The sequence below is a fragment of the Manis pentadactyla genome, chromosome 1 (genome assembly GCF_030020395.1).
Source record: "Manis pentadactyla isolate mManPen7 chromosome 1, mManPen7.hap1, whole genome shotgun sequence".
NCBI lineage: Eukaryota > Metazoa > Chordata > Mammalia > Pholidota > Manidae > Manis > Manis pentadactyla.
This window is the reverse complement of record NC_080019.1, coordinates 139738963-140892395: the sequence shown is the minus strand read 5'-3', so window position 1 is coordinate 140892395 and position 1153433 is coordinate 139738963. Positions and strand designations below refer to the sequence as shown.

The following is a 1153433-nucleotide window of genomic DNA, read 5'->3' as shown; positions in this document are numbered from 1 at the left end:
GGGAAACAATAAAAACCTAGAGTTTTAAATTTGCAGTTTTACTTAAGAAAATTGTTATAAACCTCCAGACTTATGCAATTGAGGCCAATATGAAAAATTCTTAAGAAATAGAATTGAGTTTTTCTCATGATTGCAAATGTTTGTTGAAGGCTATTTCAGAATATCTAAAGTGCAATGGATAAATGAGACAATCATATTTTTGAAAGATAAATCCTCCTGTTATTGAGATCTTTTTTTCAATGTAACTTATTCAAAATGTTTCCAGGTTGGTCTAATTTTATTCATCAACTGAAATAATTCGAGTGACAGTGAATTTCCTGGTGGGAATTAAGTTATTGTACCTAGTTTAGGAGGGCAGTTTCTTAACCTCAGAACTGCTTCCACCTTTTACTTTCCCTTCATTTCTGTACAGATTTGACATAGGACTGGATCTTGCCTTGTTGGTCCTAAAAGAATAAGGTGTCTAATTTGGGTTTTGGAAACCTCTTTTAAGCAATATGTCTTTATTTCATATTTATTCAAGAGTAGGAAGAATCATACAATTTATTTACCGTTTGGGGGAAGACTCTAGAGCTCTAAGATAAATCAACTTCATCTATGTCTCTGACCTTTGTTTATATGTTAAACAGGAGTAAATTTTACCTCGGATTAATCTGTGATCCCTAAGAGGAAGCAAGAGATACCAGGATGGCATCAGTTTAAATGAGTCATACATAAAAATGCTAATGTTTTTACAAGATGGCTGAATTTTTAAAAACTGAGATATAAGTGACTCTTAACATATTTTAGTCTAAGTGTAAAACATAATGATTCAATATATGTATGTATTGTGAAATGATCACCACAAGTCTAGTTAACATCCATCACCACACAGTTATAATTCTTTTCTTGTGATGAGAACTTTTAAGATCTATTCTCTTAGCAACTTTCAAATATAATTATTAACTATAGTCTCCATGCTGTACATCATATCCCCAGGACTTATTTTATAGCTAGAAATCTGTACCTTTTGACAACCTTCACTCATTTTGCCCACTGCCCAATCCCCACCTCTGGCAACCACCAGTCTGTTCTCCTTATCTGTGAGGTGTTTGATTTTATTTTTTAGATACCACGTATAAATGGGACCAAATGGTACTTTTTTCCTCTGACTTATTTCACTTAACATAATGCACTCAAGTCCCATCCATGTTGTTGCAAAAGGCAGGATTTCCTGCTTTTTTTGTGGCTGAATAACATTCCATTGAATGTACATACTACATTTTCTTATTCATCCATTGATGGACCCTTGAATTGTTTCCATGTCTTGGCTTCTGTGAATAATGCTGCAATGAACATGACAGCACAGATGTCTTTTCAAGGTAGTGTTTTAATTTCCTTCAGATAAAAACTCCGAAGTGGAACTGCTGGATTGTACAGTTCTATTTTTAATGTCTTTTTAGGAAACTCCACACTGTTTTCCATAATGGCTATAACAATTTAAGTTCTCAACAAAAATGCACAAGGGTTCCCTTTTCTCAACATCCTCATCAACACTTGTTATTTCTTGTCTTTTTGATTATGACTATTCTAACAGGTAGGAGGTGATATCGTGTTGTTTTGATTTTATTTTCATTTCTCTGATGATTAAGGGATGTTGAGCATCTTTTCATATATTAGTTGGCCATCTGTATGACTTCTTTGGAAAAATGTCTCTTCAGATCCTCTAACCATTTTTAATCAGACTTATTTTTGCTATTGAGTTGTATGAGTTCTTCAAATTTTTTGGATATTAATCCCTCATCAGATACATGATTTGTAAATATTTTCTCCCAATCTGTAGGTTGCCTTTTAATTTTGTTGATGGTTTCCTTTGCTGTGCAGAAGATTTTTTGTTTGATGTAGTCTCACGAGATTTCTGGCCAATATTATATTTTGTGAATAACCTCATGCACTTATCATCTATGAGATAAATTGCAAGATGCACTTATTTGTAAAGCCACATATTAGAGAAAAAATATTTTTTCACATTTTTTCACTCATTCACTATCAGAAGGGAGTTTTAAATAAAGTACAATTGCTATAAAAAAAGGTTAATTTTTTAAAATGTTACTTAGTATTTTGACATTGTATAATCATAAGAAATATAATTGTCCCTTTGTATATTAGGTATTCAGACATGGAGAAGTTCCAAGTCACACTCCTGACTAATTCTGATAAAAATATAGTGTTGGGAAAAGACCAACCATTTTTGGTGTGGGTATATTCATGATGGAAAGCTGGTATCCAAGTGCATTCCCAGTGAGACAAACACATAGCACAGGGCTGACTTATCTGATGTGATCTTCTTCTACCTCACAGACATATTAAGAGGATTTGTGAGCTATAGAAAATAACAAAAGTGAGTAAAATTTCAAATCATAAAGGAGGGAATGGCTTGTTAAAAAATCATGAACAACTATTAATAAATACTAATTGATCTGTTTTCTCAGGGCCTTCTGCCTGCAGAAAAGGACATTTGGGTCATTTCTTGTCTTTTCACTAGGGAAGGAAAATTTGTGATTGCATTTCCAAGGTTATTTCTGCTCCATGAAATCTTATTCATGGTTCAGATTCTGTGGATACTATGCTTTTCTCTTAATTTCACCAAAATCTTGTACTATGTTAAATGACTTTAAGTCTTTGTGCTGTTTATACCTTCAAATACTTGTAGACAGTCATTATTCTGCACCTTGTTTGGTACTTAGCTCTGCTTTACGTAGTTAGTACCTTAATCTCTCCTTATAAATTAATTAGTCTTAGTGGGAAAGAGGCTTGAATATGAACTACCAGTTTGAGAATTTTTGGAAACTAAATTATTATTCAAATATCAACCCAGGGAAATAAGTTAAACTTTGTAAAGTGGGATCATTCAATTGACTTCAGAGATGGCTAAAAAATATGTAATAGATGTATTCTTATTCATTTTAAGTTTCAGTGACCAATATTGAAGGAATTCAGGGATTGTTGCCCCAAAAGATGGTACCCTGATCTACTGAACATTTTAAGCTGTAGGAGTTTGAGAAAATGGCAGGAAGAGAAGGTCACTCTGATCTCCCTTCTTTGCCTTTCTTCCATGAAACAGGCTATAAAACCTTCATGTGAGAAATGCTCTTCCTATATCTCGATGAAAGGAACTCTCTTATCTCTGAAGACAAAGGGATGCCAACAAGAATTCTATCAACCAGTCCTGGCTAACTTTCCCCCAGTATGTTACCTTATATTCCTTAACTTATCATATTCTGCTATGACTGTCAACTTTTCATCAAACCCAGGATCAAAGTACAGAGGTCTGTTTCTTTAGGTCTTCATATCCTTATGAAGTCTCCCATGTCACATAAAACTTATATTAAATGAATTTACCTGTTTTTCTCCTGTTAATCTGTCTGTTAGTTTTCAGACCCAGCCAGGGACTGTAAGAAGGTCCAGAAAAACTTTGTCTTCCCCTCTAATATATTCATTTCTTACATAGATTTAGTGGTAGAGAATACCTAGTATTGGACATTTGACTTAAGTGGCTTCTAGTCAATTCAGTTCAGTCATTTTCATAGGTTATAATTTTGTTTTTGTTTTTTCTTGGGATGGGCAGAGAAGTCCTTGACCAAACTATTGAATCCATGCAGATAATATATGTGGTCAGCTGGAGAGCAGAGAATTTAGGCAAACAGCTTTTCATGGCATCCTTCAAACCCCACAGGCCTCTTGTGCCTAAATTACAGCTATTCCTTCATTGAATAGGTTAAAATTGCCATCTGTGCTGCATTTGCAGGCTTGTTCTGGAGTTCAGTGGTTTGCAGGTAGAAAATAAGAGATAAGACAGCAAGGGAAGGGAATCCTTGGGATGGTCATGAAAATCTGTAGGCCTATCGAGCTTTGGAAGCCTGAGGATTAGACATATTTAACTGTTCATACCACTGACTTTGATATGTCCCAGCTCTTCGGGAAACTTTCAGGAAATTTTTGCAGATAGTTTACCAAATGGTATCATTTTAGGCAAATTTTCCTATTATTTTCTAGCAATCATTCTTAATCTAGCAATGGTTGACCTAACACATCCTAGACATTGGTTCTGTCCTAAGAAGTATGCCCTTAAAGTTCTGTGCATCTCATTGCCTGTCCCAAGTTGTAGAAATAAAACTACTTGTAGAAAACTTCTTGCACCTCTTAAAAAAATTCTTCAGTATCTTCCCGTTGTATTCATTTTTATCACCTACAACCCAAAATTCATTTGTATCACCTACAGTGTCTTGCATGGCCTAACCTATACCTACTTCTCTACTGAATGAATGAAAGCAAACAAACACAAGGTCTTTTGAAGTCTGTGTACTTAAAGAACTTGTTTTCCAACTCTGGGTATTGATTACATGGAGTTAAATAAGCCATAACCACAAAGCGCAAAATTCGCTGAAGAAAGGAAAAAGTAATTGGCTTTTATTAAGCATCTGCCATTCTCAGTAAATACCCGACTCCTTTGTGTATACCTAAACCCTGTGAAGTAGGCATGATAATTCTCATTTTTCAGCTGGATCAATTGGGAGTCAGAGTAATTGAGTGATGTTTCCAAGTTAACACAGCTGGTAAGTAGAAGAACATGAATTCAAACCTAGATATGTCTGAAGAGCCAAAGACCATGATATTGAAATGTGTCACCCTAGAGATACTATCAACATTTATGCTATGGAGCATTCACATATTCATTTTCTTCTTTCAGACATTTGTTGTCTGCTAGGTATTCTGCAAGATGCTAGAGGTAGAGTAGGCAAGCAAAGCCCAGAAACTGTCCTTGATGCCAAGGAGCTTATGGTATAGTGGGATGCCAGACTTCCAGCTAGTGATCATTACATTGACTATATGTAATTACTGAATATAAAAAGGACTCTGAAAGAATGGAATACAACTCTATAGAAATGTATTAAAAAAAGGGACTTGGACCAAGGTGTGAGGGGAAGCTTTCCTGGGTAGTAATAACTGACATCTAAAGCATGATGATTAAGAGGTAAATAGATGAAAAAGAGGAAATCAAAGTGGGGAGAATGGCATTTGCAAGAGCACTTTGGTGTACTTGGAGATTTAAAAAAAAGAAAGTCAGTGGATATAAAAGTCAGAGAATGAAGGAGAGAATGTTAAAAGGTGCAAAGGGAGGGAGAGTAAACCTGGAGCTAAAATTGCAGGCTCTTGCAGGCCATGCAAAAATGTAGATATTTCCAGTGAAGAGCACCACATCTTCCATAAGGAAATATTTGCTAACTTCTGAATGACTAGGCCAAGCTGAGAACAGTGGTGTCTTCAGTGGATCAGGTATAATGCCACTGAACTTACAGTGAAAGGAACAAAAAACACTTCTTCATTCATTTATTCACTTTTGATAAACTACATAAAAAGCAAATCAGTCATTGATTAGCTTTTAAGTAGCCTATGATTTAGTGGGGAACAGAATTCTTATTTATGTGTCTCTGGACTGTTAAAGTCAAAAAGTTGTAAATGCCATGGATAGATATAGGGAAGATTTGTTAAGTCCTAAAAAGCGTTGTGGTGGTGGTGGTCAGAAAGATGGAAAGGTCTGTGGAGGAAGTGCTCACTGAGTTAGGTCTTAAAGGATGGACAGTACTGGGACATTCAGAGGTAACAAGAGTGGTTTCCAGTCTGGCATATGGTGGGTAGAAGGCACAGGAAGACTATTAGAGTGGAACATTGCAAATGTGTAAAGATAAACTGGTGCTAGATTAGGGAGATTAGGGAGTTCCTTGACAAATGACAATAAATACAGATTATTTTTGAAGAAAATGGGGATCATCACTAGGGGAAGACCTAGGAAAAAATACACAGACATGATAGACTTGCAGAAATGAGAATGTTCCCAGGAGAACAACTCATTCCAGTTGAATGAGATTCCCGTCTAGAAATAGGAGGCAGCTTTGCTTTAACCAAAAAGAGCAGAGGGTTACTTTGTAAACTCAGGTGTCTTCATATCCTTGCCCACTTACTGGGGCAAGAAAGTGACTCACTACTTCTCTGGGCCAGGCCTTGGACACTCTGAGATGTGACACATGCACACAAGCAGGCACATGGTTGGCATGCCTCTCAGTTCTCTGCTGATGAACCCACATTCCTGTCAGTGCTCATCTTGGGAAAGAAGTGCCTGAAATTTCCCAGCATGAACCACTGGGGCAACTGCCCTTTGCTGCCTCTAAAGCTCTCAAGATAACATCACTTAGTGACAGGGACAAAGACAAGCAGAAGAAGATTCCAGGGTCTGAATGCTGCTTGGTGTGCTCACATGCCAACTACCTCCAGATCCACCCCTGCTTTACGGATAGCTTTGCCGCCTATGGTTTGGATAAAACATCTTTTTAGTTTTCCATCAGTGTCATTGTGGTAAAAGCTGAGCATTTTGATTTGCTGATTGCATTTCTCCCTTATGACAATAGCCAGTATTCAGTTGTCTCTATTACTCCAGTTCTGCTGTGCATGCACTGAGAGAGACAGTTGAATGTCATAAATGAGGTTCTTTTTTCCCCTTTTAGTGTTTTTCAATTTGGAGCAATAAAGCCTGCCATCCTTAAGTGATATATTCAGATACATTGGTATGGAAACAAAGGAAGAAACAAAGAAACATCTCACATTTTTAGCCTTTTATTTTTTCAATGGCTTTTGTAATATGATTTCTGGAACCTGTTTCTTAATGATACTTCATAGGCATGTAAAAACTATTGCAATGCTGTGATAACACAAAATGTTGACAAACCTTCTAAGTATCAATTACCAATTTGTGTAAATAGTCCTTCAGCACTTTTTAAAATTTTTACCAGCCACCCATTCTCACCTTTTATTTTTCCCTGATCACTGTAGCTTTTCTATGATACAACTTTTAGCTAATTCATAGCACATTAAAAATTACGGAGAATTAAATAAGATACGTTTCCAAGTAAAACAAGGGTCTTGCTTTCTTATGAAATACACAGTAACAATGCAGTGGATCCTTTTTGTTTGAAGTCAGTTTCTTTTCTGGGATCACTTACTGGATCCATCTGCAATTACTTCTTTTTGTTAACTGCCTCAGTATTTGATCAGAAGCTGCCTGTTTTTGATACAGCTCAAAAATGTGACTTAACTTTTAGTTCTGTGTTTTTTTCTTACAGTCTTGCATTAGGTTTCGTTCATACATTCACTTTAAGGAACACCCACATGGGACCTGGCACCACTCTACATTCTGGAAAAAAATGGGGACATGGGAGGTCTATCAAACACAGAAGACACTGCCCTTATATTCAGTTATTTGGGAGGTACCCATTTTTTTCCGGAGTCTTGGATAAGGAAGAACATTGAAGAAGGGAGCTCCCTTTCACTTCAAAGGGTGTTTTGTGCATAAATGAGACTCCCTGAGAGGCCAGTCAAGAGAAACAGTGGACAAAGCTTAATGTAACAGAAGAAAAGCATGATGTTAAAAATATCCCAACAGGAATAAACAGCATCAGCTGTGTCTCATTATATAATCTGTGAAGACGGTAAAGGGCAAGGATGAGGAAGAAAAGGGAGGATCCAGAAGTGAAATAAACACTGATTAATATTTGGAATGCACAAGGGATTCACAATCTAAATAGAAACAAAAGCATTATCTCTGTGCTGCTGGTTTGGGGCCCAGCCAGAAACAGGAACGTGAGCTGTAACCTCCCATTGCGCTGATGACCCTCAGAGTGTAAGCAAAACTGTTCCAAAAGGGCAGTAGGACTCTTACAGACCCACAAAACATCACATAGCATATTATTCTCTTACTCACAGAGCACTTTATGAAATAGTTTATAATTGCACCCAGTTATTACAAAGAGGCATTGCATTAGTACAAAAAATATTTTATTTTTAGAAAACTATATCTGAAAAAGACATGTCCTATCCTTGTAACCTGAGTTCTGAAGAACAACTAGAACATTTCTATATTGTTCTATTCATTCCTTATATTATACAAAGGATTGTTTTCTAGTTTATTGTAGGGAAGCCAGTATATGTAAGTAAAGGCTATTAGATTTGGGGTATTTTGAAGAAAAGTAAATTAGGAACTGAAAAAGAAGGAAGATAAGTATAGAACCCTATTAATATGTAAAAGAAGAAAAGAAGTGAGCAATGGCAGTAAACCCAATAAACATGATTTTGGTGAGCTTCAGTGCAACCACAACTACTGAAATGCAACCACATACAATTTTACTTCTGCAAACCACAGCAGTTATGATGAATGTATTTTAAGCAATTGAGATTTGGGACACCATCAACTACATGCATACAGTATAATTCTGATATTTTGAAAACTCTGCCCTAAAATTATAAATCATTTCTTTTCAAGGAAATAAAGCAGTACTGTAAGTTCTGTAACTTCTCAAACTGTGACAAACACATGTTGATAAAAATCACAACTAAATTTCTATGTTAATACTAAGCATTTTCAAATACAGAGTACATTGTGCCTAATGTATGCATTCTAGAAACTATAAACCCTAGATAAGTCTGATGTGCATTAGTTTTCTGTAACAAATTACCACAAACTAAATGGCATTTATTCCCTCACAAAGATGGAAGTCCAAGCATCACTGGGCTGCAATCAAGGTGTCAGAAGGGCCACAGTATTTCCAGAGAAGGGAATAATCCATTTCTTGCCTCTTTTAGCTTCTGTGGGCTGCTGGCTTTCCTTGGCTGTGGCTTCAGTTTTCAAGGCCAGAATCTCCAAGTCTCTCTCTGTTCCATTTTCCCACGGTTTTGTCTCTGTGTGTCAAATCACTCTTTGCCTTCCTGTTATGAAGATATATATATTGCATTTAAGGCCCAGCCAAATAATCCGCATAGCTTTCCTGGCTCAAGATATTTAACTTAATTACATCTGCAAACAGCCTTTTCCCCTACCCTCCCCCTATACGGTACTACAAGTTCCAGGTATTAGAATATGGATACCCTGCATGGGGCTATTTTTCAGCCCCACACAGATGTCAGCAGGAGAGACCTGTTATTATAGGAAAATGTTTGTGGGATAAGTATTTACTTGACAACTACTATTGGTTGGCACTATGCTATGCAAAAAGGATGTAACTGAAAACAAGATAGTTACTGTCCCTGTTGTCACAGAGCCTACCACCCTAGAGGGACTGATATGCCTGTTTTTCTCCATGAACATCTTTAGAGACTGAGGGATAGTTGGTAGAAAGTTTAAAGAATGTAGAGAAGGTTGAAAATGGCTGTTAATTGGAAAGTGAAAGAAAAGACTGGAAAGGAAGGATTTCTGGGATGATGTGAGGGTCCAGGGATAGTAGCCATTACTGTTCATCATATATTTCCAGCTCTTCACCCTCTTAGCCCATGGCCAACTTTTAACTTCTGTTCCCCCGTAACTATTTCTAGCTAATGAATTAACAGAGGGAGCCAAGTGTCGCTGCTAGAAGGAAGTTTTAGTTGCCTGTGGAAAACCCTCAAGAAGTTATTTTTCCTCTGCCACAATAATAAACAAACATTCTAAACAGTGGCTCCTTTGTCCTTCTGGGTCTCAAATTTGTCATGGAGGAGAATCCCCACCCATCCCCAGTGAGCACGGAGTTTGAAAAAGCAGTACACTTTGGCTTTAGGCTGCCAACATTTTTGAGGTGGTTACTGCAGTCTAACCTGGCCGATGCTGCATGGTGTACTAGGTATGTCTAGAAACCAGGACAGCGACCAGCTGTTGGCAGAAACGGACTCAGCTCCCTATGGCTGAATGAATTCAAGGTTGGTATGCACCAGGAGAGGACTGAGGAGGACAGGAGCAAAGGGCAGCTAGTTACAGAGCATCGAGGTCTAGCATTTTGTTGTTGAATCTGCTTTAATCAATAACACTGATAATAAAAAGGATAAAAAGAGTGATAAGAATAAGATGTATTACTATATGAAAATGCAAATGCCAAGGTGTTCCTACATATTTGTCTATCATTTTAAATTAAACTTAAAAAGATAAAACACATGAAGGTTTGTGAAAATATACTGCTAATATTTAAAAATTTTGAACATCTGTTCATGTTCTGTTTCGTATCTATTTTTACCTGGTGTTTGGAAACAGATGATATGTATTTCTCATGTGAAATTACTCAGAGCATATTTTAACAAATATGGGAAATTAGCCAAGCTTATATATCTACTTCTTCATTATTTCTTATATATTTTAGTACTTATCTCTGGGAAAGTACAAGACAGGAAAAAGAAAAAATTACTCCCAATACTACTGCTCCCCTAGTGAAAAAAGATCTGAATAAAGAGATAACACCTAAAACAAACCTTTGGTTTGTGCAAAGTCCCTGGTTTTAACTACCCAGATTTAGGGTTTCCCACATTCCAGGGACTTCATGATCACCTCAACCTGCCACCCAGACTAATATCTTTGTCCTACATTTACTCTAACATTTTTAGCCTCTTTATATGCCAGTTGAAACCAGATACTCCATGCTTTATCTCACTAAATCCTCTTAAACATCTCTGTAACATAGGAGGGGGCAAAATATATTTTGTTAACAATACTTATCAATCTATCTATCTCCTGGCTCTATCCCTACCCCTATTCCAGCAAAGTGATTTGCTGTGAGCTGCTTGCCTCCGAAGGGGAATCTGGAAGGATAATAGTAGAACACTTTTTTCTCCATTCCAATATCTCAGCCTGAGAATGTGAAAATATTCCTGAGCATAGACAAAGTGGCACTGTGGCCAAGAATGTGGAAAACGAGAATCATTTCCACTCTTGGCCCACCACTCTCTCCTTACAATCAAGCTGAGAAAAGGGAAGAAGGGGTACACTATTGTCCAGTACTACCCCAAGCTATCCAGCAAAACCCAAGGGGAAAATAGATCTACACTGGAATTTCTCTGTGTGCTAATTCTTGGTTGTGGGAAGCTGTCCTGTGCACTGTGAGTTTGTCAGTAGAATCCTTGTCTCTACCAATGGATGCCAATTTCACCCTCCTTCCCAACTGTGACCAACAAAAATGTATCCAGAATCACCAAATGACCCTGGAGGGGAGAGGCCACAGAGCACCCTCAGTAGAGAACCACATGCCCACACAAAAGCAGGCAGACTGGACCTGGAACAGCTCCAATACGAGCTTCCTATCTCCATCCTGCTGGAACACAGAGATTGCTTCAGGGTCTCTCAAGAAATCTCGAGGGCTAATTTATAGCTTTCCAGGTGAACAAGCTTCTTAGGGTAGGCCAGTCTGAATATGTGTTCACAATAGGCCTGCTATTTATCCTGTTCAGACAGTCTTTCATTTTCTCTTAAGACTGACCAACAATTGCTTTTCAAAGCATTCTTTCTCTAGTGACAAATTGGATTACAGAGGAGAATTGAGGTGCATTGCCATACTGCACTCCAGGAAGTTTAACTCATGTAATTTAACCTATTGAGTTTTTGAATATACTGAATCAGTATTGGCTGTTCCATCCATTATTTTATGTGGTTTTCATTACTTAAATATAAGCAATCCCTACCATCAAAACATATTTGAGGTTGTTCATAATAAAAACCACTATGTAAAATAGCTGCATAAACAAAGATAAATACAGATAAATTGGTACAAAGGAAATGGGGTAATAACAGCCAGGAACTATAATACAGCATTGTCCACCTGTGTTTCCTGGCAGGTAGGGAAAAACAAAAGAAAAAGCTTTAAGAAATTGGCATCTTGTAATCAGATCAAATCTCTTTTTGTGGTGATTCCTGAAGGCTAATGGGAAAAATGGATTATGGCCTGTAAGAGTTTTGTAATCTTTACAATCACACTGTTTTCTATTCTGAAACTGAAATAGGTTTACCCAGGTATTGTCATCTGTACTACCATCTTAAAAGAAACATAGGAGTTTACTGCTCTTACTCATTTTTTGACATTTTATAGAGGGTTTATTTATCTGATTAAAAAATGGTTTTCAAAACACTTAGTTATTTTCTATTTATAATTAAATTTTATTGTATTTTATGAATAAGAAATATGTGCATGATAAAAATGTTCAAAACTCATTCTCACGTAGCAAAGTAAAAAAGAAGTCAAATTTTCCTCCCCAAACTACCTCCCAGTTTCCTCAGAGACAGCTGTTGTTATCAGCTTTTTGTATCTTTTTCCAAAGACATTTTATGCGTAAAAAGACATACACATATAAAATCTCTTTGTTTGCGTGGTATTGCACTACGTATAAAATTCTTACCAATGAAAGATTTGTAGGATTTTTTAAAATAAAAATTGACTTTGATTTATAAGCCAGATTTTAACTATGACTCATATTTGACTGTTTTGCCCATGCTCCTGGGACAAATTAATCTTGGGTGTACAAATAGGGACACTTTAAGACTAATGAACCTTATTCTGCAGAGGTTTACTTCAGCCTGAGTATCCTTGTTTTTAGTTCCCTTTATATCTCTTTCTTCTATCTTTTGGCGTCCCTATGTGGTATCTCAGCTGTCTTCACAAACAAGTCTTTCCAGCTTCCCCTGTCAACCTAAAGCCTGCAGCCTTCAGTCTGCTGCCAGAGAAGCTGGGTAAGGCATTTGGACATGTCCTCTGCTGCTCACCACTAGGTCCCTGTACCCTCCAACCCCTTCCTGGTTAATTGCTTTGGTTGCTGCCAGACAGCCCTGGGGCTTTGCCGCCCTACTGGAGCATGGCTGGTTCTTTGTAGCCCTTAGAAGAATAAAGTTACACACAGTATTCTCTGCAGAACTGTGAAAATATCAATCTCCCTTTGGTTCTAATAGGCTCCCTTTGCCCACCACCCAGTCTTCCTCCATATTTAGTCAATCACTCAGCAACAGCACTGGGGCTTCTTTTTATAATTAGCAATACAGAAGAGTCTACATTATCTTGAGCATTGTGATTGGGCATAACCTTGTGTTCGATTCTTTTTTCCCTTAGGAGGAGAACTGTCCGAGGGGCCATTTAGAAACTCTCACAAATAAGCTCTATATATATACATAAGCAAGGACTCAGCAGGCCATTAGACATATCTAGACTTCTCAGTCACTTGAAATAAATGCAATTTATGTTCAAAACCAAATTTCCCAACTACAAATACAAACGAACCCCTTCCACTAACCTTGTGACAGCCTCTTCCTTTTCTCTCTACTGTTTTCTTGCTTAGTACAACTTGAAAAGTGGGGGAAGAGAACAATCCACAGTCACTTAGCACACTCCTCCCCATGTCACTTCCTACCTTCAATTAAATTTCATGATGATGCTAGATGTTTCCTCTGTTGCTATTTAGACCACTAGTCTAACTCTGATTTCCTTTTTTGCAGTAGTTAGACATGTTTTATTATTAATGTTGTGTATACAGCCCCAGGATGTCTTTGCTTCCACAGTAATCTAACATTTCCCAAAGTTATTTATCTTTGTAGCACTTTCAAAATTATAACATTTTGGTGGAATGCAAGCTAAGATTGTGAGTTACGATGATTGCATCCAGCAGTGCTACACTCAGCATACAAACTTACATTTTAAAGTTTTCTATTAAAGTAACAGGAGATAGTAGTCCAATTCTTGTTTCTCTTAGGTGGTATTAAACCAGGTTTTCTTCTCATGTGTGTACTCTTCTAGACCTATACCATCTAGGTTTAACGATATGGTTTGATTTCCGCAGAAAGGGAGAATCTCTCCTATGACAAAGAGGTCATTTTGCAGCTTTGTTTCACAGCTGAATTTTTTGAGTCATATGAAAAAACAGTATCCAGGACCAATATACCATATCAAAAATCAATCCTATCAAACAAGGGCACAATGCTTTACTGTAGTTATGAATAACCCATGACATCATGTAGAGATAATGGAAAGCCTAGCCTTTCTCCCTTGGGAGAGAGTGTGAAAAGGAGGTAAATGGAATGTGTGCTAGCCTCTCTTTTCTGAACTCAGTTACCAGAGGAAGAAACTAAGTTACTTTGGTTGAAGAGAAGACCTAAAGCAAAAGAAGAATTTTTGCCAAGAAGACTTTCGAGGGCCCTTGGAAGAGACTATACTGCAAAAAACCTGCCTCCTTCCATTTCCTATACTAACCTGGGCAAGCAGTATGACAGCAAAACATTAATTATTCCTGGTTAGGGAAAAAGAGAAATAAAGTCTTTTTCTAATTTCCTTCTCTCCCCTCTGGTGTTTGAGGTACTCAAAAATTCCCACCTGCTCTCCAACAGTATATGCTACTATCATGCACTGTGCAGGCAGGGGATTGGCTGGGTCACTGTGCCCTATTGAAGTGACCTTGGCCAAGGGCAGAGTACTCTCCTGGGAATCTAGAGAGGTCACAGTTTGACCTCAGGAGGATAAAATCTATCATCGGCAACAGAGAACTGAGCTAGCAGGCATAACGCTGAGGTTAAAGAGAACAGATACAGTTCTAGGACACACGTAAAAATGGAAACCCACATACCATATTCTTCATATTTAAAAGCTACAAATAATGCTAACAAATCATCAGATGAAATGTCCTATTTTCCTATCTTTGCCACAACCAAGCTCACATCTAGATTTTAGCTGTGGGACTCCTTGGAGCTCTGTGTCAGACCATAGGGAGGTAGAAACCAGCCCGAGCTGCCTCGCTCCCCACTCTCTTCTGCCCATCACCCTGGCTCCTTCACATTCTACGAGGGGGCATCGTATAGTGTTTGAAGATACTCCCCGTATCCAAATGGCAGTCCTCCCAACCACTTTTCCTTAAGGCCTTATTTGAATACACATTTATCTGGCTCACTTTTCTCAACTCTTCTTCTATGTCTAAATCTATGTCTTCAGCTATGTCTATTATAATTTTCGTTCTTTTTAAGATGATTCCTATTTCCATGTTTCTTTACCTTTTGTTTCCTTTCTTTGTCTCAGCCTACTTTTTGTCTGCTTCTGTTTTATTTTACATTTTTGTCTCCTTGACATTTTGTCTTGGCCACATATTTAAAGATTTCTTTGATGGTGTTTCTATGGAAAATATTTTTTATTTTCTCACTAATTATTATTCTAATAGCTAGTCTTCATTTGCTCTCTGTTGATTTACTTTACTATTTTTATGATATCTGTACAAATTTCAGTGCAAATTTCTTCTGATTTTGACTCTTTTTTTAATGGGGTCTATTCTGTCAGGATTAGCTCTTTGCTGAAAATTAAGGTGGGAAATAAATATTTCTCAGAATACTTTTTCACCCCATCTGTGCTGAGTGCATGTATATACATCATCAGTATTCTGAGTGTTTTGGCAAAAAGTAAGTAATCTCAGACCAGACAGAGTCATTCTTTCATAAACTTTTGTTTGTAATGGTTTTGTATTTTTACAAGTGTCTTCAGGGTACCATGACTGGCTGTTGTGACACAGATTGTCCCCTTTACTTCTGCTGAGAGCTTTGTTCCTGTGAATTTTTGTCAGTTCCTTCGTTGGCCTCATGCTCTGAGTATGAGATAAGGCCCACTTATTTTTCCATAACCCATTGAGATCCTAACCCATTAAGAGTAAGATAGAAATCCATTCCTCTGGCAGCTGTAACCCTAAGCCTCATGTGTGTGCACCCATGTGCGTGTATTAATGACATCATAAAGGACACTGTTGTTAAGAAAACATTATTTAAAAGAGCAAGTGGGTAGTCTGGGAGACCCTAGTTTGAACAAACTATCTGCAGTAAATGATGGGTTTGATATTCCCAATGAGCCTCAGTGCCAGAAACTGACTGACCCTTGATTCACTCATACTGAAGTTATTTTTACTTAGCTACTATTCTTGAACAAATTCAATCTTTGACCATATTTCGTCACCTATACTTCGTAATCTAAAAAGCAGAATACAAGGACCTCAGAGGTCTCTTCTCCTTATTCACTCAAGAAAAGTTGTGTTTTGAGAATGCTTACCTGGTCTTTCTATCTCTTGCAAAAGGGTGATAAAAAGCAAAGAAAACCCACTAGGGTGTATGGCAAGAGCAAAGCCAGAACTAAAGGTTTGGTGAGCTGCATGAGAAAGCTGCAAATTTCCTACTTCAGGTAATTTATTTTGAGATTGAATTTAAAGCTATGAATACAAGGAACACAAGCTGCTATTTTAATTCTACTTGGACCACTTACTGTTACCTCTTCATTTGTAGGGGACATTAACTTACGTTCCTTGATGTTACTAGTTTTATTAGAATGAGGTAAATTTTTATGATGTGCTCTAATATATTAGCAGAAAATAAACCATATAAGGCTCATTCTACTACTAACTCTAACACAGACTGGTTATATTTTTCCCTCAAATGAAGAGTATGTAAATTCAATAGAGAGCAAACATTCATATACCTCCTTCCTACTACACTGTAGTATGACACACTACATAGTGTAGCACTAATACTTTCATGCTTTTAAATTAAAATTTGTTTAAACTTCATCTTTATTATCTTGAATGATTATGAAAGAAATTAAGTCATATATGCTATAGTTTGTGACCCCCATTTTAGAGATGAAATTAAGGTCCAGATATACCAGGTACTTCTAAGGTCACATTGCTAGCAAGGGGCAGGAGTGAGTTTCTAAACAGTCTACCTATGGCCTGTGATATAAAGAAGGCTTCTAAATTTTGAGAATTGTAGCTTGAAGGGCTAATATGGGAGAATGAAACTTGACTGAACAAATGACTTGTGAGAAAGACTTTGAAAAACAGGCATGAGAGATTACTAGTAATTTATCTCATTTTCCACTGTTAATTGGTGCTAGTTGTGTTGTGTTGAGAATATAATTTTATTTTAAACTATGTAATAGTTGACTATTTGAGGGAATTATATGTAAGGCAAGAATATTTCACTGAGTAGAGAAACCAAATCCTTAGGAGAAATTCATCTTTATAATTCTCACATTGGGTGTAAGTAGAGATAGGCCTGGGTCTTCATAAGAGATGTTATAGATATGTTTATTCAATACTTACATTTCCCTTTTGATATATTCCTTGGCTAGCTTTAAGATATACTATAGAAAAGGTATTTTACCGGGCATAAAGAAAGTTACAGCCTCTTATAAGGACACTCTTCTTGTTCAGTAGAATTTAAGCAAATGATCAATTAAGATTTTAGTAATTGATGGAAATGGGGAAAAGTAAAGGAGTATTAAACAAAAACACTTCTTTCCATTCTTCAGATTCTTGAGGAGGTATAGCATACTTCTCTGGGTTTAATGAGTCTAGAGATCATTAAACCTATTAACAGTATAGAGTCAAAATGAAATCATACTTGCTGCCATACTTTTATTACGTAGTTATAGATATTAAGTAAAATGGAAAACTGTAGCTATTGAATATGTTCTCATTTGGGCTGAATCAGTACCTCAAGTTGATGTACTTGGGTTTATTATTCTCAAAAGCCTGTTTTGCTGTTACAACCTGTATGGTTGACCATTATCTCTTAAGAATCACTACACAAACAAGGACATTAAAGTAACAATCTACTTAAAATTGTTAACTTGTTGTTTTGACAGTTCTGTTTCATACATCCATGGACCAAGAGAATTGTGTATTAGTTGTCTGTCTATAACAGGAACTTGAAAATTAGTAGCTTAAAACAATATGCATTCATTATCTCACAGTTATCTCCCAGATACCTGGCTCAGAAATCTTGGTGTTTTTTAGCTGAGTCCTCTGGTTTGGGAAATCCCAGGAGGATGCAGTCATCTCAGGGCCCCTCTGTGAAGGACCTTAGGCCATCGTTATTAGCGGGTTCCGTCTCTCATGGGCTGCTGGATTGAGGCCTCAGTTCCTCAGAAGCTGTTAGGATGGATGCCTAACTCAGTTCTTGTCATGTGAGCTTTCTTTTTTCTTAATATTAGTTTGTAAACAAAGCTTATTAACAAAAACCTGTAGTAAATGCTTCCCTACTTGGAGCAAGTAGACATATTATATATCACACTGAAAACAAGAGGGAAAGAGGGAAAATGAAGGTTTGTTTTTGATTCTTGTGATACATCTTGAAAGACAAGACTGAAATTTTATATTTAAGAATTATGTGTGTAAGCTCATAAGCATTAAGTTGCTTTGACTTTTTTAATGTTACCTGAGATCCTTGAGTTGATTTAGTTTAAGCCATCATATGATTATAACACCAGGACCATATTTAGCATATTATAAATAATTCACAGAACATGAATGGAGACAAACTATTTGCACTTAGCTTGATCAAAGATAGCTTCACTGATATTATGAAAAATACAGCTGAATTCCTTACTCTGTAATGTTTTTGGAGTTCTTCCTATTCCATATATTGATTTCTTTGGACTTAACCTAGAGTAAGATTAAGGAAATAACCACCTGCATGGATTTTATTCTCTTTCTCAAAAGTTTTCCAATATAATTAGTACTGATGTATGTTCCATCTTCCAACTATTTTCAGAATTTTGACAACTTCTTACTGACTATTGTTAATAACCTGTTTTAAGACATTACTATCACTCATACAGATCTCTGCAATCTCACTGTCATTTTTTTCACTGGCATGCCATCCCCCTACAAGCTAAGCTCAATAGAGCAGCCAGAGTAATCCTCTCAAAATGTAACTCAACTTCCAGCACTTGTGTCAAAGCCCTTCAGTGCCTTCTCACCTCAAAGCATAACCAAATTCCAGTCAAAGGCCTGCAAAGGCCTATGTTTGGGGCCACCACTGTGTCTCTGACATCTCCCTATTATTTTGCCTCTTGATCATCATTTTCAATACACAGTTGCTTTCCTGCAGTTTCCCAAACACACCCGTAATGGTCCAGTCTTTGTACTGGACGCTCGTTCTGTTTGGAATACTATTTTTCCCAGATACTTGCTTGATTCACTCCAACATCTCTCGCAATAGTACCCAAATATTTCTTCTTACTCCTGATGTATGAACCTATTTATAAAACAATATCCTATCTACCTGGCTTTCTTCATCCATATTCCCTGATTTAATTTTCCCCTCTAACTTTCAACATCAGTTAACTAATTATTCTGTGTCACCCTCTGAGGTGGCCTGTCTATTTTGTCTGTCAAGGTACTAGAACAGTGCTTAGTGCACTCTATGGTCAGTTGCACAAGAAATTGTTTTTGAATAAAAATTACTATTTTTTTCTGTCAGTAAAATATTTGGGCTCATGCCCATCTTGTTCTACCTCTTATAAAAAATTTGCATTTCTTCATTTATTTACAACATTCCTGTTATGCATATGGGCAGTGTTATCTAAATGCTACATGGATTATGTGACTTGCCTTCCCTATAGTATCTTATACTCAACACATAGAAGTAACAAACTCTCTAACTAAATATTTTGATTTTATATTTAATAATTTTGCAGCTGACTCATGATAACTCTTTATTATGAGGAACAAGATTAAATTTTTATTTGGTTTATATAATAACACATATAAGTGTCTCCTACTATATTTACTTCTTTTCTACTATACGCAAAAGAATACACATTTTCTAAGAGTCTAGAGGCTTGGAAAGAATTTTCTTCCTCTCTTCATTTATTCCATTCCTTTTTCAGGTTTTCCATTGAAGTGAATGATAGAATTTCTCACAAGTGCTTATTTTGAAAAGCCTCTTCCTCTGTACCATGACTTGATTTACCCATCTCACCCAAGTTTCCTTTGTGCCAGAACGGGGCACTTTCATGGGAGAAAGATTTAATCAAACCTGACCAGGCAAAATGTAATCAAAGGAGACACATCATTCTAGTTTGGGTACAAACTCCTACTTCGATTTTATAACTTAGAAGTTATATACTTTGATGTTAGTGATTTCAATTGGCAAGATTTTGAAATATAATATGGCTTCCAGCAACAGGTACTCTAAACTTAATTTATGCTAATGACAATATAATACATTGAAGGCAAGAAATGGTGCAATTATGTTCTAGACTACCTGTAACAGTGTAACTTGTTGTCTTGTGTGTTAGAAAGGCTGACAACCTTAGAGCAAACTGAGGAGGTCATACCACTGGGGGGCTTCTGGATCATCTTGTGGTTCAGGTGAGAACTATCTGGAGTAGGTCAAAGGAGAAAGCATAAAACTCTCCTGGGGAAGAGAATTTAGAAAGTTCTGTATTGCTCAAAAGATACAAAACCAGGGTATGAAAGTAATAGTTTTAGTTTTGATGAAAAGATGTTTTAACAATAAGAGCTTTTGTGAAGTGGAACGTGTTGCTCCGGAGGAAATGAGTTCTGGAAAGCAGGCATATTTGAGCAGAACTCCGGATGTTGAAGAATTAAATGGGGCTTGGGTTTGAGGATTTTTATTTCCTTTTCCACCCTGAACTTCCATGTTTCTGAAAGAGAAGGGTAAAAGAATGCTGATGGATGATGGAGTTGTGTTTAAAATAAAGGTGGTAGTTATTTACTATGATGAAACACACCAAAATTCACATTCCTTTTGATATCATGGAAGAGATAATGTCAAAAAGCAAATAAAACTTAAAAACTTGATGAACACACACAGTGAAATATATAGGCACCAGTAGTATTTTAAATTTAGGGGAGGGCAAAAAATAAATCAAGCAGCTAAAGAAGTTAGGACTCAAATCTCCAAATAATAAACTCAAGCTGAGAGAAGCCCCGGCTTCTGTAATATTACATCAGTACATGAGAGAAGTTGTTGTTCACTGTGACCTTCAAACAATCTGGACAAAGAAAAGGCAAGAACAGCCTGTATCCTGGTATAAATCAACATTCAGTATGCTGTGCTGTCTAAAAAGGGGGAACCAAAGGAGGCAGAGTATTAAAGGAGAAAGTCATTAAATTCATATGGGAAAGTTCCAGCTTTTATCCATTAAGATGTTATCAATGGGCTGACTGTGAAATGTTTCAAACAAGCAGGGTTTAAAATGCTGATTTTTTAGGGGCACATATTCACTCACCTTGAAAGTTTTAATGAGAAAAGCAAGAACAACTGAAAAGGCTCATGACCAGGCATTTCTGGGAATGTTTTTCTGAGTCACCAGTATATGCCCAGGTCTTTGGCTTTTAAGGACATATTATTACAAAAATATCTGACATCATTTCTTACCATTTTTTTCCCCCAGTTGGTAAGTAAGTGAAGAAATAAGAAAGAAAAATAAACAAAATTGCCATTTATTCTGTAGTATTTAGTAATTCTTGTTTTCCCTTTTGAATTATAGCTCAGTAGGGAGAGCAAAGAAATGTATCCTATGATAAAAGCCAGAGGTCTTTTTAGTATCTGTTAAAGAAATTACATTATTGGGGAGGCTTAAAACAGAGATAATTATAACTGAGGTAAGTGAAATTGGTTTATGCAGCATACATTGTAGGGCCCTGAGTAATATCTGTCCTGGGTAAATCCTCCTCATTTCTGCTTTACCATCCTCTACCACTTTACATTTTATTATAAGATGATAGGGCCAACTAGGAATACTCTGATTTCCCTTTAATTAGAGGAATATTTTTCTTCGTTTTGTCCTATTTCACATGTATGATTTATATTTTGATAACCAAATCATGTGTTGATGCTGAACTGTGTGAAAGAAAGGAATGAATGAGAATGATATCCTTGTTTTTAAGATACAGGAAGCATAAAATCCATCTAAGATTTCTCCATGTGAGAGAAGTTGTCTAAAGCCCACAATAAAGTAAAATTACCAGATGTAATCACAGAGGGAAAGCATTTGGAAACAGTATTATAGTGTGCATTTGCAGACTTCACTCTGAATCTTTGCTGAAAATGCATTTACCAATTGCTATTCAATAACAGTTGTTGAGCTAATGAGATAAGAAAATCAGAAAATATTGCTATGGAAGAAGGTATTTTCTTTAAAACACAATATATGTTTTTGCACTGGATGTGAGATACCAAAATGTATTTGTATAGATAAAGATGATGAGAGTCTGAGCTTTAATAAGGCCAATAAAACTGGAAGAGTATGAGAAAATTAGGTAATTCAAATAATTTTTTATATTGAAATTGGGAATTATTCTCCCCTTTATTCAATAATGTATTTTAGAGTAAAAGCTATGAAATTGGAGCTAATATTTTTCCAGTCCAAATGAAAATATTTTTACTGTTTTTGAAGTCCTTTAATTATAGAACTCATAATGCCCTTTTTAATATGTTGTAATTTTTATTTCTAACCCAGTATTTGCTAAAATAACAGAAACTGCTGAAGTATATTAACAACATCAGTTAATGGTTTTTGTAAGGGATTTACAAAGAAGGCAAATTTAGTGAGTTAAGAATAGCAAAGAAAAATGGTAAAGGTGAGGAAAGTTTAAGATACATTCATGTAATTGGCTAGAATTATTGCATTTATCCCTCTGGGTCTTGAACTGAAGAAAAAAACACATTAAGGGAAGATTACAAACTTTGCTCCCCTTAACCTCTCCTAGGAATTTTCAATTATTTAAATGTTATTTACTTTTTTTTTTTTACCTCTCTAGCATGAATAGCCACACTTTTATTTATTTTGATTATAACAATCTCTAAGTAAAAAGAAAGCCCTTGATATGAAACCTCAATCATAAAACCATTAGCAAATCTTCCACTATGGTTCTGTTTTATAACAACCAATTTCATATACTCATCTTTTTTTTATCCACTTGCAGCCAATTTATTATATCATAAATCTGAACAGCCCCTCCTCCTCAGCTCCTCAGTCTCATTAAAATAGCAGTTTTAATCTCTTCTCCCTGGGTTTCTTATCACCATGAAAACATATTCAATAGTAGAGAGCATAGAGGAGCTGTCTTGGATTACTAAAATTTCATTACTTCTATAAAATTTGTTAGCATATTTACAGATAGGTAATGAATTATCATCAGATACTATACCTGTCAGCTGATTTGGATATCTTTGAAGACTAGACTAGGTAACTTCTTTCTGCTTTCAAACCCAATTTCCTGAGATCCTATGATTCTTTAGGCATGAAGCTTAGGGAGCTTCGTTTCTAAGGAAGAACATAGCAGGAACTAAAATGAAACAGCAGATCGACCACCCAAAAGCCAACTGAATTTAAACCAGGAGATAACTTCAAAGATAACTGGAATTAGCAGAAATAGAGTGATTGTCTCATCCAATGGCTTTCTTTTTCCAAGATGGTTACCTAAGGCAGATAGCAAGCAAAATTGTGAAATTATGGAACAGTACAGTTTTTCACTGATACTTTTTCTTATGCTTTCAAACAGCATGTATTAAGAGTCTCTATAGTAGACTTTGGGCTAAGTATTTGTGATTTGGTGATACTCAAATGAAAGAGAACAATTCACTGCCCTCAAGAGTTGATAGTTTAATCGACTTTTTTTTTACTGCCAAATATAAATGCTAAGAAATAGACATTTAGAGGTGAAGAACAGAAAAGAGACTATTAATTCACATAAAGAGGTCTAGGGGACATTCGCAGATGATAACTGAGTTGATGACTGAGTTGATAACTGAGGTGAGTATAACTTGGTGGGGAAGCTAGGATATCTAGTCAGGGAGAATGTAGTGTGAAAGAATGGAGACTTAGAATGGAATTAAATATATTAGGGACTGCAAAGTAACCAACGTGGCTGGAGGCAATGGTGTTTGTGTGGTACCTGAGCAGAAGATAGGTCCCTACATGGTAAGGACTTTAAAAGTTAAGCCATTTGGAATTTACCCTAGAGACATTTGGAGGCCATAGTAATGTAAGAGGAAAATAGAAATATTAACATTTCCCACAGGAAAGTCAGTGTCAGTCATCAGAGTAGAAGCTAGAAGGGTACTACAGTTCTAAGCTGGAATCTGGAAGGAAAGATGAAAGAGTGTCATGGCAGTGGAGAAAGGAATAAAGATTGGTCTCAGGCAAAATTGTGACAGAAACAAGGGATAGTTAAGGAAGCAGGATAAATAGGATTTGATGAATGTGGATATTTAACTGGGAAATAATACACTAGCTAACTAATGCTTTCATTTTCTGAAATAGAGACTATATGAAGAGGAGCACTGATGACAGGTTTGTTTTGGCCATGTTGTTTTTGATTCGTGAGTAGAACATCCCAGAAAAGATATCGCGTAAGTGTTTGAGGAGATAGCGAAGCCTGCCATGGGCAAGAAACTGTGTCTGAAGGGAGTTGAATTCTTGCTGACACTCACAATCTTGAACCTTAGAGCAGCTATTGGCCCCTCTGAACCTCAATTTCTATATCTGAAGAAGGAAATATGTCTACCTCAGAGATATGATCCATGCCCCAGCAGGGTTCTCCAGGGCTGTGAGCTTCCACTTGGAGGACAAGAAAAATATTCCTTTGCTCAAGGCATTGACCTCATGCCAAACCCTCCCAAGGCATCCCAAAGGATGGAGACCAGGAGCATAGAGTAGTTACATTCATTTAATGAACTATGTCTAACTGATAAACTTTTCAAAATTCCAGAATATAATAGATTTTTAGATGCATGCTAGTTCTCTTCTTCCCCCTTACCTACAGTTCCACAGTTTTCTTGATAATGAGCTAGGTGATCAGAAAATGTTATCTATCTCTTAGCAATAAATCAACATAACAATAAATAAACATTTGAGTGGTAATTTTTTAAAGGGTGCTATGTGACAATATCATTAAGCCTCTGTGAACTGAAGGTTATGAAAGCCCATTTTATTAGATTTCCTAGATTTTGAACTATTTTAATATCCCTTAAGCTATGTGTCAATTGATGTAATAATTTATGGACCTCCTTTATGGAGCAGGCACTGTTTTTGGCATCAATTATATAAAACTATGTTTTGACAATGGACAGGCAAGTAAATCATAATTTCAAGTAGAAGTAATATAAAATTCAAAACAAAATAATTTTAGGCAGTGATAAATAAGAAGCAAAGAAAATGGGGAAAAAGGATAGGTATGACTTTTAAAAACTGGAAGCTAATGGATCTGCTTTGGATACGGTGGTCAGGGAAAGTCGCTGAGATGATAGTTGAGTAGAGACATAAATGATAAGTCTGACACAGAGAACTGGGGGGTCAGGTGCTCCAAGGAGAGGGGAAAACAAATTCAAACCAGGAGCCAGTCTATTTATTTTTGATTAATAGAAAGAAGGTCAATGTGCCCAGAGCTTCAGTGAAATGGGGAAAGGCTGGTAGGAGAGGAGATTGGGAGGGACACAGTCACAAAATGTATATGACCATATAAGTCCTAATAAAAGTTTGGATTTTGTGTTAAGTAAAATGAAAGAAAAAAACAGGAAAATTTAAAGCAGGGGAATGAGATGATGCAATATGTATCTTTAAAAAGTCCCTCTGCATTCTCTGTGGAGACTGGGAGTGATAGGCAATGGCGAGAGTAACGTCATCCACCAAATGACAAGAGCAACCTTCTGCCAAGAAGACATCCTGAGTGAGTCTAGCAGATTATTAGCAAGAAGTGGTTAGAAAACCATGGCTTAATATTCATTCCAAAAAATATTTGGTAGAAGGGATTTTTCCTACTGTAAACTATCATTAAATAATCTTTAATATCATCAGCAAATCCATAAAGAATGTGTTTTTTCATCTTAAAATATTTATTTTCCCAGATTCGTCTGTACATTCAATTTAAAAAAAAACTCACTTTAAAAATAGTAGTAATGTCTTTTTCCATCTTTCTGTAGATTCTATAAACAAGAATATAATATGTTGTGACTTGTTCAAAGCATTCAACTTTTAAAAGTAAATTATATTTCAAACATTTTTATTTAAGAGCTAAGAAACTAAGTAAAACCATATTTTATATTGAAAAAGAAAAAACCAAAAGGAATTTATTTAAATAAGATCAGCACTATAAATCCAACCAACTTTAAAGGTGCAAGAAACAGTTTTATCTACAAAGTAGTTGATAAAAGTTTATCAACTATAATTTCTGTAGAAAGGGAGAGGAGAGTGTCAAGAGAATGAATGATATTTTGATATTAAACAATTATGGAACAGAAGATATATATATATTATATATTTATAAGTATGTATATAATTTTATTTATATTTTATTTAAAACATATTTTAATATGTATTTTTTATTAATATATATATCTTTTATTGTACTGATATACAATTTTATGAAGGTTTCACAGAACAAAAGATATTTAATAAAATGAAGATAATCTTTCTGGTAGCATTTCACATAAAACTAATCACTTATTTAAATGCCAAGGACATGTAACCAAACAAGCCAAGTTAAAAAAAATTCAACAAGAGGAGATGTGTTAATAAGTTGTGGTTCAGAAAGTTCCTAATTATACTAAGAAATCTGAAGTGGAATTCAACTAAAGTGAATCTGTATAAATAGCCACTATAAAGTCAAAAGACATTGTTTTAAAAAAGTATTGACTGGAATTATCTTGAAGAAAAGAAAATTAATTATGTATTTTATAACATTCAGATTATTAATGCAAAGATGTACAAATTACAACATTGAATAAGAAATTATTCAAGTGTGGCCTTTTTAGATTTGGGTTTTTTAAGTTTTACTCTGAGTAGGCTATTTAAAAGTATAATACTGTACCCATCACTTTACATTGGACGTTAGCAATATGATCATAAAGTGGATCGTTTACTTTTCTGAGCATCTCTCAACCATTTAAATAATTTTAAAGCAGCATCCACAGTGTTTTTTCTCTATCATTGATTTGCTCTGAAACTTCCCTGAAACTTAAGTCCTTTTTTCCTGCCTACTTGACTTTTTCACTTAGATGACAAATAAGCATTTCAAAATGAAATGTCCAAACTAGAACTCCTTATTCCCAGAATCCCTTCTTCCATCAAACTGCTAATTCTTTAAGTTTTTACTACTCAGAAAATAGGACCATTGCCTATCCATGTGATCAGAGAACTACAAGGGACCTGTCACCCTCCCCCAACTCTGTTTCATCCTCTCTCATCTCCCATATTTGTCAAGTGGATCCATCTGCTTCTTTACATATCTATTATTAGCATTATAGTATGCACTGTACTCATTTTTTTAATGGATTCCTACAAGCCCCCTGATTCTTTTTTTTCTTCTTCTTCTTCAACCTCTCAAAAATGCATTATCCACTTAGAAGCCAGAGCTATCATTTTAATAGCAATATTGGAGCATCAAAATGGGATCCTTTTCATTGCAATTAGAGTAATTCAAAAACTGTCCTAAGCCAGAGAGACCTACATGACCTAGTTCCCATTCACCTGTTAAATACCAACACTCTCCCTCACTAAGTCTCAGCCATTGTTCTTTCTTTGTTCCTCTGTTGTTGTTGAAGGTCTTTACACTAACTGGTCTGCTTGGATTTCTCTTTATTCTCAATTTTTTCTTGGGGTTCTTATCAAGCATATTTCACATTAAACACTATGTCGTAGTAGGGTTTGCTGAACTTCTTAACTAGAGCTGATATTCAGGCATGCCCTATTATCACATTACCCTATTTAATCCTCTGGATAGGGTTTGCTACTTCCTCACATATTCTCACGGGATGTAGAAGCACTGTGGGAACAAGAAGTTTGCCCTGTTAGTCGTGTATACTCAATCTTAGATTAATGCCTGGCACATAGCAGAGCCTATGTTTATGCATGTGCTCACATACATATGTACATGTGTATGTATATCTGAACAAATGAAAGATGAATGGTATTTGGATCCAGTGCTATCCAATGACATTAAAATGCTAGTTTGGAAGTGCCTCACTGCATTTTATAAATAGTGAAGAAATCATCTAGAATATGCTTGTGTTATCTATTTTCTTTAATTATTGGAGAGCCCTGTGGAGATAGCTAGGTTTGTGTTCATTGATTCCTGTTTGAAAAATCTGGGCAGAGAGGCTTCCTTCCTCCAGTACTAGAAGACTTGGATGATATTCATATCTGTGTGTCTTTTCCAGAAAGGGTCCAGACGCATTCTCTGTGGAGCAGCTGCTTCGACCCTCTATTTCTGATCCTTAGTTATTTGGCCTTTTTTCTGCATATGTCGAACTTTTCAGACCATTTGGAACCTTCCTCCCTACTTTTATCCCATCATTAAGAAATTTTTACATTGGACTTTCCAACAGTTTGATATAAGTAAGCATCTATTAATATTGACCACCATCTGCAAAAGCTTTAAATGATGGTTACAGCTTAATAATCGTTGGAGTCTGCATTCTACCAAAGGAAAGAGAGTTAATAATCTCAAATGGCAGGAAAGGCGTTCCCAAGTATTTTGAAGTATTTTTGGTGTGTCCTTTCTCTCATTAGCATTTTACTTCCTGTTTAGTGATGTGCTTATTCAAGAGGAGTAAGACATACCTCTCCCAAAACTCCATTTGGTTTCCAATTCATTTTGATCAGTAATCTGACATATAAGATGGGACACTTGAAAGTATATAAGGAATCTACCCCTCAAGATGACTTGTAAATCCCCAAAATGCCTTTGCAAAATCCTCAAAACATTCAGATAATTACCATTGCTTGTTGTGAAAGAAAAAAGAAAGGCAAAACTGAAGTTTGCTTAATTGGAATATGTAATGTGAGGGTCTACAGGACATTAAGTGCTTTTTGGTAGCAGTTTATTCTATTACCGTCTCCTCTAGGCAGCCAGCACTACAGCATTAATTATATGGATATTTAGAGAAGGGGAAGGGATGCAAATACTACTCTTACCTTCTTTTTATCTGCCCTATTTGTGTGATTTACTTCTTTATTTTCTTCATATTTGCACTGAATTTCACTTTTAAAAGTTTACATAGATGAAAAATGATCTCCTGGATTAAAAAGTACAACAATGATGTGAAAAGAGAGTAAATGTAAGATACATGAAGTTATAAAACAGACAAGAGAATTATAAATGTACACTGTTGCCAACATAAAATTCATTTGTCAGCAGAGGAAACTGTTTTGAGAGAAGATTATTTTCACTGCATATGTGTGAAGTGCATATAATAAGTCATTTAAATCGAGGTTATACATTGTCTTTAGGCAATTACTCTTCTGTATTTGTCATATTTAAAAAGACAATTGTAAGCAGTTTTGAACTGTTATTTTGTTGCAATTATGCACTCCTTGACAAAAGATAATGATTTATTTTACAAAGAATGCTGCGGTGTTGCTTTGTGGAATTTATAGTGTAACAGAGAGAAATAATTAACCAAACAGGTATACAGGACAGGAGTGGATGCTCTGTGCCGTTGAAATGAACCAGCTCATCTAAAGATTGATAGATACCCTTTAAGTTCTTCATAATCACATCAGAACTCCTTACTAGCATCTGGGCATGATATTCACTGAGATGAAAATTTATTTTTGCCTCTCTCTGTCCAGTGAGACTAGCTCTGGAAATAGGTAGTACTGGGTTATTTTGTTGTTTTTTTTAAGGCTATTTAGAAAGTGACATTAAATGTGTGGGGACTAGAAAGGCTATGAAAAGAATTGACATAGCAAATGCAAGCCCCAGCTGAAAGGGTGGACAAGAGTCCTGATCAGTGTCAACACGTCACATTACGGACATGCTGGGGCATACCCGTGGAGATGCATGTTTTCAAAGGACTGTGTTGAGCAGGGAGTTTATGCATGGAGTTCTCAGAAGTCACAGCACAAGAGAGAATCCTCCTGCTGATTTTTTTTTTTAACCAGATTTATGGCTCAGATCACTTGTTTGTTCTTTAATTATTGAAAAATACTTTAAAAATTAATAACTTAATAATGACATTTTAATCTTTGTTGTACTTCTAATGTTTATTTTATATTGAATGGCTCATGCTTTTGTATTAGACAAAAGAGCAATGAGGAAGGTTTCATCACAATAAGAATAACAATCAGACATCCTTTATGTCTCTAAGTGTTGCCAAGCAGAATTGTTGGGATTCCAAGTTCTTCCTATGTCTCCTGTCATTTCCTGGTGAAAGTTGGATTACTGGTTTGTTCTCCTTAGTAGGTTTGATATTTCCCTCTGTAACATATGGGCATCCATTTCCTACACTGAGTCACTGCCGAGGGTGGCTGCTCTTCCGCAACTTCCGGTATGTGGCCTGACCTTGGGATAGATGGTTCTCACAGTAATAGGACGTCTTTCATAATTACTGGTAGTGATGGCCCACCTTTGTCACATTGCATTTCTCTCACTAAAACAAAAAAAGGTTCCATTTTTGTATGTGTTAGAACCATGCTAGGGCTCCCTATAATGGAGATAGAAGTTCTTGACTTTTTAAACAATATTCCAAATGTTACAGCAATAATATTTATCCACTTTTTTCAGTTTCTTATGGCTCTTATTTTTAAGAAATTTGTCCAGTTGCCTCATACTTGGATAGAAAGATAAAACAAGTTTCAACATGAAAGTGTTATTTTCATCCACAAATCAGCTCATGCCCACTGACCACTGAGTCTTTTCTGGACCAGTGAATTCATTTTTCTTACGTTAATAATTTATACCACCTTTACTCAGATAATGATTATTACATTTGTATGAAAGTTTTATTTTCATCTTTCCTCATTTATTATAATACATAGGTATATATCTAGGAAATAACATCAGATTTTGGTTATATGTATTTTTAGAAGTTGTATATCTTAGCAGGTATATCTAGTTTGTTTATATTAATTGTGATAACTGATATTTTGGGCATTATACCGTTTAAAAAATCAATGTGTTTTCCTTTCTTTTTTATCAAGGCATCATTGATATACAATCTTATAAAGGTTTTACATAAACAACATTGTGGTTATTACATTCACCTATATTATCAAGTCCCCCAACCTCCATCCCATTGCAGTCACTGTCCATCAGCATAGTAAGATGCTATAGAGTCACCACTTGTCTTCTCTGTGCTATACTGCCTTTCCCGTGACCCCCCTACATTATGTGTGCTAATCATAATGTCCCTAAAACACCTTCTCCCCGCCTTTCACCCTCCCCACCCACCATCTCCATCCCCTTCTCCCTCCCACCCTACCCATCCACACAACCCCCTTCCCATTGGTAACCCCTAGTGCCTTCTTGGAGTCTGTGAGACTGCTGTTGCTTTGTTTCTTCAGTTTTAATTTGTTGTTATACTCCACAAATGAGGGAAATCATTTGGTACTTGTCTTTCTCCACCCTGGCTTATTTAATTGAGCATAATAACCTCTAGCTCCATCCATGTTGTTGCAAATGGTGGAATTTGTTTTCTTATTTTGACTGAATAATATTCCATTGTGTATATGTGCCACCTCTTCTTTATACATTTATCTACTGATGGACACTTAGGTTGCTTCCATATCTTGACTATTATAAATTGTGCTGTGTAAAACATAGGGGTGCAGATGTCTTTTTGAATCTGGGGACTTGTTTCCTTCAGGTATATTCCTAGGAGTATAATTCCTGCATCAAATGGTATTTCTGTTTTTAGTTTTTGGAGGAATTTCCATAGTGCTTTCCACAATGGTTGAACTAATTAACATCACCACTGACAGTGTAGGAGGGTTCCCCTTTCTCCACATCCTCACCAACATTTGTTGTTCCTTGTCTTTTGGATGTTGGCCATCCCAAATGATGTGAGGTAATATCTCATTGTGGTTTTAATTTGTATTTCCCTGATAATTAGCAATGTGATAGATGGTTCTCACAGTGGTAGGATGTCTTTCATAATTAGCAATGTGCTAATTATCTTTTCATGTGCCTGTTGGCCATATGAATTTCTTCTTTGGAGAAGTGTCTGTTCAGATCCTCTGCCCATTTTTAAATTGGATTATTTACCTTTTGGGTGTTGAGGCATGTGAGTTCTTTATATATTTTGGACATTAACCCTTTAATTGGATATGTCATTTATGAATTCATTCTCCCATACTGTAGGCTGCCTTTTTGTTCTATGGATGGTGTCCTTTGCTTTACAGAAGCTTATTTGTTTGATGTAGTCCCATTTGTTCATTTTGCTTTTGTTCTCTTGCCTGAGAAGATGTGTTCAGGAAAAATTGCTCGTTTATATCCAAGAGATTTTTGCCTATGTTTTCTTAGAAAAGTTTTATACTTTCATGACTTATATTCAGGTCTTTGATCCATTTTGAGTTTACTTTCATGTATGGAGTTAGATGGATAATCCAGTTTCATTCTCTCACATGTAGCTATCCAGTTCTGCTAACACCAGTTGTTGAAGAGGCTGTCATTTCCCCATTGTATAGCCATGGCTCCTTTACCACATATTAATTGGCCATATATGTTTGGGTTTATATCAAGGCTCTCTATTCTGTTCCATTGTTCTATGGGTGTGTTCTTGCGCCAGTACCAAATTGTTTTGATTACTGTGGCTTTGTAGTAGAGCTTAAAGTTGGGGAGCATAAACCCTGCAGCTTTATTCTTCCTTCTCAGGATTGCTTTGACTATTCGGCATCTTTTGTGATTCTATACAAATTTTAGAACTATTTGTTCTAGTTAATTGAAAAATACTGTTGGTATTTTGATAGGGATTGCATTGAATCTGTAGATTGCTTTAGGCAGAATGGCCATTTTAACAATATTAATTCTTATTCATGAGCATAGGATAGATTTACATTTATTGGTGTCTTCTTTAATTTCTTTAATGAGTGTCTTATAGTTCTCAGGGTATAAGTCTTTCACCTCCTTGGTTAGGCTTATCCTAGATATTTTATTATTTTTGATGAAATTGTAAATGTAATTGTTTTCCTGATTTCTCTTTCTGTTAGTTCATCATTAGTATATAGGAACAGGACAGATTTCTGTGTATTAAATTTATATCCTGCAACTTGGCTGAATTCAATTATTAGTTCTACTAGTTCTTCATTATATTCTTTAGGATTTTTCTGTTAGTATTTGTTTGACATATGTAGGGGCTCCTATGTTGGGTTCATACATATATATAATCATTATATCCTCTTGTTGGACTGACCCCTTTATAATTATGTATTGTCCTTCTTTTTCTCTTGTTCATTTCTTTGTTTTAAAATCTATTTTTATCTGATACAAGTACTGCAACTCCTGCTTTTTTCTCCCTATTATTTGCATGAAATATCTTTTTCCATCCCTTCACTTTTTTTTTTTTTCCAGAAAATTTTACTTTTATTTGAAGATGGATCACATGGACTATGTTCTGCACTGATGAAAAAAATCCAGACCAAGGAATACCTGCAAATACATTTGCAACAGAATGTCGTGAGATAACCTTTTACTCACTCTGAGTTTCACATGAAGAAATGTTTATTGTGTTGAAGTGGGTGTGCCACCAGCTTTAATCTGGAACTGTCTATTTATCTGTGAGGCTGAATATGTATGTGCATTTTTCACCCACTTACCCATCTCAAATTGTTCATGAGCACTTGCCTTTTGGAGAATGGGGTCAGAGTGTTTTTTTTTCATTTGTTTCTGTTTTTGTTTTTTATTTTTTATTTTGGTATCCTTAATGTACAATTACTTGAACAACATTATAGTTACTAGACTCCTCCCATTATCAACTCCCCACCATATACCCCATTACAGTCACTATCCATCAGCGTAGTAAGATGCTATAGAATCATTACTTGTCTTCTTTGTGTTATACTGCCCTTCCTATGAACCCCCACCCCCACTACACTATGTGTGCTAATCTTAAGGCCCCTTTCCTCCCTTATCTCTCCCTTCCCACCCATCCTCCCCAGTTGCTTTCCCTTTGGTTAGTCCATTTGTGGGTTCTGTGAGTCTGCTGCTGTTTAGTTCCTTCAGTTTTTTCTTTGTTGTTATACTCCACAGATGAGTGAAATCATTTGATAGTTGTCTTTCTCTGCCTGGCTTATTTCACTGAGCATAACACCCTCTAGCTCCATTCATATTGTTGCAAATGGTAGGATTTGTTTTCTTCTTATGGCTAAATAATATTCCATTGTGTATATGTACCACATCATCTTTATCCATTCATCTACTGATGGACACTTAGGTTGTTTCCATTTCTTGGCTATTGTAAATAGTGCTGCGATAAAATAGGGGTGCATATGTCTTTTTCAAACTGGGCTCCTGTATTCTTAGGGTAAATTCCTAGGAGTATAATTCCTGGGTCAAAAGGTATTTCTATTTTAAGTGTCTTGAGAAACCTCCATACTGCTTTCCACAATGGCTGAACTAATTTACATTCCCACCAGCAGTGTAGGAGGGTTCCCCTTTCTCCACAGCCTCGCCAACATTTGTTGTTGTTTGTCTTTTGGATGGTAGCCATCCTTACTGGTGTGAGGTGATATCTCATTGTGGTTTTAATTTGCATTTCTCTGATGATTGCAATTAGAGAGGTGTTGGTCTCATAGAATGAATTTAGTGATGTGGAGGATCTTTTCATGTGCCTGTTGGCCATCTGAATATTTTCTTTGGATAATTGTTCATATCCTCTGCCCATTTTTTAATTGACTTACTTGCTTTTTGTTTGTTGAGGTGCATGAGCTCTTTATATAATTTGGATGTCAACTCCTTAAGAGATATGTTATTTATGAATATACCCTCCCATACTGTAGGATGTCTTTTTGTAATACTGATGGTGCTCTTTGCTGTACAGAAGCTTTTTAGTTTGATATAGTCCCACTTGTTCATTTTTGCTTTTGTTTCCCTTCCCCAGGAGATAGGTTCATGAAGAAGTTGCTCATGTTTATGTCCAAGAGAATTTTGCCTATGTTTTTTCCTAGGAGTTTTATGGTTTCATGACTTACATTCAGGTCTTTGATCCATTTCAAATTTACTTTCATGTATGGGGTTAGACAATGATCCAGTTTCATTCTCTTACATGTAGCTGTCCAGTTTTGCCAACACCAGCTGTTGAAGAGGCTGTCATTCCCCATTGTATATACATGGCTCCTTTATCATATATTAATTGACCATATATGCTTGGGTTTATATCTGGACTCTCTAGTCTGTTCCACTGGTCTATGGGTCTGTTCTTGTGCCAGTACAAAATGGTCTTGATTACTGTGGCTTTGTAGTAGAGTTTGAAGTCAGGAAGCATAATTCCCCCTGCTTTATTCTTACTTCTCAGGATTGCTTTGGCTATTCAGGATCTTTTGTGGTTCCATATGAATTTTAGAACTATTTGTTGTAGTTCATTGAAGAATGCTGTAGGTATTTTGATAGGGATTTCATTGAATCTGTAGATTGCTTTAGGCAGGGTGGCCATTTTGGCAATATTATTTCTATCTATTCATGAGTATGTGATGTGTTTCCATTTATTGTTTTCTTCTTTAATTTCTCTCATGAGTGTCTTGTAGTTTTCAGAGTTAAAGTCCTTCACTTCCTTGGTTAGGTTTATTCTAAGGTATTTTATTCTTTTTGATGCAATTGTGAATGGAATTGTTTTCCTGATTTCTCTTTCTGCTAGTTCATTGTTAGTGTATAGGAAAGCAACAGATTTCTGTATATTAATTTTGTATGAATTCAGAAGTTAGATCTAGTAGTTTTGGAGTGGATTCTTTAGGGCTTTTTATGTACAATATCATGTCATCTGCAAACAGGGACAATTTGACTTCTTCCTTGACAATCTGGACCTCCAGTACTATGTTGAATAAAAGTGGGAGAGTGGGCATCCATGTCTTGCTCCAGATCTTAAAGGAAAGGCTTTCAGTTTCTCCCTATTAAGTATGATGTTGACTGTGGGTTTGTCATATGTGACCTTTATTATGTTGAGGTACTTGCCCTCTATAACCATTTTGTTGAGAGTTTTTATCATGAATGGATGTTGAATTTTGTTGAGTGCTTTTTCAGCATCTATGGAGATGATTATGTCGTTTTTGTCCTTCTTTCTGTTGTAGTGAATGATGTTGATGGATTTTCGAATGTTGTACCATCCTTGCATCCCTGGGATGAACCCAATTTATCATGATGGATGATCTTTTTGATGTATTTTTTAACTTGGTTTGCTAATATTTTGTTGAGTATTTTTGCATCTATGTTCATCAGGGATATTAGTCTGTAATTTTCTTTTTTTGTGGTGTATTTGCCCGTTTTGGTATTAGAGGGATGTTGGCCTCATAGAATGAGTTTGGGAGTATTACCTCCTCTTCTACTTTTTGGAAAACTTTAAGAAGGATGGGTATTAAGTCTTCAGTAAATGCTTGATAAAATTCAGCAGTTAAACCATCTGGTTCAGGTGTTTGGTTCTTACATAGTTTTTTTTATTACCAATTCCATTTTGTTGCTGGTAATTGGTCTATTCAGATCTTCTGCTTCTTGCTGGGTAAGCCTTGGATGGTTGTATTTTTTTAGAAAGTTGTCCATTTCTTCTAGGTTATCCACTTTGTTACCATATAATTTTTCATAGTATTCTCTCATAATTCTTTGTATCTCTGTGGTGTCTGTAGTGATTTTTCCTTTCTCATTTCTGATTCTGTTTATGTGTGTTGACTCTCTTTTTTTTTTTTTTTTTGATAAATCTGGCTAGGGGTTTATCTGTTTTGTTTATTTTCTCAAAGAACCTGCTCTTTTGTTCATTAATGTTTTCTATTGTTTTATTCTTTTCAATTTTATTTATTTGTGTTGTAATCTTTATTATGTACCTAATTCTACTAACTTTGGGCCACATTTGCTCTTCCTTTTATAGTTTCATTAATTATGAGATAAGACTGTTCTTTTGGGATTGTTCTTCTTTCCTGAGATATGCGTGTACTTGCAATATATTTCCCTCTTAGCATAGCCTTTGCTGCATCCCACAGATTTTGTGGTGTTGAATTACTGTTATCATTTGTCTCCATATATTGCTTGATCTCTGTTGTTAATTTGGTCATTGATCCATTGATTATTTAGGAGCATGTTATTAAGCCTCCATGTGTTTGTGGGCTTTTCCATTTTCTTTGTATAGTTTATTTAATTTCATACCTTTGTGATTTGAGAAGCTGGTTGGTACAATTTCAATCTTTTTGAATTTACTGAGGTTTTTTTGTGGCCTAGTATTAAATCTATTATTGAAAATATTCCTTGTCCACTTGAGAAGAATGTATATACAGTTGCTTTTGGATGGAGTGTTCTATAGATGGCTGTTAGGTCTATCTGTTGTAATCCATTCTTCAGTGCCTCTGTCTCTACTTATTTTTCCGTCTGGTTGATTTGTCCTTTGGAGTGAGTGATGTGAAGCCTCCTAAAATGAATGCATTGTTTTCTATTTCCCCCTTTAATTCTGTTAGTATTTGTTTCACATATTCCATCCCTTCACTTTATTCTGTGTATGTCTTTGGTTTTGAAGTGAATCTTTTGTAGACAGCATATAGTTGGTTCTTTTTTTAATCCATTCAGAAACTTTGTGTCATTTGATTGGTACATTCAGATCATTTACATTTAGGGTTATTATTGATAGATATGTACTTATTGCCATTGCAGGCTTTCGATTTGTGGTTACCAAAGGTTCAAAGGTAGGTTCTTTACTATCTAACAGTCTAATTTAACTCAGTAAGCTATTTGAAATACAATCTGAAGGTTCTTTTTTCTCCCTTCTTCATCTTACTCTTCCATTCTTTATATGTTAGGTATCATATTCTGTACACTTTGTGTATCCCTTGATTGACTTTGGGGGTAGTTGATTTAATTTTGCATTTGTTTAACAATTAATTGTTCTATTTCCTTTACTGTGGTTTTATTACCTCTGGTGACAGCTGTTTAGCTTTAGGAAGACTGCCATATATAGCAGTCCCTCCAAAATGCACTGTAGAAAGGGCGGAGCCAACATGGCGGCATGAGTAGGACAGTGGGAATCTCCTCCCAAAAACATATATACTTTTGAAAATACAACAAACACAACTAGCCCTAAAAGAGAGACCAGAAGACACAGGACAGTGGCCAGACTGCAGCTACACCAGCGAGAACCCAGCGACTGGTGAAAGGGGTAAGATACAAGCCCCGGCCCTGCGGGACCCGAGCGCCCCTCCCCCCAGCTCCCGGCGGGAGAACAATAGGCAGAGCGGGAGGGAGACGGAGCCCAGGGCTGCCGAACACCCAGCCCCAGCCATCCGGGCCAGAGCGCAGACACAGTACGTGCCCAGGGGGCCCTGGATACTGGGGGAACAGGGCAGTAAGACCTCTGAGCGGGTGCTGAAGCTGATGCCCCTGTGACAAAGAAAAGCGGGGGCTTTTTGAAAGTCTTAAAGGGACAGGGACTTAACAGCTTGACGAAACAACCCAGGTCACAGTACAGCAGCTGGAAATTACAGGGAAAACTGGGCACACTAACCCCCTGGGCAACAGCTCTGAGACCTCTCACAGAGATAAACAGTCAAGCAGCCACCCCATCCATTACCCCTCCGGGCGCTGCGAAAGCAGAGAAGCAGCCTGAGACAAACTCCACTCACAGAAAGGGAAATTTCTCCCTTCCGGCCAGGCAAGACACAAAGACCCACTCTACACGCAATTACCCAACACAAGCCACTAGGGGTCGCAGTTGTCCCTGTAAAGAAAGGCCAGTAGCAAGTGAAAATTTTGGCCTTCCCAGCTGACAGTCAATAGCACCTGTCAACATGAAAAGGCAAAAAAATATGATCCAGACAAGACTAACCCAGACAGCTTCGGCATCTGCTACATCTTCCCCTGAGAAGGAATCTGGGGAGATAGATTTAGCCAGTCTTCCTGAAAAAGAATTCAAAACAAAAGTCATAACCATGCTGATGGACTTGCAGAGAAATATGCAAGAACTAAGGAAGAAGAATTCAGAAATAAAACAAGCTCTGGAAGGACTTCACAGAATGGACGAGATGCAAGAGACCATTAATGGACTAGAAAACAGAGAACAGGAATGCAGAGAAGCTGATGCAGAGAGAGATAAAAGGATCTCCAGGAATGAAAGAATTTTAAGAGAGCTGAGTGACCAAATGAAAAGGAACAATATACGAATTATAGGTATTCCAGAAGAAGTAGAGAGAGAAAAGGGGATAGAAAATGTCTTTGAAGAAATAATTGCTGAAAACTTCCCCAAACTAGGGGAAGAAATGGCCTCTCAGACCACAGAGGTACACAGAACTCCCATGACAAGGGATCCAAGGAGGGCAACACCAAGACACATAATAATTAAAATGGCAAAGATCAAAGACAAGGACAAAGTATTAAAGGCAGCCAGAGAGAAAAAAAGGTTATCTACAAAGGAAAACCCATCAGGCTATCATCAGACTTCTCAACAGAAACCCTACAGGCCAGAAGAGAATGGCATGATATACTTAATGCAATGAAACAGAAGGGCCTCGAACCAAGACTACTGTATCCAGCACGAATATCATTTACATATGAAGGAGGGATTAAACAATTCGCAGACAAGCAAAAGTTGAGGAAATTTGCCTCCCACAAACCACCTCTACAGGGCATCCTACAGGGACTGCTCTAGATAGGAGCACTCCTAAAAAGAGCACACAACAAAACACCCAACATATGAAGAACGGAGGAGGAGGAATAAGAAGGGAGAGAAATAAAGAATCATCAGATTGTGTTTATAATAGCTGAACAAGCGAGTTAAGTTAGACAGTAAGATAGTAAAGAAGCTAACCTTAAACCTTTGGTAACCACAAACTTAAAGCCTGCAATGGCAATAAATTCATACCTTTCAATAATCACCCTAAATGTAAATGGTCTGAATGCACCAATCAAAAGACACAGAGTAATAGAATGGATAAAAAAGCAAGATCCATCCATATGCTGCTTACAAGAGACTCACCTCAAACCCAAAGACGCGCACAGACTTAAAGTCAAGGGATGGAAAAAGATATTTCAAGCAAACAACAGAGAGAAGAAAGCAGGTGTTGCAATTCTGGTATCAGACAAAACAGACTTCAAAATAAAGAAAGTAACAAAAGACAAAGAAGGACATTACATAATGATAAAGGGCTCAGTCCATCAAGAGGATATAACCATTATAAATATATATGCACCCAATACAGGAGCACCAACATACCTGAAACAAATATTAACAGAACTAAAGGAGGAAATAGAATGCAATGCATTCATTCTAGGAGACTTCAACACACCACTCACTCCAAAGGACAGATCCACCAGACAGAAAATAAGTAAGGACACAGAGGCACTGAACAACACACTAGAACAGATGGACCTAATAGACATCTACAGAACTCTACATCCAAAAGCAACAGGATACACATTCTTCTCAAGTGCACATGGAACATTCTCCAGAATAGACCACATACTAGGACACAAAAAGAGCCTCAGTAAATTCCAAAAGATTGAAACCCTACCAACCAACTTTTCAGACCACAAAGGCATTAAACTAGAAATAAACTGTTCAAAGAAAGCAAAAAGGCTCACAAACACATGGAGGCTAAACAACATGCTCCTAAATAATCAATGGATCAATGACCAAATCAAAATGGAGATCCAGCAATATATGGAAACAAATGACAACAACAACACTAAGCCCCAACTTCTGTGGGACACAGCAAAAGCAGTCTTAAGAGGAAAGTATATAGCAATCCAAGCATAATTAAAAAAGGAAAAACAAGCCCAAATGAATGGTCTAATGTCACAATTATCGAAATTGGAAAAAGAAGAACAAATGAGGCCTAAGGTCAGCAGAAGGAGGGACATAATAAAGATCAGAGAAGAAATAAATAAAATTGAGAAGAATAAAACAATAGCAAAAATCAATGAAACCAAGAGGTGGTTCTTCGAGAAAATAAACAAAATAGATAAGCCTCTAGCCAGACTTATTAAGAGGAAAAGAGAGTCAACACAAATCAACAGTATCAGAAATGAGAAAGGAAAAATCACGACGGACCCCACGGAAATGCAAAGAATTATTAGAGACTACTATGAAAACCTATATGCTAACAAGCTGGGAAACCTAGGAGAAATGGACAACTTCCTAGAAAAATACAACCTTCCAAGACTGACCCAGAAAGAAACAGAAAATCTAAACAGACCAATTACCAGCAACGAAATTGAAGCGGTAATCAAAAAACTACCAAAGAACAATACCCCCAGGCCAGATGGATTTACCTCGGAATTTTATCAGACATACAGAGAAGACATAATACCCATTCTCCTTAAAGTTTTCCAAGAAATAGAAGAGGAGGGGATACTCCCAAACTCATTCTATGAAGCTAACATCTCCCTAATACCAAAACCAGGTAAAGACACCACCAAAAAAGAAAACTACAGACCAATATCCCTGATGAACGTAGACGCAAAAATACTCAACAAAATTTTAGCAAACCGAATTCAAAAATACATCAAAAGGATCGTACACCATGACCAAGTGGGATTCATCCCAGGGATGCAAGGATGGCACAACATTCGAAAGTCCATCAATATCATCCACCATATCAATATAAAGAAAGACAAAAACCACATGATCATCTCCATAGATGCTGAAAAAGCATTTGACAAAGTTCAACATCCAATCATGATAAAAACTCTCAGCAAAATGGGAATAGAGGGCAAGTACCTCAACATAATAAAGGCCATCTATGAAAAACCCACAGCCAACATTATATTGAACAGCGAGAAGCTGAAAGCATTTCCGCTGAGATCGGGAACTAGACAGGGTTGCCCACTCTCCCCACTGTTATTTAACATAGTACTGGAGGTCCTAGCCACGGCAATCAGACAAAACAAAAAAATACAAACAAAATGCACTGTAGAGATGGTTTATAGGTGGTAAATTATCTCAACTTTTGCTTCTCTGGAAATTGTTTAATCCCTCCTTCAAATTTAAATGATAATCTTGCCAGGTAGAGTATTTCTGGCTGGAGGCCCTTCTGTTTCATTGCATTAAATATATCATGCCACTCCCTTCTGGCCTTTAAGGTTTCTGCTGGGAAGTCTGATGATAGCCTGATGGGTTCTCCTTTATATGTGATCTTATTTCTCTCTCTGGCTGCTTTTAATAGTCTGTCCTTATCCTTGATCTTTGATGTTTTAATTATTATACATCTTGGTGTTGTCCTCCTTGGGTCCCTTCTTTTGGGAGATCTGTACCCTTCCATAGCCTGAGAGACTGTTTCCTTCCCCAGACTGGGGAAGTTTTCAGCAATAATTTCCTCAAAGACACTTTCTCTCCCTTTTTCTCTCTCTTCTTCTTCTGGTACTTCTATAACATGAATATTATTCCATTTGGGTTGGTCACATAGTTATCTTAATATTCTTTTTGCTGGAGGTCCTTCTTTCTCTCTTTGCCTCAGTTTTTTTGTATTCCTGTTGTATAATTTCTATTTCATTTACCATGTCCCTTACCTCATCTAATCTGCTTTTAAATCCCTCCATTGTGTGTTTCATTTCAGATACTGTATTTTTCAATGTTTGTATCTCATTCTTGAATTCTTCCCTGAGGTCTTGAATATTTTTGCAGTTCCGTGAACAAGTTTATGATTTTTATTTTGAGATATTTTTCTGAAAGATTGGTGATTTCAGTTTCACTTAGCCCTCTTTCTAGTGTTTGGGGGTTTTTGGTTTGGACCAGATTCTTGTGCTATTTCATATTTCTAATGATTACTGTGAAATAATAACTGTGTCTGTGGTGCCCTTTGGTGCCCAGATGCTCTACTCTCTGGAGCTGCCCAGCTCCTTCAGCAATGGCAGGGTTCACAGGGGTGCAACAACTGTGCCTGCATGGATGAAAGAGTTCTTTCCTGCTTCCTGTCCATAGTGCCTGCCTCCACTGCAAGGGCCAGTGAGCTGAATGTGCAAGGAGGAGCTTCTGTGCTACACCCTTGTAGCTGCTCTAGGCAGGGCCCCCCTCTGGCTGGCCTGGCATGTTGGCACAGGCAGCAGGTTTGTGATCTAGTGTTGACTGGGAGGATGGAGCAACAGTGCTGTGTATCTCAGTGGGAGGCCTCGGCACTGTGTTGCCAGCCAGGGGTTGGAGCATGTGAAGCTCCTGAAAGTTCCCAACCTGCTGGGCTGTGTATGCCCAGATGATTTTGTCCACCTGTTCTTTCTCATGAGCAGCAAGCTCTTTGTAATCCTTGCTCATATAATAGCCCTCGTGCTGTAGAGAAGTCTTTCAAAGTGCCTGCCTTTCTTTTGTCCTGAGCAGCCTGTTGTGGGTTCTTAGTCTCTACAAGTGTCTGGAATCTCATTCTCTCTGAGTATTCTTGCCTGTCTTTGCTTTCCAACCCCTCTAATCTCCAGAGCACCCTGTAATGTGGGTTCATACTCCCAGAATAGATCTTCAGCAGTCTTGAGCTTCTACTCCCTCTCCTTTCTGTTTCTTTTCCTCCCACAAGTGAGCTGGGGTTGAGGGAGGGCTTGGGGCTCTCTGGATTGCAGCTTTGCTACTTTACCCTTTTCCATGAGGTCTTCTCTTCTCCCCAGGTATTAGCCATCTGTTGCAGTCTTCTTTCTTTCTTGCCCTTTCAAGATTAGTTCTATTTGCTGTTTTTTGTGTTATATGTGGTTTCTGTGCTTTCTCTTTAATATCTTTAATATCTCATTTTTGCCTTCTTATCAAATGCATAAGGTTTTTTAATTTTTTACTTTTCTATTTGAGAAAATATATTCATATTTCTATTATTCTTGTTCTTACCCTTAAATTATAACTTGCATAATTTAATCTGTTTTTGCCAGAATATTGTTTCAAATTTCCTTAAAGCCTATCTTTTATCATTGTCTATTTATTCTATATTATTTTTAAACCCTAAGAAAATTGCTTTCATTTTTATTATTTATAGTTAATCATCATTATTTATAATTTGAAGTCTTCTAAAATCCAACAACACACACATTTTGCACACTATTTCTTCTTGCAACTTTTTACCTCTGGGTTCAGTTTCTTTCTCTTTTACTAGTTTATTTTAAGTTAGTATTATAGATTTTATTTTAACTGTGGTTATGGATCATCAGTTTTACACATCTATCTGAAAATGTCTTTATCTGACTCAAATTGAACAATAGTGTAACTGGGTATATACTTCATGTTTGACATTTATTGTCTTTCAACTTACTAAGATATTATTCTATTGTCTTCTGATGTCAATCTTGCTAGTGTGAAGTCTTCTGTAAGTTTAATAGTTGTTCCATTGTTTGCAACTTGCTTTTTTTTCTTGCTGCCTCCAATGTTTCCTTTTTGTCTGTGAGCTTCTTCAATTTTGCCACAATTTGCCATGGATAGATTGATTTTTATTTATCAGTCTTGAGTCTTAGAGTGCCTTATGTGAAGAACAATGGCTTACTTTAATACTGAAAAAATTCTCACCATTATTTAAAATTTTACCTTTTCTCTAGTTTTCTAACATTTTATTCCAAAATACTGATATATGTATTTTTGAGACCTCCTGTTCTTTTTTCCAAATCTTTTGCCTGTTTTTGTTTCTTTTTTAAAGTTCATTGCCTTTTTCCTTTGAGCTGACTTCTATTTCTTTATTGTTCTTACCTGAATAATCTGCTTAGGATGTTAAATTTTTTTAATTTCAGTAATTGTTCTCTTCCCCTTAAAAACCTATCTTTTACTTCTTTACTTCATATCTACTTATTCCTTTTTCATACTGTATTTTTCTTCTTGTATGAGTTCTATTATTTAATTATTTTTATAACATATGTATTTACTATCAATTTTTGTATTTTTATTTTACTGGTGATGATTGTTTGATGTATTTGCTGAAAATCCATGTAGGTTGTTTCCTTGTGGGCATTTTGGCCCCGATTCCTCAGAAAACTAGGCCTGTGGGAAAAGCTTAAATGCTATCATTATATTGGAGGACAAAACATCTGGGGAAGGAGATGTGTAGGAAAAAGGAAAATGAGCCAGAAAAGAAATAGGAGCAAAGACAAGATAAGGTGTTACTGGGTTGCCCACATCTTTGCACGAAAACACAGCTGTTGTTTAGTCACAAATGGTATTTCCAAAAGAGCCTCCATGGAACAATGCATTTTGAAAAAGGATACTGGTGGAAGGACAAACAGAGAACAATGCCTCTGATGTCTTTTTCCTGTCTCTTCTCTCTGATCAGTCTTCTCCTAGGGGAAGAAATCCCCCTTGCATTTAGGCAGCTCTATTTGGAAAGGCAGCCCTTCCACCAGTTCATTCTGACCACGCGCTGGTGTGATAGTTTCCCCTTGTTAATTGGTGTTAGATGCATGTCATCTTTAGTCGGTGTAGTTGTACATGACATTGTAATGGGGCAGGAATTTTTGGCTGTAAGAACAGTATGAGCCATTATTAGGGTTGTTTATCCAGGAATTGAGACAATCAGCTGAGCCCTGAGCAGCAGAGAGGCCAAACTGAATCTAGGATATACATAAACCAAATCTGTAAAGGAGACATAGTTACTTCATGGGAGTCCTACATGCCCTAGATTCTGCAAATATCCCCAAAGGAGGTTTTTGTGTGGACTTCTGCTGTGGTCCAAAAGTTCCTATACCAATTTTCATATTAACTTCTTGGTTTGAGATTATAGTACCATGATAGGAATGAAAATTCATTTTTAATACTTATGCTTAGAAGAGGTTAGGGCTTTTGTTTTCTGTAGTGATTTTTATTGCCTACCTTAGGCCCTAGGAAGAAATAAAAGTTTCCCAATTAATTTTTCAACCTGTTTCTGATTCTCTTATCAGAATTATAGAAGCTTTTCAGAAATAATTTTTAGCTATGCTTGTCTCCCGTCATCCGTCTGTGGGTATGAAAGACTAGCTATCATCCCCTAGATCCTAAACTTTGGTTAAAAAAAATCACAGAAGCTGCCAGAGCATGAGTTTCTGCTTATTGCTCTGACTTTGTTTTCTTCTTTAGTGTTGATACCTAGGGATTTACTATTCCTTCTTTTGAAATTACTTATGAATTTAAGCATTTTTTAAATGTTTCATCCATCATTTCAGTGTGTTTGTAAAGGAAAGGAAGATTTGTATCAGCTCAGTCCACTGTATTTATATATATATATATATATTTCAGTATATTTCCACTATATTTTTGAAGTATCAATAATTACAATACCAGTTGGCAAAAAGAATGAAACAGGAATGATACAAGACTCTTTAAGAGAGAGGAACTAATCTGAACTGATGGGTAAGAATGGCCATTAGAAGGCAAATGTTGTTGGTGTATTAAAGACAGATTATAAATGATGATATCAGACCCTGAAGAGTTAGGTGTGGTTCAACAGAAGAAAGGGTATATTAAGAATTTAGTCTTTACAAGTAATGAGATGGCAGTAAATAATTTTAAATAAGGACATAAAGCTATCTTATTTTTTATTTTTTAAATATAATTCTCTTTTCAGTGCTAATGAAGGAGCCACCTGAGTATGTAGGAAACTACATGTATGTAGGAAACAGATGCATGTAGGAAACCAGTTAGGAAGCCATTAAATAACTGTTAATTGATGAAACAGGGAAAATAACCCAGCTTTTAAATACTGAAAGGAGAAACCACAATAATTACTTGTTATTTTGGCCACATTCACAGCCAGTTCTAGCCACTATAGCAGTGACTGTGCAGCAACTGTCATGTACGTCACTTCATCTCCTACATTACTCTACAATTACTATGTCCCCACTGTCTTGGGCTTTCTGATTCCAGCCTCTCCCGCCTAGTGGTGCTCGACACTGTTTTAACCAGAGTGATCACTCTAAGTGAAAGGGTCACAGCACTCCCTGACTTCAAATCTATTCATGGCTGCCCACAGATCTCAAAAATCCAACACTCGAGACGTGTAAAAGGGTGTCCAACCGCATTTGGATCCAGCCTTTATTTTCCTCTTAAAATTTTATCCACTCATGTCTTACTCTGAGATCCAGCAAGAATGAACAATTGCCATCCCCAAATAAACCATGCCCTCTTTTACCTCTGGGACATTAGACATGACCTGAAACAGCTCTGATGACAAACCCCTTTGCCCACTCTAAGCCCCATCAGACATGAAAACACATTTTACCTGGCTTCTGGTCACAAACTTTCAAATCACAGGTTTTCTGTCATACAGCAACTCTTTTAGAAAGCTTTACCAGTCTGATAGTGGTGTCCTCCTGTTATTGCAATTAATATTTAATTTGAATTGCTTACTTACACTTGGAAAGTGGTTCCTGATTTTCCATAACGAGAAGTATTATTTCATGTTCTCAGTTGTATACATAGTGCCAACCACAGTAGATTCTTGAAAAATATTTGAGTTAATGAGGAAATGAATGACTGAATGTTTGAATTAATGAGAAGATTTAAGTATTTTATGTATCTTCCCCCAACAGTATTCAATCAACCTTGTCACATAGGAACTATATAATACAGTAAATGGTTTATTCTCAGTTTCTCAGACAAGTGCCTCATGGTCGGTGGCTGAAACAGGTGTGAGGTCTCACCTGCTTTAATTTTTTCTCTAACAAAACTGTGGAGAAAAGAAAGATATTTTCAATTATGGGTCAACATGTAATCCTCAAAAATATGAAAAAAAAATAAGCAGGAGGGATAACTGGTCCTAGGCTTTTCTTATTTAACTTCATGTTTTGAGGTTTCTGCCTTACCCAATGCTGGCTTTGAATCAGTCTTTTGGAGACTGCTGGTTCTGCCCAGGGCATTTGTTCTCCTGGGACATTTGCATAAAATCTAGAGATTATTCAGTCAAGCTCTTAGTTGCTGCCTATTTCAACAGTTTCACAACATCTTGTTTCCTAAATCTTGTGACATGATTCAGCTATAATAAATTTTATTGGTTCTTGATATTGACATTGTCCTCTGACAGTTTCAGAAACACCTGATGCCCTTTGGAATATCTAAAACAAGTCTAATAGTTTGTCAAGGGAATTTGACTAGACCCTGAGGTCAGATTAGATATAACTGGGAAGAAATACATAGATTAGCCTTAATTATTTGAAGAGTTCAGTGTCCTTTCCCCATTATTCATATCCTATCGTCTCTGCTTATTTCAGCTTTTGTTTTATATTTATTCTAACTTAACTTACTACATCTTTAAAAACTGCAGATTTTAAAATTCTCAATGTGCTCTGCAGCTCACCCTCTTAAAAATGTATATATTAACTTCATATAATGTGATTTTTTGCATTAATTTCTTTCAGTAAGGCTATTGATTTTGAAGTAAAAAAGACGGAAAAGAATATCTCCTTTTTATTTATATCTACATAATGCAACAATTTATTTTGAAAACCCTAATCATAAAATGTCCAAAAGTGTTAAGTGAACAAAAATATTTGAAGGTTAAACTGTAATAGAAAGCAGAGGGAGCATATATATAATCTGAGTAAGATTTCTCATTATATTTGACATCATTCTGAATCAATTAACTGATTGGATTTATAAAAATCAGAGGGAGCATATATATAATCTGAGTAAGATTTCTCATTATATTTGACATCATTCTGAATCAATTAACTGATTGGATTTATAAAATTGTCCAAAGATGAAATTTTTGTAGAGTTCAAGGAAAATGTGAATTCTGAATACTTATTTATGGGAAGCTCCACCTTCAAAGCAAGTGCTAATTGTTTACTAATGTAAATCTGTTTTGATAAAGTCTTATAAATTTGAAACCATTCTTCATAGGAAAAGCTGCCATTTTCTGCTATATAAAATTATTGTCAACATTATAATGCTAGCTGTATCAATATAAGGATGTATGACAGAGTAGGTGCTCTAAATGCAGTAGCTTCTTTTAATGCTTCTACAAACTTTTACTATAACAATTCATTATAAAATTGTTTTCTGTGAACTTTTTGTTAATTTATTGAATCTATCTTATTTTAGAAAATAAAAATATTTGACAATATTTTTAATTGAAATGTAGTTTATATACAATATTATATTAGTTTCAGATAAACAACCTAGTGATTCATCATTTACATACATTACTAAATGCTCACCATCCTAAGTGTAGTTACCATTTGTCACCATACAAAAATATGACAATATTATGGTCTGTATTCCCTGTGCTCTATGTCCATCCTTGTGACTATACTATTTTATAATTTGATGTTTTTACCTTTTTTTTACCTTCATCTATTTCACCGCACCCCACCTCCTTGCAATGGTAACAGCTCTCCATTCTCTGTTTATGGAGACTTCCTGTTTTCTTCATTTGTCCATTTTTGCTTTTCAGATTCCACATGTAAGGGAAACCATATGGCCTTCATCTTTTCTGACTCACTTCATTTAGTTTAATACCCTCTAGATCCATAGTATTTTAAGTGAAGATAGAAGTTATGAATCTACTGTAGAAAATCTGAATTTAAGGAAGAAATTGAGGCTCATTCATACTCCTGCCACCCAGTGATTATTACTTTTAATATGGTGACGTATTTCACTTTTATGCATTGCTTTTTTAAAATTTTTTATTTATTATTGATATACACTCTTATGAAGGTTTCACATGAAAAAAATGTGGTTACTACCTTTACCCATATTATCAAGTCCCCACCCATACCCCACTGCAGTCACTGTCCATCAGTGTAGTAAGATGCCATGGATTCACTATTTGCCTTCTCTGTGCTACACTGTCTTCCCCATGACTCCTCCCACCATTTGTACTAAACATAATACCCCTCAATCCCCTTCTCCCTCCCTCCCCACCTGCTCTCCCACACCCCTCCCTTTGGTAATTGCTAGTCCCTTCTTGGAGTCTGTTAGTCTGCTGCTGTTTTGTTCTTTCAGTTTTGCTTCGTTATTTTACTCTACAAATGAGGGAAATCATTTGGCACTTGTCTTTCTCCACCTGACTTATTTCACAGAGCATGATATCTTTCAGCTCTACCCATGTTGTTACAAATGGTAGTATTTGTTTCTTTCTTATGGCTGAATAGTATTCCATTGTGTGTATATACCACATCTTTTTTATACATTCATCTACTGATGGACACTTAGGTTGCTTCCATATACAGGCTATTGTATAGTGCTGCAATAAGCATAGGGGTGCATATGTCTTTTAGAATCTGAGAACTTGTAATCTTTGGGTAAATTCCAAGGAGTGGGATCCCCGGGTCAAATGGTATTTCTAGTTTTAGTTTTTTGAGGAACCTCTACGTTGCTTTCTACAATGGTTGAACTAGTTTACATTCCCACCAGCAGTGTAGGAGGGTTCCCCTTTCTCCACATCCTCACCAGCATTTGTTGTTCTTTGTCTTTATGATGCTGGCTATCCTTACTGGTGTGAAGTGATATTTCATTGTGGTTTTAATTTGCATTTCCCTAATAATTAGTGACGTGGAGCATCTTTTCGTGTGTCTGTTGGCCATCTGAATTTCTTCTTTGGTGAATTGTCTCTTCATATCCTCTGCTCATTTTTTAATAGGGTTATTTGCCTTTTGTGTGTTGAGGCATGTGAGTTCTTTATATATTTTGGATGTTAACCCCTTGTTGGATATATCATTTACAAGTATATTCTCCCACACTGTAGGACGACTTTTCTGTTGATGGTGTCCATTGCCATACAGAAGCTTTTTAGTTTGATGTAGTCCCATCTGTTCATTTTTGCTTATATTTCCCTTGCTCGAGGAGATGCATTCAGGAAGAAGTTGCTCATGTTTATATTCAGAAAATTTTTGCCTATGTTGTCTTCTAAGAGTTTATGGTTTCATGACTTACATTCAGGTCTTTGATCCATTTCGAGTTTACTTTTGTGTATGGACTTAAACAATAATCCAGTTTCATTCTCTTACATGTAGCTGTCCAGTTTTGCCAACACCAGGTGTTAAAGAGGCTGTCTTTTCCCCATTGCATAGCCATGGCTCCTTTATCATATATTAATTGACCATATATGGTTGGGTTTATATCTGGGCTCTCATTGATCTATTGTTTTGTTTTTGTGCCAGTCCTAAACTGTCTTGATTACTGTGGCTTTGTAGTAGAACTTCAAGTTGGGGAGCCTAATCCTACCAGCTTTATTCTTCCATCTCAGGAGTGCTTTGGCTGTTCAGGGTTTTTCGTGGTTCCATATGAATTTTAGAATGATTTTCTCTAGTTCATTGAAGAATGCTGTTGGTACTTTCATAGGAATTGCATTGACTCTGTAGATTGCTTTAGGCAGGAGAGCCATTTTAATAATATTAATTCTTCCTATCCATGAGCACAGGTTGTGTTTCCATTTATTGGTATCTTCTTTAATTTCTCTCAGTTTCTTGTAGTTCTCAGAGTATAGGTCTTTCACTTCCTTGGTTAGGTTTATTCCTAGCTATTTTATTATTTTTGATGCAACTGTGAATGGAATTGTTTTTATGATTTCTCCCTCTGCTAGTTCATGATTACTGTAGGGAATGCGACAGATTGCTGTGTATTAATTTTACATCCTGCAAGTTTGCTGAATTCAGATATTAGATCTAGTAGTTTTGGAGTAGATTCTTTAAGATTTTTATGTACAATATCATGTCATCTACAAAGAGTGACAGTTTAATTTCTTCCTTATCAATGTGGATGAACTTTATTTCTTCATGTTGTTTAATTGCTGTGGTGAGGCCCTCCAGAACTACATTGAATAAAAGTGGAGAGAGTGGGCCTACTTATCTTGCTCCCAATCTTAAAGGAAAGGCTTTCGGCTTCTAGTTGTTCAGTATGATGTTGGCTGTGGTCTTGTCATATATGGCTTTCATTATGTTGAGGTACTTGCCCTCTATAACCATTTTGTTGAGAGTTTTTATCATGAATGGATGTTGAATTTTGTCAAATGCTTTTTTGTCATCTATGGAGATGATCATGTGGATTTTGTCCTTCTTTTGGTTGATGTGGTGGGTGATGTTGATGTATTTTCTAATATTGTACCATGCTTGCATCCCTGGAATAAGTCCTACTTGATCATGGTGGATGATTTTTTCGATATATTTTTTAGTTCTGTTTGCTAATATTTTGTTGAGTAATTTTGCATCTATGTTCATCAGGGATATTGGTCTGTAATATTCTTTCTTTGTGGTGTCTTTGTCTGGTTTTGGTATTAGAGTGATGCTGGCCTCATAGAATGAGTTTAGGAGTACTCCCTCCTCTTCTACATTTTGGAAAACTTTAAGGAGGATGGGTATTAGGTCTTCACTAAATGTTTGATAAAATTCAGTGGTGAAGCCATCCGGTTCAAGCATTTTGTTCTTAGGTAGGTTTTTGATTACCAGTTCAATTTCATTGCTGGTAAGCGTTCTGTTCAGATTTTCTGTTTCTTTCTGGGTCAGCCTTGGAAGGTTGTATTTTTCTAGAAAGTTGTCCATTTCTTCTAGGTTATCCAATTTGTTAGCATATAATTTTTCATAGTATTCTCTAATAATTCTTTGTATTTCTGTGGTGTCTGTAGTGATTTTTCCTTTCTCATTTCTGATTCTGTTTATGTGAGTAGACCCTCTTTTTTCTTGATAAGTCTGGCTAGTGGTTTATCTATTTTGTTTATTTTCTCAAAGAACAGCTCTTGCTTTCATCGATACTTTCTATTGTTTTATTCTTCTCGATTTTATTTTTTTCTGCTCTAATCTTTATTATGTACCTCCTTCCACTGACTTTGGGTCTCATTTGTTCTTCTTTTTCTAGTTTCATTAATTGTGAGTTTAGACTGCTCCTGTAGGATTGTTCTTCTATCCTGAGGTAAGCCTGTATTGCAATATACTTTCCTCTTAGCACAGCCTTTGCTGTGTCACACAGATTTTGTGGTGTTGAATTACTGTTGTCATTTGTCTCCATATATTGCTTGATCTCTGTTTTTATTTGGTCATCGATCCATTGTTTATTTAGGAGCATGTTGTGAAACCTCCATGTGTTTGTGGGATGTTTCATTTTCTTTGCATAATTTATTTCTAATTTCATACCTTTCTGGTCTGAGAAAGTGGTTAGTAAAATTTCAATCTTTTTGAGGCTCTTTTCTTGTATATGATCTATTCTTGAAAATGTTGCATGTGCACTTGAGAAGAATGTGTATTCTGCTGCTTTAGGGTATAGAGTTTTGTAGATGTCTGTTAGGTCCATCTGTTCTAATGTGTTGTTCAGTGCCTCTGTCTCCTTACTTACTTTCTGTCTGGTTCACCTGTACTGTGGAGTGAGTGTGGTGTTAAGTCTCCTAGAATGAGTGCAATGCATTCTATTTCCCTTTTTAATTCTGTTAGTATTTGTTTCACATATGTAGGTGCTCCTTGGTGCATAGATATTTATAATGGTTACATCTTCTTGTTGGATTGACCCTTTATCATTATATAATGTCCTTCTTTGTCTCTTGTGACTTTTTTTGTTTTGAAGTCTATTTTATCTGATACAAGTACTGCAACTCCTGCTTTTTTCTTCCTATTAGTTGTATGAAATATCTTTTTTCATCTCTATACATTTAGTCTGTTTATATTTCTTTGTGTTTTAAGTGTGTCTCTTGTAGGCAGCATATAGATGGGTTTGTTTTTTTCTCCATTCAGTTACTCTGTGTCTTTTGATTGGTGCATTCAGTCGATTTACATTTAGGGTGATTATTGATAGGTATGTATTTATTGCCATTGCAGGCTTTAGATTCATGGTTACCAGAGGTTTAAGGTTAACTTCCTACTATCAAAGAACTCACTTAATATGCTATTACAAACACATCTAAAGGTTCTTTTTTTCTCCTTCTTTGTCTTCCTCCTCCATTCTTTATGTATTAGGTATCATATTCTGTACTCTTTGTCTATGACTGATTTTGGGGGTAGTTGATTTAATTTTGCATTTGCTTTGTAATTAACTGTTCTACTGTTGTACTTTCTTTACTGTGGTTTTATTACCTCTGGTGACAGCTGTTAAACCTTAGGAACACTTCCATCTATAGTAGTCCCTTCAAAATATACTGTAGAGATGGTTTGTGGGAGGTAAATTATCTCAACTTTTGCTTCTCTGGATATTGTTTAATCCCTCCTTCAAATTTAAATGATAATATTGCCAGGTAGAGTATTTTTGTCTGGAGGTCCTTCTGTTTCATTGCATTAAATACATCATGCCATTCCTTTCTGGCCTTTAAGGTTTCTGCTGAGAAGTCTGATGATAGCCTGATGGGCTTTCCTTTGTATGTGATCTTATTTCTCTCTCTGGCTGCTTTTAATAGTCTGTCCTTATCCTTGATCTTTGCCATTTTAATAATTAGATGTCTTGGTGTTGTCTTCCTTGGGTCCCTTGTTTTGGGAGATCTGTGTACCTCCTTGACCTGAGAGACTATATCCTTCCCCAGATTGGGGAAGTTTTCAGCAATTACCTCCACAAAGACACTTTCTATCCTTTTTTTTCTCTTTCTTCTGGTGCCCCTGTAATGTGAATATTGTTCCATTTGGATTTGTCACACAGTTCTCTCAATATTCTCTCATTCTTAGGGATCCTTTTTTCTCTCAGTGCCTCAACTTCTTTGTATTTCTCTTCTGTAATTTATATTTCATTTATTGTCTCCTCCACCATATCTATTCTGCTTTTAAAACCTTCCATTGTATGTTTCATTTCTGATACTGTGTTCCATAATGATTGGATCTCCGACTGGAATTCATTCCTGAGTTCTTGAATATTTTTCTGTACCTTCATGAGAATGTTTATGATTTTTATTTTGAAGTCTCTTTCAGAAAGATTCATGAGGTCAATTTCATTTGACTCTTCTCTAGTGTATTTATAATTTTGCTTTGAACCAGATTCCTTTGATGCTTCATATTTGTATGTGGCACCCTCTAGTGCCAAGAAGCTCTACTCTCTGGAGCTCTACTCTCTGGAGTAATGTCCAGGCCCACAGGGAAGTGGTGTTGGTGCCTGAGGGGAGGAAAAAAGCAGTTTCCTGCTTTCTGGCTGCTATGCCTGTCTCCAATGCCAGAACCAGTGGGCTGAACACACAGGTATAAGCCTCTATGCTTTGCATTTGTAGCTGCTGTCCAGGAGGAAGGTGCACCAATCAGCATATCATAGAGAGGGGCCTTAGAGCTGCATAGCCAAGCCAGGGAGCAGGAGAGCCTAAAGATCATAAAAATTCACAACCTGCTGGGCAGAGTGCACCTGCACAATTTTGTCTACCTGTCCTTTCTTCTGAACAGGAAGCTCTGTGCAATCCTTGCCCCTTTAGCAGCCCTCTTGCTGTTAGAAGTCTCTCAGACTGCCTGCTTTTCTTTTGTCCCAGAGCAGCCAGATATGGATCCCTGTTTTCCACAAGCAGCCGGAATCTCAGTCTCTCCAGGTATTCTGACTGTCTTAGCTTTGCAACCCACCTAATCATGAAAACACCATGTAATGTAGGTTTGTGCTCCCAGAGCAGATCTCCAGAGCTAGGTGTTCAGCAGTCCCAGGCCCCCACTCCCTCCCAGTTCTGTTCCTCTTCCTCCCACCAGTGAACTGTGGTTGGGGCATGGATTGGGTCCTGCTGTGCCACAGCTTTGATATGTTACCCTGTTCCATGAGGTTTCTTCTTTTCTCCAGGTGTATGCAGCCTGGCACAGCCCTCTTTCAGGATTGGTTGTATTAATTATACTTTCTTATTATATGCACTTTTAGGAGGAAGCCTCTGTCTCACTTCTCATGCCACCATCTTTAATCTCATTCTATGTATTACTTTCTATATTTAACATAATTAATAGTTACATTTCTAAAAAACCAACTGTTTTTGTACCTTTGCTGTAGATGAACTTCAGAATCATTGTTTTAATATCCCACAGAAATTTTGATTGGGAAGGCATTTAATTTAAAAGCTAATTTATGGAGAATTGTTGATTCTTCCTTTTTTAAAACACATTATATTTTTCTATATTTTTTTCAGATTCCTTTTAAAACACATACATTAAAAATAATAATTACTTTTTTACACAGACCTTAAACATGTCTTTATTTAAAAATTAAATTGTTTTTTATTAATGTATGATTAATATCCAAACTTAGACTTGTTTCAAATATACTAAACAAGTCTTTTTAATATCAAAAATACACTCTAGTTTTGTTACTATTAGAAATGTACTAAACCCTACCTCCCACCCACAAACATTCCCTGTTTACTTCATTTACTTTTTTTGTTGTATTTAATTATTTTTACCTAGAAACCCAGCTCTCTTCTGAATTTGTCATTTTGAAAATTTTGATTGACTCAAAAATCATATCACATAAAGATGATAGTTCTATCTCAATCTTTATAAGTCTTATAACTCACTTTTTTTTCTTAAATCATTGATTTTAGTTATGGTGTTAATAAACAATATTGAAAACTAAAGGTGATAGCAGAGATCTTTGTTTAATTTTGAACTTTCAAATATTAGAATTAGAAACTATTAGAGAATTAAAAAGTGTTAAAATATTAGTAAATATTTCTAATATTTGGCATAGGTATCTTTATTGAGGAAAATTTCTTCAATTTGCAATAATATTTTTATTTAGGAACAAGCCTTGAATAATTATCTAAAATTTTGAAATGTTGGAAGATGGTCATATGTTCATTTCTCCCTTGCTCATTTAATATAGAGAATTAATAAATATACATATTTGTAAATGCTGAACCTTTCTTAAATTCCTGGGTAAACCCATTAGCCATAATGTGCTATTTTTCTAATATACTATTGGTTTTGGTCAATCAAAATTAGTGGAAGTACTTTAGGCTGAAAGTACCTGCAAATTCAAATTCAGACAAAAAAGGGAAATGTATTAGCTCACAAAACAAGAAGTCCAAGTAAGATATGCTAAGAATGGGTGAGTTAAGTGCTTAATAATATTAAGAACTTGTTTTCATCTCCCTGTGGTGCAATTCCTAAATTTGGTTATAAATACCATTTTTAAGAGCCAAATTCTATTCCATGAATGAATTAGAATTCAATCATTAGCTTTAGCTTACATATTTATATTATTCAAATAATTTATACTTATGAAAGAATGAGAAAAATGCACACTGGTCTTTTTTACACTACATATTGGAAGTATGGGATAAATGAGCAGTTTAAGGCCCTGATTTAGAAACTATCTCCCACTCTCAGCAGCTGTGTAAGACAGTGCCTGTCTTATTGCTCAGTCCACCATCACCATCACCATCACCAGCATTAAGTATTGTAGTTAAAAAGGAAAAATAAAACCAAACCTGTGATTAAGAATTTGTGTATGTGTATGCTAATTAGATAATTTCCACCTAAGACATCATGTCCATTCTGTATAATTTATCCCCCAGTCCTTATGTTTCTATTTTAGAGTAGTTGTTTTTGGTGCAGAATACAGTTCTGACTGTCTTAGCTTCCAACATTTCAGAAATCTGTGGCTTTCCTATACACTAACAATGAACTAATAGAAAGAGAAATCAGGAAAACAATTCTATTCACAATTGCATCAAAAAGAATAAAATGCCCAGGAATAAACCTAACCAAGGAAGTGAAAGACCTATACCCTGAAAACTATGAGACACTCTTAAGAGAAATTAAAGAGGACACTAACAAATGGAAACCCATCCCATGCTCTTGGCTAGGAAGAATTAATATCATCAAAATGGCCATCTGGCCAAAGCAATATACAGATTTGATGCAATCCCTATCAAATTACCAACAGCATTCTTCAACGACCTGGAACAAATAGTTCAAAAATTCATATGGAAATACCAAAGACCCTGAATAGACAAAGCAATCCTGAGAAGGAAGAATAAAGTGGGATGTATCTCACTCCCCAACTTCAAGCTCTAGTACAAAGCCACAGTAATCAAGACAATTTGGTACTGGCACAAGAACAGAGCCACAGACCAGTGGAACAGATTAGAGACTCCAGACATTAACCCAAACATATATGGTCAATTAATATATGATAAAGGAGCCATGGACATACAATGGGGAAATGACAGACTCCTCAACAGATGGTGCTGGCAAAACTGGACAGCTACATGTAAGAGAATGAAACTGGATCACTGTCTAATCCCATACACAAAAGTAAATTCGAAATGGATCAAAGACCTAAATGTAAGTCATGAAACCATAAAACTCTTAGAAAAAAACATAGGCAAAAATCTCTTGGACATAAACATGAGCGACTTCTTCATGAACATATCTCCCCAGGCAAGGGAAACAAAAGCAAAAATGAACAATGGGACTATATCAAGCTGAAAAGCTTCTGTACAGCAAAGGACACCATCAATAGAACAGAAAGACACCCTACAGTATGGGAGAATATATTCATAAATGACAGATCCAATAAAGGGTTGACATCCAAAATATATAAAGAGTTCACACACCTCAACAAACAAAAAGCAAATAATCCAATTAAAAAAGGGCAGAGGAGCTGAACAGACAGTTCTCCAAAGAAGAAATTCAGATGGCCAATAGACACATGAAAAGATGCTCCACATCGCTAGTTATCAGAGAAATGCAAATTAAAACCACAATGAGATATCACCTCACACCAGTAAGGATGGCTACCATCCAAAAGACAAACAACGACAAATGCTGGCAAGGTTGTGGAGAACGGGGAACTTCCTACACTGCTGGTGGGAATGTAAATTAGTTCAACTATTGTGGAAAGCAGTATGGAGGTTCCTCAAAAAGCTCAAAATAGAAATACCATTTGACCCAGGAATTCCACTTCTAGGAATTTACCCTAAGAATGCAGCAGCCCAGTTTGAAAAAGAGAGATACACCACTATGTTTATCGCAGCACTATTTACAATAGCCAAGAAATGGAAGCAACCTAAGTGTCCATCAGTAGATGAATGGATAAAGAAGATTGGTACACATACACAATGGAATATTATTCAGCCATAAGAAAAAAACAGATCCTATCATTTGCAACAACATGGATGTAGCTAGAGGTTACTATGCTCTGTGAAATAAGCCAGGCAGAGAAATTCAAGTACCAAATGATTTTACTCATCTGTGGAGTATAAGAACAAAGAAAAACTGAAGGAACAAAATAGCAGCAGACTCACAGAACCCAAGAATGAACTAACAGTTATGAAAGGGAAAGGGACTGGGGAGGATAGGTGGTAAAGGAGGGATAAGGGTGGGGAAAAAGAAAGGGGGCATTACGATTAACATGTATAATATGGGGGGTGCATGGGGAGGGCTGTGCAACAAAGAGAAGACAAGTAGTGATTCTATAGCACCTTACTACACTGATGGACAGTGACTGTAATTGGGTTGTAGGGGGGACTTGGTGAAGGGGGAAGCCTAGTAAACATAATGTTCTTCATGTAATTGTAGATAAATGATAACAAACAAACAAAAAATATGGGTAATCCTTTCTGCCTTCTAGGCAGTGATAAGAATTTCACATTTATAGGTATAGATAGGAAGGGAGTTAGTACAGACAGTCCCCCACTTATGATGGGTCTATGATTTTTCAACTTTACAGTGGTGGAAAAGAAACAGTTGTTAGTAGAAACATACTTCAAATTTTGGACTTGGATCTTTTCTAGGGTTAGTGATATGCAGTACCATACTTCCTGTGATGGTGCTGTGAATTGGCCGTGAGCCAAAGCTCATGGTCAGAAATACAGTCACAAGGGTAAGCAAACACAATCATTCTGTACCCATACAACCAATCTGCTTTCCACTCTCAGCACAGTATTCAATAAATTACATGAGATATTCAACACTTTATTATTAAATAGGCTTTGTGTTAGATGATTTTGCCCACCTGTAGGCTAATATAAATGTTTTGAGCATGTTTAAGGTAGGCTATGCTAACTAGCTTAGGTGTATTGAATGCATTTTTGACTTACCATATTTTCAATTTATCATGAATTTATCTGGACACAGCACCATCGTTAATTGAGGAAGCTCTATAATAATGCCACAGGCTGGTGGAAGAAGAGTGCTCAGTCAGTTTGGGAGAAACACAAGAGTTAAACAGCACATAAAAGCTGAGGATGGCAGAGAAAAACAAGGGGAAGCATGTTTTCTTTCTAGGGATTATGGTCTTTCTAGGGATTATGATTCCTTCCTGGTATTTGATGAGAATGTCAGTAAAGGCTTTGATGCATGTTGACATTATATTTGATTGTATGGATTATGTCTTATTGTTCAAAGCATCTCCATGAGACTGAACCACATCATTTTTTAAGCTGCTCATACACATTTTGATTATGTCCAGCATGGTCATTATTATCCAAGATAACAAGTCAGTTTGTGCTGGCATTTTAGTATATCCTCTTTGATACTCAGTTCTTCCTCATTTCTTACATACGGTAGGGATGCTTCTTCAGATTCCCCCACAGGCAAGGCAATGAAACATCTGTCAAGCACCAACCACATGTAAGTTCTCATGCTGGTGCTACAATGAGGGAATATGAAGACTGCACTTAAAATCACTGGTCAAGACAGGCCCACAGTTGTAGAATGCTTGTTTATTTGCCTATTTCCCCACTTTGTCCTTTCCAACCAAACTGCAGTTTGTTCAGATGTTGACAAACAAATCAGCCGATTTCCTTTAAGGGAAGCTGGCTCCATTCTCAGTTAGAGGTAGTTTATGATTTGTTTAAATCACCAAGCATATGCCACTCTCCGGGTTACAGAAATCCTAGTTGTTCAGACTTAAGGAAAGGACCACATTCCCTGTTAAGGGAGAAGCTCCCTTCTGCTGGATGTTAGTAAGGAGGCATATTCTTGGGCACTGCTGAGAACCTTTATATGATTCCAAGGGTAAACAGCCTTAGACCTGAGCCAGCAATGTGAACAGAAGAACAGAGGCATGGAAAGAACTAAAGTCCCAGATGATATCATTAAGCTTCTGAATCAACAATCCATGACATCTGCCTTACCTTTGTCTTCCTGTTATGGGAGCTAATAATTTTTAAAACATTTTTGGCTGGAGTTTCTTATTTACAGTTAAAAGCATCCCAACTGATAAAACAGTTAATCATTAAATAAGAAAGTTCTGATGATTATTACAGTATTTTTATTTGGAAGATTTTATTTACTTCTATGTAGATATGTACTTTCTGGTGTATATTGTTACTTTTAGTGCAAAGGAAAATATTAGTTATCTTCCAAACTTGTTTGCTTTTGTATTAGTAACATACTTTTTTTCAAACATACCAATATCTCCCTTTCCTCTCCTTTTCCTCTGTTTAAATATTATGGTTTGAAAGTAAAGTATAACCTAAATATTTATATGAGCAGATTTGAAAGGCTACTGTCTTCCATTTTAATGAATCTTGACTATAATATTGATTCAATAAATTTAATTCTCTAATGTTCAATGTATTAAAAGTTTCTTAATGGTCAATTAATTTGGAAGATTCATCTTAAAGTATATTAACTGACTGCTTTATTTGAATTTATAAGATCTTAAGGTTTGAGAGGATATATTTGCATATTTATTAGTAGCATAATCAGTGATTAAAAATGTATCAGGCCTCTCAATATCCCTTACTGTTAATTTTTACTATATAAAATATGAAAAAAGAGAACTCTGATAAGGTAAACTTGATAAGCCACCAATAAGGAGAGACTGAACAAATGTTTTAGATTTTTAAAATATAAATTCAAAATTTATAAATTTTTGCAAAATTCAAAATTACAAAATGCCTTGGCCTGAACATTTTATTTTGCAAAATGTAAAGCTTTCTTTTTTTCAGTTCCTTTTCTGCTACAGATAAATCATGCACAGGGACAAATAAAATCTTCAAATATGTAAAAACATTAGGGCATATACTTTCCTTTCAGAACTTTGTATTTCTACTCAGAAAGTGTTCGCTTTGAATGCTCCTCCAGTAGGAATTTGCACTCAGGAAGGCAAAAGCTCCAGAGGAAAAGCAGGATTCTATATTAGAATAGGGATTATGTTTAGAGGGCAGACATTTGTTAAGGCTACCTGATAATAAACTTGGATTTTTAGGTAATTGACCTCTAAATCTTATTCTTTGCTCTGCTAGAACATGAGAGAGACACAAATGGGGAAGAGATTCATTTACACAAAGGGCCATCTGAAAGGAAAGCAGAAAATAATAAGCAGATTCATGTGGCAAAAAATGTATTTCTGTATTACAGTACAATGAGCAATCAGAGATGAATCTGAGGTACCTAGTGTGGATGATATGGGCTAAATTATTACAGATTTAGGAGATAGAAGTAAATCAATCAATAGATAAATAAGTAGGAAGGAAGATATGGTCTGTGGGTTTTTTCAGCATCCTCATGAAATTCATGTTTCATCTATATTGTATGTTTGTATTGTATGTTTGTGTGGAGGGAAGAGTGGGTTGTTTCATGCGGCAGGTCAGGCCCAGGCCTCATCTCTGGTTCACTTTCATGTGTGCAGTGCTTAGAACTGTGTCTGGCACAGAGTAGTACTCCACATGCTTGGATATGAATAAACATAAAAGTGTTATGATGTCAAGTCTTCCTCTGCTAACACCTATTATGGATGACATTCATAGGGCAGTACCTTGCTCTGGATATATTTTTATATTGTCAAAAAAATGTGTTTAAGAGAGTGAAACATTACAATAACTCTGATCAGAGTGATAATAAACAACACAAGATCTTGGCAGAGATGAGAGTCTGCCATTTATGTCTATCTGTGCTCCTTGTAACCATATTTTATTATAAAAAATATATTTTTTATAAAAGAATTGAAATTCTTTCAATTTTATTTAAAAATACTTAGCAATGTCATTAGTAGACATGACTTTCTGTGCACCTCACAATCTCAGGATGCTGCTGCTGATCTATGTATTTGTATAATGTGTATGACAATGCAGCCTGGTTTCCCTTTCTCAAAAATAAGCTCTAGGCCCAAGAATTGCATTTGAATGACTGGGATTCATGATCTTATTTTAGTGCCTGACAATGACTTGGTTTAAATCATCATTTCCTCCACAGTCGATGGTTCTTAAATTGTAATCCAAATGTTTTGACCTTGCATCACTGCAAATATGTCTGAAATGTAAGGAAAATTTAGCCCTCAATTTTCTGATTCATTTGCTCATCAAACTATCTTATTAAAGTCACTTCATATTCAAGAAACTTCTTAGCAAATTATTTCCAGCTTATTTCATAGTCCCAGGAAGTTGACACTTACTAACCCGACTAAATCCCTGAAGAGTCTCCTCAGTGTATATTTCAGAGCTCGCACAAATTTCATGTTACTACATTTAATTGGGAGGTGGGTCTCTACATCCTCTCTAAAACATTTGTAACTCAAACCAAATTTCTGTTACTCACTCCTAGTCTCTCACTGTAATATACATTTTAAGAGTAATTTTCATTCTTTTGCTATTTCTAGAATCATTTCCTAATATTTATCTGAATCTTATTCACTGTATAGGGTTCCTTTAAAACCCAATATCCTCTATATTTCTTACTATTCCTTTGTTATTAGGGATGTTCCTCTTTTCCTTACAAAATAATATAGTTACCATATTTTTATTTTTCTCTTTAAAAGAGAATGCAGGCCTTGATTTGTCCAACATAAATAAAAATCATAACAATTTAATGAGAACAAGAAGAATGCTACTGTGCACACAAAGGAATCTGATTTAACTATGGCTGGAGGTAGGTGGAATAAATGTCACTTGACAGCAATGTTAAATCCAAATTGAAAATCATGTGGTGAGAATAAATGAAAGAAAATGAAAGACATATTCTGGGTTACTGGACTAAGATGACCTGGAAAGGAGTGGGGGTATAGATTTGTGTACAAAGAAGTGAAAGCATAATTTTATACAGTGGAAAGCTATCAATTTTCTATGTAAATTCTGTTGGAAATAGAGGATAGGGATGAAATGAGACAACTGCAGTCAACTCTCAATTAACCAGAGTATTATAGGGGAATGAGGGTGTGATTTGTCCCATATCAATTGTAAACATCATATAAATTCTGGGCATATACTGGCTAACCAGTAATATTATAAACTGTCATTAATAAAAATGATAGAATGTGCCTTAGAATATTTTGGAGATTCAGCAATTTTAAAAGAAAGCAAGAAAGTGAAATACTGAGGAAGACAGAGAATTTCAGATGTACTTTCTAATTGTAAGGGTGGATCTTGTTTTTGATCACATGCAGGAGAGCACACTCTAGGTTCTGGAGAATGGGGAAATTCTTGGATGCACAGAACCTGGGATTGATTTTGCAATGGAAATAGGATGATGGATTCTGTTTTTCTCCTTGGGTCTACTTCTCAGTTCATCCCTTGCTTTTTATTGGTGTACAATTGTGTATGATAAATGCACAGATCTTAAGTGTACAGTTTGATGAGTTTTGACAAATATATAGTCTCATTTAGTCAAGATCCCATCAAAATACAGAACATTTTTAACATTCATGTCTAACATTGAGAAAACATTCAAAATGTCTCAAACTTACTTCCTATTCTTTTCTCTGCTCCCCTATTCCAACTTACTCTTCTGATTTCTAAATCTATCAATCTATTTTGACATTTCCTGAATTTCATATCAGTGGAATTATATATTGTATATTGTATCTTGCTTCTTTTGCTCAGCATGATCTGATGAGGTGGTATGTCAGTATGTAAATCAGTGGTTCACTTTTTATTACCGAGTAGTATTCCATTATATGACTATACCACAATTAATTTAACCATTCTCTTAGCAGACATTGGTGTTTTTTCCAGTTTGTTGATCCTGCTATGAATATTTATGCATATGCCTTCTTTAAGGGAGCACACCTTTTAAGGTTAAAAGAAATATCACCTTTGTGGTAGGTTGAATGGCCAAACAAAGAAATTGAGTCCTAATCCATGGAACTTGCAAATGTTAGCTTGTTTGGAAAAGGGTCATCACAAATGAAATTATAGTTAGGATTTTGAGATGAGGCAATTCCCCTGTACTATCGTAGTGAGGCCTAAATATAATCACATATATCTTATAAGAGAAAGGCAAATGGTATTTTGAAAGACTCAGAAGTGGAGGCAGTATATCCACAGAGGCAAATTAGAGTGATGTGGCTACAGCCAAGCAATGCCTGGAGTCAGCAGAAATGAGAGGCAAGGAGTGGATTTTACAGTAAGGCCCCAAACAGAAGCACAACCCCATTAGATTTAGGATTTCTAGCCTTCAGAATTGTGGTCAAATTAATTTCTGTTGTTTTAGCCAACAAGTTTGTGGCAACATGTTACAGCAGCCGCAGGAAATTAATACAGACTTTCTGGCCTTTCCTACCCATCCGGCTTTTGACTTGAAACTGGAGATACCTTGGGAGAAGCTCTTGCTTAAGAAAGGAGCCATGCTTTTTCATGCCCATTTTCAACTGTAATTTATGAATTTCATTCCTGGATAAATAAAATTCACTGTATTGATACTAAAGATAATTAGAAAAGCTTGAGTTGCCACATTGTTTTGTAAGGAGGGAAGAATATCATGTCATAGTGAAATTTTTTCTTAATGCTATAGGTAAAATTGAATCATCCCAAGATCTAGAGAAAAAATGCTGGGATAAAAAAACACACCACAATACACTGAGGAACAAGGAAATTTAGGGCATAGGCTCTTGTCCTCACTAATCTGAGATGCATGTTTGTCTATAATCCACACCATTTTATTCAGTTCACCACCATCTTCTGACTTCTCACTAAAACACTTCCATTAGGTGTACTGGGAGGGGCTGGAGGGTCACCACATGTTTTTAGCTTTCTCATTAGCTTCAATTCAACAATCCACAAATAACGACATAGCTTCTAATATGTGTGTGTTCAAGTAGTAAAAGGTGTTCCAGTACAGATAAGGGACATCCAATGTCTTATCTACAGTTGGTACCCCTCAAAATAGATTTAAGTTATATAAATGGTACAGCGAGAAATATGTATCAAATGACATTTTTACAAATGAAAAATAAAAACCTGTATCAAACATCATTATCAATAATAAAAATGCTATTTAAAACCCATATTAATATTTCTATTATGATGCCAAAAAAAGTTACATTAGTCTGTAGCAAAATACCATAGAATGGATGGCTTAAAAAAAATAAGTTTATGTTCTCACAGTTCCAGAGAGTAGAAATCCATCCATGAGCCAGCAGGGTTGGTGTCTAGTAAGAGCTCTTCTTGGGTTACAGCCTCCTTGCTGTGTCCTCACATGGTGGGGGTGGGGGTAAAGGTCGGGCAGTGGGAGAGGGAAAGAGGTATTTCTCTTTCTACCTTTTCTTATAAGGCCCTAGTCCTATTGGATTAGTACTCTATGATCTCATTTGACTTAAATTACCTCCTAAAGACCCTGTCTCCAGATATAGTCACATTGGGGGTTTCCACTTCAACATTTAAATTTAGGTAGATGCAGTTCAGTCTATAGCACATGTTTAAATCTTCAGTAATTTGAAAAACATATCATATGTACACCAACAAAATGCTCAAATGCCCTTCATGTCTCTCAGTATCTTAAGTGTCCCTTCATGGCTAAGCTACTTGGTTTCAGCTTCCTGTCTCACCCCTCCGATGACCTTTCTGGCAAATGTCATCAGTGACCTACCTGTCAGAGTATTTTGTCAATTTAATGTCCTCTTCTTGCTCTTCCATTGCATTTGATACTCATGACTCTCTTCAGCTTGAAAGTTTCCTCCTTTAGCTTTCATGAAATCATTGAGGTTAGAATGACACACTAGTTTATTACTTGCCCATAATACAAACTCAGTAAATGTTTGTATAAAAGAATTGATAAATGGTCTTGCTAATTGTGTTAGTTTACAGTTATTATATATAATCTGACATGTTACCAAGTATAAGAGTTTAATAAAGTTCATGCACATATTAATACATAGAAGTTGTTTTGTAATTTCAAGTTATGTTGTTATTATTCTCCTAACTGCACTTATATAAAATTTTATATAAGCCAATAGTATCTGAGTTATATGTAACACAATTATTTTCTTTATTTTCTCTTCAAAAATGAGATTTTAGAGGCAATGTTTATTAAACATGTTATAAATTAATGCTTTTTGAAGAGATTATCATTATGCTGGATAAAGAGATTAATAATACTTCATATTTAATACCTGATTTGCAAAGTTACATTTTTGTTAAAATCATGAAGGTTATTCCAACTGCTACTTCATGCTGTGTTTGATTACTTTTCATTTTGTTATATTAGAATGAATTAGTATTCATACTCTTTGAATCCAATTATGTTCTAAATGGTTTACATATTCTAAATTGTATTGCCTTCATATCTTTTGCATTCTATTTATATTCCCAAACTAATTAAAATAACCTCTAAAATATTATAAATGTCTAAATTTCTGTAACCCAAAGATGAAATGCATTTTAAAATCTTTATCTTCACGCTGTTTTTTTCTATTAGAATGATATTTCATGGAATACAGTGCACTTTAAGTTTTTATAAAGTATTGAATAACTATATTAGGGAGTACTTTAAGAATTTTGTAAAATTTAAGATTGTCTCCCTGAAGTAGTCTGGATAAACTTCCAAAAGATAGGGACTTCAGATTATATGTTTAGGGTTTGAGATGCTATTGTACATTTCAGTTTTTGAAAAAAAAAGTATCTACAAGTACAGATACCCAAGTCCCTATGTTTCAGATTCTCTGACATAGTCTTGATAAAATGCTTGGCAAATTTTGTTAGAAGTTAAGAAATACATTAAGGAAGTGAGTTAAATATATAAATGTATGTGTATAGTTTAATAATCAATAATTACATAATCCTCAAATTCTTACCAAACAGATTAAGCAAAGAGAACATGACGAGTATCTTAAGCTGCCCCTATGTGTCCTTCTACCATGGTGTCCCCTTTTCCTATCCTCCAGATTATCATGCAGAATTTGGGTTTATGGTTCACTTGCATTTCCAACATATGCCTAGTGAATATCCTAAGAAAAATATGAGATCCAAGAAGTGATAGTCTAGCTATGACAAGGATGAAGGGGATTCTCAAGAAATAAAGAAAGGATATATCAGTAAAACACTCATATGCAACATTCCAGGAAACAACCAATTCAAATTGGAGAAGGATGGAAGTTGCAAGGAAAAACAAACAAACAAACAAAAGAACAAAATTGGTCTATTCCTTGCAGAAATAGAGCAGTTTAAACTGACAAAGATTTTAAGGAAAAATAAGAGGACTAAGCAGAAGAAAATTAATGCAATCATCAACTCCCACCAAAAAACTTACGCTACACAGATTACCTGTAAACATTCATAAAGATGAAATAATATAAATATTATTCAAAAAGAATAATAAAACAAAGCATTTAGTGGGATATAGAACTTGGAGGATTTTATGCATTTATGTGTGTCGAAACGTTCATGTCCATTTATGCATAAAATGTGGACAACAAATGAAAGCTAAATATTAATCTATATTAAGTCAATAAATTGGGGCTAAAAATAATAAGCAATAAAACATGTCAGTTATCAATATCTATATCAATAGCAGTAGAAAGAGATAAAGTGTGAAAATATTCACTTCTCTTAAAGAGTCATAAAAGTTAACTTTAAAACTATGTCCAAGGATTCCACAAAAATATAATCAGTTTCTAAAAATGATATCATAAGATATGCTTATGCATAGTCTATTATTTTCATTGAGGTAGTTACTGATGTGTAGATATAAAATATTAGTCATCAACAGTGGGAAATCATTTTTTTCCTTAGAACAGTTTTTGGACATCTCCAATAATTGGGGCTTTTAAGTTTCTTATTTCTTTAACATGAAATGTTCAGTAAAGACAATTATTATACACTATCTGCAGAGTTTTTACTTCATTTTATGAAAATATTTGCATCTATGACAATGTTACTGATACTATTATAGACACAGAAATGGTCGCACTAGTATTTCTTATTCATTTTTATCATTAACTTTCTGTATTTTAAGAGCTGAATATTTGCTATCAGTTCTCCATGAGGTAGAAATAGATATGGATCCCTTATTCTAATTCCATTTCATCCTAAATTATGATCTAACTGTCTTCCTGTACAACTTGGAGATTCATGAAAAGAGATCAAAATTACATCATTTTTCTTGAGTATTACTTTTAGTTTATTTAAATTTTTCTTCTAAGTTCAATAAATTTTGGGTAACTGGCTATGTTTTATATTTAGTGTCTTTGTTCTCTCTACAATTATACTGGCTTACCCTTTAGAAAAAATTGTAGTTTACAGCAGTAATTTAAAATGATCTTTATTAGATTCTAAACTACTTCTGTTAAGTCAGTGTTTCTATAGTTATTTGAATCATTTTCTTTATCCCCACAGTAGACCCAAGATACAGCCAAATATATAAATGGTTTTCCACTAAAATGCTATTGATGGTTTTCATAAATCTGATGAAAAAGCAAGCCAAATGTAAATACTAAATACAATTATCCTAACTTTTCTTCTTATGGAGAATGTGAAATCTTTCCTTAACTAAAGAATATTTGAAGCCTCAGAATTTACTATAATTTTGAATTAGAAACATCTCATGAATTAGATTAATAGGACTGTTCTCACTATTGATCTCTATAGCTTTGAATAAATAAGAAGCAAAACATTTGTTTATATGCACCCAAAGCTTTATGTGACTTGTGTATTCCATATAAATGGATTTTTTCTTTTCTGGGTTATTTTTCCAATAGAGTTCCCAGCTAAATTCAATTTTCATGTAAGTGGAGAAACAGCTATCCTAGCTTAAGATAGACAATTATATAGCATATAAAGAAAAATTAATGAATATTAGTACTATAGAGGACCAAACTTCTCATCCGTATTTGAAGTTATATACCAGGAAAAGTGCTCCCTCAAGTAGTTTATGAATGTGGTAATCAAATGTGGTAATCAAAAATGCAATGTGCTGTAATAGAAATTCTGCAAATAGAAATATGTTCAAATATACTTTAAATAAATACATCAATATATAATAGGTTATAAAAGGGAAGTACTAGAGTTTGATAGGACATTCTTACTTTCTGAGAAAATTATTAAGAGAAATCAGTTGCACTTACTATATAAAATGTCATTTTCTATTGTAAAATAATATAAATAAACCACAGGTCTTATCAGATGTGACATTTAAAAATATACATTTGAAACTCAGTATGCTTTTACCAACTGCTGTTTAAACAAGTGAATATAATTTAGAAAAATGATTTAGATCTTTGATATAATTTACCTTCATGCACTTTTAGCTCACAGGTACATAGTTTTCACGTCTGAAAGTACAACGTTCAACATCTACTTATGTTTTTACTATCATGTCATTGCAGTATAACTGCATTATAATGTGTCAATTCCCTCGTAACATAGATGATTATTAGTACTAACTCTATCACTGACTTATTCCTTTTTCTTCAAAATTTATGTAACTATCCCATTACATATAGGTTTGATAAATATTTAAGATCATCGGCAAAACCAATATGACATTCAATATTTGATATATACAAATTCTCTTTGTCACTCTTTGTATCTTAAAGTGAGATAATATTCAAGCAAAATAAATTATTTTTAATAAAATTTTACATAATTAATACATTTCTAATGTATCAGTCACAGAGATGATGCCCAGAGATATATATCAAGCATCATTGCTACTAAGTTAAACTACATAATATTACTATGCTTGTGTGCATAATGGTTGTAGGCGTCTGGATACTTTTTTATGCTCAGAGGGGGTATAAACTTATTAAATCATTTTAGCTGATATTTGATATTTGAGCCTGTATATTAAAAAGGCAATTTGCAATGCCAAAGTGACAACTGAATGAGTAAAATAATGCAGAATGTTTAGAATGTACTCTTCTTTTGTAAACGAAGTTGTACTCTAAAAACTTGAAGGATTAAGATATGTCTCCTGTATTTTATAGGGAATGAGTTGTTCTAGTATACTATCAAGAATAATTTAGGCTAACTATGTGAAGTCATCATGGGACAGTTAAACTGCTCACAAATAAAATTTTCACTATGAAAAGAAAAAAAATCACTTCTTCTTTGTTGGTAAAGATTTTTGTATTTTTTGGCATTTCAAAGTTAGCCTAAACAGAAGCCAATTAATAGGAATACTAATAACTGACATTGATAGATACTATGTGCAAAGCACCAATAGCACTTTGCATGAACTATTTAATTTAATTGATGGTAGTTGTATCTACTTAACAATAGCAAAAAAAACCCTAATGCTTAAAAAAGGTGACTAATATATTTCCAAATACTTGAAAATTTATGTAAATGTAACATATGGCCTATTGATTGTGCACATATAAATGGTTAAGTCTTTGTGTCCTTGGGACTCTTAACTTTTTTTTTTTTCATTAAAATGCAAACAAAAAATTGAAGAACCAAGTTAATTGCAGAGTCACTGGGAAATCCTTTGCCATGATGGTAGGGTAAGTTCAAGCTGTAAGGCAGCTCTCTCTCCTGCAATGATCAGAAAAAATGTAAAGAATGAGCAGTAAAATCAAGGAGCTGGTATGAGTGACTTAATATATTCATGGCCCAGTTTGAGGAAAGAAAACTGGCATGAATACCTTCAAGATTAAAGAGAAATCCCATTTTTTATGACCATAGCAGTAACTGAAAATATAAGATTCAGTCACACTAGCTCCACACAGTCATCTTAGTTTTGTTTATGGTCTGTGGGTATTGGTGGGGAGGTGTAAGGTGTGAAGCCATAGCAACAGGATGATAGAAATAAGTACAGGATTGCATATTTCAAATCTTCCTTTTTATGCCACTGTTGTATGGATGCAAACAGATGCATAATTTTACAGATAAATGTTAAATTAAAGATTTTTAAAATAAATTGCAAGACTAGCATTTAGTGGATGCCAAAAAGAAAAAAAAAAATCTGAGGGTGCCAATATGTGTGGGCAGAAAGGGCTGGAAAATTCATGCAAAAAGTAGAGATGTGGTCCTCACATTTCTGACTCTAGATTGAGAAATATGTCATCATGTTTGTCTATTGGACTGAAATGTTTGTATATATGAATATGGAAACAACGGAAACAAAACTGCATCGGAATGGACTTTTGGATATTCTAATTCACACACAGTGTGCTGTTTGCTAGAACCTCTTTGGGATCTTAAGCTGAAGATCTCTAAGCAACCATCAGATGCTGTCAGAGTGAGATGAAAAATCACATGATGAACATTGTATTTCCACTGGTGAAAAGAGCATTAGTATCAAGGTCCAACTTCTTGGAGTCTTTCCCTTTGATATGATTAGAAATCTGTCAGGCTGAATATCATGAAGATGGAGAAGCCTCTCTTATGGCTGGAGCAGTTTATTTTCTGAGACTAGGAGAGGAAATCTCCACCCCAGGAGAGAAATCATAAGTCATCCTAAACTTCTCTCTCCTCCTAAATGTCTCTCGGTCTCTTTGATGCCCAAAATCAAATGAAAGGAAACAGACCATCTACTTTTAAAAGGAATTGTGTACAGGAAATAACTATCTTCTTGGCAAGAGTAATGAAAATTAAAGGATTGGGATAGTTCTAAAGGTTGTGCTTTCTAAACTTGGTTTAGCTGTACAAATATATTCTCTTTTACAACACAGCCACATGAAAAGATGTGATTCTCTAATGGTTTGTAATAGGTCATATGAGACATGTAAAACCAAGGATTTGTTACTCTGAGGTGTGCCTTTAAACAAGATTAAATTTTGAATTATAATTAGTTTTGTGTATATTAATTGATAATATACCTCTAAAAAACTGCAAAATAAATAACCAACAGAGTATTTCTGCTGATTTCAACTGAACAAAAAGACTACAGTAGTCTCCTAAATGCTGGTAATATATTTTGTTCGCCTTTTAAATAAAAAAATGAAAATAGCTTGATCACAGTCTCTCTAAACCTGAAGTATATACTTTCTGGCCATTTTAGCAGAAGTATTTTTTTCCTCCAGTACTAATGTTTCTTTAGTCTTTCACATGACCTAATGCACATGTACATTAGTTGGCAACTTTTGTCTTCAAGTTACAGAAATGCCTAAGTCGGCCCCAATGGACTAGTGATTGGATCTAAGGGTTCAGAAAAAGGTTGTTCTCTCTCTCTGTCTTTATCTCTGTCTCCCTCCATTTGCCTCTCTAATTTCCTGCTGTAGATGAAAATTCCATGCAAGAAGATAAGCTGGAATCCAGTTTACACAATTTTGATCCTTCACCTGACCATAACATCACCAACTCAAACAGAAAAGTCCCAAGGAAGACCGAGATCGGCCCGGCCACATCATATTCCTACCCATAAACTGATCTGTGAAGATGACTGAGGTTATCTAATCGGCCAATGTAGGTTCTGAGGCCACTTCTGTCATGAGGATGTCATACCATCTTTGAAAGCACCCCACCCACACAAGGACCAAAGCATTAAGGACAGGTGATCTTGAAAGAAAAGGATGTTAGAAGGGCAGTTTATGTCCACCGTAGTGGGCACCAAGGCAGAACCATGAATTTCAGAGCAAGCCTTCATACATCAATATTAAAATAGTTGTTTACTCACCAGACTAGGACTCAGTCAGAAAATGACCCATTATTTTAACAGAATTTAATGTATAGAATCAGTTGAACAGCTACTGGAAAACTGAAAAGCCAAAGGAAACACTGAGGTATCTCAGAGGTTGTAGCTGCCAGAAGCTGCCAGCACTTTTGTCTGGGGGAGCCCCCCACAAAGAAGAGGCTAGAAGAATTAGAACCTAGAAGGTTGCAGGGGGTCCCTGCAGTGCTGGGAGCCAGATCTCTAAGGAGGGAATGTTGGCACAAGTACTGATATCTGTGAGGGTAACACGGTTTGTGTGATGTGGTTCACATGACACGGTTCACATGACATGGTTTCACGAACTGGAAACAGGTGACCAGTGTTGCTCCAAGGATGAAGAACATTTGATGAAGGAACAATAAAAAGAAAATAATGCAAAGTAAGGAGGAGTAAGTCCTTTCTTCCATCTCCAGGCTTCCAGTCATCTTCTAACAGCCCCTATTGGCAAAGTCTAACAAGGTTCCAGCTGGCAAAGCAAAAATGAAGTGTATTATAGTGTCCTAGCCTCAGCATTGCAAAGAAGAGGCTATGGAAGTGTAGATTTTAAGCTGAGAGACAACAGCTTAATAACTGGCATGTTGACAGCAGCATCGATTTTGCATCAGTTGGAGAATATTGTAAGCATTAGCATTTGTCTGTATTATTATATGGGTACAATAATAATTAGAAATATACACATTCAAGTGGGAATTACCACCAGCCGTTTCTTGCTCTAGATCCCATGTCCCTACACACTAGATTCTTAAAACTGTGTAGTCTTATGTCAAGTTTTTTATACCCAAGTTAGATTTTTGGATCAGCTGTTTAGACCTTGAAGCATATTTATCACCCTTTCAGGGAAGGAGGAGCCTAGAGTCTTTCTTTGGATTATGACTTCAAAACTGTTGGCAGTTTCAACTGAAAGAACAAGTCTGGGTTCATAATTTTCTTTCATATTAATTTTTCCCTCTGCCTCAATGGTTCTAACTTAGAGCTGCACCAGCATGTGACTGCCTATACTCTGGGCTAGCAGAGACACCTGATGTAGAATCTCTTAGCAGTTGGATAGAAGACCTCTTCTGTGGCTTTCTTTCTTGACATTCCTTATCAAAATCTCCCTCGTATATGAAAAATTTAATATTAAAACTGGACAGTTGATATTCTCCAAGAATATTTAAATCTAGCCCAATTGAAGGCAATTTTATAGTTTTTTAAATTAAATTCTTTCCGAACTTTTTGAATGTCTTGTAGAAAAAATTCCAAAGCTTTTTATTTGCAAAAGAAATCCATAGTTTCAATTCAGTTCTACTTGTTTTTATTTTATTTTCTTATACTTGCACCTTCCCCATAGAACTCCTAAATATTTTGTTTCAGAAATACTGAATTGAAGTATTTGCTTGATTTTTTTAGTTGGCCTTAAAATTAATGATGGATACAAAAAAAAAATAAGACATTAGGTTTTTAGTACGTAAAGATATTTTAAATTCCATTAGGAGTATGTAGCAATCTTGATAGGCCTGCAGAAATGATTTGTTTTTGAAAATTCACTAAATAGCAGTGGAAAAGTTTAATGTGGTATCTCACCACAGCTAATTATATGTATTAGCTATGTTTAGTAGTTTGCTAGCCCAGATAACCTTTAAACTTTGGCTGTAATGGTAATTTACTTAATGGAGAGGCTTAATAGAAATATTGAAACAAATGTACCTCCTTAGATTTACTGAGATTGGATGGGGAAGTAAGAAGACATGAATGTGCTGTGCACACACAGAGACAGAAAACCATGTAATTTTAATGATTCATAATTTCTAATTAGCCATGATTATTCTGAGTGGTTGTGGATATACATTTTAATTGTATCACATACTGTAATTTTGAATTTCCGCAGAGACACTGATGAAGTGAAAGTCGTATTGCAAAGTCATCATTTAAATATTTGAGAAATGGAAGGCTTTAAGAGGGATAAATATCCACAGCTTAATTATAATTTCTATTGATCTCAGAAGTCAATTTTGTCCCTGTAAGATGGATGGCTGTCTCCTTTTTCTTTCCCATTCAACATCATGGTAGGGTTTTGGAACAGTGATGCCCTGTTTTTGGCAGATGGGGAGGATGCTATACTTCCATCATGTATGCAGCCCTCTAGAAGTCGGAAAAGGTAGAGGAACAGGCGGGGCAGGTGGAGCAACTGGGCAATGTCATAACAGGAGAGTTTAGTTTGGGTTAGAATTACATGCCGGAGGTGAAAAGGCCTCAGCTTCACACTCATATTTTGCATGATTATTTAATAGAGCTGGTGGATATTTAATCAGATTTATCTTGTATTTAGGCTTAAATTCCAAGCAAAAGAATTGGTAGGCCTGCAAGGAAAAGACATCTGCCTGAGCAAGATGTCTCCCGATAGCTTCTGATGTCAGAAGACACAGTAAGGCAGGTTAGCAGATGTGCATCTCCATGATCAGTAGAACAATGTGAAGCAAATAATGGCCTTTTCTAGATGTAAGGATACATTCTATGCTTTTGTAATAGATGGCACAAATAAGCTGAAATAAGGATACCTGAGACTATCTTTTGGAAGGTGTGTTCTCCTAAATTCCTTCAAGGCCTAAAAACTCAGTGTAATGATTAAGACTGTTTCTTTCCAATGTCCATTTATAATGACCCAAGGAACAGTCATTTCATGAAATCACCGTAATTTTCAATTTCATGGAGACTATGATGAAATGAAAGTCATATTGCAAATTCATCATTTAAATATTTGAGGAATGGAAGGCTTTCAGAGGGATTTCATGAAAACAATCAGAAGATTGGTTATGAACAAATACACCTGCAAAATGAGTATAATTTATGGTAGACTTAACCAAAGCAAAAATTACTTACTTAAATTTTAAATGATATTCAGAGGATTTGGTGTAAACTTTCAATTTCTCCTCTCTGAGAAAATGGTGATAATATGTAGCAAGATATAACCAAGTGAATAACTTCTGCCCTAGATTAATAAAATCTGGATTTCTTTTCCTGCATTATGTTTGACTTAGTTTATCTCTTATGTTTGTTTTGTGCAAAACAATAGGCTTAGTTATGCAGTGTTTATAGATGGAGCCTCATTACTAATTGCAAAAACTTGCTTGAAATTTATTTCAATTACTGTAACATTTCTAAGTATAATTGTTACAAATTCTGAAAAATACATTAATATATTCAGTCAACAAATATGTATAGATCCTCTATATACTATTATATTTACTTCAAATTACCAAAGCTTTCTCTTGCTGGTGCAATTAAAGGAAATGTAAGTGAGAATGTACTTAGTACAGTGCTTTACACATACTTAGAATTCTGTTTTTATTATTATTACTAATGAAAGTAAGTGTTCCCTAATAATTATAAACAGGATAAGACAGACATTACAAATGATATATGTAATCCTTACCTCTTTGAAGCTATAGTTTAGCAGGCAAGTCAAACATTTAAAAAATAAAACCAATAAAGGTTAGTAAATAAAATAGCAGTCCAAGTATAGAGCCCCTTGAAAATACATAACAGAAGCAAGTTACCCAGTGTGATGGCTACTTTCTTTATATGTGGTACTGAAGCTATTGAATGCATATAGTTTAAGTGTTCAATAAATACTTTTTTCATTGAAAGAATGGTTTAATCTGAGCTCTCTTTGTTCTATTTCCCATCCATTTTCAATGTTCTACACATTTAGTAACTGTATATATATTTTACTTCCTGAGAGTAAATGACCTTTGATTTTGAATTGAAATTGAAAACTGATACTTCACTGGGCAAACTGATACGCTCCTTGACAACTGCTTTTAAAGCTTCATAATTATCTTCTCCAGATTAACCAACTTAGATTTTTTTTTACCATTTCACACCCCCATGCTAAATAATTTTCTATTTATATATCATATTCTATATTTTATATAGATCATAGAGATATATAATAATATATAATATATATAATGTAAATATATACATAATAAATATGTAACACATATATAAAGAGAGGAAGATTAAAGTCAAGTTTCCCAAGAAAACACAAAAACAACTCTTTGAGAGTTTATCACAGCATTGCTAGTGATCAATGACCACTTTACAAAAGTCAAGGTTATCAAAAGAGAATGGGTCTTCAAACTGCAATAAAAACTCAGGGGGACATTCTCCAGTTCCTCTGGAGTGAGGATGTTTAACTGCAAGTTCATAGCCCTCATGGGTTCCATTTCTGAGCATGACAAGGTATCAATAAATGCTGTAGATAACTTTTGCTCTCTGTACCCATCTATACATCTTTGGAGAGAGGATCTATACCGTTTACCTGTTTTTCAGATAGGGCCATGACTGTCAAAAGGTAAGCAACCCTTTTCTTGAAGGTGTGACAAGTCAATTTAAACTTATAGAAAGGGACCAAAATGACATGAGAAGAAACAGTGAGTAGTCTCTTCCATTTGGAGCTAGATGACTATTGGGTAGCTATTGTTCTGATTTTCTTTCAAAGCCCCCCCAAAGATTGATCACAAGTCATTTTCAGTAAGCTCCAATCAGCCATGAAGTCCCCATTATGGCAGCTTCCTTGAAGGTTAACTGGTTGATTTTTGACTTGGAAAGTTTTTTCTGCCATCATATGGTTTTCTCAAAAGAAGTTTGTGGGGAAAGATCATGGGGAGAAGGGGATCTTTATGACATTACAAGATGTCTGTGTGTGGCTTTTACACTGCACAGAGGGGATAGATGGGAGTGTGCATCATGTTATACCTAGTGACCTGATATTCTGAGGATGCCTTGAGTTTATAGAAGGACACTCAGCCCTAGTTGAGTGTCTCCTTTCTGTGTAGGTGGCAGAGCTGTGCCATTAATCATGTGGTACTGAGTAATCTCATGAAAGGCAACATTTTGAAGTTGTCAAAATTCAGACTTGGAGCCATTTTTCCTGAGTTCTAATCCTGGCCCTGTCACTTAGTTGCCCTGTTATTCTGAGCAACTTCCCTAATTCTCTCTGCCTTATTTGTAAAATAGACACGTTAGTAATGTTACCTACTGCACAGACTTGTTCTTAGAATTAAATGGTAGTATTTCTTAAGTATTTAAAACTGGCACATATAAACACTATTTTCTTGAAAAGTAAAATCAGGTACTACAAGTCCATGTTGACAGACAGGTATTATCTAAATTTTTGGTTGTCTTATTTCCTATTGATTTGATTGCCTGATACCTCCATTCAGTCTTTTAACTTCTCTACTTCCTGCTGTGGTAAAGTTTTGGTTTAGATGAGAAGGAAAAGTGACTCCAGCTGCTAAACCAGTTGTAGTCCTGGCCATGGAAGCAATTGTTATAGATACATGTTTAAGAGACACTATTGCTTGTCTTTGCATTTGTGAATGTTACTTAAAGTTTTTGAGATTAAAAGAGGGTTTGCAATAAGGAATAGGAAAGTGCTAGAGAAAGAAAAGACATTAATGGTAAGAACATGGGCTTTGGGGAGTTTACCAATGTCAGCAATTTGCCTAAATTCTGATCCAACTCAAAAAATCTTGAGCATTGCAAACATGTATTGTCCTCATATTATCTTGGAGGTCTGGTTAGACAGACAAGGTGTGGAAATATAATCTGATTCCAATTTAAGGAGCAATCCAAACTTATGTACTCTAAATTCAGTGGAAATATTTTTCTCCTAAAACTTGACATAATTCAGGGAAATAAGGATACTGTGTCTTATTCTTTCCTCTTAAATCTCGAGTTAAAAAAATATATTTTTTTCACTTCTAAATCTCTTAATTTAACTTAAGCCAAAATACATCAGAACATTTTTTCAGCAACTCTTTGTAGTTAATTTCTTTAAATGAAAGTTGTCAAAAGTTTTTCTGCATATTGTCATTCAGTCCTTAATACTGAGCTGCTGGAACTGTAATTTGCAGCTGTAATCACTCACTATGCTGGAGACTTCTAGTTACTGAAGACTTTAGTGTTCCCAGTGGATAGCAGCGTAATACCATAGCTTCCACTGAAACCCATTCTCAATAAGGCCTATCACTGGAGTAAATTTTCTAGATAAATCAAGTCCCCCAAATGCCACTACTGATGACATATTTTTGGCAAACACTGTCTGTATATATGAAATGCATCCTCTTATTTTGTCTGTATATAAAGGAAGAAAATAATGTATGAAATAATGTTTCCCAACTTTGATTTATCCTGGGAATAACATGGGGAACTGATCTATGGTGGGCTTTGAAATCTTATTTTGAACAAATGTCTCAAGTGACTGTAGGATCAGGGAAACATCAGTGTAAATTGAAGTGCACAGTGATTCAGACTTACTGGGATATTTGGGGGAGAGTGGACAATTTTTTGAGACCTAACAGAATTACTCTTCTATGGGTTTTATAATCATTGCCTTTGTAAGTCAGAGGAATTAGGCAGGAAGCATGAATAAAAATAGAACACTAGAGAATGCAAGCTTTACAAACCTCTTCTATGCAACAAGCTAACACATTTTTACATAATGAAAACAAAAACATAATTACCAAAAAATTATAGCTTTAACTTGAATCTCAAAACAATAATCATGTAGCTTTACTTAAATTCTCAAAATTTTAAGAGAATTGTGTGGGACTGCTAACATAAGAGAGAAATTATGTATTTGTTCATATAATGGAAACCCACAGAGGCATGAAGACAGATATAGCTTTAAATACTAGCTTGGATTCCTCCGTGATAGTCAAATAGTTAAATCAGACACATCAATTTATTGGGGTTGGAAAGGAGCAAGGGTTAGATAAGAAAATTATTTTTATTTTGTAACGTAGGGGTAGTAAGCTAAATTATGAAAATGCAATTACACCCCCAAATAGATCAAAGTTCTTTACTGATGGTAAAAATCAGTGAGCCAGAAGCTACCTATTCCTGAAACCCAATGACAAATTCTTCCAGTGTATGTGTATAATCCATAGCTCTGACTGTTCCAGAAATAGAATCTTAACATTCCCGCCTCCCTGGATCACTGGTCTGCACTCTTCTGTAGTTCATCACTGAGATTTCTAAATTATTTAGTTCCTCTAGGTCTCAAATTCTCCTTGCACAGTTTCCTAGGACTTCATTACTCTAATTTTTTATCAACCATCAAAATGTCTTATAGACTTAAGAAGTTATGTATAGATGCCAAAGTGATCTTTATATACATATATTTTCTCCTGAATCTTAATCAAAAGTCTGTTAACCAGCAGTCCACAACTTCCTTTACCATTCCATAAAGCTGCTCTACATTCGTATCATCACCATCAATATCTCATGTAGGTTTAATCATTTTGTTATGATCATAAACTTAAACTACACTGGAAACATAATCACAGGACATTTTTCTCCTCATTTTTGTTTTTCTGCCCCTTGCATTTATATCCCTGCAATGAGAGTTGTCCTTAAAAGGAGAATTAGGGAAGCCTTCTAGGCTCTGATCTTTATATAAGCTTCATGGAAGAACAGCTTGTCAGGAAGAAGTAGGTGGTTTCATGTGCAAATTATTGCTCATTTTTAAATTTTTGGCCACATATGTTTTTTTAAAGGTATCTTTGATATACAATTTCATAAAGGCTTCACCTGAGCAACATCAGCATTCACCTATATTATCGAGTTCCCCCTCACCACGCCCCATTGCAGTAACTGTACATCAGCCTAGTAAGATGCTATAGAGTCATTACTTGTCCTTTCTGTGCTGTACTGCCTTCCCCATGACTCCTACATTATGTATGTTAATCATAGTGCCCCATAAACCCCTTCACCCAACCTCACCACCCTTTGGTAAACCCCTTCCCAACCCCTTCCCTTTGGTAACCACTAGTGCCTTCATGGAGTCTGTGAGTCTGCTGTTGTTTTGTTACTTCATTTTTGCTTTGTTGTTATACTCCACAAATGAGTGAAATCATTTGGTATTTGACTTTCTTCACCTACCTTATTTCACTGAGCATAATACCCTCTAGCTCCATCCATGTTGTTGCAAATGGTAGGATTTGTTTTCTTCTTATGGCTGAATAATATTCCATTGTGCATATGTACCACATCTTCTTTATCCATTCATCTACTGATGAACATAGGTTGCTTCCATATCTTGGCAATTGTAAATAGTGCTGCAATACACACAAGGGTGCATATATCTTTTTGAATCAGGGATCTTGTTTTCTTCAGGTAAATTCCTAGGAGTGGAATTCCTGGATCAAATGGTATTTCTATCTTTTAGTTCTTTGAGGAATCTCCATAATGCTTTCCACAATGGTTGAATTAACTAAATTCCCACCAACAGTGTAGGAGTGTTCCCCTTTCTCCACATTCTCACCAGCATTTGTTGTTCCCTGTCTTTTGGATGTTGGCCATCCTAACTGGTGTGAGGTGGTATCTCACTGTGGTTTTAATTTGCTTTTCCCTGATAATTAGAGATGTGGAACATCTTTTCATGTGCCTATTGGTCATCTGAATTTCTTCTTTGGAGAAGTGTCTGTTCAGATCCTCTGCCCATTTTTCAATTGAGTTATTTGCTTTTTGTTTGTTGAGGTGCATGAGTTATTTATATATTTTTGATGAAAACCCTTATTAGTTATGTTATTTATGAATATATTCTCCCATACTGTAGGATGCCTTTTTGTTCTGCTGATGGTATCCTTTGCTGTACATAAACTTTTTAGTTTGACATAGTGCCATTTGTACATTTTTGTTTTTGTTTCCCTTGATTGAAGAGATGTGTTCAGAAAAAAGTGCTCATCTTTATATTCAAGAGACTTTTGCCTGTTTTCTTCTAAGAGTTTTATAGTGTCATGACTTAGATTCAGGTCTTTGATCCATTCAAGTTTACTTTTGTGTAGAGGTTTTAGACAATAATCCAGTTTCATTCTCTTGCATGTAGCTCTCAAGTTTTGCCAACACTAGTTGACAAGGCTGTCATTTCCCCATTGTATATCCTATGGCTCTGTACCTGTGCCAGTACCAAATTGTTTTAATTATTGTGGCTTTGTAGTAGAGCTTGAAGTTGGAGAGCATAATACCTCCAGCTTTATTCTTCTTCTCAGGATTGCTTTGACTATTCAGGGTCTTTCGTGGTTCCATATGAATTTTAGAGCTGTTTGTTCAATTCATTTAAGAATGCTGTTGGTATTTTGACAGGGATTGCATTGAATCTGTAGATTGCTTTAGGCAGGATGGCCATTTTAACAATATTAATTCTTCCTATCCATGAGCACACAATAGATTTCCATTTATTGGTGTCTTCTTTAATTTCTTTCATGAGTGTCCTGTATTTTCAGGGGACGGGTCTTTCACCTCCTTGGTTAGGCTTATTCCTAGGTGTTTTATTATTTTTGATGCAATTGTAAATGGAGTTGCTTTCCTGATTTCTCTTTCTGCTAGTTCATTGTTAGTATGTAGGAATGCAACAGACTTCCGTGTTTATTAATTTTGTGTCCTGTAACTTTGCTGAATTCAGTTATTATAGTAGTTTGGAGGTGGACTATTTAGGTTTTTTTTATGTACAATATCATGTCATCTGCAAACAGTGACAGTTTAACTTCTTCCTTGACAATCTGGATGCATTTTATTTCTTTGTGTTGTCTCGTTGCTGTGGCTAGGACCTCTAATACTATGCTGAATAATAATGGTGAGAGTTGGCATCTTAGTGTTGTTCCTGATCTTAGAAGAAAAGCTTTCAGCTCTTCACTGTTAAATATGATGTTGGCTGTGGGTTTGTTGTATATGTTCTTTTTTAGGTTGAGATACTTGCCTTCTATACCCATTTTGTAGAGAGTTTTTATCATGAATGGATGTTGAATTTTGTCAAATGCTTTTTCAGCATGTATTGAGGTGAACATGTGATTTTTGTCCTTATTTTTTTATTGATGTGGTGTATGATGTTGATGGATTTTCAAGTATTATACTATCCTTGCATCCCTGGAATAAATCCCACTTGATCATGATGGATGATCTTTTGTTGTATTTTTGAATTTGGTTTGCAATATTTTGTTGAGCATTTTTGCATCTATATTCATTAGGGATATTGGTCTGTAATTTTCTTTTTTGTGGTGTCTTTTTCTGGTTTTTGTATTAGAGTGATGCTTAGCCAGATATCTTTTCAGGTATTACCAGATTATCTTTATCTTTCTCTAGGATATGGCACAGTAGGAATCCTTACCAGGAATACAAACATATAATAGCTTTGATATTTTTTTTCTCACTCATGTTTGCCTGCATACCATCTGACCAGATTGCTCTGCAGACAACTTTGAAATGCTTGTGTACTTTTGCCATTGGTCAAATCCAACCACTCACCTGAAACTTTCAAATACTTGCCTTCTTTTGACACTGTTATGGATTCATGCCTTGTTACCTCTCCTTTGCATTCTTAGCAGCCCTAAAAATAATAATCTGGTCCCTTAAAAAATAATAGGTCAAATATATTAAAAGCAAATAAGAAAATGAAGAGCTTTTATATTGTACCCTCTTTCCTGTTGCCACAGCACCCAGGTCTGCCTGATATAGAAACCAATGGTCTTTTCCCTATAAGAAACTGCCTCCTACCTATGGGTTGAACTTAAATTGACTTATCTTTTTGTTTTAAAACTACCAGAGAATGAGTCACAAAGATTCCAAATCTGATTTAACATACTGACATGAAATACTAGATGAAAAAATAATGCCTTTATTATAGTTAATTTACTTAATTATAAATTACATAACTAAATAAAATAATTCTGTTATACATTATTTTTAAATAAGCACTATGGAAATTAGTAGAAATAACATTGAAATTCCTATGGAAACAAATCTATATAATCTATTTTGTTGGGTGTCAGAGTTTTAAAAATATAAATAAAATCTGCAGAGTAACCTCTTTTTACAGTATGTGAGTTTTTAAAAATAATATAATTTGTATTAGAATACTTTCTACTCTTTGAAACACTATGTGCAGGTAAAAGAAAAAAAAAACATCATAAGATATGGGAATTACAACAAACAAGTAATCAAATCTTTTGCATACACCAACAGTTGGTTGCATGTTCATAGTGGTATCCTGGAAAAATATCTTGGAATATTGTCATGAAGGAGTAAATAGAACATTAAAACATTGTCTTATCATGTTTTATATAGTCTCTTTTAATCCTTAAAAAGAAAGATAGAATTTTCATCCTTGATAAAATATATCTGAATTATCCCCCCACTGTTTCATTTGGGTGTTTTTCAGATATCAATTTAACATTATAAAATCTCAAAATGAGATTGATTATAACAACATTCAAATTCTCAGAGATTATATAAATCTTAGCTATCTTCACTTATCATAAAATTCCTAAAGCTGATGATATTATTTGAAAGCCTATATTCTTTCACAGATTGCAAATTTGGAGCAAATGACTTTTTTCTGTTTCCATTTCTGTAATGCTACCCATCTAACTCAGGAAAAGGGACTTTAATTCTGCACATATGATCTGAGGCTGTGTTAGAAGATTATTCAGATTAATCCTGTTCTTTCCATTCTGGTTGCTCAGAACACTGAAGATTCCACTTTAGCCTTTCCAAGCCATTGCATATGGCTAAAACATTTATTCTCCTTCTTGGTCTCTTATTTTTACCCTATTTCAGGATTTAATTTAACCTACTCCCTACAATTCTTCCATAGCCTCTGTTCATAGATTTTTACCATTGCCACTTAGCAATTGTCGGTAAGGAGATATTCTTTCATTGAAGACAGCAGGAGTGAATGGATTTGGGAAAGGGAACACAGAAAAAAAAAGGAACATCCATACTTGTCTGTACATGAATTTATTAAGAAATTGATTCCACATTTTGGATATTTTGTCAACAGAAAGACTGTGATTCACAGTCTGAGCACTGTTCCAAAACATGCCTGGTTTCCCAAGGAACACATCCCTGCCAAATTAATTTACAAAAAACAAGTTCCAACCTACTTTCCTAGATAATTCCTAATATAATATCCAATTACAACATTATTTAAACCATGGTAAATTCACTTTTTCTAATGAATAAAAACTACCTTTGTACACTTTAGCTAACTTTCATATTTATTTTTATGAGCGTAAACTATTAGGCTTTGCCAATAGATCCTTCATTACATAGCTAGAAATATGCAAACACACAAGCACATACACCTGTACCACTACCTTTTACTCTATTAATAGGACTTTTATGTGCACATGATACTTGGTCTCATGGGGTTTTAGTCCAGGACCTGCCACTAGTTGTATGATTGTGGACAAGTCCAAGGCCTATTACTGTGAAACTTATCAAGGTTAAATTTGAGCACCAGTCACTGTACAGGCTTCTTTATGTTATTGCAGGAGACCTTATCAGGGTGGTCACATTAGTGTATGTCTTTGTAGAATTTGCAGAAGTGGAATATTTTAATATTTTGGCAGTGATTGGTTAAGATTACAGTTTCTTTCCACTTTCAATCTCCCTCTGTTAGACTTTCTCTCTTACTAAGTAGCATTCTGGTGGTCATTGAGAGTTTTGGGATCTAGTGAGAGGAAGTTAAATTGAGGACAGATTGAATTTAGGTTATATGGGATATATTTATGTGGTTTGCATTCATTTTTGTGAATAGTTTTATAAATAGTCCAGTATGGAATGACTTTCAGAAATACTCTTCCTACCACTGTGCTGACATACCCGAGATGATGAGACAACGGTACAGAGCCACCAGGGGGTGAACCCCTTCGCTAATTAACATTAATTTACTTTTCTGATTTTTGCGGCATTTGCAGTAATTAAAGTTTCCAATTTCCCAAACTTTTACTCGTTCTCAACAAGTATTACATTTTATATTCGCAATTCTGTATTCTTAAAGAAATCTCCGCTTATTGAAGTCTCTGGTCCAACAAGAACTTAAGCTAAGTTTGGACAAATTATCTTTCCTAGGTCTCGAGTTTCCAAATTGTAAATAAAAATTTGGATGTTATTTCTATCGAATAAATATAAGAAATACAAAAGGGTACAGAAAAAATTCTTTAAAAAGTTAAGTCAATGTCCTAAACTCTTACCAAAATGAAATTTTTACCATTCTTCAAATATGGCATGCCCTTTCTCAACATACTCATATTGTGTCTTCACATAATATATACTTAACTCTTTCCTTTGTATAAGCAACTATAACATCTTTCCAAATGAATTTCAAGGTAATTCCTTCTGTATTTGATTTCTACTACTATGTAACAAATTACCATAGATTTAAACAGCTTAAAACAATGCGCATTTATCATCTCACAGTCTCCATAGATCAGAACTCTTGTCAGAACTTAGATGGGTCCTTTGCTAAATCTCACAAGCTGCAATCAGCTGTTGGCTGAGGTTGTAATATCATCAGAGACTTGACCAGGAATCTGTTTGCCTCCCACTCTTTCAGGCTTTGGTATCCACCTTCTCCCAGATGTAGTCCTGAAGTCCCTGTTTTCTTCCTGCTCTCAGCTCCTAGATGCTGCCCACAGGTCCTGACTGTGAGGGCCTCTGTGTAGATTTTCTATTAACATGGCAGTTTGCTTCTTCAAAGCTAGCAAGGGAATCTCAGATCCCTGTGAAAGGATGGGGCTCTCTTTAAAGTCTTCCACCTGATGAAGTTAGGCTCATCCAGGACATTCTCCCTTTTGATTATTTCAAAACCTACTGATCTGGGACTTTAAATTCATCTACAAAATGTCTTCTTCCTTGCCATACCATGTAATGCAATGATAGGAGTCATATTCCATCACCTTTGCCATATTCTATGAGTTAGCAGGTCATGGTTTCTGCCAAACTCAAGAGGAGGTGATTACTCAAAGGTGTGGACAACAGAAGACCGGGAACTGTGTGTGTGTGTGTGTGTGTGTGGTGTGAAGGGCATATGGTTGTCTTGAGGTCTGTCCACCTTTGCCTATTTCTACTTTTTTTCTAAATTCTAGATGCATTTTGTTGAAATTCAAATAGAATCAGCTTAAACAAAAAGTGAGTGTACTATTCCAGGAAATTCAAAGAAGCATTGAAAAAAGATTACTGGAGACATGAATACTACTAGAGCACAGGAATAATGGAAATCTGACATTTAGTTATCTCCAGGACTGCTGCTTCATTCTACTTCCTGCTTCCCTCTGCAGGGTAAGCTTTCTTGGACAGGTTGCCTATCTCTGGAAGAATCAACTGTGGTCAGGGTATTGGGTATTCTGATTGACCTAGATTAGATCAGGTGCCCCCTTTGGACTAATAAATTCTTGGCATTGCTTGGGCATACCCTTCTGAGAACTTATTTACTCAGTGAAATAGGGGAGGCAATTCCTAAAAGGTGAATAACTCTAGACAATGTAATATACATATTACAGCATATATAAATGGTGTTCATTTTTTTTTCCCTAGAGTAATTACCCGATTTGTTTTCTTGAAGTGATGCTATATTGCAGAGGAACTTATCTCCTAACACTCATATATCTATCCCACATACTGCAAACCAAAAATTTCTGAATGTGTGTTTCATTCATTGCTGTAATTCAAGGATGCAGTTGGGCCTTCTAAATGAGAAATGCTCAATAGATTGTTGTCTAATAAAGTGATCCTTTACTGAAAAATGAATTTAATGTAGTCCTCTAAAAAAAAGTCAGCAACCTAAAACCCTGGTGTTGCCATAGGGATGGATGTTTTTAAACTTGGTAGCCTTAAAGACTATAATGAAGAAAATGGATTTTTAAAAGGAATGAAAAAAACACTTTAAACAGAAAAGTGATATCATTTGATTTGTATTTTTCAAACAGTTTGGCGAAAAGTGCTTATTGTAAGTAAAGAGTAAATGCAGGGAGACCAGCTAGAGTTCAATAGTTCTGGACAAAATATCATGGTATCTTGTATTAGAAAGAAATGTAGAAATGGATAGAATTAGATATGAGATATGTATTTTGGAGGTAAAGCTGATTAGACTTCCTGGTTAATTACATATGCTTGGTAAAACAAAAACAAAGGGACAATTCATAGCAGATCAGTAAGGTTGTAGTTTGACCAGCTAAAGGGATGGTGGTTCCATTCACTAATAAAATAAAAATAGGTGTCAGAGTGTGTGGATTTTTATTAAAAGCCTCATTTTTGTAATTATATTAATTTTGGGATTCCCACTAGACATCCAAACAAAGATGTCCTGTGCTCAGTAAATACATGAGTTTGGAGGTCAGGGCAGAGACTGGTTGGAGAAACAGTGAGAAGGTCTTCAGCATTAAGATATTATTGGCCAGACTTGGTTTCAGATTCCAGCAAATACATTTACTAGTGATGTAAGTTTAAACAAGTATCTTAACACTACCTGCCTTTATTCCATCTTCTGTAAAATGAGAACAGGGTGATGTGAATTATTAAATTTCTGGAAAATAGCATATTGAAAATACAATCAATAAATGGTGCCTTAAAATGAATGACCATATCATGTATCAAGTGCCTTCTTTAGAATTCTGATAGGTATAAGTAGGGAGAAAACATAGCAAAATTAGCCACTTGAAGGCAAGGAAAGTGTGGAAGTTTATAAATGGGAACCTGAAGATTAAGTCATTTAAACCAGCAATGGGTATTGCTACCTATCCAGCCGGAAAGACCTGTACAGTTTAATTTAATGTGAACCAAACTTAAGTGATCTTGGGATATTGTTTTTCAGTAGAACTAGACTGAGTTTGCAGGGCAGCTTAGGGGTGTGTGTGGATTGAACTTGATTCTTTCACAGAGATTTTGTGTTACAGCTTCCCTGAGCCAAAGTAAATACTGATGAAAGAATTTCCAGTTTCCTACTTATAAGCAAAGTTGCCTCTTGTTAGTGGCAGCCTACTTGTGTCAGCCATTTCAAATCTTCTGAAAAGCAAGGTCAGAAAAAAGGAAGAGTAGAGAGAAGGTAAATTTTAGAAAAGGAGTGCCCAGTAATAATCTGGGGAACAGATGGAAACAGGGACTGAGCAATAAGATCAGTGTATATTAAACTATGAACAAGGATTTTCTATTTTGGAAAGCTTAATTCCAATCAAGATTTAGCAATTATTTTCCATTTCTTCATCGTCTTCCTTTCTTAAAGTTACCACTGTTTCAAACCTCCCTTTAAAAGAGCATAGAAACTTCTCAAAATTCAATTTCAGTTTTGGAAAAGTATACAAAGTTGGACATCTTATTTTAATAAGACACATAACTGGAAACCTGCTTTCTACTCCAAGCCCTGCCATATTCTCTATGGTTATAGAAATTTTTCTTTTTGCTTTTTTATTAGGGTATCATTATTAAATTTCTGGATATACACTCCTCTTAAGGTTTCACCAGAGAAACAATGTGATTATTACATTCACCCTTGTTATCGAGTCCCTCCCATACCCTATTGCAGTCACTATCCATCAGTGTAGTAAGATGACACAGAGTCCCTATTTGTCTTCTCTGAGCTACACTGTCTTTCCCATGACCCCCCACACACCATGTGTACCAATCATAATACCCAACAATCCCCTTCTGCCTCCCTCCACACCCGCCCTCCCCCAATCCTCCCCTTTGGTAGCCACTAGTACCTTCTTGGAGTCTGTGAGTCTGCTGCTGTTTTGTTCCTTCAGATTTGCTTTGTTGTTATACTCCACAAATGAGGGAAATCATTTGATATTTGTCTTTCTCTGCCTGGCTTATTTCACTGAGCATAATACCCTCTAGCTCCATCCATGTTGTTGCAAATGGTAGGATTTGTTTCTTTCTTATGGCTGAATAGTATTCCATTGTGTATATGTACCACATTTTCTTTATCCATTCATCTACTAATGGACACTCATGTTGCTTCCATATATTGGCAATTGTATATAGTGCTGTGATAAATATACAGGTGCATATGTCTTTTTCAATTTGAGAAGTTGTTTTCTTTGGGTAAATTCCTAGGAGTGGAATTCCTGGGTCAAATGGTATTGCTATTTTTAGTTTTTTGAGGAAACTCCATATTGCTTTCCACAATGGTTGAACTAGTGTACATTCCCACCAGCAGTGTACGAGGGTTGCCTTTTCTCCACATCCTTGCCAGCATTTGTCATTCCTAGTCTTTTCTATGTTGGCCATCCTAACTTGTGTGAGGTGATAACTCATTGTGGTTTTAATTTGCTGCTCCCTGATAATTAGTGACATGGAGCATCTCTTCATGTGCCTGATGGCCATCTGAATTTCTTCTTTGGAGAAGTGTCTGTTCATATCCTTTGCCCATTTTTTAATAGGGTTATTTGCTTTTTGGGTGTTGAGGTATGTGGGTTCTTTATATGTTTTGAATGTTAACCCCTTGTTGGATATGTCATTTACAAATATATTCTACCATTATTCTATACTGTAGGATGCCTTTTTGTTCTGCTGATGGTGTCCTTGGCTGTACAGAATCTTTTAAGCTTGATGTAGTCCCATTTGTTCATTTTGGTTTTGTTTCCCTTGCCCAAGGAGATGTGTTCAGGAAAAAGTTGTTCCTGTTTATATTCAAGAGATTGTTGCCTATGTTTTCTGTTAAGAGTTTTTTTTTTCATGACTTACATTCAGGTCTTTGATCCATTTTGAGTTTACTTTTGTGTGTGGGGTTAGACAGTAATTCAGTTTCATTCTCTTGCATGTAGCTGTCCAGTTTTGCCAACACCAGTTTTTGAAGAGGCTGTCATTTCCACATTGTATGTCCATGGCTCCTTTATCATATATTAATTGACCATATATACTTGAGTTTATATCTGGACTCTCTAGTCTGTTCCATTGGTCTATGGGTCTGTTCTTGTGCCAGTACCAAATTGTCTGGATTACTGTGGCTTTGTCGTAGAGCTTGAAGTCAGGAGCATAATCATCCCTGCTTTATTCTTCCCTTTCAGGATTGCTTTGGCTATTCCAGGTCTTTTGTGGTTCCATATGAATTATAGAACTATTTGCTCTAGTACATTGAAGAATGTTGTTGGTATTTTGATAGGGATTGCATTGAATCTGTAGTTTGCTTTAGGCAGGATGGCCATTTTGACAATATTAATTCTTCCTATCCATGAGCACAGGTTGTGTTTCCATTTATTGATATCTTCTTAAATTTCTCTCGTGTCTTGTAGTTTTCAGAGTATAGTTCTTTCACTTCGTTGTTAGGTTTATTCCTAGGTATTTAGAAATCTTTCTTTCTTTAAATTGAAGTTTAGTAGACATACAATAATATATAAGTTTCAGGTGTACAACATAGTGATTCAACAATTATGTACATTATGAAATGCTCTCCATAATAAGTGTAGTTACCATCTGTCACCATACAGTTATTATGCAGTATTATTGACTGTCTTCCCTATGCTGTACTTTTAATCTTCATCCCCATGACTTAATTTGTTTTATAATTGAAACTTTCAGTTTATTCACTTCATCAATTTCAACCATCCCCATACTCCCCTCTCTTCTGGCAACCTTTCTGAATAATTTTCTTATCTGTAAAATTAGTAGGTGGGACTAGTATATATGGAAACTTTTGGTCCCAACATTGTGTGATTTGCTTCATCTCTTATGTTAATAAAGAAGATAATACCTTGTCATGGCATTTTCCTTCACAATTATTTAGTCTTTCTTTTCCAAATGGGATGAGAAGGAAGAGTACGGAAAGAAAAACATGTTTCACATGTAGGATATTGTAGTCTTTTCACTGGAATGTGTATTGTTTAGGCTGTGGTTATATGTATGTGTGTGTATATGTGTGCATTCTGTACATTTTTTAATTTGACAAATTAGGGAGGGATTTGATTTTATGGATGTAAATATTAAGGAAGAAACATTAAAAAAACAGGTTAAGAAATTGTATTATTAAAGTAGTTCTACAGTGGAGGAGAGATCCTCAATCTCTTCCTTAAAGATATATATACAAAATCAAGTAAAAATTCAGTTCCAAAAATTAAATGCCATTGCCATAGTCATAGCAGAAATAAAATTCATCAACTTTTGGGTTGTTTATTATTCTTCAAAGGTTTTTGGGACAACTCGGTACATGAAGGGTGAGTTAAAAATACTGTATGATTTGAATGTAATGTATCAAAATATGGATGGCTTACTCTTTAGTATTCATTCAACAGTACTCTGTTTATATTTGGAGTTTTCTTTTTTTATTTTTGAAAAGGTGGGTAATTATTCCTAATTTGGAGGAAGAAACACTTGTTTCCCGAGTCATTTAATTCCTGGCCAAGGAATCTTGGCAAGACTGTACATATTTGGAGGCAGGAAGATTGTCAAAAAGGGATACAAGAAGATTCTAGAGAAATAATCTTCTCATTTCTCCAAGGGATTCTGCAATTTCCATCCCAAGCTCTTCAGTGGATAGAGTGAGGAATCAGACCCATTGGTTATTTTTATTTTGGTATCATTACTCTACAATTACATGAGGAACATAATGTTTAGTAGGCTCCGCCCTTCACCAAGTCCCCCCCACAAACCCCATTTCAGTCACTGTCCATCAGCGTAGTATGATGTTGTAGAATCACTACTTGTCTTCTCTGTGTTGCACAGCCCTCCCCATGCCTCCCCCCACATTACACATGCTAATGGTAATGCCCTCTTACTTTTTCCCCCTCCTATCCCTCCCTTCCCACCCATCCTCCCCAGTCCCTTTTCCTTTGGTAACTGTTAGTCCATTCTTGGGTTCTGTGATTCTGCTGCTGTTTTATTCCTTCTGTTTTTTTATTTGTTCTTATACTCCACATGTGAGTGAAATCATTTGGTACTTGTCTTTCTCTGCCTGGCTTATTTCACTGGGCATAATACCCTCTAGCTTCATACATGTTGTTGCAGATGGTAGGATTTGTTTTCATCTTATGGCTGAATAATATTCCATTGTGTATATGTCCCACATATTCTTTATCCATTCATCTACTGATGGAAACTTAGGTTGCTTCCATTTCTTGGATATTGTAAATAGTGTTGCTATAAACATAGGGCTGCATCTATCTTTTTCAAACTGGGCTGCTGCATTCTTAGGGTAAATTCCTAGAAGTGGAATTCCTGAGTCAAATGGTATTTTGAGCTTTTTGAGGAACCTCCATACTGCTTTTCCACATGGCTGAACTAATTTAAATTCCCACCAGCAGTGTAGGAGGGTTCCCCTTTCTCCACAACCTCGCCAACATTTGTTGTTGTTTGTCTTTTGGATGGTGGCAGTCCCTACTGCTGTGAGGTGATACCCATTGTGGTTTTAATTTGCATTTCTCTGATGACAAGCTATGTGGAGCATCTTTTCATGTGTTTGTTGGCCATCTGAATTTCTTCTTTGGAGAGCTGTCTGTTCAGCTCCTCTGCCCATTTTTAAATTGTATTATTTGCTTTTTGTTTGTTGAAGTGCATGTGCTCTTTATATAATTTGGATGTCGACTCCTTAACAGATATGTCATTTATGAATATATTCTCCCATACTGTAGGATGTCTTTTTGTAATACTGATGGTGTCTTTTGCTGTACAGAAGCTTTTTAGTTTGATATAGTCCCATTTGTTCATTTTTGCTTTTGTTTCCCTTGCCCGTGGAGATATGTTCATGAAGAAGTCACTCATGTTTATGTCCAAGAGATTTTTGTCTGTGTTTTTTTCTAAGAGTTTTATGGTTTCATGACTTATATTCAGGTCTTTGATCCATTTCGAATTTACTTTTGTGTATGGGGTTAGACAGTGATCTGCTCTCATTCTCTTACATGTAACTGTCCAGTTTTACCAGCACCATCTGTTGAAGAGACTGTCATTTCCTCATTGTATATCCATGGCTCCTTTATCATGTATTAATTGACCATATATGTTTGGGTTAATGTCTGGAGACACTATACTGTTCCACTGGTCTGTGGCTCTGTTCTTGTGCCAGTATCAAATTGTCTTGATTACTATGGCTTTGTGGTAGAGCTTGAAGTTGGGGAGTGAGATCCACCCCCCCCCTTTATTCTTCCTTCTCAGGATTTCCTTGGCTATTTGGGGTCTTAAGTGGTTCCATATGAATTTTTGAATTATTTGTTCCAGTTCATTGAAAAATGCTGTTGGTAATTTGGTAGGGATTGCATCGAACCTGTATGTTGCTTTGGGCAGGATCACCATTTTGACGATATTAATTCTTCCTAGCCAAGAGCATGGGATGAGTTTCCATTTGTTAGTGTCCTCTTTAATTTCTCTTAAGAGTGTCTTGTAGTTTTCATGGTATAGGTTTTTCACTTCCTTGGTTAGGTTTATTCCTGGGTATTTTATTCTTTTTGATGCAATTGTGAATGAAATTGTTTTCCTGATTTCTCTTTCTATTAGTTCATTGTTAGTGTATAGGAAAGCCACAGATTTCTGTGTATTAATTTTGTATCCTGAAAGTTTGCTGAATTCAGATACTAGTTCTAGTAGTTTTGGAGTGGAGTCTTTAGTGTTTTTTATGTACAATATCATGTCATCTGCAAATAGTGACAGTTTAACTTCTTCTTTGCCTATCTGGATTCCTTGTATTTCTTTGTTTTGTCTAATTGCTGTGGCTAGGACCTCCAGTACTATGTTAAATAACTGTGGGGACAGTGATCATCCCTGTCTTGTTCCCGATCGCAGAGGAAAAGCTTTCAGCTTCTCGCTTTTCAGTATGATGTTGGCTGTGGGTTTATTGTATACGGCCTTTATTATGTTGAGGTACTTGCCCTCTATACCCATTTTGCTGAGAGTTTTTATCATGAATGGATGGTGAATTTTGTCAAATGCTTTTTCAGCATCTGTGGAGATGATCATGTGGTTTTCATCTTTCTTTTTGTTGATGTGGTGGATGATGTTGATGGATTTTTGAATGTTGTACCATCCTTGCATCCCTGCATGAATCCCACTTGGTAATGGTGTATGATTCTTTTGATATATTTTTGAATTAGGTTTACTAATATTTTATTGAGTATTTTTGCGTCTACGTTCATCAGGGATATTGGTTTGTAATTTTCTTTTTTGGTGGGGTCTTTGCCTTGTTTTGGTATTAGGGTGATGTTGGCTTCATAGAATGAGTTTGGAAGTATTCCCCCCTCTTCTATTTTTTGGAAAACTTTAAGGAGAATGGGTATTATATCTTCTCTGTATGTCTGATAAAATTCCAAGGTAAATCCATCTGGCCCAGGGGTTTTGTTCTTTGGTAGTTTTTTGATTACCGCTTCAATTTCTTTGCTGTTATTGGTTTGTTTAGATTTTGTGTTTCTTCCTTGGTCAGCCTTGGAAGGTTGTATTTTTCTAGGAAGTTGTCCATTTCTTCTAGGTTTTCCAGCCTCTTAGCATGTAGGTTTTCATAGTAGTCTCTAATAATTCTTTGTATTTCTGTTGGGTCCGTCGTTATGTTTCCTTTCTCATTTCTGATTCTGTTGATGTGTGTTGATTCTCTTTTTCTCTTAATAAGTCTGGCTAGAGGCTTATCTATTTTGTTTATTTTCTCAAAGAACCAGCTCTTGGTTTCACTGATTTTTTTCTATTGTTTTATTCTTCTCAATTTTATTTATTTCTTCTCTGATCTTTATTATGTCGCTCCTTCTGCTGACTTTAGGCCTTGTTTGTTCTTCTTTTTCTGATTGTGACATTAGACTATTCATTTGGGTTTGTTCTTCCTTCTTTAAATATGGCTGGATTGCTGTTTACTTTCCTTTTAAGACTGCTTTCGCTGCATCCCACAGAAGTTGGGGCTTTGTGTTGTTGTTGTCATTTGTTTCCATATATTGCTTGATCTCTATTTTAATTTAGTCCTGGATCCATTGATTATTTAGGAGCATGTTGTTGAGACTCCATGTGTTTGTGAGCCTTTTTGTGTTCTTTGTACAATTTATTTCTAGTTTTATAGCTTTGTGGTCTGAGAAGTTGGTTGGTAGAATTTCAATCTTTTTTAAGTTACTGAGGCTCTTTTTGTGGCCTAGTATGTGGTCTGTTTTGGAGAATGTTCCATGTGCACTTGAGAAAAATGTGTATCCTGTTGCTTTTGGGTGTAGAGTTCTATAGATGTCTATTAGGTCCATTTGTTCTAGAGTGTTGTTCAGTGCCTCTGTGTCCTTATGTATTTTCTATCTGGTGGATCTGTCCTTTGGAGTGAGTGGTGTGTTGAAGTCTCCTAGAATGAATGCTTTGCATTCTGTTCCCTCCTTTAATTCTGTTAGTATTTGTGTCACATATGTTGGTGCTCCTGTATTGGGTGCATATATATTTATAAATGTTATATCCTCTTGTAGGACTGACCCCTTTATCATTACATAATGTCCTTCTTTATCTCTTGTTCTTTGTTTTGAAATCCATTTTGTCTGATATTAGTACTGCAACACCTGCTTTTTTTCTCGCTGTTGTTTGCATGAAATATCTTTTTCCAGTGCTTGACTTTTAGTCTGTTCATGTCTTTGGTTTTGAGGTGAGTCTCTTGTAAGTAGCATATAGATGGTTCTTGCTCTTTTATCCATTCTATTACTTTGTGTCATTTGATTGTTGCATTTAGTCCATTTGCATTTAAGGTGATTGTTGAAAGATATGTACTGATTGCCATTGCAGGTTCTAGGTCTGTGCTTACCAAAGGTTCAAGTTTAGCTTCTTTGGTGTCTTACTGTCTAACTTATCTCGCTTCTTGAGCTATTATAAACACAGTCTGATATTTCTTTATTTCTATCCCTTCTTATTCCTCCTCCTCCATTCTTTATATATTAGGTGTTTAATTCTGTGCTCTTTTGTTTTTCCTTTGACTGCTTTTGTGGTTAGTTGATTTTGTTTTTTGCCTTTAGTTAGTATTTGGTTGATCTGTTTTCTTTGCTGTGATTTTATTTTCTCTGGTGACATGTATTTAGCCTTAGGAGTGCTTCCATCTAGAGCAGTTTCTTTTAAATACCCTGTAGAGGTGGTTTGTGGGAGGCAAATTCCCTCAACTTTTGCTTGTCTGGGAATTGTTTAATCTCTCCTTCATATTTAAATGATAATCATGCTGGATACAGTATTCTTGGTTCAAAGCCCTTCTGTTTCATTGCATTAATTATATCATGCCATTCTCTTCTGGCCTGTAAGGTTTCTGCTGAGAAGTCTGATGACAGCCTGATGGGTTTTCCTTTGTAGGTGACCTTTTTTCTCTCTCTGGCTGCCTTTAATATTCTGTTCTTGTCCTTGATCCTTGCCATTTACTTATTATGTGTCTTGGTGTCGTCCTGTTTGGGTCCCTTGTGTTGGGAGATCTGTAGGCTTCCATGGTCTGAGAAACTATTTCCTCCCACAGTTTGGGGTAGTTTTCAGCCATTATTTCTTTAAAGACACTTTCTCTCCCTATTTTTCTCTCTTCTTCTGGTACCCCTATAATGTGGATATTGTTCCGTTTAGATTGGTCACACAGTTTTCTTAATATTCTTTCATTCCTGGAGATCTTTTTATCTCTCTCTGTGTCAGCTTCTTTGCATTCCTGTTCTCTGGTTTCTATTCCACTAATGGCCTCTTGCATCTCATCCATTCTCCTTTTATGTCCTTCCAGAGACTGTTTTAGTTCTGTATTCTCCGTCCCAACTTTATCCATTAGCTCTTGCATTTTTCTTTGCAGCTCCATCAGCATAGTTATGACCTTTATTTTGAACTCTTTTTCAGGAAGGTTGCTTAAATCTTTCTCCCCAGGTTCCCTCTTAGGGGAGGATATCTCTGTGATTTTGGTCTGGATCAAATTCTTTTGCCTTTTCATGGTGATAGAGGTGGTCATGGGCAGTTGGCACATGTGTCAGCTGGGAGAACAATGTCCGTTCCTGCTTACCAGTCACCTTCTTTTCCTGGGAGATCGGTGACCCCTAGTGGCTTGTGCTGGGCAGCTGCTAGCCAATGGGGCCTCTAACTTTGGCCCAGGCTGTCATGGAGGCGGCTCTGCATGGCTGCTGTGGGTGTGGCCGCCCTCAGGCTGCTGCTCTGCTATGGCAGGGCCGCCGGAGGGGAATGGGTGGGAGGCTGTTTATCGCTGTAAGGGGCCTCATAGCTGCGCTGCTACCCAGGGCGGTAGGGCGCCTGGCATTCCTTGGGATTCCCAGCTGCTGGGCTGTGTGTGCTAGGATGCTTCTGTCCAGCTGTGAGGCTCCTGTCCCTTTAAGACTTTCAAAAAGCACTCACTTTTCTTTTGTCCCAGGGGCACTGGCTGAGGGGACCCACTCGCAGATTTTACTGTTCCATTTCCCTAGTATCCAGTACACCAGGCACTGTGTGTCTGCGCTCCCAGTGCGGATGATTAGGGCTGGGTATTCAGCAGTCTAGGGCTTCCACTCCCTCCCCACTCCAACTTCTCTCCTCCCACCGGGAGCTGGGGTGAGGGGCACACTCGGATCCCGCCAGTCCGCTGCTTGTATCTTGCCCCTTTGTGAGGCGCTGGGTTCTTGCAGGTGTAGATGTAGTCTGGCTGTTGTACTGTATTGTCTGGTCTCTCTTTTAGGAATGGTTGTATTTGTTGTATTTTCAAAAATACATATATGGTTTTGGGAGGAGATTTCCACTGCCCTACTCATGCCACCACCATGCCCAGAACACCCAGACTCTTTGGATTTTGATGTGGGTAATCTTAAAATTTTGTTGAAATGGAAAAATATTGACTGATTTTTACCTTTATCTTCACCTCAACAAAAATTAATATTTATTATAATCTTTGTAAACCATATGCATCTTTAGCTAATAACATATTTTCTGATGCTAATATTTTGAATTCTAAATAGAAGTTAGTATTAATAAATTATCATTATGTTTATATGAATATTAGAATTAACTCAGCTAAGTTTTATTTCAAACACTTAGCACAATGTGGAATTTTTAAAAATTCAAGTAAATAAGAAGCTATTTTACAACAAGCCCATGATTTTAACTCTGTCCTTTTGCCCTTCCTCATCTCATTACTATTTCTATCCTTTGTCTGAATATATTTCCAACATGGCATCAACTTCTGGATCTATAAAAGAGAAGTCATGTTTTTCCCAAAAAAAAACTGTGAGATTCTAACCACAAAAGTCACTTCTAGCATTTTCAATGCTACAGTTTGTCCAACTCACTCATTTTAGCTTTCTCTCATTTGACCAGGAATTTCAGGAAGATCCTATATATAAATCCAAAAGGAGTTTTTAGAAAATGGCATAGTATTAGGTAAAAGTAAGGTACTATAAGGCACACTCCTGACCAGGAGGTTCTCCAAAGAGGTGGTCATAGATATCTCAGTCCGCAAGCTTGATATCCATGCTCGCTGCAGCTTCTCACCTGGACATGTAACAGGGGAAAGAGGAGAAACAAGATCCCTTGGCACTTTCTGTACAGAGGCTCTTAGAGTGTGCTGCAGGGCTAAGGAGGTCAGGGGGTGTGAGTGGCAGGCATCAAGTGCTAACATGGGCTTTTCTAGTCAGTCTGCAACTCAAGACCACCATATAATTGTTAACTTCTGGAAGGAGAAAGAAGTAGGTAGGCCATGCTGGCATGAATCAAATCATAGACGGGGTGACTTACTTTGAGGAGAAACATCACAAATCCAAGAAGGTAAAGAAGCTCAGCAGTAAATAAAATGGGTGTGAAAGTAGAAGTTGCTGCCACATCACTAAGGAGAGACTGCCTTTTATGCCAAGTGGTGAGGGACATGCCTGATGTGTGGTGAGCTTTCACATCTAATTAAGCAATTATGGTTTCTTTAAAGACTGAGAATAGCCTCAATATTCTTTATTGATCAAAAACTTCTAGTAATAAGTCGCTAATAATAATTTGCTTTATCCTGAGCTGTCCTTCTTCGTATTTTCTTCTCCTGTTACTGTAATGCTAAATAGCCTGCACAGAAGGTGACAAAAAGTTGCATATTTCCTCAAAGGCACAGATTGATTTGTCTCTTTCAACTCTACGTTTTTTTCTTTCTTTTACCCATTAACACTAGCTGGGTACATTTTACCCCAACCATCGTTGCCTATATTTATTCTACAACATATCAAATGTTCCCTTTAATTCTCAAAATGTTGCTGCACTTTAATGGGCAAGTGGTACTTAGTAGAATGTGTTTCGACTTCCCCACTGGGTCTAAATTTTTCCAGGCCCTTTTAGATACACTTTCTAGTTTTGTTGTGACTTATATATAAACTGCTTATTACTTGGGTACAACCTCACATGAAGTACCAAATTAATCATATTCCTCCAGTCATGACATCATGACATATGTTATCAATGGGTCAGTATAAGATGCCCTTTTATTTTATTTAATTTATAACTTTCTGCTCTCTGCTCCTATTTCCAATCTCCTACCTCTCCCTCATGCTCAATTAACTTAAATCTGTTTGCTAAAATATCCTCAAATTTGTATGTATCCCCTTGTATTATTGTCTGGTATAAGTATATATGTTTATATAACTACTATTATGCTAAAAATCCTCATTATCTTATTCCTTCTTCCACTCAGCATTTATTTTTCCTACCTATCTAGTTTTTTTGTATATATCCTAGTTCCCTGCTTCTGATTGCTTTATAACATTCCATTAAAAAACCTAGACAATACTTTACTCTTCTAAAATTCCCCTTGGTATACACTCCTAAACTGACTACATATTTGCCACCATAAGGACATATTGATTGTTTTTTGGAAGTCATTGGCATTGTTCACAGATATTTCTGATTCTTATAGTATGTGAATACCTAGGAGGAGGTTTATAGTGTCTGACAACTTTTTGCATATAATTCTGGACAATGAGTGTGGGCAACATGTGTCACTTCTGGCTTGGAACATTTAATTGTCAATCTGAAACCTCCAGAGCCCATCTCTACCTCTTCACAGTGGCCAACCATGTTCAAGGCGGGTGGCTACACCCTCAGTCTGAATGAAGACAATAAGCATAGCAGTCCTGCCAGACTGCAGTGAACTTGCTGTCTGAACAAAAACCAAGACTATATTATTGCAAGTAATAGGTCTGGAAGTCACCAGAGCGTAATCTAACCTCCCCTGGATGATACAGTCATCGTAGATGCCCTTTCCCAGTCCTGTGGGGGAATATTTTCGAACTATATAACCAGGAATTGGAATACTGAGATATAGGGTCTATATGTTAAAGTGCTCTTGAGTGAGATTAAGGTTGTCTGATTCCTCCACATCCCCACTAATAATTACCACTATTTACCTTTCTAGTTTCTGCCAATCAGATGGTTGTAAAGTGGTAAATTATTTTACTTTAATTTGCATTTCTGTGGTTACAAATGAGCTTAGGGATCTCTTCATGTAGTTGATAGCTATTTGTGTTTTACTCTCTGTTTATCATCTGTTCATATCATTGCCCATATTAGCTCCTTCTCACAGAATGTATGTTTAACAAGGTATAGTATATTTACTCATATAATATAACCTATTTTAATATCTATCCCATTTTCCTAAAAGGGGAAGGTGTATATTTACAGAAACTTCTTTCCAAGGTCACTAAGGCTTTTGTCAAATTCAAAGGACTGTTCTCATTCACACTCAATCTTAATATGAAATCTGCAATTGCTGATCTCCCAGCTTGGAACACTTTCTTCCTTGTATATTGTACACTCTTTATTCTGTTCACATTGTTACCTTTCAGTCCCTTTCATAGCTCTTTTAAAGAGTTTGTGTTCAGCCTTTCAGTCTTCTCTCCTTTTCTTGCCCCACAAAGACTCATGGATCCAACTATTTCCATTCTATTCTTAATAATGAGACAATCTAATCTCTTACCTTAACTTTGGTTGTTAAAGCTGCATCTCTGATTGTCTTACCATCACCCCAAACATAGCTAGGTAACATTCAAATAAAAACATTCCCTGTAAAACTTTGTCACTTTCATATATAAACCATTTATTTCAGTTGTAAATCATCACTGCTGTCAAGATGGAACCCTTGAAGTTATCTTTGATATTTAATTCTCTTTTTCTTCTAGGCTGTTGACTTATTTGAGTATTTTCCCATTCCAAATGGGTTTGGGTTTTGCTCTTTTCTCTCTGATACCACTTTTCCTTTACTTCCTTCCTCCCAAGTTAACCAACTCAGACCCAGAGCAATGGATAGCCCACTAACTAGTCTCTGTGACCAGGGTTTTATGTAGTTTCACACAAACACTACATTGTTTTTTCCTGTTGTTGCCTTCTAAGTCTCCAAGCATTGTTTTGCTTTTTTCTAATACCACAAATAACACACAGTGATATTCAGTTATTAAAATAATAAGTAATCCAGAATTATGTGGAATAAAATATAACATCCACCTTCATATTTGCCCCTCCACAAATTAATATTCCTGCCTTTTTTCCACAGAGGCAAACATTGTTAAAAGTTTGGTATATCCAAATACTTAAAGGGCTCTTTTATCCATTTATATGCACACAGACATACATATAGATTGTTCCCTTTTTATTACTTATGAATTGATACCTTTTTCCTTTTTATATAAATGTGACTCGCTTTTTTTTTGGTTAACACGTGTTAGCAGGTTTGGTTGAATCACGTTGAATTTCTGTCTAGTGTGACTGATGGGTGGAGAAGAGGGTGACTAATGGCAGGAGACTTGTAAGAAGCTTTTATAATAATCCACCTGGGAGGTGATGAAAGTTTTCCCTGGGTGAATGTCAACTAAGGTAGGAGAACTGGAAACATGTAAGGGTGATTTTTTTGAAGATAGACTTACTAGGACTTGGTAATCACATACTTGTGAGATGTGCAGTAGATGATGGAGATCCTCCCAGGTTTCTAGTGTGAGACTAGAGTGTAAGTAGCAATAATTGAAATATGGAACCTAGGGAGAAAAGCAGGCAGAAGGGGAAGAGATATTGATTTGAAGAATGTGAACAACAGGCACTTTGATTTTATTAAACTTTAACATATGAGGAATTGAAAGTTCAGAATTTAGGTTCTCCCTTAATTCCGGGGATATAACAATGGAAGAAGGAGGTTTGTACTCACATTTGTCATATATTTTTATTATTGGCAATTTATTATTAAAGTTTTGTTAATAGAAGCTCAGATATGTTAGAAACTTTTTGAATGGAAAATAGCATGGGGATTGAATTACAGCCTTTGTTACAGAGTGGATTTGGAGTTAGTTTTATTAATATACTATTCTGAGAAACTTTAGGACCTTCTAGGTGAAAAATCTATATTCCACACCAGTGATCCCAAGAGGACACACAAAGATCAACAGCTTGTATTCAAGAAAGGTAGGGACAAGATTGTGCATGTACTGATTCTTCCCTTGAAGAGGATAGCCATACCTCTGGTTGACTCATTGTTTAAAGCCAGAGGGTTAAGATAACAAAAAAGGTGGGCATAGTGGGGTGAAATACATTTTTTCCAGTCCTTTAATTTCCATGAGAAGAAAGCACTAATGGCTTGTCTCTCTCTCTATAAGTCTCCTGTGCAGAGTAGGATTACTCATCCTATTGGTGAATTTACCATGAGAAACTCCTCTACCCTCCCACCTTCCTCATCAGGAGATAACTGCCCATAGAGAATACTATCCTGTTCTGTTCTGTCGTATGGTAAAAGGCACCTGCCCCTACACAGGAGCCTGTAGATGCCTAGTACTTCTTTTGACTTAATCAGTAAATCCCCCTAAAAGGAGATTCACTACAAGGGGTTTACTATCCCACAGATATATACAACTTACTCTCCAGTATTAGCTTTTTGAGTTACTAGAGACATATTTTTATAATGTCATTTGCTTTACTCTTTTATTTCATTTCTTAACTTGCCTAGAACTTGAGTGAAGCTAAAAATTGGTCCTACTTATAGGTAAACACCTCAAACCACAACTACTTGCCTACTCAAGTGTGCCGTTGTAGCATGAGCTCAGACATAGACAATACATAATCAGATGAAAGTTAATTTTGTTTATGGACCCTGAAATTTGAATTTTATGTAATTTTCATGTTACTAATTATTCTTTTTTTTTAACTGTTTGAACATGTACAAAAAATTATTAGCTCAAGGGAGCCAGATTAGGCCCACTGACAGCAGTTTGTAGACCTCACTTATAATGCCAAATATAACTCTTTTGTTATTTTCTCTTTTTTCACAAGAATTTTTAAAGGCTTCATTCTGACTATTTAAGTCCTCATTCTACTACTAGCTTCCAGGTACTGTAGAACTTGGCCTTTCATACCTATTCAGCAACAAAAAATATATCTCCCCATTGTAGTTCCTAGCACCTAGTTGTTACTCAATACATATTTGTGTTTATTTAAATCACTAAGTAATTGAAAAATAAACCGTATGTGTTCTTTGTTCTAGAAAACTTATCTCTTCAATATACAACCCTACTTTTTCTTTTCTTAATTTAAATAACATCTATTCTAAAACATCTCTATCAACTACTTTTATTCCTGCTTTATGCTGAGAAATATATTTTGGTAGAAATAAAAATTGAGAATGTTTGCCAGTTTCTCTGTGATATCATAGTTTTGATAGAGGAAAGAAAAGGAGTAAATATGGAGTGAGTTCCAAATTCAGGAAATAAGGCATTGACGTTTAGGAATGTATTCCTTTTAGGGTTTTATCTTGTCAGTTTGTTTAATCCAAGAAGATAGTGGTGAATGCGCTGGTCTAGGGTTTTTCTGTGGACAGGGCAAAGAAAGCGTGGGAGAGAGCAGCCGCATGGACTACTGACTAAGGATATACTTCCACCACAGCACTTGCAGTCCCGTTTAGATTCAGGTCAGCCAGTTCAGGAGAGGCTACAGTACAATATAGTTAAAAAGGAAAAATTAAAGGAAGAGAGAAGGGAGGCATGTCTGCTTATTCAGTCATCTCAATAGCCTGTGGCAAGCTAGTCCTTCATTTAACTCACTTGTTTTGTGAAAGACCAAGTACATTCTGAGTGATGACGGTTTTCTAGAGCTTTTTTAAAGGAAAGATACACTGCAGTAAAAAGGGACAATTTTAAAGGAATGTGTGTTTTTTTTCCTACATGCTTCCTGGGCAGCTAGGAAGCTAATATATTTACATAAATCTACATAAATCACCACTATAGTCATACTTGTCATCTCAAAGATTAAAATATTGTATTGTGGAGAAAAATTACACTATGAAAATATTTTTGATGTTTTTCCTCTTTGAAAATCAAGAAATGTTCAGTTTTACATGCCTAGATAATCAATGCCAAATTATAATGCAAAAAACATGCCGGTTTACATTCTTCATCAACCATATATCAAAAAAATACATGACTTTCCTTAAAGAGCCTTTACCATTCTCACTTTCATTTCTGCTGCTCTCGGCTTGCTCTCCGTCACTCCTCAATCTCAACTGGAGTTGAACTATTATGTCCAACATTATATCATTACATTCCCACTTTTATTCCAGGTATAAGCTTGATGTTCTTTTTTCTAAATTTTTTTATTTGTGATATTCAATTAATTGTTCTTTCTTAAATCTTGGAAAATTGTCACTAATATTTTGGGAAAAAATATGATAGTTTCAACTGTACCTTCATTTACTTATATCTCTCAAGTAAAATTAATTACATAAATCATTTCCCCAGAGCAGAAATGATTTATACATCTATCTTCCTTATAAGTATATATATTCTCTTCTGCAGTCCAATAATTGCTTTAACATCTCACCCTGATTTCATTTTACTTCATATACTTCCTTTTAGAATTCAGTTCTTGACCCCTTCCATGTTCAATGATGCTTTGCAAATGATGTTTTTTTTTAATTCCAGTCTCATCCAAATTAAAAAAAAAAAATACAAAGCTATTAGTTAATTATTTTCTAAATAATTGCCTTTAAATGGTAAGACTACTGCTTTGCTTTTCTAATATTTCAACAAAGAAAGAAACTGGAGTAGAGAACGGTTGAATGAAACTCCTTACTACTGAAATTTATCACATGTCCATCCTCCCTATATAACAACTGTGCTTTGGTCCCAGGGCACTGGATGCATTTTCTCTTGACAATACCTATAAACACAGCTGTGTGCTGCTGCACTGGACCAGGAAGTCCTTGACTTGGTCAGTGAACCAAAAGAGATTTGAAAATGACAGACATTTCATAAGGAAATAAACTGGGCCATGTTTCTTGGCTAAAATAGAGCATTTAATGACAATTAAAAAAAAAAGTTTTCCTGAGGTTAACTTAGCAGTTGCTCTGAAGTCTTTATACTGCTTATGAGGCTAATATGGAAAAAGTTTGCATTGGTCATAAAAACAGGGATACCAGTTTAATTCAAATCATGTATCCCAAAGATACTTTTAGACAAGGATATATTTATAGTGAGCTACATCTAGTCCCACTATATACCTTGTTTCCTGTAGAGATAGAAAAATAAATAAATAAGACTAAAAAAATAAGATAAGCGATAATATTACAAACATTTTCCTGATGTCAATACAGTCTTGGCTAAATATCTATGTTTGCAAATTAAAGGTATAGGACATGCTTGTAATTATCTTGCAGATGTAATGATTTTTAAAATCACATTTAAGTGATTTCTTCATGTGCTTTTATCCTTTCACTTTTTTGTATAACCATATATTTTAATCATGAAAACAGAAATAAACAGTTTTAAAAATTCTTGACTTTATGGAAGTAAAAGAGATAAATGATGTTGAGATTCAGAAACACTGACAGAAAAGTACTGTAAATAAAACACAATACTTGAATTAAAACAAGCTCATTTCTCATAATCTCTGAGCTTCTTTCCAATTTGCTTTTTCCATAAACGCCATCTTCTTTTTCCCTTCTTGCTTTCTTTCTCATTTGCTGTATAAGTGCAAATTAGGGGGAGTGTTTGAAAATGCCCGGGAATCATACCATATTTGGCTCACAAGTTTTAAACGACAGAAATGATTCTTGTGATGGTTTTGTATTACTCAATGAAAATCACTTACATACAGGGGCCAGCAGTTAGTTAACAAAAGTAGAGCTAGAAGACAGAGGGGAAATGTGGAAGTCTAGGAGAGGGTCAGTGACACAGGTAAATGTTCATAATTGTGAAAAACAAAGACTGAGGCAGACAGATTATCAAATCTCTGAAAACTATGTAAGCACCAAGAAATATGCATCTAAAATAAAATCTAAACTATTATAGACACTGAAAAAAATTTGCAAAATCAGTTAAAGTCTTAGTTCCCTTTGAACTTACATTCAAAAGAGTCAGATCAAACATAAGGATCAAAGACAGTGAAAAAAAAATCAAAAACAACATTTTTGTGATAGAGATAGCCCTGTTAAGGCAATGTTAGGATCTTCAGAAAAGGTCTCTCTGAGGAACTGAGTTGGATAGGGGAAAGTTCAATAATGATGAGAAGAACGGTGGGAATCATTCCCCTCCAGAAGGAACAGTGAGTACAGAGGCCCTGAGGAGGAACCAATCTGGTGTATCAGAGGAGCCAGCGGGGGAAACGTACAGGTAGAAAGCGCAGTGAGCAGGGAAGGAGACGGGATTGCAAAAGCAGGACAATTTATGGAAGGCTATAAACACTAACGGCATTGATATCTGATACCAAGTGTAATGGAACCAATGAAGGGAAGATTAGGCACAGTTAGAAGACTACTACAATTGACCAGGCAAGAGATGATAGTGGTCTGGATTGAAAATGAGAGTGGTAGAGAGAAGGAGAAATCGGTGGGTTTGAAATACGTCTATGGTGCATAGCCAGACATTAGGCCTTGCTGATGAACAGAGGTATAGGGAGAGGAAAAGCAAGAACTCAGCGTAACTCTTAACTTTAGTCCAGAGCACTACCTGGATGGTGGTACTATTTACGGAGTTGGGAAAGCTGAGGGAAGAGCAGGTTTGTTTGGGAAAGAAAATAAGGCTTTTGTTGTGTCAACCTCAAGTTTCCAATGCTTATTAGAAATACACAGGAAAATCAAGCAGGTTCTTGAACGTGTAAGTTTGGAGATGGTGGAAAGTGTCTGAGTTAGAGGTATAGATTTAAATACTGTTATTTAAAGCTATGGTATTGGGTGAGAGTGTATGTAAATAGACAAGAAAGTAGTCCAAGACTGAGGCCAGAGGTTCTTCAGCACTTAATGAGCAAGCAGAGAAGCAGAATTGCACAAGAGGAGACTTAGCAGTCATGAGTTAGGAGGAAGTCTGAGAGGTGTGATGGGACAGAGGCTAAGGGAACAAAATTTACAAGGAAGAAGTAATGGTAACTGGGGTAAGTGATAGATTTCAACTAACAAAAAGTGCGCAAGTAACCACAGACCCTTTTAATATGATGCTCATTAGTTACCTTGACATGGGCAGTCTCTGCAGGATGGAGAAATGAACAGATGGGGCTGAAGCAAGTATGTAAAGTAAGGAAGTAGAGGAATTATAGACAACTCTCCAAAATATTTACTATTAACAGTAATTTAAAAATGCGTGGAGGGAAAATACTAGAGGATTTTGATATTCAAGTAGGAATGATCAATAGAAGAAGAGAAATTTCTGATGCAGGAGAAAGGGGGGTATGTGCACAATTGGGCACTGGCTTTTGACAGAAGGAAAGAATTCATTAGCAATAGGACAGAGGAAAGAGAGAGTGAGTAAAATGCTGTTCGGTTAGATTTTGTGATGGGAAGATAGAGTTCCTTTCTGTTTGTGTTTATTTTCTCATCATCTGACGCTGGGGAGCTGGAGAAGAATATAATACTTGAGATTAAGTGGAGAAATAATAATGATTTGCATAGAGTGTGAAATTGAGCATACCAAGGAAAAAGTGTATTTTTCAGGCTTTGTTGAGTCCTACTGAAATTTATAATCTTGAACTTAAATTAGATCACTCTGCAGACTTATTTTTTTGTTCCCACTGATATTAACTGTTTAGGTACAGACATGAAGTAGGCAGTTACATTTACACCTAATAAGGATTGTGCTTGATAGACATATGTAGGCAGAGAAGAAATAACCAAAGGTAACATTTCCATTTAGAAAGGAGAAGGAAGGAAGGCATACTGCAGATGGTGGCAGTTTTGATGTCCTGGGGGTGCCCATCAGGAGGGACCGTGTGCTCTGGTTGGTAGGGCATGTTGCTGCCTCAGCACATCACCCAGGGCTTGCAGTCTTGTGGAGGCTTTGCAAGGCTTCTCTGTGGCTGGGGCAGCTTCAGAGGGACAATTTGAAAACACAACCAAAAGTAGACCCTAAGCCCACTTCCTGGTAGTATTCCTTTTGTGCCGTGTTCTCACAGCATTTTGCTCTGTCTTCAAGGAAACGCTTCCTTTTCCAGTATGTTCTTGGCCATAATTGAAATAGGCATTGAGGAATATGCACACCCTGGTCGCTGAGCTGATTCTCAGCCTGCTCTGGGCCAGTAGTTGGATGGGGTCCCACAGCTCACTTTAACTTTGAATGGTCACAGCGTCTTTTTATCCAGGCTGCCATTCTTTGGCAAAATAACTGTCTCAAGAGAGCTGTTTCTTATTTGGTTGGTTTGGTGACCTGCATGTGTAAAAGTATGCTCACAGTTTGTTTGTTTGTTATAAATAGCATTCTTTTCTAGATGGTATTCTTAATTTGTGACATTTCTTTGCTTTCTGAACCCTGTTCTCTCCTTTTGGACTAAGACATGGGTACCTTGAGCCTGGCATTTTTCAGAGAGAAAGCCAAATACTTTGTCTTCTTTTTTTTAACTTCAATTTTTCTTTTTGGATGGAAAGTATTTTCTCAAGATCACATAGTGCCTCTTCTTTCTGGGATACCATAACCAGATCAGAAGATTTACCAGTAAGTACACAGGCCTTTGCCCTGATTGAATCCAGCTGCAATGCTGAGATTTAATAGGATTTTGTTGGTCAGTATTCTTCTCACCATTGTTGGTCAAGAAGCAGTTCCCTCTTTCAACTCTGAAAGGCCCTGATTTTATGTATATGCCTATTCCTTCTCAAGTGGCTCAGACTTTTCTGCCTTTGAACACATTGTGAAATGCAGATATTCTGTTCTCAGACCTCTTCTAGAGCAACATGCTCCAGAACCTTCTGATCTTTCCAAGTTACAATGAGAAGATGGGGTTCTGTTTTATAAAATATTTTAGTATTTCAAAACATCAATCTTCTGTTTCTACCATCCAATATTTTTTTTTCTATTTCTCAGCAATTTACCACTACAGACAATGACATACATTTTAGGTTTTTATTATATGAGCACCACACCTCAAAATACAAAATTCAGTATTTTTGGTAATAAATCACTCTAGAGTCTCAGGTTTATTGCTTATACAGACCACAACTCCAGGGCAGGTCTCACTTAGGTACCTCTGGAGAAGTTGGCTCTGTCTTTGCACATGCTTCCATGATTGTTGTGGCTGGAGGAGAACATGGGAATTTGCTGTTCAGTGCTTGGAGTGTCTTCCTGGAAATGAGAGGAATCCCTGCTCACACTGCACTAGCAAACAACCAGTCACATGGCCCTGCCTATCTGCAAGTGGTCAGCAGAGTAATGTTCTATCACACCTAAAAGGAGAACACCAGATGATTTTGAAAAACCACACAATTATCACATAGGCCATTAAAAAGTATTTATTTGTTAATTGAAAGAATGGGAAGATTCTGCAAGGAAATAAGAATAGCAAACCAGAATAAAACACATGGGTGTTTTTTCCCAGTGGTAAGTGGCAATGGCAGGATGCCTAAGGGTTTGGCTAACACAGACCCTTCCTGCTACAAGACAAGGAAATGATTTACCTGGGTTATGATAAAAGGATCACCCTCAGATGAGACTAGGTCAAGAAATAAACATGAGGCGGAGCCAAGATGGCGGCGTGAGTAGAGCAGCGGAAATCTCCTCCCAAAACCACATATATTTATGAAAATATAATAAAGACAACTCTTCCTAGAATAGAGACTAGAGGACACAGGACAACATCCAGACCACATCCATACTTGTGAGAACCCAGCGCCTCGTGAAGGAGGTAAGATGCAAGCCCCGGCCCGGCGGGACCCGAGCACCCCTCCCCCCAGCTTCCGGCCAGAGGAGAAGAGGCAGAGCGGGAGGGAGAGGGAGCCCAGGACTGCTGAACACCCAGCCCCAGCCATCCGGGCCAGAGCGCAGACACAGTGCATGCGTGGGGTTCTGGATACTAGGGAAACAGGGCAGCAAGACCAGTGAGTGGGTCCCTGACGCCAGCGCCGGAGAACAAAGAAAAGGGAGGGGCTATTTTTTGTTGTTGTTGTTGTTTTGTTTTTTGGGGGGTTTTTTTTGGCGGGTGCTTTTTGGAAGTCTTAAAGGGACAGGGACCCCAATACTAGGGAAACAGGGCAGCAAGACAGTGAGCGGGTCCCTGAGGCCAGCGCCTGAGGAAAAAGAAAAGTGAGCGGCTTTTTTAAAAATTATTTTTTAATTTTATTTATTTATTTATTTTGTTGTTGTTGTTTTGTTATGGCGAGTGCTTTTTGGAAGTCTTAAAGGGACAGAGCGGAACACTTAGTCCAGAGTCAGGGAATCTGGGGATCTCTGGGCACCCTAACCCCTGGGCTGCAGGGAGCAGGGAGGCCCCTCACGGAGATAAATAGCCTCCCAGCAGCTCCTGCTCCAACGCGGCTCCACCATTTTGGAGTCGCAGCCCAAGCCAGGCCACGCCCACAGCAACAGCGAGATAAACTCCATAGCAGCCGGGCAGGAATCAGAAGCCCTGTCTGCGCGCAGCTGCCCAGAACAAGCCACTAGAGGTCGCTGTTCTCCCAGGAGAGGAAGGCCACAAACCAACAAGAAGGGAAGTTCTTCGAGCCGTCACTCGTCCCAGCTCTGCAAACTATTTCTATGACCATGAAAAGGCAAAATTACAGGCAAACCAAGATCACAGAGACAACACCATAGGAGACAGACTTAAACAGTCTTCCTGAAAAAGAATTCAAAATAAGAATCATAAACATGCTGACGGAGATGCAGAGAAATATGCAAGAGCTAAGGGATGAAGTCCGGAGGGAGATCACAGAAGCCCGGAAGGAGATTACAGAAGTGAAACAAACTCTGGAAGGATTTATAAGCAGAATGGATAAGATGCAAGAGGCCATTGATGGAATAGAAACCAGAGAACAGGAACGCATAGAAGCTGACATAGAGAGAGATAAAAGAATCTCCAGGAATGAAACAATATTAAGAGAACTGTGTGACCAATCCAAAAGGAACAATATCCGTATTATAGGGGTACCAGAAGAAGAAGAGACAAAAAAAAGGGCTAGAAAGTGTCTTTGAAGAAATAATTGCTGAAAACTTCCCCAAACTGGGGGAGGAAATAATCGAACAGACCATGGAAATACACAGAACTCCCAACAAAAAGGACCCAAGGAGGACAACACCAAGACACATAATAATTAAAATGGCAAAGATCAAGGGCAAGGAAAGAGTTTTAAAGGCAGCTAGAGAGAAAAAGGTCACCTATAAAGGAAAACCCATCAGGCTATTATCAGACTTCTCGACAGAAACCTTACAGGCTAGAAGAGAATGGCATGATATATTTAATGCAATGAAACAGAAGGGCCTTGAACCAAGGATACTGTATCCAGCACGATTATCATTTAAATAAGATGGAGGGATTAAACAATTCCCAGACAAGCAAAAGCTGAGGGAATTTGCCTCCCACAAACCACCTCTACAGGGCATCTTACAGGGACTGCTCTAGATGGGAGCAGTCCTAAAAAGAGTACAGAACAAAACACCCAACATATGAAGAGTGGAGGAGGAGGAATAAGAAGGGAGAGAAGAAAAGAATCTCCGGACAGTGTATGTAACAGCTCAATAAGTGAGCTAAGTTAGGCAGTAAGATACTAAAGAGGCTAACCTTGAACCTTTGGTAACCACGAATTTAAAGCCTGCAATGGCAATAAGTACATGTCTTTCAATAGTCACCCTAAATGTAAATGGACTTAATGCACCAAACAAAAGACATAGATTCACAGAATGGATAAAAAAAAACAAGATCCATTTATATGCTGCTTATAAGAAACTCACCTCAAATCCAAAGACACGCACAGACTAAAAGTCAAGGGATGGAAAAACATGTTTCAGGCAAACAACAGCGAGAAGAAAGCAGGAGTTCCAGTACTAGTATCAGAATAATAGACTTCAAAACAAAGAAAGTAACAAGAGATAAAGAAGGACATTACATAATGCTAAAGGGCTTAGTCCAACAAGAGGATATAACCATTCTAAATATATATGCACCCAACACAGGAGCACCAGCATATCTGAAACAAATACTAACAGAACTAAAGGGGGAAATAGACTGCAATGCATTCATTTTAGGAGACTTCAACACACCACTCACCCCAAAGGACAGATCCACCAGGCAGAAAATAAGTAAAGACACGGAGGCACTGAACAACACAGCTGAACAGATGGACCTAATAGACATCTATAGAACTCTACATCCAAAAGCAACAGGATATACATTCTTCTCAAGTGCACATGGAACATTCTCCAGAATAGACCACATACTAGGCCACAAAAAGAGCCTCAGTAAATTCAAAAAGATTGAAATCCTACCAACCAACTTTTCAGACCACAAAGGTATAAAACTAGAAATAAATTCTACAAAGAAAACAAAAAGGCTCACAAACACATGGAGGCTTAACAACATGCTCCTAAATAATCAATGGATCAACGAACAAATTAAAATAGAGATCAAGGAATATATAGAAACAAATGACAATAATAACACAAAGCCCCAACTCTGTGGGACACAGTGAAAGCAGTCTTAAGAGGAAAGTATATAGAGATCCAGGCACACTTGAAGAAGCAAGAACAATCCCAAATGAACAGTCTAACATCACAATTATCGAAACTGGAAAAAGAAGAACAAATGAGGCCTAAAGTCAGCAGAAGGAGGGACATAATAAAGATCAGAGAAGAAATAAAAAAAATTGAGAAGAATAAAACAATAGCAAAAATCAATGAAACCAAGAGCTGCTCCTTTGAGAAAATAAACAAAATAGATAAGCCTCTAGCCAAACTTATTAAGGGAAAAAGAGAATCAACACAAATCAACAGGATCAGAAATGAGAATGGAAAAATCACGACAGACTCCACAGATATACAAAGAATTATTAAAGACTACTATGAAAACCTATATGCTAACAAGGTGGAAAACCTAGAAGAAATGTACAACTCCCTAGAAAAATACAACCTTCTAAGCCTGACCAAGGAAGAAACACAAAAGTTAAACAAACCAATTATGAGCAAAGAAATTGAAACAATAATCAAAAAACTACCCAAGAACAAAACAACCGGGCCGGACCGATTTACCTCGGAATTTATCAGACACACAGAGAAGACATAATATCCATTCCCCTTAAAGTTTTAGAAAAAATAGAAGAGGAGGGAATATTCCCAAACTCATTCTATGAAGCCAACATCACCCTAATGCCAAGACCAGGCAAAGACCCCACCAAAAAAGAAAACTACAGACCAATATCCCTGATGAACGTAGATGCAAAAATACTCTATGAAATACTACCAAACAGAATTCAAAACTATATCAAAAGGATCATACACCATTACCAAGTGGGATTTATCCCAGGGATGCAAAGATGATACAACATTCAAAAATCCATCAACATCATCCACCACATCAATAAAAGGAAAGACGAAAACCACATGATCATCTCCATAGATGCTGAAAAAGCATTTGACAAAATTCAACATTCATTCATGATAAAAACTATCAGCAAAATGGGTATAGAGGGCAAGTACCTCAACATAATAAAGGCCATATATGATAAACCCACAGTCAACATTATACTGAACAGGGAGAAGCTGAAAGTTTTTCCTCTGAGATCAGGAAAAAGACAGGGATGCCCACTGTCCCCACTGTTATTTAACATAGTGCTGGAGGTCCTAGCCACAGCAATTAGACAAAACAAAGAAATACAAGGAATCCAGATTGGTAAAGAAGAAGTTAAACTGTCACTATTTGCAGATGACATGATATTGTACATAAAAAACCCTAAAGACTCCACCCAAAAACTACTAGAACTGATATCAGAATACAGCAAAGTTGCAGGATACAAAATTAACACACAGAAATCTGTGGCTTTCCTATACACTAACAATGAACCAATAGAAAGAGAAATCAGGAAAACAATTCCATTCACAATTGCATCAAAAAGAATAAAATACCTAGGAATAAACCTAACCAAAGAAGTGAAAGACCTAAACCCTGAAAACTACAAGTCACTCTTAAGAGAAATTAAAGGGGACACTAACAAATGGAAACTCATCCCATGCTCATGGCTAGGAAGAATTAATATCGTCAAAATGGCCATCCTGCCCAAAGCAATATACAGATTTGATGCAATCCCTATCAAATTACCAGCAACATTCTTCAATGAACTGAAGCAAATAATTCAAAAATTCATATGGAAACACCAAAGACCCCGAATAGCCAAAGCAATCCTGAGAAAGAAGAATAAAGTAGGGGGGATCTCACGCCCCAACTTCAAGCTCTACTACAAAGCCAAAGTAATCAAGACAATTTGGTACTGGCACAAAAACAGAGCCACAGACCAGTGGAACAGATCAGAGACTCCAGACATTGACCCAAACATATATGGTCAATTAATATTTGATAAATGAGCCATGGACAAACAATGGCAAAATGACAGTCTCTTCAACAGATGGTGCTGGCAAAACTGGGCAGCTACATGTAGGAGAATGAAACTGGACCATTGTCTAATCCCATACACAAAAGTAAATTTGAAATGGATCAAAGACCTGAATGTAAGTCATGAAACCATTAAACTCTTAGAAAAAAACACAGGCAAAAACCTCTTAGACATAAACATGAGTGACCTCTTCTTGAACATATCTGCCTGGGCAAGGAAAACAACAGCAAGAATGAACAAGTGGGACTATATTAAGCTGAAAAGCTTCTGTACAGCAAAAGACACCATCAATAGAACAAAAAGGAACCCTACAGTATGGGAGAATATATTTGAAAATGACACATCCGATAAAGGCTTGACGTCCAGAATATATAAAGAGCTCACATGCCTCAACAAACAAAAAACAAATAACCCAATTAAAAAATGGGAAGAGGAACTGAACAGACGGTTCTCCAAAAAAGAAATACAGATGGCCAACAAACACATGAAAAGATGCTCCACATTGCTTTATCAGAGAAATGCAAATTAAAACTACAATGAGGTATCACCTCATACCAGTAAGGATGGCTGCCATCCAAAAGACAAACAACAAATGTTGGTGAGGTTGTGGAGAAAGGGGAAACCTCCTACTCTGCTGGTGGGAATGTAAATTATATCAGCCATTGTGGAAAGCAGTATGGAGGTTCCTGAAAATGCTCAAAATAGACTTACCAGTTGACCCAGGAATACCACTACTAGGAATTTACCCTAAGAATGCAGCACTCAAGTTTGAAAAAGACAGATGTACCCCTATGTTTATCGCAGCACTATTTACAATAGCCAAGAAATGGAAGCTACCTAAGTGTCCATCATTAGATGAATCGATAAAGAAGATGTGGTACATATACACAATGGAATATTATTCAACCATAAGAAGAAAATAAATCCTACAATTTGCAACAACATGGATGGAGCTAGAGGGTATTATGCTCAGTGAAATAAGCCAAGCAGAGAAAGAGAAATACCAAATGATTTCACTCATCTGTGGAGTATAAGAACAAAGGAAAAACTGAAGGAACAAAACAGCAGCAGAATCACAGAACCCAAAAATGGACTAACAGGTACCAAAGGGAAAGGGACTGGGGAGGATGGGTGGGTAGGGAGGGATAAGAGAGGGGAGAAGAAAGAGGGTATTATGATTAGCATGCATAATGGGGGGGTGGGAGAAAAGGGAGGGCTGACAGGTAGTGATTCTACAACATTTTGCTATGCTGATGGACAGTGACTGTAAAGGGGTTTGCGGAGGGGGACCTGGTATAGGGGAGAGCCTAGTGAACATAATATTCTTCATGTAATTGTAGATTAATGATAACAAAAAAAATGGAAAGAAAAGGGGGATTACTTCCTGATAGGATAAAACTAACTGTAAATCAACGATTAAAGCATGCTTTTAATATCTTTAATTTTGATAATTTAAAGGGTGTTGGTTGATCAGCTATGGAAGTTCATTTTTCTGATAATATTCTTTTCTCTTAAAAAAAAATAATAGTTCCTGTGTGGTGATCTCCAATAAGTTCTTCACAGTGATATAAAGGGCATATCAGTGTGGGCAAAGGGTTTGTGTTTATACAGAGGATCAAAGCCTAATTTGGCTACCCAGAAAATGAATTAAGATATACTATGAAGAATAACTTCCAACATCAACATTCTCTGGAAGAGTCATTCCAGAAGATGATCATCAAAAACTTCAACAAAGATCCTGGCGCTGTTGCAGTTGTAGCTGCATTCATCCCACTGGTTCCTGGACTTGCCATTGGAATGAAGAAGGAGATATCTAAGCTGGCCTGTGCATACAGTAAAACAACAAATTTGACTGAATCTATACTGTCGGAACTCAACCAAGAATTAGGAGAAGTGCAAGTTGCAGTGCTGACTATAGACTATCTACTGTTAAAAGAACACATGGTATGTGAACAGTTCCCAGGAATGTGTTGTTTTAATTTGTCTGATTTTTCTCAAACTATTCAAATTCAGTTAGACAATATCCATCATATCACTGATAAGTTTTCACAAATGCCTAGGGTGCCTAACTGGTTTTCTTAGTTTCACTGGAGATGGCTGGTAATTGTAGGTCTGCTTTGGTTATGTAGCTGTATTCCTATTATGTTAATGTGTGTGCACAATTTAATTAGTAGTTTAAAAACCTATACATGCTTATGTTACTCTACAAGAAGATATGTCAAAGAAATAATCAATCTTCCCATGTTTTCTTCCATCTGCTACTTCTATAGCTTTTCTTCTTCCTTCTTAATTACAACCCTTAAGTAGAATTTGTGCCTCATAACGAAATTACTGAGTATCATAATTCTTCCAAGTGGTAAAGATACCTCAAGACAAATGCTGGGCATACAAGCCACAGGGCATAAATCTGCAAAGAAGTAAAAAGCTAACCTTTTGAAACAATAAGGCTTCTCTCTCACTTACCAACTTTACATTTTCCTGTATGGCCCCGGAAGATGACTGGTTAGCCAGAGATGGGTAAGATTCCTCAAGGGAGGAACAAGCTAAGACAGGCACAGTCGCAGGGGGGCCATCAGGTGAGAAATTGGGGATCAACAGAGGTGAGGCTTAGAATCTCACCCCCCCTGTTTTGAGAGAAATCTTCTGCATCCGTGGATGTTTTGTTGCCCTTGTCTAGCTTGGATTAATACTTAGTCTACAGGCACACACCTGATTATCTACATTTGCTCTCTTACAACACTAAACTATGTTTTCTACCTTTATCTTGCATCTACCTACCACTTCAGCATTTTATTTAAAAAAAAAAAATAATAATAATTATTATTATTATTATAAGGGAGAAATGTGGGATTCACATATAAATCAAGTATAAAAATCAAACGAATATTCATATTTGACCTGTTTGTTTATAATTCATAATGCTTGATCATTATACCTAGTGAGAAAAAGTAGCAGCTATTCCAGACTTATTGGCAAGAAATTTGCATATCAGGGTATGAGAAATAGAAATATGTACCACATAAATTCAGGGGCCTTCTTCAGTAGCATTGCTAGCAGTCAAGTGGGGTGGGGCATATCAATATATCCTTTCTCAGGGGAAGTATAAGTTGTTGCATTAGGCCCTCCTACAACCAAAACAGAATGACATTGCCTAGTGGGCTCTTTAGAGGCAACACATTCTTCCTCTTGGTGTATTTCTCTAACCCATTTACTGAGTGATCCAAAAAGCTGCCTATTTTGAGTTGGGCCAAGAATAAAAGAAAGGTCTGCAGCAGGTCCAGGTTGCTGGGTAAGCAGCTCTGCCACTTTGTCCATGTGATCCAGAGGACCCAGTGGCTACTCAAACTCAGGCAGTGTCAGAGAAGGATGCTCCTAGGAGCTGCTAGCCCCTACATGTGGCTGTGGTACAGGCCATTAGGATTCCACAGCAAAACCTTGCCATGCTTATGGATAACTACTCCCTTTTGAGAAATAGCTCTTGGCCTGCTACTAGGCCTTAGCAGAGAATGAACCCTTAATCATGGACCACCAAGTTACCATGTAACAGGCAATGCCCAGCAGAGCTGGGTGTTATCTGGCTCTCCAAGCCATAAACTTGGGCATGTACAGCTAAAGTTATGTGTGCACAGCTACACTCCATCAACAAATTCGATGATATATTCATCATCATGCTGAGAGGCCCTGAAAGCACAAGTTACATGGAGAAGTATCCCAAAAGATGAGGATCCCCACCCTGCTATGCAGCCATTTCTCCCCACCTGGATGTATGGCTTCACAGGGAATCCCTTGATCAATTGGCAGAGGAACAGGAGAAGCAGGCCAGGTGTACAGATGATGTGCACGATAGCAGGCTCTACCTGAAAATGGATGCTGTAGTGCAACAGCCCCTTGCTGGGACATCCCTTAAGGACAGTGGTGGAGAGAAATCCTCCCAGTGGACAGAAAACTTGGAGCAATCACCTGATTGCTCACTTTGCTTGGAAAGAAAATTGCCCAGATGTGCAATCATACACTGATTGATGGGCTGTGGCCAGTGATTTTGGGAACTTGGAAGGAATATGAATGAAAAATTGGTGACAATGAAATGTAGGGAAGAGGTATATGAGAAGACATCTCTGAGCAAAAAAACATGAACATAGTAACATCCATGTAAATTCTTATCAAAATATGCCTTCAGCAAAGGAATATTTTAATAATCAAGAGGATAAAATTACTATTCTGTGGACACCAGTCAACCTCTATTTCTGGTCTCCCCTGTTATTACCCACTGGGGTCATGAACAAAGTGGGTGTGGAGGCAGGGATATAAGTTACTCATGGGCTCAGCAACATGGGCTTTTGCTCACCAAGGCTGACCTGGTTGTAGCCTCTACTGAGTACTCAGTTGACCAGCAGCAGAGACCCACATGGAGGCCCCAGTATGCTACCATCCCTTGAGATGATCACCCAGCTACCTGGTGGTAAGTTGACCACCATGGGCCACTTCCATCGTGGAAGGAGCAGCTTTTTGTTCCCGCTGCAATAGACACTCTGAGTATGCGTTTGCACTCCTTGTAGTCAATGTTTCTGCCAAAACTACCATCTGTGGACTTACAGAATGCCTTATCTACTGTCTCAGCGTTCCACACAGTCATGCTTTTGAACAAGAAACTCACTTTACAGTGAAGGAAGTGTGGCAATGTACCTATGTGCATGGAATTTATTGGTCTTACCATGTTCCTAACCATCCTGAAGACACTGCTTGATAGAATGGTGGAATGACCTTTCAAAGAAATCAATTATGGCACCAGTTAGGTGAGAATAACTGGTTACATCATTGTGGCTGGTATTTATGACTACTTTCTTCCACTACCCAGTGTATTCCCTTTGTATTCAGCAAGCAAATCAGCTTGTCCTTGTTCATTCAGCTGGTGGGGTGATCGAAACCTTCATTCTTCAAGGATCTGGACCATTAATAGTCCTGCCTGGGCAGGGTTATTGAGGTCTTCCATTGACATTTATCACAGGGCCTGGTAATACAAAGAGACATCCTAAGAAACCTGAATTCCAGGCATACTCTTCCTACCTCTACTGGGGAGTAGCAGTCTAGTTTCCACTTGGTAGTTGGCATCAATTGCCCCAGCAAGCACAGTAACTAACCTCTTTGCCTAAGTGATTCTGTGACATGAGGAGTCCATGGAAGCCACCAGGAGTCTTAACTTGAAGTTCAGTGGAATCACTGCTGAGTCTCCTTGTGGCTCTAGGCCAGCAGAGCACAAGGTAATAATGGTGTCATTCCTATTTCCACTCCCTGATTTCTGGACCCACAAATCCTGGCTATAGGAAAAACAGGAACATATATCAGATATGGATTCAGATCGTACACAGCTTTGTGGAGAACCTTGCCTGTGAATTGTAAGGCATTCTGATTCTTTATATCTACCTGTCACTCCAATTTTTGGAGCTGTTGTTCTGTGACCTCACTTTTCTGATGCATATAAGAAACGTTGTGATTTTTCAGTTAGTTCTGCTCTTTTACTTGTTGTTGGGATGGAGTATCAACTTCAAACTCCTCACATGCTGGTCCAGAAACTGGAAGTCCTACATTTTTCTTAAATAAATTTGCATATACTTGAGATGTCTAAATTCAAACATTCTTGCTTATTAATGATGATATACTTACACTGATTTTTTAAAAATTTCATTACAATTAAAAATACTGTATATTTCCATTAGGAGACAAGATAAACAATGTTAATGCTCACATTTCTTAAGAGCTCTGTTCTGTAATTTAAGCTCGTATATGGTATAGGCCATTTCTCAAAGAAATGAGAAGCTTAATTTGATATATGTGCAGTTAAGTGTTGGCATGCATGTTCATATCGAAGCTAAAGATTTTTCCTTTTCAATGTATCTCACAGTAACTATTATCCTGAATAGGCTATCAGAAACTTTTTTTTTTTTGCAGCCTTCAGTTTCCTTTAAAATGTTTCATTCTTGACATGAAATATTAGAGCATAGAAGATTAAAGTATGAGCCTAGTGCAAAAAGATCCACATTCTTGACTCTGGTTTTATAAAACTATGCTTTATATCTATGATTGAAAAGTGCGAAAATGCTCAGAACAAAACCCCCTGGTAAATTTCACTTCCACAATAAGAAGACAGGCATTCTGTTATTGATTTTGGTTCACCTGTAAATCATTCAAAGATATAGCAGCATTCTAGTACATAATTTAAAAAGCAATTAAAGTATTTTTGTAGAATCACAATCTCTATTGTTCAATTCTTATTTTATGACTGAAGTAGGTATAATTACTCACAGATCAGTCTACTTCTTATATAGGAATAGAATCCTAATTTGATCCTCCTCAGAATTAGAATATGTGTTGTCAATAATATTTATGGCTAAATTAAAAATTTTGATAGCAGAGACTCAAGGAACATAATAAAGTTTGTTGTTAAGAATTGTGTGATTTTGGTGGAAGGACAGCCTGTTTATAAAATCACCATGCCATGGAAAAATATCTCCATTTGTAAGCTTATGACAGGAAGTTAATTAACACAGCAATATCTGGTCTTGATTAAACACCTTTATATAGTTTTGTAGAGATGAGATTGAGTATCATTAATATAATGTAATTAAAAATACATCTGTAACCAAAACTAATATGTATTTTGAAATGACTCAAGCAAATGGTATTATTTTCCTCAAAAATGAGAAAAAGAAAATATGTTTGACTAAGTTTTTCATATGGAAGAGGTGAGTTTTTTGATAGAACAATGTCTTTACCCCTTCTTAAAAATATTGAATTCCAAGCATACTGAAACAGTACTATTGAAAAGAAAACCCCTTATTCTGAACTGTCAGTACATGGTTATGTCTGAAAGCTGGAGTGAAAGAAAACTTGATTTGTGAATTGAGTTTTCTCTAAATTAACTTGTGTTAAATCATATTCTACTCAGCAAATTTCTTTAACTAAAATTATATTTTCAAATAGCTTTGGCAAATACTCTAAAACAACAAGCTTCTAACTGTACATCTTTAGAGAAATAACTCTAGAAGCTTGAATTAATTCATTTTCTTCAGAAAGGAAAACATGTATTTGTAGTCTCATGTGTTTATTTATGAAAAACCATCTGAATTATGAAAATCAGAAGTATGGTAACTGTCTTCATTACTTAATGTAGTATAACCTTCACAGGATGGTATTTTCAATTTTTATTTTTTGACAGGTATTTTAGGCAACAGGTATCAAAACATCAAGGAAGAAATAGAATTTGCAACATCCATTTTAAAACCATATATTTCTTTTCATAAAATTGAGATAATCTAGAAAATGTTGCAGTGCAGTTTTGCAGTTCATCCAGAAGCACCATTTCTTAATCACTTACTTGATCCCTTCATTATTCATTAAAGTTTACTTAGATCCTGATAACACTGTCTCTCTTTAAATAAGTATTTGCTATAATTGATGAATAAATCAACTTGCAACATTTAAAAAAATAACATTTGCTTAGACAAGTAAGCCATATGTTAGTCTTAATCTAGACAAAATAGATCGTATAAAGTGAGAAAATTCACAGAAATTGAATGCATGGAAAGGGAAGATCTCTGATACTTTACTTAATCTGAAAATAAAGTATTTCATGATTTTGGTCTGAAAGGAACCATAAATCTGTAGAATAAGCCAATTTCATTTCCCTTTTAGTTTTTCTTGTTAGGCAAAACTTTGTTTTTTTTCTGCTCATTATTTATAGAAAAACTTCTGGAAAAAAACAAAAAGTAGTCTGTTCTCATCTCCCATTTCTCTTCTTGATTCTAAGAATGCTCACGTGTCACAGAGAAGCTGGGCGACTCCAGCTTAAAAATGTTTCCCACTTGGAATTCATTTTACTTTGTCTTCCTCTATACAATTCCAATAATTTATTGTAAATTCTACCTGATAATCATCTACAAAAAATATTTTAAGGACAATCAGTTCTTCATACTTGACAGTGAAAGCTTTTAAAATGAGTACATATTTACAAAGTGGCCCCCTGGTGTATATGGCAGGTGGGGGAGAACAGGGACAGAACTGGCCACTATGAAAGTCTTTTTTTTTTTTGAGGTGTAACTGACCTATGTCATTGAATTAGTTTCAGGTGTATAGCATAATGACTTGATATTTGTATATATTGCAAAATGATCACAGTAAGTCTAGTTAACATCTGTAACCAATGTTTCAAAAAAATTTTTTTCCTTATGATAAGGATTTTTAAGAGCTACTCTCTTAGCAACTTTCAAATATGCAATACAGTATTATTAACTGTAGTCACCATGCTGTACATTATATTCTCCTGACTTATTTATAACTGAAAGTTTATACCCTTTGACTCCTTTTACCCATTTACCAATCCCCAACCCTCCACCTCTGGCATCAACTAGTCTGTTCTCTGTATCTATAATTTTGTTGATTTTTGTTTTACAATTCCACATATGGTATTTGTCTTTCTCTTATTTCATTTAGCATAATTACCTCAAGGTCCATCCATGTCATTAGGGGCAAGAATCCATTATTTTTTAAGACTGAATAATATTCTACTGTATGTGTATGTGTGTGTGTATATACATATACAAATATATACACATCACATTTTCTTTATCCATATGAGATTCAGTATCTTTTACATTTTATTATCCATTCATATTTTTTATTCTGTAAATTGCTTACTCATATAATTTGCATGTATCCTTGCATGCCTTCCTAGTTGCTTATCAATTTTATGTATTCTGTATGGTGACTTTATATATTGAAAATATTTCTACTAATCTTTCACTTATATTTTAGCTTTTGTTCACTCGGCATTAGTTTGAATAGAATAAAGGGAAATAACTAAATGCACACCAATTTGAAAAGTTAAATAATGGGAAATTTATATAATAGATACTATGCAGCCATTTAAGAAAAATGTCTACATTTATTCATAAGATTTTCATCAAGATTATCATCAAGATACATTTCCAATTAAAACAAGCTATAAATATATACATGGAATATATATATATAGAACATAAACAAATATTCTTTATAAGTATATAAAATGAGGCTAGAATGATGTGCAAACTGATAATAGTTGTCTCCTTAGGAACAGAGTTAAAATGTAGGGAATGAGGGGGAAGGTACATTTAATGTTTACTTTTGATATTTCTGCATCTCTGAATTTCTTAGAAGAATGTTTTCCTAAATTACATATTTTGTTAGTTTACTTTTGTCTGCCTCTATTAGTACTTTTCTATTTTTAAAGCAAGAGAATTGGGATAATATGAAAGAAAGAGCCACTTCTGAAATTTGATTTATGATGAGTCCTGACTGATTATGACCTGACTGCTAACTTCAAAGCCCAAAGAAGTGACTGGACCGGGTTTTATACATATGTAGCATATATATGTTAGAGGAAAAATAGGTAAATAAGAGAGCATGCATGTATCTGTTCTTATAAGAAAAAAATTTAAGAATAAACCAGAAAACTATGAAATTACTGCAGATAAGGTATGAGTGGAGGAGAAAAGGGAAAGGAAAAAGAGCTATGCTTCTCTGAGTATAACATTTCACATTTGTTTGACTCTTAGAAGCACGTTAATGTTTTACATATTAAAAAATTAAAAATAAGTCCACAAAGAGGAGAGAAAGAGAACAATACCTGAAACAAAGTAATCAATTGCATTTCAAAGGTATAATATCCCAGCAAAGGAATAAAAGCAAAACAAAGGTAAACAAAAAGTTGAATCAAAGTAGCTATTAAACACAGTATGTGACTATATACCCTGGGTCCAGGAATAGGATATTGGGCTTTGGGGAGAAATGCAAACAAATCTTGACCTCTTTAGTATCATTCCTTTCTGTGGTGGTATGGGCAAAGCTGTTTTCAAATTATCATAGGCGATTTGTCAGTTTGAGCAAGTAAATGTATTGATATTTCTGGAGCCAGGTTCTTTTCTGTGGATGAAAGAAAATGTAAATTCAGCAGGGAAGAGAGAAGGAAGGAAGGGCCTTGTTGGTATGCAGCTGCAAGTATCGGTAAAAACTTTTTTTTAATACTAGTTTTGTCTGTTGCAAAGATCAAGAAGTAAAGAAACTCCAGTGACAATGAGTATATGTAGAATCCACACATCTCTATCACATTCCCCCATGAAACAATAAACAGGAATCCTCAGGACAGGAATTTACCGATTTATGGTCTAGAACAGGACACATTGACATGAGTCTGGAATAATCTCTTATGCCAGAAAGTGAAAATGTGCAGAAAGAAATGATGGCATCCTGCTAAAAGAATACCTTAAAGGGAGTCCCACTAATCAAGTCTGGACCAAGATTATTAAGCAGGGAGTAATTAATTATAAACCACTGGGGGAAAATGGAAACTCATGCATCCATACTGACAATCAATAAGTAAATAAAGGAATGGAGGATAAGGTAAAGGAGTTAGAAAATCATTATTTTGCATTCATTATAAAATTTTTCTTTACAATTAAATATAGAGAAGCAGAATTTTTCATGGTCTTAGAGGGTCTTTCTACAGATGGGTCATAAGATGCAAACAGAAACATGGTAACTCTACTGTGGAGCAGCCACACAGTCCTTTGATCTGTTGATCCAAATTTACATCGTCATCGAGAGAAGGACAAATGTGAATCTTCTAACATGAATGGGGGACAATTTCTTACACATAGAAATTAGACCCAGGATACATAATCTGAATCTAAATGTGAGGGAATTTCTGACAACCCATTAGAGCATGTTATTAAAAAGAAAAGAGAGGATCTGTGGTCTTCAGAAACGTTACTGTCATGAAAGCCAAAGAACAGCTGAGAAAATGTTCTAGATTAAAGGAAACTGCAAAATCAGGACAACTAAATGCAATAGGTGACTTTGGACTGGGTCTTGGACTGGAGGAGAAAAAACTATAAAGAATATGATTGACAAAATTGGTATAAGGGTGAAAATATATAGAGAAAATAGATATTAAATTCCTTAATTTACTATACAGTGGTTCTGAAAGAATATTCTTATGGTTAGAAAATATGCCCTGAAGCATTGAAGAAAAAGGAGAAAGGAAAAAAATAGTGTAGATATATAAAATGATAGAACAAATAAGGCAGCTTCTAACACATGAATCTACATCAGGGGTAAACAGGAGCTTTTTGCACTATCTTGCAACTTTTCTGTATGATTGAAATTATTTCCAAGTAAACAATAAGAAGTATAGCATTTTAGAAATAATGGAGATTTTGTCAAATACTTCAGATGCTTCAGAATAGACATCTAAACATTTGTGAAGTGAATGTATGATGAATGCATTCAAAAACTGCCTATTGTAACTCAATGTAATGCTTTTTCTATATGTTTGTGAATGTACCTTGATCACATACTCAGAATGAAATAAGCTTTTATTCAAAATCAAGAAATTAGACTGATATTCATTTGGATCAAAATGCAAGACAGAAATTATAAATAATGTCACTTACAGAAGGGAAAATATTTCTGAGGAGGTTACTAAACATATGCTGTAAGTTAGGAAAGCATATATCAATATTACAAAGGCATTTTCTAATGTTTCCCAGGCACACATGTCTAGATTAGTTATTTTAAAGTATGAAATATATGTTTAAATTCTTCAGAAACTGTCACTTTGAGTTTCCACTTACCATGACCCTAAGACACCAAATTTATCAATGAAAACAGATATCATCTTAATTTGCAAAGCAGGAAACATTGTACATTTTAATAGATATAAATTCTACAATCACACTTGTGTTAGTAATAATATAAAGGGCTATTGCAATCATTCTTGTTGGGTAATAAATTAAGGTTATAGAGAGTTAAAGATAGGTGTCCATTAAGAAGGAGAATTATAAGACAACAAACATTCACTGGTATGTCATTAACCTTTAATTGTCAGTTACATTGCTTTCCCAAACAAGGTAGCATATTTAAATGGCTCTTATTTTGAAATATTTCTTTCATCTTCCCACCTCCCTCCTCCCACCAAAAAAGGAGTTCTGGAAGATTATCTACCTTTAAATGTAAATGAATAAATGAGACTAAACATCTAAAGCAAACAAAACCCATAAAAACATACTTTCTTTCAATTATATTATCATTATTTATAAATTGCACACAAATGAGCCATATGATCATCCCTCAAATATATTTTGAAATTATATGTGATGATAATCTGTGAATTACATAGTGAACCTTTGTTAATGGGTGCAAAATGAGTGTTTCTTTAATTAAAATTTTCAGATGTGCTTCTTTGCATTTGGTTATGGACTTGCTGTTTTTGTCTAGTGTCTCGAAATGAGAGGTTTGGCAAATCAGAGTTTGCATATTTCAAATGATGTTCTGTCACCAATTTGCTTCACACTCAGTTTTTATTGAATCTTTGGAAACTTATACATTAAAAGAGGACATGCCTACTCTAATTCTATGCCCCATCCATTCTCTTGATTTGAAAAAAAAATGTTAGGTTGACTAAGTTGGAAAGGGTTAATCTCAGACGTCTGGCTCACAAAACTTTATAAACCAAGCATAGATGACTAATTTAGATAGTAGAGATAAAATGGCTGAGTGTATAAACAAACACTATTTTTGTAAACAAATACATTATTGAATGAAGTTGAAGGAAATTCCCTGGAATATCTCAGACATAGATATTAAAGAAAATTAATTTAAATATGCCTTAAAAACCTATTCCAAAGCAAGTTTAATAGAATGAACTGATGACATTGTAAGCTCTATTGATGTTTATATGGGATGTGTGGGTACTAACATTTATTAAGCACCTATTGTGTGCCAGAACAGTGACAACAATTTAAATCTTTTCTTTATTTCAGAACCAAAGTATAAGCTGTTTTATTCTTTCATTTTATACATGATGAATTTTATTGAAGGGTTGAATTAATGCATGAGTTACATACCTCAGAAGTGGCAAAATCAGAAAATATATGTTGTTCAATTACTCTAATATTGTATGTGAGTGAGATTTATCTATTTTAATGAAATGACATGTTTCCTATAAGAGTCACATTGCTCACTGTTGTTTGCTTTAGGTTTTGGAGTGTCAGGAAAACTGGAAAAATCAATTCTACACATGGTCATGCCTCTCCAATCCAGCTAACCCATAGAACAGTCTGCCCCAACATCAATGTTTGCAAAATGAGCTGATAAATGTTTCATACTAGAACAGAGATCAGCGAAGATTCTTTACTCTTGTTAAACCAGGTGGCTTGTGTGTGATCCCCTGCCTGAGACAAGTAGTGGCATAAGGATTCCAGGAGCTTGAGTCTGTGAAGCAATGTGGTATTCACTTGCTCACTGTTGTCCAGGGTGAGTCATCTGGAAGGGAGAATCTTAGCAGCAGCTGAAATAATCAGCTGGTTGCCCCCACCAATGAATCACTTATCTAAAGTGATTATACAGTGAGAAATAACTCAGGTTTAAATACTATAACAGAGACCAGGTGTCACTGTAAGAGAAAAGGTTGGGAGATGAGTGTAGCAAATATAAACTTGTGTAACTGCTTGAGCTGAGTACTAGGTAGTTGTAACAAGACTCATTGGAAAGGAGGCCAAAGCCTGGCTTGTAGTATAATTTTTGCTATGTATTATTATGGTTGCTACTTGTTGTGGGTTATATCTCTTAAAGATATGTTCAAATTCAGGTTCTAACCTCCATATAAATGTGACCTTATTTGGAAGTAGAGTCTTTGTAGATACAGTCAAGTTAAATGAGATCATACTGGATTAGAGAGGGCCTGAAATAAGAAATAAATAAAGGAATGTATAGACACCAAAGGTTTTAGCATACAGATAAGCAGAATTCTGAATTCAGATGTTGTTTGTAGAAGTCTGTAAATAATCTTCAAAATATAGAAATTTTGCTTGCCTGTGAAGAAGGGCTGTCCATATTATAGTGGATCTGGAAAGCAGAGGGAAATTTGGGCGCACGTATGAGGAAGAACAGCATGTGAAGACGGAAACAAGATATCTGAGTGAGGTGTCTACAAACCAAGGGACGCCAAGCACCAGAAGCTAGGAAGAGGTGGAGAAGGATCCTGTCTAGATCCTCAAGGGGAGTAAGTAGGTCTGCAGACATCTTCATTTCAGACTTCTAGCCTACAGAACTGGGATCCAATACATTTATGTTGTCCGAAGCCACCCACCTTCTAGTACTTGATTTTGGCAGCCCTAAAGACCTAGCACATTACTCCCATCATCTGGGATCTCGTAACATATCCTGAGAATTTAGGAATAACTTTCTTCCCATTCTGCGTGCAGGCCCTGGACTGAGAATCCTCAAGTGATTCAAAATTTCCTTCATTCAGTAGTGTCCCCCAAACACAAACTCTGACTCCACTGCTTTCCAGGTGCAGTACTGTAAGGACAGCGCTTCTTCAGAAGCAAGCAGAAATGTTGTTTTACTTGTTACAGACTTTCACAAATGACATCTGTGTTCAGAATTCTGGTTATCTCTATGCTAAATCTATACTTTGTAAGTATATGTTCCCTATTTTACTTTTTTATTTCTTCTTAAGCCATGTTTGCCCTACTTCACCAGAAAAGATTAAGGACAAGATATATGAAATAGAATTAGCCAGCTTTAATTGGGAGGTAAAAGAATAAAGGAGAACAAGAGTAGGATTGCCTGGTCACAGAACTTGTGATGTTAATTTTGCAAGGGACCTCCTATTGATGAAACATTTTATTTGACTCAAATATTATTATCGTCTCCACCCCTGGGGCTCTGGTATTGTTCTGAAAGAGATGGGTCAGAAGACAATCTGAAAATAACTAAGTATAACAGTGAGCAGAATTTGGTCCATTGGCTTAGAAATTCATACATTGTCCCAAATTGTTAAGTAACCTAAAGTTTGGGATTAATGTAGTAATCCAATTGCCCTTCCCAACATTCATTGTTTCCTCTTCCTTTCTTACCTTTGATGCCCACCTCCTTCCTATAAGCTTATCCCATTCATTCTCTGCATTGTTTGGATTTCTGTGGTTATTCAGTTTAGGATATATTGTTGGAAACTTTGTGGCACTAAAAAAATGGATATAAGAAATAAATTTTTAAGAAAACAAATTGCTGTATTTAATATGCAAGACAGAAGTTGTTTATATTGTAATACTACTTGGGGGTACTAAAATGATGACATATACATGGTGGCATGAATCAAGAGTCTTGGAACCAAACAAAGTCCTATAGTGGCCAATGAAACATAAATGAAGCAGAGAGACCTAATAGTGGCTTAAAATAATGGGTTTTAATTCTGTTCCAATTCTTAAGCCTTTCATGAGGATTATTTTTATGAATAAATTTAGGAATCCATGATATAATATTATGACTTTTATGTGAAATAGAAATTTAGATTTTAGTCTGGCTCATCTACTAACATTTTACTTATGAAAACTTAGGCAAGTCTGCATGAGGCTTAATTTATACATCTACAAAATAGATAATTGTTTGTAATTATCTTTATAAAATAGAAAACTTGAGTTAATGAATGTGAAAGTATTTCAAACATTATAAAAACCGGTAAGTATAAGTTAACCTTAAAATTCCAGCAAGAATTTTTCAGGAATCTTGTGCTATAGGGAGTTGGATAAAGAGTGGCAGATTTCTCTAAAAAAATAAGTGAAATGCTTGTCAGAGTCTCTATTTTATAATGACAATTTAGGCATTAATAGGATAACGGAATCCGCTTTGAAAGCTCTGTAGTACCTTTGTCAAATGTTAGTAAATGGTTCCAGTATTATATATTGAACAGCGTTCTTCCACTAAATAATGTCTAAAATAGTTGTGTTTTGTAGTATCATTTTTTTATTATATAAAAATATGTAAATTTGGAAAGAAGAGGGAGAAAAATCACTTTATTTTGGGGTAGTAAAATTATGGATGGTTTTGTCAACATTTGTAAATGGAATAGCAATCAATAATTATTACTTAAAATCGTTCTCTTAGGGAAGAATGCCTGCATCTTAAACTAAAGATAGATAATGCTATTTATGTACAATTTTGCTTTTGGTGCCATTCTGAAATGAAAGTTTTCAGTCCCTCAATTATTATGAATAATACTTCACTTTTAATTGATAATCATAATTCATCAAATTATCAAATTAAGCTATTCTTGTGAAAGGCACTACAGAAAATAAAATAATGAAGATGAACCCTGCCACTTTTCTATTTTGTGAAATAATTACAGAGGTACATTTATCTGCAGACTTTACTGTCCATCAGTATTTAGTTCTAAGTAAAGGATCTTTCATGCCTTCCTGAAAATGCTGTAAAAGACTTAAGAAAAAGCAGGCTAGGTGTCATCATCCCAAGTAGCTGTCTAAAAATGGAAATAATTTCCAAAATCTCTGCCCCACAGGTACTTGGAGATGCTGACAAAATTAGAGGAAAACATTGATGGCAAAAACAAATCCCCAAATATTCCTTTCCAAGTTTTTTGGCTTCTTTTCCATTGATCTCACTTTTCCCCTAGAAATGATTTAGGTACAATTTAGCAACATAACAGTAGGTTATATACATAGGAATAGCAATAAATATCATTTCTCTCCAAACAAGGAATCATCTTCACTCATTGTAGAGTCTGAGGATAGATCCCTGACTCTTATAGATGTTGCCATTGAGATGCTTTTAAATGCGATCCCAAGCAAACCCTTTTACCCATTGGTGCTCTGTTCTTGAGGAAAACATGCCCACCATTAAGGCTGTTACAGAAGAAAGAACCATTAAGCAGCTACATAAGCATAATTATTTCGGAAGCATATGTGGGTGTTCTGTTAAAAAAACAATTAAGTATAAAATGAAGCTCTTTGCAAATGGGCCACCCTGCATATAAACATGAATATATATATACCTGTGTATATAATTAGATGTAATTGAAATAATATGGGGCCTCCTGGAGAGATGATATGTTGTTAAAGGGTTTTCAGTTATTTCTAAAGCAAATTAATTTCAAAGAAAATAGAAGGCTTTGTGAAATATGTATCTCAAAGGATCTATCTTTCCCAACCTCCACATTTGCCTACTTAGCTAATTATCATTTCCATATATACACATATACACAAATTCATTCATACATATTCTGCTCAAAAATTATTCTACCAAGAACATATCCTAGGTATTTTTAATCTGAAACTACATATGAACCTAGATCTTTTTTTAAAAGGGAAAGCAGATTTTAGGTATATCAAATATAAAAAGTTTCAGTATTTCATTGTGCAAGAAAGCATCAATAAAATGTCACTAGATCTTCATATTAACCCCACAGGTTTTGGTGATGTTGTTTGGTTTCATTATTTCCAGAGATAGGAGTAGGGATCCCTTAAGAATCCCACCCAAAGATTCTCAGACTCATACTATATCTGTACCTCTTTCCACACACTTTCGGTTCTTCACCATTTCCTACTTCTATTTTTTTCCGCCATCTATATTAGCTGAGATTCTCCAGAGAATCAGAACTAATAAGATGTACTGATTTCCAAGGAGGAGCAAGGCATGGCCAGATCAAATCTGGTGATAACACCAGGATCAAAGACCCCAAGCTTCCCAATGCTTTGACCCCTGGCAAAGATCTGAGAACATTGCCCTTCTGTGAAAACAGAGCCTTCTAATACTTTGATCACATTATCCTCCCTTCTTTTCACCAGGAGGCACATCAAATAGCTGTACAATTCTGTCCAGTTACCCATCGTTTATCTCAAACCCAAAATTCTTGTTGCAATAAGCAGCACAGAGATAACTGTAGTTTCTTGTACCTAAACCTCTGCTAGAATCTTCTACTACAGTGTCAAACACTGAACATTTTCAGAGGAAGGGGCATTTTCTGATTTGCTTCTGTAGTCTTTAGGAGGCCAGGAAAAAGAGTAATGCATGCCATCTGACATTCAGCTGTTTTAGGATTACATATGTAGACTTTGCTGCATCGATGTCCACATCAAGTTTATCAGAAATATCCTCGTATATATAATGTAACTCTGGGGGGTGGGGAGAGGAAATTTTTCCAGCCTGGAGCAAATTACCTTTGAAAACAAAATTAGTCAAAAGGAGAATTAAAGTGGGAGAAACCTGTTTATCGCTTACAAGCAGTCGTCCACTTCTGCTCGTCCGTGTCTCTCAAGACCTAGCTGCAAAAAGGGACCCTACCCAACCTCTCAGTTCAGCTATGCCCTGATCGCCATGGATCACCTATTGATATAGACATAGACTACTCTCCACCCCTTGGAAACACCTATTGATAATGCAAATGCTTTAAGGCCAGTTTAGAGATTACGGAAATATTGCAAATTTACCCACAGCCCACCCCTCCAGAAATTTTTCCTATAGTCTACTCAGTCCCCATCTTCCATAATGGCCCCTGTATGAGAAAACTGAAGCACTGCAACCAGATTAATAGCATACAATAAAAAAACAATAAAATCATTACAATCCTCAAGACGAAGGATTCAGCAAAGTTGAAAGTCCTATGCAAATTTAGTCCATAGCTCACCCATTCCACAAGCAGTCAGTAGCTAAACAGGTAGGGAGTTCAGAGTAATTATCATGCAGCAGCTGCAGCCAGGGGCAGGTCCAGGCCACAGGGACTGTAGAAGAAAATCACCCTAAGGGTGATAAGATATATGTTTTATTTATTTGTTTATTTTTAGATAATTATTTTTTATTGAAGGGTAGTTGACACACAGTATAACATTAGTTTCAGGTGTACAACACAGTGATTCAACATTTATATATATGATAATTCTAGGTACCAGCTATCACCATACCAAGTTGTTATAATATTTTGACTATATTCCTTGTGCTATACATTACATCCCGGTTACTTATTTATTTTACAATTGGAAGTGTGTGTGTGTATATATATATATATATATATATATATTTGTGTGTGTGTGTGTGAGGGCATCTCTCATATTTATTGATCAAATGGTTGTTAACAACAATAAAATTCTGTATAGGGGGGTCAATGCTCAATGCACAATCATTAATTCACCCCAAGCCTAATTTTCGTCAGTCTCCAATCTTCTGAAGCATAATGAACAAGTTCTTACATGGAGAACAAATTCTTACATAGTGAATAAGTTACATGGTGAACATTACAAGGGCAGTCATCACAGAAGCTTTCGGTTTTGCTCATGCATTATGAACTATAAATAGTGAGTTCAAATATGAATACTCATTTGATTTTTATACTTGATTTATATGTGGATACCACATTTCTCTCTTTATTATTATTATTTTTAATAAAATGCTGAAGTGGTAGGTAGATACAAGATAAAGGTAGAAAATATAGTTTAGTGTTGTAAGAGAGCAAATGTAGATGATCAGGTGTGTGCCTGTAGACTATGTGTTAATCCAAGCTAGACAAGGGCAATAAAACATCCACGTATGCAGAAGATTTCTCTCAGAACGGGGGGGTGAGGTTCTAAGCCTCACCTCTGTTGATCCCCATTTTCTCACCTGATGGCACCCCTGCGACTGTGCCTGTCTTAGGTTGTTCCTCCCTTGAGGAATCTTACCCGTCTCTGGCTAACCAGCCATCTTCCGGGGCCATACATGGAAATGTAAAGTTGGTAAGTGAGAGAGAAGCCTTATTGTTTGAAAAGGTTAGCTTTTAACTTCTTTGCATATTTATGCCCTGTGGCTTCTATGCCCAGCATTTGTCTTGAGGTGTCTTTACCACTTGGAAGAATTATGATACTCGGTAAATTCCATATGAGGCACGAATTCTATTTAAGGGTTGTAATTAGGAAGGAAGAAGAAAAACTATAGAAGTAGCAGGTGGAAGAAAACATGGGAAGATTGATTATTTCTTTGACATATCTTCTTGTAGAGTAACTTCAGCATGTATAGGTTTTAAGCTACTACTTAAATTGCGCACACACATTAACATAATAGGAGTATAGTTACATAACCAAAGCATATCTGTAATTACCAGCCATCTCCAGTGAAACCAAGAAAACCAGTTAGGCACCTTAGGCATTTGTGAAAACTTATCTATGATATGGTGGATATTGTCCAACTGAACTTGAACAGTCTGAGAGAAATCAGAGAAATTAAAACAACCCATTCCTGGGGACTGTTCACATCCCATATGTTCTTTTAACAGTACGTAGTCTGTAGTTGTAAGATTTTGGAGCGCTACAATTTGCACTTCTCCTAATTCTTCATTGAGTTCCAACAGTGTAGATCCAGCCAAATTTGTTGTTTTACTGTATGCACAGGCCAGCTGAGATATCTCCTTCCTCATTCCCATGGCAAGTCCAGGAACTGGTGGGATGAGTGCATCTACAGCTGTAGCAGTGCGTGGATCTTTGTTGGGGTTTTTTGATGATCATCTTCTGGCATGAGTCTTCCAGAGAGTGCTGATGTTGGAAGTTCTTTTTCATATCGTATCTTACTTCATTTTCGGGTAGCCCAATTAGGCTTTGATTCTCTGTATAAACACAAACAGACCCTTTGCCTACACTTTTATATGCCCTTTATACTCTTGTGTAGAACTCATTGGAGGTTACCACACAGGAACTGCCATTTTTTTTTTTTCTTGGTATCACTAATCTACACTTACATGACGAATATTATGTTTACTAGGCTCTCCCCTATACCAGGTCCTCCCTATAAACCCCTTTACAGTCACTGTCCATCAGCATAGCAAAATGTTGTACAATCCCTACTTGCCTTCTCTGTGTTGTACAGCCCTCACTTTTCTCCTACCCCCATGCATGCTAATCTTAATACACCCCTACTTCTCCCCCACCTTATCCCTCCCTACCCACCCATCCTCCCCAGTCCCTTTCCCTTTGGTACCTGTTAGTCCATTCTTGAGTTCTGTGATTCTGCTGCTGTTTTGTTCCTTCAGTTTTTTCTTTGTTCTTATATTCCACAGATAAGGGAAATCATTTGGTATTTCTCTTTCTCCGCTTGGCTTGTTTCACTGAGCATAATACCCTCCAGCTCCATCCATGTTGCTGCGAATGGTTGGATTTGTCCTTTTCTTATGGCTGAGTAGTATTCCATTGTGTATATGTACCACATCTTCTTTATCCATTCATCTATCGATGGACATTTAGGTTGCTTCCAATTCTTGGCTATTGTAAATAGTCCTGCGATAAACATAGGGGTGCACTGATCTTTCTCATACTTGATTGCTTCATTCTTAGGGTAAATTCCTAGGAGTGCAATTCCTGGGTCAAATGGTAGGTCTGTTTTGAGCATTTTGATGTACCTCCATACTGCTTTCCACAATGGTTGAACTAACTTACATTCCCACCAGCAGTGTAGGAGGGTTCCCCTTTCTCCACAGCCTCGCCAACATTTGTTGTTGTTTGTCTTTTGGATGGTAGCCATCCTTACTGGTGTGAGGTGATATCTCATTGTAGTTTTAATTTGCATTTCTCTGATAAAGCGATGTGGAGCATCTTTTCAAGTGTTTGTTGGCCATCTGTATTTCTTTTTTTGGAGAACCGTCTGTTCAGTTCCTCTTCCCATTTTTTAATTGGGTTATTTGTTTTTTGTTTGTTGAGGCATGTGAGCTCTTTATATATTCTGGACGTCAAGCCTTTATCGGATGTGTCATTTTCAAATATATTCTCCCATACTGTAGGGTTCCTTTTTGTTCTATTGATGGTGTCTTTTGCTGTACAGAAGCTTTTCTGCTTAATATGGTCCCACTTGTTCATTCTTGCTGTTGTTTTCCTTGCCCAGGGAGATATGTTCAAGAAGAGGTCACTCACGTTTATGTCTAAGAGGTTTTTGCCTATGTTTTCTTCCAAGAGTTTAATGGTTTCATGACTTACATTCAGGTCTTTGATCCATTTTGAGTTTACTTTTGTATATGGGGTTAGACAATGATCCAGTTTCATTCTCCTACATGTAGCTGTCCAGTTTTGCCAGCACCATCTGTTGAAGAGACTGTCATTTCGCCATTATATGTGCATGGCTCCTTTATCAAATATTAATAGACCATATATGTCTGGGTTAATATCTGGATTCTCTAGTCTGTTCCATTGGTCTGTGGCTCTGTTCTTGTGCCAGTACCAAATTGTCTTGATTACTTTGGCTTTATAGTAGAGCTGAAGTTGGGGAGTGAGATCCCCCCTACTTTATTCTTCTTTCTCAGGATTGCTTTGGCTATTCGGGGTCTTTGGTGTTTCCATATGAATTTCTGATTTATTTGTTCCAGTTTATTGAAGAATGTTGCTGGTAGTTTCATAGGGATTGCATCAAATCTGTATATTGCTTTGGGCAGGATGGCCATTTTGACGATATTAATTCTTCCTAGCCACGAGCATGGGATGCATTTCCATCTGTTACTGTCCCCTTCTATTTCTCTTAAGAGTGACTTGTAGTTTACAGAGTGTAAGTCTTTCACTTCTTTGGTTAGGTTTATTCCTTGGTATTTTATTTTTTTTGATGCAATTGTGAATGGCGTTGTTTTCCTGATTTCTCTTTCTGTTGGTTCATTGTTAGTGTATAGGAAAGCCACAGATTTCTGTGTGTTGATTTTGTGTCCTACAACTTTGCTGTATTCCGATATCAGTTCTAGTAGTTTTGGGGTGGAGTCTTTAGGGTTTTTTATGCACAGTATCATGTCATCTGCAAATAGTGACAGTTTAACTTCTTCTTTACTAATCTGGATTCCTTGTATTTTTTTGTTTTGTCTGATTGACGTGGCTAGGACCTCCAGTACTATGTTAAATAACAGTGGGAAGAGTGGGCATCCCTGTCTATTTCCCGATCTCAGAGGAAAAGCTTTCAGCTTCTCTCTGTTCAGTATAATGTTGGCTGTGGGTTTTTCATAGATGGCCTTTATTATGTTGAGGTACTTGCCCTCTATTCCCATTTTGCTGAGAGTTTTTGTCATGAATGGATGTTGAACTTTGTCAAATGCTTTTTCAGCATCTATGGAGATGATCATGTGGTTTTTGTCTTTCTTTTTGTTGATGTAGTGGATGATGTTGATGGACTTTCTAATGTTGTGCCATCCTTGCATCCCTGGGATGAATCCCACTTGGTCATGGTGTATGATCCTCTTTATGTATTTTTGAATTCGGTTTGCTAATATTTTGTTGAGTATTTTTGCATCTACATTCATCAGGGTTATTGGTCTGTAGTTTTCTTTTTTGGTGGGCTCTTTGCCTGGTTTTAATATTAGGGTGATGTTAGCTTCATAGAATGAGTTTGGGAGTATCCCCTCCTCTTCTATTTTTTGGAAAACTTTAAGGAGAATGGGTATTGTGTCTTCCCTGTATGTCTGATAAAATTCCGAGGTAAATCCATCTGGCCCGGGGGTTTTGTTCTTTGGTAGTTTTTTGATTACCGCTTCAATTTCGTTGCTGGTAATTGGTCTGTTTAGATTTTCTGTTTCTTTCTGGGTCAGTCTTGGAAGGTTGTATTTTTCTAGGAAGTTGTCCATTTCTCCTAGGTTTCCCAGCTTGTTAGCATATAGGTTTTCATAGTATTCTCTAATAATTCTTTGTATTTCTGTGGGGTCCGTCGTGATTTTGCCTTTCTCGTTTCTGATACTGTTGATTTGTGTTGACTCTCTTTTCCTCTTAATAAGTCTGGCTAGAGGCTTATCTATTTTGTTTATTTTCTCGAAGAACCAGCTCTTGGTTTCATTGATTTTTGCTATTGTTTTATTCTTCTCAATTTTATTTATTTCTTCTCTGATCTTCATTATGTCCCTCCTTCTGCTGACCTTAGGCCTCATTTGTTCTTCTTTTTCCAATTTCGATAATTGTGACATTAGACCATTCATTTGGGATTATTCTTCCTTTTTTAAATATTCTTGGATTGCTATATACTTTCCTCTTAAAACTGCTTTTGCTGTGTCCCACAGAATTTGCGGCTTAGTGTTGTTGTTGTCGTTTGAAGATATATGTTTTAATGACACAAGCATAGGCAAATCTTGTCCATCAGGCAGGATGCATGCAAGAGAGTGTATCTGTGATTAAACAGTGGCAAGAATGTATCTCATCCTGGTCTAGTATACCAGACTTTCACCCCCTTCCCTGTGGGAGTTACAGATGGGTCAATATATAGGGCTATGGGAGGTACATATACTGGCCATAAGAATAAAACAAAATATCCCCATAAAATGCTTTTCCTTCCCAAAAGTTTTGTGTACACTACTATGATTTTGGGGACCATTCTGCCATTACTGCAGGAATACACATAAGTCCAGCTTTTGGGCCTTTCCCCCAAGGTGCAAGAAGGGCCATTCATTACTGATCCATGTGTCAAAATGTCCAGGCCCATCTCCACACAAAAGAGTCTCTAGGATTTAATGCAGTTGGGGCTGGTAGCAGTATATTGCTCTGCTGGCCATATCCTGGCTTCAATAACTCCTCTTTGGTTTGCACATACACTTGTATAGGAGAGGCAGCACTGTGTGTTAGCATATCTACAAGATTCAAGGCTCTTTTTTGGGGCTTCTCATTCAAACACTGTATCATTGTCCATAAGTAAACTGACCGGCCCCATAGACTATTGGTGTCCGACTTCAGGCCAGATTTCAACAAACCATTGTACCTATCTACCATGCCAGCCCTGGTAGGGTTATATGGGACATGAAACTTCTACTTTATTCCTAATTGCTGCACCCATTCTTGTAATGCATGTCAGTAAGATGGGTGCCTTGTTGGCTCTCAATCACCTGTGGCCAGCCATAGGCTGAAGAGATGCTCTAGACCCCTTTTAGTGGTTTGCTGATTCGCATGACATGCAGGAAAAGCTACCAACAGTCCAGTAGCTGTGTTCACACAGGTCATAGCATACCAATATCCTTCTGATATGGGCAGAAGCCCAATATAGTCTATATGCCACCTGACAAGGGGTATCAGTCCCTTTACTATGTTGTGTGGGACTTGATGTAAGTCCCTCTTAGAGCACACAAAGCACTCCTTCCAGGCTCTGCTGATTTCTTCAAAGGTCAACAGCAAGCTGCACTAACAGGCTACAGCTCACATCGTCTTTTGCCCTGCATGCAACAAATAATGATGTACCCATTGGACCACATCAGAGGCAGGCTTTCCTTCTAGCCAACACACCTGGGCCATTGTATCTGCTTCATCATTCCCTGGGGATGCCAAAGGCAAATGGCCAGTCACATGATACACAGTAACTGTCTTAGTCTGACCGGAGGCCCATAGGTCTTGCCACAACTCTTGCCCACAAAGGGGCCAGTGAACAACTATCCAGTTAGCATGGTGCCATGTCGGTAGCCACAGGGTCAAGCTCTGATAGACGGCCCAGCTGTCAGTGCAGACAACTATCGGGGAGGGCTCCTGGGTGATCATGAGCCATACTGCCTGCAACTTAGCCCACTGACTGCTTTTCCCCTTTCCGTCCTCCATCCATATTGTCTCAGTCCTAGGATGGAAAGCCACAGCCCTCCACTTCAGGGAATTCCCACCACTGAAGCTATGTGTATACCAAGCATCTTCAGGTATAGGGGCTTTCCCTCCTGATAAGGACTCTTGGCTACCAATGGCTCTAAAGCAAATTCATCCTGCTTTCCACTGGTATACATCACTGGTGCCAATAAGTGTTGGAGTTCTCTCCTTAAGGGATTAGTATAGAGGGTGCTATACTGCTGTAAATATGCACACCATTTGGCCAGTGTAGGCATCTGTGCCATGCTACTCTATGGCCTTTGGGTCCAATGTCACATCCACCCCACTTGGTATAGGTGGTTATTACCTTGGTTGGAGCTATTTTGGTGATGGGCTCCACAGCCAGCAAGGCATGGTACACAGCAGCCAGTTGCTTCTCTATCAAAGTGTACCAGACCTCTGATCCTTTCCATAGTTGTGACTAGAATCCAATAGGATGGCATTTCTGTTCAAGCCAATGCCAAAGGCTCTATCCATAACCAACTTCAGTTACATGAACATCTAGCTCACAGGGCCTTGATGAGTCCATTATTCTCAAGGCCTATACAGCCTTGACTGCTCATTTAGCAGCAATAAAAGCAGTTGCACATATTCCATCCCCGTCCCACCTGATGCCCTTTTGTACCAACTAGTATAAGAGCTTCAGAATTTGTGCCAATTGAGAGATAAACACTCCTGGAGAGTTTCTCCAATTTCCTTGTGCCCAACCCCCCAGGCAATTTACATTGCTTAGTATTTGTCACTCACTGAGATACAGGCAGAGCTACAGGTGGGTACTTAGCATGTCCCCTCAGAACTGCCTTTACCACATGTACCCTCAGTCTGCACTCACCTGCAGTGGTCTGTAACCACAGGCCCTGCAGTATATCAACCCCTAAAGTATATTCAGAGGTGGGGGAAATGTATATAGTATACTCCTTTGGAATTAAACACCCTATCCCCAATGGGATTTGGACTTTCTTCACTCTAATTGCCTTACGCCCATAGCCATCTGTCACAGCAGGGGTCCCAGGAATATGGGTTTTGCTCAGGGTTGCCATAAATCAGAGAACATTCAGCTCCTGTGTGCACCAGTGCCTGGACACATTGTACATTCACAGGGGAATAATGAATTGCTAATTCTACATGTGGCCTCTGGTCCCCATCATGTTCCCCAAGGTGGGGCCTTGACCCCTACTCAGTCAAACCACAATGCCCAATATTCCTCCTGTTGGGTTGAGGGCCCAGGAAGAGCCTGAGTATTCTCCCCCAGGAAGTCTTGTAGGGATATAGGCCAGACATGGGCTTTGGCTCTAGCTTCCGTGTCCTGGGCCTCAGTAGCTAGAACTGCTGCTCTGGCTTTAATTGGTGCCACAGTTCTAACAATCTCCTATTGGGTTACCCATTAAGCTTTTCTTTCACTACCTCAGAGTTTATCAAATGAACCCACATCTGGATCCTTGAGACTTTCACGGGGCACTTAGCACCTCTCCATTCAGTCGCAGCCCATACATCCTTCTGTGCTCTTATTGTTTCAACTTCCCCCAGATCTGCTAAAGTACGAGTAGCCTCACTTATGGGATTCCCTATGTAGGGGTCAAGAATAGTCACTAGAGACTCAAAGAGGGATTGGGGAGCTGTACAGAGCACCAGATTTCTCATTTCCATGGTGATCAATTTTTTATCAGGGTCTGGGGGTTCATATTATAGATGATATTTTTCATGACCAACTCCCATAACACCTGCTGCTGGAGCTCTGCATACATTTTGCAGCTAGTGGGTAAATATGGTAAATTACTCTGGTTGGACCGAATTGTCCTGTTGGCTGCTGTCAGCCAATCCAGAAGTGCCTGATTTCCTGGGGTGTGATGGGCACTGTGCAGCCCAGGGCAAATTACCTTTGAAACTGAAATCAGTCAAAGTGAATAATAAAGTGGGAGAAACCTGTTTATTGCCTACAAGCATCATCCACTTCTGCTTGCCCGTGTTTCTCATGACCCAGCTGCAATAAGGGACCCCAACCAACCTAGGAGTGAGAGATATGCCCTCACTCCTACATCCTTATAATTACCTTTTGATATGGAGATGAACTACTTCTCTTCACCCCTTGGAAACACCTATTGATATGAAGATGCATTAAGGCCAGGTGAGAGTTTCTTAAAATATTGCAATTTTACCCACAATAGGTGTATGTATATGTATGGGAGGAGAGAAGGATTCATTTTAAGGAATTTATTTTGAGATTGTGAAGAATTGGTAAATCCAAAATCTGCAGAACATACCAGCAAGCTGGAGTCTCAAGGAAGAACTGCAGTCAAAAGACATTCCACTGGCAGAATTCTTTCTTGCTCAAGGGAAGTCTTTATTCTATTTATGCCTTCACCTGATTGGGTGAGGCCCACCCTTATTACAGAGAAAAACCTGTTTTAGTCAATGTTCACTGCTTTAAATGTTAATCTCATCCAAAAAAACACCTCTACAGAAATATCTAGAATAATGTTTTACTAAATAATTAACTGGACACCATGGCCCAGCCAAGTTGACACATAAGATTAACCATCACAATCTACCAAAAATAGAAGAAACAATAGTGAATACTGTGAATCAAGTAGAATAAGGTAGAAAATATGTCTTGTGAGTAATTTAAATTCTAGTTCAGCTGTTCTGTAGGTGATTTAATTAAATTAAATTAGTCACTTGAGCCATGTTTTTCATCTGTAAAATGACGATAGATATTTTCATTAATTCACATTTCATTGATTTGCACCTATTTGAGAAATACAGATTAAATTATTAGTTTTCTACTATTTTTAGTATTAAAAACATTTTATCTAAGTTGTTTTTTGCTTGTTAATTTCTTTAAATTTATACTTGCATAGTACCTGACATTCTTAATTATATTACCACTTTCTAATTCCACTGGGAAGAGTGAGTTTTATAGGAAAAAATCTGAATCCTCCATTATCCCTTTTGTTTATTTGTTTATTTTCCTCACTATTTAGGTTTTATATATGGGAGAATATAAAAAAGAACAACTATCTTTAGTCTTACATGTAAAAATTTAAAACTTTAATGTAAATTGGAAATTACCATTCTCAGTAAGTTAAACCTCAACTGCTACTGACAGAGGTCTATCAGAAACAAACTTCATTTACAAGGTTGTAAACAGAACACAGAATTTCTTGAGTTGTGCTCAATTCCAACTTGATCATTGTGTGTTTTCCTTATCTGTCACCTCATTCTAAGACAATCAGTTGCCCTTTAGGGAGGCTTAACTAAAGTGAAGTTTCAATTATAATTGTTCGATTAGTAGTGGCCCTTCAACTTCAAGTCAGAGTTTAGGTTGTTTTATTATTTAATTTCCCCAGGCTTATACCTCATACTATGGCTACTCTTTTGATGAGAACATCAGTGATACGTGTACAACATATTTTAAAAAGTAAAATCTTTTGAGTATGTGATAATTACAGTGCCACCATTGTCATTATTTTAAGGAATTATAACTGGGAGAGAACAAAATGGATTTTTGATTGGTTACTGAATCGAGAATAAAATTTCAAAGAACTTTTTATTCATGTTCATTCTCTCAGTGGTATTAAGGAGGAAGAGATGTATATATAGTAGGAGAGAAAAGTACATTTGCTCAGTAGTTACTTTTCATAAGTAAGAATGTATAATTACAAATGGAAGTCCTTAAAATATTCAACAGATATATGTAATATAGTCACAAATTAAGCATGTTTATACAGTCAAAAGATGAAATAAAAAAGACATAATGCTTGCTCATGTGTTGACATAAAACATTTACAGATACATGTATGTATATACACACATATATTATATATATGCCAAATATATATCATATTCATCTCCACTAAACATTAATTTATTTTTCTCTCTTGGCCAAACTGCACCATTCTTTGTTTTTTCAATCAGAAAACTTGTACAGGCAGAAAATAAACAGTTTTACTCCAGAGTGTGTGCAAATGTTCTTATACAGCTCTGTTAGTAACAGTAATGACCTAAGCACAATGCATTTCCAGGGGAATTAATGACTGGGGTTAATGGCCCAAGGCAAAGCCAGCCAGTCGTGAATCCCTAAGAAATGCCCTGTACTTTGATCATTATTGCTTCATTATAACATAAAAATAATCAGCAGCAATTACAGTGGGAACTGTGGGAACAGTTCAGTCTTGACAGTTAACTCTTTCAGGCTTTATATTCCTGAAGATTTCACTGTTTCAGGTGAATTTAGTATAAACAATCTTAAAACCAAAGGAATTAATAAAAATGACACTGAAATGTAATGTGATCCTGAGTGGCCAATATTCCAACTGAAATTAGAGGCAAGCCTGGCTACACAAAGAAAGCAAAATGAGCCTGTGTGAATCAAACGCCAAGCAAGTCAACCTGAACAAATAGTTTTTAAAGAGGTATTTATCTCAATGCTCTGACAAAGCAAACACAGTGGATACCACAGTTGACAAGACAAAAATTCTGAAATGACCTAAATTAAGTGGCATAAAGGCCAGAGAATAAGGGGGAGAAACAAGGGAAGGTCATCAGTCAATAGCCTGAGGCCTCAATTAACCAGAAACTCCACATTACTTGATGAAGTGATTTCAACAATCATCTAGAATGTCCCTGGAACCACAGCATCCCTCTTGTGCATGACCAGTGCCTGACCATCATCAGCAACCAATCCATGAGCCTTCTCTCTGGACTAACCACCTATCCAAGGACTTTCTCCACTTCGTGCTACACCACCTTCCTTATCTTTAGCCAATGTGAATTTAAAGAACTTTCTTTCTTTGAGAACCCTCATAAATGTGCCCTGTAGAAATACGCCCTGAGTCTGATATATAAATTGTTTCCGATAACTAGTCTTGCTGCTGATGAAGGAGAAATTTCCTGTCCCAGGACTCAGTACTTACTTGGCTAGCTAGCATCTGTCAAGTTTCAATAAGCCATTTTATTTCAGAGAGCTCTCAGTCCCTAGAGGTTTTTCACAATCATGCCCATATTTTGGTGAATTCCAGAAAAATATTAGAGAAGAAAAAAGACAATCTGGAAAAAAAATCTTGAAATAAATTCCATTTTGCATAAAGTGCATTAAAATTTTGGGAGCAAAATGCAAAAAAATATATATTTTAACTTTGCACATCAATTTACAAATTATTCTGCATTTGTACATAATGCAAACCTTTTCCAAAGCAATACACATATTGTTGAATAAATTCTTACAAATTGAGTGTGCACATTTAATAAAAATAAGATATGATAATATATTTTCTCACCTTCTGGCTTCTGCTGCAAAAGACTACTGAACTATATTACTCATTAACAATGTCTTTATCAAGAAACCCAACAGACTTTTCATAGACTTACCTTCCCCATTTAATCCATGATGAGCATTTGGCATAGTTAAACTGAATTTTTTTTTTAAGACCTCTGTCCTCCCTTGGATTTAATGACAAATATTTCTCTTCTCTGTCTGATTGCTTACACTGAGTCTTTAATGAGTAGTTTTATCTACTTTTCTGGTCCCATTCTTTAGGTGTTCATCAAGACTTGTTTTTGACATTATTTTCTTCCCTTTCAAATAACTTTAAATGAATTTTAAAAGTATAAAGAACAGAATGAAAGTAAAAATTCAACATATGAAAATATATGTGATACAGTTAAAGCAGTGTGTAAAGAAAGATTTATAACACCGAATGCTTACAATAGAAAATGTAAGAATCTTAAATCAACAAGCTAAACATCCTCCAAACATAACTAGGAAAAAGCACAAGAGCAAATTACACCTTAACAAATGAAGTAAAAGAAATTATGAAGATAAGGACAGAATCAAAGAAATTGAACCATAAAAACAATAGAGAAAGCTAACCAAACCAAGGGCTTCTTCTTTGAAAATATCAATACCCTTAATAAATCTATAGAATGGGAGATAAAAAAAATTCACAATATACCAATATTAGGAATGAAAACTGTTATCACTACAAAATTCATAGACATTAAACTGACAAACAAGAAACAGCATGAAAAACACTTAGATGAAATGGAGCAATTCTTTGAAAGACAAAACTACCAGATCTCTCCCAAGAAGAAACAGACAACCTGAGAGTTCCTACAATGATTAAAACTTTGGATTAGTCATTACAAGTCTTCCAATGAAAGAAAATTACAAAGGTAGATAGTTCCACTGGTGAAGTCTACCAAACATTCAAGGAAGAAGAAATTCAAATTCTATATTTTTTTGAAAATAGAAGAGGAGGCAATACTTCCAAACTTATTTTTTGAGGCCATAGTTACCTTTATATCAAAGCCAAGTATGTTAGAAGAAAGAAAATTATAGAGTAATATCATTTGCGAGTATAAATGTAAAAAAATCCTCAAAATTATTATGAAACCAGTTACACCAATATATAAATAAAGCACAACACATCACAAACAGAGTTTATACTGTAAATGCAGGATTGGTTTAATATTTGAGTAGATCAATGTACTTCATCACACTAGTAGACTAAATTAAAAAAACTGTGAGTATTTCCATAAAAGCAGAAAAAACATTTGACAAAACTACACATTCCGTTAATGATAAAAACTCTTACCCATCTAGGAATAGAAAGTGCATGCATCCTCTTCAAGGTAAACAGCTTTTACAAAAGACCAGCAGCCAGTATACTTATGACTTACTTCTCCCCCTCAAGATGGATAAAAAAGGCAACGATGTCTGCACTCACTGCTTAGTTAACATCATACTAAAGTAATAGACAGTGCAGTAAGGCAACATGATAAAATAAAGGCATACAGATTAGAAAAAATTATAAAAAAATCTCTATTCATGGACAGTCTGATTGTGCATATATATATAGTCCTAATAGGTCTACAAAAATGTCCTAGAGTTAAGTGACTTTAGTAGTATAAAAAGTTGAAAAATACAAGGTCTATATGGTAAAAATCAATTGTGTTTCTCTATAGTAGCAATTAACAATGGGAATGCAAAATGTAAAACAAAAAAATTACAACATCAAGGAAAAATGAAGTACTTAGGTATAAAATGAGCAAGATATTTGTAGAATCAGTATATTGAGCACCATTAAAAAATCAAAAGAAAACTCCAAATTAATAGAAAGTTATACACAAATATTATGGATTAAAAGACTCAATAGTGTTAAGATGTTAATTCTTCTTAAATTGGGTTTTAGTGTCATCTCAATAAAAATCCCAGCATGGTTTTTATAGAAATTGACAAGCTGATTCTAAAATTCACATGGGAAGGCAAAGGAATTAAGACAATCAAAACAATTTTATAAAGGAAAAGCACAGTTGGGGAAGCACACTACTTTATTTTAAGATCTGCTCTAAATCTTCAGTGAATAAATAGTAGGCTATTGACAAAGAGAGACAAGTATTAATAGAATAAAATAATCAAGAACTACGCCCACACAAATATAGTCAACTGAGTTTTTACAAAGTTGCAAAGCAATTGAATGGAGAAAGGATAGTTTTTCATCAAGGGATGCTGGAACAATTGGACACATATGCAAATAAAACAAAACAAGAAGTTAGCCCATACCTCAGACCTTATGCAAAAAATCAAGTCAAAATGTATCATAGACTTACTTATAAAACCTAAAACTATGAAACTTCTACTAGAACACATATGAAAATACCTTTTCAGGCTTGGTGTTTCAAGAGTTCATAAATATGACCCCAAAGAGTATGATCCTTAAAAGAAACAATTGATTAAAAGTGGGCTTTAACAAAATTACAAACTTTGTTCTATGAAAGACACTATTAAAAGAATGAAAATACAAATCCTAGACCATGAGAAATGTTTGCAGATGATTTCTCTGAAAAGGAACTTTATCCAGAATATATAATGAATTTTCTAACTCAAAAGCAAGGAACCTAAACACCTAATTTTTTTAAATGGGCAAAAGATTTGAAGAGATATTTTGCTATAGAAGATACATAGGTGCAAAAATGAATGCAAAAATATGCTCAACATAATTATTCATTAGGGAAATTGAAATTACATCAACAATGCCGGACCTAGAAAAATGACTCTTTCAAAAAAGAAAGGAATGAAAGAAAATGACAATAGCAGGTGCTGGCAAGGCCATAGAGCGAATAGAACTGTCACATGTACCTAGTAGGAAAGCAAAAGTGATGCAGCCACTTTAAAAAACACAGATTGTTCATTTGTTATAAAATTAAAGTTATGACCTATCATTCCCACTCATGGAAAGAAATGAAAAGTTACAATCATCTTAAAAACCTACACACAAATATTTATAGCAGCTTTATTTGTAATAACCAAAAATTGGGAACATCCCTAATCTCTCTTAACTGGTAAAGGATAAATTTTCGATATACAATGGAAAACATTTGACAATAAAAATGAACTATGGATGTACTCCACTACATGTTTAAACCTCAAGTGCATTTTACTAAATAAAAGTTGTTATATATCCAAAAGGTAATTATGCAAATCATTGTATATATAATTTCACTTATATGACATTAAGGAAAACATAAAACATTAGGTATCATAAAAATTGCCAAGGGTTGGGATTGGGGGCAGGAACTTGACTTATAAAAGGGTAGGGAACTTTTGGATTGATGGAAATGTACTGTAATTTTTATTCTGGTGGTATATATACAGATAGATGTATTTCTCAATATTCACAGGACCAAAATGAGTAGATTTTGTTTCAGATAAATTGAAAAGTAAAAAATTAAAACCCTACAGTGCTTAGGAACACACTGTACCACAATTTGGAGAGCATTAAATGAAATCGAGTGATGTGAGATCACACATGATTTCAAACGCAAAACACAGATGAGTTCTACTGACTAGTATTAGGAGGTAGGCCAAGCCCAGGTTAGAAGATTTCTTTGGACTTAAACCTACATCTATAGGGATCATCCAAACAAGTGATATCCTATATTCAAGTTGGTTTTGGAATTTTTCTTTGTACTCTTTAAAAAGTGAAAAGAGAAACTCAAGGAAAGTTTGATATGAGAATTTTTTTTCTCAAAACGTTTTAAGACCTTCATAGAGATTAATAAATTTCCTTAATAATGAAGTGTTTTAATAAATACAAAGTTAGTTCATACTTGAGTCTTCTCCTGTTTCTAAGTGCATGTCAGTATATTGGCTTCTTATCTGTAACTGTAACACATTACCACAATCTTAGTGGCTTAAAACAACCGACATTTATTATCTTATAGTTTTGGAGATCAGAAGTGTGAAATGGGTTCCTTTAGGCCAAGATCAGAATATTGGAAGGGTTGTTCTCCCTCCACAGGCACTAGGAGAGAATCTGTTTCTTTGCATTTTCCATCTTCTAGAGACTACCTGCCTTCCATGGCTGGTCGTCCTTCCCTTCATCTTCAAAGTCAGCAATATATCATCTTCATGTTGCTTGCTACCTCGGACTCTGCTTACACTGCCACATCTCCTGATTCTGACCATTCTGCCTCCTTCTATAAGGACTCCTGTGATTGCATTGGCCCACCCAGTTAATCCAGGATAATCTCCCACTTCAACATTTAATCTCATCTGTAAAGTCTCTTTTGCCATGTAAACTAACATATTAACAGGTTCCTGGGAGTAGAATCTGGACATCCTTGGGTAGGGCAGGGATGGACTAGCAGCCTACCCTAGCCAGCATCCTAACCTCCCAGACACAAAAAAAAGGATCTACCCTTTGCCTCATCTAGCTATGTAATATTTCACTCAATTTATGCCCAATTACTAGTAAGTAGTGAATTTCATATTGATTTCTTCAACAGGAGAGCCTAAAACTGAGTTATGCTTGCCAGGAGATCAATGCACTAGAAACCCCTTGTTATGTATGGGAATGGCCTGAGAACATAAGAGACTGAGTTTCCTCCAGAGAATTGCCTATTAGAAAGCAATATCCATCTATTTCATGTGTGTCTTACCAATAGGCCGCTCAGGCTTTAGTTGGTTATAATGTTCCTGAGTAAACGGACAAAAATAACAATGAAAACAAAACACAATGCTTCCCTTTTCCAAAGAAAACAGAATGTAACTTAGGAAAAAATTTTTATAGGTATATTATTTTTTTATGTATTATTAAATATATATTATTTTTATTTAATATATATTATTTTGTAATATGTAACATATAATGCATGTTTTAAATATAATACATATATAAACATTTTGTTCCAGCTTCTGTTTCTTCCTCAATAGGTATTCTACAAATATCAGAAAAATGTAGCAAAATACAAGCAGAAACGGAATAAAATTAAGAAATCTTAGAAATTTTAGAAAAGGAATTTTGTAATGTTGTAAATATAGCCAAGAGCAATTAGTCTTGAAAGACATCTAGCTTTATTATTTTAAATGTATTAACAGTGACTATTATATTAGAGTGATATTACCCATTTGACCATTTTTTTTCAACTTTGGTGTAAAACTTTAAACATTTCTGTTCGCTCCCCAAGTTCATTATGTTTGTGCCACTAGCCATTTTTGTTAAAAAATGACACACCCCCGTGCTGAATAATGTCAGTAGAATGTGTGACTAACAGTATCCTGTTCAGACAGACAATAAGCACTTTGACTTCCCTCCTTAACACAAAGAGCTAACAAAATATGGTAGATTTTGTTTTTGTTGTTGTTTTTACTGTTAACTGTGCTCATTTACACTCCATCAGAAATAACCCTGATTTCAGTAGTTATCTTTCTTTATAAAACCACCTGTTTTAAAAATGAAAACAATTTTCTATATGTAACTCTTCTTTTTCCTTTATATGCACTTCTCTTAGAAGTACATGTGGTAACTGTTCTCAAGGTTATCATTATCTGCAAATATTTTTTTTTACATTGAATGTGCACACAGATCCATAGTATGCACTTTAATTACAAAAACCTAGAATAGCTGAGTTTCTTAAGCAATCAGGCAATAATTACTTTTTGACCAATATTGTGTGACTAGTGCTGTGAGGGATGAAAAAAGAAATTCAGATAATGGTTCATGTCCTCTTAAGGCTTAGAATCTAATTGGGAAGACAAGGTTAATATGTATAAAGCACTAACAAGGTCAATTGGTGTGAGGTATTTATATTGACCAAGAAGTAGATGCATCAAGTAGAAAGGTGAAGTAACTTCACAGAGATTAGATTCATTACTTATCTTTGGGCCCAGGAGAAGAGGAGAGGCTTGTCTGGTTGCGGAATTAGGAGAAGCAGCTCAGCTTCCTTCTCCTTGTTTTGACTTGTCCAGTCTGTCTACTGGAGGGGAACATGTGCTCTAGGCAGCAATCTACCCAACTGTAAGGTGTGGTTGTCTAACTTCGGCCTGAAATAATGAATGTCAAACTCCATGCAGCCTTAGCTCAAGATAGGTCACAACTTCCAATTCAGCCCTTCCTTATAATAAAGATATTTCAAATGCCGTTGTTCCTTTTTGGTCCTAACATTGGGTGGAAAGGAAAGCACTGATGTTTGTCACCCTAAAATGCCTCTTTTGACTATTAGTGTTCAGAGAAGTAAGGCAAAGTGAAGAGCCCTGTGAGATTGTGGGAGGATGCAGCCTGAAGGAGTGTAAACTGGGCTCTGAAGGATGAGCAGAACCCAGTTAATTCAAGTGTAGCAGAAAAGGAATTCAAAGCATGTAAATGATGTGAGGGGGGGAAATGGGCCACAGAGGAATGAGTGATATAGTTCAGTCAGTAAGGAAACGGACCTGGCTCGAGTGGGTAATTCTGGGGCATTTGTAGAATCTGATCATAAAAATATGAAGGTCTTGAAAACTAAAACAAATATTTTAGACTTGGTTTGACAGGCAACAGAGTATTTCATACCTTGGAAAAGGGGAACAAGTGATAAAATCATAAAGTTGATTCTGCTTGTGATGTAAAAGAGTTGGGTGGGGAGCACAGGGGTTCTGGGCAGGAGACTAAAGACCAGAAATAATCAGCCAGAAAATGTGCAGAGCCCTGAACTTGAATAATCACAGTGGAATGGAAAGAAAGAATAAGTCGATTATGTACAATTGCCATTTTTCATGAGAAAATGTTCTCTGTGAACATATAACCTTTAGAAGAGCAGAGAAAATTAGGCATACGGACTTTGTCTTTGAAAATTATTTGTAATCATTTAGAAAGATGATTAGATTGCAATTGTACTTGATTTGCAGCCTTGATTACCAAGCATTAATTTAGAGAAAATGGAATTTAAAAACTTAACTGAGTTTTGCGATACTTAAGACCTCACTTTACAGATAAGGAAACTGAGTCTTAAAGTGAATGTGTTCAGATGACATATTTGTGTGCTGCTGGGACAAGACTAGGCATATCAATTTCTATGGCAGCTTTCTGTCCACTAAGTCTTGCTGCCATGAGCTGACTAATGCCAGCCATATTTTGTGGAATGGATACTCAAAATAAAATAATATATTGATGGTAAATAACTAGAATAGGTTGTCCCTAGTAATAAGTAAATATACATGACACAGAAAGGGTTCAGTTTACTCAGAGGTGCTGCCAATGATATATTGTGATCGACAACACTACTAAGAGATTGCTTTTGTCTCCCACATAATAATCCTTATTGCTTTTGCCCCTTCACATGTGTTCCCTCATTTGAAAAGGCTACCCTTTTTTTGGTGTAGAAAGGAATTTGATCAGGCTGCTTTGGTAGTGCTGTGATGTTCACCAAACGATGCACAGGCTCTGTTTTTGCTGATGTCTGCTATCTGAATAGCAGTGGTGAGAACACACCATATGTAACTGGGACTGAAGGAGTGTAAACATGTTTGTGTAGTGTTTCTGGACCCCTACACCACAGTGTACTTGACTGCAAACATCATACAGAAATCTGCAGCTCCTTTTAGTCACTCCACAAAGAGCTGCTGTGTCTTCAGTTTCAGTGAACAAACAACTTGCTCTGTGAACAGCTGAAGCAAGCTGTGTCAACAAGACAGGATTTGAATTATGACATGCTGCTGTGTCTATGAAAGCAGAAGAAGGGAGTACATGATTACGGCCTAGAGCATGTGGTTAGCAAGGGAGGAGTGGTCGTTCTCCAACATCAGTTGTTGATAGAAAACATCTGCTTCCTTCCCTGTCGCCTTGAAAGATTCTCTTGGGAAATATGCCCCCGTGGCTGTCAGTCCAAAGCAGGTTATTTCCTCAGGCTTTGGAGGCAATATCTGAACCTGTTGAGCAATCATTAAAAATAGTGCAGATAACATGTTTGATGGAATAAATGGGGGTGTGATAAGGAAATGTGAAAGCTTCATTCTCAGCCTTAAAATATCATCTGTGCTTTAGCTCCTAATTTTCACACTTCACAGTTGCTAATGGATCTCAGCGGAACTAAAGTCAGACTGTTGACAGAAAGATATGTCTTTTTGTTCTCTCTGTCATGTTTCTTTCCTTACTCTCATATAGAAAGTTCTTATTTGCCTCGAAGTTCCTTGATATGAGCTAAGTTGCTTTTCTTTTCTTTTCTAACTTGAGGACCTCTTTTTTTAAAAAATATGTGTTCTGCAGCTAACAGAATGATATGGATAATAAAGGATGATGGATACAAGTAACTCCCCATGTCTGGAATGTTGTGAAAGTCATTGACAACAAAACACAGTAGGAGATTTAGTGCCCTGGTACCATGGGCTCAGGCATATGTTCCAGGTGTTGGAAGACCCCATGGTCCCTCATATCTGGGATGTTTCCAAACAAAATACTATTCACACAGGCCTTTAAGCATCCTTAACCAGAAGTAGAAAAAGAAAATTCAAGCTTATTCACTAATAACATGATATAAACAGTTAACAAGAAAGAGAAACAGAGTTCATTCTTTTTCTAAAATCTCTGATGAAATTATGTGATGATATCAGTCTTTCTTAGAAAATGACAGAATCCTGGGGTTTCTCATCTGCATACAGTTTCCAAAAAGTTCTAAATTCCTTTGTTTATCCATTATATTTCCCTTTAATATTCTGCAGTTAAACTCTCATTCACATATACTGACATAATCTGATTATCTTTGAAGGTTTTCAACCTAATAACTCCTTGGTCAAACTCTTTCTATTCTACAAGGGTTTTCTTCCATATATACTTCTCAGGAATATTTAGAACTGGTGCAGTAAAATAAATACTCTCTTCCTTACCCAGTTTTTTGACTTATATGATACTTTTTGTTGTGTGAAGTTCTTTCAATTTTTTTTCTCTACCCTAAGGGTGAGAACATATTTTATTTGCACAAAGTACAATTGGAAGTTTTATATGACCTTTTTTTTTAACCTTATTCTCTTTGCTATTTTACACATTTTCTATAAGGTAAATGCTGTCATGTTCCCTTGAAAAAGACCTTATTACTAAAGCACCAACAATTTATTCATCTAATCCAAACAAACTAGCAGATTCACAAGATGTTGTAATTTTATTACTCTGTTGCTTGTCATTATGAGATAAAATTTTCCAGCACTTCCTGGCAGTTATCATCAAACATTAGATCTTCAGATTTCTTTAACAAATAATACAAACCTGAGCTTAAGTTATGTGGAACTTCACAAGTTGAAGAAGCACTTTGGGGCAGGACTAGAACACACTAGAGAAGATATTTACTGTCAAAAAAATACTAAAAGAAAGAGGATACTTTTCAGAGTAGAGAATCAAAGTTAAACATCATACTTCCATAAAAATACTGAACATAATACTAAACTAATTCAATCTTTTAATTTAAAAGTCATTTCACAAGTATTTGTAATTTCCCAGGTATAATGCAAGGATTATGGGCTTTGCAATCAAACATGGCTGGTTTTGATTGGCTGTCTGACCTCAGAGATTTAACCTTTCTGAACCTCAGTTCTCACATAATAACTGGATTTAATAACAACTACAGAGTGTGTTTGTGAGGATTAAATGAATTTAGGGTAGCATCTGGCACCCACAAAACTCTCTGAATATATAATATTTCAGGCACTGTAAATGTGCAATTGAAATATAAGTCTACTTCCCTTCTGTCAATAAATATTTTTATTTAATAAAATACCTAACAGTAGGGATTTTACAATGTAGTTTATAAAAATATATAATAAAATCTGAAGCCAAATACTCAGTGGTGGTGCAGAATAAAGGTTACCAGAGAAAGGGAAGACAAGAAAGGTATTATAATAATAAGGGAAAGGTTCTTTGATGAACTGAGACTTGAGTATGGCCATGAATAAATACATATAATTAGTAATGCTGCAGGGAAGAGGGAAGAGACATTGAAGTTAAGTCGTCAAAGTGAGTTAAAGAAGATGTGATGAAAGGGATCCTCATGCTATGACAGGGACAGTACAATCTATTTGAAGAAAGGAGCTCTGTGTGTTGGAATAAAAAGATTGATACATAAGTTTGGTCAAGTTTATGGAGAATTTTGAAAACTATGGAAGAGAATTTAGAGTTGATCTGGTAAATCAATGGGAGCAAATTTTACTCACTGAGCAGACAGTAAGCTGATTATCACTTAATATTTATATTGTTGGCAAATAGCAAGTTAGCATTTGCTTAGAGTAGAAAACTTTAATTTTCACTTCTACTGCCAGAGAAGATCCGGAAGTGAAAACTGGAAAACCATAGTGAGCAAATCCCTTCAACTTGTGCAATAGCAATTATAAACAAAAATAGTCGATGGGCTCTGTGGCACATGAGTAGAGGATCTGCTTTATGTACTGAATGTCTAGAAATTCTAGACAGAGAGCTCCCAATGAATTAGAAACATATGTGTCCTGGAAGCAGACAAAATGGAACAGATATTGGAAACAGAATAATGGAATATAGAGCTATAGAAGAACTAGGGCCAAGAGACCTCACCAGTACCAATGTGGGACAAATATATTGTCAGTAGTTGAATTATTTGGTATGCTCAAGCATAATGTATGAATTGCCCAATTTCTACTGGTCTGTGTCTGTACACGTGTGTGTGTGTGTGTGTGTGTGTGTGTGTGTGTGTGTGTGTATGTAGAGGGAGAGAGAGAGAGAGATACTACCAAAAAGAATGTATTTTATTTTTAAATCTTAAATTGATTTCTTCTTGCATTTTAAATAAATTTACCATTAAAAGAACTTTATTTTTAGGGAGAAGTATTTAAACTAGGTAAGCCAAACTGCTATGTCTAACCATTAACCTTTTTAAAAAGAAGATAGTATAGAACTTTGAGAAGGAAGTCAAGAAGAGGGAAAAAAAAGTCAGTGAAGAAAAACATTTAAGAACAAAATATATGATAAAATGGAATCCAAGTACAGAAGCGATGCCAAAGATAAAGTTTTGAAATTGGGTGTAAGAATATCACATTCCTTGGTGGTTCAAAGAGGAAGAAAACTTATGGTAAAATCATTGATTTTTTTTTTAGAAAAGTCACAGATGGCCTTCCTGAAAGCAGTTACCTCAAATGGTGAGGCTTAAGTGGTTAAGGGGCCAGTGGCTAAGAAGTAGAAAAAATTGAAGTGGTGAGAGCAGACTCTTTTTTTTACTCATTAGAGACAACCATGTGTGGTGTACCATGCAAAAATATATTTTGAGTGGTAAAGAAGCAATTTGTTCTGTAGAGAGGAAATTTGAGTAACCTTATAGAAAGGGGGAAAGGAGCTAATGCAAACAATATTGAAATGCAATGAGAAGAGGTGGGAGGCAGTTACTGATAAAACTTGCTCTTTTGTGGAAGCCAGTGTGAAAAGGTATCAAGCATTGCGGTTTTAAAAAGATATTAAAAATTTTTATTTCCCTGATGACTAATGATTCTGAGCATTTTTCATGTGCTTATAGCCATTTATGTACCTTCCTTGATGTCATATCTATTCAAACAGCTAACTTATTTATATTGAGTTGATATTTTTTATTGTTGTAAAATTTCATTATGAATTCTGGATACCAATCATTTGACAGAGAATATGTTTGTGAATATCTGTTCCCAGTCTGTAGTTTATCTATTCCTTTCCTTAAGAGAATCTTTTAATGGGCAAAAATTTTAGATTTTTATGAAGTTTATCATTTTTCTTCTACGTTATTGATTTTTGTGCCATCTTTAATAAATCTTACCATGCACCTAAGTCTAGAAAACTTCTGTGTTGTATAGGTTTATTTTAGAGTTTTCACTTTTACATTCAAGTTTATGATTCATCTTAAGTTAATTTCTATGTATGGTGTGACTTTAAGTTTGACTTTGTTTTTGTTTCTTTCTTTATGGATATCCTTTTCCCATTAGATTGTTTTAGCTCCTCTCTCAAAACTTAGTTGAAATCATTGAAAAATTAATTGAAGAGATGGTTTTTCCTAGGCCCTCTATTCTTTTCAATTAATCTTGTTTATCTTTAGGCCAGTACTGCACTTTACTGGCTGCTGTAGATTTATAGCAAGTCTTAGAGTCAGCTTGTGTAAGTCATCCAGCTTTGTTCTTTTACAAGAATGTTTAAGATATTCGAGGTCCTTTTAATTTTTATATAAGTTTTGGAATCAGCTTGTAAATTTCTATTTTAAAAAAGCCTGAGGAGATCAGGATTGGGACTGCATTGAATCTACAGTTTAACTTGGGGAGAATGACATCTTTATAATATGGAATCTTTTGATCCATGAGCATTGTATATCTCAGTTTATTTAGATGTTATTGAAATTTTGTCAGCAATATTTTGTAGTATTCAGTGTAAAGTCACTGTACTTATTTTATTAATTAATTTATTCTTATTTTGCTTTTCTGATTCTAGTATAAATGCATCTTTTTAATTTTTAGCCTTATTTTCTCATTGTTTGTTGCTATTATACATAATTACAATTAAGTTTTCTCCTGACTTTGCATTCAGTGACTTTGCTAAATTCATTTAATAGCTCTAGTATTTGTTTTTTAGATACCTTAGCTTTCTACACTAAAAAAAAAACTGAATAAAGCATGTTACTACCTCCTCTCTGATTTATTTGCCTTGTTTTTCTTTGTCTTGTAGCATCGAGAAGGATTTCAGTACTCAATATAAATGGTACAGGCAGACATGCTTGTCTCATTCCTAATATGGGAAAGTTGGTTAGTCTTCATTCATTAAGTACTACATTAGTTGTAGATATTCTGTATGTACCTTTCACCAAATTAAAGAATTTCTATTCTTTCTTGCAAGAGCTTTTATGATGAATGGACATTGAAAAGTTTCAAATATAGTTCTTCATCCATTAAAGTGATGGGATTTTTCTCTTATTCTTCTAATAGAGCAAGTTACATTGCCTTTTTTCTTTTCTACAAGCTCACTTTGTGGGTGTGGGGTGGCAGTGGGGCTGGTAGCTCCTCCAGTTCTCAAAGTATCTTCTCCTTCAGCTTTTTAAAATTCTGAGCCAAGTATATATGGAACTCTGAGTGAAAAAAAAAATCAGCTTCTCCTGCAAATTACCCATCACCTGAAAATTGGAGTTGGTAAGAGCAACATGGGTTCCTGTTCTCCAGTGGCTTTTTAAAATGTCAAACCAACTTTGCCTTCCTGGCATGATTACTCTGTTGATCATTATATTGATTTAACATGTATTACAGCATTTGATTTGCTAATATTTTATAGAAATTTTCTGCCTCTACATTCATAATGGATATTAGTCTGTAGTTTTCTTTCCTTATATTTTCTTTGCCTGATTTTGTTATCCAGGAAAATATTGTTTTATTAAGCAAGCTGGAAGAGTTTCCTACTTAATTTTCTGAAGCAGCATATTTTCAAAAACATGTTTGTATAATACATAATCTGTATTATGCTCCTTAAATATTTTATAGAATTCACTAGTGTATCCATTTGAGGCTGTAGTTTTCTTTGTGAAAAAACTTTTGATAATTAACCAAGTTTCTTTAATATATATAGGTATATTGAAGTTTTCTACTAATTTTGTGTAAGCTTTGCTATGTTAATTTTATAAGGAATTTGTTCATTTCATATAAGATTTTCTGCCATGATTTGCATTTTATATATATTTTTAGAATTCAATGTTTATTTAACTGACTTTAGCTAACCCTCTTTCCATTTTTTAGTGGTTGCTCTAGGAATTGCAATATGTATCTTTAACATTTCATAGTTCACTCTGTGTTAAAATTGTATCACTTCATGTAAGATTTAATTAACTCATAGCCATGTAGGCCTGCTTACCTCATTCTCTCAAATTTTACAAATTTTTACTTGTTAACAATTTTACAAATGTATAGTTGTTAACAAAATTATATATAATATATATCATATATATAAATATATATGCATACTTGTTAAAATTGTATATATATATATATAATACATATATATTTAAATTTATATATATAAATTAAATTAAATAAGAAGTATTTATACTTATAGTTACTATTTCTAGTAATTTCATTCCCTTCTGAAGACCTGGCTTTTGATATAGTATAATTTCCCTATAGACTAAAGAATTTCCTTTAGCGTTTCTTCTAGTGCACTTATTGTAATGATGAATTATTTTATGCTTTATCTATAAAAGTCTTGCATCATTTTCCTTCTTGAACATTATTTTAAACAGACATAGAATTGTGAGTTGACAACTTTTTCTCTAAGAAGTTTTAACTGTCTTCCCACTATCTTTCTCATGAATAGTTGCTACTAATTTGTATTTTGCCTCCCCCATTTTTAACGTGTCATTTTTTTCCTCTGGATAATTTCAATTCTTCTTTTTATATTTAGTTTTCAGCAATTTGACTTTCACTAACTTTGGGGAAAATTTAGTTTCCTTTCTTAATTTTCTTTTCTTTGCCCCTTATTTATCTTCTCTCCTTTTGGAATGTCAATTACACATCTGCTAGACTCACCTTAACCCTTCCTCCAGAACTAGATTACCATGCAATATCTGCCTATTTCTGCTTGTTCTCTACTGCCTTCAAGTAGTGCTTTTTTTCCCCATAGTTAATAGGTGTTGTTATATTTTAAATTTTAAGTAGGTAAGTGACTATACACTTATATTCCTTCTGGGATTCTTTTAAAATACTTAGTATGAAATATAAAGTTGAGAACTGTTCCCCTCCCCAACCCAAATAAAGATATGATCTAAAATATTTTACTAATTGCCTCAGAATCTGATATCAGAAATTTCAGAGAGACTTCTCTAAGGCTGCATATATGCAAAATAGGAATAATAATGTTACACCTCAAACAATTGTTATTAAATAAAGGAGATATCGTACGTAAAAACCATAGAAGTGTCTTGTCCATGTATTTCTTTTTTTTTTTACTGAAGTATCAAGATACAGTCTTCTATTGGTTTCAGTATACAATACAGTGGTTCAACAGTTATCCATATTATTAAATCCTCACTCCCTCTAGTGTGGTTACTATCTATCAACATAGAAAGATGTTACAGACTGATTAACTGTATTCTCCAAGCTGTGTTACTGCCCCTGTGATCAATATATATTGTGATTCCAAATTATTGTGCCCCTTTATCCCCTTCAAATTTCCCTACCATCCACCCCCAACACCTCTCCCTTGGTAACCACTAGTCACTTCGCAGCATATGTGGTGTCTTCTTTAATTTCTCTCATGAATGTCTTATAGTTTTCAGAGTACAGATCTTTTACCATTTTGGTTAGGTTTATTCCTAGGTATTTTATTCTTTTGATGTAATTTAAATGGATTTGTTTTCCTGATTTCTCTTTCTGCTAGTTCATCGTAAGTATATAGGAATGAGATAGAATTCTGTGTATTAATTTTGTATCCTGAAACTTAGCTGAATTCAGTTTAGTTCTAACAGTTTTTTGGTGGGATCTTTAGGTTTTTCTATGTATAATATCATGTCATCTGCAAATAGTGACTGTTTAATTTATTCCTTACCAATTTCAATGCCTTTTTTCTCTTTGTGTTGACTGACTGTGGGTAGGACCTCCAGTACTATGTTGAATAAAAGTGCTGAGAGTGGGCTTCCTAGTCTTGTTCCTGACCTTAGAAGAAAATCTTTCAGCTTTTTCCTATTAAGTATGAAGTTGGCAGTGAGTTTGTCATATATTGCCTGTATTATATTGAGGTACGTGAGCTCTATACCTTTTTAAAAAATTTTTTATTAAGGTATTATTGATATACACTCTTATGAAGGTTTCACATGAAAAAACAATGTGGTTACTACATTTACCCATATTATCAAGTCCCCACCCATACCCCAATGCAGTCAGTGTTCACCAGTGTAGTAAGACGCCACAGATCCACTAATTGCCTTCTCTGGGCTGCAATTTTTTCTCATGATCCCCCACAACATGTGTACTAAACATAATACCCCTAAATCCCCTGCTCCCTCCCTCCCCACCAACCCTCCCATACCCTTCCCCTTTGGTAACCACTAGTTCCTTCTTGGAATCTCTGCGTCTGCTGCTGTTTTGTTCCTTCAGTTTTGCTTCGTTGTTATACCTCACAAATGAGGGAAATCATTTGGCACTTGTCTTTCTCCACCTGGCTTATTTCACTAAGCATAATGTCCTCCAGCTCCAGCCATGTTGTTGCAAATGGTAGGATTTGTTTCTTTCTTATGGCTGAATAGTATTTCATTGTGTATATGTACCACATCTTCTTTATCCATTCATCTACTGATGGACACTTAGGTTGCTTCCATATCTTGGCTGTTGTAAAAAGTGCTGTGATAAACATAGGGGTGCATCTGAGAACTTGTATTCTTTGGGTAAATTCCAAGGAGTGGGATTCCCGGGTCAAATGATATTTAAATTTTTAGTTTTTTGAGGAAACTCCATATTGCTTTCCACAATGTTTGAACTAGCTTACATTCCCACCAGCAGTGTTTGAGGGTTCCCCTTTCTCCACATCCTTGCCAGCATTTGTTATTCTTAGTCTTTTGAATGCTGGCCATCCTTACTAGTGTGCGGCGATATCTCACTGTGGTTTTAATTTGCATTTCCCTGATGATTAGTGATGTGGAGCATCTTTTCATGTGTCTGTTGGCCACCCGAATTTCTTCTTTGGAGAACTGTCTCTTCATATCCTGCGCCCATTTGTTAATCGGGTTATTTGATTTTGGGTGTTGAGGTGTGTAAGTTCTTTACATATTTTGGATGTTACCTCTATACCTATTTTGTTGAGAGTTATTACCATGAAAGGATGTTACATTTTGTCAAGTGTTTTTTTCAGCATCTATTGAGATGACCATGTGGTTTTTATTTATTTTTTTTGTTAATGTGGTGCACGATCTTGACTGATTTATAAATGTACCATCCTTGCATCCCTATAATAAATTACACTTGATCTGATGAATGATCTTTTATATGTATTTCTGAATTTGTTTTGCTAATATTTTGTTGAATATTTTTGCATCTATGTTCATCAGGGATATTGGTCTGTAATTGTTTTTTTGTGGTGTCTTTGTCTGGTTTTGGTATTAGAGGGATGCTGTCCTCATAGAATGAATTTGGAAGTATTCCATTCTCTTCTACTTTTTGCAAAACTTTAAGAGGGTATTAGCTGTTTAAATGTTTGGTAGAATTTGGCTGAGAAGCCATCTGTACATGGAGTTTTGTTTTAGGGGAGTTTTTTTATTACCAGTTTGATTTCATGGCTGATAATTAGTCTTTTCAGATTTGTTTCTTCCTGGTCAGTCTTTGAAGGTTGTACTTTTTAGAAAGTTGTCCATTTCATCTAAGTTGTCCAATTTATTGGCATATAATTTTTCATACTATTCTCCAATAATTCTTTGTATTTATACTGTGACTATTGTGATTATTCCTTCTTTCTTTCTGATTTTGTTTATGTGTGTATATTTTTTTTCTTGATAAGTTTGGCAAAGGGTGTATCTATTTTGTTTATTTTCTTGAAGAACCAGCTCCTGCTTTCATCGATTCTTTCTGTTGTTTTATTCTTCTCAATTTTATTTATTTCTGCTCTGCTCTTTATTATGTCCCTCCTTCTACTGACTTTGTGCCTCATTTGTTCTTATTTTTCTAGTTTCATTAATTGTGAGTTTACACTATTCATTTGGGGTTGTTCTTTCTTGAGGTAAACCTGTATTGCTATATACTTCCCTCTTAGAACTGCCTTCACTGCATCCCACAGATTTTTGGGGCACTAAGTTGTTGTTTTCATTTTTCTCCACATATTGTTTGATCTGTTTTTATTTGTTCTCTAATCCATTGATTATTTAGGAACATGTTGTTAAACCACCTTTTGTTTGTGGGCTTTTTGTTTTCTTTGCATAATTTATTTCTGGTTTCATACCTTTCTTGTCTGATAAGCTGGTTGGTACAAATTACAAACCTTTAGATCTACTGAGGCTATTTTTGTGGCCTAGTATGTGACCTATTCTGGAAAATGTTCCATGTGCACTGGAGAAGAATGTGTATCATGCTATTTTTGAGTGGAGTGTTCTGTAGAAGTTTGTTAGGTCCATCTGTTCTAATGTGTTGTTAGTGCCTGTCTCCTTATTTATTTTTTGTCCAGTTGATCTGTCCTTTGGAGTAAGTGGTGTGTTGAAGTCTCCTAAAATGAATGTATTGTATTCAATTTTCCCCTTTAATTCTGTTAGTATTTGTTTCACATATTTAGGTGATCCTGTGTTAGTTGCATACATATTTGTAATGGCCATATCCTCCAGTTGGACTGACCCCTTTATCATTATGTAATGTCCTTCTTTGTCTCTTGTTACTTTCTTTGTTTTGAAATCTCTTTTGTATGATATAAGTACTGGTATTCCCTATTGTTTGCATGAAATATGTTTTTCCATCCTTTCAATTTTATTCTGTGTATGTCTTTGAGTCTGATATGAGTCTCTTGTAGTCATCATATAGATAGCATTCTGCCACTGTTTGTCTTTTTATTGGTGAATTCAATCCATATACATTTATGGTAATTATCGATGTGTACTTATTGCCATTTTATTAATTGGTTTCTGGTTGTTTTTATAGCTCCTCTCTTTTCCTTTCTTCCTCTTTTATACTCTTCTCTTGTTATTTTATGGTTTTCTTTAGTGTTGTAATTGTATTTCTCCTTATATACTTATTTACTTAGTTTTGTATCTATTGTTGGCTTTAGTTTTCTGGTTACCAAATGTTCAAGGAGAGCTTCCTTACTATATAACAGTCTCATTAAATTGATGATTACCCTTTTTCAAACACAGTATAAAGGTACTTTATTTTTCCATCTTCTTCCTCCTCCTCCTCCTCCTCCACACTTTATGTATTATACATCATAATCTGTGCTTTTGTGTATCCCTTAACTGATTTTGTGAATAGTTTATTTTGCTTCTTTTGTTTTGTATTAATTTTGTACTTTCTTGATAATTAATTGGTCTACTAGCTTTGCTGTGCATTTATTTTCCTTGGTGTAAGCTATTTAGCCTTAGGAACATTTCCATCTAAGCAGTCCCTTTAACATTTCCTGTAGGTCTGGGTTAGTGGTGGTGAATTCCTTCATCTTAATTATCTGGAATTTTTAAAATCCCTCCTTCAAATTTAAATGATATTCTTTCCAGATAGAGGATTCTTGGTTGGAGGTCCTTCTGTTTCATTACATAAATATATCATGCCACTCCCTTGTGGCCTATAAAGTTTTTGCTGAGAAGTGTGCTGATAGCTTGATGCAGTTTTCTTTATAAGTAATATTCTTTTCTCTCTCTGGCTGCTTTCAATACTCTCCCCTTGTCCTTGATCTTTGCCATTTTAATTACTATGTGTCTTTGTCTTGTCTTCTAGGGTTCCTTAGGGGCTTCCTTAGCTTCCATGACCTGAGTGTCTATTTGCTTTCCCAGATTGGGGAAGTTTTCAACAATTATTTCCTCAGAGAGACTTTCTATCTCCTGTCTCCCTCTTCTTCTGGTACCCTTACTATGCAAATATTGTTTCCTTTGTATTGGTCACACAGCTCTCTTATTATTCTTTCATTCCTAGAGAGCCTTTTTTCTCTGTTCCTCAGCTTCATTGTGTTCCTATTCTCTAATTTCCATCTCATTGACTGTCTTTTCTCTACTGCAATTATCTAATCTTAAATCCCTCTATTTTATATTTCATTTCAGATACTGTAATCTTCAGCTCTGAGTGGCTCTTTTTTAGTTCTTCTCTATATTTGTTGATGTTCTCTTTGTCTTGAATATTTTTCTGTAGATCCATGAGCATATTTAAGACTTTTACTTTGTATTCTTTATCAAGAAGATTGATGATCTCAGTTTTATTTAGCCCTCTTTCTGGTGACTTGTGCTGCAGTTCTGTTGGAAAATATTCCTCTGCCTCCTCATTTTGTCAAGGTCTCTGTTTTTCTTTCATTGTATTAGGTGACTCTGCTATGCTTCCTAGCCTGTGGAGCAATAGATTTATGAAGGAGGCATTCTGTGGTGCCCCACAGCTCCAGAATCTTTACTCTCCAGTGTCTGCTTCTACTTTGTGGGAACTCCACTCATTGGTGGGGCCACCTTTTTGTCTGTCTTCTGTAATGGTCTGAGCCTGGGCTGGCAATTTTCTTCACACACCTTTGTGTTCAGCAAAGATGTCTCTGCTGCAAGTGCCATGAGTTGGGCTGTCTTCTGCTTGCCCTGCAGTGATGGTGGGCCTGTAGGGTTACTGTAGTGAGTGGGCTGATGTGCAGCTCTGCCCAGGCCCAATGTGCAGCACTGAGCTTGGACACCCATAGGGATGGAGGAGCTCTTGAGGCTGAGTCTGGCAGACACAGCCCTGTTTGGGCTGAAATGAAGCTGAGAAAGCTGGGAGAGCCTCCCTCTGCCTACCAGGCAGCAAAGTCTACTGCTGCTATGGTGCTGACTGGGTCCACTGGCAGGGTGAACATAGGGGAGTCTCAGGGCTGCATTGCCAGCAAGGTGGTTGGAGTATCTGGGGCTCCAGAGAGTTCCCAAACTGTTGGTCTGATGGAGGGTTTGGGAGGTATTGTTCACCTACCTTTTCTTCTGAGGAGAGAGCTCTGCTCAACCCTCACCCCTCTAGCACCCCTTCTGCTGCTGGCACGTCTTTCAAACTGCCACCTCTGCTTTTGTCTCAGGAGGACTGGCGGAGATTGCCTGTTCTCCACAAGTGACTGGAGTCTTAACCTCCTGGAGTGTTCTACCTGGCCTGGCATCCAGCCCCATTAATCATCAGAAGCCAATGTAATGTGAGCTCATGCTCCTGGAGCAGATCTCCAGGGCCAGGTGTTCAGCAATCCTGGGCTCCAACCCTCTCCCTTCTATGTTCCTTTTTCTCCCATGAGTAGGCTGGGGTAGGGGGTGGGCATGGGTCCCACTTGATCATGGTTCTTCCACTTATCATTTTCTGTGGGTCTTTCTTATTTCCCAAGTGTAGGTGGTCTGTTCTGCAGTCTTCAGGTCATTTTCAGGTTTAGTTGTATTTGTTGTATTTTCTCCTTTTATTTGTTTCTAGGGGATTTCCTCCTTGCCTTCCTACTCTACCATCTTTTTCTCCCCTCCTCACCCATGTATTTCTTAATATAAGTTACATATTATGACCATCAATACTATTATTATTTTTGAAAAGCAATTCTACTACTTAAATAAGCATACATTTTTTATAATTATAGTGTTATTTCAAAGAAAAAAATGATGAAAACCTTCCCCTTTGCAATATCTGAACCCTTCATCATTGATATTTTAATGTGACTGTTCCCATCAGATTATTTCCCAAAAGCAAGTTCTTCTGGGATGGATCAGGAAAAGAGGACCAGATGAGTTCCTAGTGTATGTCAAAAAGGCAAGGTTAAAAGTCAGGGGCAAAAAGCCTGTTTATTTTTCCTTTACTATTATCTATACTCTAGTGTTGTCATATGCCTCCTTAAGATACTAATCTTCATACAACAACCTCTCTGCTCTTTGTAGACACACACACACACACACACACACATATACAATCTCAACAACTAAAATGTATACCACACAAAATGGCTAGTACAAGTGCAAAGTTTGATCAGAATAATGAGTTGGAGGAAGGTCATCAAAATTCATGATAGTTTGCAAGTCAAGGACAAAGGAAAAAGAATGTGCTTTGCGCAAAAATTTATCATATTCAAGTAATCTACCAGAAACAGCCACAGCAGACAGACAGATTCATTAATTCCTTAGTTTACTAGTTTAAGGTGAATTGCTTTAAAGAATGTTCTTTTCAGAATCTAAGCTGTCGTAAGTCTTAGTAGGTAGCATAATTAAAGGTAGAGTGATTACCTCAATGGTAATAACTGAAATTTGGACATAACAATGATTGAATGATTTTGTGTATTGCTATCATCACATGAAGATACATTTTAAGTAATAACTGTTTAGGCTAATGAGTTTATTCATGGTAAATAGAACAAATGGTCTAAAATAAGGTAGTGAGATTTAAGGGAATTAGTATTAAATCATCTAGCCGAGAAATAAAATTACAGATCTAAACAGTGTTGAGAGGTAATAACCTTTTATTATATTGTTAGAAATTGGAGACCAGAATGAGTGCAATAGTTCAGCCAATTAAATAAATAGTGAACAAAAGTAAGAATTCTTCAATAACATTAATGTCAAACATACTTATATAGATTATCATAAAATACACAAAAGCTTTTCAAAAATTAGAATCCTTTTGTACATTTTAATACTTGTGTTACAAAACAGGTGTAATTTGTAAGGCCAGTGGAAATTTTGATCTTTCTTTTTTTTTTTTAGATACTGCTTTTGATGTACAGATAAGGTTTGTGAAGTGTTACTAAATGTTAAATGCAAAATAAATAAATAGCTGTATAAAGACATGTATAAGAGAAGACTATGGAAATATTAGCAGTGTTTAAAATTCTAGAATGCAGGTTACAAGACTATGATTCAACAACTTATTTGCAGGTACAACTTCTGTCCATTAGCTTCATATATTCATGCAGAAATGCTCTCACATTTATTTAGAATATTTTGCAAAAAAGCTGGCAGCTAACTAAGGAAATTACTTTTTAAAAGTAATAATACCAACTTAAAAAAACCCCTGCTGTCAGCAAGTGATAAAAAGAAGGACATGTTAATAATAATAATAAAAAGCAGTAAATATTAAGTAGTGATGAACTGAACAATTGCTGATAAAAAGAATACTAGTCCATACTTTATACCATGGATATTTCAATGGTTCAGAACAGATGTTCTACTAGGCAACAATTTGCTAAATAGTAAATGTTTACCAAGTTGATATAATCATGTAACAATAATAGGCATCACTTCATTTTTTGACTTTGATAACAAAGAGTGATCAATGGTCATTTCTCACTAGTAGAGATGATTAAATAAAAATTGATTAATACATTTATTTTTAAGTTTGAAACATAATGTTCAAAGAAAGGAACCATTACTAATCCAGAAAGAATGATTACTCTAAGTATACTTTGTTGTTGTTATAAACCTTATTAATTAACACTACCAAAGAAATGTGATTTTTCTCCTAGAAAATAGTCTCCATTTTTGCTGCTTCTCCTTAAATACTGCCATTCCATGATATCAGACATTTCCCTTAGGAGTCTAAATTCTTGATGTCAACACACATATTGAAGGCATTAGGATGAGGGGAAGACTCCTTTCTTCAAATATCAGTACAAGGAAAAGTTTCTTTAATAACCCAGAGAAGTCAGAGAATGTTAATAGAAAGCACAAGCTGCTTAATGGCCAGGAAGAACAGTCTGGAAACAGGTATTCATTTTAGAACAAGAGCTCTTATTTTAAGCAATGGAGATCCCAGTTTCATTAAATAAGCTTTTGAAAAAAAAATATGATAATTTTGAAAAAACATTGATAATAACCACATGAAAAAGTTTCCTTCCTTGTGGGATTCAGATTTTCTTTTGGTAATTTAAGAATATGTGGATAGAATTTAGCAAAAATCAGGTACACATCTTTAGAACAATGTATGAATTGTATTTATGTCTCTAACGGTTGTGCTTTGAAAAATGGCATATTTCACTAATAATTTGTCATCAACTTGTTCTTTCTCTCTTAGTCTATGTAAATGGAATGCTGCATAATCCCATCAACATGAGAATATTGATGTTGGATAACTCAAGATCAAATTAGCTGTTCTTTCCCCATCCTCATTAGGAGGGCTTGAGACAAACATTTTCTCATAAAGGACTTTAATTTTGCTTGTATAGACATAGATTTTGTCATTACATCTTATAAAGGTTATTTTAGGGCTCTCTTAAAGTTGTACTCTCAGAAATTATTCTTACTAATACGTGTAAAAGTACAGCATGGGAACATTACAATGGAAATGCAAAATCAGATGATAGGTACTCAGTAATAATTCATGGAATCAAAGGTTTTATTCTATCTGAACCTGAATTCCTATCTTTTGCTCTCTTCATCTAGCTCAGGGCACTGACATGAAACCAAACACAGTAATGAACAAAGAAACCTAGGAGGTGTCATGTTCTCATTTTCCCAAGTATGTGATCATAGTGTAGGTTAACTGGTAGATAATGACACAAAGGTGCTTATGCAGGTTAATTGGTGATTAAATAAAACTATCAGAGTGTTTCTTCATGAATTTCTGTCATTTTCAAAGTATTTTAGGCTGGATGGAATCTTGCCAAACCTTCAAGCTTATGAAACAACGATTCATGGTTATTAAGAGCAAATGCCCTGGAGAGATTAATCTGTGCTTTCCCAACAAGCTGACCTTTTCCCAAAGACATAGCAATTTAATTATCTACTTTGAAAAGCACATTTATAGTAAAATTCAAAACCTGATTTATAGACAGGTTTTATATTCTCATTTATAATGCATGTAAATAAGTCTTTGGGTTTCTTTTCTCTAGAGCTGTTAAGCATGTATTTTGTAATGAATAAATACTAAGTAATTCTTGCTTTACTAAACTACAGGCTCATTTTTTGATTAAGCATCAGCTATTAGTAAAAATGATATTTCAAAATATGAGTGTTTTGCAGTCTTTAAATTTGGCATGTCACTTACACTATTGTATATAAACAAATGCTTTTGTCATCTGAGAAACAGAAATTTGACCTAGATTGAATTTCTATTTAAGCACAAGCAGTTGAAAATTATGTCATCTTTTATTTTCTACTTATTGATTCTGTATTTTATCTTACAGGAACATAAAGTAGAAACTCATTATAAGGTGAACTTGAAATTTGGAGCTCACTGTAATATGGACCTCAAATAACAGAAATTATACTTTTTAGTCAGCTAATCAGCTTCTAACATTTATTGGAGAATCATTTACTTACCATCATAATCCCCTTCAATTACAGAAGGGAAATATTTGAAAGCGCACACACACACACACACACACACACATACTCCAAAAGACAAAAAGGCCTGGGATACCAGTGTTTTTCTGTTTTCTGTTTTAGTTTCTGTGTTGATCTGCTGCTTATACCACAGAACTGGCTAGTAATTGCTAGTCATGAGAAATATCAGTGCCAAAGGGACTCTTGAAAAATCATTTTTTATTCTTATTAGATAGTATTCACATTGCCTGATAGACATATGAGTGATTATTTTTGATAACTGTGCCTATTTATGTTAAAATGTAAATGTGAAATTTTAGGGCCTTTTCCTTTAATGAAATCTGTAAAAATGCAGATGCGGTGGTAGTGTAGATAAGAAAAAATCAGGAGACTAGCTGTCATCAGTGTTATAAAAGGGAGCAGGCCAAGAAGCTGTCTCAACTAAGACCAGATGGTGGACAAGGGCTCTCAAAATCCAAAATGACGTTGAAGGAAATAAGAAAGAAAGGAGTGAAAGATGCTGTAGAAATCAATAGAAAAGAAATAGCAGTTTGGGGATCATGAGCCCAGTAGCACATTATAAGCCTAACTGAACCAATATTTGATAGGATGTACCAAAGAGTTCCTTTACTACATGTTAACATTAATGACCATAAAATAGTCCTTCCTTCCATAGTCAACCAAAGTTTTATACACACACACGCACACACACACACACACACACACACATGAAACTAGTTTCTATAGGAAAATGCAGAAATAAGCAAATGCAAAAAACATACACAGCTATACACCAAGGTGAAACAATGTTTCCTGGGAGATAATTCCATTTCAGGGGCATAATCATGGAGGTGGGAAAAGTTTTCACTTAGAAATCTCTGGATAATGGGAGCATATATTGAAAATCTAGAATTATTGAGTTTCTGAGAAGAAAGATAGGATTTAAGGATCAGTTTTCCTCCAGATCTTTACCACATGATACATCCAATATATCAACTATTTGAGAGAATTGGTGTAGTTTCAGAAAATTCTGATTCAGGATCCAGCAGCATAAGAGCCCTTTTCCTCAGGCATCTATGTCCATTATGTTTTTCCCCTAAAATGTGAAGTTTTAGTATTAGAGGGATCAATTAAAATGAGGTTAAAATATATGAAAGGATAAAATCTAAAATCAATTTAGTTTGACCTATTTTAAGTAATTAGTTATGTCGTATTTTTAAATATATTAAATAGCTATAAAATTAGTAAATTTATGTCTTTTAAAGCAACTTAAAATGATAGGGTAAAATCTCAATGATTCTGAATTGTTTGGCAATCAGAAAGGCAGGAATGTCCATGTTAATTTTAAAACATTTTTTGAGGAGACAGTGTCACATTATAGTTTGTAGCATGGATCTATAGAAAAATAAAATGATATGAAGCATGAAACCAGGATATTAAACATATAGCCACAGGTATTCTGGAGGGTGGTGGGGCTATAAGGGAGATTAAGAAAATGGAGAAAAAGAAATGATCCAGGAAAAAAGGAAGATGATTTTTCAAAGATGAAGAAAGGATATTTCAGATCAAGAGAACCTATTGAGGGCTAAGCAGAATATACATTTAATTACCCAACACTAATGAACCCAATTACCCAAATTTGTGAAATTATACAATACCAATTCTAAAGAGAGGGTAAAAGAAACTTCCAGAGAACAAGAACAGGTTATCTCCAAAGGAAGGAAACAATATAATAGATTAGTGATTAGCAACAATGGGTTTTAGAAGTCACTAGAAGAGTGCTGTCAAAGATTTAAGAAAAATGATTTTGAACCTAGAATTCTTCACATATACATGCCCTTCATAATTTGTGAAGAGAATTAAAAATGATTTTAGAAATATAAGGTGTTAAAAGTTGGTCTCCTTTGAATGATTTCTTTAAAAATTACCAAAGTAGATTATCTGAAAAATACAAAAAGAATATCAAAAGAAGAGAGCATAGTATGTAAGGGAAATTAATTCACTGTTGAAAAGAAAACCTGTAGTGACAGTTATGTAGCAGACAAAAGCTAAAAAGCAATTGGCCTAAATCATTGTAAAATCTCACAAAATTTAATCAAAGGGCACAGAGAAATATATGTTAAGGAAGGAAGTAAATTCTGTTGAACAAACCTTGTTTTTAAAAAAATGGAATGTTTTAGCAATATACAAAGAAATCATGATATATATTTTTCAGTAAAAAAAGAACTACAAACTCCAGAAATATATTCCCACAAGAAGGGTTGGTCCAAATAATGCCAAATTAAATTGGCATTAAAATCAGGTATAACTAACCACTCTGAGCTGTACCTTATTTTGGTTCTTTAAAAAATATATATAATAGATGCTTCAACACACCAAGGAAAAGAAACCAATTAAATGTTTCCTCATAAAACAGTGATATGCAAGTCAGAATTGGTTAGCTTTTGCCACAGTAATAAACCATGTAGTCTCCTGACTTTTAACACAATGAAAGTTTATTTCTTGGTTTTATTACAGATGAATGCTGGTTAAGTTGCCCTTCTGTGTGCTTTCCTGCAAATAATCATGCAGAGAACCATGCAGTTCTGCAGTTTCTGAGTTCTTTATTCTCAGATAACTGACAGGAGAAATAGAATAGAAATAGAATTTTGAGGGCCTGATCTCGAAGTAGCATCCATTGCTTCTCCCCATGTTCCACTCAGTTCCATGGCCAGTCAAACTGGAGGGGCACATAGATACACATGCACATGATAGCTTCAGCCACAAATGCCAAGCAATGATATATTATATGTATAATGAGACACATTACCATCCAAGCAGAAATTACCAAGTGGCACAGCTCAGTTGGTCTTAAAGAGACATTATGGAGGTGACCCTCAACTTGTTGCAAAACTTTGTGTGATCAACTGGAGACTCTGTTAAAATGGACAAATTATCCCAAGCTTTGATTACTCTCTGAATCATAAATTATGAACCATGATGAGACCCAATCACAGCTCTACTACCTCATTTGAGACAGAGCCACTGTGCAGATCCCTCTCTATCTCTTAACAGAAAATTGAAGGAAAATACAAACATATTTGGGAATAATAAGATGTTTTACATCAATTCCACATACTTTTTATCTTCTTGCCCCTAATTATAAATGTTTTCTTGGAAGAGAGGAAAACATCTTAGTGTGACAAATCTTTAAGAATGTGGTTTCCAGTTCTAATATTATTTGCTTCCCATGAGAAGAAAAAAAACATTAATTTTAGTGAGTGGTAGAGAACTTGAATTTCCAAAATCAGGCATTATTCTGAACAATTAAATAAATCTGACACTGAAACTTGCAATGTTCTCCTTTGAATGGAACACAGGATAGCATAATTTTCTCTTCAGCTCCAATCACTTTACTTATTTACAGTCTATGATATGTAAATAAACACAAAATTGAAATCAGAGTTTATTCAATTTCAATTTTTAGAATCTATAGGCAAAGCAAGAAGAATTAATTACAGCAACAGAATAGAGTATAAATACTGTAAAGTTTTATGGTGTGCAGGTAAAAAGAAGGAAGTTAAGGTGTTTATTTAAGTGTAAATGTGGAGAGTAAAGTTTGTTTAAAATTGATGGAGCACTAACTACAAGTTAGAAGAAGAATAGAAGGTAGCAAATAGAAAAACTAATTATAACAATTTACATGGAATGTTGGGAACAGGGGACAGGTAATGGTGGTGAATTAATTACTTTTATTGGTAGGGAAATAATGAATAGTGTCTACAGACATAAGCATATTATTCTGATTTGGATTAAAAATATTATTCAGTGATGGTTAAATCTGACTAACCTAGGAGATAAGAAAATGGATAAGGGGAAGCTAACTTTATTTTTGCTTAATACTTTAGTGCTTGAATTTTTTCTTAACTACATGAATGTCTTACATAAGTATTAGTTTTACAGCAAAAAGTAACAACTTTACAGCTATATAAATATTGATAAAGTATATTGTTCTGTCTAGACACACTATAGTGATACAGAGTCAAACAGGGACATGAAATGACAGCTTTACATTAACATAAAAGGCAACTTGTCCAAGCCTTTATCAGGTATGGGAATCATCTCTACAAATCTGTTTCTTGGTACTTTTAATGCAATTAAAGGAAGCTGTCTTTATTTTTAAGTATGGCATTCCATCTCAGATTAGTTCTAATTATTAGTAGGTTCTCCTTTATTATTCATCAAAAACTACCTCATTTCAACCTTCCCCATTTATTTTGGAACTAATTACTGACAAAACAATAACATTTGAATTAGAGGAGATTACAATATTTGAAATTCAATTTATAGACATATTTTTAGCTTAAAAGTGGCAGTAAAATATATTTGTACAAATTATACCGATTTGTTAACAATTCATTAAATCCCATTTAACTACTATAAATGAGCACCAAGGGATGCACCATGTTTGTCATGGGGTAGATCACTCTCCCCTGTTAACAGCATAGGCCTTATTATTAAAGTGTACTATGATCCGTGAAGAAGTGCCTACAGCTTATTTTAATTCAAAAGAAAATTACTTTTGTTTCTACTGCAAGGACAAACAAAACTAGAAAGGACTAATCTAAATCTCCACACTCTTGCAATATAAATCATTTAGGGAAGATTTATAATACTGGATATCTATTTTTGATAACAGTATCAGTCTCAGATTTCCTGTTATTACAAATTCATAATCATCTGTATTTCTTTGTAAATGAAATGTTTTCATCACCTTCTATTTGGCTGCTCTTATTCCTAAAAACAGGGGACTATGTCAGGGACATTTTCATCCCCATAATACATGTTTACAGATTACAATGTATCTATTACAATATACCCATTATACGTGTAAATAGAAATCTAAACTTAGAATATACTATAAAATGATAGATCAACAAAGCTTCTTTGTATTCAAGCATGTTAAATTCCATCCAAGGTGGAAGAGAATAAATAAGTTAAAAATTCTGTGACATACCCTCTTACCTCAATATTTAGCTGCTATGTCCTATATTCCAAATCTGACACTGGTACCATGTGGCTCAGCACAGCAAGGCCACTTTCGAGTGTTACTTCTGCAACCTTAGGAAATTGTTCTGAGACCCTACATGCATCTGTCTCCCAGATCCATGATCCAACCCGCTGAATCCTTTAAATACCCTTCAAAAGCAGCAGGGTACACTCTTGCGTTCATGCACACACACACACACACACACACACACACACACACACACAACACACAGTTTATGACATAAAATTCTACCATTAAAAATTTCTTTTCAGTTACCAAACTTCACCTCTCCCCAAAAAATTTCCTTGAAATGATCAACATGGTATGTCTTTTAGGCAAAAAAGAAAGTATATAATGTTAATTTCCCTTTTGCAAAAACAAAGGGGATTCTGGGGAGATGTAAGTATGGAGAAGTAGTTTTTGATTTTCCCCAATATCCCTCTAAAAATAAACAGACTGCAACACAGTGAAAAAGCTTTCAATTTCAAGCGTTTTTTATTTCTAACTTCTTTCATATTAGGGAAGGGGGAGCAGAAGTGGGTTGAAGTCAGGAGGTGACAGTCGACCTCAGATATCTGGATGTCAGCAAGGGTCTGAGGAGGGTTGTTGAACTCCTCGTCCTTGGGCAGTTGACCAGTCATTTTGTTGACATGGGTCTGCCCAAGTTTCTTTAAGTCCTTGACAATCCAGTCATCATTTTTGTACACTTTTTTTTTTATCTCCTCGGTAGAGACAAATTTCGGGGAAGGGGCTGGTTGCATCAATCTTAAATCAAGAGCAAAATTCCTTTTGATGAATAACAAGGCTATGTGCAGGGCTGCAGGGCTGAGAGGAAACTTTTTGACCCAAGATTAAGGCAGCACAGGGGACAGATACAGTATGAAGGCTGAGATGCCAAGCTTTTTCACCGTGTTACACAATGAATAACATCTACAAAAAAACAGGAGGTAAGTTATCTTCACTAAAGAAAAATATGAAAGCAGGCAATGCTAATATGATTCCAATCCATGCAGTCTCACTCCAAAGCCTAAGCTCTTTCTAGCCACTCTGTGGGATAAAGTGTGTGTGAAGCTACCATGACAGTGCTTCCATCTTCTTAGGCCTGCTTGGCTACTGTTCTGTGATGATGAAGCTATGTGGAGAGCAGAAAAGTGGGGTCACTCCCTTCCCAGTGTATCCTAGACTCAAAGGAAACTAGGCTTTACAAAGGCAGCTTTCCTTTAAGAATGTCACCTGTCTAGGTCTGTCTGTTCTCACTCCCTTCCAGTAGTGGGCACTGGATTCTGATCTGTGATCCTCTAGACCAGTCTAGCACTGCTGAGGCAGACAGCACTACACATCGCAAGAAAGCTTTCCTTAACTACAGCTTCATGGCAGCCAGAAGAGGATTAGCTGAAAAAGACTGAATCTGACATGAAATTGTGAATTCTATTTTACTATACAGAGAATTTGAGATTATTATACAAAATCCATACAGAATATTCAGTGGAATTCTAGTAGAAAACAGTGATAATCTTTTATTAGAGAAATGGTGGAAGACTAGCAATATGGGTAAAAGAGCCTATGTCTAATTTTCCTCTCTTCCAAGAACTGTAAGTTCCTCTTTGTTGCCTCAAACTTTCCACTCCTTGACTGGCAATTCTTTGTTTCGTGCTCTCATTACTCATTCTTAGTCTCTATTTCAAGATCTTATATCTCATCAAGTATGTCCTTGTAGGTGTGCAAAACTACTTATTGTCTGCCTGCCTTATTATTGCAAAATGGTTTTCTCATTTTCAAATCTGAACCTGTTTGTGTAAATGTCTCCTTGACACAAATCTGCCTTCTCTTTGCCCCTAGGAATGATGGTGTTTTACTCTTAAGTCTTTGGTAGATTTCACTGTTGGACCTAACCTGAACACAGACTCTGTTGAGATCTTTCCTGTATTGCACCATTGAACATCCTCCTAGCAACAGTACTTTAGGAGCATTATTTTCTAATTTATTCACAAAGTCATCAAGGCAATGAAAATATTGACAGGCATTTTGAGTACTTTGTTCCTTCTTACCCAACATGAGGGGTCTGGATATAGAGTGTCCTTAGGGGCTAGGGCAGTATGCAGGACATCAAAACTTGGAGTTAAGCAGCATGAAACTGTGAGAGCCAAATGTCAATGAAACATGTCAGAGGATGCCAGATTGGAAGCAGGTAGACAATCAGATTTCAAATCAATAGTGCAACCAGGCTGGGCAAAATGAAGGTTCCTGGTCCACAAACAAGCAAGATAAATACAATGAGGGCTTGGTGGTGGAGAATTTCCAAGCAGACTGTGGTGATGAAGTGGTGATTTCTAAGAAGAATGTGGACAAAATATCACACAGCTGTGGAAGCTTGTTATCTGATGCAGAAGTATTTGGGCCTGGGAGATTTAGAAGCATTTATGGATGAGCAGCAGAACAGACATTGTTTTCTTTCTCTTTTTTTTCATTGACTCCTTAGCAAGGAAACCACAGCAATAGAAAGATATCAGGGTGGACCTATACCTTCAGAGTTTAAATTCTGATTTTGGCAAGCCAACTGGAAAATACATTTCTGTATTATGGGTAAAGTCAGTGTTAAAATACAATGATTTATCTCATTCTCTCATAAATTACTCTTAGTAAAATTAAGATATGTGAGTATTCTTTAACCTTGCAGATGTTTGTTCTTCATTTCCAAAAATAAATTTGAGCAGTGGGGACTGGAAGAATTTGTATGCCTTCCAAAATATCTTAATGATTTTCAATACAGCTAACATCATGTGAAAAAGAAGGATTTGGATATTATCATATCTATATAAACCCATCATGGGACATAATAATTACTTTACACGGCAGAAAGAGATGCTCTATTTCCTGGATTCCATATTAATGCTCAAAACTTTCAGCCCTTCCCGGAGTCTAAAGATAGGCTTTTAAAGATTTGTTTGTATTTTTAAATATATCCCTGTTATGAAACATTTGTATTTGAATAATAAACTGAGTCTTCTGTAGTCAAATAAAAAGTGAGTCTTTGAATCAAAGATATTGCAAAAATAATTTATAGAACATGTTTCTTTTGGCCTGAAAGAAGTAGAAAAAAATTTAGCAACCGTAAACACATTCTTTAAGCCTACATATTCATGAATAAGAATTTATTTTAATTTAAATTTCAATTCATTTAAAACTTTTATTTCTGCAGCAGAAGAAAACATTTCTATTTAGTTTTGAATTATCTTTGAATTCTCCTCAATAAATCCTTATTCATTTTGCCATAAATATAATGCTCTCCCATCTTTACTGTATGGGAACATAGAAAGCTACTGACTACCAGATGGGACTCCTTCTTTAATGGCCTTTTGAAGAATGGGAGTCAATCCTTTCCCTGTAGGATCTGAGCAATCTGCTGCTCTAGGAAGCCCACATTATGACAGCTAAGGAAATGGGAAGCCAAGATCAGAATTACATGTCAAGTGGAAATCACATATCTGGCAAGATGGTACTGAGGGTACCTGCGGAGCTGTTCAGTCACCTTTGGAAAACTGTTTTGTGTTGGAAACATGAGTGCTTGCTTTTTAATTGTAGCTATCTATACTGCTTTCCCCAGAAATAAAGACTGCACTGGTATCCTTCTGCTAGCCAGACCCCCACCCCCACCCCCAGCAAAGGAGCCAGGAGTAAAAGGAAAATACAGAGCAAAATCACAGATTTTAAAGTGAGGTTTGCCAGGTAATTAGGCCAAAAAGAGTGTTAGGTAATACTTTTGTAGTATTGCATAGAAAATAATGATTTAGGAGGTATGTAGTTCTAGGGCAAAGGATATTCCTGCCCAGGGTGAGTCCCAGTGAAACCTGTGAAACTGAAATAAGTAAAGGAAAAGGGTAGGTTGGGAGAAAGGTTTTCACTTCTCATGGTTGCTAGCCAGGCTTGGCACCATCTGGCTCCCCCAGTCATGGCTCCTGCTCTGCAGCCACAGAGCGCTCTCTACTTCCCCACCTGCTCCTCCCATGAAGGACTTCATGAGCAGGAGAGAATAGCCGTTTTCTCTCCACCCCTTGCCTCAGAGGCTGTGGGAGGCTGCAACAGTAAACACCTATTGATATGTAAATGGACTACAGCCAACTGGGAGATTCTGGAAATTCTGCCATTTGCTGCACAATCTACCCCTCCAGAATTCTTGCCTCACAATCTACATGCCCCCAATCTTCTGCAATGGCCCATGTGAGAGAAAGCTAGAGCACTGTAACCAGGCTAATAAGCTACAATAACAACAGAAATTGAGGTAGCAATAAAATCATGACAATCCACAAATCTGAGGATCCACCTGAGTTCAAAGTCCTACTCAGATTAAGTTCCCATTCCATAGGAGGCCAGCAGCTGAATGTGAGGGGGCTCCATGCACATTCAGCAAGCAGCTGCTGTGACTAGGAGACAGGCCTAAACTGCAAGAACTATAGAAGAGAATAACCTTAAGGATAATAAGATACATGTTTTAATGGCACTGGCATAGGCAAATCCTGTCCATTATGCAGGTTGCATGAAAGAGAGCCCTGTGACAAAACAGTAGCAGGAAATGGGGTCTCATCCTAGTCTAGCATACCAGACCTTTACCCATCCCTATGAAAGTTAGGGAATGGTCAATATGTAGGGCTACAGGAGGCACATGCACTGGCTATAAATCAAAAACAAAACTCCCCCATAAGATAATCTTACCTCCTGATTATTTTGGTACACTATCAAAATCTTTGGGGGCCACTCTGCTGCTATTCCAGGAACACACAGGAGGCCAGCTTCCAAGTCTGGTCCCCAGGGTGCCAGAAGGGCCAGCCATCACTGGTCCATGTTTTGAAATGTCCAGAGCCACGTCCACTCAACAGAGTCTCCATGGTTGAGCACAGTTGGGGCTGGCAGCAGGATGTCACTCTGCTGGTCATATCCTGGCTTCAGTAACTTCTTTTTGGTTTGCACATGCAGTTGTATAGGAGAGGCAGCAGTATGTGTTAACATGCCCACAAGACCCAATGCCCCCTTCTAAGGCTTCTCATTCAAATGCCATAGCACTCTCCACAAGCAGAATGACCCACCCCATAGACTGCTGGTGTCTGACTTCAGGCCAGATTTCAACAAACCATTGTACCTCCCTATCATGCCTGCCCTGGTAGGGTTATCTGGTACATGAAACTTCCACCTTATCCCTAATTGCTGCACCCATTTTTATAATGGCTGTCCAGTAGAGTAGGTGCCTTGATCCTTCTCTATCACCCATGGTCAGCCATGGGCTGCAAAGAGATGCTCTAGGCCCCTTTTGATGGTTTGCTGATCTGCATGACATTCAGGAAAAGCAGCCAAGAGTCTAGTGGCTGTGTCCACACAAGTCATGGCATACTGATATCCTTCTGATATGGACAGAGGCCCAATATAGTATACCTGCCACCTTACAAGGGGTGTCTGCTCTTTTACTATTGTCCCATGTTGCTGCTGGACTCCATATAAGTCCCTCTTAGAGCACACAAGGCACCCCTTCTGGGCTCTGCTAACTTCTTCAAAGGTCAACGGCAAGCCCCACTGACAGGCTACAGCCCACATTGTCTTTTGACCCATGAGCAACCACTGGGCAACATCAGAGGCAGGCTTTCCTTCTAGCCAACACACCTGGGTCAGTGTGTCTGCTTCATCATTCCCTGGGGATGCCACAGGTAAATGGCCAGTCACATGATATATGGTAACAGTCTTAGTCTGACCAGAGGCCTGTAGATCTTGCCACAATTCTTGCCCCCAAAGGGGCCGGTGACCAACCTTCCAGTTGGTATGCTACTACATCAGTAGCCACAGCATCAAGCCTTGAAAGACAGCCCAGCTGTCAGTACAGACAGTTGAGGAGGGCTCCTAGGTGATCACAAGCTATATGGCCCACAAGTCTGCCCATTAACTGCTCTTCCCCTCCCCATCCTCCATCCACATTGTCTCAGTGTTAGGATGGAAAGCCACAGCCCTCCACTTCAGGGGCTGCCTGTGACTGGAGCTGTCTGTATACCAAGCATCTTCAGGTATAGGGGCTTTTTCCTCCTGATAAGGACTCTTTGCTACCAGTGGCTCAAAAGCAAGTTCTTCCTGCTTTTCACTGGTGTATGTCACTGGCCCCAGAAAGCACTGGAGTTCTTCATTTAAGGCAATAGTAGAGAGGGTGCTATACAGGGATGAATATGTGTAAAAATGCTGTACCCCATTTGGCCAATGTAGGCATCTGTGCCATGCCACTCTGTGGTCTTTGGGTCCAGTCTCACACCCACACCATGATGAGATAAGTTGCTATTACCTTGGTTGGAGCTGTTCTGGTGATGGGCTCCATAGCCAGCAAGGCATGGTACACAGTAACCAGTTGCTTCTCTATCAAGGTGAACCTGACCTCTGCTACTTTCCAGAGTTGCAACCAGAATCCAATAGAATGGCAGGTCCATTCAAGCCACTGCCAGGTGCCTCATTCATAACCATCTTCAATTACAAGAACATCTAGTTCACAGGGTCTTAATGGGTCCATTACACTCAAAGCTTGTACGGCATTGACTGCTTGCTTAGTGGTGGCAAAAGCAGATGTACATGTTTCATCCCAGTCCCACCTCATGCCCTTTCATATCAGCTGGTATTAGGGCCTCAGAATTTGTGCCAAGTGTGGGATAAACACTCTCCAGTAGACCAAAAGACCCAAAAACTCTTGTAATATTGCCACAGTGGAAGGTGTAGAGAAAGCCTGGACCTTACCTATGACTGCTTCCAGGATAACTTTAGTCTTTCCTGACAAGACAACCCCAAAGAACTTTACTGAAAAACCAGGTCCCTGAACCCTGGTGCTGTTCACAGCCCATCCTTTCTTCCATAGATGTTGCAGCAGTGAAGGAACTGCCCCTTCTAAATCTGCTAGAGAATCAGACACGATATCAGAATCTGCACGATATCATCAATGTAGTGATACAGCTGCACTGTTTCTGGTTTCATCCATGTGGCCAAGTCCTGAGATACAAGTCCGTAACAAATGGTGGGACTGTAGAGGTATCTCTGTGGAAGGGCAGGGAATGTCCACTGCTGGCCTTCCCATGTGAAGGCAAACTATTCCTGTCTTTCCTGTACTATGTCAATAAAGAAGAAAGCATTAACAAGGCCCACAACATAATGATGTCCCTTGTTCATGACTGAGGGGTCCGTAAGGGCTACTATAGAGGTATAGAAGCATGCAGAGGGGGTGTAACTTTATTCAATTTTCTATAATTCATTGCCATACAACAGGAGCCATCCAGCTTTTTCACTGGCCACACTGGGGAATTAAAAGGACTATGAGTGGGCTTTAGATGCACACCTTCTCCAGCCCATGTAGAGTTTCTTCAATTTCTTTTGGTATGCTTAGGCAATTTACATTGCTTAGTATTCATCACCCACCGAGGTACAGGCAGAACTATAGATAGGTACTTAGTGTGTCCCCTCAGAATTGCCCTTACCACACATATCCTCATTCTGAAGTCACCTGCAGTGATCTATAACCACAAGCCCTGCAGTATATCCTACCCCAAAATACATTCAGGGATAGGAGAAATATGCACAGTATTCTCCTTTGTGGGTAAATACCCTATCCCCAATGGGATTTGGGGTTTCTTCACTCTAATTGCCTTATCCCCATAGCCACCTATCACAGTGGGGAGGTCCCAGGAAAGCTCTCAGAGTTGCCATAAATCAGAGAACATTCAGCTCCTGTGTCCACCGGTGCCAGGAAATGTTGTACATTCACTGGGGACCAATGAATGGCTAATTCTACTTGTGGCCTCTGGTCCCCACCAGGTCCCCCAAGGTGGGTGCCTCAGTCAAACTGCAACACCCAATCACCTTCTTGTGGGTGTGGGGGCTCAGGCAGGTACTCCCCCAGCAAGTCTTGCAGGCACACTGCCCAGACATGGGGCTTTGCCTCCGGCTTCTGTGTCTTCGAACTTAGTGACTAGAAATGCTGCTCCAGCTTTAATTGATACACAGCTCTAGTAAGATTCTATTGAACTGTCTTTCAAATTTTTCTTTCACTGCCCCCGCCTTTATCAAATCAACCCACATCTGGGTCCTGGGTCTTCATGTGGCCCTTTGAACATCTTTGAGTCTCAGTCTGTATTTCTTTCCTTGCTTTTCTTATTTCAACCCACATCTGCTATAGTATCAGTAGCCTCACTTATGGGTTGCCCTTTGTGGGGGGCAAGAAAAGTCACTAGGGACCCAAGGAGGGATGGGGTTGCTGTATGGAGCACAGATTTCTCAGCCCCGTGGCGAACAACTCCTCATTAGGGCCCTGACTGTCCATATTATAGACGATATTTTTCATTCCCAATTCCTTTTGACCCTGCTGGAGCTCTGCATATGTCTGCCAGCTAGTGGGGAAATACAGAAAATCATCTTGATTAGGTCAAACTGCCCTGAGGGCTGCGGTCAGCCAATCCAGAAGTGCATGATACCCTGGGGTCTGGTGGGCATTTTGTAACCTCTGCGGGAGAGAGGGGTGAGTCATCAGGGAAGCCAGTTTACCTATTTCTGACCCAGACAGAGTAATACCCTCTACTCCTAAATCCCAAAGATGCAAATGCAGGTAGAAGTTCTGAGGGCTTCTGTCAAAACTGGGTGCTCAAATCCACCAGCTCGGCCTAGGTATAGGGCAGAGCACAGAGTGCTCCATAACCCGGGGAGGGGACTGCTCCTCTCCCGGAGGAATCTGTGGCTGTTGCATCTTTATTTTCTTAACTACAACTAGGCAGACTTTCAATATGTGAGAGGCTGGTGCCTCAGGTTGCATCCTCAGCAAAAGTTCTGTCCTGGGTCCCACCCCCTCATCCTCCCCTGGCTCCTCCTCTTTGGGCATCTTCTCTACCATCTCCAGGGTTGAAGGCAACACCCCTTCCTTTACTTCCCGCATAGCTACCTGTGGTTCACATTTTTCTGCTGCCCCCTCCCATGCCACTAGTATGTCTCTCAGCAGCATAACCTCGGTTTTCAAGAGCTCTTGTCCCCTTTTCAGAGCATCCCACGACTCATCTTCCTATCCTGACACTTGCCACCAGAGGGCATTTCTCTCATTAGTAACCCTTTCTAATGCCAAGAGAAACAACCACTCCACTTTTCCTGGCACCTCATAGCCACTCAGTCCCCCTAAGGAGTCCCCAATTTTACAGAGGGCCAATTTCATTGCTTCTGGTGTCCTCATCCTTCCCCTATTCTGGGGAGGGGCCCACTCCTCTAGGAGGTACTTTACCCCAGATCACATCCCCACTGGGGAATCTCCAGATGAATCCCCACCATCCACAAGGAGATCCCTGGGTGAATCCCCACCATCCATGGCTGGGTTCTAGTGTCTCCCCACCACTCTAGAGGCATCCAAGGTTATTTCCCCACCAGCTATAGGAGCAACTTTTCCAAACATCGCACTGATGAAGACAGATTTTGGGTTCACTGGATCATGCTGACTCATGCCAGATGTAGTTCTGGGGGAAAGGGTGTTCCTGCCCCACACAAGCCCCTTATGAAACTGATGAAACCAAAGTAAGTCAAGGGAAAAGTCAGGTTAGGAGAAAAGCTTTTATTTCTTAGGGTCACTAGCCAGACTTGGCACCGTCTGTCTTCTCCAGCCGCAGCTCATGCTCTGCAGCCACGGCACACTCTCTACCTTCCCACCTGCCCCTTCTGGGAGGAAATCTGTGAGCAAGTCCTTGGTGACTGGCAGATGCCAGACCAATTAAATACCAGGAACAGAGGGGAGGAAAGAATGGCCATTTTCTCTCCACCCCTTTCCCCAGAGTCTGCAGGAGGCTGCAGCTGTAACACCTATTGAAATGTGAATGGGTTAAGGTCAAGCAAGAGATCCTGGAAATTCTGCAGTTTACCCCTGCAGAATAAGATACTTTCCTGATAAAGTAACAGTGGATATGATTATTCTAATAATAGATCTCTCCCAAGATGTACTCATACTCTACTAGTTAGGAAATAATATTTCTCCTTCGCACAAAAAAAGTGCATGTGACATTGCAAAATAGTATTTCAGCCATAAATTTTATCTTCTGGTCATTTGTTATAAATCTGAAATAATTATTTTGGATATCAGCATTAATAGTAATTCCTGTATCCAAAGCATAAGTGTGTCCTTCAAAGGACAGGTACATATTCATTCAATTTCTGTTGACACAGACTTTTGTCACTGTATCCTATAATAATCAGCTTATTTAATTATTGAAATTTATAGGTTGTTTCTGGGTAGTAACACAGCTACACAGTTCCGGATATTAGTTCTTATCTAGTGATTATTCAGACAGTTATTTAAGAATTCAACTCAATATTTACTGTGTGAGAATATAATGGAAAGTTTTTGGACTTTGAAATGAGTTAGAAATACCTATTTTCAAATCTTTGCCCAACAATTAATTACTTGATCATAAGTTATTTTACATAAGGAAAATTACCTCATTCATAAATTTAAGACATTTTTGCAGAGATTTGTGAGAATTAAAATAATAAATTTTAGGTCCCTCGCACATAGCAGGTGTTCATTGTATACTACATGGTAGCTTTTATGTTTTATAGTTAGAGAGTGGACGTAAGAGTCATGGTAAGAGGGTGTATATTAGTTTTGTATTGCTGCTGTGATGATTCCACAAATTTAACACCTTAAAAAAACACACATTTTTAATCTTCTAATTCTGAATCTCAGAAGATCAACACTCACAGAGCTTAAGTCAAACTATTAGCAGGGTATATTTCTTTCTGGACGCTATGGGGGAGAATCCATTTTCTTGACTTTTCCCACATTGGTGGCTGCCCACATTCCTTGGCTCATGCTTCCTCCATCTTCAAAGCCAGCAATGTTGGCTGAGTCCTTTTCAAACTACTTCCTCTCCGGTTCTCACTTGTATCTTCCAGTGTTATTTCAAGGATACTTGTGATCATACTGCATTCACTCAGATAACCCAGGCTAATCTCCCTATGTATGGAATTTGTTAGCAATCTTCACCCCAGCTGCAGACTTAATTACACATTTTCATGTAACCTACCATATACACAGATTCCAAGGATCAGGGTGTTGACATCTCCAGGAGCCCTTATTCTGCCTATCAAAGGATGGTTTATAGCTATAACCAAGGCCTAGATTGTGCAAATACAAAGTCAGATATGTGATTCTAATGTTATACTGATTGCTCATGTTGTCTGAAAATTATTGTTGAGAAAAACAATTTGGTCTAGTTATGACCTGAAGCCTTACAAAATTGAATTCCTGCTTTCTTCTTTTTGTGACTGAATCATAATTCCACTTTCTAGTGATGCTCCTGAATTTACCATCTATCAATAATAGACCTATTATAAACATGTATAACCACCTAAAATATATGTCCTTTGTTAGTATAAATCAATATTAATTTCATTTGGGAGCTTTTACAAGATCAAAAAGAGGAGAGGAATATAGCTTTTCCCTTCACTTTTTTTGACTTTAACTTGAGCAAGCCTCAGGGAAAAAATTAATCTATTTGATTTATATATTTATGACACATAGCAAAAGATAAAGTGGAAGTCATTCTTCTAAGCAAAATGGAAACTCAAATTTTAGTTTTTCTTCAAGACACATAAAACCATATTTTAATATTTAAAATAGTGTTTATTAATATTGATGTGATTCACAAATATACTGATAAAAAATAATACAATTTGTCACAAGTTTTGAAAAACTAGAGTTATATTCGGGATGCATTTGATTGCAGCTGGAAAATTTCCCTCCAAGAAACCTCTGTCTTCAGGCGAAAAGAAGCAAGCCACAATTCTTATTCTATGCTCATTGCAAGTAACACCTTCAAGCCTCTCCAGAGCTTTTTTGCAGCTGACTGTTCCTGATAAAGAAAGGTCTTTCAGATTGCTTCACCAGATGCCTATAAACTGAATAGCCCTAACACAAAAATTGATCAAAATCCACAACCGAATCTTTGTAGTCTGAAAAACTCTGCCATCTGAGACAACTACTGCCATTTGGGGAACTGATCACTGAGAAATTGAAAAGGTCCCCCAATTTTATTTGACTTTCTTAAAGGCCATTAAAAGTCAATAATCCTGGGTGAATTCGATTCAGACATTTTGTCATTGTCTGCATCCATGTGACCTAATAAAACAAACAAGCAAGTTTGTGCTTTTGCTTCCTCAGTCGGGAGTAAAGCAATGGCTGTAGGATTCCAAAAGAATCCTTTCAGAAAAGGCTTGATGTCTTGAGGTCGGACTTATTCAAAGCAAATGGGCACATGAATCATGCTGGGATCTTGCAGAAATGCAGGTCCTGATTCAGTCCCAAGGGAAGTTACAGCAGGTCAGCAAGCAGCACTTAGTCCGCTGAATCCATTTCTCTATAGATTTCTTGGCTTCTCTTTCCATTAAATGTCCTTCATGCTTTTTGTCTTCCCCAACTTTCTTCACACTTTCAATAATATTACAAGACATACTCAACTTTGTGAATGGATTTTATAATGTAGTCCAGATTATAATCCAAATATTTATCAAATATCTGTTATATTTAATATGAAGGAAATAGGACTGACCTCTACCCTTTCAAGGAGAGTTTTTGTGTTTTTTTAATCTGCTTTCCAAGAATTCCTGGCTTCAGTTTGTAAACTATTTTACTTTTCCATCTTTACTAAGCCAGATATACTGGGGTTATTTTTTCTAGTTTTATTGAATTATAACTGATGTATAACTTCATATAAATTTAAGTTATAGAATGTGATGATTTGATACATATATATATATATATATATATATATTGCTAAGTGATTAACACAATGAAGTTAACTATCACATCACTTCACATGATTACCGTTTTTGTGTGTGTGGTGAGAATGTTTAAGATCTACTCTCTTAGCCACTTTGGGGTATATAATATAGTATTGTTAACTATAGCCACTATGTTATACCTTAGAGCCTTAGAATTTATTCATCTGTACTCTTTGACCAACATTTCCCCACTTTCCCCACAGCCCAGCCCCTGACAACAACCATTCTTCTCCCTATTTCTATGAGTTTTTAAGCCATATATATTTGAATATGTACTATGTATCATGCATTGTACTTGATCCTGGGAATAAAAGATGAATAAGACCACGTTATTGTTTTAATTATCTTGCTACCAAACAGAAAACACAGACATATTCATGAAGATATGCTTCTTTCCTGGTTATTATCTGTTTTTATAAACCATTACATGTAGATACCATGTTTTATAACATTACAAATTACATCTAGACTTTAAGAGTCCTTATTTTCTTTTTCTTCAAATTCCCTAGAGATGCTGCATCCTTGACCTCTTCTAACACTGTGCTTGTTCCCACACAAGTCAGTATAAATTGCTAGTAGATAATAAAAAGAGTAGAAGAAAGGCTATGCTTTTTTCCATTCTGGATACGTGTTCACCTTGATAATAATACCTTCCTACTTGATCATGTCACTTTAGAACTATAACCCTCAATATTGTCCTCATGGAAAATCATTATGAATTATGATATATATATTTTTCCTGCTGCCTATAATAACAGGTTAATTTATACCCCCCACTGGTCCCTGATGCCCAGAAGAGTTACATACATCATTTGTTGTAAAAAAGCCTTGTAGCTCTCCCACTGGTGCTGAATTCTCTCTCCCAACCTCCACCGAAAGTCTTAAGTGGATTCTGTATGTTTAGAGCATGCTACTCTAAGAGGCCTTTGAAAGGACCCCTACCTCATTGTGCAGGAAGGTAAGAGTAGGAAGGTATAAGAAAAGAAAGCCCAGTGGTAATCATATGGGAGTTGGAGCTCTAGTGTCAAGATTCATATCCTAGCTTCCTAACTTACGTGTTAGATGACAGTGAGCAAGTTACTCACATTTTCTGCACAATGGAGATGAGGACACTAAAAGTTCCTATCACACAGGGTGCTTGTAATGATCATTAAATTACAGAAAACCCGTATGAGTGACTGGCACATAGTGTTTTAAAGCAATGTTAGTTATTGTCAGGGTCTCCAGTGTAATGGAGGTGTTTCTTTTTGTCTTTCATACATCCTCTATATTATCTCTTTATTCCCCTAAACTTTACTTCTTATAATACTTGCTTTTTTATCTGTTATTTCTTTCCACTCTTTGTAAAAACTCTATTTGATGAGATTAGGGATACAGAGGCAAAGCTTTCCAGCTTTATCTCCAGGATAGTGACCAACTTGCATTTAATGCACATATAGCTATCATAAGCAAAAACACTCACATTCAAATTGACCCATATGCCCATAGTTAGAGTTGGCTTTAGCTTGAAATACACACTATTTTGTTTTCACTACTTAATTCCTTAAACCAATTATTTCTCTGACCTAGTACAGCCAATTCTCTTTTGGCCACACTGATTTGCTCCCATGTTCAAAGATACTTTAAAAGTCATATCCTTCTTGCCTTTTTCTAAAGTTAACTGTGTTCCAGAACAAAGCTAAAGTAAGGAACACATTATATTATGTGACAGACCGATTTTCATTTCTAAGAAATTACCATGATTTCACAAAGTTTTCCGATTCTGTGCAGACTGCAAACAGCAGAAACATAGAAGGACTTAGGTATAACACCTTTTCTCAACTTCAATCTTTCCCTGCTAGATTCATTTCTTCAGGAGGTAGGATATATTTTTCATAAAATAATGATCTTTGTAATTCCTATTCATATATCAAATTCATATCTTAGAAATCTGTTGAAAATTACAAAAGATAAAACATTCTGAAAATTATTGTTCAAGCTTTATGTTGTGCCATGTGATTAAAACAGAATCGGGATAAATTATTTATTGATGCTCTTTAATAAAGTTACAATTCACAACTATCTCTTGAGATATAATGGAATAAAAATACTACTACTAATAAAATGTATCACATTTAGAAATGAAAACCTTACTTCATTTGTTTTGCATATTAAAAGTCATCTAATTTTATTTCTATTTCAATCAAAATCTTTTATTGTCTCAATTTTCTCCTGTATATTTCAAATCAGTTTTATTAAGGTATAATTTACCTATAATAAAATGTACCCGTTTTAAGAATATAGTTCTATGAGTGTTGACAAATGTATACAGCTAGGTAATCACTAACACAATCTAGAATATTTCTACCACTCCAAAAATTTACCTTATCTTCCTTTTTTAGTAAGTACTTGACCTGCTTCCAGCCCCAGTCATTAACTGATCTACTTATCTACTTATGTCAGTACAGATTAGGTTTACTTTTTCTAGAGGAATCATATGTACTCTTTTGGGTCTAGCTTCTTTGGCTTACAATAATATTTTGAGATTTATTCACATTGTTGGTATTAATTCATTCATTTTCATTGTCGAATGGTATTCTTTTGTATGAATATTCATCTATTTTTCTGTTTATTCATCTATTGATAGACATTTATATAGTTTACAAGTTTTGGTATTAGAAATAAAACTGCTGTGAATATTCAGTACAAGTTTCTGTCTGAATAAGTATGTCTAACTTTATAAGAAACTGTAAAAGTATTTTCCAAAGGGGTGGAATCAATTAAAATTCCCAATAATAAAATATAAGAATTCCATTTGCTCCACATCTTCACCAACCCTTCAAATTTTTAAAAAATTTCAGCATTCAAGCAAATATTTAATGTTATATAACTGCATTTTAAACTTGTATTTCTCTATTAACTGGTGATGTTAAGCATATTTCCATATATTTTTTATTGAAATATTTATTTCATTTTATTGCTGAAAAAATAGAGTTGATTTACAAAATTATATTGGTTTCGGATGAACAACATAGTGACTGAACAATTGAATGCAGTCCTAAATGTTCACCACAGTAAATGTAGCTACCATCTGTCACTACACAAAGATATTGCAGAATGATTAGCTATATTCCCTAGGCTGTACTTCCATCCCTGTGATTAACTTATTTTATAATTTGAAGTTTATACCTCTTTATCCCATTCACCTATTTTATTTGTCTCCCTTCTTCCCCTGTGGTAACCAGAGGTCCATTCTCTGTGTTTATGAGTCTATTTCTGTTTTGTTTGTTTGTTCATTTATTTGGTTTTTCAGATTCCACATATAAGCAAATCCATCTTTCTCTGGCTGACTTATTTCACTTAGAATGATACTCTGTAGGTCCATCCATGTTGTTGCAAATGGCAGTATTTGTTTTTTTCTATGGTTGAGTAATATTCCATTGCATATAGGTACCATATCTTCTTTATCTATTTATCTATCAGTGGACACTTTAGTTGCTTTCATATCTTGGTTATTGGGAACAATGCTGCAATAAATATAAAAGTCTTTTTATAAATTAATTATTTTGTTTTCTTTGGATAGATTCACAGAAGTAGAATTGTTGGGTTATATTTATATTTCAATATTCTGTTTTTTTGAGAAACCTCCATAATGCTTTCCTTAGTGACTGCACCACTTTACATTCCTACCAACATTATATGAAAATTCTCTTTCCTCCACATCCTTACCAAACTTGTCTTCTCCTGTTTTCTAGACATTAACTATTCTGACTGGCATGAGGTCATATCTCACTGTGGTTTTGATTTGCATTTCCCTGAGGATTAGTGATGTTGATCATCCTTTTATATGTCTATTGGCCACTTGTATATTTTCTTTGGAAAACCATCTATTCAGGTCCTTTGCTTGTTTTTTTTATTGGATTATTTGTGTTTTGGGTATGAGTTGCATGAGGTTTTTATATATTTTGAATTTTAATATTATCCTTATCAGAATTATTATTTGCAAATATAGTTTCCTATTTAGTAGGTTGACTTTTCATTTTGTTGATGGTTTCCTTTGCTGTGCAGATTTTCAGTATGATAAAGTCCCACTTCTTCAATTTTGCTTTTCTTTCTCTTACCTGAGGAGACATATCTGGAAAAAAATTACTAATGCTGATGTTCAAGAGTTTGCTGCCTATATTTTCTTTGAGAAGTTTTGTGGTTTCAGGACTTATATTTAGGTGTTTAATTCATCTTGAGTTTATTTTTGTGTATGAATACCTAGCTTATTTATTTATTTATTTATTTTTGTATGTAGCTGCCCAGTTTTCTCAACACCATTTATTGAAGACACAGTCTTTTCCTCATTGTATATTTTAGCCTCCTTTGTTGTGGATTAATTGACCATATGCATGTGAGTTTATTCCTGGGCTCTCTATTCTGTTCCATTGAGTTATGTGTCTAATTTTGTGCTGGCACCATACTGTTTTGATTTCTATAGATTTATAGTATAGTTTGAAATCAGAGAGTGTGAAACCTCCAGCTTTGTTCTTTCTCAGGATTGCTTTGGCTATCCAGTATCTTTCAGGGTTCTATACAAATTTTGGATTATTAGCCCTACCTCCTTGAAAAATGCCATTGGTTTTTTGATAGGGATTATATTGAATCTGTAGATTGAATTAGGTAGTGTGGCCATTTTAACAATATTGATTATTCCTATCCATCAGTATGGATTATTTTTCCATTTACTTGTGCTATCTTCAAATTTATTTCATCGATGTTTTACAGTTTTCAAAGTACAGGTCTTTCACCACCTTGAGTAGATTATTTCTAGATATTTTATTATTTTTGATGCAATTGTAAATTGGATTGTTTCTTAATTTCTCTTTCTGCTAGCTCATTATTTGCATATGGAAATGAAACATTACTTTACATTGAATTTTTATGCTCAGTTTTATTGAATTCAGTTATTAATTCTAGTAATATTTTTATGAAGTCTTTAGGGTCTTGTATATGTAGTACCTTGTCATCTGCAGGTAGAGACAATTTTACTTCTTCCTTACCACTTTGAATGCCTTTTATTTACTTTTCTGTCTGTGTCTATGGCTAAGACTTCTAGTACTTTACTGAATAAAAGTCATGATAGTTCCTTGTCTGGCTTTTGATCTTAGAAGAAAAGCTTTCAGTTTTTCACCATTGACTATGATGTTAGCTATGAGTTGTTCATATATGACTTTTATTATGTTGAGATATATGCCCTCTGTACCCACTTTGTTGAGAGTTTTTATCATGAATGGCTGTTGACCTTTGCCAAATGCTTTTTCAACATCTATTGAGGTGATCATATGATTTTTATCCTCCCTTTTGTTAATGTGTCCTATCACATTGATTGATTTGTAGATATTAAAACATCCTTGTATCCCTGGAGTAAATCTACTTGATTGTGGTGAATGATCTTCTTAATATATTTTTGAACTCAGCTTGCTAATATTTTATTGAGTATTTCTGCATCTATGTTCATCAGGATACTGGTCTTTAATTTTCTTTTTTTGCAGCATCTTTGGTCTTGGTACCCAGGTGATGCTGACTTCATAGAGTGAATTTGGAAGCTTTCATTACTCTTCAGTTTTTTGGAATAGTTTCAGTAGGACAGGTATTAACTCCTCTTTAAATGTTCAGTAGAATTCAGCCATGAAGCTGTCAGGTTCTGGATTTGTTTTCAGGGAGTTTTTAAATTACCAATTCAATTTCATTGTTAGTAATTAATCTGTTCAGATTTTCTATTTCTTCTTGATCCAGTCTTGGAAAATTGTGTGTTTCTAGGAATTTATCCATTTCTCCTAAGTTGTCCAATTCATTGGCATATAATTTTTCATAATCTTTTATAAACATTTGTATTTCTATGGTGTTAGTTGTAACTCCTCCTCTTTTATTTCTGATTTTATTTTAGACCTCTCTTTTTTTCTTCATTTGTCTAGCTAAAGGTTTATCCAATTTTTTGTCTTTCCAAAGAAGAAGCTCTTAGTTTCACTGATCTTTTGTATTTTTCTTTAGTGTCCATTTCATTTATTTCTGCTCTGATCTTTTTGTTATTTTCTTCCTTCCTCTAACTTTGAGCTTTGTTTATTCTTTTTCTAGTTCCTTTAGGTGTCAGCTTAGATTGTTAATTTGAGATATTTCTTGAAGTAGGCCTGTATTGCTATAAACTTCCCCTTTAGGACTGTTTTTCCTTCATGCCAGAGATTTCAAGCCACTATGTTTCTATTTTCATTATTCTCCAAGTATTTTTTACTTCCTTTTTTGTTGTTGATGACTAATTGGTTGTTTAGTAGCATACTCTTTAGCCTCCATGTATTTGTTTTTTCCATTACATTTCTTGTAATTGATTTCCAGTTTCATACTGTTGTAGTTCAAAAGGATGCTTGATATAATTTCTATCTTAAATTTATTGAGGTTTTTTTGTAGCCTATCTTGGGATCTGTTCCATGTGTATTTGAATAGAATGGGCATTCTACTGTTATTAGATATAATATTCTGTATATATCTGATAATTTGAGTCTAATGTGTCATTCAAATCCACTGTTTCCTTTTTGATTTTTGTGTTTGGGTGATCTATCTCTTGATTTAAGTGGTTGCTAAAATCCCTTACAATTGTATTACATAAAAGCAAATATTTCATGTCTGTTAATATTTGCATTATATATTTACTGTTCCTCTTTTGGGTACATAAACTGTTATATCTTTTTACTGGATTGAGCCCTTAATCAATATATAATGTCCTTCTTTGTCTCTTGTTACAATCTTTGTTTTAAAATCTATTTTTTCTAACACAAGTATTACTACTTCAGTTTTTCTTTCATTTCTATTTGCATGGAATAGTTTTATCCATCCCTTCAGTTTCAGTCTGTGTGCGTCTCTAGGTCTAAAGTGAGTCTCCTGCAGGCAGCAATTAAATGGGTCTTCTGTTTTCATTCATTTGGTCACTCTATATCTTGATTGAAGCAGTTAATTCATTTACATTTAAAGTAATTATTGAAAGGTATGTAATTATTGCCATTTTGTTAAATGTTTCCTGATTGTTTCTGTTATTTTTCTCTGATCCTTTCTTCCTCTCTTCCCTTATGTATTATGACTTTCTTTAGTGTATGGTTAGATTTCTTCACTTTATTTTTATCTGTATAGGTTTTTGGCTTGTAGTTATCATGGGGTTCATATCTGATATCCATATATAGCAATCTATGATTAGTTGATGACCACTTAAGTTTGAACACATTCTAACAGCACTACATTTTTTATTCCCCCTCCTCTACATTGTAAGTATATATAAAGCCTTCTTTTATATCTATTTAGTGATTCTCTTTACTAATTTTTATATATAATTAATTTTACTACTTTTGTCTTTCTGGCTTTCATATTAGCTTTTAAGTGATTGATCTCCTACTTCTGCTATGTTTGGTTTTACCAGTGAAATTTTTCCTTTCATATTTTTCTTGCTTCTAGCTAGGGTCTTTTCTTTTCCTCCAAAAGAAGTTCCTTAACATTTCTTGTAAGGTTGGTGGTGAACATTTTTAACTTATGCTTGTCTCTTAAGCTCTTTATCTCTCCTTCAATTCTGAATTATAACCTTACTGGATAGAATATTCTTGGTTGTAGGTTTTTCTCTTTTCAGAACTTTGAATATATCGTGCCACTCTCTTCTGGCTTACAGAGTTTCAACTGAAGACTTAGCTGATAGTCTTACAGAGTTTCTCTCATATGTAACTCATTGCTTTTCTTTTGCTGCTTTTAAGATTCTCTCTTCATCTTTGTGCTTTGACACCTTAATTATTACATGTCTTAGTGTGGATCTCCTTGGGTTTATCTTGTCTGGGGTTCTCTCTGATTCCTGGACTTTGGTGTCTTTTTCCTTTCCTAGGTTAGGGAAATTTTCAGCTATTATTTCTTCAAATAAATTTTCTACCCCTTTCTCTCTTCTCCATCTGGGACTCCTATAATGCAAATATTTGGGCATTTGATACTGTCCCACAGATCCCCTAATCTATCTTTATTTTTTTTCATTCTTTCTTCTTCCTGCTGTTCAACTTGAGAGCTTTCCATTAATTCCATCTTTCAAATTGCTGATCCATTCTTCCACATCCTCTAATCTGTTGTTGATTAAATCTAGTATATTTTTTCATTTTGTTTATTGTATCCCTCATCTCTGATTTGGTCTTTTTGTATTTCTTATTTCTAGCTCTTTGTTGAGGTTCTCACTGAATTCATCCACTCTTCTCTCATCTGGTGAGCATCTTTATAACCATTACTTTGAACTCTTTATCTGTTAGATTGCTTAACACTATTTCGTTTAGTTCTTTTTATTGAAGTTTGATCATTTTTTTTTGTTTCAAGCATGTTCCTATGTCTCATTTTATTTGACTTTATTTGACTTTTGACTATGAATTAGTCAAAAGGGCTACCTCTCCCCATCTTGAAGGATTGGCCTTGTGTAAGGGAGGTCCTCTGAGTAGACTGCGTCTGCCTGGTGAGTTTGGCTGTCTGGCTGGATTCCCAGTGAGCATGAGATAGAGGTATCCAGGTGTCAAGGAACCAAAGGTGTGGTTGCGAGTGGCAGTTTGCGGGGAATAATTGGAGTGGTTCCTGAGTGAATGTCTGAAGGATCCACATTGGTAAGGCAGTGGGGTGATCCCCATTCTGGGGTTTCTCTGTATGGGTGACCACTGGCATCATGCATGCAGTGCAGTGGTGGCCAAGGTGCACTTTCCAGGGGCTGGAGGTGACTGGCTCTGCACCTGCATTGCAGTACACCCTCTGCAGTGTCCAGGTGCACCCTCTGGGGAACCCCCATATCCATGGCTAATGGCTCTTCCATTGGTACAACTGGACCCAGGTGTGACCTCTAGGAAATACCCCATGTCAGGGGTGACTGGCTCTGTGTCCATGGTGTAGCAGCTGCCTGGGTGCATTCTCTGGAGGTCAGCAATGGCCAGCTCTGTACCTGAGGTCCAGCAGCCCAGGTGCAGTGTCCAGGGAACACCATATCTTCAGCAGAGGTCTACCTAAAGGTTTATCAAATCTTTAAAAACAAAACAGGAATTTTTAAAGTTTTAAAAACTTAACATATAATAAATATATATATATAGTAAAGTACACAAATCTTAGACATATTGCTTAAGAACCTTTTGGGAATGAATACACTCATATAACCATCACCCTGAAATTGATATGAAATGTTACCAGGAACCAGAAGCCTCCTGCTTTAGGGTTGTTATTTCTTCTTGGTGAATTAATCCTTTTATCTTTATAAAATGACACTCTTTATCCCTGTTGATATTTCTTTTTCTAAACTTGACTTTGATAATATAGTCAGTTCAGCTATCTTATGTTTAGTGTTTGCATGGTATAGTTTTTCCCATCTTTTTAACATTAGCTTGTGTGCTTGTATTTAAAGTTCATTTTTTCCTTTTCTTAATGAACATAATTTTATGGTGTTTTTGAATAGCTGAAAGCAGCTGTTTCATAAATTTTGCCCAGTTTTCTATTTGTTTACTTTTGGGTGATGTATGTCTGGTGCCATTATCCCCTCATGGCTGAATTTCTTCTACACATTTTTATCTTCTGTTTGTTGTGCACATGGTATTTAGTTTATGTACATTGTCACCTTAACCCTATCTCCAAACATAATACCTTTTTTATCTCTTGGTAATAACCCCTTACACATTCAATAACTTTGTATTCTGTTTTATGATTCCAAGTGAAATGAGTATTGCCTGTATAGAAATGGCATTTAGCATCAAGAGGCATTTTTTAAAACATCTAAAGACTAAAATATATATCTATTTACATACTTCAAAATGTGTACCATAACATGGATGAAAATCTGAACTCCTTTAACCTTGAAATACAAACTAAAGAGGAACAGCATTTCTTAAATAAAATGGCACATACCTCCATCCAACACTGAATTATAAGTTGATGACTAAAAATTTTAGCAACCAATTCCAAATGGAAAACAAAGTTGATTAAGCATACACTTAAATGTTAAAAATTAATTTATTTTCACATATATTCAGATACCCAGAATAAATTCTCAGTTATATGAAGAATTTCATTTAATTTATATTAAAAATCTTATGGTAACACCTTATTAAGAAGAACAATATAATAACATATAATTTATGGCTTAAGATGTTTTACATCACTTATAACTGGGTATGTCAAATTTCACTTAAGTATGGCAATATGGTTTCAATATTTTGTTTCTCCTTTTTGGCAGAGCTAGTGAATTTATTTTCAAAAGATTAGCATTTTTCAAATTTGTGGCTTTAACCTTACTAAATTATATTTTTCTCAGCTTTAATAAAAGTGTTTAGTGACTGATTCTCTAAATGTTAGAAAATTCTAATTCATCTATTCCTTTCATCTTCTTCATATATTGATACAATGCCCACTTAATTATCTTCTTTGTGTACTATCTATAATATTTCTTAAAGAAACAGGTGGTTTCTCTTCACCCTGAAACTGACTTCTAGATTACTTCCTGCAACACTGGTTGGCAATACACACACACATGTATATTTGTATGTATGTATATACATGTGTAATGTATGTATATATTTCATACACAAATATAAGTTTTATATATATGTATATTTATATACATAAATGCATACACAAATAGAGATATAGATTATTTTAAATTCATCCTATTAAATCATACCAAAATTTTACTGATTGTAGTAGTTCCTACAAAAGTTATCTGTTGTGGATTATCTACAACCTACTATCAATGAAAAGAATATGATATTCAAAAATAGGTAATTGTATCTTCTAATTCAGCCATAAGGAATAGTTTTTGTATAGACATTAACATAATTGTCATAGACATTTACCTGGTGAAAAAATCTAATTCTGTAAAACCTAAAAATCTTACACAAGTGTGTTTGTTATTTTACCTAGAGCCTATAATATTATGGAAAACTGAACTGGACATGTGAGAATAGACCAAAAGTATTGGGTGAAGGGAATATTTTTTATTTAGAAATATTTTAAACTAGAGAAACTTTTAAACATTACTATTACTCTAATAAAGAACACCTACTAATTATTTCAAAGCTTTTTCATACCCATGTCAGATTTTACTAATGAATAAAATTCTGAGATAAACTGTTGCCCTTTATGTACCTCAAATGAAATCTATCCCCTTTCTTCTTCACTACAGGTAAGCACCACAATAATTTACTATTTATAATTCTCATGCAGGTTTTTTTAATATTGGACAGCATATACAAGTATCCATAAACATGTATGTATATTTAAAGGCATAATTTTAAATTTCTGTAAATAATATCATACTATATTCACAATTCTACAACTTGTTTTTTACTTATTTATTCATGATTGATATAGCTTTCACTTATTAATTTAACTGCTATATACTATTCCAACTATATGAATGTGCCATAACATATCCATCCATTCTCCAGTCTCTGGACATGTAAGTGGTAATCTGATTTTTCAGTCTTACCGAAATGCTAAAATGAACATTCTTATAGGGACCTTCTTATATCTGGGATACATTAAAACTACATCAGAAAGCAAAATTGCCAATAAGGGTTATGTCCATCTTTAATATTTCTAAATATAACTAAAGCGATTCTACAAATTTATATGACCACCAGCAGTAAAGGAGGGTTAATAGATTATTTTTACAGATTGATTTTAGTGGAAGTCAAAACTTAAATAAATATGTTACTAGTCATATTTTGTTTCTTATAAGTAGGGACTCAAATAATATATATATATTTTATGGCTCAGGGGTATTTCAGGGAAACTTTTAAATTATTTTATGACATCTGCTATCACAGTAGCTGAATCTTAGTTATTAACAGTTAATAATTGGTCATATATTCCTAATTCTCCTTAATTCTATAGTCATTGTTTCACCATTCCAGTAAAGTGTTGCAACTCTTTTCTCTAGGTTATGTAATTTCTATTTCTCCTATAACAGTCTCAACAATAAATATTTTTCTAGAGACTGCTATCCACAGTATAAATACCTTGGCATCACTTAAGTTTTTCATGATGAGTTCTGAAATCATCAGTGGAAGCTTTCATACTGCTGAACACAGCCTGCCGACTTCTCAGTAGCATCTTGTATTTCCTTCATACTGGGCTTCTCACTCGATTTGTTTCTTTTAATCCCAGGTTGCTAGTGTGCTATATTTGGACTCCAAGATGAATGCCCTTTTCTCTTTCCACACTGCCTTCCCTGTGCATTACACATGCTACAAAAGAAACAAGATGGGGTACCTGAGGGCTTTATTCCCTGATTATGATCCAATCACTTAATTCAGTGGCAAATAATTTTAGCAATATTATAAAGATCTTCTTCTGATGTGATTAATCAATCATTCCCAAATTAGAGATTTTTAACTACAAAGAAGATAAATATTTGAAAGTCTTGATCTAATTTATATCTTCTGACTGCATTTTCTTGGGTTTATTGTAGCCTTACATTATAATGGCTAAAAAGTTAAATATACTATTTTATTAACATAATTGAAATTTAATACTTTGAAACATTTTTAACTTCCTAAACATTTAAGCCAACAGGGACCATTGAAACTCATTATACCAACAAGTTGACTCACAGTTGTCATTCTCTTTTATCCATACACTAGTCTGTATTATATATATTATTAGTACGCAAAGAATTCACTCAAACTTTCACAAACTGGTGGATTATACCATCACCACACAGTGAACAATGTAGTAAGCCATTATTAAATTCCTATAATGATCTTATTGAAAAAAAGTGAATAGATATTTAAAAATGTCTTTCATATAACTCTATGGCTATTTTCAAGCACTTTATACCTTCTTCACTGCCACCAACTATCCATAACTCCTATACTCTCAAAAGAGGAAGGAAATTTTTGGGTGCAGTGCACATCTCCCCACACATTTATCTCTGAATGTCAATTCAGCAAATGGTAAAAATTCGAGAAATTGTTCTGGGATCTTGAGATCTCAGGCACTGACTGAGTGGTCACTACAGGCTGAAAGATCAGTAATACCAAAACAACCCCAAGATCTCAATGCAAAACATCCATCAAAATGTCTATTGCATTTCTTTAAAGCCTAGGAACTTTACAATGAGCATATGGGCTTTAACTACACAATCTCAAAGAAAGCCTGATACCAGACCAAAGGCTACAAAGCAACCTGGTCACTGTTCCTTAATTTTAATGCCATCTTTAACAACTATTTCAATCTACTTTGTGTATTCAAAATACTTTTGGTTAAGGTTCTTTTCAAGGAGCAAAACTAACAGAATTATTGCATCAGATCAAAGAAACACTCTCTTGTAATCAACTATTTTAATAACACTTGAATATTCAATTCTTGTGATACATAATTTACATCATGATTTTAAGCAACTTGCTTTACAGTCTCCAGGTCTAGCAAAATGACCTCCTAAAAAAACATTGCAGGGCTTTTATCTCCCATCAAGGGCAAACTTGTCATTAAAGATATTTTCTAAATGTACTTTAGTAATAGACTAAGCTCATACTCTTAAGTTTCCTCTACTACAAGTGTAATATGAAATCAGGTTATTGGAATCTTTTTATATCTTTTTGAAATTGAGTATCTATCTGAACCAATCAACTGTGTGCTAGGTGCTTTACATACTTTGACTTGTTTAATTCCCCAGTGGAGCTAAACTGTACCTCCAGATGTTAAGGATTTGCTTAATGTCATACAGCTGATCAGAGACAGAATCCAGGTCTTTCACTACAAAATCTCTTCTCTTTCCCTTGCCCATTGTCTTCTGTAGTCACAAAAGATGGAAGCTTTATGGTTGGTTTATTTTTCATGTGAGAAAATGCAAGGAGCAAAAATAAAGGCAATTGAGATTACTCCCATGCAAACAGTATTCAGTTCCTCCTTCCTCAATCAGTTTCTACAATAAACCAGAGAGAACTGTGCCCTATTCCAGTGCTAACCTAAGGTAGAAGGTCCCTAAATCTATCACACTCTGAGGTCTCCCAAAATCTAGAAGATTTGGTTGAGGGAGAAGAGTTTCTAATGAAATCCAATCAAATCCTGTCTGTTGTGGTTTTACGAATACTTGTAAGGTTATCGGAAGCAACAAGGGTAAAATCATTTCCAAAATGCATTCGGTCTGGCCTAATATTTTATACTGTTAAAAGGAAGTAAAACAAGAAACAAAAATCCATACGAACTTTACAAAGGCCTTGACCCCATTGCTTTGACGTACAGCAGCAATTTCCAATAACTGCAAGAGAGGGATTTTTCAATTACATAATTTAGTCATAATCAAATATATGTGATTCTGCCTTCATTTAGTAAGATTCAATATCTTTTTTTTTTAAGGACACTTATGGTTAACTTCTTTTACCTCATGTTGCTTGGGTATGTTTCCTTTAAATACAGGGTTTTATTCAATAAATGTGCAGGTGGTACAATAAAAAGCCTGGTGTTGTAGTAAGTAAGTAGTTCCAGGGAATAAGTTGCCCGTCTTTGCAATGAATACATGCTTGAACAGGAAACTTCACTCAGTGGATTTCTGGCATCTGTGATATGTTAGTTCCTTTAACATGGACCTGCAGTTTACTGTCATGGAGGAGATTATGTACCATGTGACCAAACCATCCTTAGGAGTTATACTATTCTTTAAAATGAAATAAATGTGTACAATGTTTCATAGACGATCTTTCTGTGGCAAATATAAATTCTGGATATTTATTGACCATTTCAAAGTGTGGAACTAAAACCAGCAGCTGTGATTTTTAGTGTGGAAGCATTTACAATAAAGGATGCTGGGACTGAATATGTGGGAACTGAACTGATGATTTAAAATTTATCAGAACATGATAAGAGTATTCATTAACCACTCAAAGCTATTTGTAACAAATAAACTTGGGCAATTCTTGTCCATGTTATGCTTCATCATGCTTGCTCTAATTCCTGGCAAATCCTCCTTGATGGTTTTGCTCTGCAAAGTGTTGTATTAATGTCCCTTTTAACATTCTCCACATTGCTAGAGCAAACCTAGACTTATTAAAAAGATTACATTTGACTTATAGCTTTTCACAGAAAATTGTATTTGGATTGTAAGAAGATGTCCCTGTCTAAATTTGCCACACTGACACCTTTAATCTATCCCATGAAAAAAAGAATCAATCAGCTGAATTACATTCCACTTTACAGGAAAAATGTATTATTAAATTCATGGGATCCCATTGTGTTATAAGAAACAGTATATCATATCTGTATTTCTCTGTATAGATATATATTATTTACAAGTAAACAAGTAGATGATAGATGGTATATTAAAAAAAATACTTAATGTCTTTGCCTCACATCTTGTACACAGCAGTATGATGTGCTGGGAATGGTATTAACTTTAGTGTCAGAGATTTCGATTCAAGTTTTAACTTGATCATTAACAAACTTCTGTAAATTTGGGCTTTATTTATCTTTTTATTCACTTATTTACAGATTTAAGCATCAGATTCTTTATAAAAAGTCAACATATGCAAGATTGTCTATAAATTTTTAAATGGGAGAAAAAATGTCTAATGTGTGACCGGAGCATAGCAGAGATTAAATGTCTTTTTTCCCATTTTCTTCCCTTCTTCTGTGAGCATGTAGCCTATAAGTTTTACATTGTGACTACTCAGTAAATATGTTCTTACTTGATAAATACACATAAATTGATGAATTTATGCAAATAGGTTGTAAAGACATTTTCAGAAAGTAATTTTGAACATATATTTAAATTTAAAATTTAAACATAGAATTTAAACTTAATTCTTCAAATCAGCTTCAAACAATTAGTCAATAGTTACTATGTATTATTTGGAACTGATAAGGTAAAAAGAGCATAGTGATATATATATATATATATATATATATATATATACACACACACACACACATACACACATATTATTCAACATATACAATATTACTATTGATATATACTCATGATTTTTAAACAAAAGTTTAAGCTTCCCTGAGAATAAAAAATATTTGCACAAGAATGCTTTTTATAATGTTTTTATTAGTAGTGAAAAATTGAAAATAATCCAACTACATATACATGTAAAAACACAGAAAAGAATGTTTACTAAGAATTATTACTAAGGGGAAGAAAGAAGTGTTCTTCATTGTATATAGAGAATAGAATCCACTTATTGCTGCATTTATTAATAGTAAAGAAATGAAAATTAACATAGAAAATATATGAGAAAAAAATCAGAAACTGAACAGTTTTTGGCGTGAGGTGGATAATGGGGGGCTTTCCCTTTCTATATCACATATTTCTCTATTGTTTGAACTTTGTATTGAACTGTATATTTTAGTATAATTAATGTCATCTGATAAGAAAAAACTATGATTTTCTGAGTAATTATAAAATAACTTGAGAGCTTGTCCAATAATGTAAATAAACAAAGTAATTTAGCTCTATATCCCTCACTTTTCTCTTCTGACAATGTATGATCCACTTTTTGGAATTGTGGGAATAAGTTGAAATAATATGGGGTAGACTGCTTCGCAATGTATAGTCCTATCTCATAATTTGAAATCTGCAGATAGATTTGTTGTGAACTATCAGATTATCTTGCCCATCTCTAATTTCAGGTGATAGTGGAGTAAATGACTCTTACAGAGATAAGACTCTGCCTTCTTTAACAGCGGTTTAACTCCTTCAGAGACAGATATCATCATCAGTCAACATTGCAAAATAAACCTCAAAATTCCAAATGGAAAAGCACATTTACAATGTTGCTGAAAAATCTAAATAGTCCCATGCAACAATGGTCATTTGATACTTTGTTTATTCAGATGCATTATTATATATGTTAGACACTTTCAAATATTCATATTGACTATCTAGAGTACTGAGGCAACACAGCCTAATATCTAATTGTCTTAAATTATCTAGAAAAGCATAGCTAAATTATGAAGACTGTGTCAAAGTAACATGACTCATTTATAATGAATGTTGTTCTTTTCTAGCTTTTCAGCAATGAGAATGAAAAAAATAGGATAGTAGGTGACAGCTTCCTTAGCAGTATTTGGCAGTTGGAAAGAGATAGTATCTAATAAAATAAGTACTATGTTAGTTGGACTAATATTTGCTGCCTTTCACACAAGAACATTTTCATAATTATTATCATGTATTTACATCACCAACTGAAGTCCATATTTGCATTGTGGTTTAAAACGAATGCTGATTGTGATTTGATTAGTAATTAGCATACCAAATATGGCATATCAGCCTTTGGAAAGGTTGGAGGCTAGATTTTACTATCCTCAACTAGATGATTTGTATCTTTAAAAAAATATACTCATGATGATCTCCAGTGTGTATATTTCTCATATTTGCCTCTCCATGAATGAAAATCTAGGTTTAGACAATAAGATGTTCTACATTTTATCTCAATGAGCAGTGCTGAAACTTTCATATTTATCATAATTTTTCTTTTAAGTAATGTCAACAATCATCAGAAAATTAATTACAACTTTCTTAAAATGAGAATGATGTTTGAAATTTCTTTCTAAAACTAGTAATATTTAGGCCCTCAATATCTTATAAAATGGCCTCCAGGGTGTTTTTTAAGGAATTAGTAGGTATTAAAAACAGGCAATTTTGGAAAAATTTGACAACAAATAACAATCCGGCAATTATTAAGATGAAATTAGAATTTTTTAATTAGATTCAGTAGAACAGAACATTTTTAAATGCCAGCAACATCCACATAGAAGTTCCCACACATACAGAAAAGAGAAAGACAGTCCTTGGCTTTGGGGAACTTATTATTCAGTGAGGAGGTGCTATGTAAAAATATTGATATTATAAATATCTATAATTTATTGTACATTAATAATTTTAATTGCAGTACTAGTACTACCACTAAAATATCAATGCTAATAACAATAACTTAAAAATTTCACAGTACTTACTATGCACTAGGCACTATCCAAGACATTCTAACCATTTTCTTATTTAACCTGTCTACATGCTATGAGGTTATATGATCTTATCATAGAAGAGGATATTGAGACTTAGAGATGTTACTTAAGCTAGAAAATGGCAAGATTTTTCTGGTTCCAAATTTGTTGGAAAGAATAACTCATAAAGCTAAAAACAGTACATACAATACAAGACAATATATATGATGGACTCTGTAAGAGAATTCAAACTGTTAAACAAAATTAAGCTAAGTTTTACAGATTTTATAGGCTTTATTCAATGATTTGTGAATCAGGCAGCATGTAAGGAAGGAGCTCCAAGGAGCTATACAACATAAAGGACTCATTGGCAGAAGGAAGCGCCAGTAAGGAAGTTATACTAGAAAAGAAGCTGATTGGTCATGGCAAGGGCACTTTCCTTCAGGGCATAGTAGGGGCCATGAGGCAGATTACCTCACTAGTGCTGATGAGGTAATTTCTGATTGACTGGTTCAAGACTCCATTTCTGGGAAAGTCAAAACTGAACTTAAGGTAAGTCTCAGTTTGGTGGCATGGGGCTTAGCAAAAGTCTCTACATTTTGTGCCTGTTATCCTGTTTTTAACAAAGCAAAGGATGTTAATGTCAAAATGGCAGGGAGCTTTATCTGATTTGATCATGGATGCATGCCATGTTCCTAGAACCATGTCTCATAAAGAAAAGATGTCCAATGAACATATGTGGAATTGGATTATATCTCAGGGAAATAAGTTTGCTTTCATGAGGTGTGGGGGCTACAGTGGTAGTTGGGAAAGGATCAGAAGTTATCTGGAGGAAGTTTTGGAGCCTCGCTAGTATTGAACTGTTAAGTTCCTTCTTGTCAAATCTCTTTTCCACTGTAGCCTCCCTGATTACAAGATAACTATTTAAGCTCTATTTGTAACCTCTTCATGTTAAGAGAATCTCCAAAATTACTTTCTAAATGTAGTAATATTTATAGAAGCATGCTTAGATACAGACAAAGAATGTGTCATATATGAGAAACCATAAATTTCAATGGTCATGAATTTGAAGTGCTACATGGTTATGTTTGTGGTGAGTAGAAATTAAGTTACTGGAGTTAAAGAGGATGAGGAAATGTGAAGTGATTGAATTATACCATATAGCCATAAACTGTCCAGGAGACAAGGCAGAGAGTGAAAATGTAGACCAGGTGCTGAAATCACTGAGGAAAAAGGAAGAATGTCTGGGTAGCTCAATAAATGACTGTACTACAAAACAGAAAGCAAAAGTTGTCAATAGGAGCTAAAGAAAACACAAGGGTGAAATTACTGCATTTCGGCCACTTGTAGGGAACAAGGAATGCAAATGTTTTCTGTCACTCTGGATTCCAAAAGAGTGCATTAAAGAGCCAGATAAAAATCTGCTTGAGGGGAAAGACAAAGTGGTATTTAAGGAAAAGTCTGAGAATAAATTCCTTCAGCATGTATTTACTGATTAAGTGTCCACATTATACCAGTCTCTTTGCCAAGCAGTATGGACATAAAAATATAAAAATGCTTTTATTCTCAAAATAATAAGCTTTTCAAAGGGGTCAATTAAACAAGTAAAGGAACAGATAAAAATCTGATGAGTTTGATGAGAGTAGGACTGGGTGAGTTGTGATCAAGTAGGGAGGCAATATTGGCAAGAGGCAATCAACAAAGGCAGAAAGAGGAGACAATTGGTTTAAGAGTATGATGATATGGGATGGACATGTTGCAATAGAAAATGAAAGAGCAGAATTTAATAAATATAATAAGAAAAAACATCTTAAGTAAAGATTAACCAGATCAATTCTGATATTTGGATAGCTACTAGATATAATCATAAAATTATAGCTACAAATACTCAGGAAAACACAGGTATTCAACCATAACTTAATATGATTTCATGAGAGTTGATTACCCTGGAAAAATTTAATATCTCCATGACAGCAATGGCTAAGAAAAGGCAAGACATTTAGTACACCTAGGTTTTAGTAAGGCCTCTGATACATGCCATTTTTCAAAAAAAATTCAAAATGTTTTGTAAGGTCAATGTATAACTACAGGAAAGTTCATAGCCCTAGGTGGTGATCAATGATTATGTGACCAACTATGGTCACATACTGAGAGCTGTCCCACTGAGGTCAATTCTAAGGCCCAGTATTTTTGAACATTTTATCAATGATTTGGAAGATAGCCTCATTACCAACTTAATGAACACACTGTCCATTCCCATCTTGGAAGACTGCCAACACTACAAAACACAGAAATAGAATACAAGTCCCTTGTTAATTGAGAACTGGCCCATTGAAAGTGTAACTTAAAACATAGGAATACACCCTCGATATTTAGGGACTGAGCACTAGTTATTTAACTGCAAGCATTAACATCCTCAAATAGCTATAAGACAATAACTAAAGAAGATAGAAGTCCTTTATTGGCCACTATGAATTATAACAGGAGTACAGTTTATTAAGAATATCCATAATGTCTATTATGTCCTGATTGCTTAATTTTTATTTTTTTCATTAAAAAGGGTGCCACAGAGATACCCAACAAATGTTAATTGATGGAATATGAAAATTAATATGTCAGGTACTTTTTATTCAAAATTACTCATATCCTCTAGCTCCATATTTTTCAGTTAGTAAGCATTTAAGCAATATTTGTTAGATGCATTAGTAATTTGAAGATATTTGAGAGGAAACAGGAAGTGACTGAAGGAAAATTAATTTCTATGAATTTATACATTTAAATGGCATTTCTTATTCTTTTACTATTTTCCAGGTATTCTGTGTTAGGCACTGGGAATAAGTGAGTCATTGAGCCTGCTCAGAGGGAGCAAATAGCCTAGCTAAAAAAGGAGGAAAAAAAGAAAATCAATAAATGCTGTATGTGACAAATACTATAAGAGATGTATGGCAAGTCATTAGAGGACAAGAGAGAATAAGAAAGTATCTAAACTGATGGTTTAGGGATGGTGATCTAAGTTAAAATTTGAATCACTAACATCTGATTTGAAAGTTCAAGGATGAGTTATTCTTAACTGCAGTGTATATGTGCATGTGTAGGTAGGCGAGTGTGCATGTAAGTGTGTGAAGGGTGTATGTGTGTGTATATGTGTGTGTGTTGTGTGAGGGGAGAAGAGATTTTTTTTCTGGTAGAAGAAACAATTGTCAAAGACATATGAGGAATTTTGCTATGGGATTTATATACAATCCCTTCTCTTTAGAAAAGATAAAACTAGAGACAAAATGGCTTAAATAAAATCAAATGGAATTTAACTTAGGCATAAGAATTTCTGTCAGTGTTTTACATTGGAATGGCATGCTCATATGATATTGGTATTTGTTACTAGAGGTTGCTTAAAATGGAATTTAAAAAAATATATCTTTGAGATGTCAGCAAGATGGCATAATAAGAGATACCAGTCTTTGTCTTCTCATAAAAGACAACAGTTCTACAAGCTATCTACAAACAGATATAGCCTTGGCAGGGTCCAATTTAGAACCTATAACAAAACAGTGGTGTAAAAATGGGGAATAAACTAGGGAAGTCAGCTTAGTAGAAATGTCTAGAGATGACTAGGAACAAAGAAGAAAGGTGTGATAACAGTATCAGCCAATAGTGGGTCCCACCGCAGTTCCTAGTGGCCTGCTCTGTGGAAGACCCTGGCTGCTTTTGTTATTGACAGCCTCAGCAGGCCCATGACAGCTGTGGATTGCCCACAGCTTTCATAGTGGAGGACACCACATTGTTTGTCAGCATGGACCTTAGAGGCCTGCTCTGCAGAGAATGCTGGTAGATTTTGCAGCTGAAGTAACCAAAGGCCATAGCTTCTGTGGACTCACCAGAGAAGGAGCTGCTGTTATGCTACCCAATGACCAGGGGTACCAGTACCCAGAGCCAAAGCTGCTCTATATGAGCTCACATTTCAGATCCCAGGTCTCAGACCACTCTGCACAAGCCCACACTCTGGACTAAGGTCTGGCTTCTCCATGTATACCTGTGTCTCAGACACCAGAAAACACCACTGTGGTATACCTAACATCCTGGGCCTTAGGACTGCTTTTGCTCTGTTCATGCCAGTGTTATAGACCTGGCCAAGTGGCAGCTTGGTGTGTACCTGTGTCCCACACAGAATTGATTTTGTAGGCTAGAACCCCAGACCCTGGAGTTTCAGTCACTCTGAGAGTGCTCATGCTCCAGGACTTGGCTTCATCGCTACTCCACAGAAGTCCATGCATCAGATGCCAGTGATACCACCATCATGAGGGCGATGCCCACAGGCTGGACCTGAAACCAACTGGGATTCTCTTGCTTACAACATCCTTCATGGGAGAAAAGGATATCAGGTGCCCAACAATCAACATTGTGTAGATACTCTCAACCTTCATCATTGAGGGTGGCTGAAATTTTCACTGACAATGACCTGAGCTGATGGACCTGAATAAGACTGTGCTAAGTCTTCCCAGGAGCTGGAGCTAGCACACTCTCTCAACCAGCAGCCTCACTTCCACTGACAGGTCAAGATCTTTCCTCATGAAAACTAATCCATAAAGTCTAGAAGAAGTGACTGACTAATCAAGTGTACAGGCACATGGCTATATGAAACATAAAACATCAAGGAAAAATAACACCACCAAAGGAACACAACTTTCTGGTAAGCAGCTCCAAGGAAATGGAGATCTAAAAATTGTGGGACATAGGTTAGAAAATAGATGTTTTCAAGGAAGCTCAGTGATCTGCAAGAGGATGCAGACAACTCAACAAATCAGGTAAACAATACATGCACAAAATAAGACATTCAAGAGTGAGATATGTTACAAAAAGAGAACCAAACAAATTCTGGAGCTGAAGAATATGATGAGTGAAATGAAATATGAACTAGAGAACATTAAAAGCAGACTTGATTAGACAGATTAAAGAATCAGAAATCAAAAGCAAGTAATTTTAAATTATGCAGTCAGTGGAGAAAAAAAGAATGAAAAAGCCTGAAGAAAGCCTACCTGAATTTTGGAATATCATCAGGTGAAACAATTCACATTCTGTGAGTCCCAGAAGAGAGATAGGGAGCAGAAAATTTATTTAAATAAATAAGGTTGAAAACTTCCCAAATCTGGGGAGAGATATGGGTATCCAACTACATGGAGCTCATAGGTCCCATAGATATTCAACCCAAAGATGACTTCAGAGACAAACTATAATTAAACTGTCAAAACTCAAAGACAAAGAAATAATTTTGAAATCAGTAAGAAAAACAAAACTCATTTCATACCAAGGAACTCTCATAAAGCTATCAGTACATCCCTCAGCAGAAACCCTGCAGGCCAGGAGAAAGTGAGATGATATATTCAAAGGGCTAAAAGAAAAAAACTGTCAGTCAAGAATATTTTACCCAGAAATGCTGTTCTTCAGAAATGAAGGAGAGATAAAGATCTCCCAGGCAAACAAAAGCTAAGGGGGATCATCATCACTAGACCTCCCTTACAAAAATTGCTAAATGAATTCCTTCAAGTGGAAATAAAAGGATACTATTTCCATAACATGAAAACAAGAAAGTATAAAACTCACTGATAAAGGAATCATATAGTTAAATTCAGAATACTGTAATACAGCAATGCTGAGTTAACTCACTTAACTCTAGTGTAAAAGGTAAAAGCAAAAGTATTAAAAATAACTAAAGCTATAATAATTTTTAATGGATTCACAATATAAAAAGATATGAATTATGACACGAAAAACACAAAGTGTAGTGTGGGAGGGAATAAAAGAGTAAAATTGTATGTGATCAAAGCTAAGTTAAAACAGACTTAAAATAGACTGTTACATTTTATGTAAGCTTCATAGTAACCACAAAGCAAAAACATACAGTAGAAGATAAAAGAGAAAGAAATCAAAGCACGTTACTACAGAAAATCAGAAAACCACAAAGGAGGACAGCAAGAGGAAAGGAGAGAAACAAAGAAAGTACAAAACAGCCAGAAGACAATTAAAAAATGGCAATACTATATTGTAATGACATTACATATCAATACCCACCTTAAACATAAATGGGCTAAATTTCCCAATCAAAAGACAGAATGGCTTAATGGATCAAAAACAAAACCCAAATATGTGACACCTATGAAAGACTTGCTTTAACTTGAAGGATACACATAGGCTGAAAGTGAATAGATAAAAAGATTTTTCCACATTCATTTCCTATCTGAATGGAAACCAAGATAGAGCAGGGATACCTATGTGTATGCCAGACAAAATAGACTTCAAGACAAACACTGGAACAAAAGATAAAGAAGGTCATCATAATGATAAAGGGTCAGTTCATCAGGAGGATATGTTTCTGAATCAAACATATTTGAACTAAATCTGTCCTTTTGGAGAATAGTGAGGAGTGGTGAGGGTAGACAGGGAACCGAATGGGTTTTAAAATACACAAAATTTAGGAAAGTTCAATTTAAATCTCCTTTTATGTCAAATAGCTATTCAATGTGATTTTCATGATTTTAATATAAGTGAATCTGAACTAGCTAATGGACAAAGTTTCTTTTAAGTTGCACATGGATTTAAAATGTAGCAGAAAACGATCATATGGCAAATGTGTTTTTGGTTTTAAAAAAACTTCCAAATATTTAAAAAGTGATTTTCAAATCAACCATATCCATATGCAAACCAAGTTTTCTGTCCTCACTATTGAAAGATGAAAAGAATTAAAAGAAATGAATAAATTTCTAGAAACCTATAACCTACCAAGACTGAATCATGAAGAAATAGGAAATATGAGACTGATGACTAGTAGGAGATTGAATCAATAATCAAAAATCTCCCAACAAAGAAAATACCTGAACCAGGTGACTGCATTGCTGAATTCTATCAAACATCTACAGAAAAATTAATGCCAATCCTTTTCAAACTATTCCAAAAAACTGTTAAGTAAGGAAGACTTCCAAACTCATGAAGCCAGCATTGCCCCACTATCAAAGCTAGACAGAATACTACAAGAAAATTACTTGTCAACATCCCTGGTGAACATAGATGTAAAAATCCTCGACAAAATACAAGCAAATCCTACTCAACAGAACATTAAAAGGGTTGTATATCATGATTAAGTCAGATTTTTCTCTGGAATGCAAAGATGTTTCAACATACAGAAATCAATCAATTTGATATACAACATTAACAAAATGAAGTATACAAATTATTACATGATTGTCTCAAAAGGAAAAGCATTTGACAAAAAAAATCAACTTCCTTTCATGATAAAACTCAACAAATATGTATAGAAGGAATGTAACAAAATTATAAGGCCATATATCATGATCTCACAGCTAACATCATATTCAATCGTAAAAAGCTAAACACTTTTCCTCTAAGATCAGGAACAAAATAAGGATGCCCACTCTTTTCACTTCTATTTAATTTAGTACTAGTCAGAGAAATTAGGCAAGAAAATAAATACAGGCTGCCCAAACTGGAAAGGAAGGAGCAAAATTATCTGTTTGCAGCTGGCATGATCTTATTTATACAAACCTCTAGAGACTCAACCAAAACCACTTTTAGAATTAATAAATGTATTCAGTGAAGTTGCAAGATACAAAATTAACACACAAAAATCAGTTGTATTTCAATATGCTAACAACAAATTATCTGAAAGAGAAGTTAAGAAAGTAATCCCATTTATAATATGGATTACTTCTAACAAAATACTTAGGAAAACTTTAACCAAGGATGTGAAAGACGTTCACTGAAAAATGTAAGACACTGATGAAAGAAAGCCAGTCATACCTTGGATATAGAGGGTATTATGCTCAGTGAAATAAGCCAGGCAGAGAAAGACAAGTATCAGTAGAATTCACTTGTTTGTGGAGTATAAAAACAAAGCAAAACAGAAGGAACAAAATAGCAGTAGACTCATAGACACAGAGAAGGGACTAGTGGTTATAAAGAGGGAGGGGTGGGGTAAAGGAGGGAGGCAGAAAGGGATTAAGGTGCACAATAATTTGCAATCACAATATGGGGTGGTCATGGGAATGGTAATACAGCACAGAGAATACATCTAGAGGGGGTGAGGATTTAATTTGGGTAACTGTTGAACCACTGCGCTGTATATTTGAAACCAACATAAAATTGTATATCAATGATACTTTAATTTAGAAAAAAAGAAAGTAAATCATACCTCAATTTGAAAAAAGCTATCTTTGCCCTTATATTTGGAAAAGATGGATTAGGACCTAGAATTGACATCTAAAGACTCCTCTTGCTTTTGAATGAAATATATTATTTGGATTATGAATGAGAAAACACATTTATTGAGCATTTATGTTAGTCTTATATGCACCAGGCATTTACACCTAGGATACTTACTTGTAGGATATCCTTATGTGTAGAATACTTTAATCCTACAAAGGTTATTTCTCTCTCATATTCAAGCTATTAGGGAAAGCAAATTGGTCAATTGAGTGCTGGTTCTCCATACTTCAGACATCGCTATTGATCACATTTACAAGCAAGTCTCATGACCAAACTTAATGTCAATAAAAAGTACAATCCATTCATGTGTTAGAAAATAGAAAAGCTGAAAATATTTGGTGGCCACAAAGCGATAACCCAGATTTTTATTACTGATTTAAGGAATATCTAAATTTAATCTGGATGAAAATTTTCAAATGTGAGAACATGAAACCCAATGCATTATAATTAAAATTCAAATATTTTCTAAATAATTTTGCACATTCATTTTCTCTAAAGGGCACAGGATACAAAACTAACCAGTTTTCTAAACATTCTAAACACTGGCTGGATACTACTATTTAAAAAATTTTAATGTTTTTTTTTATTTATTTATTTTAATTTTTTTGAAGAATATTATGTTTACTAGGCTTTCCCCTACCCCAAGTCCCCCCCACAAACCCCATTACTCTCACTGTCCATCAGCATAGCAAGATGCTGTAGAATCACTACTTGCCTTCTCTGTGTTGCAAAGCCCTACCCTTTCCCCCACCCCCCACATTATACATGCTAATCATAATACCTCCTTTCTACTTCCCCGCCCTTATCTCTCCCTACCCTCCCATTTTCCCCAGTCTCTTTCCCTTTGGTAACTGTTAGTTCATTCTTGGGTTCTGTGATTCTGCTGCTATTTTGTTCCTTCAGTTTTAATTTTGTTCTTATACTCCACAGATGAGTGAAATCATTTGGTATTGGTCTTTCTCTGCTTGGCTTATTTCACTGAGCATAATACCCTCTAGCTCCATCCATGTTGTTGCAAATGGTAGGATTTGTTTTCTTCTTATGGCTGAATAATATTACATTGTGTATATGTACCACAGCTTCTTTATCCATTCATCTACTGATGGACATTTAGGTTGCTTCCATTTCATGGCTATTGTAAATAGTGCTGCGGTAAACATAGGGGTGCATCTGTCCTTTTCAAACTGGGCTGCTGCACTCTTAGAGTAAATTCCTAGAAGTGGAATTCCTGGGTCAAATGGTAAGTCTATTTTGAGCATTTTCAGGAACCTCCATACTGCATTCCACAATGGTTGAACTAATAATTTACATTCCCACCAGCAGTGTAGGAGGGTTCCCCTTCCTCCACAACCTTGCCAACATTTGTTGTTGTTTGTCTTTTGGATGGTAGCCATCCTTACTGGTGTGAGGTGATACATCATTGTAGTTTTAATTTGCATTTCTCTGATGATTAGCGATGTGGAGCATCTTTTCATGTGTCTGTTGACCATCTGAATTTCTTCTATGGAGAACTGTCTGTTCAACTCCTCTGCCCATTTTTTAATTGGATTATTCACTTTTTGTTTGTTGAGGTGTGTGAGCTCTTTATATATTTTGGATGTCAAGCCTTTATGGGATCTTTCATTTACGAATATATTCTCCCATACTGTAGGATATCTTTTTGTTCTATTGATGGTGTCCTTTGCTGTACAGAAGCTTTTCAGCTTGATTTTTGAACTATTTGTTCCAGTATGTTGAAGAATGTTGTTGGTAATTTGATAGGGATTGAATCAAGTCTGTATATTGCTTTGGACAGGATGGCCATTTTGATGATATTAATTCTTCCTAGCCAGGAGCATGGGATGAGTTTCCATTTGTTAGTGTCCTCTTTAACTTCTCTTCAAAGTGTCTTATAGTTTTCAGGGTATAGGTCTTTCACTTCCTTGGTTAGGTTTATTCCTAGGTATTTTATTCTTTTTGATGCAATTGTGAATGGAACTGTTTTCCTGATTTCTCTTTCTATTGGCTCATTGTTAGTGTATAGGAAAGCTACAGATTTCTGTGTGTTAATTTTGTATCCTGCAAATTTGCTGTATTCTGATATCACTTCTAGGAGTTTTGGAGTGGAGTCTTCAGGGTTTTTTATGTACTATATCATGTCATCAGAAAATAGTGACAGTTTAACTTCTTCTTTACCTATCTGGATTCCTTGTATTTCTTTGTTTTGTCTAATTGCGTGACTAAGACCTCCAGAACTATGTTAAATAACAGTGGGGAGAGTGGGCATCCCTGTCTTGTTCCTGATCTCAGAGGAAAAGCTTTCAGCTTCTCACTGTTCAGTATGATGTTGGCTGTGGGTTTAACATATATGGCCTTTATTATGTTGAGAAAGTTGTCTTCTATACCCATTTTGCTGAGAGTTTTTCTCACGAATGGATGTTGAATTTTGTCGAATGCTTTTTCAGCAACTATGGAGATGATCATGTGGTTTTTGTCTTTCTTCTTGTATATGTGGTGGATGATGTTGATGGATTTTCAAATGTTGTACCATCCTTGCATCCCTGGGATGAATCCCACTTGATTGTGGTGTATGATCCTTTTGATATATTTTTGAATTCAGTTTGCTAATATTTTATTGAGTATTTTTGCATCTACGTTCATCAGGGATATTGGTCTCTAATTTTCTTTTTTGGTGGGGTCTTTGCCTGTTTTTGGTATTAGGGTGATGTTGGCTTCAAAGAATGAGTTTGGGAGTATTCCCTCCTCTTCTAGTTTTTGGAAAACTTTAAGGAGAATGGGTATTAGATCTTCTCTGTATGTCTGATAAAATTCTGAGGTAAATCCATCTGGCCCAGGGGTTTTTTTCTTGGGTAGTTTTTTGATTACTGCATCAATTTCTTTGCTGTTATTGGTTTGTTTAGATTTTGTGTTTCTTCTTTGATCAGTCTTGGAAGGTTGTATTTTTCTAGGAAGTTGTCCATTTCTTCTAGGTTTTCCAGCTTCTTAGCATATAGGTTTTCACAGTAGTCTCTAATAATTCTTTGTATTTCTGTTGGGTCTGTCGTGATGTTTCCTTTCTCATTTGTGATTCTGCTGATGTGTGTTGATCCTCTTTTTCTCTTAATAAGTCTGGCTAGAGCCTTATCTATTTTGTTTATTTTCTCAAAGAACCAGCTCTTGATTTCATTGATTTTTTCTATTGTTTTATTCTTCTCAATTTTGTTTATTTCTTCTCTGATCTTTATTATGTCCCTCCTTCTGCAGACTTATGGCCTCATTTGTTCTTCTTTTTCCAGTTTTGATAAATGTGACATTAGACTATTTATTTGGGTTTGTTCTTTCTTCTTTAAATATGCCAGGATTGCTATATACTTTCCTCTTAAGACTGCTTTGGCTGCGTCCCACAGAAGTTGGGGCTTGTGTTGTTGTTGTCATTTATTTCCATATATTGCTGGATCTCCACTTTAATTTGGTCATTGATTCATTGACTATATAGAAGCATGTTGTTAAGCCTCCATGTGTTTGTGAGCATTTTTGCTTTCTTGGTACAATTTATTTCTAGCTTTATACCTTTGTGGTCTGAAAAGTTGGTTGGTAGGATTTCAATCTTTTTGAATTTACAGAGGCTCTTTTTGTGGCCTAGTATGTGGTCTATTCTGGAGAATGTTCCAAGTGCACTTGAGAAGAATGTGCATCCTGTTGCTTTTGGGTGTAGAGTTCTATAGACGTCTATTAGGTCCATCTGTTCTAGTGTGTTGTTCAGTGCCTCTGTGTCCTTACTTATTTTCTGTCTGGTGGATCTGTCCTTTGTAGTGAATGGTGTGTTGAAGTCTCCTAAAATGAATGCATTGCAGTCTATTTCCTCCTTCAGTTCTGTTAGTATTTGTTTCACATATGCTAGTGCTTCTGTGTTGGGTGCATATATATTTATAATGGTTATATCCTCTTGTTGGACTGAGCCCTTTATCATTATGTAATGTCCTTCTTCATCTCTTGTTACATTCTTTGTTTTGAAGTCTAATTTGTCCGATACTAGTACTGCAACACCTGCTTTTTTCTCCCTATTGTTTGCATGAAATATCTTTTTCCATCCCTTGACTTTTAGTCTATGCATGTCTTTGGGTTTGAGGTGAGTCTCTTGTAAGCAGCATATAGATGGGTCTTGTTTTGTTATCCATTCCGTGACTCTATGTCTTTTGATTGGTGCATTCAGTTCATTTACATTTAGGGTGATTATCGATAGGTATGTACTTATTGCCATTTCAGGCTTTAGATTCATGGTTACGAAAGGTTCCAGGTTACTTTCCTTACTATCTAGGAGTCTAATTAACTCAGTTAGTGTGCTTTTACAAACACAATCTAAAGGTTCTCTTCTATTTCTCCTCCTTTTTCTTCCTCCTTCATTCTTTATTTATTGGGTATCAGATTCTATACTTTTTCTCTATCCGTTGATTGGCTTTAGGGATAGTCAATTTAATTTTGCATTTGTCTTGCAATCAGCTGCTCCACCCTCCATACCATAATTTTCCTACCTCTGGTGACAGCTATCCACCCCTAGGAACACTTCCATCTACAGCAGTCCCTCCAAAATACACTGCAGAGATGGTTTGTGGGAGGTAAACTCTCTCAGCTTTTACTTATCTGGAAATTGTTTAATCCCCCCTTCAAATTTAAATGATAATCTCGCCCGATAAGGTATTCTTGGTTCCAGGCCCTTCTGCTTCATCGCATTAAATACATTAAATACATACACTCTCTTCTGGCCTGTAAGGTTTCTCCTGAGAAGTCTGATGTTAGCCTGATGGGCTTTCTTTGTATGTGATCTTATTTTTGCCTCTGGCTGCTTTTAACAGTCTGTCCTTATCCTTGATCTTTCCCATTTTAATGACTATGTGTCTTGGTGTTGTCTTCCTTGGGTCCCTTGTGTAGGGGGATCTGTGGATCTCCATGGCCTGAGAGACTATCTCCTTCCGCAGTCTGGGGAAGTTTTCAGCAACTACCTCCTCAAAGACACTTCTATCCCTTTTTCTCTCTCTTTTTCTTCTGGTATCCCTATAATGCGAATATTGTTCCGTTTGGATTGGTCACACAGTTCTCTCAATTTTCTTTCATTCTTAGAGATCCTTTTTTCTCTCTGTGCCTCTGCTTCTTTGTATTCCTCTTCTCTAGTTTCTATTTCATTTATTGTCTCCTCCACCATCTCCAGCCTGCTTTTATTTCCTTCCATTGTGTTCTTTAACGATTGGATCTCTGACCTGAATTCATTCCTGAGTTCTTGGATGTCTTTCCGTACCTCCATTAGGATGTTGATGATTTTTATTTTTAACTCCCTTTCAGGAAGAGTCATGAGGTCCATATCATTTAAATCTTTCTCAGGAGTTGTATTAATAATTTTACTTTGGACAAGGTTCCTTTGGCGTTTCATGTTTGTATATGGCACCTTCTAGTGTCCAGAAGCTCTATACTGGAGCTGCTGAGCCCTGAAGCAATGTCGGGGGTCACAGGGGAACAGTACTGGTGCCTGGGGGGAGGAAAGAGCTGTTCCCCGCTTCCTGGCTCCTGTACCTGTCTCCACTGCCTCAGCCAGTGGGCCGGGCACACAGGTATAAGTTTTTGTCCCAGAGCAGCCAGATATGGATCCCTGCTTTCCACAAAGAGCTGGAATCCCAGTCTCCCCAGGAACTCTGCCTGTATTAACTTTCCAACCCAGTAGTCATGCGTGTCTCATGAAAGCACCATGAAATGTAGGTTTGTGCTCCCAGCGCAGATCTCCGGAACTAGGTATTCAGCAGTCGCAATCCTTCCACTCCCTTCCTGCTCCGTTTCTCTTCCTACCACCGGTGATCTGGGGTGGGGGAGGGTCTCGGGTCCCGCGGAGCCACAGCTCTGGTCCATTACCCCGTTCGCTGAGGTCTGCTCTTTTCTCCAGGTGTGTGCAGTCTGAGGCCATCCTCTTTCCTGTTGCTCTCTAAGGATTTGTTGTGCCAATTAAATTTTCTAATTGTATCCAGTTTTGGAAGGAAGCCTCTGTCTCTCCTCTCACGCTGCCATCTTTAATCCGAGTCATAAATTTTAATGTTTTTATCTGACAAAGTAAACTAGTACAGAGTATTAATTACTAAAAAGTGATACAATTTTATAGAGGCCCAATATTCATAGATTTCAACAGTCAGAGAATGATTAGTTGATTCAGATTGCTTAATGGGGTGGTTGCCCCCAAAATCTGAATTAGAGAGGCTGAGAGAGAGAGAAGTGATTGGGAGAGACGTAGGTTTTCACTAAGGTCAAAATCTCAAGGAAATATAAAATTTTGTATGCTTAAGAAGGTGAAATTTTATTAAAAGATACATCATGAGTTTTGAAGGAGAAAAGATGCTACAGAAAGGGGCTGCAAGGAAACAGATGTTGCTAGGAGCAGCAGACTCTCTTGAATTCTGCACCCTATTTGAGCATCTGGTGTACATCTGCCCGCACCACCTCGTCACTTGTTCACATGGCTTCTACTTCTGCCTCTTGGAGTTGCTGTGGCCCTCAGAGGATCAATGAAGAGGAGCTGAGTTGGAGAAGAAACAAGGGAAGACGGGGAATGCGAGGACATAAGAAATAGACCTCTGATCAGCCCTTGTGTTGATTTTGAAAATATTTCTTTTTATTAATAAAGCTGAGTTTAACAGGAAGACACCTCCTCTGAAGGATGCTCATAGCTGGGTCCCTTGCTGGTACTCTAATTGCTTTATAAGCAGTCAAGATTAGCTCATAGCATAATGAACACTGCTTCATAGGAATAGGGGTGTAAGGAATTGTTAACTGGTCATGTGAAAAGTAATGGGCTTTATTTAATTAAATTTTGAGTACATCAATAAATAATTCAACCTTAGACTGGTAAGTCACAAAATAAGCAAGTTTGCACCTAGCACACTACATCTGTTCCTGACTCTTAAAACAGTTAAGACTTGAAATTTACTGATGATCAGATGATAAATTTGTTAAGAATTAAACACAGCAAGTCACTGTTAGAAAACATAGCGATTCCTGCCAAGGATCCTATTTCTTTCTCTCCTTATATGCTTAAATCAGCTCAAGTACTTTTATCAGCAGCATCAGCAGCATCAGCAGCATTATTATTTTGTTAAATGCTCCTAATGCTAGGATAAAAACTTCAAAGGGTAATTACTATATACTTTATGCCAACTAGAAATAAGGTTATATATCTAATCTAATATGCAAATACATATAAATACATATTCTTTAATATGCATACAAATATATATATATGAAATGTCTATGTTGTCAATCATATTTATCCATACTCATCTATGTATACATAATCCTTGGAAATTCATATACTTATATACATTTTGTAAAGATATGAATATTTTTCTCAACTTCAACTTATTCCCAGTAATAAGGAAGACAACATCTTTGAACTGTTTTTCAAATTCAGACAGAACCATCTTTGTTAACATATTGCAGTGAGTATCCTGATCCTAGAATATCTGGGAACCATTATTTCTGGCATCATATCATTTTTTTAAGTGACAGCAACTGCTAAATAAAATTATCACATAATATCCCACAAAAGAATCACCAAGGCAGTTCTTTTTCCTCACCACCCATATCCCCTTTAATTTACCTTTCATGTGGCTATATTTTTCTCTTTGAAGTTCTCTTGATTTTACCCAAAGCAATTAAAATATATGTGGAACTTTAGAAAATGCAGTATATAATTTCCCTAGCTTTATTCTTTCCCATTGATAATAAATTAGAAATTTAGGCATAATGTCCATCAAAATAATTTTTAATATTTATGGACATATGCAAAAGAAAGATCTCAAAAAGGGATTTAAATTTTAATAAATTACATATATATGGATTAAATGCCTTTTTTAAAGAATATAATTATATCATATTAAGATTGTTCTAGACAATTCAAAACATACTGTTGTCATGTCTATAGTTCATTAGGTGTTCTAGTTCCAAAGATGACCATAAACAAGGTCATAGGGACTGTATGCCTACACAAAGAAGAAAGTTTACTACTCTAGATTTATAGATGAGCATTCTCTTTTACACACTTAACTTCCTATAACTTTGGAAACGCACATGCATGTATTTGTGTACATATCCAATTTTCCCAGGACCTTGAAATGTTTTTAGAACTGAAGCTAGTTTTTCATAGCTGCAATTCTTTGAGTAACTGGGAAAGTCATCCTGACAGAAAATCCTTAGCCTAGGTACATCAGCAATTATATCCATGGTGACATGACCCAAGAAATAAAAATTCAAGCAATTAAAGAATGAGTGCTCTTGAATCCTGCCTCCAGCAACCAAGAATTATAATTTCCTATATGGCACAGATTTTCCTTGTGACCTACACAAAAAGGTTAATCATGGTATGCCTCAGTTTCCTTATTTGTGAAATGTAGTATGAAAATAAAGCTGGTCCCAGGGGGAGGGAGCCATTGTTGGGTTTATATGATGAAGTATGGTGTGCACGCTGAGTGAATCCTCATCATGCACATTTTGGCCCAATTATGCTCATAGTATGTTAAAACTAGCCAATTTATAGATACACTCAAGTATTGTACCTCACATATTAAAGGGAAGGTCAGAAACATTTTTCAATTGTTATTCTTGAGAATTATTAAGCACTAAAATTATTTCATGTAAGCTTGTAATTTTCTGCATTTTCCTGAGCATACTGATTTTAGACAACAGCATAAAATATTAGTCTGAGTTAAATTATAATAAAATCAGGCTCATTCACCTAGTTCTTCTTTCTATTATTTATTTCAGTGCCTGTCACATCAATGTATTGATTTCTGTACCATCCTCTGTTCTTGTCACAATTTTTGTCATGCAAATTAGCTTCGCTATATATTTTTGCAAATATATATATTTTGCAAAATATATTGGCATGACATTACAATATGTATTTTGCAAAATATATTGGCATGACATTACAATTTGACCTTTACATCTTCTGAGGAACCTGGCCATTTCAAGACTGAAAGCCATATTTTGCACTTCATTTATCCCATTCATTTTTGACTTTTATTGAGCATTCCACAAACTGAGACATGCATTCTGCACAAAACTTTCCGTGAATGTTATGATTGAACACAGGTAATTCAGATACTGATTTTGTGTTTGAAGCATTGTTCATCTGTATCTTGGAGAATATTTAAACTAAGCACATTTATTTAGAGGAAAAAATGAGTGAAATAGTGAAAATTGTATCATCAGTTGAATAAAAATTCAAGAAGACACTTGGAATGTAAAAGAATGATTTGCTACCAAATCAGAGCATCATTGACATGATTTTATTTAAAATTTTTTGAAATTCATTGTCCTCAATCTATGGAACGACGTGGAAAAAAGAGTGCATTTCTGAAGGTCAATAAACTGCATTCCGGTTGCCCATACTAGCCCTGGTTAATAATAACTTGCTTGGAAGCACTTGCCTATAATGCAGGCCAGGAGGTAGAATGTCTCAACCACCTGGTCCCTCAGTCATTTAAAAATATTTCACTGAGTGCCTTTTATTTGCTAGGCTCTTTATTTACTTCCTTACATTGTCATTAGTTGATCAATCTTTGGGATCTTTATGCTTTTAAACACAGGAGGTTTTTGTTGTTTAGGATTTTGTTGCAATAATAAAATATTTGAGACTTCTAGACAACAATCTTTCCAGTGCATCACAACAGAGCTTTAAGGTTGAAGATAATTGATAGAAAATAGTTTATTGATGATATTTAACTAGGGGATAATGTAATGCTGTTTTTACTTCAGGGTTGTCTGGAAATTTTATTGCCCCTTCTCTTAAATCAAGCTTGATTATGCTCAAGAAAAAAAGGTTTGAGTTAAAGACAGTTATAAAAGGTGAACAAAATCACAAGAGTATTTCAGAAAGAAAAACTCTATAAACATTCAAAAAGTGTATTTGAGTAGAAATTAAAATGGCAAGCATTAAAATGAAAATATATTTATATCGCTATACATTATGAATTTCTGTTTTCAGGTACTTTTTGTATATTTTATTACATTTTATTTTAAGTAATGTAATTATTTATAAACTTTGTATTGTATAATAGTTTAAAGTTGTTTGCAAACTCTGGTATCTTATCAAGATAGTTTGACAGGGAAGTTCTAATTCCGCAAGCCTTTTGTTTCTCAATTTATTTCTGATAACATTTGAGCTGATACTAAAAATGATACTACTCCTAGAGCAGAATCTAGTTCACAGTTACCTTAAAGCCAAATGATATTAATGAGAAAGTGATGCAGGCAAATCATTTGCTGTAGTCATCAAAGTTTTCTGAATAGAGCAGAACCTTTTGAAGTATGTAATAAAGAAGGAGAGAGAAAGATAAAGGAGATAAAATGGATATTACTGGCTAAGCTGGCATTCAGAATCATATAAACATCATTTTTATTCCCCTTTACCCGAAGTCATCATAAACCAATGGTGGTCCATAAAACAAAATTGAAAATTTGAGCATTTCAAGATTCCCAATAGAGTAACCCCTGACCTCTCGGTTCTGCTCTCTCACAATTCAAAGCAAGTGGTAATGAGCCCTAGAGATTACACTGAAGGAATGCTTTTTCAGAAAATTCAAATATGTCTTTAATTTGTAACTTAGTGATAACTATTGATGAATAATACCTTATTCAAAGAACATTTTATAATTGTATTTTTTAAACTGAAGAGATGAAGTACCATAAGCTTTCACTTTAGGATCCGTGAAAAATTGGAAATTTGATTCAGTCATGGTGGTAAAGGAGTTGAATATTAATAATTTTGATTTATAAAGTTTTTGTCTCTCTCCCTCTCCCCCCTCCTCTTTCTCTCATGTACACACACACACGTGCGCACACACACACACACACACACACACACAAGAAATAAAGAGTAAGGCAGGTTTGAATTAGACTGGTGGATCCAGAAACTCATCTAAGTTAGCCCTAGGTTCCATTCCCATAATCAGAAGATGACTGGTAGTACACCAGCCATCTGTGCAGGAAAGAGTTAATTCAGCCGGCCTGAGGTGCTAAAACCTTGCACATTCCCAATACTGGGCCTCTCTGTGTCTCCACTGGCCCTTGGATACTCCTAGAAATTGAGATCTTTGAATATTCTAACTAATAAGAGTGTTTTTCAGGCTTGGGGCCTTTAACCATGCTGTACCAGTCTTTCTATATAAGTTGTGCAAACAAGTGTGATTTATGGTAAACACCCGGTTTCCTTTGGAGATATGGAGGGATGGGGTGGTAAACCCTACAGGCATTGTGTATGCTCATGTGGCCAATATCCATTGAAAACCCTGCACTCCTAGGTTCAGGCACATATGAGCCATGAGCCTCCCTGGTAGAAAACACTTTGCAAATGTTTTCACATTGTTGATAGAGAAATTAAGCATATTCTGGAGTAGATCTTGGAAGCCTGAAACATCTGTTTAAATTTCAGTTTGCTCCCTTGTCTTTATCTTCATCTGGGCTCAATCTCAGGGTTTTGTTGGCAAGAAAAGGAGACTGAATATTGGGCAGGCAACCAGGTGCACTTCTGTCTACCCGCAGATCGAAGTCCCCCTTTTCCCCTGCTTGTGGAAAACACAACTTTCCCTCACAGGAAACAACCTAGAAATTCTCCTAGAATTTCTGCATAAAGCTCAAGGCTCAGGAACACTGACTTACATGAAGATCTGTGCACATAATGTATAGGAGTGGCTCCTGTAATGTGTAGGTAAAATGGTGTAAGAGTGGAATGAGAAATCTATAGAGGTGAAATGGCCCCTTATAGGAAGAGCCTTGAGGCCTAGCACTAGCAATGGAATGCATTCTTTAATTAGCCAGTCTGGCAAGCCCTGATTTATCTCTTGGGTAGGTAATCCCCTGTTCATTTTTTCATTTTCCTCCAACACTCTGGCTTTAACCTATGGGAGAATCTTCTTTGCCCAATACCTCCTGACCATATCTAAGGTAAGCAATGAGCAGTGTTTGCTTCTTGGGGGCTGTATAGTACACATAGGCCACTTCCTATCGTTGCAATTTTGAAGACCTAGAAATTTCTTTGTAAATTGAACTGTCATACTTTGTTGAGATAAATGTTAGGGGTTTCTATGTCAATATTGTTGCCTAAAATTTAACATGCTCTGGTCTGTTTTCAATTATCATGGCAGGTGTCTATGTGGATATGTTAATCATTGTTATTATATTTCTTTCAGTGTTTATGAAGCTAGTACATCAGAGAAAGGTCAAAACAATGTTTGCTCCTACCCTTTAGAAGCTTGCAATCTACTGAATGAGATGATACATCAAAAACTGAAGCAGCAAGAAAACAAAAACAACCTATCTTTATATATTAAAAAAAAAAAAGTAGATCAGACAATAGGTGCTATAGTACATCCAGTGAATAGGAAAAGTCTGTGCTGGAGTAATCCTGAAAGGCTTTGTGGAGGGATGAAGAGAGAGTCCCATGAAGGAGAGACACTTAAAATAATGAAGGGAAAGAAAAAACAACTGTTAAAGACACAGAACAAAACTAGTATAGGATGGCATTGATAATGAATGAAGAATATTTCCCTAAAAGAGAAAGCATGATGAGAAATAGACCTCACATTAATCTCAGAGGTGTCTGTACTTAGAGAATGAAGAGGAAATGAATAAAACTTAAGGGATACACTATCCCAGATGCAGGTTTGGCTGCACCTGAACTACTGTTGTTCAAATGAGCCTAAGCATTTGTAGAAAGTCCTGGGACACTGAGGCAGGATGGTAGTGAGCTGGGTGAGAATTTGAGGCTACAGGAAGTAATGGAGAACCAAAGTGATCCTTTTGATATCTGGAGGCTGTAATGTTTAATAGCGTGTGATCTGGAATTTAAAGCCAGCCTTCTTTTATCACCAGCATCGGTTAATGTTAACTGTCTGGAAAGTTACCATTGACATTTCTGGAGCTGTTGTAATGCATGAACTCACCATTGCTTTCCCAGCCTTTTGTTCTCTCCTCCCACTTCCTCTTCCTCTTTCTGGTCAGCTTTGGCCTTCCTCTGCCCCATCCCCATGTCCCGAGGGACCAATTCTGGGTATTGCTTTTATCCAAGTGTAGTTTTTAACCTAGATAAATTCCTCCTTCATTATTGGTCTTTGTATTTTTCTTGTCTTTATCTATCTTGTTTAACTAGGAAGACTCTTCCAAAAGTCCAGTAGCAATAGAAATTAGGAAAAGCTCAATCATATTTAGTTCTGCTATAATGAAAGCTTCAACAGTACTCATCATAGTCTAGGTGCTTAGGTTGCCTGGAACCATACTCCAGAACTTCCACTAGAGCCACACACAAGGCCTCAATGCAGTAAGCCTCTGGCCCCATGCTTTCAAACAGAGCCAACATCCCTGAGTAGATTTGTTTCCTCAAATTGCTCACTTTCTCCTTCTGAGTCCATATGTTCACCTGCTTATAGACCATAGCTGCATAGAAATCCACCGGCAAAGGAATATGAAATTATAAATTATTGGTTTAATCTATAATTTATTCATCTATTTTACCTTGTGAGCTTTTACATTTTAGAAAATTTCATTAGAAAGGGATTAAAATGTTTGTTGACTCAACTCACAGTACTCTCACAACATCTCATTTAAATTTGTTTGAAGTTATTGATCCTAAGAAAGTTTGGAAAAAAATCATGTGAAGAAATGATATTTCCAATAGCAAATATCACCAAACAGTTTGATGAATTATTCACAAAAGAACATTAAACATTCAATCCAGTGTGTGGGAGACATTTAATACACTTTTTATATACCCACTAACTTCACTTAAATGGATTAAATATAGAGAATTAAATTTACAAATGTACTTAATTGATTGTTCAAATCTAGCATTATTCACAATATTAAAATGTATTTCATTTGTCCTGCTAACAGTTGCCTACTTGGGGTTTAATATTGAGTTCAAGGGCTATTTGACCAATTCATACCTCTCTTGGGGAAGATGTCCTGGAAGACACATAATGTTTGTTTTCCTTCAATTATGTTCTTTCTGGACCTGTTCAGTGTGTGGGAGTTACCAAAGTTAGAACAGAATCAACAAAGAAAGAAGATCACAAAAATGAACAAGTTCAGTGTAAATACTTTTATGTAGAATTAAAGATAATAATAAAACCAAATAGATTTGGCCTGAAACATCCAGATAGAACAAGATTCTGAGGGATGTTATAGAGCCCTAAAGTGATTAATCTACTTTTTTTCCCATAGTTTGCAGAATGTTGCCATTTTTTCATCAGTACTTTATGGTCCTCAGAGCACAGGGGATGAAAATTCAGTGATTTTGAATTTCAAAGAACATATTTACCATGCTGTTTGCTTTTATTTCCCAACCCAAACTAAAATGAAAGCATGCCAGGTCATTTTATGTTCAGAATAAACCCCAGAACATCAGAGTTCTAACAAAAGATAGAAATAATCGCTCAATTATCAGTGTAAACTGGAGTTGTAAGTTCTTCCTAAGAAATGACTATTCATAATATAGCCCAGAAAGAATGAGTGGCTATAGATACTTATTTCACTCAAGAGTCCAGGTCTCAGATCCTAGGTAAAGGGGGCTATGCACTGGTGTGTAAGCCTCTCTGTAACCAAATGGAGCCAATAGGTTTGGTTTGTGTGTTTATTTTAATAAAATTAAAGAAAATATTATAGAATCAACCAAATACATGTTTTCTGTTTCTTTCTGCCAAAGATTTCTTCAGACCCGTTTTCAATTCATTACCTTCTACCCTCCTTCATTTGCAGGGACGTGTCACATTATTCCCAAATGTAATTCTTTGGTTTTTTTGGTGAGGAGACTTTTCACACTTCCTCCACTGTTACGGATCTTGGTCCCTGGGCCATCCTCTACCTGCTCTGTGACCGCAGATTTCTCCTTCTGTGGTTATTTCGTCTCAGGACAAGCATTTCCACATTTCCATCATCTCCAAAAATCAACACACAATCAATTTTTACCTGACCTGTATGTACCTGTGATCTGCTACAGCTACACCGGCTTTCTCCTCACAGCCAGGGCCCCAGACACAGTATGTTCTACTTCCTGTTTCACATTCCAGTTCCCATTTGTTTCTCAACTCATCACAGTATGGCTTCCAATTCAACTATTCAAGTGGAAAGTGCCCTTAGGAAATGTCAAGTGTCCCAAGTTGCTCAGGTTGGGAACTCCTCTCTTCCTGATGACTCGTGGTGCTGGCCTATCACAGCGCATCCCGCCTCTGCAAGTGTGCTCATCCCGGGCTCCCGTGACACTAGTGTCTCATGGAACAGGATCTCCAGATTCTCTTCCATGTTTCTGGATATCTTTTCTCCATGACTTTTCTGGCCTCTTCTTCTTCTACATACTATTTATAGTTGATGTCACATGGTATTCTTTTCTTCATTCAATTTTCTCCTCATATACCAAATTCTCCTTTAGTGACCTTGAGTATATTCCTGTGCTAATAACTGATAAATGTATGTCTATACCCCATGCACAAAAGAGGTTTAAATGTGTTCTTGTGTGTGTGTATATATATATATATATGCACATATAGTATATATATTATATTTATGTATATATACATTAGTTATACACACATACACACATGCATTAAGTATCTCTAATTGCATTTCTCAGAGAAAACTCACCCTCAAGATGTCCAGAAGTGGACATAATGCCCCTTTAACTGTCACCCTCATTGTCACTCTCAACAATCTTTCTTCTCTGTATTAATGAATTGTCAAAAATTCATTCAGCATTCCAAACACTGGACATAATACTAATTTATTCTCTCAATGTCTGGCATATGCAGTTGGTCTTAAAGTCATAAAAGCTTTATTTCCTAAAGATCTTTCTATCCATGTCTACTACCATTTCCTGAGTTCAGACCCTCCCCATTTCATGCCTGAATTACCACAGCAGCCCTCTATCATGTATGCCTTCCTGCAGACCCCAAACATATTATCATTTTACTACTCTTAAGCTGTTCTTTTGACTCTGAATCACTGAGCCTTTATGCCTGACTACTAGATATTCTGTCTGGAGAGTGAGGGAAATATGGAATTGGAGCATGTGTGAGAGGTCAGGGCTGAAGTAAACAGCCGATGTTGATTAAGTGCTTGCAATGCACCAGGCATTTTACTCATGTTATCTCATTTTAATCCTTTTCATATCTCTATGGGCAAAATATTATGATTTCCCCAATTTTAAGATAAAGAAATTGAAGAAATTAGGTTTCCCATCCAAGGTCATACGTTTCATAACTGGAGAGAGTGTTGACTCCAGGAAGTATCAGTCCAGGACCCATGTTCCTTGGGACTACATGCAATCACTGAAACTACCATAAACTATATTTTTTGTTTTCCTGGATGAATATAAAAGATCAAAACCTCTAGTATAACAGATTGGACTTTGGAAGCAACCATATTAAGAAACAGTGAATGAAAGCAGCAGTCACAGAGGTAGATGGAGCAGAATAAAACATCAAATAAATAAAAAAGGGAAACTTCTCTTTAGAAAAAAAGGAGGTAATCCATAGTTTAAAGATTCCCAAAATGGTGAATACACAGCAATTTTTATAAAAGCTTTTCAATTTCTCTTAATGATAATTGATTACATTTATATGTCTAGTTTTGTTGCGTGGAGGTTATTTTTAATAAACTCTGGGTTACAACATTTTAATATTTTATCAGTTGATAATTTGCAAAAACAAAATAAAACAACAAGATTCCCAAATTTTCAATGGGGCTTTTCATGCTAACAACAAAACACTTTATTTGCTACTAAAATAGTGCAAATTTGCTACTAAAATACTACAAATAAAGGGAATAGAGAAAATGTGTCATTTTAATAACTATTTTAATATGAATAGAATAAAACATAATGAAGAACACATGTTTGCTTGGTGCTAATGACATAACATTTTACAGTTTTATAGATAGAGCAAAATGCATAATTTGAACCAGATGTTGAAATACTTTAGGATTAGTATCTGAGGGCAAGTATTCAGAAAATATGTGGAAAGGTAACCACACCTTTGCTACTGGGAGTCCTCTATGTGAGTCTCTTTATATCACACTTCACTTGGTTTCTCAAGATAAAATTATAATCTGTTCTCAATATTCTATTTTTAAATCCCATAGGAGGAGCAGTTCTGCAAAGTGGTTAAGAACTCAGATTCTGTAGTCACATTTTTGGCTGTATCATTTTCTGGCAGTGGCATCTCAGGAAACAGCCTCTCTGAGCTTCAGACTTGCCATTTATAAAATAAAAATGATAACCATTAAGTTAAACCTACTTTCTAGGAAAATTATGTTGTTTAGATTAAGATAATACCTGTGAAGTCCTTTCCCCTGGAGCACAGGCCTCATTAAAAACAGCTAGTGTTATTGTCATGTTATTACTACTACTTTTACCATTATTACTACTAATAAAACACCCTTCAAAAGTACTCACTATTAATCTGAGCATCGTTTCAGTCTCACTCAGCACCTGAGAAGCATGTCAGTTAGGTTCCTTATACCCCATGGCATAGAATCGCACTCACTTATCCTCAGTGATCAGGGCTCATTATTTCTATATTCAGGGAAGTTTGGAAAAATAAGAAGTAGTCTTAGAAACCACTTCAGACACAAAATATAACTTCTTGCTGTTCCTCTTAAAACCTGACTGTTGCTCTGGCTTTAGCTGTGCAGAAGAATTTCTACTGGTCCATTTCTGCATAAATATGTAATGCCCGGCTCTAGGGAAACAGTGCTGCCTATGCGATCCCGAGCTGCCTCTGCTGAGCCTGCTACACCTAACTGACTCTACAGTCAGGGTGAGTGGTTTCCATTCAAACTCACCCTGGAAGGGACCACAACAGTCCAGCATGGTGTGTCCCTGGCATGTGGGTGCTCCCCTAGGCGGCCACATGGACAGCTGGGCAGTAATCCCTTGCTGATCAACTGTGTAGCTTATGGGAAAGGAAGAGAATGTGGCAGGACAATATAGACATGGCTGTTATTCTGAGGTTTCTCAAAGGGATCATTGTAACTGGTAGATGCAGGGCAAACATTCTGGTATAGGATGTGCATTCAGGGTCATGGCTAGACTCTGTTTAATTCATTGGCTTCTCTAGGTAGTCACTTTAAAGTTTCAAATACAGTGTTTATATCCACAACAGATGCCTTAGGGGAGGCCATTTGGCACTGTCTCATCATGCCACCTTTGTTAGGGACTGCTTTTCCTTTTCTACCCTAGTATAGCAAGATTCAGTCCAGGCAGGTATTTTACACAACAGAACCTTGTCTTCTCACCAGGCCACACAGGACCATCAGATTCTATTCTCCAAAGATGATTGCTTAGCCTGAACTAGTCACAGCACATTCCCTAGCAATAAAATTGGGATTGAAAAGGTAAAGTCTGCTGCAGGATCCATGTAATGTCAGGGTTCATTAGCTGCCATGTGTTTGGTTTTTTTTGCCTTTTTTTTCATTATTCATAAAGTCAGGAAAATAAATATAAGCTTATCTTTGAAAGAGAGAAAATTGAAGCAGACACAAAAACGGTATACAACTTTCCAGTTCCTATCTTGATGAAGTTTCTAAGAACTAAATTTGTATCCATTCTTCAGTTCTACCAGATAAAATATGCAATACCTTCTTGTATCATAATGAATCCCCACATTGCTTAAACTAGCATCTGCAAGTATATATTATTTGAAACTGAGTCCTAATAACCAGCATAAGAGGAACTATATTTTTCCTCCTAAGACTGTAAACTGAGCAGTAAAATGGCATAGAATATATTTTTAAAATTCCAAAATAAATTTTTGCAGCCATTTGCTGTCATAAAAGAGGGGAGAAAGCATTAATTATGAAGTTCGGGGAATAAAAAGTTTTTGTGTCCTCAGCTACTCACATTATCCTTAAGTTTTTTTGTTTCCCCTTGTTACTGAATTTCTTAGGTCTTAAAATATTTTCTAGGTGACAGGTAATAAAAAAATTTTTCTCAGGATCTCAATTCAAATAAATACTAATTCTCACTGTTTAAAAATATAGATAAAACGTAGACAATATAAAAAATGGTACATAGTTTACACTAAGTATGAGATATATATTTAAATATTTGAAGACGAACATGTATTATTAAACCCAAGCCCTGTTATAAATTTATTTTATGTCTGAGCCTCAGAAGTCATAAAGCATCACTTCTACACTCAGTTTCTAGGGGAAAGAATATAGACCCCACCTCTCAGTAGAGGGCATGTCAAGGAATTTTCAAATATCCTAAATCCAATCAACCAGAGGCAGAAACAAGAAGCCAAATGTGAATCTAAGTATATGTTATTGGTAAATCTATGCTGGAAAATATGACAGAGAGATGCTATTTCCCACTCTTATTTGAGTTTCCCTATCCTACCTAGTTGCAGTTAAAATTTCAGAGCATCAGCCTCTTTCCCATCTCTGCATGTCACTGTAAGGGAGGAGAGATCCCAAGATATTTTTCCCTTTGGAAGAGGAAAGAGAAAAGAATTCACTCTGCTTGAAGAGTGCAAGGCAGGGACAACTGATTTCGAGACATCAGCTGATATCATTCAGACAAATGAGGGTCATCCAAGGCCCACCACTCAATAAAGTGGAATCTCAAAAAGATTAGTGTGAAAGTAATCCAGCTTTCAGTTAAGTTCATTTGCCAAACTGGATGAACCTAACCTTTAATTTTCATGACCTTGCGTTGTAACCCTTAGAAGGTGACCAGAGGTTTATAATATAAAATAATATAAGATAGATTATAAATAGAGCACAATAGAATATAAACTGTGAAACTGCATCAAATGAGAATTATTTTTGTTGTTTTGGACAAAATTTACTTGGTCACCATGTAAAACAAATTCCTTATTCTGTGCCATGGCCAAACATTATTGAAAGCCACTGTCCTAAATTCTCCTGTTTATAACCAGGAAACAAGTATGAGAATGTTCAAATAGCACTGTTCTGTAACAAATATTACAAAAGTAACCAGATACATTCAAATATCTATAAGCAGAAGAATGATAAATAATTGTGGTTTACCCAGGTAATGGAATACTATGCGGCCCAGAGAATCAGTGAATGATTCCTTTGGGAACAACATGACTAAATCTTAGGGACAAGTAATTTTAAAAGAATGTTTCTAAAGAATATTTATAGTATAATTTCATTAATATGCATTCAAAAAATGTAAAATACTTTTTAAACAAACCAAATAGTAAGTATAACAACATATGTAGTAAAACTTTAAAAATCCAAGAAATGATAAGTATTACAAGGTTCAAAAGGCCTGCATTTTCTTGGATCTTTGCCTACCAGCAAATAGCCACACATCTCTTAACACAAGCCACAATTTCCTAATGTGACTCTGAAAAGCAGAAATACCTCAGAGCCTGTTTTACCGGTGCCCTAATCTTAAATTTACCCAATGTGATTTACAATTTCTATATATTATTTTAGTCCCTCGGTTCCAGTCCTTTCTATTTCTTAAATTCCTGGCCAAGAAAACAAGGTTTAAGGGTTTGGATAGCCCAGTAAATTAAAATTATTCTTCCCATTTAATGGGAAATAGTGTTGAAATAAACACTAGGCATTGGGGGGGAAATAAAAATTAAGAAGTCCCATCAAACAAGACTCCTTTGCCTTCTTGTAAATTTTAGGAAAAGGCAATAATTTTGCAATTGACATTCATTCTTTGAGATGATAGTAAGTACTGGTGGTATTTACCCTCTTTAGCTCTGATAAAAACAAGATACTATGAGTATCCCTATGGAGACTTCTGGCAATTGAGTTTAAGTTCACAGACCATGGAATCTGGATAACTGGCCCTGAATAACTAGCATATTAGCAAAGGTGAAATTAGGATTTTCTTTCTCTGTCCATCCCTCTATCCTGCAGATGTTCTCATGCTATTTCTCTTTGGTAAATGTCTTGTTTCTAGGAACCAAATTTTGCTTGAATAACTGCTCTTGTTATTGTTTTTCTGCTCTAATTGTTGCAGTTGCTCCCAGGAAAAACAGATCATGAAACCAGATAGACAGAATCAGAAGGGAAGTAACCACTGTATTATGGAGAAAAAGATTTTTTCAGGGAAAATTTTACTTGAAAGCTCTTTCCTCATGCATTGAAGGAAATAGCACTGATTATGTTTCTCAGCATTTTGATGTTTTATGAATTTGTTAAGTCCCTTTTAAAAGGAAATTATTGAAGTGATGAGTCAGTTTCAAAAAGTTCAGTGTTTTGGTTCAACTGAGTATAATTATTCACATTTGATAATTCATTATAAACGCCAGGCTCCATACCTCATTTTTCTTCCAACTATTCAAATTTTATGTTCATCCAACAGCTGTATTCAAGGTGTATTTGCCAAATGTGAATCATTTTCTGTGCTGCTGGGTACCAGTTGCTAGGAATGATGCTTCATTGTTTTTCTCTTCAATGGCATCATTAAAACTCCAGTCAGTTAATCATCAAAGGAATTACACAAACAATTTTTTTCAGTTGCACTAAACATAACAAACATGTCAAATTTATTTTTATACAAAATTTCCATGACAATAATGAAGCAAACATTAACGTCTGTCAGGCATCACAGTTGCTGTGTCAGTTGCATTTTTATCCATCCTAAACTTGTCACAATATCATGACCATCCCCAAGCACATTTATTTGCTTGACATTTTGTATATACCTTTGTCAAAATAAGATGTTTAAACAATATGCATATCTATGGATGTTCAGATGTAAATGATAACTAAATATAAAAGAGAATATAAGTGAGCTTTTATGGCTTCCTGTTAATTTCTCTCATCTTTCTTTCCTTCCTGCCAGGCCCCAGCATTTTATCAGTTTCTGTGATCCTCCTCTACATAGTCCCAGAGTGAAGGCTAACAATTACATAGGACAGGGATCTGAGGTAGTAGCCAAAGTCCTACAATTATATATCTTCTAATTCTCCTTCCTGATTTTGTTAGTTTAAATTGAGGACACAAGAGAGTTTACCAATTAAATAAAGGTCTGTCAACTAATTGGTCCACAGATTAAACAACAGTGATCCTGATAAATAGTTGCCATTTCTCTCTATTAATTATCTAAAAGATTATTTCTAGGTTTTTCATTCAATATGAATTAGCTCACCAGCACATAGATGGGCTATTTTAAACAGCATGCTCCAAAGAGGGTTTTTAAATTTTCTTTTTATTATTCATCTAATGAAATATTTACTAATAGAGTTAATATAAAACATATTTCTGATTTTCCTCTTGCTTTTGGATCCCATTAAAAGTTTAAAATGTTGAAGAAAATAACTCTTCCTTGAAATAATAGTATTACATTTTCAAATACATAATAGAGTGGAAAACAGTTCCCTCCAAGTTACGTAAAGCAGTGTACTAATAACTCTTAATATTAAAAACTAATGTGTTTTAATCAAAGTAAATAACAAAATAACAGTAATTAAATAAAAAATGAAATTTATTACCAGAAATCCACAGCAACATAATTAGCTGCTTCATTCTGCTTTAAGGAGGTTTCTAAAATAATAGCACAAGTCCTAAAGCTTTAGCAATTTGGTTAAATTTGTCAGTAGCAAATGATCAGTAAATACAGAAAGTTTTATAATACTAATTTTCTTGTTCTATTTTGATATTTTTGCTTTAATTTTTTATTTTATTATGCTCTCTTTAGTACTTAAACAATATTATATGTAAGCTTAAAGGATAATAATATGAAAAAAACACTGAACCCATCACCCAGCCCCAAACTAGCCATTTCTAATAAATTGCATCTACTTTTGTGGCATTCTCCTCTCCCATCCCTGTGTGTCTCTTTTAGAGATAATCCTGCTATTCTACCCATTCTGTGTTCATCACATCCCAGATTTTTCTACTTCTGTCATGTACCTAAAAAATGTGTCATTGGGTATTATTTGTTTTTAAGTTCTATGGTTGTATATGATATTGTATGTCATCTTCCAGAACATGTTACTCTGCCCTGATGTATTACCAAAGGTTCATCCCTGTTTTGTCATGTTTAGCTATAGTTCATTTCTTCTTATTGTTGCATTATATCCAATTGTGTGAACATACCTGAGTTTATTTATTCTTTTTCTTTTCAATGTGATTTTGATGTTTTTCAAGTTTTGGAGGGGTATGTCTCTCTCTCTCTCTTTTTAGCCTCACAAACATTGCTTTTCTTTAGGGCATGTATGCAAACTGTTCATTAACAGTTTCCTATTTATACCGGGCACACAGCTAGACTACTTTTCCGAGACATCTGTGGCATAGGTTCTGGCCAATGGGGATTCGAGGTATTTGACAAGATATTTGACATCTGGGACCCAGCTTTTAAGAAGTGTGTTTGCTCTTTCCCTGTTCCCTTCCCCCTTCCACCAACTGGTCACAGAAAGGAAGCTTTAGAAGACAGTGGAGTATCAGTACAGAAAGGACCTGGGTCCCTGTTTATTCACAGCCTTGAGAACTTCCTCAGGGTTAAACCCAAAACTGATCCCTGTATACTCTATGGAGGGCAAGAAGAGTCCAGAGAGTTAGACCACTCCATATGGGTAGACAGCATCTTTAATAAGCAAAGGAACTTACAAGGCTTGTTTTGGGGCAGCTGCAGGAAGAATCCATCTCCACACCTGCCTGCCAGAATCTTAAAAGTTTCACAGGGTTCAGTCACCAATGCAGTCAGATGGTCTCAACAATACATGACGCTCTGAAGGCCACATCCCTAAAAATGCTCCTAGTATGGGAGTGGTGGGTGGAACGTACAATCTAAGGGCAGGAGAGGGTGAGAAGCCTCTCTGATCGCCCAGGCCCAGCTCACAGGTCATCTGGCAATTATGTCTTCCTGATGAGTTCCTCCAACAGTACCTGAATGGTCCTGTAGTAAAAACTTCTCATGGCAAGTACTACATAATTGAACTATTATTTGAATGAGAATTTAACCATATTATTGAGTCCATTCTCACATTTTGTAATGTACTTATAAAAATTGTTAGTATTTCTCTAATTCTGTATCACTGAGTAGGATTTTCCCAAGAGGGAAATTGGCAATATCTGTCAGGGCTGGGACCAGAGTAAGGTGAGGTATGGCGTGAGAGGGTGTTAAATCCTACACCCTAGGCACCTCAATCTTAAGGAGGGTTGCTACTGACATCTAGGAGGTAGAGGTCAGGGATGGTGCTGAACGTTCTACCACGTGCAAGACTTTCCCCCACAATAAAGAGCTGTTCTGCCCGAAGTGTCAGTGGTGCCAAGGTTTATGAAATCTGCTCTATCTAACACAAGCAAAAACAAGTAAGAACTTACTAAATGGTAGTGTCCCTAATTTAGCTTAAAATCTACTCTTCAGATTAAATTTCTTTGGCCATTGAGTGGTACAGCAGTCCAAATTCACAACAACATACCTGTTAATTAAGTAAAGAATATGTCTTAAATGTGTGGATTTCTAGTTTTTAAATTATGAAGTTTAAATGCAAATGCATAGAAAAATATTACTCCATTTTTAGGAGGGTTTTGATATATACATTTCACCCATCAGCAGATCAGGTAACTAAAATATAAATATCTTTGGAAATCCATTAAACGTTTTGATGTTAAAGAATATATTGAAATTTTTTCAATCAGGAAAATCAAAATGGACAAGGCATGCCATAAAAGGCAAAAACAACTTGCTATCTTATGTCCTTATCTTGCCATGTGCTTCCAAAATGTCATTCCAGTATGAAGTCCCAGGTCAGCTGAGTTTCAGAACTGGTGCCTGCCCAAACAATAATCTGATTTGCTGATTTTCCTGGTTGGCCTAGAGGTCTGGCTCAAAATCAAGTTCTCCTACTAGTTTTGTGCACCAATTATTTTACTTGCTTTTCCAGGCCCCACTTAATATTTATCTCTAAGGAATCGAAAGGGAGGCAGTACAGCAAAGTGTTTAGAGGCAGAAATTCTAGATTCCAATTCAACTCTTACCATTTCCTAAAATCAAGACCTTGAACAAGATGGAGCCCTCTTTTGATTTATTTTCCCATCTGTAACCTGATGATAATAGGATAATGTGGGGAGCAAAGAGATGTGATGAATAGGACAGAGCAATACCTAGAACATAGTAAGTGCTTAAAAAAACAGCCTGCTTTATTATAAATTCTTTATTGCCTGTCTTGTGCTCATATTTTGATTCCTTTTGATATACCTGCTTGATTTATATTTCACTAATTAGTCTAATTTCTAGTTTCTGGCCTTTCTTCTTTTACTTCATCTTCTATATTACTCTCTACTCTGGCCTTTGTTTACTCGGGTTGTACGTATTATTAATTCATCCGTTCATTAAAAAATGTCCATGGGGTGGCCCACCACGTTCTACTCTGGTTATGGCAGTGAACAAAATGGCCGAAAATCCTTCCTTCATGGAACCTAAATTCTAGTGGTTGCTCCACCCATATTTTAACTTTTTTAAAATTTTTATTTTGATATCGTTAATGTACAATTACAATTACTTGAACAACATTATGGTTACTAGACTCCCCCTATTATAGAGTCCCCACCACATACCCCACTGCAGTCACTGTCCATCAGCATAGTAAGATGCTATAGAATCATTACTTGTCTTCTCCGTATATACTAACTTTCCCATGTCCCCCTCCCCTACAACATTGTATGTGCTAATCATAATGCCCCATTTTCCCCCTTATCCCTCCCTTCTCACCCATCCTCCAAAATCCCTTTAACTTTGTTAACTGTTAGTCCATTCTGGGGTTCTGTGAGTCTGCTGCTGTTTTGTTCATTCAGTTTTTTCTTTGTTCTTATACTCCACATATGAGATAAATCATTTGGTACTTGTCTTTCTCTGCCTGGCTTATTTCACTGAGCATAATAACCCCTAGCTCCATCTATATTGTAGCAAATGGTAGGATTTGTTTTCTTCTTATGGCATAATAATATTCCATTGTGTATATGTATCACATCTTCTTTATCCATTCATCTACTGATGGACACTTAGGTTGCTTCCATTTCTTGGCTATTGTAAATAGTGCTGCAATAAACATAGGGGTGCATATGTCTTTTTCAAACTGGGTTCCTGCATTCTTAGGGTAAATTCCTAGGTGTGGAATTCCTGGGTCAAATGGTATTTCTATTTTGAGTTTTTGAGGAACCTCCATATTGCTTTCCACAATGGTTGAACTAGTTTACATTCCAACCAGCAGTGTAGGAGGGTTCCCCTTTCTCCACATCCTCACCAACATTTGTTGTTGTTTGTCTTTTGGATGTTGACCATCCTAACTGGTGTGAGGTGATATCTCATTTTGGTTTTAATTTGTACTTATTTCTCTGATGATTAGCGATGTGGAGCATCTTTTCATGTGCCTGTTGGCCACCTAAATTTCTTCTTTGGAGAAGTGTCTGTTCAGCTTCTCTGACCACTTTTTAATTGGATAATTTGCTTTTTGTTTGTTGAGGTGCATGAGCTCTTTGTATAATTTGGATGTCAATCCCTTATCAGATATGTCATTTAATAGTATATTCTCCCATACTGTAGGATGTCTTTTTGTTCTACTGATGGTGTCCTTTGCTGTACAGAAACTTTTTAGTTTGATATAGTCCCAATTGTTCATTTTTGCTTTTGTTTCCCTTGCCCGGGGAGATATGTTCATGAAGAAGTTGCTCATGTTTATGTCCAAGAGAATTTTGCCTATATTTTTTTTCTAAGAGTTTTATGATTTCATGACTTACATTCAGGTCTTTGATCCATTTTGAGTTTACTTTTGTGTATGGAGTTAGACAATAATCCAGCTTCATTTTCTTACATGTAGCTGTCCAGTTTTGCCAATACCAGCTGTTGAAGAGGCTATCATTTCCCCATTGTATATCCATGGCTCCTTTATTGTATATTAATTGATCATATATGCTTGGGTTTATATCTGGGCTCTCTATTCTGTTCCACTGGTCTATGGGTCTGTTCTTGTGCCAGTACCAAATTGTCTTGATTATTGTGGCTTTGTAGTAGAGCTTGAAGTCAGGGAGCATAATTCCCTCTGCTTTATTCTTCCTTCTCATGGTTGCCTTGGCTATTCAGGGTCTTTTGTTGTTCCATATGAATTTTAGAACTATTTTCTCTAGTTCATTGAAGAATGCTGTAGGTATTTTGATAGGGATTGCATTGAATCTGTAGATTGCTTTAGGTAGGATGGCCATTTTGACAATATTAATTCTTCCTACCCAAGAGCATGGGATGAATTTACATTTATTAGTGTCCTCTTTAATTTCTCTTAGGAGTGTCTTGTGGTTTTCAGAATATAGGTCTTTCACTTCCTTGGTTAGGTTTATTCCTTGGTATTTTATTCTTTTTGATGCAATTGTGAATGGAATTGTTTTCCTGATTTCTCTTTCTGCTAGTTCATCGTTAGTGTATAGGAATGTAACAGACTTCTGTGTATTAATTTTGTATCCTGCAACTTTGCTAAATTCAGATATTAGATCTAGTAGTTTTAGAGTATATTCTTTAGGGTTTTTTATGTATATATTTTAACTCTTAACAAGATTTTTGGTCTCTTAGTTTCTTCACGGTTGCTAATCTAATTTTCTCATATGAACTCTTAAAGTAAGCAAATTCTTTGGCTGTCCTCGGTATGCCTTCTAGCCCCATCTGCTACAAGCAGATGAGAACAGCTGACCAAATCTTGGTAATGGTTCTAGCATCTCCATGAGTTGCAAAAATCGCTGCATAGAATTGAAAACTAAAGAAGTGCTGAATAGCAGTTTGCCTGATACATGAGACACATTTACTTTATGCCTCACCAGCACTGGAGGAGATAAAAATTAATAGAGGTATGAGACCATGCAAAAAGATAAAAAAATATCCAGAGGGAAGTTTAGATAAGGATTCTAAGCACTGTGAGTTACTGCGACCAAAATGAGGACCTTTTTTTGCATGATATTGGGCATAGAGTATTTGGAAACCTTTTGGTCATCCATAGACATCCTAAAGATATTCCTGGACTTCTGACATTCTTTTTCTATTTTATTGTTGCCCAGGAACCCAGCACAAAATTCATTCTGGTTATTTTGGTTTTTTGGAGGGGTGAGGTGTGTTGGTGACTATATTAAATGCAAAAATGAGCTAAGTAGACTGTATGTGTGATATAATGCACCAGTTCTTACATAAATTATTTTTTACTGAGCATCATTCAACTCGAGGAGGGTGGAAATCCTTTGTTATTGTGAAGCTACGTAAGAGTTAATTTTATTTCCTAGCTTATGTTTTCCATGTTCTAATGTTTTCATTTTGAAACCTTAGGTAAATTACACACTGTGCTTTAAAAATGAATAATCATGCATTTTCTTTATCATGAATATAGAACCTTACCTTTGAAAGTAACAGAAGAGCTTTAATTCACTACTGACTAATGCCATATGCCTTTTCAGTACACAAGGGAAGGATTAACGATGTGTAGGAACATGTAAATGGAGAAAATCAGTCACAGGTGCTAAAGGCACCATAATGATTGCCTTCCTATGAAATAATAATCCCAGTGTTCTTTAGATAGAAAACAGTTCCCCTTGTGAATATAAAATCAAGTTTTGTAACAGTTAGAGGCTATTTTTGTGAAGACATTTTCAACTTGGTTAATGAAAGAAGAGTCATGTATACTTTTCTGATTCATGCCAAAACAGTTGTGCAACATTATAACAATGCTGAGCAAAGAAACCTACTAAGTGAAACTTCTGAATTTTGAGTGGGAAATAGTAAGGCAGACAGTGCTGAGTAATATTTTTGTTTGCTTGTTTCTGATGTGAGTATTATATGTATTTTTTGCCATATTTCCTTCCTAACTTTTAAATAACTATTTTAGTTTACATGTGAAAATTAATTTCTAAGTGAATGATAGGGCTCAAAACTAGCAATATTTAATAATATTACATTGTCTGATTAAGGTGCAATACTTTGTAATCCTATATATTTGAAACGTGTGTATGTCAAGAATTAGACTAACTAGCCTCTCTAGCTCCAACTAGTTACAAAATGAATTTTATTCTTTATGCAGTGAATTTATGAACTACTGGGAGAGTTTAGCCATGTTAGAGTACTTGTCATCCAAGTTAGTAAGATATGACATGAAATCTTGCTCTGTCAATTATGTAAACTGTTTTTAAACTATACTATAGACCTGGAAACTATCTTAGAACAGTGAAGACGTTTCTAAGCTTGAGAGGCCACTAACTATGGATTATGTAATTTAGCTTTTAGTAAAAGCAGATACAAGAAGGTGGTACATCCAAAGCTGCTTTTCATCCCATACAGAAAACCATATGAATTTAATCTGGTTTTGGATATTCATGTGAAATTTGAGCAACCTAGGTTACATATAAGCCTATAAATCTATCTTTGAAGTAAGAGTTGCAACGTTTTATTACAAGTATGTGTGAAATTCTAGAACCTTGTCCATCTAGGGGCTGAATTTGGCTCATGGTGCAAATTTTAAAAGTACCCCATCTAGATTACCCTTAGATGAAGAGCCTGCTCCACTCAACTAAAAATTATAGATTCAACACTTAGGGGTGCTTCAGGAACACTCTATGCTTAGTTAGTGCTCCTGTAATTTTTATAACCACTGAAATTTTCAATTTTTTAACTAAAATTTACAAATATAATTTTTTAATACAGAGTTCTTCTTTCATTATTTTACTAACTTGGCAAGAAAAGATGATGAAAGGCTTTTTCAGAACATGAACTTTCTCTTTCTCAGTGAAAGATTGGACATAGGCTACTGTTGGTAAAGTAAGGAACTGGCTTCATTCCCGAAGGCAGCTGAAGCTAATAAAGTAGTTTAAAATGGAATGAAGCTATTATGCCTGCCTTTCATTGCCTTTGATTTGTCTTAATAAAATTTGTCTTTAAACATGGTTAGATTAGCTTGCTTTGCTGCACTTCTTATAAAAAACACTTTTTCCATACATATATAGCTTAATTTATTTTCCACGCTTTATTTCCATGAGACTTTATTATTACTGTGCCTGCTGGCATTTTGTATAAACATTCAGTAGCTATAGAATGTGTGTGGTCACCCTAATTAAAAGGTAAATATTTGTTTCAAAAATACTGTGTAGTTTAATTTGTGTCAAATATTTATTTCTCATGTACAGCAATCAGATGTAACTGAGGTCTAGTTTCTTCCTAATACTTGTGTTTTATTTAGAATGCTTCCTTTAATGTTTTATTGTCTTTCAAAAACAATGAATCTTCCAAATTTAAACTATTAATTTGGAGTACAGTTACTGTGTTGTTGAATTTAAGCCACTTCAAAGCAACTACATTGAAGAGCCATCACATTGTTGGAAGAAAGTCAGTCTTAAAAATGAGGGTATTTCAGATTCCTCTAATTAGTGAAAATAATCACTTCTTAGATTTAAAAGTTTTATTAAAGAATTAGTAAGTCTCCATGATAGAAACAAATCTGTTCTGTATTAGAACTATTTCAAAGTTTAATAATTATCTTCCATTTAGATTGTCCTTAATAATATTGGGGAAGTAAGCCATTTTTGTCTTGAAGTTATCTGACCATGTTTTTCCATAGTTTGAATGTTAAACTGATTCTAAACTCACTAGGGTAAAATAACAACACACGAAAAATTACGTGAAGCAAAATGCAAAATGGCAAGTTTCCAGCTATTAATTGATACTCCACTTTTGGAAGGAGAATGTTGGAGAGGAATAACTCATCCAGTTTGACTCTACATGACTGAAATTCAGCAGGATAATTGACAGCTATGCCTTTGTAATGGCCAGACTGAATCTTAAATCAGTTAGTTTAAAGCATCCCATGTGGTGAAGTTTATACACTTATAACACACTTATATCTGGGAAATCTGTAGCTACATGGCATTAACAGCAGGTCAACAGAAAATCACATGTGAAATTCAAAATAAACAAGAAAAGACCAGTCAATCTTCAGCTTGTTAAGGGCATTTTTATTGATTGTATTTCCTTCTTTCAGCTTGAATCCAAAGGACAAAAACTATTCCTGTGGCTTTTACTCTTTCATTATCCCAAACAAGAAAGGAAGGATGGTACAGAGAACAGGAACATAAAATAGCTGTTTCTGCAAAAATGATTATCTTCCTCATAGCTTCATAATTTGCTTCCAGTCCATAAGGTCCTCAGCTACAGTGACTGGGATGATGGATGACTCCACTCTGCAGGGCGTACAACAGAACAAACGGCCCCCCGGCAGGGTGGTATGGCGAGCAGGGGCGCCAAGGGAATTCTCTTCAGTGGACAATGAGCAGATAGTCATTCCCTGCGATTACGTAAAATACAGCTTGTAAATATCGCTTCCATTGTGGACATGTGCATATGCAGCTTAACAGAAAAGGGCAACACTGACATAGAAGAATGCAGAAATATTTTTTTTCCACTTGAGCATCCATACTTTTCACATGGCCGGATTTTGCATGAAACAAAGCTCTAACTCTATGTCCAGTGAATTATTGAGAATGTACATATATATACATATTGAGGACAGAGGGAATCCATTTATCGTTTTACAATTGAAATTTGGTTTACTCTGAAGCTTGGAACTCAGTGCTAAGGTAATGCTAAATGGTTTGGTAATACTTGCCTAAATCACATTTCTAGGAACACCACATATCCTTTTATAAGTCAGTACTAAATTTGAGCTGAAAAAGTTAGGATGTGAAACAATACCCAGCAAAATATTATTCTTCTGCCCATTTTGCCATAAGCTAATAAAAGGAGCCTTGAATTACCCAGGCAGATATAATCACTACCCACCCCTGTCCAAAGCAGCTTGCATGGGAAATAAAAATTCTAAGAGCCATACTTTATACATTCTCACATAATTTAATAGAAATCTGGTCTGTACAGAGTAAAGCTAAATGTTTATGTCCTGATAGGACCTTAGTAGCTAAGGCCTCTTGTCAGCAAGGAATAAGACTGGTTACTAGCAATTCCTCTGAGTTACTAGCAAATAGCAAGAAAACTCCTTGGCCAGTCCTTGTGTCAATTTACAGATCACTTTGCCCAGTTCTTCTTTATCTTTTTCATTTGAAAACTTCTGTTTCACAGGGGCTTGTGTTTTAGGGTTTGTTGGTTTCAGTTTTTATGCAGGAAACTGGCTTTCCTATTTCCATTACTAGCAGGGTCAAGGGCAAAAACTGAAATAAAACTCATAAGCAGTAGTCTAACGAAATCCCAGCCACTCAACTCCATTTAGTCCTGCCACATTTAATACATATATAGCTGTAAAGTAGACTGTGTGTGTGTGTGTGTTAGGGTAGGAGATAATCCATAACCTTTAAGTGATTGGCCCTCATGACAAATGCAGTGACCTTTATAAGCAAATGAAACCAAGATGTGGGTTTCACCTTTTACCTATTGAAATAGCCCACATTTAATGCTTTTTAAAATCTTTTGTGCATTTTTAATTTCTTTTTTGGGCTGAAAAAAGGGCAAGTGGAACTAAAGGAGAGACGTTAATCATATAATGATATTTTGTCTATCTTTAATTCTCAGCAGAGATTCGAAGCAACACATCTGCTTAGGGAAAGAATAAAACTCTGCTTCAGCTTTTCAATCATAAGCTACACACTATATCAGCATTTTCCATTGTGTTCTATAAAGTGCTAATATTTGTAAACAAGTTTTCTGTGGTCTAGTAAGTTTGGAAATACTTGGTAAAACAAAGTTAAACAGGTTTCTTTACTATACAAGTTCAAGAGGCTTTCATATGTTCACATGCATTGTGAATATCAATCAAGAAAGGGATATTGTTTGTACTTTTTCTCAACTATATTTGGAAACTTTTGTTTTCATTTAAAGCCTTTTAATTAGTTCCCAAGGAACTTAAATTCTGCAACGCATATTTTGAAAAATGCCTCTTTGCAACCATGTGTACAACCAAGACTCTTTGGCTGGTCTTATGTTTCAATCGTTATTGTCAGGATTCAGAATCAATGCAGTGCTGCAACCTGTGCAAACTTCTGTGCTCTATCTCGTTTTCCCTCTGCTGCTTTAGAAGGCTAGAGCCTTATGTAAGTAATCCTATTCTTGATCTGAAAACTTCTAAATAGGTTGATGACCCTTGATGACTAAAATGACATTTGTTGGAGGAATTACCCTCTTTTAACTACAGCTGTGTGGACTAAGCTTGGTGATATGCAGCTCTGGGCCATTTCCATCCACTTTCTAAGAGATATGCATCCCACTACAAATCATAAAATTACATACAGTTTTGAGCTCTAATTTAGACTGAGAGTTATCTCTTCCTTTTCATTTGGCATTCAGGGAAGCAGTGTGGCATATTGTAGTGGAAACAGTGCTAACCTGAGAATCAAGGGACCAGAGTTAAATCACTACTAACAGTATAATCTGGGAAAATTATTTTCAGGGTCTCAGTTCCTCATATATAAGATGAAGAATGTGTGATTCATATATTAGAATCTTTCATTCTAAGCATGGAATAAGAAATCAAAATTTGGTAAGTATTAAGTTATGGTGACTAATTCTTTCTTCTGCATACAAACCATTAAAAATGGAAGTCATTAAAGACTAAAATTGTATTTCCTTTTTTTAACATTTACTTAAAAATATATAAACAGAAATAGACTATGATATTCTAAGTTTGTTTAGTAAAATCTTGTACAATGTCACCTTAATAATTTCTTCCTTACTTTTTTAGTCAAATTATTACAAGTAAAAATATGTGTTATTTATCAGAAACTGGGCAAGGATATCAGAGACTCTTGTTTTTAGCATGAGTATTAATCTATAGGCTTTTTTCTCAAAAAGCAGCCTTTAGTGTGATAGATTCAGAATTGAGTTGCATATCTTTCAACATGTCAATCTACCAACACAAAGCTTTTTTAGTGCCTTTCTGCATAAAGATGAATGTGTACCTACTTGTTAGAAATCTTGGCACCATTTCTCTTCTGTATGTAGAAGATATAATAGCTTGACATTAAAAGAACTTAGCTTCAACAAAATATACCCATTAAGTGTCACAGCCAATTCTTGGCAAAGAAAAAAGGTATGAAAAAAGAAAGTGTGAGTTCATGAGAAGAACACAAATTAAGCCTTTTAAAATTCCTTTGGTTTAATAACCTACATTTCATCCATTGTTCAGTAAAAGCCACTCATTATATTTTTTATGATTCATTGCTACAATTATTTTTATTTTTAATGTTTTAAATTTGTCAATTTTACCTTTCTAACATACATGTGAAATGTTTTATACCATTAAAATATTTTAACGGAAAACATGACCTCGAATATTTTTGAAGCTGTACTTCAAAATATGTGCTTTAAAAAATGTCCAAAAAAAAAAAGATTAAAATGTTTACCACTTCCATGGCTTCTGAGGGAAGGCTTAGAGCAAATCTAAATGTAAAAATAAACATATTTCTGCTTGAAAGGGGTAAAAAAAATCTTTTACTTAATTTGCTGGGTAAAAACAAATATCATTCATTTTGAAATGGAGGAAAAATGTTCTGCTTAATTTGTTGGGCCAATGCATTGTGAATCCATTCAGATACTTGTTTATCACTTTACTTCTACATCATTTAGGCACAATTACCAGGATTAGAGGCTACGGTAAGCTTGCTGAAGATGATAGGTATGTAGCTATGGCTTTAGGGCACGCAGATGGACTCCCCAGAGCCCTGAGATCCTGAAGCTTGTTATACCTGCAGGCACCAGAGCAGGTGTGTGGCACTGATGGGGCTGAGCCAAATGGAACAGAGCACAGGTGATGCTAATTAAGGAAGCTCAGGGACTAGGAAGAAGCGCACAGTTTATTGCTGATGGTAGAGTGCCAAAGGTTAGTGAAAAGCAGGTTGTCTGCTGGCCTGGGGAAGATAAGAACACAAAGGGCACAGAAATGGATTTGAATGCAGGCACTTATCAGTGTGCCTTTTAAACTGCACAAAGCTGCATATAATGGTGTGCTTTTAGCAGTAAAATTGGGAGTCCTTGTATGACTGTACTAATTTATTAACATCAATTTGTGTCACCATTTAAGTAGTTACACTTTTTTTTGTCATGAACAGGAAGCATCAAGAAAACATTAGACCAACTTCAAATAAGCTATGATTAAAATGGAAGTCAGATGTATTGTTCCCTTATGAATAGCTTTAGAAAATGCAACTTTACCCCCCCATTAAGAAAATCTCTTTTAATTTCAGTAACATATGAAATAAATAAATCTCCATTTTTTTCATGATTTACCAGTTATTTTAAAAATACATTTAGAGAATGAACGCTGCATTCCAAAGAACAATGTAATTGAATTTTTATTGGCATTATCATCAAGTGAATAATTCTAATAACAGTAAACCAGAATTAATTCATGTTCAATTTATTGTAGAGAATTTTAAATTTTATATGTGGTTTCATTATCTATTTCATTTTGAACCAACAAGAAATATTTCCTAAAGAACAATTACTGTTTAAAATAAGGAAGACACAGTGTGAATATTACAGATTTCAGCGTATTTTACCACAGAACAACTAACTGATGATAAGCTGTATAGTCATCTAAAGTGTAGGTGGTGATATAATTGATCATATTAAATTTAATTAGAGTTAAGTTTACTTTCATTATCTATCATTTCTCAACAAACTTCCCTAATATTTAGTGGCTTAAAATCAGAACCATTCATTTGCTCAAGGTTCAGGAATTCAGAGGGTGGGCATTTCTTGTTTCTTCTGGCATTTTCTAGGGTTACTCATTGGGCTGCATCTAGCAGGGCTATCAGCTAGTGGTTGGGTTCAGTTAGGGCACTGAACTAGCTGGAGCTGGGATGCCTCAGATAAATTCAGTCACCTTTATGGCATCTCGGTTTGAATGGCTGGCAGTTGGGAGTTTCCTGAGCGTCTCTTTCCTTCCCTCTCCATGTACTCTCTCCAGTAGGATTGCTGGACCTTTTTGCCAGGCAGCTAAGAATTCCAAGAGGGAGGCAATAAAAGCTGCAGATAAGTCTTGGCCTTGAAGTTCACACAGTATCATTTCCACTGAATTCTATTGGTCAACACCAACTAATCAGGGTAGATTCAAGGGGAGGGGGAAATAAATTCCAAAGTTTGATGTTCAAGTACAGTGGGTGATCTTATGGTGGCCATCTTTAGAAACAAAATCTAAATCAGTTTAATATCTTTTGGTTTTCTATCTAGAAAAAATATGTATTTTATAGAATTAACACTTAAGAGTCTATTAGATCTTATAGACATCATCTCTGAAAGAGAGAAGATAAATTTTGGAGTAATTTCCTGATAAATACACAAATTTGAATTGTGCTGAACAATTGTTAAATAGCAAGTCAGAATCTGCTCTTTCCTTGCCCTGAAGCAGTGTGGAGAGAGTTGTTTCAACAATAAGCCCATGTTCACTATCACAAAACCAGGCCTCAGTGCACCTGGCCTCAGAGAAATCTAAACTTGAATGAATGAGATAAACTGCTGGGCATAAGAATTTTCACCTACCACTTAAGAACAGCTTTTATTTAGAAATAAACTACTGACATATTGTGGCCTTGCTCATAGCATTAGAGCGTGGTCATTTCCAGGATTTTCCAGCAAGGTAACATTGAAATCATGACACCAATTTCCTAAAGAGCCTAATGGACTAACTTCTACACCCTAGGTATAAAAAACATTTTGGTCTTAAGAAGAGAGTTTTGCAAAGAATAGAGTTGAAACAATGGATGTTAATTGAGATCAAATGTTCTTTTCTTTAAAGAAATCTATTTTAAGTTTTGAAAGGTAATAAAATTTATTATAAGAAGATAATTTGATGTTTTTATTTTAACACTCTAATTTCAATGGTTAAAATAATAAAACACTGACAGGTGGAATCTTGGTCAAAGTACTAACAAGTTATCAACCCAGGATAAAGACCCAGAATACTTGATCCAATTCCTTTCCACTTCCCATGACCAATATTGACTCACAGAACTCTGTGACTCTAGATCAGGGATCAGCCAACTGGGGTCTGTGGGCCAAGTCCCATTCTGTTTTTGTAGTTCCCATAATAAGAATGCTTATTTTCATTTTTAAAAGGTTGAAAAAAAATGAAAGGAGAAAAGTATTTGGTGACATGTATCATGACATACAAGATTTAAATATTAGTGTTTATAAATAAAGTTGTACTGGAAAATAGCCAGACTCTTTCATTTATGTATTTCCTGTGGCTGCTTTCACACTACAAAGGCAGAATTGAGGAGCTGTGGCCGAGTTCCCTTTAGCCCATAAAGCTTGAGATATTTACCATCTGGCCCTGTATAGAAAGTTTTCCTACTCCTGCATTAGACTTCTCTTCCCCTTGATTTATTATCTATTCATCCTTCATATCTGTGCCTTTTCTCTTTTCTCTCTCTTTCTCAAGCCCTCTCTCAGTTTTTTCCTTCCTTCCATCATTTCTTCTTTTTGTTCCTCTCAGACTTTCTTTTCTTATGGCAACAAACCCTTTTTCAATTTTTCCTTTGAATTTTGCAAATGCTTATGTCCTACACAGAGATCTTTACATATAGAAAACAAGCAAAGATTTCTCCAAGTGTTTCTTTCCCCCATAATCGCATGCAGCCACATAAGCAGAAGTCTGTTTCCTTGTCACATAATATGAACATATTCAATCAGCCATCTCTTTTCAACATCACAAAATTTACCTAAACTGGAAACATGTTAAACCATGCTACGTTAACTAAAACACAACATTGCTTACATGTGCATTTGGGCCCCAAGCATACACATGGAAGAGATCTTTACCTTCTTTAGGTCTTCGCTTGAATCATTCCCTTTCAGCAATGTCTTCGCTGACCATCCCTTGTAAAGTTGCACAGACCCCACAACTCTCTTCTCCTTCCCTGTTTTAATTTTCAACAGTAAGCATAGATCTGAAAAACATAACTTACTTACTTGTTTGTTATATTCCCCACTAGAATGTGAGCTTCATGAAGCCAGAGATTTATGTCAGTTTTATATGTTGCCATATCCCCAGTGCCTGGAACAAAATAAGGACTGAAACAGTATTTCTTGAATTCATAAAAGAATGACTATTGGGCTTCTATACATATATAACAAAGTCTTAATGAAACAACAAACTTAATTATGTGACCAAAATTGAAGCTAACAGTTTTTAAATCTTAAAGAAATTTCCCAAACTGAAAAACTAGACTGTGAGGACTTATCTCAAAAGACCTCTACATCTCCTAACTGAAATTATGTTTCTATTTTTTCTAATAACATAGGTCAGAGTAAAAATTACTTTTACTACATCATAAAACATTTAATGTGTTGAGGTGATAGATGATGCCTTTAAATCCTTTGATCCATTTTAGATGCCTAGAAGTAGTGAAAGAAATGGCAGTTGCTAATCAGTAATAGTCTCAAACTTACAGAAAAATTGAAAGTACAGAAGAAAGGACACTATTTTTCTTAATCCATTGTTCTAAAATGTCTTAATAGCAAAAAGATCCATTTATGAATCAGACATTGAATTTAGTTGTCATGCCTTGTTTCCTTCAGTTTGGAACAACTCCCCATTTTTTAAATTGGTTTCTGACTTTGATACCTTTAAAGTTTACAGACCACATTTTTTGTGTGAAATGCCTCTCTTTGGGGTTTGTTGGTGTTTCTTCATGTTAGAATCAGTTCATACATCTTTGGCAGCAATATCACAAAAGCGATGCTATTTTCTTCTCATTGCCTTCCATGAAGTGTGATATGATTTTGATTTGTCCCATTGTTGTTGATGAGAAAACATTGATTACTTGTTTAAGGTGACATCCACTACCATCTCCGTTGTAAAATTATACATCTTCCCTTTCTGACTAGTAAGAATTCAGGGTAGGTATGGAAAAACCATATAAATACCATATTCACTTTCCCCATTAAAGTGTGAATTACTGCATTTACCTAATCTATCAGTATGGATTTATGGTTTCTTAATGTATTCATTGGGCCATAATCTATTACTACATTATTTATTTTGATATTCAGTGTGCCCCTATGTGTCCTGTGGGATTCCTTCAAGTTGGCTTTTGTGTTATGTTTATGTCCCCATCATTCTTTGAGTATGTCATTGCTTCCAGCATAATAGCATATTCCAGTTTCATCTTACACTTTCTCTTCCCTGCCCTGGTATCATGTCCACATTTCCGTTACTTCCATTGGATTGTCACCATCTCCAGGCCCTCTCAGTGGGCAGAACTAGGGAATATATGTGTGGGCACCATGGCTTTCCTTTCCAGGAGAGCCTCTGCATGCCCACCAAACCTATGTCACTCCATAACTGGGTAGCAGTTCATTCTCTTAGAGCATTCAAACTGTAATTAGTCACTTGCTCAGTCAATAAAAGAGGTGAGTGGCTAATTTCACCTGCAATTAGCCAATTACCTCATGGTTTCATTTTCCATGCTTGAGCCCATGTGTGTTTATACATTGTTTGTACTGCATCTAAAACATTCAGGGACAATTTTTTAAACCCTGAATTAATGCATTTGAGGCAGCTCACACTTTCCCTATAATAAGGACTATAATAAAAAATTATAAATAGAAATAACATAGTTATATTTGTCTTGTTATTATAAAACATAGAATCCTTACCTGGTAAAGTACAGAGTTGCAGAGTAGAATATTAGAATATCAGTATCAGTGCCTGTAAAGCTCACTGGCTTATGCAAGGGCTCTCATTTCATAGACCATTTTTTGCAGCCCCTAAGTCAGCAATCTTTAAGAAATGAATAACAGTTCTCTTATTTTCTTTTTCTTTTCTATTTTTAAGGTAAATATAGGCATAGATAGATGATAGATATTTAAATGGATGATAGACAGGATTGAAACGATGGCTGTTTTTGTTCAATATTTTTTTTCTTAGTGCATTTCACCTGCAACTAAGATATTTCATTTTCAGTGGGAATCCCACCTCAACTCTACAGTGAAAACACCTTGCTTCATATTTAAGATAGGAAGACATTAATTGTAGTGGGTGTCTCTTTGGTCCTCATTCCCATGCTCACCATGATCTAACTTAATTCTCATCCCAAATCACTAGCTCCTCTCAGTTACAATATTTAGCTTCTCCTATTCCAGTAACTTGTATAATAAAAGTGAGAGAATGACTGTCTATAAATGGTTGATTGTGCAGGTAACTCTTGGAAATTGCTTCCTTACAGGTTAAAGAGTCACCTTGGCCATTTACCATGTGATGGATCTTTCTTCACCTGAGAAAAATGAGATTTGTTTGATCAACTCTTCTAGGAAAGCATGTGAGTAGCTAACTTGAATGGGTCATTCCCTCAAGATAAGTTTTTAACAGCAATGGAGAGAAGGAAAGCATGAGATATTCTTCAGTCTTCATACTTAGCTCTATTTCATGAGAATTCGAGAAAATTAAGATTTTGACTGAAAGTATTCTTAAGTACTTAATATATTTTTTTAAAAAGCTTATTCTTATCTCCCATTTCATAAAGTTACCAGCAATTCACTTTTTAACCACCATGAAGGATAGAAGAGTGTTCAGAATTTGTCTGACCAGTTCTCCTATTTTAAATAGATAGTAGAAGTCTTATTTCCACCTCCTCAGTCAACTGAATCTGTTGTGTATAGACTCACTCTTTTCCTGTATATTCTATTTGGAGAAGCCCCGTCTTTCCATTGACTTAAGTATACCTACAGATGTAAAACAATTACTAACCTCAGGAAGTCCAAAGTCTAATGGGACAGGCAGGAGCATACTCAATTCAGCAAAGCGTATCTCCAGAACATTTACTTGTAAGTGGTTTTGCAATAGAAAATATGATGAATAAATGTGAAGAAGAACCTTTTATTCATATTCTACCAAGAGAAAAGGGTGCAAGAGATGCAACAATAAAAAACATGAGTATACAGAAGGGCCACATACCTGACACTATTAAACATTTTTCTTATAGAATTCTCATTCTTAGGCAAAAATACTAACTTCTTCATCAAACTTACTTGCTAATGTATTTGATGTTGGTTGAGTAAAATACAATAATCTTTTATCTACCAAGTATGCATATGAGTATTGCTGTAGGATCTATATTTGCTGGCCTCTAAAAATTCTGCATAATTAAAATGATGAAAAGATTAATTTGTTGAAAATAATTGGGACACTAACCAAATGCATTTGGTCACACCTATCTATTACTTAACCTAGATGGTAAAAAATGAAAGAAATCAACAAAGACAAAAGAGATAGGAAAATACTTTGCTTATTTCTTAACCTTATAATGGACCACCAAATGCATGTGTGGAAGTTTATTGAAAATTGTTCGATGTTTTGGAATTATTCACACTACCCATATTTTATTTATGGCACTATTTGATTTGTTTTGCATCTACATATTCAAACTCATCTAAAACAAAAATAAAGTATACTTTATCCTTTATTTGGAAGAACAATTTGTACCTAACTACCCAAACATAGCTTCTTATTTTAAAAATTTCAATGAAAACTACAACTTATTTTTAAAATAACATTTCAAAATAGCTGTTTGACAAAACTTAATGTCTTTATATATATATTTTTTAATGGGCATACACATACATTTAGTTTTTAGATGTTATAAGGCAAATCTCATTGTATCTGGAAGCCATATGTCAAAAACATTCAGTTATTATTAATTTATCTATGCACGAAGCATTGAAAATGATATTTCATGTCATAATTCAACTAAATGTTCATTCCCTTGGAACACTGCTTCCCACAGATAGTAACAGGAGTTGGAACAAAATGAAATAGCAATATTATACACATTTTCTACTTCTGCATTTTTCCATTCCTGGAAATGGTCACAGGATCATTTTGTGACAGATTAATATCATCCATAATCCTAAATTGCTAAGAATAAAACTGTTAGATTCTTTTGGTAAAGTTGCCATAAGGACCAAATTTATTTTTAACCAATTCCTTGGAGTATCAACTGATTTTTACTTTTACAGCATATGTATCTCATCTCCAGTCATTTTGCCCCAATTTCTAGTTCTTTTCATCCTTCAATAGCGAGGATGAGAAACCTGGATGCATATGGATATAGTTGATTTGAAAACTACATTTTAAACATTTGGAAGTTTTTCAAAACCAAAAACATATTTGCCAAGTGATCTTTTCTCTGTACATTCTAAACCCATGTGCAACTTAAAAGAAACTGAATCCATATGCTTGCTCAGATTCACTTATATTAAAATCATGAAAATTACATTTAATAGCTATTTGACACACACAAGGAGCTTTTAAATTAAGCTTCTTTAAATTTTTATATCTTTCACAACACACTGTTCCCTATCCCTCCCTTACCACTCCTTTCTACTTTCCAAGAAAATATGAGATTTAATTCAGGAGCTGTAAGTTAGATATTTTCAATCTATCAACAATTCAGTAATAAAGGAAAGTGCATTTAATATTTTTCCTTTTCTATAGTTTGTTGTTTAAATATCTCCATACAAATTCTGAATGGCTTGACTTTTATCTGGATCAATAATCTGAGGAATAAAATTAATATTTGCATTTGGGACTTTTACTTTCCTTACAGTTCATTAAACATATGAAATTTTTGGTGTTTAATTACAAATAATGTATGAGCCTTGTATCAGCACCAATAATGTAAAGTTACATAAAAAGAAAAATAGTCTGTTTCCCTCATCTTTTGCCTCCTCCAACCCCTCCTGCACTAAGATAATCAACATTAATCATTCTGTATCTATCTCTCCACACCCTTAGTAGTTGGATTTATGTAGTACAATTCTTTTTCAGTACAAATACACATACATAAAACTGTGTATGATTTAGAACCCAGGATTGGGATTTTTGCATCATGAGGAAGGGGAAGTAGAAATGAAAAGTTGAGTACCTGTAAACTAATGGTAGAACTGATTATAGAAAGGAATTTCCTTTCTATGTGACATCTGAAGTCCTGACCACTTAGCTACTGCATATTCATATGAAATAGTGAATAGAAAAGTGCTTTGAATGATAAAGTATGAATGAAAGGTGACCATGTGCTTGTTACTATTATATCATTTTAATTTTTAGTTTTCCCAAAGATGTATTAAGTGAAAGTGATACTGTATGTTGTTTATATCCATTAACAGTGTATTCATGAATTTATAAATTAGTTAAAATTCTGACCACTTTTTAAATGTCCTTACAAATAACAATTACCATGTGGTGCTCACTGCTCTGAAATTATCCATAATGTTGAGTAACTCATACTGGGTGTCAATGATAGTAATTTAACATTCTGTATCTGAGGTTTGTAGACATTGATTGAATATGTGGTATTCTGGGGAGAAGTTAATAGTAGAGATTTGTGTTGATTTATCAATATTCTGAAACAGGGCAGAAAAAGGATATGCACATAAAGAAAAGGTGGCTCTTATAGTATAGTTTAACCAGAGCACCCTCATTACTGTTTATGAAAGTCTGTTCTATGTTATCAAAAAGACAACTTACATGAAGTCAATTTACAGATTGTAGAAATTGATTTGTAATAAAAATGAGGTATTTTTTGAATACAAAAATTTTAATAATACAGTTTTTTTCTTTCATAACTATAATAATTGTAAAATATAAATATAAATAAGTCCATCCAGTGTTTGATTACATTAGATATTGCTTAAAGAAATTTCTTTTGCTCTTACCAATAGTGTTATCATTAGCATAGTACCTTAGGCTCACTCTTTTTATTTCTATCACCCATTGTTATGACTGGCAGAGCACACAGCCATGCTCAAACAGCCATGCATATGCACCAAACAGCATTTATCCTAGGGTTGACTGCACATTGGGCTTCTTAATTTATAAGTCTTTATTTCCAATACACATGTGTGAAGTCCTTCTGTTGGAAAATATGTCTGAATGGCTATCAGATTCCTGCCTAATCCACTCCTCTCAACACACACACCAGTTTTTTGGCTCATTGTTGTAAGTATAGACATTCTTCCATTTTTGATTGTAGAAATGAATTCACATTTGCATCCTTCAATCTGATACCATTATCAAAACACTACCCTTTATAACTCTTGTATAATGTTCTCTTATTTCCTTTTTCCTCTTACATTTCCCCAGAGAAAGGTAGTTTTTAAAAAGTACATCTTTTGTCTGAACCTTTACAGTGACAATATGAGGACAGTAGGAAGTTTAAAGACTTGTTCATTCACATTAGATTTTAGGAATGTCCAGAACATAGTTTCCTTTACATACAATGCAAAGCAGCCACCTTCCTGAAGCATTTAATGGAAAAAAAATTATTTATACAGTTTATCAGAATTATAAGGTTTTATTCCATAATAATCCCAAGATGTTTTGGAAATGGCAAAACAAAATTGGGAAGATCAAAACATCACTATTATTTTACTACAAATGAAGACCTAAGCCGCATTTATAGCCAGACTAGCTAGAACAGGATTTTCCCCTTTATAATTTAGCTTTCATGCTGGATACCTGATGGGCTGCTTGGTAAATCAGGTAGCTCCTCTGGCAAACTAAGATGAGGTGGATATTGGTTGTGTGCACATTAGTCAGTCTGAAGCAACACAACCATTCTGTCATTCCGGAGAGTCTCAGGCTACTTCCTCCCAAACTTCAAATTTAGTAATCTTAGTGAAAAATAGCTAACATTCATTGAGTATTTACAACATTCCAGATGCTGCATTAAAAACTCTATCTTCAATGTTTAATTGAATGCTCACCACCTCTCTGTGAGAGAGCTGTTATTGTTTACTCACATTTATATTAACGGATTAAGATTTGGAAAGAAATAACTTGACTAAAATCACATAATTGATGAACTGAGGAAAATGCCATGGGTGGAATTTGTCAACCTCAAAGTTACAGCTGAGACAGAAGGGTCTATCATCCCTACCCCTCTTTTTTTTTTTTTCTTTCTTGAGGTAGTCAACTTATAGATATACACCATAAAATCTTTCTCTTATCAGAATAGTTCCATGTCATTCAGTAAAAACTAAGAAAATTTGTGTGAATAAAGTAAGTACTTTAGTCAGTATAATATATCGATATTGGTTCTCAGTTGTGGAAAAGACAGGCACCATATTAATGTCAGATGTAACAAGTGAGGGAACTAGTTGTTGGGGATATAGGAATTCTCTGGGCTATATTTACAACTTTTCTGTGAATCTTAAACAATTCTAAAATAAAAATCGATCTAAAAATATATATCCATATACACATGCCGTCAGTGTTTAAGACAATCCATTCTATCACCAACAGACATTTTCCATTACAATTGTATTATGTTTTGCTATAGAGGGACATAATAATCTATTCAGAAATAAAAAGGGCTGGTTTCATTACATTCATTCTTCTTAAAGTCAGAAACCCTTACTCCATTTTTAAAAATCCATGATATTGAGTGGATCATGAAAAAATATGGTAGTAAATTAAAGTTGTCAAAGGTAAAGTGTTTACAAAAATGTTATTAATGAAACTATCTACACAAATGTGAACATCTTTTAATAATCTTGAACATAGCACAAAGAGTTGTAATGTAAAAAGAGATTTACACTCACAAAAGCCAAGAGAAAAATTTTAACTTCAAGCATTAAGGCCTTAATTCATAAATCTGAAGGGAAATAGATAGAAAATAAAAGCATTAAAAGGAGATATGAAAAAAATGTAGAAGAATGTCTCATTCATAAATCTTCATGAATTATAACAACATGTAAGCCACAGTAAAGAAGTTTACTGTTTGAAGGATGAATGTGAGTTCAAAAGTATCAACATGACATTTTCAAGTCAATGGAAAATAAACTCATATGTTTATGCAATAATTTATAGTATCCTGGTTGAATTAAAAGGGATTCTAGAACATAACTTTCCCTACTGAAACACATTTTGCTACTTTAAAAATGCAAAGTGTTTTGAGAACGAATTGGAAAGTTTATCATATAAATACCAACAGAACACAAACACTTATCCTAAAATTAAATTAAAAGCTATTTCTACAGGGTTTATTAAAAATAATTTGTTTTTTAGTTCTAAATGGCACGTGATTGACTAAAATTTAAATCATAATGTGTTTCGGACATGCAAACTAAATTTAATACACACAAAGTTCTTATTTTCCTATTCAATTTAATAGGAATTCCAAAAGACCACTTTCTTTTCAGAGAGAAACTTGTTGAAATAATTATCTATAAGGACTAGAAATCCCAGGGGATCAGTTATGGATACAGAGCTTTCAAGTTTCTAGGACAGTGAATGGAATCTGTCACGAAACCCACAGGGACTAAAGGGTATTATCAGGAAAGGCTGTTAAATGACCTTTATCATATGGTCCCAGTGAGAGACAGGTGTCCACTGTTGTTGACCATCTGGGTTAAGAAGCAAGAACATAAAAGGGTATGATTATCCCTAAAAATGATCTCCAGAGATGGTTTAGGCAAAACATTGAGGGTGGACAAATTCACACACCATGAGTTAACATAATCTTTCTCCCTCTCTCTCCACACACACACACTCACACACACACACACACACACACACACACTCTGCATAAGCCTCATGAAAAGGCATTTATTATGAAGATGACTCAGGGAAATGGGGAATGATTACTTTGCCTTGGAAAGGAAACAAAACAAAACAAAACCCTAACAATTAACAGATTTACATATGAGAATGGAATATGGATGTATTACAGGTTTTGAAATTCTGAAGGCAAGTATAAAACATGTTGCAAAACAGTTTCAAACCACACAGTTTTTTGAATTGATGTTCCCCTGGGTTGGAAAATTCTGAGCCATTGTTAGGATATGTCTTTAAAATGCTTTAGTGGGTAGAGAAGTATGTAAAGTGGGATTGGAGAGGGTAGTGAGAATAGTGGGCCAAGTGCAAAAGGAAGGATGAAATTGAATCAAATACATTTCATTTCTTCTTGTAAAAAATTGTTTTCATAATCAGAAATGAAATTGAATCTTTATGTTTACTACTGAGTATGAATATTGATGAGATTCACAGAGTAATGCTAGGGAGTGGGATGGTGGTTATAACTTCCCACCTCACCCAGAGAAAGAGCAAATCCAATCCACTGTCTGTTACTTATTTTGGCCACAGTCAGTATGGAGACTTGTGTCTGGTATCCAAACCATCTTTCTATGTAGCATACTAATTTTAGCTAAGCTCCTTCTTTGAAAAAATGTGCTCTAAAACAAAATTAGAGCTGCTATACAAAGACTTAAGTGTGAGATGGGGAAAGTGAGCCTGTGGCTGATGAAATGCAAATGAGGCTTGGCTCAGACAGCTGGCTGCTTTGGGATGACATGGGTGATAAATGGATCTTAAAACATGAGCAGGCATCATGCTCCCTATTCAGTGTCAGACTGGCAAAAACAGCAGTATTACTAGATGCTTCCTTTAATTAGTGCAACACTACAGCATTAGTCCGGACACTGCCGATAAACGAGAAAGAAGTGATATCGGAGGTAATATCAGAAATCTTTCAACCTTGAAGCTGGGATGTGTTGGCCAAAAGCTGCAGTATCATAAGAGGTTTAATTGTATTTGTAATGTACCAGTGCACCATGACAAAAATGGGGAGATAGTGGAGCCAGGACCAGGGAAGGCTGTGATGAATGAGGGAGAATGAGTGATTACACAGCCAGGAGGATTGTGAAAACAGACAAAGGACAAGCAAATATAATGGGGGAATTTAGCCACTGTTGCAATTTAAACAGTAAAAACTCAGAGGAATTTTGAAGTGGACAGAAGCACAGCATTTGGTCCTTCAGGATTTGTTAGGGCTACAGGTACCAACAAACAATGCAAAGTGCCCCTTTATGTGGTTAGATAGCATATATAATGTAATCAACTACATTTTAACCCACATGTATACTATTGGGACAGTGTCTGAGAAATAGCTTTAAAACACACATACACACACACACACACAATATTTTTAAGAAAGTATAGCTGGGACTGGCTACCTTTTAAGAGGGTACCCTTACTTTTGGCTCAAAATTCCATTTAGAAATGAAAATTTTCTTTCAAATGGCACCAATATCGTAAATGTGCTGTGTCAAAATAAAGTTTTATTAGAGAAAGTAGTCCAGTAGATAACTTTCTGCAACACACAAATGACAGAATTGGTCTCAAACCTCACAGTGGGCCCTAGTGAGACTTTACTGAAATCACATCTCCTTCCCATTTATTACTTCATTTACTACAGTCACAACCACAACCACACAAGCAATGTTCCCTCTCCACACACTGAGCAGTGGTTTCCCACCCGGGTCCTACATCTTCCAGCAACACCCTCTTACAGCACTTTAGATAACGGTAAGCATACTTATCCTGAAACAGGCCAGAGAACAGATGTTTTCAGTCAGTTTTCTGAGCCCCAGATTGTCCCAAATATTCCACTATGATATTGTAGAGCAAAAACAGCACTAGACTGTACATAATGAATGGGTATGTCTGTTCCAATAAAACTTTACTTATGAACGCAGTGGGCTGGATCTGGCCCATGGGCTATAATTTGCCAATCCCTGATGGACATCTGAACTTTCTGTGGTGACTTTAAGTACAAAGGGGAGTCTGGCCAGCAATTATACTTCTTCCAGCACTGCTTACAAAGAAACTCTCAGAGCCAGTCAGGAATACCTCCTATTAATATGTGTGCACTCAGGAGCATGCCGGGCCTTCACCACACTACATCATGGGTTAGGATAGTACCCTTTCCTTTATGTTGGTCCTCGTCTCTTGCCTTAGACTAATAGGGGTGACCAAAACTGTTTTCAGATGGAAAATTAATATCCCACATAAACCCAGGTTTTCCTCTGTTTCTGTCTTTATTGAGATAAAATTGACAAATAAAACTGTATGATATTTAAAGGGTACAACATGATTTGTCATATGGAGACTTGGTAAAAGGATTCCCACCATGGAGTTAATCAATTCATCTATCACCTCATATATCTACCATTTTTTTTTCTTTAGAACTTAAGTTCTGCAATCTTAGCAAATATCTATTATACAATATGGTATTATCAACTATAGTTGTGACTATATTACATAGTCACAAATATTCATCGTATAACTGAAAGTTTGTACCCTTTTACCAGCCTCTCCCTATTTTTCCCATGACACCCACCATTCTACTCTATATGCCTTTCAGTTCAACTTTTTAATTTTTTTTTAGGTTTCACATGTTAGTGATACCATACAGTATGTGTCTTTCCCTGTTTGGCTTGTTTCACTTAGCATAGTGCTGCCCAGATTCATCCACATTGTTGCACATGGCAAGATGTCCTTCATTTTTAAGGTTGAACGATATATATGTCATTTCTGGATTCATTCATCTTTTGATGGATGCTTACACTCTTTCCATACCTTGGATATTGTGAACAATACAACAATGATCACAGGACTACAGATATCTCTTTGAGTAAGTGAATTTAGTTTTTTTGGATTGTATCTCAAGATATGAGATTGCTAGATCATATATGGTAGTTGTATTTCTAATTTTTTGAGGAACGACCATACTGTTTTCCACAGTGGCTTCACCAGTTTACATTCCCACTAACTGTGTGGGAAGAAGTTCCTGTACTTGCCATCCTCAACCAGTTTGCTATCTCTTGTATTTTTGGTAATAGACCTCCTAACAGGTGTAAAATGCTACCTCATTTTGTTTTTTATTTGCATTTTCCTAGTGATTGGTCATGTTGAGCCCCTTTCTTGATGTGTTGGCCATTTGTACGTCTTCTTTGGAAAAAAATCTGCTCAGATCCATTGCCCATTTTTTAATTGGTTATTTGTTTCTTGTTATTGAGTTGTATAAACTGACATATTTTGAATATTAACTGCCTATCAGATATGTGGTTTACAAATATATTTTCACCCATTCCATAGGTTGCTTTTTCATTTTATTGATGGTTTCCTTTGCTGTTGAAGAAATCTTTTATTTGTATGTAGCCCCACTCATTTATGTTTTGTTTATGTGGTCTTCGCTTTCAGTATCCAATTATAAAAAAAAAAAAAAAATCATTGCCAAGACTGAACTCAGGAGGCTTACTGCCTGTGTGTTTTCTGGGGGTTTTTGGTTTCAGGTCTTATTTTCAAGTCTTTATCTATTCTGAGTTTATTTTTGTGTATGGTGTAAAATAGGAGCCCAGTTACATTCTTTTGCATGTGGCTATCCAGTTTCCTTGTTGTATATTTTTGGCTTTTTTTTTTTCACAAATTAGTTGACCATATATGTATGAGTTTATTTTTAGACTCTTTTCTGTTCCAGTAATCTATGTGTCTGTTTTTATGCCAATACCATTTTGTTTTGATTCCTAAAGCTTGTAATATAGTTTGAAATCAGGAAATGTGATGTCTCCAGTTTTGTTTCTCTTTCTCAAGTTGCTTTAGCTAATTGGAGTCTTTTGTGGCTCTACACAAACTTTTGGATTGTTTTTTATATTTCTATAAAAATGCAATTGGAATTTTGAATGGAATCAGGTAACATCAGGTAGTATGGACATTATAGCAATATTAATTCTTCCAATCCTATGAACATGAAATATCTTTACATTTATTGTGTCTTATTCAATTTTTTCAGTATCTTATAGATTTCAATATATAGATTTTTCACCTCTTTGGTTAAATTTATTCCTATTTTATTCTTTGTGGTACTATTATACATAGTTCATTGTTAGTGTATAGAAATGCAACTGATTTTTGTATATTGCTTTTGTATCCTGCAACTTTACTGCATTTGTTTATTAGTTCTAACATTTTTTATGGAGTCTTTAAGGTTTTCTATATAAAATATTATGTCATCTGTAAATACATTTTTTTCTTCCTTCTTAATGTGGATGCCTTTTATATCTTCTTTTTTTACCAAATTGATCTGGTATGACTTTCAGTACTATGTTGAATACAAACAGCAAGAGTGGACATCCCTGTCTTGTTCCTGATCTTAGAGGAAAAGTTTTGAGATTCTCTCTAATGAGTTTGATGTTAGCAGTAGGCTTGTTATACAAGAACTTTATTATGTTGAAAAACATTCTTTCCATACCTAGCTTGTAGACAGTTTTTATCATGAAAGGCTATTGAATTTTTTAAATGATTTTTCCAAATTTATTGAGATCATCATATGATATCTTTTGTTCAGATTGATTGATTTTCATATGTTGACTCATCCTTGCATCATAGGATAAATCTCACTTGACCATGGGGTATGATATTTTTAATGTAATGTTAAATTCCTTGTGTTGTAGATTTTTGTATTTATGTCATCTGAGATGTTAGTCTGTAATTTTCTTTTCTGGCAGTGTCTTTGTTTAAATTTGCTGTCAGGGTATTCCTGGCCTTGTAAAATCACTTTGGCAGTGTTCCTCTTCTATGTTTTTCAGAGAGTTTAAGAAGGACTGGCTTTAATTCTCTAAGTGTTTAGTAGAGTTCACCAGTGAAGCTATCTGGTACTGAATTTTTCTTTGCTAGGAGGTTTTTGATTCCTGATTTAATCTCCTTACTAGTAATCGGTCTATTTAGATTTTTTTTCTTTCTGATCTAGTTTTGGAAGGTTATATGTTTCTGGAATTTATCAATTTCTTGTAGATTGGTCAATTTCTTATAGATTGCTCAACAATTTATCAATTTCTTGTAGGTATAATTGGTCAGAGTATTTTCTTATAATGTCTCCTCTTCCATTCCTGTTTTTATTTATTTGAGTCTTCTCTCTCTCTTTTTTTTTAAGGTAGTCCAGCTAAGGATATGTCAATTTTATCTATCTTTTCAAAAAAACAGGTCTTAATTTCATTGAACATTTACCACTGTCCTTTTGTCTCTATTTATTTCTGCTCTCATCTTTGTTATTTCCTTTCTTCAACTAACTTTGGGTTTAGTTTGTTTTTCTTTTTATAATTTCATGAAGTATAAAATTAGGTTGATTTTTTTTGTCCTAACATATGATCTGTTTGGGATAATGTTCCATATGCACTTGAGTAGAATGTGTATTTTGCTCCTTTTGGGTAGATGTCTGTTAGGTCCATTTGGTCTAATGTCTAGTTTAAGTCCAATGTTTCTGTATTGATTTTCTGTATGGATGCTCTATCTATTATTGAAAGTGAGGTATTGAAAACTACTATTATAGTATTGCTGTTTATTTCTCCCTTTAAATTTATTAATATTTGCTTTATATATTTAGGTGCTCATGAATATTTACAATTGTTATGGCCTCTTGATGAATTGACCCCTTTATCATTGTATAATGACCTTTTTTGTTTCTTGTTAATTTTTGGCTTAAAGTCTGTTTTGTCTGATATCAGTACAGCTACCTCTGCTTTCTTTTGTTTCCATTTGCATGGGATATCTTTTTTCACCCCTCACTATCAGTCTGTGTGTGTCCTTTCTATGTAACATAAAGTTGAGTCTTTTATTTTTTAATCAATTCATCTACTCTATGTCTTTTGATTGTAGAATTCTGTATTGATACATATGTATCTACTGTTGCCATTTTGCTAATTGTTCTCTGGCTGTTTTGTAATTTCCTTGTTCCTTTTTTCTCATGCTCTCTCCTTTATAATTTCATGATTTTCTGTAGTGATATACTAATATTCCTTTCTTTTTATCTCTTGTACATCTATCATAGGTTTTTTGCTTTGTGGTTATTATGAGGCTTACATAAAACATCTTATATCTAAACATTCTATTTTAAGATAAAACAACTTAACTTCAAATGGATATAAAAATTCCATTTTTTTCCACACATTTTATGCTTTTGATATAACAATTTACATCTTTTTATATTGTGTATACATTAACAAATTAATGTAGGTATAGTTATTTTTACATTTTTGTCTTTTACATTTTTTACTGGAGTTATAAATGATTTACCCACTACTATTACAATATTAGTATATGCTGAATTTAGCTATATATTTAGCTTTTACCAGTTAGTTTTATACTTTCATATGTTTTCATGTTATTAATTATCACCCTTTCATTTCAACTCAAATAACTCCTTTCAACATTTCTTTTAGGAAATTTATCAATTTCTTGTAGGTTGGTCAATTCATTATTGGTTTGTGGAGATTTACATTTTTCTTTTGTTTGACCAACTAGTCTAGTGTTGATGAATTTCCACAGCTTTTGTTTATCTGGAAAAGCCTATCTTTCCTTTGGTTCTGAAGAACAACTTCAGGGTAGAGTATTTGTGGTTGGCAGTGTTTTCTTTCAGCACTTTGAATATATCATCCCTTCTGGCCTGAAAACTTTCTTCTGAAAAATTTGTTGATAGTCTTATGGGGGTTCCCTTGTAAGTACCAAACTATCTTTCTCAGTGCTTTTAAGACTTTTCTCTTTGTCTTTAACTTTTGAGAAAAGTTAAATTCATCTTATTTGGAACTCTTTTCTTGGATCTAATATTCTTTTATTTCTCCTACTTACTGAAGTGTTCAGCCTTTATTTCTTTGAATAAGCTTCCTGCCCCTTTCTCTGTCTCTTCTTCTAGAACTCTTTTAATGCCTATATTGGTCTCCTTGAAAGTGTCACATATGTCCCTTAGATACCTTCACTCATTTTTATTCTTTGTTCTTTTTGATCCTCTGGTTGGATGAATTTCACTGCCCTGTTGAGTTCACTGATTCTCTATTCTGCTTCATCTAGTCTGATGAATCCCTCTATTTAATTTTTTGTTAATGATTGATTTCTGCTTGGTACTTTTTAATATTTTCTTTTATTGAATTTCTCATTTTGTTCATTCATTGCTCTAATGACCCAGTGAGCAACTTTATGACTGTCATTTTGAACTCTCTACCAGGTAAATCACTTAACTCCATTTCATTAAGATTGGTTTGTGGAGATTTACATTTTTCTTTTGTTTGGAAACTATCTCCCTGTTTTTTTCATTTTCCCTGACTCTCTATGTTGGTTTCTGTGCATTAGATAAAACAGTCACCTTTCCCAATCTTGACAGACTAGTCTTGTGTTTGACATAAACTTCATCAGTCAACCTAGACCAAGCTCCTGGTTATTACTCAGACCTTCATGATTGTCTGAGCCACTATGTTTGCTGTTAGTGGCTCTCAGTAGTTGAGGGTATCCCAACAACCATCGGTATCCCAAAGCTTAGATGAAGCACCTAGAGAGAGAAAGGCTGAGTAGAAGCTGAATCTTAAGGCAGCAGCTGGTAAACTACATATTGAATCCACTTCCTTGGAGAAACTGGGAGATGGACATTTTTGCCTGTTCTCTCTGGACTGAGACTGAGTGGGGAGATATAATTTCCACTGGAGGGGGAGATTATTATAAGTGCTTTGTTGTTTTCTATATTACTATAGGTTCCATAGATGCAGTATTCTTTGGCTCTCAGAGCTAGATATTTTTGGGGCCAAGCCCTTAGGTGGGAGCCTTAAAAGTAGGGACGTAGATATATCATCCAAACCCTTTTCCCCTCAGGGGGAACTTGGCAGTTGGAGGTTCCCTCCTGATTGTGCAGCAGTGTGCCTAGAGGTGGGGTTTATGGCAAGGATATGTCTCAGCCTTCCTACTTGTTTCAGTGTGGGTTTTTTCTCATTCCCCCAATGTGTAAGAGTCACCCAAATAGTTTGTGGATTTTGTTCAGAGGGAATTGCTTCATGTGTAGCAGTTTGTCCATGGAAGAGGGAAGTTCAGGAATCTCCTATGCATCATCTTGGTCTCTTCCCTCCTTCTTCTTAACATTAGTGTTAAACTTCCCTTCCCCAAGGATAGCAAAGATACTTACACAATTCTGTATGTTTCCCCTATCAGGTATTGTGTTTCATCCCATTATCGGCAAATGCAAGGGAAAGAGCAGAAAATTTTGTGTAGGTTATCTATTATAGCATAACAAACCACCCCACAACTCAAAGCAATAATCATGTATCCCTCCAACTCACACATCTGTGAACACTTCAGATATAGTTGTTTAGATTGAATTTAGCTGGATTGACTGGATTTACTAATCTGTCATTTGCTAGTCCAGGAGAGTTCTGGTTGGTACTGGCTTACTTTGCGCAGCTTAATTAGGAAGGTTCTGCTACTCATGTCTCTCCTTATCTTCCTTCTGGAACCAGGAGACTGGATAAGATATGCTCTTCTTATGCCAATGGTAGAAGCACAATGATCAAGTCCCATTGTGTAAACTCAATTTAAGCCTTTGCTTGTATCATGTCTGCTGAAATTCCATTGGTCAAAGAAAGTCCCATGGATAAATTCAGGTTACCAAACAATAGGAAGAGGTACTGCAAAGGAGATGGATTCAGGGAGGCATAAAGATTTTAAGTCAGATGTACAATCTACCAAAGACTGGGAATTAGACAAAGCTGGGTATTATTAGCAGCCAAGCCAAATTCCAGTGTGTTCTTGAGTTCAGTTTTTTTAGCTGTAAATCAATGAAAGTGATGCCTATCATATGTGGTCATTTGTGTGGTTATGAGGATAATGTAAAATGAGATAATGTGACATGAGTGACATGACTAACACATCTATAAAATACTGGGTTCTGGAACATATCATTTCTCAGCTTTTAAAAATTTTTCTAGTATAATGAAATCTATAGATATCAACATGCATAAGCAAATAGTGATCTGTAATGCCATGCCTTAAGTAACATCGAAGTTATTTAATTAAATCTACAAGTTAAGAAAATCTGATTTTCTTAAACATGTTTAGTTAAGGAGTTGACAGCTTGAAATTTTACTCCTTTGGGAAGGATATACATACACAATAATAGCTTGGGAATGTATTAATGAATCTGTTAGTTTAGATGGTGATTCTGTGATCTTCACAGAAATAGTAATATATTGTTATTCAACCAACAACTAATTCTTTCCCAACAACATTTAATTTTTAGAGTAAAGCTACAAAGTCCTTTTTTGTGACTTGAAAGTAAAATATTTGAGTTCTCATATAAATTTCATATAATTATAAAGGGCTCAATAATGCCTGAACAAATGATGCATTATCTTTAATTCTTTGTCCTATAATAACCACAATTAATTAAATATACAGAAAAAATGTGTTAATACCCTCTCTACAGGCTTAAGACTCACATCTATCTCTTCAATTTCAATCAACAGCACTGATTTTAGAACTGAAAGCATTATTCCTGATGTAAAGTCATAAGTACCTAATTTAGAGATTTTTGGCACACAGTTCAGCTGAGATCAAACAGTGTTTGCTATTACTTGAGAACTTTCCTGTACAATTTTAAAACTTATTTCAAGGAGTTTGAGCAACTGAAAAAAGAAAGATTTTTTTCTTTCTCCCCCCCCCTTTTAAATGGCTCCTCAGAGAAGATGGATTGGACTGGGACGGGTTATAATTCTTTTTTCTACAATGTTCATGACATGCACTAATGAAAATGTTCACCTTTATGTTCCTCTTGATTATAACCAAAGAATTTTTGATGCTACATAGGCATAAATTTTTGTTTCTTGATCGGAAAGGGCAGGCTGGTTGAGGAGTCTAATTGCTGAAAGATGAAATTTGAGAACTGGAGGTCATTCTGAAGTTATAATTCTTTCTCACATCTTGACAAATAATTAAAATTCCATTTTTTAAAATTTGAGATTAAACTTTATTTTCTGAGATTACCTCATGCATTAACACTTTCAAAAACAACTTATCTCCATGTATAGTGAACCCCAATAGAAAGAAACATCTTCCAACATAATAAAAACATACACATTTAAGACAGTTGATGAATACCTTTTTGAGGTCTGCAGTAAAGCATCAATCACAAAAAAAATCCAAAATCACCAAGGTTCTTTTGACTCTTCCACTATTGAACATAATTCATTAATTAGCAGAAGACATTAGAGATTGATTAGAGACAGAAAGATGACTGACATCTGATTTGTTTCATTTGTCCAAAATGTGCAATATGGCATTCAGGTGAAGGGGGGGATTATGAATAACTGCAATCAAGATGGAATCAATTAAATAAGAAAAAAGTTTTATCATAACTGTATTTTATTAGTGTCTACTGTAATAGAATATATATTTCCTGTGATATTCAAAAGTTTCCAAACTTTCATTTTTCTAAGCTTCAAATCCTTAAGTGAATCTATCAATCTATCTATGTGTCTATCTAATGTATATGAAACAAATTTTTTCATAATTTAAGACTCGATCAAATATAACAATAGTATTGAACACTCAATGTGCTGGGGCAGGTGACCTAGAAGTCAGTTGCTTCTCCAATCTATAAAAAGGAAAAGTAATGTTTCTCATCATGCGGGCTTATTCTGAGGATCAAATGAGATAATGAAAAACAGCAAAACTTTGTAAGCTGTGAGACATGAGATACTATAATATAAAGGAAATATTTTATGTTTTGATATTTGTGATACAGTGAAAGACTACAGGCTCTGGAGTTAAATAAATCTCATTGGTTCCTTCATCTATGAAATGGAGAGAAAAACATTTGGATTTGAAATCATATTTGGGAAGCATTTAGTAGTACCTTTCCTGAAACATTACATGATTCAATAAGTGATAATAATAAAATTTTATTAATATATCAGAATGGATGAAAAGTTGATCTAAAAGGAGGCAGAGTAGCAGGCAATTTCTTCTATGAGTATATGCCTGACTCAAAATTAGACAGTTCACATGACATTTCCATAATTTTCCATTGAGGAAACAGCACCACAGGGGTACCTAGGAAGATATCAAGACGAGTATATCCCCTTAATAGAGAAGAAAGTCTAATGTGTAAGGGGGTTCAGGGAAAGGTTTTTGTAATAAGAGAGTCAAAACAAGACTCAAGACTAGTCACAGTGACTGCACAGATATGCCTGGGACTGGGGAGGAAGGAAAGGTTGAGATATCTGTGGTCATGCATATTTCTGTAGTTCAACCTTGATCCATCATCATCTGACAAAGAAATTTACTGAATGACAATAATGTCCATAAGTTTACATAATTATATAAATGTGTCTTATGGACATTCTGAACATGTATACCCACATGCAATATATTTGAACTTCTACTTCAATTTGTGTAGCCCTTTATATTTTAAAGTCCATTACTATTACCACCCTTCATTATTTATTCTTTGCAAAGTCAGGCTAACTGCCTGCTGTCATCTACATTAATCCAGGCCCTTAGTCTTCCTGTCCACCTGCATTAAATATCCTTTTATTCCCTGTTTGTTCAATTCCCACCGTCTTTTAAAATCTCATCCAAAAGCTAAATTTTTCCATGAAACTGTCTCTGAATTTTCCATCACTCTAATCTGTTTCTCTGATCTTCTATTGAACTTAAGCTGTAACATTCCATTTAGCACATGCCCCAGCTCTAATTTTGTCACATTATTCTAATCTTGTCATTCTAGTAAGTTTATAAAGCCCTTGTAAGCAGGCTATGGGGAAGAGTGAGAATCAGTTGTCAACCTCTGTTCTACCTTCTTTTGAGTTGAAGAAATTAGAAAGCAAAGGCATTCCTAGACTTCCTGGACACTGAGATTCCAGAAGAGAATCAGGTTCTACTCATTAGATTTATTTGGAGAAAAGCTGGAGGGTAGGAATGAGGGAGAAGCCATTTTCTTGCAGTTCCCTGATCATGTTGATTATTGAAGTTATAACCACGTGCTGTTTTCTGCAGTAACATACTTGTGTCCATCTTCCACCTTCCCAGACATACGTGCGTCAGCAGCAGCAGGAGCTGTGGTGGTGGCTTTTTACCCCATCTGCTTCACTCAGATACAGGCAGGTGTTTTGTTTTTTTTTTTGCATGATCTACTTTTTTTATTATTTGCATGAGCATCTTTTTTTAGTTTTTTTTGTTTTTTTTGTTTTTTTTAATTTGAGAGGGCATCTCTCATATTTATTGATCAAATGGTTGTTAACAACAATAAAATTCTGTATAGGGGAGTCAATGCTCAATGCACAATCATTAATCCACCCCAAGCCTAATTCTCATCAGTCTCCAATCTTCTGAAGCATAACAAACAAGTTCTTACATGGAGAACAAATTCTTACATAGTGAATAAGTTTTTACATAGTGAACAGTACAAGGGCAGCCATCACAGAAACTTTCAGTTTTGATCACACATTATGAACTATAAACAATCAGGTCAAATATGAATATTCGTTTGATTTTTATACTTGATTTATATGTGAATCCCACATTTCTCCCTTATTATTATTATTATTATTATTTTTTTTAATAAAACGCTGAAGTGGTAGATAGATGCAAGATAAAGGTAGAAAACATAGTTTAGTGCCTTGTAAGAGAGCAAATGTAGATGATCAGGTGTGTGCCTATAGACTAAGTGTTAATCCAAGCTAGACAAGGGCAATAAAACATCCACGGATGCAAGGCAGGTGTTTTTTAACTCCTGGGTCCAGTAATGGTCTCAAAATCAGTACCTTCTAAGGCCCTGCCTTGTACATGCACTTGAAATTTCTCAATGTATTTTTAAGTATCTATTTCCTTCTATTAAAACTCTTATAGTTAATCAGTCCTACAGTGATTTCTATGTTCAGCATTGAGTCCTGACTGATATAGAGATCAGATGTTATGTTTTATCATTATATCTGACAATTTCTAATACAAAGTGGGAGATCTAGTAAGATATCAATAAACACTTGGATGGTGTATAAGTTATTTGATGCTATATAATAAATTATCCCAAAACTTGGCAGTTCAATACAAGAAACATTTATCACACAGTGTCTGAGAGTCAGAGAATAGGGAGGGGTTAACAGATGGTCTGACTCGGGTCTTTCAGGAGGTTGTAGCAGGATTAGGCTGAAGTTTTCAGAAAGCTTGGCAGAGACTGGAGGACCCATTTCCAAGGGCACTAAGGTGATAATAACCCTCAGTTTCTCACTGGCAATTGATCAGAGGCCTTAGTTCCTGTGGGTAGAACTGCAGTATTTCCGAATCTCTCACCTGGCTTTAGTCCATCTCTGTATCAGTAGGTAATTACATGGGGGAGTGAGGGTTTATCTGGGCCAGAGAGGTTGGGTGGAGCTCTTTGCTGCTGCAGCCGGGTCAAGAGAGAGACCGATGACTGCTTGTAAGAAATAAATGAGTTTCTTAAACTTAATTTCTCCCTTTGGCTGATTTCAGTTTCAAAGGTGTTTTGCCCCAGGATTTCCCCCCCAGAGTTACAGTTCCTCAACACATGGGCTTCTCTGGTATGCTGTTCATCGAGTGACAGCTAACTTTCCCAGAATAAATTAACTAAGGGAAGGAGAGAGAGAGAGAGAGAGAGAGAGAGAGAGGGAGATATAGAGAGAGAAAGAAAGAGAGAACACCAAGACGAAAGACACAGTATCTTTTGTAATCTATATTAGAAGTGATAGACCATTACTTCTAATATATTTGTCACAAAGCTCAGCCTAATTACAATGTGGGAAGGGACAACAATAGAATACAGCTTCCACACTAGGAGGGCTATCTTAGAGACAGTCTGTCCTCTTGACCAATAGTGCATGTCTGCCTACATGAAAAATACTCTCATCCTCTCCCAAGGACTCCAAAGTCTCATCCCATTAAAACATCAGTGTGATATCTAGAGTCTCATATCATCAGGTCCAGATACAGAGGAGTCTATTTGTGTGTAATTCTTAAAGGAAAGTTTCTTGAATCCAGATCCTCTCTACCTAATGTCCTGTGAACTAAAAAGTCAAGTGATCTGCCCCTACCTCCATCTCTGCCCACACACACATGCCCTCCCCGGAACATACAATGGCGAGACAGGCTAGAGAAATGCTGTAAGAACTCCTATTCCAAAAGCAGGAAATCTGGAGGTGCATACAATGATCCACAGCAGTTCTGAAATCCATTCAGACAAATATTGGAAGTTCCTTGGTTAGGACTCATTTTCGATCCTTTTTGCAAATGACTTATGGTGGTTCTGGCCTCCAGTTTTGGGATATTGGTTCTGCACTGAGTTATGTTTTCTTTTTCACAAAAAAGAAATGTGTGTTTGCAGCTGCTTCATGCTTGAAGAAGTTTGGAAATCCAAAGGCTTTCATTTTCCACTCTGTAACTCTGCAGGGGCAAATCCTGGCGCAAAATGCCTTTGAAACTGAAACCAGGCAAAGGGAGAAATAAAGTGGAGAAACCCATTTATTTCTTATAAGCAGTTGTCCCACATCTCTCCAGACCTGGGTGCAGAAGAAGAGAGAGCTCCATTCAACCTCTCTGGTCCAGGCAAGCCCTCCCTCACCCATGTAATTACCTATTAATACAGAGACGGCCTACTTCTCTCCACCCCTTGGAAATATCTATTGATATGGAGTTGCACTAAAGCCAGGAGAGAGATTCTGGAAATATTGCAATTTTACACACATACTCCCTTTCAGTCAAGCTTTCTGTGATTTTTCAAATATAATTTTCTTTAAAAATATTTTGGTCTCATTGAATCTTACTGAGGTTCATTCTGTGAACACAGTCATGGTCACAAGTCTTTTGAGAAAACTCCTTCTCTACTTTGAGCTCCTATTAAAATAGCTGAGTGGAGCTCACAGGCCCTATTGTTTAATTGAAGAGATTTGTGAGACATATTGCTAACATCTTTAGAGAACTCTTCCTCTGATTCAGTAGTGCTCAAATTTCAACTTAAGTCTTTCTAAAGTTTTAGCAGTGGATTTGACACTCACACCCTTTATTTCAACTTAAAATTTTATTTGTCCCCTGACAGTGACTGTATTTGCTCTTTGCTGTGAATCTATTTTTTCATTTTAGCATCGTAGCCTGGAAAGACTGTGAGCATTCAAAACTATCAAATCTCAGTTCCTTCATGTTTAGCATTTTTTCCTTTAGCTTATCTTTTTCTTCTTGCATTTTATTACGAGCTCAAGAACATCCCAGGCAGCATCTACAACACTCTGGCTGGAGCTCTCCTGATCTCAAGCACCTAGTTCCTTAGGTACATTCTTGGCTTTCCATCTTACTGAAAGCAGCAGTGATATAGGCACTACCTAGTCAGCTGGCCCATCTTGAAGACTTCTGACTTTCTGACAGTGTCAGTTTCTGCCTGGGAAATTTCTGCCACTATATAAAAAGGATTCCTTTCCCACCAGTTCCAGTATTCATCCCTTCTTAAGCCTTCACTGGCAGCCTCTTCAAGGGCCGTGGGACATATTAAGCTTTTAATAATAGTCTCTTCAAGTCTTTCCAGTCTCTGCCCACTTCTCAGTTTCCACATTTTTAGATATTTGTTGTATAACAATGCACATCTGGTAGGAAAATCTGTATTACTAGTTATGTATTGTTGTATAGCAACTTCCCCCAAAACTCAGCAACTTAAAACCCAAATATTTATCATCTTGAAAATCTTCAAAAGGTTGGGAATTCAAGAGCAGCTTAACGGGATGGTTCTGGCTCAGGACCTCTATAATGTTGCAGTCCAGAAGTTTATGTGGGATGAAGTCATCTGAAGCCTTGAGTGGGGCTAGAGGATACACTCTCAAGCTTTCTATCATGGCTATTGTTAGGAATCCAAAGTTTCTCACTGGCTGTTAGCCAGAGGCCTCAGTTTCTCACCTCAGGGGCATCCCCATAGATTTGCTTATGACTGTCAGAGAAAATGATCTCACAGAGAGACAGAAAGCAATCAAGATGTAAGGTGCAGTGTCTTTTATAACCTAATCTCAGAAGTAATATACTTTTGCTTTTCTTGAATTCTATTGGTGATGCAATAGAAACAGTTGTCCTGATACAATGTGGGAGAAGACTATACAAATATATGAATACTGTTCAGAAGCTGGGATGATCTAGAAGTCTTGATACTATAATTGTTGATAATGTCATGTGTTTCTTTTTAAATATTATATCCTAAGAGTTTATTGAAGGCCTATATCTGGTGTGAATTTTTAAATATAAACATATTCAATTAGTCACATATTTTATGGGTCATATATATTAGTCAGGGTATTCCAGAAAAACAGAACTGAATAGATGTGTGTGAATAAAGAGAAGTGTTTATTTTAAGGAATTGACTCACAAAATTACATAGGCTGGCAAGTCAAAAGTCTGCAAGAAGGGCCAGTTGACTGAACACCCAGAGAAGTGCCAGTTCTGAAGTTCCAATCCAGAACAAGCTAGAGATCTAGTAAAGAGAAAAGAGCTAGTGTGACAGTTCTTCTCCAAAAGCAGTCTGCTGAAGAATCCCTCTTGCTTGAAAGAGGTCAGTCTTTTGTTTTATGCAGTCTTTCACCTGATTAGATGAGGTCCAGTTAGTTACATTAAAGTAGACAAACTGTCTTACTCAAAGCACACTGATCTAAATGTAAATTTCATCTAAAACACCATCACAGAAACATCCAGAATAGTTTTTAACCAAATACCTGGACACCATGGCCTAGCCAACTTGACACACAGAATAAACTATCACATCATTTAAGTACTATGCTCATACTTAAAGAGATTGAGGTATGGTATTTTGGATGAATTAGAATATTTCTCCCACAACAATTCACTGGTTTGCTACTCAACTGAGGCTCACTCTCAGTCCAAAGGTGGTAGGAAGGTAAGTTTTAGTCAGCTCTGACTAGAAGGTAGAAAGGTTGTTTTTATTCATATCTACTGTTGGGGTTTAGACATTTGTTATGACTATCAGAATGAGATGAGATACCGGAAACAATGTTTCAAAAAAAGCCACAAGAGACTCTATAAGAAAATTATCTGAAGAGAAATAAGAACCTATACTATCAACCACACTACCTATCATCTGAGCATTATAAGAGAATGGTGGATTTGCATACAACGAGGTGGAAGACACAGTGATCTATTGCATTCTGACCATCTGATGGCATGTGCCAGCCCTGAGGAGAAAAATAACTGGTTGAGTGAATAAAAAAGAGCTTGTGGTTTGGTGCCCTAAGAACTCTGCTGCAAGAACATCAAGGGAAATCCAGATGCATTATTTCCCCTTTTCAAGAGACTGTCTTGCTGTATTGGAATTGTAAGGGGAAATTGGAAGCTGACAGCATTGGCAGGACTCTAAATAGAGGATAACAATAGAATAATCACAGTTTTCCCTGGTGCCCAATGTGAACTTCCATGTGAACAAGAACTTGATGCTAGTGAGACTATAGTAGTGACACAAAGCTGACCTAAGTTGTACCCATGGGGTGGGGAGTGCTGAAAAAATTTGGTTTACAAAGAGCATGTGCATAATTTCCTAGTTTCCTATTTTCTGAAACCAATCCATATCCTTGAATAGGATTTTTTATCTTTTAAAACAGTAGTAGTCCACACCTTTCAAATATTTAGTTCCTTATGGCCTCATTCAAGAGAGAAGAAAACACTGCATTTATATTTTTAAAAAGGCACACTGGGTAACAAGAAATGAGGGGTCTAGTCCTCTATGTCATGTATTAAACAAATAATTTCACCTAGTTTTTTAGAAACTAACTTTCTTTTCCTATAAAGAGAGAATTTTAGTCCTATTATAGAGATACAAGCTAAAAGGATTAAATGAGGTAGTATTTGTGAAAGACTTGTGTAGTGTGCTCTGTACAAACACAATGGGGCATAATTATTTGATTGATGATCTGTCTCTGGTCAGGAATCAAAGAAAAGTCTGTCTTTTAGTGCATGTTTTTAAATAGAACAGTCTGTGGCTGAGTACAGAGATGATTTATACATTAATATTCCCTAAGCACCTATTCTTAGCCATACACTGTGATCATCTTTGTTTTTAAGCTTCTTCTTGATTTACTTGATACTAAATAATTCTGCAACCCATCTACCCATGTTTAAACAATGTGCTCTAGTCTTACACAATCCCTAGACAGCTCTAATGAGGCATCTCTTCTAAGCAAAAACAATAAAAAGGACCAGATAGTAAGTATTGTAGGCTTTGTGGGTCACATGGTCTCTGTTGCAGTGACCCAACTCTGCCATTGTATCAGGAAAGCAGCAGTAGGCAGTATGTTAGCAATGGCTGTTTTCCAATATACAATATTTACATAAGCAGGCCACAGGCAAGATTTGGCCCAAAAGCCCAAGTGTGCAAACTCCTGATTTAAACAATTACTAGAATGTACTTTGGTGAGTTTGTGTGTATGGTCTAAAGAGATCTCCTACTATTTGCCTTAAGATGTACTTATCTTACAAAAAAAAAGAAAAAGATTCAAATGGATAAATAGATCATGAATACATGGATAAATAAAAAAATATCTTTTTGTATCTCACAATAAAGACCTGTTGTTTTATTATTTTGTACATTATGCTTTCAGGCTTAAAAAAAAGGAATATAAACTGCAGATAAAATTAAGTTCATTTTGAATCCTACCCAAAGTCACATTCTCTTTATACTCAGTCTTCTTGAGGAAGTTATTATGATGATTTTGATGGATATATTTTTGGATTTTATAAATATTTATATGAATATAAACATATCCAGAATATATCCATAGACAAATATAGATTTTATTTATATATGTGGACAGGACCATCTGCTGTTTGTTTTTTATCTATCCCATCCCAGTGTATACCCCTACCAGTAGTATATAGATACACTCGCTTCCCCACATTCTAGTAAACACTTGATATTGTGATGTCTGTAATTTTTGTCCATTCAGTGGATGAAAAAGATTCAATTTTTAATCTTTACCAATTGTATGGACTCAATTCAATCACATTTCATTGTTTTAATCTACATTTTCTGATTATAAATGAATTTAAACTGTTTATCATATGTTCATTGGCTGTGGTAGGCTGCATAATGCCCCCCTAATACCCATGTCCCAATCCCCAGAACCTGTGAATATGTTACCTTCTGTGAGAAAAGGTATCTTGCAGATTAAGATTAAATATTTTGATATGGGAACATCATCCTGACTCATCTGGGCAAGACCCTGCCTCTCATTGCTGGTTTTAACAAGGGAAGAAGGGGACCGTGAGTCCTGGAATGCGGCATTCTCTAGAAAACTGGGAGTGACTCTCAGTACTACAACCTCAAGAAACTAAATTTTGCCAACAATTCTAATGTACAGGAAACAACTTCTCCCAAAGAGCCTCCAGAAAGGAACTCAGCCTTCTAATGACTTGATTTTAGTGCTTTGCGAACTGTGTCAGACTTCTGACCTCAAGGACTATAAAATAATAAATTTGTGTTTTTTAAGGCACTGAATTGGTAGTAATTGTTATGGCAACTATAGAACCAGACATTAGTACTTATTCTTTTGTGGCTTACCTTTTCTTATCCTTTGCTTATTTTTCTATCAGGTTGTTGGGCTTGCTTATTAATTTTTTAGATCTTTGTACATTTTGTTTAATAATCCCTTGTTAATATTCTCTATTACGTAAGTTGCAAAAATCTTCTTGAAGTCTATCACATGTCTTTTAACTGTTGATGGTTGTCTTGATATACAGAGGACTTTTAACTCAACTGAGTAAAATTACTGAAATACATCAATTAAAGTTATGCTTTTGTTGTCTTAAGAAAGCACTCTCTCTGTTTCATTATTAAAAGGTAACCAGACTATATGTTGATTTGATCAGTAAGGTAATATCTATATTGAGAGCTTATAATATAAATTGCTTCCTTTTAGTTGCATGTAATAATATAAAGAAAATAAGAGATGAAAAACGGGATAAAAAAGATTAAATTTCAGTTTGTAGTTATACACTGTAATATTAAGTTTCCATTTTATTATCTTAAACAATATAAAACTGACAGTTTTGGGTCAAAGGGTAAAATGCTGGCAGTTTCACCTGATTTGACATACATACTTTGTACACAATTATTCAGATTCTTTGATGGAATCTTGTCAGGATTTATAGCTTTTACCTAGTTCGTGAAGAATGCTCATTTTATTCACATAATTAGAATTCCTACACTAGATATTTTACTGCTTTATAGGTTAACAATTTATAAAAAGCAATTTTAAAGTTACCAGTAAAGCAGAAGAAATACTCAGCATAGTCAGACAAGATGTCTCTGTAGGCACCTACATCTTTCCTTGGCCTTAATTCCTAAAGCCTTGGAACTAAGACCAGACTGGCAGACAGAATAGCATTTTGCCTGGCCTGTTTTTCTCACTTAAATCCCATTTATATGTTACAACTATTATGCAATCAGTAATTTTCCAAAACAGATTTATCCAGGTTTCTAGTTCATTTCTCAGTATATATCCTTTTTGTAGGTAGGTGTTTTGTCAGCCTTGTGTAGATATGACAGAGCACCAGAGCCAATGTCAGCATAGCTCTCATTTGGTATCTTTGCTTTCTTGCACAAATGCAAAGTATTATTACTTGAAATCTGGGTGTGAAAGGTTTTGTGGCATTGTTATTGCTGCTCTTGTTTCTTTCTAATTGAAATGAGGCAAAGAAGGGAATCAAATCTGAACACTAGCACTTTTTGGCTGCTGGGTAGACAGTGACTACAAGTCTCTCTCACAGAACATGACATGCAACTTTGTGGATTTGATAATGTAAATACAATTTCTGTATCTAGTGCAAGCTTTTATATATTAAACCAGTGGAAGGCAGAGGCTAGAGAGAGCTTTCTATATTTAATGAAGTTCTTCATTATCTTGGGATGTGATCCTGGATATACCTAATGCATTTGCTTCAAAGACCAAATTTTGTGGTGGCAGATGGAATTAGTCTAAGAATACTGAGGAGCCAATTCTTTTCCTGAAGAAATAATAATGATGATGAATATTGTTATTACAATTATTTCTTTCATCAAGGATCTAAGTATTTTAATAACCAGAGTTACAGCCTGGTATAATTTCAAGATAAAAATAGAGCTCCTTTTTTTCCTCTTGCTGATAGATGAAGATTTCTAGGTTAAAACTGAAGCACATTTTACTAATGACCTTCTTCCAGAGGTTAGATAAAAGGTAAAGGTTAACCAGAATTTAGATAGAAACCAGTACAGGATTAATTCATCTGAGATAACTTTTTCAGACCAGTTAAATACCATTTAGTCTACTCATTAGTGAATACCAATTCACAGTGGTAACCTTGAAGGCTTAATGGGTGAACTGAGGAACACTTATTTCAATTTTCTTAGGTATGGTCTGCAGAACCTTACTCCTTAAGGTACTATAAGAAGAAAAAATATATGTATTTGAAAACTTGTCCATATAGTTTTTATTATTTATAGATATTTAAATTTATAGATATATAAATCCACATATTTATGTATAGATATGAAAGAAAAATATTTTTTATTTGTAAATATATATACATAATATATATAAAGAAAAAATATTACACATGTGTATAAATATATCATAGTCCAAATTAACATTTCACAGGTTCTGAGAAGTACTCCAATAGAGAAATTTGTCTGACTTGTTTAAACCTGTTTTCCCAAATTAATTTGACCACAGAGATCCTGTCTTGTCTAATACATACTGATACTTTTTAAAATGACATTTCCAGAGAAAACACATGGTGAAACTCTGATTTACACATTTATTACATTCTGACAAGGTCAGGATCCTAAAGATTCAAATTCTTATTTTGGAGATTCTTAAAATATGTTTTATTTTAAATTCTGTCCACTATCCACATAGAATATAGAGGATAATATATGTCCAAATTTTTGTTTCATCCCTTTCCATTCCAAAATATAAAATTGGCCACATCTGTTACACTGCTCTCAACTACTTTAAGTTGGAGAAGAAAATGACATCTTTCTTCTTTAAAAATAAGCAAAAAAAAAGAAGTGTATAATATTCCTCCCCATCTGCTTACCAATAAGCATAATTGTGAGTCATCTTTTTTCTGTGAACAACAGAATTATTAATGTATAAGCATAAAGATGTCTGTTTTTAATCAAGAATCTGAACTGTTCATCAGAATATGCTCAGATATCATATTTATTAATATAGGGCCAGGATAAGGATACTAGACTATGTATGTAGCTATCTAGCTGTCCATGTTTCTTTTTTTTAAATCAAATTTTAAATTCTAGTTGGGTAGATGCCAAACACTTAGAGAGATTTATTATATGCATGGCTTTCATAATGCATGTACAGAAACTTACCCATCTGCAAATTACAGAGAAGATGAACCCGATTCAGGAGGAAATAATGATTTCAAACATTTTCCATGAACGAAGTCATTTTTTTTAAAGAGCTCAAAATATTGCACATAAGGAGTCAATAAAGAAAAGTCAAAGAGTATAAGGCAGTATGTTAACTATATATTGAATGTTTAATTATGACACAAATATAGTTAAATCCCAGAATCTTAAAGTCACCATGCAACTGTAAAGATAACAAGTGGTTCCCAATGGGTACCATTATGTGGAAGACACTTTAAGAAAAACTTGATTATTGACCAGGTTTTAGCCTGAAATCTCTTTGTGCTCTCCTGCTCTAACACACTGGGCCTAACCATTAGTGAGCTACATTGGAGCCCAGAAAGAGATCAACATCTTCAACCCCCAAAATAATTTTGATCTCTAAAACCTTACCCTTCTGATGAGTAGTAGAGTCAGTCACAAATACAGGGAAGAAAATAGCATTTTTCCACAAAATTTAAATGAGACTTAGCCTCCTGCCTCCATCCATCTGAACCACCCTAATTTTGCTAGGTCTTTCTTCCAATCATTTAAGCTAATTGTAGTTTGAAAATTCCCTGCAAAAAATGGGAGATGATCCCAGCTAACATTTCCAAAAATTTCAAAAGAGAAGAGTAAACAAAGAAGTTTTCCTCACAGAAAAATGGCCCCTTGATGTGGGAGGCCTCCTACTTTCCTAATCTGAAAACTCTGTAACCTGTCACTATGGCCTATTTCTGTTCTTGAGCTTGGACTTACAAAAGTGGAAAAGGAAGGTCATTGAGTCCCACCCACCAAGAGGTTATATGTGTGTGGTGTGTGTGTACCTTTAGGGAGCTTATATTCTAGGAGTAGTTGGTGCTGTCAAATGAAGATACATTTCAGACTTTACAAAAAAACTGTCCCAGGCCCCACTCCAGGGACCTATTTTTTTTCTTTGCAACACATTGAGGTGATTTCTAAAACCGCCGTCATTGCTATAGATAGCTATTGTATTGCTTCTGGTAACTTTAACATAAAACACACTGCAATGACAGTCATCAAAGAGGTACAGAGAATGATTTTACTACATGAGTTATACTCAAAAGCTGCACGTCTGAGTTGCCTATATCAAGGTCTAAAGTCACATCATCTCTTCAGGAGTGGTAGGAGAGTATACTAGCACAAGTCAAAGAGGCCAGACTTTAGGAACAGAGCAAGGGTCCAGAACGAAAAGTTACTACTAAACAAGGGTTTTTATAATTATTAGGAAGGAGGAAAAAATAATAAAATTCACTAAGTTTAAAAACTACACAGAATAATTTAAGCATTTATTTATAATTAATGGCCTCTGAATATTCAGCATTAGCCTCATTACCTACTGGCTTTGCAAAGTAGTAGTAGAAAATAGTTCAAGGTGGTGAAATAAGACATACATTTCTATTCCTAACCTGCCCTTTGTCATAACATACACCTGTAATATATGCCTATATATAACAGAAAACCCAGAGATCTGCATATGTGTGGATGGGAGTACATGGGGATAATATGAGACAGTATGCAACTGAATCATAATTTTAATACATTTTATTCTAATACTGAAAGGAGAAAGAAATATGTGTGTGTGTATGTATGTGTTTGTGTGTGTATGTATACACACTCATTCATTCAGTTAATGCCTTTGAGGCACCAAAGTAAATGTTATAAGGTTGCTGGGGTAAAATGACACTTCAGGGAAATAAATTCATCTTACATAGTGGACATTTCTTAAATATTGGTGTTATTGTAAGTGAATCTATGGCATGCTTCTAAATGAAAAACCTAATATTTTTGGACTCAAGTTTAAGTGACAAAAGTTAAGGAACATTATGGGTCTGTGTATATAATACATATGACAGTTTTTAATAGGAAAAGTAATAGTTCACATAGTTCACCCAGAAAGTAAGTCAGCAAGGAGTTGCCATGGGAAAATGCTCCAACAATGATTCAAAATTGGAGCAAGTTCACAGATGTTTGGTCTCTGATAAAAATGAGGTGCCAGTTATAACTTGCCTGTGGTGACCTTTTAAAATAATGTCAAGTCCCAAAGAACTACCACCATCTGGATGGTTGCTGGCTCTAAGACATGTATCTAAATTAGGCATACAAAATAAACCAGGATTAATTTAAACAATGACAAACTGATCTTAATTTGTAATAGGCCTTTGTTGGCTCCCTGGTTTAGCACCATTACCCTTTCTATGTGGTTCCTAGTTTCCTGGGTAATAATAAGCATCGGCTTTTACAGTTACTGTCATCACAAGCCTACTTACACAACGCACAGAGAGAGTGAGCTCCTGTCCCTTTTTAGTCCCAAATTCCTTCAAGATAGAGATACTCACCAGTAGAATAGAACAGAGAATATACAAGAGGTAACTATATGATTCATTGTCTATGCCTAATTCTAGCAAAGTTATTGGGAGCAACAATGGGTCTGTTTTGTACCTGGGAACTCTTTTAAGCATGCAGGATCAAAAGATCACTTTTACATATATTATGTTTTACATATTGTATATATTCTAACCCACAGCACAAAGCTCTTCTCAGATCTTCTCCAGACATTCAACAAAGGTAAAGTAGCTAAAAAGTGCATGGCTATTTATTTCATTTATTTTGGATGTTCTCATCATAATAATACTTTTCATAAAGCACTGGTTTTGTATCTTTTGTATCAAAAAACAGGAGGAATGTATGAGTCATGTAACCCTTACTAAAACCTTAACCCTCGTTGGATAAATTCCTACCATGTTCTTGAATAACTGCATGGCCTCAATAAAAATAAAAAAAAACCTCAAGGCATTCTGTAATTCTTCCTGATTTGTCTCCTATTTTGTCTGTTTTCTCACAAGCTCTTGGAGACCTATAAACCTTTCTCCTAGTTGCATTGACAACCTATTTTATCCTTAATAACTATTCAAAAGTCCTTTCACTCCTCCTATAACCAATCAGTAAGGCCCATACAACATTATTTGTGTCTTTATATTGCATAATTTTGTATTTCAAATTAAATGAGCTACGTAATTATTGAGTTTTCATCTTTATGCTCTTAAATACACACACACACACACACACACACACACACTGGTTAGAAATGTATTAACATAAGCTTTTTTAGTTACCGACTTGAAATGGAATCATACTACCTCCCTGAGACAAACTCCTCATCTGGGTGGCATAGACACAATTTGAAAATGTAGAATATAGGAAGAAAGAGTCAGCCTCCATATGATTTGCCTACTATACCTAAATTTTGTAATGATGAGCTTCGCACTGAGGTTCTCCCTGTTAATTTTGATCCTGTTATTCACATGTCTTTTCATCTATAATATAAAAATCACTGCTATCTGGCCATATTGTCATGCAGATAAAAGCAAATTCTCAAAATATTTATTAATCTAACAAACATTGAATGAAGACATAGTATTATGTACTTGGGATACAAGTAGGATTGTTTCCCTAAGGAGCCACCATCTAGTGGGGAGAAAGTTAAGAACTATACTACGTTCTACACTCAGCATAAGCACACAATTTGGGAGATGCATGAACTATAGTATAGCAGAAAGCATGGTAAAGAGTAAAATATGTTCATGTTCACATCCCAATTCTGCTGTCGAAAACTTGAACAAGGAAACGTTATAGAATATTTACGGATAAGTTTCCTTATCTAAATGTGTCATTTTAATCTATGCTTGGTTAAGTGTGCCAGCAAGGGTAATGACACAGTTTATGAAAAATACATGAAACATAGTAGGTGCACAAAACAGGCCAACTGTGATAACCATCAAGAAGAGAAGCCCAGGGAAGAGCACTTAATTCTCCCTAAGAATGGTCAGGAGAGGAGGATCTAAGAGCAGGTGACTCATAAACAGAGGAAAGAGACAGAGCCTGAAATTCCTACATGCTGAATTAAGAAGTTTAGGCTTAAACCTGAGGTTACTATGCATGATTTTGAGGAAGGAAGTGGTATGATCAAATTAGCATTTTAGGAAAAAGTCTTTTGGATCTCTCTGCAGAACATGGATTGGTGCTGAGCAAGACTATAAGGAGGAAGGCTAATTGGGATGCCATTGAATAGATAAGGGGAGTAACTTCATGGGACTGAATAGTTTAGTGGCAGGAGGTATGGATGGAACATGCATTGCTGGCTAATTGGTATTGTAGGAAGGGATTGAGTTTGAGGATGCAGGTTTAAGGGCTGGTTGTACTGTTACCATTCAGTGACCAATATAGTTGAAATATTAACTTTAACGAGCTCTAGTAGAGGTGTTTGTGAAGAAATGAAACTGATGTTCCTTTGTAGCTTGTGAACCAGGCTCATAACTTTGTGCTTGTACTATATAATGAGAAAGCTATTTGCTTTGAATCCAGGGCCAACCATACAGAAATGGTAAGTGATAAACTTGGAGATTCAGCTGAGGACCTTTTGCTGAAGGAATGCACTGTAGGGGCAGCCTGGTTTATTCTTGCTGCTTAGAGTGGAATTTAGGTGAAAGGAGATAGCTTGAGGTAATAATCTATTTGTTGAAACTTACTTTGGGGATCCTATAATTTGAAAAAAATAAAACATGTCCTCTACGTTATCCTTTGTAGATACGTAATATTTCTCTTCTCTCAACATAGGCATTTTTACAGAATGTGAGTCCCAGATTTATAGAAAGTGAAGATTGCAAACAGTGGTCTTACCTTTCTTATATAAGGTGAGTGGTAAACAATGAAGCAAGTCACGCATCTCCAACAAAAGTTTTTTGGCCACGTATTCTTTCTTCTCCCTTCTCTTACAAAATATGGTATATTCTGATACATTGTACTTGGAAAAGCAATATAACGAATCATCTTTAACCTGATTCTTTTACATCTTGCTATCACATAAACATTTTTCTTCATAATAGACTCAGTTTGGACTTCTGGCCTTCAGAAATGTAATAAAATAAATTTGTGTTGTTTACAGCCACAAAATTTGTGGTAATTTATTAATATTGCAATGGGAAACTAATACAGATTTTGATGCCTGGAAGTGGTGCACTGCCGTATGAATACCCAAAAGTGTGGAACTGGCTTTAGAATTGAGTAATGGAAAAAGGCTGAAAAAGTTATGAGGAACATGTTGGAAAAATGTAAATTCATTAGAAAAATGTTTAATTCAAATCAAGCTAATCTAGCCTTATAGCTACTACTTAATATTTTCTTGTTAATTTCTTTATTATTTTTCTCCTCTAAATACAAGGCAAGCTCCTTAAGAAAAAAATTCCTGCCTATATAGCTATTGTGTCTCCTGTACCTTGAATAGTGCTTTGTACTTACAAGGCTCTGGAGAAATGTGTGTAGAGTGGATAAGTAAATTTTTTTGGAGTGTTTCAAAATGAATTTTTTTTAATGTAAATTGCCTTGAAGATACTATTAGCAGAAGTAATATCTACTAATTATTGTATTCATAATATATACTAAGTAATAAAGCTGCTAATGAGAACTCAGAAGGAAGTGAGGAGCATGAGAAAGAGAGCTTATATCATCTTGGAAAATAGCAAAATCGTCACAAACAGCCTGCAGATAGAATTATGGCGTGTAAAGGTGCTGCTTGTCTAATCTCAAGGAAAAGAGGAGCACATTATCAGAAACTGCAGAAAGGGTATTTTACTGTGGCAGAAAACTCTGAAGAATTGTATTCTACATTTATGTAGAAAACAGAAATGGTAAGTGATAAACTTGGAGATTCAGCTGAGTACATTTTGCTGAAGGAATGCGTTGAAGGGGCAGCCTGGTTTATTCTTGGTGCTTAGAGTGGAATGTAAGTCGAAAGAGATAGCTTGAGGTAATAACTATGCAGATACTATCAGCCTCTCCCGAGTCCAAAAATTGTTACATTACAGAGTCTCTGACAGGAAGCACGCTCTGGAGACGAAGCAAGTGTGTGGCTGACGGCCTTTTGCTAATGTCTTTAAAGGAATAAAAGGTAAATTATTTGATCAGATCACACAGAGGGTCATTGAGGAGATTAGGTGTGTGACTCTTGAATCCCCTCAGCCGTCTCAGCAGAAGCCACCCTCCAGCCTCCAAAGATTCAAGTCTGCCCCACATGCAAAATATATTTACCCCATCCAAGGTCTTCGAAATTCTCTACCTATTACATGAGTTCAGGTCCCAAATCTCATCAGCAAATTATGTAAATTAGGGATGGTTGAGGGTCTAGATATAATGCTTTCTGAGGCAAAAATCCTCTCCATTTGTGTATCTGTGGGAACCATTTTGTTTGTATGATTTTGCAGAATTGTAAGGGAATAAATATGTCTTGTTTTAAGCCACTGTGGGTTAATGTGTTACAGCCACAATGAGAAAGTAATAAGCAAGTTTGAAAACTTTAAAAAAATGTTTAGTGTTTGTATTTGATAACCTCTACAGGCAATAAATAAAATAGAAGGCCTTGGATTCAATGGAAATTTGTCAAAAATGTTATCAACATTTTCTAGCAGATTTTTTTTTTCTGACAACAAAGTGGAAAAATTTATAGGTTAGTAGGAAGTCAGTAAAGACATTCTGTCTTACATGATATATTTTCATCCTTGTTTGAATGGGAATTAAAATATTCTTTTAACTCTAACCTCACTATATTCTCCTAGGTCAGCATCTTTTCTCAGGTTAACTTGTAGGAGGCTCATATCACTAATGTATAAAGGAAGGAAAGTAATAATACCTAATTTCTGAGATAACTATGAGGACCAAATGACATCCTTTGTAAATTCTAAAATAATAGCAATGTTGATCTTTTATTATTTTTACTTTACTTTGTTATTTTATTACTATTTTAATATTTGTTTAAATCTCTGTTGGCCAACAAAGGAAAAAAAAAAGAAAGATATTTATTTTACTTAGGGATTTGTTTTTTAAATGTCTGGAATTACAAATTATAAAGCTAAAATATCTTCTGCATCAATCAAAATTGCTTCAAATTTCAATAAATCGAATGATATAAGAGTGCAATTCTTTCTGTATATGAACTTGAAATAATTAATGATAGACTTTTAGTTATTCCTTATTTAAAGAAAACCTAGTTACAACAATTTAGACTTATAGAACAGATTGGGGAATTATTATCTGAAAGAAGTCACCTAAGGGCTCCTTTGAATAGCCACCAACAGAAAATAATTTTACATGTAAATATAAAATGTCTACAATATGATCTTTTTAAATACGCTGAGACTATGTGTCATGCTGCAGGACAAAATGCATTTTCTTTCCATGTACATACATTTCCTCTTACTTTAGGACAAAATCCCACCATGCACACAATGAGTATTTTTAGCTCACCATGAATACTCACAAGAATGCATGTTATTAATAATTTTAGAGTTGTTTGCCTTTATACCTTCTGAACTTTATTTACAAAAGAGTCAAAATTTAAGGACTCTTTTTATGTATTCCTATCTTGAATTAGGAAAAATGTGTTTAAGACAAAATGATTTATTAGTTTAGTCTCAATTAAAAACAAAAATATTAAATAGGATAAGACATATAAGGTATCTGCCCAACCCCTGGTATTCAAATAGTTGGCATTCAAAAATTAGAAACATCTGTGGTAAAATAAAAAATATATAATTGTATTATGTTATTATATCATGACTATTAACCTTATCAATCAAGAGAAGGTCAAAATATTATATGCATGTCTCCACATAGATGAGAGTAAGGCTCTATCTATGTAAACACATTTTATAAAATATTTTAATCCAACCCCAGAAAGTTAGGGTTTTAAAGGAACAAATTATCTTATGTAGAATTTTAATTTTTCTGAGCATACTTGATTTATTTTTAAACTAGTTACAATTTTTTTTAAATGCAAATTATTTAGGTGATATGATGCATACAAAAGAGAAAACAAATTGGCATTTATGTTTTCTTTTCTTTGTAGGGGCTTTTCTCCTTTACACATTTTTTATGAGTTAAGTAATATGTGTATATTATCAGTGTAAAATACCCACTTAGGTATTGAACTTGAGATGGTATTGAGATATAGGACTATTAGATTGAGATTCTGAATTAATTGGAATCAGAAACAAGATGAGTATCAGAAAAAATCAGAAAGAATCAGAATAACACTAGAAACCATACCTAACTTTATTCCTGTAATCTTGCTGTTAAAAAGTTATTCAATCACCTCTTAACCTTGAAAAATAACCAAAAGCACAAACATTGCTTTAAAGAATTATAAACTCGGAGTTTTCTTGTCATCTTCATTAATTATATATAATTTCACCACTTCTGAATCTTAAGTAATATTAATATTAACATAGTAAAATATCCTATATTTAGTCTCACTATGCCCTCATTTTTATTCATGTTTACAGTAGAACATCTGTTTGGTTGACATTTTAGAAGTGCCTGTACTGAAATAAGGCTAACAACTGTTATTTGACACCTCATATAACTACAAGTAATAAATCTAAAAATACGCAACAAAAAGGCAAGGTGCTATTTACATCATTAAAAAGACTACATAAATGTTATAAAGATAATTCACTTTTAAGCATCTTTATATGACATGGAAATACATTCAGCCAATCACAGTGCTTTGATGTAAAAATGATCCATTCTTAATGTTCATAGAAAAAGTAACTCCAGAAGGAAGTCAGTATTATAGCGTGCAGTAAGAATTGGACCCAATAAATAAAGGTTAATAGTGTATATAGAAAAAACAAATGGTTTAAGTTTCAGTTTTCTATAAAGAGAAGCAGTTTGAATACAATCAAAAGCAATGTAATACATTTTTTCAATGTGTGTTGGCCTGCATACACACACAAGGAATTCTTACAGCAGTGGTACTCATTTGTGCTATGCTTTTTTGCTTGTTAATACATTTTCACATCCATTTAACTTTAACTTTACAGACACACTTTAAATTAGGCAGCAGACATTTGTATTCCCATTTTATAGATCGGATTAGATTGTAGATATAGAGACTCAAAGAGACTGAGTGCCAAAGTTTACTCAGTTGTAGTAAAGTAGAAGTTGGAGCTTGAATTCAATTTTTTTCAATCCAAATTCCCAAAGTCTTGAATTTGAGCTGGTTAGTAACAAATAGTAGAATCGATATGCACCAATCATAAGGAGGAAACAACATATTCCCTGTTAGAACTAGCCTTCTGGAATTCTCTGGAGGAATGATGATAATGAATAATGTCTGAGTTTAAAGGTATGGCAAGTAAAAAGTGTCTCTTTTCTCTGCCAAAGTCTGAAACAACTGAGAAGTAAGAAAAAAGATTGTAAAGATATGGACCAAAATACTGCCTTTATCTATGCTAAAGTTGAAATTGGAGAATATGGCATGGATAAGTGGCAGTGATGGACTTCCTACTATTAATCCCAGAAAATCAGAAAGACCTAACCTCCCGGTTACCCACAGCCCTGGACCACCACAGCCTTTCCATGGGTTTGTAGAGTGATCCCATAACCAAAAGCATCTAACTTCTGTAGGCAAACAGATCCCATAGGAAGGAGAGAGGAAGAGGACAAGTTTCCCATTTCCAGTTTATTCCAAAATCATAATTAGATGAGTGAGGTGATAGAGGGGGCAGGAGTATTAACTAGCAGAGTTCCCTACATAGAAGAAACTACCAGGAGTGGGGGAAAAAAGGTTGCTTCTCCCTAAAAGTAGGTGTTAAATAATCACATAGACAGGAAATAGAAGTGAATATTATTTAAATTTTCAAAAAAGGCTTTCAAAAAGTCATAAAGTGTCAATATTTGCCACAAAAGAATATACAAAATATTAATGTTAATAGACGAACATGGAAGTCCTACTATCCAGATAAATAATTATTTTATTCAAATGCAACATGATGACACTCCCCTCCCCCCAACCCCCTATTCTGGACCTGTAGTCCCCATTGGCTTTTAAAAAAAAAATCTATTAAGGTGTGGCATACCTGATTTCGCCTGCAATCTCTTAAAATGGGATAAAAAAAGGAAGCATGCAGCTTATTAAAACAACTTAGATGAGACTTCGTGTTACCCTCCAACTATAGCCATCTTTTAGTAGGTTGTATTTCTCTTCTCCAAGGGGAAGAGGACACTTACTTATATTGAGTTCATTTAGCTTAGTACCTACTTATGAATTTATAATATAGTAATGAGTCTTATACCCCAGGCACTCCACCTCTCTGGATAGGATTTGTACCTATAAACCAAATTCCCCATCTCTTCATCCAAATAATAGGATAGCACAGATTTGTGGCCCCTGATACCAACTATGAGTAGAGATCATTGAATTCCTTGGTTACCATCCATGTCATTTTGGGTGAAATTGTGGCATATAGCTTTGTTTTAGCTTGTGGCACTCTTTTTGGGGCAGCAGCCCAATTCTTCGCCATCCTGTGTGTGTACATGCCTTTATGACAAGTTTTCTAAAGTCACAAGAAGCACGTAACTAAATTGAAATGTATTTGGAAATGTTAAACACTTCCAAATTTCCAAACTTTATGTTAAATTTACATAAATAAATTGCAGTGAGATCATATATATTTATTTCCATAGGGAAATCAATAATTATATGGCAACTTGCAAAAAGAGAAAGCATGAGTTGATGGAATGGGAAGAATAATCAACATGCTTCTCAAAACTTTTTCCCCTGCCACACAGAAATTCTCTGAGAGTTACTGTAATAATCTGTCACTACTCAGATTATAGTCTCCACACCAGCAAGACTACCTAGGAACTTTCTAGATGTGTAAAATTTCAGACCCCACCTTAGACCTACTTAAGTAGCCTCTGTATTGTGACAAAACCCCAGTTGATGCCTATTCACATTAATATTGAAGAAACACTGTATCATTCTATGAACTGTTCAAAGAGCATTTGGAGCCCAAGGCATGTTGGGATATGAAAAAAAATGTTTAGGAATTAAAATAGAATTATTGTCATGTCTTTGTTCAGAACAATGTAACATTCACACCTGGAAAATATCCTTGATCTACCTCAAGAAATCAAGCAGTTGAAGAAGGTCTGGAAAATAATAAACTTAAATTATCGTAGGGAAAGAGCAGCAGCCGCATGTGGAAGGGCTGAGGGCTCCTTCAGCTTGCAGACATAAAAGATGAAGCAACAGTGATCAAAGTCGATAAAATCAGGAAAGGCACAGAGAGCATGTTCACTGATATTAGTGTCAGAGAACTGACTGTGCTGAAGAAATATGTGTCCTCTACCCTGGCAAATGTAGATTAAGTGTCTGCTGCTCAGGCAGCCAAGCAGCTGTTTGTAGTTATCAACAGTTCACTTCCAAGCCAGGTTTAGTCGGGAGTGAATCTCAACCAAGTGAGAAGAACATGAAGACAGTGGAGGCCGAGACTGTGCTGGCTGTGTTTCAAATTGTCAAATTCTTCTTTGCTTCACTCCCATCCTCAGTCACCTTTCCTCTTCACCTTTCCAGATGGGGCTCTCTTCAATGATTTTTGCTGCCTGCCAGTAGTTTAGGCTATTTAGCTGGACTTTGAACATTCTTTACTCCTCTGATCACTGGTATGGATGTTCTCTTGATATCTTTTGCTTATCTGATCTCTGACTGGCAACTGCTTAGACACCCGTGTTTATCAGTTTCTGCCATTCCTTCAGGCCACCCCAGCTCTTGCTAGTGGGTGACTTAGGGTTGTTAGATACAGGGCCTTGGATCTGAAAGCAGTGACTTTATTCAAAAATCTGGAAATATTTCTCTATGTAATAGTAGAGCTATCCTGTAAACGTTAAACTATAGGACTATAAATAAGCTCAAGAAGGTTTGATATTAAAATCATTAATCCCTGGGAATCCATAAATCCATAAAATCATTAAAACAATGAGAATATTTAAGGAAAGAAAGAAAACAAACATTCCTTGTTAATACAGTGGAGAACCCCCTGTAAACACTCCTAAGTGGTCAAGACAGAACACTGAGGTGATGGAGCATGATTCCCACCTCAAGTGACATCTTTTTATTCTCAGTTATATAGCATTATTTATTATGAGTTATTCTCAATTAATAGCATTATCTAGTTCTAAACTCTGATTATGATGAGGAAATTGAGGGACAAATAGAAATTGTAGCAATGTTTGGTATTATTTCTTTTTTCTCTTTCTAAACTCACAGAATATAATTTTCAAGTTTTCATATACTCACTACTTTAGAATTCCTTAATAATGTTTACTTACGAACACAATTCTCCTTTCTTTTCCATGATATGGGGTATAGAAGGATTGATAAAAATGAATAGAAATCTACAATATGATTTATTTATACAGGAGGACATTTATAGAATTGAAATTGTGGACTGGAAATGATTTTAGTTCAGAAAAGGATAAAATTCAAATAAAAAAAAGAGAAAAAATGGAAAATAAAGGAGACTAACATCTTCTGGTTACTTATTATGTGCCAGATATGGTACTCATGCTTTAAAATATAGCAAAATAATATGTTTCCTATAATTTCAGGGTTTCTAGCCAACATCTCTAAAGCCAGAAAAAAGTAATAGGTGCCAGTACCCTTCAGTTTTAAGAAGATTCTTGAATCACCTACATAGGAGTTGCATAATGCTTGTTTCTGCCAGCATTAACCCATCACCTACCTCCAGCTTGCACACAAGGAAGGGTGACTGGGACTTGAGGACAGTGGTGGTGGGGATTCATTAAGAGATAGGAGTCCATGCTCTCTGCCCCCTACATGGTGCAGAGACAGGAAGGCTTCCCCTCTCTCTAGCTAGGTGGGAATGACTTCATGGGGACCTCTACAGGGCATGGTGTGAATTGCCTGGACTTTCTTAGACAAACCTCTGATTCACCCCTGAGAAATCTAAAGGAGAATCTATCACTCTTTTCCACAGGAAGTTTCCCAGCCTAAGGTCAGCTCAGCTGGTTGAGGGAAGAAACACTAATTGGTGAATATTGGAATTTTACAATGATACTGAGCTAGATTTGGAATACCATAAAAAAGGAAATGATCTATTATCACTTGAAATTATCTAAAAAAGCTTTGTATCTTGAATAACTTTCAGATAGGAGAAGGAAACAAAAAGAGAAAGAGATTGTGGTTGCTTTCCGTGTTCCTACTGAGCCCAACTTTACTAAGGAGGTTATACACAACATCTCTAATCCAGATAACATTAAAATTCTGTCTCTAATCACACAGCCAATAACTGTGCTTTTTACAGTTTATTTTGCAAATCTTGAGCTCCTTGCAATGAATTGCATTGTAAATGAATTTGCTGCATATCCACACACCTATCGTTCCACCTATTTCTCACTATTCTCCCAAAATAAACTTCTAGTCAAATAGTAACTATAATCATTTACAAACTTATTTTATTATTTACTTTATTATCTTTAAATTTGAGCTCTTGTGTTTTCTGCCAATTTTAATTCTACCGTACCTATAAAATACACAAGTCAGCTCAGCTGAATTTAATCTCTACTTTAAAGCAATTCAATTTTTGAGTACCTTGTATCAGCCACTGTGGGAGGGATATAAGGTGAATGGTATTGCACCGCTGATCTTAAAAGGCTAATGATCTGGTAGGAATGACACTCAAGTACACATACATGTACTGTTTTTTACTAAAATGCAAAGCAGCATTTGATAATTATATGTTATATAAAGAGTTTTGGAGGGTCAGAGGGGAGGATCACTACTTCTGACTAGAGCAGGCATTTCAAAGGGGTCAAAAATAGGTTCTGGGGGATTGGAACTAAGAAAACTTACTCATTTTTTTATATATATAAGGGAGAGATCTACATACAGTATGTAAACATATACAACCTATCTGGTATTCAAAAATTCATGGTATGGACAATTAGGAAAATATGTCTCAAAAGGCTCTTGGGTGGTTGAGGGAGGTATGATGAGAGAGAAAAACTGAAAAACCCTGGGCTAGTGAAATTCATAAGGGCAACCCAGAAAATTCTATTAAGTTTTTATTTTGAACTAATTTAAGATTTACAAAAATGTTACATAGTGCATAAAGTGTCTCTATAGCCCTCATCCATTTCCTCTGACTTCTTTCAGAATTTGTTTCTCTGTCTTTGATTTTCTGTAGTTTGAAAATAATAAGCCTGGATTTCATTTTTTGTTTTGTTTTGTTTTTGTTTTGTTTTGGTTTTGGTTTTTGACAGTGATCCTGCTTGTTTTTCTCTGAGTGTCTTGAACCTGTGGTTTGGTGTCTGACATTAATTTGGGGGAAATTTTCAGTCACTATTGTTTCAAATATTTCTTCTGTTCCTTTCTCTCTTCTTTCTCCTTCTGCTATTCATATTATGCATATGATATACCATTTGTAGTTTCTCCACAGTGCACACACACTTTCTCACAGTCTTTGTTCTGTTTGCTTTTCAGCTTTTGAAATTTCTATTTCAGTATCTTCAAGCTCAGAGATTCTTTCCTTAGCTGTGTCCAGTCTACTAGTATTCCCATCAAAGGCATTCTTCATTTCTGTTAAAGTGTTTTTTCAATCTAGTGGTTTTTCTTGGTTTTTTTCTTAGGATTAAATCTCTCTGCTTACACTGTCCATCTGTTCCTGTATGCTGTCTGTTTTATCCACTAGAGACCTTAGCATATTAATCATAACTGTTTTAAATAATACCCAGTCTGATAACAACAATATCCCTGCAAGTTATGATGCTTGCTCTGTCTCTTTAAGTTGTGTCTTTACCTTTTATTATACCTTGTAACTTTTTCTTGAAAGGTGGACATACTGTAACAGGTAAAAGGACCTGCTGTATGTAAATAGGCCTTCAGGAATGTGGTGGTGAGGTATGAGGGAGGGAGAATATTCTAAAGTCCTGTGATTAGGCCTCAGCCTCACAGGGAGCCTCTGCTTCTGGACTGTGAGCTTCATAAGTGTGTCTCAGGTTTTTCCTCCCCCCTTAGGTGGGACAGGATGGCTAGAGCTGGACATTTCCCTTCTTGCATGTGGAAGGCTTAATAATGCAAACTGAATTTTAGTATTTCCCTTTCCCCATATCAGTTAGGCTCTGATAATAATCCAGCAGTTAGACTCTAGTTAACTAGTTTACCTTGAGGAAAGGCCCTATTAAGAAAACAGGATTCTCTGGTGAATTTCAAAATGGTCTCTTTGCTCCTCTCTCTGCAGGAAGTGTGAGAGGGTTTTTTTCAGTTATTACTCTGGGAATCCGGTCAAGCTCCTGGCAGTACACTTAACACTGTTGTGAGTGTCTTCTTCTGACTGGGTCCCCCTAGAGTTTTTAACTTTGAATTTGTCTACACTGAGCTTCCAGCAATTAGTAAATTAGGTTTTCCTACCCAGCACTTGTTCCCATGGAGGTTTTGGCTAGTGAGTGTCTGCTCTGGTAAACTGTGATTTCCTGTATTCACCAGCCTGTCCCTCCAGTCTTGAGGGCAGTGCTCTGCGTCTCCCTCTGTTATGGATTAAGAAGAATTGTTTATTTTTCAGCCTGTTCAGCTTTTCACCTGCTGTTAGGACAGAGTGGTGGCTTCCAAGCTCCTTGCATGCAAAACCAAAAAACAGGAGTCCCCAGTCCACCATGGAAGTGGAGACCTCAACAAACAGTTATTTTTTAAATATAGTTCAAATGAACTTGGGAAGTTTAAGTACAATGGTAACAACTTCAGGCCTTATTCATGTCATTTAACTGACATTTTTAGTTTTTGTTTGTCTGTTTGTTTTGGAGGTGAGGTTGTTTGAATTGGTTGCGCATGATACAATTCCCTTTCTGATTCGGGGCCCCACAGCATACAGTGCCCATGTGACACAATACCTCTCCTCACACTACGGAAGCCACAGGGAAAGATTCTTCTCTTGTCAGTGATGATAGTGCCCTGCTGCAGCAATAGCATTACTCCTAAAATAGTTATTGTATATCCAGGAAAGCCTGCCAACTGACACCCTTCCCTTCCCCCCCTACCCCATCACATACACTTTTCAAATCTGGTTATTCAGCTTCCCCTCAAGTCTGTCATTATATTCCATTTTCACTGCTGGAATACAAGGATTGGTTTCTGAGCTTGCAGACACAAACCCTGACTCACACAATGGGTCAGCACCTAGGGTGTTCCTATGAGAGGAGTGACACCGTCAGATTTCTGCATCAGGATGTTCACTGTGACCAGTCTGCAGTATGGATACAAAAAAGCATTGAACTAGAGAGAGTAAGAAATACCTTATGGTAGTTTTGACAGGATGTAGTAAATCATGAGATTGAACTAGAACATGGAAGAAAAAAGGAAAAGAAACAATGTGATTGTGGAGATATAATCACTAAGGTTGTGTGACTTGGTAATTGTAAGAGTGAGGGGCAAGAGTGAAAGAAGAAGGAAGGTAGTTGATGTCTTTTGTTATAGTAATATGATTAAAATATTGATTCTATTCTATGATCCAGAATATAATACACGTGGGAGTGTTTCAGTATCAAAATTGAGAATTTGAGGAAAAATAACTAGATCCTTTCTGGAAATGCTATATTTGAAGTACCAGTAAAACACTTCTTAATATGCTGACCACTTGTTTTGTGTTTATTCCTGTGTATTGTTAATTACTGGTTCAATAACTAAATATTACTGACCCATAGCATGTGCCTATAATAGTAGAGATATAAAATATTTACTTTCACTCATTATACATTATACCTCTTAAAGTACTTATATCAAAAGTTGTGAACATACATAGAGACAGTTGGCTAAATAAAACAATCCTAAGCAGAGCTTCCATAAACTTAACATTATTAGTCATAAATGGTAAATCAGGGCATATCTCAATGTACTTCAAAATATACATAAAGTAAAATGCAAGCCATAGTATATATAATAATCAAAGGAAAACATACAAACAAATGAAAACACAAATAATTTTTATTGTTTTTAAACCCCTGGCTTACTCCTTTTTTTTTTTTTTAATCATAGACTTATACTTGCTAACAATAAGATACTAACTTGATTCATTCAAGCTAAATCTCTTTACTGTACTTTGCTCTCATCTCCACACCCTCCTACCCAATGATGAGGACATTAATAAACATCAAAATAACTGGAAAATAAGTCAGCCAAAATAAAATATTTGCCACAATAAATTATGAACTAACATTAGTAATGTCATTACCTTAGAGGGAAATCAAAGCAGACTATCTGATTCAGGTAAGATTACTGTAATGAAATTATTTTATGAGAACTTCTGGGAAGTCATTCTTTTTGGTATTTCTTAGGCTGCCATTTCCAAGAGGTGCCAGTAGCTCCAAGATACATAGCTGAGGAAAATATCTATTCCTGGTTACACAGAATATTAGATAATAGATCTCAATGTTTAGCTTCTCTATACCTTAATTAATGAAATTATGTATAGATATATATAGTGTCCCCTGGAACTTCAGTTTTTGGTTTCAATAGTCCTAATCAAAGGTAAATTTTGGGGCCAAGAACTCTCTCAGTCTTTCAAGATATCTCAGTTAACTTTTTCCTTCCCATAAGTTGATGTACTTTCTTTCTCTCACCCCATTGGTAAAACCCACTTATAGAGCATATGGAACCCATTGCTTCAAACTGACCATGAAACAATTAAAATAGGTATGGGTAACAAAGTGATAATAAATTTATCTTCTTCCTCTCTCCCTGCTTCCCTCTTATCTGGTTTCTGAGACCAAAGTAATAGAAAGGGAACTTATGTAATGTATCTCAAAGTTGAAGAAGAGATAGATACCCTTGTTTTATAAAGTATTTACTATATGCCAGAAAGTGATTAATCTTTCATGTACAAATTGACTGGTTTTCTATTAGATTCTCCCAATATCCATAAGCATTTTCTCCGTGTTTCTCTTTACCCCGGACCCCACTGATAATTAAACAGAAAATACCTGATAATCCAAGCCAGAGGCCAGGCACTTACGGGAGGTAGAAACTTGGTCGGGATTATGATGAGTAAGAGGAACCAAAGGACCAGGAAATTATTTTGGGAGTGGATGAAGAATAGGGTCCTAAAGAGATGCTTCCTCGTGAGCATGGAGTTACCCACCCAGTCTCTTCTGAAAACTTAGGAGTGAAGCCTCCGTATCAATGGATTAAGTTCAGGGACAACTAAAGCTGTATCTTTATCACATTGTGAAACTTGCTTTTTGGGTAGAATATTTAGTTTTTATGCTAGAGGAAAAGTGACAATTAAATTTTTTACAATTTCTTGCTTCTAATGAAACTATTCGTTAAAGACTCTATTATCTAACTACAAGTGCTGTAATTTGGGTGTGGCACTGTCTGATATTATTACATGTCTGACATGATATGTGGCTGTGCCATAACCAAATTATGCCATAGATAACACTTGCATGACACTACTATGACAATGAGTATTAATGTAAGGTACAAAAAGGTATGAATCCCTAGTACATGTCATGCATATATCTAAAAAATATTTATAAAGTACTGACTATTGGTCACAGTACCCCCACAGAGGAAAAGACACAGAGAGAAAACTGGACTTGGTTCCCAAACACAGAATGAGAACACTAGTACAAAGATGGAGGTAGGTCTTATGTGAATTTACCAAGGGCAGTTCGCAAGAGAGACCTTCTAGAAAACGCCAAGATGGGTTCTGTAAAAGAGCATATAAGATCTCATCTTTAACGAGTTTTGCAAGAAACTTGTATTGTTTTTTCAATGAGAAAACTGTTCCATGCTAAGAGTTGAAAGGATGACTAAAGCAGACATCAGCTCACTCATGGCTCCTTGGAGGTTCTAAAACCAGTGGTTTGGGACAATTATTAGTCCCAACAGGGCTGACTATTATTTATGTGACCATTTGCTAAAAATTTAAGGGTCTTTGCATTTGACCTTTATCAAAAATTCAGGGATGAACAGAGGATATGTAGAAAGTGAAAGGCCTTGCCCTTGAGGGGCCTCAATGGTTGAAATCCTTGACCACATTGCCCTTGGTGTCCTATACATCAGTGGGTTCAAAGTGAATATTTTTGGAAAAGACCAGGATTAAAGGAAGGAAATTCCAGTATTTTGGCCACCCAGGAAATAATGTTAACATGCTTCTTATATGTTTGTAAAAATGATTGAAGACAAGAACATCATGGAATTAGGTAGACCTTAGGCAATTTTTCAAAGGAAATGATAGCCAGGAACTAATGGTCTACTTCAAGTATATGATTTGTCTGAAATTCCCTTTTAGTTACCTCTAACAATATAATTAATTTAGTCAACATATATGAAAACTAAAGAGAGCAGAGTTCCAAAATCTAAGGATGGTAGCCTCTTCTTATTTCCAAAGTGAATTGGACAAGCACATCATAGAAACATACCCTTTCAAGGAATTCTTAATGCTGGAGAATATTCACAAGTTAGGAGATTGTTCACGAAAGAGACCCGAGTCCCAGCCCAAAGCCAGCCAAGTCCCCTCACAAAAGAATTTGCCACTTCACTCTGCTCCTCACTGAATAGACGCACAGCATCTCCAAGTCTAGATCAAATCTGTGAGAGGTTTGACAATCCAGGTGTACTTTTAATACATGACCTCATACTTCCTGAAACCTTACAATGTCTTTAGGTCTCTAAGATGAGTTGCACAGGATTTTTAATGAGGACAGTGACCACATCAGGATTTCTGCTTATCCTTACTTGTTTATAAAGTGCTTTATAAGCAACAAAAATTCAGCAGAAGCTGGCTATTTTCAAGAGCATTGTAGTAGACCGTGGTTAGGTACTCACCTATCCCCATTTTCTCTTACTGAGCATGCTGGAAGAAAATTTCACATCCCTTCCTGAGGTTAGCTTAGAGATTCACTGATTAGTTTTGACTAGTAAAATGTGAATGGATCCTGCTTCTTCCTGTCCTGTATGCCAAAATATCTCAGAGACATCAACTAGCGTGTCTCTCCTCTTTGCTTTGAGGACAAATTCAGAAGACTCAGACATGGCTGAGCCACATGATGAAAAGAGACATCTGATCTGTATCAGATTTGATCAGGGTGTGGGTGTGAATGTGTGTGAGTTTTAAGCCACTGAGGTGTGGGGATAATTTGCACTAGTATTAATTACCTGTCTCATACAGGCAGCTTTCAACCTGCTTCCCCAAGGTGGTCTAGCAACTTAGGAATCGTGGCACTTCCTGCTCCAAATTCCTTCAGAAGAGATAGAGGATGAGCATTCACATACATAACAGCCCTCAGTTGTTCTATCTTTACAGCCAAACAGCCTAAGCCAAACATGACTTGGGTGACATGGCAGGACACTTTAATGACTATAATATAGCCCTAAGAATATCCCTTTCCAAACTAAAATGAATAACACAGAAGTATTTTTCTTAGTTTATTTATTTCCTACTCCATCTGCATTCTGAGCAAGAGAGAGATTTTGAGGGACCAAAAATTTGTAGATATCATGAAATTTTATTAAAGTATGCTGAACACTATCCTCATAGTGGAAAAGAGAATACAGCAGCCATGAGTGTTTCCTAACACATGCCCACCATGCAACTAAAAATGTCACCCCACTGATTTCACTCTCCATGTCTTGGTGTTTAGGTAGAAGCATAGTTCCCACTTGAATGTCTGTTTAGAGAGAGAATATTTAATCAGAACTGAAAATTAGTTAGAAACAAATGAATTGAAAATATGGACTTTAAACACCCATCATATAGCATGTTAACAGCTAGAATTTTTTAATTTTTTTATTGAACTATAATCGATACACAATTTTATATTGCTTTCAACTATACAACACAGTCGTTCAACAGTTATCTGTGTTATTACGTCCTCACCCCAACTAGAGCAGTTACTGTCAACATAGGAAGATGTTACAGAATCATTATCTGTATTCTCCATGCTGTACTACCATCCCTGTGACCAACTTATGTTATGATTGAGAATCTTTGTGCCCCTTTATCACCCCTCACCCTCCCCACTCATGCACCCACCCCAACCCCTCCCCTATGGTAACAAGCAGTCACTTCTCAGTGTCTATGAGTCTACTGCTATTTGGTTCATTTGTTTTCTTTCATTTTTAGATTCCACAAATAAATGAAATCATATAGTATTTCTCCTTTCCTGCCTGGCTTATTTCACTGAGGATAATACCCTCTAGATCCATCCATATTATTACACATGGTTGGATTTCTTTCTTTTTATGGCTGAATAATATTCCATTGAGTATATGCACCACTTCTTCTTTATCCATTCATCTATTGATGGACACTTAGGTTGCTTCCATATCTTGACTACTGTAAATAATAGTGATAGTGGCAATAAACATAGGGGGGCATATATCTTTTCAAATCAGGGATCTTGTTTCCTTTAGATAAAATCCTAGAAGTGGAATTACTGGGTCATATGGTATTTCTATTTTTAGATTTTTGAGGAACCTCCATTCTGCTTTCCACATGGCTGCACCAAATGACATTCTCACCAACAGTGTAGGAGGGCTCCCATTTCTCCACATCCTCACCAACATTTGTTATTTCTTGTCTTTTGATAGTGGCCATTCTAACTGGTATGAAGTGATATCTCACTGTGATTTTATTTTGCATTTCCATGATGATCAGTGATGTAGAGCATCTTTTCATGTGCCTGTTGGCCATCTATATTTCTTTCTTGGAGAAATGTCTGTTTAGGTCCTCTGCCCATTTTTAATTGGGTTATTTGCTTTTCTGGTGTTGAGGTATATGAGTTCTTTATATATTTTAGATGTTAACTCCTTTTCAGATAAATAATTTACAAATATAGTCTCCAATACAGTAGGGTGCCTTTTTGTTCTGCTTATAGTTTCCTTTGCTGTACAGAACCTTTTTAAATTTGATGTAGTCTCACTTGTTCATTGTTGATTTGTTTCCTTTGTCTGAGGAGATGTGTCCAGGAAAAAATTGCTCATGCTTATGTTCAAGAGATTTTTGTTTTTTGCCTGTTTTCTTCTAAGAGTTTTATGGTTTCAAGACTTCTGTTCAGGTATTTGATACACTTTGAGTTTATTTTTGTGTAATCCAGTTTCATTCTCTGTAATTTGCTTGAGCATAATGGCCATTTTGACAATATTGATTCTTTCATCCATGAGCATGGAATAGATTTTCATTTATTTGTGTTTTCTTTAATTTCTCTTATGAGTGTCTTATTCTTCTCATAGTATGCATCTTTTTACCTCCTTGGTTAGGTTTATTCCTAAGTATTTTATTCTTGTGAGACAATTGTAAATGGAATTGTTTTCCTGATTTCTTTCTCTGTCAGTTGTTAGTATATAGGAATGTGACAAGATTTTTATTTGTTAATTTAGTATCAGTTATTATTTCTGATAGTTTTTTGTTGGAGTCTTTAGGATTTTTTATATATAGTATCATCTGCAAATAGTATCAGTTTAACTTCTTTCTTACCAATTTGGTTGTCTTTTATCTCTTTGTGTTGTTGTATGACTGTTATGGCTAGGACCTCCAGTACTATCTTGAATAAAAGTGGTGAGAATGGACATCCTATTCTTGTTCCTGATCTTAGAAGAAAAACTTTCAGTTTTTTGCCATTAAGTATGATGTTAACTGTGGGTTTGTTGTATATGGCCTTTATTAAATTGAGGTACATACCATATATACCCATCTTGTTGAGAGTTTTATCTTGAAAATATGGTGAATTTTGTCAAATGTTTTCTCAGCAACTCTTAAGATGTTCATGTCATTTTTATCTTTCTTTTTGTTACTGTGGTGTAAGATATGCATTGATTTATGAATATTGTACCATCCTTGCATCCCTGGAATAAATCACACTTGGTTGTGATGGATGACCCTTTTTATGTATTTTTAAATTTGGTTTGCTAATGTTTTGAGGATTTTTGCATCTATATTCATAAGGGATATTGACCTATAATTTTCTTTTTTTGTAGTGTCTTTGCCTGGTTTTGATAATTGAGTGAAGCTGGCTTCATAGAATGAATGAGTTTGGAAGTACTCCTTTCTTTACTACTTTTTGGATACTTTAAGAAACATAGGTATTAGTTCTTCTTTAATTGTTTGGTAAAATTCAGCTGTGAAGCCACCTGGTATTGGACTTCTGTTTGTTGGGAGTTCTTTGATTACCTGTTCAATTTCATTATGGTATTTGGTCTGTTCAAATTTTCTTTTTCTTCATGGGTCAATCTTGGATGGTTGTACTTTTCTAGGAATTTAACCATTTCTTATAGGTTGTCCAATTTATTGACATATAATTTTTCATAGTATTTTCCAATAATTCTTTGTATTTCTGCAGTGCCAGTTGTAACTTATCCTTTTTCACCTCTGATTTTGTTTATTTGTGTCCTCTCTCTTTTTTCTTGATAAGTTAAGCTAGAGGTTTGTCTATATTCTGATCTTCTCAAAATACCAGCTATTGGTTTCATTGGTTTTTTTCTTTCTATTGTTTTATTTTTCTCTATGTTATTTCTGCTCTGGTCTTTATTATGTACCTCCTACAAACATTGGGTTTCATTTATTCTTCTTTTTCTAGTTTCTTTAATTATGAGTTTAGACTGTTTATTTGTGATTGGGTCTTGATGTAAGTCTGTATTGCTATGTACTTCCCTCTCAGAGCCGCTTTTGTGGCATTCCACAAATGTTGGACTGTTGTATTGTTGTTTTCATTTGTCTCCATGTTTTGCTTGATTTCTGTTTTGATTTGTTCATTGATTCATTGATTATTTAGAAGCATATTGTTTAGTCTCTATGTGTCTGTAGGCTTTTTTGTTTTATTTGTATAATTTATTTCTGGTTTCCTACCACTGAGATCTGAGAATTTGCTTGATGCAACTTTAATATTTTGAATTTATTGAGGCTCTTTTGTGGCCTAGTATGTTATCTATTCTGGAGAATACTTCATGTACACTTAAAAATGCATATCCTGCTGCTTTGGGGTGGAATGTTCTACAGATATCTGTTAAATCCATCTTATCTAACATGTTGTTCAGTGCCTCTGTTTCCTTATTTATTTTTTGTCTTGTCAGTCTGTCCATTGTATGTGACATGTTAAAGTCCCCAAATATGAATGAGTTGCAGTCTATTTCCCCCTTTAGTTCTATTAGTATTTGTTTTAAATATTTAGGTGCTCCTATATTGGGTGCACAAATGTTTATAGTTGTTATAACTTCTTGTTGGCCTGATCCCTTTATCACTGTAAAATGTCCTTCTTTATCTCTTGTTACTTTGTTTTGAAATCTATTATGTCTGATGTAAGTACTGCTATTCTTGTTTGTTTGTTTGTTTGTTTGTTTGTTTTTATTACCCCTATTATTGGTAGGAAATGTTTTCCAACCCTTCACTTTCAGTCTGTGTATCTTTAGATCTGAAATGAATTTCTCGTAGGCAGCATATAGAGGGGTCTTGTTTTGTTATCCATCCTGCTAACCTATGTGTTTTGATTGGTGTTTTCAGTCCATTTACACTTAAGGTAGTTATTGATAGGTATGTACTTATTGCCATTTTATTAATCATTTTCTGGTTGTTTTTGTAATTCCTGTCTGTTCCTTTCTTCTGCTCTTAGACTCTTCTCTTGTTATTTGATGTTTTTTTTAATGTTGTGATTGAATTTCTCTTTTTAATATTTTTGTGTATCTATTATAAGCTTTAGGTTTGTGATTACCATAAGATTCATAGATTTTTTCCTAACTATGTAACAGTCTGTATTAAGTTGATGATAACTTCATTTTAAACACAGTCTGAAAGTACTTCTTTTTTATTATTCTTCTTCCTCCACACTTTATGCATTAGATGTTATAATCTGCATTTTTTGTTTATCCCTTGACTGATTTTGTGCATAGTTGGTTTTACTACTTTGGTGTTGCTTTGTTTTAATTTCATACTCGCTTGGTACATACTAGTCTATTACCTTTACTGTGGGTTTATTTTCACTGTTGAAAAGCATTTAAGCTTAAGAAAATTTCCATCTACAAAAGTCCCTTTAACATATCTTGTAATACCAGTTTAATGGTGGTGAGCTCCTTCAGACTTCATTTTCCTGGGAAATTTTTAATCTCTCCTGAAATTTTAAATGATGAACTTAGTAGGTAAAGGATTCTTGGTCAAAGGCACTTCTATTTTAATACATTAAATATTTCATGCCACTCCATTCTGGCCTGTTAAGTTTCTTCTGAGAAATCTGCTGATAGCCTGATGAGGTTGCCCTCACAAGTACATTTTTTCTCTCTCTGGCTGCCTTCAATACCCTCTCATTAGCCTTAATCTTTTTCATTTTTTTATTTTTTTTATTTTTTTACATTTTATTGAAGGGTAGTTGACACACGGTATTACATTAGTTTCAGGTGTACAACACAGTGATTCAACATTTATATACATGTCATTATCCTTAATCTTTGTTATTTTAATTATTACATATTTTGGTGTCATCTTTCTGTGGTTCCTTTGGTTAGGGGCTCCCTGTACTTCCATGATCCGAGTGTCTATTTCCTTCCCCAGATTGGGGAAGTTTTTAACAATTATTTCCTTAAAGAGACTTTCTATCCATTTGTCTCTCTTCTGCTTCTGGCATGCCCATAATGAGAATATTGTTTCATTTTGGGTTGGTCACACATCTCTCTTAGCATCCTCTTGTTTCTAGAGATTCTTTTTTCTTTCTGTTCCTCAGTTTCACTGTTTTCCTGTTCTCTAACTTCCACCTCACTGAAGTCTCCTCTACCTGCAGCAATCTAGTACTCATTCCTCCCATTGTATTTTTCATCTCAATTAATGTATTCTTCAGCTCTGAATGGCTCTTTTTCTACTCTTCTCTTTCTTGAAGTCCTCCCTGATATCATCGATACTTTTCTGCAGATCAGTGAGCATATTTATGACTGTTACTTTGAAGTCTTTATCACAAATAGTCATGATCACTTTCATTTAGCCCTCTTTCTGGTGTTTTAACCTGTAATTTTGTTTGGATCATATTCCTCTGCCTCTTCATTTTGTCAGAGTTTCTGTGTTTTTTCTTTATATTGAATGGATCTGCTGTGCTTTCTGGCCTAGAAAGTAGTGGCTTTATGAAGAAGGTGTCCTGTGGTGCCCAGAAGCTCAAGACTGTTTACACACCAGTGCCTGTTTCTCCTTTGTGGTAGAGACCCAGTTGCTGTTGGTGGGCTGTGGGTAGGGCTACCTTTCTGTCTGTTTGCTGGCAGTGGCCTGTCTCAGTCCACCTGGGTGGCAGCTCACACCAGCAGGCCCTTTGTGAGCTGAGCCCTGGTGACTGGAACCACTGGTACTGGAATTGTATGCAGGACCACCGTCTGCCTTCCCTGTAGCAATTGTACACTACTGAGCTAATGGGGTGGGCAGGGTGAGTGTGCATCTTAGGGCTGGGCCACCAGTGTGGAGGAAGGCATACTCAGAGATGACTTCCAGAGATGCCTCACCAGTTGGGCTGAGAGAGGGCCAAGAAAGCTGGAAAATCCTCCCTTTGCTTACCAGGCAGCAAAGTCTCCATCTGCCTGCCAGACCACGGATCTGATGCTGCTGGATTGAACAGTCCAGCTAGGTGGCTAGGTATGTGGGGAAGTGCCTGAGGGCTGAGCCACCATCAAGAAGGATGGAGCATTTGGGTCCCCTGCAAGTGTCTGATCAGTTGAGCTGAGGGACAGCTGGGGAAGCATCACTTACCTGCCCTTTCTCCTGTGGAGACAGCTATGTCCAACCCTCACCCCTCTCACACCCTTCCCACAGCTGGTAAATATTTCAAACTGCTGCCTCTGTGTTGGGTCCCTGTGGGAGTGAGGGAATGTGCCTGACTTCCAGAGGCAGAAATATAAGTTTCTCAGTGTGCTCCAACTGTCCCTGGTGTCCAGCCCTGTCAATCACTAAATCCCAATGCAATATGGACTCATGTTCCCAGAGCAAATATCCATGGCCAAGTGTGCAGAGTTCCTGAGTGCTTATCCCCTCCCAGCTCCATACATCTCCCTCTGCTTGTGGGCTGGGATGGGAGAAGGGCTTGGGTCCTGTCTATTGTGTCTCTGCCACTTTACCCTTCTCTGTGTGGTCTTTTCTTCCTCAGCAGATGTTGATGGTCTGTTCTGCAGTCTTCAGGTCATTTTCAAGGTTAATTGCACTTGCTGTAGTTGCTTCCTTGGTGTTTGTGTGTGTGTGAGGAGGTTTCCACTTCGGTTTCTACTCTGCCATCTTTTTTTTCCCTCTCTCCTAGAAATTATTTAATAAACATTTGACACTGGTGCGGAAGAACTTTTACAATCAAGGAGCTATTTTTTTTCCTACCAAAATTATAAAAAACAAAAACAAAATTTTTCATGAGCAGAATATATTAATCAAATAGCTCAAAAGTATTCCTTTTAAAAATACCAGCTCCAAGTTATATCAGGCAGGGATTGACATACTTCTGCAGGGTTCCTATAATGATGACCTGGCACATATTATATAGGTAGGTACTCAGTAAAAATGACTTAGGAATATAGCTTGCTTGAATGTACAGTTGTTTCATTTTGATTTTTAATAAATGGACCGCCTGCCTTTTGGGTTTACCTGGCAATATGGACTTGTAAAAGATATCATTACCTTTGAATGTAGATTTCCTCTATTTTGGGAATGCACAAATAAGGGCCTTCAGTTGCACACATATAAAACAAGTACCTTCCTATTGCTCAGGGATAAAATGTGAGTTTTTCTAAATTGGAATGGATATATTACTGGCTTCTGTATAGTTATGTAAATTGAGTATATAATCAGACATGATATTATAAATGATGAATTTTTTTCTTGAAATAAATAAATAAATTGAGATGTTGATATCCTGGTCATGTGCAAGAAGCAGCACAGGTTTTGGAGATATTCCCTGTGCACTATTGACTTATGTTGTTCACTGGATATATATTTCTGTGAAAGGATGGAAATAAGAATGAACCAGCAGAGTATGTAGCTGATTTTAAATTCCTCAACTTTACACCCTGAGGAATTATGATGGAGTACAGAGACATGGTCAGTAAATAGTGACACAAACTACTTAGTCACCCAGGTCTTGACAGTAAGTTCATGTGGCAATGTACTCTACTGAAGGTTAGCAAGACTTTACAGTGACAGTAACAAGGGTTGTTCTACACTTGCTGAAAACTAACTCTGGTCGGCTTTGGAGAATATCTCAGGAAGAGCAGCTGAGGAGTAGAATAAGATTTCCTCAGTTCATGGGATGCAGTCTCAAAGCCATGGTGATATGACTACCAAGAGGCACATGACCTTATGTTGAACCCGAAGTTGATGAAACCAGACATTAAGTTATTTAGGCTCCTTTCCTCAAACCCTTTCTTAAATTGCAATGGTGTGCAGTGACGTCCCCCTCCCTGATGCTGATTATAGGTTTTCCTTATCCGTAATTTCTTCCTGCCTTGCCTGGAGGAGAGAACAGCTAAGGAAAGCTTACTTGAACAAACATGGTATTTTCTTCCTTCAAAATGGCATCCTAAATACATTCTGTACCAAGCCTGACACTTAGGTAATCTCTTAGAAGTTCACAGACCTATTACAAAGGAATTCTGCTTTATCATAAGGAGATATTTTTGCCAGAGGGAGGCAGTCTGGCCACTTAGCTTCATAGCCAACTTACTTCCACTCCACTAGTTCTAATTCTCAGTATATTGTAGCCTGTAGCAAAATAGCTTTAGCAAGAAATAAGGAAATGCAGTGAAGAACAAAATCATCAAGGGCAATGAAAATAGCCCTTTGAACCATCATTTACTTCTCACTCAGACTAAAAACACCCACTTTCTCAGATTTTTCTCAAGTCAGTTTGCACTCAGCTAGTTCATGGTGGGAGAGATTTGATGAAGGTCACTCTACTAAATATTGTTATTTCGTACTTTGTTGTAGTAAGTATTTTTCAGCTTCATAGCTCAATAGATAAAGTGAACAAGTTGACAACACAAGACTCATTTGTTGTCATAAACAGAACTGGAGTGTATTTTCTCTAAGATCTTGTCACATCATTAACTTAGCATACAATATGGGAGAGATGCTTTGCTGTTTACAAAATAGTGCCTTTGCCGTATTGCATCTTAGACTAACCATGATGAAATTTTTAGCAACTTTTCCACCTTTCATTAAGCAGAAGGATGGAAGTCTTGGGAGTGGGGTTGAGCAACTGGAAGATGTTAGGCAGTGGATACATATCAGTCTTTCTTTCTATTCAGTACAAAACTGAACATTATCCATGATTTATGTCTTAGTTTTCTCTTTTATTTTAATTAAGTCAAGCATTCCATAAGTTCAGACAGAAGAGATCAAGAATAGGGTCAACCAACATAAGAAATAGCTCTGAAGAACAGTAGGTCACATGACACTGAGTATCTTCTATTTAAATAGTTTTATATTATCTGTGAATTTGGCTAAACTGTCAGAATAAAATATTTTTGAAAGGCAAACATTGTTATTCAGGTGCACTTTTAAGAGGAAAAAAAAATGCTCCAGGAAGAAGAATTACAAGGGAAAAGTGCAGAAATGAAATTTCCTCTTTCAGGCAATTGGATAATAAATTGCTGGAGTATGGAAATGTGGAATATTTTACATCAACTGGAGAATTGTGGTTATTAAAATGATCTGTCAATAGAAACAAAGCAATGTTTAGGTGATGAATAGCTAGCAGCTGCACCTTTACTGCACAGTCAGGAATTTGTAATGAGGTTTAGGTACTGCTTTTCTTTCTTTTTTTTTTAATTTTCACTTTTTTGGTAAATAAACAGGGAGGCCTGAAAACATCTTCATGATTATAGTTAAGGTGAATTACATTCCAATCTTAAAATGTTGTGAAATATTTATGTTTCATTAAAAATTTGGAAGATAAAGCAAGGCATTTCTTCTGCTCATACTATTGTCATAACACCACTGAACAGTCCATGAAAACCTAGCTAAGGAAATTTATATCAAACAGAAATGCTCATGGGTCAAGAAGAGAGTTTTTCAGGTAAGGATTGCAAGCTCTGAACTTTCTTTTATAGAATAAAACAAAGACAAATCGAAAACCCATGTAGTCTTTTATTTAAAAAAAATTATCAAAAAAATGACATTAAGATTAAACACTCAAAGTATCTGACTTTCATCCTGTGTTACCTCAAAGAACACCTTAATCTCAAGTCTCTGTAATTCTAGGGTAAAATATAAATTGGGGAATTATGGTATAACTGATTTTTTGGGTACAGTTACCTTCTTGACTTCCTAGACTTCTATCCATCTGAACTTTGTTCCAAGTCCACTTAACTTCATAAACAGCTCATCTCAAAGTTCTGGACCCAAATGGACTCTGGTCAGGTTTACCATATGTCAGTTTCAAGGAAATCTTATTTGCCCAAGCATGTTCCTGGTAAGAACTGTCCTCATTTGTTAAAGCCATGAACAAAAGAAAACTAGGAATGTGAAGTAATGCAACAAAGTGAGGTGTATTAGTGGCCTGAAGTAAAAAACATTTATCAGCCCTATTGTCAGGGCAGCTTGGAAAAGGAGATAGGGAAGAGGAGGATGTCTTATAGGTTCATTCGAGTCAGGGACATAGAAGTGGGGGCCCATTTTGACATGGATGCATCCATGCAGTAGAATGGTTCTGGCAATTATTTCAGTGATCTTTGTTCAAGAAGTGGGAAAAATGAAACAGGGCTGGGATGTAATAAATAACACAGTAGCAATCATTCTGAAGGACCAATGATTAGAAATTTGCACCTGTGGCATGGCTTCAGGTATGATTCTTTTAGAAACACTATTTTTTGTTAGCCTTGTCCCTGATCCATTGGAAAATGGTTGGTGATCATTTAAGAACAGCAGTCTTACCAGCAACAGGAGTGATTTTTACTTTCACATCTTGTTCCTGTTCCAAAGAAGTCTGTGCTATAAATAGCAGGTCCTTATTTTATTAACTGGAAACCCTATTCTACTTGTTTTGATTTCCTATTCAATTGCACTACTCTTCTGTTTCATTTCTAAAGTCCAGGCATATGCCTCTCAATACCACTTGGCTGGGATTGCAATCATTTGAACCTATCTCCCTCATGCTAATGGCTTTATGGTACTCCTCTTGCCAAACTGTGTCACCTGCCAGGGCACCTTCCTGTTTTGACTACAGGATATTTTATTTGCTTGAACTTCCTCCATTGCCTGCTTCAGGGGCTTTTCTTGATTTTCTGCCCCATCACTTTTGTTCTGTTCAGTCTCCCTTGTCCAACCACCAGTTGGAGTCCAATAGAAAATAAGAAACACAGAAATAAAAAGTTGTAAAATTTTGTCCAAAATATGTTTCCAAATATTTAAATGTTTGGCAATTGGCTATGGGTAACACCAATGAATATCTTATAGTTTTTATATTCACTTTAAAAAAATCTGAATAAAACACATTAAATTAACCTAAAATGACCAGTGGTGAAAAAGGAACTGTTTCTTGTTTGTTTCAAATCCAAGCCAAGACAGCTAGGGTTCGAGCTTCGCTATGCTATCAGCAATGTGATACCGGAAATAATTATTTAACCTCTTTGTGACTTGATTTCCTCTGAAAAAACATACAATAATAGTCTTACCTCATAAGATTGTTGATACATAAAGTGCATAATATGGCACAAAGCACCTTGTCATTTTTATTATTGTTATTATTTTCATTAAAGGCGATTTCTGAAGATGGTGTTCTTGGAGGAAAACATTTACTGAGACTAGCTATAAAATTATTGTTACAAATCTTTCTGGGAAACAAGACTTAAAAGTTTTATCCTTAACACTGAATGTTTTAAGTGAAGACACTGAACAGGAATATATACGATGACAAGAATGGGAATAATTCAAAAACATAATTTCTGAGATAATATACCCAAGGTCTGCTGATATGAGTAATAGTGATGCTGTAGTGCTAACACAATTCTTAAGTGCCATTGTTAGTTATGCGTTGTTTAAATCATTTAGGAGGTTGTCATTTACATGTGCCTAGAGGCCTTAAGAGTAAGTGTACAGTATAAATCCAAGGAAGAATAATAATGGCCAAGACATTATCAGCTAAAAAAATATGACTACTAAATTGTCTTAGTAACTTTTAAACTCATATATAATGTGTTATTATTTTTGCATCCCTTAAACATTTTTCTTAACTACTATTTCAAATCATGCACTATTGCTTCATGAATTATATAAAAATATTGGAATATTTTGCCATCCAATGGAGGAATGTTATATATTAGACCACTTGTATCAACCTTAGTTTTTTACTCCAAATACTGCAATAGGCACAAACATGTACATCACCTTCTCAGCCCTCAGCATGACAGAACTCCTTCATCATCACCTTAAATTTGTTTACACAATTCCGTTTTCTTATCAGCCAATTCAGCACGGTCCCTCAGCACCAGAACAGAAGCCTTCTACTGTACTCTATTTATCGAACTCCTGCAAGCATTCTCCACCTAAACATTCTTGAAAATTAACTCTAAATCTTTGCCTGAGGGGATTTTTTTTTTCCGTCTTCCAATTTTCCACTTCTGTGGTCTTCTCTTTTGCTTCAACATATTCAGAAATGTGTGCAGTTGATAGGAACGCATTTGGAAAGGCAGTGCCAAGATGCACATCGCTCCCCTGCTTTTCCAGGGGGCTGCTTGGGTTTTGTGTGGTGTGTGATCTCCCACAGTTGTGTCTGCCCAACAAGGCACTGGAGTTTAATCTAATGTTTCAGGTATCTTTGTGGGTTCCAACATCTAGTCCCTCCTTTATTTTTTAGCACTGAGACAGATTACCAGGGAAATGAAATTTAAGTAACAGTCACAGAAACTCTCCAACATAGATGACATAAAAGGCACTTACTAAACTAAATCATATCTTGGCAACTTAATGTCTTGCACTAATGAGAAAATTTGAAGTCATTCCTAGGAACAATAGATCATACAGCTGCATCTTTAACAGGAGCTTAGGATAAAATGAAAAGAAAGTGCAATAGCCATTAATATAGGAAATAGCTATGAAAATAAAACTTACAAGAAGATACACTAAATCAAAAATTTGAACATCTTAAAAACAGTGCTGTTAAAAAATGGGAAGCAATTTTAGGCATAGCCAAAAACCTTTAAAAAATACAGTTCATCAGTCTTCAAGCCCAGCTTCTTCTGAGGCAAAGCCCTATGGCACACAGTGAGCATATGGGGTCTGAGATATGTGCAACTGGACCTTAAAAAGAGAACTTGAAACTTGCTTCTTCAGGTTGACATTTCCCCTTATGAAGTGTGGGTGCTGTCGTTTATTCACACCAGTAGGTGCTTTAGAAACTAACTGATCACATCTGGGGAATTTATTTTTATCAATTTACAACTAGTGATCAGATTCAAACACATATTTACGCCTAACACCCTCAAAAGGGGCTAAACATCAAAGTATGTTATCTATGTATTAATTGCACCCATGTGGAGAGAGCAATGATTTTCCATTTATTGTATTTTCCTCTTATTACCAGTGTAGAGGTTGTTCATGTAGAAAATCTAGAGAATACAGATAAAGTGAAAATGGAAAAATAAAAATCAAGAGCAGGTGTATCACCCAGAGATAACCACTGATAACTGTTTGTGGTATGTCTTTCCAGCATTTTTATGCATACTTTTATATGCCATTTTTAATAGAAAAAAGATACCATATTTTATATGCTACCTTACATCTTACAGTTTTTTATTTAACAATATATAATAGTATTTTTGATGTAATGAAGTATGCGTCTAGAACAAAATTCTATATGGTTTTAGTACATCATTGTTTATCTGATATTTGAAATTTAAAGAAGTAATATCTCAAACAACTAACCTTAACCTAAATCAGGAACCTCAAATCTTATGTCGCATATAAGGAAACGATCTCCTTTGGATGAAATTTTCATCACACTCAAGATTCTTTTTTTTCCTTTCTGAAATGGGGTCTGCGAATGGGAGGAAAAATAATGCACATCACATATAGTGTGCATGGGTATTGGGTAGGAGGTCTTCCAAAGTTGACTCCTGATGCCTGTGTCCCTCCCTCCCACCCCCAGGCTTGGCCCTGGTGCATCTAGAGCCCACTGTTACACCCATCTTCAGCTTGGAGCTGATGAAGGAAGGAAGGTACCTGGGACCTAGAATCTGACCTCATCTGATGCCATTGATTTCTGTTGCTATAGTGGTTTTGGCAAGGAAAAGGTCTATTTCCCCACCTTTTGGAGGATCAACAGTCTCTCTCTTTTTGAGTCCTGTCATCATCAGGGGCTGAAACCCCAGAAGGTCTTATACTTCACCACTTGGCTGAGTGACTTCAGGCCCTGGTTCTTCTCTCTCAGGGTCCCAAGAGCCTGGTAGGCTACACTCTGTAAACACTGTCATCCAAGGACAAGTGGTGAGGATCAGAGGAGGGAAGGAGTGTGTCTTCCAGACTCTCCTACCTAAACAAACATTTCCCAAGCCATCCTGGAAAGTAGGCTTCAATGAATACCTGACTTTAGATATTTCCAGGCAAGGAAAGGCACTGCTTATTTATTTTTTAGAATCATCCCACCTCTAATGGTTCATTTTATGTGTCAATGTGGTTAGGCCACAGTGCTCAGGTATTTGGTCAAACACTGTCCTGGACATTTCCTTTTTCCTTTTTTTGGCATCATTAATCTACAGTTACATGAGAGACATTATGATTACTAGACTCCCCCCATCATCAAGTCCCCATCACATACCCCATTACAGTCGCTGTCCATCAGCGTAGTAAGATGCTATAGAATCACTACTTATCTTCTCTGTGTTGTACAGCTCTCTCTGTGCCCCCCACCCCCTACATTATATCTGCTAATCATAATGCCCCTTTTCCCCCCTTGTCCCTCTCTTCCCACCCATCCTCCCAAGGCCCTTTCCCTTTGGTAACTGTTTGTCCATTCTTGGGTTCTGTGAGTCTGCTGCTGTTATGTTCCTTCAGTTTTTTTCTTTGTTCTTATACTCCAGGTATGAGTGAAATCATCAGATACTTGCCTTTCTGTGCCTGGCTTATTTCACTGAGCATAATACCCTCTAGCTCCATCTATGTTGTTGCAAATGGTAGGATTTGTTTTCTTCTTATGGCTGCATAATATTCCATTGTGTATATGTACCACATCTTCTTTATCCATTCATCTACTGATAGACACTTAGGTTGCTTTTATTTCTTGGCTATTGTAAATAGTGCTGCGATAAACATAGGAGTGCATCTGTCTTTTTCAAACTGGGCTGCTGCATTCTTAGGGTAAATTCCTACGAGTGGAATACCTGGGTCAAATGGATTTCTATTTTGAGTTTTTTGAGGAACCTCAATACTGCTTTCCACAATGGTAGAACTAATTTACATTCCCACCAGCAGTGTAGGAGGGTTCCCCTTTCTCCACATATTCGCCAACATTTGTTGTTGTTTGTCTTTTGGATGGTGGCCTTCCTTACTGGTGTGAGGTGGTATCCCATTGTGGTTTTAATTTGCATTTCTCTGATTAGGGATGTGGATCATCTTTTCATGTGCCTGTTAGCCATCTCAATTTCTTCTTTAGAGAAGTGTCTGTTCAGATCCTCTGCACATTTCTTTAATTGGATTATTTGTTTTTGGTTTGTTGAGATGCATAAGCTCTTTATATATTATGGATGTCAATCCTTTATTGGATATGTCATTTAAGAATATATACTCCCATACTGTAGGACATCTTTTTGTTCTATTGGTGATGTCCATTGCTGTACAGAAGCTTTTCATCTTGGTATAGTCCCATTTGTTCATCTTTGCTTTTGTTTCCCTTGCCTGAGGGGATATATTCATGAGGAAGTTGCTTATGTTTATGTCCAAGAGATTTTCGCCTATATTTTTTTCTAAGAGTTTTATGGTTTCATGACTTACATTCAGGTGTTTGTTCCATTTTTAATTTACTTTTGTTTATGGGGTTAGACAATGATCCATTTCCATTCTCTTACATGTAACTGTCCAGTATTGCCAACACCAGCTGTTAAAGAGGTTGTCATTTCCCCATTGTATGTCCATGGCTCCTTTATCATACATTAATTGACCATATATATTGGGGTTAATATCTGGACTCTCTATTCTGTTCCACTGGTCTGTGGGTCTATTCTTGTGCCATTACCAAATTGTCTTGATTACTGTAGCTTTGTAGTAGAGCTTGAAGTTGGGAAGACAGACCCCCCCTGCTTTATTCTTCCTTCTCAGGCTTGCTTTGGCTACTGGGGGTCTTTTGTGGTTCCATATGAATTTTTGAACTATTTGTTCCAGTTTTTTGAAGAATAATGTTGGTATTTTGATAGGGATTGCATTGAATCTGTAGATTGCTTTAGGCAGTATGTCCATTTTGACAATATTAATTCTTCCTAGCCAAGGGCATGGGATGAGTTTCCATTTGTTAGTGGCCTCTTTAATTTCTCTCATGAGGGTCTGTAGTTTTCAGGGTATAGGTGTTTCACTTCCTTGGTTAGGTTTATTCCAAGGTATTTTATTCTTTTTGATGCAATTGTGAATGGAGTTGTTTTCCTGATTTCTCTTTCTGCTAGTTCATTGTTAGTGTATAGGAAATCAACAGATTTCTGTGTAATAATTTGTATCCTGCAACTTTGCTGAATTCAGCTATTAGTTCTAGTAGTTTTGGAGTGGAGTCTTTAGGGGTATTTATGTACAATATCATGTCATCTGCAAATAGAGGCAGTTTGACTTCTTCTTTACCCATCTGGATGCCTTGTATTTCTTTGTTTTTTCTTAGTGCTGTGGCTGGAACCTCCAGTACTATGTTGAATAACAGTGGAGAGAGTGGGCATCCCTGTCTTGTTCCTGATCTTAGGTGAAAAGCTTTCAGCTTCTTGCTGTTAAGTATGATTTTGGCTATGGGTTTTTCATCTATGGCCTTTATTATGTTGAGGTACTTGCCCTCTATACCTATTTTGTTGAGAGTTTTTATCATGAAAGGATGTTGAATTTTGTCAAATGCTTTTTCAGCGTCTATGGAGATGATCATGTGGTTTTTGTCCTTTTTTTGATGTGGTGGATGATGTTGTTGGATTTTCAAATGTTGTACCATCCTTGCATCCCTGAGATGAATCCTACTTGATCATGATGGATGGTCCTCTTGATGTATTTTTGAATTTGGTTTGCTAATATTTTTGTTGAATATTTTTGCATCTGTGTTTATCAGGTATATTCGTCTTTAATTTTCTCTTTTGGTGGGATCTTTGCCTGGTTTTGGTATTAGAGTGACAATGGCTTCATAGAATGAGTTTGGAAGTATTCCCTCCTCTTCTATATTTTGGAAAATTTTAAGAGGAATGGATTTTATGTCTTCTCTATATGTCTGGTAAAATTCAGCAGTGAACCCGTCTAGCCTGGAGTTTTGTTCAAGTGGAGTTTTTTGATTACCGATTCAATTTCATTGCTGGTAATTGGTCTGTTTAGATTTTTTGTTTCTTCCTTGGTCAGTCTTGAAAGGTTGTATGTTCTAGGAAGTTGTCCATTTTTCCTAGGTTCTCCAGCTTGTTAGCATATAGACTTTCATAGTATTCTCCAATAATTCTTTGTATTTCTGTGATGTCCATAGTGATTTTTCCTTTCTCACTTCTGATTCTGTTTATGTGTGTAATTCTCTTTTTCTGTTAATAGGTCTGGTTGGGGTTTATCTACTTTGCTCATTTTCTCAAAGAACCAGCTCTTGGTTTCATTGATATTTTCTATTGTTTAATTCTTCTCAATTTTATTTATTTCTTCTCTGCTCTTTATTATGTCCCTCCTTCTGCTGACTTTGGGCCATATTTGTTCTTCTTTTTACAATTTCAATAATTGTGACTTTAAACTATTGATTTGGGATTGTTGTTCCTTCTTTAAATAGGCCTGGATTGCTTTATACTTTCCTTTTAGAACTGCCATTGCTGTGTCCCACAGAAGTTGAGGCTTTATGCTGTTGTTTTCATTTGTCTCCACATATTGCTTAATATTTGTTTTAATTTGATCATTGATCCATTAATTATTTAGGAGCATGTTGTTAAGCCTCCATGTGTTTGTGAGCCTTTTTGTTTTCTTTGTACAATTTATTTCTAGTTTTGTACGTTTATGATCTGAGAAATTGGTTGGTAGAATGTCAATCTTTTTGAATTTACTGAGGTTCTTTTTGTGGCCTAGTATGTGGTCTATTTAGGAGAATGTTCCATGTGCACTTGAGAAGAATGTGTATCCTACTGTTTTTGGGTATAGAGTTCTGTAGATGTCTGTAAGGTCCATCTGTTCTAGTGTGTTGTTCAGTGCATCTGTGTCCTTACTTATTTTCTGTCTGATTGATCTGTCTTTTGGAGTGGGTGATGTGTTGAAGTCTCCTAAAATGAATGCATTGCATTCTATTTCCTCCTTTAATTCTGTTAGTATTTTTTTCACATATGTTGATGCTCCTGTGTTGGGTGCATATCTATTCACAATGTTTATATCCTCTTTTTGGACTGACCCCTTTATTATTATGTAATGTTCTTCTTTATCTCTTGTGACTTTCTTTGTTTGGAAGTCTATTTTGTCTGATACTAGTACTGCAGCACCTGCTTTTCTCCCTGTTGTTTGCATGAAATATCTTTTTCCATCCCTTCACTTTTAGTCGCTATACATCTTTGGGTTTGAGATGAGTCTCTTGTAAGGAGCATATAGATGGATCTTACTTTTTTTATCCATTCTATTACTCTGTGTCTTTTGTCTGGTGCATTCAGACCATTTACATTTAGGATGATTATCGATAGATATGTACTTGTTGCCATTGCAGGCTTTGGATTTGTGGTTACCAAAGTTTCAAGGGTAGCTTCTTTACTATCTAACAGTCTAACTTAAATCTCTTATTAAGCTATTATAAACACAGTCTGATGATTCTTTATTTCTCCCCCTTTTTATTCTTCCTCCCCCATTCTTTATATGTTAGCTGTTTTATTCTGTACTCTTTTGTGTTTCCTTTGACTGCTTCTGTGGGTAGTTGATTTTATTTTTTGCCTTTAGTTGGTATTTGGTTGGTCTGCTTTCTTTGCTGTGATTTTATTTTCTCACGTGACATCTATTTAATCTTAGGAGGGCTTCCATCTAGAGCAGTCCCTTTAAAATAACCTGTAGAGGTAGTTTGTAGGAGGTAAATTCCCTCAACTTTTCTTGTCTGAAAATTATTTAATCCCTCCATCAAATTTAAATGATAATTGTGCTGGATACAGTATTCTTGGTGCAAGGCCCTTCTGTTTCATTGCATTAAATATATCATGCCATTCTCTTCTGGCCTGTAAGGTTTCTGTTGAGAAGTCTGATGATAACCTGATGGGCTTTCTTTTGGAGGTGACCTTTTTTCTCTCTCTGGCTGCCTTTAATTCTCTGTCCTTGTCCTTGATCTTTGCCATTTTAGTTTTTATATGTTTTGGTGTTGTCTTCCTTGGGCCCCTTGTGTTGGGAGATCTGTGGTTTTCCATGGTCTGAGAGACTATTTCCTTCCCTAGCTTGGGGAAGTTTTCAGCAATTATGTCTTCAAATACACTTTCTATCCCTTTTTCTCTCTCTTCTTTTCCTTGTACACCTATAATGCAAATATTGTTCCACTTGGATTGGTCACACAGTTCTCTTAATATTCTTTCATTCCTAGAGATCCTTTGCTTCAGCTTCTCTGTGTTCCTGTTCTCTGATTTCTATTCCATTAACAGTCTCTTGAACCTCATCCAGTCTGCTGTTAAGCCCTTCTATTGATTGTTTCATTTCTGTTATCTCCCTCCAGACTTCATCCCTTAGCTCTTGCATATTTCTCTGCAGGTCCATCAGCATGGTTATGACTTTTATTTTGAATTATTTTTCAGGAAGATTGGTTATATCTGTCTCACCAGGCCCTCTCTCTGAGGCTATCTGAGTGATTTTTGACTGGACCAGTTTCTTCGGCCTTTTCATGGTGATAGAAGTGGTCGCAGGCAGGTGGCATGTGTGTCAGCTGGGAAAACAAAGTCCCTTTCTGCTTGTTGATCACCTTGCCCTTCTCCACTGCCTATGCCAGTCACCCACACAATGGGAGCAAATTCTTGGATGATCTCCTGAGCTACTGTGGGCCCGGCCGCCCTCGGGCCAGCCTAGAGCACTGCAGGGAGTCGCAACCATCTCGGGTGTGTTCTCCTGTGAAACAGCACCCCTTTGTGCCTTCCGGACCTTGCTCCAGCTTCTGCTGCCTGTCCTGGTTAGCTGCACACTGGGAGGAGACTGAGTGGTTACTGTGGGTGGGGCGGCTTTCTGGCTGCTCCACAGCTGTGGTGTGTCAGCTGGTTTGCTAGTAGCCATGGCCTGGGGCAATGAATGGCAGGCTGCTTACCACCATGAGGGGTTTTGGGGATGCTTTACCCGCTAGAGAGTTAGGGGGCCTGAAGTTCCTTTAGATTCCCAGCCTGCTGGGCTGCGTGTGCTGGGATGATTTTGTTCAGTTCTTGAGCCCTTGTCCCTTTAAGACTTAAAAATTGCCCACTTTTCTTTTGTCCCAGGGGAGCTGGCTGTGGGGGCCCCGCTTGCAGTCTCCACCTCAGATCCTACCCTTCTGTTTCTCTAATATCCAGCACACCATCCAGTGTGTGTCTGTGTTCCCAGGGCAGATTACTAGGGCTGGTTATTTAGTAGTCCTGTGCTTCCAGTCCCTCCCCTCTCCAACTCCTTTCCTCCCGCCAGTGAGCTGAGGTGAGGGGAGTGCTTAGGTCCCACTGGGTCACGGCTTTGTATCTTACCCCCTTCTTGAGATGCTGAGTTCTTGCAGATGTAGATGTAGCCTGGCTGTTGTACTGTATCCTCTGTTCTCCCTTTTAGGAATAGCTGTATTTGTTGTATTTTCAAAAATATATGGTTTTGGGAGGAGATTTCTGCTGCCCTACTCACTCCACCATCTTGAGCTAGAAGTCCTATCCTGGACATTTCTGTGGAGCTATTTTTTAAAATGAGATTTACATTTAAATCAGTAGATTTTAAGTAAAAAGATTACTCCATAATAGGAGTGAGTCTCATGCAATCTGTTGAAGGTCTTAGAACAGAAGACTGGCCGCCCCCAAGCAAGAAGAAATTCTTTTAGTAGACTGCCTCTGGACTCAGACTGTAACTCTTTCCTGGGTCTCCACCCTGCTAACCTGTTCTGTGGATTTTGGACTAGCATCTCCACAATCTCATGAGCCAATTCCTTAAAATAAAGCCTTGGTAATAGATGATATAGATGATAGATAGATGATAGATAGATGATAGATAGATAGATAGATAGATAGATAGATAGATAGATAGATAGATAGTTGAAAGATAATCACACACACACACACACACACACACACACACACACACACATACATCCTGTTTGTTTCTGTTTGTAGAACCCTGACTAATACATCAGCCCCCCAGATCAGAATGCCTACTCAACCCCAACTCTACATCTTCTAGAGTAGTGACACTGAAAAGTAGAAAGATCAGTGAACGTGCTCTTTACTTTCCCTTCACTCTGCTATATTAAATGGTAACCCAACCCCAAAATATATGCCCACATTCTAATTTCTGGAGTCTATAAATAGTACCTTATCTGGAAAAAGGATCTTTGCAAATGTAATTAGGTCTCCTGAGATGAAGAGTTCATCCTGGATTGCCAAGGTGGGCTCTAAATCCAACCATAAGTGTTCTTATATGAGAAAGGCAGAGGGAAATTTGAGACAGATATAAAATAATGAGGCAATGTGACCAGGGAGGCAGAGACTGGAATGATGCGGCCATAGGTCAATAAATGCCACTAGACACAGGAAGAGGCAAGGAATGGATTCTGCCCTGGAGCCTCTGAGGGAATGCAGCCCTCCTGATCCACTGAATTTTAAATTCTATCCTTCAGAACTGTGGGAGAAGAAATGGCTGTTATTTTAAAATGCTGTGTTCTTTTGTTGTGGCAGCTTCATGAAACTAATACACTTTTTTTGTTGTTTGTTTCAATTCAGCTCTCCTTTATATTGTTTTTTTCTTTCTTTCCTTCAAGCTATGTTTATATGGGACAATGGAAGAAAGAGAAGTACAAAAGCAGATTCCAGATATAGGAATCTACCCCTATTTAAATTTCTGTTCACATTCCTCACCTACCCTTGAAAACCTACCCTTGCAATAGTGGCCAATGACAGAGACGAGAGTTATTTGAACCTAAAAGCTAAAGAATGTAGCATCATTTAAAAATTTTGTTTCTCTATCCAAAATTATCTTTTGTTCTATGTACTTTTACAATATGTATTTAACTAATATTGAGGCTGTTGGGTATTTATCAGAAAATAGAATGTTGTAATATCAGATTTTGGCTAAACACCTACAATCAGGATGGGAAATTTTAAGTGGAAATGCTGACTTAAAGATACTGCAAAGATTTAAGGAGTTTTGCTTTTCAGTAGGCTTTTACTAGTGTCCTTGTTTCTGACTCCGTGTTTCTGTAAGTGTGTTAACAAGTACCTATTAAGAAGGTCCTAATGAATAGGAAGCAGGTAGAAGTGGGATTCTGTTACTTATTTTACTGTGGCAGCTCACCATGTTTGAAAGAATCTATGTTTCAGATTCCCATCATGTGGTCCCTGCTTCCTCTGTCAAAGTCTGAACTCAACTTCTTGGTCTCCTTTAAAGACAGAATGATGGCATTCACCACAGCTCCTCCAACCAGATGTACTTGTATAACTGGTTTTAGAAGGGAACAGAGTACAAATACACGTAATTATTCGCCTTTTGTAGAGTTAAAGTGGCCAGCTTTACTAGGGCAATTGGTGAAGAATTTCTGATATGTAGTCTTAATTCTCACTGGTATCAACTGGGGTAATGAATTGAAGCAGTAGCAATGGTTTCCTTGAAGGCAGCCCTTGTGGTAACATTGATGTTTTTTCTCTTTGTAGAGCTTACAATCCTAGCTCTCAGGCCTTCTTGGACAATCAGTTAGTTGCTTAATATTTTTTCATAACCTCCTTTCTGCTTAAACTCGCTAGGGTGGGCTCTCTTTTTTGCAAATAAAGAATGCTGGCCAACACTACCTTAAATAAGTTTGCAAAACCCAGGGTTAAATTTATTATGCATTTTTCATTACTAAAGATACCTATAAGATATTTAATGTGCGTTGTGAACTTCCAAAAAAAATAAAGTATGCAGTTTTTCCTTAGATGTATTTGACTACAATATACTTTCTCTCTGGAAAATAATGTATCTTCTGTGTTCCATTGAAGACAATTTGGGAAATGCTTCATGTTTCTCCAATCTGCCTGCCACAAGAAAAACACAGTGATTTTGCCAACATGCATACCTTACCATGGTCTTCCCCTTCTTAAGGTTCTTCAGTGGTTTTTTATTGGCCTACAGGGTAAGAATATAAACTCTCTTAAAGGACATAATATTTTATTTATGCTTTTATTTATTGATGCCAGTCAACACTTAACTCCCGGTTCCTAATTCAACTGCATAGCCCTCCTCTACCTTCCCTAGCTATTATTTCCTACTTTTAATTCCATAATATTGAACAACCTATAGATTCCAGAACAAGTCTTACTTCTCTGTACCTCTGTGTGTATTGCTTCCTCTGCCTGGTATCCCTTTCTCTAACCAACTGTTTTACATCTTAAAACTCTCTACTCAAATACAGTTATATTCTCTCTGATATTGAACTTGACACCCCCAGGCAGATCTAGGTGCTGCTTCTCCTCTACTACACTTAACACACATCGTTAAAGCAATTGCCTTTTTGCATTCTCACTATTTCCTTGAAGTGTCGCTCTGCAGTAGGCTGTCATGCCTTGAGGGCATAAGCAACATCTTATTTTTTATTTAATGTTATTAACACAGGAAGGAAACATGAGTCTAGTTTCAGAATCAGGTCCCCTGTCTCTGTAAGTGTATCAAACACCCAGATTCAGATTGATGGGCAGAGAAGTTCCTTACTTCTGGTCCAGGCTTCCTCCATACAGGTTCCACATAGAGTGAGCAATGAGAGGAGTCTTAGGAACACTTCTCTGCTCACCCACCACTTCCTTCCTGAATGTGACAGTACTTCATTCTTTCTCATTCTCAGCTCGCAGTGCCCTCGGAAGCCTCTCCTTACTATAAATTCCTCTTTATTCACCTTTCACCCATACATCTTGGAGTCTCCTCAAGAATTTTGCTCCCTGTTTCCTGCCTTACGGTCCTGCTGCTTTTTCTCAAACTTCATCCTTGGTTGAAAAGCTTTCCTTTCACTTATTTCTTAAAATAGAATTGAGAAGTTTTGAATATCTGAGAGTAGAGAAGATATTAAATGAAAGAATTACTGTTTCAGCCTCAGGATCAAACCCTCAGTAAGATAATCAGCCATTTACATTGTGTGGAACAATCTTTGCATAGCATAATTGTGTCTTTATGCAGGGAGAGGTATTTATTTTTCCTTTCTTTCCTGAGTTGCATTTTAAGGCTTGCATCTTTTATTTTACCTTGATTAACACCGAGAAGGGAAACGATAAATTTTATGACCAAGAAGGTGGGAATGATCCATTAAGGAAAACACTCTCTCCTGCCACATTTGTATTCCCAGTGTCTAGCAGACTGAGGACACATGTTACATATATGTAATTGACTTTTAAATGATAAAAAATAACAGATGAATGATGTACCTAACTGAAGAGGTTCAGATATGTAATAAGGTCAGGAATCCATTTGAAAAATGATTCTGAGCACTACAAGTTGCAAGTAAAAATATAATGTTTAGGACCCTCCATCTCAAAGCTTTGCTGTGAAAGATATAGAGCAGTATTCAGAAGTGTATGCAAGGGTCAGAAATTCTCTTCTATGTTTGCTGTTATTTTTTTTTTTAAGGTGGAAATGATATAAACATATCAATGTAGTAAGAGAAAGGCTCTTTGGAGAGTAAATAGTTAAAAGTTTGAAAAGAGAGGGCACAAATAATGAAGCCAAGTCCCAAAGAAAGATGAAGGGACTGTAATCTTGAACAAACATAAATGGATTCACTGTGCATAAGAAAGAGACTTCTGTCTTAAACTGAGGGTGGGGTGAATGTAAAAATGGACAGAGGCATTAAAGTTTATCACAGAGGAGTAGTAATTTAAAGAAATTTGTATCTGAGAGCTTTTCTCTACTTTTATTGTATATGTGTATTTTTGTTTTTCTACTAAAAGCTGAGTAAATCGTACTCAAAATTCCATGGAACACTATCAAAACAGATCTGTGTAAATTTCCTCTTTTGTTTTATTTGTTTGTTAATTTTATCCCTATTTGTACTTGCAGTTATCCTGCCCCTACTGGCGTTTACTCTGATGTCTTTTACCTGTGATATTTATCTGTCTGACATTGCATTAGCCTTAGAATATGCACGTGTAGATGGGGCTGGGGAATATGTCAATGAACAAAATAGAAAAAAAAATTCCTGCCCTTATGGATTTTCCAATGTAATATGAGGAGAGGGAGCAAGAGAGAGAAAAAATAAATAAGCACAGAGCTTAGATGCTCATAAGTGTTATCAAGAAAAAAGAAATCAGGGAGTGAGGTTAGGGAGTGCCCAGGCATGAGACGGGGCTCTGCCTGGGGCAGCCAGAATCTCACGCAGGAAGTGAAATCCCAACAGGCACTTGAAGCTAGATCACATTCTTCTCTGCCCCAAACCCTGGAAGAGTTTCTCACATCACCCAGAGCAACGACCAGGGCAAGAGCAATCCCCGTGAGCCTGAGCAAAAACTGGGAATGCACCGTCCCCGTGCTTAGGGCGGATGGGAAGAGAGTCCGAGGAGGTAGGGAATAGCCTATGTACCACTTCACTGGCCCACACTGAGACCACAGCTTCCTGGCTTCCTCTCCAGCTACAAGGCCCTGCTACCCCTTGAAAGGGGGAGTCAATAAAACCATTGGAGCATCCGAAAAATAATAATAAATAAATGCAAAGTTAACATAGCCTCTACCTCCATGTCTACAGTCTCTATCTCAATTCCTTGCCTAATTTTACTCCATAAATGTATCAATTTCTAAAGTACTATAAAATTGCTCATTTTGTTGTCTGCCTCCCCTCTACTCCTGTCTCTCCCCAGGCACACACACTGAAAGTAAGCAAATGCGGGGGGCAGGTATTTCTTTTCTGGTTTCTTCACTATATGTTCACTGACCACCCACTTCCTCCCTGTAGTACCTAGAAAAGTAGGCTTTAAGTAAATATTTGGGCAATGCAAGAGCAGAGGGAGCTCTTGGGATATCCAGAAGGCAACAGGGAGATGTCTGAGGCAAGTAGACCAGAAGAACAGTGTTCCTAGTTATTCAACAAACAGCAAAGAGCCACTGTGGCTGGAATAGATAAACTTAGGGGGGAAAGCAGGGCACTAGACAAGTCATGCTGGGTATTATTAGCCCCTGGAGGATTTGGTTTTTGCTTTGAGTGTTGGAAGACTTGGAAGAATTTTAGCAGACCAATTGTAATTGGCCAAGGTCTAAAACTGGGAGACCATTCACTAGAGTGCAGTAAACAAGGGCAGATATGATAGGAGAGGCTTAGCTTCTTATAAAATGTGCAGCATCATTCTATATTCATCCACCTTAAATAGCACAAATGTTATGGTACTATATATTGCTTTTTCTTTCATCTTTTCCTCTTTTTTCACTCAACATATGTTTTCATGATCTTTCCATGCTGATGGGTGAGTAGCCTGTCAATTGCCTCAAACTAGTAAGTATTATTTCACTGCCAGCATCTATATATTTTTCCCTAATATGAATTAGAAACAAAGTTAAGACTGGGATAAGTTTGTTGTTAGGCAACAACATTAGGACAGTAAACATAAGGAACAATTTGCTAAGGAGAATAGGATATCGGGAGAAAAACAGAAAAGCAGCAGGCTGGATCAAACAATGTTGGAATTTGCTAGATGAAGACAGTGAAGGAAAAATAAGGACAGAAGACTAAAAGATGTAAAAGAAAATGACTAAAAGGATAAACCATGGAGCTCATCTGGACAAGAATTATTATAATAATACTTGATGAACAGACTAATATATTCAAACAACAAATAGAAATCAGAACATATGAGACCATATGGAAATCACCAAAGCTAAGTGGAAATACTAAAAGCTCATTGGAAATATCAAAATGGAAGAGTTAGAAGTAAAGAATATGATATTCAGAAGTACTGATATTTAATTTTCCGAAAGCAAATACTTTCAAGATTACAACCAGGTCTAGTGAATGTCTTCATAACAGGATAAAAAATTAAGATGTTAGAGAATCATGTGCATGGACATTGAAGTTCTCTGAGATGATGATTGGAGTTAAGGTGGAAAACTCAGATGATACAAGTACAATGACCGCAGGTACTAGTGGGAGGTAGACAGTGCCATCTCAGCCTCATGGCCCACTGGTACTGGGGTGGGGAGGAATAAGAAGCCCACAAAGGATGTGCCATGAGAGAAGCAGCACCCCTGCAGAAGAGCCAGATTTAGAACAATACAGAGAAGAAAACGAAGTGGACACAGTGAGACATAAGGCAGTTTGTTGTCAGTAGGATAGGGGGTTCCAGATGGCATAATAACAAGATCTAAAGGAAGATAATGGGAGAAAGTACAGAACTGTAAGGTGGTCAGAGGGAAGGGATAGTTACTAAGCCAGGCTTGCATTTAGACAGAGAAATCTCATAGTTCTAAATAAAATAATGGCAAAATTGCACCAATTAATTAAATAATTAGTTTGGTGTGAACTCTATTAAATTAGACAAATGCTTTAGCTCTCTGAATACAACTCATGCAACAAGTGTGTCTTCAACATGGGGGAAGGAGAGTCGATTTCATCCAGCAATTCTGTCATTCTCACCACCACCATATGGACATGCACACATAGAAAATGAAATAAAAATAAAAATAAAAACTGTTAATCAAAATATTGTATGGACATGTTGCCTATTTGACCAATTGGAAAAAAACATTACAAGATATCATGCCAATAACTACTTTAAATGGCTACTCATTCTCCTTCTTCTTAGAGCAAATAATAAATTAAGTAAAACTGCTCTGACATTTAATAATTTTAGGTTATTAAAAATGCTCTGGTTGCTCCTTTGACGCCTATTAAATTGACTTTTTCTTTAACACACAAACTATTAACAGGTATGAATTTTAAATAAATATACAGAAGTCATTTTCTCACCTTGATTTTTGCACATCTATTCTAAACATAAAACATGACAAACTTGAGCAGTTTATATTTTGGGAAATCACAGTGTGTTTAAAATTCAAGTGATAGGGTTTATTTTTAAAAGTTAAAAACAATCCATGTTAATTATTTGACTTCTAAATATGCCAACTGCTCAGTAGCTCTGAGCACAAATATTAGATTCCAGAGTCATAGAAACTTCTCTCTCTGAGCTTTGTGTCTTTGCTCATCAAGTTCTGACATTCACCAATATTCATATTCATTTTGAAGTGAAATTAGGCCCAACTGGGTTTCTATGTATGTTATAAATCTCCCAGAGGATGGTTAGTGACTGGATTCTGTCCTGAGATGTTGCAGTCTGCAGGAGAAAACTCCAGTCTCTATTTTTCCAAAGTTCTAGTTGAGAACATGGTAACGAATAACTTCTAGGGTATGAAATCATTCCCTTTGCCAAAGAAATGCCAGATAGAATAGTTTATGAGCAAAGGGGCTCCACAGCTTAGAGAGAGACACAAGCTGAAGAGCTGGGCACAGTCATAGCATTTGTTCTCTCATTTACTGACCAGCACTGTGAGCTAGGTGCAGGGGACAAGGATGAAATAAATGTGGAGTTGCCCTGAAGGAACTCATAGTCCATTGAGGAAGACCAGTACATAAGCAAATACTTTACAATAAAGGTAACCCTGTAATTGTAGCTGAACTGTCCGGAAAAGCAAGGGAGACTTTTTGTTAATAGAAAGAACTCAAACTTGCTATTGTGAACAAAACCTAAGTCAAGGATAGGGTAAAAAATCTTTCTTGCTTCTTTTAACCAGGAAATGTTCAGTCCCGTTAGAGTCCTTTTCAGAGGACCATCAGCTGCCTCTTCTCTCTCTAGCTGTTCTCTCCCCCTCTTCTCTCTTCTTGAATTTTCTGGGTCTTTTCATCCTTTTTGAATCTTCCTGCAGGGTCCTGCCCCCAAGGCTGGAAAGACGGTGATAGATCTTGTAGGCCTCCTTGCAGAGGAGCTGTAGTCCTTTGGATTCTCCAGATGGAGAAGATACAACATAAATCTTTCTCTATTAGTGTACTGCGGCACCAACATTTTCCATAGTATCCTGTGAAGTTTATTTACACAAAATTGTTCCAACATTAATGGGCAAAGTTTGGTAGTATCAAAAAGTGATGGATCTCATGGATTCTGGAGCCGGCTTGCCTGGATTTGAAACACTCTGACAGTATTTTACACATTTCCTTTCCTCAGAACACTAACTGAGGATGAAATTAATAGATAATATGTGCAAAGAGTGAGTAGGAAATAAAAAACAAAAGCTGTGAGGGGAACTGTAAGCCTCAACCTGCCATAGAAAGGTAAATAAGCAACTCTGGAAAGCCAGGGGAATCGGGTACACAGGCTTTGTGTTAATTCTCTGTCCTGTGCCATTGCTCTTGGATACCCCTCTGTGTGGGAGAAATTCCAATTGTTCTGGCCTCTAAAACGTACCCCCTCTATGAGCCTGCCATTCCTGGGGCCATCCACATGGAACTTGCCTTAGCAGTGGATCCAGTGTTCTCCAGTCACGTCAAGGCAGAGAACAAGCTCACTCTCGGGCGGCAGTCCTTTGCTCCTCACCAGGTGTGTAGGTGCTTCCCCATGCTGGAGCCCGATGGGTTCCGAGAGCCCATGAGCGCGCCTTCTGAGCTCCCACCTCCGCATTGTGCTGGAGCTCCTTACTGCTTTTCTTGTTTCTCCGACACACTAGTAGATGGAACCTTTGCTCGACCATTTTCCCCCCTAAAGTTGAACCAAACAGCTTGTACTTGGGTTCTGTGGACCCCAAGGAATAGTCCTATGTATGCGGTTTCTCATCCAGGGATAATTAACTGATCCATTATACTTCTAGCTGTGGGTATCTTTGGGCACCGTCAGCACTAGTGTAGTGCCAATGGGGTTACCCAGCTAACAGGAACATATTTCCATAAACCTAGTATGGAGAAGTGATAGGGAAGAGGGAATGGGACTGTTTCTCTACCTCCTTTGGCTGGGTGAATGTTTCCTAAATCAGAACCCCATCCTTATTCTCAAGAAAACTCTTTCCTCTATCTTTCTTAAGTTTTGGAGCCCACCCTTCATTATTGCTTCCATTAGGTAAAGCATTCACAATATAACCCTTAGCTAAGCACATTAAATCCTACAAAAGACTATGGCTAGGCACTTTGTCTTTTTACCTACAACCTACAGGAAAATATTACGAAGACAGTTTCATCTATAGAGTATAGCAATATGTGCAAGGTCACAAGGAGTGTGGTGGAGAAACTAATTTCAAGAAAAGAACACTGCTTGTAGTCTCAGAAACAAAGTTTTTTTTTAATTGCCCCCTAATGCCTTCCTGTACAAACAAAGAGCAGCTGAACATACTGAAATAATTTAGTCTCAAATTAGTAGGAAATGGATTTTCTGTGACTTTCATTTACTAGCCTCATGCCTTAAATTATTTACCATCTCTGAGTCTTTGTCTCTTCTTCTGTAAAATGGCTCTACTAAATTGTACTTCACATAATCTTTGATTTTATAAAATGAGGAAATACATAAAGCAGCTACCAGAGTATGGTGATCATCATAACAAACAACAAAAAAAACCTTATTTGTCATTATGTTGAAGTCAACTATATATAATTTCATAATGTCAGTGTAGAATTTCCTACAAGTTAAGAAAAGTCAAATTAATTTTCCTCTCTGGAATATTTAGATGTAGTTCCTCTAAAAGAATCCTTTAATTTATTAAAGGACTCTATCTGAAGAAATTAGATGATCTATTTAGTGCCACAGCTGGATTTCCAATCCCTAAAATAAGGAATAACAAAAGACTATGCTATTCCTGTAGCGGCATAATTAGTACCCACTGAAAATGTTTGCACCGTACTCTATAATGAATGCATTATTCTCTTACTTTCAAAAGACTCTATCTCCAAGAGACTGTATGTTTTTCCAGATCATGCAAGTGTTGAAGTCAGTAATTGATATTATTAAATATGTTTACTGCTGATGCAGTGACACAGCGGAAATGTGCTTGCTTTTCTAGGCTGAAAAGTGATGGGCTATTGAATCTGATTTCAGTTCTACAGTGGATGTCAGCACAACTTCTAAACATGAACCAAAGAAAGCAGGAACAGTTGATAAATGCTTTCTCTGAATGAGCCTTAGAAACAAGAGTGACTCCACTGCCTGTGGTAGCATATGCTTCTGTATCACACAGAGTCTGTGCTTCAAAGCCATGAATAGCTGGTTCAAGCAGCTCTGGGTTATCCACACAATAAGGCACAGCATTGTGGAGCCAGAGGAATTGGCTCTAAGCCTTACCTTGGGATGAGAGCTTGCTTGAGGCTTGGCCTGTGTTTGTGGCTGTCTTCCTGCAAGGCACATGTTTTGTTTGTTTTGGAAAAGTGACATTTTTTTTTCACTATGCTGTATAAATGGTGCAGTGTCAGAAAAAAAAAATATTCAGGCATTTGACTAGAGAAACATCTTTGTAAAATAATGGCCAGAAAAATGGATTTTTTTGTTGGAAATTATATAAAATAGATCTTTTCTTATATGGTATTCTCTAAGTGTACATTATTTAGGCAAAGGTTTATAAATTGCTATCAAAAGCTGAATTTGGGGGTGGAGCCAAGATGGCGGCATGAATAGGGCAGCAGAAATCTCCTCGCAAAACCATATATACTTTTGAAAATACAACAAATACAACTATTCTTAAAAGAGAGACCAGAAGATTCAGGACAACAGCCAGGCTATATCTACATCTGCAAGAACACAGCACTTCACGAAGGGGATAAGATACAAGCTGCGGCCCAGTGGGACCTGAGCACCACCCCTACCCCAGCTCTCCAGCGGGAGGAGAGGAGTCGGAGCTGGGGGGGAGAGGGAGCCCAGGACTGCTAAATCCCCAGTCCTAGTCATCTGCTCCAGGAGCGTAGACACACAGTTTGGTGTGCTGGATACTAGGGAAATGGAACAGTAAAACCTGCAAGCAGGTCCCCACAGCTGGCGCCCCTGAGACAAAAGAAAAGTGAGTGCTTTTTGAAAGTCTTAAAGGGACAGGAGCCTAACAGCTGGACAGAAGCGTCCTGGCACACTGAGCCCAGCAGCTGGGAAGCCCAGGGAACTCTGGGCACCCTAACCCTCTGGGCAGCAGCACAGATCTGAGGGCCCTCACTGTGATAAACAGCATCCCACCCGTTCCCCCTCCGGTGCGGCCCCGCCATAGCAGAGCAACAGCCTGAGACCGGCCACAGCAGCCATGCAGAGCTTCCTCCACAGCAGGCCCGGGAAGAATCAGAGACCCCATCTGCGTGCAGCTGCCCAGCACAAGCCACTAGGGGTCGCTGTTCTCCCAGGAGAGGAAGGCAAGGAGCGAGCAGGAAGGGACTTTGTTCTCCCAGCTGACACGTGCGCCAACTGCCCATGACTACCTCTATAGCCATGAAAAGGCAGAAGAATGTGATCCAGATCAGAATCAGACAGACATCCTCCCCTGAGAGGGAACCTGGGGAGATAGACTTAACCAATATTCCAAAAAAAGAATTCAAAATAAAGGTCACAGCCATGCTGATGGACTTGCAGGGAAATATGCAAGAGCTAAGGAGGGAGAATACAGAAATAAAACAATCTCCAGAAGGACTTAAAAGCAGAATGGACAAGATGCAAGAGGCCATTAATGGACTAGAAATCAGAGAACAGGAACACAGAGAAGCTGATGCAGAGAGAGATAAAAGAATCTCCAAGAATGAAAGAATATTAAGAGAACAGTGTGACCAATCCAAGGAGAATAATGTTAGCATTATAGGGGTTCCAGAAGAAGAAGAGAGAGAAAAAGGGATAGAAAGTGTCTTTGAAGAAATAATTGCTGAAAACTTCCCCAAACTGGGGAAGGAAATAGTCACTCAAACCACAGAAGCACACAGAACTCCCAAAACAAGGGACCCCAGGAGGACAACACCAAGATACAAAATAATTAAAATGGCAAAGATCAAGGACAAGGATAGAGTATTAAAGGCAGCCAGAGACAGGAAAAAGATCACCTACAAAGGAAAACCCATCAGACTTCTCAACAGAAACCTTAGAGGTCAGAAGAGAATGGCATGATATATTTAACGCAATGAAACAGAAGGGTCTTGAACCAAGGATACTGTATCCAGCACAATTGTCATTTAAATATGAAGGAGGGATTAAACAATTCCCAGACAAGCAAAAGTTGAGGGAATTTACCTCCCACAAACCCTCTCTACAGAGTATTTTAGAGGGACTGCTCTAGATGGAAGCACTCCTAAGGCCAAATACATGTCACCAGAAAAAATAAAAACACAGCAAAGAAAGCAGAACAATCAAATACTAACTAAAGGCCAAAAATAAAATCAGCTGCCCACAAAAGCAGTCAAAGGAAACAAAAAAGAGCACAAAATAAAACACTTAACATATGAAGAATGGAGGAGGAGGAATAAGAAGGGAGAGAAATAAAGAATCCTCAGACTGTGTTTATAATAGCTCAATAAGTGAGTTAAGTTAGACAGAAAGATAGTAAAGAGGTAACCTTGAACCTTTGGTAACCACAAACCTAAAGCCTGCAATGGCAATAAGTACATATCTTTCAATAATCACCCTAAATGTATATGGGCTGAATGCACCAATCAAAAGACATAGAGTAATAGAATGGATAAAAAAGCAAGACCAATCTATATGCTGCTTACAAAAGACTCACCTCAAAACCAAAGACATGCACAGACTAAAAGTCAAGGGATGGACAAGATATTTCATGCAAACAACAGGGAGATAAAAGCAGTTGTTGAGGTACTAGTATCAGACAAAATAGACGTCAAAACAAAGAAAGTCACAAGAGATAAAGAAAGACATTACATAATGATAAAGGGCTCAGTCCAACAAGAGGATATAACCATTATAAATACATATGCACCCAATACAGGAGCACCAACATATGTGAAACAAATACTAACAGAATTAAAGGATGAAATAGAATGCAATATATTCATTTTGGGAGACTTCAACACACCACTCAATCCAAAGGACAGATCCACCAGACAGAAAATAAGTAAGGACACAGAGGCACTGAACAACACACTAGAAAAGATGGACCTAATAGACATCTATAGAACTCTACACCCAAAAGCAACAGGGTACACATTCTTCTCAAGTGCACATGGAACATACTCCAAAACAGCCCACATACTAGACCACAAAAAGAGCCTCAGTAAATTCAAAAAGATTGAAATTCTACCAACCACAAAGGTATAAAAAAAGAAATAAATTGTACAAAGAAAGCAAAAAGGCTGACAAACACATGGAGACTTAACAACATGCTCCTAAATAATCAATGGATCAATGACCAAATCAAAATAGAGATCAAACAATATATGGAAACAAATGACAACAACAACACAAAGCCCCAACTTCTGTGGGACGCAGTGAAAGCAGTTTTAAGAGGAAGTATGGAGCAATACAAGCCTATTTAAAGAAGGAATAACAATCCCAAATGAATTGTCTAAAGACAGGATTATCGAAATTGGAAAAAGAAGAACAAATGTGGCCTAAAGTCAGCAGGAGAGACATAATAGATCAGAGAAGAAATAAATAAAATAGAGAAGAATAAAACAATAGAAAACAATCAATGAAACCAAGAGCTGGTTCTTTGAGAAAATAAACAAAATAGATAAGCCCCTAGTCAGACTTATAAAAAGAAAAAGAGAATCTACCCACATCAACAGAATCAGAAATGAGAAAGGAAAAATCATGACAGACCCCACAGAAATACGAAGAATTATTGGAGAATACTACAAAAAACAATATGCTGACAAGCTGGAAAACCTAGAAGAAATGGACAACTTCCTAAAAAAATACAACCTTCCAAGACTGACCAAGGAAGAAACAGAAAATCTAAACAGACTGATTACCAGCAACGAAATTGAAGCAGTAATCAAAAAACTACCCAAGAGCAAAACTCCCAGGCCAGGTGGATTTATCACAGAGTTTTATCAGACATACAGAGAAAACATAATACCTATTCTCCTTAAAGTTTTCCAAAAAATAGAAGAGGAGGGAATACTTCCAGACATCACCCTAATCCCAAAACCTGGCAAAAACCCCACCAATAAAGAAAATTATAGACCAATATCCCCGATGAACATAGATGCAAAAATGCTCAACAAAATATTGACAAACCAAATTGAAAAATACATCAAGAGGAACATATACCATGACCAAGTGGGATTCATCTCTGGAATGCAAGGATGGTACAACATTTTAAAATCCATCAACATCATCCACCACATAAACAAAAAGAAGGACAAAAATCACATGATCATCTCCATAGATGCTGAAAAAGCATTCGACAAAATTCAACATCCATTCATGATAAAAACTCTCAACAAAATGGGTATAGAAGGCAAGTACCTCAACATAATAAAGACCATATATGAAAAACCCACAGCCAACATCATACTAAACATCAAAAAGCTGAAAGCTTTTCCTCTAAGATCGGGAACAAGACAGGGATGCCCACTCTCCCCACTGTTATTCAACATACTGGACATCCTAGCCACATCAATTAGGCAAAACAAAGAAATACAAGGAATTCAGATTGATAAAGAAGAAGTCAAACTGTCACTATTTGCAGATGACATGATATTGTACATAAAAAACCCTAAAGACTCCACTCCAAAACTACTAGAACTAATATTGGAATACAGCAAAGTTGCAGGATACAAAATTAATACACAGAAATCTGTGGCTTTCCTATACACTAACAATGAACTAATAGAAAGAGATATCAAGAAAACAATTCCATTCACAATTACATCAAAAAGAATAAAATACCTAGGAATAAACCTAACCAAGGAAGTGAAAGAACTATACCCGAAAACTATAAGACACTCTTAAATTAAGAGAAATTAAAGAGGGCACTAACAAATAGAAACTCATCCCATGCTCTTGGATAGGAAGAATTAATATTGTCAAAATGGCCATCCTGCCCAAAGCAATATACAGATTCAATGCAATCCCTATCAAAATACCAACAGCATTTTTCAAGGAAATAGAGAAAATCATCCTAAAATTCATATGGAACCACAAAAGACCTCAAATAGCCAAAGCAATCCTGTGAAGGAAGAATAAAGCAGGGGGCATCTGGTTTCCCAACTTCAAGCTCTACAACAAAGCCACAGTAATCAAGACAATTTGGTACTGGCACAAGAACAGAGCCATAGACCAGTGGAACAGATTAGAGACTCCAGACATTAACCCAAACATATACGGTCAATTAATATATGATAAAGGAGCCATGGATATACAATGGTGAAATGACAGTCTCTTCAACAGCTGGTGTTGGCAAAACTGGACAGCTACATGTAAGAAAATGAAACTGGATCACTGTCTAACCCCATACACAAAAGTAAATTAGAAATGGATCAAAGACCTGGATGTAAGCCATGAAACCAAAAAACTCTTAGAAAAAAAATAGGCAAAAATCTCTTGGACATAAACATGAGCAACTTCTTCATGAACATATCTCCCCATGCAAGGGAAACAAAAGCAAAAATGAACAAGTGGGACTATATCAAGCTGAAAAGCTTCTGTACAGCAAAGGACACCATCAATAGAACAAAAAGGCATCCTACAGTATGGGAGAATATATTCATAAATGACATATCTATTAAGGAGTTGACATCCAAAATATATAAAGAGCTCACACACCTCAACAAACAAAAAGTGAATAATCCAATTTAAAAATGGCAGAGGAGCTGAACAGACAGTTCTCCAAAGAAATTCAGATGGCCAACAGACACATGAAAAGATGCTCCACATCACTAGTTATCAGAGAAATGCAAATTAAAACCACAATGAGATATCACCTCACACCTGTAAGGATCGCCACCACCCAAAAGACAAACAAAACAAATGTTGGCGAGGTTGTGAAGAAATGGGAACCCTCCTACACTGCTAGTGGGAATGTAAATTAGTTCTACCATTGTGGAAAGCAGTATGGAGGTTCCTCAAAAAACTCAAAATAGAAAAACCATTTGACCCAGGAATTCCACTCCTTGGAATTTACCCTAAGAATGCAGGAGCCCAGACTCAAAAAGACATATGCACCCCTATGTTTATCACAGCACTATTTACAATAGCCACAAAATGGAAGCAACCTAAGTGTCCATCAGTAGATGAATGGATAAAGAAGATGTGGTACATATACACTATGGAATATTATTCAGACATAAGAAGAAAACAAATCCTACCCTTTGCAACAACATGGATGGAGCTAGAGGGTATTATGCTCAGTGAAATAAGCCAGACAGAGAAAGACAAGTACCAAATGATTTCACTCTTTGTGGAATATAAGAACAAAAGAAAACTGAAGGAACAAAACAGCCACAGAATCACAGAACCCAAGAATGGACTAACAGTTACCAAAGGGAAAGAGACTGGGGAGGATGGGTGGGAAGGGAGGCAGAAAGGGGGAGAAGAAGAAAGGGTTCCTGACAATTAGCATGTGTAATGTTGGTGGGGCACGGGGAGGGCTGTGCAACACAGAGAAGACAAGTAGTGGTGATTTTACAGCATCTTGCTATGCTGATGGACAGTGACTAATGGGGTATGTGGGGGGGACTTGGTGAAGGGGGGAGTCTAGTAAACATAATGTTCCTCATGTAATTGTAGATTAATGTTACCAAAAGAAAAAAAAAAAGAAAAAAAGGATGAATTCACCATGCATAAGCACAGAACCTTCTCTCTTCCAAAAGAAATAGTTGTGTTCAGTGTTTTCTCTTTCCTAATTTAAAGTTGCAATCCTTTGTATGTGTTAGGCTATTTCCACAGAGGGCAAACATTTACACCCATATTTACAGTATTACTAATGCTCCAGCACAATAATGTGCTTTCACCTGCTTTATCATATTTAATCTTTATCACTACCATGTGACCCATGTTGTGTGACATTTTAATCCTCCTTTTACCTAGTAGGACACTAAGACTCAGGGTAGGAAAATGGCTTGTTCAGTGTCACATAGCTAGCTATCTCAGGGAAGGCTCTATCTCATCTCTTCTGATTCTAAGCTGAAATGATTTTGTTCTACGTTTTAGTATATTAGAGCACCTCTCCTGCTTGCTTTGTATCATTTACTGACATAACTCAAAATAGGAAAATCTACCAAAATTTTCCTCTCTATTTTTTCATTCATTAGATATGATTAGCGTTAAGGATTGCATGGCTCCCTGAGCTAGGATCACAGAATATAGAACTGGAAGATGTGAGTACTGAGGTAGTTCAACCCCTATGCCAGATTTGCCAAATCCTTTTTTCACTGGTATCTTCCATCAGCTTGGCAGACGTGCTTTGTTATTCTAAGATTATCAACTTTTCAATTTCCAACTTTATTTATGAGGTACATTCTCTGGATCTATTGCAAACTTTTTCAAGTACGCCATTGAACAACTCAATAGGATAATTAAGGATACATTATAAACAGACTAATTACAAAGGTGTGGGTAGGGTTAAGAGAAAGCAGTACATGATAGCGCAGTATCTTGGAGACATTACCCAAATAGACCAGAAGGAGCCAGGGCAGGCAGGGGTCTCTGGAACCTGCAGAAAATAGCTGTAGGAGAGGGATGGAATGGCACTGGCAAGGATGAAGATGGAAACAAAATATCTGAGTTTCTTCCGAACTACTCCTATCATGCTATACCTCCCATTGTCCAAAACTGAAAGCCAGATGGCATATTGGCCCAAGGGTGTTTAAATAAAGCCTATGCTAACATATTTTTGGGAGTACAGTCTCAAGGAAGCAGAAGGGAGAGAAACATAATGAGGCAAAAACAGGAGAGCAAATATGAAAAAGTGCTTTACTGAGCTAGTGCCATCTTCACAACAAACAGAGAGCTTGGTTTCACAAAGCACCTCCAGAGAAGTGGTATGAAGCTGTGATGTCGCTCAAGTTGGAGGGGTCCCGCTGGTGGTGAGTAGCCCCTGATCTGGATGTCTCCTCTGATCTGGACTGCATCACGCATGGGCACTGAGCAATCTCGGGGTGTTTCTCACTCAGCAGCAATGAGAAAGCCACGTAGTACAAGGGAAGAGGTATGAAGCATGAGCCAAGGTTCATGGGGTTGTGCTTGTGAACAGGATGAAGAAAAGTGAACCATCAAAATAGAGGCACCCTTGGCTTGAAGTGACCAGAAAGGTCCAGTTCCATGATCTTCAGAAGAGTGTCCGTTTTTGCTACTACTGCCCCAGTCAGCGGGCAAGCCAGGCATGGTACAGATCTGGGGCTATATGAACCAGGCCCAGTACAGAGTTGCCAGAGTGCCGATAAAAGTGAGCTTCACTGGGCAGAACGGGGAGGGGAGGCAGCAGCAGGGGGAGAGAGAGGGAAGTGGGTCTGGAGGGACAAGCAGTAAATATGGATCATGAATGTAGAAAACGGTAAGAGGTTTCTAAACCTGCCATGTCCTGTTTTGAAACGCTGTATCTCCAACCCTTGGTCTTTTATGATTCCTGAAATTAAAGTGGCAAGACAGAGTACTCTAGTGGTGAAGTCTGCTGGCTTTGTGTGTAGTCTTAGAAAATTTTGCTGTGCCTCATAGTGGTTTATTTTCATCCAACCTGCTATAAACCTTCAATCATTACTCACCACTCACCCTTACCATGCCCTCTCTGACAATCTTTGCTCAATCTGCCTGCTCTGTATGGGGCCATTACCATCTCTTGCTGGGACCTTCCTTTGCTTATTGCCCCACATCTAGGACTCATTGCATTCCTTCCTGTTATTCTTACCGTGACAGCAAATCTTCTATGTAAATTACTTTGTTATTACATATTGTAAAATAGTATACTAGTTTTATACAATCTTCTTTACCTTGGCTTTACAAAAAAGTTCCATTTGGTATCTTTATACTGGAGCAATGTACTTTTCAATTGCTAATAGATTTGAGCACAATGAAGAGGAAATACATTCACTAAACAAAATTTTGAGTGTGTATGCATGTGTGTTCCAGGTTATTCCACTGATGGCACTTTTCCCACTCACATTCTCTCTGGGTGGAATGATTGTCCAGTCCTTCTGCCTCCATAAAACATTTATTTATCTCCATGGTAGTCCTTAAGACTGTACAATAATTTTTTCTGATTATCTCTCATCCTCATTTCTTTCAGCCCAGCAGTAAATCTTACTCACTTGGGACTCCATGCAGTTGTACTCAGTGGGAAGAAAATTTTCGTATGTTCAGAGTGTGGAACAGAATCTTTCATCTTCATACCTTCCAGTTCTTTATCATTATCTTCAGAAAAGAAAGTTGACAAATGCTTTCTTGACTTATTCATTCACTCAGCACATAATTATCGGGTTTCAGATTTGCTCAACTCACTGTGCTGAGTGCTGAACATAAAGGAGTCCTGGTGCAGGTGTGGTTTCTTCATGCCCTTGAAACAGATACAGGCACCCAAGAGCTGACTTTTGTCAGGCACCTAGTTACCATGCACTCCAGGGAGAGGAATGTCATGTTTATAATCTCCTCCTTCTGGCGGAATTTGCTTCTGGCCTCCTCACTTCATTCACTGCCCCAACTTGAAAATTATACCAGTGTTAGTCGGAGATTTGTATGTGCATTTTAGTATTTACTTCCTTCTTATACACTGTATCATCACAGATGTTTAACCCAGCAATTTTTTTCTCTTGGATAATTACAATAAATTTTAATTTTAATCAATAGTTAAAGAGAATATCATTCCCCCTCTTAAATAAATTTGACCTAATAGTGCATTTGCATTTATTAATGTCAGATATCATCTAGTTATCCATAATTGTGATTGGAACCACATGAAAAAAATAAAAGAGGGGATAAAAAGGACTTGCCTACCTCAGCTGTTTAAATTCAACTAACAATATTTGCAGGTGCTGGGAAATTAACATATATAGTTGCTGCCAGGGTACACCTTGATCTACCCTTGAGGCATGGCATTAGGCCTCCAACTACATAACTCAGAAAGGAATTGCTCAGATACAAAAATAATCCACAGATGAACTGTTGAATGCCTAGCTTTATATTCCTCTGATTCTAAAGACAGGGTCATTGGTCTGGTTTATTGGACATTTCATAAGATCTAAGTAGAAATACAGACTAAAAAAATAAAAACAAAGGATATTCAACAAAATCAGTAAGATTTTGGAAGATCATAAATTGTTATTACATCTTGCCCCCACCTTGCTAAAATGTATATGTAAAGTTACCTCTCCAAATGTTACATAGAATTCCATCCATATGATTAAATCTCCTGCTATAGTACACAAATAATAATTTTTTTCACCAGAATGTTCTTTCTGTTTAAGTGGTGAGGGAGTGGGGAGTGTCTGCCAATGAAGAGTTTTCGAGAAGCTTAGTTCCTCCTTAAAGTGTTGTGTGCATAACAACCACCCTGACAGCAACTGCAGAAGCTAAATACAGAAGAAGGAAATGCACAGTAAGGAAATAAAAAAAGCTATTAACTCCAGAGCTAATATTACTTTGGAATAGTTGAAAGAGTATAATTTCAGAAAGGAAGGACATGTTTTTATAAATTTCTTTCTCTTATGACATTTAACTTTGTGGTTAGGGCTGGATGGTACAAATTACCAGGACCTGAGTTCTGGAACCGGGCCCAGACCCCAAATGTGCTGCATGTCATTATCAAGCCCAGAGTTTTGTTTTGTTTCTCTGGCCCCACCATACTTTCTGAGGCCAAAAACAGTTTGTTTTCTTTCATTTGTTTATTTGTTTATTTCACTATCATAAAAATCATTCTTGGCCATATACCATATTGCTAATTTTGATCTACTTAAAACCTATGTAAATGAAAGTGGAGCTCATTTTCATGTGCCTATACTTTAGAATCGCAGTTTTTCAAAGAGCTTTGTAAGGTGAATTGAGAATACAAACTTTCTCAATACTACTCTAGTTTAGATTTTTTCTTCTAAAACCAGTAAAAAAAAAAAAAGGCTAAATTTTTTTAACACAGCACTAAAAAATGAATTGTGTTATATTGCTAGGAGGATCATTAAGCATGAAAACATACTACACTAGCTTCTCATTTTTTATTGATAAACAAAGGTTTAGAGATGTTAATTTAATATGGCAAGAACAAGTTTTTTGGTTAGTTTTAGCAAACCAAAAAACCTAAGAATAGAGCCAAGGTTATTTGATTCTAAATCTAGTCCTTTCTGCACTACTCCACACTGATGGAGTCTATCTAGGTAATATACCAGTGTTTTCAGAACATAGACCCCAGGTTTACCTGCATCACCTATGATGCTTTTCACACTATTATTTCAGGCTCACCTTCTGAGAATGATTCTGCAGATATGGAATGAGGCACTAGTATCTGCACTTTTAGCAACCAGCCACCCAGCAGATCTGATGCACGCTAAAATTTAAGAACACTACCAACACGGTGAAGCCTTGGGTCACCATATAGGCACTCAGTAAATGCTAATCACCAGCTGCCCATAAGTCCTATTAAAACATACAAAGTATCACTATTCAGATATTGGTATTGAACCTCTGACAGGAAAAAAAAAATATGTAACATTTATCTGGGCTAATCTATTTAGTCAATGAAGCAGTAGATGGAATACAGGATTTGCTAACACAAATTAGCCCTCATCCCATAAATGGTGTGCACTGAATCAAAGTCAACTGTTGCATCTACTTCAGAGAAGCTGGCAACCAGCATTAAACAGGATGGAGTAGGTGTATTTCTCTTTACCCAGAGCTGTACTTATATGGGAATAGTCAGATCCTCAAGGAATATTCAGCTAGGAGGGCTTGATTATATTCAGGAAGGTGGCATTCCGAAAAAGGATGGTAAGTACGATTCAGCAGCTTAGAAAAGACACTGCCAAGATTCTATATTAGTATTATTGTATTAATATTATATATTCTTAATATTATCAATAATTAAACCAATTTTATATTGGTTATCAATATTAATAATAATGATGATCAAGAACATACTAGTATCTATTTATTTATGGAAGTTATGATGTGGTTTTCAACTAATAATGTTCAACAGGAATCAAGACATTTGTCATGTCAGGTTTTGATTTTGTTTTTGCTTTTGTTTTAAGAGACTGCAGGGAGCAGGGCACTGAGGGATACATCACATCAAAGTTTGAGAACAAGCAAGTGCCTGCATCAGTCTACATGCAAGACAAGGCCTCAAGTTTTCTCATTTCAAGCCTGAGTAATTTAGATCATCTGGAAGGCATGTGGGCTACAAGGCCACAGATTCTAGTCAGTGTCAGTTGCCTTTTGTACAGGAGACAATCAAGCAGCAAGGCACACTGTAATTTTTCTTTTATGTTGCAAAGGGCTCTTTAGAAAGATTGTATTCTTCCCTCACATTTTCATTGCCACAGCTGGGGGCTCCCTCCTAAATGGTATATTAGGGCCCTTGAGTACTTGATGTCTATCTTCTCTTACTTGACTGACATGATGTGTGTCAAAATGTAAATAGTCTAATGCAGAAAGCACATGAGTTCAAGGAGAAATTATCAAACTGTTTCTGAAATGTCTTTGATGGGCTGTGCTCTGAGAAATTTCAGCCTGTGACTGTCTAGCTTTCACTACTTCTAGGCTGGTGTTTATAAAGTTGTGCTAATGACCACTCTAATGTATACCCGCTGAAAGGGCTGAAATTTTCTCTCTCCCTTACTCAGATACACAGCACTTTCTGCTGTGGTCTAAAGCAGATTATTCACAGCTTGCTATGTGGCCCTACGATTCCTAAAAGGTAAATTAAATTAAGCCCATTTCAGATTCTTTTACTGGTTATTAAGGAATAGTGCATTTCATTTTTAGAACCTTGCTTTAATGAGAGTTCTGTTGTTAATGAAATCATTATGCATCGGTAATGCTGTCTGCATCTGACCAGTGTACAACTGAGTAAAATCCTGGAATGTAGAGACAGAGGGAGTTTATAGACTTAGGACTGTTTCACTGGGGACCCCTCACCTTATTTTTCAGATTTGGCATTCTCTGTAAATTAATGTTCCACAGACACACACAACAGCTAATCTTGTACCAGCTGCCATGATGTGTCATCAGATGCTTACTCCTTTTGCCACAGAGCCACTGCCTTGAAGGTGAACAATCTTAATCGTGGATCCTCATAGAAAGTCTTGATTCTCTCAGCATGTCAAATGCTGGTCTCAGAATTTGGGATTCATTACCTTCTCTCATAACTCATGTTTCCCAGATTTACTGAATGGGAGGTTTACCCAGGTACCCTGCTAAGGATAGATCATTGGAGGTAGGTAAGAAAATGTCTGCCCTCAATGAACTAACAACTAAGTGGTTGTAATTGTGCATCGGTAACATAAGGTAAATGTTAAAAGAGGTATTATGAGGATGGAAGATAAGCTTTGCTCTCAGGGTGAAGAAACATCCATGCCTGATGCTCCAGCCAGTTCGGAAAATGATTACTTCTTCCTCCTCTTTTGCATTACAATACCTCACACACTGGCATGATCACGGTGGTCCTACTCTCCCAGGCATTCTATGGTGTACCACACCTCTCATCCTTTATATGTTTCATTTTTCCAGAGAATATTACGTAATGTATTGGACAAAGTTTCTCCTGCCAAAAGTGTCATGTCCCTCCACTGTTTCCCCACCTCTAGAAACACAAACACTTACTAACTCTATTTTTTGTGGCATCATGATGTGTACATGGTGAGGACAATACAGGCTAGTCTGTATTTGCAGAAGTCTGGATCATTTTTTGACCTCATGATTTGTTCTGGCTTTTTTTGTGTAAGTAATGTGGTTATTCAAGCCCAGCTCGAACTGTATGACTGGTTATGTTTACCAGATCGGAGCACTGCCTCCTTGTGTCATTGCTCATTTTACAGAGACACAGTTTCACTATCTAAGCCCCTGGTTTCTAAATCACATTGCCAAAAAAACAAACTATGCGTACTGAATAAAACAAAGCAGAAAGATCTTATTACAAGGCTTTTGACCTGTAAGCTAGGACATTCAAGGCTACAAGAGCAGTAAATTCTGAGCTGCTCACAGACTAAGGGATTCTTGTGTAATAAATATGGAAGATGTTTGTCTTTTTTCAGCTGATGGTTGACTAGTGGTTTTCTTTCTTCTTTATGTCAGGGTGGCTGAGTCAGGGGCACAAGGAAGTCCAGAGATGGCATGAACACATTTGGCATTTGGGAATTGGCTTGTGTCCTCAGCTGATTCCTGAGAAGACCTGTAAATTCCTGCAAGGTTAGGTTAAGTTTCCTTTACGCCCCTCATTGACCATCTCCATTTTGTCCTTGATGTAAATACCCCATTTGGTTTGGTGCTACAAAATGCTTATAACTTGTAATAAAGGGAATTCATATATTGGGACCCATAAATTGGAGGCTGCCCCAGCGGCCCCGCCCACATCACAGATCCAAACCTAAGTCCCCTGGCCTTACGGACAAATGGCCTACTGTCAAGGAAACCTAACATACACCAATCACAGTCCCTGAAGTTAGCTTCAGTTAGCTGACCTTACCCTAGAAAATAGGACCTGCTTGCCTTATAAGGAGATCTCTGACCTGGCCAAGCATGCCCTTTTTCCACACTGCCACTTCTACTGCTTTATAAAATTATTTCTTGGAAGGGACCTTCACTACTTCTGCGGCACTGCAAACCCCCAAGCCATGGGTTGCTTTACTTTGAATGCAGTACATCAACCTTGCTACTAAATTGTTTTGTTTTTGTCATTTGACACTGTCTTTTGTTGAAACTTACTTATTTCTGAATTTGTTTTTATGTATACATTTGCATATAATCATTTATTTGTAATTGAATAGAATCGGGTACATTGAAACTTCAGTCATGTCCTTAAATCTCCTAAGTCACTATTTACTATTTCTTTTAGGTTGGGGCAATGCAATTGGTTAATTTTTAACCATTATATATTAATTCTTAATTTCATTCTAAAAAAGATAATATCATTCATAGTTCCGGTGGCCTATTGCTAACTAGAATGGAAAATGGAGATTGTCTATTATTAAGCAGTTGCTTCATCATTTCATAGTGGACTTTTTACATCAAATTGGTAAGGAATGAATGAACCTGAATGTCAACAGAATTATAAAAATAATTCATCTTTTTGCAGCATTTTATATGTTAAAATAAATATTAATTTGTTTCATTCCCACACCTCTAAGAATAGAAAAATTATTGCTAATAAATGAATCATTGGTGTTTTCCCCAGAAGAAGAAATGAAATGACTTTGTCATATAAACTAAGTTTGCCTCAAAATGAGATTTCCTGGAATATGAATTTGGTTTGCTTCTTTGGAGTTTTCAGAACAGCAGAGCCTAGCCGAATCAGAGAAAGGTAACAGTACTCATAAACTCGATAGGCAAGGATATTTTCATGAATACAATTCCTAGTTCTTGCTCCTCAGGAGTGGGGAGTGTGTATGAATGGTGGAAATCACAGAAAATCAACAAACTTCTTTTGCTCAAAGGATTTGCACTTTATCCCTAAGGAGGCTTTTGCCCTGATCTCTACCTAGAAGGAAAAATCAGCTGCTCTTTCTTCTTCGTGTTCCCTTCCCAGCTTGTGGCCATGAGACTCCCCTCGAGGAGATCGTGTAGCATCTCCGCTGGAGGTCATCTTTTTTTCATCACCATCTGGAGGTCTTTTCCCAAGCACTTTAGTTACTCCTCCACCTGATTACAATATCCCACTGATCTTGTTTTGCACTCTCTGCTTCTTAACAGGATCTTCCTTCGGTGTCCCAACCCCATAAAGAAGTTAATAACATATAATGAGCTTGGACATCAATAGTGTGAGCTGTAGTGAACAAAAATCATCCTTCTTTCTCATGGCACCATGAAGGCAGAGTCTGATCATTGCTTCAGTCAATTCCCCTGTTGTCAACAGACTTAGGCAAATGTTTCATGAGCAAGTAAGTACATGAGGATAGGCCACAGTGAATGCACCTCCCTCTCTCATCCTGTTCATCTGGACCAATGATAGCTTTGCATCTGTCCTTGAAAAACCAGCAAATAGTAGACTGGAAAAACTACCTTTGTCTTGTAAAATGCACAATATAATCATTACCATTTCTACATAAATCTAAGTTGTATGATTAGCTTGGTTAGCCACAGTTTTTAAAAATATCTTTTTTCCTTAAGAATATAAGAGAGTCATTGCTTGGGTATTTCAGAAGCTTCCAAAATCATATTCCTTTTTATTTTTAGTACATTAATAAAAAGGAAAATGGTGTCTGCTCTATGTAATGATTGCTTGGAAAAATGAAATACACATACAAAAGCTAGTATTTGTTAATACATGAATAACCTAATCCTTTAAAACTATTCTGGTACATGGACAAAACATTCGGTTTCGGGAGAGGAGAAGAAGTAGGAGGCAATTTGGGATCAGTATTTGCTCCAATGAGTGTAATTATTGTGTATATTGTGGCTCTTGACAAAAATCTCTGAGTCCTGGTGAGATGTTGTTAATGCCCCAGGTCAGAAGCCTGCCTTCTCTAGTGGGATTGCTCACAAAGATGCTGCCGCCTCCTTCCTCTGCTTCCCACAGGATACGGGCAATTCGCCAGCATTTCCTTTTCAAGTGCCATTGTTCACCTAGACCTTTAGGAAGAGCTCCTGCTTTTTTACTGTTAATCCAAGCCTAAATGATGATCATTTTTTAAGATCCTGTAACATTTTGTAACAAATTTATCAGGCATTAACATTAGCCATTATAGCACAAATAGTTCTGTCACTTATTTTTTAACTTAACAAGTAATTTAGTAATTTCTACAGCCTCAGAATTACTTTTTTGGTTTGTGAAATCTCCTTTTATAAGTAATTCATGGGAAATCTCATAAATCTAGAGCTGTTTCTGCAACCCTTTCCAACGTCATTCCATCAGTTATGATTTGGACAACAAAGTAACATGGTAATGTTTACTACATGATTTAATCCTTTTAAGGTCACATTTTACATTGCATATGCCTATGATGCTGAAGAGGAACAGTCCAATTGTCCTACACTGTAAGGAAATAAGATACATTTATTCATTAAAGAAATGGAAGAGTAGGTTAAAGATGTTAATGATCACTGAATGTGAACTCATGCTGGGACCTTATGTGAATTAGGTTTGGCAGTGCTGGGTTAATTCTTCATATTTAACACACACTACACATTCAGGGGGTAGTTTCCTGTGTTTTATCATAAAGATCAAAGCATGATCAAAATGGATGCCAGAATTTGAAATACTTCTATGCAAAAAATGTGCAGTAGGTAATCTTTGCATTTACCACCCTGTCTAGCAGCCCTTTCAACATGAGTCCTCGTGCCACCCATACTTGTCATGGCCTGCCCACCTCCACACTTGCAATCTGTCACTTATCCAAGTCCCCCACTGTTATAGCATACCTATGCTCCAAACCCTTCTCATTCCCCTCTTTCTCAGTTCAAAAATTTCCTTCAGATGTTACATTCTTTAAGAATCCTGTCTAGTTTAGAGAACAAGAACACTGATTTGTGTTCAGGAGTTAATAGCTGATAGTAGCTATTAATGTGACACCTTTGCCAGATACAATTTGCATTTAAACAGCTGCCTTTAACTGAAAGAATTGGAGAATGCTGAGGGTTTCAGACTATGAGGCAGGGCCAATGAGCATTATTTTTTGTCACCAAGCCCTTCCCAGTACCTATCAGGTGTTCCATCTGACTGTGAGACATTAGGAGGGAGGAAAACAAATAGCAAGGCTCTGATTTGATTCCTAGCTCTGACAATTACTACCTGTGTGAACTTGAGCTGGTTCTGCAGTGCCCTCAACCTCAGAACAGGACCAATAAGGCTTTATGAAGATTAAATGAGAAAGAAAGCTAAAACTCCTAAAAGGTTTAATATTGTAAGAAAGTCAGTTAAAAATATTTTGACTACAAATGACAGAAATGCAACTTGAGCCAGATATTCTGATACAGCAGAAATGAGTTGTTGCTAGGAATGTGCATTTTTAGTAAGGAAAACAAGAGGTTCTTATATGAATGGTAATTAAATCATATGTCAAAAATCACTATTCTAGGGGGCCTTAAAAAACAACAGGCAGGAAATGGTAGATACTGCAATGGTCTAGATATAAAATCATCTGAGAGATGGGGGTGGCAATCTCAGTAAGCCATAAAAAATACAGACAAGATTGAAATGCCATGCCTAAAATAAACCTGATTATTCACTAAATCTCTACTCAAGGATAATCCTTGACAGTGGAGTGAACTAAATTTAGAAGAAATATAGAAATTACCTGAAATAAGGGAAGTGGTTGGACCACTATTGGTAACCTGATAAAAGTTGCAGAAAATGAAAGAGGTGTCAAAAGACTGGAGATGAAAAAATACAGTCCCATTTTTCTTTAAAGAGCCAAAAATTGGATTCTTTCAGGTATAGAACAATGCATCTTGTTGTCAATCTCAAGAGAGATTATTAAAAGGAAATGTTGAATGAATGAAAGATGTCTAAGCACTTAATGAAGAACATGATATTCATAGAGAACCTATATAAATCTCCTAATAGCAAGGCAGACTATTTCTACTTTTTATTGAATTACTAGATTGGTAAATTTTACATGACCAGGGAAAACTGGATGCCGTGTGTCTAGATAGAGTTCAATTGCCTGTGTATTTACTGTGAAAAAGAATGATGGAAACACTTTTTCTCTACTGTCTTAGGTATGGTGACTGCAGAGCCTGTGAATTAAACTAAAAAAATGACAGATTAAGAAGAGAAAAGGTATACAATTTTTATTAATATATTATGTGGACAGGAGTTCACAGAAAAGAGGTGAAACTCAGAGTGCCTAGACTTGGGCATTTATATACCATTATCTACCAAGTTGAAGTGACTAGGAAATAAATGGAGTAATTAATGGAACATAAGGGTTATTTTAGTAAGGTCTGTTCATGCAAACTTGCCATGGTGTGGATTGTTCTCTTGCTGATTTAGGGTGTGGGGGGCATGGGGAGGGGGGCAACACTTTCGCAAAGGGAAATTTATGCCTTGCTCTGCTTTTAGGCAGGTAAGAGGAGGGCAGAGAATGTTTTATGCATCCATGGATCATTAATTGCTTTAGGCTCAAAATAACTCTTATACCAAAGTGGCATATTTTGGGGTGACATATTATGATCACTTTTATTACCAAAGATCTTAAAGCAGTGATTCTCTAACCTTTTGGTCTCAGGCTTTTATCCTGTTAATATTTATTGAGAATAACAGATCTTTGATTTATGTGGGTTATATTTATCAGTATTTATAGTATTAGAAGTTAAAATTGAGCAAAACAAGTGTTAATTCATTTAAAATAATAAACCCATTTATATTGCCTTATTTTATGAAAATAAGTATATTTTTAAAAATAGTGACAAATGCCTTCTTTCACATTTTTGCAAATGTCTTTAATGTTTGACTTTATAGGAGAGAACCAAATTCTCACATCTGCTTCTGCACTCAATTTGTTGTGACATAGAAAAAATTATGCTGCAATAGAATACTGTGTCTATAGCACATTTGTCCACTTTCTCAGATTCTGATTCTGTGGGAAATATTTACCATTCTGTAGGCAGTTATAGGTAGCTGAAAGATGTACAAATGCTATCTTTTCTGGTAGAGGTTCAAATGTTTGTTCCTGAATTCTGTGGAAGAAATAGTTTTGTCTCCATTTGCAATTAGTTTCAATAATCCTTTACTCCATATCAATTTTGACTGTTTTGACTTTTTCTCTGAACCAGTTTCCTCATACCTTTGGTTCTTTCAGTGAATGAGTAGAATAAAATCTTAAATGCATGATCACTTCATATTCAAAAGAGAGTAGTTATTTCACCTTTTAAAAAGTATATTTAAACAGTGAAATCACTTGTTATGTAGGTTTGGAAAACTCCACTGTACATTCTTGAGAGAATGAGAGTGAAAAAGAACATTAATTATTTGGTATTAACAAGAGTGTCGTTTTAAACTTGCAGACCCCAAAAAGAACTTAGAGACCCAAAGATAGCTCAGAATCATATTTTGAGAACTACTGCTTCACAAGTTTGAGAAGAGCAGTCTCATTTATCACAGCCAACACAAAGATTTCCCAAAATGATGTGAGAAATCCAAATCAGTCTAATAGAAAAGTTTAAAGAAACTGAATAATGCATTTAGCAAAGAAAATTTAAGAGAACATGATATATTATTATTCAAATATTTAAGAGACTTAACATAGAAGACTGACATCTTTCATACAAAGATGGAGTTTGATTTCTTTCCCTTTGAATTCAGAGGATATTGAGTTATTTGCTTCTCATGAATAGATTGAGGAGTAAGTGACACTGAATGACTTACACAGCTAGGTCATACAAGGTGATAAAGCTTGCCAGATCATCTCCTTAGACATCATTCTTGGGACCTAGCCACTATGTTCTAAGGAAAAAAGGAAGCTCATTCATGTGGAAAGACCACATGTAATGTTCTGGCCACCAGCTCAGGCTAAGGTCTAAATCAACAGTAACATGAATCACTAGACAGACATCTGAGAAAACACACTTCAGCATCAGTTTGGAACCCCTCCAGCTGAAGCCAAGTAGAACAGAGACAAGTTGATGACTGTGAAGTTCTGACCAATGTGCAAATCCATGATCAAGATTATATTGTTTTAGCCACTAAGATTTGTGGGTAACTTGGTATGAAGCAAGAAATATCCAGAACAATGAACATTACTTCTTGAAGGGTTATCACTAAATTTTTAGTGACAGTTATATGGAGACCAATTTTGGTTGACTATATGAAAGATTCTTACAATGAAAATATATTGAAAAAATAGAGTCATAGAATGAATATGTTTAATATTGGTAGAATTTTGCCTTAAGATAACCATGTTCATTCTTTTATTTTCCAGATAAGGAAATATGAACACAGCAAGGTTAACTATTTCATTCCTCTTCTCTTTAATGGCTCAGTGAGAGCTAGAACCAAGGAATCCTGAATCTTAATCAACTTTGTTTTCCACTACACCATCTTCACTGGGAAGTCTTAGTTTCGCTACCTCTGTAGCTCCTTAAAGAGCAGTACTTCCCACTTGTCAGGAGTGTAGTATACAGGAGTATGAAGATGGTTGGGCCTTTTGACTGGATGATATACAAAGACATTTTCAAAACTAAGGTGTTATACTTCTATAACCTAAAAAAGACATATGTTTGTAGACTTACAGGAAGTAAGTATCATTCCTATGGCACACCATGTAAACCTTTCTGTAGCCCTGTCTCTCAGACTAGTAAGTCATGTTTTTAGAATAATTTTAAATATTATAGCATTTCAGTGGTTATTTATCCCTCAAAGATCCTGAAAATTGCATCATGCATTTATGTACTCACTCTACATGAGTACCTAATCATTTATGATTCATTTCCTCTGATATTTACTAAGAGCCCAGATGAGCTCTTGTTTCATACATTTAGTACACTAAGGCTATTAATTTCATCCCATCCATCCTAAATTCTTCCACTTTTTCATCTTATTCAACTTTTATACATATTCACTTTTCCTTTAAGCTGATTTTTACATGTTTGAGAAAGATAATAATTATATTGCTATTTTCATTAAATCATAGATCAATTACTAGAAAACACTGAAAGGAGTAGAATGGAAATATATCATTTCATAGAAAGATGTAGGGATTTTTTTTTTACAAGGCTACATTCATGAACTGGAAATATTTAAACAGTTACTAAGTGGAACAAATGATTTATTTTTCCATTATTGTAGCTAAAGTATATGAATTGCTTAAGGGAAAAAAAAATCAAAGCAAATATTTTCCAGAAGAAAGAGCACTTTAGTGTTAACTGCTATTTCTATATAAAATTTTGAGGGAAGCAATCCTGGGTAGTGATTGACAGAGCAGATCTGTGAACAGACTGGCTGGGTTCATATCTCACTGAGTTCATTTCTTCATTGTCTTACCTAGGATGAGTTACAAACCTCATTCTACTTTCTTCTTGTGTAAATGGGGATGATCATAATTGTACCAACTTCATAGGAATGTCACAGTGGATAAAGCAGTTACTATTTCAAACAGTACTTAGAACAATGCTTTGCCATATGGTTTGTGCTGTTATAGGCTTTTATTGGTGAAAATATGGGCATGTAATAATGCTTTGGGTATTCTCTTCTTTCTTGTGATTCATCACAAAGTTCAGTGTTGTAGATTTACATGACATTTTCTTTGGAAATTGTTGAGTAAATGGCTATAGAATTAATTTAGGAATAACAATAATCTGTTTATTTTTCTTTCTATTTCAAATCCTCTAAAATTTTGGAACTCAGATAGCTTACCACCATCACAGAACTACGTAAACTTAATCTATACTGTCCATTTGATTTTAATGTAGTTCAATTTAACGTTCACTTTGGAATTTTTGCTTTGGAGATCTTATGAAACTTTTTTTCACTCCAGGGGTGGAGATATGCTCCTAAATTTTTGCTACACTTCTAATATTACCTTTCATTCATTTGTAATCCATCTGAATTTAAATATTTTGTGTGGTGTAAAGTAGTCATCTTATTTTCTATTATCCATATAATTAGCCAGTTCTAATTATATCCATATCTTACTATATATAGATTATAACTTATTATAACCATATAATTCATTCTCCCAACACCATATATTAAGTCATCCATATAAGAAAGTGTTTATATCTTTATCACATAACAAGTGTCTATTTGACCTTGAGTCTATATCTGAACTCTTGAATGTAATCCATTGGTCTGCTTCTTTTTCTTTACCTGTGCCTTGCCACACTTTTTGCTTTTATAAATTTACTAAGCAATATGTAACACATAGGATGGTGAACTACCAAGCTATAGAGTGTAATGAGAAACCCCTTCTAAAACAAACACAAGTAAAAGAAACGCACCCACTGAGAAGTGAAAAAAGGCAAGAACAAAGTGGGTGAATGGAAAGCAATAATCAGCAAACATTAGTCCTGAAATGGAAAGCTTATTAATTCTCCAAGTGAAACTATTGTATAATTACAAGCCTAAGCTCCATGAGACTGACCGCATGTTACATTTCAGACAGCTGTTTTAGCCCATTTACAATCTATTTAAGATACTAGCTTAAATTACCAATGCAAAACTTGATCATTAGCAGTAAACCCTGAAGAATTAGACATTATAACATGGAAATTTTCAATGTGTCCAGGATGCCCTTGTGTCACACTGACAGGCGGACTATGTAGAGCATGTCATCCTCACCTTTCTCAGGCTGGGTTGTAGACCTGCGATAAGAAAGGGGGTGAATGAAGACTTTGACAAAAGGAACTAAATCACTTTAAAAATGTAAATAACCAAAAAGCTGGTTCAAATTTGACACATTTTTGTCTATACCGTGTTATCTCCAGAAAACATTTTGAAATGTACCCTTTTTATTTGGCTGTTAATATTATAGTCATCTTTTATCCTAAACTTTCTTTAAAATTTTGGAAGGATTTGAGGAAGACCAATTAATCAATGCCATAGTGGATAATAATTTATGACCAGAGTAAAAATAAGAATGTGTATGTTCAATATGTTCCCATTCCCACTGTTGACCAGATTTTTTTTTCTTTTTCTTGGAATGATTCCAAACATCTTGCTGGCAAAGAGGGTGTATTTTTTGAGATAGCAAAGTTGTTTATTGAGCCACTGACTTCAGTCAGCATCAGTAACTCTTACAGTACAAGGAAAATTGGAAAGAAAAAGGCTTAGTGTAAATCTTTGAATATGGAGTAATCCATTAGCTGGTTCAGCAAGTTACAGAAAAAGGCTCAGAATGTGAATACATTGTATATGGAGTGTGTTTTGTGTCTGTTCCTTTTGAAATATATGGGCTAGTCACTTGTTTTCCAAGCATTTTTATTATGGTACCACATTTGTACCCAGGTATTTTGATAGTATTGCTGGCATAGCACCCTAAGCCAAAATAAAAGATGCATGTAGATGGATTTTTTTTCCCTGAGTTCTTCTACTTTTACCCTTCAAGATACCTGGTTCAAATACTCAATCATATTTTATTACCTTTGTTTCCAAATCATAAATTATTTCACAAATACCACATTATTGAATAAGATAGTATCTTAGTCCTTTGGTGAGTAATAGTACCTTTGTACTGCTGGGATTTATGTTACTCTTTTCAGCAAGAGCTACTGTAGGATGGTGAAATGAACAGTATTAAAGTTGGCAGGCTGAAAGCTGCTATGTGTGTCTAATGTCTGAAAAAGTCTGCTTTTATGCAAATATAAACTGGCTGTGAAGCTTGTAATTCTGGAATCCAAACAGCTAGCATGTGTCCTCTGTATGACCCAATGTGATTTGAAAGACAGAGTGGAGACAACGGGTGGAGAGGGCAAGGATTGAGGACGAAAATATTAATGTTATTTGTAGATATTTGTTAAAGGTCACTGCCTTTTAAAGAAAGAGATTCAGCAATGGAGCTGCTGCTAAATTACCATCTTAGAAATGAAAGAATAGAGAACTGTTGTTATTATTTTTCTATAGCAACAATAAGGGCTAATTAATATCTAACACTGCCTTTGGTATCGAGTAAATAGATGATTTTATTTTATCAAGGAGTGTGAATACCAACAGTGCTCCTTTTGTGAGAAGTAATATCAAAGGACAGGAGGAGAGCTGTGCCTGATGGCTCTGACCTGTAAAAAAGGTCTGTTGCAATCTGAGAGTTGATACCGAAGGATTTGAACCACACTAAAGAGGTTACTTGGCCCCCATTAACAGCTGATGTAAGAATCACTAACTATCTCTTTATATATTTCTGTACTGGATAGATAATGTTTCGCCTGTCCAGTACTCTCCATCTTCTAGAATTCCCTTTATCTATTAACGGTTCTCTCAGTAAAGGCCATGTTTCTATGACTCCATCTCCTAAGCACCAACAGGCCCAATGAAGGGGAAAACCTGACCAAAGCTGGTAAAAACTGAGTTCTCTGATTCCTGGCTGAAGTCATTGGTCCAGGCTTGGGAACTTGCCCATACCAGATTAATAAGGATTAAGTCTGCCTCCAAGATGTGAAACCTTAAGATGAAAAACACAGAAAAATGTAAAAACCATGGTTTTTACTATAGAGAGGAAAGCTTTATAATTTATATATACTGAGTAAAATAATATAGACAAATGGTAGCTCAGTTAATATATGGAGTCCTTCAAGCTCTGTCTCTAGGTGTTCCTAAACCTCAACTGTACCTCTGACTTTCTTAGGTATTGGATGTTCATCTATACCTTATATTTCTTGAGCTAAAATACTCTCCATTTTGTCTAATTAATTTACCCTGGGATTTGACACTTGCAACCAGGAACCCTGACTAATATAATTGCCAAGGTCAGTGATTGTCAGGTATCCTGGAGATTGTCAGGTATCCAGTTGTTGCATACTAACTGGTGTTAATAAAAATATAAAAAGTGGTGTATATAAAAAATAGCCGTACTAGATTTGAGTCAAGAATTGACCCAAATTTATTTTTTAAAAACATATTTACATAAATGATATTTCAAGGGTTAAATAATGTTAAAGGGCTTTTAATACTTAAGTGACACAAATTAACACAGGCTCAGTTTTAATCCTTTTATACATCAAATAGAAAATATTAAATCATTCATCACTCTTTTTATTCTAGATCACCAAAACCTTTGTAGATTTTCTATATATAATAGAGCAAACTTAAATAACCACTAAGTAAAAACAAGTATGACAAGTTAAAAATGGAGAGAGTCGAAGAGGGGGTGGAAGATGGCGGTGTGAGTAGAGCAGCGGAAATCTCCTCCCAAAACCACATATATCTATGAAAATATAACAAAGACAACCCTTCCTAGAATAAAGACCAGAAGACACAGGACAATATCCAGACCACATCTGCACCTGAGAGAACCCAGCGCCTCGCAAAGGGGGTAAGATACAAGCCCCGGCCCCGCGGGAGCCGAGCGCCCCTCCCCCCAGCTCCCGGCGGGAGAAGAGCAGGCAGAGTGGGAGGGAGACGGAGCCCAGGGCTGCCGAACACCCAGCCCCAGCCATCCGGGCCAGAGTGCAGACAAAGTACATGCGCAGGGGGCCCTGGATACGAGGAAAACAGGGCAGCAAGAACGGTGAGCAGGTACCGGAGGCCTGGCGCTGGAGGACACCAGAAAAGCGAGCGACCACTTTTTTTTTTGCTGTTTTGTTTTGGCGAGCACTTTTTGGAAGTCTTAAAGAGATAGGGACCCCAATACTAGGGAAACAGAGCAGCAAGACTGGTGAGCAGATGCCTGAGGCTGGCGCCGGAGAATAAAGAAAAATGAGTGGCCACCCTTTTTTTTTTTTTTTAATTTAAATTTTTTTTTTTTTTTTTTTTTGGTGGTCGTTTTGTTTTGGCGGGTGCTTTTTGGAAGTCTTAAAGGGGCAGGGCGGGCCACTTAATCCAGAGGTAGGGAATCCGGGGATCTCTGGGCACCCTAACCCCTGGGCTGCAGGGAGCAGGGAGGCCCCTTACGGAGATAAATAGCCTCCCAGCAGCTCCTGCTCCAAGGCGACTCCACCATCTTGGAGTAGCTGCCCGAGCCAGGCCACGCCCACAGCAACAGCAGAGATTAACTCCATAGCAGCCGGGCAGGAAGCAGGAACCCTGTCTGCGCGCAGCTGCACAGCACAAGCCACTAGAGGTCGCTGTTCTCCCAGGAGAGGAGGGCCACAAACGAACAAGAAGGGAAGTCCTTCCAGCCGTCACTCTTTCCAGTTCTGCAAACTATTCCTATCACCATGAAAAGGCAAAGCTACAGGCAGACAAAGATCACAGAGACAACACCAGAGAAGGAGACAGACCTAACCAGTCTTCCTGACAAAGAATTCAAAATAAGAATCATAAACATGCTGACAGAGATGCAGAGAAATACGCAAGAGAAATGGGATGAAGTCCGGAGGGAGATCACAGATGCCAGAAAGGAGATCACAGAAATGAAACAAACTCTGGAAGGGTTTATAAGCAGAATGGATAGGATGCAAGAGGCCATTGATGGAATTGAAACCAGAGAACAGGAACGCATAGAAGCTGACATAGAGAGAGACAAAAGGATCTCCAGGAATGAAACAATATTAAGAGAACTGTGTGACCAATCCAAAGGGAACAATATCTGTATTATAGGGGTTCCAGAAGAAGAAGAGAGAGGAAAAGGGATGGAAAGTATCTTAGAAGAAATAATTGCTGAAAACTTCCCCAAATTGGGGGAGGAAATGATCGAACAGACCACGGAAATACACAGAACCCCCAACAGAAAGGATCCAAGAAGGACAACACCAAGACACATAATATTTAAAATGGCAAAGATCAAGGACAAGGAAAGAGTGTTAAAGGCAGCTAGAGAGAAAAAGGTCAACTATAAAGGAAAACCCATCAGGCTAACATCAGATTTCTCAACAGAAACCCTACAGGCCAGAAGAGAATGGCATGATATATTTAATACAATGAAACAGAAGGGCCTTGAACCAAGGATACTGTATACTGTATCCAGCACGACTATCATTCAAATATGACGGTGGGATTAAACAATTCCCAGACAAACAAAAGCTGAGGGAATTTGCTTTCCACAAACCACCTCTACAGAACATCTTACAGGGACTGCTCTAGATGGGAGCACTCCTAGAAAGAGCACAGCACAAAACACCAAATATATGAAGAATCGAGGAGGAGGAATAAGAAGGGAGAGAAGAAAAGAATCTCCAGACAGTGTATATAACAGCTCAATAAGCGAGCTAAGTTAGGCAGTAAGATACTAAAGAGGCTAACCTTGAACCTTTGGTAACCACGAATTTAAAGCCTGCAATGGCAATAAGTACATATCTTTCAATAGTCACCCTAAATGTTAATGGGCTGAATGCACCAATCAAAAGACACAGAGTAATAGAATGGATAAAAAAGCAAGACACATCCATATGCTGCTTACAAGAAACTCACCTCAAACCCAAAGACATGTACAGACTAAAAGTCAAGGGATGGAGAAACATATTTCAAGCAAACAACAGCGAGAAGAAAGCAGGGGTTGCAGTACTAATATCAGACAAAATAGACTTCAAAACAAAGAAAGTAACAAGAGATAAAGAAGGACACTACATAATGATAAAGGGCTCAGTCAAACAAGAGGATATAACCATTCTAAATATATATACACCCAACACAGGACCAGCAGTATATGTGAAACAAATACTAACAGAACTAAAGGGGGAAATAGACTGCAATGCATTCATTCTAGGAGATTCAACACACCACTCACCCCAAAGGATAGATCCACTGGGCAGAAAATAACTAAGGACATGGAAGCACTGAACAACACAGTAGAGCAGATGGACCTAATAGACATCTATAGAACTCTACATCCAAAAGCAACAGGATATACATTCTTCTCAAGTGCACATGGAACATTCTCCAGAATAGACCACATACTAGGCCACCAAAAGAGCCTCAGAAAATTCAAAAAGATTGAAATCCTACCAACCAACTTTTCAGACCACAAAGGCATAAAACTAGAAATAAACTGTACAAAGAAAGCAAAGAGGCTCACAAACACATGGAGGCTTAACAACACGCTCCTAAATAATCAATGGATCAATGACCAAATCAAAATGGAGATCCAGCAATATATGGAAACAAATGACAACAACAACACTAAGCACCAACTTCTGTGGGACTAGCAAAAGCAGTCTTAAGAGGAAAGTATACAGCAATCCAAGAATATTTAAAAAAGGAAGAACAATCCCAAATGAATGGTCTAATGTCACAATTATCAAAATTGGTAAAAGAAGAACAGATGAGGCCTAAGGTCAGCAGAAGGAGGGACATAATAAAGATCAGAGAAGAAATAAATAAAATTGAGAAGAATAAAACAATGGAAAACAATCAATGAAACCAAGAGCTGGTTCGTTGAGAAAACAAACGAAATAGATATGCCTCTAGCCAGACTTATTAAGAGGAAAAGAGAGTCAACACAAATCAACAGTATCAGAAACGAAAAAGGAAATATCATGACGGACCCCACAGAAATACAAAGAATTATTAGAGAATACTATGAATACCTATATGCTAACAAGCTGGGAAACCTAGGAGAAATGGACAATTTCCTAGAAAAATACAACCTTCCAAGACCAATGCAAAAAGAAACAGACAATCTAAACAGACCAATTACCAGCAACGAAATTGAAGCGGTAATCAAAAAACTACCAAAGAACAAAACTCCTGGGCCAGATGGATTTACCTCGGAATTTTATCAGACATACAGGGAAGTCATAATACCCATTCTCCTTAGAGTTTTCCAAAAAATAGAGGAGGAGGGGATACTCCCAAACTCATTCTATGAAGCTAACATCACCCTAATACCAAAACCAGGCAAAGACCCCACCAAAAAAGAAAACTACAGACCAATATCCCTGATGAACGTAGATGCAAAAATACTCAACAAAATATTAGCAAACCGAATTGAAAAATACATCAAAAGGATCGTACACCGTGACCAAGTGGGATTCATCCCAGGGATGCAAGGATGGTACAACATTCGAAAGTCCATCAACATCATCCAGCACATCAACAAAAAGAAAGACAAAAACCACAGGATCATCTCCATAGATGCTGAAAAAGCATTTGACAAAGTTCAACATCCATTCATGATAAAAACTCTCAGAAAAATGGGAATAGAGGGCAAGTACCGCAACATAATAAAGGCCATCTATGATAAACCCACAGCCAACATTATACCGAACAGCGAGAAGCTGAAAGCATTTCCTCTGAGATCGGGAACTAGACAGGGATGCCCACTCTCCCCACTGTTATTTAACATAGTACTGGAGGTCCTAGGCACGGCAATCAGACAAAACAAAGAAATACAAGGAATCCAGATTGGCAAAGAAGAATTTAAACTGTCACTATTTGTAGATGACATGATACTGTACATTAAAAACCCTAAAGACTCCACCCCAGAACTACTAGAACTGATATTGGAATACAGCAAAGTTGCAGGATACAAAAGCAACACACAGAAATCTGTGGCTTTCCTATATACCAACAATGAACCAACAGAAAGAGAAATCAGGAAAACAACTCCATTCACAATTGCATCAAAAAAAATAACATACCTAGGAATAAACCTAACCAAAGAAGTGAACGACTTATACTCTGAAAACTACAGGTCACTCTTAAGAGAAATTAAAGGGGACACTAACAGATGGAAACTCATCCCATGCTCGTGGCTAGGAGGAATTAATATCGTCAAAATGGCCAGCCTGCCCAAAGCAATATACAGATTTGATGCAATCCCTATGAAACTACCAGCAACATTCTTCAATGAACTGGAACAAATAATTCAAAAATTCATATGGAAACACCAAAGACCCCGAATAGCCAAAGCAATCCTGAGAAAGAAGAATAAAGTAGGGGAGATCTCACTCCCCAACTTCAAGCTCTACTATAAAGCCATAGTAATCAAGACAATTTGGTACTGGCACAAGAGCAGAGCCACAGACCAATGGAACAGACTAGAGAATCCAGACATTAACCCAGACATATATGGTCAATTAATATTTGATAAAGGAGCCATGGACATACAATGGCGAAATGACAGTCTCTTCAACAGATGGTGCTGGCAAAACTGGACAGCTACATGTAGGAGAATGAAACTGGACTATTGTCTAACCCCATATACAAAAGTAAACTCAAAATGGATCAAAGACCTGAATGTAAGTCATGAAACCATTAAACTCTTGGAAGAAAACATAGGCAAAAACCTCTTAGACATAAACATGAGTGACCTCTTCTTGAACATATCTCCCTGGGCAAGGAAAACAACAGCAAGAATGAACAAGTGGGACTATATTGAAAAGCTTCTGTACAGCAAAAGACACCATCAATAGAACAAAAAGGAACCCTACAGTGTGGGAGAATATATTTGAAAATGACACATCCGATAAAGACTTGACGTCCAGAATATATAAAGAGCTCACACGCCTCAACAAACAAAAAACAAATAACCCAATTAAAAAATGGGCAGAGGAACTGAACAGACAGTTCTCCAAAAAAGAAATACAGATGGCCAACAGACACATGAAAAGATGCTCCACATCGCTAATTATCAGAGAAATGCAAATTAAAACTACAATGAGGTATCACCTCACACCAGTAAGGATGGCTGCCATCCAAAAGACAAACAACAACAAATGTTGGCGAAGCTGTGGAGAAAGGGGAACCCTCCTACACTGCTGGTGGGAATGTAAGTTAGTTCAACCATTGTGGAAAGCAGTATGGAGGTACATCAAAATGTTCAAAACAGACTTACCATTTAACCCAGGAATTGCACTCCTAGGAATTTACCCTAAGAATGCAGCAATCAAGTATGAGAAAGATCAGTGCACCCCTATGTTTATCGCAGCACTATTTACAATAGCCAAGAATTGGAAGCAACCTAAATGTCCATCAGTAGATGAATGGATAAAGAAGCTGTGGTACATATACACAATGGAATACTACTCAGCCATAAGAAAAGGGCAAATCCAACCATTTACAGCAACATGGATGGAGCTGGAGGGTATTATGCTCAGTGAAACAAGCCAAGCGGAGAAAGAGAAATACCAAATGATTTCACTTATCTGTGGAATATAAGAACAAAGGAAAAACTGGAGGAACAAAACTGCAGCAGAATCACAGAACTCAAGAATGGACTAACAGGTACTAAAGGGAAAGGGACTGGGGAGGATGGGTGGGTAGGGAGAGATAAGGTGGGGGAGAAATAGGGGGGTATTAAGATTAGCATGCATGGGGGGGGTAGGAGAAAAGGGAGGGCTGTACAACACAGAGAAGGCAAGCAGTGATTCTACAACATTTTGCTACGCTGATGGACAGTGACTGTAAAGGGGTTTATAGGGGGGACCTGGTATAGGGGAGAGCCTAGTAAACATAATATTCGTCATGTAAGTGTAGATTAGTGATACCAAAAAAAAAAAAAAAGGGCAGTTCCTGTGTGGTAACCTCCAGTGAGTTCTACACAAGGGTATAAAGGGCATATAAAAGTGTAGGCAAAGGATCTGTTTGTGTTTATACAGAGGATCAAAGCTTAATTGGGCTACCCCGAAAACGAACTAAGATACGATATGAAAAAGAACTTCCACCATCAGCACTCTCGGGAAGACTCATGCCAGAAGATGATCATCAAAAAATTCCAACAAAGATCCACGCACTGCTACAGCTGTAGATGCACTCATCCCACCAGTTCCTGGACTTGCCATGGGAATGAGGAAGGAGATATCTCAGCTGGCCTGTGCATACAGTAAAACAACAAATTTGGCTGGATCTATACTGTTGGAACTCAACCAAGAATTAGGAGAAGTGCAAATTGTAGCGCTCCAAAGTCTTACAACTACAGACTATTTATTGTTAAAAGAACATAAGGGATGTGAACATTCCCCAGGAATGGGTTGTTTTAATTTGTCTGATTTCTCTCGGACTGTTCAAGTTCAGTTGGACAACATCCACCATATCATAGATAAGTTTTCACAAATGCCTAAGGTGCCTAACTGGTTTTCTTGGTTTCACTGGAGATGGCTGGTAATTACAGATATGCTTTGGTTATGTAACTATACTCCTATTATGTTAATGTGTGTACACAATTTAAGTAGTAGCTTAAAACCTATACATGCTGAAGTTACTCTACAAGAAGATATGTCAAAGAAATAATCAATCTTCCCATGTTTTCTTTCGCCTGCTACTTCTATAGCTTTTCTTCTTCCTTCCTAATTACAACCCTTAAATAGAATTCGTGCCTCATATCAAATTTACCGAGTATCATAATTCTTCCAAGTGGTAAAGATACCTCAAGACAAATGCTGGGCATAGAAGCTACAGGGCATAAATATGCAAAGAAATAAAAAGCTAACCATTTCAAACAATAAGGCTTCTCTCTCACTTACCAACTTTACATTTCCCTGTATGGCCCCGGAAGATGACTGGTTAGCCAGAGACGGGTAAGATTCCTCAAGGGAGGAACAACCTAAGACAGGCACAGTCGCAGGGGGGTCATCAGGTGAGAAATTGGGGATCAACAGAGGTGAGGCTTAGAACCTCAGCCCCCCTGTTCTGAGAGAAATCTTCTGCATACGTGGATGTTTTATTGCCCTTGTCTAGATTGGATTAACACATAGTCTACAGGCACACACCTGATCATCTACATTTGCTCTCTTACAGCACTAAATCATGTTTTCTACCTTTATCTTGTATCTACCTACCACTTCAGCATTTTATTAAAAATAATAATAATAAAGAGAGAAATGTGGTATCCACATATAAATCAAGTATAAAAATCAAATGAGTATTCATATTTGAACTGACTGTTCAGAGTTCATAATGCATGAGCAAAACCGAAAGTTTCTGTGATGACTGCCCTTGTACTGTTCACTATGTAACTTATTCACTATGTAAGAATTTGTTCTCCATGTAAGAACTTGTTTGTTATGCTTCAGAAGATTGGAGACTGACGAAAATTAGGCTTGGGGTGGATTAATGATTGTGCATTGAGCATTGACTCCCCTATACAGAATTTTATTGTTGTTAACTACCATTTGATCAATAAATATGAGAGATGCCCTCACACACAAAAAAAATAAATAAATAAAGTACACACTTCCAATGGTAAAATAAATAAGTAACCGGGATGTAATGTATAGCATAAGGAATATAGTCAAGATATTGTAACAGCTTGGTATGGTGATAGCTGGTACCTAGAATTGTCATGTATATAAATGTTGAATCACTATGTTGTACACCTGAAACTAATGTAATGTAATACTGTGTGTCAACTACCCTTCAATAAAAAAATAATTATCTACAAAAAAAAAAAAAAATGGAGGGAGTCAAATTGCTTATCTCTTCGCAGAGCAAGTTCTGTGGCATTTTTCCCTGCTCTTGTTCAGATTCACTGATACAGCTGCTACCATGTAGCAAGTGCTGAAAACAAAACTCATAGTCTAGTGGATGAATGGAATAATGAAATCAAACAGCACAGAGAGAGATTAGAGAAGAACACTTACCTATCAATCAGGGTTATATTGTGAAAATGAAAGGAATTCAGATTCAGAAAAGTGTCTTGGAAAGAGAAAAGTATTAAATGTACGCTAGGTCAGCTGAAGCCTTCCACCCTCCCAGTGCCACTCATCATATGTGTGTCGATTTGGAATCTTTATATGCACTGTGGTCCTTTGTTTCCTGTTCTCTCTCTTCTTCAACTCTTTATAGACAGACCCACTGATATCCCATATGCAGATTCAGCCTATCCAATTTTCCTGAATTAATCCCAACTGACCCAGAATATATTCCCACAGCAGCCATACCATCCTCTCCTTAATTCCAACCTAACCCAATGGGGCTTTGAATTGTTATATTCCTACACTTATCGTTAAGGGTCCAGGCATTATTTATCTCCCAAGTGTCCCTTGCTGTTGATTTCTGTAAAACAGATACAGTGCTATATATCCTGTGGGACTACTATAATTATTAATTTTAAAAATGGAGAGAAAATTCTTAGGCAAATGACTCTCATTCAATATCTGTGTTTATTATTTTTACTTGTGATAGCTAGACTTATTATTGTCTTCTTCCTATTGTCATTACTATTATTTGCAGGCATTATCTTCCAGGGACTAATGATGGGTGCCTCTGTATCACCCAAATAATGTTCTAGTCCTTGCATCAATGTTCAGGATTGATAGTCCTGTTATATTCCCCCACCTTAGTCCATTAGTCCAACAATTCATTTGTTCAGTTAATATTTTTCAAAAAGAAGCAGGAAAATGGAGGCTTAGGTTAAAGATAAGAAATGAGGCAATGGGGTTGTTAACCAGTTCAGCCTTGGTAGAGAAGGATGTAAACAGGATGGCTATAGCCACACATAATAATAAAGGAAAGAGTCTTTATTCCTGAAATGGAGTAAAAAGAACCAAAGGAAAGAGGTCAGAGTATTTTACTAGATTTTCCAAGCAAATAATTATAACCCCTGTCCTTGAGAAGTATATTATATAGGAAGAAAGATTACATATAAACATACAGTGTAATACATGGCCCAAGTAGTATATATGTAAGAATAGTAACACTAACAGCTAATATTTATGAACATGTATTATATGTGAAGCACCCTTCCCAGTCCAGTGGGGACCTGGAGCTGCTCTTATCTGCACATGTGAGTCAATCTGGCATACATATATTCAGCTCCACTTTCAGTCATGTCATGGACCTACGAACCACGTCCTTTTTTTTATTAACCTGGAGATTTGGTGGTTAAACACTTACCAGACTACCACAGCCTAAATAATTTAAGCCCATCATTTTATTGTCTCATTTCTGACTTAGTCCCACAATGAAAGTATTAGTATTATCCCTTTTTTTTTTTTTTTACAGATGAGTTGTTTCAGAGTTTTCATGACTTACCTAAACAAGTTACTGTTCAAGCCAAATTTTGAATTCAGTCTAATTTCAGAGTCTGCAACTCTAAACATAATAGAGCCAAGGATGGCTAGGTATGGAGGTGTGACCTTACCTAAAAAGTTTCACAAAAGATGTGTTGAATTTTGTGTTGAACAGCAATAAGAATGAGCTGCAAAAATATGGGGAAGCTTAGAAGCAGGGTGTTCTATTTCTGATTTTGCTGTAAATGAGAAAGGAGCAGGAAAGAAGAAATATCTTACTTAGATCCTTTCGCACTATATGATTGACCTACTTTTAGCTTTTCTCCAGTTGCATTACCATGCATTAAAAAGCTCTGTTTCTATCCTTCTTCTCACTAACTAATTGGAAGAAAGTAATTCCTTTCTTCCAATTATCCAGGCCAATATCTTGGGGTTAATCTTGACATTTTTCTTTCCTTCAGGTGCCCATTCAGTTAATCAACAAATATGAACTCTACTTTGAAGACCTACCTGGAGTCTAACCACTTTCTACAGACCTCCAGTGCTGTGACCCTCACCCAGCTATTATCATGCCTTACCTACAATAGTCTCCTTACTAGCCTCCTTGATTTCATTCTTGTCCTGTAGAAATTTTGCTTCACAAAATATCCAATAAAGTAAAATCATGTCATTCCTCTACTTAAAAATCTGTAATGGCATTCTGTCTCCCCCAGAATAAAATCCTAAATACTTACAATGGTTAGGTTTCAGCAGAACCACACTGGCTGAGCTATTTGAACTTGAACAATGTAAGAAGACCAAATTTCTTCTATATAACTGGGGCAATGAGAAGTATGTCTAAAATTCAAGGGAAGGTGTACTGAGAATGGAAGAAGGCTAAACATAGATGTAGTAAGCAAAGTCCTACAAACAGTGATCTCAGCTCAATCTTAAAAGGCTAATCTATAGAAAGAATATATCACCCCTTTAAAGTTGTCTGGATTAAGGTGTAAAAGCATTGAGAATTTATACCTTCACATTATATTGTGAAAATGAAAGGAATTCAGATTCAAGAAAGTGTCTTGGAAAGAGAAGGTATTAAATGTAATTAATGACCATAATAATTGTTAAAAATTTGTGCCTCAAGGAACCTAAGTTCTAAGTAATTTCTCACTCAATTTGTGCAAGTAGAGCAAGTTAACATTCTAGGTACAACCCTATGAGAAAGAGATGCAGGCTTTAGCTATTGGAATCAGAGTGAATAAAATTGGCAAAGTGATCTCAGGGAATGTATGTGATGCACAGACAGTATCTGCTACAATCCACCCATTTCAACAGAGAGATACATTCATCCTTCACATTAAGTCTACTGTACTGATTCTTTCGGGTGGTGCCTGGTAACATTTCTAGAGAAAATAAAGACTCGAAAGATTATCAGGTTAAGCTATGGCTTCTAATGCTGTAGGTAATCCTAAAGTTTAGATAACATTCATCGTCTGTCACCTTTCTCTCACCATTGGCCAACTCTTCTGCTACTTGAGGTTAGTTAAATGATGGATGACTTTACCTGACTTGAATTCTATTTCCTCACAATGATCAGAGCCAATTACCACTGCCAACATGGTGACATTGTCTGCTGGTCTGCTATCATGAGATGCTCAAAATGGCCAGGTAATGCTCATAATTTTAAAACTCTAAACTTAACAAATTTAAAATTGCAAGGACAAGAAGCGCAAGGGTTACTAGGAATGATGGTTAGCAGGGTCACTTCCACTTCTGCCCTATCATTTCTAGATTCTTACACTCCAGTTATCAAGGTCACAAGACAGACAGCAATCAGCTAAAGATATATACTATTGCCAGAAGCCATTCTGCAAACAAGCAAGGTATCATTTGCAAGTTGGAACTTTAGCCATGGCCTTGAGTGGTCACTGCAGTATTGTATCAGGCTGGCAGGCCCTGGGTGGGATGGAAATAGTTGGTCCAGTGACACTTTGGGCCATTCTCAATATTATAATTACTTTTTGAAAAATGTGTCCTCTGCTTTGAAGAACTGTTATATAGGATGAAATGGTGATAAATCAGATGTACTTTAAGCCTTTAATACTGACCAAGATAGTAAGGTCAGGAAAAGAAAAACACATACCAGAATATCTGTCAATCACTGCCCCATTCCTGGGTGTATGGGGTCTGGTGTCATCAACTTGCCATGAAGAGCCCAGCATCAAACTCTTGTTACCAACAAGTCCAACATTTGGCAATAAGAGTAGCTATATCAGATTTGTTAGAATAAGCTGATGCTATTGAATTCATGTATAGCCACCGTCTCTTTTACCATGGCTATGTATGGGCCTGTTATGTAAGCACTGGCACAAATGTGTACAGAGGATCACTGTCATGTGCTGGATGAGTCACCGTGTCCATCTGCATGTTTAGTGCCTCCTATGCAATGCATTTTATCTGGTTGCCATTAATATGGGTTACAGTGATCTGCACAACGTTCTGCTCATACTCATGAGTCCATCCATATGTTTTTTCTCTTGACTCTCTCTTCCAATCTTTCCCTTTCCCAACCACTGGTCAACCAGCTAAGCCATGTACCACTGGATGGGAAACTGAGTATGTCCATATCAAATGTCACTTCCTTCTCCATGTGAGATAGAAGACCAGATGTACTACACAAGCTCTGCCTGCAGGGAGAATTTTTTCTTGCCACTGTCTTTCAGGACCTCTTATGCACAAGGCTGTGATATGGCATGAATGTACAGACCATCAAGATCCCCTTGGACTATATCATGACATAGAGCAGAGGAGTTAAAATATCCCTGATCAAGACTGGAATGTGTCTTAATTTCTATCTATCTGAGCTGTCAGTATATTCATCCCAATTAAAAACCCAGAGGTTGTGAAATAACCACGATAATTTCTGTGTTTCCTCTGGAACTAGACAAGAAATCATCATCTGTCCATTTATCACCTGGCATTCCACAATAATGGGTGACCACAGCAGATTTTGGGTCCTTGGTATCATTTCACCTTGGACCTTCTAACCAACAACTTTCAAAATTCTGGGTATTCCCTTTACCCAATGCACATTGATCCCTTTGGGAAAGATTGGGTGAAATGCTGTAACATTGCAGGATCCTTCTTTAAATGCACCTTAATCTTCTTTAGTCAAATTCATGTTTAAACTAGATGAAAAATAATGATTTTCCACTAGGATGGTTAATATCAATTCATCTGTCTTCAGCCTTTTTTTATTATAAATATTAAGCTACATCTTGTTGGTTGTCCATTTATCTGGTTCTTAAGAATCCAATGGTGTATTAACCTTTACTACAGATCACTGTGTGTCAGCATCCCTGGGTTTCCACTCCAACCTTACTACCCATATGTCACACACACTCACCTCTATGTCTAATGGTTAAATCCCACCACCTGTCCTCTGTTGTTCTGCAGTCCTATTGTCCCCGTAACAGGAAGTGTATTCCCAGCAGCACTTCCTGTTATTAGTATTTGCCTCCAGTAGATAGCCATCACTCCACCAGTGAGCTTCCATGTTGCTGGATCCTCTATCACCAAATGCTTATCTTAGCCAAAGGCATGTCCTCTGGGCCCTCCTAAGAAAGAGCTGTTTGATGGGTTGTTTGGGCTAACTCTAATAGATCTATTCTTGAATATTTATCTCTCTAAGTATTTTGTACCTTTCTCAACATTCTGCCAAATGTAGCTCTGTCATCTCTGTATAATTTAATGTGGACCACCATTACTTCCATCCTTCCAGGAGCCATCTCAGTGATTTAGTAAGACAAAGACCTTGCTAGTATATTGAATCTGAATCATGGGAGAGAGCACACATATCATCCATCCTCTCAATCCAGCTTTATATACAACTCACTTTGTCCTGTACCCTAGGTCCACTCCTGTTCAAGTTTTCTTGATTCTATCTGCTACATATTATCCAGATCATATTGTTCCTTTGGTGAATAATCCCTATTGTTCCCTAGTAGAGTCAGTTTTTCCTAGTTGGGTCATCCTAAGACTTGGCCTTAGTTATTGGTATCCTGACTAAGAGATGTATTCGTCAGGGGAAATTTCAGTAGGGTCTCAGCAGAGACACCTCTTCACAGTCTTTAGGAAAGCATATGCTGCTGTCTACAGCATAGTAAGTGGCAACTTTTGCAGTTGCAGAGGGTTTGAGGTAATCTTAGGTTCAATGTATTCAAGTACATTTACCTTAATATCTCCATAGGAGACTGTAGAATCCCACTCCCTTCCTGACTCTAGAGTGGAGATTTGCCAAGGCTATGAATTCATCATTCCTATAGTTCTACTAGACTCGCCCTTGAGTTCTGAGCCTGATCCTCAGAGTAGTCCATGCTCTGGCTACAGGTGATAAAAGCCTTTAGGTGCTGCCATGGAAAACTTTTCACTTTCACATCATGTCTCAAGTCGGTCATTGACTGACTTGACTTTGTCATTTTCTTTCTTTAGCTCATCAGTGACACCTAGCAAAAAACAATCAATTCCACAATTCTAAAAATAGCCATTCCCCTTATCTTACTTGAATGCTAGAGATTTTGAATCCAATGCATCCTCTTCCACCTTCACCACATCCTGATTTACCACAGAGGAAGGACTTGCTAATTGTAAGGCAGTATTGTGCCAGGAGTTACCATCCAATTCTCATCAGTAATTGCACCACTCTTTCCCATCTGGCTGGTAAGTGACCCCACTCCAAAATTCCATTCTGGCCATCTATTTTCTAAACAACTGTGTTTGACTGAGTTCCCTGGAATCATAGTCTGAGACAAGGATTTTATGAAATAAAGTTATTAGAGAGAATTCACTAAAAAAATTGACACAGAAGTTGAGGACTAACACTGGGAAAGAATAGAGGTCAAGCAAGGGTATGGTATCAAGAAAGTTCCCATGGGTCCTAAAGTCAACCAGGCTGAACTGCCCTCTGGTGACTCTGGAAAGAACCTGCTTCAAAGGTCATTCAGGTCGTTGGTCGAATATAGTTCCTTGCAAATGTAGAAGTAAGGCCCCTGTTTGCGGGTTGGCTGTTGGCCAGGGGTCACTCATAGCCCCTACAGGCTCTTCTCTGGCCTTTGCATGTGACCTCCTGTATCATAAATGTCATCAATTATCCTTTGATTTCTGCATGTGCTTTGTATCTCTGACTTTTCTTTTGCTGCCAGCTGGAGAAAATTCTCTTTTAAAAGACTTGGATGATTAGGTTAGGCTCACCTATGATAGAGGAACCTAGTTCCTATGTGATTTTGAGGCTGGATGATAGAAATATTTCTCTCTGTCATGTAGGGTATTTGTCTCTTATTTGGTTTATGTAGCCTTGTTGTTCATTGGAACACATTCCAGTACACCAGTACATTGACCATCTGTGATCAATGTCTATGTTTATGATCAAAGCTTAAATTAAATCTGACATTCACACAAAGTAGTTGGAGTTAATATCTTCCTATAATAAGATCAACTAATTGGGAAACTTATTCTGCAAGATCCCTTTTGCCAAGTAACATAACATAGTTGCAAGGGTAACAGTGGGACAGATATTATGGAAACCATCTTAGAATTTTGTCTGTCACGGTCTGCCACAGAGTTGCCATCAAGACATATTTAAATCAGTTAAATTTATCTATAAAATGAAGATAATAATACCACCTAACCCATTAGATTATTGTAAAGACTAAAAGAGAAAATCTTTTTAAAAGTTCTTTGTGTAGTGTTTGACCCAAAGTAAGCTACAACTGTTCACTAATCTAGAGAATTAACATATTCTGGTCATTTTTCTTTGGAGATGGCCTCAAATGACCAAAGTTTACTAATATTCCTGCCCTTATAAGTTCCCTTCCTTTGAATCTGGGCTTGCTCCTATGATTCACTTGTAACAAATAATACATGACAGAAACAATACTGAGTTCTGATGCTAGCTCATAAGAACTTCTGTTGCTTCTATCTTCATCTCTTAGAACACTTGCTCCAGGAAAAGCCAGCTCCCTTAGACTGACACTATCTGTGGAAGCTCAGGCTGTGAGGAAGTGGCATTGAAAAAAGATGCCTGAGCAGCCCTAAGCTGCGTATTTCAGGAAAACAATACACCTGGGATTGAAGAAGATATTCCAGATGAGCCTTCCAACCTCTTACTGCAATCTCCTGGGAGACTCACAGAACCAAAAATGGTAATAATAAATTGTTATTTAAAACCAGTAAGTTTGTCATAATTTGTTATCCAACAATAAGCAATCAGAACAGAATTCTAAGCAAGTTACTAAATTAAGTTCTCATTGTAGGATTTCCATATAGTTCCAAGTCAAGTTATATCTTTTCCCTGTTTCTACATGATTTTGAGGCTGGTTGATATAAAGGTTCTCAATGATTAGGCCATCAGTTTTTTGTTTGGTTTATGTAGCCTTCTTATTCACTGGAACACACTACAGTTCCTTGACCGTCTGTGAGGAATGTCTATGTCTATGGACAGTCAAAAGGCAAATGAAATCTGACGTACACAGAGTGCTCGGAGTTAATTTGTCCTCCCCTGGCTTCTACTTATTACAGAAAGACGTGTTCATTTAAGTGTTTTCAAGCTACCCTGTAGTTGGAAGTTATTACATGTTGATAGTTATTTTCACTGACATTCACTAGCCTCGATATGCCAGGGAATTTTAAATGGAACCAAAAAACAAAGGCAATACAGTTATGCAGACACTGGAATGTGAAATAACACTCCAGTGACTTAAAGAAATGGGATCAATGTAGCCCTAATAAGGTATGAAGGCTTTCCAGTCCCAGATCCTATTATCTCCAGTGATACTCCAGTTGTCTGTCTTTTAAAAGTGCAGATGCAATCCAGTTAGAAAAATGTCAAGCTCTCCTGTAACACCAGCATGCTCTACATTCAGAGTAATAAAGATTTCTTCCATCAGCGAATATTGTTGTCTTTGGTCCCTGTCACTGAGAAGTTGACCTGAAAATATCGGAATTAGTTTGTTTGACAAGTGGGCTGATCTCAGCCACAACAGCAGCAAATATCTTCTTTAACTTTGGTAACTTGCCAAAATTAAATAAAGGAAATGATCCAAGAAAAGCAATAAACAACAGAGGCTGGAAGCTCGTTGAGTAGCCTAGCTTGGCGTCCGTGTACAGTACATTGCCTGCATGTACTGTTGTCAAGGGCTTATTGATGATAAATGACAGCGAAGTCATTATTCCCCTGAACCCAAATGCAAAACCTCCTCATTTTTATAAGCACAGTCATGCCTGAAAGACATTTAAAGATATTTGTGACTGTCTAGGAACATGAAGGATGAGGCTCCAAGCTTCATGGGCAAAAATGTTCTCCAAAGGAAACAAGAATGACCCAAAAACTGAAGACTTCAAAATTTTAGACAGTGAAATAAGAGACTGAATTCATAAAGTCAGGATTCCAAACTAAGAGGTGATATTGTTACTAAGTTCCTTTATAGCAAAATCAATCATTAGCTGTACTTGATTTTTTTCCCATTAAATGTTACTCTACCAATCCTTAAAAAATACAGCCTTGGTATATGTGCATGTGCAGAAGAGCTGAAGGAAATAAATCAACAAATATTCATAGCACTAGAAGGGACTCTAGAATTTTACTAGTTCAGTTCTGTACTTTTAGCTTTTGCTCCTTGATACCAGCCCAGAGAATGAGGTACATGAAGCCACACAGCTCATCAGTGGCAGTCAGGACTAGAACAGAATTCTCTACCTCGGGGTCATTTCTTCATCATGCTGGATCCATCACAGACACCATTCTCTTAAACAGAGGCTGCTTTCAGTTATATTAGTCATTCCATGGCTCAAGTCCTGGCACTGACAGTGATGAGGACCAAAGGAGAAAGAAGCGTTCATGCCGACATTCCGTGAGCTTTAGGGGAAGTAGAGCAAGCAGGAAATTTATGACTAAGAGAAAATTGATAACATTTGAATGAGGTCATTCTATAGAGTGTTAGGGATTATTGACAAGGGATCCTAACATTAAAAGAGAACTAGTCTATTCCCTTTTTCAAGGAACAAAAGACAAAAACTTATTAAGATAGCCAAAAGGGGCCTTTAAATTCAGACCATATACCTTTGCTTTTTGGCTTCATTTTGAAGCTTTCCATGCCTTCCATTCCAAAGACTATTACATATTTTCTAGCCATATGTAATTTTTCCTTATTCCTTGTTGGTTCATCTTTTTGTTCTTCCTAACACAATTCTTTGTTTTTTGTTTTTTGTTTTTGTTTTTAAATACAGCAATGGTCTCAGCTAAGTATTTGCTTTCCCAGACTGCCTTGTTGCTGATAGGGGTGTGGAGGGATGGGTTTGAAAGGGAACATGTGATATATCCAGGCTGAGATTTAGCTCAAGTCACAGGAGAAGGGAAGGAGTTGTCTGGCAAAGCTTTATCTTTCCAGGTGAAATAGGATGACTCATATGGCTATTTTGTCTTTCCTCTTTCTCTTTACCGAAGTATATGTGTGACATCTGGACCTGTAGCAACCACCTTGCAACCATGAAGGAAAGGCATAATTAATACTCTGAACATATCCAGCAACTGCCTAGTGTGAGTGTTTTCATATGATAATTTATTTTCTTTTTTTTAACTACTATTACTGGGCTTTCTATTACTTACAATAGATAGCATTTCCAAATGATATATTTTCTCCAAGTTCCATCTTAGTTTTCTATGCTATTTCATATACTGGCCCTTCTGGAATGAATATCTCCTTTTTCCCCAATATGACATGTATAGGTTATTAATTCCACACCTTTGTGTGTCCTCATAGCCATTTGTACCCACATTCATTAGATACTTTTTAAATGTTAATGATAATTTTGTATATAAACTGCATATCCCCATTCAGGTTCCACAGACTCAGAGGATGTCTTAACATTAATATTTTATTGCTACCTCAGTTTCTTCTGAATTCATGATACTGCAAAGACAGGAATTTCCCACGAAGACAACCCCCCCACTTCTCACAGGCTGTGGACATCACATGTACAGAACCATGAGTCTCCCCCTAACCTCACCCCGCCGTGTGCCACAGCTCCAGCCTCAGGCCTCTCCTGGTGACCTTTTGTATCCTCTGGGCATTTATTGGATCTAATGAGTATTTCAGCTCCTTTGCTCTACCTGCCACAAAGCCTTCCTCTTCCTGGGAGAAAGCAGTCCTGCTCTGGGTACAGAACCTAGGGCAGCCCAAAGTAGCAAAATCCCTAATGTGACAGAATTGCATGAGGCTTTGAAGCGAAAGCAGCAGCTTCCACATTAGCGTGTCACACGTCTTCAGGTTGCAGCCTAAATCCTGTCTGTGGTCATGTGAGAGACCAGATGCCAATACAGCTTAGCTTCTCCTCCATGCCCTTCTTCTCTCTTCTGATTTTCCCTATGACTCAATGTAGATCTTTTATCTTCTACCTTAATTGCTACTAAAGCAGACACATATTTTAGCCACCCTGCATAAGGATCAGTGACCACACATTTTACACACAGGCAGGCTGTGATTCCTAGCCTGAGGTCAGCTAGGACATCTTGACATACTGCGTTTTACCTGGGCTCCTTTTGTAAGGTTTTAAGTTCTTCTGGGACTTGGAGCCTTTAGGTTTTTCTTTCCCAGTTTGTTTGTTTGTTTGAGATTATTAGTTTATTTTTCTTCCTCTGTCCCTACAGAGCATCTGACACACAGTGGGTCCTTGAACAATATTTAATGAATCAGTGAGGCCAAGAAAACCTCAATGACCATCTCCAAAACTGCCCAGCTAGTTAACAGCAGAACCAGAGCTGGAAGAAATTTCTTTGACTTCCAAGCCTGTGGTGTTTCTCTGGATGCCCTTAATGCAAACTAAGAGCATAAGGAAATAGAACCAAGAGAAAATTTATCTCTTACTTGCAGTTAAACCTAGGACTTATAGTTTGACCAATAAGAACTGATCATTTCCTATAATGATCGGTGCCCTGCCTCATGGTCCTAGCATGTCATGTGCCTTGAAAGCCCATAGATAATTCTAGAATGCACAGTGGAGGTCAGCTCTGCTCCTGTTAGAGAATTTATAAGGTCTAAATATAGCTAATGTTCTACTGGTCGTACAGGGAAAAAAACAAAGTAGCCAACATGAGTCAGATTAGTGCATGTGGAAAAGTATCTCACTTCCATACACACACAAACACACACACACACATCCACACATACAAATTGCTTCCAATAAACGTATCTCAGCAAACTCACAAGATAGAGCAAAGGGAACTAATAGAAGCAAAAGGACAGCAGTCAATACTCAAGTTGCCCTGGAAACTGGTGGAGGGGAAGAAAAGCTACCGCCAACTGATTTGTATGATAACAGTAGTCTTCTCTGAGAGGCCTGCACTTGCACTATTAGCCATCTGGCCTAAAACACAGGAGAGAGCAGTAGCACCAGGGCATTACATTAATGTATTCAAGCCTCACCCTATCCCCAAACCCCAGCCTTCTGACCTAAATTGATACATATTCAATATTCATATTAAAAGACAAAAGTTACATAGGGTGTACTAGGGTAGGGGAGCTAGGAATTTTTTCTCTTTCTATTATCTTAAGTTTTAAAATGAGGCTTGTGTTAGCCAGCTCAGACTGCAATAAGAAGAATGCTACAGACTGGGTGAAATAAATAACAGAAATCTGTTTTCTCACAGTTCTCGAGCCTGGAAGTCCCAGATCAAGGAGCCAGTGGATTTGGTTCCCGGTGAGAATGCTCTTCCTGGACTGCAGATGGCCACTTTCTTACTGCATCCACACATGGCTTTTCCTCTGTGGCATTTGGAGAGAGAGAAAGAGAGTGAGAAGAAGAAAGGAAGGGAGGGAGGGAGGGAGAGAGAGGAAGGGAGGAAGAAAAGAAAGAGAAAAGAAAAGAAAAGAATCTTCCTTATATAACTCCAGCAGTGCTAAGGAATTATGGCCCCACCCATATGACCATTAATTTAACCTTAATTTTCTCCGAAGGGCTCCAAAAACAGTCACATAGCTGGTTACGGCTTCAACATATGAACTTTGGGTGAATATTCAGTCCGCAGCTTAAAGTTCATGTCCTTCTGATATGCAAAATATATTCATTCCACCCCAACAGCCCCAAAGTCTTAACTCACTGCTGCATGAAGTCTAAAATCTAAAGTTCAAAGTCTCCTCAAAGTATCATCTAAATGAGGTGTGGATGAGACTCAAGGAATGATTGTTCCTGAAGCAAAATTCCTCTCCAGCTGTGAACCTTTGAAACCAGGCAAGTTCCATGCTTCCAAATCACAATGGTGGGGCGGGCATCGGATGGAGATCCCCATTCCAAAAAGGAGAAACCGGAAAGAAGAAAGGGGTGACAGGCTCCAAGCTAGTCCAAAACCAGTAGGGCAGGTTCCACTGCATCTTAAGTTTCAAAAATAATCTCTTTGCCTTGATGCTCTGCCCTCCAGACCCACTGGGGTGGCAGATTCACACCACGGCTTGCAAGGGCAGCCGCTCCTCTTCAGCCTGTGCGGTGGCCCCCATGAGGCTGTCTGTGAGCGTCCTGCGCATGCAGTTATCTGTGGTAGCTTCCTGTCCTCTGAAGAGTAGGAGGAAGCAGCCTTGCCCTCTGGGCCTACAGGGGGAGTTGCATCCCTCAGGATTTTGGAACTGACTTTAGGGTCTCTCTTCCTTTTTCCCAAATGTTAAAACATATTCACAGCCTTCCTTCATTCCATCCTACTTTCTCTGTTTCCTTTGGTCCAGTGTTTCTGCTGGTATAATTTCACCTCCATTCCTGCCTTCTACTGAGGTGGCTGATTAGAATCTTGCTTCACACTCAGCCTAATCTCTTGGTCAAATTGTTCAGTCTGCTCTTCATGTTCTTTTCAGAGCAAGCATTCTCATTTTCTGTGATATGGATAGGCTGAGAATCTTCCAAATCTTCATGTTCTGGTTTCTTTGTGCTTAATAATTCCTTCTTCAACTCATGTTTCTCCTTTCAAGTTTTATTATAAGGAGTCAGGATGAACCAAGCCACTCCTTCAACACTTTGCTTAGAAATCTCAGCTCAGTCAATCTCATTTCCTGAGTCTTACTCTCTACAGAACACTGAACATGCACACTATTCAGCAAAATTCTTTGCCATTTTATAACAAGGATTGGATTGGCTTCCTTCTAGTGTCTGATAACTTGTTCCTCCTTCTGTCTAAGATCTTATCAGAATAATCTTTAATATCTGTATTTCCACCAACATTCTGTTTGTGATTGTTTATCTAAGAAGATGAACACTTTCTCTCCAGCTCTCATCTTTCTAATTACCTTTAATGTCCATATTTCTATCAATTTTCCTTCACTGCAATCTTGGCTTTTTCCAACAAATGCCTTAAAACTCTTCTAACCGCTTTCCATTATGCAGTTCCAAAGGGACTTCCACATTTTTAGGTATCTGTTTCAGTAACACTCCACCTCTCAGTATTAAAATATGCATTAGTCAGCTTGGGCTGCCATAACAGATTCCACAGGCTAGGTGTTTTAAACAGCAGAAGTTTATTTTCTCACAATTCTGGAGGTTAGAAGTCCAAGATAAAGGCCCCACAGGGTTGATTTCTGGTGAGATATCTCTTCCTTGCTGGCAGACAGCCTCCTTCATGCTTTCTCCTTACCTGGCTTTCCTCTGTGTCATGCCTCTCTGCTGCTCTTCTCATGAGACTACCAGGCCAATTGGATGAGGGCCCCACTTCTATCACTTCATTTAACTTTAATTACCACAAAGACAGTGAGATTGGGAGTTAGGGCTTCAGCATATGATTTGGGGGTACAGAATTCAGTTCCTAGCAAGATTGTATACAACATACAACTTTCTCTAATACACAATTTGATGAAAAGGAAAAAATATTTCTGGGGGTTAGAAAATGGACATCAATGGACATAAATAGATAGCATGATTTCCTTTTATTTTAAAAAATTATTCTAAATGGTAACCAATTACTCCACATAATCAAAGTATTCTAATTAAGTACTATTATTAGCCACAATGGAGTACAAATCTATGGTTGAACTGGTAGTTCTAATAATTCTTTTCTAACTGTAAAGTAAGTATGATATGAAATTCTTTTCAGGAATGAGAAATATATAAACTAAGTGATGCAATCGAGATTTATCCTGAAATTATGGGTAATTATCTAGGGTTTAGAGATAATTAAACCTAAAAGCACATGCTATCTTCCCTACAGAGCTGTCCCTTTAGACTGATTATGGAATTTTGTTCGCCTACACACAAAGCAACTGAGTTGGTTACATTATTCTCTTACTCATATATACTGTGATCAGTCTCTACAGATTAATGACATGAGTTTTGTAACTGACTTCGCAGAAAAAAAAAATGGATTTAAACAGCCAGAGTCCAAGGATTAATATACACACTGGAACAGAATTGATGTTATATTTTACTTCAAATGTAGTATGTAGTAGTAGTTTTCTTCTAACAAACATACCTACATTTATAACATACCTCCAGCATGAACTTCAGCGGCTTCTTTTGAAAAGTAATAGACAGAATTTGTGGGTAAAATTGCAATATTTCCAGAATCTCTCACCTGGCCTTAGTACATCTCCATATCAATAGGTGTTTCCAAGGGGTGGAGAAAAGTAGTCCATCTCCATATCAATAGGTAATTACAAGGGTGAAGGAGGGCATATCTGGACAGGAGAGGTGGGTGGGGGCCTGTTCTTCTGCAGCTGGACTGCAAGAGACACAGGAGGGCGGAAGTGGATGGCTTGTAAGAAATAAACAGGTTTCTCCCACTTTATTTCTCCCTTTGACTGATTTCGGTTTCAAAGGTATTTTGCCCCAAGACTTTTCCTCTGCAGGTACAGAACTGTTTAACAAATCCACATGGACTTGGGTTGCCTGGCCTCTCCATTGCCCTCTAACGACATCTCCAGTCATACTGACGCTTGACCCTCTCTGATAGCGTCATCACACTGGACCCAGATGCAAACAATATGGCAACTCTTACAACAAGATAAATCAAAGAAGGCTCAATAAAGTAATTATTACAAATATGTAAGACAGATTGAAACCACAACCAAAAAGGGCTACAACCCTTAGAACCAAAGGGATTGTAGGATGGGGGTGGTTATGAAATCAGGGAGGAAAAATCCTTTTGGAGAAAACTTGAAAGAAGCAATGACCTTTAGTGGAAGGACATTCCTTGAGGCAACCCCACAGGGAGGGAACCAAGGAAGTGAGTATCCTGACTTCTTTTTCCTCCCTTCTGCTCTCTCTCTCTCTCTTTTTTTTTTTTTTTTTTTTTGGTGAGTGACCCCTCAGTGGCCAAATCTAGCCACAAGCCAAAGTTAAGGGAGCCCATTGTTATAGTCCTGGGGTAGAAGGCTGGACCTTGAAGAGTATTTTGGAAGAGCAAATAGAAATAGCCAACAAATGGGGTATCACCATATCATGCTTGTAATAATCTTTCCTGACTAAGGGTGTTACATATTCCATTTCTTCTCCTTGAGCAACCCTTCTGTTCACTTTGCTAACTCTCATTTATTCTTTACATATTAGCTTAGAAAATCACTTCCTAAGCCTTCTTCAGTTCTTTAGGAATCCAGTTATATAAGGTTATACTATAGTAATAACACTGGAGTCCCAATATCTTATTATAACAAGGGTTTATTTTTTTTCCTGACAAGGCCAACTTCATGTATTTGCGATATCTGCAAACACACAGTGCCCATGCTCAGAGGGGCCAATTTTTGGTTTAAGGCTCTGTAATCATACAGGTATTCTTAATTAATTGTATGTTTTTTTTTAGTTGTGGTAAAATATACATAACATGAATTTTGCCATTTTTATGTGTTCAGCTCATTGGCATTCAGTACATTCACATTTGCATTAGACCCTGCAAATTGTGTAGTCAGTCCTGCTCACTAAGGGCATATGCCCATGATGGGAATCTCTTCTATCTACCCCCCCAAAAGCCAGTCCTATGGGATCTCAAGAATAATATAACTGCACTGCCAGAAATACATGCTTCCACCATTGCTTCTGCAGAAGAATCCTCCAAGATTCAGGCACATCTGCTCTTCTCTACTTTGGCTTGGAAGTGATAAACATCATTTCCTCTTCACCAGAATTTGTCATATAGCCAAGCTCAAATGTATGGCAGCTGGGAAACTAAAGATGTTTAATGAGCATAACTATCTCTACCATATCCCCAGGATTAGGTGAAATTCCCCGATGAGAAACTTCCATGAAGTTTCTTCATTATTTGTCTTCATTATTGGTTTGAAGCTGATATTTATGAATATGTAAATTTTCTAAGTGCAAGTATGGCATCTATTTTTGCCTTCAGCACCAAAGTCAGGGCTGGCAAGCACTATAACTGTATTACAGTTCTCCAGGGAAACAGAACTAATAGGATAATTATAGATACAAACATAGGTATAAGTGTAGATTAGCTATAGATAGAAGATATTTATTATAGGAATTGGCTCACAAAGTAATGGAGAGAAGAAGTGCCCCAATCTTCCATCTGCAAACTGGAGAAACAGGAATGCTGGTCCTATAATATGTTGTGTGTCAAAGGACCTGAGAATCTGGAGGCAGGTGGTGTAAGGCTTGGCTTGAGCCTGAGAACCAAGAGCACTGATATCCAAGGACAGAGTATGATGGGTCAGCTCAAGTAGAGGGAATGACTTTCCTCTCCTGCCACCTTTTTGTTCTTCTGAGGCCCTCAAAGGATTGGATGATGCCAATTCATATTAGTGAGAGCAATCTTCTTTAGTCTGCTGACTCAAATGTCAGTCTCATCCAGAAACACCTTCACAGACCTATGCCAAAATGATGTTTACCAACTATCTGGGCATCCCTTAGCCCAGTCAAGTTGACAACTAAAATTAGCCAACACAATCAAGCAACAAATATAATTGATTTAATGAATGAACTAGAAACTCCTGCAATGGTTTATTTCAGTGGGTCTCCTGGTCTCAGGATGCTTTACACCTATGTAATCCAGTAGATACACACCAGGCCATCTTCTGTTTACACTGAAATTAAAGTAAAAAATTCAATTTCTCAATCCCAGTATATTTGAAAAAGAAAAGAGTGTTTTAATGGTCTTTTCAGATAACAATGGATATTCTTCTTCTGATAGTAAAACTTAAGGGAAATTTTCTGAAAGTAAGGGGCAATCTAAAATTTAAATTTTTAAAACTCTGTGAACTTTTAAAACTGTATTATATTAAAACCCATTCATCTATCAGGCACTTTGAGTAGATCCTTTGTCTATGTAAGATTTTAAATATCATGCATTAACCATTTGGAAAATATTGACTCATTTAGTTATGTAGATCTTCTAATTGCTGGATCATTTTGTCATGTAATATCAAAAAATCATATATTCCAATATCATTACTTATCTTACCAGAGAAGCCATTAAGTATCAAGAAGTTGTCAAGTTCATGGTGACATGCAAATTTTCAAAAATTGAAATTTTTCTTTGCAAGTTCAAATTTTATCATTAATAATACTCTCGCATATATTTTGCTTGAAGTGTCAGGCTCACTTTGTTCATTTTTGAAAAAATCTGTCGAGTACTCAAGTCTAAATAATTATCAGTTGTCTGTTAGTAGTTACTTTAAGTAAATATGTTCTATTAGAAAAAGTGGCTAGTTCAGTCCCATGCATGTTTTGTCTTAGACTCCCATTCAGATATAGACACAGAGCAGAAGTGCTTTATGGAAACTTCCTATCCACTTCATCGCATAGGAAAAGACATTATTTAAAGCTAAAGATTTAATTAAATTAATACTTTTTACTGCTTAATAAGAATAAGCTTATGATGGTAAATGTTATGGGCTACATTCTGCACCCATCCCCCAAAATTCATTCATATATTGTAATCCTAACCTCTAGTACCTCAAAATGGAACTCTATTTGGAGATAGGGTCTTCAAAGAGGTAATTAAGTTAAAATGAGGACATTAGAGTGGGCCCTAATCCAATATGACTGATGTCCTTATAAGCAGAGGATATTAGAACACAGAGGGGAAAGCATATAAAGATACAAGAAGAAGTCATCAGTTATTTACAAGCCTAGGAGAGAGGCCTCACTGATTGTGCTGACACTTTGGTCTTAGATGTCTAGACTCCAGAACTGTGAAGAAATACATTTTGTTTTTTAAGCCACATAGTCTTGCGGTCCTTTAGTCCTAGCAAACTAATACAATGGATACAGTGAAGAATACCATGAGCACTAGTATAGCTTGTGGTATTAACTTGATTTGTGCTAAAGGAGTAGCAGTTTGACCCATCTCTATCCTTGCACTTTCATTCCAAATACTGACCCAGTGAAAAAGACAAATGCTATCTTAGTATTATTATGAAAATAGTGTTGACCTCTTGAGTATGTTCAGAGTACTGGAAAGATCCTTAAAGAACCTTTTCATTATTCATTATTTTACACTTTATTTTATTACTCCTTGCCTGTTCCATTTGGGAGCCCACTAACTCCATATCCTCTTGAATGTCTGATGATTAACGTGAAGCTGAAAAGATATCAAGGTATTTATTTCCCCTGGAATTTTCCAGCATCTGTGTAAAACACAATGTTAAAAAAAATCATTAACATCACAGATTAGTCTTCTTTGATAATATCTCCAAGTGAAAAAATAATTTTGAACATAGCTTTATAACTCTATACCATAGTGTGGGCAAAATAGAAGTTCCTATGGCCAGGATCCTCACCTGAACCTAAACTACTTGATGATGTAACTGGCCTGCTGCTAGGCTACTCCTTCCACACACCTAGGCAATTAGCTGTTAATGATTGAGTCACTATATAAAGAGCTCTGGCCAGTGTTCTGGGCAGAGGCAGAGAAGAAGAATTACAGACCTGTAGACTGTTGGATGCAGATGTAATTCTAGTGATCAACTTATTACCGGGAGAACAAGCCGGATAACAAACCCTTTTACCCCAAGAATGTTCCACTGTCATTCCTCAGTCTCACTGAATCCATAGTGAATTTGCCCAGGGCTGAAACCCACTGGCAAAACACAAAGTTTCCTTGAGCAAATTTAATCAAAAAAACTAGATAAGATTTGAGCAAAATTATGCCACATCAATTATCTTTATTTTGTCAGCAGCTCATTTCTGCAACAACTCTAGAGCTATCCACTGGCATCTTAAGGTATATTAAGTATGTATGCTCAAACCACTTCTTTGAGGCATATTGTTTCTTGCATCCCAAAGCATTAACTGACACACAGGGGACATTCTAATAGCAATTTTATAATAAAAATCATAGTTTTCCTTTACCCCTTGTTTTTGGTATGAACTTTAAGAATTTAGATCAACAATTGGGAAAAAAATAAATGCATATCTTCTTATCATAATAAATAAGAAAACCAGAATTGAAATGTTAGTGAATGAAAACCATTGCCCAGCATTTCTTAATAATTTCCATGAGGTAGTCATTGTATTAAGCAAAAACAGTATGCATATTGCACATTCATCAACAACTACAGGGAAAACTTTAGATTCACTCATTTAATTGATGAGTTGCTTGTTTCCTAAGAGTATATTGGGTGACTTCTAGTGAGCTCATCAAACTGAAGTATGCATTCCACAGCATGGCTGAGTATTTTTAGTGATGAGTTATTTTGTGGGAGCATATTCAGGAATCACTTTTAGCTCAAGGACAATTTCTTCCATATAACATAGCAGTCAGACATTTTGCTAAATACTTCAGATGATGCAAAGGTCTTCTCACAGGATAATATTGACTCTATTTGCTTCCTAAGTATATATTGCTTAAGTGGACTGACCTTTCCAGGTGAAAAATATTGGTCTACTGGCTCCATGTTAACACTACCAATAAAATTGCCTTGGATAAGGTAATATTTACATGACTTCAATCCTCAGTTTTTATAAAGGGTTTATAGTAAAAATGATCTATTATAAAAATAGTCTTCTTTTTGCGAAGCTGCAGTTGATGGCAGTGCTACAGGTTTACATAGCATTTAGATAAAGAATTTCCTGGTAAATTTTTGTTTGCTTGAGATTTTAGAAAAATAAATATGTTTATCTTGTTGGTAGAATTTCATATTATTTACTTTGACATAAAGAGGTAAAATGGTGCATTATAATGTTTTGCTCCTCTTAGGCAGGTTTAAGCCCCAAATTCACTGTTCAGCAGCCATGTGCCTAAGTAGCTTCTGAACACCTATTTTGCTGCTGTCTTTCCAATGAGTTTCAGCCCCGGGTAAGTTCTCTGTGGATTCAGTGTGACCAAAGAAATGACAGTAAAACATTCTTGGGGTGTGTGGATAAAATGAGAGTTCCTGTGGCCAGGGTTCTCACTTGACCCTAGTTGACTAGCCTCCTGCACATGTGTGGGCAATACATTGATATTGACTCTATATAAAGAGCTCTGCCCAGTGCTCTGGGCGTGACACGGTTGCATGGCTGCAAGGCTGCAGGAGAGCAGAGAAGAGGCTGGAGTGTTGGCAATGCCAAAGATAGAGGCCCAGAGGATGGCTGTGGCTGTGCAGGCAGAGACACCCAGGGGCAGAGACTGGCTTGCTGCATGCAGACTCGTTCTGAGTGAACAGGATTTTTATGATTGACCTGCCACCTGGAAATAAAGTTGGGTATAACCCTTTCACTCCAAGAACGTTCTACTGTCCTTTCTTTGGTCACAATGAATCCATAGTGAACTTGCCTGGAGCTAAAACCCATTGGGAAGACAGGGTGAAAGGGTTATACCCAACTTTATTTACACAGTGGCAGGTCAATCACTAAAATCCCATCCATTCAGAGCGAGTCTGAATGCAGTAAGCCGGTCTCTGCCTCTGGGCCCCTCTGCCCACACAGCCGTCCTCTGGGCAGCCATCCTACAGGCCTCTCTGACGCACAGCTGTCCTCTGTCGCTGTCCTTGGTGCTGCCACCACTCCAGCCTCTGCTCTGCTGTCCTGCAGCCTTGTCGCTCAGAGTACTGGGCAGAGCTCTTTATATAGAGTCAATAGCAATGTATTGCCCACAAGTGTGTAGTGAGCTAGCCAACCAGGGCCAGGTGAGAATGCTGGTCACAGCTGCCCTCTATTCTGTTTGCACTACCAATTAGCTTGTTTTGCAATATGTTTAGATTTTAAGGTCTTTGAGTGTTTAGACAAATGGAATGACTGCTTTAATAAGTCATAATGCCATTCAGGTTAATGTGGTAAAATAATTAAAAGATACTCTAATTAATTTAATATTTAGCCAGCCCTCATTTCAGTGTTATGTCAAAAACTGGCAGTTGTAAGAGGAGTATAAGATATGATGTTTTAGTGTTGTACATTTTTTCTAATGTTTCACAATCTTTATATAGAAACCCTCTTGCAAATTTCACATGGTTGGGAAAATAAATATACATGTCTTCAAGGGAAAAAAATCATCTCTAATAGCACTAAATTTAAACATGGAAAAATTGAAATCCTCAATGACAAGCTATAACTAGAGAAAGATATCAAAGTGTTGAACAGATAGAGTTTCTTCCTGGGGAGCTAATCTAGCAAACTCACATTCAAGACTATGTTGAATATTGCCTCTAACTCCATCAGTAAGTTCATTTTGTCAGCAAGTAGCTTTGCATGGCATTTTAATATGTGTGTATTATGAATGGGTGGCTGTATTACAAAATTAAAGTTCTTGTGCATTTTAAAACTATGGATTCATTTAGAAGAGACATTTGCAGGGAATGGATGATTAATTACATTTTGCCATTTCTTAATTATCCATACTTAGTCTTATGCTCTAATTATTTTTTGTGTTTTTAAGTTTTTCTGTAGTTGGTTTTTAATAAGAAATAACTCATTAGGATCCTAGGAGAGGGCAAAATGGGAGGGAGAAGAAGACAAAGATTTGCTTTCAATTCTGTTCCCTGCTAAGTTTTATTGCACATCATTATCTTTGTTTTCATTCATTGATTCTTTCCAGGATATAGTTTTATTTTCTTGTGTTCCTTTTGTAGTTGGTCTTTGAGCAGATTATTGTTGCCACATTTATCAGCTTTGTGTATTGTTCTTGATTTTCCCGAATGAAGTTCCTATTTGAGCCCTGGGGTCTGGCTTGGCTCTGCTGCATTCGAATGTATATGTACGGAAAGTCTCCCAGCCACATTTGGGGTTGTGTTCATCATAAATGGTCTCATTCTACTTCTGTCTGGCATTTCCCATTGTTGTTTATATGTAACTTAGCACTTTATAAGTAGGAATATGTCATATTCCATATAATTATGGTACTTATTAATTTGCAGGTTTAAGCTTTATAACATTCTTTATTTGAAAACTTATCACATGCATGGTAAGTTTGGATACATAGAATTTTAAGGTAGAGTTGAATTTTCCCATTTACAAATGTACAAGTCCCCTTTAAGGATGAGATGTCCTACTTCCCCAGAAAATTAAAAAGAAGCGTGTGCAGTGGGCATACCGGACTTTTTGTCTGGATTCCTTTATGTCTAAACTAAGTCTAGACATACTTAGTTTACCTCTTTTTAACCTATTCACTCTTTCTCCACTATCTTTGCTCTATTGCTGTTTTCCAAACATTCCATAACATTGACTATTCTACTTGACATTTGACTATTCTGTACTTACTAAGCCACGCTACCCCAAGGCTCAGTCCATCAGGAAAGTAAAACCCTCATTTAACATCTTTGGGAGGAATAGAGGCTCTCTGAGACATTTTTCCTTCTGGGATGCCTGGCTTGACTCCTACAGTCTGATTAGGTGCCTGTCTTCCATATCGCACCATAACAGTGCATGTATTTATCACTTGGATTCCACCAAATTGGAAGTGATGGTTCAGTTCATTGGTTTTCTACCAATACTGCAGTTTCTTGTAGGCTAGGGATGCTGTGTCTGCTTCCTGTCCTCCATATTATCATCTATCACTCTTCCCATTCAAGGCCAACTTATGCCTTTTATCACCGAAGTCTCACCTGACCATGCCAACCCTCACTGTTCTCCACTACTTGTTAACTCCTGAAATTGATTTCTGCAACACTCACAATTTTATATAGTTTGCTTTAATTTCTACTTTTAATATACTGCTCTTATGCCTTAATCACCTCCAACTAGTTTATGATGAGATATTATTATTGATAGCCCACCACTCCATTATGCCAAGCACAGTACTATATACATTTATTTATTCATTTTAAAACATTTTTTCAAACAACCAAATATCTGCTCCTTCATATACATATGATGAATTATATGTGATTGATGTGATGTATATGATACTCATATATGTGTATATGAGTGTATGCACATATAAATATAAATGCACATATAAAAATGACTACATGTATACATATATGCATGAAAATATAAATGCATATATATATATAAACCCAAATCCACATGAGTGTACATATACATAAATACATATTTAATTTGTCTATGAGAAATAGAGATTACCTGAGGGATCATGCAGTCTGGGATGCCTGTATTGATCTCCTTAGTCTTTGATAGGTGCCCCTTTTCTAGAGTCCATGACGGTATTCATCATATCTTGGATTCTATTGAATTTTGAATTGAAAATTATAAAAGTATATACATATATGTGTGTGTGTATATGTGTGTGTCTCCTACTATGTTTGTTAGCTATGTAATACATTTTAAGTAGTATAATTCTTTTTATTGGGCACATTATTAGGACAGATCTAAAATATATTTCCACTTGAGGTTCAATGATAAAAACAGTTTTTATCATCATTATCAATTTTAAGTTTTATAATAATAGCTATTCAAATGACTGAATAGGAATTAGGTGATACTGAACATTTAACACACATATTTATTTACATTTATACCTTGTTTTCATATGTATATGGGTATTAGCTTTCTAGGTAGTGTATACTTTACATTCCAAGAAATGTTAGAAAAAGTTAGCATCAGCAACATCAATGAAAATGAGGATTAATAAATACCTGCACAAGAAATGCTTGCACAGTAATTGAAAATATTTCAATCCCATTTCTTAAGCTGAATGCTACTTTCCTCTTGTGTCTTCTTTTCAAGCTGTTTCCACTTGCATTTTCCATCTCTTTTATTTTATTTTATTTTTATATCATTAATGTAAAATTACTTGAACAACATTATGGTTATTAGACTCCCCCTATTACCAAGTCCCCCCCACATACCCCATTACAGTCACTGTCCATCAGCATAGTAAGATGCTATAAAATCATTACTTGTCTTCTCTGTATATCCTGCCTTTCCCATGTCACCCACCCAACCTTATGTGTGCTAATCATAATGCCCTGTTTTCCCCCTTATCCCTTCCTTCCCACCCATCCTCCCCAGTCCCTTTCCCTTTGGTAACTGTTAGTCCACAGATGAGAGAAATCATTTGGATTTGGTACTTGTCTTTCTCCTCCAGGCTTATTTCACTGAGCATAATACCTTCTGCCTCCATCCGTGTTGTTGCAAATGGTAGGATTTGTTTTATTCTTATGGCTGAATAATATTCCATTGTGTATATGTACCACATCTTCTTTATCCATTCATCTACTGATGGACACTTAGGTTGCTTCCATTTTGTGGCTATTGTAAATAGTGCTGCGATAAACATAGGAGTGCATATGTCTTTTTCAAACTGGGCTGCTGCATTCTTAGGGTAAATTCCTAGGAGTGGAACTCCTGTGTCAAATGGTACTTCTGTTTTTAGTTTTTTGAGGGACCTCCATACTGCTTTCCACAAAGGCTGAACTAGTTTACATTCCCACCCGCAGTGTAGGAGGGTTCCTCTTTCTCTGCATCCTAGCCAGCATTTGTTGTTGTTTGTCTTTTGGATTTTGGCCATCCTAACTGGTGTGAGGTGATATCTCATTGTGGTTTTAATATGCATTCCCTGATGATTAGTGATGTGGAGCAACTTTTCATGTGCCTGTTGGCCTTCTGAATTTCTTCTTTGGAGAAGTGTCTGTTCAGATTCTCTGATCATTTTTTAATTGGCTTATTTGCTTTCTGTTTGTTGAGGTACATGAGCTCTTTATATAATTTGGATGTCAACCCCTTATCAGATATGTCATTTATGAATATATTCTCCCATACTGTAGTGTAGTATGTCTTTTTGTTCTAGTGATGGTGTCCTTTGCTGTACAGAAGCGTTTTAGGTTGATATAGTCCCAATTGTTCATTTTTTATTTTGTTTTCCTTGTCCGGGGAGATATATTCATGAAGAAGTTGCTCATGTTTATGTCCAAGAGATTTTTGCCTATATTTTTTTCTAAGAGTTTTATTGTTTCATGACTTACATTCAGGTCTTTGATCCATTTTGAGTTTACTTTTGTATATGGGGTTAGACAATAATCCAGTTTCATTCTCTTACATGTAGCTATACAGTTTTGCCTACACCAGCTGTTGAAGAGGCTGTCATTTCCTCATTGTATATCCATAGCTACTTTATCATATATTGATTGACCATATATGCTTGGGTTTATATCTGGACTCTCTATTCTGTTCCACTGGTCTATGGGTCTGTTCTTGTGCCAGTATCAAATTGTCTTGATTACTGTGGCTTTGTAGTAGAGCTTGAAGTCAGGGAGCATAATTCCCCCTGCTTTATTCTTCCTTCTCAGGATTGCTTTGGCTATTTGGGGTCTTTGGTGGTTGCATATGAATTTTAGGACTATTTGCTCTAGTTCATTGAAGAATGCTCTAGGAATTTTGATAGGGATTGGATTGAATCTGTAGTTTGCTTTAGGCAGGATGGCCATTTTTACAATATTAATTCTTCCAAGCTAAGAGCATGGGATGAATTTCCAATTATTAGTGTCCTCTTTAATTTCCCTCAAGTGTGTCCCATAGTTTTCAGGGTATAGGTCTTTCATTTCCTTAGTTAGGTTAATTCCTAGGTATTTTATTCTTTTTGATGCAATTGTGAATGGAAATGTTTTCCTGATTTCTCTTTCTGCTAGTTCATCATTAGTGTATAGGAATGCAACAGATTTCTGTGTATTAATTTTGTATCCTGCAACTTTGCTGAATTCAGATATTAGATCTAGTAGTTTTGGAGTGGATTCTTTAGGGTTTTTTATGTACAATATCATGTCATCTGAAAACAGGGACAGTTTGACTTCTTCCTTGCCAATCTGGATGCCTCTTATTTCTTTGTGTTGTCTGATTGCCATGGCTAGGACCTCCAGCACTATGTTGAATAAAACTGGGGAGAGTGGGCATCCTTGTCTTGTTCCTGATCTTTAAGGAAAAGCTTTCAGCTTCTCACAGTTAAGTATAATGTTGCTGAGGGTTTCTCATATATGGCCTTTATTATGTTGAGGTACTTTACCTCTATACCCATTTTTTTTAGAGTTTTTATCATGAATGGATGTTGAATTTTGTAAAATTTTTTTTAGCATCTATGGAGATAATCATGTATTTTTGTCCTTCTTTTTGTTGATGTGGTGGATGATGTTGATGGATTTTCGAATGCTGTACCATCCTTGCATCCCTGGGATGAATCCCACTTGATTATGATGGATGATCTCTTTGATCTATTTTTTAATTTGGTTTGCTAGTATTTTGTTGAGTATTTTTGCATCTATGTTCATCAGGATATTGGTCTGCAATTTTCTTTTTTTGTTGTGTCTTTACCCGTTTTTGGTATTAGAGTGATGTTGGCCTCATAGAATGAGTTTGGGAGTATTCCCTACTCTTCTATTTTTTTGGAAAACTTTAAGGAGAATGGATATTAGTTCTTCACTAAATGTTTGATAAAATTCAGCAGTGAAACCATCTGGTCGAGCAGTTTTGTTCTTAGGTAGTTTTTTGATTACCAATTCAATTTATTTGCTGGTAATTGGTCTATTCAGCTTTTCTGTTTTTTCTGGGTCAGCCTTGGAATGTTGTATATTTCTAGAAAGTTCTTCTTGGTTATCCTGTTTGTTACCATATAATTTTTCATAGTATTCTTTCTTAATTCTTTGTATTTCTGTGGTGTCCATAGTGATTTTTCCCTTGTCATTTCTGATTCTGTTTTTGTCTGGATAAGTTGGTCTAGGGGTTTACCTATTTTGCTTATTTTCTTGAAGAACCAACTCCTGCTTTCATTGATTTTTTTCTTTTATTTTATTCTTTTCAATTTTATTTATTTCTGCTTTAATCTTCATCATGTCCCTCTGTCTACTGACTTTGCGCCTCATTTTTCTTCCTTATCTAGTTTCATTAATTGTGAGTTTAGACTGTTCATTTGGGAGTTTTCTTCTTTCCTGAGGTAGGTCTTTATTGCAATATATTTCCCTCTTAGCATGGCCTTGGCTGTGTCCCACAGATTTTGGGTTGTTGTATTATCATTGTCATTTGTCTCCATATATTGTTTGATCTCTGTTTTTATTTGGCCATTGACCCATTGATTATTTAGGAACATGTTATTAAGCTTCCATGTATTTGTGGGCTTTTTAATTCTCTTTGTGTAATTTATTTCTACATTCATACCTTTGTGATCTGAGAAGCTGGTTGGTACAGTTTCAATCTTGTTGAGTTTACTAATATGATCTTTCAGTATATGAACATTCTTGAAAATGTTCCATGTGCACTTGAGAAGAATGGCTATCTTGTTGCTTTTGGATGGAGTGTTCTGTAGATGTCTGTTACGTCCATCTATTCTAATATGTTGTTCTGTGCCTTTGTCTCTTTACTTATTTTCTGTCTGGTTGATCTGTCCTTTGGAGTTAGTGGTGTGTTGAAGTCTCCTAAAATGAATGCATTGCATTCTATTTCCCCCTTTATTTCTGTTAGTATTTGTTTCACATATGCAGGTGATCCTTTCTTGGGTGCATAGATATTTATAATAGCTATATCCTCTTGTTGGACTGACCCCTTTATCATTAAGTAATGTCCTTCTTTGTGTCTTGTGATTTTCTTTGTTTTGAAGTCTATTTTGTCTGATACTAGTACTGCAACACCTGTGTTTTTCTCCCTGTTAGTTGCATGAAATATCTTTTTCCATCCCTTTACTTTCAGTCTTATGTCTTTGGGTTTGAAGTGAGTCTCTTGTAGGCAGCATATAGATGGGTCTTGTTTTTTAATCCATTTAGTGATTCTATGTCTTTGATTGATGCATTCCGACCATTTACATTAAGGGTGATAATAGATAAGTATTTACTTACTGCCATTGAAGGCTTTAGAGTCATGATTACCAAAGGTTCAATGGTAATTCCCTTACTGTCTAACAGCCTCATTTAACTCACTTCATGTGCTATTACAAACACAACCAAAAGGTTCTTTTTTTTTCCCTCCTTTTTCTTCCTCCTTCATTCTTTGTATGTTATGAATCATATTCTGTACTCTTTTTCTATCCCTTGGATGACATCTACTTAGCCTTAGGAATACTTCCATCTATAGGATTCCCACCAAAATACACTGCAGAGGTGGTTTGTGGGTGGTAAATTCTCTCAACTTTTTCTTATCTGAAGATTGTTTAATCCCTCCTTCAATTTAAATGATAACTTTACTGGGTATAGTAGTCTTGGTTCAAGGCCCTTCTGTTTCATTGCATTAAATCCATCATGCCACTCCCTTCTGACCTGTAAGGTTTCTGTTGAGCAGTCTGATCATAGCCTGATGGGTTTTCCTTTGCATGTGATCTTTTTTCTCTCTCTAGCTGCTTTTAACAGTCTGTCTTTATCCTTGATCTTTGCCATTTTAATTAATATATGTCTTGATGTTGTCTTCCTTGGGTCCCTTGTGTTGGGAGATTTGTGCACCTCCATTGCTTGAGATACTATCTCCTTCCCCAGATTAGGAAAGTTTTCAGAAATTATCTCCTCAATGACATTTTCTATCCCTTTTTCTCTCTCTTCTTCTTCTGATACCCCTATAATACGAATATTGTTCCATTTGGATTAGCCAAACAGTTCTCTCAATATTCTTACATTCTTAGAGATTCTTTTTTTCTCTCTGTGCCTCAGCTTCTTTGTATTCTTCTTCTCTAATTTCTATTTCATTTTCTGTCTCTTCTACTTCATGTAATCTGCTTTTAAATCCCTCCATTGTATGTTTCATTTCAGATATGGAATTTCTTAAATTCGTTCCTGATTTCTTGAATATTTTTCTGTACCTCCATTAGCATGTTTATGATTTTTATTTTGAACTCTCTTTCAGGCAGATTTGTGAGTTCAGTTTCATTTGACCCCTTTTCTGGGGTTTGTGAGATTTTGGTCTGAACCATGTTCTTTTGACAGTTCATATTTCTGTGTGGTGCCCACTAGTGCCCAGAAGCTCCAGGCTCTGGAGCTGCTCAGCCACTAGAGTGAGGTTGGGGGTCATAGGGGAGCAGAGCTGGTGCCTGGTGGGGGAGGAAAGATCTGTTTCCTGATTCCCATCTGCGTTGCCCGTCTCCAGTGTGTCAGAGCCAGTGGGCTGAGCACACAAGTGTAAGCCTCTGTGCTTTGCATCTCCACCTATCATAGTCGGGGCCTCACTCTGCCTGGCCTGATGCCAGCACAGTGACTGCAGGTTTGTGAACCGGTGTTGGCAGGCTAGGAGGAAGGCATAGCAGGCTGCATGTCACAGTGGGGGGCCTCGGAGCTGAGTAGGCAGCCAGGGGCATGGGGCGCCTGATGTTCTCAACCAGCTGGGAAGAACGCACCCAGACAAACTTGTCTAGCTCTCCCCTCCCCCACGCAGCAAGCTCCATGCAAACCCCGCTTCTTCAGCAGCCCTCCGCTGCTAGGATGCCTCTCAGACCACCTGCCTTTCACTTGTCCCATAGCAGCCGGGGGTGGATCCCCTCCTCCACAAATGGCCGGAATCTGTCTCTCAAGCAGTCCACCTGTCTCAGCTCCCCAACATCCAGAACACCACACAGTGTAGGTCTCTTTTCCTAAAGCAGACCTTCAGGGCTGGGTGTTCAGCAGTCCCAGGCTTCCACCCCTTCTTCCACTTCGTTTCTCTTCCTCCCAATAGTGAGCTGGGGTGGGGGAAGGCTTGGGTCCCGCCTGATCAAGGCTTTCATACATACATTACCCTGTTTCGTGAGGTCTGCTCTGTTCGTGAGGTCTGCCTGCAGTCTGGTTCAGCCTTCTTTCTTGTTGCTCTTTTTGGGTTAGTTGTATCAATTTACTACATTTTCAAACAATTTGTGGTTTTGGGGGGAGATTTCCTTCTCACCTCTCATGCCACCATCTTGAATCTACCTATCTTTTTTATTAGAATAACCATTGCCCTTAGGCAAGTACTCTTATGTAACCTACATTGGGGCATTTTAATCTATTCATTTCATTCATCTACCATCATTCAAAACCAATCAAGTACATTTAAATCCCTTCTTCCCCATTTCACTTTAATTTCCTTTATAACATATCATCTCTTACATTTAATGCCAGTGAAAGTTCATGTAATGGCAATCCTCAATTGTCTTTTGTATTTATCCATTTCAGAGTACACTGATTTTTGTCATTGCTAGTTAGCTACATTTCACTAGATTATATCCTGGAATTTTGTTCTGTATTGTCTTACTGAGAAATTATAAGTTCTCTTTCCCTAAATTTTGTGTGATCCACTATTATTAACCTTTTCACTCTTTCTATTAGAAGTAGAAACTAGTAATAATCAGGCAGTAGTCATAAAAAATGAATAAAGTCTCTTTTGTTAGAGTTGGGAGTTGGTGTGTGTGTGGGGAGACAATGAGTGTACATTCATGCTTTTGTTTTAGCCTAATGGTTTGGAGATTTAACAGTATGCAGAAGAATTGTGGAAAAGCAAAGAACATATGCACTCTTAAGTGTTGCTTAAGTGCTGAGCACTGACCTCAGTTAAGTACTTGAAACTTAGTCAGAAATGGGGAAGATATATGCAATTTTTCACTGTACATTTTTTCTCCAACATCTCCACAGAATACCTGGGGTTCACATGTTTCTTTCTTGGGGTTTAATATTGTCTTAAAAAAAACCACAGCAAAGCAGAGCATGCATGCTTTTGGGGCCACTAATATACAGCTTATAGACAAAATGGAGCATGACTTCTTCTAGCAGGGTACTTCTCAAAGTGGGTTTCATATAGTACTAGTCTCACAAGATGCCCCAGAACAGAGGGTTTTATGTCATATGAGATTTAAAAGGAGTCAAGTAGTAAAGAAATCTCTTTACATATTCAACCATGGAGCTTCCATTCCTTTATCTTCTTCTTTAAATGCCTATTAAAATTCCACAGACTATAAGAAAGACTAGAATATGGATAATGTGATGGGGTGAGGGAGATGTGAATGGAGTTAATGCAGATTTTATTGCATGTGAATGTTTTTGAAAGGCTTGTTTATTACCTCTTTCCCCTTAGCTCAAAAACATTAATCAGAAAGATAATTTCCTAGAGATCAAGGCCAGACTTAAGAGAAGATGCTAATCTACTTTTGAAGGCAAAAGCTATTTCTGTTTTAACCACTCTGAATATTTAATTCTTAGCATCTCCCTATACTTGCTTGCAAAAGAATAAATTTTAAAAAACCCAATTTATCAGAAACAAATTATTCATAAATCTTGTCTAGAAAAACATTGTTTAAAAATTGTCAAAAAGTTGTCTACTGCTTGGAAGCTGTATGTGTTAAGACATTTTTATAGGCAAAGGCTGCTATGGTGCTATAACCCGAGAGCAGTTACAGTGACTTGTAAATTCCTTGTCATGGACACTGACCTGAACCCAAGGTCATTGTATTTGCATCACAAAAGTACCTTTCTTTGATTAATTATCAAAATAACAATATATATATTTCTTCTAGCTTGACTGCTGAAAAGAGAAAATGTGTCAAATAGAAGGTGCAAAGGCAAGTCACCTTTGTAGCTTGTTATAAATTAACCATACGGCCATACACTTGTCTATCTGTCTCTGGGATTCTTGACAGCTTTGCAACACTCTCATGTACCAAATTCCTTCCCTGGGTCAGAAGAGAATTCCTTCTCAGGGTGAAGGGCACACAAAGACTGCACTAAATTCATTGGTGAAAGGAGTCCTTGCAACCTTTTGGAGCCAGTTTATTATTGTCCCTGACTAGCAAGTCCTTCTACTTGCCTTTTCTTTTGAATTCTTACAACTTGATTTTTCTGTTAGTGCAGTTGTATCTCACAACTCTGCTATGAAGTAAAATTTAGTATGAACAAGGTAGATCTCTTTAAAAGAGATAAAACACATTTTCAGAAATTGAAGGCAATAAAAATTGTTTAAATGCCTTCTTGCAATGTTGATGTATCTTTTCTCTAGCTAATATACAATTATCAATTGAGCATAGTATATTATTTTAGTCAACTATTTTGATACTTTTGCACTTTTCCCATTTGTAGATGTTTCCATAGTACACTAGAGTCAATTAAGCAATGGTTTTATAATTTCTCTACCATTTGTCATATTAATAACTGAAACATATTTCATGTTAGCCGTATGTAATTTATATCATCAGTGTATTATATTAATCTACTGTTATTTGTAATTTCTGTAATATAATTTTATTTTTCATATTGTTAACCTAAATTAAATTAAATTCTAAAATGGCCTGTCCATTTTACTACATGCTTTTTAAAATATTTTTGAATGGATTGTTTCAGAGTTAAAGTTTCCTTTTTAAAAAATTTTTACTGTTACCATGATTATTATTTTAAAGAACACATAAACTTCTTTTTCTTTTGAGAGTGAGTCTGATCCTGTAATTGTAATTAGTGAAAAAGAATGAAATATTTATGAAATACAATAGAGAATTTTTCTTTTCTACCCAGTCTCTAAGATAACTTACTTCTCAATGTACATCATCTTAAAAAATGTATCATTAGCTGTATTCTAAAGCCATTAAGAAATATCCACTTTCTTCCAATTTTCATTCTTATTTACATTTAAAAAACTAATTTTAAAAAGTAATTTTATAGACAAGAACTTTGTATTTTATCTATCTGAAAGTCTATGGGGTGGAGGAGGTCCAATCTGGAAAGCAGTGCTGATAGAGTGAAATCTATAATTTCAAATACTTTTACATTCTTCATCAGTGTCCTTTAGTCACTATTATAAATCAATGCCAATTTCTATTTATCATTGTCTGAACCATAACTGAATGAGAAAATGAGATTATGCTCTTGATTACAAAATATTAATGTAGAGTTCTAAGACAGAATGGTCTGTTTTTGATTTGTTTACAAGCAAGTCTGTTTTACATAAAGGGCTTTTTTACACATTTGAAATGTGAATATATTTTATTTTTTTTTCCCAGTGAGTACACAATACACAATTGTTTGACAATACTATTTAACCAATTTTATGCCAATTTCTTTTATGATCTAAAAACATCAAATGAAACACATTAAGATTTTGGATGCTATTTGGTGACTTAAACAAACTACAGTTTAAAAAAAATCTGTCTATAAAACAAAGTATTAAAAGTCTACCCACGGCCACAAAATCCCATATCTTGCAACACTTCAAAGTCACAATAAATGCTTTTGAAAATTATGATAAGAAAAATTAGTAAGTTGAACTTCATTTATAAACAAGTGTGGTGTTTCATTTGAAGTACAAATTATAGAGAAGCAAAATAAAAGTAATTTCACCTCTAAGATAAAGTGGAAAGACATATTGTTTTACACCAATTCTTGTCATGTAATTCTACAAATAACAATATACAGTAGCAGATGAACAAATTAGTTAATGTTGTAGTTCTGCATATTTTTAATACTGATACACAATCACTTTTCAGTGGAGAAGATAAATCACAGTTTAGAGCTCGTTGGTATTGTTATAATTATGTTGTTAATGGACACTGACATAAATTTGTTGAACAGAAATTTAGAGGTTTTCTACCAAAGCTCATATAAACTTTCAACTCAAATTCCATTGAAGATATATTTAAATACTCAGAGCATTAAACTATGACACAGAACACCATTTACTCTGCTTTGTTACTAGAGCAAATAAACTTGCAAAGATTTTACTTCCCTTTGGTTATGTGATAACTTAAATATCATATAACCAAAGGGTCTTCATTTTCCTATATCCTACCTTGAACTGGATTCAAATCCTGTGAAAGAATCAATTGCTTGTATGCCCCTGTACTATTCCATGTTACTTTAAATACGGCATGGCAAGGATTTGGAGAAGGGGCAGGGTGGGTGCCTGCATACACTGAGGCATACCTGAGTTGGGGCTCTGAGCAGCTATGTCCCAGTGGAGACTGCATGCTAAGGATAAGCTGTGCTTCTGTGGAGAATGACTGCACAGCAGGGTCTCCTATGAGTGCAAGATTAGTTAACATTCTCCCCCGCCTATATTTCCTTCTGACAGCTAAGCCAGCCTGTCTTTAGACCTGCAGAACAGTGAGCTCAGTGCATGTCTAATCATATCCATTTGATTGGTTACAAAATGAAAAAAATCATAGTAGCTCTCATACGTGTTTGTATTCTAATGACATTCTGACACATGGATTAGAAGCTCTTTATGTATATGCAAGTTTATGACAGTTTTTTATTTTTTTGATAGTTTTCTTGAAATCATTTGGATAGCTATAGCATTTTATCTAGCTCTATGTCGATGAGATGATGATATTTGGGGTACAAGATTTGACTGACCAATTTATTTAAAATTAGATTTATCAGGGGCTGTGGACTATTCTAAAAGGATGCTCCAAGTAACCAGAAGGTTTGTACTGATACATTCTAACCAAAGGAGTTCATTTTTATACACTGAAGACAATCAGGAAAGTATTATGCTATGCCCTGCATTGTTCCAAAAATCACCTGCAAACACACACTCATTTCTGAAGTCTTGGCTTATTAGTCACATACACTTGCCAGTTGCTATGGGCCAAAGGCTATGTGTAATACGTGTAATGAGTTAAAGTTTTAGACTAACGTGAGTTAGAGAGGACCACAAGAAGAAACACAACAAACAAAACTTTGTCTTTAAATCAGGAAAAGTGAAGTCGGGAATTACATAAATAAAAATTTAAATTCCTCCTAGAGTTGTGAATAAGTATGTATTCATTCTTCACAGAAACACTTCATCTTTCCAGTCTCTGTCCCAGAGAAATCAAACTGCATTGAAATTCAGGCAGTGATGGTAGAAAGTTGATAAAGGGTTTCATAAATGTGTCTCAGAATTCTTTTTCTCTTCAGTGACAAAATTAACTACATGGCACCGAAAAGATGTTGGGGCCCATAAACATTATGTTCCTCTATACTTGCCTGTGTTGATGCAGTCTCAGGGAATAAAAACGATGGAAACATTAAATTATGTCAACACTTTTCTATAAACAATATGACACAGAATTGGTGACTGAGCCAATCGCACGGAGTAAGAATTATCATTCAAATGGGTCCCATATTTTAGAACTGATCCTAATCATTACACTGAATATTTTTCAAAGTATCAACTACCGAACACATTATAGGAAAATCATGAGAAAGTATAACTAGAAATAGAATTTACAAAATTGCTTAGGCAGCACATGAAAAAATATCACACATGGAAATTTCAGGAAAGCTCTCTTCTACTTGACTGATTGACTATACATGTACAGTAGCTAACATGTATTTCAAAGTCATTTTCATTTTGACCATACATAACTGATGTTCAAGAATTTCTTGTTCTCAAAGTCATAAAAACAAACGAGGCAGGACACTGTTATTAATGTCCACTTATGAGGTTTGGCTTTATTTAAAAAGTGTATAAACATGCATTTTTCTCCTTTAAAACTTTTTCTTTGCAATTTACTCATTCAAAATGGCTCAAACATATTTTAGTTGGTTGCCAATTTCTGAGAATGTACCATAAATTATTTATTCCAGTAAATCTACTTACTGTGAACTGAACATACTCTGAGCACTGCTTTTTAAGCACTTACAATTTGGCTATGCATTTGGTGGCATAAACTTCACTTCTTAACCAAATAAAACAAAAAATTGTATATCGACTGCGTTATTTTTAAAAAGTCATGAATTTAAATGATGCAGCTCTATCCTCTAGTGTGTACTGTACATGTATTAGAAAGATGAAACAAGATATTACAATAGGGTTTTTGTGTTTGGAAGCAGCCTGAGTATGTCCTAATAATAAATTGCCTGTTTAACTATTTGCTAGAGATTCTAGACTTCATTTTGTTTGTTTCCTTGGGGAACTTCATATTATATTCTGACTTAATGAGTTAGAGAGATTAATTATGGTAATTCAGAAAATGCTTTCTTAAAAAACTGTAATATAAATACAGCTCTTGTGGAACACCTTAATTTGCTTTTGCTTGTTGTAATTCTCAAATGGGTCAATTACAAGTAGAGTTGAATTTAAATATAACTTTCTTTTTTTTTTAGCAAGTTTAGTACATCTTTGCTACCTGTATATTCGAATGCCTATTCAAGCTTAAGACTTAAACTTCCTTCTTTTGACCCTTGCCTCTGTCAACAGAAAAAGCCACCTTTCTGCTTTTTTTAATTGACTCAGTCCCTGATGTTCAAAGAAGACTTTGCCAACACCACTGTTTTTTTGCATCTTCCTATTTCTACACCCCAACAGAAAACCAACTAATGTGATTGGTTACAACCAGCATTATCCAACCTAGCTTACAGTACAGAAACTCCCTTCACATTCAGTCTTATTCTTCATGTCACGAGGAGTAGAGATTTGTGCTTATCACCAAATAAAATTGCAGTGCAAAATTTAAACATAAAAGTTACACAATTAAAAGTTAATATATGGCACCACAGCCTATTAATTCACATATAGTACAACAGACCAATAAAAACAGACAATAATATGAACAGAGCTAAAAAGAGTGAGCTTGCATAGCAATGCACAAAAGAAATTATATACAGAGGAAAATCCTTTTCTTCCTGGAGGGAGAGTTTTGTTTTCTTTCTTTTTTATATACTCCTGACAAGAAAGAGTTAAGGTGGGTGGTGTACTTAAGAGAAGAACACAAGTAAAATATCTGTGGGATATGTGTGGCTGTGTGTCTTTACATTGCATTTACAGTTCTTTTATTAGTACATAAATAAAGAAATTGTTCATTGCACTGTTTAGTGTCATCACTTCCATGAGTTCAGACCTGATGGTCCTTCAGAGCAGCTTTGCACGACTCCTCTCAGTTACTCTATAAAGAGATTTAAAAAAAAAATCAGAAGATTGCATTTAAATTTAGTATTCTTTTATCCTGAACAGCATAACAAAAAAGCAAAGCAAACAGATAAGAAATGAAGATAACATCATCAAATAGTTTTTGTGAGTTTTTGACTTTAAGAAATTTTACTTACTAGGAAAAAAATTAAATGTTGAAGGAAGAGAAAGAAAAAGAAACATTGTAGAATTTGGAGATTTTAAATCTAAGTAGAGATATTTTAGCACTTTTTATGAGTCTACAATTACTCCAAAATAAAAGTGAAAGAAAAATCCAAGTCATATGAATCAAATTAAAAATTATAAACATATCTTAATAATAATCAGATTAGTAACAGACAACAATAATGAATAACTGCCATCAACAAAGAACTTCAAGGGTTTGAAAGTACTTTTACTTTTCATTATCTCATGACATCCCCTCGTCTGGGATGTGAGCATAATAGTCACATGATTTTTTAGATAAGGAAATAGAATAAGGAGTAGATATTTCTCTTCTTACATATTCTGTAAGTGGTTGAGTAAACTGGAACCCAGGGCTGTTTCTTCAGCAGTGTTTTTAAACTAAGTTCAAAGGAGCAGCTGAAAATACTCAGGAGGTATAATTCAGACAAGAGATAGCGAAATTGGTAACATTCATGATGAAACTGACAGAGTTCAATGCTTTTTACTGTGAATACTGTGACATCCTATCTTTCTCTATAACCTAGTATTTTACATTTAGAAAACAGATTAGTTATACTAACTACCAATGCCAATTCTTTATTTAAAAAGAGGGATCAACAAGATATATTATTGTAATCAAAGTATTGCAAATTAACTAAAACCAAAAATTAACTTCGAAGGTTGACTACCTAAATCTAAGAAATAAATAAATGAAGAGCTACTAGGGAATGAGGAATTACCAAGGAGATTCTTCAAAACTACCTTAAGGCCATTATGTTTCCTTTTCTTTATCATGCTCAGTTAAAAAGACAAAGAAAACTACAAACTGGACTATATTTAGTTAACTTAATAGTAATGAAATATTATGACTAATTGCCTAAATTAATACAAGTTTTGAATAGTATAAATCAAACTTGAAATAGAAGAAATGTTTATTTTATTAACTGCCATAAACAGCAGTGGTCTAAGTTACAACCAAATCTGCTCAAAATTATAATTGACTTTTTTTCTTATAGTAAATGAAATGTTCTTCTATTCTGAAATTTGTTTGTTGTGGTAATGCTTCAGGACATGCTACTCCAAAACATGGCACCTTGGCACTGCATATCTTAAAGGGAAGGAGTTCAAGAAAACAGTAGAAGCACAAGTTCACTCTGAGCTCCCTACCCTCCTCACCCTTCTTCCCTGAAACAGGTTATAGTAACTCCCAGGTGAAAAGGTACCTCCCTGTACCAGAGGAGAGAGATATTCCCCACCAGAGACAGGGACTTTGGGACCCAGGAATCTGCACAAACCAACCTTGTTAAATGAACCTTATCTTCCTAGTTACTTCTTCACCATTTACTACCCTCAGTCCAAAACCTTGTCTTGTCAATTCTTCACAAATGTATTGTTTCTTGGTCTAAAAATATACAAGCTTATAGACAAGCATGTAGACAAATATACAAGTATATTCTACTCTGGTCATTTCTTTGGATCTTCATTAAGTTTTGACGGCTCCCATGTACATGTAAAAATTCAATAAAGTTTGTCTACTTTTTTCCTATGAATCTGATTTTATCAGTTTAATTTTTTGGACCTAGCCAGGGACTCTACAAGGGTTGAGGAAACTTTTTCTTCCCCTTCATTTTTAACCCAACATATTTTCTGAAACTTCATGGTCTTTTACATGTCCTAAAGCACTTACATAATTCACCTGTAAACTGTCCTTGACTGTTTGAGCCCATATAGCCTATATCAAGAAGGTCGCTGGCATTGCGCTGGTGGCTTCCCCTCAAGGCCTCAGCTTTCCTTGGACCAGTGGATCCTTTAGAAGAAGCTGTTCCTGATGAGCTGTGACCTCCTGGAGATGGGAAACTGGGCTTGCTGTAGGGGACCAACGTCTCCTCTGGAAAGAGGAACACAAAGAGTGAATTTGAGTAACAACAAGGGGCAACACATTTAAATATTAAGCTCAAGATGGGCTATTTTATCATTTCACTATCAAGTAAAATTCAAAATAAGATGTTTAATAAGGCCAGTTACCATGTGCAAGCAACATTTCCTATAATAGGAACTGAAGCAGGATTAAATTAAAAGATTAACTTGGGATACAAATTCAATGTTACATATCATTTACAAAAGTTAAATTCATTATAAAAGACAGCTGCATACCATGAACCATAATGTTTAACAAAAGTATTTCTGAGAATGATTTCTGGAGTTCAGTGGGGCTCAAATTTAATTTTTCCATTAAGAGTGAAGGAACATGGTTTGCGTTTTAGTTTGAATTGCGAACATTTTCTCAATTTAGATAAAGAAGTATATATTAGTCAATAAAATAAGCTTCTTAAATTTCTGTTGTTTCTTGATATAGAAACATACTATTTGAGTGATTATGTATATCCTTAAAAGAAAAAGACAAACTCATTTATTTTAATAAATAACATGTCACTATTCTTTTTCTGTGTACCGTCTCTCTACAAATAACTGAGGGTGTGTATTCCTAAATACTTAATACTTTGTAACAATATCTATTTTTCTTTCTCTTTATTTCTTTCTTCCTTTTTCTTCTTCTGTACCTCCTTTGTTTTTTCTTTGTAGGTATGGGCTATCATTATTGGATTCAATGACCATTTCCCTCCTTAGATAGTCTTCATGAAATGAAAAGGATCACATGTCCTTTCTCTCACAGCTTCAATGGTGCAAACTTCCTAAGTGTTTCACTAAATCTAGGTATTACAATTGTAATATGCTGGCTCTTGCATAAATTATATTTTCTAAACCTTGAGCTCCAAGTTGTGACATTATATAATTATTGAAAATGCATGAGTAGAGGGTATATGTAGAAAAAATTGAGTCCAAATTAAACTCTCTCAAACATTGTTGCATTTGTATGTCTTGATACTCAACGAATCCTGAAGAAATGCTCTAGAAAATGCATTTCTATACAGATTCAATGACCCCCTCACTCACCCAAAAAAAAATCCAACCACAAACCATGACATTTATTTTGTGACATTTCTAGGAATCTTGATTTGTAAACAAGAGCATTTCCCATTGAAGTGTTAACAACCAACTAAAATTAATCAGTTGGAGAAAGAGCAGGTCCAGTTTAACCTTTTGTAACATGGGGTTTCTGTGATTGGGTATTTATCTGCACCTTTGTTACTTCAATTAATGCAACTATTTAACTGAAGCAAGTGCTCCGTTCAAAATGACTACTTACTTCAGTCAAAATGAAACTGGTCAAAGGCAGAGATTAAACTGACACTAAAGATGAAACTGAGTGGACTGAAAAGTACTTGCTAATGAAAGGCAAAAAAATCAGATTGTTTCCTGAGCACTACAGATGAAGTTTGGAAGTCTCTTGGGCTCAAAGACCCTATGCAGAGGTTAACTGGAGCAACAATCCCCTTTGCAATTAGCCTTAAGACGTGTGTTGATGAGCTCCATTGAGGAGTTCCAGCTTCAGTTAATGATTTAAGACAAATGCATTTCAGATGCCCTTAAACAAGTGCCATTTCGAAAATACCTGGTAGAAAAAGAAAAAAAACAAAAATATAGTAAAAGTCCACACTTTCTTGGGACTGTGCAGAACACACCTGGTCCAACACCTTGTTTGTGTAGGGCTTTCCATATATCTTCTTGGTGTTCTGTGGAGTTTATCCATTCCTGAGTTTGTCGCTGCCACTCTAGGCACGTTCTAGCTGGACAATCCAATGAGCTCTTTGTGTCTTCTAAGTTGGAAGCTTGTTGTCTCTCCAGAGAGCTTCCTTTTCTCTCTGTTGAATTTTCCACGTTACCAGCATGCTGACTCGGGCCTATTTGCTGCCTTAAACCCTGACCTGGAGGGGGATCTGGTGGTGGTGGAAGATCTAAAAATTTTGAATAATGTTGAGAATGGACTAAAATTTAATGAAAAATACAGGTTTTAATTCAAGATGAAGAAAAAATCCTTGTCCTCTTAAATGTATCACCCATGCAAAAGAAATTTTTGGGAGAAAGTCATAATATATATCCAATATGCATATTATTGATCTCTTCCTATCATTTGATCACAGGGTCTTTGAAATAAAATCAACTGGTTTTATCCACCACATGTGGAAAGTGTTTTCAGTTGCACATTTGCAATTGTGTAAATTGCAGTTTATGGTTTCTTTACATTTAATGCATTGTCTACCCCCGTCTCCCCAAAGTAGAAATACTATGACTCAAATGACTAGAAATTCTAGCAGCTGTGTTAATAAAGGGTCCTAGTGAGAATAAAACCTGCCCTGACAATCTCCACAGGAAATGTTGCCCTTGGGAAATTAGGAACTCTACGCCTTATCATATCCAACATATGACTGCCTTTACCCATGTATGTGGTACATTTAGCAACAAAGTGTTAAGCTAATATTTATTGAATGCAATTAAAATTCTGCCTGACAACCAATTCTGGCTGTTCGTTTCATGAGTTAGCTAATGACTTACAACTAATACATTATAATCTTTGAATGTATTAATTTTAATAAGTAATAACCAATGTTCAGAGTACAGATAGAATATGCTTCTTGGTGCTACAGTAGACAATGCATCATGATGTCTGAGATATAGTGGAATAGATAATTTTTCAGAAAAGTTCAGTAAGTTAAATATCAGATATGAAAAAATTAAAAGTTCAATTATTCAGCTAATTTTTCATTTTCCTTTTATTAGCTCTTCAGATCATGACAGCTTTATATTTTGAATGTTTTCAATTGTAAAATAATGATTTCTTCCTTCACATTTCTTTAAGTATTATACTATTTTTTGTATATTGCTCATATTATTCTACCAGTTCTGAAATTTCTTTGCTGAAGGTTTTGGAATCTTCTAACCATTCTAAGTCTCTTTTTGGATTATTTTCTTCTAATTTTTCTGGTATGTTATTGCATACTTCTTTGTTCATCCTCAGAATATCAATATTTATATTATTTATTCATAAAGATAAAATATCCATATAATTTACATATTTATATGATTAATAGAGGCCCCTGCATATAACATAGGTAATTATTTCCCATGCCATTTTTGCAATTGTACTCTTGTTTCAAATAATACTATGAAATTTAAAGGGAAACATAAATTCCTTGTGTCCAGTCATAGCTTCTATAAGGAAGGCTAAGCTGCTCCTTTCAAAGACTTTCTTAGGAAGCTTTATCATTTCTTAATGAGCAAAATGATACCATCCTCCACTGAGTTAACAGTGATAATCTGCCCAGCATCTGCTTTGGGAGTTGGAGCGGCATTCCCAGTTCTTATGCATGCCCTTTTGTTAGATTATGAATTACTAATTATTGAAAGGAATAGGGTTTCTGTCTGGGAGAATAAAGTTGTATTTGGAACATTTCTTTCAAAATGAAGAGCCAAACCAATATTGAGACATCTGTTGAGTAATCTACCGATGAGTTTGGTGTTTCCTTTATGGTCAATCTTGACTTCCTTCAGTATGTATTATTAAAAATATAAAGTAATTATTTCATTTGAGTTATTGGAGGTATCACTGCCTCCATAGGCAGGTACCACTGTCTCCAATAGGGGGCAGATATTATATTTGCTTCCAAAACAACATACCTTACCATTAATTTTTATTCTCCATCAGAGCAGCTTAATTTTTAAAATGGCCAAAATTGCATCTGCTGATGCTAGCTAAAATTTTGATTACTATTTAATTTAACCAAAATTATATGGCTACATAATTAAGTAATATTCTTAGAGTTGTATATTCTAAGAAGGAAGAACATTGCATGCATATTGAAACGAACAAATTAGAAAAACGATGGGGTTAAGAATGGCTGTGGAAAAAAAAAAGTATGTAATCAAATATGCTTACTTAAATTAAATTTATTATTCATTTCCATGTTGATTCATTTCAACTAAATCAATTCACTAGAGTCCTTTACTAGCTGACTGAAGATTTGTTTTTGGCAGACACACAGCAGTCGGGTGAAATATGTGCCAACATTATCTCCATTTTTTTAGATAAGAAAATCAAAGAAATCACTCTCCAGCCTGGATCTCTCCTTTCATGAACTCCAGACCCATAAGTAAATCAATACTGAGAGTTCAACCTAGATGTTAGAAAGCATCTCAAATTTCATATCAAATGTACCAATTTGAGGTCCTGCACTTAGAAAATATGCTTCCTCTGTAGTGTTCCTCATCTCCATTAGTAGCAATTCCTTTCCACAAGTCAGCCAAAACTTATTTTAGAGTAATCTTTGACTTCCCTGCTTTAGAGCCTGTATTAACTTAACTAACAAATCATATGGGCTCTACCTCCCAACTATACCCAGAATTCAACCTCTTCCATCACTTCTGCTGATTCTACCTTGGTATATGAATCTCTAAGGTCTATTCCCCGTGTTACTTCTACAATCTCCCATATGGTTTCCATGTTGCCACCTAGAAGCACAGTCTGTCTCAACATAACAAGAGAGTGCTTTTTTGTTTTGTTTTGTTTTTACAAAATCATAATACGTCACTCCTCTACTTTAAACATGCATATGAGCACACTCACACATACGTGCACACACACAACACACCTTCAGTGGTTTCCTTTCAAAGTAAGATCCAATGTTCTTATAAAAGCCAAAAGGTCCTAAAAATGCTGGCCCTTCCTTGCTAACTTGTCGGACTTCATATTCTATTGTGTTGCTCTCTGCTTTTGTCACATGATTCTTTGTACTTTTTCATCAAATAAGCTTCAGGTGTCCAGTTGCTGTTCTCAATTCCTGGAATGACTTCTCCTCAGATATCAGCATTGTTCTTTCCTTTATGAGCTCCTAGTCTTTTCTCAAATGTCATCTTCTTGGTGAGGCCCCTCCTGAGCACTCTACTTAAAAAATACCTCTCTCCAACGATATTCCTCAATTTCTTTCCTATGTTTTTTTCTCCATGGCATGTACCATCATCTTGTATGTTTCATTTTTCACTTATATATTTATATTGGTCTTTATCTGTCTTCCCCTACTAGAACGTAAACTCCAGAAGGGGAGGGGATTTTGTCACTTTGGTTCCCATTGCCTATCATTTGATATGTGTTTAATAACATTTGAATAAATAGATTAATGAATAAAACAAACTGGCTAAATGGTCAAAGGTAGTCTTTGGCCAACCTGGGAAAAAGCCACTTCTCCAATTAGCATGTTAAAAATGAGGTGAGGACAATGTAGAAGGAGATGATCTAGGGAAAAAAATGTCGATGGATAAAGAACTACCTTCTCTCCCTTCTTTGTTCAATGTATTGGCTTTAAAGGGTATTTTTTGGCAATGCAAATGGACTAGAAGATTTAGATTAAGCAATCCCTATTTAGGAGAGACTTTATCCAAGGGACAAGAACATTCTTCATGTGTGGATGGGTTTTTACGTGAGCCTGTGGGACAGAGCCTGATGCTTCTACCATTTCCAGCTTCTCTTATTGACTATAAGAAATATTACATTCTCAACCCAGTAACTCATTTGATGCCCTGTGACAGCGTTCTTGCTAACAAAATAAGAGAAGTGATATGTGCCACTGCAGGCCTGTCCATAGAGCCTCCCAAGTGATCCACCATGTTCTCTCTTTCCCTCACTCAGAAACCATAAATAAAGGTACCATTCTGAAAACAGTGGTGTCCCAATAATGAAGAAGCATCATTCTTGCATTACTACTGAGAGGAGAGGCATTGACCTTTATACATCATTGTTTTATTGAGAAGTAAACTCTTACTGTGCTAAGCCACTGAGGGATAGAAGTAGTTTGGTATAGCAACTAGCAATAATTCCCCTGATTAATATACATAAAAAGCACTATTGTAAAATCTACAATGCAAAAGATTTAGTGTAAAATGCCTGTATACTAAGTGCTACTAAACAGCAACCTTCCCAAAAAGAACAGTTCGATTCACATACAAATAATAACGTTATTATTAATGCATGACTTCCTACCATATAAGTGCTATGACATATGCATTTGCTATAAAATAACAATATTCTTAAGAATAATATGTACAGTGCCATCCAAAATAAATGTCCTTGTATCATAACTAAAATGTCTTTGGATCAAACACTTGGTAAGGCATGTGAACCAAAATTTCCTTTGCCATTTTACTACTTCCAAAATATATCTACTAATAATACAAAACTCCTTTTTTTAAATGCTGTAAAATTTGAAAAGTTAGGAACATATTTTTTTTAAAGATAAGAACTACATTGATCATGTTTTAACTAGGAGGTAGTTTTCTTTAACCAATCATTCTGAATAAGCATGCAAAAAAAGTGTTTTAGGAAAAAAAATCTCCCTATTTTGTTGATTTATATTACATAACTTCCACATATTGTGGATTTAATCTTCAAACATTTCAGAAAACCCCTTGAAAAACACACACCTGTAAGTTTTTTCTCTTTTCATGATATTCATCGTAGGGAAATTGCACAGAATTATTAATTTTGAGATTCATAACTAGTTATCAGTGAAAGTAGTCCTTTTTATTTAGAGGCAGTGAGATCAACACTACAGGCTGCTTTAAGTGCTCAACTAATCTGCAGGTCCTCTGAGGCAGAAAGGCAGCGGTGAACATCTTTGCTCACCACAGGATATCCATTTATAGAAAATCAAATCTAGATTGTACCTTTACTCTCATATTCCATAGACACACCTCCCAGTGAAAACAAAGTAAACAGGATAGGTAAGTAAATCTGAAACCTTTCAGTACAAGTTGTGTTTGGCTTTTAAAGTCTTCATAGCTTTCTAAAATGTAAAAGACAACATAAAGATGGCTTCCAGATGCAGAACCACCCCCCCAAAACCAATAAAATAAATACGTCTTTTCAACCAAACCTCATTCTGTTGTACAGTGGTAAGTGTAAGAGACTTGAGATAAGTGCTAAGGACTCAGTCATAGCTTCTCAAGGCTGACCGCACATTAGATTCCCCCATGGAGCTCTAAAAATCCCCGCAACTAGTTTTGCCCCAGAACAATTAAATCAGAATCTCTAGGGTATAGTTTAAGAACCCCCCTAGATGGTTCTAATGTGCAGTTTAGCTAGGTTCCCTCTGTTAGTGTTTAGTAGCACTCTCTCCAGATAAAGTTTGTGTGCTTGTAGGGAAAGAGCTGAGAACATGGAAGAAATTTCTATTTGTGGCTGTCATTATATTGGGCGCTTTAAATATATTAACTTACATATTCCTTAGAATAAAATTTCAGGGTATTTTTATTATTATTTTTATATGTGAGGATTAGGTTGAATACATGAGAAACAGATCCTTGCTCTGTAGAGCTGACTACTCATTTTTGAACACGTATATTTTCCAATAATTTTGTGTTCCTGAAACTAGCAGTGTTTAGCAAAAACTCAAAGACTGGATGCTATACATAAATAAAAGGATTGAAATAGAACAGCAAACCGTGGCTAGTGTGCCAAATTCAGCCACTGCCTGTTTTGTCTGTACAATTTTATTGGAAATCAGTCACACACATTTTACTTTTTTCTATAGCGGTACTGGTGTTAGAGTGGCAGTGTCAAGTAGTTGTGACAGAGACTGTATGGCCTGCTAAAGCCAAAAATATTTACTAACTGGACTTTTACAGAAAAGTTTGTGCACCCATCAATTAGATGATCTGTAGCATGCTTTTAGCCCTGAAATTCATGCAACTAAAAAATTACTAGTTACAAGTCACTTCACAGTCTTTTGCAAAAGTGGTAACCTATGATATCTTCATTTAATATCAGAAATGTTCTGACAACATGGCACAGGCACATGCTACTTATGTTTCCTGTCCTAATCCCAAAGGAGAATGTTCACTAACAAGTATTAATGGACAATGCCAGACTGGCAGAAAAATCAACCTTGAAAAGCAGTATGGCAGATATATTTTAGGGCTTGGTAATCCAGAAGTACTTCCCGATTGTTTAAAAAGAAGGTGTTTTATTTAAACAAGACCATATTGCCATGTTTTCTCCCTTGTTATGTGATGAGGCTATGCCTAATCTACCGTAGCTCCTTTAATCTAAATTAATGATTTGCACAGAACATATCTCTTCAGTGAGGAGAGGAGAGAGGAGACCAGCCTACCATCTGTCACGCCTTCCCTGCGATGAGGCAACGCTGGCTGTGGGTCCATTCGCCCTCCCTTGTGTTTCTTAGTGGGCCGAGGCCTCTGACTTTGACTCAGGGCAGCACTGCTACTGTCAGGAGAAAATGGGCTGGTTGGCCGAGGTCTCTGGGAGGAAGTAAAGCCTTTGCCTAAAAAGAAAACAAAGGGCAGGGGGTAGAGAGAATGTTATTATAAGCCACTGATTCTGTTTTGTGTTTCTTCTTTTGCTAAGACTAACCTGTAAACCTGCCTAGAGGTGACCCTGGAGGATACCAAATCCTGGTGAGTCTCCATGGAAAAAAATAGGCCCTGCTGCATTTATTTTGTCCAATGTTTAATAACCACACTACCCACTCAACAAATTCAAACAAATGTATGTAAAACAATTTCACCAACCAAAAATTCAGTATTAAGTATTACTTGGTTATACTTTTAACCTTGACTATCTTAGTGATATTTTCATAGATATATGCAAATTCATGAAGCTTTTACTTCTTAAAATTAGTTATTTCTGAAATGAATTATGTACTGTCTTCTTAATTCAAATTTCATCCTTGGAATCTTATAAACTCTATTTGAGCACAAAAAAATTGTTCTGTAGTAATTACATTAGAAGTTTTACATGCAAGGTCTGCTCAGGTACATATATTAAATTGACCTTACCACCCATACACACACGATGAATTTCTACCTCTTTTACAGAATCTCAATAATGTCAGTGTACAGTATAGCATATATAGCAGGTTAAAATCACCCTGTATATCCAAACTGCAATAGGTATGTTCTGACAGATATTATTGTATTTGAGCAGAATACAAATTCTTATTGTAAAATGAAATGTGCTATGTCCTTTTCTTATGGTTTAGAGTACATATATAGGGAAATTTATTGTGGGAAAATGTTACCTAATAAATTTTTCACATGTTATGATTTTAATACCATGTTTACTACAGTAAAAGAGTTAGTTTATGTACATGTATATATTTTCTTGTGCATCTTTTCATTTCATACAAAATTATTGTGTATACTTACATTTTCTTAAGTCAATGTGACATGATATTGCTTAATGCTTTATTAGCTATTAGCATGCATGCAAGAAATGCCCTTATACCTTCTAATTTATTAGTTTATTTTCATTGTCTCACTGCTCTGCTTATAGCTGTGCCACAACGAGCACTCAGGCAACATAAAGTTCCTGACTTATGCCTTAAAAAGCAAGAAAATTCAAATAACCATTAGATTACAACATATCTTAGATCAGATGCTATAATAAAAAATAAACCTCTGCAATGTTTGGAATATCTTTTTTATTTCATTTGAAGATATCTAATGCGTACGCAAAATAAATAGTGATGGAATAATTCAAAGAAAATTTCCAAGACTCATTTTTTATAACCTGAGAGTTTAGTGAAGGGTCGAAATCATTTTTCTTTACTTTGCTACTTGAATACTTCTAGGATTTCAAAAATGCATTTAGAGTTTCATCACTCTTTGTAATATATCTCAGTTTAATTCATATTTTTAAACTTACATATGTGCATTTAAGAAGTGCACATAGTCATGTAATAACAGGAATCATGCCAAAGTTATTTTGTTTCAGTAAAACAAATGATTACATATAACTGGTCTATAATTAGGGTGAATGTATTCTGAATTTAATACAGATACATACAAAATTACATAATTTTTTATATTATTACTTATTATTCTCAGAAACCAAAATCAGATTATGTTGAAGAGCAATAGACATGTAGTGATTTTCTTCAACTGCAAATGCAGTGGGTATATCTTTGATTAGCATCCCTTAAAATAAATAACAAATTATTGGTTTAAAATCTTAATAGCCGAACAATTAATAAGACCATCAGCCGTTGAACTGTTAGACTGACAACCTTAGACCCATTCACCCTATAATGAGAAAGCCTTCCTAGAAAGTGCATTTGCAGAAAGAAATGGAGCAAAAGAAAGTAATGGAGATAGAAGTTCAATAATTTTGATCACTGGGTACATTATTGTTTGTATAAGAATTTTGCAAAGTGTGAGTCATTGAAAATTTAATGGCAATCTTAGTTTCAGCTTTGCTGTACTATATAAAAAGGAAGCATATTCCAATTAATCAGCAGAGCTATGAAGGGAAGGGGAAATAGAGGACAGAAGGTGCTGTATAGTAGCCTATTCTTGGTTTTGCAGAATGAGCATCAGAGGAGAGTTCTGGTAACTGAGCATTCACACTGTGTCCATGCATGTTAAAGAAAGCCCTGTAGTCAGACTCACTGAGGAGAAAGAAGAGGAGAAAAACAGCCCAGTGTCCAAAGGACAAGATTCTTTCATGCAAAGAGCATTGACTCAAAATCTACAAACCTGTTCTTGTAAGGCTGGTTCCATCCAGCCTAAAACCAGCTTTATCTGCTGCGGCCATGAGTGCTTGTGCAAAACTGCCACTGGCAAAGATGGAGCCATCTGAGGAGCTACCTACACTAAATCTATGACTAGAAAAGTTACAATTCTCATCAGATACAGAGCCCCATCCATTTACCATTGAACCTAAAAACAAATGTAGTTGTCTAGTGAGTTTTATATACTGGAGAGCTCGTCTGCTCGTGCACACTACACGAATGGACATCCAGGCTGCCTCCAAGTAACTCACTCTTTCTTGAGGTAAAGGTAGTTTCATCATAACTTCCTCAGCCATATGCAAGCATCACCCACATTTTAAACATTCCTTGTGCAGAAGAATGAAGCTCATTTACAGCTTATATGTTTTTCCAACACATGAATAATACATGTTCCATATGATTCCATTCCTATATTGTTTAAATTATTATATGACAATTTTCCAAAAGAGAATGGTATGTATATGTTAAGTGCTACAATTCAGAGAACACTTTCACTGAATACATTACAGTGTATTTAAAGTAAACTTACCAATGACTCACTAGAAGAAATAGTGTGAACATACTCTGAATTTAATTCAGACTTTAATGATAATGTGCCTTAAATTTACACTTGCATACTGTGAAAGGGCTAGAATTATTTCAACATTTTAAAATAAAAAAATTAATCACTCAGGAAATACTAACAAATATTCATGAACAAAAATGTATAAATAATATCAGAGCAAATCAACTTAGAACATAAGAAAGAATGTATCTTTGAAAAGTTGTATTAATTTCAAAGCTCAGTATGTTTCCTCTGCTTTTTAACTATTTTAAGAACTCTACTTTTCTCTTTAAACTAATCTTTATTTTAGAAAGTTAACCATTATGAGGACTATCACTGGCATTAACTTGGGTTATAGTTTTGCAAAATGCAACATGGCAGTAGAGGGAAAGAACTGCAGATTCATGTATGAAGAGCTAAAGATCCTGAGAAATAAATTTTATTTTTACCATTTCAGCAATTTACAATTTCATATTTATTTCTTAGATCAAGGCACACTGAAACCTTTATCAATTACTTAATAAAATTAATATTACAATATTTATTTAAGTTGATGTAGCATTAGTCTATGACACAGTAAAGTACTGTTGCTTATCCTAAATTGTTTAAAAAGAGAGGCAAAGAATTATTTATAAGAAGCTAGTTTAAAATTTCAAAATAAGCAGACAAACCAATGAATTTCTAAATAAACCACACATTCACATAAAAGACATTAAAGTCACATGAAAGAGATTAGTGCCAAAGCTATTTCTCCTTTCGCCACTATTTGAGAGACAACAATAGTCAGGAATGTTGTCACGATGAAGTATTTGTACTTTTTAGTCAAGGTGCCAGGATACAATAACACAGGTTCATTCACTTTCAAGAGAGAGAAAACAGAAAACTAAGGGGAGAGAAAGATCTGAGAAGTTAAAATGGTGTTAAGTGTAGCAGAGAAAGATAGGCTTTTGATTCTATTTGCCAAAAGCACAGAGATACACTTTTTACTTTCCAAACACATTCCCTTGACACAGGCCACTGCAAGGAAACCAAGATAACCGCAGCAACTGAGCCTCCTCTCAGAGAACCATTTCTGCGTTAATCATCACAAGTCAAGGACCAACAACCCAAAATGAAAGAAGAATTGATGCAATAGGCTTTGCAATATAATGCCACAGTAGATAAGAAAAAATCAAAGTGATTCAGTCAGTGATCACAAAATAATATGAAACTCTAGAACTGAGGATAGTTTTGAAATGTGAAAGCTTAGTCCTGGTCTTTCCTATGTTTTCTGTATTTATAAATGTCTGCTGAACATCTGCAAATAAATCTGTGTCAGCTATCTGAAACTCAGTCTTGAAACAAGCATCTCCTTTCTACATCTCCAATTTAATTACTAAGCTCTTCCTGATTTCCTTCTAGTCCCTTTTATCTTCTTCTTTCCATTATAATATGAATTATTTTCAGAAATGTTTATTACATACTTTTATTCCCCCATGCAAAGCCTTACTTAGTTTGCCAGTGCCACATTCACACAACAAATTAGGTATTTGAGATTCTTCAGTATGGAGCCCAGCCTACCTCTCTAGCCTTCGCTCTCTTACAGCCTGTGGCAGTCCTGTGTTCTCACCTACATTGTGATACCTCTTTTTCTTTCACATACTTCTAGGTTATTGCTAACTATTAAGCACCACCAGACTTTAAAGTCTAAACCAAAATAATCTCTTTCATCACTTTAATTTGACCTCATCTTCAAACCTAAGGGAGAATCAAACTCTCTACCTCTTGTGTTTTTCAAATAGTATGCATATAGTCACATATCAAGTCTCTACAAACCAGTTTGTTTTATTTATATGTTTCTTCTTCTAGACAGTGGAATTCTGACAATTAAGAACGATCTCTTATTCATTTTCATGTCTTGTACAGGGACATTGCACAGTACAAACTCAGTGAACAGTGGGCATATTGAATTAAATGTCTTCATTGTTTTCATTATTCACTACAAATACTATATGTGATTCTATTCTGTAATTTCCTAGCAATGACCTTTTTTACTCATAGAAAGAATGTACTCATAAGAAGTCCTAGAAAATTTATTGAATGAAAAATGTAATATTAATGACATAATTTCAATTACTTAGTGGGGAAAGCAGTGATGTAATCACCCATAAAGGAAACTAAAATATTAATTAATTTATATATATATATATTTACTATGCTTGATATATTTCAATATTGATATTTATCAATATCTTATCAAAGTAAGATAATGTTACATTAAATGGCAGCTTACTTTTTCTGATTTCTTCATCCATGCTCACCCATCTTAATGTACTTAGCTCATTTTTTTTTTTTTTAATTTTCCTTTCTCCACTACAGCCAGGTATAACCTTTCTTTACAATTGAAGGATAGTTGAGGCTTTTGTTTCCTTTGTTTTTGTTTTTGTTTCTGTTTAAGGGCTTGCTGTATGGTTCCACCCAAAGATTTAGCCTTTTCACAAATTTAGTCTCTGAACCTGCAAAACAGGAAAAATCCTACACCAAAGAAAATGTCACTAAAGCAATGTCACTGAAGAGTCATCTTGTGAGAGATCTTAACAGAGCATTAATTTGACTTTTTCTAAAACCCTGTTCACCTCAAGATAGTCCTTCCTACGAGGATTTCCATATACAATTTACCAACTTCTAAACAAATCAACTAACTTCTTGTCTTTGTGTTTTTGCTCTGACATTATCTCAACAGTTAATGTTCCTTGCTACGTTCTAAGAAATTTCAATTATCAGGAAGTTTTCCCTGATGCTTTTCCCCTTCCCTGGGAAGAGAGTATAGCATGGAAGACATGGCTTCAAGTGGGTATTGGTCAATATAGAAAGAACAACAGCTATTCTTTACTACTCTCTGTAAGAGCATAGTAGATGAATTCAGAGTTGGAGTGCTAAAGAGGGACAAGTACCCTCAAGGGAGTATAGTTGGGCTCACCTTCAATACGGGGGGTAAGAAGAAACAAATAAATGGAAGAAAATACATTATCTCTCCCTCTTTGTCTCTCTGTCTTTATCTTCCACAGCCCCTCCTCTCTACTTGAGAGTGATACATGGAATGGGCACATTTGTGAGAAATAATTCTGTGGCTACCATTCTTTTTCTTTCTTTTGATTTAAACATCAAGAATGTCCTGAAAATTTATATAAACTGTTATAAAAAAGAAGACAATAATTGGAAGAAAGAAGAAACACCAATTCATGAATTAGAAAGTGAGCAATTTTTGTGATAGCTGTTTTTTTAACAGAAGTAAATATAATCATGAAAACTAAAATGAACACTAGGTAAAACAGCTCAGGTAGAGATTCTTTACAAATTACAAGCAATCCATACCAATGTGACATGTTATATCCCCAAACATAATCAATACATATTTAAACATCTAATGAAAAATGAATTTATGTCTCACTGCCAAATTTATTTCTGTGTACATTTTCAATCTTTCCAAATTTCTCAGGTTTAAAATTGCTGAAAGGCCAAAAATTCTTAAATTTATTCAAGCTGTTAAAGAAGAATTGCATATAGGACATTAAGTTGTTGCTCAAATGTTACTGAGCAGTAAAATACCATGATAAAGTGGCATCTTGCTGTGTCTCTATTACATCTTCAGCACTAAAATTAATTTATGATCAGTCATCAATTCATTTACATGTCGTTTTATGCTGAATCCTTCCTTGCTGATAAATGCTTATCCTTAGATCCATTAAGCTAGAGTAAAGTCTGTGCTTTATAATATGACCCTGCTAATTGTTGCATTACCATTTTTATGAGATACAAAAACTGACTGTCCCCCATTTTTTCAGCCAATATTTAATCCAGGAACTCCTCCTAGTAAGTCCAATCTGTCTAACTATCTGTTAAATAAAATCTTCAGCTCTAAATGTCTTTGGACAAATCAATCCAAATATTGACCTCTTCCTACAAGTCAGAAAATGTGCCTAGTTTGGAAAAGGCCCTCTTTCACTCAAACGTATCAAATATGCAGCAATTCTACCTACATTACTCAGAGAGAAAGGAATGTGTAATATTCAAGGAAGGCAAATTAAAAAATATCTTCCTTGGGATATACCATCTGTTAACTTGTCCCACTCAGGTGAGAACTGAATATAGATATTCCCCTTTAATCTGTTACATTTTGATGTATTTGATTTCTTTTTACATACATCGAGGGAGTTGAGGTAGTCTAAGAAAATGATTTAATTGTTTTTAGCACTGTCTCTGAAATTTCTCTGATACTAAAATATTTTCCTTAAGTTTCTGCAACAAAAGCAAGGTGTAAGGTTGCACTTTTAAGTGGCCAATTCTCTAAAAGCTGTGTGGTCAAGTAAGCTGGGGAGGTTGCCAGGTTTTATTATTTGCAAAATGATCTGGTTTGGGAGTTCCAATAAAAACTTCCAAAGACATAAAATATAGAAAATACAGAGGCACAATTTCCTCTCAGCTGTGGATTTACGTGCGGTACAGCAGTCAAGGAAACTGATTCATTTCACTTCAGAGCACTCACACTCAGTCACAGTCTTTGCGACCACTGAAGCAGTTAGACTCTTGGCCCCATGTTCTGGACATTTCCCTTTGGTTCTTTCTCCTATTGCCTCCTGTTTCTTTTTTACTGTGGTGGAGTCATTAAATTTAGGAAACACTTATCCTTGACTCCCATTGTGGATGTTATACTAAGAATTATTAATACTCTTCCCTATCCTGTTATCCAAAAATGGTGGGTTTGGTGTTTAGGAAGAAATATTATAAGCATATACTTGGAGACTGAAAGAAGCCTGTACATTTACCTTCTAGCCCAAAACAGTGTGATGTACTATAATAAAAATTGTTTTGTACTTTGTTACAACCAAACAGGTTTAAATTAGAGTATAAACTAAAATAAAAATGATTGAAAATATGATTCCATAAAAAAAGTGCTGATAGATTTGAATTTTGTTGGCACGAGTCACTATGACTGCATACAGTACTAAAATGAGTAAAATTAAAAAGAAAAGTTACATCTAGAAACCAATATTTTTTATCTGGATTAAAGATAAAATTATATATTGTATTTGTATAAATGAATATTTATTCATATGTGTATACCACACACACACACACACATACACACACAGAAAGGAAAAGAGAGAGAGAGAGAGAGAGAGAGAGATCCACACATTAATAGGCCAGAAAATCACTTTCCTCTTAAAAATGCTAAGTTCAGAGATGAGAAAAACATTGGGCATTTCCAGAGCAAGAATCTGATAATTTAGCCTTAGAGTAAGACGGATTGATTTTGGACATTCTTTTGTCACCTATCAGGGGGGTGACTTTGAAGAAGGCTTAAACCTTTCCTTGGCTGAACTTTATCTGTAAAATGAGAATAAAAATAGGGTTGTGACAATTAAATGAGTCAATATATGTTAAAAAATAAGAACAGGGATCAGCAAACTTTCTATACAGTGCCAGATACTAAGTATTTTAGGCTTTGCCATCTCTGTCACATATTCTTCTTTGTTTTTGTTTGCTTCTTGTTTTCTTACAACCCGTTAAAAATGTAAGAAACAGTTTCGGCCACTAAGACACACACAAAAATATCAGGCCACTGCTTAGCAGAGTGTCTTGCATGTACTGTGGGATATTTATGTGCAAATTACCATTGTTTTATTATTACTATTATTATTATTACTATTATTGAATCTAAATTTCTAACCAAGTGTTTGGTAGGAATACTCATTCAATAAATGTTTACTATAACATATTTGCAAATACATTTTCCATTACTGAGTTTTATGGGCTGAATGTTAGTATGCCTGTAAAATTCATTATGTTGAAGCCCTAACCCCCTATTGTTATGGTATGTGGAGGTGAGGCCCTTTGGGAAGTAATTAGGTTTGGATGAGGTCATCAGGGTGGGGTAATCATGATGGGATTAGTGACCTTCTAAAGAGACCAGAGAGTTTGTTGTCTTCCTGCCATGTGAGGACATACCTAGAAGATGGCCATCTGCAAAACAGGAGAAGGGTTCTCACCAGAAACCCTATCTGCTGGCACCCCAGAACTGCTGCTCAGCCTCCAGAACTGAGAAATAAATGTTTGTTGTTTAAGCCAGTCAGTCTATGGTATCTTGTTATAGCAGCCCAATCAGACAAAGACACTGAAATCATATGATAGTAAACTACTGATATTTTCCTCTTTTCTTGGCCTTTTCCATTCATGAACCATTATTTGAAAATTTAAAAAGTCCCTCACAAATTACTTAGTTGTTATGAAAATATTTGGAATTAATATACTTATTTCTTTATAAAAGTGGGCTCTGTACCATGTTAACTGCTGATATACTTTAATATAGCAGCTGTTGGAATGTAATATATCCAAGTAAAATCATGAATAATTTTATATACAGGCTAATTAGCCCATCTCTGTGTTACCATTGGACTGTCATTCTGATTGGTTTTAAAATTCTAGGGAATGGAAAATAATTCTTTGAGGAATGGAAAAGAACTGTTTTTATTTAATGAAAATGATCATTAGTTTCATGAAAATGAAAACTATCAGAGAATTAGGGTAAAGTTAATGACTAATTTATTCGCATCACATACAAATTTAGAACTCTAAGTAATTTATGGTAAGATCAGAATTCTCTCTGTGGTCATTTACTATCTTAAAAGCATAAAAGCCAATGGAAATACTCTCTGTTTTATTGCCCACCTCGTTTAGCACCATTAAACTAGCCTGAAGTGTCAGAAGAAAATATAAACACATTAGACCAATATTCATTAGCATGTTGATTTCTATAATATTTGGTCAGTACATACATTCACTTCAGGGCCATCCCCATGTACACGTGTGTGTGTTCACACACAGACACACAGATGCACATCTCTTTAATACACTCCCAACCCTATTTACATTCTCACACATGCACTTACATATAATCACAAACCTTATCTATGATTTCTTACACACATACATCTATACACACTCACACTCCCTACACACAGACTTTTTAAGTAAAACATACTTTGATTTTTAACTTATATTACACTTACACCCTAGGGAACAAATTATATCTTTGATCATACTTTCCCCACAAAGTTATTATAGAGCAAAAAATAAAATAGAAGAAGAAAGAGAAAAAAAAGAATTTCCTGTTTGACTACTTTTCTGTAGAGTACAACTTCTTTAACTAAGGACATGTATTATTCATAGGATAAATTCATCATGGAATACATACCTAAACATCCTGAGGGTTTTTTTTTTTAATATATGGCAGTAATTAAGCAGGGAATTCAAGTAGGAAAACAGACTGCTTTCTTAGCAATAAAACCTTCATTTAGAATGAACATTATCCTAGCTACAAGGAGAAATACAGATTGTTTTAACCGCTGTCACCTTAGACAGTCTAACATGGTACTAACAGGTGAGCATGTAAAAGTACAAAGTGGCATTCTCCTGATTTATAGATCTACTTATCATCTTTGACATAATATTTAATAAAAGAACTACCTAGGCTATAGCTGACTTTTTGTATCATTATTGTAATTCTTTACTGCATTCCTAGTGGAAAAGAGTTACTAAGTATCATTAGTGAGATATGCAAAAATAGGCATAATTTTACCCTGAAGGAGATAATGATAGAAATTCAGGCAAAGAGGCTAATATAATAGTGCACCAATAAGCTAGATCTGTGCATTCAAATATTTAAACTTTCGCTCTGTCACCTTCAGTTGGATCTGGATTTCAAATCACAGCAGTGTATTTGCAGTTCTTAAATCTTAATTAGCCTGGCATGCAGAAAGGCCCCAGGTAAGAAAAAGTGAAACTCAGTGTGTGTAATCAGGAAGGCAAGCTGAGGAAAAATCTGGGGACTCATGCTTCACCATCACTGTCATAAGGCAGTTTCCACCAGCGGTTGCTGAATTCTAGCCAGTCGTACAAACTCTGTGCAAGTTGGGAAGATGTTGGGGTAAAAATAAGTTAAATGGGAGTGTGGTGAAATGCCTCCTAGGATCAAAGATAATATCAGGACAAATATAGAAATGGGTGGTTTTCTGAGAAGAATCGATGACATATAAAGGCAAGACTTACATATGTAATAGTTACGTCTTTACAGTTACTATGTAAGATGCATTTTTGTGCATGTGTCAAAGAATAGATACCTACTTGAATAAAGAGATTGAATTTTTACTTTTCTCCAGCTTCATTCTGTACATTTTAGGATTTAAGTTTTTGCAATAAAATTTGATAACTGCATATCCTGAGAAATAGGCTGCAGTCCTGGGATCATCCTAGGAGAGTACCAACTGCAGCCTTTCACTTGGGGAACAAGGGCAGAGGACGCCAAAGGAGCAAACAGCAAAAATAACTCTCTTTCTTCAGTGGAGCAGTTATTGGATCTGACAATATGACATGCATAAATGTATGGTTTATCTCACTATACATTTTCTCCACTCTAAAAATAATACCTTGTGCAACCTTGGAGAGGCTTATTCTGAAGACTTGCTTATTTTCATCAGTGAACTATTTTACAGAATGAAGCACCAAGAAGCACTTTAAGATTGCATTCACATTGTATGCTTCCCCTGATAGACAAAATATATCATTTCTAAAAGTCAAGGTTTTTTATGTAATAGACTTAGTTCCCCAATAGAGTGAACTTTTATGAAAGCCCTGGATATAATTGAGTTTTCTTTCATGTCCTTAAAGCTTTTTAAAATTCATGAATTTTCTTATCATTTTTGCAGCAAAGCAAAAGTATTTCCAAATCCTTTTTTGAATTTTGTGTTTAATATTAACATATTTAAACTGTTACAGAAATAGATGGAGTGGAATAAATCGTACATAAGAAAGTATTTGATTCTCGATGCATTTTAATGTTACAAATAGGTCAGTCATTCCTCTTGAATCCACTACGTTACCTGTCACAGAGCTGTCTAGATTGTCCATGCTGCATCCTGGTGTCTGCTCTACTGCTCTCAGGGGCCTGGGGATTTCTAAAACTTCTTCCTCATCGTCAGCATCATCATCTGGAACATCGGTCTCCAAATCGGAAATCAAGGCTCCGGACATGTAACCTAATGGTGGAACTGGGGGCTGTGGAGGTTGATTATTGCTTTGAATGTGCCTAGAATTCAAATGGGGGTTGGGGGAGAAAAGGAATTCATTAACAGTCCACTAAATTGAAATTAGAATTAAACAGCATGTTATGGTCTTTTTGTTTTTTAATTTTGTCTTTTTATTTTCTGTTAATGAATTATGGCTCTTACAGTGCTTTCTTAACACTTCAGCTGAGACAGTGGGCAATGCATACATGACTTAGCAAAACTACAACAATACAGACAATTACACTCTTCTATTTGTTTATGGGATGATACACATAGAAAAAAAATACATGCTCAGTATTTTTGTATAAATAAATCATCTAAAGGAGAATAGATTTGTCACAGATAATTGTTTAAAGCTGACTCTTTTGTCTAAAAAGGATATAATAATTTTGTTCCTAGTTTAGTGTTTAAGTTCCACTCACTGTGTAACCCCTGTGACCTGCTGGCTCTTATGAAGAGAAGATGTTACAGGAAGGTCTAATACCAACACCCCCTCCTCCAACCACAGGCACATTCCCTGCCATGGAGGCTGTCTTCCTGTACCTCCCTCGTGATCCCTCATGAAGCAGGCTCGGTGATGGCTCCCACTGTAACCCAATTTAGGGTAGGAATTGACTACTTTGTGTTCTAGCTACTTAGTTGTGGTCTGTCTCACCCATCAAAGTCTTCAACATGTTGAGGCAGAAAAGATTCATCTCCAGTTAGAAGATTAGATGTGCTGAATAAACCTTTTATAATGGATTAATAATTCTAATCTCAACCTCGTGAAGCAGACAAAACTTGTATAATCACCTCTTTTAGAATTTATTAAACTGAAGTTCAAATTTAAGTGACTTGTTTCAAATCACATGGCTAGCAAAATGTAGAGCTGAACACTGGGGTGCAGTGTTTTCTCCTTGCGACTATTTCAGTTTCTTCTAAACCATACAATTTGCATTCTAAATGAATGCAAGTCTTTGTTATTTGTTACTGCCAGTAACAGTAAATATACCACATGTTATGACACATTAAGTATTTTTTTGCATTGACACAGAGTACTTAAAAGACTTTGCTATTTAAGGAGATGTAAAACAAGAGCTAAACATTTTTTACGGTTAGTTTTTAAATTAAAGACACAAGATTATTTTTCTTTAATGTCTGCACTTTTTAAGAAAATATTTCATTCTTACAGAATGTTTAATATTCCTCATTCAGCCATTCTTGAACTTGTAACCAACTCCAATGTTATCAAGATTCTTTATCTTTTGAAGCTAAAAAAAAAAGCCCTAAAATGTTAGTTCAGAAAGTCACCTCAGTATCAGGCTCACAAAGAATTTGAAATCCAATTTATTATTTGGTATTCATCACAGCTCATTCATTGAAAACTCAGGAAGTTTCTTATGATTACCGATAATCTGGAGTACAGATGACCACATCTTGTGGTGTTGCCTCAAATTGTTTGTAAATTGGGGATGCATTGGGCCAGGTCATGAGCAAGAGAATGGAAGGTGATGTTTACATACATGATTCATTTGCCTTTAATTCTCCTTTGGTCCTGGAAAGGACCAAACAGACCAGTATTCTAGTCCTACATCACTGCTGACTCTTCTTGATGGAAGAAATATACAGTAATGGGGTGAAAAATGTACTCCTTGATTTCAGCAGAATTAGGAAATAAACTGAAATATAGGAAGAGAGAATGTAATCTTTATAAATACCTGCTACTGACAGGCACTGTGCTATGCACTTCCTGGGTCCCTATGAACAGAATCTCAGGAAGTGGAACCTGGGAATTATTAATTTTTAAATGTTCCTCCTGTGATGTTGATGTGCAGCCAAGATGGAAAGGTGCTTCTATTCTAGAAGGGCAAGGTCCTGTGTGAGCTCATGGAGGCTCAGAACTCCTGCACGAGGAGTCAGTGACGACAGTCTGAAAGATTACTGGACTGAACAGAAACATACTCAGAGAAAGAAGCAGGGTCTATGGCCACTTGGGGCAAGTGGAGATAAACTAATGTGTTTACTCATTTAGCAAATATCTATGGAACACTCACTCAGTGAGACACTCCTCTGAGAGTGGAAAGACAGCAATGAATAACTCAGGAGAAAACCCAAGTACTTTTGAGTAACAGCTAGAATATAGCTAGAAATTTTGCTAAATACTATGAAGAGCAAACTCATTTAATTCTCACAAAAACTGTGATGTATAATAAAGAGTTTGACCTTGCCCAATGAGAATGCCTTTGCCCTGTACAACTGGAAGGTAATCTCTAAGTTCTGTTGTATTTTCACAGGATACCTAAGAAGATTGCCATCTTTAACTTATTAAAGTTTATGTATTGATTAGGCAAAAGGAAGTTGGAATTTATTCTAGGTTTTGCAGGGGTTTTTTTTCCTGATGTGTTTACTGACACTAATATTGTTTTTTCTGTCTCATTTCATTCAGCCCAAAGAAGGTCTTTTAATAACTGACACTGACCATACGTGACTTGCCGAAGCTTATATACATATTCACAACCACCACAGAATTAATCACAGGCACTCTGAAGAATCTAAAAGGAGTCTTTTATTATGGTACTGGAAGTGAGTTCAAGGATAAGCTAATTGAAGCTAAGCTGTAAATTAGAAAAGATTCGGTGCAACTAAAATCACTTTAGCTTGAAAGTCAGCAGATCTGCATTATTGCTCCAGCTCACTCTAGTTATGCAACTTTGGTCGAATTATTTAACATTTCTAATCTGGATTTCCTTCCTTCCATGATTAAAGAGTTGTGCAAAAGCATTTTTAAGCCAAGCTGTATAGCTCTATGAAAATGTCTTATGAATTTAATGTGAAAAAACATTTCCTCTATCTATGCATTGAAAACATGGGTCCCCTGAGGGTATTTGGGTTCTAATGAGGATATTTACCATGTTTGCTTTGCTATATCAAACTGATAGGCCCTCGTCAGCTCGTCCAGGTGAGCCTGCAGCATGGGCTGCATCTCCTCCCGTGGGGATGGAGTGAGCGTTGCGGTGGACTGCTGTCCAAAGGAAACGGCAGGAGAAGAAGCCACGCCTCGGACAGGAGGTGTGGGGACACGATCATCGTCTTCTTCCAGCTCATCTTCCATGCCCTGGTGTAAGTATGTTTGCATTGGTAATGGCGGGCACCAGCTATCACTATCATAGCTGAAATTAAGAGAGGAAAAAGAATACATTGACACCTACACACATACTCATGTGTACACACTCACAATTATACTGGCAGTAAATAGCGAGCACAATAAAAACAAGGGGATCTGAGATGTTTTCTCAGTTTATTTCCTTCTGATTTCAAATTGTTGGTGCTACGATAGTAAATCACCTGGCTATTATCTTAATTTCTAATCATAATTACAGCTGTTACCTCAATATTTCAATTTATTCTTAAAAGATCTTATTAGCTAATTGTTATCCCACAGTTATAAAAGGCAGTAACTTCCCAAGAAAGTTACTCATGTGGAAAAACCTAATTGCTAATTAAAGACAATTAATGAGTTTAGGGCTTGTGGATTTAACTACTTTCTGCTCCTGTTCACCCTTGTGCACCAACAGAATATGCCAATGTCAATCATCTAAGAAATGTTTGAAAATTTTATTTACTTTCATTCTAGATCTATGCCAACCTTCATTTCATGATGTATCAGTCATTAAGACTTTGTGTTACAACAGCACTTTGATACATTTAATACCCTTAATTTTTTTCAGTAGAAACTCATGTCTCCCTGTATCGTGAATTCTAAAATCTATAAAACAGAATTTCAAGATCTAGCCCTAAGTTCTGAAGTTCAAAATTTCAAATTATAAAATAGTCACAGGAATGAAAGTACAGCACAGGGAATATAGCCAGTATTGTAATATCTTGGTCTAGTGACCGGATGGTAACTACACTTAACTGTGGTGAACAATTAGTAAGGTATGTAATTGTCAAATCACTATGTTGTAGATCCGAGACCAATATAATATTGTATATCAACTATATTCCAATAAGGAAGCTAAAAAACCTAGCCTTATAAAATATATATTACAAAGAAAAATAATAACTTTTTAAAGCAGTATGCTTTTAGGGACTCTGATTAGGGAATATAGAAAATTATTTCAAAAAGTCTTGTAACACAAAATCAGTAGCATTTCTACTTACACTTTTTCTGTAATACTATTACTTTTGTAACTCAAATAGATCCTAACATATTTGAAAACAGCAGACTTAAGGATAATATAAGCAATATTATGGATGTAGTTGTCCTATACATTTAACCTCTGAAAAATCTCCCGAATCTTTCTCCTGCATTTCAGCTCTGTTACCACAATCAAAGATCAGTCTCCTTCCAATGAACTAGCTCATTAGCTTCCCTAGTCTCTTGGGGTGTCATCTCTCTTCAATCCCAATACAGGCAACAGGATTATGTTTCTAACATCTTCATTCACATCACACCTATGCTTTAAATTATTCGGTGATTATCGCTAATATAAGAAAAGTTCAAACTCATTAGCAGGACCTTAAAGGCACTTCCCCATCTGATCAGCCTATTTTTCTAGCTTAATTTCCCATCATTTCCCTCACAACAGCTTACTCTATGTTTTTTGTAAACTTTGTGTCTGTATATGACTGTTCTCAAATCATCCACATGTCATCAGTTTTGTGAAGCCTTCTCTGCCCCGTCACATGGAATGGATTACAGCTCCATGACACTCACTGGTGACACTCCCCGTACTGAAGTGTGATGTTTCACGTCTCTTTTTCCCTGAAATGCTGTGAGATCCTAAAACTCAAGAACTCTGTAAATTTTTAACTTTGCATTTCTAGCACCTAGTACAGTATCTAGCAGATAGATTTTCATTAAAGAAACTGAAAATTGCATGACTATTACAAGTGTACATATGACATCCTGGAAAAAGCAACACTGTGGAGACAGTAAAAAGATCAGATGGTTGCAGGAGGTTAAGGGGAGGGAGGGATGAACAGGCAGAACCCAGAGGAATTTAACAACACTGAAACTCCTCTATGAGATACTGTAATGGAGGATACATGTCATTATACATTTGTGGAAACCCACAGATGCACAAGAATGAACTGCAACATAAACCATAGACTTGGGGTGATAAAGATATGTCACTGTAGTTTCACCAGTTTAACAAATGAACCACTTTGGTGGGGGATGCTGATAGTGGTGGAAGCTATGAATGCATGGGGGCAGGGACTGTATGTGAAATCTCTGTACTTTTTGCTCAGTTTGACTGTGAACCTAAAACTGAATAAAAAAGAAAGTGTTTTTTCAAAAAACCCTGAGTTTTTCATCCTTTTATTTGACAATCTTTTGTCAGATAACTGGAGCTATGTACTGAGCATGAAATCCAGCGGGGCAGACTGATATTAGCAAATAATCAACAATACTGAGTACTACTGAAGCAGAGAGCAGGCAGGCCAAAATTAGTTTCGGGGTTGGGCAAGGCTATTATGATCACCAGAAAGGAGGGTATTATAAGTAAGACATGTGGTGGCTAAAGGAAGAGAAAAGAATTTGAAGGACTTAAATAGTTCCCAAACTGGTAAGAGCTGGCAAATGCAGAAGGCTGGCTGTAGATGAGGCAGGCAGGAGAGGTGAGATGTGCCACAGCACAGAGGGCCTCAGCAGCCCTGAGAAGGAGTTTGGAATTTTGACTATGGGTAATGGACAGTCACAGAGAGATTTTATACACGGAATGATATCATCTTTGGCTGTTCAGTTTTCAGCTTTTGTTGAGGACATTTGAATAATCTACCTCGATGAGTTACAAACTGAAGCCTTCTATAGTCTGATAGGAATATTTCTTACAAAATATCTTGTATTTTAGTATAAACAGGCACATTTTAATGTGTTACCAGTAACAATTTTTATATACTAAAAAATACCATTGCTTAAATTTCTATTCCCACTGATTACGTAAGTACCAATCTGACCTGAAAAAAATTCACAGCTCTAAAATAACGTCATTTTTATCTCTTTCATATATTGGAGAAAACAGATTGCATTGGAAGAAAAGATTCTGTTGCATAAAAAGTTTGTAACCCATTGTTGCAGTTGGATTTATTCTTACAGTTTTTCTCAACTTCTAACGAACCCAGCACATCACCTATAAACTGGTCTATAAAAACGTCAGAACATTTGTTTGAACAAAACATTTATTTCACTTCACTCTATTATGTTCATTAAATATGATTAAGATTCAACCTACTACTTCAGAAGGTTTTCTCAATGTCTCAAGAAGAATCTTCTACTAAAAATAAAATGACTTGATTTCTTATTTTTTGTACTTTTCCATCCTGGTGCATTAGTTAAAAGAATCCAACTTCTTTCAAATAAGCTGCACTCCTCCAATTTCACCTATCTTAATCTTACAAATCCTACAAGCTATAGGCTAAATTCCTTATCTTTTATCAAAATTCCCCGATGAGGCCAACTAGCACTGATCTTTTAATCTTCTGAACTTGCATGGACATTTCTGCACATTTACTTGAAAATTGATTATACACTGTCTTGTGCCATTTCCAATGTTAGTTTCTTTAACTGCTGTCTAATTTATTTTAGTACTTAACCTTTCATGTGTTAATAGTATGTTTTTCTCAAGTGGATTTAATCTACACTGAAGCCATGACATTGAAGTATTACTGTTAGGCCACACCTGACAAAGTACTTTAAAAATTGTAAGTAATAAGCATATTTATTGTTTTGAAAGGAAAACGTAGAGATTGCTTTATTAATAAGAATACTTAGGTTTCTTTTCTTAATTTATACATCTGACTTTAAATGCTCAATTATTAAGTCCAACAAAGGTATATGTAAAAAACCTAAAAAAAACCTACTCATTTTCATAATGGAATGGGTGTGCAGGTGACCTTCAGCAATCGGTATAATGAAATTTAACCCATAAAACTTGTTACAAAATAGTACAGTTTTTTGTTCCATAAACTTGCTTGGCTTATTGCCAGGAATATCATACATTTGAGTAAAGAAAAGAACATGCTGCTATATTCAATTTTTTTAATGGAAGTTGTCAATTAGCTCCTAAAATTTTCCTATTTCATAAGTAGTAGATTATTTTTACTTCCAGTAATCTAAATGGAATACACATATGGAATAAAAATGTATAGAAAAACATTAAGAGGAGGAAGAACTAATGTAACATGCATCATGTGTTAAGTAACAGAGAAAAAATTGGTAATTAGTTGTAGTCAACAGTTTTTATTATTCAATTGCCATTAGGCAAAGGAGAGTCTAACCATATAAATATTATTTTTAACATGATACTAATACATCCCATAGTGTATTAACTCACTAAAAAATATTTCAATGGCGATTCTACTTAACTAGCATGGGTGTTTATCATCAATTGCTCCAAAGATACAAAGATAATCTAGAACATGAACCAGCAAACTCTGTATCCCTGAGGAACATTAAGAAAAGCTGAGAAAGTCCATAGATTCACCTCAGGGGTTTGTGCAAGAAACAAGAAGCACAGAAAAAGGGAGTAACAGACTAGGAGAAGAACATGAGAGAAACATGAAGGAAATCTGGGATATGGTGCATATCACATGATAAGGAGAACTTTGTAACACTGAACATTCCTCTCTGAGGCATCATGTCTTAATCCATTCCAGAACAACAAATACTTAGGTTTCATGAAGTCTTGCCAGAAGCAGGGCAAGAAAGTAACAGATGACTCTCTAAGTGTTATGAAAAAGCATAGCTCTGTTCTTAGAATTTCTTTCACATTTACAGATACATATATTGTATTTGAGTGATGGAATTTTCAACTTTTTCTTATGGTAATATAAAAAAAAGACTGTGAAAATGCTTCTAATACAAAACCAGAGGTCTTTTGGCCAACCTTTCCTAGGGAAGCTTTCATTCTTTGACTTTGATTGTCATTGAAACATGAAGCATCATATTATCTGCCTTGCTTGGTGAGTAATGAGAAAGATGATAGCAAGTCAATGTTGCATGTGAACTAACTTGTTACAGGCCAGATACAAATACCAAATTACTAATAAAAATACAATGAAGTTCAACACCCACACAAGCTTGCCAATCTCTAATTGCAGTAACAAATCAAACTGTTTTCTATTTAATCACTACTGAATTCTCCCTAACATCATATGATCATACTAAACTACATTATATTTATAGTTAGGAAGTAATACATTTTGGCAGATTTTTGTCAACCCAAGAGAGGCTATTGATGAGAGGGAACATTTACCATCATTACTATACTATTGAATTAGCAATTAAATACTTTTCTATTTGGATGATCATGATGTGATAACTTTTGATATTCAAGTTGTGAGGGAAAAAATGGCTCAAGAAAAGCTTACAAAGAAAATGGATGATATATAAGCTCTTAGAAACAATATTGAACATTGTAATAAAAAACAGAGATAATCCTTTCAAGATTGGGATTACTTATGGATAAATGCATATCCAAAATCTACCCCTCTCCCTCCATCCCACTGCCATTGCCTTATCTTATTCCCTCACAATCTTCATGATATTGGCCAGTCTACTGAAATGTCTCATTTATCATCGACATGCCCCAGCCTCATGTCCTCTAGTCCATCATCTATGCCCAAGGATCAGAATCCTCATATGACATGCAAGAAGACTTCACAATTGGCCTCAAGACACCTCAGATTATCTCCTACCCTAGGGATGTTTCAGACGCAACAAGCCTCATATAGCAGCCACCGATTGCTTATGGAACAGACAAGCAATGAGAATGCAATGTGATGAGAACTAAAGTAGAGGAGCAAGCTTAAGGAATAGAGGAAAACCAAGGAAAGGCAAGTAACGTTAACTAGAAGTGGGTAGTTTCAAAGGGAGAGTGGGAAATACTAAAGGATGACTATTGGCCACATGAGTAACATTTGGTTGTAGTTAGTTAACAATCTATGCTGGCACATAAACTACTTTGAGTTAGGGAATATTTATCATTACCTTTGTCCTTTTTGCTAATCAGAACCTGGCACCCAATAGCCACCCAGCTCTGGGCACTATTATTTGTAAATAAATGATTCAAGTGTCATCTCAAAACTCAATTTTCACAAGGTTGCCCCAGCCTTATCTGGCATGATTATCATTTCCTGTATGTAAATTATTTTGTACACTTTCCTCATCTAGGTCTTACTGTACAAGATCCATTTATGGTTTCTGGCCTCTACCTTCCACTGCTGTGAGATCCCTAGGTCAGGGATCAGATCTTCTCATTAATTGTGTATTTGTTTTTTTCATCTCTGTTGCTTTCTTTCCCAGCACTGGGCTTAGCATTTGTCATGTACTTAAAAAATTTTATGTCAGATAAGTTCTCTATTATGATATATGAAATACAACAAAAAGAAAAAAAAACTATGTATCACTGTAAGAAGCAAAGTTGCAGAATCTTTGGCCATTAGAAATAAAAATTATTAAAAATGAAAGGGTAACTTTTAAAGTTTTTGTAGTTTTTATTTCAGGAAAATTTTAAACTTGTCTAAGTTTCAAATCAGGGTACATAAACAATTCTATACAACTCCTCACAAAATAGTCAATGTTAATATCATGAACAGCAAAGTGTAAATAATCTAGGAAGTGTTCTAAAATCTTTCCTTTTCAGCATTATAAGGTTTTCACATCAGAAAACAGAGAAGTATAGAAAATGTATCAAGAAAGGGCAAAGTCATCATAAATCTAATAATTTTAATTTATTAATGTCATATTGACTTTAAATAGGTGTTTTCATTACATGTTATCAAAAGAAAAACTTTCAAGTGCTAGCCTTTAAAAAACTGAGTCCAGAAAATAAGGAAATTGAATTTATTGTTAGTTTACTGATAGGTTAAGACTTAACTCCTATTTTTGTTAAGAGTGCAAGTATAATTTCCTTCAGGAAATACTAGGTACTTACGACAAATAACTCAAAGGTTATTTAGAACTAAGCTATGTGCCAGAAAGAATTTGAATATTTGTAATCAAAATACATATTTCTTTACCTATTTAAAATATCAAGTGGAATTGTAGAGAAAAATTTCTAATATTATGCATTCTGGCTGAATATTAAAATAATTTATAACCCCCAAATAGGTAGAAATAACATATTTTATGCCTTAATGTTCTGAAAATAATTTATATGAAAAAATTAAAATCTGTACCAACATGTATTATTTCACCCATCGAATGAGTATTTCCAGTTCTACTGATAGCAACTAAATCAAATGAGAAGTTTAGCATTTATTTGGAATTAATTAGTTTTATTTCAATGGGTAATAGTTTTGTTATTAAGTCTCTTTTTTAAGTAGATAGTGGGAAAAGAAAAATGATTCCAAATTACCTACAATTTTCATGTGTTCTGAATTCAAGAGTTTGTTTATAAATATTTAATAGCCCTACTTCCTCTTCCCAGTTTATAAGTTCTGTTTCTCCATTGTCTGACTTCAGACTTGATACACAGATTTCTAAACCCTGTAATAATTTTTTTCATGTGGAATACATATACCAAGTTTTTCTTTGCCTGGGATCTATTTGACAGTGACACCTTTATATTATTGATATGTATTACGTAAAATCATGTGCAGAATTTTTTTAAGGACAGGAAAAGAGGATGTGCTCCTAATTTCCTATTTCAAATGTGAACTTTCACTTAAAAAGTAAAATGATATGCCTATATATGAGAACTATAATCTCACAGAAACAAATTAATCCCTTTGGAGAAAAAGAAAGATACTGAGAAAATACAGAGGCATGACTATGTGTATATTCTATCTAGCTATTTGGTTATACATATATATATATATACACACATAAACATACACACCAAACACACACACACACACACTATATATATGTATTACATAACTAGGAGAAAAGGCAAATGAGGTCTTTTGCAGGAAACAAATATGACCTAGAAAGCTCTAAGTAGAAAAATTAATCTGGAGACCTCAAAGACAGCAGTTAGGGAAAAAGAAAAGGAGATGGAGAAAAATTTGTAAGCATGTACATGTAATCGTCAGATGAAACAAGATAAACTGAAGTATTTAATATCTCAGTACTTCTAAATAAAGAAAACTTGAAAAAAGAAAACATTCATTTTGTATTTTACAGTTTCAGTCAAAAGTAATGGTAACCTAGGAATTGTGAGGAAGATAGAGCATTTAGGATTACTGAAAGAGAAAAAGAGACTGATACATTTCTTCTGATTTGCTATGTTTTTGGAGGGGATTACAGAATAAAGTATCAAAGTCTTTCTACTTTAAAGTCAATTAACACTTGAACAGAGAAAAACTAACTCTTGTGAGATGCTTTTGTAAAGAATAAGGAAACTGGTCACATTTAATGGCCCTCGGAGGATATTTTCTATCTTAAAAAAGGTTTTGTTAGAGTGTGCATTGGCTTGAACCTCTTTTATTGTTCCAGCCCCTAAATTCCCATCAGAACTGATGATTCAAGTTCTCGCCACTGGCCAGGTCCCTCCAGGTACCCCACTGTGATGGATCTCGACAGCTGGCACCCTGCTATGACCAGGCATCAAGTCATTAGAGAACTGCGAACCATGGTGAAGAAGGCTGCTTTAATACTTTTTTCAGCCCTTCTCAGGAGTGGCTCTTTAGTTCGCAGAGCTATGGGTACTTGCTTTCAAACTCACAAGCAATGTTATAAATGGAGGCTGCATTATCAGGATTGAAGACAATCTGAGGCACTTGATGGCCAAGGATTCTAGGATTATAATATGCGCTGTGTTGTATTTATCAGCTAAGAAAATAGAGATGGTGCAAAGAGTGAAAAGGGACTGGGTAGCAATGAACAGGCAGGCAAGGGGGCAGAGACAACAGTAAGAGAACACAGGATAAAGACAGAAATGCACACTAGAGAGAGGTTTGTAGTCCTGGCATTTTGTTGGTACAAAAACTATTTTTACCCATTCTCTTGCTGTTCCACTGCATAGTGTTCCATCTCTGTGCCAGGAAGGGGCTGGACTGGGGGAGGAGGTAGAGGAACATTGGCCCAGGTCGATCCATTGTTTTTCTGGGGTTTAGAAGAGTTTTTATTTTTCTTCTTTTTTCCACCTTTCCCACCTGAAAGTAACAATACATTTATTCAGACACACCAAGTGTCAGAAGAAACAGAGTACATCAGATGGAAAGATGTATTTACATTTTCAAATGCCAGTATGTTGCAGTTGTTAAAAGCTATAAACAATGAAATGACATAATCAGGAAAACATTTTTATAAATCACTCAAAATGGTATTGTTTCTTTCCCAATGCCTTAACTGCAGCACTGAATAAACCAAAAACATGGCTGCTGCAGTGAAAGCACACTCAGTGATTTACTCACGTCTGCTGCCTCCATGTTCTCATTGTTAGATGAAATAATGGGCCATAACAAATTCTTCCAAATATCAGATTTTAGAGCGTTTATAATGCTCTTTTGCATAATTTCTCTGAGTGGAAAATGCAATGTCTAAAGATACAGGCTAAACCTTTCCGTTAGAATTTATTCAATTTAATTAATCCAAAAGAGTATAGTTTCCTCTTAAAAGTAACTAATAGAAACTAATCAGCTACAATCTGGAGGATACTTATAAATCTTTCACAATGATAGGTTTTTACAGAATTTTTAACTAATGAATGACACAATTATTTTTGCATGTAATGAGAGCAAGTCCCAGATATTTTAACAAAACATTTCCTAAAATTCCAAAAAAAGGGAAACTATTAATGTACATAAGGTAATCAGTTTAAGTACTACTGTAATGCAAATGAATCCATGCACAAAACATGAGCAGAAAGGAACTTAGCATATGAGCCATATCTCAACTTACTAGAGCCTAATGAAATATAAAAATGAAATATATCGTTTGCATAGTGCCGTGCTTTCCACTCTTCCAAAATTAAGTAGATCAAGTTTCCTCCTAATTGGACCACAGTAGAATGTAGGAACAAGTACTTTTTGAGCAGAATGACAAAGCAAGTTGCAGGAGAAGCTAACTTCTGTCACTCCCACTGTGGCCCACAGCTATATTTCCAAAAAAATGGTAGTGACCCCTTGACTTCATGTTTCAGGAATTAAGAGCAGTCTATGTGGCAACAGAGGAATCACTAGAAGTCTCCCCCATTTCCTTTCTTCTACAGTTACTAATCTGCATCAACCAGTTCAGAAAATTATGTGATTTAATAATAACTTCTTTGAGCATCAGAAAGCAAGGGAAGTATTCAACTGGGCATTTACAGCATCACCAACTGTGGAAGTTTGTCTGTCTTCTAGGTTGAGTGCACACATGCACACATATTTAAGAGAGCCCCTGCTGACCCCACCTTCCCTTTCACTTCTTATCTGGGGCAGATGGCGAGGTATTAAGGGACAGGAGAGCAGGTATCTTCTATCTCGAGGAAACAAGCTTGATTTCGGGGTTTAAAACTAGTTTCTCACTTGATAAATTACTCAAGAGATGGCACCTCATTCGATGCACATAAAAGAGATATAAAGTTATTATTTCTTTGGGTTATTTTGAGGATTACAAGAAATGATCCATGTGAAGGGCTCAGAATGTACAGAAAGCTCAGTGAATGCCAATCATTTTTCCTCTTTCCCATCTCCTGTCTCAGAGCAAACCCGGCTCTACCTGGTTCTAAAGCCCTTGCCCCGCCCAGCTCCTCCAGCCCCTGTGAGTACTCCAGAAACAGCCAGATTCTCAGAATAAGAATAATAAATCTGTTTGAATTTAAATCTTTAATTTTTTTGTTTAAGGTAGAGGAGCTCCAGTGTCTTTTCCTGATAAGCCACCAAAACCACAAACAAGGATTTTATCTTTTTCTGTAGTATCAGAACTGTGTATTAATGATTTAAAGAGGAATGGCCTGGGCCCTAAGTCCTTCCTAGCCTTCTCCCTAGTTGTGCATCCTATATTCCTTGTATACTTATGTTCATACAATGCCTTTTTCAGTTTTCATAGCTCTTTTAGGAATGTTACATGACTACCGCCAGAACTGAGTGACATCAATGGGACAGTTCTTACATCTCCATTTTATAGACAAGACAATAGTGGTTCTTTCTGAGGGTTAAGTCATTCACATTCACATAGCAAGAGAAAAAAACAATTAAGAATGCAGCAGCTCTACTGGAAATTACTCTCTCTGTACCTCTGAACCAACTTTGTTGAAATCCTTTCCCAAGGTCAAGAAAACCAATATCAACTCTTCCCAACAACAGATTTAAAAATGTATTGTGGAGACAGATGATTCATAGAGGGAATTTCTGAGGGCTTTCTTTCTAACATCCAGTTTCCCCTATTTGGGTAAAATTTGTGCTCTCTCATTGTGGGCAGTCTTAGTAGGACTATCAATCAATATGCTTTTTCTTCTCTTAGTAATGAGCTAAAAGGTGGGCTCTTCGCATGTGGTGGGTATGTGCATAAGCTATAGAAATTAAATTCTCTGGTTGAGATAAAAAATTTGAGCCACACATACAGTCTGTTGTTTTTATTTGCATCCAAAGATACTCAAGCATTTTAAAGTGAGAACTGCCTGCATTATATTTTAGGGAACATATTTTGATAAGAACTGGCAAACATATTTCACCCATCTCTCTTCAACTAAAAATGTAAATATTGGGATTTACTTTTATTTATGCTGAACAAATGACTTCTATGCAAAGAAACATATGAAAACCACTTTCTCATATTAAATGCACAGTCTGTTTTAAAAAAGACTAGTATATAAAAAAATTTAGTTATTACTACTGACATTGTGCTACATGTGTGTATATATTTCTATATGTAAATATACATATATATAATTATGATTGCAGATACTATTTTGAAAGGTCTGAGTTTTATGTTTTCTAATGGTGGGATTTTTAAAAGAAGTGCTCAGAATTTATGTGTTGAACATACTATAAAAGTGTTTTAAAAAGGATAAGAAACTCAAATAATTCAGATGTCCAATTTTCCCTATGACTGTGATTATTTTAAACTGCTATCATCACTAGGGACAAATTAAGAAAATATTATAATATAATTAGATATTCATAGGGCAGTTTGGTCTTAAATTTGATCCTTAGGAAACATACCTACGATTATAAGAATAAAACTCTGTAGTATTAAACTCAGTTGGACTAAACTAAAAAGGGAATAGTCATTTCCCTCTCACCTCCTAAAGAATGCTTTCTATCACCAATTTAAGTAATTTTGTATTCAAATGTAGATGAAGCAGTTAATATAATTCATAGAAATATATAAATGTCACTCAGGAGATTAATGGATTCAAAAAAGCAGTAAGCACTACTGTGAATCAATGTTCTACTTACAATTACTCAAAATATAACTTTTAAAACTCAGTGGCAATTACCGTATACAGAATATTTAATGAAGGATTCACAGAAGGTCTTATGTAATCCATAGCTTAAAGTACATAGATTTTTTAAATTGCTTGAGACTTCATGTATCTCGAATAAAGCAAGTCTAGGATAAATTGCTTTTTAATTATGCAGTACAATTGTGGGGTTCATTATAAATAAATGACAGTATAAATGACATGTAAGATTACTCAAAATATTCCCCTATATTGTTAAGTCAGTTTAAATTCACAACAGATGTTTAAATTTTCTGATTTTATAATGTACTTAATTCTACCAATAGGTAAGAAGAGCAAATGGCTCATTTTGGAGAAAAGAGAGAGCATTAACATTTCAACTGAAAGGATTCTATCTCCTGAGGAAAAGTCACTTAGTAAATGTTACCCTAATGATATGAAAGAGTTAACTCTTTATGGCCTTGTTACCTGGTAGCCTCCAACACATCATAAAACACTATAATCCTTTACTAAGAATCTGCAGCTAAAAAAATTCACACAAATAGAATATCATTAACGAAAAAAACAAGCAAATAAAGTCACAGAGTTAATTAGAAATGTGTAGGTAGTCTTTAGTCATACAATGTACATGTTATGGTTGGAAATTAGAGTGCATCTACTACGACCTCCTCATTTTAGATGTGAGGATCCTTGGACCCAGAGGACACCACTGATACTCATTATGAAAGGTATATATTTCTGTGCAGTTAAATGTTTTTTCTTCACATATGCTGTTCACTACTTACAATTATAGATTGTTAGTTTGGCTGATATATCTTGAATATGTATCAAAACTTACAGCATGAAAGAATTATCAATCTAAAGAATATATATATATATAATTGTATATAACATATATATATAGGCAATTAAATGTGAAGAATTATGTTCCACATTAACATTATTTTTAGGATGGTATCAGCATCTTACTCTAAATAATACCATTCAATAGGTAAAAAGTCTATTCCAATCTTTGGAAAGATTGTCCTAAAATAGGGAGTCACATCACTGGAATCCTACTATGAAAAATTTCCAAAATCATTTGAATTTTAGCTGTATTCATCTTTTGAGACTGATGCCATGGAGTTGACTTTCCCATATAATCTTTTTATTGTAAAGTTATCTTGACTCTTCATTAGGGTTCAAGGCAGACCAAACTCATCTGCTCTTTAATGAATAATGTTTAGTGAAATTGAACTATTTTTCAGTAAACAAATTGTGTACACTAGTACATGAAAGATGACAGTGATTTTTATTCCCCAAACCCAAAACATGATTTCATTAGGATAAAATGCTATTGTCATTTGAAAGATAAATGCCTGAGGGTGAGCTGGGATTCAGTATTTCTTCACGGTTGTTAGGAACACAGGTCATACGCTGGTGACAAACAAATATTTCTCCTTACTGTGATGAGACCAACCTGAAAGACTGCCACTCCTCTCTGAGCTGTTGTGAGAGCTGGTGGTGCTGAAATCCTGTGACTGGTTGTGTGGCATTCTATTAGACAATCCCTCAGCCAATCGGTAGTCAGGGATGTAAAGTAAGGCTAAGGGTTAAAGGGCAGAGGTCATAGTGGCATCATGTGATTAGTTCACAGCACAAGCCCATGCAGAACATGCAGTTAGCAACTCAGAAGCAGATGTCGTGGGACAGTGGAGGAATGTTTTGTCTGTCCTGCCTAATGGAAGTCGAGATGGATTATTGATTGCTCTACTGAGAAAGCTAAAAGGATGGAACAGATTGGTGTTGCTGTGTGGTGGAAGCGACAGTGGTGGTGGTGGTGGTGGTAGGGATTGTGCAAGGTTCTGAATACATGCTGGTATTTTTTTAGTCTAAGTAGTGAACCTGGGAATGAATCACTAAACTGAACAACAAATACTAATTTCTATATCATGCACAAATGATATGGAAATAACACCTTGGGTAATAGGAACCCGACTCACCATTGTTACCTTTGTTCTGATCAGGGAGAGAATAACCAAATCCCATGAGATCTGTTTTTTGCTGAATTGAGCTTTTCCACTGGGGATCAGGCAGATCGACAGCCAATTCATGTATGCTATTGGAATGCAAGATCTGTGTCGTGGCATATGGGGTAGCCTGTGTTATTTGGCTGGAACTGTTGTAAGTGGTTTTGGTCGTGAAGTCAATGCTGCTGTAAATGGCTCCATCTGAGAGCATCGTTGCTGTTTTATCCCCTTGGCCTGGAACCGGAGGCAGCACATCTGTGGTGAACATAGGGAAATGAAACAATTTAATGATGCACAGGAAGCCCAAAACTATCAGGACTGAAAATGAAAAATAAGTGTGTCATGGCACACGTTTGCATTTCAGCTGAGATGGGCTTTATGAGCCAATGAAGAGTAGATGATGTACAACCGTCGCCAAGCTATCAGCCTCGGTGGCAGGCAGGCCTACTGCTCGCCCTTCATGTATCACTGCTTAACATATACCTTCCCCCATTTTCTTCAACCATGAATGAGAAGGTTGAGATATTTCACTACCAAAAAATGCTGTCAGTTGTTCATTTTGTTCAATGAAATTGTAGCTCTTTATAGAGGCAATAATAAAAGTGAGTCTACAGGTAATGGATGAAAACATCTTTTTCTACTTTATCTCAAAAGCCATGGAATGCAAAATTGCTGAATGGATGCAAACATTTCCAAAATTATACTATCCAAACATGAAGGTACATTTTTCTGAGGTTTCAACCTGCTGTTTAACTGATTTGATTTCACAGCTCCAGCATAGCAAATGGGGTGTATTTTTCTTTTTTCCTTGGGTAACAAAGGAAACTTTTCATGAATAAGTCATTTTCACAGTACAGCAGGATTTAACTATAGAAAAGGCAATCAGAGTGATCAGTGAGTTTAATTTATGCTACCAGCTCTTAGAAGTGGAGAATTACAGTTTCAAGTTGTAATACAGCAAGAGTAAAATTAAACTTTAGGAACAACATTGAATATCAAGCAGTTCACTTATCATTTTGGTGTACTGAATTATCTTTACATGATGCTTTATAATTCAGAACTGCCACCACTACCCAAAGCTCTTTATTTCCCCTTTTCAGAAGAAAGACACTAGAATCTTAAAAAAAAAAAAAAATCACTACATACCACTATTTTTAAACATATAGAGTTAAAAGTGAATCTAATTACAATATATTCATTAATCATCTACGTTCTGAAAGTCACACTTCATAAGATTTGTGGTCATCAACCCAGTTAATTTTTTCATTAGAGGAAATTTTCAGCTAGTTTTAGTATTGTTAAATTAAGTAGCAAACAAAATTATTTCAGTACCAAAACAATTTTATCATCACAAAGAGAAAGCTGAAATAAGAACTTGGTCAAAATATCCTAAAACTTTCAGGTTGGATGATACCAACATTACTTGAAATATTCTTGTAAAAATATTAGTTTTCTCTTGCATTGAGAAAGTTAAAATTGTCTTAAGTAGCAGTAAGACATTTATAGTGTAGTTTAAACACTTATTTAAGTCTTTCTGAAGGTTTTGAAATCTGGAATTCCAACTCAATTTACAACTATGTGTAAATGTACTGTATTAAATATGTTGAATGTATACCAGTGAGATTGTTATACATATTCAAATTTGTAATATTCCACAAAGTTGAATAAAGAAGTAAAATTGCTTGATTTCAGAGTTGCACACTACTTTCTTGCCCTTCTTGCTTTTAGCTCTAAAATTAGAAAACCTGAGGATGAGGAAGCACACTTCATTCTCAAGTTACCATTTTTATTCTCAAAAACTTTCATTATTTAGTAACATATCAAAATTGTGATAGATACTCCACTCTGGGTAAGGCAGCAGGATTTCTTTCTGCCACTTCCATTGTGTCTTTCACTAATGAATATTAACTGGATAGACGTATTTCACCAACATAGAGCCAACGTGGGTTCCAACTTCTCAACACTTTTAACTTAAGGTTCTCCAAAGTCTCAGATTTACATTGTGAGCCACTTCAACCACACACTTTTGAAATGGTTGTATGTTCAAATGTTTAAAAATGGGAAAAGAAAATGATCCAAGAATCTAAACCTACATAATGTTATCCTGCAACAACTAAAGCTATGGCTCTGGAAATAGAATCTCTCTCTCTCTCTCTCTCTCTGCTGGATGAAATTAGTCAGTCTTCAAGTCTAAGTGCTTCTATATTGATTTTCAGCATGCATATTTCTTTTATATATTATTTGATTACTCTTATATTTTCAAGAAATAAATTTAATTATATCTAAAGTTGAAATACTGGAAGATAATACATGACTATCTGAATGTGAGGGAGCATCTTATAATGTCACATGGCTTGGTACTCTGGGCCAGTCTTCCTTCCAAAAGCCTGCACCTGAATAGGTGCTGCTTTCTTTAGGTGGGACCTTCTATCTTCCATCTCTCACAGTCCACCCCCTACCCATTTTTAGTGTTTTAAGTTGTCTGACTGCCACTTGTGAACATTTGAGTTTGAAACCTATAAATTAAAGCAACCCTGCCCTCTAGCTGGAATTACTCATGATTTATTCTGTAGTTTTTCAGCATGTTGGCTATATGTGCATTTATTTCTTTTTGTCTGGTAAAATCACTTGTATAAATGACTCTGTCCTTCACTGTATCATAAGTTACTTCAGGGCAGGAGCATATGGAATTTATGTCTCCATTTCCAAAATGCCTCACCTTGTGTTTTGCAGAGATTAAGCACTTAACTGAATGGTTAAATGAATTCTGTATACTTTGTATTGACAAAATGCATGCTTATGTAATAATTAGTAATTTTACTACTTAAAGCACTATTTTTATTTAATTTAAACATGTATTGTAATTCCATTCTTAAAGAGGAATGTCAGTATCCATGATTATTCTTCTAAGTAAAGATGGTTATACAATCACATACAGGAATCCCACCTTTAAAAGTGAAGAGCAGTGCAGACAAAAAAACCTAGGCTTTAAAATATGTCAGACCTGCATTCTACATGTAGATCTCAAATTATATATCTTGATAAACCTTAGTTTTTTGACCTTTAAAATGGAAATATTATCTATTATCATACATTTATTCTGCAAAGGAAATAAAAGTACCCCAAATCCTAACTATTTCTGTACATAATAAATACTTAAAATGCCTGTCACATTGAAAAAGACATAGTAAACCCTGCAAAAATTTTGTCTTGGCCTTGATGTTCATCTGTGAAATAGTTCATGTCATGAAAATGAGGTGAGAATGGAAGAAAAATCTTGAAAATCTACAAATATACCCTTTGGATAAGTTAGACTGAGATATTTTAGATGTTAGTGTAGCCTGCTAAAACAGGGAATAAAAAACAAACAAGCAAAGCCAAAACATTTTCTTCATCTTGAAGCACTTCTTGATATGAAGATGAAATAGCATGTTTTTCCAATATAAATAAAAGTAAAAGAGGCAGCTATTATTGATTGAGAAATGCCTTTGAAACAGAGTTTCTTTTGGAAAAATCAGTCTAGGTAGGGCAGGGGTGGTGCTCTGCTTCCCGGTGAGGAGATGATCAGGTAACAGAATCCATCCCCAATAAAGTGACAGCCTATGGCTGTAGGGCTCAGACTTTGCTAAGCTGGGGGTCACTTTCAGAGGCTCTGAGCAAGTGAGAATCTTAAATGGGGTGTATTGGATTATTACAGAGGGTAAGCAGGAAGCTGAGGACTCATACAACTTTCTATTTTTTCATTTACTCCAATGATGCCCATTGGGCACTGAATGTAAGTCACGTTTTGTGCTAAACCTGTATGTGTCATTATCCACTTAATCCTCATTATACATAGGCCTATGAAGTAAGATGGTTATTTTCTCTATGTTACTGGGTTGAAGCACCCTTTCTTATAGTTGATGTTGACAGAATACAAACTATGCAATATTAGTAACTTTATTACTTAAATATTACTTTAATTATATTCAAACATGCATTGGTATTCCTTTTCTAAAGAGAAATGCCAGTATCCATGATTATTCTTCTCAGTCAATATCTTTAAACACTCGTACATGTAAAATCCACCACTGAGACTTATAGTAGACTCAGATTAGTTTGGCTCAGTTTTTCCCTTGCATTAATTCTACTGAAAAGTATAGAAACCTTCCAGTGGATTCAGCCAAACTTTCTTGGATTATAGCACTACTCTTCTAAATAATCACCCCAAGTTTCCACTTTGCATTTTCTACCCAATAGCAGGCTGGATGACTTAAAACAGTACTTGGATCCTAGCATTCTCCTCTTATAAATCCATCAGTGGCTTCTGATTACCCTCCAGACAGTTTGAAGTCATTGTGTGGCTCATAAGGTCCTCTGCTATCTGTCCCTCTGTATTTCTTACCAACTCTGCTGCCTTGTACTATATTCAAGTCACTGGGAAATTCATTCATTGCTCAAATAGGTCAAAGTGTTTCTTATTTTGGACCTTAAAATGTGGTAGATTCTTCACCACACACCTTTTCTGCACTTTTGATAAATCCTACCTCATTCAGAAAGCAACATAAATAACACTCCATTCACAGAATTTTCTTACTTCCTACAAGCAACTCTCTCATGTAGGGCACTGACAAGGCAGCTATAGTTCATGGACTGTCTGATCAGTCCTCTGCCAGTGAAAAATGTGCATGTGTGTGTGTGTGTGTGTGTCTGTGTGCCTGTGTGCACGAAACTCACCAAGGGACCAAAGACTTTTCTAGTCCCATATTTCTCTAAAACCATCATTCTTCTACTGACTGGATGAAAAGGTGAAGGTGGAGAGGTGGTGATTGTTTATAGTAGGTCCAATTCTGTCTTATTCTTAGGACCTATGGTGAGGACCTTGGCATCAAATTTTGGAGACCTTAGCATGTCAACTACTTAGTACCTTTTTTGTCTTTTATTTAAAATAGGTAGTACCAGTTATCAGCTGTAGAACTAGAGAAAAGTTCCTTCTCAGCATGTTGTCATATTTTTGTTTACTCTTTATATGATTATTATATGAGAGTAAAGACCATCTTTCTTTACATATTTTTACTGTCTGCCTCAGCAAGAGATACACAGGCATTCTCAATAAATATATGAGAAATGAGATTTAGTGAAGTGAAGTAACCAGTCCAAAATCATAAGCCCTAGTTAGCAGCTTACTTCCTCATCTTGGTAATCTTGGAAATAAAATGTATTATGAATATGGATCTTCTTGGTTAGTAATGACTCCCTTAAAAGCTTAGTTTTGCTCAAGGTAGTGCAGACAAAATATCTTTGTAATAAAATATTTAGCAAATGTACAACAGTTACTACAGGTGGTTCAGTAATTTAATAATGTTCGACAATACTCTGTTATATTATTAAAACCATCTAGGAAAGCCAAGAAAAAAATAAAAAGTAACAAAATTTTGAATAACACAACTTACCTCCACGCCCAAAATTCCCAATCTCACTTGGGCCACTATTGCTATTGTTTACTGGCAAGCTTGTGGCTGGCCATGAATCAGCCAGCCATGGATAACTGGGATCACCAGCATTTAGAAGACCTGGACGACTAAAACAGAAATTAAAAAGAAATCAACTCACGGAGCTCAAGGAGACAGACACCTGTCTCATGCACTCAAATGGATTAAAGAATTTAAGATGATTGTAATTCACTTCAAATTAAAATGGGTAGGCTCTCAAGAATTAAGGAACTTCAGCAATTCATTAAGGCTATATAGACATATCAACCTTGTTAGTGGAAGCAGAAGAGTCTTGCCTGGAATTCTGCCGACATCCAAGTGAATTTGGTCATCTGCCCTGAAACTGGTAGGAATTGGTAACAGCAGGGTCCAGAAATAAGGTTTGATGATAAATTGGCACCTCAGAGGAACAATTGCTCGGAGTGACTCCTCAATATTGGCCATTTCCAGGACTTTGTGTTATTGCTTCCTCAGTTCCTGCAACCCCCATATATATCTGTCCTCTCTAAGCTGTAACCCCAGTTATGAGCCCTTGGGCTTGATTTAGAGGCAAGGAACTTGAGGGAAATTAATGAACAATATTTATACTGTTCCATCCATAACACATGTCCAAGTTCTCTAAATTGCAAAATATTAGGGGTACATTGAAGGTTTTTTAAGGTAACAAAAGATTCACTGTCATCTGCTCTAGCATGTGAGTGTAGTCTATAAGGTAAACTTCCTTCCCACCATATTTAATAAAGAATTCCCATCTCTAATATAAAAGATGAGATTCTGATTCCATTCCAGATTATTAGCATATTTACAAAGAAACAGCATCATCTGTAATCACTGTACTTTATTTTTGATAGACCCTTTCTGGTACAATCCCTAAGAGAAACATGTGTTTCTATGGAAACTGCAATAAGAAGATCCAACTGCTCACTTGCTACATGTACTAGCTCTCATTAGACCTAATCTCTTTTTGCTAAAATATTGATTGAATGGGAGATTGGAAGTTATTACCAGAGCCTAATTACAATCTCCATATTGGCAAAGGGAAAATAGATGAGGATATATGGGTTTGTTATCAGCTTTTATCAATTTCAATTGAGTATCCAAAGTTGTGGAATCCAGTCCTATCAATCTACAGCCTATTCATCATCCATGAATCATTTATTTTGTGATCGATTATGTGTAATTGTTCACTCACAGCAATTTAGTGAGAGCCAATAAGGAGTCTTAAACAACAGCAACTTCATTTGCTAATGTCTAATTAATGCAATAAACATCCTGCTAACAAATGAACACATTCCTTGTGATATTTACTACTAATTTCTTCACTGGCATCTGGGAGATATGAAACATCTGGATTTGATTCCTCTAAAAGGCACAACAGATACATCATTAAACCTGTGGTAAGCCATTTAATTCCTCCTAGAATTCCCAGACTTGTAAGTGATCGTTTATTACAATAATAGCCTCTTACTATAGTTTCCCCAGTCCTGCTTAAAAATAAAAATATAAAGGAATCTCCTTGCATACCTCCCATTGCTCATTAGTCCTCCATCTCCTCTTTGAAATGTAACTGTAAAAAAAAGACACAAGTAGTCAATATTCATTATGATTAATAACAACTACATATTGGACCCTAGTTGAGAGCTGAGGCCCTGGGAATTTAAACAAAATTTAATTAACATAATTGTACAGAGAGTAAGAAGCAGTGGTTTGGCTCAAGGCAAAGCCATCATTTGCTCAAACTTTAAGATGACATTTTCAAATTCTTCAAGCCATTATATAGGTAATTCAAAGGGGCAGTTTGTATTTGGATGTCAAAAACTGCTGCAATCGGTATACACAGTGGTATTGGAAGACTGACATGTTTTAATGGAGAATTATCAAATCACAACTTTCAATCTTAATATATGGGTATCCTAATTAGAGGGCATAATGAAAAAATGCACATAACAGAAGTTGAAACAGAATAATTCAAACAGGTAATAGCATCCTTCCAATGAAACCAAAGAAACAGGTACTGACTGATGACATATTTCTCACCATCATGGATCCTTTCAGGGTCACCAATAAGCATTATGAGTTGAATAAATACAATTACAATAGATATGAACTATAATTAATAGGGAATAATGTATTGAGTGTTTTGTATCATCATTCAACCCTCACAAGAATGAAATTCTCAAGTAATTGATACTGAATATATTCCAGTTATATGTACTGATTACAGAACCTAAGTCTTTTAGAACTTATTAACCATAACAATAAATATCTGGTAGAGCCACAGCTGTAGAATCCAAACCCTCCAGTCACTGCATTCCACTCCACAGAGCTAACAACATAAAAGTGGGTTTCAAGAATTGACTGCAGAACATAAACGTCAAATTGGGTCCATCATCATTTTTCCAAAACTTTTGCAGCCAATTATATTTGGAATTCAAAATGTTTCAGATCTGAGAAAAGTAATATGATGCATACTACATACACGATGTAAGGCAGCAACTGTATTCAAAGTTATTTAATATTTTTGCAGAGAAATGTAAATATTCATGATTAGTGGGATACAGTCTATAAGTAATTTCATGTTAGTTTGGATCAAACTTTGCCACTAACTGAGGTAACTAGAAAATCATGGGATAAAACTTGGTGTTTAGTAGTTTATGGATTGCAAAATTACAATTCTGGCCAAAATTAATATGAATCAGCTAAGCCAATCCCTGGAATGAAGGAAAAAAATACTGTTTCACAGATGTGAATCCAAAATATCCTGTCTTTGGAAGATATTGATAATATTTACTATGATTTCTTTACTTAGGAACTAAAGGGAACATGAGATGAAAATTTTATGAACTGATTCATATTTTAAATAAATGGAGGACATTGTTACTTGAAGTATATACATAATAAATACTTCTAATTTGAATAATTTTTCAAAAATTTCATTTGTACTTCAAATTTGCACTACTAAATATGATCAATCTTTAAATTTTGTAAATTTCCAGTTGCAGTTCTCCAGTCCCTTCCCTAAGGACATCTAATGATATATGTTTCATAACATCACAGTTAGGTGATATGATCATAATTCTCATATCGTGTCAGGACTTCATGAAGCAGTGCTTTCAGGAAAATCTTGCGGGCACCTGGAGCATATTGCCTTATCATTTCTTTCAGTAAACATCTTAAATGCATTATAAAACAATCCTGACATAACTTTTGAATCTGCCCAGGACTGGCTATGGGTAGCTCAAAGAAGATGAGAGAATAGTGATTGCTGCTCTGCTTCCTGATGGGCTTGCTTAAGCAGTGGGAATCAGGAACCAGCAGTGTGTCCACAGCACACAGGGTCCCTTTAAAAAGTGCTTTTAACAACAACAAAGAATTAATCTGAAACAATTAATGAAAAAACTGAGCGTGGGAGGTATTAAATAAAATCCTGATTAGGGGGAAAAACACACACAACATGTGAAAACAGCTAATTAGCTTTCTATCTGATGTGACTTTCTAGTTATGCTTTTCTGACTATCAAGTGATTGTTTTACTCTGTTAAAAGGGAGTTGATAATGTTAATATCATTGTGAATATGCAAATGAGAAGACACTGATGGGCTACACTTCAAAATGTGCTATTTAGAAGATATATGGATAGAAGCTAAGTATTTCTGCTAATTTAGATGCTGTTTTCCCTACCCCAACTTTCTGCTATTATCAGAGCAATAAATGATATTAGAGAAATGGAGGACAACTGAAGCAAAGGAATAAAAATGGAGATGTACTGAACTTTTGCATACTAACCCATCGCAAATTCTTCATAAAATGTTAATTTTAAAGTGTTATGAAGCAATGCTCAAAATATTATTAAAAACATGTCATTCAAGTGGCCAATAAGCACAATAAAAGATGCTCAACATCACTAATCATTAGGGAAAAACAAATCAAAATCACAATAAAATGCTACCTCACATCTTAGCAAGGCTACTATGCCAACACATAAAACAAGTGTTGGTGAAAATGTGGAGACACTGGACACTTAAGCACTGTTGGTAGGAAATAAACTGGTATAACCACAGAGAAAAATAGTGTAGTTCCTCAAACAACTAAAAATAGAATTACCATATGCTGTAGCAATTTTACAACTGGGTATATACCCCAAAGAACTGAAAGCAGCATCTTAAAGTGGTATTTGTAGACCCATGTTCATAGTAGCATTATTCTCAATAACTAAATCATGGAAGCCACCCAAGTGTCCATAAATGGATGAGTGGATTTAAAAATGTGGCATATACATACAATGAAATATTATCCAGCTTTAAAAATGAAGGAAATTCTGACACATGTTAAAACCAGGATATATCCTAAGGACATCATGCTAAGCAAAATAAGCCAGTCACAAGAACACAAGTGCTGTATGATCCCACTTATATGGGATACTCAAAAGAATCCAAATCATAGAGGCAGCAAGTGGAATGGTCATTGCCAGGGGCTAGAGGGAGAGAGGAATGGGGAGTTTTTATTTACTGGATATAGAGTTTCACTCAAGAAGATGGAAAGATTATGGAGATGGATGGTGGTGATGATTGCACAACATTATGAATGTATTAGTGCCACTGATCTGCACACTAAAAAATGGTCAAGATAGTAAATTTTACAAATGTGTATTTTAACACAATAGAAAATTGGGGGAAAAATATTCAAGGTTAATTTTACAGATGTGTTAAGCATACAGACTCTGTGGTAAGCTTCATATCTACCAATTAAGAATAAAATGTTGTGAGTAAGAGAATTTTAAATTTCAAGGCATTCAGGACATATTTATTTTCTATTAGTGTTCCAATCACCATTAAAATATGTTTTCTAATGGTTCTAGACTGCTAATAGCTTGGCAAAATATTTCATAAGGACACTTAACCTTTGTATTTTTGCATACCAACTATGCAAAGTCACAAAAACACCACCGTGCCTTATATACATACATGACTAACTTAAACTGATCCATAGACACAATTTGGTATCAATGTTTTTGCCTACTTCTATCAAGAAAACAACATCTTATCATAAGTTTGATTAGTTGTTAGTCATTTTGTTAAAGCAAGAAAAAAGGACAAATTTTCAAATTTCCTTTTTACCCCATGCTGCAAAACTTTTAGATTTGTTCCATTTCAAAAAGTAGACTAAAACCAGCTGAGTTCTACTAGACCATGGGATGAAAAGCAGACTAGAAATAAGCACGAACAATTAGAACCCCTGAAAAGGAAGTCATATTTGGTGATTTGATCAGTTTTTTTATGTGTGTGTGTGCAGAAAGAGAAACCAAATGCCACAGCAAACTGAAAGCTGTTTTCAGGCAGCTTTCATTTCACAGAGATGCCGACCTACCTTGAAGCTGAGAGCCAGCTGGAGGGGAGGGGAAGCGGTTGGACAAACCTGCTGTAGTCATGATTTTGATCACAGAGCAGTAAGTTTGGGCTTATCAGAGATAAATTTGAAATAAGTGTGAATCTTTACCAGGAGTCTCTGCTAGGAATTTTGAGGGAGCAATGTATGGAAGTTTTTAGTTTCAACTAACTCAACAACACTAAGTTTTCCAAAAAGTTCTACAGACACTACAGCCTTAAATGCTTTAGAATTGCCATAAATATTTTGAATGTATTGCTACATTTATAAAAGGCATAAGGTAAAGAGATTTGACAAGTTTATATCATACGCAAAGTACCTCTGCTATTATCTGACAGGATTAATCCTAATCTCATGCCTGCTACAGCTGAGGGGGAAGAGAAACATAACTATGTGGCAAATTGACATTTTGAGGTGAGGAATCTTTACAAGTGCCTATCTCTATAAGGCCACATTTTCCTACTCTAAATGGAAACTTTAATGTTGCCAACTGAACCTCATTCCCTTTCCTGATAAGCTATTGCTCAAATATGAATGTAGATTAATCCTCTTTTAATAAGCCTTAACTCAGTCCAGATAATCAGAGTATAAAAATTCCATCAACTCTTTTGGCTGTCTTTGGGTAGTTTTTCAAATAATTTATATTTCACCAATGGTTTTAAAACCTATGTGTGAAGTTAGCCATTTTATAATTTGTTTATATTTACTGAGTTTCACAAAATCTGTTATCCTCAGAGATAATATTCATAAAATATAACTCACTCCTTTGAAAGTGAAAATGTATTCATTCATTGAAAAATTGATGGCTTCAAAATTGTGAATAGAAAAGTGAACAACGTAAGTCTGAAAAGAGTCATAGAGCCTTCCTGAGAATTATAATATGGATAATATATATATATATATATATATATATATATCACATAACATGTAAGATATAACATATGACTGTTACTTTATACACATAACATAGCTATATAGAATCCTCATGAAAGTCACATGGTTTTTGTTCAAACTTATGTTGTTCAGTTTTCTGTTCACAAATACTATTATATGGATGATCAAACACTTACTCTAGATTCAAAAATCACCTACTGTTTTCTATATTTTCTGCCTAAATCTTTTTACAATTCTATCCTATTCTATAAGAATTCAGGTGGTGAATTCTAGCAGCCACGAACCTTACCTGTAGTGACAAGTTGACTGTCAGGTTCAACTCATTTTAAGATAAATAACATTTCATGTTGCTTTAGAAAAGTATAAAGTGATTTCATGTAGAACATGAGAGAAGAGGATATCTTTTTTGTTCCAGCCACCAATCTGTGCCATGTGCAACCTGTGGTGTTTGTGTCTGAAGAACTTAAATAAAGGATAAATAGGGAAAAATTGAATAATAAGTTAACATGTAATGTTTCCCTGGGGAAATCTTCCCTTTCTGCTATGTAAGAGGCACAAAAAGTTTAGGCCAAATTTTCCTCTCCGATCATTTAAATGATAAGTTTGCATTCAATTCTTAATGGTTGCTTTTCCAATCTAGGTGTTAATCCACTAATGTTTGAGAAATATGTTAAATCCTCTGACATAAGAAAAGAACCAAGAGTGAACAGCAGTTTTTCATTTTTCTGCCTTGTAAGCATTCAAATACAACTTTCCACATGATGGAGAGTCAAAGACTTCCACACTAAAGGCCCATGTGGAAGTTTAGGCCTACACAGGTTGAGTGGAAGGCATCCTTCTGAGAGTTAGAATCTCCAATCTACAATATATTAATATGTCTCCCCACTAGTGAAAATCTTCCCTGTTCTACCTCTAATGGTTAAGAAAAGACTTGGAATAAAGTGGAAAAAAGGGGGTGCTGAAATCAAATTTTATCTGCTTTAGGATCAGTCTAGCTTTATAAAAAGGCATTGTCTCTTAATATATGTAAATTGCATCAAATGCTCAAATATAATCCAAGATCGGAATTGGGGCTTGAAATAAATGAAGTATTTTATGTTATCCATTAATCTAATTGCTTATCCCAAAGTAGACTTTTTGATTATCTGGAAAAAATCATATTATTGCTATCATGAATTAAAAATAAAATTTTGAGACAACATAGACATTACCACATAGTGCGAAGTGGAAATCTTAGGCTTTTCATCTTGCGAGTAAAATCACATTGTTTTCATACTGTAAAATTTATAAGATTCCTAGAGAAACTGTTATGGAAACCAAAATATAAACAGAACCAGTACAAATAGACTTTATTTTCTATAGCTTTTATAACATACTTCAGAGAAAATTAGCCCTGTATGAAATCCCTGTGCTGTTAAAATGGATCATTAGTTCATGTATGAAATATCAGAAGTTTAGACCTATGATCATTTCCCACTTAAATCTATAATAATTCCCATTTAAAATCCCCAAGTTCTCTAAGTTGTATAAGGACATAACATATGGAAATTTTAACAGGTGGAAGATAGAATATGTATGGACAGAAAACGTGTAGAAAATACCACCAAGTCAGATATGCAATGGTAGTAGGTACCTATGATTTAGATTTCCATTTGCTTCTCACCCAGAAGAAAACAGCAGTTGCTAGAAGGCAAATTGCTAGTTGAAGGTGAATCCATTCTGAGAGTCAACCATCTATCAATTAAGTATAAAGGTTTTGAAAGGCTGCTTTCTGGTTTGGCCTTATTCCAAAATATTTGAAGGGCATAGCACCTTCTGAGTTAGCAGTTCTTCTACAAGCAGATGGACATCAATCACAATGAGAAATGATAATAGGAAATGTATTATTCTTTCCATCTCAAAGATCAACAGATATTTTCAAATTAAATGCACAGGTTTTGCAGGGAACTGCTGTTTAAAAAAGAAAAAAGAGCAAAAGAAAAGGAAGAAAAAAAGGTCTGTCTGACATAATTTTACTAAAAGCACAAAAACTACAAATCATGAGAGCTATTTAATACACAATAAGTGAGCAAATGAAGAAGTATGGAAAGTAAAAATGCTGTACTCCAGATGGGGCTCTTAGAACTTTGCACTGAAGTGATTAGCATAGACAATCTTTTATTATTTTCATTAAAATCAAACAAAAAGATAAACAGAAAATAGTCCTTGAATTAAATCAGGTGTTGCTTATGTTTCATATGATTTATATGAGCGTGAGCACAGAGGTGAAATGTAACATTGACTAAACAGGTGATTAAACAGGTGGGTTGATGGACAATGCCTTCAAGGAATGGAGTTAGAGGACTGGTCGGCAACACAAGAAGGCACATTAAAGTATCCTTGATATTCAAGATTCTAACCCGCAGCAGTTATTGCCCAGCATCCCTTTATGGGAAGAATGCTTCAGTGGAGTGATGATACAGTGCTCAGGTGACGAAGTGCAGGAAAGCAGCATCCACAACCAAAGACAAATGGGAAAGGCAGAATGAGAGCAAGTCCCAAAGCATGGAACTGCTTTTTCTAGTCCTGGAAATGTATTCTTTTCAATAACCAACAAACTTCATTTTCATAAGAGATGGACGTGAGCCACATTGTTATAATCAAATGATCATATTTAAATGATGTCAAATAACAATCAAGACAATCTGGAGGATGCTATTCCTCCTATTTTTGCATTATTTAAACATTCTCTGCAGCTTAGAAGCCTGTAAGCTACAGCAGCTTGTAAGCTTGATGAGCAGTGAAGCTTCTGTCAAAAATCACTTATTAAGACATTTATGCTTCTTACCAGAATAAAAAATAGAAGATTGAATAAGATATCTAAAAAAATTCTAAAGTCTTTGTAGGATGATGTTAAATTAAAATTGTTGCCTTAAAGACTCTAGAAAGCGTGAGATATTGTGAGACAATTCCTTTTTATGATGGTTGCTGTTAGAGAAGTAATTAAAATGAATTGCAATTAAAATTGTTATTGAACATAGCTTCACTATTGAGTTCATTCAATCACTGACTTGATCATTCTTTCTCTCTTCATCCCTCCCTCCTCCATCCTTCCATTTTCTTTCTTCTCTGTCTCTCTCTACCTTGGAAGTACTTTGATCACAATTTTTGACATTCTTGAAATTCTGTTTTGAATTCTAAGAGGAAAACACTTTTATGCAAACATTTTAAACATCCAGGGTCTTCTTTTTATTCTGCTTATTTCTTCTAAAATGGTGATGTATCAACTTGAAATAGACTTCCTTTCTAAGTGATTAGTAAATCACTTAATTCATGCTTCATCGGTCTTATTAATTCAGGTGAGATTGTTGTTTGTATTTTCTTTCTAGTACATTTCCTATTGTAATATGTATCTTGAAATACTAGAAGCTGCATTTTAAATATTTTCCTTATAGTAATGCTTTTGCCTAAATCCACTTATCAAACAATGGCTTCATAGCACACAAAGTGTCCGTGTGTACATGTGTTTTGAAGAACTAGTTGAGAAAAAATGTTTAAGTATTTATCAGTGTGCACTCCTGGTATACTTCCTGGGAGACATAAGCAAAAAGACTGCCTTATGGTCATAATATGAAATAGTGAAGAGCAATGTATTAAAGCATGGTCGTTATAATTGCATTTTACAGAGCATGTATTTAAAGCAAACCAAAAGCATTCATTCATTCACCACTTGTTATTCCATTCCATTTCTTCTTTTTCATTTCATCACATGCATTCCTTCATTCCTAAAGATAAGAGGATTTCTTAGCTAGGAGTGGCCTCTTACCCGCATAATTACTGAGTCCCTTTCTCTTCTTTCTTCGCCAATACAACCAGATGCTAAAACCCATCAAAATTACCCAGCAGGCACCACCAATACCAGCTATAAAGGCTGGTTGCTTCACAACATCAGTGATTTGCTCAGTTATGCTGTTATTGTTTTCAGTAATGACAACTTCATTACGTCCCCCTATGGAAGAAACAATAGTTTTAGTAAGCATTAATACAAAAATAAACACAAGAATATATAGTTGGTGTACCAAACACACAGAAAATTGCAAACTTCTTTTGAAGGCAGCTGATAGTCCTTAGTGCCCTTACCCTGTCACAATTACTATTATTTTTTTTATTAAGTTATCATTGATATACATTCTTATGAAGGTTTCACATGAAAAACAATGTAGTTACTACATTCACCCATATTAACAAGTCCCTCCATATGTCACTGCAGTCACTGTCCATCAGTGTAGTAAGATGCCACAGAGTCACTACTTGTCTTCTCTGAGCTACACTGTCTTCCCCATGATCCCCCCCACATCATGTGTACTAATCATAATACCCCTCAATCCCCTTCTCTCTCCCTCCCCACGTGCCCTACTCCACCCCTCCCCTTTGGTAACTGCTGTTTTGTTCCTTCAGTTTTGCTTAGTTGTTATACTACACAAATGAGGGAAATCATTTGTTACTTGTCTTTCTCTGCCTGGCATATTTCACTGAGCATAATACCCTCTAGCTCCATCCAGGTTGTTGCAAATAGTAGGATTTGTTTCTTTCTTATGACTGAATAATACTCCATTGTGTATAGGTACTGCCTCTTCTTTATCCATTCATCTACTGATGGACACGGTTGCTTCCATTTCTTGGCTACTGTAAATAGTGTTGCAATAAACATAGGTGTGCATATGTCTTTTTGAATCTGAGAACTTGTTTTCTTAGGGTAAATTTCTAGGAGTGGAATTCCCAGGTCAAATAGTATTTCTGTTTTTAGTTTTTTGAGGAACCTCCATACTGCTTTTCACAATGGTAGAACTAATTTACATTCCCACCAGCAGTGTAGGAGGGTTCCCCTTTCTCCGCATCCTCGCCAGCATTTATTGTTCCTAGTCTTTTCAATGCTGGCCATCCTAACTGGTGAAAGGTGATATCTCACTGTGGTTTTAATTTTCATTTCCCTGATAATTAGCGATGTGGAGCATCTTTTCATGTGTCTGTTGGCCATCTGAATTTCTTCTTTGGAGAAGTGTCTGTTCATATCCTCTGCCCATTTTCAATCCAGTTATTTGCTTTTTGGGTGTTGAGGAGTGTGAGTTCCTTATATATTTTGAGTGTTAACCCCTTGTGAGAAAGGTCATTTACAAATACATTCTCCCATACTGTAGGCTACTTTTTGTTCTGCTTGTCACATTATTGATAAGCATATTTTATAAGTTTCAGAGGAATTAAATTATGAGTTTGAAATGTGATTAAGAACTTTGGTCCCTTATGTTCCAGTTTTCTATGGAGAGATTCTGAATTACACTTGCCTTATAATTAAACACTGAAACAAGTGCTCATGATGAAAATAACAGCAACTTTTCTTCAGTTAGGTAAAGCATATTTTAAGGGAGCCTTATTAAAAGAAAAAAAAAGCAACTACAACATTTAGCACAGGCTATTTGTGAATTGCTTTCCTCTACAGTACTGTTCAAATTCAAATGTCTATGATTAAAAAATATGAAACTTAATATTGTCCTTAATAGTCTACCAAGGAACTTATTTTGATCAAATATCCTTAAATTTTTTTGTAATACATTAAAACTACTGTATAAAACAAGGACAATTATGTAAACAGCCTTTCATAGAAATTAGTATCTATAATTAAAATGTCCCCAAAAGACAAAACTCGTAGATTCCCTTAAAGTATTTGAAATTAATTTCAAAATCCCCTTGAAAGCTGAATTCAAAAGACAACTTTAAAATCAATTCCAAGGTCTATGTAACTAAAACAAACATTTAAATCTGTATTAAAATTATTCTAGAGGCAGTCATGTTTTTGACAGTTTAGAACTCAGAGATAATTTAAAAAATCTTTATCCACATTTGGAAACAGATTTAAAACTCATGAAATCATAGTATCACTGAAGAGCAAAGATTTAGGTGTTTATTTAACACATGAAGAAATTTAGGCACTGGGTATTAAGTGCTTTCTAACATCAACACCATACCTCATTAATGACTAATCAAAGGCTTTTAAAAAATAAACTGTAATCAAAATATAAATGGCAAATTTCAGCATATCACATTAAAGGAATGTGTAGTTAACATGGCACCATAATATATTTAAAAATACATGGTCTTTGAAGTTCCCTGTTTGAATGTCATGTCTGCCACTTATTAGCTAAGTAAGCAGGAAGCTTATGTAGGGCACTCAATCTTTTTAAGTACCAGTGTCTGTTTGTTGGCAACAGAACTGTTTATTTCATATATTTGGGAAGAGAATTTTGAGATGATGTATGTAAAGAGATTGAAAGAAACACGGTAATTTGTAACACAAAATTATGGCCCATGTAAAGCTAAGGGTTACTTTCAGAGCTGCCCAGGTAACTTAAGGGTGTAAGTTGTAAACTGTCCAAATGGGAGAATCCTCCAAACTACAGGTGACTTGTTTACCACAGTTTCTCCCTTCTTCCAGGGTGGAAAGTTAGCCTAAAGGCCTCCTTGTAGTTAACCACAACAAAGTGATTGAGTATTCGCCAATGGAACATAAGCACAGGAAATGCATACTACCTCCAGACCTCATGCACACACTGCTGTGACAATATTAGACCTACTCTCTTTCCTAAGGTATTGGACAAAAACAAGGGTCTATTGGAGGATGCTTATCTCCTAAGAGTTTGAAGAGCCAACAACTGGAAGAATTGAAGTTCCTTGAATAACTATATTAAGTACAGGTCCCATCCTCCATTCTACTAATCCATATTAGACTGGCTACGGAGAAGAAACGTGTATTTTGTTAAGCCAATCAAAATGCAGCCTTGTTTGTTGTAGCTGTTAGCATTTTCTTACACACATTTATATTCTACCTCTGAAATATGTTTTGTTAAATTACAGATTTAAAAAACAGATTCACTTATGTAGTAAACCTGGTTCATTTTCCTAATCTATCTGTCCTTAAATATTAAACACATAAACTTAGTCAAAACATATTTAAATTGAGTTCATATTTTCAATGAGACATACATATATGATGATTTTCCTAGCTACTAGTAATTACTAAAAAAAAAACCCAAACACCCAAACACCTTATAGAACAAAGAGAAAAGAAAATTTGACCTTTATTTGTGTAAAAGGTCCATAAAACATCACATTTAATATAGTGCAATATTTATGTTATCCAAGGCATACCATATTTTCTTTGCTGCTGGCATTTTTTAAACAATGTTGTCAGTTGGACTAATTAGAGCACAGACAAGGGATGTGTGTGACCTGTAATGCTTCACTGTTCTTGCAGACAAAAAATATAATGAAATATAATGTCTTTCTCCCATTGGAGAGTAATGAAGAACAAAACTAATTTGTTGGACTAAAAATTAATTAGACACATCAGATCCAATTGTACCTATTACTGTGAAAGTTTGCAGCTGTTCCACATGTAGTAACAACTATGTAAGGTAAGCATTAAATGGCCAAGTGATTAAAGAAACAATAGGTATATTATTAAAAGCAAGGTTACTAGAAATTTTGTCAATGCAAATTTGTTATATGGTATACTGCTTGATGGCTATATATGTAAATATATTTGGTTGTAAGTGCAACAACATAGAACTATGAACATTTTGATGTAAAAGTGGAAACTACAGAAAAACAAACAATACTACTTCAAGCCTGTATAAGGCTGTTTATTATATTTGTAAAATATTTAATAAATGATACATTAATGGAACACTAATGAAAACTAAACTATTAAGGAATAGATGATACACTACATAGCCTGGCATAACACAGATCTAAACTTATCAGCCATGAGTTACATCAAATGCCAATACCTAATTTAATTAAAGCAAAGGGGAAATGAGGGAGAGCTTGAGTCACTTTGAGTGCTGTTTCCAGTATTGAATAGACAATAGGGAAAGCATAAATTGAAACAGAACAGGACATTAGCCATCACTAAATCACATTTCAACTTAAGAATAACATTGGTGTAGATAAGGTTATCAGACAAGATGTTAAGATAGATATGCAGGGGTAATTAAAGAAACAATTAAAGGCTTCTTTAGTACAACCGTAGATATTAAAAAGAAATTAATCTCTCTAAGACAAATAGCCTTTTCCAGGTTGAATTGCACTACATGTGTGTGAGTGTGTGTGTGTGTTTATTTCAATGGTACAATTAAATTTGATTAATTCTGGAACCCTCCAGATTCTAACTACTTGAGTAGGAGAATGGGATGTCATTTATGAGATTATTTTTTATTTCATAGAAATACTTTGAAAACAGTTGTATGGTATGCTAAACAACAGATTAAAAGTTAACTATCCATTTGAAGACTCAATTTTCTGCTTAATTTAAACTAATCTGAGTTAACTTTATTAAGTTACTAGGTAGTTGTTCAATTCTTAATTGTCATGCCATGAGCTTGGTGAAATGGTATTTTTGCAATTTTTTTACTTGCCTCCAAGTGCAATAAATCTGCAAAATATTGCGAAGAAAATAAGTAATCATGATACACAAAAGAAAACTTTCTCTTGCTTGAGGGTTATACTTATTACTAAAAACAACAGTAAAAGAAACATGAAAGGAAAATACAGGTCTCTGACAATCTTATCACTAAGTTGAAAATTATATTCAGTCAATCCATTTCATATATATATGCTAGAGAGACAGGGAAAAAACAAAGTTTTGTTTATTTATGTAGAAGCTCTCATAGAAAATTATACCTTTTAAACATTACATATCTTTTTAAGTTAAAAATTAATGACTTATTTCTAAATAGTGTAAATGGCATATATATATATATATGTTAAATCCCTTTGGGTCTACTTGTATTTCTCTCTTATTCCAATTTATTTTAGAAAATCTCAGAAGGGCAAGATTGTAAGTTTCCCTCAGGTTAAGAAATTAATTCAGTCTCTACAACTAATTAAGAAAGGGAAGGCAATTTAAAGAAAAGCTAATACTATATCATTTTCTCTTTAATGCTTTTAATATGTAAGAGAAAGAAAAAAACTTTGAGACCTAAAAAAAAAATAGTATTATGACAATGTTAAATCTCTTCATATACAATAAATACTTTGTACTGAGAAATAATTTTCCAGAAATTGGCAGTGTATTCTGTGCACATCATTTTGGAAAGTAAACAGAAAATAATGGAAATTACACATATCACTGTATCAAACTCTGAACAATTATTTTTAAAATATGTCAACTCTAGGAAGGATATTTTTAAGAAATTAAGGACTATTACTAACAAATAAAAGCAGGGGGAAGTGAAGCGGTTTGCCTCTTGAAAGAAGGGAATTGCACAGGGGAAATCTTCACTCATGGGGCTTTTTTTTCCCCTTAGAGATCTCAGTCCACACAGTGTTAGCAGCTAGGAACCAAGCTAAAAAACCTCAATCTTATTTATATCAGGTATCAGAGGGTAGAGATCAGAGCTGCCACAGTGGCTGAAAATTAAGGGGGGAGCCATGTAAATGAGCAACAGGAGAGTGGTGTTCTCAAATCTGGTATAAATTCTCACTCAATCCCAGGGTAGAGCCTGAACTCTGTGTGAAAAAAGAAGGGTCCGAGGATCTGTGAAACCCGAAAGCTAGAAGGCAGAACAGGCTGAACAGACTTTTCAGCTGATGTCCACAGAAGATTGTGTCTGAAGCTTGAATTTCATTAAATAAGAGGAACCAGATGAACATAAGAGGCTTGTCACTGACCCCCTTGAGGGCCATGCCTTAGAACTAAAGATCAAACTGACATTCTGTCCTATGAATAAGGTCAAAATACAAATGCTCCCATACAGATAAAACATAAACACCAAGTCACTGCAAGATCAAGATGATTAGAGTAATGTAACTGCCTCTGGAACAAACCCTACACTCTTCAGATCACATTTTATAGTATATCATCTGCAGTACCTAGTATATAGTGAAAGATTACTAGGCCAAAAACAAACAAAGCAAAACAGAGAGAAAAAAAATAGCAAACAACAGGAAGGAAAAGATGACCCAAGTTCAAAATAAAATATAATTAATAGAAATAGACCATTAGATGACACAGCTATTATAATATATTTGTGGCCTTAAATAATCATAATGAATAAACTTATGGTAAATTTCAGAGGGAAATGTAAAATGTAAAAGAAAATGAGTGGAAATTCTAGAAGAGAAAAGGGGATAATTCACTGAATATTTCACTTTTGCTCATAGAGAAGTAACAGTTATGAGACATGTAATCCCACCATAAATAAGTAGAAAACTAGGCAAAATATGTGAAACAGAAGGGCAGATTGTGAGAAAATGGAAATAAGGAGAATCTTACTATTTTTATAGGTTTCTGTCTGAATATAATTTCTAAAATGTAGTTCAGTGAAGGGGAACCCAAACATGAGTGAAGAACATTCCTGAGTTAAAGTGATGGGGGAACTCAGGGAAACTGAGGGGACTTAATTTATGGAACAGAATACCAGATAAAGATGGTAACAATTTTTTATTTTTAGTTTTAATTTATTTGAAAGAGATTTCATTGTTTAAAGCATAACCAATAATAATACTTCAGTTTGTATATTGATATTTATTACTGGTATAGAAGTAAAAGGTATAATAAGTATAATAATAGGAAAAACACAAATAAGAAGGAAAATGGGATTGTATTTTTAAGGTCTTTATATTATAGGCAAATCCTACTGTAACTATTACAAAAAAGAGGTATACCTAATAATCGAATAATGGACATAAAATATATATCAGAAATTTATTTAATTCTTCCAAAAGAAATCAGGAAATTAGGAAAATAGGAACAAAATCAGCCAAAAATAATTAGCAAGATAGTAATTCTAAGCCCAAATACATCAATAATTACATTAAAGGCAATACATTAAAGGTAACTGCAATTAAAAGGAAAAGATTACCATAGTGGATAAAAAAACAAGACCTAACAATATTTAATTAATAGACTAGAAATAGAAATACACATTAAACACAGAGAAACAGGAGATAAAATGAAAGGGTGGAAAAACCCAAAAAATGCAAACACTTATATGATGTGGCTGTATACTCACTCATATGATACAGTAAATTTTAGGAAAAAGAATCCTACTGGTAATAAAGTAAGGCATTCCATAGTGTTAAAAGGTAAGTTTATTAATAAGATATAACAAGTCTAAAATGTACTCAACTAATACAGAATAGCAAAATACATGAAACAAAAATTAGAGAAGGAAAGGAAAAATACACAAATCCTAAATTACAAGAAGTCTCCAGGCTCTTTTCTTATTAACTGAAATAATAAATAGATGGAAAATCCATAAGGACGTACATAATACTACCAACCAATTTGCTCTATTACAGAAATTCTATTTCAAAATGAAAAAATTGCACAAACTTTTCAAATACACAAGGAACATTCACTAAGACCAATGCTGGACCATGAAATGAGTCTCTGTATTTAAAAAACTGACCTCACTATAATGATTAAATAAGAAAACAGTTAAAAAAGATATCCAGAAATCACAAGACATTTGAAAATTTAACAATACACTTCTACTTAACCTTTGCAAAAAAAACCCCAGAAATCCTTAGGGGAAATGGAAAGTATTTCCAACTTTATGATAAATGGAAACATAACACATCAAAATTTGTAAGATTCAGGTGAAGTACTTAGAAAGAAATTGATAACTTCAAATATTGATATTTGAAAGGAAGAAAGGTCCAAAATAAATCATTCATATAAATTTCTATCTTTCATGCAACATAAAAGTAAGTAGAAGAAAATCAGTAGAAATTAATTACAAAAGAAATAACAAATCCAAAAGTTTGCACTTTGAAAATATTAATAAAAATGATTAATCATTATCAAGACATTAAAATTGGAGAGAGAAGGGAGGGAGATACAGGGTGTGGGGCAAAGGAAAAGCAGGAGAGAAATAGAGAGGAAACATTAATCCCCAGTATTAAGAATGAAAGATGTGGCGTCAGTTCATATCCTGCAAACACTTCCATTAAGGGATTTACAAAGAAGGAGATATTGCAAATGTGCATACAACAATAAATCCAACAACTTGGAATAGACAAATCATTGGTGGCCAAAAAAAAAAAAAAAAGAAATGCATTTGCCACAACCAACACAGAAGAAATAAAAATTCTGAAAGACTATAAGTTCATAAAAATAAAAAGGATCCACAAAGGAAACTCAAGGCACAGATATTATCACTGAATTCTAGAAGGTATATAAAGAAGAAATAATACAAAACAAAAGAGGAGGAAGGGAAGAAATTATTTTCCAACCCATTTTATAAAGCTTTCCACCCTGATTCCCAAACCTGACAAAAACATTAGAAGAAAAGAGAACTATCCAATAATATCCCTCATAAACATAAATGCAAAATTCTTTAACAAATGTTAGCAAATAAGACACAGTAGTATCTGTAAAGAAAAATATATACTGACCAAGTGAATTTAGCACAGGAATGCAGGGTTTATTTACCTTAGAAAACATTCATTGGACTTGCTATGTTATCACAAATAACCAAAAGAAAACAGATGATTATCTAAACACACTTGAAAAAGTATTTAGCAACCATTGAAATAAATAAGTGAAGCTGGTAAGGCCATAAGATAAAAGGGCAATGTATAAAACTAAATTTATATGTAATATAGAACAGTTAGTAAGGAAATGTTATAAATCCACTTAGTATAAAAACCATTAAACACTCAGGATAAAGTTTAATGAAACATATATATGACTGTATACTGAAAATTACAAAACATATTGAGAGAAAATTAAATAAATAATAGAGGGGTACTTCATGTTCCTGAAGAGAAAAATTTACTATTAAAATGTTGAATCTCTCCAACTTAATGTATAAATCACTGTTTTCAATCACAATTCAGTATAATCAGTATAATTTTATAGAGAATGACAAACTGATTTGAAAAGTATTTGGAAGAAGAAAAGCTCTGGAATAACCAGAACAATTTAGCAGAAGAAAATGATGGAGTACAAACATTATCTCATTTCAAGACTTTTTATAAGCCAGAGTAATCAAGACAGTATGGTTTGGTATAGGGAGAGAATTAAGAAAAAAAATGAACAACATAGGGAATCCAGAAATGGATCCACACATACATGATTCACTGGGATTAACTGGGGAAAAGGATGTATTTTAAATAAAAGAGACCCACACAATTTGATAGACATATGGAAATAAATAAGCTTCAACCCTCAAACCACATGCAATTACTTTAAGATGAATTATAGATCTGAGAATAATAGCTAAAATTATAAAGCTTATATAAGAAAATATCCTCAATGGAGAGCTGATTCAAGATGGCGGGGTGAGAGGTGAGACAGAGAACTACTCCCAAAACCACATATAATATGAAAATATAGTTAAGACAACTAATCCTAAAAGAGCAACAGGAAAGAAGGCTGCACCAGACTGCATACACCTGGTGAACAGAGCAGACCTCAAGAAACAGGGTGAAGTACCAAAGGCTTGATGCAGCATGGCGGGACCCAATCCCTTCCCCAACCTCAACTCACTGATGGGAGGAAGAGAAACAGAGCAGGAAGGGGATGGAAGCCTAGGACTGTTGAACACCCACTGTGGAGATCTGCTTTGGGAGCAGAAACCTACATTGCATGGTGCTCTCGAAATTAGTGGGGTTGAAAACCTAAGACAGGCAAAATACTTGGAGAGACTGGGATTCCAGCCTTTTGTGGAGGACAGGGATCCACATCCAGCTGCTCTGGGACAAAGGAAAGGCGGGCGGTCTGAGAGGCTTCCTAGAAGTGAGAGGGCTGCTTGAAGGGCTGGGGTTTGCATGGAGCTTGCTGCACAGGAGAAGGGATAGGTGGACAAAGTTGTCTTGGCATGCTCTGCCCAGCAGGTTGGGAACTTTTCAGAGCTTAAGGTGCGCCATCCACCTGGCTGGCAACTCAGCTCTGAGGCCCCCTACTGTGATACACAGCCTGCGGTGCCTTCCTCCTGGCCTGTGGGCACTGGCTCACAAACCGGAAGTCCCTGCCCTGGCACCAGGCCAGATAAAGGGTGGCCCCGCATACAGAGGCTACAGATGAAAAACACAGAGGCTTACACCTGTGTGCTTGCCACACTGGTCCTGAAAGTGGAGACAGGCACTACAGCTGGGAAACACGAAATAGTTCTTTCCTCCTCCAAGGCAAAAGCACCACTTCCCTGTGACCGCTGACATCACTCCAGGGAATGTGCATCTCCAGGGACTAGATCTTCTGGGCACTAGAGGGTGCCATATACAAATAAAAAATGTCAAAGGAAGCTGGTTCAAACAAAAATCTTACAAACACCAGAAAAAGGGCCAAATGAAACTGAACCAATCTTCATAAAAGAGAGTTCAAAATAAAAATCATGAACATGCTCATGGAGGTACAGAAAAATATTCAAGAACTCAGGGACAAATTTAGGAGGGAGATTCAATCATTAAGAAATTCCACATATGAAATGAAACATACAATAGAGGGATTTAAAAGCAGATTAGATGTAGTAGAAGAAATGGAACAGAAATTAGAGAAGAGGAATACAAAGAAGCTGAGGCACAGAGAGAAGAATGGATATTTAGGAATGAAAGAATATTGAAAGAACTGTGTGACCAATCCAAATGGAACAATACATGCACTACAGGGGTACCAGAAGACGAAGAGAGAGAAAAAGGGATAGAAAGTGTCATTGAGGAGGTAATTGCTGAAAACTTCCCCAATCTGGAGAAAGAGATAGTCTCTCAGGCCGTGGATGTGCACAGATATCCCAACACAAGGGACCCAAGGAAGACAACACCAAGACATATAGTAATTAAAATGGCAAAGATCAAGGATTAGGACAGACTTTTAAAAGCAGCTAGAGAGAGAAAAAAGATCACATACAAAGGAAAACCCATTAGGCTATCAACAGACTTCTCAACAGAAATCTTACAGGCCAGAATGGAATGGCATGATATATTTAATGCAATGAAGCAGAAGGGCCACGAAACAAGAATACATTACCCAGCAAGATTACCACTTAAATTTGAAGGAAGGATCAAACAATTTTCAGATGAGCAACAGCTGAGAGAATTTACCTCCCACAAACCAACTTCACAGTATATTTTGGAGGGCCTGCTATAGATGGAAGTATTCCTAAGGCTAAGTAGCTGTCACCAGGAGAAATAAAACCACAGCAAAGGAAGTAGAACAATTAATTACTAAGCAGATGCAAAATCAAACCAACTACCTGAAAGTCAATGAAGAGATAGTCAAAGAGTACAGAATATGATACCTAATATATAAAGAATGGAGGAGTAAGAAAAAGGAGGAAAAGAAAAAAAAAAGAAACTTTAGGTTGTATTTGTAATAACATACTATGTGAGTTAAATCAGACTATTAGATAGTAAGGGAATTACCCTTGAACCTTTGGTAACCAGAAATCTAAAGCCTGCAATGGCAATAAGTACATACCTATCGATAATCACCCTAAATGTAAATGGTCTGAATGCACCAATAAAAGGACATAGAGTCACTGAATGGATAAAAAGCAGACCCATCTATATGCTGCCTACAAGAGACTCACTTCAAACCCAAGACATACACAGACTGAAAGTAAAAGGATGGATAAAGATATATCATGAAAATAATAGGGAGAAAAAAGCAGGAGTTGCAGTACTTGTATCAGACAAAATAGACTTCAAAACAAAGAAAGCAACAAGAGACAAAGAAGGACATTACATAATGATAAATGGGTCAATCCAACAAGAGGATATAACCATTATAAATACCCATTCACGCAACACAGGATCACCAACATACGTGAAACGAATACTAACAGAATTAAAGGGAGATATAGAATGCAATGCATTCATTTTAGGAAACTTCAACACACCACTCACTCCAAAGGACAGATCAACCAGGTAGAAAATAAGTAAGAACACAGAGGCACTGAACATCATATTAGAACAGATGAACGTAAAGGACATCTACAGAACACTCCATCCAAAAGCAACAGGATACAAATTTTTCTCAAGTGAAAATGGCACATTTTCAAGAATAGAACATATGCTAGGTCGCAACAAGTGCCTCAGTAAATTCAAAAAGATTGAAAGTGTACCAATCAGCTTTGCAGATCTCAAAGGCATGAAACTAGAAATAAATTACACAAAGAAAATGAAAAAGCCCAAGGACACATGGAGGCTTAATAACATGCTCCTAAATGATCAATGGACCAATGACCAAATAAAAGCAAAAATCAAGCAACACATGGAAACAAATGACAACAATAATTCAACATCACAAATCTGGAAGCCAGTGCTAAGAGGGAAGTGTATTGCAATAAAGGCCTACCTAAGGAAAGAAGGACCATCGCAAATGAACAATCTAAACTCACATTTAATGAAACTAGAAAAAGAAGAACAAATGAGGCCCAAAGTCAGTAAAAGGAGGGACATAATAAAGATTACAGCAGAAATAAATAAAATTAAGAATAAAATAATAGAAAAAAATCAATGAAAGCAGGAGCTGGTCCTTCCAGAAAATTAACAAAATAGATAAACCCCTAGCAAGGCTTATCAAGAATAAAAGAGTCTACACACATAAACAGAATCAGAAATGAGAAAGGAAAAATCATTATGGACACCACAGAAATACAAAGAATTACTAGAGAATACTATGAAAAATTATATGCTAACTAACTGGATAACCTAGAAGAAATGGACAATTTTCTAGAAAAATACAACCTTCCAAGGTGGACCCTGAAAGAAACAGAAAATCTGAACAGAACAATTACCAGCAACAATATTTAACTGGTAATCAAAAAACTACCTAAGAACAAAATCCCTGGAGCAGAGGGCTTTACCAATGAATTTTATCAAACATTTAGTGAAGGCCTAATACCCATCCTCCTTAAAGTTTTCCATGAAATAGAAGAGGAGGGAATACTTTGAAACTCATTCTATGAAGCCAGCAGCACTCTAATACCAAAACCAGGCAAAGATACCACAAAGAAAGAAAATTACAGACCAATAACCCTGATGAAAATAGATGCAAAATTACTCAACAAAATATTAGCAAACTGAATTCAAAAATACATCAGAAAGATCATCCATCATGATCTAGTAAGATTTATTCCAGAGATGCAAGGATGGTACAACATTCAAAAATCCTTCATCTTAATACCAAAATCAGGCAAAGACACCACAAAAAAAGAAAATAACAGACCAATATCCCTGATGAACATAGATGCAAAAATACTCAACAAAATATTAGCAAACCGAATTCAAAAATACATCAAAAGGGTCATACATCATGATCAAGTCAGAGTCATCCCAGGGATGCAAGGATGGTACAACATTTGAAAATTCATCAACATCATCCACCACATCAACAAAAAGAAGGACAAAAACCACATGATCATCACCATAGATGCTGAAAAAGCATTTTACAAAATTCAACATCCATTCATGATAAGAACTCTCAACAAAATGGGTATAGAGGGCAAGTACCTCAACATAATAAAGGCCATCTATGATAAACCCACAGCCAACATTATACTTAACAGTGAGAAGCTGAAAGCTTTGCCTTTAAGACTGGGAACAAGACAAGGATGCCCACTCTCCCCAATTTTATTCAACATAGTTCTGGAGGTCCTAGCCATGGCAATCAGACAACACAAAGAAATAAGAGGCATCCAGATTGGCAAGGAAGAAGTCAAACTGTCTTTGCAGATATTGTACATAAAAAAACCCTAAAGAATCCACTCCAAAACTACTAGATCTAATATCTGAATTCAGCAAAGTTGCAGGATACAAAATTAATACACAGAAATCTGTTGTATTCCTATACACTAACAATTAACTAGCAGAAAGAGAAATCAGGAAAACAATTCCAATTGCAATTGCATCAGAAAGAATAAAATACCTAGGAATAAACCTAACCAAGGAAGTGAAAGACCTATACTCTGAAAACTACAAGACACTCATGAGAGAAATTAAAGAAAATAACAATAAATGGAAACACATCCTGTGCTCATGGATAGGAAGATTTAATGTTGTTAAAATGACCTTCTTGCCTAAATCAATATACAGATTCAATGCAATCCCCATAAAAATGCCAACAGCATTCTTCAAAGAACTAGAGCAAATAGTTCTAAAATTCATATGGAACCATGAAATACCCCGAACAGCCAAAGCAACCCTGAGAAGGAAGAACAAAGTGGGAGGGATTGCAGTCCCAGACTTCAAGCTCTACTACAAGCCACGGTAATCAAGACAATTTGTTACCGGCACAATAACAGATCCATAGACCAATGGAACAGACTAGGAAGCCCAGATATAAACTCAACCATATATGGCCAATTAATATAAGATAAAGGAGCCATGGATATACAATGGGGAAATGACAGCCCCTTCAAAAGCTGGTGTTGGCAAAACTGGACAGCGACATGCTAGAGAATGAAACTGGATTATTGTCTAAACCCATACACAAAAGTAAACTCAAAATGGATCAAAGAGCTGAATGTGAGTCATGAAACCATAAAACTCTTAGAAGAAAACATGGGCAAAATCTCTTGAATATAAACATGAGTAACTTTTTCCTGAACACATCTCTGGTAAGGGAAACTAAATAAAAAATGAACAAATAGGCCTACGTCATGCTACAAAGCTTCTATACAGCAAAGGACACCATCAGCAGAACAAAAAGGTATCCTGAAGTATAGGAGAATATGTTTGTAAATGACATAACCAACAAGGGGTTAACATCCAAAATATGTAAAGAACTCACATGCCTAAACACCCAAAAAGCAAATAACCCGATTAAAAAAATGATTGGAGGGTATGAACAGATGCTTCTTCATAGAAGAAATTCAGATGGCCAACAGGCACATGAAAAGATGCTCCACATCGCTAATTATCAGGGAAACGCAAATTAAAACCACAGTGATATATCACCTCACACCAGTTAAGATGGCCAGCATCAAAAAGACTAAGGACAACAAATGCTGGGGAGGTTGCAAAGAAAGGAGAACCCTCCTACACTGCTGGTGGGAATGTAAACTAGTTCAACCATTGTGGAAACAATATGGAGGTTCGTCAAAAAACTAAAAATACAAATACCATTTGACCTGGGAACTCCACTTCTAAGAATTTACCCAAAGAAAACAAGATCCCAGATTCAAAAAGACATATGCACCCCTATGTTTATTGCAGCATTATTTACAATAGCCAAGAATTGGAAGCAACCTAAGTGTCCATCAGTAAATGAATGGATATAGAAGAAGTGGTATATATATATATATATAATAGAATACTATTCAGTCATAAGAAAGAAACAAATCCTACCATTTGCAACAATCTGGATGGAGCTGGAGGGTATTATGTCAGGCAGAGGAAGTCCAATACCAAATGATTTCCCTCATTTGTGGAGTATAACAAAGAAGCAAAACTGAGGGAACAAAATAGCAGCAGACCCACAGACTCCAAGAAGGGACTTGTGTTTACCAAAGGGGAAGGGTAGGGGAGTGCGTGTTGAAGGTAGGGAGAAGGGGATTGTGGGGTATCATGATTGGTGCACATGGTGTGTGTGGGGTCACCAGGAAGACAGTGTAGCTCAGAGAAGACAAATAGAGACTGTGCCATGTTACTACATTGATGGAAACTTAGTGCAATGGGGTATGGGAGTGTACTCTATAATAAGGGTGAATTAATAACCACATTGTTTTTCTTGTGAAACCTTCATAAGAGTGTATATCAACGATACCTTAATTTAAAACAAAGCAACAATTAAAAAACAAAAGAAAGATAATATCATCACTATCTAGAGATAATACTCAATTTCTTAGAAAGCACCAAGCATGAAAGAGAAATTTGGCAAACTGTAGTTCACAGAAATTAAAATTTTGCTAATCGAAAGATGCCACTGAGTAAATGAATAGGGAAGCAACAGACTAGGAAAAAATATTTAAATACAAATGTATGAGAGATAATTTGTATCCAGACTGCATAAATAACTCCTCCTAATCAGTAACAAGAGACAACATGATTTTTAACAAGACAAAGGCTTGGGATTTCTAGAAGACAATGTGACTGGCAAATAAGTACATGTAAAGTTGTTCAGTATCATTAGTCATCAGAGAAAACTGAAGTTAAAATGGAACTGAATCATTGCTCTTTACAGTCACTAAAATGGCTAAAATTACAGACTGGTAACATCAAATGCGGGTTACAATGTAGAGAAACTGGAAGTCATATTCTTTACTAGTGAGAGTATAAAATTATAAAACATTCTGAAAAAAATTTTCAGAGTTTCTTATAAAGTCAAACTACATGAATCCTATTATCAAGAAATTCTACTTCCAGGTATTTTTCCAAAATAAATAAAAACATATGTCCTCAAAAAGAATTACAAAAGAATGCTGATTCTCTTAAGAGAAAAACAGAAACAAAATATGATATATTCACACTATTGAATACTGCTCAGAAAAAAACATATGAATTGTGTGATACATATATAGGTGAATTTCAAAACCATTATGTTTAGTGAAATAAGTTAGACACAAAAATTATATTCTGTGTGATTCCATTTACATATATTCAAGAACAGGCAAACTTCATTTATGGCCATAGGGAACACTTTTCTGAAATAATGACAGTAGATTTAACAGGGATTTCTTCTTTGGGATAGTACATTTGGATGACAGCTTCTTTTTGTCCTGTTTCTGGTTAAATTGTGAGATGTTTCTGGCTAAAATGAAGCATATAGATTTGAAAAAAGGCACTTGCTTCATAACTGAATCATTTCCTATTATATTTTAATGCTACCAAAATTACTAATGAAACTATTGATTAAAAAGTATTATTAAAACAAATTTCAGCATTTAAACTCTTAGTGATCCTGATTTAATAAGTCTGTGGGAGTCCTAAGAGCACAAGCAACTGCTAATCATTTGTATGAGCACAGTTCTAGACAGTTAACCCATTTGCGTATGTGATGGTGTCTGCCCTATGACCTACTGCATACCTACTGTTAGGATGGAGATTCAAAAAATAATCTATCTTGTTACTGGTTGACTGGTTCTAAAGCAAGGCCACACAGATTGGTACTCACCAATTATTATGGGCTGCGGCTCACTTTTGACTCCAACCCCCGCACTGGTACTAGCTGCAACCTCTACCCGGTATTGAACACCTGGGAACAATCCACCAATGATAACAGATCTAATGGCTGCATCCACAGTTTTGTTGATATGGAATCGTGTTTCATTCCCAAGACACCAAATCTATAGAAATGTAAAGTGAATAACAAAAGAATAGTAAATGATCTTTTCTGGTAATTTGATTATTACAATTGATTAAATTTTTTTTGGTAGTAACCAATCTGTATTCTAGGTTTATAAAAATATTTGTAAATGACATATTCTGAAGCCTAATTTCTGCATTTATTTATACATATTTGATGTGCATGTATATATATATATATATGTATATGATATGTGTGGATGTGTGCATGTGTATATGAAAGGAAGAACAATAAGGGAGTCTATAACTATGCCAAGTTCCTGTATGTCTTACAATCAACACTGAATGGTCATAATACAGTGATTCCCTTAACACCTCTAGAAAGTGGTCCTTGGTTGAAGACAGCATTTGGGTATGGATTAAAACACATAAATCCCCTTATTTATCAAGGTTTATTATACATTAATCTATTAAAATATGGTGATTATGAGTTGTAATATCCAAGGTATATAGGTGCACATCTAAGTAATTTATATTTCATTGAGGAAAATATTAGCTTACACAGAAGTAGTTAACAAGATTAACTGACTCAAGTTATAACTATTGACTGAGATGAAATTAAAGCCAATATTTACATTGACAGTAATAAATCTTGATATTGATCAAAACATATCTACACACACATACACATGCATGAGAAAAAAGTGGTGGAAATTCTTTAATCACTAATGTGAGGGAAACTAGGCTTTTATTTCAAGTAATCAAATTTTAAGACATACTTTCTTTAAAGGTATGGAAATGTGTTACAAAAAGAATTCTACTCTGTACACATTTTGAACTCATAAATGTGTTTATGTATTTCATAATCTACATGTAGACACATAAGTAGGATCACATATAGCTTGTTTCTGAAACAGGCAAGTTCCTAAACTTTTTCTTGAAAATAATTTCTGTGTAGTTTTTTATTATTTGATTTACATTATGATACCTGTGATACTAATGAAGTAATATTAGCCCTCATAAAAACATATACTTTGTTACCAAAATATGACAATCTCACATGAGTGAAAAAGTTTACAATTTATGACAAAAATGGTCATGTTGTAAAAAATGTCAGAATTAATATAAGCAGTAGTTCAGGATATTTAGTCTCAGATGATACAGAAGTAGAATCTTAACCCAATTAAAACACACACACACACACACACACACACACACACACACACACACCATAGTAGAAAATTCCATGCTCTTGAAACAATGTCTTAACACTTTTAAAATTTAGACTCTATATGATAATGCTATTGGAAAGCACTCATATTCCTTTCGTGTGTTTCTTTATATAATGTGACGGGAACAATTTAAAAATAAATGCTTATACAAATTGTATTTGCTTCAGTAAGTTAACCATTAACTTAAGAAAATTCATTTTACATTCATCATTTTTTCTTAGAGATAATATAATTCATTTGCAATGTTTTGAGTGAAATTATTCAGCTTAATTTCACACACAAAATATTACATTTTGGGGTGAGGTGGAGTGCCATTTTCTATTCTAATAGATCTACCTAGTATCCTACTACCAGAATTCTACATATATTTATTCATAGCAAAAAATCATAATTTTGAACTTTACAATGGTTAAGGAGGTGTTTTACTCTTATGTGATCTAATCACATCAAGATTAATCAGATTCTTATTTCTCAAAGTTAGACATCTCTCTTAAATGTCAAATGATTATGAGGAAACAATGGATAGATACTGCTTCTATACAGCAACAAATGCACCAGTTGAAAAATGAGATAATAATATTTTGTGTTTTCAAAATTCACTCTTTCAATGGCTCCACTTTCTCAAGTGAAATATTTTACAAAACCTCAATAAACTGATAAAAGCAGAGCTTAAGAGGGGAAGCTACCGCTGCCCTCCTTCCCATCCTCTCCCCAACTCCGTAAACCCCTGAAGCATCTTTTTATGAGAACACAGTTTAAAAATGGCCACCTAGGGCCCATTATAGAAATCTAATAATGAAGATAAAGGCAGTTTCCGTGATGTGGGCTTCAGTACCTACCCTGTACCCAATCTCCATGACTCTCTGAGGTTCTGAAACAAAAAATCATTCTAGTGTTATTGTTTCCTTGACCAACTCAGTTTGTGGTACCTGTGACCTTGGAGTTAGGTTTTGATATCCTAAGCATTTGTGTCTTTACCTATCAGACAAAGATATAAAAAATAACTTTACACTCATACACAGAAAGAGGGCCACTAGAGATGCACCTCATTCATGTGACATTAACACTTCTTTGGGAACCTTTATCTACAAGCCTCCTGCTTCACCCAGGCCCTACCTTGTATTCTTGGATAACTCCATTCTGATGATCCAGAGGAGGAGGATCCCAGGAAACACTTATGCTGGTGCTGTTGTGGCTTCCAACTGTTAGCACAGTGACAGACTGTGGCGGAGCACTTGGGGCTGTAGAGCGAGTAATTGGAATAAACATAGACTCTAAGTCTTGGTGCACATTAATGCTGCTTACCAAATATGAGTATAAAGGCAAGATTCATGAAGTTCTGGTTTCCAGTAGTTTTGAATTTGTAATAATGTGTTTAATAGAGATAGTTTTTAAAAAAGTTCTTTATATATAACAGATATATTTAAAGCAAATACAACAGCTGTGCTGATAATGTACTCAATAATAAATTTAGAAGTTTATTCTAATTTCTAATTAGTGTTTTCTAATAGTTCTAACATTCTAATGAGTGTTTTCTCTATGCCCAGTACTGAGCTGAGTGTCAGATGTATTTCTCACAATAACCTCAGGCAGTAAAAACAAAGATTATTTCAGTTTTACAGATAAAGGAAGAAAAGTCTACTGCCAGAGACTTATCTAAGTCAGACAAGGCAGAATTTGAACCCAAGTATGTCTGATTCTAGAATTCTGATACTGTTGATAGCAGAGCTATCAAAAATACTCCAAGAGGATGTATTCCAAAATGTTATCAGTCATTATGTCTAACTGTTGGAAATTATTGACAATCTTTTTGTTTTATTTTTGTTTAATAAACAAAAACAGAAGCACAGTTATAAATTTTGCCAACACAGGAAAAAAATGCCATCTGTTTTCATATTGGGAAAAAAAATTGACTGTTTTATATTTACCCATAATTTAAGGTTTAAACTTATTTCATATTGATGGGCAAGGAACTCTGTAGATATGAATAAAAACAGCTCATGTTGAGTCTAATGTGAAGTGATCATATTTTAATTTCCTACAATTCTCTCCCTTTATGTTTTTTCCTATAACTTATTATAACCATACTGAGAAAAGATGAGGAGAAAAAAATTCTGATTTTAGATTGCAGCATCTCCCACGCAGTACATCCAAGAGCTAAAAGATACTAATTTTGCAGGGAATCTCAATCAATTCTCAGTGAATTTCTGAGTTTAGACCAAAAGTAAGAAAAGCAAAATCAAATTACTCACAGATATTAAGGGATTTTATATAAAAGGATCAATGCTTTTATAATTACACAGTTTAGTTATTTGAAAAAATATGTACAGCTGAATCATAAAAGATATTTTTAAAGCCTGCCAATTGGGTCTCCCATGTTTGGTGAATTTTCATGACTTACTTCACTGAGGTAGGGCCAATTTTCATTAAGATACAGGACACACACAGACATCTTACCCCAATACTGATTTCTATCATTCCTCAGTGTGATAATATTGTTCCAAAATGTGGCACGATAACGTAAATCCAACCACTTGTCTACCAGTTTTGGTTATTAAGTAGACTGCATTGAAAAATAACACTTTGGAAAACTGGTTTCTCATCGGCCTTGTTGCCGGCTTGGAGAGAACCCCATGCCCGCTGCCCGGCAGCTCAGTTACTCCAGGGCTCAGCTTGCACCGCAGTGAAAGAACCGGAATCACCGCTCATCGCTCCCAGACACAACCCCGCAGAATCCCATTTGTCATCTTCAGAGATGAATGTATACTGAGCGGTGACCAACGTCTAATCTAGAGGAGAAGTCTAACTGAAGTGAAGTTGGTTTTTGGAAGTGTGCTTCAAACAGCATGCTGAATAAGTTTGCCCACCCCACTCATTAGTACTACAAATTTTCAGCATAAAAGTAAAACTGAATGGTGGATAAAGATACTGTTACTGTTTTTAGTATTTTTTCATTACACATCCTAAAAGTAGATTAATGATGCCTTTAGAAATATGCATTTCTGACCATGTCAGTATATCACACTATAAAGTAATGTAAAGTTAATGTTTTTGCTGTGCTGCTTATTATATTTATAACTTAAAACCCCTTTGGTCAAACATGAGCATCTCCATATTAGCATGAGCAACATATATACAAAATATATTCTTAAGGCTGATATTTCCCAATTATGTGAAATATACTTAGAAAAAAACGTTTTTTACTGAAGCTATGTAAATAAAATTAGGAGAAAAGCAAAAAAGGGTGGGAATTTATTATACTTGACATCTGACTTTTTGTACTTTGATGATACCATTTATTATAAGCCTCTAGTTTAGTGACCAAGACACAGTAAATGGACTGGTTGAGACTTACAATAATTTCATGTCCATCAAATATTGACTTTAAAGTATCTGTAGGCAAGAAAACTTCCAAGTAGCGGGGGAGGAGGGAATGTCACTAAGAAGAAAGCTGTTGAAAACATGCAAGTAGGCTTCTGAATTAGAAATTTTGAGTCAGACTAGCAAAGCCCACACGGAAGGAGGATTATAAAAGAAACATCATGCTTTACCACACCAAAAATGAGGAGTGACAATGAACAGCCTGTGTTATTGAGTTTCCAGGATCTGTCCATTAATTAAGCCCAATGAGCTATTTCCATGTTTAAAAAAAAATGGAAAATACAATCAAATTCCAGTGTACTAACAACCAAGATTTGGAACAAATGTTGACTTAAGAGAAATTGGAATTACAAGAATGTCATTCTTTTAATTGTCAGATTCTAGGGAATTCTTAGAATTAAAGGAAAAATATGATACTTCCTGGATTTACTTTTAGAGTCTTGCCACTTTTCTAAAAAAAGATGATAAACTAGGAACTTCATCAAAATTTGGTTTCATTATAGTTAAAGTTTGGTTCATGTTAGAAATCTGAATACTGACCTTCTTCAGTAGTACGAACTGTTCTAGATTCACTATCCATTCCCTGGAACTCATTAAAATAAGGTCGGACTTTAATTTCGTAAGTCACCCCCTTTTTCAGATTGATTAAGACAGCACTTCGCTCAGTTGGGACTTTGGCATCTAAATTCTGCCATGTTGAGGCAACCTGCAGTCCTGAAGTCTGACGATACATCACTCGGTAGCCTTGAATAAATTGGGGCTGGCGATCAACCTGGAAAACAGCAAAAAGCTTTTGAAACCAAAATGGAAGTATGTTAGACTTCACAGTGGACCCATCCTCATTTCTCTGACCTCTATTTCAGTATTCATCAACTGTTATGTGAATAATGCCATGGCATTCTAATCCACCTCACTGATTCTAATATCCTCTTCCAATTCTGAGTTCACATTGCACCTAAGTTAGTATTTCCAAAATGAAGAGTGGAACAACTCTTTAAAGTATGTTTAAAATACTTTATAGTATCTAAGATACTACTTAAATCATTTCAAATTCCTTGGAATGCACAAAGGCCTGTCAAGATGAAGACTTGCTAATTTTTCTAACTTTATTTCTCATAGGTTTGTCCTTTTCCTGTATTCAACAGTTGCAGTTTGTATGGTTTGATATGTAATGTGCATACGTCACAGGAATTTCCATTCTAATTCATTGTCTATTTATTAATACCGTCACTCACTCAAAACATGTTTTTGAGATCCTACTAACAGGTACCAGATATTCTGCTAAACTTGTGGGATGAAGTGGGAGAATTAAAGCAGAGAGTCAGACCAGGCCTGCCCTTGTTTTGTTTCAAATCCGGGTGGAAGGTGGACATTACCTATTAATCACCCAAACAATGATCAAGTTATATTCATAACAAATAAACAAAAACAGATGTTATGAATTAAATGTACAAGGAACAAAGAAAGCTAGGGTGTAGAGGAAGTGGATTGAATTAGGTTTGGGAGATGAAGTTTCTCTGAAGAAGAACAAGTACTGAAATCTGCAAGGACACTAGGATTTATCCAGAGGAAAAGCAGGAACAGCATGTATAAAATTCCTATGGCAGGAAGCAGTCTATGAGAGATATCAAAAGTTGTGGAGCTAGTAACTACTTTAAATGCATATGAAAATCTTATGCACATTAACAAATATTAAATGAAAGATGTTTATGAATTTTACAACTTCTGGCCCCCTTCAATTGTCCCACTATGGGCACAATTTGACAACTTTCTTGATCTTTTCATTCATTTAAAATACAAAAGATAAGTAGTTGTTTTTAACGAAAATCTGAGATTTTGAAACTGAAACCCATATCAAATTGATATGAAAAAGTGTTTACATATAACAATTTACATGAAAATTGAATACAGAGAAATGCAAGCTAAAAAAATGAAACATGTTCCTTTATACATTTACTAAAAAATTTTTATTGGAGATTTTCCATTGTTTCATTTTCAGGGAGAAGAGCACTTTTAGCTTTTTTGCACATTTTTAATATTTTGCCATCTTTCTAGACATGCTTGATTTAAATATAGCTATAAATTAATATTCAATATATTATAGTTTAATTGACATATTCTAAGAAGCCTTTAACTTAACATATTTCACTGTCAAATAAAGTGTAAGATTTAATGGAGAAGAGATGGAGGAACCTCACTTCAGGACAGTTGCAGAGAAAGAGTAAACAGACAAAGTGATGATGGAAATGATATTTCAGCTTTTTAAAAATTGCTTTATCTAACTGTTAACACATTATAAGCAAAAGGTATTCTATTGTATATTAACTTATAACATTTCTCCTTTAGTTGCAGCATTTTTAACTGTTTTTAAGTGAAAGCAGAATATTTAAAAATAAAGAACTGCAATAAAAATACAGTGGAACAAAGGGACATTTTTCTATATTTCGAATGTCCAAACTGGAAAAATCCATGAAGTTGGTGAGCATGAACATATGTGTTCCTATGTGTAGCTCTATAATATAATATATAGCTATGGAATCCAGTTTCACAGATGAGTCTCAACAAGAAAGAATTTCTTCACCCACCTGACAACTTTCTAACCCTGAAAAAATTTCTGGAATTAGTGATACAGTTGTATGAGGTTATGCCAAGAAAAAGAGCCCAGCTCAGACACCAAAGCTCATGATCTTAGAATCTTCACTCACAGCACCAGCTTGTGCTTGTACCAACAAACATATATTTGAAAAGAAGTGTCTCTGACATTACAAAACAAGGCTAATAAAAAACAAGAAGTTAAATTTATGAGAGCCAAAGAGAGATGCTTTTCATCAAAACTGTCATTTTTCAGAAATTCCTTGCAGCATGTGTTAAAACAATATTAAGCTTGCATTTTATAAACTTCTCTGCATTCACTTTAAGTGAATTTATATACTGAAGGAAAGACATAACTCACAATAATAGCTTGTTAATACTGAAAGAAGCAAGCTGTGTTTTAAGGAAGAACATTAAGCAGCTGTTTCTAGATGAAGGGAGTCTGTAAATCAGGGTAAATTGGTTTTATCCATGTTTGGTTTTCATTAATTAAGTGTTTTAGGGACTTCATGAAGCTAATATTTACTACACAACATGGCCTTGCTCACTTCACTGTACCCTACCTCCTTCCTCAGCATATTCTAATGGCCTACTTAGGAACTAAATAGTTGAACTTCATTTTGTGCAGTTGCAATACTGCAATTTGTTGTTGCAGGTGGAAGCTAAAATAAAAATGCTGACCATCACCTTTAAAAAAAAAAAGGTGGAATTTTTATTAGATATGTATTCTACACCATGGACTTTTGGAGCACATTTTTGACAGGTGGTCATTTTCAAGTTAAACCATCTGCTTGTCACTAGTTTTATTAACATTCTGGTTATAAGGAGGATTTTCTTTTTCAGTTGATTATAATTAGAATCTGGCTTCAAATCCATGGGTTTATAGATTTCTTAAAATTGGTATTTTTCTGAAACATGAATAAAAAGAGTTGCCTTAAGGAAAGAAATGAAATGCTGAAGAGAGCTTTAGTCTTCCAGTCATAAGGTCTCACTTGAGTTACAGTTCAGCCTCTTAAACTTTTTGAGCCTCAGTTTACTTAATTTGCTCAAGTAACACCCATATTACAACAGTGCAGAAACAATTAAATGACTTATGTTAGCTAAAGCACTTTCTGAATTTTAGAGATGCAAGATGATAAGGCATCATTAAGTAAGGGACATCCTATAAAAAGGGCAACCATATGTGGTCTTTAATTCAGCACTTTTATTAAGATATTTAAGTGAGATGCTTAATACCTGTCTTTTCAATCAAAGAGAAGTTTCATTTAAACTGAAAATTCAAGTGAGTTTTCTTTGGAGGGCTCAGCCTGCTAAGTGACTGATCTGGATTTAGCTGAGTTCTAAAGTTCTAGTTTGTCAATTCACTTTTTCAATGCCAGTGGCTGTGACGTTTAAGGGAAGAAAGGGTCGGGGATTTTTTTTGTGCTTTAACAAAACAAAAAGTATACACAAAAAAAACTAGAATTATCATTTTAAAATAGATTTATTTCGTTCGTTTATCATTTTTGCCTATGCTCATTAAAAGAGCAGTCATTTTTAGAAAGTGGCCTTTGCTTACTATTAATTCTTCAAGATTAACCTTGGGACAGGTGGGTGGTTTTTCCAGTACAAATGTCCTATGTATTTGGTAATTGAATCCTGCCATCCATTGGTAAAACACCTCCACTGGCCCCAAACCTAAAGACATGGGCTGGGGAGAATATTTCTCTTCTAAACCCCAACAAATCTTTAACTCAAATATGAACAATGTGATAATTTAAAAAACATATACATTTCTCAAGTTGGAATATGACATGGAAATAAGATATTTGGTTATGATTTTGACCCCACCTCCAGTCTGACTTTATTTCACTAAATTTACCTCTCAAGTACATGCTTATTTCATGTGTAACTACTAATTCATGAGAAACAATACCCTGTGATATAATTGAACACTTTCTTCTTAAAATAAGGACAAAAATGTTATGATTGATTTGATCATTCAGTGATCAGTTATTGAAAGGGAATTTCATAACAGATGCTCTGCTCTGAAAAAACAAAAATGAAATACATAGACTCCAGACCCACAAAAGTCAAGTTCAGAAGCAAGAGTGATATGCAAATTAGTAATGACAAGCTTCTTAGGATACAGAGATGAATATGACAGGGCCACTCTCCTGAAAGAACTCCCAGACTACTGACTTGCAATTTTGATCTAATTTGATTTATTCTTTTAAACTCAGTGACTTTTCAAGTGATTAACTTCACAAACATAATGACTTTGATTCTTGCTCAAATAATTCCCACATTTAGAAACTTCCCACAAAGTAATTCCCTTTAAAACTCCCAACAGAGCAGACTTTTTCAATTGAGAATGAGGAAAAAATCTGTCATTAAAAGTCCAACAACTATTTCCTTGGCTTTGTTAGCTTTGCATCTAGTCGGAGTTACATAAGGATAGGAGAGGCACGGCAGATAATACCCCTACTGTGTGACTCGAAAAATGCTGAGGTCATTATGTTTCCTTCATGGGGACAGAAGAATAGAAACCATTATATGCAGAAAACAGGATGAGTCTATGTGAAATTACATCAAAAATGGAATTAGAAACAATGTAATCCTAAATAATACTCTTAAAATATTATAAACCTAGTCTTATTTTTCGTTAAAGTATTACCCAGTTTTGTACTCATAGGCCAAAAATTTGACTGACCAGTTTAAGAAGTAACAAAATACCCTGTCTAGGATGATACGTTAAAATTCCACCATTCCTTCTGACTAAATATTTGTTACAGTGTATCTTTAAAGTGAAAAACACAAAAAGCAGATTTAAAATAAGAGAGTTCTAATTCTATCTTTACCTATAAATAGACATGGAATATTTTGACTTAGAGTCATTCTCTTATTGCAGTAACAACCTAAATTCAGAAGACAGAACACATTAAGTTTATATTGCAATCAATCTATTTTTAATCAATTTACTCTTTTATGTGTAGAATATTTTTCTTTGTTGCTGTTGATTATACCTTGATTTTAAATGGTGAGGATTTTTATTAGTATTGTTTGGTTTATTTACTTTTTCCTTTTTTGGTTTGTTTTCTTAAAGGAATAAAGAAGACAACCATTAACATAGCCTGTGAAAACTTACCGTCCATGTGACTTGAACAGTGGTGGGAGTCAGAACAACTGGAATATGAAGACGAACAATGACATCTCCTAGTTCTTTCTGTACTTGTCTGTGGTCCACTCCTTGGGCTGGTGGGCTGATATCTAGGGGTAGATAACCATTCCCTAATTTTGAACATCCATGGTAAAATTCCCATGTATATTATTTAAGCCAATATTTTGGCATTAGAAATAATTACAAGGGAAAAGATAAAAACTGTGTGACAAAAAAATCATTAGAGCATATTTATATACATACTACTGTGTTAGAACATAATTTGAGAGATGAGATTTATATCACTGAAATTATATTAATAAAAGAGTGTTTGCCATTTCTTACCCCCATTCCAACAGATTGTTGAGGAAGATCTATTATTTTCTTATTAAATAAAAAAGTATAGGCTGCCAGACTTTCCCTAGAAACATCAGTTTTATCTAATGTTGGCCTATGGAGGGATTTTCCCAAGTAGTTAATGATGCCATATCTGAAAACTGCTGTTTAGGAATTTGCTTAATCCGTTGTCCCAATTAGTGGATTGTGTGTTCTTACGCCTTGAACTATTTTGGTCTGGGAGCATGGAAGGGAAAGCAGGTGGCAAGGCCTGGGGAAGTGAATTATGTTGCTAAAAGTAAACAAACTAAGGGAAAGAAGGGACAAAGCTCCTCAAAATTTACAAAGATATTTGTGACTGAAAAACTTAGAATACTGATGAAATGTTCTAAAGCAATAACTTTTGAGCAATATTCCAGTGATATGACAAAAGGTAATGCCCTTGCTTTTTTGGAAGTGATAGGTGGAGGGGTGAGGGAGAATCATGGCATTTGTATCGGTACGTGCTCAGCCACATCGCTCTGCCCCCTGATGTGCCATTCTCCTATATTCTACTGTCTTGTCACACACAATGGCTTATAATCTAAGTGACCAGAAAGTAAAACAAATACATTATAGACATTCAAGCACATCAAATTGATATCAAATGTAACACATACTCAAATCAATATCTTTAACTGGTACACTGCAATAGTAAGTTGAATTTTTTTCCTCCAACTACCTTATTTAAGGAAGGAAGTCCAATTTAAAATGATTTATTTTCTTAATCTTGTTTGCTCCTATTTTCTCAGGCCACAATGCAACACTCTTGCAAAAATATTAAGTGGGTATCTCAGCCATAATTTAAATTGGGTACACTAACATAAATTGGGACATAAATAATTGGGAACTACACGTTGGTGATTTTTTTTTCCAATTTGACTTAACATAAACAACAAAGCAAGTTTTACTTGATTTAGAAAATAAAAAAATTATTATGTGAATAATATTACTCTTTGCTGATGTACCTCTGTGGTCTGTCTATGGGGATGTTGACACTACTAGTATTTGCTGCCTGACTAAAGTAAAAGATTTCTAAATTCTATATTTAATATCTTTGAAAAATAAGAGCTTCCACAGGAAAATGTTCTTTGAAAAGAAATGCTTTGCTGCTGAAAGTGTGGTCAAAAATGATTCTGACATTCAGACACAAAACATGAGTTTTCCTATTAAACATCTGTTAAGAGAACATTAGTCTTTTGCTCTATATACTCTCTCAACTGGAACAGGCCAGATCACAAACAACTTTTCATTAATCTTTTTTGACCTTTTCACTGAGAAGTTATTTTTTGAGTCAAGATTTAGTGACTGGCTCAGTTATTGAATGATCAAGAAGGTCTGCCAGATTTAATCACACCAGCCGTCTTCCCCATTTGATTATCTCCCCACCCTCCATTCAGCTACACACAAAAACTATTTCTATCTATACAGGTAAAAATGACCTAGGTAGTATAATTTTTTGGCTTAAAACCATACACCTCTTCCTTTTCCAGTTCAATAGTTTAATTTACTCATTAAATTCAGACACACTAAAAACAACTGGATCCAAGCAGGGTAAAATATAATCACTTTTAGATCTTCAAATTCCTTGTACTTTTTGTTTCTCTTGAGACAAATTCTTTACCTACAGGCCCTTTATCATTATGGAGAATTAATCACAGTACTGCTTAGAGAACAATGGAACAGCGGCATTCTCTCCTCCCTTGACTGTCATCATGTCAGCAACGGTGCAAAGTCACGTGGTGACTTTATTTCATTTGATTTCTTTAAGGCACCCTTCTCTGTTATAATAGCATGCTAGTTACTATCACTGAACTACATTGTAATTATAATAATATTTTTGTGGCTGCATGGTGCTTTTCATAGCATGAAAATACATTTTGAATTATATCTCATTCAAAGCCTCTTACAAATAAGAAATAATTAACCCTTTCTCAAAACCCTGTGGGAAATCCGTTGTAACAAATAATAAAGTCACCACTTCCATTTTATTGATTCCCTCATCTGCTAGTAGGAAGGACAATTGTAATGCTGGAGAGACAGGCCACTAAAAATGAGATGATGGATCTTCCATTTTTATCTTATAATATTCTGGGTGGAGTTTTTTTTGTTAGCCTAAAGAATGGCATACCTCAAAAAGAAAACTTAATTTACTGCTTTCTGAAACCAACTGGTCCTTTGACATCTGGTTTCAGAAAATTCACTGGAGGGCCCCTTAATATACAGACTGCTGGCCCCATCTCAGAGTGTCCGAGTTGAGGCCTGAGAATCTGCATTTCTATCATGATCACAAGGTGATGCAGAAGCTGCTTCTGTAGGAATTACACTTGGACACCCCCTGCACTTTAGAAAGAGAATTCCTGAAAACAGGATGTAACATTAATATCCCAATTGGGGCATCTTATTCTTTATCTTATTAAAGACAACTTTTTGCTACTCTATAACTTATTTAAAAGAAGAAGAAATATTTTTCCTCCTTTTGAAATATAGCAAAGCCCTAACTTGGTTAATTTTCTCTTCTTATATGAATATACTCAATTATCTTGTTTACTTTTCACTAAACTCACCCTGACAGCTGCAGAAAGAAGACACACTCACCAAGGTGAACATCAAGTTTCCTGCTCCTTCACTGGACCAGGTATAGTGAACTTTATAACAAGAAATGCAGACACATTTATCATTGCTCATATAATCCCTTTGTTCTTAAGGATCTGTTTAAAATGTCCTTCTAGAGACAGTCATGTTTACAACCACTGAAATTACCTTGTGTGCGCACAGGATCTGACACAGGGCTTGGGTCACTGAGACCTTGGGGGTTGATAGCTCTGACAGTGAATAAATAGATTGTATTGGGCCGCAGTCCTCTCACTGTATAGAGGGTGGTCTTTACGTGGTTTGCCACTGTCTGCCAGCTATTGCTCACCGATTGGCTGAAACATGAACAGAACTTCCATTTAAAGAACAGTCATAAAGGTATTGGAAATGGAGTTGGGTATCAATGACAAAGGTTAATGGCTGAAAATTAAACACACACACACACAACACTTGAAGTGTTCAGCCCAATAAATGAAACATTTGGATGATTTCAGTTTATTCAACAACAAAGCCGAGCCCACCTAACGAAGTGCCATGCACAACAAAATTAAACTCAGCCCAGAAGATGTGACAGCCCTTTGCTAATGCACAGCAGCCCACTAAATGAATACCTGTAAAAAGAACAGAGGCCAAGATCACAACATCAAGTTTATACAATAAATATGGTCCTCGTAAATGTATATATATATATACCTTGAAAAGAATTAACCTGTAGAAAGAATAAATGGGCTACAGAGTAAATTATGCCAATACATTTTCCTGTTACAAGGTGTGTTTTCTTTTGCATCAATTCCACATGCAATATTATAATAGAGCCTTCTAAAACTACATATCTGTAAAAGAAGAAAGGAAGCATGTAATGAATATTTTCCCTTGGTCACATTTTTAATAAAATTGCACATTACACAGTATTGTGATTTCTCATCTTGGAATGGCGAAATATCTCTGAATCTGTACGTGTGGACCCCTTCACAGTCAACTACAGATGGGATGCTTGCTTAGAGCACTTTGTCTAAGGTGAAGTGTTTCTCTTGTTCAGAATGAAAGAAACTGTGATCTTCAGTACTGTCCATTCATTTTTAGTTCTTATTCATCAAAACATGAAAATTACAGAAAAACGGTATTTTGAAATTTGAAAATCATATACTATTATCTGAAATAAGTTAGGAAAGCCTAAAATGAAAGTAATGATTCATCCTAATGCTTAAAAAGGACAGTGGTCATCACTATCTTTATAATGACAAATAGAAGCACATTGAAAATGAATATGAAGCTACATTTTCCCATTCATGTATTTTATAAAAATCTCATCAGACAATTTTATAATGACATTTGCTAATTTATAGTCTATGTCCTTATATTGATGTCCTTTATTTCATATAACGATTGCGCATATCTTTTCCTTTCAGTAGCCAGAAGTGCATGGAATCAATTTCTTAATTGTACTTTTAATTTTCTCTTAGGCATAGCCTATAGAAGTATTCAAATATGTAGCCCAGAAATATTGGAATTCTTCTAAGCTCTGTTCTAATTATTAGGAAGCAAATTTCCAGGTTTCTGTGCCTTAGTAAATGTTGCATAACTTAAAAAGTGCTTGTGCCTAATTAAGTTATTTTCTGCCTAGTTCTAATGCCAAAATGTTCATCTTAAATCCTTACAAGGTAATATTAAAAAAGGAGCTAAGTGATTATGTCATAAACTAGATCCCCATAGACTTAGGCATAGATAATGCATATTTAATCTTAGAATTGTTATAAATGGGAAAAAATAAACTAGAATCTATTCTTCAATAAAATCAGATACAGAAGATAACTTCTTAGTGTGCTCTGATTAAATACATCCTGAAAATAAAACAGCAGGGTAGCTCACATGAGCTTTTAGGTTGTAGGAGCTAAAGCAAAAACCCAACAGAGAAAAAAACAAACTGGCCCATACCTGAAAGCCTCAATGATATATGCACTTGTTGGAAGGGTTCCAGGGGTACCTGGTTGCCAGGACAAGGTAACACTGTTCTTAGTCACATCAGTGACTTGAGGTTTGGATGGTGGCCCTGGCAGATCATTTAAGTCATAATTTTTACTGATTGTTGCTCCAGATTCTATAGAGGACAAACAGAAAAAGCTTCATTCCTGATTGCATCAACTAACAACAATGCTTAAAAGAAGGAAAATAATCTACTGAGGAAGTTAACCTATACAATGAACAATTCATCTTCATGAATCAAAAGTCCACAAGTAAATATTTGCTTCTTTTTACATGGTAGTAAATATTTACTTTCACACAGGATCATTGGAATTGCTTGCTCTTTAGATAGAAAAAGCAAAATAAGGTTATCAAGGACAAATGTATTAAACTGCATATTTGCAATGCTATGTGCCAAGTGGTTCAGAAATTTAAAAGTGACATAAGCTTTATATTCAATGACTCTAAAACTTTGATCCTTTCTTTACTTGTTATTTGTTGATGAGTTAAATCACTAAAATGGGCTCAAGGTTACTTCTGTTAATAAAATTCACAAAGAACTCACCTGTCACCTCCAGTACAGCACTCCAGGATGTTTCCCCACTTGAACTTGTAGCCACACAGGTGTAAGTGCCAGTATCAGAAATCTGTGCATGAGGAAGGGAGAAAATTAAATTGTTTCATTTAATTTGTACAATAATTAATCTCAACAAAGCAATATTAACTTCTTAAAATGCGATGTATCTTCTGGCTCTCCAAATTATACATTAGAGTCAATCATATGTGCATGTAAAATATTAAACTCAGGTAATGCTTTTTTATTTGTAATAGTGATTCAAAGATTTCTAAATTGTATTTCTACAATGAAATGGTATTTTTCTGATGAACTCTACTTGTCTTTCTTGCCTTTACAGTAATACTCTTACCTTTAAACTCCTGTTTATGTTGGGGCTTCACTGTGTCAGAGTTAGATATGGACAGAATTTTTCAGAATCCTACAAATCTCAGATCAGTAATGCAAAGCTGTCCACTTCAGCTCCAATAAAACTATATTTGAATGGATAAAATGTACCCAGGAGTAAATAGCACTCTTCCTTTTTAGTGCTAACTGAACAGGTTAGTTCACTAACAAGAGGGCTGACCCTTTTTTTTAAGAGACAGAAAAAAGTGAAGAAGGGAATTAAAAACAACAAAAACCTAAATCTTTTCCCTAAAGAGATCAATGCTAATATTTAAATTGTATCCATGTAATGGAGAATGAAATACAGTTGTGTTGCCAAAAGACAAACAAAGCATGCCCAAGGAACCCCTGCAATTTAGAGCTGAAAGGGACCACAGAAAAAAACCTAATACAAGACTTTTTTAACACATACTTAAAAAATGCCATTTCATTGACCACTTAAAATGTTTTTATTTATAAGAAATGAAAAATTTATTTTATTTTGAAGAGTGCCAAAAGACTTTTAGAAATAGTTGATCATATAATCAAGAGTTTCCTCCCACAAATGTAAAGAGCATGAGATTCTGTGATTATACTTTGATAAAAGCTCCTCATCAATAAAAGATACCAGTCAAAAATTCTCCCTGAGGCTGAGCCCCGTGTGTTAACATTACAATGTTTATTCATTCACCTTATTTTAGGGATGAAGAAAAAGGGAGACAGAGAAGAGAAACGGCTGACCAAACTGAGTAAGGCAAGTCAGGTGACATAGCACTGAAATTCTGTGATGAACACAAGTCTTGATTGTTGATGAGATATAGGAGTTCATAGAATATATAATCTGCTGGGTTCAAAATGTAAGTGTATTGATGACTCAACCTTCCACAATCGATTCTCAGGTAAATCATCAGTACACAGATGTTACTGCTGTTGCACCATTTTAACTGATTGTAATGTCATTATGTATTTTAACTTAAATTTCAAACTGCTGTGGCACATCGTTCTTTGCCATATTATCTCCATACAATCACCTTCTATTACACAGAGGGATGATGGGGGATAGCCATTGTAGAAAGAGACATTCTTTCAAATGTGCCTGTGCAGCATTACAGTCATTAAAAATCTTTGCATTTAAGAAGCATCACTCACAAACTAAATATAATGAGCCGAGGTTGGATTTTAATGGGATGTTCATTTGAATATGGTCTGTGAAAGAGCAAAGAATTTGCATTTTATTATAGCTGTTGAACTAAAATGTAGCACTTGTTATGTGCAAATGCTAGAAGAAGAGTATGTAGGTAATGCTTCTTAACTGCAACTCCGTGTCATTGTGTGGAGATACAAGTCTGACATTAGCTGTGGTAGGTATGTTTTAATGAGTATTGGAATATTCTACATCTCAGAAAATACAGATTCAGCTACCAATTAGCTGGACTATGAGAACACAGTGTTCATCATGCTTTATTCCCCCTCCTTGTGTTAAGTCCTGAAAAAGAAATTGTAAGACAGAAAGGGATACGATCTATTACGGAAACCCCCTCTTGAGTGTACAAGTGAAGCACTATGTAACACATTTTTACCGCCCTTTACAGACGGTCATTTTACAGAAAAGGAACATTTTAATTTTGGAGTTTATCAAAGCAATATCAAAAGCCTAAATATCATTGCTAAAATACACTCTTACATCACCATCATCATCACTGCTTCATTTTTGCTTCTTTAAATAATGTCTTTCTGGTCATGAGTGCTTCACAGTTCTTCCATCTTTCTTTCATCCTTAACCAAAATGTTTTAAAGAGAGATTAATGTCCTGACACACTTCATAGCCTACTTTTCTCCTTGTATAGTTCGCTGCAGACAGGCCTCCCAGCAGTTTACATCTCAGAGAGTCTGGTCAGAAGCCCCTCCAAGGCCTCAAAGTTTGTTGGGCATCATCAAGCACACATCTTTAATTGCTTCTCTCAGTACTAGCAGGGATCTTAACTATTCAAGCACACCTTTTAATTCAGCAGTACAGTAAAAATGCATTAACCCCCATGGCCCAAATCTGTCTTTAGCCCAAAGACAGGTTAAAGTATTTACTCAAGGAGACTGGCATTAATGTTTTAATAATTCCCATTTAGTTCAAAAAGGGTTAACAATTAATTTATAACCAATAAAATGACAGGCTAAAATCTGTATAAGTTTATTTTTATTTTAACTGAATTTGACAGCACTTTTTCTACTTAGAGTGATAATTAATGCCCGTGTTTCAAAGTTAAGATGAAAAAATGATTTATATATATATATAGAGAGAGAGACATTAATTATATTAACAAATTAAAGATTTGTGATTGTGTGTGTGCATGTACTATGAAAATAATCATTCTTCCTTTTTGCATATGTATTTGTATGATACACTGATAAATACAAGATAAACATGATTGTAAATATTTTTAACAGAAGAATACCCCACATTGTGACCATTTGAATATACCTGTAAAATATTTATCTTCCTCCCCTGCCTTCTGAATGGGATAATCCCATAACAACATTATTTTGTTTTTTGTTTTCTCCTTCATCTAGGTTCTCAACTTCTACCTTGACACCAGATCCTAATGACTGGTCTTTCATGCAATCATTTCAATCCACTTTTCTTCATGCGTGATTATATCAACCATCTTAATGATGATACTCATTCCCAATGTGGGGACTATTCTAACATACTCTTCAGCTTTAGCATAGTGCTTGCTGCATGGAGGGCAGGTTCTCTATATTTGGTTGAATGAATTGAACTTACTTGTGGAGGGCTGGTGGCCCCCATGATAACATCTTCCTGGTATTCACACCTTGTGTCATCTATCCCTTCACCTTGAGGGACTTGTGTGTGGGACTTATTGACTTGTTTCTGGCCACCAGAATATGGCAAGAGTGAAAGGATGTCACATTTATGATTATGTTACTTAGAATTATAATGCCTGTTTTGCTAAGAGACTCTCTTCCTTATTGACTTTGAGGAAGCAAGCAGTTGTATTGGGAATACCATTATGTCAAGGAACTAAAGGTGGCCCTCAGTCAACTGTAGACAAGAAGCTGGGATCATCACTCCGATGGCCATGAGACACTGAATGTTGCTAACAGTCATTACTTGGAAGCACATCTGTTCCCACTAAATCTTCACATGGGACTATAAGCCTGACACCTGATTGTAGTTTTGTAAGATCCTGAAACAGAAAACCCAGCTAAGTTATGCCCTGGCAACTACCCCACAGAAACAGTAAGATAATAAAGGTGTGTTGCTTTAAGCCTCTACTAAGGGTTTACTAATATGGTTAAGTAGCAGTAGAGAGCTAATGCAATATTCAGAAGTGGACATTTACTTTGAATTGCTCCTGAAGCAAGTCTAACTCGTTAAATTGACAGGAATGGTCAGTCTCTACCACGTCATCTTCTATGAAAAGACAAGGAATGGCTTGTTCTTACTCACAAGTTTAAAGCTAAACTCCACAGCAACTTACCTTAAAATGTAAGATTTTCCACCAGCTAGCCAAACCTGCCTCTTACATACTGAGTCTCATCTCTTTATTTTTTTCCGTGTAATAGCTTGGCCTAGCCAACTTTTCCACATTTCTTTACAAACTCTCTTTGTTCATGAGAATAAATTGGAAGCATTTGTCACTTTTGAAATATTTTAAATATACTATTACTATCATTAACTTTACGATTTTTAGCACCATGATTGCATATGTATGCATTGGGATCAAGGATTAAAAAGTTTGAGGGGCTGTTATAAATGTATGATTAACATAAGGACAATGACTTCCCTTGAATTTCAATTCATCACTTGTAAAATAAAAAATAACACTATAATGTAGAGCGATTATGCTGGGATGGAAGATTTTAAGTTTACTACACAGTTTTTCCCTAGGGTAGCACATATGTTGAGATGATTTAAATACAAGTTGAACATTACTTACCCGTAAATTTTTAATCTGCAGTGTCCCTTGTTCTTGTATACTTGCTCTTGGATCTCTTCCCAGAAAAGTAAATCCCTCCTTTAGCCAGCTAATTACAGGAAGAGGATCACCAGTAGCTTTACATTTCAGTAAAGCTGTGCCATCTACTGCTAGTGTTTGGTTGGCTGGGCCTTGTAGGATTATGGGTGGAGGTCTATCTGTCAAAACTAAAGGGTAGAGATAGTTTCAATATATTTTAATTTTTATGAAATTCACTAGGGTTGATATCTTGACATTGAAAAAAAGGTTAAAGCCCCAAAGACATATATATTACTTATAACTTATTCTGCATATTCAATATTCATCATGTATCTATCATCTATATGTAATACACATATATCTAAATACTATGCTGAGGCAATACTATTGTTGATAACTTACTCTGAGTTACCTAAACTTAAGATGACATGGGACAAATTCTGATATTTTAGAAAGGCTTTGTATTATTGAAAGTCTTAATTGTATTAAAATAAAAATGACAATATGTTATGGCAGTCTTTCATAAAATTTTATCTTTTAAAATTTTAATTAAAAAAGTGTTATCTCTTACTTGCATATTTAAGAAAGTCTGTGAAGTGCCATGTGGGTAGAATCAATTTTCACTTCTGCTTTTATTATAAATATGTGTGTAATACATAATTTTACCCTTCATAGCACTACTTGCATGACTACAATATTTTGATTGTTGTTTAAGTATTAGATATAATTCTTTATTTCTAAAATTATGATATTGTGCTTTAGATTTTAGTAAAATAATCTAGATGATGTGATTTAACTTGCCTTTAAAAATTAAGCAAACAAAAAGAATCAAGTTAGACTATATTTATGGTATGACAAAAACAGGGTTTCCTTATATAAAATCAGTTGTTTACATATATATTAATTCCTGTATTCATTTGAGTAAATTTCCAAGAATTTCATCAGCTTTTAGTTCAAAATGTTTTTGTCAAATATTGTTTGTGCCTTCAAAAGTATTTCAGGATGATTTAGGAAGTGTATCAGAATGCATGGTATTATTTAAATGGATGATGAAAATATGGAGTCAATTAGATGCAAGCTTTCATCCACAGCTCATTAGAAGAACACCTCATAATGAAACTGACATGTCCAGATCCAAGGAAGACTTTAAGAGAAAGTCCTATAAACTTCAGCATTGCTTTTGATAAATTACCCATAATATGCATATATATATATATATGTATCTGTGTGTGTATGAAAATGTATATAAATATAAAATATCCAGAGGAAGAGAAAAAATATGGTAAATGCAACTGCGAAGAGAAATAATGTCTTTTTTTAAAGTTATATTTTATTGTAAAATACATAATCAAAAAATTCATTTTGTTCATTGACACTCTAATCTCCTTTGTTCACCAGCTTTTATAAATGCCAGCTTACATGATTATCTAATTCCCAATCAATATGCATCATCTACATTACTAGAACTCATGGTTTTCGGGGAAAAGCAGTAAATTAAGCAGTTCTTTTAAAGTCTACCGTGAGAAACCCAACCAATTTTAATTTAAAATAGAAGTTATGAAATAGGTCCACTGTATGTCAAGATATAGCAGACTTCCAAACAACCGAAACCGATTACATCAATATATGTATTAAAATGTATATGTGTTTACATGTATGTAAAAATCTTATTGAAAACCTAAGAAAAACAATACAATCTTGCTTGTGCATTGTTGACAAATGAAAATTTGAACCGTTCATTTCACTGATTTTCTTAATCAAATTCATTTTAGAAGATTCAAAGAATGTTAAAGTACAATATTATACTGATTCTGACATCTCTGGCAATAATTGTGGAAATAGATATTCGAACTGAAAGTTTCATGGGATTTCTTTTCTTTATGGGTCAAGGAATGGAAGACCTATTCACAAAACATTATGAAAAATTTTTATATTAAATGAGAAAAATGAATTTGCATTACCAGAAACTATAAAATTTTAAATAATCCTGCTTCTTTGTTGCAAATTGTATATATAAAATTTAAGTAACTTCTTATAATCTGTTTGTATTTTTATATCCCTGAAATTGTTAGATATAGTCAAAGGACATCTAATTAGTCTCTTTCTTTCTCTTTTACTAATCAAATGAGTAGCTCATGGTCTTATAAATAAATTTAATCAATAAAGTAATTGAAAATCTCCTGGCCAGAATGAATTTTCAGTTTCAAGAATGTTATATGTGAAAGATAACCACAGGTTTCCATGACACTAAGATCAAGGGTTAAATGAACATTTAGGGTTTCCAGTGATCTGAGAACAACTCCATGGTTTTCTAGAATTATACATAATAAATTCTCAATAAACCATTCATATAAGATAATGGTGTGACATTTATTGTCAATATAAACACATTTCTTCTCTCCAGTCCTTTTGGGATTCTATTGGCTCTACCCATATAATTTGCATTAAAATTTTCTAATTTTCTGAGATTAAAAAAAGCAGAAAGAAAGAAGAAATGAACAGTGCCAATGATGTAATGAGGTCTTTTAAAGAGATATTTAGAAACTCAAGTATATTGAAGCATCTTCATTCTATCAGTAAAATTATCACTCAGCACTACCTTTTATCACCATTAGAAATCTCATCTTAATTTAAAATGAACATGAACACTTGAGTAACAATATTTCCAAGAAAGGAGTCTTAAGTGCAAAATGTAGGAACAGACATGTTATAAATGCTTCACTTGCTTCTCTGAACATGATATAGGTTTTCATTCCAAATGGAATGAAATGTATAATTTAAATTTATTATTAAATCAATTGTAAATTAACAATTGCTAATTTATTATTCTTAACATTTATTATTAAATTGTTAATCAATCTGAAAATGCAAAACTGAATAAAAGCTGAAGTCATCAGCCAATGTGGCAAGTTAATATTCAGAGACAGAGTTATTTATAATAATTATAATAATAATAATGTGTGTGTGTGTGTGTGTGTGTGTGTGTGTGTGTGTGTGTGTGTGTGTGTGTGTATTTTGCATTGTATGTTTAGGTCTGGGAGTTAGAGCTCTTTAATGTTAAAATCAATAATTCTGTAATTTTTTTCAATGTTTTTGCAAAAGGATCTTGACTTTGTGATTGCTTACTTAAGAAAAAAATCAATGTAAGAATTAATATTAAAGCCAGTTGTAACAAAATGTTCAGAGCCATCTCAGTCAATGGATTTAAATTTACCACTCTTAATTTTGAACTCAGAAACAAAGCTAGAATAACTAACATTTTATGAGATTATATCATCAACTAACATAAGTTCACAAAACAAACGTTTTCCTTGTAATTGAATCAGACATACTTTCAAGTATCCACCTACTTCATGAACCACATCAGTCAGATAGTTGTGTCTTCTAATTCATCAATTTTGTTTTCTACAAATATGGTTTGTCTTTTCCATAACCAAATCTTCATTTAAAACATTTTAGAATATTTTGTAAAAGGCTATATGTAGCTAGATTATGGTAGAGTTCTTCAGATTATGTATGGAATGTTTTATTCTTATGTACAGAATAAAACTTAAGTCTATGGCCAGAATACCTTATTTTCCAAATGTAAGTACCTGCACATTTTTGCTAATAGTAGAAAACATAAGAACTTAAAAAAAGATGAATAACTATCTTCTTTTCATTTTAAAGAAATATAGTGGATTTAAGATCTTGTCCATATAAAGGAAGAATTTCTCTGCATTGCTGCTCTTGGACCTGACTTTTCCTTTCAGCTTTGTAGCAGTAAAAGTCTGAAGCATCAGCAGTTGCAGCCATTAATGACTCAATGTCCCTGCAGCCAAAGTTTATTCTATGTATTCCCGTTCCTGACATGGTGCCAAATCAGGCACTACCATGAACACACATTAAAAAATATTTTCTTTCTATTAATTTTAAATGACCATTTAAACATGTAAATTAGAATTGCATGAAAATGCATCCAATTTCACCAGCAGAGAAAGAAGAGAATCAGGGAGGTCGTAGACCACAAAGCTCTTCTGTCTCAGAAGCCAGCATCTGTCAGAAAAAAACTCAAAAACTTCACAGATACAGGAGAGAAAGAGATAATCTTTAATTTAAGATATCAAATTGGGCTTAAATTCATGCTCAGAAGTTCATGAAATATCTGTAAGTCCTACCTGTTAACTATAACAAATAAACTCTTGGGAAAAAATTCCAATTATGAAGAGCCCTCTGTCTCTTTCAATTCTCATTATGAATATAGGTGTTTCAGTTAAGATCTGTAGTACTTATGTGCAAAGAAAATATAACAATTTTATCATCCATCACTAGTTTGGAAGGCATTGAATTAACTTAACTTAGTGAATGAGCAATTAAAAAAATCATAGCATGTTATAATGTGGTTAGCTAACTAAAAAACTCTTTTTCACTGATAATATAAAGACAATATCTCTTCCTCCTCTAGTAAAATAAAATTCTGAATACCCCTAGAAGCAATCATCTCAGCATATGAGGAAATAAAAATATACAGATGACATTTTTCTACCCTGGGAGTGTGATGTCATTTATTTAAACTAATGCATCACTCTATTTTTAAAAATGAAGTAGACTGGCTTTCATAGTCTTCTTTGGAAAAGTAAATGGTATTAAATCAGAGGGAATTAGAAACTAGCAAAAATGTTATTTTACCTAGATTCAATCTTAGAAGATAAGCATTCATTTAAACGAATAAACTAACAAATTGGAAAATTTCATGTGGATCGTGAAATAAGAATTGTTATTTTCATAAGGCATATTTAATAATAATATCACACCATCAGTAACTTCCAGCTGAGCCTTTGCCAAAATGCTTCCTGCCACAGTTAGGGCCTGGCAGATATAGTAACCCGCATCCGAGCGCTGAATGTTGGTAATCGTGAGGTCTCCAGTTGGTGACACAGAGCATCTACTATTCGGCTGCTGAGGTTGGTTTGGAAAAAGCAAGTTCTGCAGAAGAAAACCAATTTCATCAGTATCCTTTCCCACTCCAAAGGAAAATTACATCAACAAAAGCTATTACAATTATGATAATACAGTTGAAGAAGGAAAATACTTCCATCTTAAAAACACGGTGTGAAATGATTAAATGCTATACAGTGAGTTTCACTGGGAAATTTCTTCCATATCATGGGGAAAAAATATGCTCTTAAGAAGTCAGCATGATCTTGTTGAAGGAATAATTATCTAAAAACTCTATGTTAATCTTCACCATTTACTTTCTCCCTGAATTTCTACTAGTTACTTAATATCTTTGAAACATGGTTTCCTCGTCTGTAAAATGGTTCTAGTAAGACTTACCTGACTCAACTTTTATTACCTTGTGTGAATCTGGAATGTGACACGAACATAGTTAATGAACTATGTATGCGTTTTATAAACTGCATATTATTAAAGAATGCAAAATGTACTTTCTGTTAATCATTTTAATACCTGATATTATTAACTGAATTTCTCCTAAAGGTGTTCAAAACTGTGTGACAGACTGACACAGAAACAGCCAAATCTTCTTCTGTTGGAAGGTTTCTGCAGATTGCAACAGCTTTGAAAGGAACTATGTATAAATATTACTATCTAAGCAAGATTAAGCCAATCACTCAAAAGAAAAATGAGGATAGGGAATAGTTTTGAAGTGTGCATGTGATATTAAAGAATTCATAATATAATTTTTTTTAAGAAAAATCATTTAGTTTAGTTCATCTCATATTAAATAGTTTAGTATATCTCATATTAAATACAAACAGTCTAATCACAAAACTTTGAAAGTTGTTATATGAAAGCAATAATATTAACTTGGGTGACCTATGTTGCTTTACTGTTGTTCAATTAAGAAAAACATTTGGCTATGATAAATCATACTGAGATACTTTTCCACACTGGATTATAAATAAGGACATATCAATTTTTATGTTGTATTTGCTTACAAAAAAAGAACATTATAACCCTCTGGGATCTGTTTTTTGATATAGTAATTAATTTTCCAGGTTTGTAATTAAACAGTTTCAATACGTTATAATCAGGGGGTAATAACATTCAATTAAAGGCATAAGACACATTTTCACCTTAAAATGTTTTTACCCTTGAAGTAATACCAATGGAAGAGGATAAAACAGGGTATTAACACTTTTCAATTACACTAAATGACTTTAATCCTGCGAATGATGTCCTACTTTAATTAGAAGCTCTTCTCTTTATTGCTACATGATGGATGTCCACTTTATTAGATTCAAGTGTGACACTATAAGTTCACTTTACATAAACATTACCATGTTATTAAACCCTTTCTAAAAGAACTGATGTTTGCTAGCATGTCAGGAATATAATTTCAAAATGCTGTTGCACTCTTATAAAATTTGTATTACCAAATAAGGGGAGACATTTTCATGCATAGGAGACAATTTGAGAACAAGCTAATTCTCCTGTGGAATCGAAATATATTACTGAAATAAACCATCTAAAAGAGAAGGGTCTAAATTTTAAAGCCACTTGAAAATGATACAGTAACTCAAAGTGTGCACTTTCCTGCAATTAGCCATTAGAATACTAATTTACATAGCACTAATACATCAGATGAGCTTAATTCTCTCTGGGATCTCTTTCTCTACAATGTAATATCAGTCCACCTTCTAAATGATTCGTTGACGTGGAAAATGGCATATGATTGAGGTTAACCCATCATCTTTATCCCCTGCTTGTATGACATAGGCAAAAAGAAAATGGATTACAAGCAAACCCCAGGAATTCTACAGAGCTCTTGCCTTGAAGTGCCTGAGTATCCTATTAGTGCTAATTGGCATTATCAGCACATATTGAAGAGTATGGACCATTAAGTCCAGGCTCTGAGCTCTCTACTGATGGATAGTCATAGATCACTGTAAAAATTGGATACTGGAGACAGTAGGACCAATTTATTTTTCTTAATATTCCAATTCATGATTTGAAAATTAACAATTTGTTCAAGCTCTCTTTTGTTCTTATGCATAATCTCTCTCTCTCTTTTTCTAATGCAAGGGAGACAGGTGGAGGAAAGACATGCCATGCTGTCAAGTAATAGAAAAAGAAATTCTTTAATGCTATTTCTTAATTACTCTTTAAAATAATCATTAAAACACAATGTAGTATATTTAGAAATCATGATTATTGGGCCTCAGGACCAATACACATTTTATGTAATAACTTTTAACAATCCAAAGCTCTTTTAGGGCATACCATTTACACACGATAGAGCTGTACCTCTACAAGACATGTTATAATGCAGTTTGATTCAATACATGCATTTAACGTATAAATTCACAATACTCAAAGTGCTTTACATCCTTGTATTTATATCATTTATAAATAAATAAAATATTTGCATTATTATATTTATTATTAAAAGCTTGAGAGAGTAACGTTCATGGACCCTGCAGCCCCTGGAGTGGGTAGAAGGAGGGAGCTGCAGACAAGAGAAAGAATCTTGCAGCGCCCCCAGGGCTCCTAGGGTTCACCCCCCACAGTCTTCTCAGGTGCCCCTGTGGTCACAGAGAGGGCCTGACAGGAGAGAGCAGAGCACAGAGGTGACCACAGTGGTACTGAGCCTCTCCTTCGTGCTGGGCCCTAGAGGCCAGGCAGACCTCAGGCCCTGGCAGCCTTGGCCTGAGCAGATGTATTAACTTATCACTTCAGCAGAACACAGGGGGAGGCAGGTGCATTTTACATTTTCCCCATTTCAAATAAGATGTTAGAAACAACATCTTGTTTGATCTTCATTATGTGTAAAGCACTTTTACATATAAATTAGCCAATCATATAACTTTCCTATCTTCTTGAAGCAAAATGTATTATCTCCATATTTTAGATTAAGAAAATGAGTTTCAGTAAAGTCAAATAGTGTTATAAAAATTATCTGCACATAAGAAGGGAAAATGACTTTTGAATTCTTTCCTCTTTCAGGGTCTGTGCACACGTGTGCATGAGCACATGTGGTATAACTATGTCATGTTGCTCTGTGTTCACTTTAAAGTTCGTGGTGTTTTCAACCAAAAGCAATTTTTAAGAGATGAATCAAGGAACTCTATGAATAGATATCTATTTTATAGTCACTATTTTATAAAAAATCTATTTTATAAAAAAAAAAAAGGATGGGGATCAGGCGGGCAACAATTCTAATGTGGGATAAGGCAGTGGCCAGCACTTTACTTTATCTTCACTACCTTTACATCTCACAAATCACAGGGGAACTGAATCATGCAAGGAGCGTTGAGGAAAGGAAGAAAGACAATTTGCCCATCTGTACTGAATCCTTAACACTGCTAACTTGGGTGCTACAGGAATAAGTAGGAACCCACAACAATCACAGACGATGGCTCAGGGGAACTTCCTGATGCCTCTCCACCCAGATAATCGTACCTGAGTTCTGATCAACAGGTTCTCTTCATATAGTCTAAAACATTTCCCATCCCTGCAGAGTTTTTATAATTTCCAATGCTCTTAATCATGGTTTTCATTATTCCCCATGAAATTCTTACAGAACTCAGACTAACAGAGAATACTGAGGAAGAGCACCAGTAAGTCTTGGCCCCTGAACTGTGTGCCTCCTTGGAGATGGTTTTGCAGAGTCTAAAACAGAAATAACTCTCGGACCCTCAGGAATGAACAGATAGATTAAAAATCATGTTTGATCAACTGGAACCCTCCATTCCTACCCGACTACACATAGGCAAATGAACACATAGGCTGAAGAACACAGTATCTGATCTGGTTGAAGTCGTAAAGTACATTCATTGCTTCAGAACAAATTTGTTAAGTGCTTGTTCAGTTTGGACCAAGTCCTAAATAAGAAAATATTGAGTCCAATTGACTTGTTGCAGGGTTTCTGAGAGTCAGGCTGCCCAGAGAGGGCCTGACAGGAGAAATCAGGGCACAGCCAAGATAAATGTTGATTCCATCTAGTATATAATATATTATTTCCTGTCTAACCCCACTGTGAAAGAATCCAGAAATGATGGTGGGAAAAGAAAAATAACCTCTCTTAGTTTTAAATGGAAGCATGCCTAAGTTAATGACAAAGGTATTTATACTATTTATCTGTGAAAGGGGACTGAAATTGGTTTCTTGGCCTTTTGATAACAGAAATACTTTTTGACTATTTTACATGTGCTGAACATTCTAAGGGCCTTCTATATATATTAACTCATTTAATCATCCAAATGTTGTCAATCCAATAAACCAAAATTACCTTTCTCATCAGAGGTTTTAATTAGCTGCAGAAGTTTTTATTAGACTTTTTAAAAATTTGAAGTATAATTGACATACTCTCCTATTAGTTTCAGGTGTAGACTCTTCAAGATAATTTAGTTACATTGCATTGTGCCTATTCTATGTAAGATACAGAACTGTCAATAATTAACACTAAAATATAAAGAATGTTCTATTAGAATATTTGACTCCCACAAATTTTTGAATTAATTGACTTTTTAAAAAGAAGTCAAATAAATTCATTATTGATAGCAAGACAGACAAGGCAAGCTTTGAGATGCACCAGAAGAGAGGAGTTCAGAGATTTCAGAGAAGCAGTCAAGGCTCATACTCACTTGGCTGCCTTCTTTCTGCCAAAATACAGCTGGCTGCGGGTTTCCTTTAGTTTCACAGGGAAATGTCACTGTACGACCTTGAGCAACAATCTGATCTCTTGGCCTAACCACAAACTGTGGAGGAGCTATAATTAAAAAGGAAAGAAAGTGTGTAAAAATCAACCATTGGCAAAGAAAAAGATATCAAAGGGAAAGTCTTGTCAGTGCCAGACAGAGATTACAGTTTTTTATTTATCTTTCAGCATTTATCAAAACACATTTAGGAAAGGGAAAGAGCACTCTATCAAACATGAGGAAAGAAAAGTAAGGAAACATATTTCAAATACTACACATTGTAATCCCATAGCCCACATATTTACATAGGATAATAGACTTTTAATGATATTCTAATTTTTTTTTTCAATTCCACTTCTCATGTACTTTTTTTTTTTTTTTTTTAGGACAAACATGGTTTCCCAATTTGTTTTTGTGTTTTGGATAAAGATGGAAAAGAATCAACCCATTACATAAATATCTCCTTCCTCCGCAGTCAATCTATTGGCAAACATTGACTGATCTTGTAAGATTTGTAGGCTTAAACTATGATCCCTATCCTCAAAGTGCTTCTATTCTAGAATTGAAGAGCTGAAGAGTTTAAAACATTAAAGAAATGAAGAGCTAGGAATTACATAAAAGATAACTAACAATATAAAGACATGTATGCAAGTGGTTGATTCTATTTCACTCATTTCACTTAGATAAATAAGCATTAGTGAGACAAGTGCCATATTCCCCTGCTAGGCACTAAAGGCACAGAGATAAAAAGCATCCTGCAGCCATCAAGGAATTCACAGTCTAATGGAAAATACAAAACATAACAATGATGACAACAACGCCAGAACTAAGGCTACAATTATTCAAGACTGGTCAGGACGGTGGTAGAGGCTCTCTCAGAGCACAGTGGAGAAACACTTACGGTACAGGACATACTGTACGTGTGATAAGACTTCAGAAGAGAGGAATCCCTTTGTGTGGTGGTAGCTGTGAAATGCTCTGTGCAGGAAGTAACATTATGGCGGCTTTGAGGCAAGAGTGGTATTTAGATAAGAGGAGAAGTGAACACATTCCAAACAAGGAGCTACTAAGCAAAGCACAAGAAGCAAGAACACATCTAATGTACAGTGTGTGTAGTCTGCTAGGAATGGAGGGTTCCAATTGAGCAAACACGATTTTTAATCTAATCTACAAAATATGGATTTGGGACTCAGTCATAAAAAGTCCTGAGACGCCAAACTCAGAATTTTATTCTGAAGCTTTTTAAACTGAGGAGTAGCAGATGCCAAGCAAAATTTTTGGAAGCTCTAACTCTTTAAAGTAGTACAGTTTGTGAGGGGAGCAGATTAGTTAATAAAGTAGGGTATCTGACTGGAAGATTAATAAAATGGTGTAGGTGAAGATAATGAGATCAATTATGATAGCTAACGTCAATAGAAAAGAAAAGTAAAGGGGTGAGGGCAAAAATTCTAAGAATATTCAGATTTAAATCGGAGCCTATTATAAAGAAAAAGAAGAAAGTGAAGACAGTAGACAGTAAAACTAGAAGTTTTCAGAAGGACATCTTTATACCAAAACCCATTCCTGTTGGAGACAAAACAGCATATTTATTGCATGACTTTTCTGATTATATGTTTTCACTTTAACTCATTACCTCTACTAGAAAACTTAAGACCAAGAAAAAATACTTAAAAATCAACTCCGATTTTTCGAACCTGGTGTACATAGCAACAATCCTAAAATTTGAACTTCAAAGAATTCTAACAATAAACAGCATTCAGTACCCAGAGTTCTTTCAGTCTCTCAGGATTACCTAATGCAGGCCCAATAATGGAGTAAATGTAGGGGAGCCTCAAACATATAAGTTACTCATTCTTACAAGAACAGCAGCAGCATTTAAAAAAAAATATTCACTGTGATTCATAGTGACTTATTTTTTGGTGTTCTATTATACTGCCTCATCACTCAACACATTCAAAACATACTCCAGAGACAGAAGGGATAAATCTATGAAATTTTTCTTCTATAACTATAGATAACAGAAGACTAAGTCTAACAGGATGGAGAAGCCAGATTTATGGATCTATTTGAACAGCATGTGGTTTATGTTGCCTTGTATTTTCAGGAGATAACTCGCTTCTTACAATCTTATTTCTACACCATTCCACTGAATCAGCAGATACACTGATTTTTGTTCCATGCTTTCTAATAGTAATGATAGCTTAAATCAATGCTACAAAATTACTTCAGGAACAACTCTTAAAGCCCCAGAGTGTCCACTTCTCAGAAGAGATATGAAACCACCACATTATTTATACCAAAATAGAATTAAGATTGGTCTTTATCATCTGTAATATCCAAGAAAAAAATATATCAAATACAATTTAAGGACCAATGTATAGTTCTTTACTTCAACTCTGAAAAAGTTAGTGCCAATATGGTCATTAACTAAGCCAGAAACATCGAGTGACTTAGCTTGTAACTCATCACAAATAAAAATTCAATTTAGTCAAAATAAGTTAACTGTATGATAAAAGTCACCTATCAGGTTATTTGTTCATTTGTTTTGCTGTGGACCAAGAAGAATTTAAATTGCCTCCCATAACTATCTGATAAAAACTTATAGCACTATAAAGTCCTTCTTTATATCATTTTGAAAATGCAGTAACTGAGAATACACATGATTAAAATCAAGTAAAACACTAAAACATTTTATAGTTTAAAGCATATTATGCTTTGAATCTATCTACCTATCTGTTCCAGTAAAATAACCATCTGTATTTAAGTATAAATACAGACTTCATTGACTTTGACTTCTCTAGCTTTAAAAAAACATTGTGGTAGATGAATAATTTAGCAAAATGAATTTGGAATCAAGATTCTACGATTTTAACAAAGCTGATAAAAAAATAGCCCCAAAATAAGGAGTGGCAGATGACCACATCTATCTATCCATTTTACTGAGAAGATACAATTCATCCATTTATTCATTCAAAATGTATTGACTAAATTATGAAACACTCTGCTTGGTACAGGGGGTGCAAAACCAAATAAAAAATAATTCATGGCCTGTGTCAGTGACCTCCAAGTAAATAAATAAATAAAATAGCACAGCATGATTTGTATAAAAATAGAAAAATGCAGGGGCCATTTGGGAAGAAAGTGTGGGAGAGCAGGAAACTAGACTAGGCAGTAAGCAAAGAAGAGGAAAGATGCCAGAAGATGGTTTTGAAGCACAAGCAACTGAAGAGAATAAAGGTTCCTTGGACCGAGAAGAGCAGATATAAGGCAGACCTGTTAGGGGAGTGTAAATAATTTTTAAAAACAAAATTAGGATGCAGAAGTGATATAGGTGGGGCCAGATAATTTATGCTAAAAGAGCTTAAATTTTGCCCTGGAAGCAATGGAGATCTGTTCAAAGATGTTTATGTAAGAAAGATAAACTAAGATTTGTGTTTTAGAAAGAATGCTCTTTTTAAAATAGAAAGGGCAGATTGAGGCTGGAAAATCTTGGCAAGTTGGGGCAGAAAGTCCAGCATAGCGCCTAAAGAGAACATTTCATAACAAGTCTTAAAGGACAGAGAAATTCTGCAATATCACAATGTAATATTTACCACTGATGATACAATCTAAAAAGACCAGGAAATCAGAACTGCTTGAGTTTTATCCAATACTGAATTTTTAAAAAGATCCCTAACAAAATATTATCAGAATTTGTGTTCTTCATGCTAAGAAATATTCTTTTATTGTGATGTTTATTTATACTGTACTTTTATTTCAAATCATTATAAACATACTGTATTTCTGATGCACCACATAGTTACTTGTCACTGGAACTTAGGCCGCACCGATCTCCTCAGAACTGGAATTACCTTATCATTTTTAAAATTAGAAAAACAACAACTAAAAACATAAAGCATTTAACAAGTCAAAATATTTAAAGAGCATTCAAGTCTCTGAAAATGTACATCCTTCCCTATGGTTAACTAAAGTTGGACCACCAAAACGGATGGCATCAATCACACTTTTACTTCCGTAGGCTCTTTCTCTGCTCAAGATCTATGTTGCAATCTTCTGTGAAGAGAAAGCAGCTGAAGGAATTTATTTTTGAGGTTTCAAAATGAAAAAAGTGCCTCAACAATTCCTCTGCTAACACTTCATAGTTTCAATATTTCGGCCAGGTGGCAGTGAAAATTGTTTGGAAAGACAGTACTTTGCTGATGGCACCGAGGGGAGGGAGAAGGCAGAGAGGTGGCATTTAATCAGCACAGCACAATAGCACAACGTGTGTTATACATAAAATGGGTTTTCTATTATGGCTCTCATTAAATATAAAAAGACGCATGATTAGGTCCTCAAGATAACAATTCAAAACACACATTTAAACCTAATATGAATTAAAGAAGTTTCAGTTATAAACTCCAGAAGAATATACTAGCTATAGAAATGGCAATTCTCTTATGTATTTCTAAGACAGAAGACTATAAAATATATATTTATATCCTCTCTAAAACCCAAAAGCATTAGACAAATCTTATGTAACTATGATGTAATAACCTAGTGGCTTAATCTGTTAAGTGATTATACCTTATTGCTGCAGCTACAACAAGAAATTAGATGAAGAAAACAGAGTGGCACAATTCAGAGTTCTATAGACACTTACAAGTTAAAAACAATAGCTCCATGAGAAAAGTGTGCCATGTAATTTCCAGAGAAGTGGACCCAAATATAAAAAGGTCAATTGAGATTAGAGGTCTGGTAGTGTTCACTTGAAACTGTTTTTGAGAATTTAAATACAAGGCACAATAAAGTAGATTTGATTTTTGCCAGATTATGCTTTGATACTTCATTCAGCCCAAGCTGGCTTCAATCAAAGTCAAGCTACAGCTCTGTTATGCTAATTCCCACTGGTGAGAATGAGTGGGTGATACAGAAATCAGATGGCTGAACAGCAGTAGGAGGCATAGGCCATGCACAAAGTGGGCTTGGAGATATGGGCATGGTGGACCCTAAAGGTTAATCACATCATGTTCAGAGTTGTTTTTACAGGCAAATATGACTTTCTAGGGCAGGCATGAACATGGAGATAGTCATGCAGCAACTGCATACATTAATATGTGACAGGGCAGCTACAAGCACACTCAGTGGCTCTTTCTTTGGGTATAATTTTATGCTGAGTGAATAAGCTTCTTATTCTGTAATAATAAACATTTTGAGCTTCGTATATTAAACTCAAGTAGAACACAATATTTTTGCTATGTGATATCTGTTGCTTGTTAAATTCTAATATGTTCTATGAGCAGATTTGAAAAGCATGCTTTTCTATCATTTGCTTCGGATAAAAATTTACTGAGTCACAAACTGCTCAATACAACAATGATTAATAGTGCTCATTAAGTGCCAGGGAGTGTGTTAAACCATCGACAGGCATTATCTCATTTAATATTCAAAGAGTCCTGTGTATTAACTACAACTATTGTGATGTGAAGACTAATAAACTGCATCTCATATAGGATATACAGGTTTTTAAAAATTAAAGCAATAGACTGGAGGGCAGGTTTGATTTCTGGTCTATCTGATGCCATGGTTGTCATAATTTCTTAAACATTGAGCTGCTGCTAGATTAATTCACTTCCCTTCTAACCAAGATCTGATCACCAAAGAATTTGTTGTGTCTAGTACCAAATGCAAGGTTGAGGGTGATACACTATGATTTCTAATATGGTAGAGCATTGTTGAAATTTCATAACAGTATGTTTGTCCTGAAAAATTGCTTTTATTGTTAATATAGCATAAAACCTATAATCTTGATCTTTCTGTACTACCTATAAGTACAATCTTTCTTAAGTATACTTATTTCAAGTCATTCTTTATTCAAAGAATACAGTGTTCTTTCTATTGCTCGTCATTGCAGTGCTTGCCAATTATCCTCCTCAGTGTGGCATTTTGGCTTCCATCAAACAGACCAGGATTTTACCATCCTGACACTCATTTGTTCTGAGACCAGATACAGCATTTCAGCAGGCTAGTCTACTTTAAATTGCATGCATATGTATTCGCTTGTTCTTGTGGTTAACTCATTTGATATCTATTATCCTTTGATCGACCTTGTCGACAACGATTAACCTGAGCACAATCTATCTTGTACCTTCCTTGTGTTCTTTCCACTTGAAAGTAGTTGCCTTTGCTTGCCTTGCCTCTATATTTCTCCCCTGCCAATGTGTCTTGCTTCCTCAGTTCAGTTGTAAGCTCTTACTGGTATGGGGTAGTGTCATTTTGCATTGAAATGGTGGGGATTTTTTGGCCTGGAAAAGCTCTAGAAAGTGAACACTAAGTGAATGACTTGAATAGGAAAAAAAAAAATTCTTGATGTGAAGCAAATACTAATTTTTTCCATCTCATCATGCCTGAAGAATATATCACATTCCTATCAGTGACAGTGAAACACTCATTATTGTAACAGTGGGTGGAGGGGTAAAAGAAAATGTGTTTGAAAATAATGTCCCGATTCTGGTATTTCCCTCTGTAAAGAATGCCCTCTACAGCAAACTGAAAATATATGAAACAAAGACTTAATGAGTAGCCACCCTCCCAGAGTGACAAAAAAAAAAAAAGAACAGAAAAATATAGGCATTATGTAACAACTGATTCTAAAAGTTCCTGCAAAAAAAATTGGTTAGCAGACTTACCCCATCAACAAATACAGCTAGCAAGAAATAATTTCATTAAAATGCAATACAGAACAGGAGTAAGAGATGAATGTTTACACAGTTCATAATCAGAACAGATTGGCTTCTAATTGATAAATGATTGTTTCTTCAAATTATTTAATTCTATTTAATTTTTACTATTTAACACTTCACTTGATTTCAAAAGAATTTCTGTTAATAATACTGGAAATACATAATTCCATAAAATATTTGATTTGAAGCTTATTAATACACAATTCATTGCAGAGGAAGCAATACATTTATAATGGAAAATATAACTTAGAGATACAGGATTTAAAATGATGATTTTTCTAAAGACTATTTGATAATATTTACTCATTTGTCACTATTTTCAAGGAATACAAATGATCAAATTGTAAAATTACTCATCTTTCCAGTTAACCATTTCTTACTGAATCCATTATTTACTAGATAAGTGATATGTTTTCTTTCTCAGCCAGTACCTTACTTCTGGCTCATATTAAACTTTTTTGATCTGTGATAAAATACCAGTATCCATACATTTTCTTTTAACAATAGCCTAATAATCTAATATATACATGCTTTCTCAATGTCAAAATGCAAAAGGAAAAGTACAACATAGCTTACTGCTTTCATAAAAATGGAAAGTAAAGTAAATGGTCAAAGAGGAGAGATTGACTACAATGAATCACAATGCTTAGATTCTTCATCTATTTAGACTTCATCTTCCTCCACCTTTCAGATGACTCACATATACAAACTGTATTCAATCCTATGAGCCAAGACATGTTGCAATTGTGCAACAATTACTCTCTTCCACTTCTGAACCACTTTTATGGAATTTATTGATTGTTGGAAGACTCACTTTTCAGGGTTCATATAATACCTAAAGTTCTAAAAGTAACTCTTTGTTATTCAAAATCTGATGACTAAAATAGGTTATGAAGTTAGTCAAACATATTATGTAGTGTGACTATAAAGTAACAGGTGGCCTTCTAAACTGACATATACAATAGCTGTGAAAACAATCTCAAGGAGGGTCAAAGATACTGAGTTTTCATTGTAAAAGTGACACAAACAAAAAGAATCATTTGTTTTGTGGTAGTGCTTAAAAACATTTTGCTTAATTCACAGTCACATATAATACATTCTCCCTGAAAATGAACAGTGTAAATATTAAAATGAAATAACGCTACAATTATTTACCAAGAATGGATAGAATGCTTTTGACGAGAGTAAATTCATTTGGCTCGAAGTATCTTGGACTTTTGGCTCTCATAGACAAGCAATTAAAAACAGTGTTATAATAAACAGCCATATACACATAGCCATTCGGTACTTGGCCTTTCCTTTTTTTAAGCCAACACATTACTGGGCACAGTATTAGAAGTGAATTCAGATGTTGGTTGAACTTTAATTTATAATACTATGCAATTATTTTAAACATTCACTGGTTTCATTTTATATCAGGCTCTGAGGGTATTAAGATTTCTGTCCAGAACTCCCTGCCTTTCAGAGGAAACTCACGTGAAAACAATCAAGCATGACATAACATGATGAATGTAAGTGTTGTGATACAGGATGTCCCACCGTTCGAGAATAACCTGATTTGATCTGTCTCCAACCATTGCGGAAAGTATAGAGGAAGAGAGAGCAAATGATTTACTCTTTTGAGATTAAGTAGGTAAGGAAAGGTGAGAGGTTGTTCCTTGCAGAGGAAAAAATACATGCATTATGATATTCATAACACATACATTATGTTAGAGATACGAGTTTCCCAGACTGAACCAATGCACCATTCCTCTCACCTGGCTGGGCCTCCACCTTTGGCAATCCACATCAGCCTATTTGTTAAACTAAAAGATTATGATGGGGGAACAATGAATTTTACCATATAAAAGGTGTTTACTGGCTTTAGAAAGTTCAATTTAATCCTATAATGGTATTAAATATTTCTATATTGTAATCAGTGTAATAGTGAATTTATAGACTAAGTTGGATATGTTTACAGATTATTTTAAATTTTATTATATTTCAAGTTACTAAAACAGATTTTATTTCAATTATAAATAAGTACAGGGACTCACGTAGCTATAATAAATCGTTCTGAGATTCAACATGAAAATTTCGTACATAGTATTACCTATGTATGCATATGTGTGTATTAATTAACTACAGAGTTTTAAATTGAGAATTTCCTAGAAAAACCTGTCAAAATTTAAAACAAATTCTGAATTGTAAATCACATTTTCCCATTTTATTCTGGCCTTTATCAATAGCAGTTTTGCTTTTCTATTTGCTTTCCTGACTAAAATACTGAGAATAAAATAAAATTTTATTTTCTTTCAGGAACTGTTAATTCTCAAGAAAAACACTGTTAACTTAAAAGCTAATGAATTATTAAACAAGGCAATATTTACATCACTTTTAAATAAAGATCTTATTTTTACCAGCAGAAGGAGAGTAGTTCAATGAATGGTAAAAAAATATTCTCTCCAGATCCTAAATTGGGAGAAGTAGACTTCTCACATTGTGTGTAGTAGGGGTGGTAAGTGACGGGGTGGGGAAGGGAAAACTGTAATTTAAAGATGGCTCCTCAAGTAAGTGGTGAGACAAGACATCCATTTTCACTCACTTAACTTGTCAATTTGACAGAACTGTCATGTCAGCACTCCAGCTAAACCACGAATGCTGATCACATCCCATTATCTCAGTTTTTTAGAAAAAGATTGCAGGAAGATGCCAATCAGAAAAAAAAAGAGAGAAAAGAAAAAAAAACTTGCAACCAAGGAACAAATGCACTGATGCTGAAGGGCTGCTTAGTTAACAGAATTTTAATATGCAACTGCAATGTTTCTTAATAACATTAATTACACGCTTAGTAAGGCACCATCCTAACTCATTAGTGTCTTCTTTTTGTTGTATTTTATCTCCTACTAGCAGAATGGGGTCTCTGTGATTGGCCTGTTACCATTAGTGTTGCTTAATCTTTTTATAGCACTATTTAAAGAGCTTGCATAAACATTTTCTAGGCAAGTATACCTATGTATGCATATGTGTGTATCAATTAACTGCTCCAACATTTGGCATGCCCTACCGCGTGTAAGTGTTAGACTAGACCTAGAGGCAGCAGAAAGATAAATACAACAATGTATTTACTGACAAAGAGCTAATAGTTTTCTAGGGCAGATGAAAATAATATCCTTAATAAATCTGGGAAACAATGTTTGCCACAAGAGAGATTTAAAAAGACATTCAGATATGTTTTAACTCAAAATTTAATTTAATTTGGTAGTTTATACATTTTTAATGGTTTAATTATGTACTATTCCCTTGAGTGCCATTTAATATGTTTTAATATATAGCGTAGTAATTCAAATTCATGCATATAATATTTAGGTATAATGCACATTGTAATATATATTTTACAGTATATATATATATGTGTGTGTGTGTATATATATATATGTATATATATATATATATCATGATATCTTTTTCTGTCTACAAATTACCATAACTTTTAAAAATGAAATATTTGACTTTCTCAGAAAGTGTGACTACAATGTTAATGCTATTTCTGGTAATAGTGAAACCCTTAATACTAATCTTATAATCTTATAATGTAAAAATAATTTACATTAAACTGATATTTCATAGTTGATATTTATAGCACTTTAATTTTAACTACTAGGTTAATATATTTAGTGTTGATTTTATTCTTATTTGGACAGAACTCAAAATTAATGAGTAAGTTTTTTTTTATATTTAGGTTAAGATAATGGAGTAAAGGCTTATTACTCCACTTCCTTCTATTGAAACAAAAGAAATTAAAAATATGGACAAACTACCATAGCCTCAATGACAAATTGTAAAGTACCCCAACTAAACATAGTCAAGTCTGGAGAAAAATGGTGAAGCATGTTGAACACCAGCTAGCCTCAATTCACAATTCTCTATCACTACTGATTTCACAAACATTATCTGTCAACGTTGTGATAGCCAATTACACATTGGATGGGAAGAAGGAGATCTGAGTCAAGAGAGAGGGGCATGAGAATATATTTGTGAATGACAGATCCGACAAGGGGTTAACATCCAAAATATACAAAGAACTTACACACCTCAATACCCAAAAAGCAAATAACCCGATTAACAAATGGGCAGAGGATATGAAGAGACGGTTCTCCAGAGAAGAAATTCAGATGGCCAAGAGACACATGAAAAGATGCTCCATATCACTAATCATCAGGGAAATGCAAATTAAAACCACAATGAGATATCACCTCACACCAGTAAGGATGGCCAGCATCGAAAAGACTAAGAACAACAAATGTTGGCGAGGATGCGGAGAAAGGGGAACCCTCCTACACTGCTGGTGGGAATGTAAATTAGTTCAACCATTGTGGAAAGCAGCATGGAGGTTCCTCAAAAAACTAAAAATAGAAATGCCATTTGACCCCAGAATCCCACTTCTTGGAATATACCCAAAGAATACAACTTCTCAGATTCAAAAAGACATATGCACCCCTATGTTCATCTCAGCACTTTTTACAATAGCCAAGATATGGAAGCAACCTAAGTGTCCGTCTGTAGATGAATGGATAAAGAAGATGTGATACATATATACAATGGAATACTATTCAGCCATGAGAAAGAAACAAATCCTACCATTTGCAACAACATGGATGGAGCTGTAAGACATTATGTTCAGTGAAATAAGCCAGGCAGAGAAAGACAAATGCCAAATGATTTCCCTCATTTGTGGAGTATAACAATGAAGCAAAACTGAAGGAACAAAATGGCAGCAGACTCAGAGACTCCAAGAAGTAACTAGTGGTTACCAAAGGGAAGGGGTGTGGGGGGGGTGGGGAGGGAGGGAGAAGGGGATTGAGGAGTATTATGTTTAGTACACATGGTGTGGGGGATCACAGGGAGAAGAGTGTATCACAGAGAAGGGACATAGTGGATCTCTGGCAACTTGCTGCCTGATGGACAGTGACTACATTGGGGTATGGGTGGGGACTTCATAATATGGGAAAATGTAGTAACCACATTGTTTTTTCATGTGAAACCTTCATAAGAGTATATATCAATCATACCTTAATAAAAAATTAAAAAAAAAAAAAAGAGAGAGGGACATGGGAAATACAAGACATGTCGTTGAAGAAAACCAGCTGAGTCAGGGGGAAGGTCCTGAATGAAAGAAAAAGCCAAGCCTACTGTGGATAGTAAAATTTTAAGGTGACCCCATGACCTTTACTTCCTGGAATGACTTCCATGATTATGTTATGTGACATGACAGAAAGGATTTTGTGCATGTAATTAAAGTTACCAATCAATTGACCTTAATATAAGTGGGGTAATCAGGTGGGCCTCACTTCTTCATCAGACCTTTCAATCAGAGAATTTTCTCTAGCAGATAGCAGAATGGGAATTCACAGACATACCAAGCAAAGCACATGAAGATTCAGTGACAACTGCTGATTCTAAAGGTTATGGAGGCCATGTGCAAAGGCTAGTGAACTGTGAGTGACCCCTTGCTGGTAGCCAATAAGGAAATGAGGACCTCTATCCTTCAACCACAAAGAATGTAATTCTGCCAATAACCTGAATAATTTTTGAAGTTGATTCTTTTGGACAGTCTCCAGAGAAGAACTGAGCCTGGTCAAAACCTTGACTTTGGCTTGTGAGATGCTATGCAGAGTACCCAGCTGAGGCTGTTAGGAATTCTGAACTATAGAACTGTGGCCTAATAAATTGGTGCAGTTTAAGTTGCTCAATTTATGTAATTTGTTATGCAGCAATAGAAAACTAATACACCTAAAAACCATCTTCATTATGAAGCTTGAAGTATGAAGGAAGGTGAAGAGGGAGTTTCATGTGGAATACAGAGTGCATGTAAGGTTTGCTGTTTATGACCAGGGTCACCAGTATATTGAGAACAAAATAGTATTTTTTGATAAAATAGTCAAGAAAACAGCCTAGGTAGAAGTTACTGAGTGATGCTGATATTTCCTACTCTCTCTTCTCCAAATATGGAAACCCTAGTCTTAGCAGTTAACTAGTTGATTAATAATAAGAGAGGGTCTATAACAGGATCTTTACAAAACAAAATAAAACAAACTATACATTAGTTAATTACATATTTAATTAACGACAGAAAGGAAACAATCTATCAAAAAATCTATATAGCCCAAGAACTTCTCAAGAAAACACAGAAATACCTTAGAATAAATAGTTGTCCATAGTCTATATGAAACTATGTACAACAGGGCCTCACTTAAAGAAGAAGAAACTAAAAAAACTCAAAATTTATCTCCATTAAACTGGAAATGAAGAGAGTTATATTCAAGCTTAACAAGCAAAGAACAGAAGAGAAAATAAAATTAAAGAAATATATATTTCAGAAACAAAGAATGATAAACACAATTGAAAAAGTGAGATGGTAAATAGGCATTAAGAAATAAAACACGAAATTAAAATGATGATTTCAAAATTATTATAGATAAATAATTAAGGAATTCAGATGAAGGAAGGCCAACATAATTTATGTATTCAAAAAAAAGAGGTAAGACAGAAAAGGTATTCAAAGATGTAACAGAAGAAAACATAGTTGAAATAGAATAAATTAAAGCATGGATTTGTATATTCAAGGGACTTATGTCCTAGGACTATTAGATAAGAGGTGATTCAGGACCATGACCCAGCAGTTATTAAAGCAGGAGATACACTGGTATTCAAATAGTAAAAGGGCATCCCAGTCAAAGATAAAAATATTCTGCAAGCTTCAGACTTCTCTATAGTACCATTCAATACCAAAACAATTGAACATTTTTACTAAAGTCTGAAGAAAAAAATGTATGACTCTGTAATTTAATACCTACCCTTTAGTTTAGAGGCAATGAATTGACATTGTCAAACACATAAGGACCCTCTGAAAGAATCAAGTCAATGACTAAAACCAGCCAAGCATGAGAAGTAACCAGCACTTGTTTTTCACTTTAAAATTTGCCTTAGCTTAAGATATTGTAAACATTTACATTATGGAAATTCTGTTGGAATATACAAGACAAAACAGAATGCCTTTTTCTTCTGCCTATTTAATTAAAATATATGGTGAAATGAAAAACGTGATGCTTACTAAAAATGAAATGGGACTCTGCATAAAGTACCTAATTAGCACCAGGTGCAGGAAATATTAAGCACTGGTAGGAGGGAGATGATTACCTCAGGTCATGGGGTAACAGCTTGTCCAAAGAAGAAAGTCTTCAGGGAACAAAAGTACAGGTTTCCTTCCAAGACACACTCAGGATGAGTTTTAAGGGAAAAGTGTATCTTGACATAAAAGGATTTAGACAAACTACCTACATGTTTTCTGATTTTAAAAAAACCCTGGAATATTACAATTTTAAGTTAAATATATATTGCATATTAAATTTTCCATATTTCAAGGTGGGGTGGAGAATAGTGATGTCAAAAATACCAGTTGCATTATCATTTAAGTAATATCTGCTTTATAATTTGCCTTGCATGAATTTTTCAGTTACTTATTTTTTTTTGGACTTCATGGTGGCATCAATAAAATGTTTTAGAGCATATTGTAATACAACTCCACTTCAACTCAAACCACAACTTTCTAAAATTAGGATATATTTAATGTTTGTGTTTAAGCACTTAAGGATTGAAAACCAATGTCCCTAGAAATTTCTGTTTAGAATAGCAGCTGCTTCTTTAAGATAACAATAAAAGAGAAAAGATGGGAATTTTGCCAAAAGCATTTATGTTTTTCAATACCTAAAAACTCTTGTGTGGCCAGTTATATTCTTCTATCAAAAAGAAACATACTTCTGATTCACTAAGTTAGGAAATAGAGGTTTCCCTAAAGTTATGTATTAACAGTTTGTTTTCGATACTTCAAACAAGTTTCATCTGATACACTCAGTTTTTGGTCTCCATTTGGAGACAGTCAGCATCCAGCATATGGTATACATGATACAAAGTGTTGAGGGGCTCAGCTTCACAAGTAGGGCAGCTGGTAGATTTGACAATTCTTTTCCAAATTACTCATCATGTTTTGAGTTGCTGCTAGGAAAAAATGTGTTGCCCATCTCCAAAATAGATGTTCTTTTTTATTTATAACCCTGGGATAGGCTTCCAATAGAAAATAAGACAGATGGGTATAGGAAGCAAGATATTTATCCCTATTTGGACCATTTTCTTCTGTCAGTTCCCTCATCAGAACTTTTCCAAATAAACAAATGAATATTTTAGCATTCATAGTTAACTAAGTCCCAGTAAGTACTTTACTTTTGTTTTGTGTATAAAGAATGCCTTTGGAATAGTAAAAAGCCAAAACTACAGGAAGGGCAGATTTTTAGTTATCAAAGTGGCATTTGTCTAGATGGTGCGGTAACCAGCAAATAGGGAAGTCAGATGACATGGCCCTTTCTGAGATGTTGATGACATTGCAGACAAGCAAGTGAAATCCTACGAATACTTCCCTCTACTGGCAAGTACGTGCTTGTCTGGTTTCAGTAGTATTTCCCACTTAGGGGGTTCTCTAAATTATGAGTTGTTCCTACACTCTTAAAAGGACAAGTCAGAAGGTGTTTATTCCAACTACGAATTGCATAGAGCTGCCAGTTCTTTAATTCAAAGGTCATAAGAGTCATCCACTTGGACAAAACTTTCAGTGTGGGGGTTTACAATGATTTCTAAATGGACTTTCCACACAGACTACCAAGTTTCTCATCCAGTAATTAATGTAGTGATTGGTTTTTGAATCTATAAATATTCCAGAATTTGCAAATATTTCTGATTTTCTTTCAAAAGTCTTAGGTAGGAACTATCCCCCAAATGTCTCTAAATTTTATATTCTTGGTATAATTTCTTCATCTACTTTATATGGAATTAAAAGCTGGAATTTTCCTCTCTGTGGTTTCTACTTTGTAAAATACCCTCTATGCTATTGCCAGGAGCTTCAAAGTTGAAAAACTTACGTTCTAGCACATCAATAAGTACTAATATTAATGCAGTTTCCTATCATTTGAACATTTAATTCATGATTTTACTTGATTTGTCCCTTGTGACCTTATAACAAAAATTGATGCATCTATAGGTGCTGAATTAAAATTGATGTAAAAAGGTGATGGAGAGAAAATCAGGCTAATTTTCTCTTTATCAGTTGCTTCTTTAGTGATCCAAGAAAAGTATATCCAATACGCAGTTTCTAAAATTAATAGTAGTTGTCAAGTTTAAAGTACAGTTCTTCATATTTCTGAACATTGTCATAAGTCATTCTAGATAAATTTATGAAATGACAGACTTTCTCAGAATAAAATACAATGTGTCAAGAAGCTCTTCTTTAGTTCCAATCCAATGGGAATTTAAGAAATAATTTCAAACATGAACAAAAAAACAGAAATAACTTTTGAAATGCCTTGTAGGTGACAAATACCATTCAGCACTCTTTGTATGCTACATTTCCTAATAAATATTTATTTTTAATTTATGCATTTTAAATACATCAGAAATTATTATCATTGAGCTTTCAAAACGATATAAGTCAAGTGGTCATGGCATATGAGCAAAAGATTTCTCAATAGAAAGATCCATAATTTAAATGCGATTTTTTCCCTTAACTTGGAGAGTTAATATCTTATTGTTTCCCATTCACTTCTTAATTTTAGGTGTCAGATTATAGATATGTAAAGTTATCATTAATACAGATTCTTAAACATACAAAAAAGTGAGGCTTAGAAACTATAATGTATCCCTCAGTTTTCTAACATCAATTGTAAAAAGCATGAGCAATTTAATAACTATATTTCAAGAAAAGCCTGCAGTTTATGTTCAAATAATAAGTTTTAACTATATTTTAAAAATATTAAAATGTAAAGCTCAATCTTGAACTCAGTTTATTCTTACAGCTTTAATAAGTCAGTATTATTTTTTCCATTTTATAGACAAAGTGATTGAGGATCAGGGCTATTAAATAACCAACAAAGGAAGTACTGGTCAGAAATGGCAGAGCAGAAACTGAGATGGGAAAACAAGTTCTATTTACTGTATTTGCTATCCATGTAAGAATATACTGCATAACAATAAGGTTTGTGAATACTTTAATTAATGGGGAAAAATGTTATGAATTTGGTCCAATATACACCAAATGTTAGCAATGCCAAGGCAAAGAAAGTATTTGAAGTTAGACCATTTATTTATAAAGCCCTGTCAAACTGAATAACTTATTTAAATACTCTTAGTATATTAAAGGAACAACATACTAAATTCATTCATTCAGTCTATCTAAATTCACCCATACATTCATCTATTCATTTACTTGTAACACAGTTGCCAAGATTTATTTAAACACATTTAATGGTAGGTTAATTTAAACTTTAAAAGATATTCAGAAAGGTTATTAAATCAATGAATTTGAAAAGATTTTATCTCTCAAATGTTTACAAATAATTACCACTAAAATTACTGCAAGTGCAAGCTGTTAACTTCAATTTTGCAAAGTCAAGCAAAGGAGGAGATAGATTAAAACCACAAGTTTTTCATGCGAAAGAGCACAACTTATTCTTCCCTTTTCCTCTTAGTGTAAACATCTCCTTAGAATAACTGGAAGCATTCTACTGAACTTTGTTTAAATTGGCATGCAGATAATAAGTGTGCAGCAGTTAAAAATATCCTTAAAAAGCAAGGACTCCAAGCAGCTTAAAATAAAAGAGGTGCATAAAATAACAGCATTTCTTAATTTAGTTCAAAATCTTTTATCTTCACAAATATCAAACATAACTAATAGTTATTTTAAACTTACTAGAAAAAAAGTATTGTATTTTTTTCTTAAAAAATTAGCAGTTTATAATATATGATATTCATATATTCTTTTACATGAAAACTGTCACCTACTCTTTGCTAAGTAGGAAAAGTCACTACAAAACGGTTTATCAAAGTGATGGAAAGATCAGTAGCAAATTTTACAGTGGTCTCTCAGTCTTAAAATATTAGTGAATAAATATATTTCATTCAGTAAAATCCTACTATGCATGAGTTATGAAGCATTGTACAAAGCCATGCTAAATGGATAGAAGGATGGCTACTTACCAACAGGGCGAGCTGTAGACAGTACAATGGTGTGGTGAGAACATAAAAAGAAATTTAAAAAAAGAAAAGAAAATTATCAGAATGCATGATGCGTAATGTTACATTTAAGTATGGACAGTAGAGTGATTTCTAGTCTCATAATTCAAGTGTGAACAGGATGTCTGAGTTTGATAAAACTGAAAGTTATAAATATAATTTCAAGGAAATAATTATCTTGCATCCCAGGATTAAGTATAAGCAACTGGAGAGATATTTTATGTAAAGTCTTACCATCATTACTTACTACAGTTATTATTTCAGAGAACTTCTCAGAGTTAAACAGCCTTGTGTTAATCCAAAGTTAAGAACCTGATGAATATAACTATTCAAGTCACAGACTAGCAAATGTCATGTCAATAAAGAAGGCCTCGCTGTCTGATTTAAATAGCAATTGGATTTTCAGCATGGTTAGTCAGAACCATTACAAGGACTACAGAAAAGCCCCTGATGCTGCTTTTCAGACAGTAATAAGTTAAGATCACATCACTTTTCATCCGTGGACAGGGTGGATGAAAATACAACAAATAGGTTGGAACATCCTTAGAGATTTCCTGAGAAGCTGAGCTTTTTTCTTTTTTTGGCAGAGGACAGGAAACAATGACAAGTTGATTCTTGTTCAAACTGAGAATGGCTTTGAAACTACTGCTTCAACAAATTATTATTTTTTATTACACCATAACTTTCAATCACTAAAATCAGTAGTAATAAGCTGCTCCTGTAATTAATGCACAGAAATTGTAAATGACAACACATGGGCTTAATAATACTTTCTTAAAGAGAATGCCAAATCAACATAGATTGCAAATCACTTTATAGAAAACCAATGGGCAAAGATAAAACATATGATCCCATTATTCAAATGAAGAAGAAATATACTTAGTAGCATTTGAACTTTTATGAAATCTCACATTCAAAGTATGTTTATTCAACAAACAGTGCTTCAACCATATCCCAGTAGATAAAGCCCCAGTGCATACATAGTATGACTCTAAACTATAGTAGTAGTTGTCTTGATGATGTCTCATTGGGCATGATGAAATTAAATATAGAAACTGAAACCATATTTATAAGCATTCATACCCTCAACAAATACCTCGTACTACTAGTTTTGTGCAATCTCTGAAATAATTCTTGACTTGCCTCTATATGAGATTCAGTCTTACAATATCATTCACAATTAAAAGAGGGGTTAGGACAATTCAAAGAAGAATAAAGCAATTATAGCAACGGTATGAAAATTCTAGCTTAGTAAAACCAGCGTGTCTTACAGTTTGTGGCAGGTTTATTACAGCAAGAGGAAGAGAGCAAGTAAGTTGCCCAACTTACAACTTCTTTCCTTTATGGAGGGGGAAGAGAGGGACACACAAAAATAACAACTAAGCTCAAGACAACAAACATCATGAAGTTGTGCCTATTTCAACTGATGAGATTTCTCTTGATTTTGCCAATGTCTAAGAAAAAAACTTTGGCTTTCGTTTTTGAATTTGCATTTTTCAGGTACCACCTCAAATTTAATTTCAAATATACAATGTTTCCTTTAGAAACAAAAAGGCATATTGAGTCTATGATAGTAAAGAGAGGGGAAAAAAGAGACCATTATGAAAAATCATGTTTTAAAGAAATAAAATGTATTTCTCTTTCCCTCAGTTTAGTGTAATACCAAAAGAAATATTAAGGCTTTATTTCCCTAGAAGCAAGACAGATTTTCCAATGAAGTCTTGATTTATGCAAAGCCAGTTTGAGCAACTGAAAGATGGGGAAAAAATGTATTTACAAATATGCAGTTTGTGTTAACTCATTTTAGAGCCATTTAAAAATGTTCTATTAGATTATGAATTATTTTATTAGAATATAAATACTAGGAGGTTTGCTGTTGTCTAACAGTATTTATTTCTAATATTATGTTTGTCAAATCAGAGCTGCTTGTTTTTGAGTTTAATTTTATAGTTTTATTTCTCCATATTTTTGAAGTGGAAAACAACTGGGTATATCTCTGTTTCAGATTTTGTCTGTAAAACTCTTTTTCCTTTTCCTCAATTGCTTTAAGTAAACATCATGATAAAAATCTTAGCAGAAACATTACAATAAAACTTCTTGTCTGTGTTACATAGTAACATTTCATCCCAGAAAAAAAAAAAACAGCAGGTGGATATTTTCAAAATCAACAAATTAAACTAAACTGTGTCTCTGCATTAAATAGATGAAAATGGATGAGGCTTCTTGGGTCAGTTGACCCTGTTCTGATAAAACGGGCTGAACACTTCATTTATGTGCACAGAAAAATGAGCACACACACAAAAAAGTCACAGATAATGTTTTCTTCTTGCTAACCTCTTAGCATGAGAAATCCCAACTGCAAAAAATAAAAATACTTTTAAACAATATTTTACTTCATAATATATTGTATTATGGAAACTTTTTTTGAGGTTTCAGTCTTAGATGAGTAATAAACACATACTACACAGATTAAAATCTAATCTGTTGACAGGACACAGATAAGGGAGGAGACCATTTAGGGTTTGCTGATTTAATAAAAAATCCTATTAGACAAGTCTCTGTATTCGTTTTGTAAGTTAGCTTCAAACGTCCATGTATGAGAAGCTTGCTTTATTAAATGAAATTTTAAACCTGAAACTCTCAACAAAATATGAAAACAATTAGCTGGAAAAGATCTTAAAGCAAACAAACCATGTCTAGTTTCATTCACCCTAGCATTCAAGTATAAAAGGAACCCAGTTGCTTCCACAAAGGACTCTTCACATTTTCTCACCACTTGTTTAACCAGCAAATATTTTTTGAATGGAACATTTCTTGGTGGGTTGTTTGGTATTTTTTTTCCATTCACTTCAGAAACAACAAACTTTGGGAAAATGTGGTCAAATAAATTGTTTTTGCAAAGGGCTGCCTTGATAGAAACAAACATAAATATATAGTCGCCTACAGAGAATCTAGGTTAAATGTTAAGAGGCTTACAAAGGACATCAGATTTTGAGCATATATAATCAGTATATATATATTCAATTGGCATAAGATCATAATTTTTTGTGATATTAAGTAATGAGAAATAAAAATGTTTTCAAGCAATTAGCTTGCCAAGTATGTCTAAATTTGTTTTGCATCTAAGTTTACACTAGAATGTCAGCATGAGAGAAAGTGGATTATAGGAATGGAGCAACTGAGAAGCACGGAAACCACCAATATTTTTGCAGGTTTCCAAACCTCATGTCTCCTAAGAGTTACCTGGAGGAAGATGAGTTGTTGTTATTTTATTTTTATTTATTATTTGATGCCCAAATCGTAGATCTGTTAAAATTGTTTTTCTTACCACCTGAGAACCCCTGGCGCATCTCTCAATGATACACGTTCCTCCTAATCTTATGAAAAGTGGGAACAAAGCTGCACAGGCTTAAAAGGTATGACTAAACAGAGAGAGATGTAATTGTGACCTGGGCGAAAACATGCTGCCAACCTCCTTATCAGGTGGGATGAGAGGAGGGGGCATCAGCTAGGGTAGTGGAAGGAAGGCTGAGACACTGAGCAGGGCGTGCGCTTGTCTATCTCTGTGTGAAGCCCTGTGTGTGTGAACAATGCTGTGGGCACACATCATATCTATTTGGCAAAAGTGTAGCTAGCTCTCTATGCGGTACTACTTGGTACCTTGGGCTATAGAATTTACTCATGTGTATCAACACGCAGCAGCGGGAAGACAGTTAATTCATTCTGGCTCACTGTAGGGTTAAGTAATGCTTTCTTTGACTTACAAGCAATTCCAGGGAGTCTATAAATGGACATTATTCCGTGACTGAGAAAGTGCATGACACCCAGAAAGGGAAAGTTATTATAGGAGTGGCACTATTTCAATTATTTAAGGCCAATGAACTTCACAAATCACTCTCTAAATCAGATTTTCTCAGCATGTGAGCTCCTTTATATCCATTTTTCACCTTTGGAAGCAGTGTTAGTTTTTTTCAGATTGCTTTTTGAATGCTGAAATAAAAAACAATTTCAGAACAGTACTCTACTGGTATAATGGAAGAGTCTAGTAAACAGAAAACAGTACCTTTGAAATTAGTGACATTTAAAACAGTAAATCGTTCAAAGCAATGGAAATTTAAAAGATCAGTAAACCTTTCTGTTAAGATTTATCTTTAAACCATATTAGTTATTGTTTATTACATAAAAACTAATTACTTCAAATGGTCATCCATTCAAATGCAAATTTGAAAGTAATTTAATTAGTAATAGAGAAGACACAAAATCTAGGCATTTTGATATAAAAATAAAAGTGTAAGCTAGTGTTCTGATTGTGAATTCACTTACCAATTTAACCAAGTATTAGCTAGTTTAATTACATTTCACAACTTAAGTGTCTTACCTCGGACTGTGAGGGTAGCAGAGGCTTCCACTTTCCCAACCCGATTCTCAGCAATACACATAAAAGTGCCTTCATCTGTACTCATCGCTTTTTTAATTCTCAGTGTATAATCGTCTTTGATGTCATACCTGTGTAGAATGTGAATTGGTTATTAAATAACATTGGCTATATTTAGAAAACACTAAGTATTCATCTTCATTTTTCTGTTTTTACACTGTACTTAACCTAAAACAAAACACACACACGTGCGTGCAGTGTTCAGCCATATACTGTAGTTGCTTAAAGTTGTTTTTAATAAAATCATTAATTTCATATCTGATCTCCATTTGCTTGATCAGCAATTGCCTATATTTTATATATGCATTCAATTCTTGTTGCATCAACCCTATCAAATGCATTATTAACACTTTGACTTGATTTTTGGGGGCTTTTAGTCAGGAAAGACTGTATATTGTATCATTCTGTAAGTTGCACTGCATTAAAATATATGATTATTGTTTAGGCATTTGAATTGTAAAACAGCTGGATTATATTAAAGGAAAAAATTCCTCTCTTTTTTGTTGGCAAATTGACAAAATAATAAACCAGCATACTAGTTCAGAAAAAAATTCTAAAATTTTAACATAAATTTTTTGAGGTACTTAATTAAGTATATACTCTTATTAGAGACTAAGAAATTAAAATTAAAATTATACAAACAAAATAATGAAGCTTTTATCTTTTCATATAGGATCTTCCCTCTTGATCTTCATTGATGGTCTTTGTTATTTCACACATACATTTTTGCAATAGCTTCTAATTGATCACATTGCCTCTCTCTTCATGCACACCAAACAGACGAAATCCTATTTCCAAAATCTTACTTTAACTGGTTCTATCTGCTCACACCTAGCTGTGACTTTCTCTTGCTGTCAAGACAAATCAGAATTTATAGGTTTGCATTGAAGACTACTATAATTGAATTTCTTGTACTTCAAGCTTTAGCTAAAAGAATAGCACAGCTTAACTTTATTATATGACATAGACCTGATAATAGTTTTGTTTTATAGAACTTTGCATGATAAAAAGCAATATCTATGAACTAATCATGTTATCTGAGTTATCTACCCATGCTCCTCTATCCTTCAATTATGATGTTTACTTTTCTGTTGGCAGGTTTTGGGTTAAATATCTGCTGATTTACAATGTCATGAGTTGTTAGGGAAGTCTTATTCAGTACTCTGGTTTGAAGTCATCCACTACTACACTAGAAAGCTATAATTACCCTCTCCTCAAAATTTATTGTACACCAATCGTTCTGCACTTGCATACATTTTGCATTGTTGTCTATTTTGATGAAGGCTGAGATCCTATCTGCTTCACCCATTGCTATAACATCAGCCCCCAACACAAAGCTTTTAACATGCAGTAGCATGAACAAGCAGTGAGGAGCACAGACTCTGCAGCCAAATGGATGGCATTTTCATCTTGGGCTCTGACTTCTTGTATTCTTGTAATGGTGGAGAATTTACTTAAATTCTCTGGGTCTCAATTTCCTTTTTAGCAAAATAGTGCTGATAACTCCTGTTTCATGGAGTAATGTGAGTTTTAAAGAAACCATTACATAAACAGTGCATAAAACTCTCACACAGAAAGCACCATACATGTTAGTTCATTTTATTACACCCACAAGGAGCTCAAGAAATATAGGTTGAATACATGATAAATATCTTGTTTTTTGCTGACATAAGGGTCAACCAAATGTGAATGACTGTAAGGCTTCAAATTTATCACAATTATCTATTAGGGTTTTCTTATGGGCTATATTTACAGTTCAGGGCAAGTACTGGGCTGAGATGCATAAAAGAGTTACAGTGCACAGAAAATCCTCTGCTTAACTTTGCCTATTAAAAAAATGAGAAATAATGAATGTGATGATGGTTTCAGGAAAGTTGGTGATACATTTAATATCTAGCAAAAATAATTTTTCCTACAGCTAGTCTATTTCTAAATAACATACTTAGTTCTAAGATACAAACATTGAATACTAATAATGTATTTTGCAGACATTTCTAATTCATCAAAAAAAAAAGAATTCTGGCTACAGTTTTGTCACTGGTTCTTATGTAACTTTATGTAATTCTCTTCATCACTGTCTGAGTTTTCTCAAAAGCTAAAAGAAGGGAAGAAAAACTTGAAAATCCACCAAGTCCTTTCTGGATCAAACACTTGTGAAAACATTATTCTAACAAGAGATGACACATTGTACATTATTTTGATTTGTCATTAAGGTAAAAAAATCAGAAATTGTATGTTGCCAGTTAAAAAAAAAAGACACATTAGCTCACAGTATCTTCAAAACAATCCTCTAAATCATTAGCCGTCATTTTGCAGATGAAGAAACTGACCCTTAGTCAAGTAAAATAATTTACTTAAAGTCATTTCACCACTAAAGAGAAAAACAATTCAAACTTCAAACCCTTACTCTCTACCTGGCATGCTTCGCACTGTGTATCCCTTCTTCACAGTGCAGTACTTAGTGTAATTTCACATTCAGCAAGCATTTAGTTATACCTTCTGGAAGAATTTTACTTCAGGTTAAATAAATTCATTATATAGATGACAACATGGGGGATAAATACACTGTAAGAGTTATTTATGTTTTGCTTTAGTAAGAAAAAATGTTAAACTAAAAATTACAGATTACATAATATTTGAACCTAAGTAAGTCTGAAATCTAACTTGCCAAAGTTTCTCATTTTTTTAAGGAGTGTGAAAAATAACCAAGAATAAGAATGGGATCATGCACTATATATATATATATGTATATATATATACATATATATATATATATCCCTAAAAGGGGGAACAAGTAATTGTGAGTTCTACCCTATGCTTGTAAATCTAGTTCCTATAGGAATAATAAAACATGAAATATTGCTTAGGAAGATTAAGTTGAATTAATCTTAGCTACTAAATAAAAAAAAAAAAACACCTTTCCAAGATACCATGCATTGCAAACAAATCTACTTTTCTTCTAACTATAGGACATTTCAGATACAGGTTTTACAACTCCATATAAGGACAATGATCTGATATTATGGAGATCCTTTTTAATATACTCACAGGATTCCAACAAGGTACAGAGTACATGGACCCAGGTAATGAACCCATTTGTGCTGAAACAGGTAAACCTTGGAATAGGAAGAGATTTTGGGATGATAGTTTTTAATGATTTTGCATTTAAAATGCCTAGCATCGTTCACTGGAATTAGTAGATGCTCATTTAGCACTGTCTCATTTCATTTTTCCCTTCAAGATCATTAAAAGTAAGAATATAATGAAGATATAATTATTTTGTTCAAGAATACTTATGGTATCTCACCTACATTCCGGGCACTGCATTAAAAGTTGAGGATACATGTCTTCATAGAGCTTCCAGCCTAGTGAAATGATTCTCAGCTCAGGGGATGAGGTCTGCCTCCATACGAGAGAAGATCAGAACTGTGTCTAAGGCTTTCTCCAGCTAATACACATTTCCCCAGTCCCAAGGTTTACTGTGCACACATTTCTGAGGGCCATGCTCTCTTTTCCAAATTGGAAATAATTGCTATAAACACTAGTCCTGCTAGGTCCCATCACACAGGGGTGTTGAAATTAAAAAACAAACAGGGCTTTGAGGACTCTCAGATAACGGGGTTCTCAGGATCCTTAAATTCTCATTTTTCACTGGATCTTTGCCTGAGGAAAGATTGTGAATATTACCAGCCTATGCATTTTTATAGAGACTTTGAATATATATAAAATGATTAAATTCCTCAATTAAGAGAAACTTGAAAAAGCTCATCTTCTGCAACCATATATCAACACTTTAATATCCTGTCTGCAACAATCTACAACCAATTTCCCACCCTATTCCCGTAATGAATGACCTCTTCCACTTTGAACATCTCTATTAGAAGATCTTCTGTATATGATAAAATATTTCTTCCAAAGTTTCTACTAATGCTATTACTTCTTAGGTCAACCAGAAAAGTACACTCTCTCCTGCAATACAGCTTTTTGAATTTTGGGTTTCCTATGAATTATCTCATTTTTAAGTCAATTATTTCTGACAAAAACGAACTGTATAATGTGAATAGCAGTTATAGAATCTGTGGGTATTAATGAAAATACAAATTCATTGATTGATATACCTAAATTTGATAATGTCATTCCACTGTTGGAAAATATCTAATGGCTCCTCTTTCGGTCACTTAGAATAAAACCTATTTGTAATGGTCCTCAAAGTTTCAGCTAATCTGCTTTTTGCCTATCTGCACAACTTCATGTTCACCCTTTTTTAACCATGTGACCCTACTTTCCTTGTTTAACATTACTGCCTAGTTACCACTGTGTCTCTGGACTACTACTGGAACTTCATGGAATGTTCCTCCCCCACATTCCCTCCATTCGAATTCTTTTTAACTTTCAAGATAACTCAAATATTCTCTCAAGGATGTTTTCCACGCCCAGTGTGAAGTAGCTTTCTGCCCACCACTTTTTAAAATTACTTTTATACCTTTTTATTCTTTATTTTCATATCTCTTTTGTTACTTTTAATATTTTTTATTTTCTTTAAAGCACACATTTCTATCACATTTTTGGTTTCTTTATTATCTTTCCAAGAGCATCTATGCTCCATGAGAACAAGAACTCATTCCCTCTTGTTCTAAACCATGTATGTCAAGCTGCACAAAAGAGCACCTGAGATTTTGGATGTAGCCCAGGAATGCTTATTGACTGAATAATAAACCACTCAAAAAATGCGTAAATTCTTTTGTAGTTCTTTCTTAGCATGGTTGCTAGTAAAACAATTGTATGCAGAGCTGAAATATTAACTCATTTGAAATATACCACTCTAATGTATCAAGGAACATGTAATGTTTTTTAGGCTTCTAGATCAGCAGATATCTCTGAAATATAGGTTAAGTTAATATCAATGTAATACAGTAAATGTGAAAACTTAGAATATTTAACATAAAAAATGCTGCTAGGCAAAAATATAGCTAAAATGAAGTTAGCAATTTCCTGACTGACAACATAGATATTTGTTTGACATATAATCTCTGCAAATTAGTAACATAAAAATATAATAATTTATTTTCCTGTACCAGAATAAATGGAATAATAATTTTACAGAGTATCTAAAAACAAATGTGAAGACTTTGGAAAAACAAAGTTTGTTGAATGCTTTCAAATATATTATCTCATTATTTTGCCAACTAGGGTGATTTCTAAACCCATGTCTTATGAAAATTAAATAATGGCAATAAAAATGCATTTGCATAATGTACTTAAATATACTATTTAATTTATCCTCATAAAAATCCTAGTAGGTAAAGAGGAAAGATATTATTTCTTCCATTTTAAAGTTTATAAAATTTATAGACAGTTCAACCTAAAAGCAAATCATATAGCTTGTTCTTGCACTTTTATAAAATATGGTATAGCAGAGTCTGGAATATTATACTCAGTTTAACCCCTGTTTATCAAGAAAGGAATTACAAACACAATAATTATACATGAATCTGATGTAAAATAATTACTTCAAAAGAACACTATTTAAGTCTAGAAGACGATGAAGAACATGAGTCAGTGAACATGGAAATACTCAGCAAATCCCCAAATACCAATATTAAAGGAGAATACCTGAAGCCTAAATAAAATATCTTTATGATAAGTTGGGGAGAAAGTCTATTTAATTATCTAATTTTACGAAAATGCATGGAAATTTGTTATTCCAAGAAGCTAACAGATTATAAATTCTGAGACATAGTAAAGAATTGAAAAATTATTGAGCCGAGTTCAATGTACTAATTTGAAGATTAGAAAGATAGCAGTTTGTTATCCAGAGCCCTGGATTTCATTGGCAGCAAAAGTTTAGACCACATTGGAATCTAGATCTCCTGGCACATTTTTCATCAACTATATTACAGAGATTATAAGTTTTTACTAAGAGGCAGCATAAAGATTCAATTAAAAAAAAATAAATTATATATATATATATAAAATGGGAAATTAAAGTAAGCAGTAGATATACTTCTAAAATGAGAGCTGCTCCCAGAAATTTTTTCTTTAATGGGTTCAGTGAATAAATGGTCAATATAACAATTAAGCTTTTAATGGCTGTTGTTACTAGAATTTACACTAGATACTATACATTCATAATTGCAATTTGGTCATTTTTTGGCTGAAATATGCATGAAGACCAGGTGTATGTGTGTGTGTGTGTGTGTGTGTGTGTGTGTGTGTGTGTGTGTGTGTGTGTAGGCTCATTAATGTTTTGCAATTATTGGAAAAATTGACATCACTTAAAATGTTGACATTTTCATATACAAATTTGGATTTGCAAATTAAGGTCTTCCTGACTCCAAAGTATACACTCTTTTCCCTTCATTCCACTGGCTACCCAACAAGTCTAATACAAGCGCAAACTGTACAACCCTAAATAGTACTCTTTCTCCCATCACCAATGAACCACTGTGCAGATCTCTAGCCTGAACGCTGAAAGTAATCCTGACAAACCCAGGAGACTCAAGCACATCATGGTACCTTTATCAATTTTTGCAGGAAAAAACATCTCAGGTCAGAGAAATGATAGACCTATAATTGTGACCAAATTAGCGCTTATCTACAAAAACTTAAGAAATGCAAGGACTGATTTAAAAAAAAATTACATCAAAAAACCTTCAAAACCTCAAAATAAGTAAATATTTATCTCAGTACCAATTTTACATTTAGGCTATCTAAGGCAAAACATGACAAAGTTCCTTTCCCAAAGTCATACACAATTATAGTCAGGGAAAAAACTGTCGTAAGTATCAACTAAGTCTATTTTCTCTAAAGGGTCATGATTTCTTTGAGACAATAATTTGCTTCAAAAACAACATATATCACAAGCAATTAGATGTCAAATATTTCCACAGGTCCAGTAAGTGCCGCTTATTTTTTGTATTTGTTTCTAGATAAATTGGTACATGCATAGTAGTAATGTCACTGATGCTTTACACTATTACATTGGCTAATTGGAGAAATATTCATTTTCCCTGGAAAGCAAAAATTGACTGAGTAGTAAAAAAAATTATGAATAATAGTTCCTTATATTTAAAGAGATCTCTACAATTTACAGCTGAGTTTAATACATGATTTCACAAATGACTTAGAAAAAACACCTATTTCCAAAAACCATTCTATCAAAGATGCTGTTGTCCCAAGTTATAGACTGTCATCAGTATTCTCTGCAGCAAATACATTTATTTTTCTAACACAGAACAACACCCTTCCATTACTCTAAAACCAACTCTAATCCTAGGAGGATCATAATACACACACACACACACACACACACACACACACACACACACACACTAAAACTATTCTTTTACTAAACACTCTATTGTACTTAAAGTTTGCCTTGATTTGCTCTTAGCCTCCTTTAATAATCAAGAATAAATTTAAATAACTAGAGGATATTTTGGTATAAAACAGATACTTTATAAATGGTATAATATATATATGATCAACATATAGGAGGTTCATCTGACTTTAATTAAAAACAGGAGAAAAAAAGGAACAGATGTAAAACATTACTGGTGAGGAACTCCTAATAGAAATTGGGTGATTTTGATTATGAAACCTGCCACTCTCAGACTTGTATAAATGCAGTCATTGTTGCCAGGTTTGATTAATGACAGTTGTACAGTCATGTGCTGACAGTCCTCACCACAGAGATACTTTTTTTTTTTCTGATATAAAACACTGCTGAAAAATGCAACCCAATCAGATTTGGCCCTCGGACAACATGTGCTATCATCACTGTACCGTGAATTGAGATTGATTGGTAACCAGCTGTGACAAAGTGGGAAAAGAAGCTCTGGTTTATGTGTTGTTGTTTTTTATTCCCAAAGAAAAAAAGGCAAAGGAAACTGAATTGTGTCAAAACCATTACCATCTGTTCAGTTAAATAATAAACAAAACAAAATAAACCTATTTTAATACTTAAAACAACTGTTTGCATGCAAAGTTCTATTTGTGTGTAATTTGGTATTTGATGAATAATCTTAAAAGCGCTTTAGAAGAGAAAATGTTGTTCATTTTTTAAGGAACAGTGTATTATATTCTAAAATCACTTCTTAATTTAAATGAAAGAACCTATTTCATTTTTTTCCTCCTAAAAAAATTTGCTATCATAGCTAGTGGGAAGATTTCCCATAAATCTAAATTTACTTTGAAGATATCAAACAGGGTTTTTGAAAACTGGCAAAATTTTATAACATAACCCATTTCACACACTTCTCATACTTTAAAATCCCCCATGGACTCCAAGCTTCTAGAGTAGGAATTTCTCATGATTTTCTGGCTTTTGTGAGTATAATTCATATAATTTAGGGAACTATCCACCTAAGCCTTTCACAATGGCTTTAGAATTTGGAAGGAGAAAAGGTGAAAGAAAATACACTATAATTTCTATGACAAAGTGGAATTATACCATGTTTGGTTCAAGCCTGTGCATCTCATGCCTTGTTTGAATTAAATGAGGGCTCTACACTAATAAAACTTCCTGAATGGTCTTTCTCATCTCAAATGCGCCTTTGTTTTTCATGGAAAGAAATTTATTTTCTCAACAATTTTAATTTTTCAAATCACCTACTACTGCTTGCTATAAGATGTCTGGTTCTAATTCTAGAACAAGTGTTTCGAATTAGCACTTAAAATTTTATTATGTATCTGCTTTGTTAAACATTAAGTTGGCTTATAGTAGAAACTATGAATTGAACCAGGAAACATTTAATGTCTGTGCAAGCAAATGCCCTTTCTTTGGGGGACACTCAAAAGTTTGTTTACAATTTTTAAAATACTTGTACTTAAAACAGCTGAAGATCACCATGTACCTTTTAGACTCAGAAAATAAAGAAATGTCCACAACAATGAGCATCTCATAATTCCATAATTCAGTGAAAATTTAACTATGGGGCTTTCGTATGAAAATGTCACTAAATCTATTGTTCTGCTTTCAATAGAAGCGTTTTTAGGATAAAAATCACTTTTTAATCTCATGGAATAATTCATTGATAATTAAGAATACATGCATCAACTGATTGATACCACTGTGTAGATTACAGATTTTGGAAATGAAGATAAAGCCATTCAGAACTCAGTGATGGTGCTTTTCAATTGCTAAAAAAAGTGCACTTCAACAGCTCACAGCTTTGAATCAAGGCACTCTTTGATAAAATACAAACTTTCTGGTAGAAATTTAAATCTTTTGCTTCTTTTCTTTTTCTACATTTTTTATTGAAGCACATATAACAAAATGCACAAATCTTAGGGCACAGGTTGATGAACTTTGAGATGTGTACACACACATATAACCATTGCCCTGAATTTCCCATTAATTTTTTCCTTTATCTCTTTTACCCATCTCCTGACTCCCATCTCCCTATGGTAATCACCAGTCTGTTCTCTGCCTGTTTAATTAGTTTATAGGAAAAGTTGCTCAATTTTCCTAAAGTGATCTTTCTGCTCACAATTTTTCAAGCAAAATCATTCCACAGACAACACTTGAAATTGTTATTAAAACTCAGATAAGCACTTCTTGGCAACCTAAATCCTGGGGGATATTTTCTTAATGTTTAATATTTAATGCATATTCTTAAATCAAGCTCTTAAATAACAATTGAAGTTTGGGACCTAAAAATGAGCACAATAGGCTATTATTTTGCTGTCAAGGGGATACTGAGTCAAGTTTTCTGTACTCTATAGCTGACCTGGGTCACATTCTTTATTTTTTAATCTGCAGTTATAATGCAGGCAAATGTTTACTGTTCATGTGAAATAATCTTTATTCTTTCAGGATTCAGATCACATGCACATCTGGGTAGGGTACTAAAGAGTAGTATGGAAGACAGATATCCTTCTTAAAATGGAAATTAATGTGACAATTCTTGAAAAAGGAAATGAAAATCTTGGGAGATTAGACTTGTAGGGAAACAGTAAGAGGCAAGGTGGTCTCTGAAGAGAATTTGCTCTTCTATTCTGGAAGCTTCTCCCGAAAGCCAGAAGAAAACCTGAAACATGACAGCATTCTGACTCTGTCTTAAATAACCAAACAATGCTTTAGACTCCCTTGGCTTTCCCTAAATACTATCCTGGTGACCTCAATCCCAGTCATAGGTGGTGCTCTCTCCTTGTCAGCCTGACCCACAGACAGAAAACCATAGATGGAGAGCAGGATGCTCTCCAATTAAAAAGCTAAGAGAAAACAAAGAAGCAAAACAGATGCTTTAAAAATACCCACAACAGCATAACAATAGTTGACTTAACAAAGTACAGATTTCAGATCATAGGACAACTAGGCCGAAAAGACCACCAACCACCTTGGAGCAGCAACCTCTCTGGAACTTGGGGCAATCAAATCATAATGCAGCTGAGCCCTTCCAGAAAAAAGCATTCTGCTCACCCCAAACTAGAAGTTCCATGCAAATTTTAATCACTGCAGGCTGTAGCTGTCATCTGACTGCCCCGGTCTCTCCATCTTCTATTCTTAGGACAGACAATGGGGACTCCAGGGATTGATTCTCTTGGCAAGTTTGGGGACAAATATAAAGTACACAGCCTGCTGTCCTTAGTTACCACCATTTCCATCTTCTCCTGCTAGTCTTTCCTTTTTCATCTTCTCTGCATGAACTTCATCTCCTCTGTACAACGTCTCACACATTTCTGTAGCTACTGCCATAACATTTTTCACTATGCCTTCAGAACTACCTGTTCCCTGACTTGTAAAACTTTCTTACTCTCTATCTTCTCAGATTTTAACTCTCATCTCCATGCCTCAATTGAAATCTGACTCTTTCCTGAGGTTGGTAGAAGGGTACAGGAAGAAGGGCTGTGGGAAGCACCCTCCTACATTCCAAACAATTACTCAGCGCCTGACAGGGAGTTATTAGTCAGTAAATATTTTCTAAGTTACTTATCCTTTCTTATGAAAATAAAGCAAAGCAAAACAACAGCAACAAGAAATCATAGTCCATTGCATAGAAATCATGTCATCTCATATTCAAATGAAACCTCTAGAATCTCATCTTTTTTAGAAAATATGATAATAAACCCTACTTCATAGGGACATAGTAAGGAATAAATGAGAATACATTTAGAGTGTTGAGACCTGAAGCTGGCACACAGTAAATGCCCAATAAATGTCACTGCTGCCCCTCCTTTCACTGAGATCTCTTCTTTCAGGGACACTGTCTCCAACTCCCTTTGGCCATTGTTCCATAGCAAGACCCTGGACCTTGCCCTCAACTGGAAAGGTCCAATCTTTGAAATCTGAAGTTCAAATATCTGATCTTGCCATAACCTCAATATTTTCTACTCTTTTCATCAGTTTACAAACTAAACCTCTTTCTCCATTTCTATCAGCCCTCTCCATCATCACTTCTTTCTATATTCTACTTAGGTTCTATCGTCCACAGTTTCCTTGCCAATATTCTTACTTTTCATGTCCCACTGTCTTTCCATTGTATTGACCTGGTAAAAACCCAATTATGTATTAATAAAATAGTTTACCATCCTCTTTATATACGAAGAGTAGACTAATAAATACTTCAATTTGCCCTTGATTGGCTCGCTAGAGAGAGAAGCCCCAACTTCTGAACCTGGCCTATATGTTCCCAGTCTCTCTCACTTATTCAGCCCCATCTTGCATTGCTGGCTGCCATACACTCAAGCCCTCAACTATCTACTCCAGAATTCTCAGGCTCTCCCAGGCCTCTGCATTTGTATATGCTGTGTCCTTATTCTGGATCTTTCTCAGTACCTCCCCAACTCTCTCTCCCTTTAGCATAACTACTTCTGCTTATATTGACAAGATTAATTTGTTTAACATCTATCCCCACTTCCACATTTTAAGCTCAATAAAGGCATGCCCATGTCACTTTTGATCGTAGTTGTATCCTTAGAACTGAACCTAGCAGGTAGTTAAGATCAGTTTGATCATGAAAGAATAAATGAAGGCCATATATATATGCAGGAAGAGGAAGACTGTATTCTTTCACCAGTATCAAACATAGCTGATAAAAGTTCAAGCCTCAAGGGAGAGGCTGCCGCAAACACAGGACACCTTTTGAGCATTAAGAATCACATTTTTTTAAGTTACCTTAACTTTGACTCTGAGTTTGTTTAAGTTGTACCTCCCACTCATTTTTTACCTCAAAACATTTTCTGTGTTCAATTTCTTCCGATCATTGCCCATTAGCACGATCAACAATATGTTGCACAAGGTCCTAGAATAAGCTATACTTCAAAAGAGGTATATCTTTTCTCACACACTTGTTCTATAGTTTAACCTAAAACCACCTGCACACCTGTTGCCTAGATTAAGAAATTCAAGCTTGACAACAAATAGTAATAGAAGAGTAAGATCCCAAAAGTTTAAGATAAAAATTAACTTTAAGATAAAGTATATTATAAATATCATACATACATTTCATCACTGATAATCTTTCATTAATATCAAACATTAACATCAAAGGGCTTAACACACAATCTTAGAAGTACATATAGATATAATTTTTTATCATTGGCATGAATTTCCCTTTTTGCCTGGCAAACAGTATTTCTTTTTCTTTTCTTTTTTTTTGTATTAGCTTGTTTTTTTTGTTTGTTTCGCTATTATCAGCAGATAGGTCACTGACATCTCACTGATAATTGCATTATGACTTTTAAAACTGCAAAGAACTTCCAGTATCACCCATAGTTACTCCAACTTTCACTAAATTTAAATTTCTTAAAAGTTTACAGATTAAATTTGTGTGTCTATATGTATCTACCTATATGTAGATAAATATAGGTAATGTATATATCTCATGTACTTCCTCCTTCCACACTCAAAGAAATTCATATTCAAACCATTCCACATAAATTCCTTTGGCTCATGGTATCAGAAAGGAATATTTAATTATTTTCATTGCTATCATTAATATGCAACAATTCTTGTGGTAATTTTCCCACTTAACTTAAATAGATTATTCAAATAAAATAATACCTACAACTCTTTAAATTTCTTACTTTGAAATACTATAAAAACAGTTCAGATATTATTTCCAATAAATTTTCAACTAATTAGAACATGACAATTTATAACAAAAAAAATGAAAATATACCAAAATTAAGGAGAGCACATTAAAACAAATAAAGCAGTGGAGGCAGGGTAAGTTATCCCTCAATTCAGAAATAATTGTTTTATGGGTTTAAATTTGTTTAGGACAATTTGGCTCTACTACAGGACTAGGAATCCCAACATCAGATTTGGAAAAGTGGATGTGTCTCACAGTTGGGTGTTCTGTTAGAAATTAATCTCAACTTTAAATCCTTTTAGAAAAGCTCGTTAGGGATTAAATCCAGAAGAATCCACAGAACTCAGCTCAGACCAGACATTTTTTTAACTGGCGGCTACCATTCTCTGGACTCCTTTGAGTTGGAAATGAACTCTGCAATAAAAAAACTGCGAGTTCAGGATAAAATGGATTTTTGAGCGCGTCGTCTACTTAGTGGCCTTGTGGTCTTTGCTGGGCAAACCTTAGGAAGTCTCCTCCAATGGTGTTCAAAATGAGCACTAGCTGAGTTGGGGATGGGGTGGGATTCTCCATTATCAGAGGGATGTTCAGTCTGGGCTAGGCTGTGACACATTCAAAAAGCTCTATCCTCTTTCTTTCTACCCACAGAAACTTCCCTGTGAAATGCGCTTATGGAATAATTTAGGAATTCACCACCACGGCATGGGGCACTCATCTTCATTAAATGTGTCATGGAACTTGTGGGTTGGTAAGTCTGCTTGAAAATGAAGGTTCAGACACTGATCTAATTACACTACTCTTAGTAGTTTTACCAATTCAGCAGCTATTTAATGAGCAAGGAAAGATAAAGAAAAATTCCAAGCCTCACATATTTTAGAAAATATGTAAAGATATACACTCATCTCAAGTCATTAGTGAACTCAAAGGGCCTTCTTCTTGCATTCAGATGACATATTTATACCACATCAAATCACAGTACTGTTTGCCAATCACACTGGTATAACCTTCTTAGCTAAAGCAATAAGAAAGGCTATTATCTTTGAAATCTGTTTCTTGGGACTATATTCTATTATTTTTGCACTAACATTAAAAACAAAAATACAGATTACATAAAAGAGCATTCAGGTGAGCAATGCCCAGATTCATCTTTTCCACTAAATCAGGGTTTCTCAACCTCACCACTGTTGACATTTTGGGCCAGGTTATTTTTTGCTGTGGAAGTTGTCCTTTGCATAGTAGGACTACGAAGTTTGGCAGCATTCTTAGCCTCTTCCTACTGGATGACAATTAATACCTAATCTTCCAAAACGTCTCCAGACATTGCCAAATATCCCTTTGGGAATGAGAAAAGCAAAATTGGGTCCAGTTAAGAATCACTGCACTAAATGTGTATCTGGTGAGCACATACATCAGATACAGAGCTGGACATTTGAGACTGAAGATAAATACAGCAAAGGGAATTGCAAAGATAGAGAAACAATTAAAATAATGATGAGATTAGCACTATTTTCTCTTAGTTACACAGAAATAAACAAAGTGTCTAATGGGTGTCAAGTAAAACATGTCATAAAGGGTGTTCAAAGTCCAAAATGGGAAATGAGCACAAGATTTCATGTCAGAGAGACCTGGGGTTTGATCCAGCGTTGCTACCTATAGGTCCTGTGACCTGGAGCACAGCATTCATTGTCTCCAAGCTTCAGTTTCCTCCTCTGTTAAAGATTCACACCTCACAGTAGTTGAAAAGACTAATTATAAACTGTGGAGCCATCTAGCATGAAACCAGAGGGCCCTCATAAAAAAAATCACGGTTTTTAAAAAAATTTAAAATACAGGAATTTTAATATGATTTTCTTTAAATATGAATTATTTTAGTGTAGTAGTTAAGATAGGGGATTTCAGGGCTTGAGTTCTTGGATTCAAATATCTCTCCCACCTCAGTTTGCCCCTCAGATTCTTCCTTTGCAACATAAGGATGATAAGAATATCCATTTCACGATGCAATTGTGAAGATTAAATGAGTTATTTGCATACAAAGCACCTGTAAACATTTGCTATTATTCCCATAATTTATCAATTTTAAGATACACATTTTTCACACTTTAACATCTCTGAAATAGAAATCATTTTCCATAGATGGCACATCCGAGTTGATTTGGAAATTTTTTTCTCCTTAACTCAGAGAAAAATTACTATTGAATCTGACAAACATATCTAACTTGGATTCAATGAAAATGATATTATTATATGACTAACAATGACTAAGCTAAATAAATCTTTTGACTTCTATATTTACTAAGGTTAACCCTTCTGATCCAGGCATCCAAGTTATAAGACTCAGTACTACTTTTCACCCCTCTTTTCCCATAGAACCTGACATATAATCAATTTCCAACTGAAAAGAAAACTTTTCTTTTTATTGTCACTTGCATTAAGATCCATGTTTGTATATTTGCAGGAAATATCCCTTAACTACTTTTTAAATAATTTCCTATGAGGTATGCCTACCTCTGAACTTTCTCTATTCAAAAGTATCCTACACACAAATATGAGACTCAATTTTCTAAACATAGAGACAGAGATATATTTCTATTCAATGTGCTTCAGTGAATTCCCATTTTATAGTCTGTTCAGTATAAACCCTTTACTTGGAATTAAAGGCTTTCATAATAAACCTCAGCTCCCTTTGCTGGCCTTAAGTACCACTCTCCCATGCTCTAGGCAAACTGAACCACTAATTGTGGGACTACGCTTTCCACCACTAAAGCTTTTCTTCCTGCTTCCATCTCTTGGAATAGTCAGTCGTCTTTGCAGCTCCACTTATGAGAATTCTATTCTCGCTTTCAGACCCATCTCTAGAGTCACATGGCACTAAAGTAGGTTTTATTTTCTGAAACCTGAAGTCTTGTATATCCTAGTTTTTATGTAGTTTGTTTTATTTAATAATTAATGTTATACATACCTCATGCTCTCTACTAAAATTGAGAACTAATCCTTTTAATATTTGTTGCAATATCAACATATACAAATGTTTAATATGTATGATTATTTTTGAAGTGATTCTTGAAATACAGTATTTTATTAGTCTGCACTGGAGATTTTTATTATTCCTTTAGAGAACTGACATCTTACTATAAACTTTGTTTATGGTGAGGATAGAATTTTTCCTTTCTCTCTCTTTATAAAATTTCTTAAGTAAAGGTAAGATTCCTGACTGACTTCTTCTGTTATTTGTGGTATAAATGTTTGAAAAAAACTCTTAGAAAACATGGGCTAATAGATGAAATATTTATAATTTTCATCAAACATATATTTTATAACAATTTTGTTTTATGAATTGCAGTGACACAAATTATGCAACAGATGTTCTTTCTAAAGACTCCAAATGCCTATACACTTGAAGAATGAGTTGAAAGAGTATTACAATAATTTTTGTAACTGTTAACAGTCATGCTCATAAGAATGATTCACTTTCTACACTGAGATCTTGTCACAGATCTATCCTATAGATCTTTATGATGAAACACCTTCTCAGAAGGGATTTCTAGTACTTTGGGATCCTGGCAAAGATTCTCTGTGCCTCATTGGCTCCCCCATCCCTAAATATGGCCTTTTAGAATGAAGCTCCAGATAGTTAGTAGTATGTAGCAACTAAAGTAGATTTAACCAGTAATTGATTGTATGGAATAGGGTATGATATTACAGTGCTTTGAAAATATTTGTTTTCTTGTCCCTTATCTTTGATAATTGTATCTCCTTCACACACTAACAAAGAATATTCATCATGTCATTGTAATACTGTCTCAAGTCATTCTTTTGTTGTTGTTATTTTTCACCCTTTCTCTTTCAATTCCTACCAGTTAACTTGAATAACTTTTGAGCAGCAACTTTTACACAGGGACCATTATAAGAAATTATAATAATGATAACAGTAATAAGAGTAACCCCACATTTGTAGGAAATATAAAATCTGGAATTCAGTTCTGGCTGCCAATGCATAACTGCAAATGGAATTGTTGATAATCATATTACCAAGAAAATATAAAATAACATTCTTAGTAAATTCAACTGTGGCCTGAACATTATTAGGCAATTGAATGGGAAAATGAATTAAATTATCATACCTTAGAATAATTCATGTTTGTAGATTTATATTGTCATATTACTTAATTCTCTATCTTCTGGCAGGCATTTGGCTTGGCTACAGTGTGGGCTGAGATAAAATGCTGCTTGAGTCCTGACCTCAGCCTAGCTGAAGGCTTCTAACGAGCTACCCGTCAGTGAAAGAAGCACACCTGCTGTGGCTCCTGTGTTGGACAATGACCACGTGCCAATGACAGGTGGCACTCAGGAAGATCCTTTTGCTCTGCAAACTGGCACCTGGTCTTGGCTCCGCTACCACATACACAACACAAAAGCTGCCAGTTAATGGACAGCAGAGCATCTTCGACTTCAAGGCACTTGATATTCAAAATGTGTCCCAGCTTGTTAGTTGACCACTGGCCAGAGCCCAAATTAGATGCCAGTTCCTACATTGTTTATGAGCTGAAATTCTCAACAGATGGGCCAATGTGGTCACAGGAAGAGGTAACTTGCACTACCCACCCTAGGTGGCAATTAGTTTTGTGTTAACAGCAACTATTAGCACCTATTTGATGAAAACACAGAAAAAGTACCATTTTGGCATCCCTCTGAAAGTTGCTAATTAATCTTGTTTATTAACAAAATCTATAGCTTCAGCTTCCAAGAAGGTAACCTTGACTTGGTCCACATTAATATTTTGAAAACACCAAGACATTTTATATGTGGCTTAAGAAATCAGTCTAAAAAATTACCTGTAATTGTAATGCTACTTATATATACTACTTCTTTTAAAGGTACTCATAATACTGTATAGTGTTTATAACTGATTATCAAAAATTTTATTTAAAGTATAAAATCTGTAAGCAGCTAAATTCACAAACAATTAATAATCATATAATTATTAAGCTTATTAGTTTAAAACACAGGTTTCATGTTGGACAGTTTTTAATCAGGCCCTAGCCCTAACACATAGTAACGTGTGACTTTGAAAGCAACTTCTTTAAGCTTCTGTTTCCACATCCCTCAGATGGGAGTAATATTTTGCTGGAACACTGTTCTTTAAGATAATGGAATAAATGCATGCGAGAGACATTTAGAAGAGTATATGGCAGATAGTAAGTCCTTCAGAAAGATTTGCTTTTATCACTGCGTAATCTTTATACAAAGATGGTGGTTTTCTTCTAACCAGCAGACAAATGATACAGTATAATATATGAAATTCGAATATTCCCAACCTGGATATTTTATTGTATTGAGGCAAGGATACAATATCTGGATCATGTACGATCTTCAGTAGAAAAATGAGTGGCAAATTTTAGTGTTGGCAAACTGGCAAAATTTATAAATAAATCTCTATGATTTAAAAGCAAAAGTTGTATCTATTAAATCAATAATACATTCATTTCTTAAATTTTTATTTTGGCATCATTAGTCTACAGTTACATGAAGGACATTATGTTCACTAGGCTCCCCCCTTCACCAAGTCCCCCCCACATACCCGTTCACAGTCACTGTTCATCAACATAGTAAGATGCTGTAAAATCACTACTTGTCTTCTCTGTGTTGCACAGCCCTCCCGGTGCCCCCCCATACTATACATGCTAATCGTAATGCCCCCTTCCTTTTCTTTCTTTTTTTCCCGCCCTTATCCCTCCCTTCCCACCTGTCCTCCCCAGTCCCTTTCTCTTTGGTAACTATTAGTCCATTCTTGGGTTCTGTGCTTCTGCTGCTGTTTTGTTCCTTCAGTTTTCTTTTGTTCTTATACTCCACATATAAATGAAATCATTTGGTACTTGTCTTTCTCTGCCTGGCTTATTTCACTGAGCATAATACCCTCTAGATCCATCCATGTTGTTGCGAATGGTAGGATCTATTTTTTTCTATGGCTGCGTAATATTCCATTGTGTATATGTACCACCTCTTCTTTATCCATTCATCTACTGATGGACATTTAGGTTGCTTCCATATTTTGGCTATTGTAAATAGTGCAGAGATAAACATAGGGGTGCAACTGTCTTTTTCAAACTGGAGTGCTGCATTCTTGGGGTAAATTCCTAGAAGTGGAATTCCTGGGTCAAATGGTATTTCTATTTTGAGCATTTTGAGGAACCTCCATACTGCTTTCCACAATGGTTGAACTAATTTACAATCCCACCAGCAGGTTCCCTTCATCCACAACCTCGCCAACATTTGTTGTTGTTTATCTTTTGGATGGTAGCCATCCTTACTGATGTGAGGTGATACCTCATTGTGGTTTTAATTTTCATTTCTCTGATGACAAGCGATGTGGAGCATCTTTTCATGTGTCTCTTGGCCATCTGAATTTCTTCTTTAGAGAACTGTCTGTTCAGCTCCTCTGCCCATTTTTTAATTGGATTATTTGCTTTTTGTTTGTTGAGGTGTGTGAGCTCTTTATATATTTTGGATGTCAACCCTTTATCGGATCTGTCATTTTTGAATATATTCTCCCATACTGTAGGATACCTTTTTGTTCTATTGATGGTGTCCTTTGCTGTACAGAAGCTTTTCAGCTTGATATAGTCCCATTTGCTCATTTGTGCTGTTGTTTCCCTTGCCCAGGGAGATATGTTAAAGAATAAGTCACTCATGTTTATGTCTAAGAGATTTTTGCCTATGTTTTTTTCTAAGACTTTTATAGTTTCGTGACTTACATTCAAGTCTTTGATTCTTTTCGAAGTTACTTTTGTGTATGGGGTTGGACAGTGATCCAGTTTCATACTCTTACATGTAGCTGTCCCATTCTGCCAGCACCATCTGTTGAAGAGACTGTCATTTCCCCATTGTATATCCATGGCCCCTTTATCGAATATTAGATGACCATATATGTTTGGGTTAATGTTTGGAGTGTTCCATTGGTCTGTGGCTCTGTTCTTGTGCCAGTACCAAATTGTCTTGATTACTGTGGCTTTGTAGTAGAGCTTGAAGTTGGGGAGTGAGATCCCCCGCCACTTTATTCTTCCTTCTCAGGATTGCTTTGGCTATTCGGGGTCTTTGGTGTTTCCATATGAATTTTTGAACTATTTGTTCCAGTTCATTGAAGAATGCTGTTGGTAGTTTGATAGGTATTGCATCGAATCTGTATATTGCTTTGGGAAGGATGGCCATTTTGACGATATTAATTCTTCCTAGCCAGGAGCATGGTATGAGTTTCCATTCGTTTGTTACCTCTTTGATTTCTCTTAAGTGTGTCTTACAGTTTTCAGGGTATAGGTCCTTCACTTCCTTGGTTAGGTTTATTCCTAGGTATTTTATTCTTTTTGATGCTATTGTGAATGGAATTGTCTTCCTGATTTCTCTTTCTATTAGTTTATTGTTAGTGTATAGGAAAGCCACAGATTTCTGTGTGTTAATTTTGTATCCTGCAACTTTGCTGAATTCCGATATTAACTCTAGTAGTTTCAAAGTGGAGTCTTTAGGGTTTTTTATGTACAATATCATGTCATCTGCAAATAGTGACAGATTGACCTCTTCTTTACCAATCTGGATTCCTTGTATTTCTTTGTTTTGTCTAATTGCCGTGGCCAAGACCTCCAGTACTATGTTGAATAGCAGTGGGAAGGGTGGCATCCCTGTCTTGTTTCTGATCTCAGAGGAAAAGCTTTCAGCTTCTCGCTGTTCAGTATGATGTTGGCTGTGGGTTTATCATATATGGCCTTTATTATGTTGAGGAACTTGCCTTCTATACCCATTTTGCTGAGAGTTTTTATCATGAATGGATGTTGAATTTTATCGAGTGCTTTTTCAGCATCTATGGAGATGATCATGTGGTTTTTGTCTTTCTTTTTGTTGATGTGGTGGATGATGTTGATGGATTTTTGAATGTTGTACCAACCTTGCATCCCTGGCATGAATCCCATTTGGTCATGGTGTACGATCCTTTTGATGTATTTTTGAATTCGGTTTGATAATATTTTGTTGAGTATTTTTGCTTCTACGTTCATCAGGGATATTGGTCTGTAGTTTTCTTTTTTGGTGGGGTCTTTGCCTGGTTTTGGTGTTATGGTGATGTTAGCTTCATAGAATGAGTTTGGGAGTATTCCCTCCTCTTCCATTTTTTGGAAAACTTTAAGGAGAATGGGTATTATGTCTTCTCTGTATGTCTGATAAAATTACAAGGTAAATCCATCTGGCCCAGGGGTTTTTTTCTTTGGTAGTTTTTTGATTACCGCTTCAATTTCGTTGCTGGTAATTGGTCTGTTTAGATTTTCTGTTTCTTTCTGGGTCAGTCTTGGAAGGTTGTATTTTTCTAGGAAGTTGTCCATTTCTCCTAGGTTTCCCAGCTTGTTAGCATATAGGTTTTCATAGTATTCTCTAACAATTCTTTGTATTTCTGTGGGGTCCGTCGTGATTTTTCCTTTCTCATTTCTGATTCTGTTGATTTGTGTTGACTCTCTTTTCCTCTTAATAAGTCTGGCTAGAGGCTTATCTACTTTGTTTATTTTCTTGAAGAAACAGCTCTTCGTTTCTTTGATTTTTGCTATTGTTTTATTCTTCTCAATTTTATTTATTTCTTCTCTGATGTTTATTATGTCCCTCCTTCTGCTGACCTTAGGCCTCATTTGTTCTTCTTTTTCGAATTTCGATAATTGTGACATTAGACCATTCATTTGGGATTGTTCTTCCTTCTTTAAATATGCCTGGATTGCTATATACTTTCCTCTTAAGACTGCTTTTGCTGCATCCCATAGAAGTTGGGGCTTTGTGTTGTTGTTGTTGTTTGTTTCCATATATTGCTGGATCTTCATTTTGATTTGGTCATTGATCCATTGATTATTTAGGAGCATGTTGTTAAGCCTCCATGTGTTTGTGAGCCTTTTTGCTTTCTTGGTACAGTTTATCTCTAGTTTTATGCCTTTGTGGTCTGAAAAGTTGGTTGGTAGGATTTCAATCTTTTGGAATTTACTGAGGCTCTTTTTGTGGCCTAGTATGTGGTCTATTCTGGAGAATGTTCCATGTGCACTTGAGAAGAACGTGTATCCTGTTGCTTTTGGATGTAGAGTTCTGTAGATGTCTATTAGGTCCATCTGTTCTAGTGTGTTGTTCAGTGTGTCTGTGTCCTTTCTTATTCTCTGTCTGGTGTATCTGTCCTTTGGAGTGAGTGGTGTGTTGAAGTCTCCTAGAATGAATGCATTGCATTCTATTTCCTCCTTTAATTCTGTTAGTATTTGTTTCACATATGTTGATGCTCCTGTATTGGGTGCATATATATTTATAATGGTTATATCCTCTTGTTGGACTGAGCCCTTTATCATTATGTAATGTCCTTCTTTATCTTCTGTTACTTTCTTTATTTTGAAGTCTATTTTGTCTGATACTGGTATTGCAATACCTGCTTTTTTCTCTCTGTTGTTTGCTTGAAATATCTTTTTCCATCCCTTGACTTTAAGTCTGTGCATGTCGTTTGGTTTGAGGTGAGTCTCTTGTAAGCAGCATATTTATGGGTCTTGCTTTTTTATCCATTCTATTACTCTGTGTCTTTTGATTGGTGCATTCAGTCCATTTACATTTAGAGTGATTATTGATAGGTATGTACTTATTGCCATTGCAGGCTTTAAGTCTGTGGTTACCAAAGGTTCAAGGTTAGCTTCTTTGCTATCTTACTGTCTAACTTATCTTGCTTCTTGAGCTATTATAAACACGGTCTGATGATTCTTTATTTCTCTCCCTTCTTATTCCTCCTCCTCCGTTCTTCATATGTTGGGTGTTTTGTTCTGTGCTCTTTTTAGGAGTTCTCACATCTAGAGCAGTCCCTGTAAGGTGCCCTGTAGAGGTGGTTTGTGGGAGGCAAATTCCCTCAACTTTTGCTTGTCTGGGAATTGTTTAAACCCTCCTTCATATTTAAATGATAATCGTGCTGGATACAGTAATCTTGGTTCAAGGCCCTTGTGTTTCATTGCATTAAGTATATCATGCCATTCTCTTCTGGCCTGTAGGGTTTCTGTTGAGAAGTCTGAGGATAGCCTGATGGGTTTTCCTTTGTAGGTGACCTTTTTTTTCTCTCTGGCTGCCTTTAATACTTTGTCCTTGTCTTTGATCTTTGCATTTAAATTATTATGTGTCTTTGTGTTGCCCTCCGTGGAGCCCTTGTCATGGGAATTCTGTGTACCACTGTGGTCTGAGAGGCCATTTCCTCCCCTAGTTTGGGGAAGTTTTCAGCAATTATTTCTTCAAAGACCTTTTCTATCCCTATTTCTGTCTGTTCCTCTTCTGGTATCCCTATAATGTGGATATTGTTCCGTTTCTATTGGTCACTCAGTTCTTTTAAAATTCTTTCATTCCTGGAGATACTTTTATCTCTCTCTGCATCAGCCTCTCTGCGTTCCTGTTCTCTGTTTTCTAGTCCATTAATGGTCTCTTGCATCTCGTCCATTCTGTTTTGAAGTCCTTCCAGAGCTTGTTTTATTTCTGAATTCTCCTTCCTTAGTTCTTGCATATTTCTCTGCAAGTCCATCAGCATGGTTATGACTTTTGTTTTGAATTCTTTTTCAGGAAGACTGGTTAAATCTATCTCCCCAGGTTCCTTCTCAGGGGAAGATGTAGAAGATGTCGAAGCTGTCTGGGTTAGTCTTGTCTGGATCAAATTTTTTTGCCTTTACATGTTGGTAGGTGCAATGGAGAGCTATTGACTTTCTGTCAGCTGGCAGAGCCAAGGCTTTCCACTTGCTCCTGGCCTTTCTTTACTGGGACAACTGCGACCTCTAGTGGCTTGCATTGGGAAATTGCGTGTAGGCTTTGTCTTTGTGTCTTGCCAGGCTGTTATGGAGGAAGCTCCCTTGCTGTGGGTGTGGCCAGCCTCATGCTTCTGCTCTGCTATGGCGGGGCCCCGGAGGGGTAACTGACGGGGGGCTGTTTGGCTGTTTACATCCGTGAAGGGTCTCAGAGCTGTTGCCCAGGGGGTTAGTGTGCCCAGAGTTCCCTGGAATTTCCAGCTGCTGGACTGTGACCCAGGATGCCTCCTTCCAGCTGTGGCATCCCTGTCCCTTTAAGACTTTCAAAAAGCACTTGCTTTTCTTTGTCCCAGAGGCGCCGGCTTCGGGACCCGCTCAAAAATCTTGCTGCCCTGTTTCCCTAGTTTCCAGTACCCCACACATGCACTGTGTCTGTGCTCTGGTGTGGATGGCTGTGGCTGGGTGTTTAGCAGTCCTGGGCTCCCTCTCCATCCCCGCTCCGACTCCTCTCCTCCCACCGGGAGCTGCGGTGAGGAGCACTCAGGTCCCGCTGGGCCGGGGCTTGTATCTTCTCGCAGGTATGGATGTAGTCTGGCTGTTGTCCTCTGTCTTCTGGTCTCTCTTTTAGGATTAGTTGTATTTTTTGTATTTTCAAAAATATATATATATATATGTTTTTGGGAGGAGATTCCCACTGTCCTACTCACGCCATCTTGGCTCCACCTCAATAATATTTTATGTTTGTATAGAAATTGATTGACTAAAGAAAGTGCATCCATAATAATTGTATATGCTATATTTTTCAGCCTCAATTATTTATTCCTTATAAATATCTGTGCAACTAATAAATTCCACCAATTAATAGAATTTATAAAACTGGGGTACCTGTTACATGCATCCGTTGTACAGTATTTATAGTGCCTTGAATCAGTTGTGTCATTTAAATAACCCTTGGAGATAGAAAGGATGGAATAATTATTAACCCTGTACAAATGAGTCGAAACGTAGGTTAATCATTAGTTCCATTGCAGAGCTGGTCCTCATATTCAGGAAGTAAAACACAAAAAGTTTAAGTAGCTTTTTCAAGGTCACACTCCTAGTTAGTGGTAGAGAAATCTGTCAAATATCATATCCAGAACATGGGAGTATAACTTACAGGGATAAATGATCAAGTAGTGTCAAAGCCAGGCAAAATTTAACTTCCCTAACAGTGACCTACATATTCTTTTTGCAGGTATTGGTAGCTGTCCTAAGCGTTCCACAGTAATTTTCCAGGCAGTTCTAATTTTTTTTCAGACAAATGGCTAAAGCCTCTGTATTGCTGAAAAATCATTTACAGCTTTCCTTATATTTCTGAGTCTTAGGAACCCAGACACTTTTCAGATGTCACACACAATGTTTTATATACATTGCTTTTTCCCTGCTCTCAGTTTTTTTTTCTTTCTTTTTCATAAGCCATTTTAATTGACCAATCTTGACCAGCCAATCTAATCAGCATGGTTATTTATCAGAAGCCCAAATTACCACATGTCCTTGAAGCACATACTGTATGTGAAGAAGGCCTCTCTCCTCAGCAGGGTGACTGAGCACCTGTTCAGCATCTCTACATCCCAGAAGCACAGGCTCTAAACAATAGTGTTGCCAAACAATTAATATAAGATTTTCAGGGCTAAGTGGAAAGAGTCACTTAGTGTAAAATTGCCACAAAAAAAAAAAAAAAAAGAATTGTAAGTGGTTCTATTCAGTTCCTTTTCTTAAAGAATCATGTATTTATATGAACCTCACATTTCATGGAACCAAGAACTCTCAAAATCTCTCTTAAAATAGACTTTCAGTTTAGAAAAAAGGCATTTGTCTGTGGGTTCAGGAAAATTGATAGAATTTTGCACTATATACTTTGAAATCTTATTCTCCAGTTCCTTTTCTATTTTTATGAAATATTCATGAATTATATCCACTATGTGCAAGCCATCCACTGCATTTAGAGTTTGCAGGCATACCTAAGAATATAAATGGTATATTTTATTTCCTTTTTCTCTGACAAGCAAATATATGCATTCTTTTCTGTACTCTAGGTCCTCATTTGAGAAAGTTACTAATCACTTTAGAGTTAGTTTCAAAGACAAATAAAAATGGAATAAAAAATCATCGAGATAACTAACGGTGATATACTGAAAAGAATGATTGATGAAGGATGTTAAATCTCCTATTTCTAGCTCTCTTGAAAAGACAGCTAATACTTAACTGAAATAATATAAGCCCAGATAAGAAATTACAATTAATCACACTACTCACCTAAATTATGAGAAGAGATATTTTTATTTTCCTCACTAATATTAGATTGAACAGGACATTGTAGTGTTGTTGTATTTCAATTTTATTTTTATTTACTTAGTTGTACACTTATTACATTCTGTTTCTTTTATATTAATACATGACATTTCTCATAGACCTTTTCATATGTATGTGTACATATGTATTTTTTACTTTTGGTATAATAAAATATGCAATATTCCTATGTCTTGACTGGGTTTGGCAAACATGGAACGTCACCCTGGTATATAAATATCAGCAACTTTTATTATATGAAGTACTTTGTGAAAAGACATGTTGAAGGTGCTTAATCATCAAAAGAATATCAATTAGCAAAAAGCTCTAGGTTTGCCTGAGAAAGGAAGATGTAGTAGATGAAGAAACTAGATTACTTCAGTTTTGACTTTTGTTACTGTATTCAGTACATAAAAACTTTCCTGAATTCCTTAATCTGGTTAACATAAAATAAAAAATAAAGAATCAATAACAGTCTATTACCTTCCTTAAAATGACCTCTTTTCATAGACTAGTAGTGACCATTATATGTACAGTAGACATATAATAAATCTAGGTAAATCCAAAAGTATATATTCTACAATTTAAATTATACTTAAGAAAAACTTGCTTTTAAAAAATATAATCATTTGTGCTATAAAATATCTCCCCCTTTATCTCCTCATTTTGTTTCCCCTACCCACTTTATTTTCATATTGCTGTATTGATTTATTTTAGAACATATGTATTGAGACCTTCTGGAAAAAAGATATTGATAATTGGTACAGTCACAAAAAAAGCCATGACTTCTTTTTCTTCCTAAAATCATCAATTGTGAAATAATATCTTCAGAAGTTTCTGCAAGCAATCAACATTTTGAAAGTATCCTGTATAAAATAAAGGCTCCTTCTTATTGTGTCCCTTTGCCATATGGAAAATATCCAAATAAATAATTTTTCCCTTGGGCATCAGGGTTATTGTTAGACCTGGGAACTGCTACTTTCCCACCTCAGTGAAAGATTCAACTAATCAAAAAATGTCTTTAGTACAATTCACCAAGGGCATGTTGTAATTTTATTAAAGAAAGCAACAGAAAAAGTTCAGGAGTTTAAGGCTAAATCAAGGAAAGAGGTATATGGGTACTACTTTAAAAATATGTTCACAGCAAAGGAAAAAAGTGCTCTCTTAATTCAGCTCTGGTTACTGAAAGGTTGGCACAGATATTTTCTTCTGTGTTGAAGGTTTAAATAGCTATCACAGCATTTCATAAATTTAAACTTGAATTGAAAAGCTTTTTTTGTCTCCAAAACAAAAATAGTCACATATTACTTACAGAGTAATTACAGGTTATGCAGCTGCCCTACAAAACTTTACTATAAATGTGTTAAGCATGAACCACTACACAAACCTTATTCAAATTGCATTAAATGTTAAGCCAAAGAAATGTCATCCTCCATACCATTCCACACAATTGCTTACAAGAGAACAATGGCCATCTCCCTAGTCTGAGACCTAAATAATGTAATGCAATCAGTGCTGTTGATTTAGGCTATGGTTGGTTAAAAGTCATTACTGTTATTCCTCACCAAGTAAAGAGGTTTCTTTCCCCTCATTATGCATAAGTGAAGCTTATGCTAATGCCTACAAATCTAAGAATGAGTAAGCTTCTTTGAAATATGTTTCAAGATTGTGCATGGCTTCTATCATGATAAAAATATTGACCTCAATTTCTACATTGCACTGATCCTTGTTATAAGCCTTTCCAACATAAAATTGAAAGCTTACACAGCATTGTCATTTGCTTAATACTTTAAACATATTTAATGGGTCACACACAGGAACTGCAGTAGTGTCATGACAGTAATAGGAGAATAAAGAGGCCAAACCTATGAAAATGTCTTAAGGGAAGTTAGTAGAGGTAAGATTTCTCAGAATTTCAACCTTGTCTTTAGTAGCCTTTATTTCATAACATGAAGTTTTAATGCTGTTGTTTGATTTGTGTGTATTATTTGAGCATTGAAGTAAAGGAATTTGGCAAGATTTAGAGAATATTACAGTAATTAACAGTTGTTAGGTTTATGACCTAACAAATAGAGCAACGGGTTTGATTATGTTTTATTTACCTTCACTGAAAGACACAGACCCAGTAAAATGTGACACACTCTCACAACTTTCTATTTTTGAAACTTTTGTCAACTGGATTTTGTTTAATGATTTTTAAAAAAGCAAAATCACCAGGGATGTTGTTATGTGGCTATCATGTAACCTCTGGTATGTGATAAAAGGGCCATTCTCTATGACTTTCTTCCTAAAAACCCTCAAACCCAGTTAAGTCATAAGGGAAAAAAAAAACAGACGAATTCAAGTTTGGAGAACATTCTGTAAGATATTTGGTCAATACCCCTTAAGACTGTCAAGTTCATAAAAACAAGGAAAAACTGAGAACCCATCATAAGCCAAAGGAGACTAGAGAAACATGACAAGTAAATACAATATCCTGTAACATCCAACAAAATAAAATCCTATGGTGGGTCCCAGAGTAAAAGGAACATATTAATGGAAAAACTGGTAAAATCAAAATAATGTGTAAACTTTAATTTTTATGTATGAGCTTTCATTCATTAGGGGTGACAAATATTACATAGTAATCTTAAGATGTGAACAATAGGGGAAACTGGTTTTGGGAAAATTCTCTGTACTATCTTTTAACTTTCTATATATCCAAAATTATTCCAAAATGAGGGTTGTTTTTAGATGGATAAGGGTATTTCTTTCCAGTAATTGGAAATTAACCTTTGTCTATACTAGAATATATTTTATTATATAACTCACATTTTAATCTTACATCAATGTTTTAAAATTAAACCTTAAGTGCTCCTAGATTTGAAGAAATTTTTGACTGTACACAAAGACTGGGCAGCAGCAACTCCATTCCATAAACTCTCCCTGCTTTTTAACAGCATCTACTGAGAAGGCTTGAGGAGCCTCACATTCACAAAACTCCTGGAAACAGCATTCCTTTAAAACTAGATGTCTGACAGCAAAGTGACAAGAGAAACACAGAGATGACTTTCCCTACTACTTAAGCTGAAAAACTAACCAAATTAAGATTTTTACTTTTCTTATTCCTATAGATTACAAGGAACTTCTCACTGACTATATAAAAGGTTTGGTCCATTTGAAGCCAGTGCTGTTGACGATGTGACTTTAGAAAATATTTAGAAAAACCACAGACCTAGGGATATATGAAACTGAGGTTTTGAAACAAATGTATAAATTCAGGAAAGTAATGATAGTGCCAGTGAAATGATAAAAGGAAGCTGACTTCTGTGAAAGCATGTTGAATTTCAGCCAGTTGAATGAAACTTAATTTCTTTTTTTAGGAGAAAAGAAATGGATAAAAAGCAGAATGGGAAATTTTACATGGAGAGTGATTTGTAGTAGGTGTGATGGCTGTAGTTTCAGGAGGGAGGAGTAGGAGAAAGCAAAACAATCTTAAAGCTAGAGTTGCTCGTTTGACAAAAACACTTGAATGATTTATCTGTTCATAAAGGGTAAGGTGTTGTGAAAATTTAGACAACAAAATAGTTAAGATTACTTTTATGAAAAGCAATAAGTATTTTGGACTAACCCTAGAGAGTTGAATGGTTGTGCTTTGAGGTTTGGTGATAGGAAGAATACAAAAAGAGGAAGGAGAAGGTTTCCTTGGAGAGACGGAGATGAAGTGACAGGAGGTCCCTAGGGGAGAAATTCTGTGTGCTGATACAGGCATATCTCCTTGTATTGCACTTCACTTTACTGGGCTTTATAGATAATGTGTTCTTTATAAATTGAAGGTTTGTAGCAACCCTGCATCAAGCACAGCTATCAGAGCCATTTTTCTCAAAAGCATTTGCTTATTTTGTGTGTTTGTGTCACACTTTGGTAATTCTCCCAATATTTTAAACTTTTTCATTATTATTGTTATAGTGATCTGTGATAAGTGATTTTTGATGTTACTGTTGCAATTGTTCGGGGGCACCACAAACTATGCCCATATAAGATGGAGGATTTAATTGATAAATGTTGTGTGCATTCTGATTGCTGCACTAACCGGACATTCCCCTATCTCTCTCCTTCTCCTCAGTCTCCCTATTCCCTGAGACACAACAGTATTGAAATTAGGCCAATTAATAGCCCTCCGATGGTCTCCAAGTGTTCAAGTGAAAGGAAGAGCTGCACATCTCTTGTTTTAAGTGAAAAGCCAGAAATGATGACGCTTAGTGAGGAATGCATGTCAAAAACTGAGATAGACTAAAAGTTAGGCCTCTTGCACCAGTTGTCCAAGTTGTGATGAAAAGGAAAAGTTCTTGAAGGAAATTAAAAGTGCTATTCCAGGGAATATATGAAAGATAAGAAACTGAAACAATCTTATTGCTGATATGAAGAAAGTTTTAGAAATCTGGATAGATCAAACTAGTCTTAATATTCCCTTAAACCAAAATCTAATCCAGAGTAAGGCCCTAACCTTCTTCAATTCTAGGGAGGCTAAGAGGTAAAGAAGCTACAGAAGAAATGTTTGAAGCTAGCAGGCTGGTTCATGAGGTTGAAGGAAAGAAGCTGTCTCCCTAACATAAAAGTGCAGGTGAAGCAGCAGGTACTCATTTAGAAGCTGCAGCAAGTTATGCAGATGATCTATCTGAAATAATGAATAAAGGTGGCTACGCTAAACAAAAAATTTTCCTTGTAGATGAAGCAACCTTATATTGGAAGAAGAATCCATCTAGGACTCTCATAGCTAGAGAGAAATCAATGCCTGGTTTCAAAGCTTCAAAGAACAGGCCAACTCTCTTACAGGGTCTAATAAAACTGGCAACTTTAAGTTGAAGCCAGTAGTCATGTACCATTCTGAAAACCCTTGGGCCCTTAAGAATTACTCTGTAAATCTACTCTGCCTATGCTTTATAAATGGAAAAACAAAACCTGGATGACAGCATATCTTTTTACAACATGGTTTACTGAATATTTGAAGCACACCATTGAAACCTATTGCTCAGGAAGATTTTTGCTGACAATGCGCTCAGTCACCCAAGAGCTCTGATGGAGCAGTACAGTGAGATTAATGTGTTTTCATGTCTGCTAACACAACATCCATTCTTCAGTCCATAGATCAAGCAATAATTTTGAATTTTAAGTCCTATTATTTAACAAACATATTTCATAAGGCTGTATCTGTTACAGATATTGATTCCTCTGATGGATCTGGCCAAAAGGATTTGCTCTTCTAGATGCTACTAAGAACATTCAGGATTCCTGAGAAGAGGTCAAAATACTAACATTAACAGGAGTTTGGAAGAAGTTGATTCCAAACTTTACAGATGACCTTGAGGGGTTCAACACTTCAGTGGAGGAAGTAACAGCAGATGTGGTAGAAATAGCAACAGAACTAAAATTGGAAGTGGAGTCTGAATAAGTGATTGAATTGCTTCAATTTCATGATAAAACTTGATAAGATGAGGAGCTTCTTATAGATAGATGAGCAAAGAAAGTGGTTTCTTGACATGGAATTTACTTCGGGTGAAGATGTAAAGATTGTTGAAATGACAACCAAAGATTTAGAATATTACATAAAGAGTTGATAGAACAGTGGTAGGTTTTCAGAGGATTGACTCCAATTTTGAAAGCCCTTTGGGTAAAATACTATCAAACAGCATCCTGTGCCATGGAGAATAATTCATGAAAGAAGAGTCAATCAATGTGGCACACTTAATAGGTGCCTTATTTTAATAAATTGCCACAGCCACCCTAACCTTCAGTGACCACAACCCTGATCAGTCAGCAGCCATCAATATGGAGACAAGACCCTCCAACAGCAAAAAGATTATGACCCACTGGAAGCTCACATAATGGTTGGCACTTTTTTAGCAATAAATAATTTTTAATTAAGGTCTGTGCATTGTTTTTTTAAGATATAATGCTATTACACAGCTAATATACTACAATATAATAAACATAACTTACATATGCACTGGGAAATCAAAAAATTCATTTGACTTGCTTTATTGCAGAGGCCTGGAACCAAACCCATAATAACTCTGAGATATGCCTGTAGTGATATCAACTACATGCTGCCTTTGCAATACTCTGTTGAATGAGATCTCTCCTTTATTCCAAACCTTAAAGTCAGGTACACTCAGCAGGCTTTTGTTAGTGATGTTCAGGGCAATAAAGGAAGGCAGACAGTATCTAGTATGGGTTGAAGCATTACGGCAACAGAGCAGTAAATGGAGGCAATTGACACAAGTACTCAAAAATTTAGCAGGAACAGAATGGCAGACTTAGGAGGGGCCAAGAGAAAGAAAGCACTGTAGGAATACTTGATATTTGGGGATAACAGATGGAGTGGAGGATAAGGTATTCACGTGAAAATTCAATGAAAGAGAGACATCACAAGCCTGGAGAACTTTAGTATATAAAACAGCAGATAGGTGTTGCATATGTAAAAATCATATGTAGTAAAAATAATAAACCAAGATATGAGAATGTTTGGTGCAGTAGGGGATATCTTTTTCTTTTCTAATTATTCAACAGATTTCTAACAATTTTACATCCATAATGATGTTCTTACCTTCCTCTTGGCAAGTCTGAATCATCCTTTTTCCACCGTACAGTTGGTTGAGGATCTCCCTGGACCTGACAACGAAATTCTATAGCTTCTTCCTCCAGCACCACCTGGTTAATTGGTCTCCTGAGAAATGTAGGTCGTTCTTAGGGAAAAAAAAAAGGCATGAAATAAAATGAATGCTGCGCATGTTTTAAGCACATTATGGAAAAACCATGGGAAACATGGTTTATTTTTGGTACATAGGTACGTAACTCTGTATCTCAACTATGTCTTGATAAGGTCATACAAATCCAATGTAATTGAATAAAGTAAAATATTTTGGAACACAGAAATAGCTATAGCTACAGTTTGTATTTAAAACAGCACAACCTTTTGGAAAAAAAATATTAAGTTCATTCTTCAGTGAATTCCTGAGCTAAACCAGATGGATCCTATCATAAGGAACCTGAACACTAAATTGCACAGGAACAAAGAAAGAGATAAGAATGATTAATCTATTACAATGGTTCAGAGTGGGAAAACTAAAAGCTGAAACTGATGGAAAATATCAGAAAGGAAACTAATACTTATTGTCCATAACATATGGTGGAGAAAACAAAAAGAAAGTTGTGCTCTCACACATATATGTTATCTAAATTTTCCCACATAGACTACCACTGACAAGGACCTGGTAATTCCATCATGTATGGAGAATAATCTACCAGATATTTTTTTTAAAGTAAAACAGCTGTCAATCTGATTTTTTAAAAAATAAAATCACTGTCATCATTAATTCTTGTAAAATACTGACTATCATACATAACTTTCTAATGCCACTTCCCATTATGTTTTTCTAAGTATTTCAGATATTTGCCCATTTTTTCTTTAATTATATGTTCTTTATTTCTCTAGTGTTTCATTTTAGTGTTTATGTCCTTTATTCTTGTGTTTTCATATGTCCCAGGCAGGTTAACCTGCATTCTAGATCCCCTGTACATAGAGTTAGGGAAAAATAAATCTTTGTCCATGAGAATCTTACCATCTAAGGGAAATATAAAAAAATAGTAGTTTTATATAATATTAGACACTTCAATTCGTTGTCCAGTTTTTTTCCCTTTTGATAATGGTTTGATACAGGGAAAACGCCATTTAAATTTTTATTATCGCTTGCCTCCAAATCATAGGAAAGCCAATATTGCTACTTACTGAAGTAGAAAGAGAAGTCAAGGAAAAAAAAAGATGAAATCCATAGGGAGTTGACACAATTTATCTAGCCATATGGCCATATTTATTCACTTAGGACTTTAGTTTCAAACTGAATTTAAACATGTGAATACAGTGGTACAAAAATGGAAACATATTTAACAAGAAACTTATAAAGAAAATAAATCACTTCAAATAACACATGTTAAGAGTATAGAATGGAAGTATATGGCTTTATTGACTAAATGCAGACTTATACTTAACAACTGTGTGAGTTGCAAGAGCTGTATTTGATTGCAATAGTCAACCATCACTGGCCATGAGAAGGAAGACAATTGCATCTCCCTACAGTGAAGTTGACAGTAGGGAACAAAATGTTCTTTGAAACATTTTTAAATGTTTATCTTTTAAAAGATCTGCATATGTTCGAGTATCTGCACATGGGCACCCCAAAATTCCAAGGCATAAAACAAGGCAAATAGGATTTTATCACAGTTTTTTAAATGTAGAATTTAGAAATAACCTGTAAAACTTTCAGGGAGAAAACATTGTCTCTAAAGATTTTAGGTAGTCAGAAGCAATTAGCAGCTAAGTGTGCTCCAACACAACAGAAAAAATATGCATGTTGGTTGGAATAATTTAGTATTATCCTTTTGAACTCTAGACACTATGTGCTCCAAATAACTAATTCAGTGCTGATATAGGTGATACCGAGCAATACAGTTTCTGCAGAACATAGGCAATTGGATCAGCGAGGCGCTGCCCTGTTATTCGGAAGTGGAATGAGCCTAGTAAGCCTTTCCTTAGCTAAAATGGTGTAAAGAAAAGACTGTTTACTCCCCACTTTCCAAAAGTTCAACTTATTCCACTTAACTTTAATGAAAGACCCACGTTATTAAAGTCATGGCATAAAGTGAAAATCCTCTTTGGATTTCTTTCAATTAATTAATGAAAACAGGTACTTTACTATATCTTTCCTAAAACTGAAGGGGTGTAAATGCAAATGGACTGAATGCACCAATCAAAAGTCATAGAGGCACAGGGAAGGCACAGGGAAGGCAGTATAGCACTGAATGGATAAAAAACAGGACCCATCGATATGCTGCCTACAAGAGACTCAATTTAAACCCAAAGACATACAAAGAATAAAAGTGAAAGGATGGAAAAAGATATTTCATTCAACTAATAGGGAGAAAAAAGCAGGAGTTACAGTACCTGTATCAGGTAAAATAGACTTCAAAACAAGGAAAGTCAAAAAAGACAAAGAAGGACATTACATAATGATTAAGGGGTCAATCCAACAAGAAGATATAACCATTATAAATAATCTATGTGCCCAACACAGGAGCACCTACATATGTGAAATGAATACTAACAGAATTAAAAGGGGAAATAGAATGCAATGCTTTTGTTCTAGGAGACTCCAACACTCCACTCAATCTGAAGGACAGATCAACCAGACAGAAAATAAGTAAGGACACAGAGGCACTGAACAACACATTAGAACAGGTGGATCTAACAGACATCTACAGAACTCTACACACAAAAGCAGCAGAATACACATTCTTCTCAAGTGCACATGGAACATTTTCAAGAATAGGTCATATACAAGGCCACAAAAAGAGCCTTGGTCATTAAAAAAATTGAAATTTTACCAACCGGTTTCTAAGACCATAAAGGTATGAAACTAGAAATATGCAAAGGAAAGGAAAAATCCCACAAACACATGGAGGCTTCACAACATGCTCCTAAATAATCAATGGACCAATGGCCAAATAAAAAGAAAGATCAAGCAATATAAGGAGACAAATGACAACAATAATTCAACACAGCAAAATCTGTGGGATGCAGCAAACATCATGCTAAGAGGAAAGTATATTGCCATACAGGCCTACCCCAGGAAAGAAGAACACTCTAAACTCACAATTAATGAAACTAGAAAAAGAAGAACTAATGAGGCCCAAAGTCAGTAGAAGAGGGACATAATAAAGATTACAGCATAAATAAATAAAATTGAGAAGAATAAAACAATAGAATCAATGAAAGCAAGAGCTGGTTCTTCAAGAAAATAAAGAAAATAGATAAACCCCTAGCCAGGATTATCAGGGAAAAAAGAGAGTCTACACACATAAACAGAATCAGAAATGAGAAAGGAAAAATCACTATGGACACCACAGAAATAAAAAGAATTACTAGAGTATACTATAAAAAATTATATGCCAACAAACTGGATAACCTAGAAAAAATGGACAACTTTCCAGAAAAATACAACCTTCCAAAGCTAACCCAGAAAGAAACAGAAAATCTGAACAGACCAATTATCAGCAATGAAATTGAACTGGTCATCAAAGAACTACCTAAGAACAAAACCCCTGGACAGTTGGCTTCACTGCTAAATTTTATTAAACATTTAGTGAAGACCTAATATCCATCCTCCTTAAAGTTTTCCAAAATGTAGAAGGGGAGGGAATACTCCCAAACTCATTCTATGTGGCCAGCATCATTCTAATACCAAAACCTGGCAAAGAAACCACAAAAAAAGAAAATTACAGACCAATATCCCTGATGAACATAGATGCAAAAATACTCAACAAAATATTAGCAAACCGAATTCAAAAATACATCAAGAGGATCAACCACCATGGTCAAGTGGGATTCATCTCAAGGATGCAAGCACAGTATAACATTTGAAAATCCATCAACATCATCCACCACATCAACAAATAAGGGACAAAAATGACATGATCATCTCTATAGATGCTGAAAAAGCATTTGAAAAAATTCAACATCCATTAATGATAAAAATTCTCAACAAGATGGAGATAGAAGGCTAGTACCTCAATATAATAAAGGTCATATATGACAAACCCACAGCCAACATCATACTTAACAGTGAGAAGCTGAAAGCTTTTCCTTTAAGATCAGGAACAAGACAAGGATGCCCACTATCCCTAGTTTTATTCAACATAGTTCTGGAGGTCCTAGCCATGGCAATCAGACAACACAAAGAAATAAAAGGCATCCAGATTAGCAAGGAAGAAGTCAAACTGTCCCTGTTTGCAGATGACATGATATTGTACATAAAAATCCCTAAAGAATCTACTCCAAAACTACTAGATCTAATATCTGAATTCAGCAAAGTTGCAGGATACAAAATTAATACACAGAAATCTGTGCATTTCTATACACTAATGAAGAACTAGAGAAAAAGAAATCAGGAAAACAATTTCATTCACACTTGCATCAAAAAGAATGAAACACCTAGGAATAAATCTAACCAAGGAAGTGAAAGACCTATACTCTGAAAACTATAAGACACTTATGAGAGAAATTAAAGAAGATGCCAATAAATGGAAACACAACCCATGCTTGTGGATAGGAAGATTAGTATTGTCACAATGGCCATCCTGCCTATAGCAATCTACAGATTCAATGCAATTCCTATGAAAATACCAACAGCATTCTTCAATGAACTACAGCAAATCGTTCTAAAATTCATATGAAACCACAAAAGACCTGGAATAGCCAAAGCAATCCTGAGAAGGAAGAATAAAGTGGGGGGGGATTATGCTCCCCAACTTCAAGCTCTACTACAAAGCCAGTGTTCAAGACAATATGGTACTGGCACAAGAACAGAACCACAGACCAATGGAACAGACTAGAGAGCCCTGATATAAACCCAACCACATATGGTCAATTAATATATGATAAAGGAACCATGGATATACAATGGGGAAATGACAGTCTCTTCAACAACTGGTGTTGCAAAACTGGACAGCTACATGCAAGAGAATGAAACCGGATTATTGTTTAACTCCATACACAAAAGTAAACTAAAAATGGATCAAAGACCTGAATGTAAGTCATGAAACCATAAAATTCTTAGACAAAAATATAGGCAAAAATTTCCTGAATATAAACATAAACAACTTCTTCCTGAATGCATACCCTGTAGGAAGGGAAACAAAAGCAAAAATGAACACATGGGACTACATCAAACTAAAAAGTTTCTGTATGGCAAAGGACACCATCAATGAACATAGAGGCATCATACTGTATGGGAGATGATATTTGTAAGTGACATATCTGATAAGGGGTTAACATCCAAAATGTATAAAGAATTCACATGGCTTAACACCCAAAAAATCAAATAACCCGATTAAAAAATGGGCAGAGGATATGAAGAGACAATTCTTCAGAGAAGAAATTCAGATGCCAACAGACACATGAAAAGATGCTCCACATCACTAATCATCTGGGAAATGCAAATTAAAACCACAATAAAATATCACCTCACACCAGTAAGGATGGCCAGCACTGAAAAGACTAACAACAACAAATGGTGGTGAGGATGTGGAGAAAGAGGAACCATCTGACACTGCTGGTGGGAATGTAAGCTAGTTCAACCATTGTGGAAAGCAATATGGAGGCTCCTAAAAAAAAAAACTAAAAATAGAAACACTATTTGACCCGGGAATCCCACTCCTTGGAATTTACCCAAAGAATACAACTTCTCAGACTCAAAAAGACATGTGCAACCTATGTTTATCCCAGTATTATTTACAATAGCCAAGATATGGAAGCAACCTAAGTGTCCATCAGAACATGGATAAAAAAGATGTTCTACATTTACACAATGGAATACTATTCAGCCATAAGAAAGAAACAAATCCTACCATTTGCAACAACATGAATGTGGCTGGAGGATATGATGCCTAGTGAAATAAGCCAGGTGGAGAAAGATAAGTGCCAAATGATTTCCCTCATTTGTGGAGTATAACAATGAAGCAAAAATGAAGGAACAATATAGCAGTAGACTCACAGACTCCAAGAAGGGACTAGTGGTTACCAAAGGGGAGGGGTGTAGGAGGGAGGGTCAGGAGGGAGGGAAATGGGGATTGAGGGTTATTATGTTTAGTATACATGATGTGGGAGGTCACTGGAAAACAGTGTAGCAAAAGAAAGGCAAACAGTGAACCTGTGGCATCTTACTACACTGGTGGACAGTGACTGCATTGGGGTATGGGGGGGACTTGATAATATGGGTAAATGTAGTAACCACATTGTTTTTTCATGTGAAATCTTCATAAGAGTGTATATTAATAATACCTTAATAAAAATTTTTTTAAAGTGAAGAGGTGTAACAAAATTTCAGAAATTGAGATAACTGTATCTCTTTATGAGTGCCTAGAGTGTTAACAGTAAAAAAAAAAAAATCATTAGCACAGACAGCAGGACTGACTTTTTCTGACCTATCAGTTGGGGATATTCATCCAAGTCATCTAAGAACTGCAATAACCCAAAGTTAACACAGCAAAAACACTGTTGCTATCACTGAGACTGAGAAATTATTTCTCTGGTGAGGCTCCCCCTCTAACTTTATGAGGGTATTATACTGCAACTTGGTATGTGCATCTGTGGTCTAAGAGGATTGTTTCATCCACTCACTCATTCAGCACATGTCAATATAGTGCATCCTATGGAAAAATTGGAACATACTGGCAGGTAAACCAGTAATGTGTGTGTGTGTGGGGGGGGTGTGGGTGTGTTCATTCATCAAAGAAATGGTAGATATGAGCAAGATGAATCCTTATGCTTAAGCCATTGTTAGTCAGTTTTCTGTTACTTCAATTCAAATGCATTCCTAATAATATAAAGAAGTCAACTTATAAAGAAAAGAAGAAAAATAAACAATCATATCTGAAAGATATATAAAAGCTCTTGGATTTAAAAAATCTAAATAAGGAAAGAATCAAAAGAAACTTCTTAAGCATGATGAAGATATAACAATGCAAATATTATTTTAAAAAATAATATGCTTAAGTCACACCTATTAATATCAGGAACAAGATGGACTTGCCAGCATTAGTAATCAATAAAAAAAAAAAATGAGAGTATGAGTACGAAAAACAAAAATAATAATTATTTCCAGATACTCTGCAATACAAATACAGAACAATAACTGATAATTGATAACTTTAAGAAAAATAAGAACTGCATTGGGACTACATTGGGTCATAGGAGAAATGCTGGCAGTATTGGAAAATGGGGTATTTTAGGGTAAGTTGTGGCAAATTCATATATGGAAGAACTAGTAAATCACTGGAATATAAAAATCTACCTATCAGCTTTCTATCTATATCTATCATGGAAAATTTTCATGGCATGATAATGACCACAAAATAAATTGCATATCAGTATAGGAGACCAATTCAATTAAGAAACACATGACAGATACAGATTAAAGATGGTGGTGTGAGAGGAGAGACAGAGGCTTCCTCCTAAAACTGGATACAATTAGAAAATTTAATTGGTGCAACTAATCCTAAGAGAAACAGGAAAGAGGAGGTGTCAGACTGCACAAACCTGGAGAAAAGAGCAGACCTCACTAAACGGGGTAAAGTACCAGAGCTGTGGCTCTGCGGGACCTGAGACCCTCCCGCACCCCAGATCACTGGTGGGAGGAAGAGAAACGGAGCAGGAAGGGAGTGGAAGGCTTGGGACTGCTGAATACCTAGCTCGGGAGATCTGCTCTGGGAGCACAAACCTACATTTCATGGTGCTTTCATGAGACACGCATGACTACTGGGTTGGAAAGTTAATACAGGCAGAGTTCCTGGGGAGACTGGGATTCCAGCTCTTTGTGGAAAGCAGGGATCCATATCTGGCTGCTCTGGGACAAAAACTTATACCTGTGTGCCCGGCCCACTAGCTCAGGCAGTGGAGAGAGGCACAGGAGCCAGGAGGTGGGGAACAGCTCTTTCCTACCCCCAGTACCACTCCCCTGCGACCCCTGACATTGCTTCAGGGGCTCAGCAGCTCCAGAATAGAGCTTCTGGACAATAGAGGGCACCATATACAAACATGAAATGCCAAAGGAACCTTGTCCAGAGTAAAATTATTAATACAACTCCTGAGAAAGATTTAAATGATATGGACCTCGTGACTCTTCCTAAAAGGGAGTTCAAAATAAAAATCATCAACATCCTAATGGAGGTATGGAAAGACATCTAAGAACTCAGGAATGAATTCAGGTCAGAGATCCAATCGTTAAAGAACACGATGGAGGGTATTAAAAGCAGGTTGGATATGGTGGAGGAGACAATAAATGAAATAGAAACTAGAGAAGAGGAATACAAAAAAGCTGAGGCACAGAGAGAAAAAAGGAGCTCTAAGAATGAAAGAATATTGAGAGAACTGTGTGACCAATCCAGGTGGAACAATATTCGCATTATAGGGATACCAGAAGAAGAAGAGAGAGAAAAAGGGATAGAAAGTGTCTTTGAGAAGGTAGTTGCTGAAAACTTCCCCAATCTGGGGAAGGAGATAGTCTCTCAGGCCATGGAGATCCACAGATCCCCCTACACAAGGGACCCAAGGAAGACAACACCAATACACATAGTAATTAAAATGGGAAAGATCAAGGATAAGGACAGACTGTTAAAAGCAGCCAGAGGCAGAAGTAAGATCACATACAAAGGAAAGCCCATCAGGCTAACATCAGACTTCTCAGCAGAAACCTTACAGACCAGAAGGGAGTGGCATGATGTATTTAATGCCATGAAGCAGAAGGGCCTGGAACCAAGATTACTTTATCGGGTGAGATTATCATTTAAATTTGAAGGGGGGATTAAACAATTTCCAGATAAGCAAAAGCTCAGAGAGTTTACCTCCCACAAACCATCTCTGCAGTCTATTATGGAGGGACTGCTATAGATGGAATTGTTCCTAGGGTTGGATAGCTGTCACCAGAGGTAGTAAAATCATGGTAGGGAGGGTGGAGCAGCTGATTGCGAGGCAAATGCAAAATTAAATTGACTACCCCCAAAGTCAATCAAGGGATAGAGAAAAAGTATAGAATCTGATACCCAATATATAAAGAATGAAGGAGGAAGAAAAAGGAGGAGAAATATAAAAGAACCTTTAGATTATGTTTGTAACAGCATACTAAGTGAGTTAAGTTAGACTCTTAGATAGTAAGGAAAGTAACCTGGAACCTTTGGTAACCATGAATCTACAGCCTGAAATGGCAATAAGTACATGGCGATAATCACCCTAAATGTAAATGGACTGAATGCACCAATCAAAAGACATAGAGTCACGGAATGGATAACAAAACAAGACCCATCTATATGCTGCTTACAAGAAACTCACCTCAAACCCAAAGACATGCACAGACTAAAAGTCAAGGGATGGAAAAAGATATTTCATGCAAACAATACGGAGAAAAAAGCAGGTGTTGCAGTACTAGAATCAGACAAAATAGACTTCAAAACAAAGAAAGTAACAAGAGATAAAGAAGGACATTACGTAATGATAAAGGGCTCAGTCCAACAAGAGGATATAACCATTATCAATATATATATGCACCCAACACAGGAGCACCAGCATATGTGAAACAAATACTAACAGAACTGAAGAAGGAAATAGACTGCAATGCATTCATTTTAGGAGACTTCAACACACCACTCACCCCAAAGGATAGATCCACCAGGCAGAAAATAAGGACACAGAGGCACTGAACAACACACTAGAGGAGATGGACCTAATAGACATCTATAGAACTCTATACCCAAAAGCAACAGGATACACATTCTTCTCAAGTGCACATGGAACATTCTCCAGAATAGGCCACATACTAGGCCACAAAAACAGCCTCAGTAAATTCAAAAACATTGAAAACCTAGCAACCAACTTTTCAGACCACAAAGTTATAAAACAAGAAATAAATTGTACCAAGAAAGCAAAAAGACTCACAAACACATGGAGGCTTAACAACACACTTCTAAATAATCAATGGATCAACGACCAAATTAAAATGGAGATCCAGCAATATATGGAAATAAATGACAACAACAACACAAACTCCCACTTCTGTGGGATGCAGCAAAAGCAGTCTTAAGAGGAAAGTATATAGCAGTCCAGGCATATTTAAAGAAGGAAGAAGAAACCCAAATGAATAGTCTAACGTAACAGTTATCAGAATTGGAAAAAGAAGAACAAATGAGGCCTAAAGTCAGCAGAAGGAGGGACATGATAAAGATCAGAGAAGAAATAAACAAAATTAAGAAGAATTAAATAATAGAAAAAAATCAATGAAAACAAGAGCTGGTTCTTTGAGAAAATAAAAAAATAGATAAGCCTCTAGCCAGACTTATTAAGAGAAAAAGAGAATCAACACACATCAACAGAATCAGAAATGAGAAAGGAAACATCATGACAGACCCAAACCCAACAGAAATACAAAGAATTATTAGAGACTACTATGAAAACCTACATGCTAAGAAGCTGGAAAACCTAGAAGAAATGGACGACTTCCTAGAAAAATACAACACTCCAAGACTGACCAAGGAAGAAATACAAAATCTCAAGAAATCAATTACCAGCAAAGAAATTGAAGTGGTAATCAAAAAACTACCCAACAAAAGAACCCCTGGGCCAGATGGATTCACCTCGGAAATTTATCAGACATACAGAGAAGATATAATACCCATTCTCCTTAAAGTTTTCCAAAAAATTGAAAGAGGAGGGAATACTCCCAAACTCATTCTATGAAGCCAACATCACCATAATACCAAAACCAGGCAAGGACCCCACCAAAAAAGAAAATTATAGACCAATATCCCTGATGAACATAGATGCAAAAATACTCAATAAAATATTAGCAAACTGAATTCAAAAATATATCAAAAGGATCATACACCACGACCAAGTGGGATTCATGCCAGGGATGCAAGGATGGTACAACATTCGAAAATCCATCAACATCATCCACCACATCAACAAAAAGAAAGACAAAAACCACATGATCATCTCCATAGATGCTGAAAAAGCATTCGACAAAATTCAACATCCATTCATGATAAAAACTCTCAGCAAAATGGGTATAGAGGGCAAGTACCTCAACATAATAAAGGCCACATATGATAAACCCACAGCCAACATCATACTGAACAGCGAGAAGCTGAAAGCTTTTCCTCTGAGATCAGAAACAAGACAGGGATGCCACCCTTCCCACTGCTATTCAACATAGTACTGGAGGTCCTAGCCACGGCAAATAGACAAAACAAAGAAATACAAGGAATCCAGATTGGTAAAGAAGAAGTTAAACTGTCACTATTTGCAGATGACATGATATTGTACATAAAAACCCTAAAGACTCCACTCCAAAACAACTAGAACTGTTATCGGAATTCAGCAAAGTTGCAGGATACAAAATTAACACACAGAAATCTGTGGCTTTCCTATACACTAACAATGAGCCAATAGAAAGAGAAATCAGGAAAACAATTCCATTCACAATTGCATCAAAAAGAATAAAATACCTAGAAATAAGCCTAACCAAAGAAATGAAAGACCTATACCCTGAAAACTATAATACACTCTTAAGAGAAGTTAAAGAGGACACTAACAAATGGAAACTCATCCCATGCTCGTGGCTAGGAAGAATCAATATCGTCAAAATGACCATCCTTCCCAAAGCAATATACAGATTCGATGCAATCCCTATCAAATTACCAACAACATTCTTCAATGAACTGGAACAAATAGTTCAAAAATTCATATGGAAACACCAAAGACCCCAAATAGCCAAAGCAATCCTGAGAAAGAAGAATAAAGTGGCGGGGATCTCACTCCCCAACTTCAAGCTCTACTACAAAGCCATAGTAATCAAGACAATTTGGTACTGGCACAAGAACAGAGCCACAGACCAGTGGAACAGATTAGAGACTCCAGACATTAACCCAAACATATATGGTCAATTAATATTCGATAAAGGAGCCATGGACATACAATGGGGAAATGATGATGCTGGCAGAACTGGACAGCTACATGTAAGAAAATGAAACTGTATCACTGTCTAACCCCATACACAAAAGTAAATTCAAAATGGATCAACGACCTGAATGTAAGTCATGAAACCATAAAACTCTTAGACAAAAACATAGGCAAAAATCTCTTGGATGTGAACATTAGTGACTTCTTCATGAATATATCTCCCCAGGCAAGGAAAAAAAAAGCAAAAATGAACAAGTGGGACTATATCAGGCTGAAAAGCTTCTGTACAGCAAAGGACACCATCAATAGAACAAAAAGGTACCCTACAGTATGGGAGAATATTTTCGTAAATGACAGATCCTATAAAGGCTTGACATCTAAAATATATAAAGAGCTCACGCTCCTCAACAAACAAAAAGCAAATAATCCAATTAAAAAATGAGCAGAGGATCTGAACAGACACTTCTCCAAAGAAGAAATTCAGATGGCCAACAGACACATGAAAAGTTGCTCCACATTGCTAGTTATTAGAGAAATGCAAATTAAAACCACAATGAGATATCACCTCACACCAGTAAGGATGGCCACCATCCAAAAGACAAACAACAACAAATGTTGGCGAGGTTGCGGAGAAAGGGGAGCTCTCCTACAGTGCTGGTGTGAATGTAAATTTGTTCAACCATTGTGGAAAGTAATATGGAGGTTCCTCAAAATGCTCCAAATAGACTGACCATTTGACCCAGGAATTCCACTCCTAGGAATTTACCCTAAGGATGCAGCACTCCAGTTTGAAAATGACAGATGCACCTCTATGTTTATCACAGCACTATTTACAATAGCCAAGAAATGGAAGCAACCTAAGTGTCCATCAGTAGATGAATGGCTAAAGAAGAGGTGGTACATATACATAATGGAATATCATTCAGCCATAAGAAGGAAACAAATCCTACCATTTGCAGCAACATGGATGGAACTAGAGGGTATTATGCTCAGTGACATAAGCCAAGCAGAGAAAGACAAATACCAAATGATTTCACTCATCTGTGGAGTATAAGAACAAAAGAAAAACTGAAGGAACAAAACAGCAGCAGAATCACAGAACCCAAGAATGGAGTCACAGTTACCAAAGTGAAAGGAACTGGGGAGAATGGGAGGGTAGGGAGGGATAAGGGCAGGGAATAAGAAAGGGGGCATTATTATGATTAGCATGTATAATGTGGGGGGTGGGGGAAAGGGGAGGGATTTGCAACACAGAGAAGACAAGTAGTAATTCTACAACATCTTACTATGCTGATGGACAGTGGCTGTAATGGGGTTTGTGGGGGGGGACTTGGGGTAGGGGAGAGCTTAGTAAACATGATGTTCTTCAAAAAATAAAAATAAAATAAATAAAAATAAATTTTAAAAAATAGTGATTAAATAAAAAAAAAATGAATATTTTCAGGCAAAGTTTTGTATGTTTCCTTTAACACACTACCATACACAAAATTGCAACATATAAATATAATTAAATTGAGGGAGAAACTTTACATTAGACTTGTCACAAAATCAAGCTGGCTCTTCACCCAAGGAACACCATCAGGATTCCTGGGTGTTTTGGGCTATCATATGTAGTCTAAGTCTCTTGTTCTGTACTGGAGACATTTGAAACACCTGATTTATAATTTCAAGAAGAAGCAAGATACAGGATCCCCTGCAGTTGTTCTGATGAACTCAGCGGGGGTGGTGAGCTTCTCAAAGAACCTTCCCTATTCCCTTCTGCCCTCAAGCAGAGTCTAGTTGCCTAGCAACTCAATAAGCACGGGAGAGCATGTGGTATATAATTTTTGCAAGCATAAAAAGGTTCATGGTGAAAAATGTAATTCAATTGATAGGAAAAAAAAAGAGTGCAATGCAAAGAATAACCCAGGTGAAAGTCATTTGTATATACCTGGTCTATCAAGGTGAGGTTTACACCTGAGTGTCTTAGGTTGTGCCTTCCAACAAAGTAACATTAAAATTTACTACTACATTGTATTTGGTCACAACTTTTAAAGTATTATTCTGAGAATTTCCATAGCACCCATTACAGCAATTATCTCTAAATTGTATTATTCATTATTCCCATTGTTTTCTGCTAATTACACTAAGCTCACCTTCTACTTTCCAATTTTAACTGTCTACAAAAAACAGTATGTTAAAAACTGTAGGCTTGCCTAATATTTATTTAAATGGAAATAATCTTTTTATAAGAATTGTTTCCCAATTTCTTTAACTAGATGTTATTTCCAGAATATTAAGAATAAAAGAACATGAATATTAAAGACTAAGGAAGTTGTACAAGCAGAAAAATTAATGTTAAATGCTTTGCCTTTGCAGTGGCTTCTGTTATAAACTGAAAACAAAGCCACACCCCTTTCAGAAGGAAATTATAATTACAAAGAAATGTGTTGGGGTTTACTGTTTTGTGTCAAAATCATCTGTAAAGAAATGTAAAGATAGAAGGATTAGAAAGTAATTTGATAAGAGAATCTCCCAGTAAATTGCTAAGTGATCACATTCAGTATCTATCCATTAATGCCCCGTGGAGTTTGTACCCCATGCAACTCTGCACAATTAAAATACATAGACGGGAAACATCTTGAACTGCTAAATAATGAGGAAACTTAATTTTAAGGCATGTAAAATAAGGTCACTGATTTTTCCATGTTATTACCTTATGTCTGATCACATATTGAAAAACAGGGGTGGGGGAATAAATCTCAAGGGCTGTTTGCTGACTGCTTATCAATTAGATTTAGAGTCCCTCTGAATGGCCTGAGCCCTAATTACATAGCCAGGGAGCGATCAGAGGCAATGTCTGTGCCAATGCAATTAACATTTTTTTTTTATGTGAGATTAACTGGATTTGAATGACCTGCATAACTTGCTTACTAGGTTAATCTCTCTTGAGACAGGAGTGTTGTTTGGCAGTGTGGTACCACGTAAAGCACAGCTCTCAAGTAGTCAGGTCAATTTAGTTCCAAATTGGCATTCCAGAAAACCCAACTTTGTATGCAGCTGTAATAATATCAAGTCCAAATCTCGTCATTATGTCAATATTATTCAGGAAGCAAAATATTCAATTTAACACAAGTACCTTAAATCTGAACTGTGGTTGCATAATATCTCTTAAGTTTCTCATTTGCATTCTGTAGTGAAGTAAATTAAGTGCTCTGAACAATTTCTCTTTTCAACTGCATTCAGCCGCTGAATATGGTTGTAGAATTGGCAGGAGCTGTGCAGTGACACCTATTACTAGGACAACCTTAACAATTTTAAAATAAACTTTGCTTGACATTATAAAAGTGGTATTGTGGCAATAATTAATTACACAGATGAGTCCTTGAAGTCCTGTAAGACCTGTAAGACCAAAGCTATGTAATAAAAGACCATTGGAGCTAACTACTGCTTATAAACCTTACCTTACCTTTAGCTGACCCAAAAGGACCTGCCGCCCTACAGTGTCCATTAAACTGGGAAGTCCGATGGCTAGCACTATGACATTTATTTAACTGGGCAGAAGGGTGATGAGAGCCATCGAATGTGAACCGTTGTGCCCTTCCAAAACAGACTGGATGACAACGGTCAGTCTGTCTGAATGTGATTAAATAAATCTTGGCTGCCTTAATGAATTTTCTTGCCAAGATTTTCTTTCTCTGAGAGAAATCATCTTGTGAAGCAAAGACAGACATAGGTAAAAGTTCTCAGAGGGAAAAAAATACTTCTCTCACCATGTATTAGAAGCAAAGTTTCATGTTATTGTTGAAAACATGATATGACAATCTTGCTGAAAATTGGGCACCTGTCTATTCATCTCTCTAACATATTTACTATATTTAAACGTTTAAACAGGGCTTGGCACATAGTAGGTACTCAAGAGATATTTGTTAAATGAGTGAATGAATAAAAGATATTTTGCTGTCTAAAAGTTTGCAAGTAAATATTTTTTAAAAGATCTATATTGCTCCCAACAATTATCTTAATATTAAATACAACTTATAGCAAAGGACATCATCAGTGGAACAAAAAGGCAACTTACAATATTGGAGAATATATATATATGTAAATGATTCACCTGATAAGGAGTTAACAAGCAAAATATATAAAGAACTCATATACCTCAACACCAAAAAAACCAATAACCTGACTTAAAAAATGGCCAGAGGATTGAACAGACCTTTCTCCAAAGAAGAAATGAAGATGGCCAACAGACACATGAAAAGATGCTCCACATCATGCTAATCATCAAGGAAATGCAAATCAAAACCTCAATGAGATATCTCCTCCCACCAGTTAGAATGGTCACTATCCACAAGACAAGAAATAACAAATGCTGGCAAGGATGTGAAGAAATGGTAACTCTCCTACACTGTTGATGGGAATATAATTTGGTGCAATGGTGGTGGAAAGAAGTAAGGAGGTTCCTCAAAAAACTGAAAACAGAAATACAGTTTGACCCAGCAATTCTACTTCCAGGAATTTACCCAAAGAAAAAAAAATCCCTGATCTGAAAGATATATGCAGCCCTATGTTTACTGCTGCAGTATTTGCAATAACCAAGATATGGAAGCAACCTAAGTGTCCATCAATAGATAAATGGATAAAGATGTGATACATGTATACAATGGAATATTATTCAGCCATAAAAAGAAAGAAATCCTGCCATTTGTAACAATATGGATGGAGCTAGAGGGTATTACGCTCAGTGAAATAAGGCAGGCGGGGAAAGACAAATACCATATGATTTCACTTTTTGGGATGTATAAAAACAAAGCAAAACAGAATGAATAAAATATCAGTAGACTCATAGTCACTGAGAAGGGACTGTTGGTTACAGTGGGGAAGTGGATAGGTGGGTGGTGAGGGTGAGGGGGATAGGGGCACAAAAATTCTCAATCATACTATAAGTTGGTCACAGGGATAGTAGTGCAGCATGGAAAAATAGACAATAACTCATTCTATGTTAAAAGATAGTAACCGCACTAGTGAAGGTGAGGATTTAATAATATGGGGTAGGAGGTCTGAGACCTGAACCACTGTGTTGTATTAGTGAAACTAATATAAGGTTGTCTACAATATTTCAGTTAAAAAATTAAATACACTGTATGTCTTGAATTCTTAAATGGAGGCCACATGGTTATCAATAAAACAGGTATTTCCCAAGGTGTGGTTCTGAGGCATCTTCCCTCATAGCTTTGTGTCTTGGTGTCTCAACTACACCTAGACCATCAACTTTTATCTTTCATGCAGTAACTGAAAATCAACATCACCAGACAGTACTAACAGTTGGGAAAGAAAAAGAAAACAAAAAACTGATCACTTAGGGATCAGAAGCACAGCAAACCTCTCAAGATCAATAGTGTAAACTAAATGATATTGGAGTCATGATGTTAATATTTGGAGGGAAAAAAAGAACGTATATATAGTAAAATCCTATAAGCAAACTATCAATTAGGCTTTGGATACAATAAAGACATTTTGGTCTGGAATATGCTCTAGGCTCCTAACAAGCCAGGAAATAGGAGAGAAACACTGTTCCGAATATAGGAGTTAACCAGGAAATAAACAAATACAGGATGCCAGAAACAGGGAATCCAGCATCAGAGGAAAGGGAAGGCAACTGTCAGGATGAAGTTTCTGGAGATCTAAATAGCATCCAGTCTTGTCAGATTGGGCAGGAGGTCTGAGACCTCTGGGAAGGCTATTGCGAAGCTGGATTCAAAAGCTAAATAGAATTAGAGGATTTAAAACCTTTCATTAGAGATTTCAAGAATTCATGACAAGTAGAGAAAACCATAACTAAGTGGAACAAAAAATTGCATTATTATTAATCCAAAGAAGAACAAATGTGCCTGAAGAGAAATGCTATCATAATAGCGTAATACTCTACTTCCAGTCAACATTTACATGGTAATAATTACTCAAATTCTGAATATTAATATGACCAAAGTTTCTACTGTACATATTGGAAGGGCAAAAAGAAGGGGGTGTGGAGGTGAGAAGGTGGAGGATGGGATATAAATGGGTCAAATCATCTTCTAAAATAGGAAGTCAAAATAATGCATAAAATTGCAGAATAAGCACATATTTAGGTATATGGAAATATATCCCAGAAGAAAAGAAAGAAAAAGACAAAACAGGGTGTCAGGAATGTTCAATATGAGAGAGAGAGAGAGAGAGAGAGAGAGACAGAAAGTGTATGTGTGTGTCTGTGTGTGTGTGTGTGTGTGTGTGTGTGTGTATGTGTGTGTGTTGGCAGTAGAGGTGAGGCAAGATACTTCTGTACTTCTAACGTTTTGTAATACTTATAATGTCCATTAGAAATGTAACATATAGTATCTTTTTCATGTACCACTTTAATAAGCACTTAAAAATAACTTGAAAAAGGTCATGTTATTTTTTTGTTTACAATGAAAGTTAAATTTTGGACAACAGATATCTCCTATCCAGAATTAACAATTCAATTATGTAATTCAACTCATTTCTCTGTCTTCAGGATTTTTGGAACTTAATTAACATGCATAAAGAACTAGAGAATATTCTTTATGAAGGCATCTAGACTAAGTCATAGGTTTTACTGTTCATTTACACTATGATGCCTACTTCTAAATTTTAGAGTTGATTTTGCCTACTTAACTAGGATGTAATTTTATAGCCAATGACTAGAAAAGAAGAACAAACAATAAATTACTCATTGAGTATGTCACAGTAACATTGAAAATTAAATTACACTGACCATGTCTTTGTTTAAAGGGCCTATTTTGTTCAATATTAAGTTGCAGTTTTCAAATAAACAAACAAAAATTCTAAGTTCTATACCACTCACTAAAGAATCAAAATACATGCATATGACTATTGTATTGTCAAAGACCTTTATTCCTTTCATTGTTTTTCTTCCCATTTATAATTGAACTATATTTTTTGAACAATTAAGTATCATCAGTTGCTTTTTCTGTATCATACATGCTAAAGATTGAGTTGCAAAGGACATTAAAAAACCTCCTGTAGTTATAGAGTAATTAGCCAGATTTTTAAGGAATGTTTGCTAGATGAAATTGAAATTGAGAAAAAGATGTGTAAAATGTGACCAGCTTTGCTTTTATAAATCTTAGATCAGAAATGATAATATCTTTATGCACCCTTATGTTTATTGTGGTATTACTTATAACAGCCAAGATATGGAAGTAGCCTAAGTGACTGTCAACAGATGAATGGATAAAGAAGAGGTGGTATACATAGACAATGGAATATTATTCATCCATGAAAAAGAAATAAATCTTGCCATTTGCCACAACGTAGATGGACTTAGAGGGTATTATGCTAAGTGAAATAAGCCAGATGGAGAAAGACAAATACCATATGATTTCACTTATTTGTGGAATCAAAAATCAAAATGAACAAAACAGCAATAGACTAACAGACACTGAAAAGTGGTCATGATGGGGGAGGGGTTGGGATGGTGAAGATGATAACGAGGCACAAAATCTCAATTATAATATAAATTAGTCACAGCGATGATAGCACAGCATAGAGAATATAGTCAATAGTTCTGTAACATCTTTCCATGTTGACAGATAACAACTACATTAGATGGGGTGAGCATTTAATAATGTCTATAACTGTCAAATCACTATGTTATATATTTGAAACCAATATAATATTGTATATCAACTATACTTGAATAAAAACATTAATAATATGGGATCCTTACTTATCAGTAAGAAGCCATTAATTAACAGACAAGGAAAACTGTCCTTATTTCAAATGTGTGCTGAGCTATTAATTAAAAACTATGATACTGAGGCATAGGACAAAGTTCTTAAGTCTTTAAAGTAGGAATTGGACAACTGCCCAAAGTAAAGTGAATTAAAAATTCTCATGCAAAAGAAAAAGAAAAGAAGTTATACATTTAACAATGCTGAAATATAAAGAGGTTTATTAAAAAATCATGTATTAGATACAAGAGCACCAAAATAAAATGAAGGCCTCCTTGTACATAGTATACTTGTTATTTTATTTTCTCTAGGAATTGTGGAATCAAAGCACAAAAGGGGTCTTTTTCATGCAATACTTGTCATACTCTCAATTTGAACAATCACTACTATTTTATGTTTTATTTCTGGGTTTGGATATTGTTTCTTATCAATAATGAAATTTTAGTTTCTCTCAATTTAATATTATACTTATAATCCCTTAGGTCAGTTCTGACCAGTTTACACCATCAGATAAATGTTTCTCAGCTTCCTAAATCAATTCTTCCAGAGGAACTGCCTCTAGACAAATCCAATCTCTCTGGTTTATAGCTATTTTCCAAATAATTCAGAAGTTCCCTGTAACTCCTGACATCTTTAAGGATCTCCTGTAGTTCTCCTCATGTCTTTGGGGAAAGTCAGGTAAATAGTTCATATCGTAGTCACATTTTAGTAAGTCTAATTGCTGCATAATGACATTAAACCAACTCAGTTTCTTTCTGAAGGCAGTATATACTGCTATAATGAAACATTTTTCTGTTCCAAAGCTTGTGATAGTTATAGAAAAATAACTACGAGTGTTTCTTTAAATAGAATAACTATACTGGTGGGTTTTCAATGCTAATGTTTAGTGACCACTAATTTCATATCTTACAAGGCAAACTGTATTTTATTCATTACAGAGCGAAGACCATTCTGAGACTCTTATAGACAACTACATGAAATTTTAGGACAAACTGATACTTGTCTGAGCTCTACAGAAATTTATATGCATACTTGGAACAATTTTATTTTCACTATTCAATTCTTTAATGAATTATGGGATTTTCCCTGGTTTTGTCATTTGGGACTTCAAGCTGCTTAGTATCCACAAGAATATTACCAGAGATTACTCAGTACTCAGAGTGATGCAGAAGGGAAAACTGCACTCTGGTATGTGTTCAGAAAATACACCTTAACATTTTAAATGTAGTGGAAATCAGAATATGGCTCTCTATGCACCGTGATGTCCCACTGCACCATGGGATAGCACATCCTAAACTGTAAAAGAAGTTTCTTTAGGGATATATTCAGGATTCCAATGCTACCCTTAGGTGTGTTCTAGAGAAATGAATGACAAGAAATAGGATCTTATCATTACATGCATGGAACCAGCAAATTATTTTAGTGGCACAAAAAAAGTAATTTAAAAATTACAATTATATTTTACATTTAAAAATATCACATAATATCTGCAATAGTTAAATATTTTACTAAAATATCAATAACTATACAATCATGTGTGTATATATACCTGTGTGTACATGCATATGTGTATGTATATATACATAATATGTAACTCCATACAGAGATTTGATGGAACTTCAATGTCTCCTAAAAGATTGCTGCAGTATCTTTAGGATCCCTGTTTCCCCAATTCTTTGTAATTTTACTTCTCTTTCAATTTTCCGGAGCTGCCCTGTAGTATTTTCCTTAATTTTATTTACTCAACCAACTTTATTATCTACAATTGTCTTCTGACTACTGCTTTCTCTACTATTTCTATGAAACAGATCTAATCAGGTTTTAGCCTATAATTGAATTATTTCAGCTAAAGAGTCACTTGATTCTTAAAGTTGAAGGAACATGAATATCATGGTAAAATAGTTTACTTTTTTCTAATTTTGAGTGTGCATAGGTATATAGTTAGATAGCTGGTATTTTTATAATAAGCTAAAACTGTAAATACCTCAATTTGAAATTTTCTATAGTAGATAATAAGTGAAATGTCTTTGCACTGTACTCTAAAAAAATAGATACTTGATAAAAGCATCACAGTGGAATGAGTGATAAACTTTAAATGAATGTATCTTAAATAGATCCTAAGGAAGATCCTTTTTTTATGTTCTGATGACAAAGTCCTATAAATCTATTAATAAAGTAAATGAATTAATGTTTTGTAGGTTTTATTTTTCTTTACAAGTTTCATCTGAAAGACAACTAGAAAACAAGATAATCACAGGCTGTAACTGCTTACAAGTCATAAGTAACTGTCCCTAAATGGCCTGATGTTTAAAAAAATATTTAAAAGCAAAGGAGAAGTAAGCATAAACAGCAATTTATAATTTAAAAGAGAGTTTTACCAAAGACAGTCAGCTCTGCTGGGTCACTGTCTCTTTCTCCCACCATATTGGTGCCAACACAGGTGTACATCCCTGCGTCACTTTTCCTGGTATTGGAGATCATCAGTTTTCCACCACGGATCTGTTAAAATAAAAAAAGAAAAGAAAAAAAGGGGAAGGAAAATAAACAGAAAAGGAAAGGTCGCTGATACATAATTTTGAATAAGCACATTTTTTTTTCCTAAAATAAATGGCTGACTGTCTAAGACAGAAAACTCTCCCACTATTTTGGCCTCTGCGTGGCCACTTCTCTTAAATTCTCTCTCAATGTAAGTCTCTAAGTTCGCTTTCTAGAGAATGTTTCTTTAAGGCAGTCATCTTCTCTCTTGCCTGGTCCTACTTTGCGTCTTGTGATTGGCCCTTATTAAATCCCAGCGGTTGGTTTTCTCTCTGAGATTCTGTTGAATGAATTGCTATTGACATTTGTCGTCAGAAAGAGGCACTAGAATATAATGAAACCCACTGACTCAGACAGATTCAACAAGTATTTACTAAGTACATCTATGGGCTAGGCAGTGTCCTTGAGTCTTGGGATTTAGTAGTAAGCCAAATAACATAAAACTATGCCTTCATGGAGCTTGCATTTCAATTATTAGTATTAATTATCTTTATCTCATCTTAATTGTATTTATGAGATAATTTCTGAAGAGGAGGGAGGTTAGATGAAAAAAATTTTTAAGTGATGAATATGAGTTGGTACAAATCATTGGCTTCTATTAGATGTTCCCTACATGTTTCTTAAATGAGAAGTATTTATTGACTGAGTAAACAAATAGCATAATGTTAAAATGTCTGTTTGTTAAAGAGGACATTAAAACAGAATTAGGCCTTCAGTAGGCATATCATCAACTAATAGCTTCTTTCCCAATTCCAGGTTTCTTTGTGGTTCTGTTTGGTATTTATCCAATTCAACAATCTTAACTTTACAAGGATTGAGTGGTCTTAAAGTGATATGAGATAAGAATATGCTGGTTTTCCCTGTTAATTTTTATTTCATAGACAAAACTCATCCACTGAAAGGAATTTCCAACTTTTTTTTTTTTACATGGGAAGAAAAGACCGTCAACCTATTGAACCTATTGTCAGTTATATGCCATAGGGCATAATGAATGGTACGTTATAAAAATGACCATGAAGGCCATTTCTCCTCCCCTTGACACTAAATCTGTCAACATGATTTGACCAAGGGAATTAAATCAGTGTTTCACTAGAAGAAAGGTGCTCACACACTGGGACTTCTATTGGTGCCTTTGCAACCCTGAGAGCACACAGGAACCAGCCTGAGACAGTCTGCTAGAAAGTCAGAGGCCGTGAGAAGGGCCATGGTGCCCAGCTGACAGTCAGTCAGTTGCCAGACATGTGAGTGAAGTTATCCTAGTTCATCCAGCTGCCAGTCACCTTTAAACAAGCCACCAAAATGTAAGAAGGCCCAGCAAAGATCAGTCAATCTGGCGCAGAGCAAAGAACTGCCAGTTGACTGATAGAACAAAAGTTAAATAAAATAGTTATTATAAACCACTATATTTTGAGGGTAGTTGGTTAAAAGAAAAAGCTTAATGATACAAACCTGAACTGAAAAGCCTTGAACATTGATTTTATTCCATCACCATGAGCACATGTCCATAAGTTTGGTACCCAAGCACAGATCACTGGGAACCAAATTCTTCTTGGCAATGGTGAACCTCATAGCGTCAACAGTTCTAGCCAGAATCTTATGAATATAGGTTGTGATCACTTGTATGGCCTATCTGGTTCTCTGTTATCATGTAATCATAATGGGCACATACGAAAAAAATCCTCATTTATGATATTTTTAAATATAGTATTTACCCAGATCATATGGACTTTTGATAGACATTGGAACAGTTCAGTTAAATGAGACATTATTTTAAATAAAATATATTTGTTCTCATTTACTGTACTGAACATAAAAATTATATTAAAAATAATGTCAGAAAGTTGGGGCATCACCTATTATTTCAGTGGACTGGTTCTCACTCACAAACTTCACATACAAATGTTCAGTGGATCATCTGAAAAAAACAGAATTGTATCCCATTCCCTCTCTACCTTCCTACCATTTTCTGTTTCATTTTGAATGTTAATCAACTGAAGAACATGATCATTAATCTTCCTTGAAAACAGACTATTTTTCTACAAAACCTAAATTGCAAAACCAGCCATTTTCACATTGATTTTACTTTATGTCTCTTAAACTTTTAAATGAATTCATGTACAAAATTTTAGTTTTAAATATTATTAAATTGGAGAAACTGGAAAAAGTGCTTGAAATATTCATCACCTCAAATTATTTCCTCTTATAATTTTGAAAATAGCACAAAAAGAAATGTTCTACTTAATATAGTTTATGGTCATCATTTACAGTAACACTCATGTATGACTACTTTATCAATTAATGCATTTGGAAATCTTCAAAAGAGCTAAAGACATTGGTATAGCACTGCAAATATATATTTACATATTTAGATTGATGTGATTATTAATATATCATGTACACTCAATCTATATCATTTTTGTCTCTTTAAAGCTTCATTCCAAAGTTTGTTTTCAGGTACCCTTTTTCAGTCCTTTCAATACAGTGCAGATGGTAGTTAGCATTCGAATGCAGTACTACAATTTTAATACCAATAAAGAAAAATAAAATGCATCCTTTTTAAGCCTTGATTGTCTTCCTAGTCATAATTTCAATTTAACTCACACTTATTCTTTCTTCCTTGTCATCAATTCGAACTTTGTCTTTTTTCCAGTAGATAGTGGGTTCTGGGTGTCCCCGGGGAGGTTGGCATTCCAGGATTGCAGGTTCTCCGGCTGCCACTACAACATCAGTGGGATTTTGCCGGAAGTCATCGCGTAACACTGAGGAAAAACAATTGTAGGGAAGAGAACTCAATGACAGTAGCTTGAGTAACTTGAAGCCTTACTTACTTTGTTCTAATGAAAACTGGCCAGAATATTTACTGAGAACACAGCCATGCCCATCTTAAAATAGTTCAGAGCCAACTTAAACACTCATGGCTGACTATATGATCATGCCCTTTGCTATGAAATCTGATTTTAAAAATGAGATAAATCTAAGAAAAATACGATGTGATATATTAATGATACAGTTTTGAGATTTAATAAAAACTTAAGGTGCAAAACTGTTTATGCTGTATGATCCTATTCTTATATATACACATATGTATATAAATACACTAAAATAAATTGTCAAGTTACACTTAGATTCCTAAAACAAGTCATGTGCATGTGGTCTGTGAGCCTGTATGTATGTCAGTCTGGGAGGGAAAGCAGGGTGGGAACTCTCTGAGGAAGCCCCTTTTCATGACATGACAAGATCCACACTGTTTTCATTACACTTCAGAAGATAGACTCATTGTTCACCCTTGCAATGCACTGGCACACACATACACAGGGCTACATTCTCATTCTCTCTGCATCTCCAACTGCCGGGCGACATCTGGGCAGCATGGTATTCAAAGCAGAAATATCCCTTACAGCAGTTTTGCCAGTCTGAATTTCCCCTCCTTTCATTAGGAGAACAGCAGGTTGGACCTCCACTGTAACCTCCGAGAACCTGGCATGCCTGGCTCTCCAAATGTCACCTGTTTCTCCGTGTGTGCCTTTCTTCCATGAGCAAGATGAAAAGCCTGGAGAAATGATTTGGCCCTATCAGACTGCAGAACACTGGGTTTACTTAGCACATAAGGGCTATGTCTTTTTTAGGGTAAACATTCAAAAAAGTAGAGACCAGCTAATACACCATATACCCCAACTGCCTCTGCTTTTCCTTACTGACTTAGCTTTTCCTGTCCTTTGATATTGCAACACTGAAAGTTTGTTTCCTAAGTGTACGTAGGGGTAAAACAAACAAATAGGCACACACACACATATGTGTGTATATGTATATAGGTATATGTGTATGTGTGTGTATATGTGTATATATACATACATATACAGAAAATACACACACCCATACAGATACACACACACACACCTATATATAATACATATGTGTGTGTGTGTGTGTGTGTGTGTGTGTGTGTGTATATAAGTTGATCAATCTATTTGAAATCAAAATTAGGAATCTTGTGTTATCCTGTTATGTAAATCATCTAGTGCAGACATGGATTAGGTTAAACCAACTGCCTTTGTAATGAGACGCACTTCAGCACTCTGTGTCTTTGTTGGGCGAAGTTTCTCGGTTAATTGTCATTCTCCAAATAAAAAACAAAAAATTCCCCCTGTCCTGAAAATAGCTCCAGGGAGACAACAGTCACTTCCAGGGCTTTTCTCTTCTTGTCTCTTGCAACACAGCCTTTAACACAGTTTCCATCTTAATGAAGTCACAGTCTTTTACAAGATTAGAGAACCTTGTCTCCTATTGAGGGAGCAGTAAGAAAGAATTCAGCTCAAATTGCTCACTCACAGTTTATAAACTGATTAATTTATTGCTTTTGCTGCAAGGAAATGTGTTCCATTTTAGCAGGGTGAACTGCACAATTTTTGGTTCTCTTGACTAACTGGCAAGAAAAGTGTGATATATACATGTAAGGACTTGCTTCTGAATGGGCTAAGGGAAGTGTGCATTTAAATGTGACATTAGGCAGGGGGATAAGAAGGGTTAACACTATGTTTCCCTCTCTTGCAGGTAAATCCTCCTGGGAGAGCAAGCTGGTGACTCATTTATATTCTAAATACAAAACAGCTGCCTATTTATGCAACGTTAAGACATGCAAAAATATGGTAACAGAGTGGTGAGCACCCTCACAATATCCGGTACTGGCAACAAATGGTGTTTTGGCAGGCCTTCAATCTGTTCCAAAATGACACATCTGGCCAGTTGAAGGACCTTCTCCAAAACTGGTCTCCTAACAACTGACATGCCAAAAAGCCTCAGCTCAAATAGTACTTAAGACCATTGCAAATCATTCAGAAACACAGTATTACATCAATTTGCAACAAGCCGAATTAAGAAAAAAAAAAAGGGTCCTTTGACATGGGGGACAAAAAGGAGAAAAATATCATAACAAACTAAGGACTGCTACTCTTAAACAATATAACATGTGTTTATGGCATTCACAAAAAGAAAGAAAAAGACTCCAATTTGCAAATGAAGCCAAGAAATCTAACATCAACTGTAATTTTAGGCTTTCAGACTATTCACCCAGAGAGTAGGGTGAGATAATAGTATAATTGGTACCGTACCCTCTTCAACTTGTATAATGCTCTTTGGGGTTTGTATAGTACTCAGTTAATTCATTTTTTTACTTAGTGATACCATTTCTTTTACCCAAAGGCATTGGGGTGATAAAATGTGTTTCTTCTCTCTCTCTTTCAAAATAATGAAGACAAATACATCCCTTTTAGAAGATTCTAGCAAAGCAAACAGCTTATTTTTAGCAAAAAGTAAAGTCATTTAGACTCTTCTCAAATTTTAAAGGAGGACATATATGTTCTGGCATTTGCTCATATGTTTCTGAGATATGTATATTCATGCATAAACATAAGAAAACTCAAATGAAATAATATTTATTGTTTCCAATTTTTGTGCTAATTATTTATTTCTGTTCTTGATTTTCCCCTGTGCTTGATCACAGATAGTAATGGATAGAATGTGTTCACTATAGCAAAGGATTCATGTATATTGGATAAAGGGAATTAAAATAGTCTTGTAAATTTAAAAAAGTAAAGCAAGTCCAAATTGAGTATATATATATTTGTTGTTGTTGCTGTTATTTCTGCTTAAGCTGCCATTCTGGAAGGAACTGCAAGCTACATTTTCCATGTGGCTTGACAAATAAGGCAAAATCAGGGCATATAGCACTTCAACAGGCTTTTAAATAGAGTGAAGAGAAATAAACCTGATTAACTGAAAGAATCTGATTAAAATGACAAAAGCAGGGAGAACCGCATTAAGTTATACTTTAAAGAAGAAAGATATAATAGGTACATTCCTGATCCAGTGCTTATTTGCAGATCTAAGTTTAGAATATAAGGGTTAAAATCCCATGGGGGGAAAATATCTAGCTGGCTAGAACTCAAGTAGTCATTTCTGTATATGAGGTGGAAAGCACAAATGGGAGGTCACCCAGCTAGTCATAACCTGGATTAGATTTGCATTCTTTTTATATTAACATGCACTGATTTAGGAGGTTATTCTGGAAGATCAGAAAATTCTGAATTACTAGTGTGTCCAATAAAATACAGTGCATGCTTATAATATAAAGTTGTAACAAATTAATTCAATTCTGTAGTAATATATTGAACACTACAATGGGCTTGCCACTGTCCTATGAAACAGTTAAAAAATATAAAACAAGAATGACACGACAGTACCTGTGGGAGGTTTTTTTCTAATGTTCCTCAATGATCCCTCCCTCATGGTATTTATTCCCTATGTAGTCCTATCCCCTGGACTTGTGAGTTGAACCTAGTAACTTGCCTTTAATGAATAAAATATTGCATAATGATGAAATGTCACTTCCAAGATTAGATCATAAATGACTGTGACTTTCATCTTTTTGGCTCTCTGCCTTTCTGTCTCTGTCTCTCTGTTTCTCTCCTCATGTGCTTTCTCTGATCGTGGAAGATGCCATGTTCCTCAATAGGTCCATTTGGCAACAATTTTACAGCAGATTTCAGCGAATAGCAAGCAAGGAACTGATGTCCTCAGCCCAACAATCCTTGATAACACAAGTTCTTCCAACAACCATGTAAGCTTTGGAGAAAAAACTTCCCCAGGTGAACTTTCATATGAGACCACAGCCCTGACCAACATCTACATTGCAGCTCTGTGAGAGATCTTACAGCAGAGGACTAACCTAATTCATATTGGGGTTTCTAACTCGCAGACGGTGAAAATACAAATGCATGTTGTTTTAAGGTTTGTGGTAATTTGTTACCAGCAATAGGTAATTGGTAGAGTGCCCTTAAAGAGCTTTACACCTAGTTTTGCCTTTAGAACTCACGTCTTTGACTCCTGCTTCTTCACAATCCCACTTTCACGCACCAAGTCTTTTCCTTTTTGCTTTAAATCTGTAGTTCTCAAGAATTTTTTTTTTTTTTACCTAGGCCAATAAAGGCAAGGCAAATAATTTCTCAGACATTTCCATTTTAGTTTATTAAAAGGAATTAGCAATAACAATGTGATGAGAATGCATAATTTAATAGAGTTCTGAAAAGTACATTTCTGAATTACAATGTACACATGCTTCCCTGTAGTTATTAGAAATGTAGAGCCTAAAAATATTACTGATGAAAGTATTCATACACACTACTGGATAAAGAAAATCATAGATAGCAAACTAAACTCATTATGAGAAAGATAATCTGAAAAGATACTGTAATTAAAAGCATTGTTAGTGGCAATTGAAACCTACAGCAAGTCAAAGAATCCTGAACACTGGCTTCCCTGACAGCAGGATTTCTCTTTGTATATATACATGAGCTGCCAGAGCTGTGTGGCCTGAGACTTGTCTGTAGAAAACTGACCACTACTCAAAGTGATGCTTATCTGATGTACATTTTAGTTTACAAATACAAAATTTGAGTTAATCTTGATACTTTGAAGGATACTCAGAAGCCTTTACCCTTGCAGATAGATAATATATCAAATTACATGTTAGTTTTCAATAACTTTTTTTTTAGATCAGTTAGCAGGCACACACAATGACACTTTTGATATTACTATTTTAAAAATAACTGCCCTACAAAAATAGCCAATGTTTAATGAATACACACTGGGTGCAAAACCTGGCGTCATGGATATGTAATAGGTCATTTCAAATGACCTATTGTGGTAGGTAAACACAGAGTCTGAGCCCTGTGTGTCTGACATTAGTTTGTACACACAGTCGTTATGCACACTAATTGGTAATATCACCTGCTTCTGTTTATCTTGCCCCCGCTGTCCTAGTTCAGGATGTCCTCATCTCTTCCTTGAATTACTGTAAAAGTATCTTATTTGAACTTTTTCTCTGATTTCTCTCTTACGCTCTCTGTTCTAGCCATTATGAGTTTGCTAAAATACAAATATGATCATGTTAATTCCTTTTTCAAAATTTTTAAATGGCTCTTCAGATAAAATTCTCTTCCTAATATGATTCCAAATATTGTTTAGAATCCAATCCCTGCCTATATGTTTAGGCGTATCACAGATATTTCTGCCAGCCTTCTGCCCTAGATATACAGAGGAACATTTAATTATCAATGGACATCAGCATATGGTAGTCCTTCTGCTTCAGAAATCTCCCCCACATACCCCTTTGTTCCCTAACTTTGACCTATTACTTCTTTCAAAAACACACTGTTCCTTCAGTGCCAGCTTCAGACTCACTCAACTGGTAAGTTCTCTGTCTATCCGTATCCTGGACTTGGTGACCCTCCAGGGGTCTCCCATCTTGAAGGGTGTCAGAGGACTTCCTCAAGTGCTCTTAATGCATCAATCGAATTGATGAACTCTCCTCCATGAAGGAAGGGTGTTGCAGTCTTTTTCTTATTATTTTAAAATCTGATTTTAAAATATCATTTATGAAGAACAACTTATGTTGGCTGATTTAAGAGGCAGTGTACTTAACTTGTCTACCTACAAGCTCACAGATCTCTAAAACAAAAGCCAGGCAATTGAAAAAGATCAGAAATCAATCACTCCAAGAAACAATGGACTTATGTGCAACCAGTGAAACTGTTAGCACAAATTATAGTATGTCAGAGTAAATATTACAATGGACTAGGGGGAAAAAGTGATATCTAGTCCTACAGCTGGTGTACATTATTTCCTTAACTATACCACCAGCACCACCACCACCAATCACCATGGAGAATGACCAGGCATAATCCCAATCAGCTTGAAGCTCAGGTCTGCTGCCCTACTTCCAAGGAAAGCACACTGACTCCTCCTGATGCTCTAAATGGCTGTTGTTGGCAGCCACGCTGTGACCCCAGGGAAACCCGCGGCCTCAGGATAGAACTGAGGCTTTCTTTGCACATGCAAAACATCTGACTTCTTGATTACATAACTGGATAAATCAATCCTTAAGATGGTGCTAAATCTGGACTTCCTGGCTATGTGATCTAAATAAGTTTTACTTCATATTCAGGCCGGTTCAAATAGAGTTGCCCCTTTCAGCTGAAAGCTCCCCACTGACAAGCTGTGATAATTCTGTATTTTTCTGATGTTTCAATGACTGAAAGCCCACATACATAGAAAGGAATCCTCATTCACAACAAACTATTAGATTTGGTACAAATCAGTCATACGGTAATAATTTGGTAATATGGTCAGTACGGACAGGCTTGCCACCAGCTAAAAAGACAATAAAATCTCATAGCAAGTGGACAAGTTCTAAGTGGCTTCTGCCAAGAAGGGGGATGGGAAAGAACGAACTCAGCAGGGTGATACCCTGCGACGGCTGTGCAAGCTGGCACTCTGGCACTCCGGCTCCTCTGCAGCACGCTGACAATTCCAAAACAAGGAGGTCTCACCCTCCATCTCCACTAAGACTCCCTGTGCAAACAAATGCATTCAGGAAATGATACAGATAAACCAGCGGTGTGAACAGGATGGAGCATGGTAAATAAAAAAAGGATGTCCTGTGGCTTGTTCATTTCACATTCATTGCATTTTGTGATGTCTAGCATTCTGCAGGGAATAAAACCCACAAACACAATTCATACAGGGAGGAACGGCCAGCTCCAAATCTCTTAGCCAAGCCTTTATTCTTGAATCCTTTTTTTAGCCCAGTTCTGTCCTCACCCACAATATAATTTGAAGTCCTGCTAAGAGTGCCAAGTCTTCCTTCATGTTTTCCATTAATGTTTAAAACTTACTGAAGGATTCTTAGAAACTGCATGGCCACATTGTGCTCTCTGTAATTTGTATCTGTAACCTCTGTAATGCATATGTTCTCCTTGGGGACTGAGCACTGACATCATTCATAAACTCTTGGATCACATGTGGCACTGCAGACTTGTGACATCTGACCATGGCAGACTCGAGGCCTGTCTCTGGCAATCATTTCCTTTGGTTGAGTTTAGGAGTCAGCAGTTGGCAAAACTTCAGCTCTTGAAAGTCCTATTTTTGGCAAAGTATAACATCTGATACTTCACAGGGATCTGCATACCCTGTGCATTAGGTTAGAAGGAAGTTGTGGATTGAGGCTAATTAATGTTTAATCAGTTCCTCTTTTTTCTTCCTTAAAGTGCCATTGTCCACAAAATCTTTCATGTGGGACTGCTGTCTCCAGAATCACAGAGAGCTCAAAGAAGTAAGGACAACTTAGAGACTCTGCCCAAATAGAGCATGTGAGGAGGAGGATGGTGTCTAGAACTGCAGGTACTAACCCAAACCCTTTAAGGCAATGCCTTCCGCTGCTGCAGAACAGAAAATGTTCTGATCCATTACCCCAACAACCACCTTCCAGAACCTGCCCATGCCAGGGCTAATTCCTGTCTTGGTTACAGATGCGCCTATAACTCTGGATATTGGAAGAAATAATGCACTGAATTTAAAATTCAAAACTACACAGGCTAGCATTAAAGAAGAAGTATTAATTAATGTTTCTCAAGACAGTAAAACCATCTTGGGAAAACACCACATTATGTCAAGTTTATAATACTGCCTCCTACTTTCTCTAATCTGGATTTAGATATAAACAAACAAATAAATAAATAATCACAACATCATTATAGGATTTACATTTACTGGATGATTACAAATAATCATCTGTCTGCTTGTAGCTTTGCAATCTGGTTCTTGTCCCATGAGCCTCAAGTCTTCAGTGAAAGCAGTTAGGCTGCTAGGTAACAAGAAGGCTTGTTATAGGTGTTTTATAACCATGCCTTTTCTACCCACTACTTCCTATTTTTTCCCTACACCCCTCTCATTCCCTCCTCATTTAGACCTCACTATTAAAAGAAAACAAAAATCTGAGAGAACCAAATAGCATTTATATATGTTTATTAAAAATGCAAATTTGATATATTTATTTATGTGCATATTTAAAATTAAAATATACATAAGTATGTATTCACATTAAAACCAGAATTTATTATTGCCTTATAGCTACATCTGTCAATATGAAATAAAGAATAAAGAGTGCTATCAAGTAAATATTAATGTACCTCTTTATTTTGTGTCCCCATAGAGTACCACTCTTCTCCCGCCTTTTTGTCCGTATCTGAAAGCATTAGCTGTTACAACATTCTAACATGGCACAGTTCACAGAGGTACACGTCTCAGCAGCATATTCCTGTCATTCCACCCTTTCCTAGTATCAATGGGTTATTGCTCCAATATTTCTCTCCCATGGTGTATTTCTGGTGTGCATGATCAACATGAATTACAATGCCAAGTAACTGCCAGATGTCATGAGTTATAAACTCAATAGTCTAAGGATTATTACACATTAGGGCACCCTACAGTGCAAGGGTGTCCTGGAATTTATGTGTTATTTATTACCTATTGGCAGGGTCTCAAAGTAATCTCACCCCTGCTGATGAAATGAGGGTTGGAAGGAGAAGAAGGTCAAGGTCAACCTTCCTTGTCAAGAATTCCAGTTATTTCGAAACTACTGTTGCTTTTTATCTGGTTATCCCCTCTAACTGCAATTCAACAAATCTCTGAGTCAGTGTATATATATTATAATGCATCCATGGGCTTTCAACTGATTTCTGCTAATTTCACAATTTCCATCATTTCCCCTATTTTAACAACATACTTAATAACTATAATCACTAGAAGTTCCATTTAAAGAGTACTAATGAACCCCACCATAATCCATGAACTTAAAAATGACCACTTTAAGAATACACTGTTTACTTTCCTCTTTTACACAAAATGTAGACCAAAACCTAACATCATGAGACTTATTTAAATTTTTAATGCAAAAGCAAGACCATGTTTTAAAAATCATGTCCCACATGCCTGTTGACACTTCAGTCTTTTCCATCCAATATTAAGATTTGCATATGTCCACACCACAAAATATGGGCATTACTCTAAGCTGTCATGAAGTTTGCTGAAATGGATGTAATTTGACATCCTATATTCTTCAGGAAATGTTCCATTTGATTACTACATGACAAGAACTTGAAATGTTTCCTAATCCAGAATATGGCATATTTATTTTTAAATTGGCTGATTTAAAAAAAATCTATCATCTCTCTACTCTATTCCAAGACCCAGTAACCTTCTTTTCTTTTGCCACCAAATGAATTCTGAATGCTGCAGTTAACATTCAGTAATCTCATTACCCATCTACCATAAATCTTCAAAAGCATCATCATGTTTTGACAGCTAAGCAGGAAGAGGAAGCAAGGAGCATATCCAAGCACTTTTTATGAATGCAAATTTGCTAAAGATCACATTTAAATTATTTCAGAAAACTCATATTACACCACTGACAACAACTGGAAAACAATGTGCTTGAAAATTTTGTTTATGTATGAGAAGCACAGTTTCTTTTATTTCTGATGCTAAATCCACACCCCTACAACACACACAACCCACCCACTCAACCTTGCCATATACTCTAGGATACCAAAAATAAGTAATGGATATATTTATAGGTGTCAGTAATACTTAGTTGTCATGATGAAAATGTATCATAGATGTGTTTTCCCCAAAAGTGTTCAAATATTTAAAAGTTTACATATACTTTAATAAAGCTTCCATATCTTATATGAACCTAGAAAGAAGTCATCTTAAGCATGGAAGTTTAAAACAAAATCTCTCTCTTCCTCTGATATACCCTGGTGTCAACCTTGGGCATCCACAGAGTATATGCTCAGCAATAAGGGAATAAATCAAATTGCCTTCTAAGCCTCTGGCTACATTGTTATTCTGTGGGATCCATGGGTATTCCTAGGATGAGGATTCATTCCACTTTCATTCCCAAAATAGTCAGAGAAAAAAAGAGAGACAGTCCCTTCCTTCCTGCTTGGAGAAGCACCAACTCCCTACATGGAGATAACTACCTAGCCGTGTGTGATTGTTCTAGCTTCTCCACCTGGGAGGGTACCAAAACTTGGTAAGTAAGATTTATCAGCAAATCTACGAAACCTTCATTATTCTGTCTTAATCAAGGCTATTTGTGAAGCTAGATTAATAAAGTTCATGGGTATGATCTCTAATTTTGGCCGTTTTCATACACCAAAGTACCAACCATTTCACCCTACTCCTCCCTCCAACTGTCTACAAATTGTGAAATTTGAAGCTTTTTCTTGGTACTCTCAATGAATAGTCACATTACAACTGTTCTGGATACAGGGCAAAATGCTTAAAATATGGGCAACAAAAGGAAATCTGATGTTAGGAAATTGAATAATTTTTGAAATAAATGAGTAGATCCCACATAATCAAATGTCACATATATTTATCCAATGAAATCTAAACCACAGACCAACACTGCCCTTCACGTGAGTTTTTCCATATTTACTTAAAGGAATTTTGCTTTAGTAAGTTTCTGAGAGCTGACTTCAAAATATCACTGGGGATGTTATCAGCTGATAAGTGCTTGGTGTGGGGTTTGGACTAGAGGACTTTACATTTCACTTCAAATATTCTAAATAGCTGGTGAAAAAATTATTCATTGCTTCTGAAATCTAGAATCTTCAACCTTACCTATGAATTGGGTAACTATGTATTTTATTCTCCATACTAGACAAAAGGCAGCATTCTTCATAATTATGCTAGGACATCCAGCAATTCCAGGTAGAATATTCACCTACCTTCACCCCGTCTTTAACTCTCTGGAGTCTATCCTCTAAAAGTCTCTGCTTCCTTATTTTGTCCCTTCCATCATAATACTTTATCCACATTGGCCTTTGTTTGAGTCCTGGAACATAGGAAGCTCTTTTCCACTTTAAAGCATGGACACAGTTTGTTTTCTATATGTGAAATGCACTCTAGTTCCTCTCCAGCATTTGTCCTGTTCCTTTCATGAGACCTGGCTCTTCCATTTAATAAATATTTATGGAACTACTACTAATTTGGTAAAGAGAAAATATGGCATTGTGGTTAAAATAATGAGTTTCATCACTTGCCTGAGTTTGAGTTTCAGCTCTGCTACTTTATTAATGGATGGTCTTAAACAAATGTCTGAGCTGGTTTGAGATTCAGTTTCTTCATCTGTGAAATGGGGATACTAAAGCTATGCCTTTGTAAAGCACAGTGTGAAAGAAAGAAACACTTCATAAATGAGAATTGTTACTGCTGGAAAACTAGTAAACAAGAAGCACCTCGCAAATTCATTTTTGTATCTGATTTCAAAGGAGTTTAATAGCTGTCAATTTTTGATTCCTCTGACTGTTGAAAAGTCTGTACCTTCAAGAACTCTCCTGTGTATAAAATATTTCCTACCTTAAGGTTTTCAGGGTCAGTCAAATACTATGCCAATTGCTACTAGATGGTGATAATAACTGTAAATGAGTTCTATGGGAATTTGGACTTTTTATATAAGAGTATAATACTAAAGTCAATATGTTTAGATTATTTATTATTTTTGTTATTAAGTATTAAAATGATGATACAATATAATTGTTTCCTCCCAATCAAAAAGTTTTAACTTTGCCTGGTGATTTTTGTCCAGTTCATTTTTAAAACATGACTTTAACATGACATTTAATGTTGCTTTGTTTAATTGATACCAAATAAATTCGATATTTTTCAACTTTACAATCCATTCTAGTTGTAAGTACTTCTTTGTGGTAAAGAAGAGTTTTTAATCATTTCTTTTTTATTTAGGAAGTGTGTACTGCCTATTTTGTTGGTGCAAGGTGCTATGTAACACACTTAGAAATATAAGCTATTTCAAGCAGAAATTCTGCCCTCAGGGTACTAAAGAGAGTTAGAAAAGTTACTAAAACTCAAAACCACAATCTGCAAGAAAAAAAGCATGTAGTATCAGGGAACTGCATTGAAAGGTATATTGAAAATTCACTAAGGAACAAAGGAGGGGAACATTGTTTTCAAAAAGGAAGGCTTTTTAAAGAAGTTAGCTTTAGAGCTGGGTTTGAAGTATGCATCGCATGCTTTAACTCATTACCAAAAGAAATGACACATGCTGGAATGTGCTTACATGTACATAAAACAGTCTCTGGAAGAATACACAAGAAACTAATAATAACAAATGCATTTGCAGAGAAAAACAAAACTGCAAAATGAAGAATGGGAGAGGAAGGTTTCACTATATCCACTTTATACCTTTTGACTTTCAAGCCCTGTAAATGTAATAATTACTTATTAGTATATATAATTAGAATTGTGTGAATAAAAAGAATATTGAATAAGAGTGCTTTCCAAGTATGTGATTTGTCCCAACTGGATTCGACATAAAGAGTCGTGAAGAGGGTATGGAAACCAGATTTCTCACAAAAGTCACAAAGTGACGCAAGCTGCAAGTTGCTAGAAGAATGGTGCTTTGATGTCAATGAAAGAACTGTAGGATGATGATAATCCTGACCTTAGAGGTCAGAATATAAAACTTCATTAATTAGTCATTTTCTAAGATAGAACACAAATTCTGAGATCTTCAATGTTGTGAAGATATATTCTTTGCATTTAAGATTAATTGAAGGGCTACGGTGAGCTAAGTACAAGAGATCTTGTTTTCTTCAGGTAACTTCCTAGGAGTGGAAGGCTTAAAGCCATCATACATATTTACTGTCAACACATAGTCCCTAAAAGCCAAAATAGCATTTATTATAAAAAAAAGTTCTTTGTCTTTCTCAAAGTAGGTTGTGAGTTTACAAACTTGCTCTGATTATGTGAATCAAGAAAATTATAAATGTTCTTCCCTTAAAAATAAAAACATATCTTTAATGAAAGTTCTTCATAGAGCTTTCTTTAGAGAAAATGTAAAAAACCTTGTTTAACTTTATAAAATTTTGGGCATATTGAGCAACTTTTCTCTGAATACATCTCCTCTGGCAAGGGAAACAAAAGCAAAAATGAACAAATGGGACTACATCAAACTAAAAAGCTTCTGAACTACAATGGACACCATCAGAAGAACGAAAAGGCATCCTACAGAGTGGGAGAATATATTCATAAATGACATATCCAATAAGGGATTAACATCCAAAATATATAAAGAGCTCACACACCTCAACACCCAAAAAACAAATAAACCAACTAAAAAAATGAACCAAACAGACACTTCTGCAAAGAAGAAATCCAGATGGCAAACAGATACATGAAAAGATACTCCACATCACTAATTATCAGGGAAATGCAAATTAAAACCACAATGAAATATCACCTCATACCAGTTAGGATGGCCAACATTCAAAAGACAAGGAACAACAAATGCTGGTGAGGATTCAGAGAAAGGGAAACCCTCTTACATTGTTGATGGAATGTAAATTATCTCAACCTTGTGGAAAGCAATATGGAGGTTCCTCAAAAAACTGAATATAGAAATACCATTTCACACAGAAATTCCACTCCTAGGAACTTACCTGAAGAAAACAAGATCCCAGGTTCAAAAATATATACACACCCCTATGTTTATCGCAGCACTATATACAAAAGCCAAGATATGGAAGCAACCTAAGTATCCATCAGTAGATGAATGGATAAAGAAGAGGTGGTACATATACACAATGGAATATTATTCAGCCATAAAAAGAAATCAAATCCTACCATTTGCAACAACATGGATGGAGCTAGAGGGTAGTATGCTCAGTGAAATAAGCCAGCTGGAGAAAGACAAGTACCAAACGATTTAACTCTTTTGTGGAGTATAAACTACAAAGCAAAAGTGAAGGAACAAAACAGAAGCAGACTCACAGACTCCAAGAAGGGACTAGTGGTTACCAAAGGGAAGGGGTTCGAGAGAGTGGGTGAGGAGGGAGGGAGAAGGGGATTAAGGGGCACCATGATTAGCACACATAATGTAGATGGATCACAGGGAAGGCAGTACAGCATAGAGAAGACAAGTGGTGACTCTGTAGCATCTTACTACACTGATGGACAGTGACTGCAGTGGGGTGTTGAGGGGAATTGATAGCATGGGTGAATGTTGTAACCACAATGTTGCTCTTGTGACACCTTCATAAGATTGTATATCAATGATATATTAATAAAAAGTATTTGGTGTAATTTCTTTGATGCGTCTATGACTTTTAAATTTCATATGATTTGAATATATAAAATCAGTTTTTCTTTTATTTTAGAAGTGAAGGAAAAGGAAATGTATGCATAGGTTAAGTATATTGATGTTATTCAATCTATAATACAGTTTTTGCTAGTGGATGACAGCTGAGACATATCATAAAATGAATTTTACTCCATTTTTAAACAATATAACTCTTGAAGAAAGTTTCTGTACCCACTAAGTTCAATTTTGTCTAATCCTTGGGTTTATGATGATGTCAGTTCACTAAAATGTTAGTTAAAACTTTTTAAAATGCATACTGAGAGGTAACAGCTTCAATACTGTAATATGGTGTAAAGAGAAAGACAATGTTTTATTACCACTTAATTGTTTTCAAAACTGAATATTCCATAATAAAAAGGTTCACTGCATATTTGCAATAGTTTTCAAAAATTAAGCAGCCTAACAATTTAAGATGAATTTTCTGAAAAATGATCTTGTTACTGCAAAGTGCTAGTTATTACTTTTTTTAATTAGAAAAGCTGTCTATATTAGAAATAGATCATGTTAAGTAACACTGAAATATACTAACAGTCTTTATTTCTATATTTTTGTAAATATTCCAATATTTATAATGTTTAGATAGAATAGGATTTCCATAAAACAGTTGATGGCTCAATCAAATCTTACAATTAACTGTCTTCACCAGATACTATATCAGTACCTTGTAAGACTGAAAAGATCAGATGGGAAATATACTATAAATCCATTATATCTCTAATGCAAATGTAATTATTTCATGTTTCTCTCCCATAATAGTTTCGCCAAAATAAGTATTTGATAATATTGTTAAGATGTGAAAAATTCTTAAGTGATTTTTTTTGTATTCTACCCCAAATCCTGCATAATGAAACCATTACCATTAAAGCATTGCATATCTAGTTTGAATGTGTATTTGTTACTTTGTGTTCTGAGACACCCTCCTAATTTTCCTCCCATTAGCCATTACTTTTGCATATACTTTGCCAGAAACTTCCTATCCTTAAAACAGTCAATGCCACTCAAAAATGTAGTGCCTGCAGCCACATATTCTTCATAGTTAACCTCGGCTAGTCTTGTTTCCATGCCGATGACCCTAAAATGAATGCCTCCAGCCTTCAGCTCCCTGAACTCCTCACTTGGATCTATCTCCTTGCCTCAAACCACCAATTGAGAGTCTCAGAGCATCTTGAATTTAACACGGCCAAAATTGAACTCTTGATTTTGTCATATAAATCTTCATCTCCCCAGTATTTTGTGTCTTTGTCTGTAGTACCATCATATACAAATTTCTCAAGGAAGGAATTATTTTCTCTCCATTTCTGAACCCATGGACACCTACACACACACCATCACCATCGTCACCTTGCCCATCAGTAAGGCCCAATGACTGTGAAAACCTCTACAAGACCTTTCTATTTTTCTTTACCTCCACTCCTGTCATTTGGTCCTGGTCTCTGTCATCTCTCATGGATACCACAGGTGACTTGTAACAATCTTACTTTTACTCTTGCCCTTCTTATAGTCAATTCTCCACAGGGCAGAGAATCACCTCATTAAAATTATGAAACAAATCTTGCTATCCTTCTTCTTAAGATTCTCCAAAGGATACATCATATTTTTAAAAAATCCAAGTCCTTACTCTGGCCTACAAAGTTTCTTGAGATACCACCTCTTGTGTCCCAGCTATGCTGGTCCTCTCCTCTTCCATCAAGGCAAACTATTTCTTTAAGACTATTTCTACAATAGTCACTGTGGAATGTTCTTTTCCCAAGACTTCCTCTTAGCTCTCTTCTTCTTGTCCATCAGATCTCAGTTTACATGTTAGTTCTTTGGTTTCTCAGCTAATGGTGACCCAATTCAAAGAAGCAACAGGATCCCACATATCCCATCCCTTGGGTATTTTTTCCTGTTGCATGTCACATCACCGTGTTAAATTACTCGTTTGACACATAGTCTACAGGCACACACCTGATCATCTACATTTGCTCTCTTACAACACTAAACTATGTTTTCTACCTTTATCTTGTATCTACCTACCACTTCAGCATTTTATTAAAAATAATAATAATAAAGAGAGAAATGTGGTATCCACATATAAATCAAGTATAAAAACCAAATGAGTATTCATATTTGAACTGACTGTTTAGAGTTCATAATGCATGAGCAAAACCGAAAGTTTCTGTGATGACTGCCCTTGTACTGTTCACTATGTAACTTATTCACTATGTAAGAATTTGTTCTACATGTAAGAACTTGTTTGTTATGCCTCAGAAGATTGGAGACTGACGAAAATTAGGCTTGGGGTGGATTAATGATTGTCCATTGAGCACTGACTCCCCTATACAGAATTTTATTGTCGTTAACAACCATTTGATCAATAAATATGAGAGATGCCCTCACAAAAAAAAAAAAAAAAAAAAAGGACAGACTTCCAATGGTAAAATAAATAAGTAACCAGGATGTAATGTATAGCATAAGGAATATAGTCAAGATATTGTAACAGCTTGGTAGGGTGATAGCTGGAACCTCGAATTATGTATATAAATGTTCTACTACTGTGTTGTACACTTGAAACTAATGTAATGTAATACTGTGCGTCAACTACCCTTCAATAAAAAATAATTATTTAAAAAAAAAATAGTATATCTCATTTAAGCATTTTAAGGACAGAATAACAAATGAAAGACTGTTATGAAAATCAGATTTTAATGTGCAGAATTTTAAATAAAACTGCACTTAGAAAGTGCAGACATTTTATCAATCATCAAGCTTTTTTTTGAACTGAAGTATAGTTGACATTAATACCTTCAGGTATACAACACAGTGAGTCAACATTAATATATATTACAAAATGCTGACCATGATATATTTAGTTACCACCTGTCACCATACCAAGTTACTAAAATATTATTGACTATATTCCCCATTCAGTACCTTCATCCCAGTGACTTATTTATTTTGTAACTGGAACTATACCTCTTAATCCCCTTGTCCCATTTTGCCTACATAGCCACCTCTCTCCTCTCTGGCAACCGCCGGTTTAGTCTCTGTATTTATGAGTCTGTTTCTAGGTTATTTATTTGTTGTTTTGCATTTCAGAATCCACACATAAGTAAAGCCATATGGTATTTGTCTTTCACTGACTTATTTCACATAGCGTAATACCCTATAGTTCAAGCCATGTTTTGCAAAAGGCAAGATTTCATTCTGTTTTATGGCTGAGTTAATTAATACTCCATTGTGCAGACATGCCATATCTTTCTTATCCATTCATCTGCTGATGGACACTTAGGTTGCTTCTATATCTTGGCTATCCAACTTTGCTCTTATTTCTCAGGATGGCTTTGGCTATTCTGGGTCATCAGTGGTTCCATACACATTTTAGGGTTATTTGATTTAGTTCCGTAAAAAAATGCCATTTTGATAGAAATTGCACTGAACTTGTAGATTGCTTTGGGATTATGGACATTTTCACAATATTGATTCTTCTAATCCATTAGGACAGTGTATCTTTCCATTTATTTGTGTCATCTTCAGATTCTTTTATCAATGTCTCAGTTTTCAGAGTATACATCTTTCACTTTCCTAATTAAGTTTATTCCTGCTATTTTACTCTATCTGGTACAATTGTGGATGGGATTGTTTTTCTGGTTTCTCTTTCTGCTGGTTCATTTTTGGTGTATAGAAACGCTACAGATTTCTGTGTAAAGATTTGGTATCCTGTAGTTTTATTTAATTCATTTATGAGTTTTGGTGGAGTCTATTTGGGACTTTCTACAACTAGTGTCGTGTCATCTGCAAATGGTGGCGGTTTCTCCTTTTCTTTCCCAATTCGGATGCCTTTTCTTTCTTTTTCTTCTCTGGTTGCTCTGGCTGGGGCTTCCAGTGGTGTGTTGAGCAGGACTGTTGACAGTGGGCGTCCTTTTCTTGTTCCTAACCTTAGAGTTTTACCAATGAGTGTGATGTTGGCCGTCGGTTTGTCACTTATGGCCTTCATTATGTTACATTCTGTCGCCTCTATAACCACTTCTTTGGGAGTTTTGGTCATGAATGGATGTTGCATTTTGTGGAGTGCTTTTTTCTGCATCTATTTAAAAGGATCATGTGGTTTTTGTCCTTCCTTTTGTTAATATGGTGTCACAATGATTGATTTGCAGATGCTGGACCATCCTTGCCTTCCTGGAATGAATCCTACTTGATTGTGTTAAAAAAAAAAAAAAAAAAAAAAAATAAGTAACCGGGATGTAATGTATAGCATAAGGAATATAGTCAAAATATTGTAACAACTTGGTATGGTGATAGCTGGTACCTAGAATTATCATGTATATAAATGTTGAATCACTGTGTTGTACACCTGAAATTAATGTAATACTGTGTGTCAACTACCCTTCAATAAAAAATAATTATCGAGGGAAAAAAAAAAATTACTCGTTTGGTTATTTGTTCCTTATCTTTGTTCCTTATTCAGTAGAATGTAAGTTAGCTCCATGAAAGCAGGGACCAAGATCATTTTGTTTATTGTTGGATCACCAGGGTCTATAATGGTATTTTTGGCACATCGTAAGTACAAAGTAAATATTTATTGAATGAATAGATGCGTGAAGAATTTCAATTCTTGTCATCATCTAAACTGGATAGCTTTTACATATCCATCTTTAGAACAAAGTCCTCTAAATTGGTTTAATGATTTTATTCAATAAATGTATGAGAAGGTGCTTGTCTTTTGTTTTTGTAAAGAATGTAGCACTCTGTGACAAGCATTACTATGGGATGATCCTCCATGAAATGCCACTAGTTGCTTATTTTCAAAGTTAAAAGCTAACTCACACATTTCACATTATTCAAATGGTTAGAAACAAGTCCAGAACTTCTATCACTGTTTACCATATTCATACCCTTAGCCAAATTATGTTATTAATGTTTATTTTAAAATATCTCAGTTTATCTAGTTATTTAAGGTGGGATAAATTAATATCTTATAATGATCAAGATTTCTTGCCTCAGTGGGAAACTCAAAATCACCCTGAGCACTAGGCTTATGAATGAAAAGATAGAGAGACCAGGATGTCAACTTCAGCGAGTTAATAAAAGAAGGAGTCAGGATTTGAAAATGGATTTTTTAAGATTTCTGGAGCCTACATCTGAAGATTATTGTGAGAAATTTAGGCATAACAGATATATTTTATAATTTCTTAACCTAATTATTAAAGGGTACTAAAAATAATTTAACTTGGTAACTTCATTACAGTCAATTATTATATCATGTGGTGAGATGGTGATTTCAAACTTTAAATTCATTTATTTTTAATTCAAAATTCATAATGAAACTTGCTTTGTTGAATAAATTACTAAGATGAGCTTGAATCTCTACAATTGCTTTTTTTAAAAAAAATTGGAGAACAAAAGCTAAGGGTGAGTAAATTGCTGATCAGTTATACTGTCTGTCTTTCTGTATAATAAACTATTGCAGCCTTTCAAATGGTATGATCAAGACCTCAGGATTGCTGACTTCTTTTTTTTTAATACATGTCAATCCCTTGTTTCAGCAAAGTAAAACTTTACTCAGCTTGAATCTTTTGTCTGTTCTCATTTATTTTTTAAAGAATATTAGAATGTGTTACATAACCATCTTGGAGATAGTTCACTTCTCATACTGATATAAGCATTATGAGGTTATATTTTTGCAAATATAAGCTGAGACAGAACCTTGCACCTTCAGCTGTACCATGAGCTCTGCAGGTTAAGCCCACAGGCTTTGGGGATTGGAAGCCATCCATCTGAGTCCTGGCATTGTTGCTTTTTAGCTATGGGATTTGGGACAAGTTATTTACCCTCCCTAGGCTTCTGATTCTCATCTGTTAAATGGGGATAATGGTGCCTTTCATTTAGGATGGTGATGAGGATTAAGTGAAAGCATTTTTGGTATTTATCACATACCCAGTGAAGAGGAAGTGTTCATTCATTATAATGGTTTTGCATAATCAAATGGACAGCAATGTTTAAAGTTATACCTTCTCCCTTATAAAGTATATAGCTCCCTTAAAACAGTGATAATTCAACTGATTAAGTATATTAATATATAACAAAATTGTAGATGAACACAATAAAATGGATATCTATTATTACAAATTTAATAATGAAATATTTAATAAATAACACTGAATAATATTTTGCATAAGCAAAATAATATTTATTGGGCCTAAATAATTGGCTTAAATACTTGTATTAATTAGTTTAGATGAAAAGTGACACTTTAATTTTCCTTTATATTAAGAAAAAATCAATAATTTACATTTGGGTAAAAATATGTATAACAAGTGGGTCAAGTTTTTCTAAAAGAAAGGTTCACAATATGTAGCAAGCATGTGCAAAGAATGAGTCTACTAGGAATGCCAAACAATGTTTATACCTATTTCTTAGCAAAAAATCATTTAATTTTAGTTTTAACGCAGATATTTTAACACAAAAATTAGCTTCTTCTTAATACAGATTTTTACTATGCTCAAGTTTGTAAAATATTTTTTCTCTCTTTGTATTTTTAATTGCTGGGCAAATGTTCTAATCATTCATTTGATTGAGTACCTGCTCTTCAATATTATATAACTATAGCTGACTAAAGATTAAAAGGGATTATTTATTTCAAGATTACAAAAGAAAAATAGAAATTGACATACTGACATGAAAAAACAGAACAAATCAGGGGACTCTTAGTTCCTCAAGAACCGAAGTCACCTGTTCCTGACAGTTCCATCTTCCACTCTCCAAATGCCTGTTAGTAAAAGAAAAGCAGTCCAGTCCACACCCTGACATCTTTAATTGACTTCCTGGAGAGTGCTATCAAGAGCTACTCAAGCGGGGCTAATAGAGCCCACAGATTGCTCACACATGGCAAAGCTGGGAGTGTTAGCCTTTAAAAAGGGTTGAGGGTGAGCATAATCTCCACTCCATGTGGGAGTAATAACCAATAGTTATCTGAAAAGCAACAAATAATCCTTCAGCACCTTTGAAATAGAGGGAAGATATGTAAGAGGGAGCCAGGGGAATTGGGGTCTAAATGTAGCCTCCCTGAAGGTGCCTCACATCACCAGATGGAGATTGAGACCCTGAGTTGTGTCAGATGATGCACATTAATGACAGAGACACTGGCCAAATGGAACCATCCTTTTGACAATAAAAGTTGAGTCTTCTGAGAGCACATTCCACTGAGAAGAGTCATCTTATGTTGAAATAAAGCAAAAAGGATATGATATTATTCAAACAAGCCCAGTCATTGCAGTAAAGTTTAAACCATCATCCCCACAGGAGGGTAGCCCACATGGCTTTGGAGCTACTCCTTGGCCTGCTGCCTAGGCACACAGGATGAAAACCTTGCTTGTTTATTTTCTTTCATTTCAGTTTTGCCACTGACTCTCTTACTTTTGTACATTAGAACATAATATTTATCTGACAAGAATGATAGTTTTGCACACAGAACTCTTAGCATGGAGCATGTCTTCTAGCTTTATTAAACTCCTATTTACTCAGTTTTGGATCTTCAATGACTACTTTCATTTGCTCTTTATGTCAAACTGTGAAACAGTTCACCATCCAAGTAAAAAATACAAAATAGTTTTCAACAGTGTTGTTTTTTCTTGTTGATACCCAGTTGCATACTATTTATTTGTAGTGCTGCATAGAATGTACTATGTTGTGCCAAATTTTTACACCAGGGCACTGAATAGTATGCTCAGAATGAAAGGTGATACAGGAACACTAATAATACTTTCTGAATAATCCCTTTATCAGTCAACTACGTGAAGATATGAAGAGCCTAGATAATGTCTCTTTTTATAAGAGGAAAGCAAACAAAAATTTGCATTTAATTTGAAGACACATTCCACATTTAGGGACACTTCATTGCCAAATTTCCTTAGCTACTGTTTATCTCAAAGGACCTTACTATAAAGTAAAACATTATATGAAAATCACCTTGGAAATGAGATCATGTTGATGGTATTTGAGATATTTTAATGAGTGAATAAAAAAGGCATATTGTCTACTATCACTGACATTATTTTAAAAAAGGAAGAAAAGAAGGATTCCACCAAAGATGGCAGCATGAGTAGGGTGGCAGAAATATCCTCCCAAAACCATATATATTTTGAAAATACAACAAATACAACTATTCCTAAAAGAGTGACCAGAAGATACACTATACCAGTCAGGCTACATCTACAAGAACCAAACGTCTCAGGGAAAAGGGTAACGTGCAGAGCCATGACCCAGCAGGATCCAAGCCCTCACCCCACACCAGCTGACTGGTGGAAGGAAAAGAATCAGAGTGGGGGGAAAGTGGAGGAATAGGAATGCTAAATAATCAGCCCTAGTAATCTGCCCCAGGAGCACAGACACACATTGCATGGTGCTCTGGATATTAGAGGAGGAGAAAAGCAAAATCCGAGACTAAGACTGCAAACAGGTCCCCACAGCTGGCTGCCCTGGGACAAAAGAAAAGCAGGTGTTTTAAAAGTCTTAAAGGGACAAGGGTTTAACAGGCAGACAAAATCATCCTGGCACATTCAGTCTGGAAGGGTGGGAAATTTCAGGAAATTCAGGAGCCCTTTCCCCCTGGGTAGCAACACAGCTCCAAGGCCCCTCAAAGTGATAGGCTACCTGTTGTTCCTTCTTCCCCATCAGCACCTGCAAGCAAGCCAGCTGTCCTTAACATTGCTGTACACCAGCCATGGAGCAGCCCTACCTACAACAACCACACAGAGGCTTCTCCCTGTGCAGTGCATGGCTAACCGGCCTAGATCCAGAGGCTGCTCCCTGCACATGGTTGACTGGCATAGACAGTGGACATGGGTGCAGAGTCTGAAAGGCATGAAGGGGCTTTGTTCTCATGGCAGAACACATGCGGCTCGCCTGTGACCCCCGCCAATGCCCTAGGCCATCCCAAGGGCCACTCACCTACAGCAGCCTAAGGGATTAACCCAGATGCTGCTCCCTGTGCCCAGTTAACTGGCACAAACAGAGGAGACGGGCAAGTTGACAGGCAAGCAGGAAGGGACTTTGTTCTCCCACCTGACATACACGCCACTCACAGGTGACCACTTCCATAGCTATGAAAAAGCAGAAGAACCATGTTCAATCCAAAATCCATCAAACACCAGAAAGAAGGCTGGGTGAGACTGAAATCACCAATATTCAAAAATAATTTAAAATAAAAGTCATAAGCATGCTGATGGTGCTACAGAGAAATATTCAAGAGCTAAGGAATGAATTCAGGAAGGAGGTAACAGAAATGAAACAAACAATGGTAGGATTTAAGAGCAGACTGAATGAGGTGGAAGAGACTGTTAATGGAATAGAAATCAGAGAAGAGAAACACAGAGAAGCAGAGGCAGAGAGAGATAAAAGGATCTCTAGGAATGAAAGAACATTAAAAGAACTGTGTGACCAATCTAAATGGAGCAATATTTGCATTATAGAGGTATCAGAAGAAGAAGAGAGAAAAAAAGGTATAGAAAGAATCTTTGAAGAAATAATTGCTAAAAAGTCCCCAAATCTGGCAAAGGAAATAGTTCCTCAAGCCACAGAAGTCATAGATCTCCCACCACAAGGGACCCTAGAAGGACAACACCAAGACGTATAATAATTAAAATGGCAAACATCAAGGACAAGGACAGAGTATTAAAGGCAGCCAGAGAGAGAAAAAAGCTCACCTACAAAGGAAAACCCATCAGGCTATCATCAGACTTCCCAGCAGAAACCTTATAGGCCAGAAGGGAATGGCATGATATATTCAACACAATGAAACAGAAGGGCCTTGAACCAAGAACACTTTATCCAGCAAGACTATCATTTAAATTTGAAGGAGGGATTAAACAATTCCCAGACAAGCAAAAGTTGAGTAAATTTACCCCCCACAAGCCATCTCTACAGTTTATTTTAAAGGGACTGCTCTAGATGGAAGTGCTCCTAAGGCTAGAGAGCTGTCACCAGAGAAAATAAAACAACACCAAAGGATGTAGACCAACTAAATACTAACTAATGGCAAAATAAAATCAGCTATCCACAAAGTCAGTCAAGGGAAACCCAAAGAGTACAGAATAAAACACCTAATATACAAAGAGTGGAGAGGAAGAAAAAGAAGGGAGAGAAATAAAGAGTCATCAGACTGTGTTTATAATAGCATAATAAGTGAGTTAAATTAGACAGTTAGAGAGTAGAGGGGCTACCTTGAACCTTTGGTAACCATGAATCTAAAGCCTGCAATGGCAATAAGTACATATCTATTGATAATCACCCTAAATGTAAATGGACTGAATGCAACAATCAAAAGAGAGTGTTGCAGAATGGATAAAACAGCAACACCCATCTATTTCAGCCTACAAAAGACTCACTTCAAACAGTAAGAAATACATAGACTAAAAGTGAAGGGATAGAAAAAGATATTTCATGCAAACAATAGGGAGAAATAAGCAGATGTTTCAGTACGTGTATCAGACAAAATAGACTTAAAACCAATTTTTAAGTCTACAGATTCAATGCAATGCCTATCAAAATATCAACAGCATTCTTCAACGAACTGGAAGAAGTAGTTCTAAAATTCATATGAAAATACAAATGACCCCAAATAGCCAAAGCAATCCTGAGATGGAAGAATAAGTCAAGGGGGGATCTCACTCCCCAACTTCAAGCTCTACTACAAAGCCACAGTAATCAAGACAATTTGGCACTGGCACAAGGAGATACCCACAGACCAGTGGAACAGAATAGAGAGTCCAGACATTAACCCAAACATATATGGTCAATTAATATGTGATAAAGGAGCCATGGATATACATTGGTGAAATGACAGCCCCTTCAAAAGCTTGTGTTGGCAAAACTGGACAGCTACATGTAAGAGAATGAAACTGTATCACTGTCTAACCTCATACACAAAAGTAAATTCAAAATGGATCAAAGACCTGAATGTAAGTCATGAAACCATAAAACTCTTAGAAAAAACATAGGCAAAAATCTCTTGGATATAAAAATAAGCAACTTCTCCATGAACATATCTCCCCAGGCAAGGGAAACAAAAGCAAAGATGAACAAGTGGGACTATATCAAGCTGAAAAGCTTCTGTACAGCAAAGGACACCATCAATAGAACAAAAAGGCATCCTACGGTATTGCAGAATATATTCATAAATTATATATCTGATAAAGAGTTGACATCCAAAATATACAAAGAGCTCACACACCTCAACAAACAAAAAGCAAATAACCCAATTAAAAAATGGGTAGATGATCTGAACAGATACTTCTCCAAAGAAGAAATTCAGATGGCCGTCAGGCACATGAAAAGATGCTCCTATCACTAATCATCAGAGAAATGCAAATTAAAACCACATTGAGATATCACCTCACACCAGTTACGATGGCCACCATCCAAAAGACAAAGAACAACAAATGCTGGTGAGGATGTGGAGAAAGGGGAATCCTCCTACACTGCGAGTGGGAATGTAAATTAGTTCAGCCTTTGTGGAAAGCAGTATGGAGGTTCCCCAAAAAACTAAAAATAGAAATACCATTTGACCCAACAGTTCCACTCCTAGGAATTTACCCTAAGAATGCAGGAACCCAATTTCAAAAAGACAGATGCACCCCTATGTTTATCACAGTACTATTTACATTAGCCAAGAAATGGAAGCAACCTAAGTGTCCATCCGTAAATGAATGGATAAAGAAGATGTGGTACATATACACAATGAAATATTATTATTCAGCCATAAGAAGAAAACAATCCTACCATTTGCAACAACATGGATGGAGGTAGAAGGTATTATGCTCAGTGAAATAAGCCAGACAGAGAAAGACAAGTAACAAATTATTTCACTCATTTGTGGAGAATAAGAACAAAGGAAAAACTGAAGGAAAAAAACAGCAGCAGACTCACAGAATCAAAGAATGGACTAACAGTTGCCAAAGGGAAAGGGACTGGGGAGGGTGGGTGGGAAGGGAGGGAGAAAGGGAATAAGCGGCATTATGATTAGCACCCATAATGTAGGGGATTGCACGGGGAAGGCAGTAAAGCACAGAGAAGACAAGTAGTGACTCTATAGCATCTTACTACACTGATGGACAGTGATTGTAATGGGGTATGTGGTGTAGACTTGATAATGGCGGAAATCTAGTTATCACAATGTTGCTCATATAATTTTATATTAATAATACCAAAATAAAATAATTTTAAAAAGGAAGAAAAGAAATATTTTCACTCCTCACATTCAGATTCACCTGTTTTTCCTAATTAACTATATTCATAATGTCAGCTTCTATAGGAAATATTTTAGTGTCACACTTTTGAATGTTTTTGTACACTCTTTCTCCTAGTTAATGTAAAAGATTTTTTCATTAATGATTGTAACTGTAACTTTTCTTCACGTTTTATTTAATGATTTGATATTGTCTTCTCAAGGGTGTGAAAAAAGGTTCTGTCATTAATCAAACAACAGGCTAGCTTTGAAAATTACAATAGTAATTCTATTTATTTTAAAGGTCATTAAATTGGTTGTTTTGGGTCAGCATTACAGTTTCACTTTTCTATTTGTTACCCCGTGATAATTTTCCTGTTGAAGTTACAGCCATAGAATAAAAACATGTCCATTAGCAACAGTAAATGACTCAAGCAATTTCTCTTGCCAACTCCTAACATTAAGCCACTATTGCACATCTGGAATGATGGCAGACTGAATTACAGGTAGAACTTGGGTAAAGGAATGAGCACATTATGTGACAAAACTAGCTTGTTCAAATCATGATGATCTATACGTAATGTGTTCCCACAAACTGAATTAGCAGCATGTCAACTTCTATTACAAATGAATAGACATAAACAAATATTATAAATAAAAAAATTAATTAGAATGGGAGAAAAATCGAATAGACACTTAAAATTAGCTATAATGAAAAATAATAATTATAGAAATTTTCAAGAGCACATGATGGCTTTCATGAACTTAGAAGAATATCAAAGAAACATTCAAAGCACAATCTTTCAAATGTCAAGCTGTGAAATGTTATAGGTCAGATACACTATATAGATTAATAAAATCTTCTGTACAGATGATGCCAGCACAGAGTTAATGGGAATAACATAGCTAAATTGTTACTGTGTATAAGATTAATATAAGTATTTTTACCTTTCTGCTTCAAGATGTATTAGTATAAGCAATGACTAAATGAAAAAGCTCCTGAATGTAAAACCTCATATGCAATCAGGAGAGTTTTGATTGCAGAGGAGAGTAGGCTCCAGCATAAGTGCATGACAAATGTGATGACAGTGAAAATATATAAAAATTGATGAGGTTGACTAGAGAATTCAACATTTAGCAAGGCAGGACACCAGGAAAAGCAAAAACAGAGAAGCTAAATTAAATGCTTATCTTCTCTTTTCAAACACAATGACATTTATATGATAAGCAACAGAGTAGCAATCAAAATAAACATCAATATCCTGAACAAGTTTAAGAAAAGAAGTAATGCACTAGCAGATGTTTGTGCCATAAATGGGCAAACAGTTCAAGGGTTGGTAGAAAAGAAAGGCCCAGAGGAGGAAGACTTTGAGGGATATGCTGATCTCAAATAAGGTTACATACAAGTTCTATTTTTTAAATTCAAATGCAAGTGCCTGGTCAAGTCCTGATGAAAAATAACAGTTGAGAGCACATGTGCTGATTTCATAGAGGAAGCAACAAGAGGCATGTATTTGGAGACACTCAAAGCACTCAGAAATTTTCAATTTCCCAGTGATCTCTCTTCACTTTTCTTCCTAGAACGTCACCTTATGAAAAGTTAAAGTCATTATTTGCCTTTGATTTGGGTAGTAAATTGATGTAAATTAATCAAATAATTTTTAAATTACAATTCCATCCATGCACATAAATATGACCTGTAAAATAACAGTTAATAAGTGATAGTCTCCACCCTGAATGATATAGGATTAATTGAAACCATAGTTAAAAATGGGAAACATTTAATAACTTTCAGAGAAGTCAGGAATATTAACTAAATTTTACACACTTCATTGTTGTAGATGTTTGACAATGCAAAAAAATTTCAAATAATTGAAGCTCGATTAGCATATGTAAATTAAGAGATTGGATTATCTCTGTAAGCCTATACATCCTGTCACATCATAAAACAGTAATGGAAATAAGCAAATATTATCAATGAATGTAATAGTATAAATCCCAGTTCTTAGATTTAAGTAAAAAGGAAACAAAAGACATCCTTTAAAATTATAACTTAAAATTAATCAATCCACATAGCTAAGTGTTTGGAGAGAAACCATCCTTTGTGAAACTTTGCCCTCTCAAAGTCTAATACAGTGATTAGGAAGTTGTGCAAAAAAATGTTTACTGAATTAAAAATATGACATGGAAGATCATTTATGGAGCAGATATAGTATTTAAATTTTGTGGTAAAAAATATTTTTACAAAACTTTGGAGCAGTTTAATAGATAAGGTAGTTTATTTAGTTTGGGAAAAATAAGAAAATAGAATACAGTGATGCAAGACTCCTAGGTGGTAATGTTGAGTAGTTGGATATGGAGATCTGTGACAGGTAGGCTGCAGAAATACACTGGGGAAATGTCAGCACACATCTAGTAACTGAGGACATGAGATTTAAAGGCATGACTGAGGAATATGGCGGAATTCCTCAAGAGAGCTCTATGAAATACCAACTTGACAAAGTAAGCTGAAGAAATGGCAACTGTAGAGAATACTGCAATTTGATTCACATTGGTTTGTATGAATGTTCTTGGTATTCAAAACTATTTCTGCAAACTGAATCAACTTTTTCACTGACTTCTATAATTAATGTTTTTATAGAAAAGAGCATTTTGGTTTCATCTAATTAATTCATTTAATAACAGGGCACAAAAGTCACATTCATCATAATAATCATTTTAAAATGATTCTTACCAACTATAAGCTGGATCTAGTAATAATAATAGCTAACACATATTGAGCACTTCCTATATACTGGTAACTGTTCTAAATATTTTGCATTATTTGTTAAATAATCTTAAAAAATATCCCAAAGACAGATATCATTAAATTGCCATCTCACAAATTAGGATATCCAGCCACACACAAATATGTTATTGGTAAGTATTTTGTCCAGTTTTCCCATAATAATAAATGGTAACTGATTGGGATTATATTTGTTTTATCCAAAGCCATGCTCTTTGTATTCAATATATGAGATTAAAACATAAACATGTTTTATTTACCTTAATTTAAGTATACATAGGAAGAAGTCTCAGAAGGCAACTGAGACTGTATTTCCACAGCTCAGTCTGTTCCAAAAACTATTCCTATGAACTGGACTTAGAAATATTTATCTCATATTCTCGCTTTCTACATGAATCATGAGCATTTCACTATTTTGATTGAGATGAAAGAGTATGATACTTTATGAATGAGTTGAGAGATTTTCAAGGATAATTTTTAGATTATTTTGCCTATGAGCTAACTTTTAAAATTATTTCCTACTTAAAATGTAATTCAGTGAAGTGTTTATTGTTTTCCTAGGGGGAAAAGAGAAAGTAGGAAGGAGAAGGTAGGTAAGAAAGAAAGGGCAACAGGGAGAAAGCAGGACAAAAGTGAAAGGAGGAGGAAATCACAGACATCTTGACTGATAATGGTAGAAAACTCAGATTTCAAAGAGTGAGATCTTGCAGTCATCTTCTCCTTTATTCATTTAATAAATATTAAATAAAACCCAACTTCAGGCAAGCAAGCATCAGCGGATGGAGTACTGGGCCAGAGCCTGCATGAACCCTGTGGGCTTTCACCGAAACAGTCATGCCCTCTTGTAGTGAGGACATTAAGCCAAGAGTGTGTGATCCAGACAGGGAAAAAACATGAGATTTCAGAGAAGAGCACTATGAGATCACAATAATTTGGGAAGAGGTAGGAATGGGAGGAATGTATATTAAAGTGTGGAGGATCCTTTAGAATATCAATTAAAATTTTCAGTTTTTATAGACAATGACAATTTTTAAATCTTCCAAATTCAAAGGAATCAAATGGAGAGAATTAGAAATTATAATGTTGCTTGGCAAAATGTGGACTGAATTTCAAGGTTTTGAAGGAAATTTTGGTATAATGAGAAGAGCAGACAAAAATTCACTTACATAGCATCTGTTATGATTTCCTTTAACTGTTCTCAAGTTCATTTAGATTTTTGAGAAATTATATATATATGACATTTAAAAGAATATAACTGAAACTGACTAGTGGTTGTAATAAAATATAACAATACTATGGGGTTTAGACATGCTTTTTAGATTAGTAGAATTTCAAATATGTATTCAACAATTAAGGTTTGACTGTACATTTTAATTAAGAGTCAAAAATTAACTCTCTACTCAGCTTGAATATCATCTACTATCTAAAAAAAAAAAGGATTCTAAATATATAGCATATAACAAAGGCATTTTTCCTCCCACTACCTAACTTTTACCTTGCCTCTTCAAAGATGATCTGTAATCTAAAAGATAAAGCCTTCAGACCTGCTCAACTTACTCTGCTATCTATACCAAAAATCACATGTGTAAGTATCCATAAATAATATTTACATTTTTTTCATATTAAAGGTTGGGATACAAGGAACAAAAATAAAAATTTATTAAATATACCAGTCTTAATAATAATAATACTTTTGGGCATGTCTATTATCTAGCAGGCACCATACTGGGTATATGACCACTAAAACTCATACCATTTTTCAAGAGATTATCTACAGTTCAAATATGTACACTTCTGAGTTTCAGAAATTGACTTTCCAAATGTCATACAGCTTAGAATTGGAAACCCAGAGCTCTTTGTCTCTAAAGCATATACTCTTTCCTCTTCCCTTACTAGAAAATGACTTATATTTGTTTAAATAACATGATTTGTATTCTATGTTAACAATAAGGAGTGAAGTGTCTCATTCAACAACCAAGTGGAAAAACTAGATCTGAACACTTTAACGACATAATTTTCAATTCTAAATAAAAAAACAACCGACTCTACAATGCAATTATTTGAAAACACACCCGGAGAAAAGTGTCTAGAGTGTATCTAATGATTAGCAATGAGATAGTTCTCATATGGGAAAACAAAAGCTTTTGCAATACGTATTACAAATTTAGAACTTATTTTTTTTTCTGTTTACAGGAGACTTGCAGATTTTTCTTTTACTAGAGCTGAACTAAGAGAAGTGGAAACAGAAAATCACTTTGTTAAATGGTGGCAGTTAAAAAATAGAAGCCCATTGTGCTTACCAAGAGGGTTTGTGCCTTACTTTTTAGCAGAGCTAGATCAGCTCACTTGATAATAAAATGCTAGTCAATCCCCCATGGTCTCTTTTGAGGTCTGACTTTGCTCACTTGAGAGTCACCATTTTTTTCACTTGAATAATTTTGTATAAATAAACTCAAATTTTGCTAGCTAAGCACGTGGAAGTCATATAAAGCATACCTAATCACACAGTTTAAGCATTCAAAATGTAGCATATCACAAAAACTGCAGTGCTGTTTCTGTCAAAACCTGTCACCTGATGCATAAAACTGTTGGTTTTATGAGTCATTTTTCAGTGAACTCTAATGGAAACATGGCTGATGGAGATTTTAATGAAAGATGCAGGTTTCTTTCTTCCTTTCTTTCAGTGAAACTCAACCCAAACTGTCCACTGTGTGATTAGAATTAGTCCATTTTTGGTAAATAGAGAGAACCCTTTCTAGTATACTTCAAAAACATAGACATCACAGCTCATATTATCCCTTCACCTCTCGGAAACATTTTTGCCAAAGTAACTGCATATCTGACAACCTGAAATTCATGCCCCTCTATATGTGTTTGTTTTAAATTCAAGGGAGAAAATTAAAAATACATATATTTTCTCATCACTCTTTTGTTTTATAATTTTAATAACCATTTATTCTATCACTAAAAGTGATTATTTCAAGCTCAAGTTTTCTTTTGTAAACCTGAATTAATATTGAGTTATAGAATAGGATATTTAATAACTGTTAATTCTAAAAGAACAGTTAAACTAATTGTACTTTTTATGATTAGTACTACTTTCACATTAAATCAGTTGGCATCTGATTGTATGTCCAGTATTCTTAAAAATGTTTACCTTTCATTTGATGATAGTAAAATCACAAAACTTACCTTAGAGAGCTATTTATAAACAATTTACAGGTATCTATAAATATCTAGAAATAATTTCATGCTTTGAAAAAACCAATATAAACTTAATTTTAAATGAAATAGATTATAGATGAATTTTATTTAGATTGCCTCAGATAATTTCTTTTCATATAGATTTGCATTTTTACCCTGGCTCTTAAAAGTGCTTTCATGAGGAAAAAAGTAAATGTTGGTATAATGCCCAGGACTCTTTGAAAGGATAGAGCTGATTCTCATAGGCATGAATTCAGTAAGTGATAAATTTTCCTTTGCCTGATTACCCAGGGAAGTTGCCACTCTCTTGAAGCAAAGCTTTTTGCTTATTTCATTTCATTTGATTATATATTTTCCTTACAACCTGCTGCGTTCCAGGCAGTGTAAGGAACATAAACATCATTAATACCTGCCTTTCCCCTAGAGGCATGTGCATCCAGTGTTAGGTGTGGGGTATTGCTGCCTCACAACCTCAAAATTAAGTGGCTTAAAAAAAAAAGCCAACTAAGGGCATGTAACAACTGTTTCACCAGTTCACACTTGGTGAATCAGCTATTAGGGCTGGGCTTTGCTGAATGGTTCTGATCTTATCCGGGGAGCTCATCTGTCTAGAGTCATCTCAGTGCTGTACTGGGATTGGATGGTGGAAAGATAACCTCATCCACATTCCTAGGCAGTTGATGCTAGCTTCCCATGGGGCAGCTGTAGGGCTGTTCAGCTGGCTGTTCCTCACTTGGTCTCTCAGCCTCAAGGGGTGTAGGCCAAGCTACTTCAAAGGGTGACATCAAAATTTCAAGAATGCAGTCTGGAATCAACAAGACCACCATGAGGTGCAGATTTAGGATGTCAATTCTCCACTCCACTGGCCAAATCAAGTCACAAGGCCAGCCCATATTCAATCAGTAGAAAATTGGACTCCTCTTGAAAGAGGTGACAAAGTCACATTGTAAAGAGTATAGGTAAAGAGATGGAAGTAATTATTTTACCCATCTTTGCAAACACTTTACCATAGCCTAAAAAATTAAATGTGACACTTCCTAATCTCTATGTACAATAAGCAAACATTTATATTCAACAGAATATTTCTCACACATAGGATTTAAATAGTTAAATATTGCAGCACTTTTCTCCACCCCTTATAATTTCTCAAGAAAAAAAAAATCCAAATTTGTTTTTCTTCTGAATTTGTTTCCTTTTCTGAGAAACAAAAACAAAAAAAAAATAATAACCTGTCTGACAAGATTATTTTGAAGTTTATTAAACATAATGTATGAGAAATTGTGCTATAAACTGTTAAGAGCTGTACAAATGTTATTATAAGAAAACTAAGATCTTCAGTTCTCTCTGTTTTACTGTGTGCTAGAACTTTTCAATTAGTGAACTTTAATTTTGTAACCAGCAGAAGAGTTCTCAATTTTACTCTTAATTTAAAGAAACATGCTCATTAGTTCAAAGGGACACCACCCATGATGCTTCTGTGGGAATTGTATGGATATCAAGCATGACCTCCCTCCCAAGCAAGGTGTGATGCCAATTCTTTTCTATAGTTTACATGGTCCACTTGTGACCTACTCATTTCTCCAGAGATATCCCATGAGCAGAATATATGGGTTTATATGGTAGAGGAGGACTAATTAAAGCTTACTATGTTAAACTTCAGTGTATAAAAACTAGAATTTTTAAGAGTTTATTTTTGTTCAATGTTCTCAGAATTTAGCATATGTTAACAATCTAAAAACACTACTGTAGAAGAACATCATTATTAATGGTCAGAAAGAAAAGCACAAGTGTGAATATTCTAACACAGGGCAATCAGAATACCAGAATACAGAAATTTTCATCAAAAATATTACCAGTGCCTTTTTCCTGTATATGAAAGAACAGGGAATACTCATGGACTATCCAGCAACACTGTTAAGTAACTTGATAGTCTTGGCTGTTGTTATGAAATATTCCTGGGCATAGTATCAATTTAAACCTCAATATACTTGAGAGAAACTTCCCTCAAATAGCAATGGGTTATAAGCAGTTTATCAAAGTCAATCTCACTTTTCTTTGAGAAAACTTCTGGTTCTTCAGGAAATTAAAATGGCATCTGATTGGCTTGTTTACATGTTCTCATTTCCCCAAACCATTTTGCTTCATTTACTGCATTCTGTCACAGTGAAGGTGATTTGGGGATTTAAAATGGATTCATTCTGCTCAAACAGATGTCAAAGATGAGGTACATTGGTTTTAACAACTATTTAGGGATCATGAGAGGAACAGCTTTTCCCATGTAAAAGTCTATTGTGAGCATCCAAAGGACTGTTTCTATTTTTCTCCACAGCTTTATTTCACTGAATTTAGTCAAATTTATTGAGCAATAGTTTTTTTTATCAATGCAGAGAACTGACATGCATCTTTAATTTAAAACACTCTGCTAATGTATTGTAGGAATTACAATAACATGGAAATAGTTTTACTGGAAGCCGCATATAGCATTTGAACAGTGTACAAGAAGTGCAATGTCTATTTTTATATCAAGAGAGTGATTTTTAAAGAAAAACAAAAGTTATGCTCTGTATACTTCAAAGGATGTGGCAACACAATGAACAAATCTGGACATATGCTTATTTTTTGTTGTACCTTGTTGTGGCAGAAACACTGGGGTACTGAGAAATTGATACTTGCCCAGCAGATAAATCAGGCATGGCTAGAGCTTAGTGATACAGAAGTTTTAATATCACTTATTATTCTTACTGGTTTCAAATTATGTAACATACATTGTAAATTATTACCATATGAGGTGGAGAAGAAAGAGAATATTAACTGCCTGTGTCATCATTTTCTTTGTATGCATGTGTATGTGGTGGGGGTGTGGCAGGGGGTGCATTGATGTCTACAATTTTGTCTTAGTAAGTGATTCTTTGACAATTAGATGGTGCTGAAAAGTATTTAGTGACCTGAAGTATGATGCTATTAACATCTGCTAGAGAGAGAGACAGAAAAAAATCAATACAAATTTTGCTCACAATTAGCAAATAATTCAATGATTTCTTGCTGGTTCTCTAGAGACGACGGTTGTGGAATCCTTGAATTCAAGGGAAGATACTCTGGATTTATTTCTACAGAAAAGCTTATCTCACAAAGCTGATGAATAAAGGCATAAGTCTAAATCAGTTAATGCTTCAGGGTAGCTGAAGTTACAGACCCAATTACTGCATGTCATCCTCAGTAATTATTTCACCTAGACAGTATATTAGACATAGTTGCACATATGCCTATGGTTTCTACATCAAAGAAAGCAGTCTTGCTATTTTAAAATTTGCAAAAACACATATTTAAATTGGTGAAAAGCAACTGTGACACTTTTTTATTTTAGTACAATTAACTAAACAAGAATACACCTTTATATATTATTTTTCCTAAGAAAATATCACGGAAATTCTAGCTTCCATAGTTACCAAACTGAGTTATATATGTATTTAAATTGTGCATTAATCTTGAGAGACTTTGTGGACAAACTTTTGAAATTCCTAACATTGTTTTGCAAAACTATTCACTATTACAAATGTCGTGTTTTCTTCTCCTTTTATGGGTTTGATCAAAAGTCAATTTTTGGCAGTGTATACAAATCATTTATGTATGCTATTTAAGGGTGAGAGTACAAAAATTATTATATATTATTATTGGGGGAATGGAAATCTTTTGTGGGCAGTTAACATGCTCATATTTTACCAAGTAAGTTTTTTGTTTGCTTTACCTTTCATTTAGTTGACTTAGAGATATGTCACATTGACTATTACATAAATTCAACTGGTTGTTAGCAATCCTGAATATTCTTAATTTTAATATATTTTTCCTTAAATTAAAAAAAAAAAGAACTACTATTTTTTTTAACGTATTTTTCCACTACTTGAAGAGAGTGGCTAATGAAGCTGGAGGCCAAGTTCCCACCTTCCTGCTTTAATGTCAGTCATCCTCCTAAGAAACTGAATTATTTGAGTCCTCGAGATGTCTGTACCTAAGACAGGAGCAAAATATGTCAGTGATACAGCAGGAGATGTCACTGAACTGGTGTGGCCTATCAATCACTTACTGATGTTTATTTGCAAAAAAAAGGGCAATATGCCATTTAAAGAATGAGAATAGCAAATGGGCTCAGGTTTGGGAACCTGAGAAGCACTATGCTGCACACTATGTCCCATTCCCAGTCAGTCGGAGCAATCAGCAATTAGTGAGGAGGCCTCCTGACACTGCAAACGTAGGTGACACTGCTGCTGACAAGTCCTCATGGGAGCTACTGCTAGGTGCTCTTTTTAGTAATTGTCACCCTGTTCCCATACAGGATTTCCCATCCCAGTCACTCAGAGACCTACTGTTCAAGCAGCAATTCTTCTTTGTGTTAAATCAAGAATTCCCATGAACATTTGAACCTATTTTTCTTTAAAACTTCTCATAGTATCAAAATGTTAATTTCAAATAACATAATAAAGGATAATTTCCATATCAAAAGTCAGACTCAAACACCAACAGGCTGAAACTAGTCTAAGATGACATTAAATCAAGTTTTTGATGTTTACATGGAGACATAAGTTAGTGGACACAGAAGGTTCATTAAAATATGAATTTTTATACATATGTATTCACCTGATCAGAGTAAATGTGTCATTACATACTCAAATTTAGCAAGTACCATAAAAAGTTTATATTCTCTTAAAATCTCATCCTCTGTATTAATTAGGTTAGTCTTTCTAATAAAATATACAAAGACATAAACCTTAACTAATTTATGCAAATACATGTGTGGGAAGGAGAGACATGGACATTAAAATTCTACTCAGCATTCTTGGATTTACCCTTGGTAAAGTTTAGAGGAAAATGTTGAATAAATAGAAGATCAACAATCAAAGCTGAAGGCATGGACAGTAATGACTGAGAACCAAATACAGAAGTGATCAGAGGAAGAAAAGAGAAGAGAATAATTAAAGACATGATCTGTTTAATTTGTAATGTATGCAGCCTGGGATGCTATATAGAGATTATTTTCAAAGAATGTGAAGTTGGTGATAATGACATAGGAATCCAGAAAAAAATTAAGGTTTGGTTTCAAAGAGGGGCTTTGTATTGGATAGCTCCTGGCATTACCTTTATCCCTCCTGTGGTCTAAGTGGCCATCTTAACACTGTGTTTGCTTGCTGAGTACACAGTTACTACTTGCCTTGTTGTAAAAGAGAGAAGAGTTTTCCAAAGGGAGACAATCTAATTATTTTTATTAATATGAGCAGTGATTAAAATGTTCAATTATAAATTACTTTCATCAAGGTCTGATAAGGACATTGGAGGAAAAATGAAGAGAATTATGCTACTTATTTGTTTTTCTCATATTGCTCTATTATTTTATACAATTAAATTTTAGTAGAAGCGCTGTGCCTCTAAAACAGGAACTCCACATTACATGCATTTATCCTCCAATAACATACTGAGATGGTGATCCATGGTATTCACAATGGCTTAATATTTACAAAATCAAGTAGAACCGCACTGCTTTGAGTCAAAAGTAAGAGTAAGACTTAGACTATTTTAGGGACCAATATATGTAAAATAATTTTGTCACAGTCATCCATGAACTTATAAAGAAGCCTTGGAAATCTAAGATTACAAAGGAGGAAAAAATCCAATCAATCTTCATTTATTTTTCTTCTGCATTTGTTTCCTTTTCTGAGAAACAAACAAAAAATAATAACCTGTCTGACAAGATTATTTTGAAGTTTATTAAACATAATGTATGAGAAATGGTGCTATAAACTGTTCAGAGCTGTACAAATGTTATTATAAGAAAAATAAGATATTTTATTTTATTTTTCTTATTGTATTCTATCAAACTCTAGTATTCCATAGAAATGTCTAAGAGTTTGAACAAAATTAGATCAGAATTTCATTTTAAATTTGTTTTTGGCTATCTTTACATGTAATAAAAATAATACGCACTGAGATATCTTATATTCCAAATCTACCAACATATATTGAAAACCAACATAATGTGCTGCCAATTTAACTGACCTCATTCAGCAGTTGTACTCAAACTGCTCCTGAGCACTGAATGTAAAACTAAAGTGCTTATTATTGCTAGTATTTGTATAGCATTGTAAAGTTTGCAAAACACACCATTTCAGGCAATTTCTATAAGATGTTCACAGACATTGCATTACAATAGATCTTGAATCAGAAGCTTGTAACCTAGCAATAGACTTTGTGATTTTTTTTTTTAATTTAAAGTTTGTACACTTGTTTAAAAAAAAAAGAAAGCTTTGTTCATTTGTAAAATGGTACAAATGAGAATGCTACACACCATAAAATTGGTTGACACTTTGGGGCATCTACATAGGACATGGCGCAGAGCTATAATCATTTGACCAACACCAAATGCCGTATGTCATTCCAATATGAACATGTACTGTAGACTATTTTGGATGCTTATCATCAGACATGTATGAGCATGAAATCTCTTTAAATACTGCTTAATTCTGTTTTATACATTGGAGTTCTGCTTTTGAAAAATTTTCAATTGGTTGAAAAAAAGTTTCAAAATTACAGTGTTTTCTTTTGGCTAATAAGATAGTCTTGTGTAATGGCCATAGTCAGGTTTTGAAAATAGCAGCATATGACAATTGCAAATTTTATATTATTCATATATTTTAACTAATACTTAGAAATACATTTGAAAATGTTTCATTTAAGCCTAGAAAAAACCCTCAAATGTAAAATGCTTTAAAGCTTTCCTTATCCCATAAACGAAGTGTTGAGGAGCATTAGCAAAAAATGATCATTCCCAATTTGTGTTTTCTTTGAATTGCTGAACAGAATAGCTGAAGGAGCATTCTTACAGTATCTTTAAGCTTGCCCACCAAACTGATTTTTAAAATTTAGAAACTAGCATCTTGTATCCTACAAGAAGCAAAAAAAGTCACTTTGAAAACCTTGACCAAAGACATTTATCTTGTAACTTTTACTCTGGGTGATCATTTTTCTTTGGTTGGATCCCAAAGGCCTCATTCACACAGATGTCCTTTGGAATACTGATTTCTTATGCAGTGCAACTCTTTTTATAATTGATTTCTTTCCTTATTTAAATTCAGACATGATGATACATATTTTCTAAGTACCTTTTATTTTTAATCCTTCCAAAATACTTTTTAAGTACTGATTTACAACAATGTTAAATTAAAAACATTGGTATTTTTAAGCAGAATAGTCATCCCATTTTTACTATATATTGCTTTATGCATTTATGCAATATACATATGTGTGTGTATATGCATATACACACACAAATACATTCTGTCACGCTATTGCACACATCATATGTTTTGCACAGCAGACTTCAAAACACGTTTCTTGGATTGAATTAAATCATGTAATGCTCAAACTAAGAGCATTATGGAAGAGAGCTGCTCTATAGTAAAACCAGTTGGACAATGAAGGCCACATAGAATCAAGCCCCAAAACAAAGGAGGAGATATTCATAAGGAGAGGATGACATGTAGAAGAAAATTCTGTTCACTACTCTACACTTCTCACTTGTATCTTCTCCTTTGGAAACTGACTTGCCAGACTCTGTATGCAATGATTGTCAGAAAGAGTTGCACAGACTTTGTGAAATTTGAAAAGACTTAGGGCAAGAAAAGGGAAAAATGGAGAGGCAAGGGAAAAGAGAAAGTAGGGCTCTTCCTGGATCTGGGTGCTCAACATAAGAGCCTACCAGCCTATGTCTTCCACCTCCTTCAAATATTTCTGGAGTCAGAGTTTCCAGAACTAGGTCAGTTCACAATGGTGGAAATGGAAAAGGGGCCTAGTAGAAACGAATCAGTATCAAAAGATTGTGCACTAGGCTGAGATCTTCTCCTTCTTTCAGTGGAACAATCAGTAGACGCAAATAAAACTGGGCTTCCATATCAGTAACGAGATTTACAGAAATTTTAAACTTTTATCCAAGGAGAGACCACAGGAAACTATCAAACATTTACTTTACTGTAAGCACAGTGCATTTATCCTTATAGTGTTCATATTGCTTCTAATAGGAAAATTTCCTTTATCACATTATGATCCATATATATTGGCTGAGATATTTAATCACTGCACATTATAACTACTAAACCATATGCTCAGCTCATTATAAAAATGAATCTTCATTACTGTAAATTCAGAAGTATTACATTTATTTGAAAAATAGTCAATAGGCATTGCTGCAATTTAACTTTTATTTATATCAAAAGACTCCCAAGTCATCAATGAATTTTGCCATTCAATACAAAGGATGTAAAATGGCATATGAAAATAATTACAGGGACAAAATTCTGGATTCAATAAAAACATTTTAGCCATCAATATGAAAAACTAGATTTTTTATTGACCAAATGATGTAAAAATGTGTCACATGTAAAGACAAGGTAAAAAACATCAAAAGAAAGGAAATGGTATTAGCAAGGGTCATTTTTATGGAACTACCACTGTTACGGCAAACATAGTAGGCTAATATAAAAGGAACAACTTTGTGCATTTTAGCTACATTTATTTGTTTCTGACACTGAATCCATATATAATAAGTGTCTTATGATTTTAATACTATGGATTAAGTAAAATCTTCATTTCCATGTGTACAACCTTTTGATACATCATTTATTCAATAAACATTATCTGGCTCCCTGCTGGACCAGTACCAGATCAAAATGTTTAACTAGGTTAAAAGCCAGTCAGAGTATATCAGATCATCATATTGTACATTTTAAATATCCTATAGTTGTATTTGTCAATTATACCTCAATAAAGTTGAATAAAAAATCCATTTAGAGAAGAAGGTATGATACATATGAGAGTTCCTAGAAGAGATCTAAAATACATTGGACATGAAATGTTCTGTTAAAAATGTTTGTCTAGGAAAGAACAGAAGAGAAAAAGGAGGTGAAAGAAAATGAGAAGAAAATAAGAAAGGGAAGAAAGGAAGAGAAAATGTTGAAGGAAATGGAATTTGCAAAACTGATCAATATCCTTGCCCTAGAGAATTGGTTGCCTTGCACCCCTGAATGGGGATGATGAAGATGCTGTCTTCTCTGGAACTGCATTAAAGCAAAGAACCCCTCATGCTTAAAGATATTCTCTCTGTGGATCTTGTTCTATTCTACCCTGAACAAAACATGGCTTTATTTCAGCATATGCCAGGGGCCAGGGAAAAAGTAAAAACATATTCCAACTAATCCAGAGCTAATTTGGATATAAAAATCACTAATTCATATGATAAGAGGTCACAAAACTGTGAAGCTTTAAAATACAGACTCAGTGCAATAGAAAAATCAGCAGACTCCTTTGTACAAATGGTATATTCCTCATATTTTAATAAGTTTACGTGATCACCATATTTAAATCCTGAGCAAAGCAGATAATGTAGAGTGCTGCTTCAATAAAATGATGAGTCCAGATTCAGGAAATTTTAAGATGTTAATTGCTTCTTAATGACTTACAAGGTATTATTCATTTTTTTTGCTATTAATTTAATGGCTAGTGGATAATGGTAACTACAAGGATCTATTCTATTTAATTAACATTCAGAAAATTAGCTGCCAAAACTGATGGTGATTGTAAAAATTTTAAATGTATGTCATTTTCTTTGGTATTTGCATTTTTTGTTCTCTCTTATTATAATGGTTATGATTTTGTCTTTTCCTTCAAGTAGTGAGGCTGCTTTTGTTGTAAATGACTTTGGCAACACAGAATACTACCTGTTTAAGAGCTCTACAGTGCAAAATTCCTGCAAGAAACTATTTTATTTCTTCTTATGAAGCCAAGGAGAGTTACTCAGGTTCCTATGATAGTTACATAGTAGCATACCCTCCACAAAAAAGTCTCTCTCATATTTTATGTACTTAAAAAAAAGTACAGTTTAGCACATGGGTCTGCAAATAACAGCCCGTGGATCAAATTGGTCTGTTGCCTATTCTTTTAGGGCTAGTGAGATAAGAATGGTATTTACACTTTTAAATGGTTATAATTTAAATAGGTACATACATAATATATTTGATTTATATATAATAGGCATATCTATTAATGCTAATGTAATATATACACAATATCATATACGCATTGTGTGTGTGTATCCTCTTCCCTTTGGTTTACATTACTTTTCAATACACACTTTTCAGCCCCAACAGCCTTAAATGTTCTAGTAAAGTAAAGCTGCTTTCTCATGGATCATATGCTCTCTCTCTTTATATATGTGTATAAATATATACACATATGTGTGTGTATATTACATACAGATTTATTATCTAATAAAGCATAGTGTCAGGTGTGAAATGCTAGGATATCAGTCTAGGTGGGCAGTGATTTGGACAATTGCTAGTCCTGCTTTGTCGTGTCGTTGTCACTGTAGCCATTTGCTCAGCTTCCTCAGAGGCCAGCACTGATATATGCAGAGAGAGGGCACACAATTGCTTTCTACAAACCAATCAAGGCTGTGGAGGCTGGGAACTTTGTATCTGAAACAGAATGTATACCAAAGAGAAGCAAGGGGTGTAAGACAATGCAAATCTCCCAGACATCATATATGACGTAATCTAAGTCTTGAGAATGTTTTAAGTTGCTGTAAGACATAGATTTTCATTCCCATAATGGTACATTTTATTTATTATCCTTGTTTTGCATACTGTAGTACTTGAGCTTCCAACTGATAGAAGTTCTGGCATCCAAATAGTAAGATCAAGAATAGACTGGCCAGAGGATAGAGTGTGTTCACAGAAGGCTGCTCTACTACACCATAGACATTTACAAGGAGATTTTCTTTGAATTTCCTGGAGGAATTTTGAGTGAGCAGGTAATCACCAAATCAAAACACCTCAGCCATTTTCTATGCTAGACTGTGAAAGCAATGTCAAATTCCCTCACAGATCTATAAGGTTGTGATGGATGATATAATTAATGGAGGTTTTGCTAGTTCCATTTCACTCAGAAAGCTCAGATATGCTCCAGTTCAATGCAAACACCTTTTAATTTATGAATAAGAAACAAAGAGACAAACTAAAATCTTTTTAGGGGAGGCATGTAAAACTATGCCTTTCTTTTGTGAACTTGTAAAAGGTAAACTGTAAATATTATACAGTTTTGCTTGTAAGTTAATAACAATATTATCCCTTTGATTACTACTTAAAATTATAAAAATATGACCCCCATCACACTATAATTTCAATGCTTAAACATGAGTTTTATAAGACAAAGGAAATACAGTGCAGTAATGTTTTGAGCTTATTTGAAATGGTATCAAATAAAAAATAATAAATACTTGTGTTACAAACATTTTAGAAATCACAAATTTGAAAAAATACTGACTTGTCAATTATTCAAAGATTTTTAGTGCTGACAGGCCAAGTTAATGGTGAACTGGGTTTATACTATTGCAACAGGGTGAGACCACTTCAGCTGTTAAAAGCAAAAATCCATCATCCTCTGTGAATTGTGAATGAAAGATGATTTGGATTATGAAGGGATTCAGGAACATATTTTCTTGTATAAATTACAATTGCAATGTATTAATATTGCTTTAGACCTGAGTCAGAAGGTATATAAGAGTAGAAAATGATATATATACAATCATGCAAAGACAGCTAGTATAGAGGACTCAGACTTCTTAATGCTAAAATAAATTGCGTAAACAAAGAGGGTGAACATAACTTATGAGTTACTGCATAGCTACTGAATTTTAGAGTTGAGAGATATTTCCTTTGGATATAAGCTCTCACAGTTTTGTTTTGTTTTGTTTTTCCTTATTTCTTAAGTTTAAAATCAAAACAGACATTCAAACTGGCTTTAAAAACAATGATAACATCTTTGTTAAAGATCAACACAGATAACAAAGAAGTTTTCCTATTTAGGAAACGTCTAACGCCATAAATTTTTTTTGAGATAACGTCCTAGTTATTTTATACATTATCTTATTCTGAAATCCAGTATTAATTAGTTTCTATGTTCCTTTTGTATCATCTCAGAAGGTCACATTTGACCATATTAGAATCCACAGAACCCCCCAGAGACATGCTAACTTGAATAATTCATAAAATAGAGTATTTTTATTCCTAAAGTTGTAATGTTGATACAGGCTGACACCTAGTTTAGCTCTTAAAAATGTAATAAGTCCCAGAAAATAAAAATTGCAGAAGGGCGATGAAAGAGAAAAAGTTTGTGGTAGGCTATTTTTTTCCATAGCTATATGGAAATAATATGTAAATAATAATTTTTGCATATGCATGTATTTCACTATAGCATATTAAAATTTTATTCAGGAGGGCTCGCAATCTGATGAATGACTTCTTTATGATTATGCTAGAAAATATTTCTTCCATCTCTGAAACTTCTACCATGATATATCTGATTTTTTAAAATCTGAAACTTAAGAAAATCTGAAGGTAATATGAAACATGGATTGGAGAGTCTAAGGCACATTTGTATTATGAATCACACACATTCAACTCTCTAAGACCAAGCACAACTGTAGGATAAACATTAATTGGAGATTTAAGTCCAAAATTATTATACATATATATGTTTAAAGTAATAAATTTTAAATAAATGAATCAAGATTCAAAAGTTAAATGTTAAATGTCTATAAAGAACTAATCAGATTATGATAACTAAGTAAATGGTTTTCCTTAGGAAGGGGTCAACCTAATGTTAACAGATGATCAAGAACGACTGTATTGAATAATAGGCTGTTATATGTTCCACATTCAATTCTATAGCCAGGTTGAAAGAATGCATGCCAATTCCAACAAAAGTCTGAAAACCAAAGAGTAAACAAACCCTTTGGATCCCAGAGTATTAGAAAGGTGAACCATTAGGATCTAAAATAAGGAGGTGTTGGAGAATTCTGGACTGGAGGACATTTGAATATTACAAGTATTTGATACAGGGAATTGGTAATGATTTTTTAACAGAAAAGATGTCATATATAGTGAAATGAGAGCAAGACTGAGTTCATATGTCTTTTCTTACAAATTCACTACAATGTCATTCTTGATTAAGAAATGAGTTAATTTCTTCAAAATAGTTCCTGTGATCCTGGTTATTTTAATCATTAAATATTTATGCTGTGAATTTTTTACAGAGTAAGCCTTCTGAATTCCTTTATAAACACTTATCAGATGAATGTTAAGATATGTTCATTCTATGGTCTCTTATAATCTTGGACACCCTGTTTCCTTGATGACCTTTGCCCACCTGCTTCATTCTTAACTGGTCTATACTGCACATACACGTTGATCTGTAGACAAAGCATTGTCAGATGGAATCAATATATCATTCCTTTGGTACTGAGACAAGCTGCTGCTTAGTTTACTTTCATTTTTTTAGCAGATCAATAGTGCTAAACTGATGCATTACAAATTGGGGTGTGCAATTAGTATCTATCTTCAAGCTAGTTGATATGGGAATATTTTAGATGGAAAAACAATCTTTTGAAACTGTTAAATCTGTATTTAAAATTGTTTTTAAAATATGAGTGTTTTAAAAAGAAATTCTTAATTTAAAAAAATGAGCTAGTTCTCACTATTCTTCATAAGTAAATTTCATATTTACTTGGTTTAGAAAGACATTTTGTTATGAGATGCATTTTTAATAAAATATGATTTGAAAACAATGCTTCCCATTGATGTATCAGGATAGAGTTCATTTGAATCAATAATCCCTAGTCTAGAAAGGAAACAAATAATTCACAGAGTATTCATTTAAGTACTTAAAAATAAATGTATTAATTTTTTTAATGAATCTAAGAAAATTAGCTTTATTTCCATATAAAAATGCACAATTTTGAACACATTATAAAAAAATGTAAAGAATTAACTTTTTATAATTATACAAGTATAAAGGATGCCTTTCCAACTTGCTGCACTGATGGACAGTGACTGCATTGGGGTATGGGTGGGGACTTGATAATATGGATAAATGTAGTAACCACATTGTTTTTTCATGTGAAACCTTCATAAGAGTGTATATCAATCATATCTTAATAAAATTTTTTTTTTAAAAAAAGAATGCCTTTCTTCTTAACCTACTTCTCAGTTTGTATTGCAGGGTTCATCTCACTGGTGACAAAAGGCTATTGAGCCCATTTTCCTTCAATCTCATCAATATATTCATTAACAAGACTTCATCAATCTCACTGCACTAAGAAAATATTAAATCTTCCAAGCATATTAAAATTGATTTCATGATTTGGGGATCAAGCATTCATTATTAAGCCATTTCTTCATTTTATATGTGAGTGCATTGAAAATAATAATACTCAGAGTAAGTGGCCGTAATATGAGTGATATCCAGGGAAGCTATTATCTATGTAAAAGTAATAAGGTATACAATTTATTCAATTTGACCCTTAACACCAAAAACACTGTTGCATATTGATTTTCTCTTCCTTTATCTAGGATCCAGTAGCTAGACCTCATCAACTTTTCATTATACATGGAAATGGAGATCAAAGAGAAGAGCAAACAAGCCCTAAACCTCCCTTGCAGTCCTGCAGTGCACAGCTGGAGGGTCTGACAGCTGAGATTTGAAACTTAGTTTTACTTAGTTACCATGAATGGTGATGACAACAAATATCTTATAAGATTATATGTGCTAAATAAACTCATTCAGTCAGTCAAATAGTAGATTAATTTATTTCAATATTTATAGGGTTGTGTTAGGAAACACAGGAGTATATAGTTCTTGTCCTCCTAGAGATTACATTTTAGTGAGGCTGACAGACTTTATATAATTGTGTACTAATTTGCTTAAATAGTGTTGTGATTACAGCTGCACAAGGGGGTTTGGGGGCACCATACCTACTCTGATCATTCTTGAAAGCTCACATTAAGGATATGACTTAGATTCTCCTGAGAAAGATAACATTGACATTATTGGACTACTGAAGAGCAAAAAAAGGGAAACGTTACTGCTTTTCCTATGACAGCAACAGTATGAACAGAAAGAAGTAGATGGATTTGCAATGATAAGAGAGGAAATCTGTACTTGATTAGATAGAGGGGATAGGAAAATGGAAGGAACAGGATGGACACAGGAGTTCTTAGACTGAGAAACTGCATAATGGTGGAGACCTTCACTAAGTAGGCTATGATGGAAAAGTAGGAAAACAAAAACAAAAACAAAAACAAAGCAAGAGCAAGCCAAATGAAAATGTTTCCAAGCAGACAGTTTGTATATCTAGATCTAAGCTCAGAAGACAGATCAGGAGAGAGTTATACATTTGAGATCAGTTTATGGAAGGCAAGTAAAGCCTTGAAGTAGACGTGATTGTCTAGGGAGATAATACAATGAGAGTTTTAAGAGCACACACAAGTCTAGAGGAACTCAACCACTTAAATATTAGGTGATGAGAATTAGATATAAGAAGGAGGAGGAGAAGTTTCCAAAGAGGGAAAAGAAAAATCTTCAGAGTACAGCACATGGTGAATGCCAAGCACCCTGCCTGGCTCACGGCATAGATGTCATCTGGCAATGACACTGCCAGTATAATATAGGATAATAACACAGAATAGTTTAAGAAAGTATAATACAGGATAGGAAAAACCTTGTTTATGTTCATTTCTCCTAGCCAATAAACTGAGATGCCTTAGTGGCCCAGGAAACCCCTTTTCCTCCTCGGAGTTGCCTATAATAGTCTATGTGGTAGCTCACCCCAGGACCTGTCCTGAGCAGGGTGTGAGGTGCATAGAAGCTAATGGTGGGAGCAGTGGTAGTGAAAGGGAAGTAGGGAAGCAGAGGTGATTCAACCCTGCATGTGACTCCTTCAGCACTAGACCCCAGAGAGGGTAACATTTCCAAGTCCAGCCACAAGTCTTCATGTTTCCAGTGGACTTGAAGCAATGGTAGAAATAACACAACCCCAATCACTTATGTCTCTCACCTATGTCCTGGTAGAGTCCCCTCCTCAGACCTGGTGAATCAATTTCTGCTGCATGAGGTTGTAACAATCATTGATTAGAGGGGCAGGAAAATGCAAGAGGAAGCTGCAAGCTACACTAGGCCAGCATAATGCTCTGGGAGAGGAAGAGCCATGCCTGATCTTTAGACTTGAAACTCTAGTGAAATTCCCCACAATTCCCTCTTCCTCATGGTGTTCAGGACTAATTAAGGAGCATCCAGCAATAGGCCAACTCTTTCTCTGAGAAATTTGGCTATGCAGACCAAAAGGTTTCTGTTACAATGACTTAGTTTTGCCACTGTGGCCCCAAAACACAGACAGTATGCTAATGAATGAGCAAGACTGTGTTCTAAAAAAAATTAGGTTTACAAAATTAGGTAGGGGATTGGATTTGGCCCACAGACCAGTTTGCCAACCACTGTTCTACAATATCATTAGTGCCTTCATAGACTTCAGGCACTGAGCTAAATCAGGTTTTCAGACTAATGTGGGGGTGACTGAAAACTACATCTAATATTGTTTCTATGCAAAACTATCTACCATAATGCAATAATTGTTTACAAATGAACTTTGGGAATATGATCAATTCACAGAGGGCCTGCATTCCTCACACAGAACTCACCTTATTTATAGGGGCTTAAAAAGGAAAAAAAAAGCCTGTATATAAAATGGCATTCCTTACACTTCCTATAAAACTTTGCTAATGCCACCACTGTCACTTGAATATACAAATGATTTTTTGTTGTTGTTTTATAAACTCTCTTACTGCTTATCTGGACTACATTCATTAATTAAGACAATATAATCAAACCAATTCTCCCAATATTTTTCCAAATTGCTAAAAAAATTAGGAAGCATATTGTATACACATTGCATACTGTAGAGGGAATTGTTCTGCTTAAGTTTTCTAAATATTTATAGTTATATCAAAATCCAACACAAGTCTCTTCATCCTTATTCTCAGTACCAGGGTTTGGAATTAAAGGGTATCTCTATATCCAATGATTACTGGAGTTTTCATTCAGGAGACAAAGAAACAGCATCAAGCCACATACTTTGATTACTGAATCTTCCTTATAGGCTTTCCTAAGAGACTGATAGACTTCCCTGGGATTTGACAGAACAAAAAATAGCCTCTCTACACTTAGTACTGGTCAACATCTGCCCTGAACCTAAGGATTAAAATCAACTAGTCTGCCCATTTTCATCACTGACTAGCTTTTCTCTTTTACGGAGCCAGCTGTAGATTCTTTATTACTTAACTCAGCTCACATTTATTGAACAGTATGAGTCAAATACTGCGCTAGAGGCTGGGAATACAGGATGAAAGTAAGCCCGATTCTGCCTTGGGAAAGCTCAGAGTCCAGAAAGGGTGCCATGCCAGGAAGAATGTGCAAGTGAGGTCATCACTAAAAGGGGAAAAGAGAAGCTTAATTTAATAGAAATCAATAATTATTTACATCCATTTTGAACTGCAGGCGACTTCAACAATTAATTAGGAAAGTACACCGTATAGCATGTAGAATTTTAGCTTTTCCTCATTAAGTATTTGCTCTCCCATAAAAATTTGTTGAAAGAAATGATTTTGATATGAGTACCACATACTGACCAATTAAAAAACTGGAGTGTCATGATTGGATTTTTACATCCTTTCTCTATTATGTGATCATCACAACCTCTTTTTACCCAAGCATAAGTCCCTAAATCTTTTTTTAACTCCGTCTTGCTCCCATGTCCAATCAAATCTCACTGATTATTTTATAGGTTTTCCCACATGCAACATTCTTTTTCACTGACACTGAGGTCATCATCACCTCTTATATACTAAGTTGCTGGAGCCAACTCACCCTGGGACATAATAGCCATTACCTAATATTCAGGTATTTTGTGTTTTTTATCAAATTATATACATTTACAATGGATACTGAAACTGAAAAAGTTTTCAGTCGGAAGAACATAATTTACATGAGAGTGAGAAGTAGCTTAACAGTAATTCTCATATTTGATATACTGACAATAAATTTATTGGGAAAAGAACTAGCAGATCACAGTGCAACTGCATTTGGCAAATCATGGTTGAAACACAGCAGAGATTGGCTGCAGATAAGAGTTTGGCAATAAGTAAATGAAAGCATTCTGAGATATGAGGTATACAATAAAAGGTATTATATATTTTGTTATTATTTGTAAGTTAAGTATTCCACATCCTTTGTATTTCTAATAAATAAATATGTACACACACATTTTTATTTTGGAGAGCCACCTGTTCAACATTGGGCAGCACACTTCTGATTAACACATACATACAAAATATACATACATAATAGACACATACATACAAAAACAGTAACAATCGAACTTCAGAAATGTCTCACAGATAATAAAAATGTCATAGCCTTTCCACAAAGCCGTCCTTTCTGAGCTTCCACAGTATCTTCGTGTACACCCTTGGCTCTGCTCGATCTTCTAGTCACCATTCAGCAAGGCTCTCTTACAGATTCCAATCTGTAGCCTTTGCTTTTATGACACCCAAGTCTGAAATAATCTTGTTTTGCTCCTCACCTGTCAAATTCTACTTCCTTTGTTGAAGAATGGATTCAAAGCCTCCCTTCTCCACAGAATTTATTCAGAACTACTAATCAGGCAGAGGGGGTAGGAGTATGTGAGACATGCCTTTCATTGTTCCCTTACTCGACCCACCTGATGTAACCACCATGATAATCCAGACGTGGTCCCTCCCCAAGACACAAGAATTGCCAGCCATTAATAGGCAATGGAGCTAAGATGCCACAGGGTTGTGACTTGGATGGGCAATTTCAAACTGCAGGCAAGTTGTGTAAAGAGAGAGAGCAAAGAGGCATCAGCATGCAGAGAGAAATGCTGTAGTTCTAAGAGAAGACCGTTTTTCAACTTTGCTACTTTCAACTTTACTTTCTGTCCTTGAATTTCATGAAATAATGAGAGCAGTGTTGCCATAAAACAGCTTCTCACATGAGCAATTTTGAGCTGCATTTTTATAACTTGCAACCAAAAAGATGCATGGACAAAACAAACCAGTAATGTCTTAATTCTCTATAGTCCATTGTACGTTCCTCAGACACCAGTAGAGTGGAATTGCATTAATTAGTTGATTGTGTAAAGAAAGAATTTTCCATCAAATTTGAGGGAGGGAAGAATACCAGACCACTATACTTCATCTTCATTCTGTAATTTCTGACAAACTGAGTATCAATTATGGCCATAGTGGTGGCTTATATATATGGAAAAGCCTGAAAAAACATTGTCAGATGCATTTATGAGGTGGTAATAAAATATAACTCCTACAACACAAAGAAATAAAAGGCATCCAGAATTGCAAGGAAGAACTTAAACTGTCCCTGTTTGCAGATAACATGATATATACATAAAAACCCTAAAGGGTCCACTCCAAAACTACTAGATCTAAAATTTGAATTCTGCAAAGTTGCGGGTACAAAATTAATGCACAGAAATCTGTTGCATTCCTATACACTAATGATGAACTAGCAGAAAGAGAAATAAGGAAAACAATTCCATTCACAGTTGCATCAAAAAGAATAAAATACCTAGGAATAAACCTAACCAAGGAAGTGAAAGACCTATACTCTGAAAACTACAAGAAACTTATGAGAGAAATTAAAGAAGATACCAATAAATGGAAACACAACCCATGCTAATGGATAGGAAGAATTAATATTGCCAAAATGGCCATCCTGCCTAAAGCAATCTACAGATTCAATGCAATTCCTATCAAAATACCAACAGCATTCTTCAATGAACTAGAGCAAATTCTTCTAAAATTAATATGGAACTACAAATGACACTGAATAGCCAAAGCAATCCTGAGAAGGAAGAATAAAGCTGGGGGGATTACGTTCCCCAAGCTCAATGACAAAGCCACAGTAATCAAGACACTTTGGTACTGGCACAAGAACAGACTCATAGACCAATGGAACAGACAAGAGAGCCCAGATATAAACTCAACCATACATGGTCAATTAATATACAATAAGGAGCCATGGATATACAATGGGGAAATGACAGACTCTTCAACAACTGGTGTTGGTAAAACTGGACAGTTACATTCAAGAGAATGAAACTGGATTATTGTTTAACCCCATATACAAAAGTAAACTCAAAATGGATCAAAGACCTGAATGTAAGTCATGAAACCATAAAACTCTTAGAAAAAAACATAGGCAAAAATCTCTTGAATATAAACATGAGTAACTTTTTCCTGAATGCATCTCCTTGGGCAAGGGAAACAAAATAAAAAATGAACAAATGGGACTACATCATCCTAAAAAGCTTCTGTGCAGCAAAGGACACCATCAGCAGAACAAAAAGGATCCTACAGTATGAACGAATATATTTGTAAATGACATATCCAACACACACACACACACACACACATATATATATATATATATATACAAAGAAAAATAAATATATAAAGAACTCACTCACCTCAATACCCAAAAATCAAATAACCAGATTAAAAATGGGCCTAGGATATGAAGAGACAATTCTCCAAGGAAGAAATTCAGATGGCCAACAGATACATGAAAAGATGCTCCACATTGCTAATTATCAGGGAAATGAAAATAAAAACCACAGTGAGATATCTCCTCACACCAGTTAGGATGACCAAAATAGAAAAGACTAGGAACAACAAATGTGGTGAGGATGTGGAGAAAGGGGAACTCTCCTGCACTGCTAGTGGGAATGTAAACTAGTTCAACTGTTGTGGAAAGCGGTACGGAGGTTCTTCAAAAAACTAAGAATAGAAATACCATTTGACCTAGGAATTTCACTCCTAGGAATTTACCGTAAGAATGTAGAAGCCCAGTTTCAAAAAGACATATGCTCCCCTATGTTTATCAGAGCACTACTTACAATAGCCAAGATATGGAAACAACCTAAGTATCCATCAATAGATGAATGGATAAAGAAGATGTGGTACATATGCACAATGGAATTTTATTCAGCCGTAAGAAGAAAACAAATCCCACCATTTGCAACAATATGGATGGAACCAGAGGGTATTAGGCTTAGTGAAATAAGCCAGGCAGAGAAAGAGAAATACCAAATGATTTCACTCATATGTGGGGAATAAGAACAAAGAAAAAACTGAAGGAACAAAACAGCAGCAGACTCACAGAACCCAAGAATGAACTAACAGTTGCCAAAGGAAAGGGACTGGGGAAGGTGGGTGGGAAGGGAGGGAGAAGCGGTATAAGGGGCATTATGATTAGCACACATAAAGTAGGAGGGGTGGGGTTCACGGGGAAGGCAGTATAGCACAGAGAAGACAAGCAGTGACTCTATAGCATCTTACTGTGCTGATGGACAGTGACTGTAATGGTGTGTGTGGCAGGGACTTGATAATGGGTGAATCTAGTAACCACAATGTTGCTCATGTAATTGTATATTAATGATACCAAAAAAAAAAAAATGTAACTCCTGGCCTGTTCCCAGAATTAGTGAATGGAGAGATAAAACATAGGAGGGGGGTAGCATTTGTGACTTTCTATTTAAGAGTAGTCAAGGGTACTTTTAAATTCATATTTTGGTTTTAAATGACTGATTTGCTTGCTGATTGGATGTGGTTTTAACATCTGCTGTGTTGTTTGGTCATGTATGTTTCAAATGTTTTCAAAGTAGGAAAAATAAATCATTTTCACATATAGAAATTGATTAACTGATATAACTTTGGATTTACATGAATTATTTGTTTGGTTCTAATCTATAAAGAAGTCAAAATTCTATGTGGTTCTGACTTTCTCTTCCACAGATAAGCACTTTGACACAAAATGCGTTGTTCTTATTACACTGTTAAAATGACAATGTTTAAAACTTCTTGATGTGCATATATGTATTACACAATGTAATCCTGGTGTGCAATGGACCAACATTACCACAAAGTGTAAGTATTTCTTGTTATAAAATTTTGTCCAGCCATCCAAAAATATAAAAAATTGAAGCTATGAAAAATGAGCACTGTTCTGAGAACATTCAAAGGACATTGATACTAAAATATTACCCAAGATTTGATGTGAATTCTTGAAACCTACAATTTTTCCATTGCTATGTATTTCACATCGATTTTGATGATGTATGCCCATTTCAGTAAGAAATAAAATCACACACTTCTCATAGTTCTAAGAGGAAGAGATTGATCTTCCAAATTAACAGGAATAAGGAATATGTGTACCTGGGCAGATAGCAAAGGATGAAACTTTCAATAAAAGCACTAAAAATAAATGTGCTTCAAAGATATGCTGTAATGATTTTTATTAAAAAGGCAACATTTATCTTATTGTGCTTTCTTGTTAAGTCACAATATTTTTCTGTTCCTGGAATGAGATAGCAGAATAAGAATTCAATGATAAGATAAATGCCAAGTTTTTAATGAAAAACCAGCTCAGCTCAACTATGCTTTAAAAAAAAAAGGCTAATAGTTCTTGTTAGCTTAAAAATAGAATATAAAATTAATCTTTTTATATCAAGGATCAATGCAAGCTGAATAGTCAAAATTATTTCTCCTATTAACCATTATCTTTAGTGATTTATTGCATTCTTTATTGATAGTTTAAATTATTCCAGTGAGGTAATTAGCAGTCCCTGCACACACAAGGAAGCTGACTACATGATTCAGGTGAGATGAGTCAGCAACGTACCAGGTGCAGAAACTGCAAGCCTTGCAGTTGGGAAAATTATGGTTTATGAATTAACAACTTGCTATTATTTCCTTCTCTTTTCCTTTATGCCAAAGGAGTGGGAGCCAGCAGGCCATCCACTCCAGGCAATAACCAGCCTTTCCTCTGGGACTGGAAATTTTTGCCCCCACACACTCATCCCAATCAACAAATAATATTTATTCATGCACACAGGAGTTCAAATCCTAGCTTAGACAAGCTATGTGACTTTAAGAAAATTGTTTAAGCTCACCTCAGTTTCTTCATTTACAAAGTACAGAGAAAAAGTGCACCCACCTCAGGGATATTGTGAGAATTAAGATAATATATCAAGTGCTTACAACACTGCCTAGCTGTCTTGCCAATGGGTTTCAGCCCCGGGCAAGTTCACTATGGATTCAATGTGACCAAAGAAATGACAGCAAAACATTCTTGGGATGAAAGAGTTATACCCAACTTTATTCCCACAGTGGCAGGCCAAACACTAGAATCCTGTCCACTCAGAATCCCATCCACTTAGAGTGAGTCTGCATGAAGCAAGCTGGTCTCTGCCTCTGGGCCTCTCTACCCCTGCAACCATCTCAGTCTCTGTCCTCGGTGCTGCCTCATCTCTAATCTCCTGCAGCCTTGCAGCCGTGCCACCATGTCACCCAGAGCACTGGGCAGAGCTCCTTATATAGAGTCCATAACAACATATTTCCCACATGTGTGTAGTGAGCAAGCTGATCACGGCCAGGTGGGAATCCTGGCCACAGGAACCTTTCCTTTATCCACACTAGCACATATATATTTATGTTAGCCATTTCATTATTCACTTGGTACATTCTTTTCAGGAGGAAACATTCTGTAGCTGACCATGTTTCTATCTGATACAACTTCATGAGAAGTGGAAGTGGCGAGTAGCCACTCTCTGCCTAATGTCAAGTCCAGAGATTACTAGGGTTCACCTCATCCCTGTTCCAATGCCTACAAACACCCACAAATCAGTCCCACATATTGCACAGATTCCATATGACCCATCCAGTAATCCGGGTTACTTTCCTTATAGTAATGGCATATCTAGAGGTTTTAGCTCAGGGTTAAGTTAAAATGTGAAGTTCATTGTTAGTAAATAATAAAAAGTAAGATTCTCATGAGAGAGCAGTGTTCAAATATGTTGGGAAGATTTTCAATGCCAGTCCTTTACATGAACTTTGGAAGCAGAAGTAATCATATTTTCATATTCACTTAGTATTTTTCTTATTTTATATTAGTTTCTTTTTACATTCATATACAGCTTTGTTGGGGGAAAATAAACTGAATTAGTAAATTCTCTGAAATTGTGTATGTTGATTTGAACGCAACTTTCTCCAAGCAAGCACTGTTCCCTTCCTTCCCTCCTTTTCTCATTTCTTCCCTCCTTCCCTTCCTCATTACCTCTCTTCTTTCCTTTCTTCCTTCCTATCCACTGTATCAATTAATTATTTTTACTCCCTAGGTGTTTATGCATGTGTACTTATAAACACTTTATATTGCATATATACTTACATTATACACATATTCAAATAAGGTTTGATTTTTTTCCCCCTTATGATCAGAAAAAGAGAAATTTTATAACTCCAATTATCTTTATCTTTACCTTGTTCAAATCAGTATCTGCCACCTAAATCTCACTCCTGATTTCTGAACACTGTGCAGTAGCAATGTGAGTGACAATCAAACACCTTAAAAAAAGCACCCAAAGCTGACCTTCCCTTCTCACCCCTCCATCCTGCTCTCTGCCATGGTCCCCATCTGTGGTGACGCCTCCTGCATCCACACTGTTGTTGAAGCCAGAAACTAGTGCTCTCCTGGGCTCGTCTTTTCCTCATACACCACAAAGCCAGTACTTTCATCAATTTCTCACAGCTCCACTTTCCAAGTATTTCCAGAATCTGCTCACTTTATTTCATTTCCACTCTCATTACCTGAGCCCAATCAAATATTATTTATTTTCTGGACAACTGAGTGGACTCCTGATATTCCTATGTCTCTCTTTCTCCCCTCCAATCCAACTTCAACAGAATAATCACAGGGATCTTTGAAAAGTATGAATGAGTTTATGCACTCCCCTGCTTAAAACTCTGGTTTCTTATCACATGAAGAATACCATCTGAATCTTCAGCACGGCCTGTATATCTATCCCTGTGTGATCTGGCTGCTCCTAACCACCCCATCTTCCTCACCCCTCATTGGCCTACACAGTTACCCTTTGCTAAAAAGTTCTCATGTCAGGACCAGTGCATACATACAGTTCCAACTCCTTGCTGAGCACTTTCTCCCTGTCATTTGTATGGGTGCCGCCATCTTTCTTCTCAGGTCCCAGTTTGTAAGTCACACTCCCCCACCCAGAGACAATATCACTGGCCACCTTCACCAAAACAGGACACCCTCATAAACTATGTTTTACCACATCATCTGTTTATTTCCCTAAAAATACTTTTAACAATTTGGAATGTATATACTCATCAGTTCATATTTTATTATCTCCACACTAATTCAAAGCTCTGTAAAAGCAAAAACCACTCCTGTCTTGTTTGCTATTGCATCCTTGACAACTAACATGCTGCCAAACACATAGTGAGCACTTAATAAATAGTTATTAAATCGATTAAAAATGATTCAATAGAGGAAACATTTACCAATTTGCCCTTCACTCAATATTAGCCATGAGTACAAGTTTAGCTGACATACGTATAATTTTAAAATGTACAACTCTTAAACCAGTTGATAAATACATCTTTTGCTCCAGTTCACAGTAATTGAAAGAGGCTACCTGTGGTGACTTTTCTTAGGAGGATGTTGGAATTCGAGGACAAACACAGGAAGAAAACCTTCTATTAGCTGTGGATGTCATGCTGTGGCAAGGTGGGTATGTGAGAGATGCTGACAAACCCTAAGCTACAATGTGAAGGGGATGTTTCTTTCCACTAACCTCCTCCCTCCAAGCTCCCTCCTCCTGGATTCACACAGGCAAACACATACATGCATAGTGCCCCTATTTGTCTCTTTGCAATACATAAAAGAGAAATAAGCTCTGTATCTAAGAAGCTGCCTCCGTATTTTCTAAAGGTGACAAAAATAATTTAGTGGTGATTAAAAAAGAAAAAAAAGAAAAAAAAACTATGTTACTAAGTGTGGAAAGCCAGTGTTTTAGTACAGTAAAAATACATTTATGTATATACCAAGATTTAGAGCCTGAGATTATAATTAATTTTCAACCCTGTTCTAATTTCTAATATAGAATACTTAAATACATTGATATTTTTCAACCTAGATGGGATGGTCTCTAGAATTTCACATATATATTATATCAAAATCAGAAAGCCATCAAGTACATATCCCATGGCTAATACCATACACTTTCTAAGGACATGAGAGAAACCACTGACTAATTTACTATTCTCTGCTCACTCTTCTCTGCACATTTCAGGTTTTCCTGCCTCAGTGTTTTGCTTATACAATACTGCTTACATTCTCCCATTTCCTCTGCTTGTCTAAATTCTTCCTATCCTTCAAGATTCTACTTAAATCCTAGTTCTACAAAATTTTCACTGATCCTCATTGCCTAGAGATATCCCAGAGTTACTACTGTTTTGCTTGAATATCTCTGCCAATTATCTCCCAAGTTCTGGAGATACTGACATCTGAAGGTGAAATAAAATTGGTGTAAAATACAAGAGATGAGTGGGCACAGACATTCAAGCAATGAGATGTATTATATCCATGTAATTTCAAATGATCTTTAATATGTTGCTTCTACTATCCCAGTTCTAACACAACTCTTACAGAGCAATGCCAAGCTATCTTTCTGAGCCTCAGTTTCTCATCTGTAAAATGAGAGGCAGAAGCAGAAAATCCTGAAGACCACCTCCAGCTCAAAATGTGTTGTTATTATTAACATGTCTGAATTCATGTCTGAATTATTCACACATTAACATTTTCATTTATTTGGCACTTACCTAGCTCTTTTTAAATGACAATCATGTTAATATGCTCTACAGATACAAATATGTTGTGACATCTATTCTCAGAGACACAAATATGTTATGACCTTATCCTGGAGGAATTACTTTCAGAAAGGACCTGGCTGAGGTAGGGATACATGAAATCATATACTATAGGATATATCCACACACTTAAGTATTTTAAATATAAAAGGCATGTAATCAATAATGCATTGTTTAATGCAGCCTATGAATTTCAGGAAAGATACTGAGAGCATATTGTACTCTCGTTGCAATTGCATGAATGAAAAGCAGGTGTTCCCTTTGGATAAAGTGGGGAAGGACCTTCCAGGAAGAGGTGCCAATGGGCAGAGGCACAGACTTGAGGAAGAGTGGGATATTAGTAATGATTATGGTAAATTTGTAGTTATACTAGGTCAATAACACTTTTAAATGGATAATTTCATACATTATAACCTAGTAACAACATTAGCAATTATTTATTTTAAATTTTTGCTTATGGTATTAGTTGTTCTGTATTTCACATTTATGTCTTGACTCTGCTATTAGTTTGAAAGTTAGCAGCATGAAAGGTCCATTTCTTATATAATAATGTCACTGCATTTGACATAGTAGCTGCTCAATAAATATGTAATTGACATGACACAATGATTCATTTAGACTTGAGAAGTAATTTATCTGCATAGCATCACAGAGACTACATAGTAAGTTTAAAGAAATTGTGCTTCATAAACTGGTTAAAAGTGAAGGGTCCTCATTTACTTAACTAAATATATTTTAATGACTTTTCGGCCTAATGAATAACAGAAAAAAGCAATTATTTACAACAGCATAGTTTATATTGCACCTAATCCCAGGATATCTGCTTTTTAATCATTTAACTCCTAGACTGTACAATTCTCACTGCCACAGAGAATATACTCACACTACATATGGGACAACTGGGAATCGGTGAATAATGAAAAATAGTAATTTACATAAAAGACTCAATGATTGCCTTTCAGTAGCGTATCATATCTCTAAAAGTGAGTAAAGTGTTTTACTCAAAGTGTACTTGAGTATTCATAAAATGAGGGCACATTATTTTCTAAGCCTCCTGTGCTTTTATAAAAAGTCATATAATTACATAATCATAGGCTAGCACATTCATGAAAAATAGGTGCAAATCACTGTGAGTGTCTGAGCAATGCTGCATGTCTCAGCAATAAACATGGAGTAATTCAACGAGAGGAGGTCAGATAAATGTAAAGAAACGTATTAGCTGTGTTTTGCAGGAAAATATTAAGATAGTCACTTTAAAATCCATATTTGAAATGCAGTTCTATTTAAATAATTCTGTGGTCTGACATCATTGATTTGACTGTGACTTTTGACCCATCAGTATGAGAAAAGATTGATTCCAGAGTCAGATTTCTATTGTAGCAGGACATAGCAAAGACTTTTTTTTTTAAATGTGTGCTGAATGCTCACCACATGCAACAATTTGTGCCAGGAACAGTTTGAGATGCAAAGATAACCATGATAGAATCACCTCGTAGGGCAGAAAGGTACATATTAGCTGGAAATGCTTTCTTAGCCTAATGTGTACTTCTGGGGAAGATTATCTTGACACCAAAAGATGTGGTGAGTATGGTAGGGAAGTGAAAGGTATAAAATGTTGAGCATAAGAACCTGCTCAGCCCCGTCTTGCTCTACACAACCTGATTTTGTCTTTAGGTACCAGTACCATAAAACCACATAGGCTGCTGTGCAGTCAGGCTGACACCGCAATCAGGTAAATGGTTTCTTGACTTTTATGACTAGTCTGCCGAAGCCAGCATTTTCTGTGGTGCTGACTCAGCATTTAAAATTATCAGAAAAGTGTAAAGCAAAGTACCCATTAAATACAAGAATACAATTCAGCACATGAATCTAATTTTTCATGATATTATTTCTAACTCATTCAAATTAATTTTGACGGAACTCCAAATTAGAGGTCTAATTTAATAGCATCAATGTATAATGGAAGATAACATTTTTTAACAGCAGATATTCTTTTCACAAACTTAAAATTAACTGAAGTTTATATACTTTATTTGCTCATTATAATAAAAATTTTATTTAAGTTACTGAAGAGAATCGATGGATTACTGTTAAACTCTATTGATCCACTTTTATTTTTCTATTTCAACTTACATTTTCCTCTTTTATATCCACTTCAATTAACTTACTTCTATAGAGGTTTTACAGTACTCTGCTCACTGAAGGTGTTCAGTAGTTCAGTGCTCTTAATTAAACCCTGAGGTCCAATAAGAAAGTACATACATAGAGCATTTTCCCAAAATTACTAAGCACAATTTTGCATTTTATCCTACTTATTCTAATGATGTTATGAGCTAATCCTTACAAAGCATTAATATCCCTTCATTATGAAAATATCACTACATACAAATTCATACTGATGTTGTGTCATCCTCTATCAAATGATATTACAGCATAATGTTAAAGATGGGTGACAGGAAATAAATCATATTATATATGGCCAGGTAAAATGAGAGAACACTGGAAAGGAAACGTCTCTGGATGTTGGCCATAATATAGGTATCAATGGGCTAGATAATTATATAAAACAAATATATCAAAACAACATAAAAATTTTAAAAACAGGCAATACTATTTATGTAAAGCAAATGCCCATGACATTCCCAGACATATCTAGTCCATAAAAAACGGCCCTATTTTACAGGTTATCAAACTAAGGCTCACAGGGGCAAAAAGGAGCATGCACACAGGGCCGATGATGGTGGAGGCCAGCTTCCACACCACGTCAGTGGGACTGGAAAGCCTGTGATTTTTTTCTTTATATAGTATACTGTCTTGACCTATAGACTACTTTAAACAGTTATGGAGACTGAAGTGGGAAAAAGAGATGAGATCAAAATTTTAATGGGAATTTGGTTTTCAATTTTGTATAATTGGGAACACATATAATCAATCACGTAATAAAGGTAAATTGTCAATGGGAAAAAAAAATGTACCTAAATCAACCTGGCATAGACTAAGGCAATACTGTACCTTAGAGTACAAGGTAACATGCAATAAGGGAAACATTTTAGAATGCCTCATTTTCCAAACTTCTCTCTCCAAACTATCTCCACTCTTAATTTAGAAGGGCATCTCCAAGTCAATGGAATCTGTAGCTTGAAAGGAACCTCAGGCACAACAGGAGTTAACTAGTGGCACATATTTTCTATGTGAATATCTGACCAGTTTAATTTCCTTTTAAAAACTGAATCACAGTGACAGACAACACATTTGGTAAAGCTTCAATCCCTCCTGTTTGGCTGAAATCATTAGAGGAGCAGGTGGCTTTCATTCTGTTGGATGTTTCCCAGTTGTACAGCTGCTAAATGGGAAGGAAAGAGAGCAACCACTCCCAGAAGGATGTGTGCCCAGGAAATTTGGCCCTACTGGTTAGAGTCAGTGAAATGTGAAGGCTTCTTTCTGAAAAGCAAGGGACAGATTGAAAACCTGCCTTTTAATTTTATTTAATTTTTATTTATTTTGAAACATACACTATCCATACCATATACATACACATATTCAGGTTTATTAAAAACCATTTAAAAACGATGACTTTCCAAATATACTGATTTGGTTAACAAAAAGTAACCTGTAAAATATTTAAATATTTCCTTAATAGAACTGCTTTGAACTGGAAATTCATGGAACCACTGCAAACCAAGGTCTTTACACTTTGTGGCTTTCTCTTCCATCTTACATCACCTTTAATATGAAAGAGTAAATAAAAAAATAACAAAAGAGTTTAAAAAATTGTGCTGGATATTTTGCATACCTGTATTTAACTTAGATCAATGGTTTTCAGGTGTTCAGTATTAACAAATTATCTTGGATACCTGTTTAAAATGCTGATTGCCCTATCCTGTTCCCTGAGACTTAGATTCAAAAGGTGTTAAGTTAAATATGGTAATTTACTTTTTAACTTTTCCTCCTCCCTCATTTTCAGGAAGACCATATGGAGACTGTGTTTGAGAAATACTAGCCTGACAAGGGAACTCAAAAATTTCAGTCCTTGTAAAGAATTAAAGTTATTTTAGAGGAGTTCTTCATTTTATTTCCTTTAAACAAATATCCATTTATTTATAATAACACTTCGTATCAAACTCTATCAGACAGTTTTAAATCTCAAACAGGATATCAAAGCTATGTGTACTATAGTTTTCATTTTTACTGTCACAGTAAAAAACCATATAATATTTTATATGTGTAATGGGTTTTGTTGCAGAACACAGAAGCAGAAAGTGCTAAAAATTAGGTTGTATATAATACACAGAGTTCTACTTCCTCTGTCACATACCACACTACTGTTACAATATTTATGCCCATGTATTATCTCCTGTTCCTTTTTTTCCCAACTTTCATAGTAATGAATGTTCTCATGTTCGATTTATTTTATTACTACTCTGCTTATCACATATGCTTACAGAAACCATCATGAATGCACCTATTTATGCCTCAGTTTTCTTATCTCTACCAAGAACATGCTAGTACTATCATTAATATGAGGATTAAAAGAAATAATATTCTTTAAACCTTATCTGTGTACAATACATGATGGCAATTGTTAATAATATTTATTACTATTCTGTTAAATAGCTCAATGTAGTTCTGTAAGCTGACAAAATATGATTTAAGCTTTTCCAAGATAGGACATTGCTGAAACCACACGTAGGAGTTTCTGTTGCCTTAGAAGACCTTTAGGATAGCTGCCTCTTTCTCTTTCAGATGTATAGGAAAGCAATGAGCGGTGAGAAATTGTTATCTTCCACAAGTAGGCATGGACAGCTTCCTTACAGCCTCCAGAAGGAAACAAATCCTTGATTTTGGTCTTCTGAGCTGAACAGAAAGGAAATAAATTCCTCTTTTTCACCACCTGCCCCACCTCGCAGTTCATGCTAATTTATTATGGCAGCGCTAGGAAAGGAGTGCACCTAAGAGTCCTGTCTTCCAACCTCTTGTGAAGTTTTCTTCATTCCTTAACTGTTTTTCTTGGTGCTCCCACAGCTTAAAAACTGTTAAAATTCTACAACAGAATGCATTATATCCTATCTTACTCTATGGTTTAAAGGTATCTCTCCATAATATTGCTAGCTCTTGGAAAAGGCAGGTTGGACCTTTTCCTTCTAAATTTCAAACCTCCTAGTTAAAACAGAAATTTGTACAGAAGTTGTCAGTCATATGAATGTATGAATGATAATACTTTTCTTTATGACAATTAGAGATTCTGAAATAAGCACTATTTGGAATTGTGACTCTCCAAGAAAACTAAAAGTAAGTAAAAGTAAAGATAATATAATTTTTAAAAAATTATAAGAAAGAACAAGCCAAGATGGTGGTGTGAGTAGGACAGTGGGAATCTCCTCCCAAAAACATATATATCCTTGAAAATACAACAAATACAACTAATCCTAAAAGAGAGACCAGAAGACACAAGACAACAGCCAGACTACATCCACACCTGCGAGAACCCAGTGCCTGGTGAAAGGGGTAAGATACAAGTCCCATCCCGGTGGGACAGGAGCGTCCCTCACCCCAGCTCCCGACAGGAGGATAGGAGTAGGAGCGGGGAGGGAGAGGGAGCCCATGACTGCTAATCACCCAGCCCTAAATATCTGCACCAGAGCAAAGACACAGTGCATGCGTGGGGTGCTGGAAACTAGGGAAACAGGGCAGCAAGATCTTTGAGTGGGTCCCGAAGCCGGAGCCCCTGTGACAAAGAAAAGCGAGTGCTTTTTGAAAGTCTTAAAGGGACAGGGATGCCAAAGCTGGATGGAAGCATTCTGTGTCACAGTCCAGCAGTTGGAAATTCCAGGGAACTCTGGGAGCACTAACTTCCTGGGCAACAGCTCTGAGACCCCTCATGGAGGTAAACAGCCAAAGAGCCCCCCGGCCATTACCCCTCGGGGGCCCAGCCATAGCAGAGCAGAAGCATGAGGCTGGCCACGCCCACAGCAAGGGAGCTTCCTCCATACCGGCCAGGCAAAATACAGAGACCCAGTCTACACGCAATTGCCCAACACAAGCCACTAGGGGTCGCAGTTGTCCCAGTAAAGAAAGGCCAGTAGCAAGTGGAAAGCCTTAGTTCTCTCGGCTGACAGAAAGCCAATAGCTCACCACTGCACCTATCAACATGAAAAGGCAAAAAAATTTCATCCAGACAAGACTAACCCAGACAGCTTTGACATATGCTACATCTTTCCCTGAGAAGGAACCTGGGGAGATAGATTTGACCAGTCTTCCCGAAAAAGAATTCAAAACAAAAGTCATAACCTTGCTGATGGACTTGCAGAGAAATATGCAAGAACTAAGGAGGCAGAATACAGAAATAAAACAAGCTCTGGAAGGACTTCAAAACAGAATGGACGAGATGCAAGAGACCATTAATGGACAAGAAAACAGAGAACTGGAATGCAGAGAAGCTGATGCAGAGAAGATAAAAGGATTTCCAGGAATGAAAGAATTGTAAGAGAGCTGAGTGACCAATCGAAATGGAATAATATCCGCATTATAGGGATACCAGAAGAAGAAGAGAGAGAAAGAGGGATAAAAAGTGTCTTTGAAGAAATAATTGCTGAAAACTTCCCCAAACTAGGGGAGGAAATGGCCTCTCACACCACAGAGGTACACAGAACTCCCATGACAAGGGATCCAAGGAGGGCAACACCAAGACAAATAATAATTAAAATGGCAAAGAACAAAGACAAGGACAAAGTATTAAAGGCAGCCAGAGAGAAAAAAAAGGTCACCTACAAAGGAAAACCCATCAGGCTATCATCAGACTTTTCAACAGAAACCCTACCGGCCAGAAGAGAATGGCATGATATACTTAATGCAATGAAACAGAAGGGTCTTGAACCAAGGATACTGTATCCAGCATGATTATCATTTAAATATGAAGGAGGGATTAAACAATTCCCAGACAAGCAAAAGTTGAGGGAATTTGCCTCCCACAAACCACCTCTACAGGGCATATTACAGAGACTGTTCTAGATGGGAGCACTCCTAAAAAGAGCACAGAACAAAACACCCAACATATGAAGAAGGGAGGAGGACGAATAAGAAGGGAGAGAAATAAAGAATTATCAGACTGTGTTTATAATAGCAAAATAAGCGAGTTAAGTTAGAGAGTAAGATAGTAAAGAATCTAACCTTGAACCTATGGTAACCACAAACTTAAAGCCCGCAATGGCAGTAAGTACACCTTTCAATAATCACCCTAAATGTAAATGGACTGAATGCACCAATCAAAAGACACAGAGTAACAGAATGGATAAAAAAGCAAGACCCATCCATATGCTGCTTACAAGAGACTCACCTCAAACATAAAGACGCGCACAGACTTAAAGTCAAGGGATGGAAAAACATATTTTAGGCAAGCAACAGCGAGAAGAAGCAGGGGTTGCAGTACTACTATCAGAAAAATAGACTTCCAAACAAAGAAAGTAACAAGAGATAAAGGACATTACATAATGATGAAGGGCTTAGTCCAACAAGAGGATATAACCATTGTAAATATATATGCTCCCAACACAGGAGCACCAGCATATGTGAGACAAATACTAACATTACTAAAGGGGGAAATAGACTGCAGTGCATTCATTTTAGGAGACTTCAACACACCACTCATCCCAAAGGATAGATCCACCGGGCAAAAAATAAGTAAAGACACGGAGGCACTGAACAACACAGTAGAACAGATGGACCTAATAGACATCTATAGAACTCTACATCCAAAAGCAACGGAATATACATTCTTCTCAAGTACACATGGAACATTCTCCAGAATAGACCACGTACTAGGCCACAAAAAGAGCCTCAGGAAATTCAAAAATATTGAAATCCTACCAACCATCTTTTCAGACCACAAAGGTATAAAACTAGAAATAAATTCTATAAAGAAAACAAAAAGGCTCACAAACACATGGAGGCTTAACAACATGCTCCTAAATAATCAATGGATCAACGAACAAATTAAAATAGAGATCAAGGAATATATGGAAACAAATGATAACAACAACACAAAGCCCCAACTTCTGTGGGATGCAGTGAAAGCAGTCTTAAGAGGAAAGTATATAGCGATCCAGGCACACTTGAAGAAGGAAGAACAATCCCAAATGAATAGTCTAACATCACAATTATCGAAACTGGAAAAAGTAGAACAAATGAGGCCTAAAGTCAGCAGAAGGAGGGACATAATAAAGATCAGAGAAGAAATAAACAAAATTGAGAAGAATAAAACAATAGCAAAAATCAATGAAATCAAGAGCTGCTTCTTTGAGAAAATAAACAAAATAGATAAGCCTCTAGCCAAACTTATTAAGAGAAAAAGAGAATCAACACAAATCAACAGAATCAGAAATGAGAACGGAAAAATCACAACAGACTCCACAGAAATACAAAGAATTATTAAAGACTACTATGAAAACCTATATGCCAAAAAGCTGAAAACCTAGAAGAAATGGACAACTTCCTAGAAAAATACAACCTTCCAAGACTGACCAAGGAAGAAACACAAAAGTTAAACAGACAAATTATGAGCAAAGAAATTGAAACGGTAATCAAAAAACTACCCAGGAACAAAACCCCCGGGCTGGACGGATTTACCTCGGAATTTTATCAGACACACAGAGAAGACATAATACCCATTCTCCTTAAAGTTTTCCAAAAAATAGAAGAGGAGGGAATACTCCCAAACTCATTCTATGAAGCCAACATCACCCTAATACCAAAACCAGGCAAAGACCCCACCAAAAAAGAAAATTACAGACCAATATCCCTGATGAATGTGGATACAAAAATACTTAATAAAATATTAGCAAACCGTATTCAAAAGTATATCAAAAGGATCATACACCATGAACAAGTGGGATTCATCCCAGGGATGCAAGGATGGTACAACATTCGAAAATCCATCAACAAAAAGAAAGACAAAAACCACATGATCATCTCCATAGAAGCTGAAAAAGCATTTGATAAAATTCAACATCCATTCATGATAAAAACTCTCAACAAAATGGGTATAGGGAGCAAGTACCTCAACATAATAAAGGCCATATATGATAAACCCACAGCCAACATTATACTGAACAGCGAGAAGGTGAAAGCTTTTCCTCTGCGATCGGGAAGAAGACAGTGATGCCCACTATACCCACTGTTATTCAACATAGTACTAGAGGTCCTAGCCATGGCAATCAGACAAAACAAAGAAATACAAGGAATCCAGATTGGTAAAGAAGAAGTTAAACTGTCACTATTTGCAGATGACATGATATTGTACATAAAAAACCCTAAAGAATCCACTCCGAAACTAGTAGAGCTAATATTGGAGTTCAGTAAAGTTGCAAGATATAAAATTAACACACAGAAATCTGTGGCTTTCCTATTCACTAACAATAAACTAATAGAAAGAGAAATCAGGAAGACAATTCCATTCATAATAGCATCAAAAAGAATAAAATACCTAGGAATAAACCTAACTAAGGAAGTGAAAGACCTATATCCTGAAAACTATAAGACACACTTAAGAGAAATTAAAGAGGTCACTAACAAATGGAAACTCATCCCATGCTCTTGGCTAGGAAGAATTAATATTGTCAAAATGGCCATCCTGCCCAAAGCAATATACAGATTCAATGCAATCCCTATCAAATTACCAACAGCTTTCTTCAATGAACTGGAACAAATAGTTCAAAAATTCATATGGAAACACCAAAGATCCCGAATAGCTAAAGCAATCCTGAGAAGGAAGAATAAAGTAGGGGGTATCTCACTCCCCAACTTCAAGCTCTACTACAAAGCCACAGTAATCAAGACAATTTGGTACTGGCACAAGAACAGAGCCACAGACCAATGGAACAGAATAGAGACTCCAAACATTAACCCAAACATATATGGTCAACTAATATTCGATAAAGGGGCCATGGACATACAATGGGGAAATGACAGTCTCTTCAACAGATGGTGCTGGCAAAACTGGACAGCTACATGTAAGAGAATGAAACTGGATCACTGTCTAACCCCATACACAAAAGTAAATTCGAAATGGATCAAAGACTTGAATGTAAGTCATGAAACCATAAAACTCTTAGAAAAAAACATAGGCAAAAATATCTTAGACATAAACATGAGTGACCTCTTCTTGAACATATCTCCCTGGGCAAGGGAAACAAACACAAAAATGAACAAATGGGACTATATCAAGCTGAAATGCTTCTGTACAGCAAAGGACACCATCAATAGAACAAAAAGGCATCCTACAGTATGGGAGAATATATTCAAAAATGACAGATCCAATAAACGGTTGACATCCAAAATATATAAAGAGCTCACACACCTCAACAAACAAAAAGCAAATAATCCAATTAAAAAATGGGCAAAAGAGCTGAATAGACAGTTCTCTAAAGAAGAAATTCAGATGGCCAAGAGACACATGAAAAGATGCTCCACATCGCTTGTCATCAGAGAAATTAAAATTAAAACCACAATGAGATATCATCTCACACCAGTAAGGATGGCTACCATCCAAGAGACAGACAACAACAAATATTGGTGAAGTTTTGGAGAAAGGGGAACCCTCCTACACTGCTGGTGGGAATGTAAATTAGTTCAACTATGATGGAAAGCAGTATGGAGGTTCCTCAAAATGCTCAAAATAGAAATACCATTTGACCCAGGAATTCCACTTCTAGGAATTTACCCCAGGAATACAGCACCCCAGTTAGAAAAAGACAGTTGCACCCCTATGTTTATCTCTGCACTATTTACAATAGCCAAGATATGGAAGCAATCTAAATGTCCATCAGTAGATGAATGGATAAAGAAGAGGTGGTACATATACACAATGGAATATTACTCAGCCATAAGAAAAAAACAAATCCTACCAATCACAAAAACATGGATGGAGCTAGAGGGTATTATGCTCAGTGAAATAAGCCAGGTGGCGAAAGACAAGTACCAAATGATTTCACTCATATGTGGAGTATAAGAACAAAAGAAAACTGAAGGAACAAAACAGCAGCAGAATCACAGAACCCAAGAATGGACTAATAGTTACCAAAGGGAATGGGACTGGGGAGGATGGGTGGGAAGGGAGGGATAAGGGCGGGAAGAAAAGAAAGGGGGCATTACGATTAGCATGTATAATGTTGGGGGGGCACGGGGAGGGCTGTGCAACACAGAGAAGACAAGTAGTGATTTTACAGCATCTTACTATGTTGATGGACAGTGACTGTGAACGGGGATGTGGGGGGGACTTGGTGAAGGGGGGAGCCTAGTAAACATAATGTCCTTCATGTAATTGTAGATTAATGATACCAAAATAAAGAAAAAAAATTATAAAATACAGCAGAATTAAGTTATTTCTAAGATATCTGTAGTAAGCTGAACCATGATTAATAAAATAATACCTTATAATTAAAAAGGTTACCACTTATATCTGTTATAAAAATGTATACTTGCTATGAGATATGGATGTGCCTATTAAGTGACAAAGTTATGGTGCTATAAGAATATAGGCCAGAAAATGAGAGGAAGCTGATTACAAAGCACCAACACACAGAACTCTGGCTCACGCACTGTATCCACTCCACACTAGAACAACTTCAGAGACACCAGAAGTGCCAAAAAGTTTGCTGTGACATTTGCATATACAGGTGAGAAAATCATATAAGGGTGTTAGTTTCAGTGGGCTACCACTGTTGTTCAAAGATTTTTAAAAGGAAAAAAAAAAGACATTTTAAACATGAAAAATGAGAAATTATAAATACATTAACAATAAAGGTGATTAATGCCTTGCCATGATTAGTATTAAATTTAGCTCTAAATTTCCTGGTAAACCAGCATTGCATTGAGTATGTATTATCACACAATAAAAACATAATAATAAATCCACCTGATAATCTACCTGTTGTTAGCACAATTTTGTGTATATGAAAATATTATGATAGTAAAATTAGAAAACAGAAGAAAGATAGTGACATTATCATGTCATTCTTTAGTTTGTAAATTTACCAATTTTTGAAGTTTCATAATATATCAAATCCATAGACTAGAAAGGTACAAATCAATGAGGTCTTTGTGGATTGGTCAGATAAGTATTGTATTCTGTCATCAAATGGTGTTGGTGCATAATTAATGACTTGGGCAATGCAATAGGGAGTTTGATACATTTATTATGTATGTTTTATTGAAGTTCTTGGAAATCTTAAAAGTATACCCCAAAGCATTTTCCAGTGGTCATATAACCTGTGAAAGAAAAGGGTATCTCCAAGTAGATTATTCTTTCTCTTTATGGTATATTATTTTATCACTTCATTTCTAACCATCTTTCCAATTTGTTTTTCTTTAATCAGTGGATTGATTGAATGTGGATTTTTATAACAAAGAAGAAGGTAAAATATTTTTGGCAAACCTTTTAACTTAAACAACAACAAAAAAATACTTCAATCAAGAAAATGTGGTTACCTTGCCCTAAAAAAATATTAATTAACTTGTGTTTTTAGCATTGAATGTCCTTCACATCATTTTAATTGCATCAAAGTATTGCTAATTTTCTTCTTCTTCTTTGTTGAGTTCAAATGATAACTCCAAAGTCCACTAAAAGAAAGTAAAGATATTAAAGAAACAAATCTCAGACTTTCCAACTGCTTAAAATTGTCTAACACTCAACATGTGCATAATGAATCCATTATGTTTGCTCAGCTACTTACTAAAGTCTGCTCAATCTCAGGCTCTAAGTCCTGCTTTTCTTCCTCTATGAAAAAAGTATTACATCTACCTCCTCTCAATCTCTAATGCCATTTCCTTTGCCACTCCATATTACATTTTGCCTGGACCACTGCAGGGGACACTTTGTGGTTTATGGCCTCCAATTTTGGTCATTCTCTGCTCTGCACAGACACCAGATTTATCTCTGTATAATGCAGACATGATTATGTCACTGTTGATATTTATAGAATAATATCCATACCCCTTAGAATAAGATTAATTAAATCTGATTCCAATTTACCTGCCTTGGTTTAACTTCTGCCTCTCCCTTTGTCTCAGTAATTTTCAAAGCCTTACTTTGCTTTCCCACACCTCCAGGCAAAGTTGAGCATTTGCTTTTCTGTTCTCCTACAACACTGTTTATTTCTCTGGTTCAGCACTTACAAACAGATCTAATACTGGTTACTGTAACGGCCAACAGACACCCTGAATATTCCTGGATGGCCCTCATGTTAAATATTTTCTCCTGTTGTCAGCCCATGGGTGTGGTGATCAGCCTTGATGTTTATTTTAGAAAATATGGTCAAGGTACCTTGCAGTTTGTCTTACCAGATAAGCAGCTCCCTGAAGGCAGGGGTGGGGGCTTAGTAATCATGAATACTCGATGTTCCATTGTTTGATTAAATCAAACAGGAAAAGGAATTCTTTTATTTATACAAGTTGACTATAAAAGAAGCCATATGTAACAGATTACCTAAGAGCTCAACACTGTCTGGAAATCTGTTCTCTTTCAGCACAATTCATTGTTCCTCTACAAAATAATGTAAGCCAGTGTTCCTATTTTTTTCAAACACTAATGTGAAAAAAATGATCTTGCATCAGGTAGTGCACCCTATGAAAAGCAAATATATGTGATTACCTTTACTAGTATGAGTGCAACTGACCCATTATCTACCTTCTCGCATGACAGTAGATGATCTATGTGTCTAGCTTCGAGCAACTTCCCTCTGGTGTCCAGTCTCCATCTCATTTTGCCTACTATAACACATTGCTTCAGCAGTTTTTCCCTCTATCTTCTGTATCATCAATTTTTCCCTCTTTGCTAGATGATTCCCCAAGCATGCAGACATGCTGTTATGTATCCCATTTTAAAAACAAACAAAAACCTCTCTATTGTCCCCACTTCCCTCTCCTGATTCTCTTCATTTCTCTCTTCCCTGTACTGCAGAACACTGGGAGTAACCTGACTTGCTGTCTCTAATTTCTCTTCTCCCATTCTCTCCTGAACCTCTTGCAATAAAGACTTCTTCTCTACTACTCCAGCAAAATCGCTCTTGTAATTGTTTCCCGGAATCTCCACACCACCATATGCAATGGGCAGTTCTTGTTGCTCATCTTCTTGACCATTCAATACCTTCTGACACAGTTGATCATTATCTCCATCTTTAAATATTTATTTCACTTGACCTACAGGATAATGTACTCATTCCACTTTCTGTCTACTAACAGTCTTTTCTTAGTCTCCTTCTCTAGGTCTTCTTCATCTTCTCAACCTTTAAAAATAAAGCGACTCAAAGCTCAGTCTTGGGATTTCTTCTGCCTCCACATACACCCTAGTCTAATCAAATCCATGACCTTAATTACTGCATGTATGCTAGATTTATATGTCAAAACCAGACCTCTTCCTTGGACTCACACCTCCAACTGCCTACTTGACATCTTTGTTTTCACGTCAAATATATTAAATCCCAGGGCAAAATATCCCTAAAAACCAAAATCAGTCAAAGGCAGAAATAAAGTTTAAAACCTATTTATTGCTCACAAACTGCATTCCCAGGCCGTCTTTCTTCTCTGCTCCAGCAGCAACCACACCTGCCCTCCCCCTCACCTCTCAGGTACAGATAAGCCCTCTGTTGCCCAGGTAATTACCCATTGATATGGAGATGAACTTCTCCACCCCTGAGGAAAGATGCAAATGCACTAAAGCCATACTTCTCTCCACCTCTGAACCCTGTTGATGTGCAGATATACTAAAGCCAGGCGAGATATTCCGGAAATGTTTCAATTTTACCCACAATCCACCCCTCCAGAAATCTTGCCTTACAATTCACTCAATCCCCCTCTTCCGACCAATCTAGTAACATGCAATAGCAACAGCAATAAAATCTTGATAATCCTCAAGCCAGAGGATTCAGCTAGGTTCAAAGTCCCATGCAGATTAAGTCCAAAGCTCGTCCATTCCAGCCATCATGCGGCAGCTGCAGCCAGGGGGCGCATCCAGGACACAAAGACCATAGAAGCAAATAACCACGATTGTTGGGGGCCGATTTGCTGTTATTGCAGGAATACACAGAAGGCCAGCTTCCAGGCCTTTTCCCCAAGGTGCCAGAAGAGCCAGCCATTGCCGATCCATGTGCTGAAATGTCCAAGGCCATGTCCATTTTACTCCTAATTGCTGCACCCATCCTTGCAACACATGTCCAATAAAATGGGTACCTTGATTGCTCTCAGTAACCGGCAACTGGCCATAGGCTGCAAAGACACACTCTAGGCCCCTCTTGGTGGTTTGCTGATCTGCACTCAACGTGCAGGGAACACCTTCCGGGCTCAGCTGACTTCTTCAAAGGTGAAAGACAAGCCACACCGATGGGCCCACATTTTCTTTTGAGGTGTCTGTGCCACGCCACTCCATGGCCTTTGGGTCTAGTCTCACACCCACCCCGCAATGGGATAGAAGGTTATTACCTTGGTTGGAGCTGTTCCGGCGATGGGCTCTGTAGCCAGCAAGGTGTGGTATACAGCAGCCAGTTGCTTCAAGGTGACCCGGACCTCTGCTACTTTCCATGGTTGTGGCCAGGCTCTGGCCATCAGCAAGAGCAGCAGCAGTGGCAGAAGCAGTAGCCTTAGGCTCGGGCCATGGGCCGGGGTCAGCATGGCCAGAAGCAGTGGTGGCACCTCCACGACCACACAAGTGTAGAGACATGTCCCTTGGCACGAGCGCCACTTCTGCCCATCATTTCTAGGGGCAACCCCCCCAAAGGTCGCACCCATTATAACAGATTTCGGGTTCACAGGAACCCTGCCGACTACACCAATTGTAAGTCCAGGAAAAGGAAATCCTGGGGCAAAATACCGCTAAAAACCAAAATCAGTCAAAGGCAGAAATAAAGTTTAAAATCTGTTTATTGCTCACAAACTGCAGTCCCAGGCCGTCTTTCTTTTCTGCTCAAGCAGCAACCACACCTGCCCTCCCCCTCACCTCTCAGGTACAGATAAGCCCTCTGTTGCCCAGGTAATCACCCACTGATATGGAGATGAACTTCTCCACTCCTGAGGAAAGATGCAAATGCACTAAAGCCATACTTCTCTTCACCTCTGAACCCTGTTGATGTGCAGATACACTAAAGCCAGGTGAGATATTCTGGAAATGTTTCAATTTTATCCACACTCATAAAGACTTGACCATTCTGTCTTTCCATCTCAGTAAATGACACTTCTACTCTTCTCACTATACTGAAAAAAGGTGAGTCATCCTTGACTCTTGTCCTCTTATAGCCTGAGGTAAAGTGCTTTGATCCTGATGGTTTTCAAAATATGCCAGATTCTAGTTACTTCTCAACCACCTTCACTGCCTCTACCTGGTTAGCTCTCACCTGCATCATTATAGTTTCTCTTCCTGTCTCAGTTCTTGCCCCTATTTGAGAAATTCTCAAATAAAAGACAAAAGTGATCCTTTTTTAAAACATAAGTCGTATCATGTCTCTGCTTTGTCAAAATGTTTCAGTAGCCTTGCTTGGCATGAAAGCTGAAGTCCCCAGAGGGTCTGCATGCCCTGGTGCCTGCTCACCAGTCCTACCTCCAATGCACCATCAGCACACTCAGGGTGCTCCATTTTCCTTCATCTCCTGGCATTTCCGAATCTGGGAACTTCGCATTTGCTCTGGCCTTTTCCTCAGACCTTTTCTACCCGAACCCCTCATTCCCACAAAGAGAGGTTAGCTAGTTAGTTAGTTAGTTAGTTAGTTAGTTAGTTAGTTATCATTCTATCTATCTGTTTACCCCCTTAGGGTTTCACTTCAAATTTACCTTCTCAGGGAGGGCTTCCCAAGCCACTTAATCTAAAATTGCAACTCCTCAGCAACCCCCATCCAAACAAACACACTTTTTCCCGTTTCATGGTTTTTCTCTTCTTATGCAACTTATTACCTGGACACTATGTTTTCTTTATTTGCCTTTATTGTATCCACTTCTAGAAAGAAAGCTTCATGGGGGATATTTTGGTTTTTTTTGTTCCCTTCTAATCCCCAGTGCCTAGAAAAGTGCTGGACTCAAAGTCATACTCCTCTGTAGATTTTTTTTTTAATGACTGAGTAGAGTCTAGAGAAGCTTCACTGACTCATCCCCCAATATCAAGCAGCATCGACTAGGGTGGGAAAGGAACACCCTTCAGGAGCTCAGTGCCCCTGGGCAGAGGCTAGCTCAGTATAAAGGACTGGGCTCAGGAGTGAGGAGAGCCTTCCCAGAAACGGATTAGGAAGCACTTCTGGAACCAGTCCTGGCAGCATGGGGCTTTGAGACCGTTTGCAAAGACTTTCAGATCTTTAACAGAGAACCCTGTGCTTGGCTGCTCAAAGATCTCCCAGAGCTTGGGTGTTCCAGGATTAAACACTTCTGGTTTAAGATCCCACTCTCCCCAGTTACTGGGTTCAAGGAAACAGGAGACCAGGAGATTTAGTCACGGAGCAGCAGTGCTCAAACCAGGTTTTTTTCTCAACAGGGTCTGATTCAGTAGCTCTTGAGAAGGGAGGAGGCTCTGGAGTCCTTGTTTTTAACAAACATCCCAGCTTTGAGCAAATGTCAAGTGTTGTGTGTCTTTATATACATGTCATAACTAAAACCTAAGCTACTCTGGTTTAAAGTTCAGCAGCTCTGTTCCTTTTTGTACCTGGAATTATCCCACTTAGTTTTCCAACATGCGGCTCCCAGGGAGCCTTCTGGGAATCAATCTCCAGGTAGGAGCCTGCTGTGACCGATGTGGTCACTTCCTTCTTTTGTCAGGGATTAGAGCACCTACAGCTGTCTTTGACTTGCTGGGCTCTCTTTAATCAAATGATCATGCCTATACTGACTGGGAAGTCCTTTTAGAACTGCCAGAACCTTCACCAGTGAGAATTCCATGTGAGCTAGTAACTCTGCTCTTCTAAATCAGAAACATCCCTAATAAGTATGGGGTTATCAGTCAACCACTATATATTAATATCAATTGAGGTTTCTAATAGTCAACCAAAATCAACACTAAAATGGAGGAGAGGAAAAACATAATTTGAACATCCCAACTTGACGTATCAGGTTGTGAAGGAAACGATAAAAGATGAAAACTTTAAAAATATTTTAATAGTTTGACATCTTTTTAAGTGCACTATAAAATGTCTCACTCCTAGCTTTGTCCTTTAGCATCATCCAGTTCTCATCCCCACAAGCAAACAACTTTATCAATTTTGTGTGTCCTTTCAAATACAGTTTATGCATATCTGAGCTAATGTGCATAGATGTTTATATAAATGTACCTGCACATTCATTTTGCCATTTTAAAATGAAAAAGTGCAATCTGGCACCTTTAGTTTTCCAACTTAATTATCTTTGAAGCCTTGTTCTGTTAATGCATAAAAGCCTTCCTTATTCTTTTTATGGCTTAAAATAAGATGTACCATAACTTATTTAGCAAATCTCTTATTGATTGGATCCTATTTAGGTTGATGCCTATGTTTTGCTATTTAAAGTAATGCTATAAGGCATAAATTTACATATATGATGCTATAGTGTGCACACACACAGTTATCTGAAATATGCTTTTTCATAAGTGGAATTGCTGGATCTAAGGCTACAGGCATTTTATAATTTTAACTTATATTGCTAAATTGTCCTCAATAAAGGTTTTATCAATCTGCAGCCACGCCAGCCATGTATGAGAGAGCCTCTGGGATGACTATGGACCAACAGGTGAAAACCTGATCATACTGCTTTCTTGGGGAGACAGGGATAAATGGGCAACAGGAGTTGGCAGATCAGTAAAAGCAGTGCTAAACTATTTTTATTTCTGCTCGTTTATGAGACACTATGAATTAATGAACACTTTAATACATTGTATGTAATACAATCATCTTTGTGAGTCAGCCCATAACAGGACCAATGCAGGCCAAGAAAATGAGCTACAGATTTTTCTAACACACTTCTAAATGGAATTTTTAGACTAATAATAATAATATAAAGAATTTCAGAAATAGAAACCTTATATTAAGGGAAGGTAATTTAAATATTAACACATACACTAAAAATGATATATAGATACAGATTCCACAGACAGGTGTATTATTCCATTTATCTGTCACATCTCAAGTATTTTTTAGATTTCTGCATTCAGTGTTAATTCAAAACCAATTTTAATACACTGGTAAGTACTTATCTTAAAATCATTAGGCAGCTACCAATTCTAACAGGGCATGTAAATTAGTTACAGCATGAAATTTACTGATCACTTGGATGATAACCTAATAAAGGAAGTGAAGATTAACAGATATAAATTTAATTATGTAAGAAGTAGTTCCGGTTTACATGTGTTTTTATTGTGCTATTCTAAATATGAACATCTCTAGATTTCAATTTAAATCTTTATATTGAATGACTATGTAATGAGAATTTCTGCCTGTGTGCATCTGTGTGTGTGTGTCTGTCTGTCTGTCTATCTGTCTGTCTTACATATTATTCACTTTGATCCTTTCCCTGATCTGATCATTGGAAATATTAGCTAGAGACACAATGCAATTGGGCTGCACAGCTTCATCAGAATCAGTTGAGCTGCCAGAACATTTTAAATGCTATGTGAAACCATTAATGACAAAGAGTCATTTGCTTACCCATGGTCTAGTCCTTCTCCAGTGAAAATTACTGGTCATGAATCTGGTGAACATTTACAGGAATCTGCAAATGAAACAGCTAAATCCTTGATGACAAGGAGCCTCATAAAGGCAGCTCATTTATTCTCTCAGGGCACTCATCCCTGCCACTGGGATCAATAGAAAATCTCATCTGATATATTCTTAAATGCCATGGTGCAAATGCTCTCTTTGCAATTTTGCAGCAGAAAAACACCACTTCCACTTTAAAGGGCTGACATTAAATTCACTAAGTGAACACAATCCTTACTGAGTTTCCTTTAGTTTTAAAGCCTGTAGGATAAAAATTATAATTTTCCTCTCATTTAAAAAATAATGAATATTTGAAGGTTTTGAAAGTGACTACTGAATACAAGTTTATGATTTGGCCACAACAGCTAGGAACATAAATAGCAACTGCTTCAGTCTCAAACAGAATACATGAACTAGCAACTTGTTGAAGTACAGTTATTCTGTAAATTATACTGGCATACTCCACAGAATTTAATCTCAGTAAAGGATTTAAATATATATACATGAATATATTTCAGATGCTAGCACAAAGAATTCTTCTAAAGCACATCAAAAAATAGAAAAGGAGAAAGCAGTGTAGTCCAAGTAGAAGTTAAAACTGCATAGCAATTGGGAAAACAACTAAAAGTAATTTATGATGATATGTTTTTTAGCCCATGACCTGATGTGACAATAAAAAAATCAGACAGGAGAGTCTTTATTCCTTTTATAAGTGTCCACTTTTATAAATGTCATGACTGCTTACTAGCAATTTGCTCTTTAATTAATATAGGGGGTCTGCCAATTCTAAAATCTTAAAATTCCAATATGCCTTTTGGCTAGTGTACAAATTCTATTACGGTTGCTGAATTAGAAGGCTTAGGATATATAAAAGGGTTTGTACTTTCCTTTCAATTCAGAGAAGCTTAATGAGGGTGTTAAATCTTTTTATTCTTTCCATCATTGATAAAGCAAAAATAGAATAACACAAACATACATAGAAAAACTTATTATGGAATTAACACACTGAACACACGGAGATAAATTTCTTCTAAGGAGAAGTCAGTTACTACCTAGTCAATCTCTTTGCAGTATTATAAAGGCTAGACTGTTTCTCAAGGATAAAACACATAGATGCTGTTCAAGAACGATTTTTTCCTTTTTCTTTCTTTTTTTCCTTGTCCCCCCAATGCAATTGCAGTTATACATTTATAAATCCATAATTCAATGACAAATCTGTATAAGGAATATCATTGGCAGGGCGGTGGGAGGTGAGGGGACATGTATAAATTTCCAGGAAAATCAAAACTAAAAATGTAAACTACTACAAATTTCATTTAATCTTTTAATAACATGAAAAGTGAACAAATGTCACTCCATAATCCTGTCAGTAACCAGGTATATACTAATACAATAGTCTTGTTTTTCTTTTTAAATCAAAACTTAAGAAGAATATGATGATCATCTTTACATTTTTAGTGCAAAGGCCCTATTTAAAATAATAATAATAATAGTCTTAAAAATTAGGAATCATGTTTTAAAAAAAAGAACATCACTTTCACAAAAAATCTGCTTTTCTTTCCTAATCTGTGAAAATAATTTGTTTTAGGGAATGGCCTAGGAGGCAACAGGCCAGCAGGAGGCCAGGAGGATTAGCCCTAATTACCTCATGTTTCACCTTAATTAACTCCTGATACAAAAGTAAACGCTGCAGGAATGATGGAGAGACCTTAGGCCAGTAGGCAAGATATCTAAGCTCTCATTGTTTGCACATGATAATCTTTCTTTTGAACCTCCCTTGATTTCTCCAAAAGATCAACTGATGGACACACATAGCACTCTGATGAGCTGTGCCACAGAGATATAATGCTGCTTTTCCTATTTGGCCCTGGCACGGAAACCACATTCTCAAAAAGGACATAAGGTGGATCATCACAGTACTTTTGTATTTGCTTCTAAGACCATTTAAATAGCTAAAAAGCTGCTCTAAAAGACTCCGGACAAACTAATCTGTGGCTGATATAATATTTATTTCAGAAACTATTTGACCAAACCACTAATGGTGTTTTTTTTCTTCAAACCACCAAAACCCATTCTCCAGATGTCCCTGCACCATATCTTCTTAAGAGCAGGAGGCTCTGTGAACCCTTCCTCTTCTCTGGTCACTCAGGACTGATAAATATCTGCAAACATAAAAGACTTACGGCTATTACAAACAATAAAGCCATTCTCCTGTCCTTCCTCACAAAGAAGGCTCCTCACTGAGTACTCTTCACACAGCAACCTAAACTTGTATTAAAATTCAAACATTTGTTAAATTTAAAGTATAAACCTTGAGAAAGTCATGTACTGTTTATTTTCATCAGAGACCCCAAGCTGTTAAAAAGGAGCATAAAAATCACCCAAGGAGCAAAAACAATTACAAACTGTGACGTGGCTGAGAAATGGACGGGCAAGCACGGAGTGAGGGCAGGGAGTGAAAGGGAAGCTTTTGACCTAAAACATGTGGAAAAACCTAAAGAACTGCTTTCTAACCTAAAGAAAAAACTTTCACTTTTCCACTTATACATAAATACATTCTCAAAATCAGGAAAATAAAATAAGACAAGACCAGTGCTTAGCATCAAATTATTGATTATTACTATTCATAACTTTTTCCCAGTCATCATCCTATTCATATTGACCATGCACAAGTAATAAAAGGCCATTTTGATTAAAAAAGTATATAAATCTGTTGCCTCAAAACTCTCCTACAAGAACCCAGAAAAAAACAATGGAGTCATTCATTTCTGACTCTGTCATTTTTGCCCTATTTTTTATTTGAACAATAAAAATCAGCATGGAGAATAACAAATATAGAGAACTCTAAGTTTTGCCATTGAGCAAACTTTACCTGTAAAGGGCCAGAGAGTAAATAAATGTCTTCAGCTTTGGGTGTAACTGGAATTGGCTCAAGGGACATTTTTGCTGCACCATTAAATTTTATTTCTTACATTCCAACAACATTCGTGTTTTTATTTACCTCTTTCCCCTTCTGAACTCCTACAAATCTCAAATCCTTTAGTAGACTTGGAAAAATTGATGTTGGACAGAAACTTTAATTTTTTATAACAAATATTTATCCTAAACTAAGTATTGCAATTTTGACTTCTACACATTCCCAATCATTGCCTAATTTTGCAGTCAATTTATATTTGAGGCAAAACACTGCCACATGCTCACTTTAAAAGACTTAACTAAACTTAAGGCTCAATTGTAAGAATAATATGGGAAGTGAAAGGTATTATGGCAAAATCTTCATTGTTGCTGTTAACCCATCTGCAGTATTGAAGTACATTACATACTCTTAATGAAAAAACTTTTAAATATTATTTTATTCCTATGAAAAAGTATTTTTTTATTCTCTTGGAATTAAAATGGAGTCAAATCAAAATAAGTAAATATCTGTGCAATATTTATGCACATATGTGCAATATTTATGCACATTTACTTATTTTCATATCATTGAGCTATAAATTGTTGCTCATCACTTATTGTGTACTTTCTGTCCTGACCTAACAGTATGTGACATCTTAAGTATCTGATATGTCAGAAATAACTGGGGATGCAAATTACAATAGAGGTCACTGCTCTTAGGAAACTCGTAGTCTGGCTAGATAGATGGGTAAACAAACAATTGTATGAACTTTGCTGTCATAGAAATATATGCATTATATAGGATTGAAGAAACACAAGACCTAGGAGAAACATCACTCAGGGAGGGTCTGAGAAGATTTCAGTGCAGAGACAAGCCAGTTCTAGACCTCTCCTCAGTGTGTACTGAAATCTGTCCTTCAAAACCAGTTCCAAAGCCTGAGGAAATATTTTTTGCACACTATTATCTGGACACAATTAATTCCCACTGACTGAAATTACTCTCAACTTTTTCTTCTGGTTTTTTTTTTCCAAATTATTATAATACATGTCAAGTAATTATAACAAGATGAGCAAATGAATATTTCACTTCCATGTTGCCAAATTTCCCATAATTGGTTCCAGGTAAGTTCCCCTTCCCCCAGTAAACTTTCTAAGAATATCCATATGTACTTGTAAAATGTTACATTAATCATTTGGAGAGAGCTTCCTTCTTTCATATTTCATTTGAACATATGCAAAGAATGACATGCCTTGAACTACAAAATGACTTTGTTCATATTAGAAGCAAATACTGGGATGCCATGTTTATGCCATGCCATATTGCTGACCTTTATGATACTTGCTATTTATGTGTTTATTTCTAGACTGATTACTAAGTTTAAGTATAACATCTGTAGGCTCTTAAATGTCAAAGCTTATTGTCCAACAACTAAGAGAAAAAGTACTGTAAGTGACACACAGAATAAGAAATGTAATCATGAAATAATCTGTTTTGTATAAACACAACTAAAAGTCAGTTTTGCCTCCTTACATCTTAGACATACATACACACTTAATGTTTATATAGAGGGGCTATGAACATAAACTTACACATGAGACTTTATTTCTTAAGGCTTTGCTCTCTTTAATGATTTCCCCATGTCCAACGTTCATTTTAAAACCAAAAACCCATGAGTAATGATGTTCTATACAGAGACTGTCATATAAAATTTTTGTATTCTCAATGTACTGAGGATTTTTATTCCCAATTCTTTCATAGTTTAAAGGAACCATGGTTCAGTACCTATAATTGGATGCACCCACTTGCTCATGTGTTTTTATTACAGCAAAAGCCAAGTGAAAAGCCAACCACATTTAAGCATAGTGCCAAACTGGAACACAGACCTGCTCCAGGCAATCCAGGCCTGAGAACCAAGTGTCAATTGAAAACCCTTTTTCCCTTGATGTGATTCAAACTCTACTATTCTCACTTGGATTTGTTTACTCCATGGAATGTTTGATCTATCACCGTTTATTAGTCCAACAGAACATGTCTCTTAGGGCTTTCCTTTCAATATCTCAAAATCCTCTAAAGAACAGCAGGTCACCAAGTTTTCATGTGGTATGGCCTTTATATACCCAATAGTTTTAATTCTGCCTCTCCCTGTTTAAAGACACAGGATAGTCTTCAAAATGAATTACAGTGCAAAATCTGATTCAAGAAGAACTTGAAAAAGATTCTGAGTTGTATCTAGGCTATACACAAAGCAATGTAAAATTACAGTCTCTCCCCTGAAAACATTCAAAGTCCAGCTGTGAGGAGGAGAGCTGGATTCTTGAAAAGGCCTATAACACTGAATAAAGAGGTGCTGACTTCTAGAAATGTAAACAAAGTTCTTTTGTCTTTTGAAGATTATAATTCCCCTCCCTGATTTTGAATCAAATAAACAAAAATATTAACACCTCTGAAGTAGCAGCACACACCCGGCATAAATGACATGAATTAGAAACTTACAGTCCATCCACCCAGAGCTGTTTTTTCAGTACACCATAGGGTGATGAAGAAGTAGCCTTCCAAAGACACAGCATTTCCAGAGAGATCTAATTCCTTCCACAGTGTTTTTGTGTCCCATGTTCGCGGTTCCTATGAAGGAAATTAGTCAAGAATCCAAAGAACCCTGAAAACTCCACAGAGTCCTGTATTTCCCAGACAAGGTAGAAAAGAACCTAGCAATTGTCCATATAGGTTAAAACTTACTTCAAAAATAGAATGAGGCTCAGGGATTAACAGAAACCTTATAGTTGGAAAAAAGTTGAATTGTAATTAGAAATTCATCACTTACTAGGTGTTGAATTTTGAAAATTCACTTAACTGGCATCTACCTCATTTTACCTCATTGATAAAATGGAGATCTTAATATCGACCTCATAGGGCCACTGTGAGGATTAAATACATCTGCATTTAGCTCACTGCTGGATTCATAATAAGCTGACTGCTAGCAGTTTAAAAGTACTTTTGGACCAATAGTTAGGCAATATAAAACAAGCACATTTTATCAAAGAAATTTCCTTAGAAGAAAAGGTGATCATGACCTTTCTCACTTAAAACATTACAAATTAGATCTTTTAAAGCAATTATTTGTAAAGTGATACATTTAGAAGGACACTGTAAGTTTTAATATCTAAAGTGAATTTACTGGCTTTTTAGAGCTATGCTCCCTGATGTCTGATTTACTTAACAAGGCACCCAAAGTGACTCTAGAAGTACCCATGGTTGATTTCACATGATCAGTCCTTGGTAAACAGGACAGACACTAAGGATAGTTCAGAAATATCATCTACCAGTAATGATTTCAGATATCCTTGAAATAGTGAAATACTTTAACAGCTCTTACTGATTATAATTTACTGAAAGTCAGATGATTCATATCACCCTTTGAGCTAAGCCGAATATCATTTTTTAAGTCCTGAATTTTTGAATGCATAGTGGCATCTGGGCCAGAAATAAGGAATCTTCTTAAACAAAAGCCAAGTTACATGGTTAGAGTAAACACAAAATGATAGTTCTAAGAAGTAGAATTTAAAACTCAGGTTCAATATTTCTGTTTGTAGTTCCATCCTTTTCTCTACCTGCTTACCCATTTTCCTTGTCATGTCACTTCATACATGCCTCCTCCATCTCTTCCCCTCCTGACACCCACACAGCAACATATCTCCTGGCCCAGAAAAACCCAGCCCAAGGCAATACACTGCAGTGACTCAACCTCAACATATGCCCTAGTACCGGGCTGCTTGGATTTCACTTTTAGCACCATGACTTTCTGGAGTTATGTGATGTTGACAGGTTACTTAGGGTTTTTTCTCTGGACTCAATCTTCTAGGGATAATACAAGTTTCTACTTCTAATAGATATAAAGAAAATTAAAGGATAGATAAATATAGATGACTGCACACACACACACACACACATCATACATATTCATACCTTTAAAGAGTCAAACTGTATTTTGTATCTTTAACTACCATGTAAGTGTCAGTCATTATCATGTTCACCTAAGTCAATTGAGTTTCCAACATCCAGTTTTCTCAGTCAGTTTGAGCTGCTAAATAAACTACCACTGATTGGTTTGCTTAAATCACAAGCATTCATTTCTTACAGTTCTGAAGGCTGGGAAGTCTAAGATCAAATTGCCAACAGTTCCACTGACTGGTGAGGGCCCACTTCCTGGTGTGTGAACAGTTATTCTCTTGCTGTGACCTCACACCGCAGAGAAAAGACAGACAGGAAGCAAGCTCTCTCTTGTCTCTTCATTTGAGGGTACTGATGTCTCATGAGGGGCTCCACTATCATGACCTAATTACATTCCAAAGGTCCCACCTCCTAATATCATCACACTGGGGATTAGGGTTTCAACATATGAATTTGGAAAGTCACCAACTGCAGTCCATAACAATGGTCTAATTCTCATTAAAGCATAACTTCAGCCTCAAGTAGGTTTGAAACTTAAGGAATTAGAACTTGCTTGGAGTTTGGCCTGAAAAGGCACTATGGGAAATTTGTGTCAAAGAATGTGGATTTTCGATCTCTGATTCAGCAGCTAAAGTTGTATTGAATTGTGACATAAAAACAACAGCACAACAAAACAAAATACTGGTCTGTCAAGCCACACACTGTAGAAATCACTGGGACTTGCATAAACATGTCCTGACTACAAAGCCAAGATAAAAATATCTCTTGTTACCAAAGAATGTTTTTATTAGGGTACACTGTGTGCTGAGATTTTTGTGGGGAACTCTAGATATCAAAGGAATTAATGTGCCAAAATAAACTCACCTTTATTTATCATTCACTTAAAACATTTAACTAGGTTATTCTAGCCATTAAGAGTTTTAAGTGCCTTCCTAAAATTATTCTTTGAAAGTCATATAAGTATTTTCCTGAAATATGCATCTAATGAAAACTGGAAGGCGGGGAATATGAAAACAAATTTTAAAAACTTGGTAATTAAACTTGTTTGCACAAAGACACTCTCAAAGACACCTGTTAGAAACCAACTACGAAGTCATGCCTAGATTTTGTTAGTTTCTAAAACAGGAGCTTGAATCTTCCCAATTTTAGAAAGAAAAAAAATATTCTGTTAAGGCTCTTTTTACAAGATTTGGCATCAATAAAGTCATTAAAAAGAGGCCCATGTTGTCTATAAACTTGACCCAGGAAAAATTCTTTACCAAAGTAAATATTTTTTCCACGTGGATAATTTTACATTGCACAAAATAGAGACTAAATATAGACTACTAAATTCAATCTCCCTCCCTTTCTGTTGCTGTTCCTTAAATTTTCAAAACAGAACAATATCACTGACAAAGTTAATACAATTAAAAATAGACTCTTCAGCTTGGCACTGAGATCCCTCACAGCTACCATTTTAGTTTGAACAATCACTTCTCCCCACCCAACATTTCTAACTAACTACCATATCTTCACTGAAAATCCTCTATTTTGGTTTCCCCGAGTGTAAAGAGATTGCATGTAGCATAGTTACCTAAAGCACACTTAAGTACACAAGGGAATAGCAGATAAATGGCTTAAAAATGACTTGTATCATTCCATTATGGAAGTAAATATTGGTATATATAATTATATATGAAATATATTACATATATAACAAAATACTTATAATGTACCAAGTAATTCCTCATGCTTAGAAAATACAAAGAAGAATTTGGTATTAGAATTTAACAATGTATTAAAATTTTTCTCTCTTTCTATGTCTGTCTCTCATTTGCTCTTACTGCCTAATTTTTCTAAAAATAGCATATAGTGCTAAAATAAAGTAATCAAAGGGTTTTGCAAGTAAATTCACAACACAAAACAAAGCTAGGAAAAGCACTTAACAGGTTTTTTCACTTCAAGACAACTTAAAGCCCTAAAATTGTATAGATTTCACTGAGAAAAAAATCTTAAAAAATAAATGACATTTATGAATACCAGTTTACTGCCAAGAAACATTTTATGAGTGATATTGTACACTACTCAGCATTTACTTATAGGTAAATAGTACACATATATACATTGCCTAAAGGAAGACATAAAGCTTTGCCAAGTGGTGTGACTACTAAATACAGAGAGGTACATGAAAAGATTTCTTATTCAGGATTTTTTAGTCAAAATAGCTGATTATATGTTCACCTGTAAAGCTCCATCCCCAACCTGGGTGGTCAGCCAGAAGATGGAGAGAGACTTCCAGGTAAGAAGAGATGTTACAATGCAACTCCTGAAGATGAGATTGTTTTAGAGGTTGCATTTCCACTCCTCTATAGCAACTAATGTCTTTGATTATGACTCAGGTATGACTGGTTTCAATGCATATTCATGAAGAGAGTTTTATGTAGTATGAATTCATAGAATTTCTTGATTGGTAGGGTACAACAAATAGGTCACAATCAATTTCACTGACTAAGCCCTTGGACTATCTACAAGTTCCCCATATACACAGATGGCATCTCTTTGGATGAGGAGACACATAACCTTTTTTCAGAAATATGACTTATTTCTACTATGAACATGCATATGAAATATGACTTATTAGCACTATGAATATTTTCCTGGATAAACCAGATACTATAATAATACATATACTACTCACACAGACCTTTTCTGAATTTTCTGAAATTTTCTGAAATATCATACCTTTTGATATCCTTTAAGTTATTTTTAATCAGGAAATTTTAATCTATATTAAATCAACACTTGCCAGAGTTTTCTCATTACATTCATTTTTACTATAGACTTCAAAGAATGAATGCTCTATTCCCTCTGCAAAGAAAAGCTAAAATCATTCTACTCTGAGGTTCACAGTTTTACAGAACAACTTGATGATATAAGTGTGTTCCTTTGCATTGTTTATCTAATGATACCAAATGGAAGTGACAACAGGAGGACAAATGGCATGATGTGCTTTTGCTGAATGACTAATTGTAAGATTTAAACTCTCCAACCTCCTTGGCAGTTTACAGACTTGTATAACTGATACACTCAACAACAACAATCTAATTATGGCCAAGTCTAACTGGATGGTCATGTCCAGAAAATATTTAGCATGGGGAGGAGAAAAAAACCCTTAATAGATATCAACACCTGCAATAGATGGAAGTGGTTAAGTAAAATAAATTTAAAATCAATGATTTTGCATAACTGTGCTCAATTAGTCTCTGTTGGCCATAGTACTATACCAGTAACAGTAAAACGTAATTCCTTTAAGGACAAAGTGTTTCATGTACTTACTCTTCCATCAGTACATTGTCATTAGAAGGTAATGAGAAGGCTCTTAGGAATTTGATTATTTAAAAGATGAAAAAACTCAGAAACAAAGCAAGGAATAAATTTATTTAAAGTGAATAACAGAGTTCCTTGCTTTTGAATTTTGGCTTATTCTTCTATAATTTTCCAACAAATTATGAATCTTTTGTCTGAATGGTGGTTGAAAAAAATATAACCTATCATTATCATTTAGTATGTAGAAATGAAAATAGTAACTCAGAAAGTACATGAGACAAAAATCTTCAGAAGTTTAAGTTGGGGATGGATGGATGCAATTAAGAAGGGGAAAACATTTTCTTTAAAAATTTTAAGCCTTACTGCTAGATTTGCAAATACACAATTTTCTTGATTATTTGGATGTCCAAAGGATTAAGTGATTGCAGTGATTTCCTAGTAGTTGATTTTCTAGCATGCTTCCAAAATAAAATGGAGGGGAGGAAAGAGAATTCTGAATACTGTTAAAATTGCAGAACACTGGCAAAATTACAGCATGCTCAAAGCTCTGGCTTGTTCATGCCTTAGAGAAGTATAAAATGAACTATACAAACTATAATCCAACAAAATTATGGTGAAATGAAGTTAAATGATAGATTAATATGTCACGTAGCTCATGTTAAACTCCTTTAAAAATTCTACTAATAATTAGTGAACTGCCATTAACAATGAAACTCTCATAAGGGAGGACGTACATTGTATTATACTCTATTAAAATGAGGATCCTTTAAATTGTTTATCCTGACGTCATTTTATGGTAAGACTCTAGAAAAACTTGTTGAATTGACTAGGATAACAATTAATTAGTGTCAGATTAGACTTTGGGTATTTTATTCATCCACAAATACCTAAAATATTATTTAAATGAATGCTGATAAAATATAAACACAGCTGGTATTTAAAAACTGAATGAGATCTTCTCATATTCTTACTCCTTCAAATTTTGCTGCTCCCCTAAAGCATAAATCTACTTCTACTCCCTCTACAATGTTCAATTTTTAATAAAGTAACATCTGGTTTGGGGATGGGACTATGCTACCTGCTGTTCCCCCACCCCTCTGGGAAAGTGAAAAGGTAAGCAGTTATTCAACATCATTTTTGTTATCCTACTAACAGCTGTGGTATTTAAAGAGACAAAGCAGGAGAAATTAAAAATGAGAGTACTGGAACATTGTGTGCAGTGTACTATGGTATGTGTTAAATTACATTAAAATTAGTCTATCCTAATGGAAAATTAGACTGTGGCAATCCTACATTTTTTATGGGGTGGAGGAATAGAAGAGAACAAATGTTGGATTATGTGGTAAACTATTTATATACATATATATATATATATATATATATATATATACATTAAAATAACAAGATAAACTATTAAGTAAATTATTTCCTCTGTTGTTTGATTTTTGGAGGGTAAGCATCCTATTAGTACAAGAAATAGAGGAATATTGGGCCTGTTTATGCAAGCAGGACCTTAAATGAATTCTAAATTGAATAATTTAGAATAATTAAAGAATTGGTATTGGGTTTTTTAAGGTGGCATAATATTATTTGAAGATTGTTGACCACACTGTTGCTGATATTCATGCCAACAGATAATTTGGTGAAGGAAGACTTTACCTAAAGATATAAAAATTATCGTGACAATTATTAGAAACATTAACAATTCAAGCAATCTTGATATCATTATTGTTACTTCTACAGACATTTAAATATTCTAAATCTAAAAATGAGTACTCAGGTAAAGGAAAACTGACTGACCCAAGGTAAAATGAACTACAGAGTCATTTACTCTGCTTTCTTAAAACACATATTTCTGAAATACTGCTGGAAAAAGAAATGGAGAAGTGAAACTCTTCTGAACCCAAAATAGAACACTGTGCTACTGTTTTATCCTCTTAACAATCAGTATAGAAATATGTTCTCATTGGATTATTTTTTAATGGTAGTTCAATATTTCAACCTTTTTTAACTGGTGTTTCTTCTTCCCTTTATTATCCTTAATATATTCCACTGAGAGTTTTCTTTCACTTCAAGAATAGGGAGGTGAGCAGCCAACAGCATCTCCCTCCCAGAAGCCATTGCCATGAAAACCTGCACACTAATCAGAAGTGGTTCAAATGGTCTTCACATGAAAGCATCTAACAAGGTCCCTGAGGAAGCCCCTCTAAGTGGCAGCAGAAAAGAGCACGATTGCTTTTTTATGGAAGATGGATGCTAGCTTCCATTGGCCCATCTTAAAGTACAGCTGCTTGCTGCTTTGAAGTTACTGCAATCACAGATGCTTTTGAAAGACTATTATGGTGTTGGAAACAAATTCCCTGAGATTTGGGATCAAAAGAGTTATGAGAGCTCACCATATAGAGAAAGACTGCACACATAAAATCAGCATTTTTTTTTTTTTGGTCTCTGTTTGGTCAAATAAACACTTTTGTAACCTTCTGTTACTCAGGTTCCAGTAGCAAATATTTAAATTAACTCTGAGTTCTAAAAAGTCTACTGTAGATTATAATAAATTAGCACAATTATTCATATATAATTATATTCTATATAATATAAACAAAAAATTATGCTCCACAAGCTTAGTGTATTAAGAGAAGAACTCCATATTTGGTTGCAAGGAGCAACCAAATCGATCAAGTTAAATACTCAACAACTAGTATATGAATAGTAAATTAATGACATTGAATAATAATATTATGACGTTTGGATTAGTAAGGGTTATGAACAATTTTCTTCAAATATGAATATTCTGAACTATGGCTACAGAGCTGCCATCATCAAACATCATTGTTATAGAAGTTTGCCATTGACTATAACAGATAATTAATTCATATATCTTTAAGCAACTTACTACACACTAGTTACTGTGTGGTACTACAGTCAAAGGCAATTCTTCTTCTATCCCTGAGAGAAAAAGTTTGAGCATATAGAATGAGCTAGATTATTTACACCCACTCTCTGTTTTCTAGGAGCTATTCAGCTTCCAAAGCTCTAAACTGTGTTTTTCCCAAAAAACAGACAGGCTAGAACAAATATAATTTCCATCCAACAGCAATCCTGTCACCTAGCTAACACACATTTACAAGTAAAAGGAGTTTGAGGAGGGAAATTGACACTTCATTCAATTTCTATAAGTAGAAGAAACAAAATTTTATTAACTGATATTATGTTAATGAACAAAGGAAAACAGAAAATGAGATTTCATTAAGAAAATTTGCAATAAATCCAAATATGTTATTGAACAAGATCTGAAATACAGCTAGAAAGAAAGAGCTCTTCCTAACATGGAAAGAACGGAAATATTCTATTAATAAATATGCTTTAGTTTAAATTTAAAATGGTATTAAATTCTTCTGAACCTTCCAGTCTTTGAGTATCCATTGTAGCATTTCTAATATCAGCACAAAATAATGAGAAAGGTCAAATTTCAGTGACATCACAAACTTGTTTTGTCCCAGATTTACTTTGTATGTATAATGTGAGACAGACCAAAGTTCATAATACTTCTGCAAATTCAGAAGGAAAAAGACAAAGGAGTAGCCTCCTTTAGGGATAAAAAAAAAATAGTACTATGTTTAAATCCCACAAAATTAATGTTTAGCTCAAGGATTTGCTGTTCATCTCAGAACCCCTCAAGCCTGAGGCAGGATTAGGTCAGACTCTTGTTCGAACAACTGGAAGAAATCAATGGATTTCACTTTATTAATAATTAAAAGACTAATGAAGACTGGCAAGTGATTAAAAATGTGTAGAACACATATTTATTATGGTGATTTCAAATACATCACGATAAATAATTTTAAGTTGGGCCACACAAGAAAGACAGGTTATGTTAAATATGAAAAAGTAAGAGAAAGAAGAGGCAAGAATTTCTGTGTCCATTGTAGATTTAGCAGTGCTTCTTGCCACAGGAAAAGCAAAGCTCCTAACTACTCTGGATCCATGACACAATTCTGGGTTACATTGCAGCTTATACTGTCACCCACAACTACATTAATCCCTGTTGGAATTTGTCAAGGGTGACAGAAACAAAGTTTGCACAATGAAGAACATTAAAACTCTTCTGACAGAGTCAAATAGGTTGAAGTTTAGCAATTCAGAAACAGAATCTATTAAAGACACATGTTAGACCACACTGCAATACTTTATTTCTAGAAATCACAGTAACTTCCTTGCTGTAGCCATTAATAGCTTAAATATTACTTATGAAGTCAAAGAATAGGTGAAAATCAAGAATATTTAGAATAGAATTCTAAACTAAAATGCCAACCTCCAGTTTGACATCAAAGTTCTCTGAAATATCACTGTTTTGACAGTTATTTCACACTGCAGTTTCTTCCGTAGTAAACACTCTGTTATGCATGCCCTGGCTAAAATTAAATTTTTAAAATATTAAGTCTCCAGGGATTAGAAAAGATATGGACAATAGATCTTAGAAAGCTAAAGAATTGGTCCAAACATACTAACGTGTATACGTCTCACCTCAAAAAACAAATTCTTTCTGTTTTGATATTTACATAATATACTGTAATATAAATTCAGGGAATCATAATGCAAACTCAGATTTGAAGTAATACTTGAGGTTAGAGGAGCTTGCTAGGAAGGTGTTTAATCATATATGTATGTCCTTGATCCTCAACTGCTAGTACAATACCCAGCACTATGAATAAATTAATTAATGTAAAAGAAAATAATATTCTCCTCTAAATCCACATACCCCTAGGCTCCAAGAGAGAGAAAAAATTATGGAAAGTGGGATTCATCCCTTCTGGGGGATCACAGCTGACTTGAAACTATGAGACTCAGAACTCAGGAGGGCATTTTAGTGAAGGCAGACTTGAAATCTAAAGGGACTGGAACACATCCAAAAAGTGTAGGGAAGGGAGGGGAAACATGTGGTCACTTATCTGCAAGCTGGGAGAAGTTCTAATAGTGAGAGACAGAGACTGAAGAGATGCCCTGAATTGTGGGATGCTCAGGACTCAGCAAGACAATCATCCCAATTAGAACTTCTTTAGATACTGTGTATGCTTGCAGGAATAATAGATGATCTGGATTTCCATATATCTTTAAAATGTAAATGGTTCAAGTGTTACTTAAAAATATGTTGCTTACTCTTTCTGTATTACATGTTGATTATAGATAGCACAAACTAAGAAGAAAACCAAAGTACTTGACTGGAGCTTTTTCTTACACAACGATTTTGGATTTCCCAGGAGGAGACTAACCAGCTTACTAATTACCTATCAGTAAGGTAAGGTAAGAGAGGACTCTGTGATGCACTCAAAGCTACCTGGTTAATGTGGAAGAAGCAGCTCAGAAGCTGGCCTCAGGACCTAGATCTACCATCACCATCCCACTGGCCCCTAACCCTCTATAGGCAGCCCTACCCCAAGACAGGTTCTTGGGAAGGACCACTTCCTCTGCTCTGGCCCCTAGATGTTACACAGAAGTCCCTGATGTTATGTTACTGTAGTGGTTGTGTGATTTAAATTTTTTGTAGTCTCAATTCCAATCACATGTGTTAAAGAACTCTCTGTGTGCTTTGTGTTTTATCATTTTTGCAGGAGAAGACAGCTCTTGGGTAAATATTCACCACTGTTCAGTCATGAGAACAAGCTCTGCAGAGAATTTGTATCTGTTCCAGTCAGAGTACCTACTAGCTGTGCAACCTCTGGCAAGTTATTTAACACTTCTTTGTCCTGTTGTTTCCACTTGTAAAATGAGGGTAATATGAATTCTTACTTCTAAGGGATCCTATAAAGGTAAAATCATTAAATGTAAGTAAAATGCTTACCATCGTACACAGTGCTTGCCATTAGAAAGCACTAGTAAAACATGACCATTAGAAGAACAAAATGTGTCATTACAAACTTACTTTACAGGACAGTATTTCTTGTTTATTATTGCTGCTGCTGCTGTTATATTTTGGTTTTAGATATAGAATTAGAAATGGTTTCATAGAAAATCCCTGGATTCTCTGGGTTCTGGGATTCCTCTGTTGTAGTCTCTGTCACTCACTTTACTGGGGGTTTTGGGTTAATCTAAATTCTTCAGTGTTACATGAGACACAGAACACAGTAAAGTCATCCCATGTAGCAAGAACTTCATGCAGCTGGTAGGATTGTGAATGGAGGGATCTAATTTCATTTATGGGTTCACTCCATAGACCTCACAGAATGAAAAACTTTCATAACTCAATTTTCCCATAGGAATATATGTAAAAAGGGCCAGGAGGAGAGACACTCTCAGATAGATATGTCATGGTGGATGGTTACAGTTCCTCATAGTTTGTTATCATTGCTAAATTCTGTTCCAAAGTTATTTATCTTCAGATGCATTTTCTAGATTCATGTACTACCTCTAAAAGATCTCATTAATAACATTACAGAGTGATCCCGGGTTCCTGTTTGTGGAGTCGAAGAATGAACTTAACAAACACCCAAGGTAGGAGAGTCAGGGAAACTTTTACTGAGAGACACAGTGAGAGGACAGAGTTCCTGGCTCACACCAGGAGGGGACAAGAGAGTCTGAGGGGTTGCGTTGTCTACAGGTTTTATAGGCAGTTGAGGATTTGGGGGAACATAAAAAGAACTTAGGGGTGTGGTCCCACCAACTTATTAAGTGGTCCCTGAATATTTAGATAACACAAGCAACTTCCTACTCTGATGATTTCCCCTGAGATACCAGCATCTTGGTCTGGGAGCATATCAAACAAGGCCACCTGCCCAGCTTCCAAGGTGGGCTGAGGTATTGTTTGGTAAAGAGTAAGTTAACAATTTCTAACTTCTTAACTTCTTGGGTATTAAAATGCAATCTTATCTTTAAGGTAGAATCCTTTTTGCCTTTTACTATGTTGTTTATGCCTGGGTTTAATTGCTAAATTAGTTGCCCAGTTTGCAAAATCACCTCATCAGATCTGAAGGAGGAAAGACAGCACATAGGCCTGGGTCTTTTAGCATGTTAAAGTGAATCTTACACATGATGATAAATGATAGCATAATAAAAACATGTGCCACTCTTCTTTATCTGGGGAATATTAACTCATCTCACTGAAAAATGACCCTAGAGCTTAATGTTTAACACAGAGTTTTGGTAGGGAGTTTCCTTGCATGTAGTTACATTGCTCTGACCGAAAATATCCTGCCTTGCTTTTCCCAAGGCCTTCACCCTACTCTGACTAAACCCACAGTCCCTGTCTCAAGAGGATATCGAGAAGACTTAAAATAATATTTGTGAGTGTCAGAATGATAGCACAGTACTACTAAAGTCACTCACAGATAAGCTGATGAATGTTCAAACATGCGCATTCCATATTTGAAACCACAGAGAGTAGATTCTAACAATACTTAGTAGGCATTCCTATTTACCAGAGAATGGATACTGTCTCCTAGAAAGAGTTAACAATTCAGTGAACTCAACAGCTTTGAAACTGTGGACATTTTTGAAGAGGTAGGGGTAGGAAGAGGAAGGCTTACACTATTTAACATTTTGCCCATATGAAATCTATAGTCATATTCTACATCTTGATATTTCATATTTTCATAACTCAAATTCTAATTGTATATTACTGATGGTTCCAGACTCTATAATGAGTGTGCAATATATGTTGTAGATTTTTAAAGTCCATATTTGTTCATTTATTTATTACTGTATGTACTAAAATGACATTTATTATCACTCTGTTTCAGGTAAAGTACTGGATAGTGAGCCATGCAGATCAATAAGGCATAATCCTTGTTTTAGCAGTGTTTAATCTTCTGAGCAATCAGTGACTCGGAGGTGTCATTGTTTATCAATTGTTTCCAGAGTTGAAGAGGAATTTATATTCCTAATTTAGATAGAGGACCAGTTTATCCATCTGGGAAATGGCCTCAGGCATACTTTATAGCCTTGAACTTTTTAAGAAAATAACTTGGGATAAAATAAATAGTGAAAACTCCACAGAAGGAAACATCAGGAAAGAGATGGATTTCTTAGAAAGATTCTTAGGTTAATGACTTGAGTGTAAGTCCTTCCAGTTAGTCACTGAGGACCAAGTATTATCAGGGTATCTGGGAGAGACTAACGTATTTCAGTCTGGCATAAAAAAGATCCTAGAGTTTAACTTGATATGTACTCAGATTTTGGCACTCTGGGAAATAATTTATTACTAATCTCCATCCAAATATCACATAGATTTGTGATAACTGCATGTATAAAGGAGGGTATATGAAAAAGTAGTACCAGTCCTGATTCTTTTTTTTTACAAACATTTGACATGTAAAAACACTCTGGAGAATGCATTTTGTCTTTGTCGATTGGCCAATTCTCTTTTGTAGTACCTCTCGAATTTTGGATAGACCTCTTTCAGGTAAGTTTCTAAATGTGATCTCTTTCCTCCCCAAACACATAGAGATGAAGTCCTAGTTTCTGAGTTATTTTATTTGAGCTCGTCTATGCAAGTTGACTAGAACTGAAGAGATATACAATCTATGAAATATTAAACACCATATAATAGACAAAAGATCTCTTCTGTTGAAAAGAAGCATGAGTGAAGCAAAGGGAAAGAAAATATCCCAAATTTTAAATTTCCTGTAGGTGGCACCTCCTCAGTCTCCTTTTCCTTCCTGGCAAAATGTAAGAAAGAGTTCCTGAGTTAATAACTTCTAGATCAAAATCAATATAATTATCTTTAAGAACCTAAACAAAAAAGTAATTAACTCTTAGCCCAACTTTGAGTTGTACTAATAATAGGCCGTGAAATTCCATATGGTTTCCATGTAAGATTAAGCAAAGAAGACTTTACAAGTGAGGATTAATGAAAAGAATCTTAGATTTACAACAGAATGTAAAATGGGAGTGTCAGAAATAGCTAATCTGAAATTTTAATTATATGTTCATATCCATTTCCAGATTCAACCTTATCATATGCAACTTTTTGTTTAATCAGCAGCTTTGTCATTTACAATTTTACTTAGAAAATAAGACTAAGAACTAAACAATCTTTTATTTAATATGTGATTATTTATTGGTATGTCCTTGAAATATCTGACTCCACCAGGAATTCTTTACAAAGCCTCAAGGACAAACTTTGCTTGGGCATTTAATGTGTGTTATCCAAAAGCGAAAATTTTTTAAGTGAAACTTTCTAGACACATCAAATTTCTCTCTAGAAAAAACAGATTTCATGTCAAAGGCATCAAGTTTCACATAACATCCCAGCCCCAACAAATCAGAAAACTTCCATGATGAATTTACTCAAGAAAGGGTTAACCCAAGTGAGACAAAATAACAATGGCAAAAATAAGGAATATTCATATGGGGGAGAAACAGAACCTAAGTACCCACATATGTGAGTATAGGCAAGAGGAATTTTCTGAGATTTTCCATGATTATGTTGACAAGTATCCTTGCCTGAAGCCACTTCTCTGCTCCAGAACCTAAACATTCACAAATATGTAAACTTGTGATTATCTAACCAAGGGTAGTGTGTGTGTACTGTAATATATGCCTCAAGGGAACTGCAAGTGTCGGGAAGACGCAAAAATAGAGTGTGAAATCATCAAAGGCATATCGAAAGTTTAGAAGCTATCATTTAAAAGGCCCTTCATGCAGTTTCTCTGTTGAAATTGCCCTGCATTATATTTCTGGAGATCTAAGTTAAGTTCATGAGACTGGAAATCTGATAATGGCCTTATGGGCTAACAGGGCATCCTGGATACTTTAGACTTTTCTAATGATTCCATGGAAACAGGAAATGCAAGAATGCTATTTTGACTGTTCTAAATGTCTTCTTGAAGAAGAAATGGGGAGAAATGCCAGCTTCTCTTTCAAGGGGAGAAAGGAAAAGGAGGACTATGATCTTACTCTCTTTGAGTTGGGGCTAGGGTGAGGATGGAGGAATGGCATGAAGAGACTGGGATTTCTCACGCTTGCCATTTGACATTGTACCAATCAGTGGAGAGAATGAGAGAAACACTCATTTTCACACAGACTGACAACTGGGATAATCTTTGTAACACCCACTGCTCTGAGTAAAAGAAAGAAAGAAAGACACAGAAGAAAAGGGGCACTTTTGCCTAAGAATTCCAAAAAGTGTTTATAAAAAAATGAGGTACTACCAATTCTATTAATAACTAAGTTCTAAAAAATCTTCATCTGTGATTTATCTTTATTATTATCCTTTTATTTCCACTTTTCTCCTTTTGTATTACATTTTCTTCACATAGTTTGAAAATGTTTTTAACATGCTGTTATATTTTGGCCCCCTGTTTTTTAACCTCTTCCTCAACATCTCCCTTCTCATTCCCTGTGAAGGATAAAGCAGAAAGAAAATCAGCCACCCAAGAGAAACAAAATCAACAATGAACAAGTGGAAGTACATACATCAAACTAAAAAGCTTCAGTCAGTAAAGGACAGGATCAGCAGAGCAAAAAGGCAACCTATAGTATGGGCAAATATATCTGTAAACAATTTTCTGATATGGGATTAACATCCATAATATATAAAGAACTTAGATGCCTCAACACCAAAAAAACAAATAACCCAATTAAAATATGGGTGGAGGACCTGAATAGATGTTTCTCCAAAGAGGAAATACAAATGGCCAATAGACACATGAAAAGATGTGCCACATCCCTAATCATCAGGGAAATGCAAATCAAAACCACAATGAGATGTCACCTCATTGAATGACCACTAACCAAAAGACAAGAAATAACAAGTGTTGGTGAGAATGAGGAGATAATGGAACTGTCCTACACAGCTGGTGGGAATGTAAATTGGTACAACTGCTGGGGGAAGCAGTATGGAGGTTCATCAAAAAATTAAAAATATAAATACTATTTGATCTAGTAATTCCACTTCTAGGAATTTACCCAAAGAAAACAAAATTCCTATTACAGAAAGATATATGTTTATTGCAGCACAATTTACAACAAACAAGATATGGAAGCAACCTAAGTGTCCATCAGTAGATGAATGGATAAAGAAGTTTGGCCCATATACACAATACAATATAGTTCAGACATAAAAAGAAAAGAAATCTTGCCATTTGTAACAACATGGATGGAGCTAGAGGGTATTATGTTAAGTGAAACAAGCCAGGCAGAGAAAGATAAATACCATATGACTTCACTTATTTGTGGAATACAAGAACAAAGCAAAACAAAAGGAACAAGACAACAGTAGACTCACGGACACTGAGAAGTGACTAGTGGTTACTAATGGGGAGGAACTGGGGTGGATGGGACGGAGGGTGAAGGGGATAAAGGGGCACAATAATTCGCAATCACAATATAAATTGGTCATAGGGATTATAGTACAGCATGGAGAATACAGTCAATGATTTTGTAACATCTTTCTATGTTGCCAGATTTTAACTGTACCACGGGGGTGAGGATTTCATGATATGGGTAGCTGTTGAACCACTGTGCTGTATATTTGGAACCAATTTAAGATTGTGTATCAATTATACTCCAATAAAAATAATAAATAAAATAAAGTCAGTCACCATTCCATGAAGTCACTATACGCAGGTCAATGCTACATATTTCCAATGGGAAAGATAATTAAGAAGTCTAAACAGCCCACTTTGTTAGTGTATTCCAGCTTTCAAAATCAAATTTGCATTATTTTGATTTCTTACAAAATAGTGGGATTTGTTGCCAAACAAAACAAGCCAAATTCAGATGGTCCACTAAAGGTACTTATTTTGATAAGTGTTCCTAATTTCATAAATTTAGTATTAGTAGCCTACTAATATTATCTCCACTGCACAGAAGCTTAAAGTACAAGTGATGGAACACAAAATGTGCTTTGGAAGTGGCTATCCATTAAGTTCATCCTGACTGTTTTAGGGCAACCCAAGTAACTTTGCTTCTCCGTAGAGATGAAGAGACAGATCATCTGCCTGGCTGAGAGGTGGAGGGTGAGAGTTCACACTGAGATCCTGGAAAAGTGATCTAGGAAAGTGAATGAGAGCCTATAGCTGATGTCTTTTAGGTTATGGGAGCAGCCAGGCCAGGAAGGGGCTGATGGATGGAACTGGGAGAGATCCAGATGAAGGGAAGGACAGGCTCCACAGGAGTGAGGAGTACATTGAAAGACATAGGTAGTCAAGTGGAGGAATTTCAGAGAAACAAAGTTTGGAGGCAAAATAGGGTTGATTCACATACAGTGATGAAAGATAAAAGTCATTTAAATTATTATCTTAAAATTTTTTCCAGATCAGAATGTACAAGTATAACATTCCATATTTTATGTTACCTAACAATATTACATTTCTTCAATATATGTACTCAAATTCACGACAATTAAGCAAATACTAAGTTAGACAAATTTAGGATTCTGTAAGAGTCATCAATTAATTTTTTTTTTTAATTGACTGCCTACAAGAGGCCAAACAACATGCTATGTTTTGGATACAAAAATCAAGTCACCATGCTTTATTTCAAGGTATCACAGATTAACAAAAAGACACACATGTATAAATAAATTTATATATTGGGAAATACCTTAACTAAGCTATGTAAAAGAAAACAAAAGTGAGATCAAGAGATGATAACCTTGAGTAGCCCTACAAGTTGGGTAGATGATAGTATGACTAGAGAAGGCTTCACAGAAGAAAAAATAATTGAACAGATTTTAAACAGAGACTTTATAGGAATCTATCTAGAAGCAACTGCAGAGTTACCATGATGTGGAGTATGTGGTTCAGTGAAGGCAAAGAAAAAATTCATTCACTTCAATAACATACAACCTACTTCAAATACCTTTACCTATATCTCTACTTATATCTACCACTATATTTATCCATATTTATATAGTGAATAGAGATTTCATGTCAGTTTCAAACCTTGACTTTGTCACTTAGTAGACACATGGCTTTGAGCTTTTGAACTAGTTTCCTCATATGAGAAGCTACATAAGGTCAGTGGTAAAAAATAATGGTGCTGGAGCTAAATGTCTTGTTTGTTATTTGTTTGTTTTAATTCTGGCTCTACTGTATACTAGTTGTGCTATTTACTTGAGTAAGTACTTAAGTTCTCAGCTCTCTAGTTTCCTTATTATCTAAAATGGGATAATAACATTACCTACCTCCTAGGGGCTCAAAGAGTTTATACCTGTAGGACTCTTACTGGTACATGGGGTAAAGAGAAAGTTCTCAACATATATTACCTGCATCTTCAAATTGGGAAGAATAATACTAACCTATTGATTTGCAATATGATTATGATAATTTTTAAAAAGGTTACTTCCCTTCTAACTTTAAGTAATTAAAGACAAGCCTTATGTATGCTATCAAAAAAAAATAGTTTTAAGGCATAATATTTATTCATCTTTCCAAAGTCCTGCTGCTAAGAACCAGATTTAGCTGGCACCACCACTTAAACACTGCAACAGATAAAGCTTTCTTCCAGTAAATATAGACATGACCTAAATTACTGCAAAGAGGAAACTCCAGAGAGTCAGAGGAAAGAAAATAAAAGTATCCCTCACCTCTGGCATCTATCTGATGGTATCTTTCTGATTAGGTGTGAACTGCTTTGTTTTACCACCAGGCTGAAGAACTACTGCCATTAGTCACCGATATTAAGTATTGTTTATGTCCAACCTAATGGCAAAGGGTTAAGGGAAGGTACACAAAGGCTTAAATACCAAAAATCCTGGGTTTTCCTTTTGAAATGGATATACCCTACTGAATCAGATATGCGACTCCAATTACAGTAAGTCAATAGCCTTCAGTTACTTTCACAACAGTGCAATGACCAGACACACTTGCCATGGATCACGGTCTCACATCTTTCATAAGGTCTTGGGGACAGAATTGGCTTGTGTATAAATGCCTACTGGATTTGAATTCCATAAATGAAATGGAACAAATACAGTGCAGCTTATATATGACATATAATATATAGTGCAACTTATATATGACATATAATTTAATGCTTATATAACCATAGAAATGAATGAGGATGCTTTCTGGTACAGATACAAAAAGATCACCATAATATATTAAATAAAATTTCAGAATCAAAATAATCATGCGTAGTACATTGACAAAGGGGAGAAACTAACATACGTTTTATACATGTATTTTCTTTTATATTCACAAAACATTTTAGGAGGAAAAACCAAGAACTCTGGATGGAGCAATTGGATGGGCTTACACTATAATTTTTACTGTTTGTTCTTTTATACTTTTGAGTTTTAAATCATGTAAATTTATTTGATATTTAAAAATAAACAAAAACTATAGATTTAAGCTATAATTAAATTTTCTAAAATAAGAGGGAAATCAGCTTCTGGTCAATGTCAAAAATCACTACATAAAATTATGATTTTAGTAAACAAGAACTTTTATCCTAAAACATTAGATTTATAAATGAGTAAATTTGGCTTAGGAGTTCTTGTCCAAAGAAAATAAATGATTTGGGGTGACCCTTTCTCATGAATATAATAAGATCATTTTCAGGAAGGAGTCACATTAGATCTTGCCAAGTAGTATCACACTAACTGAATGGTAGAAATTACAGAATTGGCAAGTGAATAGTCATTGGATATTATGATAGCCAAAGTCATTGTGTGTGTATAGAACTTCAGCTCTATGCCAAGCAAAATGCTACTATTAAGTATGTGTCTTCAAGGGATTTGCTGTGTAATGGGGCAGTAAGAGGTACATAAAATATGCAGGTAATTAGAATTCAGCAAGATTAGGGTAAGTTAAGTGTTGGACATTGTGAGCATACATTGCAAGGATAGGCAACCAGCCCAGGGAGAAAAGAAAGGCTTTCTGAGAAATTGACTTTAGAATGGCCTTCAAGATCCACATGCCTAGAGTTCAGGAACCTTTCACTACTTGTGATATTTTAACCTTAATGTATAATCAGGAGGAACTGTATTTTGTACACACTGACTTCACAAAACAGAAACTAAATAACCCCTGTTGTAATGCTGACTTGCTTTCTACAATAGTATCTATTACAGCATCTGCTACCATCTCTTAGGGACTACTTCCCGGACTGTGCCTAAATCTCTCCAAGTGGAAACCCAAGAACCTTGGCTCTTCAGAGACAAAGCTGCCCTACTTAAGACAGGGAGGGATCTCTGGGTCTGAATTGGCTCCCCAGGCCTTACGTGGTCTTTTTCTGGCTGAAAGGTGGTACGGTAATAACTGTTTTCACTAACAACTTACTAAAGGCTCTTAACTACTACAGAGTAGCTCAGTAAGATTAGTGCTGCGTGCTGAGGGGTGAGGGAGTGTGATCAGTGAGCAATTTTAGAAAAAAGGTGTGGCTACAGTACAGTAGAGTACAGTACAGTCTACAAGTTTCTAGACAAATACATGGGACTAGCTCATATATAATTGTGTGTTCCCAAAATAAAAGAAGAAAACAGTTGAAAATCGGTGTTTTGTATACTATTGAGGCCCACTTAATACTTGATGACTCCTCATTATAATTAGCTTAGCTTGAACCTGGCATGTGACTTGTTTAGACAGCTTTATAGTAAAGAAGATCTAGGTAAAAGGGTTAAGCCAAAAATGACTAGTTTTCACAAGTGAAGTCATGCAAGAAGACAGAAACTTAAATCAGCGCCATCATCTGAAAAGTACTAACAGTGAAGTTCTATTCTACCCTGAAATTCTAATATTTTAGACTTAAGGAAAGTACATCCTTTTAACGTTCTCCTCTTAATTATTTGTATGACAGAAAGGAAAATAAAAATTAGAAAAGAAATGCAAACTATTGTTACTAGAAGTGGAATGAAGGCTAAATACATCTTCTACTCAATGACAAGAAGCCTCAAGAAAACATTTTAGTTACCTTCATCTACCTCAAAGCAAAGATTGTTTCAAATAAATTTTTGAAATGTTATTTTATAGTGAACTGAAAAGATTAAAACAAGAAAAGAAGTTACTGATTAAATATTGTTGTGAATTTTTTTGAATTAGTAAAGGATTCTATGGATACAAGCAACATTTAAAGTTCAAAGTACTAATTAAGTCAGTATGTCTTAGCTACTATAATTGTGAACCAAGTATAAACCACTACAGTCTATACAAGCAAGAGAAATATAATTGTCAGTCAAAATTGAGAATTGTGACACATTGAAAACTTCCAGAAAACAAACTGAGAGAAACTTTAAGGAAGCATAGTGAATTATACAGAATATAGCAATAATCTATAGAGAGGTTTAAATGACAATGTGTTCCATTGAAGATAATTCATGAAGCCTCCCAAGTTCAACAGATCCTTAATTAAAAATAAATGGCTGACATTGCAGTCACAGGTATTTTTTAATTAATTATATACTTTGTAGCCACTTCTGTACCCTGGGGAAAATCTCTCAGTTCGAATTCATTCTAGTTACTCCAATTTATTGTTTCCTTCCTGATCCTAGCATCTTGATTTCTAGGCTTACATTATTTTTCTTGAAAATACCCAGAGAGCTAATAGAATGCACACTGGCCTCCTAATATTGAAGAAGGTATTCAGGTTCTGTTTGTTTGAGTTTGGGTGTGTGTGGGGGGGGGGGGGGGGGGGCTTTTGTATCTTCATCTACGTTAGGCTGTTGGAATCATTTCTGAGAGAGACAGAGAATGCCAAGTGCAGGCCCGCACAGGAGCAAGGCAGGGGCGGCCCTCTGTCCTTCCTTCGGCTCTGCCCACACTGTCAATTTTCTCCCTGGAGTTAGGGCTGCTACAACTATAATTTCTCTGATACATACAATCAAAACATACAATTTTTTTTCAGTTCTCCTTTTCCCCGGCAGGTAGCCAGTCTAGAGAGAAGTAATTCATTTGACATGATGCCCTCTGTACTCACTTTCCATTTTTATATTAATACTATTGTTTTTAAGGAATGCAGTTTTATATGCTAGGAACCCACTACAATGGATATATAATATTAATTAATAATAATAAAGGCCAAGTCTTTTTTTCATATAAGCAAAACTAAGCCAATTAAACAGATAGATACATAGTTAGTTAGGTAGACAAATATAAAGATACAGAGGTACATAGACATACATCTACATACCACTATTTAGGGGCAATAGGAGTTAAAATGAACTCCAGAGGCAATATAATTTGCATCTGGTTGATTCACCATTAATATATCAATTAATCACTAAGATGGAATAACACTAGAAAAGGTGTAATTAGATATTCCTTAACCTCTGAACATTTTATCCTCTAATTAATACTGCCCTATCCTCTGCCCTATACTTGCTAAATTTAAAAACAAACTCTAAAACTATACATGTCTTCCTACAGTTATGACTTTTTTACAATAAATGTATTTCTCATCCATGATTCTAACATATCTGGTTGGGTCAATGGGAAAGGTATATGCCTCCTTCTCTTCATCTCAACAGAGAACTTTAATAGTTTGTACAGTAGTACACATACTTCCTGAATTGTCAGCTGTCAAAAAACACCATTAATAAATAAGGGAGTAGACATTTTTCATGAAAAAGAGAAGCCTGGCTCAGAACTCCTTTAGTAATAAAGCCTTAATCCCTGCCAATCATCCTATCCTAAGAGGAAGGAACTGCATTTAATGTAAATCCAATGATAACAGTTTTCACCTAAACTACAGGCAATCAGAGAGCTCTTACTCTAATGCCCCACTGATTCCCTCTACTGAGAAAAAACTTCCTTTTTCCATTCAAGGCAGGTAGAACTTCAACCTTAATTTACATTTTATGTAAGAATAGTAAACTCTCCCTTTGCAAAGTTGGAAGAAACAATTATTCTATAGTACTGGGTGACTTAACTTTATAAATTTGCTACTGACAGTTACGTCTTATGAACAAAGAGGAGATTTTCTGTTGTCCAAGAGATAAATACTTGTCAGTGTCAGAATGGGCTTCCGTCACTCATTTCCTTCTTGTGTACAAATTATAAATTGCATAGAAATGTCCAAACATGTAATGTTTGGGAAAGAATCTTATCATCAAACTCAGAAATGGAAAGAAACTTGAATTTTTTAGTAACTAAAAATTGACTTGTACATTTATTTCTGTTTAATATCTTCAGCTCCATGTAGGAATTGACCATGCATAAATCTGACACTTTTTAATAATGCCCTTTACTTTTCCTTTCTTCTTTCTTTCCTCCATCCATCCTTCCTTCATTCTCTCCCCACTTTAGTCTCTCCCTCTTCCCATCATTGTCTCTTTCTCTCCCTCTCCCCTTGTACTGTCTACATTCATGCTATTGCTATGGATATATACAGAAGGATGATACACAACCAGTGATGTGAATTAAGATTTTGAAGTTCATAAAAAGTGGAATGCTCCAATTATCCACCCAACTCAGATTCTGGAATGGAAACTGGCAAGAAAATATGAATCACCCACAATTGTTGGCAGTGTAATGTTCTCTAATTTCAAATGGCTCCTTGAACAATTTGGCAGTTTTGAATTAAATAACTAGTTTAGTTTAATTGGTAGTGACTGATGAATGAAAGTGTTTGATGGTAAATCATGATCTGAGGTATAAACTCTGACTCAAATGGCCAAACAAAGGTTAGGTTTGTTAAGTAAAATTATTACTATTAATAGTTAATTTCTGCATGAACAGAATATTATGTGGCTATAGAAAAGAGCTTTATTTTTGAGCTTTTTTTATTTATTGAAGTAGTACTTTTGAATAATTTTCATCTTGGATTTTTTTAAATTAGATTCAATCGTAAGAACAAAGGTTGGCCTGAAGATATTAAACAGAAAAGAAATGTACCTCTGCTATGTATATGTGAAGGACTATACCATCTTGTTTAAGCTTCCAAAAAGTGTTAGCAGGTAAATACTACAAGTGAGAATACAACTATTAGCAACCTGCTCAATTTTATACACCTAGTATGAGGAAAGCCAGAATTGAATCCAAGAACATCTGATACCTATGTCTATGTTCTTAAACTTCATGCTATGTTACCTGCACCAGATTAAGGGAAGAAAGAGAGACAGAAAGACAGGAAGAAAGAGATTGAGAGAGCATAGCTACAGATTTAGAATTCAGACTTTGTCCTGTAGTACCTAAAAGAGTAGTTGTAAAGAAGTCATTTCCATTGAAACAGATAATCACCTGGAAAAGTATATGACCATGTTATGAGATTGCTTTTGTGAGTGACTTTGTGCTAGCACTAGTTTTTTCATAAATGAGATCATACATGTGAAATCACCTATGTTTAAGAGCTGTTAAATGAATTTTAGTTTACAGGTTTCATTCTTGATTTAGTTTTAAAATGGTCAATACAGAGCAAAAAAAAAAAGATTACTTTGTTTTTTCCCTTTACTTCCCTTTTTCTGCAGGACCCACTGCCGCACACCACACAAGCTCACTCCCTGCTGGCTGAATTCCATTGCACCTGCCAGAATGCTGGACCTTCTCTATTGTTCCCAGCCCATTTCCCTAATCTATCTAAGGCAGAGATGGACACACTTTTTCCCTAAAGTCCCAGAAAGCAAATATCTTAGGACCTGGGAGTCATACAAGTTTCTGTTATCAACTCGGTCTCTGCTCAACTGTTGTTGGAGCAAAAAAAGTCAGAAATAAATGAGTGTGGTAGTCTTTACAAAGCTTTATTTATGGACAATGAATCTTGACTTTCATTGGATTTTCATACATTCCAAAATGTTATTCTTCTTTAAATTTTATTCAATCACTTTAAAATTCGAAATCATTCTTAGCTCATAGACCATACACAAAATGGCAGTGGCCTGGACTTAGCATGTGGCCATGTTTGCTGACTCCTGATCTAGACCCCAGACTTCTGCAGGTACCCAGCTGGAAGGAGCTCACCATACAGCCAAAAAGGCCAAACCTGTTAGGTGTCAGGCTTCACTGAGCCCAAGGAGGAAGGCACAACAAAAATGCTGTGGCAACAGAAGCAAAAGAGAAAAAGATAACTAACAAAGGGCTTCGGTATCAACGGCAGGTCAACTTTAGGATTGTCATTCTTGCATGCCCAGCAATTCCTTGCATCGGTGTATTTAGAGATGATCAGGCTCATTCCCACTACTAGAAAGACTCCATTGCAATGTGAGATATACCAAACATTTGAGCTCAGTTCTCTGAGTGATGCAATATGAGGATCCCCTTCTACATACAAAGGCTAGACCTATCCAAAGATGACAAAGCAATTAGCTAGATGTACCAAAACCCTCACTATTTCTTAAACACACATCAACAATTTTAGATATCGGCTCTCCTTTTGGTGTCTTTTCAGAGCATCATCATTCTGACAACACAACCACTACTTCAGACACATTACCTTTGAGAGCACTATGGCTTTCTGAGAAATAGTGTGGTCTTTTTAATCGGATTTGCAATACTCCAGTTGCATCAGCAACAGATTTAAAAATAAAGTTTTAGGCAGTTCTGCAGCTGCCGCAGTTCATTCATTACATGTCACTTATCAATGGTTTCACAGTGTGTGTTTGACCCTTATCAAATATTGCTGTCATCCAACACTAATTCCTGATTTATTAACCACAGATGCTTATCTTTTCATCTACACAGGTAGGTCAGTGAATAACTCCTTGCAAGAATGTAACTTTCGGGACAAATACAATCTCACACTATTTCTAAATAGACAATCTCATCCTTCCTTTGGCTTGAGGCTATCTATGGACACCTGAGGCAGCCGCAGACCCTTCAATGGACAGTCTAGTATTCTATTGCAAGGAATCAACATCAAGATTCCAACAAACTTTAATTGGGAGTTCAAATTACCCCCTTATCTTCCACAGGTGAGCATCACTTTATAGGATCCAACAGTGGTGAGCATACCCCTTCTCTGTGCCTTGTAGAACTGATCATCTCATGTGAGCTTTTCTTGAAGCACTGTTCTCTGCTTTTGGGCCCCTGGGCCTTCTGGCAAAGTCTCTTCTTTCTACCTCTAAAGAGTTCATGGTTATCTCTAGAAAGGCACCTGCAAAGGGCCCATACTTTCAAGAAAGTATGGCTCAGCAATGACTTACATCCGCATACCCACTAAACTCACTTAAGGTTTTTATTTTGTTTTCAAGAGACTCTCACTCATTTTCCAGAACATTCATACTGCTGCTGAGTGCAGCTCAGTGACTCCAGGTGAGCCAACCTCTCCCTAGAACATGTGATGTGTTGTGAAAACCTGCTGCAGTCCAGGACCTGGGCCAGAGCAAGGCGACTGCAGCACCTGATGTGCAAAACTTCAGAGACACTCCCACTAGAGTCCTGCATGGCTCCTGCATGACCCTGAGAGTGAGCCTTTCATTAAATGTTGCATCCTAGACACCTCACTTTTGAGAAAGAGCTCACTTTCAGCTGTCTAGCTGTCCAAGAACATGGTCGGCCCTTGCATGACTCAGAGCATGAAGGCCTCCTTCAAACTGCAGTCCACATACTGCAGTTGTCTCACTCTAGTCCCAGCTCTGCTTCGTGAATAGAGGACAACCTCAGAAAACACTGCCCCGACTACTTTTCCTGAACACTATATCTTTTATATGTTAAACCATACATCATCAGTGTTTTAGAGGTTTGTAGAGAAGTCTACAGACACACACAAAATAAAATTTTAACACCCTATAGGTACTCAATACCCAATAGGTATTACGTAGTTTTTTTGACTGATAAACTATTGTGAGGTGATTTTATGGTTGTTCTCTGACAAAAGATTATACTATACATGTATCAGATAAACACCTAACTTTGATATCTCTAGTGAGCATTGAAAAACTTTTCTCATATTAAATGGTTAATTCGGGGAGGAAAGAAGGATCTTCACATTTCAAATATAAGTAGACAAGTGTATTGAGATTATTACAAATGATATGGGACACAATATATAAATAAAGCATAAGCACGCATACATAAACATAGATGTATGCACGGCACATGTGAATATGAGTTTGCATCTTAAGTGTAAATGTTATCCAGTATTTTGATATAACCCTTCATTTGAACATTAGTATATTCAGAAAAGTATAACATTACATGTACCTATCCAGAGTACTATCAACTAATGGGCAAACTCTCCCTGGAGTCCCATGTAACTGCTGGCCACTGATGACCAGGTTCAATGCTCAAGCTTTTTCTCTTTTTTCAATCTCATGTCAGAGACAAACTCACTTCAGATTCTCAAAGCCTATTATCATGTCAACAAAGTTTTCAAATACATAGGTACATATTAAATGTCCACATTATACATACACATGCACGCAAAACATACATGAATGAGTAATAAATTTTACATGTATTCTTGGACAGTTAATCTTGGTTTACTTTTTTTAAATGACAAAGAATAAAATGTATTTGACCCCCAAAAGTGCTGCAATAAGAATAAAAGGGAAACAATGATGGAAATTAGTAAGGACAAAATATAAATAACGAATCAAAGCACTTGAGTATTATAAGCTATGCCTTGAAAGTTACAACCAGAATCTGTTTAATAGTGAAAAACTTGACACATGTACTATGAATGCTCTAAGAAAATGTTTACAATAAGACAAATATCAGACAAGGCAGATGACACGAAAAACAACTCTCTTCATAAAGTGTCTACTTTCTGTCTCATGAAATTTCACAAGTTAATATTCTTAGATGAAAGAAAAATTAAGTTTCCATAAAACTAGATTATTACCCAAAAACTCTTTGCATTTCCACTAAAGACTTTTATAAAATTCTGAAGTTCACTAGTCAAACAGCTACATACAAAACCATCAGTACTGGGCTGGAAGGGTCGGACATTAGGAAATCTAGGCACTCTAAGAGCTAATGTGAAAACAGAATCCCTTTGAGAGGATAAATAGAATAAAGTTCTCAAAACTAAAGGTAATATTTCAAGCACAGAGTTTATTACACACAGTTTTGCAGTTTCATTGCTAAACATAACATGCCCCACAGAACCACAGAAAATTACTACTCTTCTTGAAGGTTGAGACTCCATTTCCTCCTGACAATTCTGTAGTAAAATGAAGAAAATGTTTCACAACACCTTTAATTTTTCATGATGAATGTCTTTTTTTTATATTACTCAACTATCAAGAGCTCACTTATTGTCCTGAGTTAATTATTATTTCCAAAGTGGGAGATGATTCTCAGAATGTGTATCAGAAACCAACTATTGCTTATTGGGTGGAAGGTGGAAGAACAGGGGCAGGGAAAGCGAAGCTATACTCCAAGGATGCACACGAGGGTATAGATCAAAAGGAATACACTAGTCATTTTAGAAAATGGACACTTGTGAATGCTCAACTTTTCACTTTGGTTAATTACAGATCACTTTTTATTTAATCATCATTTCAATAAGAATTGGGCACATATTTCTTGCTTATAGTTTTTAATGCATATGTCCACACAGAAACATGATTGTATAGTGCTCTGGTATTATTAGAATTCCAAGTGTGGTATACATACACAGATTCAATAATGAGCAATGAGATTATTATCAGGGAAGTGCTAAGTTTTAAGGGAAGGAAGGGCTCTGAACAGAAATCTCCACACCATATGAACTGTATTTTCTAGAAGATTTGAAAGATTCTTCAAATTGCTTCTTTCTAAACGTTTCCAGATAGATGAGTGAAATTATATAATACATACTTCTTTTCATAAACTCAACAGAAACAAACATCCTTGGTTGTACTTTCATTGTCATTATCATTAACAATAGCAAAACATAATCATTTAGCTTGTTTTATGCTGAACTGTTCTTTAAAAAGAGGCAGACAGAGAAAACAAGCAAAAAGACAATGATTTTCCTGACTCAAAAGTATTTTTCTAATCTTTGCAACTCCCTTGGATTTTTTTAGTCTTTTCAGCTTACTTGGCTTTTGCTAGTCAATACTTTTCTCTCCTCTTTAATGAAATACATTGTCTAATATTTGGTTTAGAGCTTCTCTTCACACTCTGTGTCCTTGGGTTGTCTAGAATAATACACTGAAGGCACTTTAATTAAGTGTGAGGTATACCATGAGAGTATTTTCATATTAGCACACATCTGTGAAAGTGATTCTAATTCAATGTGTATTTTGTTCCTGCCCATGTGAATGGTTTGCATGCAGCCAGTAAGTCTGGAATAACTTTCCACACCTAATTTGTCTGCTGAACCTCACAGTTGTTACACAAAGTGAATGTTATACAAAGCAATGAATCATCCGAAGAGGGGAATCTTTTTCATTCTAGTTGTAGGGATGGGACAGCTACTTAGACAAAGATCTACTAGAGCCAGTGAAGGGACCAACAACCCATGAGAATGGTACAAATATTATTTTAGGCTGAAGACATCTGAACAAACCACAGCTGCAGAAAGAAACCTTGTCTAACCTTAAGCAGAGTCTCCTGAAAATACAGCTGCCATTAATCCTCTCCAAGGGAGCTTCCTGCTTGAGAAAAGGCTGACCCTTAGCACTGGCAGGTATGAAGTCAGCTGCCTTTAACCTCCAGAGGAGCTTCAAGCCAGGAAGGAGACTGCCTATTAGTTTCATGGTGAATATGCCCAATAGAACCTTCTCTGCTTTCCCACTGAAGCCCCAAATCCCTTATTTTTGTTAAGCTAGTATATAAACTTTTACCCCTGGTTATCTGTTGGTACATGAACACTTACTTCTCGCTACTCAGTGAGTTATTCACTACTGAGTTCTTCCACATTCATGTAAATTAAAATTTTTTTCTAGTTAATCTGTTGTCAGTTAATTTGCAGTCCCCAACCTCTTAGACCTGAATTGATAGAAGAAGAGTTTTCCTCCCAACACCTGCTAGGAATTAATAACATCATCTCATTAAACATATGAATAAATTATTATTTTTTTAATATCATTATCCCAGTTTTACAAATCAGTAAGTTGAAGTTTAGAGAAACTGTATGCCCAAGCCCATATCAGCTGATATATGGTGAAACCAATACTCTGACCCCAAAATTATTCTCTTTCCAAGTTTTACTACCTTATCCACAGATCCTCTGATATGATTCTTAATGACTTTTTTATAACTTATCAGTGCTTTGCAAACTTTAACAAGTCAAGACATACATGGAAAAAATGATAATACACTGGTACAGCTCTCACCAAGGAAAATGAGAGATGCCACTTGTAGCTACATGGGATGACTGTGGCTAGCCTTCCCAAAGTCCGATCAAACCTCTGCTGCAGCAACCCAGGGCCAACACATAACCCATCTGTGAGGTCAGACACATACTGTCTGTCTATAATAGGTAGACAGACTAGACAATAGTAAGCACATAATCATAGAGCACACAGTTCAGTTAGTGGTGATGGAGACCAGTGCTGAGAACCACTGGAAGATATAACAATAATATTACAAAATGAAACATGTATACCTGAGTAGAAAAGTGAGGAAAATATAGGACGTACCCAGAATGGTAAACTGATAAAAACTTCAGAATTTAAGTATTATAAGGAATGTATGTCAACATAATAAAGGCTAGTACCTGACAAGCCCACAACTAATATCATGGTGAAAAGTTGAAAGCTTTTCCTGTAAGATCTGGAACAAGACAAGGATGCTCACTCTCACCATGTTTATCAACATAGTATTAGAAGTCCTAGCCAGAGGAATAAGGCAAGAAAGGAATAAAAAAATACAAATTGGAGAGGAAAAACTAAAACTGTCATTTGCAGATGACATATTATATTAAATAGAAAACCCTAAAGACTCCACCAAAAAGTTGTTAGAATTAATAAATGAATTCAGTGAAGTTGCAGGATACTAAATCAATATACAGGACTCTGTTGCATTTCTGTGTATGAATAACAAACTATTACACAGGAAAGGCAGTATAGCACAGAGACAAGTAGTGACTCTATAGCATCTTGCTACGCCAATGGATAGTGACTGTAATTATGTGGTGGGGACTTGATAATAGGGGGAATCTAGTAACCACAATGTTGCTCATGTGACTGTATATTAATGATATTAAAAAATGAATGAATGAATGAATGAATGAATATCAGAATATAAATATTTTTTAAAATCCTATTTATAATGCCATAAAAAGTAGTAAAATCCCTAGGAATAAATTTAACCAAGGAGGTGAAAGACCTGTACATTAAAACTATTATTACAACACTGGTAAAAGAAATTGAAGAAGACACAAATAAATGGAAAGATATTCCATGCTCATGGATTACACAAATTAATAACTGTTAAAATGTCCAACCTAAAGTTATGTACAGATTCAATGCAATGCCCATCAAAATTCTAATACTTTTCACAGAAACAGAACAAACAATTCTAAAATTTGTATGGAACCACAAAAGACCTTGAATAGTCAAAGCAATCTTGAAAAAGGAGAACAAAGCTGGAGTCATCATGTGTTCTGATTTCAAACTATGTTACAAAGTTACAGTAATCACAACAGTATGATACTGGCATTGAAAACAGACACATAGATCAATGGAACAGAATAGAAATCCTAGAAATAAACCCAAACAAATATAGTCAATTAATTTATAACAAATGGGCCAAGACTATAAAGTATAAGACTTCTCAATAAATGTTGGAAAAACTGGACAGTCACATGCAAAAGAATGAAACTGGACAAATCTTTTATACCATAGAAAAAAAAAGTGATCTAAAAATGGAGTCAAGACTTGAATGTAAGACCTGAAACCATAAAAATCCTGCAACAAAACATAGGTAGTAAGCTCTTGACATCAGCCTTGATGATGATTTTTTGGATTTGACCCCAAAATAAAGGCAAAAAAGCAAAAGTAAATAAACAGGACTACATCAAGCTAAAGATTTTCTGCACAGCAAAGGAAAACATCAACAAAATCAAAAGGCAATTTAATGAATAAGAGAAAATATTTGCCAATCATATATCTCTCTGATAAGAGGTTAATACACAAAATATATGAAGAACTCATACAACTCAAATAGTAAAAATAAATAAGTAAAAATAAAGCAATCTGATTTTAAAAATGGGTAGACATTTTTCAAAAGTCATGCTGATGGCTAACAGGTACATGAAAAAATGCTCAACATCCTTAATCATCAGGGAAATACAAATAAAAACCACAATGAGGTATCACTTCATTACCTGTTAGAATGGTTATCATCAAAAAAACAAGAAATAACAAGTGTTGGTGAGGATGAAGAAAAAAGGAAACCCTTGTGCACTGTTGGTAGAATGTAAATTGGTGTAGCCACTATGGAAAACAGTATGGTGAAAAATTAAAAATAGAATTACCATATTATCCAGCAATTCCATTTATCTAAAGGAAATGAAACACTTAACTGAGAAAAATATATGCACCCCCATGTCTACCTGTATGCCCCCCATGCATGCAGCAATGTTTACAATAACCAAGATATGGAAACAACCTGAATGTCCATTGACAGATAACTAAATAGATACAGTTATCTATATATCATCATACCTGTATCTTCAATGGAATACTATTCAGCCATAAAATATGAAATTTTGCTATTTGCAACAACATGGATAGACCTTGAGAGAAATTATACTAAGTGAAATAAAAAGATTGGTGGTTGCCAGTGGCATGCTTGGTAATGGGCAAAATGGGTGAAGGGTGTCAAAAGGTACAGATCTTCAGTTATAGAATAAATAAGTCATGGGATATAATGTATAGGATGGTAATTATAGTTAATAATACTTTACTGCATATTTGAATGTTGCTAAAAGAGTAAATCTTAAAAGTACTCATCACAAGAAAAAATAATTCTGTAACTATGTATGGTAACAGATGTTAACTAGACTTATTGTGCTGATCATTTCACTATATATATATATATATATATATATATATATATATTTAATCATTATGGTGTGAAACTAAGGTAATGAAACTAAGTTACCTACAAATAGGGTTATGGTGAATTTTTATTATACCACAATACATATACTTTCAGCAACTAGAACATGCATGAGCACTGTTTTTGTATAGCTCATGAGCTAAGGATGGTTTTATTCTTGAAGTGGATTTTTTTAAAAAAATCAAAAGATTGCCATATTATGATACATGAAAATGATAAAAAATTCAAATTTCAGTATCAATAAAGAGAAGTTTTATTAGAATACAGCCATGCTTCTTCATTTACCTATCACTTCTGATTGCATAAGCCTTAGAGCAGGAGCATTGAGTGGTCTTGACACATACTGTATAGCCCACAAATCCTAAAACATTTACTACATGATACTTCATAGAAAAATTACCAACCTCTGTTGTAGACTATCATGATCTTTCAGCTGCAGGGATGTACTGACCACCCAGGAAATGGTTTATAAACCTTTCAGTCCACTCTGATCTTCTTCAAGCAGCTAAATTCATCTTTTCAAATGCAAATCTTTTACTCTCCTAAAGACTTGCAAAGTTTTCCCATTGTTTTTTACAATACAGATCAAAATGGCCTGCTGGTTCCCACTTTATCTGGTTATGGACTTCCTCTGCAGGCCTTTTAGTGACATTTTTACTGCTCACTAGATTTCAACCACACATGCCTGCTTTCAATTCCTTTGCCTCTGAAGTTCCCATCCACATGGAAATCTACTCCCTTTTTTTTTTCCTGCTGTTTGTCCAATTTAGTCTTAGGCTTTGGTTTTAGCTCACATTTAAATCCTTCAGTGTAATTTTACCTGATCCTCCCTCCCTAACATATTAGTTGGGCCCCATGTCCTATAGTAGTACTTTTCTCCTTTACTGTACTTATTATAGTTTACTATATATGTGTGAGATTATTTGATTAATGTTCTTCTCCATTACATTACAAATTCCAGAAAGGCAAGAATTACCTTTGGTTTGGTCATCCTTTAGAGCCTGACATTTTAGTTACTTAGTGCACATTTATGAAATAAATTAATGAATGATATTAATAAGATCCTGAATGCATGTTTATCCCTCCCCCAAGCCATCGAAGGTTAATTGGGTCAGCTACACACATTTCTGAAGATGACTTAATGTATAACATTTTTAAACTAATGACTTTTCCATTACTTCTTTCCTTAGTGTCGCCAGATGAAAATAAATATAAAAATAAATAAAACAGAAAGACTTGTGATATTGAATTTAAGATGAACAAATTCTTTATAATATAGGCATGTTCCATTAAAAAAAACTGTATCCCAATACTAAAAATAAAGCTATTTGCTGTTTATCTGATATTCAAATTTAACTGGGCATCCTGCATTTCATCTTAAAACCCTACTTTAAAGAGGTCTCTAGTGAAAAGTAAATGTGATTTTGCTATTACAGTTCTAACTAGGCATTAGCATAAACTGATTATAAAATTATCAAAGAAGGTGCCTGATAGAATTGAAGGGCTGTAACATTTTTAAGTAATAATTCTTGTTTATGGAATTGAAAAGGTCATCTTAGAAATTAGAAAATTATGAGAATTAAAAACAAAAAACTAGTAACCTAATGAGAAAAAAGCAAAAAGCCAGGTGAAGAAAGATGAAGATAAGAAGATTTTAGCAAGTAGTTCTGAGTATCTGCAGAAACCTTTTGATCCTTCTGAAAACACAGTATGTTGTGATATGAAAGTGTACATTAATAAGTTGATAGAAGGTGAAGGTGGGACACAGGGTTAGCAATTTGTTAGTAGAGGATTCCTCAAGCTGTGCCAACATTACAATCACTTTGCTTTCTAGACTATACATTTAGTTTCAAATGAAAGCTAACAGCAGATTATAGGTCAGTTTTATGTCTGTAACATTCAAAAAAAAAAAAAGACTCTCCTAGTATTCTCAATGCTCACATATGGCTTACACTTACACTACCACAGAAAAACTTATTGATAAACTACAGATACTTGTCATTAACTGTGCAGCCTCAAAGTAACACATTGCATTTAATAATAACACATTCTGACAAAGTTCACTGATTTTAATACCTAACCAGACTTATTTTTACCTACTTACCACTTTCCATCTCAATAAAACCAAAATGTGTGATCAATGCATTTTTGTTTTATCCAAACTAATTTTCTACAGGTGTCAAATTCATGGCTACCTATAGGTAAAATAAATTTTGGGGCTTCTAAATTTTGGTGGAGCTTAATTATTCTCTAATTCTTGTAAATTTATGCATCAGCAACTAGACTATCTAAGCCTCTCCCCATCCCCCAACACTAGCTCCTTGCATTTGACTACTAAATGAAGAGTTGGACTGGCCACTGATGAGAGTATTACCTTAAGTGTTCAAGCGGAAATGGGGATTCCACCCCTGGCGATGCTGGGAAGAGCAGAGATTTAATACTTCAGTTTCAACATTTAGCACCTATGCATCCTCCTATTTCTGAATTAAGGACTGAATTAAGAAACCTGAATTTGAAATGTTTTCTTTCCCAAATAGTCTACAGTTAGTTGTCTTCTCCACACTATCTGTTGTTGTGAGCAGTCCCACCCACCCCACACTCCCAGTCTCACAGCTGAAGGCGTTCTTCAGCAATCCTTGAGGTGTGAAGGCTCAGTGGACAAGGATAATTGCATGGCACTTTGGAGAAGCACTCCAGAGGTCTCTAAATCAGTATAGGCACATTTTGTTTTTCCAAAGCAGATGCTCTACTCAAAAGGACAGGCACACACATCCATCTGTTTTGTACATTTTACTGTTTTGCTCTAAGAGTCTGAAATAATCTCTCCTCCTTTGAATTTCACTTGATCACACTCCAACCACAGTGTATAATTGTTCCTAGCCCTTTAAACAAACATACAAATGCATTTTCTATTACTGGTCACACCCCTGCCTGCCTAGGCAGATTCTTCCAGGTGCTAAATCTTTTGCAATTCAATGAACATGTCCCTGAGAAACGAATGAAATCCAGTTGTCTGCTTGTTTCCTTTGCATCTTTTTTCAAGAACATTTGATTCCTATTTAGATACTCATGCATTACCTTCTACTCAAGATAGGGCAGGAAGTCAGGGTGAGAAAGAGCACTAATCATTTCACATGAGAAAAAGAATTTTATTTTCATTAAGGCTTTCAGCCAGAGAAGAGAATAAAACAAAACAAAATTAAATAAATAGGAACACAAAAGGTACTTAGCAACAGCTTTTCCTACAATAATTTTGCATGTCTTGCAGGCCTACTATACCAATTTACCTCTCCAAAAGGTTATTTATGCAATAACTTGTTTGTCTTGAATACTATAATCTATTCTGAATAAGGAATTTGAGGAAAGGTAATACAGTTTTACACCACTGGTTCCTTTACTGGGATGATATTTTTAAAATCTCTTTTTCTAAAGAGATTGTTAACCAGATATAAAACCTCAATACCTAAAATAAAGGCTAATGATTTAAATCTTGTGTTACTATTAAAAAATAAAGCATAGCATATACAGATGCATGTGAATATATATATATATATATATATATACATATATATATAGTTATGTATATTATAAGATAATATTAACATTAACATCATTAATACTGAATATCTACCAAGATCAAGAATGAAACCAGAAACTTATAAAGATTGCCTTATTTTGTTTTCCTGATGTTATGGGATGAATTGTGTCCCACAAAAGATATTTTGAATTCCTAACTCCTAGTACTTAAGAAATGCAATCTTATATGGAAATAGGTTTGTAGCAAGGGTAGTTAGCTTAGGACAAGGTCATACTGGAGTAAGATGTGCTCTTAATACAGTAAGATACAAGTAAAGATGGAGGCAGGGTTTGGAGTTATATAGGGTCAAGCCAGAGTACACCAATTTCTTTTTTAAGCCAACTAATCTGGTGATAGAATATAGAGGTTAAGAGATGCTGGGTGATGAGGAATAAGGTTCTAAGCCCACTTAGGTTCATTTTCCACATCTGTGATACACAGAGTTATTGTAAGGATTAATGATAAAACATACATAAAGCATTTGCCAAGAGTTTAGCATACTGTAACTTTTGAATAAATGTAATTATTGTTTCTATTATGATAATTCAAGAGAAATCACAATGGTATCACCTCATTCCAGATCAAACATTACTTTCCCACCCCTGATTTTAAGCAATGTTTATCACATTTCCTCAAAGTACTTCCCAATTTTTTCTTTAGTCCTCATCTAAGCAAAATATAAAGAAAATGTGGTATATAAATGCAATGGAATATTATTCAGCCATAAAAAGGAAGGAAATCCTGTCATTTGCAACAACATGGATGCCCTTGAGGGTTATGCTAAGTGAACTCAGAGAAAGACAAATAACTTATGATTTCACTTATACATAGAACCTAAGGGGGAAAAAAGACAACTGAAAAACTAAAACAACCTCACAGATAAAGAGAATAGGTTGATGTGGTTGCTAGTGCTAGTGGGAAGAGGCATCAACTAAATGGGTGAAGAAGGTCAATATATACAACCATCCAGTTACAAAATAAGTAAGTCATGGGTATGCAATGTACAGTTTGGTGACAAAGTAAATAATACTGTATATTTGAAAGTTGCTAAGAGAATAGATCTTGAAAGTTCTCAGTATAAGAAAAAAAATTTCTAAGTATATATGTCATCTAGTCTTACTGTGGTTATTGTTATGCAACATAGATAAATATCAAATCATGTTGTACATCTGAAACTAGTATGTTATATGACAAATGTATCTCTATTAAAAAATAAACAAAAATATTCTCTTTGATTTTAATAATGAAAAATTTCAAGCATTCAGAAAACAGAAAATAATGTAATAGGTCCTCGTACTTCATTCATCTAGCATTAGCAAACTTTAAACATCATGTCATATATGCTTTATATTTTTTAAGGACTCAGATGTTACAGAGACAAAGTACTATCTCTTACCATCCCTTCCATAATTAACCACACCCTTGAAGCTGTATGATACTGTCCTTTGTAATTTTAACAATTTATCAATATGCATTTTCCTAAAGCAATATATAAATAGTATTTTCTTAAAAATGTTAGTAAGTGGTATATTATAAGACTTAAATTTTCTTATTCAACATTGTTTTTGTGATTTTTTTACACGTTGATAGATGTGTCTGTAAGTTATGTAAACAGCTATAAAGCATCCTATTGTATGATTTTTCCAACTGTTTATGCATTGCTCCAATATGAATATCCAATAAGTGAAAACAAGCATATATCTAAAATTCAACAATTTCATTTTCAGATAAATATCTGAGAGAAATTCTTAATGCATATTTGCAAGAATAAATGAGTAAGAATAATAATTACCATAATGTTTGTAAGAGAATTATTTTAAATCTTGAAAATGGTTAAGACTTACAAACATATGAAGAAAAAGGTGACATTTTTTATAATCATATCCAATCCCATGTCCTCTGCAGAGGCTAACTGTTGTTAACCTAGAAACCATTTGGTGCCCATCAGGTTGTTTTTTTCTATCTACCTTTACTGTCTTCCTCTCCCTCTTTCCATCTCTCACAAAATCACAAAATATTTCTTTTCAGCCAACTATCAATGGAATCATGTTTAACTGCTTTGCAAGTTCTCCATTATCACAGAACTTTCCATGATACCATAGAGATCTAACTCACTCTTCTTTTTAATGGTTGCCTAATATTTTATTGTCCAATTAACCAAATTTACATATTTATTTCCCTATTGATCTAAAACAATATATACCCACATACATAAGTATTACCACAATGCTAATATGTGAATAACATGGGGTTAGAGGCACCAACACCCCCCACACCAACACAGTTGAAAATTTAAGTATAACTTTTGACTTCCCAAAAATTTAACTACTACTAGCCTATTGTTGATGGGAAGTTTTACTCATACCATAAACATTCAACTAACACATATTTTGCATGTTATATGTATTAATACACTGAATTCCTACAATAAAGTAAGCTAAAGAAAATGTTTTTTCAAATTGTCACAATTCTCCAAAAATTTTTCCAATGTATTTATTGAAACAAATCCATGTGTAAGTGGATTCATGAGGGCCAACAGCAGAATGGAGTCCTAGATGTGGAATTGCTGAGTCAAAAATTGAGAATAAACATCTTTTTATATATATACTGGATACTGTATTTCTTTAGTATTTTTAAATTTCTGCTTTGCCCATTTTTCTTTTGGGTTGTTTGTCTGATACCTGCTCATTACATAGCATGCATGTATATGCTATTAATGTTTCTCCCTAGCTGGCACTAGTCTTACAATTCTGGTTGTGGTGTCTTTCACCTTATACAGATTTTAATTTTTTATATCACAAATTTTCCCTAAGTTTTGTTATTTTCCATTTTGCTTAATTAGTTATTCTTTATCCTAAGATTATATTAAATATGTCCCCTAAGAAATCTTGCAGTACTTTCATTATTTTTACATTTATATTTTTAATTTATTCAAAATTGCTTTTTCCCAAGTGGATAATTCTCCTTCCTACTTATACCTAAATCACCAGAACTCCACTCAATTCAACTATCAAAATGTTTCCCAAATCAACCATTTCTCAGGAACTCCTCTGCTACCATCCATGGAAGCCTTCCTCTCTCTTTGCCTAACCTTCTATCATCTCTTAACAACCCTGACACCATGATTCTTATTATAACTAGTAAGTAAAGCAGCCTGTATCACCCTCCTGCTCCAAGCCCTCGGTATACATGCAACAGTATGAATGAATGACAAATCAAAGAAGTCAGACTAGCAAGGCTCATATGGCATGATCTAATATATAAGATATCCTAAAAATGGCAAAAGTACAGAGACAGAGAGCAAGAACCTTGGCTGCCAGCAACTGGGGGTGGGAGGAGGGGCTGACTCCAAAGGGACGTGAAGGAAATTTCTGGAATGATAGAAATCTACTTTGTTTTGATGATGGAGATGGTTACATGACTCTGTGCTTATCAAAACACATAGAACTAAAGATGGCGGCGTAAGTAGGACAGTGGGAATCTCCTCCCAAAAACATATATATTTTTGAAAATACAACAAATAAAACTAATCCTAAAAGAGAGACCAGAAGACACAGGACAGCAGCCAGACTACATCCACACCTGCGAGAAACCAGCACCTGGTGAAAGGGGTAAGATACAAGCTGCAGCCGGGCAGGACCCGAGGCCCCTCACCCCAGCTCCCGGCGGGGGAGGATAGGAGTTGGAGCAGGGAGGGAGAGAGAGCCCAGGACTGCTGAACACCCAGCCCCAGCCATCCGCACCAGAGCGCAGACACACAGTACATGTGTGGGGTGCTGGATACTAGGGAAACAGGATAGTAAGACTTCTGAGCGGGTCCTGAAGCCAGCAAATCTGTGACAAAGAAAAGCGAGTGCTTTCTGAAAGTCTTAAAGGGACAGGGACCCCAAAGCTGGACGGAAGCATCCCGGGTCACAGTCCAGCAGCTGGATATTCCAGGGAACTCCGGGCGCACTAACCCCCTGGGCAACAGCTCTGAGATCCCTCATGGAGGTAAACAGCCAAACAGCCCCCCGTCCATTACCCCTTCAGGGCCGAGCCATAGCAGAGCAGCAGCCTGAGGTTGGCCACTCCCACAGCAAGGGAGCTTCCTCCATACCAGCCAGGCAAGATACAGAGACCCAGTCTACATGCAATAGCCCAAAACAAGCAACAAGGGGTTGCAGTTGTCACAGTATAGAAAGGCCAGGAGCAGGTGGAAAGTCTTGGCTCTCCCAGCAGACAGATGAGTCAATAGCTCACCACTGCACCTATCAACATGAAAAGGCAAAATTTTGATCCAGACAAGACTAACCCAGACAGCTTTGACATCTACATCTTCCCCTGAGAAGGAACGTGGGGAGATAGATTTAACCAGTCTTTCTGAAGAAGAATTCAAAACAAAAGTCATAACCATGCTGATGGACTTGCAGAGAAATATGCAAGAACTAAGGAGGGAGAATACAGAAATAAAACAGGCTCTGGAAGGACTTCAAAACAGAATGGACGAGATGCAAGAGACCATTAATGGACTAGAAAACAGAGAACAGGAACACAGAGAAGCTGATGCAGAGAGAGATAAAAGGATCTCCAGGAATGAAAGAATTTTAAGAGAACTGTGTGACCAATCAAAACAGAACAATATCCACATTATAGGGGTACGAGAAGAAGAAGAGAGAGAAAAGGGGGTAGAAAGCGTCTTTGAAGAAATAATTGCTGAAAACTTCCCCAAACTAGGGGAGGAAATGGCCTCTCACACCACAGAGGTACACAGAACTCCCATGAAAATGGGATACAAGGAGGGCAACACCAAGACACATAATAATTAAAATGGCAAAGATCAAAGACAAGGACAAAATATAAAAGGCAGCCAGAGAGAAAAAAAATGTCACCTACAAAGGAAAACCCATCAGGCTATCATCAGACTTCTCAACAGAAACCCTACAGGCCAGAAGAGAATGGCACGATATACTTAATGCAATGAAACAGAAGGGCCTCACACCAAGAATACTGTATCCAGCACAATTATCATTTAAATATGAAGTAGGGATTAAACAATTCCCAGACAAGCAAAAAGTTGAGGGAATTTGCCTCCCACAAACCACCTCTACAGGGCATCTTACAGGGACTGCTCTAGAGGGGAGCATTCCCAAAAAGAGCACAGAACAAAACACCCAACATATGAAGAAGGGAGGAGGAGGAATAAGAAGGGAGAGAAATAAAGAATCATCAGACCGTGTTTATAATAGCTCAATAAGCAAGTAAAGTTAGACAGTAAGATAGTAAGGAAGCTAATCTTGAACCTTTGGTAACCACAAACTTAAAGCCTGCAATGGCAATAAGTACATACCTATCGATAATCACCCTAAATGTAAATAGACTGAATGCACCAATCAAAAGTCACAGAGTAATAGAATGGATAAAAAAGCAAGACGCATCTATATTCTGCTTAAAAGAGACTCACCTCAAACCCAAAGACATGCACAGACTTAAAGTCAAGGGATGGAAAAAGATATTTCATGTAAACAACAGAGAGAAAAAAGCAGGTGTTGCAATACTAGTATCAGACAAAATAGACTTCAAAATAAAGAAAGTAACAAAAGATAAAGAAGGACATTACAGAATGATAAAGGGCTCAGTCCAACAAGAGGATATAACCAGTATAAATATATATGCACCCAATACAGGAGAACCAACATATGTGAAACAAATACTAACAGAATTAAAGGAGGAAATCGAATGCAATGCATTCATTCTGGGAGACTGCAACACACCACTCACTCCAAAGGACAGATCCACCAGACAGAAAATAAGTAAGAACACAGAGGCACTGAACAACACACTAGAACAGATGGACCTAATAGACATCTACAGAACACTACATCCAAAAGCAACAGGATACACATTCTTCTCAAGTGCACATGGAACATTCTCCAGAATAGACCACATACTAGGCCACAAAAAGAGCCTCAGTAAATTCCAAAAGATTGAAATCCTACCAACCAACTTTTCAGACCACAAAGGCATAAAACTAGAAATAAATTGTACAAAGAAAGCAAAAAGGCTCACAAACACATGGTGGCTTAACATGTTCCTAAATAATCAATGGATCAATGAATAAATCAAAATGGAGATCCAGCAATATATAGAAACAAATAAAAACAACAACACAAAGCCCCAACTACTGTGGGATACAGCAAAAGCAGTTTTAAGAGAAAAGTATATAGCAATCCAGGCATATTTAAAGAAGGAAGAACAATCCCAAAGGAATGGTCTAATGTCACAATTATCGAAATTGGAAAAAGAAGAACAAATGAGGCCTAAGGTCAACAGAAGGAGGGACATAATAAAGATCAGAGAAGAAATAAATAAAATTGAGAAGAATAAAACAATAGCAAAAATCAATGAAACCAAGAGCTGGTTCTTTGAGAAAATAAATAAAATAGATAAGCCTCTAACCAGACTTATTAAGAGGAAACGAGAGTCAGCACAAATCAACAGAATCAGAAACGATAAAGGAAAAATCACAACGGACCCCACAGAAATACAAAGAATTATTAGAGACTACTATGAATACCTATATGCTAACAAGCTGGGTAACCTAGAAGAAATGGACAACTTCCTAGAAAAATACAACCTTCCAAGACTGACCCAGAAAGAAACAGAAAATCGAAACAGACCAATTACCAGCAACGAAAATAGAAGCGGTAATCAAAAAACTACCAAAGTACAAAACCCCCGGGCCAGATGGATTTACCTCAGAATTTTATCAGACATACAGGGAAGACGTAATACCCATTCTCCTTAAAGTTTTCCAAAAAATAGAAGAGGAGGGGATACTCCCAAACTCATTCTATGAAGCTAATATCACCCTAATACCAAAACCAGGCAAAGACTCCACCAAAAAAGAAAACTACAGACCAATATCCCTGATGAACGTAGATGCAAAAATACTCAACAAAATATTAGCAAACTGAATTCAAAAATGCATCAAAAGGATCGTACACCATGACCAAGTGGGATTCATCCCAGGGATTCAAGGATGGTACAACATTCGAAAGTCCATCAACATAATCCACCACATAAACAAAAAGAAAGACAAAAACCACATGATCATCTCCATAGATGCTTAAAAAGCATTCGATAAAATTCAACATCCATTCATGATAAAAACTCTCAGCAAAATGGGTATAGAGGGCAAGTACCTCAACATAATAAAGGCCATATATGATAAACCCACAGCCAACATCATACTGAACAGCGAGAAGCTGAAAACTTTTCCTCTGCGATCGGGAACAAGACAGGGAAGCCCACTCTCCCCACTGTTATTCAACATAGTACTGGAGGTCCTAGCCATGGCAATTAGACAAAACAAAGAAATACAAGGAATCCAGATTGGTAAAGAAGAAGTTAAACTGTCACTATTTGCAGATCACATGATATTGTACATAAAAAACCCTAAAGACTCCACTCTGAAACTACTAGAACTAATATTGGAATTCAGCAAAGTTGCAGGATACAAAATTAACACACAGAAATCTGTGGCTTTCCTTTACACTAACAATAAACTAATAGAAAGAGAAATCAGGAAGACAATTTCATTCACAGTAGCATCAAAAAGAATAAAATTCCTAGGAATAAACCTAACCAAGAAAGTGAAAGACCTATACCCTGAAAACTATAAGACACTCTTAAGAGAAATTAAAGAGGTCACTAACAAATGGAAACTCATCCCATGCTCTTGGCTAGGAAGAATTAATATTGTCAAAATGGCCATCCTGCCCAAAGCAATTTACAGATTTGTTGCAATCCCTATCAAACTACCAACATCATTCTTCAATGAACTGGAAGAAATAGTTCAAAAATTCATATGGAAACATTAAAGACCCTGAATAGCTAAAGCAACCCTGAGAAGGAAGAATAAAGTAGGGGGAGGATCTCACTCCCCAACTTCAAGCTCTACTACAAAGCCACAGTAATCAAGACAATTTGGTACTGGCACAACAACAGAGTCACAGACCAGTGGAACAGAATAGAGACTCCAAACATTAACCCAAACATATATGGTCAACTAATATTCAATAAAGGGGTCATGGACATACAATGGGGAAATGACAGTCTCTTCAACAGATGGTGCTGGCAGAACTGGACAGCTACATGTAAGAGAATGAAACTGGATCACTGTCTAACCCCATACACAAAAGTAAATTCGAAATGGATCAAAGACTTGAATGTAAGTCATGAAACCATAAAACTCTTAGAAAAAAACATAGGCAAAAATCTCTTAGACATAAACATGAGTGACCTCTTCTTGAACATATCTTCCCAGGCAAGGGAAACAAATGTAAAAATGAACAAATGGGACTATATCAAGCTGAAAAGCTTCTGTACAGCAAAGGACACCATCAATAGAACAAAAAGGTATCCTACAGTATGGGAGAATATATTCGAAAATGACAGATCCAATAAAGGGTTGACATCCAAAATATATAAAGAGCTCACACATCTCAACAAACAAAAAGCAAATAATCCAATTAAAAATGGGCAGAGGAGCTGAATAGACAGTTGTCTAAAGAAGAAATTCAGATGGCCAACAGACACATGAAAAGATGCTCCACATCGTTTGTCATCAGAGAAATGAAAATTAAAACCATGATGAGATATCATCTCACATCAGTAAGGATGGCTACCATCCAAAAGACAAGCAACAACAAATGTTGGTGAGGTTGTGGAGAAAGGGGAACCCTCCTACACTGCTGGTGGGAATGTAAATTAGTTCAACTATTATGAAAAGCAGTATGGAGGTTCCTCAAAATGCTCAAAATAGAAATACCATTTGACCCAGGAATTCCACTTCTAGGAATTTACCCCAGGAATGCAGCACCCCAGTTAGAAAAAGACAGATGCACCCCCATGTTTATTGCTGCACTATTTACAATAGCCAAGACATGGAAGCAACCTAAATGTCCATCAGTAGATGAATGGATAAAGAAGAGGTGGTACATATACACAATGGAATATTACTCAGCCATAAGAAAAAAACAGATCCTACCATTCACAACAACATGGATGGAGCTAGAGGGTATTATGCTCAGTGAAATAAGCCAGGCGGCGAAATACAAGTACCAAATGATTTCACTCATATGTGGAGTATAAGAACAAAAGAAAACTGAAGGAACAAAACAGTAGCAGAATCACAAACCCAAGAATGGACTAATAGTTATCAAAGGGAAAGGGACTGGGGAGGACGGGTGGGAAGGGAGGGATACGGGCGGGAAAAAAAGAAAGGGGGCATTACGATTAGCATGTATAGTGTTGGGGGGGCACGGGGAGGGCTGTGCAACACAGAGAAGACAAGTAGTGATTTTACAGAATCTTAGTATGTTGATGGACTGACTGTGAACAGGGATGTGGGGGGGACTTGGTGAAGGGGGGAGCCTAGTAAACATAATGTTCTTCATGTAATTGTAGATTAATGATACCAAAATAAAATTAAAAAAAAAACACATAGAACTATCCACTACAAAGTGAAATACACCACATATCAATAATACCTCAATAAACTTGACTTAACACAGATCCCTTTGATGCCTATTGTACTTGGAATGAAATGTAACTTCTTATCATAGTTTATAAGGCTCTGCCTGAAACCAGGCCTGCCTAATTCTCAACTTTACCTCCCATACCTTTTCTTTGAATTCATTCTGACCCACCCATGCAGGGCTTTTTATTCTCTTGGAACCATGCCAAGCTTGTTTCCACCTCAAGACATTGCCTTCTTCTTTTCTATGCCCAAAATGCTTTTCTTTGTGGTTATACACATTAAAGTTACTAGCTTCTAAAAAATACCTATACTCAGGCATTGGCCCTGGGGATTCTGGTTCAAACAATGTCCTGATTCAACCTACTTCCATCCTGGGAGACTTCATGGAAATATGGCTATTTCCACTGATCATAAATTCCTCATCCTCATCCAGGCCTTTGGCTTCCTGGAGGTATCCATCCTGGCCTCACTCACATTCTAAAGGCAATTTGCTTATTTTTACTCTGCCTTTTCCCAGAGAAGATTTTAGACAGCTTACAAAATCCATACTACAAAATCAATTAAATCTGAGTAGATGAATGTATCACAGTGAAGGAAAGTTAATATAGGAAAATAAGAAAAATTCTCCAGTGAGACCAGGATGAAAAGGGTGTGATATGCTATTCTGTACCAATCATAAAGACATAATCTAAAATGCTCTGCAGTTTCTAGTCCCCAGTGTAAACTGAAAACCAGTCATCTTTGTAACTCTCGATGTCCATGAGACCAACAACCGTTTGCTCAGGAAAGAGGAGACTTTTCTTGGTACTGACCCTGGAGATATATTTTCCCTGTGAGTTCTCACAAGGTATCCAGTGGGCAACTTAGCGAACAACATCCTTAACAAAATTCTTACAGTAAATAAAGTAATGAGCTTCTCAGGGCTGTTTCTCCTAATGATGTTCAAAGTGACCCAAGGGCATAATTCCAAAATACAATTCAGTAAAAACAATTCAGGCACGGAGTTGCAGGAGAGATGGGTGGTGATAACAGCATTTAATGTAATTCATCTAAACATTTTTCTATATTTAGTTTAACCCAAAAAGAGATTTCAGATTATCTAGAGCAATATTTTTCAATGTATGCTCTGAACAGAGTTAAAAGTTATTGAGTTTTTAAAAATGTTTCTATGGTAAATTATGCTATACATGAAAGAATTATTTTGAAGTACAAAGAAGAATTTGATGCAAAGTATTCTCCCTCTTTGAACATCTTTGTTTCAGCGATGCCAATCTTGATGCAAAAAATAGATGAACTTCAACAGAAGTGTGCTATATACTCTTCCCGGTTCTTAACTATGTCCAGAAACATGCTCTCTTCCCATCATGTTTTACCTAAAATGAGGACTTGTGATAAAGACACCTCTCAAAAGCAGCAGTCATTGTTCAAGCCTTTCATGTCATTAAAAGAACCCCAAAATTTGTGTGTCTCACATTGCAGCATCTGGCTATAGGAATTTTTTAGAGGAAAAACTGCAAAATTACTATATGAACTTGAGCCCAGAGTTCATAAAAGAGGCTTATAGTCTTTTTTTCATATATACATATATAAAACTTAACATTATTAATGGCCTGTGAAAAAGCCTGAACCAGTAAGAATTTTTCTTTCACCTAGAATTCAAAGGAGTTCTGAAGAGAAAACTGTTGATACCCTTTAAATAAGGAGATTCAATCAAACACAGGTAATATATGGCCCTGAAGACTAATAGATTTGTGGAGAAAAACTATTTTATTTTAAATCCAGATCCTCTGCATCCTCATTTTCCTGACCTCTCAATATAGCCACCTTGTTACAGAAAAAAATAGCTTCCAATATCCCATGCCTATAGTATTAAAATCAACTCAACAAAATGACTTCATTCCCACTATGACTGCTTAGTTGCTGCATCAGTGTTACTGATGCTGAGCCTACAAGAAATAAGATGAGGGCAAAATCCCACGATTTGCCCCTTAAAAAGCAAATAAACAAAAAACAAGAGGTTTGAAATTTTCTGCGTTAGTCCACCTGTATCATACTTTTTTCTGCTAAAAAACTATGTCATAATTTCTCCATGGCTTATCAAATGAATGGAGAAGACATATTATAGCCTTGTAAATTCTACCACTTTGTCATTGACTTTAAGACTTCTGGAATAAGTAGCACTGTTTCCTGTAGTTAAAGTTTCTCCTTTGGGTGACATTGCTGTGCACAGACACACTTCATCAGACAGCCCATTTGAGAATATCTTCTATAATACAGCATGAGGCACACAATATAATGAAGTTTGACAATGTGTATAGAGCCATGCCTGTACCCATATTCAAATGCCAGGCTTTCTGCTACCTAGGAAGTCTAGATCTTTCCTTAAGCAGCTCTGTAGTGCTTGGCCTCAGTTTAAAATGAGCTCCTCTGGAAAGCTAGTGTCAAACAATACTTTCAATTCTTGCTGCTGGGGACCCCAGATTGCACTGTGCTCTTTCTACATATAATGGTGACATAACATGTCCTTCCTAATTCACTCTTAACAACTTTGGGCTAATGAAAAAACATGGTTAATTATTAGTGTGATGCTCCTTTTCACTGGCAGAAAAATACAACCTTCTTGATGTTTAATGTATCTCAACTCCATTGTAATTCAACATAGATGGCTCTGCCATGTGGTTGAGGAAAAGTATTTATGATGAGTAATGAGAGTCTTTAATATTCTCAACTCAGAAACCCTTTATCTCAGTTCATCCCGGTTCTTGCCAGTTCCTGGGCCTGGGAATAACCTTCCTTCTCCTCATCATTAATCCCTTTACCTGCCACCAGAATTTCTTCTTCTGCTCCATCAAAGCCATGTCACCTTTCTCCTACTCACCGTCCACTATTCATTTTTCACTTCTGTGGTAACTGAATGGTGCTTTGACTTTAAACAGTTTTTAGCTCTAAGACTGAAATTCAGGTGTTCTTATTTAATCACAATGCCAGTATGTTTTGATATGTTCATGTTGCTGTTTGTTCCCCAAAATTAGTTATTTATTCAAGATCTGCCTATGATACAATAGAAATATGAAATTGTCACGGTAAACCTCTTTGATTTACCTTCTAAGATGAAGTAAATTAAAAGGCAAGAACGGAGTAAAATAAACACATAAGAGGAAGGAAGCTCTGTTGCTAGAAATAAAACCTTTTCCCTGAACACTTTGTTAGCTATTATTCCATACCATAGAAGGGAGAAACCACCAAAGCATAACTTATTGAAATATCAGTAAATGTATATAAATGCAAGCATTACAAACAATTTGTGACCAATTGTGCTTGGCTGATAATCAGAAAGTCTGCACGTGTGTATTCAGCTCTCAGCCTGACTTACACACGTGTTTTTCTTTTGAGAGGGACACCCACAGACTAAGTATTTTCCTTGGGATTCTCTTGCTTCCTGGTACTTTTCTTCCCCATCTTCCCCACTCCTTGTGGGTGACTTTTGGCACAAACTGTCTTTTCCCAACTCTTGATAAAAATCCAGTATGCCAAACAATGGCTGCCAGTCTACAGGAGCACCCCTTTCTGTTTTGAGATCCAGAACTGTCCTTGACTAACAATCCTAAAGTAGCTGAATTTCAGCTGCCACTCCTGCTAAAGCCCTATTGCGAAAAACAATAATAAAGGAGCTCTGGTTGATTTTCTTCCACATCTGAAAGGTTAAGAGTGTCTCCATATTCAACTGAAGTGGGAGGAGGTACAGAAGAGACTCACATTCAATTAGCAGTTAGGGACATTGATACATAAAATTACAGTGTGCTTTTTAAAAAATCCTCAGGATACACCTGTCAAATAATTCAGAATATGTGTGTCAGTAGGATCAGTATGCCTTTTCTCCCAAAATTAGGATTCACAGAAGCCAAATCATAATAAGGTCAATTTATCAACTTTCAGTTGAAGTACCTAACACTGGAACAAGATTGCAGGGAACACATTTGCCAGGCCTATTTCTTCTGTAGGGAGGAAGAGAAGCACAGAAAGTCAATTATTAATCATAAGAGTTTTGGGTGATTATGGAATCAGAAAAGAATGAGTTAGTGAGATCAGTCAGTGTTCTTTGGCATCAGCTAAGAGAGTCTGACTTATCCCTGGACATAGAGGTCCTGGAATTACAGTTCACTGGCTGAATGAGGCTCCCTCCCCTTGCATGCATTTTACTGACTTGCTTTTGAGTATCCTTTTGAAGTGACTCTAAGTCTGCCTTTTCTTATTAAAACTTTCTCTTTAAAAAAAAATACATTAAACCGTTTAATCAGGAAGGGTCCCTTTGGCTTAAAAGCAATTCTAGTTCTTTAAGGTAACTGATTCATTACATGTTGATTTCATAGTGTAACTCTCAAAAGGCAATCGTTTCTTTATTCCTAGGTTCTGGGGGGACATTGCACTGTAGCTCTCAAGAACAGACAACACTATATTTTTAGCACCTATTGTAGTGGGAAGAAAACCAGGTTAGGAGTCAAGAGAGTTGGGTTTTGGTTTAATCTCTGACACTTAACTAGTTTTGTGACCTTGGGCAAGCAATAGAATTGCCTTCATTTGGAAAATAAAGAAAATAATACCTGTTCTATCTACTCAAAGAGTTGTAGCCAGCACTATATTCTAATATATATATTAGCCAAGTATACTATTTATCAATAGACTTTCATATATTTTTCCTTTTTTTTTCCCTCACCATTAAACATCTACTGACCACCTACTATATATATCCCAGGCTCTGCTCTAGGCACTGAGGTAGTGGGGAAAATGAAGACAAAAACATGTGCCCACATGTAGTTTGTAGTCTAGATTGAGGATAGGTAAGTAATAATAAGAAAAAGTAAGTCAGGAAGGGGAATAGGAAATGTGAAACATCGATGAGGATGAGGGGACTGTAATTTAGAGTGAAAAGGGAAGTCCCCCTGAGAAGCTTTTTTGAGAAAAGACTTGAAGAAAGGGAGAGCTGGCCAAATGGATAACTGTTATAAAAGCTAGTGATGCAGAGGCAATAGCTAGTGCATAGCCTCTGGAGTAAAAGACAGAGTCACCTGCCAGAACAAGCAAGAAAGTAATTGAGGACTTGGAAAGGGGGAGGCTTTTAGGAGAGAGATCACAGATATGGTGAACACTGATACTGATGTGAGAAAATACAAAATGGTAGCGAGGACATACTTAAAGAGATTTGTCAGGAGGATTTTGCCTTATAATGCATGTGAGAGATACTGGTTATTTGACCTTGGACAGTGGCAAAGGAGAGGAATATATAACCTGGGTATATTCTGAAAATAGAAGAGATTTCACCATGGATTTGGTAAGGGATTAGAGAAAGAAAGACACAAAAAAAAGATCAGTCAAATTTGTTGGGTTTTAGTTAGTAGAAAATTGTGGATACAGCAGCTTTTAGGAAGTGATGTAGAAACTTTTGGAATTCAGTTTGGAGCATATTAATTTTGAGATTCCTGTTGGAATTCAAATGGAGTACTGAGTCAATGTTTTTTCAAGTCCTGGGAAGAAATCCAAGTTTCAAATACAACTTTGATGATTATCAGCATATAGAGAGGGTAGTTAAAACCACAAGAATTGTTGACATCATCTAAGGAAGTACATTTGGATAGAAAATGAAAAGGTCCTAGGACCATGAGCAGGAGCACTTTATAATACAGGACTTGGACAAGAAGGTTGAATCAGCACAAATATCAAAGAAGGAGTCTGAGCAAACAGAAGAAAAACAATGCAAGAATAGAAGCCACCAAGGAACAGTGCATGTTCACTTTGTGAGCAATCAAATGCTGACGATGGGTTTATTAAGATGAATACACAGACATGGCCATCAGATTTGGTAATGTGGAAGTCACCATGGTTCATGATAAGGGCAATTTTAGTAGGGGAAAAAATGCTGGATTTTAGAGTAGGTTCAAGGAAAAGTTGGAAAGAAGTTGCAGACAGAAAAGACAGATAACAAGAGACAAGAGAACCAATACAGTAAAGGTTCTTTGTGTGTGTGTGTGTGTGCATGTGTGTGTGTGTGTGTTTAATGAAGGAAATACATGTGCTGATGGGAATGATCTAGATTAGAGGGAAAGAGAAGGGAGAATTGCTAACTAATATATTAAGAACAAGGAAGGAAGAATTAGGATGTTTGCTTATTTATTAATATTTAATCAGAAATAATTAAGGTTCGAAATATAAGATAGTTGTAACTTTTTTGGTTTGTGCTGGTGTCTGTTTTTCTTGAGAGGCCACACGATAAGACAAATGTGAAAATTAAGTCTGTGTGGTACACTTGGAATTAGAGCAGTCTTTTTCCTGGGTTTTCTCTCTGTATCTTCTAAGCTCTGTTGCTGAAGACTCAACCTAATGTACCTTTCCCTGAGAGGCTCACTCAAGTTACATCATGCTCAGCTTCCAAGCAACCAATAACCCTGTAGTAGGCAGAATCCTAAAGATACCCTGTAAGATTCCATTCTACTGGTTAATTGATCAGGTACTGCTGTGGAAATAGAATTAAGGTTATCGACTGACTTTATAGGAAATTAATTACTTTGAATTATACAGGTGGGCCAAATCTAATCACATGGCTTTAAAAGAAAACCTTCCCTGCCTGAAGGTAGAAAAATCAGAGTGTAAGGGGATTCAGAGAGATTCAAAGTTTGAAAAGGATTCGCCCCTCCCCCACCCACAGTTGCTGGCTTGAAAATAGAGGAAGTGGGCACAAGACAAGGAATGCTGGCAGCCTCTAGGCTTAGGAACCAAGCCGTATACATGGCCCCTCCCCGGTAGGCACCAAGGAAATGGGCAGCTTAGTCATACAACTGAAAGGAACTGAATTCTGCCATGAAGCTGAATGAACTAAAAAGGGGATTCATTCCAAGAGCCTCCAGAAGGAAAGGCAGCTTTTGATTTTGGCCACAATGAAACTCAGAGGAGAGAACCAGCTGAGCCTGGACTTCTGACCTACAGAACTGTGAAATAATAGATGTTGTTTTAAGCCAGTAAATTTGCAGTAATTTGTTATGCAGCAAGAGAAAATTAATATAAACCCTATTTTACAAATGCTGCCCATTGCACTAAGAAATAGCTGATGTTACAAGGGAGGAATGAAGGGTAGTAAAACTGGACCCAGGAAGTAATTTGATATCCATTCCATTAGCACAATTGAAGAAATAATCATAATTGTATTTATAATTATGGCATTCATGAATGCACATTTGACTTGAAATTAAGACTTGTATTTGTTATAAGGGAGATTCTACTTTGACCTACAAACATTTCAAAAATATTAAACAATGCAACCTAAATATATCAAATGCAAGCAAAGACTTACAAGTCATTACCTGTTGAATCATGTAAACTACTCCTAAACACAAAAGCACCTAATGTTTGCCTGAAAGCAGTATAAGACAAGTGGTTTTATTTTAAGTGACACAGTATAGGATGTGCTTTGTACTAAAATTAGCACAATAATAATGTGGTACATTAATACACAGCAGCCAAAGAACCAACCAAGGATAATATGTTCAATTTTAGAATGTACCATCTTAGCCACTACGAAAGAGTGTAATAACATTTAACCTACATAAACAAGCAAACAATGTAGCTAACATTTTAATGTAACAGACCAAACTGACTGTTAATCATTTGAAAAGGTTATTACAGTAATGAATTGAAGAGTATATTGGAAAATAATCACCATCAATTATGCTGGACAAAGTCTTAATAATTTAATTTTGGCATGTGACTTACACCTTTTAATTTTTTCACCTTTTGATTTACAAAGTTATTTAATATCATTGTTCCATTAAATAAAGCTAATTGAAGTACCTGAGCAGATGAAAGACATTATTATATAAGTGTGTACTCTAGAAACCAATATGAATATTTAGCTTCAAAGATAAATATGTTGGTTACTGGTTTAAAGTCACAAATTAACTAGGTTTTTTTTTTTCATGGTGGTGGTAGTGGTTGGTGGGGCGGGGGTCATGAATTCATGAGCACAACATCAAGATTATTTCTTTAAACTCTAAAAATACTGTTTCTCACTGTGGTGGGCAGCCTCCAAGATGGCCACTGATTATCTTTGTCTCCTGGTATTCATGTCCTTAGATAGTGAACAATATGATGTTGTAGCAGTGAGCGTGTGTGACTTCCAGCGGTAAGTGAAAAATGGCATTGTTTCTACCTGATCTTGGATTGCTCTGGGAGAAGCCAATGCCACACTGTGAGGATAGTTCTCCAAGGAAGAAACTTAGGCCATTGCCAACAATGAGCATCAGCTTGCCAGTCATGTGAGTAAACATCCTTGGACACATATCCTCCACCAGTCAAGCTAGTTTAGATGAAATCAGCCCTTACTGATATCTTGATTAAAACCTCATAACTGTTTTCATGTTTTTTGGGAGTGTTTCCCAAGCCAGAGCCCCAAATTCTTGACCCTTATACACTGTGAAGGATAATGAATGTCGATTGCTGTTTGAACCCTCTAAGCTTTGGAGTAATTCATAATGTTACAGTAGGTAATATTTACTCCCACTCAAAAATAAATGACCCCAATACTGTTTGTGGTGGTTTAATGGGCAAGGAATAATAACAAAAAGAAACACAATGTTAGAGTATAAAACACTTAATTTTTTTAAGTGGACACTTTTAAATGTTCATGAAATTAGAATCTTGTAACAGATTTTTAAGTACCTACCTCCTATCTTTAATATCCGTCCAATTTCTTAATGATTTAGTATCACCCCTCCCCCTCAGTTTCACTTACTGATCTTGTTTCTTTATCCCTCATTTTTTTCTTGTGTATTCTAAAGCAGGATATTAAATCAAACATCCTATGATATTTTAAGAAAGAACATTTTTGATATATTAAGAACACTGTCCATTTGCCGGGATCTTTACATAGCTGACTCTTTCTTGTCATTCCAATTTTAAGTCAAAACATCACCTTCTCTTCATTTTCCCAGAAGGACTTCCCTTACTACCCTAGGAGGATCACTACATCATTACCCAGGTCACTTTTTATATTCTTTGCATTGACAACTCTTGATCACTTACTTAATTATTTATTAATTGTCTCCTTACCCTAGAAAGCCAATTTAAGAATGGGGGTTTTATTCTTGTTTACCACTCAATGCCAATTCACATAACTTGGAACTTGACATGTAGGAGAAGCACAATAAAAAAATATAAGAGCATTTAATTTCCTTCATCTTGTTCAGCACATTAATTTGCAGGCTCTGGGGTTATGAGGCTCTCTTGTTCAACTACTTATTTCCTTTGTATTTGACATTCACTTTGCCTGGTATTTATTCGCTTTCTTTTTCCAACTGCAAACTGACTCATCACCAGTAAAAAGTTGCTAATTTACAAAGCATTGTGGGCACTGCTTTATTTTTATTTCAATAGCAAATTATGTTAAACACTTAACACACTGCTCTAAAACTGTCTTTCTTGCCAACTCTGAGTTCCCAAAAGGCAGAACATTGTCAAGTTATTCTTTAGATCTATGCCCCTTGGTCTTTACCCCTGCTACATACGGTCAGGCACTTCATTAATGGTAAACATATAAATAAGCAGACTCATGAATGATGAATGGAATCTGCTCTGTTTTTTAAAGATGATAAAAGAAGAGATGATAGCTAGAAAATAGAAAGTCCACTAGTATGTGAAACACATTTTATAATTTACTAGATTTAATATGAGCATATGATGAAAATTAAGAAAATAATCCAACTTGAGGATAAGATACAGGTAGCCTAAGACTGCAAACAACTCTTACAGCTTCATCTGAAAAGAAAATTCATTCCTCTCTCCTGCTTACATCTAGCCTCCAATGAGACTATATATGGAGATAAATGTTTTAAAAATTAATGAAGGTTACATAAGGTCATCGAGGTGGGGCCCTTATCCAACAGGACTTCTTGAGGACACCGAGAGAAGGTGGCCATCTGTAAGCTAGCAAGAGCTCCCACCAGAACCTGACCTCACTGGAGCCCTGAGGACTTGGAGTTTTCAGAACTGTGAGACAATAAAGTTCTGATGTTTAAGCCACCCAGTCTATGGTATTTTATAATGGCAGACCGAGCAGACTAAAAGTACTTTAAAGGCAACCACTGTGCAAGGAACACAGCGATGGGCTTTGTGGAACAAATAAAGATGTATGATAAAATGGTCCCCAACAAAAAGACACTTACAAGGAGAGACACAATGACTACACCAATAAGAATAATGTGTGTGTGTGTGTATTGGGGACGTTCAATAAAAATGATCCAATAGGGACTAAATGGAGAGTCAGGGAGAAACATTCATCAAGAGTATGACACCATTAGAACTAGAAAATGAAGATTCTCCAGCTCTTATGACCCCAAGGAGCTTTTCAGTGTGCCTCTGAGAGCAGCAAAAAGATATTCAGATGCAATAATATGGAAAACGTGTTCCAGCAAATACACATGTTTATATTCATACATGGAACTGTCTAGTTACAAAAGAATAATCCTCTCTGTAGCAATTATGGACTATTTCATTCTTTTTAAATCAACTCTTGAAATTCCAACTAGAGCAGACAGTCTGTTTTTGTTTTATAGTGACCTCACACTGTGCTTTCAGTCCAGGTGTTGAGAGAACAGACCTGACATATCCTACACTTTTGAGACTTTAATGATGCCCTGAGCTTTCATTTTCTTTTACACACTGACAATGGAAAACATGGTCTCCTTATGTACAACATAAAACCTAATAAAGTATCCAGCTGTTCTTTCCCTGGTGAGTTCTGCAGCTTGTAGCTGAGGTACAGTAATGTCAAATTTTCATGAAAAGGGTCAGAAAACATACTGTATAAATGTACCATCCCAGAATATCCACAGTATGTTTGCCTTCTTCTTTGTGCCTGTCTTTATATATCAAATACATGCATAGAAGCTTTATTTCCCAGTGGCCTAAACCTAGAAGATAATGCATATTCTTCATATCCAGTGATTTCTACATTGCTTTGTCTTGCAATATTCCACAATATCCTTTCTTTGTTCTTTTTTTTTAGTTTCTGCTCAAACTACAATTGTATCCATTTCTGATAAATGCAAAGATGAAAAGAACTAGAAATAAATTTATAATTATTTTAAGATTACCTTAATCTCAATTCATGTATAACCACTCATATTCCACATCGCCTCTGAAAAATTCTGCAAATCTCTTTCACAAAGCACATGCTTACTTGTGTTACAGTGTTATGTGCTCAGCTAGATTGCAAGGAGGACCAGTCTCACACTTTGCTAACACTGTCAAATGTAATTCAGAAGAGATGGTATCTATAAAATGCTAGTGTTTTTTTAGAGGAAACAGATCCTTGAGAAGTACTTAAAACTTTGAGGAAATTATTTTTCAATGTATGATATGCTCCTGCTTCACCAGCCACAAAAATGCCACTCACCCAATTCTGATGATCCACTGGGCTTTGAATGCCTGTGAGCAAGCCCAAAGACCAACTGGCAGCAAAAATAAATTAAACTGAATGTATTGCATGTTTTAGGGCTCAAAAGGTATAAGAAATAACTATATAAGAGGCTATTTCAGAAAAATTTAGACCTACCATCATGATTTACTCTTCCATTTGGCTTCATCTGATCATTTTAGGTGTGGTAGATTCCCTCATGATTGAAGGAAAGACTAGATATGCAATCATTTCTGTTCCTATTAATATCCCCAAAGTAAGAGGCTTTGGAAATTAACCTCTTGAATGCTGATGCTCAAGCAATGGAGTCAGCAAACCTCTTCTGTTAAGGGTCACACAGTGAATATTTTAGGATTTGGTAATCATATGTAAAAAGTCATGTGTAAAAAGCAGCCACAGATAATATGTAAGGTAGTAAATGTGGCTGTGTTCCAACAAAACTTTATTTCTAGACATCAAAATTTAAATTTCATAAAATTATCACATTTTTCAAAATATTCTTCTTCCTGTTTTCTTTTTTTTCAAGCATTAGGAAGTACAAAGAGCATTCTTAACTCATAGTTGGCAAGATTTGTTCACTGATCCCAATAGTAGCACTGAGGAAGTGACAATACCTTGAAGTCTAAAGCTGACATTTCTTTTACCCTAAATATCTTTGGGATCATCAAAATGGTTACCAATTGTATGTCCAACTGTCACTAGCTACCATACAGAAGGCGTTCTTTCAGCTGGGAAACTAGGATATGATTAGTAACTAGTCTAGGATGACCTGGAACTTTTATGGACAAGATCTGACAGTTCATTTAAAAACAAAAGCTATCCAACCAAAAGAACTTAAATGAATTTGAACATATGGTTCCTATGAATAAGATTAACCTAAACTGGGTCTTCTTGTTAGTTTGGATTCTATGACAGCTAATGAAACAGACCATAAATACCCTTCTGAAAATGTATTTTCAGAAATACAAATGGTAATTTGTCTCTTTGTGTCCAATGTTTACCTCATTTTGCCAGAGAACTCAAGAGTGAAAACTGGCAATGAGGAATGATTTAAAAACACAACCACGGATTCCTACAAGTATCAAAGAATCAAAATCACTTACCTAATTGGGAAATAGAGAGCCAAGTCATTTGTAATCAACCAGCAATCATAATCCAAATCCATGTTAGAAGACATGAAAGAAAATGAAACAAAATAATTCATTAAGATATTTTCTTCAGAAAGTGACCTCTACACAGTCATATTACTAATTCTATTGCTAATAAACCACTGCTGTACTTGGAAAACCAACTGGAGGCATTCTTTCATTATTCTTGTTACACTCAGTATAAAGAAATGATTTAGAAAAATCTGTTAAAACCTGCACAGTACTTGTATAGCTAATATGAATTGAGCAATCTTACCACATAGGATAGCGAGCAAGACAGAACAGTTTTGAAAATGACTTGAACGAAATCTTTATCTGAATATCAGCTGGCAAAGGGCCAGAGTGGAATTTATACAATGAGAAGGAAATTGAACAATTCAGATATGTTTATGGAAAGCTTGCAACTTGGGGCATCTCATTTGCCATAAAAAAAAGCTGTTATTCATGATATGCAGCAACAATATAAAGTAGCTGTCTGGTATAAAAAACTTTGCTAGTAGGGCAAATTCAGGAAAATAAGCAGTTTTCAAATAAATGCACTGAAGAGGAGAGAAAAGATAGACCTATAAAATGTTTGCATGTTGTTTGGTTGCCTCTTCAACTCTTTCTTTAATATATATTATGATACCTAAAGCCCACATTTCATGGGTAGGTTATCATTCCCTATATATATATATTTTTTTCTTTCTATGAAAAGGCCATTATAATAATAGTTCCTTCTTGCAGATCTTAAAATGACATAGGTTTTAAAAGTCTAACCAAAAATTGAAGACAACTAAGAAGTATCTTTTCTTTCATTTCATTGGATGCTTTAAAATTTAATGTTTTAATGATCAAGATCATTTCTTACATTTTGAGGTTGTGATGTTCTCCACTAAGATTTCCTCTTCAGAACATCAGCACTGTTCCAAAGTTATATTTTTGAGAAGGCTGAGATTCAAGTACTTAAAGTGTTTCCACAGGAGGAAGACAGGGAAACGCATCCAGAACTTTCAAGCTCATCATGCTGTTCTTCACTATCTGAATATTTTCACATGTTTTTGGTTAAAATTATCTGTATAGCCAAAATATCTGGAAAATAGACATTTGCTGAAATTCTTTTTGCTTACTTAATCACAGTCAACATTTACTATGTTAACTGCAGATATTTTCTAATCCTAACCTGATCCTGGATATGCCTATTTTAACTCTCTGGGCCACACCCATTTATTTTTTAAGTATGATTTTACAAAGGTATTAAGTTTTTTACCATTTGCCAGAAAAAAAAAAGGAAAGAAAACCTATCTCTATGTTCCCATCACCCAGAAAAGGCAAATATAAATGATTAAGTCTCTTAATTATCACAGCGTGTTATTCTTTCTACCAACACACTCCTCTAATGTGGAAAATAAATATGCATTTGGGGACGTTACTAGGAAATTCACCTCCAGAGCTATTTGTGTTATTAGATATGCAACTCCAAAACAAAGCAATCCCTTCAATATATTAGCTTTGTTATTCAAACCTCACTTACCAGTGAAATGGAGAATCAAAAAATTATTTAAATTAGTTACAGAATAGAAAAGCAACAGTTCAGAAAAAGTGGTGTTGTTTTGCTAATACCAAGCACCTAATCCTAGTAATTATCTTGACCTCTGACTAAATCTACTAGTACTTTTTAAAATACTGAATATTTGTAATGGCAGATACTGAGTATCTGAAGCATGTTCGAATCAATATTTTAATTCAGTACTGATATTCTGTGGTTCCTTAAAAATCTTTGCTTTTTAAAAAATGTTCTCTTTTCATGTCATATAGTATAATAATAATTTAAAATTTATCACCACAACATTTCCTCATTGCTCTGTATGAATTGTGTTCATGTATTTGATTTCTGCATTTTATCTTTGGAGTCATTTTTCTGAAAAACATGAACTTAGGCTTCTTGATGTTCAGCTGTTCCTTTTTCAACCACCCTCTAGTGAGGTCATGATGATCCTGTCTCAGCTCTCATGGACAATTCCAGAACAACCAGATGTTGGGGTCTGACCGAACCAAGGGAGGAGCAGATGGTATCTAAAGAACAATTTGTACTTCCATAAAAATATCCCAAAGAACAAGAACTAAAAGACACCCAATGTGGAAACTCTGAAGTTAAAAATACTTCCTCCAAAGATTTTTCTTAATCCCCCTAATGAAAATAAAATACAAGCTCTAGCTTGTTTGAAACATTAAAAATAAGCCTGTGATCCCCCCATAGATGTTTATTTCCTAAAACTTAGCTTAGGATTGGAAATAACTATATTTCTTTGTTTTACTCAAGCATATTATTAACAATGGACCACAGTTTACTGGAAATCTGAAAGTTCAGTGGGATGTTTCAAAGATGCTGGGATTAAACTTCAACCAATACTTACAGTTTTATTATTTAGTAAGACAAACATTATCACACTAGCTTATGGAGGCAAGTTTAAAGGAAACAGAAACCTGACTAATAAAATGATGTAGGATTAATATCTTTTACTGATTATGCACATATTAAAAAAAACACCATTCTACACTGAAATACATACAAATATTTTTTCCTTATTTTTGCAACATGTTCCTAAAAGAAATGACTTCAGCACCAAGATTAATAATGCTTATGTGACACCAGAATCAATTTATTTTGCAATGTTCTTATTTAATGTTTTGTGTGGACCTAGAGGAAGAGCTTTTTTGGACAGGATATGCAATTTGCAAGTTAATTAGTAGGTTCAATAATGGAAACATAATTAATACATAATTCCATCTCATATAAGGTACATTTTAAAAGTACTAGGAAGTGGACTTAAGTTCGGGTAACAATATATTTCAACATAAAATTAATTTTACAAATATTTGGACATGAGTAGACTTTGTTAAAAAACTCCATAATTTTTTGGGGGAGTCATAAGCATGGAATGGGCTGCCTCATTCCTACCTTAATATTTTGGGGGCTAATCTTGGGGAAGAGATGTCATTTTTCCTACAGCAAAGTTTTTCCTTACAAGGAAGAAAGTAATGTTCCTTGTGGTAATTGTGCCTGCCCTGCGGATGGAAAGGCAAACTGCTTGCATTTAAAAGAAAAAAAAAGAGAGATTTTAAGGCACCCAAATTTATCTCGGTGACAGTGTCTCTTCAGAAATAGCAACTGACATTCTAAAAGCTAGAAATTGCTGATGTTCATTCTGAAAGTGAACAATTTCTTCCAGACACATAATCAACCCTTCACATTATTTGTCCCATACAAACTTATGATGAAACTGTGGAGACCATCTCTTCTCCTTTCCCTTTTTCCCGAACATGTATTTTCAAGTATTTGTTGGACAAAGACACCACCTCATCCTGGAGATGTGCTCAACTCAGCAAAACAAAAAATGGAACTTCCTGCTCCCTTTTTTCCTTATAAACATTTTCCACCTCCTTTTCTCTTGACCTTGGTAAAAGGCACCACCAACTCAGTATCACAGAACAGAAAGTGTGCTTTTATTCACTATTAAATTCACCGATTTAGTCATTATTTTGCCAGCAATAAGCCTTCACACACCGCCTATACTGTGTCAGGCAGTGGTGTGATACTCCACCCAAGGTTGTTGAGGCAATACCCTGCTTCTTCTCCTATTAGCTACTTTCTAAGGGAAGGTGCTCATTGCTTTCCTCATGGACTACTGCTAAATATTCCAATTGTTTCACATACAACAGTCTCCCCTAATCTTAGTCCATCCATCACATTGCTAGTAGAAGGATAAACCTTAAATTAAAAACGGAATAAAAAAAGGAGAAAAAAAGAAGAAAGAAAATAAGGAAGCTTTGAAGGGGAGAGGCACACAGACAGAAAACAAAAAAGGCTGGCAAACAAATCCCTTTTGACTTCCTGCTGTGCACAGGATAAAACCCACACTTGTCCCCTGAACCTAAGATGTCCTTGGCCTTCTGTCCTCTAACTATTCAGTCTCACTCCTCATAATGCCAGGCTCTGCACGCCAGGCCCCTGATAGGCTGGCTCTCTGCTCACCTACAGAGCTGTTGGGACCCTTCAAAATACTCTGCATTTGTGCAATGGGATCCCTCTGTCTATCCTTTCTTCTCCTTCATCAGGCATTTTCCTGTTTATTCTGTAAGCCGCCTCAGATGCCATCTCTATCATGAGGCCGTTCTCTCTTTCTCAAGCACTCATCAGAATCCCCATGTTTTACATTCCATCCTACTCTTAATACACCATTGATAGAACTCCTCTTTTGTGATTCTACAGTACCTTACTCAGAGCTCAATTATCAGAATTTCCACATTTTTATTATGAGGCTGTTGTCCCATCAAAGCATGAGGGCTCATCAGCTGAGTATTGATTAGCACTGAATAATGGTGTACTGTCTATCTTTGGTGTATGTGTCTCTCCTGTATTGTAGTGTAAGCATGCATTTATTATTTATTTGTTTGTTTATGTGTCAGCACTTTAAAGCCAAGATTGCCTCATCTAACATACAGTTAGACTCTTTTGCCATTCAAGAAATACGTTTTCTTTTTTTCCTTCTTCTTGGCATCTACTCCAAGTCAGATAATGACCTAGTGCTTAAGATGCTCACTGTCAAAAAATACACAGAAAGTATGATCACCACGATCACACATAAGCAGGCAGGTGAGTTACGCATGGGCTTGAGGTGAGTAGAAGCTAATGTAGGTAAATGACTAGAAGTAGAACATCTTCATATCCCAGTATAAAACTAAACACCATCCTGTGTGTTTGGTAATTAAGTTAAGGAGCATAGCTATAGACATAGTTAGAGATAAGAGATAGAGATAGAGATAAAACAATAGATTTTTTTTGGCCTCTATCTTTACGATTTTTCCAGGTATAAAGTGTGATCACAACATTTATTACATTCAAAAGAATAAAGTAAGCTAATGCCAAATATATGTGTACTTAAACAACCTTTGACGAAAAGACTGTATTGCCTCTTCAAGCTTTGACTCCTTTTGTTTGTGTGATCAGGATCTTTTAGAGGCCCCTCTTTCTCACCTACTGCCACAGACTTGAAAATGTCAAGTGCAATGAAAGAGATAACCTTACAAAATAGGTATCTGTCTTGCTGATACTCTCCTACAGGGAATTACCTTATGGGCTGTGTAGGGTTTCCAGGACCACAAGTAAACTTGAGTTATAGGGCTTAATAACTGCCACCCGTGCTACAGGTTTGTGTCTCCCTAGGGCACACACCATCAAAAAACTGTTCCTAAAAAATTGCTTGTGTCAATTTTTTCATGCCAGGCTTAAAAGTATCTGTCACTCCCCTGAGCACTACCATGAGCTATTGCCTCTTCTTCTGCCAGGAAGCCTGTTATATCATAAGGAATTTCAGTGAGCTTTAGAAGTGCCTATGTATGTTAGGGAATGAGGAAGAGATGGTGGGAGGGCAACATATTTATGATGTATGAATGAATGAAACAGTCAATACTTCATCTTATCCCAGGCCTGGTCCAAAAAAAAAAAAAAACAATCCCTCTTCAGGTCTGAAAAACGTTTAATGGATTGGATTGCATAAAGAAAGAAAATTAGTGCCTGAAGCTAAGCACAGGCAATCTGGGACAGGTCCACCAAAGGAGATGATGTTTAGCTTTATGTGGGTCAAAGTGCCCAAGGCAGAATTATACAGCTGATGTGTTTCTCTGGGCTCCTCTCACTTTCTGCCCTCCCAGGATCTTCAGTCATTCTTCTTTTACCCTTGATCCCAATATTACTCTTCTTTTTGACCACCTATAACATCTAAGTACAATGGAAAGTTCTGAAATTATCACATCCTACAGACCAATCAAAACTTTCATTCTTCTAGGGCAGCTGACTTCATCCAGACATAAAAGTACCTGTGATTTTTATCAGGATCAGTTACCCTATGGTACAGGTGTGGACAGGAGGATGGATGTTAGATCCTGACTTTAATCAAAAAAGAAAAAAGGAGCTTACTAAATCTGAATGAATTATCAGTAGAGTATTGGGGAGAGACATTCTAATTAGAGACTTGCTGGTTCCCCTTGCCTATATAGGATTAATACCCTTTCCATACATACTTTACGAAAAACTGGTCCCAGACTATGCACTTCTGAAAAGTGTCCACCTCATCCCAGACTATGGGTAATTACTCTAAAAATATATAATGTGATGATTTTCATTATTGAAGCAGGTAACAGTCTTTGTTTTGCATAACATATTTGATTACATGATGGTTATAATAACCTAGTGTATAAACATTCATAAAAATTCAGTCATATTTGATGATGAGTCCTAAACACATGAGATAAAACTCACTGCCAGGTTTGTTTCCAAGATTCACATGGGCAATGGTTTGTCACTGTTTTTTATAACAAATATACCCTCTTCATTCTTAGATGCACTGAAATTCAAATTTCCAGTTTATAACAAATATACAGGTATAACTGCATTCTGTTCATAATAATCTAATAAAACTAATATTTAGAATTCTTTTTGTTTTCAATTACATAGAAGCAGATAGCTTCCCCCATAAGAGTAAAATTAGAAATACAGTGGAAGAATCAGCTGCGGATATTTAGGAATTGCCCAGTTTAATTACGGTGTCTGGAATGCCATCTTAAGAAGGCATAAATGAATCAACAAATCCAAATTTATTACCTTTTCACAATAACAAAATGGCTGATGCTGGAATATAACCAAGCCTCAACTGAATCCATTACAATAAACCAGTTTAAACTAGCAGAACTGTAACTATGTGCATTGTATCCTGTCACATAATTCTTTTTTGGGGAAAGAGAGGAGTATGTACAAAGTATGGAAAAGTGATGCCCATGAGCAAGAATTTAGAAGATTTCACTCAACCACCTAGAGATGGAGAAGAGCAAATAAATCCTAAGATACATTTCCTGATTCTAGCAAGGAAGTTTTCCATGGCCTGGGTGAAATTTGCATTAACACTATCTAGCTCTCACCTGTTTTGATCTAGCATTCAACAAGCACCTTTCTGATAATGAAACTGTAACACTAGTATTATTATTGTTGTTGTTGTTGTTATTATTACACTAACACTAATATTAATAATAGCCCTTAACAATGATTATTACTTTTGTGCTATACATGAGACCTAAGGTAGTCACATTGTAAATACCTTAGCTTAGAAGAGGGTATACCTTTAGATTTGTTGATTTAACTAAGCATTAGTTCTTTATATCATTATGATCATCCAAGAAGATATGAACATGCTCTGTTCATTTTACAGTTAAGGCCAAATGAGGGTACATTTCTAGGTCAAAGATACACAGTAAGGGTGGATGGGGTCAGGATTCAAGGCCACAGTCCAATTCCAGAACCCTGAACACTCCCTAACACCATCTCTGAGAAAGCCACGCACAGAGCTGAGGACCACACTGGATGGTGAAGCCCATCACTGCTGTCCCAACGGCACAGGCACACAGGTTCATTGTCCGCCACACCACTGTGACGTAGTCCAATAATTTTAACAAGTACAAGCTGGTCACAAAAAGTTCAGATGGAAAATTTCAAGTTGGTCACAAAACATTTTAGATGGAAAGAGTGACCATATCATTTGATTTCTTTTTCATCATAAAAGTATCGGATAATAGATGTGACTATATGTAATTCCTGTGAATACAAAAGAGGTTTATTCAATGCCAGAGTTGTTATCTGAGGAGCAATGCCAATTTAACTTCTACTATAAGAATGCCTCAAGCAATTTGAGACTTTTTAAACACAGAGAGCAAAAACTACCAGCAGATACACCTATAACAGATCGAACCAGAAAAGCAGCCATTTCAAGCCCGTGAAAACAGTGGTAGTAACCTTTACAATAGACAAATTGGGATTCTTTGAATCTTAGAATAACTAGTAAAATTGGGATTCTTTGAATCTCAGAAAACCCAGATATCAGATTTTCAAGAGTATTTTTTTTTCTTGCCTTAAATATTTGAAATTTAGTTGTTAAAAGGGATTTTTTTTTATTGCTATTGTGTAGAAATTTGATTACCGATAAAATCTGATACAACACTGTGGGGCACATAAGCCACATCTAAGAAAAGACCTGGCTTTATTGTTTTTCATCTACCCGACTGCAACTGCAAGTGTCCTCAAAATGTCATCAACAATAAACTGCAAAAGGCTTCACATCTCCTCATTAAAAAGTCTCCCTAAGGCCCTAGGCTGTGACAGAAATTGCCTGGCTCCTAAGGCGATGCTTATGAATTCAGACACAGTCATTGGCACTTTTGTTAAACACCAAAGTTTGTATTTTGTAGCAAACAGTGTGAGGTACATGGAAGCAAAGAAACATTCTACATAATTACCATAGTAATGGGCTTAATATTTTCCAGTCATGCCCCCAAAACTACTGAACATTTTGAAATCTAGATGGAGAATGTATATTCCTGATGCCCTGGGGCTCTTTTCTCATCAGATTCAGTGGTACACCCACCAGCAAATGACAGGAGACCCAGCTAACTTTTTCACACTGAGAAACAAAGTCTACAGCATATAGACTACTATATAACTTGTCTTTTATTTAAAAAATGGGTGAATCCAGACAATCAAATATTGAGAAACAATGTCACATGGTGACTTATTTCATGTTGGAATTTAGAATCACTTACATTTAAAAAGAAAACACTAATATTTTATCAAATAAACAAAGAATTTACTGAAGAGGTACAAGACAGTGTTCAGTAAATAAGCCTCAATGATAAACAAGCAAGTTTACCACAAGTCATTAGATCACAGCCCATATTTCTTTGATTGCCTTTCCAAGCCTGGTATGACCTCCCACCAATTTTTTCATTCCTTATTCCTGTGCCTGAGCCTTCCACTTCAAATTGATGTTCAAATAACCCCTGGAGCACACTCCATAAAGGTCCATCTCTATTCATTTGTCCAGATGTGCTTCTTTACCACAAACTGTGAGCTCAGTTGTACCTGCCACTGAAGTCTAAATATGTTAACAACATTCTGAATGATTGATTATTAGACAGAAAAGCCATCTCAGTTCTAGTTATTCTCCGACACAGTATAGACTGTGAATCACCAAACAAGTGGTATCTAGGAATATGCCTTACACTTGGACTCTGGGTGAAGTGGGGTGACCAATGGGTTAATTAATATTAAAAGAGGTTTAAAAAATTATGAAAGTAGTACAATTACTAAGTGGTGAAGGGCTTCAGCTTGAGTTTGTCTAATGCTGCAGTTCATACACTTTAGCCTAACTGAACTTCCATCATCTCCATGACTCCTTCCTTCATTACTCTAAGATTCAGAGCTGTGAAAATTAAATAATATATGGCAAGCTCAGTAAATACTACATAAGTATTAGCTACTATTGCTTATGTCACTGTGTTTCCCCTCACATGAAACTAAATGCAGAGACACATTTTGATCTGGTTAATGGTTAGTGTGTATCAACAAATAATGGGGTCTGCTTGACTCCTTAACTTGACAGCAAAAATTGGTTGAATGCACATCTCTGAAGCATTGTGTAAAGTGTAGACCCAGTAAAAGGTACAGGGCAGTAGAGAATATGCATTAAGATGAAACACCCTGGAGAAAATGGCTAAAGAACTCACCGGGACATCACTTTCACCAGACTGAACTCTTTCTTTTGGAAATGCTATCTCCTGTACTTATTGGCAAAAAAAGCAACCATGTAGGGTGTCTATGTTTCATACAAGATATGTGAACACTTTTAATGTAAAGGCATCCTATGTAATCAAGAGTTAAAGTGTAGTTACATTAGTCCAAAGATGAGGAGCGTATTGGTTATACTTTTCCATGCAGGTTAGGAGTGATTCTTAATTCTCAAGGATAAAAGAAGAATAAAAATAGAAGCAGAAGTTCTCAGAGTTCTGCCTGTTCTCTCCAAAGAATTTTATCCACATGTATCAGTCCACAAAATCTTACATCTGGTATTGCCCACTCCATCATTCCTCTTTTTATGAAAAGCTTTGTTTCTAATTTACTCAATGCTTAATTAGCTTCAGATCATTTATTTTTATCCATAAATGAAAAACTACATCGATATCAACATTAGATCATTAATTAGTGGAGAAAAGCCAACCACCAAATTCTGTGTAGACACTACCACGTGTGTTTTAGGGAGATGCAGATCAACACATCAGAAAGCAATATAGCATAGGAAAATTCAGTGGGTTTGACACAGGAATGCAAGGGAAGGAAAAAGTAAAGAGCCGAGTTCCGGCATTGTTCCTCAGACTGCTGCCAAACTATCACAGATTTCAGCAGTTTATGAAAACAGTATTTTGTGTTTTCAAATATGCTCTTAAATTTTTCACAGGATGTATCAGATGGGATACATTCTTGTCATTTTTGGAAAATGTGGAAAAAAACAGGCATGCCAAAGACCAAGAACAGCATGTGGGGATAACACTTTACATGCTATTTTTATGCCACGTTTTTTTTCCAGAGTATAAAGTGTTGTGAAACATTAGCAGGGGCAATGCAGTGTTAAAAGGTTTTAAACTATATATCTATCTCTTTTATTGCATTGAGGTGCCCTGTTACATTTTAAACATATGCCATTATTATTAATGTCAGCCCATCATCATTACTGTAAATTAAACAACAGATCAATTGCCACATAACAGCACAGTGAAGGCTTTCTTGAAAAATTGTGAAACTCTGGCAGGTGATTCATATGGAAAAAAGCTACATTAAAACTTTTGATTTGGTTGATGCTATCAGACGATAAATTCTAAATTCTGCTTAATAGTGTATTCAAAAGTAAAAGATTGGAAATGTTCACGTTGTATGCACCTCCTTCTGCTTCTCCCTCGACCCTCCCTACTACCCCTGCTTCCTTATCTCCCCTCATATATATTATTAATCTATACATTGTTGCTCCAGCTTATAAAAATTTACACAGAAAACTGATATTCCATGTTTTAAAATATTAATTCCCTTCAGAATGTGGCATAATCTTTATTAACAAACTCAATGGTAGCACATGATTAATTACTCAATTCAATGAGTCCTACAATAAGTAGGCTTCTGTGTGTCTCGTCACAGCACGATGTGTGTGCCGGAGAGGAATGGTAGTTTTGGCAGGGATGGGAGGTATGGAAGCAGGGGTATGTAGGGAGGGTCAAGGGAGAAGCAGAAGGAGGTTCCTACAATATGAACATGTCCAATATTTTAATTTTGGATACAACATGTAAGGGTAGCTACTTAGCATAGTTTCAGATTTATTTCTGCATGTGCAGCCAGGATTCAGGAATACGTCCTTTGACACATGGGGTCCCCACATGTGCCTTACTCCTCCTTCCCCCAAGCATGGCTCCTATCCTCAAAGGTGTGGTCTCAGTTTGCAACATGCCGTTACAGAAGTGGAAAAAGGGTAATGGAATAAGGAAAACTTCAACCTATAAATTATCCTCAACCTAGTTCTCTCTCTTTCTTCTATCTTTAGCACACTACTCCCAGAAGGTACAAAGCTGCCTATCTTTCTGAACCTAGGAATGATACTCTATGGAAGAAATTATTCTGAAGGCATTCCCAAGGAAAGAAGTTTTCCTCCCCATAATATTGGATCCACAACATAAGTTAGAAATGCTCATAAAATTGTTACTATGCAGAGAGGTTAAAATTTTATAGTACTAGTTTTAAGTATACTAGCTACAACATGGATTAAACAGACTTCAGATAGGAATGTCCAACCAGGAAACCTAAACTTCCAATGGAACAATATTTCTATGGTTAATGACATCCCAAGTTACACATTGTCTATGACTTACCCATGGACTTTAAAAATATGATTCAATTGTACATTCAGAACTATCTGCACTCTATTCCTTTATGACATAAATTATATTTCACTGTATCTTAAAGCAAAAGGCTAATTGTTGTCTCTTGACAAAAATAGAATGAGCAAGTCAGTCTTCAAAGCAGAATTCCTGTTGAGGAGAAACTTGAATAGAACCTGTAAGAAAAACCAGCAAATGAGGGGCTTGCCTTCAGCACCACGAGGGAGATTTTGCAGGAATTAGCTCATGTTGTGTTAGTTCTTATCCCTGAAGAAGCACTGCTAAGCTCTTTGAAGCTGCTTTCTCAGAGGGATTATCTCCTTCAATCTGTTTTAATCACAACTAAATGCTGTCAATTGCTGTATACTGAGCTAGAATTAAACAATCAGAATATCCCTAGATCTCTGTGATTTGGTTTAAAAAAAGAAATGCACATGCTCACACATACACATACACACACAAACACATTCTAGAAATTAAATTGTCATTTGTCATTGCTCAGGTTAATCAGGAAATATAAAAGGGTTATATTTTTAAAGAACACAAAACAAGATCAATGCATATAAAATATACATCAAAATTCTTTAGAGTTTAAAGGTGGTTTTCAGAAGTGAGCAAATGCATTCTGTAGAAAATGGCTACAGTTGAAGTCGAACACTATGGTTAAAAGTAAATGATCTGAAAAACAGAGTAACAAACTGAGCTACAATTATAAATTAGATAATTATTTATCACTTATTTTGTACATTATTGAGACTCTGTCTTAATCACAAAAAAAATCTCGCACATTTATATACTACTCTACAAAGATTTGGCATTCTTAAAGAATGTGTTCATCTATGTATTGTGATGAGAGAACTGGTCAGTGACCAACTCCATTTATGATTAGAATCATCCCCATTACATACATGCAGGCTCAGAAAAGCTATTGAAGATAGTAAAAAATCCTGACTTTCTTTCAGTGAGTATTTGTCAGACAGTATTGGTTGTTCATTGCTGTTTTTCTTCACTAAAATGAACAATTATTTTCTTGCATTAAAACTAAAGAAAAAGTACACCGAGCCTCAATAAAAGAATTCCATCAATCTGCAGTCTTCAATTCCATAGGAGAAGCAGTGTAACTGAAGGTGGAAGCATGGACCCTGGAACCAGATCGTCTGCATTTGAATCCCAGTTCTACTGCCTTCTAGGAGTGTAATCTGTCTTGTTAGATGAAGATCAAAATAATACTATTTATCTTGGAAGACTGTTGTGAGGATTACATGAGCGCATAGTTTAATGAGTGCAACCACTATGTACCCCATAGATGGAAACATTCTGCATTTATATGTACTAAATTTAAAACAAAGGATTATCTAACACTAAACCAGATGCATTTTTATGCTTAAATGTCCTCACCCCTAATTTCAAGACCTTGATGGCTATGTTATAGACATCAATAAGTTCACATTTTACCCAAGATGTAGAGCTATCAAATAATGTTATGCTGACATCAGTTGCCTCCTGACAGCTCTAAGATATGAAATAACAAGCAGCAAGTGTCAGTGCTCTTAAATCAAGCCCAAGAGCCCCCATGGCACCAGACAGTGGCAGCTTGTTACTGCTAAGGAAATGTCAGTCCAGTCAAAGTTTGGCATTGTCAAATCCCTGGTCACGTCTGCCCTGGTATCACTGACGTCCTATAAGGTAACATTCATAGCGATGCTATTATGTTTCCAAAAACCCTGAAGCAGGACAGTCAAGGTGACTCTCAGATGTCAACGCATTGTTTGACTTCTTCCATCACTAGGATTCCTCCCACCAATAGACAGATTCATTCTCTGTTTGTGAGCACAGTGTTTAGGATCAGACACCATATTTTCTCCCTCTGAATGTTGGAAGAATCTGCATGGAGCCAGCCATCAGTATGCATGTGATTAGTGATTTGTGGTTTGCAGTGCTTATGAACAATTTCATGTCCTTAAATGCTTTGGTTTTTAGAATGACTTATGTCAGTCCCCTTGTATCATAACTGTACTTCAGTTTCCTTCCACTTGGCCCTGTTATCCTGCTATAACCCATTCTCACCCATGGCGTCTTTGCCATGGCAAGTGTCATTTACTTCTAAAGTGGTACATGGGTTGAATCCAAGGGTCTTATTGGAGATTTTCCATTTCCATTTAATTTTAAGTGTAGCTTCCAGATAATGCTGGCTTAAAAGATTTGTTTTTTGCTATTCCTGCAAAGTATGGTGGCATTTTGACTGTTTCAACTTTCCCATCAACAAGACTCTAGGCTGTATGACAACATTTCTAGGCTTTATGACACAAAAAAATAGTTGAACGTGTTGGCTGTCCTCAGTCCTATTTTGCCAGTAAATATCACTATTCATAGATACAGGTTTTTAATACAGTTGGTGAAGATCTTTAGTAGCAATTAAGGGCTTCAACCCCATAGTTCTGTACAAATATAAATCAGAGTTCCATCTTTTGAGTCCACACTAGGAACACACATTCATCAGCATACTCAATACCTGGATCTCATCCTTTGCTGACTTATAGACAGTCCCCTGTGACTTTTGTCATGAAGAGTGTGTTGGGGTTAGAACTGGGTTATAGCCTACAGTCATTAATTTAAAATTTCACTGTGGACTTCCCTGTACAGCAAACTACAAGTCTCTCTCACCCTCTTTATATACCAGTGTCTAAGGAAGTACTTACATCTGTACTATAAATCAATTTGAATATATAGTAACAGAAACAAACATATGGATTAAATTTCCTTGAAATTACACATGGTTATAAAAATTGACCTAAAAAAAAGTACTTGGAAAAACATGTTGGGATTTGATCGAACAAAAATATTTTAAAATATCTCAAGCTGTTTGGCAAATCTCAAAAATGCCAAGTGGTTTCCAAGCCTACTCCCAACATCCTTTGTATAACACATGAACATTTCAAAGCATGAAAATGTGTGTGTGTGTGTGTGTGTGTGCGTGTGTGTTATGCTGAAACAACGGTCTTTGTCACCATCTTCAAGAGTTTCATCTGTAAGAATAGACTAAAGAATGACATTGCTCAATTTTCTAGGAATTTTTGTCAGTATTGCAAATATTTATCAGATAAAGGTTCATCTCTATATACAAGTAGAGTCTAAAAAGATGTACATGGTGTGATTAAGCAGTGCTATTTGACACTCATTTTCTTAATCAAATGGCACATTTTCTACAGAAAATCTATTCCATTCAGTTAATTTGGGGAGAAGGCACACGTTAAAATATCTGTTAAATGTTAAATGTGTTATTCTATTAGCATGGAGTAGCTACCAGATCACATACTTCATCTCATCATATACTTGATATCAGGGGCTTAAGATAACAGTTGTAGGAGACAATTAAGTCTCAACTCAGCAGAGCAGATAAGTCAAGAGCCTGAGGGCTTTGTCAAGGAAGGGTTGATATGTTTGAGGTCTGGGCTTTTGGAGATTCTTGGATATATGAAGTTGGTGGTAAGCATGAGTGACTTTCAGAATAGAGAACGTGTTTGTGGATGTGATGTGTAAGTTTATTTGATCCAAATAATTATACCTGTAATTTTTATATAAATGTGTATGTGTGCATGCATACATGTTATATATATCATATATGTAAGAGACATACACATATTCATTATATATAACATATATATATATACACATAATACCTTTTTACCTGCAACTATACCAGTTTCATAAGAAAGATGTTAGAGACTCTACAGTATTCAAGCTTTAAAAGATCTATATAGACTAAGCATAAAATATAGCCAATCTAACCAATTAAGGATATTATCTAAATAAGTATGTGTTCATTTATCTCTCAACATACCCATTTCCACACTTATGGTTGTGTAACTCTTGGTCATCAATTTGCTTTTAAATTTGCATCTAATCTTATCTTCAGAGTTTCATGTTTCTTCAAATCAGTGTGAAACTCTGCCACCAAAAACTTTCTTAAACATTAATGTTAGACAAACACCATTTCCAGTGAGAACCGGTAACTTCCGTTTGACTTCACAATGAAACCAGAGCTTTGATTGGGCTTAACTCTCCCTTGATGATGACATCTGTTGAAGCAAAGTTTCTCAGCAATACTTTCAAATTTGAGCTCCTCCTCAGTTATGTCTCCTTGAAGTCATACAACAGAGTGATAAATAAAATTGCTTCCACAAAACATTAGGTTAAGAGATGAAAATTAAATACAAAAATGTAATTTCATCAGATAATTCTGGACTACCTGGCATTATGTGAATGGACTGATATATTTGTGAAGATTAACTATTCATATTCATGTGTGTGTGACCTAGGGATTAAAACTGCACTTTCTTCCATTTGATCACTTATCACGGTATGAAACAGTGCCTGCTTAACTTTCACTCTAGGAAAATTATGAGGTGAGATTTTCTGCTCAGCCCTGCCCAGACAAGTTTCCCTACTTGAAGCTTCATTTCCCCGATTACTCGGAACCACTCCCCAAAGCTCTTTCTGCTTACATAATACGCCTGCACAGTACCCAATCTTTTAATCAGCTTACCCACTCTCTGTGCCTGACCACCCCCCATATCCCTCAGGACTGCGGTCCCTCTGTCTTTGATACACTCTCCTAGTTCTTTATATGTATTTTTCCTGGCACTGCCTCATTGCTTAGTTGTCTGTTCACTGGCCTTTTGCACATCTTGTCTTTGTATTTCCTCCATGTCATCTGCAGTGAAGCACATTCTTGTATTGTTTACATACTTTCTAAGTGGGTAAATGAATATGAACAAATTCACTGAAGTTGTAATTACAACTCTCAACTCACCTTTAGGCTATTTAAATTCTAATGCTTAAATTTTAAGTATCTTGTGATTATACCACCTTTCTCTAAAATATTCCTCATTATGAAATATTATATAGAGAGAAGCATAGCAAATATACCCACCACCCAACTTTATGTTTATACTTTTTAATTCCTTTAAGCACATCTTATAAATTGCAGCAAAAATAAAATCCAGACCCATTTTATTCACCATCTTGTTGGTCAATCAGATTGTTTCATTTGGAATTGTGTGTTGTGTTTATGTGGATTACTGGAGAACAAAATGGATAGTAAAGTACTTTTATTTATTTTGAAGATATTTCTAATTTTTTATAGTGCTCAATTTTACTTACAATCTACATTCATTAATATATGTAATATGTAAATTATTCATATCAGATAATGTTTTGAAAAGATAATGAAAGGAAGTTTTCAAAAATGTTTGCATTATAGTCTGTAGGTGAAATACCATTTTTGGCCACTAGAGGGAAGCTACCTTCGAACTCACCAGAGGAAAAATATATAAAGATATAGATTATAGATAGATTATATATAGATATAGATTAGATATAGATATATAGATATAGACATAGACAGACATAGACATAGACAGATATAGATATAGATATAGATATAGATATAGATATAGATATAGATATAGATATAGATATAGATATAGATATAGATATAGATATAGATATAGATATAGATATAGATATAGACATAGATATAGATTTTGACTGTGATTCAACAAGTCTTCATCTTTGTCTAGTCAGTTATTTGGTTAACATGCTAATCAGTATCCTTCATTAACAATAAATGTAATGACAACATTGTTAATCAAATAAAAGCCCGTTTTTCTAAGAGTCAGAAACAAAAAACCATATAACCAGCAATTTCTATTTGCGTCCCTCTTGAGGCAAAAGGAAATCTATAATTTGCCTTGAGAAAGTGGTAAGAGATCAAGAAGCAAAGACAGAAGTGGCAACAAAGTGCAATCTTATTCCTTTACCATCTGTCAGAATTACTGTCATTCCCCAAAGGCCATATTTAAAAAATAAGGCAAGAGGGAGCTCCTAAAAACTTGAAAAAAAGTAGGAGTCCTGAATCATATTGAATATTAAAACTAAACACCAGCTAAACTGCTAGAAATAAAGAAGAAAAATGTCTTCCAGTTTTAAGTCCATAGAGGAAAGACAGATTTAAAAACAGGTAGACAAGGAAAAAGAGACCAAAAATCAAACCTTTAGAAATTTAGTCATGAATGGTGACTGTATGTTTAAAGTTTATTTAATGTATTAAATAAAAATATACAGCCACTTTCAAGAATTATTATACTGCTATGACTTGGACAGGTGAATTCATGTTACATGTAATAAATTTCTAATTGTCCAGCTGATATGTCCCAACACAAATCAGTCAGGTACATGATTGCAGAAGTAAGCCATGGATTAACTGCCTTGTTATCTTTTCAGACTCAGGCTCTCTACCACTTGGGGGCACACTGAATAACAATAGGAAAGAGGATAAGAAAATTCTCAACAGATTCTCTAAGTGTTTTTCAAAAATACACATGGGTGAATGGAAGCCACTTAACTTCTATTAGAATCTATCTCACAGATAACTGGAGTATGCAGACATTATGGCACAGCCAGAGCACAATTTGAACAATTCCATATTGAAATTTTACATGAAAAGAAAAGTCATGTTCAATATTGGCATTCACCACCACCATCAGCCCCAGGTACTATTGACAGTGGAAAGGATACCAGAGTGTCTTTTTGTTTCATTTTGGTGTTTTTTTTTTCTGTTTATCTTTACTCTCAGATGTTCCAGTTAAATCTGTCTTACTGATAGAACAGTCAGTGGTAATACAAACTTCCCAGACAGTGCACAGACCTCAAATGGGTAAATCCCAATGACCACATGCCAGGCTACATAGAGTCAGTGAGTGTTCTGTCAGTGGGCATGGGCAATTAGGTGTGCCTTTGTGGCAATTCTCGGGTGGCAGGGGGAGCCAAAGACAAACCCTCCTCTTAATAAATTAAGGAATTCCTGTAGGTACACTTTGTCAATGACTAAAGTCATGGTAATAAAAATCCGTATTTCCAGGCATAGAAAAATATAAAAGAATAGGTTATGTCTCTTCCCATAATTAGACTAATGTATGAATAAAATGTATCAGAGTTCCATGACATCAACTTTTGCTTTCTTCAGAGTCAAAGGATGGGCTACCAAACACCTGGCATGTGAGCAATTAAGGTCATAATAGACTTGGCCAATGCCCATATTGTCAATGTGGTAAGACCAGATTAAAATGAAAAATAGAAACATAATTACTTTTCAGATGTTATCATATTGTTAAGGAGCAGAGGCTAATCAAGATCATGACTTGGTCATGTCTCTAGATGATGGACCCACAGATATAAATGGAAAAATATAGAGATATATAGAAGATGAATTATAACCATTCTCATCTTAGAGAAGAACCTGAATGACACTAAAGTAATTTGATGACCTAAAGTACAATTATTTGATAAGTATTATTACCTTGACATTGATTTTGATGAAACATCAATAATCTTTCCCAATCATAAAATGTGGCAAAGAACATTGGCTGGTCATGGTCACACCAACTACTTACAGTGTGATTATTACATAACAGGCATTGTGTTGAGGCACTGCACTTGATATGTATTATCTAATTTAGGACTTGACCTTGTGAAGGAGGCAACATCTTATTTTGCAGAAAACTGAGATATGAAGATGTTAAGCAATTTGCACAAATGGTAGGACCCTGGTTTGAACCTAAGTCAGTTTCACTTTAGAAACTATAATTTTAATTTACACTCTCTCATTAATCATAACTCTCTTGCTGAGACTCCAAGATAGAATAGGAAATATATGTTTTAGAAATATGATATCATTATTATCCACAGTGGTACAATAGGCCTCTATGGCAAAGACTGACACTTTCTGGTGCAATACTCTTATTCTCCTTTCCTTTTTTATTAATAGAACCTTAGTTTTGGGAGAAGCCATAATGATCAGTGACAAAACTACACTGTCTGGCCTTCCTTGAAATGCTGAGCAAAGCATTGTAAGTAAAAACACTGACTCTTTTTAAAAGGGGACAGACTCACTAGCCACGTATACTTTAGCCTTCATCAAAACTTCTTGCAAACCATGTAGGCAATATGAGTGGAGGGCCAAGAAACTTGCAAACACCTTGGGTGCATAAATCCAAATATGACCTTAACTTTTGATAATCTTTTACCAGCAGTTGAATAAAACCCTTAACTGATAATAGCCCAGTTTTCTTAAAGGTAAATGAAGGAATTGGAGGATATAAACTCAAAGTCACTTCTAGCTCTTAAATTTTATGATTTTATTAGATTAAGCATCCCAAGATAGGGGAGATGAACAAGTTAACTTCACAAGCATTTATTATTTGGTCCAACACTGTAAAATTTGATTAAGTAAAGCCCAGACTTGTTGGATTTCATCAGAGAAAGCCATTCACCCTCAGACCTTGTAACTCAAATATGTCAGAGCAGTTTGATTAGATAAAATCAATGTGGTCCAAATAATGACAAGTAATCTCCATTTGAAATTGTGTGTTTTTTTTTAGTTTTTTTTATATACCATCACACTTATAATGATTCTATTGATGTAGTTAGTTATGCTGACTGTTCTGAAAATAAGACCTTCGTGTAGTTTCAAGTTCATACTATTAGTTTGTAAAAGGTCAATGTTTTTGCCCATTTTACATAAAAGGAAACTGAGGCTTTGGAGACAGTAAGTAAACTTGATAAGCCACAGTCCAGCAGGTCCAGAACTCTTCTCCCTATAATATTTTCTTTTTATTATTATTATTATTCAGAATATCCGTGAACTTACAGAATAATGGTAGCAATTTAGCTAAGCAAATACAAAATTTCCAAGAACATGATTTGAAAATTGTTGTACAAGAGAAAATGTGCTACTGAAATTTAGCCAGAAAGCTAAACAAGCTTACTTTTAATAAAACAACCTGCAGCATATTCCCAACAGCAGTGTTATATGATAGTCTTGCTCTCCAATGACCTGAATAAAACAACTTAAAGAAATAACAATTTCTCTGCTGCCCTAAGTAGCCTGATACATGATACTTTGTGTACAATCTTGTTGAAATAGATGATATATTTTTAACAACTCCCTGTCAGCCCTATGTTGTTAAGATTCTATGATTCACAGTCTATTCCCTCTATTCCTTGTAAAATGGAATGCAAAACACAGAATACTAAGCCTCGAGGAATGGTCAGAAAATATCCCTGAACTCTTAATTAATTAATTAATTAATTAATTAATTAATTTTTATTAATATATGTATCATTGATATACAATCTTATGAAGGTTTCACATGAGCAACATTGTGGTTACTACATTCACCCATATTTTTAAGTCCCCCCATATTCCATTGCAGTCACTGTCCATCAGTGTAGTAGATGCCTTAGTCACTACTTGTCTTTGTGCTATACTGCCTTCCTTGTGACCCCCCTATATTATGTATGCTAATCATAGTATCCCATAATGCCCTTCTCCCTCCCTCCCCACCTACCCTCTCCAACCCCTTCCCTTTGGTAACTGCTAGCTCTTCTTGGAGTCTGTGAGTCTGCTGCTGTTTTATTCCTTCACTTTTGCTTCATTGTTATACTTCACAAATGAGGGAAATCATTTGGTATTTGTCTTTCTCTGCCTGACTTATTTCACTGAGCATAACACCTTCCAGCTCCATTCATGTTGTTGCAAATGGTAGGATTTGTTTCTTTCTTATGGCGAGAATAGTACTCCATTGTGTATATGTACCACCTCTTCTTTATCCATTCATCTATTGATGGACACTTAGGTTGCTTCCATATCTTAGCAATTATAAATAGTGCTGTCATAAACATAGAGGTGCACATGTCTTTTTGAATCTGGGATCTTGTTTTCTATTTTTAGTTTTTTGAGGAACCTCCATATTACTTTCCACAAGGTTGAGCTAATTTGCTTTCCCACCAGCAGTGTATGAAGGCTTCCCTTTCTCCTCATCCTCACCAGCATTTGTTGTTCCTTTACTTTTGGATGTTGGCCATCCTAAATGGTGTGAGGTGATATCTCATTGTGGTTTTAATTTGCATTTCCATGATAATTAGCAATGTGGAGCATTTTTTCATGTGCCTGTGGCCATCTGAATTTCTTCTTTGGAGAAGTGTTCCTGAACTCTTTCATAGCAGAATCTCATGTATAGATCTTAACCCTATTGAATTAGTTTCATGATTACTGTGCTTAGCTATTAGTGACATATGCACTGATGCTCATTTTGACCTAAAACCAAACACCATAAAACAAAACACACAACAACCATATACAAAAGAGAACCCTGTTGAAAGAAAAAGAGGTCAGGGCAAGATGCAGTTTTTAAAAGGTCACTACATCAAATATGGAGTGAAATCAGTATTTAGACTAAATCAAGTGAGCGCAATGAGCCTATCCTGGAGATGGATACCTGTAGTTAACATCTGTATAATCAATGTCACTGTCTGCTGAATGCTGCTGGGGGCTCCCTCCTTCCAGACACGATAGACTGTCTTTGTGGTTTTTTGTGCTCCTGGGACTTGCTGCAGCCAAGAGAGGATCGGCATGCTACTACAGGCACGTTACTGAGGCACTTACGCTGGTGCTCTGGCCTCTGGGTCTCTCTTTCCCCTCTGCCACCTTGTCCAGGCAGGCACCCTGCAGTAGGAAGGAAAGGAAGTCCTGGGCTAGAGCAAGGCCCCAGCCAACAAGCAGGAGGCACAAAGCCCAAGGGGTGACAAAACTTTTTTTGCTTTTTAAACCACTAACATTTTCATACTGTTTGTTGTCACAGAATCCCTACCCATCCTGATAGAATAAAAATGGGCAGTTGAGGTAATGTGTGTATGTTTAAGCTTTATCTCATTCCTTTAATCTTCCCTTGATGGAGGGTGGGGTAGGCCACACCATTTTCATAGAAGAGGCATTTTCTTTCATTGGAAACAGCTGCTGGGTTCCAATTAGACATTTTCAAAAATGAAGATAGCTTCATACTCTCAGCTGTGAAATTAAGCATGACTCTAAAAGCCATCAGGCAGGATGAATAAAAAGCCACAGATTTATAGATTTGGTGATAATTAAGATTTCTGAATTTTAAAACTGTGTGTTTTGAATCATTTCCATGAGTAACTGACATTGGATTCTGAAATGTGGTTTTCTGTTTCATTCTCATGGTAGAGGAAGGACTGGTTCCTCTCTGCTGAGGGTAGACATTTCACTTGCTAATAATACAAACTGTGTGCACTTTTGACTTAAGATAGTTAAAGTACAATGTAAGAAAACATATAGTCATCAAACTTTTCAGCTTGTAAGGGCAATCTACTTTATACTTTACGGCTGGAGAACATAAATGATGAATTATCTGACTTCTCTGGGCACATTCACTCAAAAATCATAAAAGAGATATGACTTTCTCTTTACTGTCTCACTACTTCCATAACAGTTCATGTGTGAATTGAAAAGTAAGACAAAAAGGACTTAATTTGTTTTCTCTTGTGTTCTGGGTTAGATATGGGAATGTGGGTTTTTCTATTTCTCTAAGGGCATTTAAAAAACTGGTTTCACAAAAATGCTTTCAGATTTATTTAATTAAGTTAATTTATTGAATACAGATAAAGCTTTTCAAACAAGGCATGACTGATATGATACATGATGGAGATCAAAATATACCTGAAGCCACTGACAAGTTGATTTAAAAATAGCCTAGGCATGGGGGTAGGGATGGGCAAAAGTAGTGGAGGGCTCAAAAGCACGAACTTCTTAGCTATAAAATAAGTCATGCATGCATAATGTACTGCATGGTGACTATAGTTAAAATACTGTGTTGCATGTTTGAAAATTGCTAAGAAAAGTAGATCTTTAAAGTCCTCATCATAAGACAAAAAGAAGAAAGTTTTGCAATTGTGTATGGTGACTGAATTTTAACTAGACTAACTGTGGTGATCATTTTGAAATGTATACAAATATCAAATCATTATGTTTTATATCTGAAACTAATATCTTATATGTCAATTATACCCTAATAAAAAATAAAAAATTGAAATAGCAAAGGTATGTACTAACAAAAATATTCAATAAATATAATATTTTACTTGTTTTTATTTATGAATATCAAATATTATAGAAATAATCTGAAAAAAATTGGGAACTCAAACACCTTTTATATATATGAATAATTGCTAAAGGGAGGTAAAAATTTTGAAAGCTATAATAGTTTCCTAAATCATTTGTTTTGTGATTTGATAAGAAAGTGAGATTGTTGTTTGCAGAGAACTGAGGCTGGAAAATAATTAGTGATCTAAGATAAAGTATGTATTACTGTCTATTATAGAGCAAGAGTCTGAGAAGTTAGGCATTAGTTTTGTTCTATTCAAGTGAATCCAGGTGAATTCCAGTTTCGTGTGAGGAACAATGGCCATGATAACTGCTGTCTGAGGATTTTTATTATTCCTTTTTGTTCTTAATCATTAACTTAGTGGTTTCAAAATATTTTCAGTAATTACGTTCTCACCAAAAATGACAATTACTTTACCCAGATAAGTTAAGGAAAACAACAGAAGTCAAACAGCACATATATTTCTAATTGACCGTATCTTGTAAAACCCAGTTTTGCATAGATATACTTTTCTTTGGAATCTGAGAAATCAGATCAAAGATACAACTTGATAATAGCCATTGAAAATGCGAGGATATTCCTAGTGTATATAAACCATAAAGTCATTATTGTTGGACATCCTTGTTGTATGTAATTGTAAGGCTTTGGCAAAAATCTGAAACAAAACTGAAAAGAATGACTGTACAGATTACAGCCTAGTCAGCTGAGGAGGAAAATAAAAAAATAGAAATGAATACATACATCAGGGTAAAATTCTTATTAACAAAATTGATTTTTTTTCATTCATCTTAGATTTTGTTTTGATTAAGTAAATTAAATGAGTCAGAAAATGAATTTAAATCTACCCACAAAAATTCATAATAAAATGTAATGGTGGATTACTTCTGCTATGACATTTCAGTTCACTCATCAGAAGACATCTGATTACTCATGAGTGCTTCTATTACATTAGCCTCTTTACTCATGACAAAAAGGCTACATTGGACCTAATCCATTATAGGTCTTTTTTTTTCTTTCTTCACTTAAAGCTCTTCACTACTACTATCTACATTGAATTCTGTATTTAAATGGTAAGACATTGAACTGGCAAAACTTGGTCATATAATATAGAAGGTTTTCTAAATTTTTTTATCTATCAGGATATTGAATAATTATTATAACAAAACTTGAGTCTTAAGTGAAACAAGATCACAAAAATCTTTACAATATCATTCCATTTTAAGGCATCTCAAGTGGAAAGAAACACACAGATTTTCTGAAAGACACAATTGGTCTCTCTGGAAATTAATATTTTTCTTTTTCTAGAACCAGATTTGAAGTTCACAACAAGATGAATAGAAACAGACAAAATGTTATCCTCAATTGCAAAGATTTTATAATGCAAACAGAATGGGAGCCAATGTCTTGCTCTCTCATCTGCTTTAATTTTCTCTGTACACACACAAAAAAGAATCTAATTCCCCTGAAAAGGGCCTCTAAAAATGTCTTTTTCAATTCCACTTCTTATAGGTTTTCAACTGGCTGAAATACTCAATTAGAGATGTAGAGAATATAATTTAATTCAAAACTTTTTTCAAAGACTATCAGACTATAAACAGGGACTCCATTTTACTAATGTTGAGATTTAGCTTCCTAAAAAAGACAGTTTTGCCATAAACGGGCTCTCAATTTGAGTTTTGCACTTAAACTTTGGTATGTGATCCATAGAAAGAAATTTAAAATAAAGGAACAATTTCTCCTCATAGTCTCTGGAATCATAGGAGAGGCCATCTTATTCTGAATGAAGGGTATCTGTATGGCCACCCTAGGTAGATACAGAAAACGAACTTGAAGTCTTCAAAATTTTTCAGTGGAAGAGAGAGCAAATATTTAACTACCACTTTTCCCCATTTTCATTCACTATGAATTATCTGTACAAGAAGAGTTCGTATTAAGGACTGAAGGGAATCACTTGTAGCACTAATTTCTGTTAAGCTTTACTCTTGGCTGTCAAGCACCACTGCTTTAAATATCAGAGTCATCTCCTTACAGATCTGTCAACAGAACTGCACACACAAATGTGGTTCTTGCTGATTCAAACGTTTCATTCTTTCTGGGATTATCCAGAGGGAGTTTTCAGCTGGGTCACTGTCTCCGGAGATGAAAAGGATCACATTTTGCCTTTTGCAGACAGGGCAATCGTCAGGGAAGGAAACCAAACACACTGGTCCAGAGATTAACTTGAGAGCCAAGTTAACAGGGTCAAGAGCTCTTAGGAATAGGACTGCCAGAAAATCAAATTTAACACAATATTTTAATTTGTTGAATCTGGCAATCCTAATTATGAGCCTTTTGCAGTCATCCCATGGCTTATTCCATGAGGGTTCAGGTGAAGGAACCCCTCCCTAAGCATGGAGCATGAGGCACACTGTGCCTCAGTGGAAAGAAGCTCCTTCCATTCCCTCTACATTCAAACACCGGAATCTAGCAAACAGAAAGCAAGCAAACAGAAAAACCTACAAAAGAAGCATCTTTCAACTTTTCCTTCCAATTGGCTTCACATTCTGCATTTCTCCTGAATCCCCTAAAACTGTATTTGGGAAGGATATTAAGCACAGAACCTGTATTTCTGTGAATGATGCATGTATATATTTCTATGTCATGAATACTTACGAAAATAAAGTAGAAAGGAATTAAATTTGGGTTGTTGTTTTTTTAGATGCTAAACCAGTGTTTCTAAAATCCTGGCTACCAATTAGAATTTATAACTACTTGGAATTAAAAAAAAAACAAAAATAGGTAACCTGATCTCAGCCACAGAGATCTGGATTTAGTTTGTTTTGTGTGAGGAGGGGCATTGGTATTTTTTTTTTAAAGGTTCTTAGGTAATTGTAATGTACTACCAAGGTAAAAATTATCACTTCAGACAATAATGCTTACCTCCTGTAGAAGTATCGCCTATGGCCCACATCAGCAGAGTCAAAATTAGGATGTAGTATTCACTTCTGATTGAAGGTGGAAGAACTATTGGACTAAAAGACCTTTATTGAATCCCAAATCAGCCATATACTATATGCCTGGCCAAAAGTGAGCTATTTTAACTTCTCTAGATAGGAGTTTGTCAATCAGAAGAGTACAGTATTCCCAAATTACCAACAAATTTTGAACAGAATGGAATGAAATAGTACATTTGTATACAAATATGACATTTTAATTATTATTGAAATTACAGAATTCCCTGGCCCCATCCATTTCACTGAAATTGACAAGTATTGATCATAACAAGTCTGTCGTAGCTCCATAATGTTCTGATACCACAGGAATGGTCAGAAACAGGACCATTTAAATTATTCAGCAGATACTACAGGAGCTGTATATAGTATTTGGCATCCCTACTTCTCTATTTCTCGTCCCATATCCTCTTCAGCATATTAGTATGTGTCCAGTGTCACTGGCAGAACTTTTTGGAGTCCTAGACCCCTTGGAGATACTTTTTCCCACCTAGATTAATACGCAGTATCCCCTGAACTCCTAACAATATCCTGATTTTGGTCTTTTATTACAGTGCTACCCGTGTATCACTGGAAAACTGATCATGGTAGTGTGAAACAGAATTCTGGTAAGTTAAGGAATGTAAATAAGATCTTCCTTCCTACATAGAAAATGACTTAATTTTGGGCTTAGACTTATCTCTAGCATGAAAAATATGAATAATATATTTTCTGAAAATTTTCAAATTAATATTAACATTTAATACTTCTTACAAACACACTGAATATATATTCTTTGCATGAATGCAATTTAGTAGAAAAAAATTGAAATTTTCTCCTTTCATCAAGTTAAAATCTCATATACCCAACTCGCATATAGTTAATAATTTAATTTAGATTGTTTCTGAAAGAAATTTCATGCTTTCTAGATTTGACAAAAATATTCCTACTTCCACTTTATTGAAAAGCCTGATGAGTGACATAGAGTGGTTAGGACCACATGAAGTCACAAGTGAGAGCCCTCAGTAAAGCTGTACACAGAGAGTTTAAAGAAAATGTGTGTGTCTTTATTCAGGGCATGGACTGTCCCAGTCACCACAGTCCACCCACATGGTCTTCATTCACTTGGCCCCTGCATGCTTTTAAGTTTGCAACCCCTTGGCCAAAACATAAATTCTCTCTTCAGATAGATGCCTTATATTCTAGAGACTATCATCTAATCTATCATTTTCTAATATTAAGGAATAGTATTAGTTTTAAGTTACAGGCTTCCAAGAAAACAATTCTATTTGGACACAGAAAACTACCAGCTTAGTATCTCCGAATCATCATTTTCATTCCACCCACTGACATCCATGAACTAGATCTAGTAAGCTGGGACAGAGCTGCAAGAGTCACTTGATTTATCATCCAATGAGGTTTAGCTGTCAGAAGCACTAAGTGTGTGCTATTTTCCACACAGCTACATTATGCATGTTCAAGGCTGCAGTTGTTTTGTAAAATAAGATATTTAAGGTGATAAGGTGTCCTTTTTGAGGTTGGGAAGGAGTTGGTAGGGATGCACTAATGAATAGTTTACAAGGGTAACGAGAATGAAAAGTGATACTCTATATTGTCAAATGCAGAGATAATGTCTTTCATACATGATGCCCTTGTTTCCAATAAGAGCAAAACAACATCAGCATGACATCTGATTTTCAAGCTAAGGTTTCTAAATAAATGTAAAGACTTTTGAAAACAAAGTTGCTAGGATAACACATTCTTCTAATTCGTATACTAAGCTGCAATGTATCAACTAATAATTTTTGTTATTATAGAATCATAGCAGCAAGATAAATTTCTCTCACATACACACTGACATAAACAAGTTTTATGTTAGGTGGTTAATGTATCCATCTTTTTCAAAGAATGATTTGTTTTCAAAACTCAATTTGGCTTTCAGAAAATAGCTTATTGGTCTATTAGTGGACTTGCCTCTTGAAATAGTATCACAGTGCATTTTTTAAATGTGTGTTTAACAAAAGCTAAGATTTTCTTATAGAAAATACTTTTATTGCATTTTGTAATTTAATGTGAGATGTATTTCATCATATTAACAATCATGCCTTATAAATTTGAGTTATACATATACTTTGCATAAATAACTGAAAGCTTTGAAGAGGAATACATGGTTTTATATTTTATTAAACAAGCTATATTCCATATGTACTAACTGATTACGTAATAAAAGGAAACCAGATTTGTAAAAGGGAGTTTTTATCCAATCAGAATAAAATAATATTTTGAAATTTTTAAATAGGGTTCTTTTAACCCAATACTCACATAAATATGTCATTGGTTTCTACATATATGAATATTGCAATAAATTTACTATTTGAGTGAACTTCAAAACTGAAATAGAAAATATATTTATCTTCATTTAATATTTAAATGATTTTTCTATTTCAATTGTTATTATGTAAAAGAAAAGGGGACATAGCATTCTCTCATTATTTCTTAAACCTCAAATATTTCCATATCTTATTATTTTTATAACAATATAGAAATTACCTGAACTAAATATATAGTACATAAATTCTTCCAATCAATTTTCTTTTTTTACTGAAGAAAAATGAAGGATACACACACACACACTCACAAATTCTTAGCTAGAGAATACAAGTTCGTTTCATTTAAATATTATAAAGCTGATTTTATACTCATTCTGGAAAAATGGAAACTATTTTTTTAGTATTATTTTCGCATGTAAGTCCAGTAATTTTTAAAAATTCAAGTAGTTTTTTGTTATTTTTTCTTTCTTTATGCATTGTTTTCTACTTATAGCAAATGACAATTTTAAAACAGTACTGAACTTTAAGCAAAGGTGTTATTCTTCAGGCTAAGAATGCTTTCTACCACAGGTTTTAATTTAATTTTGACTAACACCCATGTTATCATGGGTAAATTCACAAATTTAATTTTAATGTTTCAGAGTTGAAGATAACAGTTAAAACTGATAATATCTCTACACCACACACCATATTCTTCTATCCTTTTCACATCCCACCTGAGAACACCACATCCAAACATGTCAGTTTATAGTTCTGACGAACTGCTGTGCATGGCACATTCTGGGACTTGGATATGTAGGTAGCCTTCAGTTTTATAGTCTAATACTCAGAAAAAGCAATCAGGGCAATCTACTAGGAAATCGAGTGAAGCATGCTTCCACAAAGGCAGTTGAAATCCCTTGTTTTGCCTCTTTTATGAATACAGTGTTTAAAAAGTCCACAGTGACAATTTTTTGATGATTCTTGTATATTTTAACAGCTACACTTGAAGATTATTTCTTTTTCAAATGTTGCAAAACAAGGGTCACATCTCCTTAAAATCAAATCAAAACAACCATCTATTTTTATTGGGCAACTTTTCAAATAAAACTGGGCTTAAATTAACTCCTTATTGAGGACAATCTTATGAGTATATAAATATTCTCAAAAGAGTCAAAGAGTTGGAAAATAGACTCCTTAAAGAGCAGTTACAACAAAAGTCAAAGAGAAATAAATAATGCAATACCAAGAATTGCATCTAATCATTTTAGTGTGAAATACTGCAGACTTACAAGTGCATTTGTCAAAAACTACAGTGTACCTATGTATCCTCTCCCTGACACATTACAAATAAATGTACTCCCCTCATTAAGAACCATTCTTCTCAGCACAATATGTAGATGGACATACCAAATTTATCACACTGCTACTTGGCCAAAAAAGAGCACATTTTCTAATGCAAATAAAGTAAAAATGGTTCTTCCAATTTAAGACCCAAAAAGTACTTATTAAAGATAAAAGCAAGTTATTTAGCAATATTGGACTCTGTGAGAAACAGAATGTGAAACAGAACAAAATAGAAATGTCAGTGATGGAAAATCACTCTCCTTCCCTCTCGATGGTATAATAACCTTTTAAATCATGTTTGACATTTGTAAGTTGAGTGAGCTGGCAGCCCTGTAAAGTCTATGTGGTAATATATGTGGTAAACCCTTTCTAGAACAGTAATCTCATTGCTGTGTCTAACGGCTCTCACTTCATGGGGCCGACTAGCCCCCAAGAGACTTATTTGACTCTGCCTTTCTCAAGCCACTGGTTGCTAATGTTCCTTATTATGAGGAAAGCAGAAACATGCCTTCAGGCAATGGCCACTCTGCTAGAGGTACCACCAGCCAACCTTCTGCTGAGCTGTTCTGTTTTAAACTATTAAATAAGCACATGCGTTATACAAAGGGGGTTCTTTGTGCTTCAAAAAACAACATGACAGCGATATTTACTCTGCTCCAATCACTAATCTGACAAGCTCCATCTGGTAAGCAGACCCTTTATCTTCTCATCTCCCTAAATCTCTGAAGGAAAGTGGACACTCGTGGCATATGTTATGGCTGTCCTTATGCTTAATGAGGTAGAATATTTATAGGTTTAAACTTTTAGGATACCTATAAGATGTGTTACTTGGTGTTTAGAAGGAAAGCTAAAGGGAGCTGTAGCAGTCCATTTTCTATTCCACTTTTCCTTTGGAAAGGAAGCCCAGTATTGCATCTTATAGAGGCAAAATTGAGATTAATTATTTTATAAAGATATGTGATCTTAAAGTGCTACCTTCAGTGTCCCCAGAGAAACCCCAGCTTATCCTTAGCTCCTTATTTATCATGCTCCCTACTTAACTGAAAGCATTGTGAAGGCAAGACATGCAGATAATTTTGTCTACACAGTAGATGCTTTCTAATACTAGTAGCATAATGTATACATTTTCTCTCTATTATAAACATGACGTTTACATTTCCCATAGGAATAAATATGCTGTCAAAACAATTCTACCTTATTCCAAAATCAAACATACAGATTATTTTTTGCCTTCCACAGTTTACCTAAGTGCTTCCTTTATCTTGCCCTTCATTACTAATTGAACAACTCATTCACTGAATATCGATCCACATTCAAACATTGAAAATATTCTAGGAATTAAAAGTTTTGAATTAACATGGTCCTCTGTATATACAATTTAATCTTCTATGGTTTGTAGCAATGTAGAAAGAATGTGACATGGAGATACTATTGTATATTCCTGCCCAGAAACAAATGTACATTCTGGAGGGAATTAGCAAGATCTGCCTTAGCATTTGGTAGCGTATTAAGTCCCATGAGTTAGAACTATGGAGGAACTAACATTAAAGGTTATTTGTTCATTTTAAGGAAAGAAATATTAGTGCTGCTTTCTATTAGATGCTAATGAAAAAAATCTGAACAGGAAAGATAAAACATTCCCTTATCCAATTTGTATTTTATATACAACCTAAAGCCAGCTTTATCCAATGGGGATTTAAAGGCATCTGAGACTTTGATTTAGAAGTAGGAAATAAATGATGGAATTTCCTCGGCCATTTTCTGGGTCACTTTCTCAATATAAAGGTCACAGCCAACTGCTGGCTGCTTTCCAAGTACATATTTCAGCTATATTAATGTATTATTCTATCTTTTTCATTTTTTAGAGGATATTTAGCACATTTTCTAAGTACTTGAAATTAAAGTTGATGTTAACCTTTTCAAAATGAGTGAGCTGGAATATGGTAGAGATTGAAAAAATTTAATATTATTACCTAGATTTGGTGTCCACATCATCATAACTTTTAAGACTTTCTAGCCCAAGAATATATGTTAAATATATAGAAATATACAGGTGCACTTATTGTTTTAATGATTACTATTTGCTTAGCTAGTATAACTAACAAGTATTTAGAAGTGATTGTGGAAGGTGGAGAAATTAAGCAACATTCATATAGTTGGGAGTTACTATTATGTACCATCTCATAAATGGCATTTTGCCACTGCAATTGTCAGCAATGGTGGGGATCTGCTTAGTACCTCCCCCAGTCACAATTAATAATTATCCTGACAATAATATTGGTAGTAATAATAATAATACACTAGGGAATTGTACTCTTTAAAATTCTTAGGCAAAGTGTGAATAAAAGCACTTTAGAAAACTTTATTATGCTTTTAAATTAGTAATATATAATGTAAATTTTTAAAATGCACCTGTTATTCTGATGTAGGCTCAGGAAAGTCCTGTAGCCCCTCTATTTCAGTCAGATTGTTGCACCTAAACTTCTCTCTAAAGAAATTCTGGAGATACCCATTATCCAAAATGTTGAGGTTTTAGTGGAAAAAAAAAAATGAGGCAGACGTCACGTGCAAGAAATGCCATCTAAATAGGAAAATGACTAGTTTTAATGTACCATAATTTCTTTCTCCTCTTAACAATTTCACTTTTCCCTTTCAGCCTGTTAGCATCAGTATTTTGGGTAGCATAGCAGATATAGAAATAAAAATTCCAAAGACTGATGTAAAAATAACCTCTTTAAAATTAGAAAAGGAAAAAAAAAAAACAGATGGGCTGGGTGGCTGCACTCAAGCTCCCTACATTGTACTAAAATGACTTACAGTAATAACCGTAGCTTGGGACCCTGCCTAAACATCTAGCTACAGCTTGAATCTTAAGCTACTATTGATTATCTTCAATTCTCACTTGCTCTTCTATAGACTAAATTAACTATCTAAATAACTACTTCTTAGAATATATTTTGGAATATGTAAGGCAGCTTTGCAAATGATAAAACTCTAGGAAAAGTTGATAGCTTGAACAAGAGCAATAACAAAAACGTGATTTCTCTACTGCATGATATATTTAATTCTGTATCAATTTCTCTTAGGTTCTGAATCTATGCTAATCTGCAAAAGTGATTAAAGCTACAACATATGAATTGGTGTCCATGTTGAGTATATGCAATATATATAATATGCATGGCAGATTTATAAGTTTATGGGGGAAAGAATGAGGTATTTTTTTCAAAATATGAGGATACAATAAGTGTTATGAAAATACTTGCTTCCATATTTATTTTCAGGACTCTGCTTTCTTTCATGTCACCCAGGCTCAGAATCTTTGAAGTAATTTGGGATTTCTCTCTCTCTTTTTCTTCCATCTAGTTGACAGCCCTTGCCTTTTTGTTCTTCTGCCACTTCTGTCACAGCCTTTATGCTTCTCTAAGTCCCACTCTCAAACAGGTTGCACTACGATTTTGCTGTCATGACATAACACATCTCTAGATGTTCATTCTTTCTGTCTTCTCCACACCACCCTCAGCTCTTCCCTAAATTACTTTTCCTAGAACACATCCTGAAACCACTTCTGTGATCTCTATTTATTCTAGTGATCCTCCCACTCTGAATTCTATGTCAATTTAAACACAGCCTAATATTTTAGGTTGGTCTGGATCTAACTCCAGCTTGCTTTCCCAACCTTATTTTCAAAAATGATTCATCTTCAGTGAAAGAGCACTGATTTTATTCATGCCTCTCTTTTACCTCTTTATAAAATGCTTCCTCTCTATTCCTCACCATACAGTCTACTTATCATTCAATACCTAGTTCATATTCTACTTTTTCCCATGAAATGTTCTTGAACCCCATAATTCTGTTCACCCCAAGAGATAACAATAAGGCCCCCAGCTTCTCAAATTCCCTGGCTACTCATCTATTCTAGACATCATATATATATATATATATATATATATATATTTTTTTTTTTTCATAATCAGAGTTTTATTGTAATTATATACACACATCTTATCTTCCAGACTAATGGTAAGCACCTTATGGCCATGTTCTATTGCACCATCTACTCTACAGTGCCAAGCACACTGTCATGCACATAGGAGGCACAGATGAATGAATGAATGAATGAATGAATGAATGAAACAGAAAAGAGTTTGAGCTTGTCTCCCAAATCCCCACCAATGTGTCCTGTTCACTCCTCTGCTGATGGTGACTAGCTATTTGGTCAGCTGTGAATGGTGTGGCACACCTACTTAAACACTGTGCTTTCACCGTATCAAATAACCCTCATTACAATTAATTTTCCACAACTGATACAGGTAGTACTTTCCTACTACATCTCAGCCTCCTCATATTTTGACCTGGTCTGACAGAGTGAGAAGACAGACCAAAGGCCTGTGAGTGAGTGAAGCAGTCTGGATTTGAGGCCTAGATCTCAAAAATTTCATAGCTTGGCAAATAACTTAGCCTCAAATTTCTCATTTGTTGGATGAGGGGTTTGGACTGGATGATTTGGGAGTTGCTTTCCAGCTCTGAGATTTAGTGGAGGAGAAAAAGCATAATCTGCTAACTTTGACCTTTAGAAAATAGTTTTACATGCCTCAGTTCCTAAGAATTATTATTAAATGACTGTTTTCCCTGGTGCTAGTGTGTGGTTGTAATACTCATTCTAAACTCTAACTTCCAACCTTTGTTTGAATATTGTTTAATTCATGCTGAGAATTTCCCGACATCTGTGTCACAGGCCTCCACATTCCTCTGGAATTCTTAACCCAAACATTTCATTTTCCTATCACTGAATGTTTTGACGGTTCCAATGCCATTCATTATTTGGTTGAGGAGACTTTGCTGAACAACCCCTAAGCTTAATGCCCTGCATCCTTGGGCAACCATCCATTGACATACTCATGCATCTGCTGCCTTTTGTTAACCTTTCTGGCACTTGTCCAGGAAGTGACTCTTCTCACTCTTTCTGTCCTTCATCAGTTTGCCTCTTCATGTCAATGTGCCTTCTGTCTCAGACATGCACTGTTTTTCTCTTTTCTACCTATGTATCCTTCCCTTTCTATTCTGTACAAACTTGTTTTAATTCTTTTGTTTTCTTATTCCTTTGTCTTTCCTTAAATTCACAGACTGAGTGTTAATTGGGCAGAGGCACTGATACAATTGTGTGGACTTTACATCATTATGGGAAAATAATCAGAACCAAGTGATAGAAGTGAGAATGTTTAAAGTTGGAGTCTAGATGACAGCCTACTGAAAATACAGTATGGTGAATGTGATACAGTGTGTGGCAAATTTCCAGAGGTGTCAGGGATTCTGTCATCTCATCACCAAACACTCTGGAAACTGTTTCCTTGAACTGAAGCTGCCTTGAAAGGACCCTTCTCTATTGTGTGAAGAGAACACACTTAGATGAATACCTCAGGGTGTTCATTTTAACTTCCTTTCATTTCCAAAAATTAAGAGATTCCAGCTCAGCTTGAAAATCAACATATCCAAAGTTGAATTAAATCTAAAGAAATTTATCCAATGTATTATTGGTTATTAACTCTAGCTGAACACTGGAATCACCTATGGAACCTCACAAATTATGCTTAGATATCACCCTTAAGTTGGTTTGGGCCTGGACAGCAAAAAGTATAACAATTTCCCTTTAGCTTGTATTCAAACAAACATCTGCACATGGATGTTTATAGAAGCTTTATTCATAATTGCCAAAACTTGGAAGCAACCAACACATCCTTCAGTAGGTGAATGAATAATAAACACCCAATTAAATCTTATTCAGTATTAAAAACATATGACCTATCAAGCCATAAAAAGACATGGATGGACCTGAAATGCATATTACTATGTGGAGGAGTATCTAAAAAGGCTGTATACTGTAGAATTTCAATTATATGACATTCTGGAAAAGGCAAAACTATGGAGACAGTAAAAAGATCAGTGATTGAAAGGGGTTGGCAGGCATTAGGGGAAAGGATGAACAGGTAGAACACAGAGGATTTTTAGGGTGGTGAAAATACTCTGTATTTTCCTGTAATTATGGATACATGTCATTATACATTTGCTAAACCCATAAGATGTATAGCAAGGGTAAATCATCACTGGACTATGGATGGTAATGATTTATCAGTGTAGGCTCACCATTCATAGCAAATGTACCACGCTGAGAGATGATAGTGATAATGGATAGGCTGTCCATGTGTGCAGGTAGAAGGCATATTGCAATTTCTGTACCTTCCTCTTCATTTTGTTATAGACCTAAAACTACTCTAAAAAAATTGTCTCATTTTTTTTGTTATGTGTAACTGAAGTTGAAAACTCACTGCTGTATAGTCCAGCTCAGATTCACCTTTGGTAGCTGGGGGACCAGAAGAATTGGGAGTTTATGTAATGACTGCTTAAGAATCATCCTGATCTTTTATGCATTTGCCAGCTTTGTAATAACACTGAAAAGAGAAAGAAAAGTTTCCAGTTTCTCCACTGACCATTAGTCTCAAAAATTATTTCTGTCTATTTAAAGGTACAGATAGGCCAACAACTCAAAATATGTGAAAAAAGGAAGTCAACCATTTTCATGTTTTTCTTGGAAAAAACTCCAGGAGGTTTGTGGGGAGTAACATGTTCTACTGAAAGACTTGAACGGCTTTCCATTACTAGACCTACATCTGCGTGATGGCCTACGAAGTCCTGGGGAGCCTGGCTTCTTTCCTGGCTCTCAGTCACCTGTGGCACAGGCCACCCTCCAGCTCCCTCCTCTCTTTGCCTCCAGAAGCAGTTAGCGACCTTTAAGCCTGACCAAGGTTTTGTCATGCTTCATCTTTCCACAGGCCTTTCCATCTGCCTAGATTTTCTACCCAGTAGTTCTCTAATGTTGCTGCACACTATAATCACCTGGAGGTGATTCTAAAACTCTCCACACCACTCTGAAAAATTAAATCAGAATTTCTAGACATGGGACCCAGGCATCAGTAATTTAAAAAAAACAAACACTCCTCAGTTGCTTCTGATGGGCACCAAGGCCTGTGACCCAGCATTCTCAGTTCCACAGCTCATCTGCTTAGCCTCTGATTTGGCTTTAGGTTTCTGCAAATTTTCACTTCCTAAGGAAAACTTCCTGTGGATAAAATGAAGGTTCCTATAGCCAGGATCCTCACCTGAACCTAAACTACTTGAAGATGTAACTGGCCTGCTGCTAGGCTACTGCTTCCACACCCATAGGCAATTAGCTATTATTGACTGCATCACTAAATAAAGAGTTCTACCCAGTGATCTGGGCAGAGGCAGAGACAAATGAGGATTACAGAAGTGAGAATTGTTAGATGCAAATCTAATTCTAGTGCTCAACCTATTGCCAGGAGTACAAGCCAGGTAATTAACGCTTTCACCCCAAGAACGTTCCATTGTCATTCCTCGGTCTCACTGAATCCATAGTGAACTTTCCTGGGGCTGAAACCCATTGGCAAGACAATTGGCGACATCAGCAGGATTCATTGTTGACCAAGGAAAAAGACAGGCTTCCCTTATGGGAGGGGTGCTTCAGTGGGCTGCCCCTGTGAATGGGGAGACAGTCAATTGTTCCCCAATGCATATGTGGTCTGAAGTGGCTTGTCTTGTAGAGGGCCAGGCCCCATCCCAAGACTAGAGACAGGTAGATGTGGTATAGTAAGCAGGTCCTCTGAGAAACAAAGTGCCCATGAGGCAGTGGGGATTGTGGGTTGGCTGTTTCTCAAAGTGTTAAAAGAGTCTACAGATGAGAAGAACATGCTCCTGAAAGAGACCCAAGAAATGGCAGCATGAGAATGTGAGCTGCAAACTTCTTTGGATTCACTGAAGAATGAAATGGCATTGATATGAGAGGAGGCAGCACAAGAATGCTGGCAGTGACATACCGTTGAGGAGGTAAAAAATTTGTTGATGCCATTTGAAACGGCATCACTACGAGGTACTCTGGAGGAGGTAAAGGTCATGAAGGAAAAGGATGTACCTCTGAAAAAAACACAAGAAGAGGCAATGCGAGAATGTGAGCTGCAAGGTCCAGTAAAGGAGGTCAAAAGATTCCTTACAGAATGAGACAGCAGCACTGCCAGGTGTTCTAAAGGAGGAATAGGCCCTAGAGGAAAATGAAATGCTCCTGAGGGAAGCACAGGAAGAGGCAGCGTGAGAATACCAGCTGCAAAGCATTGAGGTGAAGGTAAGAGAGCTATTGAAGACTGAGCTAGCATTTCTCGAGGCACAGTAGAAAAGGTAAAGGTTGTAGCAGAGGAGATACTCAGGGGAGGGGAGAGAAAGGGGCCATCAGCCCCAGAAATGGAGGAGGTGGGGAAGGATGAAGGGGTGGTGTCAGGGGCACTGACCCCTCCTCTACTGACAGCACACCAAGTGGTTGTAAAGAAAATAAAGACCCATAAATCGAGGGTTCCCCCAGGAGAGGTGCAGCCCCCTCCCCAGGTCATGGAGCACTCTATGCTCCACCCCTATACTCAGGCAGAACTGGTGGATTTGGGCTCCCAGTTTAGGCAGAAACCCTTGGAGTCAATATCAGTTTGGCTCTTGCATCTGTGGGATAATGGGGTGGACGAAATTGTTCTGTCTGCTCAGAGATGGGAAAGCTGGCATCTCTGACAGTGCAGCCAGCTTTGACGCAGTGATTACAAAATGCACATCGGGCCCGGGAAATCACTCCCTCCTTGATTGGCTTATGGCTGAACTTTGTGCTGTGTGGCCCCATCAGGGTGATTTACCATCCTCTCCTGCTAGATGGCAGATGTATGCTGAACTCCAACAGGTGTTATGGGAGCTACGCATGAAAAATAGCATCTATAGTCCAGATAATTATGAACCAGATGAGGTATGAGAAATGTTGTACTTCAAACTGCTGCCACATCCCTCTTTGGGTCTTTAGTGGTCATTCTTGCTGCTCACTTAAGGCTGCCCATAAGTGAGATTACCCATAGAGTAGCAGACTTAGGAAAGTCAGAAGCAATGAGAGCATAGAAAGAAATAAGGTCTGCTACTCACAAGAATTTAAAGGTCCCCATGAAGGTTACGAGGACCCAGATGTGGGTTGATTTAATATGGACAGGAGCAGATAGAAGGAAATTAGATGGGAAGTCAAATAGAATCTTACTGGAGCTACAGCAACAACTGAAATCAGAGCAGCACTTCCAGCCATTAAGACCAAAGAGGCAGAGGCCAGAGACAGAGCCTCGATTCCGGCCTGTGTGTTTGCAAGACTTCCTGCTGGAGAGCAAGCCAACCTCACTTGAGCCCACACAGGAAGGTGATTGGGGAACACGGTTTGATTGACGGGAAGGTCAAGGTATCTTCCCTGAGGGACAAGAGGGGGACCAGAGGCCACATGTTGAAATAGCTATCCATTGGTCCCCAGTGAACATACAACGTGTCCTGGCTCTGGTGGACATAGGGGCTGAATGTTCACTGATTTCTGGTAACCTTGAGCAGTTTCTCAGTACCCTCACTATTATAGATGGATACAGGGGTAAGGTTATCAGAGTGAAACAAGCGCAAATCCCTTTGGGAATAGGACGTCTACACCCAAAGGAGTACACTGTGTATATATCTCGCATCTCTGAGTATATTTTGGGGATTGATATCCTGCAGGCTCTGTGGTTGCAGACCACTGCAGGTGAGTTCAGACTGAGAGTATATGTGGTGAAGGCAGTTCTGAGGGGACATGCTAGGCACCCGCCCATAGCTTTGCCTGTGCCTCAGCAAGTGAATAATACCAAACAATGCAAACTGCCTGAAGGGCGTAAAGAAATTGAAGAAACCCTCCAGGAACTGGAAAAGGTGGGTATTATGAAGCCCACCCATAGTCCTTTCAATTCCCCACTGTGGCTAGTAAAAAATTCGATGGTTCCTGGCATATAACTGTGGATTACAGAGAACTGAATAAAGACATACCACTATGCATGCTGCTGTCCCCTCTATTGCAGACCTGATGGATACCCTTGGTCACAAACTTAAAATTTCTTACAGCTCTAACTGTTTATGGCAGGAATTTAAAACACTTTAGCAACATAACTCTTTTCAAGTAATATATTAAGTAAAACCTTAAACTTTTCCTTATAAAGGATAAATAAGAGAATGAACACAAAAAGCTTCATGCAGAATATAGTAAGGTAGGTTGGCTACAACATAACATAGGAACATACCATTATGTGGTAGATCTTGCTAATGCCTTCTTTTCCATTGACATTGAACAGGAAAGTCAGGAACAGTTTGCCTTCCCACGGGAAGGAAGGCAATGGACTTTCACCGTCTTTCCACAGGGATACCTCCACGGTCCCACCATCTGTCATGGACTTGTAGCCCATCACTTGGCTACATGGGAGAAAACACCAATGGTGCAGCTGTACCATTATATTGATGATGTCATGCTCACATCTGATTCTTTTTCAGATCTAGAAGGTGCAGCACCTAGACTGCTATAACATCTACAGGAGAAAGGGTGGGCTGTGAACAGTACCAAGGTTCAGGGACCTGGTTTCTCAGTCAAATTCTTGGAAGTTGTCTGGTCAGATAAGACTAAAGTTATACCAGAAGCAATCATAGACAAAGTCCAGGCCTTTCCTACCCCTACAACTGTGGCATTATTACAGGAGTTTTCGGGTCTTCTGTGCCACTGGAGAGTGTTTATCTCACACTTGGCACCAATTCTGAAGCTCTTATACCAGTTGGTACAAAAGGGTATCAGGTAGGACTGGTATGAGACATGTGCATCTGCCTCTACTACAGCAAAATACACAGTCAAGGCTGTGTAGGCCTTGAGTGTGGTAGACCTATCAAGGCCCTGTGAGTTGGATGTTCATGTGACTGAAGACGGTTATGGCTGGGGCTTCTGGCAGCAGCTTGAACAAATTCTCCAACCTATTGGATTCTGATCACAACTCTGGAAAGAGACAGGTAAGATACACTTTCATAGAAAAACAGTTGGCTGTCATGTATCATGCCTTGCTGGCTACAGAACCCATCACTGGAATGGCCTTGATAAGGTAATAACCACCTATCCTATCTTGGGGTGGGTACCAGACTGGACCCAAGAGCCAAGGAGTTGTGTAGCACAAACACCTACACTGATCAAGTGGGGTTCCTACCTACAGCAGTGTAGGTCCCTTTCTAGTAGCCCCTTGAGTGAAGAACTCCATGCTTACTGAGGCCAGTGACATATACTAGTGAAAAGCAGGAAGAATTTACTTTAGAACCACTAGCAGCAGAGAGCCATTATCGGGTGGGATGAGCCCCTGTACCTGAAGATGCATGGTACACAGATGCTCCAGCCATGAGCAGCCCCCAAAATGGGGGGCCATAGCTTTCCATCCTAAGACTGAGATAATACAGATGGAAGATGGTGAAGGGAACATCAGTCCATGGGCAGAGTTGTGGGCACTGTGGCTTGTGATCAGCCAGGAGCCCCTATAGTTGTCTGCACTGACAACTGGACCGTCTATTGGGGCTTGGCCCTCTGGCTACCAACATGGTACCATGCCAACTGGTTGGTTGGTCACTGACTCCTTTGGGGGCAAGAACTGTGGCAAGACTTATGGGCCTCTGATCAGACTTAAACAGTTACAATATATCATGTGACAGGTCATTTGCCACTGGCATCCCCAGGAAATGATGAAGAAGATAAGTTGGCCCAGATACAGTGGCTAGAAGGAAAGGCTGCCTTTGATATAGCCCAATGATTACATCAGTGTTTTCGCATGCGGGGCAAAAGACAATGTGGACTGTAGCCCGTCGGTGGGGCTTGCCTTTGACTTTGAAGAAGTTAGTAGAGCCCGGCAGGAGTATGTCGTGTCCTCTAAAAGGGACTTACACCGAGTTCCACAGCAACATGGGACAATAACTAGGAGGCCTATACCTCTCTTCAGATGGCAGATAGACTATCTTGGGTCTCTACCTGTGTCAGAAGGATATCGGTATGCCATGACTTGTGTGGACACAGCTACTAGACTTCTGGTTGTTTTTCCTACCTGTTTTGCAGACCAGCAGATAAACAAAAGAGGCCTGGAGCTTCTCTTTGCTGCCACTCTGCAACCACAGGTAATTGAGAGTGATCAGGACACCCATTTTACTGGACATGCGCTGTAAGAATGGGTGCAACAGTTGGGAATTAAATGGAAGTTCCATGTGCCATACAATCCTACCACAGCAGGCATGATAGAGAGGCACAATGGATTGTTAAAATTAGGACTAAAGTCAGATACCAATAGTCTGCGGGGATGGTCAGTCTGCTTATGGACCATGCTACAGTGTTTGAATGTGAGACCCTGAAAGGGAGCCCTGAGCCCTGTAGACATGTTAACATATATGGTTGCCTCCCCTATAGAACTGCAAGTACAAACCAAGAAAGAATCACTGAAGCCAAGGTCTGGCCACTAGAATAATATTTTGCTGCCAGCACCAACTATGCTAAACCCTGAAGACTCCATTGAGCAGACGTGGCCTTGGACCTTTTGACAAATGGACCAACAATGGCTGGCTCTTCTGGCACCTTGGGGACAATGCCTGGAAGCTCACCTCATGTATATTCCTGGAGTAAGCAGAGTGGCCCCTAAATATCACCATAGTATATCCTGAATGACCACAGGTAGGAGAATCTTACAGGGGAATTTTGTTTAATCATTATGGCCAATGCATGCACCTCCAGTAGCACTATATATAGGTCACCATGGGGAAAGGAGTAAAGGTATGGTATACTAGACCTGGAAAGGACCCCCTTTCTGCTACAGTCCTATCACAGGACCGCTCTCTTGCATGGATCCTACCTGATGGAAAAGATTTGCCTATGTTGGTGTCATTAAAACATGTGTCTTAACACCCCTAAGGTCTTTGTGCATTGGGTACACACCCTGGCAAAAAATTGCTCTTCACTGGGGTGCATGGAGCTCCCTATCCATACCACTACTAAGTGTGAGTCATGAACTCATGTGAGTAGAACTGGTTTTGAATACAGCTGAGATAACTTCCTCTGGCTTGAGGATTATTATAATTTTTGTTACCGGTATCAAAATATTGTTGTATCTTAATTTTTGTTTTTATCTCTATGTTGTTGTTATCCTCTGTTGCTGTGGTGGAATCTGGTGACAGTGCTCCAGCTTTCTTGCACAGAGACCAGTGAAGAAGATTGAGAGCATGAAGATTGTGAGGCAAGAATCCTGGAGGGGTGTAGTGTGGATAAAGTGAAGGTTGGTAAGGCCAAGATCCTCACCTGAACCTAAACTGCTTGATGATGTAACTGGCCTGCTGCTAGGCTACTGCTTCCACACCCATAGGTAATTAGCTATTATTGACTGAGTCACTATATAAAGAAATCTGCCCAGTGCTCTGGGCAGAGGCAGAGAGGAAGAAGGTTACAGACCTGCAGATGTAATCCTAGTGCTTGACCTATCTCTGGGAGAACAAGCTAGGTAATAAACCCTTTCACCCCTTGAACGTTCCATTGTCATTCCTTGGTCTCACTGAATCCATAGTGAACTTGCCCAGGGCTGAAACCCATTGGCAAGACACTTCCCCATTTCACAATCTGAGCAGATACCTCTATTTACAATCTCACAGCATCAAACATCCCCCCACTATCACATTATTCATTTTATATTTATGAGTCGAGGCTGTCTCAGTCTCAACCTCAACTCTAGAGTGTACAATTTATGTAGCCAGTGACTGTATCTGATTTTGTTAATCAGAGTATCCCTAGTCCCATAAGACACAACCAAGCAAACAAACCCCAAATTTGAAAATGTCCAGACTCTTCAATTCATAATGTGTGTAGGTTTAATAAATTAGCTGGTCATCATTGAGTTCTGTAACAGTGCTATACATATATTGACAACTTTGCTTGTAACTTTTAATGAAAACTGTACTAGCTCTGATTTTACTGGCAAAATTATATTCTCTATGATAATATAATACAGTGTTATTACACTTTTCAATTCTGGGCCCAAGGTATAATCATTTGTATGCATGGGTTTGAATCGTTTCTAGTCTCTTTCATTTTTCCCCAGTACAAATTAATGCAATCCACTAATTGTAGATCTGCTGTAACACATTCTGTTAATGCAGTTGTTCAGGGAAAGTGTGATCACATTTTTGTTTGGGTGTATTTTGTATAAAATCTGCCACGTTGAAAATATCCTCAGCTGTTGGTTCGCAGAGGGTGTCAGACCTGTGGGCTGTCACATGGTCAAATAAGGAAAACAGCACAACAGGCATGTTAATTAGTATTGCATAAGCACAGCCATAATGAAATCTATTTGCTTTGCAGTGGCAGTTACCGTAAGACCCAAAACCCCTACCGACCTTCCTCTCATGAAAATGAGTCAGAACAATGAGAATGATTTCTTCCAAAAACTTGTATGTTCTAAAGGGTGCTGGCTTAATATGTAACTAATCTACAGAGAAATTTGCCACTTGAATGTTTTTGCTTTATGCTAATATCTCTCCACTTTTATCCTTCCCTATCCATTACCATCATCCTTTCTACACACACATTTTTACTAACAACTGTCCGTCTGATTCTCGCCATCTAAACTAGCTCCCACAATTTCTAAAAACAATTTCATGCTCGGTCAGTTTTGCAGTGTGTATTTGATCTCAGTGTAAAAAGAGAAAGAACAAAATTCATCACTACACACATAAAATACTCTGTAGTTCAATAAATGTAAAAACTAAATGGGAAGCCTAACAGTTTTTCATAAACCTAAATCACTATACACGAATACAGCACTTTTAATCAAATTCAGAGTGATTCAATGAAGGTCTAATAGCCATACGCCAATTTTATACATAATATTGTCACTGATCCTAAAGGAAAAAATGATAAAGTCTGTATATGGTTATTTGACCAGTCCCATTCATGCTTATGTTAATTCAATTAAAACTTTTCAAGGAACAAAGACTGTCAATTACCCTAATTATACTCTAGGGAGAGGGTTCTAAACATGTGGATTATAATCTGCAAAAGAAAAAACAAGACATCAAAGCATGTCAGTGATCTGAATTGCAGTTCTCTTTTAGAATGGCATCCTCAGGAATTTTTTAAAAGCAGCAGAACCTATGACTGGTTCCTCTAAAATATCTAAAATTTTCTAAAAATCCTTGTCCCCCATGTATTTGCTGAATGTTACCTTAAATTTTAATCTCATATAATGATCAATTTGAATTTTGACAGCCTAAAGATATGAAAGATATAACAGGTGCTTCAAGATTTGAGGAAGAAAAATAAACTCTGAAGTATCTGAGATGGTGTGTTTGATAAAAATAATTCCAGCTTTATTTATTTATTTATTTATCTTTTCAATCAAAAGAAAATGTATCATAATAACATTCTGAATTAAAAAAAAATAGAGGCTATTAGTTTGAAGGAATAAGAATAATTACTATAGCTGATTCAGAAATCCATTAAAAAATGTTAAAACAGTATCTGCCAATTTGAAAAGCATGTTGTAATCTCATTTTATAAGATTTTTCTTTTTTTTGTAAGGGCACTAGTGTCTAAAGAGAGCACTGGCATAGAAGGGTTTGTGGGCATTTATGTGGATGAGTGAACATATATCAGTGCACATATAACATCTTAACAATTTTCATGGGTTTATTTCAAGAGTAGAAGAGATACTACGGCAAACCAATTCCATAAAACAATGGCTTATGAACTTCAGAGGTAATGCTTTTGCACTTTGTCTAATAAGCAGAGGGATTTGTCAGACAGCTCTCTTTTCTAAGAGAGCCCAAATGAACAGCAACCTCTAGTTTTAATCTGTTTAGAATTCCAACTTGTCTTTTCCATGTACAAAGGAATCAAGAGTGAAGCTATTGGCACTTATATTTTAGCAGCATATTACTCAACATCTGGAGAGGTCCAAAGTTCTGAAATATAATTTAAACAAAATCCTGGCTAGAATGCAGCAAACAAATATGAAGAAGTTAGGAATGTTTCACATATTTTTCAGAGTAGACTTCAAGAACAATAGACTAAATATTTACTCAACCCACTTATGTGAAGGAGAAGGGAAAACCACATGGACAAAATGGAAAAATGATTTTCAGCCTAATTCAATACATAAACAGTATGTTTTTTTAAATTCTTTTCAAAGTTACAGAAATCATTATCAGTATAGTCTACACTGATGATTGAAAGAAGGTAGTTTTATAATATTAGTAAACTTTTTCAGTATAAATAGGCATTGTCCCATAATTTCATGTTTCTATGCTTCTGTAAGTTCTTTGGGTCTTTTAAAATCACATTATCAATATGGGAGATCTTCAAGATATGTACTTTGCTAAATGAGATATGGTATAAGATAATGTCTACAGAAAGCTACCATTTTTTTAAACACAAAGCTATATATATATGCACAGATTTTTCACAGATATTAATGAAGGTTTGCACAAGAAAAGTAGCAACATTTGTAACTTCTGAGAAGAGAGTGAGATGCTTAAGTGTTAGAGTTAAAAAAATAGATTTAATTTTCCCTGCATAGCTTTATATGTTTGGTTTTGTACCACTAAAGCATTATCTTTTTAAAATCAAATAAAATGTAATATAAAAATATACTTTATTACCACTAATAAAGTTAGTTCTTGATTAAGACTTCCATTGGTCCTGTCTTCATGGAATATATGCATAGCTTTGGAAAATGTTATGTACATAAATAAAATAAAATTCACACAAAAGTTTGGAAAATAGCACAACAATGAGTAAATGATATGGAGCAAATGTGATCTATGAGTCCCATAAATGTCATAACGCTTTAAGTAGTTAAGAAAATGCTTCATGTAAAACAGGAGATTGTAGGATTTAGAGAGGGAGAAAAATAAAAGACCAATTCTGTCAAAAAAAAATCACAGATTCACAGCACCATATGGAGACACAGGTAGCCGAAGCAGAGTCCCATTTGATTATAGAGGGTGTGTGTGTGTGTGTGTGTGTGTGTGTGTGTGTGTGTGTGTGCTCGTGCACTGTATGGGGCTGTGGAGAGAAATGTAGGCATAAATGTGTAAGTGCTAGAATGACGTGAATAGATCAGAAGGCAGAAAATTTTATATGATTCTTGAAAGCAGAACAAGTGGTTATACTTGTTTGGTTTTCTTTCTTTTTCTCTCTTCCTGTTTTCCCTTTAATACTTCTTATATCACTTTTGACCTTAAGCATTGCACCTACAATGAAGTGCACAGATTACAATTGTGCAGGACAATGAAGCTGTATGAAGTAAACATGTCCATATAACATACCTAGATGAAGATCTGTAATGTTACCAGCCTCCTGGAAGTCTTGATCATTAACACCCTTCCCTGACACCCCCCTCTTAAAGATTACTCATATTCTTTTCCATTACCGATAATTAGTTTTTCTAGTTATGGAACTTTAAATAAAGAGGATTATCAGAAATACTCTTCTGGATCTGGCTTATTAATTCATTATGTCTATCAGGGTCATCCATGTTGATGCACATGGCATCATTTGACACAAAACAGTCAATCTTGAACCATTTTGGCTAAATAATTATATTCATCACCCCAAAATGCAAAGCAGGAAAGTGAGGAAAGGTTAAATAGACATTAACTACTACATATTTCTTATTTGCCCTTTACAATAATATAGGCTACTAATGTAGAAGTGATTACTATTATAAAAATTAGTAAGTTTGCTTTACTTACAGAAGGTCTTGCTTAAACAGCAAACAGCAAGTAAGGGACTAATTGTCATTCACACCCAGGGTTTCCACCTCAAAGTCCAGGATCATGATATAATACCACATTATCTATATTATTATTTAAATTTAGAAAATTGAAAAGTTCATTTCTCAGCTTCCCTGGCATATTGTTATTCCTTACAAAATGTGATGCTGATGCTGGGTGACATTTGCATTGTACCTACCACAGGTCAGGCCTTTCCTAAGAGCTTATATTATCCCATTTAATCATCATAAACACTATTATGAGGTAGGTTTCACCATTTTCCCTATTTTAAAGATCAGGGAACTAATGTCGAAAGAGGTTACAAAACTTGCCCAAAATCCCACAGTGTGCTAGTGTATCTGGGTGGGTAAACTTCTCCCACAAAGAGCTAGATAGTAAATATTTTAGGTTTTGCAGGCCATGTTGTCTCTGTTACGAACAATCAGTTCCACCACTATAGTACAAAAGCTGCTATAGACAGCAAGTAAATTAATTTGCAAGGCTGTGTTAAAGACCTTACTTCCAAAAACAGGCTCTGAGAGGGATTCATTTCAATGTTCATAGAACATTTGAAATTCCATAATGCAAATTCCAAGTAAAACTTAATTTATGTATGAAGCTGTATAAATACTAACACAGTATGAAAATTAAAACATGTTGCAAAAGGAAAGCAAAGTACATCTGAACCCAGAAACATTTAGCTGGCTCAATTTCACCTTAACTATTTCACAGTGGGTGACTTAGACCCATCAATGCAAGAGAGCAATCCAGAATCAAAAGAAAAGTGAAAATGAGTTTTCTCAACAAAAAGTTAACCTTAACCTTTTCTTACTTATTTTACATATGGAACAATCATTATTTTAGGGCTTAAATAATCAGAGTTGTGAAAACCGTAATATTGGGCAAAGGCTGGATTTCATCAACCTAGGAGTTAGTAGAGGAAACCAGTCAGGAAGGTTCAAAACCCCCAATTAAATACAGCAAAATTAAAATTCATGAACATAAAAACCATCTATAAATTTTTACATGCAACTTTCATCATTTTAAAAAGTGGTTGCTGAGTATATTTTTGTTTTAGAGATAAAACTGTGCCCTTACTCATATTAAAATGTCCCAGTAGTAAAGGCTCTGTCATCTATGTTAATTGTATGCTTTGCTTGTCCTTGTCTTAGAATCCAGTTTATTTTTAAAACAAACATTCTGAAAATCTTTGATATCACATTCAGCAATCCATCTGCTCCAATGTAAATTCTTTCAAGTGCAGGTGGCCTGTAATGTTGTGTGAGAGCAATTAATGAAGTTTTGAATCTCTTTTGCTCTTTCACGCTCAGCTGAATGGTAAAAAGGGGTTATCATCTTTAATTCCCTAGCTTAACAGTACACACAATTATATAGTTTCATGCATTTTCATTTCCCTTTTAGATACATATACATGTTTCTCTGGCTGTTCTAGATGCAGACCAAATAAACTCATGAATGATTTGCAAGATGGATGAAATATTAAGATACAGTATAAGTTACAACAATTAATGCTTGAAAAAATAAAACAGAAGTTACAAAGAAAATATTTCAATCTGCTATAATTGTCATTTAATTTCTCAAGAATTAAAAGGTAAAAAGAAACAAAAAAAAACCTACAAAGCTTTTTATACTAACATCCCTTGCTTAAAGGAAAAGTCCAAAAATTAGATATTTATTATGCTTCATTTCATACATAAAATACTTTTCTTCATATGCTAGTAAAGCATTTATACCAGTTAATAATTTAATAGATTAATAAATTAATTGATTATATTCCCATGTTTTCTGATTATCATATTTTGCTTTGAGACTAACAATGACTCATATCGAATTACGCCTATTATAAGATATATTAGAGTTTGCTTAATTTATGACCTCTGTGCAGACCTTCTTTTACAGTACTTTGTTTAGTGCATTGACAATTCATTTATCTGACAGTAAACTTATATTTTATAAGGCATGAATGATTGTGGACAGCTTTATGGATACCATATTTGTTTCTTTAAACCTTTAAAACAAAGTGCTCCTTCTGCTTTACAGATATAAATTAAGATATAATTTGTATTTATAGTAAAGTTATGGAAGCATAATTATGGAAGATAAAGTTTCTAAAGGAAGCAGCCCATGAAGTAAATCTGTCAATCAGGCCATTTAAAAATTTCATCTATATAATACCAGTTAGCTGTCATCCAAAAACTATATTATAGTCTGTACATTCTTATAAGTTATATAAAAATAATTATATTTTCATGCTTTAGTTCAGTTACTTAAAAAATAATGTCAGTTATTAAAAAAGGGTTAATAAAACTATGACAAGTAATGAAGAACTTCAAGGTTGAAGTTATAAGTGTACTTTCTTATTGAAATATTGTTGATATACAATATTATACTGGTTTCATGTATACAACACTGTGGTTCAACATTTATACACATTACTAATTTTTACAGCCACTAGTGTGGTTACTATCAGCTAACACAGAAAGATATTACAGAACCAATGATTATATTCTCCATGCCACACTTCCGTCCCTATGACCAATTGGTATTATGATTGAGATTTTTGTGTATCTTTATCCCCTTCACCTATCCCACCTACAAACCCCAACCCCTCCCCCATGGTAACTAAAAGTCACTTCTCAGTGTCTATGTGTCTACTGCTATTTGTTCATTTTGTTTTGTTTTGTTTTTAAATTCCACTTATAAGTGAAATTATATGATATTTGTCTTTCTCTGCCTGGCTTATTTCACTGAGCATAACACCCTCTAGGTCCATCTATGTTGTCACAAATGGCAGGATTTCTATCTTTTTATGGCTGAATAATATTCCATTGTATATATGAACCACATCTTCTTCATCCATTCATCTACTGATGGACAATTAGGTTGCTTCCATATCTTGGCTATTGGTAATGATGTGGCAATAAACAGGGGTACATGTATTTTTTTAAATCAGAGATTTTGTTTTCTTTGGGTAAATTCCAAGAAGTGGATTTTAAACGACTTGCAGAATATATGCAATTTTAAGGATATTTCTGTTACTTTTTCTTCTTCATTTTTATTTGTATCTAATGAAACATAAGATCTTAATAAAGTTTAGAACAGTTACTGTTTAAGTTCAGACTTACTATATTGAAGTCAGAAAAAGTCTACTAGAACTGTCTAAAAGGAAACATTTTGCTCTTTTGCTTTTGTGAAAATAAATTTTTTTAAAAAGTTAAATCTGTGGGATTCAAGATGGCGGCATGAGAGGTGAGACAGAGACTTCCTCCCAAAACCACAAATAGAATGAAAATATAGTTAATTGCTACAACTAACCCTAAAAGAGCAACAAGAAAGAAGGCTGAACCAGACTGCATCCAGACCTCACGAACAGAGCAGACCTCACGATCACAGGGTAACATAGGAAAGCCTTTATCAAGCAGGACTCAAGCCCTTCCCCCACCCCAGCTCACTGGTGGGAAGAAGAGAAATGGAGCAGGAGAGGGGGTGGAAGCCTAGAACTGCTGAACACCGAGCCTTGGAGGTCCACTTTGGGAGCAGAAACCTAGACTGTGTGGTGCTCTGGACGTTGGTGACTTCATACAGGTGGAGTGCTTGAGAGACAGATTGTGACCTTTTGTGGAGGAGGGGATCCACACCCGGCCGCACTGGGACAAAGGAAAGGCAAGCAGTTTGAGAGGCTTCCTAGCAGAGAGGGCTGCTGAAGGAGCGGGGTTTGCACGGAGCTTGCTGCACTGGGTAGGGGAGAGTGGGACAAGGTTGTCTGGGCGAACTTTGCCCAGCTGGTTGGAAACTTTGAGGAGTTTCAGGCGCCCCATCCCCCTGGATGCCTACTCAGCTCCGAGGCCCCCCACTGTGACACACAGCCTGCTACGCCTACCTCGTAGCCTGCCGGCACCAGTTCACAAACTAGCAATCACTGCACTGGCATCAGGCCAGCCAGAAGGAGGCCCCGCCTACAACAGCTATAGATTCAAAGCACAGAGGCTTACACCTGTGTGCTTGGCCCACTGGCTCTGACACTTGAGACAGGCACTGCAGATGGGAATCAGGAAGCAGATCTTTCCATCCCCCAGGCCCCAGCTCCACTCCCCTACAAACCCCAGCCTCACTCTAGGGGCTGAGCAGCTCCAGAGGCTGGAGCTTCTGGGCACTAGTGGGCACGACACAGAAATATGAAACGTCAAAAGAACATGGTGCAGACCAAAATCTCACAAACCCCAGAAAAAGGGCCTAATGGAACTGAACTCATGAATCTGCCAGAAAGAGAGTTCAAAATAAAAATAATAAACATGCTCATGGAGGTACAGAAAAATATACAAGAACTCAGGAAATAAATTAAGTTGGAGATTCAATCTTTAAGAAATTCCATACCTGAAATGAAATATACAATGGAGGAAATTAAAAGCAGATTAGATGAGGTAGAAGAGACAGTAAATGGAATAGAAATTAGAAAAGAGGAATACAAGGAAACTAAGGCACAGAGAGAAAAAAGTATATCTAAGAATGACAGAATATTGAGAGAACTGTGTGACCAATCCAAATGGAACAATATTCACATTATAGGGGTACCAGAAGAAGAAGAGAGAGAAAAGGGGATAGAAAGTGTCTTTGAGGAGGTAATAGCTGAAAACTTCCCCAATCTGGGGAAGGAGATAGTCTCTCAGGCCATGGAGGTGCACAGGTCTCCCAACACAAGGGACCCAAGGAAGACAACACCAAGACATATAATAATTAAAATGGCAAAGATCAAGGATAAGAACAGACTTTTAAAAGCAGCTAGAGAGAGAAAAAAGATCACATACAAAGGAAAACCCATCAGGCTATCATCAGACTTCTCAACAGAAACCTTACAGGCCAGGAGGGAGTGGCATGATATATATAATGCAATGAAGAAGAAGGGCCTTGAACCAAGAATACTATACCCGGCAAGGTTATCATTTAAATTTTAAGGAGGGATTAAACAATTTTCAGATAAGAAATAGTGGAGAAAATTTACCTCCCACAAACCACATCTTTACTGCATTTTGGAGGGACTCCTATAGATGGAAGTATTCCTAAGTTTAAGTAGATGTCACATAAGGGATAGACAAAGAACACAAAATATGATTAATAACATACATTGAATGTAGTAGGAAGAAAAAGAGGAAAAAAAAGAATAACCTTTAGGTTGTGTTTGTAATAGCACACAAAGTGAGTTAAATTATACTGTTAGATAGTAATAGAATAACCCTTGAACCTTTGGTAACCACTAATCTAAAGCCTGCAATGGCAATAACTACACACTTGTCAATAACCACCCTAAATGTAAATGGTTTGAATGCACCAATCAGAAGACATAGAGTCACTGAATGGATTAAAAAACAAGACCCATCTGCACGCTGCATATAAGAGACTCACTTCAAGCCCAAAGACATACACAGACTGAAAGTAAAGGGATGGAAAAAGATATTTCATGCAACTAACAGGGAGAAAAAAGCAGGAGTTGCAGTACTTGTATCAGAGAAAATAGACTTCAAAACAAAGAAAGTCACAAGAGACAAAGAAAGATATTACATAATGATAAAGGGGTCAGTCCAACAAGAGCATATAACTATTATAAATATCTATGCACCCAACACAGGATCACCTACATATGTGAAACAAATACTAACAGAATTAAAGAGGGAAATAGAATGCAATGAATTAATTTTAGGAGACTTCAACACACCACTCACGCCGAAGGACAGATCAACCAGACAGAAAATAAGTAAAGAGACAGAGGCACTGAACAACATATTAGAACAGATGGAACTAAAGGACATCTACAGAATACTCCATCCAAAAGGAACAGGATACACATTCTTCTCAAATGCACATGGAACATTTTCAAGAATAGGTCACATACTAGGCCACAAAAAGAGCCTCAGTAAAATAAAATAGATTGAAATTGTACCAACCAGCTTCTCAGATCACAAAGGTATGAAACTAGAAATAAATTACACAAAGAAAACAAAAAAGCCCACAAACACATGGAGGTTTAATACATGCTCCTAAATAATCAATGGATCAATGACCAAAAAAGAAAACAGAGATCAAGCAATATATGGAAACAAACGACAACAATAATTCAACAACACAAAGTCTGTGGGACGCATCAAAAGGCCGTGCTAAGAGGGAAATATACTACAATACAGGCATACCTCAGGAAAGAAGAACAATCCCAAATGAACAGCCTAAACTCACAATTAATGAAACTAGAAAAGGAAGGACAAATGAGGCCCAAAGTCAGTAGAAGGAGGGACATAATAAAGATTAAAGCAGAAATAAATAAAATTGAAAATAAAACAATAGAAAGAATCAATGAAAGCAAGAGCTGGTTCTTCGAGAAAATAAACAAAATAGATAAACCCCAAGCCAGACTAACCAAGAAAAAAAGAGAGTCTACACACAAAAAACAGAATCAGAAATGAGAAAGAAAAAATCATGACAGACACCACAAAAATACAAAGAATTATGAAAGAACACTATGAAAAATTATATGGTAACAAACCGGATAACCTAGAAGAAATGGACAATTTTCTAGAAAAATACAACCTTTCAAGGCTGACCCAGGAAGAAACAGAAAATCTGAACTCACCAATTACCAGCAATGAAATTGAATTGGTAATCAAAAAACTACCTAAGAACAAAACACCTGGACCAAATGATTTCACTGCTGAATTTTATCGAACATTAGTGAAGACTTAATATCCATCCTCCTTAAAATTTTCTAAAAAGTAGAAGAGGGGGGAATACTCCCAAACACATTCTATGAGGCCACCATCACTCTAATACCAAAACCAGGCAAAGACACCACAAAAAAAGAAAATTACAGACCAATATCCCTGATGAACATAGATGCAAATATACTCAACAAAATATTAGCAAACCGAATTCAAAATATTGAATTGATCATCCATCATGATCAAGTGGGATTCATCCCAGGGATACAAGGATGGTACAATATTTGAAAATCCATCAACATCATCCACTTCCTCAACAAAAAGGACAAAAACCACATCATCATCTCCATAGATGCTGAAAAAACATTTGACAAAATTCAACATCCATTCATGATAAAAACTCTCAACAAAACGGGTATAGAAGGCAAGTACCTCAACATCGTGAAGGCCATATATGACAAACCTACAGCCAACATTATACTTAACAGCGAGAATTTGAAAGCTTTTCCTTTAAGATTGGTAACAAGACAAGGATTCTCACTCTCCCCACTTTTATTCAACATAGTTCTGGAGGTCCTAGCCACAGCAGACAGCACAAAGAAATAAAACACATCCACATTGGCAAGGAAGAATTCAAACTGTCCCTGTTTGCAGATGACAGGATACTGTACATAAAAAACCCTAAAGAATACACTCCACAACTACTAGATCTAATATCTGAATTCAGCAAAGTCGTGGGATACAAAATTAATATACAGAAAGTTGCTGCATTCCTATACACTAACAATGTACTAGCAGAGAGAGAAATCAGGAAAACAATTCCATTCACACTTGCATCAAAAAGAATAAAATACCTAGGAATAAACATAACCAAGGAAGTGAAAGACCTATACCCTGAAAACTACAGGACACTCTTAAAAGAAATTAAAGAGGACACTAATAAATTGAAATTCATCCCATGCTCTTGGCTAGGAAGAATTAACATTGTCAAAATGGCCATCCTGCCTAAAGCAATCTACAGATTAAATGCAAGCCCTATCAAAATACTTACAGCATTCTTCAATGACCTAGAGCAAATAGTTCTAAAACTCATATGAAACCACAAAAGACCTGAACAGTGAAAGCAATCCTGAGAAGGAAGAATAAAGCAGGGAAAATTATGCTCCCTGACTTCAAGCTCTACTACAAAGCAACAGTAATGAAGACGATTTGTTACTGATGCAAGAACAGAACCATAGACCAGTGAAACAGACTAGAGAGTCCAGATATAAACCCAAGCATATATGGTTCCTTAGTATACGATAAAGGAGCCATGGATACACAATGGGGGTAATGACAGCCTCTTCAACAGCTGGTGTTGGCAAAACTGTACAGCTACATGTAAGAGAATGAAACTGGATTATTGTCTAACCCCATACACAAAAGTAAACTCAAAATGGATCAAAGACCTGAATGTAAGTCATGAAATCATAAGACTCTCAGAAAAAATATAGGCAAAAATCTCTTGGACATAAACATGAGCAGCTTCTTCATGAACATACCTCCCTATGCAAGAGAAACAAAAGTAAAAGTGAACAAGTGAGACAATATCGAACAAAAAAGCTTCTGTACAGCAAAGGATACCATCAGTAGAACAAAAAGATATCCTGCAGTATGGGTGAATATATTCATAAATGACAGATCCAATAAAGGGTTGACATCCAAATATATTAAGAGCTCACATACCTCAACAAACAAAAAGCAAATAAGCCAATTAAAAAATGGGCACAGGATCTGAATAGACACTTCTACAAAGAAGAAATTAAGATGGCCAACAGAGACATGAAAAGATGCTCCACATCGCTAATCACCAGGGAAATGCAAATTAAAACCACAATGAGATATCACCTCACACCAGTTAGGATAGCCAACATTCAAAAGACAAACAACAGCAAACGTTGGTGAGGATGTGGAGAAAGGGGAACCCTCCTACACTGCTGGTGGGAATGTAAATTAGTTCAACCATTGTGGAAAGCAGTATGGAGGTTCCTCAAAAATCTCAAAATAGTAATACCATTTGACCCAGGAATTCCACTTCTAGGAATTTACCCTAAGAATGCAGCAGCCCAGTTTGAAAAAGACATATGCATTCCTATTTTTATCACAGCACTATTTACAATAGCCAAGAAATGGAAGCAGCCTAAGTGCCCATCAGTAGATGAATGGATAAAGAAGCTGTGGTACATATACACAATGGAATATTATTCAGCCATAAGAAGAAAACAAATCCTACCATTTGCAACAACATGGATGGAGCTAGAGGGTATTATGCTTAGTGAAATAAGCCAGGCGAAGAAAGACAAGTATCAAATGATTTCCCTCAACTGTGGAGTATAAGAACAAAGGAAAAACTGAAAGAACAAAACAGCAGCAGACTCACAGAACCCAAGAATGGACTAACAGTTACCAAAGGGAAAGGGACTGGGGAGGATGGGTAGGAAGAGAGGGATAAGAGGGAAATCGGGGCATTATGATTAGCACACATGTTATAGGGGGTTAGGGTCATGGGGAAGGCAGTATATACAGAGAAGACAAGTAATGATTTTACAGCATCTTACTACACTGATGAACAGTGACTGCAATGGGGTATGAGGGGGGGCTTGATAATAGGGGAGTCTAGTAACCATAATGTTCAAGTAATTGTATATTAACGATATCAAAATTTTTAAAAAATGAAAAAAATCTACTGAACTGTACACTATGATTTGTACATTTTATTGTATATACTTCAAAAAAAAAGTTAAATCTGTGTTTTAACCAGAACAAAGGAAGATTGAAATTTTCTCAGGTAAATAAAACTAAATCAAACAGCAAACAATCTGGACAACTCAAGCTACAGAGTGTAGTTCAGAACTTATCCACTGTCAACTGAAGTCATGATCAAAGGAAAATGAACATTGACCAGCATCTTCAGTTAGGATTAAATAGCAACCACTGAATGGCTGCTTTTTCTAGTAGGCTACACTGGAGAGGGTAAGCATGCCCAAAATGCCTTTCCTAACCTGACACCTGATTATTCTGCCAACTTTTATATTTCACTTGATTTCTATGGAGACATTTATTATTTCATGCTGCTGCATATTCTATTCCCTATGCTTGGAATACTTGGATACTCCTCATCCCTATATTCCCATTCTGTTCAGGTGTCACTTTTCTAGTCTGTGGAGCTAGTATTGGTTATACCTTCATTTGGGTTGTTAGTTATTTTGCTTTTCCAAGGTAGATTTTGATTGATTTTATGTCTTCAGTGGGACTAGGTAAGTTAACAATAAAGTGAAAGAGAGGTGAGAACACTGAAGAGAAGATGAACCATATCAATTTCTTAAGTCAAATTTGCATATCAAATATTACCAAAGAGTCACAACGAAATGATAACGCAAATGAATGAACCTAGAATACATGGAATCATATTGTTGGCAGAGATTTCATGATACTGTTTATCTTATCTTCTAATGTAGGGCTGTGATTAATCTAGTGTGGAAAAAACATATTTGATTCCTTGTATGGGCCTATAGGTCTCATCATTTCTTTTGATTACAAGATGGGCCATATATTAAAATAGTTCATTGGAAGGGGGTGCCCATTCTCAGTAGCCAAATCAAGTCAAATCTTTCCTTAGATGCCTACTGGATTTTGGAAAATTGAACAAACCACTAGACAACTTGATTTCTCTTCTCCACCTGGAAAGACAAAACATTTGCTTATTTTTCAAGTACAGATTCAAATTAGCAGTAATTGGCTGTATAACTATTTTGTACAGTGTACAATAAGCCAACTATGAATATTGTAGGAATTTAGCAATGGAAATTACCATTGCAGCCTAAGCAAGTTGGCACAGTTTTATGGCAGAAAAGTTGTTCATCTAAACATTTGGTGGTGCAGAGAAAATTTTAATGATCACGCATTTATGGGAGGCATAAGAAACAGTGTAGAGACACCAGATGAGAATGGAACATCCAAGGAGTAGTGGGAGAGATGCACTATATGGAGCAGAGGCCCCAGTGATAAAGATTTGAGATCATATCTGATAGTTAATCAAGAATTAGTGGAGTCACTTAAACAAAGGAAAGGCATGACCTACATAAAGAAACTGGAAGAAAATGTAGTTTACACGGAAGCAAATAAAAAGGAAAGTTTAAAAAAAGTCATCACAGGGTCATCTTTCCCTCTCCATTAATAATTCAATGAACATGTGTGTCTGTGTGTGAGTGACACCAAATTCCAAACAATCTTCAAAAGCAAATTTAACATACAAGTAAGAATAAGTCCAACCACAGCACTCTAAAGCATAGCATACCTGCTAGGGAGTATTTAATTTCGTGCTTTGAGTATCTAAGAAAATACAGTATCAAAAAGAAGAGCAAAGATGACTTCAAATGTTAACATGTGTAATCATGAAGCCTCACTTAAGCATAGTCAGATAACTGAAAAAAAAAAATAGCTCGATCTTGACTAGTCCACTAAAGTTTCAAATTTTGCATGTTAAATAATGCATATGCATGCATTCTGAAATAATCATTATGAACACACCCCACAAGTTAAGCAGAATTTTCTACTATGCATATTCAAAATGTCTTTTTCAAATGCTAATTTGTTAATTACAAACTTTTTCTCAAGCTTAACTGAACTCATAGACTTTATTGCAACCATTTGCATAATATGTTTCCTGTACAAGCTATGTAATCATTAAGCTACTGAACACTTTCAAATGAAAAGGTACATTATATTAAACCACCTAAAATTAAGTCTGTGGTTGAGGACAATTACACTAAGAAAATATAAAAAGTCTTGAAAATTTAAGCAGTTAAAAACAAATGGAGCACTCTAGTCATTTTATATTGTGATAATTATTTATGTGTATTAGATGTTGTCAGCTTTCAAAAAGCACTATTTAATTATCCTTCACACCTTTCACACCAACAAATAACCAAGAGCATCTCTAATAAAATATCGGGGTCTATAGCCTGAGGAATATGATTAGCATCTCTGACCTTTTGTCTCCTCCTCAGTAAAATAAAAGTGGTGCTGTGAGGGTGATGATGATTTAGAAAGTAGTTAACTAATGCCAGCTGTTATCATGATTATGATTATAATAGTTGTTAGTTTCAGAACAGCCAATTCTGAATTTTTGAACCAAAATATTTTCCTGTTACTTCAATAGAAACATTTTTAAAATGTAAGTCTGTCTGTCTTTTTTTAGTCCTAGTAGCTATTTTGTTTTTGTACTTAATGCAACAGTGGAATAATATAATTTTAGCAATGGAAATTGCTAACATCCCCACAACTGGCAAGGTGGAAAGGCACAACAAAAAAGGTAAAATGCAAATTAGACAACTCTTATAATGTCTCATACAACCATTAATAAAATTAGCTGTTAAAACTAGTATTTAAATGCAGTTTGGATATTATTTGTTATATATAAAATAAGGATAATACAAGTATCTGTTGTAGAGGTCTGTTCTGAGGATAAAATGAGAAAATCTATGTAAAATTTATAGCACTCTATCTGGCTTTTAGTAAGCACTTAGGATATATAATCATAATTCATAAAGTCTAATCATTCATGTATCAACAATCTTCTGTAAAATAATCTGATTTATAAAATTAATATATGTGTTTTGCATTATATTTTTTCTTAGTAAACTGTCTCTCAGCCAGGATATAACTCTTATTTATAGGGTTTGGAGAGGTATTAGTTAGCTAGTTTTAGGAAGGTTAACGTTAAAGCTGAATGTAGAATACTCATATCACTATTACCACATTGGGAGCCTGCATGAGCTACTGGAGTTGATAATGACAGGTAACCCCAGACCGTTAGTATGGTCTTTTCCATAGATTCACATGGCCTTTCACTGCTTTCACTCATGGAACAAATACTAACTCTAAATAAGTCAGTTATGAGAACCAAAATCTCAGCTCTATTTTGAGGGAAAGGGGCTAACTTATTCTCATCTCTTCTCATCCTCCATGTTCTTTCTGAAATGGACAAAGAAAATTGCATTCCTTTGATTGATGTAATTACTGAAAGCATTTCCAGGAGAATGCCAGCAAAGACAGCACAGAATAGAAAAAAAAAAAAAATCCCTATGCATTAGAATGTGTCCTAACTATTGCTGACACAACAGGCATTCTGAATGAGGGAGATATCAATTCCAAGGAGCAAACATGGATTCTTGGGAACCAAGGAGGCAAAAATCAGAATATTTGTGTGCATGAAAACACAGCTATACATACAGTTCATAAACAGATATAGAGTTTATCAGTAGTATTAAAATTTCATGGGGATAGGAATTAGGAAAAAAAACCCAGTCCTTTCAGGGTCAATAATGACAAAAAGGTAAAATGCTGCACTACAGATACTGGGATTATTTTTTTAATATAACCTGTTAACTATTAACACAGAGGGACATGCCTAGAAAAGCATGAATATAATTAAAATAGAGAGAGAGAGAGAGAGAGAGAGAGAGTGAAAGGGAGCATATATAATTTTTATATAACATGGTTAGGGATTTTGCAATCTCTCCATAGACTGTGAAATCAATCCAAATTAGATGATGCATCACTAACACATAAGTATGTTTACACAACTCATAGAGATTTTTCAGTGCACCATATATACAGGGGAAAAAAATTGGATACCATCATTTAGGAAATACATGTAGCAGGTTTCTTTAACAGCTTCATGGAGACTAAAGTGAAAACCCTAAAGAACAAGGGCAATTTAAAATAACCTTCCAATACCACATTGCTTCTGGTGCTTCAGATAGAAACAAATTAAGGGAAAATAATTATTAGGACATATTTTGTGTCATATTATATACCAAACTGTGGTACTAGCAAACTACTACACCAAAGGTTTCAGCTCTTTATACTATATAAGATTATTATTTTTACATATGTCTAAGAATCATAATTTTAATACTGCAAGTATGGAGAGAAAACCTACTATTGACTAAATAGGAATAAACTAGGATAAAGGAAGGACGCATGAAAAAACCTGAAGATATTTGAATTTACACACTAGCTAATATCTTTTCAAGCTTTCTATTTGTTTACTTGTACATATTACAAGGATAAACTATAAGTTAGAGCAACTCTTTAAATTTTTATAATCATATTTTTATAATGTCTCATTGTAACCTTCAATAAAATTATCTACTACAGATAATACTTAAAATACCATTTGGATATTATTATTTCTTATTATGTCTTATAAACAGGGATAATACAATTGTCTGTCCTATAGGGTTGTTGTGAGGATGAAATTAAATATAGGACAGAAAATATCTTTAGCCACATAAGTAATGTTTTTTTCAAACATGATGCTCTTTATATTTTGGCAGATTCTCTACATTACTCAATTTTCTCAGTGATATGACATTATGAGATGCTAACATTTTGAGTAAAGTTTTATCTAAAAAGATTTTGACATATCATAGTTCTGAATGACAGAAAGTTTAGTTTTGACTTAAAGTTTGTAAGTTTTGACTTAAAGTTCATCACACACAATCACTCCTCAAAACTGTGTCTAAAAAATTGTCTTCAAAACAAATCAACTTTTCAAAATCAATTATGTATATTGTTTGATTGCTATGGATATATGTACTTATGTTTTTATGTATGTAGATATCATACCTCTATCAAATTATGATATATATTCTGTTGTTTCAAATAGGAAATTCTACATTTCAAAATGTTCTTTATCAAATGATTTATTATTATTTCTGTAACAGCAAGGTGAACATGAGGGTTATCACTAATTCAGATGTTAATTGAAAAATATCCATGTCTCTATGCAATTAATTTTTTTAAGTATGTAAATAATACCATCCATCATTTCTTCAAATACTTACTACTAAGTTCTGATGGCATATATCTGTGTGTGTGTATATATATATATATAATTTATATGTGTATAGTATTTGTGTATTTATTTTAATATTATATAATATAGTATTCATATATACATTGATTTATATAATTTTCAAATCAATTTTCTCCTTCTAAATTAAACTGAAGACAATTTTAATTGTCCACTGTTCATAGACTGTCACATGTGATTTCAAATTCATGTCTCTGATTCAGTTTATTTATCTACAAATGATGCATACTGAGTATGAATTAAAAGTGCTGATATTTGAGGGATTCAAGATGGCAGCATATGAAGTGAGACAGAGAACTCCTCCCAAAAGCACATATAATATGAAAATGTAGTTAATAAAACTAATCCTAAAAGAACAACAGAAAAGAAGGCTGAACCGGACTGCATATACCTGGAGAACAGAGCAGGCCTCACAAAACAGGGTAATATACCAAAGCCATTGTACCAAAGCCCTTCTCCCACCCCAGCTCACTGGCAGGAGGAAGAGAAATGGAGCAGAAATGGGATGGAAGCCTAGGGCTGCTAAACACCCAGTCCTGGAGATTTGTTTTGGGAGCACAAACCTACATTGCATGGTGCTCTGGAAATTAGTGGGGTTGGAAAGCTAAGACAGGCAGGATACTTGGAGAAACTGAGATTCCAGCCATATGTGGAGGACAGGGATCCACATTCAGTTGTTCTTGGACAAAGGAAAGGTGGGTGGTCTGATAGGCTTCATAGCAGCAAGAGGGCTACTGAAGGGGTGGGGCCTGAACGGAGCTTCCTGCACAGGAGAAAGGATTGGTGGACAAGGTTGTCTGGGGGTGCTCTTCCCAGCAGGTTGGGAACTTTCAGGAGCTTCTGGTGCTCCATCCCCCTGGCTGGCTACTCAGCAATGAAGCTCCCCACTGTGATATGCAACCTGCTGTGCCTACCTCTTGGCCTGCTGGCACTGACTCGCAAACCAGCAGGCCCTGCCCTGACAGGAGGCCAGCCAGAGGGAGGCCCCACATATGGCAGCTATGAATGGAAAGCACAGAGGCTTACAACTGTGTGCTAAGCCCACTGGCTCTAACAGTGGAGACAGACACTGCAGCTGGGCAACAGGAAACAGCTCTTCATCCCCCCAGTCACCAGCACTGGTCCCTGGCAACCTCCAACATCACTCCAGGGACAGAGAAGCTCCAGAGAGTACAGATTCTGGGCACTAGAGGGAGCCACATACAAATATGAAATGTCAAAGGAACCTGGTTGAATTCAAAATCTCACAAACGACAAAAAGGGCCAAATGAAATTGAAATCACCAATCTTATGGAAAGAGAGTTCAAATTAAAAATGATAAACATGCTCATGGAGGTACAGAAAAATATACAAGAACTCAGGGACAAATTTAGGACAGAGGTTCAATCATTAAGAAATACCATATCTGAAATGAAACATACAATGGAGGGAATTAAAAGCAGAGTAGATGTAGTAGAAGAGCTGGTAAATGGAATAAAAATTAGAAAAGAGGAATACAAAGAAGCTGAGGCACAGAGAGAAAAAAATATATCTAACAATGAAAGAATATTGAGAGAACTATGTGACCAATCCAAATGGAACAATATACATATTATAGGGGTGACAGAAGAAGAAGAGAGGAAAATGGATACAAAGTGTCTTTGAGGAGGTAATAGCTGAAAATGCACCCCAAATCTTGGGAAGGAGATAGTCTCTCAGGCCATGAAGGTGAACAGATCTACCAATACAAGGGACCCACGGAAGACAACACCAAGACATATAATAATTAAAATGGCAAAGATCAGGATAAGAACAGACTTTTAAAAGCAGCTAGAGAGAGAAAAAAGATCACATACAAAGGAAAACCTATCAGGCTATCATCAGACTTCTCAACAGAAATGTTACAGGCCAGAAGTGAGTGGCAAGACACATTTAATGCAATGAAGCAGAAAGGCCTTGAATCAAGAATACTCTATATGGCAAGGTTATCATTTAAATTTTAAGGATGGATTAAACAATTTTCAGATAAGCAAAAGCTGAGAGAATTTATCCCCCCCAACCCACTTCTATGGTGCATTTTGGAGGGACTGCTATAGATGGAAGTGTTCCTAAGGCTAAATAGTTGTCACCAGGGGAAAAGCACCACAGCAAAGAAAGCAGAACAATTAATTATTAAGCAGATGTAAAATCATATCAACTACACCCAAAGTCAATCAAGGGATAGACAAAGAGTACAGAATATGATACCTAATATTTAAAGAATGGAGGAGAAAAGAAAGAGGACAAAAAAAGAACTTTTAGGTTGTGTTTGTAACAGAATACTAAGTGAGTTAAATTAGACTGTTAGGTTGTAAGGGAATCACCCTTAAAGCTTTGGTAATCAGAAATCTAAAGCCTGAAATGGCAATAAGTACACACCTATCAATAATCACCCTAAATGTAAATGGTCTGAGTACAACAATCAAAAGACATAGAGTCACTGAATGAATTGTAAAGCAATACCCATCTATACACTGCCTACAAGAGACTCACTTCAAACCCAAAGACATAGACAGACTGAAAGTAAAGAGATGGAAAAAGATATTTCATGCAACTTATATGGAGAAAAAAGCGGGAGTTGCAAACTTGTATCAGACAAAATAGCCTTCAAACCAAAGAGAGTAACAAGAGACAAAGAAGGACATTGCATAATGATAAAAGGGTCAGTCCAACAAGAAGATATAACTATTATAAATACATATGCCCCCAACCCAGGATCACCCACTTATATGAAAAAAATACTAACAGAATTAAAGGGGGAAATAGAATGCAATGCATTCATTTTTGGAGACTTGAACAAACCACTCATGCCAAAGGACAGATCAAACAGACAGAAAATAAGGAAGGAGAAAGAGGCACTGAACAACACATTAGAACACATGTACCAAACGGACATCTACAGAACACTCCATCCAAAAGCAAGAGGATACACATTCTTCTCAAGTGCACATGGAACATTTTCAAGAATGGATCATACACTAGGCCACAAAAAGAAACTCAGTAAATTCGAAAAGATTGAAATTGTACCAGCAGCTTGTCAGACTACAAAGGTATGACACTAGAAATAAATTACACAATGAAAAAGAAAAAGCCCACAAACACATGGATGTTTAATAACATGCCCCTAAACAATCAATGGATCAATGACAAAATAACAACAGAGACCAAGCAATATATGGAGAAAAATGATAACAATAATTCAACACCACAAAATCTCTGGGATGCAGCAAAGGCCGTGCTAAGAGGGAAGTATATTGCAATAGAGGCATACCTCAGGAAAGAAGAACAATCGCATATGAACAGTCTGAAATCACAATTAACGAAACTAGAAAAAGAAGAACAAATGAGGCCCAAAGCCAGTAGAAAGAGTAACATAATAAAGATTAGAGCAGAAACAAATAAAATCAAGAAGAATAAAACAATAGAAAGAATCAATGAAAGCAGAGGCTAGTTCTTCAAGAAAATAAACAACATAGATAAACCCCTAGCCAGACTTAACAAAAAAAAAAAAAAAGAGAGTCTACACACATAAACAAAATCAGAAATTGGAAAGGAAAAATCACTATGGAAAACACAGAAATACAAAGAATTATGAGAGAATACTATGAAAAATTATAAGAATATAGATGCAAAAATACTCAACAAAATATTAACAAACTGAATTAAAAAATACATCAAAAAGATTATGCATCATGATCAAGTAGGAGTTATTCCAGGGATGCAAGTATGACACAACATTCAAAAATCCATCAGCATCATCCACCATATCAACAAAAAGGACAAAAATTACATAATCATCTCCATAGATGCTGAAAAAACATTTGACAAAATTCAACATCTGTTCATGATAAAAACTCTCAACAAAATGGGTATAGAGGGCAAGTACTTCAACATAATAAAGGACATATATACCCATATATGGACAAACCCATAGCCAACATTATACTTAACAGAGAGAAGTTGAAAGCTTTTCCTCTATGATCAGGGACAAGACAAGGATGCCCACTCTCCCCACTTTTATTCAATATACTACTGGCAGTCCTAGCCATGGCAATCAGACAACACAAACAAATAAAAGGCATCCACATTGGTAAGGAAGAAGTTAAATTGTCCCTGTTTGCAGATGACATGATACTGTACATTAAAAAAGCCCTAAAGAATCCACTCCAACACTACTACAACTAATATCTGAATTCAGCAAAGTTGCAGGATAGAAAATTAATACACAGAACTCTGTGGCATTCCTATACACTAATGATGAACTAGCAGAAAGAGAAATCAGGAAAACAATTCCATTCACAATTGCATCAAAAAGAATAAAATACTTAGGAATAAACCTAACCAAGGAAGTGAGAGACCTATACCCTGAATACTATAAAACACTCTTAAGAAAACTTAAAGAGGACTTAAATGGAAATTCATCCCATGCTGTTGGCTAGGAAGACTTAATATTGTCAAAATGGCATCCTGATTAAAGCAATCTACAGATACAATGCAATCCCTGTCAAAATACCAACAGCATTCTTCAATGAACTGGAACAAATAGTACTAAAATACTTATGGAACCACAAAAGACCCTGAATAGCCAAAGCAATCCTGAGAACAAGAATAAACCAGGGGGCATCTTGCTTCACAACTTCAAGCTCTACTACAAAGCCATAATAATCAAGACAATTTGGTACTGGCACAAGAACAGACCCATAGACCAGTGGAAGAGACTAGAGAGTACAGAAATTAACCCAAGCATACATGGTCAATTAATATATGATAAAGGAGCCATGTATATACAATGGGGAAATGAGAGCCTCTTCAACAGTTGGTTTGGCAAAACTGGACAGCTACATGTCTAAGCCCATACACAAAAGTAAACTCAAAGGCCTGAATGTAAGTCATGAAACCATAAAACCCTTAGAAAAAGACATAGGCAAAAATCTCTTGGACATAAATATGACCAATTTCTTCATGAACATATCTCCCCAGGCAAGGGAAACATAAGCAAAAATGAGCAAGTGGGATTATATCAACTAAAAAGCTTCTGTACAGCAAAGGATACCATAAGTAGAACAAAAAGACATCCTACAGTATGGGAGAATATGTTGATAAATGACATATCTGATAAGGCATTGACATCCAAATATATAAAGAGCTCATGTACCTCAACAAACAAAAAGCAAATAATCCAATTAAAAAATGGTCAGAGGATCTGAACTGACAGTTCTCCAGAGAAGAAATTCAGATGGCCAACAGCCACATGAAAAGATGCTCCACATCGCTTATTGTTGGGGAAATGGAAATTAAAACCACAATGAGATATCACCTTATACCAGTTAGTACGGTCAACATCCAAAAGACAAGGAACAAGAAATGCTGGTGAGGATGCAGAGAAAGGAGAGCCCTCCTACACTGTTGGTGGGAATGTAAATTAGTTCAACCATTGTGGAAAGCAATATGGAAGTTCCTCAAAAAAACTAAAAATAGAAATATCATATGACTCAGGAATTCGACTCTCTAGGAATTTACCCAAAGAACAGGATCCCATCTTCAAAAATGTAACCCTATGTTTATTGCAACTCTATTTACAATAGCCAAGAAATGGAAGCAACCTAAGCATCCATCAGTAGATGAATGGATAAAGAAGATGTGGTACATATACACAATAGAATATTATTCAGCCATAAGAAGACAACAAATCATACTATTTGCAACAACATGGATGGAGCTAGAGGGTATTATACTTAGTGAAATAAGCCAGGTGGAGAAAGACAGTATCAGATGATGTCACTCATCTGTGGAGTATAAGAACAAAGAAAAACTGAAGGAACAAAACAGCAGCAGACTCACAGAACCCAAGAATGGACTAACAGTTACCAAAGGGAAAGGGACTGGGGAGGATGGGTTGGAAGGGAGGGATAAAGCAGAAAAAGGGGCATTATGATTAGCACACATAGTGTGGGGGGGTAGGCACAGGGAAGGCAGTATAACACAGAGAAGACAAGTAGTGTTTCTATAGCATCTTACTATGCTGATGGACAGTGACTGTAATGGTGTACGTGGTGGGGACTTGATAATGGAGGGAGTCTAGTAACCATAATGTTGCTCATTTAATTGTATATTAATGATACCAAAATAAAAAAAAATGGATCAAAGACTTGAATGTAAGTCATGAAACCATAAAACTCTTAGAAGAAAACATAGGCAAAAATCTCCTGAATATAAACATGAGTAACTTTTCCTGAATGCATCTCCTCAGGCAAGGGAAGCAAAATCAAAAATAAACAAATGGGACTACATCATGCTAAAAAGCTTCTGTACAGCAAAGGATACCATCAGCAGAACCTAAAGCCATCCTACAGTATGGGAGAATATATTTGTAAATGACATATCTGACAAGGGGATAACATCCAAAGTATATAAATAACTCACACATCTTAGCACCCAAAAAGCAAGTAACAACCCTAATAAAAAATGGGCAGAAGATATGAACAGATACTTCTCCAAAGAAGCAATTCAGATGGTCAACAGGCACAGGAAAAGATGCTCCACACTGCCAATTATTAGGGAAATGCAGATTAAAACCACAATGAGATATCACCTCACACTAGTTAGAGTGGCCAACATAGAAAAGATGAGGAACAACAAATGCTGGTGAGGATATGGTGAAAGGAGAATCCTCCTACACTACTGGTAGGAATGTAAACTTGTCCAATCATTCTGGAAAGCAATATGGAGGTTCCTGAAAAAAACTACAAATATAAATACCATTTGACCCGGGAATTACACTCCTAGGAATTTACCCAAAGAAAACAACTTCTCAGATACAAAAAGACATATCACCCCTATGTTTATTGCAGTGCTATTTACAATAGCCAAGAAATGGAAGCAACCTAAGTGTCAATCAGTAGATGAATGGATAAAGAAGAGGTGGTACATATACACAATGGAATACTATTCAGCCATAAGAAAGAAACAAATCCTACCATTTGCAACAACATGGATGGAGCTAGAGGGTATTATGCTCAGTGAAATAAGTCACACAGAGAAAGATAAATACCAAATGATTTCCCTAATTTGTGGAGTATAACAATGAAGCAAAACTGAAGGAACAAAATAGCAGCAGAATCACAGACTCCAAGAAGGGCTAGTGGTTATGAAAGGGGTGGGGTTGGGGGACAGGTGGGGAGTGCGGGAGAAGGGGATTGTTGGGTATCATGATTGGTGCACGTGGTGTGTGTGGGGTCACGGGGAAGACAGTGTAGCTCAGAGAAGACAAATAGGGGCTCTGGCATCTTACTACACTGATGGACAGTGACTGCAATGAGGCATGGGGGGTACTCGATAATAAGTGTGAATGTAATAACCACATTGTTTCTCTTGTGAAACCTTCATAAGGGTGTATATCAATGATACCTTAATAAAAAAATACTGATTTTTAAGTTGATCATGGAGGGGAAAAAGTACTTATTAAGAAGAATATGATAATTTTTCCCAAAATAATTTGGTAAAGATGCTACACCTTGAAATCCATTCTGTCCAACTATTTCAATCCCTATCCTATGATATTCTTTTATCTTCTAAGATACCTTTTTAAACATCATTAAAATGAACCTGGATCTCAGAACCTTTATTAGGCAGCCATCCATGCTATACATATTTCAAAGTGGTTGGGAAGTGACAGGTACAGTTGTGACTCTACCCTATGAGAGATAGGTTTTGCTAGTTTGAATTCTAATTCTAAAAATTTTATTTTCATAAACAAATATAAAGCATTCTCACAATATATATAAAAGTGTAATTTTAATAAGTGGCTAGCACACCTCATGTGCTTGACAATAAAGCCATTAAAAGAATGAAACTAGAACAATCATGTCAGTTATTTGGCTTTAGTGCTTCTTAGACAATAAAAAAGAGAAAAGACCATATGCTTTCTAATTTTCCCACAACACTTTATATGCAAATGTGGATGTGCAATGCATATATTTTATATGCACTTGTGCAATAATTGTTTCTTGGGAAAAAAGTGTTTAGTTTTGGTCAAAAATTTATACTTCAATTTATTCTACTCAAATGCTTACATAGCAACTAGAGGTATATAGTAGGGCTATAAATGATTTCATTATTGATGACATTAATAAACTTTTAATATAGCTTTAATTTATGGGAAAAATCAGGAAAAGAAGTTAGTTTATTTAGATATGACTGACATCAAAGTTATATAAAAGTTTTCAAAACACTTTTTTGTATATAATTTTCAAGTAATAAAATTAACCAATTTTAACGATGAACTGGATGGGTCTTAAAATATATATATAGTGATATTATATACTTTATACTATATAATATAATAATACATAAGAGTTCTTTATATATTCTGGAAATATGTCCTTTATTGGATACATGTTTTAGAAATAGCCCTCTGGAGAGCAAAACTTTTAAAAAAATTGATGAATTCTAACCTATTTATTATTATTATTATTATTATTATTTAACAGCTTACAAGAGATCTTTGTTTATTCTAAGATTGCTTGGTTTTCTCCTATGTATCTTTTTTTTAAATGTTAACCTCTTTCATCCAAGCTAGGGTCCATTTGGAGTTAATATTTATGTAGAGCATTGGTAATAATAAAATTTCTGTTATTTGTTTTTTAATTAATTGGTTATTTTTAATTTGCACATGGCAGTAATATTTTGGAAAAGACTATACCTTCTTGCATTGAATTACACTCACAAGTTTGTCAAAAATCAACTCACCATTATGTATGTGGGTCTATTTCTGGATTCAATTCTATAATACTTGTCTTCATGTCTCTCATTATATCAGTATTACACAATCTTCATTACTATAGCTTCATAATAAGAGTTGAAATCAGACATGTAAGTCTTCTGTCTTTGTTCTCTTCCACAACTGTGTTGGTAAAGAAACCTTACTTGCTGTTTTTCGTTTTTGTTTTTGTTTCCCAGTAATTTAAAGAAGTCATTCTACTGTCACAAAGCTTGCATAGTTTCTGGAAAGAATTTACTCTTATTCTTATCCTTGTTCTTTTTTTTTTAAGTATTGTGTCTTTATTTCTTCTAGCTTCTTTTAAGATATTTTATCATAGGTTTAACAATCTGATTATGGTGTGCCTTGCTATGTATTCATTACGATTAGTCTCTTTTTTGTTTGCTGAGCTTTCTTCAATCTGTCAGTTCATAATTTTCACTAAATTAGGAAAATTTCCAGCTATTATTTTCTTAAATATTTGTTCCATCCTTCTTTCTGTTCTCTATTTCTGGGACTCTAATTATATATATACATGCTATATTTCTTAGTATTGTCCAATTACTAAATGATGCTCTCTTCACTGTTTTCTCCCTTTTGTTTTCTGTACTTGCTTCTGAATAGTTTCATTTAATAGGTCCTCAAGTTTGTCTTCTATTTTGTCTGATTTGCTATTAATCCCTTTCAATGTATTCTTTATTTTGGATATCATATTTTTCATCTCCAAAGATGTATCTTCTACATCATCCATGTCTGTCTTCATCAGGCTCATGTTTTCTCTACTTTCTAGAATATATGGAACCTGTCTGCAACTGTTTCACCTCACCATTTGCTAGTTCCATCACCTCTGCCATGTCTGGTTTCGTTTCTAATAATTGATATTCTGCCTATGGGTCATATTTTCCTGCTTTCTTGCATGCCAGGTCATTTTTTATTGAATGAACCTCATAAATCATTATTTCTCGCTAGATTTTTGTTACTTTCCTTTAAATGAGTTGGATTTTGTTGTGGTGCACAGTTAAGTTACAGGGAATAAGCTGAGTCCTTTTGAGGTTTGCTTCCAAACTCTATTAGGGTAAGTTCAGAGCAGTTTTAGTGTAGGGTTAAGTAATGCCCATGAGTAAGGTGATACTCTTCTGAGCATTCTAACCACTGGTGGCAACATAAACTCTTCACAGCTCTGTGTGAGTAACAAGATTTCCGGCATTGGGTAGCTTTCTTCCACTTATGAATTCATCAACACTCAGCCAAAGATCTGAGGGGACCTCTTGGCAGTTCTCTAGACGATGTGCTCCCCCAACCCTCTCTCTGAGTTTCTTTACACTGCAAATTCTAGATACTCCAGATTCTCCAAATTGTCATTTCTCTTTTCCATCTCAATGAAACCAACAGGTTCTGTTTGGGCTGTTCCTCCTTATATAGTAGCCTGGAGTATTCATGATACTCCTCCAAAAAGAAAGCTGGATGAACTGCAAGACATCTTTGTGTTTCCCCTCTCTCATACATCAATGCCGTGAATGGCCTGCTATTCAATACTTGAAAGCCAATGTGTCGATTCGTACACTTTTGTTTTCTAGTTGTTCAGGATGAGAGGATAAATCTGAACTATTACTCCATCATAACTGTCACAATAACTTTTATATAGCACCAATGGTAGTGATACCTTGTGTACATTAAATATTTTATTCTCTGGTTTTGCTTCCTAACAGTTATTTTTATAAAGAATTGTTATTCTTTCTTAATATTCAAGAAATATACTTCATAACTTGTGGCTACTATACATTTATTGACAAAAATGTGGCTTTTCTTGCTTCTTATTAAGCATGCATTTTTTTCCATCATGCCCTTATATGCATTTAGGAAGAAAAGCAAATTAAACATCATATCCCACAAATACCAATTTTTGTGGCCATGGGGAAGATTAGAAAAGAACTGACATGCCAAGTAACAGCAGAAACTAAGGCATAAGTATTTGAATGTTTGAAACAACAGTTAAATAAAAATAGATAAAAACGGCAAATTTGAAACTAAGGGAAAAGTCTCAAAAAGAATGGAAACCATAAAGAGGAAAAGCCTGGCCAACAGCGAAGAGAAAATTTTATTCCTTGCCATAATTACACTGCAGAGAAAATGAAAGTTCCCATGGCCAGGATTCTCACCTGACCCTGGTCAGCTTGCTCACTGCACTCATGTGGGCAATACATTATTACTGACTCTATATGAAGAGCTCCACCCAGTGCTCTGGGCTACAAGGCTGCAGGAGAGCAGAGGCTGGAGTGGTGGCAGCACCCAGGACAGAGACAGAGATGGCTGCAGGGCAGAGAGGCAGAGACGGGCTTACTGCATGCAGACTCGCTCTGACTGGATGGGTTCCAGTGACTGACCTACCACTGTAAGAATAAAGTTAAGTATAAACCCTTTCACCCCAAGAATGTTCCACTGTCATGCTTTGGTCTCACTGAATCAAAAGTGAACTTGCCCAGGGCTGAAACCCCATTGCCAGGACTTACATATTATATATTATCTACATTTTGGTAACAGCTTTATAAAACTGCTAGCTTTTGTTTATTTGTTTTTCTATATATTAAGACTCAGATTCATGGATATTCTGCAGGTATGGTTGAATTTACCCAGTCATGATTCAGTGAGGATTATCATGCTCAAGTCTGCCTGACAAAGCCATTTACAGACACTTTCGGCACAGCAAGAAAAGATTCAGACTTAAAAATTCCCAAGTAGCAAGACTTTATTTCATAAATAACTGAACAATTTTTACAAAGATAAGGCACAATTACAGTAATGCAACTGTGATAAACTATGATACAGGTAAGGCTACAATCAAATAACTATGGCTAATGCTACCATTTATATATTTCTTTGAACCCTACATTTATAAATCTTTCCCATCACTAAAAACTTTGCATTTTGTTTATAGAAAGCTTCCTATTCAAAAATTTTCCAAACTAGTTCATCAATTTAAAATAACAATTGCTGTAATTCCCCATAAGATGGCAAAACAAGAAGGCTGAGAGGGAAAGAAAGAGAACATTTTCACTCACATGGTGTAAAATTATAGCCACCTGCATTATGTTGGCAGTGTTACTAACCCAAATGAAAAGCCCCAAATTAAGTACGTCCTTCTTCACTCTGCAGGGAAGTGTATCATACAGCAGGCAAAGAAGCCACTCACCACCACTTACAGAGGCATGCTAAAAATAACATTCAAACCCTCTTGCTGTAATAACTTGTTCAGAAGATGAAAATGCTGTTGGTTAACCACAAGGAAAAATTATTGAAATGATGAAACAACATGAAAAAGCTGAAGTCAGGGCCCATGGGAGGGGGGGCATCTAATTTTGCTCCAAGGCAGTTTCCTGTTAATATGTAATTTAGGGTACCCAAAACCAACAGTCAAAGAACATCAGCCTACATCCGAGTAGTACTTGGAATTTTTTTACTTGTGTTCCTGTTTTCTCCTACTTAACTATCTTTTGTAAAGGTACAATAAAAAATATCACTAAAAATAATGTGATTTTACAGCAAAAGACTGGCACACTACAGAGAATCCAATAATAGTTTATGCTTCCTTCCTCACTCAGTGCTGATGTCTCATTAATTCTTCAGCTGTTGCTTCTAAATACCCTTCAGGTTAAAGCACATTCATTTCTGTCAAGGGATAGTGCCATGTTTTTAAGATATGACCTAAAACAAACACAATAAAGTGAATATTACACCTCCAATTTTAATAATACATTTCCCTCTACTTTTGGAAAGCCTCCAACTACCAAATTTTTTTAGGAATTATTAAAGAAATGTTGAAAATATTCAGGTCAGTATCTTAATAGCTTTTATTGTAAGCTTTTACAGGCAGAGGAGGTAATCATGTACAATGTTAGCTTTCCAACATCTAGCACAGAGTAGGTCCTTGGTAAATATATGCTGACCTACTGTAAATATTATATAAAATATTATATAAAATACATAAAATAATGCCATAATGCATACTTTTCATACAATGAATGTGAAATTTCTGAATATCGAATATGTACAAAGCAATCCTACATGTACATTGGTAAAATGACAATTCTCACCTAAAAAGCACAATATAAAAATCCTATCATTTCATGACATCAGAGCACTATTACAAATAACATCCTAAATTTTCCTTAAATATTTAACATGCCATTTCAAACAAGTACTCTTCTTACATCTTTAATGTTATTTTTGTTCTCCTGGTAAACGTAACAGCAACAATCTTCAAACATCAATGATTAGGGATTCTTACTTATGATATTTTGAACCACTGAGTTCAATACTGAGGCATTTTAATTAATATGTTCAATGGTACAATGTACTGTGATGCCAGGTAATCATTCCATTCTAAAAAGGAAACTATATCTGAATACACATATATGCACAGAGGGAAACACTGATGTTTTTCTTATTGATGATGATGATATCAGAATGTGGATTGATCTTGCTCTGCTGATAGCACGATTATGTGGCATTTTGTGGGCCAGCATAAAAAGTAAGTCAACAGCCACAGGTCTTTTTAATGTGAGACAAAAAGGTTTACCTCAGGAAAAAGCACCGATTGGAGTATTTTAGAATGTTCTTAAAGGAAAGGTTAGTCTACGATTGTTTCTAAGTTGTACTAACTTGTTATAGATACATGGAAAAACTGGGAAAAGAAAAGTGATATGAAAAATGGAATAAATGAAGGTAACTACTTTCTTTTTTAAAAAATTTTTTAATAAGGTATGATTGATATACACTCTTATGAAGGTTTCACATGAAAAAACAATGTGGTTACTACATTTACCCATATTATCAAGTCCCCACCCATACCCCAATACAGTCATTATCCATCACTGTAGTAAGATGCCACAGATTCACTATTTGCCTTCTCTGTGCTACACTGTTCACCGTGTGATCCCCCACAACATGTGTACTAAATATAATACCCCTAAATCCCCTTCTCCCTCCCTCCCCACCTGCCCTCCCACAACCCTCTCTTTGGTAACCATCCTTTGAGGCTCTGAGTCCGCTGCAATTTTGTTCCTTCAGTTTTGCTTCATTATTATACTCTACAAATGATGGAAATAATTTGGCATTAGACTTTCTCCACCTGGCTTATGTCACTGAGCCTAATGTCCTCCAGCTCCATCCATGTTGTTGCAAATGGTAAGATTTGTTTCTTTCCTATGGCTGAATAATATTCCATTGTCTATATGTACCACCTCTTCTTTATCCATTCATCTACTGACTGACACTTAGGTTGCTTCCATATCTTGGCTATTGTAAAAAGTGCTGAAATAAACATAGGGGTGCATATGTCCGTTTGAGTCTGAGAAGTTGCATTCTTTGAGTAAATTCCAAGGAGTGGGATTCCAGGGTCAAATGGTATTTCTATTTTTAGTTTTTTGAGAAACCTCCATATTGCTTTCCACAATGGTTGAACTAGTTTACATTCCGCCAGCAGTATAGGAGGGTTCCGTTTCTCAGAATCCTCACCAGCATTTGTTGTTCTTAGTCTTTTCAGTGCTGGCTATCCTTACTGGTGTGAGGTGATATCTCATTGTGGTTTTAATTTGCATTTTCCTGATGATTAATGATGTGGAGCATCTTTTCATGTGTCTGTTGGCCATCTGAATTTCTTCTTTGGAGAACTGTTTCTTCATATCCTCTACCCATTTGTTAATCAGATTATTTGCTTTTTGGGTGTTGAGGTGTGTTAGTTCTTTATATATTTTGGATGTTAACCCCTTGATGGATATGTCATTTACAAATACATTCTCCCATACTGTAAGATGTCTTTTTGTTTGTTGATGAAGTCCTTTGCTGTACAAAAGCTTTTTAGTTTGATGTAGTCCCATTAGTTCATTTTTCCTTTTATTTCCCTTTCTTGAGGAGATGGATTCAGGAAGAAGTTGCTCATGTTTATACTCAGGAGATGTTTGCCTATGTTGTCTTCTAAGAGTTTTATGGATTCATGACTTACGTTCAAGTCATTAATCCATTTCTAGTTTACTTTTGTGCATGGGGATAGACAATGATCCAGTTTCATTCTCTTGCATGTAGCTATCCAGTTTTGCCAACACCAGCTGTTGAAGAGGCTGTCATTTCCCCATTGTATGTCCATGGCTCCTTTATCATATATTAATTGACCACATATGGTTGGGTTTATATCAGGGCTCTCTAGTCTGTCCCATTGGTCTACGGGTCTGTTCTTGTGCCAGTACCAAATTGTTTTGATTACTGTGGCTTTGTAGTAGAGCTTGAAGTTGGGGAGTGTAATTCCTCCTGCTTTATTCTTCCTTTTAAGAATTACTTTGGCTATTCGAGGTCTTTTTTGGTAACATTAATTTTAGGATGATTTTCTCTAGTTTGTTGAAGAATGCTGTTGGTATTTTGATAGGAATTGCATTGAATCTATAGATTGCCTTAGGCATGATGGCCATTTTGACAATATTAATTTTTCCTATCCATGAGCACGGGATGTGTTTCCATTTATTGGTATCTTCTTTAATTTCTCTCATGAGTGTCTTGTAGTTTTCAGAGTATAGGTCTTTCACTTCCTTGGTTAGGTTTATTCCTAGGTATTTTATTCTTTTTGATGCAATTGTGAATGGAATTGTTTTCCTGATTTCTCTCTCTGATAATTCATTGTTAGTGTATAGGAATGCAACAGATTTCTGTGTATTAATTTTGTATCCTGCAACTTTGCTGAATTCAGATATATTAGATCTAGTATTTTTGGAGTGGATTCTTTTTTTTTTTTTTTGGAGAGGGCATCTCTCATATTTATTGATCAAATGGTTCTTAACAACAATAAAGTTCTGTATAGAGGACTCAATGCACAATCATTAATCAATCCCAAGTGGAGTGGATTCTTTAGGGTATTTTTATTTACAATATCATGTAGTCTGCAAACAGGGACAGTTTGAATTCTTCCTTGCCAATCTGGATGTCTTTTATTTCTTTATGTTGTCTGATTGCCATGGCTAGGACCTCCAGTACTATACTGAATAGAATTTGGGAGAGTGGGCATCCTTGTCTGGTTCCCAATCTTGAAAGAAAAGCTTTCAGCTTCTCGCTGTTAAGTATAATGTTGGCTGTGGGTTTGTCATATATGGCCTTTATGATGTTGAGGTACTTGCCCTCTATACCCATTTTGTTGAGAGTTTTTATCACGAATGGATGTTGAATTTTGTCAAATGCTTCTTCAGCATCTATGGAAATGATCATGTGTTTTTTGTCCTTCTTTTTGTTGATGTGGTGGATGATGTTAATGGATTTTCGAATGTTGTAACATCTTTGCATCCCTGGAATAAATCCCATTTGATCATGATGGATGATCTTTTTGATGTATTTTTGAGTTCAGTTTGCTAATATTTTGTTGAGTATTTTTGCATCTATGTTCATCAGGGATATTGGCCTGTAATTTGCTTTTTTTGTGGTGTCTTTACCTGGTTTTGGTATTAGAGTGATGCAGGCCTCTAGAATGAGTTAGAAAGTGTTCCCTCCTCTTCTATTTTTTGGAAAACTTTTATGAGAATGGGTATTAGGTCTTCACTAAATGTTTCACAAAATTCAGTGATGAAGCCATCTGATCCAGTAGTTTTGTTCTTAGATAGGTTTTTGATTACCAGTTCAATTTCACTGATGGTAACTGGTGTGTCCAGATTTTCTGTTTCTTCCTTGGTCAGCCTTGGAAGGTTGTATTTTCCTAGAAAGTTGTCCATTTCTTCTAGGTTATCCAGTTTGTTACCATATAATATTTATAGTATTCTCTAATAATTCTTTGTATTTCTGTGGTGTCCGTAGTGATTTTTCCTTTCTCATTTCTTATTCTGTTTATGTGAGTAGACTCTCTTTTTTTCTTGAAAAGTCTGGCTAGGAGTTTATCTATTTTGTTTATTTTCTCAAAGAACCAGCTCTTGCTTTCATTGATTCTTTCTATTGTTTTATTCTTTTCAATTTTATTTATTTATGCTCTAATCTTTATTATGTTCCTCCTTCTACTGACTTTGGGCCTCATTTGTTGTGCTTTTTCTAGTTTCATTAACTGTGCGTTTAGACTTTTTATATGGGATTGTTCTTCTTTCTTGAGGTAGGCCTCTATTGCAATATACTTTCCTCTTAGCACAGCCTTGGCTGTGTCCCACATACTTTGCAGTGTTGAATTATTGTTTTCATTTGTCTCTATATATTGCTTGATCTCTGTTTTTATTTGGTCATTGATCCATTGGTTATTTAGGAGCATGTTGTGAAGCCTTCACGTATTTGTGGGATTTTTCATTTTCTTTGCACAGTTTATTTCTAGTTTCATACCTTTGTGGTCTGAGAATGGGTTGAAACAATTTCAATCATTTTGAATTTACTGAGGCTCTTTTTGTGGCCTAGTATATGATCTATTCTTGAAAAGGTTCCATGTGTACTTGAGAAGAATGTGTATTCTGTTGCTTTTAGGTGTAGAGTTCTGTAGATGTCTATTAGATCCATCTGTTCTATTGTGTTGTTCAGTGCCTCTGTCTTCTTACTTATCTTCTGTCTGGTTGATCTGTCCTTCAGAGTGAATGGAGTCTTATAGTCTCCTAGAATGAATGCATTACATTCTGTTTCCCTTTTTAATTCTGTTAGTATTTTTTTCACATATGTGGGTGCTCCTGTGTTGGGAGCATCAATATTTATAATGGTTATATCTTCTTGTTGGATTGACCCCTTTATCACTACATAATATCCTTCATGGTCTCTTGTTACTTTCTTTGTTTTGAAGTATTTTTTGTCTGATACAAGTACTGCAACTCCTGCTTTTTTCTCTCTGTTAGTTGCATGAAATATCTTTTTCCATCCCTTTACTTTCAGTCTGTGTATGTCTTTGGGCTTGAAGTGAGTCTCTTGTAGGCAGACTATAGACAGGTCTTGTTTTTTAGTTCATTCAGTGACTCTATGTCTTTTGATAGGTGCATTCAGTCCATTTACATTTCGGGTGATTATTGATAGGTATGTACTTATTGCCATTGCTGGCTTCAGATTTGTAGTTACCAAACATTCAAGGTTAACTTCCTTACTATCTAAGAGTCTAACTTAACTCACTTAATATGCTATTACAAACATAATCTAAAGGTTCTTTTCTTTTTCTCCTCCTTTTTCTTCCTCCTCCATTCATTATATACATATTCTGTACTCTTTGTCTATCCATTGATTAACTTTGGGGATAGTTAATTTAATTTTTCATTTGCCTAGTAATTAGCTGTTCTACTTTCTTTACTGTGATTTTATTACCTCTGGTGACAGCTATTCAACCTTAGGAACACTTCTATCTATTAGCAGTCCCTCCAAAATAGACTGTAGAGATGGTTTTTGGGAAGTAAATTCTCCCAGCTTTTGCCTATCTGGAAATTGTTTAATCCCTCCTTCAAATTTAAATGACAATCTTGCTGGATAAAGTAATCTTGGTTCCAGGCCCTTCTGCTTCATTGCGTTAAATACATCATGCCACTCCCTTCTGGCCTGTAAAGTTTCTGCTGAGAAGTCTGATGCTAGCCTGATGCGCTTTCTTTTGTATGTGATCTTCATTCTCTCTCTGGCTGCTTTTAATAGTCTGTCCTTATCCTTCATCTTTGCCATTTTAATTACTATGTGCCTTGGTGTTGTCTTCCTTGGGTCACTTTTGTTGGGAGATCTGTGCATCTCTATGGCCTGAGAGACAATCTCCTTCCCCAGATTAGGAAGGTTTTCAGCAATTACCTCCTCAAAGATACTTTCTATCCCTTTCTCTCTCTCTTCTTCTTCTGGTATCCCTATAATGCGAATATTATTCTGTTTGGATTAGTCACAACAGTTCTCTCAATATTCTTTCATTCTTAGAGATCCTTTTTTCTCTCTGTGCCTCAGCTTCTTTGTATTCCTCTTCTCTAGTTTCTTTTTCATTTATCGTCTCCTCCACCGAATCCAATCTGCTTTTAATACCCTCCATTGTGCTCTTCAGCGATTGGATCTCTGACTGTTATTCATTCCTGCATTCTTGGATATCTTTCCTTACCTCCATTAGCATGTTGATGATTTTTATTTTGAACTCCCTTTCAGGAAGTCATAAGATCCATGACATTTAAATCTTTCTCCGGAGTTATATTAATTTTACTCTGGACCAGGTTCCTTTGGCATTTCATATTTGTATATGGTGCCCTCTAGTGTCCAGAAGCTCTACTCTTGAGCTGCTCAGCCCCTGAAGCAATGTCAGGGGTCACAGGTGAGTGGTATTTGTGCCTGGGGGGAGGAAAGAGCTGTTTCCTGCTTCCCAGCTGCTATGCCTGTCTCCACTGCCTTAACCAGTGGGCGTAGCATACAGGCATAAGATTTTTGTCCCAGAGCAGCTGGATGTGGATCCCTGCTTTTCATAAGCCACTGGAATCTCAGTCTGTCCAGGAACTCTGCCTGTATTAACTTTCCAACCATGTAATCACAAGAGTATCATGAAAGCACCATGAAATGTAGGTTTGTGCTTCCAGAGCAGATTTCCCGAGCTAGGTATTCAGCAGTCCCAGGCCTTTCACTCCCTCCCTGCTCCGTTTCTCTTCCTTCTTGGTTTGGGGGAAGGGCTTGGGTCCTACCGGGCCACGTCTCTTGTAAGTTACCCTGCTCCATGAGGTCTGCTTTTTTTCTCCAGGTGTGTGCAGTCTGGTGCAGTCCTTTTTCCTGTTGCTCTTTCAGGATTAGTTGTACCAACTATATTTTCGAATTGTATGCAGTTTCAGGAGGAAGCCTCTGTCTCACCTCTCATGCCACCATCTTTAATCCTCTAGGTAACTACTTTTTAAATCTTCATTTGTACTAACTCTAGTTGACTCATTCAGCTTCCTGGACCTTGACATTCAACTTAAACCATAATGTTTCTTGAAATGTTTCATGTGTCATTTGACATTATGATTAAATTTTAATTAGAGGGCTTTTAAGAAATAAAGTTAATATAATCTTCAGTGTGCAGTTTTTATTTATTTTTAAAACACACAGTGAATTCCAGATCCCAAATTACAACCAGGATAAATCATACCAAGCCACAGAAAATCTTTTCTGCCAAAACATTGTATGAAAACTATGAAGACTTTTTCTAATGTGAATATCAGTGATTCATGCTTGCTTACTAATAATCTCAGGAATATATATTACAGATTATCACGATTTATGCATTGCTACATGTCAGAAAGTTGGTGATTTATGCTTGAAAATATTGGTCTCTTTTATAGGCAGATATATTGACCCCCTATGTTGGAAAAACCCATGCCATCCATGTTTTCATTATAATTCCTTAAATTATGGACCAATCACCTCAAAGGGGATTGTTTATTAGAGCTTTCTAGGCACCCTACATACTTGTGACTTGCAAGTGAATTCCAAATGAATGCTAGGAGTGTGAAAAGGAAAGCCTGTGTGGAAAAAAGATTTATCAAAGTCTGAATGATTTATTTTTAAATTATTGAGATTCAATTGTGGATGCATGGCTTATTTATGCTGATTTGCTTTCTGGCTGCATTGTGTGCTCTAAGTCTACTGGGTTTAGAGCAGAAGACAATGACTTCTTTCTATATATTTCAATATTTTTTTCTCCATCACTAGTCCATATTGATGACTAGTGATTCAACTATGATAATTTTTCATGTAGCATGTGTCTAAGTTAACTTTCCTCTTATGTGCCTTTTAATTGGATCAGAGATCTAGATTTTTCACTGTAGTGTGAGAAAACTATTCACTAGTTAAAAAAGAAATATCATGAAAACATTCTATTTATACCAGTAAAGGAAATGAAACCAAATCTGGTGAAAATGAAAACATTACTTACCCAATACATGATAGAACTACTACATATAACAGGCACACACATGAACACTGTAGTAGCAAGCTATCTGGAAGATAAATTGTTTTATGGGAAGTCTATTATTACAAGCACAAGATGTAGCTAAGGTATTCTCATCTAGTACTACCCTTTGTATAGGCGAGTGATGCCCTGCGGCACCTCGGCACCCAGCCACAGATACATGGTTCCTTTCATTATTCCTACTCAAGTCAAGCCTCTTCTCAGTTGCCAAATCTGCCAAGAACTGTAGCCAGAAGAGATGAAAAGGAGTGAATATGAAAATACTATCTCAGACTCAGGAGTAGCTCAGGATGCATGTGTTGCCTACAGTGATGTTCTCTCACAATTCTAGGAAAGAGTCTTTCTCCTCCCTTATCCGTGATGAGCACAGCATGTGTCAACTGACTGGCTTTCCTAAAATTAGGCAAATTATACTGTCAATGAATAGTAGCAAGCTATCTAGAAGATCAATTGTTTTATGCGAAGCCTATTAATGCAAGCACAAAATATAGCCAAGCATACTCATCTCTTAACAACTATTTATATAGGTGAGCAATGCCCTGGGTTACCTAGGCACCCAGCCATAGTATCTCTTCAGTTCTACTGTTTGAAGAGAAAATCAAATTAACACAACATATAAACAGAGACTTTTTCTACTCTCAGAGCATTGTTTTTTTCCAGGTGTTACAGAAGACTCAGAAAGCCTCCATTCTGAGAAGATCCCTGTGCTGAGGTTTGGAATTAATACTTTTATGGTGTGAAGCCTTTCTTCCGGAATTGACTCTGATGAAAAACTGGAGCCCACTAAATATTTAAAACACGGTGTACTTTTTCTCCATTATTACACATAAATGCCTTAACATTTTTTTAAAACACATGCTTCTATGTCAGAATTAAAATATATGTGTTTTTCATTGAAAATAGGTTCCATATTTTATTAGGAAAAAAAGAAGACCCAGACAAAAGAACCTAATTAAAAAACACTGAATGTTTCTCTAGTGTAGTGTACTAACAGTATTTAAGAATTATGTTATAACAGTAAGCTGTAATTATAACATGGTATAATAATGACATAATTCAGCAGGCTCAAAGCAATTCTACTACATCCAAATAGAGTGAATACCCAGCAGGGAATGGCATTTTACAAGTTGCTGTCCTAGTCTATAGAGGTCATATAATATTTATCTTTTATTTCACTGAGTGTGATCATGATGCAAAATAATGTGCTCTGTTGTACAGAAAGGGTTAAGTTATGGCTTTTTGTGAGCCATTAGTTGGAGATTTATTGGTGGAGTTAGTAAGTCTATAGTTCAATATGTGGGACTGAACAAGGACCATAGGTGCAGAGACAGAGAGAGGAAGAGTGCTGGGGCAAACGACATCCCTAGGGCTTTGCAACATATGGCCCATCAATCAAGGGTCAAGCCCCCTCACAAATTGTATGCACTTTACATAGCCATCTGCATTAATAAATTACTACTCTCCTGTAGCCAGGCACTAATGCATGAGCAAGAGGGATCAGCCCCACTTTCAAATAAACTGTTTTATTTATTCTTGTTCATTTGGGCTTCATACGGTGACCCAACTTTTCCACACTAGAATTTTCTCCCTTAGTTAGGCCGACCCACTAATAAACACCCTAATTCTCTAAAATATACATTTTCCTTTTTTCCTAATTTATGGAGTATGTCCTATAAAGTAACTAAAGTACAGGTGAAGCAGGACAAGACACCTAGAGGAAACTAAACCTGGGAAGAAGAAACACTAATTTATCTTATTTCTTTGGGCTGAGTCTCTCTGTGATGCCCAATAGTGGCCTACTAGGCACAACTTCCTGGAATGTTGTACTTTGTGTCTTTAAATGTTGTCTACTTACAAATCAAGAGTACCAGCACTAAACAGCTAGTTATTTTGACTACCACTTCCATGTGGAAAGAACCTCTGAAACTGCTAGTCCTGAGCACATGCGAAGCAGCCTACAAAACAAATCCCAGTTAAGATGCTTTCTATGTAAATTTAGTTGCTTTATTTTGCATAATCTCTGAAGTTTTATGTTTCAGTGTTTTTGCTCAAAAAGCTTTGTGAATCTAAGAATATCTTTCATGTCATAAAGACAAAAAAATGTGTAACACTTGGCACCCAACAAGAAATGAACACTTTTGAAAAAGACTAAATAATGGAAAAGTTCATCAGCTTGGAGCCTTGTGACTAGCTTAGGTATACTTCAAAAACCAACCTTTTTTCACAAATGCAGGGCAGTGGGACATTGAGGGGTGGCAGTGGGGAATGTGAAAAAAATGCTTGCTTTGAGCCAGGCATTGGGACCTTTACATAAATCACTTCATTGAATTCTTGCAACAATCCTCTGATATGGGTGATTATCATCACTATTTTATAGATGACAAAACTGAGGATTAGGCAAGATTAATGGATTTATCCAAGGTCACATGGCGAGAAGAGCTAGAATAGGGATGTACAGACAGCTCTGCCTGGTCCAAACACCACTACCCAATCTTCCAAGAAAGGAGAAAGGCAGTGGAGGAGAGCTATGGAGTCATGGAATCCTAGGGGAGGGAAGGCCCTGCTGTGTGATCTTGTTTAACCACTGGTCTGCCACTTTAACCTCATCTATAACAGGAAGCACTCGTGAGCAGCAAAAATGAGGAGAAACAGGCACAAAAATGCAAGAATTAAAGCAACACAAAAATAAGTAAGTCCTAGAGATGTAACAATAGTATAGCATGGGACTATCATTAATAATACTGTTGCATACTTAAAAATTACTAAGAGAACATATTTTAAAAGTTCTCACCACAAAAAAAAATTTGTAACTATGAATGTTGACTGATGTTAACTAGACTTAACTGTGGTGATCACTTACAATATACAAATATAGAATTATTATTTTGTACACCTGAAACTAAGATAGTTATATATCAATTATACTTCAATAAACTATATTTTTTAAAGGAAAAGAGATCAGTACTGCTCTGAAGCCTAAATGTGTCCAGGAGTAAGCTCAGTGATTGTACAGATCAAAGACAGATTTCAACTCATACGCTGTCTGGAGTACTGGGTAGAGAAGGATTCTGAGGGATGTCCAAGGTAAACGGGAAAAAGAGAAAAAGATACGGATAAATAGATACCCATAGAATATTTTTTTCTTATGGTTTTGTATGTATTAAAAGGGCAAACATGAATTCCCATAAGCCTTATGTTTAAATACTCCAAAGCAGTCTATCAATGCAAAACTTAATTAATTACCTTTAAATTGAGAGCAAATAGACACAGGTATGATTTAGCATGAGAAACACAGATGTGTATTTCACATCTGACATTGGACTCTAGTTCATGAAACATATTAGAGTGGACACAAAACCAAATTCTTTTGATTTAGATAGAAAGCATACAGTAAAATTTGCATTGTAATGGATCCATTGACCCCTGGTCAAGATGGAATTGTCAATAGAAGTGTCTTATGTATGGTATGAATCATATCTAATGGTTCTATTAACATCATATTGAGATTGAAGTCTCAAGCAGCATGACTTAGAATAATGGAAATAGAAGAGGGCTTTATTTATTATTTTCATTTCATTTCTCTAAGTGTATTTTTTTCATTTTTATACCATCTCTCATAAAGAAAAGCAGGCAGTGATAAACTTATTAAAATAGTATCAAAGCACACAAATTTGTAAAAGGCATCCAATTTTAAAACAGATGTCTTCCACAACAAGATCAATTCCCTAATGGAATACACCTTAAGGAATAAGGAGGATACAGACTAATGGGAAAGAGGGAAAATTGGTAGTGAGCAAACAGCATTTTCTGCTACTTCTGCCTCTGACACTATGTAACCAGAGGCAAGTGGCTCTGTTTCCCTCTCTCAGATTCTTCAATTGGAAAATGGGGATAACATGATGCCTGGCCTTCTTTTAATTCATAAGGATGTACAGATGAATTAAATAATATACATGAAGCCTTTGCAGCACATTAGAAAAAATTGACTTTTGAGTTACAATAATCATTTAATGATGCTTTATCCCAGTTCCATCAGATGAAATGGCTGAATTCAATATTTAAGTAAAATGGACAATAATCAATCCAGATAATTTTCTAATTGTTCAAGGTATTCTGAAGAAATAGGAATAAGATATTTATACAATGGTATGCCTGAAGTAATAGTCTGTCTTCCATGCCACTTTGATTTATAAAGTGTTTAAATATAATACCTCAAGCACATTCTCCATGTATTTAATAGTTAAATGGGAAGTCAGCTCTCAAGTCAGACTTGTTAGAAGTACTACAATGACTAATAAAATTATAAAAGAAACAGAGGGTGTTAAAGGGACAAGGAAAGGAAAGCCTTTGTCTGTCTTACTATATGTGATACTACAAATAGCCATAGTGTAAAGTTGTGGTTCTAGAAGAGAGTGAATGGGATGGAAGATCATAGTAAAAAAAAAAAAAAAAAAAAAAAAAAAAAGCATTGAATTCTCTAGAAGGATCTAGTTGAAACACTGAAGGATACCCTTCCCAGCAGAATAGGCCTTTTCCAAAATGGAGGAAATATTGTAAAAACATAAAATGAATATACCTTGAATGGCTGAGAATAAATCTGAGTAAAACAGAATAAATCTGAATGGAAATGACAAACTTCCTTCAAATGTACAATCTTGGTCATGTGAAATGGCTTTTACTACAAAATCAGTTTGGTGTGGAAAGAAACAGGCTGGAAATGACCAACATGAATGATCAAGGAGTCTGTGTTAGAGACCCACTGAAATAAAGCTGAAAACTGAAATCTGTCCCTGGATCTTTTTAACTTCTGGTTTAGACCTAGACCAGGATCTATGAACATACATAAAAATATCCTCTATTATTATAACTACTTACATAACTTGGGTTAAAAAATTATTTTAGAAGAAAATCATGGCTGTACTTTCCATTAGTTACAAACACTGAAGTTGAAAATTTTAGAAATTCTATTTTAAAACATAAATAAATAGCTTAAAACTTAGCTTTGCCTTTTTCAAGCATACCTTTGGAATATAGCTTTTTCATATCATATCTTCTATCATATCATGACTTCTACCATAATGCCAAACATTAAATTTCCATACCTGATCAGATGACCTTACAGATCATTTTGCAACTTGTTCCACTGAGAATCAACATAACACAGAAAACAGAACCTTCCATTTAGTAACGGTGTGATTTTGGAGAATCTAATAAATCATTATGTCTCTTTGTATCAGGTATGAAATTAGATAATGTAGAACTGTGGTGAGTATTAAATGCCTTAAAAATGAAAGTATTTAGAGAAGCTCTAGGTTCACAGTAAGGTTAGCTATCATCTTCATCATCCACCTTACCTGCTCTCTCAAAGATTTAATATAATTATTCATCTATCTTATGATATTCCAACTCTAACTCCTGATGCTAAATGGCAATGGTTAATATGCATGCCTTGCCAAGCAGCTTTTAGGGTTTTTAAATACCTTCTCTAAGGAGTGTTTTTGTTATACATTTTTGGTGTGTTTGTGCGTGTGTAAGAGAGGTGTGCTTACTTTCCACTTCCAAATTTAACTTCCAGAAGAAACTCTTACCAGAAGAATCCCCAAGCGTTTCTTCAGTAGTAATCTATTACTTACAAGGATGTATAGCCAAGGTCTGTCCAAAGACTTTTATGGAGAGAATGCTCTCTCATGAATGCACAACTCCCAGTACACCTATCAGCACAAGTACCCTTTTGTGAGTACTTTGTGCAATAAAATCCTGGTACCAATTGATCATTTAACTCACTACTTTTTTCACCTCTTGTATGTCTTTAGTGATTTAAGCACCATGATGGTGCCATTTTTCAATTTGCAAAACACAGATTTCAAAACAAAGACAAAAGAGCAGCATCCTCTGATGGGTTTTCAATCACTCGACATTGTCAACCATGTATAACCTATTGCTTCATTTGAGAATATCCAAGCTTCACCTCAAGATATCCTATAGCTATTGTATGAAATAATGTAGCTGGTGATTCATTTGTTCCCAACCATAATTTTATGTGAAATATTTATTTTCCAATTTAAAAAAAGAATGTACAAAACTGAAGTAGTGAAAATTACTAGGAGGGCCATATTTATTCAGAAAGTCTAAGAATGTTTCAATCAATGTAATGACATTTCAGACTAAACTTTCTCCCATCTCATTCACACAAAAGATGAAGTCTGAAATGCATTCCTTCAGCAACAGAGCAAACAGAAGTTCTGCCATATTTGTACTGACTTTCTTTGAACTGTGGTAATAAATCAATTTTTAAAAATTCATACACACATGCATATATGAACATATATGTCTCTGTATCTTAGCATTTCACTGCTGATAATATGAATAGTAATATTATCATGGCTTTTGATTAAAATATTCTTGAATATAAAAGCCCACATTTTCCAGAACAAATGATTAAGCCACAATAAAAACTCCCTTTTATGCCATTTCTTTAGAGAACTGACAATACAGTGTAACAATATGTCTTGTTTTTTCCAAGATTAAACATCATTTAAAAAGGTCTATTCTCAGTCTACAGAAAAGCTTGAACAGCTTGTTCCTATTTAAAGTGTCTTTGGAGAGAATATCATCCTTCCCTTGGATCTAATTTCTCTGTTTTCTTTAGCGGCTGCGTAACTGGTAAGGCTGCTTCTGTGAACCTCTTCTGTGCTGCCCGAGCACACATTTGCCATGTGGGTACAGGCACACATGAAGCCCTGTTTCTGTTCCCCTTCCTGGCTTTATTTTAAAATGAAGTCTCTCTTTTCTACTGCAGACAGAGAGCAGAGGCAGCACCCCAACTAAATTGCTTTTGCACATGCTCTTTTTGCCCTGAGATACCTCCCTAGGTATGTGACAAGCCATTTAGAAACCGGGAGCCTGGAAGTGCATCATTTCATTATTACTTCGAGGTTAGCAGCCTCCGCAGCCTCTCAGACAGATTCCCGTGAAGCCCAGCTACCAGGAAGATGTTTCCATGAGATCAAAAGTATGCAGTTTCCCTTTGTTTCCTGTCTGGCTGCAGTGTTGCCTCACACCGCCTACCCCACAGCTACCAAAAGGAGAGCGCCAGTGAAAGTGAAGGGGATGCTGCACAATTATTAGGTCATTTCATCATTTCAGGGACTCGATTATCATGATTGACTCTCCTGTCAGTCCTACTGTCACCAAATAATTGTACAAACCTCATCTTCACTTCCACTCTGGATCTATGGCCCGTGTGACCTTGGGTAAGTCATTTAAACTCCCAGAGCTGATTCCTCTTGCCAGATATAATACATTAAATTACCGTTTGAGTTGAATCTTCTTTGTGCTGTATTGCTTCATTTTAAATGACAGGCATATTGCAGTTCAAAACAGTGAATCAACTTGGTTCAATCTTTGGGAAATTTCTTAAACCATGGGTCTAAGGATCACGAATACTCATTTGATCCATCCTGAGTTGCAAGTGAATCTTCAAATGACTCGGTCCATTGATCTCCCAGAAATAACCCTTTTTCTTTTGCATTTCACAGGAATTAAAATGCTATTTGGCTGTGGAGCATTATCATCTCACTTAGCAATCAATATGCTATTTTAATAAGTTGGATAAAGTCTTCCATTTTCAAGATGTTAAATAATATATTCAGTAAATTCTCAGAGTATTCATAGTGTCCCCCAAATCCATAAATGGGCTGTGGTGCCATGAAAGATATCCAAACCCAGTTCTGCCCTCTCCTTTCCTAGTCTTGATGACCACTTGTTTTATTACTTCTGCAGAACATTGCAGATGCATTAAGAGGAATATGTAGATAACATGTGAGAGTCACTTAAAGGGAAATTCTAACCAGAATGACAAGAGGATCTCATAAATGGCCTGACCCTCAGCATGTCCCACAGGTAGTGCCAGAGCCCAGTAAAGCTATTAGTGTCGACATTCAAGAGACAATAAAGAAGGCTAGCCAGAGCCCCAGATGGTGCTGCCATCAAAATACATTCCAAAGCTTGGCATCTGGATTTTGCAGCTGCCATGCATAGCCCATATGTGGCAATAAATATTGGTTCTGAGGTTGGAACAGCTAGAGGTTAGGGTCAAATGGAACTATCTGAACCATCACAATGGAGCAAACAGACAGAGCACGGAAGTGATTGTGAAATGACACATAAGTTTTTGTACCTCTTACTTCTTTTATTGTCAACTGCTGAAAAGCTAAGATAACCTTTCAGAGAACAGCAGAGCTAGGACACAATCATCCTTTTTTGTTCCTCCTTTTATTTTGCTCACTTCCAAATATCAAGCTATACTGACTCTTATCTATCTTTTTGTTAGACAAATAAATCCTTTATTTAAATTCTTAGTACTTCTGTTCAGCTGTAATTATCATTTATGGAAAATTATTCTATTACAATTTATTATCATTTTATTACAAATGATCATTTATGGCAACCTATTTTATTACAGTTTAGTAAGGGTCAGGATCTGTTCCTAGCACCAAAGATAAAGGGATATACAAAATGAAGTCCCAACTCTCATGGTACTTACATTCTACTAATGCTAAATCACATATTCACTCCCTAATATTCCTGACCATATCCCATATATTTCTCACCTCAAGGAGAGAGGAAATTCTGTTCAAGTAGACAGGCAGAAAACAGGCAATAAAAGGTGTGTGAAATGCTAACTATAACAGAAGAAAATAATTTTCAGACAATACACAGAAGGGCACTAAATTGAGTATGAATATGAGGAAAGTTATCAGGGAGGGGTCTGCAGAAGAAGGGAGGTCTTTACTGAGAACCGGAGGCATACAAGGAATTAGCCAAGGGAACACTCAGGGGAAGAAAAACCCAAGAAATAGAACTGAGTGTGCAGAAACAAACTTGGCCAGTTTTCAGCAGAGCTAGAATGTAATTTGGGAGAAGAATTTGGCAAAAATGAAAGATAAAGTGGGAAGCAGTGGCCAATCATGATGGGATTTCATAAAGCACCCATGAATTAAAAGATATTATGTCCTCAAGGCCATTAACTAGGGAGCTTTATAGGTACTTAAGTAACTATACATCATAGATAATAGGGATAAATTCCCAAAGAAAGATTGCTAGAAGTAGTAGGAAAGAGGAGAAGATAGATCTAGTTTAGTTACATGTCATTGAGGAGGCATTTATGCTGGACTTTGAAGCAGAGGTAGGAGTTTAGAGAAGAGAATCACGGCAATCCAGCAAAGATGAATATTTCAAAAGATTTTATGGCTTTGTTCCTCATTATACACTATTTCCTCTCAATATGTATAAATGTGTATTAACCCATAATGTAATCTAAAAATACTGGTAACAGCATATTCAGCTATACCACTAATCTCTCATCTCTTAAACTGGAATTATAAAATCATAAAAGGCCTTAATTCTGTCCACATAACCAAGCTAGTTAGTCAATCCTATGCTAAGTTAATGTTGCTGGAAACACAAGCTTGATCACTTTTATGAAGCGTTTTCACTGTTTACATACAGACTATATTGTTCTTTATTTTTACTGACAGTTTGCATTTTCTAAAAATTAACATTCTATTTCCTTCAGTTAGTATACAATGATTTCCTACTACTTCTAGCAATCATTCCTTTCAAAATACTATTCTGGTTCCCTTTTTATGTCCAAAATGCACCATTTCCATGCTGTCTGATTTGACTACAACAGCCTGCCTATTAAATCTTGCCAGGTCCTGTCATCTCAGCATTCAAAAGTGCCTCTAAAATCCCACCTGCTCTGTGAAGCTCCTCTGCAATAAAGACCATTCCCTGGGTTGTGTTTGTTCTGCCTTGTCATAACCTTTGGACTACATCCTGTTTGTTGAAAAGCCAATCTTTTCCCTGATATGACTTGCTTAGGGCCCAGTCTGCTTTTTTGCACAATGTGTATTTAAATGATAAAATAGAAGCTGGTGATCACAGGGACCCTCATGTCAGATTATCAAGTGTAAATTACCCAAGTGTTTTTTGATAGCTCTTAATTATTGACAACAGACAGTCTCATGGAAGAGTTTGCCTAAGCCACACATCCAAGTAATATGAAACCTCGCTCCAGTCCTTGGCAATTACATCTTTGCGAGATATGGGTAGGGGGTGGGGACCACCAGGTGTCCACCAAGGATAGAATTCGTGGATTAGCAAAAAAAGTGAGAGCTAATGAGTTTGTATTCTAGGAGGGCTTTCATTAGCAGTGCTGTATTAGTGCGTAATTCTGAGACCATTTTCAAAAAGGTTCTAAAACTTGCCTGAGAAATCACTGGTGGACAATGTAAATTACTGAGGTGAGTGGCTGGCTTGCTCAGACATTGCCAGTATTTGTTTGTTTTAGTGTTTTCCTTGTGAGCCTTGATTTTATACTCTGCTCGTAGCAAAAGGCTCTCTCAGTTATTTCTCCTCTCCTTTTTCCATCAATGTTCTCCACAAATAAAGTATTTTACAATACTGATTGATTATTGAAGCTTCTTTGTATTATTTTTTTGTACCAATGTTTAAGCTCCCCACTTTCTTAAAATTAATACGATATAAGATGTCAACATGTTTATGCTGAATAGAGATTTGTTTTGTTTATTGTTTTCAGACACATACACAAATATTGGGAAGCAGGCTAAGCATTTTACTCCTATGACCTCTATTTATACTTTATGATATTGACATTATCCTCATCACCATGCACATAGGAAAAAGGTTATATAATTTTCCCAAATCACGTAACTTGTAATTGGTACAGACTTGTTTTTACCACAAAGATATATTACAAACATTCTTAAGCATTACAAAATATAAAATAAGTGATGACACACTTAAGTATTAAAGCTTCAAAAATATTTCTAGGATGATAAAATAGAATTTTATATATGTCGTTTGTTGTCACCTATTAATAATTGATAATTGATCTATTAATACCATTTCTGATAGTGGAATTAAAATAGGAGGATTATTGGCACCTAAAGACAAACTACCCAAAAACAAGCAGAATTTTGATCATCTGTTGACAATTAGTGGCTTCACTGGGTTAATGAGTTTATAGACACATTAGCTATCACATACAGATCTTCAGTAATTGATCATTTTGGAATCAAAGATATTTTTTGATGTGATAATTGAAACACATGCTCAGGGCTGACAACAAAGCTGGCTTAAAATCTGCTGTAAGTACTCAACTTCCAGCCAAAAACACCACTGGTCAGTTTTTTGAATGCAGTTAAATGTGAAGAAGTAACTGGAAGCTTTCCATTCTTACACACCCATAGGATTTCCATTGGCAAGGCTGTTTTCTCATTGCTTCCTATAGAATAAAATGTATTTCCTAGATTAAATTGTGTTGGTATTTAGGATCTACTTAAAAACAATGGAGGAGGTTCTACTAGGAACACAAAAGAATCTGAAATGAATTTTAGTTCCTATTCTTGCTCATGGTTTTCACCCTGGAAGGTCTGTAAAATAGCTTTTCTCTCCAAATGTAATGGGATTCCTAAATTGCTTTAGTAAGAGTTTGAGTAGTGACTCTAAGAGTATACTTTGTTTCCCCCAGGCTATTTGGTTCCTGAGTTCAGAAACTAAGTATAGCTACCAACAGACATTTCCTATTATACTTCTCAGCACTTCAGAGGTTAATTTATCTTACTGGAGCCTGAAATATACATACAACCACAAGGTGGCAGTACAGATTTGTGGTCACATGGTTAGGAACTTGAAGGGATGGGGCTTAATATACTCATTGTCTATACTAACTGTACTTAGTAGTTGAATCGTTTTTAAAATATAGAACAATTTTCTCTAGGCTTGTTTTATTAATTCTTACAAATTTCCTCCTCCAACACTTTCTTTAAACTTACAAGCATAATAAGGAAGGCTTTCTCTACTTTCAGACTCATGTAACTTAATTTGATTTCAAAACTTACAGAAAGATATTGGTTCCCCTAAAGTCATATTCCACTGTGTAATATTATATATCCATGTTTCTCTTACCAAAATAAAATCCAGTCTCCCAAGTGTTAATCTGATTTCTACCTTTCTATATATTTGGGATTTTAGTCCTTCTCTACTTCTCCCTTTAACAGTATGGTTTAAGTGTTGCATGATAGTACATTTTTTCCTCTAAGAAAAGATATAGTAGCCTGCCCCTACTATGCAAAAAATTGGCAATTGAAGTTTAATGGAAAGGTCATTAGTCTTTGGGTCAGAAGATCTGGGACCTTCTTGTTCTAACACTTTTCTTTTGCTGGGTGACTTTGAGCAAGAAACCTAACGCCTTTAATCCTCCGTTTTCTCTTCTGTCAAGTGGAAATGTTAGTTCAATAAAGAAACAAGGATTAAATAAAAGTGAAACAAGTGCCTAGGACAGAGCAGGCCTTTAACAAATGCCACACTAGAAGCACCTTAATTTCTCACTCTAATCTCATCACCAATGAAATGATTAAGGATAAAAACAATTTATAATAAAACTAAACTTTAAAAAGTAGAACAATTCTCAGCTCTTTTCTAACAGTTCTGAAGGTGTTCAACTACAACATCCATAAGTAAGAATCTTTGGTAGTTTATTGTCAGACTTTAAGTTCTGATCTTAGAGAAAGGAGCCAAAAACATCATTCTCTAAAAAAGCCAACAAAGGAACATCTCACCCACTGCATCGCAAAGCTGCTTTTAAGGTTTAGTCCTCTTTTCACTCCCTGGAAAACATCTACACATAAGACAAATTAAACTTTGTACTAATCCCATTAAAACATGAATATGTTGATTTAATATAGCAACCACTACTCATTAGAATAGCAGAAAATTTTGTCTTTAAAGGGAAAACAAAACAGTATTTTCATTGTGCCCTCAAAATCAAAAGTTACTACTTAAATCCTTCTTAAATAGAGTGATTAAACAAAGTATAAAAACAGTATCAAAAGAAGAATTATGTCTAAGGTGTCCCTTTTTATTATTTTGAACAATATATTTAAAACATTATAGATTAGGACTTTTTAAATGTCAACTTATATGGTTTAGGTCACTTCTTTACCATTATTTCTGATTTACTGTATTTACATCTAGAGATTAGACTCCACATCAGTGTCTATGAAAACCACAAGCTTCTTACAGAAATAACCCAAATATTGAGAATGTGAGAACATGCCATTATCCTGCTGCTGACTTATGTTGTCATTTCTCAATGGTAAAAAAGAAAATAAAAGTTTGACCATCCATCATTTTAAAGTCACCTGGGTCCACTGATCATACATATTATATGATTTTTCATTGTCCAGCTGGGTTTGGATATTTTCTACCCACGGCAACCTTTATTTCACATCAGGAGACACATTTTATAATACTTTAGTAATTCTAAATTTAATTTTTTAAAAGATAAAGCTTAAGAAGATTCTTTTTTGGAATAGAACTACTCAATAAATAGTAAACTTATATCTGAAGTTTTATATCACATAGATCTTTACCTGATTACCTTCTACAAAAGTTCATTTTTCTCCACTCAATCTAATTTAAATATTCCTTTCACACAAATATATTTAAATACTTTATTCAGCATGTAGAAATACTTCCTTAGCTTGTACAAACTTTTACTGTTAATTTCTAAATTCACCTTTAAAAAGTTTCCTAGGGACCACAGTTATCTTCTTAATATTCTCATTAAAGTAAACATTTTAGTATTTAACTTTTCAGTGTTTAAAAGTTGAAAACTTTGGTGTTTAGTACTTCAGAAGCAGTCCACTTCTTACAAAATCAAATATAAGCATCTGCTGGCCATCTGGAGAAACACAGAGATATGCCAGCCAAGAAAGCCTATCTTGTGCTTACTTCGCAAAAATTTGTTCGCAATACTTTCTAGTTCTCTTTAACTTGATCTTAAAATGCTCCACACACTTCAGTACACCCAAACATTTTTCAAAACAACATAAATTGAAGGTTAATACAACTAACCAATATAAATTAATTTAATGTTATTTTGTCAGATAGAGTAATTGACGTTTTCTAAACAGGTGACCAGTTAGAATTCATTTACCAAAACTGTTTATTCCTAATTGAAAAATAAGATGTAAAATGTTTGTACTTTAGAAAGAATCAAGTGCCATTTAAAATGAAGTGATTCATGAATAAGCCATGCACACTTGTGTCACTCTGAGTCATCCTATTGAACATCAGTATAAGTTTTGTTTGTTTATTTGTTTTTTAAAGAACTTGGTCTCTCTGCTTATGAATCACAGCTGCAAAAAAAGCTAACACTGAAAGGTGTCATCACATAGACGTCACTAAGACACAATACAGGTGAATCACAAAGTAGAAGGATTGCAAAGTGGACACTATCAAAGAAAGTCCCTATTCCAGTCAAGTTAACTCTTTAATGTTCGATTCTGAAGGAGAAGAGTCATGTCTGCCCCAGCTGCTATTTTATCTGCACAGCTCAGTCATGGTGCTCAACCACTCTATGTACTTCACAAGTTCAACTAATTTACTTTTAAGGATTTTTTTTTTAATGTTTATACCTGAAAAGTAAAACTAACCATCTGCTAAGATTATAGTAGATATATCTCTGGTATACATTTGATTCAAGCATACTGTACCCAGCTCTGCCTTGTCTCTAGCATGAGGTGTGAGACCAGATATTACAGGGGAAAGGGAGAAGATATTTCTACCCGTAAAATGACAGAGACAGAAGGGAAGGAGTCTGAACATTTGTTGAAGTCCAATATGGGACAGCCCAGTCCAGGCGCCTTTTGACAAGTACCAGGAAGGAGCCTCAGGGCCTCATTCCACAGATGAGGAGCCGTAAAATGACCCAAGGGAAACAACCTGGTCAAGACTACAAGGGGAATCAATCCAGCGACAAGACAGAATTCAGTTCTAGGCCTTTCTAGATCTAAAATTAATATGCATCCCTGAATTACAGTGGTTTGGAAATAAGCTAGTAATTTTACTTAAGACTTTTTTATATAATAGCAGTATCTTAGGGTTATAATCCGACTACGTGAGTATATAATATTAGTATTCTACTATATCAGTGTTTTCTGTTTTTACATAGAAAACATGTCTTTAGAATGCTTCCTTAAAAACAGGGTTCCTCAAATAAAACCTACCATGGAAAATCAGGAAAAACCACTAACTCGAACACTGTAAACTTAAGTTTAATATGTGCATGTCCTTGGGAAACTGTAAATTTTTTAAATATAAACTATGCACCTTCTAAAATTTAGATTAAGAACATCATTTTAATTTGAACGATGATATTATTCAGCTGAAAATAACATCATTTGTAAAATGAAGATAAGGCTGTCAGGTACCATATAAAGACTAACCACCCTTTTCTACTACCTGCAAAAACTTTGGTCTTTCAGCATATTATGTTGTCTTACAGTCTTTCCTTTTCACTAATGCCTCATATATGTGTGAAACTCTGATTATTTCTCTCTAGGTCACAAACATTAAGGAAGTATAATCTGTAATGAAAGTAATTGTTTAAAAAATAGACATAGAAGTCACAGCAGAATATATTACCATAGATTGTCTCCAGGTAACCCAGCAAAGGCCTTTTTCAGGTCTCAATGAAACAAAAATCCAAACTTAAAAAATAATTGATAAAGAACATTTACATTTATGAGAATAAAATTGGTGGATTCAAGTTTCCTAAACACTTATATCTAAAGATCTCCCAAACTCATTTATTTTATCGAGCAATTTCTATTTCACAAAAATTTGAGGAAGTGTTATTACTAATTTAACAACATAATTTTGCTTGCTTAACATCAAACAATTCACAGGTAGCAGATCTGGGATTCAAATTTGGATCAGTTGGATGCTTTTAACACTCAGGGAAATAGTGAAAAAATATTAAAATCCACAGAAAAAAGGGAAAGCACATAACATTTGCAATGACAGCAACATTGTGCTTTTCAGTCAATGAAGATAATTCTATCACTCAGAGTTTCTGGGTGTATTCTATAAGCAGCACAATTACTTTTACTGAAGAGAAGACAGGCCCATGTATTTTTGAGAGAAAAATTAAAGGATAGCAACTGGCTCTATATTTGGGATGTGAATTTGGAATTACTCTCATCATTATAAACAAACCTATTCAAGACTCATACGCAGAGTACTCTAAGCTCTCAGACTAATGGCTCTGCAGCACAGCCTAATTCTAAAATTTTACAGAAGAAAAACAGTATCCTCTCACCTAAAACATAAATAGAGTCTGCTCACTTCTCCCCTAGCTGCTTGACAACCTACTCCTGCCAGCTCCAGGAATAAAGACTGGACTCAAATCTTGGGAGCTATTTTGAGCTGCATATGGGAATAGAATTGAGCAATGCCACAGCAATATCATTAGGGATACGTTTAAGTTAAATAAAGCAGTTCTAAGCATGGAATATTTAACTGGAGATGTTGACGAAAGACTTTAATCTGCTCAGAATGATTCATCTCCTGGTAGACAACCATTAAAGTAATAAATGCAATTGTTTACTAAAAGTGAAATATTTAAAAATTTGCCCTCATTTTTCTTCATGAGAATTTACTTTAAATATTTCATTAAATTGAATGTGGTTCATCTGACCGCTCTTTGATTTTCAGCACCAGTTGTCAATGACCAGTTGAGAAATAAAGTATTTGAGGAACCAAATAAACATTTAAATCAAACAGCCAATATATCTTTCTGTTTCTTTGACTGAACAATGACGCCTCCAAGAGATAGCTGGTATAAAATAAGATGAAATCCAGCTGTACTCAAGAGGTATATTATCTCCAAGGAGTGGCATTTATTTAAATTAAATACATTGTTTACCAAAAAAAAAGTGCTAAATGGCATTCTTGGTGGCTTTGAGAATATTTTACAGAATCTATACAATATTGTTTTAGATTTCCATTGGAAAGGAACATAAAATGTTACATGCCAACACAAAGACAGTGGAAGTCTCATGATTCATGTCTCCTTGAGAATGCTGAAGTGTGGGGTGTCTTCACTGTGGGCAGAGCTCATTTTGCTGTATCTCATATTTCACAGTTACTTCTTACATGATGGCTTGATAGCCAGTGATTTAGATCTGGCTTTAACAATTAAGTATCTTCTATACAACTGAGGATTGATCCAACCTGCATAGTTGGGATTAGAGTGAGTGCAGCCACAAAATTTCAGTGTGCAGTTTTCCTACAATGCTCCTCACCCCTCTTATCCACCCAACATGCACACACACACACCTATATATATATGTGTGTATATATATATATATATATACACACACACACACACACACACATATATATATACACATATACATATATATATATATGTATATGTGTGTGTGTATATATATATATATATATACTTGGTAGAGTATGAAGCCAAACTCAACTCTCAATCTTACCTCAGGAGTCCTCTGGGATTCAGGGAAGAACTCATGGGTCTTTCTTTGAGCCCAAGAAGGCACCAACTCATTAAAATGTGATTTAGATTCACTAGTCTTTCTCAGTTCACCTAAGAGGTAGGAAATTCCAAATAATGAAGGTAGGAAGAACAGAGCTACACATCACTGACTTTGGTCACAGTACATAGGTTTGTACACATACTATGCCCACGTTTTAAGTTCATATTATTTAACTAACTTATTTCCCAATAGCAATTACTAAAAAAAGGAACCTTGTCTTTGGTTTAATTAGCACAACATTGGCAGCGCTCACCCAACTTATTACATAGCAGAACACCTATTGAATGATACACAATTCATTTTTATGCCTTAGACAGATCCTTCCATTAACTGTGACTTCTAATTTTATAAATAATTGAGCAACTGAAATATTCTGTGATACATGGTCCTACTTAAAATCCTTTAAAGTAGTGTGATTCCACTTAAAGCCTAAAGTATTATGGTTCTATTTTAAAAAGTCACATGGTACTAAACATCAGCTTACACGAAGGAAGCAGAAAATGGCAGTGTTTTCCCCTCACCCTGGATGAGAATCAGAAAGCGTACTTGTTTGCCATAGTTTCTCTGGTCTCCATTGTATTCACACAGCCTCATCCTATGGAGAGTTGAACTAAATGAGTCAGTATGTTAATTATGAGCTCTGGGAGCACAAAGAAGAAATAAAGAAGTTATTACCTTTCCAAGTTTCTCAGGTAATGAGACCCACTTCTGGAGATATGTGGCACTGTACCAGAATCTATCATGAGAATGAGCTTTGCAGTAAAATGCACAAAATTAATTTTTTAATGAAAGTCTTCTACTGGTTGTCTGAGTCAAATCCACCTGACAAATGTCACTGGGCAACGTCATTACCAGTTAACCAGCACAAGCCCTTTAGAACAGATGGTATAGCGGGGCCTTTTCAGAAGTGAGCCGACTAATTTCAGCCACCCACCCACCCCCATGAAAAGGAAATAAAATAAAATAAAATTGGCTCCATGTCACTCAAATATGACAGTACTTTGGAATTCTCCCCCATGATGTTTTTTAGCCTTGAGGCAGATATGACAGGCGCCTTATTAAATTCCAAAAATAAATGTAGAGCAAGAAGGCAGTGCATTCCAATGAGACACCCAACTTGTTAAAATGTAACATGCATAAAACTTGGTTCATTTTATTTTTAACCATCATTCTCATCATTTTAAATCAAAACAGAAATATATTTGTTACCATAAACTAAGTAAAATTAGTCCATGAACTACTAAAATTAGCTGTCATTTGTTCACATGCACTTAAGCTGGCATTTCTCAAAAAACAGCTCCACCAGCATCTGGAAATAGGTTAAGAAAAAAAAAAGATTTATGGAAGATTTATTACTCTGTATTTTAGAATCTCCCATCCACCTATCAATAGTTCCTTAGACAAACCCAATGATATTTATGGATCCCTGCCTTTGTGTGTGTTATACATTTTCCTATCTGTGATTTTGTCTCTCAAACTACTACAGCGTTAGCTGGGTCCAACAGTTTGATTTTTACCATCTTTTCTCGACATCCACCTTCTTCTTCCACACCATTATAAGTAAATCCTACTGATTTCTTATAATAGATGTCTTATTCATCTATTAAGCAGTTCATTTATTTATTCTGCCTCAAATGAGTAAATTTTCTCCACTGCAAACATATACTGCTTCTACTAGGCTGACTTTTTATTGGGGAAAGGAACCATTATGTATCCTACATAACCTACAGCATCTGGCCTAAGGCTTTTAAAATATTAGGGACTCAATAAATGTTAAAAACAAAACAAACAACCAATCACACATAGCAAAATGACACAATCTGCACTGCTTACTGCTATGACTCCAAAGAATCTGGATACTTGATACAAAGAAGCAATAAAAAAAAACAACAGAATTTCAAAATCTGGCCCTAACCTTCAAGCAACTTTTGGCTGAAGTATGAGAATGTTGGGGAAACGACTTTCATTTCACATCGCAATGATTAACTGGCATTTACCTTGGCACTGATTGTATCCAAGATACTTTTAATGCATTATTTAATTATAAAACATTCTGTTATAAAGGAGGCAATACTAATCTTACTGTTCTAGATCTGAACAGGAGATTCAGTAGAAAGCAGATATTCAGAGAGGTTCAATGACTTGTGTGAGGCCACCTGTCTCCTGGTAAGTGACAGTGTTGGGGTTCAAATTCAAGTATATTAATGACAAAAATCATGTACTTTGCACCTTCAGTTACTCCACAACTACACAAACACATATCCCTAGGGCCCTGGAGGAGCCTGAATTAGCAAAGCCATTTTAGGATATCTAAAATTCCACTTTACCCACATGATTTTCTCTTTTGGGCTAATGTTCGATGAATTGAACAACCCTCCATGACCAGCTGTGGTAAGCCCTCCCTCCAGACCAGGTGTACTGACAGATAGCCCTATGCCCTCCCAAGTCTAGGAATAATAACCATGTAAGTCTTTAATCAGTACCAGGGTACTGTGAGCAACTGTCATCCAAATGATGATTCAAAGGGAAAAAAATTAGCTTATTTTATTTTTACATGGTTCTATCCTAAATAATACTTCTCAAGCAAGAAGCAAATTCATATTTTATAATATGGTCAGGTACAATCTGAAACGTGTCATGCAAACCATAATGTTAACGCAAGGTTGAAAGGTGGCAAGCATTTTTGGCTATTACTAGAGTTCCTTCAGAGAGTGGCTGTTGCAACATCCTAGATCATAATGTTGACTAAGACAGGTTGGAGTGGGTATTAGGATTCTCATATTCTCTCTCTCTCTCATTCACTCCCTTTCTCTCTCTCTCTCACTCTCTGTTTAATGTTCTTTCTTTTGTTTAATTAATATCAAAGCAGGTCATATCTTGAAATATAAGTGCACATTATAACTGGCCATAGGTAGTCTTCCATATTGAAGACCATGTACAATTTGAAGGTCCTTCATTAGCTATGAGAAAGAAGGCAGTAGACTCGCTAATACTCGTCTAAAAAGCAAACACATACACTATCAGCTGTGCTCATCTCTGCCATAGATTTCTCTACATGTTCAAGATGATCTCCTTCTGCTCTTCCTTCTACATCTATTCTCCCTTTTCTGTTGAAGTTCAACAAGAAAGCTGTTTCAAGAAAGAACATTTGCTGTTTATACCACCCTCTTGTAAACAAGTCGTGTCACTGTTGGTAATGATGTCATTTCTACAGCAAAGCTGGATGCAAAGGAAATGCACACACGCTGGAGAAATCATTACAGTAAACTGCAAAAGAGTATATATTATGTAAACAGCAGCAGCAAGGGAGCATTTGTTTTTTTATTAAAACACTTCCCATACCTTGGACTTAAGTTGGTTTATCTGTATATTTACATATTTTTTTCAGTGAAAGGAATTAAAGTAGAAAATATCCCACAAAAAAAATAAAAAATTTTGCTTGCCAAAACTTTGATTAGAAAATGAAGCTTCAGGAAAAAGGAATCTCAGCAGGGATGGATGCCGCTATCTATTTAGCCAAATGCCAGGATTTTGCCTTTGGGTTACATCGTAAGTTCTTGGATTCCATTTTTTTTTTTCCTCCTGACACAAATATAAATGTATCCTATCTTACTTGAAATGTGTGAATCTTTAACACTAACAGCCCCTGCCAACTGCAGTCCATAAGGCAATACATATTTCGGCATGTATCTGAGTGCTGTCTTAGTATAAAAATAAAAGAAAACTAAAGTAAGTTGTTAAAAGAAAGAGCTTATTCTCCACAAGTTAGCGAAATATCTACAGAGGAGCCCCCGGATTTAGGCTTGGTAAATGTCTGTGCTTACCCTCAAATCTCCTAATGATCATAAAGAAAAGACTGCTTAGTAGTCACTAAAATAGGCAAGTCTCCCAAATTTGGATTCCTTATGCATTTCGTATTTTAGATTCCATTCACATACAGGAAAGACTGATACAAATGGACGATCTTTTCTTGATACTTTGTTTGCTTCCTAGTATTGATTCATCATAGTGCAGTTGGGGAAAGTCTGAATCAGAGGTCAGAAGATTGATGTTTTTATACCAGCTTAGCCACTGTTTATTTCCTGTGTACACCTGCCACGTGACTTTAGTTAACTAGTCTGCACCCCAATTTTCTCCTGTCAGTTGGGATCCATAATGACTTACTTCTATTCTTATGAAAATCAAATGGGTAGTGCTTATTGCTTTTAATTATTAGTATTACTCTTGCCAGGTAGATGAACTATAAAAAGGCATTTAAAACAAGGTTTAACTAAAAATAGTATTATCATTAAGTAATACGAACTGAACTTGAAGAAAACAAGAAAACTAAAAAAAATTTGTCTTTTCCTTTAATATAATTATTTTACTTTTCCATTTGTGCACTTCCTGGTTTGAGTCAAAATTAGAAATAGAGAGATGAGATGATTATTCAGTTAATAACATTAAAAAAAAGTGGAATTTTCACAAGTGCTTCTGTTTCACCATTCACCAGTGTTGCACTGTTATAAATACATAAAACTTTTAGAATAATTCACCTCATCCAGTCTTTGATAATTTACACTACTATCTTTGACATTCAGCAAAAAGCTTGGTGAGTGTATTTGTCTACGTAATTCCAACTGATATACAAATGATGTGATATGTACAAAGAACAGAAATTTATGTATAAAACTAGACACATTTATTTACTCACTCATAAAAACTATTTGTCAAGAGATGCTTATGTGGGGTTTGTGAAATATTTTCATTTGAAATGCTATACATAACTGTCAGTCATCTCTGACCACTTGGCTAATCATCAGACAGAAAGAAAAATCAAAGGAAACTGGTGAATAGGAGGCCTGTTTGCCTATAAAGGTTCAAAGCTAAGCAAATTTTCTTTAGAAAGAAATTTAAAACTATGAACATAATAAGTACTGGAAAAGAAGCTTTAATCTACTAAATGAACTATATCTCTAAAAAAGAAAATTGGAGAGAGAATATGGCTGAAATTATCATTAAAAACAAGTATTTAGAAATCCAGTTAATGTTCTTCACTGAAATATTTTTTTCATTCAAATTCATTTTAATTGTAAAAGAAAACTAGTAATAAATTTCCAAGCTGTAAGTGTTCTCAATAAAATTGGCAAAATGGAAGTGGTATTAGTGATATGGTTAGGGGTAAGAGGTATCAAAAAGGCCTCGAATACAAACACCAGATTATTCTAAATAAAGTTTAATTATCTAAATGGACCACATTTTATTTTTGTCATAAAGCTTGACAGAAATATTTTAAAATAGATATCCTTAAATCTCTAAAACTTTCTGTTTAATATATAATTGGATTGATTCTTTTGCTGATGTATATTATCATAATCTTTGCTATTAAATTTTTAATTGAATAAAAAAAGAATATATAAAAGTGTCATTGGTTCAAGTTATATTGTATAATTAGGTGAGTCCCACTTATATCACTAATGTCTTTTTCTCTCACACTATTGAATTTATATGATTTTAGAGTTGGATGAGGACATTCAGGTCATATAACATTTCTTCAGTTTTAGAGATTAAAAAAATTAGTATTTACAATATTTTGTTTTTCATGTCTATTGATCATTTTATGTATATTTTTCTCCCAAATATATTGTATATTTTAACAAAGCTTATTTAAATATTATTAAAATCTACTACAAAATCTACTCAAATATGATAGGAAGTTATTGTTTTACCGTTGGTCATTTTTTGGAGAAGATACACTAACAGCCCATTTAATTTTGTCTGAGCTGTTCTGTCTTTCTAAATCAAATACTTCAGTCATAAAAATATGTAACTTTTAAATGCTACAGTAAAAAATGTACATCCATAAGGCTTAAATAAAAGCAATCTCCAGAAACCTCCAGAATTAAAGTAAGGCTGCTTCCTGACTTGATGCTGACACCATCCACCTTAGTTATCATCAAGGAACCAATCCCAAAAGTCCCCGACCAATAACCACGAAAGCCCTGACACTGAGAAGATAAGCTCTAAACAGACACTATTTGAACCTTTGTCATTGCATTTTTAATTGTTTCTTTTTCAATAAAATTGTCTCATCTGATGACTTGCCCAGCCAGATGGAGTGAATGTTACACAGACAAAGCTCTTACATAGGTCAATATGAAAATTAAAAAAGGAAAAAGAATAAAGAGATCGCAACACTTACTTGAAAATTATTAATAAAAGTCATATTCTTTTAAGTAGTTCTCCATTCTTTCCTTGGGGAATAAATGTCCCTTTCATATGACACATAACCTTCAAATAGATGCATCATTTACTTCAAAGAATACTCTAAAAAGCAGACTGTTTTCTGTGATTTACCTAATTGTATTCTTTTCTGTCCACATACACATTAAATAAATGCAGTATAATTCTCAAAGCCAAAAGAATCCCACTGTCTGAAAAGTAATAACTGGCATCCGGGCATGATTAATACTCAAATATTTGACTGCTCTCTCCTAGAACCCTAATCTCACTTCATTTTAACATTAACAATCCTAGGGGGTCTGAGATGGTAATTATGTCACAATCCCAGGGGCAGAAGTGGGAGAAGGGAGGAGAGAGGAGTCAGGTTTGATTTCGATAGATGATCTGAGTCGTTGCTCTTCTATGAATTCTGACAGCCCTGGAATGAAGGAAGGATCCTGTTCCAAGCCAGCTCAGACAAAGCAATATTAAATATTTAATTTCCTAAGGCAAAAGTCCAAGGTCCCAAAGCTCCAGAAAAGCTAACGGTCCTCTTCCTGGTTAGGCTGTAAGGAGCAAACTCCACACTCAGAACTAATTTGGCTACAAAATATAAGGACTTTTTTCAGGAATATTTGTAAACCCCAAGGTTTAGTGTTTTTTTTTTAAACAGAAACACAAATATAGTATGAGTAATTCTAACTTGTACAAAAATTAACTTACACATTAAATACATAAAAACTTCTGTGTTTATAGGCTATGAAGATGCACTAACATATATTTTGTATTATAGATGTTACAAGCCAAGTGATTTTTTGTTTCATTTAACTGTTTTGAGAAAAATATTGCTTTAACTAATGAGAATTAACTGTTCACATGTTCTTCTCTAAAATTACTATAAACATCTGATAATATATAATATTAATTTAAACATATATAAATCTACATAAATATTTAGGATTTGGTTTTAATTCTTAAATATTCAAAATAGTGAAGTATCTATATACTTAACTAGTAGACTAGTATGTCATTAAAATGTGAAATACTAGTTAAATCCCCATTAACTTCTGGACCTTAATATGGGTATTGCATGCACTGGATAATGTCTTTTTTGCATATAATGACAGGCAGGGTTTCTCTCTCTCTGTAACACAGAAAGCCTACAAAGCAGATGTTGCCTTTGTCCTCTGACACAAGGGCCTAATAGTGTACTCTTGTAAATCACCCTGCCTTTACCAATGCATGGCTGCCTCAGATGCGTTGCCTATCACAGAACTGTCAAGACCAAAAAAAAAAAAAAAGGAAGGATATTTTCACATTATTTAAATCCCATTTCAAGTATACATGACAAATAGGTTTCTCCTCATTGATATTACTGAACTGTTCATGGTATTACCGACTTGGAATTTTCAGACATATTAATCGATGAGGCAGCAATCAATCAGATTAGCGATGCAAAGATCAAAACTGACCATGAAGATAAGTAAAAGCTACAATGACCTTGCTATGGACTTTTTTTCTTCCTTTAGTTTTTCCACATAAGTAAAGAAAATATATTCTGCTTCCTTATATCTGTTTGTTTGTTATATCACAAGCACCATCCTCAGACACAACGACTTGGATATAAAAAGTATAGAATATGTGTCAGATGCAACTGGTACTGGTAAATAAAAAAAAATATATTGTTTATATTAAAGGAATACTATAAAATTTGAAAATTACATACTACTGTGGCAAAAACACAGAGGTACTTTGTAAATGATGAGGTGATTCAAAGCAACAGACATTCTGAGCACTGCACTAGATGCTGGGAAAATGGCTCATGAGCCAGACAAAGAATGGTGAGAAATATCTGGAGTCTATACTTTGCTGGAAATCATACACATAACCAAAAAACTCTTCCAAAATTATTAAGGACTCAATAAATCTGATTGCTGAAAGAGGATTTTTGATGGAAAAAGAAGTAGACAGTAAGCACACAAACAAGGAGACAGATCAGTACAAGAAATATTGGGAAAAACAGTAGGTACCCTATGTGACTAGACTTATAGTAGAGAAATAGAAATACTGAGACCAGGCTGGAAAGGTAGGTTACAGGGAAATGTATGAAGAGCTATGATGCCATGTGATGAACCCGTGACTGTTCTGTGAGTCCTGAGCTTGGGCAGCAGTACAAGGAAGACAAAGAAAAGAGCATACACCAGTGATTTGTAAAAAGAAGAATCAATCAAATATAGCAATTGACTCAATGGGAGTGGGTCTCCAGATAACCTGAACTGGGTGAAGCCTTTTGATTAAGATATCTGGTATCAGCCTATACATGGACGAGAGGAATGCAGACCAGCAGAAGGCTGAGACATCACTGCAAGACTCCAGGCCATGGGAAAGAAGACCTGAACTGAGGAAGGAGCAGTATAAACAGGAAAAGGACACATATGTGACATAAATGCCATAGGCCTTGGCTACTGAGCATCTGCAGGAAGCAAAGGAAAGGCAACTTGACTGAACATCTAATGAAGGGGAATTACCAAGCATCGATACAGAGCTTGGATTATGAGTAAAAGGGAGAATGATGGTCCTACTAACATGACATTAAAATCTGCAGGATGGAAAATACTTGGGAAGGAAGGCAGGATACATAGTAACTTCGCAGAACATAATAACTATGAGGTTGCAGGAGAAGGACAAGGACAAGAGTTAGAGCACGAAGCAAAAGCACCTGCATCAAGGGAACTTTCTTTTACAATTACAACCTCTTCCCACATCATCAGTGGCCTCCCTCAGTCCTGGGTCCTTCTCTGTAGCATACAAGTGTGTCAAAATAATTTGAAAGCTACAGGAAGAAGGCCTGGGTAAAGCATTAAAAGGATTTGAGAGAAGAGTTTTCAGTAGAGCTATGAGGTTGGAGACTAGACTCTAAGAAGTTAGAGATAGAACTGGGATAATCCCCTTCCTCAAGTTGTTTTGAAGAGATAGTGAGTGGGGACATAGAGTTAGTGAGGAGAAAACCAATATAACTATGAGAGAGCCATAAGGGACAAAGTAACCCTCAAAAGGGGGACAGGAGGAGAAATAAAACACCAGTTCAGGGTTTCAGACTAGGAAAAAGTGGAAGCAAGTCTGTCCTTGAGATGACAAGGAAAGAGAAAAAAAATTAAGATAACATATTAAGAATTTTTAGGTAAAAACAGATAAAAGATTCTAGCATGGCCATCTCTATTTTCTTTGTAAAGAAGGAGGTGAGATTTAAAGAACTCAAACAACAGAGTAGGGCATAGCATTAAAGGACTCAATAAAGAATAAGAGACCCTGTGCAGACACTATGGAAAACACTGTGGAAGGTCCTCAAAAAACTAAAAATATAAATACCCTATGACCCAGTAATTCTACTTTCAGGAAATTACCCAAAGAAAACAAATTCCCTGATTCAAAAAGATAAATACACTCCTATGTTTACTGCTGCATTATTTACAATAGCCAAGATATGGAAACAACCAAAGTGTTCATCAATAGATGAATGGATAAAGAAGATGTGGTACATATATAAACTGAAATATTATTCAGCTATAAAAAAGAAAGAAGTCTAGCCATTTGCAAAAACATAGATGGGTTTAGAGAATAGTATGCTTACTGAAGTAAGCCAGGCAGAGAAAGACAAATATCATATGATTTCACTTATATGTGGAATCTAAAACAAAACAAAACAAACAAACAAAATGGCAATAGACTCATAAGACACAGAGGAGTAACTGATAGCTACCATGGGGGAGGGGGCTGCAGTGGGGGGTGAAATAGGTGAAGGAATAAAGAGGCACAAAATCTCAATCATAATATAAATTAGGCGCAGGGATTAAAGTACAGCATGGAAAATATAGCCAACGGTTCTGTAACATCTTTCTATGTTGACAAATAATAACTACACTAGCTGGGGAGAGCATTTATTAATGTCTATAACTGTCAAAACACTGTGTTGTGTACTTGAAACCAACATAATATTGTATACCAACTATACTTTGATAAAAAAAAAGTTAAAGGAGTAAGAGACCCTGATCAGTGGTTCCAGCATTTCCTCCCACCCCTTATTCAATGAAAGGCTTTTGTATATCATAAGGCTCTTACCACAAAAAAATTATGTGACCCTACTGAACAGGGTAATTCCTAACTCACTATTTTAAGTAAAGCAATATTACTAAATATTCATGTTCAATAGCATACAATATATTTTTATTAACTTAAGATTTTGAATAAATATTTTAAATGCATGCTTAAAATAAAATATTAATTCAATATCTAGAGAACCTAAATGCTTATCTACACTAATTAGTTTCATAAAAAAGGTAATGAAAGAACAGTTTTTCATTCAACAAACATCTAATTTTAAGGAAAAACAGAAATTGTCATTTGAAATAGTCTTTACCATTCAACTATTCAATTTTTTTTCTTGATTTAAAAATGGCCTGTGCCTTAGAGAAATTTTAGTTTCTCTATTCTTTATATGGCAGCCAACCTTCCAGTTCTTTCATTAGAAAATTTAAAAATAAAAAACAGTTTTCAGATAATACTTAAAGACTTGCTTGAAGGATTCTAATGGAAAGTAAACAAATATAAAATTAGCACAGTCTAAGAAGTAGGTCTCCATTTGATACAGTCACATATATCTTATTCTAGTATTAATATTCATATAAATTTTCTTTTCTCATTGCCTTTCCCAGACTCTACTGAATTCACTTTTACCTTTGAGAAGAAATCTAGTTTAAAGTTCTTTGTAAAATCATTGTATTTTAAAAAGCAGTCTAACATGGATAATTCAAGTAATAATCCTAAACTTCTCTGACACAGCCAAAAGATGTACTTCTGAACACTAGGGAAAATCATTTAATAAAGCTCAAGCTTTTTATTCACCAGATAAAGCAATGATTTAACTCTGACATAAACTATTGTAAGCTTTCACCATTAAACCTAGAACAACCAGGTTAAACAATTTTTATTACTGTACAAAAGCTCTAATGTAAAAAAATTGATCGAATTTTTATCACAGAGGGAATTCTGAATACAAATCATTAGGAAAAATAAAAACCTCCTGATTCCAGTGGGTTGAAATATACTTTCTCTAAAGGTACAGAGATACACAGCACTAGGGAAGCATGCGGGGCCCTGCATGTCAGAAAGCACTGGACTCCACTGCCTATTCTATTACTCATGAGCTAATCTTAACTTGGCCCATTCATTTAACTTTCCAAAGTCTCAGTTTATGCATCTGTTCCACAGTTTTAATAACAATTATGATGTTTATGTCTGAAGATGTTTCTGAAAAGCAAACTAGATAATCTCTATAAAATAATCTCAAATTACACACAGCTACATAATATAGATTAGTATCGAATCTCACACACACACACACCAACAGGTACATCCATGTCACTATGTGTCATTTGAGAGAAATGTATTACAAAAACTATAGTGAAGGCTTATAAATTAAAATCATTTCTTAAATGGTAAAAAAGCTTCTTAGAGATTAATTTTATTGGTTTAGTAAAAATTGTAACAGCAACATGCCATATGAACCTAGCAGATTAAATTCATATTGAACAACATAGACAAATTCCATGAGAGCCAAAAATGAGTCCAGCTATGTTAAAGTTGTGTCTTATCACTAATTTTTTGGTTTGATGAGATTAACCTGGAATTGAGCATTTTGACAGAATAATTTCTTAAGAGGTCCAAAATAATTACGTCTTTCATTGGCACAGTTCAGTGTTTCTCTCTGGACTTTATTAAAAGATTTTACTTTTAATCTTGCAAGTAAATTTAAAAAATTAAAATATACATATGTAAGTGTTTGTTTATATGTGTAAATTACAGAATCTGCTCTCCTAGCTATTTAATGCAAATCTTCAATGAAGTTCTGGAATTATTGCTAGTATGAATCTAACAATACAGAAACAATATTGCCGGATGTTTCTGTAATGAAGCATTTTACCTGCATGCTTTAACAATTATTTAAGCCTGTCAAATAATAAGTCAAACATTAGGAAAACACAGTGTTGGGTTTAACTTCAGTATGGTTTCTCTCACACATCCACACCCATGAACATTTAAGTACAGTTACAACAGTGGACTGAAATATTTGTTATGTCTGTGTTAGCAAGAGTGAGGTAAACAGAGCTCATAAAATAAAGTTCTATATACATGCAAAAACCAGTTTCACTACTTTGACTAACTTGACAGTCAATGTCAGGGTAAGGCAGCTGAAAGAACAATCAGGTTACCTGATTGACTTGAGCAAATAATATAACCTGTTTCCTCTCCCTGTCTACCCCAACATGCCACCTCAATCTGACCCAACCTATCAGTCAAACCCATCCTATATAAACTGGCTCGTACCTGTAGACATTAACTTAGGTACAATTACCGAGTGCCACCCTAAAAGAGAAGAGAGCTATCTTCATAAGAATTCAGCTCTCTGGTATATGTTATCCTTAACTTGTTCTTTCCTTAGAGATGGTTGCTAGAGTGTCTGCCCAATAGCACTGGAAAGGAATTAAATTTCTAATTTTTTGCCGGAATGCTATTTTGAGAGTTAAAATGTATCACAGTCAAGTTTTTTTTTTTCCAATAATTACCTTTTGAAAAATTTTGCTTAATCTCATTTATGACAGAAAAGTAATCTATTTGAAAGTGCTTTTCTTGACTGTCCTAAATGGAATACGAGACATAAGGCAAACTGACAGAGTTATAGGACTGTATCTTATATCTTAAAAAGGCATGTTAGTTGTTCTTTTAACTGAGGATTATGACCACCTTAAATATAATTTTTAATCAATGTTTCTTGATTACGTATTTTACTTGTATTTTGAGATAGTTAAAATACTTTATTAAGAAAGATTACCTTTGTGCACTACAAAAAAGAGATCCAGAACCTATGTTTTCTAATACTATGAAAAGAAACTTATAAGTCTAAATGCCTTTTAATAACACACAAATTTGCTTTTATAGTAAAATTTTTTTCATTGCATGGAAAGGTCAAGTATTGGTTGAATAAAATCACATTTACATTGGCATCACAAGTCAAGATTTTAAGAAAAATCAACTTGGCCATCACCACTTATTTTTAACTGAGCAATATTATCCTTGTCAATCAAGACAATATAAGAAGTCAAAATATCATGTGTGGGAGCAGAGTTGCTTCAGCTGATCCTTGCATTTGCTCCTCCTGTGGGCATTTAAATGTGGGTATCAGAATCTACAAGTGGCTCCAAACTGTGTCAAGTGTGGTAAAGAGCACAAAGCAGAAGAAAATAGGGGGAAGTGGTGAGGAAGTAGGGGTGGAGTGAGAAAAACTGTCAGCAAATGAAACCCAACACTGTATTCTCATGTGAAAGTTAAAATAAATACATGAAGTGGGCTTAAAGAAAAGAAGAAAGAAAATGCTCATCAGAACAATCCTCATAGAGTGATCTTGTTTTACTAGGATATTAATTTCTTGCTGTTTGTTTTTTAACAAAAACATTGTTATTCCAGTCAAAATAGCATTAATTGAAGTTGTTTGTTTGCTTAGTTCAAACATATCTCAATGTTTTGATAAAGATAACATTCCTAAAATATAAAAGGATTTATGTTATATTATTTTTTGCAAATATAGAGGGGTAGAACTGATATCTCTAAATTTTCACTTCAGTAATTTTTCCAGATGGTAAAGACTATAGTGATGTGTGATATCATATGCTTAACTGAGTCTCATTACACATTAGTCCATTCTAATTAAAATGTTTCTCCCAAAAATCTGGCCTTTACAAGAAAGAATGTCCTAAATTAAACATCATGAACATCTTCCTGTGAAGAAATTTGCATTGCTTGAAACAGTATACAGAAGCTATATTTCTTAGAGAAAATGAAGGATTGTTTAATGTTTATAGCTTTTTAAATACTAAGTTTACAAGTGTTAATTCAGTTTTAATGAAAGCTGTTTTTGCATACTATTAAGTGTATTTTAATGCACTGTTACACACAATCGCTTGACAGTTAATATGCTCATAATTGATTTAGCTACACCCAGTGTTCCCCTTTATATCACTTTAGTAAATCATTTTTTTTTAAATCAGGTTAATCAGAAATAACCTGCACAGAGATTTATTTTATTACAGAATTTATTTTAAAAGGTTACCTGGTAAATGCATGGCTGCAAGTATATTAAATAAATTGCACTTTGAAGAACAAAAGGAAAAAAAAAACAAAACAAGGCTTCACACAGCCTAAGCATATTGTTGAAGATGAGTTAGAGCAATAAAATCCAAAGCTCTCCGAAAGAATAAAAACGGGCTTTTTCATGATTACATATTGTGCAAAATTGACTGACATAGGCTCCATTAATGAAAGAAAAATAGGGAAACATACCCTTGAAAAAAATCCATTCTTTGTTTTCAATAGAATGAACTAATATGAGCCTAGAGGCCCAATTATTCTATATCTTCCATTAAAAATATAAAATGCCTACAATAAATATTGTTAATTTTGTAAGGGAAAGTCTTATATACATTTTGTGGGATGCCTACTGAAATATCTGGTAATGAAATTAAATGCTTTAATGTACTTCAGAGTAAAGAAAAGGAGAGAGATAAAAATTGTAGCAAAATAGTAGTTATGATAGAATCTAGGTCATAGTTATATGTCAGCTCATTATGATATTTTCTGTAATTATGTGTATGTTTGAAAATTTTTATAGTAGAAAAGCAAAATTAAAAGACCCTATGATAAATTAGGGTATTTATATTACATCTGTACCTAAATTTGAACCTTTTCTTATTGATAGAAACTTGACCAATCAAATGTTACTTACTAATCTTGTAGGCCATTATCAGGAATATTCCCTAGGGAGAAAAGATGTCTAATAATATAAAATGTATCCTATCTAGAACTCATGTAGTCAAGAATTTCAAGTGGATTCTCCTTTTTCTCAGGCTATGACCCTTTCTAATACTTTGGGAGAAAAATATCTGTAACTAGTAAATAAACTCATAAGGAGTTCAGTTTAAAAAAAAAATCTACCTCTCCAAATCAGTTAAAGAATAAAACAACTTTTATGAGAAGGCCTTAATTTAATTCAACATTACAGTAGGTACAATGATCATTAATATCCATATTGGTAGTTACTTAAGCATTATATTTGGACCTTGATTCCAAAATATTAAATATTGTTCTTTCTACTTTTAAGTGCATTTTCTTAGGCAATGAAGATTTCTTTGCAAAATGGGTAAATGAAGAACATCATTTTGTACAATTTTAAATTAGCCAAATATTTTTTCCCCTAGTCTTCTATAAAATACTGTATTTCACTTTTTTAGGCAGTCTTCCAGCTCTGGTATTCAAACCTCTGTGATTTGTAAAAAAACACACCCACTGTCTTTGGATTTGGAATATATAGTAAGTAAATTCAGAAATTTGGTTCAGGGCTCAAAATTGTTTTTACTTTCCTCTAGTGAAGGAACTGTATCCTCACATTGGCTGAAAACACATTAATAAACAGTATTAGAGAATATGGTTTACAAGTACTAGTCAAACAGATTGCTGCTACTTTAAGGTCATAGGTCAGAAGCACTCTAAGTACAACAGACCATCTTAAAACACAAAAATGGCACAGCTTCATTTATACAACTTTAGAAGGACATAACTTGTAAATCACCTCTAACAGCAAAACTATGCATTTACCTCTCTTAAAACATTTGAACAGCAGTGAGATGTCACATACGAATATGATATACATGACTGTCATAGGAAACCCAGTCATTCATGGAATAAAATAAAAAATTCCAACTTAACCAGATAGGATTAATATAATCACATTGAAGTAAGCAAACAAAACAAGAAGGAAGACAGAATGAGGGTTTTTTCCAGCTATGACCTTAATAACATATTTTACGGACTTCTAATATGATCCGCATATAAAAACAGTCTAATGCACAGTTTCCCAAAGTGATTTTTTTTTAATGTTCAACAGTTAAATATATTTGGGCAACTCATTTGAACCAATATAGCATAGATACTTTACTACAAGTTTCACAGAGAGTGTAATTTGCAAATATCAATCAGGGATCTACAAGAGAAGGCAGAGTAGGTAGCATTTGACTGTGTAACCCTTCTGACATAGGACAGAGAATGGGGTAGGCAGGTATGGACAGAGTATTCTGAAGGGTACGTCTTTGAGGAAAGTGAGTCTAAACCTCAAAGAAGCAAACTGATATCAAATATTCGTCATTGGAAAAAAAAGGTTAGTTCACATGTCTAGTTTAGTTGTTTCCTTCTCTTAGGAAAACAAGAACAAAGTCTCACTATCCATTAAGTATGAGTATTTTGTACCTAGAATGTGGAAATTAGTGTTTTTAAAAACTTGAGCCCTTTCCAATATGAAATATCAATGAAAGTAGAGGTATTCTGAAATTCTTTTCAAGGCTTATTTTTTTTTTAATTTAAAATTCATTCTTTACAGATGAACTATTAACAGCTCATAGAACCATCTTTATCAGTAATACAGTATAGCTATGAATAAAGTAGATTCACCTAAACCGTTCAACTTGTATAGTAGTAAAAGCTTTGGTGGTGAATAAAGCAAAGTGAAGTTTTCTGTACATTGTACATGATTCTGTATATTGTACGATGATCCTGGAAATCATTTTCCCAGGGTAGAAGGGGAAAAGGTCACACATACATTCTATTTGATTCTATTTTGACAGGGTGAAGTGGATTACCAAAACAACAGTTCATACATATTTAAAGAGGAAGGAAAGCACTCCTTGGGAGCTACAGCTTTAAGTGCTTTCTACACCAGATGTCTGCTTTTTAATGGGTCTTCTTATTTAGGAAATAAAAATGGAACTAGGAGAACACCACATTTTCCCATAGAACAAATGTGCATATCACGAGGAGCAAATGAACACATCACCAGGCTGTCTCATCATCAGCTTAGATAAAGGAAAAATGTTTAAGTTAGAAAGAAATGCTTTAAAAAAGTTTTATTTGTAAATGCATATATATGAAGTTTTCAAACATCAGTTACTTCCAATGACCTGAATAAATTTTGAGAATAAACCAACAGAAATCACCAGAAGGGAAAAACAGAATCTGCTTTGAAAACTAATTTACTCTTACTTGAAAGTTCTTACATTACTTTATATTGAAAAATGTTACAATTTAAAAAAATCTTTCTAGAAAAATCTTAATCTCTTTATTACTCGGTGATTACTGTGATTTTAAGAAGAATGCAGTGATTTTAAGATGAAGGCAAGGTCAGTCAAGGGAAAGAGAGGACGATACAGGCAGGCAGACAGACTGGGAGGTAGATCTGAGAGATGCAAAAATGATCAGATGGGGTCTGAATGCAGGTGTTAGGCTCAGCTTCATTCCTGTGCACTGGGTCTGTGACACAACCTGCTAGCTTTATTACAAGAGCCCTTTTTGCTTTAACTAGCTAAGTATTCTGCTATATTTATCAAAAGACTACCAAGTAATACAATGTAACCCTATAAAACCCACTTTGAAAGATTAAACACCTTCTAACTACCTAACTACCATGAAATGGTCGGAGTGATGGGATTTCAGTTTATGGAGTCATACAGTGCTGAACAGCAGAGCACTGGTGAACTTGTTCAGCACTGGCAGCAGGAACCAAGTCCAGGAAGGTGAACCAGAGAGAGGTATGAGCTACTAGAGCCATAGGAAGACAAAACTGTGTGTCAGTCATATTTGTGTCTGGAGTGTTCATGTAATTGATGTTTCCCTTGCCAAAAATGCCTAGGTCACATAAAACTCCACCAAGTTATTAAGGAAAACTTTATCGTCACACACATAAAGGTCACTAAAAAGTATACTTAATGTTACTTACTACCTTTGACTCTATCAGTTGGATTATATTTTCTATCAATCTACTTCATCTATTTATTATAATAGAAAAATGTGTGATTTCTCCTATTATACAACACATACTTAGGATGCAAGGTAAGCAATAATTAATCATTTTTGAAAAGATGAATGGGTAGCTGTGTTGTATAAGACTGAATGTTCATTAATGTCTAAATGATAAAAGAGATACTAATCTCTCTTCATTAGTCAGGTGAAGTTAGTTACATGTACTATGAAAGTGTATTCAGAACTTACATGATTTTAAGTATATACAAATAGAAGATTCCATGGTTCAACTAGAACATTAGGGACAATGTCCATTTAATCATCTTGACAGATTCATGCCTTTATTTTTTTAAGTAATCATTTATAATTTCTATAAAGAATCTAATTTAACTGCACTAAAATAGAGACAATAACATTCTAATATTTTAGATTAATGGGAAATTACAAATATAAATAAATTCTTTTGAATATATTTAAAGCATTGAATTAAAATGAAAAATTTGAGCTAAATGAAGTGAAATCAGGAAAGGTTTTTAGTATTTATAAGCACTTTTTGAATGCTACATCTAATTTACATCTGTAATTTAATGAGGGCAAGTACTACTATTTAAACGTTCTATAAATCAGCAAACTGATGCTCAAAGAAGTTAAATGACTTCCTCAAGGTCCAAGGTCTAATCATAGGACAACAATTCAAATCATTAGTTTCTTACCCAAATCTATTACCCCCAAAGAAAAGTCCCCAATGTGACATATATACTTAGGTAATCAATATGGTTCTCTCAAAATTTTACTTATTTGGTTAAGTCATGTAACCAAATTGAATGAGGTAAAAAAGCTGCAAGATAAATAAATGAACAGAAGTAATAATGGGCACTGTATCCAAAAAGAAGTTGATAAACACAATGGTAAAAATATTGAAAATGACAACTTCATTCCTCCATGACATTTAATCAAACATTTGCAGATTTTTTTTAAATTTAAAATTTATAAAAGGATACTTCCAATGTGTTGGATACTGTATGGGATTCAAGGTATAGAGTATTACATAAAAGGTTACAGTTCTTAGTGTCGTAGAGCTTATAATCTAGAGTAAAGATCAGATATTAATCAATGGCAAATGTATCACTACAAATTGCAGGAGAATTATAAAAGAAAAGAATAGGGTGATTTGATGACTGGGAGATTCTATAAGGAAGAATTTCAGTTGGACTTTGAAAGACAAGTAAGAATTAGACAAGTAAAGACTGAGATGTAGAGAATTCCAGGCAGAAGGAGAAGTGTATAGTACTTTAGTGTGAGAAGGAGCTTGGCATGTGAGAAAAACAGAGTAGGGGGAAGGATGGCGAGGTGTGGACTAGATCATGAAGTGCCTTGTTTGAAGAACTTGCTTTTTAATGCTGAGTTCCATGGAAACCAAAGTGGGCAATGGGATTTAATATGTTCATACATGATGATAGGATTTTACAAATCATCGACTCAGATCTATTCAATGCTTTATAAATCTGGCTCCAAATTTTCTTGGAATCTGGGAAGTATATATATATATTATGACAAAATGTCTTTCTTGAGATTCAAAACCATCTTTGGCATGGATAATCAGGAGCTGACAATGTATTCAAAATGTACAAAAGATAACTAATTTCAAAATAATGAGATATTAAGTCATTTAAATGGGAAACTACTCCAGCCTGTAATATCAGTTTACTTTTTTTGTGTTCTATTGTCCTTATTTATGAAATAAGGGTTAAGCTTAGGCCCTAGGTTTCCAAAATGAATCCAAAAGCTGTGAAATTTAGTCAATTAGTAAAAGAAAATTCATGTAGATTGCTAGCTTATGTGAGTCTAATACCCAAAGTGCTACTTTCTACAATTTTTATGTAACTGATTCCTTTCAGTTGTCATGCTAATAAGCTTGGATCAATTAATAGCTGTAATTGAAGCTGAACATAATTAACCACTTAATTTGAACTCTTCAGGTATAATTCCATTAAAGTCACATCATGAAAATGGAGCAAAATAAAGAATTATTTACAAAAAATGACCAGGAATGATAAAGCTTCATTATGCAATGATCCATGGCTTAATCAGGTACAGTTTCCCTCAGTAAGATGATCTCTTACACTTTGAAGCTTTGACATCAGTTACATAGTGTCTCAAAACGGATCTTTAGATTTTCAGGCTAAAAATAAAAAGTGCCTTCTTACCACTGGTATCCCCCACACCATCTTAAACACCTGACTTGGGGGACTTTTTAAAAATAATATAAAGAAATAGAAATCTTGAAGAAAAACATCAGTCCAAATAAAACAAAACACAAAATAATCTTTCATCATTCCATCACTTTAGAGATTGAACTAACAAGTCAATATTGGAGTATTTTGCATTAGATGCTTTTTTTTCCCTTGCACATGTGAGATTTTTATTTTAGTCTTTTGTTTGTTTACAAACATAAGAAAATGCCGTTTGGTAACTTGCTTCTTTTAATAAATAACATATAGTGAATATTTTTTCTATGTTAATAAACTATAGATAGTTCTAGAACAGAATTTTTAATCTCTGCAGAGTTTAATATTGTATTGATATGCCAAAATTCTTTTAACCATCTTGCTTATGGATATCTGTGATATTTTCAATTAATTCCTATGACAAAATATGCTGTGAAGAAAACCCTTTTACAGAAATCTCTGGAACACAATTTAAGAATAATTCTAGAAGAAAATTGCTAGGCTAAAGCATGTACAAGCTTTTTTTTTTTAATCATATTTTTTATTAAGGTATCATTGATATACAATCTTATAAAGGTTTCACATGAGCAACATTGTGGTTATTACATTCACCCATATTATCAAGCCCTCCCCCGCACACACACACCACATTGCAGTCACTGTCCATCAGCATAGTAAGATTCTATACAGTCATTACTTGTCTTCTCTGTGCTATACTGCCTTCCCCATGACCGCCCTACATTATGTGTACTAATCATAAAGCATGTGCAAGTTTTAAGGCCATTTTCAAAATTGAAAGACTAAAGGTGTTTTGAGAAATTTATAAAAATATCTGCACAGGATGTTGCTAATCTATAGGAGCATGACCTTACTTCCAAAGCAGAAAATCCTGAGAGCCTGAATACCAAATCAATAAAAATAGCCTAATTTATATCAGAAAGACTTTTGGATACAGGGCTTAGAGAAACATAAAATTTTGAGTTTTTTTTTTCTTTAAAAAGGAGGTTATTTTAGGAGTCATATATTTCAACTATATTAAAACGTAACTACACATCAGAATCACATAGGTTGCTTTGTAAGAATACCTGTCTCTGAGCCCCAATCTAGACATAATCAATAATGATTTCTGACTGTGGAATCTGGGAATTAGTGGTATTTAAAAGTTTCCTAAATGACTCAAATGTGGCCCTCTTGACATTTGTCCTTGGACCAGCATTTTGGATCTAACTTCCTGCTCTAATCCTTTCATTTTGTAGACTACACACACATTATGTTGTTTGCTCAACTCTTTAGTTAAATAGGCAGATAGAGACTTCTAAATCTCAAACAAGTGTTCTTTTCACTATTTTAATTTGCATCAGTTGTTGTCAGTATGGCATACCCATGTAGTAATCAGCCCCCTGGTTTTACCATTAAATGACTGATCAGGAAAGAAATGGATTATTTAATGATATTCACTGCACGATCTCACAAGGCAGAGTGCATGCCTTATGAATCCTGTTCATTGGCATTTTGATCTTATTGCTTTTTTTAACCTTGAATGTACTGAAAATTAGATGAAATTGCCAAAGTAAAACACTCTTATGCAATCATGCCTTCAGTTAAGATGTCTTTATGTGCTATCAATCCACTAAAATATGAACATTGTGGTAATCAGCACAGATAATATTTTTTTAGATTGTCCAAGGCAAATAAATATTTAGTTATTTTTTTCTATAAACTGTCTGGTCTTAGATTTATAGATTAGGAAACAAAAATGTTGAATTCTAGTTCCTTCATTACTGTTCACATTTTCTATATAAAAACCAACATTATCAAATTCTTTCTGGAATAAAATCATTAATAAATAATAGATTTACTTATGAAATAAATAAGTAAAAATCTTTATGAAAATCCTTATTAACTTTACAAGACTATGCTTGCATTTCAAAGAATCAGATGTGAAATCTTTCTTAGAATCTTTAAAAACTTCATTAAATAATGGAGCATTGTTTATAATACCCATAATAGTATCTCAAAAATATGTATTATAATACCAGTCTGTTATTTAAAGCAGCCCAGTGGCTTCTTTTCCTATTTAAAATGAATTCCAAGTGTCTAATTGTAGCTTACACAGCCCAATGCCATCTGAACATGTCTTTCTCTCTGAACTTTTCTGCTATTTTTCTCCTCACTTATTATGACTGGTCATGTTGGCCTTCTTTCTCTTCTTCAAGTCGGCCAAGCTCTTCCACACATTTAGGTCCTGAAGCTAGTATCATCTTCCAGAGTACCATGTTTTTTCTCTAGAGATCTGCCCAGTTCTCTCAAGCAAATACCTCTGCCTCAGAAAGACCTTCCCTGACAGCCATGTTTGAAAGGCCACCAATGAACATCTATTGCAGCAGATTTTAATCCTCCACAATGGTTGTGATTATATCATGTGTTTTTCTTATTTGCTTGTTTGTATACTTCCTTGCTTATCTGTTTCTTTTATTTATTTAGGCCCCAGAATAGAATCTCCATGAGAGTAGGGGCTATGTCTTCTTTGCACTAGGTCTTCCATAAATAGGTATTGGGAAGAATGAATGAATGAATTTGTATAAGAATAGAGACTGTGCAAAGTATTATAGCCAACATTTCATTTTTTAATATTTTTTCATCATATGAAAAAAAATTATCATTTTTAATTTGTGATAGTGCAGTTCAATATATCTCTATATTACATGAGATATGAAAAGTGGTTTTCTTAACCAAAACTAAATTTTAGATTACGTATATAACTCAGCAAGTTGAAGTGTCATAAGTGATACTGCCATAAAATTATCCATTTTCAAGCAAATATGAGACTGATTTCTCACTCATGGCTGTATAATAGAGTGTTTTGCCTGTTAATGTTAACTTTATCCAGCCTATTAGGTTCTCAGGAGCTAAGTTTTAACAGGTCAGAAGTAAATGAAAACATATTGACAATTCTATCACTGTTATCCACCATCAACATGATGTCCGTCATGCCAGCTGTGAAAGTGTATTTATTGGTTTCAATTCAATTTCCATGTCCTTTAAAACAAAAGAAAATACGCATTTATGATAAGGGCAACTGCTACAATGTTGGCTTAATCATATCAAAACAAAATTCTCCCCAAATATATTACATTTCTTCCAAAGCAAAATGTAGTTTTATAGACTAAGATAGTAATATAGTCACAACTTCTGAATTCTTAGGGAGTGTTGAGCTACAGGTGAGATACTTTGAGAGATATAAGAGTGGACAAGGTCATGCGATGAATACACATACTGATCAGTATGTTCACACCAGGAGGACCTTCGCCAAATCATTCAGAATCGCAGAAGGGACTAGGAATTAAACTCAGCACTACCTAGTTCTAATGCACACATTTCACTCTTTACAGGACACAGCTCATGATAGATTCTTTTTCTAAGCCCACTGCTGCCCTCAGACATACATGGACAATTCCCACAATGGGGGAGAACCATCATAAGCTTCTGTTGTGTATGATTTGTGATAGTGAGAAGTTGTGTATGAAATCAATTCTCAGGAGTAAGAAGACATTTTCGGTACTCACATTTTTTGAAAAGCAGCAAGGATCTTAAAATGTCAGCTACATGTAAGGCATATCATTAATAGACTTCTCTCACAGTATTTAGAGGTTTCAACACAGAGTCAATGAATCTGCAATTGCCTCGAATTAACTAAGGATACTCTTAAAATTGCTACTCACTAAAAGCCTACCACTGTCTTTTTGTGACTAATTTAATATAAAATTTGGTTAAAATCAATTCTTAATATGAATAGTGTGACTGCCAGAATGGATTTGTACATTATGTAAAGTTGATATTTTAGAATGATGCTTACTTACTATATAGACATAAAAATAAATCTCCCATTAAATCCTCTCATACCCCAAACTCCTTCTAAATCTTAGATTTCTGATGGGAGAAATGGGACTTAATGAGAAAATCACACACAGATAGTGATATTCTTTATACTCTCTATAAGTATAGTTTGTGTTATCAAATAAATCAGTTAAATTTATATAATACCCATATTTAAATAATTTAAGTAAATTATTTAAAACTACATTTTCTGTTTTTAATTTAATAGATATAAAATGTCTATTACATAGAGGCTAGAGTACTTCAAATCAGCAGCCCGCTGATGAAAGGAGAAAAAGTAAACAAGAACCCAACCAAGTACTATGTTTTATGTGGGACCAGTCTTTCAATAGTGTACAGTCATGTCACAATTCACAAATATTGCAATGTACTTAGAATGGAAGAAAATATTTTAAATACTAAATGTACACTAGAAATATTTTCTTGCAAGAGAATATTGCTACAGTAATAATTTTCAGGCAATAAAAGAGTCACCACTAGAATTATCTTAGTCCAAAAGGGAAAGGATATAAAAAATTTGTTAAACCTATGTCCTCATCATCATGGGTTGAATTGTGTCCCCCAAAAAGATGTGTTGAAGTGCTAAACCCGGCACCCACAAATGTGACGTTACATGGAATAGGGTCTTTGCATATGTAATCAAGTTAAGATGACAGCTTACTGGAGTAGGATGGGCCTTTAATGCAACACAACTGGCATCTTTTAAGAGGAGAGACACACAGGAAGGATGGCACCATGTGGAGTCACAAAGAGAGAAGAGAGACATGTAAAGAAAAAGGCAAGAGGTTAGAGTTATGTAGCCAGAAACCAGCAGCAATTACCAAAGCTACCAGATGCTGGAAGAAATAAGGAATCATCTCCTAGAAAACTCTGAGAAAACATGATCAATAATTTCAAACTTCTAGTTTCTAGAACTATAGGAGGTGAAGAGAATAAATTTCTGTTGCTTTAAGCCGCCCAGTTTATAGGAATTTGTTACAATAGCACAAAGATTCTACTCTTGTTCCCAACAACCCAGATTAAAAAATAATTTTTCTATATAATTTATTTTAATAGTTTCCTCCTCATCAAAGTGAGGTTATTATCCCTTAAAACCCATTTTTGAAATAAGATCAGTAGCAATTTTTTCCTTTTACACTAAAAAGGTATAATGATTCTTTTAGTGGCACAACATATTAAGCTAGTTTAAGACTACATGAGACTGAACTATTGGTGTGAATCTCTTACACACTGCTGCCTCCTACCTGAGATTTGATTAATTAGATGGGCCAGCATTACACATTTTCTTAAGAAAGAAAAATATAGATAATTTGTCATGGAGCATATTTTGGTGTTTGTGTTTACACATTTACAGGGAGAAAATGTAAAATTATAAAAAGTACCATCAGGTTGACCACTGGATAGTTGATTAGACTTCAAAAAAAAGAAAAAAAGAAGACAGTCAGATATTCTGGAAAAAATATGAATTTTTTCTTTTTTTGTTAGAATTAAAGGTAAGTCTAGCAATCTATAAAGTTTCAAAATATACACTTGAACATACAGATATTTTTTAAATTATAAATTCCATAACAGAAAGCATAGCACATAAAGGTATAAGCTATCATCATAAGAACTTTCTAAAAATTATTTCATGTATTTGTTGGGGAAAAAAACTGCTCCTTAATTCTAAGTTATCATGTAGTTTACCACCAAAAATCATATACATAAGGTAAAAGAGTCCTAAAGTTTGGATAAAGTAATGAACTATTATGCTAACAAAAAGTGATATATTTAAAGTGTATCCAATGAATGCAATGTTAACATTAGTGTGGCTGTAGGAAAATGCTTTCCAGTATTATTTATTGGATATGAAGCAAGTGCAGAGGTAAGAGTACAGAGTAACTAATGGGTAGCCATCAAGTAACTACTAGTGATTAGTTGGTTGCTGGTCCTACATCTCTAGCTGCTCCATTGGGATCCTGAAAAATTAAACTGGGCTTGGCTCAAAATAGACCCCCAATATATTTAAAATAATATAGGAAGTGAATTAACCTTTTTTACTCTTTACTGCAAAGCAGAGTCACCTTCTATTTGCATTTTTTGGGTGAGATTAAGTCTAGGCCAAATTGTGGGTCATATTTTGTCCTAAGAGAGGCAGTAGCTGAAAGAGACTTTACTCTTATGGAAGCTGCTTTTTGGATGCAGAGACAGGCTTGCATTGCAGTTAAGAGCACAGGCCTTGAAGCCTTGCTCCTCAACCTCGCTGTGTAGCATTGAAGACATCACTAATTAATTTGTCCTTTAGTTATTCATTTAAAAAATAGGGATGATTATAGTTCCTATCTCACAGAGTTGCAGTAAAGACTGAATGAAAAAATACAAATACAATTTGTAATTCCAGCAGTGCCAGCTTTAGTTCCCACTCTCAACACTACCATCGCCAAAGTATCTTGAAGAGAAGCCCCAAAGCCTCTTTCAATAAAAACATGGAGTAGTAAGAGAGGAAAAAATTAAATATATATAAATGATAAATTGGCACTTGGATTCTTGAAAAAGAGACAAGTATGATTCAGTAACTTTCACACAGAAAGTACATTCAAACACTTCAAAACACTATATTATTTTAAATTTCAGCACCATCATTGGCTTCTGATATCCTAGTTACACATCAATTTTACTTACTAGTCTAATTCTCAAGGAAATGTGAAACTGATTTCTTGTTATAAGTGTTCTAGGGAAAAATAGATTAACTTAAAATTATTTGAAGGCTCTCAAAATGCCATAAACAGTTTGTACCCCATGCCCAAGAATTGAGTGTGATCAATCTTTCCAATAATATATGCACTAAGAATTACTTAATCCTGTTAAAACAATCAGAAAAGTGGGTTAGGTGACCTTCTAGCTAAAAGTATGCTACAAATTGCATAAGCCCTTTACACAGCTGAGAGATCGCCTTTACGGGCACTGCTCTGTCTTTCAGCATATTTGGAACAGGAAAAAACATATTCCTTGCAGTATTTGATTCTTTAGTGAGCGTAGGGTGCCACATAATTCTCAGCAATGCCAAGAAATGGAGGTAAGTCTTCACCCAATCCCAAAAGACTGTACAGCATGACTGGGTACTTACACCTCTCTGCAGTCAGTCCAGCTGCATTTCTATGACTGGCTGAGATTGTATTTTTCTACATGCTAAGACGCACTATGGTTGAAAGTGTTGGGGAAGCTCCGAATGCAAGCTCTGTTAAAAACAATGCTTGCTAAGTATCTCCTGTTCTAAGGCCTTTCTGTTCAATTATCATATGATTCTGAGGTGAGTAATTTGATTTTATGAGGTGCTACATTCACCCAATGAGACACTTATTAGGCACTAAAATAAATATTTGATGAAGGAATGAAAGATAAAAATATAAGAAAGAAGGAAGGAAGAAAGGAAAGAGAACAATATAAACAGAAAGGGAGAGAGAAGGATTGTAGAAGGTATATGGTGGGGTAGGCAGAAGAGTGAAAGGAAGGAAGGAAGGGAGTAAGGCAGAAAGTCATATAGTAAATTGAGGGCTTTCTTATGTAGTTATTCTATTACTTATGTTGAGGAAAATAAAATTACCTATCTAAGAATGATTTTTAAAGCAATAATGGAGTTAGAAGAATAGGAATAATTATATTTCAAAATAAGCCCCACCCAGGTCACTTCCCCACATGTTTATCATAAGAATGATAGGATATGCTTATATTAAAATAGTAGTAGTTGTTACTGTGCCATACCTCCTAAAGTAACACTAACTGGTTTTATTTCAAATGGGATTTCTCTATTACTCTAGAAGACAGACATGTAATCAGATGGAGCAAATTAGAATAAAGTATCACTAGGTAGAAGTATTCTACACTGAAGAAAATGTATCTGTAGCGGTTTGAAACATATGGTCAAAAGTCAGAGAAAAAGACCAGACACCAGCAATTTCACAGTTGACTAGCTTCTCTCTGATCTTTGATATTATTCTTGACTCTTTCTTTGACTTCTCAGTATGTGCATACCTATTTAGGCATGCCAAAATTAAAATAACTACTTTAATCAAAATGTGGATTAAGTGAGAATCACCCACACCCTCCAATTAGCTCCAAATAGCTTGTACATGCAATTTGTTTAAATCCTACCCGTTTGTAAGTAATTTAGACAGACATATTTTAAGTGAATAAAACCCATTAGGCCATCCATAATTCGTACTTGAAGATCAAGGTAAAATCTTAAAATAAGCAATACTTAGGAAATGGCCTGTTGGCAGTTATACAACATTGTATCTTAATGTAAATTTTAGAATACAGGTCATCTTTGTTTTTGTTTTTCATAGAAATAATACTGGTGATTTCAAAACCAAGATCCATCTAATATAAGATATTTATTACATTTTATTATTTATTATAAAAATAGAAGTATAACAGAAATCTTCAATGAAAAGCTAGAAGAAATTATTTCTCTTCTTAGTACCCTACCCCTATTTTATGAGTTCATGATTACTTGGTTACTTTCAGTGCCTCCCTGCATCTCTGTGACTTCGTTGGCTTTTTTTTTTCTTTTCTTTTCACAGCCTTTAAGTATTTGCTGTGGTATGTACCTGTGTTGTACTTTTATTACTTTCAGAAATAGAAAGCACTTCCCATAATCCAAAAATTTTTCCCTCAAAGTCTCCTGGATGCTTTTCAAAAGCAGAGGTTCCTGGTCTCTGCCCCTCACTAAATCACAATCTCTGGGGGTTGTTTCATGAACCTACATTTTAAGCAAATTCCTCAGCCATTCTTACATTCTAAAATCTGGGTGTTTCTACTTTAAATGTACCAGTCCAGTTATGGGCACAGTCACACATATGGATGAGGGGGCAGAAGGGGCCCCCCCAAAAAATTTAGGTGACAAATACAGATGTTCATCAGAATATCATGTGCAAAATCAACCGAAACATGGCAAGACATGCAGAAGTAAATACTCTGCTCAGATACCATATACAGGTGAAACAAAGCAAGCCAAACCACCTTCATGTAGACTTTAAAGATGGAAAAGTTAGGGTTATAACATCAGCTGTAAAAAAAAATTCATTTCCCAAATACTTTTATCCTGTTCCTTGGTCTATTCGAAGTACAGAGGTCTTGTATTAGCTCAGTTTCAGATGCACAAAGAGCAACACAATAAATGGAACCCAAAAAGTAAAAAGACATACATAGTTATTTTCATAATATGTTCAAATTCCAAATTAATTACAGATCATTGCAATAGAGTTTGCTAATTTTTGGAAGCATTTTCCCCTTACGTTATTCCATAATGTTTATAAAATTCTTAATGATTAAATAGTGGGGTACTGCCTCACCCAAAAAGGAAGAGAATGTGAAGCTGTAGAAAGAGCACAGAATCCAGAAAGATCTGGGCTAAATTCCAGGTTGTTCTGTTTTATGAGAGATATGACCAAATATGAACAAATTATTTAAAGTCTCTGCAGCTTTGGTTTACTACAATTTGCATAATGAGGATAGTACTATCTTACCTACCTACGTCAAGGTTATTACAAAAATAATTCTGTAAGTGATATAGCACTTATAATGATCAGCACCTAGCAGGTGCTTAAGAAATAATAATAACTAGGACAGGAGCAATGACAAAGGTAGCATAATAATTGCACTTTAATTATACATAGGAATGACAAAGGCAGTATAATAATTTCACTTAAATTATACATACTCATTATTATGGATTGACTAGAATCTGAGGCTTTGTTCGGGGGATGGAGTGCTTGGTCTATAGTGTCTGGGGTAATCCTTGTTTGCCAGTTGGCAGATTATTTAGAGACAAAGTGCTTAAATCATATGTGCCCCCCCAGTCACTGGTATCTGAAGGGTGGCAGAATATGGCACCTCAGAACAGGCCACTTTGGCATAAGGATTATTTTGAGCTAAAGGCACTTGAAAAACAGTAGGTACAAAAAAGGGTGCTCTGACATCCCCTTTTCTTCCTGAGAACAAGAGATAAAACTCCCACGTGAAAGATGGCCTCCTTATACCAGGAGGAAAGAAACATTCTTAACCATGAGAGATGGGGAGTCCAGGCTGAGAGAAGTCTGTGCAAACAGACCTTGTTAAAATAACTTACTTGCTTTAATTTCCCCATATATTCAATTACTTTACCACAATTGCCTCTTTGTTCAACCTAATACATAAATACTTTTTTTGAGTCTTTATTTCCTTATGAAGGCTCCCATACCATGTATAACTTATATTAAAGTTGTGTGCTTTTCCCTTGTTAATCTGTCTTTTGCTATAGGGCCCCAGAAAAGATCCTGAAATGGACAGTGGGAAGATTTTTCCTCTCCTATATATCAAACACAATATACCTTATACATTTTTAGAAAAGGAATTTTGACTTCTGCTTTTAAGAACACTCTCACTGTGATTGTCTTACTTTTCTTAGTCCATAGTTTGCAACTAATAAAGGAACTGAACGATAGATCTCTTGATAAAATCTTAACATTGAAGGAACATCTGGTCAGCATGTTGACTAGGAGAATTGTAATATTTACTTGAGACAAACAGACCAATTAATAGGACCTCAACCAATCCACAGTACAATATAAACACAATTTTCAGAAAGCTTTTATATGACCAATAAGGAGATAGTACTGATTTAATTTTTCTTTTTAAGTTGCATTTATGGTATTGCTCTTTGTGGGTCTGAAATTGACCTAATACCATGGACAGCTAAACAAAGTAGCCATGTCTGGCATTTTTCAATGTTTTTTTTTTCCATTTTATGCCCTTAGCCTAGAGTAATTAGGTTATATATAATAGACTATATAGGTTATACACACACAGATTATTGGCATGTATTTCATTACTACTATTTCATTTAAATCATTAAAACAATATAGTTGAAATGAAAGTGATCTATAATACCTTCTAAATGCAAAATCCCTTTCCAAGAGTAGGTAGCTTTGTGTGAATTCTTCCATACTGCTTCTTACATATACACAGATATGTAAAATTATAGAAACTTCAATTTTTTTATATAAATGAAATCATGTTCTTTTCCACACCCACTTTTTACATTTAACAATATGTAATGGAATATTTCCATGTCGGTTCATAAATCTCTATAAGTACACTATTTATATGTGATTATATTTAAGAATGACTGAGACTATCAGAAAAGAATAGCCTGCATCACTGACAGCCCTGAGAAGATATGAATCAGCTGAGGAACAGAAGGTCAACCATTTTGAGTAAGGATTCACTGAGTTTTAACTTATAATGTAAAGAGCTGAGTTGGCCTTTGGATTTTTTTTCTGAATACCATTGTGTCTGCTCCCTGCACACAACCTGGACGCCACCATCTAGAGACAGTAACTTACTGCACTTACTCAAACTTTCAGCAAGCTCATGTGATGTCTCTGGTTCCCTGACTAGAAATAAACCAGTTTCTAAATGGATATAGGCAAAGGACTGATGGCTCTGGCACCTTAGATGAAAATTCCAATGCATAACAAAGTAAGAGAAAAAAACAGTTGCATTAAAGAAAGGGTCAGGGAATATGACCACAAGGAGATAAAGACCCAGGACAGACTCGAGATTTATAGTATCTTCCATCAGGGGGGCTAATACTTTATCCACCATCAGTAATCATTCTGGGAATCCTTACTGTTGATTACTATGTCATTTATATGTGTCACACTGTATTGTAATTATCTGTTTACCTATCTGTCTCCCTGAAGTCTGGCTTCCTTGAGAATAGGTACCATTTGAAGTTTATCATTGAAGACCAAACACTTGAACACAGAGTATATTCCTATGAAATACTTGGTGGAATGAAATGCCTTCCTAACAATCATTTTGGAGCCTAAACAATAGAAATCATGTGCAGCCCAAACTCTTTACCTTGGTCCTCAAAGCCCATAGGCCCACTGTAACCTCCCTCCACCCCTATCTGATAACCACAGGCCTTGCTCACTCTCCAGCCTCTCACTGGGCCTTCTTTCAGTTCTTAAGTCAGCCAAGTGCTTTCTCAGCTCGGGACTTTTATACAGGGGTACCCTCTCCCTAGAATTTCCTTTCCCTGATTGTTTGTGAGACTGATTCCTTCTCATCCCAAAAGTTCGGCTTAAATGTTCCCTTAGTGTTGACTACCCTGACCAGACCTCTCTGTTACTCTGTATCACAGCACACTATTAATTTCTTCCCAGCATTATCCTAACTTCTAATCATTTTGAAGGTGAATTATTCCTGTTTAGTGTCCCCCTGACTAAAATACAAGCCCATGAGGAAATGAACCTTAGTGGCAGGATCCTATGAGACATATCCAAATTTGAGGCCTTAACTCAGTCTAAGGCTAGAATACTAACTCTCCTGATGCCTGGTATTGATCTTCCTTAGTGAATTTCTATTTCTTTCTCACTGGGACCATTGAATATAAGATGGCAGAGGTTTGCACATCACTGTCTAGAGGGGATTCTTCTTGATTGGTTTGTGGAAAGCTTACACAGGCTGAAATAAAGGACTTTTCCCCATTGTTTTCATGCACAATGGATATACATTCATTTCTAAGTAGTTAATGTAACTAGGAGATCATGAGGTTTCTTTTATGTTTATGGGTAACCAAAAATTAGTAAAACCATGCTCTTTAGCATTGATTCATTTGTTCATTAGTTTATTTATGCAATCAAATATTTATTGCATGCCTGCTATGTATCAGGCACTGTGCTGGGTGCCAGGGATACAACTGTGAACTGGGCCAACTTCTGTCCCTTGTGAAGCTGATGAGGCAGAGGATGAACAAAGATGGGGCTGGAGTCCACTTTCTCCATCTTTAAAGCTAGCAATGTAGGATCTCTCTGACACAATTTCGATAGTCACATCTCCCACTGAGTGCAGGCTAGAAAGGTTCTAGGCTTTACAAAGCCTACCTATGTAGGCTATCCACCCAAGTAATGCAGGATAATCTCCCCATCTCAAGATCCTAACTTAATTTCATCTGTAAAATCCCTCTTGCTTTGTAAAGTAACATGGGTAGCAGGTTCTGTGGATTAGGATGTGAACATTTCAGAGGTCCATTACTTTGCCATTATTTGTCTATTAAAAGCTAAATGCATTATTTCTCACCCTCCTTTGCATTTGGGTTTTGGATGTATGATTTACTCTCACTCCCTTTCCGATGGAAGAAATAAGGAATCAGATCAACTCCCTTTTTTTCTGGCCATTTTCGGACTAGCCCCAACTTGTGTTCACTGGAACCAATTTATCTTTACAGGAATCAATAGACTCCAAAATAAAACCTGGTTTTTAACAAACATGATTATTTAACCAGTCTCCTTTCTGCTCCTTGATGTTGCTTAATAACCAGTGGCTTTTTGGCACTGTCATACAGAACCAGTTAAGATAACTTCAGACTGTGAATACCCATCACAAGGTAGATAAAATCAGGTCATCTGTTGCTCAGTAATGAACTTTTCCACATCAGTTCAGCCAACACTGGAAGGAGTTGATAACTATACATATATCCTCATTAAAACTTACAAAAGTGAAAGGTGTGAAATTTCAGCTTGGGAACTTGAGGAAATAGGATTTCAGCATAGGATTGATGACTGTCCTCAAAGAAGTCATGTGGAAGCCCTCCTGTCCAGCAGAAATACTTTTTCATGATACCATAAAATATTTTAGGAGGTAGCCAGTGGTTTTATGTAAGATAACACTGGAACTATTTGAACAATTGGAGGCTTTAACATCATTCATTTTGCTTTGTTTTTTTCTTACACTTCTTCCTCTCCACATTCTTTTCTATAATAAGGAGATTCATTATGTCTCCCTTTTTTTCTTTTTAAATTAAGCCAAATTCTTTCCAACTTTTGCTCTTCTTTTTTCAGTTTTATTATGGGTAGTTATTAGGCTCAGTTTATAAGCTAAATTTTCCAGTGAACAAATCTAATAATTTAAATAGACTTCCTACTTGTCCTGATTGTGCTTAATCAGGTACAAGCAGGAAACATAGAACAAGTTTTTTTGTGTTGAAAAGGGGCACACTAGTTGTGTAAGCACTACCTTTTAATTACTAGTTATGACTTAACTAGAGACATTTTTATCAATATCAATTAAAAGATTTACTGTAAGTAAATATATATGCATATATGAATAATAAGAAATCTATGCATAATAGGCTTGAAATACCCCAATGTACTCAAGCATATTCTGATGAAATACATACTGAATTGATTTAGTAGGCAAAATAATAATAATAAGAGAGCGAAATTTAACAACGTCTGCAAAAGCAAAAAGAGATGTTCTGCTCCTCAGCAATCTTTGCTAATTCAGTAAAATATATATTGGCATCCTTTAAAAAAAATCTACTACAATCTTTCAAAAACACAAAAACAATTTAGCAATCTCAAAGAGAGATTGTGGTTTGAGAACTCTGATTCTTTATAACTGAGTTCCTAGGTTTCAAAATTATATTTTTAATGAAACACTCAAGTTCTCAAGTACAGATACTGTTGGACTAATCCACACACACATTTGTGCCTACAAGGAATAATAGCTAAAATTACATAACAGGCTTTCAAATGGGTTTCTCACTTTCTCATATAAAGCAAGCAGAGCACTTTGCTACCTGTCTGAGGCTCTCCTATCAGCTTGCCACTGCTGCTCTCCAGCAAGGTGACAGGGACGGCTCTAAATACATTTGATTACTTTCAGGCCTTCATTTTTAGCGAGTCATCACCCTCTTAACAGCAGATGATGCCCCCTTGTTCGAATCAATGTGACTGGCCCCAGTTACAATGGGCTGAATTAATGATGAAAAATGTATCGTCAGCCTCGAGGTCTTTGGACATTTATCATCCAAAGGGTCTGCCAATTGGTGGGCTGCCCCTGGCTCATCAGCACAATACTTTCCCAGTCTTAAAGAGATAGTGTTCTTTTCAGATTAATTTAATGAGGCCTGGTAGGTGGGGAGAGGGACATGGGAGTCAGTTAACTTGACAGTTAACTTGACAGATTTAGGTTCTGTACATTTCAGTACTTCTATAACAAGTGTGTTTCCTTTTGAAGTCTGCAATTATTAAAAACTGTATTTGGAATTCTATAACTGGTGATGTTTAATTCTAACATTTTTTCTTATAAAAATAAACCTAGAATATTTTATTACCATAGATTGGACAGATTTTAAATGTTTGCTGTTCACTATATTTCCAGAGACCTTAAATGTCTAATTCTTAAAATAAGCTATAATCTTTAAAATTATTTTATCTTATCTACTCCTTTTCTTTGAGCACATTTATAATTTTACTGTTATCTTAGAATTTTTTTCTTAAACATAATCATCAATGAACTTTCTTTAAATGGAAGATAGAAAAAGTGTATGAAAGCAACTTGTCATCCTTTTTAAAAAGTTTACATTTATCCTGTATTCATAAATGCTTATATAACATTCCATTGATCAACCTCTCCCACTTTTTCAGCTCAGCAAAGTGATGCACATATGGAAATTAAAATAAGAAACTGTCCTGTGTTTCGTAAACAGGAAAATATAATAGAAAAGTTGCAATAACAAATTGTTAGTTTGACAAATATAACGAGGAAAAAAAGATGTGTTCTTTCTATAGTATCCTGTTGATTTGAATTTAATAAAATTGAAAAAAACTTCTTTAAAAAACTTTGTAGTCACTGAAGTGCAACAATACACTGTCATGGGTTAAGATCCGAGGAGGTAGAGATGGTGGGAGATTTTAATGGGCTTTGCACAGTGGGAAATCCTAATAATATTTTCCCTTTATTCTGAGTTTCTTCCAAGAGTCAACTGATATTCACTTCTAAAAAATTATAATGATCACTATGAAAAATGACTTTTTGACATAAATCAAATGTTACAAATCAAGCCTCACACTATAATTACTCTTCATCCAATGCCATTTTCTAATAACCCGATAATGCAGAATTAGTTTCTCAATTTTTGTCTGAGACAAAAATCCATATTTTCTGGGAAATTCTAAATAACAAAGTCAAAGACACTGTATGTGAGTAATAGTGGTTAATATAATGTGATTTCCAGAATATTTGAAAATTTATTTTTCAGATTAATAAGAAAGATTTATAAACATAATTTTCAAGGTGGAGCCAAGATGGCGGCGTGAGTAGAGCAGCGGAAATCTCCTCCCAAAACCACATATATCTATGAAAATATAACAAAGACAACTCTTCCTGGAATAAAGACCAGAGGACACAGGACAACATCCAGACCACATCCACACCTGCTAGAACCCAGTGCCTCATAAAGGCGGTAAGATACAAGCCCCGGCCCGGCGGGACACAAGTGCCCCTCCCCCAGCTTATGGCGGCAGAAGAGTAGGCAGAGCGGGAGGGAGAGGGAGCGCAGGACTGCTGAACACCCAGCCTCAGCCATCCGGAGCAGAGCGCAGACACAGTGCATGCCTGGGGCCCTGGATACTAGGGAAACAGGGCAGCAAGAATGGTGAGTGGGTACCGGAGGCCTGGTGCCGGAGGACGTAAGAAAAGCGAGTGGCCATTTTTTTTTTTTTTAAGCTGTTTGTTTTGGCTAGTGCTTTTTGGAAGTCTTAAAGGGACCCCAATACAAGGGAAAGAGGGCAGCAAGACTGGTGAGCAGATGCTGGTGAGGCTGGCTCCGGAGAATAAAGAAAAACAAGTGGCCATTTTTTAATTATTTATTTATTTTTTTTCCAATTTTCAATTTTTTTTTTTTGTGGTTGTTGTTTTGTTTTCACAGGTGCTTTTTTGGAAGTCTTAAAGGGGCAGGGCGGGACACTTAATCCAGAAGTACGGAATCCGGGGATCTCTGGGCACCCTAATCCCCTGGGCTGCAGGGAGCACAGAGGCCACTTACGGAGATAATAGCCTCCTGGCCACTCCCCCTCCAATGCGACTCCACCACTTTGGAGAAGCGGACCGAGCCAGGCCATGCCCACAGCAAAAGTGGAGATAAACTCCACAGCAGCCGGGCAGGAAGTAGAAGCCCTCTCTGCGCCAGCTACCCAGCACAAGCCACTAGAGGTCGTTGTTCTCCCAGGAGAGGAGGGCCACAAACCAACGAGAAGGGAAGTTCTTCCAGCAGTCACTCGTCCCAGCTCTGCAAACTATTTCTATCACCGTTAAAAGGCAAAGCTACAGGCAGACAAAGATCACAGAGACAACACCAGAGAAGGAGACAGACCTAACCAGTCTTCCTGAAAAAGAATTCAAAATAAAAATCATAAACATGCTGACAGAGATGCAGAGAAATACGCAAGAGATATGGGATGAAGTCCGGAGGGAGATCACAGATGCCAGAAAGGAGATTACAGAAATGAAACAAACTCTGGAAGGGTTTATACGCAGAATGGATAGGATGCAAGAGGCCATTGATGGAATTGGAACCAGAGAACAGGAACGCATAGAAGCTGACATAGAGAGAGATAAAAGGATCTACAGGAATGAAACAATATTAAGAGAACTGTGTGACCAATCTAAAAGGAACAATACTGTATTATAGGGCTACAAGAATAAGAAGAGAGAGGAAAAGGGATGGAAAGTATCTTGGAAGAAGTAATTGCTGAAAACTTCCCCAAACTGGGGGAGGAAATAATCGAACAGACCACGGAAATACACAGAACCCCCAACAGGAAGGATCCAAGGAGGACAACACCAAGACACATAAAAATTAAAATGGCAAAGATCAAGGACAAGGAAAGAGTTTTAAAGGCAGCTAGAGAGAAAAAGGTCACCTATAAAGGAAAACCCATCAGGCTAACATCAGACTTCTCGACAGAAACCCTACAGGCCAGAAGAGAATGGCATGATATATTTAATGCAATGAAACAGAAGGGCCTTGAACCAAGGATACTGTATCCAGCACCACTATCATTTAAATATGATGGTGGGATTAAACAATTCCCAGACAAACAAAAGCTGAGGGAATTTGCTTCTCACAAACCACCTCTACAGGACATCTTACAGGGACTGCTCTAGATGGGAGCACTCCTAGAAAGAGCACAGAACAAAACACCCAACATATGAAGAATGGAGGAGGAGGAATAAGAAGGGGGAGAAGAAAAGAATCTCCAGACAGTGTATATAACAGCTCAATAAGCGAGCTAAGTTAGGCAGTAAGATACTAAAGAGGCTAACCTTGTACCTTTGGTAACCACGAATTTAAAGCCTGCAATGGCAATAAGTACATATCTTTCAATAGTCACCCTAAATGTAAATGGACTGAATGCACCAATCAATAGAATGGATAAAAAAGCAAGACCCATCTATATGCTGCTTACAAGAAACTCACCTCAAACACAAAGACATGTACAGACTAAAAGTCAAGGGATGGAAAAACATATTTCAGGCAAAAAAGCAGTGAGAAGATAGCAGGTGTTGCAGTACTAATATCAGACAAAATTGACTTCAAAACAAAGAAAGTAACAAGAGATAAAGAAGGACACAACATAATGATAAAGTGCTCAGCCCAACAAGAGGATATAACCATTCTAAATATATATGCACCCAACACAGGAGGACCAGCATCTGTGAAACAAAAACTAACAGAACTAAAGGGGGAAATAGACTGCAATGCATTCATTCTAGGAGATTCAACACACCACTCACCCCAAAGGATAGATCCACCGGGCAGAAAATAACTAAGGACACGGAAGCACTGAACAACACAGTAGAGCAGATGGACCTAATAGACATCTATAGAAGTCTACATACAAAAGCAACAGGATATATATTCTTCTCAAGTGCACATGGAACATTCTGCAGAATAGACCACATACTAGCCCACAAAGAGAGCCTCAGCAAAATCAAAATATTGAAATTCTTCCAACCAACTTTTCAGACCACAAAGGTATAAAAAAAGAAATAAATTCTACAAAGAAAACAAAAAGGCTCACAAACACATGGAGGCTTAACAACATGCTCCTAAATAATCAAAGGTTCAACGAACAAATTAAAATAGAGATCAAGGAATATATAGAAACAAATGACAACAATAACTCAAAGCCCCAACTTCTGTGAGACGCAGCGAAAGCAGTCTTAAGAGGAAAGTATATAGCGATCCAGGCACACTTGAAGAAGCAAGAACAATCCCAAATGAATAGTCTAACATCACAAATCGAAATTGGAAAAAGAAGAACAAATGAGGCCTAAAGTAAGCAGAAGGAGGGACATAATAAAGATCAGAGAATAAATAAACAAAATTGAGAAGAATAAAACAGTAGCAAAAATCAATGAAACCAAGAGCTGGTTCTTTGAGAAAATAAACAAAATAGATAAGCCTCTAGCCAAATGTATTAAGAGAAAAAGAGAATCAACACAAATCAACAGAAACACAAATGAGAACAGAAAAATCACGACAGACTCCACAGAAATACAAAGAATTATTAAAGACTACTATGAAAATCTATATGCCAACAAGCTGTAAAACCTAGAAGAAATGGACAACTTATTAGAAAAATACAACCTTCCAAGACTGACCAAGGACGAAACACAGAAGTTAAACAAACCAATTATGAGCAAGGAAATTGAAACTGTAATCAAAAAACTACCCAAGAACAAAACACCCGGGCCGGATGGACTTACCTCGGAATTTTATCAGACACACAGAAAAGACATAATACCCACTCTCCTTAAAGTTTTCCAGAAAATAGAAGAGGAGGGAATACTTCTGAACTCATTCTATCAAGCCAATATCACCCTAATAAAAAAACCAGGCAAAGACCCCACCAAAAAAGAAAATTACAGACCAATATTCTTGATGAATATAGATGCAAAAATACTTAATAAAATATTAGCAAACCGAATACAAAAGTATATAAAAAGGATCATACACCATAACCAAGTGGGATTCATCCCAGGGATGCAAGGATGGTACAACATTCGAAAATCCATCAACATCATCCACCACATCAACAAAAAGAAAGACAAAAACCACATGATCATCTCCATACATGCTGAAAAATCATTTGACAAAATTCAGCATCCATTCATGATAAAAACTCTCAGCAAAATGGGAATAGAGGGCAAGTACCTCAACATAATAAAGACCGTATATCATAAACCCACAGCCAACATTATACTGAACAGCGAGAAGCTGAAAGCTTTTCCTCTGAGATCAGGAACTAGACAGGGATGCCCATTCTCCCTACTGCTATTTAACATAGTACTGGAGGTCCTAGCCACGGCAATCAGATAAAACAAAGAAATACAAGGAATCCAGACTGGTAAAGAAGAAGTTAAACTGTCACTATTCGCAGATAACATGATATTGTACATAAAAAAAACCTAAAGACTCCACCCCAAAACTACTAGAACTGATATCGGAATACAGCAAAGTTGCCGGATACAAAATTAACACACAGAAATCTGTAGCTTTCCTATACACTAACAATGAACCAGTAAAAAGAGAAATCAGGAAAACAATTCCATTCACAATGCATCAAAAAGGATAAAATACCTAGGAATAAATCTAACCAAAGTGAATGACCTATACTCTGAAAACTACAAGTCACTCTTAAGAGAAATTAAAGGGGAAACTAACAAATGGAAACTCATCCCATGCTCGTGGCTAGGAAGAATTAATATCGTCAAACTGGCCATCCTGCCCAAAGCAATATACAGATTTGATGCAATCCCTATTAAATTACCAGCAACATTCTTCAATGAACTGGAACAAATAATTCAAAAATTCATATGGAAACACCAAAGACCCCGAATAGCCAAAGCAATCCTGAGAAAGAAGAATAAAGTAGGGGGGATCTCACTCCCCAACTTCAAGCTCTACTATAAAGCCATAGTAATCAAGAAAATTTGGTACTGGCACAAGAACAGAGCCACAGACCAGTGGAACAGACTTGAGACTCCAGACATTAACCCAAACATATATGGTCAATTAATATTTGATAAAGGAGCCATGGACATACAATGACAAAATGACAGTCTCTTCAACAGATGGTGTTGGCAAAACTGGACAGCTACATGTAGGAGAATGAAACTGGACCGTTGTCTTACTCCATATACAAAAGTAAATTCAAAATGGATCAAAGACCTGAATGTAAGCCATGAAACCATTAAACTCTTGGAAGAAAACATAGGCAAAAACCTCTTAGACATAAACATGAGCGACCTCTTCTTGAACATATCTCCCCGGGCAAGGAAAACAACAGCAAAAATGAACAAGTGGGACTATATTAAGCTGAAAAGCTTCTGTACAGCAAAAGACACCATCAATCGAACAAAAAGGAGCCCTACAGTATGGGAGAATATATTTGTAAATGACAGATCCGATAAAGGCTTGACGTCCAAAATATATAAAGAGCTCACACGCCTCAACAAACAAAAATCAAATAATCCAATTAAAAAATGGGCAGAGGAACTGAACAGACAGTTCTCCAAAAAAGAAATACTGATGGCCAACAGACACATGAAAAGATGCTCCACATCACTAATTACTAGAGAAATGCAAATTAAAACTACAATGAGGTATCACCTCACACCAGTAAGGATGGCTGCCATCCAAAAGACAAACAACAACAAATGTTGGCGAGGCTGTGGAGAAAGGGGAACCCTCCTACACTGTTGATGGGAATGTAAACTAGTTCAACCATTGTGGAAAGCAGTATGGAGGTACATCAAAATGCTCAAAACAGACTTACCATTTGACCCAGGAATTCCACTCCTAGGAATTTACCCTAAGAATGCAGCAATCAAGTTTGAGAAAGACCAATGCACCCCTATGTTTATCGCAGCACTATTTAATATAGCCAAGAATTGGAAACAACCTAAATGTCCATCGGTAGATGAATGGATAAAGAAGATGTGGTATATATACACAATGGAATACTACTCAGCCATAAGAAGAGGGCAAATCCTACCATTTGCAGCAACATGGATGGAGCTGGAGGGTATAATGCTCAGTGAAATAAGCCAAGCGGAGAAAGAGAAATACCAAATGATTTCACTCATCTGTGGAGTATAAGAACAAAGGAAAAACTGAAGGAACAAAACAGCAGCGGAATCACAGAACCCAATAATGGACTAACAGGTACCAAAGGGAAAGGGACTGTGGAGGATGGGTGGGTAGGGAGGGATAAGGTGGGGGAGGAAGAAGGGAGGTATTAAGATCAGTATGCATAGGGGGGGTGGGAGAAAGGGGAGGGCTGTACAACACAGAGAAGACAAGTAGTTATTCTACAACATTCAGCTATGCTGATGGACAGTGACTGTAAAGGGGTTTATAGCGGGGACCTGGTATAGCGGAGAGCCTAGTAAACATAATATTCTTCATGTAAGTGTAGATTAATGATAACAAAAAAAAAGAAAGAAAAGCAGGATTACTCCATGATAGGATAAAACTAACTGTAAATCAACGACTAATGCATGCTTTAAATATCCTTAACTTTGATCACTTAAAGGGTGTCAGATGATCGGCTATGGAGGTACACTTTTCTGATAATATTCTGTTCTCTTAAAAAAAAAAAAAAAGCAGTTCCTGTGTGGTGACCTCCAATGAGTTCTACACGATGGTATAAAGGGCATATCAAAGTGTGGGCAAAGGGTCTGTTTGTATTTATACAGAGGATCAAAGCCTAATTTGTCTACCCAGAAAATGAACTAAGATATGATATGGAGAAGAACTTCCAACATCAGCACTCTCTGGAAGAGTATACCAGAAGATGATCATCAAAACACCTCAACAAAGATCCAGGCGATGCTGCAGTTGTAGCTGCATTCATCCCACCGGTTTCTGGACTTGCCATGGGAATGAAGGAGATATCTAAGCTGGCCTGTGCATACAGTAAAACAACAAATTTGACTGGATCTATACTGTTGGAACTCAACCAAGAATTAGGAGAAGTGAAAGTTGCAGTGCTCCAAAATCTTGCAACTATAGACTATCTACTGTTAAAAGAACATATGGGATGTGAACAATTCCCAGGAATGGGCTGTTTTAATTTGTCTGATTTCTATCAGTCTGTTCAAGTACAGTTGGACAATATCCATCATATCATAGACAAATTTTCACAAATGCTTAGGATGCCTAACTGGTTTTCTTGGCCTCACTGGAGATGGCTGGTAATTATAGATCTGCTTTGTTTGTGTAAGTGTATTCCTGTTATGTTAATGTGTGTGTGCAATTTAATTAGTAGTTTAAAACCTATACATGCTTAAATTACTCTACAAGAAGATATGTCAAAGAAATAATCAATCTCCCCATGTTTTCTTCCATCTGCTACCTCTATAGCTTTTCTTCTTCCTTCCTAATTACAACCCTTAAATAGAATTCATGCCTCATATCGAATTTACCGAGTATCATAATTCCTCCAAGTGCTAAAGATACCTCAAGACAAATGCTAGGCATAAATCTGCATAGAAGTAAAAAGTTAACCTTTTCAAACAATATGGCTTCTCTCTCACTTACCAACTTTTCATCTCCCTGTATGGCCCTGGAAGATGACTGGTTAGCCAGAGACGGGTAAGATTCCTCAAGGTAGGAACAACCTAAGACAGGCACAGTTGCAGGGGGGCCATCAGGTGAGAAATTGGGGATCACCAGAGGTGAGGCTTAGAACCTCTCCCCCCCTGTTTTGAGAGAAATCTTCTGCATCCGTGGATGTTTTGTTGCCCTTGTCTAGCTTGGATTAACACATAGTCTACAGGCACACACCTGATCATCTACATTTGCTCTCTTACAAAACTAAACTAAGTTTTCTACCTTTATCTTACATCTACCTACCACTTCAGCATTTTATTAAAAATAATAATAATAATTATAATAATAATAATAACGGGAGAAATGTGGGATTCACATATAAATCAAGTATAAAAATCAAATGAATATTCATATTTGACCTGATTCTTTCTGGTTCATAATGCGTGATCAAAACCGAAAGTTTCTGTGATGACTGCCCTTGCACTGTTCACCATGTAAGAACTTACTCACTATGTAAGAATTTGTTCACCATGTAAGAACTTGTTCATTATACTTTAGAAGATTGGAGACTGTTGAGAATTAGGCTTGGGGTTGATTAATGATTGTGCATTGAGTCCCCTATACAGAATTTTATTGTTGTTAACAACCATTTGATCAATAAATAAAAGATACGCCCTCTCAAAAAAAAAAACAAAAACAAAAACATAATTTGCCCTGTGAACATATAATCTTGGCAGTTAATGAGATCTTAGTAAACACTGAGTTGAATGAATTATCTCAATTTTCTGCAATGAATTCTTAAATATAAACCTATTGCATCCAATGAGAAATGTTCATATATGAAGGAGTCTGGAGTCTGGAGTGGCCAGAGAAAATTAGAGAGATTAAGTAGCATCCTGAGAAAGGAGCCACTAAAGGTAACACTAACCATGTTAAGTTTGGTGCAAGTAAACTTAGATGAAGAATAACAGGACATAGGACAATTGGATATTAGCAATGAACGGGGCCATTGACAAGAAGAGGGATTAAAGGGAGATTCTCCCCCAGACAATTTAGAGGAAGGCTGAAAACTGATTTACTAGATTAAGCTGCCATTGATCTTATTATCAAATGTAAGTATAAGAAGTAGCTATAATGTTTAGGAATTATTTTTCTAGGTTGAATGTAAAGTAGTAAAAACAAAATCTTTGAATCAGTATTCCACTCACATTGGTGTCTGACATAAGCTGGTGGTGTTTGGCATCTCACATAAGGTTGTCTGTGCTTTTTTTGCTTTTGATTTTGACAGCTGTTTGGGAAAAAATTAATCTAATATCTGAAAATGTAGGTTTTCTGATTTCCACATGAAAAAAACAGACACATATACATTGGTCAAATAAATAATCTAGTAGACCTATATTCAAACAAGAACTTCAAAAAGAAGAGGAGTGCTTCACTTTTATTCTTATATTTTCCAATTCTATGTATCTTTATAAATTTTAAGAAATACATGGGATTTCTGCATCACTTAAAACAGGAAATCCTTCAAAAGACTCACTACCAGAATGACTACTGGGGTGACGACATAATTGTATTTATCTTTGCTGATGAGGTCATGATCTGTTCTCACCTTTTGCTACTCCAAGGTCATGGCCCAATTAACAAAATGAAGAAAATTTTTCTACTAAATTATTTAATTGACTTAAATGCATGCATATTCCAAAGGACAACACATGCATCAAAATTTCCTTACTGGTCATTTTTGTAAGACCTTATGCCAAGCCAAAAAATATCTTTGTGCAATTTTCTCCTAACTCTCAGTAGGGCTCTGCTGTGGCAACTGGCATCTTCTTTGAAGCCAAGAAGTAACTATAAATCACAAATTTTATTCTTAGAGTCATTTTGTACTCCTAGCTTTGATTATCCTAGCAGAGTGAAAACTCAAACTGTATCAAAAGAATGTTTACAGTTTAATGTTGGCATGGCCCTTATAGTCCAGGCACTTCTGTGAAAATATTTTGGAAACATACTCTAATATTTGGAAAGCAGAGTACATGTCAAAATGGAAATGTGTTCTTATATTAAGAAGGAAAAATTCTTTCAAATTTAATGAGAAAAATGTTAGTTTAGAACACCACATTTGTTATCCACATAACCAGTAGAAAATACTTTTAAAAATTAATAGCTAAGAGAAGTTATCCGGAAGTTCAAATTTACTGGCAAGTAACTTGTATTGCTAACAACTAAGACTAACCCTGAATGAATAGCTGTAGTCGAATTTAAAATATACTTATTGTATAAGAATTGGTTCCAATAAATGCGTAAAGATAACCCAGTGAAGTGGAGAAATTTGGGGTAATGCCAACCCACTGACTTATGAATTGGAGGACTTTCATTTTAAATTCTCAAGAAAATAACATTTTCCTTTAAAAACAAAAGCCCGAGCAGTATAGTAGAACATACTGGCAGAACATAGTTTTTTATTTGTTGTTCGTTTGTTTGTTTTTTAACTGCTAAAGTTATTTTGATAACAGAAGATGCACTTAAAGGTAAAAGCACTATTAGAAATAAAGAGGTCTGTTATATGATGATCAAAGAAAAATTCAACACAAAACATAACAATTCTGAACTTCTATAATTTTGCCTAAAATTATGTAAATACAAAATGAACAACATTATAAGTACATTCACAAATCTATAATCTTGGTAGATTTTTTTTAATTTTTTTATTTTGATATCATTAATGTACAATTACTTGAACATTATAGTTACTAGACTCCCCCCATTATCAAGTATATTATCAACATACCCCACTACAGAGACGGTTCATCAGCATAGTAAGATGCTATAAAATCACTACTTCTCTGTATACACTGCTTTTCCCATGCCATACCCCCAAAATTATGTGTGCTAATCATAATGCCCTGTTTTCCCACTTATCCCTCCCTTCCCACCCATCCTCCACAGGCCCTTTCCCTTTTGTAACTGTTAGTCCATTCTCGGGTTCTGTGAGTCTGCTGCTGTTTGGTTCCTTCAGTTTTTTCTTTGTTCTTATACTTCACAGATGAGTGAAATCATTTGATACTTGTATTTCTCTGCCTGGCTTATTTCACTGAGCGTAATACCCTCTAGCTCCATCCATGTTGTTGCAAATGGTAGGATTTGTTTTCTTCTTATGGCTGAATAATATTCCATTGTGTATATGTACCACCTCTTCTTTATCCAGTCATCTACTGATGGACACTTAGGTTGCTTCGTGTCTTGGCAATTGTAAATAGTGCTGCGATAAACATAGGAGTGCATATGTCTTTTTCAAACTGCACTGCTGCATTCTTAGGGTAAATTCTTAGGCGTGGAATTCTTGGGTTAAATGGTATTCTATTTTTAGTTTTTTGAGGAAATTCCATACTGCTTTCCACAACGGTTGAACTAGTTTACATTCCCACTGGCAGTGTAGGAGGATTCCCCTTTCTCCACATCCTTGCCAACATTTGTTGTTGTTTGTCTTTTGGATGGTGGCCATCTTAACTGGTATGAGGTGATATCTCATTGTGGTTTTAATTTACATTTCTCTGATGATTAGCGATGTGGAGCATCCTTTCCTATGCCCATTGGCCATCTGAATTTATTCTTTGGAGAACTGTCTGTTTAGCTCCTCTGCTCATTTTTAATTGGCTTATTTGCTTTTTGTTTGTTGAGGTGTGTGAGCTCTTTATATAATTTGGATGTCAACCCCTTATCAGATATGTCATTTATGAATGTATTCTCCCATACTGTAGGGTACCTTTTTGTTTTATTGATGGTGTCCTTTGCTGTACAGAAACTTTTTAGTTTGATTTAGTCCCACATGTTCATTTTTGCTTTTGTTTTCCTTACCTGGGGAGATATGTTCATGAAGAAGTTGCTTATGCTTATTTCCAAGAGATTTTTGCCTATACTTTTTTCTAAGAGTTTTATGGTTTCATGACTTACACTCAGGTCTTTGATCCATTTTGAGTTTACTTTTGTGTATGGAGTTACACAGTAATCCAGTTTCATTCTCTTACATGTAGCTGTCAAGTTTTGCCAACACCAGCTGTTGAAGAGGCTGTCATTTCCCTATTGTGTATCCATGGCTCCTTTATCATATATTAATTGACCATATATGCTTGAGTCTATATCTGAACTCTCTATTCTGTTCCACTGACCTCTGGGTCTGTTCTTGTGCCAGTACATGATTGTCTTGATTACTGTGGCTTTGTAGTAAAGCTTGAAGTCAGGGAGCATAATTCTGCCTGCTTTATTCTTCCTTCTCAGGATTGCTTTGGCTATTCAGGGTCTTTTGTCATTCCATATCAATTTTAGAACTATTTTCTCAAGTTCATTGAAGAATGCTATAGGTATATTGATAGGGATTGCACTGAATCTGTAAATTGCTTTAGGCAGGATGGCTATTTTGACAATATTAATTCTTCCTACCCAAGAGCATGGGATAAATAACCATTTATTAGTGTCCCTTTAATTTCTTTCAAGAGTGTCCTGTAGTTTTCAGGGTATAGGGCTTTCACTTCCTTGGTTATGTTTATCCCTAAGTATTTTATTCTTTTTGATGCAATTGTGAATGGAATTCTTTTCCTGATTTCTCTTTCTGATAGTTCAATGGTAGTGTATAGGAATGCAACAGATTTCTGTGTATTAATTTTGTATCCTGCAACTTTGCTGAATTCAGATATTAAATCTAGTAGTTCTGAAGTGGATTCTTTAGGGTTTTTTATGTACAATATCATGTCATCTGCAAACAGGGACAGTTTGAATTCTTCCCTGTTTATCTGGATGCCTTTTATTTATTTGTGTTGTCTGACTGCCGTGGCAGGACCTCCAGAACTATGTTGAATAAAAGTGGGGAGTGTGGGCATCCTTGTCTGGTTCCCAATCTTAAAGGAAACACTTTCAACTTCTTGCTGTTAAGTATAATGTTGGTTGTGGGTTTGTCATATATGGCCTTTATGATGTTGAGGTACTTGCCCTCTATAGCCATTTTGTTGAGAGTTGTTATCATGAATGGATGTTAAATTTTGGCAAATGCTTTTTCAGCATCTATGGAAATGATCATGTGGTTTTTGTCCTTCTTTTTGTTGATGTGGTGGATGATGTTAATGGATTTTCGAATGTTGTACCATCCTTGCATCCCTGGGATTAATCCCACTTGATCATGGTGACGATTTTGATGTATTTTTGAAATGGGTTTGCTAATAATTTGTTGAGTATTTTTACATCTATCTTCATCAGGGATATTGTTGTGTAATTTTCTTTTTTTGTGTGTTGTCTTTGGTTTTGGTACTAGAGTGATGTTGATCTCGTAGAATGAGTAAGGGAGTATTCCCTCCTATTCTACTTTATGGGAAACTTTAAGGAGGATGGGTATTAGGTCTTCACTAAATGTTTGATAAAATTCAGCAGTGAAACCATCCGGTCAGGAGTTTTGTTCTTGGGTTGTTTTCTGATTGCCAATTCAATTTATTTGCTGGTAATTGGTCTATACAGATTTTCTGTTTCTTTCTGGATCAGCCTTGGAAGGTTGTATTTTTCTAGAAAGTTGTCCATTTCTTCTAGGTTATCCAGTTTGTTACCATATAATTTTTCATAGAATTCTCTCATAATTCTTTGTATTTCTGTAGTGTCTGTAGTGATTTTTCCTGTCTCATTTCTGATTCTGTTTATGTGTGTAGACTCTCTTTTTTCTTGATAAGTCTGGCTAGGGGTTTATCTATTCTGTTTATTTTCTTGAAGAACCAGCTTCTGCTTTCATTAATTCTTTCTATTGTTTTATTCTTCTCAATCTTATGTATTTCTGCTTTAATCTTTATTATCTCCCTCCTTCTACTGACTTATTTGTTCTTCCTTTTCTAGTTTCATTAATTGTGAGATTAGACTGTTCATTTGGGATTTTTCTTCTTTCCTGAGGTAGGCCTGTATTGCAATATGTTTCCCTCTTAGCACAGTCTTCGCTGTGTCTCACAGATTTTGTGTGTTTGAATCACTGTTGTCATTTGTCTCCCTATATTGCTTGATCTCTGTTTTTATTTGGTCATTGATCCATTGTTTATTTAGGAGCATGTTATTAAGCTTCCATGTGTTTGTGGGCTTTTTCGATTATTTTATGTAATTTATTTCTAGTTTCATACCTTTGTGATCTGAGAAGCTTGTTGGTACAATTTCAATCCTTTTTAATTTACTGAGGTTCTTTTTGTGGCCTAGTATATACTCTATTCTTGAAAATGTTCCATGTGCACTTGAGAAGAATGTGTATCCTGTTGCTTTTGGATAGAGTGTTCTGTAGATGTCCCTTACATCCATCTGTTCCAATACGTTCTTCAGTGCCTCTGTCTCTTTACTTATTTTCTGTGTGGCTGATCTGTCCTTTGGAGTAAGTGGTGTGTTGAAGTCTCCTAAAACGAATGCATTGCATTCTATTTCCCCCTTTAATTCTGTTAGTATTTGTTTCACATATGTAGGTGATCCTGTGTTGGGTGAATAGATATTTATAACAGTTATATCCTCTTGTTGGACTGACCCCTTTATCATTATGTAATGTCCTTCTTTGTCTCTTGTGACTTTCTTTGTTTTGAAGTCTATTTTGTCTGATACAAGTACTGCAACTCCTGCTTTTTTCTCCATTAGTTGCATGAAATATCTTTTTCCATCACTTTACTTTCAGTTTGTGTATGTCTTTGGGTTTGAAGTGAGTCTCTTGTAGGCACTTATATAGATGGGTCTTGTTTTTTAATCCATTCAGTGACTGTGTGTCTTTTCTTTGGTGCATTCAGACCATTTCCATTTAGGTTGATTATCGATAAGTATTTACTTATTGCCATTGCAGACTTTAGATACATGATTACCAAAGGTTCAAGGGTAATTCTCTTACTATCTAACAATTTAACTCACTCTGTGTGCTATTACAAACACAACCTAAAGATTCTTTTTCTTTCCTCCTTTTTCTTCCTCCTCCATTCTTTGTATGTTATGAATCATTTTCTCTACTCTTTGTCTGACCCTTGGGTGACATCTGTTTAGCCTTTGGAACACTTACCTCTATAGGAGTCCTTCCAAAATGCACTGTAGAGGTGGTTTGTGGGAGGTAAATTCTCTCAACTTTTGCTTATCTGAAAATTGTTTAATCCCTCCTTCAAATTTAAATGATAACCTTGCCGAGTATAGTATTCTTGGTTCAAGGCCCTTCTGCTTCATTGCATTAAATATATCTTGCCACTCCCTTCTGGCCTGTAAGTTTTCTGTTGAGAAGTCTGATGATAGCCGGATGGGTTTTTCTTCATATGTGATCTTTTTTCTCTCTCTACCTACTTTCAAAATTCTGTCTTTATCCTTGATCTTTGCCATTTTAATTATTATATGTCTCGATGTTATCTTCCTTGGGTCCTTTGTGTTGTGAGATCTGTGCACCTCCATGCTCTGAGAGACTATCTCCTTCCCCAGATTGGGGAACTTTTCAGCAATTACCTCCTCAATGACACTTCCTATCCCTTTTTCTCTCTCTTCTTCTTCTGGTACCTCTATAATACAAATATCGTTATGTTTGGATTCCTCACACAATTCTCTCAATATTCTTTCATTCTTAGAGATTATTTTTTCTCTTTGTGCCTCAGCTTCTTTGTATTCCTCTTCTCTAATTTCTATTGCATTTACCGTCTCTTCTACTACACCTAATCTGCTTTTAAATCCCTCCATTGTATGTTTCATTTCAAATATGGAAATTCTTAATGATTGAATCTCAAACTTAAATTCGTTCATGAATTCTTGAATATTTTTCTGTACCTCCATAAGCATGTATATGATTTTTATTTTGAACTCTCAGGCAGATTGGTGAGTTCAGTTTCATTTGATCCTTTTTCTGGGGTTCGTGAGATTTTGGTCTGAACCATGTTCTCTTGATGTTTCATATTTCTGTGTGGTGCCCACTAGTGCCTAGAAGCTCCAGCCTCTGGAGCTGCTCAGCCCCTAGAGTGAGGTTGGGGGTCATAGGGGAGTGGAGCTGATGCCTGGGTTGAGGAAAGATCTGTTTCCTGATTCCCATCTGCAGTGCCTGTCTCCAGTGTCAGAGCCAGTGGTCCAAGCACACAGGTGTAAGCCTCTGTGCTTTGCATCTCTATCTGTTGTAGGCGGGGCTTCTCTCTCTGGCTGGCTTGACACCAGCACAGTGACTGCAGGTTTGTGATCCGATGTTAGCAGGCTAGGAGGGAGGCATAGCAGGCTGTGTGTCACAGTGGGGGTCCTCGGAGCTGAGTAGGCAGCCTGGTTGATGGGGCACCTGAAGCTCCTCAAAGTTCCCAACCAGCAGGGCAGAGCATGCCCAGACAACCTTGTCCAGCTCTCCCCTCCCCTGCACAGCAAGCTCCATGCAGACCCTGCTCTTTCAGCAGCCCTCTCTGCTAGGAAGCTTCCCAGATTGCCTGCCTTTCCCTTCTCCAGAGCAGCTGGGTGTGGATCCCCATCCTCCACAAATGGCCGGAATCTGTGTTTCAAGCACTCCACCTGTCTGAGCTCCCCCATGTCCAGAGCACCACATGGTGTAGGTTTCTGCTGCCAAAGCAGACCTCCAGAGCTGGGTTTTCAGCAGTCCCAGGCTTCCACACTCTCCCCCACTCTGTTTCTCTTCCTCCCGGGTGAGGTGGTATTGGGGAAGGGCTTGGGTCCCAGTGGATTAAGGCTTTCCTACGTTACCCTGTTGCGTGAGGTATGCTCTGTTCTTGAGGTCTGTGTGCAATCTGGTTCAGCCTTCCTTCTTGTTGTTTTATGGTGTATTTGTATCAATTAACTACATTTTCATACTATCTGTTGAGGTCTGTGTGCAATCTGGTTCAGCCTTCCTTCTTGTTGTTTTAGGGTGTATTTGTATCAATTAACTACATTTTCATACTATCTGTTGTTTTGGGAGGAATTCTCCATCTCACCTCTCATGCCGCCATCTTGAATGAATCCAGAACATAGTTTTTATAAACTTATGAAGATAGAGTAAATGTGTTGAGGATGCATTTGCATTGAAATTGTTTGGTCTTTTAAAAAAAGAAAGAAAATGGTACACCTAAATGACACATCTTGGGTGCCAGCATCAAAAACCGAATACCCAACTTTTCTAAATAATGTTAAATTGCTTACTTTTTGAATGCATAGTTTACCACTCAGTATAGATATTACCAACTTATTCCTGCAATTGCTTCCCTGAGCAGATTCATATTCATTTTATGACCATACTGTGTACTATCTACGTCATCTTACATTTAAAGGAAAAGTGCTATTTATGTTTATCTTTCTTGCCAGTAGACTTTTACAAGTCTTTGACATGTCAACTTGAAAAAATTTATAGATATACAATAAAGCTTCATTGTAAGGATTTTCAAATAAACTAAGATGCATTTTGTGTTACTCTAAAAGGCTCAGTAATGAAGCCCCGGGGGCTTGTTTATGCATAGTGTTTTCCCAGCAGGAGAACCAATATTGGTCAGTTCTCCTGTCCTCAGAGGCTTTTCTCACTAAATGGAACAGCATTAGGTTTGTTCTTTAAGTCTAATTAACAACCAAATCATAAATTTTAGTCTTTGCCCAACTGGATTAAGTTTTCAGTGATATTTGTGTTAAAAAAAAAACATTCCTACTGCCTTGAATTTTATTAGGTAAAAAGGAAAAGAAAAGGCAAAATGGTAAATACCAAAAGTAAGATAGTGTACAAGTTTAATGCATTAGCCTCTATCCCCAGAGACTGTAGTTCCTATCTGTCCTAGGTCGTACTTTCAAAGATTTGAATGATCTAGAGAAATCCCTCATGAGTATTCAGCCCTATCACTGAGTCCCTGAACAATTAAGACTCTCTGCTCAATTTATGGCTCTCAACTGGACCTGGCACAACAGGTCCAAACATTAAGGTGCTTAGACTAACTTGTTCTCACAGTAAGTTTACATTGCCTATTAGAGTTATTTCAGGACCAAATGAAATAATACATCCAAAGCACAATACCTATAACCCAGTAACTCATTAATACATGTTAGCTCATGTGACAGTACTTTCAATGACTCTTTTAAAACTTTCTATTACTAGTAACTGACCACAAGAACTTAGACAAATATCCAGATAAGTATAATGTGTTTATTTGACATCTGTATTTGAAAGGCAAGGTTGTTCATTTATTTTTATCTTCCTGAAGGCCTTGTCTTTGCTTTGATGGTTTCTGCTTTTACTTTTATTTTGTTTTGTTTTGTTTTTTGGGGGGTGTTGCTGATAATGTTTGAGATATTTCCAGAAGCATCTTTATAAAATGTACTTCTGAGATTTAAACATTTTTTTCGGAGGTACATGCATATGTTTCTTGCCAGAAGGGCCACCCACCTCTGTAAGATGGGATCCATGAGCATTTTGTGCACCACTATAAATTATATAAAGAAAAAAGATATTGCTATCACAGAAGCTTCTTAAAATTACATCAGCATAATGATTTTGTGTACAGATCTCACATTTTTTTCAGTCCAAGAGTCTCACCACTGAATAAAACTCTTCTCAAAATCTAGTACAGAACAGCAGAAACATTCTTTTAAGGCATGTTCTTTATTAAAGCCTTTAGCCAAGATAAAAGTACAATGTGTGTACAGCCAAAATATAACACTTTCTTCCTAGATGCTGCCTGCCAAGATCCTGTGTTTCCCAAATTATAATATTTTCACTGTTTTCTTTAAAAAGAAGTTATATAGGTTTTGTCTGTAAAGAAAATAGAGTAATTTTTATCTGATAAAATGGGAGGAATGCTAAAGGAGGCATTCAGGTCAGGATTTGTTTATAGAGCTTTCAGAAACAATGTATTTTATTTTGAGAAACATCTGGCAGAGTAGTTAAGAGTAGAGGTCAGAATTCATGTTTACTATTTTACATATTGATAAAGCCACCTTGGAATAGTTGCAAATAACTATAAGAGTATTTTCTAGCACAGCTAGATTTTTCCAGTAAGTTTCAGGTAAAAGTAGAGTTTTAATTGTATGTGTTCCATGAATATTTGGAAAAAGAATTAGTACTTAATGGAGATATCAATCTTCTTTGCAAAAATTTCATGCATTCTTCAGAAAAAAGGGTCAAGTTTTCCACACAAACATTTGTTATGACTACTGAAGAACAGATCTGTAGCTTCAAGTTCAATGCTATGTCAGACTAAACCATTCCCTCTTTTCCATGGAGGAATAAAGAACATAAAAAGAATGCTAACATGAGCAACTTCAGCTGACTTTAGGATCACAAAACTCGACTAACTTGTTTTAACTTAATGCCTTCTTAAGATACAACTATAGATATTGCTGTTCTATCCAAGTATTTTTTGACTCTGAAATTGATTTTTATATAAATTGTTATATACACAATATATACCTACTCGTGGCTTATAAAATTTCATCATAAGTAAACATTGTATTTTAAAGACTACTTGTTTGGGAGATATAATATTGAGAATAAACTCAGTCTTCAAGAAAAGAAGTAGGTTGAACAGGCACTGTTTTGACATGTTTAGGTTTACTATTTCTTTATGTCATAGTGATGGAGAGCTTGTAAGTGATACATTTTCCCATACCATCGATAAAAGAGGGCACAGATATCTTCTTTAAAAAACACTTACCATGACATGTGAGGTAAATATAATTTATCATCTTTCCATGGTCACTTCTAAGAGGGTTTGTTACAAATCTTATCTTCAGTGCTCTTGTCTCAGCAAACCTGCAACTTCTTCAGTTTCCACATAATCTTCAAGATGTTCCACATTTTAACCCTATCATATCTACTTACAAGAGTTCACAATATCAAAACAAATCTACAATAAGCATTCATAAAATTAGTCATCAGGAAAGTGAAATAGGAGTTCAAATGAATGTGAAATCCATGAGAAGTTTCTATTTCAGCTAAAATAATACAGGTCAATTTTTAGAAAGAATCTTATACAATATTTTTATTTTAAAATGTGTTTTATAACAGGAAAACTTCTGTATTTTGAATCAGAAAGCCAAGCCTGTCTCACTCTTTCTATCTCTTCCTCACTCTCTCTTTCTTTTTCATGCACACATACAAAGATTAAACAAGTAATCTGATTTCAAGACTTAAATATTTGTTCCTGAACTAGAAATATAATTTCCCATCATGCATTGCTTTAAAATATACCAAAAGAAGCCTTTTCTTCTAGACTGCTTTTTGGCAGTATCAAGACTACAGATCTAAAGATATATTAGTTAACTATCTTTGTGTTAGACTATTGTAATTTCAGGATTAATGCAATTTTTAAAATTTTGATGAATATAAAATATAAATAGAGGGCTGCTAGACTATAATATACATAATTAAAATTGTCTCTTAAGACATTATAAAATGTTATTGCCAGTTTTATCCTAAAAAGAGTACATTTTGTTTTAGCACTACACATTGTACTCTTAGTGGTAATTTTTTTCTGTTTTCAACATCAAGGACTCATGGATAAGTATGAAAATGCCATATAAAAGCTTATGTATTCTCAGACAAAGCCAGGAAGCAATGCAATCACATGCCCAGAAACCCAGTTCTTCACCTTTGTTTCTGGGGCACTGATGAGGAGGCAGGTGTCAGAATTTTTGCCATAATCCTGACAGGTCATTTTGCATATAAAGCATATCTAAACTTTAATAACCCTCTAGGGTAAAGATAGCTCTGTTTTGACACATATTAGTGCTTCCCATCATCTTTTTAATCCTTTCTTTGGAAAAACATAATATACACTAATTTCCTCCATGTTCATAAATCCATTCAGTTAGTTTTACCCTTCAGAGCAACTCATACGTAAGTGAATAAGTCTATTTTATTTCAAGTCTCTTTCTCTCTCCCTCTCCTTGATAATACTGCTAATTCAAAGGAAGAATACACATAATGTCAAAGAGAATTAATTCAGAAGTAAGTCATAATAAACCTGAAACTTCTCACATTTAATGTTATTAAAGTTATACTCTTACTTATTCATTTGAAAATATTACCACAATATTTTATGGTAATGTACAGGTTGAAAGCAATTTTATTTAGAGCATACATGTGATACAATCAGACTCTTGAAGCTGAATCGGAACAATTGCATTTAACACTTTCACACATACCAATTCTAAATTTATAAATTAACTTTAAAAATAATACACTTTTATTCTTGAAACAATTTTGAGATTGGGAACTTAAAAGAACTGCAGAATTGCTTTTCCTCTAATTTACTACAGAAACTTTAAACACAGAAATAAATAGGACTGAAAAGATTATCTAGAATTTCTAAAAAGAAAAAAGTACTGGTATGCATAATTTTTCATGAAACAGCAAATGTGAGAATCTACAGAGTCTGCAGTGCAATGAAAGTATTTTATAAGTTCAGTAAGTCATTGTATCCATTTGCCTGTCAAAACAAAACCAAAAACAACTGTGAAGATAAAAATCTTCACCATAAATACTTTAAAAATTTACTAAATATTTTGAAATTTATTTGGCTATTTTTAAGTGTATTTATTTTAAACTGGCATTCAATAATTTTGGGGGCAATTTGAGTGTTGGATAAATGAACCCTTTGGGCACCAACGAGAACTTCCGGATTCCCAAGAATGGCAAAGCCAAACCTTATTCATATTACATATTTAAATGAAATAATTAGCTTGTACTTCCCTGAATGGCCAAAGTCAAGTTAATCTAGATAGACGACAGTTTAGCTTAACTCTAACCTAGCCATGCCAAGAAGAAATGTCTTACTATAGATGGCTTATTTATTCCTCCCTGCTGTTTTATTTTTGTTTTTACAATGAAGTATTTATCCTCATTTTCACTTATTTCAGTGAGAATTTTGTGCAAAACAATAGCTGTGATTACATTTGTGACAATGATTACAGAAAATGTATCACTTTTGCTTCCTGCCTCCCTAATACTAAAAGTTTGCAATTAACTGCTGTGGATGTGATTCATATTACATTACATACATGTAATAATTCAGAATACCAGTTCAATCTGTAAATAATATTACCTAATTAAATGAAAGTTAAAGTAATTTTTTAATAGCTAATCATCAAGGATAAAGCACTGAAAAGCAAAGTAGTAATAATAGAAAGGCTGTGAGTTGGAAGTCAGTTGGATCAGAGTTAGAATTCTAACTTGGTACAAATCATCATATGATTTGAGTTATATTATTTAATCTCATGGAACCAGTTTCCATGTCTGTAAAATGGGATCACTAATACCTACCTTCAAGAATTATTATTGGATTTAAAGAGATAACCACTAAGAACAATTCTCTCATTACAGGAAATATATATATATATTTTTTGTCCTACACAGTCCTCACTGCTCTAGATAAATTCATTTGCATTTGACTGAAGTTCAGGCATCACCCTATGCTTTCTATGAGCATTTAGATTTCTCTCTTGCATTCTTCCTCTCTTTATATCCTAAAGGGTTTTTCTTCTCATCTAGCTGGTCCTTCAAATTTATCATCTCCAACTCTACCAATAAATCACTCAATTATTTTTCTTCCTCTTGCTAGTTAGAATTAAACATTAGTAATCTACAGAACCTGCTCTTTATAGGGCCACCAATGAATTTCCTGATCTTCAAAAATGCAATCCTTTCCCCCTCACTTCACTGCAGTTTCCCCATGGCATTAAATATTGTCTAATTCTTATCTTCTTAACCTCTGTGATGCTGAGTTTGATATCCCTTCTACTTGTCTGACCACCCTAGTTCCTTCTGTAGTTCCATTTCTTCTCTCCTCCAAAAATATTCATTCCTCAAACCCAGTCTTCAAGCATTATCTGGGTCTTCTTAAGATTTTCTCTTTAGCAATCTGCCTTTACCTTTATCTACCATTCTAAACAGATAATTCCTCCACTTTATGTACATTTAAATCTAAGGAAGGTCCTTATTATATATTTCCAGTGGTAGGTCCCTAAATGAACACATTTTCTTTCATTATAAATTTACTCCTGCCCTCACTCTTTTTGATGGGACCCATCTCCATGGCAGCCTTGAATCTACACAAAAATCTGTCAAGTTTTGCAGGGTTTGTTTTCAAACATCTCAGCAAACCATCACACTCTGTATGGCTACTTAGCTATTTCAGGCTGTGATTATAATTAATTCATCAATTTCTGCAAGCTACTAAGGGCCAAGCATTATTTCTGGGGATACAGAAATGAGTATTGTACTCTCTGTCTTATCTGCCCAATTGCAGATTCTGAAATATCCCCTAGAGATTTTTTTTAATCCCATTTCATTGTATATATAAAAGAAGCAGAAATTTTTAGGCAACACCCACATTCAGAAATAGATGTATTTCTACTTCCTATACAATATTTCTCCAAGTTGACATTGAAGATTATCAAATGTGAAGCAAACATTTCCATAGTTTCTTGGATTCCCAATAAATGTATTTTACATGTTTTAAAGAAAATACTTTTACTGTCTTACCTCTGTTTTCACAAACATTATCCCACCAGCCTGAAATGCCCTCTCTCCTCACAACTCTGATGTGAAAATCCAAACCACACCATCATTTTTGTATGTATGCTTACCAACTGCCAACTTTCCATCAATCACTATTGGTTCCCACTATTGGTTCCCACTGTGACCTCTTAACATCCCATCTGTATCGCTTTTAGGTTGCACGTTTTTCTTCTTTATGATAGAAGTTTTTCTTCTTTCTTATCTTCACATAATACTCCCTTTTTTAGACTATAAGCTCATGAGTGGTGAATATACATCTAAGCCATCTTCCTATGTCCACAGTGCCTTACAGAGTGTGCTTCATAATTGTTTTGGTCAACTTAATGGTTGAATTTCTAGTTTTATATGTTGGTTCAAAAAAAATCAAATATTTCATGAATCTCAGAACTTAAAAATGAAGCTGATGCAAGATTTATAAGGATAAAACACATACACTTTATAATTAGAATCAGCTCTGGAGATTCAGGTTATGTGGTCCAGCAGTAAGGAGATCTCCAGAGCCTTCATTTATTAAACCAACATATAAACATGCTCCTAATCATTCAGCAAACATATCTATAAATATTTTTATCCTGTAGGTTTGTATGGTGTTGTTTAATGGGGTCTAATGATGTCCAGGGCCATAAGGGACTAGATAGTAAACTTCAGACGCAACCAAATGTTAAATATATGATGATTAAGGACAGTGGCAAAATTGACACTGTGTGCTAATGTGGTAAACAGCACAGTACCAATCAACAATGATAGCAGAGATGTTAATGAATTATGGCATTTCACTTGAAAATAAGAAAGCTAATCAATTCAACAGGGATTTATTGAATGTTTATTGTGTTAACAAGTGATCCGTACCGTGTTCTAGAGGTGATCAAAAGGTTCTAATCTCCATGAAATATCAAGGCAAATGAACCAACAAAATACACAGACAATACCTTTCCTTGTTACAATATTAGTTTGTAAGGCTGCCATAACAAATACCACATTGTGGGAGACTTAAACAGTAGGAAGGTATTATCTCACAGTTGCAGAGACTAGAAGTCTGAGATGGAGTTGTGAGAAGAGCAGTTCCTTCTCAAGCCTCTCTGCTTAGCTTGCAGATGGCTATCTTCTCTCTATATTCTCATAATCTTCCCTCTAAACAGATCTGGATGCTAAACTCCCTTTTATAAGGACATCAGTCATACTGGATTAAGGCCCACCCAAATGACCTTACTTTGGCTTAATCACCTCTTAAAAACTCCAAATACAGTTACATTGTGGGAATTAGGACTTCAAACAAATGAATCTGGGGGACACATTCATCTCGTAAGAACAATTACTACCCGGTCATGAGTCCAGTTGAGGAAGTAATCCTTACAGCAACACTGGAGAAGAGGGAACTCAGTCTTCTAGACTTTTTAAAAATTATAGAGCATCAAATCAAAGGAAAAACATTCAGCTTTGGAGGTTAAAACGAAATAGGTTTTGGTTTGCTTGTTTTTGAGAATGCTTAATGAGTAAGTAACAATAAAAAGGAGTTGGCATTGGTGAAATACAGAATTGCAGAGACACTCTGGAATCTGATTTGGTAGATGACAACGACTTAAGGGAGGGAGCAAGATCAAGGAAAGTTTTTTTAAGTTTAATTTTGCTTATTCCTTCTACCCTCTAGGATAGAAATAATACCTTGTAGAAAATTCAGAAATACTTAAGTAACATTTTCATTCAAAGACAGACTTGGTGACCTGTGTTTTATGAAAAGTACTTGCATGGAGGGGATCCCAGATAATGTCATTTGTAGCCTGGTTAAATGCATCTCTAGACATTCTTTACTAACACTTTTTCTTTTAAGTTCCTTCCAATACAGGACTGCCTCATCTTTATGGAGAGATCGTGCAGCACACTAACCCATTGTAGTTTCAGAGATAAAGCTACAAATGGCACCAAGCCCTGCTCCTGTCAGCTCACTATTCATTTAGGCCTGCTAAGTCTAAGGTCTGTCTTCTCATCAGCTGATCAATAGGTTGGCAGTTCTCTTAGGCTAAACTACTCAATTTAGGAGGACGGACTGTTGCTCTCTCATGTATTATTCAAAAGATTGGGCTCTAAATCAGTCCCTCCCCTATCCTACCTCAGACAGAATTAATCACTCCTTCAGAATTACTGTTCTAGCTTGGATATACCTCTATTACTGTGCTGATCACACTGTACCATAGTACAATAATTTAATTGCATTTATTTCTCCCCTCCCTGATGAGGAACTCCTCTAAGATGGGGAAAGTATGCACCATTGTTGTCCCAACCCCAAGCAGAAGGCCTATACTCTATCAGCCTCAAACTGTGTTGACTGAATGAAGGAATGAATGAGTCATCTGTCTTTTTCCACCATCATAAACATAAAACTATTAGTACTGTTTAAGATACCAATATCAGTTGCCCATAAATTTGGTTTCAGCTATTGGAAACTTCTTGATAGGCAGTACTTTAATCTCAATTAGCCTGTTAAGTATGGTTACAAATTTGTTAAATATAAGTTAAGTATTTTCAAAGGAATAAAATAAACCTCTATATATGAAATAACCTTTTACAAAGAATCAGAAGATGACTGACAATTTTCATAATAGCAGGATATTTATAGCCAAAACTATACTGATTTTTGTGGCTCTCAGAGAAATCATAGTTATTTTAACTGAAATCAACCATTGTACCAATAAGGGAAATGTTAATAGTTCTCCCTATGTAAGAAATGTTTGATTTAATCAACTTTATAGGGCTTACCACAAAATCATGTTAATCAGTTTACATGTGGCTTTCCATCTTAAAATGTTTGCAGTAGAATTAAATATTTAACAATTATTATACACTAAAATAATGAGAATAAACATAAAGAGAACAAACTAAAAAGAAAGAAAACACATCCAAACTGATAAGGAAGAAGTAAAATTGTCATTATTTGCAGATGACATATTACATATAGAAAACCCTAAAGACTCCACCATAAAAAGTATTAGAACTAATAAATAAGTAAATAAATTAGTTTAATTAGAAGTAATAAATAAAACTAAAATGAGTACTTAATACATTCTGAAAGACACAAAGGTTGGCATATTTGCACATCATTCTTATTATTAATTGCAGAACTCAATAATGCATTTTCAATCTAAACATGTTATGATCTGAGTGATTCAGTTAAGTCATTTCCTCTTTAATTTCTGCAAACACTTTAGAAAGGGGGATATATACCTTAGGGATCCCAGGCATGTGGTATCCCAGGCATTCGAGAAAATATTAGCTAAACATTATACTTATCTCTTGCTTAATATTATATACTCAGATAAAATGTTTAATGTGGCTGAATATCCCATTTTAATAAATTTAGACCCACATTCTTAATTACTGGTGAATTCCTTCCCCAGAGCAACACATGGCTTTGGAACATATATGGAAATAAGAAAAGAACCCCCTCTATGAACTTCTTCTATAAACATAGGCCATATCTCATCCTTTATATAGTCATTATCTCCACAGCATGTCAGATAATCTCAATAGGTTATCTAATCAAGTCTAACAGGAGTTTTATGTGGATTCACTACAAAATCCTAAACTGTTGAAGCTTCCTGTCACAACGAAAAGGAATTTCAGTTTCATGTTTGGCATTACCTCTATTACAACAGGTAGTCAACATTAAACACTAGCAACCAAGTGAGATTAAATGATCTCATATTTTTAAATGTTGCCCTTATTAATTAGACCCTGAAGGTCACGTGTAGGAGATTATTTGAATTTTTTGTAGTAATAAGTATGTGCAAATTTTACAATGGTGTCTATTGAGTTCTGGCAGCAAGGTAAATACACCTCAGTAGAATCTGGGCAAGAAATAACAATGTTTTCAATAATCAGTTTACTTGAGAGTTCTCAAGATCAGTAGTAAAATTTATGTGCTTTTCTGGATTTTTATGGGGTAGATAATATGGGACAAAATATACCACATATAAAAATATACCTTAATAATTTATCATAGGATTTATCTCCATATACACAGATAAAGATACCTTTTTATGTAACAAGTTTCAAAATATCTGGGACGCATGTAAGAAGAACTTCCTTTTACACAACAGAATGAAATGAAATATTTAATTACACAAGGATAATGCATCTCTAACGTATTTATGAACTTTGTAGAAATCTTTATAAATTCATTTGTTTTCATTCAATTTGAGATGGCATATAGAAAAATATACAAAGGATTCTTGTAAATAGAAACATTTCTTGCTCTTTGCCTTTTCCAGAATCAGTTAACACTTTTGTTTTCCATTGATTTTTTGTTTTTAATGTGTTCAACTTTTTCTTCCACACTTGGTTGGCTGATTAAAATGAGGTTCAGTTTTCCAGATTTGGGCTGCACCATGCAGTTCTCAAAATATGCTCCCTGTTCTACTTCCTCTTTGTGGAGCCATCTACCACTTACAAGTGTTTTTAGTGGTAAACAGATTAAATGTAAGTGTTAGATCTCATCAACACTAAACTTGGGGGAAGAACGTCTGTGGCTCTTTTCCAGGCGGCAAATTAAAACTTTGCTGGCAGGGGGTACACCAAACAAGCCTCAATGTTTTTATCGACTCCCTGGCCATCTCACACACAGCTCCGTATTCAGTCAATACTCGTCATTCCATAGGAGTCACTAACTCACTGTTGCTGTCAGTTTTCCTTATCTAATTACAAATGGGCTCCTGTTCATGAAAGTGTGCTCTTAATAGAGTACACCCAGGACTGCAACTTAAGAGATAATTTAACCAACTTTAATAGTTGTTTAAGACCTGTTCTTCAGTCACATAATAGCAATCATTTTTTTCTGCTTTTTTGTTACATTTAACATTTGTATTTTTGTGTTTTTTATGGAAAGCAACTAAGTTTATGGGAGATTCAAGATTATATGCATGTATCAGATTTAAAAAACAAAAATCAACGGGATATGGTTAACACTAGAAAAGAGTGTCAACCCATTCTTTTTAATGCTATTAATTTTTATTATCTTAATGCTACACAAATTTAGTGTGACTTTTTCCTGCCTCTGGCATTGGATTATATATTTCCCCTTGTCCTAATATTTTCATGTAAAATATTTATGATTTTTTAAATCTAGCACTTATGTTTCAAAACATAAATTTTGCTAAATACATATGTATAGGTTTGTACACATTCATACATTAGGTGAAAGAACAAAATATATTTGCATAGCAATGTAGGAAAAATTATTTAAAAGGCAATATTCACATTGGTCTTCTCTTTAACTTTTTTCTTTGCAGATTTATTAAGTAAACTTGCCTGTAGCAATTCAATCTCCTGAGAAGTAAAGAATTATTAGCAAGTGACCAGGAGTTTTGAAGCATATTGTTAAGGATGGAAAGAACACTGACAAACTACACCTAAAGGCTGTTACTAAATATTAAAGCTCTCTGAATTTTCATTAGGAAAAGGGCAGCTTTTAAAAAAGCCTTTCATTTGCAGCATTTCTAAGGACTATCCCATAGTTACTAATGAGAATAACGAATTCAGAACTCAAAGGAATACCTATAACAAGTGGCCACATATTATGACATGTTAATATGTACCTAAGATACACTAAGTACATCACAATGAATTATTTTGGAAGTATTGGCAGATACCCAAGTCCTCCACACTGATATCAGTATTCAAGCATGCTTAAATTAACATCAGTGTGGTGTCTAAACAAGAGTGCAAACAGAGAGAACAAGAAAAGTATTTCTGTTCCAACTCCAACTCCAACTATGACACTTTACAAATAAAAGATGTTTGCTTTTACTAGGAGTATCCTTCCTAGTTTCAAGATATTTCTGCAAAATACTAAAAAGAAAGAAGAGCTATGTCTTAGAAAATGTTACTAAGAAAATATTTAAATGCAACCACGAGCCAAAAAATCCTATGCAAATTTAGGTTTTTTAATATATACATGGCAACAGATAAAGGTATATAATGATTACAAAATTATTTCAAAGAATTAAAATGACACATATCATGTGCATGATTAGTTTCTTAGGTTTCTAAAATTTACTTTACTGGATCTCTTGAGCATTCATCCTCAAGCTTTTGAATAAAGCAGGGTATCTTTTCATTAAAGTACTGAAATCAGTTTGCGAGTGTATTTTGTGTTAAGTAGTTTTTGGAGATTCTGAATCAATGCTGTTGAGCATGGGTGGGAGGCAAACACACTGAAAGAACACCCTTTACTCCAAAAAACACCAAAATCAACAAGGTAGGCATCAATGGATAGTTTTACAGGGCTGAGCTTTGAGGTATTCTGAAATCACATCCTAATGTGCATGTTGGAAATCCAGTTGACAAATGATCAATAGAAGGGAAAGATAATTACAGATCGCCCACTATTGAAGGAGCATGCGGCAGAAAACTACAAGGCTTGCCTTCTCCCACTGCTGTCTCTATTTACCCTGTCTTAAACTTGTCCCGGTACCAACAGTATTTTTCCTTATCTTCTTTTGTTGTCTTTACTCTCTACCTGATGTTAAACATCATGTTGTTTATAGGTTTATCTTCTGTCTATCCCTTTTACATGGAAGCTCTATAAGGACAAATCTTTGTCTCTATTATCTGCTGCTCTGTCCCTGAGACTAGAAAACTACCGGGTACATAACAGATACTCAATATACATAAACTTAATAAATGAATTAGAAAACATCAAAGGAGTTGCAGATGTATGGACTGCTAAATGTAACAATTCTTTTGTATATATACATATATACTTATGAATGGAAAGGCTATTTATGTTGAGCCACTGGAAAATATGAAAGAAAATTTTTTTCTCAATTCACCAGTGGTCTTTGTAGTACTTGTGATAGTTCTCTTTACTTTCACACTGTTTACAAATCTGATTTTCAATATTTTTGATTATTCAGAAAAATGGAGAGCTAGACTGAAAACTATCACCAACAATAAGATAATCAGAATGATTAATATTCTCTTTCAAGAAAATAATATGAAGTATGAAGTATAAAAATGTTACTTGATATTTAAAGCAGATAGATTCTTAGAATCAAAGGGCAGGATGAAGAGCATATTGTCTGTTTAAATGAAAAAAAAATCTTTAGAGGTTGTTGACTTGAAATCTTGTGAAAATACAAAATGGAAAATATTTTGGCCACATTTTCATATTTTTCAATTCTAATTGATGAGATGCATCTAGTATCTTAAAACAAACTGAATTTGGACATCTGTTTTTCCATATTTTTTTAGCCAAAATGTTAATGAATTTAAAAACAAATTACAATTATTTAAATATATGCTTTGTAAATAAAGAGTCTAACATTTTTGTTGTTTTTGTTCTACACATAAAGAGTGTCAAGTTTGTACTTTTATCCTGGCTTTGGTCACAGTCTCTGTCTTGAAGTTTGAATTTTCACATAATAAAATTATACAGAGGTTGACCAAAACAAGAAGTCCTACTTCTGAACCAAAATTCACTCTGATCTATGAAACAGACTAGACTGATACATTGTTAATAAATGCAGTTTACTTCTAAGAAAATGCAGCAACATATTTTCATTAACCTAACATCTTCTTTTTAAAGTTTAAGCAAGTGTGGATCTAGTAAGAGCCACAAGCTTTTGGTAGCAGAGTTAAAGAAGAACAAATTCATAAAGTGGAAAAAAAAGTAAATTACAGTCTTACTTTGTAACGCTGTATACTCCTAAAATGCTGAATATAAGATAAATATTGTACACCAAATAATATTTACCTACTAACTTCCATTATAATTTGAAAGATGTTTGAAGACTTAATCAAAATAATCAATTTATAAAACCTAAAATTCAGAGATTGTATGTTTATGAACAAGTAGTCTAAAGGCATTATTTCTTTCACACATACCCAGAAGGTAACTCAAATGGACAATTTGTCCATATAAATACCATATACACATTTGTCTTATTGGGCATTTTCACTGGCTCATTCAAATTTAAGCAATCTAAGGCTAAGGCTGTTCAAGGTCCTCAAAAATGATCACCAGCAAAAGGCTTTCTTTACAGACCTTGGTGAAGTAACATCCTTTTCTCAGCTATGAAATCTATGAAATATGACCCCCTCCTACTTCTCTTTCACTGTTCATGACTTTACAAATTCATTTGACCCTTTACAGCTCTCCTTTCCTAGTATCTCCTCCTGCTCCTGCTACCTAAACGTAAGAGTCACTGTCGGCTGATTCCTCGGCTTTCTTCTCTCTCTCTCTCTTCCGTACTTCATTCTTTAATGATTCTGTTAACTCATAGTTTCAACTTCCTTTAACTAGATGATTCCAAACAATTATATTTCTGCCTCTGACTTTTCTGCTTACTTCTAGAATGACATCTCAAATCTTTATCGAGATTCCCCATTATATATCAAACTCAACATGTACTATAATATTATCCAAAACAAATTTCCCTCCTAATTTTCCAGTTTTCATTAATGGCTCCTCCATCTTCTCAGCCACAGATTTAACATCCATAACTATTCCAGCTTACAAATCCTCTAAATTCTAGCCAAACCAGTCTGACAAACGTCTCTCCTCTCTACTGCCTATCATCTTCCTGGTTGAGCCTTCAAGGTTTCTCACCCACACTGCTACAACAGCTTCCAAATGATTATCAGCAATGTTCCCTGCTTCAATTTATCCTACATTTGCTAACATGCAGCTCAACACTATCACCTCATGTTCAAACCTTTTGATGACTACTCACTGTACACTAAATAAAGTCAGAATTCTCTAGTCTAGAATTCAAGAACCTCCGCAATATTGTTCCATTCTGGATTTCTGTCCCTATCTCATGCTGCTTCCATTTAGATGCTCCATAGACAAAGAAACAACTGATTCTGAAAATGGGTTTGGAAAGCTTATAGAGCTAACAGTCTTACAGTTAATAATATGTGCAAGTACTGTGTGTAGAGGTGATGAGTATAGCAGTCAGGGAAAGACTCTAGAGTCAACTAAGTACACACTTTGGCTATAACAGGTACTACTATATATATGACTTTGGGCAAGTTATTTAATCTCTCTTTGCCTCACTTTCACATCTGTAGTATGAGAACAGTAATAGAACTTATATCATAGGGCTGTTGTGGAAATAAATATATGAGGCATATTCAAACCATGAAGAAGATTATATAATGCATTGTCTGACTGACCTATTAAAAATAGTTACAGTTTAAAAAACAACTTCACAACAGTTAGTAGTATTTCTGTTATGATGGGCTTAAAAATATTAGTGTTTAAGTATATTGTCATATGCCACTACCTAATGAAGTGTTTTCACTTTCCAAAATTAAACTAATCTTTTCTATATGAAGCTCCATAGAATTTTTTCATTTACCTCTATTGTTCTGTGTTTGGATATATTTCTCTTTTAAGGGACAGTCAGTGAAGAGCAGCATGGGAATCAGAGCAGAAACAAAAAGGAAAGGATGAAGACTTTGAGAAATCTTGAGATAAGCAAGAGGGAACAGAAATAATTCACATATAGTAAGTCCATATTTTTTCATTAAAGTCAGGTTAAAGTTATTTTCTAGGCGTGAAAGACAAAGGTCATATGTAAGGAAGGGAGATACACAGGAATGAATAAAAATGTAAAACATTAAAGAACCAAGTAGTGTTGAAGCCTGAGTTCAAATGTGTTGGCCTGAACGCTTTCAATTTAAATCTATTAATGGGGGTTAACATAACAGTTTCTGGATTGTATAAATCCTTTTCCAGGGTTATTTATATATGTTAAAATTTCAAAACATTTTAATTGTTCTCTCTGCTTAAGGCAAAGTTAATCAACACCCAAGTCCTCATTTAAAATTCATGACCCAAAAGGATTTTCTTAGTCAAGCAAAACTATGGGGACGGAATACACATGACACAATTAATGTCTTGGTTAAAAAGCATCATTCCTTTATCAACTACCTAGTCCAGGAGACCTAGCTTGGGAACAGAATTCTACTCATAAAAAAAAGAGAATGAGTGAGAAATGAAGAGTTAAGAAAACAATACTAAGGATTATTGTTATTCCACTTCCATTCTTTCTTATATTTTTGGGTAAATAAAAGAGTAACAAATATGTGGAAAGTCCAAGATACCACACATTTAACTTTCAGGATGCCTAAGGCATTGCATATCACTATGGGAAGACAGAGTATGCCAGATGATAGGTGTTTGGAAACAAAGGCAATTTCCCTATGGTCAGTTCTAAGAAAATAAAGGTTATAGTTTCTAACCTCAAGAGAATTAGGGGAGATAACATTGTCTTTTTACAACCAATAGGACTTTTGAAACCCGTTAGATATGTAATATCTTCAGAAACAAACTATGCATTATTAACTGATTATAAAATATTTTGGAATTGCTAAATATTAATAATGCTTTAGAATAAATTTATATAACATACACATCTTCTATGTAAAATCATTAACAGTGCCAGGTCTGTGTTAGATGATATATATACATTTCTTTCATGGTTTCAAGTGAGGGCATTGAGGTCATTACATTAAAGGTTAAGTAACTTACTCAAGATCACATGATTATTGTGTAGCCAAGAAAAGCCTCTCAGACTCCAAATCTGAGTTTGCACATTATACATGTGAAGGCGCGAACAGAATTACGAAAAAAAGGAGTGCTAAAATATTAAAACAGAACTTCTTGTTGTTAAAATAATATACTTGCCAAATTGCTAATAAGGGCATAGGAACTTTTCATGAAATATAAGTACTCTCCTGGGGTTGAGAAAAAAATGATTAACATACACAAAGCTTTTAAAAATTATTATTTGACAGTCATTTTCCAAATAAAACTTCTAAATGATACACAATTATATGGAAGGCTTAAATATATAAAAATTGTTAGTAGGCGGTCTATTAAAATCGACCTATTATCTTTCTTTGAATGGCTTTTTTTCAATTACAAAATGTTCTTAACTTTCAAAATCTTTAAATGTATGGGGCAACACTTTCTAAATTATAGGTTGCTCTCCAAGGGATTGATTCTGCCTGGTTGATTTACCTTGTCTATCTACCTGACATCTCCACTCCATTCAGAGTTCATCGAATGCAAACAACCTTCTGATTAATGGCTAATTTATTATTTGCCTTGCAAATGTTTATCTGCTGGGAAATGGGATAAATACTTTGGTTTTGACAAGTAGGAGGGCCTCCTATTCTAGGCCTGATGGAATGGTCAGTTGATGGCATCCCAGAGGACCTGGGCTCTGTCTTGGTTTTCTGAGACTATCTTCTGAAAAGCTAAGTATCTATTTTTAATGAGCACAATGGAAAATCAATTACCCAGTGGTTTATGGAAGGAAATTAATGATAACTTTTGAATGGCATCTTACAAACCCAATCTGAAATAACCTCCAAACATAATCACTTCACAATATTGCAACCTACTGAAATAAAATAAATTGGACATACCAAAACCACAGACTTTTCCATATATTTACCAAGCTAGAAAATAGCCTCCCTGAAAACATTTAAAAGAATACACACATATATACATTTAAAATCTTAAAACAAAAGCCAAAATGGACAAATAAGATTATGTTAACAGTGTCTTCATCTAAATGGTAGGTGATTTTTAATGTTTGCCAAATTCTACAATAAAAACATATTCCTTTTAGTAATATAAATTACATTTTAAAAAATACTTCTCATAAGGGAGAAATACATGTGATGTCAGTAATGAATGTCACATAGATGGTAGAAACCAAAACATCCTATACCAAGTATTTTCATCTTTACAGTGACCAATTCCTTCATGAGAAAATTCAGGATAAGCCTGGAAAGTATCCCCAGTCTATTTTTCTTGTTGGGAAGCAGACAAAAATCTGTGTAGATAACACATATTTTCACTCTGATGTTACAAAAATCCAGGGTGAAGATGTGTAATTCCTACAACACAAGCACATGTTAAGTTTAATAACATAAAAGTTTACTCGCTGAGAATTTTTCCATACAGTAAAATTCGAGAAGAATATAGGAAATTTACTAAATGGCCTGAATGTAGTTAATTAAGTGACGCTTATGAATTAATTTACAATGAAGGCTCTATCTGAGAAAGAAACACAGCTAACTGGTAATCCTGAAACTCCAGGTAAGCTAACCTACTCTTCACCTGAAGGTAGGTATTGAAAATACTGCTCTTTTTCTTTAAAGTTATTTGAGATTATTAAACAATAGAATGGAAAGAAATAGGAAACATGAGACTGACAAGCAAACTTCTATAGAAAATACAGTAGGTATGCACTACTACCTGTATCTATAGAAAAAACAGTAGGTATGTACTACCCACCCTGCCCAGAACATAATCCTCAATTTAAATAACACAGTTCTGCCAAAATGTTGGAGTTTAGTGTCTCATTTTGATACCTCTTAGATGCAATTCATTAGTTGTGCATTTGGACCCTGGCCAAAAATATAAGCCCAGGAGAAAAAGTCATAAAAGTTATACTAACTTGTGAGGAAACATACTACAAATGTAATCATTTCTGTAAAGAATAAAAATATTTACTTTCAAGCCCACTTGAATTCCCCAACAGCTATTTTAATTAGACAAAAATACATAAGAGAAAATATTTTTGTTCTGATACTAACTCTCAAATATAAAAAATTCCAACAACTAATGTTATGTCCCCCAAAATATTCCATGATTAATTTTCTATGTGGGATAGAGCAGGCTCCACATTTTATCAGCAGCAAAGGCAATATGCTGTGGTCCATCATATATGTAACCCATCCTGGCAAGTGCTGATTATTTCTTTTTTACAGGAATACTCTCCTTTTTTTTTTGTTTGCGAGTTATATCCTCTGGTGTATATACCAATGCAGGCAATGTCCTATCACGGGTAATTGTCACTGGGCCGTCTGTCAGTGACGAGGAGAAAAGGGTGACAGCCTTGACATCCCACCAATCATTCCTCTGGAAAATTGATATTGTCCTTCCCAGTAAACAACAGCTCAAGAATCGACCAGTCTCGCCAGCACATCCCTGAACAATCAGGTTCCATTAAGGGCAGAAGCCACACATTTATCCCAACACAGTCCAATCAATAGGAAACTGACTTCTTCTGTTCCTGTTAAGTATCCTCTACTTGTACTTTGTACTTAAAGCCCCACAACTATAGACACCTTGTGGTCCTTGTTTGCTTCACCAGAATTCACAATTAGATTTACAGCATTCATTTGGGAGGGAGTAAAGAAATCCCTAATATGTATGGGATATTTTATTTTTAATGCCATGCATATGCAAACATTGGAGAGACATAAATTTCTGCTCATGTAGATTTGTTAATTGCTAAGTTTTTACAAGCATTTTCCATAACCCTCTATAAAAGTTAAGGGATTCTACTATACAATTTACATATAAACCACATTAGGACAAAATAAAAGCAGATAACACTACAGGTGATTCAGGTATGACTTTCTAGTAAAGTGATAAGTGTGCCACAGAGAAGATACATATTTTTAATAGAAACAAATAACCAGTGGTTACTGACTTAATGGTGATGGTCACAGCCTGAAGATGTTCAAAGCCCTTCCCCTTAAATCACAGATTCTTAAGGATCCTGATAATTCAGAATGCTCTACAGCATCAGTTATAAGAGCATTAAGTAAAATATTTTGTCATGATGACAAATACATGAAATCAGGTCTGTGTTACTATATTTTTATACTTATTTTCTTTTACAGCGAAATGTATTTCAGATTATTTTTAGTTGTGTACCTGATGACTATAAGGAAATTCCAAGTTTTTAGGCATAAGTAAAAAGCTACCTAGTCCATAATGACAATGATTTAATAGTATATGGGCAGCCATCCAGATAACATCACCTAGGCAGAGTATAAGAGTGGATAAAAAAGGACAGGATTCAGTTACAGTGACAGAGAATGTGAATGCTTTTTAAAAGGTGACAGGTGTCAGCTCTAGAGGAAAGGCAGTGGCTAAAGGATCATGCTGGAATACTCTCTTGCTGATTTATGAAGCTTCCCTGGGGTCAGCCTGAGAGCATGATGTGCTACTCTATTTCCAGACCAGAATTAGATAAAAGGAAGAAACCAGTCAAGGGAAGCCCAACAACTGTCAGATCCCACCCCACCCCCAAGAGCCTCCCAGGGGACCTCAATGGGGAGGCCCCCACTCAACTCTAGTCCCCTTTGTGGGGAACTGTGTCTGTTTCCCTTGTAATCTCCAACCTTTGGGAACACTTTTAACTCACAAACTACCTTCTCAGTGACCTTTATTTTTAGGATGAAAAGAAAGGCAACATTAAGGCAGTTATTACTAAAGCAGGTGTCTGATTTAAGGAGTCAGTCATATATACAGAGAAGTTTTCACTGAAATAGTACAAGATAAGTAGGTTTGACTTGCAGGTCGTAAAATAATTTTCAGAAATAATATTCACAAAATTCTATATATTGAATTATACTTGGCACAAGAAATGTTAGTAAATACTAATAGAAACATTCTTCCTGGGAATTAAATACAATTATGGTACCTAGTAAGGGTCATGGCAAAAAAAATGAAACAGAAGGCGATTTTGGTCATTTAAAACTTAATACTATGAATATTCTTTTAAAATTCCAGTATCCCAGTGAGGTTTTTAAGCTAAAAGAGTGTTAAAAACACTTTACCTATAATATAGCTTACTGATTTGTTCATAAGCTCAAGGAACAGCAACATATACTTTATATATTCACATTTTTTAGAAGCTGGAATCTGAATGTTTTCCATTTCTATCTGTGTAGCTACAGTCAGAATATTATACAAATGGAATGAGTGAAAATCCTTAATCTTGTCTTCTCCTTTGAACACTGGAAACTGAATCACTGTTGCTCCCCATTTCCTGTTGCATTTAAAGACAAAACCCTCACACATAAACAGTTATCTAAACCTGGGAGAAAACATCTGCACACATGAGAGAGGGAAACTTTTCCCACCCCAGCACCAATCTTATCCTTCCCTGAGATGGACTCTGGAGTTATTCAAAATGACACAGGCAGGACTCCATGTGGAAGGAAGCAAAGGGAACCTTTGGGAGGGTGAAATCAGACAAATTTGTTCATTCAATCACGAAAACATTCCCTGATTGAGCAGACTTATTATTTGTTTTAAATTTCCTATTCTGGGTTATGCACTTAGTAGTGCTAGGGCAAAAAATTAAATTGGATGGTATCTGCTATAAAGATGGAAAACATTCTAATAAGAGGACACATAAGTAAAATATAATTATAAGATTATTTAAACACATTAATATGAAACTAAGTATGAGGAATGGAGTCAGGTTCAACAGCTCCATTGTCTGGGTATCTAGGGTGAATGAAGGAAATGAAAAAAGACCAAAATTTCAAGTCAACTTGGTATTTCCTATTTTTCCTGATGATTTTTAAAGCTATAACTTCACAAATGTATTTGAATAGACAAATACTCCCCATGGAGGTCAGATAACTCCATAAAAAGAAGGATCACATAACAACATTCATTTTAACTGTACATAGCCAGGGTGCTTTCTTTGATAGTAAGATTTCATAAAAACCAGACTAACAAACAGGACTGAGAACTATAGTGGTTACACAGTCATTTTGCCATTGACTTTATACTGTATCTGAGTCCAGGAGGTATGTTAAACAGAATGCCTGGAAGGTTTATTGTTGTAGAGACCCAGGTATAACAATGGAATGCCAAGCCACTGGGGAGTTTACTACACCCTCAGCATTACTGAATGGACACAATCAATACTTCACTGAGGATGTTTAGAATCAACCCTATGAAATCCAAATTGGCACATTACAACACTTTTTCCAGGGTAAGCATTAAGTTCATTTCCTTTTCTCATTTGAATTACAAATCTCATTTTTCTGATCAAGATAAAGACAAGTCTCTCATTTACAAGCCCAAAGTTTTGCTGCGTTAATGTTTTATGGGGAACAATAAAGTTAATGCAGCAGAGAAACATCATGTCACCCCTTGGCAGACAGTTAGAGAGAAGGTTCCATAATCCAATAATTCTCATAGAAGTGGCATAGGACATTCAAGAAAATATGACAAAATTGTGAAGTGCATGACAAGATCAAAAGGCTAAGACATCATACATAGTTTTAAAAACGCATTCACCATAGTAACAATGCTAATGTACTCTACAGGAGAAAATGTGTTTTAAATTTTTATGTAACACTACCATGCTTTCCTAAGGTCTAAACTTAACACAGAAAATTGAGTGATTTTTGAAGAGTATAGAAGGACATTTATATATTTATGAAATGAAATACATAGCAAAATAACTGCCACTCCAGAAGCCTTTCTTATGCTTAGAATTCAAGGAAAGAAGAAAAGTTACCAAGCAGGCAATGAGAGATAGGACAGAAAGAGTATACTTCACATTGAGTCCAGCCAGCTCTTCAAAAACTGGCTGAACAGCTTAGAAATTTAAATTAGACAGGGAGTATAGAATTTTTATAGTATAAATTCAACACAGAATGTTGGAAAATTTTGGTAACCATGCATAACATTCATAAGATTATAGGATTAATTGTTACCCCACCCATAGTAGTATATGTAAAGTATTGATATAATTATCTATTCTCTGGTAGTAATACTACTCTCAAATATAATATCATGGTCAAATATAATGTTTAAATAAACATAATACAATTTTATCAATCCAATCAATTCATTTCAAAGATGAGATATTTAAGGTCTGAAGAAGCCAACATATTAACCTAAGTTCATGTAGCTTGTAACAGGGTTGGAACACAGGTTTTTCTACCTGGAGATACAATGAACTTATCAGTAGGTCACCTATTTATTACCTAATAGGAGTCAGATGCTGAACACCACTAGAAAAAGAAAGGAAAAACAAGTCATAAGTATTAATGAGTAAAAAATCTATAACTTTTTCTGTGTGACATAAATATATGTAAGATATCTTTGTATAAAACATAAGGCCTGCACTTTTTAAAATTTTCTGTTTCATGAAAGATGAAAAAAGAAAATGCTGGAAAACTTTCAGAATAAAAAAGAGGGAGAGTAAAGAGGCATAGTAACTAACAGCATTGTTTTGTGCCAAAAATAAATAATAATGGATGTTATTAGAAGAGTTGAAGATATTTGGTTATGGAATTTTTATTAAATAATGGTATTTTGTCAGTATTAAAATTTCTGATTGTGAAAATTTTATTGAGATTATGTAGAAGAATGTTCTTGTTCCAGGGAGATACATGCTGGACTACTGAGTGGTGAAGTGTCACCATCTGAAAGTAGTTTTCAAATGTGTATGTACAGAGGTAGAGAAAAGGAGACTTTGGCAACATATTAACATATACCGCATCTAGGTAAAGGGTAATTATTGCCTATATACTACTCTTTGAACTTTTCTGTATGTTGAATTTTTTCAAAACAGAAAAGTGAGGATAAAAGAAAATTCAGTCCATGGAGTCAGAAGTCATATGAGAGGTTTTTTGGTCTATATGTTGATTTGGGTGCCGGTTACACAGGTTTTTTCAGTTTCTAAAAATTCATCAGGCTGACTTTTTTCTTTTAATTTTTCTTTACGTATATTATATTTCAATTAAAATTTACAAAAAAATATAGAAATCAGGAAATATGGAATACTCATGAATGTATTAACAAGTATCTTTGATTTTCTAAATTTTTACCATTCTAGCGCAGTTCTCTAAAAGTGCCAATTATGGATACAAAATATTGTCTTATTATTAATTAAAAAATAAATTAAAAAATAATAAGAGTTGTCTTAGTTTTCATTTTCTACATCTGGTAATTTCCTTACACAAATTCCACCTATTATCCTTTATTAAACTTTTTAAATAAATGTAAATTCATATGCAGTTTTAAGAAATAAAGCAGAGAGATGCTATGTACTCTTTCCTTAGTATCCACCAATGGTCATACCTTGTAAAGCTATAGTACAATATGACAACCAAGAATACTGACATCCACATACTATTTTATTTATATATGTTTCTATATTAGAGTGGGTTCTCTTTATCAGACTATCTCTGTGCAGTAGGGAATTGATGGAATATCTAGTGGATTCAAATATATTCATCTTGAAAAAAGAACTGTGTGCCAGTGAATATATATGTGTATCTGTATTTGTCTATATGTCTGTCTAGCTATCCATCCATTCTTCAAAAGAAACCATTTCTGGCTATGCCAGAAATAAACTTAAAACACATATTTAATTTTTTTAAACTAACAGTAAGCTATTGACACTATTAAAAGCTATGCAATTTTTTAAATTTTGCTATCATTAATCTACAATTACATGAAGAACATTATGTTTACTAGGCTCCCACCTCACCAAGTCCCCCCAACATACCCCAGTACAGTCACTGTCCATCAGCGTAGTAAGATGCTGTAGAATCACTACTTGTCTTCACTGTGTTGTACAGCCCTCCCCATGCACCCCCACATTATACTTGCTAATCATAATGCCCCCTTTCTTTTTCCCCGCCCTTATCCCTCCCTTCCCACCCATCCTCCCCAGTCCCTTTCCTTTTGGTAACTGTTAGTCCATTCTTGGGTTCTGTGATTCTGCTGCTGTTTTGTTCCTTCAGTTTTTCTTTGTTCTTATACTTCACATATGAGTGAAATCATTTGATACTTGTCTTTCTCTGCCTGGCTTATTTCACTGAGCCTAATACCCTCTAGCTCCATCCATGTTGTTGCAAATGGTAGGATTTGTTTTCTTCTTATAAAAGTCATGCAAATTTAGCATAATTTTCTTGAACTCTTAATATGTGCTCGGCACCATGTATAAGTATTAAGTTGTTGAACAAAACTGAGCAGTCAGTCAAGGTGAGAAAACAAACATTAAATAAATGAACATGCAGGTATGATTTCAAATTATGATAAATACTATACTGCAAAATGTCAGGGTGCTATGAAAGAAAATAGCAGGACTCTACAAAGATGCCAGCAAGTACAGCTGAATTCTGTGATTAAGATTTAAAAGATACAGCACTGTGGGTTTAAAAACCTAAATGTAAGACATGAAGCTCTTGGAAGAAAACAGGCAAAAATTTCTTGAACATAAGCATGAGGAATTTTTGGGGGGACACATCTCCTCAAGTAAGGGAAACAAAATCAACAATGAACAAGTGGGACTACATAAAACTGAAAAGAAGCTTCTGTACAGCAAAGCACATGATCAACAATAACAAAAAAAGGCATCCTACATTATGGGAGAAACACATTCATAAATGATTAATCTGACAAGGGGTTAACACCCAAAATATGGGCAGAGGATCTGAACAGACATTTTTCTAAAGAAGAAATATTGATGGCCAATAGGCATGTACATGAAAAGATGCTCCATATCACTAATCATCAAGAAAATACAAATCAAAACCACAAGTAGATATCACACCAGTTAGAATGGCCACTATACAAAAGACAAAGAACAACAAATGCTGGTGAGGATACAGAGAAATGGGAACCCTCCTACATTGTTGGTGGGGATATCAATTCATGCAGCCACTGTGGAAAGTAGTATGAAGCTTCCTCAAAAAACTAAAAACAGAAATAACATTTAACCCAGTAATCCCACTCCTAGGAATTTGTCCAAAAAAAACCAAAATACCTGATTTGAAAAGATATATGCATCCCTATGTTTATCACTGCATTATTTACAATAGCCAAGATACGGAAGCAACTGAAGTGTCTATCAATAGGTGAATGGATAAAGAAGATGTGGTACATACACAGAATAGAGTATTATTCAGCCATAAAAAAATGAAATCCTTACATTTGCAACACACAGATGGACCTAGAGGGTATTATGCTCAGTGAAATAAGCCAGGTGGAGAAAGACAAATACCGTATGATTTCACTTATTTGTGGAATCTAAAAACAAAACAAAATGAACAAAATAGCAGTTGGCTCATAAACACTGAGAAGTGACTGGTGGTTACCATGGGGGAGAGGTGGTTACCATGGGATGGGTGGTTACCATGGGATGGGTGGGTAGGTAGGGTGAGGGGGATAAAGGGGCACAAAAATTCTCAATTATAATATAAGGTGTTGTTACAGCATGGAGAATGTAGGTAATGATTCTGTAACATCTTCCTATGTTGACAGAGTAATTCCACTAGTTAGGGTGAGGATTTAATAATGTGGGTAACTGTTGAACAACTGTTTTGTACACTTGAAATCAATATAAGATTGTTTACCAACAATACTTCAATTAAAAAATAAATAAATGAAAAGCAAAATATACAGCATTGTGAAATGAATGGCCTGGAATGCAATGTATGTCACTGGATTATTGGAATCTCTAAATTAACAGTTTAATGATTAGCAGGACTACTGTCAGAATCAGCTAGATCTCTGCCTTATAGCGATAATTAACTCTCATTCATAAATATCTGTAGATGATTTGTGTAATGTAAAGTAACATTTGTAAAGTCTGTGTATGGCCTTTTTATTTTTATAGCATGTTTAAAAGGCAAGAATAATATCTTAATTATACATATTTTCAAAGCTGGTAGACATCAGTGACATCAAGAAATGCAATAGAGAAATGTTGTATAGATTTAAAAGAGGCAAAATTTGTTATACCAACTTTACTGAATTCTCCAAAATAATTCTCTTAAGTCCTAAATCGGAGGGCTTTGTCTCCCAACCTCTAGTGTCTATCCCCTCTGCCTTTGGTCCAATGTTTTTAAATCATTTCCAGACTTATTAGAAGAAAAGGGAAATGCATAGCATTTATAAAAGGCTAAGTTATTTAAATAACTCATATAAGAGGGAGATTGTTTTTAATGTTCTGTGTCATATTGCTTTTAATCAGGGAGAGAGTAACACACAAGCATGTCTATACTGTTTCCATTAGCAATGTTTCAAGAATTCATTAAGAAACTTGGCATCTATAAGATGGTATTGTACCTTCTTGGATTATACCTATCGAAAACCCTTGCTTAGATGGTACTTCATGGATCATACCTATCAAAAACACTTGTTTATTTCCTTGAAAGTTATTTTAATTAAATGCAGAAAAACACAGTATCTTTTTTCCTAACATAACACCTTAATACTCATTCACTGTATGGAGGTTATCTAAATGTGTAAGTTAGGTATTTATTAAGCCATGTATTATTTTAATAGCCATTTTCCAATCAGAATTATGTATTTAAAACATCCAACAATTTCAAAACTTAAACTGTGGAAATAAAAAAATACAGTACAAATATATATTATGTCATTATTTGTATGGACATGATATTTATTAAGTATTTTTTCTTTATAGCAATTATGCTTCACAGAGTCTGCATTCTGCATATGTCCTATTCTGTTTTATTAAGGTATCACTGATATACACTCCTATAAAGGTTTCACATGAAAAACATCGTGGTTACCACAGTCACCCATATTATCAAGTCACCCCCACACCCCACTGCAGTCACTGTCCATCAGCATAGTATATGTCCTATTTTTTAACACTGGAGACCTATGACTTAAGAAAGTTTGCAAATGTCCCAAGTTAAAATTTGGTGAGTCTAACTCCCAAGCTTTTACACACTGAAAATGAGAAGAGATGAAATAAATCTATACCTCCTTTAGAAAGATTGTTTTGTAAATGCATTACTAGTACCAACACAAGTTCTGTTCCTGCATTATTTTCAGACCATGACTTTGCATGTAATTTGGATGAAGTTACTGATTTGGCAATTACATGCAATATTCTTGTTCAGAGAAGAAACTAAATTTTTCAGTAAAGAAAAAAGACAGCAGAGAATTGGGCAAAAAAGAAGAAAAGGGTAGAACTAAATAAGGGAAACTGAATGATGGCTGTTGGCTATAAGAAAGAGAAGAAAGTATACTTTCAGAAAATATGTGGGCTTGAATGAAAGACGACTTATTAATCTTTGAATTGAATTTTTTATTTCTAAATTTGTTTTTTAAGAGAAGCCAAAACAAAATATCTTTGGATTACATTTCATAAAATTTTTAAAAACTACTATATAATGATTATCTAAATAAACAAACTTCAACTACTTGACTTTTGTTATGCTACGCAAAAGTGTAAGAAGGTGGTATATTACTCTGAAATAGAAAACAATTCATAATATTTTGACATTACTTTTAAAATCAACTAAAGTCTGTTTATTCACATTTGTCTTAAATAAAGAGTTGAAACATTACTTGAAGAGTGGTCACCAGGAATGTTAAATATTATAATTCACATAGTGGCACCACAGTCAAATGAAGCCTATATTTGGATAGTTCTGGCTCCATATGCAAATGAAGTATCATAAAAATGGTACTGTGGTTGCATTTTATGAAAGATGGAACTTCGTATTGCAGATACAATAATCCAATTCCAAATACAGAATTATTATTATGGTCATAATGTGTTTTTCTCAACATCTAAACAAACAACTAAAACCCCCTGGGACCAAGATGCCCTAGGCAGTCGGGCACCACCGGCTCTGTCTGAGAAGTGCGGGCCATGAAGCTTACAAGAGGGGAGGGCTCTAATCAGCAGCCTCTTCCTACTCACTGGAGTACTCCGCCTGTTACCTAGCTGTGTAGCCAGTTAACCATTCCATCATAAAGGATGATTTAATAACACTTCACATGTTCTAATTCTTAGTCTAATAGGAAAGTGGGGAAGTTATCACAGTAATAAATTGTCAGGAGACCAAACTCAAAATATAAGCCGTTCAAAACTAACAAACAATTTCACATTCAAGTTCTATTTTTTCAGTTTAAAATTATAGTATCTGTATTTCTCAAGGTCAATATAAACTATACCTCCTGTGTAATTACATGCCAAAAATGCAGTAATTGCATGCTCAGTGTCTAACTTGAAGTAGCAGTACTAAAACTGCAATTCAAATACAATTTTCTGTACCACATGTTGGCAACTGTTCACATCTGAACTGCATGGTATGCTCCATAGATATTCTGAACAGTTTCAGTAATTTTTAATTACTGAACTATATGTGTACATGTGTGTGTGTGTGTATCAGTTTATAAAATGAAATAATTCAAGTAAATAAATAACTTCACCTCTCTGTTTTAACACATCTTCAACTTTTTGGGATGTGTTATTAAATAAGTATATTTAAGTAATAAAATAAATGGCTAGGGCATCTAGTGTTTTAATTCATTGAAAATATCTCAAGATTTTGTTAATAGATAGCATAAATACATTTCCTCTACAAAAACAGCTTCACAGTTTTAAGAAAAATAATTTTCCAAGACAAGTTTTATACAATAACAATAATAATAAAGTTTAGACAATAAGTGTAAATATTTTTTCAAATAAAAAGTGCTAAAATCTTTGAAAACTTTTAGTCCTCTTCACATATAAAATGCTACTAGCTTTTCCTAATCACTGGGAAAGTAAAGCTAATCCTTATTTAGGAAATAAATAATTTTTCTGTAACTACAGTAATGAATACATTTTCTTTTATAAAATACATTGAAAAGTGTTCTCAATTATAAGTCAGTCACAGGGATGGTAGTACAACATGGAGAACACAGCCAATGATTCTGTACCATCTTCCTATGCTGACAGATAGAAACTGTACTACTGGGGGTGAGAATTTAATAACATGGGTAACTGTTGAGCCACTGTGTTGTATACTCAAAAACAATTTAAAATCATATATCAACTATATTTCAATTTAAAAAAATAATGTGCCTTCCATAATTACTACTAGGATAGTAATCATCAGAGAAAGTATAATTCACTCAAAGTTTGAGGTGAACAGACACACATACACAAATCTGTTCTCTAATATATCCACATTTTTCTCTGTATTTTCTCTTTTCTTTTTTCTTACAGCTAACTCCCAGACCAATAAAGAGATTTCTACTTTTCTTTTTTTTCTTACAGCTAATTTCCAGATGTATGTCACATTCTGTGTTTGAGGTGAACAGACACACATACACAAATCTGTTAGCTCTAGCAAATTCACATTTTTCTCTGTATTTTCTCTCTCTCTTTTCTTTTTTTTTTTCTTACAACTAATTCCCAGACGAATTCCCAGAAGAAAGAAAGAATCATTATAACATGACCTATCGCTGGCAAAAAATGTGTACATATTTAATTCCATTGTTGATGAAACTTAAAATATAAGGACAGGACCCCCTCAGTTCTCTCCATTTTCAGCTGACTCTGAGTAGGAACTCTCCATAATGCTAAAACATGATTTATTTAACTTACACAATTACATAATTTCAAAATACTGTTGACTTTTGAAAAAACATGGGGTTGAACTATGTGGGTCTGTCTGCTTATACAGAATTTTTTCAATAAATATATTGGAAATTTTTTAGAGGTTTGAGACAATTTAAAGAAAGATTTTCTTTCTCTAGCTTACTTTATCATAAAAATACAGCATATATATAATGCATATATAAAATATGTGCTAACTTGCTGTTTATGTTATTGGTAAGGTTTCTGGTCAACAATAGGTTATAAGTACTTAAATTTGGGGGGAGCCAAAAGTTACATTCAGATTTTCATCTGTTCAGGGCCAGTAAGCAACTGTGAACCCCCAAGCTGTTCAAGGGTCCACTGTACTTATATGAACTATCTGAATTTCACATTCTTATTAAATTATCCAAGTTTGGCCATAGACTACAGGAAAATATAACTATGTATCTTTTGATAGGAGTTTTTATCCTTCGATTTTGACAAGGAGACAGAATTTATTTTTATTTTTCAGACATTAAATCAATCACTTGCTCTACTTCACAGGTGCCATTGATAACTAACAAAGGGAAAGTATTAGAAACAAGTTCTGTTAACCAGGCATTCACCACAGTGAAAATCTACTGTGGGAGAACTGTGCAAGGACTGCTGCCAAGTTCACATTAGGACAACCAGGGAACCTGCTAAAACACCCCCTAGTGCAATAGCTGGGAAATTCATTACTAAAATGTAGTAATCATCTTGCAGAAGTACCAACAGATTGCACACATTACCTCCTGCAGACTGAAGTGGGAATAACTAAAAGAAAAAGGGTAATGATGGTCGGGGGAAATTGAATTTTCATGGCACTTATCTCCTGTGTCATTCTATTTGCATGAGAACAATGTTAGCTTCAGACATTATGGGACCCTAATGAGAACGGGAGTCTCTCCCGATGGGCAGGAGCCAGGATGGGTGTTGATGAGACCCATCTATCAATGCAATTTTAAAAGATGCAATAGTCCCTGCCTTGCCCGGAGCCTGTGTGGGTGGCCCTTCCATCGAAGGAGAGAAGAAATTAAGAATGATGACTTGAGAGAGTTCAAAGCATACTCACCTCTCTGTCAGCTGGCCCTTAATGATAACATACTACTGCTTTCCTTAAATAGCTTCATGTCTTATTCAGGGTAAATGGTGAAAATGTGGCATTTTAGAACCCATGATGTGTTTTCCTATTGATGCTGTCAGTGTGACCAGCCACTAAAGGAAGAGTTGTTTGTCAGCTCCCATTCTCTTCAGTGATTCATCAAACAGTGGCAGTTCATGCACGCAGTATCAGAAGAAGAATAAATAACTGAACACTCACATTTTTATTAAGCTACCACCAACCCCAGGGCAATTCCGCATGTCAGAAGAAAAACTCTCTGGGTATGCGTGTGGTGCAGGGCATCTCTCAGCATGTACTTTCAGTTATAAGCTAATACCTGCTGCAAGTATTTATTATCTAAGATATGAAAAGATCTCTTGAGTTGCAAGAACTACAGATGTATTTTATCCCTTGGCTCTATTCTTTATGTCATGAGAAAACTAGTAATGATATTATTAACGTATTCAATTTGTAATACACTTTTCCTCCAAATAATTCAACTTGCAGTATCCCCAATTACATATATTCACTTACCTCATATGGTGAACCGTCTGTTTTCACATGCTGAACTACATTAGTGCCTGAGTGGTAGCTCTCTAAATCATAGCTATTTACAGGCAAGTAATAGTTAGTTTTCAAACATCAGTAGCAGGGGCCATTCCCATGTAGGTTGGACAGACCAATACTCCCCGAGAAAGGCTCTACTAACCACTTTTGGTTATCAACAAGTTCTAACAAATGTTGGAACAGGGGGATTATTGGATCCTGGGCATGTGTCCAACTCATATATCTAGCATTGCCAATTTAAATCTCCTTCAGTATTTTCACTGTTAACCCTTTTCATCCCTGGATCAGCCTGCAGGAGAATAACACTTCAGTATACTTTCAGTCACTATATTTAGGGGCTAGGTGACTTGAATGAGATTATCTTCATATGAAAATTTTCTATTGCAATTCATGTTTCCCTTCAAACAACTGAATTAGGAAGCATTGGCTAATGGTAAGAGCAACTGGGGCTACATTTCAGGATTTCCTCTGTGGATTGTTATTGCCTTACTCCCAGAACTCCCATAAGAATTTCAGTAAATATGTACTCACTGAAATTTAATATCTAAGTAGCAACATGTATTCTCCAGAATGAAACAGAATTAATTTCTAATATAAAAACAGTGTCCCAAAAGCTCATTTGGAATTGCTTTTAGAACACAGAATGTATTTCCTCTTAAGCAATAGTTGTCTTCAAGTAACAATATAGTGAAGCAAGGACGTTCAAATCGATTCATGATCAGCGTGCTAAAAGCCAGGGAATGCAGTTTCTTCACCTGTTACTAATTTGTGAAGTGAAGTCCAAGTCTCCACTCCATGGACTTCAACAACCTTCAGGGATAGCTTGTCCTTTTCAAGGAGAGTAGAGCAAATGTGTAAGAAGAACTGCTCTGCTCCCACAGAAAGCAAGAGCAGTTTCCTCCAAGAGTAAACTTGTCAGATGTTTATTTTCTTGGCAAATCTGAGAATTGGAGAATCATTAAACTTCCACAATGAAATAAAATAAAACTTTTAGTACAGGACATTAAAGTTAAATATAGTTTACAACAAGAACATTCAATTAATTTTTAGACATTTGAACCTTTTAATTATATGCTACCCTACATATAACTGAGAAGACTAATTGTTAAGTATGTTATCTCTTGCTTAGTAAGTTGGAATAAAACCTTGATTTATTTACTTATGCTGTTTTAATGGCCAAAAATTAGTCAAAGAAAACTAAGAAACATGTGAATTGCTTGTCATATCTATAGATTATGGGAGGTATTACGTGGTTTTCAGTATTTAGTGTGCACCAGCATCATGTGGAAGCCATATTAGAATATCCATCGCTGAGCTCCTTCCTAGAGTTTCTCTTTAAGTAGGTCTGGGGTGGAGCCCAATAATTTGCATTTCTAACAAGTTTCCAAGTGATTTTGATGCCACTGGTGTGGTAACCACACTTTGGAAACCATTGATGATGAAGAAAGAGTACAGACATTAGAGGCAGAAATAGTCTATTCAAAACCCTAGGGTTTTACAGTTTAGCTTAATCTTTCTAAGTTCTAATCAATCAATAAAAAGGAGTACTGAACAGCAGAAACTTCACAGGATTAAATATGGTGTTGTAAATTTATAAAACAGGAACTTAAATCTACAGGAACTTAATAATATTGAAAATTTATTGCACAAATGTTACTGAAATCTTTGAAAAAAATTTCTACAATTTCAAAACTTACAGCAGACAGGAATTTTTTTTTTCCCACTGAATTTCTACTGGCTGATATGTATGACAACTGATTTAACCAATAATGGCTTTCTAATGTCATAGGTACATCAGTACATTAATAGCTCAACCTGAGAATGCAAAACAAGTTGGTATTTGAGGTTCAATTAAAATGGCAACTGGCATCAGTGCCATCAAGTAAACTGACATCAATTTAACTATAGAAAATATGCAAAATTATTTAAATTGGTAGAGCTACAGTCTTAGAGTATGTAACCTGACCTCAGGAGAAATCAGATCTGACTTCATTTCGAACACATCTTCGAGCCTACATTAACCCTCCCCCAACTCTTTCCCAAGTGGAGACTACTTCCTCTCCCTCAATGAGTCCAAAAGGACAAACACTTTCTGAAAAAACTGGAGGAAAAAACTAGGAAGAAAAAACAGGAAACCTTCATCCCATACTGTTTATGTTTTCAAGGTCATGATTGCTATTATTTATGGTCTTGAGTTAAAAAAAATGGTGATTAAGACTAATATTGTTCTAAAAAATATGGAGAAGGCAATGTTTCACTTACTAGTAGGGCTACTGAAATATTTTAGCAAATCAGGACAGTACCTGGCACTTGGAAGAATTCTGTCTTGATCTTAAGGGCAACAGAAACTGTTTGACAGAGGTGTAATGTAGTTAAGCTGACACTCTAAAATGACTCTGGCTAAAATATGGAAAATAGAATAAAGAGAGTCCAGAGTGGATGTAGGTGGGTCATTTAGGAGTCCAGATGAGAAATAATGATATCTACACCTAGATGATATAGGTGGAACAGGAATAAAGAGGATCAATTGGAGATGAACTAAAAAGTAACATAAGCAATCTGAAATAATGTCTTGTTTATAAAAGGAGGAGAATAATACCATGTACACAGGAAAGTTATGAGTTAAGCTTGAGAGAATCCAGACCCAATTAAGTATGTTAGTTTTCTATTAAAAAAAACTAACACGTGTTAGTTTCCTTTGCTGCTATAACAAATTAGCACAGATTTACTGACAATATAAATTTGTTATCTCAGAGACCTGTAGGACGAAAGTTTGACACAAGTCTCACTAGGGTAAAATGAAGGTATCAACAGGGGTCCTGGGGGCTCTGTGGAAAGAGGTCTTCTTCTGTTGCCTTTCCCAGCTTCTAAAGGCCATTTACATTCTGTGTCTGTGGGCCAGTTTCATCCATCTTCAAAGCAAGTGACACTATGTCAAGTCCTCACATCAGATGACTATTTCTTCTACTGCTTCCTCTTCCAACTTCAAAGATACTTGTGATTAGATTGAACCCCCTTTGATAACTCAGGATAATTGCCCTATCTTAAGATCAGCTGATTAGCAACTTTAAATCTACTAATTTAATTCCCCTTTGCCATGTAACCTAACATATTCACAGGCTTAGGGAATTAGGACATGAGCATATTTGATGACCATTATTCTATCTTCCATACCAAAGTCACTCAAAATTTATTGAACACTGACCATATGTTCAATAATCTCCCTTATTTTCTCAAAATAAGCCACTTTAAAACAAATAACTTCGAGGAGACATTTTGCTAGGGAAATATCTTTTCTATTTTAACTTAGAAAAAACTAATTCATCACCTGCTTTTTTTCTGTATGCATTTATTGCCTTGATTTTTTTTTTTTACATTATAGTAAACAAGGTCAGAAGAGAAAAACACATGTATAGAAAACTGTAGGACAGTTTATACATGTGTATTGTTTCAAGGGAAAATTCATTAGGAAATTTAAAGTATAAATTATGTTCTCATACATTACTTTTTAGTTGGAACCCATTATATTTCTGCTACAAATCTCCTGAAAAGAAATGATTGCTGCTTTCTGCTATCTGAAGGGCTATCAAGAAGAAGATGAATTAAATAATTAAATTTTTCTATACCACTCATACAGAAAGAACCAGAAACAAATGACCATAGCTTAAGAAGGAGTTCTCTGCTTAAAATAAAGAAGGTCCTCCCAAGTATTAGACATGTCTTATAACATAATGGATTACTCTTAAGAGAGAAGATTACCTTGTTAGTATAAGTATTCAAGAAAATGGTAAAGAGCTATTATCTCATTATAAACTAGGAATGCCAAAATATTCTATTGGTTTGAAGGTTGGATTAAATTTAGACCCAATTTCTTCCAATATGTATGTAGCTAAAATTGCAGTATTTCCAGCATCTATCACCTGACCTTAGTGCATCTCTGTAACAATAGGTGTTTCCAAGGGGTGGAGAGAACTAGTCCATCTCCAAAATAAATAGGTAATTACAAGGGGAGCCAGGGCATATCTGGACCCAAGAGGTTGGCTGAGGTCCCTTTATGGAGCTGGGTCATGAGAGACACAGGCGAGCCGAAGTAGATGACTGCTTGTAGGAAATAAATGGATTTCTCCCACTTTATTTTTCCCTTTGACTGATTTCAGTTTCAAAGGTTATTTTCCCCAAGCTAGGAAAATGTTTTCCCCCCAGAGTTACAGCTGGCAGTAGTTGGCAGGATCTCCAAACCTGATATTTGCCTTCGTGGGTGTGACCCTTGGGCAGGCTGCCTGTAGAGATAGCAGGGACATACCTGGAACTTCTTCTGTAGATGGTGGGGAGGCCCCAATGGCTGCAGTGTTAGAGTGTGTGGCTTCATGTAGGAGCCTCTTATCAGTAGTGCTTCCAACTGGGGACCCCCTAGTGTGGAATTAGTCCAGGATAAAACACTTCCTAGAGGGGTGGGGCCTTCCCCAGAATTAGGGAAGGGTGGGGACACCAGAAACAGTGGAATTAGCTCTCCATGAGATAGAAGACGGCTTAGAGGCCCTGAATGGCTGTGTAGTAGCCAGGATTGTGGGATCTTTGTTTCTTGAGATAGTTAAAAGGGTTATCAAGGAGCAAGAGAGACTTTGGCAGAAGAGTGACACACTTCAGCATTGCTTGGAGGAGCTGGGCAATGACCTATGGGATGCCTTTAAGAAAGAAAGACAATGATTGAGAAGGTAGGTTGTAGTCTTGGAAAATACATTAACAGCAGAGAGAGAGGAGGCAGAAGGAAAATCCACACTGCAGGAGGCCATGTGGGAGGGGGAGGAAAGAGCAGCACCTTCAACCCTGGAGATGGTAGAGGAGATGTCCAGAGAGGATGAGGGAACGGGGCTGAGGGCCAATCTGTTGCCAAGGCCACTGCCCGAGGCACCAGCCTCTCCCATATTAAATGCCCACCCAGTTGTAATTTAGAAAGTAAAAAGGCAACAACAGCAGGCTCCTCAGGAGGAGGAGCCACTCCCTACCCAGATTGTGGAGCACTCCATGCTTTGCCCTATTCCAGAATAAGCTGGTAGACATGAGCATCCGATTTCAGCAGAAGCTGATGGAACTGCTGTCTACATGGCTTTTGTGTCTCTGGGATATGTGGGGGGAAATATTGTCACGTCAGGTTCTGAAATGCATAGACTGGCTTCCCTGATGACTCACCTTTCCCTCTGCCAGAGGTTTCAAAGTGCCTGTCACACCACAGGGAATCAGACACTTCTGAATTGGCTAACAGCAGCCATCAGGGCAGTTTGGCATAATCAGGGAGATTTAGCATACTTACTACTCTCTAGCTGGAAAACATATGCAGAGCTCCAGCAGGTGTTATGGAAGCAGGGCATGAAAAAATATCATCTATAATATGGACCCTGATGAGGAGTTGTTCACTGTAGGAATGAGAAATCTGGTGCTCCCTGTAGTTCTACATCTCTCTTTGGGTCCCTAGTGACTATTCTTGCCCCCCACATAGGGCAACCCATAAGTGAGGCTACTCATACTTTAGTAAATCTGGGGGAGGTGGAAACAATAAGAGCATGGAAAGAAGTACAGGCTACGAGTGAAAGGAGAGGTACAAAGGGCCCAGGTGAAGGTCTCAAGGACCCAGATGTGGTCTGATCTAATAAAGGCCAGGATACTGAAAGAAAAACTTGATGGGAAGCCCAATAGGATCTTGTTAGAACTGTGGCACCAATTAAAGCCAGAGCCGCAGTTCCAGCCACTTAGGTCCAGGACACAGAAGGCAGAGGCAAAGGCCCATGTCTGACCTGTATCCCTGCAAGACTTCCCGCGGGGCAGTACTTAGGCTCTGCCTGGGCCCTCACCCCCAAAGAAGGATGACTGGGTGTTGTGGTTTGATTGAGGGGCAGGTCAAGGCCCCCACTTTGGGGACATGGTGGGGGCTGGACGTCAATACAGAATTAGCAATTCATTGAAGTCCTGTGAATGTACAATGTGTCTTGGCTCTGGTGGACACAGAAGCTGAATGTTTTTGATTTATGGCACCCGTGAGCATTTTCCTGGGGTTCCTGCTGTGACAGATGGCTATGGGGTAAGGCAATTACAGTGAAGAAAGCCCAAATCCCATTGGGGATAGGGCGTTCACCCACAAAGGAGTATACTATGTACATTTCCCCCATCCCTGAATATATTTTGGAGGTAGATATCCTACATGGTTTTTGGTTATGGACGACCACAGCTGAGTTCAAATTGAGGGTACATGTGGGTAAAGGCAGTTCTGAGGGGACATGCTCAGTATTCACCTGTAGTTCTGCCTGTATCTTAGTGAGTGACAGATACTAAGCATTAAAATTGCCTGGCAGACACAAGGAAATTGGAGAAACTCTACAGGAGTTGGAGAAGGTGGGCATCATAAAGCCCACTTATAGTCCTTTTAATTCCCTGGTATGGTCAGTGAAATGCCGGACATCTCCTGACGTATGACCATGGACTACAGGGAACACAATAAGGTCACACCCCTTTGCATGCTGCTGTCCTCTCTATAGCAGCCCTTATGGACACCCCCAATCATGAACTAGGGACATATCATTATTTTAAGGACCTTGCTAATTCTTTCTTCTCTACTGACATAGCACAGAAAAGTCAGGAATAGTTTGCCTTCATGTGGGAAGGCCAACAGTGGACATTCACAGTCCTTCCACAGGGATACCCATAGTCCCACCATTTGTCATGGACTTGTAGCCCCAGATTGGACCACATGGAAGAAACTACAAATGGTGTGGCTGTATCACTACATTGAAATATCATACTCATGTCTGATTCTCTTGCAGGTTGAGAAGGAAAAATTCCTAGACTGCTGCAACATCTACAGGAGAAAGGATGGGCTGTGAATAGCATCAAGATTCAGGAATCTGGTTTGTAAGTAAAGTTCTTGGAGGTTGACTAGTCAGGTAAAAAACTAAAGTTATTCCTGAAGCAGTCACAGATAAGGTCCAAGCTTTTCCTACCCCTATCATCGTGCCATGATTACAAGAGTTTTCGGGTCTTTTGGGCTACTAGACAGTGTTTATCCTGCACTTGGCAGAAATTCTGAAGTCCTTATACTAGTTGGTATGAAAGGGCATCAGGTGGGACTGGGACGAGATGTGCAGCTGCTTTTACTGCTGTTAAGTGAGCAGTCAAGGCTCTAGAGTCCTTGAGTGTAATGGACTCATCAAGTCTCTGTGAGCTAGATATTCATGTAACTGAAGTTTATTAAGGATGAGGCCTTTGGCAGCAGCTTGAACAGACATGCCAATCTATTGGATTCTGGTCACTACTATGGAATGGAGCAGAGGTCCAGTTCACCTTGATAGACAAGCAACTGGCTGTTGTGTACCATGCCTTGCTGGCTACAGAGCCCATCACCAGAACAGCTCTGACCAAGGTAATAACCACCTATCCCATCGTGGGGTGGGTGCAAGACTGGACCCAAAAGCCATGGAGTGGTGTGGCACAGATGCCTACACTGGCCAAATGAGGCACATATTTACAGTAGTGCAGCATCCTCTCTATTAGCCTCTTAAGTGGAGAACTCCAACACTTATTGGGGCCACTGATGTATACCATTGGAAAGCAGGAAGAGTTTGCCTCTGAAGAACTGGTAGCTGAGAATCCTTATCAGGAGGGAAGAGTCCCTATACCTCAACATGCTTCATATATAGATGGCTCCAGTCATGGAGTGGACAGCAGTGGACAGCTGCAGCTTTCCATCCTAAGACTGAGACAATATGGATGGAGGATGGAGAGGGGAAGAGCAGCCAATGGGCTGAGTTATGGCAATATGGCTCGTAATCACCCAGGAGCCCTCCACTATAGTTGTTTGTACTGACAGCTGGGCTGTCTATCAGAGTTTGACTCTGTGGCTACCAACATGCCTACTGAGTGGTTGGCCACTGGCCGCTTTGGGGGCAAGAGTTGTGGCAAGACCTATGGGCCTCTGGGCAGACCAAGACTGTTACCATATATCATGTGATTGGCCATTTGCCTTTGGCATCCCTGGGGAATGATGAAGCAGATACAATGGCCCAGGTGTGTTGGCCAGAAGGAAGTCTGCCTCTGATGTAGCCCAATGGTTACGTCAACATTTGTTGCACATGGGTCAAAAGACAATGTGGGCTGTAGCCCCTCAGTGGGGCTTGCCTTTGACCTTTGAAAAAGTCAGCAGAGCCTGGAGGGAGTGCCTTGTCTGCTGTAAGAGGAACTTAGACCGAGTCCCTCAGCCACATGGGACAATGGTAAGGGGGCCGATACCCCTTGTCAGGTGGCAGATAGACCATATTGGGTCTCTGCCCTTATCAGAAGGATAACAGTATGCCATGACTTGTATGGACACAACTAATAGGATGTTAGTTGCCTTTCTTGCACATCACGAAGATCATAAAATGACCAAAAGGGGCCTTGAGATTCTCTTTGTTGCCCGTGGCCAGCTGCAGGTGTTTGAGAGTGATCAAGTCACCCACATTACTGCACATGCATTATACGAATGGGTGCGGCAATTAGGAATAAAGTGGAAGTTTCATGTACCATATAACCCTACCAGGGCAGGCATGATAAAGACGTACAATGGTTTGTTTAAATCTGGCTTGAAGTCGAACACCATGTCTATGGGGCAAGTCAGTTCATTTATGGACAGGGCTACAGCATTTGAATGAGAAGCCTCAAAAAGGAGCCTTAAGCCTGCAGATATGCTAACACACAGTGCTGCCTCTACTATACAACTGTATGTGCAAACCAAAGAGGAGTTATTGAAGCCAGGATATAGCCAGCAGAGCAACAGCCTGCTGCCAGGCCCAGCTATGTTAAACCCTGGAGACTCTGTTGAGTGGATGTGGCCCTGGACATTTTGACACATGTACCAGTGACGGCTGGTCCTTCTGGCACCTTAGTGAAAAGGTCTGGAAGCTGGCTTCCTGTGTGTTCCTCGAGTAACAGCAGAATGTTCCCCAAAGTGCATGGCAGTGTGCCCAAAATGTCCAGGAGGTAAGAGCATTTTACAGGGAATTTTGTTTTATCGTTATGGCCAGTACATGTACCTTCCTCAGCCCTATATATTGACCCATCTGTGACTCCCACAGGGAGGGGTGAAAGTCTGGTATACTAGAGACCAGGACAAGATCCCATTCCTGCCACTGTCCTATCATAGGACCACTTTCTTGCATCCATCCTACCTGATACACAAGATTTGCCTAAACTGGTGTCATAAAGCATGTATCTTATCACCCTTAAGGTTATTTTCTTCTACAGTCCCTGTGGCTTGGACTGCCCCTTAGGTGCAGATGTCACATCATGATTGCTGTGAAATCCCTAACCGTTCAACTACTGAACACCAATGGAATGGGTGAGCTATGGACTTACTCTGCATAGGACATTGAACCTAGCTGAATCTTCTGCCTTGAGGATTATCATGATTTTATTGCTATTGCTATTATATGTCATTAATCTGATTACAGTGCTCCAGTTTTTTCACACAGGGGACATCACGGAAGAAAGGAAGTGAGTATATTGTGAGATTTCAGGAGGGGTGGGCTCTGGGTAAAATTGCAGTATTTCCAGAACCTCTCACCTGGCCTTAGTGCATCTCCATATCAATAGGTGTTTCCAAGGAGTGGAAAGAGGAAGTAATCCATCTCCATATCAATAGGTGATTAAAAGAGGGAGCAAGGGCATATCTGGACCAGAGAGGTTAGGTGGGGTGCCTTTTTGCAGCCAGGTCACAGGGACTTGGGCAAGCAGAAGTGGATGACTGCTTTTAAGCAATAAACGGTTTCTCCAACTTTATTTTTCCCTTTAACTGATTTTGGTTTCAAAGGTAATTTGCTCTGGGCTGGGAAAATATTTTCTCCCTGGAGTTACAATATATTACATGAATTTAACTTAGATCTAATCTGTATCAAGAGAATACAGACCTGATCTTTTGTGTGTTGTTATATGTCATTGATCTTTTGAAGGAAGGTTACCTAATCTCATTATTTTTACTACTGTAACTGTCTTTTTTTGGTCTAGTTTTCCCTCATTATTTAAATTTTCTGTGGATATTATAGGGTACTAGGAATTTAAGTGTGGCTAAAGGAAAGATCCTATTCTACTGTCCAGTACTTGAAAATTCTTAAAGATTTATTAAATGTCAGAAAATAAAAAAAAAATTAGTCAGAAACTCAGCATGTCCCATGGCTCATTTTGATTTCACTGTTACAAAACTAACGCCAGGGAAGAATCTTTGCTGATATTATGGATACTAAATGCAAGTGATGTATAGGAAATTGTTGTCTTCCTCAGTTCAATTAGTGACCACATTTAATTGATGGAATGGATTAAGAACATATTTCTAGAACAACACAATCTACTGAACCTAACTCAAGAAGAAACAAAAAAATCTGAATAGACATATAACAAGATAATGAATCCATAACCAGAAAACTTCCAACATAGAAAATTCCATAGCTAGATGGCTTCATCATAGAATTCTACCAAATGTTTAAAGGAGCTCTAATACCTAGTCTTCACAAACTTTTCCAAAAACTAGAAGACCAGGTAACATTTCCCAATTTAGTTAGAGTCCAGTAGTGCTATGATATCAACACCAGAGAAAGACATCATAAGAAAAGAATACTGTAGGTCAGTACCCCTTATAAATATATACACAAGCCCAATACCAGGAAACTGAATTTAGTAAGATATAGAAAGTATATTTGACCGAGTGGGATTTATTTCAGAAATGCAAGGTTAGTTTAACATATGAAAGGCAGTCAATGTAATATACGAAGTAATAAAATAAAAACAATAACCACATGATCATTCTAACAGATGCAGGAAAAATATTTGACAAATTACAATGACTCTTCATGTTCAAAACACTCAACCAAAAAGGAAAAGAAACTTCTTAACCTGGTAAAGGCCATCTAGGAAAATTCCACAGCTAACATCATACTTAATAATAAAAACATGAGTATTTCTCCCTGTAATCAGTAATAAGGCAAAGCTGTCTGGTCTCATAACTTCTATTGAACATTGTACAGGATGTTCTAACCTGGACAATTAGACAAGAAAATTAAATTACAAACCTATAGACTGGAAGAAAGAAGTGAAATTATCTCTATTCCCTGATGACAAGATCCTGTATATCTGCACACACACATAAATAATCTACACACACACATAAGAAACTATTAGGACTAACAAACAAGTTTAACAAGGTTGCAGGATACAGGTAAAACTGAATAGTAAAATTAAAATTAAAATTAAAAATTCTATTTACAATTACACCAGAAATAACAAAACATGGGAATAAATTTAGCAAAAGAAATAGAAGACTTATACACTGAAAACTACAAAATAAATGAACAGTACAAAAGACCTAAATAAATGAAAGATATGCCATACTCATGGAACACTGGAAGACAATATTTTAAAGATAGCAATACTCCCCAAATTGATCTATAGAGTCAACGTAATTCCTACAAAATTTCAAGATGACTTGCTTGCACAAATTGGGAAGCTAATCCAAAAATTCATAGGGAACTTCATGGGACCCAGAATACAGAAAAAATCTTAAAAAAGAAAAAGAAGTTAGATGACTCAGGCCTCCTATTTCAGAACTTATTACAAGGCTATGGTAATCAAGTCAGTGTGGTCCTGGTATAAGAATAAACATGTGGATCAATGGACTATAACTGGGAGTCCAGAAATAAACACTTGGATTAATGATTATTTGATATTGGACAATGCTGCAAACAATGCACTGTGACAAAGAATTGTTTTTCAACAAACAGTAATTGTTGGTACAACTGTATCTCCACATGGTGAAGTTGGGCCTGTACCTCATACCACACACAGAAATTAACTGAACATTGGTCACAACCTAAATGTAAGAATTAAAATTATAAAACTCTTAGAAGAAAACATATGAGTAAATCTTCTTGACTTGGATTTAGCAATAGTTTCTTAGATGCAACAGGAGAAATAAAAGAGAACAAATGATAGATAAGTCTTCAAATCTAAAACATTTTGTTTTGAATAATTTCAATAAAAGACAATGCAAAGAATGGGAAAAATGTTTGAACATCATATATCTGATAAGGATCCTGTATGTAGACTATATGAAGAACTCTTGTAACTCAACAATAAAAACAAAAAATAATTCAACTAAAACTTGGCAAAGGTTATGAATGGATCTCTTCAAAGAAGATATACAAATAGTCAATAAGTACATGAAAATGTTCAACAACACTAGTAATTAGGGAAGGCAAATGAAAAACAGATGAGATACTACTTTGACCTACTAAGACGGCTAAAATAAAAAGATAAACAATGATTATGTATTGACAAGGATGTGGAGAACCTGGAACCCTCATACACTGATGGGTTTATAAAATTGTGTAGCCACTTTGTGAAACAGTCTGGCAATTCCTTCAAAAATTAAATCTAAAGTTAATATATCACTCAGTAGTTGAACTCCTAATTTACCTAACAGAATTGAAAATATATGCCCAAACAAAAACTTGTAAATGAATATTCATAGAGCATTATTCAAAAGAGTCAAGTAAAACAACTCAAATTTCTATCAAATAAACAAAATATGATACATCCATGCAATGGAATATTATTTTGCCATTAAAAGGAATAAAGTACTGATGCATAATACAACATGGATGAACATTTTACTAAGTGAATGGAACTAGACAAAAAGGCCATATATTGTATGTTCCATTTATATGAAATGCCCAGAATGTGAAATCTGTATTACAGAAAGTAGTTTAGTGTTTGCCAGCTGCTGGGGCCAGAAATGTGTGAGGAGTGATTTCTATTAGGTACAGGCCATCTTTCCAGAGTGAAGAAAATCCTCTAAAATTAGATAACAGTAATGGTTGCACAATTTTGAATATATATATAAACCACTGATATGTAGACTTTAAAGTGTGTATGCATATGTGATTTATATCTCAATAAAGCCATTATAAAAAATAATAGTGGTATAAAGAGTAATATTAAGTAATAAAATAAAAACAATAACCACACAGTCATTCCAACAGATGCATAAAATTTTGCTTAAGTTTGGGAAATTAGAACTGTTGCATCAATTCTAAAACAATGCTTTTTAATATCTAATGTGCATATAATCTCATGGGGATCTTGTTAAAATGAATAGGCCAGTATATCTAGGGTGGAGCCTATGTTCTCACCTCTCATATGCTCGTAGGTGATGGGGCATGTTGCATCTTCAAGGGGAACACCTTGAGGAGCAAGCTCCTAGAGGCAGCACTGTCCTATAAGGTGTCTACCAGCCACATGTGGCTATGGAGCATTGAAATGTGGCTAATTTTAATCAGAAAGTGCTGCAAGCATTAAGTATGCACTGGATTTCTAAGACAGCATGAGAAAAAGAACTAAATATCTCAGTAACATTTATACTGATTACATATCAATATAAACTTTTGGATTCTGGGTTAAGTATAATATATATATATATTTTTTGGTTGTCTGAAGCTTTTTTGTTTCTTTTGGTATAATTAATATACAATTACATGAGCAATATTGTAGTTACTAGAATCCCCCCATTATCAAGTCCCCATCACATACCCCATTACAGTCACTGTCCATCAGCATAGTAAGACGCTATAGAATCACTACTTGTATTCTCTGTGCTATAGTGCCTCCTCCGTGCCCCTCCACTACATAATGTGTGCTAATCATAATGCCCTTTATTCCCCTTCTCCCTTCCTTCCCACCCACCCCGCCCACCAGTCCCTTTCCCTTTGCTGCTGTTTTGTTCCCTCAGTTTTTGCTTTTCTCTTATGCTCCACATATGAGTGAAATCTTTTGGTACTTGTCTTTCTCCGTCTGGCTTATTTCACTGAGCATAATACCCTCTAGCTCCATCCATGTTGTTGCAAATGTTAGGATTTATTTTCTTCTCATGGCTGAATAGTATTCCATTGTGTATATGTACCACATCTTCTTTATCCATTCATCTACTGATGGACACTTAGGTTGCTTCCATTTCTTGGCTACTGTAAATAATGCTGCAATAAACATAGGGGTACACATGTCTTTTTCAAACTGGGCTGCTGCATTCTTAGGGTAAATTCCTGAGAGTGAAATTATTGGGTCAAATGGTATTTCTATTTTTAGTTTTTTGAGGGACCTCCATACTGCTTTCCACAGTGGTTGAACTAGTTTACATTCCCACCAGCAGCGTAGGAGGGTTCCCCTTTCTCCACATCCTCACCAGCATTTATTGTTCCTATTCTTTTCTATGTTGGCCATCCTAACTGGCATGAGTTGGTATCTCATTGCGGTTTTAATTTGCATTTCCCTGATAATTAGCTATGTGGAGCATATTTTCATGCACCTGTTAGCCATCTAAAGGGTTAAGTATAATATTAAATTAATTTCATCTGTTCCTTTTTACATTTGAAATATGGCTCCTAGAGAACTGTAAATTACTTACATTGTTACATTATATTTCTATGACACATTGTTATTCTAGTTCATTTCTCAATGTCATTAGCAAACTGTGCTTCTAAACTGTAATGGACAAGATAGTATCAAGATCAAGAAAGTTTTTAATTGTTATCAGCTATAGACAGTTCATAGTTATAGCGCTAATGTCCTCTGCTGAATGAACACAATGACTAAACAGCAGGAATATACCCAGTGTATTGTTGTAGAGTGATCCTAAGAAGTGCTATCAAAAGCAGAAGAGCAGAAGGAACTTAAATGCACATCCTCAAATAATGTGATATAGCTGAGGATTGTGCTGATGTCAAAATAATAGGAAATGTGTATAGACCATTGCAAAGGCAATGGACTGAAAAAATCTAAAAGATAGAGCTTACGTGGGATAGATGCCATGAACACCAAGAGTATATTCATTAGAGAAGAGACATTTTACGTATATGCACTATGGAATTGTGCAATTGATATTGCTTAATTTTTTTGATCTCACCAAAATATGACACTTGAAAATGCAAACTTCAATGCAAGACACAGAGGAAAATACCATTGTTTTGTGCTAATCTGGGAATTAAAAATAAAGTAAATGAATTTTTTTCTCTCATTCAGAGTTGAGTTGGGTACTTACATCAGTAAATATGCATAAGATTGAAATACTTAATCATTATTACATATTTATTCTAAGCCAACCTGAACAGCAAATCAAAGTTGTACTCTGTCAAAATAATTCATGCTGACAGACAGCTGTCCACATAACATTATGCTAGAGATAACAACGAGAAGATTCACAAGCATTCACTCTGGCAAGGTGAATGAATGAAACCCTGAGGTTGTGACTAATTGCACTTTTGTTAAGGTCAAATGGGCCATTAAAAATAAAGTGGCAGACTAGGGGAAGAAAATAAGAATTTAATTTATCTCTCTTTTTTCCTTCTGTTTCTTTTATTTTCTGTCATTCTCTTAAGGACTTCAGACCATTCTGAAAGATGCTCAATGAACCAAGTGATACAATACCTAAATACCTAAATACCAAGTATCATTACTGCTAAAGCCAGCACCTAAGTTAACTCTCAGTGCAAAACTGAAAATAATAATTTGTAAGTTTACATGAACCTTAACTCATTGATAACACATGTATATGCTATATTCACTAATGAAGTTCACTGGGAAAAAAATGATGCCTCAAATTGCAGGTATGTTATACTGTATGATACACTTGGAAAAAGGTATTCTAATGAGCAGGTCAGACCTTACGCACCTAATGCCAGTAATAAATGAGAACTTCCCCCTATAGGAACTGATAAGAGTAAGATATATACTGCACTAAACAGGTATAATAAAGGACTTAATTTAGATGGGGGAGCAGGGTACATGTGGTCAAAGCAGACTTCCCTGGTGTGACTTTAACTTGACATTTGAAAGGTAAGTCTTTTTAAATAATGAGAAGCCACTAAGGGTATTATATCCAGAATGTGACTTGACAAGATCTCATTTTGATAAACTATTGAGAATGGAATGAAGGGGAACATGAGTTTAAAGAAACTATAGTAGTCCAGGTGAGATATGATGTGGGATATAAAGTGAGGATTATAAGAAATTTTTAAAAGGTATATCAGTAGGACTTAGTTCTGGACTGGATATGTGGGTTCAGAGAGGAAAGAGTCAAGGAGGCATAACTAAATGGAGGCCATCTCCTGGGCTAGCGGTACCTGAAGTGTGCTCTTCCAGTTGTTGAGAGACATCATCAGTTATGATTTTAGACATTTCATGCTGAAGTGCCCTGAGACATTTTATGGACAGTTGTCAAATAACACAGTTGGAAACATGGATCCATAGCTCAGCAGAGAGGTCTGCCTCAGAGACATAAATTTGGTAGTAATTAGCAGAGTATAATTAAAGCCATGTGATTCAATGCAACAGTTTAAGAAACATGTATAGGTTGTGAGGAGGATTTAGAAACAAGTTTGTTTTTTTAAAGAATTCAAGGTTTTAATAACCTGGTATACAAGAGCAATAAATAATACAAAGGACAAAGAAATAGAAAAGACAGAGATGTAAGAGAAAAACTTAATTCTCTATTTACCTCTTCTGGAAAAAAAAACAATCTTCTTTGGATAGGGTACTCTTATTTATCCCTGAAAGTCCACATAAATGATCACATGATTTCTGTGACATGTTCTTAACCCATTCAACTTCTCTGAATATCTATATATATAATTCTACTTTGGCCCATGTAATCTTATATTAATTGTTTTATGTTCGTATGTACTCTTTTGAGGATAACAGATTATTAAAGGCAATAACTACCATCAAAACTGGAAATTATATATTTTTTGTCTTGAAATTTAAAAAACTTCTAGGTTGATTGTTTCCTTTTGATAAAAAGAGCAAGTTTTAGGTTCATGCTTGTGTGTCTCTTTTAAAGCATAGAGGGTCATATCTTCTAATAACAAAATTATGATAATGCAATTTGATTTTAATTGGGAAAATAAACTGTACACTATTAAAAGCTCAATTATACTTGCAGTACTTACTGGTAACTACTATGCCTTGGAAGCCTCTGTTCCTAAAGTTAAACTTGACTTTCATATGGTCAGATCCTGACAACTGTAGTTTCCAAATAATTTTCATTCCCTATAATGTTCTGCCATAGAATCAAATCCACTTTTGCTGTGCTTACATTGCTTCATAATAAACTACAAACTGACTTATCCTTGAAAAGTGAAAGGATAAGGAGCCAGCATCCTTATGGGGAAGAAAAGCTTTTCATTTCAAGATTTCATTTATGTAGCCAAATCTGAGTGTACCATTTATAAGGCTTTTCCAGCTCAGCATTGAAATATAAACATCTACAGACATTTTTCTATTGTTCTCTGCAGAAAAGATGGGGGAAAAAAAGATAACCTGTCTTTCCTGGCCATGGACATTTTATTCAACAATCCTCCCATTTCTGATATACAGACAAAAAAAAAAGAACTACCGCTTGAGATAAAATGTTCCTCTTAACTTTCAGATGCTTCATTGTAAGGTAGAAAGACTACAAAAAATGACCTTAAACATGAATGAGTTACTCCGTCTGTCCTTCTCCACATTTTACTGTAAAGAATGTTTCTTTTGTTCTCAATGCAAATGGTCATTGGTTCATTTTCTCTCATCCAGGACAGTTATGTCACATCTCTTGACTAATACGCATGCATTTGCCACTAAAAGACATTTTAACTGAGAGCTGTCACATCCGTCATCTCCACTCGGCCTGGTTAAAAATTTTATCTGCCGCCTTGAATTAATTTCAGCTTGCCTGAGCTCAGCAGGGGAGTTTAGAGTGGTTTAGTTAAATTCTTCATTTTCAAAGAACATGATGGTTCCCTATTTAGAGTTTACCTCCCACATTTAATTTTTGAATCAGATTACTGAAACAATGATATAATTAGGTATCTACCGAAAAGGAAAACAGGAACAAAAAATAAAATAAAATCACCCAATTGTGACATTTTCCTGAGGAAGATGTTTCTTTTGCTTTGCTTTTTTGGTCAATTTTCCTGTAATTTCACAAATCAGCTCTAACCCTGCCTAAACAGTACACAATTAAGAAGTAAATGTGCAGAATTTAGAGAAAAAGGAAAATAAGAACCAGGGTGCTAATTGACAGAAGAATCATTAAAGCAGAAAAAAAAACAAAATGGGAAAAAGGACTAATCACCAAAATATTTAATACAGATCATATCTGGGACAAGAGTGAGTGGGAACTAAATCAATAATCTATTCTTAAAACTGTTGTTCAACAATTTGCTTTTCAGGCAGCCAACACACATATCCTGAGGTGAGGAAATTCAAGCTGTGAGTTGGATACAAGGGATGTTTGAAACTGAATAACGCCAGAAGTATCTAAATCTAAAAGCCACTATGGACCTGTGGGAATATAAACCCCCTTTGGCACATACTGAACTCTTGACTAATGTTGCCTTTCAGGCTCCAGTTGAGTTTTCTGAGCATGGAGATAGCTACTAGGAAGGATTAGTAAGAGCATGTATAGGTACTAAAGCCCAGCCAGTGTTGTTAGTCTACATTAAATGTTACTATCCCCACATATGTTTGAGAGATACCATTAGAATTCACTGTATCTCCAAGCTTCAAATTAATGTACTTTGGTTAGCAGTGCTCTTAAACCTTAAATCAGAAGGAATCAGCAGAATCAAAGTTGTATGACTATAACTCCCAAACCAAACTTTCTCAAGCATTTCTTGAAAAAAAATCTCAGAGGGAGAGAATGTTGCATATGTTTTTGCTTTATTTAATCAGGATTGAGGAAATTATGCCTTTAATTAAAAAAATTAAATTAAAACTAATATGGTAGTTTAAAATTCTATATTAAATTTGTTAACAAACTTTATTATGAACTAGTGTCAATATTTTGCTTCATATTTAGCATATGTTTGACAAAATGTTATTCCACATTTGTTAAGATCTAATCTGATAATGAGTTACTTTTGGGGCTGTACTTGGAAAAGTTATAAAAGCTGCAGTGTTAGTATTTCTTCTTAATATTGTCATCGCTGCTGCATTAAAAATGAATTTATTAAGGACAGAACATAAGAAATTAATATATAGTAGTTATTTTTGTGTATTAATTTAACTTGCATAAGGAATAAGAAATAAGTTGAGGTAGTATTACTTTTCTGTTCAGTGTTAGGGGAATAGAGAGAAACAAAAGGGTCATGCAGGAATCATCAGAAGACACAGAGAAATGCCGACTCATACTTGGGTTTCCCCCATTTCCATTGTTAAATTTAAACAACCGGCAGTGAATCACAATACGTCCTCTGCTAAAACAGGCAACCCACTATTGTGTTATTAAAATCCTTTTAATCAATAGGAATGATAAAAGTGGCTAAATCAAGAGTGGTAACCAAAACGGTTGACTGCAGTGGGGTGGAGAGTGGGAGAAAGCATTAAGGGAGGAAACAGAGTGTTTTAAGTCCATAACCTTTAAAATTTACTAATTCAGCCATCTGGCAAGTTTACCACTATTATTATAAATTCTTATTTAAATGATAATAAAATCACTTGCTGACAGGAAATTAGTCATGCAAGGACCTGCAGATGTACTGCCTTCTGCCCAGACCCTGGAACTCTGCATGCAAAGTTCAAGGCTGCTGGTTTGCTCAACCACATGGGGTAGCCAAAGGTTGACAGCTTTAAGTCTTTCAAGGTATTTCCCAAGTTCAACAGATCTTTTATAACTTTCAGGGATTTAAGTGTGTGGTGGAGGAAGGAGTGTATATTTATAAATGTCAGATCCCCTCCCCAAGTTATTTCATCTTTTTTTGTAAGACTAAGTGTTACAAATCCAAAGAAAAAAGATACATCAGTCTGTATAAATTTTGTACTAAATTCTTGGCACAATAAAATTAGAGTGGTTATATTAGCAAAAGTATTATATGAAAAATTTCATGTTGATCCTCTGGAATTATTTTGTAAATTATATATGATAGGAAAGCACATTACAATCATTTTAACATGCAAAACTGTTTTACACAGGAAGTATCTCCATGGAACTTTTAATAGTATGGTGACAAATTTGCTTTTGAAAGTACTTTGTCCTTATAAAGAAAATTTATTTAGTAATGAAACTAAGTATTTTATCTTATGAAGATGGTGGCTAATCTTATATATCAATATTAATAATAACACTACCTGATATAATGTATATGTTACATTACAGTGGGAAAATAAAAATTATTATGTTATTAAATTTCCATGCTTTAGAGCCCTATCAAGTGGGCACCAGTATTCCCTTCTTACAAGTAAAAACACTGAGCCTATGGCAGATAAAATAACCCACCCAAAGTCACAGAGCTATGATACACCAAAGGCAGAAACCAGTCTCAGTTCTTACTATTCAAAACCTGTAAGACTAAACTCGTGATGCCCTAGCTAGTAAATAAGAGTGGAAATAAACTGAAATAAGCCATGGTTGAGCAAACATGCTGAAAAAGAAAGCTGATGGTGTTGTTCTTGTTACGTAAATAACATCCTAATATATGTATTGCATAAATATGAGTCCACAGTATCAAATTTATTAAGTTCATTAACATTTTCCTAATTTCATGTTACTTCTTTGATATATTATATTAATGACGTTTTGAGATGACATCATTTGAAGTTTTCAGTGAAACGTAAGTTTGCAAAAGATCTCAAGTAATCAATGCATTCAATTATAGTTCTCTAGGTAATTGAAAATACCGCTTCTTGGTGAGATCATCAAATGAGTATCAACCTTGTTTTACCTGAACTTCTCTCCCATTCAACACTTAAAGGAAAAAAGGTTATTCCCACAGAAATAAACTCATCTTTTATCAACCAATACTATCTGATTATGCCTCCCCATTTCCCTTCAGGCTGGTTTTGGCTCTTCTGCCTGCAGCAACAAACCTCTTCTGAGGAGCTATAGCTCTCCCCCCCATTGCTCCACCCCACCCCCACCCCTGCTCCAGTGTCTATTTAAATTCAAACACGCACAGCTCATGTATAAGCAAACAGGTGCAGGGATCAGGGACTGTCAAACCCTGAACAAGCAGGAGGTACATGTGTAGCTCGCTGATTGTGGCACGCTACTGATAGAAGAGGACAAGCGCAGACAATAGGGAGGGTCACTAGGTTGCTCTTTGATTTCTTTGGCTACATGACACAGCAGCAGACTGGGAGTTTGCAGCTTGTAGAAGAGCTAATGTTCTCTACCCCATAATGGGTAGGCAGTGGAAATGAAATTTTCAGATGACCTGAACAGCAGCAGTCTGCTTTCTAAACACTAGCTTCAGCAGATAAATACATCAGAGTGTTACCTAAGAAACTCAAGACACCCAATACCTTCCTCAGAATTTTCAAGGAGCAAATATCAATAGAGTCACACTGTACACACAAATGAATAGAGAAGCATGCTATTACATTTTTAAATTACTTTTAACAATGACAGAGTATTAATTAGAAAATAAGAAAATTGTCAGGTTGTTTATTATACATGCAGAAATCATCCTTTCTATCAACACAAACGAATACCAAGTTTATGCTGTATTTATTTCAGGTCTCTCCATCAATCACATCATTCAACTGACGGGTAGTGGAAGTAGAATAAGGACACCCTTAAACTATGAAAAGTACCACCTTGCTATATTTACTCTGAAAACATCCATCATGGTTCTATAGTTTGCCTATTTTAAGAGCACGTGGGAATATCTTGAAACACCTAAAAGTCCATGCAATGTCTTAGTAACATTTTAAATAGTGTCTCTCAACTTTATAAAGCAATTTAGAGATTTTTATCTTTACATAATATAATCAGATATATCGTAAAACACAGTACTTCTCTTTTAGAAAAACAGCTACAAGGATCACAGAAATATCCTTGAAATTATAAACATTCATTTTTTTGTGACCATAATTGTTAGTCAAAATATTCAATGTTCAAACATTGTACTGTTTCCTTTGTACTGTTGATGCTATTTTATCTTAATAGTTTTTAAGACATCAAGATATCATGCTTTTACCCTTCTACTCAGAACTCCTTTGTCTGATTTCCTTAGCTCCTGGAGAAGCGCAGTCTTTACATTATCCACACAGCCCATGTTCATCTTGCAAAGCTACACTAGTCGCTCTTTAGGTTTCTACTGTGGAGACTCTAGATTCTAAGCTATTTAATCTAAATGAACTTTCCCTATTCATTGTCAGTTTGTATCTAAGTACCTTCATTATTTATGATTAATATTTAAAAGCAAATTGCAAAAGATAAATGTAACAGATCCACTGACAGCTTCCTATCATGATCTGTATTTTTACATTAAGAGAGATGAGAATAAGACAAAACAAATGCTCAGAGAAGGGTCTACTGCCCATTTTTATCATCATTCTACACTGAGCAAGGCATTATTAATAAATAATTACTTGGCAAGCTCACACTATCTCTGATATTTAAGGCCTGACCCTGATTGAGAACAAAATTATGTGCAAGTTTATCACAAAAGCATGCATTTTGGAATTAATGAAAATCCCTTCACCTCCTTCCCCCAGTAAGCTTTTTGTACTTCCTGAAAATTGGTGATATAACTTCACTTTAGATCTCCAGTGCCATGTTTCCTATCATATTTTCCATCTGCTGAGACCCCTCAAATATGAATTACTATATTTAGTTCATTATCATTTGAAGTTTGTGAGATTTAAATAATTTTTTAAATATTTTTATCTGGTCAGACAAGGTCAAATGTATATGCATATGCCTATTAATATATAACAGTATGTGCTGTTTTAAGCAGAATATGCTGGGAAGAAAGCTGCTATAGAGAAATCACACATGGAACACGTTCTTAAGAAATTTAAAATGTTTAGAAACAAGATGTCCACATATGAATCATTCATGAGGAAAAACTATGAGACCATTGATAATCAAGAGCAAAATTATGTGAAAAAACTAAGTTCAATGGGATTTCAAAAGAGGAAAGTGTCAAAATTATTTGAATTTGTGGGACAGTAAGGCTTGAGAGAGGAACTATTTAATATTCAGCTTGGGTCACATCTAAGAGGGAAAGAAAATGGAGGGCAAACTGGTTAAACAAGAAAAGCCACAAGTCAGAAATAAATATTAACATAAGTAAGATATTACAAAGTTTGGTCTATGTATAGAAAATGTTTCCTGATAGGAATTTTGAAATGTAAGGGTTGCATAAATAAGGTGGGATTTGATCATGTGGGGCATTGACAGTCAATCACTGGTCTTTCTTTTTAATTTAATCTAACAGACAAGGTGCTTTAAGAAGAGCAAAGGGTCATACAGCAGGTAAATTTTTTTGAACAATTAAATTGTCAGTGAGTTTACAGGGTGGAATAGAGGAGCAAGAAGAAAGAGAATGAATAAGTGCTTCTAGGAATAGTCCAAATATCTGTCACATGAGGGCACCAGAATAGTGAATATGAAAAAAATAAATGGACAGGAAATGAAAATGTTAGAGAAATTCTGAATGAATGCCAGTATTTAGGTATCTGAGAATTTAGCAGATATATACAATATTAACTTGAAGTGGGGAAAACACTCTTTACTCCTGTTTTCTTTATTTATGTTAAAACAAATAGAAGATTGGAACAAGACAAGGATGCCCACTCTCTCCACTTTAACTCAACATACTTCCAGAGGTCCTAGCCATGGCAATCAGACAACACAAAGAAATAAAAGGCATCCAGATTGTTAAGGAAGAAGTCAAACTGTCCCTGTTTACTGATGACATGACATTGTACATAAACAACCCTAAAGAATCCACTCCAAAACTACTACATCTAATATCTGAATTCAGCAAAGTTGCAGGACACAAAATTAATACACAGAAATATGTTGCATTCCTTTATACTAATGATGAACTAGCAGAAAGAGAAATCAGGAAAACAATTCCATTCATAATTACATCAAAAAGAATAAAATACCTAGAAATAAACCTAAGCAAGGAACTGAAAGACTTACACTCCAAAAACTACAAGACACTTATGAGAGAAAATAAAGAAGAAACCAATAAATGGACACACATCCCATGCTCATAGACAGGAAGAATTAATATTGTCAAAATCACCATCCTGCCTAAAGCAATCTACAGGTTCAATGCAATCCCTATCAAAATACCAACAGCATTCTTCAATGACCTAGAGAATATAGTTCTATAATTCATATGGAACCACAAAAGACCCTGAATAGCCAAAACAATCCTGAGAAGGAAGAATAAAGCTGGGGGAATTACCCTCCCTGACTTCAAGCTCTACTACAAAGCCACAGAAATCAAGACAATTTGGTACTGGCACAAGAACAGACCCATAGACCAATGGAACAGACTAGACAACCCAGATATAAACCCAAGCATATATGGTCAATTAATATAAGATAAAGGAGGCATGGACTTACAATGATGAAATGACAGCCTCTTCAACAGCTGGTGTTGGCAAAACTGGATAACTACATGCAAGAGAATGAAACTGGATCATTGTCTATCCCCATGCACAAAAGTAAACTAGAAATGGATCAAATATCTGAATGTAAGTCATGAAACCATAAAACTCTTAGAAGACAACATAGGCAAAAATCTCCTGAATATAAACATGAGCAACTTTATCCTGAACGCATTTGCTCAAGCAAGGGAAACAAAAGCAAAAATGAACACATGGGACTACATCAAACTAAAAAGCTTCTGTACAGCAAAGGACACCATCAACAGAACAAAAAGACATCCTATAGTATGGGAGAATATATTTGTAAACAACGTATCCGACAAGGGGTTAACATCCAAAATACATAAAGAACTTACACGCCTCAACACCCAAAAAGCAAATAACCCGATTAAAAAAATGGGCAGAGAATATGAACAAACAATTCTCCAGAGAAGAAATTCAGATGGCCACAGGCACATGAAAAGATGTTTCACATCACTAATTATCAGGGAAATGCAAATAAAAACCACAGTGAGATATCACCTCAAACCAGTTAGGATGGCCACTATTGAAAAGTCTAAGAACAACAAATGCTGGCAAGGATGTGGAGAAAGGGGAACCCTCCTACACTGCTGGTGGGAATGTAAGCTAGTTCAACAATTGTGGAAAGCAATATGGAGGTTCCTCAAAAAACTAAAAATAGAAATACCACTTTACCACTCTTAGAATTTCCCAAACATAATTTCTCAGATTCAAAAAGACATATGCACCCCTATGTTTATTGCAACACCATTTACAATAGCCAAGATATGGAAGCAACCTAAGTGTCCATCAGTAGATGAATGGATAAAGAAGAAGTGGTACATATACACAATGAAATACTATTTAGCCATAAGAAAGAAAGAAATCCTACCATTTGCAACAACATGGATGGAGCTAGAGGGTATTACACTCAGTGAAATAAGCCAGGTGGAGCAAGACAAGTACCAAATGATTTCCCTCTTTTGTGGAGTATGACAATGAAGCAAAACTGAAGGAACAAAACAGCAACAGATGCACAGACTCCAAGAAGGGATATCAGTTACCAAAGGGGAAGGGTGGGGTAGGGTGGATAGGGAGGGAGGGAGAAGGGGATTGAGGGGTATTATGATTGGTACACATGGTGTTGTGGGTATCATGGGGAAGACAGTGTAGCACAGAGAAGGCGAATAGTGATTCTGCAGCATCTTACAATAGTGATGGGCAGTGACTCCAATGGGGTATAGGGAGTACACGATAATATGGGTGAATGTAGTAACCACATTGTTTTTTCATGTGAAACCTCCATAAGACTGTATATCAATATTACCTTAATAAAAAAGAAAGGAAAAAAAAAAAGGTTACAGGGTGTACCCATAAGCCAATATGGCTGGGGTCCTAATAAGAAGAGAAGATACACAGGAGAGACACACAGGCAGAAGGCCATGTGACAACAGGAGGGGATGGGTGTTATGTGACTCAAAGCCAGGGAAACCAAGGACTGCTGCCACCACCAGAAGCAAAGAGAAAGGCATGGCACAGATTCTCGTAGAGCCTTTAGCGAGATTGTGACCTTGCCCACACCTTGACTTCAGACTTCTAGCCTTCGGAACTGTGAAATAATACATTTCTGTTGTTTTAAGCCTTGCTGTTTGTGGTGCTTTAGTACAACAGCTCTGAGAAACTGAACAACTTGTCTATGTGCTGCAGGGTTAGTATACATGCACATTATTATAAACCATACATGGAAAACAGATATTGGAAAATGTGTAAGGATGAGAACACTAATAGTAAAAAAATTCATCTTGTTTACTTACTGCATGCAAAGGGTTTGAGAGCAATGATAACTGAATATTTATCATTGTAAAATAAACTTATTTTGGGATAATTTTACACTTACAGAAAAGTTGTGAAGATAACACCGAGAGTTTGGAGAACTTTTCATGTTGTGGTTGGGAAGCGGGGGGTGGCAGGGAGCAGATAGTGCCTCCCAGATCAGTAGGCAGCCATGACTGAGAACTCCAAGACAGCACTGACCTTGCAGTAGAAGACCAATATTAAAGCTTAACTCTACTTCTCACAAAAAAATAAAAACAAAAAACCAAATAGGCCTTCAGTCCATGATTATTAAACACAGCTAAAAGAGAATCAGTATGTTATACCATTTTTATAAAAGGTATATATAAAGAGATATCTGACACTTTAAATGGATTAATCATATGAAACATGAAGTATATCTCAAAAAAGCTGTTGTTAGAAAGATGTTTAGTAGGTGAATTATAAAACTGTCATAAGCAATATAGCCAGAAGTTCGCTTGTTTGTTTGCTTGCTTACTTGTGTTAAGACACACAGAGCCCAGATTCAAATCTGGTTTTGCCAGGTTTCAGTTAGTGTAACATTATATGAGTTACTGCCTTTCTCTTGCCTTTAATTCATTTTGTTTCCCATTTACTTACTGACAGTTGGGGCCATCCCCTGTGACACTTCCCACCTATAAAAGCAGGGCCAATAGCAACACCTCCCTGAGCTGTGGTAGGGCCAGAACACAGTTCTTGGACAATTGATTTCATATTCCATATATGTGAGCAACAGGCTCCAAAAGCAAAGAATGGAAATGTTACAAAATCACCTGACAAAGCTACAGTTCAGCCTTTACAAAATATACTTAAGAGCGGGTTATCCTGTATTGGCACTCCTCAGAAGTGACACTTTGTAGGATAAAACCTTAGTCCTTCTCTGAACATAAATATGCATTTGCATGAGTATATGTCTAAACAAGTATATTTCTCCTATATACTCAAACTGGAAGATATATTAAGTGTTTAAAACTTTATCGAATAAATAAGAATATTAATTGTGTTCCCCAATTAGAATGATTCTCTTTTAGAATCCATCTTTAAATTTAAATGTAAATGTAAACCTTTATAATTAGTTGAAAGTATTCTTAGGATCTGAGTGTGTATCTATGCAGGATATTTCTAATTGCCTTTACATACAGATGTGAGAGAGGAAGAAAGGAGAGAGAAAGATTTTTCTGAGTTTTCATAGCTTTTTTCCAGATAGTCACTAACTTCGATTTTTAAGACTGCACAAGTGTACTAACTGGAACATAGAGTTTTAATTGCGTATGTGGTCTTCAGTCATTTTGAAAGTATATTAACTGATCGATTTGCCAGCTTCTGTTACCAGTAAATAAGTAGTGTAACAGGAGAAGGAGGACACAGTAGTATTAGTATAATTTCTGCAACAGAGTATTTTACCCAAGGATGTAGCCGAAATGAAAAATCATTGGGTAAGCTTGTTTGGTCTGCCTCTAATTTATCACAGCTTACATCTCTTGCCTGCCAGCAGAGCCGAATTCATATGTTATTGTCCCAAACCTGTCACTTCCTGGACTGCTTTTTAATCTTCCTCCCTGAATTACATTCAGAAAGGTCACCGCTATCCAATTAGAACCTTATCAAAGATGCGCACGCAGTCTAGATTCATGCTTATCAAGAATGGGTCATAAATCCAGAAACTGCACATCACAAAGTACCATTACCATAATGAATAACTGAGGAGGAGATTAAAAAAAAGTGACAAAAACACCTGTGTGTTTTCCAGTCTTTGACTCCACTCTTGGTGGGTATCACGGAAGGTGAAAAATCAGAATGTAGGCAACAGGGCAATGAAGAAGAGAGGAAGGAAATCAAAGCAGTTCAAGAGTATCACCAAGATCATATCATTCTTCTGAAGACATGTACGTCTAAGGACAATGACTGATGAGAAAACAAGTACACCTATCATAAGAGTCACATATTTCACCTTAGTCTACATAAAGGAAAGAACCAGTGCTGGTGGCTAGAACATGGAATTATATGCCCCTAACTCATTACATTTTTACACAGACTTTAACTCTAAAGAATCTGGGATAAATATTACTAGCTGTAAGGTTAGGATAGATTTTTTCACCTCAGAAAACACTACACAGACTTTCTTTTTTATCCTAGATTATCAACTGGGTCGTAACTTTCTTGGGAAATAATGGTTTCTTGCATCCTGAGGGTGAACATGCCATTATCAATTTATCACAGCATATCCATAGTAACTCACTAATTAAGACTCATAGAATGCAGTAAATAAAGAGTCTGATTTAAGCAAGTAAGAAGTGAGGAGATAATACTTTTTTTCCAGTTCTACTGAGATAGAATTGACATACAGGATTTCATAAATTTAAGGTGTTCAGCATAATGTCTCAATGGTAATGATTTACTGTACAGAAGGATATAATACCTTCTAAGAAGAGAAAGTGGAGTCTCTACAGGTTTCCTTCAAACAGGGTGTATATACATTTATCTATATCCCATATAGATATATGGTGTATATATATATATCCCTTGGGTATTTATAACAAAATGATCCAAATAATTTAAGAAACATGTTTGATTGTATAAAGGAAAGCACACCAAAAGCAGATACTAAATATGGACCCTGGGCTAACTTTTAAGCTCACACCAAATTCTCTAAAGTCAAAGTGCTGGGACTATTGGGAGTATGCTAGGCTAACATGTTGACAGGAATGCAGTAATTCTAATACTCAAAGTCCACTCAAGCACAAGCTCTCCATTGCTGATAGTTTTGTGATTTCCTCTGTTTATTCTTTCAGGGTCAGTTACCAGCAGACTCAATAATGCGTATTTCTGTGGATGTTGATTCCAGGGAGATTGGGAGGTATTGTATCATTAAATGTAAATGAATCCCTGATATAATCTGACCAGTGCATATTTAATATCAGATTGCATAATACAAACAAAATATACCCCCTTTCTCACCTCTTCAGTGTTCAGTGAACTGAGTTGTATGTCTTTATCCCTATAATGGTCCTGGCGAAGTTTTTAGTTCCCCCAGAATCTAGCTACAAGAAGTGGATGATTTTTTCCCTCCTCAGCTTTAAAACACTTCATCTTCAGAAAAAAAAAAATGCCACAGTGAAATTAAAGCCTCTCTGAATAGGTACCACAGAGTCATGTAGTTAACAGAAGCATTTGCATTCTGTCAGGGTGCTCACAGTCCATGTTCAACAAGCGGAATGTAATTGTCCATTTGTTTAGCTTACAAGTACAAAATCTCCCTATAACTGTATGTATTCACAGCTGACAAAGGAAGGGCATACAGTCACCCCTGCCTCCAGTTTTCAGTAGGGTTTTGACTCCCAGCTGGTCATGAGGAAGTAGAGATATACTCCTGTTTTTTTTATGTTGACAAGCATGTCATCTAGAACTTAGGTTCTGACATGTGGGGCTGTCAAGTTTTGCCTTGATGTGAAACTTACTGACCGCTGCTCACAATTACCAAAACAAGGCGAAGAAAAGTGACTAGGGAGGCAGCTGCTACTTCGGCTGCTGTCCAGCTTCAGAGAAAGTAGGAATGAGGATCTTTCTCAAATCTGAGTGCAGAAGACACAGCCTGCATGAACACAAGGCTTTATTGGGAAGTGTAAAATGGCACTAATACTAATACCCTCTGAAGGAGGGTTCCACTGTGAAGTTGCATCAGTCTTTATAGCTGGGAACTATTATGTTACTGAGCTGGTTCCACAGTGGCATTATAACCACACTTCCAAATCACTCAAGAGATATAGGATTCAAAATCAAACTTTAGGCAGTAAATCATTTTGATATTAAGTTCTTGTGGGTGCCAGGCTGCTTAGTATTAATATCTCGTAAGTATGTTTTTCTTTTAAGACCACTCCAAAAACCATTCATCACTGGATTTAAAATTCAGTAATTTTTAAATGTGAGTTGAGTATATTAATGGAATAAAATACATGGAAGGAGAGTGTTTTTTTTAATTGAAATGGTCAAAAGATTTTCTTGTCTAAAGCCAGTTTTTTAAAATTAGGAAATTGCTCATATGTAACTAAAATTTTTCAATGTATGTGTTTTTTTATATTGGGGCAGTGAGAATCAGCTTGTCTCCACTCCTTATTCTTGAGAATAATCAGATTAACTCCAGTAGCATTTTAAATGTAGGCTTTTAAGATTTTCCTCTATTGCTCTTTTTGTCTGTTCTCTACTCAATCACATTTTCCAATAGACTGGGAGATTAGAGCGGCTCAGACTGCTTCTGACCACTTGCCCTTAAAGAGAATATAATTTTATCATAAATTCTCCTATCACACATACTTTTAAACACAGTTGAAGAGCAAACTCGTAGTCTATCATAAAAACCTTATGGCTTTTCAACACAGAGCCAGACATTTACTTTTCTTTTTTCACAGCCAAACACTTCTGATCTCATATTCATGCCTGTTTTCTCCTAAATGTGGAAGTCTGCAATTGGCCTAAGCCTCCATAGGCACTGAAAATATTCCTAGTCCTCTATATTCTGCTGGCTTGCTTGTGACAACCTTCTGGCATAAAGAAGAACACAGAGATAATCAATCCAAGTCTTTTCACTTCGTTATTAGTTATACGGCTGACTTACAACTAAAACCAAACTGTAAACAAGGGGTAAATATGAAAGAAAGATTTAAAAACTCACTCCACATACCCACTTAAAAGCTTTCAGACATTATGTTAGTGTTTTTACCTATTTATTCGTATAATGATTAGTCTCCCTCTTTTTTGCTAACCATACTCCATGCTGTACCTCTAATAGGAATATATATGTCTTTTAATATTCTAAACTAGACATACTAGAGATTCTGTGACAGTTACCTTTTATATTCATTAACTTCTCCATTCATGATTCTCTCATAATCTTGAAAATTTTATGGTATTGAAACTGCTAGTAAAAAGAAGTCCTATAAACCAGATTTAAGTAGTTTGGTGAATTAAAAGTAGCAGAATGTATTGTATATACTATCACTGATGGTATGAGCTATTAACTGTATTTTCGCAAAACAGAATCACAATGAAAAGAGACTGTAGTAGTTCCATAAGTGTGTTTCAGTGCAAGCGAAAAGTGAGGAGCACATGAAAACTAGAAGAGAAATTGCAACTGCTTATAATACTGGTCAGCAGAATTAGACAATATCTTCAATTAATCTATTATTATTATAAAAGTTTTAAAAAGTTAAAGGGAAATGCTTTGGGCAATGAGAAGAAAAATTTGTGATAGTCTGTCAGATTTAAATGGGTGTAAGGTCATCTTTACATTCCAAGTTTTCTGTGGACTCTGGAATATTGTGAATACTAACCAACTTTGTTCAATTTAATTTATTAAATTATTTGCTTGGAAGTGCTGCACAGCAACCTTCTCTGTCAATGTCACTGTAAATTTAGGGATAGCCCAGCTCTAAGGAAGATATAATTCAGCTAAGGCAAATAGGACAGAGTAAAGAACGTCTGCTCCATATTTCCTCACTGGACACTCAACTCTTACAGAGATGCAGCCATATGGAATTTCTCTCAAGCACAGACTTGTTTGTGCTCACTGGACTATACAATTAGAATCCCCTGGATAATAGGAGGAAATTTTCCCTCAAAACTGTTGGAAGTAGAGCCAGTGTTTTAATAATTTTTATTATCACCCAGTTTGTTATTTATCAAGTCACAAAAAGTTAAATAAAAGCAAAATTAAATTTGTTAAAATATTATATATACATTTCTCCAAAGAAGACATACAGATGGGCAATAGGCACATGAAAAGATGCTCCACATTGCTAATCACCAGAGAAATGCAAATCAAAACCACAAGAAGATACCATTTTATACCAGTCAGAATGGCCACTATACAAAAGATAAGAAATAAGAAATGTTGGTGAGGATGCGTAGAAAAAGAATGTCCCCCACCACCTTACACTGTTGGGAATGTCAATTGGTGCAGCCACTGTGAAAAGCAGTATGGAGATTCCTCAAACAAATAAAAATAGAAATCCCATAAGACCCAGTAATCCCACTTCCATGAATTTACCTGAAGAAAAGGAAATCCCGGATTGGAAAAGATGCACCCGTTTAACACCACATTGTTGACAATAGCCAAGTTATGGAAGCAAACTAAGTGTCCATCAATAGATGAATTGATAAAGATGTGGCACACATACACAATGGAATATTATTCAGCCATAAAAAAGAAATCCTGCCATTTGCCACAACATAGATAGATATAGAAGGTATTATGCTCAGTGAAATAAGCCAGGTGGCGAAAGACAAATACCATGTGATTTTACTTATTTATGGAATATAAGAACGAAGCAAAATAGAAGGAACAAAACAGCAGTAGACTCATAGACACTGAGAAGTGAGTGGTGGTTACCATGGGGGAGGTGTTAGAGTGGGGAGGTGGGCAGGGTGAGCAGGAGAAAGGGGCACAAAAGTTCTCAGTCATAATGTAGATTGGTCACAGGGATAGTAGCACAGCATGGAGAATACAGACAGTGACTCTATTACATCTTCCTATGTTGACAGATAGTAACAGCACTAGAGGGGGTGAGGATTTAATATGGGTAACTGTTGAACCACTGCATTGTATACTTGGAAATTAATATAAAATTGTATATTAAAAAAATTAAATTACAAAATTAAAATAACTTCAATAAACCCAACTTTAAAAACTCATACTTTTAGAATTACTAAGTTGTATTTTGAAAGAAAATAAACTTTTCTTACCTAATAGATTAAAAAAATATGTATTATATATATACTGTCATTAAAACCCACTATGACAGTTTTCTTCTCATGGTAAATGCTAAGACACAATGTAACAGTAGAATTACTTTAAAAAGCGGTGGACTCTTCAGTATTGCTGTCAAGAATAAAGCAAAACTCACCAATGCATTTTTAAGACTAGAAAAAAGAGTATATTTTATTATCATTTCTTAGTTATATAGAAGGCAAAAGATATCAAGATATAAATTAAAGACTAATTTTCCTTAATACAACAAAATATATTATTCTCCAATGCAACAGCAATTAAGGGGCAACAATTTAATATAGCCTAATAGAAATCAGTACATTGGTACATTTAGTTATGTACATTTAATTACAGTATATTTAATTATAAAGCTAAGATTTTTAAAAATCTTAAGTCTGACTCAAGCCAAGATAAAATTTTAATCAAAAGAAATAGACCGATTATTTTTTGTGAAGAGAACTCTCAAGTCTATTTTCTATGATTTTACTGCCCCCATAGTTAAGAATACATTTCACATCTTTCTGTCATTCATCACTCTCTAATACCACATTCTGTGTATAACACAGAAATTGAAAGTATCTGCTGGAAGCTAACAGTGTACACAAAGTCCCAAACCCAAAATAGTTTAATAAGAGAAAATGCAGTAAAAAGCACATCTTTATTGCTACTATCTTTATGTACTGTGCTGTATAAAATACCTTTCAGACCACGAGTTAGGAACTTAATGCATATTTAACTATGGAAACATTCAACATGCAATATAGAAAGTTCATAAGAAAATACTCAGCAATTATGAGTCTGCTCTGATAGAATATTTTCCTTTCCTTTTTTTCCCCCCCACTGGTAAAATGCAGTATCAAGAGTCATCACAGGAAGGAAAAAATTGGAGTATCATTCAAAATAAAACCACTAACTTCATAACGTTTAATGTGAGAGACACAAAAGGACAGAAGGCTAGATAAGCCCAACATTTCTGCAACCAACATGATTATTTTAAGAGACTGCTTTATCTGGAAATCTAGATTTGATTGTAGAGATATAAGTAGGATACACGGTAGACTTCAAATAACCTGAGCATCAAGTTAGAACCTTGACCAAGTACTGTGTTGCTGTTTGGGTCCCACATAACTTTTCATGTTACAAAACTAAAATTTGAACCCCATAATTCCCACCGATTAAAAATCATGACCCAGGAGTGCATGTTGAAGTCTGCTGGTAGTGTTGTCAGGAGTGTGTAACTGCCGCACAAGGCTCTTAAAATGGTCTTCAAACTGATCTATGGAATCACTCAATTCCACAGCTGTCAAAGCGCTGATACCACTGCAGTAAGGACACTGTGTCATCCTCTAACTCATTTACCTGCCTCCTTACAAACAAATGAACACTGGCAGCATGGGGTGGGGTGGAGGGGAGCGCAGTGAAGGGCAGATACCGTATTTATCATAATCACTATGATCCACGGTAGAGGAAAATCAATTTCTCTTAATCGAGTAGAGTGACTTATTAAGGGTTATGAGTCCTGGCTGGATAGCTGTACTGATTTGATTACACTGGGAGGGAAATTAGCAGTGGCCTCCTACGTGGTCTTTTCCTTTGTCTTCTGGCCCAGAGTTTGTTATTAAATTAGTATCTTATGAAAGCCTTAGTGAGCAGGTCATGCTTTGATCAAGAAGGAACTGAGAAACAGAGTGCTGAAAGGGTCTCAGAAGTGCTGACAGGCAGAGATGTGAATGTTCACAACAGCCTCACCTCAGGACTGTTGATTTATAACGGAAAGGGCATAGAGATAGCATACGCCTGTGCTGACACTGGAACCCTCTTGAAAGATCTGAAAGATCCCCATCATGAGTCAACCTTTGTCCTACAGTTTCTCCTTCCTGTTTTTGATACCATCGTCTCAGATACCTGGAAAGCAAGGTACCTTGTTTTGCTGTCTGAGAAGAACAGATCAGTAGGTCGAAAGTCACTTACATACTTCTAATTTTTAAGGAATACTTTGACCAAAATCAGTAGTAGAAAATAAGTTAAATGTGCATTTTTTTAACCCTCTGATTTTTAAAAAGTCCCAAATCATGGACAAAAAATGCAAAACATATGGTGAAAATAACTTCAAAGTGTTTTTGTACAAGAATCACCTTTCCTTGCCTTTCTGTGCTTCTGACACAACTTCTGGGGAAGAATTTTTGTTAGGAGCAAGCATAAAAATGAAATTTCAGGTGGGTTCACTTCTGTTCTTCTGAACAGTTTTGGCTAAAATTTTATAAACATATGAGCACTATCAGATTTATTTCCATCTGAATAAAATAAATAAATAAGAAAACAATGAGATCTTTCTTCCAACATATATAATGCCCAAATGTGGCAGATTTATAAAAACTACTACCTTTTGCTAGTAGTTATATTTTAGTAATTACCCATATGTACAACCAAATATGTACATTTTTTATTAGTAATAGTATTTTAAAATACTAAGTAAAATTATTGGGTGAATTTTTGTTAGGAGCAAGCATAAAAATGAAAGGAATCCCAAAACAGCAGAGTACTAAAGTGCTCTTCCTTTGCGTTTTGCAAAACGCAGAACCCATTAGATGGACATGATCCCTTTAGTAATCATACATTTGTGTTTTACGCATATGAGCTTTCAAATGTATGAAAAATATAATGACAAGATTTCTTTTGATGGTGTCAAAGTTCTCTACAGAGTTATTAACTAATTTCCCTAATAGTGAAGTTTCATCGTTAGCACAATGATTTTAACAAAAGAATGATGCAATTCTCAGAAATAGGACAGTCTGGGATCCATAATCTTTTGTTACCTTGAAAATCACACATGTATTCTCAATTCTCTCTCTCCAGTGGCTTCATCACTGTCCTCTAAAAAAATTACCTGACATAAAATGGAAAATTTTTATTCTATAACATTTTTTTGCCTTTCAACTCTCATTTAAATGGCTTTTTGGTCTCAGTACCCAGAGAAATGTGAAATTGCACTTATAAACTATATTGCCACCCAATGTCCCAATTATGTATTTTACTTTATAACTACAGTGATAAGTAGTACCTATAACTTATGTAAATACAGAAATACATTGCTAGATTAAAGGAAGTTGGAAGCTAAAAGTTATTTATATGCGTCCATCCCTGGTTATTTCATATGTCATGTTCTAGAAAGGATTAATAAATGTATCCTATCTGCTCATCTCTCTCTTAGCAGATATCCATTTGTATAAATATGCAACCTAGCACACAGACTAATATATTAGATGTTCAAAAGATATTTGCTGAATTAAACTCAACTGTACTGTAAACATATCAGATGTGGGATACATGAATTATTTTCTCTTTTTAGAATTTTCATTTCTATTAGTAGTACTCATTGTCCAACACTTCCAATTACAGGAGATGTTTCAAACTCCACAGAATAAAGACTGCTGTACTTAAAAAGTCAGTGGTCAAAAGAGATATAGTGACTAGATGGAAACTTCCATTAGCCTATTAGAAATAATTAAAATTTACAAAAACTACACATATATAGCTCATTTATTTCATCTAATGTCTATAAAGGTATTTTTGGCTGATGAAGCAGTAATTAAGAGTGACTTTTTCATAAGAGCTTTCCCTGTGGTATAAAATTTTATTTGTAAATAAAATGATATCTCAGTCAAAATAGCCTTTTCCAAAAGCTGAAATTGCTATAGCTCATTTGATGACAAATTTGAATCTGATAAAATTGACACATTACACCAAAAAGACCATATTAATCAGAGGGAGTTGAAGAAACATTTCCCACTGAGCTCTATGTAGGATCATTTTATTGCTTATCAGTCAATAATCACCAAACACATTCAAGTCCTCTATCTTCTGGCTCAGAGAAATTAAAACTACGATAAATCTTCTGACATAGAGTATTACAGTATTATTAAACACCATCATTCAATACTAGGAAATTGGACAAAAGTCATAACCCTATAATAAATCATATGTATTTTATAGGTAAAGATTAAAATATACTTATCTTTATTCTCATAATTTTATGAGTAAGCCTTGGAAATATATTAGGGTGTATTCCAAGGAAAATATATGCATTCTAATTAATTCATTTCAAGTACATTGTAAGTGGCTGATTTCAAAGGGATTCACCTAATAATTTAATAATGTGATTTCCCCATCTTAGTAACCAGGTTTTAGAATATTAACCTTTAAAAAAAAATATCTACATACAAAAATATATAAACACTTTCCCAGAAAGTGGTAGTAATTGTTTTACAATTAATTTACATTAAAATTAATTTAATTTTCCTTTGCTAAATGGTGAAATCTGATCGGAACATAAGAAACTAAAATATTATTCTTAAATCCCCTGGTCTTACAGGTCAAATATAATGAAGAATGTGGGAACTATATTCATTCAACAAGTTCTATTGAGTAATTACAATTGTGCTAGGTACTTTGATACATGTCATAGATAAAAAAGAAATACCTAGTCTGCCATCATTGAATTTAGTGCTTATCAACAATTCAGTTTTCATATTTATAGATCCCAGAGATTCAGTATGTCCCCTTATGTTACTGATAGTTAGAATAGCTCCTAAAGCACCAGACCTTAAATCTCCTGGCCATTGGCTTTTTTTTTTTTTTTTTTTTTTGCTAGCAGATTTTAGACAACAATGTATACAGTTGTCTTAACCTTGCATGCCAACTGGGTCCAGTAAAGTAACCTACATAGGTAAGACATTCAAGGGTGGGTAAATCTGGTTTGTAGTTCATATGGATATCTGCAAAGAAAAAGACTTATCTAAAAGTATAAATACAATTAGAATACACAACAGTAAAACACTGTGAGGATTAACAGACCCTGTATATATTTAGCCTTTTGGCCACCTGCTCTAAACTATGAAAAATAAAACAGGAAATTCAGATACTTCCAGTGTATCTTGGGGGCAAGATGTGTAGGGGGGATAGCTTTCATCCTCAGACTTAGATTAGGTCTAATATTCCACCAAGCCAACGGAACTGGAAACGTAAAAATGACACCCACATGAAGAATACATACACTGGTCAGTACATCTCAGTCCCTTTAAGGTCACTTTCTCTTTTTGCTTGCAGAATCTAAAAATTCTTCAATAATATATATCAAATGGGAAACCAGTAAGGGCCTCTAATACTCTAATAAGAAAAAATAAAAAACAAAAAAATCTACTTCTAAAACTAGTCAACATACTAAGTTTATACATGAAAAATGCTATATTAATATTTTCAAACAGATTAGTAAAAGGATGATGAGAAATCATATTTGTATTGATTTTGATATAATCATTAAGAAATCAGAGGTCATTTTGTTTTCTACATAAAAATGGAAAACCTTTATGAATGTACACAGACAGGAACATGAAAAGAGGATGACGTACTTCATATATACTAAATTCTCAGGTATAAATAAAAAGAGCACTCCAATAGGAAAAAAAATTTAAATAACATAGTCAATTCACGAAAAAGGAGAAAAATAATCCAACACTCATATAACAAGTTTTAGCCTCACTAGAAACAAAACGTAACATTATAATGAGATGATGATTTCATCTATCATATTGGCAAAGTAAAATATCCTAAAGAAAGGGTTTGAATAATCTGGACCCTCAAGCATTTTTGATGGGAGTTTAAATTGAAACAGCTTTACTGAAGAATTTACAAAACTCATAAAAATATCTATACTCATTGACTCAGCAATTCTGTGTAATAATTTAATTGAGAGAAATAATCAGGGATGTACACAGGGATTTTCATCATAGTATGTTCTTTATAGTTCGTATATTCACATATAATCCTGAAAAGTTGGAAACTTAGATATCCAATGAAAAAGAATAAGGAAATTAGCATACAACAGGGAATGAAATGTGCAGCATCAGCACCATTATGGAGAAGAATGTAGTATGAGAAAATATTTATAAAATACAAATTAACAGGAAAATACAGGCTACAGTGGTGATCTAAAAAAATAATTACAGAACACATGTATACATGAAATTATTCAAAAATATCACCATCCACAATCATTAACAGAAGACTTCTGAGTAATTTTACTTTTGTCCATTTACATTCACATATTTTTCAAGTTTCTGTACTGAAAATGTGAGCATTGAGAATTTAAGCTCTATGAGACTCTGACTTTTTCTGGCTTATTCACTGACATTTATCAACTGAATTTGGCACACAGTAGGCACTCTATAGTCATTTGTTTAAATGAATGAAAAGTATGTATAAGTTTTTAAATATTTCCAGTCTTGGTGCCTCATAAATTAATCAATCTTGTATAACTATAAAACTTTATGTATAAGTATCACAACAACCTTATAAGAACAGAATCATCCAGATTTACAGGTGAAAAAAAACTAAAACTCAGAAGTTAATTTGCTTGACGTCACATAGATAATAGGTTAAATATGACAAGTGATCTATAACTAGGATCAAGTGGAAAATCTTTTGCTCCTAATTTACCCTTTTGCCTCTCACCTCAATAACACAACATCAAGTGACTGGTGTTCCGCTGGCTAGAATTTTTAAAATTACTTGCTTGAACAAGTCAAAATTTTAACCTTACCTAATGATACAACCTTTAAGGGAGCACTATCCTACTTCCTTTCAATTCATTTCTTTTAGGACAAACAAAATGTCAACTTTACATAAAGACACCATTTTAGAAAGGGCACACAGTAAATTTATTAGTAGATAAGAGGTATCCAACAGATATTTAATTTCCACACAATAGAAATGTTCTTTTTGGAAACACACTCTTTTTCAGAAAATTGGGGCCAACCTTAAGTCAAGTTTGTAACCATGTTTTCATAAGGAGTCTCTCTGTCAGTATAATTTTCGAATCCATGTTGAAAGGTAGGTTGTAATGAAAGACATGGCAGTTTTCAGGTGCATAAGAAAAAGTTCAGGCAGCAAAAGAAAGAGTGCAGCTGAGATATGGCAGAAGTAAGGCCACCTATGCATGCGCAAGACCATAGAAACGAAAAATGATGAAATGAAATTGGTTTCATATGCAAGACCTAGCACTGGATTATGGCCCTTAAAAAAAAAGAATGTCTATGAGGACACTTCTAAATGTAAGAAATTTTAGAGATATATGTAGGTGATTTGCAGAATTTGCAGAAGACAGATAGGAAGACACAGCTTTCTTTAGGTTAAAATTTCTACATTATTATTAATCCAGAAAATGAAATTTCAAAATCAAATACGCAGAACTATATACCACAAAGACTTCAACATCTTACACATGGAAAAAATAATAATTATAGTGTGTCCATATTCCTTCTTTCTCTCAACCACATAACTTTAAAACGTCCATATAATTCCCCTGAGAACTTGTGCTGAAAGCCTGACATTAAACTGCTAGGCGCATACAAATGAAAAGTGCTGAATAATTTATCACAAACTGGCAATTGTGGACAGAAATGTCTAACATAAACTGATATAGGCTTAACGATGAAGAAGAAAACAACTAAAAATATGAACTGGAAATACCAAACCACAAGGGATGATCTTTTTAATCCAATGTTTGCTACTGCATTTCTCTTACATAAATTGGAATCTGGAAATCTGATTTGTGAATTTTAAACAGGCCAATTATGGATCAAACAGATGATTACTTCATTGCTTCTATAATAACACTGCTAGGTAACCAGTTCAAACTTATATTTAATGGAAATATACTTTCCTTTAAATCATCTTCTGAATAAATTTTGGAAATAGACTATGACAATGCTTTAAAGCTTTATTCCTCTCTTCAGCTACAAGTCATCACAATTCTGACTGTAATGAGGTTACTCTGCATCTGTCTGTCACAAATAACCTAGTAACAACTAAACGGATTGCCATCAATCTTTCAATTAGAATGTATAACTTTATTAGCACAATATTTTTTGAACTGATTGTATTACTTTGAAAAAGGGCTTTCATTTACTTTGTCATCTAGGGTCAAATGTGTGCAATCGCTGGGAGCTGGATAAATAATAATAACCTGTTTTGAATCTGTAGGCTGTAGATGTTGCTAACATGTTTTCCTTTAATTACATAGGACAAACAACTAGTGGCTATTTCAGAAGTAGAAATGAACTAAACATGGGTATACTTTTATGATGATTATGTATATTTTATTATATGATATCAGTGTCTAACAATTGCATTCTGTCAAATCAGCAGTTAATTTACACATCAGGAAAATTTCATAAAAATTGTATGTTAAATAACTGGCAAATACATTTATTAAGAAAAGGTTGTAATTATGGTGAAAGAAACTTTTTATACCCAAAACATTTTTTTTTCCTATTTCCTTGTAGTGAAGAGTTTAGAGTCATCCAATCACACCTTTGGTGACATATGCTAATATAAGTACCCATGTGCAGCTCGGACAGTGTTTTCTGTCACTTCTGAATCTTTCCTTTGTCACTAAGAGAGAGTAGTCAATGCCTATCAGTAAAGCAAGTGATAGATACCCAGTGTCTCAAATTCAGCAGAATTAATATTAACTTATTGAAATAACAGCACCGCATCTGAAAGAAATGAGAGGTAATTTAAAAAACCACCACCAACAAAAAAATCCAAATTCTTCGAATGGTTGAAAGTTGTGATCTGTGCTTCAAAGGCAAATCTACTCCTTCAATATAATCACCTGGATCTCTGAGAGGTGGAAATCCAGAAATACTCCTGGGACCGTGACGGTGACACTTGGCAGGCAAATCACAGATGTTACTGTTAGTACGGTTTTCTTACAAAGTGTGGATATTTGTCCTAAATGTTCTGGGTTTCATAGCAAACAAAGTTTGCATCTGAACACTACTTGGAAAATGAGCAAAGCAGGGACCTGTCATTATTTGAACTAAATATTTGAAAAGTGCCTGGATTTTCCCCTTTTCCACCCTGATATTCCTATAGCATGAGGATATAATTTCATTATATTATAGTTTAATATTTACAGTATACTGTATGATAAAAAGAGATACAGAAAGAAGGAAAGAAAAAAAGGAAAGAGAGAGTAAAAGGGAGAATAAAGATAAAAAATAAGAAGAGAGAAAAGGTGGAGAGAGAGGAGAAAAGTCCTTGGAAGCTGTAAGCAATTATGATGAATAAATCAATTTGCTGCTTTTAATTGAAACTAAAAATGGTTGCTTAAATAAGATGTGTACTGGGATGTACACTTATTTTATGACTAAAATATACAACAAAAATAAAGGTGTAACGGTCCTATTACCAAAGTTAGTTTTCCTTTTATCAAAAGTAGATACAAAAAGCCAGCAAACATTTCCATTCTTCTCCTATCATGACTTTATTTTTACACAGTAACCCATTACCACAGCTCTACCAAATGTTACATGATATAACACTGATCTCACTGCCTCGCTTCCATTTTCAATGGTGTCCTACAAGGATTCATATTGCCTCCTGGATACTCCAAAACACCTCTGCCTGGCATTGGTGGTGCCTGTTAACTTGCTTCCACCTGACCTGGGTCCCTCATAAAGCAGTATCATAGCTCCACGGGTGGTCTTCTTACTGTCCTTCAAAAAATCACTGTTCTTATCTGGCTCAAATTTTCTGCCTTCACAATGTTATTCTCTTCTGGTATGCCCCATTCTCCTCTCTTTCAATTTTTCAAATTTTGTTCAGTTCAAAAAATGTCTCCCCAACAAGGAAGGCTTTCACCAACTTCTCTCTGACCACAGCCTACATTTAACTCGGGGTTCCCTTGTATCCTACAAAAGTGGTTTTTAACCATCTGAAAATAAGGAATAAACATCCTCTGGTTTTATCAGACCTGGACTCTGGACACTGGGATTTCCAATAAGATTTTTTCTCAAGAAAGTTACTTTTTTCCAAATGTTTACACATATTTACATGTTATACATGTTTATTGTTACTTTTGTTTATCACTTTCTTGTTCACTGTCTACAGTAGTCAACAGTTTCATATGTGTGTGTCTGATATTTTCAATTAGCACACAGGCAGTCAAAAAGCAAGGCATATGCCTTAACACATACTGAAACAAGCTAAATTTATAATAAACTCTAGTAAGCACTCATTGTTAAATAAATAAATGAAGAAAATTTTCCAATAGTGAATCTCAATTATTCTCTGAATTCTCTAATTTCTTTCACATGTCCTTGCAAAAGCAGTAATTTAATAAGTCATCTGAAATATGTAGTCACTTTTGATTTAGTGGAAAAACTACAGAAGAAAAACATTGGGAGACATTTAAAGTCTTGGTTCCATATGCTGAATGACATGACAGCTATATAATATAGTACAGAACTAAAAATCAAATTTGCAGGGAATTTAAAATTTTTACATTTTTTAAATGCTATTGTTCCATACATGTTTGAAAATCAAGTGGTTACCTTTATTACTAAAGTATTAAAATGTATATACAGAGCTAATACCTTTAGCAGCCAACTGTTTTTCAGAATTCAGATCCTGAACTAGACTTTGTTTTTATTGCTGATTCCTGTCTATTCTCCATTAATAACAAAGTAATACGGTTTTGTTCAATCTGTCTTTTACAGCCTGAGAAAAGATCCTCTTATGCTGTTCTCAAGCCTACTGCGGGAGACTGTGTTTTGCAAGCAGTGAAATAGCACATTGACTCAAAGGCCATTAGGCGTGAGCTAGAAAAAACGGCAGGGCCTTCACTTTTAATTTCGAATCTATCAGAACATAGCTTGTCGACATTATGTCACTGGCCTGTCAGAATGAAAGAACACAAGACAAAACTGTTTTAATACCTCACCGCTTGCAGTATTACCACAACACCACATGTGGGATAGACCTGAGAAGGAAGCTGTAAGGGAAGCATCATAACTTCATTTTTTATGTTGTCATCACTATAAAAAAGATATTTGACTGGACTTCAGCCTTTTAAAAGTCTCTTCTCTATGAGTTTAGTGTAGGTGTAGCAATAATCTGAGTTTAAATTACCTAGCTTTGTGAATTTTATGTATTCGTTGAATATGAAAGCTAATCAATTTACACATTAACTATTTTAGTCTACACAAAAGGAAAGAGGCCATAAGAAGTTGAAACCTCAACTCTGCCTAAGAAAGGCTCACTCATGTACACATCTGTTGGGACCAACACCCAATTTGTGTTTGCAGCCTGAGGTGGCAAGGGGCACTTGGCTGAAATTTTCAAGTAAACAAAAAGAGCCTATGTCTGTGACCACAAAGCAAATAGTTCACAATTTATTTCTGGGGAGCAGACAAAACTGAGTACATTTTTGCTCTCTACTCTCTCTCTCTCCAGTGTTGTAAACAGTTATCTACTTCATCTCTATAGACCAAGAGTTATAACTAAATAACCCAAGATCTGAGCACTCACAAAATCAGAATTGCTTATTGCACATCATACTCATGAAGAAATCAACCCTAAGAATTCTCCCTTAGATCAATATTCTAGATATTGTTTTAAATGTAAAGAAATCCAGATCACTGAAACTGACACTGGGGAATTCAAAAATCCCCTCTGACTAGCTGTATGGCATTGGGCAGGGTTTTTGTTCAACCTGCCAACATTTAATGTCCTCAAAAAGGAAGAAAAGAGTATCCTAAACATCAGTAGTTTCAAGTGAAGATGAAATGGCATATGAAAAGTTTCCAAAGTATAATTAGTGTTCAACTTATGTGAAGGAAAGCCAAATTCTTCACTATGGAAAACAAGTATATATTCAAGATTTTATAATGTAAAGAGTACTAATGCTTAGAATTACTACCCTGGTGAGATTTTAATCACCCAAAAAGTTCTAACTAATGCATAATGCATAAAAATAAAACTTTTAAGAACTATTCCAACAGAGTATTGTGGCTCAAACAAATCAAAGAAATCTGGTTTCATTGAGTTATCTAGAAAATATTTAAACCAGAAAATCCCATGCCTCACTCAATTTCAACCAATGAAAGACTTACATTGATAGACAGTGAAATGGATATTAGTCATATTATTCTGCTTACAAAATGTTATAAAAATTTTAAACGACTCAAAAAGAGTATCAAAAACTGAAAACATTCTCTCATGTTGGCATAACAATACTAAACATCTGTCTTGTTTCCCTTAATAATTTGCCTAAAAACTGATTAACAATGAATTCTTCAGGGTTCCTAACTATGAAGAGTGTGTCAAACAAGGCTGACTACAGGTACAATTCCATATTTAAACTGACTGTTCAACTCAATATAAAAATTGTTCAATTGATTTTTCTTAACTTTTTAAGTCTGTATTCAGACTTGGCTGAAATGTATAGTATTCTGAATACAGAGGAGGGCAATATATTTAGCTGGCGAAGTTGAGTTTTTTAAAAGCCAATTGTTATCTCTGTAATTCCAGCTATGCCACTGAATTCTATCTTTGTAACTACTAGAAATCAAAATTGCACCAGGCTAACCTTAAATTCATAGAATAAAAGTAAACTTTCCTTCCATATTTTGTATTTAGTTCACTTTTAAAATTTTACTATCAATTTACAACTATCAATTTAAATTAGCATATCTTCAGTTTTTTGAAAGGTAATTATAATATGAATCAATCCAGATCAGAGGTTTAATATGATTTACTTTGAATCCCTGCAGCGCACATTTTAGAAGCTTCATGATTTGCTATTTTCCCAGTGCCTAAATCCTTTTAGGTAACCTAAGTAAAGTTATTACATTGCTATATCAACACCATTGATTTCATTATTTTTCCTATCTTCCCACAATTATCCTGTGCTTTTTGCAAGAAATGTGTACTGGACATATTGAAATACATGCCATTGTATGTTAAAAGTTAAAATAATCATTCTTTCATCCACTGTTATGACATTTATCACAATGCTTGAAAAATGCAGAAAATCAGGGTAGATGATAATGCAAAGCACTAATCCAATAATATAAGAGAAAAAAATCATTGATGCTTAATAGGGTTTATGAAAAAAAAAGATAGTCCAGGATGAAAGTTGTTTCAAATTACTGATTCAAATGCTTACAAGGGCAATGTAGAGGGCAGCATTTCAAAACTGCGGTTCTGAGCTTCTTGCATTACATTCTGGTACATGAAATTTACCAATGTGAATGTCCTTGCATGAAAAATCATTTCATGTCAATATGAATTCTGTAAAACCATAAGTTTTGGATTGTCAGCACAGAAGCCTCTAGGAATGGATCGCTGTACTGTATTTTCTCCCTTACTATCTCTGTTCCAACAAATTCACACAATATTAAAATACCATATTTCACATTTTTAGAGTTATTTATAGGCATTTCACATGCATTATTTTGCTTAATTTCTCAGTCTCCCTGTGAGGTAACAGATGATAACTTCCCTTTCTATGTGAAAGTGCCTACTGATCTAATGTATAAATGCTCCTTTATTCAAAGAAATTTCAACACCCATCAACTCATATTAATGAATATTTTCATTTAAGTTGGTTTATTTTCATGGAATCACAACTTTTCATGTAGTGGATTAATCCACATGATCTTTATTCCCAAATAATGTGTATCACTTTTCTATTGTTGTTACCTTGTTTTAATGGAAATTATCTGTGGACATGCTCTTGCAACTTATCTACAGCTTATATGCCAGAAACTGCAAATGAAAAATATGTTATTTCAGAAAGAAGTAGGCAGTGTAAAATAAAGGGGAGAGGCAAATTTAGGCATTGAGCAGTTAATCAAAAATAGAACACACAGCAAACACCCAGTATAATATATCTGAAGACGCATTAGTGCTGGCCATCACATTTAAGGGCTTAAAAAAAATGGCAGATGTAGAATGCTCTGATATTTAAAGAGGCTGGTCTTTAAGGAAAATGTTACAGTGGCCTCCCTGGGACTGTTCAAAACAATTTCCCAAATCAAATTCAGGTATCCTGATCTGACCTCCCTCATTTTTTCATTGTCTTATCTGAACATCAGTGACAATTTTTCTGACCCACACATCTAGATTCCACATCAGATTCCAGAGAAGATCCTCCAACTAGGATTCATCCAAATCCAAGTTAACTCAGAGGAGGACAAAGAGATATGGGTTGATTAAATGCCTTAGTCAACTACTAAAGGCTTCCATAGAATTACAGAAGAAACCCCACTTAATTTTAAGACAAATCAGTAAGTCTTTAGTAAGCAATGACTCAATATGACCTGCAATATTGCCAATTTATCACCCATTGTAAGATGCTGGACATTCCAAAAGGGCTGTCAGTTTTATGGCAAATAGGTCTGGTGTGGACTTAGTGAATAAATGTGAACTGTAATGTCAATGAGCTATTTTGTGAACAAAGATAACATTTCTAAGTTCTTATCTGTCCGAAGATTCAAGAGAATCTGTGAAAATAAGTCCTTTGAAGTTTAAAAATAATTTCCAGCTTCACAAAGATTTTTATGACAGCACACATAAATATTAAATGCAGGATCATTGTAAAGTATGCCATATGGAATATAATGGATATAGAGATAATCACATGAAATATTTACAAATGAGAATAGAGCTAAAATAAAAGTGAAAGATTATTTGTCATGATCTCTTAATTTCTCTACAAATGTGGCCAGTTTTTAAGATATGAAGTACCTTAAAACACTGCTGACCTGCATCATATTTGTTTGAAAACTAATCACAATTTTTAATTAATCTTAAATGTATGTGCAAGTTTGAAATAGAGATGTGAAGAAGATTGTACGGAATAAATTTTAGTCAAATGGACAAGGGATAAGAACATCTTTCCATGTTAGATTAGAATTTTTTATAAGACTCGTCTTTATTGATGTAATTCACTTAGGATTAAAGAACCACTCAAAAGTAACAATCAAGAGAAGAAAGGACTTTTCAAATAGTATTTGAAATTTTGCTTATAACTTAAAAGAATTTGAATAGTAGACATTTAAATTGGGATTTTATTTTGGTAAATCCATAACTTGAGTAGAGCAAAAATTTAAGACCATTATTTTAATTAAAAATTTTAGCGTATTTTGACACAAGTACTCTTTTTAAATGTAATATTATTTCCAAAGTATTTCCAAATGCCTATTTCATCAAAGTGCTTGTTAAAAATGTGATAAAACATCACCAAAATCAGCAAGACATATTTAAAATACAAGTCCATTCTCACTCCAGCCTTTAACAGTGGTACCATTGAGGGCTCTTAGGTTTTCAAGTGTAGGTGCAGAACTCTTCTAACCCCCGAGACTTCTGTCTTACTAATTCTAAACGAAATATTTCCAATATTAAGCTCTCTGATCATACAGGTAGCTGAGCATGTTATTGTCCAAGGAAATGTGTTATGAGTCCTCAGATGATGGACTACACCGAGGCCAGATGTCAGAGGTGCTGAAATTGATAATCCATCAGTAATTTTCTTTCTGTCGCAATAGCTCTGACCCATTGAACTGAATAAATATGTTTAATCACTGACTGGTCAACTTATCAAATGGTGCTCTGGGCTATGGGAAAAGACTTGTCAAATGTAGAACAGATAAAGCAGGAACCACAGCCATAGGCAAGAAAGCATTCTTTATCTCTAGCCCTTTCCACCATGATAAAATAGACTTAGGCAGAAATCATAATAAGAAAGTGACTTTTGGGCTAAGAAATAACATATAAATGCTTCCCTAAAGTTCTACATTTTTTCCTATTCTTTTCTATTTAAGTCAAATTGTTCATACGTCTCAATTAGACTTCAGTTATATAAAGACATCCCAAGTTCAATGACAGGTAACACACTGAACAGCAATAATGAGGAAATAGTCAAGAGAGAGCTGTACCACACATCTTTTGCCCTGTGGCAATAATGATTTGCGAATTAGTCTTTTACCCTCTGAAAAGACAAATACCCTTTACCATTCAAGTAAGCTTAATGATTCCAAACTGCTGAATATGAACAGTTATACGACAAGCCCATTCTATACAAACATTAATCATAGTTAATGAGATAAAAGCTTTAGTAACATGTGACACTGGGTAAGTGATAGATCAGTTGCCCTTTCATTGAATGTACCAATAGCTATGTAATTCTAAAGGCCAAGAGCCATCACTGTCCAGGATGGAGCAAACTGAGATAAGATGCACTGCGCTAACCACAAACAGTAGGATTTCTCCAGCAGGATTGTGGAGGTGCACAAAGAGCTCTCTCAGTATTAAGTTCTCTATCTTACTTTCCAATGCCACGTGCTGGCAGCCATGACAGAAAACTCTTGAACTTGTTTATTCACACTTGTTTAATCCTGATTCTACACACTGACTCAGCCTGTGGGGTTAAGAAGATGGATGAGAGAAACCAGGGCCACTAAGGGGTCAGGGTCACAATGTCGCTAGATCTCATTAAATACATCACTCAAGACACCAGTCACTTCAAAGGTCACTACAACTGTTGACTCTTGTATAGGTAAAGGAAGACTAGTTGGATGAAATAAACTGATTTTCCCTAAACTAGCATTACATACAAAAACAAAAATATTCTAAATTTGCTTTCTAGCCCCAAATACATCTATTTTTTAAAATTAATAGATTTTTTTAATGAAGAATAAACTACCTCTAACTCCCAAGCAAAAAATAGATGACTATTTTTGAAGAGCTGATAAAAGTCTAGTTATCCCATGAATTAACAATTACATTGCTGATTTTTACCATGTAAAACTTGCCCTATTATATATGTTAGTTGGTTTAAAAAAGTGGAGGAAGGGCAAATATTCACAGAGGTGTAACTATAATTAGGAAGCTAAAAGACACTGGCTTTTGTGGCAGAAAAAATATTGATTTAACTTATTTGACAGATGTTATAAAATATTTGGCAGTAAGATTATTACATGAAAACTTCCCAGAAACCACAATGTTAGAATTTGGAAATCCTTAATAAATATGCTTGCAATTAAGATATTTTTATTTCCTGAGTACATATACAAGCCATTATTATGAGATTTCTAAATGTTGCTTGAAGAAATAAAACTGTTAGAGCTTATCCAATTTGACCAAATTACAAAGCTATTTACTTACACATATAGTAGTTTCATCTTTTGTTTTATTGAAGTATTAACCAAAACTGAATCCATTTCACAGATTGTCTACAATTAAAGTGATAGTGTTGACAAATAAATATAAACACAGTGGAAACAGTGACATTTATTTTTGGTGGTAATTTTTTTTTTTACTCTTCTATAGTTTCCAGTGTTTCTGAAATAAGAATATGTTTCTTATAGCTAGAAAACATATAAAAATAAAGATAAAATAAAAATAAAACAAACAAAAAAAGACATATATAGCAGAAATGTCTTTATAGTAACTTAGGTAATATGGGGCCAAAGAGAAGAAGAATGTGATGTTGGTCTAATATATGTCTGCTTTTTGTATGTATTATTAAATTAGGGTGAAAGTAATCCACCAAAAGCAAATACGCATCTTATGTAATAACTACAGACCAAGTGTAAGTCAGATATAGAAGTCAGAATATTAGCTTCTTTGCTTCTTATACTTTTGGAGGGAAATAACACAAGATAAAATTTATATATGAGAAAGTAATATTTGTTTACATTAAACTTCAAGAGACCAAAAATGCTGGTTCAGAATGTACAGTTTTTAAAAAAAAAACATTTACCTTAGACCTTATGCCTGACTGAAAAAGAAAAATGACTTAATTACATGGTGACAAGGTGAATAGGGACTGCATGTACATGGATACATGATCAGTTAGTTCCTCAAAAGACACAGAATATTAAGGAAAAGCCTCAATTTGCCAGAAGTATTATCAATTACTTGTTGTGAACCAGAATTTGCAAGAAGAAATGTTAAAAATAAAAATATAGTATCTAGAATAAGAAAAAAGCATTTTCACAGAATGGGGGAAAGGCTAGTTAAAGAGACTGCTGCTAATTTACTTGCTATCCAGGGTTGGTTCCTCTCAGTTTCTGGAAGCCAAATGTAAGAGATACGTTAGAAATATCTTTTTTCCCAATGAACTTAGTCCAGTGATTGCACAGTGACCCTCTATATTAGCGTACATTTCCCCTTTTCTGGAGGAAAAATGATCTAGTTGAATTCTCTCTCCTTAATTAAAAAAAAAAAAAAAGATTCAGAGAGGTTAAAGGCTTGCCAAAACTTGCAGAACTAGTTAATAGTAGAACCTGGTGCTTTCTGGGAAAAGAAATTCCCAGAATTATCCTTTCCTTACATTGCTGTCTGATAAAATTGGCTCCTCATTTGTCATCTCAAGCTTGCCTCTTATCACCTGGGGGTTTTGATTAGGTCAGGTCTCTTCTCAGGGCCCCAGTTTCTATCTGAACAACAAGAAGACTGATGATCTCTGAAGTTCCTCCAACCTGCCAGCTTTCACATGCACGGTTTGATGATGACCTGACTTACCCTAAGGTTGCTTTTTTTTTTCTTTTCTCTGATTTAATCCTACATTCATTTCTTATGAGAAAGCTTCCATTAATGCTGTTATAATTAACATCAAACCCAAATGGAATGAATGGGAGATTTTCTTATGCACAGGATAAGGACCCTTAAATAAGAATGAATAATGATAATATTTCCCAGAAGACAACTATGGCAGCCCTCAAGTATGATTAACTAGACCAATCCTTGTCTCCTTTTCTCCACAGAAATAGAACAGTTCATTTGCATGTCATCTGATATAAAGAGAGATTCTAGCATATAATGGGTTATTACCATTGGGTACTTCATTAGTAAAGCTGTTCCTTATGATGTGACAGAAAAGAAAAAGAAAAAGTAAATTGAGATTCTTACAACTCTATTAGTGACACACACATTTGAAGATTCGATTCTATCAGCTTATCCATCAATCCTAAAGAACCAAACAAGTACTTAGGAAGAATTCTACAAGTTGATCCCTTTCTAGGTAGTCCTGTTTAACAATAGGCTTTTGAGAAGCTGCTTTTAAAAGAAAATCCTATATGAATATTAAACAGAATATTTTTTCCCTTCTCTTAAGAATATTCAAAGCAGATCCTGGAAGAAAACAAAAATAAATCAGCCTTTCTATCAAGCTGCTCTTGAATCTGGACATGTGGGTCCTTGGGAATTACATGTTATAAATGAGGGGTTGGACTGCAAAATGCAATTAATTTAATTGCTTATCATCTCAAAGGATTTCAAAATAAGATCTGGAAGATGTATGCACAAGGACTTTTCATGAAACATGCTACTAAATTTACAGAAATTATTTCTGCTTTATGGAGTTCCTTGTGAAAAGGAAAGTGTTGAGAGAGATTTTGCAACTGAATAGATCACCAGTAATAAATTTTGTTACTTTGTTTCATTATTGATTATTGTGGAGACTGATTTTTCCTTGTAGGGAAAACAAGGAAAAGCCATTACTAAAATAAACGTCATTTTTTAGTTTCTCTTCCGACCACATCATCACACTGGTTTTGGTTTGCCTATAATTCCTGAAGAGCCCAAAAAAGAATACATATGTCATAATCATTTGTGGCATGCTAAACCAAAATTTCCAGCTTTCATCCACTGGTCCTTCTCTTTCCTCAAAGGTCAATGGAACAAGCATATTCTTTTGTCTTGACAGTTCTTCATTGGTTTAACGAGAACTACCAGACCTACGGATGTCTCGATTGCCCATGGCTCAATAGTCCCAATTCCTTCAGCTTTTCCTGCTTGGGACAGACTTAAATCCTTGATCTTTCTCTTGCAGTGGCATTTCAGTTTTAATGGTGAATTTAAGCTGACACTCAGAATTACTGACAGTATTTCCGTGTACAGTTTTAGCAGAAAGAATCAGTCTAGATCATATTTTTTTAATATGAAGTATTAATGTAGTTTAGAGAAGAGACTTTTGGGCAACTAATGGACCATATTCATTATGTCATGCAATAGTGACACTTACTTTACTCCCATGAACAACTGTTCCCCTCTGAGTTTAACTTTCCCTTTCCCTTAAAAAAAAAAAAAAAAAGAGCCTACCATTAAACTCAAAAGCCATGATGGAGCAAAAATAAAAAATGGAAAGATAAACTCACAGAACTATACGATGAATGAGGTGAATTTACGAATTTCAAACAATGAATTGTACAAGTTTTGTACAGATGTTTTTCTCTTAGATAAGCACCCAGGAGTACAACTGTATGGCAGATGTACAATAGAGTGTTTTAAGAAACTGCTAAGTTGTTTTTAACAGTGGCCATACAACTTTACACTCCCATCAGTAACATATAAGAGAGCCAATTTCTCTGCATCCTCACCAGCGTTTGGTGATCTCATGACTTTTTCTTTTGGCTGTTCTAAAAGATGTTATCTCACCACACTCTTCATGTGCATTCCCCTAAAGTTAGTGATGTTTAAATATCTCTTCATGTGCTTATTTGTTACCCATATACTATTTCTGGTGAAATGTCCTCTAATGTCGTGCACCCATTTTCTAGCTGGATTGTTTTATTTAATGTTAAGTTTGAGAGCTCTTTATACATTCTAGATATGAGTCTTCTGTCAGATACATGTTGAGATATCTGTGGCTTGCAAATGTGTTCTCCTGGTATGAAGCTTGTCTTTTTATCCTTTTAGGAGGATCTTTCAGAGAATTAAAGTTTCTCATTTAATGAAGTAACATTTATTTATTTTATCTTTTTTGGTGTGTGCTTTGGCATCATCATGTCTGAGAACTCTTCACCAAGCCCTAGGCACCAAAGATTCTGTCCTATCATTTAAATTTTTTATGGTTTCATATCTCATATTTAAATCAATGATACATTTTGGATTTTTTTTTGTGTGTAATGGGTGTGGTTTAAGTCAAAGTTCTTTTTTTTTTTTTTGCCTGTGGCTATCCAATTGCTCCAGTATCATTTGTTGAAGAGACTCTCCTTCTTTCAATTAATTTTTAAATGAAAAAAAAATGGTTATTTGAAATTCACCAACATTAATGAAAACTATGTACCGAACTTAGAAACTGTCAGTCAGCAAATGTCTACAAATATACAAACCATGAAGTAATGCATGTAAATATGTTATAACTCTCAAATAACTTTAGAAAGTTTTATACAGTTAAAATTGCTATTATCATGCTTCATTTTCTTTAAAACTTGGTCAAGTTATCTTTAGGTATTAAGTGATAGATGACTCCTCTTATAAATTGGATTCTTAATCTCCAAGCTGCTTTGCCCTGCAAACATGTCAATAAGAACTAAAAGTGATGGATCTTCCTGATACTGATATTTGACAACTAGGAACTGTACAGAGAAAATCAAATTACTTGAATAAACTAATGAGCTCTCAAATGTCAATATATAACTAAATAAAAAAATAAATAGGAAACATTACTCTTTCTGTTGTTTCTTTCCTTTCCTATCCCGTGAGTCACAGAATCTTAACACCAAAAGCTTTAGACGTCATCTAGTTCAGCACCCCCATTTTATACATACAGTTGGATCATTGTTTCAGGTTAAAATACCTAAAACAAACAGTAATGAATTCTTCTAAGTGTTAAATGACTTGTTTGTTTAACTGAATCAATGAAGTCTCTCAGCACAGTAGTTAAGAAAGCAGAGTCTAGAGGAAAGCTGCCTAGGTTCAAATCCTGACTCAGATAAAGAAGAGAGAAACTAATAGAATTGTTTAAGAAAATAAACTTTGAGTAAAAACATTTACTAAAGAATCCTGACATTAGTATACACCAGTGATTACTATTACTCATTTTCTGCTGAGAGAAATCATTTCACCTGTTCCACAATTCCCTTGGCATAATCAACCTCTTCTCCCTCTGAATCCCCAAAGAAGGTCAGTTGCTTCTTGCCCTAGGACTTACCACATTTCATACCACCCTGTTGAACACTCTTTGATGCCATAAGTTATGCCTTGGTTTGCTTTTTTGTTTTCTGTTTGTTTTTAATTGAGGTTAAAAAAACATAAAACATACTATCTTAGCCATTTTTGAGTGTACACTGTTAAGTATATTCACAGTATTCTGCAACAGATCTCCAAGAATTCTGCATCTTGTAACACTGAAACTCTATACTTACTAAGCAACAATTGTTCTATGTATCTGTGTCATCAACAACTAATTGAGTACCTGGCAGTTAGAAGGTACTGGACAAAAATATAGCAAACTAAACTTATATTATCCCTTGAAACACAAATTCCTATCAATTCTCCTTTGGAAGGCCATCTCTTCTTTTAATGATATCAACTTAATTCATTGCCTTAATTCAACCCCCATCCTATTGCACCTTAATTTGTAGTAAATCTCCTACCTCCACACTTTTCCATGCTCCAATTCACTTCACATTGTGTTTAACAAATCTCCTTTCATACCACACTTCCAAGGAATACTCGTAAATCAAAAAACTCTGAAGGACCCCTTTAAATCTTCTAGGATAACATGCAAAAAGCTCCTTAGTATGTTTGAGAATTTACAATCTCTATCTCCCTATTTAAATAATCTCCCTCTACTCCCCTACTTACATTCTCCAACTCAACGAATATACAGTTGACACCTGAATAATATGGATTTGTACTACACAGGTCCACTTAAATGCAGATATCTTTCAATAAATATATCATAAAATTTGCAGTTTATAGGAGATTTGCAACAATTTGAAAAAAAAAATTCTCTAGCTTACTTTATTATAAGACTACAGCATGTAATACATATAACATACCAAATATGTGCTAATCAACTGCTGATGTTATTGGTAAGGTTTCCAGTCCATTGTAGGCTATGAGTTAAGTTTTGGGGAAGCTAAAGTTATATATGGATTGGCAGGTATGTGTGGTTCAATGCCCCTAACCCCCATGTTGTTCAAAGGGCAACTGTACTAATATTCCCTTAAGCACAGCCTCAGGCCTTTGCTTTTATATTTCTCTCCAGTTTTCTAAGACCACTTTTGTCCACATTTATCCAGAAGTACTTGGTGCCACTCTTCTAACTCGTGTGCATGTTCTGACTGAAGGCCCTGACCTACACCACAGTGGATGGTCACCTGTCACGCGATGAGGCTGCCCAGGCTTCTCACTTACAGCACAAGCACCGTGAGATCAGGGACCTCTTAAACAGTTTTTACTACTAACAACTAGATAATCCTTTTTAATTTATTTTAGAGAAAAGCATTGAATATCCAAATTCAATGTGAATAAGCAGAGAAAGCAAGAAGGAGGAAACTGAGGCAGGTTGATATATATATATATAATATGTCCTATATCAAATATGACTATATTATGGAAATAAAGTAGTCATATTATGTTGCCATTTATACATATAACCTATAAAGGTTTGTTCCAAAATCTTGGTATTGACTTAGAAATTAGATAAGCACATACAAACTTAATGGTTGTCTTTATAAATACTAACAAGTATTTGTATAACTGGGAAATGAACTGATTCATTGAAAAAAGTATAAGTGATATAAAAGAGCCCCTTCTCTTCTTAGATGTTAATTTAAGCTCAGTTTTCAAACCCTACTTGTGACGGTACTCAACTGGCCGATGGCAATAGCCAATGAGACTTTTGGTGCCTGTAATCCAGTTTGACAACCCTGCTTGCTGCCTCTAGAGGATCTGTTGTGTAACAAGCTGAGTTTAACCAGTAATAAAAAATCACAGGCTCTTTTGAGTTGTAGATTTCTGCAAAAACACAAAAGCAAAACAAAATAAACCTACTAAAAACCTGCTGGGATTCATCTGGGTCTGCGCCTACATCTCTTTTTTCACATCATGCTTGCTTGACTTCTATCCAGGGACCAGAGACACTGAACTACTACTGGTGTCTGAGCAGTCTCAGAAAGGTAGGACTAAAGAACTTCAAAGAGTTTACAGAAATCACCCTAAGTAAAAGCCCAGTATTGCTTTTCCAGATTATTTCTTGTGAAACATGTATCCTATGGACAAAAATGTATGAATATCTCCTACTTAAGAAATTAATGGTTAGGAGTGTTTTCTTTGCTTCTGAAAATCTCCTAAGATGAAAAAACAATTTCAATGATATAAAATAGAAAGAATATGTCAATAACAAGATTGGACCTCATCCTTTAGCAGTTAAGAGACAGATGGTTAAAAACATCTATACACAAAGAAATTTACAGAATTGAACAAAATTCCACTTACTGTTTCTACTTCTATACTCACATGAACAGCTTATAAAAAGTATACCATATATACTGGCTCATGCATTGAAGAGGAAGTGCAACCTCCTTTATTTAATTATAGAAAACTTGTGGGAGCTGCTACAGAGCTGAAAGATGTGTATTATAATTATCAAAAACAAACTCAATCTAAAAAAAGTAAATTGGAGACTTGTTTTTCCACTCAAACACAAATTTGGAGAGAAAAAGCATACAAGACTCGGCATTTCCATTATCTTAGTGTCAACTTACATACATTTTCAATAACATCAATTTATATTTGCATCAGTTGAAATTTAATCAATTAAATGCTTAGAGATGGGAAATCCTCAAAACCTTGAACATTTTCTTCTTATCTTTATCTTAAAAAGATTTCTAGCATTAAAAACAAGAGCTGACCTTAAATATCAAGTCTTGTCTTGATTCACCTTAGTATCACTATGGATATTTTTGCCTGTCATTCCATAAATGGGATTTTTATGTTGGCAAAGCTCAGGATAATACTGTTTGGGGAAATAATCTTTTAAACAGTAGAGAACATCAAGATTTCACTTCATTTATGTACTTGCCCTGGAGTCAAAGTTAATTCAGACTAATCTGAGAGAACAGCAACTTGAGACTTGACACTAAGAGGGCTGGATACACTTAATTCAATCAACAGAAACATGATATAAAAAATTTAGCAGTATTCATATTTAAATAATCATAGATTCAAATATTACCCAGGAGTAGGAATTTCAGACCTTCATATGTGAAAATTAAAGGACATACCTATACTTGAAAGGCTGGTTAACATTAAAAAGTACACACACAAAACATCCCTATAACACAGATGTGTGTATGTGCACACACACACACACACACACACACTCCTTCTAAAAGTCTTTTCGCAAATACAAAAATGTTTGCTGTAGTGTCTTTTGTTTCTAGTTAAAGATGTTTCATATGGATTCCTTGATGCCTATAAATTTATACTCTATAATACATTCAATGGAATTTACAGATTTCTTTTAAAATAGCCTGGGATCAACACTGTATATGGAAGGCAGAACAAAATCTATAGAATACAAACAATATTTATTTCTCATTGTTACTTTCTTACTAATATAATCTCTGCCTAGGTGTTAGTCTTGTTCTAAGATTGACAGCCTATATTAATTTGCTAGGGCTGCCATAATAAAATATTACAGACTGGGTAGCTTAAACCAAAGAGATTTATTTTGTCACAGTTCTGGAGGCTAGAAGTCCAAGATCTAGATGTTGGAGGGTTTAGTTTCTTCTGAGATCTCCCCTCCTTGGCTTCTAGATGGCCACCTTCTGTCTGTGTTCTCTGCGCATGTGAATCCCTGGTGTCTCTTTATGTGTCCAAATTTCTTCTTCTTATAAGGACACCAGTCATAAGGGATTAGGGACCACCCTTATGGTATATTCTAATTTATCACGTCAAAGGCTCTATCTCCAAATGTAGTCACATCCTGTTCAGAGGTACTAGGGGTTAAGACTTCAGCATATGAACTTGCGAGGAACACAATTAAGCCCATAACATAACTCAGGTACCTTCAGTTATGAGTATTTTTCAGTTGTGTGCCCCCTGCCCTACTAGAAAAAAAGTATCTGAATTCTCTCTTGAAAACTGTAGAAATATAAATATGGGAATCATGAAAAAGCCAGCCAGTTGCTCCTATACTCTTTTTGGTCAAAATCTATGAATATCATTTCAAGTTTGACTCATTGTCTCTCATGCACTTAAATGGATAAATTTGTTAGTGCATTTATTTTAGGAAAGTCATGGCATGGTGATAGTGGTTCTCTGTTTTCCCAGTCCTGGAACTACTTAACCAATTTCTATAATAATCACTCACTAATTTCTTATTCTAAAGCTTCTAAGTAACAGAAAAATCTTTAAGACATTTGGAAGGAAAAGTAACCTGGGAACAGGAAATGTAATGTCAGTTATTTTCAGGAAAGGTAATGTGATCTCCTGAGAAGCCAGAATAGTGTCTGCTGAGGGGACAAATAAAAACATGACAGAAAATGAAGTGAACACTCAAATAGCAAGATTATCCAACTTAACTGGGGCCAAAATCAACATGGTCTGGTAGAAATTCCACATGGGGAAGTGATTTCATGATTCATTCCATCAATTCATACCTACTTGAATTAAATGACTAATCAAAGAAAAAAAATAGAAACTTTGTGTCCTTTCAATATTTCCACATTGTTAATTATTTTACATTTTAATTGACTGAATCTTATCTTAAAATATGGATGCATGGCACAGGAAGTGAAAATGCTAGCCATTTAATAATATTTATCAAATACTGGCAATGTTTCATGGCTCTGCTTTGTACTGAGAGGGAAGTTGGATGCAGTTAATTCAATGGCACTAATAAACATTCTTTTATCTACACTTAAAAGTTACCTAAAATCTCCTAAAAAAATTAAGCAGACTTACCCTATGACTTAGCAATTCTACCCTTAGGTACACATCCAAGAGAATACCCAAATGAAGCCCTATAATAAAACTTAAAACTTTCACAGAAACATTCATCATAGCATTATTCACAATGCAAAAAGTAGGAAAACCCAAATACACATTAACTGATTAATGGATAGATAAAATATGGTATAGCCACAATGGAATATTATTCAGCAATATAAAGGAATGAAGTACTAACACAGGCTACAAGGATGACCCTGGAACATATCATACCAAGGAAAAGAAGCTAGTTATAAAGGCCTTATAGTATATGATTCCAAATACACAAAATGTCCAGAATAGGCAAATACACAGAGACAGAAAGTACATTAGTGTTTGCATAGGGCTGAGGCAGGATGGTTAAATAAGAATGGGGATTAACAGCTAAATGGATATAGGTTTTCCTTTAGGAGTGATGAAATTGTTCAAAATTAGATTGTGCAGTGGCTGCACAAACCTGGGAATATACTGAAAAATACTGAATTATATACTTATAAATCAGTACATTATATAGTATGTGAATTATATCCTAAAGAACTTTTTTTAAGAGCTCCCACTGGCACAGGCTCTTTTGAAATCTGATTTATTTTGCATCTTTAGAGACTGTAAATGTATTTTGCCTGGATAACATTCATTTACTGCCAAAATAAAAGAAAAGGAAAAAAATTACATATTTTTAACTCGAAAATATCAAGGAAATAATTTACCTTGTGTTCATTTTTAATGCCACCTGTGACCTCTATTACTATAGTCAGTCTACTTCTGTACCTTCTTTTCCTTATACAGATAAAACATCAATTTAGTTTTGGATCTAAAGCAAACAGAATCATTATGTTTGCAGTGTTCCACAGCTTTGCTATTCTAGCAATCTGTGACCTATAAATAATGCAAGACCTTTCCTTCTCTAAATGACTGTCTTGCAGTGTGAGTCTTGATACACAGAAAGAAAAGGAAGAAACAGAAAAAGAAAGAAATCACCCTGCAGTCATGGAATTCAATGTATTTCTACTTCCCCAGTTGAACTTTGAATCACATCTGGTCTCTCTTTTATAGTTGTCTCAAAAGTTAACTTTTAAACAGCCTTTTTTAAAAATTTTATTTTTGTCAAAACAAGGTAAATAACAGCTAATCTGAAAAGTTTTTGTGTTTTGCATTAGAAGTGAGGAAAGCAAAAATAGATTAGTTTCTATGTAACTCCTGACTTTTGAACCACAACCTCCTTGCCACTAAAGCATTCAGCACCTCATTTAACCTCCCCTCTCTGCTCTGGTAGTACTGAGAAAAGGAAACAGGAAAAGCAATCTGGGGACTTCATCAATTTTTCATGAATTGTCATTTAGGCTAGAACCCCCTCTTACCCTGGTCGATAGATCAAGCTGCTGTCATGTATCTACCACCTGGGGCTACAGCTGCTATCTCTGGGGGCTGCCACTGACTCGGGCTGCACCACAGGCAGGTGTAGTATGTGTGAGGACCCCTGTGCACCTTCTGCTCCAAACACAGTGAATTCTGGTGTTCCAACTGAAATCGGATATGCACCAGCTACGCCTCTTGGTGATCCCATCCGAAAACTGCATATGAACTTCTTCAGTGCCAGACTCCTTGCTTTTGACCCTGAAATTCAGTTCTCTAAATGTGTAAAAACCACCTTTTGCCTTTCTTGAGTTCAAGTGATTTGAAAAAGTATTTCGTGGATTATTTTTTTTTTTTCACACCAGAGATGGCAAAAGCAAATATGAGGTAAGCAATTCAAATCTCCATTGCCCTGACTGGTCCTGAATATTTTTTCCCTCCACTATATTGCTTCATTACCTAAAGCTGAAGTATGCGTCAAAGGAAAACAAAAGAGAGGACAAATACAGTATAGAAAAGAACTTCTTTACAATGAGTTAAGATGTTTAGCAATAAAATTTCACTTTTCATATGACAGCAGATACCCAGACCTTTTAAGTTCGAAATAAAAAGCAAAATGAAAGTCAAAAATTTCCATATTTTCATCCACAATCATTTCATAATATAAATTGTAAAACTTTCAATGCTACTTATCCAAACACTCTTAACCACCTAGATGTACCTAGATCCGTAATTTTCAACTGATGTTGAGCCCCCAGGGGGCATTCAGCAGTGTCTGGACACATGTTGATTGTCACAACTGGGGTTAGACAGGTCCTATTAGCATTTCCTGGGCAAAGGCCAGTGATGCTGCTAAACATTCCACAGAGCAGAGCACAGCCCCCTGCAAGGCAGGATTATCCACCCCCAAAAAGCAATAGTGCAGAGACAGGGACAACCTGCTTTGGTTCCCTCACACCCCATTCAGAGCTAAATTCTTGGGAGACTAGGCAGCAATTGCTACTCCAGCTCCACCATCTACTCATTCTTCAGCTGCTGTGCTCTTTTTCCATCCCTGGATTTTTTTTTAATTGATCACCATGTGGCATCCCGTTACCAATCATTTTACTTTCTTAAAATGATTTCCTTGTTTTTCACTTCACGGCTCATACCCTATCACTTTGATACCTTCTCTGAGCTTTTGGCTCAGGCACTTCTTTCCTTCGCCCACCCTTAAATATAGGTGTTCCAAGCAGTGGGAGTGGCCTGAGCCCTTTTTATTTTAACTGCTCCTTGCACACAGCCTGCCGGGGCAATCATGACTATTTCTATCTCCTCCCATTGCTTCACCCTCTATGTGGGAAAGAGCTCTCTTCTCAATTCCAGAAGATCCTTTTTTAATGGAACATGAAATATTTTTACCTTGGTATCTCATTAGTATGTCTAACAATATAGCCAAAGCCAACTTCACTGTCCTATTTCACTAGTTACTTCTCCTGTACCCTGCCATGTCTGTGGATGGTAGCACTAGACCCCCAACCACTCCACCAGAAAAACCTAGAAATCATCCTCTATCCCTAAAATCAACCATAAAGTGATATGATAGATAATTTCTAAATATAATTCTAAATATGTCCTTCTTTCAAGATTCACAGCTATTTTCAGTTTAAAATCTGACATACACTCTTTTCTGAATTATTTCCCAACCTCTTAACTTCTCTCTGATTTCAGTCATCATTCCTTTACCCCAACTGTCAACTCTCTTTCAAATACTTTTACATACCGAAAAAAGGCTACCTTCCCAAAGGTAAGCACAAGCCTACCTTTCCAACTTACACTGCCCGTGAACCTCACATCCAGCTAGGCAGTTGTCCAAATACTCTCAGTGGGTAGGCTTCCATTCTTTCCTTTACTAGGTGAAAAAATGGATGTGCCATAATTGAGTATTTATGTTGAATGTTATATATTATGAAGGCAAAACATTTATATAATCCGCAGCTGTCTCTCTACCATTTTGTAAAAATAAACCTTGGTTACCAATAGTTTTGAAAAATCACATTACTTTTACACAGATTTCTATTTTAATACATTTTAGGAACTATAAGAAAAGAGAAGAGACTGAGGAGCTTGTGTGAAAGATGACCAGAATATAAATGGATATTACTTAATCTTGTGTTGCCTCAAATGGCATGAACTGTTGACATGAGTATTGGAAGAAAGATATTATTCACTAGCAAAATCCAATTTAGAAGCCTTTCTGTTTTCCTCTCCATGTCAGAAGTATTTTTAGCATTTCTCAAAGCTCATTGATTTAAAAATAGAAAAATGCTACTGTCACACACACACAAAAATCATGGTTTAAAATTTTCCTCCTAAAACAATATTAATGATGCAATTAGGAGAGAGAGAAATCTTTTATATTAAATTAGAGTACAAGAATATGTGCTGTGTGTTGGAGCAATTTTAACAAAGCTAAAGCTCAGAAAAAAGAAATAAGTTTATTGCTGACCAACAATAAAATGGCTGGTCAATTTAGATAAACTTTAATATTGAGAACAAAAATTAGTTACGGACTAAAAATAAGTACTTGCTGCTGGGTAGATAAAAGAACAAATTAAAATTAAAATTTCTTAATTTTTATTTATGTAAAATAGGCCAAATTCCATTTAGAGTGTTTTTCCAAATATGGCACAATTCCCTAAAACCAAATTTTAGAAGAATCAGGATCTTATCTAGAGGTCTTCATTAACTTACTGTCTGAGTTTTGGTCACTTAACCATCATGAATTTCACTTTTACCTATAAAATAGGAGAATGCCTTGTTATATTTAGTATAAAGTTATCTAGTGCAGAGAAAATGAATAGAATTTGATGCTGAAATATTTCAATATATTTGAAAAGTTCCAGAAATAAAACATTTCAAAATAGAAATGGAACAGTTTAGAATATTTGCATTTCTGAGGTTTTGTGTGCATATTTCAAATCTCACTAAACTGCCTTTAATTTAACTGCTTTTTCAAGTTATAAAAATGAAATAACCTAGTGCCTGATACAAAAAAAGCTAAGTTCTAAGCTGTTATCTCAGCATACTTCACAAAATAAACCTAGGTCTTAGGATTCTTCTAGTCCTTTCCTATCGGGCTTATACATTTCAAGCATTAGATTCCAGATTTCTTGGTACAAACTATTAATCAAAAGATTGGCTGCCTTATAACAAAAGCTTTCATTGGAATACCTGAGTAAGTACTAGCATGATTTAGTTTACTAAAGAGGCTCTCATATATAAAGGAAATTATATATTGTTGATAAATTCAATACACATATACACAGTTTATAATCTAGTGTGGTACCATGTAGCATGTGAATACAAGTACCAAGTTTAACTGGAGATGTAAGACAATGAGCTCTCATTGAGCAGTCCCCTTCCAACCATATAAATAAGATTCATGAACCCTGAAATATATTGATTCTCTTATATCTATGAAAACCTACTGGTACAACCAGTAAGTTAAAGATCACAAACTCCTTAAAGTCCAACTGTTGCTATCTCATTCACAATTAATCTTAGATACAATCTTTCCTCAAATAGATAATACCAAAATTTTATGGTGCTATTTAAATTATGACACCAAAACCTTACTTATAAACCTTAAAAAACACTATCATTTTTTTTGTTCTGGAAAGCAATCCATGGTGTTACGGAAACAATGTTCAAATATATGCAAAGCATTGATATCTTGGCTTACTAGTGTTATTTGGGATACTTGATTAAAACATACATATACTTTAAAATGCCAAAGGCTGGGCAAGTCCTTAACTATTGTGATTACCAATCACAAGATCCTTCTATGCATGAACCTTTTGTCCCTTCAGAAATCAGCTCTCTTCTCTGATGAGTTTTTGGATAAAAATAAACAAAACAGAGTTGCTGTTATTGTTGGTATATTCTACCCTTCATGCCTAGGATAATGATTACTGAAATCAGCCTGGAAGTAAAAGAGTTAATATAACCTAGAGAGTATATTCTTAAAAGTTGTCTGATAAAACTTAGATTTAGAAACATATATATGTATATATAAACAAACATAAACATATATGTTTCTAAAACTAAAGTTTATAGAAAAATAAATATAGTATATAATAGTTACATATAAATAGGTACAGTATTGAATTTATGCCTTGTATTTGATGCCAAGTTAGATATAAACTTTTCAGTTGAACATAGCCAAGTTGAATACTTGATTATTATCACTCAGTAATACAGATTTTAAATATGACAAGCATCATGGCCACCTTGTTTTAATGTAATAACATAATTGTCACATGGCTTCAATACAAATAAATTCATTGCAACACCATGGCTTGACCTTATTTTGACCAGCTTTCTTTGGAGAAAGCAAAGTAAAATTATGCAGTGTTGACTATTTAATTAGTTAGGTATTAAACATCTATGGAAACAAATTGAAGATTTCTAAAAATAAATCAAAGCAAAAGTGTGTGCCATTTAATAGATTATGTTCACTTACATGCCACTTCCAGAGATGCATTTCGACTCACTGCTTCACCAAGATAGTTCCTTGCAACACAAACGTAGCTTCCTTCATCAGGTTTACTTCTGCGCCCGTGCACGATGCGCAAGAAGAATAAGGATCCACTAGGCAGTAGCATCCTGTGGGACCGGGGATCATCTTTGTCAGTCTCCACCCGCTCACCATCCTTGTACCACTCAATGGTGGGTGTTGGCCGGCCCTCTGCCTTACAGTTCAAAGTGGTGGGCTCTCCCTTAGAGACGATGACATCTGAAGGGTGCTCCACAATCCGTGGGGGAAAATCTTCCTGGCGGAGACGAGACCCTACAAAACATGACAACATGATGACAAACTTTAATATTTCCTTACTTTTAGCCTTTGTTTCCCTTGGATTCACAATGGAGAAACTGAACTTCAATTATTCAAAATGCACTTAGGTTTGTTTCACTCTTTTGTTTGGGTGCTTCTCATAAGTCATTCTAACTCCTTTGTGGAATGAGACAATATAGCAATAAATTAATATGATAATTCTAGTGGATTAGTCTTCACTGTTCCATGAATCATGACAAGAAAGAGTGAAACAGAGTATGAGATTTTCTTTTACAACCAGCATATTGGAATGAGAACTAAGGTATGACTATTTCCTGTCTTCAAAGTGTTTACTATCTATAGAGAGAGAAAACCAAGTGGGCATATCTAGAAAACACACACAGATACCATTTATTATGCTATCACTGTGTTTTCAGAATATAAAAAGAGACCCACAAATTACATATAAATGCTAATTCAATTTAAAAGATGAGTAAGAAACTTAGGAAATGACATCAACTGCCCAGGAATATAGAGGAATTAAGCAGTTGAAGCACAATTTGAAACCAGGTACATCTGACTGAGGGACTCCAGCATAAATCACCATGTTAAAATGAAATTAAGTGTTGCATGGAGGTCCAAGAAATGCATTACAGAAAGGAAATGGGAAAACAAATGTTAACTGTAACTAGGGCATAATAAGAGGCCTCTCCCCAAAAATGTGGCATTTAAATTTAGCTGTGAAGAAAGAAAAAGCATCAGTAGAAGGAGAAATGCACCCAGACTGAAGAAAAACCATGAGCAAAGGGACAGAGAAATGGGCATGTATATGCATGATATACTTCATAATCAGGGAGGAAGCTGATGTGGCTGGTGAGAAAAAGTAGCCTTATAGCCAGAGACAAAAGGGCTTTAAATACCATGTTAAGGAGTACAACTTTCATTCTATATGGCTAACAGAATTTGAGGGGTAATGACATCCTTATATGTGTACTAGAAAAATACTTTTGGTCTTTAATATGAAAGACAGCAATGGAGGCAAAAAGGCAGTGGAGAGTTACTTAACTATCCCAGAGAACAATAAAAAGAACCTGATCTTGAGAAATGACACTGAAGGAAGAAAAAAGAAGGGAAAAGATATGAGGCATATCCTAAAATAAACACTTGACAGAATATGGTATATCAACATACAGTAAGGGAGAGTAACAGATGCCAGTGACTTCCCTGTGACTGCAATGAAAGTGGAGCCATTGAGAAATAGAAGATACAGGAAGAGAAGGAAGTGTTAGAATTTTAAGATGAAGATGTTACATAATGTGTTGCTTTGAATGTTTTTAATTATAAGGTATCAATGGCCATAATTTGTGGAAAGGTCCTACAAACTGGTACAAATAAATCTAAAGGAGATGCTGAGAAAAATAACCATGTTTGAGGACATAAAGAAGTCTAGATATGAGTTTTTAAACATGTGCTCTTAAAATTTTCTGAACAATCACCTAACATTAGCATATTTCTATTGAATAAACAGAAGTAATATTTACTTCTTAATGTTATTTCAGTTTGCTTTCAATATTAGTTAACAATGCATATTTTAATTTAATAAGGGGAATTTAATTTGGTAGTGAGTGAATCTTTTCTTTTCTGAAGAAGATTGATTTTTAAATGTTGCTATTACCATTTGTTATCTCAAATCCAAGAATGAAATTATAGATTACAAGTGATAGATACCTAAAGCAAAAGAGTAATTTACCATACACAGGTTAGAATTAAAAAAAAAAAATGACAGAGACCAGAAGTATTTAAATATGGGCAGATTATACATCACAATAACAAATAAGGATATATATTGAAAGTACTGAGTCCCTAAAGAAAATTAGAAATTTGAAGAACATAAAATATAAGAATTATTTTTAAAATAATCAAAAAAGAATATCAATGTATTTAAATATGAATAACTAATCATACTTTACAAATCAATTACCTATTCCCAAATGTAAAGGACTGGACACACAGACATATAATCTGATCCTAAAATGTATCAAGACTTGTATGTCACTTTTCCTGTAACAGGCATAGGTACCCTACCACCATCTTTCTCAGATATCCTCCTTGTTCTTCTGTAATATCCCACCTATATTCTCCCCACTGTCAAAGTTGTTGTATTATTAAAACTAAGCAAGTCAATCATCCATTTTAATAGAGTACTATTTACTTTAACAAATAAATCCCTACCTTTTTAGGCAGTTGGCCTGGATAAGGCCTGAACAGGACTTGAAATACATTAATACCTATTAAATAAAGTATAAAATAATAGACATAAGAGAAAAAGAAGCAAAATATCTAAATCACTTAACTGTAAGATATAGAATTGAACATGTTCCATAAGCACTCTAAGAATTTTTACTCATTTAGCCTCAATAAAATCAGAAAGATTGATATTGTATCAAGCAACTTCTCAAACCACAATGGTATGAAACTAGAAATAAATTACATGGGAAGACAAAAAAGACCTAAAAACGTGTTTCTAAATAATCAATGAACAAATTAAAACAGAAATCAAGCATTAACAAATGAAAACAAAAATATAACACTCCAAATTTGTGAGACATCACAAAAGCAGTTCTAAGAGGGAAGTACACAGCAATACAGGCCTACATCAAGAAACAAGAATGATCCCAAGTAAACAGTCCAAACTCACAATTAAAGTAATAGAAAACAAAGAATAAAACCCAAAGTTAGTAGAAGTAAGAACATAATGAAAATATATAGGAAGAGATTGAATTAAAGATGGCAGCATGAGAGGTGAGACAGAGATCTCCTCCTAAAGTCACATATTATACAAAAATATAAGTAATACAACTAATCCTGAAAGAGAAACAGGAAAAAAGGCTGCACCAGACTACATACACCTGGAGAAAAGAGCAGACCTCATGGAACAGTGTAACATACCAAAGCTGTGACCCGGTGGGGCCAAAGCCCTTTCGTCACCCCAGCTCACCAGTGGGAGGAAGAGAAACAGAGTGGGGAGGAAGTGGAGGGCTGCGACTGCTGAACACCTAGGCCTGGAGATCTGCTCTGGGAGCATGAACCTACATTGCATGGTGCACTGGTGATTACTGGGGTTGGAAAGCTAAGACAGGAGGAATAACTGGAGACACAGAGATTCTAGCTGCTTGTGGAAAACAGGGATTCATATCTGGCTCATATGGGTGGGCAGTCTGAGAGACTTCCTAAAAGCGAGAGGGCTGCTAAAGATGCAAGGATTGCACAGAGATTACTGCTCAGGAAAAAGGACAGGTAGACAAAATTCTCCAGGTGCACTCTTCCCAGCAATACAGGCCTACATCAAGCAGGTTGGGAGCTTAAATGAACATCAGGCACTCCATCCCCCTGGCTGGCTATGCAGCTCCATGGGCCCCCACTGTGATACACAGCCTGGTGTGTCTTCCTCCCAGCTAGCCTGCACCTGGCCAACAAACCAGCAACCACTGCCCTGGTGTCAGGCCAGACAGAAGGAAACCCCACATAAAGCAGCTGCAAACACAAAGCATAGAGGCTTACACGTGTGTGTTCAGCCCACTGGTTATGGCATTGGAGACAGCATAGCAGCGAGGAAGCAGGAAATAGCTCTTTCCTCACCCCAGGCACCAACACCGCTCCCCTGAGACCCTTAATATTCCTCCATGGGCTAAGCAGCTCCAGAAAGTAGAGCTTCTGAGCATAAGAGGGCACCACAGACAAATATGAAACACCAAAGGGACCTGGTTCAAAGCAAAATTATGAATACACCTGAGAAAGATTCAAATAAAATTAAGCTCATGAATATACCTGAAAGAGATTTTAAAATAAAAATCATTAACATGCTCATGGAGGTACGGAAAAATACTCAAAAACTCAGGAATGAATTTAGGACAGAGATCCATTCACTGAAGAACACAATGCAGGGTATTAAAAGCGGATTAGATATAGTGGAGGAGACAATAAATGAAATAGAAATTGGGAAAGAGGAATACAAAGAAGCTGAGGCACACAGAGAAAAAAGGATCTCTAAGAATGAAAGAATACTGAGAGAATTGTGTGAATTCAAATGGAACAATATTCACATTATAGGAGTACCAGAAGAAGAAGAGAGAGAAAAGAGATAGAAAATTTCTTTCAAGAAGTAATTGCTGAAAACTTCCCGAATCTGGGGAAGGAGATAGTCTCTCAGGTCATAGAGATGCACAGATCCCCCAACAGAAGGAACTCAAGGAAGACAACACCAAGACATATAGTAATTAAAATGTCAAAGATCAAGGATAAGGACAGACTATTAAAAGCAGCCAGAGAGTGAAATAAGATCACATACAAAGGAAAACCCATCAGGCTCTCATCAGACTTCTCAGCAGAAACCTTACAAGCCAGAAGGGAGTGGCATGATGTATTTAATGCAATGAAGCAGAATGGCCTTGAACCAGAAATACTTTATCTGGCAAGATTATCATTTAAATTTGAAGGAGAGATTAAACATTTTCCAGACAAGTAAAAGCTGAGAGAATTTAGCTCCCACAACCAACTCTACACTGCACTTTGGAGGGACTGCTGTAGATGGAAGTATTCCTAAGGTTAAATAGCTGTCACCAGAGGTAATAAAAAGGGATAGACAAAGAGTACAGAATATGATACCTAATATATAAAGAATGGAGGAGGAAGAGAAGGAAAAAAAGAAGAACCTTTAGATTGTGTTTGTAATAGCATACTGAGTTAAGTTAGACTCTTAGATAGTAAGGAAGTTACCCTTGAACCTTTATAATCATGAATCAAAAGCCTGCAATGGCAATAAGTACATACGTATCGATAATTACCCTTAATATAAATGGTCAGAATGCACCAATCAAAAGACACAAAGTCACTGAATGGATAAAAATACAAGACCCATCTATATACTGCCTACAAGAGACTTACTTCAAACCCAAAGATGTACAAAAACTAAAAGTGAAGGGATGGAAAAACTTATTTCATGCAATTAATAGGGAGAAAAAAGGATGTGTTGCAGTACCTGTATCAGACAAAATAGACTTTAAAACAAAAAAACGTGACAAGAGACAAAGAAAGACATTACATAGAAATAAAGCAGTCAATCCAACAAGAGGATATAGCCATTATAAATATATATGCACCCAACACAGGAGCACCTATATATGTGAATCAAATACTAACAGAATTAAAAGGGGAAATAGAATGTAATGCATTCATTCTAGGAGACTTCAACACTCCACTCACTCTGAAGGACAGATCAACCAGACAAAATAAGTAAAGACAAAGAGGCATTGTGCGACACAAAAGAACAGATGGATCTAACAGACATCTACAGAACTCTCCACCCAAAAGCAGCAGGATACACATTCTTCTCAAGTGCACATGGAACGTTTTCAAGAATAGATCATATAATACACCACAAAAAGAGCCTCAGTAAATTCAAAAAGATTGAAATTGTATCAACCAGTTTCTCAGACCACAAAGGTATGAAACTAGAAATAAATTGTACAAAGAAAACAAAAAGGCTCACAAACACATGGAGACTTAACAACATGCTCCTAAATAATCAATGGATCAATAACCAAATTAAAACAGAGATCAAGCAATATATGGAGACAAATGAAAAGAACAGCACAACACTCCAACTCCTGCAGGACACACCAAAGGCCATTCTAAGAAGGAAGTATATAGCAATCAAGGTCCATTTAAAGAAGGAAAAACAATCCCAGATGAATAGTTTAAATTCACAATTATTGAAACTGGAAAAATAAGAACAAATGAAGCCCAAAGTCAATAGAAGGAGGGACATAATAAAGATCAGAAAATAAATAAATAAAATTGAGAAGACTAAAACAATAGAAAAAAATAATGACACCAAGAGATGGTTCTTTGAGAAAATAAAGAAAATAGATAAACCCCTAGCCAGACTTATTAAGAAAAAAAGAGAAATCTACACACATAAAATGAATCAGAAATGAGAAAGGAAAAATCATAACAGACACAACAGAAGTACAAAGAATTATTAAAGAATACTATGAAAATCTACATGCAAACAAACCGGAAAACCTAGAAGAAATGGACAACTTTGTAGAAAAATGCATCCTTCCAAGACTGACTGAGGAAGAAACAGAAAATCTAAACAGACCAATTACCAGCAATGAAATTAAATCGGTAATCAAAAACTACTAAGGAACAAAACCTCTGGAATGGATGGATTCACTGCTGAATTTTATCAGACATTTAGAGAAAACATAATACGCATTCTCCTTAAAGTTTTCCAAATAATAGAAGAGGAGGGATTACTTCCGAATTCATTCTAGGAAGCCAGCATCACTCTAATACAAAAACCAAGCAAAGACACCACAAAAAAAAGAAAACTACACACAAATATTCCTGATGAACATTGATGCAAAAATACTCAACAAAACATTAACAAACCAAATTCAAAAATACATCAAGAGGATCACATACCATGATCGAGTGGGATTCATCCCAGGGATGCAAGGATGGTACAACATTCGAAAATCCATCAACATCATCCACCACTTCAATAAAAAGAAGAACAAAAACCACATGATCATCTCCATAGATACTGAAAAAGCGTTTGACAAAATTCAACATCCATTCATGACAAAAACTCTCAACAAAATGGGTATCCAGGGCAAGTACCTCAACATAATAAAGGCTACATATGACAAACCCACAGCCAACATCATACTTTACAGTGAGAAGCTGAAAGACTTTCCTCTAATATCAGGAATAACACAAGGATGTCTAGTCTCCCCACTTTTATTCAACATAGTGGAAGTCCTAACCATAGAAGGCAACACAAAGATATAAAAGGAATCCATATTTAAGGAAGAAGTCAAACTGTCACTGTTTGCAGATGACATGATATTATTCATAAAAAACCATAAAGAATCCACTCCAAAACTACTTGAATATCTGAATTCAGCAAAGTTACAAAATTAATACAAAGAAATCTGTTGCATTCCTACACACTAACGATGAACTAGCAGAAAGAAAAATCAGGAAAACAATTCCATTCACAATTGCATAAAAAAGAACAAAATACCTAGGAATAAAGGGACTTAACCAAGAAAGTGGAAAACCTATGCCCTGAAAACTGTAAGACATTCTTAAGATAAATTAAAGAAGACACTACAAATGGAAATTCATCCTATGCTCTTGGGTAGGAAGAAATAATATTGTCAAAATGGCCACTCTGCCTAAAGCAATCTATAGGTTCAATGCAATCCCTATCAAAATACTGACAGCATTCTTCAACAAACTGGAACAAATAGTTCTAAAACTCATATGGAACCACAAAAGAGCCCAAATAGCCAAAGTCATCCTGAGAAGGAAGAATAAAGCAGGGGTATCTCACTCCCCAACTTCAAGCTCTACTACAAAGTCAAAGTAATCAAGACAATTTGGTACTGGCACAAGAACAGACCCATAGTCCAGTGAAACAGAATAGAGAGTCCATATATTAACCCAAGCATATATGGTCAATTAACATATGATAAAGGAGCCATGAAAATACAATGGGGAAATGACAGCTCCTTCAACAGCCTGTGTTGGCAAAATTGGACAACTACATATAAGAGAATGAAACTGAACTACAGTCTAACTACATACACAAAAGTAAACTCAAAATGGATCAAAGACCTAAATGTAAGTCATGAAACCATAAAACTCTTTGAAGAAAATATAGGCAAAACTCTCTTGAATATAAAAATGAGCAACTTCTTCATGAATGTAACTCCACAGGCAAGAAAAACAAAAGCAAAAATGAACAAGGGGGACTATATCAAACTAAAAAGCTTCTGTACAGCAATGGACACCATCAATAAAACAAAAAGGCATCCTACAGTATGGGAGAATATATTCATAAAAGACATATCCATTAAAGGATTGACATCCAAAATTATAATATAAAGAGCTCATGCACCTCAACAAACAAAAAGCAAATAATCCAATTAAAAAATGGGCAGAGGATTTGAACAGACAGTTCTCCAAAGAAGAAATTCAGATGGCCAATAGGCACATGAAAAGATGCTCGACATCACTAATCATCAGAGAAATGCAAATTAAAACCACAATTAGATATTACCTCACACCAGTTAGGATGGCCAACATCCAAAACACAAACAACAAATGTTGGTGAGGATGTGGAGAAAGGGGAACCCTCCTACACTACTAGTGGGAATGTAAATTAGTTCAAACGTTGTGGAAAGCAGTGTGGAGGTTCCTCAAAAAACTAAAAATAGAAATATAATTTGACCCAGGAATTCCATTCCTAGGAATTTACCCTAAGAATGCAGGAGCCCAGTTTGAAAAAGACATATGCACCCCTATGTTTATTGCAGCACTATTTACAATAGCCAAGAAATGGAAGCAACCTAAGTGTCCATTAGTAGATGAATGGATAAAGAAGAGGTGGTACACATGAACAATGGAATATTATTCAGCCGTAAGAAGAAAACAAATCCTACCATTTGCAACAACATGGATGGAGCTAGAGGGTATTATGTTCAGTGAAATAAACCAGGTGGAGAAATACAAGTATCAAATGATTTCACTCATCTGTGGAGTATAAGGACAAAGCAAACACTGAAAGAACAAAACAGCAGCACAAGCATGGGACCCAAGAATGAACTAACAGTTAACAAAGGGAAAGGGACTGGGATGGATGGGAGGGTAGGGAGGGATAAGGGGAAAAAGGCGCATTATGATTAGCATACACAATGTAGGGGGGTGCATGGGGAAGGTAGTATAGAACAGAGAAGACAAATAGTGATTCTATAGCATCTTACTATGCTGATAGACAGTGACTGATGGGGCACGCAGTGGAAGGAAAGGAGGGAGGAAGGAAGGGAGGGAGGGAGGGAGGGAGAGAGGGAAGGAGGGAGGGAAGGAAGAAGGAAGGGAGAGAGGGAGGGAAGGAGGAAATAATAAATATAAGACCATAAATAAATAAAATAAAAAAGAATAAAAAAAAGAAAAAAATCAATGAATCCAAGAGCTGGTTTTTTGAGAAAATAAACAAACTAGAAATACCCCTAGCCATATTAACAAAGAAAAAAATAGAGAGTATACAAATAAATGGGATCAGAAATGAAAAAAGCAAGAATCACAACTGAGACCACAGAAATGCAAAGAATTATTAGAGAGTTCTATGAAAAATTATATGCCAACAAACTGGACAGCCTAGAAAAAAATGGACAACTTCCTAGAAAAAAGTACAACCATCCAAGACTGACCCAGGAAAAAAAACAGAAAATTTGAACAGATCAATTACCAGCATTGAAATTGAATTGGTAATCAAAACATGCCCAAAAAACAAAACTCCATGTCCAGATAGCTTCATAGCCCAATTCTACCAAACATTTAAAGAGGTAATACCCACCTTTCTTAAAGTATTCCAAAAATTAGAAGAGGAGGGAGTACTTCCAAACTCATTCTATAAGGCCAGCTTCACTCTACTACCAAAACCAGGCAAAGACACTACAAAAAAAGAAAATTATAGAGCAATAGCCCTGTTGAACAAAGATGCAAAAATCCTCAACAAAATATTAGCACACAGAATTCAAAAGTACATCAGAAAGATCATCCATTATGACCAAGTGGGATTCAATCCAGGGATGAAAGGATAGTACAATATTCATAAATCAATCAACGACATATACATTAACAAAAAGAAGGATAAAAACCACATGATCATCTCAAAAGATGGTGAAAAATCATTTGACTAAATTTAACATACATTCATGATGAAAACTCTTAGCAAAGTGGATATAGAAGGTACATACCTCAATAATAAAGACCATGCATGACAAATCCACAGGCAACATCATACTCAAGGGCAAAAAACTGATTGCTTTTCTTCTAAGATCAGGAGCAAGACAAGGATGTCTACTCTCACCACTTTTATTCAACAGTACTAGATATCCTAGTCATGGCAATCAGACAAGACAATGAACTAAAAGGCATACAGTTGGTAAGGAAGAAGTTAAACTGTCACTATTTACAGATGACATATTACACAGAGAAAACACTAAGGACCCCACCAAAAAACTATTAGAACTAACAACTGGATTCAGCAAAGTTGCAGGATACAAAATTAAATACACACACAGAAATCTGTTGCATTCTTATATACTAACAATGAACCATCAGAAAGAGAAATCAGGAAAGCAATGCTATTTGCAATTGTATCATAAGGAATAAAATACCTAGGAATACACCACCCAAGGAGGTGAGAGACCTGCACTCTGAAAACTATAAGACACTCATGAGAGAAATTGCAGAAAACACAAATAAATGAAAATCTGTTCTGTGCTGATGGATGGAAAAATTAATATTGTCAGAATGGCCATCATGTCCAAAGCAATTTACAGATTCAGTGCGGTCCCTGTCAAATAGCCAAAGCAATCTTAAGAAGAACAAAGACTATTATTATGGGGTATTATGCTCTCTGACTTCAAGCTATATACAAAGCTACAGCAATCAAAACAGTATAGTACTGGCACAAAAATAGACCTATAGATCAATGGAACAGAAGAGAAAGCCCGGATTTAAACCCACACATATATGGTCAATTTATATATGATAAAAGAGTCATGAATATTCAATGGGGAAAAAACAGCCTCTTCAATAACTGGTGTTGGCAAAACTGGACAGCTACATGCAAGAAAATGAAACTGAATTATTAACTCCATACACAAAAGTAAAGTCGAAATGAATTAAAAACCTAACTAAGTCAGGACACCATTAAACTGAGAAGAAAACAAAAGCAAAAGTCTTTTGAATATAAGCAGGAGCAATTTTTTCCTGGACACATCTCCTTGGGAAAGGGAAACAAAATCAACAATGAACAAGTGGGAGTACATCAAACTAAAAAGCTTCAGTCAGCAAAGAACAGGATCAGCAGAGCAAAAAGGCAACCTACAGTATGGGCAAATATATCTGTAAACAATATTCTGATATGGGATTAACAACCAAAATATATAAAGAACTTAGATGCCATAACACCAAAAGAACAAATATCCAATTAATACATGGGCAGAGGACCAGAACAGACATTTCTCCGAAGAAGAAATACAGACGGCCAACAGGCACAGGAGAAGATGCTCCACATCCCTAATCATCAGGGAAATGAAAATCAAAACCACAACAAAATGTCACCTCACACCAGTTATAATGGCCACTATCTAAAAGATAAGGAATACAGCATCTGTGAGGATGTGAAGAAATGGGAATACTCCTATACTGTTGGTGCAAATGTCATTGGTGCAGCCACTATGCAAAGCAGCATGGAGGTTCCTCAAAAAACTAAAAATAGAAATCCCATACAACCCAGTAATCCCATTTCAAGGAATTTACCCAAAGAAAACAAAATCCCTGACTCAGAAAGATATTTGCACCCATATGTTTATACCACACTTTTTGCAATAGCCAAGATAGGGAAGCAATCTAAGTGTCCAGCAATAGATGAGTGGATAAAGATGTAGTATATATATATATACAATGGAAAATTATTCAGCCATATAAAAAAGCAATTCTGCCATTTGTGAAAACATGAATGGACCTAGAGTGTAAATTACATGAAATAAGCCAGGCAGAGAAAGACAAATACTGTATGATTTCATTTATTTGTGTAATCTAAAAACAAAACAAAATGAAATGAACAAAATAGCAGTAGACTCACTAGACACTGAGAAGTGAGTGGTAGTTAACATGGGGGAAGGAGTTGGGGTGGGTCAGTGAGGAGGGTGAGGGGGATAAAGGGGCACAAAAATTCTCAATTAAATGTTGGTCACAGAGATGATAGTACAGGTTGGAAAATATAGTTAGTGATTCTGTAACATCTTCCTGTGTGGACAGATAGCTATACTAGATGGGGGTGAGTATTTAATAATACAAGTAACTGTTGAACCACTTTGTTGTATACTTGAAACCAATATAAGATTGTATATCAATGATACTATGATTAAAATATAAAGGATTTTACTCATTTGTCACTATAGCATATATAAACTATTCTAGTGTTGTCACATTTGGATATTTTTCTAGTAAATTTATCTCACTTATTAAAAAATTCAAAACATATAACCTAAGTGTAAGAGGCAAAGCTATCAATTAGACAAAATTATTCAACTTGAGCAAATTTTCATTACCTTGAGTTAGGTAAAACCATCTTGGATATCACACCAAAACAAGAGTGATAAATCAAATTTAAATATGTTTGTATTTAAGAAATCACATCAAAAAATAAAAAAGACAACCCACAGAACTGGAAAAACAATTTGCAAATAATATATCCAATAAGGGACTTATATGTAGAATACATAAAGATTCCTTACAACTGAACAAAAACACAAATAACCAAACTTTTGAATGGGCAAAGGAGTTGAATAGACATTTATCCAAAAAAGCTAGATAAATGGCCAGTAAATACATGAAAAGATGCTCAACATCAATAGCAATTAGGGAAATGCAAATCAAAACCTCAGTGAAATATACCTCACACTCACCAGGATGGGAATAATAATAAAAACATAAAATAACAAGAACTGTCAAAAGATGTGGAAAAACTGAGAGCCTTATACATTGCTGGTGGGAATGTAAAATGGTGCAGCCACTTTGGAAAACAATCTAGAGTTCCTCAAAATGTTCTGGAATTAACATACTACTCAGCATTTTTAGTGTATTTTGTGATATTTTAGGTTTATACACTGAGAGGAAATATTTACAAGGTCACCAGTCTAGTCCACATGGCTCCCTTCTGCTTCTCTTCCTAGCAAAGACAGCAGAAACTACCATTTCCCCCATCCCCTTCACTTCCTGCTCTGCCAGGCACTCACTCCCTAAACTTACTCCCCTTGCTTGCTTGCTGTGCATGTAGAAATGTTGCAGATACGGAAGCAGAAAGATATATATTGCTCCCCTGCCTTTGTTTGGGGCTCAGACCTTAGGAGATTACTCCCTTCTGAGTCCAACGGTGTAAAAATAAAACCTTAACACTCCAAGACCTCCGAGTGCCCCTTGGTTCTTCCGTCAGGGATCCAGTCCAGGTTTTTCAGGTTTCTCCGTAACACACAAAAGAAAGAAAACCTATGTCCATAACAAAAACTTATACATGTATGTAATGTAAGGTTCATAGCAGCATTATTCATAATAACCAAAAAAAAACAGGAAGAGCCCAAATGTCCATCAACTGATAGATAAATATTGCAAATTCACATAATAGAATATTATTTGGCAATAAAAAAAGAAAGAAGTACTTACACACAGTACAATATGGATGAACCTTGAAGACATTATGCTACATGAAAGAAGCGAGTCACAAAAAGTCACATATTGTGTGATGCTATTTATATGAAATGTCCAAAATAGGAAAATCCATAGAGACAGAAAGTAGATTTGTGGTTGTCTAGGGTGGGAGATGGGAGCTGGCAGTTTAGGGGACTGAAGAATCTTTTAGACATGATGAAAATACTCTAAAATCTATTATGGTGATGGTTTTACAACTCCATGAAAATAATAAAAGTCAGAGCACTGTGAACAAGTTTAAGTCAAGGCATAATAATTCATGTTCACTCTTACCAACAGTTAGCTTATTTTCTTCATTTATAATTTTAGATTTTAAATATAATCATCAGGATTGCAGGATAGCAATAGCCAATAGGGTAGGGCATAAAATAAAATAGAAAAGTTTAACCAGCCAGAGAGAGAGAGAGAGAGAGAGAGAGAGAGAGAGAGAGAGAAAGACAGAGATGGAGATATGCAAAAATATATCTAAATTTTAAGATACTAAAAGTGAAGGGATTAATTCTGAGCTCCCTTAAATTCAGACATTACATAACTATAGCAGTAACCCTTAATATATGGGTAAACCTTAGCCTTAGGGAGGTACATGAATTCTTTAAGATTGTATATAAAAATTGGTGTTCTTATGTGAGCAGGATAGGGTAGTGGTAGGAGAAAGATAGCTTTCATCATATTTTCAAAGAGTTCTGGGCCTTTAAAATTATAAAAAGACCACTAAACTACTAGGCATTCTACTTTACTGGACCAAAACAACCTATTATTTGCTTTAAAAACAAAAAAATACAACTGAGTTGTTGGTCAAACTCTTTGGGGATTCAAAATTGAACAGTAGAGAGGGCTGTACATCACGCAAAGTGCCATGAAACTGTCCAACCAAGAGCTTTCATATGCAAAGGCATCTTGGAAATATGGGATCCCTAGGCCAACCCCAGATCTACAGAAACTAGATTTGCATTTTAACAAGATCCCCCAAGGATACACATGCACATTAAACTTTGAGAAGAACTGCTCTCAGCCCAGATTTTGTATGGCCCTGAGCTAAAACTATTTTTACATTTTTAAGAATATTGTTAGAAGTAGAAAACTGAGGAAGAAAAAGAAAAAGGACAAGGTAGAGAAGGAAAGAGGCCTTAAGTGGCCTAGAATGCTTGAAATATCTGTTATCTTTCACTTAAAAGAAAAAGTTTACCAATCCTGCTCTAGAGTACCTACTTATCACTTACATTAATAATTTTGAACTATATTTCTTTTATGTAGGACCATAAAAATGTTTTCTCCATATTTCAGATGAAAAATATAACTTTGAAAGGAGTATTAAATTGCTCATGTAATAAGGAATATCAGGATCCCTATAAAAGCAGCCTAAGCAATTTATCAGAATTACTATCTGCAATTCTAACTTCACTTGCTGCTGACAGCAAGTCTGGGCATCTTTTATATCTCAATTATTAATTGGGCAATCAAACAGTCAAGTTTTAATTAAAAGCATTTTATTCAACTGTCCTTACCTATTATGAAGACAGACAATGGAAATTAGTCACACAGTCTTAAAGATGAATATCCCAATGTTTATTTTTACTGCCCAACAAAGTAAGCTATAAAATAGTCATGTGACTTGTCCATAATGGAATGGCTAGTAGAGGCAGAATTAGAGCTCAAGGCCTATAATCCAAAACATGCCAGGCTGCTTAAAAACTGGATGAAGAGTAAAGAATGCACATAACTACACTAACTCCAAAATCCTCTTCCAAGTCTGATTTCAGGAAAATGAGGCAAATGAATGCCTCTAGTCATCAAATACCCAGAAGAACATCTTCCTTGCTTTTCGAAGCGTGATTCTGTGATTACCTGCATCAGAATCACTGGGAATATTTTTTTTTTAATGCAGATTCTCGGTCTCCTCAGTGAGCAGGATCCATCAGAAGTTACAAGTGGAAGGTTCTAAGAAGCTGCATTTTTAGCATGCTTATCAGGAGAAGGTCATGCACTTAGACCTGGCTAGATGTAAGCATTCCACAGAAACATCTAATTAGTCAGCTGGATGCAGATGCATCTTTGAATAATGTTGTAGGCACCAACATTTACATAATGGATTATTTCTGCTTCTCAGAGACTCTCAAACAATGATTTCATTATGATTTTTGGTAAAATACTTTGAAAAAACTAATTGAGTAGTTTATTAGCTCTTCAAATTTTAGAAGGCTGGAGGTGAATTATAAAATAATTTGTGAATATATTTAATTTAGTTTTCTTGGTCAATAACCATTGGTTTGCAGTGAGTGCTACAGAAACTTTTTGTTTTCAGAAGGGACTTCAGTTACCTCATATAAAAAGGAGGATAAAGAACATTTGTTGATTTCATTCCATGTGTTTGAAAGTAAACTCTTCCTGACTCATATTCTGCTGGGATATACTATTTCCTTGAACTAAGCTTTACTTTTCATTCACATTCTAGATAGCCATATCTAATTAAGTTAAGCAACACATTTTAAACTTTTCCAAATTTTTTCAAGGGCAGAGAAAATCCTTGGCACTCCCTCCAGTGAAGTTTCTATGCACTGCCTGTTTTTCTTTTGCTCAAAAATATATGTAATATTGTTTCTTAGTTCATAACTATGTTTGTTTTAAAAAGACATTTAAAAAAAAGAAAACTGGTAAAATTAAGCCAGCAAGATTCTTCCTGATTATTCCAATTCTGAATGTGACCAGGGATACCTCCTGAAGTTTTCCCTCCCCCAGTCTGAGAAGTACATAGTACTACATAGAAAAGTGAAGGCTACATGACCCTCCACATTAAGAAGGAGGCCATGTGCTAGAAAGAAGGGATATAGGTTACTAACCAGAAAAGATTTATGCTTCACTTTAACCAGGTGCAAATCTGAACATCAATGTCTCACCAGTTATTTTAGATGATGAAAAGAAATCATATATGTCATATACATAGATCACCAGGACATGTAGTAAGCATTGAGTATAATTTATTTGTTTCTCTTCTATAAACAAACATATTTCCCAAAATGTTCCTCTTAAAACTCTAATCGCATTGATAAGAATTTCTTTTTCCTGAGGTCATTCTTACATTAGTGTTCATAAGTAAAATTTACTTACATACATGGTAAATTTTAGCTAGACCAGGCTGATTAAGTTACACGAGATACTGCTTTCTATTTTGCCAGCTACATCCTATTCAAAATTTTTCCTACAGAAATAAAGTTATCTCAGTGCCACTTCAAATGCTGTCCACAATGATGAGTAAGGTAATGTAATTTGTAATGAAATGGAATTAATTAATAACTCCATCAAGTTTGTCCTTACAACTTTTCCATCCTTGAATTCTTCATGATGACTAAATTACAGTGTACATGTCATATGAGAGAGGCGGAATAGGAAAGGTCTATAAAATAATCTTTTCTTTTCCTAGAGGTCCTATGAGATGACAGGACGTGGTGAGAAAGAAAACACAAAGACAGTTTTATCCATTTGAACCTTACTGAAACTCTCTCAGGAGATCATCTGATTTGGCAATGAACTAAATAAATTTATAAGATTCTCATTGCTTCTGGAAATAGAGCAGTGCCATGTTTAAAAGAAGTTTAAATTACAAACAACATCAAAACTGAGACCTAGCAATACTACTTAGCTATTACAACATTTCTGCATGGCTTTTCACTGTCATAAAACTACAGGATGAAGTTTGTGAAAAGGAACTGACAAAGATAAAAGCTGCTTCTTGTCAAACTTAACAGGCGGCCCTGATCCAAAAAGTGTCAGTTGTGCAAAACGGCATCTAGCAGTCACTATTACCCAGTCTTCCAGGTCCAACAGGCAGAAGACTGAGATACCATAGACCTTCTAGTCTCAAAGCCCCATTTACAGATAAGAATAAAAAACAGCGAATCAAAGGACTGAAAGTTTTCCCAAAAACCAAGGCTAAAAGAACACAGTTGCCTTAGTTGTGATTTCAAGCTCTTACCTATATTTCAGAAGTCCAGAAGACTTCTATAGTGACCCAGGCACTAGATTTCAGTTGTATCTTGTTTTGCTTTTGTTCAGTTCATTTTTTTCCCTGGGTCACTGTATGATTCAGTATACGATGCTATGCAAATTACCTAAACTTTCCTACGGTACTATTTCTTCTCTCAAAATTGAGGCAACTAAAAGAGTAATTTGTTACAAATTCATTGTTTTATGACCCAGTGACACTCTTCATGGCTACCACATCATAAAGGACATATCTCAAAGAGAAGATAATAGGTAGCAATTTAAATTTATTACCAGAGAGCAAATTTTAAAAGATATACACTGTAGAATAATGTTCATACTTTTAATAAAAGTAAAAACTAGAAAGGTTTGCCTTGGTTTGTCTTATGTTTACTACCAATGTCAATGGTTATCAAAATGCTTTCTTGGAGAATCTTCCAGAAATGCACAATGATTTAAATGCTTTTATTTTAAAATAGCTTGAGTAAATCTTAGAATTTACTCTTAAATTTCTATGAAATTTATTCACATTGCCAATAAATACATGGTTTTATAAATCATTTTAACCAATGACCACTTTAACCAAATATTAGCTCTTTAGTAACCAAATACATGGACACTTATCTTAAAAGTAAATATTTAATACATCATTTAAAATACAACCTTAGTCAAAGATATTCAAAAAGTTCTTCCTTATTTAAGGTAAGCAGATTGCTATTCCCAGAGAAGGTAACTAAGGCAGATTTCACGAAACTTTCTCTTTGAATTTCACAATTGTGTTTCAGGCCTTTATTTATGACTTAACAGAAATTGCTAAAAATACTAAAAGTGGAATACATTTTCCTCTTTTTTTTTACTTAATGTGGTTCAGCACCTTCATTACATAAGTCAGTTGCTTTTTCTAATAAATTTTCTAGCTGCCTACATCCAATGCCCAGAGCCACTGACCTTGCCTGAGCAGGTGGGCCTGGGTGACAAAGGGCCAGCATCCAGGGGAAATGCAGGGCTGGTTTGGGTAGGTTAGAACCAGAAGGCAGCTGAATCCAGGGGTGGACACATGTGAATATCTATATAACACTGAAGAGAAATCTTGAAATCATAGATCTGAAAGATTTCCATTAAATTTTTAGGAGCAATTTTCTTCTGAGAAAAAGCAAATTAATTTCCTACTTACAAATTCATTTTCCAACAATGCAGTGAGGAGCCAATGTATTAACCTGGACATTCACCTAATGCTATTTCAAATCTATTTGCCACATCTTACCATAGTTGAAGGCATTATTTAAACAGTGATTTGCCAACAAATCAGAGGTCTTCATGGGTTATTCAGATTTACCTTACAATGACAAAAACGATCTCTATTCCAGGAAGATATCTTAAAATTTAGCTTCTTACTGTCACATTTATAGTATGTTCGTGTGGTTTCAAAATTGCATTTGGCTTTACAAAAGATAATGCAATGAAATAATCTCCAAACTCATTACATTAACAGTGTTTAATTTTCTAAAGGCATTGATAGTTTTTGGTAGAAATTATGAAAAGGTTTTCAGAAAATGGCACCTCACTTATGTAAACTCCTAATGGAGTGATAACATTTTGGTCTTCTGTTCTATTTGCTAAGCAATATAGTCTGAGCAAGAGCATTAATTCTAGTAACTGAAGATGCCAAAAACCCTAGTGTGGGTGTCAGAAAACACTATTCCTACCAGCACTGATATTTTATGTGAGTGCTTAGCTTTTCTAGTTAGTCTCTCAAAAATTTGCCTACAACTCTTGGTATCTTTTCCTCTAACCTAAAATAGTTCATTGTGAAGTTGAGAGTCAGTAATCCTAGTTAAAAATGCAGAAAAACTTCCTTTACTATATAGTATACTAAGAATATTTTTAGAAAAGAATTGAAAATGTTAGTATGAAAACATTAGTATGAAAATCCAGAAAGTTTCTTAAGGGAATAATAGTTAAAACATCACCCACAAATTTCAGCTGCCAGGAGCCAGATGTATTAGCTGCCTCATGTCTAACGAATCCACAAATGACTGATTTTAGGCTTGTTCACTTCCAGACGACATTCAGCTAGTTAAGAGGTTGACCTAATATATGAATTCACTACATTACTCCATTGTCTTTTTTTGGTATGGTTCATAAGCCATGGATTGGTTTATGTGGAATGGAAGGAAGGAATGACACCCTCAGAAACTGGATGCAAAATTTTGTGACCATGTGACCATGTGTGCATGTGCATTTTTAGGAAATGAAAGGTACATGTTTGGCAGTTAATAGAGATTCACTGCCAGTAAGGGTACTTTGACTTGAAATTTTTCATGTCCAAATGCTGGATAGGAGTGTGAATGTAGGAAAGTTTCTTACCCTCAGAGCACCTGGGTTTCCTAATCTACAAAAGACAGTCACCAACCCAATACCATTGTTGTGGAGACTAAAAGCCATTTTTCCAAGTGCTGAGCATGCAGTAAATACTCAGCAAATGTTCAGTACTCCTAGTGTTACCATTATGTGTCATTCTTTTACTGGAATATCCTCCACCACTATACTCAAAGGAATCTAGGACCCTATACAGACAAAAGACCACCATCTACAAGATACAATCTTTTTATGCAATAGCACATCATTCAAAATGCAGCTTCTATCTCTCTACTGTGATTTCCTGCTACTGCCTCTTCCTCTCTAGCAAATTAAAGGCCATTCTGAATAATACACCTTACTACATTTCCCTGAAGGCCCCATGTTTTCAATAACTCTGCACCTTAGATTTGCCACATACTGGGTAAAGTTCTAAAGATGAAAATATTAGGTGTTCTATCAATACATTATATATTCATAAATAAAAATATTTCTTTTGTTATTCTGTCACTGGAGCTACAGGTAGCTACATTTTGAATTTAAAAAATTCTATAACAGCTAAATAATGCTTCTACTGTGATTCATGACAAATGGGATTCATGACAAATGGGATTTTAGTACCAGGCATTACTGTCTAGGCTTGCTGAAGAAAACTATTTGTAAATTATATTCATTGGAATTTAGTCAAATACTGGCACATAAATATTTTCTTGAAATATTTACACCAATACCGATGATTTTTATTCATGAAAATCTAAAAGTCTTTGTGTAATTAATATGTAGGAAGATATTTTTGGCTGTTTTTCTATTATTTAAAGAGGATAAAAGGTATATCAAAAGGAAAAATGTTTACAGGGCACATTAACATGACTTCAGTGGCATGGCAGGAATAAAAATATTATCGGAACACTGAAATTAACTCTGAATTACAGTTTTACACAATTATACATCTTTAAAATAAGGCTAGACTCTTGCAATGAAAGAGCCAAGTCAAAAATGAGTACAGGGATTAATGCCAGAGATGAAAAGAAAGATTTTCTCTTGAGTGGTGGAAACAGTCACATTGTATTTAATTTTCTTTATATTGTACAATGGCATGTTGGAATTTTCTGAAACCTATACCTTGGAGAGTAAAGGAGGTTTATAAAGGTAGCTGAGTACAACTTGTACTTATCACTTTGTCTTTGCCTATCATGCCCAGAGTGAGCAGGCCTTCACAGCTGACCAAACTGAATGGAAGCGACCGCATCACATTTCTGCAGAGGTATCTGCAGTATACAGTGTTCACTCTATTAAAAACACCTTAGACAAGATTTTGATCCAAATAGGTTGAAAAAGAGGTCATGTTTAATCAGCTACAGATAAATCTGTTTCCAGATCTTCAGGATACTGTACAAAAATTTCAAGTTGGCATTTTCCCCCTCACTTTATGCACTGCGATTAAATAGAAAATAAATATAAACTCAAGTTAATCTCTTTAAAAAATATTTTATCTGGTTTTATTTGGTAAATCATAATAATTTTAATCTGACATCTGTTGCACGGTTATAGAAGTGCTTGGTTAAATTTAGACTAAAATCAGAATTGCTTTAGTCTAGTATGATAAAGAATATGAGGTACCTTAATTATCAGGAAACTTCATTCACATATCTACTCAGTCTTCATTTCTATTTACAATATCTGTCAATGCCTTTAAAAAGTGAGCGACTTAATAAAACTTTGAATTTCCTTTCAGAAGACATCTTCTGTTTCAGAGCAAAATGACCACCAGATAACATCATTGCTTCAACAGAAATACTGAGTGTAGTTTTCAGTTAAAAGAGTTTGTGTGTATAGAGAAAAAAGAGCTTGTTTTTCTGCTGAATAGAGAAAAGCTGCAACACAGTGCTATAAATGTTTTTCAATGATTATTTTCTGCTTGAATTATGTTTCACTAAAATGTATCAGAGACTCATTCCTTTAGGTCTCTCAAAAATTATCTGCAGTTTCCAGAAAACTTATGAAAAATGCTATTTTCCACTCAGTTCATTTACTTTGAAGCCTTATCAGAAAAGGGATCAAATGAAACTGATCATAGCCAGGTGTTCCCAGGTTATTACAATGAGGACAAGGAATTAACCTCCATCCAGCCACTCTCAAAATGCAATTCTTTCCTGTCACAAAGCAAAAGAAGTGGAACACACAGAATTATTCCAGGTTATACTGAAGAGAAAGAAAATGCTGATAGGCAGAGGAATAAAAATGTATAGAGTTACAGTGACTGTGAAAGACAAGAATAATGATAGCTTAGAATAGGGTGCTATTTTTTAAATGCAGAAGTTGATTTTTCAGTCAAATATTCAATACATCAATCTCTGACAAGTTGGATTTTGTAAACAAGCAGCATCTGAAAATCTGGTAGAAAATGAGAAGTATATGAATTTTAAAAGAGTATAATAATGTTTGCTTAACATTCCATGTAGGTATAATACTTACAAAGCAGGCAATAATAAGTGTTTTGTTTCTTAAGATGTATGAACTGATGTTGACATTTAAAAGAAAATAAAGAACACTGTTACTGGTTAACTTTGTTATAAATTTCCATGACAAATGGGAGAAAAAAAACTTGAGTTACATGCAAACTATTGAACTAGTAGTGTGAATTAAATCTAATAATGTCTGATTCAGTTAGTGCCTCCTACAGTGTGCTTTAGGCCTGGGCTCTTGTCCTCAGTGCTTTCCACAGGGAACTCATTCCCTCTCACTGTGTCAGGTATCATTTCTATGACAACAGGAGCCTAATCTCCAGGGAGGGCAAGCTCCAGGCATGGTTCAGGAGCCCTTATTAAAGCTCAATTATAACCTCAAGTTCTATGTATCTCAAAACGGAGCCCACCCCTCTCAACTTGTTCCATGCCTCATACCTCTCCTTCCCAATAACCCCATCTGTCTTCAGATGGCTCAGGCTAAAAATCCCACTTGTAGGGTTAACGCTTCAATACTTTCATATCCATTTAGGCATGGATTCCTGTGATTCTGCCTTCTTTCTCTCACTTTCTATCTGCCTCCCAGTCCCATTCTTCTTTAGACTCCATCTCACACTACCATTATTCCAAGAGCTTCATAGTTCCTCTATTCCAAGTATATTCTATTCCTCTACCTGTCACTCCATACTTAGAAAAAATAAATAAGGATTTTAGACAGCTAGTGTAACTTCCCCTCCAACAAACAAAGAAGTAAGTTAGCCAAGTAAATATTCCCAAACTTTCATGTAGTCTTCTAAATTCCTTATACACCCTCAGCCAGTAGAAATCTATTTATTCAGCCAGCTGAATTACAAATTGCACTCTTCGAAGTCCAGCTTATGCAAACAGGATTAAGCAAATTGCCTTGTGAGTCTTATGATGAAGCACAAAACTCTGAACCATCCTGCCAATGCTTGGCATGTATTTGGACAGCATTTACTCATGCTGTCACAATGCCTTTGCAACACTGATTCATAGTCAAAAGTGCCAGAACATTACCTGCTATATTAAAACTTGGCAATGTTACTCCATTTTCTAAGTTTACTGAAAATTTTGAAAAAAAATTTTTTTTTTGATAGCTGCAGGAATAAAATGTGAGATGAGGAAACCCTCCCTTTCACTGAGGTAACTTAAACCTGGTATATTTATCGAAACTGCCCTTACTGATATCAGGCCTGTGGGACAGCTGTCTCATGTGGATCCCAAAACGATCATGCAGACATTGATAGAACCTGGCTGACTTATTTCTGTTTGGCTTATGAGTACCTCTAAATATAAAATTAAAAAATACTACCTAGTAAGCAGGGGCCTTCAATTAAGTTCAGAACATTCCTTGTGAGATAAAAAAACAAAGACAAAAACAAAAACACACAGAAAAGCAGTGTAGTAGCATCAAAGTGGTTAACACACCTCCACTAGCCTCACTATTTATATATCAAGTACATGGGATTGGAGTTCAAATGCACAAAACACTGAAAACAATTTACAGTGAAAAATACATCACTGTCTAAAGCCTAACAACAACCAGGAAATGAGAAGATGGTATATCTGTTGCCATTAGTTTACAACCAAGAGATTTCTTTAATTACCCTCACCGGGGTTCAACAAGGTATAAAACGTCCAATGATCAGTCATAGAAATAAAAGCGTGAATAAGAGCACAATGCCTGACTTTGTCAGGTCCAACAAGCACCACCTTGATGTCCTGATGACTCTTAATGAAGACAACCGCCACCAATTAGACAACTGACAATTAGGTTGAAAACAGGAGTGTCAAAACAGGGACAAGGGACTGACCCCTGAATACTAAATTATTTTTAGGTAGCATTTAATCACTCTCACAATAGCAAAAGACAATTTTAGGGATTGTTCTGTACTATAATGAGGAATTCAATTTTATACTAAACACTTTGCAGGCTTACATCTTGTTTTCATGTCCTCTTCTTTTGTAAATTTTGCTGATATCTAGCTTGAAACACCCTGTCATTGTGATCAGCTTGTATCAGTAAGTATACAATTAGAAATAATGGGACACATATAGCACTTAAACACAGAACTTATGTTGAAACATAAGCCTATGTTTAAATATAAGCATATAGTACATGGACCTGGGATTCAGAGAGACCTCAGGTTCATTCCTGGCTTCTAGAGGGTAGGTTATTATTTCTGAAGTAGAAGATACGGGCTTCAGATCCTTCAGCCAATATTAAAAGTGACTACAGAAGTTATCATAGTGTTGGAGTCCACACAGGATATAGAAGACCCAGGTCAGCCTCAGGAAGGAGTGGCCAATTACATAAATATATCATATATATATAATCCCTACATTAAAAACATTGCCTGAAGAGCTAACTGCACATAGAATTTTCTTTGAAAAACCAAAAATCTTAAACACTTAACACACTTTTTGTGCAAGCCACTGCCTTTCTCTACGTAACAAAAATAGAAATTCTTTCTGCTTGCACACTGGCAGGCAGCCCACGTTCACCCGTAGTATAATTATTTCTGAATGACTTGGCACAACCTTTAATGATATGCTTCTTGCATCACAGGATGAGATGTTCCATTTTTGTCCATCTCATCGCTTTAGTCTCTGCAAGTTGTATTTGCCTTATTATTATTAATACATAGAAGCATTTCTTCATGGCTGTCCTTAGAGTCCACAGCCTTAGGCTGCCTTAGAGGTGAGATCACCTTTGGATCGCCACTGGCTCAGTTCCCTTGGATGAAATCCAGGACAGAATTGCCTTATGCTGAATTTCACTACTGTGGCCAATGGTATTTTAATGAGGTTCCTGTGTCAATACCCCTTGGACATTAAGGGTCATATTCCAACATGAGCAAAAACATTTAAAATGATGTGTTTCTTTTAATATGGTTTCATTCAACCTTTTTCCTTATCAATCATGTTCAAATACTGTATCCCAAAATGTATGACAATATCAATGACCTGCAATTTTCCATAAACTAACACAAAAACACCACACACACACACACAAGTATAAATACAGTCACAGAATTATGGAAACACAATTTTTTTTTCATTTTTCTCTTCAAGGAGGAGTCTGCCATTCGGCATTAATGTCAAATACTTGAGTTATTGAACAAAACATAACCCCAGTGAATATCTTATAAAACTGGAACAGAGAATATATATACTACTCTTTCTTGGTGAAACTGCTAAGTCATTAATGCAAGACTTCAAGCAACTATGTATGTATTTGTGGAATTTTTCAAGCTTACCTGATTCCTGCCAAAGGCAATCATATGCATGAGGAAAAGGACACAGGTCTACCATCACACTGAACTGTAGCTAGTTCAGCTGAAGAGAGCTTTCCAGTTCCTGGCAGAATAACAAATTCTCAAGGAGAGAGGGGACAGGGGTGAGATTTTTTCTTCTGTAAGTAACCTAATGAATGAAGTACTAATTAACATTATGGCATTGATAAATGGAGAGAGAGATTAGGGATGTACTCGATATTCAGACCTCCGCAGATGGACTGTCAAAGCCACATTAATTCCTATCTCATTGGAGCATCTGCTTCTCCCATAATCCACTGCCCCTTGGTACGAACAACACAAACTGTTGTGACTCAATTCGATTTATATCAATCTAATTTCTTTTAATCCAATTTGTATTCCAATCTACTACCTTCTAATCACTTAAATCTTCAGACTCCATCTGGTAAATTTTCTCACAAAATTAACCGAGCAGATGCCTCTGCGATTGTCTTCCACAGCCAAGCTAATCAGACCCTCACAGTGGCCCACAGAATCCTCTGAATAGGTACGTGACTTACAGTGTTGCCCTTCCAGTTACAAACTCTTCAAGGTAGGAAGACCATTGTATCTATCATTAATTGGTTCATTTGCATGACACTGTTTGGGAAGCAACACTGGACACAAAAGCCAAGAGAAGAAAACTGCAGGAAGAGAGCAAAATGTGCTCATTTGTCAAATGAGCTTTACAATTTAATCTGCCCTTAGTTTAGGTTAACAAACATGGGTTGAGAATATTATCTAATCTTACAGGGTCTAAAGGAGCTGCCCTCTGCATTCTGTGGTGTTAGAGGAGTTTCATCTAATTATCACAGTCATACTGAGACCCAACTTTGGTTAACACATATATTCTTAAAATAAGCTTCTGAATTTCAGAACTATGCACTAACTTATTCACTGGAGCATATGTGATATAAACATATAGCCCCTGGCCATCACTGACTTTCACTCCCATGGAAGTTCCACTGTGATCCATAATTAATGTCACATGTTAAATGTTCCCCTATGAGCAGATGGGACAGCACTACCTGTGGAATAAACACCATTCTGGAGACATAGTAATAATGTAAATAAATATAGGGCCCAGGACATACAAAGACAAACATTCTACTGAACTACTCTGGGGTGAAATTGATTTCATGTGAGACTTATGAGATTGGTTTCAGTAACTGAAAGCCATGTTTCTTACATAGTGTGTCTTGATAGTATTTTTAAATACTTTTTTCCAAATTTCAAGGCATCACGACTAGAAATATTGAAGTATTTAATGTGTCCACACAAGGAATTGACCTCAAGGAGACTTTCAATGTTAGAAAAATCTGAAAGATCAGCCAAGAAAACCATTAAATCTAGTATATAATCCAGTCTTGGAGTGAAGAATGCCAAAGCCATTCTCATTAAGAAAAGTGTCCAAATGCCTTCATAAAGCATAATATAAACAGTTTGATTAAACAATTGAATGTAGAATTTATTTCTACAGTTCTGACTAGAATAAGATACAGAAGAGAAACTCTCTAGGTGGCTGAGTCAGACACCAGAGAAACCTAGTTGGAGAAGTCAGAGGGTAATAGCAGTGGACCTTCTGGGAAAATGGCAGAACTGGTGAACTGGGGAGCAAAGGGAGATGCTGATCCATCTCTGAATGCATCATCCCTAAGACAGTGAGCAACAGACAACCACTGGGTGAATAAAACCCCATCTGACCCCAGCTCAGTCTCACATTTAATGTTCTAAGCCTCAGTTGTGCCATCGATAAAGTAGATTGAAAGTTATATCTGCTTCTACATACTGTGTTGAGGATGAAATAAGATCATACATGTAAACTACACGTTTGAACAAAAAAAGTCACATATAAATATAAAAGCACAGCAGAGTCATTTAAGAACATGGACTCATGATTCAAATCTGAGATCCAGATTTAGGAGTTGGATAACTGCTGGCAATTTACTATCCCTCTTAGTATTTTGGGGTAAACTGATGATGACAGTATCTCTTACCCCATGTTATGAGAAGAAACTGCCTTAATATATTCAGTATACATGGATGAGTGCCTGGGACAAAGTGTCCCATGAAAACATAAGTGTCAGCTAGAGGATAAGAGCCTAGAAAGGTGTCATTGTGTGTTGTAAGTTTGCAAATATGTCTGGAGGTACATTAACTGCACAATAGCAAAAGAGAAGCATCTATTTTTTCAGTAGTGTTTTTCAATAAGAAAGGCAAACTCAGTTGTAAAAATATAATTATCTCAGGTGCTGCAAGGAGGTCTATCTGGGGAATCAAAAGAAAACATGGCTTATAAAATACTTTTAATTGAGTCTCATATGAAAACAATGACTTCAAAGATGTCAGCAATTTTATTAATTACTGAAACTCTACTATATACTATATGCCAGGCATTGTACTAGAAGGAAGAGTCCCAACCTCAGGGAACCTCAGGGTGCAAAGACCCTGGCACTTTGCTTTTGTTTTATATTTGCAATGTTTTATTTTTTGAGCTGGGTGGTAGGTACATATTTTTGCTATGCTTTTCTTTGAACTATTTCTATGGCTGAAGTATTCCAAAACATATTTTTTAAGAACAGCCATACACAAGGTCTACATGACAGGATAATATTTGACAGTTACATAATTACTATCTTCTACCTGCCTGATAAACAGAAGCTGTTAGATTGTTGAACATCAAGGCAGACTCTTGGAGAGAAGGTGCAAAAAAAAGGAGAATCTAACCTTTTGTCTTCTCTAGGAGCACCACATACCACCATCTTCTTGTGCCTGTATCCCTTACTTCCAGTAGCTATACTTTTTCAGAAAACCTGGCACCTCCCCACTCCGCAGTAAAATATCTGTAGCATGCATATCATATGCTTCCTTGAATGTCAAGAAGGCTCATATAACTGATTCAGAATTGTAAAAGTATTGATCAAAACCCACTTCCACAATCTAGCCTCAAAGAGAAAGTAGAGACAGAAATGTGCAGTATGGGGAAGTTGGGGTTCCTATGTCCAGGATCCTCACTGAACTTAAACCACCTGATGATGTAACTGGCCTGTTGCTAGGCTGCCGCTTCCACACCCGTAGGCAATAAGCTATTATTGCGCTACATAGAGAGCTCGGCCTAGTGCTCTGGGTGGAGGTACATATGCTAGTGCTCGACCTACCGCCTTGAGAACAAGCTGGGTAATAAACCCTTTCACCCCAAAGAACGTCTTGCTGTCAATTTCTTTGGTCACATTGAATCCATAGCGAACTTGCCTGGGGCTGAAACGCATTGGCAAGACAGCAGAAATGCTAGAACATCCAGGAATGATTCTGTACTTGGCCAAGTCACCTATACAAAGACTGTCCTACCCATGTAACCCATCTGATAAAGCAAAGAAAGGCCCTTCGTGAATATATATAATATATAATAATTACCAATACATTATCAATACATTCATATTCATATATAATATGTATTATTTAATACAAACATATGTATGAATATATAAATGAAAGAATATATACATATTATGTAAGAATAACCAAAACAACCAGATATTACTCTGAAGGAAAAAGTCTGAAATCTAGACAGAAAAGTCTGAATGGTCCAGTTGATGAATGAACGCAGTCACAATTTCCATATTATCACATTTCCAGCTGATTCAGTCATTTCTCCTCTAACCTTTTACCAATGACCTCTCAGTGCCAAGCCTCATCCCAAGCAATCAGCCATCTGAACTGAATCCAGAATTGACCCAGCTTGCTGGCAATTTGTATACAAGAGTACAGAAAGCATTTTATCAATTGTTGTCCTAGAACTTTATTTACATACATCTTATTTCTTCTTTAAGCTCTAACTTCATATTTTTGGTGCCTAGCACAGTACCCTGGAATGTATATGTACATGTTTAACAAACATTAATTCATTTTCAATAATACTAACATTCAATAACTACAAAAATAATTGATATAGCTATATTTTGTTGAAATTTTAGGCACCAGTTACTTTATTACATTATTTCATTCTCAGTACCTTTGTATAATTATCCCTGTTTTATAGGAAGAATTGAAAAAGCTTGTGCAAACTCATATCCACAGTACTCAAGGTTATCAAAATATAAGAGAAAATGTTATGCTCTATATTTCAAATGCACTGTATCATTTTGTTTTCTTTGCCCAAGATTTTAGAAGACAGTACATTTATCAGAAGAGAATACTGGTTTGTTTAAGGGGGCTGGTTGAGAACCATCTTTGAAGCTCAACATTATCAAATCTGTACCATAAAAACTTTAACATCATCAGTTTTAAATACTTGACAGAGTTCAGGCCATATATATTAGACAGTTTCAAGCTGAAGGAATTTGAGAAATGGCAGGTATGGAAAGGTCATTCTGACCTCTCCCTGAGGCAGGTCATAATACCCTCATATGAGAGAGATATCCTCCCTACACTGGGAAGAAAGTGGCATCTTTACCTCCAAAAATTAAGGGACACAGAGAGGAATCAAGCAACAGACATCCTAAGTTTCCCTGTTTGCTCCACTTACTCTTTGTCCTAGCACATTTCGCAGGACTTCCCACACTTCATCAAACCTAGCATAAAAACACTCAGGTTTAACCACTTTTTCAGGTCTTCATATCCTTTGAGGTTTCTCATGCCCAGTAAAACTTACATTAAATAAACCTGTATGCTTTTCTTTTCTTAATTTCTGTTTCCTTACAAGAGCCCCAGCCAAGAATTAGCTTCCATAGAAGCATAGAAGGAAAAAATACTTTGTCTCACCCCATAACTCATTATAAAATTTCACTGATCAGAATCAGTTTTCTGAAATCTTTAAGGCAATATTGAAAGCTCATAATTTTGAGGGTTTTATTTTTGGGAAAAGAATCACCTTCCAAACTCAAAATTTTCTATAAATGACAAGCCTATAGTTTTAAATAAGGGAAATTATTAATGCTTCACATAGATTCACTTGTAAATGACAGTGAGTTATATGTGATTCAAACTGCTACATTATTTATATTGGAAATTATAACTTAGTCTTTATTTGAAGTCTTATTTATTTTTAAGGCATTCATTTATAAAGATTTCATATAGTTTCATTTTGAAATAATTTATTTGTGGTTGGTGGGATAGAACTCAATAAGAGAAGAAAAATCTGTCTTCCATCTAGTTTTACCTGTTTTCTTTACCTTTTAAATTCTCTATCACTTTCAACAGCAAATGTTAATCAAAACAAAAACACAAATTGTTGTTAGATGGTTTTATAACATATATACTAAACTATCTCCCTTTCCTCAAAAAGTTTTAAATATTTAAGATAGTTGCTATCTTTAAGAACCCTAAATATTTAAAGGTGATATCTTTAACCCATAAGAAGTTAGAGTGCTTGTAAGACAAAGCAGGAAGAATAAAAAAGCACAATAAAGTGGGTACAATAACCATAATGTTGGAGATAAGAATATACAATTTATATATTACATCTTACATAAAGTAAAAAAAGTAAATTGTGAAAAAAAAAGTTGCATTCCTATATACTAACAATGAACTAGCAGAAGGAAAAATCAGGAAAACAATTCCATTTACAATTGCATCATAAAGAATAAAATACTTAGGAATACCCCTAACCAAGAAGGTGAAAGACCTACACTCTGAAAATTATAAGAGACTCATGAAAGAAATTAAGGACATAAATAAATGGAAATTTATCCCATGCTCATGGGCAGGAAGAATTAATATTGTCGAAATGGCCATCTTGCCCAGTGCAATTTACAAATTCACTGCAATCCCTACCAAAATACCAACAGCATTTTTCAACGAACTAGAGCAAATATTCCTAAAATTAATATGAAATCACAAAAGACTGAGAATAGCCAAAGCAATACTAAGAAGGAAGAATAAAGCTGGGGTATTATGCTCCCTGACTTCAAGCTATACTATAAAGCTACATTAATCAAAAGAGTATGGTACTGGCAGAAGAATAGACTCATAGATCAATGGAACAGAATAGACAGCCTAAATAGAAACCCACATATATATGGTCAATTAATATAGATAAAGGAGCCATGAATATGCAATGGGGAAATGACAGCCTCTTCAACAGCTGGTGTTGGCAAAACTGGACAGCTACATGCAAGAGAATGAAATTGGATCACTGTCTAACTCCATACACAAAAGTAAACTTAAAATGGATCAAAGACCTAAATGTAAGACATGAAACCATAAAACTCTGAGAAGAAAATAAAGGCAAAAATCTCTTGAAGGTAAGCATGAACAATTTTTGTCTGGACACATATCCTTGGACAAGGTAAACAAAATCAAAACTGAACAAGTAGGACTACATGAAACTAAAAAACTTCTGTACAGCAAAGGACATCATCAGCAGAACTAAAAGGCAACCTACATTATGGGCAAATACATTCATAAACAATTTTCTGATAAAGGGTTAACATCCAAAATACATAAAGAACTCATACACTTCAATACCAAAAACATAAATAACCCAAATAAAACATGGGCAGAGAAACAGAACAGACATTTCTCTAAAGAAGACATACAGATGGCCAACAGGCACATGAAAAGATGCTCCACATCACTAATCATCAGGGAAATGCAAATCAAAACCACAGTGAGACATCACCTCACACCAGCTAGAATGCCCACTATCTAAAAGACAAGAAATAACAAATGCCAACAAGGAAACAGAGGAAGGGGAGCCCTCCTACACTGCTGGTGGGAATGTCAATTGGTGCAGCCACTGTGGAAAGCAGGATGGAGCTTCCTCCAAAAAAGTAAAAATAGAAATCCTGTAGGACCCAGTAATCCCACTTCAAGGAATTTACCTTCAGAAAACAAAATACCTGATGCAAAAAGATATACACATCCCTATGTTTATTGATGCGTTATTTACCATAGCCAAGATATGGAAGCAACCAAAGTGTCCATCAGTAGATGAATGTATAAAGAAGATGCAGTACATAAATACAATAGAAAATTATTCAGCCATTAAAAAAAAAAAAGAAATCCTGACATTTGCCACAGTGTGGATGGACCTAGAGGGTATTATGCTAAGTGAAATAAATCAGACAGAGAAAGACAAATGCCATATGATTTCAATTATTTGTGGAACCTAAAAACAAAACAAAATGAACAAAATAGCAGATGGCTCACAGACACTGAGAAGTGACTGGTAGTTTCCATGCAGGAGTGGTGAGGGTGGGTAGGTGGGGAGTTTGAGAGGGATAAAGGGGCACAAAAATTCTCAATCATAATACAAGCAGGTCATGGGGATGGTAGTACAGCATGGAGAATATAGCCAATGATTCTGTAACATCTTCCTATTTTGACTGATAGTAATCGTACTCATGCGGGTGAGGATTTAATAATATAGTTAACTGTTGAACCACTTTTTTATATACTTGAAACCAATATTAGATTGTATATCAACTATACTTCAATAAAAAAAGAAAGAAAAAAAAAGACTTCTAAACAAAGTTAAAGATAGAAAAATATGCTTGAGCTATTCAAATTGTTTTCAAACTATTATCATTTCCTGATTCTAGCAAAGAATAGAAATTTTAAGTCCCATTAGTGTACCAGAAGAGGTAATAGTACATAATTAAAGCATCAGTCCTACAGGAAATATATAGAGCACATCTTGGTGTATATATTGCCATAAAAATGCAAAAACAGAGGGGCAGAAGATGGCGGCGTGAGTAGAGCAGCGGAAATCTCATCCCAAAACAACATATATCTATGAAAACATAACAAAGACAACCCTTCCTAGAATAAAGACCAGAGGACACAGGACAATATCCAGACCACATCCGCACCCGTGAGAACCCAGCGCCTCGCGAAGTGGGTAAGATAAAAGCCCCGGCCCCGCGGGAGCCGAGTGCCCCTCCCCCCAGCTCCCGGCAGGAGAAGAGCAGGCAGAGCGGGAGGGAGACAGAGCCCAGGACTGCCGAACACCCAGCCCCAGCCATCTGGGCCAGAGTGCAGGGCGCTCGATACTAGGAAAACAGGGCAGCAAGAACAGTGAGCAGGCACTGGAGGCTGGGCGACAGAGGACATAAGAAAAGCGCGCGACCATTTTTTTTTGCTATTTTGCTGTTTTGTTTTGGCGAGCGCTTTTTGGAAGTCTTAAAGGGATAGGGACCCCAATACTAGGGAAAAAGGGCAGAAAGACCGGTGAGCAGAGGCCTGAGGCTGGCACCGGAGAATAAAGAAAAACGAACGACCACCTTTTTTTTTTTTTTTTTAATAAAAAAAATTTTTTTTTTTTTTTTTTTGGTGGGCGTTGTTTTGTTTTGGCGGGTGCTCCTTGGAAGTCTTAAAGGGGCAGGGCGGGTCACTTAATCCAGAGGCAGGGAATCCGGGGATCTCTGGGCACCCTAACCCCTGGGCTGCAGGGAGCAGGGAGGCCCCTTACGGAGATAAATAGCCTCCCAGCAGCTCCTGCTCCAACACGACTCCACCACTTTGGAGCAGCTGCCCGAGCCAGGCCACGCCCACAGCAACAGCGGAGATTAACTCCATAGCAGCCGGGCAGGAAGCAGAAACCCTGTCTGTGCGCAGCTGCGCAGCACAAGCCACTAGAGGTCGCTGTTCTCCCAGGAGAGGAGGGCCACAAACCAACAAGAAAGGAAGTCCTTCCAGCCGTCACTCGTCCCAGCTCTGCAAACTATTCCTATCACCATGAAAAGGCAAAGCTACAGGCAGACAAAGATCACAGAGACAACACCAGAGAAGGAGACAGACCTAACCAGTCTCCCTGAAAAAGAATTCAAAATAAGAATCATAAACATGTTGACAGAGATGCAGAGAAATACACAAGAGAAATGGGATGAAGTCCGGAAGGAGATCACAGATGCCAGAAAGGAGATCGCAGAAATGAAACAAACTCTGGAAGGGTTTATAAGCAGAATGGATAGAATGCAAGAGGCCATTGATGGAATTGAAATCAGAGAACAGGAACGCATAGAAGCTGACATAGAGAGAGACAAAAGGATCTCCAGGAATGAAACAATATTAAGAGAACTGTGTGACCAATCCAAAAGGAACAACATCTGTATTACAGGGGTCCCAGAAGAAGAAGAGAGAGGAAAAGAGATGGAAAGTATCTTAGAAGAAATAATTGCTGAAACTTCCCCACACTGGGGGAGGAAGTAATCGAACAGACCACGGAAATACACAGAACCCCCAACAGAAAGGATCCAAGAAGGGCAACACCAAGACACATAATAATTAAAATGGCAGAGATCAAGGACAAGGAAAGAGTGTTAAAGGCAGCTAGAGAGAAAAAGGTCACCTATAAAGGGAAACCCATCAGGCTAACGTCAGATTTCTCAACAGAAACCCTACAGGCCAGAAGAGAATGGCATGATATATTTAATACAATGAAACAGAAGGGCCTTGAACCAAGGATACTGTATCCAGCACGACTATCATTCAAATATGACGGTGGGATTAAACAATTCCCAGACAAACAAAAGCTGAGGGAATTTGCTTTCCACAAACCACCTCTACAGAACATCTTACAGGGACTGCTCTAGATGGGAGCACTCCTAGAAAGAGCACAGCACAAAACACCCAACATATGAAGAATCGAGGAGGAGGAACAAGAAGGGAGAGAAGAAAAGAATCTCCAGATAGTGTATATAACAGCTCAATAAGCGAGCTAAGTTAGGCAGTAAGATACTAAAGAGGCTAACCTTGAACCTTTGGTAACCACGAATTTAAAGTCTGCAATGGCAATAAGTACATATCTTTCAATAGTCACCCTAAATGTTAATGGGTTGAATGCACCAATCAAAAGACACAGAGTAACAGAATGGATAAAAAAGCAAGACCCATCTATATGCTGCTTACAAGAAACTCACCTCAAACCCAAAGACATGTACAGACTAAAAGTCAAGGGATGGAAAAACATATTTCAAGCAAACAACAGTGAGAAGAAAGCAGGGGTTGCAGTACTAATATCAGACAAAATAGACTTCAAAACAAAGAAAGTAACAAGAGATAAAGAAGGACACTACATAATGATAAAGGGCTCAGTCAAACAAGAGGTTATAACCATTCTAAATATATATGCACCCAACACAGGAGCACCAGCATATGTGAAACAAATACTAACAGAACTAAAGGGGGATATAGACTGCAATGCATTCATTCTAGGAGATTTCAACACACCACTCACCCCAAAGGATAGATCCACTGGGCAGAAAATAAGTAAGGACACGGAAGCACTGAACAACACAGTAGAGCAGATGGACCTAATAGACAACTATAGAACTCCACATCCAAAAGCAGCGGGATATACATTCTTCTCAAGTGCACATGGAACATTCTCCAGAATAGACCACATACTAGGCCACAAAAAGAGCCTCAGAAAATTCCAAAAGATTGAAATCCTACCAACCAACTTTTCAGACCACAAAGGCATAAAACTAGAAATAAACTGTACAAAGAAAGCAAAGAGGCTCACAAACACATGGAGGCTTAACAACACGCTCCTAAATAATCAATGGATCAATGACCAAATCAAAATGGAGATCCAGCAATATATGGAAACAAATGACAACAACAACACTAAGCCCCAACTTCTGTGGGACACAGCAAAAGCAGTCTTAAGAGGAAAGTATATAGCAATCCAAGCATATTTAAAAAAGGAAGAGCAATCCCAAATGAATGGTCTAATGTCACAATTATCGAAATTGGAAAAAGAAGAACAAATGAGGCCTAAGGTCAGCAGAAGGAGGGACATAATAAAGATCAGAGAAGAAATAAATAAAATTGAGAAGAATAAAACAATAGCAAAAATCAATGAAACCAAGAGCTGGTTCTTCGAGAAAATAAACAAAATAGATAAGCCTCTAGCCAGACTTATTAAGAAGAAAAGAGAGTCAACACAAATCAACAGTATCAGAAACGAGAAAGGAAAAATCACGACGGAACCCACGGAAATGCAAAGAATTATTGGAGAATGCTATGAAAACCTATATGCTAACAAGCTGGGAAACATAGGAGAAATGGACAACTTCCTAGAAAAATATAACCTTCCAAGATTGACCCAGGAAGAAACAGAAAATCTAAACAGACCAATTACCAGCAACGAAATTGAAGCGGTAATCAAAAAACTACCAAAGAACAAAACCCCCGGGCCAGGTGGATTTACCTCGGAATTTTATCAGACATACAGGGAAGACATAATACCCATTCTCCTTAAAGTTTTCCAAAAAATAGAGGAGGAGGGGATACTCCCAAACTCATTCTATGAAGCTAACATCACCCTAATACCAAAACCAGGCAAAGACCCCACCAAAAAAGAAAACTACAGACCAATATCCCTGATGAACGTAGATGCAAAAATACTCAACGAAATATTAGCAAACCGAATTCAAAAATACATCAAAAGGATCATACACCATGACCAAGCGGGATTCATCCCAGGGATGCAAGGATGGTACAACATTCGAAAGTCCATCAACATCATCCACCACATCAACAAAAAGAAAGACAAAAACCACATGATCATCTCCATAGATGCTGAAAAAGCATTTGACAAAGTTCAACATCCATTCATGTTAAAAACTCTCAGCAAAATGGGAATAGAGGGCAAGTACCTCAACATAATAAAGGCCATCTATGATAAACAAACAGCCAACATTATATTGAACAGCGAGAAGCTGAAAGCATTTCCGCTGAGATCGGGAACTAGACAGGGATGCCCACTCTCTCCACTGTTATTTAACATAGTACTGGAGGTCCTAGCCACGGCAATCAGACAAAATAAAGAAATACAAGGAATCCAGATTGGTAAAGAAGAAGTTAAACTGTCACTATTTGCAGATGACATGATACTGTACATAAAAAACCCTAAAGACTCCACCCCAAAACTACTAGAACTGATATCGGAATACAGCAAAGTTGCAGGATACAAAATCAACACACAGAAATCTGTGGCTTTCCTATATACTAACAATGAACCAACAGAAAGAGAAATCAGGAAAACAACTCCATTCACAATTGCATCAAAAAAAATAAAATACCTAGGAATAAACCTAACCAAAGAAGTGAAAGACTTATACTCTGAAAACTACAAGTCAGTCTTAAGAAAAATTAAAGGGGACACTAACAGATGGAAACTCATCCCATGCTCGTGGCTAGGAAGAATTAATATCGTCAAAATGGCCATCCTGCCCAAAGCAATTTACAGATTTGATGCAATCCCTATGAAACTACCAGCAACATTCTTCAATGAACTGGAACAAATAATTCAAAAATTCATATGGAAACACCAAAGACCCCGAATAGCCAGAGCAATCCTGAGAAAGAAGAATAAAATAGGGGGGATCTCACTCCCCAACTTCAAGCTCCACTATAAAGCCATAGTAATCAAGACAATTTGGTACTGGCACAAGAGCAGAGCCACAGACCAATGGAACAGACTAGAGAATCCAGACATTAACCCAGACATATATGGTCAATTAATATTTGATAAAGGAGCCATGGACATACAATGGCGAAATGACAGCCTCTTCAACAGCTGGTGTTGGCAAAACTGGACAGCTACATGCAAGAGAATGAAATTGGATCACTGTCTAACTCCATACACAAAAGTAAACTTAAAATGGATCAAAGACCTAAATGTAAGACATGAAACCATAAAACTCTGAGAAGAAAATAAAGGCAAAAATCTCTTGAAGGTAAGCATGAACAATTTTTGTCTGGACACATATCCTTGGACAAGGTAAACAAAATCAAAACTGAACAAGTAGGACTACATGAAACTAAAAAACTTCTGTACAGCAAAGGACATCATCAGCAGAACTAAAAGGCAACCTACATTATGGGCAAATACATTCATAAACAATTTTCTGATAAAGGGTTAACATCCAAAATACATAAAGAACTCATACACTTCAATACCAAAAACATAAATAACCCAAATAAAACATGGGCAGAGAAACAGAACAGACATTTCTCTAAAGAAGACATACAGATGGCCAACAGGCACATGAAAAGATGCTCCACATCACTAATCATCAGGGAAATGCAAATCAAAACCACAGTGAGACATCACCTCACACCAGCTAGAATGCCCACTATCTAAAAGACAAGAAATAACAAATGCCAACAAGGAAACAGAGGAAGGGGAGCCCTCCTACACTGCTGGTGGGAATGTCAATTGGTGCAGCCACTGTGGAAAGCAGGATGGAGCTTCCTCCAAAAAAGTAAAAATAGAAATCCTGTAGGACCCAGTAATCCCACTTCAAGGAATTTACCTTCAGAAAACAAAATACCTGATGCAAAAAGATATACACATCCCTATGTTTATTGATGCGTTATTTACCATAGCCAAGATATGGAAGCAACCAAAGTGTCCATCAGTAGATGAATGTATAAAGAAGATGCAGTACATAAATACAATAGAAAATTATTCAGCCATTAAAAAAAAAAAAGAAATCCTGACATTTGCCACAGTGTGGATGGACCTAGAGGGTATTATGCTAAGTGAAATAAATCAGACAGAGAAAGACAAATGCCATATGATTTCAATTATTTGTGGAACCTAAAAACAAAACAAAATGAACAAAATAGCAGATGGCTCACAGACACTGAGAAGTGACTGGTAGTTTCCATGCAGGAGTGGTGAGGGTGGGTAGGTGGGGAGTTTGAGAGGGATAAAGGGGCACAAAAATTCTCAATCATAATACAAGCAGGTCATGGGGATGGTAGTACAGCATGGAGAATATAGCCAATGATTCTGTAACATCTTCCTATTTTGACTGATAGTAATCGTACTCATGCGGGTGAGGATTTAATAATATAGTTAACTGTTGAACCACTTTTTTATATACTTGAAACCAATATTAGATTGTATATCAACTATACTTCAATAAAAAAAGAAAGAAAAAAAAAGACTTCTAAACAAAGTTAAAGATAGAAAAATATGCTTGAGCTATTCAAATTGTTTTCAAACTATTATCATTTCCTGATTCTAGCAAAGAATAGAAATTTTAAGTCCCATTAGTGTACCAGAAGAGGTAATAGTACATAATTAAAGCATCAGTCCTACAGGAAATATATAGAGCACATCTTGGTGTATATATTGCCATAAAAATGCAAAAACAGAGGGGCAGAAGATGGCGGCGTGAGTAGAGCAGCGGAAATCTCATCCCAAAACAACATATATCTATGAAAACATAACAAAGACAACCCTTCCTAGAATAAAGACCAGAGGACACAGGACAATATCCAGACCACATCCGCACCCGTGAGAACCCAGCGCCTCGCGAAGTGGGTAAGATAAAAGCCCCGGCCCCGCGGGAGCCGAGTGCCCCTCCCCCCAGCTCCCGGCAGGAGAAGAGCAGGCAGAGCGGGAGGGAGACAGAGCCCAGGACTGCCGAACACCCAGCCCCAGCCATCTGGGCCAGAGTGCAGGGCGCTCGATACTAGGAAAACAGGGCAGCAAGAACAGTGAGCAGGCACTGGAGGCTGGGCGACAGAGGACATAAGAAAAGCGCGCGACCATTTTTTTTTGCTATTTTGCTGTTTTGTTTTGGCGAGCGCTTTTTGGAAGTCTTAAAGGGATAGGGACCCCAATACTAGGGAAAAAGGGCAGAAAGACCGGTGAGCAGAGGCCTGAGGCTGGCACCGGAGAATAAAGAAAAACGAACGACCACCTTTTTTTTTTTTTTTTTAATAAAAAAAATTTTTTTTTTTTTTTTTTTGGTGGGCGTTGTTTTGTTTTGGCGGGTGCTCCTTGGAAGTCTTAAAGGGGCAGGGCGGGTCACTTAATCCAGAGGCAGGGAATCCGGGGATCTCTGGGCACCCTAACCCCTGGGCTGCAGGGAGCAGGGAGGCCCCTTACGGAGATAAATAGCCTCCCAGCAGCTCCTGCTCCAACACGACTCCACCACTTTGGAGCAGCTGCCCGAGCCAGGCCACGCCCACAGCAACAGCGGAGATTAACTCCATAGCAGCCGGGCAGGAAGCAGAAACCCTGTCTGTGCGCAGCTGCGCAGCACAAGCCACTAGAGGTCGCTGTTCTCCCAGGAGAGGAGGGCCACAAACCAACAAGAAAGGAAGTCCTTCCAGCCGTCACTCGTCCCAGCTCTGCAAACTATTCCTATCACCATGAAAAGGCAAAGCTACAGGCAGACAAAGATCACAGAGACAACACCAGAGAAGGAGACAGACCTAACCAGTCTCCCTGAAAAAGAATTCAAAATAAGAATCATAAACATGTTGACAGAGATGCAGAGAAATACACAAGAGAAATGGGATGAAGTCCGGAAGGAGATCACAGATGCCAGAAAGGAGATCGCAGAAATGAAACAAACTCTGGAAGGGTTTATAAGCAGAATGGATAGAATGCAAGAGGCCATTGATGGAATTGAAATCAGAGAACAGGAACGCATAGAAGCTGACATAGAGAGAGACAAAAGGATCTCCAGGAATGAAACAATATTAAGAGAACTGTGTGACCAATCCAAAAGGAACAACATCTGTATTACAGGGGTCCCAGAAGAAGAAGAGAGAGGAAAAGAGATGGAAAGTATCTTAGAAGAAATAATTGCTGAAACTTCCCCACACTGGGGGAGGAAGTAATCGAACAGACCACGGAAATACACAGAACCCCCAACAGAAAGGATCCAAGAAGGGCAACACCAAGACACATAATAATTAAAATGGCAGAGATCAAGGACAAGGAAAGAGTGTTAAAGGCAGCTAGAGAGAAAAAGGTCACCTATAAAGGGAAACCCATCAGGCTAACGTCAGATTTCTCAACAGAAACCCTACAGGCCAGAAGAGAATGGCATGATATATTTAATACAATGAAACAGAAGGGCCTTGAACCAAGGATACTGTATCCAGCACGACTATCATTCAAATATGACGGTGGGATTAAACAATTCCCAGACAAACAAAAGCTGAGGGAATTTGCTTTCCACAAACCACCTCTACAGAACATCTTACAGGGACTGCTCTAGATGGGAGCACTCCTAGAAAGAGCACAGCACAAAACACCCAACATATGAAGAATTGAGGAGGAGGAACAAGAAGGGAGAGAAGAAAAGAATCTCCAGATAGTGTATATAACAGCTCAATAAGCGAGCTAAGTTAGGCAGTAAGATACTAAAGAGGCTAACCTTGAACCTTTGGTAACCACGAATTTAAAGTCTGCAATGGCAATAAGTACATATCTTTCAATAGTCACCCTAAATGTTAATGGGTTGAATGCACCAATCAAAAGACACAGAGTAACAGAATGGATAAAAAAGCAAGACCCATCTATATGCTGCTTACAAGAAACTCACCTCAAACCCAAAGACATGTACAGACTAAAAGTCAAGGGATGGAAAAACATATTTCAAGCAAACAACAGTGAGAAGAAAGCAGGGGTTGCAGTACTAATATCAGACAAAATAGACTTCAAAACAAAGAAAGTAACAAGAGATAAAGAAGGACACTACATAATGATAAAGGGCTCAGTCAAACAAGAGGATATAACCATTCTAAATATATATGCACCCAACACAGGAGCACCAGCATATGTGAAACAAATACTAACAGAACTAAAGGGGGATATAGACTGCAATGCATTCATTCTAGGAGATTTCAACACACCACTCACCCCAAAGGATAGATCCACTGGGCAGAAAATAAGTAAGGACACGGAAGCACTGAACAACACAGTAGAGCAGATGGACCTAATAGACAACTATAGAACTCCACATCCAAAAGCAGCGGGATATACATTCTTCTCAAGTGCACATGGAACATTCTCCAGAATAGACCACATACTAGGCCACAAAAAGAGCCTCAGAAAATTCCAAAAGATTGAAATCCTACCAACCAACTTTTCAGACCACAAAGGCATAAAACTAGAAATAAACTGTACAAAGAAAGCAAAGAGGCTCACAAACACATGGAGGCTTAACAACACGCTCCTAAATAATCAATGGATCAATGACCAAATCAAAATGGAGATCCAGCAATATATGGAAACAAATGACAACAACAACACTAAGCCCCAACTTCTGTGGGACACAGCAAAAGCAGTCTTAAGAGGAAAGTATATAGCAATCCAAGCATATTTAAAAAAGGAAGAGCAATCCCAAATGAATGGTCTAATGTCACAATTATCGAAATTGGAAAAAGAAGAACAAATGAGGCCTAAGGTCAGCAGAAGGAGGGACATAATAAAGATCAGAGAAGAAATAAATAAAATTGAGAAGAATAAAACAATAGCAAAAATCAATGAAACCAAGAGCTGGTTCTTCGAGAAAATAAACAAAATAGATAAGCCTCTAGCCAGACTTATTAAGAAGAAAAGAGAGTCAACACAAATCAACAGTATCAGAAACGAGAAAGGAAAAATCACGACGGAACCCACGGAAATGCAAAGAATTATTGGAGAATGCTATGAAAACCTATATGCTAACAAGCTGGGAAACATAGGAGAAATGGACAACTTCCTAGAAAAATATAACCTTCCAAGATTGACCCAGGAAGAAACAGAAAATCTAAACAGACCAATTACCAGCAACGAAATTGAAGCGGTAATCAAAAAACTACCAAAGAACAAAACCCCCGGGCCAGGTGGATTTACCTCGGAATTTTATCAGACATACAGGGAAGACATAATACCCATTCTCCTTAAAGTTTTCCAAAAAATAGAGGAGGAGGGGATACTCCCAAACTCATTCTATGAAGCTAACATCACCCTAATACCAAAACCAGGCAAAGACCCCACCAAAAAAGAAAACTACAGACCAATATCCCTGATGAACGTAGATGCAAAAATACTCAACGAAATATTAGCAAACCGAATTCAAAAATACATCAAAAGGATCATACACCATGACCAAGCGGGATTCATCCCAGGGATGCAAGGATGGTACAACATTCGAAAGTCCATCAACATCATCCACCACATCAACAAAAAGAAAGACAAAAACCACATGATCATCTCCATAGATGCTGAAAAAGCATTTGACAAAGTTCAACATCCATTCATGTTAAAAACTCTCAGCAAAATGGGAATAGAGGGCAAGTACCTCAACATAATAAAGGCCATCTATGATAAACAAACAGCCAACATTATATTGAACAGCGAGAAGCTGAAAGCATTTCCGCTGAGATCGGGAACTAGACAGGGATGCCCACTCTCTCCACTGTTATTTAACATAGTACTGGAGGTCCTAGCCACGGCAATCAGACAAAATAAAGAAATACAAGGAATCCAGATTGGTAAAGAAGAAGTTAAACTGTCACTATTTGCAGATGACATGATACTGTACATAAAAAACCCTAAAGACTCCACCCCAAAACTACTAGAACTGATATCGGAATACAGCAAAGTTGCAGGATACAAAATCAACACACAGAAATCTGTGGCTTTCCTATATACTAACAATGAACCAACAGAAAGAGAAATCAGGAAAACAACTCCATTCACAATTGCATCAAAAAAAATAAAATACCTAGGAATAAACCTAACCAAAGAAGTGAAAGACTTATACTCTGAAAACTACAAGTCAGTCTTAAGAAAAATTAAAGGGGACACTAACAGATGGAAACTCATCCCATGCTCGTGGCTAGGAAGAATTAATATCGTCAAAATGGCCATCCTGCCCAAAGCAATTTACAGATTTGATGCAATCCCTATGAAACTACCAGCAACATTCTTCAATGAACTGGAACAAATAATTCAAAAATTCATATGGAAACACCAAAGACCCCGAATAGCCAGAGCAATCCTGAGAAAGAAGAATAAAATAGGGGGGATCTCACTCCCCAACTTCAAGCTCCACTATAAAGCCATAGTAATCAAGACAATTTGGTACTGGCACAAGAGCAGAGCCACAGACCAATGGAACAGACTAGAGAATCCAGACATTAACCCAGACATATATGGTCAATTAATATTTGATAAAGGAGCCATGGACATACAATAGCGAAATGACAGTCTCTTCAACAGGTGGTGCTGGCAAAACTGGACAGCTACATGTAGGAGAATGAAACTGGACCATTGTCTAACCCCATATACAAAAGTAAACTCAAAATGGATCAAAGACCTGAATGTAAGCCATGAAACCATTAAACTCTTGGAAGAAAACATAGGCAAAAACCTCTTAGACATAAACATGAGTGACCTCTTCTTGAACATATCTCACCGGGCAAGGAAAACAACAGCAAAAATGAGTAAGTGGGACTATATTAAGCTGAAAAGCTTCTGTACAGCAAAAGACACCATCAATAGAACAAGAAGGATCCCTACAGTATGGGAGAATATATTTGAAAATGACACATCCGATAAAGGCTTGACGTCCAGAATATATAAGGAGCTCACACGCCTCAACAAACAAAAAACAAATAACCCAATTAAAAAATGGGCAGAGGAACTGAACAGACAGTTCTCCAAAAAAGAAATACAGATGGCCAACAGACACATGAAAAGATGCTCCACATCGCTAATTATCAGAGAAATGCAAATTAAAACTACAATGAGGTATCATTTCACACCAGTAAGGATGGCTGCCATCCAAAAGACAAACAACAACAAATGTTGGCGAGGCTGTGGAGAAAGGGGAACCCTCCTACACTGCTGGTGGGAATGTAAGTTAGTTCAACCATTGTGGAAAGCAGTATGGAGGTATATCAAAATGCTCAAAACAGACTTACCATTTGACCCAGGAATTGCACTCCTAGGAATTTACCCTAAGAACGCAGCAATCAAGTTTGAGAAAGACAGATGCACCCCTATGTTTATTGCAGCACTATTTACAATAGCCAAGAATTGGAAGCAACCTAAATGTCCATCAATAGATGAGTGGATAAAGAAGATGTGGTACATATACACAATGGAATACTACTCAGCCATAAGAAAAGGGCAAATCCAATCATTTGCAGCAACATGGATGGAGCTGGAGGGTATTATGCTCAGTGAAACAAGCCAAGCGGAGAAAGAGAAATACCAAATGATTTCACTTATCTGTGGAATATAAGAACAAAGGAAAATCTGAAGGAACAAAACAGCAGCAGAATCACAGAACTCAAGAATGGACTAACAGGTACCAAAGGGAAAGGGACTGGGGAGGATGGGTGGGTAGGGAGGGATAAGAGGGGGAGAAGTAGGGGGGTATTAAGATTAACATACATGGGGGGGTAGGAGAAAAGGGAGGGCTGTACAACACAGAGAAGGCAAGTAGTGATTCTACAACATTTTGCTATGCTGATGGACAGTGACTGTAAAGGGGTTTATAGGGGAGACCTGGTATAGGGGAGAGCCTAGTAAACATAATATTCGTCATGTAAGTGTAGATTAGTGATACCAAAAACAAAGCAAAAAAAAAAAAAAAAGGGCAGTTCCTGTGTGGTAACCTCCAACGAGTTCTACACAAGGGTATAAAGGGCATATAAAAGTGTAGGCAAAGGGTCTGTTTGTGTTTATACAGAGGATCAAAGCCTAATTGGGCTACCCCGAAAATGAACTAAGATACGATATGAAAAAGAACTTCCAACATCAGCACTCTCTGGAAGACTCATGCCAGAAGATGATCATCAAAAAACCCCAACAAAGATCCACGCACTGCTACAGCTGTAGATGCACTCATCCCACCAGTTCCTGGACTTGCCATGGGAATGAGGAAGGAGATATCTAAGCTGGCCTGTGCATACAGTAAAACAACAAATTTGACTGGATCTATACTGTTGGAACTCAACCAAGAATTTGGAGAAGTGCAAATTGTAGCGCTCCAAACTCTTACAACTACAGACTATTTACTGTTAAAAGAACATATGGCATGTGAACAGTCCCCAGGAATGGGTTGTTTTAATTTGTCTGATTTCTCTCCGACTGTTCAAGTTCAGTTGGACAATATCCACCATATCATAGATAAGTTTTCAGAAATGCCTAAGGTGCCTTAATGGTTTTCTTGGTTTCACTGGAGATGGCTGGTAATTACAGATATGCTTTGGTTATGTAACTATACTCCTATTATGTTAATGTGTGTGCGCAATTTAAGTAGTAGCTTAAAACCTATACACGCTGAAGTTACTCTACAAGAAGATATGTCAAAGAAATAATCAATCTTCCCATGTTTTCTTCCGCCTGCTACTTCTATAGCTTTTCTTCTTCCTTCCTAATTACAACCCTTAAATAGAATTCGTGCCTCATATCAAATTTACCGAGTATCATAACTCCTCCAAGTGGTAAAGATACCTCAAGACAAATGCTGGGCATAGAAGCCACAGGGCATAAATATGCAAAGAAGTAAAAAGCTAACCTTTTCAAACAATAAGGCTTCCCTCTCACTTACCAACTTCACATTTCCCTGTATGGCCCCGGAAGATGACTGGTTAGCCAGAGACGGGTAAGATTCCTCAAGGGAGGAACAACCTAAGACAGGCACAGTCGCAGGGGGGCCATCAGGTGAGAAATTGGGGATCAACAGAGGTGAGGCTTAGAACCTCGCCCCCCCTGTTCTGAGATAAATCTTCTGCATACGTGGATGTTTTATTGCCCTGGTCTAGCTTGGATTAACACATAGTCTACAGGCACACACCTGATCATCTACATTTGCTCTCTTACAACACTAAACTATGTTTTCTACCTTTATCTTGTATCTACCTACCACTTCAGCATTTTATTAAAAATAATAATAATAAAGAGAGAAATGTGGTATCCACATATAAATCAAGTATAAAAACCAAATGAGTATTCATATTTGAACTGACTGTTTAGAGTTCATAATGCATGAGCAAAACCGAAAGTTTCTGTGATGACTGCCCTTGTACTGTTCACTATGTAACTTATTCATTATGTAAGAATTTGTTCTCCATGTAAGAACTTGTCTGTTATGCCTCAGAAGATTGGAGACTGACGAAAATTAGGCTTGGGTGGATTAATGATTGTGCATTGAGCATTGACTCCCCTATACAGAATTTTATTGTCGTTAACAACCATTTGATCAATAAATATGAGAGATGCCCTCACAAAAAAAAAAAAAAAAAAGGACAGACTTCCAATGGTAAAATAAATAAGTAACCGGGATGTAATGTATAGCATATGGAATATAGTCAGATATTGTAACAGCTTGGTAGGGTGATAGCTGGAACCTAGAATTATGTATATAAATGTTCTACTACTGTGTTGTACACTTGAAACTAATGTAATGTAATACTGTGCGTCAACTACCCTTCAATAAAAAATAATTATTTAAAAAAAAAATGCAAAAACAGTTACTTTTATTGTTAGTTATTCTCATCAGGAATTACTGGTAAAACAAAACAGACTAAGGTCCACCAATCCTCCCCCACTCACCTCCAAGGTCTTAATAAATACAAGGACAGGTATCCCAAATCATTTCAACAGACTGCTCAGCCTTCACAAGAGAGGGAATACTTTACTCTCAACTTTAAAATCTTCCTATGTTCCTAATTAACTTTAGAACTGAAATTCATAAGTATGTTCATCTGAGATATTCCTATTTCTATATAGCATTCCACATACTCTACGTTCAGATACTAATATGACCAAAACAAAAATATTCCCAAATACAATTAGGAAGGAAAAATATGGATTCTAGTAAACCTGGGTGATCATTCTGTAATGCTAACATATAAGTTATAATGCTAATATAAAAGAGATACATTTTATGTATATGTGTATGTATTTATGTCTGGCCACAATCAAAGTGACTTCTCCCCTTCTACTTATGGCCCATTTTCCATAAACCAGCCTTTTCTGTAATCAACTTTTCAGTTACAAAAATTTAAGTGATATGACAGAAACATAACAACTGAAACCTTTACTTGAAAGTAGTGAAAATACAGCTTGACATATTTAAGTCTTCGCTCTCAAAACTGGGTAAAGAAAACTATACCACTTGAAATACTGATTAGAGAATACTTCCTTTGAACAAAAGACTGCTACACTATCATCTCACCCTGCCCTCAGTAACATTTATGCTGTACTAAAATAATATTTTTTCAAACGATTGCATTCATTCATTCGTTCAACATTCAGTCATTTATAGGTAATGTTCCAGTACATGAAGTGATCAATACACATCACAAAAGAAACAAAAAACAATGAAAGTGGTGCTTTCTCTAGAAAGGGTCACTCTAAAAACTGGAGAGAAATACAAAGCCATAAAGCTCAACAAGTGCACAGTATTTTTTTTTCTTTAATGGACAAGCTGTATTAGTTCTTCTTCAATCCTAAAAGAACACCTGTCAGTGAACCAGCTGAACTAATAAACAACCTTACGTGTTAGAAAAGAGTATGACTGGATTCATTCAAAATATAATTGACAAATACAAAGACTGTCTCAGGAATTTAACTACTTGCATTAGTAGACATTTGCAAGCAAACAAGACACATGAAAAATCATGTGTTCCTGACTACTTCTTTTAGCGTCCTGGAGTTATTGCACAGGTGGAAAGGGACATGTTTTTAAAACTGAACCTTAGAGAAAAGAAAGATGAGAGTATATAAGTTAGGATGGCACTGAGACAGTTTAAAGGTAGCCTTCACAGGCGTGAACAGAAAATGCAATTATATCACACATTAATATTTGCCAAAAAAAAAATAAAAAAGAACATATGAGAATATTTATGCTATATCTAAAGTTAAATCTGCATTTATAATTCATAAATGATCATAGTGGTATAATAAAAAAGAAACACTACCTGTTTAATGAGGATACATCCATTTGTACTACACAATTTTAATTTGTAATGTAAATGTAGTATGTCCTTATATTTGTATTAAGCAAGACATACCAAAATAGCTAGTTTTAAACAAGCTAAAATGAATGACCTACTTAACAAACTTTATTTTTTTCTATATATTTTCAAGTCATAATCTCCTACTGGGCACACAGCTGTATGACTTTGCATAATTTCACATTTAAGGAGAACACCAGGCCCAAAGCACGGCCTATTTTTTGCCCTCAGTGTGAGGGTCAAGTTGTGTAGTCCTCAGAAAGTAGCATTAAATACGACGACTTAATAATGCACAAGGGAGGAAACACTTAATATTCATGTTGACAGAGGAGAAGATTAATCACGGGGAGTTTCTGCTCCCAAAGAAGGCTCAGGAAGGCCCTCGGTTCCAGTCCCAGGAACAGTGATGGTTTTAAAGCAGTTCACGAGCAACCCTTTGAGGAAACACTAAGGTTTACTGCAAAATGGCACTGGGTGACAAATGAGAGACCTTCTTCACTTTAACTTCAAATTAATCATAGTGTCCCATTGAACTTTGTTTTCTGTAATGTGCTTCTCATAACCCTTGTCCACTTTAGTAAAAAAAAACAAAAAAGCAGTCTTTTCCATGAATTTTAAACAATTATAAAGAATCTTTTCTCTCCTGTTTTTTTCACCTTATAGGTGATTTCAGAAACAGCATGCTTTTTTTCTCTTAACAAATAAAAATGGGTTCCTCACACTCCGCTCATTTTTTATGAGAAGTAAACATAAGAAAAATAATGGTAGATGTTTACCTGGTATTCAGAACACTGAGTTAAAAGCATTCAACCTGTTAGACACTATTTTTAATGATAGTGATTAAATATAATTACATTCCTTTTCCCATGAGCAATTTATTAACCCCCTTTGGATTAAATACTTGTTTGCTGTGATTTTTAAAGAGCAATTGTTTTCATATCTATTAAGTGTTTTCCTCAAAACCTATCTACAAAACCACTCAAAACCTGTACTATTACAAACATAATAAAGGCTTAGCAGATTAATTTCCTAGTTATGTTTTTTAAATGAATTCCATTTTGACTTCTGGTAATCATTGCATTGAACTAAATCATGATGGCTGAACTGTTCTTCCATGAAAAAAAATGAACTTCACCCCATTATATTTATAGTAAATAAATGTAAATGCAATCCTGAATTTAAATAAAAGCAGATTAATGTGGGATGCAGCTTCAAAACAAATGTTAGGGATGATGAATGTTTACCATCTCTAATACATATTAAATGTAAAATACATTTATTTTATTGGTAGAAAGACTACTGTCTGGTTGTATGTATGTGTATGTTTAAAAATTGTGATAAATGCCATAAAGAAAGATGTAACAGGATGAACAGAGAAGAAGAAAGTCTTCTCTAAGTAAGTAACTCTTAAGCAGAGTCTTGAAAGATAAATAGAGTTGGCCCAGGAAAGAAGTGGAAAAGAACATTCCTGGCAGAGTATCCCATCAAAGAAATCTCTTGAATGGAAAAGGCCTTGGTAGGTTCTAGAAACTGAGGACACATCAATCTGGCTATGGTATGTGGTGAGAGAAAGAATAATGAAATAAAGTTTAAAAAGTAGGAAATGAGTACCAAGACTGTGAAGGGATTTATAATAAGGCCTGCTAGTGATTATAATCCTATCATAAATTCAATAGAAATGATTGAGATGCTTTGAACACCTCAGGAAGCTAACATCTTCTGAAAGATATTAGCTAACATTTTTTGAAAAGGTTCACATTTTCAAAAACTACCCAGGCTTCTCTAAGGAGAGCCCTGTGGGAGCAGGGGCATCGACCAGTAGGCTCTGGTAATGACTCAGGTAAGAGAAGATGAGGACTTGTAAAGCCAGGGAGAAGTGAGTTGATTTGTTTTTAAATGGGATGCAAAATCAGCGGGACACAGCTGAGCTCAAGGTAGTGATAAATGTTCACTCTTTCTATGTTCAATCCTTTTGGCCCTGGATGCTGTTGATTTCCCAATCACTTTTAAATGACCTAGAATGACCCTGAAATGGGCACAAGACAGCAGTGGTTCACAGGAGGGAGCATCTACACACACCATCAACCCCAGCCTTCCCTTCCAACAGACTCTGCTGGGAGTCCCCGTGCTTCTTGGACAAACTACTTAATGGCTATTTGAAAATGCCATCACTCATTTCAAAGGAGAGAGAGAGAGAGAAACAATGGGTGGGAGACTCCTTTTCATTTTTCACATAGAGTTTTGCAAGTGGGGGAGGAAGTGCTTTTCTTATTTCTTGGCAAAAATCCTAGCTATTAAGTTTTAGATAATTTCACAAGTATTCATTATATAAAAAATCAAGAGACATTTATATTAAAACTACTGATTTCATTTTAATTTCAGCCTATTTTAGTTTGCTGACATATTTTTACCGAATGAACAGATGTTTCTAAAAAGTAAGTTTTTCTGGTCTGGAAACTTGCTCATTAATTGGATTTATGGGAAAAGGATAGCTCTAGTTTATAAGAGGATATGTGTCATCATAGAAGGAAAAGGTTCTACATAGACTACTTCTTCAGAAGAATGTAGCTGAAACTGTTAACAGAGGTTGCTCCTAGAGTAGACAGGGAAACAGGGCTAGGTGGCAGACTTTCTTTTCTTCTGTAGCTGAAAGGTTTACAGTCAGCTAATACTGTTATTTAGTACAAGTACTAAATAAGCAAGCAAACAAGTAAATTAATAGTGGAAGCACCTATGATTTCTCCCCACTGCTAACACAACCCTCATGATCATCTTGGTTTATATCTGACCTATCAGCATGACTTTCAAACCTGGCCCCACTTCTTCCCCTCTGTGTTGAGAACCTGGCTCCCCTCTTCCCAAGGGCCAGACAAGCTTCCCTTTGTTCCCATCCTTGTCTTCTTATAGCCTGTGATATAATGAGTTATAAGAAATACATATTTGGTCATTCATATGACCAAATATATATTTCCCAGGTATATTTGGTCTTCATCCAGTTACTGAAAACATTGCAGAGTCTTAAAGGTGAAACAGGTGCTTTGTCATGTTAATGAGAGACTTTTGGACCCCAACCCAAGGGCAGGAGCTGGATACTGAATCAGCCAATGGCCAATAATTTAGTCAATCATGACTATGCAATGAAATCCCCACAAAAATCCCTGAGAAGAACTTTTTGCTCTCTCTTTGTTCTGCCCTGCCTGCTGTGCTCCATTGGGTCCTGCTTCTTGGTCAGAGACATCTTCTATGCTGGGGGAACCAGAATGCCTCCATGTGCCATCGAGTCAGGCCGCAACCCCACCAGGATAGAAGCTCCTTCATTTCATGAGGACCTTTACTGGGGACCTTTCCCTGAGTCTTTCTTCATCTGGCTGTTAACACACACATATCCTTTATGGTATCCTTAATTAAACTGGAAAACCAAGTGTCTTCCTGAGTTCTGTGAGCTGTTCTAACAAATTAATAGAACCTGAGAGGGAGGTTGTAGGAACCTCAGATCTGTAGCCGGTAGGTCTGAAGCACATGTAACTGCCAGGGGCTTGCAAGCTGCATGCATCTGGAGTCAGCAGGTAAGGACAGTCTTGTAGGATGGAGCCCTTAACCTGGGGAATCTGGGGCTGTCTCCAGGAAGATAGCATCCTAATTGACTTGAATTCTCCAATACCGTGCTGGTGTTCGAGAATCGCCTGGTTTCAGTATGTGTGGGGAGATGCCCTCCCAACATACTTACACACATGGAAATTGGGTCCAGGAACCCAAATGAAGTCATACTACTATTACTGCTATGTATAATATTGTTATTGTTACACATATACGCAGGGAAAAAATCCACCATTGCATTTGATGTTGGAAGAGTGGGAATAACACAGCCCATCCTCTATACAATAGCCAGAAATACATCTTTAAAATGTACATCAAACTATGCTACTTCTATGCTTAAAACCCACCAAGCAATTTTCTTTATATTAGAATAAAATCCAGACCCTTCACTAGGACTTACTCCTCACGAGGATCCTCTACTAGATCTGTAATCTACCATATCTATCCCATCCCTTGCCATTTCTTTTTTCGCTGTAGACAAGCCCATCCATCCCCTTTGTTGACAACCCTCTGGGTCTATCAGCTGTAGTATATTGAATAGCGTCTCCCTCAAAATTCACGGCCACCCAGAACCCCACAGTGTGATGGAAATAGGGTCTTCACAGAAGTAATTAAGGTAAGAATGGAGATATGGTCATTCTGGACTACAGTGGTCTTTAAATCCAATGGGAGTATCCTTATAAGACACAGGAAAAGATACACAGAGACAGCAGAGAAGTCCATATGAAGAGGGAGGCAGAGACTGGCGTTCTGCCACCACAAACCAAGGAACATCCAGGGCCACCAGAAGCTAAAAGAGGCAAGGAAGTGTACTAATTTTCTAGGGTAGTCTTAACAGAATATCACAGACAAGGTGGCTTAAACAACAGAAATTTACTATCTCATAGTTCTGGAAGTTGAAAGTGCAAATCCAAGATAATAGTTAAGAATGATTCCTTCTGCTGTTCCAGGCCTCTTTCCTCACTTCTGGTGATCTGCTGGCCATCTTTGGCATTCCTTGGCTTGTGAATGCATTATTTCAATCACAGCCTTCATTTTCACATGGATTCTTCCTGAGTTTCCATGTCCAAAAGTCTCCATTTTTAAGAACACCAGTAATATTGGATAAGAGCTACTTTAATGACCTTGTTTTAGTTTTACTGTCTCTGTAAAGGCCTATTTTCAAAATCACTTTCTAAAGTGCTGAGGATTAGTATTTCAACAAACCTTTTTAAGGGGGCAAATCAAATCCATATCAGAAGGATTCCTCCTACACCAAGATTTTGACTGTAAGAGAATAAATTTCTGTTCTTTTTTAAATCAAGAAGTTTGTGGATTTTTGTTACCGCAACCCTAGGAAACTAATATACTAGCTTCCTCTCTGGTTCTTGAACACGTCAAGTTCCTTTCCACCTTTGCATGGTCCTGTCCCTCTACTAGAATGCTTTTCCTGCAGCTCTTTGCAAGGCTGGCCCTAGACAGGTCTCAGCTCAAACATTTTCTACTAACAAGACTTCTCCTAATGCATCTATCCAAAGGCCTGACATAACTGACACAGTTGTAATACACACTTCACAGCACTGATCTGTCTTTAAAATTAAGCAACAATTAACCTGATTGCTTGCATATAGTCTCTCTCCTCTTTCAGGACTCCAGCATAACAGTTCTAGAAGGTCAGTCACTGGTCTGTGCTGCTCAGCACTCTAATCTCAGTGCCTAAAAGAGTGCTTAAAACTAAGGAGGTGCCCAATGAGTATCTGCTGAATTAATGAGAAATAAGAAAGTCATTCAATCTAACTGCCTCCAGACATTTTGACAAAGTTTTAAGTAGCCTATGCTTGAATAATGCTTGAAGTCACTGACTCAACCCCCCAAAAGAAAAAATATATATATACCATAATAGTATAATTTTATTAGTATATTACTTTATGTTTTCTCATTGCATCAGCATGTTTCAGTAAGATTTACACTTACTGCTACTAACTCCAACTTTATTCCATTGTGTTAAATAAAACAAATCGAATAATTTTCCCACATGGTAACATATATATAAGATATTGAAGTGATCCAAATCAATAATTTTTCCATCAAAATATCATTCATTCTTTTGACAATTTCTCATATTGTGTTTTAGAAACCCATCTATAAGCCCTTTTCCTCTCTACTGTGATCACCTTAAATGAATTCCGGTTTGTCTATTTATCTTAAAATTCACCACTTTTGTATATGATCTGACAACATACACAAGCACAAATATCAACCCTTTTATTTATTTATTTATTTTGATTATATATATATATATGTTTTTATTTTTGTATCATTAATCTACAATTACATGAGCAACATTATGATTACTACACTACCCCCATTATCAAGTCCCCACCACATACCCCATTCCAGTCACTGTCCATCAGTGTAGTAAGATGCTATAGAATCACTACTTGTCTTCTCTGTGCTGTTCAACCCTTTTATTTTAAATGAGGGATTAGTAGACATTCTTTTAAAGAGCAATCAATATTTTAGGCTTTGTGCTTAATACCGTGTCTGCTACAGCTACTTTACAGCAGGAAGCCTTTTCAGCAGGAAGGTCACCATACACTGTGTGTAAAAAAAATCAGTATGTCTATGTTCCAAAAAGTTATTTGTGGACAAAAATAATTAGATTGAATAAAATGTTCACATATTATGAAATACAATTCTACTCTTGATTTTTATTTGACTACTTCAAATATCAAAAAAACATCTTTATAGTTTGTGGGTCACACAAAAGCAGGTAGCAAGTCCAATGTGGGCCAGAGGCTGCAGTGTGCGCATCTCCATCTTCCAGGTAATGTGTTCTATAAGGAAGCCTAGGAACATATTACCATGTGGAAGTGGGTTGTGCATCTTACTGAGGAATTGTTAAAAATCTAATGTTCAGAAAAACATTAAAGTCTTTTTGCACATAGTCTACTTCCAATTCTACCTTCTCTCTTATTGTTTTGATGCCATTCACCCTCTTTTACAACATTAAACTTGACTGTTAAGTGACTGGTTAGTAGGAGCTTACAAAAATTTAGCAGTGGAAAAAAAATGATTATGCTTTGTTCCATACAATGTTCATCTAAACAAAGGTGATTCTCAATAGGGTGATTTGCTCATTCTCATTTAAAAGATCGGAACTAAATGGCTTCTTCTGTCACTTCCCCTGAGAAATGATGGCACAACAGAAGGGAACATCTTTGCAAATGCTGTCTTCATTTTATTCTTTGTTTCCAACACATAAGACTGACAGCTTTCTTTCATTATGAAAATATGTTTTCTCCTATCAAATTAAGGTTCACACCCTTAACATAAATATCAACCAAGAAGCCTGTGCATTCCCAGGGGTAAGAGAGTAGAACTCCCAACCAGGACAGCCTCTCCCCTCTAGTCACAACATAACAACAACAGCAAAAGCTAAGAGTGACTTTTTGGAAAATTTTTCAAATACACTTAATATTATTTTGAGAACAACTAAAAATGTGCAAGAACAAAAAAGAGGGGAAAAGCAACATAAAAAGAAACACAAATCAAACAAGAATCTAGACATGATGCTTTAGAGTTGAAGATTTTATCTTCAACAGGTATACCCTGTAAGAAATTAGTAATGATGATTTTAAAAATCAAAATATGAAGTAGTGATCAATAAAATGAAAAAGAAAGGAATTTTGAAGCATCCCCTACATTCTCTGTAAAAACTGAAATAACCTGGAAAGGAAGAAATTCAATTCAGCACTGAATCTCTGCCAAGCATGGAACTAGTTGTTTTCATGTTCTTGTTAACTTGGTTAATATTCTCACAAAAATCCCATGACAGCTTCCCCAATCTTTTTGGTCTGTTAGTCATATCCAACTCAAAATAATTTTATTTTAGAGAAATGTGGGGTAAATTGTAGTATTTCCAGAATCTGTTGCCTGGCCTTAGCCCATTTACATATACCACTATAGCTTCTTGCAACCAGGGGCCAAGGGGTGGGTAGAGGCTACTCTCTCCTCTCCTCCATTGCATAATTGGTCTGGTGCCTGTCAGTCACCAGGGACCCACATACGGAGTTTCTCCTGAAGGGGGCAGGTGGGGGGTGGATGGGGAAGTGAGCACTTGACATGGCTGCAGGGGATGGAGAGGACCAAGCAGGCATTTGCTAGCAGGAACCAGGGAGAAAGAAAAGAGAACCCTGAAAATAAAGCTGGGCCTCTTTGTGAGCAATAAAAGGGTTTCTCCCAATCCAGCCTCTCCTTAGACTGATCTCAGTCATACTGGTTTGTTCTACCCACTCCAGGAACACTCTTCCCCCTAGAATGACAATACACATACATCAATTCTTTTTAATTTACTATGTTGGATAAAACTTCTTTTTATTTTTATTTTTTGTCTTCCAAGTGGCCCAAAGGCTTAACATTTGTTAAAAAAAGAATGATAATGGAAATATTAAAGTAGGGGAAAAAAGTTTGAGAATAAGCAAAATTGAATCTTACTGAGTATACCACTTACTGATAGATGCACCAGTGCCCACCACACTAGAAATTACCCTCTTAGCTGTATGTTTGGAGGGACTTTGGCTTCAGTCAATATGATTTGCAAAGGGAATGATTGCTTGGTTAATCCAATACTAAAACTTTCATAGTCACTAATAATGAGTAGAGAAAATTCTCCAATTATTGAAATCTCTGCAAAAGTTTTTTTTTAGGGCCTAAAAACAAAAGTTTTATTGTTAGGGCCTAACAACAAATGCAAGCTGTTAAGTGTTTGTGTTTTGGAGGGGTGTGTATGTGTTGTGTCTGTGTGTGTGGATGCATTTGTGGGCAGAAAGGAAGAGGTTCTTTTTCTTAAAATGATACTTAAACCAAAAGGAAATAAAGAGTTTAAAATTTGCTAACCCAAAGATGAATGTTCATTTTAAAAATAACTGCAAGGAAGTAGATAGCCCAGATATAAACCTACACATATATGACCAATTAATATACAATAAGGAGCCATGGATAGGCAATCTGGAAATGACAGCCTCTTCAACAACTGGTGTTGAAAAAACTGGACAGCTACATGTAAGAGAATAAAACTGGATCACTGTCTAATTCCATACACAAAAGGTAAACTCGAAATGGACCAAAGACCTACATGTAAGTCATGAAACTATAAAATTTATACAATAAAACATAGGCAAAAATCTCTTGAATATAAACATGAGCAACTTTTTCCTGAACACATCTCCTTGGGCATGGGAAACAAAAACAAAAATGAATAAATGGGACTACATCAAAGTAAAAAGTTCTGTACAGCAAAAGACACCATTAGCAGAACAAAAAAGGCATCCTACAGTATGGGAGGATATATTCATAAATGACATATCTGATAAGAGGTTAACCTCCAAAATATATAAAGAACCCACATGCCTCAACACCCAAAAAGCAAATAACCTGATTTAAAATGGGTGGATGATATGAACAAACAATTCTCCAAAGAAGAAATTCAGATGGCCAACAGGCACATGAAAAGATGCTCCACATTACTAATTATCAGGGAAATGCAAATAAAAACCACAATGAGATAACCTCTCACACCAGTTAGGATGGCCAATAGCGAAAAGACTAGGAACAACAAATGCTGGGGAGGATGTGGAGAGAGGGAAACCCTCCATACACTGTTAGTGGGAATGTAAATTAGTTCAGCCATTGTGGAAAGCAATATGGAGGTTCCTCAAAAAACTAAAAGCAGAAATATCACTTGACCCAGGAATTCCATTCTTAGGAATTTACCTGAAGAAAACAAGATCCCTGATGCAAAAAAGACATATGCACCCCTATGTTTATAACAGTACTATTTGCAATAGCCAAGATATGGAAGCAACCTAAGTGTCCATCAGTAGATGAATAGATAAAGAAGATGTGGTACATATACACAATGGAATATTATTCAGCCATAAAAGAAAACAAATCCTACCATTTGCAACAACATGGATGGAGCTAGAGGGTTTTATGCTCAGTGAAATAACCCAGCTGAAGAACGACACGTACCAAATGATTTCAGTCATTTGTGGAGCATAATAACAAAGCAAAACTGAAGGGAAAAAAAACAGCAGCAGACTCACAGACTCCAAGAAGAGAATAACGGTTACTAAAGGGAACAGGTTGGGAAGAGTGGGTAGGGACAGAGGGAGAAGGGAATTAATGGGGCATTATAATTAGCACACAGAGTATAGGTAGGTCATGGGGAAGGAAGTATAGCATAAGGAGACAAGTAATGACTCTGGCATCTTATTACACTGATGGACAGTAACTGCAATGGGGTGGGTGGAGGGATTTGATAATATGGGTAAATGTACTGACCACAATATTGCTCATGTGAAACCTTCATAAGATTGTATATCAATGATACCTTAATAATAATAAAAGAAAATGCAAGTATCCCAAATATTTTTTTGTTTTATCTTAAGTAAGTAGATGGTTAATGCAATGTTTAATATAACCTTCTACTAGACAATACTAAGCCACCATTCCTTACAAATATTTTAGATTTTCTGTTTGTACTATCAAGAACTCCTTAAAAACAAAAATAAAAAATCATTCTCCCCCAAAATCTAGATTAATTATATAATTGAAATATGAACATTTTTAACATTAATGTATACACCTCTGAACATTAACTTACTTTTCCTGTTTTCAGTATTTTAATTAGTATACACACATTTTTGTAGGATTTAAAAGATATTATATACAAACACATTTTTCACATAGAATTTTTCTGGCCAAGAAACTTTATCAAATAAACCCACTATCAATACACATGATAAACTTTTGAGAACTTTTACAGACTATTTATTATTAACAGAGGAATCTATGGAACAAAGAGTTAGTTTTGAAATCACCTGCAGTTAGTATTTTCAGATATTATTGCTAAATATCTTTTGACATATAACATCATATATACGCATTTAAATTTAAATCTTATGATAAATATGGATAACTTTCAATTCATTGGAATATAAAGGCAATCTTTATTTGTCTCAATATAATTGAGTGAAAGTAGTTATAAAATTACTAGTAATAACAAGAAAGTGACCTCCTCAGAATTTATTATATTGTCCTCCTCCAACTTTTATATTGTCATTTCCTATAGGTTCATCCATCTTAGTAATGTATTAGATTGCTATTCTACTATTATCAATTACCAAATTGATTATGAGGAGACAAGCCTACCTTCTCCAAAGTGAATGGACATATTCTAGGCCATATTTATAGACATTTTTAAAACATCCCTGAGATAGACAAGAATCTTTCTTTGTAGTAGATAATAGCTTCAGCTTCAATGCCAACAAAATCCTAGGAGAATGCCAATTATGCCAATTTTGCAAAAACAGATGTATGGTGATTTTGTGATATAGACTATTTTACACCAGGGACAAAGGCCAAACCATTCATCTCAATTTACTTAGCGCCCAAGGCTTAATTTGAACTCTGACCTTTAGAGTGGAAAGGTCATCTATATATCCAATAATAGCACAAGCTACTCTTTCCAAAGAGAAACATATATATTTGCTTCATATTCCACTACCTTTTCAATTAATTATGCAAATAGTTATCTTATTTTACTATTTGAATTGTTCCTTCAAATTAACCAATTTTAGAAATGTTTAAGATTTTGGGCCATTACTAAGGTAACAAAGTGTTTAATCAATAGCATGGATGATGGCCATTGATTGAAACTCCTCATTTAAGGCACTCTCAATCTTGATCACCAATAGTCAAATGACACCTGACTAAAGATTGCTAAGGATCTTGTTACTCAGTGACTTTAATGGAATTTTGAAAATAGGTCATAGGCATGACAGGTAATTGGGTTCAAATGAAAACACAAAGGGAAGCAATGAGCCATTTTTCACAATTACTTTTTGCAAATTTTTTTGGTCGTTCATTTCTTGTAATGAAAAAGCATACATTTATTTCTATAAAAATGAGTTGCAACCTTTGTTGACCAACCTATATGTATTAAAAATGCAACACTTCCTAAATATCCTATTTAAAACATCTTTTCAACATGTAATTTATTGCCTACTCCTTCCCCGGGAGCATCTGAGAATTAATGAGATGAGTGCCAAGAGCTTGAAGCTCCTTAGGGAAGGAGTGAGATAATATTACTAACCATTATTGTGATTATTATTATTTTATATGCATTTCACTGGAATGTTTTTTTTTTCTTCCCTAAATAAATTTAGTGCCCTTGATTAAACCAGACCTCCCTTGCATTTAAATCACTGAGTAAAAATGTTCTCTGAGCACCCCTGTCACCCAGATCTGTGGAGACATACAATATGGTCACTTTTCAGAAACCTTGCCTCCCAAGCTGAGCATTAATGCTACCAAGACCTCCATTCACCGTGGTGGTTATCAACCTTTAGGAAAATGGAAAATGATGGAATCATTATTACAAATATTTCAGCAAAGAAAATTATTCACCCTCCCTTTTTCCTCAGGAAAAATAATCAGAATATTTGAGTGAGAAAGCACAAATCATTATAACATGGACTGGCTTCTGATACAAGTATGTATCTGTTCCAAATTTTTCACATTACGACTTTGGTACTTGTTATTCTAGAATAAAATATATTTTTACTATATTTTGAAATATCATTAGTATTCAACTATTAATTTTATTAAACTACATATAATATAAAATTTCAAGTTACATAAAATATATTTTATTACCAATTTTTCATATACTTGAATTTTATTTTACTAAATCTTATAAACTAATCTTTGTACTTTAATTGGCTTTCTCTGGAAGGAATAAAGTGACACAATTTAATATGTTCTCCTTTTGAGGTAACTTTTAAAGTAAAGAAACTCAACAACAAAAAACACATGATAATTAATAAAAACAATGAGCTAGGGCACTTTCTTTGCATTACATTAGATAATAGAAAGCTAAACAATAGTAACATAAGCATATTCTTCTGCAGGCTTTAAAATTAACATAAAGAAAACAGGTTTGCCCTTCCTTCTAGGTAAGCAAAATAACAATTACAATACAAAGTGTGTATTATGAATATTGCTAAAGGGGAAATTGGATTACTCACACAAATAGGAGACAGATCAAATTTCCAATACATGAATTGTATACAGGAAATGATGAAAAGATCATTTTCAATGTGATAGGTTATTGATGAATTTAGCAAAACCAAGGGGAAAAGAGTAACTTTTGTTAAGTCTATAATAATGGCATAGAAGAATTAAGTGGATCATTTTAATCTAATTCAGCAAGTATTTATTGAATAAGTTTTTATGTGTAAGGTTCTCTGCTCCTCACAACAAGCAATAAGTAAGGAAACAGCCCCTAACACGAATATGATTCATAATGCACAAGCATAAATTATCACAATTTAAGTGAAGTTAGACATAATTCAAGGAGAGCAAAGCATTATGGGAGTTGGTTGGATAGGAGTCCTGTGGATCTTTCATTAGCTTCCTTGAATGCAGCATGATGTGAAACTAACTTTATTTATTTATTTTTGCCAAACACCTAGGAATCTCTCTAAATCATACCCTTTTCATCCACTTTGCTCCAGTCTTACTAATTTACTTCCAGTTCCTTGGCAACTTTTTTCCATGTAATTCCTTACCATTTTCTCATTATCAACCCTGGATGCACATCAAGAGTCAAATGAAAAAACTTTTAGAAAAAAGACTCGAGGTTCCTTTCCCAGTCTTATAAATGTAACTGGTCTGAGTGGGGGCTAGACATAGCTTTTAACTAAATCTTACTCTTCCTTGGCCCAGGATATCTTCCTTTGAATTCTTTGCTCATCCTCAGAATGGTTGCAGTTCCCACCACATGTGCTTTTATAGCACTCAGAGGCTCCCAGTAAGCTAACAGCTAAGTACACACTACAGTATTCAGATTTACCATTGGACCACTTTACCTGCCTGGAAATTCCCATAGGAGTGTAATAATCCTCCAATGTCTTCCCATTGTCTTCAGATAAAATTAAGAACACTTATCTACATAAATCTGTAGTCATCCAGAACAACTTTCTACTACCTTTCCTTTGATCACAACTTTCCACTGGAGTTTTCTTCTGTGTTTTCTAAGGTTTCAGGTTCTCTTCCCCACCCCCCTCAGGACATTCAGCCTAGAGTACTCGTTCCAGATCTCACCCTGCACATGACTTTCCCTACATACCACAGGCCTCAACATGAATATTACTTCTTCAGGGAGGCCTCCAGGCCCAAGAAACAAATTTTGATCTTAAAATCTATTCATGACACTGGATTTTTTCTTTATAATATTTACATTCAATTGTAAGCACATATTCAGTGTGATTATAATATATCTTTCCCACTAAGTTAAAAGTTCACCACACTTATGCAAATGCTTAGTATCTTTTGAAGGAACTAATGAATGAATGTGCACCTGTGCTATCATCTAAACTAATAACAGCAGCCATAAACTTGAAAACAGCAAAGCAAGATTAAATTTCAAAAAAGAGCAACTTATCTCTTAGTGTCATATTCTGCAAATCCATTTTCCATTATTTTTTCAAGAGTGCTAACAATGTCACTTAAGGTTTTCACTGGCGCTGAGAGGAGTTGCAAACTCATTCTTATGGTTGTTATGGAACAGAGGAGCAGGCTATACCAGCGTGAGCACAACAAGCTTTTTAAAAAAATTGCAGCAACAAGGCTGTTTTGAATCTTACTTATGAACTTTCCAGGTAAACTGAACATTAAAGTATCATAGCGTTAACTTTTATACAAGTTTTGCCTCAAAACAACTAGATAAACCTAGATTATATCAGCTAAAAGCATCTATGCCCAAACGTTTTATTTATTTATTCTATTCAGGTGATACTTGAAAGCTTAGTAGAAGACAATGAAGATGTGTTTTATCACCAATATTGGAACAGAGTTCTCTTAATAGCAAATTAGGAAGAAATACAAGTATTCTTTTTTCTGATGGTAAAAACCTCACACACACACACCAATGACAAAACCCAATCATAATCCTAATCTAAGTACATATATTTTTTTAAATCTGTAAAATCCAAAGCAGAAAAGGATAGTTTACATGTTAGTAAGTAACTCACAGGAATGCTAAAACTGTAGGAGAGATGTGCTACAGCCTTTGAACTTGTTTGTAACTAAATTCTAAGCATTTATGCATATGTGTATGTGCATACACACACATTTGTGTGTATATGTGTGTGCATATGCATGCCTATGTGTATGTACATATGGGTACTTGGTTATTCCTTAACCTGTAACACATGTTGCATGGATTAGTGACTATGATTATGGCCTCAATTCAACCATTTAATATTTTATGTTAGAAACATTAAATAATATATTAGAAAAAAGTAATTTTTATATGTTTATATTATTTTATCTGTAAACCTTAACAACACTGACAAAAAGCTGTATGTCTTGTATAAGTTTTGAGTTATCTGCATATTTAGACTTGTGAAAATTACACCAAATACACTATGTATGTTTTTCCTACATGTCCTGTCCCAAGTAATAACCAGTCCTTAATTTTTTAAATTCAAAGTATAATTTCAAGAAATGAAAGATTGGTAGTTTCTCATAATCCAAAATGAATTATTCCACAGTACTCATGTCGTCTTATGAATGACAGCATATCACAAACTCAGGTATTAATAATAAGTTGTAGAATCTTTCATTTTACAAACATACATCTTTATTTTTGTTGCCTAATCCTAGTATATCTCATCAAACAAAACTAGATCTTTATAAGCTTTAGACCTTTTAAGCTCTACCAAATTTGCCAAAAATCACCTCCCTTGGATAAAGAAGGGAGAAACAAGTTCTTACATAAAAGGAAGGAGAAATGATGACTTCATCAGAGAGTCTGAGCTGCATTACAGAAAAAAACTGGGAAACAAAGTAGTAGACCTTTGTGGCCATCATTCCTTCTTTTTATTCTGAGTACTTGATCTTGTGGGAACTTGTTAGACTGAGTGTGGCTTCACAAAGTTGTTTGTTACTCAAATATTTCAGGCCTTCCTTGATCTAATGCTTTCCCACAGAAGAAAACTTTCCTCTTTGTGTGAGATAAATACCGACAAAGTGTGTACTAAATCCTCTCCCAAAAGGCATTAATTATTAGTATGTGTGCTCATTTATAAGGATGGCTCAACTACTGTATTTACCTTTTTAATATAATGCATTCATGCTACCTAAAGAGTTGTGTTTTATAGCAATCACCATTTGCCAAACCACATTCACTTTTTAAACATTCTTTTGGTTAACTTGACCTTTCTTTTAAAACTTTCAATTGGTGGAGAAAAGGTAAGAAATGTCCTGGCAGTTACATAAATTTTAGAAAATTGATTGAAATTGGGTGTAATAAAGTTACCCCCTGGTTTTGATTAGTTCCTCAAGGTACAAAAATATAGTTTACTTATATTTATAGCACACTAATTATAGTCCAGTCCAATTTATATCAGTTTATATGTGAATATATTATACTTAAATGATTCCTCCAAATACACACTTTTTCTCAAACTCTAATCCTCACATGGAAGAGAAATTGAAAGCCCTCAGGAATATTGTGATAGGATGACAAATTAGGAACTTACTATGCATAGGGAAAAAGGCAAATGAGTCTACTGAACTTTCCTTTGCAGCATCTGTATTTCTATTTCAGATTCATGATGAGATTTTCTATATTTCTAGTCATTTTTTATATGCCTCCTCAGAAAACTAGTCCCGCCCTGAGTTCACAGACTATTATGGGAATGACAGCACCTTTGTCAATACGATACACAATTAACTGGCTCAATAACAAAAGCATGAGAATGAATTTTATGTAGAGACGCCTAATACCAGGGCCATCCTTTTCAATATTATATGTTCTGTGTTACAGATATTAGTGGAAGGAGACAGTGGAATTTGAATAAAAAAGAAAACCTAAAAAGAATTAAACTATAAAAATGTACAGAAATCATAGAAGGGTGAGTTCCACATTTTGTGTTCAGTATTTAGAAGGCCTGTCTAGCTATTCTTGTACCATAACTCCAAATTCAACATATAGGAACTTAAATTATTATTGGGGCTTTTACCTCTTATTGATATAATACACTTTAAGTATATATATATATATATATATATATATATATATATATATATATATATGTATGTATGTATGTATAACACACACATCCTCACTGATTAAATTTTGAAGAGTTAGACTCCCCTCAACTACTGGTTGCAGTTGTAATGGCACAATGCCCATTACTTCTAAATGGTGACATAATGTGGCCCCACAGCAAGACAGTAACATAAAATTGCCAAAATAAAACCAATTAGAAACTGGGAAGTGGATTCCATTACCTCATTGTCCATCTTATTATTTACTTTCATATTACTGAGCTACTGGCTTCATGCTATTTCAATCTATTACTCTCTCATATTAGGAACAACAAACAGAGAATCCTATGGACCAAAGGAAAGCAGCCAACACGTAATTCTCAGCAAGCAGAGAATCTCTCTTGTATAGTCTCCCCTTGGACCTTTATCCACAGGCCAAGTAGCCACGTAGCTTATTAGCCACCATGTTGGAACCACAGACATACTCAGTTCCAAGAGCTATTGTGCAGGCTTCCTCCGCGCCATGCAACACTTTCTTCTACTGCAAGGAAGCAAGACCCTTGACTTCAACAGGAAGTTTAACTTTTGAACATATTTGGGGGTCAGGTGGCATAAATTGTATAAGCTTCTGCATAAAACACTGTCTATAGAGGACACATTTAATTTATCCAATTTATCAATCCAATAATTGAGTCCTACTTTGTCCAATTCAGCAGATATAAAAATGGACCAAGATGTAAACATGGGCCTTGCTGGAGTGAGATAAGGTAGAGATTTCTCTTGGAAAGCTTTGTGAATTGGCTCTTGATTTTGAAGATGTTATATTCTCTATACAAATGGAACTATTTGACTCTTTCAGTGAAAAGCACAAAAACAGGAGTTGGTGTCATACTTCTAAATTACTTGCAAATCTAAAGCTGAGTTCAGATTTACACAAGCCCAAACAAGTACAGAGAGGAGAAGTGACACCCAGCAAGAGAATTGCCACTGCCTTCAATCAGAAGAGCAGCCAGCGAGGACATGAAGAAAAACTTCGTAAAATCTGAAAGATAATTAAGGCAAATACATTTAGGGGTATCTCATTCTGGCTCGCTTTTTCAAATTCCTAAATTAAGCCCCTAAAAAACATCTGCTGCTGCACTTTCTCTCTTTCCTTTATTCCCCAGCACTCAGTCCAATTCAATCAAATCTACCTCCACTGAAGTTTTTGAATCACACCTACTGACAATTCCTTGATTTATACCCTTCACCATTTTATCCCTAAAGTGCTTTCTCTGCCTTTGATCTTTTCACCTTTATTAACATCTTGTAGAGGTTTCACTTGGTATTTCTCAATAAGATTAACCTACTTTAAAACCTCTAGACAGGTTTTCAGTGCCTTCCTTCCATAACTGAGTCTTTCTCAAGAAACCTTCAATTCTATTTCCCAGAGGGATCTCCTCTCAGAAGTCCCTATACCTCAGTTGGAAGCACCTTTCTATTAATCTCATGCTTAAAATACTCTTTTCATCCTATTTTCAGTATTATAAACACTTGTTCAAATGACCATTACCAGTCCTTTTCTTCCCAAGACTCTGCTTAAGTGACCTGCCAGGAGAGGCTTTCCCGCAAGGCTATGGGCAGCTTTGTAGGTTCTCAAAGCACCAAACAAACACCTCAAATGCAGCAGTACTTGAAAGCAAGGACCTTAGCCTGGGATCTCAAAAGCACAAACAACTGCACACAGTAGGTGCCCTCCAAACGTTTGCTGAAGTTGGAGAAATGGTATGAGTGGGGAGAGAATATCCACCTTATGGCTCCACATACCTCTTGCCCCAACCCAACACATTCTTTCTTTAACTCTGCTAATGAAAAAGGGATTATTTTATATTGTATGCTAAACTATAACCCTCACGCCAAATCTGGCCCAATGCTTGTTTTGCAATGACCCGTGGATAAGATTTTTTTTTCATTTTTTAAATCATAAAAAGACAATCAAAAGAAAGGTGATATTTTGTGACAAGAAACAAATTGTTAAAAATTAAAAATTCTGTGTCCATGAATAAAGTGTTCTTGGGACATAGCCCTGCTCATTAATTTACATATTTTCTATACTACTTTCTCCCCAGTAAGGCAAAGGGGAGTAGTTATGACAAAGGAAGCCTTATGGACAGCAAAGCCAGAAATACTTACTACCAGGCCCCTAAGGTTCTGAGACATCCAATCAATGGTATATTGTTCCCTTTACCGACTAACAGAGGTGCCAGGAGATTACAAGAACAGGATGGCATTGATGAGCCTTGGCAGTCAGCTCTGCATTCTTTATGTTCTCTTGGGCTTATCATTAATGATATAAAATAATCACCAAAGCACAGGGACTAGCTTATACATGATGCTTATCAAACATTTGAAAATGTTTTCTACTAAGGAAGATGATTTTAAAATCCAATTACAGGATATTGTTCTGCCCTCTACTATTAATTGATTATAGTAATGAGACTAGAAGAAAATCACAAAAAAAGAACTCCAACTCATATAGTGAACCCTAAGTATTATTTCCCACTCCTGCTTACCATTTTGCAGCTCCCTATAGAGCAGAGGATATCAAATTTTTCACATTTCTCTTAAAGTGTATAGCCCCAAAGTGTACACATCTAATAAGACCTCACTAATGATGGAAATAATAAGAGGACTGTGTTCTGGATCCTGGTCAACCAGTGCATCTGATGACAATTCTTGTCTGTTTACATAGTGGACTCACATTGTTAACAACATTTCCACTGAACTACAATGCAACTTTGGATTAAGCACATCTTTTAATTTAAGTCAAGAATAATTGCAAAGCATGAGTATTTCCCACCTAAACTAAACTTATTGCTTCCAAATTTTTCTGATTCAGTTATGAAGAAGGGTTGGTGAATTATTTTAAGTGTGGCCATGTTTTTGCCAATCTTTTCTTCACTATTTAAAAATGTTTTATAGGATCCATCTTAATATTGTTTCTTATTTGCACAGGGCAGGAAAGACAGAAAGCAGTACATCCTTCTCTAGTTTAAAGTGGACATGCATCTTCCAAAAGAATCTTTGTACTCCAGTTTCTATTCTGCCAAAATCTGTTGTGGCAATGATGTACAAAATGAAAGGAGTATTTCAATTGCACTTAAACCACATTCATTGAAAGAGAATCTCCCTAGTCAATGATGCAATACTCCCTAAATGGGCACTATAATCTCATGACCTTTAAACTGGGACATAACACTCCTAATCTGAATCACATTCTCTCTTTGCCTCCACTCACATATTTATCCCCTGGGCCCTTTCAGTTTTATTGCTTTGCTGGCTTCTCCCTCTAGTCAGATATCTAGATTTCTCATTATTTCCCTGAAGAATTAGTTTATTTATATACCAAATAAAGCATTAGTTCTTACTCTGCTAAGAGTTTTGGCAAATTATTCTATGCTCATGGCAGGGGGTGCGGGTGGGGGGTGATTAGAGAGAGAAAGGTTCTGATAGCTTTCTAATGTTAGGATGTGTACTTTCTTTTTAGCATTTTGTTCTCTCCTTTATATCACTAATAAAGATGTTCAATCATACCTCACTTGAATCTGCTCTCTAGACATCACCCACCAAATCGTTACATTTTCATCTCTGATTGCCCTTGGGTATTACCACCTCTTAACAAGATATTTCACTTCCACAGAATGGAAAACAGGTTATGGTAGCATTGCACAGAGTTCTTCAAATGTTTGTTCTCATATTCAGACTACGGTAAAGGCTTTCCACTGAACAGGAGCATGTATGGAAGGACCAGACTAGGATGCTGTATTAAAAATAAATTCAAAATGTAAAATGAAAAGATTGAGAATAATTTTAAAAGAACATTTATTTGGATAAATTTATTATCTAAATATGAACAGTCTGGATGACATTAGAACCATACTGACACAGTATGGAAAAGCATCGCCTTGCATTTTCTAGTTGTCATACGCAGGCCACTAAAACCAGAAGCTTTCCTATCTATTCATCTCCGATGATTTACAAGGTTCCTAAACTTCAAGCAATTTTACTTTAACTATTCCATGTACCTAATGTACTCAAAATACATAAAGAAAAGTAATATGGATTATAATAATAGCATCTCTAATCCCTTACACTAAACTAGCCTATATATATTATATATATAACATATATATTATATAAAAAATATGTGTCATATACATATACACAAATATATAACAACTTTGTAAATCATAGACTGTCCCTTACATCCAAGTGCTCACGGGAACAAACACCTGCCACCCTTAACACTTTCTCATTAGATGCTTCTCTAAAATCTCAGGAGAACTGTAATTAGTTTCTTTATCAAACAAGCGAAAATGTGATTGGGCTCCTATGAAATAGATCAGCAAAAACAACATTTCAATGTAATCACTAACATCATGTTTTTTGTTGATGGTCATCACAAACATTGCCAAAATACAAGAATGGCTAACTGATGTTTTTATGTAAGTGTTCATTTAGGATATTTTTATCATTTCAATTTTATCCATCAGTAGCCACAATTAACAGCTCATGAAACATTATTTTTTTTTAAGTCTATTTCAGGTACTGAAAACTTAGCAACTTCTTTATCAAGAGCTTTGACAATGTATAAGATCCAATTTGCAAAAGAGCCAAAGTAGTATGAAGACCTTTCTTGTCTGCCTTTTCCCCCCCATTACAAACAGAAGGTATTAATCACCCTATTTCAAAGACAGCTGACTGATGCTATTCACTGAGTAGGGCTTTCTCACTAATGTGGCCCATGAATAACTCTCAAGGCCTTTATTATTGCTCTGAGTGGACTCTTAGCAGCACAGCCTCGCTTTAGCAACCCTCATCCCCTCGGGCTCCAAAAGGATTATAGACAGTGGCTGAAAGAAAGCATCATTGGTAAAAACAAAAGTTTTTTAAAGGGAAAAAACTGGGAGCAAAGTGGACATGTTGGAGACAAGTCATGATTCATGGCCTGTACTGTGTTCTGCCTCACTTTCTCTTACTCAATACACTCTTTAGTTTTACTGCTGGATAAGAGGAGACCAGACCAGTGCACTTCTCCTAGCAACCAATATCAGTCAGCAAAGAAGGCATGTCATCTGCTCAAAGGGAAAACGGAAGAATTTGGGGTCATACAAAGGCAGACACATGTTCTTTTGCATTTGATCCCAAATTGATTATCAAAAAGGATTCAGTAAATGCTAAATAATTCTGTTTTATATGAATGTTAACAGTCCACAGAATTAAATATCAGCCTTTCCACTTGCTATGCCTTGGAAGCCTTTCCAGCTTCCAAATGCTGGTCCAATTCAATTCATTCAAATGTTCAGTATTTTTTGATTTTCCAACACCCCCCCTTCCACCCCTCAAAATTCATAGAGATTGCACCTCCCAGGTATATCCTTGAACCTCTTGGACTATTTCAAATGCAAAATATGCATAAACTCGTACAGCACCCCATGTTCAAAAGTTTAGAATTGAATCTTGAGAGATAGAGGATAAAAGCAATTGCCTAGTCGTCTTATTTTGCATGCCATGTTTAGCTGTTGATTAGAAAAATAGAAACCACTTTCTGAAAAGAAAAGTTGAACAAACTTGGATTTTAAATTTAACAGGATGAGACACATTTACTGAGGGTCTCAAAAATCTGGAGTTTCATAAGATCGAACTGATGAACATCACAGGTGTTACAGTTTAACTAAAAAGCACAGTAATAATTTTTATAGCCTGGAAAATGTTCTTCTTAAAATAAAAGCTGTTTGTTGGCTTTTAAGTAGAGGGCAAGCATCAAACAACTCAGAAGTTGATTCACATCTCAGAGCAATGCTTATATGGGATGGTGGGGGTTGGAGGGAGTGTAGTCTTTGCCCCAAATCTGTATCCACATGTTGTACATATTTTTCCCATTCTCTTCCCTTTCATTTTGTATTACAAGTTGATATGACCCAGGCTTTCAAATCACAAAGGCAGACTTAAACACTTAAAAACATACTTAGCTACAAAATGACCTTCACGTTTTCATGATGGCAAGTGAGGAACTCCCCAGTTAAATCTGTTAGCACTGCTTTTCTGGTAAGTAATTCAACAGCATTTGTTAGAAGAAAAGGAACCTGCAAAACTCAAATGAATGAAAGCTTGAATATGAGTGAGTGGAAGGCTCAGGTACCATTGAAATACTTTCTCATTGTCAGTTTTCAATTTGAGATTATTATTATAGTGAAAAAAAGTTCTGAGACTATCAAATTCAATGTTCTAACTCCTCACAGACCTTTCTGCATGGAAAAAAAAAGTGCTGAGGAATGTTAAATCACCTGGCATTTTCTTTTTAAAAGGTTACATTCTTAGTTTCTCTTCCATTCAATGATCCCATGGGGGAGGGGTTCACATAACTGGCATTTGGGTGATGGTGTCTCCTTGTAGTTGTTGAGTTCAAAGATGTTTTAAAATAGATAAGCTGTTGCACATTGAGGGAGGGGGAGGTGAAATGCTTTCTCCAGTTTAATAGGTCAATAATGAACTCGTTTTGTAATATCTATATTGTTATTCCATAATATGCTAAAGCTCATTTTAAAATAAAGATAGAAACACCATTTAGAATGCCTGTTGCTAAGTTCATCCTGAATTTCCCTTAATTTTATGTAACCCTGTAAACTATATTCAATAATTATCAGATATATCTAAACAAATTAGTTTAACTGTATTCTACCATTTGCTATCATCTGGAAATACGTAATATAAAACTTTAAAGGTGGTCGTAACCTTGATTTCTACAAGTTATAACCTTTTCTCTATAAAGAAAGCCTCCTGATTTAATTTTCTGGAAGTCAAAAGTTCTCCCATTTTTTTGAACATATTTATGAACAATTTAATTGGCTATAGCTGTTGCATGGGTTTTGGACAAATCCTTTAAATTCCAAAAGGTTTCAACTGGGTGTTCCTTGTTCAAACTTGAAAAGGAGTGCAATGAAATAGTATTCCATTTTCTCCAGCTCATTTCCAAAAAGGTGGGGAACCAAAAACTACTGAAAGAAAACCCACATCAATGCTAACAACAGAAATTAAAAAGTGGCTGTTAACTCAAACATCGCTAAAACTGCTAGGTGGCAGATGGTTCTAGTTACAGTGGTCATAAATGAAGTACATTGGCTTATGACTAATTTTTTTTTGTATATATTTTTTTTAATTCCATTTACACAGAAAGACACAGTTAAGTACCACTGGTCATTAGTAATGAAAGTGGATGTGAATCATAAGACTAGTGAATTTATCTTCATGGTACTCAACAGCAAAACCACCAAGTAAAACTAGTCTGGATAAAATGTAAATCAGTCGACATGAACCAAAATGCAGGGTTATACAAGCACATTCTATTTGTTAACAAATTGCTATTTGCAGCACACCTCTCTTGTTTACTCCTTTCGTTCATAACTCTGCTCACTTGGGAATACCCTTTGTTCTGTAATCAGTATATGATGCAATGGAAACACATGTCAGAGCACATTTGTCACTCTTGCATAGGTGTGGCCACAGATGAGTCCCCATTAAGTGATCATAAAAGTTCTTAATCAGTCAAAGATTTGTGCTCGAAAGATTATAAAAAACTATCATGAAATGCATCTCAAATGTAGTCCATAATTAGCCCGATAGCTAGAGTCCTCTTAAATTCATATATAGTCCATACTGGGAAGACAATAATAACTTATGTAATAAAAATATAATAAAAAATAACAGTTAAATGGTGCTTATTAAGTACTAGACACTGCTCAGAACATTTTACATATAATTTATATATATATATCATACGTTACATACATACACATATAAATATGTGTAACATATATATACATATATTTTTCTTATGTATTCATTATTCCTCATATTAACTATATGAGATAGGCACTACTATCATACCCACTTTACAGATAAGGACTCAGAGGCATAAAATGGTTAAATTACTTGCTAAAACTAACTCGGAATGTTTGTTGACTGTCTTTCAGTAATCATCTTATACTTCTTCCCCTATGTACTAACTGTGCTACAATTTAACTAAGCCTGTTGCCTTTCCATCGCACAGCTTTGTCATCTCCATGGTGTTTTTCCTGTATTCCTTTTGCTTTACTGCATTTTCCATTTTTCTGCCTATTAAAGCCACACTCTTCCTCTAAAGCCCACGTTAAGTGACGCATTTAGGTTGACTCTTACCAGATTGCACCAGCTGGAAATCATCTATTCCCCTTCTGAGTTCCCACACTGCTGTATACACTTTCAATCATTTACCAGAAACTACTTTTGTGTTAGTGACTCAAATTTTTGTTATCTTCTTGAAGGTAGGAGTAATCTCCCTTACAGGTCATTATGTTCCACACAGAGGCCCAAGCAAGTTGCCTTGATATAATTATGTGCTCAAGAAGCATGTGCTGAATCAAATAAATAACCTCAAAATACCTCAAGCTAACTCTCTTGTTGACATGATCAGAAGACAGCTGATCTTTTTCAGTAACAAGAGTCTGGAACTCATGCTAAGGGGTTCCCAAGGCTGAAAAGTTGGGGCGAAAAAGTCTGTGAAGAGATGCGTGGTATAGAGATAAAACATGCCTGGACTCTAGTTTCAGTTCTGTCACTAAGTAGCAACGTGATCTGTGATAAGATATACAGAATCTCTAAGCTTCAGTTCTCCATAAGTCCAACAGATGACAGAGTCATACTGGTAAATGCAAAAACTTCTAGTTCTGAGAGCTATTATTCTATGATTTATATTTAGTATTGTTGAAGAATCTGCTAAATGCAAAAAGTTCAATTTGGGTTAATTTCACTTATAAAACTTTACAAAACAATTGAAGAATATTTAGAAGATGATCACGAAAGGGATTAGAAATTAGGACTACTGGAAATTCAAAGTATGTTATTATAACACCAAATTGTTTCACCATAACACATCATATACAATTCATAAAGATCATTCAGCATTTTCTTTCCAAGGTGAGTTTTAAAAATCTATTTATCCATACAGTGCCAATAGGAATGTAAAATGGTAAAGTTGCTTTGGAAAACAGTCCTGAAGCTTTCCAAAAGGTTAAACATAGAGCTACTATATGACCCAGCAATTCCACTCCAGGTATACACCCAAGAGAAATGAAAACATGTGCACACAAAGATCAGTACACACGTTCACAGCAGGATAATTACAATAGCCCAAAAGTGGAAGCAACCTAAATGTCCATGAATTGGCAATTCAAAGGATAAATGACATGGAATACTATTCAGCAATAAAAAGGAATGAAGGACATCTGATATTTGCTACAACATGGATGATCCCTGTAACATTAGGCTAAGGGAAAAAAGCTAGTCACAAAAGACTAGATGCTGTATGCTTCTATTATATGAAATGCCCAGAATAGACAAATCTACAGAGATAGAAAATAGATTAGTAACTTCCTAGGGCTGGGGAAGGAGTGGTAGATGAGGAGTAGGATATAGGCTTTCTTTTTATCAATGATAAATAGTTCTAAAATTAGACTGTAGTAATAGTCACACAATTCTGTGACTATGTTACAAAAAACACTGAAGTGTACACCTTATGTGGGTGAATTATATGGTATGTGAATTACATCTCAATAAAGTTGTTGAGGAAAAAAATGTTTAAGTAGCAAAATTTAGAGAATGTCTATGTTGGTCTTTATCTCAGTTTTAAAAAATAAATTTTCTAGTTAAGACTCCTTCAAGTTATTTTATTAAAATCAAAAGCAGACCCTACTGCCAAATTCTTAAGTGCATCTCAGTTTAGTATGATAACAAACAGGGCTCTGTACATGATAATTGTAACTGACAGCACAAGATCACCCCCATGACTGGGGATATTGCTTTTAATCTCCCTCTTCTTTTTCACTTATTAGTGAGCAGTAGGTTTGGAGACTAATTTTAGAAGTAATCTGCTTAATTCTATCTTTGAGTTAGGGTAATTACTTTGGTCTGTGGCTAATGCATAAATGGAAACCTGTCCTAAACGTATAGTGTAGATATCATCATAAAAGCCAACATTCCTTAGTGTGGAGGATGTGTTATGGTGCTACTAAGGCACATCAGGACAATTTGAAGGAAAGCCCTATCAAAATACACACACAGACCCTCAAAAGAGTTCTGGAAAACAGAGCAGAGCAGTATGGGCATTGGCGGAGAGAGACCATGGAAGCTACCAAAAGGTCAATTTTTATTCTCTGCCAGGAGAAAGGCAGAATATGAAATCACTGACAATCATGATGTCATTCATGCCAAAATGAGAGAGAGAGAGAAAAACCCAAAAAAATAAAAATAAATAAACCTAGTTCAAATGGTAAATATTTCCTGTGTTGGGCTGTGGCATGAAAATAGACATCTCAAAAGCACACATTTTCATTTATTCAACAAATACTTGGGTATCTACTGTGTCATCCAATGCTCTAGGCACTAGAAGAACACTAGTAAACATGATAAAGCTAAGGGTCTCCTACCCTAGGCACTCAGGGGAAGAGTTAGACAATAAATAAACTAAGATTTCTACCTATCTATTGCTGGAAGAAAATTCTGTATGGGTCTCTCATATTATTAGACATCCTGCTAAGAGAGGCATTAACTACTCTTTTATTCCAAACTATCCTTTCAAGGATATTTATATAGCAAAGAGTCTTCTAAAATAGAGATAGTCTCTCTTGAGAGCAGAAGGCAGGTCTGCTTTCTATCCAATATAGTCAAGACAATGTCTTTCCTCCAGTGCAAAGGTTAGGCATGTTTCCTTATTGCCCATTGTAAAATATCCAGGTTCCCAAGTTGAGGGTACCTCAGCTGCAAGGAGAACCCACTCTATGTGAATCATCTACCGGGGCCTCCCTGCATCACCCCCAAGGGACTTCAGGGGCAAGGGAAATCAGTATAAACATGAAGTCAGGCTGCTTGCTGTGGTATGACTAATGAAGTCCATCATCTCTAACCCAGGAATCATGTATCTTCTGCCCCATTCATGAAGTTGTGGCAGTCTAACTTATCTGGCAAGTAGGATAAGATGTCACTCCTTCATGGTTGTTTACACACATACATATACAAATACGCACTTCCAGAAGGTGATAACTGCTATGAAATAAAAAAAATTAAGACAAGTAAAGGAAGTAGTCCAACAGTGTTTTAGGAGAGCAATTTTAAAAAAAGAAATGATATTTGATGGGCGCTCGTTAAATTAATTGAAACACTTACCCATGCAAAGATCTGGAGAGGCACATCCAGGCAGAAGAACAAATGCAAAAGCCCTGAGTCAGGAACATAAATTTAAAAACAAAATTCTAAATCCAGGTTCTGGGTAGGGAGTATGATCAGATGAGATTAAAGAGGCAGAGAATGGTCTAAACTTGAATAGTCTTGAAAATCATTGTGAAGAGTTCTGGATGGAAACCATTAGAAAGTTCTGAGCAAGGAAATGCTCTCCTCATACATACACATTTTTAAAAGGTCCCTCTAACTACTATGTGGAGAACTAACTAGGATAGTTATTAAAGTGTAGGGAGAGGAGGAGCAGGAATAGAAGCAGGATTATCATTTTTTCAGGCTATTGCATTAGTCCAGGTTTTAACCAGGATGGTAATGGTTGAGTTAGTAAGAAACATTTGGTATCTAATTATTTGAAAATGTATCAAAACAATAAAATGAGTTAATGGATGTTTACAGGGATTGATAAATGATAGATACATGGTAATCAAGTCAAATAAAATAGTGGTAGAATATAGGTGGGGGTATCTGAGTGTTTACTATACAATTCTTTCAGCTTTGTTGTATGTTTGAAAATGCTTTTAATAAAATGTTGCAGAAAAATCAGAAACACACACATAAAATTGTTGGTTTCAATAGTGTTTCAAAGGGTTTACTAACAATTTGGATATAGGCTGTGAAGACAAGTCAAGAATGATTTCACAGGGGGTCATGAAAACCCCTGTGAATAATAATGTCATTTATTGAGCTGGGGATGATTAGCAAGAGAAGTAGATTCTATCCTGGGCTGCTTGAGTTTAATATATTCTTTTTGTTCCTTTTTTTATTGAGATATACTTGATATATACCATTATATTTGTTTCGTGTACAGCACGATTCAATCTCTGTATACACATTGCAAAATGATCACCACGACAAATCTAGTTACCAACCAAATTTGATATATTCTTTTTAGATTTCACACAAAAATATCAAGTAGTCAGCTGGATATGTCAAACACTATTCCAGATACTGTAGATACAACAATATATAGAAGATCCAAATTGCACCCTGATGGAATTTATGATGGAATTATACCATGATTAGGGAAATTTAAGAAGTATAGCATAAAGATGTATCTAAAAACCATGCCACTAGATGAAAGATCTTTAGATTTATGAGCAAATGGAGGACAAAACACTAAGAATTGAGGCAGAGCTGAGCCCACCACTGTTTTGGGTTAGAAATTGTTATTTTGGATGAATATGATACACTTTGGATCCTATTATTCAATCTGTATTATAGTATAACACACTGATGAAAGAGTTCATGGGGATTTCTCCTTAAAAGAGTTTATGTAATCATTCATTTATGCTCTGTTCAATTATTTAAAAAATAAGAAAATCAGTATCAACATCAAAATTGATGTAGGCTTTTAGGTCTACACCTGGTGATACTGTAAAAAACATAATATTTTTCTTAAAAAATAAATCTGTAAAATGGCGCTTTGTAAGTTTTCATTGCCTGCTTGAACTCAGATCTGTAGAATTCTGTTGCTAAAACTGGAAAAAGATGGAATCTATACAAGATAAGTTTGCATAAATCTATATAGTACTGTAAAAGAAAATCAAGACCTCAATTGGATATATCCCAAGGCAAAATATTATTAACATATCTTCTTTAAATGCAGATTTTCTAAATTGTTAGAAACACCCTAACCTATTTTTTTTTCTCTTCAAATTCTTCTTTAATTCTTTCCACCAGGTCCAAGAAAGGAGCGAAAGAAGACGAAATGGAGGAGGAGGAGGAAGTGGAGGAGGAAGAGGAGCAACAGCATGAGCAGGAGGAGAGGAGGAGTAGGAGGAGAAATAAGTAACAGGAAAATCTTTTTTTCTAATACTCTTCAAAAACCAATCACACAAGTGCGGTAAATTTATCTCCTATAGTTTCAGGAACTATTGACACATACAACATACATAAGCTCCCTTCATTATTATATATGAATTTAAATTTACCCAGTGTGCTCACATGTCTATAATTTTATTGTCAAAGATGCTAGTTTATACAGACTACTCTGGGATGAAATGACCAGAATTGTTCTTTTTGTATAATCATGGCTTTTTTCCTTTAGGATACTGTTTTTTGATGTTCTAAGAAATCCTTTTGGTTTATGGTCCACATATTACCTAGAATCAAAGGTTATTCAAACAAAGCCAATTCCAATGTGATGTTACTGCATAGTTGCAAGAACAAATTTCAGGTTACTTACATGCAATTTAAGTCTGAAATGGACTACATATGGCTATGATAATGAGCCCATTACTGAAAGAAGCACTTCAGTGAAATGTATAAACCTTATGAGATTATACATCTGCAATGTGCACACGCATTATCTTTATCTCCCCAAATATCACATGTGCCATTTTCACTGAAGAATAGTTCAGGATTAAAGAAAACTATTCTCACTCTAAGAACATCTTTTTACAAGTATTGTAAAATTACTGAATTGACACAATGTATATGTAGGAAATAAATGTAATTAATTAGTCTTGTGATGGTTCCTATTAGTTCCCTGCAAAACTATGTTCTTAATTAAAAATATAGAAAATCTGGAGTACAAAGGCTAAATTCAATACATATCCTCTTATGTAATAATCAAGAAAAATCTGCATTTGGTTAATTCATCTGAATCGAAGGAGAAAACCTTTATTTATATCCCAATTAGAAAAGTTTGTCCTGTACTTCTCAACTAACTTAATATTTATTCTCTGTGGATTCCTACAGGCAGAAGATACTAAAAAAATCATAAATAACATTAGCACATATCTCCTATGAGGAGGTAAAACTCTAACATTTTTCATATACTATAAAAATGCACATATAAATAATCCACCAAGCAAATTTCAATGCAAATCTATGTATCATTTGTCACTGAATAAAATTAATTTCTGTGTCTAGTACAAGGATAGTCAGTATATCTTTGAAATGGTACAAGCTCCTCTAAATTTGAAATTCATGGAGAGAATAAGCACACACTTCTAAGCAGGATAATAAGTAAATAGAAATCAAAGAATCCTGGAAAACTAAGAAACCCAACCACCTCCTTATGTATGTGAGCACTTAGTCTCAGTGTGTTGAAACAGCCTAGAGGGCAGTGTTGTCTACATTCCAAATTTGCAACCATCCCCTTGGAGAAGCTGTCATCGTTCTAGAGTACAGCAAAGGCAATCCAATGTCAAACTATGACTTACATAATATTTCAATCAGTATCCAGATTTTCCTTTGCTTTTGACATAGTAGATGCTAAATATAAAAACTACTTTCACACACAGAATAAGTTAATGGCACCTTTTCAACTCCTCAACCTTGGGCATTTTTTTACTAAATTGTCATGAACTTTGCTGCATAATTGTGACCCAGACACAAACTTCCTTCCCCCTTATCCTATAATATAAAATCAGAAGAAGGGTCCTAGGTGTGTCTTCAGAGCAGCAAGGGCGAGGTGCGGGGAGAAGGAAGAAAAGAGGGGAAGACAGGGAAAGAAGGGAGGGAGGCAGGCTGAGATGGAGGGAGGGAGGGAAACGAAGCCTTGCTATGCTGTTCCAGCAAGCTGGTTAATTGCATTTGTTTCATATATTTCCAAACACACTGGTACATTAATTACGTTCTGTAACACCAAGCTCTTCTGATTCCCTCTGTCACTTTCACTGAGCAATTTAATTGTATTCTTCCTGGCCACACACCGATTCAAAAAAGAAAATGGTGATAATTCTGTAGTCTACTATATAGTTTATATATGCATTTCTGGTATTGGAATATGTAAATTAAAGGTTCACGAGAACATTAACAAAAAAAGTTAGTCTTTTTATGATGATAAGCAGTTGGGACAAATATGTAAAGCTCTTTGTTATGGTAATGGAATGTATTTTCAAGGTGAATGTATTGAAAAAATGCATGGTGAATGGTTAGATATCATTACAGATATTGCCACAGTACAATTCACAATGATTAATTCCTAAATATCCACTACTTAGAAGGGAAAAAAGAGAGAAGCAGTATGTCCACATGAATGCCTGCCTGCTTTCGCTGGGTGGCAAAGGTACTCATGTAGTCTATGATTGAAAACAGCCACTTGACAGTAGGTAAACTCATCTGTATTGCTTCATGCTTATAGAGAGCCTTCCTTTTTGAGTCTGATACATTGGGTTCTGTGCAGCAGTAGCTGCCAGGAACAAAGTTAGCTCCTAGAGGTGAGCAAAAATAGTCAGTGTCCCAAGTAATGAATTCGTCCACAATGCAAATGCTGGAGGAAAGTTTATGTAGCAACAAGCTCTGTGATGGCTCAAATATTTTAACCAATAAAAACTCAGATTACTTACAAGTAATAAAAAATCTAAAGTACCACCATCCACATTTTCAGGAAAAGAAAATATGCTGTAGTCTTCTCTTTAGGCCAATTCTTTCTTTTGATGTAACAATTAAAGTGCCTAGAAGGTTAACAACAAATGTTCTCTCGATTTTCTTCTTTTGAACAAACAAAAAGAGTATTAATGATTACTTCCACTGTCATTCAAAAGAGCTACAAAGAAGGATTTTGCATTTCTCTCACAAGAAACCGACATCCTGTGAAAATATCCCGGGAAACCAAATCTGAACAAAAGACAGGAGAATCAGAGGCAGAACACTGTCTGCTTGACATACTGACTCCAGCGAGAGGGAGACACCTACAGCACCTGTTTTAGATCCCCATTGTGTTTGCCACTGGGGACTGATCTGAGGGGTCGGCGTGCACAGCCAGCCCGGAGCTTATGCTCCCCCCTTCCTGGAGCCTCGCCCAGTCTTACTTTTGACAGTTTTCTCCTTATGATCTAAATTCTTCATTCTGGTTTCACGCTAGGAGAGCACCGACCAGCATGCTGATGATAGACAATGATTCCTCAGATATTCTGTCTCAAATTCTTAACACACGTAATGGTCCTGGGAGTGTCTATTACTATTTTTCTTCACTTGAATTTCTAAACCAAAGTTCAGTTTCAAGAACAAACACAAGAGCAGGCTCAGGAATATGTGACTTGCTTAAGAGAATGACTTCAACATTTGTTTTTCTAACAAAACTTAAAGTCCATCATTTATTATTCAACTAAATTAATTACCTAAATTGCAACAATAACAATGGGGGTGATACTAACTTTCCACTTGCAGCAGTTTAGAAACAAAGGACTTAAACTCTGCCCCCCACCAAAAGCCCCTGTACCTGGCCAAAATGGACTAAACAACATGTCATTTTATTTATAGCCCACATCCCAGTTAGAAAGGAACGGTTTTTTGGGGGGGTTGGGGAGGATGGGGAGGATGAAAGCATTTTTAACTCACCATCAACCGGAACATATAAAAATCCACAGAGCAGTAGTTGTGTAAACATCAGCCGACTCATTTTGACATATTAAAAAGGATCCAGATTGTTTAAGAAACCAATCCCAGAGAGCAAAAGTACAAAAATAAGTATCAAAAAAAGAGGTAGGTCCAAAGTTTAGACTTTCCTAGATGCTAATTAAAGTCAAAACAGCAAATCGCAAGATCAGAAGGGGTTAGTGAAGAGTGTTGAAGGGGACACATTTAGATCCATCCAGATTAACAGGACACTCCAAAGACTGCTGTATTTCCACACTCTGGCTCCCTAAATTCCCCAAAATTCAGCCCAGCCGGAGGGATTATTCAAGTGTATCTAACCCTCTCTCCTTAGGCTCCATTGCAATCCAAAGCCAAGTTCTTTCTTCAGAAGTCAAGAAGACGAAGGGGGAGGAAAAAGACCTAATTCCTAGAAAGTGTTCCACAACTTGCCAGGGCACTGCGGAAAAAACCGTTGACCTGCCTACTGGCTTGCTTTCTCCGGGTCTCCTTCTCGGTAGCACCTCCACGTCCAGAGTTTTTCACTTAACTTCCATAAAAAGGATGTGTCAAAGCAACACTTTGCAGGCGGGCCGACTTGGCGGGCCTCTCCTTTGCAGCCTCGTTGCCTCCCTCCACCTCTCCCGTTTCCAAAAGAGAGGCAAAGGGATACCAGGACGACTCGGCTGGAGAATCCGAACTCCTACGTGGTGGGGCTGAGGGAGGGAGGGAGGGGCAGGGCTGAGGCTGCGGCCGCCCTCGCGGGGACGCCTCAGAGCGACGGCTCACCCGGGCGGCCGCGGGCGAGCGCCCAGCGGGGACACCGAGCCAGGAGCTCGGGAGCCAGCGAGCAGGAGGGCGCGCAGCCCCGCCGCCAGGCGCAGTCCTGCAGCCCGCCCGGCTCCCGCGGCCCCACAGCAGAGCGTCCGCCTCCTCCAGCAGCTGCCGCGGGTGGAAGGACTTAAGGAGGGAAGGCGAGGAGGCGGGAGGGGAGGGGTGGGGAGGAAGGAGAGCTGCTTGGAGTCGGCCCCGGGAGGGGGGTGGGGGAGTGGAGGGTGCGCTAAGCCCTCCACCCCCGGACTCCGCCACCCGCGCGTGCTGGGGCGCCAGCCGGTGGGCCAGGGGAGAGGGTGGAGCTGGAGAGCTGCGGGTCCGAGGGTGACGGAAATGGACAAATTAGGAGCAGAGGCCACCGGCCAACTCGTTCCCCTTCTCCGCGCCTCCGCGTTCTCCCTCCTTCCCGCCTCAAGAGGGGATAGGTGGGCTCTAGCCTCCTGCTTCTCGCCGCGTCCCGTTTAATGGGCAGGTAATTTTCTCGGTGAGTGATTTCATGGAAGCCCTTCCTAATTATTCATCCCTCCGTCTGCCGGAGATGCACGCGCTTTCTGGAAAAGATCATCCTCCAGGACCCAGGGCGCAGCAGCTTCATTACCCGTTAAAAATCACACAAACACTCTTCACCTTTCAGCGAAATGAGAAGCTGAGCGGGAGAGAGAAAAGAAAAGGAAACAAAGTATAACCACCTTTTGGAGCGGTGAGGTTGTGTGGAGTGCTTCCTTACCATTAAAAAGGCACTAAAGAAACAAAAAAGAGGGGTGTACAGAAATCTCAAGCCTCCTCCGGCTTGTTTTAGCCAAGATCTATGGCCCCCTGAGGAATTCCGGGGGGAGAAGGGAGGGACAGGGGAGGCATACCCTCTTACGTTACTCAGTTGCCTTCTGACCCTTCAAAGATGAGTCTGACGCGGGATTGTGACATGCGAAGAGTTCAGCATAAGATGCTTAGGGTGGAGAACGGGTTAGAGAGCTTGGGGCGAGGGTACCCTTACCCTCCGGAGACTAGCACGCCTGAAAGGAAACTAGAAAACACAGAATTGAGGAAGGCTGAAAATCCAACAGAGCTAATAGAAGCTCAAAATGTGAATTCCTACCCAAAGATGAAAAAACCTTGAAAATTAAGGGGAAAACCACCAAGTGAATGCCATTCAGGACCGGGGGATTAAGGATGGCCACGGTGGACCAAAGGGATGCCAGTGTCTACGGTGCCGCTGGCGTGGCCGGTGTGGCCGGACCCACGTGTGATCACAGGCTCGCTGGGAGCTGTTTGATGCTTGTTCGGGTGATTAGAAGGCGGGTACAGGAACTCCTGCAGGTTCCTGAGCAGAGCTAAATATTAGATGGTGAGGCTTTAGTTCCCCCTACTGGAAATTATTGGTAGCGATTCTTTCGGTTTGAGACTGAGGAAGAGCCTTTTGTTTGGTAGATATATTTTGATGTTGCCACTTTATTTAGCTCTCCCTTGCCGATTATGGACTTGATATTGTGTGTTTCAAAAAAAAAAAGTGGTCAGGATACTCAAGCAATTAGGAGAGATCTTATGGCACCTCAGCATGCTTGAAAATTATGGTAATGAAAGAATCTTGCAAAAGAATAAAACAAGCCAGCCACTCTCCTTGTGAAGCATTGAGTAATTTCAGTACACTTTGATCTACATTATTCAGCTGTAAAAAAAAAAAAGTCCACTAGTATGCTGAAGTTAAGTCACTTGAGTTCTCACAATGACTGTAAATGTATTATTGTTTTACCACTTTATAAAAAAAAGGCCAAACTCATTCACAAGCTCCAAAAGGACCAAGTCTAAATTAGGTAATTTTGTGGTCTTGGAAAACTCCAAAATTCATAGGATTAACATCTCTCTCATCTATCTGTAGTATTGGAAAATAATTGATAAGTCTTTAAAACTTTCACTTTTAAATTTGGACTAGCTTTTAAGTCAGGGATTATAAAGTCTACCTCATTCTTCTAAATAATGTACCCTACCCCCTACCATGTCATTCTCAGTCGAATTTCCTTCCATGGGTACAAGAAAAAGTATTGTGAAAAGGGACTCTCTCTAATAAAGCAATGCAGAAATTAACAAATCATGTAGATTTTAAGCCCTTTAATTTTAACAAAGATCCCTGAAAGTAAGATCCTGGAACATTTCACCTGGAAGAGTTTTCTCATGGTTTTCCATTTTTAGAGCAAAAGGTAGATTCCATTTTACACTTGATAAGTTCACCATTTAAAGATGCCTCTCTTTAACTTATCTATAAAATCATTTATAAGTAGAAAGGGTGTATGTGGGAAGTAGGGGAATAGGTTGGAGGAGAGACCTACCAGTTGCTATTGTCCTCTAGGGCAGAAAAATGTTGCCTTATGTCTCACAGAAAGTTGTCCTTGTGAAGAATATGACAAGTGAACTCATATAGAGAAAGGTTTATTTTAGCCAAATTGTTTTTGGTATATTTTCTTCGCATTTGGGGCCAAACATCATCATTTTGCATTCATGATTAATTTACCTACTAAAAGTAAAAAGCAATACAGTGATTTCAGTCTGTGGCCACCCTTTGGCCATCCATTATCTACATTAGGTAATTGTGTCTATAACAAAGGTATTTTGGAATCCATTGTTGCTGCTTTTCTTGAAGATAAGTTCATAAATGATGCTTAAAAAGTATGTTTTATCAGTATCTCATTTGATGTGAAATGTGACTAAGGAAAACTGATGATTTTATAAGAATCTTATACCAATTGATGTTTCAAAATTACAATTGAAACTCTCACATTAAGACAGCAACAGCAATAAGAGTCAATAGACAGAAATGTACTGTGAACATTCAGTCCAAAGGGAAAAAAGACACCACCTTCTGGGAGATTTGATAAGATCTGTATTAGAGGAACATGTATCTGTCAGTTAAATTTAATGCACCTTCAGTGAGCACTGTCTATGTAAGAAATGGGTTTCTCACTTTAATTTGTTTTTATATTAAAGGAAAACCTGTAAAACCCAAATGTTCCAGTAGAAGTGGAAATTCACTTTTAGGTTTTCATTAGGACAAAAATGCCAGATATGGCTTAGAACAATGAAACCCCATTATCACCAAATCAGAGAGTTTAAGATACAGAAAGTTAAATGGGCTTTTGGCTTAAATACCATTCCAAATAAGAATCTGTAGCTCTGGGGGGAAGGGTGTTCCTAGCTCAGGGTGAATCCCCGGTGAAACAAAAATAAGTCAAGGGAAAGGGTAGGTTGGGAGAAACCATTTTTATTACTCACAGCTTGCCCAAATTTGCCAGCTAGGCCCATCCCTATGTGTCTCCTCCAGCCACTACTCATTCTGTGCCACCACAATATGCTCTCTACTTCCCACTCACCCCTTCTAGAAGGAACTCCATTGGCGGGTCCTTGGTGACTGGTAGATGCCAGACCAAATTACATACCAGGAACAGAGGGAGGAGAGAATGGCCATCTTCTCTCCATCCCTTTCCCCAGATCAATGGGAGGCTCTGCAGTGCTAAACACCTATTGATATGTAAATGAATTAAGGGTAGGCAGGAGATTATGGAAATAATGACATTTATTCCACAATCCACACCCCTCCAGATCTCTTACCTCACAATCTACACGCCCCCAATCTTCTGCAATGGTCCCTGTGAGAGAAAACCGGAGTACTGCAACCAGACTAATAACATACAATATCAACAGGAATTATGATACAGATAGCAATAAAATCATGATAATCCTCAAGCCTGGGGATCAAGCTGGGTTCAAAGTCCTATTCAGATTAAGTCCATCGCTCTCCCATTCCACAGGAGGCCAGCAGCTGAACCGGTGGGGAGCTCCAGGCATACTCAGCAAGCAGCAGCTGTGGCTAGGAGGCAGGCCCAAGCCGCAAGGGCTGTAGAAGAGAATAACCTTAAGGATGATGAGATACATGTTTTAATGACACCAGCATAGGCAAATCCCATCCAACAGGTAGGATGCACACAGAGAGTGGTCCTGTGATAGGAAAGTGGCAGGAACAGGGTAGATGCACCACACCTGGAAGCACTGACACTGGTCACAATAATAGGACATAAAGTGCCCACAAAGAGTGTTCACCTTCCAGCTGTTTGGGTACACTACCATGACCTTTGGGGGCTGCTCTGCAGTTACTCCAGGAACACACAGGAGGCCAGCTTCCAGGCCTTGTCCCCAAGGTGCCAGAAGGGCCAGCCATCACTGGTCCCTGTGTTGAGATGCCCAAATTCATGTAGTCTGCAGGTTGCTGTGGGCCTCAGTCACATAATGCACTCCTCCAGGCAGAGGCAGGCCTCACTGACAGACCGCAGCTCACATTGTCTTCAGTCCTGAACCAAGTCATCTACTCCATCATTCCTTGGGGATGCTAAGCTCAATGGCCTGCAAGTTGCTGCCAGAGGCCCCAGTCACACAGACATCTAGTTTGTCTGTTTTGCAATGGTGGAGGTAACTCCACACATTTTATCCCAGCCCCACCTGATGCCCTTGCATGCCAAGGGGCACAAGGGCTTCAGAATTTGTGCAAAGTGCAGGATAAACACTCTCCAGTAGCCTACAAGACCCAAAACCTCTTGCAATAATACCAGTTATCTGTAAGAAAATCGAAGGTGAGAATAGTATCATACATGACTTTAGATTCCCCTATTCTCAAGGAAATTCAGGCTTCTTCCACTCTGACAGCCCCACCCCTACATAACAGTGGGGGCCCCAGGACACTGCTCAGGGTCACAATAAGTCAGGGAACATTTGGCTCCTGTGTCCCCCAAATCCAGGACACAGTACACATTCACTGGGGAATGATGATTTACTCAACACAAGGTTTCTGTCACAAGAGGCCCCAGACAGTCCCCCAAGGTAGGTGCCTTGACCCTGCCCTCAGTCAAACCATAACACCCAATCAGCATCCAGCAATGGTCTAGGTAGGTTCTGCATGTCCTTCCCCAAAAGTCCTGCAGACAAACAGGCCAGACATGGGGCTTTGCCTCCAGTTTCTGTGTCTTGAACTTCAGCAGCTGGAACTGCTGCTCTGGCTTTAATTGGTGCCACAGCTCTGGCAAGATTCTATTGGGCTGTCCATCAAGTTTTTCTTTCACTGCTCCCACCTTTATCAAATCAACCCACATCTGGGTCCTTGAGACCTCACAGTACCCTTTGCACCTCGTGTTTCAGTCTTAGACCATACTTCCTTCTATGCTCTTATTGTTTCAACCTCCCCAAGATCTGCTATAGTATGGGTAACCTCACTTATGGGTTGCCTTACATGGGGCAAGAATAATCAGTAGAGACCCAAAGAGGGCTGGGGGAGCTGTATGGAACACCAGATTTCTAGTCCCCACAGTGAACAATTCCTCATCAAAACCCTGAGGGGGAAGAATTGTAGATGATATTTTTCATGCCCAACTCTCATAGAACCTGATGGAGCTCTGCATTTGTCTTCCAGCTAGTGGGAAAATATGGTAAATCACCCTAATTAGGCCAAACTACCCTGAGGGCTGCTCTCAGCCAATCCAAAAGTGATTAATCAAAAGTGATCTAATTGGGAATTAGACCCCAATTCCCTGGGGTCTAATGGGCATTTTGTAACCTCTGCTGGAAGGAGGGATGAGTTGTCAGGAGGCAAGCTAGTTTACCCATTTCTAACCAAGACAGAACAATACCACTATTCCTAAAACCCAAAAGACACAAAAGCCATATAGGCAGAAGCTCTGAAGGCTTCTGTCAAAACTGAGTGCTCACATCTACCAGCCCAGCCTGGGTATAGGGGTGGGGCTCCACAATCTGGAGAGGGGCTGCTCCTCTCCCTGAGGAACCCATGGTCATTGTCTCTTTATTTTCTTAACTACAACTGAATGGGCTTTCAGTACACAAGAGGCTGGTGCTTCAGGCAGGGGCCTCAGCAACAGTTGTGCCCTTAACCCCACCACCTCGTCTCCCCCAGCTCCTATTCCCCTGATTTCTCCTTTACCATATCCAGGGCTGAAGGCACCACTCCTTCCTTCACCTCATCCACAGCCTCTTGCAGTTTGCATTTTTTTGCTGTTCCTCCCTCACCGCTAATATGTCTCTCAGTAGCGCAATTTCAGTTCTCAATCACTCTTATTCCTTTTTCAGAGCATCTCACAACTCATCTCTCTGTTCTTCCAATGAATGCTGAAATGCATCTCTCTCCTTGGTAACCCTTTCCAATGCCATTAGAAACAGCCACCCTACTTTTCCTGTGGCCTCATAGCCACTCAGTTCCACTGAATCCCCAATTTTGCAGAGGGCCAGCTCCACTGTCTCCAGTGTACCCATCCTTCCCCAGTTCTAGGGAGGAGCCCACCCTTCTAGGAGGCACTTTATCCCAGACCAAATCTCCACTGAGGAATCCCCGGGTAAATCCTCACCACCCACAGGGGGATCCCTGGGTGAAGCCCCACCATCCACAGGGGTTTCCCAGGAGAAGTCCCACCATCCACAGGGTAGTTCCTGGGTATCTCTCCATCCCCCATAGGGGTATCCAAGGGCATTCCCCCAGCATTTATAGGGACAACCTACCCAAGCATTGCACCCATGAAGACAGATACTGGGTTCACAGGATCCTGCCAACTATGCCAACTATGCCAGATGTAGCTCCAGTGGGAAGGGTGTTCCCAGCTTGGATGAAACCAATGAAACCAAAATAAGTCAAGGGAAAGAGTAGGTTTGGAGAAACCATTTTTATTGCTCACAGCTTGCTTGAATTTGCTAGCTAGATCCAGCCCTATCCATCTCCTCTGGCTGCCACTCACACTCTGCTACCACTGTTTGCTCTCTACTTCCTGCCCGCCCCTTCTAGTCTTTGGTGACTGGCAGATGCCAGACCAGTTATGTACCAGGAATAGAGGGGAGGAGAGGATGGCTGTCTCTAGCCATCCCTTGCCCCAGATCTACTGGAGGCTCTGCAGTGGTAAGCACCTATTGGTACATAAATGAGAGATTCTGGAAATTCTGTCAATTACCCCACAGAACTGTTTTTTCTTCTCTAAACAAGCAGCTAAATACAGAAATGTACATGGAAACTAGGCTCCTTTTATGTAAAACTTGGAATGGTATCATTATTTACTCAAAATTTACCTACCAGATATATATATTAATATATATATACAATTAATATATATATTTATTAATATATATACAATTAATATATATATATTTATTAATATATATACAATTAATATATATATTAATACATCTAAAGACAACTAGGTATAAGAGACTACAATTAACCCTAATTTGGATAAGGTGATCAAATGGCTTTCTTTGTGATTATACTTCTAAGTTGGCATTCATAGACAACCATAAAATATGTGAAGGCAACACAAAATATAGGATATAAAATATTAAATAATCTTTTCCATACCTGATTTACCAAAGATATGGTATAAAATTTAAAAAAACAATCCATTATTTTACTCTTTCCAATATTATCTTGTTATAATTCCAAGGTAGTATAAATAGGCAAATCAAAGGTTTGATCCATGAGAATAATTTTAATATCCACCACCCTGTGGTGAGCACTTACTATGTAACAAGCATTTTTCTAGTTTTAAAAAAATTAATTGTATTATTTAATTTCTATAAGCCTCATGTGGTTGATACTATTCCCATGTACAGATAAGAAAACTAAAAATAGTTATATAACTCAAGTTAGTAAAAGGTGCAATCTTGACTTGAATCCAGATCTGACTATAAAATCTATGCTAAGTGTTAGGCTATATGCTTCCTAGGATTAAGTTGAGATTCCTTCCACAGTATAGAAATATTGTTAACACTCTAATGAATTGCTTTGATTGAACTATTTAACAAAACCCCTGTTGTAACCAAACCATGCAGAAATACTTGATCAGTTTTGTTTTCAAAATTGAAGAATCTTTTTAAAAACAGAAGATCATTTTTTTATCTGTTCAGTTTCAATTTTTCTCTGTTAGACTGTCTTACCATACTATGCAGAAACACCTATTTATATTAAATATATGGGTTATTACAAGGACACAGGACAAATAAAATAAACGAAGCATTACAAATCCAGATAAGAAAAGGATGACTCATTCACTCCTACATTAATTTTTTATTACACCCCACCTTGTTCCAAAAATGATTTCAGGGAGCCAAGATAAATTGCATATTGTTCTTCTGAAATGTGTTCTAAGTATTTGATTTCAACAAGTTGATTTTCAAGTATTCCATAAAACTTTTCTATATGTAATAAGTCTGCCTATCTAGGTATTATGTTTAGTACTTGTGTTACCTTATATAGGGTTATTAAAATATTCAGTTTTTAATGATCTGGGATTTAAGTTGAATGAAATATAGCAACTATCTCACAAAAAGTGTTTTCTGCCAAATACCATCATGTGTGGTCAAGAAGAAATTTTCTTTTCTTAGAATTTAAATCAATTTGAAAAATCATTTTCTATTTTGATTGAAAGGTTCAATGATGCTTGCAAATTTAACATAGCTTTTGAATACATATAATATTACAATAAGTAATATATCATACCATGGCATAATTTCTCTAAGTATGTATATCTTAAAACTGCTAATTTTTTTAAACACATAAAAGTGTCTCAGAGCTCATTGATGAGATTTTTTATCTTCACATCAGAGCTCCGTATTCTGAGGTTTTCCATTCTCCACCTCCTCATTCATGGTAGTAATGTATGAAATCTCAACCTCTGCCAAAACTTAAAAGTTTTGCTCTTTGGTAGGGAAGATTATAACCTCTCATCTAGATTAGGAAAGTATTTTTACAAAGTAGGCAAGGTTGTCAATCTCACAAGAATAAAAATTATCTACAAGCCTAGCTGTGTGTCCTCTATTCACGACAGGCTAGGCTTCCTAAGTGTGCATGGTCTTTTTCTGCTCATTTTATTATCTCTATTTAAAGTACTTGTGTTCTTATTTTGGTAGATAGCTTAATTTCAACGATGTTAACTAACATACTTCTTGCTATTTTTACATCACAGTATCATGAACCTAAGAAAATCCCTTTGATTCTTTGCCAAACTATTCCAAGCCATCTGCTCCAATCTGGGCTTTGTATAATTGAATTTTAGCAATGCATAACTATAATCCTAAAAGGAAGATTTTTCCTTCTTAAATCCAAAACAGAATTTCAGTTCTTAAAGAGAAGGGATTGTCAAAGATTCAGGAAAAGCCTCATCGTATCTATTCGTCCCAGATTTTTGCAGTTAGCTGCTCATTGAGTTGTCTTTTAGACATATTTAATTATGAATTATTCAAATTAGAAAAACGTTGCTTATTCTCCTTTACAACAATATCATGGAATTAATCCAAGGGCACATGTAATGCAATTGAACTGCCTATGTTTTTATCATTCACAAGAACTAATCTGTTTGGGAGTAGATTCTGATTTTCTTCCAATATCCAAATTATTTTATTTCTGCTTGATAAAATAACTTCTGATTGCCCATAGAGTATTTGAAGTCCTTTTTAAAAGAAATACTAGGTTTTTAGTGATTTGATACCATCAGAGAGTCTCAGTAATAATTTTGCTGAAAAAAGTGAGAGAGATAATTCACATTATCTTCTTGAAGTGATGAAGTAAAATATATGGAAGAAGTTGTCATGGCCCAAGTTTATAGACAAACCTGTAAATGATGGAATAATATTACATGAAATATTTAATATCAAAATATTTTAATTTGGATGTAAAGTCTCCCTCTCTTAGGCACTTTTTTACTGATTTATCTTTTATTTAACAAAAAATAGTAGAAATAAATAGGAATAAGTGCTTTGTGTTCCCTGAGTGATTTCTCCTTTTCTATTGTATACTAATACTAATGTCAAGGGATCAAGGAACCAAATGGTTAAGACTGAAAAATGCTAGTGCAGTTTTTGGCAATTTGTCACAAATTGTATGGTCCCCTTAGTGTATTAGCTTCTTTATATTTGTAATATGTTTTCAATTGCTATTTTCTTATATTTAACAGGAATGTAAAATTTAAGAATATTTACATTATATCTAAGATATACTGGATATATAAATTGATGTATGGTTTTAGCTCTGAGAGAAAAAGTTCACCCAATTTCTGTCCTTTAATTTCTCATTTTTCTATGATTACTCATCTATGATCTGTTGCTTCAGTGATCTGGCAAACATGAGTGTTTGTAATACTAATTGTTATAAACAAGGTCAATGAAAATTATGTAGCTTTATGAGCACTGTGGGATTTTTTTTAAGATTATCTCTATAGTTGGCTTAACTCCAGGTTATTACCTATATGTTATTTTGTTTCTCACTTCTCTGCTCCCCACGAAACATGCACATTAAAAAGACTTTATATCACAAAGCTTGAGGAACACTTATAGGGGTTCTGGTAGTCAATTTTCCAGCTTTTATTCTAAGTCATGTTCAAACTATCAAAAAGAGATGAAAACTTACTTTATTTTAAAGACTTCTAGAGGTTTTACAATATTTTTAAGTAAAGCATTCATTTTTCACTAGGAAAGTTTAAGGGTTCTCTAACTGTGAAGTAATATTTCTGCTCATAATCTCTGTGAAGAAAAGGGATAATGAATGGGCACCTCAGTTTGGAAAGACAGAGCTTACTGGCTAAGAGCTAGAACTCTTTATCAAGCATATGTGGATTCTAATCCTGATTCTACCACCACTAGTGTGATCTTAAAAATTGCCTCAGTTATAAACAAAGATAAAAAAAATGTCTACTCAGAAGGGCATTTGGATGATGCATTTAGAGGACTTGACACAATATGCATTTTAATTTATTTCCAACACTTAAAGTCATTGGAGTGTACTAGTGAGTTCCCATTGTGCTGACAGAGACAATGCTGTCTGTTAACCTATAATCATATCCTTTTCTTTCTTCCACACAGAGCTTGGCCAAATTTCCCAAATTTCCCAGGCTCCCTTGCAGTTACATTACATCACATAACTGAATTCTGCCCAACAGAGTCTGGCCTCTCAGATACCTCCCATGTTCTTATTGGTGCTCTGACTGTTCTGTCATTCATTGAATGGACAAATCCTGTAGACAACACTGAACCATCATGTGGAATAAATGAATCCCAGAATGAATGTGTACAGCAGATTATCCCACTTTCTCCCCAATGCTTTAGACTATGAATTGGACAATAAATACCTTATAATGCTAACTTAAAGTATTAAAGTTTTAGTATTGTTTGTTTTAGCACTTAAACCTATCCTGACAAATATAATCAGATACTTTGAATATTGCCCAGAATTTAAATGGAAATGCTATATTTCTTCACAGGACATTAAGCTATGTTTAATATTATAACAATTAAATTATAATAATTACTAACCTTTAAAATAATTACTATGTGACAAGCCCTGAAATAAATCTTTTATATTGATTGTTTTAATTATTACAAAGCATATGAGGGTGGTATTATTTTTAGCCTCATAATTCAGAGTAGTTAATGGAAACTCAGATTGATGAAGAAACTTTGTAAGTGTCATAATTTGAAACTGAGACTGATAGCAAGTGTCAAGAGAGCCTTAGATATCACCCCAGGATATCAAGATAGGCTATTTCCCAGCAGTGTTTCTCAACCTTTTGTTCACTGGTACTCTCCTCAGGAGCAATGTTAAGACATTTTTTTATAATCACATCCTCATGAATTTTAATACCACAAAACTGACTGTATATATGTTTATATATGTATATACATACTTCATATATAAAAAGAATAAGGGTTTTTTTCTTTCCTTTTTTTTTTTTGTCCCCAAGGACCAATTTGGCATCATTGCCATTGAGAATGCATTTTCTACAAATGCAGACAATCCAAATCTCAAGCAACAAGGGTTTTTTATTGTTCTGTGGTGGGTCTGCTGGGGTCTCTGCTCCGTATCATCCTAATTCTAAGACCTACTTTACTAGAACACTCTTTCTCTGAACAAATACAGAATATGGCTATTAAGCCCTGTGGCTGGAAATAAATGACACTATTTATTTATATTTCATGGCCAAGGCAAGACACAAGACCCCACTCTAACTTCATGAATGGCAGAAGGCTGAAAATATTTGTCAACCCACTCTATTTACTATCACATGTATCTGCCTCATGTATATTTCTTAGCTTTTGGAAGGAATTATGAAAATTCATTATGGGAACATGGGTTATTGCAGGCTGAAGACAAGCTCTGATTGACTATTATGTCTTTGTACTGGATTGTGTAGTTTCCACCAAAGTCATGTCCACCCATAACCTCATAATACAACTTTATTTGGAAATAGTATCTTTGCAAATGTAATCAAGTTAGGAAGATTTCATACTGGAATAGGATGGGTCCTAACCCATTGACTAGTGCCATTTCAAGAAGAGGAAAATTTGAACACAGACACAAAAGCCACAGGAAGAAGAGAACTATGTAAAGATAGTGGCAGAGATTGGAGTTACAATGCAATGTGCTAAGGAATGCCTGGTGCTATCAGATCCTGGAAGAGGCCAGAAAGGATTCTTCCATAGAGCCTTCAAAAGGAGCATGGCCCAGCCAACATCTTGATTTTCTAGCCTCTATCACTATAAGAGAATAAATTCCTATCGTTTTAAGCCACCAAGTTTGTGGAACTTTGTTAAGGCAGCCCTGAAATTAATATAGCCATTACTTATTTTAATAAATTCAAAATGGGAAAATAACTTTTTAATTACTAACGCCAAATGGGTGAACGATAAATTAGTACAAGCCTTAGAAAAATATGGTAATATACATTCTAAATCTATTTAATTCAAAAGTTTATCATACATGTACATATACACAAATAGACACATATATCTAAATACAAAGAAAAGTAAAATTAAAGTAAATTAATATTTTTAAAAATTTCTTTAGAAGATCCATTTTATAATCTCGGGACTGAATGATATCTTTAAAATCATCTAACCTCATTATATAGTTCAAGGATAGAAAGCTGATTTCAATTAAACATAGACACCTTATTCATAAATTAGTCTCTTAAAACTTACATTGATTTAACCACAACAATTTTAGAATTTAGATATTTGTTTTTGTTAATTGGTATTGCAGCAGCCAGTGGTTTCTGATTAAGATTTAATTATATACATATCACATTTAAAATCCTTTATATAATTAGAATCATGGCAAAATTTAAAAATAACTTTGTACCATGAAAATATTAGAAGAAATAGCAAATTTTCAAAGTCCTGTGGAAATATTAAATACAAATATTTAGCCCTGGTTTTATTGATGTTTATTACAGAATGCCTCGTGCAAAATGTAGTAAATGTTATCATAGAATCAGATTTACACAACTGCCTATGGCAATAAATAGAAGATTTAAGTTGTTTCCTCTGTTGATTTATTTAACGCAGTTTTAGAGAAGGATAAAGCTTAACTCATCTTTTTGTGGCTTTCTTGTTTTAAAAATGAAGAAAAGAATTAGTGAAATCTCAATTTCTATGTTGCTAGTCCATTTCTCCCATCAGTTTTCTTCTGTATTCAATTAAAAATACCCGAAAACCAAAGTACTTTCCAAATGTAGAAACTCTCCAAATCACCAAACATGTGACCTAATTTGGCAACATTTTCATAGGGACATCAGCCTTATACAGGGAAACATACATGAAATCCAGACCAACTTCTTGAACCAAATTCATTAATAGGTATAATAATTGACAGTACTTTGTAGCTTGGTGCTCAGTGCGAGGTGTTGCACCAAAACCTCAGTGTGAAAGGGAGGTGCCACAAAGAAGAAAGAAACTATCAGTTATCTGACAGTCACCACAGTAAGAAAACAGAGAAGATAGATATTAAAAGATTTTGAAAAGCAGTAAAACATTCCACAAATATTTAGCCTCATGCATGGTAGTATCGAGCAGAGTTGCAGGAAAGTGAGAAACTTCATATTCATAGAATCAGGGAAGAAAGTAGGCAAGAGATGTCAGGTGGTTTTGTAAGGTTTTTGGAGGACTTAAAACATACCAGAGACAGAGAAAAGACTATTCATTATAAATGACACAAAATGCACGTTCTGAGAAATTAAATAATTTTAACACAACAGCACAAAAAATAAGTGCTGAGAACTGATTGACATCTGAATTCATTTCATTTTCATGAAACTGTGTTAACAATGTTAATGTTAAGCATTGTTTTCTGGCTATAGAGAGGATGTGCTGAACACTGGTAACTTGAGAAAAGCTTTGTCAGTTGGTGAAGTGGGATTTCAGGAGAGTTCTTGTTTATTTGCTTCAGTGGGTTATGAAAGGAGTTAGGAAATGAAGCAGTAGAAAAGGAAAACAAAGGTTGGAGGATCTAAAAGCAGAAAAATAAAGTAGAGAGGAGCGTTTGATAAGCTTGGTTTCACTAAAACAAAAGCTAGAGCAAGCCATGTGATCAGATACTCTTTGGGTTCCTAATTTCCTTTCATAGCTCTTATTGAGCATTCTTTCTAATTTCACTTCAGTAGCACTTTCCTTTTGTCTTGAAAGAAAAATGAGATGCACCCTCATTAGTTCACAGCACGGGATTTTTAAGCCAGTTTGCCCCTTTCCCCACCAAATGAAATATGCTAAATGGCTCAGAGTGGTACCTGATTAATTCGTTTACTAGAGTTCTGAGTTGATCCTCCACGGTCCTCAAGCTAGCTCTCAATGTTTAGAGGACTGTACTAACTGCCGTCAATAAAGTACCACGCTGACATACATGTGGCAAAGACTTTTTTAACTGTTCCTAACATATGCTATTGCAAGAGTTAAAGCAATTTGGTGAGCACCATGTAGCAATTTGGTACTCTGAATTTGGTTTTACATTTATTGTCCTTTTTACTTTTGCTGCTATATATGCTCTCTGGGGTGTCGAAACTGGTAATGTCTGTGTGTGCATTTGCATGAATTTTGAAAGCAATACTTTAGCAATTCAGTATTGGTCCCTCTCACATAAACAATGACAGTTTCGTGGAGGTGTCACTTTTTGAGTGTTTGTGATGTCAGTTGGACAAGAGACCTAACTGCATCTGGGGCTTTGGGGGAATTCTTCCTACCTGTTCCCTTCAGACTGAAATCCTTTTTGTAAATGATGTTGTCATCGCTATTGGCATCAGAAAGACATATGAGGGGACTACTATAACATTATTATTTGTCAGACTCCTATATTAATTTTCCCTCAAATAAGGAATGGAATTATATTTTGCCTTGTCTCTAGAAATGCTTTTAAATTAGAATTGATGTTTGAGCCACATGACTTTTCACTGCTGATGTAATTTAGTTTTTTACCTGAATGTTTGATAAGTAACAGTATGACTCTATTCTTTTTGTTACAAATCTATTATCTTCCCCACTCAAGAGCTGTTGCTTTATAACAGTAGTTTTTATGTCAAAGAGAAACACCAAGATATATTAGCCAAAATGCCTGAATGTATTCCTGGATAGGTCTCTAAGGCACGAGAACCTTCAGGAGTTGGAATAAAGAACATTTGGTGAAAAAAAATGATTCATTTGATTCACTCAACAAATTTTTATTGAGTACTCTTAGATGCCAGGCTATAACAGGAATGTATGCCTCATAAACACGCATTTTCTTTCTGGATGTTATTTCCTTCAACTGTAATATGTAAGAGCTGGACAATGACTTCTAAAGACTAGTCCCTCTAAGATCAGACATTCCATGACTTACTTTGCTCATGCAGAAGATATTTCCAAGGATTTCAGCTCTTGTATCAATAATTGGACCTGAGCCCTTGGCAGAAAACAAAGAAAAATTGCTTTAAGTTTCAGATTCTGTGAATTAAAGTTATTTTGAAAGCTGTGATATGAAGTGGTATTTATTTAGATAGTTTTTCTCTGGCATATCTGGTCTAACCCACTGGGCTTGTATTTATGCGAAGCTGTCAGAGTGTAAGCAGCTTTATTCAGGTCAAGTGTAGAATGGAAAGTTGTGGTCATCCTTGGTGGCTGGTTCATCTGTTACCTTCTGTATGAACAATGTCCCTGTTCATATGGAAAGTAACAGCCCCTAACAATGTCCCTATTCTAATATTACAATCTTTTATTTTATTTAAAATAAAAGAGGATACTAGCATCCCTGAGATAACAGAGTTTATGATAATGTCAATATGGATATCATAAAAAGTCAGAATTTATCTCTGGATATTAAGTGGTCTATAGGAATTCACATAGTTATATTACTAAAAACCTATAAAATGAAGGACACTACAGTGGGCTCTCATGATTAAAATAAGGAACAGAGACTTCAAGCCAAGCATGAACATATAAACTTTTCTGCTGTTTGAATATCTTTTTATGATGAACACTTAGGTTTGACTATTGATTTGATGATGGTTGTGGCAATCATGGTGAAGGAAAATTTTTAAATAAATAAATGGAAACAATGAGGTGCTTGTAGCAGAATTGTGTCTGCCTGTAGATACTGTTAAGGCTATTTCCCTATCAGGTATCTTAAAAAATAAAACTGTAAAACATTGATCTAAAAGCAACAAGAAGAATAACCTCAAAGAGTGATCCCTCATTCATGCATCATGAAGATTCATGGGGGCATCTTCAGTATTCTTACGTGTTAATCCCAAAACACTTAAGACTTTAATACCTTCCATTAGCACCCTACCAGCCCATTCTAACACCCTTCAGCACAGATGATACCACCCAGGAGATTTTCCCTAAGAGAGCTGTAAAGATTCTTGAGGTTGTTTGCATTTCAAAAGAAATTCACTTAAATCATGAATCTTTTGTCTAACCTTATGTCATCTCCTTTTGTGTTCAGTTGGGAGCAATTTGTCTTTTCTTTCAGAAACTTTTGTTAGTTATCATGTTAACTAAATTTCCAAGTCACTGCAGGACATTACTCTGGCTTTGTCCTTAGCAATAAATTTATATTTGAATTTGTTACACCAAGCCAACTGAAAAGCTTCCCCAAATTTAATTATTGATGCCACCTGGGACATGTTTGATAATGTCTTGTTTTCAGGTGCAGCATTGTAACAGAAATCTGCATAAAAATAAAACAATATTGGAGGAGTCTTCTAAGCTAATGGCAGGTTTAGGTAGCCTTTAGTAAAGACAAATCCAAAATAACAACTAAGGATTGGAATGCAAATGACATTAAACGATATAATAACAAAAATTGATGGACATAAATTTTCATTATAGTAAATTAGTTTGTATTAGAGATTGAGGACAACTTCCTTCCAACATGAGCATCACACAGCCTAGAGGGAGGAGCTAGCAACCCCTCTCCTCACTATTAAAGAAAGAACACTAAATTAATTTCCTGTGAATGGACAGACTTTCTGCCTTTTCAAAAAAGTCCAAGAGTAAAAAAGAAAAAAAGGAAAACGTCAACCTAGTGGTCATTTCATTAATGCTACAATGTCTTTTTTACTTCTATGGTATTCATATATTCCAAATTATGTCTCTTCCACTCCAATATGGTGTTAAGTCACAAGTTCAAAAGAAAGCCATGGATTTTTGGAACAACACTTAACATATGAACATGTTCCAAAAAATACTAAAATTCATGTTATAAAAGCATATTTTGACTTTTTTCTTCTCTTTTGCTTCATTATTGTTCATAATACAGTCCATAACAACTGATATCACCACATCTCCACATTTCCAACTCTTAGCTATTTCTCTCAGTATAATTAGAGTCTATAAATCCAACTCTAGCTTTTACTCTAAGTGCACCATCTCTAAACACTGGATCACAGTATTGTATATGTTTATGCTCATGGAGTGCACAGATAGTTGCTTTTTGTAACTGAGGTCCCTGTTTTGTCGATCCCTGTTCTTCTCAATCAGTAATCAAGCTGCTCCCATTACTGTCTCACTTTCTACACAGTTCCTCTCAATGCCAGACCCATTTATGCATTGACATATATATTAAAAAAATAAACAAATAGGGTTTAAGTTCTTTCCATCTGGTGTCCTTGAGACTGAGACTCACCCATCCTATGTACCTTCTGTGTGATTCCCTGTTCAAGATTTCTGAGATAACAATTCAATTTGTGCTGAAATACTCACATGTTTTTCTGCTTCATTTAAATTCAGAAATGTAAACGGGTAGGGACACACTAAGCCCTATCTATAAAGAGAACTTTGGGGGTGATGTTGAAAACTTTGAACAATTAAGTGAATCATATTGGTCTGTGTGTTCCCTCTATGTAGAAGTGACCTGTGCATATATTTGTCATAAATGCACATGATATACAGAAAACCTGAATTATTAGACCTGAAGAAAATATCATATTAAATACCACATTTTTGTACTTCAAGCAGTTAAATTAAGGTGGCTAACTATAATGATAAAAACATGCTGTACATATTCTTAATTTTCAAAAACATAGATATGAGTCCTTTATTGTGCTATTTTATATGTATTTTGTAATAACACCCATTAAAATGAGAAGCTGGTACTTTGGCATGAGACTTTTTTCAGTTAAGGCAGATTTTTTTTTTTTGCCTAGTTTTATGTTTAAAAAAAGTATTTTAAAATAATTCAGTGTTGACAAATGGGTAACTAGATTTCTTTTCATGCTTGTCACTAAGAAGCTGTATCCTTTCTATAGTACCTGAACTCCTTGAACTCTAAAAATACTAAAATTTTTGAATACAAATAGTTACTAAAATAACTGTACATCACTACATTGTTTTACCTAGTCATAATATATCTCAACTATTTTACAATCTTTTGGAGCTTCCTTGACCTTTTTTTATTTTCTTATTCATATTTGGTTTCCTTTCCAGTAATTTCCTGGAGAGAAAAAAAAACTGCAAAAATATCCTCAAGCCAGTTACAAAAGGACAAACAGTATGATTCCACTGAATGAGGTTCCTAGAGTAGTCAAATTCACAGAGACAGAAAGCAGAATGCAAGGAGCAGAAGGGAGTTATTATTTACTAGGCACAGAGTTTCAGTTTGGGAAATGAAAAAGTTCTGGAGATGGATGTTGATAAGGGTTGCGCAACAATGTCAATGTACTTAATATATTGAACTATACATTAAAAATGGTTAAAATGGTAAGTTTTATGTTATGCTAAAATAATTTAATTTTATTTTATAGTATATTTTACTACAATTGAAAATACTAATTTGCATGTTGTCTTGTTTAACCTTTTCCACTGTTTATTATAGCAAGTGCCTAAATACAAAAAATTATAAAGAAAAAATGAGTTTCCAACTCAAATTTCACAATTCAAGAAATAAACAATATTTTCATGTTATTTCCATTTTTTCTCCACATACTGCTTTATAGTTGCCAGCTTAATACTTATTATTCTATATTGTGCTTTTCTTCCACTTAATGTTGAAAATAAAACTTTCCTATGTAATGAAATTTATAAACACCACGTTATGTGGTTTGTGATATTATATAGTACGAATATATCACATTTAATAGTCCCTTATTATTGGACATTTACATTATTTCTAGGATTAGTATTTATTTCTTTTTATGAACAACATTGACTTGGACATATTTTTCCATAAGCTACTATGCACAATTTTCATTAGAATTTAAAGGTTTGCTTAAATAAATTGACTTACTGAAAGGAAATGAACATTTTCAAGATGTTGATTATGCATTGTAAAAAATGTTTCTGAGAAAAACAGAATACATTTACACTTTCACTAGCCATGAATAAGAGTGTGCATTTCACCAAACCCTTTATGTATAGAAAGTTCTTCCCATCCATATATTTGATAAATTATTCAATTTTCAGTTTTTTTCTATTTTGTTTGTGGTTTTATTACATTTAACTATAAAAATCAAGATGAATTTTCTAATGTAGTGTAGAGTGGAATATTTAAATTATTTTTCCCAAAACCTATTCAATTTTCATTTATAATTCTTCCTCTCCTCACTGTTTAAGAACAGCAAGGTTCCTTTTAATAGTTCTAACAATACATTGAAAATGATAATGACCAGAACCAATGATTGTGCTTATGTTTGCTATGATAAATATTTTATATACTTGAACTTGATGATTCTTTGGATTCTCATTACCAAGTCCCCATTACCATAAATTTTCTTAACCAAATCAACCAGTTACAAGTGAGAGAGCTGTGGTCCAAATCCAAATCCATCTGCATCTAGGATCCAAAGCCTTAATTTAACTACAAGAGCCAATGTAGAACCACAATTTTATAGTAACTGACTAGTCTCTTTACTATTATTTTTCAAAGTTTTCCACAGAGTTTTTGAAGCAAAGGATTTCTTAGCAAAGTTATACTACTTGCAGATGAAAGTGTCACTCAGAAATCACTTAAAGTAAAAGTGATAAAATCCTGAAAATGAAGGTCTGTTTGGGGATTACTGACTCTGTTTCACCCCATGTGACATTTCTCCTTCTGGAATTCCATTCTTATCTTTTCTGATTACTTTCACTCTTCCACTCCATTCAAGGCCTTTCTATCTTGAAGAATTTCCTGATACTTTAGATTGTAGAGACCTCTCTCTTCTTTTTTTTTATATTACTTTTTTATTTAATCAACAATTACATGAAGAACATGTTTACTAGACTCCCGCCATCACCAAGTCCCCCCCACAAACCCCATTACAGTCACTGTCCATCAGTGTAGCAAGATACTGTAAAATCACTACTTCTCTGTGCTGCACAGCCCTCCCCGTGCCCCCCGCCACATTATACATGCTAATCGTAATGCCCCCTTTCTTTTTCCCCACCCTTATCCCTTCCATCCCACCCATCCTTCCCAGTCCCTTTCCCTATGGCAACTGTTAGTCCATTCTTGGGTTCTGTGATTCTGCTGTTTTGTTCCTTCAGTTTTTCTTTGTTCTTATACTCCACATATGACTGAAATCATTTGATACTTGTCTTTCTCCACCTGGCTTATTTCACTGAGCATAATACCATCTAGCTCCATCCATGTTGTTGTAAATGGTAGGATTTGTTTTCTTCTTATGGCTGAATAGTATTCCATTGTGTATATGTACCACATCTTCTTTATCCATTCATCTACTGATGGACACTTAGGTTACTTCCATTTCTTGGCTATTGTAAATAGTGCTGCAATAAACACAGGGGTGCAACTGTCTTTTTCAAACTGAGCTGCATTCTTAGGGTAAATTCCTAGAAGTAGAATTCCTGGGTCAAATGGTATTTCTATTTTGATCTCTTTGAGGAACCCCCATATTGCTTTCCACAACGGTTGAACAAATTTACATTTCCACTAGCAGTGTAGGAGGGTTCCCCTTTCTCCACATCCTCACCTACATTTGTTGTTGTTTGTCTTTTGGATGGTGGTGATCCTTACTGGTGTGAGGTGATATCTCATTGTGGTTTTAATTTACATTTCTCTGATGACGAGTGATGTGGAGCATCTTTTCATGTGTCTGTTGGCCATCTTAATTTCTTCTTTGGAGAACTGTTTGTTCAGCTTCTCTGCCCATTTTTTAATTGGATTATTTGCTTTTTGTTTGTTGAGGGGTGTGAGCTCTTTATATATTATGGATGTCAATGCTTTATCGGATCTCTCATTTATGAATTTATTCTCCCATACTATAGGATGCCTTTTTGTTCTATTGATGGTGTCCTTTGCTGTACAGAAGCTTTTCAGCTTGATATAGTCCCGCTTGGTCATTTTTGCTTTTGTCTCCCTTGCCTGGGAGATATGTTCATGAAGAAGTCACTCATGTTTATGTCCAAGAGATTTTTGCCTATGTTTTTTTCGAAGAGTTTTATGGTTTCATGACTTACATTCAGGTCTTTAATCCATTTCGAATTTACTTTTGTGTATGGGGTTCGACAGTGATCCAGTTTCATTCTCTTACATGTAGCTGTCCAGTTTTGCTAGCACCACCTGTTGAAGAGACTGTCATTTCCCCATTTTATGTCCATGGCTCCTCTATTGTATATTAATTAACCATATATGTTTGGGTTAATGTCTGGAGTCTCTATTCTGTTCCACTGGTCTGTGACTCTGTTCCTGTGCCAGTACCAAATTGTCTTGGTTACTGTGGCTTTCTGGTAGAGCTTGAAGTTGGGAAGCGAGATTCCCCCCACTTTATTCTTCCTACTCAGGGTTGCTTTGGCTATTTGGAGTCTTTGGTTTTTCCATATGAATTTTTGAACTATTTGTTTCAGTTCATTGAAGAATGGTGTTGGTATTTGGTAGGGATTGCATTGAATCTGTAGATTGCTTTGGGCAGGAAGGCCATTTTGACGATATCAATTCTTCCTAGCCAAGAGCATGGGATGAGTTTCCATTTGTTAGTGTCCTCTTTAATTTCTCTTAAGAGTGTCTTATAGTTTTCAGGGTACAGGTCTTTCACTTCCTTGGTTAGGTTTATTCCTAGGTATTTTATTCTTTTTGATGCAATCGTGAATGGAATTGTTTTCCTGATTTCTCTTTCTATCGTTAATTGTTAGTATATAGGGAAGCCACAGACTTCTGTATATTAATTTTGTATCCTGCAACTTTGCTGAATTCCAATATTAGTTCTGGTAGTTTTGGAGTGGAGTCTTTAGGGATTTTTATGTACAATATCATGTCATCTGCAAATAGTGACAGTTTGATTTCTTCTTTACCAATCTGTAATTCTTATATTTCTTTGTTTTGCCTAATTGCTGTGGTGAGGACTTCCAGTACTATGTTGAATAACAGTGGGGAGAGTGGGCATCCCTGTCTTGTTCCCGATCTTAAAGGAATAGCGTTGAGCTTCTCGCTGCTTAGTATAATGTTGGCTGTGGGTTTATCATATATGGCCTTTATTATGTTGAAGTACTTGCCCTCTATACCTATTTTGTTGAGAGTTTTTATCATGAATGGATGTTGAATTTTGTCAAATGCTTTTTCAGTATCTATGGAGATGTTCATGTGGTTTTGTCCTTCTTTTTGTTTATGTGGCGGATGATGTTGATGGATTTCTGAATGTAGTACTATCCTTGCATCTCTGGGATGAATCCCACTTGGTCATAGTGTATGATCCTTTTGATGTATTTTTTAATTCAGTTTGCTAATATTTTGTTGAGTATTTTTGCATCTACGTTCATCAGGGATATTGGTCTGTAATTTTCTTTTTTGGTGGGGTCTTTGCCTGGTTTTGGTATTAAGGTGATATTGGCTTCATTGAATGAGTTTGGGAGTATTCCCTCCTCTTCTATTTTTTGGAAAACTTTAAGGAGAATGGGTATTATGTCTTCTCTGTATGTCTGATATAATTCCAAGGTAAATCCATCTGGCCCGGGGGTTTTGTTCTTGGGTAGTTTTTTGATTACTGCTTCAATTTCATTGCTGGTAATTGGTCTGTTTAGACTTTCTGTTTCTTCCTTGGTTAGTCTTGGAAGGTTGTATTTTTCTAGGAAGTTGTCCATTTCTTATAGGTTTACCTGCTTGTTAGCATATAGGTTTTCATAGTATTCTCTAATAAATCTCTGTATTTCTGTGGGGTCCTCGTGATTTTTCCTTTCTCGTTTCTGATTCTGTTGATGCATGTAGAATCTCTTTTCCTCTTAATAAGCCTTGCTAGAGACTTTTCTATTTTGTTCATTTTCTCAAAGAACCAGCTCTTGGTTCCATTGATTTTTTTCTATTGTTTTATTCTTCTCAATTTTGTTTATTTCTTCTCTGATCTTTATTACATCCCTCCTTCTGCTGACTTTAGGCCTCATTTGTTCTTCCTTTTCCAATTTCAATAATTGTGACTTTAGACCATTCATTTGGGATTGTTCTTCCTTTTTTAAATATGCCTGGATTGCTATATACTTTCCTCTTAAGACTGCTTTTGCTGTGTCTCACAGTAGTTGGGGCTTTGTGTTGTTGTTGTCATTTGTTTCCATATATTGCTGGATCTCTATTTTAATTTTATCATTGATCCATTGGTTATTTAGGAGCATGTTGTTAAGCCTCCATGTGTTTGTGAGCCTTTTTGCTTTCTTTGTACAATTTATTTCTAGTTTTATACCTTTGTGATCTGAAAAGTTGATTGGTAGAATTTCAATCATTTGGAATTTCCTGAGGCTCTTTTTGTGGCCTAGTACGTGGTCTATTCTGGAGAATGTTCCATGTGCACTTGAGAAAAATGTGTATCCTGTTTCTTTTGGATGTAGAGTTCTATAGATGTCTATTAGGTCCATCTGTTCTAGTGTGTTGTTCAGTGCCTCTGTGTCCTTACTCATTTTATCTCTGGTGGATCTATCCTTTGGAGTGGGTGGTTTGTTGATGTCTCCTAAAATGAATGCATTGCTTTCTATTTTCTCCTTTAATTCTGTGAGTATTTGTTTCACATATGCTGGTGCTCCTGTATTGGGTGAATATATATTTCTAATGTTTATATCCTCTTGTTGGACTGAGCCCTTTATCATTATGTAATGTCCTTCTTTATCTCTTGTGACTTTCTTTGTTTTGAAGTCTATTTTGTCTGATACTAGTGCTGCAACACCTGCTTTTTTCTCCCTGTTGTTTGCATGAAATATCTTTTTCCATCCCTTCACTTTTAGTCTGTGCATTCCTTTGGGTTTGAGGTGAGTCTCTTGTAAGCAGCGTATAGATGGGTCTTGCTTTTTTATCCAATCTATTCCTCTGTGTCTTTTGATTGGTGCATTCAGTCCATTTACATTTAGGGTGATTATTGAAAGATATGTATTTATTGCCATTGCAGGCTTTAGATTCGTGGTTACCAACGGTTCAAGGTGAATTTCCTTACTATCTAAGATTCGAACTTAACTCACTTAATATGCTGTTACAAACACAATCTAAAGGTACTTTTTTTTCTCCTCCTTTTTCTTTCTCTTCCATTCTTCATATATTAGGTATCATATTCTGTATCCCCTTGTTTGGGGATAGTTATTTTAATTTTGCATTTGCTTAGTAATTAGCTGTTCTACTTTCTTCACTGTGGTTTTATTTCCTCTGGTGACAGATACTAAACCTTATGAACACTTCCATCTATAGCAGTCCTTCCAAAGTACACTGTAGAGATGGTTTGTGGGAGGTAAATTCTCTCAGCTTTTGCCTATCTGAAAATTGTTTATTCCTTCCTTCAAATTTAAATGATAATTTTGCCAGATAAAGTAATCTTGGTTCCAGACCCTTCTGCTTCATTGCATTAAATACTTCATGCCACTGCTTTCTGGCCTATAAGGTTTCTGCTGAGAAGTCTGATGTTAGCCTGATAGGCTTTCCTTTGTATGTGATCTTCATTCTCCCTCTGGCTGCTTTTAATAGCCTAGCCTTATCCTTGATCTTTGCCATTTTAATTAATATATGTCTTGGTGTTGTCTTCCTTGGGAAGATCTGTGCATCTCTATGGCGTGAGAGACTATCTCCTTCCCCAGATTAGGGAGGTTTTCAGCAATTACCTCCTCGAATACACTTTCTATCCCTTTTTCTCTCTCTTCTTCTTCTTCTGGTATCCCTATAATGTGAATATTGTTCCATTTGGATTGGTCACACAGTTCTCTCAATATTCTTTCTTTCTTAGAGATCCTTTTTTCTCTCTGTGTCTCAGCTTCTTTGTATTCCTCTTCTCTAGTTTCTATTTCATTTACCATCTCCTCCACCATATCCAACCTGCTTTTAATACCCTCCATCGTGGTCTTCAACGATTTGATCTCTGACCTGAATTGATTCCTGAGTTCTTGGATGTCTTTCTGTACCTCCATTAGCATGTTGATGATTTTTATTTTGAACTCCCTTTCAGGAAGAGTCACGAAGTCCACGTCATTTAAATCTTTCTTGGGAGTTGTATTAATAATTTTACTCTGGACCAGGTTTTTTTGGTGTTTCATATTTGTGTACGGTGCCCTCTCATGTCCAGAAGCTCTAATCTGGTGCTGCTCAGCCCCTGAAGCAATGTCAGGCATCGCAGGGGAGCAGTATTAGTGCCTGGGGGGAGGAAAGAGCTATTCCCTGCTTCCCGGCTCCTGTGCCTGTCTCCACAGCCTGAACCAGTGGGCCAAGCACACAGGTATAAGCTTTTGTCCCAGAGCAGTCAGATATGGATCCTTGCTTTCCACAAGCAGCTGGAATCTCAGTCTCCCCAGGAACTCTGCCTGTATTAGCTTTCCAACCCCATAATCACACGAGTCTCATGAAAGCACCATGAAATGTAGGTTTGTGCTCCCAGACCAGATCTCTGGAGCTAGGTATTCAGCAGTCCCAGGCCTTCCACTCCCTCTCTGTTCCATTTCTCTTCCTCCCACAGGTGAGCTGGGGTGGGGGAAGGGCTAGGGTCCCACTGGGCCATGTCTCTGGTTCGTTACCCCATTTGTTGAGGACTGTTCTTTTCTCCAGGTGTGTGCAATCTGGCGCAGTCCTCTTTCCTATTACTCTCTCAGGATTAGTTGCACCAACTATATTTTCTAATTGTATACAGTTTTCAGAGGAAGCCTCTCTCTCTCTTCTTATGCCGCCATCTTTAATCCTCTCTCCCTTCTTTTTTTATACTTATTTTGGGGAGCCCTCACTTGAAATTATCCTAGCATTTTGAGGTTCTAGCGAGTATGATTGCTTTGTTAGATTACTGATAGAAGAAAGACATTCTTCTTTGGAAAGATGTCTTTGTTGGCCCACCACCAACGTGGGAAAAGATGTTCGAGGTGAGAGATAGGTGGGGCTGTTTTTTCTTGGTAATCAAGAATGGCAGAATCAAGTGTGACAATCGTTAGGTGACAGGAGATGTTTATACATGTAAGAAATAGAATATATTTAAAACATTGTTCTACATTGATAAGAGCTTTCCCATCCCATAGAAGTCAGTTTCATAAGCTTTTTGATATGAAAACAACATAGAGGGTGTGAGCTAAGCTTTGAATAAGTGATAGGAGATGCTTTACAGGCTCATAGTATTTTTTATCAACTAGAGTGCAAGTCAAGAAGTTGAGATTTTTATTTTTTAAAATTCTGTGAGTCACAACATCTATTTTAAAATAAAATGGAGCTTTTCAGATACATCTCCATAAAAAATAAATAAAAAGATGAAAAGTATATAGTAATTACTATGAGAATCTTCACAGATTTATGTTTCTTCCTGATGTGCCAAATTTTAATTTTGCCTTTTAAGTAAATTATTTATATAAAAGATCTAAATGTATTTTTCTACGAATAGGAGGAAATGTGAGAAAATGTTAAATATTTCTCAATTTGTTTCAGTTTAAGCAAATCTTGTTTATTGAACTAATACTCTGGAATTATTATGAAAGGAAAGCATGTCCAGTCTACATCATATACACTTTAATTTCTTAGGTCCTGATAGCCATTTGCTCTTATCTCTGAAGTGTCAAACAATCTTTTCATAAATAAGTATTACTTCCCCCATCTATTTATTTTATCTTCCTTTTACAGGAGAAGGTGTTTTGCTGAAATTGTTTTATTTTTAACTCACTTCCTTTGAATTTAAAAGATGAAAGGTCATAGATACAAAGTCTCATTATTTTTCTCCCTAACGGTTTCTGAAATTAGATACAAATTCCAAAGCAAGATTACCATATTGTAATAGCCTTCTTTTGTTGTTTTTTTGTCCATTTTTATTTTAGTTCAAAATTCTAGACAAAATAAAGATCTCCTGGTATGATAATAACATGAGGTAAGATTATTGTGCATATGAGCTACAGTAAATGAGACTGACAGCTGATGTAGCTGTCGGGTTTTAAGGTAGCCTTAAAGTCTCAGACTATCTATACTACTGATATGATTTACTAAATATTACTATACTATATGAAGTTTACTTCAGAAAGAAATATATTCTGTCTCAGAGTAATGTTTCCCACTTTCATGCACCTATGAAAATAAGTTATACTTTGAACAAATTTGCTGTCTTTACACATTTAAATGATCTGAGCATATAGTAAGCTTGGTGTTAAGAGAAAAAATGTGAGATTCGAATGGCCAAATCCTCACTGTAACACTCCTGGCAGTGTAGCCTTGGGCAAAGCTTTTTTCTGTGAACCTCAGATTCCCACCTAGAAATGGAGAGAATGGTTGCATTGCTATTGTAAGTATTAGAGATTGTGTTAGATTAAGCCACATGAACATGTTTTTGTAGATTAGAAAGTTCAAATATTGGCTATTTCCTATGCTTAGACCTACCTAATGTACATGAAGGCAATATGTCAGTTCCATGGTGACTATGTATTAACATGATTATCAAGAGCTGGACTTAACAAAGCTAAATATGATGTGGTTTTTGGTGACTGGGAATCTTACATGCATATAAAGATAGTGAAAAGTGTGCTATTCACAACCAACAGGGAAGAATTTCAGTTATTTTTTCTTTAAAGAAGAGACATAGATTTATGTATGGTCCAAGCTCCAGCAGCAGCATGATCTGACAAAGCAAATTAACATAGAGTATAAAATCATACATGAAAAAAATCATTAGGACATGGATAGAGAGAGGCTAAATAAATAAGTAAATAAATCATAGTATTAATACCAGATATGGATCCAGTTGTATTTCAAGTGTAAAAATATGCCATACTAAGATAGACAAATCATTTGAACACATTATGTTTCAATTTCCTGTTAAGGTAAGAGAGGACTGGTTTTCAAACTGTGGGTCTCTGTCTGGGGGTAGGATGTATAAAGCTGGAGAAACCCCACAGGCCCAGCTTAGATAGCCCCTCTCAAAGCCATCGCAGGTATATGTTTAAGCATTTGTATATACTGGATTCAGATAATAAATAAGCTGCTAAAAAGTTTTGGAAATTACTAGCCTATATTGTTTAGCCCCTTCTAACTGTAAAATCCATTGATTTTTATGATTCTACCCAATATCAACATTCTTAAATGTCATCCTAGAATATAATTTGCATAGAGTTGTTTTAATCATGATGGTTATAGGTTAAGTATTTCTTGATCCTTCAGTGACCTTTAGGAAACATTCCAAGGAGTAAAAATGGAGTGTTCTCTTAAAATATCAAAGGCTAAGAAAAGATGCAATCACTAATACCACATTTAATTTCTGTGCTTCCCATAAATCCCATACATGTTTACAAAGACTCTTTCATTACAAATTGGTCAAACTTTTTAGAAGTGACACCACTAATAACAACCACTAAATGATATTAATCATGTTTAAAGAAAAGAGAGCTCGCTTTAGTAAAACATTAGCTAACTCTTGTTAAATTGATTTTGGCCTTCTTGGTTAATTGATTTTAAACACTATTTCCTTAGAGCTTTTATGATGAGCTGCACTAGAGGGAAATGACAAGATTTCTCCTGAAATACTGGCAGAAATATGTTTCTTTTTTTCTTAAATGAGTAATTTCTTTTTTAAGAGGTTGTTTTTTAAGGTGAACTTTAAATATGTAGTTATGATGCAATTTAGAAAGCAAGTATCTATCTTTAAAGATAAGTTCATTAGAATTCATTGGATATTTATGATTATAATCTATTATTTTTTATACTACATACACAAATTTAATAATAGAAACATAATTAGTGGCATAAAAGATTCAGTATTCAGCAGACGCTTAATAAAGGAGGAACGCAAAGGTTGACTAAGGCTCTGCTTGTCCATCTAGACTCGGTCTGTCTGTATGTTAAATGGCTGCCATCAACCCCCAACTCCTCTGATTCTCTGTGCTAACACAGTGAGACTTAGGTGGTTTCTTGACTATCCTATTCTCCAGCTGCCCCAGGTTGTTCACTCCTTTAACAAAACCTAGTCTTTTCTGATGCAGCACCTCACATTTTAATTAACCGGCAACTCCTCAGTGTAAATGGAGCTGGAAGAAACTGAGGGTGCAGAATTCCAGTTCCATGTCACGTTTTCAGGGACTTCACACTTTACAAAGTGAGTGTGACAACTGCTGGAGTCAGTATCATCAGGTAGCCCCCATTCATAGTCAGACACTGCATGCATGGGGAGTGAGGTGCACTATTTCTTGACATGTTAAGCACTACTTTATCAGTCTCAGTCAGCTAACTCTCTATTCAAGCACAGCTCTGGGGGAAGAACTGAATTCCATTGTCTGCTATTGTGAGCTTAATCAGAGTTTTTACCAGGGTCTTCCAGCAGACAAATTACCTAAGTTGCTTAGGAGAGAGAAAAGTCAAATGAAAAAATAATCTATTAGGTCGTTTGTAGGGAATGTTGAGTACAAGACAGGGCCAATTTAGCAGCTGTTAAAAAATGTTAATGCATGATAAGTTTAGAGTCTGTCAGAACAAATGTTTATATCTCTAAAATTCAGACTCAAAAATAAAGAAAATGAGATTTCACACAATCATAATTTTCCTGAAAGCATTTGGGAGCACCTCACAAAATGGATATTAACCATAGGGAGATTGTATTTATGAAAATACTAAATCTGGGTAACTGCTATTACAAAATGTTCAAGGTGACTGGAAATGCATTTTAAAAACTCAGTTTTTAGAAACACTGTTCCTAACTATACCCTGAACCCCCATAGTCGTGCATATCACAGTACAAGAAAATAACTGAGAAAAGAAAATTTGTTGTAAGATTAGGATCTTCAAAAAGGCCACACTTACTAAGGATACAGAATTACAACACTATCCTAACAGGAAGGAAGTCACAGTTTGTTTTATCTAGTCTGTTTCTCCCTATAGGTTTCACATTCTTCACTTATGCCGAGAGCCTTAAATGCATGGGGATTGAGGTGCACTATTTCTTGACATGTTAAGTACTATTTTATCAACATCTATAGTTATTTAATATATATTTAATATATGATTTTAAAAACAACTACATTAAAGTTATGTTTGCTTCTTTTTTAGCCTCAAGACCACATTTTCTTTTGAACCTAAGAATCATGCCTTTGCAATTATAAGCCCAAGTCAATGGGAAAATTTAACTTAATTAATAGGAATTAACCTCAACAGCCAATCTTTTAGAATCACATCTATTTTATAAAATAAGCTGCACCTATAACCTAATTTATTTTATCATTATTTTTCTACTTTCCCTTAAAAATTTCAATTCTTATTAGATTAGTGATGTGATGTCTAGTAATTACAAATTGTATTAAGAAACTAATATTGGCTAATGTTTAAAGATAAATTGATTTTTATAGAAATTTGTATTTCTTTTTTATAAATGAAAATATCTTCAGTCTACTGTACTTTCTAATTCTTATTTTAATACCTGAGATCAAACTAGAAAAACCTCTAAAATAAAGTAATGCTACTAAACTGAAATCATACATGTGAAATGGGATTAGTAACACAAATCTGCAAATGCAAAAATGGAATTAATAGAAATCTGCCCAGGCCAAGGGAAATAAAGCTGAACTGGATTTAGGAAGATACCAAAGAAAGTAATCTAGAGTATCTAATTTCAGAAGAACCTGCGTGGATTGAAATAAAGATTAGCAGGCCAACTTCTAGGCACTTGAATTCAGTACTTATTGGCATGAGCCTGAAAACCTGTATTCTTAAAAGTTTATCAGGTAATTCTGATTATCAGGTAAATTTGTTAGTGATTGATTTATAAGCTTCCGTAAGACTAATTTTGACAAAAGCTTCTCACCCAGTGGTTATCCTTCTATCCACCTATGTAACTGAAATTCCATTATCAGGTGACTTCAACTTACAATGAAGTATACATACTATTTACAGGAGACTGAATTTGCATAGGTTATTCAAATTTCTTGGAAGGTGTCATACAATCACTAAACATTCATTGTTTGTTAGCACTACTTGTTTATCAGAAGAGCTAATCTGTATGTAGAAGTTTCATGAAGCCTTCAAATAGAAAGTCAACAAAAAAGGTGAGATCTCAAAGATGAACTTGCAAATTTCCATTATTTGGTGTCTCCATGCTATGAAGTCCTAGATCACAAAATGGATGATGAGTAATTCTAGAATATGTAGTAGCAGACCCAGAGGTACAAAAAACAACAGTATAAACTGTACATATTCCTAAAGTATCACATTTATTTATATTTTGTATTTATTTATACTACAATGGACACATATATTATGGACTAAAGCATTTCATGTATTTGTATATCCTTCAAATAGTCATATAGTATATACATATATGTGTGTGTGTGTGTGTGTGTGTATTCTAATTCTTATTTTAACACCTGAGATCAAACTAGAATTTATGTATCCTTCACATAGGCATATATATACATATATATGTATATACAGAGTAATATATTCATTCTTAGATTAGGAAGGGAGAAGAATACATTTCAAATAAAATTCAAGCCTACATAAAGTTGGGTGCTCATATCTCTTTGGTTTTTTATGCCATGACACCAAATGAAGAATTGTTATTGCTGAAATCTGGGTGAAAAATCTTTTGAGTAAAATTTTAAAAAAAGAGTCCTAGCAGGAAAAAGATGGAGCACTCTAACAAAAATTTTGAAGAGAGTTTAATAAAGGAACTATTTATGAAGTTTATGCAATGTTTAAGGAAAATTACCCTGTAACAAATCACAAGGAAGAGCTATTACTACCTCAGGTGTGAAAAAGGTAGCTGTGTGGAGATGTCCATCTGACAGGACTGTGGCCTTTTGTAAAGGTCTAGAGGGATGCAGCCAGCTTGGGTCAATATAGCTGGAAGGGAATCTGGTAAAAAACTTCCCAATTTCACCCTCTCCCTGCCTTATACAATCACTTGCAAGTGCCCCCATTGGCCAAACTCGAAGAGAAGTCAAACTGATGATGCTCAAATGAGTCAGTCTCCCAGGGCACCAAGCAAAGTGAATGGTAGAGATGGATCTTGAGGGGCAAGCAAGAAGATACCCAACAAGGGGAACAAGTCATTTTCATGCTACCAATATGTATGCCTATTTCGATTTACAAGTGAAGATAGCCACATTAATTTGAGAAATATTTATGGAGCACCTTCTATGCTCAAGTCTCTGTGCTAGGCATTAAAGATACAATAGTGAACAAAACACAATATTCTTACATTCATATGACTTTCATTCTGTATGTAAACAGGTAAGACACAAAGAAAGAATTGTGGGTGCTGTATAGTTTTTATGAAGAAAATAATGCAGGATGAAGAGTAAAGAATGACTGAGACATGGGTTTCAGTTGCATTGTTTTAAGATTTCAAGGAATGCCTCTGTGAGATACACAAGAACTGAGAGGAGCCAGACATGCGATAATCTTAAGGGCATCTCAGTAAGAAGAAACAAGTGCAAAGGTCCTGAGACTTTTGCACAGACTTGTGTTCAGGGAAGAAACAAAAAGCCAAGAAGGAGTCAGTAAGATGGGGGCTTCTGATGCAAGTTGAGGTCTGAGTGGCAAGATGTGGCCTGTTCATCTGGGAAATTATAGATTATTATGAAGACTGTATCTTTCTTTATAAAATTAGAGATGTCTTTGGAGAGTTGTAAGTAGGAGAATTATGACTTGAGTTTTTTAGAACATCACTGTGGCTACTGTTCCTTTAAGAACAACCTGTCCTTCAAGGTTGTGATCGTGCAGGCTAAAGATCATGATGGTGTGCACTGGTGGTAGGTAGAGATAATGAAGAGAATCAGATTCAGCACTTGGATTGAAGGTCATTCCTATATGTGCATTTCAATCTTACTGAAATCAGACAATTAATATGAATCTTGAATGGTCAGACTTCCCCATCCCCAGATTCTGAAATCAACAAAGTTCAATTAAAACAACATAAAAAAATTAAACCTAAAAACTCACCTTTTGAGCAAGCTTTAAGATTATGCTTGTATAGTTGGTGATGGCAATTAAATTAATAGAATTCTGAATTTACACCAATTAAATTTAAAAGCTGGTTATATCTGTAAACCAAGATTTACCTTGGTTACAAGACTGATTTTTTTCATTAGTAATTGTTTGGTAAAGATGTATAATTTTAGAAGAATCCTTTCAAAAATGCTTTCATCCTTTGGGTCTTGTTAATTAAACAACAAACAAAATTGTGAAGACCAGCTGTGACCAAATGCCATTGTCATGATATTGTACTTAAACTTGGTTTCTGAAATAGCTTGGAATTTTGAATATAATTCTTATGCAATAAAGAAATGAGAATTATCAAGAATATATACAAAATTGGATTTGAATTTTTACTTTTTAAAAAATTATTTAAAATTAGGTGTGATTTGTTGTTAAAAAAATTTATCCATACTTTTAAACAAGTTAGACTAACAGTGACTTACTCAAAGGGAAAAATCAACTCAAACCCTCAATGAATTTTTTCAGTATTTGAATAAATTATTTTTAGGGTGAGGGCAGTATTCATAAACTCTCAATTCCTGGTCCATAGTTTAACCTTAGCAATAATAATAATAGCTACAGTTTGCTTATTATGAATTAGTTACTGGCTAAACTGATTATCTCAGTTAATCCTACTTTTTGAAGTAAGTGTTCATTTATTCTCATTGGACCATATAGAAAGCATGCTTCAGTGTCTCTATTGATGATTTTATTGTAACACATTTATCATTGATGTAGGCAGGGACATGGGACAAGCGCCATGATTAACTTTTCCTGCCTATGATGAAAAATGCTGAGATATAAACTGTATAAAAAGAACAGGAGGGACCCCATCTTAAGGCTAAGATACCATTTTAAAAAGCAGAGAGTTGAGAAATAAGATTCCTAACATATGCTCTGGTAATCAGACAATGACCCAACAACCTATCTTAAGACAGGGCAGGCAGTCTTTACTGATATATCACTGCTGCTTGAGGGTAACCACTATCTAGGAGAAGAATAGGATAAATAAATTCCTTGTGTTGGGTTTATTTAGCAGAATTAGCTGCAGGACAGAAGATAAAGGAAAGGATACATGGTGTCTCTCACCAGAGATAAGCACCTTGAGACCACAGTCAAGCTTATGCCCAGCAATCACCGACCCCGCCCTATGCCCCATTCTTGAAAACCTTAAAAGACAGAATCCCCCCAACTTTCAGTGCTCCTTCTCTCTGAGGATGCCCGCACCTTCCTTTCTTTAAGTGAGTACTTTCAAATAAAGCTTTCTCACTGCTCAAATTATTGCGGTTTTTCCCTTTGCTATTTCATTTTATTTCCAAGTCTTCACTCTGTCTCTGCTTTACTCCTAATAAGTAGAAAAGGGCTGCTAAGAGCTCAGATTTGGGTCTGCATGTTTCCGTCACCTGGGTGATCTGGATGAAACTGCAGCTGTGCCATCTGCTCTTAGTAGCCTGCCTGAAAAATCTCCTTTCTTTCGGAAGTTCTCAGAACATAATTTCACTCCATCCTGTGCTCTGTGGCTGCCCCAAATCCTGGAGTGGTAGGGGCTAGTCCCCATACTGTGCAGATCCAAGTGGACACAGGATGCCAGGTGACCCTGGTTTCAGGAGTTGGCAAGGGAATCTGCCCTAGGCTGAGAACTTTACCCCTGCATTTTCCTGTCCTCTGCTGCCTGCAAAGGAGCTGCCATTCCCTGCTGCTCTTGCTTTAATGAATTCCTACCTTACCTACACTTGTCTGACCTGTTAGAGAATTCTTTCACGCTGTAACTCCGGGGTGAAAATCCAAGGGCAAAATACCTTTGAAACTGAAATTAGTCAAAGGGAGAAAAAAAGTTTAAGAAACCCGTTTATTTCTTACAAGCAGTCATCCTGTCTTTCTCTTGACCAGGCTGCATCACAAGAGAGCTCCACCAAACCTCTCTAGTCCAGACAAACCCTCGTTTGCCCATGTAATTAGCTACTGATATGGACATGGACTACCTCTCTCCACCCCTTGGGAATACCTATTGATATGCAGATGCACTAAAGCCAGGTGAGAGATTCTGGAAATATTGCAATTTTACCCACACTCACCCAGGGTCAAGAACCCTCCCCCACTCCAGGCTGAAGTTTCTCCTAGTGCTTCACCCAGTACATAGGGAGAGACCTTCCCAGACACAGCTGCCCAGCAACATTATCACTTTTTAATGAGCTAACATCCAAAGAAGTAAAACAGTAAATGAAAAATGGTTTATACATCTACTGGGCCAATATTTATTGAGCTGTTACCTCGTGTCATACATAATTCCAGATGCTACTGTTGAAGTGAACAAAATAAGAAAAGAAAATCTAAGCCTTTGTGGACCTTCCCCATTCAGGCCTTTACATTTTCTGTGTAGATCTAAGTTTCCTTCTGGATGATTTTAAGTAAATTGGAAACAAGGCTCTAATATTCATATCTCAACAGATGTTTTCCAATGCTATATCTGTATCCTAAATATGACAGATCTAAAAATCAAAAGCAACTAGTATTTTTTGGAAACCACAGGCAACTTTCAATGGTTTATGTTGTATAAACTATTGTGCTGTCCTCATTAGTTTCTAGAATAGGCTGCCCTATGGTCTATATCCTTAGAAATCATGGGTAGAAACTTTGTTTTATTAATTACTGTAACTTCCATGCCCAGAAATGTTTTGGCTTATCTTTGGTAATCACTATTAAGAGCTGTTCCTAGACATCCTGTGTTATCTGTGTATAGCATACATCATTTTATCAGATACAAAGTGGCTAAAGTTTCAATCAAATTTGTTCTTTCTCCTTTATGTTTCAATCAATAGAATCAACACTCTCCCAATCATAGAAGAAATACATTTGGACTTAGCATTGACATTTCTCTCTCACCTTACTTAGCAATTAGGTTGTGACCTAAGTGGTTACAAATTATATACATTTTACCACCTTTATCTATAATCCCTTTGGACTATACATCAGTTACACACATACATACAGCAATGAAAGTAATCATATATACATACTACCAATGATTTCCCCATGAAAATTAATTTCTATATATGAATACTTGCTTTCAAATGAAAAGATACCTCTCTCTTTCCTGTATTTATAGTTCCAGTTGATTATGTATTTATTTATTTTGCAATGCCAGTTGTGTAAAGACAATATTTAATTTAACTTGAATTTTAGGTTTAGTTTAGATTACAAGTTCTGGAAACCAAACCTTCCTACTACTTTTATTTCTGGGGAAAAAATCATAGAGTAGTATTCTTAAAATACAATGGTAAGCACGCTTCAGTGACCCTACTGATGACTTATTATAATGAATGTATCATCACTTTTTATTGAGTTAACATCCAAACATAAGGGAAACAGTGTATGAAAATTGGTTTTAAAAAAATGGTTTTCAAAAATAATTTTGATACGTATTTGATAATTATTTTGAGCCGTTATGCTTGAAGCACCAAGAACTTGTACTTAATCTTTCTTATAGTTTCCAGGTGTGAAAAAATGAGCTATGATATGAAAAAAAAATTAAATATACAATTTTAATATAACCCATATATTCTGATAACAATATATGTCATATTGGATTAAATCAGGCAATATTGAAATCCATTTAAAATAGTAATGTTTTGCATAATTCCTTAGCTAGTAAATAAACTTCCACCTTCTAATGTAAATTATGAAGGCCTTTTAGAAAGCAATTTTAGAACTGACTAAAATTGTAAAAAAGAAAAATATATCATTTATCTTCTAAGAATGTATGTTAGAGAAATATGTCTCACAGATATGCTTAAATATGTATGTACAAAGATGCAGGATTTTTTGCAATAGAGAAAATTGGATCCAACTTAAAATCCAGAGGTATAGACATGGGTTAATTATGATATATCCACAGCATGGAATATATCATAGAAGCTACTTTAAAAATGTAGCAAATTTATAATATTAGAATGAGAATATTTTGCACACATTTTAAAAAAAAACTAGTTGCAGAATGTTATCTTCAGTAAAATCCCAATTTTGTTTTATAAAATAAACTATGTAAATGTGTGTGTGTGTGTGTACAAGTAAATACAGAGAACATAGACAGAAAGGAGACCTATCAAAATATGGACAGAAGCATAATGTAGCTGGAATGGTAGATGGTATGAAGATGGATGTTCATAATTTTAATATTTTATAAAATGAAGATTTGGTGGGAAAATAGAAGAAAAAGTATATAATGAAAGTAAGAAATGCATGGATATGCATTGAATTTTTTATGCATTCATAATTACTATCACTTAACTTTAGTAAATGCATCTGCCATAAAATGGTTAAATAAAATATTAAGAGTTATACAAATCATGTGTTTTAGCAAAGAAATTGAATTGGAGTATATTTCCTCATCCCAGTTTTTAAAGTATCAGTTGGAAGAAAACAATCCCTACTTTCATCAGCATCACTTTTCTAACCACTATTGTATATTCTGTTCCCTCATAAGAGCCTTCCATGCTGATTAAAGGAAAGTATGGTTTCTATTTTTGGATCTTGAATTAATTCATATCTACTTTGCTTGTGACTATTGCTTTAAGTTTTAATATAGATTAAGGCACAAATTCCCTTCTACCTTTTACTTAACATCCATATATTTTCCTCATTGTTCCTAAGCTATATTATCTTTTTGAACTTTTTAACTAATAAATATCTTAAAGCAATTATTATCTACACTTCATGACATATTTATTGATATTTAAAATTTAATTTTTATAATTTTCTCTCATATTTTTTATCACTTATCTCTTTGTCATTAAATCAGCTTTATGATATTACTTGAAATATCTTTAATCTCCTTTAGTTTTTATTCTCTTATGTCCAGGATTTAGACTTCCAAAATTATTTCTCTAAATTTCATTTTTTCTCTCACTATAGAGCCATGGTAATAAATAGTTTGGGTTCTTTATCATTTATAAGGCACAATCTTAGACTATTATTCCATGGACTAATTTTATCAGTTCTATCAAACAGCTATTACATAGAATTTATAGAAAGAAAATTAAAACTCAGAAATCAAGAGTCTTGTACCTGATTACAGTCAATGAGTGGAAATTTTGACTTATTTGGATCACTTTCAACATTTCTTTCCTTCCCCCATCACACTGCATGGGCTTCTTCCCAATTTCGTCTTGCTGTCACTTTCACAGGTATTTTTTTCTACAGTAACTTTAAAAGTCTTACTTTGCTACACAGCATTTCTCCCACTTTCTTTTAGATATCTTCAAACTTGGGTGTACACATCAGAGCTTCCCATGAAGATTTTTAAAATATACAGCTTTCTTGAACCCATACACACACAGACCCACAGACACAGACCCACAGACCCACACACACACACACACACACACACACGCACACACACACACACACACACAGAGGAATGCACACATACTCTATTATGAAATTCCCTTCACCAACATTTGGCCAGTATATATGTGTCTACCTTTGACTTTCATAATCCTACTAATTCTGTCCATAGTCCTGATTGGATAATGCTTGAATCCTAAAGATACGGTGAAGCCTTATCCAACATTACAATCAGGACAAATGATCATGTCCACTAATTGTTTCCTAGCCGTAGGACACCTGAACTCTTAAGTCTGCCTTCCTAGGAGTCATACCTCAGGGTGAGTTGTTTTTGCCGTCAAGGGAAAGCATCTGAACAAACTCATTTATAATCAAGCCTTAATTGCAGTCTCTTCACCCCTCACCCTCCTTTACACCTAAGAAAAGCTTCCTCACATTATTTAAGGGAGGAGCCAGAATGCCTGATTATGTAAATTAGCCTTCCTTGTCTACCGTAGTTGTCTTGGAGTTTTTGATGATCTTTTTCCTCTTAAACTGGCATGCTCTCTTACCACTGCTGGACCCGACTTTCGAAACCCACCACTGAAATCATGACGTGATGGTGCCTGAGATGAAGCAAGTGCTTTTTGGAAACCATAAGCAGCTTTCTATGGTTTATTTGTTTAAGCTTGTCTGTTGCGATTGCTTTCCAGAATAGGCATTCACTACACTTACATCCTTAGAGATCATGGGCAGATTTTGTTTATTTCATTAATTACTGTAACTTCAGTGCCTAGAAATGTTCTTGACTCACTAACAACCTTTTCAGACTGCTCATGTCTTGGAGGCCACAAAAGTGACTGTCTTCATGTGGTAGATTAACTGTTGAATATAAAAAAAAACCTGAGAAAAGTTTGCAATTAAATATATCTACATCCCAAGCAAAACTATTCTTATTTTCTTATATAATATATAGTAGAAAGTTATCACTAAGTTAGTTGTCCAAAAAAGCACTTACTCTAATAATAGGCTCATTAAAAATAAAATTCAGAAAAGCAATGAATTCTTTGGAAAACAGAGACAGAATATTTGTGGCTATTTCAGTTCTGGTATAAACAAGATTCCAATTAGAAGAAAAATGACTCTAGCATTTTATATGGTATAATCTCCTTTAAGATTCTGAGGTTAGGACAGCTATGGAAAGAAAATTCACATTCTTTGGCAAGTTTCCTCAGAATCATATACACAAACCATAAATAATCCACTAGGATAGAATTAACATCAGGCTGCCAATCCATTAGTTACTAGTCTAGTTTCCTTTCAGCTTTCTGCTGTCATTTATGTCATTCTTATTTTGTTGCCTTTACTCCATAAAGTACATTTTTTATAATTCTCACAGAGAATACATGTGTGTATGTATTCTCTTCAACAATCCCTTCAACAAAGCCCCTTTCCTTTCCACCTAGCTCATCAACATTATGGAAATATTAAGTCCATTTTGATCCACAAATGAAATTAGTTCATTAGTACTGAATGATACTTGCCTTTGCAGTATAAGCCAAATTATTTATAAAATATATTGAATAGTAAATATAAGGCATTATGTGCCAAACAGTACACTACTGTCATATAGAAGGATAATAGGGAGTGTTCAATCTGTTTTGGAAACTATGGTTGGTGCTGTCCCTACAAATCTAAGTAAGTCATGGTTCTGCCCTTAAGAAGCTTCTAGAAAGGTTGGAAGCAAACTATATCAGCAGATACTTAAAATGAAGTACCAGGATCCAAAGAAGGGCAACTAGTCTTGGGAGTTAAGAAGCTCTTCCCAGTGGGTTACCATTTGAAGCGAAGAGAGTTTGGTCAAGATCGGGCAATGGGAAGGAAGCTGTAGTCAATGGGAAAACCTTATGCAAAAGGCATGGTATTTTGGGGGAATGTTGCCTCAGAAATGTATCACAAGATGGTGATTGCATGGGGAGAAGGCTGGTAAAGCTGCTAAAGTAGATGGAGGACAACTTTATAAAAAGAAAAGTTTATGTCATCACCATGATATTACTTTAGATAGTCATCTGCAAACTATCTGAAGAAACAAATGTAAGTACCAAAAATATTTTACTGAAGACAAAAAGTCTATAAATGGACCTTTCTTTTGACTGCCACAGTTCTCTCAACAATCAGTCTTGTCCCAAAGGAATGAATGAGAACTTTGATGATAAGGAACTTTCAACTGAATTCAGACATTTGGTTTAGATTGGCTCCCTGGATAAGTTAGCAGTACCATAGATGTTGTATTAGCTCCAGGTAAGTGACTGACCTGACAGGGATTCCTATTTTCAGAGGGAATAAAATGTGAGGGTAGGTGTAGCTTCAATTATAGTCTCTCCTTCTACTTTCAATCCTGAACTATTACTCAACTAGTTGTCAGCAAGGAACAAAGAACTAAAAGCTGAAACCACTATTGCCTCTGGATTTTCCTTCCTCTTTTTCTTTTTTTTCATACCATTGTCAGAATTAAAAGCCACAAAGCTTTTTCCTATATTTGAGAAGCCAACCAAAAGAGCTATGAAGATTTTAGTAATGTCGATAGTCATTAAATTCTGAGGCTTCTAAAAAAGTTTAACAGGACAAAATAATTCTGTTATCAAAGCACTTTTTTAAAGTGCACAAGTTTGTTACTACATGGAAGAATTTATTATAAACATACTCAAACTTAATTATCCTTGACTCAGATAATAATTTAAATAAAAAGTTTCAAGAATTAAAAAATCTGACATAAACACAGTTAAAGAAATGAATATGAATTTCTATTCAAAAACATATTTTTAAGTTTCATTATATATTCTGGGGCTGTCAAGTTCATAATGAGTGGCTAGTGGACCAGCTAACCTAGAGAAATGCTAGGCTGAGACAGAAAAGATGTATTTCACAACTTTTCAAGGACAGAGCCACCAGGTCTGGATTACATAATCTCCATCTCGAGAAAGCCTGCCCTGAAGTTAGTCTAACTGGGTAGAGAAGTGTCTGAGAAAACAAAGACAAAGTGATGATGACTGTTCTTTTTTTGTGCATTTAGTACATACAACATATTTTAAAACTATTTGACAAGTACAGTAAGGTAACATCATTAAAGTGTTCTCCTGAAAGAAATTTTTTATTTTATTGCCCCCTCTGGATTAGTCCTGAATATCTTCAGTTGTAGAGACAATAATTATCATGGGATTCATATGCTTCTGCAACTACAGAAGTGATGTGATGATTCTTATGTCCTAGAGGTTATTGCTTCCAAGCAAGTTAAGGAACTATAAAGGTGGTACAGAACATAGAATATTTATTAAGCACCTACCATATTCACAGATTCTTAGAGGAAAATATTAGAGACTCTCTGTATGGAGATAAAAAGTAGAGAATAAAATAGTCAATATACTCAAGAGATAGCTTATTTTCTTATTTTCTTTTATCCTATGGTTATATAATAAAAGATTCTTAGGGGATATTTCTGTTCATTTAACTTAATTACAGTGTATTTCTGGACAAATGGTCAGTCATCAGAATGCTTTTATCTTATCATTAAACATGAATGTTTGAGTAGGTATTTCTCTCCTCTTTTAATACATATTCTGCACATGTACCAAGTAAATATTATTGTACTATTTCTCTGGCTTTCATGGGTGTGCCAGAACAAAAGAAAAACATTAAAAGGTAATATAAACCACAACTAAATTAACAATTATCTATGGGTTGGATTCAGACAAAAAGATACCACTGAAGGATAAAATCCAAATTGAAATCCTTTGCCAGTGTTTAGCAAGATTAGAAACTTCAAATAAATTCTTATATTTGTGTGTTAGATCTTCTTAGTAACTAAAAGATATTCCTTTTCCACATGACATTATAAATAGAATCATGACTACCTTATTTTTCATATATTAATTGGACTTTTCAATATGTTTGAGACATGTAATAAAGGATCAGTTTTAGAATTTCAGATAAGTATTTGTGATAACAAAACATATGATGCCAGAATACAGCAAAAATTTTAATAAAAAATAATGCATGATCACAGAGAAGACAAGTAATGACTCTATAACATCTTACCATGCTGATGGACAGTGACTTTAATGGGGGGGGTGAGGACTTGATAATATGGGTGAATATTGAAACCACAATGTTGTTCATGTGAAACCTTCATAAGATTGTATATCGATGATACTTCAATTTAAAAAATAATGTGTTATTTATATAATTCATGTCTTTAAGTAGAACTGAAATCCTTAAGTCTTAGATTTTGGAGATATGTATGTGTTAGGATAAAATGTTCAGAGAAAGAAACATTTTATTTCATGCAAAATTAATGTAAATACTAATTGTGTTAAAAATTTTAGAAGTAATTTGTCATCAAGTCCCATTACACAGGACATAGAGGTCGTTCTAAGAGCTTGAAAGTGATAACCTAAGGACAAGTAAAATAAAGCATTAGTTTGAAAATTAAGAAGAAATTCAAAAACCATAATGTTAATGTGGTTAAAAGGTAAAATTCATGCACGATAATAAGTTATATAGGATTCATATATATTTCTATAAATATTTTTACCACACTCTCTGCAGTCATATAATAGATTTGAAATGCCTTCATTCATTTAAAAAATACGCAGTTATGTTCAGTTTGGGATAGACATTGTGTTAGATGTCTTGTAAAGTTCAGTTAAGCAGGTGGAGAGGACACACAGTGAAGAAGATGGGCTCCCTAACATCGAGCAGTGAATGTTCAAAGCAGGAAGATGGTCATGCATATGTGCACAGAAAAATATATTAAGTACAAATGTTCTTGGAGCCAAAAGACAGGAGTAATTTTATAGTTGTAAAACTGTTAGCTCATTTAGGATTCATAATGACATTATTGTTTGAGTTTTGACATTATGAAGACAACTTTCTCCATGCATAAATTGGTACCAGTAGCCAATTCAGAAATCTGATCTAGAAGACCAATAAATTTGAAACAGAGGGGTTCATCATATCCTTATGAAATTCAGACGTTATAATTTTCACCCTTAGAAGACCTCAAAAATGTTGCTTCAAAATCCCCTCTCAAAAGCCCCTCTGCATGTGTTGGCAGTGTTATCCATCATGGATCACGTCTGAAAAGATCTGCTTTTAGAATAAGAATCACATTCTGTTGTGGTTTGAGATATTTTCATTGTGATGCTCACAACTATTTTTGATATTTATGGAATGGTGATCCAGTCAGTTGCAAATTCAGAGCATATGTTCACCAGTGACAAGAACCAGAAGAATATCATACATTTTATGAACTGTTAATAAGTCCGTAAACTGACTGTTTTGGAGCCAAAACTCTGCTACTACTGGCATTAGCTGACATTCCAATTTGGATTTCTGCTTGAAAATGAGTCTGTTCTAAAGTAATAGCTCTGTTCTTGCCCTACTTTTGCTCAAAGTTGTATCAGATTTCACTTATGGTTTTAGAAAAAAAAGAAGTGGGGTTGTACTGTTGCTTCTTTGTTCTTAGGTGAAGACAGCATTCTCTGTTTTAGACTTTGTGCTTATTCTAAAAAGTTAGGAAGCACACAGTATGTATTGGGTAAACTTGTCAAATCTAGTCCTGGATTTTAAAAATATGGTGTAAAACTGGATCAGTCAACTCCCGTAACATCCATGTCAGGTTTTGGGAAGTACCTCTGTGTCTAAAGCAACTCATTATTCAGATATATAAATATATATATAATGAAGGAGATTGTATCTGTAAACACATTTTTAAGCTAAAAAGCATTTATTTAGGAATAGTATTATTTATTACTTTTAATATCATTTTGTATATGAAATTTCCATTCCCCATTCCACTTCCTTACATTCAAGATAACTTCCCCAACAGATCAGTATTATCATTAACAAATGTTTATCAATGGTCTTCTATATTCAAAATACTATTTTAGGAACTGTGCATACAAAAACATGTAAGACATAATCACTGTTCTCAAGGAGTGTTTTTTTTCCTATCACCTGATCAGGGTTCACACTTGGTGTTGTACATTCTAAGGGTTTGACAAATGTATAATGACATGCATTCTTATTAGAGTATTTTAACTGCTGTAAAAATCCTTTGTGCTCAGCCAATTCATTCCTCATTCCTCCCAAACACCTGGCTCAGGGAGTTTTAAGACATTTGAAAAGGCCATGCATAAAGAAAAAAGTAACTAAAAGTATCACCTACCCATAAATAAGTTCCTAATGAGTGTTTGCAAAAATAAATATCGAAAAGGCTCAGAAGAAGGAATGGGCATTCTGTCCTGAAATAACCTGAAAAGGCTTAACTTAGGTGGAACTTAACCAGGAAAGCAGAGCCTTGTATCAGTAGAGAAATAGAGGAAAAGCTGTCCAGACTGAGAGACTGGGGACCTCTTGAGGTAGGCTGGGTATCGGTAGATCCTTGGCATTCAATACCTGCTGTTTTAATAATTTTTTAAAGAACCCAAAGACCTTCAGTGACCTCCCAGGAACATGTCTGAATCATGTCTTGCTCAACATAGGTGGGAGTGAGTCACTGATGATGAGACAATCCATTCACATCTGACCATAGCTCACATGTGAAATAACTCTTTCTCAGGGGTCCATTTCTAATGGGAGGATTCTTAAAGGTCTGGGTGGATAATTTTGGCCAAAATCAAGGATTGATTTTTTTTTAATCTCTCTTTTAGTGGACATTAATTAGGCCATTTTATCCCAGGTATAGGTGAACTATAAAGGAGGAATAAAATAAATTGGAAATGTTGGGAGTTATAGGGTATAGATTGCCAGAAATTTACCAGGACATATATGCTGAACAACTGCTATGTGTTGTGTATTATGCTAGCTGCAGTGGAGGATACAAACACAGTGAAATTTATCTGTATCCTCAAGTCTACAAGTTCCTAAAAGAAACAATATAGGACACAGAGGACACACAGGTATACATGTTTCGAGAGGGAATTAAAGCACATACTTAAAATGCTGATGATCAAGACTGTGAAATAAAGCCTACGCTAAGAGCCTTAGCACTGGCAGTAAGTCTGCAACTCTTAAAAAATGTTACAAATCCCAGGGGCTACACAGGTATGTTCCCAGTTTTGACACACATTTCTTGCTAAAATATGGGTCTTTTCTGTTTTTGGTCAAGGACTGGAATTCCTGTAATTATTACTTGAGGGAATACCATTAACTAAAATACAGTTTATCCAGGGATAAAACAAGAATGACATTTCTCAAGTATGTAATGTTATTTTAACAGGCAGCCATTGGACAAAAGCATTTGGCTCTGGTGAGTTGCAAAGACATAGATTAGAAATGTATAAGTAACAGAGAACACAGTGGATGTTTATCACTTTAAGTTGAGGGGCACTGTTATGTGGAATGTGGATCTTATAGGTACCCCCAGTTATTTACAAAAGGGTTATTGTTTTTGTTTGTGATCATCTCAAGGGAAATCCTGTACTCACATCTGGTCAGACTGAGAGCCACCCAGGCTGTGGGCACCAGTGCTAATCCAGTCTGAGTGGAGAAACAGGGGTACATTTCACAACCAAAAAATAGGTGTTTGAAGTCGTTACTCATTTTGCAGTAAAATATCTTTTTTCCATTAGTAGACAATTGAAAATGTGCTCTACATGCAACACCATCACTCTGAGCAATAAGCCTAAGTACAAAACACGGAAAACCTTATAGATTTAGAGTAATTTGGAGTAAGTCCAGTATGAACTTTAATATAGTTTCATTGATTTTAATATAAATATTAATTTGACCTGAGAGCTAATTAGATATTCATAAGTTGAAATCTTGCTGAAGTTGCTTCAATAAATAGATGTTTATTAAGATCTTTTAAAAACTCTTTTATTAAGCAAATAAAAATATTTCCTAGAATCAGAATTACAGCCTCGATATACTTGGCAAAGCTTTCTGCAGCATGTGAGAGGGTGCACTTAGTTTAACCCTTCCAGAGAATTGCTAGCATGTTGGCTTCATTAATCACAAAACTCCCCTAGGCATTAAAATTAGTCATAGGCTAGTTGTGCTCTTACTAGAGAATACCAAGATAAGAAGGGTTTTTATACCCAATTACTCGTATACCTTTTCCCTAAAAGGAAACCTCATATATTTAAAATAACTGCCATGCACAGTATGTTATGAACTTCAGTTTCCACACCTATAAAGTGTGAATATAATATTTGTCCTAATAATTATGTGAGGATTACATGTATATACGTATATTATTTTTGTTGTGTGAGGATTAAATATATGAGGAAGTTTGTTTGAAAACTCTAAAAGTACTGTTTATATATTAAGCATTGGTAATATTATCGAAGACTGACCTTTGTCGGTACATTTTCAGTACAGATATCTTGAAAAGTACCCTTAGTTTCTCTTGCTCTCCCTCTCATCTTGGGGTAAGGTTTTATACAGTCTAATTGAGTCAGTCTGTCCTTCCTGTTTTCTCTCCTTCCCTCCCTTCCTTCCTTCCTTCCTTCCTTCCTTCCTTCCTTCCTTCCTTCCTTCCTTCCTTCCTTCCTTCCTTCCTCCTCTCTTTTTCCCCCATGTCTTCATCTTTATCATCTATGATAGTTAATGAATGCAAGTATCAATCAACTTACCCTCCAAAGTAACCAATTCTCCACACTCTCCAATATGTAGGACAGTATATTATTTGTTTACTGTGCCAGACTGTAAAACTTAACAATTCTTCTTTTTTCATACTACCAAGCAAAACTTTCTATAAAACATGGAGTGGAATATAACTATGGCATTTATAAAAGCTGAAATAGTTTATGTCTGAATAAGTAGAATGGAAAATTGTATATAAAATAAATTACTTGTACACACAAATTATATCTTTATATATTTTTTTACTCATCAAAAACAAGCATGGGGTGGCTATGCATGTGTAAGGGCAGGGGATAGACAGGAAGTTTCTGTATCATCTCAAATTTGCTGTGAACTTAAAACTGCTTTAGAAAAGATCTTAATTTAAAAAAGACAAGATCTCCCATATTGGGCAGACACACTAGTAGTCACATATTAGGTTGAGTATCTGATAATGATGCTAAAGACCGTCAGTGATGCTTTTTTCAATTGAACAGTAATGTCAGGACAAGAAGCCACCAAAAGAAAATAATTATGCATGTTTTGTAGAACAAAATTTGGAAGGACCAGCTGACTTTCTAAACTATCTTTCATAATCCACCATAGTTTGACATGAAAATACTCAATGAAATCTAATGGACATTAAAGAAAGTTCAATCTGAATTAACAATAGCTGATTACAGATAATTTTCAAATAGATTATTTTCAGGTGCATTTGGCAATTTAGAATGTGGACCAATATATCCAAAGGAGGCTCCTCCAAAGATTGTTATAATAATTATCATATTGATTTCTTATTTTGCAATTTTTTAATCTATATCTATCTTATTTTGCTCATTAATTTATATTATTATCAGCCTTATATTCAAATTATTCCTAATTCTAAAATAATGAAAACTTCACCAATATCAAGATTTGGGATAGATTTGCCAGTAATGCTTTAAAATTAAAAAAGATGGGACTCATTAATTAACATAAGGTTTTGCTGACTGAGGCACGTTTTTATTATATTGCTCATTGTATTACTTTGTTTAGTTATTGATGAAATGTGGAAATTTATAGCACTTTCTTGTGGTTTATGGGATGGTGAAGACAAATTATTAATATCCATTTCTCCAGGAAAACTGAGGATACAATTTCATGAGTGTAATTTCTCTAAGAAGAGTTAATCAAGTATTTCTTAGCATGATCTCTGCAGAGCCTCATACACTATCTGGCACATAATATACCCTTCATAAAAATTTGCTGAAAGATAGATAGAATAAAGGACTTTTACTAGCTATTTTGATTCAGTCTTTAATCAGTCTTCAGATTAGAATTTCAGGGGAAGTTATAAGACAAAAATACTTTATTATTACATGTTATTATCTCGCTTGCTTATTGCAATAATTTTAGAGTCAAACATTTACAGTTAGGAAGGAAAAGGATGATGGAAAAAGCAGTTTCAAACTTACATAATACATTCAAAACCTTTTAAAATTTGTATTTGGGAACTCAAACTGTGCTTTTCCATAGAAACAATATCACAGATAATTAGGTTCCCAGGCCAGAATATGCATTCTTATTTAATCATTAACACAGCTAAATGATATTACTAATGGAATAAGTCTAAACCCAAGGTTTGATAGTTGATGGGCATACAGCATGGCCAAGAAAAAGAGTTTTTTCTTTTTATTATACAAGTTTGTCCAATTCTGACATTTCAAAATATATGTTGATTATCTTTCTGGCTCAGTTACCAGTTTTTTTTTTTAAACTTTCTCCTACTTCAGGACCCCAAAAAGTCTCAGGAGCTATCAAAGAGTTTCACATAACTCACCTTTCTTTTCTCTTCCTTTTTAAATAGAGTAATTAGGATGGAAGCGTCCTAATTAAGCCAATTCACATTGAAGTATGAAAGACTGAAAGACTTTTAATAAAATTCGAGAGAGAAATTTACATTTGTTTTTTTAAGGAGGTTATTAACTAAACTAAACAAATTGAATGAATTTCAATCACTATTTAAAAGCAATATTTAAAAAAGAAATAGATGATATAAGTGAACACATTTCGGCCCAGTTAGAACAAATACGGGTTTATTTTGAATGACTTGTATGTGATTTTTAGGATCATTTTCTCCTAGGTATTTTTGAATGTCACAAATTCTTTATTCTTTCATTTTTTCAAGACAGAGCTGCTAAGAACTCCAAGTTGTTACTTGTCTAATTTTATTATTTAAAAAAATAATAATACTTTTCACTGAAATGATATTAGCAGCTCTTATTAAAAGGTAGATAGAATAAAAATTGATGAGGACATTGTAAGCCAGAAATTTTGAAATCTAGAATGCTTTGATTTTTCTCCAGAATTTTTTAGGCAAAATAACCTTTGAATTTTTATTTTTTAGCACTATCATGATAGAAAATGAGTTGTTTTAAAAACTGAAGACTAGATCTATACACTCTATAGTTTCATGTTGATCAGTGGTACTCTTGGCAGGGGAAAATAGATTTCTATTCAGTGACAGGGACATCAGGCCCTTTGTATAGAAAAAAATCAGATTTTTAGAAAAAATTTGTTATGTGAAGATTTCATAGAATTCTCTCTCAGGAAAATTGGTACAAGTACATTGTTTATTTTTCACTGCATGTTTCAGAATATGTGCTCTTCAATAACCCACTGTTAGTTTTACCAGAGTGGTGTTAAGTCTCTTTCATTGATGTGTCTCAGCAATAGCCATGGGTATCTGTCATTTAGGGGAGCAGAGTTTTATATTTGTTTACAGTTTTTAAAACTAAAGTTAAAATTAAAATATATATTTACTAATATGTGGATGTACACAGCTTCTTGAGAATGGTTGATAAGGTAGGCAAGAGTATTTGGAGACAATGTCCTAGGAGTGAAAACACATTAATGTCACTCATCTTATGCTATAGGCCCATTATCTGACTTACTTTTAGCATTGAATGAATAATTCTGTGAAAGGGTAAATTTATTTCTAACAATGTGTTTTGCTAACACTCTACGATAGTAAGTAACCTTTTTCTAGGGACAAGAAAATCTATGTACTAGATGGCTTAAATTTCACACTCATAATAAAAATAAACTTCAGTATGGCAAACTGGAAGTTCTATTTGGTCATGGAGATTTATACGGGGCAAACCCTTTAAATTTATATAGTTTTTCATATATACAGCAGAGTGAATATCTGATTAAAAGCTTTTCAAATAACCCTGCTTTTGAGGATATATGTCCTCCAAGCTAGGGTCAATAGCATTACTGGAATGAAAACACGAATTCAGAGCTTTTTGAACTCTGCCAAACTCTATTTTCTCTGATAGTTAAAGCCTTGCTACTCCCACTAACAATCTGTTCACTTGGTTTCTTATTGCAAATCAATAAATGTCAGGATATTCATGCTGTGCATATTAATATACTAAAAGCATTGTATGTTAATTTAACATTACAGCTTTATCTATATTTTCTATGGTAAAGAAAATTCTATATTCTTTTTCTTAATTGCCAATTAATTATCTCTTCAAAATCCTTAAAACTCAATAAATCCCATGGTAAAAACAAAATGAAACAACATTGTGGAGCCATCATTTACACTGCTCCCTTGAACAAACACAGAGATTCCGGCTGATGGTGGTTGTAAAAATATGAACTACATTTCATTGTAATTGGTATCGATGACTTCCAATTGCATGCAGAAAGTGAAAACTAGAAAACACTGTATACTGTGGGATGATATTGCATTTAGATTAATTACTTATATGATTTAGAATGTTGTAATACAGCTTATTCCACAATGGGTTAAATTAACTCTTAGCCATCATTTCCCATAGGCCAAAAAAAAAAAAAAACCGTTTCAACGGTTCTTATTTGGTAATGTTAATATTATTTAGTTATATGCTGAAAATCATGGTTCTTAAAAAATTGTCAACACTGGATAGAACTAGTATTTATTAACTTTAATCTGTTGATTTCCTGAATTGTTACATTCATGAAAATCTTTAAACATTAAATAACTTTAATTCAAAAATTCTGTTTCTATTATTAATTATTTCACATATGCAATATTTTGTGGCAGTATGTCTTAACTGGAAGTATATGGGCAGGAAAGCTACCTCGTTAAGTTGAGGAAAGAAAATCTTCTGGCTAAGATTTTCAGAGTAGTAATTTTAAGAGAGATAAAGAAGAAAATAAATCAAGATGAACCCCACAGAGTTGGTAATAGGTAGCCTAAACCTCCCCTTTATGTTTTTGCATTTCATTTTACTTTTAAGTAGGTAAGGGAAATTAAAACAAAAATATTTTTCAATAAGCCTTATAAAGTAAGTTACTGGGGTTAGGAAAGAAAAAAAATATCTTGGCATTCTGAGATCTATTAGATCTCAACAGATAAACAAGTATAATTTTAAATCATTCATTAATTTAAATCCATAGGTTCAATGCTAGTAATAGAATTCAGAAGGAGGAAAGATGTATAATAAATCTCTTAGGTGGAAAAAGAAATATAAATATGTACTTATTTTCATGTGCCCATGTGCCTACATGCATATGTACACAAACAAACACATACACAATGTGAGGAAATTTTATTGCATCTACAATTATAACTCCTTGAAATGATTTGTCCCAAATATCCTTCCAGATTTCTCTCCAAGTCCCATAACACTGTTCGAGGGCCAAACACCTAGTTTTATTTAAATATTGGGATTGCAAAAAGGTGAAAAATCAGAGCACATGGGAGAAAATATTCTCCAAAATATACTTTAAAAATTTAAATTTTAAATTAAAATTTAAAAACTTAAATTAAATTTTTTTTTACTAGTTATTGGGTAAATGGAAGTTTTCAACCAGAACTCTTGTCTGGCCTTGATAATGATATATATAAGGGCCTGTTTGCACATCAATGTGATGTTTATCATAGCAGAGCTACCATTCCATCATGGAATTTCCAGTTTGGGGTAAGGGGCATAGAGTAGCAGCTATTCGCTCCTCCCCTCCATTCCTGGTACATAATTGGCCAGGCACCTGCCAGTCACCAGGGATCAGCCCATGGAGTTCCCCCAGGATGGGACAGAGAGAAGAGAGCATGCCATGATGGAGAGGGCGTACTTGGGAACATGTTAGGAGAGAGAGAGTGGAGCAGACAGAGTTCAGAGCAGAGCACCATTGCAGACAGAGACTAAACCATGAGAAATAAACCTTTAATCCCCAACCTAATCTTTCCCTTGTCTTCCTTCAGTCTCATCAGTGTCACAAGGAACTTGCTCCAGGTGGGAAACCCCTTTCCTCCCAGAGCCACACTAGTATAATACATAATTTTTCTCTTTTTTCAAATATTTTTAAAAGTGACATGTTAATAACAAGCATGTTGTTTAAAACATGTATCAATTTTAAAACAAAATCACTTCTGAAAAAACACATAAAAGAAGAAAATACAGCAAATATAACTAAATATGAAAATGACCTGAAGCCTACAGAACAGACCACCTACACCTGAGGAAGAAATGAAGACCACACAGAAAAAAGATAGAGTGGCAGAGCTGAGATCGAGTGGGCCCCAAACTTTCCCCCTATCCCAGCCTATAGGTGGCAGAAAGAGGAATGGAATGAGGTGGGAATAGGAGAGATGCACACCTGGCCCTGGAGACCTGTCCTGGAATCATGGGCACACATTACATTGGGTTGTGGTATTTAGCAGGGCTGGAAACCAGGAATAGTTGAAACACTCTTGGAGGCTGGGACTCCAGTCATTGTGGAGGGAAAGCATGCTCTGCAAATCCTGAGATCCAAAACAGAGGCAGTATTTTAAAGGGTGCCTCTGGAGCATCAGAGGGGTGAGGGTTGGACAGAACTCTCTGCTGAGGAGAAAGGGCAGGTGGAGTATACCTCCCCCAGCCCTTCTCAGCCCAACAGACTGGGAACTCTCATGAGCCCCAGATGCTCCATCCCCTTCTCTGGCAATGCAGCTGCAAGGCTACTCCCTGTGTGTGCTGCCAATAGCCAACCTGCTTGGCGCAGCAGCAGTGTCATACTTTGCAGCTTAGCAAGCAGCTGGAGACTCTCTCAGCCTTCCTTGGTTCCATTTCAGCCCACCTTCAGAGGTGCCTGCAGGAGCCAGCCTCAAGAGCTCATTCCTACCTGCAGGTGTCCAAGTACAGTTCTGTGTGTCTGGCCTGGGAAGAGCTGAATATCAGCCCACCCACCCCATTATACCTACAGCCCCACCATTGCTGCAGACCAGGCAGAGGGCAGCACTGCCACAGCGAGCTTAACAGAGAATCTTAAGCTGATCACACAGGTGGTAGCTGAACCAAACTGCCAGCACAGATAGAGAGACACCTTACACACTACTATCAAACATATGGGGTCCCTGCAAAATAGAACCAGGAACTAGAGAGTAAAGAATCTTGAGTTTTGGGCACCATAGGATGCCTTCTTCATAAAGCTATTATTCTTTAAGCCAGGAAGCATAGCAGAGCCATCTAATACAAAGGAAGAAACACAGAAATCCTGAAAAAATGAGTAGGTGTCAGAGGAATAAGATCCAATCAAAGCTACAGGACAGAATGCCAGAAAGAGAGCTAAATGAAGCAGAGATCACCAATCTTCTTAATAAAGATTGCAAAATAAAAGTCATAAACATGCTCATAAATTTACAGAAAAAGTATTCAAGCCCTCAGGGAGGACTTCAACAAAGAGATAGAAGATCTGAAAAAGAGCCACTCAGACCTGAAGAATACATAATCTGAAATGAAACATACAATGGAGGGGGTTAAGAGTAGATTAGTGCAGGTAGAGGAGATGGTGAATGAGATGGAAATTAGAGAACAGGAAAACAAAGAAGCAGAGGAACAGAGAGAAAAAAAGATCTCTAGGAATGAAAGAATGATAAGAGAGATGTGTGATCAATCCAAAAGAAACAATATTCATATAATAGGTATACCAGAAGAAGAGAAGACAAAGGGATAGAAAGTCTCTTGAAGGAAATAATTGCTGAAAACTTCCCCAGTATGGGGAAGGAAACAGACACTCAGGTCATGCAAGCACAGACAGCCCCTAACAAAAGGACCCCCAGGAATACACACCAAGACATATCATAATTAAAATAGCAAAGATCAAGGATAAGGAGAGAGTGTTGAAAGCAGCCAGAGAGAGAAAAAAGATTACTTATGAAGGAAATCCCATCAGGCTATCAGCAGACTTATGAACAGAAACTCTACAAGACAGAAGGGTGCAGCATAATATATTTAATGTACTGAAACAAAAGGACCTAGAACCAAGAATCATCTACCCAGCAAGATTACCATTTAAATTTGAAGAAGGAATTAAACAATTTCCAGATAAACAAAAGTTGAAGGAATTCACCACTACTAAGCCAGCCTTACAGGATATGTTGAAGTGACTGCTGTAGATGGAAATGTCCCTAAGGCTAAATAGCATTCACCAGTGAAAATAAACCCACTGTTAAGGTAGTAGATCAACTAATTACCAAGCAAGTATGAAATGAAAACAAAACAAAAGAAACAAAATCAACTATACACAAAATCAGTCAAGGGATACAAAAAGTGCAGATTATGGCATCTAATATGAAAAATATGGAGGAGGAAGAAGGGGAAAAATACCTTTAGATTGTGTTTGAAATAGAGTAGTCAGCAATTTAAGGTAGACTATTATACAGTAAGGAAGTCTTCCCCCAAACTTTTTGGTAAGCACAAAACTAAAACCTATAATAAATATGCACAAAAGAGGTAGATTAATCAATTAAAAAAGATAAATCCAATTACAACACTAAAGAAGATAATCAATAAGAGCATAAGAGAGGAAGAAAGCAACAGAGAAGAGCTATAAGAATGCCAGAAAACAATTAATAAAATGGGAATAAGTACATACCTATCCAAATTCACCTTAACTGTAAATGCACTGAATGCACAAATCAAAACACAAAGAGTGGCAGAATGGATAAAGAAACAAGACCTATCTATATGCTGCCCACAAGAGACTCATTTCACACCCAAAGACATACACAGACTAAAAGTGAAGGGATGGAAAAAGATATTCCATGCAAATAATAGGGAGAAAAAAGCAGGATTAACAGTACTTATATCAGACAAAATAGATTAAAAAAATAAGAAAGTAACAAGAGACAAAAAATACATAACATAATGATAAAGGGGTCAGTCCAACAAGAGGGTAATAAATATTTTTGTACCCAATATATGAGCACCAAAATATGTAAAACAAATGCTAACAAAATTAAAAAGAGAAATAGATTGCAATACAATCATTTTAGGAGACTTTAACACACCACTCACATCAACAGACAGATCAACCAGACAGAAAGTAAATAAAGAAACAGAGGCACTGAACAATACATTAGATCAAATGGACTTAAAAGATATCTAGAGAACATTCCACCCATTTTTTTCAAGTATATACATTTTTCTCAACTATACATGGAATGTTCTCCAGAGTAGATCACATAATAGGCTGCAAGAAGAGCTTCAATAAATTAAAAAATATTGAAACTGTATCAAGTAGATTCTCAGACCACAATGGTATGAAGCTAGAAATAAATTACACAAGGAAAACAAAAAGCCTACAAACACATGGAGGCTAAACGACATGCTTTTAAATAATCAGAGGACCAATGAACAAATTAAAACAGAAATCAAATAATACATGGAGACAAATGAAAAAAAAATACAGCTCAAAGTGTGGGAGTGAGGAAAAGCTGATCTAAGAGGGAAGTACATAGCAATACAAGCATACCTCAAGAAATGAGAACAGTCCCAAATAAACAGTCTAAAAATCACAGTTGAAGAAACTAGAAAAAGAACAAGTAAAGCCCAAAGTTAGTAGGAGAAGGGACATAATAAAGATCAGAGAAGAAATAAATAAAACAGAGAAGAAAAAAAAAACAATAGAAAAAAATCAGTGAAATGAAGAGCTGTTTCTTTGAGAAAATAAACAAAATAGACAAACCCCTAGTCTGACTTGTTAAGAAAAAAAGAGAATGTACACACATAAACAGAATCAGAAACTAAGAAGAAATAATCACAATGAATACCACAGAAATACAAAGAATTATTAAAGAATACTATGAAAAACCATATACCAACAAATTGGACAACCAGAAGAAATGGACAACTCCTAGAAAAATACAATGATTTAAGACTGACCAAGGGAAAAACAGAAAATTTGAATAGACCAATTACTAGCAATGAAGTCGAATTGGTAATCAAAACATTCCCAACAAACAAAGTTCCATGTCCAGATGGAGTCACAGCCAAATTCTACCAAACATTGAAAGAGGAGCTAATACCTGCCCTTCTAAAGAGGGAATACTTCTAAACTCATTCTATAAAGCCAGCATCACTCTAACACCAAAAACAAACACAAGAAAAAAGAAAATTATAGACGAAACTTCCTGATGAACAAAGATGCAAAAATCCTCAACAAAAAAGTTAGCAAACAGAATTCAAAAATACATAAAAAAGATCATCCATCATGACCAAGTGGGATTTGTTCCAGAGATGCAAGTATGGTTCAATATTCATAAATCAATCAATATCATATATCCCAGTAACAAAATAAAGGATAAAAACCACATGATCATCTCAATAGATGCTGAAAAAACATTTGAAAAAATTCAATATCCATTCATGGTAAAAACTTCCAACAAAATGTACATAGAGAATATGTACCTCAATATAACAAAGGTCATGTACAACAAACCCTAATCGACATCATACTTAATGGTAAAAGCTGAAATATTTTCCTCTAATATTGGGAGCAAGACAAAGATGCCCACTCTCACCACTTTTTATTCAACATAGTACTGGAGGTCCTAGCCATGGCAATCATACAACACAGAGATAAAAGACATCCACATAGGTAAAGAAGAAGTTAAAATGTCACTATTTGCAGAATACATGCTATTATATGTAGAAAATCCCAAAGAATCCACCAACAAATTATTAGAACTAATAACTGAATTCAACAAAGTTGTAAGATACAAAATTAATACACAGATATCTGTTGCATTCTTATATACTGAAATAGCAGAAAGAGAAATCAGGAAAAACAACTCTATTTGTAATTGCATTAAAAATAATAAAATACCTGGGAATCAACCTAACCAAGAAGGTGAAAGAACTTTACTCTGAAAACTGTAAGTCACTCATGAGAGACATTAAAGAAAAGATAAATAAATGGAAATCTATCCCATGCTCACGGAGAGGAAGAATTAATATTGTCAAAATGGCCATCCTTCCCAAAGCAATTAACAGATTCAATGGAATCCCTATCAAAATAAAAACAGCATTCTTCAATGAACTATAACAAATAGTTCTAAAATTCATAAGGAAATGCAAAAGACTCCAAATAACCAAAGTAATCCTAAGAAAGAAGAACAAAGCAGAGAGCATTACACTCTGTGACTTCAAGCCCTAAAAAGCCACAGTAATCAAAACCATTTAGTACTGGCACAAGAAAAGACCAAGAGATCAATGGAACAGAATAGAGAGCCCAGATATAAACCCATGGTCAATTAATATATGATAAAGAAGCCATGAATATACAATGGGGAAAAGATAGCCTCTTCAACAACTGGTGTTAGCAAAACTTGTCAGCTACATGTAAGAGAATGAAACTGAATTACTGTCTAATTCCATAAATAAAAGTAATATTAAAATGGATCAAAGACCTGACTATAAGGCATGAAACCATAAAACTTAGAAGAAAACATAGGCAAAAATCTCTTGTATATAAGCATGATAAATTTTTTCCTGGAGACGTCTCAGAAAGGGGAAATCAACCTAAGTGCCCATTAATAGATGGATAGATAAAGAATATGTAATACAGATAGACAATGGAATATTATTCAGTCATAAAAAGAAATCCTGCCATTTGCAGCAACATGGATGGATCTAGGGGGTATTATGCTCCATGGAATAAGCCAGGTGGAGAAAGACAAATAACATAGGTTTTCACTTATTTGTGGAATATAAAAACAAAGCAAAACAAGAAACAAAACAGCAGTAGACTCATAGACACTAAGAAGTGAATAGTGGTTACCAAGGGGGGGCATTGCAGCAGGTGCATGGGTCAGTGGGGAGGAGGAAAAAGGGGCACAATATAATTCACCAATAAAATGTAAGTTGATCACGGGGAGTGGGCACCACTATGATGTACATCTGAAACCAACATAAGATTGTATATTAATGATACTTAAAAAAAAAAGATAACAGAAAACAAAAATCCCATATAAGACTCCATAAATGTATGACATAGATCATAAAAGTCTCTTCCAAACTTCTTAGTAATATGATAATGGAAAATAGAAATTGTATATTTTTAGTCTTATCATATTACATGTTTTTATATTCACTAGCCCATAAGGAGATGGTTAAGAGTGGAACTAGGCTGCAGAGATTCAAAAGCTACTCTATTTCACTTTATGTAACTTGGCAATGCCTCAATTTCCTAATCCATAATATGGATATAATAATATCTTATTGTGGGTAAAATTTCAATATTTCCAGAATCTCTCACCTGGCCTTAGTGCATCTCCTTATCAACAGGTGGTTCCAAGTGATGGAGAGAACTGTTTCATCTCCATAGTAATAAGTGATTACATGGGTGAGAGGGTATTTCTGGACCAGAGAGGTTGGGTTGGGTCTCTTTTTGTATCTGGGTCATGAGAGACCTGGGAGAGCAGAAGTGGATGACTGCTTGTAAGCAATAAATGGGTTTCCAGCACTTTATTTCTACTGCTGACTGATTTTGGTTTCAAAGGTATTTTGCCCCAGCCCTGGAGTTACATCTGGTAGTAGTTGGCAGGATCTCTGAACTTGAAATCTGTCTTCATGGGTGCAAACATTGAGCGGGCAACCCCTAGAGATGATGGGGAGATACCCAGAACTACCCCTGTAGATGGTGGAGAGGCCCCAGTGGCTGCAGTGGTGGAGGGTGCAGCTTTACCTGGGAGCCCCCTATCTGTGGTGATTCCAATTGGGGAGTACCTAGTGGGGAACTGTCCAAGGGTAAAGCACCTCCTAGAGGTGTGAGGCCTTCCCCAGAATTGGGGAAGGGTGGAGACACTGGAAGCTGTGGAATTAACCCTTGTTGAGATAGAAGACTACTTAGAGGGCCTGAGTGGCCATGTAGCACATGGGATTGTGGGATGTCTGTTTATTGAGATAGTGGAAAGAGTTACTAGGGAGAGAGACACACTTCGGCATTGCTTGGAGGAGATAGACAATGACCTATGGGATGCCCTTAAGAAAGAGGGACAGTTATTGAAGATACATTAGCAGCGAGGGAAGAGGCAGAAGGAGAATCCAAATTACAGGAGGCAGTGGGGAAGGGGTAGGAATGAATGATGTCTTCAGCCCCGGAGATGGTAGAGATGTTGGGAGAGGATAAGGCAGAGGGGCTGAGAGCAGAACTGTTGCTGAGGCCACCACCCAAGCACCAACCTCTCCTGTATTAAAGCCCTGACCAGTTGTAATTAAGAAAATAAAAATGCAACAACTGCAGGCTCCTCAAGAGGAGGAGCCACTCCCTCTCCAAGTTGTTATTATTTCAAACTCTGTAAGATCTGCTAATGTACAAGTAACCTCACTTATGGGTTCGCCCATGTGGGGAGCAAGAATAGTCACTAGTTACCCAAAGAGAGATGGTGGAGCTCTATACAGCATCAGATTTCTCATTCCCATGTTGAACAACTCCTCATAAGGGCCCTGGGGGTCCATATTATAGATAATACTTGTCATGCCCAACTCCTGTAACACCTGCTGGAGCTCTGTGTACATTTTCCAGCTACTGGGGCAAGTATGTTAAATCACCCTGATTAGGCCAAACTGCCCTGATGGTTGCTATCAGCCAATCCAAAAGCACCCAATTCCATGAGGTGTGATGGGCTCTTGGCAACAGTAAAGGTCCAGGACACAGAAGCTGGAGAAGCACTCCATGCCCTGCCCCTACACCCAGGATGAGCTTGTGGACATGAGTGTCTGGTATTGGCAGAAGCTATTGAAACCTCTGCCTACATGGCTTTTGTGTTTCTGGGATATGAGGGTGGAAAACATTGTTATGTCTGGTCCTGAAATGAGTAGACTGGCTTCCCTGATGACTCACCCTTCCCTCTAGCAGTGGTTGCAAAATGCCAGTCATACCTCAGGGAATCAGGTGCTTCTGGATTGACTGCCAGCAGCCATTAGGGCAGTTTGGCCTAATCAGGGTGATTTAAAACATTCAGAGCTCCAGCAGGTGTTATGGGAGCTGGGCATGAAAAATATCATCTATAATATGGACCCCCAGGGCCTCAATGAAGAGTTGTTCACTATAAGAATGAGAAATCTTATACTCCATACAGCTTCTCCATCTCTCTTTGGGTCCCTAGTGACTATTCCTGCCCCCCACGTAAGGCAACTCATAAGTGAGGCTACTTGTAATTTAGCAGATTTGGGGGAGTTGAAACAATAAGAGCATGGAAGGAAGTATGGGCTATGACTGAAAGGAGAGGTGCAAAGGGCCCTATGAAGGTCTCAAGGACCCAGATATGGGTTAATTTGATAAAGGCCAGGGTAGTGAAAGAAAAAGTTAATGGGAAGCCCAGTAGGATCTTGTTAGAATTGTAGCACCCATTAAAGCCAGAGCATCAGTTTCAGCAGCTGAGGTCCAGGACATCAAAGCCAGAGGCAAAGCCCCATGTCTGGCCTGTGTCCCTGCAAGACTTCCTCAGGGACAGTATTGAGGCTCCACCTGGGCCCTCAGCTCCATAGAAGGACAATTGGGCATCATGTTTTGATGAGGGCGGGGGATTCAAGGTCTCCAACTTGGGGGACTTGGTGGGGACTGGAGGCCAAATGTAGAATTAGCAATTTATTGGTCCTCTGTGTATATACAACATGTCCTGATGCTGGTGGACAGAGGACCTGAATGTTCTCAGATACGTGGCACCCCTGAGCATTTTCCTGGGATCCCTGCTGTAATAGATGTCTATGAGGGTAATGCAGTTAGAGTGAAAAAAGCCAAATCCCATTGGGGATAGGGTGTTTACCCCAAAGGAGTATACTGTGTATCTTTTTTCCACCCCTGAATATATTTTGGGATAGATATCCTGCAGGGCCTGTAGTTACAGACCACTGCACGTGAGTTTAGACTGAGGGTATGTGTGGTAAAAGCAGTTCTGAGGGGACATGCTCAGCACCTGCCTGTAGCTCTGCCTGTACATTGGCAGGTGACAAATACTAAGCAGTATAAATTGTCTGGGGGACATAAAGAAATTGGAGAAACTCTATAGCAGTTGGAGAAGGTGAGAATCATAAAGCCCACTCATAGTCCTTTTAATTACCCATTGTGGCCAGTGAAAAAGCCGGATGGCTCCTGGTGTATGAGCATGGACTACAGGGAATTTAATAAAGTCACAGCCCCTTTGCATGATACTGTCCCCTTTTTAGCAGTCCTTATGGACACACTCAGTTGTGAACTAGGGAAATACCATTATGTTGTGGACCTTGCTAATGCTTTCTTCTCTATTGACATAGCACAGGAAAGTCAAGAACAGTTTGTCTTCATGTGGGATGGCTGGCTGTGGTCATTCACTATCCTTCCACAGCAATACCTCCTCAGTTCCACCATTTGTCATGAACTTGTAGACCAGGATTTGGACACATGGAAGAAACCACAAATGGTGTGGCTGTATCACTACATTGATGATATCATGCTCATGTCTGATTCTCATGCAGATTTTGAAGGAGCAGTTCCTAGACAGCTGCAACATCTACAGGAGAAAGGATGGGCTGTGAACAGCATCAAGGTTCAGGGACCTGGTTTGTCAGTAGAGTTCTTGGGAGTTGTCTGGTCAGATAATACTAAAGTTATCCCAGAAGCAGTCATATAAAACATCCAGGCTTTCCTTACCCCTGCCATTATGGCAGTATTACAAGAGTTTGGGGGTCTTTTGGGCTACTGAAGAGTGTTTATTTTGCACTTGGCACAAATTCTGAAGTGCTTATACTGCTTGGAGGACATCAGGTGGGACTGGGATGAGACACATGCAGCTGCTTTTACTGCTGCTAAGTAAGCAGTCAATGCTGTACAGTCCTAGAGTGTAATGGACTCATCAAGGCCCTGTGAGCTAGATGTTCATGTAACCGAAGGTGGTTATGGATGGGGTCTTTGGCAGTAGCTTGAATGGACACATGATCCTATTGGTTCTGGTCACAACTATAGAAAGGAGCAGAGGTCTGGTACACCTTGATAGAGAAGCAACTAGCTGCTATTTACCACACCTTGCTGGCTACTGGGCCCATCACCAGAACAGCTCCAACCAAGTAATAACCACCTATCAAATCATGGGGTTGGTTTGAGACTGCACCCAAAGGTCTCTGATTGGCATGAATGATGCCTACACTGGCCAAATGGGGTGCATATTTACGACATCATACCTAGTGCCCTCTCCAGTAACCCTTTAGGTGGAGAACTCCAATGCTTATCGGGGCCAGTGATGTATACAAGTGGAAAGCAGGAAGAATTTGCTTTTGAGCCATTGGTAGCCAAGAGTCCTTATCAGTAGGGAAAAGTCCCTATACCTGAAGATGTTTGGTATACAGACAACTCCAGTTGTGGACAGCCCCCAAAGTGGAGGGCTGTAGCTTCCCATCCTAAGACTGAGACAATATGGATGGAGGATGGAGAGGGGAGAGCAGTCAATGGGCTGAGTTGTGGGCTGTGTGGCTCATGATCACCCAGGAGCCCTTCCCTATAGTTGTCGGCACTGACAGCTGGGCTGTCTATCGGGGCTTGACCCAGTGGCTTGACCCCCGGGGCTTGACCAACACAGTACCATGTCAACTGGATGGTTGGCCACCAGCCCCTTTGGGAGCAAGAGTTGTGGCAAGACCCATGGGCCTCTGGTGAGACTAAAACAGTTACTGTATATCATGTGACAGGCAATTTGCCTTTGGCATCCCCAGGGAATGATGAAGCCGACACATTGGCCCTGGTGCATTGGCTAAATGGAAAGTCTGCCTCTGATGCAGCCCAATGGTTACATGAGTGTTTGTTGCATGCAGGGCAAAAGATAATGTGGGCTGTAGCCCATTGGTGGGGCTTGCTGTTGACCTTTGAAGAAGTCAGCAGAGCCAGGGAGGGGTGCTTTGTGTGTTCTGAGGGGCACTTACACTGAGTCCTGCAGCAATATGAGACAATAGTAAAGGGGCCAATATCCCTTGTCAGGTGGCAGATAGACTATATTGGACCACTGCCCATGTCAGAAGGATATCAGTATGCCATGACTTGTGTGGACACAGCCCTGGACTGTTGGTTGCTTTTCCTGCCTGTCATACACATCAGCAACCCTCCAAAAGGGGCCAAGAGTGTCTCTTTGCAGCCAATGGCTGGCCACAGGTGATTGAGATCGATCAAGGGACCCACTTAACTGGACATGCATTATAAGAATGGGTGCAGCAATTAGGAATAAAGTGGGAATTTAATGTACCATATAACCCTCTGGGACAGGCATGATAGGTATAATGGTTTTGTTGAAATCTGGCCTGAAGTCAGACACTAATAGTCTATGGGGCTGGTCAGTTCACTTAAGGACAGTGCTATAGTGTTTGAATCAGAAGCCATGTAAAAGAACTTTAAGCCCTGCAGATAGGCTAACACACATTGCTGCCTCTCCTATACAACTGTACGTGCAAAGCAAAGAGCTGTTATGGAAGCCAGGATATGGCCAGCAGAACAGCATCCTGCTTCCAACCCCAACTACGTTAAATCCTGGAGACTCTGTCAAATGGACATGGCCCTGGATGTTTTGACACATGGATCAGCGATGGCTGACCTCTTCTGGCACTTCTGGAGTAACAGCAGAATGACCCCCAGTGATCATGGTAGTGTACCCAAAGCATCTGGGAGGTAAAAGTATCTTATGGGGAAGTTTTGTTTTATCTTTATGGCCAGTGCATGTACCTTCCATAGCCCTATATATTGACCCATCTGTAACTCTCACAGGGAGCGGGGTGAAAGTCTGGTATACTAGACCAGGACGAGATCCCATTTCTGCCATTGTCCTATCACAGGACTGCTCTCTATCATCCATCCTATCTGATGGATAAGATTTACCTATGCTGGTGTCATTAAGACATGTATCTTATTGCCCTTAAGGTTATTTTATTCTGCAGTCCCTGTGGCCTGGAGCTGCCCCCCTGGCTGCAGCTGCTGCATGATGATTGCTCTGAACTCCCTTCCTATTCAGCTTCTGACTGCCTGTGGAATGGGCAAGCTATGGATTTAATCTGTATAGGGCTTTGAACCTAGCTGAATCCTCTGGCTTGAGTATTATCATGATTTTATTGCTGTTGCTATTGTATGTTACTAGTCTGGTTACAATGCTACAGTTTTATTGCACATAGGCCATTGTGGAAGATGAGGAATTATAAGATTGTGAAGTGAGATTTCTGAAGGATGGGCTGTGGGTAAAATTGCAATATTTCCAGAATCTCTCACCTGGCCTTAGTGCATCTGCATATCAATAGAATAGGTATTTACAATGAGTAGAGAGAACTAGTTTATGTCCATATCAACAGATTACAAGGACAAGCAAGGGCATATCTGGACCAGAGAGATTGGATGGGGTCCCTTTTAGCAGCCGGTTCATGAGAGACATGGGTGAGCAGAAGTGAGCAACTGCTTGTAAGCAAAAAATACGTTTCCCTCACTTTATTCTCCCTATGACTGATTTCAGTTTCAAGGTATTTTTCCCCATTCTGGGAAAATATTTTCCCCCCTGAGTTACAGTTATGTAAAGTGATAAAATATCACACGTTTGAACAAGTCCTCAATAAATATAATTTGTTATTATCATTATTATCCACTCTCTTCAGCTTATTTTCATATTTTAGCAATTTCACATTAAGTAACTTTTCTTTTTATTAGAAATTACCAATACTTTTGTTGGTCAGTTGTAAGAATGGAAAAATATTGATATTCAGCAAGTGCTTAATTATCATATTAATAAGTACTCGAGGGAGACAATAAATAAGAATAGATGACATCAACATCCCCCTATGAATCTTGAGTCATGGCATAACAAACACATTATGCTATAAACATTAGTCTTCTGAATAGCAGAAGGGAAATTGGAAGCTTCTCACTGGGCTGGGTCTCTAAATGTGTAGCATCAGGACAGGACTGGGGGTAAGCACTTCATTTCTATAATGAATTTATTTAAATGTAATGTGAGGCTTAGTTTCCCTGATATCTATTCACTTGTTTATCTCATAGAACACATTCCAGTTTAGAAAGGAAGTTGTTCTAGGCTTTGTTGTCAGTTAGAACAAATAACCAGTCATGTGTATCTCAGTTCTCCTGCAACAAAGAAAATTACTCCACTGAAAATAACAGGGTATTGGAAGTAAGGCTTAGACCAGAAAAGTGAAATGGAAAATAAAGACACTGATCAAGCTCACTCAAAGAAAAAGAAGGAAGGCAGGAAAGATACAGGTAGGAAGAGTGGAAAGGAGGAAGAGAGAAAGGAAGGGAGGGAGAAGAAAGAGATTAAGAATGTTCTCTTCTCTTCTAGGTTTCTGACCTTGATCATCACCCAAATTCCCACAATGTAACAGGAAAATTAGTGATCGAGTTCTCTGGAAAAGTGTTTTTTAGCCTATTTATTCACATAATTGACTCAGTTCTCAAATTACTATTTCACTTTGGTGGTGGAGATGTGGCAAAGAGGATTTTTGGCAACCATCCATTCCCCCTACTGACCTCTTCCTAATCAGGTTAACCATAGATAGAAATACTTGATTTAAATTATATTTGTATTTGCTCCTTGGTGAAACTGGGAAAAACAGGCTTACAGCCCTACCTTTAGATCTGGTACAAATGAGTATATCATGCAATTATTACAAAAATCTGATTTTCTAACAGGAAATAGGATGAGCAATGCTATAATCATATCAGTAAGTATGCTGCAGTGAATTTTAGTTTGTCCTGTTATTGCCTTTCAAATAAAGTATATCCTATATACATGCATTTTTAAAGAAATATATAATTTTCAAAAATAGAAGCTTATATGCTGACAAATGATCTTAGCAGATTTATAGTGCTTTGTTTTTAATTCTGCATTTGCTATATGTGGCAGAGCTTAGCCTCTTAAATATTAATACATACACTTAATTCATTAGATGTTTCCCATGAAAAAAAATCGTGCAAACTAAATGTGTATTTGGGGGAACTTTAATTTAAACTGTTCTTGGAGGATACCTATTTACGCACAAATTAACTTGGTAATCAGCAGTGATACAAAGAATGCATGAGAACTGACATATCATTTTGGGGATGGGTTTTAGAAGAGAGGAATTTAGAATTACTGATTGGAACATAACATATAACTGGCTTTTTAAGAAAATAGAAGATCAAGCTAATTATTTTTTTCAAGTTCAAGAATTCTTGATGGCATAAAATCCCTTGCAACATCCCAGTGAAATATATTAATACATAAGTTTTTGCCTTATCTCTGTGACTACTTTTCCCAAAAGAGAAATAGGGCCAAGTAAATACTGCTAGAAGGCAAGGAATTCAGCTATAAACCCTAATATTGTGGCCTAGGCTCCCATCATGGCAGTGTGAAACTTAAACAAAATGAATAATACAAATAAACTGTATAAAAGTATGTTTATTGTTAATAGTCAAGATCTCTAGGGGCCATGTACTAAATTGCAGATATTATCTCACTAACCCGCAAATCACAGAAAGCATGAAATTAGTAACTGACTCAATTTACCTTATGTATTAGTAGCTCAATCCTCTGCTTGAATTAATATTGCCCAGTGGAATTTCAAGTAGTGGTGACATGGTGCATCATGACAGAAATTAGCCCTTCCATCTATTACTGTACTTCAAATGCCCCACATCCTCCAATTAGGTTAGCTCTAATCTAACATGCATGGTTTTGGCACTTTCATTTTTAGTAAGATGTGACATCAGTGTTTTGTACCATCAAGTCCTTTTAGGTTGTACTGGATTCATTCTACCTTGACATGGTCTTTTCAGTCGCTTGTTGAGTCTTGTCTCAGCTAAGGGTTTACCTATTATATTCCCTCTTCGTTTCAATAATACATATCAATTAAATATGGGGGGTAATTATCTATTTATGTGTAACATAAAATTTCTAATAACATCAAGTTTCATGCTATACTGCAAGTAGCACAGCCAAGTGCAATTATATACTTTATAAAATTATATTTTTCCATAGGTGGTAATTAATGTTTTTATACACATCGGTTAATTTTATAGTATGTTAAATATAGGACCCATTTTATAAAGATTTACTAATATTCTTACATATTTTAGTAATAACTATAATTAAATTAAAAAATTTTTTCTCTCTCAGAATTAAAAATTTTAATTTAAAGCATGGGTATTATGTTAATGATTTATAGGATATTAAGACACTGTTTTCTGTTATTAAATAAATAAAAACATGTTTTTGGTAGAAATGAGGCTTTATAGAATCCAAAAAAAGCTAGGTACCAGAATTTCACCATAACTTTGACCTGCACCTTGGAAACATTAATATAAATCCTTAAAGCAGTGGCTACTCCCCAGAAGTTTAATCTATAGGAAACAGACCTTAAGATAAATACTCTACATTTTGTAATTTGGATTTTTGCAAATTTTGTCACTGGACAATTCATACTATACAGCAAACCATCAAAATGGGTTCTTTGGCTTTAAGTTACTCAGAAACATTTATTAATGACGATACAATAAATTTTTGCCATTGTGGGGTTACACAAGAAAGAAAACAATACCAAAGTATACTTTATACATGAAATATAATCTCAATTTGCTTCAAATGCTTACCATCAAGTTATTGATATTTTTTATAATCAATATGTAATCAAAGGGCATCTTCAAGAACTAAAAAGATTCAAAAAGTCCTGCCCCAAAATTATATTAAGGGAAGTAATTGTTACAAATGCCCTTGAAAGATATTTCTAACAGAATTAATGACCACATGGAGCTAATGGCCCTAAGATCACAGGCTCTTCCAGTTGATCATTAATCCTCAGGAAATACTGTCATCATATATGTTATTGTTGAAACTATATACAGTCAAGAATTACACTCTGTTCCTTCACTGTTGCTTGAGTTATACACCACCTGTTGAGTTAAAGTTGAATTCACAGTGGAAAATTTTCTGAAGGACATTAGCTATTATTAGCGATAATTGGCAAATTGATTGTTCCCCAAGAAATAAATGAAATGCTCCAATATCTATGCAAATACAGATTATCTTCACTTAAACATTTTCCTAGCCAATATTTTCTTACAACCGATGAAATCACTTAGTATAACATATTTGTTTTAGATGATTTTTTCAATTTTTAATAAAATTCAGATTAATTACAACTATTAAATAAGAGTCTAAAATTGAAAATGCTGAGCCCAATAAATTCAGTATAGTAGGATTTATGCAAGAGGCTGAACTTGAACAAAAAGGAAAGGAAATCAAAGTGGTAGAAAGGAATGTTTCAAATAAACTGAGACAACTCACATCAATTCTATATTGATTAATAAATCAATGCATAATTTTAGTTTAATGGTAAATTATCTGTATACATTATCTATCTATAGTATATGTAACATATAATATACATGTATAATTCTACACATATAATTTAGATTTTATTACAGTAAACTCTTTTCAACATATGCATATGTGTTTTTATAAATTTAAAAATTAGAAGTGAAAGAATATATGTAACTAAACTTGTATTAAATTATAGTAAATAATATATTTTTCCTAATAATTTCTTTTTGTCTCTTTATTCTACTGCTCATTATTCCACTTCCTTAATTTTCCTTTTTTATTCTTCTTGTACAGCCATGATCCGAATTTAATCTATCCTGTGTGAGTCAGAATTTTATTCTTCTTTTCATTTTTTTATGAATATCATTGTGACCCTTAGTTTCTGCCCTTTCCACAACTTTTCCATGCATTTTTAAAACTTTATAGCAGAATGGTTAACTGAAGGTAAAGGTGTCCAAACTCTCTTTGGATTATTGTAAAAGATTCTGTCTTCTCTGGAGCCAAACCACACTGAAGTGACTGACAGAATACAGATATCCTTTTGGTTGGGTTCTTGGAGAACGGTAGGCTTAGCAAAAGTCATGGACCTGGTTTTGCTTTTTTTGTATTTTTTCTACTGTGTCTTTAACTTTCAGTTTTTAAATGATTTGGACTCCTGTTATATTGGATCTTAGAAGAAGCCTGAGCTCCAATAAGCAGGGAGCCAAAATAGCTTGTGAAGTTTCCATTTTAGTAGATTGAGCTCAGAGAAAGGAATTTAGACAGGTGAGAAGCAAGATGATTAAGTGTAAAGAAAACAAGATTTGAACTCTTATAACCTGAAATATGATTCCTCACTCTACCAGTTATTTAGCTGATGTTGATCAAATTACTTAAACTCGTAGGAACTCAGTTTCCTCAATTTAAAGAGGTGGGTGACATACAATTATTATCTGGACAGAGAGAATTAAAATGTGATCATGAATATGAAGTCACTTTCTCTGTTGTCAACTAAATAGATACTTAATAAATATTTTTAAAGAATTTTTGGATAAGATTTGATCAAATGCACTTTACTAATCAGTATTCTTGTCCAAGTAAGTCCTTTGGACATTTCTTCTCACATAAGATCAGAAGGTAACATTTGGCAAAAAAACAGCATCAGCAAAATCAGTATGAACATTACTGATTTAATTCATGGATGAATTTTATTAATATGTAAAGTTTATCTTTTGAGTTTATATTTATATTTGGTTTAGATAAGTTTACTTAGTAAATCATATGTTGTTCATAAAATGCAGCATATTCCTTTCAAATCAATGAGAAAATTTGAAAATTGTTGACCTAATGATTCTTATTCTCTGAAGAAAAAAGCTAGGGGTAGCATGCTCACTGACTTTAAGCTATACTATAAAACTATAGTAATCAAAACAGTATGGTACTGACACAAGAACAGACCCATATCAGTGGAACAGAATAGAAGGTCCAGAAATAAACCCACACATATATGGTTGATTAATATATGACAAAGGGGTTAAGAATATACAATGGGGAAAAGACAGTCTTTTCAACTAATAGTGTTGGGAAAACTGCACTGCTAAATGCAAGAGAATAAAATTGTATTACTGTCTAACACCCCACACAAAAGTAAACTCAAATGGATTAAAGACCTAAATATAAACAAAAAGAAAGACCTAAATATAAGACATGAAACCACAAAACTCTTAAGAAAACAAAGGCAAAAATCTCTTGAACATAAGCACAAGTAATTTTTTTCTGGAAATGTTTCCCCAGGCAAGAGAAACAAAAGTAAAAATGAATAAGTGGGACTACATCAAACTAAAAAGCTTCTGTACAGCACTGGGAACCATCAAACAAAGCAAAAAGGCAACTTACAGTATGGGATAATACATTTGTAAATGATTTATCTGATAAGGGGCTAACATCCAAAATATATAAAGAACTCATATGCCTCAACACCAAACAAAACCCAAATAGTCCCATTAAAAAATGGGCAGAGGATCTAAATAGACATTTTTCCAAACAAGACATACAGATGGCCAACAAGCACATGAAGAGATGCTCCACATAGCTAATCATTAGGGAAATGCAAATCAAAACCACAATGAGATATCACTTCATACCAGTTAGAAGGGTCACTTTAAAAAAGATAAAAAAAATAAGTGATAGCACAGATGTGGAGAAATGTGGGGAAAATGGAACTTTCTGACAAGGATTCCCACTGGCCTTAATAGTGCTCACTGTGTAAATAATAAGAGCATATTTGCACATTTATGGGATATTTACTGGCAGCAGAGCCACTGGTCAGTCACAGGACTGCCTGTCCAGGGTAGGGGTGAAGAAGAAGCACCCATTATCTCCTCCCCTTTATTCCTGGTTTGTAATTGGCCAAGTGCCTATCAACCACCAGGAACCAGCCCACAGGGTTTCTCTGCATGAGGTAGTGGGCAGAATGGAAGTGGGGAGAGAGAACCAAGCAGCCTGGGTTTCGAGTGAGGACTGATTGAGCACTGAGAATAAACCCTTTCATTCCCAGCTTCTGAGTCCTTGTCTTCCTTTGGACTCACCAAATTCATAGAGAAATTGCCCTGGGTGAAGAACCCCTCCTCCCAGAGCTACAAATAGGAATGCTCCTATACTGTTGGTGGAAATGTCAATTGGTGCAGCCACTGTGGAAAGCAGTATGGAGGTTCCTCAAACAACTAAAAGTAGAAATACCATACAACACAAAAATTCTACTTCAAGGAATTTACCTGAAGAAAACAAAGTCTCTGGTTGGAAAATATATATGCACCCCTTTGTTTATTGCTGCATTATTTACAATAGCCAAGATATGGAAGCAACCAAAGTGTCCATCAATTGATAAATGGATAAAGAAGATGGGGTACACATATACAATGGAATATCATTTAGCCATATTAAAAAAAAATTCTGCCACTTGCAACAGCATTCATGAACTTAGAAGGTATTATGCTAATTGAAATAAGCCAGACAAAGAAAGACAAATACCATATGCTTTCAATTATTTGTGGAATGTAAAAACAAAACAAACAAAACAGCAATAGACTCACAGACATGGAGAAGTGAGGGAGGTTGCCTTGGGGGAGGGTTTAGGGTAGGTGGGTGAAATAGGTGAAGGGGATAAAGAGGCACAATATCTCAATCTCAATCATAATATAAATTAGTCATGGGGATGAAGTACAGCATAGAGACTAGTCAATAGTTCTGTAACATCTTTCTATGCTGACAGAAACAAGACTAGTTGGGGTGAGCATTTAATTATGCATATAACTATTAAGTCACTATGTTATATACTTGAAATCAATATAATACTGTATAATAACTCGACTTCAATAAAAAAATTAAAAAGTTTCTTACCCTCTCTTCTAAATATTAAATATGTATATTTCATAATTAAACACTGAATTGAAATAAATAGCAATGCTAAATTCTCTTTAATTCTTAATTTTTATTTAACTTGAATATTTTGTTGCTTGGGTATGATTTTTTTAATTAAAAAAATATTAATTCTAATAGGCATTGATTTCTAGAGATTGTTCTCAGGGATTATTATGAAATGGAACAAAATATAAATTCTTTTGTTGGTGTCCCTAATAGAAAATATCATTTTTGAATATATTTAAAATATATTTTAATGTTTCTTAAACTAGTCATATCTAAAAATTATATTTGATATTATATGCAATCACAAGATAAACAGGTATAAATTCACAGTATCTAACCCTTCTTTCATAGTTTATTTTATTCTACTTCATAATACATCTTCAGGTAATAAAATTGTACTTCAGAAAAAACTGACACATTAATCTTAAAATTCACATGGAAATTCAATGGTCCCAGAATAGCCAAACATTCTTGAAAAAGAAGTACAAAGTTGGAGGACTAACTCTTGCCAATTACAAAACTTACTATAAAGCTACACTTATCAAGACAGTGTACATCTGTAAGCAACAGAAACAATCAACAGAATGAAGAGGCAACCTATGAAAGAGGGAAAATATTTGCAAACCATAAATCAGCTGAGGGATTAATATCCAAAGATATATGAAGAATTCATGCAACTCATTAGGAAAAAAAAACAGATTTGAAAAATGGGCAGAGGACTCAAATAGACATGTTTCCCAAAAAAGACACACAAATGACCAGGTACACGAAAAGATGCTCAACAACACTAGTCATTGGTGAAATGCAAATTAAAACTACAGTGAAATAACACCTTATCAAAATGACAAGAGATAACAAATATTGGTGAGAAATTTGGAGAAAAAGAAACTCTAGTGCATTGTTGCTGGGAATATAAGTTGCTGGAAATAGAAAACAGTATGGAGGTTCCTCAAAACAAAGGGAGAATTACTGTATGATCCAGCAGTCCCACTTCTGGTTATATATCTGAAGGAAAGGAAATCACTGTCTAAAAGGGCTATCTGCACTCCAATCTTCATTGCAGCATTATTCATAATAGCCAAGACATTGTAAACAACCTAAGTGTCCATCAGTGGATGAAATGGATAAAGAAAATATGATATGAGACAGCTGTATCAAACCATCATATTTCGCACCTCAAACTTACATAGTTTTGTGTCAATATATTTCTCTGACTTATTTCACTTAGCATAACGCCTTCAAGTTACATAGTTTTGTGTCAGTACCATCACATTTGCAGTCAATTGATTTTCAATAATAGTGTAATACTACCTAACTGGAAAAAGAGTCACTCTTTCAACAAATTATGCAAGAACAACTGGATATTGACATGCAAAAGAACAAAACTAGATATCTAATTCGTATCATATACAAAAAATAGCTAAAAATGGATCAAAGACTAAAAATATAAAAGCTAAAACTAGAAGAAAATATATGGATACACTTTGTGATTTTGGATCTGGTGATAGTTTCTTAGATATGACACCAAAACCAAAAGCAACAATAGTAAAAAATAGATACATTGTATTTCATGAAAATTAAAAACTTTTGTAGTTCAAGGATATCATCAAGAAAGTAAAAAGACAGTACACAGGATGGGTGAAAATTTTTGCAAATCACAAATCTGGTAAGGGACTTGTATTTAGAACATAAGAGAATAAAAACAGTATTACAAGTCACTAGCAAAAAGTCATATCGCTCAATTATAAAAGTGGGTAGGTCTGAATAACTGTTTTTTCAAAAAATATATGAAAATGACCATTAAGTATGTGAAAAGATGTTCAATGTCATAGCCATCAGGGAAATGAAAATCAGAAGTCCAATGACATACCACATCACACCTACTAGGAAGGCTATAATATAATAACAAATGTTGCTGAGGATGTGAAGAAATTGGGACCCTCATACACTGATGGTAGAAATGTACAATGGTGCCACCACTTCAGAAAATAGTCTGGCAGTTCCTCAAAAGATTAAACATAGAGTTACCATTTGATCAGCATTATTACTTTATACATAACTGTTTATAGCAACATTATCCATAATGGCCAAAATGTGGAAACAACACTAATATCCATCAGTTGGAGAATAAACAAAATGCATTATATCTATATGATGGAATATTACTAGGCAATAAAAGGAATAAAATATTGATATGTGCTATAGCGAGGATGACTCTTGAAAAATTACCTAGTGAAAGAATCCAGTTACAAAGGATGACATATTATATGAATCCATTGATATGAAATATTTTAAAATAGGTAAATCTCTCTATATACATATATATTTAGAAAGTAGATTGGTGGTCACCTACAGATAGGAAAGAAGGGTGGTCTTAGGGTGGTGATGGGTGGCTTTCTTTCTGGTGTGATGAAAACTGACAGGGGTTATTTTTGCACAGCTCTGTGAATATACTAAAAAGCACTGAATTGTACACTTTAAATGGGTTAATTTTATGGTATATAAATTATACCTCAAAGTTGCTATAACAAAACAAAACAAAACAAAAAGAAGCATTTTAATGACTATGTTAAATGGACTTCAAAAAATGCCTAGTTCAAGTTGTTCAAATATTGGGAGAATAGGTATTTCATTTCCCACTTATATTTAACAAATTTTTTTCTATTATTTATGCTGTCACATTAATGTGATCCATGTTATTTCTATTTTGAATCTTCTAGCATAAAGAGGGAGGATAGAAAAGTTCATCTTCCAGTTTCCTTCTATCTAGCACACCGTTAACATCATGTAATAGCTGATGCCTTCTATTCACAGTCTTGGATTGTTTTTATAGATTTAGGAAGTGGCTTCAGTAGGCTAAGGGGAGATAAGCAGTGCTATTTCTAACTTTTGATTACAGAAGCACAATGTGGTTTAGCTACTCATGGCCAAGGAAAGCCTTTGAAATCACATAGAGCCACTTTGAAAGTCAGAATGCAGCCAGGAGCTGGCAATGGAAAAAAACAATCCTCCATTTGCAAAGTTTTATGGATCATTTTTCTTGAGCTTCACCACCTTCTCATAAATCAAAGTAAGTTGTTTCTTGGAGGGTGGGACCAGAGGTGTGTCCCTCTAGCATCATCTGTAAATACTGCAAAGTCAGCTTCCTTTGTAACTTCAGGGAACAACTCACAATTTTCTACTTGTCTCCATGTCAGGTTTTGGAGCAGGAAATCCTTTATTGCCTATGACTATAATTGATTCCCTTTTAGTCTTTGGACTTATGCAAGTTTCCAAGTCTTGTTTTCAAGAATCTTCTCAAATTTTTATACAGTGACTTTTCAATGAATAAAAGAGAATATCAGGAAGATCAACACAAAATACATGGGGAAATGAAGACCTTACAGAGCATGTATATGTGTTTTGTGTGACTGGAGGTTGTTCACTTTCTCAGCACAGTGAAAAAATAAATCAACAGAAACTGAACAGGGCCCTCAGAACTCCGAAATACTCTTCTAAACTTTTGCTTGGGCAATTTCTTCTAATAACCACAAGCTCACACTTGGTGGATTTGTGTATTTGTGTGTGGAACCTCAGCATGGTGACAACATACTTTATTTCTAGTATTGATTATAAGGGAGCAGTTTCTCTTCTCAAAACTAGTCATGCATATGTTTTTCTGTTTTTTTTTTTCTCAGGCATAGACCACTTATATTTTTCAGACCCTTGAAAATATCCTCTATAATGTTGCTTTCATTTTGTTTAAGTCCAAGAAGTATTGATTTCTCTGGTTATTCATTTTGATTTTGTGAGCAGTACAGTTTCCACCTGGCAACCCAGTGCTAAACTGAGCTATTTAGAAGAACCCAGAGCATTCATTCACTGTTAAAAGACACAGATATATTCCTATAGATCTCATGTCATTAAGAGCACTTTTGATATTCCTTCTTCCAAATAAAAAAAGATGTCAACATGTATTTTGTCCAGAAAATATGTAAAATACACTTTGTTTCACATAAAGCAGGTATTTTCATTCTGAGGCTGACCATGTGACTGATGCATACAGTTGTCTGTAATACACTGCAGTTACTTGTTACTCAACAAAAATATGCTTATAATGTGAAATGGAAACCTGAATCAGAGTCTGAAACATGTCCTCTCACTATCTTAAGCTAGCTTACTTGCTTTATTTACTTGCTTTATTTAGGTTTGGACTTTCAATCACTTTACTAGTGTCATTGATTTTTAACATAGTTTAAAAAATAATCATAAGGTTCACCAAGAATATTTTCAAGGTCACATTTAATTGACACTTGCAAGTTCATACTTAAATGGAAGAATGCTGACATTTGGAGTCCTGGGCTTTGAAGCAGTAATTCATACATTTTAGAATATCACCAAAGATCTGTTAGGATAATTTTGAAGTATCAACTGGTATATGTAAAACATATTCATTATTGCACATATATTTATCCTCTGATGAGGATAGACTATCATTGTACGGAATTTACAGGTTATTTTCCTATCTTCACGAAGTACTATCTTTAGAAAAATACTAAATTTGATCCTAGTTCTATGTGACTGTCAAATGCTTTACAAGGCACAGCAGATATGAACCAATTTAGTTGCAGTATACCACTCTGAAGAAGATATCAAATGCTTAGCTAAAATTTAGTCATATTATACCTTTTCCCTTATTAGAAGTTTAATAATGAATTAAACAAATATATGAGGTTAGTTGTTTTGACTTCTCACATGATTCAAAGCTTGCTCCTAGTGAACACTGTTTGCATTTCTAAAAACTCTCAAAGAATATCTCATAATTCATTTCAAAATTTTTTTGGTATCAACTTCAAGTTTAATATAGCTTTCTATAAAATCATTTTCCTATTACATCTGTATATAATGCAAAATATCCTAATTTCCACAATTTATTGATAATCTTTTAAGGCTTTATAAAAAATATTGACCTTCTACCTCCCACAAGATGAGTTAGAATTTTCAAAAATTGCAACAAATGCTCACTATTACTCCTTACTGACTCACTTTCCTCCTTGTAAACTTTCATTAAAAATGTTTGTTACAATGCAATCCCTAATGACACTGAACTTGAAACTAGGGGGAATACAATATCTGCAATAATGAACTGCCAAAATTGAACTACACTGGGCATCTTTGTATGAGATTAACTAGGATACTTTAACCCTTATTAATTCATGCACTGTTTACTCCTCCTTCTGGTATTTGGCTTCAGTTTCAAATTTGCATGAAAGCATTAACATAGGGATGTCATTTCCAGCATGAATAGTAAATGAAGCCATCAAAATATAAAGCAAAGTCTGGAAAAGAAATTGTGTTGTTTAGTAACAAACATTCAGTAGCAAAAGTGAATCTTATATTATTAAAGTGAACACTGAATTTATATTCTGATTTAATTATTTGTTATACTTTGGTTTTCAGCAATACCATAAGGTGTAGTCACTAACCACTTTTCATTCCAGGTTCAACAAGATGTTCACATATTTTGCACTGTGTGGTATGAACTTCCTCTTAACAATGGGGTTTATAAAACAAAATAAAAATGTTTTGGTCTGTTTTCATGTATTAACTTTGAAACGTTCCTTCATATTCTCAGACCAGTCATTAATTTAAAGAGCTTTCAAGCTGGTAAAGCACATGTGACTCAGTGGAAATCAATATAGAGAGCCATTATGTGTCCTGCTTGGGAAAGGTGGCAAGGGGGCAGGGATGTTCTTTTATATAGACACTGTTACTAATTGCTATAAAATGTCACCTTTCATGTCACATGTGAACGTGCTTACCAGCCATCCAATTTTTTCAGTGTACATACTGAAAGCACAATTTAAATATTAAATAGAAAATCTCAGTCATTGCAGTGTCATTCCCTGATTTAGAGAAAGTTGCATACTTCCCGTTACATGATAAAAAGACACAAATTTTGTTAATGGTAATGTACATCTGTGTGCTTATGTGAAAATGTTATTCAATCTGAAAAAGGTTATTTCAGATCATTTTAAAAGAATAATGACCTAACATTATGGGATATTAAGATATAAACTCTAAAATAACATACAGGTTGCCCTCTAGTTTGATACAGTTCTGTGTTTCACCCACTTGGAAAATATCTGTTCTGCATATTACCCATCACATTGACCAAGAGCTTTAAAATTTTACTTCTCTCCTTTAGATTCTATGAAGTGAGTCATCAATTTAGATATTTAGGATGTATTGACAGTGTATATTCTCTATGAACTTTTAATCACAACACCAAGAAAAAATAGCATACTTTGACCCTTATAGATGATTAAGTTTCCTTTCAGAGTTTAAATAAGTAACAGATGAGACTGTATGACCACTTCCTACCTGCCTACTTAAGAGTGTCTATTCCATCATCATCATGAATCTAGCATATTTGAATTCTAGTTACATCTGTATCACAGTTAATTCATGCCTTCATTTGCATAACCAATATTTGTATACAATTTAAAGCATGTCTGTAAAGAGCGTTTTGGAGGTACACAGTTTGGAAACATTAATTTTCTTTTCTAAATATTAAGAACACTGACAAAAATATGCTTGGATTAAAAAAAACGATGTTTTGACAATTACAGTGATGAAATTACTGTGGTTAAAGGTAAAGGGCAATTAAAAATAATGTAATCAGAAGACAGTTCTGTAAGGCAAAGGGTAACAGTAATAGTTTCCTACAGAAGTAATATAGGAAGGAAAGTTTGGGGAAACAGGGGACACAACTTTACCATCATTGTTGTTGTATTTATACATTGTCAATTGAGACAGGATGATAAAAAGAGATGGAGTAACATGGTCTTTATCAGTCATTCCCAGTCTGCAGGCTGAGGCAACTGACGGGAGGAGTGCTGAGAACTGCAGAGACCCAAGAACACACGTGCTCAACCAGCAGGGACTGACAGCTAAAGAACAGTGTGTTTTCCACGTATATACTAGTTATTTTCTTCTATAGGTTACATAAGATACAAACTCCTAATAAGCACATCTGTATTCCAAGCATCTTGTTATTCTGCAGAAAGTACTATTATTATAATGTGGGGGTTCAATTTCATTTTTTTTTAATTAAAAAGGAATCCTGATACAGAGTGAGGATGGACTTTTATAGAAGATGGGAATATGAAGCCATGTCACCTTTAAGCTGTACACTACTTTTGCTTTTTTCAATGGTATTATTTAACCAAACTGTAACAAACCCTTACTGTCCCACAAAACCCTTGAAGGGCTAGTAAGAGCTGCAGAAGAGACAACAAAAGCATTTCTAAGAATAGATGGTTCTAAAGACTAAGTAGGAAAGGCATATCTCAAGCAATAGATTGTGTAGGGATTTGGAAACTAAGATTTACAGTGAAGGTCAGAAAAGGCAAAGGCAATACCAGGGAGAGTCCTGGACACTACAGGAGGACTTGTCAGATAAGAATAGTAAGTAAATAAATGACAAAGCCTTTGAGAAACACAAGCTCAGTAACCAGATCACCTGGTGTTAACGATCCCTCAGGTTCCTCAGCTTACTAAATGACCTTGGACAAATTGCTTTCCTCATCTGTAAGCCCAGGTTAAAAATAATATTGACTTTGTGAAGATCAAATTAGTTACTTCATGGGACTTTACCGGATTATGACAGCTTCTGGCCAGCTGTTTACCAAATATTTTTTTCTTTCCCAACTAATAGAACACCAAAGAAATAAGAAAAAAGGTTGAAGAGCTTAAAAAATAGTTTCAATATTTGCTTCTAATTTTAATGTATATCAAAAGAGGCAGTTTATTGCAGTTTTTTATTTTGAATATTGCTCTGAATTCTTGTCTTTCAAATAAAAGATTAGATAACATTTTCCTCTTTTATATGAATGTGGAAACAAATCTATGCAAGACAGACCCTTCTAGAAATGGAAATTGTGCAACTTATTGACAGAATCATCAAAATCAAAAGGAGAACTGTGTTATGGAATAAATAGTATGTGTTTGTTATCTGATCAAGAGAGACTTAAAACCGTCTGCTGCTGCAACTCATCCTAAATGCATCATTTTGGCATGTTCTTTCTCCTTGGGTTTGTCATACTCCTTGCCCTGCAATCCGCTCAGAGCTGCAGTTATCAAATGCAGTGAAAGCCCCATTGCAGATGATATTGTCTGTTGCACTTTGAGCTAGACTGGGAGCCCTTTGAAGTTGGGATCAGGGTGGGACAATGTCTAAGTCATCTTTTATTATCTTACTCTTTGTATTTCTAGCTAAGATCTCATATATAGTTAGAACTTAGTAAAAGTTCATTACTACATTGAAATTTAAAATCTAATATTCAGAAAATGTCATAACATTGTCTCTTGTGTCTGTAGTTGACAGACAAGATGTTAATTTTCTGTAGCATGTTGAAATATGGTGTCCATCATATATGAAGACAACATTATTGATAATAAGGTATAAGATATGATTTTTTTCCCCTTACAGTGGAGGTTTTGGTTTTGAGTTGTACATTAATCATCACAGTTAATAATAACATGCTATTATCATATGCATTGCATATATTATGTATATTGTAATTATTTCTGCAGTATTCTTATTAGTGTAATGTTATATATACTGACTTGAATTCTGTAATGATTTCTGCTTTCAAAACAGTTTTTAATGCTTCTTTTCCTCTCTCACAGTGATGTAAGGCAAAAGTCTTATAGGTAATCACCTGAGACTGGTAATGGATAAAGTAACAACTTTCTTGGGACAACTGAAGCATGCTGCCTATTGAATTATTAGGATTTGGCCTAAGAGTTTGCCACTAAGACTGGACAGAGTTTAGGCATGAATGAAAAGTAAAAGGGGAAATGAAGCCCAACCTTAAAGAGATACAAATTTTAGGCTTTGATGCAGCTGAACTTGGGTCTCAGCTTACCTTCTTGTAAGAGGAGGCAAATAAACTCTGTTCACTGAGGCCACTCAGGCCCACAGGCCAAGGTTATGTCAGCTGAATATTTGTTTCATAACTTATAAAAAACAAGCACAGATTCTCTATTAAACAATTACATAGCTCTTAAAAAACTTTAAGGATAAGAAAAAGTAAAAAAACCAGAACGAGTTTCTTTATCTAACTTGTTAGCAGTTGATAATGTTATTTTGGCATTAGTCATCCTTAGTGTTACATTGAAACATCACTTATATTAATGTATATAAAACATATATTCAGACATGCACATCTGTTCATGAATGTTTAGAGAGAAAAAGCCTCAGTTATACTTCTTACCACTGCTAAAATATAATTAGCACTTTTCTATCTATGTATTCAAAAACAAGGAAATCAGTAACATCTAACAAATGAGAGTATGTTCACAGTTCTTGAAGAGATCTTAAGTTTTCTTCAACAATCAATTTCCACAAAGGAAATCAATCTAGATAAAGATTTTTCTTGAATGGCAGCTAGTGAAATATGGTTCTGTTTCATGGGAACAGGGCCCAACTAAGAGGGTGAGGTTTCCACATGGAGACTCTCGGAACTTATCAAGTTTTGTTGTACCACTCACTGGGTAAGAAAGAGAGTTCCTCCAGTAATTTCCTTTAAAGAATGTGTTACTGTGTTAGCCATGATTCTCACTGGGCTCTTGAGCTAAAGGTGGAAAGGAGAAAAATATAGTTCCTTTAAGGTTATTTGGGAAATTTAAATATCTGCTGCTAACCAGTTGTCAGAGTTTGCATTTAGATATGACCAAAACAAAGCTCAACAAGTATATTATGAGAACAGTCAAACAACTTGAGATTGAATCACCAGGTCAAATGGTGCTCACTTCCACACTACTGGCCACATGGGCTCCCTTCCCTGCACACCCAACAACTGTCAGGCTAGAACAACACTGTTTGCTCAGCTGGGTCAAGTTTATAGGTTCTAAACTAAAACTGGCCTCTCTTAGTTTTGCTCAACAATCCACCTTCAAATTAGAGCTCTTCTGAACTATAAACCACATGCAACAATATAAATGCTATGGTTTTCATGTAAGCTTTCTGAACTACCATGTGCCTGGCAATCTAAAGCAAATTACACACATGAAGAAATGCTTTCTTGACAACTACAGACATGGTACGTTCACAGTGTGTGGCCTTTTCATTTTGCCCATTTTTATAGGAAAGCGGAGATGTTTATTCCTGACAAATACATGTGTTTATCCTTCATATTTTACTATCCTTCATGTGAAGGCACATATAAAATCTAACATGTTAATTCAACTGTGCCCAAATTGAGAGTAAACTTGGGTGTATAAATTCAATTTATACAGATGTTAGGCAATTGAACCCTTTTCAAATTCAATATATTTAGATTCTGGATTATTTAGTACATTTTCACTTTATAAAAGAATTCTTAATCTTATTACAGTCATCTCCGTATTAGAGGAAGCAACATATCTATGTCAATTATAGTTTGAGAGGTAGAGATATCCAAGAGAAAATGATAAGCAATTAATCATAGAAGGTCAAATTTGGAATAAGGAAGGGACTTTGCCATTATCTTGAAGGCACAGAAAATACAGTCCTCAAATGCAATTTTTGAGTGTTTTATTACTGTAAGTAACTATATACAAATAAGTGAATAAACAGTAACTTATTTATAGATGTCAAAGGCAGAATTCATACTGTAATGGGAAAAGTATGGATTGAGAATAAGACAGATGCGAACATGAATTCTGGATTATAAATTTATTAAATATGTAATGTCAGCCAAAGATCCTTAATTCTTTTCTGACTCAGTTTTTCTTGTCTGCAAAATGGAAATAACAATTACATATATTTCATAAATTTGCTATGAAGAGTAATGAAATGATATATATATAACACTATGTGGTTAATGGAAAGGACTCAAAAATATTAAATCAATATAAATAAACTAACAATTAAGGTGTTAATCTGTGATGAATTTCTTCTTTAGAAATTATGTGGTCTAAATACTCATGGGACTTTTGTGTATTAGTGAAATGTTATTGGCTTATTAAACATTCTAACTGAGCCATTTAAAATGCTAACGCTGAATTCACTACAGTGATTCATTGCCTGAGCCAGGCATCAGTCCTCTTGCATCCTAACCAGTTTTGTTTCCTGGAAAGACCCTTCTGTCACTTTCCATTTAGCCTTTTCTAGCTTGTAGATTTAAGCTGGTGAAAATGGAGGGTGATCAAATGCTTGTCACCCAGCCAGGCTACAAGACCCACTTGTTTGAAGATGTTAGTTTTTCATCTTGTTTAGAAGGTTACTTCTACTCCTGATTTGGCTACAAAGTGAGGTCACCTCTCAAATACGAATTAAATAACTGAATTTTGTCTAAAATTATCCCTGGTAATTTTCTTGATTCAAATGATATATTACATTTCTTTTTAAAGAATAAGTTGTGGTCATACAGTGGCATTTTCTTAAAGTCTCCTTTCCCAAAAGTAAAGGAAATGGTAGAGTTGGGCCCTTGAGAAAGTGATTAATCCTCTGGCCACAGAGAAGCAAAATGACAACGTGGATAAATACCTTGTCTTTTAGCGCAAGTTTCAAGTGGCTGTGGCCAGTCATAGCAGAAATTATAATGAGGGGTCTGTGGAGAATGGTTCTTCAGAACACACCAGCAAAGCATTGGTGGGAATGTAAGAAAATGATAGTGGCCTCAGAGGAATTTCCTTTCTTCCAGGCTTATACTTTGAAGCTTTGAATTCTGAACTTTTGAACCATGTTGGCTTTATCTTGTCCATTTGGAGAGATTTGCAAGGTACTCGTACAACACTCACTATAATTATAGTCTTAAAAATTAATGATACAATGATTTTCAAAGAATAATTGTCTGCCTCAAAAAATTCTACAACTAGCAAACACACACAGACACAGAAAACCCTTCTGATATGATTGGTTCAATCACAGCTTAAGAAAAAACAGTCCTCTTTGTTGTATCTCGAAAGCCCCCAATAATTTATAATAAAGGTTGGAAGTCATTATCAGAGGCTAGAATGCTCTCTTTATAACCAGGAAGAAGACATAAAGGGAAAGCTAAAACGGTAGAAATCAAGAGGAAAACCAGCATGTGGCCAGTGAGGATATACAATTGAGGCTGAATATATTCTTCAAAAGCATTATTTTTAACAAATCTTTTCTTGGTTTGATGTATGATTCAGCAAATGTACTGTCTTGGGTTTTGTGGGTCTTTGGTACTTAGAGACAGAGTACATCAGATTCTCTAAAATAATAAAATTAGGTTATTGGAACAATTTACTGAAGCTTAGAGAGTCGCTTACAACAAAAATCAGTTTCTGAAAGCTCCTCTATGCGTCTTTCAGTCCAGTTCAGTCTCTGGTTTAGTATAATGAGAAGCCACAGTCACACAAAAGGGGCCTGGTATTTCAATTTGTCATTAAATTTTAAAGCTTCATTATTTTCTGTAAGGAATTCTTTAACTTTTTTTTCTATGTTAATATGCTTATGTGTAGATTCTAAAACCTGCCATTGGTAAGGTCAAATTTCCTAGCCATCTTATTTAATTCTGCTGTTTTCACCCATTTTCAAAGCTCATTTAACCACTTGACAGCTTTACCTTACAAACACTTAAGAAAATATCTTTCACTTGCATCGAATCTCTACTTAATAAAGCTATTAATCTATGAATGCTGTAGTATCAAGATACACATTACCTAGAATAAAACATAGATTAATGAAAAGCTGTCCATACTGGGTGGAATAAAACCGAGAATGATTATGCAGTTATGCAGCTGTCACTAGAATAACTTTTAAAAATGATTAAATGGGAATTATCCACTCTTGAAAAAATGTAAACCACTGAAACAACATTCTAAAATATAAACCTTATTGCAAAAAGGATAACCTACATGACAGAAAATGTCACATTAATGAAATTATAATATTTATGATCGTTTTCTATCAAATAATACAGACCTAATGAAACCTTGAATACAATAGTATACAATCCTCAATTTTAAAAATTGAAATATTCAAGATCTATACCCTTTATTAGAAGCTAGTAGAATAAGAAAGAACAAATTATAAGGTACTTCTAGGAAAAATATAAAAAGTTAGAATCATTGCCTTAATCATTGACATTTAACCAAAATATCAGTTTTTTAAATTCAAATTTCATATATACATATATGACTCATAATAATTTGATAAACAATAACTTAATTATTGATTTGATGCATGTTAAATTCATGTAAATTCCTTACAAGGAGACATTGATTTGACATTGATCAATGTGAGAGTTCCATAATATGTTAATATGTTACATATGTTAACAATGTATGTTAATAATATATGCTCAGCCTAAATTAAAGAGTTAGGTGGTTCCTGGAACACATAGTTACATATAATGATGTTAGAAATTTCATTAATATATGACATCTACAAGACCACTCTGCACAACATTACAAAAATATGCCTCACATATATTCTAGAGAGATTTACCTTAAGTCAATTTGCCATGGGTAAGGTCTCTATTGATCATTACTGAATGATTATTAGAAATGTTTTTAAGTTACTAAAAATATTATAAAATTTATACATGTCATTTGAGTGCAATGAGAAATTGAGATATTCAAGTTTTGCCAAGTTCCTTCTAATTCACTACAAATATCAGGAAAAATATAAGCATAAATAAGCAAACAAAGAAGACAATATATTAGCTTTCCAAAGTCAAATCTTGTAGGAAAACTGGTCACTTCTCTAACACCACCAACAATGTAAAACTTGCAAGATCCTTCTCCCATTGCCACACTATTAGTGCCTAAAATGGAAATAAGCACTTTTAACAAGAGGGAAAAAGTATTGTTAAAAATATGTACCTTGTAAATTTAGTCCTCAATGTGTTTTCTAGGTTTTGCTAATGTACTAAGCATGTATTTGAAATTCTGGTATATTGCTTTACCTTTACACCCATCAGTAAAA

The 1153433-nt window shown here is 35.7% G+C and overlaps 1 protein-coding gene and 1 long non-coding RNA gene across 7 annotated transcripts; one reads left to right on the top strand and one right to left on the bottom strand.

Moving 5' to 3' along the window:
- The first annotated feature begins 354038 nt into the window (after positions 1-354038).
- Positions 354039-371466, top strand: LOC130682500 (uncharacterized). Its single transcript, XR_008995712.1, has 2 exons — positions 354039-354099; positions 371258-371466. It is a non-coding gene; the product is annotated as an uncharacterized LOC130682500 (long non-coding RNA).
- Positions 371467-405440: 33974 nt separating this feature from the next.
- ROBO2 (roundabout guidance receptor 2) lies at positions 405441-1067593 on the bottom strand. 6 transcript variants are annotated; one of them, XM_036881516.2, is made up of 28 exons: positions 1066065-1067593; positions 983261-983587; positions 589144-589301; positions 586386-586506; positions 564314-564452; positions 531537-531664; positions 527123-527134; positions 509286-509410; positions 504492-504663; positions 499681-499886; positions 495350-495431; positions 494758-494920; positions 492991-493157; positions 489841-489962; positions 484662-484893; positions 481857-481981; positions 479378-479549; positions 462089-462271; positions 453530-453572; positions 451967-452094; positions 446508-446789; positions 445985-446110; positions 441133-441289; positions 432097-432357; positions 429023-429228; positions 417143-417313; positions 408769-408969; positions 405441-406893 (listed from the first exon to the last, which is right to left on the bottom strand). In XM_036881516.2, coding segments are annotated over exons 1-28 (4272 nt in total). In that variant the 5' UTR covers positions 1066126-1067593; the 3' UTR covers positions 405441-406891. The 6 variants fall into 6 exon arrangements, with proteins under 6 accessions (XP_036737411.1, XP_057357752.1, XP_057357753.1 ...); XM_057501769.1 differs by having other exon boundaries at positions 408778-408969; XM_057501770.1 differs by lacking the exon at positions 527123-527134.
- Positions 1067594-1153433: the final 85840 nt, after the last annotated feature.

What these genes read in the sequence shown, in the direction of transcription:
- ROBO2 (XM_036881516.2), bottom strand. Translation starts at nt 1,066,125, where the DNA reads ATGAGTCGGCTGATGTTTACACAACTACTGCTCTGTGGATTTTTATAT. An exon ending in GATATAGCAAAGCAAACATG is followed by an intron (nt 429,229 to 432,096) that starts GTAAATATCCTC and finishes TTTGAATTCTAG; the next exon opens with GCACATTCAAAGCAATAATC. An exon ending in CAGGGAAGGCGTGACAGATG is followed by an intron (nt 408,970 to 417,142) that starts GTAGGCTGGTCT and finishes TCCTCTTTCCAG; the next exon opens with AGGAGACGTTGGTCCCCTAC.